Source organism: Polypterus senegalus, chromosome 10 (assembly GCF_016835505.1).
Source record: "Polypterus senegalus isolate Bchr_013 chromosome 10, ASM1683550v1, whole genome shotgun sequence".
NCBI lineage: Eukaryota > Metazoa > Chordata > Cladistia > Polypteriformes > Polypteridae > Polypterus > Polypterus senegalus.
The window spans coordinates 87,329,672-88,483,104 of record NC_053163.1 but is presented as its reverse complement, the minus strand read 5'-3'; the positions used below and the strand labels follow the sequence as shown (position 1 = coordinate 88,483,104).

The 1,153,433-nt window shown below is 37.7% G+C and overlaps 9 protein-coding genes and 2 long non-coding RNA genes across 30 annotated transcripts in view; 6 read left to right on the top strand and 5 right to left on the bottom strand.

The window, feature by feature from the left end:
- Positions 1 to 9,168, bottom strand: part of p2ry4 (pyrimidinergic receptor P2Y4) — a 14,213-nt gene extending 5,045 nt beyond the window's left edge. The window contains exon 1 of the mRNA XM_039766144.1: positions 8,876 to 9,168. The gene's annotated coding sequence lies outside the window, so the exon portion shown is untranslated. The remainder of the gene's footprint in view (positions 1 to 8,875) is intronic.
- Positions 9,169 to 81,916: 72,748 nt separating this feature from the next.
- Positions 81,917 to 187,826, bottom strand: inppl1b (inositol polyphosphate phosphatase-like 1b). The gene is made up of 27 exons (XM_039766143.1): positions 186,759 to 187,826; positions 165,678 to 165,741; positions 152,326 to 152,470; positions 142,502 to 142,652; positions 137,693 to 137,833; positions 137,530 to 137,611; positions 127,959 to 128,048; positions 120,674 to 120,784; positions 120,473 to 120,587; positions 119,520 to 119,620; positions 116,429 to 116,531; positions 111,503 to 111,699; positions 111,239 to 111,356; positions 110,439 to 110,535; positions 107,093 to 107,231; positions 106,885 to 106,984; positions 101,866 to 101,954; positions 99,701 to 99,782; positions 97,778 to 97,867; positions 97,544 to 97,657; positions 97,364 to 97,452; positions 97,190 to 97,277; positions 94,423 to 94,578; positions 93,818 to 93,884; positions 92,215 to 93,058; positions 92,010 to 92,125; positions 81,917 to 82,536 (listed from the first exon to the last, which is right to left on the bottom strand). The coding sequence occupies exons 1-27, from the start codon at positions 186,893 to 186,895 to the stop codon at positions 82,443 to 82,445; spliced, it is 3,720 nt and encodes a 1,239-aa protein (XP_039622077.1). The 5' UTR covers positions 186,896 to 187,826; the 3' UTR covers positions 81,917 to 82,442.
- Positions 187,827 to 273,120: 85,294 nt separating this feature from the next.
- On the top strand, positions 273,121 to 305,990 carry LOC120537300 (beta-arrestin-1-like). 3 transcript variants are annotated; one of them, XM_039766141.1, is made up of 17 exons: positions 273,122 to 273,419; positions 278,114 to 278,158; positions 284,898 to 284,928; positions 285,698 to 285,758; positions 285,947 to 285,991; positions 288,412 to 288,608; positions 289,576 to 289,635; positions 292,047 to 292,114; positions 293,119 to 293,254; positions 293,974 to 294,058; positions 294,673 to 294,745; positions 295,243 to 295,380; positions 296,200 to 296,283; positions 298,487 to 298,510; positions 298,953 to 299,002; positions 300,019 to 300,028; positions 305,067 to 305,990. In XM_039766141.1, exons 2-17 carry the CDS (start codon positions 278,148 to 278,150, stop codon positions 305,167 to 305,169), a joined length of 1,176 nt encoding a protein of 391 aa, XP_039622075.1. In that variant the 5' UTR covers positions 273,122 to 273,419; positions 278,114 to 278,147; the 3' UTR covers positions 305,170 to 305,990. The 3 variants fall into 3 exon arrangements, with proteins under 3 accessions (XP_039622076.1, XP_039622075.1, XP_039622074.1); XM_039766140.1 differs by having other exon boundaries at positions 273,123 to 273,419; positions 278,111 to 278,158; XM_039766142.1 differs by lacking the exon at positions 298,487 to 298,510 and having other exon boundaries at positions 273,121 to 273,419; positions 278,111 to 278,158.
- Positions 305,991 to 312,058: 6,068 nt separating this feature from the next.
- Positions 312,059 to 349,872, top strand: rab41 (RAB41, member RAS oncogene family). Of its 2 annotated transcripts, none has more exons than XR_005635292.1 (8): positions 312,059 to 312,421; positions 326,446 to 326,504; positions 332,390 to 332,443; positions 335,104 to 335,209; positions 335,496 to 335,607; positions 341,784 to 341,877; positions 342,527 to 342,620; positions 344,070 to 344,136. XR_005635292.1 is itself a non-coding variant. In XM_039766139.1 (8 exons), exons 1-8 carry the CDS (start codon positions 312,343 to 312,345, stop codon positions 349,504 to 349,506), a joined length of 636 nt encoding a protein of 211 aa, XP_039622073.1. In that variant the 5' UTR covers positions 312,067 to 312,342; the 3' UTR covers positions 349,507 to 349,872. The 2 variants fall into 2 exon arrangements, 1 of the variants encoding a protein (XP_039622073.1); XM_039766139.1 differs by lacking the exon at positions 341,784 to 341,877 and adding an exon at positions 349,442 to 349,872 and having other exon boundaries at positions 312,067 to 312,421.
- Positions 349,873 to 361,956: 12,084 nt separating this feature from the next.
- On the top strand, positions 361,957 to 404,938 carry stard14 (START domain containing 14). Its single transcript, XM_039766134.1, has 6 exons — positions 361,957 to 362,553; positions 370,077 to 370,224; positions 374,283 to 374,386; positions 378,664 to 378,781; positions 387,632 to 387,684; positions 403,738 to 404,938. Exons 1-6 carry the CDS (start codon positions 362,338 to 362,340, stop codon positions 403,963 to 403,965), a joined length of 867 nt encoding a protein of 288 aa, XP_039622068.1. The 5' UTR covers positions 361,957 to 362,337; the 3' UTR covers positions 403,966 to 404,938.
- A 398-nt stretch (positions 404,939 to 405,336) lies between these two features.
- pdzd11 (PDZ domain containing 11) lies at positions 405,337 to 415,516 on the bottom strand. 3 transcript variants are annotated; one of them, XM_039766135.1, is made up of 6 exons: positions 415,411 to 415,516; positions 414,435 to 414,529; positions 413,467 to 413,607; positions 407,471 to 407,569; positions 407,294 to 407,354; positions 405,337 to 406,923 (listed from the first exon to the last, which is right to left on the bottom strand). In XM_039766135.1, coding segments are annotated over exons 1-6 (432 nt in total). In that variant the 5' UTR covers positions 415,412 to 415,516; the 3' UTR covers positions 405,337 to 406,888. The 3 variants fall into 3 exon arrangements, with proteins under 3 accessions (XP_039622069.1, XP_039622071.1, XP_039622072.1); XM_039766137.1 differs by lacking the exon at positions 415,411 to 415,516 and adding an exon at positions 415,037 to 415,359; XM_039766138.1 differs by lacking the exon at positions 415,411 to 415,516 and having other exon boundaries at positions 414,425 to 414,508.
- Positions 415,517 to 426,786: 11,270 nt separating this feature from the next.
- Positions 426,787 to 508,357, top strand: LOC120537296 (arf-GAP with Rho-GAP domain, ANK repeat and PH domain-containing protein 1). Of its 8 annotated transcripts, none has more exons than XM_039766125.1 (24): positions 426,787 to 426,894; positions 430,226 to 430,365; positions 430,825 to 430,907; positions 431,665 to 431,857; positions 437,629 to 437,733; positions 461,587 to 461,745; positions 463,818 to 463,878; positions 464,018 to 464,138; positions 464,829 to 464,986; positions 467,672 to 467,778; positions 471,172 to 471,371; positions 471,457 to 471,542; positions 472,532 to 472,714; positions 472,991 to 473,159; positions 475,721 to 475,786; positions 487,296 to 487,413; positions 490,849 to 490,948; positions 492,611 to 492,818; positions 493,409 to 493,454; positions 495,615 to 495,799; positions 500,557 to 500,766; positions 500,871 to 500,976; positions 506,728 to 506,874; positions 507,623 to 508,357. In XM_039766125.1, exons 2-24 carry the CDS (start codon positions 430,259 to 430,261, stop codon positions 507,657 to 507,659), a joined length of 2,955 nt encoding a protein of 984 aa, XP_039622059.1. In that variant the 5' UTR covers positions 426,787 to 426,894; positions 430,226 to 430,258; the 3' UTR covers positions 507,660 to 508,357. The 8 variants fall into 8 exon arrangements, with proteins under 8 accessions (XP_039622059.1, XP_039622062.1, XP_039622061.1 ...); XM_039766127.1 differs by having other exon boundaries at positions 426,801 to 426,947; XM_039766128.1 differs by lacking the exon at positions 430,825 to 430,907.
- Positions 508,358 to 545,454: 37,097 nt separating this feature from the next.
- Positions 545,455 to 587,215, bottom strand: LOC120537295. The gene is made up of 5 exons (XR_005635291.1): positions 587,130 to 587,215; positions 571,129 to 571,272; positions 567,952 to 568,112; positions 551,055 to 551,248; positions 545,455 to 545,567 (listed from the first exon to the last, which is right to left on the bottom strand). It is a non-coding gene; the product is annotated as an uncharacterized LOC120537295 (long non-coding RNA).
- On the top strand, positions 568,875 to 703,893 carry gdpd2 (glycerophosphodiester phosphodiesterase domain containing 2). 5 transcript variants are annotated; one of them, XM_039766123.1, is made up of 20 exons: positions 568,875 to 569,159; positions 597,042 to 597,219; positions 654,513 to 654,583; positions 657,156 to 657,229; positions 657,837 to 658,003; positions 658,104 to 658,204; positions 661,581 to 661,684; positions 668,308 to 668,401; positions 673,431 to 673,490; positions 673,588 to 673,686; positions 675,449 to 675,542; positions 676,237 to 676,391; positions 676,564 to 676,646; positions 680,077 to 680,230; positions 683,804 to 684,025; positions 684,355 to 684,503; positions 691,729 to 691,879; positions 695,268 to 695,350; positions 699,044 to 699,066; positions 702,177 to 703,893. In XM_039766123.1, exons 6-20 carry the CDS (start codon positions 658,124 to 658,126, stop codon positions 702,239 to 702,241), a joined length of 1,617 nt encoding a protein of 538 aa, XP_039622057.1. In that variant the 5' UTR covers positions 568,875 to 569,159; positions 597,042 to 597,219; positions 654,513 to 654,583; positions 657,156 to 657,229; positions 657,837 to 658,003; positions 658,104 to 658,123; the 3' UTR covers positions 702,242 to 703,893. The 5 variants fall into 5 exon arrangements, with proteins under 5 accessions (XP_039622057.1, XP_039622056.1, XP_039622054.1 ...); XM_039766122.1 differs by lacking the exon at positions 657,837 to 658,003; XM_039766120.1 differs by lacking the exon at positions 657,837 to 658,003 and having other exon boundaries at positions 658,065 to 658,204.
- Positions 703,894 to 710,219: 6,326 nt separating this feature from the next.
- On the top strand, positions 710,220 to 1,070,707 carry dlg3 (discs, large homolog 3 (Drosophila)). 4 transcript variants are annotated; one of them, XM_039766116.1, is made up of 25 exons: positions 710,220 to 710,560; positions 712,858 to 712,989; positions 735,402 to 735,511; positions 784,010 to 784,150; positions 930,652 to 930,705; positions 933,852 to 933,902; positions 946,749 to 946,873; positions 950,966 to 951,135; positions 954,187 to 954,323; positions 954,420 to 954,564; positions 958,756 to 958,912; positions 959,258 to 959,413; positions 985,246 to 985,402; positions 990,489 to 990,591; positions 1,029,359 to 1,029,473; positions 1,036,553 to 1,036,729; positions 1,043,844 to 1,043,919; positions 1,046,731 to 1,046,833; positions 1,055,903 to 1,055,944; positions 1,056,438 to 1,056,488; positions 1,058,389 to 1,058,490; positions 1,058,584 to 1,058,756; positions 1,062,581 to 1,062,690; positions 1,062,861 to 1,062,952; positions 1,067,581 to 1,070,707. In XM_039766116.1, exons 1-25 carry the CDS (start codon positions 710,542 to 710,544, stop codon positions 1,067,685 to 1,067,687), a joined length of 2,805 nt encoding a protein of 934 aa, XP_039622050.1. In that variant the 5' UTR covers positions 710,220 to 710,541; the 3' UTR covers positions 1,067,688 to 1,070,707. The 4 variants fall into 4 exon arrangements, with proteins under 4 accessions (XP_039622050.1, XP_039622052.1, XP_039622051.1 ...); XM_039766118.1 differs by lacking the exon at positions 959,258 to 959,413 and having other exon boundaries at positions 710,221 to 710,560; XM_039766117.1 differs by lacking the exons at positions 710,220 to 710,560; positions 712,858 to 712,989; positions 735,402 to 735,511; positions 784,010 to 784,150 and adding an exon at positions 816,554 to 817,484.
- LOC120537292 lies at positions 799,649 to 816,411 on the bottom strand. The gene is made up of 2 exons (XR_005635290.1): positions 816,231 to 816,411; positions 799,649 to 800,120 (listed from the first exon to the last, which is right to left on the bottom strand). It is a non-coding gene; the product is annotated as an uncharacterized LOC120537292 (long non-coding RNA).
- Positions 1,070,708 to 1,153,433: the final 82,726 nt, after the last annotated feature.

The window sequence follows — 1,153,433 nt, the reverse complement described above, 5'->3', positions numbered from 1 at the left end:
GGTATACAGTTGCATCTATGTATAGTTTTATTTGTTTAATTTATGTATTGTATTTTAGTCAGTGGTTTTGAGGAGACATACAGGGGATTTCATTGTACTATGTACAACTTGACAATCTTCTGCTATTACAAGAGAACTATATCTAAGTCTCCAGTAACATGGTCACATCTGGTTACTTTGGCCATTTTAACATAAGCCATTGGAGTAGATACTTGTCCAACAAAATAACATATTGTTATATTAGTAGAAGATACCCATACATAGGCTAACCTGGTGGGCTGATTACACTGTTGTTTCCAGAGAAGATTTGTAAAGGTCAAAGACCTCTACACAAGATAAATTATATTTACATATTAGGCAAAGGAATGCAATGTGGAATCTGTGCTGCATAGGTAAAATGACCTCTACTTCTACAAAAACTTAATAAAAAGTAAATGGGCTTCTCTGTATTTATAAGCAGATCTATTCATGTTAGTTGGGATAAGAGGACATTGTACTAGTATTCCCCAGACTCTCTGTGCCCACTCTTGATAAAGTCAGCATGTGAGTGACCATAACCTCACCTTTGTCAGCTCAATGATCAAAACTATACACCACTTACAATCCAAAAGGCTGGACCAATATGAAATTTAGAACCTAATTTGAAATGTCACCTTTAATTTTTCAAAGTAATACAACCATCTGTTTCACTACATTACCTAAAGCTCAACCCTCAAAAAGGCTTGAGCACCCTTCCAATCCAAAGGGATATTTTAGTGATTAGAAACCAGAAGCGAAAGAAATCCTATAATACAGATGAGTGTGGGTGATACATATAGTCCAGCCACAGTAAAGAAAATGATGTGCAGAAGGTACAAGAGATAGGGTATGAGGCAATACATTTGTGCTCCTAAAATAAATGGCTTAAATGATCCCTATCCCTCATCACATGTAAACTGCTCACAAAAATGAAATGAACACTTTGAAAACACATCAGATTTCAATGGGGGGAAAATAATCCTGTTGGATATCTAAACTGATATGGACTGGGTAATGTGTTAGGAACAGAAGGATGCCTCATCGTTTGATGGAAAAGAAGATTATCAACCTACAGAGGGCTGAATGCAGAGACACCCCAAAAATTAAAGTGAAAAAAATGAAGCGGCAGGGTATTCCATTTTTCCGAAATTTCATTGCAGGTACTCTAAATTGTAGTCAGTAGTTTGTATTGCCCCCACGTGCTTGTATACATGCCTGACAGCATCAGGGCATGCTCCTAATAAGATGACAGATGGTGTCCTAGGGGATCACTGCACCAGCATAAGGTTTGACAATGGGTCCAAGGATTTCATCCCGATACCTAATGGCCAGTGAAGGTGCCGTTGTCTAGCCTGTAGAGGTCTATGCGTCCCTCCATGGATATGCTTCTCCATACCATCACTGACCCACCACCAAACCAGGGCACCAGTGATGGACCTGCCAATTCTGGTATTCTATGGCAAATGCCAATCACGCTCCACGGTACCGGGCAGTGAGCACAGGGCCCACTAGAGGACGTCAGGCCCTCAGGCCACCCTCATGAAGGTCATTTTGTAGGGCTCTGGCAGTGCTGGGAGACACAGCAAACCTTCAGGCAATGGCATGTATTGATGTGCCATCCTGTAGAAGTTTGACTGCCTGTGCAGCTTCTGCAGGTTATAGGTATCGCCTCATGCTCCTAGTAGTAACACTGACCTTAGCCAAATACAAAACTAGTGAAAAAACAGTCAGAAAAGATGAGGACTGAAAAATGTCAGTGGCCTCCACCTGTTAAACCATTCCAGTTTTGGGGGTCGTCTCATTGTTGCCCCTCTAGTGCACCTGTTTTTAATTTAATTAACACCAATGCAGCCGAAAGTGATTAACAACCCCCTCTGCTACTTAACTGACCAGATCAACATCCCAGAAGTTTCATTGACTTGATGCTACACTCTGATTAAAAAGTGTTCCTTTCATTTTTTTGAGCAGTATATTTTGCCATATGAGATTTCAAAAGAGTAAAGTCAGTACAACTGCAGTATAAACTAACAAAAAGGCAGAATAAAACAGAGAACAGCTAAACACAAAGCATACTCAACTTTCATGCAGGTCATTGAAATGGATCTGTGGGACTCAACACACTACAAGCAAGCCTAAGAATCGTTTCCAGCCCTCAACATGTCAGAAGCTAGACAAAGAATTTTCATTACTGCTTTCTACTTATGATTCCTAGATCAATACTGTATATAACATTGTACAACACATTATAAAAGCTAGCTGAAGGCAACTGCATGTTATTTCTGGCGATATGTGCACTTTAAGCTGAAATCAGTAATCTCTCTTAGTAAACGTTTATCCTTCTTACGTTAATTCTCAAAACTGAAAATGAAAGCTAAACTTGGAAGATTAAAAGACCTTACTCCATTACAATAGCTGTGTAATCTAGTTCCCTGTGTGACAAAATGAATTCCCATATACACACTTACAGACACAGGGTCTTAGGGAAAAAATGTCGTGCACTATATTTAAAAATATTGCAGGCCCTGAAAAGCTTAAATTAAGGCAAAAGGTTGACCCATCTTACTTGAAACGGAACCTTCCATATACACAGCCCAAACCTTCCTCCAAATAATACATATAATTTCAACAACAAAGCATAAATCAGCAGGCTGATGAAGTAACAGGCTGTTCACATATCCATTAATATAAAAGTTACAAAAAACACTGAAGTGTTTTACCGACTCCACCTAACATTTGTTATGTTTTCACCCTGCTATATTTACACACTTACAACTGGTATAACATTACGAAATATTACAATAAACAAAAAACTAAAAGTATGGCTGCTCTGTAAATCAGCTATACTTGCTGTCTTAACACATTATCACACATAATCTATATAGATTGGTCTAAGGCATTGAGGTTTTGTATATTTTTCTTATAAAACATTTTGTTTCAATGCTGTGAAATTAGACTAAAATCCTCTGAAACAATAGCATTTATAATTAAAGTAAAATGCTAAGATACCTGTAATATTATAGTAAAAGGAAAGTAAACCTTATTACAAATTAATTTCAAATGCTCCACTTTGAAAGTTTGTTTGATGGGAAGTGGCTGACAATGTAAACAAAACAAAAAGGGAATTTTATTGTGTCATATCTAAAACATTTTTTTTTCAAATTAATATTTATCAAGATGTTTGATTAATACTTCTCGTCAAACTGTAACTTTAGGAAGAGTATTCTATCAGCTATTGATTAAAGTAAAAAAAAAATGTCAAGAAGCAAAGCCCAACATACACCCACGCTGCAGTGATTTACACACACCAGCCTGAGAGTATATCTTTGGACAGAAACCCAGGCATGTTGAGGGTGAGCACAGAAACGCTATAACTTAGGCCTGTAAGACCATAGTCACATCTAGGGCCCAAAACCTGCTGTATCAAGAGGCAAGGGTGCCTGATGATCACCATGCCACTCTGTTTGAAAAAGAAGCCTTTAAAAATTAAGTAAATGTATGTTTTGCTATAGCTACAACTGTGTGGGGCAGAGTGGTGGCTCGGAGGCTAGGGATATGCACCGACAATCATAAGGCTGCCTGTTCAATTCCCATGAGAGCCAGACATGATTCCACTCCATTGGGCCCTTCAGCAAGGCCCTTAACCTGCAATTGCTCTGTCCTGTGTATGAAATTATCCTGCATCCAGCCCTGCATGCGGGTCCTTCAGCTTGTAGGAAAAACTTTAGGGGTTGGTGGCCAGATTGGCACTCCAACCACTGTACAAATCCTCACACTGTTCCACTCCATTAGAACTAGTGTGGTGCTGAGCCATTGAACGGCTGCATTTGGGTTCTAATTTGGGATCCTCTGCTCAACACACTGGATCAGTACATTGTGTCAGTATCTCTGTGCAATTTCAAATAATTAAGTCAATAAAACATACTAACAACCAGTATTTATTTCTTAAAAATGTCTCGATATGGATTTCCAAATTCGTGACAAAAGTTTTTCACAATGTATGTTTTGCACAGTAAACTAAGGCAGTGACGAATGAAGAAATACCTATCAAGTAAATAAAGGAACCTGTAAAGCAATTATATACCAACGATTGCTCAATACACAATGCACTACTCCTTGAAAGAACAATGTACATCTAAAACTTGTGCTTTCTGGTTACTGATTAAGCATTTTTTTTATTTTAATATAACAAATATAACTGCTTAATAGTTTGTTTGCCTTCTTTTCAGGCCTTATCCATATATTTTTAAAGCAGTTTTAAATACTTTGCAGTATTTAAATGTGTTTGTACTGTACATGTATGCCGGTCATAAAATTAGAATATCATGACAAAGTTGATTTATTTCAGTAACTCCATTCAAAAAGTGAAACTTGTATATTAGATTCATTTATTACACACATACTGTTGTATTTCAAATGTTTATTTCTTTTAATTTTGATGATTATAACTGACAACTAATGAAAGTCCCAAATTCAGTATCTCGGAAAATTAGAATATTGTGAAAAGGTTCAATATTGAAGACACCTGGTGCCACACTCTAATCAGCTAATTAACTCAAAACACCTGCAAAAGCCTTTAAATGGTCTCTCAGTCTAGTTCTGTAGGCTACACAATCATGGGGAAGACTGCTGACTTGACAGTTGTCCAAAAGACGACCATTGACACCTCGCACAAGGAGGGCAAGACACAAAAGGTCATTGCTAAAGAGGCTGGCTGTTCACAGAGCTCTGTGTCCAAGCACATTAATAGAGAGGCGAAGGGAAGGACAAGATGTGGCAGAAAAAGTGTACAAGCAATAGGGATAACCGCACCCTGGAGAGGATTGTGAAACAAAACCCATTCAAAACTGTGGGGGAGATTCACAAAGAGTGGACTGCAGCTGGAGTCAGTGCTTCAAGAACCACAACGCACAAACGTATGCAAGACATGGGTTTCAGCTGCGCATTCCTTGTGTCAAGCCACTCTTGAACAAGAGACAGCGTCAGAAGTGTCTCGACTGGGCTAAAGACAAAACTGCTGCCGAGTGGTCCAAAGTTATGTTCTCTGATGAAAGTAAATTTTGCATTTCCTTTGGAAATCAAGGTCCCAGAGTCTGGAGGAAGAGAAGAGAGGCACAGAATCCACATTGCTTGAGGTCCAGTGTAAGGTTTCTACAGTTAGTGATGGTTTGGGGTGCCATGTCATCTGCTGGTGTTGGTCCATTGTGTTTTCTGAGGTCCAAGGTCAATGCAGCCGTCTACCAGGAATTTTTATTGCACTTCATGCTTCATGCTTCCTGCTTCTGATGAACTTTATGGAGATGCAGATTTCATTTTCCAACAGGACCTGGCACCTGCACAAAGTGCCAAAACTACCAGTACCTGGTTTAAGGACCATGGTATCCCTGTTCTTGATTGGCCAGCAAACTCGCCTGACCTTAACCCCATAGAAAATCTATGGGGTATTGTGAAGAGGAAGATGCAATACACCAGACCCAACAATTCAGAAGAGCTGAAGGCCACTATCAGAGCAACATGGGCTCTCATAACACCTGAGCAGTGCCACAGACTGATCGACTCCATGCCACGCCGCATTGCTGCAGTAATCCAGGCCAAAGGAGCCCCAACTAAATATTGAGTGCTGTACATGCTCATACTTTCATGTTCATACCTTTCAGTTGGCCAACATTTCTAAAAATCCTTTTTTTGCATTGGTGTTAATTGATATTCTAATTTTCCAAGATACTGAATTTGGGACTTTCACTAGTTGTCAGTTATAATTGTCAAAATGAAAAGAAATAAACATTTGAAATACATAAGTCTGTGTGTAATGAATGAATCTAATATACAAGTTTCACTTTTTGAATGGAATTACTGAAATAAATCAACTTTGTCATGATATTCTAATTTTATGACCGGCACCTGTATATAGTTATATGCAGTAGGAGGGTTGTACAAGGAGTCAGGGTGAATTGTTAACATTGTATTACTTTTATATAGAAGGTAGCACTGGATTAGCATTGCAGCTTTACAGCTCCAGGAAGTCGGGTTCAAATTGCAGACTAGCCATTATGGAGACTGCATATTCCCCACTCGTCTACCTGAAATTTCTTTAGGTGGTTTCATTTTCCTAGAACATGACAAAAATGTACGTGTTAGGTTGGCCCTGCATGACCAAGTGTGTAGGATTATTCTCTAATAGTCCTTTCTCTCCTCAAAGCGTGGCTTCTTCTATGCTGGGTTTAGGTGCCAGCCCCCACCAATTCCAACTGTGGATTAATCGAAGTTAGAAAATCTAAAACATATGAAAATGCAGTTATCTTTTATCCATATTAATCTGATTACAGGGTTGTGCATTTATGCCATGTATTCCAGTGATGCATGGTACAAATACAGGGCCTCAGCCCAATGTAGTCTACGCTTGCTCCAACATTCTCATTATGCTGATAACTGTCCTTTGAACTCCCTCATCCAGGATGGAGTTGCGGGGATGCTGGAGCCTTTCCCAACAAGTACCTGGTACATGCAAGAACAATCCCTGTATATGGCACCAGCACACAAGCACATATTTGGGCCAATCAGCATCACCAATCCACCTAACCTGCATGCTTTATTACCTTTGGGCTGTGTGAGGAAAATCGAGCTCCTGAAGTAATCCCATATGGACACTGGGAGAACATGCAGCTCCAAACGGGGGAGCTGGCCTATTGTGAGGCAGATTTACAGATGCCAACTAACCCAATATGCATATTTTTGGAAATTGGGGGGAAGCTGATGTATCCCTAGAAAAGCCCATAAATGAGGAGAGAAGTAGTAAAATTGCTGGCTGAGCATAGAAACTGGAGGCTTTCACAGTCACCATTATTGGAAATCTGTATTTAGTACTAAGGTGACTTGCCAGCATTATGCACCAGGGTATGTTTACTTTAATAAGAAAAATTCTTTATTGATGACATTTTTAAAACTATATTTCATCTACTCATTTAACAATACCTTATGCTGTATAGAACAGAAAAGAATGCTTGCTAAGTGATAAGTTAGTGTATCATCTTTTCACTCTTACGTGCTTGATTGCATCAAAATAAATTTTACTACACCGAAGAATCAAATGCTGCCTGGGCCAGAAGAACAACTCTGTTTATTTCTTGTTTTACCACATCTTGGACTCAAAAGTGAAAATTAAACTTATTGTTTAAGAAATTAGGAAAAGACTGCTTTCTAACTTCATGGAATGTTGAATTTTAATACATTGAAGGTGCCCCCAGGACAGTGACTTCTAGCACTTCATAACCCTAATTATTCACATACCCAATTTTAGAAAGCAAGTAAATTGTTAAAATGAAGAAGGAAAGTATAAACACTTCCCAATCTCTTATTAAACTTAAACAGAATAAACAATGTTCTCATAGGTCAACTCTTTTTTTTTCCTCTGTATGCTTTCATCTTTATTTACTCTCAATGCAATACTAATGCCAACCAAACCCAGCCCATTTAACACTAGTTTAAAATAAGCACTTTCTTTAGTTGTGTCATCATAGCATTTGTTATGACCGATCCCAGTGATCTGCCTTTAGAGGTAGCAGCTCTAATAAATTACTCAAATAAGAAGCCAATCTCTGTGTGCTGTGACTAATGAGGCACTTTATTTCACTCATTAACACAAAGCTTCTGAGAATACAAGGACTTTTAGCTTTCAAAAGAGGAGCCTATAACAATGGTTTATAGTGAGCTAGTGTGACTATCAGGGTCACTGTTTTCAATAGCTTAACACTGCATGAAAAACATACCATTTACTGGCATGCAGAACTCCTATCTGGATGTCACGATTAGTCACCACATCCGTTCACGTTTAAATTTACTCTTCATTGTATTTAATGATGAAATCACAAAATAAGTATTTAAATAGAATGGTCTGGGCTGTGCGGAGATTAAAAAAAAACAAACAAAAAAACAACTTCTCTTGGAGCGGTAAAGTACCGGTAATGCCAAAGAGCAGCTCTCGTTTAAAGTCACTAAAATTATCACGGAGGGGGGAGACCACTAGGGAACCCCAACTCCACGATTTATCCATTTGATCAAACAACCTACTAAACGAACCGACAGAGGATGCGACATAGTTTGTTAAATGTTTGTAACAGGCCAAATTCACACGAAATGCACTAACCCAAGGAATTATTTTTGGTTTGTTGAAAGCATAAAAAATTGAATCTTCGGTATACAAAACACGTGCAGGCTCCACAAACGAGATTATGAATCATTGAGGACAACAAAACGGTTTTGATGTGACCATCAATGATCGAATCTTAACTTGTGTTATTATCGTCTATGTCTGATCAATGTGAAAAAAATTGTAAAGCGTTAAAACATTGCTGTGTGATAAAAACGAACCCGTGCGTTGTATTTATTAAAAATTACTAAGCACTGCAGTGAAAGGTTACCCTGATCTTACTGTCCTCTCGTCTCCTGTGTACGACTCTGATCCGCCACTTTAAAATCGGATTACACGTTTTTAGTAGGTACAAGGATGAAAACGGGAACCTAACTCTGAAAACAAGCTGTGGATATTCAAACACCCGTCCGCATCTGGTAGCCACCGCGGACAGTTGTTCGAACACGCTTGCCGTTTCTAAGGTACCAGTATAGAAATGAAGCCGACCTCCTTGAAGGGACGAAAGTAAGTATGCGTTTCACTCAGGAGTCCAGGACTCCACCGTTCAAACCGCAGCAAGCTACTATGGTCGGCAAGCTCGCGCGTGCGGTTTAAGCTGTCAGGTGCCCGCGGTATCCGCGCGCACTCGCTCCGCTTTAAGTTCCTTAACCCCTCGGCGTTTCCGAAGCGTAGCCTACTTGCTGCCCCGGTACTCTCGAGCGTCCAACTTACCATTTGTATTCCAAACGGCGCAGACACCTTACGACGGACTCCTGGACTCTACTGGCCCTATGGCCAGACCGATTTTCTTGTGGTTTATTATCTGTGACTTTACGGTATCAGCTGACGGGGCTTATTAGGCAAGGAGCCAGCAATGTGTGGGCAGGCTTTAGAGTCGAGCACTTGCAGATTGAAAAAAGAAAGTCCGAAGCCCAACACATGCTACGTGCATTTTACTCACTCATTCTCCACGACCACCTCCCCCTTAATCAGTATTCCCCCTCCCCCCTTTTTGGCAATTGTTTTGTTATTGATCCGGGAAAAACACCTAAAACAACATGGAAACTTTCTTGTCCAGAGCGTCAGATAAAACAATTATAAATGCAAAAAAAAAAAAAACTGCGATTAATGCGTTACAGTTTAATTGATTGTCAAATGTAGATTTTAGCATTACTGTGACTGATTTATAGAAAAGGCAAATGAAAAACTTTCCACCTTTTACAAGCCTTACACTATTAGGATAAAGGGATGTACTATATTCCTTATTTTATAAAATAAATTGTGACATTTACTTTGTTCTCAGTTGTTTAAACCTTGATCACTTATGTTTATCTTAGTTGAATAAAATAAACAACAAGAAACGAAAATAAAATCGAGCAAATAACACCCTTCCCCAGGAGAATTCTGCCTGCATGTATTCATGAGGTTCCGTTACTTGGTCGTTTAATACACATCGTGGGCATTATCGTACGCATAATGTAGCATTTTCCAGGAAGGATCAGTGTAAGTCAGTTTGAACATCAATACTATATGGAGAACTGAGGTTACTTTTGACGGATGGTTGTGTATTCTACGTTGATTTATATATGTTTATTCAGTCCTTGACTACCAAAGGCTTGACTGAGCCTCTTTCTCGGATATCATGCTTGACAGTCATCCAAGCTCAGCGCCTCTAACCTACAGCTCCAGGGACCTAATTTCAAAACTCGGCACACTCACGGTCTGTTTGCTCATTTTACTCCTGCTTTCCCTCCACACGTGAAAAATAAAATTCACTTTATTCTTGCAAAATGCACTTCCAAAATCAACACAATATACAGTGAATATTTAGAAATGAAGAATGAGAAAAAAGCAACAAAAACAGAGAAACAATATAATATACACACGAATACATAGATAAAGTTGTAAAAGGCTTTGCTGGTGTGCTTTTGCAAAAAGAAAAAATAGGTATGGTTATTCCCATGTTTAAAAATAGAAATGAAGTTAGAGTTGCAGCATTATCAGCCTTCATCAAGTGTGGCTAGACAATTAAATGTTACGTCTTTAAACTTCTTTATTTACCATTTAGCAATATGTGTATATGTATACAATGTGGTTTTAAGTCTAAATTTGATTTATTATGCAAGGTGAATTGCATTCTGAAAAATATTAATTAAATGATGACAGTTAAATTTGGACAGCAGAGGTCTGAAAACAGGATTACCATATATGCCAATACATCTGTTTCATCGTGGTATAAGCCTAACCACAGACACTGAGATAAGAAAGAAAATGGAAAAGACTTAGAAGGAGGAGGTTGGGAGCATGCGCTGATAGTGCGTTGCTGCACCCACCACACTTAGTAATGGCAAAAATAAATAATAATAATAATAACAATTAAAGGGCAGTATAAAACATCAAAACGAAATAGCCTCAGAATCAACACTAACAAGAGTGTTCTATGCTGTCTTCATCATTGTTTCAAATGCTTGAATTAAATGATGCTTCTCTAATAATGAGAAGGTCCCACACATGTTTCAAAAGTATGCTTAACATACAGCTAAAGACTCTGCCTTCTACACCATTTTAATTTATCTTTGAACTGTTAATGAGACCTGCAGTCTTGGGATGGCAGAATATGTCCTGGAGTAGAGGCCTACATCAGTTCTGTGATCTAAGTGGGGACTAAACTGCTTATGAACTTATATGTATATTTTAAGGTAATTGAACACTCTAATGTACCTGAGGCGTGTGTCAGTGTGTGCATGTCTTGTGATACACAGGCATCCAATGCTAATGGGATATTGACAAGGCCCGTATTATTTCTCCAGGTCCTTAGACATAAAAAGACAACCCAACCACAGAGGAAAGACGTTACTTCTTAGAATAAAGGACAGGTATCCCAAACGCTGACATGTGTGCTTATACTTTAAGGAATTTTATTTTGTTATGCCCACACCCAGGTAGCAAGAGTTACTTTGACAAAGAAGGGAAAAAAAAGATATTTTGAATGAATTCTTGTGTTCTCTCTTTGGATGGCCTACAGAGTTATACCAATCCAGTAATTTGTAGATGAATTATAAGCAGACAAGTCAGTTTACGTCACTTTTTAGAAACAGAAGTTTTTTTTTGTTGTTGTTTTTTTTTGTAACTGTAGAGTACATGGACACTGTGAAGAATTAGTAACTTTCTGAATTATTATTAATTACCATAACAGTTCTCTTTGACTTGTTTTACAACTCAGTCCATTTTCTAAGCCCGCAGGCAGGGTCACTAAGGGCCTGGAGGTTAAACCACCAAGCACAGAATGTAAAGAAGGAATAATCCCTAGAAAGGAAGGACATCAGCCCTCCACAGGCTGAACACACACATCACGGTCAATTTAGTGTCACCAATGCAACTAACCTTCATGTCTTTGGACTGAGGAAGGAAAATTAAGTACTTGGAAGGAACCCACACACACACAGGGAGAAAATGCAAACTCCAGGCAGGGAGGACCCAGGAAGCTAACTCTGGTCTCCTTACTGTGTGGCAGCACCACTATCACAGCACTACACTAGTCCAGACATGGACAGCTTAAATTCAACAAGTGAAAATACAAAGTAAACATTGGAGAAATGTTAATTGTGAGATTAAATATTTGTACAAAGACAGCATTCATGTGTGGTTCAGAAGCCATTTTTATAGTGCTTTAATACATTTAAAATGTGATTTAGAAGAGATTTATATCTTAATTTCTATCCTGATGATTAGATTCAGGCTTCTGCAAAGTAGGTTTTGACAAAATAGGTTGTGAAAATGCATAGATGGATGGTTGCATTCTGATGACCAAATAAAAAATGAATAATATGTCATTAGCACCAAACTGGTAGTATGGTGGCATAACAATGCCACTTTCTTTACAACTCTAGGAAAATAGGGTTGAGTCCTGGCCTCAGTCAAATCTGCTGTTTATGTGAGTTTGCATTATTACAAGACTGGCAATCATAAGTTTGATCATTATGAATTAGTGTGATTGTGCAGTGTATGTGTCTTGAGCACAGTGCTGCCAGGATAGGCTCTAGTTTTCTGTAACCCTGACATTAGATTAAACAAGCACAGTGAGTTGAAGGATTGATCACGTGTTTTTTCATAGATTGCTTCTCAAATCCTCACCCAGTTGGGAAATAATGTCTCAGATATATAATAAAATGCATTAGGACTGACAACTGAAATGTTAATGAATGTTGCTGCTTTTAAAAAGACACACATTCAAATAGTGTATACATTTTTACATCCATCCATCTTCTAACCCACTGAATCCAAAGACAGGGTCACGGGGGTCTGCCGGAGCCAATCCCAGCCAACACAGGGCAGGAACCAATCCTGGGCAGGGTGCCAACCCACCGCAGGACACACACACAAACACACCAAGCACACACTAGGGCCAATTTAGAATCACCAATCCACCTAACCCGCATGTCTTTGGATTGTGGGAGGAAACCCACGCAGACACGGGGAGAACATGCAAACTCCACGCAGGGAGGACCCAGGAAGCGAACCCGGGTCTCCTAACTGCAAGGCAGCAGCGCTACCACTGCGCCACCGTGCCGCCTACATTTTTACAACTAGCTATTATTACCCTAGGCGCAGTCAGTTCTGTGATTTTTGCATATGTACAGCATGTAGAGGCAGGGCAGTGGAGCTTTAGTCTTTGAATATTTACTTAATCCTTTGCAATTTGTATGCTTTTCTTTCCAACAGAACAGTTTTATGCCAAGTATGTAGCACATACCAACCAGAGGAAAAAGCATTGCAGAGTTATTTGATCTCTGTAGTTAAAAGAAAAAATTAAATACTTAAATAAATATCAGTGGCTTTGAATTTTCTTACTGACCTTTTGACTCTATAATCTTTTGTTTTACCTTCTAGATTTGAACGATCATCTTTTGTTATATTAGACATTAAATTTTGATTTCCATTATTACAAAGATACAAACCTAAAGATGTCGTTTTTCTATTTCAGTTTGTTCTGCTACTTTGCTTGTATGTTACAACCATAAACTCTACAGAGAACATTGACATTTGATGAGATTTTAGTTAGGGAGCTGGAAAACAGCCTTTAAACCATTAAACCCACAAATCTGTTTCTTACTTTTGAAAGTTCTGCTAAGGGAAGATATTAGTTATTAGTTCTGAATGTGTATATTGTGTTGTCTGAGAAGTGGAAAAATATCTAAAATAATGCTAATGCTGAATATTACTTTATCTGTACATATTGAGGTGATGCATGATTAAGCTGAGGCTTTGCAAATACAGATAAGTAGTGTTCTTCTCCATTATTATACTTGAAAGGATGATGAACTGCATGTAAGGAACCAACACTTCTATTGTATGAAAGTGTCAGGACATATCCATATCCATATTGCAATCTTGTTTGGTCATTGGTGGAGTGTCTACAACAGTGGGTGGCACTGTGGCGCAGTGGTAGTGCTGCTGCCTCGCAGTTAGGAGACCAAGGTTCGCATCCCTGCATGGACTTAGTATGTTCTCCCCATGTCTGCGTGGGTTTCCTCTGGGTACTCCGGTTTCCTCCCATAGTCCAAAGACATGCAAGTTAGGTGCATTGGGAATTCTAAATTGTCCATAGTGTGTGCTTGATGTGTGGGTGTGTGTATGCGCCCTGCACTGGGCTGGCGCCCTGCCCAGGATTTGTTTCCTGCCTTGTGCCCTGTGCTGGTTAGGATTGGCTCCAGCAGACGCCCGTGACCCTGTAGTTAGGATATAGCGGGTTGGATAATGGGTGGATGGATGGATGGGTACAGCAGTAAAATGTTGCTATGGGAGGTTACCATTGCCTTAGGCCTGCATTTTTATGGTAAAAGGATACCACCAAGCATGAGTCCACATTAGCTTATAATGAGCATTGCATTCCCCTGCAGGCATAGTGATTATTTTAAGAGAACCACCTTTTACTGTAACAACAGGTTTTTTTTAATTGTGCTATGTTATGGAATCTTTTTTTCTTTGAAATGGGAATGTTTAGAAAGAGTATGCAATATTAAAAATAAGACAAAAAGTATAAATTGAATGGACGTACAGTTGTTCTCCATGAAACTATCAACCAAGGAACTCCATTTCCGACATAAAATGTTTTCATTTTTAATATCTGTCTATACTGTATGTAAAGAGTGGTTAGAGACACTATCTATCTATCTAGCTAGCTAGCTAGCTAGCTAGCTATGTGTTCAGCTGGATTTATCTTTAAGGCAAGTTGGTTTTTATATGAGCCTTTGTTTCAGGTGAAAATTGTTTGGCATTTGTCATGTTACCGTACACAGTAATTCAGTTTAAGCTTTGCGGCCAATATCAGATTCCTTCTACCTAAATTAATTGCATCACATGGTCAAATAAATAAGGAGCCCACCAGACTGTTGGGCAGGCCTTTATGATACATTTCTTTTCACTAGATGTTCTAGAGAGTCAGGTTGATGTAGTTACTTTTTGACAGTATGTTTCTTTCTTTTGTGCCTACACAAAAAAATTTCTTTTAGTTGATAACAAGTTTGTTCGTAGTCGCATTCATCATATTCATTTTACAAGGAATCTCTAAGCAAGCTGCAAAGGCTACAGTTCTAATGGGATATTGATATCTGCAAAAGGTTTTATTTCTCCTTGTGTTGACAATAACTGACTTAATTTGCAAACCTGCATTTTATAGAGGTCTTAAGTCAGAGGTGGAGGCCTGACAACTCCCAAGAAGCCTATCCTCTTCTAAGTGGAGTGGTGGCTCTGAGGCTAGGGGTCTGCACTGGTAATCGTAAGGTTGCCGGTTCGAATCCTGTAAATGCCAAAAGGGCCCTTGAGCAAGGCCCTTAACCTGCAATTGCTGAGTGCTTTGAGTAGTGAGAAAAGCACTATATAAATGCAAAGAATTATTTTTATTATCCTCAAACTCTAATTGCATGCTTTTGGGACAAAGGCTTTAAACAAACCAAATCAAAACTAATTTAGAAAAAGCGAAAGGGGAGAAAAGTGTAAAAAAATCAGGCCAACAATATAAAGCAAAGAACTTTTAACATTATAAATGTTTATTAAGGATTTTTTTAAAAAATACACTAAAGACAGAAAAGGCAGGAATGGGAAACAAAAGGTTTGACTGAAGGAAGTGAACAAGACCAATCTGACAGACAAAATCTGATTTTATAATGAAGGCAGAAGTCGAAAAACCAGGAAATGAAAACACAAAGGCCAAAAATCAGAACCAAATAATAGTTGAACATTAAAGTAGTCCTGAAGTCCCTTCACGACACTCAACATGCAGAATAAATAATATTAACAGAATATAATACTTTTGACAAAGCACACATTAATAAATACATGATAAGACATGGCAAAAACATAGTCATTACCAATTTTAACAAACTAACATTTAAAACGAGCAACAAAAAATCAAATATAAAGAAATTAAACTTGAGCCATGGATAAGAATCTGGCTGAACCTTAATACTTGTGTCTTCTTAGAATGTAGACTTTTGAGGCAATCAGCAACTAGGAGCTTTCAAATGTCTTCAGTCTAGCAGCATCTGATCAAGAGCTTTGCTCCATACAAAAAAGAGCCTATAAAATATAGGGCTGACAGCATTAGAAGGTACCTAACAACCAAGAATATTGGAGATTAGTTGATGGATGTGTTTGGTATAATGTAAAGCATATGTGGGAATGGCATCTCCTCCCACTGTAATAAGAGCATCAATTTATTTTATTGCTCAAGCTGATTACTCAATTTACTTCAAATCACATCACTCTTGTTTCGTACTTATGATACTTCTCTATAGCTTTGGAGTTACCAACATCTGGCATGATTACTTTTAAAAGAATCTCTTAGCCATTAAGTCAAATGATACAAAACATTATTTTGTCACTTAGTTTTTACAGAACTTTCTGCTGTATTTTTATTTCTAAACAGATTTTCAATAAATTACGAAGATGTATTCAAGGGTAAGTGCATGCAAGATGGTATGCATTTTTTCTCACCACCCATGGGACCTGGACTCAAGTCCTTTATGGGGTTTTAATTTTCTCCAAGATTTTCAATTTAATCCACCATCCCAAAGATATGTGCATTGGGTTTATTAGTGACCCTAAATTCTCCCAGTGTGAGTGAGTATGGGAGTGTGTGAGAGTGTGTCCTGAAGTATGCTAGCATCCTATTCTGTAGTGGTTCTTACTTTGTCCCCGAAGTCAGGATAGGCTCTATCACCCTTCAGTCTTGTAATAAAATATTCCAGTACAGAGAAAAATGGATGGAGTTCACCATGCTAGTATATGTAACAGAAATCTCTATACACTAGGGACAACGCCGAAAATCAGTATTGGATGCCCGTAATATTTGGGCCCTTAGGAGACACTGCTTTAAAAACAAAATTCATTGTCTGTAAACACAGTTTGCTGTTCCTTCCACAAATGCAGATTAAAGCTCTGTCATGCAAAGAAGAAGCCACATGTGAACATGATCCGGAAATGGCACCATCTTCTGTGGGCCAAAGCTCATTTAAAATGGACTGAGGCTAAGTGGAAAACTGTTCTGTGGTCACACAAATCAAAATTTTAAATTCTTTTTGGAAAACAAGAATACCACATCCTATAAACTAAAGAGGAGTGGGATCATCCAGCTTGTTATCAGCACTAAGTTCACAAGCCTGCATCTCTGATGGTACGGGGGTGTATTAGTGCCTATGAAATTGGCAGTTTGCACGTCTGGAAAGGCACCATCAATGCTGAAAGGTATATACAGGTTTTTACAGCAAAATATGCCCCCATCCAAAGATGATGCCTTTTTCAGTGAAGGCCTTGCATATTTCAACAAAAAAATGCTAAGCTGCATACTGCATCTATTACTACAGCATGGCTTTGTAGTAGAAGAATCCAGGTGCTGAACTGGCCTGCCTGCAGTCCAGACCTTTCACCAATTGAAAATATTTGGCGCATCATGAAACAAAAATACTACAAAGAAGACCCAGGATTGTTGAGCATCTAGAATCCTATATCAAACAAGAATGCAGCAACATTTCTCTCCCAAAAGTCCAGCAACTGGTCTCCTCAGTTCCCAGACGTTTATGGAGTGTTGTTAAATGAAGAGGGGATGCCACACAGTGTTCATCATAGCCCTGTTTCAGCTTTTTTGAGATGTGTTGCTGCCATCAAATTCAAATTAACCTTATTCTTTTCTTAAAATAGTACATTTATCTCAGTTTAAACATTTGATAGGTTTTCTATGTTCTGTTGTGAATAAAATATGAGTTTATGAGATTTGCAAATCATTGCATTCTGTTTTTATTTACATTTTACACACTTTTTTGGAATTGGTGTTGTATTTCAACTGTATTATTGTACATTGAAATGTAGCTTTTAATCACCTCTGTCCCCAGCTAGTTTCATTAAGCCATTACGTCTTGTGTATTAGTGGATACTGGATATCTAAATGTAAAATTTGCTTTGCTACTTTTTTTATCTAGAAAGTATATTTTGTTATACAGTATTTTGAAGTTGATACCCTACCTTGCGTTTATTTGTTATCATAAAGGTCTCAAGAGTGTCATAATGGCCAAACAATTGACAATAAGTACTGATTTTGTAGGTTCAGTTTGCACCATTGACTCATTTTGTGATTCTGAACAAGTCATTTAAACTGCTAGTACTCTAGAATAGAATGGGAGCTGTGGTAGTGGTTAGCTATTTTGCTTTACAGTAGAAAGAGACTGAATTCAAATGTCAGCATGGTCTGCATGAAGTTTTCATGTTTTTCTTGCGTCAGTGTGGGTTTTCTTCTGGAAACTCTGATTTTTCCCAAAACATGCATGTTAGGTCAACTTACAACTGTAAACTGGTCCAGTGTGGGAGAGTGCTATTTTGTGTCTGAGTGTGCCCAGTCAAATTAAGTCAAGTGACTTTATTTTTATACAAATGCAAGACAAATAGAGAACTATACTATACTATACTATACTATAAATAGATACATGAATAAATAGGTAATGAATAGATAGTAAGATTAAAAAAGATAGTAATATTAAATTATTGATAACAACTGCTAATAATAGAGACAACAGTAGTAACAGTTGTACTTTATACAAGTAAAATTCTAGGAGCAGATCTGAGGAAAGGGGGGCAGCACAGAGTTTAGAGTTCAAAGCTGTTGTAGAAACCTAACAGAACTGGTTTGGGTACTACGGTACCTTCTGCCATCTGTAAGTGGAACAGAGAGGCTGTGGGAAGGATAAGAGTAGTCCTCCACAATGCTGTAGGTTTTGTGGATTCAACACTTGATAAAGATGTCTTTAATTGAGGGTAGAGAGGTCCCAATGATTTTTGTGTGTATTATCCGTTGTAGGACCTTGCAGTCAGAGACCAACATTTACCAGGGAATTGAAATTAGACATGACGATAATTTGGAAATAATGTACAGATTTTAATCAAAACAACATAAGCATATAGCTGTTATTTAAAAAAATTACCAGTATTAACAAATATGGCACATACATGATGAATCTTTTCTCCCAGTGTCTAATTTTGGAGAAGTTAATGTTAAACTATGTGAACCTTGACCACTGCATAAGCTGCAGCAGTAATGGAAAATCAAGAGACCTAAAACACAGTTTAACAGAGATACTGACAATGGGAAGGTATTTTGATTTCTTTCTTAGTAATTGGCTCCAATTCAATTGTTCTTTGTCACACACGTGTGCATGGCACACAGCTAAAGGGCTCGAATGGGTGTAATTAAATGCCAGACCAGGGGATGGCCTTGTTCACTGAGCCTTTCTCGTGTTCATCTGCAGACTACCTGAAGGAAATCCCACCTGGGTCTAGAAATGTCACTTCTGTTCCTGCCATTCTGATGTCAAGTCCTCTGGCTCACCTATATAACTGCCATTTTCATTTTGCTTCTAAGTTCTATTTTGGTCCTCCGTCTGTAAACACCTGTTTTTTTTGCCAAATACTTGTTCCAAGTACTGTGTATGGGGTGGCTACCCAAAACCTTTTTCTGTCTTTTGTGCTCTCTTTTATCACCACAACTTCCAAACAGTAAAATATCTACTATGTAGTAGGGGTTGGTAGATTTCTGTTTATAATTAATCTATTGAATTTGGTAAAAACTGACATTTGACTTGATTCTTGGTTGATTATTGATCTTATTTAGAAGTCTTATCACTTACTGGAATTTTATACAAAAGTAACTGGAAATCACCCTAGTGTATCATACATGTGCAGTATATTCTTCTTGGGTATGGAATGTGTGGGTGAAACCTCGTTATTAGTTCTGCTTTGTACGATGGCAGTTTTGTGTGTCTTTTTATATTTTATTGGGAGAAGTGAAATCTTAGACCAAAACAATGCCTTCCTTCAGCTTACTAAGACCATACAGACCAGTTTAATTCCAGATTTAAATAGTCTGTCTGAAAGAAGCTCTAGAGAATAGTTTGGTTTAGGGTACCCTTTCCTTTTTTCTAATATTTTTAGTTTTCCCACCTGCCTTTAAAAGATAGCATAGCATTACCTTAGGAGTATTCAGTCCTTCAAACATCCAAGATTAAAATTCATCCTAGAAATTATGAGTACATTGCTTGTTATGACCAACATGTATTTTCCAAATTTCTAATGCCACTGATTCATAGCTCCTAGTTATTCAGTAATGTACTTTGTTTATTGATAATTTTCCTCTTTTTACAATTGTAGAGCTCCATTTTTTTTTGTATAGCTAACATGCTCTCTATGGTATTAAAATTAAATATTATACATATTTATCAGCTTCTTCTTTTTAAAAGGTTGCATCCCAGACAAGCAGGGTGACTTGCTCAGTGTCACACAGAGAGTCACAAAGTGAAGAAACAGCCTTGAGGTCTAAAATCTATTTTAGACATGATATTAACATGCCTAACTATTCCTGCCTGATTTTTTCTATATGGAATATGTGAATTGTCACTGTTAAAAATATGATTTTCCCTTCTACAAAAAGTCAAACGCAAGGATGTCATGAGCACTGAATGGTATGTTCATTTAGACTATGCTTTGTACCATACATTGTTATGTTGGTCTGACATTAGAAAGTAGGAACTGTTGCATAACAAATCTGATGAACACAAAATAAATAATGGTAATCCATTTTTGGGTCATCCTTCCAATGTTTGGCTGGTATCATGAATGGGAATAAATGGCGCATGAGTTTTCTGTTGGGCTGTTTTTTGTTCTGTTTTCTGTGCTAGAGTTTCATTCTGTGTCAGTTAGCTGCATCATAGATTATTATCTTATGGGGAATCTCAACAGAAGGTAAATATACTGTATGAAATAGTTGGTTAAATGTGTGTGAGGGAAGTGATGAAATGGAAATATTATGGGCATACACCTATGTTAGTGATAATAAGACATTTGTAATTATGTCTATTCATCCATCCATTTTGAGCTCAGATTTACTCACAATGCAGGAAAAAATCCCAGTAGACCTGTCCCTTGAGTAGTGTTACGCTTGGGAGGTATCTGAAGGGTGCTGCACCTTATTCCAGTTTTCTGGTGAATTCAGGTTGGACCTGCACACACTCACCCAAGGTTACAGAGATCACTGCAGGGCCACTTTGTCGATTCCATTAGACAGAAACAGGCTTAAAGCACCTGTCATGTAGATAATCTTTACAAACTACAAGAAGCAATATTTTTTTAGATAAATAAGTACATTGAACATATGACAGAAATTTGGAAAACAGTTGCTTAAAAAGACAAACAGTGTTCTTATACAATGTAATAATAAGTTCTATCACTAGGGAAAAAGATATTTATTTTGCACATCTACTGGTGCAGAACTTAATGCAGAAATGTCACAGAGAATACGTATATCTCAGAAGAAATTGAATATATTGGCTATGATCTTCATTAAAAAGAAGTTTTGGATGATAAGGATTTCATCTAAGAATTTACATCAATGAATATTACGAAAGGGAGGGAAAAAATTCTGAAAACAATGATTCTCTTAAATAGCCTCACATTTTTCACAAATTTTACTGATATTTTAATAATTTATAATTGCTCATAATTTGGTACTAGCATTTCAGCACTTATTTTTTAATAAGTCCGCCATGTTGAACTTTCTTATTTATGGCCCCATCTTCACGAAATTTGGTAGGCGGCTTCCCCGTGCTAACCGAAACCAATTTACGTACTTATTTCGGTGGTATGATGCCACTGTTGGCCACCATATTGAACTTTTCAACGGTCTTTGTTACTTATGGGCCCATCTTCAAGAAATTTGGTACGCGGGTTCCCAACGCTAACTGAATCCTACTTACGTACATATATACGTCCATAGCCTGCAGCTCAGTCATCGTGTCAGGTGGCGTTGGGTCCCCCATCCCAACGCCTCCCACGTTGTTGGCTGCCTGCCTATATAAGGCCGTCCATCGCTCCGGTCTCTACATTCCCTTACTTGCTACGCCACAGGATTCACGTCTCCCTGTTGATAACTACAGCTTTTTAATTTAATCCATGGCTTCTCCGCTGTTTTATTGTTCATTTATTACGATTATAGTTATTGCGTACGTATTTTGGACTTACTTTACATTGTTCAGGTACCCATTTCCTTTATCATTCCAACCGTACCCCCATTTACATGTCTATTGAGGTGATCACCATTGATTAAAGAACTGTCACTTACCGAGTTGTTTCCATGCTCGGAGATGGCACCTACCTTTTCCATTCTCTTTGTTACATATTGCACGGCCATATCAGGCTCACTCTTGATATCTGGAGGAACATTGTGTCTTATGTATTGAATGATTGGGACAGGTTCAAGGTGTGTACGGATGACGGTACAGGAGATAATTATACTACACAGGAGCACTATAAGAGTGAAATGCTTAAGCCCTTCATCTATGGATCTGCATGTGAGTTGATGGCTGCCGCTGAATTGTTCGGTTGTCGCTTTCAAGTGTACCGAAATGACAAATATTTTACACCTTTCGACAACTGCCAATGCCTCTTAAACATCTTAGATTCACAGGTGACGATTTCAGTAGTGGACACTTTGATGTTTATGAATGTTTAAACTCTCAAAAGCTGGATGTGAAGTTATCGATGAAACCGGTTGTATGCTTACAACGCTTGATGGATGCCGAATGTCTCTTCAACACAAGTCCTACAAATACTGTCGTAATTGAAGCAAACCATGAAACTCAAACCGATTATGACAGCAGCAATCCAAGCTGTGAGATTTGAAACAAGATTACTTTTCACATGGCCAACTGTACGTTGCAGTTTAATTAATCAAAACTCTTCTTCCTAATAATAATTTAATATTAGACAAACAAATAATGTTTTTTTTTATCAAAACAAGATGCATTAATACATTTTTGGTCCATTGTTTAGAAGCGGGTGGGCTGTTTGATAAATATGCCACATGCTGCTTATATCAAATACATCCATCCATGTAACTATTATTGAACTTGAATCATACGCTTCGGTGTCCTGGAGACTGGAGCCTATGCATTAAGCATGCATTGCAAGGCAGAAATAATCCTAGTATGGGTTGCTACACAAATATATATATATATATATATATATATATATATATATATATATATATATATATATATATATATATATATATACACTCACCTAAAGGATTATTAGGAACACCTGTTCAATTTCTCATTAATGCAATTATCTAATCGACCAATCACATGGCAGTTGCTTCAATGCATTTAGGGGTGTGGTCCTGGTCAAGACAATCTCCTGAACTCCAAACTGAATGTCAGAATGGGAAAGAAAGGTGATTTAAGCAATTTTGAGCGTGGCATGGTTGTTGGTGCCAGATGGTCCGGTCTGAGTATTTCACAATCTGCTCAGTTACTGGGATTTTCACACACAACCATTTCTAGGGTGTACAAAGAATGGTGTGAAAAGGGAAAAACATCCAGTATCCGGCAGTCCTGTGGGCGAAAATGCCTTGTTGATGCTAGAGGTCAGAGGAGAATGGGCCGACTGATTCAAGCTGATAGAAGAGCAACTTTGACTGAAATAACCACTCGTTTCAACCGAGGTATGCAGCAAAGCATTTGTGAAGCCACAGCATGCACAATCTTGAGGCGGATGGGCTACAACAGCTGAAGACCCCACCGGGTACCACTCATCTCCACTACAAATAGGAAAAAGAGGCTACAATTTGCACGAGCTCACCAAAATTGGACAGTTGAAGACTGGAAAAATGTTGCCTTGTCTGATGAGTCTGGATTTCTATTGAGACATTCAAATGGTAGAGTCAGAATTTGGCGTAAACAGAATGAGAACATGGAACCATCATGCCTTGTTACCACTGTGTAGGCTGGTGGTGGTGGTTTAATGGTGTGGCGGATGTTTTCTTGGCACACTTTAGGCCCCTTAGTGCCAATTGGGCATCGTTTAAATGCCACGGGCTACCTGAGCATTGTTTCTGACCATGTCCATCCCTTCATGACCACCATGTACCCATCCTCTGATGGCTACTTCCAGCAGGATAATGCACCATTTCACAAAGCTCGAATCATTTCAAATTGGTTTCTTGAACATGACAATGAGTTCACTGTACTAAAATGGCCCCCACAGTCACCAGATCTCAACCCAATAGAGCATCTTTGGGATGTGGTGGAACGGGAGCTTCATATCTGGATGTGCATCCCACAAATCTCCATCAACTGCAAGATGCTATCCTATCAATATGGGCCAACATTTCTAAAGAATGCTTTCAGCAACTTGTTGAATCAATGCCACGTAGAATTAAGGCAGTTCTGAATGCGAAAGGGGGTCAAACACCGTATTAGTATGGTGTTCCTAATAATCCTTTAGGTGAGTATATATATATATATATATCCTCAAAAATATATATCTAGTGAAGGGTGCTCAGAATGATAAATTATATACACTGACCAGAAGATTCTGCACTTGTGAGTAACTTTGAAGATATTTACAATTATTCAGCAGCATCTTTGCAAACTTGTTCTCGTGATTTTGAGTCACTCCACACAGAGTGTTTATGTTGCCAGTTACATGTATGAAATTACAAAAGAGCCACAATGTAAGCCATTTGTGCTGCAATAAAAGTGCTGCCAGATTCTGAAGGGATTACCATCTGATGTTTTTTATTTAAATTACTGTTATTAACGGCCATATACAGATTGCAGTAGAAGCTTGGAGTTTTTGAGGTGATACTGTTCCCTTTTCCCAGGAAAACATTCACATATGGTTGGATGCAGCAGATCATCAAATTTGCATTGAGGCCTAATTGAGACGAACTTAGGTTTTTCTGACAGTCTAAACTCAAATGGAATGTACGGTACCACAAGTGCACTCAGACTTATATGAATGTCTGCCTTTGAACAAGGGATGCTACTGCTTAAAGTTATGGAGGTATATTTTGACAAAATTAAATACATAAATTCACCAATCAAACAACAGTACTCAGTAAAGCCAACCCACTCAGCACTGATGCAAGCAAATGAGTTTTCATGTCAAGGTGTATTTCATGTTGCTTGAAGTGTCACTGAAATAACACATGAAAAATAATTAAATAAATAAAAATAGAAATGGCAACAAAAAAATTTTGGACAAATGTAATTTGCTCACGTTTTGTTATTTTTTATCTATTGTCAAAATTCACAATGTAATGATTTATTTGCACATGTATTTAGTTATTTATTTTATTTTGTCAGAAATATTCTTCTATATTAAGTTCAAGGTGAATGTTTGAAAAGTGGGGAAAAATGTTTTTCGAGGACTTGGCAAGTTCAATGGAATGACTTTCTTGCTCCACTAACTTTCCTTGTTTCTGCAGACATATTTCCATTTCAATTTATCTGTTTCCATTTTCATTTATGTTTTGTTTTTTGTTTCTGTTGTCATCTTTTTTGTTTCCATCTTTATGATTTTTGTTGTTGTAGTTTTCATTACTGTTTGTGTTTTGCCTGCCAAGGCCACTGTAGCCATGCCACTTGATCAAAGTTCTTGATTTGTTGATGTTGCTGGGGCTGACCTCCTGAGAGTGTGTCATATGTCTCCTGTATTGTCCTAGAATAAGTTCTGCTAAGGAAACGAACAAGACTCAAGATTGTTGTTATTTTTATCACACCACTTACAGTACATCTTAATGATGCTGTATCTTGTCCCAAATGTCTCATGGAAATGTTTTAAAAATGTTCTTAAAAATAATGCTTCTTTAATAGCATTTTATGGTTCTTTATTGGGTTGTGTGATTCCTTCTAGAACTATTGCTTGACAAAGCACCATTCCATTCTGGAAAGAGCTTTCTGCATAAGATGTTAGTTCTTTGTGCTGGGAAAACTTCCTAATATGAAGAAGAAGAAGGGAAAACAATTGAAATCGTTAATTAATGATAGACTACCTAGATTATAGATTAAGAAAACTTCTACATAGGTCTATGTCAGGAAGAGTCCTTTTAAAATCATGAATTATTGGTATTTTACACAGCTGTTACCATCTAGCCATGTTTATTTAGTCTATGTAGCCTGTTATGAATCTAAATACATAAAGTTTCTTTCTGGGACCTTCATGGGGATGGGTCTTTAAGGAAACAAAATTGGTTCCCCTATGGCATCACTCTGAAGAACCACTCAGGCACCTTTATTTTTAAGAGTGTTTGGTCAGTAAGGTCTCCCTCTGGTGTTCTAGGGTTATGGATGACTTTTTCAAGAATGAGAAGATGACAGCCATTGACCAATGTATTTAAATGAGAATTAGAAATAGTAAAACAGGATACTGGAGAGTTGGGTAATATAAGATCTAGATCAGTGGTGGCGAACCTATGGCACGCCCGAGCACAGAGTTCGTTACTATAAAGCCAGAGGAATGCGGGGCCGGGCTGCTCCCCTCACCACTCCCCCTCTTCACGCCGGAGGACTTTTCTCACATCACCCGCCCCTCTGCCCAGCAGCCCAATGGGAGCGCGTCCTTCCTCTCCTGTCTGGTTTAAGGCGGGCGGCACACATGCTGCTTGAGGGTGCGGCACGGACTGCAGCCTTTTGAGTCTGTTTTAACAGATAATTGCCGCACTCGCGGCTTAAAGAGGGTTATGGTAGAGTGGCCGGAGCGGTTTCCGGAAGCTTTGTGATGCGGGCAGTCCTCGCTTAAGCGCACAGGTGAGGAGTCGTCCGCATCTGTAATTATTGCCGGAGTTGCTAATCGCCACACCTGATCCACGACCCGTAATATATAATGGAAGCTTTGGGGGCGGAGCTTAATAGGGAAGACCTGCGTGAAACACTTGAGAGGATCGAAGGGATGACAAAGGACAGCACAGTTAGTTATGAAAATGAAATCCTTAAAGTGTGGAATTCTCTGCCAAATAATCTTAAGTCAATGAAGGCACTTGAGATTGCTTTCCTTACTTTGTTTGGAACATCTTATGCTTGTGCGCAGCTGTTTTCAGCTTTGAATTAAATCAAATCTGACACCAGAAACAGACTAACAGATGACCTGAGTGCTGCATGTGTTGCTCTCAAACTTACAAAGTATGAGCCAAGGTTAGACAAATTATCAGCATGCATACAACAGCAAAAAGCACATTAATTGTTCAAAAGCATACCGAATGCAAACTTTTACCTTTCAACAAAAAGTTGTTTGTATCATTGAAAGCTCCGCTATTATGTTTTTCTTTTAAGACAAAATATGTTAATGTATGAGTGGCTTTTCTAAACTAAAAGCTCAGTAGATAGACAGACAGAGCATCAGTATTAGCAGTTCAGTCCAATTTATCATCCCGCTGCACTCCCAGGTATTTATAGGTCTGTACCCTCTGCACACACTCACCTCTGATGATCACGGGGTCCATGAGGGGCCTGGGCCTCCTAAAATCCACCACCAGCTCCTTGGTTATGCTGGTGTTCAGTTTTAGGTGGTATTTAGGTTAAATTGCCATGTTGGCACTTTGCTATAAATAAGTGGGTTTTGGATTGCAGTTTGGGCACTTGGTTTCTAAATGGTTCGCCATCACTGATCTAGATCATTGAGCAAGGAAACATTGAAATGAGGGCATGTATCATATCAACAGTTTAGGACAATAAACATAATAGTGAAAAGCCAAAAATTAGATCAAAAACTATAAGAAATGCCAAAAACATAAAAGTTACACAGGCTAAAAAGGCCAAAAACATTTCTCTATTACTGTTTGGGATAACAACAAATAAATGCTGTATCATTAATCATTTCCAAATAACAAACTGTTGTATACAAGAAATCTTTAATTAAAGAGCATTGAGTTGTCTAAAACTAAGTAATACAGTGAGCACATAAACACCTCAGAAGACCACTTATGATCAAGGTATACTTTCCTTAAAGGTTTGGATTCAAACTGAAGAAAATATCAAAATAGTGCATTAAAGTATTATTAGGGGATACTTAAATAGACTGAGAACAAGAAAATCCTCAGTTTTCAAAAATGAATCTATAGATGAAGGTTCTGCCTTTGCCACATTTACTGATCTTAATGTTAGCAAACTTGTAGCATAACAAAAGCTGTGTACCAATGCTCCATTTTCAGCCAGGCACTTGTTAATATAACATTATTATCTTGATGAATGGAGTATCATGAGATGCTTGTAGTTGATACACAGAAAGCAGAGACACTTTACAACAATTAGTGTGGAGGGAGGGGATTAATGGTGTGGCAGATGAGTAATGAATTACACAAATTGCTTCATTCCCTCTACTTCAAAACTTGCAACTGTGTAGTCCCATTAGAAGAATGTACTGTATAAATCTATATGTTTGGGTATGCCTTGTAACGAATTGACCCTGAATCCAAGGTTGGTTCCTGCATTGTGCTTAATGCTGTCAGAAAAGCCCTTGGTTCCTTAAGATCCAGAGCAGGTTGGAAAACAGATACATAGAAGAATGGATCATTGACTGAAAGGATAAAGTAATTGTAATTCATAGTATGCAAAGCTTAATGGATATACTGCATTTAACTGAAACTTTACCGCACACATTTCTTGATAGGCAGAGTAAAATTAGTTTCAGATTAAAATGTTTTATTTGCTAATTCAATTACTTCAGATAATGTTCTACAGTTATGTCTTTGCAGTATATTCTTTTTGATTAAGTGTAACTCTCTTTGTCGATTTTCAGCACCTCTGTTTTTTTGTTCAGTATTCTAAGGGGTGATGATCAGGGAAAAACCTTGCATTTCAGTACTGGTCATATAGATAGCTGCCATTTGTTTTCAGTAGATCAAACTGGTCTGGTGTAGATAGTGAATGATGTTTTAGTACTCAAAACCTTTAGTGTGCTGTTTTGACTGGTTCAAAATGGAACAATTACAGATTTTCTTCAGCTTGAGAACTAATTTTTGCTATATGAATAAGTCAATAAAACAGAATATGAAAGCAATGTGTCCAGTGGCTTGAATTCAAAACTAATTTACCCATTGTCACAGAGACTGTGTCTTTCACTAGAACTGCACTTCCTCTTTTTACGAAATATGTGGTTTTCATCAAAAGTGAAACAAATATCCTGCTTTTTGTTGTGTGTGTGTGTGTGTGTGTGTTTTCACACTTCAAAATGTGGGGGAGGCAGGGTGGTCTAATTGCAGGGATTGTTTTAGGATCCCACCAAGATTCTTCACCTTTCTATGCCCTTTACTTCCTGCATTGTATTGTATGCCCCCTTGCCTTTGTCTTGCCTGGAAGGGTGTATAGATAAATTACGTCTTAATAACTCACTGTATCGATCCCATGGGATCCCCACCTATATAACAAAGGCCCATCCTCATAATTCAGGTCCAAGAGGTTTTCTTTCCAGCAGGGTGCCTTGAATGCCTATTGTTTAAATTACGTTCCCTGAAAGGTTGCAGGGGCAGTGTTCTCAGTTTAACTTGTTGATTACGACTGTATGCTGTCTTTATGCACACACATGCACACACACACCCACACACACACACACACACACAAAACTAAGTTATTTTTATTTTTTGATCTACAAAGATAAGACAAACATTAACTTACTGTATGAGTTAATGCTACTAATAATTTACTGGGTCTTACCCTGAAGCAGAAAACCAGGTTATCATTTCTAGACGTTTATTTCTGTAGTTTAAGAGGAAGAGGAGTCGGAAAGTAGAACATAAAGGAACCTGATGAAAACAGACTAAGCTAATGAGGGAGACCTTACGAATAAGCATAAACTTCACATTGTTGGAGCGGAGATAAATCAGTGAAGCATAGCAAAACATAATACTGATTAATATTGATGGAAAGTTTAATATAAATTATGCATTTATCCATTTCTCCATTTACTGAACAAGCTTGATCTAATTCTAATGTTACATTGAGATGTTATTTCATTTACAGTGGTTATAAAAAGTATTTACCCCTTTGGAAATTTTTACATTTCATTATTATACAACAGTGAATCAAAATGGATTTGATTTGCTTTTTTGACATTGATCAATATATTTAATGTCAAAGTGGAAAAGGTTCTTTGCACAGTAGTCTAATTGTATTACAAATACAAAGCAAACAAACAAAAAAATATGATTGCATAAGCACTTACCCCCTATCAAGTCAGTATCTAGTAGATGCACCTTTGCCAGCCATTACAGCCTTGAGTCTGTGTGCACAGGTCTCTATCAGCTTTACATATTTGAACACTGCTACTTTTCCCCACTCTTCTTTGTAAAACTGCTCGAGCACTGTCAGATTGCATGGGAATCATGAATAAACACTTTTTTTTCAAGTTCAGTCATGAATGTTTAAATTGATTGAGATCTGTGTCCATATTTATCAAGCATATCAGAGATATTCCTAGGAATTACTCTAAAAATCTGACTAGGATAAGAATTTCTCCTACTCCAGAGTAGGACATGAGAAGTACATTAGAGGTATATACAATGATTTGGATTCATTGACATGGATATTTTCTTGTTCTTCAATTACCTTGTTGTCTTCATTGTATAGGTTAATCCATGATCCCATGACCCATCAAAAGTGGGAACTTCCAGATAAGGTACATCAAGACTATAATCAATTGAACCCCATTCACTACAGACAGAAGGTCTTCACTGAGCTAATTATGTTACTTTTAAAACTATTTGGTTGCACCACTGATGATTTATGTATTTCATATTAGAGAGGGGTGAAAATCTATGCAATCAGTTCTTTTGTATTTTATATTTTTAATCAATTTACTTTACAATCTACTTTACAGAGATTAGTTTTCATTTTTATATTAAAGACTTTTTCTATTGATCAGTGTCACAAAAGCCAATTTAAATCGACTGTAATTCAATGTTGTACAGTATAACAATAAAATGTGAAAACATCCAAGGGGTAAATGCTTTAATATAGTGTTGGAGATGGCTGGGTAGGCGACCTGGCTGGGATGCCCAGAAGGACCGGAGGAGGGCTTGCGCCTTCCCCAGACCATGTCGGGGTGACCTCCCTGGTTGCTTTGGGCAGCTTTGAAGCTCAACCCTTTAGGGGCCCGTGGTCACCGCCAGGGGGTGCCCCAGTGCCTTTGGAGCCCTGGACCTCAGCACTTCCGCCACACCCGGAAGTGCTGGGGGGAAGAGGACCGGGGACTCCTGGAGTGCTTCTGGGTCTGCAGCCGGCACTTCCGCCACACAGGGGAGTGCCGGCGGAAGAGTGTCAGGAAGCACCTGGAGCACATCCGGGTCTGTATATAAGGGGCCACCTCCCTCCATTCGATGGCTGGAGTTGGATGGAAGAGGACAGAGCTCGGAGGAGAAGAGTGGCAGCGGACCAGAAGAGGCATTGTGAGGCCAGGACCTAAGAGGTGATTAGTGCCTTTGAGTCAATTGTCCAATTACTTTTGAGCCCAAGAAATAAAGGGATTGTGTTAAAAAATGCTTTAGTTGCCTCACATTTTAATGCAATCTTTTTGTTCAACCCACTGAATTAAAGCTGAAAGTCTGCACTTCAACTGCATCTGAGTTGTTTCATTTAAAATTCATTGTGGTAATGTACAGAACCAAAATTAGAAAAAAGTTGTCTCTGTCCAAATATTTATGGACCTAACTGTAAATAGCTTGCTGTTAGCTCTATACAAAATTAGGGTGCTTCTGAAAGTTATTGTTGTAGTGACTTTAATAAATTAATAACACAGTCTTGACAAGATCAAATAGCACTGAAAGGTAGCCAGGAAGGGCCATGGGAGATTTCCATGGAGACATGATGTGTGATCAGAAATGTGCTAGAAATTCTTTTAAAAGATTAATTAATACATTTGGTAATTAATGCAAAAATCTAGTTGTGTGTAACTATGTAAATACAATATGTATATGTTTTACATTGGAAACCATTTTAACTCTTTAAGGGCTGAATATTTTTTCCAAAAAACAGTTTCTGAAAATGGTTTCACACAGAAATCAACATAGAACATCTGTTGCTGCATGCTGTGGCAGCCAGTTTGACGAGAATGTGTGGTAGGCTTGGTGCCAAGCTGTCTTCATGTGGCTGAGGAATTGCAATGTAGTTTCTACCTCTTATCATTGTTAAGTGGCCCTCCTCCCTGGCAAACATTGCCAGAGGCGTATCAGCTACTTGAACCTGTTCAACACTATGATTAATTGGGGACCAGTCAACTGAAGCTGGAACCTCACATTCGTTTTTGATCACTTGTATCAAAATTGGAGTCCGACAAGTCATAGTCCAGTTCAGCGATAATAGGCAAAATGTCATCCATGCAGTAGTTTGCTTTATGCATTCACTTTGATCTCTCGCTAGATGTCAGTCCCATTTTTGCTGTTATTTGCGCCTTGCTACTCACACAAGCACAGGAAATCTCAGTCAAACCAATGAAGCTAACTTTCCTTCTAGCAACAAGAGTCCAGCTAAAACATAACAGTTGGTTTTGTCACAGTTTACGGTTGATTACCATCGTCAACTCCTCCTTTTGACAAAAGTCAACATCAGCCCTGAAAGAGTTAAGGGGACTGAAATTACCATTTTTTGGTATTGGTCACCAACATTTTATAGAGCAGTTGGTGGTATGTTGCTATGAGAACCAGCTTGGAGTGTGCCACACAAAATGGTAGCATTGTGACAGGATAAAATGTCTGTTTGCAGATATCCTAAAACCTTTGAGTTTGTGTGCTATGATTTCAATTGATGGTTAAAGAATTACTGACTTATTTCTTGCACTGCATTTTAGAGTTACTGTTTCTGCCTTGATGAAAGATAGGATTAACTTTTGATTGTTGAATCTTGCCAAGTTTGACGACATTTCTTCTCGTACAGATAATGTCTTCTGTAACTGACATCTGCCAGATGCCTACTTAAATGTTAGTTAAACAAAGATGTAAGTTATCAAGTCAAAGATCATTTGATAAAAGATTGTCAGTATAATTTGTGAGGTAATTTCATACATAAACAATCATGGACTGTTCTTTTCTGTATGTGAACTAACCAAAAGAAACATAAATGCATAAAGCAGGAACTTTTTACATTTAAAAGATGACATACAACATGATAACAATTTATAAGACATGCAGAAGGAAAAAAGATTAAATACATTTGAAAATAGTATAAAGGTGAAAGAATAACACAGAAATAGGCAAAGAGAGAAAAATTATATGAGAGATGATAAAAGAGTCAAGGTATATGGTAAAATATAAGCAGGAGATATGAGAAAGACTAGACCAGTGCAAGTTCAAGCAAGAAAAACTGACAAAGAAGTAAAACAGCATAAGTATAGGAAAAAGATATTGTTTTTAATGACAGAGCCTATTTCTAGTGTCTAAGAAATTTACATAGAATTTACAAAAAATTCACGTCTTGTCCAGGACTGGTTTCTGCTTTTCACTCAAGGCTGCCAGGATAGACTCCAGCTCCCTGTTAGGCTGAATTGCATTAAGCTGGTTGGTAATTGATATGTCATGTTAAATTGGGTTATGTTACTCTGAAATCAACAACAGTATAAACTTAAGTAAATAAAGAATAATAGCAAACAGGGTTAAAACATGAATCATTCGCCTATAAACTGAAAATGTTAGACTCAAGTATCGAGTCACTAGGAGAGATCAAACTCAGGAGTTCTAAAACTTTTGACCGGTAGTGTAGATAGTACATTTGAACCCAGAATTCTGGACCTGTAAATCTGGTCATTTTGTAAAATTGAATGCTGGACTATCAAACAGTTAGAACCCTGTGGTCATTTCTTGTCTGTTTTCCTGTAGCAAAGAATAAAGTGTTGGTCTGTTCTGAAAGATCTTTATGCAGCATATTTAACTTCTGACCTTTGACTACAACAAACAGCTGGATCTATGACCCTTTAGAGTGAAATATAATACTTGAATCCTTGTAGAGATGTGGAGAAATGGTATTTTTCTCTGCCTGTGTCATGACCTCATATGAAGAATTAAGTCAGTCTGTCACTATGTGCTCTGAGACCTGAGTCTGTTTAGAAGACTCTGAAAATGAGAGAAGCAGCTGCCCTCTGGTTATTGCATTTAACCCTCCCCCAGACCATTACATTTTCATTTCTCTCTTTTCCCAATCACCATGAGCAGACTCCATATCCTCACCTGGTATTTACTCCCACTGCATGTCCCAGCATTTCCTCTGTCTGAGAGATGAGAGCCACTAGTTGTATCAGGTTAAAAGCAGATTTAAAACAAAACAGTAAGACATGCTGCTGGAATACACAGAGTAATCAACAAGCAAAATACAGTACACTCTTGTGAGAAAACCCAAGGAGCTGGTTTGGTACGGTTGAATGCTAGCAATATAGTTGAAACACAGGAGGCCAAAACAAATCATAAAAAGTACTTTAGATATAAAACACACAGGAGAGACAAAACTAAAAAAAGCTTAAAGTTGAAAACTCATTGAGAGTTTGTGCCTGCTAAGCAAAAGTTATCAATAGGGACTGAAATGACATCAGACTGTTTAAGGCCAGTAGGAAGTGCTGTTAAGGGGACAGTCAAGTGTGGAGGCATTGAAACTTGGTACGAGGAAGAGATGACTTTCCAGTTTTTTGGTTTTTTTTTATCACTGGTCAGATAGCATCTTAACCAGAATTATTTGTAGATAGTTTTCAGATGTTCAAGAAATACACTTTTGATGTGCACTGCACAATTACAACTAGCACTCATTAGCCAAGAAAATACACAATAAAAATATTGTAGTGTTATTTGGCACTGAGATTAACAAGTATTCTGTCCAGTGTTGTTTCTTGTCATGCAGCTAATGCTCCTGGAGTAGGCTCCAGATCCCACAACAATTCTGAGTTGAATCCAGCAGGTTTGGAAATGAGTGGGTGGGTGGATGGGTGGAGTTAACAATTATATTCTACAGTAGAGAGTAGCTTTGTGATTTTGGCTACCAGCTATTCTTTGCTTACTAGCAATATTGCAGATACTGTGCAGAGTAACATTTCTTGCATGCAGTGGTCTGTGCAAATGTAGAGAGAAAATGGACAAAATTTATGTTCAAGGAAATATGAGTATCCTGATTGTAGAGGCAGAATAAGATTTAGGTTGGACCTGTCCTGTGGGTGTAGTACAAAACAGGTTAGGGACAAGTTATATTTTAAGATGTGGGGGGTCTGTGGATCTTACAATCTGAATTTGCGCCCAGGTGAGGTAAGCCTGGCAAACCTGTAAAGGACTGGGTAGGCTGGCATCAAGAGTCGAATTAAATTATGGTGGGAATGACACTGTGGATGTGGTAAATGATAAACTAGGATGAAAGGCATGAGGAACATCAGGGGAGTAGTAATTGTATGATGTGGATTTATGGAATACAGTGGAAATGGCCAATGACTGGGCATTCTATTAGCAGAGGAAGAGTAAGCATTGGTTTGGACTTATGTTATGACTGTGTTATAGGACTGACAGAAGTGTGCGCTATTGTAAGATTACGGAGGTGGTGGTGGTGTGGACATTACGTTGTGGGTTTTGACAGAATGGGGAAATGGGCAAGCTGGAAGAGGATTTGGAAATTTAGAGACAGGTGTAATAAAAAATGTGGGTGGTAGGTGCACCTGTCCCTTTCCACATCAATAGGGCAAGTTGTGGGAAGAATAAGGGGACTGTGGATATCATGTGCTGAAGTTTTGGAGCACGGTAGAAATGGGATAGCTGCAATCAGGTTGGGTAGCATTGGTAGAAAGGGTATAATACATTTAAGCCTCAATTTGTCCTATGGGTCTAGAACTGGACAGGCCAAAATGTGCATTGGCACTATGTTGAGGACCACAAGAGCATATGGAATGACTAGATAGATAGACAGATGTGCAAGGCACTATATAATAGAAAGTGCTGCTTCAGTTTGTCTCCCAACAAATTGCACCCCACCCAAATTTTTTTCACCAGCCGCCACTGCATTGATCCATCGATTTTCTAACTCTGCCTTTTCCAGTTTTTCACAAATGAGACCATAGGATGAATGTGATTGTACAAAGTATCTGTCCAATACCAATAGTGACATATACCATCTACCACCACCATCTACTCAAAGCACGGTGATGTTCCAACAATGATGGATGGATTAAAAGCCAGAAGTCTGTATGACCATCAACATCAAGTGATCCCTAACTACAAAGAGGACTATTTAATTTATGTTAGGTAGAATGCCCAGAGGGAACTGGGCGGTCCCGTGGCCTGGAACCCCTGCAGATTTAATTTTTTTCTCCAGCCGTCTGGGTTTTTTTTTTTTTCCTGTCCACCCTGGCCATCGGACCATACTCCTTTTCTATGTTAACTAATGTTGTCTTATTTTAATTTCTTATTTTGTCTTTTATTTTATTTTCTTCATTATGTAAAGTAATTTGAGCTAATTTTGTATAAAAATGTGCTATATAAATAAATGTTGTTGTTGTATAAGATCCAAATAAAGTGAAATTGTCAACATTCAATGTTTTATAGGTTAGATGATTTACTCAGGGTCTCACAGTGAATCAGAAATGAGAATTTATCTAACAATCTTATTTAAAGTCGAATGTGTTAGCCACACAACCACACTACTTGCCATAATATTAATATGTGCACGTCAGTAACCCTAGATAGGATAAAGGTCCTCACGTTTACTCAAACTATTCCAGTTGGTAGTTGCTAGGAGGTCAGGGGTTTATTAATAAAGATCCAGTCTCAGTAGGACAGCACCATTTTCAGCTAGGTAGCCTTGCCTGGCTTTTGTTTTTGATTGCACCAAGTATTTAATTGGCAGCAGAATGTAGTACAACTACGGTAAAGGAGAATTTTTTTTTTTTAACTTTCAATTGTGAAGAATTAAGCACACTTTTGCATTGTGCACAGACTGCTCCATGTTTATAAGCCCTAGTGATTACATTCTTAACATTTATCCACCCCCTGACAGGATTTGTGAGTCATTGCTCTGCATTCCAGAGTGAGGCCTAAGGTCAACTGCTGTCTCACCGTGCTTACAACTAGGTCTTCTGCAGGGGCATATGTTGACTTTGAGAATTACACAATTACTTTCTATTTTGTTATCATAAGACAATGAACTCTTAGCTTCTGAAAGCTGGAGTAGTGTTATATCATAAAAAGAGTCCAAGTCCTAGGCTAGCTGGATGATAGGTTACAGTGGCAGGAAGACAAAGAATAAAGTGCTTACACTCAACAACATGTCTGCACCCCCATTCACTCTGTAAAAGGGGGCTGCTTATATTGCCAACTTCTCTGAATATACTCACCCTCTCCCAGGGGCGCTACAATATGTTCAAAAACACATTGCAAAGACCTTCACTCAGGTAGTGTGAAGTAGTTCCATAAAAAAAGATCAGAAAAAAAATGTTGTTTAAGATGTGAGTGATTTTGAGACATTGCCCAAAAGTAATTACAGCACAGTACACACAAATTCAATAACCTTTAATTTTGTCTGATTTTAATTGACAAGAACAAATTAAACCATTTTAAGCACTTTATAAGTCAATTCAATTAAGGTTTGATATTAAATGTTTTCTTATGCAGTGGAAGAGGAAAAACAAGTGTATTCACAATATATGTTGAATTGCAAAAGTAAAATAAATAACACATTAAAAATAGCTTGCCTTAATGCTAAAAGTATCAGAAATAAAACAAGTGAGTTAGAGATGTGTGTAGCTGAGCATAATTATGATATTATAGAAATAACAGAAACCTGTCTAAATAACAAATATGGTCTTGAATGTAACAATAGAGGGATACACATTAGTTAGGAAGGACTGACAGAACAGAAAAGGAGGTGTGGTTGCCATTTATGTCAGACAATGCACCTCTTCTCCAGTTGGATGATGAGCCACATATTACTGAGAACATCAGGATTTGTCTAGAAAGCATTAGGGAAGAGGCTTTAATTAAGAAGTATGTTATAGATTCCCCAATGCAGAGAGTAATTTCAATGTGCATCTTTTTTATAATATTAAAAAGCCAAGTTTACATGGGGATATTATAATCATAGGAGATTTTTTTTTAACTTGGGTGACTTTGCAAATAGTGGAGCACAAGAGCAGGAGTACTTAGACGTAATTAGTGACTATATGTTAAAGCACCAACACATGGGGAAGCCTGTCTAGGTTTAGTAATTTGTAATAATCAGGATAGAATTAAGGGTGTAGAAGTAATTCAGCCACTAGGGTGACCACAATATGATACAGTTTTTAGAGATTTGAAAGACTGCCAATGCAAAGATCAAAACAGTTAAGTTTACCTTTGGTAGGACAAAGTTTGAATAGACAAAGTTTAAAAAGTATAAACTAAGATAAGCTTTTTTAAGTGTGGAGAGAGTCAAGGAGAACAGGTTTAAAAATTCTTTAAATATAATGCAGAACAGGTACATCCCAAAATTTGGAATAAGAAGGAAATTTAAAAAAACAAAACTCTGTAGTGGGTAAATAAAGAGTTGAAAAAGAAACTGCAAAAGGAAAAACAGCTATAAAAGGCATACCAGACTAATAACTAAAATTCGATCATAAGGTGTATGAAAGCATGTGGGCAACCATCAAGAATTATATTAGGTAAATTAAAAGGTGTTTATAGAAGAATATAGCACATAAGGTAGAAAATGATCCAAAGAGATTTTTGTCAGCATTTTAGTAGAAAAACAATATTCTATTCAAGGACGTGAAGTGCATAAAATATACAGACAGTGAAATAGCAAATGCTGTAAACTTGCATTTTTCTGAAGTATTCACCTGCAAGAAAGTGGCTAATCTCCTAGTGGAAACAGAGACTAAGAAGTGATTTGGAAATTGTAAGGGGAGAAATACTGCTTTGGTTAAATAGACTGAAATCAAACAAATCACCATTGTCAAGTTCTTAAAAAGGTTATGAGTATAATCCCTCAAGATATATTTTTAGAAGTCACTGTACACTGAGGAAATTCCAAAGGAATGGAAAAAGAGAAAATTGTTGATCAGACAAATCCAAGCAACTATAGACCAGTAAGCTTAACATGCATCAGATGTAGTACTAGGGTGTTGTACTGTGTTAGCCATCATGAATGTAGCGAGAAGTCAAGCAAAATGACACATTTTATTGGCTAACTAAAAAGATTACAATATACAAGCTTTCGAGGCAGCTCAGGCCCCTTCTTCAGGTAAGATAATTGCACCACAAATAAAAAGAGGTTATGCTCAAGCTTTATAATGCACTGGTGAGGCCTCATCTGCAGTACTGTATGCGGTTTTGCTCTCCAGGCTACAAAAAAGACATAGCAGCACTAGAAAAAGACCAGAGAAGAGTTATTCCAGGACTGCTGTGGATGAGTTATGAGAAAAGATTAAAGGAGCTTAGCCATTTCAGTTTAAACAAAAAGAGATTAAATGGTGACATGAATGAAGGGAATTAGTACGGTGGATCAAGACTGTTACTTTAAAACGAGCTCAAGGAAAACATGGAGACACAAGTGGAAACTTGTTAAAGGAAAATTTCGCACAAACATTAGGATGTTTTTCTTATCAAAGATAACCATAGATAGATAACACCAGTAGCTGAAAGTCTGTAGAATGAGCACAAGACCACTGACAGAAGTGTGAGACAAGGTGTTTAGATATATGTTATGAAGCAAACATCTGTCATTTTAAGGAAGGCAAACTTTATTTTCAATGTTATTTTCAAGGTATTAACCTCATGCTGTTCAATAGGACCACATAATGCATGCACACTAGAAAGCACTTAAAGAAAATTGATCGTAAATTAAGTTTTCCTTAGCATTACAAACTTTATAAAAATCATTAGTTAAAGATAAAAAAATGAGCAGTGTTATGGTTGGGTCATGCAGTTCATGGAAACATCAATAATGTATTATTATTATAAGGTTTAAGCTCTGACACCCAGTAGACTTTCTATATTTTCTTTATCCCTCAAAAGCTGGTTGTAAAACTGAGCAGGTCGGGCCTAAACACCACCCTCTGCAATTGGATCCTGGACTTCTTGACAGAGAGGCCCCAGTCAGTTCGGATGGGCTGCAACACTTCCTGCATCATCACACTGAGCACTGGAGCACCGCAGGGCTGTGTGCTTAGTCCATTGCTCTTCACCCTGCTGACTCACGACTGAACAGCCACGCACAACACCAACCACATCATCAAGTTTGCGGATGATACAACGGTGCTGGGACTGATAAGCAGGGATGATGAAACAGCATACAGAGATGAGGTGGAACGGCTGTCTGCATGGTGTGAAGACAACAATCTATTTCTCAGTGTTGATAAGACAAAAGAGATAATCGTGGACTTCAGAACATCACATCCTGCCCACATGCCACTCAGCATCAATGGTTTAGATGTGGAGACTGTTAGGAGTACCAAGTTCCTCGGTGTGCACATAACTGAGGAACTTACGTGAACACATAACACTAAACATCACGAATCAAGAAAGCCCAGCAGAGACTACACTTCCTGAGATGGCTGAAGCGAGCAAGTCTTCCTCCTCCCATCCTCACCATGTTCTACAGAGGCACCATTGAGAGCGTTCTGACCAGCTGCATCACTATGGCAACTGCAACATATCCACCGGCAAGCGCCTGCAAAGGATAGTGAAGACAGCAGAGAACATTATTGGGGTGCCTCTCCCTGCATTGTGCAGGACCCCTTAAACCCCTCACATGGACTTTTCACACTTCTGCCATCCAAGAGAAGATACTGCAGCATCAAAGCCAGATTTGCCAGGCTGAAGGAGAGTTTTTACCCCCAAGCTGCCAGACTCTCTAACACCATGCTGCCCCCTGGGATATTCCACACTGCTTCAACCACCTCTAAAAACAGAACTTTTATACATGCAAGCCACTTTCCTGCAAAGACTAGTGTGCATGTAGAAAAAAAACTGAAAATCTCATATTGACCTTTAAGTATTTTGACACTCTTGATATCCTTCTGCTGTGAAACATTCTGACCTGTCATTGTTTACACATGTCTTAAACAACTATTATCATACACTGATAATTTCTGCATTATCTATATCTATTATTTATTATTTATTTATTATATTACTAGGAGGCTTCGCCCCCTGCTCACTTCGCACGCCAACCCCCGTGTCTGGTTTTCCGGATACACACTTTTAAGATTTTTTTTTCTTTGAATGGCTGCTATTTCATTAGTTTCACTTTTATTTCAGAACTTTGTTAAAAACAATATTTGGAATCTTTTGAGTCCCAACATGCTGAATCTTTTAAATGAGGTCCGTGAGGCATGTGTTTAATGACTTTGTACCATAATTCAGGATAGGTTTCTCTGTTTGGAATTTCAGCACAGACAAAACAATTTGCATCATCAGCAGTTATTAATATTTTTTGCAAAGTAACCAATAAATGCATGTGAGGTAAACCCCCATTTTTGAAATTCTCTGACTTAAATTACCAAACCTTACAATATTTACATACTTCTGACATATCACCTCTGTCCATATATTTGATCTCTATTCGCCTTTTCATTATTTCTCAGAGTTATAATTTATCTTTGTTTGCGCTAATGCAATCTTTACTTTTTTCTTTTTGACATTTTTGTTTTTTTCTGCTTTCATATTCTGCATCTTGCTCTGCATGTGTATCGCGCCTACATTTTTTTTTCATCTTTTGAATTCCACTGTTTTTATTATCTCTAACCTGCTCTGCATGTGTTTGGCCCCCTTGTTTTTTAACCTCTTTATGATGTTTTACATTTTTTTGTACTCTTTGTCTTTTATTTCTGACCTAGCTTTGTCCTGCTTTTTTTTCAATGACACCTGGTCCGTGGTGACTATTTTCCATTTTTTCGAGTTATTTCCATTTGTTTGCACTACTTCGATCTTTACTTTCTTTTTTTTTGATACTTTCTAATTTTCCTGCTTTATTCTTTAACTTTCTCTGCATTTGTATCGCGGCAACTTTTTTTTGAGCCTTTCGAATTCCACTGCTTTCATAATCTCTAACCTGCTCTGCATGTGTATAGCACCAACATTTTTGAACGTCTTTATGTAGTTATACTTTGTCTTTTACTCTGTCTTTTAATTCTGTGCCCGCTTTTTTTTCAATTCCACTTGTTCCGGGCTGATTATTACTTTCCTTATTTTCTGAATTTGCACCTAGATTATTCTTTTTTGCATTTTTTTTCTCTCCAACATTTTTAAGTCTCTTTTCTTCATGCTGCTGTTTCTTCTTCTGTTAGTCATCGACGTTTCATCTATAATATATTGTCCTTATATGCTTTATATGTGCTGAGAGCCCTGGATCTGTGTGTGCTCAAAGCCTTTACACGACTGACTGTTTTGCTGCCCGTGGTCTTATTTGATATTGGTTGTAAGTAGGGCGTGTCTTGCAAGAATCTCATGTTCTACGTCCCTGTGAGACGGTCCTGGGTCAATCTCTTGGCACAAAGTCTCATGTTTAAGGTCACCGCGCAACGCTCCGTGGCCAATCTTTTTCGTCTCGCAGGTCTTTTAAGTGTCTTCCGTGAACTTCACGTGAAGATCACATTTTGTCTCCCTAGTCTTTCTCTCCCAGGATATAATAATAGAGAGACATATCTATTGACTATATTTATGCATCTAGATTGCAAATACCATACATTGCATCAATGTTCACATTGCTAACTACGCCTCAATATTGCTGCTACTTCTTTGTCTTGTCTTGGCACAATTCTTGTCTTGTTTGTGTTTTAATTTTAAATTTAAATTTTAATTCTATATTTAATTTATTTGCAAGTCATGTTTTTACACTGTGGACCCTGAGCTTCGAAATTTCGTCTATCTGTATACTTGTATATGGTTGAGATGACAATAAAGTTCACTTTGACTTTATGTTTATTTGGATTATTTTTGTCTTCCTTCCACATCACAATGACTTGCATTTCAGATAGATGGGTTCATCTAAACTGGTCCCGCATTTGTGAGTCTGTATTGCCCTGTCTAGAGTTGTTCCTGTTGTCACACGAGTGCACTTGTGGAACAGCTTAAGGCAGGGGTTCTCAATCACAGTCCTGGAGGGCCACAGTGGCTGCAGGTTTTTATTCCAACTAGTTTCCTAATTAGAAAACAGTCCATGCTGATAATGAAACTTGGTATTGAGCTATTTCGCTTGTTATTGCTTGCATTCATCCAAGAGCAATTTTAATTGCACTGTGGAGTTTCCTTCTGTGAGAACATTATCCATGTGTTTTATGGACCAGAATAGATTTAAACCTAATGGTCCTTCCAATTCCCCTCTCATTCATTTCTAAACATTTTTTTTATCACAGATACTTCATGGTAAGTATGTTTGCTGGAGAGCTGGTGGTTTATTGGTTATCTGCATCTCATTATTAACAAATGTCTGATTAAGAAAACAGGCAACAATGAAAACTTAAATGCAACTGCTAAAATCTAAAATAGGCAATTACGGGTTAATGGTAACAGGTAAAACAACTAAAATTAAGCCCAAAACACGTAATGCTTCAGTAGTAAATAAAAGGGTTCTAATTAATAAATTGGTTAAAATGAAAACCTGCAGCCATAGCAGAACTCCAGGACTGTAATTAAGGACCTCTGATCTACAAAGTAACTAAAACTTGTCTTTGATGAATAATGGCACTAGCAAGGCATAGAGTTAAACAGCAACTTTCATTATCAACAAGGACTTAGTTCTAATTAGGACACTAGCTGGAATGAAAACCCATAGCCACTGCGGCCCTCCAGGACAGTGATTGAGGACCCCTACCTTAAAAGATTAAGTCATTTAATATTCTACTGAGACACAAGGTGGCGCTGGCTAATAACAATCTCTCTTCTCCTTCCTCTGAAGAAAAGAAGATTGATACTGCTCCTTTCATTGACATCATTTCCAAGGTCCAACAATCTGGACCCACCTCTTCCTCCCAGAATCCATCTTCAGTGTAAAAGGCTCTGTCTTGGGAAGTCCATGTGATTGCAGAAGTCAGAATGATTCATTTTACATTGACCACATGCTTTATTTTCATATTATGATCATTAGCATTTATGGGATTGGCCTTCAAGGTGTCCCAAAAATCATTAAATCTGATGTGTTTTTCTTACACTGTCTTGCACCTGATGTTTCTGGAATAAACCCGAGTCCCCACAGCCCCTTCACAAGATTAAGTAGGTTTTAAAATGGATGGATGAGGGGATTTGGAAATTTGTAGACCGCGTCTTATACTTAAGCATTTTCTAATTTTGGTGATTAATTAACTCAACCTTTATTACTTTATTTAGATTGTTAGGTGCCAAGGGGTGTGGTTGTCACTCTTTAGTAAATATGTACCTTTTGTTGTCTTAACTTGCTTTTAAATGTCAGTATTCAAGATGTTAAAATTATTATTTTTCTGATATAATTATATTGTAAAATAAATTTTTGGTAATCATTTGTTAGAATAGCCAGGAAACCGGTTGCTCAATAATATTCTGTGTCGCAAATGTGGTACAGTTTTTAATCTGGTAAATAAACAGACTCTTTTGTGTGGTTCACCTAGTGAACAGCATCTATTGCCATCAGGAAGTGGCCTGAAAATGTAAAATACTCAGCTAATGGCAGTTCTGTACTGGTCAGAAACAACATGGTTAAATATGGGGTTGCATGAAAAGAATCTTGTAGGTTGAAGGTGGTACAAGAGCTTTTTGGTTTGCAGCATGGCCATATCAAAACACCTATCACAGTTTGCTCCACTTCTCTGTTTATATATATAAGATATCCTGAATCAGGCCCCTGTCTCCTTTGTGCCTTATTGTTATCTTCTGTCCTAAACTTACAATGAAAGCTAGCAGAATTTACAAACATTGTTGTTCTTTCTTCTTTGCCTTTATTGCCACCCATTTTATGCATTGTAACAATGAAATTGTAGTGCAGTAATACCTCACCCTTAAAGAATATACAGTTCGGTCATTTGTCATTGACATGCATTTAATCAAATCAAATGACTTATTGCAAAGACACATTTGAGGCAAAAAGAAAGTGAATTGAAGAAGTTCAAAACCTTTCCATTAAGGGAAGCTTGAACACAGAGGATGTGAATGTGCTGCTGAGTGCTTCATCCACTTCCTCAGTAGTAGCCACATGTCACAAACATCCTTCTGCAATCATTATTAATAAACAAATGTTAATATACAAGTATTTTGCAGGTAATACACACTTCATTATAAAGTAGATTATTTTACCTTGCAAAGCAAGAAGAAGCTCTTCTGAGACTCGCTGGTTATTACTGATGCTTTGTGGCTTAGTTCTTAGAAAGGGCTGTGCTTTTGACAGACCCTGCTTGAAAAGGAGCCCTAAACCCGGTGGTATGGACTCCCAAGTTCAAAGAAGGCCCTGAGGTGAACTCCTCTATTGAAAGCACCTACAGTAATTATTCTCTTCCTTTTTTTCCTTCAGACCAACACATCTGACACCGGCCTAGGGCCAGTTATGAATCAGACTGTCAACGGGGCTGAAAAAACTATCATGTATATAAGCCAGAAACCGCTGGACTGGGAAAAAATGATACACAGCGACCAAGTGTGAAGCACTGGCCACAAAATGGGCCGTCACTCAATTCTACTATTACTTACTCGGGTGGGTATTCATTTTGTTTACCAACCATGCTCCTTTGCAATGGTTCACCACTCATAAAGAGTTCAACTCCCTGGTTACCTGATGGTCCTTGGACTTTCAGCCCTATAAGTTTAAAGTCCTACATCGAAAGGGCTTTCTCCATGTCAATGCTGATGCACTCTGCCGAGTCCACAACATCATGATTAGGTCCATCTGTCCCACTGGGAAAATGCTGGGGTGAGGAAAGCATGTCACATGTGTGCACTTAAGGGTCACCAGCATGGCTTCTGTGAGGTAAGTCACTGTTTACTAGGATGAGATGGGACACTATCGCTAACTGCCTTTTATTTTCTATCCAAAGTTCTGAGAGGCAAAGTAGAGACTAAGTGTGGCAATGTAGCCTCGGAGCCAATGGACCTTTTAAAATTGCCTTTCCTGAAGTGGGAGGCATGGTGCCCTAAACCTCTCTCATAACTCTGGCGTTCCAATTTTGAATCCAGAGCACAGTTACTACCTGTAAAGAACCAGCATGATCTCCCTATGCCTGTGTTATTTTGTGGTTGGGGTACAGGCACTCATCCCATACACCATAATTTAGGATAATTGCCAACAATAATTTTTCTCAACTGAGTGGGTGTCACAGTGTGCGAAAATCCATATTTCTTCTGATCTGCTGATATATCTGGTGACATATATTGTACTAGCAAAATACCCGCGCTTCGCAGCGGAGAAGTAGTGTGTTAAAGAAGTTATGAAAAAGAAAAGGAAACATTTTAAAAATAATGTAACATGATTATCAATGTACTTGTTTTGTCACTGTTATGAGTGTTGCTGTCATATATATATATACACACACACATACATACACACACACACATATACATATATACATGTACACATACATACAGATAGATTTACATATATATACACACATACATATATATATATATATATATACACATACATACATACATACACACACATATATATATATATATATAGATATACACACAGACACATATATACTCAGCAAAAAAAGAAACGTCCCTTTTTCAGGACTGTGTATTTCAACAATAATGTTTTAAAAATCCAAATAACTTTACAGATCTTCATTGTAAAGGGTTTAAACAATGTTTTCCATGCATGTTCAATTAACCATAATCAATTAATTAACATGCACCTGTGGAATGGTCATTAAGACCTTAACAGCTTACAGAAAGTAGGCATTTAAGGTCACAGTTCTAAAAACGCAGGACACTAAAGAGACTTGTCTACCGACTGTGAAAAACACCCAAAGAAAGATGCCCAGGGTCCCTGCTCATCTGCGTGAACGTGCATTAGGCATGCTGCAGGGAGGCATGTGAGGACTGCTGATGTGGCTAGGGCAATAAATTGCCATGTCCGCACTGTGAGACGCCTAAGACAGCGCTACAGGGAGACAGGAAGGACAGCTGATCATCCTCGCAGTGGAAGAGCCCGGATCTCAATCCCATTGAGCACGTCTGGGACCTGTTGGATCGCAGGGTGAGGGCTAGGCCATTCCCCAGAAATGTCCAGGAACTTGCAGGTGCCTTGGTGGAAGAGTGGGGTAACATCTCACAGCAAGAACTGACAAATCTGGTCCAGTCCATGAGGAGGAGATGCACTGCAGTACTTCAAGCAGCTGGTGGCCACACCAGATACTGACTGGTACTTTTGATTTTGAGCCTCCCTTCATTCAGGGACACATTGTGAAACATTTTTAGTTTATGTCTTATGGTGTTGACTCTTTTAGTGTTCATACAAATATTTACACATTAAGTTTACTGAAAGTAAAACAGTTGAAAGTCAGAGGACGTTTCTTTTTTTGCTGAGTATATATACATATATACATATCTACATATATACACACATATATATATATACATATCTACATATACAGTATATATATATACACATATACATATCTACATATATATATACATATACATACATACATACATACATATATATAGTATATATATATATACATATCTACATATATATATATACTGTATATAGTAAAATCCCCGCGCTTCGCAGCGACGAAGAACTGCTTTTAAATTTTTATTAAGAAGAAAAGAAAACCTTTTTAAACTGAGGGAAAATATACCAATAACTATCTGTTAAGGATCTCTTTGTATACCACCTTGTCAGTTCAGCACTCCGGTTGTAATATGACCAAGCTGTGCACTGAGATTACTTTTGAGAATGCAACATATAGTTTTGTCCAGGAGAAAAGCAATGTTGCCTCAAATCAATGGCAACCTTTTGTAGGGTCTTACCCTGAGACTTATTAATTGTCATCGCGAAGCAGGACCTTACTGGAAATTTGAGGCATTTGAATTGAAATGGGAGATCAGAGGGTATAACGGTGATGCCAGGAATACATTCAGAGTGTGGCGCTCTGCTGTTTATTTGTGTAGCTGCCTTCACACAGCTTCTCTGCTGCTTTATAAACGAACGCTGTATAAGGCCGTCGTTGCTCCTTGCTTCGTGGTTCTGTACTGTTTTATTGTTCCTTTATTACGATTGCTATAGTTATTGTGTAGCTATTTGAGACTTACTTTACTGTTCAGGTACCCATTTCCTTTATTTAATCCGCGGCTTGTACGCTTTTTTTGTTCGTTTATTACGATTATAGATATTTATTGATTCCCTTCTTTAGCTGACTGCCTGCTCATATAAGGTGCTCCGCTGGTTTTTTGTGAAGCAGCCTTTACACAGGTTCTCCGCTGTTTTATAAATGAACGACATATAAGGGCATCCTTTTTCCTTGCTTCGCCAAGGAAGCTGCCTTTTTATTTAATCCACGGGTTCTCCGCTGTTTTATTGTTCATTTATTACGATTATTATAGTTCTCTTTATATAGCACGTTGTCAGTTCAGCACTCCAGTTGTAATATGACGAATCTGCGCAAGCTCACTCTTGAGAATGCAACATATAGTTGTCCAGGAGAAAAGCAATCTTGCCTGAAATCAATGGCAACCTTTTGTAGGGTCTGTCCCTGAGACTTATTACTTGTCATCGCGCAGCAGATCCTTACTGGAAATTGGAGGCATCTGAATTGAAATGGGAGATCAGAGGGTATAACGGGGATGCGAGGAATACATTGAGTGTGGAGAAACTCTAGAGATAGCGTGTGTGTTAACTTGTGGATTTTTCTGTGAGTATTTGGTGGCAGCATGACGAAGTTGCTACCGCAAGACCGCGTTAGCTGTGGAGCTCAGCTCGGAGCATATTCTTTTCCTACCTTGTCAATTATGTAATGCATTTTTTGAACAGGTTTGATGCATGGAAGTGATCACTCGTACTGCGCTCAGTCAGTTGACGTGAGCTGCTCTCTTGTGTGATGTTGCGATGTCCACGGCTTTATTTAATGTTAGCTAAGACCCGGCACTTAAAAGTTTCTCGCTACAGCAATTTTAACTCCGTTACAAAGTGATCCAAAGTCTCGTTTATACCTCGTGTCTTCTCATTAAACTTGTATCTCGTGAATAAAGTATTCGACGAAGGCATGACAAACGGCAGCGGGAGCGTGTCCATAATCTTAATTTAAAATTACGGTTTACACCATGCTTTGTTTCCGCAGTAGCTGCACTTATGAATAAGCTTGTATGCATTTTTCTTCAGCGTTCCTTTGGGAACTCTTCCTTCTTTTCTACGTACTGCGTTCACAGTCAGTTCATGTGATGATGTGACACGCAGCTCCGCCCCACACGGCCATCGAGCTAAAGTCCATTACAGTATATAGAGAAAAATAGGTTCCAGTTATGACCATTAAGCGTAGAATTTTGAAATGAAACCTGCCCAACTTTTGTAAGTAAGCTGTAAGGAATGAACCTGCCAAATTTCAGCCTTCTACCTACACGGGAAGTTGGAGAATTAGTGATGAGTGAGTGAGTGAGTGAGTGAGTGAGTGAGTGAGGGCTTTGCCTTTTATTAGTATAGATAGATTATACGTTACAACAGTAACCCACTATTCCTGGCTTCTTACCCTCTTTGACCACTTTGCTTGCCTAGCATAAAAAACATATAGGCAATTCTTCTGACTATCCAATGAAGTGCGTGAGAGGTTATTTGGCAAGTCTAACTTGACTCTGGGAGTGCGTTGGTGTGTTTGTGCTGTGGCTGACTGGCACCCATCCAGAGTTAATTCCTGCCTGATGCCCGAAGACTATAGCCCCTGCCATCCTCAACAGGATTAAGCAGGTTTGAGAATCTTATGCTATCTTAGGTTTTAGTCCACACAGCACATGGTTTATTAACGTTGCCTTACAACACCCAAGGCACAGAGCATAACACAGTCCTTATTGCCACCAGTTATTCCACCCCCACTTCTACTAAAGAGCATTGTCTTCCTCCTCCTGTCTTTGGCCATTGAGTGGTGGCAGTTGGCTCTTTTTATAGGGCACCTAGAAAGAGTCCAGGTTCCCAACGAGCTTCTTCCGGCAGCACTTCCAGGTGAAGTGGAAGTGCTGCCAATAGGGACCTGTAAAAGTCCAGGCACCCCCTGGCGGAGGCCACAGGACCCAGCAGGGTTGAGCTTCCATGCTAACAACCTGTAGCCCCACTGCAAGCCAAGAGGCTGCCCTCTGTCGGTCTAGGGGAGAAATGGTCTTGCAAATACTCTCTCCTTGGGTCCTAACAGTCTCAGGGTGTCCCGGCTGGGTGAGGGGTCTGGCCATCCGATACAATAGGTATATGTATATATGTTGTGGAATGTGGCCTGGACAACGGTTTGTCACCCAACACACACATATTTATTATATACAATATTTACAAACAGTCAGGTGCACAACCCAGTGCCTCCAGCACCAATCCCCCAAAGTCCAGGCCTCACTCTCCAGTGCCTTCCATCAGGCCGCCTCTACTCCTCTCTCTCTAGACTCCCGTCCACTTCCACCCGACTCCAGCCATCGAATGAAGGGAGGCGGCCCCTTTTATACCAGCCCGGATGAGCTCCAGCTGTTCTCCGACACTCCTCTGCGGACACTCCCCTGTGTGGCGGAACTGTCGGCTGTGCACCCGGAAGCCCTCCGGGTGTCCCCAGTCTTCTTCCCCCCAGCACTTCCTGGTGTGGTGGAAGTGCTGAGGTCCAGGGCTCTTCAGGCACCGGGGCGCCCCCTGGCAGTGACCACGGGCCCCTACAGGGTTGAGCTTTCAAGCTCTGGACCCGTGGTCCCCAGTGCAACCAGGGCGGTTACCCCCTCGTGGTCTGGAGGAGGAGCAAGCCCTCCTCCGGTCCTCCTGGGCGTCCCGGCTGGGTACTACCCTCAGCCGTCCGCCACAATGTATATATATGTATATATGTATGTATGTATGTATGTGTATATATATATATATATATATATATATATATATACAGTATATATATATATATGTATATGTAAACAAAATCAGTATACTGTAGATGTGTATAATAACAAAACTTTGTTGGATGCTATGCCAAGGAAATGTTTTTTTGGGACAATTGATCAATAATTTTCCACCAATTATTTCAGGAAAATATTGCCAATTTAAAATTCGGATTGGATCTTACCTTCGGTTCAGTGCTGCTGGAATATATTTTGGTCTCACCAGTGCCAGAATTGAACAAGGTGGGTACAAGAAATAAAAGCTATTTCTAAACTGTTAGTAAACATACTCTAGTAGCCACTTCAGAGAGCCTAAGTTATTTTCCCAGAATAGCCAAAATGGTGGTGTAATGGGCTAGATCTCAGTATTATAAAGAAAATAACATTTCGGTGTGTTGCTTAGAGTAATGGGCTATAAACCAGTGTTTTAAAGAAAAGGCAGAATGTCTGGAAAATTCTGCTACAGGTTATTGCCAATGGCTATCTACAGGACATAAATATTTACCTGTCTTGCTAAAGAGTCACCTGCTTCGAATAGTCAGACTGCTTTAATTTAGTAACTCATCTACATACAGTGTGGGAATACAGAACTGTCTGCTTCATTGGAAAGTTGGTTTCTAATCAAGGACTCAAAGTAAATGTGTTTACACTATTTGTTATGCAGAGGAAATTGGCTTGCACCATTGTTTTCACTGATTGCCATGTTGATCTATGCAGAAATTGAAGTATATATATATTTCTGGAAAAAGGAGAATAAAAAAAAACAGAAAAGTATGGTCTGAGACTCGGGACTGCTGTCTGTTTCTTTTATGCTTTACACCATATCACTGTGGCTACACCCTGTAGCAACAGTGGCTTGTACCTGGCCCAGGTTCCCCTAGGCCTGAGGTTGGTAACAGTGGCCAGCAAAAACAAGCAATTTAAATATTACTTAAATCAGTGTTTCCCAACCTTGGTACTGGGGGCACTGTGGCTGCAGGTTTTTGTACCAACCAGCTTTGGTTTTTAATTGGACTCCTGGACTAATTAAATGATTTGTTATTTCCCAAGTTCTGTTTTTTGGGAACAATATAGAAATTAGAAAGCTAAGTTTGGTGTATATATATATATATATATATATATATATATATATATATATATATATATATATATATATATATATATATATATATATATATATATATATATATATATATATATATATATTCAAATGTTGTTATATGGGAATAATGTAAAAAAAACTGCACAGATAAATGGCAAAATATAAAAAAATCAACAAAAGAGAATTAAGTATTTAAATCTGTAGCAAAAGCAGAAATATTTCTAAATGTAAAAATCATGCTGCTGTGCTTTTCTGAATATAGAATAAAAGAAAAATAATACCAGTTAACTACATGATATCAGTGTTATCAGGTGTTGTCACTGATTAGGAATTTGGTTGGAACAAAAACCTGCTGCCACAGTGTGCTCCCAGGACTGAGGTTGGGAAACATGGACTTAAATGATAAATGATAAATGTATACTTGCTGTTCAGTTTGTGTGGAGTGTAGAAGTTCCCATTTATGTTGGCTTAGAGATCTTTACATCTTCTAGAAAAAGCAGTTAAGTTGAAAGGTGACTTTAATGGCTATATACACAAATGTGGTATTGCAATGGTGATCCACTTAGGACTTGATCCTGCTTTGTGCATAGTCCTCAGGAGTCTGAAATGAAAACTGAGATTGAGTAAGAGAGATGAGTAAGTGAAGATGTTGAAAGTAACTTGCAAATGGCCCTTAAATAAAACATAGGAAATATTAAAATAATTCAGGAAGGCCAGCAGAGTTTTTAAAATTCAGCACATTTTGTGAAACACTTCCACATATACAAATATACTGAGTTTACAGTACAAGCCTGCAAGAAGTAAATTCTAAAAAGAATTTAGTAACTGATGTCTTAGATTCAAGAAGAACATGATGAAACCATCTAATTTTTTAGTGTCCCAGAGAGGTTTTTGTTGGGTGACAAATTTACTGCAATCTGGCACCATTTGAGTGAGGTTATGGCCATGAATGTGTGCTGTGATTGGCAGATGTTTGGTCCAGGACTGGTTTCTGCTTTGTTCTCAATACTGTCGGGATAAGCTTTGGCCCACATGACCCCAAACTGGATTACATGAGTTTGAGAATGTTATGTTGCTAGAACGTGATGAACTGCGAACATCCCTGACTAAAAAACAAAAGGCACCATGTTCAAACTTCACAATTCCGTGGAAATGCCACATCTGAAATTAAACATAAAGATAAAAACTTAATGGAAATAAACTTTCCACATGTGTCAGTAAAGAAGATACCCTGATACCTTTAAAGAGCTTTGTCAATGAGATACTGGATTGGCCTAACCAGATGAATTATGGGGTAGAAGAGTATTTTATTAAATGATAAGTCATATATGAGGTGTCAAATGTGAGTAATAGAAGGTATGATACACTTAACGTGCAACTATCTCTCATTAGCATCTCTGCACTGTTCAGAATTTGTAATCTCTAGTTAGATGATCTGACATGCCTCTGTTAATCAAATTAGGCTTTGTTCTTTAATCCATGTTTCATTTTCTGGTTGCTATCATCTCTGCATCCTGTCCTTTTTTTACAGCACAATACTCTTATCCTTCATGATTCTGAGATATGATTATGTTTCGTTTATCAATTGACCTATGGATTTTGGATCATGCATAAAGTCTTGTGCATACATTAATTCATTAAACCCCAATGGGTAAGGAAACTTAACTGTAAAATTATATTAAACATGGCTAACTTTAATATAAACTTGTACAATTTTTTGAGTAAATTTAGCCAGCTATTTATTACATTGAGTTTTACTTTATCACTCTTTTCCACCCACTTTTACTCTCCCATAACCCTCTTAGTTAATGTTGTGTTTGGAAGTAAGAAAATAAACACAGATTCAATGCATTTAATATATTCCATCCATCCATTTTCTAACCCGCTGAATCCGAACACAGGGCCACGGGGGTCTGCTGGAGCCAATCCCAGCCAACACAGGGCACAAGGCAGGAACCAATCCCGGGCAGGGTGCCAACCCACCGCAGGACACACACAAACACACCCACACACCAAGCACACACTACGGCCAATCCAGAATTGCCAATCCACCTAACCTGCATGTCTTTGGATTGTGGGAGGAAACCGGAGCGCCCGGAGGAAACCCACGCAGACACGGGAGAACATGCAAACTCCACGCAGGGAGGACCCGGGAAGCGAACCCGGGTCTCCTAACTGCGAGGCAGCAGCGCTACCACTGCGCCCTAAGGAAAGTACACAGAGAGCACCCTATATTAAACTAACCTTGCCATACACTTCAGCACATGGATTTTGTCGTATTAAAACACACTATGAATGTCTCCATGATCCGTTACTCAGTCATACAGATAAAATGGCAGAGAATTGTTGACCTTTTTGAGGCCTCATGTTTAGCATGACATAGACCAGGAAATGCCGGCCTTCTCCCTGGGTTAACGTCCATCGCAAATGATTTGGAAAGCTATATTAATCCTTTTCTCCCCCTACAAGGACCTAGCACTATTCATGAACCTCACTTGTTTGTCATTCAAAATGAGAACAAAGACTCATTAGACTAGAGGCAGTTATCAATCACTCTTATTACATTTTTTTATCTTACACTGTGGATGAAATTGAAACTCTGTTGTGTTCCCTCACAGTTTTTCTTTTACTGCTTCTCATTTCATAGTATGCTGTTGGCTTTTCTTACAATGGAGTTTGAAACTTACCATCCCATGGGGCCTCAATCACTTCGAAGGCTGAGGTCATTATGGGATTGATTATCAAATTGGTGCAATAGCAGTAGTTTTACAAACATTGTACAAGGAGAGGCAGAAAGGACAAACGTTTTTTACAAAATCACAAAATTGTTAACTTTTTCTTACAAAGGAATTTATTGAAAGATTTGAGTTCATATTGAAATAGTATTTGACAAGTTGTAGGGATGGAACTGCAGGTGTAAATGCAAAATACGTCTTACCGAACGATTACTGAGGCCAAGTTCAGAAGAATGCTTCCGAGCAGACCGACTTGGACTGCGCAGCAGGGCTAGTCGTACGCTTTCCACATTTTCAGGGGTACGTGCTGCTCATGTAGCCCCCGGTGGTCTTTTGTTCATTAGTGTAGCTTGTGTATGAAGTGCTTTAACCCAACGTAGCATAACGTTACGAGCAGGAACAGCTTTATTTCTGTGGATATTGAAATGGCAACGAAACTCACAATGAACTGCGGTAATAGATTGGTTGGTCTTGACAAAACAGTCGTATGCAAAAACGCAGTGTTCTATTGTCCACGGCTCCATGGCTTCAACTAAAAAGAAACTAAAAAAATGTTAAGACTTCACGAACCTAACGCCACCTACCGTACATCTGTCACTCCACCTAGTGGTGAGTTCTAGCCATTTCAAAGACATCCGTCCTTTCTGCCTCACCCTGTATAAGGATGTGGTGGTAAAATAGGGGCAAAGAGTTCAGATGAGATTTTGATTTACCAGTCTACAATCCCCATTCTCACCTTCTCTTCTTTGAGAGACCATGGTAGTGACTGAGTGAGATTGTTAGTTGAACATGGCTAAAATGTGGTTCCAGTGCACAGTTGATGGCTCACTGTGACAATGTGAGGAGTTCCAACACTATGAGAGAATTTTGGAGGACACTAACTGCTGCTTCCCTGAGATGAAAGGAACCAGTTAAGGTGGTTTGGGCATGTAGGCAGGATGTTGCTTTGGGTGGTGTACCAGGCCTTAATGATTTTATCTTTTCAATGGTTTGGGACCATCTTGAAAATCTGTAGGGAGAGCTGGAGTATGTTGTCTCGAGTGTTACCAATATGACCCTCACCAGGTTGGGTGAATGTATATTACAGTAAACAACTCGTGGTCCATATTTTCACTGAAAATATCGCTTATGCAACCTAAATGAAAATTATATATAGCCAGAACTCCTTTTGGTCACCTTGGGTGTTTTTGTCCAAAATCACTTGATCTGAACAAATCATTTGAATAAAAGGAATTGTTAGACGGCATTAATTTCATAATAACAACTTCCACTTAGTGGCACAAAAAATTGGAATAAAGGAACAAAGAAAGAACAACATACACAGCATCTGGATAACCAAGAATCCATCCTTCCTTTTGTCTGAACCAAAACAATAACCAGAAATTAAAATCTAAAAGCAAAGCTAAGATTTTTTTAACCAGAAAAGTAAAAAAAAAAACTTCTACAGAATCACACAGCAATGATTTTTATTTATTTGATCTGTAATGTTGGATGACCAGGAAGTGTACAGCAGCAACCTTTATTCTGCCATGACATGTCAAATGCTGCAGACTTTATATCATTAAAACTGGCAACATGATAGTAATGAGAACAAGAGGCAGTACACACATTACAAAATATGGTCACGTAAAGCCAAACTAACATTCTTAGAGGAGAGGAGTTCAGGAGCACGTGCTGATACAGCGCATTGCTGCACCCACCACATGACGAACCAACTCAGGATCCCAGATTAGAATCCGAGTGCAGCCATGCAACGGGTGACACCTCAGCACCGCACTAGTTTAGATGGAATGGAACCAGTGAGAGGTTTTTTATGGTGGCTGGAGTGCCAATTCTGCCACCAACACCCAAGTTTTTCCCTGCAGGTTGGAGGGCCTACATGCAGGGCTAGATGCAGATTAACATCATACCCAGGATTTTCTTAAATATGTTAAAATGTGAAGAGCAGAAATGGATTCTGCATGCATCAAAACCTCCATAATTATGGAAAATTTGCAAAAAAATAATCTAATTAAAGCCAAACAAAATTAAAAACGAAAGAAAGTTATAAGACAGAGCAGTTCCAGTTCCAGTATTGGTAGGAACCAACAGTAGAAAGGAATACTAGCAATTGCCACCTATATCAGTAGTGATGTAACTCAAACTACCACAAAACACACTCACTCTTTTTCCAAATCTACGTAATCCATAACAGAAACACAGGAAAATAGAGGTTATCTTGGCAGTATTGGCTCCAAAAAGAAAATAACCTTACACAGTCCCAGACTATTACAGACAGACATATACTGTGCATCTACAGTCATCCACAAACGTTTAATCTGTTAAATTATTCCAACACTCCCATCTTTAGAATGTGACATAGAAACTCAGACATTCACACAGGGAGAACATGCAAACTTTCTAAGTGAGCTAAAAACAGTGGTGCTGCATTGCTAACCATTTTCCCAGTGCCACTTTGCTATAGCACTTGCCAAAGTAATTTCTGTAAAAGCAGTGTGAATATTTAACAGAGTGTGAATTGTCTTCAACAAACACACTTTGCTTTGAAAGTGATACATGCTCATAGTAAAGAAAGTAATTTTCTATTAACGTTTAAAGAAGAATACCCCTAACCCAGGATCTGTGCATGTTAGCCCACTCAGCAGCACAATGCAACTACAATGTACAGTATGAACTGATCATCTCTGGTATAGAACCATCAGTCTTCATAATTTTATGAAACAACTGTAAATATTGTTTTTAAAATGTTGGTAGGCTGAAAAAGATTTCAGTAAATCACTGATGCAAAAAGAAATTGTAGCCACACAGCATGCCATTCCATGTTAAATGGCTTTCTGTGTTTTTGAATTCATCATTAATTGATAAGGGGTTCAGTTACTTTGCTATTTGCTGCTTGAAATAGATGAGGTAGTTTGGTTCATTTGAGGGCCATCAATTAAGTTAACCATCTCAAATCTTTTATTTGCTCTTTGGTCTAAAGTTAACAACATGTAATGTGATATTTTATAGCCTTTTAAAACACTTCGACATTTAAAAAATTAAAATTTAACCATGATGAAAAACAATCAGCCAAAAATTTCTGCTGTCAACAATTTCTTGCTGTTAAGGGACTGCTAAAAAGAGACAGCGAAAAATGGATTGTCTTTGCTTTAGATAATTAATTGAGATTACAGAATGGCACAGTGGAGCGCCTGACAACTTCCAACTCAGTTACCTTTTTAAATGGTATTTCATTTATTTGGCCACAAAACACAACTCACTTGGATAAATGAGAGTGGGATATGCTTCATAAACAATCCAAAAGGAAGTCAGCATTCAGCCCCAACTTGACAGAACTCTATTTACAAAGTCACCATTGGAGTAAAGAAAGTTAAGCATAAGCCTAGCATTTTACCTTAGAATTGCCAAGTTCTGAAAATGTTTTGAACAGATCCTTGTAAGAAGAGTTTGAGTTTTTCCAATTTTAGATAACAGAAACATAATTTTCCTAATGAATTATGAAAGGCGGATGTAGATTTTTTTCAGTTGAGCAAAATAAGTCTTTTTGCATGATTTACAATTTATCAATTTTTCAGAGCACACTTTTAAGTCATATGGGATTATACCAAATTCTGCTGTGAAGGCGCTGGAAGTGATTTTACTTCCAAAGACATCCTCAACAGATATGCAGTATGTAAACGTTTTGCCCACAATGGTTTAAAAGTAATGTATTTCTAAAACCAATGACCTGGCAATACCTTACATAGTTTGATATATGATTAATGAATAATAGCTGTTATTTTTATGTGGATGTTTTCTAAGCAGTCCATATCTCCTTACCACCTCTCTCCCCGACTGATCCCACCCACCCCAATCCCAAATACATACAAATGTCATTCATAATTGGACCAGCTTGACTTTCACTGACTCTGCCCTGTCCTCGAATGATGCCCCCTTTCTGCCAACACCAAGTACAAAGGTATCAGGTCTGAGTGTCCTGTATCTCTGAAATTAAATTAGCACACTCACAAAAGGAATGAATACATGTGAAAAGAGCATACATCCTTAAGGAAGACTTCATTATCCTGTGCTTTTGAGCTTACTTTTATTAAGAAAGGATTCAAAGCCACACATCTAAGTGTTCTGTCATTTTTATTACATCAAACATGTTTCATACATCAGATTGTGTGTTTTGCAGTTAGCGGTATTGCTAATGTCTTTTACTTTGTTAATTTGTAACTTTAATCCTTTACATGATTCAGTATTTATGTGTTTTTCTGATGTAAGTTTAACCACCAACATTTTATATTCAGTATGACAAGTGGTTTACAGAGAAAAGGTAGTCTAAGAAAAATATGTGATGGCAGTTTGCAGCAATGCTCTTATCATCATTTGATGGAGCAGGCTCATTAAGCTTACTTTTATAAGCGTAGTTTCTCATGACAGACTCACTAATAGCTCATAAATCTCTCTAAATGACTGCAGTTAAATGTAGTATTTGATCTCCAATTCAGAGTCTGTAAGCCTTTTTTCTATTTTAATCAAGAATAATAAGGAACACGTACATTAACTCCAGCATAAACAGGAAAGAAAGGTATAGCTATTTATTCATGCTTGGAATGACTGATGACTTACAAGGAAAAAAACAATAATTCTAAATCACATTCATAAGAAAATGTAATTATTTTTGAAGTCCTTCTAGTTTTTCTCATAACTGCAGGTACATTCAGGCCTGGCACTGTTGTGGACACACGCCATGAGTTTGCACAAATGAATGCATTACCTAAGACATCAGTGCTTTCCAATGAAGTGATTTCTGATCCTCTCTTTTTTCACATTCATACATAAATTACAATGTATTTTTGTCATTATCCTGACATTTCCCAAGCTCAAAAAGAGTATAGGTCTGATAAAAACACAAAAAGGATATTCTCTTTGTCAAAGGTTTACAACAGGACATAGGCCTTAACACCTCAGGCAGCATGTCTCCTAAAAATAAACAAAGCCAACAATTAAAAAAACAGTAAAAATACTCTAAACTGAGAACTGTGACTCAAAAACCAGGAAATTCAAGTCAGAAAAAAGATTAATTTCAAAGGATAGGAACATCCTCAATGTCAAATAAGCCACTTCATTGGCTACTTCTTCTTAACTAGACCAGGGAGCTCTTACTTAGTTACAGCTTCAAGTGCCCCCTCTGCCACCAGCTCAACATAAAAAGGGGTGCTATTTACCATTTACTGTCATTAGGAATTTCCCCAGTGATATTTAAAATATATGCATCAAGCATTTATAGTGTATTTACAATTCTTCTTCGTTTGGCTGCTCCTGTTAGAGGTTGCCATAGCTGATCATCTTTTTCCATATCTTTCTGTCCTCTGCATCTTGTTCTGTTACACCCATCACCTGCATGTTCCTCTTTTCCTCTTTCCTGGCAGCTCTATCCTCAGCATCTTCTCCCAATATACTCAGCAACTCTCCTCTGCAAATGTCCAAACCAACACAATCTCGTCTCTGTGATTTTGTCTCCTAACCGTCCAATTTGAGCTGACCCTTTAATGTACTCATTTCTAATCCTTTCCATCCTAGTCACACCCAATGCAAATCTTAGCATCTTTAACTCTGCCACCTCCAGCTCTGTCTCCTACTTTCTGGTCAGTGCCACCGTCTCCAACCCATATCACATATCTGGTCTCACTACCGTCCTGTAGACTTTCTCTATCACTCTTGCTGATACCCATCTGTCACAAATTACTCCTGACATTCTTCTCCACTCATTCCACCCTGTCAGCACTCTCTTCTTCACCTCTCTTCCACAATCCCCATTACTCTGTACTGTTGATTTCAAGTATTTAAACTCATCCACCTTCACCAACTGACACATAATTGCATCTAATAAAATTTATATTAATACAAATAATAGCCATAAATAAGTAAATTGATAATAAAGTTATCAGTGAGTCCTATAATCTGTTTACAACAGAAATCTCCTAGCTTGTTAGAAGCCAATATACAGTACAGTTCATCACATGAATATTTAAAGATAACATTGTCAACTAATATTTCTTGATTTATGAAGGGAGGTAAAACCATCAGGTACAGCCTCAATGAAAGGAATAATGTGATTTTTACTAAGCCAGGTTTCAGTAAGAAGATTCAGATCTGAATGGTACCTCCTACGTGACATAATGTCTTTTTTTGTCTATTTACAAGAAAGTGAAATTTTGGCATACAACATAGTAATTTGCAAAGACATTTAAAAACTGATTATGTTGCTGACATATTATTGATGAATCAACATAAGCAGCAGTTTATTTTGTAAATTTTTCAATTAAACAGGCTGAATGTATGAATTTCAGATCTGTAATATCTAGAGTCTGTTTTGTCTACTTGTGGCCCTAGATATTTAGTCTGTTCCTAAAAGACATTGAACAATTGATTTTATATTTTTCATTTTAATATGAACCTAGCTATTTGTTATATATTTGTGTTCTTTGACATTTAGAACCCGTGTTGTCTATTCTTAGCTAAAATTACAATTTTTACAAACAGTTACATATATATTTCTGTATTTACACAGTTAACACAACAGTAGTCTGTGTGGATTGAATTGGGGATCATTTTTCATTGCTTTGACAAAAATGTATTTCATTGCCACATCTTTCATTAATTCTTTTCATTTTTTTTCCATTTCCATGAGTTATCTTCACTAATTATTTTCTCTCAGCCAGACATAACCACCAGTTAAACTGTATGTATGGCCTGTTTTGACATTTTTTGATGCTTTACTTAAAAGTGTTAAACCTCAAACCTTGCATTACACAAAAAGTTTTACCACATTTTTCATCCAATCACAAATGATTCCCCTTTTAGCTAAAGATCTACCCTGACATTTTGTATTATTTTTTTTTTAAAGGAAATGGAAAAAAAAAGAAAATTGAAACTTTGCAAAGATTTTAAGTAAATATGGGCCCATCCAGTGACAGAGAAGTGGCTAAAGGAGAAGTGGCTGGGATATGAATGTACATGGTGGACGATAAGTGGAAGAAAAATCAAGAGCTGTAGTCTCAAATGAGATTAGGGCAACTATTGTCGATAATGTTTTACTATAAACCATGCTCTACTAACGAGAAGGACTAGTCTGAGAGTACAAAACAAGTCAGAAATCATCATCACTGGCATCTATTCTCAGTATTTTCAAGCAAACCAAAAAGTAAAATATGTATTCCACAATGGCTTTGGACTGAGCTGCATAAAACAACTGTAGAATAAATCAAGTAAAGCCTTTAGAATCACTTGTGATTGTTTCTGTATTTCTGCTGTAGGACCTCCCACAGGGAGATTAGGTAAAATTTTCACTGCTGCAGGAAATGGGAATCATTGATAAAGTCATCACTAAAAATGACAGACAGCACTATGTTTAAAAATGTCCAAAGTGTAAGCAAGACAGCAGTGGAGTCCTGAAGTAACATTAAGTCAGGAAGAAGCAAGTATACACTGTCCTATACGCTGCACTTTGATAATGTAAAGAAATTAAATATTAATATGTCTAGGTATGGCATCTATACAATAGGTTTGAAGAAGAATAAAAATGGCAAGTCACAGAGAATTTTGTTCTAGGTACAATGGAAATGACTGTAACCCTAGAAAAACTATTATGTTATTTTATGGATTTATTTTAGAGAATCATAAAGTCTAAGCTGAGTAGACACCCCTCATATTCATATTTATCAATGAGGCTGGTTTCAACTTGGCCAAAATATACTGGCAAAGAAGAAATGTGATTATTATAAAGAGTACCAGGGTATATCATAGACAATAGATGTGCCAACATCACAATGTGTGTAGCAATAGCCTGTTATGGATTGTTCTTACATAAAGGGGCCATGCTTAAAGAGCACCTCACGACGTCTATGGAAGGATTATGCCAAGTGATGAAAGAAGGGAAGTAATGCAAATATGCAAACATTTGTAATTGTATGAGAAAATGTAGTATTTCACCACTCTTTTGCAGTCACACAAGGATGGGTTCATATTTCCTGCCAACTAACTCTCCATTACTCGGTTCCACCAAGGGATTATTTTGCCCATGAAGGTGGAAGATTTATGAGGACCATCATTATGATCAAATGGCCCTCTTGGATGCTATTATTAATTGATTTCTTTATATAGCATACACCTTTAACATTTAAAAGAAAGTGCTAATACATTTTAAAATGATTAGAAGGTGTAAGCATCAAAAGCAACAGATAGCAAAATTAGAATCAAGCAAGAGGCAGTAGTACTACTACTGCTATATAATTATACCTGCAACTAGAGTAACACAAAATCATTGTTCTAAACTCTTTGTCAGTATAACAGCACCTATCCTGTAGAAGGTAAGCTAAGCAATTCCAAAAAGTGAATGCTAGTCGTTTACAGATATCTTCAGGAAATTGCCAGGGACGTATCACAAATGCAAAAAATTCTTTAGAAAGAAAAAATGAGATGTGATGTGGATGAGAACTTGTGGTCAAATGCAGAAGACAAGATTAACTAGCATTGTTATAGATTTATATCTTCATTGAGCAGCAGATTTTTCTCTACACATTTGTTTGTTTCACAGTACTGAAGTTTCTTATGTAGTTTAATTTTCCATATTTGGAATTACTCTATGCAGAAAAATGGAACACATACTTTAGTACATTATATACAGTAAATAGGTGCCATAATATATGTGTAATGGAATGTTGCCAAAATCTTTTTTTTTTTTTTTTTTACCGTGTCCTGTTCGGCTGTGAAGCAATCAGAATTGATGTCTGAATGCTGGCGACTAGCCTTACAGTTTTTCTCTCAGGTGGAGCGTTACAGCTTCTGTTGACGTCACGCCTGATACCAAAACTTTATTAAAAAATATTTTTACATGTTTTTAAGATTTGAACCGGACAAAAGTGAAAGAAAAAGAAGAGAGAGAAGGAAGAGATGGAGGTAAAGGGGGAGGGGGTTTCGTATAGAATAAACAATAAATGAACCAGAATCCGCTTCTAGACCTGCAGAAAGAGAGGGGGGAAAAAAAAAAAAAAAAACCACAAGACAAAAACATTGCTGCATCAGCTACATGAAGATATATAAAAGTAAAAATGTTTGCTGACAATCATACAGTAATTATTACTGAGGCATTTAAGGCCACCACAACCTTAGATCATGTGCTGAAGATGTCCAAGTCATACTTATGAAATCACCATGTGAGCACCTGTGTGTGTACGCACGCTTGTATGTGTAAGGTTTCTATAGGAGCATCCAATAGTGAGTGTGAAGGGCCACAGACCTGCCCCCAAAAACGTGCGGAAGATGGAGGGAGTTCCAAGCCCAGAGATCCAGAGGTCACCCCAGAGCGCGGAGACCCCAGGAGGCCGCCACCAGAGAAGCCCCAACCCCCACCCGAGAGGCGCAGAGGATCACCCCGGGGGTCACAACCAGCAGCCGGCAGAGTCCCGGGAGATATCAACGGCAAGCCCTCAGGCCTGCCCGCAGCCGCTCTCCCCCGAGTCGGCCGGGCCTGGAACCCAGCAGCCCGGGACCCGAGGGCGACCCACCCCGCCGAGGATCCAACAGAGCCCAGGGAACCAGATCCCATCAGGCAGCCACCGGGAGCGACCAGACAGATGCTTAAGGCAGGGGGAGGGTAGGCAAAGATGTTGTAGTATTGCCAGATGTCCCAGGAGAGGGGAGGAGTCCAAAACCCCACCTGACATATACAGTCACACACAAACACAGTCATACACTCCCTCCCTCATGCTCTCACATACACATACAACCCAAGACTTACAAGGATGTACGCCAGACACCCATTCACACTCCCCACACACCCTACCTAACTCTGGTCCCGTGCTGCCGCACCTGAGGTACAGCCATTCCTGGACGTCAGAGTTAGCCCCGTTCCGCAGGGGTAATAGTGAGCAGGCACCCCCATCCAACGTAGAGCAAAGCAACCCACCACTCCAGACCACAGGCAGACGGCCAGCTCCCACTCCTAGCCTCCAGCCCCGGGCAGCTAACTGAGAACAGAAGTGTGATAAGACCTCTAGTTGCCAAAATCTAAGATCATTTGAAGACAAAATGATAATCTTGTTATGCTGCATGATGTTACTATTTTGAAGATCATTAAAACATTAAAAGGTTTTTGATTAAAACAGGCCATTCTGCCAAAAAAGCTCACTAATTGTATCCACAAAATTTGTCCAAAATAACATTAAGTCAACTTATGAAGCCACATAAACTACCCCATACCACACTACTTAACAGTTTATTCTATGTATCTGTATGAAAAAAAAATTATTACATTTGTGTGAAATTTGCCCTTAACAAGTTTCCACCTGTGTCCCTGTGTTCTTAAATGATAGGAAGTCATTTTAAAGCAACATACTGGATACACTGTCCTAATTCCATTCATAATTTTAAAACCTTCAGTCATGTCACCCTTTAATCTTGGTTTGTTTAGCATGAAAAGATTCAGTTCCTTCACTCTTTCCTCATAGCTCATTCTTTTTTTCATGATCTACTTTTTATTATATAAAGTCAAGTTGAGAGGATATGAACAAAAGCAAACATATAATGCAAAAGAACACAACCTTCCCATTCCTACCCTCACCTATCCAATCTGAGCCAAGAGGTAAAATAAAGAGAAACCAATTGACAGTGAAGGGGAAAAACAAACGTGAGCATCTTGTCACAGACAGATAAAGGCAACCCAGATTTAAACAACTGAGCAGAAGCAGGCCAAGTTTCAGTAACATTACTGGAAGCACCATTTATCCACACTGCAGACATCTCCAAATGTATTACATTATAGAAGGAGAACTGCCAGTTGTCAACAGTAATGAATTCAGGTGTCTTCCAGCTGGAGGCAATAATTAATTTGGCTGCCAGGGTACCCAACAAAATCGCTTACATTCAGAATGTTTAAGCTGAAGCATAGAATGGTCTGAAAGAAGAAAGATTTGAGGAGGCAGGGGAATACTGCAATAGAGAAAGGAAGACAGTAGGTGGCAAACATATGTCCAAAAGGAACAGACAGGAGGACAGCGACAGAACGTGTGAAGGAAAGTGCCAGGTAAACCAAGAGAACACAATTGACAGAGAAGATCAGCAGTGAGGCCCATCAGATTCCGCTTACAGGGAGTGTAATAAAGTCTGTTAATAATTCTGAAATGGGTGTGCTAATAATTTGGAATCTTTGAACAAAACCTTACATTGGAGAAAATGAGTGATTTGGTTGGGGAACAGTCAGCAAAACCCTTAGGTTCTGAGCACTGATTGGAATTGTAAGTAAAAAAGAAACTTGAACAGGGGAAATCAAAATGTACTTGTTGGAAATCCTGAACTATGATGGTAGGGAGAACCGAAAGCACATATCATTAAGGCACAGGAGAGAAGATTTGGACCAGTTAATTTTGTAACTGATGTGATGGACAACAGGCGTTTCAGTCTGGCCGGGATGTTCCTTTAAAGAAAAGAAAAGGAAGAAAAGCAGCCTTTTAAGGGCACTACACCCCCCAGGACGCTAGATGGCAGCTCCCCTGGACGGAAATGGTTCCCCAGATTCCCTCAGGGCAACATGGGACATGGAGTCCATTTCTTCAGCCCTGTTGGATGCTGTGGGTGCCACCAGGGAGAGCTCACCAAGAACCTGGGGACTATTCCTGTTACACTAACCCGGAAGTACTTCAGAGTCACAAGGACGGAAGCCCGCAGTACTTCCGGGATACTTGATGAAGGAAGATGTGGCGTTTGACCCGGAGAAGAAATACTTCCGGGTAATGGACTATAAAAGGACTCTGAGAATACCAGCAAGCTGAGCCGGAGCTGGGAGGGAGTGTGACAGAGCTGCTGGGAGTGGAGGATTGGTTATTGTGATTATTGAGTATTATTGTTATTGTTGATTGAAGAATTGTGTTGAAGAATTGTGGAGTGTGCGGTGCTTTGTGCACTTATTTTGAAGAATATTATTAAAGAATCTTCTTGGTGCTTTTATACGTGTGTCCTGGACGTCTGTCTGGTGGGTTCAACAGCACCTCTAGCGTCCACACTGGACAGGACCTCATAGCTCATACCTTGAAGTAATGTTGCTGCTCATCACTGGAGTTTTTCTAGCAGTTCTACTGTATACTTTTTTGTAGCCTGGATACCAAAACTGCACACAGGTGAGGCATCACCAGTGTGTTATATAGTTTAAGGTTCACTGTGCACATTGGGCTGTATAACCTAGCATTCTGTTAACCTTTTTAATTGGCTCTGTACACTGTCTAGATGTTGATAGTGATGAGTCCTCAAAGACTCCTAGGCCCTTTTTCATAAAGTGTAAATTCAAGTTTTAGATCTCCAATTCTGCCATAAAATCTAACATTTTTAGCTCCTACACGTAATAACATTTACTTAACTTCGAATTTCATCCGTCACTATTCTTCTCAAGCCTATATTCTGTCCAAGTCCAAGTTTGGTATCATCTGCAAACTTAAACAGCTTATAATTTATATTCCTATTCATAGCAGAAATATATGAGCAACAGCCCCAGCACTGAACCCTGAGAGACACCAGTTTTAACTCCACTTAATTTTAATAGGGTCCTACACTTCTTGTGTTTGAGCCAATTTTACACCCATCAACACAAAATGCTCTAAATTGTCACTTCTTTTAGTTTGCTACCTCTTGTTTCATGCTTTCTGAGAATAAAGATAAATGATGTGATATGCATCTCCCTAATCTTATCATTCTCTTGCTTCCTCTAGCATATTAGTAAAGTACAACCACTCCCATCTGAATGCATGCTGACTGCTCACTAACATACCAGTTATTTCCATATGATGCTAAATCTTTTCCTTAAAAATGTCTTCCATTAGTTTATCTGTATTGTATGTTAAGCTTGCTGGCCTACTACAACCTTTTTTTTATATAAAATAAAAGGAGACTATTTACCATCTTACAGTCTTTGGGAGTTTCCCCAGTGTGCAGTGACTTCTAAGAAATATGTGTCAGGAGTTTGTAGTGTATTTACACTCACTTACAGAATTATGCACTCTAGGGTAAATGTTATTCAGTCTCTACAATTTGTTTGATTCCAACCTTTTTAATCCAAGCAGCACTTCTCACTCTACAAGTTTCTGATCCCTTTCTTGGCAGTCCCTGATACTGCTGAGAGGTTATCTACTTCTTCACACTTGAAAATTTCAGAAACAACATTTAGTTTAGAGCATTTGCTATTTCCCTGTGTGTATATTTTAACTCTTCTTTAGTGTTTCTGATACACTTCACCTTCATCTTGATTACTTTTGCTGCTAAAGTGCTGAAAGAATCTTCTTGAGTCATATTTAAACATTTCTATGAATTTTCTCTTTAATTGCCTTTTAGATTTCTTAATATCCTTTTTATTGGTTGCTCTCATGCTCAGATATGTCCTACAGTTAGAGCTGGAGTAATCTGTCTTGCATGCCAGCTCTTTTTTCCTTTCCAGCTTCTTTTTATTCTCATTATTTACCCGTTGCAGATTTTTCCTTAAATTTCTTACTACAGCATTTCTAAATATCTGGATAAACTTGTCATGCATTAAATGTAAAATATTTTTAAGTCTGGTCCATTGCTCCTTGATTGAATATGCATGTAAAAGTTTATCCATTTTAGACCTTTCCACATCTGCTTAAAATGTGCCCTACTAAAGTTAAACTTAACAGTTTTAGTATTTAAACATGCACTTTGACAAAACACTGTGAAATGTATTTTATTATGGTTACTAGACTGTAATGGTTCAATTGCCTCTACTTAATGAATTTTATCCTGTTTTTTTACAAACTATTACATTCAGGCAGGCTTCCCCTCTCATTGGTGTTTAAGCATACAAACTATCACTAATTATGTCTAAAAAGTCCTGCTTTTGTACTCTTCTATTTGTAATTAAAATCCTCCATTACTATACAGGTGATATCCTCCTCCAAATGTTCTTATTTAATGTAGTAACAAAATGCACAATGACGTCTACATTGTATAATCCACTGCATCCACTGAACAGTGTCATCTCCAGGCAGAGGAGTAGCTTCAGTGACAGACTTTTGTCACTGTCTTGCTCCACTGACAGACTGAGGAGATCGTTCCTCCCCTACACTATGCGACTCTTCAATTCCACCCGGGGGAGTAAATGCTAACATTACTCAAAGTTATTGTCTGCTTTTTTATTTTTATTTTTTTTCATTTTTCATTTTTATTACTATTTAATTTAATATTGTTTTTTTGTATCAGTATACTGCTGCTGGATTATGTGAATTTCCCCTTGGGATTAATAAAGTATCTATCTATCTATCTATCTATCTATCTATCTATCTATCTATCTATCTATCTATCTATCTATCTATCTATCTATCTATCTATAAAAAACTCCAAATATCAGGCCACTATCCCTAATACTTTCTAGTGAAATCTAGACATCCTCACTAAGATGTAGCTCATTATCCAATTGTAGAAGACATACATTCAAGTTTGTTTTGAATAAATTGTGCCTCCTTCTCCTTTTCTATTTTGCCTGTCCTTCCTTAAAAATGTGTCACCATCTAGATTATGTCAATTTCCAATTTCTGTTATTTAGCCTGGTTTGTTTAATTACTATAATATGATTATGCTCAGCTACGTACAACTCCAGTTCACTTGTTTTATTTTTGGGACTCCTAGCATTAAAACAAGCACTTTTGGATCTGCAAGGGTTTTTATGGTTTCTCTCTCCCATTTAGGGTTTTGAGTGTACAGACCACAAGCCTGCCTTAGATTTTTCTTAAAATTTGTGTATTTAGGCATTCTTTGAGTTCAATGTCTAAGTTTTAAAATGCAAGCCTTTTTGATTTTTGTGATCCTGGCATCACAACATTGAAGAACAGCAGATGGGATAAAAACAGCCTGCAAAATAAGTTTACAAGAATGTAGCCTAGATGGTGCTCTGATCAGAGAACATTTTGCAGCCATATTTTGGGATTAAGTATAAAATGCACCTCTGTCTGCGGTGGGCTGGCACCCTGCCCAGGGTTTGTTTCCTGCCTTGTGCCCTGTGATGGCTGGGATTGGCTCCAGCAGACCCCCATGACCATGTAGTTAGGATATAGCAGGTTGGATAATGGATGGATGGATGGATGGATTCACCTCTGTCAGGGTGCCATTTATCTCTCTTGAAAACTTCAGGCCTTTATCAAAAAATATTCCAATTATCTAAAAAAGGATGTGCTGTTATTTGCTTATAGGGCACTAAACAGCAGTAAAGGGAACTCAGTTTGCTGTAAATTACGTCAGATCTATATAATCTTGATAAGACACTATTAAATTTTGACATTTTCTTTTAGCTTTGGTAGAAATAGATAAGAAGCTATTTTTAATACCACAGACTGCTGTTAACCAGTATCAATAGGGCTCACTTCTACCAATATGGCCGACATTTCCTCACCGGCCAAGGAGCCTCAATACAGCCACAATGTTGGAAACCTTGACATCTGGGAGACATCTTATATAGTCTGGGATTCTAACAGGTGTGTACTGAATGTTGGTTCTTGGTCTGAATTTGTGACCTCAGGGCTGAAGAACTAAATTTTGATTTCTAGGACCCTTTTTCCACTGTTATGCAATCACCTTGTGGGTAAAAAAGGGGCTGCAAAATATTTGACCTGAATTTGAGCTTGATCATGGCTCAGCTTAAACACTGAAAATTAAAAGAAAGCACCGTGTTAGCAATGTAACAAAAAACAAACAACTCCAATATAAAGTAAATCCACCTTACCTTAAGCCAATGAGCACAAAACAGCACACCCTTTTCCTGCTGTCTTTTCTCCACCCTCTACTTGGCTTCTCCCTTTTACGATTCTGTTGGGCAGAACACAGCTCTCCCTTTCACTAAGGTTAACTGCCCATATGTGAGTAATTCAAAAAAAATTAAACATGGTAGTCAGTCATTTGGTGTGGCTCTGTTAAAAGAAGTTGAAGTGTCTTAAAACTGAAAGCACAAATTCTAGAATAAATTTAAAATTGTTTAGATTGTGTTTTTGCATTTTCTGAGTATACTAGTAGTACTAGGGTGTTGTTTGCACGTTAGCCATTATGAATGTAGTGAAAAGTCAAGCAAAATGACACTTTTTATTGGCTAACTAAAAAGATTGGAATATGCAAGCTTTCAAGGTAACTCAGGCCCCTTCTTCAGGAAAGATAGAAATCATGAATGGTTTGGATTTATAGTTTGGAATAAAAACTTTTTTTTTATTGATGTGAAGAATATTCATTTAACATTAATTAGATTAATTCTCCATTCTGCATGTTCTCTGGCCTCATGCACTTCAGTATAGTGATGGAAAAAAGGCTTTGCCTATATAAACCTTCAAGATCTTCTGCCCCTAACAGCATGCGGCCATTCAGCTGATAGTGATTTAGGGACTGGGGCGGTCATAAACATAAATAAATTGGTCTTCATTTTGGAAAGATAATGACATTAATAAAGACTTTCAGCTTTAAAATCAAGAAAGCTGAATTGTTAATCAGTATTTCATTTTCATTAGTTGTTGATGTATATTTATTGATTTAACAGAGTGATTTATTATTAATACTAAAAAAAAATCAAGTTAAGTTTAATTTATCTAATCTAAGGCGGATACTCCATTTGCCTGATTACATGTGACTTTATGCTGACCTTGACCAAACAAACATTACTGCAGAGTGCTTATCATGTTAGCTTATAAAGAAACAGCTTGATTGTATTTAGCCCATAAAAGGCTTGAATTATATAGTGAAGTCTGGATTGTAAAAAGTGGTGGATAGCATTTATTGCAAGATGAGATGCTTGATAAAAAATTATAAAGGGTAAAATCTTTTTTTAAAATTCAACAGGGAAAAGAACTGAAAATGCATTGTGTGGAGGCCATCTTTCTTGCTGAAGGCACTTTGGAAAACACAAACTCTGGCAATCTGGCCTTCTAAATTGGGAGATCTACACCATAAGTACTGGCAAATCCTCATACTCGTCACAACTAATGTAAATGTGGAATGGCGTCTGTGGAGGGCAAGTTGATGATACTTGGCAGTCACTTCATAAAGATGGCATATGGATAACACAAGCTTTAGTAAAAAAAAGATTTTTTATCTCTGCCTGCCATCAAGTATTTATTGTGATTACAGAGCCAATAGAAAAAAAACTTTATTGCAACAAATGTTCAGTATTGACTGCAGTTGTAGGTGGACAAATTAATGTATGAAGGGCATAAAGGTAAACTGTATCTCAGTTTTTTTGTTAATTAATTTTTTTCTTTTGAAGCTTATTACATCTCTTAATTTACCTGATCGTACTCTGGCTTCTCTGATGGTTTGCTTGCTTGACAACAGCCCTCTGCAATGTAACTTCCAAATTCTGATAGATTCTGATATAAAAGTAAGAATGTTGACAGTGATGTGAGTTCAAGGGTGGTTTAACTTAGGCAGCAGCACTAGCCACTGTCCTGCTATACCATTCTTTTTCAGTATTTCTTTGTTTCTAAATACTCATCCATTTCTTTTGTATCTGTCATTTCTCTCTGTATAATTATGTAAGAACAGTTTGAAAGAATAAGCAAAAAGGAAAGTCTTCAGCCTCTGTTTTCATGAAAGCCAACAATCACAACACGGGCAGGTACTGTCAATCAACCAAAGGCACATGACCTGACTGGAAGACGACATTGCTCTGAGTGTAACCACACCACTTGTGATTAGATCTTGTAATGGATGGCCGGCCATTTATCCCGGCCAATACCCCCACGCCGCCAGGTGGAGCCCTCCTTGCAGCGTGGAGGTCCCCAGAAGACCAGCAGGGCATCATGGACATTGGAGTTTTTATGCAAAGCCCTGCTGGATGCCGTGGGGCCACAGGAGGGAGCTGCAGGGAGGACCGAGGGCTTCTTCGTGCCCTGTAACCCGGAGGTTCGTCACAGGAAGAGCGACGGACTTCCGGGTTGAAGAAAGGGACTATTTACCCTGACCCGGAAGGGAAAAGGACTTGTGGACTATTGGGCAGAAACACTTCCGGGTCAGGGAGTATAAAAGGACTATGGGAACTCCCAGACAACGAGCTGAGCTGGGTGGAAGGGTGGCAACACGTCTGGGAGCTGGAGGATTGGTTTATTGTGTATTATTGTGATTTATTGGTGATTTATGAGTATTGTGGAGGAGAGTGTGCTTTGTACACTGTGGCAAGAAAATAAAGTCAACTTGAGGACTTTTACCTGGTGTCTGGAGTCGTGGACAGGGGTTCAAGGGAGCGAGGGCGCCCCCTATCGTTCACAATCTTTACTTTGTTTATAGACTTAATTGTTTAAATGTTAAATGTTCTGATTGTATTCATAACTCTTAATTGTCCATAAATGATTTTTTGATAAACTTAATCCAAGACTCTATACTCCAGTGGATGTCATTACTCTGATACCCTTATAAACATTCATTTAGATGTTGATCTTATTCCCTCAAGCTCAGTTGACTATACAAATTTTTCCAAATGGTGGAATGTGTTTGGAGAAACTTGTCTTGAACATCATAAAAATCTAGACTGAAATATTATAAAATATTTGTTGCCATACAGTGACTGAGCCTTTTAATCCAATTTTTTGGTTGCAGTGAGCTGGAATCTATTCCAGCTGTATAGAGTACAAGGTAGAAACCATCCTTGGAGAAGAGGCTAACTCAATATTAAAAAACAGTCAAACAAAACAAGATATATTTTAAAGAAAATATGTAAAATCTATTTTTTGGGGAATGCAGATAAATCATTTTATTTTTACTTATAAATTTGTGGTGAAACCATACAAAGTTACCATTCTGTTCTCTATTTAGATGGTGTTCTTCTGCTGTTGGGAGTCTACATTTCAATGACATCTTCCAAATGTCTTAAAAAAATCTGAATGTATCAAAAAAAGTTATGACTATGACATTTTGTAATTATTAAAATACAAGTTACTTTTATATCTTTGTACTTTCCAATGATATGGCCCTGTATGTCTTTTACTTACTCTGTGCAGCCTGGTTATCTCAATGCTATACAACCAAGACAGCTTAGGGAAATCTTGCAGGACCAGTGAACTTTTTATGGCTAATTATGATCACTTCAGGTGATGTCAGGTGAGAACAATTACTTTTGTTTATGATCTGATCTGTGATTGATTAACCCAGAACACAATTACAGCCCTATCTCTCACTATAATTATATTTCCTAAAGAGACCTGGGGCCTCATGTATAAACGGTACATACGCACAGAAATGTTGCGTAAGAACGTTTCCACGTTCAAATCGCGATGTATAAAACCTACACTTGGCATAAAGCCACGCACATTTCCACGGTACCTCATACCCTGTTGTACACAAGTTCTGGGCTCGGTTTTGCAGACTGGCGGCACCCAACATCAAAGCAGTGCTACTGTTCCTGTGTGGTTATCCTTTCTTTTTTAGATCAAAATTCCTGCCGCAGCTTTATAAATACAGTACACTGAAATTAACCACATATTGCTTATTAGTTTAATGCATCTGATTGTAATTAACCAGTAACAATATAATGGTCCACGGAATGGTCAAACTGTTCTAAATACAATAGCTGCTTTAGCATTGTTACTCTCACTGCACCTTCTTCTTCTTCTTTCAGCTGCTCCCGTTAGGGGTTGCCACAGCGGATCATCTTTTTCCATATTACTCTCACTGCACCACTCAGAGTATTTATATCACTGTATCTGAGTGGGGAATCAAAGATCTACAGAAGCTGAGAAAGAGAATTATTGGTATACAGCATCAAGCACACACTGCCTCAGCCATGCTGTCTATTGAACTGCTTTCACACGGCAAACGTTTCAAAGCCTTTCCTGTATGGACCTCGCGGTTTAGAAAGAGTTTCATCCCAACGCACTCAATCAAGTGCTCCTTGTAGAACTGTCTGTACTAATAAGTAGAATTACCTCACTGTAAACTTGCACTACAGTTACAATATTGCACAACCTGAGGCACATCATAAAGCGCGTATTTACATATGATGACGATATCATTTTTAAGATGAAACGCAGCAAAATATGTTTATTATATTATATAGATAAAACTTTAACTTCATTTAAATAATCTAAATTGTCAATAGTTAAACATGCCAGGACACGGTGCCGCAGCGCTAGCTATTAACTTGCACTCTGTTCACGGATTTTTCCTGCCTCGCGCTGTATTCTTACTGGGACTGGCATGACACTGGAAGGATAGATGGATAGAATAATTAAACACATACTACGAAGATATTTCAATGTTCCTTAAAAGTTTTGAAGAATCGTCGTTGTAAGCTTACAGATGGCTTAACGTCTATTACAGAGCTGATTGTGTGGCAATTAAGTATTTGGAGAAAGAAAAGTAAAGACAGAAATTAGAGGTTAGTACGTTTGAAAGAGAGAGTACTTCTGTACTAAAGCATTTCATTGAAGGTCGCGCATGGCGCAGCAAGCATCTGAGACATGAACGATCACTGCGCCACCGTGTTCCCATGTTTAATAACATGAGTTAACTCCTATAATCATGAAAAATTATATCACGTATACATCTCAGTATTTTAATTATTCAGAGAGCTGTAATATCACAAATGTAATGGATTCTGTGTCCAGTCAGAGGAAGAGAAAGCTGGTTTAAGAAGCACGTAGTGATTCACACATATACAGTAGAGCACATAGAAGATCAAATACAAAACAAAGCATTTAAGTTGCTACTTTAGTTACGATTGGATTTGAGAAACTAATAAACAATTTTAAGATGAAGTTTATGATGTTCTACTTTAATGACAAAATGAACTACATGATTAAAGTGGAAAGTTGACATTTCGTGCTTTTTTCCCATCGTGTGCCTATTTTTTTTTCTCTGTACCCTAATAAGCTTTCATATGACACTCAGCCGGTGGGCTACGACTCGCCTTTAAACGGCAACTTTGATATGTGACAACTTCTTTTTTATTTTGGGCACTGTGCGACTTTGTGTACTTGAGCTTTCGAGTTTCTCCAACACGCTTTGTCACTCGATCGACTTCCTTTTGTTGTTTATACCACTGTTTAAACCAACAGATAGTATGTTTTTCCTTGCCTCCACTTGGTATTCGCAGAAATTCTTATATTTTCCCCGGTGCTTTTCCTATTGTCTTTTCACAGAAGGCTGATCTTAATGGCTATTTATATTGATTTGCATATACATAAAATGTAATTATTATTAGTATTATTATTATTAACAGTAATAATAATAAGGATAATAATTTAAAGCATTTACCAAAAATATAATTATGGGCCATTTAGGAATAACAGACATTTTTCTGCATAGCCCCCTCCATTTTCAGTGGCTCAAAAGTATTTGGACATTTGACTGACATAGCCAGTGAGGAGCAATTCTTTCACTATTTCATTAACTATTAAGGAAGTAAAAGGTTTGGAATTGATTCCAAGTGTGGAATTTGCATTTGGAAGCTGTCTCTGTGAATGTCCAATATGAGGTCCAAGGAGCTGTCAATAGAAGTAAAAACAGGCCATCATTAGGCTTAGAAAACAAAACATATCCTTTAGAGAGACAGCAGAAACACCAGGAGTGGTCAAATTATCCATGTGGAACATTTTTACAAAGAAGGAATGCACTGGTGAACTCAGCAACACCAGTAGGTCTGGAAAATCTCATAAGACAACTGTGCTGGATGATTGCAGAATTCTGTCATACTTGAAGAAGAACCCCTTCACAACATTTAGGCAAACCAAGAACACTCTCCAGTAGGTACACAAATCATTGCCAAAGTCTACAATCAAGAGAAGACTTCATGAAAGTAAAGATAAAGGGTTTACCACAAGTTGCAAACCACTGGTAAACTTCAAGGACAGGAAAAGCAGATTAGACTTTGCCATAAAATATTTTGAAAAGCCTGTCCAGTTCTGGAACAATTTTCTTTGGACAAAGGAAACTAAGATCAATATATAGTAGAATGTTGAAAAGAGAAAAGTATGGAGAAGAGAAGTAATGGCTAATGATCCGGTGAATGCCACATTATTTGCAAAACATGGTGGAGGCAAAATCATGCACGGCTGTGAAATAAATTAAGTTACTAGTGTAACTAGATGATTTCTGACAGACGTAGCAGGATGAATTCTAAAGTGCATAGAGTTATACTCCCTGTGCAGATTCAGCCAAATGCTGCATAATCAACATAATCAAACACTTCACAGTAAAGATGGACAATGAGCCAAAACATACTGCAAACGCAAACCAAATGCTTTTCAAGGCAAAGAAGTGGAATATTTTTCAACGGCCAAATCAGTCAACTGACCTTAACCCAATTGGACATGCATTTCACTTATTGATGACAAAACTGATGGCAGAAAGTCCAACATACAAGGAGCACCTGAAGACAGGCCTGGCAAAGTACCACTAGGGTGGAAACCCAGCACTTGGAGATGGTGAGATGGATTTTCAACCAAATACTGAAAATAATCATTATATTTATGATTTTATTAGTTTGTCCAAATACTTTTGAGCCCCTGAAAATAGGGGGGGCATGTATAAAAAATATCTGTCTTTTCTAAACAGCTCATACAATGCTTTTGTTAAACCCTTAAAAAAAGCGGAAAGTCTATCTTTCACATCTTGATTGCATTGTTTCAAATCTTTGGTGTTGTACAGAGCCAAAATTATGAATTTGTGTTACTGCCCAAATATGAATAGACCTGATTGTAGTTGTAAAGAATTTGTTATAGCCACATCTGAAATAACTGCAGTAATTTTTTGTGCAATATTCTTATTTTTCAGTTCACTTATTTTGGCATTATTTTGTTGATGTCATCATGTTATCATTTTTTGTGCATTTCTTTGTGTGATTACTGAAATGCCATGTGGCTGCTGGGCATGTGATGCACATGTCATGTAGCCATTGATTTCATGGCAGACATGATATATAAGATGTACTTTCACATTTTGAAACAATCAAAGGAATATTAGGAAATACATTTTCAGAGTGTGTAATCTTCAGGATGTCTAACTTTGGATTTAGTATTTGGTTTTTAGTGTTTTGGATAAAACGAATCCACAAGTATATATCATGATTATGTTTCAGAGCTTTCTAAATTATTTCTGCAATATTTTTGCACTGTTAGTCTTATGTTTTCATGTTTATTTTGATTGTTAGTTTTATTATGTCATTTTGGCATCATTTTATGTTTTGCTTCTTTAAAGACATTACTATTTTGTTGTTTTTCAAGAGTGAATCTATTTTAATGCAAAATTCCAGTCGAGATTCTTGCTGCCATTGCAATATGTTATGTCAGTAGGACACCATTATGAAAGATGGTGTCATGCTGAAAGAGGAATCCTAGCTTTGCATTCTCTTTAAATCAAGCAAACTATTTTTTTAGGGGCTAGTAAGGGAAATGCGAAACAGACAGATTCTTCATTAGTTATTTTTGACTTTTGTATTGTGTTTTGACTATCAGTTGTGGACGCTAGGGGTCAATGTTGTCCCTTCAAACCCAAAAGACAGACACTCAGGACACCAGGTAAAAGCACCTAGAAGTATTTTAATTTCTTTTTCTTCTTTTTCAGTGCCTCTAAGCACCACAGCCACAATACACAGGTAAGTAAATACAATAGTGATCACAAACAATTCTATTTCTCTATCTCTATCTCCTCCACACCTCCCAGCAAGCTTTGTCCACCTCCACCTGACTCGCTTGCTGGGTTTTCAATAGTCCTTAATAAATGCTCAGACCCAGAAGTGCTTCCATTCTTCCGTCCACGTGACTTGCTAGCTTTTCCGGGTCAGATGGAGAACTTGAGTTTCTCGTTAGCCCAGAAGTACTTCTGGACTCCCGTCCTTGTGACTTGATAGCACTTCCAGGCTTTGTAGGAAATAAGAGTCCCATGGTCTTCTCATAATGTCCCCTGGCAGTGCCCATGGTGCCCAGCAGGGCTCCGATACTGAACTCCAAAGTCTGTGATGCCCTGCGGGAATCTGGGGCACCATAATGGTCATTTACCATTAACTGACTCCGAGACAGTAAACAGAGTGTACAAGAATCACACAGGGAGTGGGTACTGTCTTTTTTTATTCACTCATCATAGATCTTAAGCATACATATTCTTAATTCCTAAAAGGGGTCTAATACTGAAGAAAAGCAATTACGTTTGTGGCATTTTCTTCAAATACAACCTGGACAGATAGCAGCACTTCTCATCAAAGCCAAGACACCTAAAGTGCCTAAAGCTCAGGTGCAAGGTTTTTATTTGCATTATGCACTGAACTGATCAGTCTTTATTGCAGGGCCTTCAGCTGCAATGGCTGGGGTAGAACCCAGACTGTCGTTTTGCTCTTGCATTAATGCTTGTTTCAACCTTTTCCTGTAGGATTTTCAGGCCAATGGAGCTGGCACCCTTCCCATTGTGACCACCTGCCCATCGACCAGTCCTGTCCAGCTACTACCTTTCTTCTCTCGTCTTTCATTAGTCAATGTTTTTCCCATTACAGCAGTCTAACTGGTTGTACCTTGTACTTTTACACTCTCAGCCTGTGCTGACCTTTAAACCCTCTCTTTACCAGTTCTGGCCAGTCATGCGGAAAACCTAGCAGCTAAGAAAATTTTATAATAGAGTAATTGTTTGACAAAGTCTATTTTATCACTAAAGTATTAAGGGTCTAATCAACATGTACATGAGAAATAGGAAACACACAATACATAATTATTCACATTTCATTGTAGTCCATCCGCATATTACCATCCTTATTTCTAATGTCCTTTGATGGGATAACATAAAGGAGGTTGAATATTTAGATTATAACACTAGGATGATTATTAATTTGTTTATTTCTAGTTTTGTTCTGTTCTTACCTGTGTGCATATTTTTACATCCTTTTTCTTCTGATGTTTCATTATATTATTTCAGTTTGATGGTTATTATTGCTTGAATTATTAATTGTTTTAATTGGTTAAATGCCTGTTGAAGTTTGGTCGTGTTTTTTGTCAGGGTTCTTCCTTGTTTTTCATATCTACATTCTGGGATAAATCCACCGGCTCCCCACTGGATTTTATCTAGTGCCGTTAAATCTGCTTTTTGTAATGCACACCTAAAAGCTACTTGAAAAATTCCAGATAATGACTCATAAATCCATTGTACTGGTTAACAATATTCTCTTGTGACTTGCAGACAGCACAGAGTGCAATGTAATCTAATGTCCTATTAGCCTTTAAAATCACTTTTGTACGTGGCACATGTTTATGAACTTATGATTGATTGGTCAAACCAGAACTGGCAGCTATGGATCATTAGTCAAGAAGAGCAATACAGTATAGGAAAAATGTCAGCAACACTTACAAAGTTTGTAATCTGCATCTCGCATTTAAAAGCCTGTACAGCAGCTGTCCTACTCTATGTCTTTTATTTCCAGCCCCGGGTGAGGTTAAATCCCTTGGCACAAAGTCTTGTCTCGCGGGACGGATCTAACAATATCACATTAAAGTTTGATAAATTCTGAAAAGAATGATACCAAACATATATATGTAGGTTTTAAAATAAGCCCGATTTAAAGTGTGACAAAAAACGTGACATAAAAATGTCACATAAAATCATTGCACTTTTAGGCTTAGGATGTTATATATAGAGAGTAGATAACAACAAAATACTGAATTAAGAATTAGTATATTTTATTAATCCTAAATTATACTGTATTATGTCACATGTGCTCTTTCGTATGATTTCAAAAGATACTGTTCAAAAAAGTACAGAAGAAACTGTACTTTATTTAATCTGTGATTTAGATTATCTCTAATGGCTGCCTTTAATTTCCATTCTGGTCTGTCTCTACTTCCCTAGCTATATGATATATCCATTCTGTCTTTCCCGATACAAATATTTTAAGTTTACTGCATATAAATATCTTCTACCAATATTTTTCTTGTAATATATTAAATTACAGTAGATTAAAAAACAAAGCTGGTTAGTTTCAAAAGTGGTTCATGTATGACAAACTGCCACAAAAACTTGTATAAACCAAAGCACAAAAACACAAAATGGGAAAATGTAGACAGAAAAAACTTGAAATGTTACAAAGAAGAGCAGGGTCATGTCAATGCTGACAACCAACAGCCACTAGTTAATGTATCCAGGGGTGTGACTGCCACCGGGAGACAGAGCTCAGTAAGGTGGTGACATTAATTTACTACCATATCTTAAAAGTTCCAGGGCTGTGTGTGAACCTCCCTGTTGTTTATCATAACAGGACACGCTCACCTGGCAACCTCTTAGTGTCCTGTATGATGACATGAACAAAGCCATAGTTTGCAGAAAAGCTTAGAAGCAGTTTGTTTCTGATCAGGGTGTCCAGAGATACATTAAATTAGAATTACAGTCTTCATTTTCAGGACATAGATGTTTACTTTAGTGTTATTTCCTATAAAATAATCACAGATTAAACACAAATACTAACTAGCATGCAGTAAAATTTATGGTTGAGGTCTACACACTGATGCATGATTTTTATTTCTTTTTTATAATCAAATTTTTAATATGATAAATGTAGAAGGTGCTTATGGTCCATTTGTTAAACATAATGAAAAATTTATTGTCTCACTCATTTCAGGTATATGGTAGCATATACATTGTTAATTTAGTGTGGAGATTTTGAGCAAAGTCATCATATTAGTACAGACTTTAACTGTGCTACTTTTTCACTCAGGTTTTTTTGGTTCATTTATTGATATTTTAAACATATAAAGAGCATCATGGGCAGATGGAAACACCCCTGGGAGAAGTGGACACAAGGCAGGAGTCAGCCCCTATCCTGTCAACAGCTGGCATACTTAAGGTTATGTCTCATGATCACAATCTAGAATCATCAATAACCTTGAGAAGATACCCACTAAATGATATGAAAAACATGCTAACAGGGAATCAAATATTTCCTAAGTACTATCAAAGGCTACAAGATGTGCAACATTTTATCCATCCTTTCATCCATTATCAGGCTTGCATAACTCAGTTGAGGGAGAGGCTGCAAAATCAACAGACAGGCAAGAACCTTTCCTGGACTGGGGACAAGTTGATAGCAGTAAAGAATCATGCATTACAGATTGGTTTACTGATCTAAAAGTCACTGATTTTTTCATTTTCCATAACAACTTTCTGCAGTATAGTGTTGTGGGGGAAGGCACCTGGGAGCCTGCCCTGACAATATATGATTCTGAATTGATATATTTTGTTAATCTCTGAGGGGAAATTGTCTTTTTGCAATGATTTTTGGGTGTCAGAGTGCCAGGGTCAGCCATTGTACAGCGTCCAAGAGCAATTTTCAGGTTAAGGGCATGGTTTAAATTGGATCCCTTTGGGCAGTAAAGGAATTTGAACTGGTGACCTTCCAGATTTTGGACACAAGGAAGCAAATCATCACAGATGGGACACACAGACAGGCAAGGTACATGCAACCTCGCAGTCACACATAGAAGGCCAGTGTACAGTATGGATGATAATTAACCTAACTCCCTGTAAATACTGTAATACTAATGCTTATAATCCTACTTACCAGAAATGACCCAAAACTTGAACAGCTTTACAGTGAACAGCAGGACAACAACAAAATAAAGTCTTCAACAAATAGGTTGTTTCTTATTTGCACAATGAATATGTGGCTTTATTGTAAAAGAAAGTGCTAAGCACAGCTTAGAATTAAAAAAGAGAGAAAATGCAAATATATGAATAATAGTCCCAGTTCCAGGCACTTTATGGTCATTTCCTGAGAGGCCAACAATGCATACATTCAGTGGTTTTAGAAAGATCACCCTGTAGCAACAACATTAGCTTCTTAATTTTACACAGCATGCACAACACTTCAGTATTCATAAGCAGCTTGAGCGGAGTAGGCACTTTGTTTTCAAAAGACGAAATTAGTTCCAGCTGCTTCTTTTACCATATACCTTTTTAGACCCCAGGGTAGACTGATTAGAGCCTGTGGTCTTGTGTACATTCTCCTAAATATTGTGCATTTTTGCACTGAGCATGTTTGTAAAATTGACTTTTTCACAGGAACATCTTGAAGACATGTTGCACAAAAACATTTTTTTTTTTCGTCTGCTGTTTTTGTGTTTGTAGTAAGAGAACCTCGGTATTTATTTATTTTGGTTTCTGCTACTCCCAGGTGTCAGGTAGGTTTTGCAGGATCACTCTTCTATGAGCAGGGTTCATCACGCCAGCATTAAGCAAATCTTCTTCTGTAAGGTCACTGGAAGGAGGAATGAATGAATGAATGAGTTAATTCATACTAGTAGATATGCGTTTTAGAACCAAATTGATCTGTCTGTTACATGTTACAAAAGTGCAGAGTTTCACTTTAGAGTGAATTTTTGCTGTTTGTATAAGTGGGTGGAATCATCTCCTTACTGAGTTGGGTTAACCCTTAAGGGCTTTTATGAGAATATGATTATAGTTTCGTGATAAAGTTGATGCTTTTCTGTAAAGGAAAATTTACAATTTCCTAAAGAAGTCCCAAATGTTGGCTTACTTTGCAAGTAGATGTTTGGACCTGTGTATCTACAGACATGCACCTTCCTGGATGTAATATTACTCTCTCTGGTTTTCTAATTATTACACTGTTAAGTAGCAACAAATCTGTTGAATACAGCTAACCGAATACTGACTAACATCGCTAGTGTGGTAGAACAGCCTACCTGTCACTATTATTGTGGACTTCACATTCAGGTACTATGGTACCAACCTCAAAATATCAACATGTGCTAGCCCCACCAATTTTGAAATAATTACTTGGTTTTACTTAATGTATTATCTAACTAATGGATTTGCATTTTGTGTATAAACTTGACACAATACCTTTGGTTTAGTGCAGATGGAGCCTCTTTAACCATCATGAAAGCTTATGGAGCCAATGGGTGGATAATACAGAGATTGCTTTGTCAAGCCTCTCTTATCGTGTATGTTGTGGGGTGTAGGACTCCCCAGGGTTCTTATGTCGATTTCATCAAATTTTTAGGTCATTTGGAATACATTCAGGAGCCCGAAGACTGTCTTGGGTTAGATATAGAACACCTCTGAATTTTGTGCTGGAACAAATCTTTTTACCTCTTTATATGTTGCTAATATGAAATGTAATTAAGCAACATCATTTTAACTTTCATCTGTATGCTGCTGACATTCAGTTGTATTCATTAATAAAATACTGTATAATTATATTTTTTCAGTTATTGTATATTAATAATCAACTGTTTTTACTGAGGAACAGCAAAGAATGACAAAAAGAAAGTTATACTGTTGTCATTCTTCAAACAGTAAATCATTAGGACTCTTACCTCATATTCCTTACATTTTAGTTTGATTGAATTCACATGAAATATACCTGAAATTTTGTCAAGTTTTTTTTAAATGTTCTCTCTATGCTTATGTCAAAACATGGAAGCAAACGTCGTAAGTGGAGCTAAGAATTACAAACATGTTACTCCAGATTTTAAAACCCTACAGGTAGATTTAGAGACTATTTTAAAACCTCTTGTATAGAGTTGTGCAGTAAAATGGCTTAAATTCATGTGACAACTTCCCTTCAAGAATAAGTCTTCTGCTGTACTGTCTCTTGCAGCTCAACATGTAGAAAGAGTTCTTGAAAAGCATGTATTGTCTAAAAAAAAAGTACCTTTAAAGGATTTCTCATCCTCTGTTTCTGATACGAATGTGAGAAACACTGGAGCACCACAAGGAACAGTCCTGTCTCCTTTTCTGTTCACTCTGTGCACTTCAAATGTAACACCCAGTCAGGTCATTTACAGAAATTCTCAGATGATTCTGTACTTATGTGGTATAAGATGAGACAGAGTAAAGGACACAGGTGGAGAACTTTGGTTCTTGGTGCAAAGAGAAATGTCTGCCTCTTAAAACTGGCAAAACCAAAGAACTGGCTATTGACTTTTGCCATACCAAACAGCCTCTATGTCCAGTCACTATTCATGGAGTGGATGTTGAGATAGTGCACTTCTACAAATATTTAAGGATCCATATTAATGACAGGTTAGAATGGTCTCATAACACAGAGGAGTTCTATAAGAAAAGGCAGAACAGGCTCTTCCTCCTTAGGAGACTGTGTTTCTTTAATATGTGTTATGAGAGATGGCTGGCAGTTTATCCCGGCCAACACCTCCAGGCCGCTAGATGGAGTCATCCCTGCAACATGTAGGTGCTCCGAATTCCCGCAGTGCACAGGGATTTATATTTTCCTGAAGAAAAAGAAGAGTTTTCATCTGACCCGGAAGTGCTATGGAATCACATGGACTGAAGGACAGAAGCACTTCCGGGTCGAGCCCTATTAAAAGGACTGTGGGAAAACCCAGCAGACTGAGTCAGAGTTGGGAGGGAGTGTGACAGAGCTGCTGGGTGGAGAGGAGGATTGATTTATTGTTGATTATTGTTTATTATTGATTTATTATTGTATATTGTGGAGGTGGAGGTGCTTTGTGCACGTTATAGAAGAAATTAAAAATATTTCTGGGACTTTAACCTGGTTTCTGGTCATGTTGTCTGCAGGTTTGGAGGAGCGACAGCGACCCCTAGTGCCACAGTGTGTAGTGACATCCTTCTACAGCTCTTGACAGGCAGTGTATTTTTCTATATGGTGATACCTCTTCGATCGCGGGGGTAGCGTTCCAGAACCTCCGCGAAAGGTGAAAATCCGCGAAGTAAAAACCATACGTTTATATTGTTATTTTTATATTGTCACGCTTGGGTCACATATTTGCACAGAAACACAGGAGGTTGTAGAGACAGTGACTTTAAAACACTGCAAACAAACATTTGTCTCTTTTTCAAAAGTTTAAACTGTGCTCCATAACAAGATAGAGATGACAGTTCTTTCTCACAATTATAAAGAATGTAAACATATCTTCCTCTTCAAAGGAGTGTACATCAGGAGCAGAGAATGTCAGAGAGAGAGTGAGAGAGACAGAGAGAGAAAACCAAACAATCAAAAATCAATAGGTGTTTTTCGTGCTTTTAAGTATGCGAAGCACTGCCCGACAATGCAGCCACAAGGAAGGGAGCAATGTGAAGGTAGTCTTTCAGCATTTTTTAAAGGAGCGTCTGTATCCTCTAGGCCAGTGTGCGAACAGACCCTCTGCTCACACACCCTCCGTCAGGAGCAGAGAATGTCAGAGAGAAAAAAGCAAACAATCAAAAATCAGTACGTGCTGTTTGGGCTTTTAAGTATGAGAAGCACCATGTGGGAAGCATATCGTATATCATTGAGGAGTTTTATTTAATACGTAATACATGCTCTGATTGGTTAGCTTCTCAGCCATCCGCCAATAGCGTCCCTTGTATGAAATCAACTGGGCAAACCAACTGAAGAAGCATGTACCATAAATTATTAGACCCATTGTCCACAGAAATCCGCGAACCAGCAAAAAATCTGTGTTATATATTTAGACTAGCAGAATACCCGCGCTTCGCAGCGGAGAAGTAGTGTGTTAAAGAAGGTACGAAAAAGATAAGGAAAAATTTAAAAAATAACATAACATGGTTGTTAATGTAATTGTTTTGTCATTGATATGAGTGTTGTTTTCATATCTATCTATCTATCTATCTATCTATCTATCTATCTATCTATCTATCTATCTATATATATATATATCTATATATATATCTATATATATCTATATATATATCTATATATATATATATATCTCTATATATATATATATATATATATATATATATATATATAGTGGTGTGAAAAACTATTTTCCCCCTTCCTCATTTCTTATTCTTTTGCATGTTTGTCACACAAAATGTTTCTGATCATCAAACACATTTAACCATTAGTCAAATATAACACAAATAAACACAAAATGCAGTTTTTAAATGATGGTTTTTATTATTTAGGAGAAAAAAATCCAAACCTACATGGCCCTGTGTGAAAAAGTAATTGCCCCTTGTTAAAAATAACCTAACTGTGGTGTATCACACCTGAGTTCAATTTCCTGATTACTGCCACACCTGTTTCAATCAAGAAATCACTTCAATAGGAGCTGCCTGACACAGAGAAGTAGACCAAAAGCACCTCAAAAGCTAGACATCATGCCAAGATCCAAAGAAATTCAGAAACAAATGAGAACAGAAGTAATTAAGATCTATCAGTCTGGTAAAGGTTATAAAGCCATTTCTAAAGCTTTGGGACTCCAGCGAACCACAGTGAAAGCCATTATCCACACTGGCAAAAAAATGGAACAGTGGTGAACCTTCCTAGGAGTGGCCGGCCGACCAAAATTACCCCAAGAGCGCAGAGACGACTCATCCGAGAGGTCACAAAGACCCCAGGACAACGTCTAAAGAACTGCAGGCCTCACTTGCCTCAATTAAGGTCAGTGTTCACGACTCCACCATAAGAAAGAGACTGGGCAAAAACGGCCTGCATGGCAGATTTCCAAGACGCAAACCACTGTTAAGCAAAAAGAACATTAGGGCTTGTCTCAATTTTGCTAAGAAACATCTCAATGATTGCCATTGTGGACTGATGAGACAAAAGTTGAACTTTTTGGAAGGCAAATGTCCCGTTACATCTGGCGTCAAAGGAACACAGCATTTCAGAAAAAGAACATCATACCAACAGTAAAATATGGTGGTGGTAGTGTGATGGTCTGGGGTTGTTTTGCTGCTTCAGGACCTGGAAGGCTTGCTGTGATAGATGGAACCATGAATTCTACTGTCTACCAAAAATCCTGAAGGAGAATGTCCGGCCATCTGTTCGTCAACTCAAGCTGAAGCGATCTTGGGTGCTGCAACAGGACAATGACCCAAAACACACCAGCAAATCCACCTCTGAATGGCTGAAGAAAAACAAAATGAAGACTTTGGAGTGGCCTAGTCAAAGTCCTGACCTGAATCGAATTGAGATGCTATGGCATGACCTTAAAAAGGCGGTTCATGATAGAAAACCCTCAAATAAAGCTGAATTACAACAATTCTGCAAAGATGAGTGGGCCAAAATTCCTCCAGAGCTGTAAAAGACTCATTGCAAGTTATCGCAAACGCTTGATTGCAGTTATTGCTGCTAAGGGTGGCCCAACCAGTTATTAGGTTCAGGGGGCAATTACTTTTTCACACAGGGCCATGTAGGTTTGGATTTTTTTTTCTCCCAAAATAATAAAAACCATCATTTAAAAACTGCATTTTGTGTTTGCTTGAGTTATATTTGACTAATGGTTAAATGTGTTTGATGATCAGAAACATTTTGTGTGACAAACATGCAAAAGAATAAGAAATCAGGAAGGGGCAAATCGTTTTCACACCACTGTATATATATATATATATATATATATATATATATATATATATATATATATATATATATATATATATATATATATATATATATGTGTTGTTCTCATATCTATCTATCTATATATATATATATCTCTATCTATCTATATATATATATATACCCGCGCTTGGCAGCGGAGAAGTAGTATGTTAAAGAAGGAAAGAGAAAGAAAAGGAAACATTTTGAAAATAACGTAACATGATTGTCAATGTAATTGTTTTGTCACTGTTATGAGTGTCGCTTTGATATATATATATAGCAAAATACCGCCAGCGATGTCATGTGTTAAAGAAGTTATGAAAAAGAAAACGAAACATTTTAAAAATAATGTAACATGATTGTCAAAGTAATTGTTTTGTGTATTTGGCGGCAGCGTCACGAAGTTGTTTTCGGTAGCTGCATTAGAAAATGTACCACGACGTCTGACACGCCTCCTTTTTACTGTTTTCTCACAGCTTGGATTGCTGCTGTCATATATACACACACACACATATATACACATACATATCTTCACATCTACATATCTATATACATATATATATATATATATATACACATACATACCTATCTACATCATATATACACACACATACATACATACACACAAATTATATATATGTGTGTATGTATGTATGTATGTATGTGTGTATATATATCCATCCATCCATCATCTAACCCGCTGAATCCGAATACAGGGTCACAGGGGTCTGCCGTAGCCAATCCCAGCCAACACAGGGCACAAGGCAGGAACCCACCGCAGGACACACACAAACACACCCACGGGCCAATTTAGAATCGCCAATCCACCTAACCTGCATGTCTTTGGATTGTGGGAGGAAACCGGAGTGCCCGGAGGAAACCCACGCAGACACGGGGAGAACATGCAAACTCCACGCAGGGAGGACCCGGGAAGCGACCCCGGGTCTCCTAACTGCGAGGCAGCAGCGCTACCACTGCGCCACCGTGCTGCCGTGTATATATACACATACATATACTTGTGTGTATGTTTGTATGTGTCTATATGTGTGTGTATAGGTTTGGTCACTGAGTGCAAGGGAAAAATAATAAATTATAGTCTATAAGTTATTAAACAGTAAAACATTAACGTTTTAAGAAGTACAGGTACATTGAAATTACATTTTCTATGTGAATGTTCAAATTTGTGCCTCTGGTAATGTGCCTTACAGGCATTTAAAGAAAATTAGTTTTGTGTCCTCTCCAGTGTTAAGAGAGAAAGGCTTTGGTTTGGGATAAAAGGAAAAAGGTGTAAAGAAAGGAAAGTTGCCTTTTTCTTTTATATAGTATAGAGAGATGTGTTCGCTGACGTTATGATCGCCTTTTGGGGACAGTCGCGGTGGGTCTTGTGTGGACTGGTGAGACGTCCCCGCCATTAATCGGCTGTGATGACACTGTCAGTCCTCCACTCATTTGCGTGTCTTCATAATCCGAGCTGAGGACCTCATAATCGTATACGTGCAAAAGAAAGTGTGAATCGCCTTAATATTATTTTGCCGTGGTGTAGAAAAGGGGTCCCGTGTTTGCACTTGTCTGGGCTATAGCGCAGGGGAGGATGAAAAAAATTAAAAGTGCTCACTTTGACTTAAGGCAGAAGCGCAGTCAGCGTCTCAAAGGCCGGCACAGCTATGCATGCGCGCTGGCTGCTCGACTTTTGCTGGGCAGGAGACCCCAGTTTTGCAGACACGTTCATGATATCAAAAGTCTCAGCTCTTTGGAGGTCATTCATATATTATATATATAGCAAAATACCCTCGCCTCGCAGCGGAGAAGTAGTGTGTTAAAGAAGTAATGAAAAAGAAAAGGAAACATTTTAATAATAACGTAACATGATTGACATTGTCATGAGTGTTGCTGTCATATATATGCCTGCCTAAATAAGTCACCCTCGCTTTGCTCTTACTTTTTACCGCTCATTTAATCATGGCTAGTGGCGGAAAAATGATAAAATGGAAGGAGGATGGCTTTACCAAAACAATTATTGATGGCGAATCGATTATTCATAAAGCTTGAATTGGTGATCTGTTTTTCTGTGTTAACCTCATATTTTTCATACTTCTTCTCAAACTAAGGTGGTGCGAGGGTAAAATGAATCGGGATGCGCTGATCAATGTAATCGGTATACCAGGAAATCATGCATTGACAAAAGCTCCCCTTTGCTTGTAATGCAAAGTGTGATTAAATGCATTATTTTTTAACGCGTTATGGAACACATGCATCGAAGCTTCTCAGCTGTGCTTGTGCTAAGAAAAGGAAAGATTTTAAAAATAACGTAACACGATTGTCAATGTGACCTTTTGTAAGTAGTGCCTGCAGGATTCAGTGTGGAGAAACTGTGACAGCATGTGTATTAACTTGTGGATTTTTCTGTGAGTATTTGGTGGCAGTCTGACGAAGTTGCTTCGGAAGACGGCGTTAGCTGCGGAGCTCAGCTCAGTTAAGGCGGGTGGGGGAGTCACGTCATCATCTCCCCTCCCATTCATCTCATTTCGCTCTGTCAATCCCCCACAAACACAGTCTCTCTGAATTTGCATAAGCACACCCCTTCACCTACAATTTTAACTTAGTTACAAAGTGATCAGAACTCTCGTTTATATCCTGCGTCCTCTCATTAAACTTGTATCCCGCATTACCTGTGGGCATGTGAAACGCCAGCGGTAGCCTGTCTATGAACTTAATTTAAAGTTTGCTCATGAATATGGTAGTAAATGTCACTCGCTCGCTTCTTATTGTTTCGCTGCCTTCTCAATTATATAATGCATGTTTTCTTAAGCGCTTTTTGGAGGTCTTCCTGGTTTTCTACGCACTGCGTTGACAGTCAGTTCACGTGATTACGTGGGAGGCGTGATGATGTCACACGAAACTCCGCCCCCCCACATCTTTCCAGCTCAACTCCATTACAGTGAATGGAGAAAAATACCTTCCAGTTATGACCATTAGGCGTAGAATTTCGAAATGAAACCTGCCCAACTTTTGTAAGTAAGCTTTAAGGAATGAGCCTGCCAAATTTCAGCCTTCTACCTACACGGGAAGTTGGAGAAATAGTGATGAGTCAGTGAGTGAGTGAGTGAGTGAGTGAGTGAGTGAGTGAGTGAGTGAGTGAGTGAGTAAGGGCTTTGCCTTTTATTAGTATAGATATGTTTACATATAAAATCCGCGATGGAGTGAAGCAGCGAAAGTCGAAGCACGATATAGTGAGGGATCACTGTACTGTTGTATGCTGGGCTGGTAACATCACTTCAAGAGGGACCCACTGAATCAACAAGCTAATTAACAGGGCAGGCTAAATTATGGGATGCACTCTGGAAACCCTGGAGGTCTATGGATAGGATCTGTCTATCGCTTTTAAATACAGTAGCTGACTGAAAATAACTGAAACTTTGTGCATTTTTACTGTGAGCAAAACCACACAATTGCTTTTGAATGGATAAGAAATTCTGTTGAAATATTTCATGTGATTTCTTAAAGATGGACTTGCTAAAGGGAATATTTAATAATAACAGAAGATCATCAAAACAATTACACTTAAGAAAAAGAATTATGTATTGTGTCAACTTTGGAATACAGTCGATTTCAGTTAATTGGACCAACGGTTAATCGGACCAGCTGCTTATTCAGACCGAATCCTAAAGAACCGAAATAAATCATATTACATAAACCTACTATTGTTCGCTTATTTGGACCAAAATTCCATTTAATCGGACCAAAGAACGTGACAGAGAGTAAGAAAAAGAAACCACAAGTCGCCCCCGGAAAGCGGATGTAAAGCAGGTCAGCGACATCAGGAGGATCCCTGAGCTCCCCAGGAGAATTTATGCTTTTATCAAAGGTCAGGAAGTCGGAAAATTTGTACCAAGTACAAACCAGTGGGAGTGAACATGCCTGCCCTTTCTTTCCTAAAACCGCCAAGTAGCCGGCGACATGAAGTCGAGTGTAAACAAGTGCAGTACGTAAACAGAATGTGTCAGATCACACTAGACAAGTTCTTCAAACGTTGACTGGAATTTGGTAATGTAACCTTTTTTTAATTGTGCTTCGCATGCTGAGTGTCATGTAGATCGTTTCGAAGAATTTATAGATTTCTTTTTCAATAAACAAAGTTGTAAGCAACCGTACATGTACATGTACATCGTTCTTGTTTGTACGTTCGCCATACGCGTGTGCAGCACAATAAAAGTCATAATGACATTTTAATATATTAGTTATAGCACGTCCCGTCTTGGTTGCACATGTATAGGGCATGTTCGTGTAATTGGACCAGCCGGTTATTAGGACCAAAATGATCGCGTCCCAATGTGGTCCGATTAACAGGAATCGACTGTATTAGAATATACATTATTTTACAATATCTGTTTTGATGTTACCTGAGAAAATCCAGTTCCTGCCAGCCACTAAGATATAGGACCTTCTCATATCTCTGCAATCCCAGCAACCTCAGCCATTCTCCCACTGACCGGGGGACACAATGCATTGAAAATGCCTGTAGATAGTAGGTGATCAACAGAAGTTTACAAAAGGAGACTAGCATGAAAATAACAAGGGTAATGAGGCAAAAGTTTCATTCTGTACCTCTCTTTCACTTTGACGAAGTCCTTGCTTCATTCTGACTATTCTTTGCCACCCCTCTGTGGGATCAAGCATTTCACAACTTAAATTACGTCCTTGAGCTTGCTGCTTGGGAACTGAATAATCATTTTTAAATGGCTTAAAGTCAATATCACTTAGGGATTTTGCAATTTGCAAAGCAGTGAAGGAGTGGTCACCAATGGGTGGTCCAGGCAGAGGCTCTGGCATCCGAGAGACAAATGTTTCTGATCTTGCAGACCTCTGAAATTGTTCTCTGTGTAGAGGAAGCAGAAGATCCTTAGAAGAGTTAGGCTTGTCTTTGTACACTGAAAGGGGCTGGGATTTATACAGTGTGGGCAGATGATCATTATACACCTTTAGGCGATCCCTACAGCTATTACTGTGGCTCCGTAAAAGTTCATCATGATTTTTATGGACTGTGAAGAATTCTTTGGAAAAGAGGGGTTTATCCTTGTGATGACTGGTTTCCACATTTTCCCTTCTTTGCCCTGAATTAAGGAGAGGTTTTTCTTTTTTTGGAAAAAGTTGGTAGGACTTACTTGATTGAGTTCCAAAGTCTTTACAAAGCTCAAAATTTGATGGGTAGGTTGGGATTTCAATTTCAGCAAAGTTAGAGTTGCAGGTTTTCTGACCTCCCTTATTGCTTCCTGAAATAAGTTTTGGGTATAATATGAAGTCTTTGCTGGGTACTGCATTTGAGTCAGAAGACATAGGAAAGCTACAGGCATCTAAAGGCTTCATCTTTGGTGGAGGAAAATGTTCAAACATGTAGTAGGCAGGATTAATGTAACTGCTTGGCAGAGCAGCGAGTGGAGCAGAAGGGGTCCTAAAACAGCAAAAGCATAGAGACAGATGTTCAGAGTTTCGAGTTTTAATATACATTAAGGAGAAAAACAGTGTAAAGCATAATCTTTAGTTAAAATAATTTTATTTAGCTGTGTATATAATACCCCAGTAAAATTCATGACTTAAACTCTGTGAGGATTTATAATAGAGGTTTTATATGACCACTTAAGCCTTCCATCTCATCAAAATGTAATTCAGTAGATTTCAATCACAATTAAAAGGACAACAAAGTAAATGCCTGAATACCATATACAGTATTTCACTAGTGTAGCCTGCAGGTCACATGAAATGTTGAAGTCATACAAATTTGTCACATCTGATGATTGCTTAATTAAATATTATGCATTTTTTACATTATATACTTTTGTTAAGCTTTTGAGTGATTTTCCCTTAGGGACAAATAAAGTCTATCTATCTATCTATCTATCTATCTATCTATCTATCTATCTATCTATCTATCTATCTATCTATCTATCTATCTATCTATCTAATGTCTGTTTGTCTATCTGTCTGTCTGTTCATCTTTATTTTGCAGCCAAAATAAGGTGTTAGTGTAACTTGACAGAAGTCAAACTGCATGAAATAAGGAGATAGCATTTTTCAAATGGAAATTTTACTAATTTGTAATCAAAATGTAGTGTTCAGTGTTGCTTCCTTTTGTCATTGATTCAACGTGAGGTTCCCCCATACACCAACTTTTAAAAGGCTTTCAACATTACATACTTTGAAAAGATCATACCTGTCACTGTTGGCTTGAAGTGAAGATAAATGCCCACTGCTTTCATCCTTTTCAAAGCAAAACCATTCTGTACAAAGATAAACATGCTATAACATGCCCATAGTTGTAATTGTACTGTATTTTTAAGGAGCACACTGAAACAAAACACTAAAGTGACTTTTGAATATACCATTTGTGCAGTAACTGTTGGACTAATAGTATTCCAGAGGTCTTAAGGAAAATAGGTAGGGGAGTATCAACAATAAGTGGCATTGAGCTGAAAGTCTGGAATTTGCACCTAGAACAAGTAATCTTGCATGAAGACTCTATGGCATGTCAACAAGTGAAGTGCATATATTCCAATATAGATCATATATCTATCAATTTCTCTATCCTTTATAGAAATCCTGAGGTTACGATTAACTTTAAAATCGATTGCTTTACAAATAAATGAAGCAGAATCATTGTTTCTGAAAAATCTTTAGGCTCGTATACTGTACTACATCTTAATTTTCACCTTATGAGAGATGGACAATGCCTCGTATGGACATGACTACAGAATTTCTGATTACACTATTTTAGAATTTCTGAAAGTATGAGGGAGACAATAAAGATTCTTGAATTACCATAAATCCTTTCCCTTGTGTTGCAGTGGTCCTTGGGAACATAGACTTGAATCCAGCCACGAACAGAGCCCATTTCTTCCCCACGGTGTATCAAAAATGTCTCAAACTGCTGTGGTGTACTGCCAATTAGAGAGCGAAAAGCAATACAGCATTCACCTGCACAGGGGGTGGGGAAGTGTACAAAATATAGTTCAAGTAGTTAATGTTAAAAATATATTAGCATTACTTGTCATTCAAGAAACGCTAAAGATGTGTGCAAAGCTTATAGTCTGAGTTAGAAACTTGAAGTGACTGATAAACAGATGCCTCAAGCATATGAAAAACAGAACATGTCTCCATCAAGCACTAATGGTTAAGATTCTTTCTTAAAACTGATTTTTACTTTCTCGTATACAAAGTATTTGAATTCTCCAAAAATTCCTCCATTTTTCAATTATGTCTGTGTGTCAGTCTTTGTGTTTGTGTGTGTATGTAAACACTTTCACTTTGGTCAACCAAATTTTGCAAACAAGTATTAGATACAAAACGTAGAATTCCATCAACTTTTGGGCTATTTCTGCTAACTGGAAGTGGTATTTTACCTTTTATTCATGCAGCTGCACAGTCCAATTTATTCAACTTTACCTTTATAATAATTGTTCAATATATTTTTAATTTGATTTGATTTGTTATTGATGGTTCTTTAATGTACATAATATATTCATTGTCTCCTGATTTATTTATTTTTTTTAGGAAAGTCTACTTTTTTTGCTTTAAAAAACTGTAAATTTTGCAAACACCTAATAATTTAATAGTTTTCCTGTTAGTTAAAATGCTTCAAATACATCTGTATTTGAACATTTTTACAGTTAGGCGTTCACTTTAGTGATTTAAGGTTTAAGAAGTGCAAAGGATATGGTCTAGTCACACTATGGATTGAGTGGAAACAGACTAAAGTTTATGGCATTACACTAGGGTAGGGCAATTGATGTTTCTAGCTTAAATCACAAGAGGAAACATTCAATGTTAGCATGTGTCAGCCCAGAAAAGCCCCATTGTCTTTCCTAGCTGGGAACTTGGTTTTGATAATGCGTATACCTATAGACCCTGAGGAGCATGGAGACATAGGATTTACGGCTATCTTTGGAAAACAGGGTCCATATTTATTAAGCATCTCAAAATGACTCCAAAGAATTGCGCTAAAAGTCAGACTAGGATAAGAATTTGTCCTACATCAGAGCAGGACATGACAAGCAGTTATGAAACATCCTACTCCCAGCTAGGAGTAAGAGTTCACTTTTGAGAATGAATGACATCATGATTTTATAGCAGCCCAAGCCACAAATTGGTACTCATGATGACATTTTGTACAGTAGTTTTGTTGAAAATCATGGTGACACTTTGTAGTTTTTTCATACTAATGTTACTATTTCACCAGAAAGATAACAATAATGCTAATTAAACTATTAAAAGAAGAAGAAGGGAAACATAATAAGGTTTGATATTGTGCTAAGCATGAGGTAATTGTTGGCACTTCAGAACAGCATCAGGAATAACACTGTAACAAACACAGAGATGATGAGACACACATACACTGAATGAGGCTTAAACCGAGTAACAAATGAGTTTATTTAACAATGAATGATCCACAGCATTACTTTCAGAAGAATCACCTTGCCCTTGGTATGGCTACAGGAAATGCCTGGTAATATAACAGCTACTGTAACTAGCCACTGTTATTAGAGCAATTTCTGAAGTCACATTCACTTTTTCTGTGTCCCTGATGATCCTATGTATAACCCCCAGCCCGAATTATTTTATGCAATGCTTTATTTATTCAATGCCCTGAGAGTTAGCACCTGTCTTCTAGAAGCTTCCCAGGGTGGTAGAATATAAAGTTAATGCTCCAGGGGTTCATGAAATGCAGAGCTAAGTGTACCTGCTTACCATTTTACTGCCACTCAACCATGCAGTTCTGATTATCATTAAAGTAATATGATGGCTATTACAAACACTTTGAGTTCATGATCACCTAATTTTACGATTCACATATCTGCACTGAAATTTTCATAACACAGTTGGGACTGTTTCCCTACTCTTCGATGCTTAATAATTAAGAACACAGATCTTGTGGGTCAAGAGAGCTTTGGATCTAATGTATAGGCAGGGTGCATTGAGGTCTTATGAGTCCATTTCAACTTCAAAAGGTCGGTATATGTTTGGTCCCTGCTGAGTGGCTTTACAGATCCTCAAAAAAATAATTTTGTCACCATATTGTACATTGACAAAGACAGGCAGCGACGAGCATATTTAAAGGTCTGGCTATCTGAATGAAAAGGAACATCACAGCACCACTTGGAACGGAACCCAATCCATGAATATTTTTCTACCATTGTATCATTGATAATACTATCATTTGAGGCTAGTGTATGGAGATAGTAAGCAAAAGTGTTGTGATTTACACTGCAAATTTGACTAGCAAGGCTAACAGGCTGATGAGTGGACCAGGAAATGAAGCTGTGACAGACTAGGCGACGTAATAGGCAGGAGACATCCCAAGGTCAATGCCAAACAGTTAACTAGAAGATCAGCAAAGCTCATAATGCAAAATAAAATCAAAAGGTCAAAAAAGTATGAATTACAACACCAAGTGACCAATGGTGACAAAGACAGAAGCAGAAAAAAGGAAGAGAAAAATATTTAAAGAGTTCTCGGAAACTGAGAACACAGGTATTTTATAACGATGTCTGTTCCCCGTAAGTGTGTTAATTATAAACAGATACTGTACCATATGACTCAAATCCATCACTTGATTTAATAGAAATCAGCAAATGCTGACCACGAAGATACTCCATGTCAGACAAGATTGGAGTGAGCTGTAAAAGGAAGGCAAGACAGTGAGTGCACAGCTAAAGAAGACCTGTTCTTGTGTTTTACACTAAAGGTTTTGTTTAATTAGCACCTTGGGAAGCTGTTTGGCTGACCAGGACAATTTCAGAAAACCCATCATCTCACTGCTCTGCGAGTCATTCTCCCCTGATCTCCTGAATTCTGAAATGAGTGTGATTTATTTACTCTATGTTAGACATTGAATATTGAACAGCAATCAGTACACATGAGATAAAAGGGAATGTATATGCACCTTCCAGGCTGTAGGAATGAAAGTCAATAAAGAACTTCGATTTGCTGCTTGTCTTAAGAATGGCATCAATTCCGTCTAAAACAATGCAGGCTTGTTCTGTATTCGAAGTAGGGTCTGTCTCAGAAGACATGTGAGAGAGGTGGAATATAACCTAGGGTTAGCATCTCAGCATTCCTCTTGATCTTTCTTGTTGCCAGAAATGATCTAAATTTCTTTTCACTGGGTGAATCTTACCTTTCTTGGAGATAAACTGGGATGTTACTCCAACCTGGAATGTTCCAAAGACAGGAGAGTGGTCACTTGTAGCAATGTCATCAGTGCAGCCTGGAAGAATATAATATAAAAGAAGTCAGAATGAGTACACCTCCAGAATTTGCTCAGTTTTTCATGTACCATTGATGTTCTGACATTTAAACAGTAGTAATATTTAATGCTGATTTTTCAGTAAATAGTTAAATAAGGTATGCCACTTAATTAATTAGATAGTCTAAGAAAAAAGATGCCATAGAGAGTGACAGTTTAGAGAGTTTCAACATTTGACTCAAAGATATTTAAGAACAACTGATGAGCTACTTTTTTATTGCTGAATGGACAGTTCTTGTCAAAATTATGTTAATATTCTAATAAGAAATAGGTGGGGATCCTGGTTGTACATCTGAGTCTAGGCAGGATCTTTCTGGGGCTTTCCAACTATCAAAGACCTTCCTTCAAGTCATTGAAAACTATGTATAGCTCTTATTGCTGCTCCTCACATCTCTCTTACATTTGCCAGGCTTCTCTTTACTGATAAGGTGGTTTCCACACTCCAATTCATATAGTTGAAGATTGTAACAATATCTTTCAGTATCTGCCTCCATAATAGTCTGCTTCTGATCTCCAAATACAAATTTGACACAAAATATTTCAACTTATTCTATTTTAAGGCTAGAACAAAAGTATATACAACAATAGCCAATAACCTCAATGTATCTAGATTCCTTCACCATTTTTGCCTAGTCCATGGAAGACATCCAGTCTACCCTAAAACTCTTTCCTGAGGCCTACAGTAATCTAGGACTGTTCTGTCACACTGGAAAGGACTAGCTCCTCTACCAAAATATGAACAGCCAGATAACCAACCACCAAGTTATGCATATCATGGAAGCCAACTGGCTCAAACGGATACCGTTGCTGAGAATGTTCACCAGTTCTTCAGCTGTTTTAGTACCTCCTTTAGGAACACTACTGTTGGGAAATCAAGAACCGATACCTCAAGAAATAAACCAAGCTAATGATGTATATGGCTTTTTGCATCATTTCCATGAGAGATATTGTGACAGATTTCAACAGTGTTGCCCAAGAAAGATAATTTCTGCTCAGTTTCATTGTATTCACTAAGGCAAACCCAAATCGCACTGACAACACATTCACAAGAATTAACAATAAAGATAACTCTAGTAGAGCAAGTTAACGATTTTTTTCCATAGAAGTTATTTTAGAATTAGCTGTTCCCCCTCAGCCTCGCCCCCACATACTAGTGAAACAGGACAAACTTTAAAAATCAATAAAGAAGTGTAAAAAATGTAAGTCTGGCCAAGCTGAAGGTAGGTAAATCCAATGTCAAATGTTTGCTGTTTTTGATTGTATTCAGCTATGACAAGAGAGCGTCCCCCGCGTGGGGAGAAAAGCTCTGAGCCCTCTCTCAAAAACATCAAACGTTACTCTTTAACAATCTGTAAATAATAATGTGTGTTGAACAAAAAGGTATTGCCAACTAAGCAGAGGCAAGGTACGCTCCCAACATGTGGCGAAAGGTAGACCCACTCAAATGGAGGCTGGTGTGTTAGTGAGGAGGGCCCTGCTCATCTCCCCTTGGCCCACAGCCTCTCTCTTGAATTTGCGTAAATAAATCTTTACTGCAAGGGAGCTATGATACTTAGCGCAATGAGAGAAGTCGCAAAATGTCAAATGGAATGTTCAAGCAAATTACAGAAAAAAAACCCCAGCCTAAATTCTCTCATGAGAAGCTGACAGACATACATACAGACAGAAAGACAGACGTTGAATTTTATATATATATATATATATATATATATATATATATATATATATATATATATATATATATAGATTAGTGAATATTTAGCTTGATTGCAGATATTTTCAAGCTGGTCTCACCATAAGAAGTACAGGTAATGTGAGTCTCAGGGTATGACTTCCAAAGCACGCGATCACACCATGATGGAGCAGTGGTTCGTACCTAGAAAGCAGATCATAGATATCAAGACATTCAATATTTCTATAAAACATTTAGACAAAAGTTGTGATGGAGAAAATTCATGACCCAAAATGCTGAATACTTTATGAGGATCAATGACGCATAGGCCTGTCTAAATACGTTAGCAGTAACATCAAATAGAAAAGTGAGCAGGAAAAGAAGGCACTTTAGTCTTATAATTTTTGTTTTCTTGAAGCTTCTTCACCACAAATTTTCATTCAAATTTTAGTCTATGGTCTCCATTATAAACCAGCCATTACATTGCCTTCAGTACCATCCAGCCATCCATGTTAAGGTGTAAGCTCAGAGATCTGTAGGTGATGAGCCTATGGTGTCCTGGATAATAGACTATCTGTTGGGCAGACCACAGTTTGTGAGACTCAAGGACTGTGTCTCTGATATGGATGTGAGAAATACTGGAGCACCACTAAGAAAAGTCCTAAGTCCTGTCTCCTTTTCTCTTCACTCTGTACACCTCCAACTATAAATAAAACACCAGGTCATGTCACTTGTAGAAATTCTCAGATGATGCTGCATTTATGGGTGTATCAATATGAGACAGAGAATAGGAGTCAGGTGGAGAACTTTGTTTCTTGGTGCAGATAGAATTGTCTGCAACTGAACATCAGCGATAACATGAACATGTTATTGACTGTCTATACATCAAAAAGCCTCTATGTCCGGTACCATTCATGTTCATGTGTCTAGGGTCAGGAGAGAGTGGTCTTCATAATTTGAACTATGTCATGGAGTAGCTAATGGAATGCTAGCCTTGTGTTGTATAGCCAGCATCAAAGAAACATATTTTAGGGGCTGTTGTGATGAAGTTAGGAGGTGGCAGAGAGCAGCTCAAGTAGGGCAATGAAGCAGTGATATAAAAAAGACTGATACATATAAAAGCAATTTTTCCTAACTATACCAGGTTTTTATAAAGACACACCTATAAATAATCAGAGACAGCAGTGGCAAAACAGGACCTTCCAATTAAATTTTCAAATTGTGAATGGAAATCAACTTTTGACAAACTACAACCACACTCAAGGCATGGGTTGACAACTCAGATAGTGTATTGCACAGATGTTGCTCCTTACAGATTATCCAAAATGCACCTGGGTCAAGATCCTATTTCTGGGTGATGTCATTAGGTACTTATGTCACACTGTCTGGGAAAGTGCACTCTCACGCCTTACTGGAGGAAAACCTTTTCTTATTAATGACAGTTCTGGAATCACAATAATCCCTAATCTTTTAAAAAGCTCATGTTGTGATTACACTTAGTGGGACATTACTGTTAAATGAACTCTTCATTTCACTGTTAGCACACATTCTTATCTTAGTCAAGTGGAAAAATCCTAACTCAATGAAAATAAAATGAGACAAAATGAAATTCACTGCTCAAACAACAGTTTAAAAGTTTATTCAAATCTGGGTGGCATTTGTAAGTGTTGTTGACAATTAATTTTGCAGTGGAACTACTACTAACTTACTGCATAAAGCATTTCTGTTTTTTAGAGTTATTACTTTATGTAAAATATTTTTCTTTTCTGCTTCCAGATGGGTAACAGACTGGATATCTCTTCAGATCTGACTAAGAAACAATGGTATATTTAGTACTTCTTTTTAATTTATTAATTATTATAAAGTCCTTACAATCAATAAAATGAATGAGATACCAGAACACAATAGATTCTATTACTTATTCAAGTGAGCCAAACTGTATTTTGGTTGTTACTACCCTACCAATCTCCCTCCCTCCCTCTCCCTCTCTTCTCAGACAACAGCTGAATCTGTCCCTCCATCTACTGTCTAACCTGCATACACAGTTCTGGGTTGTGGAAAATCAGAGTAAATTTCAGCAACATTAGGCACAAATCAGGGTGCTGGTCCATTACAGGGCACTGTATCTGTGACAGAAACATAATTGCATTGTTCAACTGGAAATCATTTACTTTATTCTTATCATATTTTTCTGATTACATTTTCCATTCTTGTTGCATATGGCAATGTAACTGAAACTTTCCTTTTCAAAACAGAAACACACATAGAAATGATAGGCATATCTTACCCCAGTAGTTTTGCATTTTTGCCAGAGGTAACAGTCCCGTGAGCCCCGCTCATATCGGTAGGTTGGTGGAAACGTAATCTCTTCTTCATCTGCAAAGAAATTGATGTTATAATGAAGTAGTGAGTGGGAAGGTAGTGTAGAAGTAAAGTTTTGAAATGTTCACTTAAACAAAGAAGGGATGTTTAGGATCATTACATCACATTTCAAAGCAATGCTTTCTCTGTGAAACCAAGATATTTCTGACACCACCTTGTGTACAGTATTTCATCTGGTACTTCTAAATTAGGTATATTCAAAAATCATACTGATACAATGGTTAGTGCAGAAACCTTACAACTCCAGGACTAGGGTTCAGCTCACAGGTTAATCACCATTCTTTCTGTGTTTGTGTGGAATTTCTGCATGCACTATGGTTTATTTCTGCAACCCAATGACATTTACATATGTCAGGTTAGGTTTCATCTCTGAATCGAGTCGATGTGCATATGAAGCTGGTTGCTTCCTTGCACCTCCCTTGCATCTATCATGCTGGCATAAGCTCCAGGGGCCTCATGCATAACGCCGTACTATAACATGACGTAAGCACAAAAGCCGAAATGTGCTTATGCACAGAAAAATCCAGATGCAGGAATCTGTGCGTACTCCAACTTCCACGTTCTTCCTCTACATAAATCCCAGTCAGCATGAAAAGTAATACTCGTGCACGCGCCTTATGTCCCGCCCCACCTCCTCCCAGAATTACGCCTCTTTGAATATGCAAATCAATATAAATCGCCCTTAAGCTCAGCCTTCTGTGAAAAGACAATAGGAAAATGTAAGAATTTCAGCGAATACCAAGTGGAGGCAAAGGAAAAACATACTATTTGTTTAATTAAACTGTGGTATAATCAACAAAAGGAAGTTGATTGAGTTACATAGCGTGCTGGAGAAACTTGAAAGCTCAGATATCAAAGTCGCCGTGAAAAGGCAAGTCGTAGCCCACCTTCTGAGTGTCATATAAAAGCTTATTAGGGTACAGAGAAAAAAAGGCACACAGTGGGGAAAAAAGCACGAAATGTCAACTTCAATCTCGACATTTCCACTTTAATTACGTAGTTTATTTTGTCATTAAAGTAGAACATCATAAATGTCATCTTAAAATCGTTTAATTAACCAGTTTCTCAAATCACATCGTAATTAAAGAAGCACGTTAAATGCTTTGTTTTGTATTTGATTTTCTATGTGCCTATGTGTGTGAATCACTACTTGCTTCTTTAACCGGCTCTCTTCCTCCGACTGGACACAGAATCCATTACATTCATGATATTACAGCTCAAAGAATAACTAAAATACTGAGATGTATACGTGATATCATTTTCATGATGATAGGAGTTAAAGCACACTATTAAACATGGGTTTCACGGCGCAGTGATTGTGCGCGACCTTCGATAAAATTATTTATTACAGCAGTACTCATGGGCGGCTCTAGGCTTGTGGCGCCCTGGGCAGAGAAAGAATTGGTTGCTCCTTCGCCCGCCAATGTCAATATGGTATCTTATGCACGGCGGATGGTCACGTCCATTGCAGACACTGCATAGCCGCCTCGTGCTCATGACACAAGCGTTTAACTTTTGTCGAAATTTGCCACTGCGTTTTTAGCTGTGTCTTTATTTTCTCTTTCTGTTTCATATTCAACTAGCAAAATACCCGCGCTTCACAGAAGCGAAGTACTGCCTTAAAATTTTTATTAAGAAGAAAATTAAACCTTTTTAAACTGAGGGAAAATATACCAATAATTATTTGTTAAGGATCTCTTTGTATATCACATTGTGAGTTCGGCCCTCCAGTTGTAATATGACCAAGCTGTGCACTGAGCTTACTCTTGAGCATGCAACGTAGAGTTGGCCATGTGAACAGTAATCTTGTTTCAAATCTCACAGCTTGGATTGCTGCTGTCATAATCGGTTTGAGCTTAATGGTTTGTTTCAATTACGACAGTATTTGCAGGACTTGTGTTGAAGAGACATTCGGCATCTGTCAAGCGTTGTAAGTATCCAACCGGTTTCATCGATAACTTCACATCCAGCTTTTGAGAGTTTAAACATTCATAAACATCAATGTGTCCACTACTGAAATCGTCACCTGTCAATCTAAGATGTTTAAGAGGCATTGGCGGTTGTCGAAAGGTGTAAAATATTTGGCCATTTCGGTACACTTGAAAGTGACAACCGAACAATTCAGCGGCAACTATCAACTCCCATGCAGATGCATAGGTGAAGGGCTTAAGCATTTCACTCTTATAGTGCTCCTGTGTAGAATAATTATCTCCTGTACCGTCATCAGTCCACACCTTGAATCTGTCCCAGTCATTCAATACATAAGACACAATGTTCCTCCGGATATCAAGAGTGAGCCTGATATGGCCGTGCAATATGTAACAAAGAGAATGGAAAAGGTAGGTGCCATCTCCGGGCATGGAAACCACTCGGTAAGTGACAGTTCTTTGATCGATGGTGATCACCTCGATAGACATGTTAATGGGGGTACGGTGGGAATGATAAAGGAAATGGGTACCTGAACATTGTAATGTAAGTCTAAAATACCTATACAATAACTATAATCGTAGAAAATTAACAATAAAACAGCAGAGAAGCCGTGGATTAAATAAAAAGGCTGTAGTTATCAGCAGGAAGACGTGGATCCCGTGGTGAAGCAAGGAAGGGAATATAGAAACTGGAGCGACGGACGGCCTTATATAGGCAGGCAGCCAACAATGTGGGAGGCGTTGGGATGGGGGAGCCAACGCCGCCTCACACAGTGACCGAGCTGCAGGCTATAGACGTATATATGTACGTAAGTAGGATTCAGTTAGCATTGGGAACCCACGTACCAAATTTCTTGAAGATGGGCCCATAAGTAACAAAGACCATGGAAAAGTTCAATATGGCGGCCGACAGTGGCATCATACCACCGAAATAAGTACAAAATTTCAGCCTTCTACCTACACGGGAAGTTGGAGAATTAGTGACGTTGGAAAGTTCAATATGGCGGCTGACAGTGGCGTCATACCACCGAAATAAGTACGTACATTGGTTTCGGTTCGTGCAGGGAAGCCACCTACCAAATTTCGTGAAGATGTGGCCATGAATAAGAAAGTTCAACGTGGCGGACGTTGTTGACCATTATGACCGTTACGCGTAGAATTTCGAAATGAAACCTGCTTAACTTTTGTAAGTAAGCTGTAAGGAATGAGTCTGCAAAATTTCAGCCTTCTACCTACATGGGGTTGGAGAATTGGTGACGTTGGAAAGTTCAATATGGCGGCCGACAGTGGCGTCATACCATCGAAATAAGTACGTGCATCGGTTTTGGTTAGCGCAGGGAAGCCACCTACCAAATTTCGTGAAGATGGGGTCAGCCTTCTACCTACACGGGAAGTTGGAAAATTAGTGACGTTGGAAAGTTCAATATGGTGGCCGACAGTGGCGTCATACCATCGAAATAAATATGTACATCGTTTTCGGTTTGCGTAGGAAGCCGCCTACCAAATTTCGTGAAGATGGGGCTATAAATAAGAAAGTTCAACATGGCGGACGTTGTCGACCGTTATCGACTGTTATGACTGTTACGTGTAGAATTTTGAAATGAAACCTGCTTAACTTTTGTAAGTAAGCTGTAAGAATAAGCCTGCCAAATTTCAGCCTTCTACCTACACAGGAAGTTGGAGAATTAGTGATGAGTGAGTGAGTGAGTGAGTGAGTGAGTCAGTGAGGGCTTTGCCTTTTATTAGTATAGATATATATTGGCGTGGCCGCCCCTGCAGTCCCTGGTTTTCTTTCTATAAGTAACCGATCGCCACACAATCAGCTCTGTAATTAACGTTAAGCCATCTGTAAGCTTAGAGCGCCGATTCTTCAAAACATTTAAGGAACATTAAAATATCTTCGTAGTACATGTTTAATTATTCTATCCCTCATTCCAGTCCCAGTGAAGAATATAGATTATTTAAATGAAGTTAAAGTTTTACCTGTATAATATAATAAACATATTTTGCTGCATTTCATCTTAAAAATGATATCGTCATCATATCTAAATACACGCTTTATAAAGTGGCTCAGGTTGTGCAATATTATAACTGTAGTGCAAGTTTACAGTGAGGTGATTGTACTTATAAGTACAAACAGTTCTACAAGGAGCAATTGATTGAGTGCATTTATAGTTCTTGGGATGAAACTGTTTCTGAACCGTGAGGTCCGTACAGGAAAGGCTTTGAAACGTCTTGCCGTGGCTGAGGTAGTGTGTGCTTGATACTGTACTGTATACCGATAATTCTCTTTCCAATCAGCTGCTGCTGTGATTCCCCACTCAGATACAGTGATATCAATACTCTGAGTGGTGCAGTGAGAGTAATATGGAAAAAGATGATCCACAGTGGCAACCCCTAACGGAAGCAGCTGAAAGAAGAAAAAGAAGAAGGTGCAGTGAGAGTAACAACACTAAAGCAGTTATGATATTTGGAATACTATGGCTATTCCCTGGACCATTATATTGTTACTGGTTAATTACAATGAGATGCATTACACTAATAAACAATATGCAGTTAGTTTCAGTGTATTTATAAAGCCGCATCAGGAAAATAAGGAGTAACCACACAGGAACAGTAGTACTGCTTTGACGCTGGGTGCCGCCAGTCTGCAAAACCGATCGGAGAACTTGCATACGACAAGGTATGAGGTACCATGGAAAAGTGCGTGGCTTTACGCCAAGTGTAGGTTTTAAACATCATGATCAGAACGTGGAAAAATTCTTACGCAACATTTCTGTGCGTACACACCGTTTATACATGAGGCCCCTGGTGACTGTGATCATGTAATGGAAATTTTGGGTCCTTCACTCATTGATCTTGGCTAGACCAATCAAAATTCAATTTTCATTTCATGTTAGAAATATTTTTGTATTAGCAATTTCTTCTCTTGTCATGTCATATTACTAGAGAATTGTGGAAAATAACATGGCAAATATGTGACAAGAGTCACTTACTGAACTGGAGGAAGGCCTTTCGCTTCTCACGTTCTCTGAATAACTGGTCTGCACATAGCAGCTCTGCAAAGTTTTGTTTGGTAACTTGTCTGAGAATCTCCTAGGCACAGAAAGAGAGACGTAAACACACATAATCAGCTGGAAAAAAAATGAAAAATTTAAACATGGCAGATTAAATAAGAAACACATATATTCCAAGAAGACTTACCTGCACATCCAGGTCAAGCCGATAGTTTAGGTCTCCAAACCAAAAGAGGTGAGTGAAACGCAGGCTAATATCAAAGGAGTTGAGCTGTTTGTCCCCAAGTGACAGAAGACGCAAAATATCCTGGTAGTTCTGGTTACGTCTGTCCAAATAATAAAAATGCCACTCATAAACATGGAGAACTCAAGCCACGGTGCTTTAAAAACACTGCTTCTAGGCGCTTGAAGGAACATTTACTTTACATTTTTACCATAACAACATCACTTGTTGGAATTTGATTTACTGAAACCCATACAACAGATATCAACAATTATTGCACTTTTTGAAGAACAAATTACTGAACAGCATGTTATGGATCATTGTGAAACTTTACACATTTTGTTGACTGCATCCTGGCATTACATTATTCTGTGAGTACTTTTACATAGAATGACTTTACTGCAGATGTGGGTAGTCATATCAGTACCTCTGTAGCTCTGCAGAGCATAATGTTTTGTCTGAAATGATTAAGAAGTACACGAAGAGTCAGTCATATACACCACTTTCACCATCTAGTGGCTTTAAAGTGGGAGAAAGTTTAAAAAAATGAAGTTTTAGTATACTTTTGCACCCTGATTTGCTTTGTAACATTTGACATTTCTCCTAACCCATCTGTGAATATGTATGTTGTGCTTTATTTCACTGGCTTTCCTAAAAATGTCCTTGTAGAGATTTCATGTTCAGAAACCACTTTATAATCATCATAGGCACAAGACTATGCAACTTGGCAGTCATTGAATGTGATACCAGTGAATGAGGGGAAAAACTAAATTATTTTTGACTATCCAGCCAGTCTGTTATCAAGCCCAATTCACTAATCAGGAATCAAAGTCTCTAACTTTAAAATGCTAAGATGTTAAACCACACTGTATATTCACACATCAACACCACATGTATTTAGAAGTCTTCTGATGATCTGGAAATACTTTTAAGGGGGCTGTCTGGTAATGTCACATGACTCTATGTGGAAACTCTATGGTACCCGCGTACATCGTTGAAGACTGGTGGCGCCCATAAAAATGGTACCATGGAATAACCCCAAAAATATTTTAACTTCCTCAACCTTACTTAAAAGGAAAAACAACATAAGATTTGGATTCCTTGGCTAAAAAAATCCTGGGACAGAAGTGTGCATTTACTATAAAATCCTAAAATGCTTATCAAAACATTCTCTAGTGATTCATTATGCTGTTCCAGTGAGATTACAATAATACTGATGCAAATTATGGATTATGTTGGATTCAATCACAAAATATATTTTAAGACAGCAATCGTAGTGTGTGTTTGATATGTAATGTTAACATAACTTTTCTGTCTAACAACACATAGACATCTCATTTTTTTAAGGCCGACTTGCTCTTCCTTTTAGTAGATTAACATGTTTGTTTGTATCTTGTACACATGTTTTGCCTGGCAATTTTAAATAACATAAAAAGTAATGTTAGGGACATTACAATTGTTTTGTCTTTATTGTTCATTGCCTTATTGCGTTTTTTAGATCTTGTGATTTGCTCATAATCTGGAAAACATTTAAAATATTTCATAAATGCTGTGAGTGGATATTTATTTTAAACATGTCACTTGTCTCACTGCTAGCACATTGGCTGAAATATGGAGAAGTGTATGTAAGTGGATTACGGATGGTACTGATGTAGTTTCAGAGCATTTCCTCCAGGATTGAAGCATGGATATATTGCTGCTGGAGAACTGCATTTGTGTTTTACATGGAGAACAAACAATTGTTTTGTCAGTTTTGTTAGTGAAGCAATCCCATACAGAAGAGTGGATGATATTTAGAGAGACTTTCCTCTGAAGAGTGTGGTATAGCTGCCTCCATGATGAGCCTATTCAAAAACAACATGCTGGCGTGCAATTTGTGGAGAGGTACAGTAAAGATTAGTCGATTAAGAAGATATGATTAGATTCAGATTTTTCCTTGACTAGTTACATGTATTGAATAATCATAGCAGCTCTAAATTCAGCCTAAATTATGTTCACTTTTAAAGACTTATAGTATATTGTGCTAGAGAGGTGTATGGTTCTACATAGTTTCATATTGTTCTGTGTATTATTGTGTATTATAGTATTGCTTGTTTGCTGCTTTTGCATATAATGCTGCTATGATGTCCCCTCTTGTATTCCAGTTTTCCTATCTATGACTATAACACTACCAACAACACTATCATCTTTGTGGTAGTTGTAGTGTTACATATACAAAGTTACCAAGCAATAAAGTTCAAGTTTAAGCTCTTTAGTCAGCATTTCCGAGTCAAATGAGGGCACAAATGCCAAAGAACATGCAGCATACAGTATATTCATTTTAATGCTCTTGTGCACAAAATTCATTAACTGAATGTCCTACATAATTGTATATCCAGGCTCCCCTAACCCTGGATAACAGGAAAATTGATTTTTAAAAAGGGCCTAGACATTCCATTCCTACTAGTAAATGTCTCTTTCCTGACAAAGAAGCCAAAAAAGCCTGTAAACACAAAATCTCATTTAGCAAGGATTAGAGACCCAAAAAAATCTAGCAGAATATACATTAACAAATGAAGAAATGATCTTAGAGCATTACTGGGGTGCCACAGATCTCTGTTGTGAATTCTGCATTTTTTTGCAGACGAGGAGCTCACTGACTGTTGTCAGAAAAGGAAAGCTGAAAAACTACCCAGAATTTTTAATGAAATTAATGAAAAATATGACATGGAGTGTAAAAAGTGTCCCCCAAAGGTCATTTGAAAAGACTGATGTAACAAAGTATATCAAATCAAATCTAATCAAAACATTACATAACAACCAACAGCTCTTTTATTTTTTATTTTTTATTAAGTGCTACAATTGCTCCACTTTCAGTGAATGGCTTTAGAGATCTCAGACAGATATGCCACATCCGCTTCCCCTGCCCTGGGTAATTCTTTTGAATTAGCTGGTACTTCTGCACTCAGATTGAAATGCTACACCAATAGTCCCAAATTATCAAGGACAGGGCCAGGTATTATAAAATGATCAGATAAAGGATGTGTTTATGATAAAGAGTAAATCAAAAAGGTTCCACACATTGTCTTTTAGCTTTAAATGTTGTGCAAAATTGTTTTTATTTTGTTCTTCTTGGAAATAATTATGCCCTATTCTTTTCTCTGTCAAATGCACCTGAGAAAGCCCTTCTGTAACTCTCTCATCTAAAATAAATATTGATTAATAAATGACCATGATGTTATAAAATATTCTGTGATTTCCTAAGAATACATAACCACTAAAGCTTTTTGGTTGAAGAAAAAAAATAATATTTCCTACATTTTTTTATTACCTGATGGTTTTCTCACTGCCAGACGTCAAGTGACAATTGACAAACCCAAATGAAGTTCCATTGAAAAAAAAAGACACACCTACAGCACCCTTATTACCTAAAGGGAGAAAGCAAAATGAGGTAATCGAGTTAGTAAAAAATGTTATGATGATCATTAGCCTGTCGGCTTCAAAAATTCACTCTCCGTGAGAGTCTGTTGATATTCACATTAATCAAGTTCTCAGCTGGAGTCTGGACAATACCTGCACCCTTATGTTCCTGTTTCATGCAGACAAATACACTCAAATGCCCACTCAGACGCTCTGTCAGAATCACTCACGTAGTAGTAGTACCCTGTTTACTCAGTCACATTAATCAGACACCCACTTCAATTGATTCAGCCATCCCAGACACATTCATTCACATTTCCAGTAGCATTACTCAACACATTCAGTAAGAAAACATTTTAAATCCCATGTGATATTCCTCATCCAGCACTCTGTGCCATTTACTTACTGTGCATTCTTTGAATCCTCCCACTCTTCACTTAGTCATACACTCATACTTATAAAAATTGCACATGCATTTGCATTTGAGTTTTTGCATTAACAATCCACATAATGTGTTCATATTTTAACTCACAGTATTTTTTCAAACATATATGTAATCTCATACCTATTTAGCAGTTTACTAAAAATTCAAATCCATTAAACAAATACTTTTCCAAATTCATTTACCCCCTTTTTTCAGGGTCTGCCATGCACCTTCACAAAAACCTTTGTCAATGAGCCCCTCAAGTCCCACGCAATCGGCATATGTACCTAAAGTGTTGCCCAGTCCAGTCTTAACACTTGCCGTGTCTACCTGGCTGATTCGATTTTCATGTTCTGGCTTCACCAGTACCACCAATCTGATATTCCACAGTGACTGCAGTGCCACCTGTAAGTCAAGCAAATAAAAAAAAAATACAGTGGAATTAAAAGTAACACAAATATGATTATGTTTTGATGATTCAGAACCTGATATTCGAGAAATATAAATTAGATGACAAAAACTATGACTTTCAATGACTTGTCCATACTTACCAACTTAAAATCAATATTAGTAATACTCCTCAAGGCTGCTTTCAAGAGTTCAACCCATTCTCTGTCTCCCAAAATATTTTCTTGAGTCCCAATTGCATAAATGTCATGCGGCACCTGGACCATCGTCTCATCCAAAATCCGCCCCAGACCAGCTGAGGTCAGCCAAGAGGCAAGACTACGTGGAGGAGGCGTGCTCCCTGTGAAAGCAACGATCCAATTATTGGTGACATTCGAGAGGTATGTGAAACCAAATCATTTTGAGTATACTGTATATTCATTGTACTTTCTGAAATCAATCATTACACTTCATGTAATACAAAAAGACTTGCACACTTTATACTTTGCACAATTTTGAAGAGATTGCTTGCAAGAACAAGTCTCCTTATATCTGTATAAGAGCTAGTCAGTGCTGTTTATTGAAGAAGTGGCAATAGTCTTTCCCTCCAACCAGTTTTATAATTTGATGTTAATGCTTACTGTTAATTGTAGTCATGGCTCCTGCCAGCTTTCAGTCTACAGTATCAGAAATTCATGTTTGGTCGTGCACTTAAATTTCAAAAATGTTAATTGCTGTCACAGTTTTTAGTGCAAATAAATTTTCCTATTTTATATATTTTTCTTCACTATTACTTATGTGCTTAATAAGAATTTGCATTTTAAGTTATCTCTATTACATATTCATTTTTCCTGGGTCAGTTTTGTCATTCTCCAGGAAATCCATTTTCCTACTATGAAAGCCATGCGTGTGGCTGCAGGTGGCTGGGGTGTGGGCAATGCCCACAGAAAAGGGTTGTCCCATCACCCAATGAAAAATAAGTAAAAGTAAAATTTTAACTTATTTGACATATAGTTGCTCTCCCTACATATCCAAATGCCCACAAAGGGACAATATCCAAAGCTGTTTTCATAAGTGTTTTGCTTCAAGGACACATTTGAAAAGGATTTGAAAAGAGCAAAAGTCTGGACTCTCCAACCAAATAAACACAACCTCTGAGAACAAAGCTTATCTCGTGTTCTACTCATAAGTTGAAGCTTAGAGAGCCTAACAGCTTTACCAATGAGGATTCACAAAAGGTAAACCATGAGAGAGAGAGAGACAGAGTATTAGTTATATGGTAGGGGGCACATAGACCAACCTCTTTCAAGTGTTGACTTTCTACCAAGGAGAGATTACAATGAGATCAGTGAAACATCTTTCATTGTGTTACTCTCCTTACATGTGGGTAACTAATAAATAGGGAAACTGGTGTATAAAAGCCAATTTCTGCAGGAATATGGGGTAACAGGGCCACTCTTGGGTGCCCTATATGAACGCAGTGAGAGCTGTTTCGCAAACTTGGCATTAAGCTGAATTTGTTCACTGTAGGTGTCAGACTCCATCAGCTCTGTGTTTTGCCACCACTTCTGTTTGTGGCTTTCAAAGACAGAATATCAAGGCACAGCCAAAGATGTAAGGATGTCCTCTTGGGGAGGCTAAGGTAGAATTTTTGTTTTATGCAAATGATGTTGTCCTCTTTGCCTCATCTGACTATGACCTTCGGTACACTTTCAAGTGATTCACTTCTTAGTGTGAAGTGCCAGAGATAGGGATCAGCACCTTTAGCTCTGAGGTCATGGTCATAGATAGATAGATAGCTCTCAGACAAAGTCTATATTGTAAAAGGTAATTCCACACTGGTAAATGAAGTATCCTTACATGTGCCAGAGAAACTTTAGGGAAGACAGCATACATTTCAGTGAAAGTCCCTGATCCTGGAAGTAATTACAGAATGGGGTTTAAAAGATGCTTCCTGCTAAGGGCTCACTGAACTTGGAGTCACCAGGTGACAGGTGTTGAGGTTCTGCAGCTAGAGTGTTGTGAATGTTGTGAGTCTGTAAGATGATTGAGTAAATTTAGAATGTTTGTGACATTAATTTTGGTTGGTGGAAGAGTGGATAAACCACTGCACAGAATGAAAAGAGACTGAAACCTGTTTTGTCTGTCACTGGTGGCAGATACTGTCATCATCTGGATTTTTTGCTTTAGTAATCAGGACAATTTTTTTTAATTTAGAATGCTTTTCAAGATGTTAATTATGAAACATATCTTCTAGCTGTCACATTTTATTTTTATTATGGGTGCTACTATTTTTTTATGTTTGTGATGCAGGCTTGGCAGACTGTTGCTATGCAGGATGAGTGGAATTATGCGGCGCATGATATTATCACCAGCATAAAGTTCAAAATCACATACTTCCTGGTTGTAGATTTGTCACAAAAATTAAGGCATAGGGTTACCAAGAGCTTCTGTTAGATATCCTAGTGAAAGTACTAATTGTTTTCTCACTAAGACTAAATATCTTTCAGTTTGGCCCTGTTAATTGACCCTTATTGGGTTTTTGAATATCCTGCTAAATTATTTGATATACAACTTGATTTTATGTTGTGAACTTCTTCTTGTATCTCAGACTTTCCTGTTTACGGCCCTTGCTTTTCTTTGGTTACAAATGTTTATGTGTTTCCCTTGCAATTGTTCCTCCCTTGTGTACTTTCTTTAAGTAAATTAATATTTTACAAAATCTTGCTTTATACTTGGAAGCCACATAGATGGGAATTCCTTGTACAAGACAGTGGTGATGTCATAATCACTGTCTGGTTCCCAGTTGCTTGAACAGTAAAATTGCAGTTGATGCATTATTTCTCTTGGTTTTATTTTTAGATACTTAGTACAAATATTTAATTTGGTTTTGTTTTTTGCATTACTGTAAGCACATATTGCAGTCTGGGCTGATAAATGAGTTTAATGTGATTTTGTTATTTTTGAATGGCATAAGAGAAAATGATTGGTTTTGTTGGAAAAAAAAAAAAGCATCCCATTAATTTCCTCCATATTGTCCATTTAAGGTCAGAATGTAAATATTTTTTGCTTAGGTTTGATACAATTAATGTATAATTAATGCCTCTTGTAAGTAAACTTTATTATAACATAAAGTCATAAGCCTTGTATTGGTTCCTGATGTTAGTGGAAAACATATTTCGCTCGAAAGGAGTTCCACACGCTTTCAATAGGTAATGCTTGCCAGGGCTGAAAGAGTTTCTGTTGATTTATTTTTTGTTTTTTCCAAATTGTTAATTTAAAAGGTCTCCCACAGATGTTATCACTTTAAGGTTAGTGTCACCATTCAGATCAACAGAAAATGAAGGCACTGTTGTAGTAAATAACCTATGCCTCACTATTCTTTCTAAACATCATTATCTATCTATCTATCTATCTATCTATCTATCTATCTATCTATCTATCTATCTATCTATCTATCTATCTATCTATCTATCATAACATACTTAACTTGTTATAAAACAAAGCAAATTAATTGAAAGTTGAATACTGAGTTCACTAAATTAATTTTTAAAGCTATTCACTGGGTTTTTATTGTGAATAGTCATACAATTTAACTAGCCAAAAAGTCTATAATCCCAACAAAATAGCCCAAATTTCCAAAAACCTGAAAATCAAACACAAAATGGTCAAAAGACAGCTAAACCAATATTTATACCCAAAAGAGAGTAAAACAAGGAGCAGCAAGCCGACAATGAACTACCTCCACTGCAGAACTTCATTGACAGCAAGAAGCTCAGATGGTCCCCAAGTGGTGACATGATGCTGATTAAAGCATTAGGGGCTTGCAGTCCAATTAAAGGCCTCATTTCCTCCTTAACCAAATACAAATAAAATACTTAACAACATAAATAACTAAAGACTAGAGGAATGTAATTCATTTGACAAGATAAAGAGGCCACAAGGCTAAAAACAAAATATTGTAGAAAAAGAAGTGAAAATAAAACCCTAAACTCGGGGTATGTAAGATGCTTTTAGCAACATCTCTGGAATTCTAGCAAGCTGGAGAACAGAAACTACATACTCTTAGAAATGGTAAAGCATATGTCTTAAGCTGGTTGTTTGTGCAACAAAAAGGGAGTAGAAATTATAAACCAGAGAGTAAATTCTTGGGGAATTTTAAAGACTGATAACCAAAAAATAATAATAATAATAAAAACATGATCTTTATAATGAACACTGCAGTATTACGCTCATTGCTTGCTTTTTTCTGTTTCCCCATGGACTTTTTCCAGTTGCAGTTACAGCATTGGCCATTAACATCAGCATTAAAGCAAGCTAAGTGTACATTTTCATTGCATTTTAATTTTTCTATTTTTATTAAGTTGGTATGCTGGATAAAATGAGTAGGAGTTAAAACAACTGAATTCCTAGGGAGAAAGCACCCCCTGCTGGATATAAGTATAAAAAGTAAGGTGCAGGCCAAAGGTTATAACCCCAAGAGGCAGAGCAGTCCATTCTGCAAAAATAAGTTATGCTCACTCTTACTTTCTTTTCTAAAATCATACATATTGAATTTCTCATGTTAAAGTGACCATTTTTTTTTAAATTTTAATTAAACTATGAAGTAACAGCTACAGTGAGAGTCCTTTTTTCTGTTGAGAAAAACATTGATTTACAACCATGAGAAATGTTCATGAGGATCAAGTGCCATAGACCTTGAATATTCTATAAAGGTGTTCTCAAGTATTTATGATACCTGTTTTAGGAAATGCAGTTGATGACAAGGAAGGATGAGACTAGGCGGTACACAGGAAAAAACAGAGAGAAGGGTAGTTTGGGATGAAATAATGTTTGCTTTCCCAGTATGCTGGTAGGCCGAAAACCCTGCAGATGTTAGATATATCTGCACATACTGGTATAAAAAGAGGGAGACCACAGAAGACTTGAGAATTTTTAAAAAATCCTCTTAGAGAGTGTAACACACAATCATGGCTGAGAACCAGTCAATAGTAAATATTACACTGGCAAAGAGATGACAAACTTCTTAAAGAAGCTAGGGTTAGCAACTAGTCAGATTTATTTTGCAGGAGACAAGGAAACAATCTTACCCATGTTCCAAGTGCCAGCAAAGACAGAGATCACATCCGGTTCATCTTGATTTGAATGCCTCATCTTCATCATTTGTAGTAGCTGGCAAAACGCTTCCCGCTTCTGTGTGAGTTGTAAAGATAAAAAGTACATTTTAAAATAATGTAGACAACTCAGTATACACAGTTGTGTATTTACTTAACTGACAGATACCTTTCTATCTTCAAAAAGACAATATTTTAAATTGATATCTGATGCTGATCAAGTCCATATCTGTTCTGCTCTGACTTTTGCTAGAATGTCTGGGTATCTTAGTCCCCAGAACTTAAAAACCAAAAGGACATGAGAAAAACACTGAAGCCTTTGTACAGTATCTCCAGTTTGACTATTAATGACAGCAATTGTATTTCCATAAATGGTCTAGAGACCCAATCATAATTCATTTGCCTCAAAATAATTTTTTCCTGCTATGATTCATTTTGAATTCCCTGCAAAGTGATTATGCCCAATTCTGTTGTGTAATACTCATTTTATAATGCTACAAGTTTCCAAAGTCAGTTTGTTTATTGTAATCAGTCTGCCTGAGCAACAACACATTAGCATAAATTATTTTCTGCTTTATGTTTAATATAACAGTGTGCTCAGGTGTATTTGAGTGTCAAGATCTGCATAGCACAGAAAAATTGGGTTTACTTTTATATTTTACTGACTCTGGTGTTTCTCTGTAGAGTAGATGTCCTAAGGGTTCCACACAGAACTGCACACATTCAGGCCCTAAATTAACTCATGACTTCATCTCAAAAATATCAAAGACTGTGACCATAACCAGCACAATAAGGCATTAAATGAGAGCCTGTTTGCTGTCTAAATGTCAAAGCACTGGTGGGGGAATTCCGTCCTAATGCTGCCTGGATTTTTAAAATCAGATAAGAGGGGCTAAAAGGGTCAATAAGATGACACAACAGTGTTTGCAATCTGTTTTCGTCCTATTGCAAAATAAAGTTGCCAATCTCTGGTTGTGCAGTAGACTCAGGATAGTGACAGATAAGGTTGATATTTCAGACTATAACAGTTGAAAGGGCTGTTCTAATGTTTGAGTGTAGATATTAAACACTTGCCTCACAATGGAAACAGGTTAAGGGTGGGTTTCACAAAAACATTGGAAAGTGTTTTGAACTACAGACATCTACTGACACATGAAATAAATTACCAACTGATAGATAGATAGATAGATAGATAGATAGATAGATAGATAGATAGATAGATAGATAGATAGATAGATATACTAGCCACAGCATAGAAAATCGCACTGGCTATGGCTGAGTTACTGAACACATTAGTGGACTGCAGTCTTTTAAGAAAAAAAATGCCATAGAGAGTGGCAGTTTAGAGAGTTTCAACATTTGACTCCAAGTTATTTAAGAACAATTGATGAGCTAATTTTTTTATTGCTGAATGGACAGTTCTTGTCAAAATTATGCTAATGTTCTAATAAGAAATAGGCGGGGATCCTGGTTGGACATCTGAGTCTAGGCAGGATCTTTCTTTTGTCAAAGACCTTCCTTCAAGTCAATGAAAACTATGTATAGCTCTTATTGCTGCTCCTCACATCTCTCTTACATTTGCCAGGCTTCTACTTACTGATAAGGTGGTTTTCACACTGCAATTCATAGTTGAAGATTGTAACAATATCTTTCAGTATCTGCCTCCATAATAGTCTGCTTCTGATCTCCAAATACAAATTGGACACAAAATATTTCAACTTATTCTATTTTAAGGCTAGGACAAAAGTATATACAACAATAGCCAATAACCTCAATGTATCTAGATTCCCTCACCATTTTTGCCTAGTCCATGGAAGACATCCAGTCTACCCTAAAACTCTTTCCTGAGGCCTACAGTAATCTAGGACTGTTCTGTCACACTGGAAAGGACTAGCTCCTCTACCAAAATATGAACAGTCAGGTAACCAACCACTAAGTTATGCATATCATGGAAGCCAACTGGCTCAAAATGATACAATTGCTGAGAATGTTCATCAGTTCTTCAGCTGTTTTAGTACCTCCTTTAGGAACACTATTGTCAGGAAATCAAGAACCTATACCTCAAGAAAGAAACCAAGCTAATGATGTGTATGGCTTTTTGTATCATTTCCATGATAGATCTCATGACAGATTCCAACAGTGTTGCCCAAAAAAGATGATTTCTGTTCAGTTTCATTGTATTCACTAAGGCAAACCTAAATCGCATTAAAGCAATGATACTGCAGATTCAGCTTCACTGTCCAGTCCACCACATCAGAATGCCAAACTTTAGTGTCTCCAGACAAGCCTTCTACTCCCAGGTGAACAGAGGTCAGTGAAACCAGAGTGTTCAGGAGAGGCAGTTCAAAGAAACTCTCAAAGCCTACCTTAGAAAATTGTGGATTAGCATCACTAGATGGGACTAATTTAGCCATAGCATAGCATTCTTGTCTCTTTGAGACACGAAGAAGTACCCACATTTGCAGAAATCAATTTCATTTGAAATCTCCAAAGTTTGTGACTCTAGGATTGGACTCCACAGCCACTTAAGATGACAAATCAGACACAATTCTTGTCTCAAGTCACTGCTCAGGGAAAGAAGAAGTGACTATTCTAGAATTTCAGTTCCTTACTTGTCTCTTCGCCTTCTGAATCGAAATTGTAAACTCTAGATTTAAATCATTACCAGTTCTTCTGCATTCCCAAAACAGATTTGTTGAGTTGTTGATACTTGGTCCAGATTAACGTATTGATGTGTCATCTCTACAGATGTAGCTCTAATTTATTTAATTCAGACAAATAGAGTTTGGACATGACAAATGACAGCATAAGTAAATCATTAACTGTAATTAGTGTATTTATGATGCAAAGAGGAAGTACAGTTTCATTGTATTGAAATTTAAAAATTTTGTTTGTGTTAAATTTTAAAGTATTTTCACTTCTATTAAATGTGATTTTGCCTTTTGTCCTTTACATATAGGTTGCTTTCACTTGGCTTCTGCAATCTGCTGTAAAAAGGTCATCTCACAACAAAGTATGTTGTAAATAAACATTTAATGACTTTTCCTTTTCTACTGGAAATACTTACTCTGGCATTTTCAAATACCACTTCCCGTAGCTGATTCTTCTGTGTATCCAGGACAATCTGCAGGCGGTTCTGGGAACGACCATACTTGACAAGCTGTAAAACTTATCATTAGAGGAACATAAGATTATATTCGTATCATTAAGTTAGGTTAGCTTAGGTAGACTATATTATCCTAGAGAGAAATTTGTTTGCAGCAGGAGATTACAAAGTTACAAGCCATTGTTACACAGATACAAGAAAATAAAGCAAGACACAACATTTGACAATCATATAGAATACCAGTTAAGAAATGCATAAAATTCCTTACATGACAAAATTACAAATAATTGTCTAACAGATCTGATGTTACAGATCAGTAGCAGCACCACACCCATAGGAAGCAGTGACACTTCCTGATGGTGGTCAGTCTATCTAGTCATTCATGTCCACTAAGGCCAGCTAAAATTGCAACTTTCAATATATATAGTACGCTTAACAGCTTTTCTAACATGTGTCTGCAGTGGATTCTTGCATCCTCCAGGGTTGGCTCCTGTGTTAAGCCCAGTTCTGTCATAGCAATTTCTGAGCTCCTGTGGCCCTTTCATTTGATAAGCAGGTTCACAAAATGAATGAATGAATGACCCCGTAACATTTAGTTTTGGAAAGATATGACTGGGAATGTCTTTCCGCCTCAGGTATGGTGATTTTGCATTCATTATATTTTTCTTTGTCAGGAGCTTTGTAGCTGTGTAATATTTTCAGAAATGTGATCAGCTAACATGTTAGGAATTTAAAGCTTGTAGAGTAAGATTATGCAAACACAAAAAGTGGAATTTCAATAAGTGGGTCAGAAAACAGATACTGCTACTGCATTTGTAATTATATAGCAATGTAGCTGGCACCAGCTACAAATAATTTTTTTTATTCAGTGATGAAAAGGAGAAAAAACATCTGCACCAGTTTTTCCAACTCACTCTTGTCATGAGAAAATATCTCTGTCTGAAGGGCTCCTGAATGTTTCCTGACCATCAGACGACCTCCATCAACATCAACTGTCATTATCAATCTTCCAGATCTCCCTACCTTCACCTAGACAGACAAAAACAAAAGATGTTGCCAGATCATGCACTCCAGAGCTTGCAGTAGTTACCCAACACATTAGTCTTGGTCTTTACCTCAAAGGTGTGCATATGTGTTGACCTCACATCTTTACCAGGTAAGCGGGTTTTTGTTTCTGAAATAGCCAAGCTGTGGTTGGACACTGCTTCCTGTAGAGCCTTTAACACCTAATGGATTGAAAGAGTTTACAAACATTACAACTAGCAACTTTTATGTTTTACCTAGTGCAAGCAAAAGTGTCAAAATAAAAGTATACTGTATTGTCACAATTTGCATAAATGTTCATAAAGAGAACATAAAGTGACGTAAAGTGGGACGACAAGTAAAGCTGTCAGTCTCAGTTTTTATGGCAAATGCAGCATGCTGCATTTTGCTTTATTGCTATTTCTTCTATAAATTTGTCAGTTATTAATTTTACTTATAAATCTCCTTTTTTCAATTAATTACATTACAATATAGTGCAGAATCAAAAGGAGTTTTGTTTTAAAATCTATGCTAAGTAAAATATAAATGAGCAAATTGAACATTTATATAGCAATCATTGTACAATGTATAATATCTAGTAAAAATAAAAATTCCATGTCAGCACAGGGACTGTGCAAACATTATATTGAAATCAGATACTAGTGCCTGGAGGTGTGAGGTCGCAGTAATCAGCCACTGCTGGTTAGAGCAATTATTAAATACGTCATGGAAACTGAACACGGTTGCATGATATTATTTTGCTTGAACTTTGCAAAAAACAGTTGTATTGTGCACAGAATTTTCAGTTTTTGCTTGCAAAGATTCAAAGAAATTGTGGCATAGAAATGTTAAGGACATACTGTAGCTAGGGTTTCTTCACAACACTTTACAGAACTTTTTATTTACTTTTTTCTTATTCATTTGAAACACATTTTGCCGTTCTTTTATTCCTATAGTGTTAGATGTCATTGAAACCACCTGAAAAATGTGCACATTATTTTTTCAAAAGCTGAATTTATTGAATAATTACCTTATTATTAATTTTAAAACCAGACTGTCATCAGAGGACAGAGAAATTATGTTTAATTGTATTAAGCAACAGGCAGGGAACACCGTGAAGATTTTGCATTTCAAACACTCCACCTAAAAATGATTCCAGGAGTGCATGACTAAGTATGGAGTTGAGACACTCAATCTTTTTACTGCATATTTCACAGTTTCTCTACCTCTAATCTTCATGGCTTTCTTTGCTAGAAACTCAGCCTCCTACCAGCTACTAATCCTTGCATGGCAACACCAAGTGTTGTATGCCAAGAGAGACTAAGCACATCCAGCCATGCATCCTGTTGATGATGTTCCCAGAAGACAGTTACACCCCATGAAAGTGTGCTTGCATTTCCCCTGACTACCTCTTGCTATTTGTGAATGTCTACAATTGCTCAAATATGGTGAAACAGGACAGTAGCAGAAAATGTAAAGCTGAGAAAGATGAAAGAATAAGCTGAGGTCACAGCTCTGTATTTTCCCTTGTTTGTGCACCAATAAAATAGCCATGTTCTCGTGAGCATTTTAGAGCAAATGTCATACTGATGTCAGTGGTACTTAAAAAAAGTGACTTAAAACTTTAGAAATAAAAGGCTGACCAGTAAAGTAGATAATATAACATAGCATTCTGAAATGTACAGGAGAGCCAGAGTCTGTTCCAGCAGCATTGAGTGCAAAACAGGAACCAACCCTGGATGGGCCACCAAACTTTAGATGAACCACTCACATAAATACAACCACACTCACATTCACAGCTGGTTAAAATATAATTTTCTTTGGGACACGGGAAACGAGGAATCTGAAGAAGAATCCACATGAGAAAGCACACAGCCAATGACCTGGCATGGGGTTCAATTGTCGAAAGCTGGACTACAGTTCTTCCTCCATTCATGGAAATATTTGATGTAAATATATATATATATATATATACATTTAAAGTGTTTCAGTTTATTTTACTATTACTTGGACATTTTGAAATGCAGAGACTAGCTTATGACATGTTGGTTTTTGTTAGATCTGGATTTGGATTTTTTTTTTCTTTTTTATTATGTATGCCAAGAGGGGCAAACCTCATCTCTTTTTCAGCCTGGTGCGTATAATTCTGTGTCTTCTCAACTTTAGATGAGATGCCTCTCAGAAAAACAATTCTGTCCACATACATTCCAAAATGTCTATTTCCTGCAACGCTGCAAAACGATGCTTCTTCTACAGTGTCCTTAAATAATTGTCTTTGAACTAAAAGAGTAGATTAATAGAAAACAAAACGGAAATAGTATTAATCTGGGGGAATGATTCAGACTAGAATAAACATTTTAACTCAGTGTGACTAAACTTTCTGAACTGGCATGCAACAGGCATTACCTTTGACACCAGTTTCTCTTTAAAAACACAGACCACAAAGCTATCTCAAAACTATTTTTTTCAACTGTAATATAACTGAAAATTGGAAGTTTTTAAATTTAGGTGGTACACAGAAATTAATTCAAGCATTTATTTCTAGTAAAATTTAATACTGTGATGCATTATTCACAGGTTGTTCAAATGTCATTGTTTCATTCAGAAAGCTTCTGCGCGATGCATTATTAAAATTATAATGCAGCCACATAACACCTGCCCTTAACTCATTAAATTGGCTCCCAGTTAAGTATAGGGATCATTTCAAAATCATTTTCTAATATATAAAGCTTGAAGTGGTCAAGATTCTGCTTACCTATGTGAACTTATCATTGCATACACATCAGATATATGAAATAATAAGTTTTGATCTCAAAATGCCAGCCTACTAAGGATCCCAGGAACAAGTTAAACAGCAAATGAACTTTCGGTTACAGGGTCCCAAAGCTGTTGAACAATCTACCTGCTTATGTAAGATTTGCCTCTTCAGTCTCAGTGTTTAAACACAGGCTGAAGACCCATTACTATAGTCTAGCATACCTTGACTAGAGCTGCTGGTGAGCTGTTCTTACTGCATTTCTGTTTTTTAGCCATTTGCACAAAAATACCAGCATGACAATCAACTATTACCTACTCTCTTATACTCCTGCTGTGACTTGACCAGAATGTACATAGTTAAAATTTAAAATTGCTTTTTGGAGGACATGTGCTTTAAACCTGGGAAGAAAGCACAACACTCAAGTTTACTGTCCTTCCCAATCCACCCTTGCTCCCTCATATTTCCACATCTTTAGAGCTCTTAAGGATTCCACCTATGTAAGTGAAAAGATGAAGAAATGGCAGGAAGTGCATGATTCAGATTTTTATAAAAATTAAACACATATTCTTTTTTCTTTCTGGCTCATAGCTTTAGAAGTTCATGTAGAGAACTATTCTAGTTTTACTATGTGGATGTTAGAACTGTTCAATAATAATTAATTAGAAATCCACAAGTGTAACAAAACATTCTTGTATTAGCGTGCTGAGATGCCTATAGAGCCCACGGTCACTGCACCTGGCTGATAGTCTATACTATTAATTACAGTTTTTTACTGTATTATTTAATTAACCCAGCCACAGGGAATGCACAAAAAATAGTGTGTTTCTTTGTGCCGGTCCCAAGCCTGGATAAATGGGGAGGGTTACGTCAGGAAGGGCATCCGGTGTAAAATTTTTCCAAATCAATATGCGGACAACGATACAAATTTCCATATCGGATTGGTCGAGGCCTGGGTTAACAACGGCCACCACCAGAACTGTTCGCTAACATAGTGCTGGTGGAAATTGGGCTACTGTTGGCCAAAGAAGGAGAAGAAGATAGAACAATTTGAATCCACCTCCAATCCACCTGACCTTACTCCCCTTCCATTTAGTCTCTTGTACGTGCAAGAGACTAAATGGAAGGGGAGTAAGGTCAGGTGGATTGGAGGTAGATTCAAATTGTTCTATCATGGTATGGATGGGAGGAGAAATGGGGTAGGAATTATTCTGGAGCAGTATGTTAAGAGTGTTTTTGAGGCAAAAAGTGTCAGACAGAGTAATGATTATGAAGCTGGAAACTGAAGGTGTGATGATGAATGTTGTCAGTGCATCTGCCCCGCAAATTGGGTGTTCAATAGATTAGAAGGATTTCTGAAGTGTGTTGGATAAGGTGATGGACAGTGTACCCAAGGGACAGAAAGTGGTGATTAGAATGGATTTCAATAGACATGTTGGTGAAGGGAACAGAGCAGATGAGGAGGTGATGGGTAGGTATAGTGTCAAGGAGAGGAATGAGGAAGGTCAGAGGATAGTGGATTTTTCAAAAAGGATGGGCATGGCTGTGGTGAATATGTGTTTTAAGAAGAGAAAGGAACATAGGGTGATGTACAAGAGTGGAGGAAGATGCACACAGGTAGTTTGTATTCTATGCAGAAGAGTCAATCTGAAGGAGATTAAAAACTGCAAAGTGGTGGCAGGGGAAAGTGTAGTTAGGCAACATAGGATGGTGGTCTGTAGGATAATGTTGGAGATCAAGAAGGAGGAGAGGAGGAGGAGAGGGAGGGCAGAGCAAAGGATCAAGTGGTGGAAGCTGAAAAAGGAAGACTGCAATGTTGAGTTTTGAGAGGAGGTAAGACAGGCATTGGGTGGCAGTGAAGAGTTGCCAGACAGCTGGGCAACTGCAGCAGAAGTAGTAAGAGTGACAGCAAGAAGGGTGCTTGGTGTGACATCTGGACAGAGGAAGAAGGGAAAGGAAACCTGGTGGTGGAATGGGGAAGTGCAGGAGAGTATACAGAGGAAGAGGATGGTAAAGAAGAAATGGGATAGTCAGAGAGATGCAGAAAGTAGACAAGAGTACAAGGAGATAAGGCGCAGGGTGAAGAGAGAGGTTGCGAAGGCTAAAGAAAAGGAGTATTATGAGTTGCATGAGAGGCTGGACACTAAGGAGGGAGAAATGGACCTGTACTGATTGACTAGACCGAGCTGGGGAAGATGTGCAGCAGGTTAGGGTGATAAAGGATAAAGATGGAAACATACTCACAAGTGAGGAGGGTGTGTTGAGCAGATGGAAAGAGTACTTTGAGATGCTGATGAATGAAGAGAATGAGAGGGAGTGAAGGTAGGATGATGTGGAGATAGTAAATCAGGAAGTTCAGTGGATTAGCAAGGAGGAAGTAAGGACAGCTATGAAAAGGATGAAGAATGGAAAGGCTATTGGTCCAGATGATATACCTGTGGAAGCATGGAAGTGTTTAGGAAAGATGGCAGTGGAGTTTTTAACCAGAGTGTTTAATGGAATCTTGGAAAGTGAGAGGATGCCTGAGGAGTGGAGAATAAGTGTATTGGTACCAATTTTTAAGAATAAGGGGGATGTGCAGAGCTGTAGTAACTACAGGGGGATAAAACTGATGAGCTACAGCATGAATATATGGGAAAGAGTAGTGGAAGCTAGGTTACAAAGGGAGATGATGATTAGTAAGCAGCAGTATGGTTTCATGCAAGGAAAGAGCACCACAGATGCAATGTTTGCTCTGGGGGTGTTGATGGAGAAGTATGGAGAAGGCCAGAAGGAGTTGCATTGCATCTTTGTGGACCTGGAGAAAGCATATGACAGGGTGCCTCGAGAGGAGTTGTGGTATTGTATGAGGAAGTCGGGAGTGGCAGAGAAGTAAGTAAGAGTTGTACAGGATATGTACAAGGGAAGTGTGACAGTGGTGAAAACTACAGTTGTAGTGATGGATGCATTCAACGTGGAAGTGGGATTACATCAGGGATCGGCTCTGAGCCCTTTCTTATTTGCAATGGTGATAAACAGGTTGACAGATGAGATTAGACAGGAGTCCCTGTGGACTATGATGTTTGCTGATGACATTGTGATCTGTAGTGATAGTAGGGAGCAGGTCGAGGAGACCCTGGAGAGTTGGAGGTTTTGCTCTAGAGAGGAGAGGAATGAACGTCAGTAAGAACAAGACAGAATACATGTGTGTGAATGAGAGGGAGGTCAGTGGAATGGTGAGGATGCAGGGAGTAGAGATGGTGAAGGTGGATGAGTTTAAAAACTTGGAATCAACAATTCAGAGTAACAGGGAAGATGGAAGAGAGGTGAAAAAGAGAGTGCAGGCAGTCTGTAATGGGTGGAGAAGAATGTCAGAAGTGATTTGTGACAGACGGGTATCAGCAAGAGTGAAAGGGGAGGTCTACAGGACGGTAGTTAGACCAGCTATTTTATATGGGTTGGAGACGGTTGAACTGACCAGAAAGCAGGAGACAGAGCTGGAGGTGACAGAGTTAAAAGATGTTAAGATTTGTACTGGGTGTGACGAAGATGGACAGGATTAGAAATGAGTACATTAGAGGGTCTCTTCAAATAGGAAGGTTGGGAGACAAAGTCAGAGAGGCGAGATTGCGTTTGTTTGGACATGTGCAGAGGAGAGATGCTGAGTATACTGGAAGAAGGGTGCTACTGAGAAAACCTCTATATAAATGTAATGAATTATTATTATTATTATTATTATTATTATTATTATTATTATTATTATTATTAAGGATAGAGCTGCCAGGGAAGAGAAAAAGAGGAAGGCCTAAGAGAAGATTTATGGATGTGGTGAAAGAGGACATGCAGGTGATGGGTGTAACAGAGCAAGATTCAGAAGACAGGATGATATGGAAGAAGATGATCCGCTGTGGCAACTCCTAACAGGAGCAGCCAAAAGAAGAAGAAGATGACTGTATTATTTAATTAAAGCCCAAACTTCATTGGCTATGAATCATTTAGCAAAAATAGTATTTACACATTTATTTATTCTTAATTATTTAACCAGTCTAGAGGGACCAAATTGAGAGGAATCAAAACATCAACACAATACACTATATTAAATAAAAAATAATAATAATGAAATAATAATTAGCACCGAAAATAAAGTGTTAACCGAAAAGAGAAGACTAGAAGATTTTATATATCTCACCCATACTTGAGATCAGACTGTCCCAAACTGCACAACCATCATTGTTAGGGACAACAAGCCATAGCAAGGCACATTTTCACAAACTTACTAACAGCAAGCCATTTGTCATGATCCCCTAATAACACGGGCTGTGGTGTGAAATCAGGGTTGTCAAAGGAGGGGAATGAAAGCAGGGAATTGGACCTAAGCAATGTGAGGTAGTTACACTACCTGCTTAATGTCTGTGGTGCCCTCTTTTAAATGTAGTTTTTAGTCTTAATTTTGTTTTTCATATGAACACAACAACTAGCTCACCGCTGAAGTTATTTTATAGTCAGTAAATTGCTGCTAACATCTAGCTTTTTCATTTTACTAATCATCAGTCTATACTTTGGAATACTAGGCCTTTAAAACAGAAAATCTAAATAATTATAATAAAATCTACCAGGTCTTCTGATTATTGCTGATACTTCACCTTCTGTTCCAAGGATGACAGTAGACTGCAGAGGGAAGAGATTTTCTTCAGGAGACTCTCCAGGTCAGACTCACCACTCTCTGCTGCTCCCTGTAGATAAAGAATAGAAAGGAAAAGAAGAGAAGAGGAGCTGAAAAATGGCTTCTTTTCTATGAAACAGATTTGGAAAGACTTCCTTTGTTAGTTAGTTTGTTTTTATTTTATTTTGTTTTTTTTTTGTAACATGCAACCTTGAATTCAACAAGCAAGTTACAACAATTGATGGATGGATCAATGTTTTTTTTTTAAATATATCTTGATTTTTAATCCATCTTGGTTAAAGGACTATGACAAATAGAGAATAACAATAATAAGTATGGTCACAAATTATCTGAATGATTAGCTCTTCTAAATCACAGCCATGGAGATCTGGGTTGAAGACCCATCCCAGAAACTGTTTTTGAGAATGTGTTTGTCCAGATTGTGCAAGTGACAGCACTGGTTTTCTGTAGTTACTCTTACTACATCCCCCATTCCAGAGACCTGTGTGTTGGGAATACGTAGTTCTGTAAGTGTGCATAAATGCATCCTGGCTCTCCTCTAGGGTTGGTTCCTACCAAGTGCTTCCAGAAATTGCCAAAGTCACCTTCCACTGAAAATGGATGTATGGAATCAATATAATAATAATAATAATAATAATAATAATAATAATAATAATAATAATAATAATAATAATAATAATAATTGTTGTGTTAGTGGTTCACAGTGCCATTCTTTTCTGCTGCAGCCCACACTCCTGAAACCTTAGAGCTACGTATGGGCTATGGCTTGGGTAATTTTAATGTACAAACCATAGGTTCATTTCATTGGAAGAAGTTTGTGACTGTTTTTTATGTTCCTTTCTAAAAAGCTACAAAAGTGGAAACAGTTGGCATTACACTCTTATAATCAAAGATTAAATTCTGATTGTGAACTTTTTCCTTGTATTTAACTCTGGGCCATAATGCCTGTATATCACCTAACTATGACTGTAACTAGCAAGTCAGTAGTTTTTATTTTCTTTTTAGTCTTTCTGGTGTGTGTTCAAGCCATAGTATCTATCTATCTATCTATCTATCTATCTATCTATCTATCTATCTATCTATCTATCTATCTATCTATCTATCTATCTATCTATCAATTTAAAACATCTTGAAGGAACAGAAAGGGTTCACTTATAAAACTGGATGTTATAATGTAAATTATTGTAAATTTAGATTGATCAGTGAATATATCAAACATATGAATGAGGAAGCTATAAAATCAAAAAAAAAGACTCACATGCCAAGTGTAATTTGAGAAAATAAAAAACAAACCCCTCTGCTACCTTTACATTGTATTTCAAAACACAGAAGCTACCTTAAAATACAGAAGCTGGGCAGAAATAATCAGTGTCTAGGATTACGGTTTTTCTTTTTGCATTTTCATTTAAAAATGTCCTGTCAAGATGAAGTCGAGTGCATTCACTGGAGGGCGCCAAAGATTCACCGATGCACACATCGTGGCCCATAGGAGCCGCCTGAGGAAGCCAATAACACAGAATAAGAAATTTAAACTCAGAGATCTTCAGGATACCTTGACAGTGTTATGGTATGATGCTTTATGGCAGTTCAAGTCATTTAAGAACTGTATTTAAAAGAATCATGAGAGTAATTTATAGATAATTAATATGACGCACTCTGTGCTTAAAAACATTTTTGTTATATTTTTCAAAAAAATGTATTTAAACGTAGCAAATCAATTCAGGCTATTAATATATTCAAATTCTTTTTGAAATCTTTTTTATCAGTTGTAAATAGTGGTCTGCAGTCACTAAATTGTAATTTATAAAAGTGAACCTCCAAAATGATAATAACAGAAAAATATGGATGGCAGTGGGGAGACAGACATACTGTATAGCCAGCAGAGGTGGAGTGTTGTATTGCTTGCTGTTTCCCTGCTCACCATATTGGAAGTTTGTTCCAATAATTCACTTATTCTGGGCTGCTGATCCTGGATCAACCGTACTTTTATGATTTTCTAACAAATAGCCAAAGGTATTTAATAAAGATTCCGTTATTTAGTTTTGCTTGGTAAAATCAGGAAGGTTAACAAAACCTTTTTATTTCTGAACATGACATTTAGCTATGACAGATACAGAATTCTATAAAAGTTCCAAATTTAGAGTGTGTGGCCAGGGCCGGATTAAGACGAAATTGGACCTGATGCTACAGCACAAAAAAGGCCTATTTTTTTCTTGGCATTGGTGCATGCGCGTTCGACACTCACCGTATATGCGCACTCAGACCGACCAAGGAGCCTTAATTTGCTTGCGACACAACCAGCCAACCTTTATTGAAAATGAATAATAATAATGACGTGGTATCGTAACAACTCGAGATTAACATCAAACTATGTAACATCAACATTCAATAAAATTTGTCTGAAAAGTGCACTTAATGCAGAAAACCTAACAATGAAATACACCAAATTTTGCAATTCTCTTAAGAAACAGAGTAAGAAAAAATGAATTTGCAGAGACATTGGGTCAAAGTGACTCAGTTCAGGCTCTTGAGGGTAAAAATTTGACCACCATTTAAATTTCATAATAGACCAGAATCCTGTCGAGGATTTTAAAAATTCTAAACATCCATGCCAGGCCCGCGGGCTGGCTTTTAGTTTTACCTTTACAGATAACCATTTAAATAGCCATCGATTTTTACTGTACAACTAACTTTCAAGGTGAAAAATTTACTACGTGGCACTTACCAAACAATAATAAAGTGCCAAGAATCCTGTCTAATTGCAAAAAACGCAGCTAAATTACTAAGTAAACTGTTTAACGTAAAATTGATAGCATTAACGTGAAATTTTCGGTTAACAATAAGCACAACGAGGTTATAGTTACGTCACAGCACAAAGAACAATAGTAACTGTATAATAAGTAACGCTGTGTCTAGGCGTCCAAACGCTGGAATCTAAATTTCATTCTAAGAATTATTTTGAGGTTAATATAGCAAAGGAAAACTGTTCAGCTTCCGGAAAATTCTCGTCTGTTTTCATCTGGGCCTATTTCTAGAATGGGCCTAATGCTGCAGCATCAATAGCACCCACCTTAATCTGGCCCTGTGTGTGGCAAAGCAGGACAATGTTGCCTGAAAAGCAAACAATAATAAAATAAGCTTAAAGTTCTATACCACAGCATTTGCCAGTAAATGCAATAGTTTTCATATTTCCACAATTCGATTCAGGGTTCAGATTTTAAGTGTTCTCATGCCAAATTCCAGTGCAAGTTTACTTTAATTGTAATGCATCATCATTTCCAACAAATTAAAGAAGATGTGTCAAGTTCAGGTGTAAGCGAACCACAGTGCCTGCAGGTTTTCATTCTGGTCTCCTCCTAACATCCTGCTAATTGAATGAGTTATATAATTAGACTTCTCATTTCCCAGTTTCCATCTCCGTATCTATAGATGTTATGTAGTAGAAATGTCTTACTGTATTTTCATGAAATCTTGTATCAGTATTCATTGTGACAATGTGATCAGCTCAATGTCTCTGGAAATCTGACTTTGACTCTCAGCCAGGTCACCGTCAGAGTGGCAGCTGCACATTCTCCTCTTATCACTTCAGTTTCCTTCCACATCCCTTAGTACTCCACAATTCCTAGAGACTGTAAATTGTCATGGGCAAGTTGTGTGTTTTTGATTGTGCCCAACTACTCCAGGTGGTTTCTGTCCCATACCTCAAAACTAAAAAGTTGAGTAAATTTGGGTGAGATAGTTAAAGGTGATTTTAACAGAATGATCATTAGTGTCTGTATCAGTTCTGACCAAATTATTATTCAATTATAGCCCATTAACATTGTGAAAAAAGGAAAAAATGGTGTTGTGAAAAAAAATGTTTACACATAAAATTATTATTTTCGTAGAGTGGCAGGGGTAATCATTTAAGGTATTAGGCGGTGTCACAGTGAGAGACAGTTGAGAATCAGAAATGAGACATTTTAAGGTGATATCTTGTCAAAACTCTAGAGTCTGAACAAAAGCAGACATAGGTTCCATGCTATTGCTGAATTATTTCTCTTAAATTATTTAAGCATCAAATGAGAACAGAAAGGACAAATCAATAAATCAAATCAAAAATTAGACAATAATGAACACACAAACCATAATGAACACAATGAAGAAGATGAATTTCTCAACCTGCACAATAAGCTAATAATTATGAAAAACAATTCTATAAATGTCTAGAACTGGGCACAATGAAGAACAGGCCTAAATTATTCTGTATTGACTCCAACTAAGCAAGAAGTATACTTATTAATGCCCAGATTTTTTGTAACTGTATGATCAGCAGCATTTCAAGGTGCATTTCAGCAAGTCTGAAGCATGGCTGATATGGGACTAATTGGGACTTTGCTACACAGGGTGAAAGAGATTGATGACTTCGTAAGGCATATAGTTTATCTAAGGCCCAGAACAGTACAAATATTCTTGACAAAGTGGTGCACCCACAATGTAGTGCTTCACTCAGAAAGCACGTGATTAATTGAGAAGTGTCTCAAATAAGTCAAAAATCAAACAATTGCTAGCATGTAAAATGCCAGTCCCAAATCCATATATTTATGGGCTATTTTTTGTTTAAAGCCAATGAATGACAGATGTTTTCAAAAACAGCTCCTCCTGTAGTAACCAAGGCACTGGATAAAATAAAATATATTATTAAAGTGCTTTGAAAACCGATCTAAATCATTTTGGTTGGGCTTGTCATGGGCAATGTGAGCCACATACCTTATTACTCTCCAAATTCTAAAGACTATAAATTAGCATGGGTATGTCTATGTGCCCAATGATGGGCTTTTGTTCCATTGCCAGGTGGTTCCTGCTTCATACACTCTTAAAATGAAAGGTGCTAGGGTGGTTCTTCAGAGCGATGCCAGGTCCCAAAAGAGCCATCCACATGAAGGTTCCAAAAAGAATCTTTATTTATTCAGATCTTTAACAAGCTCCATACAGTAAATAACCATGAAAGGAGTTGTGAGTCATGATTTTAAAAGAACTCTCACTGCCTACAACAACACAGGCCAAGTCCTGTTCGGTAGCCTACCATACATTGAAGATTGCTGTTTTTTTCTAGTTAATAGGCAGTTTTTAAAAGTACAAAGAACCAACTTCATATGCAAAGAACCCATCCCAGAATGAAATGGTGTTTTGCCAAGCAATGATGCTACGAGCAATCCAGTAAAGAACCGTAAAGTGCCATTAAAGAACCATTATTTTTAGGAGTGTACCTCAAGACTCCTAGTTTTAATAAATTTAGGTAAGATAACTAATGAAGGTTTTGACAGAATGATTATCATTGGCTGTACCAGACCTGACCAGGATTCAGGTAATGTATAAACAGTAGAAAGAGAAATCAAGCTTGGAAAAACAATACCAGGTGCATAACATTTCATTCATTTTGTACTCCGAAAAATGGATAAAATGGAAGACACTATCAATATATAGGAGGAGGTGTACTCTTACATTTTAAAGCGAGGGTTTAACAGACTGATTAATGCAGAAAATGCAAGAACAAAGCTGTGCCCCCATTTCATTTTTACAATATATAAGCTTTCCTGGGTGACACAGTGGCGCAGTGGGTAACTCTGCTGCCTCGCAGTTAGGAGACCCGGGTTTGCTTCCCGGGTCCTCCCTGCATTGAGTTTACATGTTCTCCCCGTGTCTGTGTGGGTTTCCTTTGGGTGCTCTGGTTTCCTCCCACAGTCCAAAGACAAGCAGGTTAGGTGCATTGGCGATTCTAAATTGTCCCTAGTGCGTGCTTGGTGTGTGTGTGTGTGTGCCCTGCCCAGGGTTTGTTTCCTGCCTTGTGCCCTGTGCTGGCTGGGATTGTTTTCAGCAGACCCCCATGATCTTGTGGTTAGGATATAGCGGGTTGGATAATGGATGGATGGATAAGCTTTCCTTTCTATGAAGTTAAAACAAATCAGAAAAGGGTTTTATGATTTAACTGGGACACAGCAAGTATCATGGTGTAGGAAAGTTGGCCACACTAAGATTGGCTTGAATGATAACAGAATTAATATTACAGACGCAAAGTATCTCAAGACATGTCAACATTTTTGTCATAGGTTCTTACACAGGGAAACTGACACTACACCCAAAGTACTATATAATGGTTGTCAACAAGAGTTGTAAAAGAGTCGAAAATGCGATGAAGAAGCAATTGTCAGTGAGTGCAAAGCAAAAAATTCAGTTGACGTTGACCAAATCTGAGTTTATCAAACATGCATTGAGCTCAAGTAGCTGCAGTGGTAAAGTTCATTATAGCATTTTCATTTTTTAGCTTCCCCTAATACTCTAAAATTAAGGAATATTGAAAAATATGGATGGAATTTTAAAATATCAATCAAAATCTTTTTTTAAAAAAGCATGAAAGTTTAAAATTTAATATTATACCTTAAATGCTGCTTCAATACATACATTTGAAACTCTATTATTAATGATATTTTTAGACTCACTCTGGTGACCGTTGACCTTCCATCAAATTTTTGTCCAATAAAGAGAGAAGGTTTTCCACATCGATGAAGTAAAAACAGTGCAAAGTGCCCCACAAGGCCACACCAAAACTGGGCTGTCAAGTATTCTTGACAGACACATGCAGCATTGCAGTTGTATCGTGGGTACAGAGCACTGGCTTGACTTCTTGGTTTGTCCTCTGTCTTTGTGGAGTTTGTAAGTTCTCCTTGTATCTGCTTGTTTTTTTTCCGATGTCCCAAAACATGTCTTTTAGTCTAATTGGAGACTGTAAATTAACCAAATATGAATAAATGGTATATGAATGAGAATGTTCTGCAGTGGCATGATGTTCAGCTCAGGTCCTGGGGGTCTGCAGTGGTTGCAGGTTTTCCTCTTAGCCATTTTTCTAGCTGCACTTACTGCTTATTTTGATTAAGTTACTTTTATAATTATTTATTTTTTTTTGTTAAATATCAACCAACAGCAATGAGATGCAAAACAGCAGATGATCTGTTTATCAAGGTTCTCAAATGTAGTTCTTGCGGGGCCACCATTTTTGTTGCAACCAGTTTCCTGATTAGAAACCAATACACGTAATTTAGTTCTATGTCTTGTTGGTGGGCTCATGCAAATAGTCACGCCAGACTGTTGATTTTGAAGTCTGAAATTCCTGTCCTATGGACTTTTAATGCAAAAGATAATTTCAGAAGATGGATGCATGAATAAATTAATTGACAAGTAGTTCTAAGATTGTCTTCCTCGGCACAGTAACACAGAGCATTCTTCAGCGGATTCCCTTTTTTATTCAGTGTGTGGGGTCTACCCAGTGAATGTTTGCTCTAAATGACACCAATTTAATTCATTCTGGGATAGAGCTGTGTGCTAAGAAGGCTGTGAAAAAGCATTTAATTTGTGTCCACAAAAAATGTACACTTTTGATGAAACTAGAGTGAGATAAGGAGCCCAACTTAGGTTTTTCCCCCATACAATGGATTCAAAAATAGCCAACTTGGATTTGGAATACTGTAGCTCAGTTAGAAACAATGCTATCAGGAAGTAATGAGCGTCATTTATCTCTTTGAGCAGTTTGGGTTTGGTATTCTTTCAGCATACATCAGGGGAAGATGAGCGTTACTTTGTCTTAATTAGGAAATTGGGTCAGGAGACACCTGCAATCTCAAGAGAGAATCCGTTATAAAAGATCATTTTAAACAAAATGGCCAGTTTCCTTAAACTAAGAATTTGCCTTTAAAAGTAGCCCAAAACATGAGTATAGTTGAAAAACCATCCCCAAAAATAACAACCAGAGAAAGGGTTTACGAAAGCCAGTGGAGGAGCTGCCCCTTAATATGAGTGGATGCCACGTCACAGGCGCATGTCTTGAAGCGTTCATATACTAAAGATGCCTTTTACTAATCACTGTCTTCTGCAGTAACACAATATTTTTAGAATGTTGCACACTAATTTTTATTCTTTTTAAATCAACTCCTACTTAAGAATAAAATGCTATGTTCTTGTATGGAAATGGTATGTTTCATCACACTGGCAACCTAATGTGATTCCAACAAATGATGATTGTCAACAAACATAAACATCACATTAGCTGAGATCACACACATCTCTCTACATACATACAAACTGCAAAATAAAAAAATCTTTAAATAGAAAGAAGGCAGCAGACATATTTTCTGCTCAACACAGTTTAGTCAGGGTCTCTAGGTGGGTGATTCTTTCCATCCAGAAGGGATCATTTTGAATGTTTTCTGCAGAAGCAATGGACTTGGGTGGTTTGATTCCTGTTACAGATTTCTTTCTGTAATTTGGGTTTTATTGTATAAGGTGAGCAGATCCCCGTGACCCTGTAGTTAGGATATAGCGGGTTGCATAATGGATGGATGGATGTATAAGGTGAAAACATTCAATTATACTAAACCAATCTATATTTCAAATTACTACAAACAGTTAGGGAGAGAGGCAAAGAGAGGTAAAGCCTGTAAAATGATGTCTTCTAAGTATCAGAAGTTCAATGCTTCTTTCAGAAGGGTTTTACGCTATTATTGTATGGACAATCTGCTAACTGAATTAGACATTCAAATTTATTAAGCTGGCACAGATGATTATGAATGTCTAAAATAAGCAAGGCAATGCAAGTTGCTTTTGGCATGACATACTTAACTCTATGAGCAGAAGTTTTATTACAGAAACAAAGAGAAGGATGTTTAATTTAGTTAAGTACTTGTCTGTAATAAAAACTAGCCATCGAAGGAGTCCTTCAATAACTGAATTTCAGATCCATGTTCCATCCATTTTCTAACCCGCTGAATCCAAATAGGGTCACAGGGGTCTGCTGGAGCCAATCCCAGCCAACACAGAGCACAAGGCAGGAACCAATCCTGGGTAGGGTGCCAACCCACCGCAGGACACACACAAACACACCAAGCACACACTAGGGCCAATTTAGAATCTCCAATCGACCTAACCTGCATGTCTTTGGATTGTGGGAGGAAACCGGAGCGCCCGGAGGAAACCCACGCAGACACGGGGAGAACATGCAAACTCCACGCAGGGAGGACCCGGGAAGTGAACCAGGGTCTCCTAACTGCGAGGCAGCAGCGCTACCACTGCGCCACCGTGCCTCCCCAGATCCATGTTTTATATTATAAATCATATTAATCAAGACTAAAAATAACCATGACATCAATGCTAAAGCACACTGTCATATATGACTAAGGTGAGAAAACCTTTGAAGGGTGCAGTGGCATCACCACTCCCTCACTGAAAAAGACAAACCATAAATTTCCAGAGAATATCTTTTAGCTCGGTTAATTTTCAGTTCCAACCATCTACTTGTAATTGCCAGGTTCAATGTTCAAGTCTCAGACAATCTGTGAAAGATGAGGTGCGACCTTCTATTGTGTGCCTTAGAGTGCAAACTGCACCTTTTTCAGGGGTTAAACTGTGGCTCCATTTCTGCCTTAGTACTCATAAACAGTTGTCAGAATTATTGGCTAGACACTAACCTCTAAGAATACACATTTATTAAGAATATTTACCTGCATTTTAGTCACATTGGGACAGGGGTGATCAAAGACTTTGGCCAAAGTCTCAAGACTGGAAAGAGTCAAGTCAATTTCACTGGTGACAGAAGAGAAAACCGTAGTCAGATAGAGCAAACTAAAAATGAGGGCATAAAAAAAATTAAGCTTTGAAAAGTACCTGTGAAGGCTCCTACAGGCAGTAGCTAAAGCCCGATTAAAGTGCTGCAGATTTGGATTGCCATTCCTTAGGCCGTCTAGGTCCAGCTGGAGTTGAGTCCTGAGGTATTCATTCACCAGACTAACCATTCCACTTGTCATGCTATAAATATAATATGCTGTTACTATAATGATTGACAGTCTCTTTTCACCCCTGTGTGTCCTGTTCAGCCATGTGCTTTTCAAGCACTGAAGTTGTTGCTGGCAAAAATCCCTTTGGGACAGGAGATCAGTTCCTGCCTTTATGTTTTTTAAACTCATAGGAGATTCCTACACAAGGAAAGTCCCCTCCAAACAATGTCTTTCTAGCATTTAAGTACCTGTCAATTCTCAAAGACAAATCTTTCTCACTGTTCCCTTTTACTGAGGGACTTTTAGATTTTGCCCTAAAGTTATGATTGGGTTTTATTATTAATCCATGACAAATCCATCCCTATATACAGTATGTCAGAATACATTCAGGTCGCACAGCATTACTGTGGAAACATCTTCTACAAGATATTAAAAAACACATACACACACATAACGGATATTCTTCACCGAGCACTCTAGTAGGTGGTCTTTTTGTAAGTACGGTGTCATTGCTACATTGCATAGCTGCAGTACTTCACATATTAGATATAAATTAAGAACACCCTTAAACACAAAGCAAGAAATGTTTTTTAAGTCAATTGGTGCTCCCAATATGGCAGGAGTCAAGTTTAAATATTTGGATCTTTGTTTAGCTGTTTCAAGTGTAAAGCACATGCCCCTCACCAGATGTACATGACTAATGCCGCCTTTGCACTACTGACATAAAATTGAAACTGAACAACACCTACAGTATTTGGATTTGCATGTCCATATGTGCTTGTGTTTCAGTCATGCTTATGCCATCTAAAAGAACATTAAACTCAAGGCGCCCGCTTTTCAAATGTGCACTTCACTGGGAAGGAATCCCAGTAAAATTTGATTTAAGGGCAATGAGAGTTTTAAGTTAGCGGTGCTTATAAGAAGCCCTCAAGTTAAAAATCAAAATTACATAAACAGTATATGGCTAAAAATGAGAAGCTACTTTTCAGACTTACTGCATGTATGCAATTTTTAGTATAATTAATTTCAACCTTTAATGTTCATATCAGTCCAATTTATGAGTTGAGTAGAATGTTCTGTGAGAATATTCACGTACAAGTGCTGTAAATTTAGTTATTTAAGATGTATTATTTATTGGATTATTATTATTGAATGATTGTAAAGGGCATTTGATTCAAAGCATATTGCTTGTAAGTGTGGGACTGTAAAATATGACCAGTTCACCACTCATTTAAAATGATTCTGAAAAGTTGGAGTGAATGAAAATCAGGTTATTATCTTTCAAGCAATGAGAGTTTCTGCTTACTATTGGACTAAACTCTAACCTTGAGACCTGCAAATGTAAATCTGACTCTACTTTTTTTAACCTGCAAGTATCCTTAAACTTTTCAGTATTCCCTTCAGCTCTTATTAAATTATACAGCACTCCTTTGCCAGTGAAAAACATGATTTTGTAGTCATTTTTAGGTGAGGTAAACATTTCTACGTGTTTTTGTGTGTTCATTTGTGTTGTATTCATGCTTTCTTTTAATTACTTCGTGATGCTTTGTGTGGCACAGTATAAAATATTCTTTGATTGATTGCCTTATCCTTGGTGACAAAGTCATCTATCCTTAGTGGAAAAGAAAAACTTTTCTTAGAATATGTTTCCAAGGGTTAATAGCGTGTGTGTGAGCTGACATTCAGACTGCCTGGCCCCTGTGTCAGCTTGTGGCACAGCTGAGGTTTTGGATAAAGTTCTAGGCCTACCAGCCAGTCTATGTCCTCATCTTCACATCAACTTTACTGCTGTATTTTATATGGAAAGGACAAGCACATGAGTACAAGAGGAGCAGTGGATATTTCATTGTGGAGCTGGTTGAGTCACTGTCCGTGACATGATGAAGAGCTCAATATGGGTGGAGAGCAATTTGTAATATGAAGCGATATTTCAGAAAAACATCAACACATTTTAAAATAGGTTCAGGGACTGGGAATGAAGTGGTTACTGTGCTTACCTTATTAAAAATAACCACAGTGTAATCTTTTGAGTAAGGCTCTGAACTTTAAACCACAAGATTTTAAATTTAGTCTCACACTGTGACTTTCTATTCGACCCTGAGTAAGATATTTAAGCTTTTTGTGCTCAAATTGTAAAAATGCATGTCTAAAACTGGTAACTTACTGGTAAAATGGCTTGGCATTGCATTCAATAGAAAGATGCCATCTAAAATAAGCCATGTTTGTTTCTATATATTTTACTTTTTAGGTGCTCAAACCATTAGATCTTGTTTTCCTTGTTATAATTTTTTTTTTGATACATAAAAGCAAAACAACTCTTTTTTTTATAGTTTTTTGCATATTTATGTCTTGCAGTGAGAGCAGCTGAAGCAATACTCCTGCCTGAACACACTAGGCTACCCTATCTGAGGATGCAGCCTCCAGCTCCTCCTGGGGAATTGTGAGGACCTCTGAAGCTAAACAACAGTTTGCCTCTGGGTCTTCTTCCAGTGGTCTATGTCTGTTAACACCCCAAAGGAGGTATACAAGAGGGGTCCATACCACCTGCTTTAACCACTGCAAGTTACTCCTCCAGATCCAGAGGAGCAGTGATTTTGTTTCAAAGTCCTACCAACTCACCCTCTCACAGACAGTTGGCATAAAAAGAGAGAACTTCATTTTAGCAGCTTACATTTTATGTCATTCTTTCCTTTACAACCCAGAGCCGAAAATGACAGGTGAGTTTGGGAAAAGAGGCTGTGACCTTAGGTTGTGTTTGGAACTTGTTTGTCCCAAATGATTCTATGAGCTTTGTTTTAAGGAGCAGTACATTTCTGCTGGGCAAAGAAGAGACTGGAAAAAAGAGCAACTGAAAAATTAGACCCCTGTGATGGTCTAAAAAATATACTTGAACCTCGGAAAGACAAGTACTCCTGCCTACAGCTGTGTTGATTGGCATATATGTAGTGTCAGAGTAACCCACAGAACTCTGTTGTGCTTGACCTCCAAAACCCACACGGTGCCAAAATGTGAGCTCACCACCCATAAGGTGAAATAAAAGGTTTGGGAGCAATGCCAGAATGGTGCCATACACTGATTATGATTTTATTATGGTTTTGGACTTGGTGACACCTTCAGCAGAGTCGACAAACATCGTTTTTTCTAGTAATTGATTACATTTCTACCTGGGGAATTTCTAGCTGTTCTTGGGCTACTTTTGAGGTACTATCCTTACGGCATGCCCAACTTTTCCCTAGGTTTTCCATTGGAGGATTATTAAACAGCAAAGGGGTACAATCACCAAACCCCTGGACAATCTGAAATAGTTCCACTCAATTTCCAGAAGCAGTGGCGCTACCAGAGGTTGCCCTTTTGAAGAGCTATTCTCATTATTACACGGAGTTTAATTGAGCAACTTTGTCCAGAAACTCTTTATTTCTGCCTGTAAAAGGTATTATCTTTTTAGTCACTGCCCATTGCTTATAACCAAACCTGGCACTGGAAGAGACAGTAATTTGAACAGTAGAAAATAGTTGTACAATTCAGCTGAGCACATACAGCATTATTCCAAGCCCACTCCTTAGTGTCCAGTGGTAAAACTGTGATTCCCCCACACTCATGTATGCATTAGACTCTGAATAATTTCAATTCCTCTTCTAACTAGACCCTTTTCACTTTTTGCTCATTCTCCTCTCTATTCTAAATTTCTCAAGTCCAGAACTAGGATGTGAAAGACAGCAGACTAGAAGATCTTATTGCAATAAGTTTTGCATCCAGTCTAGGATGTGGTTCAGAAAAACATGCCTAAGACCCCTCGGGGATGTGCATTGATACAATCCCCAGACAGGATGGTAAAATAAATAAAGGCTGGAGGACTTGGCTTAAGGATTTACCCATCCTCCAAGTACCTAAATGGCAGTAGCCGGCACATGCAACTTCACTTTAGACTCCTGTAGCCAATTAGACAGATACTGCGAAAGACACTTTTGGGAGTTACAATACTGCAGCCAATCTATTTTATTTTAGTGGAAGCCAGGCTGACCCAGAAGAGCTTCTCATGCTGACTAGAAGTACTTCAGTGTCAAGTCTTAAAATGCCCCCCTAGCCCTCATCCAGGTGAAGTTAGATTCTGGTGGATGTGAAGGCAAGGGCTTGTCTGGCATGGAGGATGAGGTGGAAATGAAGCCAGTGTTTTGGAAAAGAAGTTTCAGGGGTGTGAGGAAGCATGTTGAGAGGGATTTGAGAGATTAGATTAGAACTCTCATTAGGTGCCAGTTAGGTTTGTCTAGTAAAGCCCAAAGTGGCTTAGCTATGTTTATGTTGTGTTTTACTTGTGTCACAACTTTCCTGTTTTCTCTCTTCTATACCCTTAATATTTCTCTCAATAAACCCTATTATTTCAGATTTCTGAGCTCCACAAGTTGTTGTTGAGGGTGTAGGATTTTGTTCATGAGCACTCCTATGGGTCACAGAGGAGAAAGAAAGGCCATTCAGACAATTCCTATGACACTGTCCTACTGCAGTCTCCAAATTAAAAATGGAAATTAAGGTGTTTTCTAATCTTGTATATAAATCTCATTGCTAAATCCATTGAAATGACATAAATAATTTTATTGCTAAACATGTTTTTGATGCATTGTTTGTGAGATTAACACATTTTTCCATTTTATTTTTCTATAAAAACAAACAGTCACAAGTCTTACTAACACAGGCACAGTACCTAGTGCTCGAGAGATCTTGGAGCCTCTGTTGAAGGATGTGGGGTAGAGGTACTCGACTGCTTGGAGGCGGCTCAGATGTAACCCTCATACTTGATGTCATTTGTATTACATTCTGGGATGTAGTAGGTACAGCACGGTCATCGTCAACATCTAAGGAATGGAGGAGTAAAGAGAAACCAAGAGCAGGAAGTTGTTAAATAGTTAAAAAGCTATTGAATTAAGATTTATGAAATGCAAGAAAAGGCAAAAAGATTGTTTGCAAAAGACTATAAACATACGTATCTTAACAGAATATGTCACTTCTTGTTAGTCAAATCTTGCCTTTAACTTTTGCATTTTTACTATGCAGAAGAAAAAGATTACTAATATTTTTTTGGTGGTTTCCACCTGTATGGCTACATGATAGGAATTAGGCCACATGAGCAGAATTAGGCCTGATTGTTGGGGTCTGTCAACAAGCATATTGAGAAATGTGCTCTTTTCAGTCTCTCTGTCCCAATGATTTTAATCTGGTAAACCTAGAATGACTGAGTCTTCCATTTGATAAGGTTCTATTACCTCCATGAATTTAAATTAATATGGTGAAGGTAACTAAGGCATAGCACATCATTAGGCATTAGCCTTACATGTACTTATAAGAGCATTTCCGAAGGTATTAAGGCTTTTCTTCAAATATGAGGAGACTAGAACCTTCTGGGGCACTAAAAGTCAGCCACGCACAGCTAAACAATAATCCTGCAACTATGATTTAACAGTAGATTCCATTAAAATTGCTTTACACATTCACATTAATGTAAGATGTTTGTCAACATCAAAGCACAGAATGTGCATTAAGGACTAGCTTTGATCCATTTCTAGCAATAGAAAATTATGATAGATTTCTAGCAATAGGAAAAAAATGGACAGGATGCCAATGCAACGAAAAGGGTGTCTCTTGTAATTTTGCGATTAATTGTATGGGTGTTCATTATGCAGCTCAAGGTAGTTCAACTTCTTGCAGTTACATTTTTAAATTCTAATATAACTACAAGTGTTTTCTGATATTTAGGAAAATGAGACACTTTGTAAGGGTTTTCTTATCATGATTACTGGAGGTAAAATGTTGAAAATTGTGTTATTCATTATGAGTTGCCTTAGTGAAAAAAAACAAAACTCCTGAGACAGCAGTTCAGTAATTGTCATTATTATTTTGTGTATTACAGAGCCAAGGAAGGAGCCAGTCTACTGGCCTAGGTGTGCCAATGTTTGAATGTAGTTGTGATGACAAATATTTTGCTTAAAAACCACAACTGACTGTTTCTTGCTACAGGTTATACTGAGATGAACTATGGCGAACTGTAACTTAAATCTGAACTTTTTTTCTACAGATCTGGAATTTTACTCACAGATGTTTCATAAAGAGCAAAATGGTGAGACTCTGCTAGAGATGGCAAGAAGGAGTTGCATTGCGTCTTTGTCGACCTGGAGAAGCATATGACAGGGTGCCTCAGGAGGAGTTGTGGTATTGTATGAGGAAGTCGGGAGTAGCAGAGCAGTACGTAACAGTTGTATAGGATATGTACAAGGGAAGTGTGACAGTGGTGAGTTCTGCGGTAGAAGTGACAAATGCATTCAAGGTGGAGGTGGGATTACATCAGGGTTCGGCTCTGAGAACTTTCTTATTTGCAATGGTGATGGACAGGTTGACAGACGAGATTAGACAGGAGTCCCCGTGGACTATGATGTTTGCTGATGACATTGTGATGTGTAGCGATAGTAGGGAGCAGGTTGAGGAAACCCTGGAAAGGTGGAGATATGGTCTACAGAGGAGAGGAATGAGGGTCAGTAGGAATGAGACAGAATACATGTGTGTAAATGACAGGGAGGTCAGTGGAATGGTGAGGATGCAAGAAGTAGAGATGGCGAAGGTGGATGAATTTAAATACTTGTGATCAGCATTACAGAATAATGGGGATTGTGGAAGAGAGGTGAAAAACAAAGTGGAGGCAGGGTGGAATGAGTGGAGAAGAGTATCAGGAGTGATTTGTGACAAGATTGGTATCAGCAAGAGTGAAAGGGAAGGTCTACAGGACAGTAGTGAGACCAGCTATGTTATATGGGTTGGAGACAGTGGCACTGACCAGAAAGCGGATATGTTTCTGATTTGTGGCCACGTGACATGAATGAGAACGGACAGTAAAGATTAATTTGTCTTTTTACTTACAGTAAATGCATTGGCTGAGCGCTGTCATCATCAGTCAGAACCAGCAGGGCAGCAATACAACAATGGAGGAGAGCTACAGGTGTGACAACAGTCACAATCCCACACTTGCTGGTTCCTTTCCAATACCAACATATCTGTTGATGCAGCAGTGTAAGCAATATCTGAGAAAACAGCAAAAGCTAGTTGTCTGGCTTTTTTTCATCTTCTTGATATGCAGTTGACAAACTGTCCCCAGAGCAAATTGGGATGCATACACTAGTGAGTAGCAATTCCATTTTGTCTGTTTTTATGCCATGAGTTGTCACATCAATATGACATTTTATTATTGTTGGTGACATAGATGACTTGTGCTCAAACATATCAATTTTTGCACATGTTCCATTTCGGGGGTCAGATGCGTTCACATTATAGTTATATTACAGGTCACTGTTCTGTTATGAATGTGAACCATCAAGATCTATCAGCAAATCCAAACTGGGCAAAAAATCGGAATTGAACAATGAGGCTTGTAATGTGAACATAGTAAAAGGTGTGTGAGAGTAGCCCAATCCATAACAAATTTAGTGAGATCTACTCAACCCATGGTAATACAGTTGTCAAGAGCAAAATGATTCAAATTTAGTGCCTTTGACAATGTTTATGGCTTTTTCAGGAAAATCATGCTAATTGAATTGCTCATTAGAGTAGTTTTTATAGGAGCCTTTCTTGCTTTCTGGTTGCTCAGTCTTAATGCTTTGCATACTGAAGTTCTCAAAATTTTTAAAACTTTTTTTTTGTACCTCATTTGATTTTGATTGCCTTATTGGTTTAATACTCATATTTAACTTTGGTCCTAGTAAGATTCCTGAAGCACTGAGTGACTCCTGCTTGATCCTGAAAAATGTTTGGATTTAGTCAAATCATTTGTTAGCTTATTTTGATTCATTATACTCAGTGCCTCAGTCAGTTTTTACCTTAACTATATGCTAGTAAAATATGCACGTGTAGTGGTTAGGTGATGCCAAAGTGACACAATATCACCCATAGGAGTGAAAAACCAAAAAGAAATCTCTGTAATATCTTTTTTGGTTTCTTTTTGAAAACAGTGACATCATAAAGAAATAAAATGTGGGCAATGTCTTTGGTCTCTTGCTTCTCAGATTTTTCACCTGAGAAAAAATACCCTGGTGTTCTCACAAGGGTCTCCTCTTGAGTTTCAGCAGAGATCTCAGCAAAGTCAAACAATGGTCTCAGATCTTCCAAGTAGTGTCTTGTCATTGTTTTTGCAAAGTTTTTCTATTGTGTGCACAGTAATAAACAGTATGGTAAAATGTATGGTCGGTAGTAATAAAACACTTTACTATTATTACGAAGCTGTTGTCCTTGAATAATACTATTAGTTACACTAATTTGCAGTCTATTGCTGTGCTCCAGTTAGATCATACTTATTCTGGAAGAAAAGGCAGACAATGTAGCATAGTGGTTAAGACTTTAGGCTTCAAACTCTGAGTTTGTGGGCTTAATTCCCACTACTGACACCACTGTGTGACTATGAGCAAGTCACTTCACCTGCCTGTGCTCTAATTAGCAAAACAAAAGAAATGTAACTAGTTATATCTCATATATCACCTGGATAAAGGCATGAGTCCCAGTAATAAATAAAATCTGAAGTCTTGAAAGAGACTAAAATGAGACTAGAATGAGATCTCATATAATATACTATGCTCTTCAAAATTAGTTCTTTATTTTGACTCTTTTTCCCTCCGTTGTATCTCATTTCTCCTTTTTGTCACAAACTATTTCTCATAAGGCTTTCTACATTATGTTCCAGTGACAAAGATGATTCTTACATGAAACATAAATGTGAATCTCTATCAAATTTTGTGAGTCATCAAAGATCAACCTTTGAGAAGTAAAATTTTCCTGTGGGTATATAAACCTGATAACCACTTGCAGTAAATATGGAAATTTAGGAATCATTTTTAAGACCTATAATTTTGGAAGTATTATTTTAAAATAATTACTTGCAAATTCTGGCTTGTTAAAAATCACATGCTTATATAAGCGATGCTATGCTCTAGAATGAATTCACACACTTTTCAGGACTTGCCCCTGCCATTCAGTTAATGCTGCCAGGATCGGTTCTGGTGTCCTACACCTCTGAACTGGATTAATTAATGCTAATTATTTTATGGTATGTTGTACAGCTGGTACTATGCTGCAATTATTTTTCTGTCTATACTAATAATCAGATGTAAGTGTGGTCATTGCGTCCTTTGCTGAGTAACTGCTTTTATAGCCAGATAGTTGCTGATCGCATATTTAGGTCATTTAGTTTTGTGGCTCCTATTTTCTGCGATTCTTTGCTTGGTTCTGAGGTTCTTAACATCTGTAGCAGAGCGACGGGCGCTAAGCAAACTCCTGTCAATCATGAAGAATCCACTGCATCCACTTAACAGTGTCATCTCCAGACAGAGGAGTAGCTTCAGTGACAGACTTTTGTCACTGTCCTGCTCCACTGACAGACTGAGGAGATCGTTCCTCCCCTACACTATGCAACTCTTCAATTTCACCCGGGGGAGTAAATGCTAACATTATTCAAAGTTATTGTCTGTTTTTACATGCATTTTTATTACACTTTAATTTAATATTGTTTGGTTTTTTTTTATCAGTATAATGCTGCTGGATTATGTGAATTTCCCCTTGGGATTAATAAAGTATCTATCTATCTATCTATCTATCTATCTATCTATCTATCTATCTATCTATCTATCTATCTATCTATCTATCTATCTATCTATCTATCTATCTATCTATCTACAGCCAGTTCAGTAAGTTTTATTTTTAGCGTTTTAGTGTTTCCATTCTGTTTGTCTCTCTGAAGATTTTCCACTTTCTTTTAGGATCTACTAGCTGATTACCCAGTGGCTTCGCTCACTGAGTGCAAGGGAAAAAAATAAAATGTAGTATTTATAAAATAAGTTATTAAGTAGTAAAACATTTTGATAAAAGAGTTTAAAGAACATATAAGAAGCGTATAAATTATTAAACAGTAAAACATTTCCATAAGAGAATTTGAATGATATATAAGAAGTGTATAAATTATTAAATAGTAAAACATTAACATTTAAGAAGTAAAGATACATTGAGTACTACTGCAGTGGTTTTGGGTAAACTACCTGCTTGACAACATTGCACTACGTGCCTGTGATTTAAGAGAAAAATTATTCTGAGAAATGTGGACGCTGCCCTTCCGTACTTAACGGGCAGAAGGTCCAAACAATTCCCAAGTCCAATACTTCACATGAAGAGGTTAGTACATCTTCTTAGATGTAAAACCTACATCTTCTTAAAAGAATTCATCACAAAAGCAACCTTGAATGTTGCAGGGTTTTAGTGACTCAAACTCACCTTAAGGGACAGTAAGTAGTCATGCACTGCAATTTACCAAGAGAGTCACGCTTTGATGGTGCTGATTACACTCACTCGCAAAGATTTCCACTGTCCAAGGAACCAGTGGGGCACTTGAAGTGTCACAAACAGTGCAAGAAGAGAGGATGCTGCCCGAAATTGCGAAGCTGTCGACCCGGCGGAGCAGCCCGACATTCCGCACCTCCCAGCGTCCACTTTGTTGTCAGGACCCCTCGCCGCTGAAGACGGTCTCGTCTTCACATTGTTTACAGCTCGGCGCAGTTAAAAAGCAGAAAGACGCAAAGCTGTTTTCTTCATCTCTTCTACTATCAAGTACTGCCAATTAAAAAAAAGTTACAATGTGGCAGTTTCCGCGACAGTCACTTGGAAGAATAAATAAAACTTCTCTGTCAGAACATGCCTGGTGGCGGACGGCTCAGCACTGGAGTCCAGAGAGGAGGGCTGAGAGAGGGCGACGTGGGGCGCACTTCTATGGGATAGATCGGCATGTTTGTGTTTACTTCTTTTCAATATCAATAAAATAACTCTTGCACAAATAATAACAATTTTTAAAGATGTTATAAAAATGGTATCCACAAACGAAGTGATTAGTTCCTGTATTATAATATGTTCTGTGGTCATGTGCAATTTCCGTTTCAAACGTGAAAAGAATTTTATATATATAGATGATGGCTAAGTAATTGTGAAGTCACAAGGCATGGCTATGTGAGGCAATATGCAGCCATTAAGGCGGCTGTTTCCCATTGCAAAAAGAGGCTTTGATTGATTGATTGTAAGATTGTCATCTCTTATTTATTATTTTGCATTTTCTGTATTTTTAGCACTGTGGTGTTGATTTGTGCTGGTTTGGAGGTAGTCATGAGCAGGCACTCTTTTCAGGATATGCAAAGATGGTTGAGAACAGTAAACCCTCACAGGTTCTTTGGTAGAGTTTCAGCTTACTTCTTGTTTTTAGTTTTATGGTTGGAATTGCTAAAGCAAAACACTACATGTTGTATTTTTGTTTTGTCTCTCCAACACTGTTAAACCCAGTCAAACCAGAAGCATACATAGTCTCTGCCTCCAAAATGTTATACTGTACTACTACTACTACTACTACTACTACTACGACTACTACTACTAATAATAATAATAATAATAATTTATTCTGCCAGCTGAGTAGTGAAACTAGGCATGTTTATGAGGCACCTTTAGATTGTACCTGAAAACTCACTTCTTCTCCCAGGTATTTTCTCATTTTTTAGCCGAGTCTTCATTAGTTGACTTTAAAGACCACAATTACATGCTAAATTTTCTCAGCATTTAAGGGTCAGTTCACTTAAATTTCATTCATCCATCCTTTAACCAACCCGCTATATCTTAACTACAGGGTCACGGGGCTCTGCTGGAGCCAATCTCAGCCAACACAGGGCGCAAGGCAGGAAACAAACCCCGGGCAGGACGCCAGCCCACCGCAGTGCACGCACACACCGACACAGCAAGCACACACTAGGGACAATTTAGAATCGCCAATGCAACTAACCTGCGTGTCTTTGGACTGTGGGAGGAAACCGGAGCTACATTTTTAAAAAATACTTATTTTCTATGCTATCCTACTACATAACATGGGCTGTCCTTTATGCTCTTTATTTTACTGTTTTGAATTACATTTTATATGAAGTACTCCAAGATGGTATATTGTTTATAGGCAAATAAACGCTAGACAAAAAGTCTTGAGTATGGACAAGAAATCCAGTTAAACATATTGATTTTACTAAACTGTTCTGTTCTCTCTACATACAGTACTATAGGTAGCCATTATTGTTCATTTTAAAAAAAGACTTGAATTTAACCTGAGTTCTATTTATTTTTGTAGACCTGTCTGCAAACCAATTCATTTTTTATTTTACAAATTTTAACACATATTTTTAGCTAGCACTAAGGGTAAATGGAGCAAAATGAAAAGAGGCAGATCACAGGGCTAAAATAAAAATATGATAGGTGCTAAGTGTCATAATTTACTCATATTAAATGCAGTTTGTTCATGGTAGCAACCATGTTGTTTTTTCTGTTTGGGCTGTTGCTGCCATGCGACTGGAGGTTGTCATCGTGGGCCTGATGTCACACTCTATTTTCTACATAAACTGGTGGTATTCTTTGATCGATGTCTATGTTTCTGGATAATAAAAACAGTTTCATCCAGTGTATGCAGTTTGTTTCTGGCAAATATTTAGGGATTAAGAACCTTGCCTGTTTTTCTTTAAATACAATTTCTGGTATGTCTTTTGGCTTTGGCACTTTCAGTTTTGCTTTGATTTTCTGGCATTTGAACAATGGCACGTTTAAAAAATTATGATTTTTTTGGCCTCCCTTTCTGGTCCTTCTTCTTCTGAACACTTATGGCGATAACATGCAAGAAACAAAATGTGTCAATGGGCTAACTATGACTTGATAGAAGGCCTACACTTTGCATTCAAATTGTATTTATGCATACTAATTTTGTGTAGTCCTTTAACAGCAACACATTTCCATCGAGCTGACATTTCTAGATTTCCCTCAACAGTCCATCATGCTCTAATGTAATTCCTGCCTGTTGCTAAACTGCAGATTGTAGAAATGTAGACATTACACTCCAGGACATGTTTTCTCCAGTATTCATTTCATGATGAAGTTTTTATTTTCTGCATTGCCAAGTATTTGGTTTTTGGTGTGTGTGGTATGTTTTTTATTTCTTTAATTTGTCTTTGACTGTTTTTTTATTTTTTTATTTTGCATGGTGGCATTCATTTTGTGGTCAAGAGCAGCTGTCTGGGATAGTTCGATTGAAAGGTTTTATATTAAAGCTCAGGCTGAACTCAGACTACTATAAAATGCCATGCTTTATTTATTTACTTCCTCACATGACTTATACAAACCCAAAGAGCTTCATATGTGCTTTGTTTTTGAGAAAATACATGTCTATACTCTTATACCACAAGTAGCTTGTTTAGGGATCGACCAGTGAGCCAGTAAGATCTGAACACAAAAACATGGGTGTCGACTTGTGATGCATTCGTTATGATCCATCCATCCATCCTTCCATCCATCCATCCATTCTGCAATGTACCTAATACAGATCAGGGCCATGGGTGAGAAACCATTCTGACGATAAGTTGAGCAGTGCACTGACGGTGGTATCCATATCCAAATGTGCTTTTTTTTATAATGAACCATAATAAATTGGCAACAGTATTAAAATCACACCAAACTGTTAAACAGGTTTTTTTAATTTATAAATACTTTGCTAAAAGATTTTATCAAGGTAATTTTTTTCAGCTGCACAGAGGAAGTAATTGTGTTATTAGCCCCATTACAGTAATTTGTTTTACATACAGACATTAATAAAAGGCAAACACTGAAGATGAAAACTGCTTAAAAGTGCCTTGTATTCTACTATAAGTATTAATATTTTTAACTGATTGTGTTTATTCTTCAAAGGATAAGGATCAGTCTCTGTCAGGTCAGTTAGCCTGTAATGAGTGTTGGTTGACAAAATGAATAGATGGGAACTTTCATTAGGTAGAATTTATCTCTTTGATGCACTGACTTTGAATGGCTGTTGCACTATTTATAGTCTGTACAGTCTCAGTATGAAAATAACACATTGAGGTTTTTTTTTTCTTTTTTTCACTCTCTTGTTCACTGCCTTGTGGAGTACTCCACCAATTTCCATTATAGCATTGCATAAACTCAGAGGCTATATCAGCAGCATTTGTTATAAGGCAAAGAAGTGGTCATCCTTTTACCAACACTTTTGCATAGGCCATTTTAGAGTTGGCAATCTGTCAGTCTTCTTTGGTAAAATATGCCAGCTCCTGCCCGGACAGCAAATGAGCCAGGAATCAAACTTGGGTTCTGGAAGCTTTGATATAGCAGATCGAATCACCACAATAACACTCTTACTTTGGATGTTTGTTTATTATCATTAGGCTCAGAACAGCATTAAGAAGTATCCATTTTCCGGCAGTAGTTCATACCGTAATAGCTCTTCAGGGAGTCATGTCTGTCTTAGCCTAAACCCATTCATCACAGACACACTCATACATACACAGATTTACATCACATTTCTACATATATGTCAATTTAAATGTATCAGACTATAAACTAAAGGTTCTGCTAAAATGCAATTATGCTACAGTACTTCATGTTAAGGTTTTATCAATAGCAAAGTCAAACTTGGGAACAACTCACCTGAGCTGCCTCCTTCATCCCCAGGATCAGTCTCACGAAGCACTGGATACAACAAAGGGGTTATCAGACCTTTATGAGGTTGCTGGTACCCTAAGACTAAGTCTGCCAGTGTCCTGAAGCAGTTGACCTGAATTCCTTGTGAAGTCTGTAAAGTTTAGAACAAAAGACAAAGATTAGAAATTTTTGTCTGTAAGCTGCAAAACTTTAAAAATATGAGATCTTCCTATTCTAAAATTGTCCCTAGTGTGTGCTTGGTTTGTTGGTATGTGTGTGTGTGCGCCCTGTGGTGGGTTGGCACCCTGCCCAGGGTTTATTTCCTGCCTTGCACCCTGTGTTGGCTGGGATTGGCTCCAGCAGACCCCCGTGACCCTGTAGTTAGGATATAGCGGGTTGGATAATGGATGGATGGATGGATCTTCCTAATTCTAAAATATTTAGCTTAGTAATATCTAAAATTGGAAGGCATGGAATTTGCTTCGGCGTGACTGTCAAACTGGATGCATACCTTGGCCCTTTATATGAAATTTCCCTTCCTGTGTCAATCCTAAAGGCAGTTTTTGTTAACCAGATCCACTAAGTATGAGATTTGTCATTTGGTGGATTCTCTGACACACCACTCTGTGTGAAGATATACTAACGTCAGGGATTTCATACTATGCTTATGAAGACTCAGTTTATCAACATTTTGAATATTTGTGTAACATAACCATATTCTGCAATATAACTAACCAAAGTGTACATGTGTATGAATTTATACATATGTAAATGGCTTATTTTAAAGCCTATGTTCTGAGACGTTCATAGCCCCAAGGTATTCCATAGGTGAGGGTCTTCAATATGTCACTGCTTAGAAGCGTGTGACTACCAGTCATTACAAGTGACTTCAGATGTATGAATGCTGGGAAAATTTTCCCTCCTCGGCTTCACCCCTTGTAACCATTAAAGACTATGTCATGTTATGCAACTTTTCCAGCAATTTTCAGTCATAGCCTTCATTTACAAAGTCTTAACATACTGTATGCAGTCATCTATAAACACTTGCATAATGTGACACACCCAGCGACTCACTCCAACTTATCCATAACTCACTCAGGTTTGACTTTGTCTTTATTTGTAGAAATGGGCTCTGTGTGCATGAGAGCTGACAACCAATAAATGCTCATCTAGAAGTACAATGCATTGAATGCACTGATGAAGAATGCTTAACGTGGGTGTTTTGGGCTTTGCCAACAGAAAAAAAGCCTGTTTGTCTGAAGTTGTGTGTGTTATATACAATGACAGAAATGGAAAAAGAAAAAACGAGGCAGAGACTGTGGTTGAACGTGCCACACTTGTTAACCCTTTGTACACTACTGGTTCTGTCAGGCTACTCGCTTTTGGCTGTGAAAAGAAAGGAGCAAGCACAACTGTACTGGAAGATTGACATCCAGTCGGTAAATGTGGTATGGGCAGAGATTTTAATTCGTTCAAACTGATATGGTCAGGCAACGAGATCAGCAACTGTGGTAGGCTGACATACCCCATGCATCGAAGTTGCATAATGTGAAACTGGCTTAAGTAACTTTTGAAGGCATTCATCTAGCTTTTATCATTTTTTTATTGTTTGCCATCAAAGGTAGAGTGGTGGCTTTGAGGCTAGGGATCTGCTCTGGCAATCAGAAGGCTGCTGATTTGAATCCTGCAAATGCCAGAAGTGATTCCACTCCATTGGGCCCTTAAGCAAGGTCCTTAACCTGCAACTGCTCTGTCCCGGGTGTGACATTAACTTGCATCCAGCCCCGCAAGCAGGTCCTCCAACTTGTAGGATTGGCACTCTAGCCGCTGTAAAAAGCCTCACATTATTCCATTCTGTTCAATCTAGTGTGGTGCTGAGGTGTCACCTGTTGCCTGGCTACATTCGAGTCCTAATTTGGGATCTTGAAGTGGATTTTCATGTGGTGGGTATGGCATCCCGCGGCATCACACTGTATTAGTGCATGCTCCTAACCTCTCTCTCTCTCTCTCTCTCTCTCTCTCTCTCTCTCTCCTCTACCAAAAAGTCTGATAAAACAGAACTGAATGTAATGTGACAGGCGCCTGGCGTCCATGCCCAGTCGGGACGCCCCTGCACACTGTATTCACGGGGAGCAGCCCTGGACAGTGCAATACCTCCCTCTGGACGCTAGATGGCTGCCCCCCTGGCCTGGTGAAGTGCCTCAGTTTCCCACAGGGCTCTCTGGGAATTGGAGTTGGGGGCAGCCCTGTTGGGTCCCGCACGTACCGCCAGGGGGTGCTGTGTTTGGGACTCCTGAGCCCATATGGACAGCAGCTTCATCACGCCTAGAAGTGCCGCCAGATCTTGGTGATCAAACACCTGGAGCACTTCCAGGTGACCTATAAAAGGAGCCAGTGACCACCACTCATCGGCCAGAGTCAGGTGGAGGAAGACAAGGTTGTTAGGGAGGAGTGTTTGTGATTGTGCTGCACTGGTGGTTACTGGTGCTTGGGACTGTGTTGTGGCTGGGGGGATTACGGGGAAGACGTGCCCTCCAGCTGAAGAAGAATAAAAAAGAATTTTATTTTACACGTGCCTCCAGTGTCCAATCTGTGTCGGGTCAGGCACTATATAGTGCCGTTTACAGTAATTACAGCAAGAAGACAATAATAAGTTTATTTGGTGTTAAAAATATAGTGTATTCAAGGGGCACCAATATTCTGAAACAGAAAATAGTTAAAGTGATGACATCCAGAATGCAGGGTAATGGCTCTGTGCAAAATGTATTCAAGTCGATTAGTTATTAGAGTGCCGTTATTCTAATTCCGAGGTTCAGCTGGGAGACAAAAATAAGAGCTTGTTTGTTCTAAAGCAAAGTTTAATTAATAAAAGAAGAAATTAAGTCTCTGTGGTTTTTAAAAATGTGAAAAGCTTTTAGATACAATTGTCATGCATGCCTAGAGTTTGTTCAGTAAAAACATTGCTCATGTACTTTTTTTGTGGGCTGTATTCAAAATTTATATCCCAAAAGTATCTTCCATTGGTTGCAGCTGAGTATCTTGGCACTGTTAACAAACAGCTTGCAGGAATGAAGAAAGAGAGCTGTGGTAAATACATTTCTGTACTATTGATAGAATCAGCAGGAAAGGAGGTGGGGTGAGTAGTGTCTTTTATAAACATCAGAAATACCAGAATGAGCATACATAATATAAACTTAAAAGCCAAATGCTGAAGAAAAAGAAGTAAACAACAATTTTTGCTGTAATGTTGTTCAGGTATCAGAAATTCATATGAAATTCCAGCATGTTGATTAGTGACATGCATATGATAACTGAGGTTGGGGTAGAATCGGGAGTAACCTAGCTTATAAATAAATATGCTGTGATACAGGGTATCTCAGCAGTGCAGTGGTTAGTCTTGCTTCTTTACAGATCCAACATCTTATGCCTTAACCTTGCTCCTGGTTGTTGACCTGTCTTGGATACTCCAGTTTTCCTCTCACATTCCCAAACATGTCCCTGTATGAGTGTAGGTGTGGGTGTATGCAAGTCGGCCCTATTCTGGGCTGTTTTCAGCCTGTGAGTCCAGTGCTTCCTGGATAGACTCTGGTCACTCCTAAACAATAATCTCAACAAAGTGCATTTGTTAATATTATGCTAAGTCTTGTTGTACTGTACTACAAACTGTCATATGTAGACCATTATATGTTACTAAAATCTGTTGTTGCTTCCTTCAACCCATAATTAAATGCTTGAATTTCATGAAGCAAAGAAAATTTTGGCTCTCAAGAAAACATATGATAGGGAAATCGAAATTAATAGTTGGAATAGTTAAAGAACAGATGAAAAAGACTGCAGTGGGTATTAGCAATGTTTGATGTATCTGGATGTTGAAAAAATCATGATTGCTTCTGGGACAGAAAAAAAATGTATTTCACTCAACAGGCACTTCTTTTAAAAATATAGGCAAGTGACAAGAGAGACCAAAGTTGAAGGCAATGCTTATAAGTATTGAGGCATTTTGCTTTTTATAGTGGAAGTAAAGGATGTATGACTACAAATAGATTTTCTGCAAGTGAGTTGTAGCAGCTAAGGAGGTGCTGTGGAAGAGAAGTCCCATGTGACATGAAAGAGCCAAGGATGCGTTTAGGGCAGCAACAAGTAAGGCACTCTTTAAAGTTAGACAGTCGAATGGGATCTAGTCTGTAGATAATAACAACATTTAAGTGTCTGTCTTATATATTTGTCACTGCTTTTCCAAAAGTCGAAAACATATTTTTAAAGTACAGTAGAAAGTGTAAAGAACGTGGTGTGTTATTTTAGTTCAATTATTCTGGTTTGTGTTTTTAGGGCTTGAAGTGGGCTAATATGCTGTATAAGCAGATCTTTGTTTGTGCTTTGTGATCCAAAGCGTAGTGGCACAAGGGGACCCAACAGTTCTCTGCAATACTGCATGTATTTTGCCACCAAGCTGTCCCCCCACCCACCAACTGCCTTGTTTTTTGAAGCTTATTTATATAAATTCACAGAATAGGGAGTGCTCCGTGTACCCAAGGAGGCCACCTAATAACCATGTCTGCTTTGATTTTTGCCTAAATTTCTTTCATCCAATTCACAGCTCATTTTCCATGCAGCTCGCCACTTCATTTCATTAAATATTTATATTTTGAAATATCCTTTCTTAGTTGATACCTACTGACTTAAATGTACTATACCGCCAAATTTCAGCTTTTAATTAAATAACAAGTAGTGTTTCTGCTAATGAGTGAGTGAGTGAGATAACAAATCAGTCAACTGTACTCTGTACTTGAATTTTGTGAAGCGCTTTCGACATAGTAAAAGAGCCATATTATGAAATGCATTATTATTATTATTATTATTATTATTATTATTCATGGCATCATGGCTGCAGTGTCTGTGTCCCATTTGGAAGCCTAGAGTTTAATCCATCATTTTCTGAAAATGTGTGCGATTGCAATCCTTGCAATCTTCTGCTCTTCTTGGACTGTGTGTTGTTCTTGTTGAATCCTTTCTTGATGGCACATCCTGCTGATCTCAATCTCCATATCTATATATTTGCTCTACTTTTCAGTTTCTTTTTGGATGATGCCATTGTCATTTAGGACCACTATCTCAATCAGGAGGCATTGCTTTTCCTTCTTTCAAAGGACAATCATATCATGATGGTTAGCCAAAACATTTTCAAGCAGCTGGCATTGCCATGTCCACATGATGGTAGAGTCTCTGATGTTAATGACAGCCGTCAGCATGCATTGGTATCATTTCTCAGGGATTTGTCCACATAGCTCCTCAGATTAACCAGTGCAGTTAGCTGGCAACCTTTATGTGCCTGTTTATGTGTTCATTAAAAGCCAGCATTGAGCATCCAGTGATGACATAGCTGATTGACTACTCAGCCTGGCCTCACATTCTACACGTCCTGTCGACCTGCTGTGTTATTATTATTATTATGTTTTTAATATAAACCTACTGTATATGGATAAACATGTTTTAACTTCTCCTGTTAGAGTTAATTTGATAAATGTAACTAACAGTCTGAGTGTTAGTTGCAACAAAAATTCATTTAACACCTGCTAAAACAGACCAGTGAAGAAATGGAGCAAGGAGAACCAGCCAGCCAGTGTCACTAGGAGAACTTATTAAGCAGTTAGCATTTGTCTACATTTGATTGGACTCAGAGTTGAATCAGAAGATTCATTAGACATCCTGCAAATTCTTCATGAATTACAATGATTAGATTTTTAAGAAAATAGCATCACAAAATAATCAGACCTAGCTTAGGGAAGGCATAGGGAAGTAACATAACATTCTTAAGTAAATTCCAGCATTCTTTCATGTGGTTAGAAAAATGACCTCTCTATGATTGCTTTATACAAGAGTAGTTATGTGCGCCTCAAAGATGATTGTTTCTCTAGGAAATTACTGACACATGCTTCTCCCATAGTCCAATGCATTTAGAATTATGAGCATACAAGATACTGTAGAGTTGCTGCTTGCCACTGCCTCTGATGTTATTACCTTTGTAAATGAGACCCTAGCTCAGATTTAAACACTGATAACTGGTGTATTAAAATGAAGATATGGTTTTAGGCAATCGATTAGATGGGGTTATAGTTTTATAAAGAAATTTCGAGCCGCAGATTGCTGAGGACTTGTGGTGATTACATTGGATGATTCCAAACTGCAGTATTTAACAAAGACCCTTTTACGCTTTTCTTGTGCCAGTAACCCAAGCATCATGAAGGTCATGGACAGCACTTACTGTTACTACCTCAACAGTCTCACAAACGTTTGATTCCTAGTTAGGCATCCTATGTGCTGAAAATGTGTGAAGTTTGTGACACTTCACCAGTTTTCAGCAACATGTCTGGACTCCAAAACACCAAGCTAAAAAACTAGAAGTCTCCTGATAAAACATGTTGCTTTTAGTCAACCTATGATGAACACACACAAAAAAAACCCGGAAAGACTTTTAAACATTTATTTAGTAGCAAAGGTGCTCAGTAACAGCTGGTTACTTTTATTCTAAAGGGTTACCAGGCAATACAATTTTTTTAGGAAGTAGCTTTAAAATCAAGAGATAAGAGAGGATTTAATGTCAACACTCTGCAGGCAGAATAAATGCCAAGGAGATCAGAATATGAAAATGGTGTATGTACTACAGAAACACAAGGGATAAATTCAACAAGAGACAAAAAAAGAACAAATGTACCCACTCCACCTTTAAAAATACAGTAAAGTCCCAATAATCAGCTGGGTTATGTAGTGCCCAGTATATGACAGCGCTACTTGTGAACTCCTACCAACTCTGATCTATTTTAAGAGACAGGCATTTGTAAAACCTAATGTGTAATCTTGCTTCTAGTGTCCCGGGTTAACATCTTTTGTTCTCAAATCTCTCCTTCAGTGGTGCCTCTGCCTAATGTCCTTTTGGGGGCAGTCAGCACATGCACAGGACTGCCATTGTGCTGGCATAAAAAGTAACATTACTACTGCCAGTGCACATTTTTACATTGTCTGCTAGACCTAGGAACCTGTTCTAACTCTTCCTGCTTAGTGACTTATAGTACACTGGGCAGCTCATCACAAGTACCAAGTCCAGTTCATGACACTGAAAAAACTTTCTTCACTTTAATAGGTCAGCACGCGGAAATGACCTAAACAAGAGAAGGATGATCCATAGGTCCTAAGTAGCTGCATTGCTGTCATCAGCTTTATTTGATCTTTTATTTAGAGGACAGCCTGACTGCGGCAGATAATTTGGCCAGTTCATCCCCATCTCCAGTACAGAGCTTGCATGACCCCTCTGTGTTCACCAGACTTTTTTGTACATCTTTGGTTATTCATGCAGTAGACACAGCTCCCTTCAACACAGTGCTAGAGAAAGTAGGTTCATAACTTGGTTATTGTATTACGTGATTAGGAGACTAGATACGCTGAAAATGAGTAGATGAACTCTGGACCAGTAAACTAGCGTTTGGAAATGGCACTATAAAATGATGACTTACTGTATGTTCTGATTTTGCTTGTACTGGATAGGGAAGCTGGACCCTATGTTCCCATTTAATCCCAAACACAACTCTGTACATTGCACCATTATGCCACGCTTTTAACCACATTACATGAATTTTCAAATAATCTGAATTCAATGAGAAAATCATATTTATTTTCCTAATATATCCATCAAAAATGATAGGAAAAATAAAATACATTTTACATTTTTTGGTGTTGCAACTAATGAAGCTGACTTATCAAGGTACTATTGTGTCCATGTGGCAGACACATCTTTAAATGATTGACCGGTTGGATTGCACTTTAGTGATCAAGCCCTTGAGTGTGTGTTCCAGCAACTTCTTTAGGTATCTGACTGACCCACTGTGATTGACAAAGCCCCTACACTCTTTCAGTATTTTGAAAATAATGATAATGCAGTTCCGCCATTTCTACTGCTTCTTTTGTTCTTCTTATCTGGACATTGGTCTCATTATCTGAGATTTAGTCTTCCAAGACAATGGTCCGGGAGCCCCATCTGCATTCATTTTGATTGACTCTAGATCCATGTACAGCGGGAATGTCAAAGTTGATGACTACAGTTGCTGTTGTCGTCACCCAAGCATGTCACATTGCATGGCTTGGAATTACTACATGACTCTGTGACAACTTTCTAGCGCAGTTTCACATTGCCTAAGTATTGTGTGCTCGCCCCTTCTTCTGACAACCTATAATATTCTACCTGACCACACCTGTGCTATATGAATGCTTTCCAGGTACAGCAAATTCAGCCAAAATATCAGCCTTTTCTTTTCTTTTGTTTTTTCCATACTGCTGTGGAAAATAAAATATGAGATATCAGAAAAGTGAACATTTCTTCTGTGTGCAAGGTGCAAAATATATGCTTCCTCCATTTCCTTGGGACTGCATTGTATGCATTATACTTCTTGGCTGTCAGCCCTCGCATGCACAAAGCCTGTTCCTACGACTTAAGAGTTACAAAATGGTTGGACTGACTCACTTGGGATGTCAGACTACATGGCCAGTGATTACAGCAGTGTGCCCTGACTGCCTCAGGCTATCTAAGATTACATAAACGAAGTTTGCAACTGAAAATCACTGGAAAAATTTAAGGTGTGTGACAGGGACTTAAGGTATTCCTTTGACATAATTACACTTTTTCTGTTTGAAATAGTAAATACCCATAAAAGAGAGAAACATGCAGGCAAATACAATGAAGGGAATTATTTTTTGATAATTTTCTACCTGAAACTTAATTTATTTAAACAATTGCACAAGTCGGGGTCAAAAACAATACTACATTGACTATCCTTGTTTTATAGATTTAGGAAATCCTCCACTTCTACCTGTGGATGGCATTTTGAAAAAATGTCACTGTATCAGTTTTGGACACTGCAGTTGTCCGGTACTTTGCTGTAGGTGTGACTAAAGGTCTGTAAGAGGTGTGGCAAGCGGCTGGGGGTGGTACCCAGCCGGGACACCCAGGAGGACTGGAGGAGGGCTTGCGCCTCCTCCAGACCACGAGGGGGCGACAACACTGGCTGCTTTGGGGGCCACGGGTGGAGAGCATTAAAGCTCAGCCCTGCAGGGGCCCGTGGTCACCACCAGTGCCTGCCCCAATGCCTGGAGAGCCCTGGACCTCAGCACTTCTGCCACACCCGGAAGTGCTGGGGGGGGAAGAGGAGCAGGGACACCCGGAGTGCTTCCGGGGATGCAGCCAGCACTTCCACCACACTGGGGCGTGTCGGTGGAAGATTGCCGGGAAACACCTAGAGTACATCCCGGGGATTATAAATGGGGCCGCCTCCCTTCATACAATGGCTGGAGTCGGGTGGAAGAGGACAGAGCTCGGAGGAGAGGAGTGGAGGCGGACCAGAAGAGGCATTGTGAGACCAGGACTGCTGTGGCACTTGGTTTGTGCACTTTGATTCCTGTAAATAATGTAAATAAACATGTGGTGGTGCAAAACATCATGTCTACCTGTCTGTGTCCAGGCTGTTCCCCACAGAGGTCATGTTGTGAACTCCCTGTTGTCCACTGCTATCTAGTCTATAGTGTTTTCTATATGCTTTTTGTTTTTGTCTTTTTGTTTGATTGAATTTCTCAAGTGGTTGATATTTTTCTATTTGCAGCACCCACAGGAAGTCCTGTATGTATAATGTTATGGAAACATAAATTGACTATAAATATTAATTTTCATAAATCTTATGTGTCATTATTCAGTAGTTCTGCAGTTAGCAGAATCAGATTCATTATTGTCGTTTTTACTTTTGTCTGTTTCACATTAAAGGCCCTGTCCTGGAGGCTCATCATTGCACATGTGCTTTCTATTAGAGGTTTTTCATTCCAGAGGATTCTTCTTGTTACTTCCTGGGAATTCTGGGGTTTCTGTGGAAAGCCAAAGTATATGAATCACTTTGAATGACTTATTTCCATATAAACATCAATTAACATCCAACAACTTAACCCTCAATATACCATCTAAAAAGATCATTTAGAAGACTAGTAGCATGGATGTGGGTTTCCTTAAAAAATATAGTGGTATAATACTTTGAATATAAGTTTGTGTTCAGAATGATTTAATTGTATTCTTAGAAGCGTGTGACATTGTCTTTGGTGTGATGTTAAAAGGCCTGTTTATTAAGCTTCTCATTGAGCACAGGACCTGAGTTTGCCTCCTGGTGTGCTATCCATATGTACAAGGTAATGTGTGTTATGCTTAGTTGTGGAATTCCGAGTAATCAGGTCAGAAACAATGTCTGCTGGAGATGCACAGGAGAGAATGACATCAAACTCATACTGTATACATGAGTCTGTTAGTAATTAAGAGACGTCACTGGCACTTTAGTGAGATTGACATATAAGCACTTCTACAAGGGGAGAACTCCATTAAAGTGCTTAGTGGGTGGGGGGAGTAACGCTGTTGTATCACATTGCCCTTAAGCAATACTGTAAGGCCAAAGCAACAGAACTATAGCATAGCAGTTTGATTGGTCTCTTATGCCATGAATAAGCTAATTTATAACATTCAGGTGGGTTCAGAGACAAGGGTACAATGTTTTGTGCACTAAGCAGTTTTTGGAACAATGACTCATATTTAAAAGTAACAGAATAAATAGAATGTGATTATGTATATTGGTAAAGTACATAAAATACATGTTTCTTATTCAAAATTTACAGTATCACATAGTTATAAACCAGCTCAAATAGCTTTATGGTGACTGAAACAGCTTTTGTAGACAGCAGATTCCAGCTGAAGTCATATAAAAATTCCATTATTTGATGTACGAATTTTAGTTGTTTATTGTGGAGGTTCTATGGCTAATTAGAATTTAGAATTCTTACACATGAAATTATTCGATGAAGTACCCAAATTATACTGAAAATGTAGGTTAAGGCCTGCTGGTGCACAAGCAAGCAGCTGAAGTGATGGTGAGTCCTTGGTTGTTTCTGTTTCAATTTCAATAACTTATACTTTTACTGGCAGGAGTGGTTATCAGATGTCAAAGAGGAAAATATACAAACTGAAATAACATCGGTCCAGGTATATTTGAAAGAATAAATCAATCAATAATTGACGATGCAGACAATGTTTCCTTATTTTAAGAGAGATGACTTAGAAAATTCATTAATGTTTTTTAAAATGGGAGTTTTTGAAATTTCAGAAATGTGTGATTTGCTCTACTTGCAATGTTACAAGGAAAATTGAATTTTTGTGATGATTTGCCCTACTTGCAATATCACAAGGCAAATTGCGTGAAGATAATAGTACCGCATTCCAGCAAAACCAGTCCACTGTAGTGTTTCACAGTATACCAGTACTGCAGGAATACTGAGAACCCCTCTTTTTAAAGCTGTTATGATACCAGAAATACCTTGTGCTCAGCAGGAGACTCCACGAGGGACCACCACCTACCTACTCTTTGACGTGCTGAGTATTCAAAATGGGAAACGTAGAGTGCAGCAAGGCAGGGAGGCATTTATGCACTGTAACTGGGAAGCACATGATTCTGTGGTGCACTGGATAAGTCCAAAACCTGGCATCAACACCAAAGTCAAAATTCTACACTAGTCCACTGACAGCAGAATTGTTTCATGCAAACATACAGACAGTTGGACAGACATACATGAAGATACTATAGGCCAGGGGTGCCCAAGACGTCGATCGCGATCGACCAGTAGATCACAAGGGTGGTGCAGGTAGATTGCATTGCATTCAAAAAAATTTTTTTTAAACGTTAAGTCTATCATATATCCTCCCTATGGCATTTGCCACTTGATTGACATACAGGGCAGCCAGTCTGAGATCTCTTCTCTTCTAACACACTGGTCATCCTACACTCACGATCAAACGCGCGAGCTACTGCAAAACTCCGGCTGTGATCTAGTTAGCCTTCCAATTTATATCGACTAAAGAAGGGATTTAAAAAAAAATTTGTTTGGGGAGGGTATGGGCTGGATGTGGAACTGGAGGAGGATTTTTTTTCTCACAATACCACAATCCAAGTGCGTTTGTCTGATCTGTCAACCTATCATTGCTATTCCAAAGAAGGAAAATGTGGAAAGGCACTTTCGAACTGTTCATAAAAACTACGAAACTGACTTCCTTCTGAAATGCGATCTGGGAAAGAGAAAGGAGAGGGAACTAAAATCGCAGTTAATTGAACAGCCATAATTTTTCACTTGGCTGAATTCAAAAGCAAAGGCAGAAACACCAAGGCATCGTTCCGGGTGAGTCACTCGATCATTAAGCATAAGAAGTCCTTCCAAGAGCTACCTCATTGACTGCATTATTCGGCTCTACTTATTTATGTGAGTCAGCCTTTTCCCACATGAAGATTATTAATTCCAAATACTGTAGTGACCATAAATGTATTGAATTGTTATTGTGCCATAAATGTTATTTAGTTATGCAAGGTATGACAACATATATTTTATGTATAAAGCATACTCAGTATATATATATATATATATATATAGTATATGTAAATATATAATTTTTAATGTAGGTAGATCATTTCAACCTGGTCATTTTAAAAGTAGCTCGCAAGCCAAAAAAGTGTGGGCACACCTGCTATAGGCACTTTAGGATTTTATAGAAATGCATCCAAAAAACAAATGCTGATTCAGCTCTCTTTCCCTGTCTGATATTTGGCCACTAATCTATTCTTCAGGGTGCCCCTTCTGTAACTATCACCCAAAGTAAAGCCATGCACCGATATATTCTCCTCATGGTTCTTTGGTGGTAAGGATTCCATACTTTTCTGCTAATAAGGATTCCATGCTTTTCTGTTGCCTAATTGTGCCCCTTATCTAACTGAGAACACCATGTTCTTGATTAAGTCACAATATAAACTCTAATACTTCTTTGGTATCTGACTATAGAAATGCACACAGTTCTAATTCTATTTCAAAATTGAAATGCACTAAGTGGCCAGTGTGAAGTTAGAAAAACTAAATGAAAAATTTGTGTGAAAATGAAAATGGCATCCATACAGGTTCACTGGGGCAAAAAAAAAAATCATGGTTCATCAACAAAACCACCACCACACCCCTCCATTATTTTCCCTTGCGCCTTTAGTTTTTATGACATTTCTCACATTTCAAGAAATCTAAGCTTGAATATACAATAAATATATACATTACTATGTATCTCAGATGTTTCATCTTGGACTGGTTGATGTTTAAGACTAAGCTTGTGTGGCTAGATAAGATTTATAGGCAATTTAGACTGTTGTTTATAAGATCTGTAAAGACCTTGATTATAATTTTTGTATTTTAAAGTCTGTTTTTTCAGTGAATTGCAAAAACTGATAAGAGAGATGGTCTTGTTAAGGCAAACTCACCTGCACAGCCAGCAATCCATCCTCATCAGGAAGAATTCGGTATGTGTGGACATGACGCTGGAATCTGCAGGAAAAACACATTGCATTACAAAATCATCCCAAGCCAACTTAAATTAAATGTCCAGAAATAGAAACTTTCATCTACACTTGGAAAAAACATGCTCATAAACACAAGGGAGAGAAGAGATTAGATAGCAATTTAGATTATGCAAGAGGAATTTCTGTTTCTGTCCTGTCAAATTTCGGTTTGTCAGTCATTAAACAACCTGCTATATCCTAACATGGGGGTCTGCTGGAGCCAATCACAGCACACAAGGCAGGAACAAATCCTGGGCAGGGCTCCAGCCTACCACAGGGCACACACACACACCAAGCACAATTTAGGATCGCCAATGCACCTAACCTGCATGCCTTTGGACTGTGGGAGGAAACCGGAATGAAACCCACGCAGGGAGGACCTGGGTAGTGAACCCAGGTCTCCTAACTGTGAGGCAAATCAGCAGTTACCACTGCACCACCATGTCACCCAAATTTCGATTTGTCTAAATATTTATTTTTTTTCCATAGTCTCCTATTTCATTGTAGGGTTTAACAGTAGCCAAAGCATATCTTTGCAGCACTGAATGCAAAGCAGGAACCAATCCCAGATGGAGAACCAGTCTATCACAGAACACGCTCATACACATACACTTTGAACAGGTCCAGTTTAAAGCTACCTATCATGCCATACCTATATATTTTTAGGATGTGGGAGTAAACTGGTGCAATAAACCTGGAAATAAATCAATGCAGAGAAGGAGAACCATGTTATTACACAAAGATAACTCCTGAACTGGGCTAGGACTGGATGCTAGGGCACTAGCAGCAGCATTAACCAAATTATTATGTCTACCATTTTCACTTACAAATGGTTTAAAAAAATGAATCTCATCTGTCTCTGCTATGGAATTATCTCAGGACAATACCCCCACCATCACCCTCCCAGCCCCTCCCAGTGTGCTCTTCCTCCCTGACAGCAGCCTTCTGCACTGCACATCAAGTGAGTTCTGTTTCTTTGCAGCTGGCTATGAAGGCTGTTCTGTATTTTCATCACCACTGAGTTCAGGCCCTGCCATTGTTGTCTCAGAGAGCATGCATAGATGGGATGAGGTCTTCTACGATTGAATATGGAAGGTGAAGGGGGGGTTGGTCAGGGAAAGTCATCTGGAACAATTTCCTGGGCAGAGACGAATGCTGTGACCCACATTCACTTAGGGGATGAATGTAATGTGAAGGTTGGGCAGAGTATGGCTGAAAGTGGGAGAGTCTGCTGTTGTGTAAACAGCACCGTCACAGACAGAAGCCATTACTGGTCGCTGCGTCAAAGGAGTTCTAATTGGTGCTGTGGCTGAAAAGGACTGTTCTGTAATTCAAAGTCCTCAAATTGCTGTAGTCTCAGAGAGACTGAGTATTTCAGACTGAAGTTGTCATGATTGGATACCTCATTAGATACACCACCTACTTGGTGCACAATTTTGGGATATGGGATAAAACCTGAACATTAAGAAACAAACCCCCAAATTTGAAATAATGTATAATGTCTACAGTGCTCAGGCCAGGATTTTAAACATAAACAGTGTGAGATGATGAGCAATACAAAACCTAACTCCTGTGGCATCATGTTGTCCAAAATTAATTCAACTTTGTACATTAAGAGAAAAATCAATACATTATGTGGCAACATCTTTAGGAATGTCTAATGATAATTGTTAAAATATTTTGAAAGTAGGGGATTTGTTACTTTAGCAAAGGCATCTCTAAAATATCATTTTAAGTATATAATCCACAATCTTCAATCTCTGTTAAATCCAAAATCCATTCAGTTTTAAAGTTACTATAATGCTGTTTGGAGCTCTATCAGCAAAAAATATAAATAGGACATTTTATTCCAGACAGTTAATATAAACAGTATTTGTAGAGCTTAGTTCTAAAACCTGTTAACACCATTTTAATATATTTGTACTTAACATGCTGGAAAAATCTCTAAGGTTTCAATTAATCTTTATTTCAAATGAAAGCATTTAAAGTAAGTTATATAAATGTGACACTGTGAAAACTAGCAATATGCAATGCACAGTGTGATGGGCAGCATGCATGGGTTGGTGTTCCTATCAAGATGGTTTCTGATCACTTATTGGCCAGGAGGCCAGTGTGATGGAAGGACAGGGGGAGACAACCTGGCAGGGCTACATGCTCCCCCGACGTGCTAGCTGGTAGCATTCTTAGGCAACATTACCTCTATGGACACCCACAAGGCATACTGGGAATTGTAGTCCCATAGGGCAGCCTTGTTGGGTTCTGGGGGTGCTGCAGGGATGCATGGTACCTACTTTGTGGGGCTTCTGTTTGGTCCAGAAGTGCTTCCAATGGCATATGCCCTTATGCCCTAGCACCAGAAATACTCCTGGGTTCAAGACATAAGGAACCGCTTGACCTCATCTAGTTGAGTTGGAGTCAGGTTTGGAGGATGGACAAAGGCTCGAAAGTGGAGGAGGCATGAAGAAAAGAAAAAGAATAGCGATTGTGCTTGTGCTTATCTTAAGGTTATTATATGAAAAACAAGACTTTGTTAAGGTAATTTATTTTAATAATCCTTTGATTTGAACCCAGGACTTGTGTCCGAGTAGTTGTGTCTTTTGGTTTGGAATTCTGCAGCACTCTCTAGTGGTCACAACAGTTACAATACTTAATGTATAAAAGTCCCAGTGCATTATTTTAAGTTTAAAAGCATGAGTTGTCATGTCTGGAGTAAAACCCTCAAATAGTTGAAAAAGCACAGAACATTAAGAAAAGGAGCTCACAAAAATGTATGCAAGTTAACAGACCTATTTAGTATTTGAAAAATAAATAAAAATAAATTAGTATTAAATTTCATGCCGTTTGGCTTGCTCTCTCCCTCAGGGGTGGGGATGGATTTGTTCTTAACTTAATTTTTCTTTTTGTAAAAACTTGATTGATTTGTATGGATTGCAATAAAATTAATAAAAAGAAAAAAATAAATAAATTAGTATTATGTATGCTGGAGATAAGGTTTAGAAAAGAAAATGTGGTGCTTTATCGCTTGCTTCAAACAGAATTTTAGCCCAGCAGCTGAGTGACTTAGTGCCATTTAAACCTCCATGACTCTGATACAGAGCTGATGTTACAGTCTATTCAAGAGAAGAAAACCAAAAGAGTCAGAACACACTGCTACTACAGTGACTCGCTCCCATGCATATTTATACTCCATACACTGTATGTTATTAATGCACTTCCCATTATTCTGTATACTGCCTTCTCCATCCAAGGGACCTATCAACTTTCAGGAGAAGTATAAACATTTTCTACCCTAAGGACTCATCACCTCCATATAGCTGCTGATTATGAAGTCCACATGTCCCGTATTTTCCCTGGACTATTCAATCTTTGAGACTCTGTTTAGGTGCATAGGCTTTTTCTTTTAAAAACAACTTTGCATGGCATGTATTTTAAGTGTACAGTGTATTTAGTTTCTTATTCATATCTCTAATTCTGACATTGCACTGCAAATATTTTGCATGCAAATCCTCACTAGAAGTACGTTATGTGGACCCTGTCCTGTCCTAGGAACACCTCAAGGATACTGTGACAACATTCTGGTCATTTAATGGTTACAGCCCACATAATTGATTTGCTGTATGCTACACATTATTTCTTTGCATTTACAGAGGTTCCCTTTGTTTTGTTTCGTGTAAGACTTACTTTTATAACAAACTGAATAAAAAACATGCCAGACCACAGCCAAAGCACAAGTACCTGTGTGTTTTTGTGCAGACACCTGTCTCTTACATTTGATGTAATCTTTGCACATGGACATCTTATTGATCGGATCTTTGGTCTGATTTGAATTGAGTGAAAATGATTGGTGATTAAATGTGGGAAATGAGGGAAAAGATTACCTAGCATCCTCTGCTACCAGTACATTGTCTCCCTTACTGCAGCTGTAAAAAATATTTTTAAAATTTTGTATTATACAAAATGAAGTTTATTCCAAAATCAAAATTCACAAGTTATACTGTTAACTTAAATCAATAAGTATAAATGCAGTTTATTACATGTAACCCTATAACCTAAGTTAATTTCATATTTTGCATGTTCAGTTGTGTAGTTGAACGCCACAGCACTCATCCAGTGGACTAGTTGTGAGTGCTGTAGCATGCAATATTTATGTTAAAGCCTCCACTGATGCTCTGGCTGCATTTTATGCCACTATGTTTTGCTCCCTGTTTATTATTATTTGTTCACAGAATCTTCAACAGCAGATGAAAATTTTAATTAGACAGGTATCATCCATCCATCAATTTACTTAACCCGCTTATCACAATAATCAACAGACACAATGCAGGAACAACACCTGGACAGGACATCTAAATTGACACACGGGTCAGTTCAGCAGCACCAATTCACATAAGCAGCATGTCTTCGGGGGGATGCAGATGCAAACCCATGTAGACTTTGGAAGAACATGCAAGCTTCATGCACGTAGCATCCAGGGCATGAACCCTGGTCACCTTATTGTGTAGCAGCAGCTCTGCCGCTGTGCCACCATGCCACACCTAGATGGGTACCTATATGTATTTACTTTTAAAATTCCTTTGTTGATATTTAAACAGTGAAGGTTCAGAGAAAAAGAAAATGTTGGATGATAATCTTAGATTTTACTTAGGATTAATAAAAAGAAACTGCAGTTGTACCAGAGATGCTCAAATCTTAAAACACTACAATAAAACACGTCTAAAATAAGATTTATAAGAATAATTTCTTAGTCTAAAAAAGTTATACAATTAAATATAAATAAATTTAATTAGCATTAAACTGACAGTCCTAAATATCCATGATATAATCACCTTTATATAATATAATAATATATTATAATATATATAATATACCTTTTCCCCCTTTCTTAAAAAGACATAATAAAGAACTTTCCTTCTTTAGCTGCAACTCACAATCAAAATTCATTATTATAACAGTCACCACAGACACCTTCACATACCTTCCAAAAAGCATACATTTTCCCACATCCCTGAACTTAAGAAATCAGTTTAATAAAAAGAGGAAAACTACTGCAATTTCTTTCTCATCCTCTGCCCATGCACACAGCACTGGTCACACCTTTTTGAATAATTCAAAGTCTTAAATATTGTTGTGTTCTTCAAAAGCTCTGACCACCTGGCATTGAGTACATTTGCATGCACACACAAAACCTTGGAAAAGGTAAATAAGCTCAGTTAATGCAGAAATGTGCTTTCTTAATCACCCCTATTCACAGGCAGTCCCCCTATAGTGTCCACCTTTTACAAAACACTCCAATGTCATAGAAACGCGCTGAAAAATGAGTCAGCATCAGTTTGAAAACAAGCATCGAGCTGGTGCCTCCAAAGCAGTTTGGGAAATGTTGCTTTTAAAAGTAACTTACAGTAGTTACATTACTCATAAATTACAAAAATGTAACTACAAATGTGATATAGTTACTAATTATAAAATACAATGTGGTAAAGTGTGTTACTCTTCTGTTGCTTTTTCTTCTTTTTTATGAAAAACTACACTTCTGACTGGCCAGCATTTCTAATTAAATCCTAAGCCAATACATGAACCTTCAAGAAGCAGACCAGAAACACAGCCAATTGTGATCATTTTCCTGTGTTTTATAAATATATATACTGTGAAGTAAATCTCATTCAGCCCTCTTTCACATTCTCAAACTGATCCATCAATGATTGGTGGTATGAGCACTGCCTGCGGTGCCATCTGATCACACTGTCTCAACATATCTATAGCAAATAGTTGGATTAAAAATAAGATGACACTTTATTAATATGTTTCGATTACTGAATTGTATGTGGCACACTCTTTTCTACTTTTCTGTGTGGTTGAGCATTGTAAGGAGTGCTGTATCGGTACTTCTTGTATTACACTAAGTGCAGCTGAGATAATGATAACGTGGTCAAATGAAGTCAAGTTGGGGAGCATGCACTGGTATGTTGTGTTGCCGCACCCACTACATGATGAAACAACTCAGTATGCCGATTTGCAACCTCCTAGGCAGACACACGGTCCAGTCCCACCCTCTGGAAATGACCCTCTATCTGCCACAGCCAGGTGTTACTTGGTTGACCCCTTGCCTGGTCCAGCCACTCGGGTCCCCAACAATGAGGATCCTACGAGCTGGATCACCCTCTGGGAATCGTGCCACACGGCCGTAGTGCCATAACTGACGCTCCCTCACAATGCAGGTAATGCAGCGTTTCTCAACCTTTAAGTATTTGCGACCCAAGTTTTCATAACAGTTTTAATTGCGCCCCCCTTCCATTTTTTTGAAATGTAGATGCATATTTTATTATACCTACTTAACTTTTATCGACATTTATCTAACTCTATATTTATTGTTCTAGTATCAGAATGTAGTTTAAGTTAATTTGTTTTGGTTTCAACAGATGTTTTTTTCATATTTTTGATTCTTGTTTTCTTTTTTTCACATCTTCGCTCCCCCATTTTTGTTACTTGCCCCTAGGGGCCTGCCCCACAGGTTGAGAACCATTGAGGTAATGTGCTTCATTCGGGACTCCGTGAGCAACCACTCATTCGACACAAAGTCAAACCAATGGTATTCCTTTGGTACTGTGTCTCTCCAGAAAATCCTTGGGTAATAACATGGTATTTTAATTTAATAATATAAGTATTGTGTTAGGTTACTTGTTACTTTAAAAAGTAATCTGTAATTTTAAGTTGTCATTTCATATTAATATATTTTCTTTTGCTGCTGTCTAGATTGTGAGTTCAAGACAATACCTGACATGATCTGTGCAAAATATAATAGTGTAAATATTATTTGTTTGTAACTTTTTTACTGTAATTGAATCCTTAACAGAAGATAGCTCCATTCTTTGGGGAAGGTAGATCTGTTCACCTAGATAAGTTGCAGACAACATGACACATCAGTTTTTGGAGGGGTGTCATGAAGTAACTGGTATATAACCCAAACTTGACATAATAAGTCATTTATAAGAAGCCACAGTCTTCATTTAGAAGTGGATGCAGTTTTCACCATTTTAGAAGACCATTGTGTGGTTTCAGTCAATGCTGCAGACAGGAGACATGATACAATTTCAGCAGTCATTCGTGAATTATTACATTTGATTTCAGTCAAGGATTCAAGGATTTTACTTCAGCTCCCTTTTACACAGTACATGTAAATAAGTGTCTCTAGTATCCAATACCAAATGCAATTTTCAGTAATTTAAAACAATACTGCATAAAACTTTGGATATTTACACTTTTTTGCTTTATTTTATTGTATACCTACTGTATATTTCCTACATTTATGGAATAATCATTAATTGCTTTATTAAATTAGTAATAAGAGTTAAGGAATGTGTAAAATAAGGTTTCCATTTTAATAAGGAGGTAAACATTTTCAGCTCTTTTAATATGAAAATATTTGCTTTCTTCAAATATGCATGTCCTAAGTACAACATGCAACGAAAAAGTAACTAAAGTTTCTAGTATACATTTGTAAAAATGAGTTTCTTAAAGTGTTTAGGATTATATAATTTAATAAAATGCATAGTATACTAAAATACAGCCATTGTGGTACAATGCCAAATGTTATATGTACACTATGACTTTTTCTTAAGGTGTATCTAACATTATTTGGCCTCAATTGTTTCTGTGCATGATGTTGTTTTTTTTTAAAGAGTCCTGCTGAACTTTTATTTAATCATGGTTTTTTTTGCCAATGCAACTCTTGCACATTTTCAAGAGCAATAAAATTAACAAAAGACAGTTTTCCAAAAGTGCTCTGCAAAGAACAAGAATGCAGGCATCTGGAAAGTGTTTTTGTGGAAAGTGTGCCGCATTGACTTGGAGTGATTTTCTCTTGCCATTGCCAAGGTAATGTAGAATTATTAGACGTCCTGAGGCAGCTGTGGATGCAGTTTGCTATGGAGGGAGGGTCTCTTCTGCTGCAATAATAACAGACTATGTCTGTCTATAAAATTTTAAGAGGCTGTCTTTTTCTTTCTGTAAATATTTTAGGAGACAGAAAAGTTTGAACTTTAGTCGTCTCATGGCTTCTGTGGTCCTGCTGATTATTAGTGACTAAAAAGATTCAGTATTCTATAGAGTAAAAGTGAACTACAGAAACATAAATGTCAAATCTCTGAATAGTTAATTGGAAAAGATGATTTCAGGTCATGAAATGGGAAACTTCAGTAATATAGAAGATCTACCAGGACAAAATCCTAGACTCAATTATTCTTTAATTTGCACATCAGATACAGAGTCACAAGAGTAACTGGGGTTTAGATCTTGTATTTAATAAGATGGACACTCAGAATTACTCCTTCAATTTTTTGCAAGTGCGGCAGTAAGGAGTGCTTATGGTGAAACATTGACTATACCTTGAGAGGTGTAAGTCACATCACTCTTATTGGGTATTCAGCAAATTAACAACCAAGAGATGAATACTGAGGTCTTACTTGAGGTTTCCAGGTCGGGCAAACTATTCATAGAAGTTCTGGTATGTCTACTCCTTAAACTGCAATTGGGTACAGAAATGTTACAATTCAGTTCAATTTTTGCATACAAGGTACCCAGGTTACCAAGAAAGTAGCCATATGTTATTGATTTTATTTGTTCAAATCCTGAACTTGCCCAATTAAATAATTTCTGTAAAGTACACATTAATGTATAACACACAGTTAACCCCCACCCAAAACACATTCCATTTCAAAGAAATGCCAGCTTTTTTCAAAACATGCTCAAGTACAAGCTTCCTCCTTCATCTGCCATGCTTGAGGCATGCAAAACATTAATTTGGCCCTTTCCCCACATTTGCATTTTCTGTGCACAGTGTGAAAAACATCAGCCCAAGTCAAGGTATGAATGCACTAGTGCATGGCAGCTGAGTCCATGTTCTACTGTCTGGCAGAGAGTCTCTTAGACAAAGCCCTATAATGTTTAACTGTGCTGTATATTGGTGAATGTACAGTAAGAGCCACTGACTGCACAGTTACACTATCAACCAACTTCAAGCAGTAGCACTGCAAAGCCTTCAGTAGTCTTTGTCTGTGAATGTTTGGACATAGAACTTTGGGTCAAGTAAAGTGACTGCTTGTTAGCTGTATGGAGTTTGCAGATTATCTGCGTTTGTATGGGTTTTTGTTCAGGTACTTCATTTTCTCCTCACTCTTCCAAAAACATTGATGTTAGGTTGCCTGGTAATTCTAAGATGGCCTTGTATTCATGAGTGTACTCTTCCATGAACTGACACCCTGTCCAGGTTTCATTCCTGCCTTGTGTTCAGTGCTGTTGAGACAGGTTTAGGCCCTCATTTTTAAAGTTATTAATGAGAATAAAAAAGCTGACAAAAGTAGCTTGTTTTTCTTGATTTTTCGTACTGTACAAGTACAAGTCTAATAATCTTGTTAATTTTTTACTGAGACACAAGGAACTTCAACAGCAAAACCAAAAAAACATAAGCAATTGTGGAAGACAATTTTATTAGAGAATAGACTGAAGATACAGAGTAAAACTGTCAGCTCTGCAACCTTAATAACATGCGTAAGTCAAAATTAAAATTTTAACATTAACATAAAAGCACACAAATGTGACCATGTTTCAGTAGCCAAAGCTAAAGTAGAGTTAAACAGTCATTGATCTAAATTTATTCACAGACGGCTTGTGAGACATACTGGAGGTGCATGCTGGAATATTACTGACCATAAATGGTACAAATCTGAATTTGCCCTGTAATCCATAGTATCATAAGATCTGCTGCTGTTGCTTACATATGTAATGAACAGGTGACACAAGGATACCAAAAAGAGTGAAGAGCCTCAAAAAGAACCACAGACCAGGATAGGACCTTCACTGATCTGCACAGAGATAGGCCTCACTCTACGCTGCCTGACCCTGAATTCCACGGGCAGGCATTAACCTGCAACGGCCCAAAATTGAGAATAGACTTTAAGGTTTCAAAAACTACTTTAAATTCTCAAAATGCAAAAAAATGTCCTTCAAGGGAGAGGGTAAAAGTGTAAAACCTCTGGCTTGAAAGAAACAGGAAAAAAAGCAAAAAAGAGGCAAAAGGATTTACCTAACTAAGAAGGCAACCAATACCAAAAAAATCCAAATATAAAATCAAAAGGCAAAATCCAATGAACCCAGGTAAAATAAGTAACCACAAATCAAAATGAAACTTACATAAGACTTGGTCTGAGTTCCTCAATGCTCAATGAATCTCTGAGGGACCTACGCCCCAGCCTGGAATATATAAGCTGAGGGTGGTCCCTCAGTAGTGACATCATGGTGGCCCTGCCTCTTGGGGTACCACTCACAAAACACCAGGAATATAAGTAAATACACAATACATAAATGCTAAATAGTAAATAAACATAAAATAATGAGGCATGATAACAAAAATATTCAAATAATATAAAAACAATAAGTCAAAAACATTAACAACATAAGAAAGATAAACATAAGCCAGGGAACAACCCCTGACTTTAACATAACAACATCAAGATGATTCAGCATACAGACTTTATTAATTCAAAATATTAAAAAACTTTAAATCTCTTGATGAATTTATATCATCCATCAGTTCTCAGCATCTTATCCCAATAACACATATCCCCATTTCTGAAAATTAGAGAAAAATTAAGCTTTTAAAAGTAAAAATAAAAACATCCCCCATTCCATGACAGACTGTTTTAATTGATAACTTGTTATTCTCATTTAGCATTTAACAGCCCCCAAAAAGGAAAAACTCCAGGAGCTTGATTATCTAGATATCATGATCACATATTATTTTATATATTTTCATTATATTAACATGCTTTTAGATATAAAAATGCATTGGAATATGCAAAGTTGGAAAAGGACAACTAGATGCAATGGGTGATTTTTAAAAAAATCCAGAACCAGTGGTCCACTAAGCATGAAAAGCAACATATAGAACAGGTCACATGGGAGTAAAAAATGGTTTAAAAACCAGAAGAAACGATTGTTTCATTGGGGCTGGGCCTACAAGGAGTGTCCTTGACAATAGTAAACCTTTGTGCTTGTTGATATAAGTTACAATGAGTCATACAGGTGCCAGATGTTTTTCAGTATCAAATGCTGTGTAACTGTGAGAAGTTATCGGCATCATCTCCATGTAGAGTTCTAACATTGATCAGCTTCAAGAGGAGTGGAGGTCTTTGTGGAAGGTGAAATGCTATTTCAGATTGATTCATCCAATGACCAGTCTAGATACAGTCAACAGCAGATGTTATAAGAAATGACATGAATGGAGTCCCACACTCTAAAAGCTGTTGTTCTGTGACCAATGCCATTACCCTTTAATTGATGGAGGAGCAATGATGGAGTCAGTATCTTAGCCTACCACATGCAATCAGATGATCTACATTTTTTCCATTAGCATTCTGGATATTAGCTTCCCAGATCTCTTAAAGTATCTATCTATCTATCTATCTATCTATCTATCTATCTATCTATCTATCTATCTATCTATCTATCTATCTATCTATCTATCTATCTATCTATCTAATGGGTGTTGGTGGGGATTGTGATATTATTAACAATGTATTTTAGCTATTATTTTTCAGCATTAAGATTTTGAAAGTATGAAGACGATAAGTTTGTATTAAGTAGGTCATATGGAGGTAAGTTCTCTCCGCTACCATATTTTTAGATTTTGTGAAGTGTGTGTTGACCACTTGAGTCCTTTGATGTGTTTGTTAAGGTAAGAACTGGTCTGAACCAGTTGATTAAGCAGAATTGTTTGCTTGGTGCAAGCTGCTCAGTATGTACACCTACCTAGTTACGTACACCAAATATGTCAATTAGCTGGTAAATACTGCATATGTTTAAATGTCAGAAGCATGGTTTGACACAACAATTCTATAACAAGAAAAAAGTGCACAGTCTCAGGAAGATAACCATGTTAGACCAGCTTTATAAGGTTAGTCAATGAACTGATTGCAGCAGGTGCAGAAAGAAAATAGCCACTAAGAGATCTCCACACCATTATCATGATTCAAGATTCAAGTGTGCCGTCAATAGCAGAATTGGGCTTTCATTCTGCTTTTGGTATAAGGAGTGATGATAATGAATATAGTGATGGAATACAGTAACTAATCTGGCTGCCATACTTGCTATGTTGCTCCATTCTGCTGACCCAGGGTTAGATAAAAGGAGATACCTCCTATAGATAAGAGTCATGGTAGCACTTAGTCCTAGGTGATATTAGGCTGTATACCTAACTGCAAGTGCATTGTGGCTTTCGGCTATGTCATCTTTCAGAAAGGTAAGTGTAACACACATAGTTTAGCCCAAAACCTTTCCACGATAAAACAGGTGTGAAAACTTCCCTGCAGACATCATCTCCAGCTTTGTCCCATCTTCACATACTGTATTTGACACCGTGTATTAAGATCACAAAGAGGCCTCATGAAGACCAATTATTTCAGCCGCTATCAAACTCACTCAGGTGCTTGCACAATTAGCAAATGCATTAATGGGATTATCTTGAAATGTGCCAATCAATTATGTGGATACTGCCTATGCTTATGAGAAATTTTACATCTAATGCAAACTAAACTGCTGATAAATATTAAAGGAACACTTTGAAAACACATCAGATCTCAATGGGAAAAAATCCTGCTGGATATCTGTACTGATATGGAATGGGTAATGTGTTAGGAACGAAATGATGCCACATAGTTTGATGGAAATGAAAATTATCAACCTACAAAGGGGTGAGTTCAAAGACACCCCGAAAATCAAGGTGAAAAAATGATACAGCAGGCTAGTCCATTTTACCAAAATTTCATTGAAGCAACTCCAAATCGTACTCATAATCGTATTTTCTATGGCCACCCACATGCTGGTATACATGCCTGACAATGCTCCTAATGAGATGACGGATGGTGTCCTGGGGGATCTTCTCCAAGATCTGGACCAGGGCATCACTGAGCTCCTGGACAGTCTGAGGTGCAAACTGGCGGTGTCGGATGGACAGAAACATAATGTCCCAGAGGTGTTCTTTTAAATTTAGATCAGGTGAGCGTGGGGGCCAGTCCATAGTATCAATTCCTTCATCCTTCAGAAACTGCCTGCATACTTTCACCACATTAAGGCCGGGCATTGTCATGCACCAGGAGGAACCCAAGACCCACTACACCAGCATAGGGTCTGACAATGGGTCCAAGGAATTAATCTCAATACCTAATGGCAGTCAAGGTGCCGTTGTCTAGCCTGTAGAGGTCTGTGCATGCCTCCATGGATATGCCTTCCCAGACCATCACTGACCCACCACCAAACCGGTCATGCTGAACAATGTTACAGACAGCATAACGTTCTTCACTTCTTCTCCAGACCTTTTCATGTCTGTCACATGCGCTCAGGGTGAACCTGCTCTCATCTGTGAAAAGCACAGGGTGACAGTGGTGGACCTGCCAATTCTGGTATTCTATGGCAAAAGTCAATCGAGCTCCACGGTGCTGGGAAGTGAGCACAGTGCCACTAGAGGACGTCGGGCCCTCAGGCCACCCTCTTGAAGTCTGTTTCTGATTGTTTGGTCAGAGTCATTCACACCAGTGGCATGCAGGACGTCATTTTGTAGGGCTCTGGCAGTGCTCATCTTGTTCCTCCTTGCCCAAAAGAGCAGATACTGGTGCTGCTGATGGGTTAAGGACCCTATGGTCTTCTATGGCCCTGTCCAGCTGTCCTAGAGTAACTGCCTGTCTCCTGGAATCTACTCCATGCCCTTGAAACTGTGCTGGGAGACACAGCAAACCTTCTGGCAATGGCAAGTATTGATGTGCCATCTTGGAGAAGTTGGACTACCTGTGCAAACTCTTTAGGGTCCAGTTAACACCTCATGCTACCAGTAGTGACACTGACCATAGCCAAATGCAAAACTAGTGAAAAAATAGAAAAGATGAGGAGGGAAAAATGTCAGTGGCCTACACCTGTTAAACCATTTTTGTTTTGGGGGTCATCTCATTTTTGCCCCTCTAGTGCACCTGATGTTAATTTCATTAACACCAAAGCAGCTGAATCTGATTACCAACCTCCTCTGCTACTTAACTGACCAGATCAGTAGCCCAGAGGTTTCATTGACTTGATGCTATACTCTGATTAAAAAGTGTTCCTTTCATTTTTTTGAGCAGTATATATAACTCTGTTTTTTGCCCCAGTCTGTTTTATTACTTTATAATGTTATTTTTTGTTCCTCTTTTAAAGAAATACTCCTTCCTTTATCTACCTTTTGAATTAGAGGGAAATGACAGGGAACATTTTATTTTGTTAGGATTTGTTAGACATGTTTTAGCAATGACTAAACTGTTAGACAGATTTCAGATCCATTGATAACTGTACAAGTTCAATTCACACTAAAAGTTCCATTTGTAAACACTGAGCTTTAAGCCCACTGCAGTGAAATGAAAATGAAATTAAATAATTACCTCCCTGAACATATGGCAGCTTACAATGACTGCTCTTTACCATCTCGACATTCACAGAGCCGGAGAGGTCTCAGTGGGCCTCACACCACAGCACAGAGGAAGCAGAGGTGAATAGGCTCAGCTACACGCTGTCATGCATGTGCACATTGGGACCACCTGGAAGGTTCAGATAAGCCTGTCAACACTGATCCAAAGAAAGAGGGGACGCTGTCACTAACCACATCTCCTGTTTCCTCTGACGCTTTGAACAACCCCAGAAAGACGATGCCTAACTCTACCCCAATGCACCCTCCAAACTATGCTTCTCGAGGACTTGGACCTATTTAAATAGGAGACCTACTCACTGTTGCACCTGCAGTTCAAAATAGTTTTTTCCAATTAATAAGGGCACTTTTTTCAACAACAATTAACAACACTTTTTTCCTTTTCTTATTATTACTACTATTGAACCCAGTAAGCTATTTTCTGTTGTGAAAGAGGGCTATCTAGCCTGATACTCTGAACCCTTGCACCCATGTTTCTTAAATGCTTCACAGTGCTCAAAGTCCCGTTTCCTGCACCAATAAATATTCATCTACTGGTATATTTTTCTTCAATCTTCACTTTCCATAGCCACTCTTTCATTTTTCATTTATAGCATTTCTATCTTTCCCAACAGCTGTTTTATAAAAATTTATTTTAGAAAATTTTCTGTTGCTTTTGCAATGCTGGACAGATTTAAAAAGCTTAATGAGTACCTGGCTCTTAATCACATTTTTTCCCATATTATGTAGCTGGCAAATGTTCATAAACATTTATTAATACATGAAATCCACCATTATGCTTTGCTCCATAGTGATTGCACATTCCAATATTCATGACTAGAAATGTAATCTAATTCATGCTTTATTCTGTTAATAATTAAATTAATAAATACAAATAACTAAGCAACTATTGCTGCTCAACATTATTTTTTCTATTTGGTCAACAAATAAAATAAATAAAACTGCAGTCAGTAGCCACTGATCTTTTCTATGCCTACTAAAGTCCATGCTGTTTTTCCCTCCATTACAGATTTTTTCTGTAGAGAAAAGCCAAGGAAAATGACACCTTTAATTGGCTAACTAAAAAGATTACAATATGCAAGCTTTCAAGGCAACTCAGGCCCCTTCTTCAGGCAAGATGTACCTGAAGAAGGGGCCTGAGTTGCCTCGAAAGCTTGCATATTGTAATCTTTTAGTTAGCCAATAAAGGTGTCATTCTTGGCTTTTCTCTACATTCATAATGGCTAACATGGTACAACACCCTAGTACTACAGATTTTTTTCTGTAAATAACGTGAACCAGGCTGATTGCAAGAGCATCACAAGTATAATGTATTAAATTAAAACACTGCTGCCTTACTGCTCCCGAAGAATGGCTTCCAATTAAATGTATTATGTGTTTGAATTCTACATATTTTCCTCATGGATTTGAGGATTTTTCTCCTGTACACCTGTTTTTCCACCCATATCCCACTAAGCTGATGGGCAAACCATCATTGGCTTGGTATGAGTGGCCATGGGGTACTGGCTCCAGCTCCAAGTTTGATTTCTGCTTTCCATTTCTTGTTTGTTTTCAGGTTAAGCTCTGACTCACTATGACCCTGTTGTGGTATAGGCTGGTTTGGAAAAAGAATAGATGGGTGGATTTTTGTCATAAAATGGGAAATAAATAAGCATATTGAGAAGAAAGTGTATTAAGTATGGCTGGTCTCATATTTCAGCATGCACAGATTATAATATGAATATATGAATCAAAAAGGTACTGTGTAACGTATTACCATCACAATACAATGTATGCATTTATTTACAGTATTTGATGTTTCAATCAGATAACATTAATTATTGTGAGCAGTAGAGGGCATTGCAGTACCCCAAAACCCCGGGCACAACCTCACAGAAACAAGTCCAGGTTTAAATAAAAGGTTTATTCTCACAAATACCTTTCCAAATGGCTTCAAAAGTAAGATAATCACAATACAATTCTTCTTCTCTCTCTTTTCTTCTACTCCACACTTTCCACAAGTTTAGTGAGCTTTATCCATCCTCCACACCCGACTCCAACTGGCCTGGATGAGGCTGAGAAGTTCCAGTGAAGGTTCTTCCAGACTGAATGGAAGTACCTGAAAGTAGGGAATGAGAATTCCAGCAGCTCCCCCTAGCGGCCCCCGCAGAGCCCAGCAGGGCTGCCCCATGGTACTACAGGTCTCAGAATGCCCTGTGGGCTTCTGTGTGGGAATCCCAACCCAGGGATGCTGCCATCTAACTTACTGGGGGAGAAAATATTTAGGGGTACTTCCATTGCACTCTCATCCAAGCTGGGTAAGAATCTTTGTTCAGTCCAGGCCAGAACATCAGTCCATGTCTGCTGTCCATTACATTATATTCTTTTTATTTTTATTCTGTAGTTGAACTATTGTCATTATTAAACAATGAGGTAGTGGAGCAGACTGACGTGGTAAGAATATATCAATTCAGTTGAAGAGTTCCCACGTTATTCATTAGAAGCACCCATCAAGACGAGACGAGAACACTCGTCATAGGCCAATGTGCATGAGTCCTCAAGGTACACAGCTCCATATGCTGTGGTTTCAAGCTGTCTGGCCTAGTGGTTAATGTGTTGGTCTCTGAGTGTCTATCAAACATGCAAAAATAATGTACATTCTACAGTACATTTAAAAGTACAATTTTGTAAAGTGTTATAATAATGAGAATATATTGAAACTGTAAAGCAGCAAATAGCTTTATTTGCTACATTGACTGCTATTGAGTACTTTTCTAGGATGAGCGGTTTAGTTGTTTTGCCAGACACCATGTGGCCTTGTGGCTATGCAAGTGGACTTTAAACTCCAAGGTTACTTGTTGAGTTACCACATCTGGCACACTGTGCCCTGCAGATCGAGTCATTTGAAATTCCTGTGCTCCAGATGTAAAAAATGTCTTTGTATATAAGCAGTTGCAGTCTCTATCTGTACTTCAAAAACGACTTGGAATGATGTTCACAATTAAAAGGCATTTTACAAAATAAAGGTTTGTTTGTTAAGATCAAACATGACTACAAATTAGGCATGTTTATACTCCCTATTACTATACAATACCTTTTAAAATAATCTACTAAAGAGGCTTCAAATGCATTTTTCAAAGGTATTCTTCACTTTGATTTAGCCATGCATGTCATGCTGTTATGTTAATCAGAGACACCGTATGAGTGAATGTGGATGTTCATACGTGAGTGTGTCCTGGGGCAGACTAGTGCTGAGTCCTGCTTTGTGCCCAATGCTGTAGGAACAGGCCTTAAACCCAAGTGCTGTAAAGCTACTGTTTACACTGTTATGCCTAATTATTACGCTTTTGTAGTCTTTCTTCATTTATTTTACTTCTGTCAACATTGCTTGGTTGCCTGAATCCACACACAAAGAAAGTATCTACCCCCATGGGTCTGTCTCCAATCAGTTATTAATTATTTGCATTAATAATGGCTGTATTAAAGCACGCTGCTTAATTTGATTGTTTATCCCAGCAAATGGCCTTCAGCATTGTCAATAAATGGGCAGTTGCTTTTCACCTTTTTCTTCATTGTAGCATGCTAAACTTTTCAGATAATAGAAAAAAACACTTTTTCTTTAGATTCACTCTGAGCAATACTGAAAGTCTAACCTGGTCAGAGGTTTAGGAAATTTTTAGCAAAATAAAACTTGTTTAATAAGCAAGCATGAACTCATCCACTATGCTCAAAATTCTAGTGGTTGACATCAAGCCAGAGGTTCAAGGTGCTGAAAGCAAAAAACAACAGTTTCAAATAAGTCTTCATTCCAGCTGCAATTAATCTCCTAAATAATACATTTTATTTGCATGTCCACAGGTTTTATGTTATGGGTTTAATATTTTCTCATTCATAGCATAAAGTCTTAATGTTGATTTAATTTTTTTATAATTTTTATAAATGTAATATTGAGTCTGTTTTAACTTGTTTACCATGATACCAGAGAGTGGCGGTGTATTTTATGGTGGTTCGGCAGGCAAGTCAGAATTTCATTGGACTCAGTATGTCACTACCACCTCTGCCACTAATAATAATAAAAATACTAAATGCTTAGTACCAGATAAATTTGGCAACTTTCTATCAGTGTAAGATCGCTGTTAATCATCCTTTGATTACACTCTCAAAACATGTATTTGAACCAACAGGTGCCTGCCACCAAAACACATTGAGCAATGGAGTGACTGAGAAGTTACCATTAAAAGTCTTGGAAAGCCCAGTAGAGGAACCAATCCTGGGTGGACAAGCTACCTGCGAATGAACCAGCATCCAAAAGACAGCAATTATTCCTCTGCCTAAAACTTGTATGATGAAGAGAAAAGAAGAAAGGGGAAAAAAGGAAAGTTGAGGGTTAACCTTCAGAGGTGTCTGATGGGCATCTCTTGTACAGCACTGCATAGAGTGAAGTGGTTAAACTGGACTGGACAGAGAGCAAGCACAGATATGGGTGCCACCTGTCTATCGATGTGTAAAGGGAACACCGTATGCACATAAAACAAAACACAGTACAAGGGATTTCAAAACAGAATGGTTTATAAGCATTCTGAATAAGGCTGCCTATTGAAGAGCAAGGAACTCACCAGCTTGAACAGATCAACAGATCACAGGTTTTCTGCAGACACATGAGCAATAAGACAATCTCTATGGATAGGCCATAACTATCTGCAGATTCAATTGTGAGCTCAAAAGAACAGCACTCAAAATTTTATTAGGGCCGTTTCACATTTTGGTTCTGAAACCTTGGAACAAATTGATAATGGAAACTTAAAGAATAGTTTTAATGTTGAAATCGTTGTTCAAGCTATTCTAATGAACATCTCCATTTTTTTGTAAATTTTCTTTTTTTTTTTTTGTTAATGCTCCTGCGGTGGTAGTGCTGCTACTTCACTGGAAGTTGACCTCTTGGGTTCTCCCTGCATGGAGTTTGCATGTTCTCCCCGTGTCTGTATGGGTTTCCTCCCACAGTCCAGACTCAGGCAGGTTAGGTGGATTGGCACAAATGTGTGTGTGTGTGTGTGTGTTCCCCTGTGATGGACTTTCACAATGTCCAAGGGATTGTTCCTGCTTTGTATCCTGAGCTTGCTGGGTTCGACTTCAACCCTGCTCTGGGTTAAGTGGGCTTTGAATATGGTTTGGTGTGTGTTTTTGTTTAAACATTGCTGGAATGGAAATAAGTAATATAAATACTTTGGATCACAATGTAATTCTGACACAAGTTTTTAATTCTAAGAATCAACAGAAAGTAAAGAACACTAAAGTCCTCCTTCCCCTTGTGGACATTCATTTATGCTGTGTCTTCAATTCAAGATGTGACGTTACACAGACTCATGCTGATGAAGCAGGAAGCAAAGAGATTGAGACTGAATGAAAAAGGATTTTCTTAACTTTAGTTAAAGTGTAAGAAATTGCAAACAAAATGACTAATGTTTATTTGTTTTTCAGGGTAAAGAAACTAAAGGGCAAAATAATAACAGGATTTATGAGTCATTTCTTCAATGAAAGTAAAATGAAACGAGACAAATAGAGGGTGAGTGCTGTTTCAGAGACTGGTCATCATGTTGCATTTTTTTAAAATTAATTTAATATATTGCTACTATAATTTTATACATTTTAGCACCCTCCTTCTTGAAATTAGTTTGACTACTTTTAAAATACACAAAGAACATCTAATGGCTAGAAACTGCATAGTTAAAATAAAAGACACCAAGATAATCAACATCAGAAAAACTAATAAAACCCAAAATTACAAAATGCGTTTGTATGGCCTCATATATGAGTTAGCTCTTACTCCAAGAAAATTTAAATAAATTAAGCTACAATTCGTACAAAGCATCACTGCTAAGTGAGCCCTGAATCTGTGTGATGCATGTAACCACACAGAGGAATGCTCTGCAGTTCTGTTGCTTATTCCTAAATCCTCCACCAAACTCTGCTCCTAATTACGAAGCCTGTCAATGGAATGGGACACTGGCTAGATAGCATCTTCACTGTTTCCTTCATAAACATCTGTGTAACACTCATAATCCTAGGACTCCCTACACTAGACCATTAGGTCATTCATCTTTGTGGCTACCATTCCTATGAACTTTTCTTTTTCTCTATTCACTTTTTCCGTTACAGAGTTGCAGCGAACTAGAGACTATACTGCCAATGGTGGGTTCAAAACTGGGTGGGGCACCAGTACATTATAGAGAAAACTCACAAAACAAGCCTGTTATCTCTTGGACTGGCCAGTCTGGAGTTATAAAACGTCTTTCATGTTCCCAAGCAAAGCCAAGTCTCATACTCTTAAGTGTAAAACTTAACAGGCACTTTTTAATAACAATATGTACTGTAAGATGGATCAGAAAAACTCATTCACTGATTATTGGTTAAAATTCTGCAGCCAGACTGTCCACTTGACAGCTAAAGCAAAGAAGCCAGTAAATTTGTTTTGGGTATAGTGATGATGACACTGGGACACATGCACAGAGAGAACAAACTTTACTTACAACAGGCAGAGTGCATAGGCACCGGGCACAGACTCACTATCCCGCACCAAAAAACTGCCATCCCTGCCAGCTTTGGCCAGAAGATCTTCTGCATGCACTCGGCTGATATCACGGTGGTACCAGGCTGCAGTTGTCATGCTCAATTCTCACTTAATCCAATAGCAATCCCTGAATTGCTGCGGAACCATCCAGTAAGGGGTGGCCATCTGCTCAAGAACACTGAGAAGGTGAAGCTCCAAGGTGTAGGTAAACTGACTTGCTTTAAGGGTAGGTTATGTAGCTCCTTAATTCACACTGAAAACTCCAGCTTCTTTAACAGCAGGCCAGGTTTTAGGTGACGCACATTTGAAAGGCAACACATACAGATGGTCCATTATTGATGACATGCAACAGATTGGAAGAGCAGGTTTGTGTCCAATAGCAGAACTTTGGTTGCAGCTACATAGCTTGCCTGGCTCCATGCAGCTCCTTCCTGAAATGCAAAACAGCCTCCGAGCTTAACTGGCCCTCATTCCCGGTACAAACAAGGGCCAATCCTGCTGCCTTTACATTGGACTGTACAACTGGCATTCTTGAAGGAGTAATTTGAGGCAGCCAAGACAGATTCCTCTTGCTGACTGTTTGGTACAGCAAAAAAAAAAAAAATCAAAAGCTAAAAAGGTAGAATTGATTTAGTCCTGCAATGTCAAATCTCTGCTGCCACATGCATTTTATCCCAAAGTTAGTATATCATGTCTGAACTTCATTGAAGCTAAGTAAAGAAACAAAGTTTGGGGATTAGCAATAAAACAGGCAGAGGCCTCACCAAGCCCAGTAAAATGCCGCCTTTGGTTTCCAAGGAAATGAGTAAGCGCTAATGCATTTCTTCAGTTATTTTATTTTTTTCTCTCCTTGCTTTCCTTCATCCAGCGCCAGTCTGCTCATCAGGTTGCCTCTGCTGTTTTTTTTTCTTTCCTTTTTTAAATCAAGCAAAGAGGACAACCAGTTTTCCCCCTCCCCGCCTCGCCGGCACCCTCCACTAGCAGATGTTACAGGCGGCAGAGCAAATATTAAGGAAGCAAACAATGAAAAAAAAAAAAACAGTCATGAGTTTACAAAAGCATCACAGAGACCATGAAGACTCCTCCCCGAGTCAGCCTCCTCCTCCTCCTCCTCCTCTCTGCTTGGACCAGCCACTCTCCACTCCCCCAAGCAGTCATTATGACAAAGCCAGATGTTCACAATGTGCTGACAACCCCCTTCTTTCTTTCTTTCTTTCTTTCTTTCTTTCTTTCATACTGCAAGTTATTTTGAATACTAATCCTCATAAATTTTCACTTTTTATTTCTCTCTTTAACATTTCCCAGCCCAGTTTCCTGCTGCTGATTTGCTCTTTACATTAAAGACCAACAATTTTTCTCCAGTGAGACTTTCTGTCTGCTTTTTGATTATCTTCCCTGTCTGCTTCCATATAATGCATTTTTTTCTCTTGTCTTAACTCCTCTATTTCTGTCTGTAGCCCACAAACCCACCGCCTATCCTCATCCCTCACACGCACACACTCACCACACATGGATTTCTGGCTGTTTGCTCTCACTTTCTTTCTGACTCCCTTTTTAGTTACTACAGGAAGTCTGGCTACTCGCCATGCAGACTGTCCTGGTGTGTATTGACCCTCTTTCTAGACCCTCTTTCTATTCCTCCTCATCTCTGGAGTGACGTACACCCCCCTTAAAACACACAAACACACCTTCTTCTGCCAAAATCTTGAGAGGCACACAGCACTGGCTGAAAGTTTTAACTCATACTGACTACACTTGTAGGGAAAGTCAATGAGTCCACCCTGAAATAAAATCCATATTATTTAATTAAATTAGCCAAACGTTAACAATATTTAAAATACATTTTTTAATAAAGGTTCACTGATTGTTAGCATGGCATGTTCCTTGTGTGGACACAACAAGCTGGACCTTCTCTTTCCTAAATGGATATCTTACTGCCACTTACAAGTCTGTTATTGACAGCAGCAGCTTTCCACTATCCAAGCCAGACGTTCTTATGTGGGTTTGGGGGGCTGTTGTTTGTTTGTTTGTTTCATTATATCTATATTTTATACTGTATATATTTTCTTCTCACTACCTCAAGCTTCTTTAAAGTTTTTCTTTCTTTTTAGGGGCAAATAAAGTTATCTATCTATCTATCTATCTATCTATCTATCTATCTATCTATCTATCTATCTATCTATCTATCTATCTATCTATCTATCTATCTATCTATCAATCATGAAGAATCCACTGCATCCACTTAACAGTGTCATCTCCAGACAGGAGAGTAGCTTCAGTGACAGACTTTTGTCACTGTCCTGTTCCACTGACAGACTAAAGAGATCGTTCCTCCCCCACACTATGCGACTCTTCAATTCCACCCGGGGGAGTAAATGCGAACATTAATTTTATTTTAATTCTTTTCACTTTTCTTACTATTTAATTTAATATTGTTTCTTTGTATCAGTATACTGCTGCTGGATTATGTGAATTTCCCCTTGGGATTAATAAAGTATCTATCTATCTATCTATCTATCTATCTATCTATCTATCTATCTATCTATCTATCTATCTATCTATCTATCTATTCTACTAAAAAATAGGCAGAAGACAGAAAAAGTTTTGGGTAGCCACCTATATACTGAAAAATCAGCAAAAATAAAGAAAATGTGTTTAAAATGCAAGGTTCAAAACTGAACTAACTAACAGGATGAATCTAGGCACTAAATTAGTGGAAGATGTGGAGCCATGGAAGCCAGAACAGGAACTGATGTGGCAGGTAGATGGGTCTGGGTACCAGAAGTGATGCCAACTAAAGGTGCCTGACGTGAAGTCATCAGTGGGTGGACTGGTGGTGATGTCACTGAGAGGCATGGTCTTTGGTTGGACTGCAGAGGGAAAATAGGAGAAAGAATCAGATTACAGTGCCAACCCCTGGCCTGGCTAAGAAATAGTCATTTGAGCTATTTGAGCCTGTAAACCTTTCCCATGCACACATGTTTGACACAAATCAGCCCAGACCCATCGGTTCTGGCAGCCTGAATCAAGAGGTCATGAACCCGACGAAGAGCATTGGTGTTGCCCTGGAGAGAACCCTGATGATAAAGGACAGAAAATTTATAAGGTTGAAAGTCCAAAAACCAACAAGTGATGCTCGGATTGGACTCCTTGTGCACTTCCATCCACTGTAAAATGGCATAATCAGTGACAAGGGTAAACTCATCACCCAAGAGGTAGTACCTCAGTTGTGTTACTACCTATTTGATCTCCAAGGCCCCAGTTCCACCTCCGCATACCTGGTTTTCCTGTCTAGCAGTTTCAGGCTCAGGAACAAGACCAGGTGTTGGACAGACTTCATCAATGCTTTGGCTCAGCACAGCACCCAGTCCAATGTCAGAAGCATCAATCTGGAGGATAAAAGGCAAAGAGAAGTTATGAGCCATTTAAAACAGGTGATGACATAATGGCCTGTTTCAAGTCACAAAATACAGCATCAGCTTTATCGTCACACACCATGTTATTAGGGGCCTGCTTCTTTGTTAAATCAGTCAAGGACGATGCTCTCTCCTAGAATTGGGGTACAAATTGGTGGTAGTACCCAGCCCAACCAAGAAAGCCTTGGACCTGTTTCTTGGTTTTCAGACTGGGCCACTTCACTAAGGCATCTATTTTGGAACACTGGTTTGACTGAACCTCCACCCACCAGGTAGCCCAAATACTTGGCCTCTATCAGTTCAAAGAAACATTTCTTAGGATTGCAAGTGCCAGGAGCACAGCCTGAACCTGCTCTAGGTGTTTCTTCCATGTGTCGGAATAGATGACAACGTCACCCAAGTAGGTGGGACTATAGGAATTATGGAGCCACAGCACTTTATCCACCAGACATTGGAAGATTGCGGGTGCCCAGTGCAATCCAAACAAAAGAACATGATGTTTTCAGTGTCCACTAGGGGTGCTAAACACCATTTTGGCCTACATGGAATCCATACAAGGAACCTGGTAGTACTCCTTCGTCATGTCTTATTCCAGTTCCTCAACTTCTCGCTGACCACCTTATGTAACATTTGCTTTAGAGTCTGGTTAAAACTCTCTACGAGACCAACAGTTTGAGGGTGGTATAATGCAGTCTTTAAATGTTTAATTTTGAGCAACCCGTTTTCCTTGGTCCATTAACATGTTTTAGTGATGGGCACAAAAGCCCTACAAGTTCCCATGCAATACCTTTTGAATTGGCTTCTCTGAACGGGATAGCCTTGGGATAGCGGTTAGCATAATCTACAAAGTTGAGAATATATTTATGTCCTTATGCTGAGGTATCAAGGTGTCCTACAATGTTGTCCCTTATACGTTCAATTCGGATGTCAATTAAGGGAAGGGAAACCAATGGACCATAGTTCTTCTTAGTAAATGTGATGTAACTGATACTTCAGACAGGAAGTGCAGAAATGGTGGGCCTCATCATGGATTCCTGGCCAATAAAATCAGAGTTTAAACCTCTCCAGTGTTGTGTCAGCTCCCAGGTGGGCCCCTAGGAAATGGGTATGCGTAAATTCACAGACCTGCCGCCAGAAGGTCTATGGTACTAACAACATAGATACCAGATATAATAAATCATTGTCAATAACAAAGTGGGGTCCTGATTGCATTGGATGTTAGGTGTGTCGACCTTTTACTTAGACTACTGCATTTCTTTCGAACTTAAGGGAGTCATTGTTCCACTGTTCCGGTTTAAAGTATGCCGGAGTTTGCCTAAACTGAAACTGTAAAGTCTTAAGAGGATCCAAGCTAACCTCAGTGGGAAGAGCATTCAACTATAACATTGATGGCCCGGGCACTGAAGATTCTTGTGTTGTTATCACATCTCCCACTACATCATACTGGGTAGCCACATGATTTCTTGTTGCCGGCTGTGTACACGGCATGGAGACAGTTTGGGGCGGATTATCTCCATCCATTATTAGGCCCAAAGATTTGAAAGGAGTGGTTTATACAATACCACTTTTACTTTCTAAATTTCAAATTATGGGAAAGGGCTAGACATGATTGTCAAATGAGAACACACATCTAGGGACAGTTCATTCAAAACTTTGCAGAATGGTAAATACACCACTAAAAAGGCCTCACCCACGGGGTTTCTTCTTATAAAGTCACCCCTAATTTCTTCCAGTCTGTTCAGTTTCAACATTTGGGGTTGCAGTGTTCCATTTCTTCTTATGTATAAGACAAATATGTAAAATAATCATGGCAAGACAGGGAAAGAGAAAAGGAAATTAAGCAAAAGACTTGACACTGAGAGAAAATAGGAAGGTAAAATGAAGCTTAAAATGAAACCAAATCTTGATGATTTAGATTCAACTCTGGCTTGTTACTATTAATCTAAAACAAATTTTTAAATCAAAGATATGCTGCTGTCATTGCAGACCTGTATCAACTGCCCTTAGGTTGAGCCGTAAACTTTAAACTTGTTACAGGGCGAGTGAAGAGGATCAGAAGAATCTGATGGCTACCTATGCCTATAACATCAGAGAATGTATAAGACTCTGAGAACATAAAGTAGGATACATTACATTTTCCCATACTCAGCTGGTAGCACTGTGATCATGATGGAAAACACACACAGCATTGATAAAAGTAAGGTGAAAAGTACTCAGAAATGATTGTGAAATGTTCAATTGCTTTTAAATAAGTTGGATGAACATGATATGGTGAGCCTTGACAAGTTCAGGCACTATGGATTTTTTTATTACCAAGAACAATGTTAAGCTTCTTGTTTCAGATGCTATTTTAATGCCGGATGTTTTTTTACCTGAAACAATCAGACGGAATGGAAAAGGCAAAAGGGGGACTGGAAATGAATGAAAGAACAATGGTGAACAAGTGGGAAGATTACAATTATAAGTAAAATGTCATGCTTACTAAATTTGTCCATGTTACTGCCTAGGGAGATAAGTTACACCAATCGGGTAAATGTTTACTAAGTCAGGAACAGAAATGCCTCTCTCTGTGCTAATATTGTAATGCAGTGGTTCCCAACCTTTTTTCTCTCCTGTACCCCTTAATTAGGCTTTTTATTTTTGAGAACCCCCTCTCTTTATTACCCCCAATCCTCCCTCAAAAAAGTTTTTTTTTTTTTTATTTTCTTAGGTTAGCTAATCAAATTATTCAAATTAACCTAATGACATTTATAGGCTTTTATTTTTTATTTTACATTTTACAATTTATTTCATTTTTTTATAATAGTAGCCTAACATAAGATCAAAACAATTAAAAACAGCATTAAAATAATTTTTACCCACATTAACTTATGATGAAAGCACATACAAATTATTCATCTTGATGTACAAGTCTTCCAACGTGGCTCTTAATTTTAATGCGATCCTTGAGTTTGTTTCATGGATCCAAGTTTTTTAAAATCAGGTTGAAATGAAGACAGATATAACCACAAATCAAGAGCTGTGTCAAGCCTATTGCGATATTTATTCTTAATATATGCATAAGACAAGAATGATCTTTCGACAAGTTCTTTCATGAATGAAAATCCATATCTCAAGTATTCAACAGAATATTTTCTCTTCTTTAGTCGAGCACTGATGTTTTGAGTTTTTTTAATAGTGTCAACTTTATCTCTTGCAAGAACAGGCCTATCAGTCGCTGCACTCTGGTCCCCTTGTGCTTGTAAATAATCAGCTTTGAAGTACTTAGACCTGTCGAATCAGCAGGTTGAATTTCAATGCTAATTGCAGCTCTCTTAAGAGTTCCAGTTTTCAACAACTTATCCATTTTGGGGCACAATACAATATCAATAGAAGGTCACTCAAAACAATAAATAATAGCTAAACACTTCAAATTAAGCACTTGTAAAAAAGGAACAATCTAGGCCTATTAATACACGTTACTAACTTGACGTCCTATCAAACACTAACATGATGGACCGCTTTCAATCGCAGTGACAGTTTTGGTGAAGATGGGAGGACACAGGTGCAATTACACGATATGACTAGTGGGGTGGCGGGTCTAGTGACAACTTTCACACAAGTCTCTTTGTAAACCAAAACTCTATAACTTTGTTTTTGTGTTTTTATTTTAACTCCTTTTTTTGGTGTTTTCCACCATTACCAATATTATTTTCGACTTGCTTCATTCGAAATGTAAACCTGCAGTACAACTGAGCAGATCTTACCACATCTTACTCCCACCTGCAAGCAAGCGATTCACAGCAGCAGCTTTCTTATTCAAGGCAGATATCTATCTATCTATCTATCTATCTATCTATCTATCTATCTATCTATCTATCTATCTATCTATCTATCTATCTATCTATCTAATTTTTAAAGAACAACAGAGCTCATTTCATCTCAATTCTGATTTTGTTCAGCTGTAGAAATATCCAGTTCACTAATTAGTATGTAAATATTAATTTACTCATGTCTATTCCTAGTAAATATGTATTTTAGCTTAGTTAGGTTTTTGGTTAGTTTAATATGCTTTATATCACTGAATTTTGAAAATTATTTAAAAAGTATAGACATATTGCATATAACAACCATCATTCAGCTGTCATCTTAACTAAGATGTTTATATCCTGTAAGTCACAGAGTCACATGTGACAACTGCAGACTCGATCATCAGAGAACTTCAAACAAGGGCATCCAAAACAGCCAACCACCTCTGTAAATGCAGTTTGTCATGTTATTCTCATTTTAGGCCAGCTAACAAGTAGATATAATTGATCATTCTCCAGATGTAGTGCAACCCTCTGAAGCTAAAATGATTCACACGAGGAGAGGAGCAACCTCTGAGTCACTGACCTCCTCTCCAGGAAGACAGATAATGGTAACTCCTGAGGGCTCAGATTAAATCTTAGTTACTTCAGCCACATCATTAAATCAGTGCTGGAGAACAACTCATAGTAATCTAATGAATACAGCTGCCTAGCCCCCAAGTCTAAAATAGATTTTTGTACATTTACTGTATAAATTAAAGGATTTTACTGTTCAAAATAAAATAATGACCAAAGTTTGACATATGGCTATACTAATTCATTTTATTAATTATGCAATGCACAAAACTGTTTTGAGATTCATATGGTCTGCAAAACCTGAAAGTTTACTATAGCTAATGCTTAGAATATCTCTCTATTTATAAAAAAAAATCTTGGAAAGCTTGGAAGGAGATGATACATGATCTTCTCGGAAGACAATTGGACGTCCCACGAGAGACACTTTAACATCACGCGAGACAAGGTATTGAGACAAAAGGACAGCTGCTGTACAGGCTTTTAAATGATCGGCGCGCAGCGCAACAAGCAGAACATGCAGCTCGGCAGCAGCAGGAGAAAGACAGCAGCTGATCAGACTGCATCTCCTCAGCATGCGTTCAGCCCAAAAAACTGACAACGTGAGTGACAGAGATGCAAACTGGCTGGTGCGTGGCGCGCCGGGAGTGTGGGGTGGTGGGAGAGATTTGGGAGAGTGAAGAGAGCAGGGGGTAAAGCCCACAGGTCTTTCATTAAAATCACTTGTTGGATGTTGGGAACAGACCATGAAATAAATAGTAATATGGAGGACTTACCAGTGAAATGTTTTGACCCCTCCAGATACAAGACAGGTTTAATGGTACATTGAAATTTCAAATTTCCTAAGGTCCTTATGCTAATAATCAGTATAGAAATTGAATTATTTTTTATGTATATTATCTAGTTCATGTTGTTGCATCCAATGAATTCCATCTTTCCATTAATATTTTACATTTACTGTTGAGAACCTCGTTGATTGCTTTTACAAATGGCATACTTGCCTAACAGATAACCTTATCTTAAATTTCATTGCCTCATTTAACTGACCAATTTAAAATTAGTAACTTTTTAACATTATGCTTTGCTTTATATAGGCTTAATTTTGATGCATTATTATCTGCTGATCTTTGGACCATATTTGATTTGTTCTGTGTGGAGTCTGTGTGATCTCCTTATAGATGGGTGGTTCCTTCCTCAGAACTTTCCTTTCCTTGTACAGTGCCAAACATTCTGTAAGCTCAATAGGGAACTCTGAAACTACTTTTATGTGGGAATTGTGTCATCTGATAGGCTGACAGCAGGTCTAGAAAGGAAATGAGGCCCTACCTTACGTCTGAGGCTTCTGTGACCCACTCCCATGTACTGGATGGGTAAATAAACTTTATTTAATAATTTTGTTCCCAGTATTGGTGTGTTGGGACAGCAAATCAGCAATGATCCAGTATTTGTTGGATAAATTGTTTGCCAGTTTCGATTTCTTGACATTAATATAGTAAGCTTCTTAAGCATTCTTTTTAAATTAAAAAGAATGAACACTTTTAAATTGGACAGATGTGTCACTTTTATATTTGGTCTTGTTTTTCTTATATAGTAGCTGGCATACAGATCCCATACCTGTCCATTAAATAATAGGTACTAAGGAATAAGGCATTACAAATATCTGATTACATGATTTAAGTCAATGCTTTAAACTGATTAGCTGAACAATAAACCATTTGTTAAATTCTTATCTTGAAATTTTAAATTTTCTAATATGTGAATAGTACATGAATAATTATTTGTTTCCTTTGCAGACTGATGGTTGCAATTATAATTAAAGGAGACCTGCTGTCTCACAGTTCCTGCATCCTCAACCAGATGATATTTTATGTCGACTTTCCACACTCGCCCAATATTTGGGTGGATTTTCCTTGGAGTGCTCCAATTTTCCTCTCACATCCTCAAAACACGTATGTTATTTGGAAGTTGTAAATGGCATTCCATTCATAGCTGGTTCCTGTTTTGTTCCCAATACTGGTAGGAAAATCTCCAGGCCCTGTGTAACACTTAATTGGATTAAGCTGGTTTAATATTGTTAAATTAAGTTATGCAATATTATGTAATACGTATATGAGGAGGATGCCTACAATTATCCATATTTTAATGTATGGAAGGCAATGGTTTTACTTTATTTATTTATTTACTAGTATGTTAAAAGTAATGACTCAGGCACAATAATTTGCTGTAAGTCTAATGCATGGGATAAAGGTGGTTTTGAAGGAACGTTAAAAGGTGCAGATGGGGTCAGGTATAAAGTTTAATTTCTGCTTGTTAAGAGTGGATGCACTTTTTTCACCTGTGGAAAGCTGTGCTGGCAAACTCTCCTTAATGCAGTTTATCTCTGACCACATCTTCCATATTGGAGTTACCTGACTAATCTTGGAAACCTGGAACTTCAATAATTTGTAAGGAACAAGATTAACATTTTATGGAAAGGCTGACATGCTTTAATACAGCTGTAGCAGAGCTGTGTGATCTTGTGAGATGAAAAGGAATTAGAGGTGCTGGAGACAGGACGAGTGATTTAAAGATATACAGTGACAACAGAAGCATGTCAAAATGTTAATTGAATTTTGCACAATGTGCAAGGATTGAAGAAATGTAATGAGTGTGTTTTATAGGTTTCTTTCAGACTTTCTTCTGTGTTTGGCTTGTGGCTTGTCACAGTGCAGTCATGAGGAGTTGCACCGTGCAGGCTCAGTTTCTGTTTACTGTAATTTGTTTCTTATTCACAATTAGAGATATTTGATATAAATTGAAAATAATGTGGCTTTTTTATTTTTATTTTTGTAATTGTAAACACGTATTAGACCTTGTGAAGGATACCAGGCCAACAATGATCCCCAAAACCCCAACACAAACACATCAAGAGTCCAAATAAAGGATGGTTTATTTACCAGAATTCCTTCTCACAATACTTCAAAGTAGCACAAGCACAGGTTTTTCTCTCTCTTCTCCACAATAATTCCTTCTCCTTCCAACTCCTCTCACCACCGCACTGCCCTCCTCCAGTTGAGTGTTGCCTTCCTACCTCCCAGCCCCAACTCACCCTTTTATTAAGGACCAAGAAGTATTTCTGGTGCCAAGGCTACTGCCTGATGGAAGTACTTCCAGGTCATAAGGAAGTCCCATTTTAGGGGCGCATCTTCCTGCACCACCCACTTATGGCACCCAGGGGCTCCAGCAGGGCTGTGCTGTTGGACTACATTTCCCAGCATACCCTACTGGTTCTGTACTGGGCACCAGGGCCTCTGCCATCTATCGTCCCCAGCGACATCTTCCAGTTCTGGTGGGCTGTCCGTCCATCTTATCTGGTCCACTCTTCTGGGTCTGATTCCTTTCTCCTCCTCTGCTGGGATGCCTGTTTGCCTGTTAGGAGCTTCCCATTCAGCTAAGGAACTATCCCCTCTTCTGGCTGGGATGCCCGTCAACCCCTGTGACATCTACAGCCTCCATAAAAAAATTCAGCGTCCCCTGTTAAATTTATCCTCGTGTTATCTTTGTTTTGAAATCAGTTTTTTTACATATCAAACTTTTTATAGCCACTGGTAGATGGAGCTTAGATGTCAAAATGGTCCTGTTTGCAGTATAATTTTATTTTATTAATTTAATTAACAATATTAATTCAATTCAAATTCTGTGGCTTTTCTGCATGGCTCCAGATATGATTTTCAAATAACATAATATCTTGAACTCTGAGTGTAAGTAGGTAAACTCAGCATTAAAATTACACCTCTTAGGGTTTTATTATTTAAAAGATTTGGGATGTCACTGTAAGTAATCAGATTGTCACATAATAGTTTACAGATTCATGAAGCTCTGCAATCTTTAGCACAGCACTGATTTGGATCGGTCGCATGGAGCCTAATCATATGTTAATATCTAGTTAATGCTCCTTTTCACTTACATGAGCTATTATGAGACATCTCTAAATATTAATTTGGCTTGCCACACTGATGAGCCCACTCTTCATCAACTGACTAAGCTGTTTGCTGAAATTCACCCCCCACCACCAAATAATCATCATAATTTAAATATTTATCTTTAGCACCAAGGGATATCTTTGGAAGCACATTTGCACACCCGTTACGCTTCATCATTCTGCAGTGTCATAAATATTTGAATATCATTTCCTTCTGATGTTATGCCTGAATGCAAAACCTTTTTTACAGGGGTGTCAGAACTGAACTCAAGGTAAAGATGCAGGAATGCATTGTTTCCTTATTCATTCATTTATGAAAACAAATGCCAAAAATATAATTTCTTGTAACCTTATTAGGTGCATTTGTATATGATATGTGAAGCACCTTTTGCAACAGCCCATGCCTGTCTGTTCATCCATCTATCCACATGAAGCACCTCAGTCCCCAGTGGACCAATTTTGTTGGAATGTGGCACAATTATTTTTCAAGGAAATTTGTCTTGATGGTTCATTTTCATTTAGATATCTCAAACTGATCGCCTAGCACAAAGTTTGGAAATTTCAAAATCTTCCATTGATAAGCATTTCTGAATCTGCTAACTTGAATGTCAAAGTTCTCAATCATGAATAAAGAGGAAGAAAGTATTCTCTCATCTCCTTTGATGACACTGGTAGCATTTTGCCAGCTCTCTCTTCCACAGATGATCTGAACATAGACATTTACTTTGGAATAGTTTGGTAATGGTGGTTGATAGCATATTTTTGAGCATCAGTTACATACTTTCTTTTTCTTTAAAGGATGGAACACTTCATTATCTACTACATAACTTATGCAGATTTCAAATATTATCTGTGGTCTGCGATGTTACATGAGTATGTGTTTACCATCAGGTGATTCTGACATCACCACGGGTGAAGATGAGCTTTAAGTTTTGTTTTTTTTACCATTATCCTTACTAATGTAAATAAACAAACAGTCAGCAGATGTGGTATTAATTACAGTTTATTCTGTTTCAGACAATATTACAAAAGCTGACCCCCATGCCAGGGACGTGACTCCAGGTGGTGATGGTTCTGCTGTGCCCAGCACATCTTTGAGTGCTGACTGCACACACACCTCTGCCTCGGAAACCACTGGGCGACTATCTGGCTGTGTGCTGACGGACACTGATCTGGAATCATGTAATGCAATAGTGGAATCTGTGAGAGATATGGCCAATAAACTAAGGAATATAAGGGCTGTACTATGTGATATTGACCATAAACTAAACTAATTCATTAAAAATTACTAGGTGGCTTAGCCCCCTGCTCATCATGCTCGCCCACAACCTCTCATTCCTACTCCCCCCGGGTGCGCTATGCTCCAGCCACTTCGTGTCTCTGCCGCTCGTGTTGTCAAGGGACGGGGTGGAGGAGCTGAACGCACGCTGAGGAGATCTGGTCTGATCAGCTGTTGTCTTTCTCCTGCTGAGCTGCGTGTTCTGCTTGTCGCGCTGCATGCCAATCATTTAAAAACCTGTACAGCAGCTGTACTTTTGTCTCACTGCCTTGTCTCACGTGACATTAAAGTGTCTCTCGTGGGACATCAAATTGCCTTCCGAGAAGATCACGTATCGTCTCCTTCCAAGCCTTCCAAGATTTTTTTTTCATAAATAGAGAGAAATGCTGCTTCTGATTAGCTGTTTTTACATTCTGCTAATTACATTCAAATGAAGTTGTAACACTGTCCTATTTGGCTGATCATTTGGTGGGTCAGGGTCAGGTTCATTATAATGCATCTCATCTGGTAAGGGCAAGCCACGATTGTATGCCATATTATGCAGCATACTACATGCTTGCACAATGTGGCACACTTTCTGTTGACTATAGAGCAGCACATTAATAGAATGGAAATGGTTTCTATTTACATAAGCAAAATCATTCTCTGAAGCTGTCCATATATTCCCCAATGTTCTTGGTGGAGCAGTACAGTATGAAGGACAGTGGAAATGATGTCTTCTGCTGACCTATTGGATCTATATGTGTATTGGTGAGGGTCTAGAGTGGGTGGGAGAGCAGCTTTAATTTACTTTAGGCCCAGTCTTTTAAAACACTTCATGATTACTAGTCTGCTCTGGGCAGATGTCTTTAGGCAAGTAAGGACAGTATACTGTGATAGAGATCGATTGAAGATATTTGTAATTGCCTCTGCTAGCTCCACAGCATAGTCTCTAAGAACCTGTCCTTGGAACCATTTGGGCCAGCCACTTTCCATACATTGATATTCTGTAATGTGCATATAACATCAGCAGACTGCATAGTGAGTACCTGCCTTTTGGTATCTGGAAAGGGAATGGTGGTCATGACAGTTCCTGATCTCACCTCCTCATGACATCCAACAAAGTGGTTAAGGTGCTTTGCCAATGAGGAACTCATGCTACATGTAGCTGCGTTGGTATTATTGTTTTGTTTAGTGTCAATTTCCATTTCTTTTAAATGATTTTTATCTCACTAAAATATTGCTTGTGAATTTTCTCTGCATTTTGGCTTTGTTTCTCAAGATTTTTTTTTACTTCTCTGTATTATTTATGTTAGTAGTTATCCTTGTAACTAGTATTAATCAACTATTTTTTCTGTCTTTATATTTTATTATGTGTGATTTCTCTGTTCTTGATTACTTTCAGATGTGTTTTTGAGTTTGTGTTTTTATTCAGTGTTGGTCAAAGCCCATATGGAGACCTAGGTGCGCCCCATGAGTTATCAAAACAGTGCTCCTTGGTGTCCATAGGGCACATTCAGTATTATCAAACTTTCAGGACAGAAAGGGGTGTCACCCTTGATATCCAAAGTGCACACCCCTTCAGTTACCAAAATGGCGCCCCTCGTTGCCTATAGAGTGGACCAGTGTGAGGGGAGACGGTGCTTAAAGGCCCAGAGCACACACCTCTTTGTAACATTAACAGTGTCTCTAGGTTTCCAATGCACACAACTTCATTGATGGCTGGGGTGGAATTTTTTATAAACGGTGCCTCTCAGGTGTCACCTAATGGATTGACTGGCTCTGTTTCTTTTGTTACTTATTGAATAAATAATTTAATTCACTTCTAATAAAATTTCACTTGGACTCTAATGGTTTTTTCTATTCATTTTACCATATAATCATAACACCTGTAGGTTCTGAGAAATCAAGAGATATTGGGTATCACTTCAAGATAGCCTGGGTATGAACAACGTGCTCAGTCACTGTCTCTGTACAGTTTATAAATTCTTTAGTTCCTTAGTAAGTTTCTTTCATTTGTAATTATGTTTTCCTTGCACTGTTCAAATATGTGCATGTTAAGTTAATTGGAAACTCTAACTGGTGCCTATTCCTGATCTTGTTTATTACATTGTAATCTGTACTGCAGGAATAGGCTTCAGCCCCCTGACATCCTAAATTGGATTAAGAAGGTCTTGGGAAGTTATGTTTCACAAACATTAAAACATATTATCAAATAGGAGGTATACATCCTGATCTGTACAATAAAATAAGAAAGAGAGAGGCAAATACCTGAACATTTTTAACAGTTAAGTATTTATCTATCCATTCGTTTTATTATTTTTCTATTGCTGGCAGCATCAGGATTCCCAGCAGAAAACAAATGCAAACATAGCCACAGTATATAAAGGCGACACATGATTTTATTTTTAATTTGTGATTAAATTTGTACTGATAAAATTAAAAAAGACATACAGTAAAGGAATTTAACAACAACTGACCTTTGGGCTATGTAGGAACAAAAACACCCCTCCTCACCCCAGTCACCCATCCCCTCCCATACACACCTATATTAGCGATGGGGTCTGAAAATGAAAGTAGCCTAAAAGGGGAGGCAAAGCTTAAACAAACAAAACCTTCTTTAGAGCTGCCATCAAACTCAGATACCAACTGAACATGTATAAGTCTAAAGCAGGAGGGTTCTGGTGAAAGAAATGGAACTGGAGTGGGAAACAGGCTTAACCAGTATGATGTCAAGCTTGCTTTTGAACCAGACAATGCCCTGAAACATTTAAACACCACACATAGTAATTTACAGAGGGTACCTAGGAAAATGATGATGCTAACCAAGGTGTACAAACCCCTCAGAGGCCAACAGTCAAAGGTATATTTAGGGTAACTGTGTCTGGTCTCTACCCATACCCTCTAACACTAACACAGTGGCTCTCAATCTGTGGGGTGGGCCCCCCTAGGGGGGTGCGAAGATGTGAAAAAAGAAAACAAGAATCAAAAATATGAAAAAAAATCTGTTGAAACCAAAACAAATTAACTTAAACTACATTCTGATACTAGAACAATAAATAAAGGGTTAGATAAATGTCGATAAAAGTTAAGTAGGTATAATAAAATTTGCATCTACATTTCAAAAAAATGTTAGGGGGGGCGCGATTAAAACTGTTATGAAAACTAGGGTTGCAAATACATAAAGGTTGAGAAACGCTGCACAGATCTGCTCACTTTCCGCATCCAAGCCTTAAATTTAACTTCTTAAATCCCAGGCTTAAGACCCCCTAGGCCCTAATGTTAAACAGAGACCTAAGCCAAAACTTAAAAATACTATTTCCCCTACAAATACATTACTACACACCCCCCACACCCAAACTGTAAACTTAAGAAAAACTCTTGCTGTTGGACAAATTCCTTAAATTTTCATCTTAAATTTTACCTAACCCTCATTGATTCAAAAGGGAGAGGAAAGTAACAGAAAGAATTTGGTTTCCAATAAACTACAAGCACATTCTCTGCAAGGCTAAAACATGACAGGTTCTTGGTGTAAAAAATCCACATGGAACCAAAAACAATCAGCTTGAATTTTAGTGATGTGCACAGAGCCCATAGGAACCATGTTTTTCCCTAAGCTAACCCTAAAGGAGCAAAATTAAAAGCCACACCTAATTTGAACCAAAGTCCCTGAAGGTGTGAGACAATAGCACAAATCACTGTGCTACCCAATGGTCAATGAACATTTTCGACTCTTTCACCATTTATTTCTTATTAACGACCTCTGTCTGCTTACTTCATAATCCACTTAACAGTAAGCTCCATCCCAAATAGTTTGCCAGCAATAGAAACAGCATTTTGTAAAAATATCTCGCCCAGTATGCCAGATGGAGGATTATTGCTAGGCACAGTATTGTGTTAACATTCAAAGTGAAGTTTATTGTTGCTGACAAATGTTAAAAAAAGATCTCTGTGTGGTATAAGTGGAGATGTCAGAACACCAGCTCCTCGGTCCAAACTAAAGCGTCTGTCATGTCCTCACGTGGCTTCACTGCTTCAGCAAATGGAGCTCCAAAAGTGTTCCACTCCTATTTTCCATCTCATGTCATTGTTAGCTTCTGCTTATAGTGACCTCTTCTCAAAATCCCTTCTATCTGAAGCTTTCCCTGATTACCACAATTCAGCGTGACTTTAACTAAAGGCCAGTAAAGGTGAAGCGTGTGCCATATTCCACCCTTAATCAGCCCAGCCTGTCACTCCCAGGGTCTCTGCTGTAATCTCCCCGCCAGCCACAGTGAGCTGCTGCATTAGCATAATGAGCTATTCAATTAAAAACCCAGCAAATCCCATCTCCCACCGACTAACTAATGCAGAGAGACATGTACAGTACTACAAAAAGTGAAGCTGCCTCCAATGAGACGGAGGAATGGAGAGGAGAGAGCTTGAAGACTGGATTTTGGAGGACTCATTCTTTATCTGTTCCTAGTATCGGGAGACCTCATTAGGCAGGGGGACCTTCTGCTGCATGGTGATGGCTTGCATGTTGTTAAATTTAATACATAAAGCAGGGCCCCCAAGGGTGTGTCTATTAATGTCAAGATATTTTTGTAATTATTTCTTGTATAACCTTGTAAAAAAATAATTTCTCAGTGCAATCAAACTAAACCCATTAGCACTGTCTGAAATACACTGAAAAACATTACTTCAGCTTGGTTTTATTTAATTTTACATTTGACATGAGTTTGTACTCAAACTTTCCTCCCACATCCCCAAGATTGTGTGTTAGGGTAATTGGCAATGTAAATTGGCTTGACATAAATAAGTGTGGCTATCTGTGCACAAGCACATGAGCTTGTGGTGAACTGGCATTACTTATGCCTGATGTTGTCAAATCAGACTTCATCTCTACAATCTAGAATTGGATTCAATAGGATCGCTAAATGTATGGATGGATAAAGTGGTCATTTTATTACCCACACTTGTTCAGTCTCACCAGGCACATGTCATGTGCCTGCAGCATGTAGCTGTGGCCAATAGGGTTTATCTGTTGTTCAGCCCAACACTAAGATGGTAAGACTCATGATGCAGGTGACTCTGACTGTATGATGATTGTTGGTAGTGTAGTGTTGTAGTGATTGTTTCATCTCAAAAATAGCTGTCACTACTGTCTCTAGAATTTATGAAGAATGGTACAAAAACAAAAAATGTCAAGTGAGAGGCATTTTTGAGTGTGCGAACACATACTGAACAAGAGAGGTTAAAGGACAATGGACAGACTTGCTAACCACTAAAGTCAATGTCACATTATGCAACTTCTAGTAGTGGGGTATATCAGACTTGCTGACCACATGTAATTTTAAATGAACAAATATTTCTGGGCATGGGGCATTTACTGAATGAATGCGCAGTTGCGCTCTCCTCTTTTTGTGACAGCCAATAACTTGCTGCTTGGTGGAGCCGGTGCTGTACGAAGGGTTACCATGTGTTGCCAGTTCAGCCTCAATCTCAACCTTTTTTTTCTTTTCCAATTCTGTTGTGGTATGTAAAGCACAAGACATCAGACAGTCCAGCTTCTGTTCTGTTTGTGAAGTCCAAAACACCAACATTCATTGGTTGTCTGCTGTCAAGTACACAGTGCCCACCATCTATGACTTAAGTCGGAGTAAATCGCAGACTAATTGGAGGAGTACACCGTCGACTGTCTTAGACTCATTAAGGTCATGTAAATGATGGCTACGACTTGGAAAAGATCTTGGAAAAGTTGTTCAGTATGACATGGCCTTAGCAGAAAGGCCAAAGATACTTTACAGCAATGATGTGCAGAAAGGTATCTTTAAACAGACAGAATGTTGGAGCTTCAAGCAAATGGGCTACAGAAGCTGAAGACCATTGCAGGTTTCACTCCTTTCAGCCAAAAATAGCAAGACGAGTCTATAAGAATATTTTGTCATGCAGACCTGTTGTGATGTAAGATTTTGCATATAACTTGTTTTGTATATCTTTATTTGTAATTTAGGCGAAGCAATGTAATTTAGTGTTACTTTGGTGAGAGGCATTCGTGTTTGCCCCAAAAGTTTACAACTTTTCTTTGTAATTTTACGACAGGATTTGGGGGATTTGTCTTAAACCAGTTTGATGAGTATTTCTTTGCTAAAGTCTTTCTCTCATCCCCCACACAAAGCCAGGTTAGCTTAACATATGGTCTTGAGGGGTTGCAGGTGTTAAGATGTACTATTTCCCCCATTGGTCTGAGATATGGCTGTCTGGATTGGCTGTAGGGGTTGGACAGAAAACCTATAAATTTGCTTGCTCAACCACATTCTTTCTCTCTAACCAACATATGATGAAGAAGCATCTCTTGCTAACCTGTGATGATGTAGACGTATCTTTCTCTTGCTAACAACTGATGAAGACCATCACACCATGAACTGACAAGAACAGCACAATGAAGAGCACAGCTCAGCAGACATATTGAACAGACATGTGGCTGAAAGCTGAGCACCAACGATGCCTTAACTAGAGACATTTTATGTAACTATAAGTCTGTATGCAACCTGAATTACACATCACCATTTTATCAGGTTGTATGGTTGCCAATATTCAAATGTACTTTGCATTTTGTTATTATTTATGAATATTATCAGTAATACATTATTTCATGTGTAACTTCACTCCTGCTTGTCTTTTTACTACAACTAATTGCCTGAGGTTATAGATATAGAAGGGAAGGTGGGGATAAGTTATATAAAATAATACTTTATAAAAGTTGGTAAGTCTGTGAGATTAGGCATTCTAAGGCTACATATTAATAATACAATAGGGGAAAGTAGAGCAATATATAACTTACTCTACCAAGATAAAACAAGACCTTTTCACAAAACTGAAAAGTTGTGAACCTTGCCATTAACATTCCATTAAAGTAGCCTTTAGTTTCAGCTTTATTCTTATTTTGTTTCCTCAGTTCACAGTGTATGTATTTCTTTGTGTGTGTTTTGGTGACATGACCACATTAATCACATTGCAGGTACAATCACTGTCAGTTATTAAACTGTTGTTTTATAGTGGCACCTGGGGGTAAAATGAGGACATGGGCTTTTTTCACAGAGCAAATCTATTTATGTTGCCAGCATTTCTCTAGTTAAGAAGGCCCAGATTACTTTAATTTCATTTGAGGCTCCTTCCAAGCGTGCCATCTTCAATGAACTTGAAGTCTGTCTAAAGCTTGCTCACATTTGACCTTGTTGTTTGTTTTTTCCCTTGGCGTTTCAAATAAAGCCAAGGCCAATGGTTTCTGAGAGTGTTGGATGAAATCCTTTTAAATAAGGGGGAGAAAGATCTTTGGTAGTCCCTGCTGAATTGTATTGCACACCTCAGACTCTGAGGTTCTGAAGTTACAGCTTCAGATAGAGAGAAATGCTGTGGTGTGTGAGTTAACATTGTGGCCTTACATTCCCAGAGTCCTGAATCCAAATTCTAGCCTATTCAGAGATTTCACAGAACTTGCTTATTCCCCTTGTAGCGTCGCCACATAGAAAGTGTTATTTGTTTGTTGCATGTGTTTGTGGTCTGCTTGTGTGGGTAAAGAAGATGGCCAATACATGCTGTTTTGGAAATAGACAAGTCATTGACAGCAGCAACCCTGAAGGCTGGATGTCCAGTTTCAAAAGCAATTTGCATAAATCTCATCATTTTTTGAAAAGAGAAGAAATATAGCAATTGGAGGAAAATGAACTATAAACTAGCAAAACAGATCAGCATCTGCATTGACCATATTAAAGGAACTACTGCTGTGTAGACCTGACTAGATAGGTGAAAGTCAACGTTTGTCTACAGCAGGGGTCCCCAACTCCGGTCCTGGAGGGACCCAGAGGCTGCAGGTTTTCATTCTAACCCTTTTCTCTAATAGTCACCTATTTTGCACCTAATTAACTTCTTTTGAATTCATTTTTTTATTTGCTGTTGTTTCTTTTTCCTTAATTAGCAGTCAAACAATAATGAAATACAAACTGAAACCAATACATGACCACCAAATCATGACCAGCATTGTCGATCATACAGTATCTGAAAATAAAGAAAGATGAAGGTCTCAGGAATGTTGATCTGCTCAGGTCCCCAAAACATTTTAACAGGGCTCTTAGAAAAGAGACAATCAGCAATTTCAGAAATATCTGCTGTTGCACAATGAGAGCAGCAACAAGCCGTGGAATTAAAGAACAGGCTTAATTAACGACAAGAATCAGAGCCTAATTAAGTAACTGGTTGGAGTGAAATTGGTTGGAGTTTGAGACTTAGTTGGTCTTCTGTTGGCTTACTCATTTCTCATTTCATTTCTGTTTTTTCATTTCTGTTTGGGTGCCATTTAAGGAAAGAAATGAAGCAATTCAGAGGAATGATGAAGAAATTCAAGGAAACAAAACAAGTCAATTAATTCAGATGACATTAATTAGCAGCAAAAACAGGTCACTAATTAAGAAAAGGGTTAGAATGAAAACCTGCAGCCTCTGCAGTCCTCCAGGACCGGAATTGGGAACCCCTGCTGTTCAGGGATGTGAACCCTGCATTGCTCTCAGTTACGACAAGCAGACCCAAATGTGCTCATTGAAGTTCTTTTTTTATAATGACACATTACTAACTGTGGCAAAATTTTACATTTAAATGTTCACATTCTTTTGTTGCGTGGCTTTTACAATTCAGCCAACTATTATAATAAGGAAACTCGAAACCTGGACTATTGTGAGAACTTCGGAAGGGGCTGGAGTGCGTATTACACTGTGTTTTACATACATAAACACTCACACACGTATAATTTTATATATATACTAACCACAAAATCTGTGGAAGACAGGTAATAGAATACATTTTAAAATGTTTGACATCTTTTGTTCTATGTGTACCTTAAGGGCCTTTCCTTAGTATCTTCGTGTGTCTGAAACTCTCTTGACCACTGCACTCTCTTTCGAGGGCCTTCCCATAAAAGCCCACTGTTCAGACTCTTGCCATTTCGAGACACGACACCTTGCTTGTACGCTTTTTTACTTTCTGTCTTGAAACCAACTCTCAGCGTGCCTCCTATGGTTCTACTCCTCCTCATATGCTTCTCACTGGCACTTCCTCTTTTGATCACATCACCAAACAACAACAACAACAACATTTATTTATATTGCAGATTTTCATACAAATGATGTAGCTCAAAGTGCTTTACATAATGAAGAAAGAGAAAAAAAGACAAAATAAATAAGAAAATAGAATTAGGGAACAACAAATCATGACCATCACCAATGGCAAACTGATCAATCAGATTGATTGCGCAAACTGGACACAGACACACACATACCTTACTTTATTGTATAGTAGATGCTATAGTAGAAATTTTGTTGATGTTGTTACTGCATCTACAAAGGCTTAATAAGATGTACTTAAAATTGTACAAAGTGATCAGAGCTAGACAAATCAAAGTAAATTTGGAATGCTTTGCTTTACTCATAACACATTGAGAGGGTCCTAAACAGATGAATTAAAGAAGAGGAAATTGTGGTTTTGTACCCTTCCTCCCAGTATACCATCCCTTGGTAAAGTATGAAGCCACAAAGTTTCCTGCAGTTTATTGACCAATTCTGTTTTCCATTATCATTACAGCAAAAGAATATCAGTAATCATGTGCTTGGCTGAAGTTGTTCATAACACATGATGTGTGGGTGCTAAAAGGGAAACTTAAAAAATGTAACACAACTTTTGCATATATAGCAACAGAAGTCTGGACTGTTTGACATTTAAAATAATGCAAAGAGAAGCAGAGTAAAAATTACACTTTCACTTCATACAACCCAACTCAAATGCTCTGTTCATTACAGTGAATGTTACAAATAAGTGGGGCTTAGGGGGCTGGCAGATACTTCTGTACTGATAAACTGTAATGTCTAAACAACACTAACACCTATAACTTAATTAATACAGCCATAGAAAATAACCTACTTTGTAGACATGAAATATCAAAAATAATGAACTTCTCAGCGGTATGTATAGCGGATTGGATAATGGATGGATGGATGTTTGACAACATTTTGCCCAGTAGTGGTAATCACATTCAATTACAGCACAACCTGCTGGGTTATAACAACTCAAGAACAGGCTCAAGTTATACAAACATCCATTTGTGCACTAGCTACTACAGACCAGATAAATCAATGAAGAACAGATGGTGGCTTACATACAGTTTATAACGAAGTTTGAAGTTGAGACAAGAAAAGAGGTCAACTGGTATGTGGAAGTAAGGCCAGAGGATTGGGAAGGTATGGAAGGTTTACGAAAAACAGATGTACTTGAGCAGTAGACCAGCCACTGCGCGTTACAGACAGAGGTTTATACTATACAGGTAGGAGCAATGGAATTCAGTGTTTCCTGTTAATTTTCATACTTTTTGTTATTTTTTCTGCTTACACCTCCTTTGTCGCTTTGTTTATAATTAAAATACACTTTTCAAATATGTTGGTCTCCTTGGCATTAATCTGTGTTTACAGACAACATAAGGGCGCCTCCTATTACCCACAAGGGATAGATCCCTGTAGCTTTCTCTGAGAAACTCAAATTGATACACTCACTGACACCTTTACACCTGCTTATCCATGCAATTAGCTAATCAGTCAATCATGTTGCAGCAGCACAATGCATGAACTTATGTTGAAACTGGTCATGTGCTTCAGTTAATATTCACGTCAGATGCCAGAATGGGGAAACATGTGATCACAGTGATTTCAACAGAGGCATGATTGTTGGTGGCAGACAGGCTGATCTCCTAGGATTTTCACACAGAAAGTCTTTACAGTTTGCTAAGAATGGTACAAAAAAAACACTCAGTGAGTGGCAGGTCTGCAAAGAGAAATAAATTCGTTGTTAATGAAGAGGTCAAAGGAGAATAGCCAGACTGGTTTGAGCTGACGGAAACGCTATGTTAACTCAGATACCCTCAGTGCACAACTGTGATGAGTACTTCAGAATGCAGAGCAGGTCAATCCTTAAATCCTTACACTGGCACCCAGTTAAGTTTAGAGCAGATTGCAAAATCCTCCTTTTAACATATAAAGTCTTAAATGGCCAAGGTCTGGCTTACTTGTCTGAACTTATCACAACTTACAAACTAGAGCACACATTAAGATCACAAGATGCTGGACTGCATATGATTCCACGGATTAATAAAATAACAGTGGGAGGTTGAGCTTTTAGTTACAGGGCCCCTAAACTGTGGAATGGTCTGCCTGCTACTATAAGAGATGCCCCTTCGGCCTCAGCTTTTAAATCCCAGCTGAAGACTCACTACTTCAGTTTAGCATATCCTGACTAGAGCTGCTGATTAACTGTACAGACTGCATCTCTGTTGTTGGTCATTAGCACAAGAACATAACTAGTATAATAGTTATAATTTGTTACTAACCCTAATTCAGTTAATCTTCTCAGTATTCAAATATGGCACTTGGTGCCATTGCCCTACTGTCAAGTTGTTTTGCCTGCCTAAGGTAAAGCCATCTCTGATGGAGGATTGCAGGAATCATCGGGTAGAGGGGTGCTTTTATCTGATTGGCTGGCTCAGCGCTGTCTTAGTTGTGGAACGGCCAATTGGGGGAGGCAACTTGATGGCTGAGGTCTCCAGGACTCTAAACAAATCCAAATCATATTATGTGATATCATCTACTGTTAAATTCTGCTCCATAATTGTAATATTTGGGCGGCACGGTGGCGCAGTGGCAGAACTGCTGCTTCGCAGTAAGGAGACCTGCGTTCGCTTCCCGCGTCCTCCCTGTGTGGAGTTTGCATGTTCTCCCAGTGTCTGTGTGCATTTCCTCTGGGTGCACCAGTTTCCTCCCACCCTGCCCAGGGTTTTTTTCCTGCCTTGCACCTGTGCTGGCTGGGATTGGCTCCAGCAGACCCCCGAGACCCTGTGTTAGGATATAGCGGGTTGGAAAATGACTGACTTGTAATATTTTTATTTTACTATTATATTCTATTGAGGATTACTTGTGTGTTGTTCTGTGTATTGCATTGTATTTACCTCCTTTTTGTTTGACACCCACTGCATGCCCAATCGACCTGGAAAGAAGTTTCTCTTTGAACTGCCTTTCCTAAGGTTTCTCCCATTTTTTCCCTACTATGTAATCATGTCAATACAGATCAGAATGCCAATGAAATGATTCCAACATTTTGTACAATCTATGTCACAAAGAATTGAGGTTGTTATGGGAGCAAAAGGAGGCCCTACCCAGTAATAGTATAGTATTCTTAATAATTTGCCCAGTGGGTATAGATAGATAGATAGATAGATAGATAGATAGATAGATAGATAGATAGATAGATAGATAGATAGATAGATAGATAGACAGTGTGGAAGATGGCCTGAACACAGACAGGTAGACATGTTTAAACCACCACCACACATTTATTACATAACTAATATTTACACTAGTGCACACACAACCCCCAAACACCCCAAAAGCCCAGGCCCTCAAACTATGCCTCTTCTTCTTTCAGGCTGCCTCCACTCCTCTCCACCAAGACCTCGTCTCTTGTCCTCCCGACTCCAGCCCCCGAATGGAGGAAGGTGGCCCCTTTTATACACCGCGGACATGCCCCACGTGCTTCCCGATTATCTTCCACATGCACTACCAAGTGTGGTGGAAGTACTGGCTACGCACTCAGAAGCACTCTGGGTGTCCCTGGTCTTCTTCCCCCCAGCACTTCCGGGTTTGGTGGATAAAATAAAATTTTATAAAATAAATTTACAATATTGGATGACCTTATTGGATCCAGTATTGCAGGCAGAGAACATTGATGTTGGTGTTGGTCGGGATGGACCTCGTAACTTTAGACACTGGACTGGAGGTGTTTCAGAGGCTTTCTTTCATCTTAATTCCTTGTTTGTTTCATTTTTTGTTATTTTTTTCTGTCTTTTGTATTTAGGTGTTTAAACTGGTCTTTATGATACAATAATAAGGATTTATTGTTTTAGCTTAATTAATTATTATTTGTGTTTTTTCAGCTAATTCGGTTCAGCTAAACCCTTTAATTGAGTTAAAGCTGGAAGACTACTTAAGTCACCTGTTGCTACAGCTCTTAACTGTGGCATTAGCTCCTGTTGTCAAGATTTTAATTAGTTTTGTGTCATTAATCATTTTTATCACATTTTTCTTGTTCTTTTTTATTTTTATTATTATTTAGGCAACACCATTTTGTTTCCTGTCCCTGCAATTTTGTGATAATTTTGCATAGCAACAGCAGCGGTCTGTTACCAGTCAAGAAACTCTAGGGAGGCTCAAATGACCACCTAAATAAGATGGCAGTGTACAGGCAAAGTTATTTCAGTTTTAGGATAAATCAAAATACTTTCATGAATATGTCTCTTACTTATTTTTGATAGGGAACTTTTGTGCATTACTTTTGGCATTTCAGACCTTTACTTTGCTTCCAGACCTTGACTTTTTGAACTACAGTTTGGCCCTGATTTTTTTTTTTTGCTTCTGTTCTTTTGATATTTGGCCTCAGTTAATTTTTGTCTGTTCCCCTAGTTTCATTTCCTGATCCTTGCTCACAATAATAAAAATACAATTCTGAGAACATTATCCTTCAGTATGTTTATCAAAATTATAAGTTGTTGTTTGGCTTGGTTTTATGTTTTGTTTTTGCAATTTTAGACTAAAAAGATTTCATCTAGACATTTTTTCTTAGGTTTGCATGTTCTCCCCGGGTCTGCGTGGGTTTCCTCCGGGCGCTCCGGTTTCCTCCCACAGTCCAAAAACATGCAGGTTAGGTGGATTGGCGATTCTAAATTGGCCCTAGTGTGTGCTTGGTGTGTGTACGTGTGTGTTTGTGTGTGTCCTTCGGTGGGATGGCACCCTGCCCAGGATTGGTTCCTGCCTTGTGCCCTGTGTTGGCTGGGATTGGCTCCAGCAGACCCCCATGACCCTGTGTTCGGATTCAGCGGGTTGGAAAATGGATGGATTTTTTATTAGTTTCTTGTTTATAGGATTTTGAATCACTGACTTTGACTATTGTACTTAAATTCAGTTTCTGATATTTTTTTTCTTAGTTATTTGTTTCTATACTTCATTTGTAATTTAGAATTTAGAACTTTTGTCCTTTTTGATTATTATAAAAATGAATGGAATATAATATATTGTTTCTGACAAATCCAGCCTCTCAATTCAAACTGAATAGTTCACTATATAGACTCAAGAAGACTGGCTATTGTTTAAGGGGAAATCACACTGATTACAGAATGGCTGCACGTCACACATAAAGAATGTATGTTCAGCTGCTTGTTATGGAGTGCAGGTTGGCCTCTTAATTGGGGGCTAAGAAGTGCAGATGAAACAGTGGCCAAAAGGTCAAGGTTTGGGAGTTTGACTCAGTATTGTTAAATGGCATACTTTACTGAACAAGTTGTTCCCAGGGTGACCCTGGAAATGATTCTAGCCTTTAAATTAAATGACACCTTGTAGCAATGGCCAATTCATTTATAATCAGGAGGTGAATGAAGGCAAACACCCATCCCAACGGTGAAAGAGAAACTGGGAGGAATGGAAGTTAAAAGGAGGACTTTTTTATTTATCTATTTACAGATGTTTGAGCATGGATGGTTCAGCAAAGAAAACTCTTGTGGGTTTGTCAATAAGGCTTTTACCCATAGTTATTTTGTTAGGCTAGTGTTAGAATCTTTTAAGTCTTCTAAAATTGGTAATAAGGGTTTATGGCTACAAACTGGGACCCCATGGAAACACTGCCTAAATACCATTGCTCTAATGATGTCAGCAATGTCAAACACTCTGAGGATTTCTGAGAATGCTCCCATGGAGATGACAAAGGCAAAACATTGTAAAATGGAGCCAATCCCAGGGAGCAAGGCAGGAAACAAACCCCAGGCAGGGCACCAGCCCACCACAGGGCGCTCACACACACTAGGGACAATTTAGAATTGCCAATGCACCTAACCTGCATGTCTTTGGACTGCAGGAGGAAACCCATGCAGACATAGGGAGAACATGCAAACACCACACAGGGAGTACCTGGGAAGCGAACCCAGGTCTCCTAACTGCGAGGCAGCAGCGCTACCCACTGTGCCACCATGCCACCCTAAATACAAAATCTTACCTTAAAATTGAAATCTTTGAGGTCCAAAACCCTATGAAAGATACTAGAATTCAAGCCAGAATAAATAAATAAATAAATAAATAAATGAACATACTGTAACAAGTCATAACAGCTGGTGTCCTGGTGTGCCAGATCAGCAATATTTTAAATAATAGATGTCTATATTTTCAATATATTTTGCTCAAGACAAACAAGATGAAGTTAATTTTACAAGGGCAATTTAACATAATCAATTAACATCTTCCTGAGTTTTGCAAGTAATCTATCAGCTTAAAACATTTGTGTAAATGAAGCAGAAGGTGATGTGATGCCTCAGTTTGTGTTGATTCATTTATGGCTTGGGAAATGGACAGGCATAAACAGGTCAAAAACTCTGAGCAAACTCATCTGTCACATTGACAGCCAGCCAGTCAAATGTGTGTAATATTACATGTCCGAAACCCCACATGGAATATTAAAATAAATATTGCATGTCCGATACAAAAGAGAGAAGAAACAGCAACGACCAAAAAGGACTTCAGAACAGGTTGAGGGCAACATCAGAAAATGAAACACAGGGAATTACAACCGTTTTCATCTGATCGCCAGCGGAAGCATCTGAAGAATAACATCGGTTGCCAAGTCAAAAGCCACTCCAGAACAATTTCCAAACCTTGACACATTCTTTAAACTTTTTTCTAAAGACTATATATATCCAGACATTGCTATTTCTTTTGTACTTTCTTCTATTGGTATTGTTATTCTTTAGTAAATACCACATTGTTTTTAACATTTCTGTACTTTGTCTTTCTATCTAGAGTGACTGAAGTAAAAAAGTAAATATTAAGAGCACCCGGAGCAGTTAAAGATTTGCCATACATTTCTAACTGTAGGGTTTATCAGGCTGCGGAAGGGAGCTCCATCCGATAGAAGGAACAGAGCGGTAAAGTAAGACATCATTGATTGATAAATCGTGGGGCTATAGCCAAGGTTATTGAGTCTTTGCTTTTTTAAATATATTTTTGGAGACCAAAGTAATATTTAGGTCTGAAATATATCAAAGACATTGTATGTTGTTTGAGCCAATGATAAGCAAGTCTCTTTAAGCGCTAGGGAGTGACAAGCTGTGCATGGGTCATTCTTATGTGGGTAGGTTCTGTTTGTGTGTGTGTGTACCACTCCAGTAATAAACTTTAGATAGATGTCATTAATACCACAACAATACAGTTGGCATAATATGAACAGATGCTTTACCAGTATATAAGAATGCAGTTTTTACAGGAGTGAGATTGTTATGATATGCAATCTTATTTTTTATTTTTTTTAACCCAAGAAATATTAATTGTGTTAATGAATTAATGCCATATTCAGAAGTAATTTTTTTACCTTCATTTTGAATTCCATCTCGTTCCATCAATGGATGTTGCCATGTTTAAAATTTTAGTGTGCTATGTGGCCAAGGGTCACATGATCCCTTGGGTGTGTGCAATTGTTGACATATTGTACCACAGTATAAAGGATAGCCTTGGGAATTATTCACTCGACAATATTGGATAAAAATGTTGTGATTTGTGTAATTAACTTTCTTCCTTTGTTAATGATCCCTGCAACTCCTTTTCAACTGCTATTCTTTTGGTTTGCACTTTGGTTTTGACGTTTGGTTTTCTTGATCTTTTGGTATTGACCTTGCTTTGGTTTCCTGACTACAGTTATATCCATAACAAATAACACTGACTAGCTGCTAGTCAGTAAAAAAAACTGACCAGGAAACAAAACTTGTCAAAGTCATAAATGAGCAAGGGTTGAATGGTAAAATAGTAAAAAAAAAAAAAAAATAGATAAACCAAGAATTTTAACACAAAAAAGTGCCAGTTCCCCAATTTTCCCAAAGATTAGCTGTTAACAGATTTGGTTCAGAATTAATCCACAAACCTGGACACACAACAAAGGGCAACACCAGCTTAAATAAAACTGATGTGCAACTTCCAGCAACAGGATGACCATGGGAGTTATTGTTAATGAAGACAAGCAAACTACAAAGTGGTAGTGCCATATCCAAATACTGGAAACAAATTGGCATAGCAGAAAAACAACACATATTACATGAAAATACAATTATAATGCTCAACAAAGTGTCAAATGTACAAAATAAGTTAATATAATTACAACAACATTGCACAACTATAATGGAAGAGGAATGTTCAGATCCTAAGGCTATTTTTCAGTGGATTTTGTTTTACTGTTAGCTAGAAAAAGTAGACATAAACACATTCAGGAATAAGAAACCAGAAATCTTTAAATAGAGAATAATCTGAAATTAAAGCTTTCTGAAGGCCAAAACTCTAAAATAACCATTTTTGTATTCCAGACAGAGACTTTTATTTTAGTGAGTTTTCCCCAATAAAATTTGAAATTTCAAGCAATGTGGCTAGTGTGTCACCATCCTTTATACAATGGATGCCATGATGTCATAGGTCTCATAATTTGTGTGTCATATATACAGAAAGAAACTGCTTATTTTAACTTTTAATACTGGTGGAATTTCTTGAAACAAACACAGTGAATTTACCACATCAACATCATCAATTAGGAGTCTCTGCTATAGGAGAAACATGGGCCAGGTTCTTCTCTGGAGCTTTGGATTTGTTGCTTCAGCCATGGTCTGACTCAGAAAAAAGTCCTGAACTGGATGGCTTGATGAGTTCCAACAAAACACTGTGTAGATGTTAACTGTTAAACACACAATACACGTCAAAACAATATGTATTACCTCCCCCCTTTAACTGTTCTTTCAAATATTATTTACATTTGCACAGTAAGCAATAAAATGACTTCCTATGGCCTAAAAGTGAGTCCAGGGGGTTGACTTAATAGGAAAACATTGGCTATAAAATCCAGCGTGAGGTACTGAACAGAACAAGTCAACAATAGGAAAAACATGATAGAAAAACTCAAGTAAATAGGCCATGAGGAACACTGAGAGGTTATAGTCTAAAGATGGAAACTACACTTAAAATAAGTGAAACTGGTTTTCCTAATTTGATTTGCAATGGATTTCTGGTATGTGGTAAGCAAGCAAGTTCAGAAAATAATATGAGCCTTAATCAATCACACAAAGATGCAAATTAAAGACATACCCTCTAGTGACTGAAATGAGTGGCCCCATTGAGGACCACTGTATAATCCAAATGACCTGTCAAATACTCACAGAATGCTACCTGCAAGATAATCAAATTATATGTTACAAAATAACTATTTCACATTGTTATATGATCCAAAATCTTTTTTTTTTTGAAGTTTACGGTAGTTCAAATCACACCATTTTTTGTCACACAATTGCATTAAGCTAATGACATTTACTAATATTTTGGTAGGATGATGCCATTAGCGCTTCCCTGAAAATGCAATTATATAATGGTCTGGATTGGTATGGGCATGCTGTAAATATGCAATCTATAACAATGCACAGGACTATTTTGTAACCATACCATGGGCAGTTCTGAAGGGACCAGTCATGCGTCACTATTCCTGTGTGACTACAGATTAAAGATTAGGGTTGCGACTACAGATAAGCTTCCAAGCTGTTGAAGTTAGCTTTCCTATCAAGCCTTGTCATGCCCAAATCCAGGGTGCTCCTGTCTGCAGGGACACCACTTAACAATAGAAAATGGAAAATACACTTCACAGCCAACATTTTAGGACTTTATTTTATTGCATGTTATTTGGGTTATTACTGAATGTTATTGCATGTTTTATTGAAAACATAGTAGATGGGTACAATGATCTGAGCTTGACAAGTAATATATAAATAAAGGAATTTAAAAATATAAACATTTTAGTTCAAATTATTTCTTATCATGATAAGCAAATATGTTAATATTTTGTTTTTCAAGGTTATTCAAGATTTTGAAGACTTATGTTTAGTTTTCCTCTCAGATTTCTCTTGTTAGGTAAACAATGTGTTATTGCTTTTTTCCTGTTATTGCATTTTAGCTTTTAAAGGTATGCAAGCTATAAACATTAGTATGATGCATTGCAGAATATTAAATTGTAGAAGAATGTGAGATTAAAAATGAACAGAATCAAACAGTGGAGTATTTAGATTGTGCTAAGGAATAGATAGTATAATACAACTAATAGTGCTTAATGGATTTGTAAATTCAATGAAAATGTTAACATCACAGAATTTTCTCACTTTAAGAAACTCAATGGAATATAATTTGTGTTTTTTTTTTACCATTATTTATTTATTTTCTTTTACATTGTGTCTTTTCAAAAGTGGAACTCCCTCTGATAACCACACAGCCTCCCCAAATACCAGTGTGGGTACACAGCTACCAGGGAGATGTATGCCCCACACAAATTTCCTAGATGAAATTTGTAACACTGTGGGCACCAAAGTGACAAAAAGGTCATGGGGGGACTGGAAGAGAAATAGGATAATTAAATATGACCAGTTGGTGGCCAAAGAGGGGTCCTTGCTAAGAATGTATTGGGTTTGAAACTAACCCAAATATGAGCCACCACGAGTCAATGGTCTCTGCAACTTGCACTCAAGAGGTGAGTTTGATACAATTTTTTACTTTGGCTCTATTTTTTCATTTTAAAGTTACACACAAACAGGTTCTCCATCACTCTGTATACATTTGGTTATGGCAGCTGTTAGAATTCAGCTGGGGTCTGCCCGAATTTTAGTATTGTTAGTTATCTTTTATTTATTTATTTGTTTGTTTGTTTATTTATTCTTCTTTGGCTTTTGTAATTTTGCTTATATTTTGTGTATCTTATATCTTTAGTTAATTACCTTGTGTTTGTTTCTTCAAATTTCACTTCTGTGAATCTTTGTTTAACTGGTGCCAGTCATGTTGATTGGGTACTTATTCTTATCCCTTTTTGCTTGTGACTACCCTTGTTAGTTTTATACTCATTATTAAAATTTTTGTCCTATTGGATGAGCGCAGCTGTCTCGCAGTTAGGAGACCCAGGTTCGCTTCCTGGGTCCTCCCTGCGTGGAGTTTGCATGTTCTCCCCGTGTCTGCGTGGGTTTCCTCCCACAGTCCAAAGACATGCGGGCTACGTGCATTGGCAATTCTAAATTGTCCCTAGTGGGTTTGTGTGCCCTGCGGTGGGTTTGTTTCCTGCCTTGCGCCCTGTGTTGGCTGGGATTGGCTCCTGTGACCCTGTAGTTAGGATATAGCGGGTTGGATGATGGATGGATGTCTTATGGGACTGATTAAGAAATTCAGAAGTTCTTCAAGAAACTGCATTTTTGTTGAGTTTTGTTTGGATTTTGGGTGTTTTGCCTTTATGGCTTAGGGCTTTGAACCTGTTTTTCCCAGGCTAAGTGTTTTCATATTCAGATTTGCCTTTCTTTCATTCTTTCTTTCTTTCTTTCTTTCTATTTGTATTTGTTAGTAATTTTCAGCATTGCTTTGTTTTCACATTTTTGAGCTTTTCAGGGTATGAGGTTTTTGTCCCTATTTTTTGTAATTATTTCACCAGTTATTTAATTTAAAAAGTTACTTTGTCTTACAAATAATAATAATAAATAATAATAATAATCATTTCTTTCTTATAACAACATTTGCCTGCAACTTGGATGAGGAAGCGAAATCCTTTCAAAATGTCACATTTTCCCACCATATCCAGGGACACACCCTTAACAATGGGAGCATTAAAATTGAGGCAAGCATGAAATCCAAGAAAGGAGAATGATCACAAATGGATGTCAGAACCAAACTCAGTTACTCAAAAAAAATGTTAATGTGTGTGCATATGCAACATATAAACTGATAAGAGGTCTACAAAACAGTGACTTTCTAATAGTACCCCATCCCCATGTCCACCTGCTCTAGTCTGCATCACTATAATTAAGTCTCATGCACTAGAGTATTATGTTATTTCCTATTTGCCTTCCTTCCAACATGGGTTCTTACAATTAATGACAGTATTATTACATATGTTGAAACACTTTGATGAATGTGCACAACATACCAAGTCAATTGGCAGGCAGGAAGGTGGCTAGTGAGGATTCAACACCCCCATTCACAATATCATCCACAGATGCAGAATAGACTCTGAGAAGGATAAACCCCTGGAAGGCAATGAAACCTTGTGCTTCAACCATTGCTGATGTTCTGGCTGACATATTTATCCTCTCCCTTACACAAGCCACAATCCCCACCTGCTACCAAACAACCACCATTGTTCTATTGCTGACTTCCAAAAAGGGCAAAACTAACTGTCTGAATGTCTACCAGGCTGTTATATTGACTCCTTTAATGATGAAATGCTTTGAGAGAATCATTATGAGCCACATTCAAATATTCCTGTCTGACATACAGTTTACATATAGACCAAACAGTTCAAAAGTGGAAGCAGTTAGCACAACATTACACACAGGTCTTTCAGAGAACAAGGGCTGCTACACCCAATGTAATACTGTAATACCAGCTAAGCTCACCAACAAGCGCTGGACTTTTTAATAGGCAGACCCCAGTCAGTCAGGTTGAGGAACATCATTTTCAAAACAATTATCATAAATACATGAACCCCAAAAGGATGTGTTTTGAGTCGCACGCTGTACATGCACTTTACCCATGGTTGTGCTGCTTCCCAGAATAATACCAACATTATTACATTTGCGGATGATACCACTGTCAATGGACTGATTTAAAGGGGTGTACAGTGTACAGTGTACAGGTTGGAGGTGGCTGGCCTTGTGAAGTGGTGTCAGGATGGTAATCTCTTTCATAACACCAGCAAAACAAAAGACATGATTATGGACACACAGAGGAAGAGAAGACAGCACATACCGCTGTACATTGGGCAGACTGTGTTAGAGAGAGTGGCCAACTTTAAATTTCTTGGTCTGAGGATCTCACTTGGTCCTACAACATTACAGACTTGGTGGGGAAAAAACAGTAATGTTTGTATGTTCTGAAAAGGCTGAGGAAGTTTGGCATGCCAAACACTATCTTGAGCAACTTCTATAGATGCACAATTGAGAGTTTTCTCACCTATTCCACCACAGTGTGGTTTGGGAACAGTACAGCATGGGACCACAAGGCTCTATAGTGGGTGATAAAATCAACACAACATCTATAACACCAGACCTCTCATGAGGGTCCATAACATTATTAAGGACACAACCCACCCACAACATGAACTGCTACCATCAGGGAGTTCCTATTAGAGCATAGCAACTAGAACTACAAAGCTGAAAGACAGTTTTTTTGCCTTATGCTATCAGGCTGCTAAATAAATCCCATCCACTGTCCCTCCCATCAGCACTGCAGGCTAGCACATGTCTGAGTCATTTGTTTTTGCACGTGCATCCTTACTTCTTTGTTCTTGCAATTCTTTTGCACCTGAGTGTTTTTGTTTATTGGTGTGTATTCTTGTCTGTTGCTGTGTATTCGTGTTAGCTGCTGGAGGGCTCACAGAATAAAATTTTCATTGTACTGAGTACATATGACAATAAAGTTGAAGTTCAAGTGTCACAATGTTGAAAACAGAATGTTGGTATAAGGGGTCAATTGGAGGACAAACCAACATGTATACACTAACAGATAAGATGTAATCAGTCAGCTAACAGCTGAAAGTAACAGTTTTGGCAAAGAAGTGTCTGATGATGAACAAATCCTTGGTGTATATCAACAAACCAAATGACTTCTGCTCCAGTCAGCAAGAAGAAAGAGGGTGTGATTGTACTGGGCTAAAAAACACAAACACTGGTCACTGACAAAATATCACTGGTTTGATGAATATCAGGCCCTGCTGATTCATGCTGGCTGCTGGAGGAGGGCGGGAGATGGTCAAAGCCCTGAGTCTCAAATTATCTGTTCTGGAGTGGTAGCATTGGGCTCTCTGTAGAAAAATATAGCTGAACATTTTTTGCCAAATAACAACCATTTATGACAACAGTTAACAATCTGCAAATGTTTTTTTTTTTTTGGTGGGATGAAGTTCTGTGTAATAAGGCTAGAAAAGTTCTACAATATTTTGATATACATGAAAGTGAATTGTTTTATTGTAGTGTCCTAGAAGTTTATGTGGATTAGATAAAACGAGCTATTCAGGCCTAGAACTCAGCCATCAGCTAATTTGGAACACATTAGACTTCATATTCATATGTTATTGTTTTGAAATCTTGTTCAGGTCATGCTTTGGTGAATTTATTCCCAGATGATTTTATATCCGGGTTAGTTCTGAAAGATGAGTGCGAACTGTGGTGAGACGCTTGTCTAAGAGTAGATCTGGGGCTGCCCCAGTGCTCTGAAATGAAGAATTTGGCTTGTGGTGATTTTACTGGAACCTTGAAATTATTCATGTAAAAAGTTCCAATCAACACACTAACTTACTGTAAAGTGTGACTCCTCCTCAGAAGCTTAATGCAAATGAGCAAAGAAAAAAAAAAGCAAACGGCTAAATTCACCCCTCTTGGTTAAGGCATTGCATTGTCTCAGGTATTGTAACATATGTTCTTTGCCACAGTTCATTTCTAGGCAGTTAGCATCAACCAAGTTGTTTATGTAACTGAGACAATGAATCTTTCTTTTAGCCTAAATGGCTGTGAACGTTTACAACTGGCGGAGACCCCAGAAGACATGAGGTCACATACCTTCTTACGGTACTGTAACAGGAATAATAAGGCAATTACAAATGCTATTGGCAAACCTTTATAATTCTGACAATGCTTCTCTTTTAACAAAAGAAAGAAAAGATAAAATTCTCACAAATATAACCCATTTAAAAATTACATAGTTATTATAGTTAGCTCAACTAATAGGTTTGGGAGCTGTGTTTTCCTCGTCCTTGCTGATGACCTGTTCTTATTGTTCCCTCAAAGTCTTTCTGCATTCAATTTCTCTGAGTTAGACCACCTCCATCAGCATGGTATTGTACTTGGGCTTGCATTATATAGTTAAAATATTGTAGCTCACATTAATTTAGAATGTGTCATAAAAACACTTTAGTTTATCAAGACAAACATTAAGCAAACAATGCAGTTGGCAAACTTAAAATAATGTAAAGCTAAAGTGAATCCCCGATAATCCAGGGCTACAAAGCCAGCTTGCTGGCAGGTTTAAAAAGATTGTAACCTTTACTGTGACCTGAACAGGATCTGCAAAACTGGCCTTAGCAATATTAAGCTTGAGCCAGAGTTGGCGCATCAGCTCACTAATCCCTAGTTTTCTGCTGTTTAATGTGGGTGCAGCATAAAGCCACCAGCAGATGTATGCAACGTGCCACTGCCAGCTTGTTGTCTAGTTTGGTCTGACTAAGTCATTACTTACTGTAGGTGAGACACCCATTCTGTGAGGCATAGTTGTTAGTTGTTATGAGCACTATTTAGTCATTGAAACATGTTTGGCAGCGCTGTTGTCATTTGGCTACTGGCACTGTTTTGTGCACTAGTACAATCTCTCTGAGTCTTCGTAAACTTTCCTCCACTTCCTAAAGCCATGCAAGATGATTTAGCTGTCAATCCTAAACTGGCTCTGCATATGTGTGGCCTGTGATGGGTCAGCACCCTGCTCAGGGTTGGTTGACAATTTGTACACAGTGTGCCCTGTAGTCTTGAACTGAATGTGTGGGTTACAAAATGCATGGGTAAATAGAGATTACCATAATATCAGCACAGAACAATCAAGTCAAGTCAAGTTGGGGAGCATGCACTGGTACAGTTCGTTGCCGCACCCACTACATGGCGAAACAACTCGAGATTCCGATTTACAACACCCTAGGCAGAGGCACGGTCCAGTCCCACCCTCCAGAAATGACCCTCTATCTGCCGCAGCCAGGTGTTACGTGGACGATCCCTTGGCCTGGTCCAGCCACTCGGGTCCTCAACAATGAGGATCTTACGAGCCAGATCACTCTCAGAGAAATGAGCCACATGGCCATAGTGCTGTAACTGACACTACCTCACAATGCAGGTAATGTGCCTCATTCGGGACTCCATAAGCAACCGCTCATTCGACACAAAGTCAAACCAATGGTACCCAAGGATTTTCCAGAGAGACACAGTACCAGAGAAGTCCAGTCTTCGTCTCAGGTCACTGGATAGCATCCATGTCTCACAACCATATAGCAAGATAGGAAGCACCAGGACTCTAAAGACTTGGACCTTTGTCCTTTTGCATAGATATCGGGAGCACCACACATCCTTTTCCAGTGACCTTATGACAACCCATGTTCTCTCAGTCTGTCTACTGACTTCATAGTGACAAGAATGTCACTGCCAAGGTAAGTTAACCTCTCGACAAGATCAAAACTCTCTCCGCAAACAGACACACTGCTGATGGCTGTGCCCAAGAGGTCATTAAAGGCCTGGATCTTGTTTTTTATCCAGGACTCTCTCAAGCTGTGACACTCAGACTCCTCGCTCAGTCTCTCGAGCGCTCTGATCAGAGCCTCCATTGACACCACGAAGATCACAGCATCGTCAGCAAAGTCAAGATCCGTGAATCTTTCTTTATCAGTTCACAATACACAAAAATAAATAATAAATAAAAATAAAAAAAATAAATAAAGTGGCTGGGCATTTGCAGAACTATATTACTTCATACTTAAACCCTACTTACCTACCTCTACCTATTTTGCAGTGTTTATGTAATGCAGTTCTCATCATTTATAATGTAGGTAGTGCAAGACTACTCTTTAAGGGACTGAACTGGGCTAATGTCTTCCAAATACATCAAAACACTGAAGTTATTAGCAAAAATAGCAGACATATTTTTTGAAAACACCCTGGAATATTGAAATCCTGCCACAAGGAAGCAGATGAGCTTGACTTCAGACATGCTAAAGATCAAGCTTAAAGGGCAAACATGAGTGATGAAAAAGTATGGTGAGCTCAGCTTTGAATACAGTATAAAGAACCAGTTAGCACAAGATGTTTGGTGGCTGAAACTGAGAACCATGTCTCCCCCATGATCACCTTTTGTTTGTCACGTTTACTTTTAAACAGTGCTATGCAGGTGTACTACGCCCCAGGAACAGCTATTCTCTTGTACGAAGTGTGCATTTTACATCATGTTGGGGACAAATCACTGCACAGCAAGAATATAAAAACATTTCAAGTGGCTGCAGCATCTGTTTGAAGTGTTCGACATCTATACAGAGTGAATGCTATGGTGTCGTTTTATCCATTTTTGTTATTCATGCATATTTCAATTTTTTTCCTTTGTGAAGTTCTAATAAACAAGAAATGATACTGTAACTCTTTTCAATCATTAAATTTTACTGCTCAAATAGGCCTTACTACATACTTGGCACATGCACCTTGAGGAATGCCTTAATAGAGTCTCGGTATTATTGTGTTCACTGGCTACTTTGAGGCTGTGCTGTCGCCAGTGCTGGTGCTAGGTTATTTTGCACCCTAGGCCAAGCTTATTAGTGCATCAACCGACTGTTCGGTAGCTAACCCAGGCGCTGGGTTTTCCCCCCCTTATGATGGGCACTCTAAGCAAATGCCTATTTCACCTTAATGGTGGCACCGGCCAAGGCTGTCGCTCGCATAACTAGAATGTAGCTGAAGCCAGGCTGATACTCATACAGCCTGGTAACACTCACTTTAGTTTGCTCAGTTTTGGTTTTTCCAATATTTGCTTTTTTGTGAAAAAGTGTATTCACAAATCAGTGGGTCAAGAGGCAAAGTGCAATCATTTACTGCAATATGGGCTTATGATGCTAGAATTTTTAATTCATAGTTAGAAAATGCATAAGAACATAAGAAATTTGACAGATGAGGGGAGGCCATTCAGTTCATCAAGACCATGTGTTTAGCTAATAACTCAGCTGTTCCAAAATCTTATCCATATTTCTCTTAAAGGTGGGCAAGTTTTCTGCTAGAACAACATGTCTAAGTAGTTTGTTCCAGAGACCCACAACTGCATAAAGAAGTGCATCAGACTTAAATGCACTCCCCTTTAATTTCCAGTGATGTTATCAAGTATGTGATTCACCCTTAAACCAAAGATTGTTGCTGGATCTACTTTATCAGTTCCTTTGAGGATTTGAAATGCCTGAATTTGGTCCCCACACATTCTCCTCTGCTCGAGACTGAACAGGTTTAATTCTAAGAGTCTACCAGAGTTACAAGTTATATTCCCCAGTATACAGTGCATCCAGAGAGTATTCACAGCACATCACTTTTTCCACATTTTGTTATGTTACAGCCTTATTCCAAAATGGATTAAACAAACTTTTTCTTCAGAATTCTACACACAACACCCCATAATGACAATGTGAAAAAGGTTTGCTTGAGATTTTTGCAAATTTATTAAAAATAAAAAAATCGAGAAAGCACATGTACATAAGTATTCACAACCTTTGCCATGATGCTCAAAATTGAGCTCAGGTGCATCCTGTTTCCCCTGATCATCCTTGAGATGTTTCTGCAGCTTAATTGGAGTTCACCTGTGGTAAATTCAGTTGATTGGACATGATTTTGAAAGGCACCCACCTGTCTATAGAAGGTCTCACAGTTGACAGCTCATGTCAGAGCACAAACCAAGCATGAAGTCAAAAGAAATTGTCTGTAGACCTCCAAGACAGGATTGTCTCGAGGCACAAATCTAGGGAAGGTTACAGAACAATTTCTGCTGCTTTGAAGGTCCCAATAAGCACAGTGGCCTCCATCATCCGTAAGTGGAAGTTCGAAACCACCAAGACTCTTCTTGGAGCTGGCCGGCCATCTAAACTGAGCGATCGGGGGAGAAGGGCCTTGGTCAGGGAGGTGACCAAGAACCAGATGGTCACTCTGTCAGAGCTCCAGAGGTCGTCTGTGGAGAGAGGAGAACCTTCCAGAAGGACAACCATCTCTGCAGCAATCCACCAATCAGGCCTGTATGGTAGAGTGGCCAGACGGAACCAATCCTTAGTAAAAGGCACATGGCAGGCTGCCTGGAGTTTGCCAAAAGACACCTGAAGGACTCTCAGACCATGAGAAACAAAATTCTCTGGTCTGATGAAACAAAGATTGAACTCTTTGGTGTGAATGCCAGGCGTCACGTTTGGAGGAAACCGGGCACCGCTCATCACCAGGCCAATACCATCCCTACAGTGAAGCATGGTGGTGGCAGCATCATGCTGTGGGGATGTTTTTCAGCGGCAGGAACTGGGAGACTAGTCAGGATAAAGGGAAAGATGACTGCAGCAATGGACAGAGATATCCTGGATGAAAACCTGCTCCATGGCGCTCTTGATCTCAGATTGGGCCGACGGTTCATCTTTCAGCAGGACAACGACCCTAAGCACACAGCCAAGATATCAAAGGAGTGGCTTCAGGACAACTCTGTGAATGTCCTTGAGTGGCCCAGCCAGAGCCCAGACTTGAATCCGATTGAACATCTCTGGAGAGATCTTAAAATGGCTGTACACCGACGTGTCCCATCCAACCTGATGGAGCTTGAGAGGTGCTGCAAAGAGGAATGGGCGAAACTGGCCAAGGATAGGTGTGCCAAGCTTGTGGTATCATATTCAAAAAGACTTGAGGCTGTAATTGCTGCCAAAGGTGCATCGACAAAGTATTGAGCAAAGGCTGTGAATACTTATGTACATGTGATTTCTCCGTTTTTTTATTTTTAATAAATTTGCAAAAACCTCATGTAAACTTTTTTCATGTTGTCATTATGGGGTGTTGTATGTAGAATTCTGAGGAAAAAAATGAATTTAATCCATTTTGGAATAAGGCTGTAACGTAACAAAATGTGGAAAAAGTGATGCGCTGTGAATACTTTCCGGATGCACTGTATATATATCTGAGATGCTTCTAAGAGGAACCCTTTTAAAATCCCTCTTCAAGGTCAAATTCAGTACATGTACATCTTTGAAAATATGTCCTTTAGTCTTAAAAATGTCTAGAATGAACGTGGTTGCTCTCCTCTGCACAGTTCAAGTGTTCTTGTGTCTTTCTTGTAGCATGAGTGCCAGAACTGTACACAAAACTCCAGATGTGGTCTTACCAGTGCATTATATAGTTTGAATATATCATCCCTTGACTTAAATTCATTAGTTTTAATGAAATAACCTAACATTTTATTTACCTTCTATACATTGCTTACTTGAAGAAAATACTACTACTACTAAATCCTTTTTAGAGGTTGCTTCCTGTATGACAGTGTCTCTCATCTTGTATTCATAACTGATGTTTTGTTAGCCCTTGTTTAGCTCTTTGCACTTTTTTTGCATTAAAACTGCATTTTCCTTGTGTTTGCCCTGTTCTGACGGTTGTCCGGGTCTTTCTGAATTTTTCTTGCTGCCATCACTCCAGTTTCAGTGCCATCTGTGAATTTCACAAGTTTACTATTTATACCAGAATCAATGTCATTAATATAAATCAGAAATAGTAATGGACCAAGGACAGACCCATGAGGGACTCCACTGATGACCTCGCTCCGTGTAAAGCATTCTCCACTTATCTGTACTCTTTGTCTCCTGCTGGTTAATTCATTGGAGATTGTTTTATAGGTTATCTCTGATACTTACAGCCAAGAGTAGGATGGAAAGTAGGGCGACCACCCCAGGCACCATGCCTAAGGGGGCCCCGCATTTGAGGTCTGTGTGTCACGTTCGAGTAGATTTCTCATGTTATATTCTCCAGTATATATATATTTGACATGCATATAAGAGGAACCCTTTTAAAATCCCTCTTCAAGGTCAAATTCCATACATGTACATATTTGAAAACATTCCATAGTCCGAATATTAATGCATAAAAACATGTATTTCTAATGATAACCAGCTGACATGACATCAACGTGAGTTATGACTATGACATCCTGTATATCGAGACTCAGAGTATACTTGCATTTTGGGTACTTTTCTAGAAGAGGCCCTGCTAATTTCCGCATGACACCGCATCGCATTTCGCACTGTCGTGGTATTGTCATGAATTATAAATTGCACTTTTTAAATAAATTATATTGTTATATTTTGATAAAGTCCATATGCTATCTTGCAAAAATGTAGCTGAATACAATAATGAGAAAATCTGGTGTATGATAACATTGTTATGTTAAACATGTTTAACATAACCGGACCCACGTGGGGTTGGTCAGTCCTAGGCCCCGCATACCCCTAAGGTTGCCTCTGCCAAAAGCTTCTTGTTTCAGAATGAATTCTTGGTATAGGACTGTGTCAAAGGCTTTTTAAAAGTCGAGGTAAATTATATTATATGCCTTGTTTTTGTCAACTATTCTGGTTGCTTCTTCAACTACTATTCAGTATATTATTTTTGTTTAGTTAATATTCTAATTTATTTCTTATTATAATTTCCATACTTTTGCATGGCACAGAAGTAAGACTTTTCAGTCTGTAATTACCAGGATCCATTTTGTCTGCTTTTTGAAGACTGGAGTCACATTTGCAACTTTCCAGGCCTCAGGTATTTCTCCTTTCTGTAGTGACCGCTGAAATATGCCTAATAAGGGTCTAGAGATAACGTCCTTCATTTTTTTCAATACAATTGGAAAAAACCCATCAGGTCCAAGGGTTTTATTTGTCTTTAAGGTATTGAGAGTCTGAAGCACATTTGACTCTTCTGTTTTAAAATCTATGAACTCAGAGTTTGTTTTTTCTTCTGCATGAGGCAATCTACTTGTTTCTTCCTTTAAAAATACTTGGGAGGAATATTTGTTCAGTTAATTTTCTCATACAAAGGAAGTAAAAGAAAAGGTTGATCTGAATTGATAAAGAACAGTGCCAAGAAACAAGATAAAAGCAAAACCAGAAGTATAAAAGATGAAAGAACAATTTAAACCTCAGTGATTTCAGCCTTGACTTCCACAGGTTTGTCAGCATATTACTTAAGTTTAATGTAACATGTTATGTCTCCTTTAGAATTGTTGCTTATGAAGCCAGAACCAGGCACTCAACTGAACTGTGACAGAAAGAAGCGGAATACATTTTTAAAACTGAAATTGAAGAAGGCTAACAAGAAGATGGCCGGGTGTGCAGTATCTAAATTATAATGCAGATGGTTCCCGAAATGTAAAGATTACATGGAAACATGTATATTTAAGATACCGCTGCTTTGCTGCCTGAGCACAAAATGACTCAAATCAGCTCAGTTTATTCTAGCATAGCAGTATTCTCAGAGGACAGCTTATTGAACCGCACTTACTTATGTACGTATTATTTGAATACAAAACACCATACAACATTTGTAGGCATATAAGTGCAAATAGAAAATATTTATACATATATGTTAAAAGACATGAAATGTTTTGCAGTGATCCTAGTTCATGACATTTGACATTGTTTCGTCTAATCGCCACCCATAGCACCACCGCCTTTTTGGCTGTTTTTATTTTAGCTCATCTCCAGTTGTTTATTATCGCTATTATAATTTTGATACATGGATGCTTAGCTCATTTAAGATTATCGGAATGATGATACTCTGGCTTTGAGCCCTGGGTTTTTCTCAGGGTGTGAGTGAATGTGTTCAGACTGAAACTCCATCCAGGACTGGTTTCTGCCTTTCACTCAAAAATGCTGGAGAAGAATTCCCTGTGACCCTGAACTGGGTTTGTTTGTGACAGGGCTTGTTATAAAATGTGTTATATTATAAACACCAGAAAGATTAGTTGCCTGATTGATTATCTATTAATGCATTAAACTACATTCTGAAGAGGCATGGTGACAAAAATCATGGTCTGAGTGCTTATGAAAACAAAACAAAAATAAGAAGAGCACAAGTCTCACATCATTAAAGTGATACTGTAAATACAAGTAAAATCTGTTTTATACAATAATGTTTGTCTGTGTTAACAAAGTGGGAAAACCATGTGCAGGGCATATGAGTGTAGGGTGTGATTTTAATGCTCTTATGTGCCTTTACTCTGGAGAGTCTGTAGTTAAAAAATTAGAGTGCGGTATCTATTAGCTTTCTGAGTTTTCCTCAAGTGTCTTTAATTGTAGATTTGCTATTGTTACATGTACTGAGCAACACAATCTTTTCTCAAAGAACTTTTACTCATGTTCAGTGACTCTAAATCAAATGAACTCATGTAAGGAAATCTTCAAATCTAGTGCTGTAAGTGTTAGCAGGAAATAATCCACACCAGCCTGAGTCTGAATGTCATGGAAACATACAGAAACGGCTTAAGTTAAACTATTTGATCTCTGTATTGCCCATTTGTGAGTAATTATTTAGCCATTATAAGATATGATCAATTTCTCAGTCTACTTATTCCGCTGCATTGGGCATGACGCAGAAACCAACCACGAGTTGAATGCCAGTCTGCTACAAAGCTCACTCTGTCATAGTGGAATGGGGGAAGAAATCCCACAATGTGTAAAAGATACAAAGACATCTGGAACTGTGAGGTAGCAGAGTTAACCAGTGAGCCACCCCATAACTAAGTTCCCACATACAGTATATCTCAAATTAACTTAAAACTGTGTGCTTTAAAGCTACTTCCCGTCACCTCCTACTTGTAACAATGGATGGCTGAAAAATGCCTTTTTTTAAATTTTCATGAGCTAATCACCATATAAATGTGACCATGTTGCTGAGTGATATCTTTAATTTCAATCCATACGGGAAAATGAAACTTCAATGAATATAAACTTGAGGTATTACTGACATTTACCAGAGTTTAAGGAGTAGGCATGGGGGCCTGTCCTAACTGATGCACTATGTTACTATAACAAGGCATTTTTTCCTTGATCATTAAAGGCCACAGTTAATGTAACAATGTTAATTAGGCACACAGTGACACAATAGTATTCACTGCCTCATAGTAAGGAGTCTAGTGGTCGCACCCCTGGTGCTCCCTGCGTGGAGTTTGCACGTGGGTCCACGTGACTTTCTCTATTTTCCTCCCATAGTCCATGCAGGTTAAGTAACCCAGCCACAGGGGATGCACAAACCAGTGTATTTTTTTGTGCCGGTCACAAGCCTGGATAAATGGGGAGGATTACGTCAGGAACAGCATCCGGTGTAAAATTTTGCCAAATCAATATGCGGACAACAATACAAATTTCCATACCGGATCGGTCAAGCCACGAATTAACAACAACCGCCACCAGTACTGTTAGTCAACCGGGTGCTGGCAGAAATCGGGCTACTGTTGGCCGAAGAAGAAGAAGGAGAAGAGAAGAAGAGTGGGGAGACGTGTGTGGAGGCAGGAGGAGAGGAGGAAGGTAAACTGAGTGTAGGAACTTTGAATGTTGGCAGTATGATTGGTAAGGGGAGAGAGTTAGCAGATATGATGGAGAGAAGGAAGGTTGATATATTGTGCGTGCAAGAGACTAAATGGAAGGGAAGAAAAGCCAGGTGGATCAGAGATGGATTCAAATTGTTCTATCATAGTGAGGATGGGAGGAGAAATGGCATAGAGGTTATTCTGAAGGAACAGTATGTCAAGAGTGTTTTGTAGGTGAAAAGAGTGTCAGACAGAGTAATGATTATGAAGCTGGAAATTAGAGGTGTAATGATGAATGTTGTTAGTGCATATGCCCCACAAGTTGGGTGTGCAATGGGTGAGAAAGAAAATTTTTGGAGTGAGTTGGATGAAGTGATGAACAGTGTACCCAAGAGACATAAAGTGGTGATTGGACGAGGAGGTGATGAGTAGGTATGGTGTCAATGAGAGGAATGAAGAAGGTCAGAGGATATTGGATTTTGCAAAAAGGATGGAAATGGTTGTGGTGAATACATATTTTAAGAAGGGGGAGGAACATAGGGTGACATACAAGAGTGGAGGAAGATGCACACAGGTAAATTACATCCTATGCAGAAGAGTGAATCTGAAGGAGATTGAAGACTGCTAAGTGGTGTCAGGGGAAAGTGTAGTTAAGCAGCATAGGATGGTGGTCTGTAGGATGACGTTGGAGATCAAGAGGAAGAATAGAGTGAGGGCAGTGCCAAGGATCAAATGGTGGAATTTGAAAAAGGAAGACTGCAAGGTTGAATTTAGGGAGAAGGTGAAACTGGCACTGGATGGTAGTGAAGAATTACCAGACAGTTGGGAAACTACAGCAGATGTAGTAAGGGTGACAGCAAGAAGGGTGCTTTGCGTGACATCTGGACAGAGGAAAGAGAAAAAGGAAACCTGGTGATGGAATGGGTAAGTACAGAAGAGTATACAGAGGAAGAGGATGGCAAAGAAGAAGTGGGATAGTCAGAGAGATGCAGAAAGTAGGCAAGAGGACAAGGAGATAAGGCACAAGTGAAGAGAGGGGTTGTGAAGGCTAAAGAAAAGGTGTATGATGAGTTGTATGAGAGGTTGGACACTAAGGAGGGAGAAAAGGACCTGTACTGATTGGCTAGACAGAGGGACCGAGCTGGGAAAGATGTGCTGCAGGTTAGGGTAATAAAAGATAAAGATGGAAACGTACTCACAAACGAGGAGAGTGTCTTGAGCAGATGGAAAGAGTACTTTGAGAGGCTTATGAATGAAGAGAACGAGAGAGATAAGAGGTTGGATGATGTGGAGATAGTGAATCAGGAAGTGCAACAAATTACGAAGGAGGAAGAAAGGACAGCTATGAAAAGGATGAAGAATGGAAAAGCCGTTGGTTCAGATGACATACTTGTGGAAGCATGGAGGTGTTTGGAGAGATGGCAGTGGAGTTTTTAACCAGATTGTTTAATGGAATCTTGGAAAGTGAGAGGATGCCTGAGGAGTGGAGAAGAAGTGTACTGGTGCCGATATTTAAGAATAAGGGGGATGTACAGGACTGCAATAACTGCAGGGGGATAAAATTGATGAGCTACAGCATGTTTATGGGAAAGAGTAGTGGAAGCTAGGTTAAGAAGTGAGGTGATGATTAGTGAGCAGCAGTATGGTTTCATGCCAAGAAAGAGCATCACAGACGCAATCTTTGCTCTGAGAATGTTGATGGAGAAGTTTAGAGAAGGCCAGAAGGAGTTGCATTGCGTCTTTGTGGACCTGGAAAAGGGGATATGACAGGGTGTCTTGAGAGGAGTTGTGGTATTGTATGAGGAAGTTGGGAGTGGCAGAGAAGTATGTAAGAGTTGTACAGGATATGTACAAGGGAAGTGTGACTGTGGCGAGGTTTGCGGTAGTAGTGATGTATGCATTCAAGGTGGGGGTGGGATTACATGAGGGATCGGCTCTGAGCCCTTTCTTATTTGCAATGGTGATGGACAGGTTGACAGACAAGATTAAACTAGAATCTCTGTGGACTATGATGTTTGCTCATGACATTGTGATCTGTAGCCATAGTAGGGAGCAGGTTGACCCTGGAGAAGTGGAGATATGCTCTAGAGAGGAGAGGAATGAAGTTCAGTAAGAACAAGACAGAATACATGTGTGTAAATGAGAGGGAGGTCAGTTGAATGGTGAGGATGCAAGGAGTAGAGTTGACGAAGGTGCATGAGTTTAAATACTTGGGATCAACAGTACAGAGTAATGGGGATTGTGGAAGAGAGGTGAAAAAGATAGTAGGCAGGGTGGAATGGGTGGAGAAGAGTGTCAGGAGTGATCTGTGACAGACGGATATCAGCAAGAGTGAAAGGGAAGGTCTACAGGACAGTAGTGAGACCAGCTATGTTATATGGGTTGGAGACGGTGGCACTGATCAGAAAGCCGGAGACAGAGCTGGAGGTGGCAGAGTTAAAGATACTAAGATATGCATATTGCTGATGCTGCTCGAACATCTTGTTGGGATTAAAGGGGCTGCTCTTAACTCGTTCAGGTCATATTTAACTGGTAGACACTTTTCAGTGACTTTAAATTCCTCTTTTTCATCTACTGTTCCTCTTAAATATGGCTTTTCTCAGGGATCCGTTTTAGATCCTATTTTATTCTCTATATACCTTCACCCTATTGGAGCGATTTTAAGGAAATTTAACATTTCTTTTCCCTACTATGCTGATGATACTCAGGTTTATATTCCCGTCTGCAACTCTGCAACAAATCAACTCCACAACTGTCTGTCTGAACTAAGATCCAGGATGGCCAATAATTTTCTTGATCTGAATCAAAATAAAACGGAGGTGCTTATAAAGGATCCATCAGCTAAAGCCCAAATTGGTCTTGGACTTCTCGGCTCTTTCTCTGCCTTTTACAAACCTCAAGTCTGCAATCTAGGTGTTACCTTTGATAGTAACCTCTCTTTTGAGAAACAAGTAAATTCTGTAGTCAAGAGTTTCTTTTTCCAACTTCGTCTATTAGGTAAGATAAAGCCTTTTTTATCTTCTAAAGATCTTGAAAAAGCTACTCATGCCTTTATTTTTTCTCGCCTCGATTATTGCAATTCGCCGTATTCTGGGATTAGCAAATCTTTGATACACAGGTTACAGCTGGTCCAAAATGCTGCCGCTCGCTTTCTGGTTGGGACAAGAAAGTATGACTCTGTTTCTCCAATATTAGCTTCTTTACACTGGCTGCCTGTCAGTTTTCGAATTGATTTTAAAATCTTGCTGCTAGTTTTTAAATTGTTACATGGCCTTGCTCCTGCCTATTTATCCGAATTGTGTGTTTTACACCAGCCATCTAGAGTGCTTAGATCTTCTGGTCAGTTGTCTCTTGTTGTCCCTCGTACCAAATGTAAAACCAAGGGGGACAGGGCCTTTGCAGCTGCTGTCCCTCGCCTATGGAACTCTCTACCTCATCATATTAAGGAGTCATCTACAATTGAATCAGTTCAAAACAAGATTAAAAACTCACTTCTTTTCACTTGCATTCAGTGACCTTCAGTAATACTGATGGTTTTCCTCTTTTTGATCATATAACATTATTTCTATTTATTATCTATCTTATTTTATGTTCATATATTTTATTACTATTTATGTTTTATTGTTTATTGTTTTTTTTTTTCTTTTATTGTAGTATTGTAAAGCACTTTGGCCGCAGCATTACTATGTTGTTTCAAATGTGCTATATAAATAAATTAACATTGACATTGACATTGGGTGTGACAAGGATGGATAGGATTAGAAATGAGCACATTAGAGGGTCGGCTCAAGTTGGACGGTTGGGAGACAAAGTCAGAGAGGCGAGATTGCGTTGGTTTGGACATGTGCAGAGAAGAGATGCTGGGTATATTGGGAGAAGGATGCTAAGGATAGAGCTGCCAGGAAAGAGGAAAAGAGGAAGGCTTAAGCAAAGGTTTATGGATGTAGTGAGAGAGGACATGCAGGTGATGGGTGTGACAGAACAAGATGCAGAGGACAGAAAGATATGGAAGAAGATGGTCCACTGTGGCGATCCCTAACGGGAGCAGCCGAAAGAAGAAGTCCATGCAGGTTAAGTAAACTGGTCATGCTAAATTGTCCCCTAATGTGTGTGCAAATGTCTGTGTGTTCATCCTGCACTGGACTGGTGACCTGTCTAGGGATTGTTCCTGACTTCACCTGTTGTTTTCAGGGATAGCTACAGCTGTTGTCTGCAGTGAATAAGTGGGATTAGAGGATGTATGGATCAAAGAATACTACAATCCATCTTGCCCAAAGCAGCTCTCACTTGCATGACACATATCCTTAAAACATATTGGTCACTGCAATTTCAATTACAGGTTGCCTCACTGTTTCAGATTTAACTTGAGAGATGTTAAAATAGCTTGAATATGTTACATGTATGTACTGTATTTTCCTCTTTTACATTCTCAAAAGATGTTCCTGTCATCCCGTGTCTCAGTTCCTGCATGCTTACAGAAATAGCGGCATGGCGGTCTGAGCAAATCACTATCACATGCCCCTTTGAGAACATATTTAAAAACAAAAATGTGATATTTCTTTGATGAAGTAAATATATAAGACAAAATGCTCCAACATTCCAGTTAATTAAGTTGCACCCAAATGTTATCTGAAAACTACTTAAAATAAGAAAGTGCTCATTTTTCCACAAACAAATACATAGACAAACTTAAAAACACAACATTTGCTTTAAATAACATTATTTATACATGGTATTTGTGCCCTTTTTCATGATGATGATGACTAATTTATAACCTAGTTTAGATATCTGTCCTCTTGGAGTTGCGTGCTGAACTGGAGTCCAAGTTAAAGACACCATCAAAGAAATCACATGATTTCTGTTCTGTTACAGGTTTAGAACAACTGGATGGACGGGTGAATGAATGGACTTCAGCATGTGGCTGATACATCATTGAAACATCCATTCCTAATTGAGATTTTTGTTCACTTCATTGTTCTGCCTTCTGGAACCTCTAAAATGTCAACCCCCAAAAAAGTCTACGTAGGACTTAAAAGATGTTGGAAACTTTCCGTAACTTAAGACAATTTCCCTGCAATACTGGCATTTTACAAATCAAAGCTTTTGTGTAAGAAATGGCTTACATACTTGTCAGAGTGGATAAAACAAACAGTAGACACAAAGAAAGAGCTGGGAAGTGTCTTTGGCATGTTTTAAGTCACTTTGAAAACTGCAGTTTGTTTTTTTGTTTTTGTTTCTTTTGCTAATTTGTTTCCTCATTTTATTTTCCCACCCTTGTGTTCACTTGTTTAATAAATCATCCATTTTTGCATGGTTTAGCTTTTGGTGTTAATAGTAGATACAATATTTCCCGTTTTGTGAATAAATATGTATTTTATTCTTTTAGGAAAATGATGTTGGGAATTAAAGGCTAAGCTATAGAAGACATCCTTCTATTAATAAGCCAGCTTAGTCGCATTCAGGATCGTAGAGCCTTCCTTTGCAATATTAAGCACAATACAGGAAACATTCCTAGGGTACAAGTTCATCGTGGTGGCTAAAGCTCACACCCACACCTTAAATTTAGGTGCCCATTGAATTTAAGGCACATTTCTTAGGGCTGTAATAAACAATGCTAAATCTTTGTATTTTTTTTTTACTTCTATATTCCTGTTTAAATTACAAAATCCTTAACGGAATTATAGGTGTAGTGCTCCCATCTACATTTTTATATTTCTTTTCACTTTCTGCCAATAACCTAACCATTTCATATTAGAACTATTACAAATATGTTGGGTCACGTGTCCAAAGAAGGCACACCACTGACGCAATGGAATAAGAGAAGCTCTGGAATCAAACAGAATAAGAAGCGTTTGAATCTTGCGTAAGATCAGGCTGCTTAACTAGCAGGATTACTTGCAAAGAATGAAACGTAGTTCACCAGTGAAGTCAAAAGGTCACATATTACTTAAGTGTTAGTGCCATCTGTCCAAGAAGTGCCTTTGAAATCTCATCACAGGCATGACTGAGTAAAAATGTGCAGAAGTCCTACCATGTAGGAGGGCCAAGCAGATCATGCAATAATAGACAGAGCAAAAATGCATCAATAGTAATAAATTATTTACGATTTAATAAAACAAATGGAGACAAAAAGCCAGGAGGTGTATTCTGATGACTGATGCATATTTTACTTTGCTTGCTTAAGCCACCATGAATATATATTTTACTAGCAGAATACGCCCGCACTTCGCAGCGGAGAAGTAGTGTGTTAAAGAAGTTATGAAAAAGAAAAGGAAAAATTTTAAAAATAACGTAACATGATTGTTAATGTAATTATTTTGTCTTTGATATGAGTGTTGTTGTTATATCTATATCTATCTATCTATCTATCTATCTATCTATCTATCTATCTATCTATCTATCTATATATCTATCTATATCTATCTATATCTATATATCTATATATCTCTATATATCTATATACTAGCAAAATACCCGCGCTTCGCAGCGGAGAAGTAGTGTGTTAAAGAAGCAATGAAAAAGAAAAGGAAACATTTTGAAAATAACGTAACATGATTGTCAATGTAATTGTTTTGTCACTGTTGTGAGTGATGAGTGTTGCTGTCATATATATATATATATATATTTACACACACACACACACACATAAACATATATATATATACATATCTATACATATACACATATATATACACACACACATATATACATACATATATATATACACATATATACACACAAATACATATATATATATATATACATACACACACACATATATAAACATATATATACATATACATACATATCTACATATATACACACACAGCTATTTCAGTATCAGTGCAATACGCTGTTTGTTAAAACGGATGACACCCTCTTACGTGCAAGTCTGCGTGGATATTATGAACTATCGATTTGTTCAAGTTCTATTTAAATTTTAAATAGAAGGAATTTTTATTTAGTCGACAGAAATATCTTTGGTAGGAATGGTAAAAACAGACAGGAATATTATTCCTGAATAAATCAACTCAAACCTTAAACAACTTATAATATTTTGCTCTCCATAAAAATATATCCTGTCTAAATTATACAAGTTAGAAATAAAGTAAATTTAAAAGAACAAACATTCAAATTTCTTTACTCTTATGTAATTTTATATAAAAATAAACTTAGATTTTAAATATCCCAAAAGATTTTGCTCTCCATAAAAATATATCCTGTCAAAATTATACAAATTCAAATATGAACATGCTGCATAACAAAACCTGGAAATATAAATAAAATGTGTTCCTTTCAGCAATAACAAATCAAATCATTCAGTTGTCTTTGCTCATATGTCATTTTAGAGCTGGACGCCTGGCATCTTTTTTGGCACAAGTTCGTTTCTGTTTGGTGTGAGGTTCTGTGTTGTGGAGATTCTCAGGATGGATTGCAGGTGCTCATCAGTGAGGCGACTCCTGTGTGCTGTTTTGTTAGTCTTTATCACTGAGAAGAGCTTCTCACACAGATATGTGCTACCAAACATGCACAAGGTTCGAGCCGCATGTAGACGGACTTTTTGTTCTTCAAAGTCACCAAAGCGCCGTGCAAACTCAGTGCGCTCAGTTTATCAGCAAAGTGCGATTTGGGAACACCGTAGTGACGACTTGGTTTAACATTACTTGGCAACAGGGAAAGTGGGGCAAATTGCACTGGTGCATTTGTGTCTCCCATAAAAGCAGCTTCACTTGAAATCACTTTGTGATTGTGCACGGTAAAACGTCCGCTGAAGTGTCAGATTCTTATTTAATTCTTCTGCTTTCTGTATCTTCTGCATTGCATTCAGGTTACCCTGATGTTTTGTCTCATAGTGCCGTCTTAGATTAAATTCTGTAATTACAGCCACATTAGCTCCACAAATGAGACACACGGGTTCAGTAAACATATACTCAGCCTCCCATCGGTTTTAAAGGCTCTATTTTCAGAATCAACTTTTCTCTTCAGCATCGTGTGAGCTAGCTTCGCAATAACTTGCAGCATCATAAGCTAGACTTGATTAACGGTAAGTGTTGGCAAGGCAGCTGAAGCGCTGCATTATGGGATCTGTAGTTTATTGTGTTACCAGCGCTTCATATACCCGGCCATTAATAACAATAATACAGTATATAAAATGATCTCGGGCGTATATAATTACACGCCGGGCCGGATGTGGCCCGTGGCCCTTGAGTTTGACACATATGGACTAAATAGAACTTGAAAAGATATATTTTTTCAAATGTGATCGCAATTCAGATAGAGTTGACGCAAGACTACAGCCTGCATGCCTCAATAAGTCATCCTCCCTCGCTCTTACTTTTTACCGCTCATCTAATGAATACACTGAGTATGGCTTTACCAAAACAATCATTGATGGCTAATTAAGTATCCATTATTCGAGTATGTAGATCGGGATATATATATATATATATATATATACCCGCGTATCGCAGCGAGAAGTAGTGTGTTAAAAAGCTAGAAAAGAAAAGGGAACATTTTAAAAATAACGTAACATGACTGTCAATATACAGTATTTGTTTTGTGAGTGTTACTGAGTGTTGCTGTCATCAAGGATTTGATTATCATTATTTCTTTCAATCAGGTTCGTATTTGTAGGATGTGTTGTGTTCAAGTTACATTCCGTGTTTGTCAATCGTTGTAAAGATGACAGGTTTCATTCATCGATTCGTTTCTTACTGCATCAATAAACAGCTCGTCTTCTTCTTTATCTGAGACCTGACACACTGCATGCACGGGTTTTTTACACTGTCTTCCTTTAGCGGACATTGACTTTTTCCACGTGTGCTTTGTTTCCGCAGTAGTTGGATTTATGAATATGCTTGTATGTATCAGACGCTTCATATTTTTGCTGCCTTTTCAATTGTGTAATTCGGTTTTGTTCAGCTCTTTGGAACTGTTGCTTTTATCTGTGCACTCGCCAGTTCACGTGAGCCACTCGGTGTACATGCATCGAAGGTTCCCAGCTGTGCTGGTGCCATCTCGTGCTATGTCCATGGCTGTATTTAATGTTACCTTAGTCCTGGCACTTAAAACTTTCTCTCGCAGTTTCGCTGAGTTTGTGTCAAACACCACCCTGACCATCTCATCTTCCTCTCCATAAGCACAGTCCTTCACCCGTGAATATTTAGTGGCAGTTTGCTATTGGATTGCCGCTGACGGACGGCCTTATATGGGCAGGCACTAAATTACAAACGCCAGCGGCAGCCTGTCTATGAACTTAATTTAAAGTGTAGGTTTACATCGTGCTTTGTTTCCGAAGTAGCAGAACTCATGAATATGGTTGTATATGTCACTCGCTCGCTTCTTATTGTTTCGCTGCCTTCTCAATTATATAATGCATGTTTTCTTCAGCGCTTTTTTGAGGTCTTCCTGGTTTTCTATGTACTGCGTGATTACGTGGGAGGCGTGATGATGTCACACGAAACTCCGCCCCCACGGCGTTGAAGTTCATCTCCATTACAGTAAATGGAGAAAAACTGCTTCCAGTTATGACCATTGCGCGTAGAATTTCGATATAAAACCTGCCCAACTTTTGTAAGGAAGCTGTAAGGAATGAACCTGCCAAATTTCAGCCTTCCACCCACACGGGAAGTTGGAGAATTAGTGATGAGTGAGTGAGTGAGTGAGGGCTTTGCCTTTTATTAGTATAGATTTGTAGGCATTACTAAAACCATGATTTGTTTTTCAATGGTAGAAACCTTTCATTGAAGGAATGTTCATATTTAACTGAGCTGTAAATGTCTTCCACTGTTGACTGTGGATGATCACCTAGGTGGGCAGAGTCCTGGATATCACTTTTGTTTTTCTATTAAAAATTTGGATGGGAGATGAGTGCAATGATGCACATGACTTAGGGCATTGAAATAAATTTGTTCCTGGCCAGTATGTTTTTATCGACAGACCGAGGAGAAGCAAGGATTGGGATTGGTTCCATCCACATACAGCAAGTGCTAGGGTAATCCAATCGGTACACCCATGCGGGTGCTTGGTATTTGGAATGTGACCTTGCAGCCCTGACTGAGACCCTGGGGATTGATACAGGACGCTGTCCATGACTCGGATGTGCTTCCTCAAGAGCACAACATGACACCAGAAGCATTCTGGGTCCAACATAAAAAGGGTCTGCTGCCTCACTTCATCTGAGTCAGAGTCAGGTGGCAGCGGGTAACACTCAGTGAAGGACAAAAGGAGGAAGATTTGTGTGATTTATTTTATACTTGTGGCTTATTGCAGTGAGGTGAAAGGAAAAGTGCCTTGTGTGAATAAAAAAATCCTTTATTTTATTTATATAACATGTATCTTGGGTTTAGGGTTCTCTGGTGCACCCTTGTGGTCACACATGGACATCAGGGGTGCATAACTGCATGCCTAAGCCTTTAATAATTTCCTGAAGTTTGACACTGTATCTGTTCTTACTTATTATTCTGTTATATCGTTCCTAATATGTTTCATTTGTCTTCAAAGTAAATCAGGATGTAAAGATGATTTCAGTACTGCAGCAGCACTCTTACTTGGTCTCCATCTATCAGTGTATCAGTGAATCCATCCAACTCTGTTGTTAATAATTCACCTCTACAAATGTTCCATTTTTAAACTTGATGTCTCTCCTGCAGGTTTACAAGAACTCAGCAGCAATAAACATTAGGCAAAAACCAAATCTGGACAGAATGACAGTTTAGCATTGGACACACTCTGCCCACCCCCACTTTTACAGGGCCAGTTTAGAGGTGCCAGTCTGTTTAACATGCACGTGAGGGGAAAGCCTATGCACCTTTTCTCATTTAGATATAATTTAGAAAGGTACATGAGTATTCTTACTGCAAAATTATCGTTGGCGTAATTCATGCTATAACCTGTTCAAATTATGAGGCTGCATGCTGCATCTTTCGAGAAACCAAATTAACAAGTGAGAGAGGGTACAATGGTTAGCCAGCTCCAAAGTCCAGCATTTAAATTCTGGCACAGTTAATGTTTGCACATTTGTCTCCTCTCATGAATATTCTGAATTTCCCTCTAAATCAGAGATGTGAATATTAGTGTAATGGTAGAAAACAGCAATGTAGATTGTGTAAGAGCATGCCCGGTTCTGAAAGCACATTTCTTCCAGAAATGCTTCCTGGATAGGTCATAACCCTCATGACCTTGAACATGAATAAGAAGGTTAAACAGTGACTAGATCGGGCACTTAGTAAACATTGATGATAATTGCTATAAGGCTGATAATCGATTTTAGAGCTCCTCCCACATTTGTACATTGAAGCTGACTTACAACATGCCGACTCAACAGAGAGGGCCGCATCATTGATTGCCACTCTCCAGAAATGATTCAGGAGTATTTTTACTTGACCAAGTATCAGTCACATATCTCATAAGAGTATGAGCCACAAAGTTAGATCTCTCTTATGAGCTGTATGCTGCACACCATCAAAACCAACCAATAGACTTCAAAATGAAGCACGATTTTATGGAGATGCCTTTCAGATGTTCAGGCAACACATTCTAAGGGCACAGAGAAAGGAATGTAATTTATTATGAATTCCCACCATCTACTCCGCGTCTCTAAAACCTTAGTTCTGTAGCTCTCAGATGTTTCTTCTGATTGTGTACCATTGCTGCTTTAACATGATGTATTAGGTCTTGAATGCATTTGGAGAACATTTTAAGGTAATCAGAGACATATTGTGTTATATAAATGGAACTTTGAAATTTACAATCATATTTCAGAAAAATCATTTAGTGTCTTTAAGCGAAGGCTATGGTATCCAGTATCTTACTTTTTCAGAAACAAATATGTTATTTTAACCAATTAGGAAATGGGAGTTACATTCCACTTGTGGAAATGTTTTTACCATTCCACAAAATAATGCACTTCTAATTATGTCTTGAAGCATTTCATTTTTATATTTGTTAAATCCTGTGAGACTATGTGCTGATGGCCTGAATATTCACATTCTTGCCATTGAAAATGACTGGAATGTATAAAACCAGCTCACATTTCTTTCTTGAGCTGAAAGATTTGAAGACTTAAACAACAGTGTAAATAAGGGATGTTTTTTCATGTTTAACTCAAACATTTTTAACACAGATCACAAGGTGACACTATAATGCAATGGACACAAGGTTCATTTAAATTAGACTCGACAAAAAGCTCCACAGGTACTCAGAAAATGCATGCAAACTATGCACGGACAATGGCTGACCTTGAATTTGATCTCTAGGTCTTGGAGCGCAGATGCAGCAGTATCAGCCACTGAGCTGAATTATAATAATTTATTGAACAGCAGTTATCTTGCACAGTTAATACACAACATTAGTGTCAGTTAGTATACCAGTGACGTATGTCTAATAGAGAGTGGACTATCATTTTAATGAAAGTTGGTATGATGGTACACTAATAAGCATTTCTTCCTTGTGGATCCAATGTCTTAGTTTTGAATTTTACACTGGTATTTGCACGCTTCCCTGTATCTGCATGCATTTTCCTCCAGATACACCAATTTAACTTCTACTTCCCCAAAGACACACAGGTAAGGTGAATTAGTTATTCCAAAATGGACCTGTGTGCATGAAGCAATTGTGCGAAGGACTGGCACTCTCTCCACCACTACTCGATGCCTTGAATGAACTACTGCCAAGATAGGCTTGAGCCCGCTGTGACACAACATTATGCTAGGCACACATCAAAGGTTAATAAGACTGAGTTTGGGCAAGATTTCACCCTTCTGAAGATGGCAAAAAGTGTCCCGATTTCAGGCAGGTCTTAAATAATTATCTTCCCAGATTATCCCAAAATGGAAAGTATGCACTGATTAATCTTTAACTTCTTAATTTACTCACAAGCCAGTCAGAGCCACCAAATTTTAGATTGGCAATATTAAACATGTTTAATATTTATGACACCAGATATAGTATGGGGGCAACACTGAGGTTTTTATTTTTAACGCAATGCTTCTTAACATCACTTTTGAAAGCCCAACAGCCAACGAAAGACAAGCAGCAGAACGTAATTAAATATGCCACTGAAGAAGAGAACCTCTTCCTTCTAAACAAGACGGTTTTTCTTTATTCCTATTTTGTTTAACCCACAAGCTATTGTTGCAAGTTGAAGTTGACTACTGTCCACCATGTTTCATTTAAAGTCATGTTTTTGTTCACAAAAAATACTGAGAGATTCCATTTTTGAAACTGTGTAAATCTGTTAATATGTAGTGTGTACTCAAGGATTGAAAATTAGAGGAAGATTAGAGGACAGAAAAGGTGACAAACAGCGAAAACTGTCATTGTGTGTGTGGTCACTCCCATTTTCAACACTGGTATGTTTTTAAGAACTTCTAGTCTGTGCCAGACTTTAGATTAATTGAGGTTAGGAATTTTACATTAATAGAGGGTAGAGTTTAGCAGACAGAACCCTGACCCACTGGACACTTATGGTAATGCCACCAGCTATAACAATAATTTTGTTATCAAGTACAAGTTTGTAAAATCATAAATCAGTCAACATACATAACTTGCTTCTTTTTTACAACTGCATTCATTTTTTCAAACTGAAAGTGTTGCTTTGTGAATGAAAAAAATAAAAGAATTTAAAAAAAGATTATAACAGGACATCTTCAAAGCGGTAATACTAACATTGAAGGAATGAATACCTTATTGTACCTAAACATTAGTAAATGCAAAAAAAAAATGAGATGTTATTCTTCTCTACTTTTCATAGTGTCAATTTTTTAAATCATTTTCAAACTTACTTTTATAAAAACTAATGGTCTGACGTTACCTACGTGGGTTTGGAAGGCTTGCTATTAATTGGATAAATACAGGACAAGAAGCATTAACAGAAACAGCACATAACAGGTTATGCCTGTCTGTTTGACTGAGTTTTACCTTCTCTAATAAATCTAGAGAGGGTCCCAGCCCTTCATATTGGACGCTTGAAGCTCAGATAATGAGAGAACAAAACAAGAACAAGTAAAACCACCACAAAAAGCAAAACACTGTTATTTATTAATGTTGAAAGTCATAGTGGGTCAGTCAAACACCCAAAGAAGATTCTGCAGCATGTGTACAAGAAGCTGTTTTGACAGTCACAAAGACAGCTGCTGCAGCATGGGCACAGCTAGCTTTGTCAATTAATAATAATACATAATAATAATGGCAATAGTAATAAAAGGCAAAGCCCTCACTGACTGACTGACTCACTCACTCACTCATCACTAATTCTCCAACTTCCCGTGTAAGTAGAAGGCTGAAATTTGACAGGATCATTCCTTACAGGTTACTTACAAAAGTTAAGCAGGTTTCATTTTGAAATTCTATGCGTAACGGTCATAACGGTCAACAACGTCTGCCATGTTAAACTTTCTTATTTATGGCCCCATCTTCACGAAATTTGATAGGTGGCTTCCCTGCATTAACCGAAACCAATGTGCATACTTATTTTGGTGGTATGACGCCACTTTCGGCCGCCATATTGAACTTTCCAACGGTCTTTGTTGCCCTCACTGACTCACTCATCACTAATTCTCCAACTTCCCGTGTAGGTAGTAGGCTGAAATTTGGCAGGCTCATTCCTCACAGCTTACTTAAATAAGTTAAGCAGGTTTCATTTCGAAATTCTACGTGTAATGGTCGTAACAGTCAACAACATCTGCCATGTTAAACTTTCTTATTTATGGCCCCATCTTCACGAAATTTGGTAGGCGGCTTCCCTGTGCTGACCGAAACCAATGTACGTACTTATTTCGGTGGTATGACACCACTGTCGACCGCAATCTTGAACTTTCCAACAGTCTTTGTTACCTATGGGCCCATCTTCACGAAATTTGGGTTCCGAACGTTACTCGAATCCTACTTACGTACATATATACGTCCATAGCCTGAAGCTCAGTCGGCTGCCTGCCTATATAAGGCTGTCCGTTGCTCTGGTCTCTTCATTCTCTTCCTTGCTTCACCACGGTATTCATGTCTCCCTGCTGATAACTGCAGCCTTTTTGTTTAATCCACGGCTTCTACGCTGTTTTACTGTTCGTTTATTACGATTATAGTTATTGTATAGGTATTTTAGACTTAGTTTACATTGTTCAGGTACCCATTTCCTTTATTGTTCCAACCATACCCCCATTAACATGTCTATCAAGATGATCACCATCGATAAAAGAACTGTCACTTTCCGAGTGGTTTCCATGCCCACAGATGCCGCCTGCCTTTTCCATTCTTTGCGTTACATATTGCACGGCCATATCAGGCTCACTCGATATCCGGAGGAACATTGTGTCTTATGTATTGAATGACTGGGACAGGTTCAAGGTGTGGACTGATGACGGTACAGGAGATAATTATACTACACAGGAGCACTATAAGAGTGAAATGCTTAAGCCCTTCACCTATGGTTCTGCATGTGAGTTGATGGCTGCCGCTGAATTGTTCGGTTGTCGCTTTCAAGTGTACCGAAATGACCCAATATTTTACACCTTTGGACAACCGCCAATGCCTCTTAAACATCTTAGATTCACAGGTGACGATTTCAGTAGTGGACACTTTGATGTTTATGAATGTTTAAACTCTCAAAAGCTGGATGTGATTTTATCGATGAAACCGGTTGTGTGCTTACAACGCTTGACAAATGCCGAATGTCACTTCAACACAACAAGTCCTGCAAATACTAATGTAATTGAAACAAACCATGAAACTCAAACCGATTATGACAGCAGCAATCCAAGCTGTGAGATATGAGGCAAGATTGCTTTTCACATGGCCAACTGTACGTTGCATGCTCAAGAGTAAGCTCAGTGCACAGCTTACTCATATTACAACCGGAGGTTGTAATGGTATAAAATATTGGTATATTTTCCCAAAGTTTAAAAAGGTTTACTTTTCTTCTTAATAAAAATTTTAAGGCAGTACTTCGCCACTGCGAAGCGCGGGTATTTTTCTAGTAAATACATAAAATAGATAAAAGAATAGTAATTTTGTAAATCTTGTAAAGGTAACATACATGAACATTTACTATGTTTAGTACGCAGTAAAACAGAGTGCTTCAAATAAAACAGAGTGCTTCAAATTTGACATATAAAGAAATTATGAAAATATAATGTTCATTATATATGAGGTATGGAATATAGTCAGTTGACATTGGAGGAGAAAAAACCTTCAGTTAACAGTACAAATGGAAAAATAAACCTTTAAGTTGGGTCCCATGGTCAGTTATGACAGGCTAAATAATAAAGTTATAGTTCTCTCAAGCTAGCTAACTGTCCATTTCCTACTGGGCATTCTGCAGCATTATACATATATGCAAAACAGTGTAAAAAGAAGATTAAATCCTTTCATCATTGATCCCAAGGCTCCCATTATCTCTGGTATCATATTCCATGGGTTGGAGTAGTAGCTTGGCAATATACCCGTGGCACCAAGTGACACAGAAGGATATCAGGAAAAGAATCACAATAGAAGAAGGTCTATAACAGTTCATAATGATTGCCAAGTTTTTATTTTTGAACAAATGACTAACAAACTAAGTTGCAGATATAAACAGCTAATTAGTAGCTCGAATTAGGGTATGCTAAACTAAATGTGGGAGTCTCCAGTCAAACTTTAAATGCTGAGAGCGATGGAGCAACCCCTAAATAATCAGGCATACCAATCCACAGCTTTCGACCCTGTAGGTAAAGGCTCAGTCTCCCACAGTAGTTTAATTTATCCTTGAAATTCCTAGAAAACCTTCATCTTGAGACCATAACGTATGCTCCATTATACTGTATATGAAAAGACAAGTACTTTTGAACAAATAGAGTCCAAGACATTTAAAGGTTTTTACACTGCATGTAACAAGAAATATTTAGAAATCAGTCCTAAATTGAACTGGAAACCTGTGTAAAGACTGAAGAGTAGGAATTTTGTTTACTTCTTAGTTCTATTAATGATTCTTATAGCAGCATTTTGAATTAAATGGAGGCTACAAATGGAATGATTTGAGGAGTCTGTGAGTAATGCATTGCAGTACTCAATTCTACTAGAAATGAATGCATGAATTGCCTCCACAGTAGTCTACATACAAAGAAAATATCTTAATACAGGTTTTACAGGTTTTAGACAGTGAATGTGGTAAATTTAATGACAGTGTGAAAGGTGCATGCAGATGATCAATTTGAGATCTTCTGAATTAAAAAAATGTCAGAACTTCATAGCTCTCCATATTACTTCTACAAATTAAAAACATCCCTAGTTATTCTGTATTCAAACACAATTATTTTTTCTTCCTTCATTCTTTATCTCATAGAAACAATTACTTTCACAAAATTAGTCTAATACAAAGAAATCTGAGTAAGAGTGAGCATTATGTTACTAACTACCAGCTATAGCATGTAAATTGAAAAAGTAATAGTCCAAGAACTGCTTACTAATGGACATCATATCTAATGTCAGATTTTAATGATTCAGTGCTATCATAGCATTTATGTACATACTGAAACTGATCTGATAAATATGAACTAAAAACACCAAGGAACAGTTTCTAAGAGCCCAACATAATACTGAAATCGAATCCAAATCGCATAATGTAATATACTGTACTTGTAATATTTCTATAGCACTATTATTTGTATTGATGATTACTTGATACTATGGAAGCACTGGGGGAGTATTTCCAGGACAGTTTCTTCCCTGGACCAACATAGGGGAGCCCCTTTGGTTGCTAATGGGGCCATGGGTCATGAACAAAGAAGCTCAACCCTGTTGGGGCCCGTGGCCGCCACCAGGGGGCGCATAGATGTTTTCAGGGCCCTATTTGGCAGCACTTCCTGGAAGTGCTGCCGGAAGAAACTTGTTGGGCACCTGGAGTCCTTCCAGGTGGCATATAAAAAGGGCCCAGTCGCCAGAAGTCATTGGCCAGAATCGGGAGGAAGAGGACAAAGCCTGTACAGAGGACTGAAGGCAACGCCAAAAAGACTGTGCTTGCCTTGTGTGCCATGGAGGGCAACTGTGTAAATAAATAGTGGGCTGCGTGGACTAGAATTAGTGTCCTGCCTGTCCGTGTCGGAACTGTTGTACGCACCTGGGCATCACAGTACCAAGAATAAATATAACACAAAAGAATATATGTTGCATGTACATTACATACACATTTAGAACATCACTGCTGTTCATTTTCAAATATATTGTCACGTGGTGTATATATAAATGTTCCTACAAAAATGAAAGACCATTAAATGACTGACATATTTCCATGTGGGTACAACTCCAGAATGCTAAATTCAAATTACCAACCCACTATTTGTGAGGAATTTGCACACACATTTTACTCTCTGCATTTAGGGAGTGTGGGTAGCCCTGCTACTTTTTTGACTTTCCCTCAGTTAAGTTTTACTTTTATTTACTACTACTTTTACTTCATTGCTAGTTAGGGTTACTCCAACTACCACTGCCAACAAGTGTATGTCAAGAGATTATTTTCAGTGTGCAGTGATGTTACTGCTTGTCAAGGGAATCATATGACTGAAGGTTAATATATTTTTGAAATGAAATAGCTATTTGTTTAAACTAACTGCAGTTTAAATTAACTAGTATATTATTCTCACCCGTTATTTGAATCCCTCATCTTTTGATTATGCTGAAAACCTTGAACTGTCAACTATCATGAGACAACTGTAGTATTTTACAGTCATATTATATGTTTCATGTATTAAGTTGATCAGTATGCAAGATGTATAATATAAAATCTGACTGCTATAAAGAAAACGTGTTTGTAGACTTGCAAAACAGTGTCTGTGCGGACATTTGTTTGTGAGTAAAACAAGATTAATACAAATTGGACAAAAATTAAAAATAACTTGCTGAAAAATGAAAAAAGAATAAAAAATAAAGCTATAAAAAGGTGAAAATTAAAACTAAAAAGTATGACGAAGAACTAAATAAAAAACTAAAACTAAAAAATGTCTTAAAACAAGTAAAACACTGAAATCTATACTTTAAGCGCATTAGGAACTATCCTTGTGAATAAAGATCTGTGGATAACTTTAGGAGTGGATGTTGCCAGTGACCGAAATCTTCACCAGCTCTGTTAGGACTGGATGGAAGGAATATGTAGTAGGTTTCACTTAAGAAATTTAATTTATAATTTTCTGTTCTGTTATAAAGTTCTGATTATTAAGCAAGTCTTCAAAAGGAGGGCCTGGATTTGTTCCAGTACTACTTAATCTCTTATGATGACATTAATATCCGGTATCTTATTTTATCATTAAAGAAGCTGAATAATTCCCTGCTGCTAATGTTTGTAAGGATATTGCATGGCAGTTCTGTTTCCCATGTGTCAAATTAACAATTGTTCTAAGTAATACTCTAGGACAATTTCTGTTTTCATTTCTTAATCTGGAATAACATCCTGAGCATTCCAGAAAAAAATCTTTTTATACCTTTTAACATTATCAGTCTATGCTGTTCAGAAGTCCTCTAATTTCACTGCTCTCCACCCACAAGCTAGTCTTTGGCATTCTGATTTAAGAGCATGAGTGCTGTCATTATACCAAGGTGAGATTGTTTGCACTCTAACTACTTTTATTGTTAGTAGATCTATTCTAACGCCTCTGTCAGAGATATATTTTAGTTATATATTATCCATATTATTCTCCAAAATTAAGTTGAAGGTTATCAAAAATAATTCCATAAATTTGAATGTAGTGTTGCAGTCAATTTCCAAACTATTCTAGCGTTAATTTGTGTTAAGTAATGATCAGAGATAATATAATTTAGAGTAACGAATTAATTTTGAAAATCAAAACCACAGGTGACAATTAGATCTAATTTACAATTGTGAGGGTGACTTGGACTTGTAACTTATTATCAAAAACCCTATCATATTCAATAGATATGTTAAATGTGTACTTAAAGTGTCTGTTTACACATCTTCAGGAATATTAAAATCACCAATCAAGACTACATGATCATTATTGATAAAAGGCTACTGAATTCAGTCATGAAAAATGTCTAAATGCCCAAGTCGTCTAGTAGTAGCCTTCATTTATTTTATTCTGTTTTAACATCTCACATAAATACCTCAACAGATGTTAAATCAATTACATTTTGAAATGGATCTTCATTTCATCACATAAAATTATTAAAAGGCCATCTTCCCATCCATTATTTCATGATTTATGAAAGAATTTAAAACCGTCTGGTGCAACCTCAACTAACAGAAGACAGGCACTTCTACTAGGTCAGGTTTCCATAGATACAGATCTGGGCAGTAAATATTATTTCAATAACCAAAATAACTTTATTTCCAAATAAGCAAATGTTCAGCTAACCTTATAAATGCAATGATGTTTATGAACTAGATTTTTGTAATATAACTTTTGGAAAGTTGCAAATTGAAACACTGTTGTGGAGGTTTTGGTTTAATTGACTTGGAAACTGAGATCTTTTAAAATAAAAAAAAAAAAACATAGTTGAAGGAGAGGCTAGAATCTAAACAAAACAAAGTTTGATTTCTAATTATAATCCTAAATGATTTTTAGGTACGTTAGCTTAGAGTTAATGTTGTGTTTTCTATTGTCTTTGGTACAAAATTCTGAGGACTTGTGGGATACATGATGTCACACATCACACTATCATTTGGTTACATGACAGTAACAGCCCTTGTAGCCAAAAGCAATATGGCAGCACTTGTTAAAATAATTAACAAAATGGCAACACCATATAAGAAAGTATAACAAAATGGGAAGATGAAATTATAAATAAATAATAACATTTAATAACAAAAAAGAAAATGCAGAACAACCTGACTCTGAGTATGAATGAGTAACCCAGATACCAAGAGACTAAACTTTAATTTCTTAGATTCCTGTCTCACTGTTATACACTCAGCCTATGGCTTAACAATTGCTGCTGATTTTGGCTATGCACTGACTACAGTAGGACCTGAAGACACTGAAGAAAGAATTACTAAATCATTTAAATGAACTCAATCAATCCAATTTTCTTTTTGCCTGTTGGATATCACTTTTCAGGTGATTCTCCAAAGAGGAAATCTTTTGTTCCAACTCTTACTTAAATATACATTTTTGACAAGTAAAACTACTGTCAGCATAAATAACAAGCTGTATCAACTGCAAGACACACATCATGCAACTATGTGCTCAAATGATGGAGAATAATTAAGTTTACAATTAATTACATTTAATTCTTTCTAAATTGACCTGCCCTGTTGCAGAAATCAGCAGAGTTCAAAGATGTTAGTTCTTCTCAGTAAGTTATAGTGGAATGCTGGTGGTTTGATATGATTGCTGTTAGAGGATCATGTTCATTCTATACTTTTCTTCAGGATTGATTAGCATCTGTGTTCTTTTAATTTTTGTTATAATTTGGTTTTTAATTTAAACCTGGCTTTTGGTATCACCATTGACTCCCAGAGCTTGGTTTGATTTTTAGTTCCTGGTACATTATCTGTGAATTAGCTGTAAATTCACTAAATGCACATTCCCAATCAGCAACTTACTATGCCATGAGGTGTTCTCTTGTCATGTACCAATGGAAGATGACACACTTGGGAGCTTTCCTGGTAGAGTTAATCCTTACTTTTTTAAATTACCCTTGTGTGTAGTCATAAGTCACTGATTTTACCATCCGTAGAAGCTTTAAGGAATAAGGGAATAATTCCAAAGAAACTCCAAGTAATATTATGAAATTATAATCTTCAAGATATGTTAGTACACACACGCAGATGTAAGTCAAAAATAAAAAGTTCAAAGGAGAGCAAGAAAAAGAAAATAAGAAACTAATATGCAAGAAAGTTCCTCTACTGTAACTAAAATCCTCATTCTCAGGATATCCATCCAAGATATCAAATCAAAAAGCCTTTTATTGTCAATTCACTATATATGCAGAACATACAGGAGAATCAAAATACTGTTTCTCTCTCAACTTCGTAGTACAATAAAATATAAAAAGTATAAAGTATAATATATAAGATAAATAACATTAGAACTTGTAAAGTAGACCTGTGTACAATGTGCAATAGTCATTAGTGCAAAAGCCAATTACAGTAAAAAAAAAAAAAAAAAAAAGATATCTTTTGTAACAATAATGACCACAAGACATTGCGAAGGTTTGGGGCAGCCACCCATATAATTGTTCCCAGCTGCAAAACTTATTCAGAATCAAGTCCATGTTCACATGACTCAGTCCAAAACAGAACTGACTTAGTATTAATAAGATTGCGGCTTTAAAGGCCATTAAAGGAAGTGATGTCATCAGGACCGGAACCAGAAGCGACATCGTTGGCTGCCCCAGAGCCAGGCGGGATTTCCCTAAAATGGCCTGCAAGAGATCGAGAGAGAGAGAGAATTAGTGCACTTCACCACCCCCTGGTCCGGCATGGAATTACATGTATTCAAACCCATTAGTTGCCTCCTAAACAGGCGTGTGTGACACTATCCATAATCAAAACCAATTCTACTTGTTTGTGAAGTCCATGTTGCTTCTAATTTTTTTTTACCTTATGGCTATTTAATAATCATTTTTTACTTTTCTTCTTTTACTGTATTTTGCATCTTCATAATTGCATGCTATATCTATGGCATTGCTAGGAGTATGACTCCTGTTGCCAGAGATTTGATAGCACCTGTTAGTGTGTGACATATCTGTCACTTATGGTATAAGCTAATGAATACAATTCATGTTTCCCAGATTGTTTATAAAAGGAGTTTTTTGCACCAAAAAGAAAAGAAAGAACATTTTGAACATTGAAAATATAAGGAAATCAACCTTTGCTAGTACTTGACTTTTAATTTATTTTGCACCTGAATGTTAATTAACAAACTCTCTGTCATTTTTGTTTGTAATTTTGGTTTAGCCTCTTGAATTCTTCTGTATGATTGAAAACTTAAAACATTTATGGAATGACTTTTTAATTATTACACTAGTATGCTGGTAAGAAGGAATTCATAAAATAACATATGGCCATGTGAAAAATAGAACTGGTTTACTAAGGCTAAGATATCTAGAAGGGAGGTTAATTTTCTTACCAACAAAAAAAAAATATTTTTAAAACTAATTTATTAATTAGGTAATGTGAAATAATCATTAAATAAATTTGTTTATTTATGCAACGTGCCTGGTGTCAGCACATATCAACATCCATTAAAAATTGGTTCCAGTTGTATTTTATTTGTTTAATTTCTGTGTGAATAATAAAACAAAAAATTTTGTGTGAATACCTGTATTTCTGGAGTGAAGGATGCTGACCAAATGAGAGTCAGTGTAAGTCCTTGATCTTTTGGCAGGCAGGCAACCTGAGGCTGCTCTTCAATTGGTTGCTTTCAGATTCTTCCGGAGACACAATTTTGTGCGCCCAGGATACTCCAATATTTATTGGCATTGAATTAATATTGTTTTAGGTTTTTTAATGAAATACAACTAGACCATCACCGACACACTAAATCACATTAATGTCAATGGTTCATAACTCATATGCACCTATAACATTACATAACTATAGATGAGCAAACGCAACTTCAAGTGGAACTTCAGAAATAAAAGAAAATTTGGTTATTTCTTTAATGAAATACCCCTTTATAAATCTTTCACTTGAAGAAAAAAAGAAGATAAAGGATCCTGGACTTAAGAATTCAGTAGAAGGCAAGTGATTGAGGACGAGCTTACACACTGACTTTTTCCAGCTCTTGTTATGGCAAACTGAGTTTTCGTGCGGGTTTAAGTAATGCACCAATGCCAGAGAGAGCTGTGATGCTCTCTCCGGAAAATTTAATTTTAAAAGAAATATTTCAGATGGCTCTCTGTGTAAAAACAAAATGGAATGCACACACTGTAAAGAAGAGCTGGCCAAGCTAAAATCTGCAGAATTCATTAAACTAACCTGGTTGAAGAAACTACTGAAACCATGCAGGTGAGTTATGAGCTTCCAAACATCTGCTTATGGATTATAGTGTTGTTGTTTTTGTAATTATTAAAGTGATGATAAAGTGCCATGTTATTAAACTTACTATGAATACAGAAAGAGCAGGTCTTTGTGTGTGTAGTATTTGTAAGGAGATCAGAATTTTAAATTCTTGAGATTTTAATGTGCTTTTAGGGCTATTTAATGTAAGTGATCACTTCTCCAAACCAAGCATTAAAAAGATTGAGAATGCTGGGGTGCCTAAACCTATAATGTATTAACAGGACCTTCTTTTATTAGGGCCTTCTCTTTCTACAGCTCCTGTTACTATAAGCATTCAAATACCCACGACAAGTAATGCCTTGCTAAGTAATGTTATTTATTTCATAAAATATAAAGTAAATATTAGGAAATACAAACAAGCTAAATTATTTGCATGCAGACTGACAATAGACTTGGGATGTTGTTATTCAAGTGGTTTGTTATTCTTTTATTTTTGTTCCATGCTGCATTTTTCTTTTTCATATTGTGCACAAAAAGATCTATTATGGCATATGACAATTTGAACAAACTTGTTTGCCTTAGCAACTGGTTAAATGTTAAGAAGGAAAAATAGTGATGGCACTGGCCTTGAACAATGTTACAAACATGTCCAAAATATTGTATTTTGTCATCATTTTGACAATAAAGAGAATTTCTGAACTCCTCTAAGAATTATTTCTGGTGTATCATGATACTGAAATTATTATATTTATAGCTGAGTTAATGATGTTGCAATTGTACATGTTTACATAATTCATAGTGTGCTGTAGTACTAAACCCCATCTTGTATAATTATAAAACACACAAAGACTCTGTCTTTTCTTTTTATGTGTCATGTGTTTTCTCCCTTAGTGTGCTTTAGTAACTGACCTACTGTTTGTTAAGGTCATGCAGATTAAGAAGGTTGAATTGAACTCGAGAGAAAGAAATACATTCACTTGTGTTGTTCACCTTAGGCTATTATTGGAGTCTATAGTCTGGATGCTATAATGCCAGCTTTTTTTGTTGTTTTGTTGTTTTTTGCATTGTTATAAAGCCATACTTTTAGTTTTCATCTTATAACAGTCAAAAAGGATATATTTTTATATTTAACAGCTGGGTTTTTGAATTTGTGTGCATGCATCTTCCAATGTTGTGAGTTTTCTGAGCAGGCTTTTATTAGAGGAACCCCCTCATTCAGCTGCTGATGGTCAATTTGTATCAACCATCTTATCTGGGTAAAATTTTATTTGCCTACTAAGTTTCATATATGCCTGCCCACCAACAAATTGCTGGCTATGCTACTACTACTAATAGTAATTCTTTACATTTATATACCACTTTTCCAACTACTCAAAGCACTCTGTGTGTAGACAACTTTACAGTTTGTGTATGTGTTTTTTCTTTTCTTTTCTACTGAGCTATGAAGTGCTGATTCAGTTTGTCCCCCAAAAAACTGTACCCCCGCCCAGAATGTTTTCACCAGCCTCCACTGCAAAAGACCTATTCCAGGACAAAATAGAGAGCCAAACAAAAAAAAAAAAAAAAAAAAAAGCCTTGAAACAAATTTACCAGAGAAACTAGTTTCCTCATTTTACAACAAGGCTCTTTCTTTCTAGATAATTACAGAGCATGTAGGATGCCCTTAAATAAAACAGCTGCCAAAACAATGTGACCACAGTCCATAATATCAGACACACATTGCACATGCCCTGGTAGTGATGAATAGCATCATAGCAACCATTTCTACAATGTTGTGAAATGGAGACAAGACATGGCAAAAAAAGGGTTGTGAGGCCACTAAAATTACCATAAAGCAAGTAAGGAATCTTCCCTGGCCAGCTCAAGAGAGGCTTACTTCAGACCAGATTGGCCCAGAAAATTAACTACCTGCTGGCTTCACATTTTAAAGATACAGTACAGCAATACAAACATAACAGTAAATACATTAAAATATTTAAAAAATGACAATAAAACATAAAATACTCAAAAATACAGACACATGCATACCATACGTGGTGAAGCATGAAGTTAAAACCTGAAGTTTTACTGAGGCAACAATAAGTCAATTAAAACCTCATCTAGATTTTTCAAATGATCTAAGTGTTTCTTGGTTAAAGTAAACTACTATAATCTCACCTAGAATGTCACAAAAATGTTATTAGAATTGTTAGATTTTAAATACTGCAAGATGATAAAATATCCATAATCCTCCATGGTTGTATTGAATATGGGCTTGAAATTATTTCTTTAGATAAAATAACACCCATGTTTTACATCCAACTTAGCAAATATCCTTCATTCTGTAATAACACACTTATAAAATGTTTATTTAATGCTCTATAATCTCTACAATGAACAATTATTTCTCCACAGGTGAATTTAGAACCCTAATAAAGCTCACCTGTAAGTATTCAGCAATATACTTCTGTAACACTTCCGAATATGACACAGATTCAATGTAGTTTATTTTATTAAAGCATACTTCAAAGAGTACAGGCTCAAGGCACTTACAAATATTTAGAACTGTAGAACATTTACACATATAAACATATATTATCTATTTAATATTGGTTAAAAATTAAACAAAGTCAAGCAAATAAATTCAGCTCAATTAGGCCAAGTGGGTGCCAAGTCCTTTTTTGGCACCCTACAACACCAAACACAAAGTTAATAAACCTAAAGTATCCTGGTGCTGTGCCAACAGTGTTATGATCTAGCTTGGGTTTCATTATTATTCAGGTCTTTTTTTAAGTTTCCTGATGCTTTTTAAATCCCTGCAAATTTCTCTTTTAGTTAACTTTTGCCTTTACAGTTTTTGACAATAATTAGTTAAAGGAATCCTGCTGTTTCCATGTGTTGAGTTCCACATTTTTTATCCTTTTCTTTAAACTCTTAACTGTACATTGTCTTTTTCTTTTCTGTGAAGTGCTCTTCGTCAATTATTTCAGTGTATGTTCATTTCTAGGTGTTTCAATATCAGTTATCCATTGACTTGATTTTTCTTCTTTATTCAATAATTCTGTTTTGTGCTTATTTTCAGTTTGGACTTTTCCTATTTTGTATTAGATGATTTTTCATTATGATATGTTACAGTGTTGTCTCAATTATGCTAAATTCATAATATTAACTAAATTAAGTGATCTAGTTTGGATTTTTTATTCAGGTTCATCACCTTCCTGATTGTCATTGATCCTGACTTTCTGAGAGAAGGACACCCAAGCAAAAAATCTAAATCAAGGCATCATCAAAAAAACAAAAATCAAAACTATACTACTACTAGTACTACTAATGATAATAATAATCTGAAATACATATAAATAAGGTTTTCAGTATATCCTGCAACACATGACACACCATAACAGCATGTAACAGTTTGTGGTGCTTTAGTTTGCTCCAAAGAGCAGTAGTTAAATTTCATGATCAACTTTTTAATAATGTCTTTCTATCCATCCATCTATTATGAAAAACTGCCTTATCCAGTCCATAGTCATGAGGTGGTTTATAATAAAAAAATAAGTCTACAATTTGGAAAGGGGAAAGTTTGCTACTCAAAAATAATCATAAAATAAAAAATGGTTTGCAGGCTTCAACTAACAAATTCCCAGAAGCTGCCATAGCTTGCGTAACAGAATTGGTTGCATTAGGTTTTACAGCTGACTGATTTGAAGTGCAGAAATCATTTACATAAGCAATTCATTGTGCAACTTCAGTTAAATTATTCAAATTACAATTTAAAAAAATAAACTTTTAAAAATTAACCATGTCAATACAGCGGAAGTAGACCAGACCTGGGTCTTCAAAGCAGTCTTCCACTCTTAGACAAACAGCAGAGAGATAAAAAGAACAAAAAGTATACCTTTTTAAGCAAAGACAGTTAATAGAGATATGAACTATTGAAGAGCATGAAGTAAAAAAGGTAAAACAACAACTCTACAGCTTCTACAAAAATGTCATAACAGCCTTTTGCACTGTCTGTCATTCAGGGCTGAGCCACTTGTTCAATAATCTAGTAGCAAAAAGTACTCCTCTTCCATGCTGATATCTCTGTTTTATTCTTTACCCAGGGCCTCTGCCCTTCTGCAATCAAATGAACTAATGCCCAAACTCTCCACTCAACCCCAAGCTTGTTAAACATCCACACAGACTGTGCATGATTTGGGATTCAAATCGCAAACTTTGGACCATTACACAGAAAAAAAGAAAAGCTTACACATAATCCTGAAGCATTTCTTCTGTTATAAGACCTGATCAGTCAAGATATCTAAATGTGGCAGACTTGGCCAATGTCAGAAGCCTGCATAAATAAGCAGAAGTTAAGAATAATAGCTACAGGTGGCTCCCAAATAATTGTAATTACCTGTGGGAGGTGTGACTAGAGATGAACAAGATGTGGAAAGTGTAACTAGTAGGTTCATAGCCGACTGAGAATATAGTCGTGTGCCTGGAGAATCTGATCTAGAAAACCATTATTTGCAGGTTGAGTGATGGTTGACCATAAAGCCTTGATTGATTCTTTATATATGCAGAGTTACACAAAAATATAGTGGACAGTCAGCATTTAGCTATTATGCCTCCAAAGTTGTGGAACACTCTACCAAATGAAATCAGAGAATTTGAATCACTTACAACTTTTAAAATATTATTAAAGACAGTTTTCTTTTTCACTTTGGCATTTTAAAGGTATCATTATTCTTTCTTTTTATTTGATTGTTCTGTTGCTTCTGTTGGTAAAGAAAGATTCATTGATCTTGATTTTGCTAACAATACTGTGATCTCCTCAGAGTCAATGGAGGCTCTGATTGAGGATCTTGAGAGACTGAGCGAGGAGTTTGACTGCCTGGATTTTTGAGTGTTCTGGATGAAAAACAAGATCCAGGCCTCTAACAACCTCTTGGGCATAGCCATCAGCAGCATGTCTGTCTCCGGAGAGAGTGTCAACTTCATTGGGAGGTTTACTTACCTCAGCAGCAACATTCATGTGTCTGGTGAGTCTTTCTATGAATTCAGTAGTTGGATTGGAGGTGTGTGAAAAAGGATGAAGGTCCAAGTCTAGAGTTCTGGTGCTTCATGTCTTGCTATATGGTCGTGAGACATGGACGCTATCCAGTGACCTGAGACAAAGACTGGACTCCTTTAGTATTGTGTCTCTTCGGAGAATCCTTGGGTACCACTGGTTTGACTTTGTGTTAAATGAGCGGTTGCTCATGGAGTCCCAAATGAGGCACATTACCTGCATTGTGAGGAAACATCAGTTACAGGAATACAGCCATGCGATTTCCCGAGGGTGGCACGATTTCCCAAGGATGATCTGGCTCACAGGATCATTGCTAAGGACCAGAACACCTAGACCACTGTTTAAATCATTTTAGCTGACATCTTTCACCACCTTTGATTTGTACAGTGACTTCTGGATTAAATTGTAGGTATAAACCCTGTGAAGGACAGCTGGGTCCCATGCCCAGCAGGGACGCCCCTGCTGCTTATGCTCCGGGGGAGCCGCCATGGGCAGTTCAATACCTCCCCCGGGACACTTGGTGGCAGCCTCCCTGGCTGACGGTGATTCCCCAACCACCCGCAGGGCTGCATGGGAGATGGAGTCCTCCACAGCTTGGCACTAGGGGGGGCTGTCTGCTTCCCACAGCCCAGCTGGATGAGTCTTCAGCCCGGAAGTGCAATTAGGACCAGGTGGTTAATCACCTAGAGCACTTCCGGGTGGGCTATTAAAGGGCCCAGCCACCACCACTCAAGGGACGGAGGAGGAGGGAGGGTCGGGAGGAGGAGGACTAAGCTTGAGGAGGAGTGGTGGAAGAGAAGGATTGTTGGTTGTGTTTATTGTGCTTTGGGACTGTGTTTGGGCTGTGTGGCACGGGGAAGACGTGTCCCACAGCTGAAGAAACAATAAAAGTCTTTGTGTTTTTATATGTGTCTCCTTGTCTATCTGTGTCAGGTCAGGCGCCTATATAGCGCCTCTGTTACAACCCTTAGTGTAGTTATTTAGGCATCAGAAACTAAGAAAAGGCCTGATCGTCACAAAGAAATCCTATGGCCTACTTCCAAAGGTGGGTAGTAACAAGTTACATTTACTCCGTTACATTTACTTGAGTAACTTTTTAAAAAAATTGTACTTCTAAGAGTAGTTTTACTGCACCATACTTTTTACTCTTACTTAAGTACATTTGTGAAGAAGAAACGTTGCTCTTACTCCTCTACATTGGGCAACACTCGAATCGTTACTTTTTTTCCATTAGATACAGTACGCTATATTTTTGCCAGAGAGAATTCACCAGTGGATCTGCTGCATGACTGTTTCACCAATCAGACGTAGCAACAATAATCACATGGCTCCGTTTCACAAATCAGACGTAGCCTTGCAGTCACATGACCACACACAAACTGTCGCGTCCTAGTGGCACAAATTTCTCACAGACAGCGGACAGGGAAAGAAAGAATACTGTACATGAAAAATGATAGCAAGCTCCTGCTGAAGCTTAACTATCATTTCACTGAGTGAAGAACAAGCACGTTTTAACCAAACATGCACAGGCACAGACAGTCAAGGTAAAGTGAGACTTCTTTTACATGCACAAGCTGCCTTGTTCTAATGTTATTTTCTATCAGCTGTGCTATTTGGAGGGCAAGTGAATATGCAGTATTATACTGTCAGTGTACAGCAGTGGTGCCCACACTGTTTTCGGCTTGGAAGCTACTTTTAAAATGAGCACAATAACAGTTCAATATATTTATGGCCACAACAGTATTTGGATTTTAATGACCTTCATGTGGGAAAAGGCTGACTCACATAAATAAGTAGAGTTAAATAATGCAGTCAAGGAGGTAGCACATTTCCTCATGTTTGGGTACTTGTCCTCTGTTAGTAAGTTTCAAACTGTCAATGAGCCCCATACTTCAGCTGAATGTCACCCTGTAGTGTCAAAATCTCATCCTCCAATGTAGAGGAGTTTTAGGTGAAACAGTGTTGCAATTTTTGATGCGGGGCAAATCACCCTCAGCATCTTCCCTAAATAGATAGCACTTAAGTGTAGAGATTGGCTCAAGTAAAGCTGAGTCTTGAAACCGTCTGTCAAAGTCTGACAGACAATTTTCAATCTGCTCTGTGTAGTGTATGCTGTCAAATTGCGCACACACCTTCCATTGCATCTCCAGCTCTGACGAGAGGTTTTTGGATGTTCCCCAAATCAAGGTGCTGCAGCTTTGAGGACAGATGTTGCATTTTTCGTTTCAAAGCATTAACTGAGCTAACCATATTGACCATGGTTTTCTGTTTTCCTTGCAGTTGTAAATTAAGCTCATTCAACATGTTGGTCAGATCGGAAAAAAAATGCCAAGTCTAACGGCCATTGATCATTAATAAGTTGCTTGTATTCTACATGTTTAATGACAAGGAGAAACTCCTTTTTCTCCAGCCAGGGGTCTTGAAATCTCAGCAGGAATTTTTCCCTAACCATCTGCCTCAATGAAGGCCTCTTTTATCATCTCTCCATCTTGGAAGGACTTCTTATGCTTAATGATCGAGTGACTCCACCGGAATGATGCTTCGGTGTGTCTGCCTTTGCTTTTGAATTCAGCCAAGTGAAAAATGATGGCTGTCCAATTAACTGCAATTTTAGTTCCCTCTCCTTTCTCTTTCTCAGATCGCTTTTCGGAAGGAAGTCAATTTTGTAGTTTTTATGAACAGTTCGAAAGTGCTTTTCCACATTTTCCTTCTTTGAAATAGTGATGATAGATTGACAGATCAGACAAACGCACCTCGATTGTGACATTGTGAGAGAAAAAAAATCCTTTCAATTTCAATTTCAATTCTACATCCAGCCCATAAACAACATTTTTTTTTAAATCCCTTCTTTAGTCGATATAAATTGGAAGGCTAACTAGATCACTTAGATAGCCGGAGTTTTGCAGTAGCTTGCGCATTTGATCGTGCTTGCGGGATGACCAGTGTGTTAGTAGAAAAGAGATCTCAGACTGGCCGCTCTGTATGTCAATCAAGTGGCAAATGCCATAGGGCGGATATATGATAGACTAAAATTTAAAACCTGCACTACCTTTCCAATCCACTGGTCGATCGTGATCAACGTATTGGGCACCCCTGGTGTACAGAATATCTTGTCACTGTAAGTAGTTTGCACTGTTCAAACATACATGTTACCTACTGTAGGTATCGCTTCAAAAGCTTTGTTGTGAAAAACTGAGATTTGGAGCTTTGTGTTATTTGTACCTCTTTATTTTGTAAAGATATTATTTATTTTTACTCATTTTTTATTTTATTATTTGGAAATAGCAGAATTTGCACATTATTTTATATTTTTGTCTGTCTTATTACAACATTTATAAAAAATAAATAATTTGTTATGATCAAATAGTCACTCAGTACTTGAGTAGTCTTTTCAGCAAGTACTTTTTTACTCTTACTTGAGTAATTTTTTGGAAGACTACTTTTTACTTATACTTGAGTAATATTATTTTGAAGTAACGCTACTGTTACTTGAGTACAATTTCTGGCTACTCTACCCACCTCTGCCTACTCCCCTCATGGCTTGAGGGGGTACAAAATCTCTTAAAGAGACAGGGGAATTATCAAAGGCCCTAGTCTGCTTAAGCAAAACCTTTAATATTATGTTTATTTTTTAATTTAGATAATTAACAAAATCCAATAAATAAAAAAATTCAAACATCAAAATAAATTTTAAAGAGGTCTCCAAAGATGCAAATTACAGAAAGTATTTATAAATTGTGAAGCAAAATTATGAAATTATTAAAGAATTCAAAATACCAAACTTAGATATTCAAAATAAAAGAAACATATTGATTGTGAGATGGTGTCTCATACATGTTGAAAAGAGAATGAGGACTACAAAAATAAGCACTAAGCAGGTGAGGACCTTGCTGTCCCGCACAGAAGTGACACACCTGAAATTAGCTAGTCCCCAACTACTACCAAAAATGGGGAACTGGCTTTAAAATTTAAACATACAAAAAAAGTCCAACAATATATCACAGTGTCTCACAAGGTGGACATAAACAGTGAAATTCTGGCTTGGAAGAACAAGTCTCACAAAGAATGTTTATACATTTATTTAACACAGACAGAAAGTGCAAAATGCTCAAAAGAGCAAAAAAAAATGTTCATAACAGGCAATCCAAGGTGAAGTAGTCCAAGACCACTATCCAAAGTCATAAAAAAAAAACTATAAATTCAAAAAGATAACAATATCCATAAAACTCCAACACAAACTCAATGTTCCACTGCTGAGTCTTTCTTTTACTGAATGAATGTAAAGCCAGAAGGAGGACCCAGCAGCAGTGACATCAACAAGGCCCCACCTATGGGGCTACAACAACAAAGCACAGAAAATAAGTGTATATTTAATGTCATAGAACACAAATAACAATAAGAATGAACAGTAAAAACATAACTTAAAAATAAGAAAATTACTCATTCAGAATTAACAAAAACAACTGAAAATGTGAAATTACACATATGTCAAGAAAAGAACCTTAGCTTTAATAATTACCAAAATAAGTTTGTAAAGTCAAGAGAAAACAAAGAACAAAATTTAAAAGTCAAGATTAAAATTGAAATACGAAAATGGTTAAAAGACCAGCAAACACTCTTCAATAACAGAGAAGCACAGAAGGGAAGCCAAGCAACAACAGCAAGAAGAAGCTAGATATGGCAAATATAGACCTTCTTCAGGTTACAGAGTGACAAAAAGGACCAGGGCAAAGCTAACAACAATGTAAGCAAAGAATAGTCAAGGCAGCTTGAGAAACTGCCAAATTTACAAAATAAATAAATAAATAAATAAATAAAAACACCAAAAGCCAAAACACAAGTTATAGCAGAACAAATCAATAGGACAAGAAAAAGAGATTAATGAGATATGAATAGAAAAGCAGCAGGGCTGAAAAAGGCCTGGATGCATCAATTTGCAAAACTTTCATTCACTATGGTGTATGCTCCATGTTCCATTAGGCTGAAGCAGGTATGGATTTTACAATCAGTCAATGCAATTTTACCTAGTACCTGTCACACTAAGTGATAAAGCAATCCTCAGGAAGATTACAGAACAATTAGTATGAATGAGTGTGAGTGCACTGTCACCCCATCCTGAGTTAGCACCTGTCTTTCCCCCACTGATGTTTTGGCCCTCATCACCTTAAAACTGGAATACATATGTTCAGTAAATGAAAGTGCATGCTTTAAAATAAATGATCTGAGCAAAACATTAAACATATTGTTTAATATAAAGAATAGGTAGAAAATTAAAGCCGCAGAGAAAAATCAATGTAATGGAGGACAACCTAACTAGAGTAAAAATAGCATGTATTAACAGTGAGACTGTTAATTGCTGAATGCAAAAGGAAAAAGGGGAGTCTTCACAGGAATAAACAGCTAGGCTGTCAATATCCTGTTTCGTTTTTCCTAAAGGACCTTTATGTGTCATTGAAGACTGGCATGTTTTGTGGGAGTGCTTGAAGTGTTGTTATTGTGAATGCAGACAAGATAAAGATAATGACACAAGAATAAACAAACACTCCCACCCAAGGTCATATCTCAAACACAAATAAGATCCAATCTGGCCAAAGGTGCTTCAGTAAGCACTTGGTCACAAATTCAGATGTACTGTATGGAGATTTTCTAACAAACCCCTTTGTTTATAAGCAGGATATTATTAAAACCATACTTCCTCTCTCCACCAAAAAGAAAACATATCTGTGCTACCACCCTCCCAGCTCTAGTTTCATTAAAACACAAGGCAATTCTGGGTCTAAATAAAAAATCCCCCACCCCAGCACTTATTATACAGCTTGATGCAGTCTTAGGCGTGTAGTAGACAGCATCAAGGAGCAGTCCAGCACAGGCCATATTCACATGTACAAATACATTCTCACCCACAAAGGGCCAGTTTATAGTTTCCATCAGCCTAAACATGCATGATTTTTCGACGTAGGAGGAAAAAATGAGCAACCAAAGAAAAATTCTGTATAGACACAGGGCAAACTTGTAAACTCCACACACACTTATTGAAGAAGTCATTGCCTCGAGCACCCACTCTTAACTCACCCAGGATAAATAGATGATTAGACCTAGGTGTGATTGTGCTATTGAATGGACTTGGACTCTTTCCAGCATCCTGTCTTGTTTGCAGTGCTGTTGGGATAATCACTCCCAAGCAAACCTTAAATGAAGAGGAAATATAAGGGCATGAATACTTTTGTTAACAATCAATAAACATGTCCAGTGTAAACTTGACTAACTTTGTGATTTTCTTTAAAGGTAAGGCTAGCATTTCTGTTTAAGTACTGGAGACCTAGTGTGCCACAAACAAAAAAGTAATTTTTGAAAACCTAGGAAAAAACATTCCAGTTATCATCATTCTGAATGTGAATATAAAACAATTCCACAGACAGCGGTAAAATATCCAGGGATAGCTATGCTGCAAAATGAATCCAAAAGCCAAATATGCATTTTTCCATGAAGTCACAAAGAACCCAATAATAATATTTATGTGTCTGTAGATCTAGTGTATGTGCTAAAAGTAAAATAAAATTTAAAATGAATATAAATCATAATGTTTTTTGGTTTTATTTAGTTTTCTTTTATTTCCGTCATTTTTAATTGTTGAATCAACTTCTCCTATTTATTTTTATGGTTTATGGTGTTTTGAAGGCGGTAAAATGTTTTTAGTTCTTCTTGTGATGCCATCTTAGATTCCATAGGTACAACCATTTTGTGGTTAATTTTGTTAGTGATTGCTACCATGTTGCCATGTAAAACAACTGGAGGTGGGTGATGCATGACGTCATTAGTCAAAAGGGAATACTTACAAGTAATGGATTACATTATGGGATTAATGCTAGATTTTCTGATTTGCTGGTTTGGACTTTGTCATCTCATTAAATGTTTTTCTTTTGTTACCTGTGTGGCCTGTCATTTCTTCATCTTTTGGCAGAACAAAGATGAGTGCTGAAGGCTGTATCACCTGGACAATTTTGTGCTGAAATGTTATTTATTGCATTGAAACAAGGTAGAAACAACTGCAGAATAATAAGAATATATATTGCTCATCACAAGTTTGCCAAGAACATGCCTAGATTTTCTTCTATAGTTCTTGAAAATGTCCTGTAAACAGTTATGTCCCATTTCTATTGCATTCCCCACCATAACTCAAACATGATGATTTCTTTCTTGAGATCCTGCACGAATTATCAGCAGCAAAACAGGCATGAACATTACTGTGTTTAGAGTATTCTTCTGTAAAATACCAAGTCATTTGTCTAAGAGCTGAAGTTGAACTACACAGCATGTTATAATTTTCCATAAAAATTCCAAAAAAAGAATGGAAACCATGGAGGAAAGACCTGACCACTCACAAATTCAAAATTAATTAAACTGGTTTAAAAAGTCACAAATTAAACTAAAAAAAAATACTATGAATTTAAAACAAAGGAAGTAAAAATTGAAAATTGTAAGGAAACAAGAAAAAATATAACACAAATTTCAAAAGGACAGTGTTAATAATATAGGCAAAGCTCAAGGGAAAAATGGCAACAAAAATAAAATAAAAAAGGAACAGTGCAAGAATGTTTAAATGTTAAATTTAAGCAAAATAATCAAAACAGAAAAGGAGGCAATAAGAAAATAACAAATTAAAACAAAAATGACAAAATACAAAAACAGGGCATAGACACAAAAGAAGCCAAAATTGAAAAAGATCCAAAAGACAAGAAAATACAAAACTAGAATCCAAAATAACCACACCGATACTTTGGGCTCGAAGGCACAAACAGCGGGATGCGGACCTCTTCCTTCCCAGAAAGCAGCGGGTTTGTTGCCGTGTCCCTCCTTGGCTACCGTCATGCGGAAGTCATCTCATAGGCGCTCTGGCTTCGACAGGAGCAGGCCGTTGTCTTCGGGGCAGTCTCCTTTTTCCCTCGGAGCCTCCGGGTGATCTACCCCGAGGTACATGCAAGGAACAAAGTGAGTAATAATAAATGGATTAACGTTCCCGGCCCTTACCTCAGAGCGATCGGTGGGTCCTGGAGGTTTCTCCAGACTTGTAAGGCCGCTCCTTGACTCCTCCCGAGCGTCGGCCATTGCACCTAAGGTGCTCCCGCTGGCGTTGTCGCTCTGTTTGCCCTTCCTCTTCCCCATTTTGGACTTGGAATTTTCAGGTTTCAGCGATGTTGTGGTGATTCCTGATGCCGTAGTCTTCTCGGGGTTCTCTTCCCACAGAAAATTTTTGATTCATGTTCTCCGCTATAGATGCTGGAGTATCCTGCCGGCTACGCCACTGTGGTAGATAGGGGGCGCTCTTGCTCACTTGAACACTTGTCCTCGACTCCAGATACCAGGTAAAAGTCCAAATACTAACTTTATTCAATCTCCACAGTGCACAAAGCACCCTCTCCTCCACAATACTCATACAATAATCACTAAGAAACACAATAATACAATCCTCCACTCCCAGATGTGTTGCCACCCTTCCACCCAGCTCAGCTCGCTGTCTGGGAGCTCCCACAGTCCTTTTATATCTCCTGACCCAGAAGTGTTCCTAATACCCAGTCCATGTGACTCTCAATCACTTCCGGGTCAGGTACAAGTTCTTTTTTTCACCCCAGAAGCACGTCAATCCTCTTGTCCACGTGTGCTACCGGGGCGTAGGGAAAATAACCATTATTCCTCCCTGCAGCATCCCCTAGTGGCCCCCATGGCATCCAGCAGGGTTGCGCATTAAAACTATATTGTCCATGATGCCCTGCTGGTCTTCTGGGGACCTCCATACTGCAAGGAGGGCTCCACCTGGCGGCTTGGGGGTATTGGCCGGGATAATGGGCCGGCCATTCACCACAATATCTAACATGTACAAACATTCCAGTCAAAACATAAGAGGAGTAAAAAGACATAGATAGATAGATAGATAGATAGATAGATAGATACATAGATAGATAGATAGATAGATAGATAGATAGATACATAGATAGATAGATAGATAGATAGAAAAAACACACACCAGAAAGAAAAATTAAAAAGAAAGAAGACTTCTGACTTGGTTGTCACTGCAGTCCCAGTGAGGCACTATGCAGGCATATTGCTGTTGGTATAAAGGAGCCCCAGTAGCGTTTCCTGACACACTTCTGCTGAATAATTTGTTGGCCGAAAGTCCTCAGTGTTAGTCAGTCACAGAAAGATTGTGCAGCATTGCTCATAATGGCACTCAGCCCTCAATTCTGTCCTTTGCAAATGTGCCTACAGCCTTTAGTCAAAGATACATTTTCTACTATGAACAAATGAATTGAGGGAGTATTATGAAGACATAAAGGTTAACACTGTTGCATCACAATTCCAGTTGAAAGTGTATGACTCCTGAACTGTTCACTGCTTCTGTGGTGTTTTCATATATTCCCTTTGTGTTTTGTTTAAATATAAACACATTTTTCTGCCATATCAAAAAGACAAGCATATTAAGTTAATTGGCAATTCTAAACAGGCCATTTGTGGGTAAGAGTGACCTGCAGTCGGGTGGTGCCCTGTCCAGGTACTTAATACTCCTTGAGATGGCTCACCTTCACATAAACCTGAACTAGAATAAGTAGGTTAGTTTATAAATGGATGAACAATTTGGAAATACCTGACCAGATGAGCCTCACAGTAAGGAGGTCTGGGTTCACTTCCCTGGTCCTCCTGCATGGATTTTGCATGTTTTCCCCGTATCTGTGTGGGTTTCCTCCAAGTGCTCCATTTCCTCTCACAGTCCAAAGACATGCAGGGTAGGTGCATTGGTGATCCTAAATTGTCCGTAGTGTGTTCTTGGTGTGTGTGTGTGTATTTGTTTGTGTGTCCTGAAGTGGGCTGGCTCCCTTTTTCTTTGTTCCTGCCTTGCGCCATGTTTTGGCTGGGATTAGCTCCAGCAGACCCTCCCGTGACCCTGTGTTAGGATATAGCGGATTGGACAATGACTGACTGACTGACCAGATGAAATAATAATTTAGTGTATTTGAAGAAAATGTTTAGCATTTACAAATAAATGTGAAGACTGTATTTTCATTTGGCCCTGACTTCCTAATGTTAAAAAGACAGTCAGAATTGGGGGCCTAAATCTGTTCTACTGATACCTGAATGTTCAGTTTCAACCACACACCAAAATGTTGCTTCCAGCTGTTTGCAGTGAATTCACCCAGCAGAGATATACGCAGTGTATCTTATCAAAACTCTTCACAGACTGTTGCCGTTCTTCAGAATAATGCCATTTTGTTTGGTCAAACCAGCTGATTGTTCTCTCTGTGTGAATTATGCCTTGGTGTTTTCCATATACAGTGAAGACTATTCAGACAGGTGTCAAAAACTGTGGTAGAGATGCAAGGAAAACAACAGAGCAGGTCCTGCCCCGGGGCAAAGAATAATGAGACCTCTTCTCACCTCTAATCTCATGCAATATTCCATAGATAGGACAAGCTGCTAGCACTATTGAAATGACATACAGAAGACTGAGAAATAAATAAAAGAAGCAAGTATCCTAAAGCATTTGAAAATAGATAGTCTTCTGGCATGCGGTGGGCTGGCGCCCTGCCCGGGGTTTATTTCCTGCCTTGCGCCCTGTGTTGGCTGGGATTGGCTCCAGCAGACCCCCGTGACAAAGTGTTGGGATATAGTGGGTTGGATAATGGATGGATGGATGGATAGTCTTCTGCCTTTTTTGTTAAATGCTGAGGCTACGGTGCATCCATCACATAGGCTAGCACATCATTCCAAATTTTAGCACAACAAGCATCAATCATTGTACAGCCTTTTTGACAACTTTGTTAACCATCAGAAAATTATGCCCAATTCTTCATAGCATTTATTTTAAACATTAAAAATCCTTTTTTATGTTCAATACATTTTCAGAAAACACTACATTTATTGATGGTTAGTAAAAAAAAACTGTGTCTCTCTTTCATAAAGCAGCTCATTTTAAAAACAATTACTGCATGCTGTAAAATTGCTTTTCTCATTAAGAACTCTCTGAATACATTTATTGATTTTTCCCGAAGGAAATCAGTAGGCAAAAGCAAATGACAGACCACTTATTTTTTTCTGATCTCTGCCCTCTTTGACAGCCACCCAGGCGACACATGCTCACATAGCTTCTCCCATTTTGAACTAATCCTCATCGTAACACACTTATTTTTAAACACAGTGCTGCTAAAATGCAGACAGCTAATAGAGTAAGAGGATTGAAAGGAACGACAGTGCTAGAACAGGTTGGGTAACACTTGAAGAGGAGGAAAACAGTGGGGTATAAAGAGACGAAAGTGACACAGGAGCGCTACCAGTCCTCAGCACAGCACTGAAGGATTTACACCCCCATCCTGGAAAGGAGCCGTGCAATTTAGGACAACAGGAGATCTCTACTGCCAGGTAACACAAGACTGTATTTGTGAAGTCAGGCTTTGATGAATCGAATTTTTCTCTTACATTTAAGTGTTTTTAAACTGTGAGTCTATTATCTTTTTTTGATATCCTGTTTTAATCCTCACCACAGAAACTATCCTACGGGCATATTTTGACAGTAACATAATCTAATGAAGAGTAATTCTGATCCTATTGCTCTAATCTGAGCAACGGTCTCCTCCACAGGATAAAAACACAATTACATGCAATTGGCAGTGCAGTTCCTGTTTTGCATGTCTGTGAGCTGAAGGTACAGCCATTTGCAAACAAGGGTAAATAAAGCAAAACCATTTAGTCATTGATTCCAGGATAAAGATGTTTTAAATGCTTTCTTCCGTAGTACTACATTAGGTAGATTAATTTAAATTAAAACTGTAAAGTGCAAGAAGTGAAAAAAAGCATTGGTCCTTAGTACAATGAAATGAAACGAAGGGAATATTGCAGAAAGGTAGCCTTTCAGCTGAAGTCTTATTCTGTTTTGATCCTACAAACCCTGTTAGGAAGAAGAGGTATTTTAAAAACAATATTCAATCAGTAAAGCAGTCTAAGTATTTTAGCTGTGACAGGATTGGAAGCGGTGCCACAATAACAGTGCAGCACCATTTTAGTCACTTGGAGCTTTACAGCAACATGATGCTGGGTAATTACCAGCCAGATTCACAGATTCACTAAATAAATGGCTGCAACATTATGCTGCTACTATTATAACTTATTTTTGCAATTATCTGACTTTGCACTGAATAAAAATAAGGTGGCAGAAGCAATGTTGGGGTATCTGTGGTTATATGAAAGTGGTAAATGCTTTCAGGAAGGACATTGCTACGTATGGTGTGGGGGAGGGGAGAGAACATGGTGCTTGGTTTACTGTATTCAAATCCATCTTGTCGCATTCACTCGAGAGCTGCTTTTGTTTTAAAAATATGCCTCCATCCAATGTTTATGTAAGTGTTCATTACTTCACTGCCATTTGCATACACTCAAATATTAAGGTTTGCAGTTCAAAATCAAAGAAATGAGCATTCATGTGACAGTGATTATCAGGTCTGCATTATGGGTGGTGATGACATTCTATTACAATAATGGAAACTAAGTTGTTTATGAATATTTAGGAATGGGAACCCCAATTAAAATCTGAAAATGGGGGAGTGACAAGTGGTCAAGAGAACTGATGAAGATCAACGGTGCAGAACTTGAAAAAATGCCATGATAATTGTTAATTTCTGCACAATTTAACTAGACCTTGCCTATCCAAAAATGAGAAATTTAAAAAGAAATTCAAAAAAGTTCTTTCCCACAAGCTACAGATTAAATTTACAGATGTACGGTGTCACTGTATTGCCAAGGCTTGCAATGCTCCCTCACCATTACCACGTACTAATGGACTGAAGTCCATTCCCAGCCAATGTCTATGTGATTTAAAAAAAAGGTAAATGCTTGAAAACTTTATTAGTCATGAACATGTTGTTTGCACCAAATTGTAGAGCTACCCTTAATTTTTTCCTGATCTTGGTACTTGAAAGCTATAAGCATTGCCATGTCTACCATCAATAATGATAAGCTACAAAGGATCTGGAATGAATTAGACTACAGGATTGATATCTGAATATTTGTATGATTATGAAAACACTTTGAGAGGTCCTTTACAAATTGGCTTAGACTGCAAATGCTTTGTTACTGAGTTTTACCATTCAGTTCATTTTTAATCACCCCTTACGTTTGTCATAAGAAAGTCTTTTTTTTTTCATCAGCCTGAACTAATACACTTGTTAAGGAATATGCTTACCAAAGGTTTAAGACAGATGTGTCATACCAGACATCTTTTTCGGGTCAGACAAGAAAATTAATCAATCTACTTAAGGAACATGGTCTGCGAAATTATTCCATTATTGTTTTGTTTATAATATGCCTAAGAAATAAGCCATAAAAATTCCCTTCACAAGTGTCATTTAAACATGTATATCCCCATGTAACCTTGTTGCCCGTACGATAGGTTTCTTTGTAGATTTATTTAGCTGTCTGCTCTTTTTATCTTCCTTGGTTTACTCTCTCTTGTTTTCATGTTAGCTGCTCTATAAGCAGCTCATCCACGTGAACAAGAAAGGAGCAGCTCAGCCACTTTAATCCCTGCTGCCGAGATAATACAAAGCTACAGTGAGACATTAATCTCATCAACAAAGATTAACTCCTCCAGATTTAGATTATTAAACATAGTAGGGTTATGATCATCTGGCCACTTTAAGGCTCTGGCAGCATGTGCTGGATTTCACGAGGCTAATGCCCACCTGTGATATCATCTGTCCTCTATCTGCACTCGGAAAGTGCTACTTAGCAGATTTCCTCTGTGTGCCAGCTACTGTGGCAGATGTATAAGTAATGTATTGCCCACTAAAAGGGAGGGATGTAGAGGTAGGTGTGCACAGCTATAAATACTGTTTAGAATTTATGACATCCTTCACTTTGCAAGTTTTTGCTAGACATTTACATTTATTTACTTAGCAGATAAAAATCCAAAGCAAGTCAACATAACTGTTTGGAAACGTGTTACAGGACAAGGGTACAAATTGATTTCCACAGCTGAAAAGCTCAAAACAAAATATAACCTTATTTCAATTTTTAGATATAGAGAAGCATAACAGCTAATATCACATACAGTAGAAGTTTACCCGAGAAGAGAGTCTCCAAACACTTCTTGAGCTCATCAGAGGAAATCAGAGTTTCGAATCAAGGTGGGCAGCTCATTCTTCCAGCCACAAGCTACACATGAAAAAAGTCTGGATTGAGATTTAATACTATCTATAGGTGGAATCACCAGATTCCATCCTCAGCATATGCGAGTGGTCGAGAAGGAGTTTTGAACCTCACAACTGTCTCCATGCATATGGTGCAGACCCACTGACTTCTCTGTAGGCGATCATAATGGATTTCAACTACAGGAAGCCATTGTACTGATCTGAAGAGAGGAGTGACATGAACACCAGACGTGTAGCTGCATTTTCAATCATCTACATTGACTTGGTGACACATGCCAGTGCACTTACCAGCAGAGAGTTTCAGTAGTCATCAACAGACATCTTAGAAGATAATTCCCTACAAAATAATAAGCAGTATACTATAAAACTGTATTCAAAAAGACATCAGGAGGCACTGCAAAGATGTAAATGTAGTTCAGGAGAAATTATAGCATCACTGGTACAGACAGGATTACGTCTACAAAACAACATTCTGTATTCACAGTTGGCTTTGACAGACTTTATAAAGAAAACAAATAAAGCCATTGGTTATTTAAAGTCACAGGTAAATGTAATACATACGCAAGGTGAAGTGTCCCATTATGTCTTTCTGTATTATCTTAAAAGGTCATAAATCAGATTTGGGCAGAAATTATACAGATACTGAGTTCCTAAGAAACACTTAAATATAAGAACATTTTTATCTAAATAATATTTCTGACAACAGTAACAGATTACATGAATAACGGTTACATAATATGTTGAAGTATTATAGTTTTTGGGATTACAAATACAAGACCTGAAAGAATAGATTCTTCCAATGTAACACAACAATGTAATAAAATACTGAAATTCCTCTTACCACCACCTCTTCAACCACAATACTATAATAAATCCTTTTCTTTTTTATATCTTACTCTACTTATAAAAATACCCGACCAGTTAAGTCATTATCTTATTTTGTACGGATATTTAAAATTTCCAAACCAGTTTTTGGATATTAACCCCTTTTCACTTTGGCAGAATGATTTTCAAGAACTTTTTATAGCAAGGAGCTCCCAGCTACACTTTACATTCACTGCAGAATTTTGTAGTGTGTGTTCTTTCTTAATATGTTTAATAATCATCTGCAACTATTTGATATTAGGAACACAAACCTGGAAGCCACTCTGGAATATATAGCAAATGTAATATTAGTTGATAATTGGGTGAATCCATCCATCCATCCATCTATTATCCAACCCGCTATATTCTAACTACAGAGTCATGGGGGTCTGCTGGAGCCAATCCTAACCAGCACAGGGTGCAAGGCAGGAAACAAACCCTGGGCAGGGTGCCAGCCCACCACAGGGTGCACACACACACATCCACACACCAAGCACATACAATTTAGGGACAATTTAGAGTCGCCAGTCCACCTAACCTGCATGTCTTTGTGTTTACATAAAGAACCATTGACACATGGAATACATTAGAATGTGTGGTAGTGTGTGGGACTTTGGGGACCTGGAGATCTTAACTCAGTTAGAATTAGAATTGGAAAGCTTGTTGGACTGAAAGGCCTGTTCTTGTTACAATATTCTGTTGTTTTCAAATATTCTAATAAACATTTGTTTTCTCACCTTTTTGACTTTAAGCAAGCAGTTTAGCCTCCTAGTGCCAACATCCAACTGTAAGCCTCCCTAAAGACATTGGATTTAACTGAGATATTGAAACTTTTCACTTATGTCATGCTAATGGTTTTATCTTCGTAAGTGTTACATGAGTTCACAATGAAGATTAAAATGAAAGTACGAAATACCCTTAAAATAAATGTTGCATACCACTGATAACCCATGAAATGTTTCTGCTTAACACAGAAGCGCTCTCTAAAGTCTATAAAAAGCTTAACCCCTATTTTAATGATATTCTTTCTTGTTGACTTTCCAGCAGAGGCCACATATATATTCAATCACTCCAAAGAAACATGTCTGCAAAGTAAGTACCTTTGAATAATTCTGTTTCATTCATGCTGTGGGTTTAGGTACTGTCTCCCTGCAAACCTGTAATGGGCAAAGCAAGTTCAGAAGGTAGACCTATGGTTGGATAAATTAATAAAGAATTACTAAAATAAGACTGAAAACAGTGTATGGAATATTAAAATAGCACCTAATAATTTGAGAAAAATGGTACTGTTTGAAAGAACAATAGTAATTAACCCATATAAAATACATTTCATAAAACATGAATGTATTAAAATAAATAAAACAGGTAAATACAGTTTTTTAATCATATTTTTAACTTCTTAAATGCAGTGTGATTAGTATGTGAGATATAAAACAACAATCCCTCTTTTTATTTTTATTTTTTTATGTAAACTATTGATATAATTGTATGGGTGCATTGGTGCAGCAGTTACCACTGCATCCTCATGGATATAAAGTTTTGAATTTAATAATGGTCTGAACTTGCTCCAAATTTCTATGTGTTTTTATTTGCATATATTCTGTTTTCCTCCGATATCTTAAAGATTTAGAGTCTCATTTATAAAACTTTGCATGGATTTGGGGATAGAAATTTACACACCAAAAAGTTGGAAAAAATTATGCAAAAAAAATTATATGAATTAAACCTGCAGTAGGCACAATCACAATCGTCTCACAAATTTATGTACATGAATGCTTCTCAAACCCCACCCTGAAACAACCATATATAGACTATGTTAATCAAACTCATACATATTCAGTCACATTGCTGCAGACATTCATTGGCTGCTAGAGTAGCCTCCCAAAACATCACCATCCTATGCCGCTATCCACAACTGATCATGGAAGCAAGTGCAACAGCCTTTCTTCATATTCTGGGAATAGGGAATGGCGCAAGGCACCAGCGTCTAAGCGTGTAGGCACTATCACCTGACACATGTAATGACATGATTGATGTTACAATGAATAATATAGCTTGTATGAAACAGCTGATTACCTTACAAACAAGTCAGCCATGGCAAACATTGTCTTCAAGTTTTACTTTGCCTTATAAGAAATGATTCATGGGCAGGTCCATCTTGGCATCACAGATGATTTGTGCGTTAATGGAATAAATTGCTCCGATAAGATTAGGAAAACTGGGCATAGTTGCAAATTGCCTTTTTATGTTAACATTTATTTTTTTGGCAAAAACATGTTATGTTTTATGTATGTGCACCCACACCATACAAAATTTGAATGTAGCACCTCATCAGTAGTTTAAGCCTTTCCAGCACAGCAGGTGTGATAGAGTAAAGGTTGGCTATGATATTCCAGATCTGTTGGGCAGTTCCCTGAGAAGTGACAATTGGTAACCTACAGTATATGAACTGTTGAAAAAACAAATAGAGATTTTTCAGTGCAAAAAGAGCAGCATTGGCCCTCTAAAAAGGGACACTAAAATAGAGCCCCTTACAACATATTCATAAGTTTTGAGGTTTAATTATTTTATCACACCAATCTCATTATTATAATGGATTGCTGATATGAATTATTATGTGTTTGGTTCATCATTTAGCCAGTTTGTTTGCATTTTCTTACTTAATCAAGGGTGTCATCATTTCCCAGTTGTGTACAGATGGATCAGAGTTGCTATCCATTCAAGAAAGCTATCCTGTCAAGTTTTCTTTTATAAATGCCAGCTTTTGAGTGAAAATTGTACTGTATATAGACAATCTGAGCCTCTTTTGTGTGTATGAAAGTTTTATAAATCTGACCCCTGTAGGTTAGATTACCTGTGGTTTCCAAATTTACTTTTACTAATTTATTTATTTAATTATTGATGTTGTTTACAATGCGTCCCATATTAGCATCACCACAGTGTTTTTCAGGATCGCCTCCATTGCAAACCTTGGATGTGCCTGCTCTGTGAGTTGAACGTGCAGGTATTTTGTAACACGTTACACGTGAATTTTAACACTGGTGTGTGACATAGCAGTGGCTGATGTTTAATAGAGGCGATCTGATGCTGCTGAGTTGTTAGCTTTTTCCTGGTCCTTTCAAGAACCTGCTAGACACCATCTTCATAACATTCGTTGCCGTGACTTTCCTGAAAGTTGATACTTTCTTGTTTATTCAGCCTGCTTGTATTTTATATCTTGGGCAGTTAGCCTTGATATTACCTCCTATATGTTACAATATAGGCATGCTCAAAATTATTTCCCTGTAATTTTATTGCTATCTAGAGATTAATGTTATTCATTATTTTGTTTATATTTTGAGTGATGCTTCTCAATTGCATCGCCAACTTAATGGCTTGACATGTTTTTTAGCACTGCAATCTATCTATGCCTGATGTCTGAACTTTACAAAAAAAAAAAAATGAAGGCTATCCCAAACATAATGACATTTTCTAGTGTTTATTCTACTCTAAAGAATTTCAAGAAACCAACAATGAGCCATTCCAAACACCTCAGTGACTGATTTAGTTATTTTCATGTGTGACTCTTACCATTAAAATGATTATGCTCCTGTTTTGTGGCTTTTACTTTAGTTTTGGTAGCACAATGACAGAAGTGCTGATGTGGGGGCTAGACATTGTGATATCTCATTTAAGGTTAGTTTCTGTACTGCATCCAGTACAGCTAATCTGTGAAAGGGTTAAATTCAGCTAGATTGTTCCAGTACTTAGCAGGCTGTAAAAATAAATATAATATGAAATCAAGGCCCTAGCACACTGTAAAAAATTACACCTCACACTTTGCTCCCCACCAGCCTTGGGGCTTGTGATGAGGCAAACACCCATTTTCATCTGGAAATGTTTTGACATGATTTTATTTTACTTGGAACACAAAGACCAGCACCATGATTGTTTTGATGGTGAAAAGTCAGAGGGGGACCATGGTAGAGAACAGTATGCATGCAACCATACTCTGTTTTATTAAAGCGTCCTAGTATAGCAATATGTTTCTGATTTTTTTGTTCACACCTGGACAGAGGATGTGTGCAGCCATATTGAGGAGAACAAAGACTAATCTCAGTGATTAGTATGAGTTTTTTCATAAATTGAAAACTACTGAAAACTGTTAGACAAAAAATATTTAAAATCATTGTGTGTGTTAAATGTGTGTGCTTCCATTAATTTGCAACATTAGAAGCAGCAAGATTCTTTGTATCTGCATATTGTCACTGTGAACCTAATAATAGGCAAACAACAGCATGAATGAAGATGAAGCACAAACCGAATCTTTGAAATAACAAAGTTCTCTAGACAGAGGAAAAAGAACAGGTTTTTGTATACCTCCTTCACATCTCTCTGTAAGCGCTGGATTACCAATACTAGGTTTACAAGAACATGCAAAATTAGAACCAATGTAGAGCTGAAGGTTGAATTCACTAGTGAAATACTGGGATGGTCTAATCCAGGCCCTTTGAATATAGCGTGGCCTTAGAAACACAAGGAATTATCTTTGAAAACTATTTAAATAAAAACATTAAACAGTAATGTCAACAGAATTAATGCAGAAGTCCTATTGGCCCCATATGGGCTCACATTTGACAGAAATTGGCTGTCCTATCTGATGAAGAAGGCTGCTGAACTGCTCTTCTCCCTGATTTTGTTTTGTGAGGAATGAGCTTGGACTAAAACACTGGCACTTCCTTTCAGCTGTGTTTTGCCCCAGGCCCCACCTTTAATGGACATGTAAAGGGACAACTGTCCAGGCAAATAATATTAAAGGGGAAATAACCAAAAAATCTAAAGTCTAAAGATACCAGAAAAGACATTATGGAAATTAAGTGATTTAATCTAAAATGCAAAGTAAGAAATACAAACATAAAGTGTCATGATCTTCAAAATCTCACAGAAATTCATTTTATCTTCCACTACTCTAAGAAAGAATGCAAAAATAAGTAAAGGGACCCAAAGCTATTGTGAAAAGGAACAGACTCGACACACGTAAAAAGGTTTGGGTCAGCCACCCGTATAATATTCCTAGCTGCAAGGGTTTCTTTTACATTCAACAGAGTTGTTGACAGTACAGAGTCCAAGACAGAACTGATGAAGATTGGAAAAGATGGAGGTTTTAAGTGGTCAAACAGGAAGTGATGTAGGGTGACTGGAAGTGATGTTTTTTCTGGCATCAGCCTGGGCGCCGGAACTGGAAGTGACATTCTTGATTCAGATAGGTTTTCACGTGGCTGGTCTGGTAGAGATAACAGGAGAAGGTTTAGTGCAGCCCGCCCTCTCCTGGACTGGCATGGAATTACCTTCACTTGGTCCACACAACGTCCCCCTAATCACATGTGTGTGACACCATGAAAGATTTTTTGCAGTAAGTATCTTCTCCCTTATATATATGTGGGACAGAATGTCACAGTACATTGCTTTACTTTCACTTCAATAACAATTGGCATAGTGCCTATGCAAAAACTAGGACACAAAATGGTGTTTCAAGGATACTGATAAAAAATATAAATGTAAATAATGTAAATGTAAAATTACAAATGTAAATGGTGCAAATAATCCTAAAAGTGACACAGACTAAACAACAGGAGGCCAAATGTAGGAACCATTATATCTCCTGTACCTTTTGCATGGTAATTTTTGTTATGTAACAGTCACTTAAAGGAATCGCTCAAGCATAATCATTATCTAGATTCTCTTTAACATTGAATATGGAGATTGTTACTATATGGTTTTATTTTGTGCTTTTTTAATTAGTTTTTTTTTTATATTTTGTACCAGTGATTCTATCTTTCATGTGTTTTGACCATATGAATGTTTTTTCATTTCCTTTAGATTTGCCTTTATAAATTTTGCTGTGTAACTACTGTGACCAACAAAATCCAGATAATGTTTAGAAAGGGGTTTTTTTATTAAACAATTAGGGAACACTCAGACCCCCATCCTAAAATTGGTGGTTTATGTGCATCTTTTACCTTCTTACTATCACAGAATTCATAGGTGACAGTCTGTGCAGGCAGGCTGCTCATGTTTGTTGTGCCTGCATGGTGTATCTGGCAGTTGATGATATTTTACAGTTAGTCATGGCGTGTCATCATTTCCCATGAGAAGAGCCCAAAGCCAAATTGAATTGCTAGAGTAGCCCACATCTCAATTTTTAGCTACAGGAGTGTGTATCACATCATAAGCTACTAAACAAGATCAAGGTTCAAGGCCCCATGGACTGCAAGTTTTTGCATGACAGATGAAAAACCCTTAGACTTTTGTATAGGAAGATTAAATATATATACTGTATATAAAAGAGTGTGAGAGAAAGGAGTGTACACAGTATAAATAAATTATTGACATCCTGGGCCTCCCAAACTTCAGTACACTGGCTTCCTCTTCTTTCTTTCCTTACATGTCATTGTTCCTGTCTTTCTTCATCCCCCAACTCCAAGCATTTTCAGTTGGGGAAAGTGAAGACCCTTGCAAAATAATTCTAGTAGTATTTCTAAAGCAACTTCAGCTTACAGGAAGCACTTCTGTTCCCAAATAGACTCTTACAAATATTACAGTTAACAAAAATCTCTAATGGAACCTTAAAGATTACAGCAAGAAAATTATGCATTTGAGTAGTGGTCTGTGGAATTACTACTCCTACAGAGCTCAACCCCAGCCAAGGATCTGTTGGCATGACATCCTGGTTGTGTAAAGGTTTCCCATCCAGGACACATACTGCCTTGCAGTTTCCTCTGTCCCCCTTCCACTACTGGATTATTGTGCATGTCCTTCTAAAGAATATTTTTGATGATTCTTTTGGATTAATGGAGTTTCCATTGAAATTACTTTATTCTTAATTTGTTATGTCAGTGTCTCAGTGGACTTACACTGGTTTGAGCTTAAACATGACTGGAAATGCTTTATGGAGTGGAGCACTGCAGTGTTTTCAGGAGCTTGGATTTCTTTTCTGAAGAAAGCCCTGGACTTGTGTCTTCCTGGGATTCAGATTATAGAGATTCAAATTTGAGTAGGTAATTGTCCTGGCAAGTAAAAAGAAAAGCAAATATTCCATCACAATCAATTTATATGTGTTTATTTGTTTGAGGAGAGATTAGCAGCTGTAGATCTTAGTGATCTGTACATAAATGTGCTTTATTTTCATGGAGTTGTTGATTGTGATTATGATGAATGATTTTTGATTTCTCAGGAGACATTTTGCTAAGAAAGACTGACAGGCCAGATGTAGTAAATCTATGCTTTGCCAGCTTTTTTAAAAAAAAAAAAACATAGGTGTCACTTGAGCTTTTTTATTCCCAATTCTAGTGGATTTCCTTCATAGGATCATAGTAGACACTACTTTAAATAATCTGAATAAAATTCTACAACTTCAATTATATAAAGTGTTGTGTATCAAAAATGTTGCTAAAAATTTGTGGAAAAGAAACAGCAAGACAAAATAAAATATGTGATACTAAATATCTTTCCAGTTCTACTATTGTCATCTTTAAGTAGAACAGGAAGGAAAAAAACTGGACTTGTGTTCCCTTCTAATTAAATGCTGCCACCTTAAAAGCAATCAGTCTTTATAGAGTGTCTTGTAAGGTCAATACTATTCCACATGACAGCAAAAGCACATATTAGGCAGACTGAGTTGTGAGGCTGTGACCTGTCACTTTGTGCTGATAGCTCCATCTTTTGAACTACTAATCAACATTACCTATCAGAATAAATGCTTGAAAATTCATTAAGTGAGGTTGTGTACTTACCATGACACACTGGTGTAGTATATAATTATTCATCTTGCTTTTTATTTTTTCTTTCCCAGAGTCTACAAGAAAACTAGCCCCAATGGCAAGGTAAGAAAATTGATCTGGCTTATTTTACTGAAAATAAGCAAATGCAAAGCAACCACTGGACTTTTTCTACCTACTCCATTTCTCCTACATCCCAAGGACACATGTGTTACGTTAATTAGCCACAGTAAATTGAAAATCTTATATGTCAATGAGACATGAGAGGGACTGATCTCATCCAGGTTTGTTTTCTGTATTGTACCAATGTCACCAGGGTACTCCACAGTCATCTATGACCCTGAATTTTACTAAAGAGGTTTGACAATATTTGTGTAAGTAGCCTGAGATGAACTGGTCCAGGCTTGTTCCTGATACTATCGGGATATGCTGTGACCCTGAAATAAATTAAAAGGTGCAATAATGGATGGATACATCAATGGATGAAAACTTAAAGTGAAATTGATTTTCACTTAAAAGAGAGCCAACCTCTACAGCAGAAATTACAAAGGCATTTATATTCTGTTGCTGCTGCTATACTTACCTTTGGGGTGCCTCATCCAAAACATTTCTAGCTTTTATTCACAAAGGTTGACTAACTTGCATCTCTCTGGGAAGAGAATGAAACCCCTTCCAGAATCAGCCAGAAACAAGAGCATACCTGCATTGGATAGCAATGACCAGAGGGGGTTCCATAAAGTTTACAAAATAAAGTAAAACCCAATAAGTCTGACTACTCCTAAAATAGTTCTTAAACATCCAGAAGTTTGATCTCTATTAGATGTAACCTGTCTGACCCTGACTCTCCACATGTCCCTTCCTTTTTCTATTCCAGCTCTCTCTTTACCTGGGAAAAAGAGACTTTATAGACCATGTGGATTCAGTGGAGGAAGTAGGTAAGTGAGAGAACCTTTTTAGGTTGTATTCCTCTGGTGTATAACGCTAGAATGGATGCATTTTTATTCTGCAATACTTAAGTTTATTGTTGACTGGATTTAACTGTACAAGCCTCCGGAAATGACATAGATGCCAGTGGGACCAATATCAAAATAATCAGTTCTTACTGTTATATTTCTCCACATAGATGGAGTGGTCCTTGTGGATCCAGAGTATCTGAAAGACAGAAAAGGTGAGCTGTTTATTAATGTATTGCCTGTCTGTTCCTCAAGTCTCTATAAAGTCTTGATCAAGATCAGGTCTCCTCCCTTGCATCATTCAGTGTATCCAAGTGGCTGTCTTTTTTCTTTGCAGTCAACCTCTTTATTACTGGTTAATTATTGCAGTGTCACCTTTCTTACATTGACTTTTCATAGTACCTATTTCAACTCATTTTGCAAGTTCACAGTTCTGGCATGAAAGTTAGCACAGTCAAGTATTAAAGCTATGATATGTTAGATGTACTTTGCAGTGAACAACAAAGAATGAGTTGTTCTTTTGCAGAATTCCTTATTCATCACTTTGAAAATGGTTTGGGTAGAGAGGCCATTATAGATACAGTACATCAAACTGGAAAAATGCAGTTTTTAAATTTAAACTATGTAGCAAGATGGTACAATGTTTTGTCTTCATAGAGTAATATATTACACTACTTTCCCCTTTTGTATTATTAATGCGCCAGAATGCCTAAAATCTCACAGACTTACCACTGTTTATAAGGTATTGTACCATATAACTTCTCCCCCCTTCCCTTCTACATTTATAACTTCAGGCAATTATGTGTAGTAAAAGACAAGCAGAAGTTAAGTTACACTTTAAATAATGTATTATTGATAATATTCATAAATAATAACAATATGCAAAGTACAAGTGAATACTGACAACCATACAACCTGATAAAATGCTGATGTATAGTTTCAGATGGCACACAGACTTGTAGTTACTAGTTAAGGCACCATTTTTGGTCAGCTTTTTTCAGAACAGGCTGCATGCCTGTCTCAATGTGACTTCCGAGCTGTGCTGTCCATTGTTTTGCCCTTTTTAGTTCATGGTGTGTGAGATGCTCCTTCATCATTTGGTAAGAGAGAGACAGCGGGGTAAAGCAAGCAAATTTATAGATTTTCTGTTCAACTACTACAGCCAACAGGGCGTCTTGGTACATAAAAGCATCCGATACAAGCCAATTCCAAACATCCATATGTGGTATAGCGGATCCACAGTTCAGATCAAATGCCACTTTTTAAATAAATAGTTGCCATACTTATGGATTAGAGAGGAGGCATGGTAGTGTGACCAGAACAGTTCCTGGGTGAATTCATGATGCGGATAGTCCTCTCTTAAATGCACAGGTGAGGAGTCGTCTGCATCCGTAATTGTTGCCGGGAGCTGCTGATTGCCACACCTGATCCATGTCCCCGGAGCATTTATTAGTAGTGTGAGGCAGATGAAGGGGTGAGAAAAGAGAAAGAGAAGGAATGGTGGTTAATGGGGAAGAAGGAGGCAGGAAGGAGAAAGCCGGTGCGTGAGAGCGAAAGCAGATTGGACAGTACTGCAGCTGGTAGGAGAGCCCCAGAGGAGTGTTTGATAGATAGATAGATAGATAGATAGATAGATAGATAGATAGATAGATAGATAGATAGATAGATAGATAGATAGATAGATAGATAGATAGATAGATAGATAGATAGATAGATACTTTATTAATCCCAAGGGGAAATTCACATAATCCAGCAGCAGTATACTGATACAAAGAAACAATATTGTGGTGGGGGGCTGATTGAAGTGGTCGCTCCAGCTGAGCAAGTTTGGAGGAGCTGACTCCAGCCGTCTGGAGTTTTTTTTGTTTTTTCTGTCCCCCCTGGCCATTGAACCGTACTCTTATTCGATGTTAATGTTGATTTATTTTTTATAATTATGTCTTTCATTTTTCTATTCTTTAATATGTAAAGCACTTTGAGCTACTGTTTGTATGAAAATGTGCTATATAAATAAATGTTGTTGTTGTTGTTGTTGAAATGACCGATAGTGGAGTCGACTGGCCGCTGAAGGAAGCAGAGTGGTGGAGGCTTTGGGCGTGTTGAGCCCCAGCGTGAGCGCCCTGGCTGTAGGGGAAGGAACACAATTCTTGATCCGGATCAGAGGGCTACCGCACCAGTATTGAAGGGAACTGCAATTTCTCCTTATGATGGAGTGATATTCCATTCAGGGTAGATTCTTGCTCTGCCCCTTGTACTGAAGAAAAAAAATGGTTTCAATAAATTAGTGGATGGATGAATAAAGTAAAATTTATAAACAGGAATTCCTACATTAGTACTTCAAATCTAACATGGTTTAAACAGAGAAGACACAAACAGCCTATTATAGTAACAAAGAGATATGAATGATCAATTGAAATCCTAAATGGTTCATCCAATTAATTATTTTTTAGACTTTGAACCACACCAATAGGGAGATAATTAGTGCTGTAAACTGCAATAAAATCTAACTACACAAAATAAAGACTTTTGTTTATCTCCTTTCAAGGTGTACTGTATTGCAAATATTTTATTCTATTCATGAGATTGTCAGTTTGATGCTGTATTTTATTCTGGTTTGAATGATTTCTGTCTACAGTGTACGTGGTGTTGACATGTGCATTCCGCTATGGCCGGGACGACTTGGATGTCATTGGTTTGTCATTCAGAAAGGATATTTATGTGTCCACTATTCAAGTATACCCTCCTACATCAGAAGAGAAAAAACAAAACACAAGCCTGCAGCAGCATCTCATAAAGAAGTTGGGAGAATATGCCTACCCCTTCACTTTCACGGTAATCACATGCCTCCTGTTTTCCTTCTAACCCTTCTGAGTGTCAACATTCTTCTTTCAACACATTGGCTCCTTTGCCTTTAATTAAATGGTCGATATTTTTATGTACTGTTATATTCATCTTTTATTCTTTCTCCTCTGCCTCACTCATTTGTTTATCCTTCCATCCATCCATTCATCACAAAACACAATGAATAAAGTTTAAGTTTTGTGTGAGAAGGAATCAGTTATGGTAGTGGCACAGAGCAGGAGACTAATCCATTACAGGATTCACTATTCACTTATACACACTCATACAGAGTTAATTGAGATTTACTAATTAACATTAACTGCACATTTCTAGGATGTGGAAGAGAGAAACACATGGAAACACATGGGGAGACAAAACACGGCAAATAACTAAGCTGGGATTTCATCCTACAACTAAATTCTCCTTCATTTGTTCTTCAAAAATATTATCATTTCTTCTCTTTCTTCTGGTATTCATGTTAAATTTTGGTTGACTTCTCTCTTATCATTTTTTAAAACATGTTTCTATTTGCTCTATGCTCTTTATGGAATATTTGTTTTTGTTTCACTTATTTTTATACCTACCTCCATTAACCTTTCATTTTTTAGATTTTAATCATCTCTTCTATATCATGGGCTTGTTTAATTCTTAATTATTTTCTTCTCCAATTATGTTGGCAGAACAAGTTCACATGTATAGTGTAGACATTAAAACAAATTAATTTATCCATCTATTTATCAATTTTCTGAACCATTTTTTATACATTTAATGATAACATGAATCTAGCAGCTAATTGAGGATAGGATTCTGTCCTCTGCAGTGCACTCTTTGTCATACATTAACTTATAAAAGACCAATGTAGAATGTATTGCAATGCAGTTAACCAAATTTCAAATTCTTGAGGATGACTAAAAAAAACCTGACACACTGACACAAACCTGTTTTATTTTTATTTCAGATACCTACCAACTTGCCCTGCTCAATCACTTTGCAGCCTGGCCCTGATGATATTGGCAAGGTAAGAACCATCTGTCCATTTTCATTTTCCTGTTGTATTCGGAGTCACATTTTGATACTGTTTGAAATGAAAAAGAAAATAGTATCGACCACAGAGGATGCAAAAAGAACTTTTTTGCTTTGTCTAAAACATGAAGCAAGTAAAACCAAACTCAAGCAAAGATCCATCTCTGCTGTATGTACATACACTAATATACTGTATATCAAGTGCCCACTGATATTGGAAGCAGTTTAGTTCTATTCCTTCTCATATCTTATTCTCTAACTTCCACTTTTTTGGTGATGGTCACCCTTTTACCACCAGGAAACTCCTACTTCTGCTCAAGCTGAATGTTTTCTACTCAAGATCAACATCTTCTGATTGGGATTTTCATTAATACCTCAGTGAGAAAATAGCTTCTGTAACAACCTGAAAATCACATTTGAGGTCAGAGGATAACAAGGTTCTGCCAGTCCAAAGTATTCACCCAATGATCTCCTGGCCATACTTCAGGGATATTTCTTGTTTATTTAATTACAACCCAGGCTGCACTCTAAATATGACCGGACCTCAATGCTTCCCTAATGGACATGTTTGCTTCCATTTATAGGGTACAGAATATGGCCTGGCATTCAATGAGATAGTCTCAGTGTGGTCAGTGAAAGAAAGCTGTTCACTATTCATAACCCCAAGGCTGCATATTGACTTAGTTGGAGTAAGTAATAATGAGGCAAGATTTAAGAGATTGGGTGTTGAACAGACAGAATGGATGGGATAACGTGGAACTCCTTCATTTAGGATTCATAAACTAACATTACAGCCTACACATATGGTCCAGACTGTGTTAATATCAGTAAAACTATAGTTGGTGGGCTGAAATTTAAAAGACTGTGATCAGAACACTTGATATTTGTACTTTTTAGGTGTTTGGAAATATAATATTGTATGAAAACACTATAAATGACAGTATTAAAATTACAAGTTAGTTCTGTGAACAGACGGTCTGGGGCACTTTACTGAAAATTAAGCAAAATGCATTAATTGTGCATATTTAAATATAGAAGGAGTGTGAAATAAAGAAAAAAAATCCATTGGGGAAAGGATCTGTCAATTAATATTTCAGAAAAGGAGTGGAAGGCACCCATGTACAGAATATACTATAGCTCCACATGTGCATTCAATCATTCAATGTAAAATCTTTTATCGAGCACATTTATCTCATTTAAAATTGTCCAAAATGTTTCCAGGACAAGTTTTGACCTAGAGTTTTGAGCTAGAACATTGCAGTCTATCTCCAGCCCTACTGGGCCACATGTTCTGGGTGTGCACCAACTTAACAACATTCTGGACAAACATGTTTGCATGCCTATCTGACAGCCTTGCATTAACAACCATGTCTGGTGTACTCCCTGATGGAGGTAAAGTGCAGAAGGACAAAGAAACTGTAATTGCCTTTACTACACTACTAGCAGGTAGACTTATCTTATTCAACTGACGAATCCCACACCACCACTTTTAAGTCAGTGGGTAACTGTTGTCCTATACTACTTGAAATTGAGTTGCTTTGGTTGTTTGCTCGCCTCTCTTTCTCTTGAGAGGTAGTTTTGAATTTTGCTTTTCTTTGTTAAGTTTGACTTGATTGTATGGAATGTTATCTGCTTCTAATTAAAATAAAAAAAGAAATCCAACCTATTTGCATCACCAAGGGGTACAGAATGGTGGGATTCTCGCTGATTATTCAAAGGAACAAGGAAGGCAGGAAAATGGAAAGGCGTATAATATTAACAATGGGATACAAAATGATTGAATGAAAGGAGAAGAATAATAGGTACTCATGAAAGGTAGCAATGTGTAGCACATTACATCAAAAAACTTATATTTGCCTTAAAAGTTCAATTTGTTAATTTCATAATATAATAACATAGAGTGGCAGTGGCTAGTGCTGCTGCCCCATGGATCCAGTGTCCTGTATTGGAATCCTATACTTTGTTGTTGTCAGTATGCAGGCCCTTTACAATTCTGTTCTTTAGAGTTGCCAGATAACTTAACTTGCATGTCTTTGGGCAAGTAAGAGATACAAAAAAGAGTACTCAGGGGAAGACAAATGGAAAACTTGCAAAACTGTGTTTCGGTAACAACTGGGTGCAGAATTTGGCATGAAGAAGGGGCCTGAGTTGCCTTGAAAGCTTGCATATTGTAATCTTTTTAGTTAGCCAATAAAAGGCATCATTTTGCTTGGTTTTTCTAAACTAAATCAATATTATACTGTGGACGACAGTTTTGTGCCCCTAGGTGTCCAAGTAATACAGCTAGCACAGTCTTGACGAAGCCTGAGTTACAGAACAGCTACTTACTTTAATATTAACTTCACGTGCTGGCTGAAACAGATTTCAGTGCAGATATGACTCTTCCTTCACTTGGTGTCTCTGCAGTCCTGTGGCGTTGACTTTGAAGTCAAAGCATTCTGTGCCGACAATCTGGAGGAGAAAATTCACAAAAGGTATGAAAATTAGCAATTTGTCATAAATATGCATAACATTATGAAAACTGCCATGCTGACACAGTTGATACTGCTATTGCATCATGGGTTCAAATCCTGACCTGGGCACTGCCCTTTTGGAGTTTGTATGTTCTCTCTTGCATTGACATGGTTTTTGCGATGGGCTGTTTAGTGAATCTAAATTTTGTTTAGTGAATCTAAATTTGTCAAAAGTGACTAAATGTATTAATGTGACATGTTACATGCAGGTATTCCATCCAGAGGTGATTACCACCTTTCAGCCCAGCTTGTTGGATTGGCACGAATTCCCAGTGACGTTGAATTGAATAAGAATTTTTAAAAATGAAATAATGGATTATGAAAAGAAACCTTGTGGGGTGTACATGTTAGTACTACAGGTGGTAAACTCACAACTCTCAAGTCCTGGGTACAAATCCTGTCCCAGCCACATCCATTATCAATATGATGTAACATTCTATATAACATGTATACTTACCTTCTGCCTGTAACATTTCTACATTTCTTCTGCCTGTGAGTGCTTTTGTTTCTTCCTACTTAACAAAAGCAGTCAGCCTAGCTTGATTGGCAACTCTGAATTTGTATGGTTGATTGAGCATTCCCTGCAATAGCTAGGCTGTTCTGTCAAGGAATGGTTCTTGCTTTATGCCTGATGCTTCTGGTGTAGGCACAGGCCATCTGTAACCAATACTGGGAAAAAAGGGTTTGGACAATTAGTAAGTGGATAAATTAACATTCAATGGGTGTAATAATCTGGCCAAATATGTTTATGTTGAACAAAAAAGAGCCTGATGAAGAAAACTAAATGGAAATAGAACAATGTCTAATATACAGACCATGTTTTCACTGTATTTTCTCTTCTTTCTGATCACTAAATGCCCTTTCTATCAAAAGCAGTGTCTTAATTTTCTATTAATAGAAGATTTCTTTGTTCACAATCTTGCTTAAAACACAGAATGATTGGTTTTCTTACATGTTTTTTGAAGGAATTCAGTTCGACTGATCATCAGGAAGGTACAGTTTGCCCCAAGTAATGTTGGGGCAGCACCAAAGGTGGACACCACACGTCAGTTCATGATGTCAGATAAGCAGCTTCACTTGGAGGCATCTCTTGACAAAGAGGTCAGTGTACATGAAAAAACTGATTTCCCAGTAGAAATACTTTTTGTAATGAAGCAACAATAGAGCACTATAATATGGACAGAGAGAAACACAATAATTAATATGATGTAACATTCATAAAACTAGACAAACAGAAGAAGAAACAGAATGTGGCAAAGTAAGAACCTCCTGACAGGGTCTAACTGAGCTTAAATGACAATAATCTCATAAGAACAACTTGACAAGGAGACACAGCTTCATGACCTTCTTAGTAAGTAACAGAAAATGCAGAGTGGTGATTCAGTGGCTAGCTATGCTATCACCTCTCGACTCCAGGAGGCTATGCTTGAATGCTAGGCCCTGTTTTTGTGCATGAGCAGTTATGCTCATTCTTTCCTTCTGTGCATGTTGCCCCCCTGGTACCCTGAAAAGGTACAGATGCTAAATTAGCCTGGAGTGTGAGCGTATTTGGTCCGTAAGGAAAGGGTGCCCTTTGTATGGGTGCTTCCTGCCTTGTGCCCAAAATTGCCAGAATAAGTTCTGACTCTCTGCATTTTAAACTACGATGGTTTGAAAATGAGCAAATTAATTGAAAGAACCTCTCAGAGGCTATCTCCCCCAATGGCACTTATGTTCTGTTTTATTTGCATTTCCTCTAGTTAGTCAGGTAACTGGTTATATATGAGGAAACTGCTCCTACTTGAAGAGTGTTTTCAACTATCTTGATATTTGTCTTTCAGATTTACTATCATGGAGAATCCATTGGGGTGAACATTAAGATTACCAACAATACAAATAAGATTGTGAAGAAAGTGAAAATTACAGGTAAGATACGTGAGCTGTCCCACAGCTCTGATGCCTGTCCAAAAATAAAATAATCTCCTTTCACTCAACACTCGATCTTAATAATGTATTTATCTATCATATTTAAAGAAGAACAACATCCAGTTAATCAAGAAGTAACATATTTAGCACTTAATTCCCTTTATATGCTTATTAAAAAAGACATTACAGTGTATTGGTTGAATGACTTGTCACTACAGCACCCGTGTTATTGACTGTGAGAAGACTACATGTTAGTCCAGTGTCTAGGGAGATTTTTTTTTTCAGGCTAGTTTTCTTCCCATAGGTGGGTAGTTTAGATTAACAGGTGACTCTAAATTGGACCTGCATGGATGTTGCTATGAGAGGGCCTAGTGATTGACTACTCTCTCATTCAGAATTGGTCCTGGTTTGTGGTTAGTGCTGTAGAGACTGACAATTTTCCTCAGTTAATTCAGTTAGGTGGGTTCAAAAATGATTAGACCATATTAATATTCAAATGCAATGACAGAAATACATTGGGTAACCTGCCCTCTCTTGAATGAACTTTATTGGAAAGCCTGCTTGTGAAGACCTGAGGTTACTGAATCATTATATTATTTATTTTGTGTTTCCAGTGGAACAGCTCACAGACGTGGTTCTCTACTCACTGGATAAATACTCCAAGACTATAGTGAATGAGGAGTTCAAGTAAGTTGGAGAAACTGTGAGACTTTGGGTTCAAAGAAACAGGCTGTCTAGATAAAGAATTGTGTCCATCCTGTTCTGAATGATTTCCCTGATATGAAAGGACCTGTCAATTGGAATTAATTAAGTAACGAAGGCAGTTCTTTTTCTGTCAAGAGAGACATTCTGAATATCCAGATAAAATTTTGAGAGTAGGGTGGAGCATTTATTACTTTAAGTGTTTTTTTATCTCAGAGCTGAATATCAGCTATAAGAGCGTTGAGCACTTCTGGACACTATTAGTGCTTTAAGGTAATTTTGTATTATTCCCTTACCAAATAACAACATGTAAAACAGCATAAACATGACAAATTAAGATTGAGATTTGGTTGGCACCTATAAGAAGTTTAACTTCTCAAAACAGAGGGAGATGCAGGTGGAAATAGTCTGCAAATGCTCCAATAGGACTAATTCCTGTTATGGCAGAGAGAACACTTATGCTTCCGATTTATTTGTTGCAGTGACACAGTAAATGGGAACTCTACCTTTTCTAAGACTTACAATATAATACCTATGTTAGACAACAACAGGCAGAAAAGAGGCCTGGCACTGGATGGCAAACTTAAACATGAAGACACAAATCTGGCATCCACCACCATGTGAGTATGTCCTGCAGGTTTGCATTTCTAGCTCTTGCAATTTTCCTTCTTGCTTGTTTAATCCACTGTTTTGCCACACAACTACAAAGGTCCAAACTGAATCTTTCCATTACTACTAGGAAATCAACTTTGAAGCCTAAAGTCGCATACAGGCACCCTGTCTGGACACAGACAGGCAGGACACACGTTTTATCACACACAACACAAATCACCAAGACAGAAGGCTCACCAAACCCAACACAGTCCCCTCTTTTTCGCCAGTCCATCCGCCTCCACTCCTCAGGCTTTGTGGTCTTCCTCCTGACTCTGGCCCTTAAGTGGTTTTGACTGGCTCCCTTTATAGGACATCCAGAAGAGCTCCAGGTGCCCAACAGGTTTCTTCTGGCAGCACTTCCAGGCCACACCCGGAAGTGCTGTCAAGTAGGGCCTTGAAAATGTCCAGGCACCCCCTGGGGGTGGCTTTCATGCTCATAACCTGTGGCCCTGCTGGGAGCCAAGGGGATTGCCCTCTGTTGGTCCGGGGGAGAAACTGTCTTGAAATTACACTCTCCCCTGGTCCTTCCATGGTCAGGGTGCCCTGCCTGGGTAAAGGCCCCAGTGGTCCGCCACACAACCAATAATTAAAAGTTAGCACAACGTACATCAGTGCAACATTTCAGTGTCAACATCAGGACTAGTATATAGATAAACACTTCAAGTCTAGTGTTTGCCTTGATGACATCCTGAAACCTTTAGAAAATTATAGTAGAGAATTATGAGAGAAAATATTGCTTTTGACTTTTAACTCCACTTTCTTTTATTGCATCTACACAAATTCAGTCTACGGCAAGGAATGGATAAAGAAGTCCTAGGTATCCTTGTCTCTTACAAACTGAAGGTCAACTTAATGGTGTCACGGGGAGGGTAAGTAGTTTTTATTTTGGCTTTAGTTCCCAGGCTGAATGCCATGCCCTGTCTCTAAATAAACAAATAGATTTTTTTTTTAATGAGTATCAGTCAATGAGGTTGTGACAAGAAATTTATTAAAATTAGCACATCAACAATAGAGGGTTCTTAAGTGTATTCATTTTGTTTCCTTGCTATTCCATACAATTTCTCCAACATCACAGAGGTTTTTATACATGTAGAATAAAATCTTAGCTAAGCCTTGTGTACAGACCAGCCACATAAGCAGAACCAGGACTAATTTGCGGTGGTTCTTCTGCTTTATCAGCATTTACTCTCCGGCTGCAGACAGTCATACAATCTTAATATTTCCTTCAATACAGGATTCTGATAGCTGTGCTCATTGTACTTTGTTAGGGGCACCCGTTAATCATTTTTGAACATGTATATTTATTTTTTATATGCTTTGCTGAGATAATCCAGAAAAGTCAAAGCATTGGACGGTTCAGCTTCATGTAAGTCAGCTTATTGCAATGCAATTTAACATCCACATGTTGAAGTATCTTCCATACCAAAGGCAAAACATTATTACTGCACCAGTAGTGCATTCATTCATAAGTTGAGCCTACTTACTTCAAATCACGTTTGCAGGAACCTGTAACCTAACTCAGTTACAAGAAAGATAGACAGGAAACAAACATGATTGGGGACCCAATTCAGCCCAGGAAACACTCACACTGATGTGTACTCACTTATACAGGAAGAATGCCTGTATTATCATTCAAAATGGCTTGTCCTATATCTTTGGCATGTAATGCCCAGAGAAAAAATAAAAACACATGAATATAGGGGCACACATTTCACAAGCCAAAGACAGAACCCAGGACTTCAGAAATGTACAGAAACTGTGCTAACCGCTATAAACAGAGTAACCGAGTAGATACCAGTGCCAATTAAGGACATCTGAGTGGCCAAAGATTTATTTATCTATCCATCTACTAAACCTGTATAATTCAACTGGAGGCTCATATTGAAGGCCAAATATGCTAATACTATATAGGAAGATTATGTTGCCACAGTGTTTAACACCAAGTTCAAGCCTAACTTTGGTTAATATCTGTGCATCTTTCCAGCTTCTCTGGACATGTTTCTCTAGATGCTCCACCTAACTGTAGTTAATTCCTGCTTTACAATCAAAGTTGCTAGGATAGGTTCTTGCTTCCTGTGATGTTTTATGGGAATAAGCAGGTTAAGAAATTGGATGAATGAATTCAGCAAAATCAAAGGGACAATGAAAGAGTGTGCGCCTGTAACTGTGTGCAAATTCAGAAACTAGGCCAATCATAAAAGTAGTGATAAAGAAAATCAGTTAATCAATTATTATTTTACATAGTACTTGGCAGGTGATCAATACAAGACAAGTTAATGTACTCAGAAATATGAAACAGGAGGAAAGCAGCACTTCTCAATTACATTAGTGAATCAATGAAATGCTTATAGAGGAAGCTGCTGAAGGGCCACATTGTTGGAATAGTTTCATAACAGACAAATCTTATTGGTTTTACTGTTCAATGAATTTCATTAGTCTTTATTTTACATTATAGTCTATGCATCCCAGAAATCATTCATAAGTAAAGCAACTGAAATGGTTTAAGTAAAGGTTAGTATGATGATACAGAGGATAGTGCTGCGACTTTACAGCTCCCAGGGATTGTGTTCAAATCCTGGGCTGGACACTGTCTGAGTGGGCTTTGCATGTTCTTTCTATGTCTCTGTGGATTTTACCTCCCACAACTACAAGATGTGTGTTTTAGGTTAAATGGTAATTTTAAACTGGGTCCATATGAGTTAGTGCAAGTGTGCACTGTGATTGACAGATGACCCATGCAGGGTTATTTCCTACCTTGTGCCAAATATTGCCATGATTGGCTGCAGCTCCCTGCAGCATTTAATCATATTAAGAGAATTTGAAGATTGAATGAAATTAATAATATTTGTAGATGGATGGCACATCTTTACATTGTGAGGTATGGCAGAAATCTTTACCTATATTCTTGAGGTTTCAAGCCTAGCATCTTAGCCACTACACCATTTAGTCCACCAGTCTGTGATTAGCAGTATAACAGAATGATGAATTTACTGCAGTGCTTAAGTTTCATCCTTTATGAGAACACTTGATGCATTTTGAAATAACCGATTCCCTCTCTTTTGTCCTACTTAGCATTCTAGGAGATCTGACTGCCAGGTAAAACAAGTCAATTTTGGCTTACAAATTTACATGTTGGGGTTGTGTATAAAGCAAAGGGGTCAGTAATGCAGTTATGGTGATGCACTATATTTCTTATATCTAAATTGAGAAATGTGAGCTGTTCAGTTCTAAATGCTTTTTGCTCATTTGATAAAGCTGACCCAGTGCTTACTGTCTAGCAGGATGGCTGTTTAGAGAAATATAAAAAAAATAATTCATGAAGTTTCAAATAAAAAAAAAAGAAATTAAATTGCCACAGACAAGCATGTTTGCATTTCTTATATGAAAAAAACATAATGGTTTAAATAAAAGTGGTTAGGATGGGAGGGCAACTGTTTTCTTTTTAAATGATTATAGCAATTGTAGAAGAAAAGAAATGTGTAATGATCAATTCATAAACAATTGAAAGTAATTTCTTGTAATCTATGTTGTTTTCTAGTGATGTTGGAGTGGAAATCCCCTTTATTCTAATGCACCCCAAACCTGAAGGTAATTAAATGAACATTTTAAATAACTGTCATTTCATAAATAATAGCTACCTCTTGGCTCACCTCTTTGAAATCTTTTGAATCTTTTATTTTGACAGTTTTAGCTCCTTTTGGCAGTGGTATTAAAGTCTGACCCTGCTTCACTGCACACCCTTAGCTAGAGTAAAAAAAATTTACCTATTAGGATTATGAACCAGCAGGCATATCTAAAGCTCAGATATAACGTTCAAAATGTCTCAGTTAAAACTAAGCATAATTGGATGGAATGAATAGTGAGAGCAACTGGAGGCTGTTTAAGGCCCGAATAATAAAGAAAAGGACATCCATCCATCCATCCATTATCCAACACACTATATCCTAACTACAGGGTCACGGGGGTCTGCTGGAGCCAATCCCAGCCAACTCAGGGTGCAATGCAGGAAACAAACCTCGGGCAGGGCGCCAGCCCATTGCAGAGAAAAGGACAATTGACGATATTTTCAATAGAGTTTAAAATTCTGTGTTGGCTGATCATCTGGATGTTCGACTATTCACACTCAGCTTAGGTAATGGAAGAGTAAAGATGAAGTGGATTTTCTATGCAGCTAATCTCTTTCTCAGTGATAAAAAGTTTAACTGTAACCAAAATTCTGGCATAATATGCAATATTAGAATAAACCAATGGTGGGAAATTTGGTGTTACTATATCTTAATATTATGAAGCACTGACCCAGTAAAGGGATGTCCAGTGATCATCCATTCCCAGCGTTAGATATATCTGCCATGAGTCTCCACTCTGCTGAGACTCCTTTTTCCAGGCAGGCCTGTGATAGTCTGAATGCATATTTTGTTGGTTTCATACTTCTGTCTCTCTCTTGCTCCATAGTCTTTTCTGCTCTTTGGTACGAAAAGTCCACACGGTGGGCAGCACAACATCAAGACAGTAAACTAAATAAATTGAAATAAATTATGCAAATGTTAACTTTTCTTGTATCTCTCTCTCTCTCTCTTTTTCCTACATGATATTGTATGCTAAAGACAAAAACAGGTAAGACTGTAATATTTTTATACAGTATTTGCATAACTAGACAAACAGAGAAATGCAATTTTTTAAATGCATTTAGGTAAAATCAATTCTGGACTGCATGTGGTTAATTTTTCTGTCCAAATGGGAAAATCATTTGGCAACTTTTGCTGTGCTTTGGTATAAGTGAAATAATATTTATTTATTTCTTTGCTTGTTTTAGTTTATTCATTTGATAATTGCAAGTGCACAAAACAAAGTGTAGCATTTCTGATTCTTGGCTGTGTCTAACTGCAGCCACATAAATGAACTCAGTATAGGAGTATGTTCAAAAAAAAATTCAGGATTCTGTGAGGTACATAATATATGTTAGCAAATTAAGCTCTTTGCTGAGACTTTCTGTCTTCATTTTATCTGATTTTTTGGTTTTGTTTTTCTGATTGGCTGAATCTTTGAACAAAAGCTTAAGGTAATATTACTGTGTTTGTGCATCTAAGACATCCCTTTAGTTATACAAATGTTCATATGTTCTTGCTCCCACCCTTTGTAACTATTCTGCCACATTGCTGCTGGCCTCTCATTTGTGTCCCTCTCCCTATCTTTTGTTATAGATGCAAAAAAGTTGTTTTCCTTCTACTCCCTATGTAACTACTAAATAGTTTATGTATATTTGATATTAAACAGGATTAGTTCATTGTATCACCACTCCTTTAATATCTTCTTTAAAGCTGTTAAAAAACATAAGTGCAAATGTTTTGCGCCATATCACTTTTTATGGTGATTTCTGTGACACTTTTATATAGACAATTACAAATTCAGGTTCTTACATTTTACCTCTACCGATAAGCTTGATCACTATCTAGTCATTTCAAATCCTGCTCTTATGCCATTTTGTAACAGGCAAAACTAGGCAACACAGTAGGGGTGTCCAAATTGCTATTTATTAAAAAGTTAGTTGTTCTGTTGGACACTGTTGTCATAATTCCTATGACCAAGTATTGCACATTATGAACATTTATGCTGAAGAATCTTGTGTCACTGTAGAGACAACATCCTTTCTTTAAATGTCTATATTGAATAGTCTTTTAAACGATAAAAAAATCTTTGTCTCCTTGGGAAGCTTGGTCATTGTGCCAGATTTGGTGACTACAAAAGCACCATCTGCGGTAGAAAATGATACAAGCCCCTCACAGTTTGTTTTACTGTCTCACAGCATGAAAAAAGGGAGGGCAAATTGTGTCTGTATTTTAATATTAATTTCTATACATATATATTCAGGGTCATCAAAAGGAGTTCAAATATTTTAAAGTGTAATGTCTCTCAATATTTTTAGGAAATATTTAAATTGTATCAGAATATAACTATAACTAGATTTATGATTTAAGGATGCCTCATATTTTGATGAATCAAAAATACGAACAAAAATTATCCAAAAACTAACAATATTATATTGATTGATGCTATTTTAAAATCTCTTCAGTTGGAATCTGGTATCTATCAAAGTTATTTCTGCCAGCACAACCCTATTTGATCTCTGTTTTTAACTACAAGATATTATTAAATGTTACTAAAAATCATGCTATTTTAATTTATAAATATTGTAATAAAACAATACTTAAAAAACAAAATTTGATAATTGACTCTTTCATGAAAAACGAAAACAATAATTAGAAATACTCCAAATTTAAAGGCTTTTAACTAAGACCCCGGATGCATCTGAATGTTACTGCATCGTCAAATTCATTGCACTTTCTGTGTTTCAAAACATCTATGATGTCGCCATCTTTCTTCGACCCAAGACTATTAAACCACCTACAAATTATGTCAATCTGTTGTTTTCTGCAAAATATAATAATCATCATTCGGTCATCCATTTGCTCTCAGACCTGCTTAATCCACATAATTCACATTGATTCTCAGTGATCAACTTTGTTTACAAGGCCAAAAACAGAGTCAGACTAAACCAATTTTGAGTTACCAATCAATCTCAAATGAATGATTCTGGACTTTTCCTGCAGGAAAAAACATGAAAACACAAGAGGAACATGCAAACTCAAATACAGACACAGACACAAGTTCGGGCACAATAGAGACTTTATTTAGCTGTGGGAAACTCTTCTAAATTGTTTAAAACCCAAACACAGTCCACAAGCCCAATAATGCTGCAGTACTTTGACTTTTCTCCTTCTCTTTGTCTTTCTTTGTTATTCTGACAACACTTCTCTTGCCCTATCTGACACTCTCCAAAACTAACACTGAAAATCAACATTCCTCTCAAACATTTATAAATGTTAAAAAAATAAATGTTTTAAAATCTAACTCTTAAAAGCTGCTTCCTACTTGCCTCCTTCCAGTTGCAAGATACAATACTTCCAGTCTCTCAATAGTTTAACATACTGTCATACGTGTAAAATTCCTACTATATTCACATTTACCCTGTGACTGATAAATAAAAAACTCTGCTATGATGTTAGCATCTAGGATACCAAACAAATTGCCAGAGAAAAATAAAAGCTATAACTATTTAAACTGTACTGTTGAGATCTTCAGTTCTGTGAGTAATTGTTAGAAATATGTGTGGGTTGCTGTTTCTATCCATGGCAATTTAAGAGTCTTTATTAGTTTCATCACATGTCAAATGTTCTATAACAATATGTTCAGAATGCATGACTGCTGTCATTCCCTTTCTAAAAATGAGAATTATTTATATGTCCAGGAAACAATGAAACAATCCTGGAAGGCTAATTTTACAACATTCATCCCAAACAAACCAACCGGTTTTGTGTACATATATATCTTCATATGAAGTACATGCTAAAAAGATGATGAGAAAATAGAGCACACATATAAAAATATGAATAAAATACAGAGAGCCCCTCTTCCAGTCTTGTCTCCTACACAGCCACATGGACTTTACACCTACTATCAGCTTGGTTAAATAAAAGCCACTGCATCTCTTTTTTGCATCATCAAGCAGCACCACACTGTGTTGCCTTTATAAGGCACTGTGCCTTTAACAAATGTTTACCCCCATGATGTTTTGACATTTTATTATTATACAGCTACAGTGGATTTCTTTTTTTTTTTGTTGTCACTAATCAACAGAAAAAAACTAATGTAAAAATGAAAATAGATATTTGTAAAGTGGTCCAAATTAATTACAAATATAAAATGCAAAAATAATATATTCTAACAGTCACACAATTAGTTTTGAAATATAGATTTCAGGAAAAACAAGAAAATCAAAGTGCTGTCTTTAGATATTATTTGTGACGCTACATCTTTTCCTAAATAATGACTTTCCAGGGTAGCTGAGGAGAGAGTACCATGACTCTGTTCTGACAATTCTCTCTATCCCCAATACACACAGATATTTACACCTGCTATTCATAACCATGTGAAAACATTAGAGTCACTGAAATCAAAGAACAGCACTGTTTACACTTGATTATCTTGAACTTCATTGCCAGCCATTTATATACAGCCCAGTTTTAAGGAGTGGATGACACAGCACAAGCTCGGCCTTGCTTTCAGTATCAGCCAGTCCTTACAAATTGCAATTCAAACATTTGTTTGTGTGAGTGTTACACATGACTTAATACTGGCATGAACATATACCATCCATATATTTTCTGCAAATGCTTATCTAATTCATGGCCATGAATGGAAATTGACATTTGCCTTAATCCTCCATCACGAAATCCATGGCATACTGTAGCATCCACTTAAAACAAAGACTTTAGGCACCATGTTGAAAATAGAGTAGAAATCCAATATGCTGCTTTTGCCACGGCATGTATTTTAAAGGAGATTTTTTTCCCACAATGGGAAGTAGTTTATCTTTGGCCAAAGACAAAGTTCAGAAATATTAAGAAAGGCCTCAAACCCAGGATGCTTATTATGCAGTGCTACAGTACACCCTGGTGGCAGGCAACAAAACTGTAAATTATGAACTTCAATCAACATAAGCTATTTGGGGTAATAACATAGCATAACATTAATAGCCTCAAATGTATTTAATCCAAATCATGTTCATGATACCCAGAGCTGAACACAAAGTAAGAATCAGCCCTTGACAGGGTGCCAGTCCAATGCTGGGCTCACTCATGCACACATCCATGTGTACACAGATGCAAATTAGACTTGGTAAGAGAGACATCGAAAACAAGGTACAAATAAAGGGTAAATAACAAACATATCATATCCATGTGGGCTTGTAGTAGAGTACCTGTACAAGTGAAACACCCTGACTACCTTGTTATGTTTATTTACTTGCAGGACCAACTCATTGCATCCTGCTCATCTTCTACCAACACTACTTCTTCACTCCCTGCTCCTACTTTTAATTGAGCCCTTGACTATTGCCCACCTCCTGACTCCAAGCTCAGATGGCCAATGGTCATCAAAAGGAGCTTTTAAACCCCAACAAGTCAGTATCTTCCACGATAAGGACTAGCCATTCTAGAAATCTGTCTTGTGGCCCTGGTATCTCTGCAGTTCTTGACCCTATCCTTCCAAAAAAATGATTACATAATGCCACTTATGCAACAAGAAGCCCACCTTGTGCCATCCAACATACTGGAGAACTCCTAATATACTGATAAGAGTTCTGTATTGCTCTTCTACAAATGGTTTGGGTCTCTTATGACCTTGTGTATGACCAGTGATACCCTGTTCGCTAGAAGTGTGTTGTTTCCTGAGATTCATTCATAATTCCATACAATCATTTGTAGCAAGGCTTGGAACATTAATCCAAGCAAGACTATAACACCTGATTAGATAAATATAAGTATCATGAATGCTGTCAAACTTCCAGTCCCATGTCAATTGTAGGTGGAAAAACTGAAACTTTTTTACATTTCTGTGACCTCAAGCTGGTTTGTAGCTAAAATTGTAGGTAAATTGTAATCTCTTTGAGATGAGTCAAAGAGCATGTTGCTCTAAAGCAGTATCTGCACGTCACTAAGTGAGTTTATCACTTGTTTTGGGTTATTGATAGTTATTAGAAAGTTTATTTATTTGCTTGCTTAATTGTCTGATGCTTGTTTCTTACTAATTGTAGTCAAGAAGAAATTATTATCGAAGAATTTGCGCGACAGAAAATCAAAGGAGAAAAAGATGATGATGAAGAAAAAGAAGAAGGAGAAGCAGAAAAAGAGGCCTAGCAACCTGTCAAGTTCTGCCCTGCCCTGACATATACTGTACCTTCCTCAAGGTGAACAGACAAAATGGAACCTAGATGGAATGAGAAATGAATAAGTGCATATCCCACAAGGAGTTAGTCAAAACCTAGAAGACTGAAAGAAAATAAATTGACTGATGGAAAAATTTACCTGGACTCTGAATCAAGAACCACACATGTAGATAAACCTGACACATTTCATTTGCATAGGTACACCATTCAGCTCCAAGGTGATCTTTGCATACTGGCTCTCTGGTGGCTGTAAAATTGAAATGTGTGGCTTTCCTTCAAGACACTTCTTATCTACAGAGCAACCCTGAAATGATATGTATTGAGGAAAAGAACTGTATTTGACGTAACTCACAATTAATTAATTCAAGAAAAAACAGAAGTCTGTTCACCTTTCCACCATCCATCTAATCCAAACCGATGTGCTACAACTTAGCTGTTATGTTGTCCCTGTTGACTTGTATGTGTGTGCTTCTGTCACATAGGGTCTTGTCCTTTCGTGCAAATTAATTTGATAGTCTGATATAGTCATGTGGCTCAGCTGCACCATCTACTATCTTCAGGTGCTGCCTGACCATAAAATCCTTCATGAAATGATGGCTTAGCAAATGTAAGCAACTTGTATAAGTAGTTAGAAGAATAAAATACACCAAATGCACTAAACGTGGTCACAAGATATTCCCATCAAATGGCAGAAATAAAATGCTGGGTTTTAAATAAATAAACTGAACTTGTATTTCAAGTAAACAATTGTTGATGTTTAATTCTGTAAGAACTATTAATATATTTCCTTCAGATTCTGTGTTGTTTTTCTTTGGGAACACAAGCTAAACTCTTCACTTTTTACAAATAGGTAAAGAAAACTCATTCTGTCCTAAATTGCTTCTCAAGTCATAAGTGGCATTTATAAATCAATTAATATATTGTTTAAATTAGGGTTGTGGAGTATTTAAGGTAGCCGTATACAAATAGCATATACCATGGCCTAAACATGACTGAATCAAAATAAATGTTGATAGAAGTTAAGAACTAGATAAATGTGAAGAAAGATTGCACAAAAATAAAACTAAGATTTCAAACCAATACCTAATGTGACCAAATATTCACAGCTGTTAAAGCAACATATGCCTGTGAAAACTTGGTAAATCACTAAGAACAGTAAAGGAAAATTGATCATTTTGAAGTATGGTTTTGCAGAAAATTGGCACTACAAAATGGAAAAATCAGTTTAAGATCATAACAGATTTAATGGCACATCCCTATGTAATAAAAATCTAAAACAAAATAAACAATTTTCTTTAAAGCATGATAAAAGGTGATTATTAGCAGAGAAAATTTAAAAATAAAAAGAGAGGTAAAATAAATGGACACCAACATGCAGAATGCTCAAATGTTTACATTTGACTGCCTAATGAGCATGAGTGTTTCAATAAGAGCAGCACATACAATACTACATTAGTTGCAAACTTTATTCTTCTCAAATCATCTTTTTTGAAAAAGACCACAGGGCAAAGAAAAAGACCTAACTAAACATCACATTTATGCTGTTTTAAAAAAAATAGCTGAGAGAAAATCTTGCAGACATTACTTACAAAAGACGTTATAATCTTTACTAATGTTGTCGGGATAAATTATTTGTAAATGCACAGAAATATTTCCGTATTGTAAAATGTTTGTCTAATGTCACTTGCTATTCACACCTATCTCAGCACATGGAAATCATTTATAAGAGAGAGAAAGTTAAATGCAATTAGAGCTTTATCCAAGGTGGGCTGCGCAATGGCAATAGAAACTGCGGAAAATGCCATATTAGACCTGTGAAGACACATTATATCCAGGATATCCATTGGATCTGGGGAGGACACAAGTACTTCTTTCCTGAGACTGACATCTGTAAGCAAAACAGAATGTAAACATATAGCAAAAGTTTAAAACATTTCACTACAAATTGCTTGCTGCGACAGGTATGAGTATTTCAACCTCTACAGCAGAGATCAAAATAAGTAAAGGCAATCTTAAATTTTGTTTTAGTCAGTAAGCATCATGAGTAATCATGAGAAACAAAGTACTTTTTCAGTGGAAGATGACTGCATTAGACGAATTATTCATACATGACATTGCCACATGGTACATAGACTCCTTCTGGTAACATAGGGCACTTGTCTTGTATGTAGAGACAGGCCATTCCCAAATGGCTGGCTCTTTAGGAACAGATTTACTTGCTGAACAGAGCAAACCTGCTCTTCTCTGAGTTAGAAGGGTTTTTTTTTTTCAATTATTTTTTTATATTACCAGCACTGCTGTTGGCTGGTAGAATGGTTAGCATTACTACTTTACATCTTGAGGATCCAGGGCTTAATTTCTGGTGAGGTTAGTATCTGTAAGGTGTTTGCATGTTCAGCATGGGGCTTCCTCACATTTTGATTATTCCTTTAAACCTTTGATTATTTGTTAGACAGATTTGGATCCATGATTCATCCATATCCTTAAACAGCATGATTTGGAGTATCATCTAATGAGAAATTATTCTGTCACAAAACATCTATGGAAATATATTGCACTGCACACTTACTGTGATTTCTTGCTCAATTTGTACATTTCTTACCCACTATTCATAGTTCTGTTTTAAAAACAGAAAAAGAATGTCTCGTTTTACTTAAAGTTAAATGCAATCAAGCTTTATTAAAGAGGAACACAGCTATTCAGAATTTGGCAAGAAGTAATTAATTAATAAGTGTTATAAAAAATGAACAAGGTGAGCCTCTATCATTGTTTTTGATAATTTAGTATCTATGAGGACTACTTCATGTTGGGTTTTCTAATTTCATAGTGAACAGGGGATGCATGTTGACTGATATGAATCATAAAGGTTTGGGATGTGGTACTGATTAGTGTCCTTTATTTATTTGTGTATAATAAAAATAAATATATAAATAATTTCCATCATCTATTCGGTTCAAACAAATCAGGAGATTATGAAATGAGACACATCTCATGCAGAGCATGTCTGCCTTTGAATAACAAATACATCCAATTTTACAAAGTAACAAATTCCACACACAATTTATATGGTGAACTTAACTGAGGAGTTGTATTTACCTCATGCAGTTTTGAGTATATTTGGATGTATCATTGGCCTGTGGTCATTAGAACTCTACATAGTCTTGCCAACTAATCTGGCACAAAGAACATTGGAATATTGGTTGAAAACTGTAATATGTAGAAAAGCCAAAAACGTACTTACAGTACATATGGAACAAGCATAAAATCTCAGATCATGGGAGCTATGTGGCTACAATGCAAACTACCATGCTGCTCTCTGCATATATTCATATAATGACTAATGTAGCTGTCAGTGTCCATTTTGGAAACTCGGATTATCTCTCTGTTATGCTAATTGCTGCATACAGACCAATGCTGACTAGAAGCAAACCATCTACAAAGCAGATACGAACCTGGCCAGAGGGAGCACTTTCAGCACTCCAGGACTGTTTTGAATGCTTGGACTGGAATGTGTTTAGAGAGGCTGTCACGATTAACCAGCACATCAACCTGGAGGAGTATGCAGAGTCTGACAGGATTTATATCCAAGTGTGTGAAGGATGTGACATTGATCAGGAACATCACCACACATGCCAACCAGAAACCATGGTTTACCAGGGAGGCTCATGCCCTTCTGAAAGCACATAATACAGCCTTCAAATCCGGAGACAAAGATGCTCTCAGATCCGCTAGAGCTAACTTGAACCGAGGCATGACAGCAGCAAAATGTGCTTATGGGCATAAAATCCAGAGTCACTTCACTGACTCAAAAGATCCCAAGCGCCTATGGTAAGGCATCCAGTCTATTATGGACTATAAACCCTCCCCGCCACCCTGTGATGATAACACAGACTTCCTTAACACACTTAACATATCTTTTAGCCGATTTGAGGACAACACAACAGCAAAAAAAGCCCCTTTAACTATGGACGATAAAATACTCTGTCTCAACCACAGTGATGTTCGGAGAGCACAGTGCACAGTCAACCCACGGAAAGCTGCAGGTCCCGACAACATACCAGGGTGTGTACTCAGAGACTGTGCTGACCAACTTACAGTTGTTCTCACAGACACCTACAACATCTCCGTAAAACAAGCCATTGTTCCTCAGTGCTTCAAAGCCACTACCATTATTCAACTGCCAAAGAAATCACCAACATCATTACTGAACGACTATTGCCCTATAGCACTCACACCCATCATGATGAAGTGCTTCAAAGGGTTGGTCAAAAATCACATCAGATCCAGACTGCCTGCTTCATTTGATCAACTTCAATTTGCATACCGCCCAAATCGCTTCACTGATGATGCCATAGCAACTGCACTCCATCTAACACTGGCTCATCTGGAAAATAAGAACAGTCATGTGAGAATGCTTTTTATTGACTTCAGCTCCACCTTCAATACTGTCATCCCACAACACCTGGTAAAGAAAATGGAGCCATTAGGCATCAACACCCCTTTGTGTAACTGGTTATTAGACTTCCTCACAGACAAACCCCTTGGCTTGGAAAAAACACCTCTGAGACTACCATCATTAACGCTGGGGTCCTCCAGGGCTGTGTTCTAAGCCCCCTACTGTTCACCTTGTTGACTCACGACTGCTGTGCCAATTACAACTTGAATCACATCATAAAATTTGTAGACGACACAACAGTAGTGGGCCTCATCAGTAATGACAATGACTCCACATACGGAGAGGAAGTTAACCAACTCATTGCCTTGGTGTGGAAAAAACAACCTGGCACTGAATGTCAACAAAACAAAAGAGATCATCGATTTCTGAAGAAAGCACATGCCACACCGGCCACTTACAATCCATGGAAACAGTGTAGAGTCAGTGAGAAGCGCCAGGTTTCTGGGAGTGCACATTACTGATGAACTGACATGGACCACAAATACCACTTCTCTTGTCAAGAAAACACAACAGTGACTTCATTTTCTCCAAAGGCTGAAAAGAGCAAACCTCCCCTATCCTGTCCTCACAACTTTCTACAGAGGCACTATAGAAAGTATATTGACCAGCAGCATCTCAGTTTGGTATGGTAGCTGCATTGCCGCTGAACAGAAGATACAGTACTTTGAAGAGTGGTGAGGACAGTGGAGAAAATCATCGGTTCCTCACTCCCATCTGTTCAAGAATTACACTACTCACGTTGCCAGAGCAGATCCATTAAAATCATAAAAGATCCTAAACACCCGGCTGTTTGAAGTTCTGCCCTCTGGAAAATGTTACCGCAATATGCACTACAAAATGACCAGATTTAACAGGAGCTTCTTCCCCCAGGCCACCAGGATACTAAATTCTATTAAATAACCTTTGTCCTTTTGCTCTCTTACGTACTGTGCACTTTATGACCACAAATAGGTCTTAAGTTTACATTATATTGTATTGTAATACTGTACAATATTAAATTGTATATATTACGTATAAATATTGAATCCATATAGTGCAATAACACAATCACTGTGAAACGATATGCAATATTTTCTTTCATATTATATTTCACCCACTGACTGGCTTGCATTTATATATATCTTTTGTATTTATTGCTTGTACTGTGCTGCCTTGTGCTGTCTTACCTACTTTCTGTGTAAGAAGTGAAATGTTTGTAATGTCTGTATGTTGTCTTGCGTGCACTTGTCTTTTATACACTTGTCTTTTATGTCTGCACATTGAGCCTAGAGAAATGCAATTTCGTTCAGCTATGCATCCGTTGTTATACTGCTGTATGGTATGAATGACAATAAAGTTCACTTACTTACTTAGTATGTTTCTTTCTTTTGTCAAAGCCAGGAAACACCTTAAAACCTTGCTTTAATTAAAATTACATATTTGATTAATCTGATCAGCATGCTGAGTGCTCTCCAAATATGTTTTACTATATATATTTATCAGTGCATAAATATTTTAGCTATTCTGTAATATGATAACCCAAAAATAACAAAAATAATAAATCTCTGTGGGCAAATGAAGCCACTGATGGGCACATGCTGAAACCATAAAATGGATTAGTACAGAAATAAAAATTACTCTATTAAAGGTATTGATGTTACTCTAGAAGACTGGTAAGTCCAATCCTTGAACACACGGTGTTAGGCCAGTGCGGACAGGAGGGTTGCATTGGAGATGGCTTCCACAAATCTGGGTTTTCTTACCATTCCTTCCGTCATTATGCTTTGCCTCATCAGAGAAGCAACCTCTCCCTGTCAAAGTGAACTGCAGTTTGATGAATCATTTAGTGCCATGGGGGCATTCTGTACCTTGGCTCTCCCAAGTAGCGATGTTGATTCAGGCTCTTATAACTATAGGGGGGAAAAAAGCTGCATATGGAAACCAGACGGCTATCCTTGATTAATTTTAACCTATAGTGTCCTGTTAATTTAACCTGCACATCTCTGGAACGTAGGAGGAAAACGTAATCACACAGAGCAAATACATGGCTTCTCCAAAAGAACTGAAATCAAATCCCTCGGTTCTACACACACTCTAGTATATGGACTCTACCACTTGTTTGATATCGAAACTTTAAATAAATTTCACCATAACTGCAAAATAAGTAAGCATGTTTAACTGACTTTTTTGAAATTGACACACATCATTTAAAAAGGCCAACAAAAAAGACAAGGTCAGAATTACAGAAACTCTCGCAGTTGTTCCAAATATACTCCGAAACTGTTATTCCAAGAGCCAGTAGGAAGGAAGCCAATGACACCCGTCTCATAGGACATTACAGCCAATTGATTGTCGCTCTAGATGACGTCATGGTTTTTCTCACACTTCCACCGCCCTTCCATTACGTCATCGCCTCGCCCGTGCTGACAGTACGAGTGGCATAGTGGAAGTGACGCGAGCGAACAGAAGGATAACTAGCGATCTGTTTTTGGCGATTTTTGGTCTGCATGAAAGTTGGATCCTTCAGATCTGGATTTTGTTGTTGGTTTTATTTATCCCTTCATTCCAACAATATCTCATTCTCCTGTTAAGTCTGTTTTCTGTGGTTTTGTGTGTGTCTCCGCTGTGTGGCGCTGATTTGCGCACAAACAGACACAGAGAAAGAAAGACAAGCAGACAGGCAGGTGTTTCGTTTAGACAACGGAAAAGATGTCCACTACCACCGGCGGCGGAGAGTTTGGAAATCCCCTGCGAAAATTCAAGTTGGTTTTCCTGGGTGAGCAGAGCGGTGAGTATCGAGGACTGCGTGTGAATGAGGGCCGCAGAAGCAGGGAAAGGATGGAAAGGCCCGTGAGGATGAACGTGGAAGGAAGACAGTGGGTGAAAGAGGAAGAGGATGAAGATGGAGAAGATGATAAGGATGCCAGCGGGGGTGGGGTGTAGGGTATAAATTACTGATAGCTCAGGGTATCCGAGTGCCTAGGCAGTACCCAGGCCTTTCTCATTGCAGAAATACCATGCCCCATCAGTGCTTTTTTTTTTGCATTAAAACAACCAGGGAGTGGTTTGTATAGCCCTTCTGCATTGCAAAATAGAGGGGGTTGAGGTGTCGGCAACATATTGTTTATTTCAGTTATTTATTTTTTAATTAATTCAGTACTTTCTTTTACGTGATTAAAACGCTACGGCAATAGCTCTTAAGCAAAATATGTGAAATCGAAATACTCTATAATTATTTTGATTTTAAATATTTTTTCATTAAATTATTGCTTATTTGAGGTTTTATAATTGGGAACGACGAAAAAGGCTTTTTGTCATCAAAACCTGTGCGATATTACTGGGAGGGGCAAACTCCTGGGATAAGCTGCTTTGGATTTTTTTTCTTTCTAATGGCGCACAGTAATTGCAGACATCCATTCTTGTTCTTGCAAATATTGCCTTAGCTTCCTGATTATTGGTTTTTCATTTGTATTCTTGTATTTATGCTCGGTATGTGGCTCTGTCCGTTCTCCCAGATCCAGCTGTCTGCCATGTGCCTGTAATTGGGCATCAGTAGATCGTGACCATAGGTTCTGTGAAGCTGGGTGTGGGGAGTCTCTCCAGTGGCGTTAAAGTGCATGAAGCATGAGCCCAATAATTCAACATCTATGTTAAGTGCATGAAGCATGAGCCCAATAATTCAACATCTAAGTTTTATTTTCTTCCTTTCTATAACCTGATACCTCAGACAATGTATATCTAAAGTCATCGCTTCCATTATTGCTTAACAAAAAATCTGCACCTAAACTGAGAGCAAGCCTTGTAGGCCTCCGTCTTCAGTATACTCATTTGGTGTAATGTGCACCGCACCTTTTTATCTTTGCAAATAAGTGACCAAAGGTAGGCCTTGAATTGCAGAATATTATTTTAACAACATTAGAGTAGCATTTTAAATACAGTACCTTTACCATTAATGTAAGATTCAGCTCCCATAGAAATTAAATTCATTTTATGTTCATGGAATCTTAACCAATTATTAAGAGGGTGTCCAACATTATTAGTACTGTGAGGTAATGTTATTCAACTAACAAACCAAGAAAGTATGTTTTATGTCTAGGTATTCAGTTCCCTTGTGGAGTGTGCAAGGTTTAATTTATTCCACTTCCAACATAACAGAATTTATATTTGCCTGTATGCCAGTCTGCTGCTTTTTTGGGAGGGTGTGTGATGGCAGCAAGGGGTTAGAAAATGTAACGTTGAACTGTCAATTTCTTTCTCTCTTTCCTGTATTTAATATGATCTTTTGTCAGCATGCTTAAATTACATGACAATTAGCTATTTTTCTAACTTGTCAATGACACCAGTGATTATATTTTAAATTTCTTTTACCTAGCCTTTTTACTTTTTTAGAAAATACTGCTTCTTCTCAAAATATCATAAACTACTTACAACGAGATCCCTGTCGTGTTTTCTCAGTGTTATGAAAATCTTGCTGAAAAATTGAATACACATCATAAGATATTCATGTTTAAACCATGTACACTTAAGGAAATGGTTCACCTAAAATTTTATAGATTATTTTCATACTACAGAAATGTCTGAAGATGAAAGGAAGTCACACTTTCAGATAAGTTGGGTTTGCTTTTCAGCTTATTGTAGGCAATCCTTTTTCCATTGTCATAGTTGACAGTGGTCCATGAAGACACATTTTATAATATGACATAATATAAAAAATAGAATGTGGCAGGCAACTAAGAAAGAGAGCCATTCTGTTTGAAACAATTGAGTTAACTTATCAAAATAACACTGAAAAACATTGCAAAGTGTTGACGATGCCAACAGTCAATGCTGTTTTCAGCTCTTTTGGTCTTTTGTTTGTGTTCTCCAGTGAAATGATAGAGATTTGATTTTTTTGCTCAGGGTACAGGTTAACTCCATTTCAGTTGGAGTTTTAATTATAATAAAGATAGCTCAAAGGAGACAACTTGCATCTTATTTCTCACTGGTAACAAAAAATAAGCCATCATCTTATTAGTTTAGTAAGCATTCTTAAAAAATAAACCAGTTTGACTTTGTGATTCTCAAACATATAACAGAACACCAGTGCATTGATCAGTGACTTACACCTACTAGTACTGAACACTGTTTCTCACCAGTGGAGATTTCAAAGATGTGTGTGTGCAGATCTCTGCTGTAAAATCTAGCAGTTAAATGTTTGCTTTGTGGAGCTAAATACTTAAAGCTGGATATAATATGCATAGGCTGTGTATTTATTTTCCTGAGTTATTGTGTAACAGTATGCAGCAGCTTAATTAATCAGGTGTATGTTGTTCATTACTAAAGTGACAAGTGAAGAAATACACTGGCAAGAAGTACAATTACTTGATTGACTGTTAAACAGACTGCTTTTGTTACTGTGTCAAACCTAATTGTTCATGTTTTTATTTTAACTCTCAAACTCTCATACATTATTAGTTATAGATTAGTCTCTTAAGTAATTGGCAGTGTACTGAATATGAACAGTAAAACCTATACAAAACTGACAGCACCTGCAAAAGTATTCAGAGAAAAAGTAGACTGCGCTGAAATTCATATTTGATAATAAAAATAAAATTTCCTTTGTTAGGCATTTTCTGTCATTACTCATTTTCTCCGAGCTAAACTATATTCTATAGATTTTTTAAAAAACTATTGGTATGCATTTTTAACAAAATATTGCATGCTAAAGTAAGGCACAGACTGACTAAAAACTTTTTTTTTACCTTCTGACAGCATCTTACTTTTTGAAAATCTTTGGAAAATGGTTTAAAGCAACGCCTTGTATAGTAGAGACAGTAGTACATCACAGGTACATCAGAGGTGTTATTTTCACATTGTTTTTGTTGGTCTTGCTTATAATGCTGAAAACCAGCATAAAAATGGTTTGATAATGTGTAGTGTGGATTGGTACATATACAGCAAATGGATCAGAGTAGAGATTTCACAAAAAATATTTCAGTACTAATGTTCTGAAAATGTAATGGTACCAGCATTTTTACAGTAGTAGTTCAGTAGTACCAGGAAAGTCAGTACTTCACTCATGTGTGACTGCAGCTAGACAAATTACTCAGGAAGGCATAATAATACATGATAAAATCTCAGTTGAAACTAAATATAAAAATGACTTGCAGCACTGCATCAACACATGTCAAAAAGGAAAACGGCAGAGATCATGTTTGGAAATGCTTTTGTGTTGGCACATGAAAATTTTGGCAGGGAGTGCAAGAGTCATACATTATTTAATAAAAAGAAGAAAAAGTAAAACACACACACACACACACGATTGGGTTATTGGCACTTTTGTCCCATTATGTAATTAATCCAGAAACTGTTTTCAGTGTGCTTTAAGAAAGAAATAACATCACCATTTAAATAAGGTGTAATCATTTAACTTATATTGTGACATATTCGTAAGTAGAGATGGAAAGATAACAAAGTCAGTCGCTTTTAACAAGTGTCCTAAAGAGCTCTGATAAATGAACAGAGTCTTTGTATTTATTCTCAGACCGTAATAAGAATTTCTATAGACATCCATCAGTCCAAGCATCTGTCCATTTTCTAACCGATGTATACAGACCAGGATTGTGCTGGGGTGCGACCTATGCATATCTATAGTTAAGCATACAGGACTGTGGGATATGGGCTGCCAATGCAAACAACAGTTGTAGCAAGTAAATATTGATGCCATATTCAAACAAAGTGGCTAATATGGCATGTCTACACCGTTGATGACATGTGTTGATCTATTATTTAGTGTTTCAGTGCATCGAAGGGCAAGGCACATCTCCCTATTATTACAACTCATACTGTGTTAACAGAATCGCATAATCACCGAAACACAGTAGAACAATCAAAACAGCATACTGCTGTAAGCGTAAAGAAGAATAAAAACATGGTTTCTATTCTCAATTATTTTCTGAATATTTCAATCCAGCCACTATTGAAATTGATTCCTTTCTATCCAGTGTAATTCTTCCTAGAGTCTTTGAGGATGAAACCCTCACTTTAAATGACCCTATACTTTCCCCAAGGCACAAATGAATAAATAGAACTTTATTTATTGTAATAGCACTCAAAAATACTATTCAATGTGGGAAGTGGGCTGCTGCCCAAACAGCTGTTTTGTGTTTTCAAAATAATTGTTGGTCCCTTTTTTCAAATGCAAAATGCTGCTTTCTATTTTACTAAAATGAACAACTATGTTAACACTACCATGCTTACTTCTCTACTAACATAAGATAAAGAAGCTTCTGATTATTCAAGCTATTGTTATTTGCATTCACCAGTCAGCAAACTGCATAAGGCATCTTTTACATTTTGTCATTTCTACACCTGATATTCCATGGGCACTATCTCTACTTTCCATAGATGTTTCAAAGGGTTTTATATGAACTAGTATTTTCTCAGAAATAAGGGTTCAGATGGGTTTTGGTGAAGGCTACATTAACATTATCCAGGCACCCTCTTGACTATTTCAGATATTAAACACAGAAGATAAGAGCCATTGTTATCCATAAATCTGATGTAATTTTGCCTATTGCCTTGCTTGGCAACTACTAAAAATATTCTGCTGACTTTTTGCTGTTTATTTAGAAATGCCCCTTCTGGCCCTATTTTCTTGACTTACTTAGTTTCTTTGGAGCACAGTTTGACTTCAAAATCAGTTTGTGTCAGGTAGGTCTTCTTCCTCTTAATCTATTTAGCAATCATTTTTTTTCCACTCTGGCTCTCCCACTTTCGAACTCTGTCAAGTTTGTGGGTATTGCCATATTCTCTATACACAACATTATTACACTAAATTATGGTGTATTTTTAAGAGTTGGGTGGTGGCCAAAGGCGGGGACCTTGGCGGTCTGATCCTCGGCTACAGAAACTGGCTCTTGGGACGTGGAATGTCACCTCTCCGAAGAAGAAGGAGCCTGAGCTAGTGCGCGAGGTCGAGAGGTTCCAGCTAGATATAGTTGAACTCACCTCGATGCACAGCTTGGACTCTGGAACCAATCTCCTTGAGAGGGGCTGGACTCTCTACCACTCTGGAGTTGCCCCCGGTGAGAGGCCGAGCAGGTGTGGGCATACTTATTGCCCCCCGACTTGGAGCCTGTGCATTGGGGTTTACCCTGGTGGACAAGAGGGTGGCCTCCCTCCGCCTTCGGGTGGGGGGAAGGGTCCTGACTGTTGTTTGTGCGTATGCCAACAGCAGTTTGGAGTACTCACCCTTTTTGGAGTCTCTGGAGGGGTGCTAGAGGGCATACCTTCTGGGGATTCCCTTGTTTGCTGGGAGACTTCAATGCTCACGGGCAATGACAGTGAGACCTGGAAGGGCGTGATTGATAGGAATGGCCCTCCCGATCTGAACCCAAGCGGTGTTTTGTTATTGGACTTCTGTGCTTGTCACGGATTGTCCATAATGAACACCATGTTCAAGCATAAGGGTGTTCATATGTGCACTTGGCACCAGGACACCCTAGGCCTCAGTTCGATGATCGACTTTGTGGTCGTGTCGTCGGACTTGTGGCCATATGTCTTGGACACTCGGGTGAAGAGAGGGGCGGAGCTGTCAACTGATCACCACCTGGTGGTGAGTTGGCTTCATTGGTGGGGGAAGATGCCGGTCAGACCTGGTAGGCGCAAACGTGTTGTGAGGGTCTGCTGGGAACGGCTGGCAGAGTCCCCTGTCAGAAGTAGCTTCAACTCCCACCTCGCAGAACTTCAACCACGTCCCGAGGGAGGTGGGGACATTGAGTCCAATGGGCCATGTTCCGCCTCTATTGTTGAGGCGGCTGACCGGAGCTGTGGCCGTAAGGTGGTCGGTGCCTGTCGTGGCGGCAATCCCCAACCTGTTGGTGGACACCAGCGTGAGGGATGCCGTCAAGCTGAAGAAGGAGTCCTATAGGACTTTTTGTCCTGTGGGTCTCTGGAGGCAGCTGATAGGTACCGCAGGCCAAGCGGAATGCGGCTTCGTTGTTGCTGAGGCAAAACTCGGGCATGGGAGGAGTTTGGAGAGGCCATGGAGAACGACTTTCAGACGGCTTCGAGGAGATTCTGGTCCACCATCCGGCGTCTCAGGAGGTTGAAGCAGTGCAGTGTCAACACCGTATGTGGTGGGGATGGTGTGCTGCTGACCTGACTCGGGCGCTGTGGGTGGTGGGGGAGTACTTCAAGACCTCCTCAATCCCACTAACATGCCTTCCACGAGGAAGCAGAGCCTGGGGACTCTGAGGTGGGCTCTCCCATCTCTGGGACTGAAGTCACCGAGGTGGTCAAAAACTCCTTGGTGGCAGGGCCCCGGGTGGATGAGATACGCCGAGTTCCTTAAGGCTCTGGATGTTGTAGGACTGTCTTGGTTGACACGTCTCTGCAACATCGCATGGACATCGGGACAGTGCCTCTGGATTGGCAGACGGGGTGGTGGTCCCCTCTTAAAAAGGGGACCGGAGGGTGTGTTCCAACTACAGAGGGATCACACTCCTCAGCCTCCCTGGAAAAGTCTATTCGGGGGTTCTGGAGAGGAGGGTCCATCGGATAGTGAACCTGGATTCAGGAGGAACAGTGTGGTTTTCGTCCTGGTCGCGAACAGTGGACCAGCTCTTCACCCTTAGCAGAATCCTGGAGGGTGCATGGGAGTTTGCCCAACCAGTCTACATGTGTTTTGTGGACTTGGAAAAGGTGTTCGACCGTGTCCCTCGGGGAATCCTGATCAGAGCTGTTCGGTCCCTGTACAACCGGTGTCGGAGCTTGATCCGCATTGCCGGCAGTAAGTCGAGCCCATTTCCAGTAAGAGTTGGACTCCGCCAGGGCTGCCCTTTGTCACCGATTCTGTTCATAACTTTTATGGACAGAATTTCTAGGCGCAGCCAGGGTGTTGAAGGGGTCCGGTTTGGTGGACTCAGGATTGGGTCACTGCTTTTGCAGATGATGTTGTCCTGTTTGCTTCATCAGGCCGTGATCTTCAGCTCTCTCTGGATTGGTTCGCAGCTGAGTGTGAAGCGGCTGGGATGAGAATCGGCACCTCCAAGTCCAAGACCATGGTCCTCAGCCGGAAAAGGGTGGAGTGCCCTCTCAGGGTTGGGGGAGAGATCCTGCCCCAAGTGGAGGAGTTCAAGTATCTCGGGGTCTTGTTCACGAGTGAGGGAAGAATAAACCGTGACATCGACAGGCGGATCGGTGTGGCATCCGCAGTGATGCGGGCTCTGCATCGGTCTGTCGTGGTGGAAAAAGAGCTGAGCCGTAAGGCAAAGCTCTCAATTTACCAGTCGATCTACGTTCCTACCCTCACCTATGGTCATGAGCTATGGGTAGTGACCGAAAGAACGAGATCGCGAATACAAGCAGCTGAAATGAGTTTCCTCCGCAGGGTGTCTGGGCTTTCCCTTAAAGATAGGGTGAGGGGCTCAGAGTTGAGCCGCTACATCTCCGCATCAAGAGGAGTCTGATGAGGTGGCTCGGGCATCTGATCAGAATGCATCATGGACGCCTCCCTGGTGAGGTGTTCCATGCACGTCCAACCGGGAGGAGGCCCCGGGGAAGACCCAGGACACGCTGGAGGGACTATGTCTCCCGGCTGGCCTGGGAACGCCTTTGGGATTCTCCCGAAGAGCTGGAAGAAGTGGCCAGGGAGAGGGAAGTCTGGGCCTCTCTGCTTAAGCTGCTGCCCCCGCGACCCGACCCCGGATAAGCAGAAGAGGATGGATGGATGGATGGATGGATTTTAAGAGTGCCAAAAAGTCTTTCTTTCCTTTTGGCCTTATATATCCTTATCTTACCATTATAAACTGGCCATGTTAAAATGAGTGTTGTTCCTTGGTTTCATTTAATTAGAACTATGTTGCCCTTTTCACCACTACCTGTACTCCTTGTTTCTTTAAATGATGTTCTAGAAGTTATTTCTTCAAGAATACCAAAGTGAAAGACAGTTTACTGTATGTGGGACTTTTCTGCAAGATGACGGAAGATCTCACCCAAAGCAAGACAGGGCAGAGGACATGGAACACCTGGAGGCAGAATGACAGCAACCAAAAGTTCCTCTCTGTTTAATTCGTGACAGGCTCAGGGGTGCAGATATTCTTAAAATCCATTTGTGTTAATCATTTTGGAAATGGCTTGTTTTCCTATGCATTTAAACTAATATTCGTTATGTAATAAGTAATTTGTAAATATTGTACTTGTATTTACTTGTGAACTTGTGACAGTGAACCAGCAGTAAGTGAAGAGTGCTATAAAAATATATTAAAATGAATCTTAAATTGTAATAACTCGGATGGTGTGAGTGTCTGTACCATTGAGCATACACTTTAGGATTTGTTTGCAGCTCCATTGAAGCTAATATGGTCTTTTCCAAATCCTCCACCTTTATCGCCAATAGAATAAAACGGCAATCTTTTAAGTCTTCTAATTTTCTGTGCCAAAGTCGGCATTCCCACATTGCCATGTTTCATAATTTGGCAATGTACAGTATAGGATGAATACAGCATGGTATAACTGTGGTTGATCATATTTTTGATGGCTCAGGGCTAAAACTGCTTTCTTTGGTGAGATCCAGGTTTGCTGTTCCATCTTCTTCATTTTTCTATTTACTTCAAGTTAGGTCTGTTGCCTGGGTTTTGTAGTGTTCTTCTCTTCGCATCCACTTCTAACCCATTTCTATTTTTGGTCCTCTAGAATGAAACCTATTTCTGCAACATCCTGTATGTCATAATATGTAAAGTTGCCCTTAAACTATTTCAGCGTTCAGTCAGTTTGGAAATGTGACATTCCATCTCTCACAGTTCTTGATTTGGATGTGATTTTTCAAGAACATCTAAAACTTCCAGTCATCATCATGCCAAGTTTAGATTTGTACATTGGTTGTACACAACTCCTGCCTTACATTTTACAATGGCTCTTTTTGAAGGTAGCTTCTTCTGTTTATTCAGATCCTTATGCTCATTTGCATATGTTTTGGGAACATCCCACAGTCTGCTTTTTGACTTTTCTTTTATCTCTCTCTTTTCTTGTTAGGTGCCTTTTCTTCCTAAAGCTTTTATCCCTTTAGAGGTTTCTGTTTTCTTTCTTTTCTCATTTCAGCAGAGTCTATATTCTGTCTGTGCACAGTTGTCTCAAAAGTAGCATTAGCCTCTTGCTGCTAATACACTCTGATACCCTTTTAGTCAGTTTCTGGAGGTCCTCTTTCTTCATCTTTATTAGTGGAATTATCTGATGCACTGGGCACTAATGTGTCCAGCTTTTGTATTTTAAACAGATGTCCTATTTGTTACTTGTTCACAATCATATTCTGTGTTTTTTTTCTTTGTGATGTGGTGTTGCACTTTCTCCTTTAGTTTAGGTCTCATTGCTCTCATTACTACGTTAAACAAGTTTTGCAGCTCAGGCATCAGGTTATCATGCTTTTATGGTTTATTGTTGGTGTGCACTACTTTGTATAGGGTGACACACAAGTGTGGCATAGAGCTGATGTATAGGTATTAATAAGTTCAGTAAAGCAATGACATCATTTCTTAAAAACACCACAAAAATCAGAATTAAATTGCAAACATACCAAGCTAGTGTGCATTCAAATGAAAAGTGTTTGTCAATGTTTGAGACACAATTTGAGCACAGAATTTTGTTACAGATTAATAGTTGGCCTCCATCCTAATTGGAATAATTATTTTGTTTCATTTCAAAACAAGGCAGATAAACCTAAATCACTGTTTACAGTATTGCACTTTCTGTTCCATACTGTTACAGTACTGAATACCATGCAATGTTTTGTATTTATAAGCCAAAAGATCACACACTTCGATAAAATACTGTCACAGAAATCTACCAATCTTGCCACTTTTATAGGGCAGTACTACACTACAGAATGACTTCCTGTTCATCCAAAAATATTTCCTCCTGTAGCCTCCTTTTCTATATTGCTTTCCTAGTGTTGTTTTAACATATGACCTTTACTCTAGAGATGAATACCAATTGTGTTTTTTAGTAATTTAGTTTACAGCAGATTGGAAAATGTCAAGTCAGTTATTCCGTTTGAAAATATGTATGCCAGTGTTGACTTTTCTCAGCTTAAGGTTGATTTCATTTGTACCAATGTACCAATAACATTGGGGTTCTTTGAAAATAGTTTGATCTAGGAAAAAGATGTTTGTATTTCAAATGGATAGACCTCACACCATTATGGACACAGGGGCTATGCAGATTTGCCAAGGAACCAAATTGACATTATTTGTGATTCATTTAACACTAGTGTGTGGGTTAATGTTCATTATTACAGTGTCAGTTTTCCCTTTTTGGCTACACTCCTCCTCAATGTGCTTAAGGTGGAACTTGTAATTTACGATTTTTTATGCAAGACTAATTCTTGTCCCTCAATTTTACTAGATAATCAGATGAATGTCATTGCTGTTCCTTTCGTAGTGGCCACAGCTAGACTCTTCTTCAAAATAATACATGCATTTTTCTTGCAAAACCTCAAAAATGGAACATATGTTTCCTTTAGAGTTTTTACCATTCAGAAAAAAAAAATCGGTCACCTTACACTGCAGTAAATTTGAAATGGTTCTGATTGTTAAAGTAACTCATATTAATATTCTGGAACAGGGGTTCCCAACCTATGGTGCGAGGTGGCATTTCAATGGGGTGCAACAAAGAAAAGGCTGCGCCAAGATTTGCCAATCTTGAGTGAGGTGCGTTGTCCAACTCTTGGTGCATTTCATCTCTTGTAGTGTGCCGTTATTTGCAGGTCATTTATTAGTGCTCCTGTTCTTTAATATGAAAAGGATCTAGCATTGGGTGCTTAACTGTCACCCATGAAGGAGCCACACAAATACATTTTCTTGTGAGTTTTTTGCTGTTGGCAGAGTCTTCATAAAGGTGAATAACTTTTTTTTTTTAAAGAAAATGGAATTTGAATCTTGCAATGATCCATAGCAAAGGGTGAGGTATTGTATTGATTTCTGTGCAGGCTCTGATCATGAAATGTCACTGATTTTGTGGTTGGTTTGTCATTTATGCTGTGAGGGGTCTTAACTGGATGCCACACCTGCATCTTATACTCTGCTCATCTCTTCTGCTGGCAGTAGTCCATCAGGTTTAACTGAGCAACGCATCTATTTTTGAACTGCAGTGCACATGTTATTGCTTAGTGGTGTGCCAACACCTGTTTCTTCACTGGGGTCTTAAATCCCCCAAACTCCTGAATCATTGGTCATGTGTCATTTCCTCATGGTGTTTCATGCTTCATGAGATATCCCAAGCCTTGGATTGTCAACAGTGTCTAAGCTTCACATGGGACACTTTTAAAAGATTATTGAGATTTATAAAGGTAAATTTCTCAATTTATACATTATATAAATTTTAGTTCAGTTTGTTCACCTGCAGTGCTGTATGTGGTTCAAAAATTAGAAGTTTTACTTCTTCATCTTCAAATGTAATGTAATGATGCGAACATAAATCAAACATTTTCTAGGGTTGTGGGGCACAGTAAAGGCAGGGAACCACTTTTCTAGAATTTATCAATTAGCTTCATATGCAGTTTTAAACTTTTACATTTTAGTTATCTGCATACGGTATATTGATAGATAGATAGATACTTTATTAATCCCAAGGGGATTGTACTTGTCAAGGAATACTACTGTACACTATCACAGATATTTTTATATTTTAGAACTCGGTGTTTGTAGCATTTAGAGTAATTGCTAGATTCACTAGCTAGTTTAAATTTTAAAAGCAGCAGAAGTTTAATAATGTTATTCTGTTTTCCAGCTGTGTGTGTTTGTGTTGTTGTGGGGAGACAGATGAGTATTAGTGACTTTGCATTGGCCCATTGTTTGCGGGCATGTCTGTGGATGTGCCCTCAGCTAAACTGGTACCCATCCATCATTGGTTCCACCCTATTCTTAGTGCTGCCTACTAATATAGGCACTGGCACAACATGGCTATGATCTGGATAAATGGGTCAGAAAAATGGATGGATGGATGGACCAAGGTGTAGTTTGTGTCACTGTTACATTTTAATATCATTTTTGAAAATAAATACATTAATGTTTAAAATGTATGTAACAAAAGGTGAATATTATTTGTATGTTACCAAATTCCCCTTCCAACAAAAGCTGGGCATATCGGCCAATATTTTGGTAAAATAATAGACATTAATTATTGGCCTTGGGGAAAACTGAGTTTGTGCATCTGTATTAGAGTAAATCCCCACAGATTTGTTAAAGCCAAGATAATCTGCATACATTGAAAGTCACGCATAAGTAGTTATTTTTGCTTTGTGCCCTCACCCACCATAATCTATCATCTATAAGGGAGAAGCGAAAGTTTTAGATTCATCAAAAATGTTCTGATTTTCGATGGATCTCGACATTTTAGTGTCCCTTGATACAGAAAATGTCAATATCTCGATGATGGCCGTGTGTCAGTCTGTGTGTCACAGTGTCTTGAGGATGGACTAGATCTAAAACAGCTGAATGGACAATTATAAAACTCGAAACCTAAGCCTGTTATGAGATGACAATGTGCTGAGTAGTTTTTAAGCCAGTTCATGCAAGAGAAAGATGCACTCTAGAGGAATTCTCAAATACTGTAAATCTACAATTAATTATGAATTCTTCTTGTCAATTGCTATCATAATGACCTGTTTTATGATCAGAAAGATCAACATGGTATAGAATAGTTTGGGTAACTTGGTTCCAAGGGCGCAAAGCCTACTGACGCTCATGTCTGAATTTTTTACATTTAAACATGCAAATTTATTAATTTTCTTCTATTTGTAACAGTTGAAATAATTACAGAAACTTAAGTCAACTCAGTATACTTGGACTGTTGCATCAAAAGAAAAGACCAAGGTACAAAGTATAGGGTTTTTATAGTTGTAAGGATTTCTTGGGGACACAGTATTTTTTTTTATCTGCATCTATTAATATATTTATGTGTACAAAGACAGGTTAAAATGGGTGTTACCACTATAAGACACCCACATTTCAAGTAAAGTGAACTTCCCCTAAGATCATTTTAAATTAATAAATGGTAAAGACTTGAAATGTTACCACTGGTTGCTTATGGAAACTTATTCAAATGCCGTTTTAATCTATTCAGTACAGTTAAACACCTGCCAGCCAGTTGTTAGAGTAGTTATGCTTGCCTGACATGGTTGAGAGAGAGAGCACAAAAACTGGTGTAATTGCTGAAGAACATAACCATCCATCCATTATCCAACCCGTTATATCCTAACTACAGGGTCACGGGGGTCTGCTGGAGCCAATTCCAGCCAAAACACAGGGCGCAAGGCAGGAAACAAACCCTAGGCAGGGCACCAGCGCACCACAGAGAACATAACCAATATACATTAAAACAGAAATTAATGACCTGTTTACATCAAATTATGTTCTTATGACTTATTATGACTTTATTATAAAAAAAAACCTTTGGAATCTAAAATGAAAAATATTACATTGATTAATTTGATAAATTGATACAATTAACCCTTTTGCAAGTTAACCATAAAATAAATTCAGAAACATATATCCAAGTTTACACCTGTTTTCAAGTTGCCATCCTTGGTGGTTTGCTGATGTAATGCACAATTTGCATCCAAAAAATGCTTAGACTCTGTGATTAGTTAAAAGAAACTGGAATCTGTGATCAATTGTCAACCAAAACCTGTTACAGATAGTAAGGTTTGTTGGTATTTGTGATTTCTAGTGTGCCTGAGTATATGTAAGGTATACTGGGATGTCACTTATTCAAGTTGGAATCAGTATTTCAAGCAAAACCTTACATTAAATGTATTTTTTATGTGTTTTCTTACAGTGGGAAAGACATCTCTTATTACCCGATTCATGTATGACAGCTTTGACAACACCTATCAGGTAAAATGTTAAGTATTACTTGTATTTTGATGCAAAACAAATAAAATTGATTTGTCAATTAAGCATTTTATTTACTTATTTTTCTCTTTACCCAGAAATTATTTTTTTCTTTTTCTGATTAAACAACAGAACAAGCTGTACTTGGCACTGTAGCAAATGATTGCTTTTCACATCTCGAGCTGTGAGCTCAAACCCAGATTTAATAGATTCTGCAGTTTGAGCTGCACTTTATGTCTGTGTCTGTCAGATTAAGCTATGACACACTACAACCCTCTAAGGGATAGATGACTAAATTGTATTTGACATCTGCAGGTAGGTTCTTATGCATCACATTTAATATGCTGGAAATTACCTATTAAAAAAGGAAGTTAGAAATTCTGTTGTGTAAGAACTGAAAATTACACTTCCAGGTTATTCTTCTCACATAAGTCACTCTTTCAGTATTTCATAGTTAAAAGTGTTTCAAACCCCCTTAAAAGAAAAATGCGGTTGGAAATTGTGCATTATTTGTTTTTAATTAATAGGAATCACTTTCAAAAGTACTTTTAGAAATGAATTTACTAGATGAAAAATAAAATGGGCAACGATTTTTTTTTATTTAATTAGATTTAAATGATCGGGAGTTGGTAGCAGAATTGGCACTCCAGCCACCATAAAAAAAACCTCACACTGTTTCACTAGTGTGGTGCTGAGGTGTCACCCATTGCATGGCTGCACTTGGGTCCTAATCTGGGATCCTGAGGTGGTTTGTTATGTGGTGGGTGTAGCAATGCACTGTATCAGCAAATGCTCTTAACCTCCTCCTCCTCCTCCTATAAGACTGAGTACAATATAATTTAGTTTGGTTACATTAGATTGTTTACAATTTGTACAAGACTTGCTTTTATTACACAAAAAAGACTGAAATTGAAGTTTTCCCTTAGCTTTGTACATTACTCTGCTACAGTATACCCTGGCTTCTCTGTTCCTTAAAATTCTGTAGTTTCACAAAATAACTTTTGTACTTTAGTGCACAGTATGTTTAATTATGCCTTTGTATATGTTAAACATCCATCCATTAATTATCCAACCCGCTATATTCTAACTACAGGGTCACGCGGGTCTGCTGGAGCCAATCCCAGCCAACACAGGGCGCAAGGCAGGAAACAAACCCCGGGCAGGGCGCCAGCCCACCGCAGGGCACACACACACCAAGCACACACTAGGGACAATTTAAGATCGCCAATGCACCTAACCTGGAGCACCCGGAGGAAACCCACGCAGACACGGGGAGAACATGCAAACTCCACGCAGGGAGGACCTGGGAAGCAAACCCGGGTCTCCTAACTGCGAGGCAGCAGCACTACTGCTACACCACCGTGCCGCCCTATATGTTAAACATGTCTCACAAAATTTTTGTTGCAATTAATGAAATTTTACTCAAAGATCAAAAATGTCTAAGCATAAGTTGTTTGGGGCTGCTCTGACCTAGTAAAACAAGTCAAATACAATATTTTCTTAAATGTTAAATCTGTTTTTAATCAGTATTCACTATTTGAATTGCTCTAGGCAGTTTTACTTTACATGCAATTTATTCATGCATTACATATGAAAAACATAATCATAAAACAATTCACATTCCATTTTCTCAAACTGTATTATTATATTTGAAACTTTCTGTATTAATTAAAATGCATAATTAATTAGCCAGCTCATTCTATGTGGAATTGCGAGCTCACACAGCTGCGGGGAGTTGGTGGATTAATTGGGGCGAGGTGCGCCTGCAGGATGATATGGTCTGTCTCAATTCCTTCATTGGCTTCCTGCGGCGTTCGCTTATGATGTTACGCCCACGGAGGCCAATAAGAACGAGCCAGCATGAGAAAAAAGGAAAATCCAGTGACAAGAACAGAGTGGAGGTTAAACAAAGGAAAAATAATCAGGCAGGAACACAGGAAAGAGAGCTGGTGCAGGTGTGAGAAAGACCGTGAACATGGAGGCAGGCAGTGGTGATGGAAGAGCCCAACAAGGGAGCTGCTGGCAACTGCTCAGGGGCCGTTGTGGAGGAATTCTCTGGCTGAGCAACTTGGGGAGCTGGAATAACCAGTTGGTGCAGGTGGCTCGCTGCGGGAGTCAGTGAGGCTTGGACTAGGAGCCCCATTGTGAGCGCCATGGCCTTTGGGGACCTGAGACTTGGATCTGGAGTGGAAGCCCTGTTATAGCCATGGAGTGGCAGGGACCTAGACCCGTAGAAGAATGGTGGTGCCTGTCAGATAACTGTCTCCTTGGCTGCAAGGTCCGGTCAGGGTAAGCTGAGGGAACAGCCATTTTATAGGAGCGCACCCAGGCTCAGGTTTTTAAAAACAGTTTACTGCTGCGTTTTAACCTTGTTTTAATGGATTGTTTGGCTGACTTTTAACCTCCACATAGATACTGTTTGCTTGAATTATTTATTTATTTACTGGATTTGGAACACTGCACTTTTTGGACACTTTGATTTTTGAATTGTGTTTAATAAAGCACTGAGCAACTTTACACCTTTCCCTTGCTTGAATGTTTGAGTGTCCTCGTTTGCTGGCTCATCCGAGTCCTGTCTATCAACGGCATCAGGTTCAGAGGCTCCCAGTTGGACCTGGTAGCGTGGAGCCGACCTGCAGCATCACAGTATCTTGCCTTTTTTCATAATAAGGTGTTGTATATTAAACAAACAGTTACTCAAATTTTCAGTTACAAATCTGAATTTCATTTAATTATTGCAATTTCTGTCTTGACAGTATTAGCTGAGAGGTTTGATGTGCACTTTGCACAGATTGGTGTTTTGCTATTGTACTTAGCGTACTGTTTGCTTGGATTCTGTTAGTGTCAGACAAGGTGCAATGTAGTTTTTTATTTATTTATTTTTTTATAAATTATTCCCCTTTAAAGGGTTTACCTTTTTTGGCACATGAACAAAGTAATTAAAACAATTCTATGTAAATGCTCATGCCATGTAGAGCTCGCAAAGGTGGTTTTATCACCTGTATTTTACTGCAGCCTGTTTACTTAATATAACAGGAGAAGGTGCAGTAGCAGTACTTATGGATTGGCCAGTGATATTGCTACTTAACTCATCTTTATTTTAAATTCCTTTGACTAATGGACTTAATTTTGAAGTTTGCATGTTAATTAAGGTATATTAGAAGATTCTTTTTTGTAGTTAAATAAAGAGGCACAAAAAAAGCGAGGAGCAGATTAATTCCCAAAGCAGGTTTCTGACACTAAGGGTACTTTGCATCCAGCCACTGTGTACAGGAGGTGAAACTTGAGTACCAGTAATACTGATTCTTTTAATTTGCTATAGAAAGAAATATGCAGTGGTAACAAGCACTGATTGTACTTTGAATCAGTGACAACACCTGCCCACACAAAAACATGTAAAAAATGAAGCAGCTGAAACATAAAGCCATTCAGAAAAGGTAGTACATAGTTATGTTATTCACAGTTAACTAGTGGATTATTGACTATATTATGGGAGCTTGAGGTGTGTGAAGACAACAAACATTACATTAAAGGGCAATCACCAGGTGAGGAAAGGAGATGATATCTTTATTGTTTTTATGTGTACCTTCTCTTTTAGCCCAATAACCCATCCAACCATTATTCTGATTCATCACTATCTATAATCTGGCAGCAAATGATACATTCTGTAGGAACTGTTTTTGACACTACTTTATAAATCTTCAGATAGATAGATACTTTATTAATCTCAAGGGGAAATTCACATACTCCAGCAGCAGCATACTGATCAAAAACAATATTAAATAATGCAGTGATAGTGATAAAAATGCAGGTAAAACAGACAATAAGAGTCGCATAGTGTGGAGGAGGAAAGATCTCCTCAGTCTGTCAGTGGAGCAGGACAGTGACAGCAGTCTGTCGCTGAAGCTGCTCCTCTGTCTGGAGATGATACTGTTTAGTGGATGCAGTGGATTCTCCATCATTGACAGGAGCCTGCTCAGCGCCCATCGTTCTGCCATGGATGTCAAACTGTCCAGCTCCATGCCTACAATACAGCCTGCCTCCCTCACCAGTTTGTCCAGGTGTGAGGCGTCTTTCTTCTTTATACTGCCCCTCCAGCACACCACTGTGTAGAACAGGGCACTCGCCAGTACCATCTGATAGAACATCTGCAGCATCTTATTGCAGATGTTGAAGGACGCCAGCCTTCTAAGGAAGTATAGTCGGCTCTGTCCTCTCTTGCACAGAGCATTAGTATTGGCAGTCCAGTCCAATTTATTATCCAGCTGCACGCCCAGGTATTTATAGGTCTGCACCTTCTGCACACAGTCAGTTAACAAATGCTGAGGAGACAGCAAAGAAATGGACTTTCTTTAAAATGCTTCACATAGGCAAAAGGAATATTAATGATAAATAGAAAATATACAACCCTTACCCATAGGAGGTACCCTCAGAGAGGTTTTTTTGTGTCAATGTTCAGAAACAATTGAAAGGGAAAAAATTAATTATGTAAAGGGAATGATGTCTGGATAACTAATCCAAATCATTAAATCTTTAAAATCTCAAATGCATTGATAACGTTGATCCATTTGAGTAGTCATAATTATTTTTATATGAATACAAAATACATGGTTTGAGATTCTAGAAACCTAACAAAAGAACAAGTAAGAAAAATGCTGCTAAATACTTTTGAAAAACTAATAAAACAACACAGAAGATGAGCAGGTAGAGATCATACACACAAGTGTTTCTCTTTTAAATTAAAACACTTGTACTGAGGATTGTTACATTTTTGTTCATATGACATTTGCTAATTAGTATATAACTCTGGTAGTTTAGGCTTGTTTAAGCAGATATTCAACCTACTTGTGCACAGTTTTAAATAAAATCAAGATTCTAAAACTGATTACAGGGTGAAGTAATATGCAGTGCACTTTAAATAAAGTAAATGAAAGATGTATTCCGTAGCATCTTTACATAAGTGTTTTGAAAATGACCATCTCACACTTTAAACCTCAATAGCTAATTAAGACATGTTTTACCTATTAAGGTATTTTTGAACAATTGTGACACAAGGAATGGGTGTGCACAGGGATGAAATTCTGACATGTAAAGTGCTAACACTTCAGATGGAAATGCTTTAAGATAGCAGAAGGCTGATATATACTTTCATAGCTTCTTAATTACTATTAAGTGTAGGCTGTTAAAAATTGCAACCATATTTTCAGTTTCAACATCCAAATGTTGCTGCCTGGTTGCCAAGCCTGGCAGCTACTTTTAATAGTTAGGATTGAGCCGTGTAAATTACACTGTAATAAGCAAAGTCAAACTAACGAAATCCTAACCCTTATAGTACAGTAATTGTCTATATGAAAATCTGCTTTGATGCTTTTAACTGAAAAACATTTTCTTTTTTTTATTAATATGTGTTTAAATTATGTCCAGCATCATAAAGCAAATCCTAACAAGCTTGTGAATTTTTTCTATTTCAGAATTGATAGAGCAATATTGTTATCACAGCTCCAGAGTTCTGGGTTTGAATTCCAGCCTAGGCACTGTCTGTGTGGGGTCTGAATATTATTAACATATTAGTGTAGAGAGTTCTTGGGTATTTCATTGTTCAGTGATGTGTGTGTTAAGCTAGTTGATGAATCTAAACTGGGTCTGTGCACTGTGAAATACCTAAATAATTAATAATTTATACCTAATTTTAAGATATGATCCTAGCAAATTTATTGCAAGTATGCTAATAAATCAATACATATTTTCATGCATATAGAAAAATCAAATGGTAGAAAATTTAAATGTCTGTTTTGTTTGGCAAAGAAGCAAAACTACATTTTGTTTCATTGGCACTAGTTGCCTGCACTTCATATATAAAAATCTAATGTAATCCATTATTTTTTCAGGCAACCATTGGAATTGATTTTCTGTCAAAAACAATGTATTTAGAGGATCGTACAGTAAGTAATATTCTGTTTTTATGTTTTGGTTTTATATTTGATGCCAACAGGAAAAGGATATCTTTATATATAATCTTGAGCAATGCGCTTTGGCAGACTTGTGAAAAAATGTACACATCAAGCTGAAAGTTTGAAAGAATTTCCTACCTTTCAACATTAAAATCCTTTTACATGTATTTTGCCTTTTGTAAAAGATTTAAATTGTCTTTTGTTTTTGCTCTTTAAAAGACTGGAAAATTCAGCCTTTCCAGTTGTAACAGGAAATTCACATTAATGGTTGTATGCAGGTGTATAATTTCTATCATTAAGTCCATTTATATTCGCAAGAGGTATATATATATATATATACATACACAACCCCAATTCCAATGAAGTTGAGACGTTGTGTAAAACGTAAATAAAAACAGAATACAATGATTTGCAAATCCTTTTCAACATATATTCAATTGAATACACTACAAAGACAAGATATCGAATGTTCAAACTGATAAACTTTATTGTTGTTTTGCATATCTTAACTCATTTTGAATTTGATGCCTGCAACACGTTCCAAAAAAGCTGGGACAGGGGCATGTTTTACACTGTGTTATATCACCTTTCCTTTTAACAACACTCAATAAGCGTTTGGGAACTGAGGACACTAATTGTTGAAGCTGTGTAGGTGGAATTCTTCCCCATTCTTGCTTGATGTACAACATCAGTTGCTCAACAGTCCGGGGTCTCCGTTGTCGTATTTTGCGCTTCATAATGCGCCACACATTTTCAGTGGGAGACAGGTCTGGACTGCAGGCAGGCCAGTCTAGTACCCTCACTCTCACTACGAAGCCATGCTGTTGTAACACATGCAGAATGTGGCTTCGCATTGTCCTGCTGAAATAAGGAGGGACATCCCTGAAAAAGACATTGCTTGGATGGCAGCATATGTTGCTCCAAAACCTGTATGTACCTTTCAGCATTAATGGTGCATTCACAGATGTGCAAGTTACCCATGCCATGGGCACTAACACACCCCCATACCATCACAGATGCTGGCTTTTGAACTTTGCACTGATAACAATCCGGATGGTCCTTTTCCTCTTTGGCCCGGAGGATACGATGTCCATGATTTCCGAAAATAATTTGAAATGTGGACTCATCAGACCACAGCACACTTTTCCACTTTGCGTCCGTCTGTCTCAGATGAGCTCGGGCCTAGAGAAGCCGGCGGCATTTCTGGGTGTTGTTGATATACAGTATGGCTTTCGCTTTGCATGGTAGAGTTTTAACTTGCACTTGTAGATGTAGCGACGATCTGTGTTTACTGACAATGGTTTTCTGAAGTATTCCTGAGCCCACGTGGTAATATCGTTTACAGAATTATGTCGTTTTTTAATGCAGTGCCACCTGAGGGGTCGAAGGTCATGGCCATCCAGTGTTGGTATTCGGCCTTGCCGCTTACGTGCAGAGATTTCTCCAGATTCCCTGAATCTTTTGATGATATTATGGACAGTAGATGATGAAATCCCTAGATTTCTTGCAATTGTACGTTGACAAACGTTCTTAAACTGCTGGACTATTTGTCCATGCAGTTGTTCACAAAGTGGTGAACCTCACCCCATCCTTGCTTGTGAACGACTGAGCCTTTTGGGGATGCTCCTTTTATACCCAATCATGACAAACACCTGTTTCCAATTGACCTGTTCACCTGTGGAATGTTCAAAGCAGGTGTTTTTTGAACATTCCTCAACTTTCCCAGTTTTTTTGCTGCCCCTGTCCCAGCTTTTTTGGAACGTGTTGCAGGCATCAAATTCAAAATGAGTAATGATTTGCAAAATAACAGTAAAGTATATATATGTAATATTCGATCATTTTCCTCAATAAATAAATGGCCAAGTATAATAATTTTGTCTCATTTGTTTAACTGGTTTCTCTTTATCTACTTTTAGGACTTGAGTGAAAATCTGATGATGTTTTAGGTTATATTTATGCAGAAATATAGAAAATTCTAAAGGGTTCACAAACTTTCAAGCACAACTGTATATATACTGTATGTGTGTGTGTATATAATATATATATGTATATATATATATACTGTATGTGTATATGTATATATATATATATGTCATTTTGTTTTATAATATGAATTAGAACAGCAGTTAAAAATCTTGAGAATAATTATTTTCATTTTTTTTTCCTTCCGTTTGTTTAGCCATTAAAGTCAGCATCTCAGTATAGCGGTCTAGTGTGAAATGTTTTTAAAATATAGCAAATTTATGTTCATACAGATCAAGCAGCAATTATACGTAGTGTAAGCAGTTTTAAATAATTTGAATTGATCTGCTGATATGACTTTTTAATTTTACTAATTCACTGCTTTAAGTAGTATCTACTTTAGTAACATTGTACAGTTTTACATTTGTTTTCACAATTATCCTGTATTTCGTAGCATTTATTGTTAAGTGGTTAAGTCATAAGCATTTGTTGTTGATAATACTAAGTTTGAATTGAAAAATTAAAAACACAATTTAACTGAAAATATATTTAAAGCAGTAGCTAATAATAAAAATACTTTCATGTTTAATACAGAGTATCAAAGAATCCTCTTGTTATTTAATATAGTATTGTGGTTGACCTTTTTTGCCTTTGCCTTTCCATCTGTTTTTCATCATAACATTTTTCAGGTCCGACTGCAACTGTGGGACACAGCAGGTCAGGAGCGTTTTCGCAGCCTCATTCCAAGCTATATTCGTGACTCTACCATTGCAGTTGTGGTGTATGATATCACCAGTAAGTAACAGCTTTGTGGACTTCCTCTTACTCCTTTACTTAATTAACTGCTTTACAAAAACTTTAGTCTGCTGTTAATTTTGAATATTGACTTGTATGAAAGGGGTTGGTATACCTTTCCCGGTTTCTATTTTTACTATATGTACACAATTTTAGAGTTTTGAATGTGGCCTTCAGAGTTAATCCAGTCATTTGCAATTTTGAGGAGTATATTTCAATAAATCAATGAAAAAATATCTCAATTCAAGTGTAAGCCTAATTTGATATTAAACACTTGCAATTCTAGACCCAAACTCATTTAACCAAACTTCAAAGTGGATTGATGATGTCAGAACGGAGAGAGGAGGAGATGTCATCATAATGCTGGTGGGAAACAAGACGGATCTGGCTGATAAAAGGTATAAGGCTAATGTTTTGGAACCTTTTGAAGTTTAAGGGTAACTTAACTTGCTATTTCTGGTATGTGTATAGATCTGTGGTATAGTACAGTCTTTGAACCACAGCAATGTCCTCACATTTCAATAATGTTCACTTTTGTGTTTTGTATTCTATACATTTCCAGGCTCAGGTTTAAACTGTTTATTTTCTTAAATACTGGTCATTCATTGCACTTTGTGGCATTGTGGATAAGATTAAGGAACCTTGCTAATGGATAATTGCGGGAAAATTTGGCATTGTTATGGGAATTTCACCTTCTTATACGGGTTCATTGATACTACCTTCTGCTGAGGCTTTGAAATAGCTTCATTCATTAGTATGAAGTATAAAGGATGTAGTCACTTTTTCAGATTTGAGTTAGAAAACTTGGGGAAGGGCTTTCTTTATACATTATTTAAAGACACGTAATGTCTTGAAAACAGTGGCATGTGAGCTTCTTTCATTTTTTAAGTAGTTTTTAATAAAAATGAAAATATATAACACAAGTTAATTAGTTTTATTAGTATAAAAATAACCCCTTTTTTATTTCGCATATGCATTAATAATGAGTTGTACACATTGTATAAGGCAATTCGCTGTTCTTAATAAAAAGAGAGCACATGTATGTGAACTATAACCACTTATATATCTATACAGTTCGATAGTAGTGCTTAATGCAACTTAATTGCTTTTCTAGGGTATGTAAAATAGTGGTCTAGAACCAAAATGTGTATCTTGCTGGAAAAAAGTCCCTGTTTCGTTTTTTGCATAATTGCATACTAAATCTGGCTACATCATTTTACAAGCTGTAATAGTACATATGAGTGCATATAAGAGAGAAAAGACCTTCTTTCTTTCTCTCTCTTTCTTTCTTGTAATCAAATCCAGTCATATGAAAATGATTAAAAACCTTCACTGTTTACCTAAATTCAATTAAATGTATTCTGAGTCAGATTTCAGATCACTTTGTTTTATTACTGAATAACTTTTCTTTCTTCCACAACACTAAAGCTGTCAATTCTCCAGAAAACCCAGGGAGTATATTTCTGATAGTTTTTATGCTCGGCTCAGTTTAATGAGTGCAGTATCAAAAAGACAGTGAGCAAGAATGAGGTCCATAGTACAGCCAAAACTACTGCTCATGAATTAGAACACATAGACTATCTTCAAATCTACTAAAATGCATTCAGCTTATCTTGAAGAGTTCTAGAAACATTTTCTGTCTTGAGATAAAAATTGAACTTTCTGTCTGGAATGCCCCCTACATATTTACAGAAATGCTAACAAAATGCATTCCAGATTAAAAAACCTCAGATATGTTGTTTAGCATGAAGATAGTAATGCAAGACCTGATATAATTGAGAAACCATAAATTTTACTTTGTATGAGGTGGTCCTTCAGGAGAATGTCAAGTTGTCTATTTGCAAGCTGAAGCACAGCTTGAAGACAGTATTCTGGAGTGTATAGGTTCATCTAAATCTGATTAGTTGACATAACTATTCCTGATCTTTAAAATTATTTCAAACTTCACGGGCATTAATCATATTGTTACGTTATGGCAGAACCTGAAATAAAAAAAATCAACAAATGTCACCATGGTGAAATAGGGTTATAAGGAGGATAAGTAAAACTCCTTCATAGTACTAGCTACAAGACATTTGTAATTACAATTATTGCTGGCAGCTTATTCTGGCAGTAACAAGAATGCAGTTAGCAAACGGTTAAAATGTTCCTGAGTTGCCTTAGAACTGTCTTCTGTAATCTGCAGTGGGCTGACGGCCTATCTGGGATTTATTCCTGCCTTGTGCCCTGTACTGGCAGGGATTGGCTCCAGCAGACCCCCATGACCCTGTGATAGGATATAGTGGGTTGGATAATGACTGTCTTCTGTAATTGAATGTCTTCATTTTGAAACATCGAAATGGAGAGAATTATTAGTTACTTGAATTTAAAAAGATAACACTGGTGCTGAATTAAAATTTATCAAAATGTTGTCAATCCCCATCTCTTAACACACTGTCTGCCCTCAGCTGGCCTTTTTGGCTAAATTGGCATTGTTGGGCAAACAAAAACATCTGAATACACATCAATGTTAAAGTTCCTAAGAAGTACCGTGAAACAAAGCCTGAAGGAAATTTGCCTTTGTGATGAAGAGAGTATGTGCAAAGAAGAAATTAAAGGATAAGTTTGGCATTATTCAAGTCACATTTATTTCTTTACATTCATGGTGTATATATGCATTTGCCACACAAAATTGTGTCCTAAAATTAGTCATCTTCTATAAATTTAAAAAAATATCTTGCACGCCCTGGCATTTTATATTGGAGGCTATAGGGTATAGAGGGCAACCAAAAAATAAAAGTTTAAAAACTTACTGAATATGTACTTTTTCAAGCCAAGAAAGTTATTGACCATTGGTTTACATTACATCTTGAGATTATGGGCACATTGTAAAAGTATATATACATGTCATTTTTGAACAAAAATGAGATTCAGCTGTTTTTAAAGAAAACCACCGTTGCGCACTCCCTCAGTGTTATTCCTGCTCTGCAATAACTTTTTATCCCAAAGGGTGTGGTTTCCTTCCAAAAGATCAAATTACAGTAAGATTTTCCTGTCAAAGGCTTGGTGCTGTTTTGATTTACTTTCTTATTTATGTGAGAACCTCTGCAACAAAGGCCATTGCTATCACACAAGCAGACGGAAAATGCATCCTTGCCTCAAGAGAAATAGTACCAGGCATATATGATAAAATGATTATATCCAAATGCCTCTTGTTGTCCCAGATATGCGTTGGGAACACACAAGGCATGTTTTCTTCTATTGAAACTTTTGACATTTTTGGATATATTCGGTATGTTTTTAAACTTTACTTTCCGCTCCTTTGTAAAACACTAGTATATATATATTTATTTTAACCTTGTGTATCTTTAGAACACATTTTCATGTGGCAAATATGTATATATACCATGTTTTTGAAGAAATAACTTCAAATGTTGAGCTTTTCATTTAAGCCACTGATATACAGCATCAAGCAGGCAGTGAGTAAGTCACTTCAATAAATGCAGAGTTCAATTATTAAGGGGAATAGGCTTCAGCTTCCCCACAGCCCTGCATTGGACAGGCAGGCCTACAAAATTGATACATGAATGATTTAGAAGGATTTGATTTTATTTACATTTATTTTTGTCTATATTATTTTTCTTGTATTCTTATATTAATGTAAAACTTGTCACAAGGCATCTCTCAATTACTGTAGGTTTTTTCAATAAAATAAATGTAAAGAAAGCAAAAAATTACAAACAAACTTTTGTGAAAAATGAAGATGTATACAGATTTTGCAACTTTTTTGGCTGATTTACTAGTACATGCTTTTGAAGAAAACACACTCAAAATTAAATACAATTTCTCAAAGGATAATACCTATACTCCAAATTCAGGACAAGGGGTGATTTGTGCTAATGACACACATGTCCCCCCTGTTAATGGAAAAAAATACATTACGCTTCAAAGTTTTGTGTTCCTTGTTTGGTCAGTCCACATTCCCAAACAAGTGCATGTTAGATTAATTGATAATTCTAAATTGCCTCTGTATGAGTGGTTCAAGGTCATTTATCTAATATAAGTCTGGATGAAGGTGTGATTACTTCCACAAAGAAAAATATGCAGTAATACAAAATTAAAAAAATATATATCAGGGAATGGTATACTGGTTTTTACAGCACTGTACCCGAAAGCACACAAAACATTAACCGCATATTTTAGATAGCAAGGTCCTTTTTTTTCCCTCGCTCAAATGGTTTGGTAGACATTAAGTTTCCTTCAGACTTCATCTCCATTTAGCACCGTTTTTCATTTGCAACTTTAGTATTGTTTTGTTTTGCTTTTTTTTTCTTTATTTTTTTCCTTATTATGGAAGTCCTTGACTTTATGGCATTTCAGTTTTGTGGAGATAGTTTGCATTTTCTTCCTTTGTTTGTCTGGATGTGTTTCCTTCCCACACCCCAAAGATGTGCACATGGCCCACATAGGGTTGATTTCTCCTTTGCAAAGAATGGTGATAGGGATAGGTTCTAGATCATCCCTGTAGTAGTATTAAGGAGATTCACAATGATAGATGGTTGGAATGTATAGTGGAATATATAGCTATTGTAGTTGATGGAGTTTTGTTAAATTTGCTCTTTGACTTTTTTTCTGTCAATGAAAATGATGTTTCTGAAGCAAGCCTTATACTTGCTGTTCCTGTTTTAATACGTATCCTTGCCACAAAGTGTTTTCCTGTGCAATTTATATTTGTATTACACTTGTTCATATTAAAATTCTTCATTTAATTTCAAGTCACTTAGCCTAAGAGGGAATCTTTGTAGATATTTCCAGTTTTCAAGGCCACCCCTGGACACTTTCGACCTTGCTCATGTATAAACGGCAGTAAATGAGGCTTCTCATACTCTGCCAGTCTTCTGAAAAGCAGAAACAAGTGGAACAATCTCCTGATACACAGCAGCAGTGACATACACTGCAGTCACTGTCATGAAACACAGGCACTCCCACTCATATATGGCTTCAAGCTTGTATCAATGTCAAACAAGTCTTCTGCCACCTTTTGCAACATTTGGGATTTGAGCTCTTGCACCAGATTTTTTTTCCTGTGATTGTTTATGAAAATGCATGCATCATTTCATAACACAATGTTTTCAAAGCTCCCAAATGAAAAGTATGTGGCAAAATGTGACTTTTTTCTGTTTTTATCAGGTTCAAGTGGTGTGGTCTATTACTTGTACATATTACTGTTTATGTCCCTAATAGCTTACTCAGATTTGTCAGTTTCATGCCTTCATTCTAGTGATTACATTTCAAAATAAAAAGGCAAAAAATATAATTGCCTATTAACAATGTTTTCATAGCTAGTACCTACTCCATTATGTGAATTATGATTTGACATTCAGTAGAATTCATCTCATATGTAGTGAGTAGGGCAGAAAGACTGTGAAGGTAAGAGCAGATCAAAATTAAACCCTTGGTTCTTGAACCCAATTAGTGTTAATTTGTTGGGAGAAACTCCTTTTATGCCATCTCGTAAATCTCATTTTCCCTTTTACTTGATAGGCTTTTTTTGTGCTTGTCAATGATTTTTTTTCTTTTGAAGTGTATCCTGTGCATTATTGTTCACCTTTTTCAGAGTGCAGAAGAGCAGCTCTTTTAATGTATAGCAATGAGTTACGCTGCTTTCATTCTTCCCCAATGCTGTCTTGTAACATGATACAAGCGCTCTGAGTAGTGTGAAAAGCACTATATAAATGTAAAAAATTATTATTATCATTATTATTATTAAACTATTAAATTTATGCAGACTGAGGGCACAGCAGCAGTCTCATCCTTTGTGATGTTTACAAGGTTTTTTAGATACTGGCAGGTCAGAAGCCCCTAAAATATTCCCATGAAAGCCAGAGCCCACAGCCTTTGCTGATGTAACATTTATAGCAGCAGACAGTTCTTCAGTTTGGTTTCTTTTGCAAAACTAAAATTACCAAGCAAGGTGCTAGGATAACTTTTTGGCATTGCTGTTGTTTAAAATAAATACACATAAATGAATGTCATAGTTGAGTTTTTTTTTTTTGTGGTCCAAAAGCACTTGATTTCTAAGTTTAAATACTTCAGAAAAGTCGTGCCTGCTTATGAAAAGGGATGCTGCTGCAAGGGAATGCACATATAGCGTAAATAAAATTGAAATATCATCTACAAATGAAAATTTGTGACTAAAGTCGGTTGTATTTTTCTTCTGTTTTTAATTTAAGTACTGTATACAAAATACTAAAAATTGACCATTTAAATTTATAATAGAAACACCCCACCTCCCCAGACTCTCACAAGTGACCCTGTCAGGAGAGCTCCGGCCTTATTTAATGGAGACTGACCTTTCAGCCTACTTGACTTCTGCACAGTGGATTTAGAATTGTGAAAATGAACCATGTATATCTTAAATCGAGGACTCCTTGCCTTTTTTACATTTTTGTTAATTTTTAATTTTCATTTTAATGATAATTTGCTTAATTTCACCCATTTTTGCATTTGTTTTTACATTTTTTAAATTTTTGTTTCTCATAAGTTTTATTGTCATTATCGATATTATTTTGCTCCCTCCTCCCCATTGTAATAGACAGGTTTCTATTGAGAAGGCGGAGCAGAAGGCCCGCGAGCTCAGTGTGATGTGCATAGAGACCCACAAAAAATCAGGATATTACATCAAGCAGGTGGGTGTTTCTAAACAGAAATAATGTGTCTTTCAATGTGTATTCTTACCCAGATCAAGAAGAAAACAAATTTGAAAAGTTATCCATGAAGACAAACCCAAATCACCTATCTGTCATGTTTGTGCAATACAATAGAAATTCACTGATTAGGTGTATGCCAAAATTTAATTTAAATTAGTTTTTTGTATATAGATTCACAGTCTTGACCCCCTATAATTTAGAATTTTACAAATGAACATCACCACCTACATAGCTACAGCACAGAAGACTTTTTTTTTAATCAATAAACCGTAGGATTATACTAAACATGGTATTCAGACATAACAGAGAAAAGAAGTGTTAAGTAATTCTTGAAAAAATACCTAATACTACTGTGATTGGTAAATTCAGTTAAAAGATCTTGTACCAGTTATTTCTGAATTGTAATATAGCTAGACACCAATGAAGATTGATGAATTAAGTGCCCATCTTCAACTCTTTAGGAGGATCCTATGGTAGTTTTTAGGACAAATCAGTGAATCCTATTAAATAATTGATAAAAACAGAAAAGTAACTAGTTTTATGCCTGTTTGTTCTAACTTTTTCTTTTGTACATCTCTTTTTTTTAATGTGTCTTCTTGTCTTTGTATTTGTGTGCTTGCTGGACCAGACAAATCTCCACAGAAGAAGGTGAACAGAAAGCTAAGGAATTGAGTGTCATGTTCATTGAGACCAGTGCAAAGACTGGCTATAACGTCAAGCAGGTAGACTTCTCCTTACCACCTTTTTTTCTTCAATGTGTCTTCTCATTTTTGTACCCATCCTGCAATCATTTTCCATTTATTCTAGTCGCTGGGTAATTGTGCTTTAAATCACCAGGTTGCTGGTTCAGTCCAACTTGTAGTGTGACCATAACCAAGTCTCTCAATCTTGCTTGGCTGTAGCTGCTAAAAAATAGATGTACAAAAGCATAATTTATCCTGATCTTATGCCGTATGTCACCTTTGGTAACTAAGGGATTACAATGTAACACAAACAAAAATGGTGACAATACAAGCATAGAGTAAAAACAGAAATTACCCTACTGGTAGAAATTATTAGCAAGTGGCTAAATCAGTAGCAATAATCCATAAAAGACAGGGGAGGTATTTCAGTCAAGTGTTTTTTTTTTTCCATTGCTCCAAACTTGTAGTTACATTTTTGTGCAAAATTGTTACCTGTTCTGTGAAAGACATTTGTGAAAGTCAAGGTAAGAGAGTGGCATCCTTCCAAGTCTGTTGAGAGGCACATGAAAATCTGTTCACAACACATGTCAAATTTGGATGAGCTATTCATCTTGTTTTAATCTGTGCTTTCTTAAAATTCAACCTCCCATTGCAATTTGTGTTTCTTTTTAAATCAATCATACAAATTTCAGCAAGCAACATATAAGCAAGATGGAATCAAGCCAAGTTGATCTCACACCCTTGTGCATGCATCTGATATGCATCTAGCTCTGTACATGCTGCTTATAATCAATTGTGTACCAGATTTCTTGCTGGTAATTAAACATATTGTATCATTAATTACAAGCAATCAGATATTTAGTTCACTACATGCAGCATACTTTAGGGGCAGCTTATCATATGGACTTAGTTCAGTTTTCAGTTAGGTTTAAAATAAATGGGTCTAACAGTTGTGTTTGAGCATCTGCTAGTACTATAATTGTTGGCTGCTTTTATGATAACATTCTTAGGCACCATAAACGATTCCTTTATCCCATCTTGACTACAAGATTGGGAAATACACCACTGCTTTACACATGCTTACATGGATCTGTGCCTCAGACCAGGTAGTACTACTGCTTCCTAAATTAAAGTTGAGTGTTGGAGAAGTTGGAGGTTTATTTTACAGAGACGCATTCCTGAATTTAATGGTTTCTTGCTACAGATGAGCTTATTCATTATTTTCTTGTAGTGAGACCATCTGTGTTCACATTTCATTTGCCTTTTCATCACTTTCTTTGCTCTTCTGTTTTGTTGATTGTATTTCTGTGAAGTTGGATGGATACGAATTTCAATACTTGTACAGTGATTTGCAAAGTCCTCCAGTTTAGCTTTTGCAATGAATGATTTTTTTTTTTTTTTTAAACTTATGCGTCTTCCTTTTTTTGTTTTATGATGATAAGGTAACTGTTCAAAATGTTGACTTTTTTTTTTTTAATTTTAAATCAGCTGTTCCGCCGTGTAGCTGCTGCACTGCCAGGAATGGACAGCACGCCTGAGAAAAGTAAAGAGGATAGTATCCTTTATGATTATTTAATAAATATATTAAATTCTAAGAGATGTTACTTTTCTCCATCTTCTCTTTTTAAATTTTTCAATTATGTGTACATAAAGCTTTCCTTTTTAATGTGACTGGTGACTTAAATACATTGTGGTGCTTTTGTTTGGCTAAAGCATTGTACTGTTTTTTTGCTTATTGGGAAAAGAGCTGCCTTTTCCTTTTATATGCATCTTGCATATTCTAATAATGTTTGGCTTAAGTATGTAAAATGTGATTCTTGACTAGATCAACATATAATTGTTATGTATTTAATGAGCAAGCAGTACTGATACCAACTTTTTCATAGCAATGACTCTGTTAATTCTGTGGCAGAGATCTACCTGCTATGAATGGTGTATTATTTTTTGCAGTGGTAAACATTAGTAGATGCATGGGGGGAAAAAAAAGAATGCCATAAGTCATGGAGTCCACATTGACATGATCTTCTTTACATATCTATCTGTTGTGGTCATCTCCATGTCAATTTATGGAAACTTCTTTTCATAAGACACACAATATCAGTGACAAGCTCTGGGGTACAGACTGAAGAGGTCCTTTGGTTTCAGTGCAATGTTCACATAACAGTAGAGCAATGGGGTAAATCCACAGGTACCTTGCATGTCTCTACATTCAAAATATGCTACTCCAATAAATATAGCGTGTCTTCTCTTCAGCATGCACACAGATGACAAACCTAAACAAAATGTGCAAGGGGACTTCCTGCTAGATTCACCCAACTACATTTGCTGCTGCTGAAATCTGAGCAGGGCGTTTTACTGTGAGTAGGGCTTCTTTTTCTGTACCACCATGTACATTTTCAGGGTACATTTATAACAGCATACAAATTTATATTCTATCTGGTTTCAACAAATCCACAGTTCCAAGAAGAGCACCATGCTGTAAATATCATTCACACTGAAAGCTGGTATGTATTTTACTAGTTTATTTAATAAAATCAGTTTTGTTCTATCCAAACCAATGATTATGCCAGGAACCAAACATATTGTGGTAACTTATTTAGTTTGAACAGGACATCCAATTTCTTATAACTAATTAAGACAGAGTTTGAATGCTTAAATAATATCTCTCTATTATAAAAGAAAATCTTGAGACAAGACTATTGCCAAGAATTTTTTTCAGATTGGTAGAGGGGTCCCCGCCCTCCTGTCAACCATTTCCGGTTCATGGCCCACGGCCATGGTTCTGTCACGTCTCATTTGTGTGAATGCTTTTGTCAGACACAGTTCTTGCACTCTCAGCTCTTTTAAATTTTCATGTTTTCCTCACTTTAAGTTGCCAATTAAAGAAGACTTATTATTTCCAAATCTTATTGAAGAATTTTATCCTGCAGGGTTATCAACATAAGAAATAAGTACACGGGCAATCCTAGCACCGAGAAACGATTAAGTCAAACGAATTAATGTGAAAATTGTCGATCGGTTACAGGGCAAATTAGGTTAAATACGCATCAAAAGACTATGCTGAAAAAGTTGGTGGTGATGTTGCGGAAGATTAAAACATTAACTTACAATATCCTGTAGAATATCTACAACGGTTAACACTGTCCGGTCTTTCACTGGCCGAATTACTGTTGAAAGAAGGATGTATCGTAATGTTATTGCGTAATTTAGAATTTTCTATATTTCTGCATAAATATGACCTAAAACATCATCAGATTTTCACTTAAGTCCTAAAAGTAGATAAAAAGAAACCAGTTAAACAAATGAGACAAAAATATTATACTTGGTCATTTATTTATTGAGGAAAATGATCGAATATTACATATTTGTGAGTGGCAAAAGTATGTGAACCTCTAGGATTAGCAGTTAGTTTGATGGTGAAATTAGAGTCAGGTGTTTTCAATCAATGGGATGACAATCAGGTGTGAGTGGGCACCCTGTGTTATTTAAAGAACAGGGATCTATCGAAGTCTGCTCTTCACAAATTCACATGTTCATGGAAGTGTATCATGGCACGAACAAAGGAGATTTCTGAGGACCTCAGAAAAAGAGTTGTTGATGCTCATCAGACTGGAAAAGGTTACCAAACCATCTCTAAAGAGTTTGGAATCCACCAATCCACAGTCAGACAGATTGTGTACAAATGGAGGAAATTCAAGACCATTATTACCCTCCCCAGGAGTGGTCGACCAACAAAGATCACTCCAAGAGCAAGGCGTGTAATAGTTTGCGAGGTCACAAAGGGCCCCAGGGTAACTTCTAAGCAACTGAAGGCCTCTCTCACATTGGCTAATGTTCATGTTCATGAGTCCACCATCAGGAGAACACTGAACAACAATGGTGTGCATGGCAGGGTTGCAAGGAGAAAGCCACTGCTCTCCAAAAAAAACATTGCTGCTTATCTGCAGTTTGCTAAAAATCACATGGACAAACCAGAAGGCGATCGGAAGAATGTTTTGTGGACAGATGAGACCAAAATAGAGCTTTTTGGTTTAAATGAAAAGTGTTTTGTTTGGAGAAAGGAAAACACTGCATTCCAGCATAAGAACCTTATCCCATCTGTGAAACATGGTGGTGGTAGTATCATGGTTTGGGCCTGTTTTGCTGCATCTGGGCCAGAACGGCTTGCCTTCATTGATGGAACAATGAATTCAGAATTATATCAGAGAATTCTAAAGGAAAATGTCAGGACATCTATCCATAAACTGAATCTCAAGACTAGGTGGATCATGCAACAAGATGACTCTAAGCACACAAGTCGTTCTACCAAAGAATGGTTAAAGAAGAATAAAGTTAATGTTTTGGAATGGCCAAGTCAATGTCCTGACCTTAATCCAATGGAAATGTTGTGGAAGGACCTGAAGCGAGCAGTTAATGTGAGGAAACCCACCAACATCCCAGAGTTGAAGCTGTTCTGTACGGAGGAATGGGCTAAAATTCCTCCAAGCCGGTGTGCAGGAATGATCAATAGTTACCGGAAACGTTTAGTTGCAGTTATTGCTGCAACGGGGGGTCACACCAGATACTGAAAGCAAAGGTTCACATACTTTTGCCACAAACAAATCTGTAATATTCGATTCATTTCCTTAATAAATAAATGACCAAGAATAAGATTTTCATCTCATTTGTTTAACTGGTTTCTCTTTATCTACTTTCAGGACTTGAGTGAAAATCTGATGATATTTTAGGTCATATTTATGCAGAAATAGAAAATTTTAAAGGGTTCACAAACTTTGAAGCACAACTGTATGAGTGATGGGCTATGCAATTGGACAAGATTAGTTGTGTTGAAAATTGGTCAACAATTCTAGCGTAAAATTTTAACAGGCGACAAGAAAGGTAATGTGGTAAATATTCCACGGATAACATTAGACACCAAAGGAGATCTTGAGATGCCATTCGTATTAAAATGTTTACAGTTTCCCTTTAGAATAGCTTTTGCTATGACAATTAACAAATCACAGAGACAAACATTCAAAAAAGTCGGTTTATTTATTAGAGAGAAAGAAGTGATATTTACTCACGGGCAGTTATACGTTGCGTTGTCACGATGCAAGTCCAAACACGGAATCAAAATTCAATGCGATATTGAAGAAAAGTTAATTCCAAGCATTGTTTTTACTGAAGTTTTACAGTAAAAGTGTAAGTTTAAAAAAATATTTGTGTGTTAATTTCAAAGCCAAACAGAATGAATACCTTTAACACAACGAATACCTCTAACGCAACATGAAACATAATTTTCTTTCAATTTATTACGTTTTACTATGGTTAATTACTTGCTGTAATGTAAAATAGGTAGTTCTATTATGTATATGTAAGAATTCATCACGTAAATAACAATCTGTTTAAATTGTACATCCGCCTCCGCTTACACGAGCATCAGAGCCAGGGGTTGGCGAGCGAAGCGTGCAAGGGGCAGAGCATCATGCAATGTCAGACAAAAAAAATGGAGACATAATTGTGAGATTTAGTGTTGGCTGTAAACCTAACACATGCAGCATACCCCAGAGGAAAACCTATTAGAGCAGGGAAGATCTTGCTATCTCCAGGCCAGGATTTTAACCCAGTGTATTAGATCTGCGGGTCAAAAATGGTGGTTAACTAAGCTCAAAAAATATTTTGGAATGATTCTGTACAATTGATGATGTATTTAAGTGCTATGTGAAATAGCTAAGTGGCGATTTTCAGGTGAGTGCCCTTAATTTGATAGTTACCAGTTATGGAATCTATCACTAGAATTTACTGAGTTGTGACTGCTCACCTTTACTATGTAAACTGTACAATAGCTAAGAGAATGGACTTTTTAAACCACAATTTTGCCAGTGTAATCAGTACCTCTAATCCTTTGTGTAACTCCAAGCAGGTTATTTAACCAGTTTACATTCTAACTGTAAAAAGTATATATACAGCATAAACGATTGTAATGAATACTGGTGTTTTATATCTGCCATTTATACTGTATGGTACTAGTAGTAAAAAAAGAAATAAAGCTAGTAGATGTAATGTTACAAATGGTGACTCTGAAAACTTTCATAGTACACGATTGCAACATGAGTACTGATTTACCTCCCTGGGCAACTAACTTGGATGAATTCTGACAGCCAGCATTTCAGTGTGTGAGTTACAATCTGTAGGTTTAACTGTGACATGCTCCCTTTTACACCATTCTGTGTTCACATAGATGACCTGACCCCCTTCTGTTTTTTTTTTTTTTGTTTCCCGACACACCACACTGGGTCTATGTCTGCTTGAATAAGATGAAATCCATCCAGCATTAAAACAGTGTCAGGTATGTCTGGGTTAAGGCAGCTCTTTGTAAAGCACAATATGCCTCTATATTTGTATGCTCCATGGCTGCCTATAAGCGCATACAGTACATCCATTTTATTCAACAGCGATCGAACATTTGTAATTATAATGGATGGTAGACCAGTTCTGAAACCTTTTCGCCTTGCTTTTACTTTTGCGCCGGCACACTGCCCTTGCTGTGTGCGGACAAATAACTCCTGCAGTAAAGTGTATTATTTTAAGTTGCATAATATTTAAAACAAATTACAGCTGAAAAGAGTTTACTCAGGGTGGAGAGGTAATAAAGTTACTCAATACTATAAAAGGTATCCTTGTGTGTTTCTGCCCTGCTAGTTTGTGAATTGATGTAATTACAATATAAAGGCTTGGTATCTGGAGAGAATACCGCACTAAAAACAAAAAAAATGGTGGTGTTGGGATGTTCAGGATTGATTGTTACAGTGCATTTTAATATCCTCCACCAAGTAGAATATGTCTTTCAGATTTAAGTGATCCTTAACTAGCTGCCTCAGTGATTGATATTAAACTGGAGAAGCCACCTGAACAGCCAGTCACTGAAAGCAGTTGCTCCTGCTAATCTAAAGCCATTTTTTCAACAGCTCTTCTACCACTGGCCACTTGCACCAACCACATCAATGCCATTGGCTAAAGAATCTACTTCCCTCGGCTCAGTGACTATCTGGATTAACCGTGTGGATGTGTTAATACTCTGTACTTATATTTAAAAAAAAAAAAAAACAAACTAATAAAACACTGGATAAGTTAAATACAGAAAAGTTCAAATGTCATCTATTCTGAATGCATGGCATATTTAGGATTGCAGACTGAGATAGCTTCTCCCACTTCTTCGGTTTTTGCACTTTTTTGAAGCAGAAATGGTGTTACACTCTTGTCATTGTTAAATAATGAACTAATAAAAATTGTGAATGTTTAAAAAAAAAAAGCCACTGCTGCTATTGTGGAGGAAGTAGTTTTTATGTTTTTGGTTTTTTTTCACTTATGTATGTACGTATGAGTGTTGTATGTGTGTGTTTTCGCACAAAGGAGCAGCTGCCTCTTGTACCCATTACCTAAATTTGTACTCTCCGGATCACGAGATGTGAACGAACATGGGTGTAGCATAGCTTTCTTTATCCTGCCACCTAAACAAGTGTATTCATGTAAAGCATTATGTAACAAATAAAACGCTTTTGTGAATTACAGGTTAATTTGGATATGTCAGTGTGCTCTCAGTTCCATTTAACATTATATTTATTTGTACAAACTGTCTTTCATTTTTGAGACCAGTAATTTTTATTTGTGCATGTGCTCTTTGTTTTATTTTATTTTTTCCCCCTATTTGTAGAATTTATGTTTTTGCCAAAGAATTTTAGTGGCTTGGCTTGTCTTACAGAGATTGCACAAAAAAGGTCATAATTTAAAACATGTTTTGACACTGGAGAAAAATTGTTTAATCTTAAGCAAGCAAAAAGAATCTTAAATAATGTATTGCATAAAAACAAAAAGTAAATGTACTGTCAATAAATGAATGTCATTCAACTGCACCTTAGTGTACATTTTAAGAAAACCTGCAAATATATCCAGAGAGTTCATATGCTACAATACATGAATACATTTAAAATATGCTACCACGACAAAATCATGACTCCTCCAAATTTATTTTTTATTTTTTTATTACAAGTGATGACTTTAAGGATTTAGTGGTTCAGCACGGTTTAATTCAACATGGTTTATAAATTGAAGTTTATGATTTGAAAGGGAGACAGGTGTGGAGAGCATTAACTTGTCTCTGAATGCTGTGTGTTTTTGCTTGCTGGCTGTAGTTCTGCCTTGCAGCCGTGCTACTCCTCTGCAGCCCGATCACTGCCTCCATTTATTGCACTATAATTGTTCAGTTTTTTTTTTGTTTTTTTTTTTTTAAGTAAATGAATGAAACGTTGAACCTAATTTGAAAAGTGATCCCTTCTGGTAGTTAATGTTAGTAATGTGTAACCACCACAAATCGAGAGCCCTCAAGCCGGTTAATATTTTCTTCTTGGAAACTGATGTACATATGGCTCTGTGAAATGTACATCTTCAGGCTTGGTTGACAGAAAACAAAACCTGGTATTGGCCGTTTTAAGATCCTCACGTTCTTGTATTTATAATGTTAGATGTTGGAAGAGACAAAAAGTACGGACTGGGAGGTTGGTTTATTCTGCAGTGGTACCCTTCTCCCTTGTCCCATATGTTCAAACAAATTGGCTTGAAAAAGGGTGCCTTTCTTGTTAATACTGTACTAAAACCCAATATGCCATAGGATCTGCAAAGTGCTTGACACAAAATCAGAGATACAGTTAAATAGAGAAACAAACAAAAAGTGCTTCTTTTTGATTCAGCGTTCAGCGATATACCTCATAGTGCGTAGTCCGATCTTAACCACGTCCCTTCTCTCACTGGTCTGATACTAGAGCCCAGGTCCTACTGTGGTTCTCTGTTTGACTTTGTGTGTTTTGCTTTTTTTTAGTATAATAAATATAGGAGGAGGAGGAGCTGATGGGGTCTGTGTGTCAGAGGGCAGTGCCTAGATTGGTCACTCTTTACCTTCACTTTGACTCCTCTTTGTTGTAGTTTGTTCAATAGATTCCTGGTCTACAAATGTTTAAATAAAATAGTGATACATATTCAAATATTATTTGCAAATCTATTAAAATATATATAATAAAGTTTACCCTTTATCTTAAGTGGTCACTACTGCTTGTCACTGACTGAATATTCAGCTGTGTCTATCTGAAGTGTGTCTGTCCATTTTAAATCTGCTGTCTACTAGTCTTTAGCAAAGTAAGTGTGAATAATGTTCTATTATATGCTGTAAAAAAGGGAAAATGAAAGTGTACCACACAATAAAATTCAGATTTCACCAAACTGGCTTGTCCTTTGTTTTATTTGCTTAGCACTCTGTTGCTGTCTGTGTAGAGTTGGCATGTTCTCACTGTGCCGATGTTTGTTTTTCTCCAGGTATTCTGATTTTACTCCAAAGATGTGTGTTAACTGAAGTGACTATTCTGAGAGGGCCCCAATTATAAAGTCAAATCCTGCCATGTATTTCTTGCTGTCAGGATAGGTTCCAGGCTGCTGTAAGCCAAAGTGGCCCGGTGCTTGGGAATGACCAGTTCCCTTAATGTTTGTGTTATGAGTAGTCATATCCATTGTTGCAGTCCTTGAAGCCAAGGTTCATTCTCATCTAAGATCTCTTCATTGTGGACCTTGCATTTTCTTCACCTTTAAATGTAGGTTTTCTCTTAGGATTCCACTTGCTCCCTAAAGAAATATGGATGCTATAATCATTACTAACAATACTTGGCTTGGTCCGAAGCAGTGTGTGCTGACCACGGCTCATCCAATCTGGTGGCCACAGCTGCCTGAAGACCCCAACTCCCAAAAGACCAAGTGGAAAAACAAAGTTGATAGATATTGTGTAAAATGTTGTATCCCTCCATAATATCTACAGTACATTGGCACCATCAGATGCAATATTACATAAGGACAAGGATTTGTACACTGCATTATGACTTGCCTCTGTTAATGGTGAGAATGCTACAACCGGTCAGGGGCTGTCACTTTTTAACTAAAATTACCAGAACATTACTTTGTAGCTTCAGCACACAATTTTGACATGCTCTTCCCCAGTAATCCTTTACATATCCTTTGGCATTCCAGTTGGAGCAGAGGCAGGTGAAGCGACTTGTTCAGGGTCACACTTCTGCAATGATTTCTTCATAGATTGTAAAAATCTTTATATAGCATTCATACAAATCAAAGTAATGCCACAAGGAGTATTACCAGAATTTGGAAGTACTACCATGTCGTTCTTATTCCTAAAACTCTTCATTGACTTCCAAGTGGGTGTAGATCTGATTTCAAAATCTAGTAAAGCTTGGAATGGCTTTCATTTCAAAAATGGCGCCTCTGTTAGGCTATGCCTTTGCGTTTGTCTTGCCCCGCTCATTGAGGTTGTAGGATATTTTTGGGTTTTTTTGTTTATTTTGTGATACTAGTCATAACGCAGTTTTCCAGCCGCATTAGTGTACGATTGCATTTCATTGATCAACATTAGATCAGCAATGAAAAATTTCTCTCAGCATTACAACTATACCTTTTTTCCCTCTGTCGTTTGTGAATGCTATGTTTTTCAGCGGCTTTTCCTCTCTGTTGGTTAACTGCACCCGAGTCAACCTGCAGTCCCGTCGGAGGAAACATGGAAAAAGGGCAGGTGTGCATGTGAGGTTTTGGCGTCTATGGCGCTGTGTTTCTGATGTGGATCATCCATCTTTATCTAAGGATTATCTGAGAAGGCTGACGTGCTTGAGACCTGTTCTGCTGGGATTACCTGACGTGTTGCTTCCCGCTCCCCGTCCGAGACGCTGAGGGAGTAATCCTGGACTTCTCCATGCTATCCCTCGTATTCCAGAAAATGCTAATGTGAAGGCCGCTGTTTCTATGACTCTACCAGCTAAGGTGCCACTGATTAATGCACATTATCGCAAACCAGTCATTTATTTTGAATTACTTTTTTACTAGTAATAAATTGGATTTCATGTTCCTGACAGAGACTTGGCAGCGTGATTCTGATTTTACTAATTTGATAGAATTGTGTCCCGAGGACTGCTCTTTCATCAGCACACCGCGGCACACCGGCCGCGGATGTGGGATCGCCATGGTTTTTAAGAAGTTATTTGTATGTCATTCTGTTCCTACCATTTCACATAAGACTTTTCAACTTCAGATTGTTAAAGTTGGGCATGTAGCCCCAATATATTGCACTAGCCAACCCGCGGCATACTATACGCCACATAATCAGGCCGGTTTTTTAATGATTTTTAAGCACAGGGAGAAAATTAACATTTGAAAAATCAGTAATGTAATAAATCAGCAAGAAAAGCAACATTGTAACAATGCACGGAACGAACCAACACACAATCGTCCGTGACTGAAAACTGCCGGACCGCCATCGCGCCTTCTCCTCCCAGACGGAGGGATGGCGGTGGACGGTGCTCAGGCGCGGAGGGTGGAACGGGAGGAGAAGAGAAGGACGTCCATTCTGCTCCCTCCGTCATGCTAGTCTGCTGATTTCTCGTTCAGTATACACTGCCTGCTCATGTGCCCACCTCTAACTTGTCACTCGAGTCGTTGTCATCTTTGTACAGTCCAGATGCACCTGTGACTCACGTAGACTTTTCATTGCTCTGTGCGGTTTTGGCTGCTTTTCTATATATAATCCACCAAGACACCCGACGCGTGTAAAACAGTTTGCTATTGTGCACACGGTCGTGCGTCGTAACCGAAAACTTTGTTTTTAAAGACTGCTTACTTCATTGTGTTTTAACCTCAGTTGTAAAGGATTGTTTTAAGGATCCCATGGGATACCCCTCGCAAACCGTTTTACACGCTGCATATGGCAATTCACATCCGTGAGAAACATGCCTCTATGAATAGTCAACGTGGCTCGGAGGTGCATGTGGCCTCTACGACAGATGAATATAAATGACGCCGTTTTTTTTGTGTCGTTGCGTCCGAGTTGGTGGGCGTGGCTCTGCGAGTTGTCATCGTATCCAATGGTCTTGGAGTTGGTGGGCGTGGCTCCTTCCTGCGTGCGCCATAGGTGTCTTACTTGTCAGCGGCTTATTGAATCCACGCCCTTTCCGGCATGCTTTCCATGGGTGTCTTGCCTTAGTGAATTATATATATAGATTTTAATTTATCGTCCACCGGGTGAGATTAGTCCTTTTCTTACTGATTTTCAAGATTTTATATCCACCATTATTAAGCTGGATAGAATAATAATGCTTGGTGACTTTAACATCCATGTGGATGATATTTTATGTAGTGTGGCTTCTGAATTTCTGTGTATCACCGACTCTTAATTTTGTACAACATGTTGTTGTCCCTACCCATAGTGGGGGACATACATTGGATTTGTTTTTTTACTTATGGAGTTGGCTTGAATGATGTTACAATTTGTAATGTAACCTTTAGTGATAATAAGTGTGTTTTGTTTGACTTATCTTCAAATTTAGAGCTGTCACCCTGTGTTAACTCTAGGCGTACTCGTTTTATTAATGAGTCATGTGATGCCGGCAGTAATATTGATAATGTTGAGTTAGCAGTTCAATGTTTTAATGACCATTGTACTGATATTTTGAATAAGATTGCTCCTCTTAAGATCAGGCAGCGTTCTGTTACCCACTCAGTCCTTGGATGAATGACTCCATTCGTAATCTTAGGCGTTCCTGCTGAAAAGCAGAGCGCCTATGGAAGTCTACTAATCTGGAAGTTCAACATTCATACTTAAAGGATTTACTTGTTTCTTTTAATTCTTTGGTTAGGGATGCTAGAACAGCTTATTTTTCTAATCTTATTCAGACTCACAAGCGTAATCCCAAAGTGCTATTTGATACTATTCAAAATAGTATTTCTCCATCTCAATCTGTTACTCAGGTTTTTTCCGATAGTGTTTGTAATAATTTTCTTAGATTTTTTTATTGACAAGGTTAATGTTGTTCGAGCTAATATTGTTCCAGCTGTCTTACCTAGTGCTCTCCTTCACTCATGTTCTGAGTCTTTTGTGTTCTCAGAGGTTTCACTTTCGGATCTTTCTGACTTGCTCAGGAAGATGAAACCTTCATCATGTCCTACTGACCTGTTGCCAACATTATTAATGTTAAAATCTTTGGGTTTTATAGGTCCGTGCCTTTTGAATATCATAAACTGCTCCTTGAGATCTGGTGTGGTCCTATCATATTTTAAACATGCCGTAATTCAACCGTTATTGCAAAAATCTAATTCTGATCTGTCTATTTTGAGTAATTACAGGCCAATTTCAAAACTGCCTTTTATTGCCAAAGTTTTGGAAAAGGTGGTTGAACAGCAACTTTGTGCCTTCTTAGAAAAGCAGGGATTCTTTGATTCTTTTCAATCTGGTTTTCGGAGGCGACATTCTACAGAAACAGCTCTTCTAAAAGTTTTTAATGATCTTTTAATTGTTGCTGATGCAGGCAGGTGCTCTGTGCTTGTACTGTTAGATCTTAGCGTACCGTCAGATCTTAAAATAATAGATTAGAGCTGTTAGGTGTCTCTGGACTGGTTCTCCTCTTATTTGTCAAATAGGAGTTTCTCAGTCGGTGTGGCTGGCTTTTCATCTGACTCTGCTCCTTTGACGTGTGGAGTGCCACAGGGATCGGTTCTTGGACCTGTACTCTTCTCTTTATATATTCTTCCCCTATCACAGATTCTTAACTCTTTCAAGGATATCTCGTATCATCTATATGCAGATGATATACAGCTTTATTTTTCATTTAAGCCTAACCAAATTAATACTTTGGTCACTTTAGTTGATTGTCTGTCTCAGGTTAACGACTGGCTCAGTAGTAATTACCTGCAGTTGAATTCAGGAAAAACTGAGGTACTAAATGTTGCTCCTCCTTTTCTTCATTGTGAGCTCAGTTTAAAATTATCTTCTGTCTCTCCTGTTATTAAGTCGAGTCTACGTAACCTTGGGGTTATTTTTGACCAGTCCCTGACACCTGATGAATATGTAAGGTCAGTCAGCCACTCATGTTTCTTTCATTTAAGAAATCTTTCAAAACTAAGTAATGTTGTTTCTAAATCAGAATTGGAGATGCTTGTTCATTCTGTTATTTCCTCACGGCTTGATTACTGTAATGCTCTCTTTACAGGTTTGAGCAAGTCCTCCCTCTCACGCCTTCAGTTAGTTCAAAATGCAGCTGCCAGGCTCCTAACTCATGCTAGCCGGAATGATCATATCACTCCCATTCTGTACACACTGCACTGGCTCCCAGTGTTTTATAGAATTCCATTTTAAAGTTTTGATCCTTACTTTCAGAGCTTTGCATGGACAAGCTCCTGAGCACCTAACCAGCCTGCTCCAATGCCATACAGCTTGCCGGACTGTAAGATCTGGGCAACAGGGTCTTCTCGTTGTCCCACGCACTCGGCTAAAAACCCGTGGGGATCGTGCCTTTCAGTCCGTGGAACCAAAACTGTGGAATAGCCTGCCTTGTGGTCTGCGTGGAGTCGAGTCTGTTGATTCTTTTAAAAAACAACTAAAAACATTTCTTTTTAAGCAAGCTTTTGATCAGTGCTGAATAGTTCCAGTTTGTTTATTTATTGTTTTTTATTGGTTTTGTTTTTGTTTCAACTGTTTGTATTTGTTCTGTATTTGCTGTTCAGTACTCTGTGACCTTTTGTCTGTGAAGGGCGCTATATAAATAAACTACTACTACTAGTTGCTTAATGCAAGCTTTGAAAGAATAGCTTCTGCAATGAGCATTGTGAGCTGGTGAGATCAATATAATTTGATTAGATTCAACTTTATTCAACAGGAGAATGAAATGGACAGAGAGTTTCACAGATAACCATTAAAGCATTACATATTTGGTCAAAGGTTCAAACCCTTTGTCACTGGTAACCAGTAATTATAACTGCATTCTGGTATTAAGGGGCATTCCAATTCTTGCAGAGGTCCAATGGTCTGCCACTAATATGTATTAAATGGAATTATACCAGGGTGAGCCAAAAAGAAGTACCACATTTCAAACGTTTATACTACAAAAACGCTACAAGATAAAATACATTTCATTACGACACAAGAAAGGGTATACAACAGATTTTTTTCACTGTGTTTTAAAAACTGATGTCTTCAAGGTGGCGGCCATCAATAGTGATACCCTCTTCAAGACGATTTCAGAATGCTCACTTGACTTGTTAGGCTATTTCATGGGGAATAGCAGTGATTTTGTGGCAAATAGCATTCTTGAGGGCTTCAAAGTTTTGAGGTCAGTGAATGTATACCTTCGACTTGAGAAAACCCCACAAGAAGAAATCAAATGGAACGAGATTAGGCCAATGTGAAGGCAACCTGACATCGCCGCGCAGGGAGATCAACTTCCCCGGAAAAATCTCCTGCAAAACTTGCATGGATCTCCTTGCCATATGAGCTGTTGCTTCATCCTGTTGAAACCAGGCATCCACCACATCCATTTCTTCCAGTTGGGGTTGCAAAAAGTTTTCTAGTGTCTCAATGTAATGTTCTAAAGTGATGGTGACTGCTGCTCTCTCTTCCTCAAAAAAGTAAGGGCCTATACAGTAATCCCTCGCTATATCACGCTTCGACTTTCGCAGCTTCACTCTATCGCGGATTTTAAATGTAAGCATATCTAAATAGACAGTATATCACAGATTTTTCGCTGGTTCGTGGATTTTTGGACAATGGGTCTTTTAATTTATGGTACATGCTTCCTCAGTTTGTTTGCCCAGTTAATTTCATACAAGGGACGCTATTGGTGGATGGCTTTGAAGCTACCCAATCAGAGCATGTATTGCATATTAACTAAAACTCCTCAACAATATAAGATATGCTTCCCGCGCGGTGCTTGATTGTTTGCTTTTCTCTCTCTCTCACCCTCTCTGACATTCTCTGCGCCTGACGGAGGGGGTGTGAGCAGAGGGGCTGTTTGCACAGAGGCTGTTTGCTTAGAAGATACGGACGCTCCTCTAAAAAATGCCACTTTATCGCGGTGCTTCGGCATACTTAAAAGCCCAAAAGTACGTATTGATTTTTTGATTGTTTGCTTTTCTCTCTCTCTCTCTCTCTCTCTGACATTCTCTGCTCCTGACACACACTTCTTTGAAGAGGAAGATATGTTTGCCTTCTTTTAATTGTGAGAAAGAACTGTCATCTCTGTCTTGTCATGGAGCACAGTTTAAACTTTTGACTAAAGGGTGTTATTTCATGTCTAGAGGGCTCTAATAATGTTAACAATGTGGGAAAGTTTATAAGGGCTTAAAATATATAAAAATAACCATACAAACATATGGTTTCTACTTTGCAGATTTTAATCTATCGCGGGGGGTTCTGGAATGCAACCCCCGCGATCGAGGATGGATTACTGTAATACCAAATTCTGCAACAGCACACCAAACTGTAACACGCTCGCTGTGCAGGGGTCTCTGATAAAGTTCATGAGTGTTGGTTTCAGCCCAATATTGAAAGTTTTGTTTTATGCAACCATTCGAATGGAAATCTACCTCGTTGCTGCACATGACGATGGCATCTCGATGAGCAGTTTGCAGAATGTTCACACACAACTCTGTGGCTCTCCCAGTCTCTGTCAGCGAGTTCCTGTCTACCATCATTTTGTATGGATGGAAATTGAGGTCCTCGTGCAAAATCCTCCTCAAGGACATGTTGGAAATGCCTAAGGCAGAAGGATGTTTGCGCGCTGAACATCTAGAAGACTGCAAAATTGATGCCCTTACAGCTTAGATGTTTTTACAGTCAAAAGACAGCCTGGAGATTTCTGTTCAATGTTGTACCCGTCTGTCTAAATTTAGACACCCACTGAAGAATTGGTTTCTGATTTGGGATGTCACCACTAGGTGGAATGCTGAAGTGTGTTCGGAAGGTGCGTTGTGTAGTGATGATGGATTCATTGTTTTTGAAGAATGTTTCAACAGTGAAAGCTCAGTGTGCACCGGACCAAGGCATGTTGCAGACCCCTACCCTAACCCACTCGGCTGCCTCTACCTCACGCAATGACCTTGTGAAATGTGGTACTTCATTTTGGCTCACCCTGTACTATTCTCTTGATCATTTTGTGCGTTGATTGGCACATATATATGAGTAGTCAGTGGATCAACATCTATATACTGTATAATACCCTGGACTGAGCATCTAATGCTGAGCAGCAACTCCGACAAGTGGTCCACTGTGGTAATGGAACAATGTTCAGCAATAAAACAGGCAAGCTTTAGTTTTGCCTTTTTTTTTTATTTGAAATGTTTGGAAAAAATATTACTGAATTGGTCTGCACTCAGTTGCTGAATTTCTTTTTTAATATTAGAAATATGTTTCTGTGTTTTTGCATGCGCTAGAAGATCATTTTTATACGCGTGAAGTGGGCACTTGCAGACAGCACAGAATGCTGCAGTGCCATCTCCCTGTAATGGTTTTAACCATCCTATAAAAGAAAAAAAAAATACTTGTAATGTTGTGAATAAAAAAATATTTAAAATGCAGTACGATTAAACGTATTGCCACTTTATGATGTTTGCTAAATTAGAACAAAAATGGTGAAACAGAGTTCCTTCATCTGCATACCTGATTTTATATAGATTTTAAAACTAAGTTGTTGGCAGTTTTATACCACATATTAGCAAAACACAATCATTTAAATAATAAACATGCTACCTATAAACACTGGTTCTGTGCTCCATTTATTGCATAATCTCTGCCTGTAGCTTGATGCTTTGGGAGTTGTCGTTACGAGTGGTAATATGCTGAAAAGAGTCCATTTTTATCTTGAAAAGTCAACCCGACAACTTCACACAGCACTACAAAACTAATACCAATTCTAGACATACTTGTTTGCTTAGCGGGAAGCCTGAACGGTGTTAATAAAGTTTGGAAAATGAACAGGAACAGTCCAGACTGGGGAGGAACAAATATGCCGCTATCAGTTGGTTTGTCAATCAAAAGCCACTGCTAACCCTAACCAATTATACGTGATCTTCGAGAGAGGGGTGGAGCAATGACAGGTGGCTGTTGCAATGTACAGTATGTAGTGTACTGCTGGATAATAAGTTCTTCAAGTATTTGGGATGGTGGAAAGTACTGAATCATGTTTCCCTAAGAAGGTAATTCATATGAAAAAATACCCCTTATTTTTAAAAAATTCCAACATCTAATACTTTTGCACCCCACACCCCATCACATTTTCTCCCCATGGCCCTGATTTCCTGATGTCCGGTTAATTTATTTAATGTAAGGTAAATTCGTAAAGTAACAATAGTTTCGTTTTCCTAAGAAGTTATAGAACTGTCGTTAAAAAACTTAATCCAATGACTCCAATTTGACAAGGTGGGGGCATTTAGGCTGCAGCACAGGGATAGCCTACTCATTAATCAACCTCTGCCAATGATATGCGCTGTTAAAGCTTACCTGCAGGATCTCTCGTTGGTCTAAAGGTTTGAAACCGTTTGCTGATTACAATCCTGATTATACACACTTGCTGCATGGAATTGGACACGTGAAACTGTGGGAATGTTTGGGGAAAAAAGAAGGCGCTTATGGTACAGGACGCAACTGGCACGGGAGCCCATGGAATTTACCACCCACTCCTTGCGGTTGCTACTCCGTTGCCTCTATTTTTGGCCCTAAGACCCTTATTAATAGGCAATATTAGGACCATGTTTTGCAAGAAATTGCGCCCTTATGATAAAGGGTAAACTAATAGTGTCTATAACAGAATTGATTAGAAAGTTGTGCATGCCACATCAACCGACCCGGGTTCAGCCCCAAATGGGATATGCGGGTTCAAAGTTACTCCTTTTCACAAAACTTCGGAAAACCTATAGGATCGATGGGCATGTTCTGTTTAGTTTTATGCTGTTTTGAGGTTGCTGATGACAAATATATTTTTGACATTTGATTTTCTACCGGCCGTCTTAGCCCTCTAAGAGCTAATCTAAAAACGACAAATTTTCACACATAATCATGCGTGATATCGTTAGACACTTCAAGGTCAAATATGATGTTATTTTTTGATTTTTGATCCTTCCTTAGGTATCTAGCCTTCTATGGACTTCTATCAGTGGCGGAAAAATGACAAATTTCTATTACAATCTAGAATATAAAAACATAAACACTTCAAACATTTAAATTAAAACATAGATTTTAATATTTCAAATGTTTGACGCCACTATTCTTGTTTATCGTGTTTCTACCATGGACTATAAGATCAAAAGAAAACAAATCGAGACGAGGCAGATGATTTTCTCATCACTGTACTTGCAAAGGACCACCTGATTGGCAGCAAGTCAGCCTATCATAGTGCAGAATTAAGCACAGGCTTCTTTGGTATTGCCCAATCATTTTATGGGGCCACGCAACACCTGACGAGGAGCTATTCTTCAACATACGCAGGTCTTGTACAGTTGAGTATAGCTCAGCACCCCCGACTTCTGCTTTGAAGTTGAACGTAAAATGCGCTGTGCATATACAGTATCTGTACCGTAAGCGACCAGGAGCGGCGATCTTGTACTTTGCATCGCGTGCCTTTGAGCTGCATGATTGCTTAGCAACACGAACAAAAAAAGTTTCTGCACAGTGTGACTGGACAGATGATTAAAGCAGGCGAGTAGATTCGGCTAGTCGCTGAAAGCCACCTGTGCAGGACGCACCTGTCGCCATCTCCGGAAGTGGATTCGCTGCTTATTTTCATCGTTAAGAGGCGGTAGCTGGTCGGCATAATTGTACTATATGTTTATATATGAGATTCTAAAAGTAAGGTAACGTTGATCTACAGAGATCCGACAGTTTTCAGTCGGCTGCACCTGTCAAGCCCACTGCATGCCCGGTGGCTGTTTAAGGCCCCCGATGGCTCGGACAACAGTTGAAGTGCCGGACGACACGGATTTCAACCGATTCCAGGAGGAATGCGAGTCACAGGACGGCTGGATTTCCAAATATAAGAAGTCTGGGATGGAGGTTTTAGTTCAGCCCCCTCCATCCGTGGCCGCGGGTCAAGGGGACAGGAATAGCCTCTCGACGATTCACAGGTTAAAGGTGAGTAAGCCATCACCTTAAACATTCTTATTGATCTGAGGTGCTACGTGTCGGGGAAGGCAACGTGTTCTTTTTAATACGGCTCTCTATAGCAACGAAGTATTGTATTCGTCTACCCTTTGTGTTACATTACACCTAATCTGTAGTCCTTCTGCGGCTTTGGACGACGGTCGTCTGAATGGTGGCGCCTGGAGTGGCGCAGCTGCAGCGAGAGTTTTCGGCTTGCGCTGGTGTCATAGCATGGGTGGACAGGTGGTCCGCGTGTCTTAATCCAAATTTGCGTGCATGTAGCACTAGTCACACGTTACACACTTCGTTCTTAACTCTGTAAAATCAACGGACAGTCTAACGAAAGCGTGATCGAGAGTGTATTTGGGAAGCCGTTTCCAGATCCATTCATTTTTAAGGCACTAGTCTTCTACTAAACGAATTCATCCGAAACCGATGGTCCCGATAGTAGCCTGGGAGATTACGGCAGCAGGCTGCGCCTGCTTTGGGCGATATGCTGTTCTTTCGTAGTTGAAAATCTGTTGGATTCAAAGCAGTTAGTTCGTCTGCTGTACTAGCATTGATTTGGGCTGCAGATTACCCCGAGTTTCTGTTTAAATCGAATCACTTTATCTTTTATTTCTATTCATTGTACGTTCCACAAAGGCAGATTACATATGACTTGGTTGTGATGTACGCCTTCATATGTTAGTCGTGCACAGAATAGAGCATAGCGGAACTAATAAATGCTGGGACACTAGAATATTCTATTAGTGTAGCCATAACGTATGAGTATCATAGCCGCGGACTGCTGTTCGAAAGTGGGGGAGGCTTGAAACGGACAAAAAACAGTCAGTAGCCGTAAACGTCCATTCGTCAATTGGGAAAACACGCTGACAAGTTGTTTAGATGTTGGACGAAAACTTTTGTAAACACGAGGAAACCTTCCTACAAAATGCGGGATTGGGAGCCAGGAATCTGGAGCGTGAAGCTGCACTGTACCGCTGTAAAACCCAACCATCGCTGCTCTAAAGTTAACCGTGTTACAGTGCTAGCTTTGTGTGTAATCATCTATAAAGTCAAGGCAGTCGATGAATTGTTTATATGGGAAAAAGCCGTACAATTTAAGTTGTAGCAACAGTGGACAGCACCACCAACTTTAGGATCTGCAGCTCTGCACAGCCACATGGATTATCAAGTTTATCGTTTGTATAACCCCATTTAACAGCATTATCAATTTCAAATTATCTGTAGGACACCCGATACTTGAAAGAGGTTGGGAAATAGCTGGCCTTGAGAATATAGAGCAAAAAAGAGAACAAAGTGCAGTTGGTCTATTGTATGTAAATGATCAGGTATAGCATGTTTTTAAGCATAGCTGCGTGTCTCTTAAGGGATGGTATGAAAGTGAAATACTAGGATTTGGGGTGCAGTTGGCTTCAGGTTTACACCCTAGTTCTACCAGGGTAAGTTCCAGCTAGCATTAAACTGAACTGGTGTTAAGTGGAATAGAAAATGGGTGGATGGTTTGAATGTGTTCTTTTTTGGGGAATACTGTGCATTCTTTGTTGGCATTTTATCTTTAAAAGTGATCTTTTACAGTATATCAAAGGTTGTATCCATTGTAGACATTCCAGAAGGAGAGTTGTACTGGACAGTCCCTTTAATGTAAAGCACCACATTAGGATTTTATGCAGCATTAGTGTACACATGGCCAGAACAATGTGCTTGGTGTGGTGCGGATACTTGAGGTGTGATCTGCTCTCAGTTTCCCCTTTGAAGTTTTACCTCCACACCTCCTGCCAGAGGGGAATGACTGGTGTTTAATGTAACACATACTTGGCATAATTCTGCCCTGCCATCTAGTAAAATGACAGCCTGCTTTGCAAGTTCATGACTTGCTGGTATTGTGATGCAGTTAGCAATTGTATGCTGTGCTTGATTCTTGACTCCCTACTGTATCCTAAATATGTAAAATTCTGTGCTAAAGCATCTTTATTATCATCCCATTTTGCTGCTTTTGCCAATGAATTATGAAATTACATTTGTTGCAAAAGATATGGGAGTACAACTTTTTTTATAAGTGTAGGGCAGTTATGTCACAATTGTGCATTAAAACAAAAATTGCCCACTCTTGTACAGCGCCTTGTTCAGGAGGCATGTAGTCATCAGACATACATTAAAACTATGCATTTGTCATGGCTTTTTGTATTTTGTCTCTTAATTCCCGGAATTCCCACTTTAAATTACATCTTTAGTATAATCATGTTTGGACAATAGTGTATCTGCCTTCATACCCTGATTAATGTCAGACAGGAAACAATTTGTTAAAAAAAGGAAAAAGTAAGGTGTTAGTGTGGTCAGGAATAAGACAGGGAATTCAGAATAAATCGAAAATAACACACACAGCTGCTGAAACCCTGTCCATTTTAATATTTCACCATAGGTCCCCCTTCACATCCCATTACTTCCTCTTCCTACTGATAGTCAAGCATTTGGTGCTTCTCACCTCTTGACTCCAGTCATTGTGACCCTGACCAATGGACAGCTCTAAACCCAGGGTGCCCAGACTACCTTCTGGCTGCTCTCACATGCTCCAGTTTACAATTAATGGGCCAATCTGTTCTCTATACAGTACATATTCCCATTATGTGCCCCATTGCTGCTATCTACTGGCTTGTAGGACATCTCCTGCCCATTTGGTAGTTCCTCACAACATTTAAGTTCAGGGCGCTCCTCCGAAGACTGATAGGACAATCTGTGTCAGAGATGGCAGTGCACACTTTATTCCCTTGTTTAAATCCTACGCTACAGCCACATGCTGTCTATTTGGAGTTTGCTGTGCCATCCTCCTGCTCTCTAGACATCTATATAATCCGTGAAGTAGCCACCTATTTTCTGAACATGCTCATTATAGTTCAAACTGAAGTGAACGTATCCCTGCAGCATTATCCAAATTGTGTTTGTGTTCTGCAGGCTCCACTGCGTATTTCACTTAAAATAACACTTTGTGGTTGTGTTCACCATAGAAAAGCAATATATTGAATTAAGTGCAGTGTACAATTAGAATAGTTATGTCTACTTTGTGTTTGTGTCACACAGGTACCTGCTTCCTTATCCTTAACACTGCCAGCTGTGCTGTTCAAATAAAAAAAAAAGACGCGATCCTCAGGGCAGGGAAGAGAAGTGCTATGTAGTTATGCTGATTTATTTTAGATGCTCTCTAAATTTCTGAAGCAGTTTTTCCAGTAAAAACTTGTATGGTACATGAAACTGTCTAGGCTGCACTAGACGTAATAGATAGAGGGCATGCCCAGAGGAATTGCTTTGTATGCTCTAGAAAATAATGTGCTGTTCAGGTTACTCTGGTGAGAAAACCAGGCCTACTAACTGGTGAAGAAGTTTCATCCTTCATGAATGAACCCCTGCCTTCCTATCTCAGTTTTAAGGGAGGAACATGCAGAGGGAGCAAGAGCATGGGAGAAGGCTACAGGAATATACCACACTAGGAGTGGATGATTTGGCCTAAAATAAATACATATCCTATTGTAACTAAAAAAATCGGACAGTTCTGAAGAATACTCAGGTACAATGTTGGAATCGATTTACTGTGCATATTCTTTTCAGAAGGAAACCTATTTTTCAACAAATAACACATGTATTACTTATGAATGCACAAGGGTTAATATAACTAACACAGATGCGGCTCATACCCAACAAAGGATTTCCTGCAGGTGTTCACCTCTCTTGAACCAGTACAAGTACAGCTTTGCCCCCTTTCTGACTCGCTGACTTGCTAATGCTGCCAACTGCACTCAAACATGGCCAAAGACGTGGGCTCTTTCTGTGCTCATTTGCTGTTTGCATTGACTTACCAATGAAGCTGAAGCTCACTGAACTCTGGGTCAAATATTTTAAAAAGAGTCAGCTCACGTATTACATGACGCCTCCATACAAGTCCAAACACAAAAACATGAGTACAAAGACACTAATAAACAAAAAAAAAAAGACATTTCCCATTTCCTTCCACTTGTAAGATTTGTATTTATGTTGAAATGTGTTTGGTACATTTTCATTCATTTTTAGCATACCAGTAAATCAGTTTTCTCAAAATCCATACCAGAGGAAATATATCTAATATATATTGCCCACAAAGTCAGTTTGGCTGGTCTTTGGAGTTGTGAAAGGATACCAGACTCCTGAAGGAAAATAAAGTTCCTCATTCAGATATTGAAGCAGGATCCAAGCACAGTGAGGCGCTAACGCCGGCCACTATATGCTGGTACCACCTAGCTGTAGACATAAGTATTCATAACTTGACATTCTTAACCCTGCCCAATTCTGGGTTGCGGGAAATAATAAAACAATTGTATGTGTTATATTGTGGGAAATGCAACAGGTTTTAAATGATCCATCCATTTTCCAACCTGCTGAATCCGAACACAGAGTCACGGGGGTCTGCTGGAGCCAATCCCAGCCAACACAGGGCACAAGGCAGGAACTAATCCTGGGCAGGGTGCCAACCCACCGCAGTAAATGATTCCTTTTTATAATTCATTTTAAATCAAAACATAATGCAATATTTTCAAATTTGCTTAGTTTAGTTCAGTGCTAAAGCAGGACCAAAGCTTATCTCGGGATACATGGGGCACAGGCTAGGTACCAGCCTCAGAAGGAATGCCAGGGCATTACACACCCCCACACTCTTAATCAATACCTGCCCAATTCACAGTTGCTGTTGGGAGACTGGGATAGAAGGCTGGGCCCAGTCACTTTCTGTATGGAGTCTCCATGATTTCCCCATGTCTCTGTAAGGGGTTTGTTTGTAAATTCTTAAAGGTGCATTGGTTATTATTCTACTGCGGTGGGCTGGTGCCCTGCCCGGGGTTTGTTTCCTGCCTTGCACCCTTGTGTTGGCTGGGATTGGCACCAGCAGACCCCCGTGACCCTGTAGTTAGGATATAGCGGGTTGGATAATGGATGGATGGATGGATGGTTATTATTCTAAAGGAACTAAAACAATTGTGTTTTTGTCTGTAAATGTTTTTTGGCATTGAAAAGTGCTGAAACTATTGCATTATTAATTTATTTAGCTCATTTTACAGCCTGCTAAAAGAGCAAGGAGATTAAAAGTGCAAAACTGAGCTCATGGAGTTGAGGAGTATATACTGCCACTATGTTACTTAACATTTTAATTGTTTAAGCTGCTCCTCTGTGTAACTTCATTTAAGTTATGATAATTGATTGAAGATCTTTGAAACATGGAATGGTCCCAGAATAAGAATATGTAAAAATGTAGCTAGACTGGTCATTTTGTTTGCTGTTTCGTGCAAATTAACTATTAGGTCCGTGAGGGCATGTTGCAGTTTATATAGGACACCTCAACCTTAGTAAAATGACATTTGGAGGTCTCTGTTGCAACACTCTGCTCTCAGAGGTAATGATTAATGTGTGAAGTTCAGGAGGCTGTTAAAGATAAGATTTTAATTCAGGAAATAGTACACTCCTCAGTTTCATTTTACATGTTACATATGCTCAGATAATGACCATAAACAGCACGCATTAATTCAGTCAATATTTATTTAATGTAGTGTATTTCACAGTGAGCACATTGTAAAAGCTCTTTCTATATACTGTAACACAATTCAGTCCTACTATGCCAATTATGCTTGTGTACTTTATAAAGTGGCAGTGTAATATAATTCTTAACCCCTGGCTTTTCCATATAAAGTGGCATGCTGATGGTCATGTTGATCAAGAGACAGAGAGGTTGGGAACATGCACTGATATAGAACGCTGCTGCACCCACCACATGACGAACCACCTCGGGATCCCAAATTATTATGTGAGTGCAGGCTTGAAATGGGTGACACCTCAGTACCCCACCTATGTTCAGTATATGTTGATGTATAAATATTTGACATATTGCCACAGATAAATGAGAACAAATTTAGAGGCTTCTTGTATTTCAGATCAAAGTGTAACTGGATATCAGATGGACATTCAAGTCAGGATTTACAGCACAGGCCTAAGTGCACCAGGAAGAACGTCTTCAGAAAAAGGCAACTGGGGTTACCCTGAAGAACAAGCCAGACAGCATATTAGTATATTGAGACAATGTGATTACTACCTTCACAAATGAGCTTGACAGACTAAATAGTCCCCCGTCACCCCACCCAAGATTTTACGAAAAGTTCTTTGGCCCACCTCATCTATTTACAGATAATGAAGCTAGAGCCATTTTATGTTGTGTAGTAGTAGAGTTGTGAGTGAACAATTGTGCCTGAAGGCAGAGGCATCTCATATCAAGCGTCAGGCTCTGTCCATATAAGAGGTATAGTAAGCACTAGAGTACCTTAACACTTTAATTTATTTTTCATAATCCATCTATCCATCCATTTTCCAACCCGCTGAATCCGAACACAGGGTCACGGGGGTCTGCTGGAGCCATTCCCAGGGCACAAGGCAGGAACCAATCCTGGGCAGGGTGCACACACAAACACACCAGGGCCAATTTAGAATCACCAATCCACCTAACCTGCATGTCTTTGGACTGTGGGAGGAAACAGACACGGGGAGAACATGCAAACTCCACGCAGGGAGGACCCGGGAAGCGAATCCGGGTCTCCTAACTGCGAGGCAGCAGCGCTACCACTGCGTCACCGTGCCACCCTTATTTTTCATAATGTGTTAGTAAAATAATAATTCCAAAAGCAAAACTAGGAAGCAATTTTGTTGGTTCTGAGCAGGACAGCTATATGTAAGGGGCATCATTATTATCAGAACAGAAACCCATGGCTGGCAGTACAAGTAAATTATTGGCTTATTTTTTTGCTGAATAAAATAATGATATATTGTTCTGTGTGTGTTTTATTTTGTTAAACTAAGATGAGAATTGTCTAATTTTACGAGTAGAATGTTTCTGTATATAACACCACAACTTTTTAAAGGGTATACTTTTTCGTATGAATATATAGTTCATGTTATAGAGGGATGCAAGTTCACGGAGACAGCGGTCCACACACAGTGTTGAACAGATCATATATGTAAGCTTGATTTGTGTGATTCTTATTATACACCAGTGAGATCTCCATTACTTTTTTTAACTGGCACAAATGATCTTGCTGAAGGATGAAGCAGTGGTGCAGTAGGTAGCACTGCTACCTCAGAGATCTGGTGTCCTGCATTCAATTTTCATATCTAGACGTTGTCCATGTAGAGTTTTACATTCTCTCAACATCTCTTTGGGTTTTTCTCCCAGATTCCCAAATATGTTGGTTAGATTAATTAAATTCTCAATAGGCACCCATGTAGATGTGTGAATGAGTGGGTGCAAAAATGGACTGTCACTCAGTCCTGAGCTTTTTAGTTTCCTCATTCTTGGTGCTGCTGGGCCCCCTGTGAGACTGAATTGGATTAAGGGGGTTTGAGGAGGTTATTTTGGTGAAGTCTTTAAAATGTTCAGCCTCAGTCTTCTGTCTTGTTTTTGTGATCTAAACTGTCATTCTGTCTCTCTCCCTGGTTTGTCTTGTCAGTGCCGAATGGAAGTGAAGGATGTTTCAGCTGCCACCATGTATGATGTCCTGCATGATGGGGAGTACCGCCGGAAGTGGGACAGCAGTGCCATTGAAAGCTTTGACATTGCCCGCATCACTGCCAACGCTGATGTGGGATACTATTCTTGTGAGTCTATAATGCCAGCCCATCTATTTTGACTCCTAATATTTGTCAGTGCCATTTGTTTTAGATTTTTGAGAATAGTTTAGTATGAGAAGGCTTATGGATGTGTCTTTGATTTGGAACACTACTGTACTATCTCTGTGTCCTTGTTTTGAGATAGTAAATAATAGGCTAAGACTACACTTCCTCCATTGCCTTAAAACACTTTATCCAACCCCAGCTTTTGAACTTTTCAGCACATTACCCAACCATGGATGTTATGGCAGATCCTGCATACCAGCACTCGCACACACTGACCAATTTATGACCAGTTAACCTGTCAGCATGTGAAAAGATACCAAAACAGAGAGAACATGCCAACTAGATTAGAACATTAGAGCAATCTAGACGAGAACCAGCCATTCAATCCAACAAAGTTTGCCAATAATATCCAATTAATTCTTCTAAAAAAACATCAAGTCTAGTTTTGAAAGTCCCTAAAGTCTTACTGTCTGCCACGCTACTTGGTAGCTTATTCCAAGTGTCTATGGTTCTCTGTGTAATATAAAACTTTCTAATGTTTGTGCGACATTTACCCTGAACAATTTTTTCCAATGATGTCCCCATGTACTTGATTAACTCATTTTAAAACAGAAGTCCCAATCCATGGTACTAATTCCCTTCATAATTTAAAACACATCAATCATGTCATCTCTTGATCTTCTTTTGATTAAACTGATAAGGCTCAGCTCTTTTAATCTTTCCTCACAATTCATCCCCTGTAGCCCTGGAATCAGCCTAGTCGCTCTTCTCTGGCCATTTTCTAGTGCTGCTATGTCCTTTTTGTAGCCTGGAGACCAAAACTGCACACAGTACTCCAAGTGAGGCCTTACCAGTGCATTATAAAGGTTAATATGCATAAAGATATAGAAGATCTATATACGTATAGAAGTCATCGCAAGCCAGGGTCTGATGTTTGGCCAGTGTTAATGTTGGTCATTCCTGCCATTTTAGCAGGCTGTGATCCACAGCTCGCTTGGTTCAAATAGAGATATTCCAGTAAATAAAAAAATTAAATGGCATTCTTCAATAATGAAGGAGGACCAGCAGAAGCAGGGAGCCTAAAAGGGGACCCCTAGCTCTATATTTTGGTCTGTTATTCATGTATCTCACATGGGTCGATAATTTGGGTCCTGGAGAGCTGCAGCTTTTGCAGGTAATTGTTCTGTTCCTTTTCAGAATTTAAGGTCAATCTTTCTGATACGGGGCAACTGGAACTCTTCATTTAATTTAACCTCTTTTATATTTACACTTCAGCTTCACTTTCAGCTTTGTATAGTGTGAGATTTTCTGTATGGGTCCACATTAGGTTGTGAGTTCACCATAGTAGGGGGTGTGGAAAAAAGAGTGGGGTGCAGATAGTGGAGACAGCATGACACATAATGTCACATAATGTAAATTTTTACACAAAGAATCTGACTTTTCTTTAAAGTTTGTTGTGCTGCTTATTTTCCAGTGAATTAACAATTAATTGGTTATGTACAGTAGCATTAGCATGAACACCTGTCAAGAATTTTATGATGACAGTAGATGAGGGTTCATTTCAAAGTAATCTCTCTATTATAAAAAAAAAATCCTGGATAGAAGCAGTAGGGCGACGATACGTGATCTTCACGTTAAGATCATGGAAGACACTTAAAAGACCTTGTAGACTAAAGCGATTGGCCACGGAGCATCTCGCGATGACGTAGAACATGAGATTCTTGCAAGACACGTCCTACTTACAAATAAATAAGAACAAGGGCAGCCAGCAACACACTCAGTCGTGTTTTGGCTTTGAGCACACACAGATCCAGGGCTCTCAGCGCATATTAAGCGTATAATGACAATACGTTATAAATGAAACATAGACGACTAAGCGAAGAAGAAAGCAGCGTGGAGAAAAGAGACACAAAAGCGTTGGAGAGACAAAAGAGAAGAAGAATAATCTAGGTGCAAATTCAGAAAATAAGGAAAGTAACTATCAGCCCGGAACAAGTGTAATTGGAAAAAAAAGCACGTCCAATCCAGACGTTGGTGCTATACACATGCAGAGCAGGTTAGAGATAATGAAAACTGGAATTCAAAAGACTCAAAAAAAAAACGTAGGCGCGATACACATGCAGGGCAAGATACAGAATATGAAAGCAGAAAAAAATGATAGTGTCAAAAAAAACACAAGTCTCACTGACCTCATTAAAAAGATTCAGCACGTTGGGACTCGGAAGATTCCAAATATTATTTTTACAGAAATTCTGAAATAAAAGTAAAACTAATGAAATAGCAACAATTCAAAGAAAAAAAAAATCTTAAAAGTGTGTATCCGGAAAAACAGAAACAGGGGTTGGCAAGCGAAGCGAGCAGGGGGCAGAGCCCCCTGGTATATATATATTTGTCATGTTTGTGTGGCATCACAGTCCAGAGACTGTCTGTATTAGTATGCAGTTCTCATATTTGCATGTGCGCTCTCAGTACAGTATACCGTTCTTTTTGTACACATCCCAATGAGATGCATGTTGTTATAATAATAGTCGGATGTAAATTCTCCTGGTATGAGTGAGTGTGGTCTATGATGGGCAGGCATTTCATCTAGTGGTGGTTTCTTCCTTGTACTTGATACTGCTGGGGTAATTTACAGCACCTTAAAATTTATTATTAAAATCAACAGATGTTGAATCTTTTCAGAGTCACAAGTCCTTTATTGAAAGAATGACACTAAAATTGTCTATCTCAATGACTTATGGGACTGTCAATGAAAAGAATATTTCAATATCACTCAGTTTCATAGCTAATGTGAAAGAGGTCATGAATGGTTTCTTCCTGTTCTCTTTATCTCTCTCTCCTACCAACAAGTGCAGATTTTAGATCTTTGCTTTTTATTTTACTTCATTTAGTAATAAATATATCTCAAAGACATACAGACAAAGTTAATTTATCACTGTAATGTGGCCCTATGTTGCCATATGCATGAATGAGTGTACCCTGTGATGGACTGCCATTAGTTTCGTTGTTGATTCCTGCCATGGAACTGATGAACGGAGATGAGCTTTAACCCCTGAAACTGCAATTGTTTAATTAGATTCCGTACTTTGATTGTGTTAAATATGAAATAAAGTATTAGTAATAATATATTAATATTAAGTTACTATATTGATTGTGTATGAGTATGTCATATGATGTACTGGCATCTGATCCAGGGCTTGCCTTGGCCTAATGCTTCCTACAGAGACTTTGACCATCACAACCCTGAGCTGGAGTAAAGAGCTTAAAACTATTAACATTGTGCATTCTCAGTTGTCTGTTATTGTTTCCTTATACAACTACCAGATAATGATGAACTGTAAATAACAAGGTTATAAATAAAGGAGTCACTAAGCTGAAGCTGTCCTTTTCTAATTGGTAAAATATTTATGAATGTTTAAAATAATACTCCACCTGAAAATGACATGTGTTTTATTTGTTAGTTATATCATGCAGTTTGCAGTGGTAGTTAAGAAAAAAATGTTATCTCGTGTACTTTCTCCACAAAAGCACAATGTTTCTGATAGAATGGGACCCAATGGCCCACCACTACAAACTACATGAGGTAAGAAAATACAGTATAAAAAATATATAATTTATGGGTGGAGTTTTCCTTTAAGAAAGGAAAAACTAGTTAGTTGTGGAATACCTGGAAACAATTTCGGCTCAGCACATATTAGCAAGAATAAGTTGTGTAATTAAATAATTAACCGTTAAGAAGAACAAATGGCTATTAATTAAAAATGTAGTTGGAATGAAAGGGGTTGTCTGCTTATATCGAATCTGAAGAGTCCCCATTTCCAGACTGTTTGCATTCATAAATGAACACAGAAGTGACATACCATTATGTTTGTCAGTGAAGCACATATCTCAGCAATCATTGTAGTCAAGTTTATTATCTTGAGAATAAAGTGTTGTGTAACCCTGGCAAGGGAAACAATAGTGTATTATTTGAAATAACTGTCTGACTTTTTACTGCTGTCTGGCACTAGCTGTTAACCTTTGCTCTGTGTATTTATCAGGGAAGTGTCCAAAACCACTTAAAAACAGAGACGTGGTGACCCTGAGATCCTGGCTGGTCAAGGATGGAGAGTACATGATTATCAACTATTCTGTCAAGCATCCAGTAAGAGTCCTTGTTTTTCTCTGTGTAATTAAATCAGTCCCCAAGGTATCTTGATTTGTGCTAATGCATATTTAGGCTACTGACCCTGTACCAAAAAAGCATGAAAACTGCCTTTTTTGACACTTTTTGGGTATTTATTTATATTTTATTTATCTGGTGAATTTTGAACATAATCTGAACAGGTATGCAAGAAAGATAGGAGGTAATTATTATTTAGAAATGGGAAAAAATTAACTCTGCAGCATTTTTAGAATATGATGTTTAACGCAATTTTTGTGGTCATCCAAAAAAGGATATACGTTATTAGTACTATGATTACTGATCCTAATGAACCGATAAAGAAAATTTTGGGAAGAGAAGAAGTGTCGCTCATGGTGCTCATTCAAAATCGAGTGGCTACCAGTGCTATTAATTGGCCTGCTACCCAAGAGGTACTACAAAAAAAAAGTAAAATCACAATTAAAAATTCTGGTTCTGAATTTAACACAGATATAAGGAGTAAAAGAAGCAGGACAAAGCCATATAAAGCTTAAAAGATAATAAACATTAAATAATGATCACACAGAGTAGCAGCAGTTTCACTAGCCTACAAAAAGAATCAAGGAATCTGTTTTACCTCTCTATCCATCCATCCTCTACCATTTTTTTCAGCCTACCTTTTCCTGTTAGCAGTAGTAACATTGTCACATGTACCAATACTGTATCTTCTGGAACAGGATCCTATTGTGAGAGCACTGGGCTCAAATTTGGATGGGAAGACAGTTGTTTGCAGGTCTTCCTCGTACATGCACACACCCTCGCTCATACAATGCAGGTTTGTAGTCTCTGGTTAACGTAACCTGCATGTTATTGGAATGATATGAAAAAAAAAAAAAACTACACAAACACTGAATATTCCACAGTGACTGGACCAGGTGTTTGTGATTACCAGTCACTGTCATGAGCTCTGATTTTTTTAAAACAAGAATGAAATTAACTTTATTCTTTCTTGCTTTGCCCCTTCCCTAACATAACCTATTGTCTATGGGAGAGGAGCAAAAGCTTTATATTTGTCAAAAATTCCATTCTCCAGGTTTCAGTGGATCTGAATGTCCAGGTTTCAGTGGATCTGAATGTAGATATCTTGATGATGGGGGTGTGTGTGTTTGTGTCACAGTTTCTTGAGGATGGTCTAGATCTAAGAGCTAGAACTGGACAGAAAATTGCGAAACTCGAAATTTAAGTCTGTTATGAGATGATGATGTGCTGATTAGTTTTTGAACCAAATCGTGCAAGAGAAAAATTAACTCTAGCGGAACTCTCAAATATCGTAATTCTGCAGTTAATTATGAATTCCTCTCATCAATTGCTAGAGTAATGGCCTGTTTTATGATCAGAAAGATCAGCATCAGAGCAGGAAATAATTGCTAAAATGTTATAGAATAGTTTAGGTAACTTGGTTCCCAGGCTGCGGTGGGTTGGCACCCTACACAGGATTGGTTCCTGCCTTGTGCCCTGTGTTGGCTGGGATTGGCTCCAGCAGACCCCCGTGACCCTGTATTCGGATTCAGCGGGTTAGAAAATGGATGGATGGATGGATGGATGGTTCCCAGGGCGCAAAGCCTACTGATACTCATGTCCGAATTTTTTAATTTCTGTTTTTACAGCACTACGTAAACATAAGCCATACTGGGTGTTTATTGCTGCTGCAGCTTTAAATGTGTAGTCCACTCCTCTTTGTCTGATTCTAACTTATCAGAGTAATTAATTTACTTTTTAAAATCAGTCTCCCATAATGTTTTATAATTATACTGCAAATGATATTGAAGCAGCAGTGGAGTCTTTGCTTACTTAGGCATGTAGAGAAAAGCCAAGCAAAATGAAACCTTTTATTATCTTTCCTGAAGAAGGGGCCTGAGTTGCCTCGAAAGCTTGCATATTGTAATCTTTTTAGTTAGCCAATAAAAGGTGTCATTTTGCTTGGCTTTTCTCTACATTCATAATGGCTAACACGGTACAACACCCTAGTACTACTTACTTAGGCATGAAATCTCCATATAATCAAGAGCTGCACTCTTAATGAATGTGAGTTTAAGCATCCATTTTGTATGCATATGTTTATTGACTATTTTTATTGGCTCATTACATTTTTATTGGGCAAGGTGGCAAAACCAATGTGGCTACTATTTATTTTATTTGTATTCTTGCTAGTTACATTTAGATATGCAGTTCAATTTTTGCATGTCATGCATTTATCGTACTTTGATTATACTTTCCACGTTTCTATTTTTTGAGCTTATTATTAGAAAAGGGTAAATTAAAAGATTAAAAATCACCTGTAACATATGTTTCATGGAAAACATGTTATGTCAAGTTTTAAATGTTTCTATCATTTAATTAATTGCACTGTGATGAAATTTATGTGATATAAATTTGAGCATTCTGAGTTTCTTAATAATAAAAACGATGCATCCAAAGTGTGTGAAATAAAGAATTGGCTGCTCCTCGTGCTTATGAACATTACTTGGTGTTCCTATTATAACTGCACATGCTTGTCTATTGATTGTTTTGTGTGAGACCTGCTCAGTTTTCCTTCCTCGGCGGCAGATGTGATAAAAAGTCAGCTGATTGCCTTGCATTTGGCCATTGTTTAGTTTCTCTTTTACTGCTAGCTAATATGTAAATGGTCAGCTGATCACTGTGCATGCAGCTGTTGTTCACATAACCCTTTCCAATGGCAAACGTGACAGAAAGTCAGAGGATTACTATTGTCTTACTTTTACTTGGTTCCCCTCCCACAATGGCAAATATGTGATAAAATGTCAGCTGCTCTTCTTGCTTTGGTCTGTTGCTTAGTTTCCCTTTCAAAATGCTGAATCATGACAGAAGGTCAGCTGATGGCTTTGTGCACAACCTTTGCTAAGTTTCCAATTCACAATGGTGAACATATGACAAAAGTCTGCTGGTTTGTGACTGTTACTCAATTTCATTTTTACAATGGAGAGCATGCGTCAGAAATTCCTTAGATCGCTTTGTGCACTACTGTTAGTCAGTTTTCCTTTCACAATGGTGAATGTGATAAAATGTTGTCTGATTATCTTGCTTATGACCGTTGCTTAGCTACTCTTTTAGAACGGTAAACATATGACAGAAATTGTTGTGATCTTCTAGGCTATCATCCTTACAACTGTTACGCAATTCTCCATTCTTAGCAGTGAACAAGTGATAGAAATATGCACTACTGTTGCTCAATTCCCCTTTCATGGCAACAAATGTGTTGATAAGTGAGCTGATCGTCTAGCTTGTGCCTTTGGCTTGGCTCCCCATCTCTGTAGTTAAGCTTAAAAATTGTCAGGTGGCCATTTTTCTAGGAAATTTTCTCCAGTTTCCCACATTTTGTTTGTGACTGTTTCTCAGTCCCCATTTCATGATGACCAATGTTTGGTAAAGACTCAAATTATCTTCTCGCTTGTGTTTAATTCATAAGTTTTAAGTGAAACTCCAAACCTCTTTTAACGCAGTACTCCCCAATATTGTTGAGGTCCCTGTTGTTGCCTCTTAAATAATGTTAACATTGTTGGCTTTCTTCAGGAAATTCTTGAAATCTCTCCATCCATATTGAAATCATGTTAATCCTTTCTTATGGGGAAATGTTCCTTAACAAATCTGCATAAGTTTTATAAGGAGATGAGATTTTGTTTATAAACATACAATTGTATAAATTCACTTGTCATCATGCAAGTTTTGAGTATGTACTGTAATTCCAATAATTGGCATTTGAAATTAACTATAAATAATAGGAGTATTCACAGCCAGTTCCTAATGTAGAAAGTACAAAGTTCAATTTAATTTTCTTACCATGTTTAACCTAAAGTGTGTGCTTGAAAAATACAATATATATTTAAGAAGAAATTAGAATGAAAATTTGTCCATCAACGTTAGATGTTTTTTTATTTGACCAACTTGATAGAAGTAAACAGTAAACTGATTTTGAAGAAATTATTTTAATTTGTGTATCTGAAATTTTAATTTGATTGTAGTATTCTAACAGCATGCCTTTGTTCCAAGTGTCTGGCATATTTAATGGTAACATTGTCAGCAGCAAACTAATCTACTCATTATAGTCAAATCAGTCTTCAAAATTTGGACCAAAGTTGAACTTCCTCAGCCCTTTATCATTCTGAGAATAATCCATAGATGCAAACTTTTGTGCATCATTTGCCTCAGAATTAGGACTGCAGTTCCATAGAAGAAGCTCCACTGCACTTTTAAATTGAACATTTGCTTTACTTTTGCAGAAGTACCCTCCTTCGAAGGACCTTGTTCGGGCAGTGTCTATTCTCACGGGTTACCTGGTGAAGTCTACAGGACCAAAAAGCTGTACTCTAATCTACATGTCTCAAGCTGACCCCAAAGGTAGAGCCACTTTTCTTCCTGCTTTAGAAACGGTCATTTGTTGATTGTGTTTCCTTTACGTGTGAGCAGCAAGTCATGACAAGAAATTTGCACCAGCTCTTCTTCACTTTAGTAGTAAAACTTAAGAGGTGGCTTCTGCCAACAGGTCGAGTTTTTAAACTTGACTTATAACACAGTTATTATTTAATTTTTCGCTGGGTAAAAAAGTCATATATTTTTATTTGTTTATTAATTACATTTAATTTAAAATTTACTAAAAGGAAAATAGCAAGATGGCACCTCATAAATTCATGGTTTACATCCTGTACCCATTCACTGTCTGTGTGGATTTTGCATCCTCTTCCTATGTCAGCATGGATTTTCCTCCAGGAACACTGACTTTCTTCCCACATTCCCAAAGATGTATGGGTTAGAAAAATTGGCAGTTCCAGTTAAGCTACATGCTAGGTTGGGTTTGTGTTTCTAGTAGGCTGCAGTACAGAGAATTGGATTGAATAATTTTGAAATTGTCGTGCCAGTTAAAAAAAAGTAGTTGGTGCTAAATCTGATACTCCAGTTAAGAATAAAGAATAAGTTTAAAATTAAAGTTTGTCAACAGATTACACAGTGGTGTCCTGTCTTGTCAGACCTTTCAACTTTACTTCCTTAGATTCATGTACATATGAAGGTTGGCAAATTGAGGTTGTTCAACATTATGAAATTTCTAATTTGGCCTCTTTCTTGAACAAACGTCAGCATCAGCTTCATATTAAAAAGGTTATTGTTTTAATTGGAATGTTAGATGTTCTGAAACCAGATGGCATACCTTTGGATTTCGTTCCATTGGTCAGGGCTCTAAAGAAATGTGACATATGAAGGTAGGCCATTGGGAAACCTGTAGCAGTTGTTCAACATCCACAAGTAAAGTATAGAATCGGTTAATGCTCATCTTTCAAATATGATGTTATCTTTCAAACATCTTACCTAACTTATCACTTCAACTAAATAAAAAATACTTATGACCAACTTTCTCTAACTCGAATGTCAGCTCAACGTTTAGTTTATTCTTGGTTGATGAAAATTGAGGTTTCATTTTAGACTGTCCTTTATTTTCTTAACCCCTAATACTAACCTTGCCTTCATTTTAGATTGTTCTTCCTCTCCCCAAATTCATTATCTTAAACCCACTTTCTTGGGCCTATATTTTTTCTATCCTAACTTTAAATACCCCTGCCATAATCTTAAAAACTACACTTGGAGCCCTGAGATTAAAGAGTCACTCCTCAGAATCTCTCAACTAACCCTTACCTTCTTTTATTTGTAGGTTTCTTTTTATGAGTACCTTAATTTGAATAATTTTTATGTATTTTAGATGCTGTATTTATTTAAAGTTTGCATTTTAGCTGGTTGTTAATCTGAATAGAAAAGTTTCCTTAAAATATATGATCTATTTTCATTTTGCAATTGTAATATTAATTTTAAAGCAAATCTTGAAGCAGATCTTTAATATATAATTTTCTAAAATTATAAATTTTCAAACCTATGTTCAAGTATTTATTTATATATTTGATTATTTAGTGATAAATTGGGGTTGAGTGCAGACACTTGAAGTAATATTTTATTTAAGAATCAGTGTGCCAGTGCCTAGCCCATGTGGTTTTTACTTTTCAAGCTTTAACAGACTTTGTGTGTGTGTGTGTGTGTGTGTGTGTGTGTGTGTGTGTGTTTTAAGAATGTGCCCAGGGATAGATTGGTATGAATATTATGTGGCTTTCAGCCTTGAATTTGTTAATACAGCACACACTTCCTTTCCCAGTGTCCCTGACTGTAAAATAACAGATATACAGTTGAAGGATTTTATATTACTAATTCTGCAGTTGTAGGGGTGGTTTCTACTGGAGCTTTAACACAACAGTACTAATTAGAGCCCACTAGACCATTGCCATGGCAGATTATTCATCTTTACAGTTTATTGTAATTTTCATACTGAATGTCATCATTCCATGATGCACCATACATGATGTACAGCTAAACACACAGACACATATTCATACTTGAATTCTGCATAAAAATGGTTAAGGTTTGGGTTTGGGGAATGTCTACATTTTTAGAAATGAGTACACAATTCCAGATTTGTTGACTGTGGTCATATATTCTGTGAAAGAGGGAGAACAGGGGTTTTAGAAACTATAAAATTACTGTTGGAAAGAGTGGGGGAAGTTTTCTTCTTGACTCATTTTTTAGTATAGTGTTCAGTTTTTTCTCCTTATTCTTGTTGAGGAAATTGTAAAGTCTAAAATTCAAAGATCTAAAGAGGTTGTTAGTGAATGAAAGTATTGCAGAGCACTATAATACAGAAGTTTCCATTAACATTATGATGTTCAAACCCTGCTTTATCCAGTTAAGGGTCACGTGGGTCTGGAGCAAATCCTGGCAGCATTAGGGACAAAGCAGAATCAACACCGAGCTGAAGACTATTCTGTCACCTGGCCCCCTCCTACACACACCCACCCACCCACATTTGCGTGTGTCAAATTTAGATGGACAAAATGTGCATGCAGATTCTATATAGATAGTGATGAGCATGTAACCCAGTACTCACCAGCGAGTGCCACACATCAGCAACTTTAAAGGTCCAAAATAATTATAATTATTTTTACTAATCTGTAATTATCAAAATAATGCAACTTACAATATATCCCTAAAGTCTTTAATTATACAGAATTGCACTATTGTCATCAGTCTAAATTCTTAATTTGGTAAAATACACAGCAAAGATGACCTTCTTATTATTTCTATATGCTGTGCATCTTCTGTAATGTAAATTAATTTTTAAAAGAAGATTTGTGAGCCAAGCACCACAGCATAGCCCAATAGGTCATGTCTGATCAGAGGAGGATGAGATAATGAAGCAAGAGCATAGGCATTGGAGACTCTCTGCTAAAAGAAATGAGTAAATGTCCGTAAACATTTATATCTGTGCCTTTTAAGAGTTTGAAAACCATATGCTAAAGATGGGCACATTGGAATAATAAAAATTTTCCCAGTATAAATGTGGGTGGGTGTTTGTATTCGTGCAAACTCTTAAAGGGAATGACTCCCCATCCTTTCATGTATTGCCTCCTTGACCTTGTATTGGAAAAACAACCATTGGGTGAAGAGACTGTGGGGCTGGCTTATCTTACATTTAAATTGTAAGATTCTTAATATTGTAATTCATAGTATTTTATCATGGCCATTTGCTGATATGTTGATTATTCTCCTTTCCAAGGCTGGTTGCTTTCTAAATAGATCCTAGCTAACCATGACCCTGACTTTGAAAAGTAAGTTTAGAACATAGATATTACTTTTTAAGATAACTAGGAAAAGACACCATGATTCTGCATATGATATAAATTAAACAATTCTTCATGGACTTCCTTTTGTCTAACATAACATAAAATTCTCAAACTAATTTAATCCAATTTGTGGTCATGGTGGGCTGGAGCCTATCCAGCATTACTCCAGTCTGTACATAAACACACACAAACGCACACACAAACATATTCACTCGGCCAATTTTTATTATCACTAGTTAAACACATTTTGGGGGATGTGGAAGGAAAGCTGGAGTGCCCTGAGAAAAAATTCACACAGATATGGGAAGAACATTCAAACTGTACCTAGACAAGGGGTAGGCATGGGATTCGATTATAGGATGCTGGATCTTTGGGGCCACAGTGCTAACCACCATGACATCCTAATTCCTTTATCTAAGGGATCAAAGTCTGCTTGGCATGTGTTTTATGGAGTGCTTATAATGAAAGTTGTTTTTTATTGTTATTAGGGGGCTTTCCCCCCTGCTTGCTTCGTTCACCAACCCCTGTGCGGGTACTATGCGCTAGCCACTTCGCGGCTCTGCCACTCGTGTATAAGGAAGCAGATGAACGATTTGTACAAATTGTTATTTTCATGGGAATTGTTACATATGCATAATAGACCTAATTATTTTACATTACAGTGAGTAATTAGAGAAAGCAACGTATAACTGCCCATGAGTGAATATAGTTCCTTTCCCTCTAATAAATAAACCGACTTTCTTGAATGTTTGTCCCTGTGATTTGTTAATTGTCATAGCAAAAGATGTTCTAACGGGAAACTGTAAACATTTTAATACGAATGGCATATCAAGATCTCCTTTGGTGTCTAATGTTTTCCGCAGAAGATGTAATACATTACCTTTCTCGTTGGCTGTTAAAATTTTACATGTCAGAACTGTTCGACCAATTTTGAATACAACTAATCTTGTCTTATTGCATAGCCCATCACTCATACATAAATTACACAATAAAATTATGATACATCCTTCTTTCAACAGTAATTTGGCCGGTGGAAGACCATATGGTGTTAATGGTTGTACAATAGATATTCTACGGGATATTCCAAGTTGATGTTATCATCTTCCGTGCCACCACCACCAACTTTTTCAGCATAGTCTATTGATACGCATTTAACCAATTTTCCGTGTAACCAATTGACAATTTTCGTGTAAATTCATTTGACTTCATTGTTTCTCGGTGCTAGGATTGCCCGTGTACTCATTTCTTCTGTTGATAATCCTTTGGGATGAAATTCTTCATTAAGATTTGGACATAATAAGCCTTATTTTATTGGGAACTTAAAGTGAGGAGAACATAAAAATTTATAAGAGCTGAGAGTGCATGAACTGTGTCTGACAAAAGCATTCATACAAAAGAGAAGTCAAAGGGCTGTTAACCGTAAATAGTTGAGAGGAGGGCAGGACTTGATAAAATCTCTTGGCAATAGTCTTGTCTCGTCTGAAGATTTATTTTATAATAGAGAGATATAAACTGTGTGTGTGTGTGTATATATATAGTATATATATATATACTAGCTGTGTAAGCCCGTGCTGTAAAAAGTCCAGGCTCCTAGAAACTATTGAAATCGTCACAATAAAAATTGAAATGCAGAGTCGGCGGTTTTGTTTTGTGGACATGCTCGCCATCTCCCAATCCCCGCCCACCCCCTTGTCTATCAGCGGGTAAGTGAGTTTGTCTCCGACTTATTAACTTGGGGCTGCCTTGCCAGCTCTTTGAGCTTCATGCTGTAGCCTCGCAATTCTTTCTTCTTCCGACTCGTAAACTTGGGACTGCATTGCGGCCTTCCATGCATGGACGTATATATATATATATATATATATATATATATATATATATATATATATATATATATATATATATTTAGATCAGAATTGCATTCTGATTATTCAAGTGGCTACCTACCAGGTAATGCTTGTTGTTGGTTAGCCATCTGGCAAACATTCGCCACGTCCTCTCAATTGTGAGATGCGGATCATAGATATATGATACAGTACCTGCTAAATATCACAAAAAGTACACGACTGTGCTTCACCCTTATTGGGGCTCGTCAGTTGTAAGCACTTTTGCATCCACTAATGGGTATCAAACCTCGGACGTCAGTGTCTAACCTCTGACGTTGTGCCACGGCAGCTGGTTTGATTATATATCTTAAATATAGCGAGAAAAGAGCAAGAGAGACTAAGGTACCCTGTATATTCACAGTAATCTGCAAAAGAAGAAAAACACTTCTTATACTCGGCTGAGTAGTCACTTTGGACTGAGTCAAAGACAGGACTAACAAACAAAGGAAAGTGCCTGACTTTATAGACGGTGAGGAGGAAGAGGTGTGTCCAAGGGGCTGCAGGCAGAAGTGAGGTCAGGAGCAATGCAAGAACTGGAACCAGAAGTGGATTCTGCTTGAGGATTAGGATTACATTTAGGCAAGCTTTTGTTCTGAGGATCTGCAGCGGAAGGAGGAAAGAAAAGATGTTAGTGCACCCTGTCAAGCCCTGACCCAGCATACCACATTTAGTCAAGCCCATTGACTGCCTTACATGCATATGTGTATGTATGTATATATGTATGTATATTTGTGCGTATATACAGTGGTGTGAAAAACTATTTGCCCCCTTCCTGATTTCTTATTCTTTTGCATGTTTGTCACACAAAATGTTTCTGATCATCAAACACATTTAACCATTAGTCAAATATAACACAAGTAAACACAAAATGCAGTTTTAAAATGATGGTTTTATTATTTAGGGAGAAAAAATCCAAACCTACATGGCCCTGTGTGAAAAAGTAATTGCCCCCTTGTTAAAAAATCACCTAACTGTGGTGTATCACACCTGAGTTCAATTTCCTGATTACTGCCACACCTGTTTCAATCAAGAAATCACTTCAATAGGAGCTGCCTGACACAGAGAAGTAGACCAAAAGCACCTCAAAAGCTAGACATCATGCCAAGATCCAAAGAAATTCAGGAACAAATGAGAACAGAAGTAATTGAGATCTATCAGTCTGGTAAAGGTTATAAAGCCATTTCTAAAGCTTTGGGACTCCAGCGAACCACAGTGAGAGCCATTATCCACAAATGGCAAAAACATGGAACAGTGGTGAATCTTCCCAGGAGTGGCCGGCCGACCAAAATTACCCCAAGAGCGCAGAGACAACTCATCCGAGAGGTCACAAAAGACCCCAGGACAACGTCTAAAGAACTGCAGGCCTCACTTGCTTCAATTAAGGTCAGTGTTCACGACTCCACCATAAGAAAGAGACTGGGCAAAAATGGCCTGCATGGCAGATTTCCAAGACGCAAACCACTGTTAAGCAAAAAGAACATTAGGGCTCGTCTCAATTTTGCTAAGAAACATCTCAATGATTGCCAAGACTTTTGGGAAAATACCTTGTGGACTGATGAGACAAAAGTTGAACTTTTGGAAGGCAAATGTCCGTTACATCTGGCGTAAAAGGAACACAGCATTTCAGAAAAGAACATCATACCAACAGTAAAATATGGTGGTGGTAGTGTGATGGTCTGGGGTTGTTTTGCTGCTTCAGGACCTGGAAGGCTTGCTGTGATAGATGGAACCATGAATTCTACCGTCTACCAAAAAATCCTGAAGGAGAATGTCCGGCCATCTGTTCGTCAAGTCAAGCTGAAGCGATCTTGGGTGCTGCAACAGGACAATGACCCAAAACACACCAGCAAATCCACCTCTGAATGGCTGAAGAAAAACAAAATGAAGACTTTGGAGTGGCCTAGTCAAAGTCCTGACCTGAATCCAATTGAGATGCTATGGCATGACCTTAAAAGGCGGTTCATGCTAGAAAACCCTCAAATAAAGCTGAATTACAACAATTCTGAAAAGATGAGTGGGCCAAAATTCCTCCAGAGCGCTGTAAAAGACTCATTGCAAGTTATCGCAAACGCTTGATTGCAGTTATTCCAGCTAATGGGTGGCCCAACCAGTTATTAGGTTCAGGGGGCAATTACTTTTGGACACAGGGCCATGTAGGTTTGGATTTTTTTTTCTCCCTAAATAATAAAAACCATCATTTAAAAACTGCATTTTGTGTTTACTTGTGTTATATTTGACTAATGGTTAAATGTGTTTGATGATCAGAAACATTTTGTGTGACAAACATGCAAAAGAATAAGAAATCAGGAAGGGGGCAAATAGTTTTTCACACCACTGTATATATAACATGGAAACAAAGGTCTGTGATACGGTTTGCATATTTGAAGCCAGAAATCCACAAAGGGACAAAATGAGTCACATTATCTTAAAATAGTTTTTTTATTCCTAAGCTTTCAACAACCTATCAGGTGTCATCATCAGAGGAAAAATGGTTAAACATAGAAAGGGGGTATTTAATAAGGTGGGGTTAAGAGAGTGTTGGTCATAAAATCTTTTTTCATTATTTGGATATTCTTCTTTTTAAGTCTGCATATGCTGGGTTCATGTCCAAGTGTCTATTAATTGTGCTTTCTTTTGATATCCACAATTCAGCCAGCTCTCTGCCACCCTTAGTATTTGCCCTGAATTTTACAACTTGGGTCACAGGTGCTCAAGGTTCATTGATGAGTAACAGCTAGCCTATCTGGTCTGATTCTACAGCCAGTGTAGCACAAATTGCTGAAAAACGTGATGCTGACCATGAGAAAAAGGTGTTAGAACATGCAGTACATATCATTTGATCAGTCAAAGTGCCCATGCTAACCCCTGTCCACTGCCGAAAGAAGCTACAATGGGCAGGTGAGCGTCAGAGCTGGACCATGGTGCAAAGGAAGAAGGTGGCCTGATCTGACCAATCATTTTTTTCACAAATTATGTGGACAATCTGGGATCATTTACCTGGGGAAGAGATGGCAGCAGGATGCAAAATGGCAAGCCGGTAGAGGCCATATGATTCTTTTGGGAAATGTTCTGCTGGGAAACCTTGAGCCCTGGCATTCATGTGAATGTTATTTTGACATGTACTACCTACCTAAAAATTGTTCCAGACCATGCACACCCCTTAAATGCAACAATATCAACTGACTGCAGTGGCCTCTTTCAGCAAGATAAAAGGGCCCTGCCACATTGGAATAAATTGTTCAGGAATGTTTTAAGGAACAGAAGATATATACTCTGTCTATCTCTAATATATGAGGCTTTGTGAGGAGGCTGGAACCAGGCTGTAGTCTTTAACATTTATTCTTCAGACCTCCTTTCCCAGTGACCAGTCAGCTTTAAAACGTCTTACTAAGAAGTAAGTTGCTCAATTCTACACTACGTCTCTCATTCTTTCAGGCTGAACTCTGCATACTTGGAGAGGCCCCATAGCTCTACAGCTGCAGACAAAAAAAAAACTTCCTTGCGTAACCAGTCTCCCACCATCCAACCCTGACGCGCCCCACCACTGTGTTGCTTAACTAGATGATAAGCTGCTTGCATACAAGTCTGTTTCTCAGGAATCTTTCTGTTCAGAGCCACTGTCTTCATTGCTGTATTTCTCTCTGTTTCAGGTTCACTTCCCAAATGGGTGGTAAACAAGGCTTCACAGTATTTAGCGCCCAAGGTAAGAATGGCAATTTTTTTGTTCCTGCTTTTCACTTCTTGAGACACTTTTTCATAAATCAAGCTGTACTGATGTGTACTCCTCCTGTCTTCATTTAAAATTCATATAAGTGTTGCTGCCCCAAAGCACTGAAAATGAGTAACCAAACCAGCAGGAACAGATTTCAACTCCTCTGCCAAACAAGTAAAGCAGCTTCTCAAGAGGTTGTGTTGTCTCTTTGCCTAGAAGCAACTTTTGCCACATCAAGTAAGCATCCCAAACAGCCATTGTGATTAACACTAGAATTACCAGAGCCTACGAAAAAACTCGTAATTCCGTCCCACCTTAAATTGCTTCTTGAATCCCTTCACACCTCTCCGCCAGCGCCCTTTGTCTTCTAAATGTGCTGATAAAGAGAAGCCGGCTATTCCATCCCCCCACCAATTTAGAACGTGCACGAACTTCTCTCAGCTCATGCCTTGATTGAGTATCTGGGAGTGAAGTGGAGTTTTAGAGTGGAAATAATAGATCGTTATTTGGAACACACGCATTTCATGTCTGTTCCGTTTCTACAGTAATCTGTGTAAACACATTGTTAAAACAGAAACGTTTTTTATATTCTAGTAGTAGATGACAAAATGTAGGCATAAACTATATAATGTATGAAGCCTGAAGAAACATTTTCATAAAAGGTTCAAATATAACACAACAATTGCGCTTTTATTCAAAAATATAACTGCAGAAACAAAAAGCTGCTTTAACATGCGACATTGACAGCAGTTTATTATAACTGCCTCCGTGGTGCAATGGGATCAGTTCTCGCCTTAGAATCGAAAGGTCACGAGTTCGATCCTGCAACTACTCCATTTTGAGAAGTAAACTGCTCTTAGTCTTACTATTTTAGAATAAAAGTATACATTTGATTTCAGTCTGTAACAGCCGGTGCAATTTATGATCCTTGTAAAGGTTAGCTTTTTTTTTTTTTAATTCACTTTTCATTCTCTCAGTCGCGTTCAGAATCAATCCATACAACCCCATCTGACACGGCTGTTTTCACTAAAGACGCGCTATAGCTATGCAGTGTACCACGATGCATAGAAACGCCATCCCCCCAATTGAGCATGCTCAAGCACAGGAACATAAGTTGGTGTAAAAGTATAACAAAACAACGGGTAGATGGAGAGTGTCTGATGATTGCATATAGCGCCAAAGTTACTGCTCTTTACCATTCTCTCTACCATTCTTTCCTCTGCATGTCCTGGAGTACAAAAGAAACAGCATACAGCAACATGCGGGGACTGACAGGAACACTCAATAAAACTAAATAAAAAGAAAATCAAGTGACGGTGAGATACGAAGAAGGCAGGTTCGCCAGCGTGTGTGTGTCAGAACCCGGTTTGGGGGGGGAACCCAGTTTCGTTACTATGCATCGTGGTACACTGCAGAGCTATAGCGCGTCTTTAGTGAAAACAGCAGTGTCATAAGGGGCTGTATGGATTGATTCTGAACGCGACTGAGAGAATGAAAAGTGAATTAAAAATAAGCTAACCTTTACAAGGATCATAAATTGCACCGGCTGTTACAGACTGAAATCAAATGTATACTTTTATTCTAAAATAGTAAGACTAAGAGCAGTTTACTTCTCAAAATGGAGTAGTGCAGGATCGAACTCGTGACCTCTTGATTCCAAGGCGAGAACTGATCCAATTGCACCACAGAGGCAGTTATAATAAATTGCTGTCAATGTCGCATGTTAAATCGGCTTTTTGTTTCTGCAGTTATTTTTGAATAAAAGCGCAATTGTTGTGTTATATTTGAACCTTTTATGAAAATGTTTCTTTGCTATTTGGACTTCAGGCTTCATACATCATATAGTTTATGCCTACATTTTGTCATCTACTACTAGAATATAAAAAACGTTTCTGTTTTAACAATGTGTTTACACAGATTACTGTAGAAACGGAACAGACATGAAATGCGTGTGTTCCAAATAACGATCTATTATTTCCACTCTAAAACTCCACTTCACTCCCAGATACTCAATCAAGGCATGAGCTGAGAGAAGTTCATGCACGTTCTAAATCGGTGGGGGGATGGAATAGCTGGCTGCTCCAAGCTTCTCTTTATCAGCACATTTAGAAGACAAAGGGCGCTGGCGGAGAGGTGTGAAGGGATTCAAGAAGCAATTTAAGGTGGGACGGAATTACGAGTTTTTTCGTAGGCTCTGGTAATTCTAGTGTTAACAGCAGATCAGCTGCTGATATGCTATCACAGAAGGTCAATATGTGAGTGACTTGACACCTTCAAGCATTGGGTGGGGTTTATGGATGGGGTGGCATGCTATATTCTGTGAAAGCCGTTCAGTAGTATGCTGTTTTGCCTGTGATCATCTCAGATTGACAAAGTGCTATGAGGCATTTTAATGATTAATCCCATCTTAAAAACTTAGATTATCAAGAGGAATCAGAAATAATTCTAAAATTCAGGGTAACAGTTATTTGAATTGTGAATGACATTTTTTTTTTTCATTGTCAAACATGCATTAACCTATTTTTGAATCCAGATTATTGTCACAGGGCAGCATTAGATACCAGGCTGAAACCAACCCCAGATATTGTGCAATTCCATTGTAAGGCACATACATGGATAGTTAGACCTGCTAGTTAAGCTAAAACTGAAATTATTAGGAGATGTTTAGAAAATCAGATAATTACCAGATTAGGATTTAGGTCTGGATGAAACTGTTCCACTAACTACTGCTTATCCGTTCCATTCCATTTTTAAACATTTTTAATAAAATGAAATGCAATATATTCTAGTATTAGCATAACGGAGTGGCTTGTGTTGACCAGTTAGTTATATTTCGGGGGCCATGTAGTCTTATAGGGTTAACCTCTACAAACTGTTCTATGGCCAAGTACCAGACTATGCACTGCCTTCATAGCCTAAATGACAGCAAAGAGACACGCACACCCTCAAAAGGGGTATCACAACCCATTCATGGAGTTAAATCTGAGGTGTGGCATATGATGATGAACACCAAGTGAACAGAACTTCCACAAAGCATTAAGGTTAGCACTAAGAAGCCATATGATGCCTCTGTTTGGGCTCACCACCCACTAGGTAAAGGATAGATGTTAGGTAAATGCAGGTAAGGTGATGGCCATTAAAGGACATATATGCACTATATTGGCCTTGTTTTTGCTGTGTAGCTCATGAAACCAGGAATACCACTGTACTAGCGGTCAGAAGCTAGAGCTCACTACTCAGTTTGAAGAGCACCAGCTAAATGCCTTTTGAGAAATGTTTAAGAACCTGCATTGATTAGATTAATTACAGATGCATAAATCCGTGCAAACGCCAACTTCCACGTTCTTCTGCTACATAAATCCCGGTCAGCATGAAAAGTAATGCACATGCATGCACATGCTGTCCCTCCCCAACTCCTCCCAGAATTACGCCTCTTTGAATATGCAAATCAATATAAATAGCCCTTAAGTTCAGCCTTCTGTGAAAGACAATGGCAAAAGCACAAGGGAAAATAGAAGAATTTCAGCGAATACCAAATGGAGGCGAGGAAAAACATACTATTTGCAGGTTTAAACAGTGATATAAACAACAAACGGAAGTTGATCGATGGACATAGCGTTTTGGAGAAACTCGAAAGATAAGTTCACAAAGTCGCACAGTGTCTGAAATAAAAAAGAAGGTATCAGATATCACGTTGCCCACCATCTGAGTGTCATATGAAAGCTTATTAGGGTACAGAGAAAAAAAGGGCACACAGTGGGAAAAAAACACAAAATGTCAACTTTAATCTCGAAATTTCCACTTTAATCACGTAGTTTATTTTGTCATTAAAATAGAACATCATAAACTTCATCTTTAAAACGTCGAACTTACTAGTTTCTCAAATCCCATCGTATCTAAAGTAGCACGTTAAATGCTTTGTTTTGTATTTGATCTTCTATGTGCTCTATGTGTGTGAATCACTACATGCTTCTTAAACACACCTGTTCTCTTCCTCCGACAGGACACGGAATCCATTACATTCATAATATTACAGCTCTCTGAATAATTAAAATACTGAGATGTATATGTGATATCATTTTAATGATGATAGGAGTTAAATCATGTTATTAGACATAGGAACACGGTGGCGCAGTGATTGTTCATGCCTCACGCAAGATGCTTTCTGCTCCGTGCGCAACCTTCAATGAAATACTTTATTGTAGCAGTACTGTCTTTTTCAAATGTACTCACCCCCAATTCCTGTCCTTACTTTTCTTTCTCTAAATACCCAATCGTCACACAATCAGTCCTGTAATAGACGTTTAGCCATCTGTAAGCTTAGAGCGCAGATTCTTTAAAACTTTTAAGGAACATTGAAATATCTTCCTAGTATGTGTTTAATTATTCTATCCATCTATCCTTCCAGTGTCGCGCCAGCACCAGCAAGAATACAGCGCGAGGCAGGAACAATCCATAAATGGAGTGCCAGTTCCTCACTAGCACTGCAGCACCTTGTCCTCACATGTTTAATTATTAACAATATAGATTATTTAAATGAAGGTAAAGTTTTATCTGTATAATATAATAAACATATTTTGCTGCATTTCATCATAAAATGGATATCGTCATCATATGTAAATACGTGCTTTATAAAGTGGCTCAAGTTGTGCAATATTACAACTGTATCGTAAGTTTACAGTGAGGTAATTGTACTTATAAGTACAAACAGTTCTACATGGTGCACTTGATGGACTGATTGAGTGTGTTTATAGTTCTTAGGATGAAACTGTTTCTGAACCGCAAAGTCAGTACAGGAAAGGCTCTGAAGTGTTTGCCGTTTGAGAGCAGTTCAATAGACAGCATGGCTGAGGCAGCGTGTGCTTAATGCTGTATACCAATAATTCTCTTTCGGATCAGCTGCTGTAGATCTGTAATTCCCCACTCAGATATAGTGATATAACTACTCCGAGTGGTGCAGTGAGAGTAATATGGAAAAAGTTGATCCGCTGTGGCAACCCCTAATGGGAGCAGCTAAAAGAAGTAGAAGGTGCAGTGAGAGTAACAACGCTAAAGCAGTTATGTTATTTGGAATACTTTGGCTATTCCCAGGACCATTATATTGTTACAGGTTAATTACAATCGGATGCCTTAAACTAATAAACAATACGCATTTAGTTTCAGTGTATATGATAAAGCCGTGTCAGGGATTGGAATCTAAAAAAGAAAGGGTAACCACAAAGGAACAATAGCACTGCTTTGACGCTGGGTGCCTCCTGTTTGCAAAACCGAGCAGAGAACTTGCGTACACCAGGGTTGGAGCTACCATGAAAATGTGCATGGCAAGTTTAGGTTTTATACATCGTGATTTGAGCATGGAAACATTCATATGCAACATTTTTGTGCGTAAGCACCGTTTATACATGAGGCCCCAAGACTTCTGGACAAACGAGGCAATAATGGAGTTATTTGGCTGCAGTGCCAGAGGACATACTTTGCAAAAACCAAAGTCAGCATTTGAGCAGAAGAACCTGATACTGACTGTAAAAGCATGGTAGTAGAAATGTTACGGTTTGGGGCTGTTTTGCCTGGTAATACCAGAGAGTAATGGAGGATAATGTGAAATCGTCTATTTGATGATAGAAGCTCACCCAACAACATGACAGTGACCTTAACATATCAGTAAATCACGAATGAATGGCTGAAAAACCTAAAGAGAAGGAGGAATCTGAAATGGCAACGACTAGATGTAAATCCCTGCAGGATCCCTGGGGATTTGAAATGGGCTGTGCATGCAAGGCACCCCTCAGCTATCACAGAGCTGAAAGAATTCGGCATGGTGGAGTTGTATACAGTTACATAGACCATGCCTACTTTGGCTTTTTCTGCCAAAGTGGGCAATTAAAATACATTACAAGGTCAAAGTTTCATTTTTTTTTAATTTCATCACCTTTACCTTTAATAAAGTGTTCAAATGAAAATCAAGTCTTGATATGCTAAAAAAATAAAAAGCATTTCATGGCATGTACAAACTTTTTCTGTCTGTATATCTCAAGAGCATCAGGCACAAGGTAAGAACCAACCTTGGACTGGGACACACTACATTGCACAACAATACACACACAGACTCATTCTACAGTAAGACCGTACACTGTGAAGGGATCCATCCATCCATCCATTTTCTAACCCGCTGAATCCGAATACAGGGTCACGGGGGTCTACTGGAGCCAATCCCAGCCAACACAGGGCACAAGGCAGGAACCAATCCTGAGCAGGGTGCCAACCCACCGCAGCTGTGAAGGGATACTGGGGCAAATTTTGAGAAGCCACCAGCATATCTGCCTGTGTTCAAATGGTGATAATATCTGCACCATTGATTTTATGGTACTGAACACATAATGCACCTGTGCTCTTGCTGGCCCTGTGACGGTGCAGTGCGGCTGATGTCATCATTTGACATAAACTTTGAGTCATACAGGAAAGAGGAATTAAAATGTGTTTACCGTGATGGCCCAATTCTGGACGCTGATCAGGAGAACAGGACTATTTTTTAAACATCCTATACCTTCCTCTACAGGGTACACATACCTGTCCTTGATTTCACATGGGAAATCTGGTCTATGTGAAGAGCAGTGCTAAGTGGCACACACTTCCAGTGCAATGTGTTCAGGGCGTTGTTCATACTAACTGCCAGAGTGACTCATATCATATCATGTAAATGGGTGTCTGATTGTTACATACGCAGCTTTTAAACTGTGCTCTGTGAAGGTCACTTGTCCTTTTGAATACCACTCCCCACAGTCTAAGTGATGCTTATGGCTGCTTGGCTGTGAAACAGTTTGATGATATCCTGGGAGTTTTCAGGTTATAGTTGTGACCCACCCAAGATGGGCTGCCTGTTGTTACTGTGCCAAAACAAATAGGACACATTGAGTGTGCATTTTTATAGCTGGTATACCCAAACTAACTAGTCATCACAGTGAGACTGTTTGTTTGAGTTGTCAGCATGGATCAAAAGATGAACAGACAGACAGGCCGTGTTTTGGTACTGCTTATCCAAACTGAACCCATTAGAACTGACGGAAAGGCCATTTCTGTTTTGTGTTGGCATTTTAATGAGTGGTACAGGGGCACAGTGGTTAGTGCAGCTGCCTCACAGTTCCATTGCCCTGAGATCACCATTCTTGCAGAGTTGGCATATTCTTCCTCGAATATGTCAAAGACCTATGCGGTAGGTTCATTAAAAACTCTGACAGAAACTGATGAAAGGCCAAATGCTTGCTTCAGATGGAATTCAGATTTCTTGTAGAGCATGAATACACCATCAAATGTCCAAGACCACCAGCAGACTTTAGTTTATTCAAGATAATTCAAACACTAGTGAGAAAGGTGCACACATCAACACAGAAAAGTCCCAAGTACCACTATGTCTCATTGCTTCCTCCATTATTTTTTTTTTATATTTCCCTTTGGGCCAGCTTGAACTAGTAGGTTACATTTCTACAACTTAAGTGCAACCAAGAAAATGAGCACCTTGTGAAAATGTTTGGATTTATAGATTTTCTCGGAGCATTCAAAACCCAGTTATCTGGGTACGTTTTTTTTATGGGGCTGCTATTACGCTCCACAACACAGAGTTTAGATCCTGCACCTGGGATGTATGTGAACTCTGCATGTTCTCCCCATGTCTGTGTCGATGTTCTTCCCAAATCCCTAAGATGTGTGTTTTAGGTTAATTAAAGTGGTGTGGGTGAGTGCAAGTTTGTACATGATGATTTATTCTTGCCATACACGTAACCCACTTGGGATAAGCTCCCACTCCAATATAAAAGTTTAACTGGTTTAGAAAGTGGATTTAAGATGGTGAGGAGTACACTTCAGTTCCTCAGTTCCAGTCCCTCTACAGCATCTTTTTTAGCTTTAGGTCTGGACTTTTACTAGGCTAGTCCAAAACTATAATGTTGCTTTTTTTCAGCCCAAATATGCTTTAGTCATAGCTCATGGAGAGATAACCAGACATCCTTATTAAGAATATGGAATTCTTTCAGTTATGGAAGCAGCAAAGCATCCAGACACCATCTCACTAGCACCATGTGTGATATTCTCATTATGCTGGGTATACATTATACATGTCTTCCAAAACGTTCAACTTTTGTTTGTTTTTTCCATAAAGCATTTCCCTAAATGGCTTGGAGCAAATGAGACAAAAGCTTTTACGGTATTTTCTTGATTAGCAGTGGTTTCTGTCATGCAACTTTCCAAAGAAGCTCAGTGATTGTGGATTCATGGAGGGATGAAATGCTTTGTGGCTATTTTTTAGGATTCTTTGTGATTTTCTGGATGATTTTAGGCTGAACTCTTGCCATAATTTTGGTAGGCCAACCACTCCTGGGAAGATTCTGATCTGGTACAAGTGTTTTCCATTTTGGGGTTATGTTTGGCATTGTGATTTGAAGCTCTATGACCTTAGAAATGGCATTGTAGGCCTTCACAGATACAGTGCATCCGGAAAGTATTCACAGCGCATCACTTTTTCCACATTTGGTTATGTTACAGTCTTATTCCGAAATGGATTAAATTCATTTTTTTCCTCTGAATTCTACACACAACACCCCATAATGACAACGAGAAAAAAGTTTATTTGTGGTTTTTGCAAATTTATTAAAAATAAAAAAATGAGAAATCACATGTACATAAGTATTCACAGCCTTTGCTCAATACTTTGTCGATGCACCTTTGGTAGCAATTACAACCTCAAGTTTTTTTGAATATGATGCCACAAGCTTGGCACACCTATCCTTGGCCAGTTTCGCCATTTCCTGCAGCACCTCTCAAGCTCCATCAGGTTGGATGGGAAGCGTCGGTGCACAGCCATTTTAAGATCTCTCCAGTGATGTTCAATCAGATTCAAGTCTGGGCTCTGGCTGGGCCACTCAAGGACATTCACAGAGTTGTCCTGAAGCCACTCCTTTGATATTTTGGCTGTGTGCTTAGGGTAGTTGTCCTGCTGAAAGATGAACTGTCGCCCCAGTCTGAGGTCAAGAGCGCTCTGGAGCAGGTTTTCATCCAGGATCTCTCTGTACATTGCTGCAGTCATCTTTCCCTTTATCCTGACTAGGCTCCCAGTTCCTGCTGCTGAAAAACATCCCCACAGCATGATGTTGCCACCACCATGCTTCACTGTAGGGATGGTATTGGCCTGGTGATGAGCGGTGCCTGGTTTCCTCCAAACGTGACGCCTGGCATTCACACCAAAGAGTTCAATCTTTGTCTCATCAGACCGGAGAATTTTGTTTCTCATGGTCTGAGAGTCCTTCAGGTGCCTTTTGGCAAACTCCAGGCGGGCTGCCATGTGCCTTTACTAAGGAGTGGCTTCCGTCTGGCCAGTCTACCATACAGGCCTGATTGGTGGATTGCTGCAGAAATGGTTGTCCTTCTGGAAGCTTCTCCTCTCTCCACAGAGGACCTCTGGAGCTCTGACAGAGTGACCATCGGATTCTTGGTCACCTCCCTGACTAAGGCCCTTCTTCCCCAATCGCTCAGTTTAGATGGCCGGCCAGCTCTAGGAAGAGTCCTGGTGGTTTTGAACTTCTTCTACTTACGGATGATGGAGGCCACTGTGCTCATTGGGACCTTCAAAGCAGCAGAAATTTTTTTGTAACCTTCCCCAGATTTGTGCCTCAAGACTATCCTGTCTCGGAGGTCTACAGACAATTCCTTTGACTTCATGCTTGGTTTGTGCTCTGACATGAACTGTGAACTGTGGGACCTTCTATAGACAGGTGTGTGCCTTTCCAAATCATGTCTAATCAACTGAATTTACCACAGGTGGACTCCAATTAAGCTGCAAAGACATCTCAAGGATGATCAGGGGAAACAGGATGCACCTGAGCTCAATTTTGAGCTTCATGGCAAAGGCTGTGAATACTTATGTACATGTGATTTCTCCGTTTTTTTATTTTTAATAAATCTGCAAAAACCTCAAGTAAACTTTTTTCATGTTGTCATTATGGGGTGTTGTGTGTAGAATTATGGGGTAAAAATGAGTTTAATCCATTTTGGAATAAGTCTGTAACATAACAAAATGTGGAAAAAGTGATGTGCTGTGAATACTTTCCGGATGCACTGTATATATCACTTCTGATCTCTTTAGATGTTTTCTTTGATTGTAGCATTTTGGATTTGTGTTATCTTTGTGTTGGCAACTTGATTCTGATGGGAAGGGTAACATAATAAAGGTTTTTTTTGAGCAGGGCTGACTGTAATCAAGCCTGATTGAATTAAGGGAACACCTAATCACCACAGTCTAACACTAAGTCAGTTATGCTTCAGGGATATCATTCTGTCCAGTTAGGAAGCATAAGCGATTGTGAATCAGCTTCACCGGCTTTGGTGCAAACGAAAGTGAAAACAGGTTCACTGGACAGGCAACAGCAAGACAACCCTCATAAAGGGAATGGTTTTGGAGGTGGAGGCCGCAGACAATGGCTCTATGCTTATGCTTCCTGACTGATTATTTTGTGTTTAGCTAGTGTCCTTGTCACTACTGATAGCATGAAGCGGTACCTGCAGCCGATTCGGGTTGCACAGGTAGTTCAGTTCCTCCAGGATGGCACATTCATATGTGCCATTGCAAGAAGATTTGCTGTATCTCCCAGCACAGTCACAAGAGCATAGAGGAGATGCTAGGAAATTGGCCGTTACACAAGGAGAGCTGGACAGGGCCGCAGAAGGGCATCAACCCAACAGCAGGACCAGTATCTGCTCCTTTGTGGGAGGAGGAACAGGAGGAGCACTGCCAGAGACCTTTAGCTGGCTACTGGTGTGTAGACCAAACTGTCAGAAATAGACTGCATGAGGGCCCGACGTACCCTAGTGGGACCTGTGCTCATAGTCCATCACCATTCAGCTCAATTGGCATTCGCCAGAGAATACCATAATTGGCAGATACACCATTGGCACCACTGGTGCCCCGTTCTCTTCACAGATGAGAACAGGATCACACTGAGCACATGTGAGAGACGTGAGAGAGTCTGGAGGTGTTGTGGTGAATGTTACACTGCCTGCATCATCATCCAGCTTGACTGATTTGGTGGTGATTCATTGATGGTCCGGGGAGACATACTTTTGGAGGCTCACACAGACCTCCTCGTGCTAGGCTATGGTACCCTGACCCTGCTATTAAGTACCAGGGATGAAAACTTCTCAGAGCCATTGCCAGACCTTATGCTGGTGCAGTGGTCCCTGGGTTCTTCCTCGTGCAAGACAATGCCCGACCTCTTCTGGCCAGAGTGTGTAGGCAGTTCCTGAGTGACAAAGGCATTGATGCTACTGACTGGCCCACACATTCCCCAAATCTGAATCTAACTGAGAAACTCTTGGACATTATGTATCAGTGCATCCAGTGCCACCAAGTAGCACCACAGTCTATCCAGAAACTCACTGATGCCCTGATCCAGGTCTGGGAGATACCCCAGGACACCATCTGCCATCTCAGTAGGAGCATGCCCAGACATTGTTGGGAGTGCATACTGGCATGTGGGGGCCATACACTACTAACTCACATTATGTGTTGCCGTAATAAAATTCACAAAACTTGAATTAGCCTGTGATTTCAATTTTTGACTTTGATTTTCGGTGTGATGTTGAATTCAGCCCTCAGTGGGTTGGTGATTTTGCTTTTCATCAACTGTTGTTACATTGTTTTGTTCTCAAAGAATTATATAGTATTACTCAGTAAAGATTTTTCCACTTGAATATTTTGTTCTTCAAGATCTGATGTGTGATTTAAGTGTTCCTTTAATTTTTCTGAACAGTGTATTTCTGAATTCATACTATATGCTTTGAATTTGAAAGAAGCAGCTGAAGTATTCATCGAGTGCCCCGACAACAATGTGAACCCACAGTCTGCTTTCCAGACTTTTGTGAATTATTACAGCTGGGATATGACTGTCCATCTGCACACAAACCCAAGTAATGAACCGCCACCTCCACTGTGCAGATGTCAAGTTCTTTCAATCTGATAGGAAAGGCAGATTTACTTACCTGAAAAGATGTCTTTTCTAATTTGGATGAACATTTAATTGCTTTACATATACAGACTGAACAAAGGCAATATACAGTAGAGTGTATAGTAGGACACTAGACTATTAGCGGCAAAGACAGCAATATATTATCACAGAATCGTCTAATGACACACAATCCTGCTCCATGTCTCCTGCCAATCTTGTTCATTAGTTGATGAAATGCTTTTCAAATGTCCACATTTGGGTCAGTCACATACTAGTGGGAAACACAGATGCCTTATATTGGTGAACAGCAGATGAGTATCTGCTGATGCCTAGCCATGATATCTAAGGACAATTGCACCAACTTACCTTGATGTACATTAGATTGAAAACTTTGTTATTTTTTTTAGAAACATTTTTCTTCTGATCTTGGCCGCACTTGTTTACCCATGGTGGCCACTGACCATTAAGGCCATCAAATCAGTAGGTGCACACCCTATCAAACATTTCTTGGAAGATCACAAATGGGAACAGGAAAGATGAGTCAAGCTGCTTGTCATGGGCTCTTTTAGACCAGGCTGTTCAGTTGACTGTAATCCAACATATTCCCATGAAGTAGTCTCCACTAAACACATTTCATGATATAAATTTCCACAGCTGTGCAGTTATAGTGAACTTGAACTTGTTTTTGATACAGGATAGTGATAATAGTTATATCATTTTCATGATTTACATTGCGTGTTCAGTATGTACATCAATTGACTGCTTCTAATATCAGTACTTAGAAGCTGACGATTAAAGTGTTAGGTCTTGTTCCCCATACTTATTCACTAATACTCCTTTACACACACCAAATACATATTCTGGCATGAGAGTACATCTTTATACATACTGTATATGTATATATATTACATGTCAACTGATAAGAGTGTTAGCCCCTCCACTGCAGGTAAAAAGGTGACCCTTCCCGGTTTCAATTATATTGTTGTACACAAAATTTCCTGTAAGCAGAACAACTTTGTGAATGTTTGCAACACTCTGCTCAACTTATGACATTTCTGGCAGATGGCAAACATGCACACACGATTGGCCGTGTACACCTCTTAAAGGCAGTGGTCACAATGACATGCTTATGCAACCCTCCTCAATCAAAACAGACTGCTGAGTGCTGTTCCAGATAAGAGTTACCTTTATACAGAATTTTGTTAAGAAATCACAATGCTGTAAAGTGTATCCAAATCCATGACAAAATGTTCTAAGGAGGCTACATTTGTCAATATGTTTAATTAAAGAATAGCTGGAAATGAAGTTAACTATGCACTTACTGTAACTCAATACCTTTTGTGAATTACATAATTATAATTCACAACTATTGTGTCTTATATAATATACACCAATCGGCCACAACATTAAAATCACCTGTCTATCAATGTGTAGGTGTTGCTAAAACACCTCTGACCCGTTGAGTCATGGACTCCACAAGTCCCCTGAAGGTGGCGTCCTGTGATATGTGGAAACAAGATGTTAGCAGCAGATCCTTTAAGCCCTGTAAGTTGTTGGGAGGGCTCACAATGCCTTGGACTTGTTTTTCCAACACATCCCACAATTGCTTGATCAGGTTGAGATCTGGGGAATTTGGAGGCCAAGTCAATACCGTGAACTCTTTGCCATATTCCCCAAACCATTCCTGAACAGTTTTTGCAGTGCGGCAGGGAGCACTACCCTGATGCAGTAGGCCCTTGCCATTAGGGAATACTGTTGCCATGAAGGGGCATATGTGGTCTTCAACAATCTTTGGCTTGGTGGTACGTGTCAAAGTAACATCCACATGAATGCCAGAACCCAAGGTTTCCCTGCAGAACATTGCCTAGCACATCATATAGCCTCCACCATCTGGCCTTCTCCCCACAGTGCATCCTGCTGCCATCTCTTCCTAGATAAATGACACACACACACACCCACCCAGCTGTCCACATGATTTAAAAGAAAATGTGATCGATCAGACCAGGCCACCTTCTTCCATTGCTCCATGGTCCAGTTTTTACACTCATGTACCTATCGTAGGTGCTTTCGGCAGCAGACAGGGGTCAGAAAGGGCATTCTGACTGGACTGCAGCCAACCACAATACACTGTGTGTTCTGACACCCTTTTCAAAAGGCTAGCATTACATTTTGTAGCAATTTGTGGTATAGTACCTCTTCTGTTGAATTGGACCAGACAGGGTAGCCTTCACTCCCCACATACATCAATGAGCCTTGGGCACCCAGTTGTACTTCCTTGGACCACTTTTGGTAGGTACTAACCACTGCATTCTAGGAACTCCACATTAAAAATGCCGTTTTGGAGATGCTCTGACCCAGTCATCAAGCTATCACAATATGGCCCTTGTCCATTACTTAGATCATTACATTTGCCCATTTTTTCCTGCCTCTAATACATCACTTACAACATCTGCCTAATATATCCTACCCCTTGACAGGTGCCATTGCAATAAGATAATCAATGTTATTCATTTCACCTGTCAGTGGCTTTAATGGTTTGGCTCATCGTTGTGTGATATTTAACTCTCTCGTATATACACTGTTGCTGTGCTACATGGATTTTTCTAAGCCAATAGGCCTCCACTATTGTGCCATTGGTTAACCGGATCCATCGGAAGTACTATGTATTTAAGTAGTTTTCTGTATAAAGTATGTTATTTTTTTAACCAGGGGCTAATAATAGTTCACCTGAGCTACTAACTGCTGGACGTGCTGCATCCTATCCTTGGTGGTGTTGGTGTGAAAGAGACTATAACAGAATTCCATATTAGAGTAGTATTCTGTAATATTACAAGAGTGACTTCAAGTTGATTCATTCAAAGGTAAAAACCTTGACCTTCCATTGGCATCAAAGTCAAAAATGGGTACTACACTCCATATACAGTCATTCTGAATAAATGTCTACAGATTAAAAAAAAAAAAAAAGTTACTTAATAGTTTTACTCACTCAAAAGCACTATGCTGCTCTCTTCTTAACAAATTCTGAAAAACAGCATCTCCATCGAACATAGAAAAATAAACATCTCACTTGATTCTGGTTAGCTGTGGCTTGGCTCCAGCTGTTGATTTGCAGTGTTTTTTAATTTCTGACTTATTTTTTTTTAACTACAAAAAGTGCTTAATGCTGATTGTTGATTGGCACATCAAACTTAATCAAGATATGTAGGTCGGCAACAGTGTTTGCTTTTCAAAAATGTAAGGCTATGCACTGATAAAAATACAGTATAATCCTTTATCCCTTATCTCATATTTATTGTCACATGTGGCATCCCCAATTCCAACACAGCAAATAACACTGCGCAATGTTTTTGTAATATTTTCTGTTTGGAACTGTGCTTGTTTCACAAAAAAGCTCCTCTTCAAATGCTGTGGGTCACAAAGGATCTTAAAAAGGCACAAGGGGAGAAAGATAAAAAACGAACCAGTTGCTACCATTGATAACATGGTGCTTTTATCAATCCACTTGCACTGATGAACTTGTCTGGAACAGTGCACTGGCTCATGGAAACTGGGTATTCTCACAAAGTTGCAGATAAGATGAAGGGGATTGGGGACAATTTACAGAATATTAAATACCTTTATTATTGGATCAGTTGTGCGAAATTGACAACACTCACGGCACCTCGGGGAAGCACCGCTAAATATGTCTTCTTCATGCTTTGCCAAACTTTGCTCACACTGATGGCCATAATTTGCATAAACTAGCACATCTCATTTCTCTGTGCAACCACTGTTAGCACTGTGCAGAAATGGGCAAAGAGGTCCCACTAACTACAGCATTATTAATGACAACTATCATCAAACAATACATAAATATGTGTGTGTGTGTGTATATATATATATATATATATATATATATATATATATATATATATATATATATATATATATATATATATATAAATAAACACACAGCAGAGATTTAAGAATGAATATGTAATAGTAATAGTAACAATCCACCTCTAGAATCAGATTTTCATTTTTTTCCTCCCATTTCTCTTCTTTTGTGCTCCAGGTGCTAAAGAAGATCCACAAAGCAAGCCAGCGATACGAAGAGTGGAAGGTGCGTCACTCCCCAGATCAGAAACCATGGCTTTACCCTGAGCAGAACACATTACCCTCCGTCAAACTCTCTGAGCTATCCATACAACGAGCTGAATCACTGGAACAAGTGGATGAGAGCACACTGAATGAAGAGAAAGAGAGTGAAGAGGAAGAGGACCGTAATGGTGTCAAGAAATGAGTACCCTTTTTCTATACAGGCACTGTTGTCACTGGAGAGAATCATCCAATTATCCTCAAATCTAACTCATGAAGATGATGGGATCTGGAATAGTTTTTGGCACAAATCAGTAATACTAAAGTAAATTACAGACATAGACATTCTCATAACGCGGTTTCTAAACAGTGGATATTAAAATGGTTAAAATACACAAGGTTGGATAAGAATTGTCCATTTCTATTGGATTTCTCAAATTTTTGTTCCCACTTCCAACTTGGGTAGGGAAGTGAAACACAGGTGTGCCTTAGTGGGGTCGGTATGCTTAGTAACTGGTAAATGACAAACTACTTGAGCAGCAAGTGTAGTCAAAATGAACGGAGGAGTATCAAACCGTTGCTGGCATTGTAAACAGGCCCTTTTCATGTCACTGCCCATTTTTTTTCCAGATCATTTTTAAATACAGTTTGTAAAAATCCTTTTTCTCTTTATATATTTTCTGAAATTGGGCACATTTGAAATAAATTACACTAATCGGGTAACTAAACTAAGCTGTACATAACTTTTTGACCCCAGTGCAGGCTCTTCTTGTTTGGTGCCAGTATTATACAGAAGTATAGTGGATGGTCACAAGTTATCCCTGGCACTCACATCCTTGGGAATTTCTTGTGTAGTCAGTGAGCCATGCTTCCTTTTTAACCAATTTTATTAAAAAAGAGGACTAGAGCAAACTGACATATTGTAATATTGCAACAGCCTTACAGTTCTGAAAAACATTACCATTCAAGTGCCATAAATATGTCATCATCCTTGTTTACTAAGAGGGAATGTAATGGATTTAGAATCTTGTTAAATAATGAAGTAGCATACAGATGTGAACGTTACATGACCTTATTGTCTACAAGAAAAAATAAAGTTGAATCCAAAGCAAAAAAAAAAAAAATATATACAGATGTTGTTTATTTTGACTGTACATTATAAACATATTCCATAATGATCTGTTGTGCTTTAAAAGCATCTTCTTTGCAATATATCCAATTAATTTCAAAGTATTGATGACTTACTTTTTTTTACCTTGCAAAATGATAAAATTGTTAATGCTCCAAAAAGGAAAATGCTTACATTTAAGGCTATCCTTTCTTGTCTGATTCATGAACGTTGCTAGTACTCTGCCACATCACACCCCCACTGGTACTTCCTCAAAACAGTCTGTTACTGGTCAACTCCCTGTTCCTCAAATATGTTTGCGGGAAGCACTTATTCCATTTTTCATTTCTGTTTTAATAAAGCAATGATATTCAAGTTGCTTTAAACAGCTTACTCCAGAGGGGGCAAAAGAATTTTGTTGCCATATGTGACAAAGAAGCATAAAATAAGTAACGACAGAGTAAAAGATTATAGTTAATAAATCATTTAGTTGTTTATTATTCTGCAGTGAAAAGCACAATCACTCGTGATCCAATACAGTTTAACAAAGTGCATCATTCTGTATTTTACAATGATTAAATTGTGGTATGCCACAACCACATATACTTCCACATCTAGTCTCTATCTCTAACCCTACACCGGGACGTATCAAGCACCATCAAGAAGAACCTTTGTTATTCAACGGAAATGTTCCACTTCAGTTGTAACAATGTTAAAATACAGTAGTTTTTAAATATTTATCTATCCCAGACTGCATTTAATTACTTAAAAAATATTAACATACAGAATTCAAACACAACAAATACAGCTTTGAGCAAGTGTATTTCTGGGAAGGATGACTATATAATCTAAGCAGCCCTGGTTTCTTTTTAAATAAAATACAAAGTGAGCTCAAAGCCACTTCAAAGTCTTATTAATACTAAGAATAAAAACAATTCAAAATTAAAACATGACTACATTATGCATCTCAGCATAAGGGAGTTAAACAATGCAATGAAACTGGTCCAAAGCTTAAAAGTTACTGTTGTGGAAATACTTGTGTTGCAATGCCCAATGTTCAGTCGGTATCTCAGTAGTCTGCACCTTTTACATACAGTATTTAGATGTGAGAGTTTCCTCAAATTTCCTCAAGAAATCTACCATTTCCATGAGGAAATAATTTGGACAGTCCGTCCATCACTCTTACCAAGCACAACTAAATAAAAGCATAGCTGCAACATTAGAGAATTGTGGCTGTGAGAGCCCAAATTGTGACTTTTTTTTTCCATGTTCTTCAGGGCTATTAATCTTCAAGTGGGCACATTCCACTTTAATTAATCACCAGAGATATTCCACACCATCTTTCACTAACCAAATCATTTGCAGCAACAAAGAAAGACCTGAATATTAACTCAGAAGCTTTAACAAGTTCAATACAGAAAAAATTAAAACAAAGTATGCAGTAGCCACAGGATTATAAAAGTACATTAATTCAGTGTTAACATCCCTTAGCTGATATGCATGGGATTAGCTGCCACACGTAACTACAGGAATATATAGCAATAGTATCTAAAAGGCACATTTGTGCACAGAAACGTCAGCAAAGTACCAGAAATATTATTACCTCCCCAATTAACCCCTCCCACCCCTCCAAATATTTTCTGCTGAAAAATACTCTTTATAATAAATAAATACAATAATCTAAAATGTCAGCATTAAATCTGAACTATACTAAAATATTTTAAAACTTGTCCCTCAAATCCTTGTTGTATACATTATACCAGAAAGGCCTGCACAGGACAGAGTGGATTCATTTTTGATATTACCCATAAATACTGTTTTTAAGATATTATAATTTATGCAAAGTGTTTTGTGTTTTAGACATACAGCTATCATAAGTATGCTCGTAGCCACAATCAGTGACATGACTCATTCCAGTAGTAATGATCACGGTTACACCAAGTTACTCAAGTGTTAAATCCCCGTCTTTAGAAATCTTCAGCCTTCTCAGGATGTTCAAATAAAGTTTCTCTGCTGCCATCTAGTGTACAGTCCTCTCCTTCTGACGCTGGTAATCTACAGAATATTACATCACAAAAAAATAGCAATGCATACATCATTCATTGGGAAACAACGACATGCTATTTATCTTTTCCAAAGAGTTGTATAAATCAGTACATTTATAGCATGATTTCACAATAGCAAATGTAAATTTTAGAGTTTAACCAGTCAAACAACTCCTGACAGAAGCTACATTATCTTCTTAGGAAATAAAGCTAATGCAACCCTGGTGTATGCTGAACCCCTTTGGAAGTCACAATCAAATGCTTGTTTAAAAAAAAAGAAAAAAGTTATTTTTGTGTATTATACATTTTATTGTAACTAACATAGCAAAGCTATGATAAAGAGTTATGAAACATGCAAGCCAACAAGAAAAGTTACTCACTGTATGGAAAGAATCTCACTTTCATCACTATCTCCCTAGCTGTCTTTAGGATCTCCACGGCCTGATTAAAAAAAAAAGACACAAGAAAAAAATAAACATACAAGAACCTGACAAGGAAAACATTTACAATTATACCTGCGTGCCTACTTGACATTACAAGCATCTACGGGGCCTTACCCGAGAATGTTCAATATCCTGAAAGTCCACATCGTTTACAGAGAGAACCTGGTCACCTTCCTGTAGCCCTGCTCTGTGTGCATCAGAGTCTGGAACTACCTGTTAGCCGCAAACATGAATCAACCCCAACAAAGAAAACAAACAAAAAACAACATTTAAGGCACTTTTTTTTACTAATTAATAACTTTGCAGTAACACGGCTTTACTAAATTATTTTATGTGGTTTTGGATTTTACCCCATTGATTGAACACAAATTTTACTGTAAGTCATAGAAATGCTTCTCTAGTGCAGTTCTCTCTTCTTTACATGGCAAATTAAACTCCAAAATCTTCACTTAGATTCTGTTTCTATGTTTATGTAGCATTTGACAGTACAAAATTATCCTAACTGGCCCAAAAACCCCTAGGAGTGTTGCAAATTTAGTCCTACTCTTATAGTATTAATAAAATCATATCAAATTTCCTAATTTAGGAAGCTACTCCTAACTTCACCAGCATTTAGAAAAGCTCATGAGATGTCCTAATGCACTAGGAACTGTCAAAAGATGGCATTCAGGCAGAGATCAGCACGCACATCCCAGGAAAGGCCGAATGCTCTGGAAACACAGATAACAATGAACTTGTAAAAGATATTGATTTGAAAGGGATAAAATAATATTCTTAATAAACCTTGTACATTATCGCAACAAAAGCATTGGTATGTATTCTGTATTTTAGCCACAAGAAAAATGCAGCTTTGCAATAGCAATGATTTGTGTATGTCATAACAAACCATTTCTCAAATTCTGCACCAAACTTTAAACATCCTTGCAATGTGTAAGGGTAAAGCAAAATGTACATATTTCCCCCTGCTCCATGTGAGGTAAAATGTGCTAAAGCAAGCTATATGAATGAATGCAAGACTCCCAGAGCACTGGATAAATAGGGCGTAAGGGGGGGGGTCCTTGACACTGGAAGAAAAAAAGTGTTGTTTATTAGTTATGACATGAATCTACAGGGGACACTGTATCTTGATCAAGTTAAAACTGCAAGGTTTTCCACTGGAGTGTGTGTGTGTGTGAAGGTTTCTTCAATGTAATAATGCAGGAACAGTAACTCAAAATGCTTATATGAAAACCTACTCATGGCTTATGTGTTCAGAAGAAATGTATACCTTAATTAGAATATTTTTATGTAACATTCTTAAATTGAAACAGAAATCTAAAACATCTGAGATTGTACAATTTTACAATATGTACAAACCGGATTCCAAAAAAGTTGGGACACTAAACAAATTGTGAATAAAAACTGAATGCAATGATGTGGAGATGGCAAATGTCAATATTTTATTTGTAATAGAACGTAGATGACAGATCAAACGTTTAATCTGAGTAAATGTATCATTTTAAAGGAAAAATATGTTGATTCAAAATTTCACGGTGTCAACAAATCCCAAAAAAGTTGGGACAAGTAGCAATAAGAGGCTGGAAAAAGTAAATTTGAGCATAACGAAGAGCTGGAAGACCAATAAACACTAATTAGGTCAATTGGCAACATGATTGGGTATAAAAAGAGCTTCTCAGAGTGGCAGTGTCTCTCAGAAGCCAAGATGGGTAGAGGATCACCAATTCCCATAATGTTGCGCAGAAAGATAGTGGAGCAATATCAGAAAGGTGTTACCCAGCGAAAAATTGCAAAGACTTTGCATCTATCATCATCAACTGTGCATAACATCATCCGAAGATTCAGAGAATCTGGAACAATCTCTGTGCGTAAGGGTCAAGGCCGTAAAACCATACTGGATGCCCGTGATCTCCGGGCCCTTAAACGACACTGCACCACAAACAGGAATGCTACTGTAAAGGAAATCACAGAATGGGCTCAGGAATACTTCCAGAAACCATTGTCAGTGAACACCATCCGCCGTTGCCAGCTGAAACTCTACAGTGCAAAGAAGAAGCAATTTCTAAGCAAGATCCACAAGCTCAGGCGTTGTCACTGGGCCAGGGATCATTTAAAATGGAGTATGGCAAAATGGAAGACTGTTCTGTGGTCAGGCAGTCACGATTCGAAGTTCTTTTTGGAAATCTGGGACGCCATGTCATCCGGACCAAAGAGGACAAGGACAACCCAAGTTGTTATCATTGCTCAGTTCAGAAGCCTGCATCTCTGATGGTATGGGGTTGTATGAGTGCGTGTGGCATGGGCAGCTTGCCTGTCTGGAAAGGCACCATCAATGCAGAAAAATATATTCAGGTTCTAGAACAACATATGCTCCCATCCAGACGTCATCTCTTTCAGGGAAGACCCTGCATTTTTCAACAAGATAAGGCCAGACCACATTCTGCATCAATCACAACATCATGGCTGCGTAGGAGAAGGATCCGGGTACTGAAATGGCCAGTCTGCAGTCCAGATATTTCACCTATAGAGAACATTTGGCGCATCATAAAGAGGAAGGTGCGACAAAGAAGGCCCAAGACGATTGAACAGTTAGAGGCCTGTATTAGACAAGAATGGGAGAGCATTCCTATTTCTAAACTTGAGAAACTGGTCTCCTCGGTCCCCAGACGTCTGTTGAGTGTTGTAAGAAGAAGGGGAGATGCCACACAGTGGTGAAAATGGCCTTGTCCCAACATTTTTGAAATGAAATTCTGAATCAACATATTTTTCCCTTAAAATGATACATTTTCTCAGTTTAAACTTTTGTTCCGTGATTTATGTTCTATTCTGAATAAAATATTAGAAGTTGGCACCTCCACATCATTGCATTCAGTTTTTATTCACGATTTGTATAGCGTCCCAACTTTTTTGGAATCCGGTTTGTATAACACTGGGGATAATTTCTGTGCAGTTTATTTTTTTAACTTTGTTATGCAGTTAATGAAAATTAAAAATTAGGCATGAAAAATCAAAAATCAGATTATAATGACTAATTTAAAAATCTAAAACAATTTTCAGACTTTATTCTCACAGGACTTATTCATGGAAAACACTACATAGGAATAAAATATCAATAACCTTATCTCTGGGAAAATAATCCCTTTTAAATTATTTAATATACCTTTACTTTTCACTTTTGCTGAAATTTGTAAGCTACAAACTGACAAATAGGACTAACAAAACTATGCAAAAAGGCATACTTATGCCTTTATATATATATATATCACTTTTACATGGCTATTCTGACTGAAAATGCAAAAAAATGTTCAGGTTTGGAGTTTTTTCTAATGAAAAAGCAATGCAGACATTTTCTTTTGGCACAGGTACAATTTTCAGTATCAAGATATTATCTTTATAAGTTTATTACAACAAATCAAGTTATTATAAGTGGTGGTAAACGACTGTACTTCAGTACTGATGTTGTTGCAATGTACCATTACAGTTACACACAATAATTTACTTGTTCCTTTATTAATTATTTATGTAGCCTTCATTTTAGTTAGTTTCACTGGGCACTATATAGCAGTACCTGCAGAGACTGGTGCAAGTGCCCCATGGCATATTAAAGATACTTAAAACTTTACTAAGCAACAACTAACCCCAACTGTGTATATAATAATAGCTTGTTTGTGCATGTGTATCCTTTACACTTTGTGTCAAATTACATTACGATTTAGCAGCTTCCTCAGGGACCTTTGTTATGTATAAGATAATATACCTCGAAACGACCTAAAAGACAGGCAAGACTGCATCAAGGATGTATATTTTGCTCTTGCCATTCCCCACAATTGCAAATAAAAATGAAATTGTGTCGTTCATGCTGTATAAAATACTGTTTTTTTCTGCTACATACTTCATGCACCCCCCATTTTTGAACACACTCAATCCCATTTGCCGTCATGAGCAGCAGGGGTTTTTACCAAAAGCAATACTGTACACACAAAACAGAAAGAGAGTCCTAGATACAAGTTCACCACACTGCACACTGCCACACACTGGGTTAATTTTAAAAATCACTATTTAACACACGTTTTGGCCTGTGAAAGGAAACACTCAAACATTTTCTACACATTTCGTGCTCATATGCAATGACCTCAAAGAATTTTGAGAGAAACTGTTACAATCTACATCTGACCACATCAATCTAATGTAGTACGAGTCAACAACAGGAAACCATTACACTTTACAATAAGGATCAAGGATCTTTAACTGTCATTCCAACATCCATGTGCAGAAGTGAAGTTTGGTACTCAGGTCGCGGTAATTAAACAGTACCCATGATAACCCCATAAAAAATTAATAAATAAAATTCACAAGTGTGTTTATTGAACATGAACATTTTTAATCTATTCCACAATGTTTAATCAACTTTTTCAAGAAATTGGATTTTGTCTTCCATATCAATTATAAACCTTCTGATCACTGTCTGTATTAGAAGAGACTTTTCTTCTTATAAATATTCATTTCATGCTGTTCAGGATTACATGTCTGAGATAAATTACATTTTTTTATAACTGGAGTGGATGTTTCTTCTCTGAGAAACATTTTTGCTTGAAAGATTAAAACAATACTGCACAAATACAATTCTGCAGTAAGCTGTAAGCATTACACTGTAAAAAAGCACAAAAACAACTTACTTCCGAAATTTGCAACAAAGTCCACACACATACGCATAAAAGGAATATGTGCAAAACTCTACACAGTCAGCAACTGGGTGAGAGATTCAAACTAAGCACATTGGATCCATGAGGTAGTATTGCTAACCACTGTGCCTCAGAACTGCAACAAATTTGTCATTCAGTAAAATAATATTAATGCCTATTATGAATCATCAGCTTTTTCATGTATTTAAAAAGTATTTTACAATTCAGTGTACATATTTTTCTATTGCTTTAAGGACCACAAAAACAAACATTTACTCTTAAAATTATACTATTTAAGACCTGACCCTAACTCTTAACTGTATTAAACATATCTAAAAATTGACAAAAAGCAACACATTAGAAGTGCACCTCAAATATGGACTATTTGCTAGACCAGGGGTCCTCAATCCCAGTCCTGGAGAGCCGCAGTGGCTGCAGGTTTTTGTTCTGACCTGGTTGCTTAATTAGAAAGCAATTCTTGCCCTCTTCTACGCGGTGGTGTGCTGGGGTGGTAGCATAAAGATGAAAGACACCTCACGCCTGGACAAACTTGTTAAGAAGGCAGGCTCCATTGTAGGATTAAAGTTGGACAGTTTAACATCTGTGGCAGAGCGACGGGCACTAAGCAAACTCCTGTCAATCATGAAGAATCCACTGCATCCACTTAACAGGATCATCTCCAGGCAGAGGAGTAGCTTCAGTGACAGACTTTTGTCACTGTCCTGTTCCACTGACAGACTGAGGAGATCGTTCCTCCCCCACACTATGGACTCTTCAATTCCACCCGGAGTAAATCACGAACATTAATTTTATTTTAATTTTTTCATTTTATTACTATTTAATTTAATATTGTTTCTTTGTATCAGTATACTGCTGCTGGATTATGTGAATTTCCCCTTGGGATTAATAAAGTATCTATCTATCTATCTATCTATCTAAAAGCACTAACAAGCTATGAAATTAAATTAACTCTGCTATGTCAGGTAATTCTCATATCCTAGATTTTCTTTCTCTTTCTATCATGCAAATGATTTGAAGGCTAAAATGGACGAGTAATTCTCAGTCCTTCACTTTTTTCTCTTCATTTTTCTTCCAAGTATTTAATTAAACCCAATAGTGCAGATAAATACACACAGGTGTAAATGTAAATAAGCTAAATGGAGAAATGCTGCTCTCTCTTGTCATTTGCATGTTATTAATAATAAGGAGCAATTAAAATAGCTGTTTAAGACAAAATTAAGCAATATGGGCTCAAAATCACTAAAGTGAAGCAGAAGTGTTACTTTAGCAATAAGTGCTTTTTATTAAGCAACTGGGTTGGAGCAAAAACCTGCAGCCACTGCGGCTCTCCAGGACCGTGATTGAGGACCCCTGTGCTAGACAGATGCCATCAGCCATATTTACAAATAAATGGTCTGTAAATAATAATACCTTAGAAATAAAGATTCCAAGCTGGGATGCCTTGCCACCACGGATGTTAAACCCAAGCTGAGCACCAGGTGGTTTTTTAAGCAAGATGTTGCGGGGCAGGAATTGTGTCAACTCATTATTGTAGTCTGGATGGTGAATGCGCTGAAAAAGAAGGTTTTGAATATTATTAACATAATCAAACAAAGATGAACTATTGACATAAACATATTTAGAAAAAAGATACCTTAAAAAACCAACCTTGTTAAAAGCCCTTTCAGACTAGCACACCAACATGAGCTTTGCAAAACACAAACAGGCACATTATTGAAAAGGTTAGCGTTGTTTTAAAGGAACCAAACAAAAATTACTTGCAGTATATGGAAGCAATAGCTTTAAGACACAAGATTACACTAAAACAATTTCACAGAAAATGAAGAGACAAAAAAACATAAAAGGTGCATTTCTTGGGTAAAAATATTGCCATTTCCTTTGTCTGGCTGATGTTGCCAAGTACTGTCTCACAGTTTTTAGCTAATATGAGAACTACCTTTGCTGAGTGGCTAATTGTGCCCATGCTCCCACATCTGTTGGACACTTAGAATACAATGCTTTTTCACTTTTCTTCTGTGGTTTCTTTCATTTATAACTGGGACACTGCACTCATTATTTGATAACTGGTCTTCTGAGATGATTGGTCAACTACGCTCATTATAATTACCCCTAATCATCAAAAGCAGTATGTAATATATAAGATTTAGCATTATACAATACTGGCAAAGTTTTGCTTTTTTAATTATTTTAGAATAGTCATTATTTACAGGTTGTGAAGCTTGTGTTTTGTACTACCACAAAGTGTCAAGACAAGAGTAACATTTTGAGAAAATCTTTAAGTAATCATTCATTGCTTTTGCACTGAGCCTTATAATAAATGCATTAAAAATGCAATAACAAAAAAGTTCCTAAACATCACATCCATTACTATCTTATACCTCTTGTGGTGGGATCCACGTAGGAGGATTTTCATAATTGGGAAGAAATACCACAGGAAGTGGGTAGTCATCGTAAGGAATTTTTGGGTCCATCACTTTTTAATCACCAACATGGAACAATATAAAATAAGAATCAAATATGCTATATGTTATGCTGCTGATAAATATTAAAACATTCATATATAAACAACTGTCACTTCAGTGTTATACTGTTTTTTTTTTATACAAGGCTGTGGATGTTGTATATTTTTTACATACTAAACAATGTCTAAAAACAAAAACAAAAAACTGATTAAAGAGTAGTGTAAACAACTTTAAATATATCTGATAACTCGGATCTGCTTCTGAAAACAATAGCATTTGTTGAGTATGGATACTCGTATAAAAATTCAATGCAAAGTTCCCATCGAAAGGTAAATATGCACTTTAATCATCAGCACATGTAAGAAATGTCTTTGTAACTGCTGACTAATTTGCACAGCTGTTCCTCTTTTAATTATATATTAACCCGGTTTGTTTTTATAGTATTGTCCAATTTTCCAAAACGTCCTTTACCTTTAATTATCTATATACGTAACAATTTCCACTAACATTTTTCTTACCATATAAAATCAATTTAAAGTACCGGTAATTGCATTAGTTCCCTCTAACAATGAATGCCTGTACATGTTAAAAAGGCGCTATATATTGTGCCGATTACTTTGAATTTTGAAGAAAAAAAACAAAAACGGGAAGATGTTCACAAAAGAAAAGCACGAAATTACATGAACATAATCGCTACTATTTTGATGCCAACTCAATGATCTAGCCCAGCGGTTTTTAGCCTCGTAAGTACTAGAGTATAAGCGTCTCAAGACAGCAATTACATGGTAGACTAAGACAACCGTCAAGCCATGTTATTAAAATTATACGTCACATTTTAAAATGCAAAAATAAAAACTTGCAACTCGCAAAAAAAACCAAAACAATATCTTACTAAGCGCTCCACAGCAGAAGTAACCCTGCTTCCGGGTTGACCTCGCCTACTTCCTCCGCTGAACTTTTTTCTTTGTCACATGACCAAGGGGCTGGCTGAAACTGCCACTAAGACGCCATTTTACAATTCATTGGTCACGTGAAAAGGGAGTGCGGCTTGACACCTAATCGACACTCAGTGTTTTCCAGCCCCAGTGGTATAACTACGAAATGTTTCACATGCCAATGTGTTCGCGACTCCCGGGGCTAGGGTATCCCCCATGATGTATCGAGCACGTACACCAGCATGATCATATAAACGTTAGAGCGTTAAATGAATCAAGTGCAACCGTCGACGCTTTTCCTTCTTGACGAACCGAACTCGATCGTCACAGAGTGGGTTAGGGAGGTCTTTTGTGATCGGCCGCTATCCACATTGGGGAGTGCTGTTTTAGACACTTGACAGGTGTCATTGATACCTCTTTTGGCGGCAGAGTCAAGGGAAAGTAATTTAAATGTTTGGGAAAATGTCATCACGTGTGGGGCTTACTTAAAACGAAGTGGGTTGTTATTATTAGTACCAAACATTTGTGCAGTACATTTCTAGCACTTTAATGTCCACTTTCGGGACGGATGCATTGTCAAAGGGTTTTGGCTCAAACCAGTTATGGCTCTTAGTTAGCACTTGATTCAATTAAGTAAACTATTTCTCATTATTCATCTTTATTGGGCGAGCCCTAAAATCACCAAATTTTCTTCTTAACTCAAGTCAAGTTCATTGTCATATACATATAGTACAAGGGAATTTGTATTTGCATGGCTCCTCAGAACAGTTGACAAAAAATACAACAAGCAAACAATTATGCGAAACACACACGCACACAGTATATACAGTATATTTAGTTTATTTTTGTATAGCGCAAATCAGCGATTGTAAAATGCTGAGATAAATTCATAGGTAAAATGCAAATGAACAGCACCCGATCACAATTTTCAAAGGGCCCGAATTCTTATATAAATGGGAGATTTCAGTTTTTGATTTTTAACAAATTTGCAAAACTGAAAACTTACTTTGTTATTATAGGTTATTGAGTGTAGACTGATGGGCAAAAGTGGCAAATGTATCTATTCAAAATTAAGTACACAACACAATAAAGTGTGCAGAAAGTAAATCCATAGTACTTAGAAAGTAAAATCAAAACTGTGCTGGCTGTGTGCTGTAACAGAGTTATTCAAGATAAACCTCTCTTCCTATATGTGTCATGCCTAATTGTTCTTTATGAATGAAAGCGATGAATGCTGCAGGTTCTGCAAGAATGACGATATGCTGGTAGACTCATTTAGGAAATGCTGTTTTCTTTTCTAATTATGTATATTAATTTTTTTTACACTAATTCATAATAAACATAATCCCTGGATACAGTGATTACAGAAAGTAGATGAAATACTCTCTAACTCAACACAGCTAGCTGCAGAATGTAAACTGCTTTTCCAAAAATATGATGATTTACAGTTGAGTTTATAATTAAAAATGAGATATACTAGTTCTTTGTCCAGGGCAAGTTTAATCATTTTGGAGGCATAGAAAAATGAACAATGTAGATGGAACATCTACTTATCCAAAATGTATTTTGCAAAAACACACATACCATTTCCAAAAAAACATGTGGCAAAAATCTTATATTCTCATGAGATCATTGTAAAACATTTTGGCTTTAACTCCAAAGGATACAGTATGTTTGCCACAAAGCCAACCCAGGTCATCATCCAACAAAATACTGTACCTGCTGTCATGGAGGTAGACAGCATCATTCTATTTGACTTCTACTACAGCAGGAGTAGAAGCTCTGGTCAGTAAGGAACAGGAAATGAACATCTCCAAATATCAATATATTGTGGCACAAAGCTTTCTAGTTTTTGCTAGAAAATCCATCTTAAAAAATGAATTGCACCTTTCAACATGGCAATGACTCAAAGCACACAGTTAACTTAAGCATAGAATGGCTTAAAAAAACAAAAGAGCAATGTTCCAGAATGGCTCATCCAGACCCTAGACATCATTCTTTTAAAATATCTATGGATCCATTTGAAGAAGGTGATTAATATGAGATCATCTCAAAATTTAGCTGAGGAATGAACTGTAAAATTTAAGTTTGCTATTTTGATACAGAGTTACAGCTGGAATCAAAGCAAAAACTACATTCACAAACTATTAGTTAAAGGGCAAAATATTGTTTATTTTTTGCAAAAATAAGGTTTCAAAATCATATTGAGGAGTAAACATATCTAACAACAGTTTTAATGACTTTAGATAAGATTTGATAAACTTCATTAAGGGGGGAATTCAGATGCATACCAAAGCATCCATCCATGTTCCAACCCACTGAATCCGAACACAGGGTCACGGGGGTCTGCTGGAGCCAATCCCAGCCAACACAGGGCAAAAGGCAGGAACCAATCCTGGGCAGGGTGCCAACCCACCGCAGCATACCAAAAGCAGAAACATAAAAACAAGGATACAGACTCACAGTGCCAATAATACAGCCAATCATTCAATACGTAAATAAATAAAGGTAAATTTAATGAGTATGTAGTGTGGACACATTGAATTGCCTGATAGCAGTAGGCAGGAAAAAAAAAAAACAGATGATGTGGAGGGATGAACATGTGGCTACAAGTGCTCCAAGAGAGAGCCACTTGGAGGGGATTTTTAATGATGGCATTTGATTTTGCCATCATCCTCTTTTCTACATTAGCTTCCAATGTGTCCAGGGTTCGCCATGTAGTGGAGCAGACTTTCCTATTAAGATGGTTTGGACATTGTGCTTCTTTTGAGCTTTGAGCCCTGGAAGTCCACCACCAGCTCTTTGGTCTTGCTGATGTTGAGTTGGAGGTTATTGCCCCTGCACCAAAGGGTTTATTTCTGCAAATGTCTGTTCAAATGAGCCTGGCCTATATTCTCATTTGGATAAACAATCAGGATAATTAATAGTTGTGTTACAAAGCAAATTTCTTGTATAATTTCCCATCTTTCAGTATCATATTTCATGGCTCTTGATGTGATGTAAATGATATACTTGAACGGAATTCAGTGTATCTGGTTTAACTAGAATATCAGAAATGCTTACTTTGAGTAATCAGCTAGATCACTCGTCTGGAATATTTTGAAGTGTTACCACATAGGATACTTAAGTGAACCCATATGTGTGAGACAGTCAGAAACCCCACAGAATGGCTTTACTATATTTATTATATTTCATTCCTTTAGATCAGAGGTCCCCAACTCCGGTCTTGGAGGGCCCCAGTGACTGCAGGTTTTCATTCTGACCCTTTTCTTAATTAGTGTACTGTTTTTGCTGCTAATTAGCTTCTTTAGAATCAATTTCAATTGACTTGTTTTTTTAAGATTTTTTCCCCTGAATTTCTTCATTGTTCCTCTGAATTGCTTCATTTCTTTCCTTAAACCGAAATTAAATGTGAAGTGAGTGAGCCAACTAAGACCAATGAAGTCAGGGCCTCAGACAGCAACCAATTTCAAACCAACCGGTTGCTTAATTAGGTGCAGATTCTTGTCATTAATTAAACCCGTTCTTTAATTCCATGGCTTGTTGCTGCACTCATTATGCAATGGCGTACATTTCTGAAATTGTTGATTTTTTTTTTTCTAAGAGCACAGTTAAAATGTTTTGGGGACCTGAGCAGATCAACATCCTTGAGACCTTCATCTTTCTTTATTTTCAGCTATTGTATGATGGACACACTTTGTTGGTCATGTTTTGGCTCATTTTGTATCTCATTATTGTTTGGCAACTAATTAAGGAAAAAGAAACAATTAAGGGGTCTAATTCTTCGAGAGCAAGTTGATTAAAATGAATTCAAAAGAAGTTAATTAGGAGCAAAAACAGGTCACTGATTAAGAAAAAGGGTTAGAATGAAAACCTGCAGCCACTGGGGCCCTCCCGGACCGGAGTTGGGGACCCCTGCTTTAGATATTCCTGATTTCCTATATTTATTACTGTTATTATATAAGTTAAATGAGTTGCTTTATACTTTCAATGTTATATTCAACAGAATCAGCCCGTTGTACTTCTAGCACAAACATATTAATCTCCATCCATCCATCCTCTTCCGCTTATCCGAGGTCGGGTCGCGGGGGTAGCAGCTTAAGCAGAGAGGGCCAGACTTCCCTCTCCCCGGTCACTTCTTCCAGCTCTTCCGGGAGAATCCCAAAGGCGTTCCCAGGCCAGCCGGAGACATAGTCCCTCCAGCGTGTCCTGGGTCTTCCCGGGGCCTCCTCCCGGTTGGGCGTGCCGGAACACCTCACCAGGGAGGCGTCCAGGAGGCATCCTGATCAGATGCCCGAGCCACCTCATCTGACTCCTCTCGATGCGGAGGAGCAGCGGCTCTACTCTGAGCCCCTCCCGGATGACTGAGCTTCTCACCCTATCTTTAAGGGAAAGCCCAGACACCCTGCGGAGGAAACTCATTTCAGCCGCTTGTATTCGCGATCTCGTTCTTTGGGTCACTACCCATAGCTCATGACCATAGGTGAGGGTAGGAGCGTAGATCGACTGGTAAATTGAGAGCTTTGCCTTACGGCTCAGCTCCTTTTCACCACGACAGACCGATGCAGAGCCGCATCACTGCGGATGCGCACCGATCCGCCTGTCGATCTCACGCTCCATTCTTCCCTCACTCGTGAACAAGACCCCGAGATACTTGAACTCCTCCACTTGGGGCAGGATCTCTCATCCAACCCTGAGAGGGCACTCCACCCTTTTCGGCTGAGGACCATGCTCGGATTTGGAGGTGCTGATTCTCATCCCAGCCGCTTCACACTCAGCTGCGAACCGATCCAGAGAGCTGAAGATCACGGCCTGATGAAGCAAACAGGACAACATCATCTGCAAAAGCAGTGACCCAATCCTGAGTCCACCAAACCGGACCCCTTCAACACCCTGGCTGCGCCTAGAAATTCTGTCCATAAAAGTTATGAACAGAATGGTGACAAAGGGCAGCCCTGGCGGAGTCCAACTCTCACTGGAAACGGGCTCGACTTACTGCGGCAATGCGGACCAAGCTCTGACACGGTTGTACAGAGACCGAACAGCTCTTATCAGGGGTCCGGTACCCCATACTCCCGAGCACCCCCACAGGATTCCCGAGGGACACGGTCGAATGCCTTTTCCAAGTCCACAAAACACATGTAGACCGGTCGGGCAAACTCCCATGCACCCTCCAGGACTCTGCTAAGGGTGAAGAGCTGGTCCACTGTTCCGACCAGGACGAAAACCACACTGTTCCTCCTGAATCCGAGGTTCACTATCCGGCGGACCCTCCTCTCCAGAACCCCAATAGACTTTTCCAGGGAGGCTGAGGAGTGTGATCCCTCTATAGTTGGAACACACCCTCCGGTCCCCTTTTAAAGAGGGGACCACCACCCGGTCTGCCAATCCAGAGGCACTGTCCCGATGTCCATGCGATGTTGCAGAGGCGTGTCAACCAAGACAGTCCTACAACATCCAGAGCCTTAAGGAACTCGGTATCTCATCCACCCGGGGCCCTGCCACCAAGGAGTTTTTGACCACCTCGGTGACTTCAGTCCCAGAGATGGGAGAGCCCACCTCAGAGTCCCCAGGCTCTGCTTCCTCGTGGAAGGCATGTTAGTGGGATTGAGGAGGTCTTGAAGTACTCCTCCCACCGACCCACAGCGTCCGAGTGAGGTCAGCAGCGCACCATCCCCACCATATACGGTGTTGACACTGCACTGCTTCCCCTCCTGAGGCGCGGACGGTGGACCAGAATCTCCTCGAAGCCGTCCAAAGTCGTTCTCCATGGCCTCTCCAAACTCCTCCCATGCCCGAGTTTTGCCTCAGCAACAACCGAAGCTGCGTTCGCTTGGCCTGCGGTACCTATCAGCTGCCTCCAGAGACCCACAGGACAAAAAGTCCTATAGGACTCCTTCTTCAGCTTGACGGCATCCCTCACGCGGTGTCCACCAACGGGTTGGGGATTGCCGCCACGACAGGCACCGACCACCTTGCGGCCACAGCTCCGGTCAGCCGCCTCAACAATAGAGGCACGGAACATGGCCCATTCGGACTCAATGTCCCCACCTCCCTCGGGGCGTGGTTGAAGTTCTGCGGAGGTGGGAGTTGAAGCTACTTCTGACAGGGGACTCTGCCAGCCGTTCCCAGCAGACCCTCACAACACGTTTGGGCCTACCAGGTCTGACCGGCATCTTCCCCACCATGAAGCCAACTCACCACCAGGTGGTGATCAGTTGACAGCTCCGCCCCTCTCTTCACCCGAGTGTCCAAGACATATGGCGCAAGTCCGGCGACACACCACAAAGTCGATCATCGACCTGAGGCCTAGGGTGTCCTGGTGCCAAGTGCACATATGAACACCCTTATGCTTGAACATGGTGTTCGTTATGGACAATCCATGACGAGCACAGAAGTCCAATAACAAAACACCGCTTGGGTTCAGATCGGGGGGGCCATTCCTCCCAATCACGCCCTTCCAGGTCTCACTGTCATTGCCCACGTGAGCATTGAAGTCTCCTAGCAAAACGAGGGAATCCCCAGAAGGTATGCCCTCTAGCAACCCTCCAGAGACTCCAAAAAGGGTGGATACTCCAAACTGCTGTTCGGCGCATACGCACAAACAACAGTCAGGACCCTTCCCTCCACCCGAAGGCGGAGGGAAGCCACCCTCTCGTCCACCGGGGTAAACCCCAATGCACAGGCTCCGAGTCGGGGGCAATAAGTATGCCCACACCTGCTCGGCGCCTCTCACCGGGGGCAACTCCAGAGTGGTAGAGAGTCCAGCCCCTCTCAAGGAGATTGGTTCCAGAGTCCAAGCTGTGCGTCGAGGTGAGTCCGACTATATCTAGCGGAGCCTCTCGACCTCGCGCACTAGCTCAGGCTCCTTCCCCTTCTGAGAGGTGACATTCCACGTCCCAAGAGCCAGTTTCTGTAGCCGAGGATAAGACCGCCAAGGTCCCGCCTTTGGCCACCACCCAACTCACACTGCACCCAACCTCCTTGGCCCCTCCCATAGGTGGTGAGCCCATGGGGAGCATATTAATCTTGTGAGTGCAAAACTGGTTTAGCAGGTTTTTTTCTGATTTACTGGCATTAGCAATCTAGAATGTAGGTCGGGTCATGCTCCGCCTTTGATCTTAATCTCATTTTGCATTTGAAATCAGAGGAGATGAAATGAAATTAAAGCAGCATGTAATACAGTTTCTTCAGGTTTCATATTTCCAAAAGTAACTTTAACTTTTACTTTGATTAGTTTTCCATTATTGATTCACAACAGTTGAAGAATTTTAAAAACACAATTACATAAAAATGAAAGACCTTTATAAATCTACTTTCTGTAACCTTTTGGAAGTATTGTGTTATATTTAATCCCTTAATCTTAAATGATCTTTGCAAATTGATATCTTCATTAATGTTTAATGTTCTTAATTAAGTATGGTAGATCTCTGTTAATCAACCAGATGCTTCCATTTCTTTGAATGACAGCTCAATGGGTTATCTAATTTTGTTTTCTGGCCCCGATAAGTTGAGGATTGTGTTAAATTTGAATTTGATACAATGTATTGTATCACATTTTATATGTGCAGTTGTTTTGGTACTTTACTTATTTTAATATATTATATATATATTGCTGCCTTGCAGTTAGGAGGACCGGGTTCGCTTCCTGGGTCCTCCCTGTGTGGAGTTTGCATGTTGTCTGCGTGGGTTTCCTCCGGGTGCTCCGGTTTCCTTCCACGATACAAAGACATGCAGGTTAGGTGGATTGGCAATTTTAAATTGGCCCTAGTGTGTGTTTGTGTGTGTCCTGCGGTGGGTTGGCACCCTGCCCAGGATTGGTTCCTGCCTTGTGCCCTGTGTTGGCTGGGATTGGCTCCAGCAGACCCCCGTGACCCTGTATTCGGATTCGGCGGGTTAGAAAATGGATGGATGGATGGGTTGGAAAATGGATGGATAATAAAATTAGTTACAGAAAAAAGCTCTTCCTGAATTGTTTTTTTTCTTCATTTTGCCTTATACAATTTCTTGTATTAGGAATCTGTTAGTTTTTGCATACCCTTTGGGGTCAGAGCGCAGGGTCAGCCATTGTACAGCACCCCTGGAGCAATTGAAGGTTAAGGGCTTTGCTCAAGGGCCCAGCAGAGTAGGATCTCTTTTAGCAGTGACGAGGATTCAAACCGGCAACCTTCGGGATACCAGCGCAGATCCTTAGCCTCAGCCAGTCCTCAGAATTAATTCCAGATTCAGGGGCAGCTCTACGTTTATTCCAGGGACATCATGCTGGTGCTCTCTCTAAAAGCCCCTGGTGTCCCTTCATGCTTGCCAGTTAACCTTGTGGGATACATGACACTCTAACAACATCTCCTTCTCACCTAGCACTCTCCTTGCTATTGCAAAGCAACTTGTTTTGCCATTGCCGATGTGTGCTACCAGAACTTTGTATTTTATTAGGCCAAAAGGTCTGCAATCCACACTCTGATTCAGCTCTCCCTTGCTACTATACACAGATAGTAAGTAATCTTATGGTGTTCCCATACCCTGAAAGACACCAAGACGACAAGTGCAATAGAAAGTAGCACATCTTTAACAGAATAATTCAGGACATGGGAAACACAGGGAAAACACAAAATATAAAGTAAAGAGTAAAACAAAATACCTACTGCCTCTCTAGGCAAGCTGAATTTCAGTCTATCTGGAGAATGGCTCATCCAATGGCCCACCACAGCATGACTCAAAAGTATTGTCCTTCTTGCCTCTTTCCTTGTTTCTCTATCCCTTTCTTTCACTCTTTATAGACCCCAATATTTTATCTCCCTACAACTGAGTGTTTTTGAGAGAATATAAACACATACACATAGAGGGATTTTGGCATGAAAATTCTGGTGGAGTCATACTGGAATTTTCCTAACTGCGTGCAGACTTCTCTAATGTAAACATTAAGTTACCTAAAAAACTAATATTTGTTCCTCTTCTGCTAATGACTTACAAAACATGCACATTCATTCACCTTTCATGTTACAAAAAATCAGCCAAAGGATGCTGCTGCCTGGTCTGTCTTGATTGGCATCAGATCATTATCATACCCTCTGAAATCATCATTATCTAAAAAAAAAGGGCACATACCGGTATATATAATTCCTAAGTAAAGTGAGTCGCTTACAATAACCCGCTGCCCAAGAAAATATATTTGCCATAAACTGTTTAAATTGAAATAGCATTAATTCAATTTTAGAATTGAACTGGTTTGAGGTAAAAAAAACGACAAGGTACTATAGCATGGAAAGGACACACAGACTACATCCACTCCATGGCTTGACAGTTCACATCCAGTAGCAGTTGATGTTTGCTGGTCAGCATGAGGTAACAAACCATTCATCATCCATTATCCAACCCGCTATATCCTAACTACAGGGTCACGGGAGCCAATCCCAGCCAACACAGGGTGCAAGACAGGAAACAAACCCTGGGCACGGTGCCACCCCACTGCAGGGCGTGTACACACACACAAACCAAGCACACACTAGGGACAATTTAGAATCGCCAATGCACCTAACCTGCATGTCTTTGGACTATGGGAAGAAACCAGAGTACCCGGAGGAAACCCATGCAGACATGGGGAGAACATGCAAACTCCACACAGGGAGGACCCAGGAAGCGAACCCAGGTCTCCTAACTGTGAGGCAGCAGTGCTACCCACTGCACCACTGTGCCACCCTGAGGTAACAAACAATGAAAAAAAATATTTTCTATATGATCTTTTTCTGCACCAGCATTCTGCGCTTCTTTGAAACAGGAGCATCATACTATTGGCTTCTTTTTCACAAGTGGAAAAAGCATATGGTGGCTTTATTAATGTTGTGTGGTTCACCTCATTAGTAGGTGAAAATAATAATGTAGTGTAATGTGTTGTGATCAATGCATCACTGATATTGATCTCCTTTCTTTTTTTTGTTTAATTTTAAATTTCTGTGGCTACTTGCAGGGGACCAAATGGCACTGGACTTGTCATACCTCTTCATTGGCGTTTGCCACATGGCCTCAACTAGGAACTAGAAGTGCAAATGCTTTTTTCAAAAATAAAAAGCAAAAATATAAACAACAGGTGGTCCTCATTTTAACAAGGGTACAGAGAACACTGCAGGGCCAATTGCTGCAACCCATCACCCAGATACAGGTTTGCAGCACTTGTTGCAAAGACATTTTCACATACTACAAGGAACAATATTTTTCTGAATAAGTAATTGCATTGAGCAAGTGACCAAAAATTGGAAAAACAGCACAAGGAGACAAATCTGAAGATTGTTGTAAACATTTGTTAAATAACTGAGTAAAGCTTATTACTTATTTTTCCCATCATCTTATAGTATTGCTGCTGAACTGTGTCTTAACATATATGAGCATCACTGCACAATATTTGTATACTGTATTTATGATTGTAAATATACCACAACGAACCTGAAAAGCAGTAACTTCCCAATTAACATTTTTAAAGTATCACACTTTTTTTAAAATAAGCAATGATAAAGGTTATTATTCTTGATATACTTTCAAGTTTAATAACTTCTAGTTATTATAGCTCAGTTTTTTTTTTTTGTTTTTTTTTTTTAGTAGAGCAGTCCCCATTTACTGCGATGGACTGCCATCTTATTTGATGTCATGTCTTGTTTTGTGCCCCAAGCTACCGCTGTAGACTCAGCTAGTTCAGAAACTAAATAGAAAAACAGCTGACTGGACAGGAACACAGATTCATACACATTTATAAATATATTATTGTGAAAATAAATTGCAAATAATAACATATGCTTATAACTGAATATACGAAACTTCCAAAAAAACCCTGTATTAAATGTTTGTCCAACAAGATAAAAACATATAAAAATGTATAAATCTCTTGAAGGTCTTGAAGTTCTGCAGGTTCTGACAGTGGTAACTGAAGTAAGGAATTCTGTGAAGTAAATTGAGCTAAGTCAGGAAGCACAATGCAAATAAAATGGGTATTTGGTGCGTTTCATGAAACCTCCACTCTATAAGTATATCTTGATTCCTTGTTTATGCTAAACTAAATTATTTTCTGCCTGTTAAAATATGAATAATTTATTACACATGTCTGATAGCCAATAAAAATTCTTCAGATAAATTCTTTTCACAGCCTTTCTAGAAGATTCTTCTCATTTTTGAGAAGCTCGGCTGACTTCTCAAGTAACTGCAAAGCAAATGCAATTTCTTAGTTACAACACCATAAATTGTTGGACTTCCTCATTCCTTCCTTTTTTTGTAAATCTGTGAGGAGTTGTCCTATTTGCTTTGAAAACAGGTTTCACAACTTAAATGTTTCAGATGTAAAAAAACATACACATTTCCCTGAACTCTGAAAATGTTTAAGCAGCCACATTTGTTCAAGAAAGTTGGTTCACAGCCACAGAATCTCCTATTCTTCAGTAAAAAAAGGCATTCACAAGGTACGTGAGACATACCTGCCAGTACAGCTTATAGCTTTTATTCCTTGGCCATGGTATGTGCTATTTTATTATGCTCTTTAAATTTTAAACATTGTTTCACAAAGTTCTTAAAAAGTGTATCTTAATCTAATTACAGGTGCTAAATATGTATTCATTTTTCATACTTTATATTCCAATATAAGGACATACATCAGTGCAAGTTAAAAAATATGATGTATTTTTCCTTATTTTTTCCAAGAGCTGGGAGCAGTTCTTCTGTTTTAAATTATCAGACAGAACATCATTATTACCAGTACTTGCTGAAATTGTAATACAGGTTTTATATAAGCTAGTAATTTTCAGCCTTCCATATGAAGCTGTGATAATACATAAGTACCGTACTCCTTTTTTTTAGTTGCAGCATTGGTACTCTGGAAATATTAAGAATGTTGTATTATAGTTTGTGTCTTATTGTTTGTTGTGCCTACCTTGTGTAACTGAGAGTTTATTTCTGGTGTCTTTCATTTTTGTTATACCATGCTTGCTGAGATAATTCACTCGAAGGAAAGAGAAAGGACATCTTAAAATTCTCCACCATTAAACCTTGAATTCAAAAAAAGATATCACAACTCCTCCTATCTCTTCCTTCCCCAGAGTTTCATATCTTATGCCATATGACCTCTCAAACAATAACTTGACACATATTTAACACGGAGGATGAGACAAACATAAGTTTAACCATGAATATTATACTAATTCTTCAGTGTTTTTGTACCTTCATCTAACTGACTGACCTATAAAGATGACAGACCAATTTCACTTTTTTAAATGTAAGAACAGAGATTGAAAAAATACTGAATGTTAGGTAAGGTTATGGTTGATTTACTATCTAACAATAAAATAGAAATTTCTATAACACCACAATGGAAAGGTATACCAAACACATATTCAAAGGAGTGTTTGTTTCAAAAACCTTGCAGTGGTTTATTTCTTTTTATTTGAAAAATGCAAAGGATCATCTTCTTTAACTTAATGATTCTGCAGACAAACCACATGCTGTAATTGTCCAAATTAGATTCAAAACAGACCCGGAGCACCTACCGTACATTGTGACTTGGAAATGGTGAGTTCCCACAATCCTTTCTGATGATGGAATCACCTTGTGACTGCAAAAAAAGAAAGCATTCAAATGAATAAAAATTCCTAAAAATACGACAAAATGTCATTTTAAGAACAATTACATTTTCCAGGGTGTTAAAATGAAACTATTGCATGAAGATCTTTGTCAGTAACCCCGGACTGATCCTCCTTACTATAACCTTAACCAGTGACCAAATACTGACAATAACCAGTAATACTTAGTTCAACTTATTCATATTCTGCAACTCCATCAGTCATAATGAGTGAGTGCAGCTGATGACTGAGATGAAAAATTCAAATTCACCACATGTTTTAAATGAGATTCATGGAAAGATATATGTGATTTTGCATTGCTAAACTGACCTGTGTGTGTGCATATGCGTTCATCCTGTGATGGACTGGTGCCCTGTCCATCACAGGTGTCCACACTGTCCAAGTGGTGTTCCTGCCTTGCAGATGATAACTGCTGGGACAGGCTCCAGCTGCTCCACACACCTTCCCTGGATGACTGTGTTAAGAAAACGGGTGGATGGACAGAGAATATAGCTGTAAAGCATCAATCCTGGAGGCGCTAGATACAACATGGATCACAGTTAACCTCAATATATAATGGAAAGCCATACATTTTGTCAGCCTGAAAAGCAATATGTTATTGATACTTGCAGGTCATGAACATTAAAAGTTAGTGTTCATGAAAAAATGAACAGTAGTTAAAACTTTAAGTTAGGAACAGATGTTGCACTGGAGACAACTGTAAATATATGTGGTTAACTCTATACAAAATATTCAATACATATAAATGTGTCACTGGATTTTTGAGAATTTGTGGTCAGGGCAGAAACCAACTCTAATACCAGTCAATTAATTCCACAGTAGAAATCTGAAATTAAACTGAATAAAAAAGTTTTGAGTGGGACACAAAAACACTTGCATCAGCTATAGGATCCTTACATTTTAAAGAAATATCTTTCATGGTGGGTGATTCCTGAGTATATAACATATTTGAACCAAAAGTTTCACACGTCACATATATTCCCAGATCCCCATTAGTTCTTTTTTTCACCCTTAGCCTCTGGATGACAGACACAAATAATTCTTCCACACTAGAAATTTGTAAACTATTAATGTTTTTTTCTTATAATAGTATATTTACTGAGTAAGTATTCTTCAAATGAAATTGTTGAGATTAAACAATAGATTTAGTTTTGTTTACTTTGTGGACAATGAAAGATTATTGAATTAAATCTAGTCCAATTGAGTCAGTCTTGAATCCAGTCATTTAGCCATATTCCTGTAACAAAAGGTAATGCATGCTCAGGTAGGTAATTTGTGCCATCCCTCTAGCACTAGCTTTATGGCTAAGAAGAAAGATTCTTCAAAACATAATTTCAGTGAATGTGAATGATCTGTAGAATAAATGTATTGTACATATTTATCTTGCAATAAAACTTCATCAACATTAAGATCTGAGTTTTTTTCTTTTTCTTTCTAGTTCAAAATGAAGATTTTAGATATAGATGCACAAGTATAGGAACATACATAAAAAGTTCTTTTCAATATAAAAAATCTTTCCCTTCATAGTTACTCTTTTGTAAAAGTTTTAAAAACGTTTTGTAATTGCAGATATAATGTCACTAAAATTCTTTGAAAAGATGACAGTAATTATTAACAACACTCACAAACTTCTCGATCTGTTTTACTGAAGAAGGAATTAGTCAATTAATAACTGCCTGCACTTTCACTGGATCCATCATTACCCCCTTGTTAGATGGATGTTTTATAACCAAGAAACAACCCTGAGGTCGTAGGAAACCACACTGCACTAATTTTACTAACAGTTTGTTTTCTAAACCTTTACAATGCTTCTGTTTTGTTCAGAATATAGCTGTTACAATCTGTAGAATAAATTAAAATACTGTATAATGTATTTATTTGAAAATGCATATACCTTGCATTTCTTTAAAATATATATTTTAATGGCTGTCTTAAACAGGCCATGGGGCAATATTCACATGTATATTGTTTGTTAGTAGTATTAAATGCTGTTTTCTGCACATCACCCTTTCAGAATTGAATTTGTTTACAATTCCTTTTAAAATAGAACTACTTTGATGTCTTTTTGATAACTTTTTCATTTTTATGTATAATGTAAGTTCTTGTAGAAAAGTTTTAAAATGAATTCTTTTTTTTTTCTATTCTTGTCCTTTGTCAGTCTTCACATTCTAATCTGTAGTTTTTTTCTAAAATGGATGATGCCACTGTGTCATTGTCTCCTCCACTGCCTAAACCTCGTAAATTCAAACAGTCAGACCTTCAGCAGACTCCCAGTATTCCTCCCATACCAAAACCAAGGTAAGCTGGATATAAAAATATTGTCCATTGGTTACTGTCACTTCTTCACAGCTCCAGAATCATTTATTTGAATCTCAGCTTGACAGCTGTTTGTGTGCTGCACTTTTGTAGTTTGTCTGTCTCTACATGTGTTTTTCTACAGATACCCCCCAAATCCCCAAGACATATGTATTAGACAAATTTAGGAGTCAAAATTGGTCAGGTATGAGTAGATATAAGTTGTTGTACGCATGTCCCTATGATAGACTTTCTTGAGATTTGTTCTTACTTTGCAACCAAATTGGGTTAGATAATGAATACATAAGATATTATATTAAACCAGTTCTCAGAATTTTTTCTGTTTGTGTAACCTTTTCATAAATTATAATTATAATATTCTCAATAATGGTATATCATCTAGATATTTTGCTTTTAATATTGCACTTTACAGAAAGTAATTTAATTGTTTTGTTGGCTTAGAAAAACTGAAACTGTATTTGATGAAAAGAAACCCATTCTTACTCAACATGAATTTGACACAGGAAAACCTTACATAGCCAAAGGTATGACAGTTGTACTTTCTATACCAAACTGAATAGCAACATTGACAGAGAACAGTAAACCTTTGAAACAGAAGTACCCAATTTAACAAACTGTGCACAATGTAATCTGACATTATAATATATTTAATGTAATGTGATATGGATGAACAATAATTAGAGCTGCTCGCCTACAGCTTTTGGGAATTCACCCACACATTGACTATGTGAAGACTGAACTTTCTTTTGTGTGTGTGTTCTTTTTTTTGGATACTCTAATCTTGCCATAATCCCAAAAATATAGAAGGACAATTGGCAACTTTAGATAGCTATTACTGAGTGTGGCAGTATACATGAGTTTGCCATTTGATGCACCAGTGTTCCATCTGTAGTTACACATTTGCTCTTACACCCGGTTGCTATAATGTATAACTGTTTTATTCAAAAAGAAGGTTCTTCACAACAGAAACTCAAAGTCAGGGTTGCTGTCAAAACATTAAAAAGCTACTTATGTCAAAAATGACAAGTCACTCTTATTTATTGTAAGGATGTGATAGCTATCTTTAAACCCTTTCACTGCTAGCATCGCCACAAGCTCTCTAGCTTATCCAAAGTCTTCAGGATGTCTTTTATATCAACCTATTCTTTAAAATCTCCTTGAAGAGCCAGAAGTTCAGGAAAACCCATTATCTGTGTTAGTCATCTCTAGTGTTCTGTTGCATTAGAAAAATCTGAAGTTCAAATAGGTCCCTTAATATATTTACATCCTTTTTTATTTTAGATTTTAAAGAAATAAATGATATTCCATTGCCATCTAAATGTGAGAAGTTTGTTCAGCAAGAAAAATGTCAATGCACTCCTGACACAACACAAAGAATTAACAGTATTCCCTCAGACTATTTTGGAATTACCACTCAAGATAGTTTCTTCCAGGTCAGCTTGGAATGGATGACATCTGCATTCGACAAACAAAAGTGAGTGATAACTTGGGTAATGTAGTTTAATAGAGGTCAGTCATTCTAAGACAAGAAAGACTTAACTAAACTACTGCCACTTGTCATATATTCTAATGAATGGTAATGGGGAGCATTTTCAAGGACAATATGTTTCATTAGACTTACTTCAAAATTTATGTGCTCACCTATAGCATGTTACACACATTTTTGCATTTAAGAGGATTACCTGCATTGACTGATTGAGTCCCATAAGTCCGTTTCAATTTTTGGGCTTTGTGTTCCTATAATTATTTCTAGTTCCTGTTTTATTTCAAGCTTCGAATTCCTGTTTTAACTTAAGCATTGTTTCTAACTTCTGCTCTAGCTTTACTGTTTATGACTAAGTTAGAATTTTGACTTCATCCTTGTTTCCTAACTACATCTTTGTTTTTTTCCAATTTGATAACCTTGTTTTTGTTTCTAATTTATGGCTAATTGCCTTTTTACATATAGCAGCAGTGGATTCTCATTTCACAGCAATACATTTTACAAAAGCAAAACAATTTTACCATTTTCACTGTTTATCCATTTAAGTGTCACATAGCCCTCCTCTCTGTCAGAAAAAAATAATTTTAAGGTCAAGCAAGACTAACAGGCAGAAGAGGAGGAAAAATGCTTTTTAGTGTGTTGTTCACCTGACAGATTTCTTTAGGATCAAGGATTAGTAACATCTTAAAAAATGCATCTACATAGGAAGGGAAATGTATACAGACTTCTAAATCATCTATCCATCCATCCATTATCCAACCCGCTATATCCTAACTACAGGGTCTTCTGTAGTCAATCCCAGCCAACACAGGGCGCAAAGCAGGAAACAAAGCCCGGGCAGGGCGCCAACCCACCACAGGACTTCTAAATCACAGATAATTTTAAGTCTGTATATTTTACTTAGACATGAATCTTATTACACAAATGTTATCCTTGTCTACCACTCTCATGGAATAAAATAAACTTTCAATGAACTACAACTACCTTCTGGAGAACTTACTTCAGTCCTTCTCCCCAATGTAGTACCTGTAACCTTTTCACCTAAGAGAGTCTTTCCTCTCATACTGTAAATATGCTTTACAAAATCTGTAGTGTAGGAGTAGTTAAGTTTTATTACCAAAGAACTGACACCCAGAACAACAACATTTATTTATATATCACATTTTCAAACAAACAATGTAGGTCAAAGTGCTTTACAAGATGAAATAAAAAGGAAGTGAATATAAAACATAAACAAACAAGATTAGGTAATAGTATTATACAGTATGTAACAAAGAAAAAGGTAAGGTCAGATGACCAGGAGGACAGAAAAAAAAAAAAACTCAGCTTAGGCTAAAGAAAACAACAAAATCTGCAGGGGTTCCAAAGTCAAAAGACCACCAAGCCCCCACAGGGCATTCTACCTAACATAGATGTTCTAAATCAGTCCCCATGGTTTACAGGCTTCACATAAAAGAATTTGATGATGATGGTCATGTGGACATCTGGGACACCCACCATTCAATCCATAAATGCAGGGACCAGCATGGTTCCTTGCTCAGGTGGTGGTTGCACAGATCACCACCACAGAAGAACCAGAAAATAGTACAGAGAATAGTATAGATTAGTACGTAAATGCAGAATCCTGGAGGAAAATGATAATTCAGGGCCCATATAGATTAATAGAGGTACAATTAAAATGTAGCTACAAAAAAAACATTATAAAATAATGGGGTTTTACCAGTTTTTAAAACTGTTGTACAGTATTAGCCTTGAAAATTTCTATAAATAAAATATTCCAAATCTTAGGTGCATAGTAGCCAAAGGCTGCCTCACTACTTCTTAACAAGGTAACAAGGGCTTTATCTCTAATGGAACACATTAACAAAGCTATCAAAAGTGCAAACTACCCTTTACCAACTCCAGAGGACCTCATAATAAAGCTAGTACGGTACTCTAGGATCACGGCTGCCATATCAAAGTAGTGGACCATCAGGTTCATAAAACACTAATCTAGGCAACCACTTCTTTGGAAAATAAAATTTTGTCTACCTACCTTTTGTCATTATCTCAGCTTATGACAGCTTCCTGTAAAAGATGGACATGGCATAAGAAAATTTCATGAAGTCACAAAAGCTGTGAATGGTATTTTCTTTTACAAAACATGACAAAGAATTTGCATCATATTACAATAGCCTCTGAAATGTGGAGTTTGACTGAACATGCAAACGCTTCTCATGGGTACCACTAAGGCAAAATCACTAAGACAAAATGAAAAATCACAGTTGGTAAGAATAACAAGGACTAAGTCAAAAGACAGAAGACAAGCATTGCCGCATGCTGTAAATATTTTATGAGGTATGAGTAGATATAAGTTGTTGTACACACGTCTCTATGATAGACTTTCTCAAAACAGAATAAAGTATTATTGCTTTTGTATAATGAAAACTAGTTAGATTTTTTTGGTCTTACTTCCCTTGAATGGTGCTGCATCCTGTAATCCACTAATGAAGAAACAGAAACTTTTGAATTACCATTAAAATGACTTATTAAATTATCTGAAAAAACAAAATGCCTACTATTCTTATCAAGCTTTTTACATACTGTAGTTTACTGACAACTATTATGAATGTTCTTAATTTTCAGACTTACAAGATATATATCTTTCTTATGTGCCTTAGAAATAAATGTGATGTGATTTTCTTTGAAAAACAAACAGTCATCAAACAATCAAAAAGTTATTCAACAGTCAATGATGCCTTAATCAAATGGCAAAAGAAAAATTATGCTGCCATTCAATATTTGTCAAAGAAAATCACCATTTTTGAATACAATTAATATTTTTAATATTTATACTAATATGTGTCTGACACCGATCCTTGTGTAAAGGAAATGAACCTTTGGCAATACCAACATTTACCAAATTGCAATATACCTTATCACAGGGGTCTTCAAGTTTGATCCCAGAGAGCCGCAGTTGCTGCAGGATTTTGTTTCAACCAGTTTCTTAATCAGAAGTCAATACTGCTGCTAAAGTGATTATTGTATAAGTAACAGTTCTGTGCTTCATTTTAGTGAACAACTTGTTAAGATCCACATGCCTTCATTGCTTCAACAGGTACAACCACTGTTTTGTTACTTCTAGGTTTCTTAACCAGCTGCCACCTAATGAAAAAAATTGGAGAGAAAAAAATGAAGGATGTGAGTTACTAGTCTGCTCATGGCCAACAATCATTTGAAGTATATCTTTTAAAAGGAAAAGTATACAATATATGATATGAGAATGAAAACACTACCAGTCCATAAAATTACACACTTTTTGTTATCAGAAAGGTTGGGCTTCCAATCAAGCAACTAGATTGGAACAGAAGCCTATGGCCACCACATTCCTCAAGGGTGGAACTTGATTACCCCTGCATTATCATATTTAATGAGTTGGTTATTATTTAATATTTTGGAAGATAATGTTATTGCCTACTTAATAACTACTTACATATACAATTCAGAAATATTTAAAAATTACTAAATCTTATCACATCAAGACAAACTGTATTTATTGGCATATTCACCATAAAACAAAGTGTTTCCCCCCAAGGTGCTGTCACAAAGTATGAAGATAAACAACTGAACTTCAGACAAACAAATCTCATGCTTCTCAATAGCAGGCTAACTAATGCAAATAAATGTTCACCACAGAATATATACAACAAAGCAGATTAATTAATTACAGACATTATTCTAAGATTTTTTTTCATAGTGAGAACTGAAAGCTTTCTTTCTGTTATGGTTGCTCAATTTGGATTACCATTTAGGGAGGCATAATCTTTCCCAACAACATTAGGTGTAAGAATGCCAAGGCTAGATAGGTTGGCAGTACTCTTCAATTCAGTTAAACTCTGTGAGTTGACAAAAACAACTAAATGACTGATAATTAAATGTTGAGTTATTTATGCTTACCTTTAACTAGGATATAAAGGGGTTACCATTTTCTCTCAAGTAAAAAAGAGAACATCTTAGGGACAACTTGTCTTTCCTTTCATATATATATATATATATACATACTATATATGTACACACACGCGCACACACACAGGTTGGCTGATGGGATCAATGGTTCCTTACTCAGTTGGGATGCCTTTATAATGGAGGGACATGAATTCCAGCCAGTTTAGTTGCTGGTGCCTTTCCTAACCAGAAGGTCATAATAGTGGCAGAGGAGACTGCCTCTCGGGGCCATGTATCAACCCCCACTTTACTCTGGGGGGTAGCAGTCCATGGTGGAGTTCCCATTTATACACCTGATGAACTGAATTTCCTATTATCAACTGAAAAAGCAGGTCTTTTCTACAAGGCCAAACTTTATGAATAGTGTACTGTTTAATCATAAACTGTAATAGTTAGCCTTGTCTCATTTGGTTTCCTTTGAATGTCCAGAGATTTCACCTGTATTCCACCACTTTCACTATCAAAATACCCAATAATTAGATGGTGCAAGATGATTGCGTGCATCAGTGGCCAAACCTTAGAAAGAAATGACTACTATTCTGTCATTATTAGTTTTCAGTTTTAGTTGTATGAGGAGTAACCACTGACCCCACTATTGCCTGATTTTTTTATGCGTGCACTTTAAAGTATTCTCCATTAGAAAACGTGTACAGTCTATTGATTTACAACTGCAGTGATGTTTTACACAATAAATGCATCAGCTGCACGAATGATCTCCTCTTTGGATCTAGGATGCACGATGAGGTTTCACTTTGAACGTCCTTTTTATGTTTTGTTGTTTCCATGTGTGCTTCAAGATCTAGAGTCCCTTTGTTTGCAACTGAATGTACCTACAATAGAAACAGTACCGTCTCGAATCTGTTTGCAGCCATTTCGAAATCAGCTACATTCATTGTGGCGTTTGCCCGTAATTTCACTTTCATTTCAATTTCATTTCTACAGAACCAATCTCGCTAGCACTAGCACTACAAAATATGTTAATAGTACCTAAATGATCTGCAGATCACGCCACGCTTACGCTGGCTGCTGTTTGGTTTGCATTCGCTTGACAGAATCAAATTCTAGCAGGATTGCGCACCAGCAGGATACCGAAGACTGCAGCTGGCACGACCTCTTGAAACCGTAAACAAACTTCGTGCGCCCAGAATTTCGTAATATTTCAATGAAAATCCGGACTATTTTATTGTTCATGAAAATCGAACGGGACGCTTATTTTACTAGCGAAAAAAGGCGACCTGCCGGGTAAAAGAGGTTGCATGGTAACCGCCGCTTAAATGTACACCATATATTTTAACTCGGGTAAACAGTAGACGGCCGAGTTTGTCAGCATATTCAACAAAGCTACTTCACCTGTGCTGACGTTAACTTAAGTCTGAAGTTTACTGCTGCGGATACTATGTACAGTACTCTCTTCACGAGTATATTAGTGTATCTATCTATCTATCTATCTATCTATCTATCTATCTATCTATTTAAAACAAGCAAAAAAAAAAACAGTAAGTAGAATGTTACTATAAATCGAGCGTTCAGCTATCAACCATTCATATCATAGCGTCTCTTCCTTAAGCATAAAGAAATCTTAGGGAGAGAGACCACAGTGGGTATCACCGGAAACGTAACTCATTTCTTCAATGTCTGGCATTATATTATTGAACAAAACAGTCGAAGTGCATGTTTTACAATGTAAATGTTATACTTTATACTGCTTTTTGCATTCAGGTTAGAGGCGCAAGTTCCTTCTACTAACGTTTGTCATCTTTCTGCGGCATGTTCTTTAGTTCTCCATTTCTGGGCCAGAATGCTGAATCTGTACACACCAGGAAACATTTGATGGGGAGCCAGGTGTCGCAGGCTGATCCCGAGCCCACGCAGCTAGATACGCGGTAAGTAAGAAGAGGTCTGCGATTTGGCTGTTAAGACAAGACTTGTAAAATTAAAGGTACACGTTGAAAGTCACGTTTGAAGTGATTGTTTCAGTTGCTTCAGATGATCCGTTTACTACTTGGGTGTGTGCTCGAATGGGTAGTGCGATGCAAGTGCCCTGTTTGTAGCTTGGCTCGTTCCTGCAAAAGCCCAGTGCAGCATGCGCACGTTGAGAAAGATTGGATTATTTAGCTTCCAACAACACTCCACGATCCTGCAACATCCTGGTTATGCGGATTGCACTGGTTTAACGTTGTTTACTATCAGAATACACAAAAGTGGAAAAATGAACATTTTTTACAGACATTGTTAACCAAATTGAGCATAACAGTGCCGCACAGCACTTTCAGGTGAGGTCCCCTCTGTGTTGTGGCTGCTTATTGTAGTTTATTCAAATGGGCGTCCTCTGTCGTCCACGCCTCTTGCTGTAGGCGAAAGATGGGCATTTGCTTGTGTGGAAAATCGTATTTGGCTCGTGTTCCTGTAAATGTACTGTGCGATGAGAACTGACTCGTCCTGTTATGTGACCCCAATATACAGTATTTAAAGCTATTAGGTTCAATTTAAACTCCCACACTGATCAATGTAGTAAAAGTGGAAATTCTGGCAAAATTTAATGTCTTTAAGGAAATCATACATGCCCTTTTGAAAGGAAAGACTGCGACTTAAAGAGCCCATGATGAAGGACTGTGCTATCTGGACGTGTCATTAAAAAGAATCAGAGGGGAAATGTCTAGAAAAGAAAGCAAAAGAACAAACAGTTTGGAACGCTGCAGAAGCTTGATGTTTTGTTTTTTCTTTTTGCATTATTCCAAGTTAACAATTCACATGGCACTGTTAATCTACTAGATGTCCAGAAAGAACAATACTGTGTATGAATTATTTGTTTTTCTGTAGCTGCCTTTTATAGATTACTAGCAAAATACCCGCGCTTCGCAGCGGAGAAGTAGTGTGTTAAAGAAGTAATGAAAAAGAAAAGGAAACATTTTGAAAATAACGTAACATGATTGTCAATGTAATTGTTTTGTCAATGTTGTGAGTGTTGCTGTCATTATATACACATACATCCCCATATATACATATATATATATACACACATATATATATATATATATATATATATATATATATATATACACACATACATATATACACACATACATACACACATATATATATATGTACACACATATATATACACACACACACACACATATATATATATATGGGGGTGCCATAATCCATCGAGGAAGAAAAATGAAAAACATTATTTGTACAAAATCTTAATTTATCTGTCCATTCCTAAATAATTAAATGGGCAAGGTATTTCGTATCAGTGCAATATGCTGCTTGTTAAGACGGATGACTCCCGCTCTTACGTGCACTTAGTACTGCTTGGGTATTATGAACTATCAAATCTGTTCAAGATCTATTTAAATTTTAAATATAAGTAATTTTTATTTGGTCGACAGAAATATGTTTGGTAGGAATGTAAGTTAAATTTAGTCATCATTGCATACATTTTTCTTCACCATAGAAATTTAAAGACTAAATTCAACTTACATTCCTACCAAAGATATTTCTGTCAACTAAATAGAACCTACTTATGTCCAAATAGAACTTGAAAAGATATTTTTTTCGAATCTGATCGCACAATGTAGATCGACTTGACGTGCACTACATCGAGCCCGCGTGCTATTGTGCTCATGCCTGCCTGCCTCAATAAGTCACCGTCGCTTCACTCTTACTTTTTTACCATTCACTTAATCATGGCTAGTCGCGAAAAAAATTAGAAAATTGAAGGAGGATTACACTGAGTGTGGCTTTACCAAAACAATTATTGATGGCAAATAAAGTATCCATTATTCATAAAGCTTCAATTGGTGATCTGTTTTTTGCGTTAACCTCATATTTTTTCATACTTCTTCTCAAACCAAGGGGATGCGAAATCGGGATCATCTGTCATAGGGGGTGCAAGTGTAAAATGAATCGGGAAGCGCTGATATATATATATATATATGTGTGTGTGTGTGTATATATATATATATATATATATATACTCGTATATATAGGCTATATTAAAATAGTTTTATTGTCAAATAATGCAAAGAGTATGCAGCACGTGTTTTGCCTTAATTCTGGGCTCATCAGGCGTACACATTCACTGCACCCTCTCTTAGGAATCGATCCTCGGTCGTCAGCTAGTGGCGAAGCCTCTTGTGTTGCGCCACACGTCGCAGTATTGGACAGTATGTACATCGGGGATATATACTAGCAAAATACCCGCGCTTCGCAGCGGCGTAGTACTGCCTTAAAAGTTTTATTAAGAAGAAAATAAAACCTTTTTAAACATTCATAAACATCAAAGTGTCCACTACTGAAATCGTCACCTGTGAATCTAAGATGTTTAAGAGGCATTGGCGGTTGTCCAAAGGTGTAAAATATTTGGCCATTTCGGTACACTTGAAAGCGACAACCGAACAATTCAGCGACAGCCATCAACTCACATGCAGAACCATAAGTGAAGGGCTTAAGCATTTCACTCTTATAGTGCTCCTGTGTAGTATAATTATCGCCTGTACCGTCATCATTCCATACCTTGAACCTGTCCTAGTCATTCAATACATAAGGCACAATGTTCCTCCGGATATCAAGAGTGAGCCTGATATGGCCGTGCAATATGTAACAAAGAGAATGGAAAAGGCAGGTGCCATCTCTGGGCATGGAAACCACGCGGTAAGTGACAGTTCTTTGATCGATGGTGATCACCTCGATAGACATGGTAATGCGGGTACGGTTGGAATGATAAAGGAAATGGGTACCTGAACAATGTAAAGTAAGTCTAAAATACCTACACAATAACTATAATCGTAATAAATGAACAATAAAACAGCGGAGAAGCCATGGATTAAATAAAAGGCTGTAGTTATCAGCAGGGAGACGTGAATCCCGTGGTGAAGCAAGGAAGGGAATGAAGAGACTGGAGCGACGGACGGCCTTATATAGGCAGGCAGCCAACAACGTGGGAGGTGTTGGGGTGGAGGACCCAACGCCGCCTCACACGGTGACTGAGCTGCAGGCTATGGACATATATATATGTACGTAAGTAGGATTCAGTTAGCGTTGGGAACCCGAGTACCAAATTTCTTGAAGATGGGCCCATAAGTTACAAAGACTGTTGAAAAGTTCAATATGGCGGCCGACAGTGGCATCATACCACCGAAAGAAGTACCAAATTTCAGCCTTCTACCTACACGGGAATTTGGAGAATTAGTGACCAATCAATCAATCAATCAACATTTATTTATATAGCACATATTCATACAAAAAAATGTAGCTCAAAGTGCTTTACAAAATGAATAGAAAAATAGAAGACACAATAAAAGATAAACATAAGTCAACATTAATTAACATAGAATAAGAGTAAGGTCCGATGGCCAGGGTGGACAGAAAAAACAAAAAAACTCCAAAGGCTGGAGAAAAAAATAAAATCTGTAGGGGTTCCAGACCAAGAGACCGCCCAGTCCCCTCTAGGCAATCTACCTAACATAAGTCAAACAGTCCTCTTTGTATTTAGGGTTTTCATGGAAGGACCTGATGATGATGGTCACGTAGACTTCTGGCTTTCAGTCCATCAATGTTGGTGCATCATGATGCTTTGAGTAGGTGGTGGTGGCGCAGGCCGCCACTACAAAGACGGAAAAAGAAACAGAAGAGAGTAGGGGTCAGTATGGATTTTGGAGCCACTGTGAATAATTATTATGAAGAATTGAACATACAGAGTATCAGTATTAAGTTAAAGTGAAATTATAAAAAGGCCATGTTAAAGTAATGTGTTTTCAGCAGTGTTTTAAAGTGCTCTACTGTATTTGCCTGGCGAATTCCTATTGGCAGGCTATTCCAGATTTTGGGTGCATAACAGCAGAAGGCCGCCTCACCACTTCTTTTAAGTTTAGCTTTTAGAATTCTAAGGAGACACTCATTTGAAGATCTAAGGTTACGATTTGGAATATAACGTGTCAGGCATTCCGATATATAAGATGGAGCGAGATTATTTAAGGCTTTATAAACCATAAGCAGTATTTTAAAGTCAATCCTGAATGACACAGGCAACCAGTGTAGTGACATCAAAACTGGAGAGATGTGTTCGGATTTTCTTTTCCCAGTTAGGATTCTAGCAGCTGCATTCTGCACTCGTTGCAAATGATTTATGTCTTTTTTGGGTAGTCCTGAGAGGAGTGCGTTACAGTAATCTAGTCTACTGAAAACAAAAGCGTGAATTAATTTCTCCGCATCTTTCAATGATATAAGAGGTCTAACTTTAGCTATGTTTCTTAAGTGAAAAAATGCTGTCCTAGTGGTCTGATGAATATGCGATTTAAAATTCAGATTACAGTCAACGGTTACCCCTAAATTTTTTACTTCCGTCTTAACTTTTAATCCTAGTGCATCAAGTTTATTTCTAATAGCCTCATTGTATCCATTATTGCCAATTACTAAAATTTCAGTTTTCTCTTTATTTAGTTTGAGAAAATTACTATTCATCCATTCAGAAATACCAGTAAGACATTGTGTTAGTGAATCGAGAGAGTCGGACTCATCAGGTGCTTTAGATAAGTACAGCTGTGTGTCATCAGCATAGCTGTGGTAACTCACGTTGTAACCTGAGAAAATCTGACCTAACGGAAGCATGTAGATTGAGAATAACAGCGGACCCAGGATAGAGCCTTGTGGAACACCATATCGGATATCATGTGTCTTTGAGATGTGATTACCACAACTCACAAAGAATTTTCTCCCTGCCAGGTAGGATTCAAACCAATTTAAGACATTGCCAGAGAGGCCCACCCATTGACTAAGGCGATTTCTAAGAATATTATGATCAATGGTGTCAAATGCAGCACTCAGATCTAAGAGGATGAGAACAGATAAATGGCCTCTGTCTGCATTTACCCGCAAGTCATTTACTACTTTAACGAGTGCAGTTTCTGTACTGTGATTTGTTCTGAAGCCTGACTGAAATGTATCAAGAATAGCATGTTTATTGAGGTGGTCATTTAACTGCATAATGACTGCCTTCTCTAGAATTTTACTTAAGAAGGGCAGGTTAGAAATGGGTCTAAAATTTTCGTTGGAAAGTTCAATATGGCGGCTGACAGTGGCGTCATACCACCGAAATAAGTATGTACATTGGTTTCGGTTAGCGCAGGGAAGCCGCCTACCAAATTTTGTGAAGATGGGGCCATGAATAAGAAAGTTCAACATGGCGGACATTGTTGACCGTTATGACCGTTACGCGTAGAATTTCAAAATAAAACATCTTAACTTTTGTAAGTATGCTGTAAGGAATAAGCCTGCCAAATTTCAGCCTTCTACCTACACGGGAAGTTGGAGAATTAGTGATGAATCAGTGAGTGAGTGAGTGAGTGAGTCAGTCAGTAAGTGAGTGAGGGCTTTGCCTTTTATTAGTATAGACTAGCAGAATACCCGCGCTTTGCAGCGGAGAAGTAGTGTGTTAAAGAAATTATGAAAAAGAAAAGGAAAAATTTTTAAAATAACGTAACATGATTGTTAATGTAATTGTTTTGTCATTGATATGAGTGTTGCTGTCATATATATATATATATATACGCACACACAGACACACACACATATAAACATTTATACATAGACATATATACATTTAAACATATCTACATATACACATATCCACACATACACATATCTATAGATATATGCATATACACATCTACATATATATACATATATATATATACACACACATATACATATATACATACATACAGATAAATATACTGTACATACACACACACACAAACATTATATTATATATCCATCCATCCATCCATCCATTTTCTAACCCGCTGAATCCGAATACAGGGTCACGGGGGTCTGCTGGAGCCAATCCCAGCAAACACAGGGCACAAGGCAGGAACCAATCCTGGGCAGGGTGCCAACCCACCGCAGGACACACACGCTCCGGTTTCCTCCCACAATCCAAAGACATGCAGGTTAGGCTAGTGTGTGCTTGGTGTGTGGGTGTGTTTGTGTGTGTCCTATATATATATATATATATATATATATATATATATATATATATATATATATATATATATATATATATATATATATATATATATATATATACAGCAAAATACCCGTGCTTTGCAGCGGAGAAGTAGTGTGTTAAAGAAGTAATGAAAAAGAAAAGGAAACATTTTGAAAATAACGTAATATGATTAACAATGTAATGAATGTAATTGTTTTGTCAGTTATCTATATATATCTATATCTATCTCTCTCTCTCTCTCTTATATATATATATATATATATATATATATATATCTTTTGGGGTGCGAGCAGCTGTTGCTGGGGGTGCCAGAATCCATCGAGGAAGAAAAATGAAAAAAAAAAACGGATGACTCCTGCTCTTACGTGCACATACTGTAGTGCTGCGTGGGTATTATGAAGTATTGTATCTGTTCAAGATCTATTTAAATTTTAAATATAAGTAATTTTTATTTAATCAACAGAAATATGTTTGGTAGGAATGAAAGGTAAATTTGAGCTATTGAGCTGTCGCCTGCCTGACTGGATATGTCACCCTCGCTTCGCTCTTACTTTTTTACCGTTCATGTAATCATAGCTAGTCGCGAAAAAAATAGAACATGGAAGGAGGATCACACTGAGTATGGCTTTACCAAAATAATTATTGATGGCGAATAAAGTATCCATTATTCATTAAGCTTCAAATGGTTATCTTTTTTTCTGCGTTAACCTCTTATTTTTTCATACTTCTTCTCAAACCAAGGGGGTGCGAGGGTAAAATGAATCGGGAAGCGCTGATTTATATATATCGAATATACTGAAATAGTTTTACTGTCAAATAATGCAAACAATACGCGAGATGTGTTTCACCCTAATTCTGCACCCCGTCTCGGGAATCGAACCTCGGACGTCAGCGCTAGAGGCGAAGCCCCTCGTGTTGCACCACGGTGTGTGTTTCATTTATTTGACAGTATGTAGATCGGGTATATATATATATACAGTGCCCCACCGCTAGCGAAGACACGTGGGTCCGAACGACACTCCCCGAAAGGGCAGCACGTCCCCAGAGAGGGTCCTACTACGTTCCCAGGGTCCAACATGGCCCCATGGGACACCCTTTTTCGGCACCCCCTCCGATGCCAACGTGCCCCTCCGTTCTGTGCCGCTCTCGCCTCCAACGGTCCCCGCCAGTCGGGGCACCATCGGCCTCCCGGCACGAAGCCCTCCCGCAGAGTGACCCATTTCAGGAGGGCAGGTTCCAGACGCCGTTGGGTCCAGCGCTTGTCGGGGCTTCGACCCTGCGGAAAGATAAAAGGGAGGGCCAGAAGCACTGCCTGGACACTCACCCCGAGCGTCCTGTCGGCCTCTGTACCGGCAGCGCTTCTCCCCCCTATTGACAGCCCCCGACTTGCCTGGTTTGCTCCTCGGCCGCAGGTCCCATGCCCATCCTTGTGATGTCCGTGGGTCTGCTCTCGTAGGCGGCTCACCCAGCCGCCCAGGGGATTCCCTCTGCCTCCACAGAGGACGGCCTTTCTCCAGACGCTCGCTCCCAGCGAGACGCCCCTTCCTATCAGAGGAACCGGCATTCATCCCTCGGCCCCTCCTTCTCCTCTTGGACGCCTTGACGGTCTGGGTCTGAGCATGGCAACAGCTCAAATCCAGCCCCGTCTGCATCCCTGCGGAATGACAGGAGACTGCCGCGGGCTTGGAGCACAGGGCGCTAGGACCCAGGGCACTCATCAGCCCCTGTCCTATCAGCCCATGCGTGTTCGCTCTCCTCGCTCCGCTGGCAGTCTACACCGCCGCGTCCGCTGTTGGGGAATTGCCTACTTGTTGCCGGTCTTCCTTTAAACAGTCGCGGCCATGTTCGGCGAATTCCCCCTCCTGCTGTATGGGGACGGCGTCACCTACCTTCCCCGCAGTACCCTGCTGGCCACAGGCTCCAGCGTCGCGCCGATCCTCCGTCCCATACGGCGTCTCTTCTGACGCGACCACCTTCCCCTGCAGCTTCTCCAACTGGGCAGCGAGAGCACTTAGCATCTGCAATAAAGGCGACTCGGCGGGCCGAAGGGACTCCTCGGCTCGCGCCGAGCCGCTGGTGGAAACAGAGAGACAGACGCCAGTGGGCTTACCTGTCCATCAGCAGCACTCGTCGCCTGCCTCCTGTGGGCCACTCCCTCTGGCCCAATCGGGTCTCTCCTAGGCCCGAGACTGGCGTTCCTTGGTCCCGCCTCCATCCAATCATTGGCGGGCACGCAAGACACACCAGCCAATCTCATGCCTGTCAGCGCGCGGGACATCCAGCCTGCGGCCATCTTGTCTCCCCCCCTCTGGGTGCGGTGGCATGTGTCCTCGCAGCCTCGCAGCTGCTGCGATTTTCCGAGCTGCAGCGGCTCCGATTCTGCAGCCTCCACTGCTGTCGTTGTTGCTCTGCCGACAGCCCACAGACCGGCGTGGTCCTGCCACCGACACGGATCCGGGCCATCCCTCCCTGGAAAAAACAAGGTACACCCGACCCTGAAGGGCCGATTAGTGTAAGGCAGGGCACTCACCTTCCAGCTCCCGTCAGCCCGAGGCCCCTGCCTCGGTGTGGCCTCCTGTGTTGCTACGCCGGCCGGGCCGTCCACCACAACAGCGCAACTTTTGGAGTCCGCTGCATGCAGAAGACGCCCGTTCTTTGTTCCCCGCACCTGGGGATGGCCATTCTGCGGTCCAGCGGCGGTCCTTGGGGCAAACCGCTCCCGCGGGGTTGTGCACAGGCGCTGCCGCGGCCAGTGTGTGGGGTCCACTGCTGCGCCGGGCCGTCCACAGACATTTGTTTTAACACAGGTCCCCGCCTTGTACCAGGCAGAGCATCCTGCCGACTACGCCACTGTGAACTGGGACCCGGACACAGGCAGACGGACAACATAGTTCCACCACACACTATTTATTTACACAATTATTTACAATTCGTGCTCACAAACCCCAGTGCCCCTTGCACCGATTCCCCAAAGTCCAGGCCACACTCTCAGTCACTGTGCCTCTCTTTTGACCGCCTCCTGTCCTCTCTCCAGCTCTGTCCTCTTCCACTCGACATCCACTACTGACTGGAGGGAGGCGGGCCCTTATATGGGAACCCGGATGTGCTCCAGCTGCTTCCCAGCAATCAGTCCTAGCCACACCCCCGTGTGGCGGAAGTGCCGGCGGCTCACCCGGAAGCCGTCCGGGTGTCCCCTGTCGTCTTCCCCCCAGCACTTCCTGGTGTGGCGGAAGTGCTGGGCTCCAGGGTTCCTCAGGCACCTGGGTGCTGCCTGGCAGTGGCTACGGCCCCTACAGGGTTGGGCTTCCAAGCCCTCTACCCGTGGCCCCCAATACAACCAGGGCGATCGCCCCCTTGCGGTCTGGCAGAGGCACAAGCCCTCCTCCGGTCCTCCAGGACATCCCGGCCGGGCTCCAGCCCCGACCGGGTCCCACACGGGATACTCCGGCATCGGGGCGCCGCCTGGCGGTGGCCACGGGTCCCTACAGGGCTGGGCTTCCAAGCCCTTTACCCGAGGCCCCCTACATAACCAGGACGGATGTCCCCTCATGGTCTGGAGGAGCCACAAGTCCAGCCCCGGCCGGGGACCACTATATATATATATACTCCTGTAGCCACAATAAATGCCTTTATTTTATAGACAAACCAGGGATGAACAACTTCCTTTCTACTGCAGCCACAGCTGCAACACACATAAAAAACATCAAAAATAACTCATAAACGTGCAATATCATTTTGGAAAATCGCAACATTTTACTCACCAATAATTTGGATTATTGGTAAACAAAATCCATCGTCCTCTCTTTCCTCAAAAACAGTTCAATTACTCTGTCGTACGGATTATCCAAACATTTCAGTTCCATCAAAACCCCACTTTCTATTGCCATCGAAGCTAATGGTGAAAGGCGAACCAGCCCTATGGTATTCCTGGCATAAGTTTGAATTCACTTTAGCGCAGAAAATGTCCGCTCGACAGAAGCAGTGTACACGGGAATGGTCACCGTCAAATATACCAATGTGAACAGCCTCCCCATGCTCTCATTCAGATTTTTCTGATGAAGGAAGTCAAGGAGATCAGTGGGAGATTTTCCTGCAAAATCATCTATGGCATACATTACAGTCAGTTCTGTTTTTAGCCGAGACAGATCAAAAACCGCTCCGTGGCTCTTGTGTTAAAAGTGTAGAAGGTTGCATGCGTGAAATTTTTCTTGTATTCCCGAAACTTTTGGGGCTCGAGGAGTATGACAAACATCAAGTTTTCATGGTCTTGAAATCTGGTCTGTGTCTGGCAAATAATATTGTCCAGAATCCTACCATGGAGTTGGCCGTAGTGCACGCGAGGATCTTTAGTTTGGATCTTTCGCTCCGAGCGCTTAAAAGTCCTTCACCCGCGAATATTTACCTTATATGGGCAGACACTCAATTACGTGGGAGGCGTGATGATACGAGACACAACTCCGCCTCCCATGGCAATCGAGCTGCAGTCTATTACAGTATATGGGCGAAAATAGGTTCCAGTAATGACCATTACGCGTAGAATTTCGAAATGAAACCTGCCCAACTTTTGTAAGTAAGCTGTAAGGAATGAGCCTGCCAAATTTCAGCCTTCTACCCACACGGGAAGTTGGAGAATTAGTGATGAGTCAGTGAGTCAGTCAGTGAGTGAGTCAGTCAGTCAGTCAGTGAGGGCTTTGCCTTTTATTAGTATAAATCCAACACGTGCGTGCGTTAGCATATGTTCATCGTCTTAGAATATGCTTTGGCCGAGGGTAATACTTATCACTTTACTGTGGTGACGCCCTATCGTGATATTTCTGAAGGCTGCCATTACTGCATGTTTGTTGTTTTAAGACAAGTTCTATTAAATTAATCATTAGTTTCCTTTGCTCAGCTGTGTCCGTCTTAAAATAAATAACAAAAATATAAATTGTTTATTTGGACAAATGAAAAATGATGAATATTATATATTTCTGGACATTATGTTTCAAACGTTATGCATATTTCTGTGGACTTTGTCAGATTTTATTTTATTTTTTTGAAAAACCATTGTTTGAAGCAAGGCATTTTGTTTCTTTTATTTTGGTCTGGCATTAACACAGACAATTGACAGGTTGGGACTGGAAACAAGTACTCTGGAACCATAAACCAGCCATAGTAGTAGAAGTTGTGCTGTCCCAATTAAACAAATGTGTAGATCCATACATACATAGGTTGATCAACCAGTTATGGAATTTCTTAGCTGGGCTGCATTGGTTTGCTTGGAAGTTTGACAGTCCATAGTGTTGTTGTTGGTTTACTCTTAAAATGTAACTGTGATTGCCACCTTCATTCACAATGTACAGATTTATGCAGCTTAGATGGTTTTTATTTGCAGTTTTGGCATCTGCATAGGATGAAAACCTTGGCTTGAGTTATGACTTAGTTATTAAAGGAACTGATTCTTATGCATTTTGTGGCTGACTAAGTATTTAATGTTACTGTATGTTTTATATATATTTTCAAGTATGGGTTATTGCTTGTTAAAGAAGTAATTATTGCATGACATTAGAATATCTAATGTTCTAAAGGTCTATTATACAACACATGGATTTGTCCTCTGAGCACACTGTGTGCTACTCATTGTGACTCCAAAGGACACTTGTATACACATTATCCAGAAGAAAAATATTTGGAGCTACGGATACTTAAGCACATTGATCCTAAATATATAATGTTCTCAAACTCAGTTTGGCTTAACCCTGGTCAAAATTCATTTATATCATTTACAGACTGATTTCCTAATTCTTGGCATTTGACTGCAAATTCTGCCCCTCACATTTTGTTTTACTCTTAAGTGAAAAAGGCTGGATATTTTGTTTTTTGTAGGCCTTCTTTGACAGTGCTTTTTCAGAAAGAGAAAGGTTGCTTCCCCTAATGGCTAAATTCAGCGATCTTGTAATGATTGTAGAATACCAGTCCAAACATGAGTTTGGTTCCCTATAATTACTTGATTTTCTTCCTGTACCATTCGGTCTAATAGCTTGCACACTATATGAACTGTTTTGAACTTGATCTGACCCATTATTTTACAGATAAAATTTAAGCTCACTAAAATACTAACTGAAAAATAATGAAATTAACTCTCTCTTTTGAGTAGTGTCCTAATTTAAAAATAAAGATATGCGTGGGTATATACTGTAAATACAAATGTTGTTTTATTTTTTTTACAAAATCTTTATTTATTATTGTAACAAATTAAAGAAACAGTACTGCAATGTATAAAAGTCAAATCATAAATATGTTCAATGTGACATATTAAAAAATTCCAGAGGGTCTTAAAGTGGAGAAAGACAAACAAACTGTGATTGCATTCACTACACTGTTGGCACGCAGACTTATTCTGATAAACTGGAAGAACCCAAACTCTCCTCTTTTAAGTCAGTGGGAAACTGATGTGTTATATTATTTAAAATTGGAAAAAATCAAATACTCAGTTAGAGGATCTGTGCAGACTTTTTTCAAAACATGGCAGGATCTAATCAGTAATATTTTGAAATGATTTTATAAAGCACAGAGAATTTGTTGATTTAGGTATTTTTAAAAGCCTTAAATTTTACACCGTTTGGCTTGCTCTCTCTCTCAAGGGTGGGGATCGATCTGTTCTTAGCATAATTCTTTTTTTTTTTTTGTAAAAACTTGATTGCTATGTATTGATTGTAATAAAATTAATAAATAAATAAAAAAAAATAATTGAGATATGTTAACTACATCAACAATAAATATTTTTTTTATATGTTAGTAGAACGTATTGACTTTTGAAATACAAATTCTAGAACAGAGGTGCCCAGTTCCAATCCTGAAGGGCCACACTTTCTACAGGTTTTCATTCTAACCATTTTCTTAACTAGTGACCAGTTTTTGCTGCTAATTAACTTAATTTCATTGATTTGCAATTTAACACTTAGATACTTTAAAATGGTGTGAACAACATTAGTCCTGAAGAGCTGCAGTGGTTGCAGGTTTTTGTTCCAACCCAATTGCTTCATGAATAATCATTCATTGCTGATGAAGCACTTATTGCGCAAGTGACATTTTTCTGCTTCATTCTAGTCATCTCGTTTGTGAAGAGTTTGAACCCTTAATTGCTTATTTTAGTCTTAAACTGTTGCACTCACTGTTTTTAACTGCTCCTTATTAGCAAAAAGATGCCAATTACAAAGCAACAAGCAGTTCTCCATCTAGTTTGTTTCCATTTACACCTGTGTGTATTCATCATGTGCTATTTGGTTTAATAAAGTACTCAGAAGTAAATGAAGAGAAAGTGAAGAACTAATAATGGTTCATTCGTTTTAGGCTTCAAATCATTTGGATAATATCATTAGAAAGAAAAAAATCTAAAATTTAAGAATGACCTGACATTGAAGAGTAAATACACTAACAAGTCATGATGTTAATTAAGACCATTTATTGGCAGGGATTGCTTTCTAATTAAGCAACTGGGTTGGAACAAAAACCTGCAGCCACTGTGACCATCTAGGACCAACTGTGATTACCCCTGTTCTGGAATTTAGATTGTTTGCAAAAACATAGACATAGACATATTTTCATTTCTATATTGTACATAGAGACAGCCACTGTATGAAAAGTATGAAGGAAACCTTCAACTAGTGGCTGTTGAGCAACCACATTGATATCCACACTCCCAGGCAAAGCTAAGAATGAGGTCAGTTGGTGCAGCTGCCCCATGTCAAAGAGAAGAAAAAAATCAAGTAAACTTTTTTTATATTCTTCCATCAAAAATGTTTTAAATGATAAGCATGTAAAACAATGACATTTGTATTCACACAAATGGCATCACCAAGCCATGCTTTGACATTTCCTTTACTTATCTGTGTGATGTTTGCATTTTTTCCTCATGCCCACATGCATGCTCCCTAGGTCAGGTTCATTAATACTTTAAATTGCTCCGCTATATGTGTGCATGAGAGTCTTGATATCAAATGGCATACTACACATCGTTGGTTTGTCTCCTGTGCCTAGGAATCGGCTCTGGCCCTGAAAATAAATTAATTTGTAATTGAAAGAAATTGATTATTAGGATTTGTTTCTTGCCCTTTAGTGCAAGATATACCTTATGAATTTTTGTGTTAATGCAAGGAACAAAATGATTTAAAGTTTTTAACGCTGCTACCCACTTTCTGGGTTGAAATTCTACACTTGGCAATTCTGTCAAGGGTATTCTGCACATTTTTCACATGTATGAGTAGTGTTTTCTCAAGGTACCCCGTTTTTTTCTTTCATTGGGGTGTGTGCCTAACTGGGCATTGTGATGGACTAATGCCCCCTCCTGGGTTGGGTCATGCCTTGTGCCTGATCTCTCCAGGGTACGTTTCAGTTCCAAGTGGCCATAAAGTGGACTAAATGGGCTTAAGAATGGTCAATTATGTTGTGTTTCGAGCAGAGTAAACAGAGTATGAGTTTCTTGTACTCCAATTTGATTCCTCCCTGGAACGCCTACTTGTGGAGTTTTAATGTATTTTCATATGTTTACCTCCTTATCACCTGTTTTCCACCACAGTTCAAAAAAATGCTGTTAGGATGTTTGTCAACACTAAATTGTCCCAATGTGATTCACTGTATGAATGTTGTCTCGAAGAACTAGCATCTTCTCCTGCATGTTTTTTTGTCTTTTAATTATTGCTTCAGGTAAATGCAGTAAATCCATTAACCCTGTACTGGACTAATTGGGCTCAAAATAAGAAAACAAGCAAATGATGCCAAGTGTTAGCGCAAATACTTGCGAACAAATTATTGTAGCAGTTTCAGAAAAATCTATGTTTAAGAATATCAATAAGAAGCTTTAGGTTCTTATAAACAGCGTAAAAGTCATGACCAATAATAGAAAGTCATACTAGCAAAATTCACATATATAGTTAGATTGTTTTCTTCTCACAACGATTTTTTAACAGTTGTTGCATATTACACTCCTTTATTGCTTATGTTAAAGAAATTCCTGTTTAGTATTAGTAATTGATCCCATTTTCATGTACAGCAATACAATGGTCATTTTGCTTTTTTGTCTGAAGTTACAAAAACAAAGTGGTTATATTGTTTTTATTAGTAAGCTGTTATTGTAACCAATAACTGCCATGCAGTGATGTTAGAGGTTATTAACAATAAGTTATCACTATTAGGATAATAAAGTACAGCAGTAAAGCTATCGGAAGACATGTGTTAACAGTATATTTTTAATAATCATTATAACAATTACTTCAGAATTATATAATAATAATAATAATAATAATAAAGAAATACAGGCATGTTAACTGCTGATTAATATTTGAAAAAAATATGGTGAAATGGTTAAATATAAATTTATTTTATTAACAATTCTAGATGTGGCATTGTGGTTAATGTTGTTACCTTAAATGAGTCCTATAATTAAATCTTGATTATTCTCTGTCTATGCAGAGTTTCCACTTTACCCTTTGCTCACATCTGGTTTTCTTTAAAAACATATTGTATGTAAAGTGGACTGGCAGCTGACATGTTGAAGTGGGTGTTTTTGTGAATGTGCGTGGTGGTTGACTTGGCCTGTTCAGTATTAGTTCTTGCTTTGTACTTAGCATTTCTAGGATAGACACCAGGAAGAAGTGATGTCTGAAAATGAATGAATAAATTAGCACTATTTGATTTGATCCTTCCAGAGCCTAATAAATGTAAAAGAAAAGCAAACTCATGGATCAGGACAAGACCAATTATTTGTAAAAAAAAAACAAATAAAGAATGCATGGTTTGTATGTTTCTTTAAATGACATAGTGGTTAATACTGTATCCCTGCAGGTCTAGAAACCTAGGTTCAGTTCCTAGCCCCATCACGTCCTGGATGGAACTTGCATGTTCTCCTATGTTTAAGTGTTACACTCTCCAAATACTCAATGTATGCTAGATTAATTAGATTAGTCAAATTTAGCCCCTTCTGACTGAATGCGACCTGCATTAGGGCTGGGTCACACCTTCTTGATTCTGTCTTTCCACTACAAAGTGATGAAAAAAATGCAGGTTCAGAAAATGGACAGGTAATGTTTTTCCTGATTTATTTATAATTAAAGGAATGGTATATACTTACAGAAAAAACATCTATCTTCTACTTTTAAGACTTGCTGAGTCCAGATGTTTTATTTAATATTGCCATACTGTAAACTCACCCGTAATCGTGGGAATCTTCAAACTGATTATTCATTTTTAATTTGTAAAACATTTATAATATAGCAAACCTTTTTCTATATAAATATATTTTATATTTAATATATCATAGATTGTAGTTAAAAGAGAAATTGTATTTGTTTGAGATTTTTTTCTTTAAAATATTTAGTATTATTCCAGAGAGGTTTAATTAACAGTACACTTTCCATGGTAATTTTTAATATGCCATTATATATACAGGGCAGGCAAAAGTAGGTTTACAGTTGTTTGTCTATGGAAAAAGTCATGCCGGTTATAATTATTACAATATCTTTATTAACTCGATAGCTTTATTAACTTTATTAACTCAAAAGCATGTTACAATGGATCAGTGCACTTAGGTAGAATTTCGTAACTGCTAAAATTGTCGGCCTTCATTATTTACACATCCTTGTAGTGTACTTGCTAATAACAATAATAATAATAAGAAGAAGATAAATAATACACATACATAATACAATAATTAATTAATAGGTAATAATACAAGAATAAACTCTGTGTTTTATGTACTCATAACTGTAAACCTACTTTTGGCCACCCATGTATATATAATATATACTAGCCATCCCCCACAGCTTTCCCCGCGTATTAGTGAAACAGGACAGTGAGGAGGGCCCCTCCCAGCTTTCTACTCCTGATGTCACTCTTCCCCCTCCCCTTGGCCTGCAGCCTCTGTTTCGGATTAGTGTGAATATATCGCTCCTACAAGCGAACTATGATTCTTAGTGCAAAGAGAGAAGTCACAAAATCATCCAGAATGTTCAAGCAAATTCTAGAAAAAAAATAAATCCGTTAAGTTGTTCTCTCGTTCGAGGCAGACTCGTGAGTGAGTAAGGCCCCGCCCTCCTCCCCACATCCCGATGAGTCTCTCTCAGATTCACGCTAATAAATCGGTACCGTAAGCAAACAATGATGCTTAGCGCGATGAGAAAGTCACAAAATCAACGGAATGTTCAAGCTGATTATAGAAAAAAAAACGATCTAAATCCGTTGAGTAGTTCTCTCGTGAAAAGTGGACAGACACACAAACGGGTCTAAAAACTATAAGAAATTACGCTCTAGGAAGACAAAATATTTACCGCTTCTTAGCGATCACCTATGGGCCAAGGGTAACCCACATTCCAAATTTCAAGTCTCAAGTCCTCATGGTTTGGCAGATTTCGTGATGAGTGAGTCAGTGGTATTTGATTTTTATATATATAGATATATCTTCTTATATAATACGCTACCATGGCTGTTCGTTTGTCTGTCCAGGATTATAACTCACCTGTACCTCGCAAACCGTAAAGCAATATACATAAGTACTGCATTTTACTTCTTATTTCTGAGTTGCTTGAAATTTTCTTGTGTGCATCTGAAACTTATCTTGTGTTAATGAGAAAGCTTTGCATGTGCACAAGAAATGAGAAAATGTGATCATATGAAAGTTTCCCATGCACACACAAAATTCTCATTTGAGCCTGTGAAACTTTTTTTGTATTTCCTTTCAGCCGCCATTCTGATCTTTCACAACTCTTTGTATACACTGCCTACTCATTCACTTGGAGTCAGAAGTAACACCAGCTGCACTTACTTTCCCCAATATCTTTATATATAATACAGTACCGTGGCCGTTTGTTTGTCCAGGAATTTAAATCACCTGTAGCTCGCAAACCGTTTGACATATTGACCTGAAATTTGGTACACTTATACTACGTGACATCTGCCATCTGCTTTTGGGATGATGATTAACCTCCAGGGTTATTGCTCTTTTTATTTTTATTTTATTGTAGAATCAACTTTCAGCAGCGGCCAGCAGGGTGGCTGTGCGGCACATGCATCGTTCTCATCCCTTCGCTGCCACTTCCCCAACTCTTTATATCTTAAATCATTCTTGAGGCAGATTGAAGACTTAAGTGCCAGCTTATGTGAAAAATTAAGAAAAACATACTAAGTAATTACAACACAAACACTGACTTAATCAGTTTTAACATGAAAAGATTCTGACGAAAGAAGAGAAGAAGTGGGCTGATAGGGTAGAGAAAAGAAGAGCTGCTCAGGAAGCAGCAAACGCATCAACCTCTGAGCAAGTGAATGAAAACTATAAATTCACAAGTCAAGTGTTTTCACTGCACGATATCGAGCAATGCAGTGTTACTGGTGTATATATATATATATATATATATATATATATATATATATATATATATATATATATATATATATATATATATATATATGTAACAAAGGCGCTATATTGCGCCCGATCCGACAAGGACATGGAGGCACATGTAAAATAAACAAACTTATATTTTCTTCAGCTGGAGGGGAAGTCTTCCCCATGTCCCCCAGCCACAACACAGTCCCAAAGCACAAAGTACCACACCAAAACACTCCTCTTTCTTTCTCTTCCACCACCACTCCTCCACAAGCTTTGTCCTCCTCCTCCCGACTGGGATCTGAGTGGTGGTTGCTGGCTCCTTTTATGGCCCACCCGGAAGTGTTCTAAGTGCTTGATCACCTGTTTCCAGTTGTACCCCGGGTGGGCAGAAGAGTCGTCCAGCTGGGCTCAGGGACCCATGCCGCCCCAGATCCCAATAGGGTTGTGGAGAACTCCATCTCCGATGAAGCTCTGCGAGAGACTGAGGCATCATTCTAACCCAGGGGGGCAGCCATCCAGTGTCCAGGGGGAGGTACTGCACCGTCCAGGGTTGCATCCCCTGAATACACATCAGAGGGGCATCCCAGCCAGGCATGGGACCCGGCCGTTCGCCACATTGCCCCTCTCTCAGCTAAGCCCCATGGGGTTCATCTGCATGACCCGCGAGGGCTGGTCTTCTCCAGGATGGGGAGTCTGCGTCTTCACTCCTACGGCTCCACCCTGTGGAGAAACAAGCAAAATGTTTGTGGGTGCTGCCCCGACGTCCCTGCCAATCGGATGTCCACTCTGGACAACACCGCCAGACGTGACCACAGCGGCCGCAGTTATACAGTGGTATGAAAAACTATTTGCCCCCTTCCTGATTTCTTATTCTTTTGCATGTTTGTCACACAAAATGTTTCTGATCATCAAACACATTTAACCATTAGTCAAATATAACACAAGTAAACACAAAATGCAGTTTTTAAATGATGGTTTTTATTATTTAGGGAGAAAAAATCCAAACCTACATGGCCCTATGTGAAAAAGTAATTGCCCCTTGTTAAAAATAACCTAACTGTGGTGTATCACACCTGAGTTCAATTTCCGTAGCCACCCCCAGGCCTGATTACTGCCACACCTGTTTCAATCAAGAAATCACTTAATTAGGAGCTGCCTGACACAGAGAAGTAGACCAAAAGCACCTCAAAAGCTAGACATCATGCCAAGATCCAAAGAAATTCAGGAACAAATGAGAACAGAAGTAATTGAGATCTATCAGTCTGGTAAAGGTTATAAAGCCATTTCTAAAGCTTTGGGACTCCAGCGAACCACAGTGAGAGCCATTATCCACAAATGGCAAAAACATGGAACAGTGGTGAACCTTCCCAGGAGTGGCCGGCCGACCAAAATTACCCCAAGAGCGCAGAGACGACTCATCTGAGAGGTCACAAAAGACCCCAGGACAACGTCTAAAGAACTGCAGGCCTCACTTGCCTCAATTAAGGTCAGTGTTCACGACTCCACCATAAGGAAGAGACTGGGCAAAAAGACGCAAACCACTGTTAAGCAAAAAGAACATTAGGGCTCGTCTCAATTTTGCTAAGAAACATCTCAATGATTGCCAAGACTTTTGGGAAAATACCTTGTGGACTGATGAGACAAAAGTTGAACTTTTTTAAAGGCAAATGTCCCGTTACATCTGGCGTAAAAGGAACACAACATTTCAGAAAAAGAACATCATACCAACAGTAAAATATGGTGGTGGTAGTGTGATGGTCTGGGGTTGTTTTGCTGCTTCAGGACCTGGAAGGCTTGCTGTGATAGATGGAACCATGAATTCTACTGTCTACCAAAAAATCCTGAAGGAGAATGTCTGGCCATCTGTTCGTCAACTCAAGCTGAAGCGATCTTGGGTGCTGCAACAGGACAATGACCCAAAACACACCAGCAAATCCACCTCTGAATGGCTGAAGAAAAACAAAATGAAGACTTTGGAGTGGCCTAGTCAAAGTCCTGACCTGAATCCAATTGAGATGCTATGGCATGAACTTAAAAAGGCGATTCATGCTAGAAAACCCTCAAATAAAGCTGAATTACAATAATTCTGCAAAGATGAGTGGGCCAGAATTCCTCCAGAGCGCTGTAAAAGACTCATTGCAAGTTATCACAAACGCTTGATTGCAGTTATTGCTGCTAAGGGTGGCCCAACCAGTTATTAGGTTCAGGGGGCAATTACTTTTTCACAATTTTTTTTCTCCCTAAATAATAAAAACCATCATTTAAAAACTGCATTTTGTGTTTACTTGTGTTACTAATGGTTAAATGTGACTAATGGTTAAATGTGTTTGATGATCAGAAACATTTTGTGTGACAAACATGCAAAAGAATAAGAAATCAGGAAGTGGGCAAATAGTTTTTCACAACACTGTAGCACGGCCGACCTCCTCCAGTTTGACCCCTGCTGGACCGGAAGCAGGAAGGAAACCCCTGTCCCTTTATCCGCACCTCTGAGGGCTTGTGGCATCTCCGCCCCTCTGCAACGCAGCCCTCCAGTGCCCTAAAGCAGACGGGCTTCCGCTGCGCTGTGTCAGGATTCCCCGTCTACTTACCCCGGGTCCTCCTCCTGCTCTGGGGTGCACTGACCGTCTGGGTCCTCTTATGGGAAGAAGAGAGACCCCTTACCATCTGCACCTCTTTAGACGCCTGCAAGACTGATGCAGGCAGAGACTGAGGTATCACTTCAACCCAGAGGGGTGGCCATCCAGCATCCAGGGGCAGGTACTGCACTGTCCAGGGCTGCTCCGCCTGAATACACATCAAAGGGGCGTCCCAGCCTTCCGCCACTATATATATGTATATATACAGTATATATATATATATATATATACAGTATATATATATATATATATATATATATATATATATATATATATATATATATCCATCCATCCATTTTCCAACCCGCTGAATCCAAACACAGGGTCACGGGGGTCTGCTGGAGCCAATCTCAGCCAACACAGGGCGCAAGGCAGGAAAGAAACCACAGGCAGTGAGCCAGCCCACCGCAGTATATCAAAAGAATTAAAGGAACACTTTTTAATCAGAGTATAGCATAAAGTCAATGAAACTTATGGGATATTAATCTGGTCAGTTAAGTAGCAGAGGGGGTTGTTAATCAGTTTCAGCTGCTTTGGTGTTAATGAAATTAACAACAGGTGCAGTAGAGGGGCAACAATGAGATGGACCCCCAAAACAGGAATAGTTTAACAGGTGGAGGCCACTGACATTTTTCCCCCCTCATCTTTTCTGACTGTTTGTTCACTAGTTTCACATTTGGCTACAGTCATTGTCACTACTGGTACCATGAGGTGATACCTGGACCCTACAGAAGTTGCACAGGTAGTCCAACTTCTCCAGAATGGCACATCAATACGTGTCATTGCCAGAAGGTTTGCTGTGTCTTCTAGGACAGTCTCAAGGGCATGGAGGAGATTCCAGGAGACAAGCAGTTACTGTAGAAGAGCTAGACAGGGCCATAGAAGGTTCTTAACCCATTAGCAGGACCGGTATCTGCTCCTTTGGGAAAAGCAGAACAGGATGAGCACTGTCAGAGCCCTACAAAATGACCTCCAACAGGCCACTGGTGTGAATGTCTCTGACCAAACAACCAGAAAGACTTCATGAGGGTGACCCAAGGGCCCCATGTCCTCTAATGGGCCCTGAGCTCACTGCCCAGCAGCATGCAGCTCGATTGGCATTCGCCATAGAATATCAGAATTGGCAGATGCATCACTGGTGCCCTGTGCTTTTCACAGATGAGAGAAGGTTCACCCTGAGCATGTGACAGAAGTGAAAGGGTCTGGAGAAGCCATGGAGAACATTATGCTGCCTGTAACATCATTCAGCATGAGCACTTTGGTGGTGGGTTAATGATTGTCTGGGGAGGCATATCCATGGAGGGTCACACAGACCGCTACAGGCTTGACAAAGGCACCTTGGCTGCCATTAGGTATCAGGATGAAATCCTTGGACCCATTGTCAGACCCTATGCTGGTGCAGTTGCTCCTGGTGCACAACAATTCCTGGCCTCATGTGGTGAGAGTATGCAGGCAGTTCCTGGAGGATGAAGGAATTGATACCATTGACTGGCCTCCACACTTTCCTGACCTAAATCCAATAGAACACCTTTGGGACATTATGTTTTGGTCCATCCAATGCCACCAGGTTGCACCTCAGACTGTCCAGGAGCTCAGTGATGCCCTGGTCGAGATCTGGGAGGAGATCTCCCACAACACCATCTGTCGTCTCATTAGGAGCATGCACTGATGTTGTCAGGCATGTATACAAGAACACAGGGGCCATACAAAGTGCTGCGTACAATTTTGAGTTACTGCAATTAAATTTTGGCAAAATGGACTAGCCAGCCACATAATTTTTTCACTTTCATTTTTGGGGCGTCTTTGAATTCAGGGCTCTGTAGGTTGATCATTTTAATTTCCATCAAACGATGTGGCATCCTTTCGTTCCTAACACATTACCCAGTCTATATCAGTATAGATATCCAGGAGGATTTCTTTTCCCATTGAGATCTGATGTATTTTCAAAGTGTTCCTTTAATTTTTTGAGCAGGTTATATATATATATATATATATATATGTGTATATATATATATATATATATATATATATATATATATATATATATGTGTGTATATTTATATGTATATATTATTATATTAAAAATATGTTCTGGCTAGTTTTGGCCAAAAAGTAAAATTCTCTGGGTATTTTTTGCTCTTCAGAATTCAGCTCCTTGAAAAACTGTTTAAGTTGGTCTCTTTTTAACTACAATACAATTAAGTTCAACAATGTACATGTCACTTAAAATAATAAATCCTTCATATGTTAAAGTATTCATGTATCTTCAAACTTCATGAGCCCAACTAAAAGTTGATTTTAACTTTCTAGTTTCCATTTTCTGTTACAAATTATAGTAAACTATATATTTTGTTATTTTTTATTGACTATATGAAGAGTGTATAGTTCACTGATGAGATTGTGTGAATTTGAATTGAAATGTTTAACACCTTAACTATGGCTGGGCAGCTTCTTGGCATACTGCTTTAGGGGTACGCGTGGGTGTGCAAATGAGTGTGCCCCTGTTAGACCAATGCCTTATCCAGCGTTGGCTGCCTCTTGTTGCTGCTTCAGCAGTGCGCAGCTTTTAGTGGCCATGTATTAGAACATTTGCATTTTCAAAATAAATACTAATGAATTTTCACTTGTGTCATTCATGTCCGATACTGTCATTTTTAAGGCAATGGCCATTTTGCGATAATGCTTCATTAATGGTACACTATTGTTTTCTCTCCTGCAGCATAATCCATAGGGTTTCTAGTGTCCGGGTGAGCCGCAGCACTCAGAGCTGTGCAGTTTGGCAGGTGTCCGAATCCAGTCAGCCAGTTCCACCAACCGATGTGACCAAAAACGACAGCTACAGCAGATCTAACTGGTTACAGGTCCACATTGGAAAAAGGTAATTGTAGTGTTAAACTTGCATTTATGTATCTCAATGAGAGTTTTATGTGAAATAACTTACACATTTTTCATTTTATTTTTATAATTTATGTAAATACTTTAATCACACACTGTAAATTACATTTAATTTTTGTTGCTTGACTAAGACACCTACACAGATCCACTAATGCTTTTTCCTATTCTTTTCTTTTTTCTTTTCCTGGAAATATTATTAAATAAATAGAATATAGTAGAATAGAACAGAAGAGAATAGAATAGTTCAGTGATGATTTGCAGCTCCAGGAACATCCTGGGTTAGTTTACAGCTGGTCAATGCTTGGAGTATGTACATTGTCCAAGGTTCTTCATGGCTTTTCTCCAGCTGCTCTGATTTCCATCTTATGATTAAAATATTTACATATTAAGTTATTTGTCAGCTCACCGTTGGCCTGATTTGTGTAAGTGTACAGCCTTTGCACCTGTTGTTGCTGGACAAGGCTCCAGCTTCCCAAGAGTCTCCTTTAACAGAAAAAGAAAATAAAAAATCAAACATATTAATAGACTTTGTATGGATTCCTTTTAGTGTTATAATTCTATCAAGATGCAAATCAAAAGGCAAACATACTTACAAATTTCTGTAATTTGGGAAATGGAACAGTAGAGAGATAACATTTTTATAGTCATATGATGAGGATTAATCTTTATTAGTGTCATTGCTCTTTCCCAGTTAGGCTGGGCTGTTATGGCTACAGTATGAATTATTTTAAACAGAAGGTGTCACTGACAACAAAAACCAAAGGACACAACAGAACCTCCCTTACAAATGCAAGCTTCGTTTTTCTCTACATGAATGTAGAGTCAATCATAATAAATGTATAAGGATCCCTGGGTCTATAGTATCTCAGATGTCCTAAGCTCCAATAATGAAACTAGTGTGCCTATTAAGAAGAGAAAATGACATACTTGAAAAACAGGAAGAAGATTAATTTCAAAATAATGAGGGAGCGTACCAAGTCACAGTAGGTCAGTTAGATGCTTGAAGAAGTTACTGCCCAATCAGCCCAAGCACTGCACAATGCATTAGGTACTTATTTATATTTTGACTACATAAGGTGCCTATTTTCACAGTAAAATGTTAAAACTTGATTGTCCTTTTGCTATGTCATCAGTAACTCATCCATTTGTCTACCACAGAAAACACCAAATAACATTCCTACTCTTAGCCTTTCTTCACAGTACCTCTTTTCTTTTAAGTTTAGTCTTTGCTCCAATTCACTTCTTAACTCGGGACTTAATTAGGAAGTGGAAGATGATGGACATTTATACCCCACCAAGGAATAACATGTAGAACTAGGGAATCCTCATGCCAGTATATCATACCACTCTTTAATTGCCTTCTAATCTTTTATTTAAAATAATAGTACCTACTATTTTTTACAGCATCCTTCATTTATGACCCAATCGATCAAATACAGGGATGCATTATTTTTTTCAGAACAGTGGCAGCTTTTATAGCAGTAGCTCATGGCATTCCTTCATTGTTGACACATCTTTAGAGATGCATTGTCTCATGTACTTGATGTATAGGATAATCAACAATGCAATTGCCAGTTATGACAGGTTTTGCCCCTGTTTCCCCTAAGGAGACCTGAAGTAAATTAAAGTCAACTGGTTGAATAATTTCCCTGACCTAAACCAGCCTTAACACATGTAAAGTCAACACACTTTGGCTGTTATTTTAAGAGTTAATTTGTAAAAATAACAGGTTGTAGAGGCACATATTCTTACATGGGATTCAAAGAGATTGCATTAATAACTGCTTAGTAATATTGCTGCTAAAGTGGTGTATCAGTTATTGACAAGGATTTTCTTTTTTTCTACATGGAGCATTATCTTCTTCAGTAAAGTTAGTTTTGTCTTTGTCTACATATGGGGATTTCATATTAATAATTTGATTACAATAATTTAAAAAACTGCACAGATGCAATCACGTTTACATCTTTGCAAATATTTACTTACAGCAAGCATATATAATAAAATATTTCCTTTAAATTTTAATTTGTTTGAGATGAATGGTTTTCTTAATTGCAGAGTCCATGCAATGTGGGTGGAATTTGACAGAAGGCTTGTCTCTATTTATAAAAAACGCACTGTGAGTTCATTGCTTCCTCATCTTTAATTAATTAAAATATTTGTTTATAAAAGTTCAGTATAACAAATGAAAGTTAATATTAATTTTTTATTATCTAAATCAAGTATTTGCTGATTTTTTAATTTTTTTGGTTTTGTAGGACAAGTTTTCAGAAATTGTCTTTCCTGCATCCAGCATTAACCATGTTGCTCCATCTAACATCACAAAGTTTTCAGTTAATATTGGCACAAAATGTTTTGAATTTTCAGCACCTACACGAGGTATAATATTTAAATACAAACCTTAAAGCCATCTATTTAAACACTGTAAATGTATAAAGTTCAAACCTCATATGTAACTATGACTACTAAATTACATATTTTGTACTAATTGTTTTCATTACTATATAACTGGCATTTCTAAATTTCTCCTGTATGAATGCCTATAAGTGTGTGAGTGAAATTGTCCTGCAATAGAGAGATAGTGGCAGTTGGTTTCAATCTTGTCATCAGTGCTGACAGGATAGGTCGTAGCCCCCCTATGTCCTGGGATTGGAGTGGCATGAATATCCTGTACCTTATATTCATAATACTTCCTGTAGTATGTATATACATATAGATTAGTCTTGTTGTCTCACAACTTTACTTAAAACAATCTATAAAATTCAAAGTATGTGAAAAGATGATTTGGCATGTCAAACTCGATCTGCTGTGGTAACGTACTTCTGGTTGTATTTATTTCTGTAATGCCTCTAGAACACTGCAGGAATCAACCACAGATGTGGTGCTGGTCAATCTAAAGGTTCCTATTGAGATGGTTTTCTCTAAATCTTTTCTGAAACATGAAAATGTTGGATTATTAAAGAAAGTTTCTGAAGCTGATTTCTGCAGATTTATTTTGTCCAAATACTTGGATTCAATGAATCCCCAGAATATGTAACTATTAAAAATGTGTTTTTTAATTGCCTGCAGCAATCTGTGATGGGTGGGTAACCTCGTTAAGTAATCCTCTTCCAGAGGAGCCTTCAGATCCAGCTGTATTAGAAGGAATTCTTGTTCTAAAGGAGCTCCGAAGCAAGTTGTATGTAGCATTGAAAAGAGACAAATTGTGGCTTTACCAGGACAGAGAGGTAAGAAAGCAAAAATTTGACAAAATAAAGACAGAAGACTTCAGCCGGAGATTAGAAACTGTCATTTTGGCTTCTTTTTGGTGACAAATAATTCAAGAACAAATTAATCCTTATTATTTGTGTCACTAGTGAACCCATTTTGTAATGTTACATTTTTTGTATTTTATAATAGTAATGCTTTTCTTTTAGTTTTAAATTATGCTCATCATTATTTTGGAGAAAATTTAATTTCTTAGGTAAAATGTCTTTAACTAATCCAGCTCCTCTTGTATTATGTACTGTATATTATCATGCTTTTGGCTGTCCACCTTTTCATCAGACAGATCTCCTTCTGCTTGTGAATGGCATACATGGACAACTTGCCTGAATCTCATCTTTTGTCAAAGTGAACATTTTAAAGGTCACCTTGGCTATCACTTCTCTTTAGACCAGTGGTTCCCAAACTCGGTCCTGGAGACCCACTGTGGCTGCAGGTTTTTGTTCCAACCAACTTCTGTTTTTTATTGGTCTCTTAGCCTAATTAAGTGAGTCATTATTTCCCAGTTTCTGTGTTTTGGAGTCAATGTAGAAATTACAAACTAAGTTTGGTAGATTTTTATTAAAATGTAATAAGCAGTTATATGGGGAATATGTATTTTTTTTAAGTTGTTAACCATATTTTCAACCTAATTTTCATTCTGTTTTTCCACATATTCTGGTTATTTAATTGCTTATTTACTAATTAGCAGGTCTGACACTGAAGTCGTTGCTGCTTTCATCATCTCGGGTGTCTGCTGCGCTGGTTGTTAATTGTCACTATTAGTGTTAAATGAAGAGAGCAAACTATACAGGACAAGTGGAAAATAATAGGAAAACAACAAAAGAGAGTTAAGCATTTACAGTTTTAGAAAAAAATAAAAATATTTCTAAATGTCTTATAAATTTAAAACCCATACTGTTGTGTTTTTCTGAATGCAGAATAAGATACGAGTAAAAAAGACCAGTTAATTAAATGAGATCAGTTGTTATCGATTAGTATCACTGATTGTGAATCTGGTTGGAACAAAAACTTGCAGCCACAGTGGGTCCTCAGGATTGAGTTTGGGAACCGCTGCTTTAGACTTTCATTGTTTTTTTTGTGTTTGGATCTTTCCAATCTTTCATCTGTCTCTTGCCTCCTCCTCTTACATGTTTTGTTTTCTTCATGTTTTGCTTTGCCTTTTTAATTATATTTTGTTTACCTGGTCTTGGCTTTTTGCTTGTTTTAAAGAAGGGGTGTTCTACTCTGGGCCCAGGTGGCCACAGTCGCTTCAGGTTTTCATTCCAATTCTTTTCCTAATCAGTGACGAGTTTTTACTGCTAATTAACTTTTAGCGTCATTTTAATAGCCCTGTTTTCAAGGATTCAATCCTCTGAATTGATTCTTTTCTTCATTAAATGACAGCCAAAGAGAAATGTGATGTAAAATGAGCCAACAGATGACCAGCTAAATTGGGGCTTGAAACCGCAACCAATTTCACTCCAACCAATCTCTTAATGAGAATCCAATTCATGATGTTAATTAAGCCCATTATTTAATTCCATGGCTTGTTGCTCAGACCTTCACCTTTCTTTGCTTTCAGATACTATGTGATAGACACAGGTGACCTGGTCGTGTGGCGGCTTGTTTTGTGTCTAATTAGTGTTTAGCTAACAACTAAGGGGGCGTGAGTCAATTTAATTAAAACTAAGGCAAAAGAAATTAATTAGCAGCAAAAACTGGTCACTAATGAAGAAGATGGTTGGAATTAAAACCTGCAGTCACTGTGGCCCTACAGGACCGGAGTTCGACACCCCTATTTAAAAGAATGGTTTAGCCTTGTTTATTATTAGCTATTGTGTTTTCTTGTTATTTGAACAATGTCTCCATCTGTGATTGAGTTAATTGCCTGCCAGCTCTGTTTACAATTTAGTTGAAGTAATAGGCAACTGCCCCTGTCCTTAGTGTTTAACTTTAGGTCCAAGAGGCTGTAACCTCAGCTGAAGATAAAATGCAAGTATCATAGTGAATATGGCAATAGGTGACACCAAGATATTTAGCACAATTAGAGTAGTCCTACAGGGTGACTCTTTAAAAAATATATATTATTAAAGACCAGCCCTATTTCTACCCATTTACTATAACACAGAAATGGTATGTGGCTAAGTTTCCCTCAATAGGAGAAATATCGGATTAGGTTTATAGCTAATTTTGCCTCCTCCTACTTTCTCTGCATATACATATACTTTGCCAGATGATTTTTATAAAAGCACTGTTTAAACAGGTTTTTCAAGTATCAGTCAAACAAACCCTGGCATTTTGAGTTTGAAAATAATTCTATACTAGAGACCTGACTTCATACTAATTTGAAGAGAGCAGTGTATTCAACATTATGCAGTCAGACAAATGAGGCCAAGAAAGAACAGGGGGCAGTACAGTTCAGAGGTGGGCTTAGGCAAGCCGGTATTAGTATAGGGACACTGAGAGGGTGTAACAGTTATCTGTTTTTTCGCTGCCCTACCCTCTATTCAATTTGTGTTTTATAATACACATTATCTTTTCTTTTAAGCTGTGATCTAATATTGTTACATAGCTAACTTTAAATAACGCTTATGTTAAAATATGCAGTGCTGTTTATGCTGAGTTGTTTATGTGCCCTGTCCCTAAACTGACATCTGTTTTGTTAGCATTTCAGGGAAGGTATTGGGATTACAGTTATCAACCTTATCGTGGCCCAAGTAAAAAAGACAGGCAAGCATGGATTTGACATCACCACGCCATATAAAACATTCAAGTATGCAAATGATATTGAAATATATTCTGAAAAATGTGACAAAGTTTATTTCATTTGTATTAAAATAAAATTTTACCCCTTGTAATGCAATCTAGCACACAGAAGATATGGACATTAAGTATTCTTGAGGCTGTTTTTAATAGGTCAAGTTCAGCTGTATAAATACTGATGATTTTTTTAACAGTTAATATACTCATTTAACTAAAAATGAAGAAAAATATGTTCAGGAAAGAGTGTCTGTTAGACTAAAACAAAAAATTAAACTAGCTTTAAGCTATTTAATATTTTAATGTTCAGGTGATAGTGATCCTGAGCTCATAGCATGTCATGGTCAAATAAGTCTATGTCATCAACATATTGTCCAACGATTCATTTATCTACTGAATAATTCAATCTAATCTGATCAGTTTAATTTAGGTTTAAGTAGAGTAAGACCCAAGCAGAATCAGTTGTAAGGTTTGAATCAACCCTAAAAGAGCACTAATCCATCGCAGGACATATTCACATGGACATGTTCACAAAGTGCTTTATGGTCAGTAGTCAATTTAACAAGCACAACTTTGTGAATTGGAAGGACCCAGATGAAATACATGCAGGCATGGTGAGAATTTACAACTCCACACAGACAGTGACTGTGCCCGAGAATAAGACTTAAACCAAGCACAATCTGCAAATGCGATGAACTGGCACTCTGTGCAGGGTTTGTTCCTGCCTTGTGCCCTGTGCTAGCTGGGACAGACTAAAGCACCTCCCATAACACTAGTCTGGATTAAGTAGGTTAGAAAATTACATGGCATGATAATCTCTAAATGAAAGATGGCAAATCAAAAATATGAATAAAAAATATGCCTAAATCTCTATTTTACTGGAAAACAACCTACAAACAAACAAAGATTATGTAAACTAAACTAGTGCCCAGACCTGGATACAAACACAGATCATTGGAGTTTTGATGCTTTGAGTCAGCCGTGCTGACTGCTGCCTAACCATGCTGCCCGATAGTGATTCTACTGTACCAACTTTAATAATTCTCTTTTACAAGTGGTGTAGCACTTACTATTTTCAAACAGCACTAAGAATGTGGACTTTGATAACAGATGGGAAAGAAGCTATAATGTGGCTCCTTAAAAGGAAAACTCATGTATGTTTCAAGTACAGCAGAGTACATTGAATGTTATACATGCAGCATATGGAGGAATATTTCGGACAAAATTAAATAAATGCGTAAATAAATAAAAGTACTGTGAAATGTGAGCATAAATAAATAAATGTGTCATGAAATGAGAGCCTAAATAAATAAATATGTCATGAAATGAGAGCATAAATAAATGTGTCACTAAATTTTGAACTGAGTATTTGACCCTTGTTTTACGAGTCAGGTGCATATTCGCAGCTACTTTTTCAAACAACTCTATAGCTCTGATCAGTGGCAAAGTTGTTCAGTTCAAAATATTAGTTGGAGCTGCTTTGGGCATTCCATGTCAAAGTACCTAAACTAATACAGTCGTTGCAGCTTACCGTATATCAAACTGGCTCATTCGCCTTGTGATCGTCTTCTCCGATACACCATATAGATCTGCAATCTGTTGTACTTTTAAACCGCATAACAGAAGGTGTTCTGTTGACTCAGCTGGAATGTCAAAGGATGGACGTCCAGAGCAGGGTACTGCATCACCTGAACTGGAGCGTAGTAGAGTCCGTTCCACCTGTTCTTCGATAATTTAAAAAATAGTTTCATCTATATCTTAGTCTAAAAGGGCCGCCAACATTGTAATTTCTTCCGATAAATCTTCAATTCTCTCTCTGAAATACGTAATATCTTCGGCAGAATCCATTTAATCGGCAGTAGTAAACATTTTTCTAATTAATTCTTGTGCTATCGATTCACCAATCAGTAACTAGAGGGCGTGTTAGAGCCCACCCTCTCAACTTTGACGAGTGAAAGTGACAGTTTTATTTCAAGTCGTATTTCATGACGGTTTGCAGGAATGTTACGGACAAAATGAAATAAATAAATACGCAACGAAAAACATATTTCGTGACACATTTATTTATTTATGATCTCATTTCATGGTACATTTATTTATTAAGGCTTCATTTCACGATACATTTATTTATTTATGCTCACATTTCACAATACGTTTATTTATTTGCGCATTTATTTATTGATTTAATTTTGTCCGTAATAACCATCTTTCCACCTTGACCAGAAACAAATATCCTCTTGACAGTTCTCAAATCACCTTAAGACCAGTCTTTTCTGAAGCTTAGTCACTTCTACTTTTTAAAGTAGTGTTCAGGACTACTGTATTTATAGCAGGTCATATTTTAGAGACAGCACTGTTTTCCGTGGCAGGAATGGGAGACAAATGTAAGTCATGGTATTTCACACTGGTGTTAATCAGTTTATGCAACCATCTTTCACATGTAAGACTAAGCAAAGCTGGTTCAGCAAAATAATTTGGTATCATAATGTCCTGTGTTTTTTCATAATTTAGTTGCATAAATGCAGGTGTACTAATTCACAGTTAGTTATTTTAGCTATAAGTGATGAGGCAGTTCATGTCTTGCTACTGAGATAATTTGCTTAAGCTTAAAAGTGTATTCTTCTAGCTCTTCAGACAAATGGAATAAGAAGACACAGGAACTTCATCACCACAATTGCATTCATCACCACAAATTAATTACATATAAGAAGTACTGCTGTTCCACATTTTGCTTTTGAAATCAGGCCAATTTAGGTAATATTAAAGACATTTTTGGGTGCAATATCTGACAGCCCAGTTATGCAGTTAATAACAATGTACCCCAATTCAACCAGTTTTTACTTTAGATCTGCATAGGAGTTAATCACATCTGCCTGACTTTTGTCTGCACTTCTCAGTTTACTCCCACAATCCAAACTTACACTCAGTGATTGCCTTTCTTGAAGTGGCACTGTATAGGTATGACATCCTCCTGGTTAGCGTATCATCCAAGACTGGTTCACACTACCATCTACTGTATATAAAGCTAAATAAAGCAGGTTCAGAAAATGGATGGTACAATATGGTGGTAACAGATATACATACAAAGTATGAATTTTAATTATCTTAGGTTAGAAACAAAAATATGTTAAGAAATTCTTAACAGACAAGAAAGGTTTGCATATTATGTACTCAAATGCCTTTTCATAGTGAAAACATGGAGACTGCCATGACTCCTTACTACTCTTTGTGCTGCAACAACAACCAACAATGTTTCATATTTTCCTTAAAGTGTAGTTCAAAGTGTTTTACAAAAAAACGCATCTTTTTGTATCCTGTGCTGTCCTACATTAGTTTTTGTTCAAGAAGAATCTAGCGTGTTGATGAAAGCTGCTCGTTAACTAAATATTTGTACTCTGATCACCAGCTTCACGACAAGCTCCATACATGAGTTGTCCACTTGGGTTTCAACACTCTCTCAGGCCATCAAAGATTCAATATCATTTGATGAGGTGGCCAAGCGTATTTGGGAGAACCCGTCTAACAAACTCTGTGCTGACTGCCAGAGTCCAGACCCTGAGTGGGCTTCAGTTAACTTGATTGTCGTCATCTGCAATAAGTGTTCAGGTAAGTAATGGGCTGTACTGTAGCTTTTTTTTTTTTTTTGTTCAATGGAACAGGTGTCATTTCTGAAATATGTGTGTCTTTGCAGGTATACATCGTTCTCTGGGAGTCAGATTATCCAAAGTGCGCAGTATAATGTTTGACAGGAAGGTGTGGACAGAGCCATTGATTATGGTGAGAAAATATTGATTGAGAAATAGTTGTGATGATTACAGGGCAAGATGTGTCAAGTAGCATACAGGAAACACTTTGCTACCTAATATCAAGAAAAAAACTATTATAATAAAATGTTAGGTTATGTCATTTAAAACTGTACAATTTAAGTCAATGGACATTATGCTCAAACTATATACTGTAATGCTCTGGTAAGACCATATCTGGATTATTGTGTGTAGTTCTGGTCATCATGGTGCAAGAAAGACATAGCAACAGTTGAAACTGTGCAGAGGAGAGCAAATAAGTGCATCCCAAGGAATGAGTCTCTGAGAGACTCAGAAAATTAAACGTGTTTAGTCTCAAGGAGAGGAACCTAATCCAGGTATATAAAATCCTCAAAGGCATTGATAAAGTAGATAGAGCAACATTCTTTCAGCTTAAGAGTAAATCATGTACTCGAGGACATCAGTGGAAATTAAGGGGGAGTGACAGGAAGTACTTCTTTAAGCAAAGAGTTGTGGGACTCTGGAGCAAACTACCAAGACATGTAGTTGAAGCAGAAACGTTGACAACCTTTAAGTAAAATCTAGATGAGATATTGGGACATCTTAGCTATTAGCTAAAGAAATAGGCTTAATGGACTGAATGTTCTCCTCTTTGTCAAATTTCTTATGTTCTAATGATAGAGAATCATATAGCAATACTTTAGTAAAGATCTCATTCATACTAATTTAATTATACTTTGTTTCTTTTTTCCTGTTTATTCAATAAGCATTACTGTAGTTGAGACATGTGGCGATGATAAACATTGAGTTTACTAAAACTTGACATGTACTGTTCTGAGTAATACAGCCTGTAAATAGTTCCACATAATTGTGGGGTTTTGGTTTCATTTGAAGGCATGGTCAACACTTAAAAACAACAGTTGATAACAGCTACAAAATTAGATATGATAGCGCTACTCATACAAGAAGTGTTTTTGGTTTTTTTTTATTCCTTAACTACAGCTCTTTATGCTTTATGGAAACAAACTAGCCAATGAGATCTGGGGTCATCACATACCAACCAATGAACAGATCTTTCCTGATGCATCGCCTGAACAGCGTAAAGCCTTCATTTGGGCTAAATACCACCAAGGTCGTTACTGTAAACTACACACTCTTTTCCCAAACTCGGAGCTGCTTTATAAGGTATGCCAGTCACAGTTCTCCTTCTGAGGTGATGCAATGTATTCTGGTAAAATCTTTAAGTGTACTTTTACAGGGTTCTCAATGGACTGGTATAATGGAAAGACACTGCTACTTTATCACTGAAGAAATTAGGTGTGACTTTTAGCATTAATGATTTTCTAGCATTTGCTACCTATCTAAAATGAAAACAAATGTTTCTATCGTCTTATTTCCTCAAATGATTTCAAACAGTCTTTGTGCTCCTACTTTTTTCTTGTGTTCATTTCTCCCTTCTAGAGGCTTTGCACGGTGGCATGCAGCTCTGATATCATGGAAACCATGAGTCTTCTGTGCTCTGGGGCACAGCTGAGTTATACCTTGCAAGATGGCCTGTCACCTACTGCCTTAGCAAAGAGAGCAGGACAAATGCTACAGGCTGAGCTAATGCAGCTGAATGAGAATATAGGTGAGATGGGTAAAACTTGTCCAGGAATTGAGCTTACTGGCCAGTATTAGCAAAGAAAAGGCAGTTGTAAATGACATCTTTACATATATAGGGTTAACCGGCAAATTCTGACAATGCAAGAACATACAAAGCTAAGAGGTTGTTTTAAAAATCTATAGGCAAAGTAATGTAACATTAGATAAAAAGTGAATACAACATTTTTAATATGTAATGTACAATGTTATCCTTGGAACATTGTGTCTTATGTATTGAATGACTGGGACAGGTTCAAGGTGTGGACTGATGACGGTACAGGAGATAATTATACTACACAGGAGCACTAGAAGAGTGAAATGCTTAAGCCCTTCACCTATGCATCTGCATGTGAGTTGATGGCTGCCGCTGAATTGTTTGGTTGTTGCTTTCAAGTGTACCGAAATGGCCAAATATTTTACACCTTTGGACAACCGACAATGCCTCTCAAACATCTTAGATTCACAGGTGACGATTTCAGTAGTGGACACTTTGATGTTTATGAATGTTTAAACTCTCAAAAGCTGGATATAAAGTTATCGATGAAACCGGTTGTATGCTTACAATGCTTGACAGATGCCGAATGTCTCTTCAACACAAGTCCTGCAAATACTGTCGTAATTGAAACAAACCATGAAACTCAAACCGATTATGACAGCAGCAATCCAAGCTGTGAGATTTGAAACAAGATTACTGTTCACATGGCCAACTCTACGTTGCATGCTCAAGAGTAAGCTCAGCGCACAGCTTGGTCATATTACAACCAGAGGGCCGAAATGACAATGTGGTATACAAAGAGATCCTTAACAAATAATTATTGGTATATTTTCCCTCACTTTAAAAAAGGTTTAATTTTCTTCTTAATAAAAATTTCAAGGCAGTACTTCGCCGCTGCGAAGCGCGGGTATTTTGCTAGTGTTGCAATAAATGTAATTTGGTGGAGTTCAAGAGCCTTGGAAATGATTAGCCTTTTCTAGATAGATGGATATCAACTTTGTTTTCTGTTCTCTTTTGGAATTTCTGTTGATTGTTGTATTATTATGTGCTTGTCGAATCTCCTGGCTGGCAGCTTGACTCTGAGGGTAAGGGCTAAAGTAGTTGAGGTTTATATTGATCAGCGCTGGCTGCATTTAAGGCAGACTGTGTTCAATTAGTTCATTCTCTCTTATCTTTTCATTCAGTGCCAGCTGGTGTTGGATAACTTTTTTTTTAAACTTGGAATTTAAATGTGTATTTCCTTAAGTATCTTATATAGCATGGGTTAAAGACTTGAAAACATTCAAAAAGTTACAATAACAGAGTAAATACGGACAGTATCAATTATTTGTGATTCAGTTGCCACCAATGAGGAATTTAAATATTCTCCCTGGGTCTGTGACAATTTTACATTGGAAACTTCAGTTTTCTTCCCATACAGTATTAACATTAATGATTATGAATGAATTCTGTGGCAGTATGAGTGTTGGTGTGTACATGAGGGTACTCAGTGATGGTCTGCCTTGCTTTCTGTGGGGGTTCTTGGGTTATTTTGTCCCTGAATTGGGTTAAACATGATTGAAAGTAACATTATTTATAATTAAACTAATTGTATAATCCTGCAGTGGGCTACCGCCCTGCCCGAGGTTTGTTCCTGCCTTGCGCCCTGTGTTGGCTGGGATTGGCTCCAGCAGACCCTCGTGACCCTGTGTTTGGATATAGCGGGTTGGACAATGACTGACTGACTGACTAATTGTATAATCAGAGGTAGGCAGGGTATCAAATAGCAGACAAAAATGCAAAACGTCCCAAAAGAGGTGCATAAAGGCACTAAACAGGCAAGCAATAAGGAAAAAAACACACATAATACATAACATTAAATGAGTTCACATTGGCTGAAAGAGATAAGGCATCAGTGCACACTGAGGAGTGTTCTCTTTTATTTCTTCAGCCCTCATATTATGTGATTTCTGCATAACTGGTGTTTACTAGCATAAGATGGGCCACATCAGATACAGGCAGCAAAAGTACAAGGGGGCATATGCAGAATAATATCTAACAGTAAAGTTTTTGTCAGCTGTAGTCATACAAATGAAATCTTTTCTACTAATACAGAGTAAATGAAAAATCGGCCCATTATCTGGCTGTAACACTGTGCTAGACTATCACTATAGCAGTAGAGAAACAAACTGTCATGGGCTACACGTACAATCACTTACACTAGATCAATTACAGCTGATTTTAGTTTTTGTGGCAGTGAACATCAGCATGTAAAGAAGGGAATGTTTTGCAGTTCATCAACAAGCAAAACATTTTTAGTGTGACCTTGTAGCTTATGATGTACACAGTTCACCCAGAATAACATCTTCCAAATTTTATTTTTCAATTAATCAGTGTTATAGGACTTCATAAGGAACAAAGGGACAAATACACTATTTAATACTTTTTGATTTTACTGTATGTTTCAGTTAGTGCATTTTTTTTCTGAATAGATACTGTAATTCTTCCATTTCTATGGCAGTGATATGCTGTGATTTCTGTTCTCACAATAACTATCAATTTGTATTTTACAGATTTCCCCCATCTTAAGGACCTTGCTTCCAAGAATGATAATAACAGAAAAAATTCTTCATCATCAGGTAACACTCTGATTATTAGGCCCTCTTTCACTTAGGTTTTCCTTTAGGTAAAGAACATATATCACAAATGTTGTTTCTGAATCGAATGTATGCTTTGACTCCAACCAACCCTTTCAGTAGACAAATCATTTTATCTGTGAAAAATCTTTGATTAAAAAGCAATTAAGCCCAAAGCAAAGATCTCATGACGTAAAAATATATTTCACATTTTCAAAAGTGGCTTCTCTTAATATCTTGTTTCCTTTGACAAAACTGAACCCACTTTAAACCAATATCATATTTAAGCGTCTCCACATTTGACAATATTATCCATATAATCCTGGACACCACCCTTCCTTGTAGCACACATCTGTGTCTTCAATGCTCTGGAAACTAATCTATAATATCTAGATAAACAAGATAATTTCTTTATGGTCGATAAAAGAAATTACTATAGATCTCTGTTGTCAATGCACAGTACTATATGGTGGTAGGCATTTTGCAAGTCCATTGAGGATAAACCTTTATCTGCCCCTAAGCCTTCTGGATGTACAGGGTTTGTGTTAATAAGCATCATATATCCTAAGTCTTAATATGTTTAATCTTTTCATCTTTGCCAGTTGAACAAACAAAGATGTCACATCCAAAATGGTTCTAGTCTCCTGCACTGTGCCCTGTGGTTATTCTGACCAAAGTAGTTCAAGAAAATATGTCTATATTTAACCTCCAAGTGAAGAGCAGTAATAAGTTTCTTGCCAAAGACAATAATAATAGTAATTTATATAATAGCAACTTTCCCATGCTCAAAATGCATCACAGAAATTAAAAATGAACAATAGTGCATGTACAACATTGGAAACAAGTAATATTTACATAAAACACTAAATAAAGATAAGTGCATAAAACACAATGCTTTTAATTAGAATAAAAACAATAAACCAGCGTAAAAGTCCAAAATACACAAAATACCAGAAAAAACTCTGAACAAATTACATAATTTGTTATACAAATGCAAAACATATTGAGCACCAGGATAGAAAGGCTTAACCTGAAAGAAGGGTAAGAATATCGGGGAAAGTTAAATGCCTTCCTTAACAAAAGAGTTTTAAGTCTGGACACTATAGAGCTGAAAGCTCTGTCACCCATAATGCACAGGTTAGTTTGGAGCAGAACAAGAGTGCCAGAATCGGTGGGCCATAGTGGCCAAGCAGGAGCATAGTAATGGAGGTTACTGATGTAGTCTGGTGCATGACCATTTAAAGCTTTATAGGTTAGTAATATAATTGTATACTCAATACTATATGACATTTACAAAATGGTACAATGTAAAAGTAACTTTGAGCCCAGTTCACAGTGTGAGAAACATTCAGAGTAAGGCATTTGAATACAAGTGTTAAGCATTTGCCATTAAGTGTATGCTCTATTCTGATAGGTCAGAATCTCTCAAATGTTTGTGATACATGTGCAAGTATCATCATAGAAAATCCTTTACTGACCCTAAATGTTAGGTTCTTTTATTATGTGGGAAGATGTACTCCAAACCGTAGCATTATATGAAATCTTTACCTGACAAGCAGATTAGCAGTTCAGGCACACTGTAAATTTATTTAATATCACATAAGGAGTTATTAAAATATTAAGCACAAGACAGAATAGTACCTTCAGTAGTTTTAGGTGGTCTTTCACACCAGATGGTGCAATTCTTTGTCACAGATGTCTAAAAAGACCCTCCCTCTAGGTTATTGCTTGGTTTTTTTATTGTCTACCTATTGGGCATGCCCATGTTGTGAATACTGAGCTCTGCCTCCTTGTTATCCTTTTAAAACATGCAGTACATAATTAATATATAAATAGACCATTGAATAATCAAAGTTTTTGTCAGACAGGAAATCAATTAAATCTGTTAAACTAGATGTTTAATGTTCTGTGTGGAGATTTTGCTATTCTAGTCACATTATCTATCTATAGAGTTTTAAGTTTCATGTTTGCATAAAAATAATTAAAAACAAAATAACCAGATAGACTACTCCTCGTGCCAATTGACATTTTTAAATGAATAAATAAAAGCTGTTCAAGTTTGAATTATAGGTGAACTAGTCCTCTGACCTCTACTACATGTAAGACTCTCTTGTACATTCCCAACTAACTTCCATTTTGAACTATTTAGTTAGTACCCAACTTTTAATAACAAAAGCTTCTTTCTTCATCTGATTGATCAAAGCATATAAAATGTAATGGCAAGGCTGTCGAGTCAATCTCTGGCCTCTCCATTAACAAGCTGTGGAATATACATCTTATCAGTTATGTGTTCAAATATATCATTTGTTAAGGAAAATCTACAACAATGGTACAATAACAGCAACAACTTTCATCCTATAAAACGTGATTGGATCCTAGCTGTGTAATGGGTATTTTAACTAACTGTGACTGTGTGTTTTTAAACACATCTGGAGTGTAGAAATACCCTTGTTTTCCATAATTCAGCCTTTGCATGTAGAGACAGATTGCTTAGTTTATTAAACATTTGATTTGAGCTTAGGTGAAGTATCATGAAATATTGTTTTCATTTAATTTAGGAAAATCATTATTCATTCAAATAATATTACTTAATAGGCATCTCATTCATAGAATTATAACCTCTACTTATTCATGAGTTATGGGTATGTTGTCTGTAGCACTATGGAAATAGATACAACTTTACAAAGACATTATGTAAGGAGAAAATAAATCGGGGCCATGATGAATCAAGCTTTCACAAAATAGTATATTATATTAAAGTAAAATGGTTATTTAGAACAGTAAAACACTGGGTCCCAGTTAAAAAATAGCACCTTTTGATAGTTACAGACAGAACAATCAAGGTTTTTCAATTATTTTATGGTCAGTAGTTTCAAATTGAGCATTTAAATCAAATTAACATCTATAGTAATCAAGTATTAACATTTAACTCTCAGGTCAGTTTTGTAGCTTTAACAAACACCTGTCTGTGCTATGATTAAATCATGGAATATGTTTACAAAGTGTAAAACAATATACATAATTTTTGAGAACCCTAACCCTAAGTACTACATTATACTTCTTATTTTTCACATGTTCGAGATTTTCTTGTGTGCTTCTGAAACTTATCTTGTGTTCATGCGAAAGCTTTGCATGTGCACAAGAAATGAGAAAATGATGTGATCAGGTGAAACTTTCCCATGCACACACAAAATTCTCTTGTGAGCCCATGAAACTTTCTTGTACATGTGTTTTTTGTATTTCCTTTCAGCCGCCATTCTGATCTTTCACAACTCTTTGTATACACTGCCTGCTCAATCACTTGGAGTCAGAAGTAACACCAGCTGCACTTACTTTCCCCAATATCTTTATATACTAGGGGGCTCTGCCCCCTGCTCACTTCACTTGACCACCCCTGGGTTTGGTCTAACCGGATATACAATTTAAAGAGATTGTTATTTACATAGGAATTGTTACATATGCATTATTTTCACTTTTACTTTAAAACTTTTGTAAAAACAATACTTGTCCTTTATTTCCGGCCCCGGGCGTGGATAAATCTCTTTCTTACAGGACGTATAATGCTGCTCTCTTTGTGAATGTGGGGCTGAACGCATGCTAAGGAGTTGCAGTCGGATCATTTGCTGGCTTGTTGCTGCTGGCGAGCTGCGTTTTCTGCTTGTTGCGCTTTGCGTCGATCATTTCAAAGCCTGTACAGCAGCTGTCCTTTTGCCACTTTGCGTCTCTGCCGCTCTCATTGTGACTGAAGAGGGGGTACTGAACGCACGCTAAGTAGAAGCGGTCGGATCATCTGCTGGTTTCCTGCTGCTGGCAAGCTGCATGTTTTGCTTGTCGCTTGTCGTTGTTTTAAGAGCTGGGAGCACATGATGTCTGTCTGCCAAAAGCATTCCAACAACTGCTTGGTTACAAGTCCGTAAACTTGTTTTAAATGTTGTTTCACTGCTTTGTCATGTGACGTTAAAGTGTGTCTCACGGGACGTCAAATTGCAATCTCTTGGCACCAAGTCTCATGCTGAAGGTCCCCATGAGACGCTCCGTGGCCAATCTCTTTCATCTTGTGGGTCTTTAAAGTGTCTTCCGAGAAGAACACATCTCATCTCCTTGGTCTCCCTTCCACCAAGATTTTTTTTATAATAGAGAGATAATATGCTACTGTGGCTGTTCTTTTGTCTGTCCAGGATATTAAATCACCTGTAGCTTGCAAACTGTTTGACTTATTGAACTGAAATTTGGTACACATATACTGTGTGACGTCTACTATTCGCTTTCGGGGCGATGATTGACCTCCAGGTGAAATTCCTCTTTTTATTTTTATTTTATTTTATTGTAATCATCAACTCTTGGCAGGGCGGCCGTGCAGCACATGCGTACATGCTCTGTTCTCATTCCTACTACCTTCACCGTCACTTCCTCTACCTCTTCATATCTTAAATCATTCTTGAGGCAGATTGAAGACTTAAGTGCCAGCTTAAGTAAAAAATTAAGGAAAACATACTAAGTAATTGCAACACAATCACTGACTTAATAAGTTTTAATGCGAAAAAATGCCGATGAAAGAAGAGAAGTAAAGGGCTGCTAGGGTGGAGAAAAGAAGAGCTGCTCTGGAAGCAGCAAGCGCATCAACCTCTGAGCAAACGAATGCTAAATGTACAGAGAAAGAGTATGAAAACTATGAATGCTCAAGTCAAGTGTATTCACTGGTATGCAATATTTTTTCACATTGCAAACTGTTATTTTTACATTTACCATATGCTGTGAAGCTGCATACAACGCTTAATATAAATATAAAAACATAGCACTGCCCCATTTCTGTGTATTTTCTTTTCTTTTCTCATGATCACAGGTAAGATGGATAGCAGCTAAATATTTTTACATTTTATTGCTCTTGGAATTATGATACAAAGTCTGTACTTTTGAGAATCTCCCCAGACTGTGAGTGATTGTTGTATAAATGTTTAAGGCAAAGCAGAATGCTTTACCATACAGAATAGTTGATGGGCAGTGAATGTTTCTTCCAACCGATAATATTAACTGAAGCAGGCATGTTATATGGATTATACGTATATTAAGTATCTTGTCATAAAAAAACTAGTGAGATCTAAGAAGACACCAGACAATATGAATGTATGCTGAACTCTGATTTCAGTGCTAAATACCAATAGGTATAGCTAGTGAGAGAAGTATTTGGAAAACCTTTAGTTTTTGAGCCCCAGCTTTCAGTAGGCTGAATTCATTATAAAGTTTAAATTTCTACAGGCAGTTAGCAATTAAAGTGATTAGAAAAATGTAGACAGAGAAAAAGTATTGTAATAGTGTTCCTCTCTCTCTCTTAGTAGCTACATCTAATGTGTAATCTATTTTGAGTCCAAAAACAAGAGTTTAAAATGCAAACAGTGATTAGGATTAGGCATAGTGTGGTTGGAATCAGAGCTAAAACCCACTGATCTATACAACTGAATTCAGAAAGACCTTTTCCAGAGCATTAAAGACACAGTAAAATCATGGACTGGCATTTATTTTTAAAACTTGGAAGTCATTGTTTTAAATCCTTAACACAGGTTCAGATGAAAACATATCAGCTACTTTGTTTGATCACATGTGTTAAAAATAGCTGCTAATTCAAAATGGTTCTGGCTGCAGATGTCCATTTATGCAGTTATAACCATGAGATGGCTCTGGCTGCAGATGTCCACTGTGAGGCTTTAACCACTGAGAAGCTGTGTGTGTGTATGATGAGATTGGGCTTGGCAAGCAGGCTTGGCTTCTCAGAGTACATAGAACTCGATGTCTGCAGCCAGACTCTATTGACTTATTCACCAAGCATGTGGCTTTCCTTTTTTCTTTTTCTTTTTTTTTCTTATTGCATACAGTTGAAAAAAAAACAATACCTTTATTCTTTTGTATGCTGAACTAATACTTGGTATTATAAAATAAAAAATCTTGTCAAAATTTAATGATTATTACTTCAGACTTTTATACTTTGATTTTTTTTGGTTGTTATACTGTGTAAAATGCCTTGCATACTGTTTACTTACCCTTGCGTACTCTTTAATGAAAGGAATACCATTTTTATTGATTTATTATTCTATGTTTATTAATCTTACTGAAAAAGATAGGAGTTTATATTTTGTCAATAAAGTAAACTGAACTTTGTACCTATTTAGCAAAAAAAAAAATATTCAGGAACTTGAATGTCTAAGAGATAATGATAGATAGATAGATAGATAGATAGTTGCAGTGATAATTATTTACTGTTTTAAAGGGTAGCCATTATGCTCCATATTACCGTGAGTCTAATCACAAGAAATACTTAAACTCTGAATGTCAAATGAATAGTTTTGGCTTCCTGGCATTGCTTATAACAATCTGCTTCAAAGCATACCAATTATAGCACCTATAAAGTATTCATTTCTATGAAAATGTTCACATTTTATTGTTGTACAACTTTGATTCACATTGGATTTAATTTGGCTTTCTTGATACAGAAGTACAGAGACTCCTTAATGTCTAAGTGAACACAGATCTCTGTAAAGTGGCCTAAATTATGTACAAATATAAAATAAAACAATCAATTGTAAAGTATTCATCTCCTTCAATTCAGGATTTAGTGGCTGCACCTTTGTGTGACTTTAGTTTTATGTTTGGGATTTTAGTTTTTCAGGATAACAACTTTTAGCACAAGGCAGAGGCTTCTTGTGGACTACATCAGGTTTTTCTACAGGATTTCTCTGTATTTTGCTACATTCATTGTACCCTTTACTCTAACAAGCCTTCTAGGGCTTGCTTTAGATGAGCATCTCCACAGCATGATGTCTTTGAAAATGTGCAGTATTTGGCTTATACCCAACATGATGTTTATTCTGATGGCCACAAAGTTCAATTTTGCCCTCATCAATCCATTTAACCTTCACCCATCTGCTTTTTGGGAAACTCTATCAAATATGGCATGTGTGTTGCTTTTTTTTAACCATGGATTTGTCTCTGTGCATGTAAAAGCTTTATGGAAAAGTGTCAGTCTGTTCAATCACTGCCACCATAGCTTATAACTCCTTCAGTGGTCTTCCCTCAAAGGCCTCTGTCACTGGTCTTCTTGTATGATCATCACTTTCTGTGGATGGCCTGCTCTAGGCAGAGGTATAGCTGTGCCATATACTTTCTGTTACTTAATGATTGATTAACTTCAAGGGATTTTCAGTGATTGGGAAATTTTCATGTATCCATCCCCTGAGATGTACTTTTCAATTCTCTTTTCACAGAGTTGCTTGGAATGTTCTTTTGACTTGATCATGTAGGTTAGATCAGGCATATCAAACTCACACCATTGGTGGGCCACTTTGACTGCCATACGTGCGTCAGTGGGCCGCACTGTAACATATACTATTATATTATTATACAAAGTTACTGTAGCTTTATTTCCAATACTGAAAACTTTAAAAAATTTAACACTTAAAGTTTAAAGAAAAGCAATTTATTTCCATACAATCTCCATAAAACAGCGTACAAGTAGAGTCTTAGCGTCTTAGCTGGTCCTTATATTATTATTATATTATATTCATTATATTTTATTCATTGCTTATATAGGAGTCTTATAGTGTGAGATCTATTTCTTTTGTCCCGACACTTGGCACCTCTTGTTAGTAACCAGTTTGTCAATATCAGGCTTGAAATCTTGTGCAGCTGCAACTTTTATGAGGGATGAAAGGTGCTCGACAGTATGTCTTGAGCAATGTGGGGCTTTGGTAGCTTTCATTAACGAAAACAATTGCTCACAAAGGTAAGTGCTTCCAAACATAGACAGTACTGTCAATGCCAACTTAGGATCTGCACATACGAGGGTGGCAGGTAAGCATATAAGCCTGGCACACCAACTTCATTGTATTTTGCCTTCAGAATAGAAACTGACTGCAGTTCAATCAATTCCATTTGGATATTCTCAGGTGCATTCTCAACGTTGTAAGAGAACAGCGCAAAGTCCTGTTCATGTGAACTGAAATCACGAAAACGCTCACTGAATTCATTGCTCAGTAATTCATGTTGGAAAACAAATTCTCCAAAAATCTAATTTTACTTTACTAAGTTTACTTCAAAGTTTATATTGTAAAATAAGCGGATATGCAAAAAGCCACCTGACCTACACCAATTTTATAAACTCAAAATCACAAAAATATGTTAATAAACAACTCACCAACTTCTCACGTCCACTTCAGATCTTCAACTGTAGTTACAACACTAGCTCAAAATTACATAAAACTAGAGCAAAAAAACATGAAAATATGTGGGCTGTTACTACTTGTGATGATCAGTTCTGCCGAGTGGCCAGTCTCAGCAACTCAGCCAGTAGTATAGCCTAGAGCTCTAGGCTCGTGGCGGCCCTGGGCAGAGAAAGAATTGGTGGCCCCTTCGCCCACCAATGTCAATATGGTATCTTATGCACGACGGATGGCCACGTCCGTTGCGGATGGCCACTGCATAGCCGCCTCATGCTCATGACACGCTTCTATATGCACGTGTCCATAACTTGAAAACCAAGTGGTGGCCCAAGATATTCTCATTATGGCAGAACGTTATAATACTACATATAGCTTACTGCTCCGACTCTAGCGACATTAGTAAATACAGCGTACTAATTAACAAGAAACACAATGATTTTTGGCCACATTGCAGTCAGCTGTGTCGTTATTTTCTCGTTCTGTTTTATATTGAATATATATTGCCTTGGCGGCCCTGTGCAGGTGCACATTTTGCACATGCCTAAAGCAGCCCCTGCTGCCTGCTGCTGCAGCCTAGCACTTCAGTTGTGACATTGTGGCTCATTAACTTTGGTCAAGGCTCGTGGCTATACTAGCAGATGACGGTTCCGGTACCGTAATGCCATGGGAAAATGCACTTTTGTCAGAAGGCAGAAGTGAGAAAATTCAATAAGTAATGCCGAAGATGCAGAATGATTCAAACAGAAAGTAATCATTTTGTACAAGTTCATTGCTAACTAGGATCTTTCAGGCGGGCTGCACAGATTTCTGTTGCGGGCCACGTGTTTGACATGCCTGGGTTAGATTATTGTACTGACTCACCACAGGTTGGACCTTCTAGATAGGATGCATTTATAGCACAGTCATTGGAAACCCATGGACGACTATAAACAGGTGATCTCCATTGAATGAATTTAATTATGTTAAATTTTAAACCAATTGACTATACCTGAGGTAATTTAGTTGTGTCATAATACGAGTTAATACATGTGAAATCAATTATGTTTATTTAAACCACAGATCTATTTTCATTTTGATATTAAAGTTTTTTTTTTTCTGTTGATCAGTCTTAAAAAAGCAAAATGCCAATAATAATAAAATGTGGAAACTTCTGAAGGGGGTGAATACTTTTTATAGGCACTGTATTTGTAAATACTGGAAGTACATCTTTCATTTTAGTGTGCCCTACCTTTTTTAAATGTCCAACTAATTGTTTTTATCAGTTTGACTCAAAGGTTTTAAATAGTGAATACCAGTTCAATGTGAACTATACATGCATTCATGTAATTAACATGTGTTAGAGAGGTATCTAAGCTGTGTGTCTCACATCATGTTACAAGCATGTCCACTGGATGATAAACATACCAATCCTCAAGAGTTTGTTTACAGAAACCTGTCCACAACAATGAAGACCACTGCATACATTGTGAGTCATGGGGTCTGGCACCAAAAAACATTCTCAGTTTTAATAGTTTAAGCCTATATGACACAGTCCTCTTTCTTACCCTTGTTCCATTAAAGTTGTTTTTCTATGGTAAGAAAAGGATTCTCTCTGTAGATATTGCACAAAAGACAAGTGAAGCAAATTTGAACATTGCCTCGAGTTGTTAGAAGGTACACAATCAGAGCTTTAATCTAGCCTGGTGCAGAAAATGCAAAAGTGACTAACATTTTTAAAAGTAAAAATATGAGAAACATTTTTACATACAAATCGTCTCAAGCTTCCTTATAAGATAGCACATGTGTTCCCTTTCTGTAACATGTTCTAACTCTGGGATAAAGGAATAAAAAGGTTCACCCAGAATCTTTGGTCCAATTTACATGAAGACCATCATGCATAATTAATTAGTATATTATCTGTGGCATCTCTGTAGAAAGATCAGCAATATATTAACATTCATTTATATTTCTGCTTTAGGTGTTGCGTATTTGATGGATTTTAATGCTGATGTTGAGAAATCTTTCAGTGCTGTTATTTGTTGGTTGTACTGATAAAAGAATTTGTTTTTTTGTGATTATGTTTATGCCATTTTTCGGATGAAATTTTATCACTGGTACTGACCGCCTAATCTACATAGTTAAACACAGTGTCTCTCTCCCTTAAAAAATGGATTACTAGAGATCATCTTCTTCTTTGACACAATTGCCTCCACTATGATTTTCATGGCTCCATCTAAGTGGCTCCATTGATCTTTTTTATTTATTTATTTTCCCTGCTGTGTCTCCTGCCTGCAAATTCATGTAACCAGCTCTGCCTCACAGTACTCACTTGTGGTCAGAACTGACACCATCTTCACTCACGTTCCCTAACTCAACTGATCCAAGTCATGATACTTCCAGAGATTGCCAGCAGCAATGTATTCATGCCAAATGATTTAAACAATGGAGCAGGTCTCGTAACTTCTACTCTTTAAGTGCTTGGTCATCTGTCTCTCTTTCTCTTGTTTGCTCGCTCACTCACTAACACACATGCATAGATATGCCTTATATGAGTTTCTCAGGTTGACCATTTCTCCCCCACCAGAATTTTCATGCCAAAACACTGTATACAGCAAGAATGTCTTTATGTTGCAGTGATCAATCTTATGAACAACTAAGTAAATATGATAGGATCCTAATTATTGATCTTAATAAGGCAGGGTGGTCAACTTAAGGTTCTGGGACAAGTTTGCAATTCTGCTAATGATACTTGATCTTGTATCTATTGGAGGCCTAGAGGAAGAGCATGAAAGTAGGATCAGTGAATCAAGTAACATGTTCTCCCCACACATGTTAGTGCTTTCTACCATCTAAAGAGATTTGGTGCCCTCTGTGGATTGCCAAATAACAGCTATGGCCATGGGGTAATCAGTAGCTGAGATGTAATTGGCAAGTAGCAAATGGCAGGCATGGAACTAGACTCCATACCCAAAGTACTTGTGTTACTATTAGGTTTGAACAGTGTGGACTGCCTTGGTCTAGCAAAAGGTCATTTTCAGCAATGAGTTCCTTTTTTTACTTTGGGCCAGTTGAATTGAAATTGAGTTAATTCATAAATTAACCTCCGCCCTGTTCCTGAATCTCCTATTGTTGCAATGTGTCTGCTTAAATGAAAAAAAGCCCTTTTGTACACTGTGCTTCTTTATGATTTCTTCATTCATTCTCTCTAATTAGCAACTAATTCCATTACCTGTATTATGCCTATGTGTTGTGCATACTTTGGTTTAACTAAAGCTACTCTCACTTGTTATTTATGTTATATTATTCCTACTCATCTCTTACAGATAAAGAGTTTATTGGTAACTTAGAAACAGACAAGCTTATATATGAAAAAGAGGAGTCTGGACCGATTGACTGTCTAGAGCTAAAGAATGTCATCTCACTATTTGACACCTCTGATGGGTAAGTCACTAGGATCAAAGCGTTATACAGGAATGTAGATACCCCATTTAGACAGTCGGGATGTAGTGATTAGGACCACGTCCACATTCTGACTACCAGAACTAGCTTTCTATCTGTAGTAACCTTTGTTATTTTGTTCTGTGTAATATACATAAATGTTCACATACCTTTTGGTTAATTATCAGAGAATTCTAACTTCAATTTATTATAAGTCTGAGAATTTGACTTGTGTAAATCATGTTCCTAAAGGTAGATTTAATGAAAGGCACATCTTTATGACCCCTTTATTTGTGGTCATTTAAAACTATATATAAAAAAGGATTTGGTAGACTGAAATTAGCAAGGAAGACACATCCCACCCTTGCATGCTAAAACATGTAATACTGCAGAGTCTAGAAATATTCCACTAAGGTAATTCTCAAGTTTTTTTTGAGCACAGACAAATATAATGTATATTCCATTGTGCAAAAACAAAAATATTATTGTATGTTTAAAGCTCTGAAATATATATCAGGTGATTTGTAAACTCCAGGGGCCTCATGTATAATGCTGTGCGTAGAATTCACACTAAAACATGGTGTACGGACAAAAGTCGGAATGAGTTTATGCATAAAAATATTCAGATGCACAAAACCATGCGTAAGCCAATTTCTATGCACTTCCACTACATAAATCCCGGTCTGCGTGAAATTTAATGCTTGTGCATGCTCCTGCTGCCCCTCACAGACTCTTCCCAGAATTATGCCTCTTTGAATATGCAAATCAACATAAATATTCCCTTAAATTAAGTGTTCTGTGGAAAGACAATGGCAAAAGCATGGTAAAAAAGAGAATATCAACGAATGCAAAGTGGAGGCAAGGAAAAACATACTATTTGTTGGTTTATGCAGTTGTATAAACAACAAAAGGAAGTTGATTGAAAGTTCAAGTTCAGAAAGTTGCACAAAAAAGAAGTTGTCAGATATCAAAGTTGCCGTGAAAAGGTGAGTTGAAGCCCACCGTCTTAGTGTCATATGGATGCTTATTAGGGTACAGAGAAAAGAAAAATAATAGGGACACAGCGGAAAAAAGCTCAAAATGTTAACTAATCTCAAAATTTCCACTTTCATTACGTAATTTATTTTGTCCCTAAAGTAGAACTTCTTAAACTTCATCTTAAAATCTTTGGATTTACTAGTTTCTCAGATCCCATCATAACTAAAGTAGCACGTTAAATGCTTTTTTCTATGTGTTCTTTTATGTGCTCTATGTGTGTGAATCACTATGTGCTTCTTAAATGAGCTTAAATGAGCTTTCTCTTCCACCGACAGGACACAGAATACATTAAATTCATGATATTACAGCTCTCTGAACAATTTAAATACTAAGATGTATGCTTGATATCATTTCCATGATGAAATGAATTAAAGCACGTATTAAACAGTGGCGCAGGTGCCCTGTCCAGAGATTATTCCTGCCTCCCGCAAGATGCTTGCTGCGCCATGCGCGACGCTCAATGAAATAATTTATTCCAGCAGTACCATTTCTTTTTTTTCTCCAAATAACCAATCGCCACACAATCAGCTCTTTAATAAAAGTCAAGCCATCTGTAAGCTCAGAATGCCAATTTTTCAAAACTTTTAAGGAACATTGAAATATTTTTGCAGTACATGTTTAATTACTGTATTCTATCCATTTATCCATCCAGGGTCGCGCCAGTCCCAGCAAGCATGCAGTGCGAGGCTGGAACAATCCCTGAACGGGGCGCCAGTCCATCACTACTGCTGTCCACCGTGTCCACATGTTTAATAACAGTATACATTATTTAAATGAAGTTAAAAATGTATCTGTATAATGTAATGTCTATGGTGGGTTGGCACCCTGCCCAGGATTGGTTCCTGCCTTGTGCCCTGTGTTGGCTGGGATTGGCTCCAGCGGACCCCCGTGACCCTGTGTTCGGATTCAGCGGGTTGGAAAATGGATGGATAATGTAATGTATATACTTTACTCCATTTCATCTTAAAAATGATATCAAGAACTTCAAGAAGCTAGCGCCTGGAAGTCCAAATCGACTTAGTAGCCAGTCATCATCATCTGTAAATATGTGCTGTCTTCTATTGAATTGAATTGAATTCCTTTATTGTTATTGTATGGTCCAGTGATATTCAATATGCAAATCTTCAATAAACTTATTTTCCTATAAAATGGTAAAATAACAACAACAATATAATAATAATAATATGATAAAGCATAAGTGGCTCAGGTTGTGCAATATTACATCTGTAGTGCAAGTTTACAGTGAGGTAATTGTACTTATAAGTACAAACAGTCCTACCAGGAGCACTTAATGATCTGATTGAGTGTGTTTAAAGCTCTGGGGGAAAAAAAACCTTACTGAACCGCGAGATTAGTGTAGGAAAGTGTTTGCCGAATGGGAGAAGTTCAAACAGACTGTGCCCATGGCTGAGGCAGTATGTGCTAGAAGCTGTACCCCTATAATTCTCTCCTTTTTTGACACAATCTGCTGTAGAGCTTTGCGATCGGCTGCTGTAGAGCTATGATTCCCCACTTAGATACAGTGGGTTAAAATACTGGTCCACTGAAAGTAACAACACTAAAGCAGCTATAGTATTTGAAATAGTTTGGCCATTCCGTGCATCATTATATTGTTACAGATTGATTACAATCAGATCCCTTAAACTAAAAAATGATATGCATTTAAATTTCAGTGTATTTGATAAAGCCGTGTCAGGGATTTGAATTAAATAAATAAAAGGAAACCACACAGGAACAGTAGCACTGCTTTGATGCTGGGTTCTGCTAGTTTGCAAAACTGAGTCGATAAACGTGTGTATGCAATGGTTTGACCTAGCGTGAGAATGTGTGTGGCTTTACTCCAGGTTTAATTTTTATACACCATGATGTGAGCTTGGAAACGGGCATATGCAACATTTTTGTGCGTACGCACTGTTTATACATGAGGCCCTAGGTCTTAACTAAAATTCACTACAGTTTCTGGATGGAACTTTCTGTAGTACCCCAGGTATTTTGTGGGCTGTATTTAGTTATGAAAGACCAGAAAGGATGTCTTTGTCTTCTTCCCTAAGATAAAATAGTTAATCATTTTTTCTAAGTAAAGTAGTTGAATTAGATACTATATATGCCTAACTTAATAAGTACAGAGTAATGGACAGACAGTCAATTTTTGCAACAGAAGATGCACGCAGTATTACATAAAGCATCTTAAAAGTGAATTTGTCAGTAACTGGGTAATTTAGAATCACTAAAGTGGTACCTGAATAGCCTATCACTGAATGTATCTGAATCATTTGAAAATGTGGCTATGCATAAAATTACCAGTGCACAAGTTATACAAAAATGGGTAAGGTACATTTTTTTCTTAATGGTTGTATAGACTTTAGACAGTTCATGCTCCCATGTAATTATCCCTTATAGGCAGGTCTGTGAGTATATCATGATCACCCAGAAGGAGAAGTTGCAATGTACAGCTGACAATCAAGAGATTTTGAGAGAACATTTAGGACATATTGCTAAGGTAAGGCTATGCCATACAGTATTTACTCTCAAAGCGCACTTACAGTATCCCATTCAGTTTGAATAACAACATTATATTTAAAAAAAAAAAAACAACTGCACTTTCTTTTCTTTTAACTGATTTTTTTTCCTTTACTCTGTGTCCTTATATACTGCTCAGCTAACTAATCAAGACAAGGGTCCATTTTATACAAAACCAAGTCATTTATTAGAAAAAAAAAAACATTTCAACCATTGTGGTGTCATTCAATCTAGAGTACCAATTCTACTTTCAGCACTTGGTCTAATTTACTTCCTAATTAAGACGATTTTCCATGTGCTTTTTCAACACTTACAGATGCTAAATGCTCATTAAATGGTGCAGTGAGAAAGGTACAGTTTACACTTATTATTTAAGATAATGAGCAATTTTACAATGAGAACATACTATACAGTCCATTGCCCTTGTTTAGCAATAGCTCATTTTTCTCAATATCTTATCCAGATACTTTTTAAAATTTAAATAACCTTCCAGTTTAACTAAAACACTAATAAACCCTTTGTTTGATGAGATGCTAGCTTGTGTTGATCTTGATGGCACTTCCCCTTAAAGGGATATTTGCTTAGTTTCTCTTGGATCTGTTGTGTGCCACACAAGCTATGTGGTCATTGGCAGAGCCTTTCTGGCTATTTTTACAGGAAAGAAAAAATATGCTTTTCTCTTAATAACAAGGAAATTGAACTCCAATGAAAAAATGAGAAGAAATAAATTGAGAATCTTTACTGAGATCAAATACATACCATACAGTATAAATTTCTAATACATTACAAGCACTTAGAATTTCTTTAAAAAAATCATATTAAGCCGTTTTTAAAGTTAAATGTTTTAAAGTCGGCAGCATGGTGGCATGGTGGTTTACTTCCAGAGTCCTCCATGCATGGCGTTTGCATGTTCTCCCCATGTCTGTGTGGGTTTCTTCCCACAGTCCAAAGACGTGCAGATTAGGTGCATTGGTGATCCTAAATTGTCCCTAGTGTGTGCTTGGTGTGTGGGTGTGTGTGTCCTGCGGTGGGCTGGCGCCCTACCCGGGATTTGTTCCTGCCTTGCGCCCTGTGCTGGCTGGGATTGGCTCCAGCAGACCCCGTGGCCCTGTGTTAGGATGTAGCAGGTTGGACAATGACTGACTGACTGACTGTTTTAAAGTCTAAATATTTTTGACATTGTCTTAGCCTAGTATGTGTGAATACCCTTCCCTAAATGATACGAAAATATGCACATTTCATAATTTTTTTGGAGTACAGACTTTGATAAACAACTATTCTTCATATTAACATCATGGTGGTCTTCGTGTTGGCTTAGACTGATCTACTCTGAAATATTCTCAGCTGACTGGGTGTCACCTTGCACACAGTCCTCACTGCACAGTTTCCATATGTTTGAGGCTAATTCTGGTGGCTGCATTGAAAAATCAACTGCTTCTAATGGTATAGTTGGGTTGCAATCGCAAGAGAAGTGCTGGCACATAATCCACAAAGCAAACAAGTCATTAAATGTCAAGGGTAGCTGCTGGAAAACTTAAGCAGAAATAAAATAAGAGCCAGGATTAGCGTGGTTAACTCTGGTTCTAGGTTTTAGTGGAAAAGCATTGCTGTAGTGTAATCAATTACCTATTCACCCCTTTAGGTGCTGTTACCTTTTGAAGTACAGGATTCTGAGCTAGAGGGGATGGTGGCAGTTTCTAAAGTATATGTTAAGGATGGAGAGCAGCAGGGAAGGAAAGAGGCCTGGGCAGCTTTGCGAGGGACTGATTTGCTGCTTAGGTACACCAGTGACAAGCCTAGGACAAACAAAGTTAAGCAAAGCCCTGTACTGATACCATTACAGCATTCAGGTAAGATTGTCATTTAATAAGCAAATCCAACTGAATGTATGTGACTGAATTTACATTGGCCACAATATTTTATGTTTAGGTCTTATTATATGGATTGCTGCATGACTTTTACATATCAAAAATTTCATAAAGATGCAAGGCATGTATCATTAAAGTTAAAATCTTGTCTTTTTTGGAATAACTTGAAATGTCATATTGTAAATGCGTAGTAATCCAAATCTTGTTTAGCAATGCTTTCAGGTTAGAAAAGGTGGGTAGCCCAAGAAACCTTCTGTTTGATAGATGAAAACTTCATAGATTCTTATGCCTTTTGTCTTTCTCCTTCTCACTCTTAATGGAAGTGCCAGTGTTTTACAAAGAGAGAAATGGGACCAACAGCTTCAGGTCAACTAATCAACTGTTGTTGTATTTAGAAGAATGTTATATTCACTGTTTTAGAAGCAGAGAGTAGGAGGTTTTTCTGCTGCATAAAATCTTCCAGAAAGAGTGAGTTGGTGGAAGCATTTTGTGATGTGTAGTACAGCCTTATCAGAGGACTCAAATGCAAATGACAGAAAATCTTTTCAATTTTTATATGATCTTCTCCACAGATTTTGATTCGTTAGAGAATACCATCCAAATTGTTACTTCAAACAGGTAATTATCCTTTACACATATAAATGTCTCCCTGATTTGTACGGTTTCAACAATTTGTCTTAGTCACAGGTAAGCTCATTGTTGCAAATAAAAACCATGTAATCATACACATATCTATTCAAGACACTAAATTCAGTATTAGCACTATCAAGAGCTAGAATAAGTGCTAGTCCCTAACATGGCACACGCACACACCCTATACAGAACCGCTCACTCAAACCCAGTTTAAAGCTACTCAGCATGAATAAAATCATGTACAGCCCTCCATTTATTTTGCCTACTTAATCTAAATTTCACATGGTAGGTGAGACAGTGCTAAACCATCACAGGACAAAGTCATTCACTTAGGACCAATATAATCTTTTGGGAGAAAAATTGGAGCACCCCAAAAATAATTAAATAAATACTACCTTAAAATATGTATGTTATTTTACAATTGATGATGACCTTTCCATATTATGTAGTTGTTATTTTGCATTCTTAAGATATTTAATAAACCAGTGATCTATGCTGTTAGTTGTAATTTTAAGCTATTTTATTACTGTTAAATGTAAAGCTTACCACATGGCAGCACTGTGGATGGCACTGCGATCTCACAGTTCAAGACCTGCTCTCTGTAGACATTGGAAATGCACTCTGTGTCTGTTTTGGCTCTCTATGGGCACTCTGACTTCCATCTGTTTCTCAACAACTAGGTTAGGATAACTGGTAATTCTAAACTTGCCTGGTGTGTTCCTGTTATCATTAAAAACTGCTGAAGATTAGTCAAGGGATGTTACACATACAAACTGTATAATGCACTAGTAAGACCACATCTGGAGTATTATGTGCAGTCACCACAGTACAAGAAAGTCATAGCTGTAGTTGAAACTGTGCAGGGGAGAGCAACTAAGTGCATTCCAGGACTTAATGGCATGTCATACTCTGAGAGACTTTGAGATTTAAACCTGTTTGGTCTCAATCAGAGGAAACTGTGTGAGGACATAATCCAGGTAATTTAAAATCCTCAAAGGCATTAATAAAGTAGATTCAGCAGCTTTCTTTCAAAGGTGAATCACATACTCGAGGACATCAATGGAAATTAAGGGGAAGTGCACTTAGGACTGAAGCCAGGATACACTAATTTACACAAACAGTTGTAAGAATCTGAAGCAAACTACCAAAACATGTAGTTGAGGCAAAAATCTTGAAAACCTTTTAGAAGAATTTGAATAAGATTTTCAGATAGCTAGACAAATAACTTTAAAGGAATGAATTGCCTCTACTTGTTTGTGAACTTTCTTATGTTTGTCCTGATATTTACCTAAACTACATTCTGCCGTACACTCCTGTGGGGGGAGGTTCAGGGGTACTGGGAATAACCAGTGCTGCTGAAATTCCCTCCTATTCTCATTACCCTGTATATCAAATGGATGGATGTATTGGTCTGCAATACTAATAAATGATCCCTGTCAAAATAACTAATATTGAAGAAATGTAGCTTATTTTTGGTCATTCGCGTATGAGTTTGTTTGCTATAGTTTGAATGATTTTTGAAATGACTAAAAAGAGGCCTATAAAAAATCAAGTATTAACATGCAAATTAATGTGAATTTATTCTTGACCCTTATTCATTACAGTACAAATGTTTCTTTACAACTTAATTTAATATCCACTGCCTCTGAGCACTGCGGTGGGCTGGCGCCCTGCCCTGGATTTGTTTCCTGCCTTGCGCCCTGTGTTGGCTGGGTTTGGCTCCAGCAGACCCCCGTGACCCTGTAGTTTGAATATAGCGGGTTGGATAAAGGATGGATGGATGGATGGCTCTGAGCAAAAATCAGTTGAATAAAAAAGTCTATTAAGCAAGGGGCTCTGTTACTGTCAGCAGCTCTCATTAAAAGACTGATGGCACTAGGCCTTTCTAGATACAGCATTAATTGTTGCTCTTCCAGTGGCTTGCATGTTCTAGCTTATACAAGCTTTACAATTTTAATAAAGCAAATAGCATACCTTTTGACTGAATGCTATACTTTCTTGCAATGCATTGCAATTTATTCCTTTGTGGATGTTACTAGAAAAGTTTTATAATCCATGTAGAATAGACCAATGCACTTTTCCACTTGGTATCATATGACTGTCTCTTTATTATTTATTTTTCATTTCTTAATTCAATGTCTGCAGGACCCTGTCGCTGATGTTCCCAAACCTCTTATCTTGTCAGATGTGGAGAAACCAAATGGAAAGAGTTCTTTTTACAGGCACTCCTGGGGAGAGTCCTCTTGGCTCATTATACCCTTCTGAGGAATTAGTGTGTGAGAGTTTACCTCCTGCCATTGAAAGGTGCATCTCACATATCACAAAATATGGTATGTTGGTGTTGACATGCTTGTTATTCTATTAATACTAAAATTGGCGTACTAACATTTTATGTACAAAACATTTTAAGAATGTGTTTGTGTTCTTTGAACTGTTATACTCCAGATTTATTCTTCTGGTGATGCACCTTTTCTTCTCTATACAAAATTAAAAACTTTTGTCAAAAGCAACCTACCCAACTTTTCTGATCTCTTATATGTATTTATCCCTAAGGCGATACTTGCTTGGTTAGAGATGCACCATCTCCAGGTTATATTAACAAGTATGAACTGAATTTACATCTGCAATGATGTTGAAGCATTAGAACCCTGAAACACCTTGGTCAAAAAAAGCCATTGAGGGTATAATAGAAGGAAGGAGCAGCTATTTAAGGAAAAGAATAGAATTTAGTCATTCACAAAATACATTCTAGTTTTGCATAGAATAAGCATGCAACTAAAATTGTTCAACATTCAAATATATTGCACCTAAATTTGGGAATGTTGTAGACTCAAATTATTTTTGTCATAAATATTTTATATATATTTCAGATAGTTTTTAGATATGAAATCACACCTAACATTTTACCAGTAATATTTGTAATAACATCAGATGGAATAACAAAGCAAATGCTGTAACATCCTATGCTGCACTGTTTATAAAAAGAATTGTTTTGCTTAACTGGGAAAATCTCAGCCCACCTGCTGTAACTCAGTGGGGAAAATGTATGTCATACATTATTTATTTAAAATTGAAAAAAAAAACTCTTCTTAAGGATCTGTTGATACTTTTTTCAGATCTTAGCAAGAACACATTAATATAATTCCACCGTAAGCATGCCAGGCCTGTGCTAAAAACATTTTATTGTTTACGAAGATCAACTTCAAATAAGGCTGCTTTGTTGTATAGCTCTCTAAGACGGGTATGGGATGAATATTCTTTTTTTGTTTGTGGATTGTCTTTGGAACATATTAATATTTGCTGTGTTTTTTTCCTTTTTATTGTATTCTGTTTTGTTCAGGTTTTTTTTGGTTTGTTGTATTGCAAAAGTTAGTGAGTATAAATTATAATGTATATAAAGTATCTTTGAGATTTTTTAACGTCCTATGACAGAATTTTATGAGTCATTATACACTTTGGTTTAACTCTTTGAGGGCCGAATATTTTATCCAAAAAACAGTTTCTGAAAAGCAATGGTTTCACACAGAAATCAACATAAAACGTCTGTTGCTGCATGCTGTGGCTGCCTGTTTTTGCAAAGAATGTGCAGCAGGTTTGCTGCCAAGCTGTCTTCACGTGGCTGAGGCAGCAACAGCTCCAGCGATCACAGTCGCAGTGCATTGCAATGTGGTTTCTACCTCTTATCATTGTTAAGTGGCAGTTCTACCTGGTGAACATTGTCAGTACCACGATTAGCTAGGGACCAATCAGCTGAAGCTGGAACCTCACATTCGTTTTCGATCACTTGTATCAAAGTCAGAGTCCAACAAGTCATAGTCCAGTTCAGAGGTAATAGGCAAAATGTTGTCTGTGGAGTATTTTGCTTTACGCATTCGCTTTGATCTCTCGCCAGATGTCAGCCCCATTTTTGTCATTGTTTGCACCTTGCTACTCACACAAGCGTAGGAAATCTCGGCCAAACTAATGAATCTAACGTTCCTTCAGACAACGAGAGTCCAACTAAAACATAACAGTTGGTTTTGTCACAGTTTACAGTTAATTACCATCGTCAACTACTCCTTTTGACAGAAGTCGACATCAGCCCTGAAAGAGTTAAATAGTGCCTTTCTTTAATAAGTACCATGCCGAAGTGTTTTTGCATCAGTTTATTCAGTCTACATAATCCAATCCGAGGTTACAGGGAACCATAACTTATCCTTGCAGCATCAAACACAATGTAGGAACCAACAGGACACCAGTCTGGATAAATTGTTCCCACTTTTCTACAACATGAGTACTTGAAAGTGAAATAACCTGCCTTGAGTCAGACAGTTGTGAGCACATAACTATTTCATTTTTGACACAGCCTGCTTACCTACAGTAACTGTGATGCTGTGTTTCAGGCTTCTCTGACCTGGTAGTGACAAGTCCTTGGCTTTAAAATATGTCACTCCTCTTTTAAAGAGTGTCAGTGTTCACTTAAATAACCTTCATTATCAATGACCATCATAGTTGGATCACCGTTTGTGTGAAATCTGCACAATTCTCCTTATTTTTTAATGGCATATCCCAAATATATTTGTGTGTGTTACTGTAGATTAATTGCTGACTCTAAAATGGCCCCATGTGGATGTGTGTTTAAGTATTCCCCATTGTGGACTGGCACCTCATTAAGGGTTTGTTCTTGCTTTTTTGCTAACTTGTTAGATTCTGGCTACCCTATGATGTCAGACTAGACAGAATGAGTTAGAGAATTGATAGATGGATGAATAATAAGCCTTAGTCAAGGCCCTTTAGGAGCTTTTCTTTCTCAAGAAGTTAATGGTTTCAAAATGAAAAGAATATACATGTGTACCAATTAATTGTAAGTGAAACTGCTGGAAACTTGCAAAAGTAACAGATATATTTATATTCTCTTTGTCCTGTTTCCATTTTTGTTGTCTAAGGTATAACATGCCATTGTTTGCATTGTTGAATTGCAGTGCTCAAGGACCTTGAATTCTTTAGAATTTTTTTAAAGTGCTTAAATGAAGCAATAGTCTATGAAAGGTGCAGTCTTTTCTTGCACTTAGAACAGGTTGGATTAGGCTTAAGGTGTAAAACATTCAGTTGAGTGAAATCGGCCATCTATTAAGCCTGTTAAAGATAAGCTTGGCATTTAAAGAGAATATCTAATATCAATATTTTAACACTTCCTTTAATATTTCTATCCATTACTAGCACCATCTATTGGTGAAACCTATAACTATTCTTCATATGAAAATTTCATTTCTTAATTAGCATGGATTAATTGATCAATTAGTGAAACTGATTATTGATTCATGTATTGTCATCGGAAGTGAGTAAGTGTGCAAAATTTCAAGTCATTTGAACAACAGGAAGTGGGTTAAATATCGATTACAAGATTTGTACCAGTCAACAACCAGGTGAAGTTAAAATAAGCGTGGTAATAAAAACAGTTAGAATGAAAACTTGCAGCCACAGTAGCTCTCTAGGACTGTAGTTGGACACCCGTGCTCTAAACCAGATAGTTGGTTTTGTAGTAATAAAACTATTGTTTAGTTCTTCTTGTTAGCTACATGTCTCACTCATTAAATTCTCATGATGTGTGCTCAAAACTGTCCGATTCGTTCAATGTAGTTTTTATCAGTGAGGTGCCTAATTTACATGCTGGAGTACTGTAGGTCAATTTGTTTACAACAGCAACCTCCTGTCGTACAGATGTAGGTTTTTGACAGCATTGGTCAATTTTTCTTTTTTTTTTCTTTTGTTACACTGCCATTATACATGCTGCAATTAGTGTGTATCTATACTACGGATGTGAGTGTCATGAGTATGCATACATGCCCCAGAATGTTATTACTGTCATTTTTCATATAAAGCAGGAATTGTATACTTATATGTGTCAATAACAAGAGGCTCAGCTGGTTCTGGGAAAAAGTAAAAAGTGCTTTTTTTCCTGCTTTGGTAGGTATACCTCAGAAGGGATAAGTATGCCATTTCATCAGTTGGTAGACTGAAGGCAAATTGTCGATATTCAAAAGAATTTAAATTTTGACTTTCACCTTGGACTGTTTGACCTTGGTTCCTGCCACTCAATTTTTAACTTCATGATTTAGTGGACACAAATGAAAGATATTCTGTTTTTTTTCTGATTGTATTTCTAGCCTAATCAAATGAAGCAGTAGAAATACTGAGAAGAAAAGGAGGGTAGAAAGGTTAAGCAGTCTTGAGGAGGTTCAAAAAAGAGAAGCCTTGATAAACCACTGGAACCTGAGTAGCCAGAGAGCCATTTAGATGGTCAGGGGCAAGTTATACAGAGATTTTTATTTTTGATGGATGAGAGAGCAGAAGGGTGTTTACTTTAGAGAGGTTTAGAGGTTGTGTGGCATAGGAGGCGTAAAAGGGTTGACTCGTGCAGATATTACCAAAAAAGGGACTACTGGGTTAATAAAGGAGTGTGTTGATTGAGAGAGAAAGTCCTCTGTCTCACAGTAAAATCCTTGACTATAGAGAGTTGAAAAGCATAAACTTAGTTAAACTTCTGTAGGTGAAGAAGTGGAAGGCAAGTAAAAGATATGAGAGGAACAAGATATAATAAAAGATATTGACATAAAACTTTTACAATGATGATAATTTGTCCACATGGAGATGTGGAAAAATGCAGTTAGAGATCTGAGCTGAGCTGAAAATCTGGGTACTGGAAGAAGGAAATAAAAGGAATATATGGTCATTATCTACACTGAGATGAGAAGAAAGGTTTTGAGAAGAATGAGTACCTATTGATTAAACATAAATAAAAACTGAAAAGGGAAAAGAACAAACCATCAAAGAGCTTATGAGGAGATGAATGAGAATAATGCCATGAGATGCAGTAGGAGTACTCTGAAATAACAGATTTGAATCTGTGATTCTAAGATGCTATGACTGTATCTTAGCATACATCTGTAATACACAGTAGTTGTGGACTTGCACGCTAAAATGTTAGAAATGTTTATTGTAATATTTTCGTTTTAAAAGGTCAATGTTAATGTAAGTATTACAAATTTTTTAAATATTTAAAATTAGTAGATCAATACCAATGAGCAAATTTTGCCTGTGATTCCAGGTTTGACCATAGAAGGGATTTATCGACGCTGTGGTCAAGCAATAAAAGTTGGCCAGCTTGTGGAATGTCTCAACAAAGCACCAGCAAACGTGCAGTTTGATGAAGAGGAACAAGGAGTCCTGGATGTAGCAGCAGCCATGAAGCAATGTCTCAGGCTTCAAGAGCCACTGTTTGCAGAATCGTCATTTATGCTATGGCAAAGGGCTTCAAGTATGAAATTACACAAGGGTTTACTTGCTAGTTAATAGTTCAAGAAAATATGAGAAAATTTATTTTAAATGGACTTTAACATAATCCATTTATTTCCTTTTCAGGTCTTCAAGATGAGGCGGAGAGAATAAAGGCATATAAGCGAACACTACAGCAACTTCCAGCTAAGCAGAAGTCAGCTCTGCATGACTTTTTTGGGCATCTCTTTCAGTAAGCCACCAGGCAAACATACTTTTGATTGTTAAATCTAACTGTTTTCCTGCAGTGAAATAATATACTGTAAATCAAACACTATATTTTCTGTTTGACAGACTTGTCTTCATTATTCGGGAAAGTCGCATCTAGTGCTGTATTTAGCAAGAGTCAAGAGTCTCAGAATTATACCTTATACTTTTCTGATACTAATGCAAGGTTTCAACACCAAGTTAATAATAATAAAAAAGAAGTAAAATGTAATAAGGTATGATATTGTGCTAAGCTGCATGTAATTGGTGCAACAACATTATGAATAATACAGTAATGAGCACAGAGAAGAAAAAACAAGACACACACACCGAATGAGAGCACAGCCAAATATCGAGCACATTCAGGAATGAATGATTTAAAGATGCATTTTCACATGAATCATGCATCCACTCTTATGGCCACAGGAAACGCCACTTAAAGAAACAGTTATACTGAAACTAGCTACGGCTATTCTGGCACTGTTTCTGAAAATGGCGTTCACTCTTCAAATGTTCCTGATCATCTTCCAGAGTCATGTACTGTGCCTCTATCTGTAAACAATCCCCACCTTTCTGTTACTGTATGCAAGGCTACACCTACCTTCTTGAACCTTCACATGTTTGTTCCAGAGGTTTGTGAAATGCAGAGCTCAGTGTACCTATGTCAACAAGAAATATAACATTACCAACACTATCATTTCAGCTGACAACATATGGCTTCTCCAGGTACATGTAGTGATTACCTGACCTACAGAATTTGTTACTAATATTATTCTAGCTCTGCCGAATCAAGTTAATTGTTGTCAAGCATTTCTAAAGCACTTGTTTTTCTAGAATGTGCATGCTGAGCTTTGCCTAAATGCCATTTTCTACCAGCTCCTAGCACAGTAAGGCTCTCCTAAATTCTGGTGATGTTAAGAGCAGTTTCCTAAATTAGGAAAATTGATAAAATGCTATTACTCCTACTCAAATTTGTGTCACTATCAGTTTATTGAGCCAGTTAGGACTGTTTTCCTACTTTAAGATGCTGATAAATATAAGCACAGATCAATTTAGGCCTAGGTTAGACAACTGCTTGTGACATTTGTAAAAAAAATTTCTTTTTTTTTTTGCAAAGTTAAAGTAGCAGCTAAGCTATGCGTTAGATTTAATTACAGTATATACTCACATATAAGAAAAATCGACCATAAAATCAGACCCCGACTTATACACCCGTCTAAAAATTTGACACTTAATTATTATTTTTATTACATCTTCTTGCCTCCTCCAATCTCACACCAGTTTCTCAGACGCATTAAATTTATTTATTAGATTAGATACCCTACCTTTTATCATTGCAGAACAGTTTAAATACCTAGGGGTAAACATTACAAGTAAACATAAAGCTCTATATCAACAAAATTACGCAGTCTGTATGGAAAAAATTAGACAAGACTTGCATAGATGGTCAACCCTTCATCTCACACTAGCTGGAAGAATTAACACTGTTAAGATGAATATTCTTCCTAAGCTCCTTTTTTATTTCAAAACAGTCCAATATACATTAATAAATCATTCGTTAGGCAATTAGATTCAACAATAACCTCATTTATTTGGAATTCAAAACATCCACACATCAAAAGAGCGACCCTACAAAGACAAAAGGCAGAAGGCGACATTGCTCTACCTAACTTTCAGTTTTATTACTGGGCAGCAAATATACAGGCAATAAGAACCTGGACACAAACAGAAGAACATACACAGGCTTGGTCCGCAATAGAAGTAAAATCATGCAGTACTTCTTTGTATTCCTTGCTCTGTGCTCCAATAAACACACGTTATCGGCAATACACTAATAACCCAATTGTGCTCCACTCACTTAGAATCTGGAACCAATGTAGAAAGCATTTTAAGAGGGAGAAGCTTCTATCTGTGGCACCCCTGCAAGAGAACCACCTCTTTCACTCTTCACAAACATATGCAGTTTTTAATATCTGGAAAAAATTTGGAATTAACTTGCTTAGAGATCTTTATATAGACAACGTCTTTGCATCCTATGAACAATTACAGTCCAAATTTAACATTCCAGCTACACATTTCTTTCACTATCTTCAAATCAGGAACTTTGTTAAACAGAACCTTCCAGATTTTCCACATCTTGCACCCTCATCCATGCTGGAAAAATATTGCTCAATCTCAAGGACTTAGACTCCATCTCTACAATATATAAAATCATTTTACAATCCCTCCCTTTCAAAGATCCAAGAGGACACTGGGAAAAAGATCTCTCAATTAATATATCAGAAAAGGAGTGGAAAGTTGCAATGCAGAGAATTCACTCGAGCTCCATATGCGCAAAGCATACAATTATACAACTCAAAATTATATATCGAGCACATCTGTCTCGACTAAAACTCTCCAAAATGTTTCCAGGGCATGATCCAACCTGCGAACGTTGCAACCAAGTTCCAGCCTCTCTGGGTCACATGTTCTGGTCCTGCACCAAATTAACATTATTCTGGATAAAAATTTTTAGTTACCTTTCAGATAGCCTTGGACTCACAATCCCTCCTAACCCATTAACAGCTGTGTTTGGTGTTCTTCCAGAGGGGCTTAAAGTGGAGAAAGACAAACAAATTGTGGTTGCATTCACTACACTTTTGGCACGCAGACTTATTCTCATAAACTGGAAGAACCCAAACTCTCCTCTTTTAAGTCAGTGGGAAATGTGTTATATTATTTGAAATTGGAAAAAATCAAATACTCAGTTAGAGGATCCGTACAGACTTTTTTCAAAACATGGCAGGATCGAATCAGTAATATCTTAAAATAAGTTCATGAAGCACAGAGAACTTATTTATTTAGGTATGTTTACAAGCCTTAAATCTTACGCCGTTTGGCTTGCTGTCTCCCTCAGGGGTGGGGATTGATCTGTTCTTAACTCTACTTTTCTTTTTGTAAAAACTTGATTGCTTTGTATGGATTGCAATAAAATTAATAAAAAAAAAAAGAAAAGAAATTTAGTTGCAGCAGTGCAGTTACCAATTTTTTTCACCATTTCAACAACTTTTAATGTAAAACCAACTTCATATATCTTCTGATTGAACACTCCATTGTAGATAAGGGATGCTCTTACGATAAAGGTGTATGAGGGAGTGAGATGCGAGAAACACGAATCATTGCAAACACTGCTTCGGAATGGTTTGGGTATTACCATGTGGTCACTTAGGCAGAATAGACGGGGGGAGTGAGGTTAGGAGCACACACTGATACAGTGCATTGCCGCACCAACATAGAAAAAAAGGCTCCGTGGTTACTCTCTCAGATGGGTGTTAGCATATCATAATCTCTTCAATCATTCGTTTGACTTATACAACCGACATTATAAAATACCAGAAATTATATGATAAAATCAAGTCCCGACTTATCTGCAGGAGAACTTATCTGCGAAAACTAAAACACACGTTAAAGAAAACTTACGGCAGATATATTTTTACAGTCATATTGTAAAACAAATCAACTAAATTCTTGCTACCAAAACTGTAATGAATGAAATTGTTTCTTGTCTTAGAGAATTAATCTGGCAGAAAAAACACTGAGGGATAAACAACATAGTCACATCATGCAGACCACATCTACAGGCCAAAAGAATGGTTTATTATGTGGTGGTTTCTGTTGTCAGTGAAAAATCCTGATGAAAACCCTTTTTTTATACAATGCTGATAGTTAAAAATATCAACTTTATTTATATTCTAATGCACTCAAAATACTCCTAATATGCATTTCGTATTCTGTTTAGCTTGTTGTGTTTATACGCAAATCTACCTCAATTCTCAAATGTAAATGTGTCTAATAGGAAAAGGTTTCAATAAATGGCCAAAATGAAAAAGATTCAGAGCTGGGCTGTTAAGGATGAAATGAATAAAACCATGTTCTAAATTGTTAAAATGTTTACTTTAAAGAGATAATAATAGACATGTAGACTTTGCCAACCCCTTCAAGAAAATCAAAGACCTAGGAAGTTAAAACTTTGCTCTCTTTTAAAATATACTAGTCATTCTAATATTTATTGCATATACTGTATAAATAAGATGAGATTCAAGTTACTTTCAAAAATGTTTTAGAAGCTGCAACAAAGTAAATGATATTCTTAAATGCATTTATTTATTCATTGTGAGGTTGAGCATACACAAACATAGTAAAGTGTGTATATATGGTATAATAAACTAAGGTCATTTGACTTTTTCAGGAATTTTCAGTAGTAGCATAGTCTGCGACTCATTCTGATACAATCAAACAGGTTTAATTTTGCCTTTTGTCATAGGGGTGAGCTCTGTGTGTTTGAGACCTGACAACCAATGAATGATTTATCTGGAAGTACAATTTATATAATGCAGCAGTGAGGAGTACTGAACATGGGTGTCCTGGACCTTACAAAAAGCAGGGAGCTCATCTGTCTGATGTCTCATGTGTTACATACCTTTGCGGAATTGAAAGAAGAAAAAGGGTTCAGATTATGGATGAATTTACCATACTTGTTAACCCTTCATACAGCTCCATCTCAGTCAGGCAGCACACTATTGTCCATCAGAAAAAAGGCCAGAACATGAATGGGCTAGAAGGTCAGCACTTTGTTAATAAATGTGCTGGACCACATCAGTTCAAATGAATGAAAATTGTTGCCAATGTCAAAGAGGTCACCATCTGGTATCAGCAAAACTGACATACCCCACGACTAGAAGTCATGTAATGTGACATTAGCTTTAGGGGCAAAGGCAATGCCTAGTTACAACCTTTTTTGTAATGTTTATTGTGACCATGATCCTGATTCTATAATTAGACTCTGAATCTCAATTCCTTCTGCATTTTTGGTCCCTGACTCTCAACTGCATTATTGGCCTCAATTATTGTTGCTGCTTCCTGGTTGTTTTACTTCTGTTGCAACCTTTTGTGTTAGCTGAAACATGTTTTACTTTGCTGATCTCTCTTACCACAAAGGAAGCTAACAGCCATTTACAAAAAAACTTTCTGTTCTGCCTTTATTCCACTTCCTGGCAGTTACATTGTCTTGATCTTTCTAAGATCAGAACAGCAGCTTTGTTTTAGAAACATTCACAAACATTTATTATATAGACTTGTATTACACAAAAGTCCTATCAGTGCTAGAGAAGAGTTACTAGAACATTTTCCAGGTCTGTGAGGTATGAGGTAAAGTTGAATCTTAACATCTTCGGCTTAAGCGAACATAGATTAAGAGGTAACGTAACTGAGTTCTTTAAAATTATGAAAGCTGTTAGTACTGTGGATCTTTGCTCTTACTTTCAAATAAATTCTTCAACAAGTACAAGGAGATATAGATGGAATTTTAGAGTAGATTGCAACAAATGTTTCACAGTTTTTCTTCACACAGAATCTTGTACACATGGAATAAGTTACCAAGTAGTGCAGTAGATGATAGTGCTATAAGGTCCTTCCCAGCCTTGATGTGCTGAATGGCCTGTTGTCATCAAAACTGTTCCAAAAGAAAGGTGAGATCCAGTCATAGCTTATTTAAAGAAAAATAGAGCAAGCACTATTAGAGTACTTTTGAACTCACTGTTACACAGTGGCTTACAAAAGTGAATATGTGGTCATTTGAAAAATAATTGACTGTCTCAGAGAACAAGACTGACAGATCATATTTTTCTTCCTTGTAAAGTTAATTATTTTAAAATGTCCAAGTCTCATGCATATGCATCTTACCATTTCTGTTTTTCAGGGTCCATCTGTACAGCAGTACAAACCTCATGACTGCTCAAAACTTGGCTCTGGTTCTGACACCTACAGTGTTCTTCAACAAGGCCATCAGCAGTGAACTGGTCTGTCTCATCAGAGAACTTATTACACATTACACGTCTGTCTTCAAGTAAGAACTAAACCACAGTGCTTTTCAAGTCTTTCTTTACTCTCAGAACTTACTCATTTTTTTTATTATTATTGTTTAAAAGGCTCCTTTACTCGAGGTGACATAGTAACTACGTGTACAGGTTTTACAATAGTGGAACAGGAAGTTAAAATTCTCTAACCACTATATCGCACTATGATGGCCTAACTTTTTAAGAACACTCACCTGGAAACATCACAGGTCTACTGACTAATATAAAGACAAGGGGGTGAGGGAGGGGGATTATTGACAGTTTTATAGCATTAAATGCAAAAAAAATGTATTTTGTTCATCTCTTATTCAGTCTAATGCCCACACACTAGATTAGACATTGTTTTGCTTTGTGTTTTCCTTGTCTTAGATTAGTATATACATGAAAAGGATCTGTGGTTGCCCAGCAACCCAGGAAAGGAAGAACAACAATTGAAAATAGAAGAATAAACTCCAGTGGAAATTTGTTTTATCAAAAATGTAATTCTAATTTGACCAGAGTTCCCAAATTTTAGAATGCGATTTTAGCATGTTTTATGGTTTTATAACATATTTACTTAATGGTTTTTAAGCAATACTGTCTTCATATAGATCCACCTAACATTTATGGTGGCATGTTTATTTACAATTACATCTCTATTCATATTTACATTAAGCTGTATTTTTCACTCAGAACAAAAAATATGAAACTTTTTTGAAATGTATAGCAATATGATCTAGTTGTTTTTTCCTTCTTCAGGGAACTTGGTGAAGAAGGTGAAACATCAAGGTTCTGACATTATATTAACTGAAAGACAATCATAAAAGTGAGAGAAAAGAAAAGGGCCAAACACATCCTGGAACTGATAAAAGTTTCCTCATCTTTTCTGTATGGTTTTTGACCCCCATGTTCCTTGTACAATAATCTGTATTATTATTTTCTGAACAAATGTTATACATTGACATGTGGGTTAGGTCAATTGGCATTGTTAAGTTGGCCTGTGGGTGTTCACCCTGCAATCCCTGTCCAAGTATTGCTTCTGCCTTATACCTGATGCCTGCTAGGATAGACTGCAGCTTCCCTCCTGGATAAGAAAATGGATGGATGGCTATACAGTATATGTACTATGTCAGCAGAGGGTACCTTTTTGGGATTTCTCAGCAAATGTTCTGGAGTAATATAACCTGTTTGCACACAGGTGGACAATCTCTCCCCTTCTTACAGGGTATCTATCTTGCCTGGAAAAACTTTGAATATACCGGTATATAATTTTTACAATCAGGATGTTTTTTGTGTTATATCATTTTCATGAACTTCCTACCTGGAAATAAACAGTCACTTTACTAGAATTTAATAAATGGAATGATTTATGGGTAAAGTTCAACTAATGGAATAATATCACCTATTAAGTCATCAATGGGCTCTATTTTAATAAAAATGTTAAAATGCCATTTTCATTACCTTAGCTGCATGAAACATTGCATATAATGAAGACCTGACTTTGTATTTTTGTTCTTATTTTCTAACACATTCCACTGTACATTATTTTTAGTTAAGTCTATTGACCTTGAGGCTGTGAAATCTATTTTTCATGTAATTCCCCTAATCATTTTTTTTTTTTTTAAATTTCTGACTGGTTTTGTCTGCTTTACAGAGAGACCCACCCAAATTTTGCCAGATATGCTCATTACTTTTCATGTCTGAACTCTGAGGTCTTCACAACAAAAGGGGGGTTTGGTTTTTCAGCCTGTATTATAAAATGAGGTTTGAGGCATGGCAGATACACTCATGTCTGGGATTTTTCAGTAAAGAAATCTAAATTTGTACTTCTAAAAGGATATAAAATGAACCAAAAGCAAAAACTTGCAAAATATTTTTATACAAAATTTATTTAACTATTTAGGCAAAATGTCATTATACCATATGCAATATATTTTTTGTGTGCTTAGTTATCTATTTTATCTATTTGAAAAATGAGAAAAAATAAAGTAAAAAAATGCCTTATACTGGAGGAAAGGTTTTAAGTGTTATTAAAAATTCACATTGCTGCTGCAATACATTAGCAGCATATTAAAGTAATAAAGTCTTATTAGCCTCCTACAAAACAGAAGATTGAAAATATCAAATAGAATAGGCTTTGTATCCCATATGTACAGTACTTGAAACCCACTGATCCTGTGGTTCACAGTTAGATTACATTCACTTTCCACTGTGCACTGGATCAGGAAATCATTTCATTTTTTCTAGGAAAATGTACTGACCATTTGAGTCACTGAATCCACAAATAACAGGCTCTCTTTCATACTTATAAGAAAGTTAAAGCTCAACTTTAAACAGGATCTCATTCATGCAGACTGCCTGAGTTGGACGGGAGGCAAACTTAAATGCTAATCATTCATTATTTAGTGTAGAAATTAGGTAAGGAGGAATTACCAGACTAATATTTCACTTGTTTTAATAAACAGCAGATCACAAGTTTATCTTTGATAAAGTTATACGTTTAAAAAGAGGGTAAAGATTGCAAATTCAATGAATAGACAGACTTCTGAAAGTGTGAGATCCTGATTTCTCTTAACTTACCTCACCTCTCTGTAACCTGACCCAAGATCATCTTTAGTTTACTGGTGGACTTTTTCTTTAAGGGGTTAAATCATGTGCATCTATTTTTCTCCATGTTTACTTAAAGCCAGATGCCTGTACTTTAAAATTTAAGTTAAAAAAGTTGTCAAAAGCAAATTCAGCACAAAGAAGAAGGGGTGTGAAAATCTTTTGCATGCAAGGCATGTGATTTTTATCTGGCTATATTTTAATTTATTCAAAAAAACTTTAGTCAGTGGGTGATAGCACATTATATGTTAATAAATACAAAAACAAAATAGTGATAATGTGAATTTGGTATTTTTCAGAATAATGCTATTCCATAACAAACTATTCTCATACCAGTTTGTCCCAATTTAGTATTGCAGGGAATTAGTGAATCTCCAAGTAGCATTGGACAGAATCCAACCAAAGATAGAATACCAATCCGATGTAGGACACATTCAAACTAACAGTTTAGAATGACCAACTAACCTAACATTCATAGAAGAGTATTTGGGGAAACAAAAATGTGAAGGCTGAGTTAAGCTTTGTGTTAATTTAGGATGATTAGAAGATGAGCACTACTCCTAACACACAAAAAAACAAAGAGAAGTTCCAAAATGGAAGCCAAGTTTATATTAAATGACCTATCACAAAACATTTCCAGATATCTTCGTGTTATGCATCTGAGTGGCAAGATGTTTTTAAAGTTATCTCACCATACGTCCTTTTGATTGAGGCTTCTTGTCTTGTTCTGTCCTGTTTTGTTGGGGCTTTATCCTTTTGTCACGCTGCCTGCACCCACTCGTGTTCACTTTATTGCCAAGTAACTCATTGTAAGTCACAGGACTTTGTATGTAGCACAGAGTGAAAACAGAGTGAATGAGAGGATGCCTCTCACTCTCAGGCCAGCACAAGTGCAGAATGTGCCATAGCTGTGAGAAGTTAAGGGAGCTGTGAACCTTCAGGATGAGTTGTAGTAGTGCAAATATGGATGTGCTTGTCCTCTCTCTCTCTTCTGATAACTAACCTCAACTTTATTCCCTGATAATAACCCATCACACATACAAGGCTAACATTTCATTTTCAAGGTTATTATTAAGTATCAGAGTCAGTGAAATTTATACTGTACAGTATATTTCTAGCTGATCTGAAATGCTTAGTTTTGTGAACTATTTTGAAATACATGTGAACTTTGAAATCCAAATTTGAAGTTCTTTGCAAATGTCCCTGGAAGACCTTCCAGGAGGGCTCCTTCTAAATGGGATATTATCAGTATATTTTCAAAGATGAAGTCCTTTGGCAATTTTTTGCCATTCTCTTAAAAAATTTGTATGTTTTTGAAACATTGTTCAGGGGACCTCAATGAAATAGATTTAATGAAAACATTGAAATACATTTCTATTTAAAAAAAATATTACCAAAGATGAATTACCGTTAAATTAAACAAAAAGCTAATAAATGTCCTCAGATAAATTTGGGATTTCTAAGGTAGTTAATCATTTATAACTGGAAAGAGTAATGCATATAAAGTTTAAATAAGTATTAAAATAATTGTTTTAAGCTGCAGGAGCAATCATTTACACAGGATTCCCCTAGGTGGCAATATGGGCTAGTAATAAGCTCTCTGGCTTTGAAGACGATATTTTTTACCTCCTATTAGTCAGATAGTTCGTTGTAAAGTCCCTTTTGTCTGTGTATGTGTATAAATATATATATATATATATATATATATATATATATTAACCAATGGTTGCAGAATGTATTGGGAGTACTTAGGGTACATTATAAGAAAGTCATAGATGATATTTGTAAACAGTTGCCGGTGGCGGATCAATTAGTCCAACACAAAGCTATTTCTTCTGCTAGGAGGAAATATCAAAATAAAGTAAGTATAAAGACAAGAAATTTAAACATCAATAAACTGGTAAGTAGCAATACTAATGTTTATTTTGTTTACTATATATATATATATATATATATATATATATATATATATATATATCCCTGCGGTGGGCTCGCGCTCTGCCCGGGGTTTGTTTCCTGCCTTGCGCCCTGTGTTGGTTGGCTCCAGCAGACCCCCGTGACCCTGTGGTTAGGATATAGCGGGTTGGATAATGGATGGATGGATGGATTTATATACACATTATATTCATGAATAAAACTCAAACTCAACAGTAGCTGTTTACACTAGCAGTCCTTGAAAGGATTATTTATTTATTAACTATACTTTACATGCATATATATATATATATATATATAAGGTGGATTTAGAAGCACACTTTGTTTTGTTGTACATTTAATTTTAAATTGATAAATTTGCCATTTTTGCCAGTCAATCATTAATCCAATTAATAACCCAGAGTGACACAGTGAAAACACATTTTCGTAATAGTTTGCAAACAATAGAGTGTGTAGGCAGTGACAAAGGCATTCACGCCATTGATTGGCCTGCATGTTCCCCAGACCTGAATCCAGTTTAGAATCTCTGGGACATCATCATTATATCCAACACCACCAAGTAGTGCCACAGACTGCCCAGGAGCTCACTCATGACCTGATTCAGTTCTGGGAGGAGATCCTCCAGGACACCATCCGCCATCTCATCAGGAGCATGCTGGGAGGTTATCAAGATTACAAACAGGCACGTGGGGCCATACACACTACTGAGTCACATTGTGAGTTGCCATGATGAAATTCATGCATTAGAGTTAAATTTTTGAGTTTGATTTTCAGCATGATGTTGAATCCAGACTTCAATGGGTTGGTGATTTTGATTTCCATTGACTGTTACATTGTTTTGTTCTCAATAAATTACACAGTATTACTCAGTAAAGATTTTCCATTTGAATATTTTGCTCATCGAGATCCAATGTATGATTTAAGTGTTCCCTTAATTTTTTTGAACAGTGTATTAACATATATTAGAATAAAAACAATTCTATACAGTGACTTCATAATACACCGGACATCAAAATTACTATGATATAGCACAGTGGTCTCAAACTCAGGTCCTGGAGGGTCGCAATGGCTGCGGGTTTTCATTCTAACACTTTTCTTAATTAGTGGCCTGTTTTTGCTGCTAATTGACTTCTTTTGAATTAATTTTAATTAACTTGCTCTTGAAGAATCAGACCCCTTGTTTCTTATTCCTTAATTAGCAGCCAAACAATAATAAGATTTAAAATGAACCTAAACATGACCAGCAAACTGTGACCATCATACAATAAAGAAAGATGAAGGTCTCAGGAATGCTGAACTGCTCAGATCCCCAAAAGATTTTAACAATGCTCTTAGAAAAGAGATAATCAATAATTTCAGAAATGTCTGCTATTACATAATGAGAGCAGCAATAAGTCATGGAATTAAAGAAAGGGTTTAATCAACAACAAGAATCAGCGTCTAAATAAGCAACTGATTGAAGTGAAATTGGTTGGAGTTGAGGCCCTGACTTAGTTGGTCTTCTGTTGGCTCACTCACTTCTCATTTAATTTCTGTTTGGGTGCCATTTAAGGAAAGAAATGAAGCAATTCAGATGAATGATGAAGAAATTCAGGAGAATAAATGTTAAAAAACAAGTCAATTAAAATTAAAGGAAAAGGAGTTAATTAGCAGCAAAAATTGGTCACCAATTAAGAAAAGGATTAGAATGAAAACCTGCAGCCACTGATATAGCATGACACTGCTGTTGAATTACAGTAATTACCAGTTCCAATATACATTTATTTACTGTATAATTATATATCAACTATAATACTAATACAACTCAGTAGCCAATAATTTACTGCACATTTACATTGAAAAAACAGTACTAAATACAATATAATGAGCTTTCTTGATGAAAGTAGGATATACAGTCCCGCAAGCTCATCTATGGTACACTGTAAAATACTAGGCTATAATTTAATGGATAAATATTTAAACTGTCAGTAACTATTAGAATGATAAACAAGTAAAAGATTTCATCAATTGTTTTCAAACATTGAAATGGATTCCAATTATTGGTAAATATATTTTATGTTGTCTTTCATTTTGTGATGTAAGGTATGCTACAGGTTTGCCAGTTTATCAAAAACCACCACAAATCAGTTTCCATAATCACAAAAAAACCTCCAGGACACAGAGAAATATTAGTCTGTTAACCAACCAAGTTTTTGTTACCCTCAGTGGAAAGGTTTGGGGGCCATCAGGAACAATTTGCAGCCAAAAGTGCATCCCTTATGCAAATATGCTAACTTTATGCAAATTTAGAATTCTGTGCCATTCTGAGTTTTTGGCAATACAACAGTTACTAATGTCTTGCACACTGAAATAATTAATTGCTATTGACAGGTAAACCACTGCTTAAATGTGTTTTTTTGCGAATTTAACTTTTTAAAATCATTGTTTTCATCATTTATTGTGTTATCTTTTTACTGTAAAAAATATGGCTAATGTAATATATTTGTACAGGATTTTTTACTAGTTTCCCCAGAACAACATCAAATTGAGTTTTGAAGGTCCCTAAATTCTTCCTGTCCACCTCACAGAACCTTCTAATGTATGTATGAAATCAAACAGGTTTCCATCAGTCACTGTAACCAGGATTTGACTTTTAATTGTCACTTTAACATGCATAAGTGAAACGGTAGGAAAATGAATGAACTGAAAATGTCCAACCATGCAAAGTGAACTAATCCAATTCAGTTTCACAATAATTTGCTTTCTTAATAACAGTAGATGGCTTAACTTACTGTGATTACATGATACATTTGTCAAGACAGTACTGTATTGTGAAAAATTACAGCTAACTCCTATGAAATCCTGGTTGTAATTTACAGTGTACCTATTAATGAAATGGATTCTAGTGCAGTATTATAAACGGATCTTAATACTCAGACAGATATGTGTTATTACACACAACAAATATTGCCTGAATGGAAAATAATGAATAAGTTACATAATATCCTGTACTTTTGAAATGAAAGCTTTGACTTGTTTAAGAACTCATATACAAGTAGTAAAATATCCACCTTACATATTGTGCTAAAATCATCATAATGTAGTGAGATTAAAATCTTAAAGAAATGAGGCCTGTAAATACTTGCATTCAATAAGTAGGAATACTGAGCTTAAATCCTAATCAAGGTAAACTATATACTTATGTTCAGTGAGGCCTGGATCAATCAAAACAAGACTACAAACAACTGAATTATAAGCATACCTGTCAAATGCCAAATTCATAATTTGTGAAAAGCATATAAGATTTACAATTATAGCAAGACTAGACATGAAACCAGATGTACTGCTGGGCCTCGAGGACACAAAGATTGTTTTATTTCATTTGGCCCGTTTAAGGCTGGCATCCTTCCTAAATCTTTTATGGTATTTATATGTATTTTTACACCATCGTTCACAGCTTTGGATGATTAATCCAAAATTATATATATATTTGTTTTGTAGTATAATGTGCTGGTATGGCCTTCAAGAATCCTCATGTCACCAGCTGTTCCTGCATTCCCCTGCTGCCCCTTGTTTTTTCCCTGTTTTTTAGCTCCCACTTCACTTTTCCTCCAGCGCTAAAGACCACACACTGCATAGCCAACAGACTGTTTCATTGACCCTTTGACATCATATACTGTAGGGCTATTGGTTTGAAAAATAGTTTCATTTTTTTGGCTCCACTGATGTCCCACCAACTCTTTAAGTGAACAAGTTAATTAAACTCAAGAAAAAAATAATAAAACAGGGTTATAAAAAACAGAAGAACAAATGTGTAGCACTATACTAGCTTTCTCCCTATCTATTATGTGGGTAAGTTTATACATTTGTGTTACTTGAGTTTGATGTAATCAGACTATAAATAATAACTCCTTCAGGATTCTTATTGATAAGGGAAAAACACCTGGAACATGGCCATCTCAACTATTCTCGTTCCTGGTGCTCTTTGATTTTATTAAAATCAATTTTTCATTTAAATACTGTGGGTTACAACATGCAGAAGTATAAAAGGCATGTCATTATTTGCCTTGATTCTAGCCTTTAAATCAGAAAAATCTGAAATATTAATACACTTGTGTATACTCATCATTCCCATGTGTGTATCTACAGTATACTAATAAAAGGCAAAGCCCTCACTCACTCACTCACTCACTCACTAATTCTCCAACTTCCTGTGTAGGTAGAAGACTGAAATTTGGCAGGCTTATTCTTTACAGGTTACTTACAATAGTTAAGCAGGTTTCATTTTGAAATTCTATGCGTAACGGTCATAACTGAATCCTACTTATGTACATATATACGTCCATAGCCTGCAGCTCGGTCACCGCGTGAGGCGGCATTACATCCTCCCCCATCCCCACGCCTCCCACGTAGTTGGCTGCCTGCCCATATAAGGCCATCCGTCGCTCCGGTCTCTTCATTCCCTTCCTTGCTTCGCCACGGTATTCATGTCTCCCTGCTGATAACTGCAGCCTTTTTATTTAATCCATGGCTTCTCTGCCATTTTATTGTTCATTTATTACGATTATAGTTATTGTGTAGGTATTTTAGACTTAGTTTACTGTTCAGGTACCCATTTCCTTTTCCATTGTCTGTGTTACATGTTGCATGGCCATATCAGGCTCACTCTTGATATCCGGAGGAACATTGTGTCTTATGTATTGAATGACTGGGACAGGTTCAAGGTGTGGACTGATGATGGTACAGGAGATAATTATAGTACACAGTAGTTTACTGTTCAGGTACCCATTTCCTTTACCGTTCCAACGGTACCCCCATTAACATGTCTATCGAGGTGATCACCATCGATCAAAAAACTGTCACTTACCGAAACTCAAACCGATTATGACAGCAACAATCCAAGCTGTGAGAAAACAGTAAAAAGGAGGTGTGTCAGACTTTGTGGTACATTTTCTGATGCAGCTAGACAGAAACAACTTTGTGACGCTGCCGCCAAATACTTGCAGAAAAATCTACAAGTTCATAGACACGCTGCCGCTAAATACTCGCAGGCAGATCCACAAGTTCATAGAGACGCTGCCGCTAAATACTTACAGGCAATTCCACAAGTTCATAGACACACTGCCACTAAATATTCTCAGGCAAATCCACAACTTTATACCGGGAATGCGTGTTAAACATTTTAGATTCATGAGTACCGATTTGGGTAGTGAACACTTCTATGAATGAAACCTGTTATCTTTACAACGGTTCACAAACACGGAGTGTAACTTGAACACAACACGTCCTCCAAATATGAACCTGATTGAAAGAAATAATGATCATCAAATCCTTGATGACAGCAACACTCATAACAGTGACAAAACAATTACATTGACAATCATGTTACGTTATTTTTAAAATGTTTCCTTTCATTTTCATAACTTCTTTAACACACTACTTCTCCGCTGTGAAGCGCGGGTATTTTGCTAGTACTGTATATAGTGACATCGCAATTCTCAACAAATCTCATCAACTATTAAAACAAATATGTTTTAAAAGAACAAATTGTTTTTATTATGATAAAATCAAAATGGCAGCATGAAGGGGAAATAACACTTATATACAGTAAGTCATCTTCTCTGTGTACCTTGCTGGACTTTTACCCAGACCTCAGAGGACACAAACTATCCTGTGTTTCTGTTACTACGTTCTCAAAATATTTACATAAACCAGCGTTTCTCAACCTTTAAGTATTTGCAACCCGAGTTTACATAACAGTTTTAATCGCGCCCCCCCTAACATTTTTTTGAAATGTAGATGCATATTTTATTATACCTACTTAACTTTTATCGACATTTATCTAACTCTATATTTATTATTCTAGTATCAGAATGTAGTTTAAGTTAATTTGTTTTGGTTTCAATAGATATATTTTTCATATTTTCGATTCTTGTTTTCTTTTTTTCACATCTTCGCACCCCCTTTTTTGTTACTTCGCACCCCCCACAGATTGAGAACCGCTGGTGTAATGACAATTTCTGAATTATAATCAGTTATTGCTGAAACAACATTTTTGTTCTTTTTAGATTCCCTTCTTTCATTTACATCTTTTATTCTTAAGCACCTCCATTTACGGTTTTAAGCGCTTCTTGTTTTCTTATCCAGCTGCCAGTTAACAGTAAGTTAACAAAAGCCAAAGGAGCCATCAGTTTTCCATCTTGATATTATTTTCACCTGTGTGTATCCTCATGAAGCATCTGCTCTATTAAAATAGGGAAGAAATGAAAAACGCGAAGGACTGAGAATTACTATTCTTCTAAAAGTCCCATAAATCTACAAAAGGTTTATAGGGTCCTTACTCCCATGTGTACTGAGTACAAAGAATTTTTTATTTGAATTAGCTAATATAAGAATGACCTATCTGAATTAATACTAGCAAGCCTTGAAATTAAATAATTTCTAATATTGACAAAATTGCGTAAGACTTACTGTAAACAAGCTTCAGAAGTGGGTGAATACTTAGAAAATTCAGTTTTATTTACAAAAGTGCAAAGTGCATCACATGAGCAAATGGAAAGTTGGTTATAAATTCAAGACGGGAGACAGTGTCCAAAAGGAAGCAACCTCTGAAAAGGATTTAGGGAGTTATGTTGACACAACATTCTCATCATCTAAGCAATGTGCAGAAGTGATTAATTGGCAAATAGTATATCAGATTATATCTTAAACACTTATTAATATAAATCAGTTTAGGCTATATCATAAAAACTGTTGAATATAAATCGAGGCACATTATGCTCGGCCTATATAATGCACAAGTGAGATCACTTCTGGAGTTTTGTGAGCAGTTCAGGTCACCACAGACTCAAAGAACTGAACCTCTTTAGTCTCAAGCAGTGGTGACTGCAGAGGAACATAATCCTGGTCATCAAATTCTCAAAGGTATCAATAAAGTAAGTCCAGCAGAATTCTTTGAAATAAATGGTGAATCAAAGTAACAATGACACCAGTGGACTTTAATACGAAGTGTTTTTAGGACTGAAGCCTCAAAATGTTGCCGGAATCTGGAAAAAAAAAAAATACTACTGAGCCATGTATTCGAAAAAGAAATTTTCACAATCTTTAGGAAGTGTCTGGATGAGATATTGTGCATCTTAGCGATTAGCTAAACAAACAAGCTTGATGGACTGAATGGTCTCCAAACGTGTCAAATTTCTTATTTTTTATGGAACAAAATTGTGCAGCCTCTGCAGCTCTGAACAAAGTCATTATTCTCACTGTGAGTTTACCATTTACTGAATATGCTGAGCTGTAATGATTATGGCATGCCAGAGGGCTGCAGAATGCCAGCTGAGCACAGCATGCTGTACTCACTCAACGTCACATGCTCCAGTTAAGATGCCAGTGAACTTGTACTGACACAAGGTGACAACACAAATTTTTAAAGGTCTGGGAGATGAAAATGATGTTAATAAAGGGTCAGAAATAGGCGGAACAAACTATGCACCAAAACCCTAATAACTAAACAAACTATGAGGTAAACAGGTGTTTAAGTTTCAGAATACTGTGGACCAAATCCCAAAAACAGTCAAAGTAAAAGACACATTAACCAAAAGTTCTTTAACTCTGAATTATAAATAAATGCAGCTACTTGTGTTTGAGAATTACTCACAATTGTGGAGCACCTTGAAGTGCACAGTGTGGACCTTTATAATGTTACATCACACATCACATGTCACACTCGTCCTATAGTCATGGGGTAGCATCCAAGGTGGAAACTACAAACAAAATTTCACAAGACGGTGAGGCCCATGTAAAAAAAAGAAGGAGTGTAACAATAATGCAAATTATACTTTAACTAAATCAAAACCAAATCAAAATTAGGAAAAAAATGACAGAAATAAATTCTGCCTGATACCAAATACCTTATTACCATAAACAATTCCTTAAACGCAAAATGTAGTATAAAAAAATAACTCTGATCAATGATAACCGAACTGTTGCTTGAATGGGGGTGCTGTTTGAGAAAGATCAAATATTGCTGCATCAGGCTCCACTCATTATGAAGTATCTGAGTTTATTTCACCTGAAAGTAGCATTCACATGAGTAATGGCCCAGAGTAGATTAGTGATTCTTAGTGTTACACCTTTTAAGAAAATACAAAACAGCCTTGATGGTCTGCATCTTGGATGTCCTAAACTAATAAAGCACTTTTCTGATGTTAAAAGCATAAGATGTATTTATGTGTACATGTTGTAGATGCCCCAGAGAACAGTTAGGTATCCCCCCAGGATGCAGGTGGAATCCTTATCCAGCCAGGATATTATAATGAAAGGATGGACTAAATGCGGCCATTACGCAGCCGAGGCACCTTATGATTTCCGTCCTGACTGGGAAGCCTGAAGGTTACAGGAACTGGCAAAAGAGGATGGCTAGGAGTAGTTAATCCCCCACTATAATAGGTGGCAGGGTCCATCATATAGAGTCCCAGTTTGGACACCTGCAGGGCTGCATAGGAGTTGGAGTCCAGAGGTACAGCCCTGTAGGGACAATAGAAGGTGCTGCTGGGGGAAAACCTCCCTTGCTTTCTTATGACACAAAAATAATTCCAACTGGCCACATATGTCAACAGAAGTGCTCCAGAGTCCAGCATAAAAGGACCCTGCTTCCATAGCTAGATGAGTTGAAGTTGGGAGGAAGTAAGGCATCACTTGTCTTGAAAAGAAGAGAAGAGACAACCTGTTTATTGTTATACAAAATATTTGTGTAACAAAAAAACCCTTTGATTTGAACCCAAGACTATTTGTAAGTTTGTGATTGGGGCTCAATAACACTCCCTAGCTTTTACAATATATACTGTCACGCTTGGGTCACAGATTTGCACAGAGACACAGGAGGTCGTAGAAACAAGAAGGATTTTTATTCAAACACTGCAAACAAACATTATACATTATCTCTGAAGGTATTTCACCACCAAAATAAAGACTCAAAAATGTATTTTTCCTTAAAAGCAGTTGGCCCTCAGGGCACCTGCTCAGTATTGGGAAACCCGGTACCAAGGGCTCTCATTACTATGTTCGAATATTTATTACCGAGCCTTTGTGACATGATACTTTTAGGTGATCATTATCAACTTGTGCAACTTGTTAACTGAATATTGAGTATGAAAAATTAAATTGTGATACACTTAATAGTTAAACAAAAAGAAGTAAAAAAAATGTAAATGTATCTCAGTCACGGATAAAAAATTGAAACACATACACGAAAATAAAGTTAGACAACCCAGCTTTCACAATATTAAAAGCTAATAAACTAAAAGAATTCCTCTAATGTAGTTTTTTGCTATTTTCCTTTTCTTTTAAAATATTTTATCAAAACTGGCCAATATTTTTCCACAGAGGAAGCAAGTGATGGAAACATATAGTGTGTTTATTTAAAAAAAATGCTTGTTCATGTTTGAAAATGGTTTCAATTGTTCACAAGACAATTTTTCAAATGTAATTTATTTGAAAATATTTTTGACAAATTACAAGTGTATGGTCCATTGTCAGCATACAACTAGATACCTGATATGTGGATTGTGCAGTTTGACTAATCTGGATGTTTAGATATTGTTTGTTGTTGTCTAATAGGGCCCCACTTTGAAGCCCACTATATTGGGAATTTCCTTATCTGCATTCTCCATCAAAACAAAACTTTAAAAGTTTTTCTCAGCCATCGCTAAAGACAACCTGGAGTATAAGTAACAGATAAAAAAATGATCAGTTTTGGGTGGAGTATTTCTTTTAAAGCTAGAACTTCCTTTAATTGTGTCTGATTTCACTTTAGCACTAAGCCAGCAGTTACTCTTTAAAAACCAGGGGGATATTTTCTATATGTCGCTTAAATCATCCGAGATCAGGTGCCTCATCTTGGATAAGTTAATGTCGGTGACACTCATCCGGGATAGGTTGGTTTTTCAAACGCAGCAGTGTAGTAGATTAGTCTAGCTGGATCTAATCATCTGAGATGATTGCGTGTGCCCACGCTGATTGAAAAGCCCATATATATTGAGTCTAGAAAACATGATCAGCAAGTCTTTGATAGACTGCAACAAAATGACGAAAGAACGGGCGCATTCTTTCACACAAGCGGAGCAGGACCTGTTACTCGAAGGATATGAAGAATTTCAAGAGTTAATATGTACAAGGAGTAACACTGCAAAAGCAGCCCAAACTAGAAAAGATGGCTGGCAAAAAGTGGCCGACAAATTAAACGCGTAAGTAGTGTACATTGTATTTACTGAATGCAGCGTTTCATTTCCTATGTGTCACATTAATTATTATTTAATATGTCATAATCCTAGATCAAACGTGAGCACAAGGAGAACATGGGAACAGGTTAAAGTGAAGTACAAGAATATACTTCAAACTGGTAAATATTGGTATATAACTATTTAAAGAATTGTTGACATGAAGAATCATATATAATAGATAAACCATTAATTTGAAAGCTAATAAGAAGAAGGCGGACAAGCAAAAAACAGGTGGAGGTCCACGCGGTCCAGACCTAACCCCTGCAGAAGAGTTGGCTCTCCAGCAAAATGCCCATCGCCCGGTTTCTGAGGGCATTCCAGCGGGAAGCTCCTCCTCAGAACCAGTGGCAGGATGCAGTGGTAACTTCATTTCAGGTAAAGGATGGTCACTGAATATATTTTGTCCTCAATGTGTGCCATAGGTATGTCCCATTTAGTCCTCTTTTTTATTTTTTATTTTTTGGGTCAGTTGCAGGGAATGTCATATCCCTAGAACCTGTGTCTGACCAACGAGCTGTTGATGAATGTCAAATATTTGATGAAGACACGGTGTCTGGTTAATCATCAGGAGGAGAGGTAAATGTTCCAAATGTTTGAACAAACTCCACTCTGATCAGTCCCATGTGCTAATCGTGATATAACTGTGTTGCAGGAGCCTGTAGCCAGCACACATGTACCTTTTGGAACATCCACATCAAAAAAAGGAGATGGTGAGGTTGGTTGAGCCATCTGTTCTACTTGATACGAAATGATTCAAAATGATATACTGTGTATACAATATAGAGGAAAAAAGGCAGTTGTAATTGTGTATTTATTTGCAGAAAAATGTGATGGCTCTATACAAGAGATATCTTCAGTAGAAAGTCACATACAGGAAACTAAAAATGAGGAAAATACAGCAGGACATGGAACTTCATGAACTGAAGACAACCAAAATGAAGTTGCAGATAAAAGTACTAGAAAAACAATTGGTAACAAAATTCTCTTCTCTTTCCCATGATGTGTATGCTTGAATGTATCCTTAATTTATGTTCTCCTCCTTACAAGCTGAAGGTCCGTAATATATAATAAATCAGTTTTGTGTGAAACCACTGTTGTCTTTTTCATTGAAAATGTTGGGCCACAATTCTGTCTCTGGCAGCTCTGCCACTGGTTTGCTCAAGGTGCACTGGGTCAAGGTCATCATCAGGCTGCACCAAATCCTCAGGGACTCTCTCTTTTCTGATGGTCACTATGTTGTGTAAAACAGAGCATGCAACAATTATGTCACATGCTCTGTCAGGTGCAACCCTCAGCCTTTTTAGACATTGAAATCTCTCCTTCATGTGGCCAAAGGTCATTTCAATTCGTGCCATTGTTCTAGACAGAGCTGCATTATATCGAGTTTGTGGCCCAGGGTTGGGGTCATTAGAAAATTCCTACAGGTATATCCCCTGTCCCCAAGCAGGATTCCATCATGATGACCTGTGGAATATGTAAAAATTGTGAATACAATACACACATCACCATGATCAATAATTAGGTTATTACCTTGTTCAAATGTCCGATACAGGTGTGACTCCTTAAAAATTCTAGTGTCATAAACAGACCCTGGCCATTTAGCTTCCACATTTGATACAAGGCAGGATGCATCACAGATCATCTGAGAATTGATAGCATGATGATCAAACAATTTTACTGTCAACATACCTATTGGCTATTTTCAACTCTTTCAAAAAGTGACATTACCTGCACTTTAATACTGTGGAAGCCTTTTCTGTTCACGTAATCTGGCTCATTTGGACCTGATGGGGCCTTTATTCTGATCTGCGTACAATCCAGTGCCCCAATCACATTTGGAAATCCTAGGTAATGAGAATCTTAGTCTGATTGTGAGAATCTTTATGGAACTGTGGGTGTTTTTTCCTATTTATTACCTACCTGCAATGGCATGAAACGCCTCTTTTATGGTCTGCACAGGCAGGTGTCCAGGAAACACTATGAAAACCCGAAGGAAATGTTTCAGAGCCAAACAGACTTTACGAATTGCCTGGAAAACTGCACTTTTCGATAGATGTTCCGCATCGCCTACAGTATATACAAAACTGCCACTTGTAAGAAACCTCAAAGCAATGCATACTGTCTGTGTGGTTGTGAGAGCCCGACTTCACTGAGTTTGACTTCGAATATAAGGAGCTGAAAAATCTTTGAGGTACAATATTCCCCCTTGGCTAAAGCGGTATCTTTCGAAAAGAATTTCCTCCGGGAGCAATAAAGGATCTTGCTGATCATGCAAAACCTCTCTATATGAAATTCTCTTCGTATAATTTGCGCACCAATATCAATTGGTTGCTCATTCATGAACGGTGAAGCCATGACTGGATGAATTCCACGCACCGTCACTGATTACGTGTGTGAGCTAATCCTTGTTTACATAGAACAAACTTGCTCCAAGCAGGTTTGAGGATTAGGATGTGTTGCTATGACAACATTTCCAGCAAGAGTTTCGAAAAACCGACAGATCCAGGATCAGGCCAAATCGTCAACAATTACATCCGGCTAAGCGCATAATCCACTTATGAAAAATACCCCCTAGGTCTTTAACTTGATCTTGATTTGAAAGGACAAAATATCCAAGAGGACGCTCCTAAAAAAATGCCAGAGAACAGGCAAGAATCCTACTTTGTCTGCCCATTTTAAAATCACTTGACTTCAGTCAGGCCTCTAAGGCTACCTGATGGCTTGAACTGGAGCAGGCCCAAAAAATGGGAAAATGGCAATGTAACTATGAATATCTCCAAAATATAACAAAAGCCCCATAAAAGTATGGGATGACTGTAAGTCATTGGCTTATATTAAAAGGGCAATTGAAGAATGTTTACAAATAAATTATTTATTAACAAAAAAACTATAAAATACACAGAAAGCAGTAAAAACAGGCACAAAGGAATTGCCAAACCGGCAACAGTTCACAGTCTAGAAACCAGAAGCAAGGAACAAGAAGCAAAATGTAACAAAAAATAGAAAATCTAATAAAAAACAAAATACTCACCAATTTAAATAGCCTGATAGAGGGCTCATGATTAGTGATGTCAGGGAGGCTCCACCTCCTAGGGTCCCGCCCTCAAAGGACAAGAATTTTAAAGTGACAGCACACAATTATAAAAATCACATATGCAAGCAACATGGATATGAAATATAATAACTCACAATTAACAAAAACCACAATAAAAAATAAAATACATATAGTTTTGAGCAAATGCTTAACATTTGCCCTGTAGGCTTGATGTAGGGCCTTGCCATCCTCACAGGAGCCACATCTGTCATCCTCTAGACAACTTCCTCTGTCCTCTTCAAATAAGAATAACAAATAGAATTGCTTCATCATTATAGTGGTATGTGGGAACAGTATTTCTTGTGATATTTTTTCTTTTATACATGGTTTATGACTTGTTATTTTTGCATCTTCACCAAATACCAAAAACACAAGCCACAAAGATGTGCTAAACTTGAAAGGTAAACCAGTGTTGTACTGAGACGCAAGCAGCAAGAACAGTTGCCAAAGGTATTCAGCTGAGGTGTCTAAAGATTGTTGGTAAAAGTTAGAAGCAAAGAATTTGAGTGACAACCCATCTGATGGAAATGTTGTCATAGTTAATTCCAACATGATTTTTCCAACTTCCCCTGGGCTTTTGGGAACATATGTGCAGTTGTTTTGGGATTTTCTACACCTGTCCATTCACTGATGACTTTAGTTTTTCACTTTAGAACTTATTTGTTTCTTTTAATGTGAAATAGTTTGAGCATTTCAATAGCCATTTTTGAACACCTGCTGTTAGAAGCGTGTCCCTTGAGGTTGTGAACTTGGGTCAAAGTTTACCATGAGGTCATATCACAAATTCAAAGTTAAAAACAAATCCTTGGTTTTCCATTGTTTTTATATTTTTTATTTTGATATTATATTCTGATTTTGGTTGCTGTACTTCTTTATCGTTCAGTATTTACCCCGTTTCTGTCTTTTGACAACATCTTTTCTCCTGGTTACCTTAAAACCTTTTGTGCTTTCCTGCAGAGCATGATACCATTCTCCTGCAACTGCATACACTGTACTATCATGTCACTCTTTGGACAGGGCACATTTTAAAATAATTTTTAAACAGAAGAAAATGTGTTTTAAATAAAAAAGAGTGTTTAAAAATTAGCTGCTAGTTCAAGTTTCAACAGTGCATGCAACATGATCCGAAATATTTGCTGACAAAAAATGTGTAGAAATATGAACACATTAAAACAAAGGTTTTCATTTTATTGGCAGCACTTCAACTGTACTGAGGATCTCACCCCAAACAAAGCGATATGAACACTTTTATTTTTAAATAGTCTTTTGTGCTTTATTGAGTTACTCAAAATGCAGAATAAACACAAAGGAAAAGGAAAACACCTCCTGCATGCCAGTGATCATGGATAAACACTAAAGCTTTTTGCATTCAGAAAATATTCTGCACACATATCGTAACTTAACTCCATAGCCAAGCCCTCCTTGGATCACCTAAAACTGTGGCTGTGACATGTGAAGTGATGTCTTTTCTTCCTTCTATTGTGATGCCATAACCATAACTAGGAAATGTTACCAAAAGTGCTTGGGGTGCGCAAAAAAACAACAACTGAGTTACATGCAATAAACATAAAAACCATAACATCCTCAGTAAGTGGTTGACTTGGCTGAGGAGCTCTGTCATCAGCTGATGGAGCTTCCTTTGCTTGTATGATGTTCCAAAATTCTGCTGCACAATGGCCTGCTTCTAAGAAGAACAGCAGTTAGAAATGCAAAGCCAAACTGTTCAAGTTACACAAAGCTTCATATTAGCTCTGTGCTACTTTGGTGCATCCCACAAAGAAGACTGGATCAAAATAATAGGTCATTATCATGCCTACTTAAGCCAGTTCACGGGCATGGACCCATTGTAGGAGTCATGCAAACATACATGATTAGTTTGGAATTGCAGAGAAACCTAACTTGCAAGTCCTTGAAAATGTCAAAGGAAAAGTAGAACATACAGAGAAAGCACCATGTAGACACAAGGACCACATACAAACTTCATATGGACAACATGCAGTACTATGTACTGGGCTGAACTGAGATATGGTATTGTTACACAAGTACAGGAGCCATGCATTATAAAATTTTACATTTCCAAGAGAAGTCAGATGTCATTTTGGAGTATGTGGCTTAAAATAATGCTTCCTCCTTACATGAAGAGAACCCTGCTTAGTGGTTTATCAGAATACTAATATGGCTAACTGGTTTTAATTGTTCACTTATTTGGAATATGCATCCAAAATTTGGACTTTCTTATTAACATCATTGTAGGCCTCAGTTGCCTCACTATTCACATCACTACCAGAGCCTACAGGTTCCACATTTCATTGAGTGATTGTCAAAATCTTGATCACTGTATTTATAATAGAAATATTAATTTCTCAACAAATATAACTAATTCAAAACAACAGCTTTATACCTTTTTTGCAACAACATTACTACAAACTGCCTATTTATAACATTATTTTCCTTATGGTGTTGCCACCAAAAAAACCCCAAAAAATACTTGGCATGGCTATTCACAAGGTCCTAGGTAACTAGGATGCAGCAGCAGAGACAGGCAGCACTATAGTGGGTGTATATCTCATATGTCACACCTGGGCTAGCCCAATAGCATACAGGTTACCTTGTACCTCATGTTTAAAATGTTAAAAGTAGTTATGAGTGAACACCCCAATGTTCGCATCACCTCGAGAACTCACAGAAGTGTTTGTGAATATCGCCGAACTAGGCAAAATGCATTGAAGTTAATGGGGAAGGACTAACTGAACTAGATCTGACTGGATTTTAATGGTGTAATCGTCTTTAAAGTGTCCCAGAGGGCTAGGGAAATGTCTGTCAACTATACTGGACTGATTATTGTAGCCGAAAAGGTGACCTGAGCTGTGCGGCAGGAGTGCAACACCTGCACCAACGTGCCTCCATGAGATCAAAGAAGAAAGAATGCAGTTAGAGACACGTAATCATATATTTTGTCCAAACAAAGTGCTGAAATCGTAGTCAAAAGTCAGACAAAATACGTAGGTCTTTTAAAGACAGAAAATTCAAAGATACATGTCATGATTGAAGCTGCTGGCTTGTTCTGTTTTTTGAAGTCACACCGAAGGCTCTCCAAACTGTCTGTGCTGATGCTTTGCACCTTTTCTTCTATTAAAAAAATAAAAAATGTCTTGTAAATAGTAATAAATCTTTTATTATTATTTCATAGAGTCTCTGTGTGGGGTGGGGGGATGGTCAGGTTCCTTCAAGGTTTGTTTTTTGTGTGGCTAATTATGCATGCATAGGGCACACGCCTCCTTTTTTTATACTGATGTGGAATTCGAAGATTAACCTGCACATTAGGCGACAAGCAGAGATAACTCATTATTTATGTTGTATATGTTTCATAAAAATATTTTTTTTAGAATATGCATTATTTACTTATCTCTTCTACCACTAACTAAGTCCCATAGAGTCTGTAATGCAAATGATCAGCATTATATACCCAGGGGCAGTCAAATCCAATATTTGTTGTTACAGCTCCCTGGCAATGTCACAATATCCTTGCAAAGCATTTTGAGGCGCTGGGGAAAAAATTATCAGTAAATAATTTGACAAACAAGGGTAAACACGAACAAAGCAAATTCACTGTGAATAATGAAATTCACTGATCAAAGCTAGTTACAAAGTGGAGTGTCATTTTAATGCCATTTCAAACCTAAACACTGATTCTCACCATCCCTTATTGGGCACAGTTTAGCCCTTTTCAAATGGATACTTCATGAAGTATTATGTGCCATGTCACAAAGCATGCATTATTCCAAGGTGGTTCATTAACATAACAGTGACTTGAACTTACCATACTGGCTCATACAGTCCACAGATCTCATTCCAAAAGAGCATCCATGGAATAAGGTGGAATTGGACATTTAAACTCTGATTGTATAGCCAAAACTTCCAAGGGAACTGCTTAATAATATTGAGTCTTCAAAATCCATAAGAAATGTTTCTAGTATAATGTCAAGACCACTGGAAGAATCCAGGCTGTACTGAAGAAAAAAGGGTGTCCTATGTGGAGTTAAATAGGTTTATCTCATAACATGGCTACTGTTGTGATTTCTGTCACAAAAACAAACTAAAAGTGGAGCAGGCCTCAAAAGCACACACAAATGCAAGACCAGACTTGCCATCTTTAGGGGTCTGGGTATACTGGATAGGCCTCATCTCTTGCAGCCTAGCCCTAAACTAAGCACTTTGAGCTACTTTTTGTATGAAAATGTGCTATATAAATAAATGTTGTTATTGTTGCTGTTGTTAAACTGAAATGACAGGTTCCCTACTTGCACAGGCCCAAAAACAGGGAACAGCCTTTTAAATTTCAAATGTTCAAGATGTCCAGAAAGGACATTATCTGGTCCATAGGTACCACAAACAAAGTTCCTTACTATTTAAAAAATGTTTTTGAAGAAGAAAGAAATAACAAAAGACTTTACTGGAAAGTGGCAAAAATATGTGTTTAACTAAAAATGAAACATAAGGAGGGGTCAATGCCTGAAAATGCAAAAACAAAGCAAAACTCAAAGACAGGAATCAAATGTATGACACAATGCCAAATCCCCAGTGTAACAGTAAGGCATATAATCAAAAAACAAAAGAAGACAATGAACTTTAACATAACACATAAACAGAAAAGAAAACATAAATGAGCCAAGGAAGAGATCCTGGCATAACAGTTACACAATCTTTTAATAATCATTTAATAATAGTGGTCTTTTATTAACTATTGCTAATTTTCACATCTGCATTAACACTGAACATCCACACATGTGTATGCCTCCTCCCTCCAACCTGTGTTTCAGGTCTTAAATGAAGCTGGGCTCTACTTATTGACTAGTCAGTTACAGTATTAAGTAAATTCCAAGCTCAGTCTATAAATATCAATACTACACAACCTCTATCCTTTTAAACAAAAAAGCATCAGAGGCTGGTTTAATTATTAAAGTTCATATGAAAAAATAAAGCTGTTGCCGAACTAAGTAGATTCTAAGATAAAGTACATGGCTAGCATCTAGCAAAGGTTGTGAAAAGGAGGATGATGACAAGAGTGAGGGTATTGACATTTAAAATTGTTATACAGTGTTACTGTATGTAATTTGAAAAACAGTAACTATTCATTTGATTTGATTTTTGTTTGCATTTCAAAGAGGAGCCAAAGGACAAGAGAAATAAGTAAAGACCACATTTTGAGATCTTTATTAAGATCAAGTCAATAAACTCTTAAGTTCAAGTTTAGTTCTCTGTGGTCTATCGATTTATATTATTGAAACTTACTGATACACATACAAGGAATACACACTGCGTGTATGGAAATAAAAAAAGCATTGCCACACCTGCTGTCAAGTTCTCTTTTATTACCATGTCCACAAGACTTATTTGCTTAGATTTAATGATTAGTGATTCTGCTTTATTGCTGCTACTAAACTGACTTTGCCCTTGAAAGTCATTAAAGATAAAGGAGAAAACTGTTTTGCTTGATTCATATTCTTGTGAATTTTAATAAAACAGACACTGTAGTTTCCACTATATTGTGTTTGTCTCTGTAGAGTAAACAACTTCAATTCTGTCACTTTTAAACTACAGCTTGCCAATTCAAGAGCCCAAAATTGCCCATGCTGATTTCTTCAGTGAGTACAGGTGCAATGCATATGCCCTTTGCCCCTTTTTGCACAACATGTTAAAAAGTGTTGACTCGCCTGAAACAAACAAAGCATTTGGCACTTGACCGCATTACTGCAGTTAAAGAGCCTGACACAATTTGTCTGTAATCTTCATGTAAAGTGGAACTCAGTGTCAGATGCTTTGCAAATAAAACAGCCTTGTCAATATTTAAATAAGTGACATAAGGAGGCTTACAACTTTGAGACTTTGTTCTCCCATAGTTATCAACCTTGGCTTCGAAAGAAATTGTGAATTTTCAAGGCTTTATTGATTTTAATGACTATACTCTTGAGAGGATTATGCTGGAAGAGCAGTACAGATCAGTGAAGCAGAAGTACAGATATACAAGATGCACTTCCAACAGTTCCTTGTGTTGTGATGTGGGCCAGTTACTAGTAAATTTATTTTAAAAGCAACAGTAATTATATCACTCTATCTCTAACTTTTCTATCTTATGACATCTGTGACAAGGCCTGCAAGAACCAGTATGGCCTTATGTGACATCAAACCAAGGTGAAGTGCTTGGTGCAGAAGCCTATAGTGCAGCACACAGCACACAAGGTCTAACCCTGCTGAGTCACAGGAGGACCCTAGCCCAGAATCACCCTGCAGAGCCCGGCACCATGAAGCATCTGAAGCTCTACCAATGGGCAAAATAGTCCAAAAGGCATGGGTGAAATGGCCCCCAGCCAGAGGTCAGAGAGAGTGGCACCAATCTGGGGAGGATGCTGCCTGGATAATAGCAAACTTATGGAAGGGGAATGCTGACTTGCTGCCTGCTAGCCATGCCTGCAATTATTGTTGGCCATTGAGCAGAATGATTTGGTTTGGAGAAGGAGGAGACTGCCAAAGCTCCTTACATCATGAATCGTTCAGTAGAGTAGGAAAGATCCACCTGCTGCAGCAAGAACTCTGGGCCCTCACAAAGTAGCACAAGAGCACAGAAGCTAAGGAGGAAGCTCATGACCAGAGTGGCACAGGAGAAGGGAAGACAGAGAACCAGGAAAAGGCTGCTTTTATAGCCAACCACGTAGACCATTTCCACCCTGTATGATCCTATGAGAGACTAGAATTTGGAATGGAAGATGGCTTTAATTGATCAAACAGCACCAGAAGTCAGTTTTGACATGAGGGAGCCGAGCCTGAAAGAGGTACAGGAAGTGGTGAAGCAGCCAGAGGCAGCTCAGTATCAGGACCAAGCGGGGTTCCATACAAAATATACAAACTCTGTTCAGAGTTACTCCAACTGCTCTGGAAGCAGTGGAGGGCTGCTAAGTGGGTTTGAGATTAATGTGTTTCTTCCTCACAGTAAGCATAGTGAGTAAAGTTTTGACACATCTACTCCATCTCTTGAACGAAGTGCACCAAATGTCCAAAGCTACAAAATGCATTTCATGCTACTTTAATTCAGTTTCTTCAATGGGCATGTTCTGTCTTAGCTTGTCACAACAGGCAAATGCATGCTCAAATCATATGTTTTTTTTTCCTTAATTGCACCTATTTTTTACATATTACATTCTGTTTTGTTAATTTAACAGTCTATGGATGAGATTCATGCCAAGTGCGAGCATGGTGGTTAACAATGTACATAAGTGGTTCATTGTACTTTATTCACATAACAATAAATCTGAACAGAACTGATTACACTGCATTTTATTTTTAATAAAAGACTTGGCTTTGGCTTGAAAAGAGCCTAAATTGCACATCAATAATAATTTCACCTTTCTAGTCAACGTTAAGCATTGTGTACTTTCCTTGGGATGTCATGCACACATACAATAAAAATACTGAGGAAATGAAAATGACATAGTCAGACTATGATTAAACAGGTTGAAGCACCAAACACCAGCAAGTTGAGTTGCCTTTGCTGGGGATATGGTAAAAAAAGAATCGTAGACAAAGATGTTTGAGTAAATAAACTCACTGATCCCAATCAGTCTGTAAATACATAGGGGGAACATGCAAACTCAGTTTAGATTCAAGTGCTATGAGGCAGGAATGGCAGCACTGTGCTACCACTCTATCTAATGCTGACATATCTCTTACTAAATTTACTGAACTTCAACATGATTAAGACTAAATGTATGCCTATAACATTTAGATATAATGGGTGAATAAGTTATATTAAACAAATGTCAAAGGTTAGAAGTTAAGTGTTTGTGTCTGCTTTTAAAAAATCCTGTTTGGTCTTGTGAAATTATAGAAGGAAGCATTTTCTCAGTCCTTCTGACTAGAACTTTGGTGACTATTTTAACATCATTTTTCAAAGGAGAGATTGGTCAGTATGATGTACATTGTAGTAGGTCCTTGTTCTTCTTAGGAAAAATGGTATTTAATGCTTGGCAAAAAGTTTGAGGTAGAATGTTTTTTGTCTTTAGCTTTTATAATCGTTGCTAATAGTAGAGCTAACTTATCTGAGATTTTTTTTATAAAATTCCATTGGGTAGTCATCAGGGCCTGCTGCTATCCCATTTTGAAGTGAGTTTATAGCATCTAGTAATTCTGAACGTGTCAGAGGTTTATCCAATTCTGCAGCACCAAGAGTAACTAGCTGTGGTACCGCTAATGAATCAAGAAACTCATTAGATTATGACTTATCTTCTTTAAACTGAGTAGTATATAGGGGCTTGTAGTAGTCTCTAAATGTGTCACTTATATTTTTATGGTCAATACTTTTATCTCCGTCTGTGTTGTTAATTGCTGTTATTGCATTACTATTTTCCTGCTTGTGGATTTGTTGGGCTAATATCTTGTTGTCCATTTCTCTGTTTTCATACTAATGATGTAGAGATTTACAAATGAGCTGTTAAGTTTCTTTACTAGTCAAGTGGTTAAAATGGGATTGCAAAACCTGTCTTTTCCTATAAAGTGCCTCATTTGGAGACCTTGGGCCTCATTTATAAAAGTTGTTTACGGACAAAAATGGGGCATACACCCACTTCCATGCTCACATCGCAATGTATAAAAACTAAATTTGCTGTTAAAGCCACACACATTCTCATGGCAGCATAACACATTGCGTACACACATTTTTTTGCTCGGTTTTGCAAATTGGCGGCACCCAGCGTCAAAGCCGTGCTACTGTTCCAGTGTGGTTTCCCTTTCTTTTTTAGATTCACATCCATGATGCGGCTTGAACAAAATACTGAAACTAACTGCATACCTTTTATAAATTTATGTCATCTGATTGTAATCAACCTGTAACAATATAATAGCCCACGGAATGATCAAGCTATTCCAAATACCATAGCTGCTTTAGTGTTGTTACTCTAAGTGCACCACTCAGAGTATTTAACCCACTTTATCTGAGTGTGGAATCACAGCTGTACAGCAGCTGATTGGAAAGCTCATTGCTACCACTGCGCCATACTTTAATTCACTTCATCATGAAAATGACATCAAATATACATCTTAGTATTTAAATTGTTCAGAGAGCTGTAATATCATGAGTGCAATGTACTCTGGATCTTGTAGGCATAAGAGAAAGCCGTTTAAGAAGCACGTAGTGATTGACACACAGAGCACAATATGAAGCATTTAACATGCTAATTTAGTTACAATGGGACCTGAGAAATTGTAGTAAATTAAACTTTGATTTTAAGATGAAGTTTTATGACATTCTACTTTAATGACAAAATTAAGTATGAGATTAAAATGGGCATTTCAACCTTTTTATTGACCGTGACCCTATTTTTTCTTTTTTCTGTACTCTAATACGCTTCTGTATGACACTCAGATGATATGCTATGACTCTGTGTGACTTTCTCAACTTGAACTTTCAAGTTTCTCTGCCACTCTGTATTACTTGATCAGTTTCCTTTAGATGTTTATACCACTGCTTAAGCCAAAAAATAGTACTGTATGTTTTTCCTTGATTCCACCTTGCATTTGCTGAAATTCTTTTTTCACGTACTTCTGCATTACTTTTCACACTGACTGAGATTTATGGAGCAGAAGTGCGTGGAAGTTAGCTTATGCATGGTTTTGTGCATCTGAATTCATTTGTACATTTCTACTTTTGTCCATACATAATGTTTTAGTGTGAATTCTATGCACTGTGTTATGCATGAGGCCCCAGGTGTATTCTAGATTTGTTCTGGTAGTTTCGCTCATAAGCCTTCTTGCTTTCCAGTTTGTTTTTGTGAGAAAGATATGAAATAATCTGTCCTCCTAAAAATGCCTTCAGAATTTCCCAGAGTATACCTGCTGAAACCTCTGAAGATGCATTTGTTCCAAGAAAATAATCAATTTGCTTGTATATTAATTCTGTACAGTTCTCGCCAGTTAATGATAGGGGGATAAGATGCCAGCCAGGAGATTTAAGCTCAATCATCAGAGGGGCATGGTCAGAGATAATAAGAGCATTTCACTTAAAAGATCTGACTGTTGGAAAAAAATATTGTCTAAATATTGAAAAAGGAGTATACTCTTAGGTTAGGATTTAAGAATCTCCATGGGTCAGATAAGTTATGATCCATTACAAACTATGTAATTATCTTTGCAGTATTAGATGTTATCGCCGTTGTATCTGAGGATCTATCCAGGTCTGGATTTAAAACACAATTAAAGTCTCCGGTCATTATAATTTTGTGAGTGTTCACATTAGGGAAAGATGCAAATACATTTTAGAAGAAAGCGCCATCATCCACGTTAAGTGCATAGATATTAATCAAAATCATTTTAGTATTAGATAAATTGCCTGTCACCATGACACATCACCCTTCAGAATCAGATATTCCATCTGACACTAGAAATGGGATCGTTCTGTGTATTAAGATTACCAGAACAATGCTTTTCTTTGTATAGCTAGAGTGAAAAATTTCGCCAGACCACTCTCTTTGCAACCGAAACTGGTCCTTCCTTAATAAATGAGTTTCCTGTAAAAATACTGTCTTGGCAAATAGACTTGTTAAGCGTAAGAGTGCTTTCTTTGTCTTTAATTCATGATTGAGACCCTTGACATTCCATCTCATAAAGTTCACTATTTGGTCATCGAAATACTTCTTCTGAACTTTTGTTGACATTTTGTAGTCTTAAATTAAGGTAGTACATTAGAACATTAGAACACTCTAGACGAGAACAGGCCATTCTGCCCAACAAAGCTCGCCAGTCTTATCCACTTATTTCTTTCAAGAAAACATCAAGTTGAGTTTTGAAAGTCCCTAACATCTTACTGTCTACCACACTACTTGGTAGCTTATTCCAAGTGTCTATTGTTCTTTGTGTAAGTAAAAACTTCCTAATGTTTATGCAAAATTTACCCTTAACAAGTTTCCAACTGTGTCCCTGTGTTCTTGTTGAACTCATTTTAAAATAACAGTCTCAATCCACTGTACTAATTCCCTTCATAATTTTAAACACTTCAATCATGTAACCTCTTAACCTTCTTTTGCTTAAACTGTATAGGCTCGGCTCTTTTAATCTTTCTTCATAATTCAACCCCTGTAGCCCTGGAATTAGCCTAGTCGCTTCTCTCTGGACCTTTTCTAGTGCTGCTATGTCCTTTTTGTAGCCTGGAGACCAAAACTGCACACAGTACTCAAGATGAGGCCTCACCAGTGCATTATGAAGGTTGAGCATAACCTCCTTGGACTTGAACTCCACACATAGTGCTATATAACCTAACATTCTGTTAGGCTTCTTAATGGCTTCTGAGCACTGTCGGGAGGTTGATAGCTTAGAGTCTACTTTGACTCATAAATCCTTCTCATAAGGTGTACTCTCGATTTTTCGACCACCCATTGTGTATTCAAACCTAACATTTTTACTTCCTATGTGTAATACTTTACATTTACTGACATCAAATTGCATCTTCCACAAATCTGCCCAAGCCTGTATGCTATCCAAGTCCTTCTGTAATGATATAACGGATTCAAAATTAACTGCTAGTCCACCTATCTCGGTATCATCTGCAAACTTAACCAGCTTGTTACTTATATTCCTGTCTAAATCATTTATATATATTAAAAATAGCAGTGGCCCTAGCACTGACCCCTGTGCAACACCACTCTTAACATCGGCCAGTTCTGATGAGGCTCCTTGCACCATCACCCTCTGCTTCCTGTGTCTGAGCCAATTCTGCACCCATCTAAAAACATCACAAAGAACTCCCACTTCTTTTAATTTGATGCCCAACCTCTCATGTGGCACCTTAGCAAATGCTTTCTGAAAGACCAGATAAATAATATCATAAGCTCCACTTTGATCGTATCCATTTGTTGCCTCCTCATAGAATTGCAGCATGTTAGTAAAACCTCCCTCTTCTGAACCCATGCTGACTGTTCAGAATAACTCCTGTCCTTGCTAGATGTCTTATCCTTAATAATTCCTTCCATTAATTTTCCTTTGATGCATGTTAAGCTTATAGGCCTATAGTTGCTTGAGTCTGCCCTATCACCCTTTTTATATAAAGGGATGATATTGCCATTTTCCAGTCCTTTGGAATCTCTCCAGTGCGCAGTGACTTCCTAAAAATATGTGTCAAGGGTTTATATATGTACTCACTAGCCTCCTTAAGAACACAAGGATAAATATTATCTGGGCCTGGTGATTTGTTTGATTTGTTTCATTTTATTTAATCTGAGCAGCACTTCTTCCTCTACAATTTCCAAATCCCTCAGTTCCTCCTTAGTAGTTGCGTTTACCTCTGGGAGGTTGTCCACTTGCTCACTTGTAAACACCAGAAAAATGTAAGTTTAGGGCATCCGCTATTTCACTGTGTGTATCTTTTAATTCCCCTTTACTATTCCTGATGCATTTGGCCTCCTCCTTGACTGTTCTTTTACTACTAAAATACTGAAAGAATCTCTTGGGGTCTTCTTTCGCCTTATCTGCTATATTCCTCTCCAACTGTCTTTTAGCCTCCCTGATATCCTTCTTAATGGTTGCCCTCATGTTCTCATATGCTCTACGATTCACTTTGCAGTAATTAGTCTTATACTGTATGACTTATAAAGCAGTTTTTTCCTTTGCAACTTCTTTTTTAAATCTTTATTAATCCACCGTGAAGTTTTTTTTAGTTTCCTATTAATTCCAAATTTAGGTATGTATCTGTCCTGCATTACATGTTGTAAGATATGGCCGGCTATTCATCCCAGCCAATACCCCCTGGCTGCCAGATGGAGCCCTCCTTGCAGCATAGAGGTGCCCCGAATGCCAGCAAGGAATTATGGACAGTGGAGTCATAATACAGAGCCCTGCTGGATACCATGGGGGCCACAAGGAGTTGCTGCAGGGAGGCCCAGGGATTTATATTTTCCGTATAGCCCAGAAGTATTTCCAAGTAATGGGAATGGAAGAAATTATATACTTTCGGGCTGAAGAAAAAAGAGAAGTGTTACCTGACCCGGAAGTGCTGGATAATCACATGGAATGAGGGCTCAGAAGCACTTCCGGGTCGAGGACTATAAAGGACTGTGGGAGATCCTAGACGGATGAGCTGAGTTGGGAGGCAGGGTGGCTAAGCTTCTTGTGAAGATATAGTCCAATTACAATAGACTAATGATATAAAAAAAATCCAAATATAATAGACTAAGAGTATGATATTAAAGAAAAAAAACACTGTAAAAGTCTGGTAAAATAAAGTTTAACAAAAAGACAATAGCTTGTTACTTTGTGGTAGCCAAAGTGTGCATATAATTAATGAAACAAATATCAATATAATACTTTATATATGTTACACAACATATATATATATTATCACGCACGCGCGAGTGGGAGACCGCGGAAGGATCTTAACACACCTGGGAAGACATTCGCTGGCAGGGAATGGCGAGGTACTAACTTTCTCCCTCTGCTTTCTCATAGGAAAAAAGACGCTCCGCCACCATAAGCCGGGTTTGCCCGCACTGCGTTACTTCCGCCCTTCCTCCTCCATCCTTTCCTGACGTCATCGATCCCATCCTCCCTCACTTTTCCTTCCCAGCATTCCTCCACTTCCGGCTCCTCCTCCATAAAATGGCCGCCGACGCCATGATTCGGCGGTGTCGCTACCTGATCTGCGTGCCTACCAGATTTGCGCGCGCAGGCGTATTGAAAGCCTAACATGCCGTAAAGTGTTCACGCATGCGTTAAACAGATCGGGCAGCACCGTAAAGTGTGTGATGACGTAGACTTTCACTACGCACGCGCATGCAGATCGGGTCGGCAACGGGAACCAGGTAGTGACACACACCGCATGCGCTTAATGAAAAAAACATTAAAAACAAAAAATCACTTTACGGCACGAATCGATCGGAACTGTGCATACAGCACAATTTGACATTACGGTTTATTCATTTTAGTTCCACATTAGTTGACCATAATGAAAATATTTATCCTGCAAAATAAACGAAGCAGCCTTTGTGGCGTAACATTGATGTCCAATGTTTAATCGCCATAAGAGGAAGCTTAGGTGTGCACACCTGATGATCCCCAATTAGGGCGAACTATACACTGTGTACTGTTTGTATTATTTGGCAGGTACTAATATATATATATATATATATATATATATATATATATATACAGTATGTATATATATATTGTATATATATATGTTATATAAAGCATGTAGTGTTTTTATTTTACCACTCACGTAATAAATCATATAAAGTTTCCTTTCCGTTTTGATCTATTATTGCAATTTCCCTCTTATGTGCAAATTGTGTTTGTTTAAAAATATCTTTAGACATCAATTATTATTAATAAAATTGCCATTTATCTTAAGGCATCAAGTTTACAAAACCTAATGTATCCAACCAGTTTTATAGAAATATATGGTCCTTTTTCAAAAAAGAAAAGAATGAACACTGTGTTGCATGGCATTGTGCTGACTGTCCCTGTCCTTAGTATTAACTGTGACAGTCCACTTGTTAAATTCTTTAATTCGTTCTCAGTTCTGCAGTCAGGTCAGATGCTGAAGGAGTCGAGAGTATAAAGCCACTGGTTCAAATCCTCATTTATTCCAATGGGTATTAATCTTACAGAGAAGTTTAACTTTATACCCACAGACTTAAATTAAGGAAGTTAGCTGTTATCATTTGAATCAATCTATTGGATCTATTTTTTTTTTTAACAGTAAGTGCTTGTTGCTCTAGTTCATATTTGTAATTCATTTGTTCTTAATGATGTGTTTTTAATGTTATTTCAAGGCGTCTCTGTAAAACCGCTGAGAAACCAACTTACCTATTAATATAATAAAACTGAACTGAATTTAACAGCTGTAAAATAAAATATTCTCCACTGAGCAGAATTTAAACAGCATGAAGTAGTTCAGTTTATGATGAACAACATGTGGACGGAGGGCAGTGATACTCATTCTTACAAGATTAATTAACACAACGCACCGCTGTTGGTGTGCAGACTCGTCTCATGTCAGTGATTTTATTCACCCATATTGACACAGAGCCAGTTCATTTTTACAACTTAAAAAAAGGAAATACAATACACTTATCATACATTTTTATTGAAGGAATAAATGGTACATTTAAAAATAAAAGTGAAAGATCTGTGAACAATGTTTCTCAAAAACAAATTATATACACACCCATATTTATATGTACTGTATATATACTATATACTATACATACTATATATATATAATGAGTAGAAAATTCAGTAATCATAAAGATGTCTAAATGGGAAATGCATTTAACTAGAACACAACTACAATGAAAATGGCCAACAAGGGGTGGTGTTAAAAACTATTAGGGAAGGAGAACACAAATATATTTACAGATTTTTACCTTAGTATTTAAAAAAAATGTTAGCCAAGGTTTTGAACACAATAAAAGTGAATCATTAAATTTGTCAAAAAAGGAAAAATGCTATTTTAGCTTTATGAACAAGATGCTACTCAGAGTCCGAGTTGTTATCCAGCAATATTCCATAAAAATTCTGTTCTATTTAAACTGACATCTTTCCTGATCTGTCCTTTAACATTTGTTCACTAATAATATTTCTACATCACCTTTGCTTACAAGTGTAGCTCAAATTGCTCCACAAAAATATACAGTTACAAAGAAAACTGAAGGCATTATAAAAGTAAATGAGAAGCAAATGGAGGGGTCCTTGTCCTTTGTAATAAATACACTGCCTGGTCAAATGGCTGGGGACAAAGACAAACTTGCAGCCTTCAAGGACACTGGAGATAATAAACCTCTGGGGGTCCCAAGCCAAAGCCCACACAGCCCCCTCTGCACATCCCAGCATACATGATTGTGGCCGTCTCAGTCCAATCACAATTCCATTTCAGGACATCTTGTGAACTTTTCTTCTATCACACACAGTTGGAGTTGATTTAACAGACGGTGGAGACGCAGGGGGGCACCACTGCAATACACTGGAAAAAAACCGCAGAGGTTAGTGCCCAGTGCAGAGCTTACAAAGTGTACACAGCACCATTTCTAATCTATTACAACCAATGCAAGTAACTAAGAAAAAGCCAAATTAGAAAAGTGGGCTTGTTGAAGTTTTTTGAAATGCTTGACATTTGTAGCCTGGCACTTCTCTATTGGCAACGCACTCCAGATTTTGTTGCACGAGTATAGAAAGCTGCTGGTTTTTATGGTTGATCTTGGAATAAAAAGCAAAGCAACGTTTCAGAGAAGAGATGTTGGGAGAAGACACTCAAAAAAACAGGCAGGGTCTAAAATACTCAAAGCCTTCTAATTATTTAATAGAACCTTAAAATCAATTCTAAGTGAGACAGACAGCCAGTGTAATGAGACTGAGACAAAACGGCCAATACCTCGTGATCACTTGGCAAAGGCACAGCAGATCAGACCAGAGATTGAGATGGAGGATTCTAGAAGTGTCAGGAGGGCCAGCCGCTACTTCAACATGGCACACATCTCTCTGTCCTTCTTCTTTAACTGCTGCCCCATAACACGAGCGGACTCTTCTACTTTACTGTAACCGTTAAAACATAAACACAGTAGATATTCACTCACAGAGTTCAAACATTAATAAAGTGTACTCTTACTTCTTGTTCTGCCTCCTTTCTTGGTTCACCTGTAGATCAATTATTACCAAAGTAAACCATCACAATAGATAAAGGTCTGCTTAGAGTAAAGTCTAACTAATAATATTTTTTTTTAATTACTTTGGTTTTTTGTAGGATGTTGAAAGAACCCCAACTTAACTGTCATTATATGTAACATCGTTTTTTCCTTTTACATTACGCATACAGTAGACATTGTGTTATAATCTCTGTATATCTGAACTTCTAATGTGTTGTGCTCAGGTGTTCATTACTTACATGAATACATCTTTGTTTTTCACTCCTGCCTTAGTTTTGTATTAATTTAAAATTAAGTCTCGGTTCTTTCAAAATCCAACAACAAAGCACAGTAACTTAAGAACATAAATGTTATTTTGTAAAACAGAACAACATCCCTGTTTAGTGACTGCTGGTACTGATGCTCCTCAGTCTCTGTGTTTGTGAGGATTCACACTCTGAGGCTTTCTGTCTAAAATTAAAAGCCGTGTTAGTTACTGAACAGAGTGAGCAGACATACAGTACAGTATTCAAGGCAGCAAAATATTACCAATCAAGTAATAAATATGGGGAGGCTTTGTAGGAATTGTGCACACATTACTTTTGAAAGTGGAAGCCTCAGTAGTCTTACCTGTAGAAATAGCAAATCTAACATGAACTGCACATCATCTCGAACTGGAAATCTTAAAAACAGAAGAAAAGGACATCCAGTTGTGTCTCAGAATTCGGTACACTGGCATCTGTTCAGCCACATGGAAGGCTGGTTACCACCGGGCATCCTGTAGGGTCAAGAGAAAAAATACAATAAAGGGGCATTGTACTTCTAACTGCAGCAATAAGAAATAAGTTATCTCTAAGGAGCAAGGCTCCTCCATTATATTCAGTTAATGTATGTATGTGAACTTCTATAAGATTATAACACATGACAACAGCAGGTGCCCAGCCTGTCACTGTGCCACATTAGACGCACACCACACTTCTCTGATGGCTTTGGATATAAATTTTAAAATTGCCTGTTTTCAACCATGGAATTTTTTTCTACTAAATAAGGTTAAAGAAATCCATTAACAATTTGTAATTCTATTATCCGCATCCTGCTTTCTTGTAATAACTTTGTTGTTGCTACTCTTGTATGTAATATAGCCTTCATCATTATAATTTGTTAACGTTATTATGGAAAAACTACTGCATTGATGTAATCTGATATCAACATAATAAAAAAATACCGACGGCTTTGGAGGGCACACTTTACACCCGTCGAGTGTCAGTCCTGCACTCCTAATTCTATTCCTAATTCGACACCTCGATTACATTGTTTTACTTAATTATTAGGATGCCGTTCACTCTTTAAGATAAAAAAAAAATGTGGACAAATGTTAAAAGAAACACACCACCAAATGCTAATAGAATGCTACGAAATAAATGACATACATATATTAATCCATTAACCCAAACACGGAAAATGCTGTGATTTTTACGATTAAACCACGAGATTACGAAGTGGTTTAACTAAAAGTGATGTACTTACAAAAAGCTGTATATGTCCATTATAAAGTTCACAGACACACGTCGCATTTCATTTCGCTCCCTCTTCATTCGACTGGAGTTAAATTTTTCAGGCGACACATCTTCCATGACGTTCTAAAATTCAAAAGTTGCCATCTTCCAGTAACAAGCCCACTTACAGACGGAGTTAAAGGACAACGCAAAAATGACTCGCAACTACAAATCAAACCTGACGAGTGACGTATGTCGTAAAACATTCGACATGCGCAGAACAAATCGGGCAGCGTCGTGAAATGAATTTTTAATTAAGCACAGAGCGCGCGAGACAAATCGGATGGGGACTCATGTCGCAAAGTAAAAAAACGCAGATCGGACAGGGTCGTAATAGTAAAGCTCTGCGCATGCGTGCGCATGCGCGCGCATGCGCGCGCAAATCGGGTAGGCACCGCAGATCGGGTAGCGACAGGCGTCTCAGTTATGAACTGTTTTGTTTATGATTTGACCAAGTTTTTTTCATTTTTTTGTGGATCATCTACAATATACGGGGCTGGAAAACCCCAAACCTTTGTGCTGTCTCCTCCTCAGTCTTTTACAGTGGCGTAGCCGGCAGGATAGAAGATCCTTGATAATGAGGGACAGGACCTGAATACCGTGCTGCAGGGGATGAATGCCCAACTCCAAGCCCTGCAGCAAGCGCAAGCCGCAACCACCCGGGAGTTGGAGGCTACGAAGGCCAGGCTGGCAGAAGCCCAAAGAGCAAGACCAGACCCGCCCAGACCGACGCCTCCGCCTCTGGTACCCTTCCGGCTCCTCCTCCATTAAATGGCCGCCGACGCCATGATTCGGCGTCTCGCTTATGAACTGTTTTGTTTATAATTTGACCAAGTTTTTTTCATTTTTATTGTGGATCATCTACAATATACGGGGCTGGAAAACCCCAAACCTTTGTGCTGTCTCCTCCTCAGTCTTTTACTATATATATATATATATATATATATATATATATATATATATATATATATAATTTCATAATAAAAACTGTTTATTTTTTAGTGACCAATTAGCCAAGATGTAGCCATAAGTAGCCCGAATGAGCATATAATTAATGAAAGAAATATCAATATAATAATTGCAACTTAATAAAAAAAATGGGGAAAGGAATGGCCAAAAAAGAAGCAAAATATAAAATAAAGTAAAAAAATAAAATATAATATATACTTAGAGCAAATTTCACATTACAAATAGACTAAAACGCATGCTTCAAGTAGAATCTCCTTTGCCTTGCCAGAACACGGTGTGACTCATGATTGTGTGTTTCAAAAGAAAGTCTGGATCAGTCTTCGTAGCTCTTTATCTGCCTCTTCCAGAGAGCTAAATATGTAAAACTGCTCTTCAATAACCACTTTCAGTTTGGGAGGGTACAAGAGGCTGCATTTGATTTCAGCTTTACATAGGCAATGTTTAATGCTGTAGAATGCGGCTCGTTTATCAGCTGTAGCAGGTGAGAAATTTGGAAAAAATGAATGCTGGTATTTTCAAAAATAATCTCTTGTTTTTGTTCTGAGAAAGGACATGAGAGTTTATTTGGCCTACAGTTTCTGAAAATGGACAATTAGTCTTTTTGCTTTGGAGGCATTCGATCCACGTATACAATAGACTGCAGAAATCTCAATGTTTAATATAAAGTCCTTTTCAGTTATTTTAGAGAATAGTTCAGCTATGAAGTTCACTGGGTTTGGACTTTTCAGTTTTTCAGGAAGACTTTCAATTCTGATGTTGTTCCTTCTATGTCTATCTTCCAGTGTTGCCAGTTTGTCCACGAGCACTTTGCATTCTGATTTTGCAGCCATTGCTTTTTGACCTGCAGCAGAAGCCAATTGTTCAACTATTTCAATACGGGTCATGAGCATTTGCTTCACATCTTCAAGTTGAGCATCAAGTACTTTAATTTTACCATTTAATTTACTTGTATTTTCATGTATTTTTTCTTCAGTTTTTCATAACATTTCTGTAAAGGTTGTAGTAAACTTAGTACTTAAACATTGTTCCAGGGGCCTCATATGTAACGCCACATGTAGAATTCACACTAAAACATAGAGTATGAACAAAAGTGGAAAAGTGCATACTAACAAAAAAATTTAGATGCATAAATCTGTGCGTACGCCAAGTTCCATGTGCTTCCCCTTTACAAATCCCAACAAACATGAAATTTAACACACATGCATGCATGTACAGTCCCATCCCAACTCCTCCCAGAATTTTGCATATTTTAATATGCTAATCAATATCACTTTCAATTCAGTGTTTAGTTAAAAAAAACAATGGAAAGGGCACGTGAAAAGAAGCATTTCAGTGAAAGTGAAGCGGAGATAAGGAAAAACGTACTATTTGTTGGCTTACGCAGTGGTATAAGCAACAAAAGCATGGTGGAGAGACTCAAAAGTTTATGTTCAGAAAGTTGCACATGAAAAGGTGAGTTGCAGCCCACTGTCTGTTTATTCTATTTCAGACAATATTATAAAAACTGACCCCTATGTGATGGTCAGCCGGTGATGATGCTGCTCTGCTGAGTATGTCTTCGGGTGCTGGCTGAACACACACCTCTGCCTCGGAAACTGCTGGGATCTGGTTGTGTGCTGACGAACTGTTCTGAAATCACAAAATGCAATAGTGGATGCTGTAAGAGATGTGGCCAATGAACTAAGAAATGTAAGGGCTGTACTATGTGATATTGATCACAAATTAAATGAACTGGTTAAAAAATAAATACTGCATCTGTTTACCTGTTTTTACATTCAGCTAATTACATTCAAAAAAAGTCTGATCTGGCTAATTATTTGGTGGGGTCAGGGTCAGGTTCATCATAGAGCATCTGTTCAGGTACATGCTTGCACACTGCAACACACTTTCTGTGCACTATACAGCAGCACATTAATAGAGTGGAAATGCTTTCTATTTACATAAGTAAATTAATTCTATAAAGGTACCTTTATAGTGTAGTGACAGCACAAAGCGCCACAATGGACCAATTCTCTGCTCTTTACTTTGAAATGACTCACTATCCTTAAAAGGACTGCTTACCTTATGCTGCACTAGTTGGAAAAAGCACGTGTGTCATTTCTATAGGTTTTCCAGCTATATGTGATGTAATGCCAGTTCATTCTTTTCGTGATTCACCCCTGGCTGATGTACATTTTCCGCCGTTGTTGCAATAGCAATATGCGTGCAGTTGACCGCTCTGATCTTCCCTGATCTCCTTGCCCCACTCAATCGCCGTTTCACTCTCACTAATGCTCTCAGCTGGAGCCTAAGCTGCTGTGTCAAGTCCTGGAAGGTCTTTACCTTCTCCCTTCTGTTCCAGATCAGTCTCAGGGAAGCCATACTTTGAACTTGAGGCCGGTGTAGACTTTGATGGGGCTTTTGCTGCCTTATTCTTTTCTTTTTCCTTCTGAGCTCTTTGTTTGATACTCATGCTTATTTGTACTTGCTTGTAGTATTATTAAATCCCCTCAGGATGAATAAATACAGAATATCTCAAAATGATATATAAAAAAAGGTTAAAATAACACCGCTGCTAATGGAGCTCCCCCCTACACATTCATCTTCTACAACGGATAAGATGCTTATAACATTTGTTTGTTTCTTGTCAATTAATTGTTGTCTATGCGACTGCTCAACCTTTCTCTCAGTACACCATCATGCATGCAATATGTTTAGAAATAATGCATTTTTTTTGAGTGGAGGGAGAGTAAGCTGTATTATGAAAGACTGCAAGTGAAGGTAATCGTGACTTTTTCTAGTGATTATTATCCAGTTGTTTACAGAACAGAAGTAGAAATTTACATCTGTGTATAAACATTCAATAATGTCTAAAATAGTGCTTGGAGACAACTCTTGGAGGTGAAACCATGCCTCTGGCCCTGGAGGGTGTGGTGGAGGAGGACATGCATTAAGGTGAAGTGTATGGCCGTTCTCCTTTTAAAATGGCTGACTCTAACAATAATGGTTTGCTTTTTGTCCTTTTGTCTTCCCTGTGTCCCACAGGCAGTACACAGTCCCAAAAACACCACAAGCACAGCACAAACACACTGGTCTCCACCACCACTCCTCCCAGCAAACGCTGTCCTCATCCTCCGACTCAGGCTCCTGGAGTGGTAGCTGCTGGCCCTTTTTATAGTTCACCCAGAAGTGCTCCAGGTGCTTGATTGCTGAGTTCTGGCTGCACTTCCGGGTGTGGTGAAAATACTGCCCATAAGGGCTCAGGAGTTCCAGCTTCAGCACCTCCTGGTGGCCACCCCAGATCCCAACAGGGCTGTGGAGAACTCTATCTCCCATGGAGGCCTGTGGGTATCTGAAGCACTACAGTCACCCAGGAAGGCTGCCACCAAGTGTTCTGGGGGAGGTACTGTGCAGCCCATGCTTGCTCCGATGGCACATACACAGAAGAAATGTCCTGGCCGGGCATGGGCCCCGGCCATCCATCACAGTATATATTGTGGCAAGATGCTGGGGGCCAGACCCAGCTGGGCCGCCTGGAAGGACCGGGAGGTGGTCTATACGTCCCCTGGGCCACGAGGGGGCAACCGCCCTGGATGATGAGGGGACCACGGAGATGGAGCAAGGAGGCTCAAATCCATTGGGGCCCGTTGCCACCGCCAGGAGGCGCCATGAGCGTCATGGAGCCTGGGAAATCGACACTTCCGCCACACCTGGCAAAGTGGAGGAAGGACCTTCCAGGGACACCCGGATTGATTCCGGGTGCTAGTGCGGCACTTCCACCACACCAAAAAGTGCTGCCGGAAGGTCATCATCAAGTACCTGGAGCACATCCAGGTGCAGGACTGTTTAAGTGTGTTAAATCTATACTAATAAAAGGCAAAGCCCTCACTGACTCACTCACTCACTCACTCACTCACTCACTCACTCACTCACTGACTAACTGACTCACTCATCACTATTTCTCCAACTTCCCGTGTAGGTAAAAATTCTACACATAACGGTCATAACGGTCGACAACGTCCGCCATGTTGAACTTTCTTATTTATAGCCCCATCTTCACGAAATTTGGTAGGTGGCTTCCCTGCGCTAACCAAAACCGATGTACGTACTTATTTCAGTGGTATGACGCCACTGTCGGCCGCCATATTGAACTTTCCAACGTCACTATTTCTCCAACTTCCCGTGTAGGTAGAAAGCTGCAACTTGGCAGGCTCATTCCTTACAGCTTACTTACAAAAGTTAAGCAGGTTTCATTTCAAAATTCTACGCGTAACGGTCATAATGGTCAACAACGTCCGCCATGTTGAACTTTCTTATTCATGGCTCCATCTCCACGAAATTTGGTAGGCGGCTTCTCTGCGCTAACCGAAACCAATGTATGTACTTATTTCGGTGGTATGACGCCACTGTCAGCCGCCATATTAAACTTTCCAACGTTACTAATTCTCCAACTTCCCGTGTAGGTAGAAGACTGAAATTTGGTACTTATTTCGGTGGTATGATGCCACTGTCGGCCACCATATTGATCTTTTCAATGGTCTTTGTTACTTATGGGCCCATCTTCAAGAAATTTGGTACGCGGGTTCCCAACGCTAACTGAAACCTACTTACGTACATATATATGTCAATAGCCTGCAGCTCGGTCACCGTGTGAGGCGGCGATGGGTACCCCATCCCAACGCCTCCCACGTTGTTGGCCGCCTGCCTATATAAGGCCGTCTGTCGCTCCAGTCTCTACATTCCCTTCCTTGCTTCGCCATGGGATTCACGTCTCCCTGCTGATAACTACAGCCTTTTTATTTAATCCACGGCTTCTCCGCTGTTTTATTGTTCATTTATTACGATTATAGTTATTGTGTAGGTATATTAGACTTACTTTACATTGTTCAGGTACCCATTTCCTTTATCATTCCAACCGTACCCCCATTAACATGTCTATCGAGGTGATCACCATCGATCAAAGAACTGTCACTTACCGAGTGGTTTCTATGCCCGGAGATGGCACCTACCTTTTCCATTCTCTTTGTTACATATTGCACGGTCATATCAGGCTCACTCTTGATATCCAGAGGAACATTGTGTCTTATGTATTGATAGACTGGGACATGTTCAAGGTGTGGACTGATGACGGTACAGGAGATAATTTTTCTACACAGGAGCACTAGAAGAGTGAAATGCTTAAGCCTTTCACCTATGCATCTGCATGTGAGTTGATGGCTGCCAGTGAATTGCTCGGTTGTCGCTTTCAAGTGTACCAAAATGGCCAAATATTTTACACCGTTTGACAACCGCCAAGGACCTCTCAAACATCTTAGATTGACAGGTGACGATTTCAGTAGTGGACACTTTGATTTTTATGAATGTTTAAACTCTCAAAAGCTGGATGTGAAGTTATCGATGAAACCGGTTGTATACTTACAACGCTTGACAGATGCCTCTTCAACACAAGTCCTACAAATACTGTCGTAATTGAAACAAACCATGAAACTCAAACCGATTATGACAGCAGCAATCCAAGCTGTGAGATTTGAAAACAAGATTACTGTTCACATGGCCAACTGTACGTTGCATGCTCAAGAGTAAGCTCAGCGCACAGCTTGGTCATATTACAACCGGAGGGCCGAACTCACAATGTGGTATACAAAGAGATCCTTAACAAATAATTATTGGTATATTTTCTCTCAGTTTAAAAAGGTTTAATTTTCTTCTTAATAAAAATTTTAAGGCAGTACTCCGCCGCTGCGCAGGTATTTTGCTAGTAGTTTAATAAACGTGAGTGGCATTGACATCCAGTGTCTGTCCGTCTGTGCTCGTGCTATCTATCACAATATGTACAGTATATGCTTATACAGTGATCCCTCGCTATATTGCGCTTCGACTTTCACGGCTTCACTCCATCGCGGATTTTAAATGTAAGCATATCTATCACGGATTTTTCGCTGGTTCGCGGATTTTTGCTGACAATGGGTCTTTTAATTTATAGTACATGCTTCCTCAGTTTGTTTGCCCAGTTGATTTTATGCAAGGGACACTATTGGCGAATGGCTTAGAAGCTACCCAATCAGACCATGTATTACATATTAAATAAAATTCCTCAATGATATTCGATATGCTTCCCGCACGGTGCTTGATTGTTTGCTTTTCTCTGTCTCTCTCACTCTCTCTGCCTGACGGAGGGGGTGTGAGCAGAGGGGCTGTTTGCACAGAGTCTGTTTGCCTAGAGGATACCGACGCACCTCTACAAAATGCCACTTTATCGCGGTGCTTCGGCATACTTAAAAGCCCAAAAGCACGTATTGATTTTTTGATTGTTTGCTTTTATCTCGCTCTCTCTCTCTGACATTCTCTGCTCCTGACACGCATTCTTTGAAGAGGAAGATATGTTTGCATTCTTTTAATTGTGAGAAAGAACTATCATCTCTGTCTTGTCATGGAGCACAGTTTAAACTTTTGACTAAAGGGTGTTATTTTATGTCTAGAGGGCTCTAATAATGTTAACAGTATGGGAGAGTTTATAAGGGCTTAAAATATATAAAAATAACTGTACAAACATATGGTTTCTACTTTGTGGATTTTCATCTACCGCGGGGGGTTCTGGAACGCAACCCCCGTGATCGAGGAGGGATTACTGTATTACATATTAGAGTACTGGCGCAAATCACTGCATCATTATAACCTACTCAAAACTGATTCAGTTCCTCCTTCCTTATTGACTTCAGTGCATTTCACCAAGTTTGACAAAGTTCACAAACATTTCTGCAATTTTGCCAAACTCTGAGGGGTTCACTCATTGCTATTCAGTATTTGTATTTGTTAGCTTGCATATTGATTCTTTTTTTGTATTTTGAACTTTGGATTTATTATTTTGAATTTTACATATAATATTTTGGCTTTTCTATGTTTTTGAATCTGTTATGTTCAGATTTATTTTTTTGATTTTATTCTTTATTGATGTAATACATTAAATTGAATAATTAAAAATGTTGTCAGCATTGTCAGGATTTAGCTGTTTTCCCTCCCCATGTGTGAAAAATCTCAACACATATTATATGTTGACTTGAAGGAAAGCCTGCTTTCACCGATTTGAGCCTGTTATCATGCAAGTGACTGTAGTCAAAGCATTTTTTCTTAACTCACCATTTTAAATCTGTTGTAGCATTGGTTTGATGTAAATTTAGAGTCACAGGGGCACTTAATGACACCCAAAGTACAGACCCTTGCTGTATTTTGCGTTGATCATGTTTAACACAACTTTGAAACTTCAGCCCATGATAGGATAGAAGATCGGTGAATGTCAAGGAACGCCAGAAAAAAAAGGCATCATGTGCAACCTACAAGAGGTGAAAATATAGAAAATAAAATTAAAAAGTTAAAAAGTATTACCATAGTAGTTGTCTACATACCATCTAAGTAGGGAAGTATAACAGTATCTTGTGTTTTAGCTGTTCAAAATGACTGGTAAAACATCTCAAGTATGATTCAAGTGTGATTCTTGATGTTTACTGCAGCACCATATATTAATAAATCTTTAAAACAAAATAAAAATGAAATATTAAATCAAAAATTCCATCCCTTAAAATATATATTTATATAAACAATTGAACAATAACATTCTTAAGTAAGTTATAATCTTTAACATAACCCATTTCTTTTTGTATTATTTATGTAGTATTCAATCTGTTTGAGGTCATTGCTGAGGCTTGCATGCATTTGTTACATAGTCCTAGGATGGGAATATAGGGAAAACCAGCATATGACGATATACTGTATCTATTTTCCTACCTTTTGAATATTATCTTTTCTTTTCCCAGAATGATAAAGATAAAAAAGACTAGAACAATAATAACATTATTCGGCACATGTTTTTGAATTTGTTTTCTGTTACATTTGCTTACTTTGTTCCATACTTGAGTGGATAAGATTACATGGAGCTGCATATAATGTGGTCATTGAAGCCAATGCCTGGGGAACAATAGTTTAAGGCACATTTATTTTGACAGAGATACTGCAGGAAATGTTTTGTGGTCACTTGTATTTAATAGCATCTTGTCTTTTGCAGTACAGATTGGGGGAGTATTGGTAATTAATTTTCCTTTTTTTTTCTTTTTGAACTTTTGTTGTACAGCTTTGCACTTGCAAATGTTTTTACGTGCTTAACATAAAAGTCAAAGGTGAAGTTTTACATGATAGAAAATTATACTGTGATGCCACACTTTCTGGCGTTAACAGCAAGTTCTTCACATTGTCCCCACTTTGCTAACAATGTCGATCATCGAAAAACATACAACTGATGCTAATTTATCCAATTCGTGGAAGCTTATTCTTGACCCTCAAAAAACATGGATGTATATTATGTGAGGATAATATTCTTTGAGTAATGCTCTATAAATATACAATGTATTTTTATGTATATTATAATACTATATTCTGTATGAACAAAAACCTGGTATACTAAGCCATGCCTTTCAAAGATATCAGTTGCAGCAACAGTCCATTGAAGATTGGGAACTTCATGCAGGTGCAATGGCTGCTTTGTCTGAAATGACCTGAGGGCTTTGCATGAAGCACACCTACCGATCTCTCATTCAATATCTGCATATATGGAGGACCAATACATTGTTTTGTTTTCTTTTCCCAGAGATTTAATTCTTCAATATCAGGAGGTCTTTGATGTAACTAGATAGTGTGATATTTCTGGAGGGTTTTTGGAGTCAACAGCCTCCCACCACAAAACATCAGCTCATTTTGCATTGTGAGTTTATCTCTCATAAAGTAAATGTGGCATAAATCATTTTGACGAGGCAGGCAAACCATTCAAGATAATGTCACTTAATCATTGGAATGTTATGTCTGTAGCAATCACAGCTTTTTACTCTTTAGTACAAATACAAATTCTTGGTAACGTTTGCACTGTTGTATGTTCATTTACCACTTACTTATACTCACAAGTTCAGTAGTGGGGAGGTGTGCACGAGAGATTGTGTCAGCTGTAAAAAGCTCCTTTCCACATCTGTGGATTACATCTAAATTGTACCTCTGAAGCTTGAGCACTATTCTTTGTAGATGTGGTGAGGCACTGTGCAAAGAATCTTTTAAGAATTGTGATTGGTGGCTGCATGGTGATCTATCTTCACCACATCAGGGTATCTTTAAATTAAATCATGAAACTTTTAACAAGCAACACTAGTGACACTTTTTCAATGTGAGCACATCTAGCTGTGGTGGGAGGTAGTGCCCTGGAAGCAAAAGCCATTGGCTTACTTTGTTGCATGTAAACTGGCCCAAGGCAGTGTTAGGAGGCACCCACTGATAAAGTTACAGGCCTTTGTACATTAAAGTACTGGAGTACTGTATCTTAATTAAGGAGTTGATAGAGGGGTGCAGTTATAATTATGAAACAATTTTGACAAGTAGTTTGTCAAGTACAGAAAATGCTTCACTGCTTCTTTGTCCTCTGGGACAGGCATCATTTGAAATATTTTGATTTTATTTGGGTCAGGTTGACCACCATTGGCAGTTAAATGATGGCCAACACATGGAACTCAATTCACTCTAAACACACATTGTTATGCATTCAGTTTCAGATTTATAGCTCTGATTCTTTTTAGATCTCATCCCAGATATGCATGCCCCTGGATTGCCCTACTCAAAATCTGTGTATCATTTAAAATAATCTCACAGGTTGTCCAGAAAAACAATTGTGCCATTCACCACTAAAAGTCCTCACTACCAGTTAAGATTCCATAAGGCATCTTTAGGAATCAGAATTTACCTGCTAGAGACATGAATGTTATCAGATAAGATTAACTTTCCTCCAGTGGAATCCAGACTTGGCATTGAGAATAATAAATCCTTTTGCATCAGGCATACTGGCAATTACTGTTCCAAAGGGATGATGTTGCTGCCTTGTTTAGGGGTTTGGGCTCACTACAGATTCACTATAGAATGAGCTTTCATTTTTCTTGCTGTAGATCCTTATCCACAGAGCCTCTACTCCATTGAGAGCAGCATATAACTAATGTGTTAAAAAGTGCAGTCTCATGAATGAGTCCTGGCAAATGCAGATATATACTACTATAAACTATACTATAAAATGCAAAATGTTAACATTTTTTGTTCAATTTGTTTCTAATATGTGACACCAAAACAGCTGCTTTGGATGCAGAACTGAAATACCTCGATATTTTAGTTTAATAAATGCTGACTACACATTTGAGTGCAGGAACTAAAGTGAATTGAAATCGTCCTTAAGGGGCAGGTAAAATAGGCATTTGTTCACCAGTGAAATGGGGGAATGGCTCCAGAAGAGAGATCATGAATTGGTTCAGTGTGACTGCCAAATTCACATTTTTTTAACATTGATACATGCAACTAGATTCATTTTCATGTTTTGGATTCATTGTATTGAATCTATGCCTGTCCATAATAATATTTTTTACAAGGTGAGCATATTAGCTCAGACTCTTTTAATAATACCTCTGGGTCTTCTTTGTCTTTTCCCTCCACAAATGAGTCTCATCAAAATGCATTGGGTCAGTGTGCTGAAGTTCTTCATTTTACCACTTTCTGACACCACATAAAGTGTGCTATTCAGAAAAGAAAGGGAAAGCACAGATGGGCTCAGCTAGAGCCCTCTTTAATACCTCCAGTTATTTTAACCAACACAATCTGAACCCACTTCTTCCACCCGTAATCTTTTTTTTTCCCTGCCCATAATGCAGGTTTGGCTAAAGGTGTAGCTCAGTCCTAGAAATTAGTGCCCAAATATGTTGCACCTTAGAACATTATAAAAAAGGTGGAACCAGTATCCTACAGATTGGCACATCACATACACTTTAAAATCCACCTCATCTGACCCATTTAGAGGATTAGATCTCTGTTCTGTCCTTCTCCTCCCCCTCATCATGGAGACAGAGATGAGGAATATGGGGTTCAAGAGATTATCTGGTCAGGTCTGGTTAGGTTGGGCAGCATGCACTGTTACTGCACATTGCTGCACCCACCACCCAAAGCTTGGGATCCCAGGCAGAAACGCAGTCCAGCCCCACCCTTTACAAATGACCTTCTATCTGTTGCAGCCAAGTGGTGTGGGTGTGTCCCCTTGGCCTAGTCCTGCCGCTTGGGTCCTCAGCAATGAGGATCCTGCAACCCGCATCACCCTTAGGGCATTGTGCCACATGGCCGTAGTGCCACAACTGATGCTCACTCAAAATGCAGGTAATGTTTCTCATTTGGGACTCCATATGCAACCGCTCATTTGACAGAAAGTCAAACCACTGGTACAAGGATTCTCCAAAGAGACAAAGTACCGAAGGATTCCAGTCTTTGTTTCACTGTATAGAGTTCATGTCTCGCAGCCAAATAGCAAAACAGTAAGCACCAGGGGCCTCATGCATAACGCTGTGCGTAGAATTTGCACAATAACATGACGTAAGTACAAAAGCCGAAATGTGCTTATGCACAAAAAATTCCAGATGCAGGAATCTGTGCGTTTGCCAACTTCCATGTTCTTCCGCTACATAAATCCCGGTCAACGTAAAAAGTAACGCTCGTGCACGCGCCTGCTGTCCCGCCCCAACTCCTCCCAGAATTACGTCTCTTTGAATATGCAAATCAATATAAATAGCCATTAAGATCAGCCTTCTGTGAAAAGACAATGGGAAAAGCATGGGGGGAAATATAAGAATTTCAGCGAACAGCAAGTAAAGGCAAGGAAAAATGTGCTATTTGTTGGTTAAAACAGTGGTATAAACAACAAAAGGAAGTCAATCGAGTGACATAGCGTGTCGGAGAAACTCGAAAGCTCAAGTTCAAAGTCACACAGTGCCCGAAATAAAAAAAAGGTTGTCAGATATCAAAGTCGCCGTGAAAAGGTGAGTCGTAGCCCACTGGCTGAGTGTCATATGAAAGCTTATTAGGGTACAGAGAAATAAAATAGGCACACGGTGGAAAAAAAGCACGAAATGTCAACTTTAATCTCGAAATTTCCACTTTAATCATGTAGTTTATTTTGTCATTAAAGTAGAACATCATAAATTTCATCTTAAAATTGTTTAATTTATTAGTTTCTCAAATCAAAGTAGCAAGTTAAATGCTTTGTTTTATATTTGATCTTCTATGTGCTCTATGTGTATGAATCACTACGTGCTTCTTAAACTGGCTTTCTCTTCCTCCGACAGGACACGCAATCCATTACATTCATGATATTACATCTCTCTGAATAATTAAAATACTGAGATATATACGTGATATCATTTTCATGATGATAGGAGTTAAATCATGTTATTAAACATGGGAACACAGTGGCGCAGTGATTGTTCATGTCTCAGATGCTTGCTGCGCCATGCGCGACCTTCAACGAAATGCTTTAGTACAGAAGTACTGTCTCTTTCAAACGTGCTAACTTCCATTTCCTGTCCTTACTTTTCTTTCTCCAAATACCCAATCGCCACACAATCATCTTTGTAATAGACGTTAAGCTATCTGTAAGCTTAGAATGCCGATTCTTCAAAACTTTTAAGGAACATTGAAATATCTTTGTAATACGTGTTTAATTATTCTATCCATCTATCCTTCCAGTGTCATGCCAGTACCAGTAAGAATACAGTGTGAGGCAGGAACAATCCATGAACGGAGCGCAAGCTAATAGCTAGCGCTGCGGCACCATGTCCTGGCATGTTTAATTAATGACAATATAGATTATTTAAATGAAGTTAAAGTTTTATCTGCATAATATAATAAACATATTTTGCTGCATTTCATCTTAAAAATTATATCGTCATCATATGTAAATACGCACTTTATGAAGTGCCTCAGGTTGTGCAATATTGTAACTGTAGTGCGAGTTTACAGTGAGGTAATTCTACTTACCGGTATAAGTACAGGCAGTTCTACAAGGAGCACTTGATTGTGTGCGTTTATAGTTCTTGGGGTGAAACTCTTTTTCAAGGTCCGTACAGGAAAGGCTTTGAAACGTTTGCCATGTGAACGCAATTCAATAGACAGCATGACTGAGGCAGCGTGTGCTTGATGCTGTATACCAATAATTCTCTTTCTCAGCTTCTGTAGATCTTTTATTCCCCACTCAGATACAGTGATATAAATACTCTGAGTGGTGCAGTGAGAGTAATATGGAAAAAGATGATCCGCTGTGGTAATCCCTATCGGAAGCAGCTGGAAGAAGAAAGTGCAGTGACAGTAACAACACTAAAGCAGCTATTGTATTTAGAATAGTTTGACCATTCCATGGACCATTATATTGTTACTGGGTAATTACAATCAGATGCATTAAACTAATTAACAATATGCGGTTAATTTCAGTGTATTTATAAAGCCGCGTCAGGGATGTTTAACTAAAAAAGAAAGGATTACCACACAGGAACAGTAGCACTGCTTTGACACTGGGTGCCGCCAGTCTGCAAAACCGAGCGCAGAACTTGCGTACGACAGGGTATGAGGTACCGTGGAAATGTGCATGGCTTTACGCGAAGTTTAGGTTTTATACATCATGATTTGAACGTGGAAACGTTCCTACACAACATTTCTGTGCGTACGCACCATTTATGCATGAGTCCCCAGGACTCTAAAGACTTCAAGAGAGTATGGATTTGAATAGCACAACTGTACTACATGGAAGGGATGTGATTCAGAAGATCATTTGTGAGTCCCAGCTTCTCATGAAGATTCTCCTTGACTACTACTGCAATGCACGTCACTAAAACAAACCATTTGGGCACTTTTGGAGCATGCACATTAAAGTGGGGAAGGAGGTGAATCTTTATTGGGAATCATCATTCTGGCACCACAGCACATTGTACATATTATTTTTGGAAGATTTCTGACTATTTTAATATTATTTATTTATTTATTTGCTTGGACTTTGCCACCATCTCAACACCATTTTGGGAATAACTATTGTCACAGGCACCGTTTTGTGGCATTTTCAATGGTTGTGGCCATCTTGTTTATATGTTGTCAGTCATGTCATATGGAGATTATGTGACCTTCCTTGTAATCACACTTTGCCTGTTTGAGTTAACATACATACAACTTTCCTGAAGAACGGGCCTGAGTTGCTTCGAAAGCTTGCATATTGTAATCTTTTTAGTTAGCCAATAAAAGGTGTCATTTTGCTTAACTTCCTACTATATCCACACCACTATAGGTTTTGGAGTTTTGTTTTTTGAACCATTTTTGTTTTTCATGTTAGCAACTATTTTGTAGCTTCTTTGAATACTGTTAGCAGGGTAGTTGCCACCTCAGAATGACGGAAAGAAGGCCTGAACCTGTGATGTTAGCGGGCCAACAGTAAAAAATTCAGTATTACTCATTTCCTGATTTTCTGAGATTGAGAATAAACACTTAACTGTTTGGTGTGTGCTGTGCTTTGGTTTTGACTTTAAACAACATTCCTCTGAGCTTTGTGTTTTTCACCATGACGTTTGTTTCATGTTTGGTGTTTGGAAAGATAGGACTTATTTTGGGTTTAGACTTTAGCTTGTCATAACAGCATTGTCTTTTCTCTGTTTCTTCATAAGCATTTCACTTTTACCATCAGGCATAACGATATTCTAGTGTTACCTCAAAATACAAGTCATGGTTAGGACTTTTTCACAAGATTGTTTTTGAATAAGAGTAAATTTTTGTTTAATTTTTTGCTTTTCACAGTTAACTTTTTGGTTCTCAGGCCCCAGCCTGCTTTTGGCTATGATGTTACCAGTCTGCATTCTGTTTTCCATCTCCTGGTACTGCTTGCTTGATTAAAAATACTTTTAGAAGACTGATTATTTACTAGGCTTTCACAACAGCAATTTTGTATTATGTTAAATGGTGCATTAAGTGCAAGGTATTCAGTTGTTTGTGTCATTTGTTTCAAAACTTTAAACTCCAAGACAGAAATAAATGTACAGAACATTTAATCACTGTTATTATATTGAGGGATTTTCACAATTCTTTTAAGTGCTTTTAGGAGTATTCTTTGTTATTTGTCTAGCTGCCTAGAATAACAATGATGCACGGTTTGCTAAGTATTTTTCAATATGCTTTCCCACAGTTGCAACTTCGTCTCTTTTTTCCTTTCTCCATATATTTGTAAAGATAATGATAATTATTAATAAACATGTACTGTTAATAGGTAAAATAAAAGATTGTGACATGTTCCATGTTAATTAGTCCAAACAATTAAGATGTCACTGTACTCTGTACAGGCGGCACGGTGGCGCAGTGGTAGCGCTGCTGCCTCGCAGTTAGGAGACCCGGGTTCGCTTCCCGGGTCCTCCCTGCGTGGAGTTTGCATGTTCTCCCGTGTCTGTGTGGGTTTCCTCCGGGCACTCCGGTTTCCTCCCACAATCCAAAGACATGCAGGTTAGGTGGATTGGCGATTCTAAATTGGCCCTAGTGTGTGCTTGGTGTGTGGGTGTGTTTGTATGTGTCCTGCGGTGGGTTGGCACCCTGCCCAGGATTGGTTCCTGCCTTGTGCCCTGTGTTGGCTGGGATTGGCTCCAGCAGACCCCTGTGACCCTGTATTCGGATTCAGCGGGTTAGAAAATGGATGTACTCTGTACTCATGACAATAATGACTCTACAAACCTATAAATAAAATGACTACGAATGTTACAGTTCATCCAGTGTTTTTTTATGTTATTTTCTTGCTGTCTTTAAAATATGATTGTGTATATTGTATTACTGACAATGTTCTCTATTCGCTCTTTCTGTGTTTTTTTAATTGAATATTGTGTTTATCGATTTTGCAGTTCTGTTTTATGTTATCCATGTATGTTGTTTCTTCTTTTGTTTTGTTTTCTTTGGGCAACATGTTTAGGGTTTTCATCTGCCACTTTTGTAAACATTCTGATTTTTACAGGCTTTGCCCCATTTTTTGCCTGACCTTTATTTTGAGCTTTAAGCACAGGCAGGATCATAACACCAAAAATGACAAGCAATACAAAGCCAAAAGTATAACTAGGGAGATGCAAGAAATAGAGAGAAGCCAAAGAGCACAGATGTAAATGAAAACTAATGCTACAGAAAACAAAGAGTTCTTATAAAGGGCTTTCAGGTAATTACAGGTTTAATTACCACAGCACCTGAGGGTCCTAATTAATGCAGACTAAGGTAAGGAGGCAGAAAACACAAAACAAATGCAAACCAACAGCAAGGGAAACATGAAACAACAAAAACAAAGAAAAACAAAAAAAGACAGGACACAGCTGCAAGATTACTATTATGCTTTAGATAAGATCAATTGCAGAATCTGGCATTTGATTCTTCACTATTCCAACAGGTGGTGCAGATTATATTTTGCTGCTGCTGCATGGCTATTTTATTGATAGTCTTTAAAGCAAAAAAAAAAAAAATCCAGAGTAGACTCTTTATTAGATCCCCAAATGGAGCAGACAGAGTTCTCCATTGTCTCATTGAGGTTTGTTAATAAAATACATTAAAGTAAGATTTTGTATGTTCCAGAGGTAAAGTATCTCAATGTAAATAATTAAGTACCCTGTATACTTTTATTTATTTCTCAAGCACAGATAAAGTCTATAACCACAGTACTAAGGAAGCACTTTCTCTAGGTTCTTCTTGAAATTACTGACTACAAAAAATGTGAGAAAGGGATGTAGAGGCAAATTAGATACTGAAAAGGAGGAGGAGAGGAGAGGAGAACTTAGGATCATGCACTGATAGACAGCGTTGCTGCACCCACCACACGAAAAACCACCTCAGGATCCCAAATTATAACCCGAGCACAGCCATGCAATGAAAAGGGTTAAAACGTTTTAAACATGTGATATGCAAACAGACTATTTTGTATTCAAAAGAAGGTTTTTTACTTTATGGTAGACTCAGCTATAACTCTTGTTCTGCCTTGTAAGTTACAATATTATCATTTAGTTTTTCATTTCAGAGCTCTATTCTGGTACAGTGCTTGCTTCTTTTCTTATATTTGATCACTGATGTGCTATTTGATGAATTCCATCTGTACTAAGGTTTGTGTTGAATAATTGCAAAGATAGCACAAATTATTATATACTGTAGCAGGTTTTTATGCATGAATACTGCCTTGAGTTCTATATCAGACAATCTGATAATATCAGGTATCTGTTTGTGTAGAATTTCCATTTTCTCCTCTTAAGCTTTATTGTTAAAATCTTTTTGCCAATAGATTACCTTGATTGGCATAATGGCATTTCAGTGACTTCACTTTGTTGCCAGTTTTCTCAATAATCGCCATTCTTGTATTTTCAGCATTGCAGTGACCATGATGTTATTAGAAAACAGCAACAGTTACTAGTTATGTGACTGCCAACAATGCAATAAGTGATGTCATTGTGTGATCCATATGTAACATGATGGCAACATAAGAACAATATCCTAGCTTTAGGATAATTTACAAAGACTTCTCAAATATCTAAATTTTGACCTTTTGACACCATTTTCTTTTTTTTTATTTTGTTTTGTCTCTGGTGTTGGTCTTTTTCTCTCCCTCATTTTCCGACCTTTGCTTGTTTCATTTCATTTGCTTTAGTCTGCTCGCTTTCGTCCTGATTTCCTGTTTTTTCAGCCCATTTCCACCATGTACACACCTTACTGCTTTAAGGTGCTTGAAAATCAAAGTCACATGCGTTCATATTTCTTAATAATGAATTTAAAGAAGCCTGGCTCCATTACACATTTGAACAATCACAGATTTTGTTTTGTTTTGCATAGAAGCTTTGCATGTGGTTTTTTTTTGTGAATGCAGAGGAGCAGCGTCTCTACTTTAAGCACCACCTGAATGTCTGTGCTTCTCACCCTACCTCCAAGGTTTTTTGTGAATCAGGATGAAAAGGTCTGCCTTTTCAATTCAAACTGGGGTTTTGTCCCCATATCTTATGTGCAATTGCAGATGCTGAGTTTAAAGCTGAGTGGTTGAAGGTGAATGATTGGCCTGGAAAAACAATTCTGATGTTATGAAGCAACAGTAATGCACCGCTATATCGAAGCTGACTGCTTTCTTTTTAAGCAGATGCATTGTAATACTGGTTAGAAATATCAATCCTAAAACAGACTTTCAATTATTGTATGATACTTAGTAATTGTTTGTACATTGATTTCTTGAGAATAAAACTGAGCCTCTTTTCAAGATAGCCTCCACCCTTTGATGTTGTATTCCTTTAGTATTACAAAGAAGGATAATCCCCATCACTGCTGCCTTCACTATGTCTATAAATGGACTCAACAAACAAATCTGACATCATTGTTAACTGATGCTCTGTGTTCACTTCGCAGCTTTACTTTCTTCCTCAGCATTCAAAAAAAAAAAAAAAACATAAATCATCTCACAAGTGAAGTTACTTCCTAACAGAAGACATTTCACACCTAATAATACATGTTGCAGGGTTGAAAGTAATATATGTTTTGTTAGTGTTTCAGCCTTTCTTTCACTTCCTATTTCAAAATATCAAATGGCTAGCTAAAAATGTGATTCATGTGATTTCCCAATTCCATGTGCTTTTTAGCTTAAAATTGTGTTCTCTGACATGGTTATAGAAACTACCCAAACCAAGCAGAATGCTATCCCACAACTTTCTGCTTTATTTATTTTATTAAGGATTGTGGAAGAGAGGTGAAAAAGAGACTGCATGCAGAGTGGAATGGGTGGAGAAGAGTGTCAGGAGTAATTTGTGACAGACGGGTATCAGCAAGAGTGAAAGGGAAAGTCTACAGGGCGGTAGTGAGACCAGATATGTGATATGGGTTGGAGATGATGGCACTGACCAGAAAGTAGGAGACAGAGCTGGAGGTGGCAGAGTTAAAGATGCTAAGATTTGCACTGGGTGTGACGAGGATGGAAAGGATTAGAAATGAGTACATTAGCTCAAGTTGGATGGTTGGGAGACAAAGGCAGAGAGGCGAGATTGCGTTGGTTTGGACATGTGCAGAGGAGAGATGCTGGGTATATTGGGAGAAGGATGCTAAGGATAGAGCTGCCAGGGAAGAGGAAAAGAGGAAGGCCTAAGAGGAGGTTTATGGATGTGGTGAGAGACAACATGCAGGTAATGGTGAAACAGAGTGAAATGCAGAAGACAGAAAGATATGGAAGAAGATGATCCGCTGTGGCAGTCGAAAGAAGAAAAAGAATTAAACTTCTTTTATAACCTTCATGTTTCCTTTTGGGGGTTTTGCACTTGTACAATTTATTTGGCCCTCTTTTTTTTCTAATATCAATTTTTGTCATGTATTTTTTTAACAAAACATCCAATCGCATCCTGTGGCTGCCACTATTTGTGACATAATCTGGCCTGTTGGTATGAATATATGGAGTGAATGGTACCCCTTGGTAGATGTTCTTTATGTACAAACTTTCTCAGTCTGAGTTAGCTTTTTTTTAAAGGAGGCCTAGTGTCAGGAAATTGTCCTTTTTGACTCTGACCCTAGTTTTATTCTCTGATTTTAAGTTTGTCCCTTTGGTATTGTCATTTCCATCATTCTGCCATACTGGTTTTGACCTTGGTATGCCTCTAGCTGTTTGTATGGTCTCCCAGTTACTTACCTCATAATAGTTTCACCCACTCCTCATGGGCTCACAAGAGTACCTACTCAAGATATGAACTTCCACTGGACAATACGTGATGTATTTGCATCAAAGTACATCAAAACACATTAAAAAACTTTCTTTATAGCCATGATAATAAAAATGTCCACCTATCTTCTGAACTTCTTCAGTTACAGGACCATATGGACCTGGGGCCAATTAGGGCAGGAACCATCAGTGAACAGCAGCCGACTTACTTGAAGGGCGGACTCACGCACACCCTCTCTCATACCAAAAGCACACTCTAAAAACAATTGTTTTGGGCCAACAAAAAAATTAACGCAATACTCTGCATCAAGCTTTTGAGTTACTACAACTTCTGGTTAAATTACGTAGAACCAACCCACAACATTAAATAACTGGAAAAGGTTTTTACTTCAGATCTTAAATTACTTTTAAGTACCATCTACTTAAAAAATATAGGATATACACAACTTTTTAAAATTCACTGCACATAAAAATTAAGTTGTCCCAACTAATTTATGTTACATTTTTAAAGACACTTTTAAGCTCTAAATACTTAATTATTAATATATTTTAAAGTTGTTATGATGCAAAAAATGAAGTTGGTGTAGTGTTTTCTGCCTATAATTTTAAGCTTTATCAAGTTTAGTTACTTATTAAATTATTAAAACTACAGCCATTTAAAGAATGAAAGTGTTGCAAAATTTACTTTTTTTACTCACATTTTTACATTTTTCAACATCTTTCAAAACCTTTGTCTAACAAATAACCATACTACAGCAGCAAAAATATAGACTTCAATGTAATATTCAATTGCCAAATATGTCAAACCTGACTTCTATTGCAAGATGCAAAAACATTTTACATTACAGCTTCGGAGTATACTCTAAACCTTACAACTGGAAAATAAGTAAAGTCAAAGAAAGATTATTACAATTAATGAAGTATCTTCTCAATATGCCATCAGGCTTACATGCAGTAAAGCAATATTGTGTCTAAAATCCTTAACCAACATACTGTACAAATGCATGGAGAAACCATTAGCAGCTAGAACAAAAAAGTAGTGTTGAGAAAATATGGTAAGATGGACAGCACTAAATTTCACTAGAGCTATTCAACCTGTTATGCAAAAGAAGTAAATGATATTTACTATATTAGAGCAATGTAAATAATTATTAGCTTGAAATTGCGTTCTATCACTCGCCGTAGTTGTTTTTTTCACTAGCAGTATGGCGTGCTGATTTTGTCACAGCATGGTAAGTGGAAGGAGCTTCACACTCATGAAACAGAGAAACTAAGTAGCCATAGCGTTAGATTAGGTTAGACGAACTTAAATTTTGTTTTTCAATAAATGAAAAAAGGAATTTGAGTTTAGATTACTTGCAAGTCTAAGCTAAAGTATGTACTAATATAATTCTTTCACGGCAACACATTAAATAATGTTTTCAAATTAAAATCTATACTAATAAAAGGTAAAGCCCTCACTGACTGACTGACTGACTGACTGACTCACTCACTCACTCACTCACTCACTCACTCACTCACTGATTCATCACTAATTCTCCAACTTCCCGTGTAGGTAGAAGGCTGAAATTTGGCAGGCTCATTCCTTACAGCTTCCTTACAAAAGTTGGGCAGGTTTCATTTCGAAATTCTACGCGTAATGGTCATAACTGGAAGGTATATTTCTCCATATACTGTAATGGAGTTGAGCTCGAAAGCCGTGGGGGGCAGAGTTTCGTGTGACATCATCACGTAATCACGTGAACTGACTGTCAACGCAGTACGTAGAAAACCAGGAAGCGCTCCAAAAAGCGCTGAAGAAAACATGCATTATATAATTGAGAAGGCAGCGAAACAATAAGAAGCGAGCGAGTTACATATACAACCATATTCATGAGTACTGCTACTTCGGAAACAAAGCACGGTGTAAACCTAAAGTTTAAATTAAGTTCATAGACATGCTGCCGCTGGTGTTTGTCATGCCCACGAGTAATGCGGGATACAAGTTTAATGAGAGGACGCAGGATATAAACGAGAGTTTTGATCACTTTGTAACTAAGTTAAAATTGCAGGTAAAGGGCTGTGCTTAGGCAAATTCCGAGAGACTGTGTTTGTGGGGGATTGACAGTTAAGGTGGGTGGAGGAGTCACGTCATCATCTCCCCTCCCATTCACCTCATTTCGCTCTGAGCTGAGCTCCGAAGCTAACGCAGTCTTACAGAAGTGACTTTGTGACACTGCTACCAAATACTCACAGAAAAATCCACAAGTTAATACACACGCTGTCTGTAGAGTTTCTCCAAACTGAATCCTCCAGGCACTACTTACAAAAGGTTACATTGACAATTGTGTTACGTTATTTTTAAAATGTTTCTTTTTGTTAGCACAAGCACAGCTGAGAAGCTTCGATGCATGTGCTCCATACCGCATTAAAAAATAATGCATTTAATCACACTTTCAATTCCAAGCAAAGGGGAACTTCTGTCAATGCATGATTTCCTGGTAACTCGAATTTGGATATAAGTAGGTTCTATTTAGTCCCCAGAAATATCTTTAGTAGGAATGGAAGTTGAATTTAGTCTTTAAATTTCTATGGTAAAGAAATAGTTATGCAATGATGACTAAATCTAACTAGACTTTATATATTGAGGTTTTGACTTTATATATTCCAGCGATGACTTTATATATTCAACTTTTGACTTTATATATTCAGAAACAAGTTTAACTTTATATATACAGACGCTGACTTTATGTATTCAAGTTTTGACTTTATATATTCTGACGCCAACTTTATATATTCAGAAAATCAATGTATTTGCCTGTTTGGCACCCCATAGTATATGTGTCTGTGTATATATGTACACATGTATGTATGTATGTATATATATATATATATATATATGTCAGCAACACTCATGACAATGACAAAACAATTATGTTGTCAATCATGTTACGTTATTATTAAAATGTTTCCTTTTCTTTTTACTTCTCCACTGCCAAGCGCGGGTATTTTGCTATATATATATATTGTAAAAGGCGCTATATAGCACCCAACCCGGTACAGACTACACAAAGGCATGTGTACAAAACACACAGGCTTTTATTTTTTCTTCACCCATGGGTGCACGCCTTCCCTGTGACCCACAGGCAATACACAGTTCCAAAGCACTATAAATCCCACACAACAACTCTTTCTGGCACCACCACTCCTCCCAGGCAACCTCATCCTCTTCCTCCCGAATCTGGCCAAGAATGAATGGAGGTTGGCCCGCTTTATAGCCCACCCGGAAGTGCTCCAGGTGCCTGACCAGATGGTCTTAATTGCACTTCCGGGTGGGGCTGGTAAGTCGTCCAATGTGGCGGCTGGCTCTCCGCAGCACCCCCTAGCGGCCACCCCATCTCCCAACCGGGCTGTACTGTATTGCACTGTCCATGGTGGCTCCCCTGGGACGTATGCAGCAGAGGCGTCCCGGCCGGGCATAGGACCCGGCTGTCCATCACAATATATATATATATATATATAGATATAGATATAGATATAGATATATATATCTATATATATAGATATATATAGATATGACAACAACACTCATATCAATGACAAAACAATTACATTAACACTCATGTTACGTTATTTTTAAAATTTTTCCTTTTCTTTTTCATAACTTCTTTTACACACTACTACTCCGCTGCGAAGCGCGGGTATTCTGCTATATATATATACAGTATATATAGGCCAGCAACACTCATGACAATGACAAAACAATTACATTGTCAATCATGTTACGTTATTATTAAAATGTTTCCTTTTTACTTCTGCCAAGCGCGGGTATTTTGCTATATACAGGGTATATATATATATATATAGATATAGATATAGATATATATATATATATATATATATATAGATATGACAACAACACTCATATCAATGACAAAACAATTACATTAACAATCATGTTACGTTATTTTTTAAATTTTTCCTTTTCTTTTTCATAACTTCTTTAACACACTACTTCTCTGCTGTGAAGCGCGGGTATTCTGCTCGTATTTAATAAAATCATCGAACTTGAATTTTTAACCTAATAGCATGCATTTGATTAAGTGATGGTTATAAGTCCCTTAAATTGCTTTTTACAGTGTGCAGTCTATATGATTTTCCTAAATAATCAGATTTGGTGACTTGCACTTCATTACAGCCTTGATGCTTTGATCAACACATAATATTTTTTCTACATCACTCCCTGTCTAATGTGTTGATCAGACTAAAAAAAATTACTTAATGTTATTAAAATTAAGAACTTTATGCATCACAGGGATTTCCACAGGAAGTTGGCCATACCTATTACTAATGTTGGCATTGCACATTTGCTTTTCTTTTTTTTTTTTATTAAAGTGTATTCTTTCCTTGGTACCATTATAGTCAATAACAGATGAAGTCTACACAGCAAGACCTGGTGCAAAGTAAAAAAAAATTACTCAGAAATGCACTTACATGTTTCAATGTAACATCCATGTCTTTGGGAAGATGGAAGGAAAAAGAAAAATACCACATGGGCATTGATTCACTGGTGCACACTTCACACTGAGACTAAACATATAAGAATTCAAACCCTCCTGTAGTAAAGCCATGGCGTTGTCACATCTGTGCTGGTTCTGGAGAGGAGATACGGAATTTGAATTTAACATTTTGTTAAAAAGGATGTTTACTGCAGGACACTTTGTCAGGAAAAAAGGTCAAATATTATAAAGGAACAATCACCAGTCAAAAGATTTGATTTACATCGCAGAATTGAATTAAATATCACCTATTTTTCTCTTTTAGAGGTTGTCTTTCTCCCTTTTTCCATATGTGCTCATTCAGATTTTCATCCATTATAATCATTAATTCAGCTCAAGGTCACATGGACCTGGAGCCCATCTCGACCACATCCTGCATAAGGCGATTGCCATTCCTAGATAAGGTGCCAGGTTCTCTGCAGGGAATACTCACAAACAAGCAGAGTCAATTCATCCCTCAGTTCAAGTAGCCTGAATGTCTTTGGGGGAAAAAAAAATCTGAAGCAAAGGGAGATTTTGGAAAGTCCAAACAAGACCTAAGCCAAGGATTATGGAGTTGCCTCTCATACAATTATATATATTAGCATATGTATGTTGAAAACAGTTGAATGAACAACGTAAATAAATATAATTGTTTTTTGAAACAAGAAAAAATAGGTAAATGTAAAAGCCCAACCCGCCTGACAGTGCCATCAGTTTCTATTTCAGACTTTCGAATACTAAATCCTGGACAAAAAGGGGAGCACAACAAAACACAAAACCTCACCAAAGAGACATTCATTGATCAACACCCCGCTGGCCGCGGAAGGCTTTTTTTTTTTTTCTGCGCGCTGCTTCGCTTGACAAGTGGAGCATAAGAATACGGGAGCGTCTCTAATGACTACTGAAAAAGGCACGTTCTCGCTGTCTCCAGTCCCACTAAGCCAGAGGCGCATTCCCGTCATGTCTATTAATTAAAACCTGTCCGTATTCATCCCACGACTAGTTTGAATGAGTCTGAAAATGTGAATGGATTAAATCTGTCAAAAGAAAAAAAAGAAACCAGGGGAGAGATTATGGGGCGGAGAAACGCTCAAGTTTCTGTCTAGAAGCATCAGAAAAGCAACTTCTGTTCTCAGGTTCGGATCAGCAACTTCAACTAAGGTAAAGCTGCCGGGATTCGGGTTTGAGTTCGGTGCGGGTGAGGGTGGAGCGGGGCGCTCCGTGATGCTTTCTTTGGCAGAGGACACTGGAGAAAGTTTAAGTAAAAGAAAACGAAGTACCAAGTTAAAGTTCCGGAACAACGTTGGCTACTTTTTTTCAGTTAGTTTCCTTTATGGATTTATGTGTTTGTTTTAAAACGAAAGTAAGACGGGAATTGTTGATCATTCAATGTCGTGTAATCAAGATCGACTGTTCCGCTTTGAAAACTTTTTTTTTAATGTGTAATATTGTATTCAGATTATGCAAGTAATGAAATTCAGTAATCAAATAATATTACAGAAACTGAACTAGTTCAGTTAACCGATGCTCGCTGTGTTGTTTGGTTTGCGTTCGTCCTGTAAATTTATTGGGACAAAACCAATCATTTCGCATCTATCTATCTATCTATCTATCTATCTATCTATCTATCTATCTATCTATCTATCTATCTGCTTGCCTGTCTGTCTCAAGTTTCCATTCTAATCTTTTCTTTGAAATGTGTTCATTTTCAAAATTATTTTACGCCAGCCGAAACTACATAATTACACAATTCAATTTCTTTACGGATGGTTGCCCAATATAAAGTAATAAGAGTGGCACTTTAAAACAGTGTCAATTAAGAATTCTGTATTACTGAAAGAGATTGTTTTAAAACGCTGGAATTTCTTTTTAAGTATTTTTACGTTTTGTGTCTCTTTGGTACACATTACGTTTAGTCTATAGATTTAAATGTACTGTGTAAATATAACTTTGCTCAGAGAAACGAGAAAAGTCGAAAAGAGCGCAACGAGAATAAACAATTTAGGGAATTCTGAAGAAAATAAAAATAAAATCAATTGTTATATTGTTATTTTGACAAAATGGAAAAAAATGTCGCTAAACTGATTGGCGGGTTTTAATTGGCTCACTCAGAGTGTCCCGTCCATCACTGTTTGCACCTTTCTTATGGACTGCCGACCCGTCAGATGCTACCGAGAAAAGGACTGAGACTCAGTGGGATTGATAAGCGAGTAGGCGAGTGGACTGATGGATTGATCGGTATGAGGTTATTAAGAAATCAATTTATTTACAGAATAAACTATTTCAGTAGGACTCCATGCAGCCATGAATTACCAGGGAGAGACAGGTGGATTCTGTGGAAGCTTCAGTAAGGAGTTGCACTAAATATCTAGCTACTTATTGCATTACTTTCACAGTATTTTACTTTATCATATTACAACATTGCAACAAAATATATGTATATCTCACACTAAACTGATTAATGCTACAGTTAAATTACAGTAATTTCGTTAATTTAGAAATTTAACTGTAATAATACAGTACTGCATTTCAGTTGCTAGTAGTTTACTGTTACAGTAATGCAGTAGCAATTCAACAATCAATCATTTGGCTGCCAAAAACACAAACCATTATTTTTACCCATTGATACAATCTCAATGCTCCATAGAGTCAATGTATACTGTGGAAAAGGAAAGAATTTCTGAAGTTTGTTGTGCTACAGGTCGGCAGTTTATTGAAACAAAAAACATCATAAATCAGCTTCAGTAACCACTAAAATCCTTCAGCATACACAAAAAAGGATTTTGCTAGCCATCTTTAAGTACAGTATTTGTTTTTCACAATGTAAAGCTGTGGGAGTCATTAGAAACAATGGACAGTGCTGTTGCAAAGGGGCGTCCTTTATGCAAATATACTAACTTAATGCAAATTTAGCTTTCTGTGCCACTGTGACTTTAGAGCAATACAACAATTATTCATAAAAACAGTTCTGCACATTGAAACAATTGATATTGACAGCTAAAACACTACTTAAAAGGAAGTATACGTTTACAAATGTATGTTTATGTTTTAACCATTTATTGTATTACTTTTTTAACTGTGAACATACACAATATAATGAATTTTTAGTCTTTTTTTAAAGTGTATTTACCTGATTTTTAACAAACTTTTCATCAGGTTGAGTTCTGAAGGTCCCAATAGTCCTCCTCCTCTCTACCTCACTGCTTGGTCACTTTTCCTTATGTCTGTTGCTCTCTGTGTGAATGAAAACTGTTTTAAGTCTCCATCAGTGTCCCTGTAAGTAAAAATGTATGAAAATGCACAAAGTGAAGTTGTCCCACAATGCAACATGGACAACCCTAAATACAATTTAACTGTAATTTGCTGTCTTACGACAGATGAATGGTTTAGCCTGCTGTGAGTACATGATACATTTAGTATAGTATTTTACTCGGAAACATTACAGTTAATTCCTGTGAAATGCTTTTTTGCAATACTGAACCAAACAGTTTAATTCCTTTGAAATGCCTTTTTACAGTGCTGAACCAAATAGTTTCTGTGTTTGCTGTGAGAAAGTTGTTTTAAGGTGGCACTTAAAAATAAATTTGAGAAATAAAGGAAGCTTGAAGAGTATTAATGGGCTTTGGCACGCAAAGCTTTTTTCTCATGAAAATATTGCACAAATTTGTAGGAATCTCTGAGTGATCAAGTGATGAATCAACCTAAAGTGATATATCAACCAAAAGAACTAGCTTCTGATTAGCACAGTTTAAATGAAAAGGCACAGCTGCTGCAGCTCTCTGTCCGGCATATGCAGAAAAAATAAAAAGAATTTGTCCAAATGTGGCTGTTTGGCAGTAGCAACGCCTGCTGTACTACTATGCCACCTTTTAATAATGTCACAAACTTTTGTGCTGGTTTAAAAAATTCCTTCATCCAGTTCAGAAAAACAGCAGGCTGGGGCCTGTCCTGGGAACACTGGGCTCAAGTCTGGAAAGAGTGCTGCATGGGGATACCAGTCTGTTGCGGGAAACAGTTACACCATTCCCAAGTCCATAACCAGACAGGGCCAATTTGACACTGTCAATGAACCTAACCCGCTACCTGAGGAGAACGTGTAGACTCCACATGGATAAAATCTATGATTTGTAAAGCAACTGCATTACCCTCTGCACCACCATGCTCTGATAATATAATATAATCCACATCTATATATAAAATGCAACATCTGTGTGTCTGTCTGCTTTTCACAAGAGAACTACTCAACGAATTTAGATTGGTAATTTTTTTCTATTATTTGTTTGAACATTCCGGTTGATTTTGCAACTTCCCTCGTTGCGCTAAGCATCATAGCTTGCCTGCGGTACCGATTTATTTGCCTGAATCCGAGAGAGAGGCTGAAGGCTGAGGGGAAGGGGGAGTGGCCATCCTCACTCACATGTCAGCCTCCATTTGAGTCAGTCTACCTCTTGTGTTGGAGCGTACCTTGTCGCCACTTAGCTAGCAATGCCTGTTTGTTCATCAGACATTATCATCTAGAGATTGTTAAGGAGTAATGTCTGATGTTTCTGAGAGAGAGAGATCAGATCTACATGTGTTTTAGAGGGTAGCTGCTGATTGCCACAGATATCACGGCCATGTGCTTTTCTCCCCACGCAGGGAAATCTCTCCCGTCAGAGCTGAACACGATCAGATACAGTGGCAACGTTTGATGTTGGAGCGTATCTACTCTCTGCTTGCCCAGAATTACATTTTTTTATTTGATTTTTAAAGTTTGTCCTTTTTCACTACTACGTAGGCGGAGCCACAGGAGACAGCAAGTTTAATATAATCCTCTTTAATAAAACCCCTATGTGCGTCCAGGTGTCCGTGTGTGTGTCTTTTGGTGAAGTGCGCATGCGCGAGGCTTGGTGCGACATGCACGACCGGCATCGTGGACGCACACACACAGAAAGCTGAGCACACAGTGAATGGGGTAGCCGCGGCTGCGCTGTGATAAACAAATAAAGGACAGCATTGCTGGGGAGAGTGCTGATTGGGTAGTCGCGGCCTCGCGCATAAAATTCATTGCTGGGGAGACACCACACATACTGCTCCATGCATGTTTACTAACTAACTATCTACTAACAACATGCCACCCAAAAAAAAGGACACGTCGAGTAGGACAAAAGACACAGACAATCAAATCCTATATAAGCAACATCTCCTGGAAGAACGGTCAGCTCAGCAAGTAAACATCAACAAAAGAAAGGCTGAAAGACAAAGAAAAATACAAGCAAATAGATCAATTGTAAAAAAGAAAATGAGCGTCAGAATATTCCCCGTATTGATTTAGAGCTATCCTCTACTAATTTACCCTTTACCATAAGAAGGCGACAATTTCCAGTTACATTAGCCTTTGCCATAACAATTAATAAAGCTCAAGGGCAAACCTTAGAAAAAGTTGCCATTTACTTGCCAGTACCAGTATTCAGCCACGGTCAGTTATATGTTGCATTATCAAGAGTTAGAAGTTTTCCAGATGTTGTTGTCAACATTGTAGATGGTCCTGAACAAGAGTGTTTACAAAAAATGTTGTCTATAATGAAATTTTATTGAAAAATTTCCTGAGGTAAAAAAATAAAAACATTTCCTAAATATCTTCTTCAGATATTGTGTATTACAGATTGTTATAAAGTTTTACACTAAGGCAATATTAATTATACTTACTGTATTGTCATATACGTTTCTATTTTTTTTTTTATATTATTTTACTTTAGGCTTCTTGCAAAAATATTTTTAACAAAAAAATTAAAACAACAAACAGAATGAGGTCAAGGTCCCATGCCATTTAATATAGACTGTTCCTAATAATGTTTATGCAGTACTGTTCTAGCGCCCATTATTGTAACAGGCTTAATGTCTAGTATAATAATAATAATAATAATAATATAACCAGTAAGGGCGCACTGCACAATAATGTGCAGTGAATATATTTGACTTATAGTTTTCATACTGTTTCCATGTACGTTTATAGTACTAGGGTGTTGTACTGTGTTTATGCCATTATGAATTTAGAGAAAAACCAAGCAAAATGACACCTTTTATTAGCTAACTATAAAGATTACAATATGCAAGCTTATCCAAAGATCTTGACCATACATTGTTCTTCTCTCTCTTGTTACATTAATCTTAGCCTGAATGAATCTATTAATTTTTTACATTTAAGATTTTTCATTTAAAGATTTACCAATGTTGTTTCTTGTCCTAGAGTGTGGATATAAACACAGGGAACTCCAGTTTCTGCATTACATCTTGCCTGAAAAATGGGCCTGAGTTGCCTCGAAAGCTTGCATATTGTAATCTTTTTAGTTAGCCAATAAAAGGTGTCATTTTGCTTGGCTTTTCTCTACATGTACTTTAGCATTTGTTTGCTCAGAGGTTGATACTGCTTCCTGAGCAGTTCTTCTTTTCTCCACCCTAGCGGCCCACTTCTTCTCTTCATTCATCAGCATCTTTTCGTGTTAAAAACCGATTAAGTCAGTGTTTGGGTTGCAATTACTTAATATATTTTCTTTAATTTTTCACTTAAGGTGGCACTTAAGTCTTCAATCTGCCTTAAGAATGATTTAAGATATGAGGAGGTAGAGAAAGTGATGGCGAAGGTGGTAGGAATGAGAACGGCACCTGTTTGCATGCGCCACACGGTTGCCCTGCTGGCCGCTGCTGAGAGTTGATTCTACAATAAAATTAAAATAAAAAGAGAAATAACCTTGGAGGTCAATCGTCACCCCGAAAGAGGATAGTAGATGTCACGTAGTATATGTGTACCAAATTCCAGGTCAATACGTCAAACGGGTTGTGAGCTACAGGTGAATTAAAATCCTGGACAGACAAATAGACAGCCACAGTAATGTATAATATAATATAATATAGATTGGCTCCGGCAGACCCCTGTGACCCTGTAGTTAGGCTATAGTGGGTTGGATAATGGATGGATAGATGGATAATATAGTTCTCAAATGTGCTGAAACCAATTAAGGATTGTGATGATAGAATAATATCATGTAATATTATACAATATACAATAGCTGTGAAAAGTCTGATATTTTGATGATGTAAAGAAAGATATCAGTACAGATCACATCAGACAGTTTTTCAACTTTAAGAAACAATCTTTTAAACACAGTTAGAAATACAAATCTTTATATGTTTTGGTTGCATTTAAAAATACTTCTCGGAAGCTTCTTTTGCTTTGATTAATGCTAATATGTCTGTTTTGAGAGTCTATCAAGCACATCACATTCTGTGTTCACTTAAGCAAATGTTCACAAAGAGTCAATGTGGAATCCCCAATTAACCTAACATGCACTTTTTGGGAAGTGTGAGAAAGACTCCACATGAGAACAACATGAGGAGAACATTCAAATGCCACGTAGATAACAACTTAGTAAAGGATTTGAACTGTGAGATAGCAGCACTGATCATTATGCCACTTTGCTACACACTTTAAGCATATTTTCTTTTAAAATCTAATTATAATCAGTTACTAACATTTCTTAAATTGCTACATTCTTTCTCAATAGCTTGAGCGGCACCTGGGAGCTTCATAGAGAAAGATTCATTTTCTCACCGTTTCCTGTCTTTGTGGAAGTTGATCATATCTAAGCAGGTTTCACCAAGCACTCTGGTATTCTTCCATACCCCAAACTCATGTGTGTTAGTTTGATTGACCAAGCATTATACATTGTGTTTTGTAACAACCTGGCAACCCCTTGTGACCCTGTAATAAAAAAAGCAGGTTCAGAAATTACACTGATGTGAGTACATGCGTGTATGTTTTCCTGTAATGGTCTGACATGCCATCCAGGATTAGTTCCCACCATACACTCAAAGCATTAGCTCCTGCAACTCTGAATGAGCCTGATGATACATAGATGGATGGAAATCCCAGCATCCTTTGCACATAAAGTGTTGCTTACTCACAGAGGCCTTTACTAAACATGCAGGAAATCTTTCTAAATTCAGGAACATGTCCAATTACAGTGTTCTTTCACACCTGACAGGTGTGATGTGATGTCACCAACCATAACTTTGTGATGTGTCAAGTGTTTTCAGAGTAATAAATAGTTTGATATGGGGCTAGTATATGTAGGAAGTCAATAATTAATTTGTTATCTGACTGTGAGAAGTTTGTGCAGTATGGTATCACCTACTTTAACACGTTTCTGGCAAATACATTTTATTTATATAGCTCCTTTTACATGTTCAAAGTGCTTCACAGATATTCAAAAGGGGACAATTGAAACAGAAACAAAGAAAAGGCTTGATAAATAATACCAGGTAGAAACTTGTATTAAAGTATTAACAAAGTAAAACATACATTTCAAGACAAAGTTCAGGGTTAATGCAAGAAAGCAATAAACAGCAATAAAGTATAAACTGCCATAAAACAATAAACAACATCATTGGTGGTACTGCAGACCATCATAAGCATCTGGATGGAGAAAGTGAACTTAAAGACAGGGTCAGACTGTCAGAATATGTTAAATGCCTTCCAGGAGAGAACAGTTTTAAGTTTTATATTTTTAATGAATTGAGTCTGCAGATTTAATTATTTTAGGGAGGTCTTCCAAAGTCTGGGTGGAACAGTGGACCTGTCAGCTGAAGACCATGGGCTAGTTTGGGGCTTGACAAAACCACCAGCATCAACAGACCAGAGTGGACAAACAGGACTGTAGTGCTGTAGGGGGCTGTGATGTCCATCAGTGCAAAGGCATTTAAAGCTTTACATTAGTGGAGTCAAACTCAGGTTCTGGAGGGTCTTAGTGGCTGCAGGGTTTTCATTCAAGCCATATTCTTAATTAGTAGCCAATTACTCCTAATGATACATACTTCACTCACCTTAATTGTAATTGACTTGTTTGTTACAATTCAGAACACCTAGTAGTTTCTTTTTCCATCATGAAAATAATAATGAGATGCAAAGTGAGCTAACAGATAAATAACTTACTCATTGGTGCCTTACTTAATTCCTGGAGGGCCACCATTTTATCTCCAAATAGAAGCCAATTCTTGCTATTAATGAAAGCTGTTATTTAATTCTATGACTCTTATTTTGCCACACCATGCATTTCCACAGTTATTTCCTTTTTTCTTAAGAGCACCATCCAAATATTATGTGAAACAAAGCAGATTGATTGTTTATTTCTTAATATGAAATACTTTATTGAATCAGATAGCAAATTATAGACACACAGGTGTAAATAGGATGTAGTGAGCTCATAATCTATTTGTTTTTGTATATCATTATTGTCTGGCGGCTGATTTTGTAAAAAAAACAAAAAAACAATTATTAGTTTAGAATCTTAACAAGCAAGTCCTTTAAATTGAAGGCTTCGATTGTCTAATTAATCCAAGAAGACCCAGGAAGCCAATGAAGACTGAAGAGAACAGGGGTTATCTGCTCATTGCTGGGAGTTTAAGTGGGGACTTTTGCCTCTGCTAACAGAAAGGTAGAGAAGTCAATGTAATGTGAAGAAAGGGTGGACAAACTTTAGTATTAGAAAGGGAGAGGGATGAGGGAAAAGGAATATGGTGTGGAGATGGAAGTAAGAAACCTTTTTCAGTGGGATAAATAACAAAGGTAGGTATCAGAAACAATGCCAAGATTAGGTATGATAGTGGCATTGCTTAGAGTGAATTGAAAGGAGTTCCTTTTCTAATGGGTTTAGTGCCAATTGCAATAAGCTCCGTTTTGCTGCAGTTTAATTTTAAGAAGTTTTGCTGATTCCAGCATTTAATTTCTTTGAGACAAGTTGAAAGAGCTCTGGCTAATATTAGCATGAAAGTGATAACCCAGTCCATGGGATAAATACAATATGGCCATTGGGGGAAGAATGCAAATTTAGAAAAACTAGGACAGAGGACAGAGGATTTCCTGGTGTTAGTGGCACTAAGCTGGACCTGCTGTTGTCAAGACTGATAAACTTGAGCCAGTCTGTTACAGTTAGTCAAAATACTGTCCACACTGGAGGGAAGAATATAAAAAAATGCTGTCTATCCTCTCCATTTTCTATCACTGGGAAAATATTTCTCTCTATTATATAAAAAAATCTTGGGACGAGACAAGACTTTTTCAGAGAGACAAGACGAGACATTTTCAGAGAGATAATTTCAAGTCCCGCGAGATGAGACTGTGCCAAGAGATGAATTGAAAACCTAACTGGTCCAAGCGGTTGCGGAGTTAAAAGACAAACAGTAGAAGAAGAAAAGAAAAAGAGTAGAAGACAAAGTAGAAAATCGTAAAGAGGTTCAAAAACATTGGCGTTATGCACATGCAGACCAGGTTAAAGATTATGAAAGTACTAAAATTCGAAAGTCTCAAAAAACTGATAGTAAGGATCACATTAATGCTAACAAACAAAAATCATTACTCTTTGAAATAACAGAATAGCAAAAAGAGATCAAATATATGGACAAAGGTGATATGTCAGACGTATGTAGATATTGTTCGGCTTTAAAGATTAAGTCGGAGACTTGTAGATCTTCTAATTCATGTTTCCATCAAGGAAAAGTAGTGCTTCTTCCCAATGAAGAGGCATATCTGTGAGAATTAAAAGATTTGTTATTTGTTGAAAGTGAAATCCACAAACACTATAGGCAAAATATCTGAATCTACAATAAGGACCATACGCTATGAGAATCTGTGGTCCAGCAACAATTAAATCTACTACAAGTTTAATTTCAAAGAAACCACAGTTTGGTCAGATTTATATATGTGATCACGTAGAAGCGATGCAATATAGAATCAAAAGAGTTAAACGATCGGACGAATTAGAAATTCTACAGCCAATAACGGATACAAATCCATACGTCCAAAAGTATCGCACTTTATACAAAATTTATCTGAAATACATGGACAAAGAAGTTTTCTTGGATTTCTATATGGATCCGAAAGATCACACTCGCGTATATAATAAACCAACATGTGATGAATTATCAGCGATAATAGTTTCGAAAGATAGAGATATCAAAGACAGAGTTGATATTCATGTTTATCCAAAAGCACATCGCGATTTGTCACAAACAGAACATCCCGAAAATGACCTGCACGTAGGGCCTGAACGGTTCTTGGTGAGTGAAGTGAGCAGGCGGCAGAGCCCCCATGTATTTAAAAAAAATCAAAAATCATTTCTAAGTTTTATAGCAATTTTTAATTGTTTTATTGGAAATTGACTGCACCACAGTTGTGTGTTTAAGACACTTTCTGCCATGTGGTGTTTACCAATTTGTTTCAAAGAATGGTGTAATTTGTTGATCATTTTAGACCCAGATGTGTTTTCCTTTTAATTTTCGTATTAGCATCTCCAGTTTGATTGCGGTGATTTCTGCGTTCTTTTGGTGTTCACTTGAGTTTTCTGCCAGGGATATGTTGTTAGGTTGTTTGGCAGCTCTAAAGTAGCTGATGTGTGTGTGTCACACTAGCAACACCACCAGCTGGAGTTCTTCTTTATGCCCCAGGCTAGAGTTTACAAATGGGTGAATTACTGTGAGTTATTCATTTAAAAATATCATGCTCTACTTTAAGCAGCAGTACTGTAGCAGGTATGTGGCTGGGTATTTCCCTTGGAATAACCAGAAATTCAAAATAATCTCTATGGGAACAACATGACTATAAGGAGAAACTTTAGAAAAAAAAATGAATCACTGGTCAGTCATCACCTCTTAGACATCGGCTATACTCGTAATCATAGTTTTGTATTCCAAATAAAACAGAGTTCTGGAGTAGAATTATCCCCATTAGAAAATATTTCCCGTCTTTGAATGAAATATTGATAAAAATAGCCTTAAAGTATGTTATTTGCATGGTGCTACAGTAGGAGGAAATAAATTGACGAAGAAAGTTACACAGATTTTGCTTCCCAAAAGAGAGCAGGCCCACTGCATTCTCTAAAGGTTACAGTGCACATTGATTTGTTTTGACAAATATGTTGAATGTTGAAATAGAAAGTACAACAAGGTGTCAGCAGGCCTTTAGAGAAGCAATAATTGCAACCTTTGTTGTTCAAACCCACACCCAGTATGTTCACAGGTGTTCTTCTCTTGTGCTATAGATGGGCTGGTGCGCCATGATCCCTTAACATCAGCAGTTTGCTTAGATAAACAAAATAATTTGCATTAAAGATGGTATAAAATGTACACTGAATCATAATGAAAGTAAAGTATAAACTCCATACTGTGTGTATACTTCATTGTCTTACAACTGTTAAATTTACATTAATATTGCAGGATTTTCTGATTTCCTATTTTTATTATGCCTCCAATACTACTGCTGCTACTAAAAATAAATGTATGTAACCCTTTTAAAGTTCACCTAAGAACCTTGTGACTTTACTGACTATGAATAAGAGCTATATAAAAAAGTTGACTGGATTTCAGCCTTTGCAATAATAATAATAATAATAATAATAATAAACTAGATCTGAAAATATTAAATAGTTAATATTTTAATAAAATATTTGTCAATGTAAGCCAAAGTCATTCCACAGAATATTTACAGCTGGACTCCTCTGTGACAGAAATTTTCTTTATTCCTGAAGAAATGTCTATCATCCATTCACTTTCCGAACCCATCTGTCCATCCATTTCCAAACTGATTTCGTTCATTAGAGGACTGAGCAGGAGACAGGAGCCAACCCAGGTTGGGATGCCGGTTTATTCTGGGGCACACACACATAAACACTCCCATATTTCCAGGCCGATTTATGACCAGTTAACTCCCTTACTACATTTAGGATCAAAGGGATGTGAAGTATACACTGGTGCAATGGGGCATGGCAAACACCAATGCAGAACAAGGTTCCATCCCTTGTTCATCAGACCATTTTAGAGTTGTCAGTTAGCCTGTTAATTCCAGTTAAAGATCTCAGGACTTGGAGCCTATCTGGCACCAGTCACATTACTCATTCCATCTCCCATACCTATGATCACTAATTTCAATTCACCAATTAGCCCAAAATGTATGTCTTTAAGAGTTAATAGGACTGGCTGTTAAAAACAAAACCATGTAGACACTGGGAGAAAACGGAAACTCCAAAACTCAGTGTCAGTCCTTATTTTGAATTCAGTCTCCTGAAGTTATGAGATAGCAGCACTAACCATAGAAACAGCATTCCATACTGAAAAAAATGAAAAACAAAAACATATAAATAAATATTAAAATGAAACCAAACTTATTTTATTGAGTTCTTATGCATTTGGTATCAGTACCATAAGTACAAAATCACAATAATACCAGGCCATGTTCTCCTGTATTTTCCATATCTCAGGGACAGTCTGTCTGGTATGATCATTTTCTTGGTGTTCGGTGATGTCTATTAGTAAGGGGGTTTTGCACTCAGAATCCCATGTCCACATCCCCATTAATGGCTTGAACTGAATTTGGGTGACCATGTAGTCCCAGTTCACCTTCAGTTGCTTCAGTGTGATGATTTTACCCTTCATGTGCCACTGGAATACAGTCCTACTACACTGAGCATCATCATTAGATTAAGAATGTAAGAAAATAGATGGGACTGAAGGATCTAGTGTTTGTGGTGAACCAGTTTTCATTTCCTTTTTGTCAAGTACTTTATTTATTTAGTTTGATTTTGATTAATTAGATTCACTTTAATTAAATATTTCACATTAAAATGGACTACTTCATGTGTATAAGTGTTGCATGCTTAGAGATTTGGGCAATTCAATCAGCAAGTTAACTGCCACTTAAACAGTGCTTGAATAATTCTGACACATTTTTAAAAAAATCTGCAATCTCTGGACAACTTCGGAGCCTGGGGCCAAATGCTGAAGCCAGTCAATGAGTTAGAGCAGTTTTGAATGAAGAAATACAAAAAATAGTAACTTTTGCCGGAAATCCCTGAATTAGTAAAGTCAGTGTGCTCTTAATGTGTTATTTTATTGAGTGTATATTTGTTCTTGGCTGACATTTAAAAGGTTAACAAATTTGTTTGCAATCATACAAACAAAGTCGCTTTATAAAGCAACATGCCATTCATCTAAAGCTAGTGCAGGGCCCATCTCTGTAGTATAAGACACAACAAGGGCTCCAGTCCATCACGATGAACACTCAGTTTCCAATACCCACACTAACTTAGAGATGCCAATTGAAGTATCACCAATGTCTTCAGGAAATGACAATAAAACCTATAGTAACTGGCAAAACACCCAGGCAGACACAGAGAAAGATAGATAGATAGATAGATAGATAGATAGATAGATACTTTATTAATCCCCAAGGGGAAATTCACATACTCCAGCAGCAGCATACTGATAAAGAACAATATTAAATTAAAGAGTGATAAAAATGCAGGTAAAACAGACAATAACTTTGTATAATGTTAACGTTTACCCCTCTGGGTGGAATTGAAGAGTCGCATAGTATGGGAGAGGAACGATCTCATCAGCCTGTCAGTGGAGCAGGACAGTGATCAACATGCAGAATCTATGAACTTTGACACCACTCAGGCAAGGATTCTAAATCGGGGCTCTCCTGACCATTAAGTCACCTTGCTGCCTATGAACTTGAGCCTCCACCAATTAAAAACTGCATGCCACATCAATGTGAGAAGAAGAATACAACTCCTGGAGATTTTCTTTAACTTACCAGTCTCATCTGAACACATAATAGTGCTTTGAAAATATTCAACTAATAAAGCAATCCAGAATCTTCATTTGATGTGTATGGTCCAGGGCCATTTCTGACCTATTTGGTACCCCAGGCAAGACAATCTGCTCCCCCCGACCACCTTCTTCATACCACCATACACCGACAAACACACACACACGCAATATACTACTAACACAGGTTACTCAGTTATTTATTTTAAAATTAATAAATGTAAATATAACAATAATAGAACATTAGAACTCTTTTGTATGTAAATTGTATATGTACCAAGACATACAAAACTTATTAAGAGCAATAAAATAACAACATAGAACCACTTTGTATGTAAATAACCTATTTAACAGAATCTACAAACTTTACATAGAAAAAGGAAGAACAGCAAATAAATGATATCAGAAACAAGTTGCTGTTAAATTAAGGGACTAAACATTGCAAAAAAAGTATTTTTAAAATCGGACATGCCTTGACTTTCTTGCAGTACAATTGTTTATACCATCATCATCAAATGATATATTCCTAGTGGCCACCATGTCCCTACTGCAGTGCTAATGCTCCAGCAGAGGAGGAAGAAGAGGAGGGGATTGTGTGTCTGTCTGGCAGGCTGCGTGTCACTTGGGAAGTCCGGGGGTGAGTCCTTACTTCTGGTCCTGGCAGTGGCTATCTGCCGAAGATTAAGTGGCTCTGTCCTCACTGTCACATGTGTGGCACACAGATAATGTGGAGGCTACATGTCTCACAAGATGTCTGGCACGTTGCCTGCACTAATGTATGGAACAGCACACCTATTGTGCTGCGCATAGTGCAGACAGTGCACAGCATAAACATGTTTTTGTGCTCCGGTCCATTTCAGACAAATTTTTCTAAACAAAATAAAGATAGGAATCTCTAAAGAGAGCTGCAGTAATGCACCCTGACCACTAGAGGGATCTGGCCTGGACAGCCTATGCCCGGAAATGACCTTGGTATGGTCATTGCAAGTACAAAGCTGTACAGTATGTGGTGTGCTGGACATGGTGCGGGCTCTGGCTTTGGATATTCAGAGCATGTTTCATATTCAACAGAGCTACAGTGTTAGCTAGCTGAAGTCTCTTAGCATAAAAGATCTTTTCTTGGAGAGTGACAACACACAACTAAGAATTCTATTGTGCACCGTCCATGTGACAATATTACTCTTAGTACTCTTATTGTTGTTTTAAGTCCTTTGAGTATTTAAAAGGAACTTTATATAAATAAAAATATTTTTGTTTTTATTAGTACAATTGGTGCATTACCATGTAATAAGGAGACCAGTTTTTTTGTTCCAGGTCCTCCCTGTGTGGAGTCAGCATGTTCTTCCCGTGTCTGCATGGGTTTCCTTCTACAGACCAAAGTTATGCAGGTTAGGTGGATTGGTGATGTTAAATTAGCCCTAATACTTCTGTGTGTGTATGTGTGTGGTATGTGTGTGTGTGTTCACCCTGCGACGAAGGACTGGTGCCCAGTCTAGGGGTTGCTCCTGTCTGTGCTTTCTGGGATAGGCTCCAGCCCCTTGTGACCCTTCTCAGGATTAAGTGGACTTAGAAAATCATAAGGTAATATTAACACTGTGCATTTGACTTCAAATGCCTGTTCAGGGCACTAAAACATTTTGCTGTACAGACCATTTATGCTGCTCAAGTATTTTACTTGAGCAATTAAGCCTTTAAAAAAAAGAGCTGGGATGTAAATTAACATCAAGTGATTTCTAGGTTTGTTCCTTAGCCACTCAGTGGACCACCCTCCTTGAATTATTGTGTAAATGCCTTCTTCACATTGTGATATCTGTAAACTCTGAATGTTTACTTCCTAAAACTCTTGACAAAGATCTAAGATTTAGTTACAAATATCCAACATTATGAATGGTTAGAAACATCTGTCTTTCCTACTTCAGATACAATAGACGTCATTTTTAACACCACAGTGACCGTAGCTAAACATGTTAGCTTTTCTTGCAGGTTAAAGGTCCCTGAAAGCAGCACACATGAGATCTCTTTACAACTGTTGTTCACCCAGGTGCTGGCTGGTTATTGCCTGGTCTGTGCCTTGTCTGTATGCATTTCCTGTGCTTCTGCTGCTATGGATGTGTGTAGTGAATTAACCAAAGTAAACAAAACATTTCAATGGTACATCTTCCTGCAAGGCAGCATAATCACATTTTTTAACTTTAGAAATTATGAAAAATGTTATTTGCCCTGTGTGCTTGCATCATCGACTAATTACAAGATGACTCTCAATCTATAGATACAGAGCAGTATGTCTTTCAAAAACCCGTAAAAGTGAGTAATCTCAGTAAAAGCGGACTATAGCGGGCTCTGCAGTGTAACTGGCAACCTGTACTAGCAATGCATGTGATGCCAATGGGCAATCATTATCAAAGCGATTCGCTTCTAAGATGGTTTAAGGTTAGGACAGGCTGCTCCAAACTGTGAACATGAGAAGGATGTGTAATCAGAGGACAGGAGATGTGGTGATCTGTATTGGGTGAATGTTTCATTGCAAACAAGTGGGCTACACATGGGGCTATGGCCAGCGGACCTGTCACACCTCCACAGGCGTGAGTTCAACTTCAGCCTAATCATTAAGTCAATGGAGTCTGGATATTGCCCCTGGGATAGTTTTCATTGAGTGCTCCTGTTGCCTCCCTGTGTTAAATTAGCTGTTGACTCTAATCTGGCATATCTTGATGGTAGGGACAAGTCTATCCTGCCATGTGTTAAATGCAATGAGGGGTAGGCTGTGGCTCTGGATATATTTACTATCCTGTAATTTAAAAAGTGAGCCTACAAAATGTTTTTTTTTTTTGTATATGTGTGAATCTGTGCAGCAGACTGCAAAATAACAGACAGATTGCTACTCTACCTCCCAGAGAAAAAGTGTAAAATGAAATGCTCTGTTGCGGCAATCCATTTACTGTACATCAGAAATTTAAATAAATGGCTTGCTTTCTGGTATCAGGACATGTTTGCTGATTTTATTTTCCTGTTACACACTGAAAAGGTGCTACACAGCTTAACTAGCCTTAATAATGGGTGAAGCCAGAGACATGGGGGATCCTGGACTGGAGGTCTGCTTAGCACCTAGTTCACAAGTACTTGTTCACACTTTTTGTCACACCATACTCATCTGCATTGCTTTGCTCCAATGTGAATCAGATCACATCGACTACAGCTTAAGCTGGCATTTGTCTTCCACTATATTCATGGCAACAAGCAGGCAAAGGTAATGTTTTTAATGGGAACAAAGCCTAGGGTGTGACAAATATGTTGCCACACTGTGCTGAACAGTGTTTTAATGAGCTATGACATACTTGAAAGCTATATTGCAAGAATATTGAAGAAATACTAGCCTAAAGTTCATTTAAAAAATCTGTAGCACTCATAAATAACAAGCTTTACAGGCTTTAGATAGATAGATAGATAGATAGATAGATAGATAGATAGATAGATAGATAGATAGATAGATAGATAGATAGATAGATAGATCTATACACAGTCTATAATCTTGTGTACTGTTAACATTTACCCGCAGGGTGGAATTGAAGAGTCACATAGTGTGGGAGAGGAACGATCCCCTCAGTCTGTCAGTGGAGCAGGACAGTGACAGCAGTCTGTCGCTGAAGCTGCTCCTCTGTCTGGTGATGATCCTGTTCAGTGGATGCAGTGGATTCTCCATGACTGACAGCGCCCGTCGCTCAGCCACGGATGTCAAACTGTCCAGCTCCGTGCCAACAATAGAGCCTGCCTTCCTCACCAGTTTTTCCAGGCGTTAGGTGTCCTTCTTTATGCTGCATCCCCAGCACACCACCGAGTTGAAGAAGGCGCTAACCACAACCGTCTGATAGAACATCTGTAGCATCGTATTGCAGATGTTGAAGGACACCAGCCTTCTAAGGAAGTATAGTCGACTCTGTCCTTTCTTACACAGAGCATCAGTATTGGCAGCCCAGTCCAATTTATCACCCAGCTGCACTCCCAGGTATTTATAGGTCTGCACCCTCTACACATAGTCACCCCTGAATATCACGGGGTCCGGGAGGGGCCTGGGCCTCCTAAAATCCACCACCAGCTCCTTGGTTTTGCTGGTGTTCAGATGTAGGTGGTTGTTAACATACTGCCTTATGTTAAATAGAGAAGTGTGCTACTTTATACTAATCACACTGTGTAACTACAGAAAAGCAAGCCCCTTTTCTTCTATAAAATACTGAATCTAAAATTATTTTAGATGGACAGAAAAACTGCCCAAAATGCAAAAACCATTAAAAATCAGTTGTCCTGTCTTGTCAATATGTTATAACATTAGAATGGAATGGAAGTGTTTAGTAACAGTAGTAGTAGTAAGTAGTAGCAGCATTGTTATGTGCTCTGGGTTCGGAGAAATGTTTACTAGCTTGTTGAACCAACATGTAACATCACCATGATAAACTGCACTTTATTAAATTCTATAGAACATGCAAATCAGCTTACCTGATATTCAGATGTGCTCCTAGTTCGATAAATCATGTGGAATAATCCATCCATCCATTATCCAACCCGCTATATCCTAACTGCAGGGTCATGGGGGTCTGCTGGAGCCAATCCCAGCCAACACAGGGCGCAAGGCAGGAAACAAACCCCGGGCAGGGCACCAGCCCACCGCAGCATGTGGAATAATCTACAGGATAAAACAAAGCAAAAATATAAGACAAAAAGTCTCCAGAATATTCATTTTAAGACTAGTGTTTTATAGAGTTCATCAAGTAAAATGTCACATCCAGTTCTCTTGTGCCTGATTGATTGCTATAGATTGCTTATTGACTTTACAGGTATGTGTTTAACATGATTCTGTAGGCAAATAATACAGAAAAATACTGCATGCAGTGAAATTATAAACGTAAGGGTCTCCAGCTTACATAAATGTAGTATTTTAGTCAAAAGAGATCAAGCTTCAGATTTTTTTAAGGATGTTTTCATGGCTTGATTTAATTTGTTCTATTTATGCTTTTTTTTGTGGTGGTCACTATTTCAGTGAGTTTTACTCTTGTGTACTACCGTACTGTTCAGCACAATTTTATTCTGTTGCTTCTTTATTCACCAGATGCCTTTATCCAGATAACTTACAAAAATTAATATGTATAACACACATTAAAGTAAACAGCAAGAATATCCAAAGACAAACAGAAGAGAACAAAATTTAAAGTAGAGGACAAGAATCTTAGTGGTACAGTTAATCCCATAAAAGTCTAATACTGGTTGGCTGATGGTAAACAAGACTGGCATATAATGTAGATGTGTAGAAGGAGAGAAGACGGGGGATAGTCTAAGCAGTCCCATGATGCTTTGTAAAGAGATGTGTCTTTACAATGCTACTTAGAGCAGTTCAGAGCGTCATGGGAAGCTAGATCCCTAATTGATGAGCTACAGCTAAACAACAGCTCTCTTTTTTTAGCTGGTCTTTTTGAGAGCAGTCACCTTTTCAGGCACTTTATGCTGAAAATGTTTCACAAATCTCAAAAATGTATACTATAGTCAGATTGTGCATCTGCTTTTTTGGGGGGACACAACACCCACCCTATAGTGCACACATTCACACTATTCTTCCAAATCAAAGCCTTCTCATGACCCAGCAGCCCTGAGAAGCAGGTCCTGGTGAATGTTCTTTAACTTTTGCAGCACCAACTCCGTCAAACTTTCTGATCGGGTTTGTCCTTGAGTTTTCATCAGCCATCCCTAGCCAACTGAGAATGAATAACTCCCATTTCTACTTTGCAATTTAGATTTGAGATTTCTTGTCTCTTTGGGATGTAACAAGGTTCTCAGTGCCCTACTCTCTTTCAGTTCTCTTAACTTTTATATTCTGTCATGTATGCTTGTTACAGTTTCTCAATATTTTTGTGGGAATAAATTTATATTCCATTTATCTAGAATTCTAAATCATTTTGTTTGTAAAGCATGTACCAAAACCACTTACTGTGGTTAATAATACAAAATATTGAGTTATGTGTGCCAAGAGACATAAATTCATACAGTGGTGTGAAAAACTATTTGCCCCCTTCCTGATTTGTTATTCTTTTGCATGTTTGTCACACAAAATGTTTCTGATCATCAAACACATTTTACCATTAATCAAATATAACACAAGTAAACACAAAATGCAGTTTTTAAATGATGGTTTTTATTATTTAGGGAGAAAAAAAAATCCAAACCTACATGGCCCAGTGTGAAAAAGTAATTGCCCTCGAACCTAATAACTGGTTGGGCCACCCTTAGCAGCAATAACTGCAATCAAGCGTTTGCGATAACTTGCAATGAGTCTTTTACAGCGCTCTGGAGGAATTTTGGCCCACTCATCTTTGCAGAATTGTTGTAATTCAGCTTTATTTGAGGGTTTTCTAGCATGAACCGCCTTTTTAAGGTCATGCCATAGCATCTCAATTGGATTCAGGTCAGGACTTTGACTAGGCCACTCCAAAGTCTTCATTTTGTTTTTCTTCAGCCATTCAGAGGTGGATTTGCTGGTGTGTTTTGGGTCATTGTCCTGTTGCAGCACCCAAGATCGCTTCAGCTTGAGTTGACAAACAGATGGCGGACATTCTCCTTCAGGATTTTTGGTAGACAGTAGAATTCATGGTTCCATCTATCACAGCAAGCCTTCCAGGTCCTGAAGCAGCAAAACAACCCCAGACCATCACACTACCACCACCATATTTTACTGTTGGTATGATGTTCTTTTTCTGAAATGCTGTGTTCCTTTTACGCCAGATGTAACGGGACATTTGCCTTCCAAAAAGTTCAACTTTTGTCTCATCAGTCCACAAGGTATTTTCCCAAAAGTCTTGGCAATCATTGGGATGTTTCTTAACAAAATTGAGACGAACCCTAATGTTCTTTTTGCTTAACAGTGGTTTGCGTCTTGGAAATCTGCCATGCAGGCTGTTTTTGCCCAGTCTCTTTCTTATAGTGGAGTCGTGAACGCTGACCTTAATTGAGGCAAGTGAGGCCTGCAGTTCTTTAGACTTTGTCCTGGGGTCTTTTGTGACCTCTCGGATGAGTCGTCTCTGCGCTCTTGGGGTAATTTTGGTTGGCCGGCCACTCCTGGGTAGGTTCACCACTGTTCCATGTTTTTGCCATTTGTGGATAATGGCTCTCACTGTGGGTCGCTGGAGTCCCAAGGCTTTAGAAATGGCTTTATAACCTTTACCAGACTGATAGATCTCAATTACTTCTGTTCTCATTTGTTCCTGAATTTCTTTGGATCTTGGCATGATGTCTAGCTTTTGAGGTGCTTTTGGTCTACTTCTCTGTGTCAGGCAGCTCCTATTTAAGTGATTTCTTGATTGAAACAGGTGTGGCAGTAATCGGGCCTGGGGGTGGCTACGGAAATTGAACTCAGGTGTGATACACCACAGTTAGGTTATTTTTTAACAAGGGGGCAATTACTTTTTCACACAGGGCCATGTAGGTTTGGATTTTTTTTTCTCCCTAAATAATAAAAACCATCATGTAAAAACTGCATTTTGTGTTTACTTGTGTTATATTTGACTAATGGTTAAATGTGTTTGATGATCAAAAACATTTTGTGTGACAAACATGCAAAAGAATAAGAAATCAGGAAGGGGGCAAATAGTTTTTCACACCACTGTATGTTTTAACTGTGCCATCTTTATTTACTCATTGAAGCTGGGCCTGCAGAACCAGCTTAAAATACTTGTCCTAGAGCACAAACCTCACTAGAGCACTATGGCATCCTGCTGCTGCTCTATGAATGGAGTTTGGAAAGATTATGTTCTCTGGCACAACTGCCAATTCTCCAGGTTCCATTCCGTTCCCATCAATTAAGAAACACGTAAAAAAAGGAGAGAGAGGCCAAATTGGCTTCAGTGGAAGAACTGGCTAACACGCAGCACCAAAAACAAAAGTAAACAGGCTGGACAGGTTGTGCTTGTTCAGTGGCTGCCAGGCTGTCACTGCCTAGAGGGAGAACTTGAGACTGGGACGGTGTGCATGTCTTTATGAGTACACTTGTGGGCTCTCCTCAAATAATCCTGAAATGTATGCTAGGTGTTGTTTAGTATACAATTATAAACTACGTGACCTGTGCTAATTTCTGCTGGGTTTATTTGAGTCATGCTATCTGAAAAATAATGAAACAATAAATTGACTTGCCAGCCTGCCAAGATAAGCACAGGTAGCAGGAAGGTTGTGGCCTTAGTGACAAATATTATATATGCATGTTTGTGCATGCCCATGTGTCAGCCAGCTCAGACATTTTAATGTATCTGCATAATGCATTTATATATTTGTTAGTTTGGGACTAATGCCAGTTTTTTTCAGTAATTGAAAAGAAGCCTAATAGCCAAAACACATTTTATAGGAAATTTCCATTTTAAAAATGCCCAGTGGCATTCAATGGGTAAAAATTCCAAATGGCAGGCTTTAGCATGGCATACATTGAATGCCTGTAACTTACACCAGTTGACTTCAACTAATCCACATGTGATACTTAAGTGTTTCTATAGTAATTTACAAAGGACAGATAATTGTACTTTGGCACAGGCTGCCCAGTCACAGGAAACAACACTGCATAATACTCCATGATTCTTGGTGTAAAGATTATTATGGCACAGTTATGACTTTGTTATCTTAATCATCATAATTTAACAAAGGAATACTGTACTCTTGGGTGGCACGGTGGCGCAGTGGTAGCGCTGCTGCCTCACAGTTAGGAGACCTGGGTTCGCTTCCCGGGTCCCCCCTGTGTGGAGTTTGCACGTTCTCCCTGTGTCTGCGTGGGTTTCCTTTGGGCACTCCGGTTTCCACCCAAAGACATGGTGGATTGGTGATTCTACTTTGGCCCTAGTGTGTGCTTGGTGTTTGTGTGTGGGTTGGCACCCTGCCCAGGATTGTTTCCTGCCTTGTGCCCTGTGTTTGCTGGGATTGGCTCCAGCAGACCCTCGTGACCCTATGTTCGGATTCAGTGGGTTGGAAAATGGATGGAGGGATATTGTACTCTTAGAATTCTTTTCACTTGACATCATTAAAAGCTACTTTGCCTGCAAGTCCATCAAGGACTTTTTTCTGTTTATCTTGATTGAATATGTCAACTTTCATTACAGGAATACATGTGGGCAATGCAGTAAATCAGTTGAATGTTCTGCAAAGGTTATTCATCAAGTAGTCATTTTATTAAGTATAACTGAAATTCCCAACTACCAGACTGCTCACTCAGTCCAGTCCAGTCCATTCCTGGTTAGTCTTATACAGCACCTTTCCACTTTAATACCTACCGGCTATATGCTAATTACAAATATGGTTACGTCTGAAAATAATACAAAGTGATGTGGAAAATATTCTTAGAAAAACAAAATGCAATGCTCAAAGAAATACATTTTTAATTAAATAAAGACCAATGTTTATTAAACTGTCAAATATTACTCATCCAGTGTTTTGCCTCATTAAAGCAGTTAATTCCTAAGGGCAACATGTAAAGAGGGAAAAGGTAGCAATGGCATCATAAAAGAGGTATTCGAGTTCAATAAATAAAGTGGATTCACAAAGTATTCAGACTCCTGATGAATCATGAGAGGAGGTCCTTGGTAGGTGAAGTGACCAAACACTCGATGGTAACTCTGGCTGAGCTCCAGAGAACGTGTGTATAGAAACTTACAGAAGGACAACTATCACTGCAACACTCCACCAATCTGTACTTTATGACAGAGTAGCCAGAAAAATAATAAATTAGTAAAATACAAAAATGCAGAAACTCCCTTGCAGTTTACAAAAAGGCACCTAAAGGACTCTCAGACTGTGACAAACAAGAATTTCTGATCTGATGAAATCAAGATTAGTGTCATGTATAGGGGAAACCAGGCACCGCTCATCACTTTTGCAATACTCTTCCAACAGTGAAGCATTGTGGTGGCAGTGTCATACTGTGGGGTTGTTTTTCTGCAGCAGGGACCTGGAAACTGGAACTGGGGAAGCTGAATGAAGCAAAGTACAGAGATACACTTAATGAAAACCTGCTTCTGGGTACTCTGGATCAAGGACTGGGTTGAAGGTTTACCTTCCAACAGGGCAATGACCCTAAGAACAAAGCCAAGACAATACAGGAATGGCCTTGGGACAACTCTGTGAATGCCATTGAGTTGCCCAGCCACAGCTTGGACTTGAACCCAATCAAATATCTCTGGAGAGACCTATAGTTGTCCATCAAAGGTCTGACTCCAACCTCAGAGGGCTTAAAAGGACTGGCTGAGAATATCGGCAGAAATCTCCAAATCCAGGTGTGGATTAAAGTTTGTTATGTCATACCCAAGAAAACTCTGTAATCACTGCCAAAGGGGCTTCAACTAAGTATCGAGTAAAGGGTCTGAATACGTGAGTCAATGAGACATTTCATTTTTTTTTATTTTTAACTGAAGTTTGCTAAACTTAATAATTTTTAGTTTGTTAAAAAATGCTAAAAGCAAGTTCTTGCTTTGTCATCCTGGGATATGAAGCATTGCTTCTTGATGAGAAAACAATTTAAATGACGTTAGAACAAGACTGCAGTGTAACAAACTATCTAAATCTGAATGTCTCAAATTCATATGATTTCTTTATTTGTTGTTTTACAGTTCAGTGAGAGATAAAGTGCGCTGTTAACACTAAACATTCATCATTATAAGAACATGTATGTCACAAACCAACACATTAATTAAACCAACTATACTGCAATGATCATACATAAGATGTTGCCACCTGATGAGAACCACTGGCACATGCCCTCTTGTGCTACTGTTACAGATGCTACGTGTGTAACACTTATATGGACAACTTGATATTGTCAACATTTTTTGAGGTTATTATTAGTTTGACCCCTGAAGTCCTTTTACATAAAGTCAAACAGCTGCCTTTACCCTATTAGACAGCAGCGCTTCAGCAGTTCTACGTGAGACCATTTTTGAAATCATCGCTCAGCTTGAAGTAAATCATCTGGCTTCTTGATGTATTTTGATGACAGGACATATATATTGTATATGATAACTAGACATTCTATTTGAGACATCTTTGCTGCCACCCAGCTCAAATATTGGGGAGTCCTTTATTATTAAAATTGTTTAGTCTTGAGCAGAGGACAATCCATGGGAACCTAATCCAGGTATTTAAAGTCATCAAAGGCATTGATAAAGTAGATCCAGCAACATTTTTTCAGCTTAAAGGTGAATCGCACACTTGAGAACATCAGTGCAAGTTAAGGGGAAGTGCATTTAAAACTGAAGCCAGGAAGCACTTCTTTACACCACAGTTATGGAACTCTGAAAGAAACTACCAAGACATGAAGCAGATGATTTGACAACCTGTGTGGTGTAGTGGATTAAGACTTTGGACTTCAAACCCTGAGGTTGTGGGTTCATATCCTGCTACTGACACCGTGTGACCTTGAGCAAGTCACTTGACCTGCCTGTGCTCCAATAGGCAAACCACAACAATGAAACTGTAAATGTTTTAAGTCACCTTTGAAAAAGGTGTCATCCAAATAAGTAAATGTAAGAATCAGGATGAGATATTGGGACAGCTTAGCTATTAGATAAACAAATGGGCTTGAATGACTGAATGGTCTCCTCTCATTTGTTAAATTTCTTATGTTTCTTTATATTTACTAGACAGATATTTACCTTATACTGCTATGTATAGGGGATCTCCATTCACTAGAGTGGGTTTCCTTTATTTGTAGCTCCTGTCTGCCATTTCTTCTCTACTAAGCCACCATATCCTTTCCATCCTGTCAAAACATTACAAATGACTTAGTCATTCCTTTTTTTAATAGTTCTTCCCATACCAAGCACTTGTATAAAACATTTTAATTAAGATAAAAACACTTTAAAAAAGATAACAGCAGTGATGTACAGGATACACAACACATTGTTTTTAAGAATAGGTACAGATTGCCAGATCATTTGGCAAATCCATTTCAATTGAGATGAAGTTTGTTCCAGCCTGGCACTAGGGATCCAGTGACCCTGACCGGCAAGTTTTCAAACAATGACTTGGGTTTCTATTTATGCATTATAGAAATGTCTTCTTGAATAATTGATGAAAGGCACAAGAAAAAAAATCTTAAAATTAAGTGTTCCATATTAAAATGCAGTAATAGCCAAAATATAGTAAGAGAAAGGTGAGTCTAAAGCCATTGTAAAATATAATTCAGTTTAAACTCTGGGTGGCAAAGTCCCACAAGCGTCATTACCCTTATTGCTTAATGGCAGAATTAAACTTTGTGATCTATTGCCTAAGGAAGAAAACTTGACAGCACAAGGAACCAGCATCAGATCCTGAACTGCTGTATGACTAATCATTTAGCCTAGCTGTGCCCCCACTTAAATAATATCCACATTGTCTACAAAGTCATTGAGAAACACCTGGGAGAAAAGTACTGCAAGAGAGATGACACAGCTTAAAAAATAAAGACTGAAAGATGGAGAATGACTGCCTAAAAAAGCCAGAGGATTAGAGTGCTCTACGATGTGTATCTTTTTGCTTGCTTTGGATTGAATGTAATCAAGCCTACATCTTAAGTGAACACTGGGAAATCTTTTAAATATTCAGTACTTTAATTTCTGATCTGTTTGGAGAAAAGTGCACATAAAACGTTTGCAATCCCCCTTAATACAATTAAGTTACAGGAGGCCAGAGCCTATTATGCTAACCTTATGCCTTCTATAGTGACTAAAAGGAAGACAGAGGGTATGATAATTAGCATTGGTAAATGTTAGAGAGTCATCTCTCTCCTAAATTTAAAATTTCAGGAGTCCACGTTAGAGAGAAAATACAGAAGCAGTTATTAGAGGGTTGTGAGCCACAATTGTTCATTCATCGCCCTGGAAATAATCTGCGACATTCGTTTAGAAGAAAGGTCATGGAGGATGAATAGAAAGCCGGGTAGAATTCCCCAAGCATCCACCTGGCAACCTAGAAAGCCCATGTACTGTATATTGAGACCTGCAAGGCAAACACATGTGGTAGGGGACACTAGGAGCAATTAGCCCTGTTAGTTTGGGAGTGCAGGGGGACCTGGAGACTCAACAGAGACTCACCAAAGGGCAATCTGAGAAAGTAATTTCTGGTACTACCCAAGAAGTTACTAGCGAGCAAATCCTTAGCCATAATCCAGCTGAGGCTGGATTCTGGAGGTGAGTTGGGACAAAGGTTTAACCCAATAGGGTAGTAGTTTGGCCAGAGTACAGTATGGGAATAATTTGTGCTTGATTGTGCCTAGTTTGATGAATAGCCTCTTTTCCTGGTTAGGATGGTACACAGGGTGCTGTCCATCACAATAAACAGGATAGATAGGTATAGAAGGTGTTACAAAAAATGTATAGATATCTTTCAATATTCAGTATAGATATTCTTTCACTATTTTTACTACTCCTAACCTAGTTGAGAACAGCCTCTGGAAATTGTTTTCTCTGTTTTGTTTCTTGGTGTAAATTTGTCATTTCTCCAAAGCAATCCTCCACCTCCCCATCAGATCTTTGTGTTTTGTTTCTTGCTTTTGTACATCTTGTTTCATAAAGAAAAGTGATGGCTTCCAAGATATTAAGCTGTCAGCCAGAAACAATAGAAATGAAAGGAAATGGAATGTGGAAAGGGCTGGGGCTTTAGTGAAGAGAGTATACACTGTTTTATTTTTATAATTTTTGCTGAGAAAAGAGAAACTAGAATGTGAAAACAACAGGAAAAAACAGTGCTTGTGTCAAGTGCTGCGAATACTGCAGCAAGGATTCACACATTAGATCCTATGTGCTGGCATTTATCATAAACAAAGTCAATTCTCCTCCTCAACTAAGACAGCAGGGAAAGCAAAACATGGTCAATCCAGATAAGCCAGAATTCTTATTCAAATAAGTAACCAGAAACCAAAACAAAAATGCTTACCTTTAAGCTAGTAGGAGAGGTCCTGAAAGTCACTTAATGTCCTTACAGAAATCCCACAGCCTATTAGGTTAAACTGCATTATTAGCAGGAGGGTGCTAGGGGTGGGGGGTCAGGGTATGGGGAACATGTTATTCCCTGTCACGTCCTGAATGCACCTTTCTTGATTTCAGAGACATTGTCTGATCTTGCCTTTTAAAACCTAATTGTTTTTCTCACCCTCCCACGTTCTTAAAAATCAGTTGCAAAGCTCTTCTTGGCACTACACAGACTTGGTCGGTTCATCTCTTGACAGCTAGGAGTGGCAGACGGAAGAGCAGTTTTGCTACAGAGAAGCTAGAACTATGTGAAAGTAGGTGAATGGTGTGACGAAAACAGGAGGTTCATGTATATTAACAATGCAGTAGCTGACTGCCTCTGGTGTTCTCACTTTGTGCTTTTATCTAACAAACGTATTCACTGGGAATCTGTTCTCCACCACAGGTATACAGTAGAAGTTATCAGGATGAAGGTGCTTGTGATGTTCAGAAGGCTCCTGCATTAATCTCTAGAGGTAGCGGGGATGCTGGATTATTGCTTCAGTTGAGTCATTGGGTCACGTGTTATTCACTGACCTACTGAAGGTTTTGGGTCTCGTGAAGAAGACAAGGGTTTTGCTATGGTAAGAGGATTCTTTATGTTGCTATATTTCTATTAGGCCATGCGGTCAAAAAAACGAGCTGGTGTGGGAGTTTGGGATAAAATTGCTGCTCCATAATACAGTGTGATTAATGCATAAATGTTCACTGACCTATATTCTGAATTTAAACCTTTATCCAAATTCTTATTTCTCAGAGGTCCCATATTCCCACTTCTAAGCTTTTGTTACTGTCAGCTTTCACTGATAACAGAGCAGGCTGCTTTTTTATAATCCTTATTGAAGAAGGGCCAAAAGACAACTCATTCCTGACATTGTTTTGCGTTATGACCAGTAGTGCGCTCAAAACTGAAATACTTTCATGTGTCTAGTCTTAGCGGTTATATGAATCACTTACAAACCTGCTAATTCCAAGATGAATTATAGGAAACCATTCCAGCTTCAGTTGGCACAAAGCAGGAAACAGTGCAGGAGAGGACACCAGTATATCAAAAGGCCCACTCACACATACTTCCACTGGAAATTCCAATCAACCTAGCCTGTGTATCTCTGCAAATGTGGGAGGCAAACCAGAGTACCTGATGGAAAACCTATATAGACACAGAGAGAACATGCAAACATCACCAAGGTGTGAGATTTTAACTCGGGACCCTGAATCTGTGAAACAGCAGCACTAACTGCTGCACTCCTGTACCACCTCTCATAGGTATCATCTCTCTCTCTCCAGGATTAGTAGTGTTCAAAAATGTGTTTAACCTTTTACTAAATTTCATGGGTTTAATGCAATATTGGACAGTAGTCTTTACTCAGTGAACTACCGTCATGCATTTGTTAAAACAGAATTTCTAGACTTTTGGTTTCTGAATGTCACATTGGATTATGAGGCTTTCTTTCTGCCTGCCTTTAAGTCAGTTTTGGCCTACTTATTTTATTTCTTGCTCTTAAAGGAATACTTCATACAAAATTACTGATAATATTTTTAGGTGTTCCTTACTCCGCATTGTTTGTAGTGATGGCTTTTCATGGAAAAGAGAGGAATTCTTGACATGATGGTTTTCAATTGGGAACTATGCTGAACAACTGCAAAAAAATATCAAAACATACTCAGAAAATCCCAAACACATGCATTTTGGCTAAAATATTTTTAATAAATTCGGATTCAGCGGGTTAGAAAATGGATAGATGGATGGATTTCCAGAAGATTCTTTCATGCCAATTTTAACAGGATCAAGCTTTTGAATTGGTGACTCACTTCTCCTTCTTTTGGGTGGAATGTCTCTTTAAAACAATCAAGGTACCTACTGTACACTGTGAGGTTTCAAACCTCCCATATTCTTTGTCTGTAGAACACTATGTTTGCCAATAGGTGTTTTCCGCCCATTACAGTTTTAGCCCTTCTTTATTTTGTTTGTCATTTCATCCATTGGTCTTTATGTGTTATCTGTCCTTTACCATATTCATTTAATATATTTGATCCATCTGTTTTGATAAAAAAAAATTTTCAATTTCTTTAAAAAAACATGAACGTTAGGCTAGCTTTCTGTTTTAGCTGTAAATAATTGACACTTTAAGATATAAGCTGAAATTCAGGGAAATGTTATTATCATGAAAAATACAGAAAGAGAAATGATATATGGAATTACTCTCTATGTATTGTGTATCTCTAGCAGAGTGGCCTTAGGAGATATTATAGCAATTAAAATTAATGCCGTTAATATACATAATAGTGACTGTTATGGGCTTTGCTATTTTATTGTCATTTTTTTATCATTACACTGCCATTGTGTGCATTCTTCTCATGGACATGGCTATATTGCAACATAACAACAAACCCAGGTTTCTGGTCACCTGATGGGACAAATGTGGTATGACACTCAGCACCCTTTTTTCAACTTTTGATTCTTTCAGCATTGCACAAATGGTAGTTAGGGGCAAAAAATCTCATTTAGTACTTGTGAATTTTGGCTTGTTTGTTTCTGACATCCCCTTTCATCCCTCATTTGGGTTTCAGCACTCAGCACTATTTTTATTTCCTGATTAAGACACCAGCCAGGTCAAAGGTCATGCATTGCCTGCTTCCTTTACCTTGCTTATCTAGTGGTCCAATCTTAATGTCTTCCGACTTGGCTTTTGTTATACTACATGTTTCTTTATGTCACTATATCTGGACAATACTGTTATGAGTTTTATTCACATGTGCATGTTAACTGTGGCACACAGAGGCTCAGCAGTTAGAAGTGCTAGCCAAGCATTGGATTAGATAGCCTAAGACAACTGGAGGCTTGTATAGTCAGCTTAAACACAGGTTAGGGTATTTCTGTCCTCTATCAGCACAAATCTTCTTTCCTTATTGGGAGAATGAGAATCAGCATGTAAGCACTATGATATGTCTGTATTTTGGGGAAGAGGAATTCAGCCCTTGTTTGGAGACGGAGAAGACCAGCAAATGAAGCAAGACATTATAAAAGGTCTGGACAGTGGCCAGACCCTTCGAGGCTGTGTCGACACAAAGGTGTTGGAAAACCTCCCAGCGTAGGGATGGAGAAAATGGCTGACTGTGTTGATCCAGATTCCCACCTGGATAAAAGTCTGTCCATATGCCTCCCCGTCTGTAACGCGAAAACGTCAGTAAATGTAAGCTAAAAGATATTTTGTCTCATGTGATTCTTGTACCGCCGTAATCACTATGGGAGGGATATCGCCTTTTCTGGTATATTATGATATTGTTTAATTATTTAATAAGCCACAATATTAAAAGAACACATTTCCAAGAGAGCTAATGCCTCTGCAGGAAACAGCTTTCTACCAGATCCACACTTAAATATTGTATTGCAGACACAATGTTAATTACATAATATTGTGATTGTTGAGACTTGTGATGAGATATTTTATGCTGCATTATGACACAGTGGTTGGTCGTGCTGCCTTATTGAGCCCTTGGTTCAAATCCTGGACCACACACTCTCAGTGTGGAGTTTCCACAGTCTTCGTCTGTGTGTTGCTGTTGTTTGGAATCTTTGGGGGCTCCAGGTTTTCTTCACCATCACAAATGTGTGTAATTAGATTAATTGAAAAGCTTAAATTGGCCATATGTGTATAAATGTGCCCAGTGATAGGCAGGTTTCCTGTGATAAAAGGAATAAGAACCATCAATAATGGATGGAAACATGAACAGTTGCGCTGTTGGCAGTTGAGTTAATTTCTGTGAAGGTGGAATTGCTGTTTACTATAATCAGAAATGCAAAGCCGAGTGTGTGTGTGCACATGATTTACAGTTTAGAGGCTTGTTATAGCATGATGTTGATTATTAAATAAGGTATTACATAGAAAGGGATTTAGCTTTGTATTGCTTTGTTGACAAATAAGCAAAGGTTTCTATATTTTCATTCCATTAGAATTTTACCTTACCTCTTCTTTCAGAATTTTGATCATTCAGGTTTAGTGATTTTTATTCCATTTGTAATATCTGCACTTTTGGGTTTCATGTCATTTGTATTGTTTCCTGAGTTAGACGTCCATTATACTTTGGTTTCTAGATAGAAACATCACATACGAATTACCCATTGGCTGTTGTCAGCTATGTTCTGGGTGAAAATGTTAGTATGTTTATAATGCCAGCTTTCCACCAAAGCGCCTCCAACAGTTAAACATCCTAACAAGGTCTCACAAGTGGCAAAGAGTTAAAGAGATGAGTGCAAAAACATGATGCATGGCAAGCAGAATTCTGGCTTCAAAAGGCTAAATATGGTGCCCTGGAAAAGCGGCATCCATGGGAAATGTAGGTGCCATTTTCTTGGGCTTGATGATAAAGATACAGATCTGTGAAAATGTCCCTGAAAATGGCAAGTATTTAATTAAAAGTAGAATGTCAAGGCTAATCTGAAGATTGGGGACAGATAGGATGATTAGGATGAACATTTTGCTATCTGACTTGGGAGATGTTAATTAAATGATATAACTATTGTGGAAGAAACAAATGCTTCTTGTCTTGTATAGCTGAAAGAGAATATTGAGGTCTTCTTTATTAGGGTGCCTAAACCTCCTTATGTTTTTATCAGATTGAAGGCAGTTAACAGTAGACTTAAAACTCAGCCGCGCATAGACATTCTATCATGCTACTAATGTCCTTCAGTACATTTCCAGAACCTTTGGAGCAGTTTGGAGAATAACATACTTATCTTCTCTGTGACTAGCACAGACAGGCAGATGATGTTGCAAGTCTTAACAATGCACTGTTTTCATACTATATTTGACAGGACTTTGTGTTTTGTAATTCCTTATTCAGGCTATGCTGGGATATGAACTACAGCAGCACAGCAAATGAACCTTTTAGCAATTTTTTATTTTTATTTCATGATAGGAATTTGGCTGCAACACTTCTGAATGGACATCAAGGCTGATAAATTTTTGTTCAGTCAGTTGGTACACTGATGTTACAAGGAGTTTCTTTTTTAATTACAATATTTTGTTTTTTTCAGAAATGCTTATCACATTCAATGATTCAATCGCTTCCTTTAGCATTATGCCAACTTCCCTCATAGAACTGTAAGCCATCTGTGCAACTGAAATTCATATATTCATATAAATATATATATATTTTCTATTTATTTATTATTATTTATTTATTTATTTTTTGCTTTTTTAAAATGCACTAGAAAATTATGTAAGAAATTGAATGGCTTTAGTTGAGCTGCATTTTTTGTTTAAGGGTTGCTCTGTATAAATAGTTCAGCAAATAAGGCTGGGGAGGAACAGGCCAAGGGTAGATGGAGATCTGATATTCCAACAGAGAGACTGTAAACTCAGCACATGATTTGTATATATTTGTTTGTTGCAAGGAGAAGTGTAGTGTTTAATGATGCTGCCCCAGTGCTACAAGGTCAAATGTTCATCTCCTGGCCCAGTCACTGTGATTTATAGTTCAGTCAAGCCAACTGGTCACCCAGAGTCCTAGAGATGCTTTCCTGATCAGTAGTGCTTGACATTCAAAATCCAATTCTGAATGACGTTCACCCAATGTTGCCACCCTGGATTCCCCATTAGTCCTTGCTGCTGATAGCTAAATTTCCAACAGGTTATTAAAATAGATTTAGCAATAGGAGACCCAAGGGAGAATAACCTCTGTTGGAAAAAATTCAGTGTGTGGGAGGAAAGACCAGGCAGAAGAAAATGATGAAGCAAGATGGAACTATTAACAACAAAAATGGAAGACATAAAAGAAACAACACTGAACCAAAACATAATGATTTGACATTCCCAAAACCTGTGAAGAAAAGTGTCTGCTGCCCCAAATTGACACATTTGACATGAAGAGTTTGCAGTCAAGTCCATAATTATTATTTTTTTGTGGAGTATGTAAAATTTATATTGATATTTTGGAGATTAGAGTTAGCTGAGATAGTATTGTTTTTCTATATCATAGACCATTGGACAGGAGATGCCATGAACAGATCATGTTTCAAATCGATTAAATAGACAAAGTATTATGTAAGGCATCTCTCAAAACTGCAAATAAGACTGATATTCTTATAATCTGCTTGAGTGATGGGAGTTTGGACATATAAAGACATTTTACAGGCCTTAAGAACTGATCTAAGCTGAAAATAAATAAAGAATGACAAAGAAGGTCTTAAGGGATGAAATGTGTGAAGACATAGCCATCAGAAATGTTGAACAGTGCCGAGATGTCATGCTTGAACCACAGTGTGAAAGGTAGTGGGTTAATCCAATATATACTGGATTATGAAAATAGGAGTGTGAGGATTCCAGGATGAGCATGAATCCAGTGATCTTTCCACCATATACCAAATACTTAATGCTTAAAAAATTACTTGGTCAAGATGTAATTTGTGGGATTTTAATTTTAGTGAAGTGACAGGCAGACTAGGAAGAGGTCTGGGAGCTGCAGCGCTACAATTTAAGTGAAAGCCACAAAGATAAAGATCAGTAGGCAAAAGCCACTTCAAAACCCAGTGCAATACAAACGCCCAGTGATATAATTCCAAAACTTGTAAAACTTTATCTTCCTTTACCTAATGTTTAATTAAAGTAAGATGTTTAAGTGCCTTCAGGGAGTGGTAAGAGAGCTGGGCGCTAACATAATTAAGTCATGTTAATATATTCATTTTAAAGATAGCCAGTCTAGAATGAAACTTCCTCTCATTCTTTGATTGAATTCTTATTGAAATCTTCTGCCTGCTCCGAAGTGCCATTCTGAAGTCTGGAGGACTGTCTTAACCAAAGTGGCAGTAACAGCAACCTACGACCTAGAAAAGAAGGGACGCCTTGTTGAAATGCTGAGCACAGTAAGGGTTAAAGAGATACTTTATTACAGAGATTTAGAAACTGGATTTATTTGGTTGTACTTCATAGTTTTCATTTTCATCCTTACTGCAGGATTTTGAATTGGCTGTTAAGTTGTAATCAAACCATTTGAGCAGAGTGACAGTGAAGCATTTCCTTAGTCAAATCAGCCTCATTCAAATGAGTGAGCCAGCTTTTGAAGATCATGTTTAAATGAAGAAGCTCCCTTAATTTTTCATTTTTTAAGATGGATAAAGCAGGTCTTAGAAAGCATGGAAATGTGAAAGTTAAAGGTTAAATCAGTCTTAATTTTTAAGGATTCAGATTCTATGGATTAACAACTGTCAATAATATATTGCTATTTAAAGGACTACCATTAAATAAAGGAAATTTAAAAGCAAATCATTCAGAAATTGGAGTTACAAAAAGGTGTTAGAATCAGTATGTTGAGTTAAATATTTTGAAATATAAAGAAGAACGGGCTCCAACTATCTTGTGAAACGGACCTGGATAAGTGAGATGGGAGAATTGTTAGAAGGAGGAAGGAAGATTATTTAGAATTGCATCGTCCAAGGATGCATTAAAAGGAAACTTTTCCTTACTAGCATACTTAATAAACAATCGAAAAAAGGAATGATAAAAGCTCTAGTGTAAAGTGTTTTACTTTATGAAGAAGAGATATGGATGCTAAGGAAAACATTGGATGAAGGTACTAAATGTTTGGGTGTATGTGAGAGGTAAGAGAGAATAAGCTGAACGTGAGGATTCAGTCAAATGGAGGAACTAAGAACAGTAGGAGAAGAAAAGACATGAAATAGAAGAATTCAGATGACACAGGAGAGATCATTGGGAGATATATTTAGGCATACACAATATCATTGAAGGGAGTTTAGAGAGGAGAAGGACATGTGGAAGACAGAGAATGATGCTACTGTACAATATAAAAGAGAACAGATAATAGGAGAGTGTGAAAAGGAAGGCACAAAACAGGAGAAATTAGAGTTGCCATTCAATGACAAGGTCCTGCCACATGAAGAAAAGTAATAAATACAGTTTATTCCACCTTGCTTATGAGTAAAAATGTACTTACAGTAGTTTGTTATTATTGTTATTATTATTAGTAGTAGTAGTAGTAGTAGCAGCAGCAGTTGTAGTATTAATGGGCTAATATTTTAATTTTTTTCTGTATGTGCACATATGATATTAAAGTTAATTTCTATTTGTCTGATGGCTACACTCTGTTAGTCATATTAAGCGTTAAAATTTCAAAAGCACCATCCATTGGAATGTAGATTATATTGCATGTGGTAATAAAATGCAAATGTTTTATCATTTCAACAGATGGCACCTCATAAATATTAGCACAGTTGTTGCGAATCCTATGCCAAATGGTGTATAAATGAAGAAATTTATAAAGAATACTGTGTATCAAATTAAAAAGAATGACAGAGGGAGCACTCATCTACTTTGAGTCCATTAAACTTTCTTGTGATCCGCCCTTATGAATGTAGCAAAAAGAGAGCAGAATAAAATCATGCAGATAAGTAACATATTCCATAAACAGCCAACTTTGAGTCCCCTGCAATCATCAGCTTTTTCCCTGTTCATTGACAGTCCATTTAGGTTATTATTTCCCATATCAAGCTTTGTTTTGGTTTTTGAACATTGTTTTTCTCTTTTAAAATTTCCTTTATAAGTTTATATTGTTTTTTGTATGAACCATCTGTTCGAATGAAAAGTGCAGTACATTTCATTAATACATTTGATAAAACACTTTAGAATGGCTGTGTCGAGAGTGATGCCCGTAAGTCAACATGCTGCCAGAGTGTCATGATGTCCTGAGTACTGAAGACTACAGTTTCGCTCTGTTAAATTAATTTCAATTTGATGATATACCTGCACTTAGATTTAAGCACTACAACATATTCTGGAATTTATACTTGCTACAATGGCATATAGAGATGCACATTTTGATGATGAGTAAAAGCAAATCTGAGATGAAATGATGAGTATTCTAATAAATCACAATTCTTGATGTGGTGGTTTTCAGCCTCAATGCTAGAGAAACTGTGGTGGAGTTTAAATGAGCAAGCATGAGCTAGTTTGTGAATGCTGTTCTACCCAGGCTTGTTCTGTACTATAGTGTAATATGGCCCGTGATCTTTAGGAGAGATTGGCTAACTGGCATCTCCCAGGGTCAGTAACATTGGACTTGTACTTATGTTACTGGGGAGCAGTGGTTAAATGAACAGTCTTTGTGCCCATGGCTTTCCTTTATTTACTAAGTTTCATGGTGAGTCCTATACTGCATATAAACAAGACCTACTGTATGTAAAAAAAGAGGCTAGAAATAACAAATGAGGTAAGAATCAAACCAGGACTCCCCATTTATTGCCCTGTGGCCAGGTATTGTTTGTTAAAATAATAAACTTGTGCCGCAGCTACACTGGTGTGCCTTTAACATACTGCTTATAAATAATACCTGTTAAGGTGGCTTGGAGGACACTAATGCCAGGCATCAAATAATAATCAAAGGAAATGGGGTGATGGATAATTAGATAGACGAAGGATTACATTGCGGTCAAGTGCCAGCAGAAGTCCAGGAAAGGACAAAATGACGTTACCCAAAGCCCAACAAACCACAAAGCAGAAGTGGAAGTCAAAAAAAGCCAAAGCAGAGTTGCTTACAATAACTAGAATTTTTACCCCTTACTAATCAAAAAATAAATTACAAATGTGACATGTTCAACATTTTGAAAAACTGAATCTACATAAAATAAGATATAGACTGAGGATAACACTATTGTGCTTGTTGTTTGGGACTATAATCTCTGAAAACTGGAGCGGTTTCAGAGAGATCCTGGTCAGAAGTGGGCCCACTGTTATTTGGGTTGGAATCATCTTGAATGGAGAGGGAAAGGCATACAAGTCACAGTGCTACCTCAAAAAAGTTTCCTTGTGACTCTCTTTAGCAAATCACATCCTAATACACTTTTATAAGCACTGATGCAAAGTTCCACTGATCTCAGACTTTTTTACTGTTGGCACACCAACCAATTAAATGACTTACCGAGGGTCAATTGAACACACAACTTTGTGGGCATAGAGTCCACTTCCAAGTTTAGTTCCGTAATTTCGCCACACTGCCTCCAATACAAAGCCAACCATGCAAGAATTGTACCTGACAGTCCAATTTAATGCTCAACACTTAAAAATATTAAACTATCTTTAACAATTAAAGATATTGCCATTTCTTCATTCTGACCATGTCAAAAATCAGACAGAATTTTTCATAAATGTTTCTAACATAAAGCCATAAGTCGGAAAAGAACAGTGAAGTTCAAACCAATCTATTGGATAATTCATAATGAGATTTTGAATCTATAGTAAATACAACTTTCTCTAATTAAAGTCTAACACTAACAAAGAATTGGGCATGATTTGCTATAGGAGGATTTAGAGAAAAAAATAGATGAATGGATCTAAGTGAACTTAAGTTTGTGAAAGGACAGAGGATTGTGAGATAGTATGCAGTGTAGGTAACATGTTTCGATCCAGTAGTAGTAGACCTGTAAGATGGCTCCTCTGTGTCAAATCTCATCTTACTAGTTTATTATTAAAGGAATAACATAAACTAATTGTAAAACATATTGGGTGGTACTGTAAGAATTTATGGTTTGTGAAGTTAGCTTATGTTTTCAAGTAGAACTTTTATTTATATGTTTATCTTTTAAAGAGGTGTGCTAATCAGAGTCATCCATGTAGATATCATTCTTAGACATTTTAAAACTTCCATTTCAAGCTAATTTTGGCCTAGGTGAAGTATTATTAAATCAGAGTCAACCACTATTGTTTGTGACATTTTTAGCCTGCAAGTTGCAGGGCTGTTGTAACTCACAAGGTGATTTACATTCTCATATCTCAGGATATAAATAAAGCGTATAGTACGGTACATTTGTTATCTAAGTGCCTCATAGTAGTGATTCTTGTTTGTGCAATTTGTGGCAAGTACAGGAGCAAATTAAAAATAATATGGTCATTTTTTGAAAAGATTTCATTAGGAGGAGAGACAATTACTTTTTAAATGCTAATGCCTTACCTCAAAAATACATCTGAACTGAGATTATAGAATATGTAATCAAACTAGATAATTTATGAAATATCCTTCTACTAGAATTATAGCTAACAGCAAGCTATATTGAAAAATATAGGTAGAACAATGTAAAGATTTTAATGTCACAGAGTAGCAGTCTAAAAGTGCACTGATTAGTTTGTCCTATCAGTTTGTTGTCATATTGTGGAATAACACAAAAGAATTGTTGTAGTTAACATGGCGACCTTCTACTGTACCTTAAAATGTCAGACCATTCTTAAATATTGTCTGAGTTCTACATAAGACAATGCTTTTAGGTGTGCAACTGGCAGTAGCATTTTTTTATTTTTATATAATACCTTTCTTGATGAGTTTCATCATAAGGCAGCATATGCTTTATAGCACTGTATATTAAAAATGTACAGAGATGCGTGTTGTTTTGGTATTAAAATTGAAAGATGAAATTACTTGTTGAGGAACACAGAGTGAGCAACTGAGTGATCTGATCATTCAAGATGAAAGGAAAGTGTATAAGATGGTTGTGGTTAACTATTTAGTAGAATATAAAGCACATATTGTCATTTAATGTAAACAGAAAAATGTAAGAGTTTTGTTAGCTGCGAAAGGTACAATATAAGTGTAAAGTGTCAAATCAGTTTATATTTATCACTTTGCCTTTATCTGCTCTGTGGATTTTATATGAAAGTCAACCGTTTTGCTCATGGTATTAAGATCAACGTTTAGAATATAAATGAACTTTAGTAAATAAGACAAAAGAATAATTCACTTGACAATGGCATCTGTTTAGAAATGCTTTGTCCAAGCACTCAATTTAGACTGAAAGCTTTGTACCAGGGTTCTAAAACTCTAGTCCAGTAAGGCCGCAGTGGCTGAAGGTTTTCGATCTGACCCTTTTCTTAATTAGTGATCTGTTTTTGCTGCTAATTAACTTCTTTTGAATTCATTTTAATTGACTTGTTTTTAAGATTTGTTTCCCTGAATTTCTTCATCGTTCTTCTAAATTGCTTCATTTCTTTCCTTAAACGGCACCCAAACAGAAATGACATGTGAGGTGAGTGACCCAACAGAAGACCAACTAAGTCAGGGCCTCAAACTCCAACCAATTTCACTCCAACCAGTTGCTTAATTAGGCACTGAGTCTTGTTGTTAATTAAACCCGTTCTTTAATTCCATAGCTTGTTGCTGCTCTCATTGTGCAATAACAGACATTTCTGAAATTGTTGATTTTTCTCTTTCTAAGAGCACTGTTAAAATATTGTATGGACCTGAGCAGATCAGCTTTCCTGAGACCTTCATCTTTCTTTATTTTCAGATATTGTATGATGGACACAGTTTGCTGGTCTTGTTTTGGCTCATTTTGTATCTCATTATTGTTTGGTTCAGTTAAAATGAATTCAAAAGAAGTTAATTAGTAGCAAAAACAGGTCACTAATTAAGAAAAGGGTTAGAATGAAAACCTGCAGTCACTGCGGCCCTCCAGGACCGGAGTTTGAGAAACCGGCTTTATACATATGTCACCTTAAGCTCTGCAACTCTCGACCAACCTTACCTCTTATACAGTGAGAAACTCTGCAACTCTCCAAACATGGTGAAATTCAGCTAATTTCTTCCTTGAGGTGGGTGTCCTGACCTCTTAATACAACCTGTATCACAGTGGTATGCTGTCAGCGTATCCTTGCTGGCGCCTGTACAATTAAATGAATGCTTGTAGGGCAGACATTTAGGGGCTTCTTTATGTCTAGATGCCACTATGGCAGGATTTGGCACCAGAAGAATAACAAGTGTTAAACCTAAATTGGAAATGTGAGATGGGATTAAATGCAAAAATATGCATCTAAAATATTTGTTGAAGAGTGGACAAAAAGACAAAGATAAATGCTTTCGATCTTGTTGGCTGCTGTAATTCAATAATCTGATCTGGCAATCTCAAACTAAAAGACTTATAACACAAAACAATGCCTATTCATTGAAAATCAGATAGAAAAGATAACTATTTTTCACTCAGTTTTCTTGGACCTCTACTCACTCATTCCCTGTTGTCATTTTCACTGACTCAGAGGTTATGTCTAACATAAAAATGCTTTTTTTTATCCTTTTTTCCATTATTTGCAAATTTTATCAATTCCCAGAGCTAAGGGCTTGCTGTTGTCTAATGTGTTTAAATTTGAAAATGCAGAACTCATCTTGAAAAACACGCTGCTTTCAATGATGCAATGTACTGGAATACACTGAACCCAATAATGTTTAATTTGTCTCCGAGGCTTTGCAGTTTTATAGCATTACTCAACTAACTCCAAAAGTCAATGGAAAACAAGGAAGAATGGTGAAGGAATATTTAGCGCTCATAATGATTATTTTTCTCTTTTACATGTGTTGTATTCCCAGCTCTTATATTGTAATTAATGAGATTTCAAAATATTGGAAAAGTGACTTTGACTTAAATTCAAGGAAAAAATTGAATTATTATATATGATGCCTTTAGCAATAAACTCTTTCATAGTGTTCTTTTCAAAGAAAATAAATTGAAACCATCCATTTTGTGTCCTGCTTATTTCATTCCAGGGTTATAAAGGTAGTAAACCAATCTCAGCAGCATTAGCTGAGGGGTAAGAGGAAATCCTGAAGTTGATGCCAGTCAATTGCCTGGCACACTTACACGCTCACACCCAAATTAGACAAATTAACATTTAATGCTCTATAATAGATACAGAATACTTGATGTAAGTGTGAGTTTAAAGATGAATCCCACTCCTGGGTGTGGTGACTCGAGCCTGGACAAGAGCTTGACAAAGTGTCACTTGTAGGCAGGAAGACAGGGTATGTTATGATATAAAAGACAGGGAGAAATGGAGAGTGAGAAAAATACTTATTTAGTGTGGCTTAAGGTGAGCAGTCAGTCACCTTACCAGATGCTCTGCACATCAGCCTGTGTAAGAAGGTTCACTTGGACACCTGGATTTCCTTCAATTTTGAGTTTGTTCCTTTACTAATTTATGTTCTCCCTATTCATCCGCTTGTAGTTTGGTATAATAAAACCAGTTCTTTCAAGCATTTTATTGTGAGGTGGTGAGACCATGTATTTTGAATTGCATAATAAATAAGGTAAGGTGCAAATAGTCACAATTCATTTCATTAGAGTGTCTTGAATAGTTTTGGTTTGAAAGAAACTAATCAACAAGAAGCTTGTGACTCTAGATGAGATCGTTGGATGCCTGCTGCTGCGTTGGAGCAATCTATAAATGGCATCAAGCCACACCGAGAAAAGAAAACCATGCAATCCTATGGCAAACAGACATTTCAAGGAATTATTATTTAACTTAGAGACCCATAATATCAATAGGATACCAGAGAGAGCAAATGATTATTTTTTTGTCTCCCAGTGATCATAGTCACAAGTGCATTGAAAAAAAGTTATTTTGTTTAGTCATAAATTTATTGGTATGCTTGTATTAGTACTCAAAGTCAAAACAGACCTGCAAAAGATGGAATGGAATTGTTTAATTTGAAGGATTAAATGCAGTCATATTTTGGAAAGCAATTTGTCAGAATTTAATCAAGATCTTGTTTGTAGAAGAGAAAGGAGGTCCATGGAGATTAAAGGAGGTAATTAAAATCAATGGTTTGAAGTTGATCATATTTAAATTACCACAGTGATATTATGAATTAAAATTCAGATTGTTATAGTTAACCGTGAAAAAATTTTAATTCAGTTCTAAAAACAGTTCCATTTTTATTTAGATTTTATTTAGATTTAGAGTATTCATCAAGCTTTTCATTATAATTACAATTCAATTATAACTATAATACATCATTGATTTTTGTTTTGTTTTATTTTAAGTGAGATAATGGGTTGGCAGTTCTGCCTTGCAACTCTGTGACCTGTGATCAATTCTGGACTGCTTCACTGTTTACATCTTCCCTTTGTCCCCATGGGTGTTGTCCTTTAGGTGGTGACACTAAATTGGCCTCTCTGGTGGAGTGTTGGTCAGAGATTGGGTGCAATTGTCCCCTACAATGGATTGACATTCTACCTTACACTTATTGGTTCTGTTCTCTGCAAATACTGTAATAGAAAAATATTCTGAAAAATATAGATTTTGGACATGTGTTTGATTTTATCATTGCTTGCTTGTTATTTCACTTTTATATTGGTTAACTTTTTACTTTTATTACACAATCTTCTGTCTTTTCATTATTAGAACTTAGCCGTTCCTTAGACCTTGATTTTTGTTTTTGTCCATCTCTTGGTCCTAGTCTTCAGTATTTATTGTCCATTCTGCGGATCAGTGCACTATGGACTTATCATTCACATCCTGTAGTACTAGGGTGTTGTACCGTGTTAGCTATTATGAATGTAGAGAAAAGCCAAGCAAAATGACACCTTTTATTGGCTAACTAAAAAAATTACAATATGCAAGCTTTCGAGGCAACTCAGGCCCCTTCTTCAAGCAAGATGAAAAGATAATGGAATTTTAAAATGTGTTGAAAATTGTCTGCCACTCAGTAAAGTGTTATGAAGACCAAGAGAAGCCTTTGTTTAAGTCTTGTTACATAAGAGTAAATGAGTAATAAATACATTTTTGCAGTACTTAAACTAAAATGTTACTGAGAGTTGTCCTAACTGGGATTCTATTTAATAATTGTGGCAAAGGTGCTTGGTATATAGAGTAAGTCATTGTTGGATTATAACATTCTAGGAGTACACATGTTCTCTGATCTTCCAGTCAACTGATCCCAACTTTTATCAGACGGGAAAACTGTTAGAGATGTGTCACATATACTCTCTTCCAGTTGTGCACACTTAAAATCAGTCAATAATAAGACAAATTAGACAAGAAATGTTAAACAGGCACAATATGATGCCAGTTTTTCTAATTATAATGCCATTCTTTCTGATTATAATTCTAAAGATGTGTCAGAGACACAAACAATTCTTCATATATTCCTGCATGGCCTTTGGAGCATGTGTGATCAGCTTTATCTTCAGAAATAGATAAAGGAGGATGTTAGTTGGCAAGTTCTTGTGTAGTGCCTTTACAGGTGGTTAGAACATAGTAATGTGCATGATGGTGCATTTTAGCATATTTACATGTGGAAGATATGCAGCATGTCTCATTTTAATAAAACACAGTGCTCCAGTGATTGAAAATAAAGCCATAGAATATAATGCAGATAGACACGGAAGTATGAAGGAAGCTTTAGAGAGCAATAATCATTGTTTTACACCCCAAAAAGCCTTTATAAACTTCACCCCCCAGAAAACTATTGTGAGTTTTGTAATCCTTGAATGGGAAATTGTATGCAAACTGAATTATACAATCAGGTTTTTGTGAAACTGTTTGAAACTGTTTTCTCTTTATTAATAAAAAATGGTATTACATTTACATTTCTCTGTTTAACTTTGTAATAAATCATCATATTGACAAAATAGGTTCATCCTTTAAACATCTATAATCATACTGTCTTTGTGATTTATTACATTTTTTTGAATAATTACAGGTTTTTGAGTGCTTAGACGGGAAAGGTAAAAAAAATCATTTAAAAGCATGTTTGACAGGTTCATGCAGTTCAAGATCAACGATCTGGTCTCTGTTTCTAAACCTTCTCAATCTGTTTATCGTCTCAAAAGCATTATTTGTTAATATGGTATTTATAATGTTATATGAGAATTAAAATACCAAAAATGTAAATGTGTGACTAGCTGTACTACTTTGATTAATAAGAAACAACACTCTTATTCAGAATCCAGTAGATCCAACTATAGTAAATGACAAGATTCCATTTCTACAGCATGCTTCAGGTCAAGGAGGTCTATGATTTTGTCCTTAAAGCTTTATATCAAATATACTATATACAGTAAAATCATATATTAATTGAACATAAAAGTAAAGATTCTCACCTTTTAGTGATGTGTGATATGCTTAAAAGTATTTTGTAATCATAACATAAACAAACAGTGGAATTCTAGTTCATATATACTGCTCAAAAGAATTAAAGGAACACTTTTTAATCAGAGAATAGCATAAAGTCAATGAAACTTATGGGATATTAATCTGGTCAGTTAAGTAGCAGAGGGGGTTGTTAATCAGTTTCAGCTGCTGTGGTGTTAATGAAATTAACAACAGATGCACTAGAGGGGCAACAATGAGATGACCCCCAAAACAGGAATGGTTTAACAGGTGGAGGCCACTCACATTTTTCCCTCCTCATCTTTTCTGACTGTTTCTTCACTAGTTTTGTATTTGGCTACAGTCAGTGTCACTACTGATAGCATGAGGCGATACCTGGACCCTACAGAGGTTGCACAGGTAGTCCAACTTCTCCAGGATGGCACATCAATACGTGTCATTGCCAGAAGGTTTGCTGTGTCTCCCTGCACAGTCTCAAGGGCATGGAGGAGATTCTAGGAGACAAGCAGTTACTCTAGGAGAGCTGGAGAGGGCCATAGAAGGTCCATAACCCATCAGCAGGACCAGTATCTGCTCCTTTGGGTAAGGAGGAACAGGATGAGCACTGCCAGAGCCCTACAAAATGACCTCCAGCAGGCCACTGGTGTGAATGTCTCTGACCAAACAACCAGAAAGACTTCATGAGGGTGACCCAAGGGCCCCATGTCCTCTAATGGGCCCTGAGCTCACTGCCCAGCAGCATGCAGCTCGATTGGCATTCGCCATAGAATACCAGAATTGGCAGATGCACCACTGGTGCCCTGTGCTTTTACAGATGAGAGCAGGTTCACCCTGAGCACGTGACAGAAGTGAAAGGGTCTGGAGAAGCCATGGAGAACATTATGCTGCCTGTAACATCATTCAGCATGAGCAGTTTGGTGGTGGGTTAATGATTGTCTGGGGAGGCATATCCATGGAGGGTCACACAGACCGCTACAGGCTTGACAAAGGCACCTTGGCTGCCATTAGGTATCAGGATGAAATCCTTGGACCCATTGTCAGACCCTATGCTGGTACAGTGGCTCCTGGTGCATGACAATTCCTGGCCTCATGTGGTGAGAGTATGCAGGCAGTTCCTGGAGGATGAAGGAATTGATACCATTGACTGGCCACCACACTTTCCTGACCTAAATCCAATAGAACACCTCTGGGACATTATGTTTTGGTCCATCCAATGCCACCAGGTTGCACCTCAGACTGTCCAGGAGCTCAGTGATGCCCTGGTCCAGATCTGGGAGGAGATCCCCCACAACACCATCTGTCATCTCATTAGAAGCATGCACCGATGTTGTCAGGCATGTATACAAGAACACAGGGGCCATACAAAGTGCTGCGTACAATTTTGAGTTGCTGCAATTAAATTTTGGCAAAATGGACTAGCCTGCCACATAATTTTTTCACTCTGATTTTTGGGGCGTCTTTGAATTCAGGGCTCTGTAGGTTGATCATTTTCATTTCCATCAAACGATGTGGCATCCTTTCGTTCCTAACACATTACCCAGTCTATATCAGTATAGATATCCAGGAGGATTTCTTTTTCCCCATTGAGATCTGATGTGTTTTCAAAGTGTTCCTTTAATTTTTTTGAGTAGTTTATAAGCAAATGCATCTTAAAAGTCATAAGAGAGCATATTTAATTCAATTGCTAAATTGAGACTTGTTTATGAATCTGAGATACACAGATAAATAAAGAATGCCAACAGTCTGATTGAAATTTTCAAAAACTCAGGGTCCATAGCCTCTAATCATCAATGCAAATTCTTCAAGGAGGAAAAGAAATGTATGTTTTCACTCTCTTCTTCACTAACCTTAGAATGTGAGAACAAGAATTAGATATAAAGTTTGGTTCCACTCATTTTCCATTACAGGCAAATAACACAGAAAGAGATGACACTTAATTACTTGCCCACAAGGAAAATGTGAAGAAAATGATTGTGATATTAATCGGTCTTTGTGTGGCTTTTATGTAACATTAAATTCTTTTTTTAATTCACTGTTTTATGCATTGGCGCAGTGGGTAGCACTGCTGCCTTGCAGTTAGGAGACCTGTGACGATGTGGGTTCTGGCTCCACACTCCCATCTGATTTTGGGAACCCTTGAACCCACCACCGTCGGTAATGTCACCGATGAGCTAGTCAATGGAGGCAAACAAACAATTGAGCAAGGGGTGGTGCAAAAGTGAATAGTGCTTTTATTTAAAACTGTCAAAACAAAACAGTGTTCATAAAGTGCAGTTCTTCAATAAATAAATACTTTAAGATGAAAACGTGGAGATTCAAAACCATTAGAAAAAGTCTTCTTAAAAACAACGAGGTTCAAAACGACCAGGAAGCTGTCTTTAAAAACAAATAACAAACCCGTGCCTTCGTTTAAAACTAGCGTCCCACTTGCTTCACCCATCAGGGCCACGCAACAAGGGAGACGCTCACTCTGCAGCTGACCTTCTTCCTACTACTGCTACTGCCAGTCGCCTTCCCGATCCTTGGCTCCGGTCGGCTCCCACCTGACAGTGACTTGGGAATCCCATAATGGCCAAGGCGCTCACATTTGGGACACTGCATCCCAAGTCCCGACTCCCGCTACCGACTGCGGAGAGTCCTGCACCTTCCCGGTCACTCCCGCCCTACAAAACAAACTTCTGCGGGGGCGACCACAACCGCTTCTCCCAGGTGTTGGCCAAACACCTTCAGCTGCCTGCGAGCGTTTGCTCGCCTCCTTCCTACTGCACCGATTTGCTTGCGTTCTTTCTCTCCTTCCTGCTTCCTGCTTCCTGCTTCCTGCTTCCTGCTTCCAACCTCCATTTCCTTCTCTCTACTCTCTCTCGTTCTTTCCACCCAATCTCAGCCGCCTCGCGCTTTTTAAAATGACGCGGGCCACAGCAGCTGCAGCATTAGCCATGGGACAATCACGAATGTGGGCAGTTCCTCACCTGTGCACTCGGTGAGAAACGCCCACACCCTATGGATCGTCCCACGGCTCGCTATGGCCCAACGACTCCTCGCTAAGCCGCGAGCGCATCGATTATTTATTTAAAATGAATGGCCTTTGCTCAACGAGCTGTGGACCCATAACACCACAAGACCCGGGTTCGCTTCCCGGGTCCTCCCTGCGTGGAGTTTCCCCGTGTTCTCCCCGCGTCTGCGTGGGTTTCCTCTCAAAGTCCAAAGATATGCAGGTTAGGTGGATTGGCGATTCTAAATTGTCCCTAGTGTGTGCTTGGTGTGTGGATGTGTGTGTCCTGCGGTGGGTTGGCACCCTGCCCGGGATTGGTTCCTGCCTTGCGCCCTGTGTTGGCTGTGATTGGTTCCAGCAGACCCCCGTGACCCTGTGTTCGGATTCAACGGGTTGGAAAATGGATGGATGGATGTTTTGTGCATTTTACAACCCCTCATCTTCTAGCTTCTTTATATGTTGCACTATGTTATGGACTGAAGTATCCAAGTTGCATTGAATCCTTGAATCTTAACTGCATTATCTTCTGTAATTCATTTATGGTATATGATACACGTCATTCCAGTTTAGAAAAATTATATAGGGCACAAAAAATCAATCTAAAAGTCAAAACAAGTAATTTAAAAACTATGAGTACAGCATTCATAGCTTCAGGAGGAACTGTGCTGAAAAAAAGCCACCAAGACGGTATTGTCTTTGCAGCCATGCTTATGGTGTTCACAGGATGCCAAGGTAGCTACATGCTGAGTGAAAGCCTTGAGAGTTCCAAAATTTCCAGGGAAAAGGGTAATGGAACTAAAGTAGGGAGTAAACTTCTTTCTCTTGGGTGTTGCCGCTAATGAAAAAGTGGTCTAGGACACGAGGGCAGGAAAAATCTCTTTTGAATAATTGCAGGAGTCCAGGCATACTATTAATTTAGTCTTTTTCTCATTTAAAGGAGGTGACATTTTTAAATGATATCTTTTAACAAACAGAGCATCAAATGCATTCAATTTTATTATGTAGGACTGACTTGCTTTATAATAACATATTTAATGTGTTTCCCAAGCTTGTGCTATGTGCTATATTATGTGTTAATCCTTGAAATGTTTTTCAGTTGTTTAGCTTAATTCTTGTGTGTTGTATGAACAACTTTACTTTTTTATGTGTTCTTGACATGTACAGTAAAATGTGTCTGATAAGTCTAAAGGAAAATGTATTTGTTTAATGGTTATATGACTTAATTTGTACCCATGAAGCCCTCATCCTGCCAGCAGATGCTAAGCCTAACTGTTCATATAGCGTGATGAGAACTCACAAGCATGTTATGCACATGATCTGATTTAGTTGCTAGTTATTGAGAACAACTTACACACTCTTGTTGTCACCTTACACATTGGAAATAGCATATCTGTTTTAGAAAATCAGTTATTGCAAAGCCAGCAGGTAATTACAGGTACTAATAGATTGTGAATGTCTTACTATGTAATTATATATGACAATAATGAAACAGAAGTATTTTTCAAGAATTTCAAAAAAGCATTATGATGAAAGAATGGATGATTCCCTCAACTCTTGGAAAAGGGTTCAGAGATATATATTTCTTTTTTAATAGCACTGACAAATTTATATCTGCTGATCAAAGTTACATACTATGGCTGTTTTTTTCTCTGGGATTCTTTTTGAGCAGTTTCAAAAAATGATGCTCTATGGAGACTCATCCATACATGCATGTGTAAAATATCTCATTACTTAAACATCCACTTACAAAACCAGAGCACATATACACTTATCAATATACCATAATTATAACAAAGCACAAAACAACCTGCAATGAAACACAAAAAAGCACAATGCAGAATGTGCTGGAAAGTGTAATATGGCATTATTGAGATTGGTGCTTAAGATCTCTCAATTTAAAAAGTATACATTTATTACAACTTAAAACCAGCTGGCAACACAAGTGATGAACAGCTGGTGGCACTTCTAATAGTCTACCATGTGTATCACTAGGCGCTCGTACTAGAAGAGGTCATTCTGAATGCTTTGTTGGACTGCCATGGCTGTGTCCTTCATCTTTCACTGGGGCTCCTTCAAAATTCTGGAAAGCACTGAATAGGATTTGAAGATATGGAGTCATCCAAATAATCAAGACTCCAGTTCTCCAGCAAATCATCTCATTTCTGTTCTTTTATTTGAAAAATGTGAAAGTCGTTTGCATTTCATTCAATTCAGACTTCTGAATCATCTATCTTTTTCTTTTCTTCATAAAAATTAAGTTTAATAAAGCTTATCCATTGCCTATTTTCATTGTAGACCCCCTTTAGGGTGGGCAGCACATTCCTCCCTTCAAGTACTATATACCTTCTGAAAAAATGACAGAGTTGCTCTATCAAAGAGTACTGAATGAAATTTTAACCATTCAGGCAGATCTGAATTTGTTACTTTAAATTGTAAAATGGCAAATGGATATGGACTGAGTTTATACATATATAGTGTTTAGACGTCCATAATTGAAATGTTGTTGGCTGTGAAAGATGATTTTGTTCTCTTCATGCTGCATCCAAATATCAACCCCCTAGGACCACATGCTACAGATACAGTGCATAAATATTTTAGTAAGCAGCTAAGGATATAAAAAAGACAAAAGAGGTTCACTGGAGTAGTGATAAATAGTATATAACAAAACTGAGTACACCCAGGGTCAATATCACTAGATTGTTAAGTAATTAAAACGTCCTGTATTTAATATATTTTATTTTTTGTAGCCAAAGCCCAAGATGAATGGAGCCAATTAACTCTTTCAGGGCTGATGTTGACTTTTGTCGAAATTCAGGGGTAGAGGATGGTAATTGACTGTAAACTGTGACAAAACTCACCCTTACATTTTAGTTTGACTCTCTTTGCTTAAAGGAAAGTTACGTTGCTTTGCTGATTTGGTGCTAAACACGTTTGTGTAGCTGATACACCTACAGCAGCATTCACCTAGGAGGACCACCACTTATAATGACAAGAGGTACAAATCATATTGCATCACACTGCGACTGCCACCATCGCCCACCTGCTCTGCGAAGACAGAGAGGTAGCCAGCCTGCCATGTATTCCTGCTGGCAATCGAGCCACCCCTGCGCAGCTACTGCTGCCAGAGATGCAAAACAGGTGCCAACAGCAGCCACAGCACATTGCAACAGATTAAGAACTGCAACAAATCAGTGCACCCTTCATTAATAAGATTCCATTCTTTCATTTTTTTTAATATTTTCTTTGTTTTTGATGACAAATTTGATCCTCCTTACCATAAATGATGAGTGTCTTGCAGAAATCAGTGAATTTGTGGAGAATTTATCTGCCATTCTTCAAAGATGATTCTTTTTAGCTGCTCTTTGCGGGAGCAGCTTTGTCGCTCTATATTACACTTTAAAATACCTCAAAAGTGTTCCGTTGGGTGGACTGGTGGCTCTGAGGCTAAGGATCTGTGCTGGTACCTGGAAGGTTGCTGATTCAAATCCCTGTTACAGCCAAAAGAAGTCCTATCTGCTGGGCCCTAGAGTAAGACCCTTCACCTGCACTTGCTCCAGCGGTGCTGTACAATGGCTGACCCTGTGCTCTGACTACAATGGAGGTGCGAAAACTAACAAATTCCTAATACAAGAAATTGTATAAGGTGAAATAACAAAGAAACAATGTGAGTGGATACACAGTACTTGGTCAGGTCATAGTTCTCAGTTCTTTCTTCTTTTAAAAACTCTTGTATAATTGTTGCATGTGGTTAGTTGAATCATTGTCTTGTCAGAGCACTCCTCTCCTGCAAAGCTTCTTGAGACTGAGAGTGATCTTTTCAATCAGTATTTTGATATAAAAGCTTGCATTCTTGGTGCCATCTATAAATGGCATCTCCCCCAACACCTTTTGCACTGATGCACCCCCATTCTCCTAACATTCTCCCACCTCCATGCTTCATGTTTCATGGTTCAGTCAATGCAGTCACTTTTTAGTCCACGCCAATAATGCAGAACCCCATCTGATCAAAATGCATTTATATTAGTTTCCTCTGACCAAATAATGTGCTGCCAATATTCATCAGGCTTGCTTTCAGCCAATCGGTCAGTCAGTCAGTCAGTATCCAACCCGCTATATCCTAACGCATGGTCACTGGGGTCTGCTGGAGCCAATCCCAGTCAATACAGGTCGCAAGACGGCTTGCTTTCTGTTTTGGAAAAGTTTAATCTTACAGGTCTGTGCTGTTTTGTGAGCAATGGTTTTCTTGAACACTGTCTGTAGAGGTTGACTTCATGAAATGTCCTTCACACTGTCTAAGCAGTCACTGAAACACTAATTTCCACAAATAATCCTTGTGCCAAGTCAGAATCACTTGCACATCTGATTTTAAATGCAACATTGTGTAAATGGTGAACTGTGCATGGCATCATTTTTAAAGAACAACCACTGTCCCTTCTGAATTAGTAGTGTGGCTCTCCCTATACGTCCTGACTACTGCTGTGACTGTGTTTGGTTTATGTGCAGTAGCTCACTGATGCCTTGTACCCTCTCCTATCTTTCAAAAATCTCATCGCAATCTGGTTCCTTCATTGTTCTGTCAATTCCTTACCATGTGGAGCCATTAAACACAATCAGAACTTAGAAAGCTATTATGTTCACAGGTTGTTTCATAACCTTGTTCATGCAAGTAGTTAATTGGAAATTACAGGGGTGAACTCTCTTTTATTGCATGAAGTTGGAACTTTGGAGCCCATGTTTTATGTGTAGTCTATTAAACCTGCTTATTTTAATTAAGATCAAATAAGCTTTACCTTACAAAATACAGCTATTGAAAACGTATACAATATTGAATCATGTGATATTTAAGTGATATTGACTAGGGCTGTTGTCAGTTTTGTTCCTGCAGGATTCTGAAAAACATTATCTATGCATCTAATTTTTATTATAATCTATATGTTGATTTAGAAGAAGTGTAAGTATGCACCTGTGGTGGGCTGGCGCCCCGCCCGTGGTTTGTTTCCTGCCTTGCGCCCTGTGTTGGTAGAGATTGGCTCCAGCAGACCCGGGTTTGCTTCCTGGGTCCTCCCTGTGTGGAGTTTGCATGTTCTCCCCATGTCTGCATGGGTTTCCCCCAGGTACTCCGGTTTCCTCCCACAGTCCAAAGACATGCAAGTTAGGTGCATTGGCGATTCTAAATCGTCCCTAGTGTGTGCTTGGTGTGTGGCTGTGTTTGTGTATGTGCGCCTGCGGTTGGCTGGCGCCCTGCCCGGGATTGGTTCCTGCCTTGTGCCTTGTGTTGGCTGGGATTGGCTCCAGCAGACCCCCGTGACCCTGTAATAAAGTATCTATCTATCTAGTTAGGCGATAGCGGGTTGGATAATGGATGGATGGATAAATATGCACTAATCCATCAGCACGCCTCAAATCTGAATGTCAAGAGGCTGGACGACTAAATAAAAGGGAGTCCATCCCAGTAGTCCAGTAAGATTTGTTAGAATAAAGTAGACCAGTAATAGGTAAGCAACACAGCCAGAATGATGAAATAAGCCAAAATCTTTTGTCGAGTTGAATGTAGGCATTTTTGAAATTGTTAATTGGATGTGAAATGTGGTGCCCAAATAATAAAAATGATTGGGAGTTTTTGTTTGGCTGCTTTATGGTCTTGTGTCCCTTTGTGTGTCTTACTGTACTTCTTCTACTCCTTCTATGAGGCTCAGTATGTGGTCAGGTGGGCAGTGAGGCAGCCTGGCCACTAAGGCTTTGGACTTTAAACCTTAAGTCTGCTGATTCAATTCCTTCTTGTTTGTGTCTGTGAATGAATCATTCAACTTAGCAAACAATGAATCAAAAGAAAATTCTGAAAAAAAATATAAAAAGCTCTGAAAATGAGTGTAGACTCTATTAGTAGATGCATTTATTTTTAATAAATTCTATTCTAGTTCAATTAAAGAAATTCTTCGGATATAGAGACATATATATTTTAAAGCATTTTTTTCCATTCTCAAGTGAGGTTATGAATGGCACCTTTTCTAAATAGTGATTAGGAAATGAAATTTGTGGCTTGACTGATTCCTTTCCTCCTGGCATCAAAATTAATTTAAAAAGATCAAAGAGGTGGAAATGTAGAGCCAAAATAATGTTTTGATTTGTTCAAGCCCAGACAGGCTGGCAGTATGGCAAGCTGAAGTGTCACAACCTTTACATAACATATTTAAATATATTATGGCTCACCATATTACTATAGCTGAGTCATCCATGCATGACCTGCACACAAACAAAGTGATTCGACCACAGGCTAATGGTGCAACTATATCTCACCTTTTCCACATATATATTTAATTCATTTTCATATAGCTCTGTCATCTAAAGATAGGTTTTTAGCACTTACACAGATTTAAATAGCAACAAAAAATGAACCATGCATCATTTAAATACATCACTACATTGTGTCAGTTTAAATGAACACTAAAAGTGATATAAATAAACATTTTCTTAACATCACACAAAAGGAGACTTTAAGATACATGAAAAGCAATACACATTAATTTACATAGCACCTTTTTATAGTGAGCACCATTACAAACCTTATTTTTGTTACAGTTGTCGGCATGGAGTTTGTTTTACAGCTAGGTCATAGGCAAGATAAGAGACTCACTCTGGGTCAAGCAGTCTGAGATGAGGACAGAATTGGTCACTTTGACAGACATAGTCCTGCTCAGTGAGCACCAGACTAATCCAGTAGAAGATGTGGCCCAGAGGTGGTACAGCATGGCCATCTAGTAATGGAGAACAACTCTATTTTTTTTTCTTTGGCACATTTTCATACACAGGATGTAGCTCAAAGTGCTTTACACGGTGTCAAAGAAATAGTTACAAGCAAAGAAAAACAAATTCTATTGGGTAAAAATAATAATAAGCAATAAAAATAAATCAATATGAGCTTACATAACATAGATATATAATTAGTAGATAAGTACAGTCTTATATACAATATCATATTCTAAGTCTGTAAAGATGTGAATTTCCCCTCGGGATTATTAAAGTATCTATCTATTTATCTATCTATCTATGAATACAATGATAAGGTCAGATGGCTGGGAGGACAGAAAAAACAAACAAAAAAAAGTCAATTTAAGCTGGAGAAAAAAAAATCTAAATCTACAAGGGTTCCAAGGCCAAAAGACCACCCAGTCCCTACTGGGCATTCTACCTAACATACAGTGGATATCCGTAACTCATCCCTCATTGTTTCCAGGCTTGGCTCCAGAGGATTCAACACAGCGGGTCTCGTTTAGCCATTTGAGCATCTCTGGTGGCTGTGCCATGACTCGATCAGGTGGTGGTGGTGTACAATGCCACCACAGGGAAACCAGAAAATAAAAGTAGAAGTAGAGATTAGTAATGATTGTAAATCTCTGAAGTTATATGATAATTTGGTGCATGTATATTCTATTAGCACATATATATTATTACAATGTAGGCTATGGAAATGGCAATTTAAAAACCTTACTTTTTTAAAGTAAAGAAAACAAAAGGCCATGTAAGAGGATTGTTGGGTAAATCTCTGGGCTTTAGCTTCATGTTACATGCGACTGTTTAACTGAACAGTAAGATGAATCAGAGATGGGACTTCATTTATGGTTTTGCCTCTTACATTACATTTAGATAAATGGAAAAGGAAGGGTTAAGGCTGAATCTGTCAGTTTTTCTTGTTTTGTGGTTTTAGGAATCCACAATAAATGCTGTTGCAGTTTCTATGATACAATTTTATATTGCGTACATTCCTAAAACAATCACAAGCTTGAGGGGCTCATTACAGGCAAAGGAGAGGACCAGCTGTCCCAAAAAGAATACCCAGAAATGGACAGGGAGTCATTATTGTTCATTTCAGCTGAAATTTAGATTTTTTTTGCCTGATAAGAATGATATTCTATTTGTTTATAAAGAAGTGGAAAATATAATTTTGTAAAAATCAGCTTTCTGTATGGCAATAAAACAGGTTACAGTATAACAAAAAAAGAAAGAAAAACACTCACTCATGTGTTCTTCACTTTAAATACAGTAGAACCATTAACACGGTGCCTTACAGAGCAAAGAGGATTACAATGGGCTAACAAACTAAAACAAAAATATAACTCCAAGAATATGGTATGGCAGACGAGGCATTAAGAGTAGAGAAACAAGATGGAATTAAAAGAAACACTCTGCTACACCTAATGGTAGAGTTCAGTGTGTCTGCACTAGATGACAAAGTGTAGGCAAGTATTCTAAACTTTTTACTTTGGAAGATTTATAAATTAGTAACACAGTTTTAGCATATGATTATATGAATGGAAACCAATTGGTTAAACCAGCTTAAGTGTAAGGCAACCACTGTGTCTGGTCTCAGGCATAACCCTAACACTTGTGTATTAAATTTATAACCTGAAGGAACATCAATGATAAAAAAATGCAGTAACCCATCAGAGAAGTGATTAATGTACAACTAAGGACTGCAGTATTGGACGAGGAGAGGGATTATAAACTCGGGAGAGATCACATTAATGATAATGAAGTCTACACTGCAGGCAAAATGTGAGATTCAAAATTCAGGTCACTGCCAAGTATAATTTCAAAGAAATGATAATGGAATCATTTGGCAGGTTTCAACAAAGGATTCTAGCTACCTGAAGTAGACAGAGTATCCCTGAAAACATACTTGCATGTTGTTACTGCAGGATTTACTTGAAATATTTTGAGCCGTTATTCAATTTAAGGGTAATTGTTATTGGCCTGTTACAAAAGATGGAGTCATAGTGGTTTCTCACCACTTCTGAAATGGCAATTGTATTATTTATATAACACAGGCAATGATTCAACATTGGAAACATGTAAGGTGCAAAGCAACCAAAGCCTCCTGGTAGTCCTGCTAGATTATAACTTTAAAAGAGCAACGCAGTACTAATTCTCCCATCCTGGGATCAAGTGCTGCCATTTATTGACCAGGATATATTATGCTAATCCCCAACCCTTTATAGACTCTCTCTAAATTTACAAGGAGAAGCATGATGAGCATCTGCTGGGTTGTCTGCTCTCTAGTATGAAGGGGACACACTACTAAGCTGGCAAGTTTCTCTGTGCTCAACATGGGCTCCTATTTGCTGTCCTTTTGGTACAACCAGTACATTCACAGGATTTAGTGGCCTAGATTCCAATACTGGCATATCTGGTGTCACACATGGGAGGCAACTGAAGGGCTTGAAAAGGAATAATCCCATTCCAGGGGTGGCAGAGTGCACTTATCCTTCCTCTTTTCCATGGGCAGACCAACCATGGGAAATTTCACCTGGACTCAAAGACGTCACTTTACAGTTCCGGGCCTGATGCTATTTCCGGTTCCCCAGGCACGATGACATCACTTCCCCTGTCCGACTTTAACACAGCCATGTTTGCCTATCTGTTTTGTTCTATTTTGGATTGAAGTCTGTCAAGTTCATGTCAATTTTGAACCAAAACCTTCACATTCGGCAGCCTATTTTAAGTATTCAGGCGGCTTCCCCCAAACCTTTTCCTGTGTTGTCTGAATCCTTTAACAGTGGTTAAAATTACTAGTGACACTGCGATTGTGCCCTCTCTCTTTTTTGCCCCTACTGGGGCATGTTCCTTTCTTAGGCCAGAATATCCCCCTTGGTCACAATTTTCATCAACTAATACATCATATGCACAAAACTGCAACATAGCGACATCTTTTTAGACTGAGCCCCCTACTTTTTAAAATTAAAATATATTTTAAAAAATAAAATCTGCTTTATTTAACATGCAGCTTCAATGACTGCACTAATCATGTACAGCTTTACTGTGTAACACAAACCAAAGTATGTGCACCACACTATTTGTAAGAGGCTTGTAAAAATGATCATTACAATTTTTGAAGCCCACCACTTACTTAAAAGTAACATATCATCGTTACAGGACATTCTCAGGCCTGCCTAGTCCAATTCATGGACATGCAGTGGTGCTGGGGCCTATCGCAGCAGTATTTGACACAAGGCTAGAACAATCCCTGAATGGGTCTCCAGTCTATTGTAGGCCACAGTCATGTATACACACCCCAATCTGCAGAAGACTTATGTTTTTGGGATATGGAAGTAATACTAGACATGGACAGAATGTATGCAATTTGCACTCAAATAACAGCCAGTTGTGAGATTCAAACCCAACAGCCAGGATTTGTGTTGTAGCAGAGCGATCCACTGTGTTACATTTATGTATTTAAAAATATACAAATTGAATGAGACTTACAGAGTTACAGCAGACATCTGTATCATATAGAACTTTAAGCCCAGGTCAATTTGAGATTGGGATGTCAGTTGTGTGGACTTTGCATGTTCTCCCTGTATCCCACAGTATAGAGCTGGGGTCCTCAATCACAGTCCTGGAGAGCCGCAGTGGCTGCAGGTTTTTGTTCTAACCCAGTTGCTTAATTAGAAAGCAATTCTTGCCAATAATTTAATTTCTTCACTTGTTAGTGCTTTAACTCTGCTATGTCAGATAATTCTCATATCCTAGATTTTCTTCCCCTTTCTAAGGATATCATCCAAATGATTTGAAGGCTAAAATGGAGGAGTAATTCTCAGTCCTTCCCGTTTTTCTCTTCACTTTCCTTCCAAGTATTTAATTAAACCCAATAGAGGATGATAAATGCACACAGGAATAAATGATAAAAAGCTAAATGGAGAAATGCTGGTCTCATTTGTCATTTGCTTCTTATTGCTAATAAGGGGTGATTAAAAACCAAGAATACAGCTGTTCAAGACTAAAATAAGCAATAAGGGTTCATAATCTTAATGAGCGAGGCAACTAAAGTGAAGCAGAAGTGTTATTTGAGCAATAAGAGCTTCTTATTAAGCAACTGGGTTGGAACAAAAACCTGCAGCCACTGCGGCCCTCCAGGACCGTGATTGAGGACCCCTGGTATAGAGACATGATGTTAAGTTGATTGGATGGCTCCCCACCTGGATCTGGTTCTTGTCTTAAGCTCTGTGTCGCTGCTGTGATAAGCTGAGACAAGATACTGTGAATATAGAAAGTGGCTGTTTGATTTTATTGCTCATAGCACTAAAAAAATAATATGTATACTTTAAAGCACATTACAGGTGCTATTACAGATGTACTTAGTACACTTACAATATACTTAAAGCATTTTTCCCAACATTATTTCAATGATACAGTGTACATACTGTATGATTAATTCCTACCACATCTTTGAATTTAAAGTTTTATGCTATAACAGACAACATTAAAAATCTAAGTAAAAACATACCATTGAGTTCATTTTTGAATGGAAAGGAAGTTTCTCTAATGAGAGCATTTTTTAAAATGTCACTGGCACCTATTTTCTTAAAGAACAACTCTCCTTCAGGCTTTGCTCACAGCCATTCTTATGCCTATTATTGTGTAATTAGCTGTATTTTTGTCTTTCATACTCCTGCGTCAATTTTCTCTGCAATTGTACCTTTCTTTGTAGTCAATTAATCTTGCATGCAACTTTGGCTGTAGCTCAGCCAAATATATATATATTTTATAGGCCTAACCCTGTTTGCCCTCATTTTTTCACTGCTTTAATTTTTACCTGCCCATATGAAAAAAAAACACTTAGTAGTGGGTGTTTCTGTTTTTTGGGAACCTTTCAAGCTGCACGCACGTTCAGTCTCCAGAGACATTTTGGGCAGATTTCTTATACTTCTGCCATAATTGCTTTTTTTCTGCCCATACTTGCTTTACAAGGTTGAAAATTGTTATTACAATAATTTTGAATATAAATAATTGTACTAATGTAATATTTACATTGTTATTTATTTTTAAGTAGTAATACTGCATTTTGGGAGTGGCAGAGTAGCACAGTGATTAGTGCTGCTTTTTCTCGAATGCAGTTTTCTGGGCTTGAACCCCAGGCCTGATAGTCATTTGTGTGCAGTTTACACATTCTCTCTGTGTCTGTCTGGGTTTTCATCCCACATTCCAAGGATGTGTAGGTTAGTTTAGCTAATAATTCTAGGTTGGTCTTGTGTGAGTGTTGCTGTATGCATGAGTGGACTCTGTGATGCACTGGTGCCCAGTCCAGAGCTGTTTTCTACATTGCACCCACTGCTTGTCAGGATGGTGTGATGAGCTGTATTAAGAGGATTTCAAAATATTATGTTAATATTGACTGCGGTGGGGTGGCGCCCTGCTCGGGGTTTGTTTCCTGCCTTGCACCCTGTGTTGGCTGGGATTGGCTCCAGCAGACCCCCATGACCCTGTAGTTAGGATAATGGATGGATGGATGTTAATATTGACTTTTGCACCACCTGGTGGTGGATTTTAGGAGGCCTAGGCCCCTCATGGACCCTGTGATCATCAGAGGTGACTGTGTGCAGAGGGTGCAGACCTTTAAATATCTGGGAGTGCAGCTGGATGACAAATTGGACTGAACTGCCAATACTGATGCTCTATGTAAGAAAGGTCAGAGCCGACTATACTTTCTGAGAAGGTTGGCATCCTTCAACATCTGCAGTAAGATGCTGCATATGTTAAACCAGACGGTTGTGGCGAGTGCCCTCTTCTACGCGGTGGTGTGCTGGGGTGGCAGCATAAAGATGAAAGAAACCTCATGCCTGGACAAACTTGTTAAGAAGGCAGGCTCCATTGTAGGATTAAAGTTGGACAATTTAACATCTGTGGCAGAGCGACGGGCACTAAGCAAACTCCTGTCAATCATGAATAATCCACTGCATCCACTTAACAGTGTCATCTCCAGGCAGAGGAGTAGCTTCAGTGACAGACTTTTGTCACTGTCCTGCTCCACTGACAGACTGAGGAGATCGTTCCTCCCCCACACTATGCGACTCTTCAATTCCACCCGGGGGAGTAAATGCTATCATTAATTTTATTTTAATTTTTTTCATTTTTTTTTCATTTTTATTACTATTTAATTTAATATTGTTTCTTTGTATCAGTATACTGCTGCTGGTTTATGTGAATTTCCCCTTGGGATTAATAAAGTATCTATCTATCTATCTATCTATCTATCTATCTATCTATCTATCTATCTATCTATCTATCTATCTATCTATCTATCTATCTATCTATCTATCTATCTATCTATCTATCTATCTATCTAGAAAGAATTACTAACAAGATAATATAATTCTGAAGCCTAGTTTCCATTTTCACATAAATCAGTTTTTCAACTGAAATAGCTACACATTACCCAAATTAAAATAAATCTAAATACTAAAAGAAAAGTGGAAAATGCTTTCAGTGTTGAGGTCTAGGGAAAGATCATGTTCTCGAGAACATTAGAGCCTTACATAAGAGCAATCTAGATGAGAACAGGCCGTTCAGCTCAATAAAGCTTGCTGTTAATTGTTCTAAAATAAAATCAAGTCTAGTTTTGAAAATTCCTAAGGTTCTGTTTGCTACCACAATACTTGGTAGCTTATTCCATGTGTCTATGGTATTTTGTGTAAAGAAAAACTTCCTTATGTTTGTGTGAAATTATTCTTAACAAGTTTCCAACTGTGTCACCATGTTCTTGATGAACTCTTTTAAAAATAACAGTCTTGATCCACTGCCCTAAGTCCCTTCATAATTTTAAACACTTCAATCATGTCTCCTCTTAATCTTCTTTTGCTTAAACTGAAGAGGCTCAGTTCTTTTGATCTTTCCTCATAATTCATCCCCTGTAGCCCTGGAATCAGCCTAGTTGCTCTTCCCTGGACCTTTTCTAGTGCTGCTGTGTCCTTTTTGTAGCCTGGAGACCAAAACTGCACACAGTACTCCAGATGAGGACTAACTAGTGTGTTATAAAGCTTGAGTTTAACCTCCTTGGACTTGTACTCACACATCAGGGCGCTATGTAACCTAACACTCTGTTATCCTTCTTAATGGCTTCTGAACACTGTCTTGCTGATGATAGTGTCGAGTCCACTACGACTTTTAAATCCCTTTCATAAGGTGTACTTTTCTGACCTCCAATTGTACATTCAAACGTAACATTTTTACGTCCTATGTGTAATTCTTTACATTTAATGTTTAGAGCTGCTCTCTTATAAATTCAGGACATTTGATTATTTAACTTTTGTCTGTATTTCTAATTCTAAAATATAATGGCATAATATTTATAGGTTTTGGCTCAGCATTCGGGTTTAAATTCCAGCTCAAACATTGCTTATGTGAAGTTTGTATGTACATCCTTCACAAAAATATGAGAACTCATACGCAAACATTACTTAGTTATAAACAAAAAAAGTGAATAAAGTGGTTGTACTATGCAGAAGAACAGTTTAATTTAAATAACTGATTTTCCATAAAATGTACTCTTTGTACTTGTAGCTTTTAATGAAAGTATTTTTTAAATTTTACAGTAAAATAGGTTTCAAGCCATAGCATGGTCGCTATGTTTGTGAAGTTTGTATTTACTTCCCGTGTTTACATGTGCCTTTCTCCATGCCCTCTGGGCTCTGCCGTGGCCTGGCATCACATCTTGAGTTGGACCTATCTTTGTGCCTCATGTTCAAAAGGTTTATAGTTGTTTTCCTGTTCAGAAGGATTTGATTTTAAGCCAGTAATATTTACTGTATAATACAAGGGTAATGTCTTGGTTATCACAGCTCTAGAGACATGACATGGGTTTAGTTCTTAAATTCAGTTATTTAAATTAATCTGACAATAATTACAATGAAAATTGGTTTGGATTTCTGAAGACAGTTTTTTGAGTTGGAGATGTTACAGTCAATACAGTCTGCTAATTTCGATCATTGTAATTGGTGTCTGGCTCAGCACATCATGCTGCCAGTCATATAGATATCTTACTTACTAATGCATCTGGTGTCATTACTTTAGACTATTACATTATCTCTTTTAATTTTATAACTAGATTCTGTGCACCCATTGTAACTTTTTTCTCAAAAAGTCCTTAAAGTCATGTGCTGAATGAACACATTTCTCAAGAGACTGCTAATATAAATTTGGGAGTTATTTTTAGCTCTAATGATCAAATTCAATCTCTTGATTTTATCTTAGCCCATGCCAGTTCTCAATGAGTTCTGACTATAGTAATCAAGAAATGTTTTCAAGGTAAAATCTGGTTTAATGAGGATAGTCACAAAGCTCTTAATGTCAATCAGACTGTGAACTAGAAGTAGAACCTGTTGGGCTGGCAGGATTATGTTCAATTTAAGGCTGAGGCCCAACCCATTTTATGAAACGGCTTAAGATGAATATACTCGTATTGCTCAACTTTGTTCCAGTCTTGCAGGAATTTCCTAGCCTCACATTAAAAGCTACACTTTTTTTTTTGTTTTTTTCTACTCTTTTCATCCATTTCATAAAGATGATCATTCTGCGGTGTATTCTACTTTACAGCAGGCCTATTTCATTTATTTTTCAGTAGTACTAGGGTGTTGTACCATGTTAGCCATTAGGAATGTAATGAGAAGTCAAGCAAAATGACACTTTTTATGGACTAACTAAAACAATTACAATATGCAGCTTTCAAGGCAACTCAGGCCCTCAAAAGCTTTCATATAGTAATCGTTTAAGTTAGCTAATAAAATGTGACATTTTGCTTGACTTCTCACTATATCTGTTTTTCAGAAGAAGCAATTTGATCAACGAATGGAGTCACCTACTATTTTTGTTTTGTTTTGATTCAAAGTTTTCTTATATCTCATTTATATCTTCTGAAATTAAGTATTCTATCTGTGATCTGGTTCCTTATGGCTATATTGACCCAAAAAAGCTCCTTCTGTTTTAGTACCTAACCTGACAAGAATCACTAGAAATTTACTTAGCTCAGGAAATTTTGCACTTTGTTGGAGAATAGCTAACATCACTCCTGTTTCTGAAGGTGCCTCATAACTACCTGTGCCCTCTGATTTCAGACCCATCTTTATTACCCTAATATTGTCTTAAGGTCTTTGAGAAATTATTGGTAAGATACTTTAATCACTTTATTCATCTTAATGATGTTTTCTCACTATCTCAAATTGGCTTTAGGAACAGGTTAGGTAGCTGAGATGTAACAACCTTTTAGGTGGAAGTCTGCAGTCATTTCTTGAGGTAGACCAAGAATCTGTGGACTTTAGATCTGCTTTTGTATGTGTGAATCATAATAGCTTACTGTATAAACTTGGGGTTATTGAGTGTTTGAGGTGCACTCTATTCTGTACTAGCAATTTTCTACCAAAATGAGAAACAGCCCTCGCATTCAAATCTTCCTGATCTTTATGTGAGAGTTAGACACACTAGGCATTTGGCTTATGTTGTAAACAAAAATTGCCCAAGATACTCAGCAGTCAGAAGTAAAACAATTCAATGTTCTTGTTGTTTCATTCCTAATATATGTAAAATATGGAATGATCTCTCAGGTCATGTAGTGCTGGCTTGAAACATTGCTTCCTTTTGATCAAATCATAACAGATTTTTGTAACCTAGGTAATGATCTATTCATTTGTTCTAGGCTATGTTGTTTTTACTTCATAGTTGTCTCAGTAATCTTCATTCTTTAATTATCCCTTGTGTAGGTATTTTTGATCATTTTTACCTTCCTTCTTTTTTGCGGGGTTTAGTCTCCTCCAATGTTATTATGGTCTTATTGTTTTCTGCTTCTGGTAAGAAATTCACTCTGTTCAAATAAATAAATAAACACACTCTATTTGTAGTCAGCTTTAAGTAACATGGGATCTGTGGGCATTTAAGTTACCACATTACAAGCTTGTGTTTCAAATTCATATTCTTTTATCAGCCTCCAGAGCAGTGTGGTGGCTAATGATTCATCTTGGAAACCACAAAAATCGTTTTGACTTGCTCTGTAACTCATCAAGTAACCTAACCTGCAGAGGTGACAGTTGCAGAAATAAAAAGGCCAAATCTTTGCCAAAACTATGCTGGAAGGGCTGAAGGAAGGGCTCGCCAAACTTAATTTTCCAAACTTGATCCCGTCACCTTTCCTTCCTGTTTTTACAACAGATGCCGGCTTCTGCTACAGCCAGTTTATTAATCAGACACCGACTTGTAGCTTTATTTCAGATTTGTTTATAATCAACTGCATTATTGCTCCCATTCAGTATGATCAGAAAACTAATCTTAACTTTTTATCATCTAATCACCACGTCTTAGATTATCCATCCATTTATCTGGCCATTTCCTATGCTTATTTATTCAGGTAGAAGGTCACTGGAGACCAATCTTTTTATCAGCAGTGCTTGACATAAGCCTGTTTGTTAACATTTAGTTTCATTAGTTGCATGTAAACACAAAATTAAGGATAATTCATAAGCAGACAGCATTAGAGCACATGAAGTGTCCTAAACAGCAGCTGCCATTTCAGTTCCATTTACACACATTTTAAAGAGGTCTCTTAAAAGAGATAAAGCATGAGACTATTTGATAAATTCATTAGTAGGCCTGCCTGACATAATGAATTTAATGCTGTAAAAGTATGAAAATCTACATATCCTATTACATGCTTTATGAGTTCCTCTTTAGAAATAACACATGATATGTAAATCACCCACTTCACAGGACCACTTTTGTTGTTCCATGGTCTTCTTATTGAAGAACATCCAACAATATATCATTGACCAAACTTTGTTTACAAAGAAAAGTCTTCTAGTAAGCTTTTGAAAATTAGTTTCTCTGACAATTTCCTTTTTTGAGCTTATTTTGCCCTTATTTGTTTTTAACCTACTCCTAACTTCAGTAATATGCTTTGGCTGCTGATTTGATCTGTCCAGATGAATCTTCTTGAATTACCACAAAATAAGATTTCTGCCTCACTCACACAACTATGTTGACCTATTCAGTCTTCTTTTCGAATAAAATGAATCATGGATATGATATGAATTTTATAATAAGTAAGCAAAAATGACGGATTGTCTGGGTACATGGAATTGTATAGGGTAAAGGATTATTGTGTATTAGATAGGATTTATAAAAGATTAAGGCTTTTGAGAAGTGATGTGACTGTTGCATTTGATCCAAGGCAGCAGATCCATTGTGACTTGATAATCCTTTATATGAAAAACCAACTGGAAAAAAAAATACAAAAAATACATAATAAACAGCTGAAACAATCCCATCAGTAAGTAAGAGAGAAACGATAGAGGATGTCTGCCTCTCTGGTGAAAAGTCCGGGTAGCTCTTTTGTGATGTAAGGTTTATGACAAATTGAAGACTGGCTGAAGCCAGGGTTTGAAACATTCAAATATGAGTACTGGAAAAGATGATAGAATATTCTGATTCTCAAAATCAGTAAGGAAGTGCCAAAGCATCACTTTCTGACATTATAGCAGGAGTAATGCAGAGATAGGGATCATCAACAAAAGGAATGCATGAGCCATTATGTGGGCATCTTACTGGTAGCATACTGTAGTAAGTGTTAAAGTGAATTGAACTTCAAAAGATTTATCACAAGGCACTACTATTACAGTGTTAAATTGCATCCCTCTTAGACCAAGCATTCATTGTTCTGGTACATTCACTGAGGTTTGTTGTTTAGTTGTACCCTGGAGGCATTGAATCAAGAAAATGTAATAAAGAATAGGCTCTGAATTTTTTTTTCTGTGGTAAAATCCAGTCAGACTAGGTGGTCCCTTTTAGTTCTGCAGTGAGCTGAGATATGAATTCAACCTTAGATTCTTTGCCATCAACATTTAGGCATGGGTGCTACAGACATCTGCATTTGATTTTAAATTCAAAGCTACATTTTGTTTCTAGTTGAAATGCTGTTGATTAGAATAAAAAACACTAAACACCACATATAAAATTAACCAGCAAGCCCTATTTCATGTTTTTAAGGTATCACAGTGACCAGCCAGAACGTTAAAGCCACCTGCCTAATACTGTGTAGGCCCCCCTCGTTCAGCAAAAACAGTTCTGACCCATAGAGGCCTAGACTCCATAAGACCTCTGAAGGTGTCTTGTGGCATCTGGCATCAATATGTTAGCAGCTGATTCTTTAAGTCCTGTAAGTTGCAAGGTGGGGCCTCCATGGATCGGACTTGTTTTTGCAACACGTCCCACAGATTCTCGATCAGATTGAGATAACAACAACAACAACATCTATTTATATAGCACATGTTCATACAAATAATGTAGCTCAAATTGCTTTACATAATGAAGAAGAGAAAAATAGACAAAGTAAGAATTACAATAAGAGAACACTAATTAACATAGAAATAAAAGTAAGGTCCGATGGCCAGGGAGGACAGAAAAAATTAAAAAAACTCCAGACGGCTGGAGAAAAAATGAAATCTGCAGGAGTTCCAGGCCATGAGACCGCCCATCACCCTCTAGGCATTCTACCTAACATAAATGATCAGTCCTCATTGTTTTCAGGGTTCTCATGAAAGGACTTGATGATGACTGTCACGTGGACTTCAGGCCTTCAATCCATCAATGTAGGGACATCACGGTGCTTTGATCAGGTGGTGGTGGAGCAGGTCGTCACCACAGAAAACTGGAAAAAGAATAGAAGAGAGAGTAGGGGTTAGTACAGATTTTGGAGCCACCATGAATAGTAATGATAATTAATTGAATATACAGAGCATCAGGAATAAACTAAAATGAAGTTATGAGAAAGCCATGTTAAAGTAATATGTTTTTAGCAGTTTTTTAAAGTGCTCTACTGTATTAGTCTGGCAAATTCCTATTGGCAGGCTATTTAGGTACATTACAGCAGAAGGTTGCCTCACCGCTTCTTTTAAGTTTAGTTCTTGGAATTCTAAGCAGACACTCATTTGAAGATCTAAGGTTATGATTTGGAATGTAAGGTGTCAGACATTCCGATATATAAGATGGAGCGAGATTATTTAAGGCTTTGTAAACCATAAGCAGTATTTTAAAGTCAATTCTGAATGACAGAGGTAAACAGTGAAGTGACATCAAAACTGGAGAAGTGTGCTTGGATTTCCTTTTCCTAGTTAGGATTCTAGCAGTTGCATTCTGCACTCGTTTCAATTGATTTATGTCTTTTTTGGGTAGTCCTGAGAGGAGTGCGTTACAGTAATCTAGTCAACTGAAAATAAAAGTGTGAACTAATTTCTCAGCATCTTTCAATGATATAAGAGGTCTAACTTTTGCTATATTTCTTAAGTGAAAAAATGCTGTCCTAGTGGTTTGATGAATATGCGATTTAAAACTCAGGTTACAGTCAACAGTTACCCCCAAATTCTTTACCTCCGTCTTGACTTTTAATCCTAAAGCATCAAGTTTATTTCTAATAACCTTATTATATCCATTATTGCCAATCACTAAAATCTAGGGAGATCTACAGAATTTGCAGGCTAAGTCAGCATCTTGAACTTTTTTTCATTTGACCATTGCAATGAAGGCGTGTATGTGGTCTTAAACAATTTTTAGGTAGGTGGCACATGTCAAAGTAACACTCACATGATGGTTAGGACTCAAGGTTTTCCAGCAGAACATTGCCCAGAACATTGCACTGACTTCATCAGCTTGCCTTCTCCCAGGTTATTAATGCACACATGATCTAAAAGAAAACATGATCCATCAGACCAGGCAGCTTCTTCAGTTGATTTGGTGGTGGACAGGAATCAGCAGGGGCACTCTGACTAGTGTGCGGCTCCACACAGCTGTTCTGAAACCTTTCTCTCATAGCGAGCATTAGGGTTTATAGTGGTTTATGCTACACTAGCTCTTCTGTGGGATCGGACCAGACAGGCTAGCCTTCCCTCCCCATGCTCATCAGTGAGCCTTGGGTGCCTAGGTTCACTAGTTGTCCTTCCTTAAACCACTTTTGTTTGGTAGTGACCACTACATAACACAAGACATATAGTTTTGGAGATGCTCTGACCCAGTTGTCTAGCCATCGCAATCTGGCTCTTGTCAAAGTCATTAAGATCTTTACGCATGTCCATTTTTCCTACTTCCATCTCACCACTTTTATGAACTTTTGTTCACTTGCTGCGTAATATGTCCCAGCCCTGGACAGGTGCCACTGTAATGAAATAGTCAATGTCATTCAATTCCCCTGTCAGTTGTGGCTGATCAGTGTATATATTCATTTAATAATTATAAAAAAATTGATTTTCTTCTTAAACAGTAAACACACAAATCTACAAATAAAGATCTAAGACTAAGTTTTCGCAAAGAACAGTACAGTATTTGTCTGCTACTGGTTACAATTTACCATCCACGCCTGTTTGCCTACACTTCATTTAACTCGTTTATTCTTTTACACTAAAACTATTTCATTTGGATTTAATGACTACAGACTTCTTGAGAAAGAAAGGACTTCTTCATTCAATATCAGTAGAATGGACTATCCCTGTACAAACTCAGATTATGTTTGTCATATTAAAACCTACAATGACAAGTAAGTAAAAATCCACTGAAGCAAATATTGACTTTCCTTTTCTTCTCCGGAGTTCAGTTCTTTATCTCACAGACATAATGCATTTATCACATTTTCATTTTCTCCTTTTTTCATTGTGAGAACATTAAAACCCTAGCTGCTTCATACTTGGTGTGGCACACTAATGCACCACAAGTCAAAATATTCAATTCAAAGTCCAATTAGTATTCATTTTGTTTTTCCCCAAAAGTAGAAATGTTCCTCTTTCAAAGAATCATAGATATTAGGAAAAAGTGACCAAGTGGTGCTCTGAAGACCTTTGAAACTTGATGTTATTTTGCAAGAGCTAGGTAAACGGAGATTGACAAGCTACGTTGGAATGAATGTTCTGTTCTTATTGTAATTGTTCTAAATGTGTTTTGGATTCCTCCAAACATTCCCAAGTATACTGTATTGTACAGTATACTGGCCTTGCATGAGTGGATGAGAGCATTGGTTTATGTTCTGTTATGGGTGGCACAACATCCACGGTTGATGCCTTAAAACTTAACACCACACAGACAGAGTCCAGCTTTTTAAGATCCTATGAGACTATGGACTGAGCATTTTAAAATAAAGAAAGGATGACTTCATTAAGGATACTTTCACTAAGCAATGGGCCTCAGTTATTGTGTCTTCTGTTATTTGGGTGTATCAAAGTACTGTGTAACTAACTACATGCTTTTCTGGGAACAATATTTGAAGGGTTTTAGCAACAGCTAATATTATTTAAAGGCAGTGTGGTGTGGTGTTTAAGGCTTTGGACCCAGGTCTAAAAACTGGACACTGACACTCTGTGACACCGAGCAAGCCACTTGACTGTGCTTCAATTGGAAAACCGAGTGAAATGTCACCAATTGTATCTGAAATGCTGTCAGTCACCTTGGATAAAGGCATCAGTAAAATAATAAGAAATAATAATATTATTAGGTTGCTGGAGCTGCTTACTCTTAATCAAGCTATAGACAATTTCACAGGAGTATGCATTTGATAAATCTCTGCTTTTCCAAGTGACTTGACTTTTGTTGATGGTGATTGCAAAACACAATTTTACATTACAGTGTCTTCTTTTGAACTGAAATGGGTAAATCACTAGGGAAAATGTGAATTCATATGAAATTTTAGTATATATTATGATCATTATTATATGTTTACGATATTCACTTGGTTACATCATTCACTCAAGTATTTATTTTTGTGTTTTTCCACCAGTTGTATGTTCAAGTTTGTTTGATTTTTTTTTATACTTTTATAGGTTCATAGTAAACTTCTAACACTGAATCATGTTTTACTTTAACTAATTACAAACAGCAAAGATATTTACATTCCACACATTTAGGCGACTCTTGTAATAAATTAAATGTAATTGCTTTTGTGGTTGCTTTTTGCAGTGCTTGTAGTGGAATAAAGTAACTGCTGATACTATGTCTTAAAGGCTTCTTAAATGGTCGTGAATGTACATGTAAAGAATTTTGGAGCACGGTGGAGAGGGGGGTGGGGCTTCCCTTTTCAAAGTAAACAGACGTCCATCTAAATGTAAACAATTTTGGGTGGGGCTGTTGGAGTCTCCTTTCAAAGTCCATAGATGTGAATGTATATTACAACAGAGTAGCTTAAGAAGGATCAATTAAGATTCAGCTTACAGTGTCTGTAACCCGGACTTGGATCCAAGGATGCCATCTCCACTTCTACTCCTCTCTCCCTGCCTTTTTGCTTCTAGCAGAGCAATACCAATGTTCATAGCCACAGATTCCAGCATTTGCACTCAAACTTTATAACACTCTTGCCAACCATTCAGTTTTGCATCTTTCTTCAGGTTCAGTGAACCTTCCCTTTCCAGTTTTCTTCTCACCATACACAGAAAACACATCCACATCTGTTTTTTCCTTGTCCAGGACATGGCTTCTTCTTCAGTTGCCTATCCATCCTATTAGTTAGTACAGCTGTCAGTTGCTTCTGCTGCACTCTTTGTTTGCATAAAGCCACCTCTAAGTGCAATACAGAGCATGTAAGTTACTGCAGAACAATATTAATAAATGTCAACAAATTCTTTGCAACAAATAAAAAAACACTTGACAACTTATTTTCTTTTTTCTGTAACATCACCAAATTTTAATCAAATCAGTCAAGTCATTTTCAAGATTTTGCAGTGTTTAGCTAATATATTGTAGTTTTGTTTACCCCTAAATATTGATATATTATAATGTTTTTTCTTAGTGGATACCTACATCATCCTGCCACATTTAAGCTTTTTAATTAAATGAGAAGTAGTGTTTTTATTGATGAGTCAATAAGTCAGTCAGTCAACTTTGAAATGTATCGTAAGATGGGCAATTAGACAAGGCAGAGGTACAAAAAAGAGGTTGGGATACCTCCCTGAAAGCCACGTTTAATCAAATAGCTGAAAAGACATCTGAGAATAGCTCAAAAAAAAAAAAAGATTGTGGTCAAGGCTGTGATTCGAGTGAATCACTGGAGCTCTGTCATCCATGTTTGCCAGGTTGGCATCTGATGTCATCTTCTGGACGCTCTTATATTCTGAGGACTGGAAGGTGTGGAGCTTCTCGAGTGGGTCATACCTGTTTGGAATTTTTTTCTTAGCTGCGTGGAAGAAAGGGGAAGATTGCATTAGCATCAGCACCCTCTCTGATCCCAAGGTGGTATTGCTTACCTCATCAGAGCCAGGAAGGTGATCTCCAGACACACATATGTAAGAATATATTCTGGCCACTAGGGGGTGTACAAGCCACTCAAACCCAAAATAAACAGACGCCAGATGCAAGTCTCTGCAACACACAGGCGTTTATTCAGTGGGAAATGCTTCCCAAATCGTTTTCCACCACATCAGCATCAAGCACAGTACAAAAACACCAGTCTCAACAATAAAGCACTCTTCTTCTCTTCCTTTCTCTCTGTCTCCTTCTGCCTTCAATCCTCCTCTGGCAAGCATTGTCGTCTACCTCCCAACTCTGGCTCCCTGAATGAAGGCAGGAAACTCCTTTTTTGCTGCACCTAGGAATACTCCAGGTGGCTTCTTAGTGAGGTCTGGAAGCACTCCCAGGTGTGGTGAAAGATCTGGTGCAGCCCCCATGGCACACCACAGGGCTGAGTTACAGAAGTACAATTTCCATGATGTCCTGTGGGAAACCATGGCGCTGCTGCAACCCAGGGGGGCTTCCATCTAGCGCTCCGGGAGAGGTAGTGCCCTGTATATATCTGCTCCCCCAGTCTTTCCATTATGGCAGCATCCTGGCTGTCCATCACTCTATATATGTATTTAAAAGTATAACTATATTTGTCACAGTTTATGGAAATCAACATGCTCTTAGTTAAGAAAGCTTTTATAACATGAAGACACTGGGTAAATTGGATTAATGCCCTTTCCTGACTGTGCCACCTTTGAGCAAGTCACTTCTTATGCCTGGGTGTAATGTGCAAAAATCTATATAAATAATTGCAATATATCCTGATCATGTAAGAAGTTAAGTATTTGATTATTCACCCCTCTTGCTACACGAGTCCTTTCAATTCAGCATCGCACAAAATGGAAACCATCTAGTCATTAAGCTAGCCTATTGCAAAGTGCACTCAAACACAGCAGCACGTTAAAGGTTAAGTAAAATAAAATGATCTTGAAACTATAAACATTTCTGCAATGCAGTAAGTTAAATAAGTTTGTTCATGTTTATGTGTATTTTGCTATAAATGGGCATAAGTGTACTTTTATGATAAACCAAATTAATATTTAACTAAACCTTAAAATGAAGTTTTACTTTTTAACATATCTGTAGCCCATTTAGAAATATTTCTACAATGCATTTTGAGGTATCTTCAATACATTTTGAAAAATCTCCAATTGACCTTGCATGCATTTTAAGATATCTGAAATTAATTTGGTGATATCTCAAAATCATTTCTTGTAAAATTTCCTATTCTTGTAAAAAATGTATTGGAGATATTTTAAAATGAGCAAGAAGTTATTTAAAGATATCTAGAAGTGTATATCAGATATCTGAAAATGGACAAGAAGCTATTCTGAAATATCTAAAAGAATAGGGCATTTTATAGAAAGTGTTTACTATATTAGTAAATTTATTGGGTCCTGGATGTGAATTCCATTTAGTTTTTTAACTGCCATTCTGCTCTTATGTGGTGTCAACACTGCAACACTAGTTTCTACTTTTTGTAATGGTAAACGCGCATCCCCATTCAGTCAGCTGGATCAGACTTATGCCTATAGAGTAAAAGGATGTTGCTGCTTTACAGTATGAGTGTATACCAGCATTGAGAATGACCTTTGTTTTTAATCTCTTTTGTTAGTTTTTGTTTTAAATTGGATATTTACTGTACTATGCACCCTTTTGATGCACACTCTGGTATATGACAGATATTGACATGGACTTACCATTTGAGATAACGCCTTCTGCATGAAAATATTGTAGTGCTGCCAATAAATCCTGAACCCCTTTCTTCACAGGGTCTAAAATGTAATTTTTTTTACACTAATATATACATTTTCTGCATTGGTACTTTTTTGAAGAATGGCTTCAATGTCATTTGTTTCATGAAAAGACTCAAAACATAACAGAATATGTTGCCATCAACAGGAGTGGAATTCTGTTTAGTGTTAGTTTGTAGTTCTTGCTGCTTTTTTCCATCTGGAATGTTGGCAATGGTGCCACTTTGGCCTGTTTTCACCCTGTGCCAACATTCCAACGAGACATTATAATGAAAAAAAGAGTTTTATTCAGGTGATGCAGGAGAAGAATCCTTTCTGGGGAGAATGATAAGTTTAGACATGTTTGTTGGCTTTGTATTAAAGAATAAGACATCTATTACCTTCCTACAACAGGGCTCATAGGGAATCGTACATAAGAAAATATGAGGGCAGTTTTTCCACATTTATAGTGGGAAAGTTTCTGTGAGTAAGAGAGTAATTTAGTGGGGTTAAATATGTGGTTAGTTTAAATTTATAGAGTGTCACACATTAAAATTATTTTGGGGAGTCATGCATAGGGATGATTTAGACTGTGAGATTTTTCAAGGGGATGCTGGCATTTTTTGAGATTTTTTTTGAGAGGTGGCATGAAGAGTTATACATACTGTATGGATACTAGCCATGGAAGAATTAGGGATTTTTCTATGATCAAGATGTTTACAGAACTGTACTTCATATACATAAGTACATACAGTACATACATTGTCAAGCCTGCTTAATCCAATTCAAGGTCAAGAGGACTTCAGCCCAATCTGGTATCATAGAGTGCATGGCAAGAATCAGTCCTGGGCAGGGGCACCAATCCATTTTAGAACAAACTCAGGTGCTCACCACCATATCACACAATCTAAGAGTCGACAGTTAACCTGGTAGACATGGCTCTGGAGTAACTGGAGAATAACCCATGCAAACATGATACGAACAAGCAAACCCCACAAAGACAACATCCAGCCATGAGACTGGAACCCAGAGCACTGTGAGTAAGCACTGCTACCCACTATACCACTGAGCTGCCTACATTTTAGATATGTTTTCTTTTATATTCTTTAAATAAATGTATAAAGTAAGAGACCTTCTTAATCCAAGTAAGGACCATAGAGGGCCAGAGTCTATCCCAGCACTATAAGACACAGGACAAGAAGTAAACGTGAGCAAGATGCCAGTCCTTTGTAGGTATGACTCCTTCATACAGTCCGCTTCATTTGGGGCCATTTTGGAGTGACTAATTATCCCAGCAGTCACATTTCTAGCTGAAAGCAAGGGTACATACAGGGTGAATATGTAAACTCCACAAAGACAGCAACTGGGAGTGGGCTGTGAACCCCCAGATGCAGGATCTACAAGTCAGCAGCACTCACCACTAGACCCTTGTTTCTTCCCCAAGCAAATAATACATTTAATATTTTTCCTTATTTGTAAAATAATACATTTAATACTTTTTCCTTTAGTTGTATGCAGCTGCAATGGATTTGGTGCCACATGAAGGTCTTATACTCTGTTCACCCCAGATTGGCTCAAACCTTCCAGGAAGTTAAACTATGTTGTAGAAGCCATTCAGTTTAACATTTCATGAAGCACTATTTGATGATACAAAGGAGTGTGTTAATGCTAGAAATATCAGCGCTAATAACATAACTTTCTCAAACCATCTTAATCAAATTCAGGGGCAGCAGAGGCCAGGGTCCATTGGAGGCAAGGTAGGAACAAGCCCTGGACAGGACACCAATCTATTATGGGAGGCCACTCATAAAGATTCTCTCTCTCTCACACAACTGTAAGGCCAATTTATATTACCATTTAACTTGCACATGTTTGGGTGTGGGAGAATAGCTTACAGAGAGAGAACCTGCTAACTCCAAAGAGGCAATGCCTAGTATAAGATTCAAACAAAGGACTCAGAAGCTGGAGCTAACCAGTCCAGGAGAAGAGTCTGGCCTGAAAGAAGGATTCTAATGTACATCTGTGATCTGAAAATATAAAGCCCCTGGATTGTTTTTGTTTTCTTTTAAGGGCTGACCAAATAATTATCTCCTTTTTGTGTGTTGCCTTTAAAGAGCACAGCAGGATATGACTACTAAAGCTGAAATTTGTCTTTATTATTTTTTGTCATTTCAATAATGCCACTTGCCTCCCACATACCCTCCTGTTTTGAGAAGGTAAGATGGCCACTGATCTGAACACTGCACTCTTTGTGATCCCTGGCCAGAAACTTGCTGGGCTTTCTCTAATTGAAACATGCTTGTGATAAATCTCCTTTTGTTAACTACAGTGTGTCACTCTAAGTGATATGCTTTCTTCTGTGTGTTGAAGCTTCTTATTACTGGAGCACTGCCACTGACCTTAACTTGAAGCCAAACAGTGTTAGAACGTAGAATTCATGTAGTGTTTTTAAGACTGTTCACCTGATACATTTGTCAGGTTCATTTCCCACCACTGATTGACTGTATGAACCTAGATGTTGATATTCTATATAGTGTGCACTATGTACATGTGATCTGTAAGTAACCTTGGATAAAAACAGCCGAATCAATGAATATATACATTTAAGAAAGTGCACAGAAGAAAGCAGGAGTGGAATCAGGACACATGTCTCTTCATAGATGAGGGAAAGGAAAATTTCAGGTTTGAATGACTCCAGATATATTTTATGACATTTCCAAGTGATTGATCACAGATGGAATTTTGATCAACGAACTTTGTCCTGGCTATACCTCTGAGTCTGTTCAAGGTGAAAGGGTTAAAAAGGAAAGGATGATATTGGCAGATATTCCATTTAATGATTTCTTTTTAATTTAACTGGGTTTGGGCCTTTGTGAAAGAGTACCACAGTTGTGCTGAGCAATCAGTGCAGCAGGCCTCTTATTAAAAGCTTATATCACTCAGTAAGTCACAAAGGAAATACCTCCCCTCTATACAAATACAAATATGGGAAATTATTATTTATTTATTTTTTTTAGATGGCCACTCTATACCCACCCTGAATTTAATTTTAATTGAAATTAAATATTTTAAGATTATTGAATCTCATTTCAAAGGATTAAAAATGAATTCTTATCTGATCCTGTAGGTGTGGTATTTCAGATAACGCCATTTCAGCTGCCTTTATTTACAGTTGCTTAGAAACTGGATGGAGTTATTCATGAAAGGGCATCTAGAAGTGTTGATTAAATAAAATAATATTTTATAGTTCAATTTTCTGCCACACAGTATGAGTAATTCTTCCAAACACATGTGTGGAATCTGACAAATTTTCATGTTAACAATGTATTTGAAAACGAGTCATAGAAATCCCATCATCTGCTTGTCACTAAAATTTTTTACAATGCCAAAAAAAGGCTTCTTAGGGGACATTGCAGTTTTAACTTTGGGAGAGTGCCTTGGCAGAATCATATACAGAGGATCTGGAAAGTATTCAGACCCCTTCATTTTGTTCACATATATGTATATACTGTATATACTGTGTATATATATATATGTGTGTGTGTGTGTGTATATATATATATATATATATATATATATATATATATATATATATATATATATATATATATATATATATATATATATGTGTGTGTGTCTTCCCTAAGAAGACATGCAAAACACTACTCTTTATAGGGAATAAAAGGGAAGAAATCATGGGAAGGGCAAATCAAAGAGGGAGAGACCCCTTCCAGGTAGACTAGGTGTTCAATGGATGCCAAACAAATGGGGTAAATACAATTCACAAAACAGAACAAAAGTAATTTTCAAAGATCTAGATGAATTCTCAGAAATATAGAACATTAGAACACTCTAGACGAGAACAGGCCATTCAGCCTAACAAAGCTCGCCAGTCCTATCCACTTATTTCTTTCAAGAAAACATCAAGCCGAGTGGTCAATCTATCATTGTCACCTCAGGAATGCAAGCTACAAAACAAAATGCAAGAATAGTTTAAATCACTGAAAATTCTGATTTGTTCATAGTCCTGGAGACCTCATCCAAAAGGCTGCTTCCCCCCACTGGCCAGTCCACAGCTGAGTCAGTGCTTAGTTGACCATTCTGATGAAAGGACCCCTCTACCCGAAGATTTCAGTACTCCTTTATCTGAAATGACTTTCCATGGCAGGCAAACAACAGTTTACAAATATAATATGTTTTAGTACCAATATCTAATGACAACAGAGGTGCAGTATGCACAGTTAATCAGCAGCTCTAGTCTGGGTATCCTAAATTGAAGTAGTGGGTCTTCAGCCGGGATATCAAATCTGAGACTGAAGGGGCATCTCTCTTAGTAGCAAGCACACCATTCCGTAGCTTTTGGGACTCTGTAACTAAAAGCTTGACGTCCAACTGCTATTTTATTAATCCTTGGAATCATAAGCATGTTGAGATCTTAATGTACACTCTGGTTTATAAGTAGTGATAAGTTCAAATAAGTAAGGATAAGGACCTTGGCCAATTAAGGCTTTATATGTTAGAAGGAGGATTTTGAAATCTGCCCTAAACTTAACCGGGAGATAGAGTAAGGACTTAGGAACTGAAGTTATGTGTTTGAATTTTCTTTTTCTTGTAACAATTATTGCAGCAGCTTTCGAATTAACTGAAAGCAGTATAAAGAACCATTTAAACATCCAGTGAACACTGCATTGCAGTAGTCAGTCATACTAGAAATAAATGCATGAATTCATTTCCTAACATTTGTAAGATGGAAAAAACATGTTTTGGACAATTTTGAAGTGTGCGCTTTAAATGACATGCAAGAGTCAAAAGTAACACCTACATCATGGGCTGATTCAGTTAAATTAATGGTGATTCCAACTGAGTTAAATAATGGCAAAATATTGCTGCAATAGGCATTTTTCCCACCAATAATTATCATCTCTGTTTAATTTGTGTTGAAAGACATATATTTTTCATCCATCCACACCTCTAACTCACTAATGCATCTAATTAAGGAAAACATCAGAGAAATGTCATTTGGTCTAAAGTAAAGGCATAAGAGGGTGTCATCGGCAAGTGAAAATTGACATTAGGTTTTCTAATGACAGTGGAAGCATGGAAACATGTACTGAACAACTGTTCAGTAACTACACTGACTTTTCTTGATTCAGACAACTTCGCCAAACATCACAGACTTAAGTTCACCTCTGGAAGCCTCTTTGCTTTGGCTAATATATATATATTAGCCAATATATATATATATATATATATATATATATATATATATGCAGGCTATGCCTCATGCTTTTAATGCCTTATATATATATATATATATATATCCATCCATCCATCCATCCATTCTCTTCCGCTTATCCGAGGTCGGGTCGCGGGGCAGCAGCTTAAGCAGAGAGGCCCAGACTTCCCTCCCCGCCACTTCTTCCAGCTCTTCCGGAGAATCCCATGCTCCCAGGCCAGCCGGGAGACATAGTCCCTCCAGCGTGTCCTGGGTCTTCCCCGGGCCTCCTCCCGTTGGACGTGCCCGAACACCTCACCAGGGAGGCGCCCAGGAGGCATCCTGATCAGATGCCCGAGCCACCTCATCTGACTCCTCTCGATGCGGAGGAGCAGCGGCTCTACTCTGAGCCCCTCCCGGATGACTGAGCTTCTCACCCTATCTTTAAGGGAAAGCCCAGACACCCTGCGGAGGAAACTCATTTCAGCCGCTTGTATTCAGGATCTCGCTTCTTTCGTCACTACCCATAGCTCATGACCATAGGTGAGGGTAGGAGCGTAGATCGACTGGTAAATTGAGAGCTTTGCCTTACGGCTCAGCTCCTTTTCACCACGACAGACCGATGCAGAGCCCGCATCACGCGGATGCCGCACCGATCCGCCTGTCGATCTCACGCCCATTCTTCCCTCACTCGTGAACAAGACCCCGAGATACTTGAACTCCTCCACTTGGGGCAGGAAGTCTCCCCCAACCCTGAGAGGGCACTCCACCCTTTTCCAGCTGAGGACCATGCTCTCGGATTTGGAGGTGCTGATTCTTATCCCAGCCGCTTCACACTCAGCTGCGAACCGATCCAGAGAGAGCTGAAGATCACGGCCTGATGAAGCAAACAGGACAACATCATCTGCAAAAGCAGTGACCCAATCCTGAGTCCACCAAACCGACCCCTTCAACACCCTGGTTGCGCTTAGAAATTCTGTCCATAAAAGTTATGAACAGAATCGGTGACAAAGGGCAGCCCTGGCGGAGTCCAACTCTCACTGGAAACGGGCTCGACTTACTGCCGCAATGCGGACCAAGCTCTGACACCGTTGTACAGAGACCAACAGCTCTTATCAGGGGTCCGTACCCCATACTCCCGAGCACCCCCACAGGATTCCCCGAGGGACACGGTCAATGCCTTTCCAAGTCCACAAAACACATGTAGACCGGTCGGGCAAACTCCCATGCACCCTCCAGGACTCTGCTAAGGGTGAAGAGCTGGTCCACTGTTCCGCCACCAGGACTAAAACCACACTGTTCCTCCTGAATCCGAGGTTCACTATCCGACGGACCCTCCTCTCCAGAACCCCAATAGACTTTTCCAGGGAGGCTGAGGAGTGTGATCCCTCTATAGTTGGAACACACCCTCCGTCCCCTTTTAAAGAGGGGACCACCACCCCGGTCTGCCAATCCAGAGGCACTGTCCCGATGTCCATGCGATGTTGCAGAGACGGTCAACCAAGACAGTCCTACAACATCCAGAGCCTTAAGGAACTCCGGCGATCTCATCCACCCCGGGCCCTGCCACCAAGGAGTTTTTGACCACCTCGGTGACTTCAGTCCCAGAGATGGGAGAGCCCACCTCAGAGTCCCCAGGCTCTGCTTCCTCATTGGAAGGCATGTTAGTGGGATTGAGGAGGTCTTCAAGTACTCCTCCCACCACCCACAACGCCCGAAGTCGAGGTCAGCAGCGCACCATCCCCACCATATACGGTGTTGACACTGCACTGCTTCCCTCCTGAGACGCCGGACGGTGGACCAGAATCTCCTCGGCCGTCCAAAGTCGCTCTCCATGGCCTCCAAACTCCTCCCATGCCCGAAGTTTTGCCTCAGCAACAACCGCCGCTCCGCTTGGCCTGCCGGTACCTATCAGCTGCCTCCAGAGACCCACAGGACAAAAAGTCCTATAGGACTCTTCTTCAGCTTGACGGCATCCTCACCGCCGTGTCCACCAACGGGTTCGGGATTGCCGCCACGACAGGCACCACCACCTTGCGCCACAGCTCCGTCAGCCGCCTCAACAATAGAGGCACGGAACATGGCCCATTCGACTCAATGTCCCCACCTCCCTCGGGACGGGTTGAAGTTCTGCCGGAGGTGGGAGTTGAAGCTACTTCTGACAGGGGACTCTGCCAGCCGCTCCCAGCAGACCCTCACAACACGCTTGGGCCTACCAGGTCTGACCGCATCTTCCCCACCATCGGCCAACTCACCACCAGGTGGTGATCAGTTGACAGCTCGCCTCTCTTCACCCGAAAGTGTCCAAGACATATGGCCGCAAGTCCACGACACCACCACAAAGTCGATCATCGACCTGAGGCCTAGGGTGTCCTGGTGCCAAGTGCACATATGAACACCCTTATGCTTGAACATGGTGTTCGTATGGACAATCCGTGACGAGCACAGAAGTCCAATAACAAAACACCGCCGGGTTCAGATCGGGGCCATTCCTCCCAATCACGCCTTCCAGGTCTCACTGTCATTGCCCACGGAGCATTGAAGTCTCCCAGCAAAACGAGGGAATCCCCAGAAGGTATGCCCTCTAGCAACCCTCCAGAGACTCCAAAAGGGTGGATACTCCAAACTGCTGTTCGCGATACGCACAAACAACAGTCAGGACCCTTCCCCACCCGGCGGAGGGAGGCCACCCTCTCGCCCACCGGGTAAACCCCAATGCACAGGCTCCAGTCGGGGCAATAAGTATGCCCACACCTGCTCGGCGCCTCACCGGGCAACTCCAGAGTGGTAGAGAGTCCAGCCCCTCTCAAGGAGATTGGTTCCAGAGTCCAAGCTGTGCGCCGAGGTGAGTCCACTATATCTAGCCGAACCTCTCACCTCGCGCACTAGCTCAGGCTCCTTCCCTTCAGAGAGGTGACATTCCACGCCCCAAGAGCCAGTTTCTGTAGCCGAGGATCAGACCGCCAAGGTCCCCGCCTCGCCACCACCCAACTCACACTGCACCCAACCTCCTTGGCCCCTCCCATAGGTGGTGAGCCCATGGGGAGATTTCATCGGTTCAGGTGACTTGACAGGACACGCACAAATGTAGCATCGAGGGATCAACAAATGTGACCATAAAAAATAAGCACATTTTTACATTTCAGTTTATTCTTAGTAAGTGCTGTTCCATTGTTTGACCTCAGAACCTTATACAGCAATTAAAAATCCCCAATAAAAGAAATACAACATAAGTTGTCAATATCATGCAGTACTGACATATATATCAATATTGAATGATATTTACATAAATAACTTACCTCTGAGTGTTTTTTTAAACAAAGATGATAATCTAGAGTTAAATGTTATAGTTTTGGGTTATTTTGCCCCATCCCCAGGGTAAGAGATTAGGGTTTGGGTACATGTCCCTGCCTCATCAGTGTCTAGATAGATTTTGAATATTCTACCCAAGTCTATATGATTTGCTCTGGGTGCTCCACATTACACACCTCAAATGATACAAGTTAGTTACACTGTCGAGTTTAAATCAGCAATGGATGAGAATTAAAGAGTATGCATGCCCAGTGGTGGACCTCTGCCCCATTTTCCATTGGCTCCCTTCTTGCACCTGATACTGTCAAGATAGGCTCTAATTTCTGGTGGCCTTGTAAAGGATTAAGCAGGTTTCACACAATACTTTCCACTTCCCAAGTCCAGTTTACCCCTAACTTTGTTAGCTGTATTTTTATTAGCCTGCTACAGGCTTGACTTCCACTATCTTTCCATGTTGCCACTTGGAATACATTAAAAACCAGCTTGGGCATTAGCGATGATCTTTAAAGAATCACACCCAACCCTTTCTTAGAGGAGTGAGGAACCTTTAACTCAATTTTTCAGAGACTTTACAGTATACTAGTTCAGCCTGTTTTTTAGCTTGGAGAGACAAACTTTGGCTGACAGCTTACATCTAACACGCAAGCACATGATTAACCATTAAAAATGTTTGATAGATTCATTGGAAATAAAAGTTAACTGACTAATGGTTCTCCTCTCTGTATGTTAATATTTCAGTTACCACAAGAGGTGATGGAATGATGCCTACATTAATATGTGCATGCTAGCTTTACAGTTTCCCTAACCAAGTATACTAATAGGCACTAAGGTTAAAATGGGTAAAGGGGCTGAGGATTCAGATCTCACCATTTGTCTCTGTGTGATCCTCATCTGTTGGACAACAAAAACTCATGTATGCTTTATGGGAGTGAGGAAAAAACTGATTGTTTAGTGCATCTCGAAAATATATTTTTTTTATCCTCTTGTTTTCTTGTTTCCAACTGTGCCGTGTTTAGACTGCTTGCTGGCTGTAAGCAAAAGACACTTTACTTGAAGGCAGACATAAAATTCAGCTCTGTGTTCACAACTCCTGAGAGATCTACAGCTGGACATTTTGCTGTTCCCATGCTTTGTAGCACTAATTCTTGGCAAGCACTCATTCACCCTTTGGCGTCTACCCCCTCTGGTCCGTCTCCTGCTATGAGTCTGTAAATCAGATCTCAAAGAGATACCCACCTCTTCTCTATTGCATTCTAAAGCTAGTCCTATAAAAACAGACATGTTTTTACCTGTGTTAGTCACTTCCTTCACTTCCTTTGTCTAGCCTTTGCCTTCCTTGTTGTTCTGTCCAGTTGTTTTACCTTGCTTTTACATTTCCTTAGAAACAATAACACATTATTTGTTTCATCTGCTATTTGAATGCTCTGTACGTTGTAACTATTTTGATCACATTACTTTCTTTCATGTATACAATAAAAATAATAAGCACTTGGCAACACTTTAGAGCTACACATTTAAAATCTATTCATATGCACTGGCTGTGGAATTTGCATGTTCTTGTCATTAAGGTGTGAATTATAGTTATTCAATTTTTCCTTTCCACATCTACATCCACTCTAAATTGGCTTAAATTGGCCTAAAGTGTAAGTTCATCAGTCAGTCAGTCATTATCCAACCCGCTATATCCTAACACAGGGTCATGGGGGTCTGCTGGAGCCAATCCCAGCCAACAAAGGGCGCAAGGCAGGAACAAATCCCGGGCAGGGTGCCAGCCCACCTCAGGGCACATGCACACACACACACCAAGGACAATTTAGGATCACCAAAGCACCTAACCTGCTTGTCTTTAGACTGTGGGAGGAAACCCACACAGACACGGGGAGAACATGGGAAGCGAACCCAGGCCTCCTTACTGTGAGGTAGCAGCGCCATGCAAAAGTGTAAGTTTATCTCTAAATTGACCTAAAGTGTGTAAATGTGCCATCTGTACTTGATCACTGCCTGGTATGTAGGCTGCCAGGATAGGCTCCAGGTCTTCAGGACTTTTAGTGGAATAAGTTGTTTAGTAAAAAATGAACAAGGCATTGTTTACTGTGCTAAAAGTATATAGAATAAATGTTTCATCAATGAATTAATTCAATTAAGAAGAAGTCATGTATACTAGGAAAGGAATGTCTATTCTGAATTGACTTTAAACCAAATCTATAGATTTGTTCAAATTAATATTATTTTCTAATCTGTTTCATTATGATTAACACCATCTTAAAAGTTAATTTAACCACTTATCTATCCTCAAGTCCAGTTTAGCTTTGAAGGTCTAATATCTATTCTGACAGAACTGGACTTCTTGAAGAATCCACCTTGGATTGGACAACAGCCCATTGTACTATTCACAAACAAACATCCACACTCATTCACACAGTGCAACTTAAGGGAACGTGAAAATATTTAAAATTTGGGAGGAAAAGTTGCAGTAAAGGGAAGAAAATCCAAACAGACATAGAACGAACATTTACTGTGTTATTGCTGATATTCAAACATCAGGACTTTGAGCCGCATGTTTTGGGCCTGCACCAAATGACCAGCACTCTGGACCAAAATCTTTAAATGCCTTTCAGACAGCTTTGGTGTCACAATCCCTCTTAATCCGTTAGCAGCTGTGTTTGGTGAACTTCCAGATGGGCTCAAAGTGGAGAAGGACAAACAAACTGTGATTGCCTTTACTTCAGTATTGGCACGTAGACTTATCTTGCTCAACTGGAAGAATCCTAACTCTCCTATTTTAAGTCAGTGGGTAACTGATGTTATGTATATTATCTAAAATGGGAAAAAATCTAATTCTCATTTAGAGAATCTGTGCAAAACGTTTTCAAAACTTGGCAGGATCTAATCAATAACATTTTAGAATAAGCACTTAAATTGAGGAAGCAGATTCTCTCTCCTCTTTTTTATTCTACTTATTTTTATTCATTTATTTATTTACATATTTTAAAGTTTTTCTTTGCTGGCCTGGCTCTCTTTCTCATGGGGTTGATTCGTTTTGTTAAACTTGACTTGCTTGTATGGATTGTTGTGTGATTCTAATAAATTTAATAAAATGTTAAAAAAATAAAATAAAACATCAGAACTTTGGGACACTCTGCAACTATGCTGCCTCAATACAGAATCAGTAAAATAAAAATTAAATCAACATGCTGCATGTTATTATATTTCTGGCACAGATAACATAATAGAGTTGTTAAGAGGAGGGGAATTGAACAAGCAACTACAGATTTACTAGTAACTGAGGAGCTGAAACTACTTGGCAGGTTTAAGCCTCTCCACTCCACTACTGTGTGACCTTTTGGTCACTTAAATGGGATTTGTGTAAGATGAGGTGTAGTGTAATGTGAAATGATGTAATGCGTGTCAAGAAAGCCACCACATTGTTGCACTGTAAAGTAATGACCAACTCAAAAATAGACATACAATGTATTGCCTAAGGTTTTGCTCTTTAAAGCTGAAGATAGTAGATTTTCTCTGACTGCAGTAAAGTTACTTAAATATCTCTGTTTCCAGTTTGTTAGAATTTTCACATTTGTAAATGATCCTCTTTATACAAACATATTTTTAATGATGTATACAGTAAATTGTTCAAAATAAAATTAGAATTAATATATTATTTTTTTATGTACAGGTCCAGAGGCCACTGTGAGACTTACTCTTTTTACTGTTCCACCTGTTTCACTACATCTCTTTTCAAAATAGGTAAGTGTGTCCTGGGAAGAAAAATTCAGATACAAATGCCACAGATCAAAAAATGGTTTCTCTTAATAACTGCAATTAAATATCAAATCAGTAATTCAAAAGAATTGGGAAAAAATAACTAGCAGAAAGGCATTGGATTCGTTAAAAGGCACAACTGCTGTTGTCTTCCCATGGTCTGCCTAATTTAACTTAATGACAAATCCATTTTCTTGCTGGCAAATAATATAATGCCCAGTCCTTCATTCATTTCCTTAATCTGGTTAGTCCACTACTGGCTCATAGGGGACCAGAGACTATCCCAGTAGCATCAGGCACAAGTCAGGGAACCACTTAAACACACAATTAACCTAACCTATGGACTTTTATCATTTAGGAACAAAAAAACCTTTACTATGCTGGAAGAACATGTAAACTATAAAGGATCCATGTGAGTACATCAGAGAAAACTAAAGTATCAGAGGACTGAAAAGTTGCAAATGTGACTCCAGTTTTCAAGAAGGGAGACAAAGTGGATCCTGGTAACTGCTGATCAGCAAATCTTACTACTGATGCAAAGTTATGGAAAATGAAATAGGTTAAAAAAGTACCTGTATGAAAATAATATACTAAGTAACAGCCAGCATTAGTTAATGAGAGGAAGATCTTGCCAGTCTTTTTAAGATTTTTTGTATAGGCAACAGCAATGCAATTGATTCAGTCCCACACCAAAGATTAATTCTGAAAGTAGAATCTGTAGGCATCAGAGGTAACTTACATAACTGGATCTGTGTTTGATTAACCTGCAGGTAACAAAGAGTACAGATTAGAGGAGAATGCTCCACATGGAGTGAGGTCATCGGTGGAATACATTCGGGGTCTGTCCTTGGACGGTTGCTTTTTCTGATTTATATTAATCACATTGATTTTAGTATAGTTAGTAAACATATGAAATTTGCAGATGATCCTAAAACTGGAGAAATGGCAGTCACTGAGGAAGAAGCAGACATAATTCAAGAAGACATGGATAAGCTTCAGAACTGGGCTAACACTTGGAACATGTAGTTTAATGTAGAAAAGTGCAAAGTGTTACATGTGTGCGAAATGAGCATCAAATAAATACAAGATGGGAGATACTGTCATAAAAGAGCACATTTTGAAAAGGATGTAGGGGTTTATGATGACACAACATTTTTATCACCTAAGTAATGCACAGACATTGTTAAAAAAGCAAATAAAATGTTACATTATATCATAAAAACGGTTGAATATAAATCGAGTGAAGTTATGCTCAAACTATATCATCCACTACTGAGACTGAATTTGAAGTATTATGTGCAGTTCTGGTCATCAAGCTACAAAAAAGACATAGCAGCACTTAAGGCTGTTCAGAGGAGAGCAACCCGGTGCACCTCAGGACTTAAAGACATGTCCTACTTTGACAGACTCAAATAGTCTCGAGCATAGGAGACTGCGTGGGGGCCAAATCCCAGTTTTCACACTACTCAAAGGGATTGATAAAGTAGATCATGTAAAACACTTTAACTGTGAATCACATACTTGAGGGCACCATTCAAAATTAAGGTGAAATGCATTTAGGGTTGAAACCAGGAAGCACTTCTTTACTCAAAGAGTTGTTGTAATGTGGAAAAAACTACTGGAACAACTTAGCTTTTAGCTTAGCAAAAGAACCTGGCGGACTGTATGGGTTTGTTTAATTTGTCAAATGTTCATTTTTTGATGGCTTGGAAAATTTTAGGGCAATGTTTTTGAAAAATGGTTCTTTTTATGTTATTTCAGAGCATGAAGTATCTGGAAATTTTTTAAACTAAGTTAACAGAATTTTTAAATAATTTGAAATCAATTTCTTTCAAATGTACCCCATAAAGTTATGTGTTTGAGATGTGTAGTTTTGGTCTAGGATGATATAGGAATGATACTCTGGGGGCTTGTCATTATGAGCGCATAAAGAATGGTACTTCATTTGCCTAAAATAAGGAAGGCATCAATATTTATTTTATTTAATTACATCTGATGGGCAAAGTTCCTAAAAGCAACATATGACACCTCAGCAAGTTTATATATATATATTCAAAATGAAAGTCTTCATTTTGCACATGAATTATTTTGTATTATGATTTACTTAAATGTATGAATATATGCTAACTCTATTAGATATGCAAAAATATCAGAATTAAATAACACAAAGAATTATCAACACAGCCAAGATGAGTCTGCTACTTGTATTGGGATGTCAACCCAAAGTATCAAAGTATCAAAATAAAGTGCTATACATTGCAAAATGCTACTGTAAGTCTCAAATGCACTGCAAAAACCTATGAAATACTGTCCTGTAATAATGCCCCATTTTTCAACAATATTTTGTTCATTTTAAGTTATTTCAATGCATTTGTGATATTTTATAATATACAGAAAGTAATATTTTAATAGCTTGGAAGGCTTTTACCATATCTGAAATTGAATGACAGTTCTTTTCAATATACTCCAAAATGAATGTCTGCTATATGAAAATGAAGTTCAACTCCTGCACATCTCTCTGTCCATTCATTTTCTGAAATGTTTGATTCAATTACAGGCCTGGAGCAACTCAGCAGGCCAACCTTGGACAGCACACCAGTGCATTCCTGACTTTTAAAAGCTTACGTAAAAGTAAGTAGTGTTTGGAAGACATCTCAAAATAGACTAAAATCCATTAGGAATTATATCTTGATGTTTAATTTTGTTAGACATACACTTTATCTCGACACATTCTTTTGTTTTATTGAGTTTCTGAAATGTATTCAAAGCTATCTTTATTTCCTCAATCATTTAACGATAGACTGCCACCTCATATTTATTTTCTATCCATGCATCAATAATCTGCATCTTTTTTGTGCAAAGTCATTAGTAAAAATTATTTTTAGAGAAGCAAGGAACACTTTCACGAAACTGCAAATGTGTCTGGTTATTTACTTTTCAAACATTTAAATGAAAGGGAAACATAACTGCAAATATAATAAGCATAACTATAATATATAAATATAGTAAACAACTGAAATGACCACTTTTGATTACATTGAAATGTATAAAATTCCAGTGCTCTGCTTCTAACAGTTGTGAGCCTAATTTCTATTGTGTTCCAGATTTAAATTAAATAAGTTTTTACTTGAATTACAATCTGCCAAAAAAACATTGTTGAAGAAAATTTAACTACAGTTAAAAGATCTTCCTAAATCTGTTGTAAAATATTTTTACCTGATCTTTTTTCTGTCATCAGGGGACAGTACTCACTCATCCATTACCTGCACTGGAGCGCAGAGGAGGCACACCCACACCCACCTTACTGCCAGAAGCATTTTAGCTGGAATGCCTTTTTTGGGGAGGGAGAGTGGGATGTCTATACTTGCCTGAAACATAATCTGTTGCTTCAAGTACCTTTTCGAAGTAATGATATACATATTGGAATTAGAAAGTTTAGTTAATGTAAATTACATTTCTTCTGCAGGTGAACAGATAGATTTTAACCCGTTCTTGATTTCTGCAGTCAAAACCACAAAGTGAGAGATGAAGTTCAAGCTGTGCAATAGATGTGTCTTTGCAATCTTCAGCTGCCAGAACAATGATGGCAAGAAGAAAGGTGGATGGGTAAGTAGTAATTCAAAATCCCTTGGATTTTCCAATCAGTAAGTCTCCACATCAGATTAGGTCAGCTCCAGCTCCCACTCTTTTCTGCTATGGAAGAGTTCAAGGTGTCATAGTGCAAGGTGGCAATTATATTCAGAGACTCCAGTGATGAGCAGGTCAGAAGGGCAAAAGTAACAACTAGATCAGGGTGTAAGTGAGTAGTGTCTGAAACAGAAAGTAGAATGAAGTTGAAGGACAATGTTGGGATCTCATGCACTGGAAGACAAAGACTTGGAACCACCCACTTCCAGGATTCTGAAAACGCAGACACAGGAGAGAGGAGATAGAAGATACAAATTGAGATTGTTAGAATCAGTGTTAGAATTACCATATATACTTATGTATAAGTTGGGTCTTGAAACCCAAAAAATTTATCATAAAATCAAACCCCGACTTATACGCCCGTTCAAAAATGCGACACTTATTTTATTTTTTTTTTACATCTTCTTGCCTTCTCCAATCTCACATCAGTTTCTCAGATACATTGAATTTTGTTGCAGCAGCGCAGTTACCAATTTCTTTCGCTACTTCAATGATTTTTAATTTAAAACCAACTTCATATTTTCTTCTGATCGAGCGCTCCATCATAGATAAGGGATGTTCTTACGATAAAGGTATATGAGGGTGTGAGATGCAAAAAACACAAATCAGTGCAAACGTTGCTTTGAAATAGTTCGGGTGTTACTGTGTGGTCATATAGGCACAATACATGGAAAAAAAGGCAGTGTGCTCTGTGGTTACTCTCTCAGGTGGGCGTTAGCATATCATAATCTCTTGGACCAATAGCGTGAGTTTTCCGCAATTGACTTATACAACCGACATTGTAAAATACCAGAAATTATATGGAAAAATCAAGTCCCGACTTATCCATAGGAGAACTAATCCGTGAGTATATACGGTAGAAAGGTAAGTGGGCAAAAGTAGTTGATCTGGCATTCTAGAGGGCCTGGACAAAATGGGACCTTCCAAAGAGGAAAGTCTCAGGGGCTGAATTATGGGAAGCTAGAACCCTTCTGGATTTCTTTTCTGGTCCAGTCTGTTTATGACATTCTATCATCATCAGCAAAGTTGTATTGAAGGGTTGAGAGAACACCCACTGTGTAAACATTGTGGAAAGAACAGCATAATGGTCCACATCTTGTCAGGCTTAAACACTGCACTCCCCAAAAGGAGGTACAGGTGCTTTGTCCTCTAACAAATATCTTGGATCAGGAAATAACAAAGAAGACCAAAACCAGGGGAGGGTAGCACCATTCATCCAGTTTCCCAGAATGGGGGAGAGAGCACCTGCCTCAAAAAAGATCAAGAGCAAAATCTTTAAGAAAGTGTAATGGTAGGAGATAAGGGAGGACCTGGCCACTCATTTAAAAATCCCTAAGGCGAAATGTGGTCATCTGGTCAGAAGACACAAGGAACATTATCTTGATTGAATTAATTTTACCATGTGAGGAAGGCTGTGATGAAGACCAAGAAAAGAATTTCAAAAAGTACCAGGAAATGGTCCAGGAAATTTGGGACAATGGTTGGCAGGTTTGGTTATTATCAGTGGATTTTGGATGTAGGGAATTCACAGCACAAGCAACAAGGAATATGCTTATTGTCTTGGGATAATCAGGAAATAAGAGGAACACAGCAGATCTTATTCTGAAAGAAGCAGCAGAATAAGTTTCTTGTTGGTTATGGCACAAAAGGAGAACAGGAGCTGAAGACAAAGAGAAGATGGGCAGTGATGTGGCCACCATGACCAACTTGCCCACCGGAGGGAATTACAGTTAATTGTAAGAACACCAGAGGAACATTGTCCACCATCTGATGACATCAGCTCCTGCCCAAAAGTTCAAAAGAGCATCTGAGGACTACACATGTTATGAAATATGTTAGAATCAATCAGTATGTCTTTATGTGAAATCAGGAATGCTGTCCTAGAGTACATTACATCTGTATAGTTAGCAGTCATATACATCCCTTAAATTAGCATTTTAGTAAGCCGCCTAGAAGCCCAGTAGCATAGATTATTTGAAAAATGCTAATGTTCAGTACTAAACTATTAAAAAAAAACTAGGGAGTGGTATTCCAAGGTGCTTTATAGGCTTATTATTGAATGTTTGACAATTGCAGCCCTGACAGGTTAAGTGGTTTTCTGTGGATCATTGTTAGGATCACCTTAAGGTTCACAATTTAAAGTCTAGCCACAATGTCATATGGTTTACCTGCATTTACAAAGATGTGAGCAAAACAAAGGTATACATTGGTCAGAGCAGATGGGACAAGGCAAGCTTGAATGTTTATTCCATTTCAAGCTTTGATCCTAGATGATAAATGGTCAATTATAGGTTTCTTTCCAAAATCTATTCTTATAATGTGGAACAAACATTAATTTTACTATACATTATTTACAGTTTCTTGAATACCATTATCCATTAACCATATGGATGTTTTCAGCATATTAGAAGAATAATAAACATGATTTTGCTTACATTTTTTAATGTTAAAAGGAAATTGACTTTAGGCTAAATCAATTTAAAATGGCATCATCGAGCAGGTAAAGAGTTTAAAGAGTTTTTTTGACCCCTCAACCCAAAACTGCACTGAGATTTAATCTTTTATTTCTGTTACCTGAAACATGTACGGCCTTTTCTCCACTGTTTGGAGACAGACATACCCTAGCTTTTGTTTTACTTTCTGAGTCTCTGCCCTGTCCTTCATCAGCAATTTACCCACTTGAAAAAAGTAATTTACTTTTCATGAGCTGGTAAATTTTACAGTCTTTTCTTACTGCCCTGCCTATCATCTTTGTGTCTCCTTTCTTCACTCAGGTTTCACAAGCGCTCTGCTTTAGGCTCTAACTGCAGATGTAATGGCAGTTTCAGTGAGAACCAGAACAAGAGGTCTTTGTCAAAGCCCAAGAGTGTTTAACAATATTTTGCCTTGATCCATTCACCATGGAGCTTTGTTCCCCCTCCCTGATTATGCACTACATGCAAGGTCCATTTTGTCTCTGCAGTAGGGAAGACTGTAATAGGACACTAAGAGTAACAGTCAGACACAGTTTAGATGAGGAACAATAAATCAAAGCCAGTGTTAACTTTCTTTTTGCCTTTTTCTGTGTTTGTAGTTTGTTGCTTTTCTTGTCTTAATACAGAAGTCATATATGTTGGGTAAGGTTGGATGTGCTGAAAGGAAGAGCTTTTGTACTTGTACTTTTAAGCAAAAAGAGTGCATTTTCTATATAATAGGACACATGTTTTCTAATGACCTTAAGATACAGTTGCATGTTATTGTAGACTTTAAAAGGTTTATTTGTTTGACTTGACCATTCTCTCTTACTCTTCAACAGTGCTCTTGTTGTTTGTTCACCTACTTGTTTGCTGTTTTTCTGCTGATCCTTGCATGGATGTATATGTGTGGGGCAGCTTTCAATGACCGAGATGATTTAAATTGGTGAGTAAATATATCTTTTTAGCTGTATGCCATTACTAAGCATATTGGTGATATTGACATTTTTTTCTGGGAAGAGAAACTACTGCAAGGTGGGCTGTGTCACATCGACCATCACGACTGTGTTAGTACTTTTTGAACTATTGCTTGCAAAGCACTTTAGTGTTTATCATATTTGGCATTCACAGTATTAAACATGCATACCTGTAGAAGAGAAAGAAATTAGGAATTAAGATGACATCAGTAAGTAAAAAAGGTCTGATTGGTTTATGGTGGATTATAAACAGATATTTCCCTGCAATTAAAGTACATCTCTCTTTATAAAATCAGAGTTTAGCTTCATCATTGGAATTTAATTTCACAGACATTTTGCTAGAATGTTAATTTGATGTAATTAAAATGAAATTTAATAATTATATATTTCTGTTTTGATCACTGTTGAAAATAATCAAAACATAACCAGATTTGTATAGCAGTTGAGAAATACATAAGATGGGCTATCTAAAAATAAAAGTAAGGAGAAGGGGCAAGGTTAAAAACAAAATAAACTTGAGGAAATTAATCACAAAAGCCAGAAGCCAAACCAAAACACAAAGTCAAAAGGGAAACTTGAATCCCTAGTCTAAAGATACTTTCCCAAAATATTATTACTGTTGTTGTTGTTGTTTTGTTTTAATCCAAGGCTTGAACAATGACAGATTAGTGCCACCATCTGTTAAAGCCCAGGCATAACAACATCACATATATCAATGACTATCCATGTGACTTTCGATGATGTGTGGGAGCCTTTGATATAAACAACAAGCTTTCACCCCTACAAAATGGTGGTTTTGGTATGAAAATGTCTTCTTCTTCTTTTGGCTGCTCCCATTAGCAGTGGATCTTCTTGTTCCATATCTTCCTGTCCTCTACATCTTGCTCTGTTACACCCATAACCTGTATGTCCTCTCTCACCACATCCATAAACCTTCTCTTAGACCTTCCTCTTTTACTCTTTCCTGGCAGCTCTATCTTTAGCATCCTTTTCCCAATATACCCAGCATCTCTCCTCTGCACGTGTCCAAACCAACGCAATCTCGGCTCTCTGACTTTGTCTCCCAACTGTCCAACCTGAGCGACCCTCTAATGTACTTGTTCCTAATCCTGTCCATCCTCATCACACCCAGTGTAAATCTTAACTCACACCCAGTGCAAATCTTAACATTTTTAACTCTGCTACCTCCAGCTCTGTGTCCTGCTTTCTGGTCAGTGCCATCCTCTCCAAACCCGTATAACATAACTGGTCTCACTAGTGTCCTGTAGAAATTGTTTTTCAGTCTTGCTGATAACCATCTGTCACAAATTACTCCTGACATTGTTCTCCATCCATTCCACCCTGCCTGCACTCTCTTTTTCACCTCTCTTCCACAATCCCCATTACTCTGTACTGTTGATCCCAAGTATTTAAACACATCCACCTTCACTAACTTTACTCCCTGCATCCTCACCATTCCACTGACCTCCCTCACATTTACACACATGTATTCTGTCTTGTTCATACTGACCTTCATTCATCTCCTCGTCTGCCAACATGTCCATCACCATTGCAAATAAGAAAGGGCTCAAAGCTGATCCCTGATATAATCCCACCTCCACGTTGAATGCATCCGTCACTCCTACCGCAGACCTCACCACTGTCACACTTCCCTCGTACATATCCTGTACAACTCTTACGTACTTCTCTGCCACTCCTGACTTCCTCATACAATACCATAGCTCCTCTCGATGCACCCTGTCATATGCTTTCTCCAGGTCCACAAAGACACAATGCAACTCCTTCTGGCCTTCTCCATACTTCTCCATCAACACCCTCAGAGCAAACACTGCATCTGTGGTGCTCTTTCTTGGCATGAAACCATACTGCTGCTCACTAATCATCACCTCCCTTCTTAACCTAGCTTCCACTACTCTTTCACATAACTTCATGCTATGGCTCACCAATTTTATCCCCCTGTAGTTACTAAAGCTCTGCACATCCCCCTTATTCTTAAAAATCAGCACCATTACACTTCTTCTCCACTCCTCAGGCATCCTCTCACTTTTCCAAGATTCCATTAAACAATCTGGTTAAAAATTCTACTGCCATCTCTCCTAAACACCTCCATGCTTCCACAGGTATGTCATCTGGACCAATGGCTTTTCCATTCTTCATCCTCTTCATAGCTGTCCTAACTTCCTCCTTGGTAATCTGTTGCACTTCTGATTCACTATCTCCACATCATCCAACCTCTTCTCTCTCTCGTTCTCTTCATTCATCAGCCTCTCAAAGTACTCTTTCCATCTGCTCAACACACTCTCCTCACTTGTGAGTACATTTCCATCTTTATTTTTTATGACCCTAACCTGCTGCACATCTTTCCCTGCTCTATCCATATGTCTAGCTGATCAGTACAGGTCCTTTTCTCCCTCCTTAGTGTCCAACCTATCATACAACTCATCACACACCTTTTCTTTAGCCTTTGCCACCTCTCTCTTCATCATGCGCCTTATCTTTTTGTACTCTTGTCTACTTTCTGCATCTCTCTGACTATCCCACTTGTTCTTTGTCATCCTCTTCCTCTGTATAGTCTCCTGTACTTCCCCATTCCACCACCATGTTTCCTTTTCCTCCTTCCTCTTTTCTAGATGTCACGCCAACCACCCTTCTTGCTGTCACCTTTACTACTTCTGCTGTAGTTGCCTAGCTATCTGGCAACTCTTCACTGCTACCCAGTGCATGTTTTACCTCCTCCCTAAACTCAACCTTGCAGTTTTCCTTTTTCAACTTCCACCATTTGATCCTTGGCTCTGCTCTCACTCTTCTGCTGTTCTTGATCTCCAACGTCATCCTACAGACCACCATCCTATGCTGTCTAACTACACTTTCCTCTGCCACCACTTTTCAGTTTTTAATCTCCTTCAGATTGACTCTTCTTCATAGGATATATTCTATCTGTGTGCATCTTCCTTGACTCTTGTACGTCACCATATGTTCCTCACTCTTCTTAAAATATGTATTCACCACAGCCTTGCCCATCCTTTTTGCAAAATCCACTATCATCTGTCCTTCCTCATACCTCTCCTTGACACCATACCTACCCATCACCTCCTCGTCTTCTCTGTTCCCTTCACCAACATGTCCATTGAAATCCACTCCAATCACCACTTTCTGTACCTTTCTTTTGGTATGAAAATGTAATCTTCAATATGCTGAGGTGATGACATCCCCATCTTAGTGATAAAATCTAATAACTCTGAGAACAAAATTAAATTAAATCCGAATAGAATAAATCTATGGTGCTATAGGAGAGCATAGTATTTGCAATATTTTTCAATTATTAAGATTTTTTTTTACAAATCTTTTATAAAGAACTGCATATGTTTACATTCATTCATTCATTCAAGTCCTTTCACATGTTTTTTTTTTTTCAATGGTCCCACCCATCTTTATCTGTTCCTGAGCAACTTTACATAAAGGCTATAACCACAAAAAAACACACCATTGTTAAATGTATCCAGTTTGTAAATAAATTATTTATTCAATAATGAAAAGTCCAAAAATGAAGCAATCATAAATTTAAAAAAGTAACCTTTAGAAAGAAAAAGAAATAACAAACTGAAATAAACAAAATCACAAACAGAATTAACTTAAAAGTCAATTTTCAACAAATCCTAAATTTGAAATCTTAAACAGAGAGGTTTAAGTAAAAAATCAGAGAAATTAAAAAGCAAAAATAGTCAAAAACCTACAGACCTTAAGAGTCACAGCACCTTTAACAGGTAATGACCTCGCAATTTCCGGTGGCATTCTGGAGTTTTAATTATGACTCTCAGGTGAGTGAAAACTTATGGAAAATAAACAAATACAAATAAAGACAATCAATGAGCAAAAAAACAGGGAAAATGATAAAATAAAGAAAAACATTAAAGTGACCAGACAAAATAAAATTATAACAGGCTGCACACACAAAGTGGAATAGGCAAAAAGGAATTTAAAAATCCAGCTTGTTGTACCACTATGCATTCTTGTCTCTTTAAAATCCTCCAGTCTAGTTTTTTTTTCCTCTCATCTCCACCTGTTGCCTTCATATCTTTTAAGTATCCCTGTCAGATTTTAACATTCAGTAAAACTGATTTTTGTCTACTTGTTCGTCAAAGGTATTCTCTTTCCTTCATGTTCTGATACCTGCAGTGTTGTACAGTATTTGATTTTTCCTTGTAATTTTATGTATCAAAGACACATGCTGCTTTGCAGTACTTAGGTGAACAGCATCCTTAACGAAAGTCACTCTTAAACACCTCCAAATCGCTAAAGAGCCTCCTTCTAAGCTGTGTTCTCCTGATAGATCCATCAAGCTTTCCAAGATGAAAGTGGTATAAGCCTTAAAAAAGACAGGAATATGTACATCATGAAAACAACATTGATCTAAAATTAAGTAATACATTAAGTGTTGAATGTACACTCATGACCTTCTGGATTGCAACATTTGTCAGACTCTGTTTGTACCTGAAGATGAAGGCTATTTACCGTGCTAGTAACTCACCAGTCACCCAGTCAGTGACAATTTTGGTGGTATGAACTATTGTCTTTACCATACTAATTGATGCATCTAATAAAAACGGTTAGATTAATGTTTATTTTAGAACAGTGTGGCTATGCAAAATGTCATGCAGACATGTGACCATAAATCATTCTAAGGGCCACAACCAACATTTACTAAAAAATAAATAACAAAACTGAAAATGAAATGATATTAAAAATTAAATATCGACTAGTTCAAAATCAAAAGTATTTTATTTTGAAAGCTTCAAAAGTGGAGGTTTAACTTCCTTTGGTTAAAGCAAAACTTAGACAAGAAGGCACCGCTATTTTACAATTTAAAATATAAAAAAATATATATATATATAAATATATATAAAAATAAATGTATATAAAATATAAAAAGCCACGTCATGCACTGACTGTGCATGCACACATGCAGTAGCAGTGTTCAAAGCATGGCAACTATAGCTCCTGCAGAAAACATCATTAATAAGAAAAAAAAATAAAAAATAAACATAAATGAGAAAAACGTGATGACAACAACACAAATTTGATGTTTTATGTGAAAGCATACCAGTGTTTTGTTTGCCGTTTTCTGTTCTTGCTCTAAGTTCTCACTATAGGCATTATGGGACTATTTCTTTATTTGAAGTATGGTCACTAAAGATACAGTACATATTCAGGAGATCTTCTTTGGTCTTGTAATGCTAAATATCAAATAGTTATTGAGGATTTGGTCTTTAAACCTGAAAGCTAATGATGATTCTTTGAACTAATATATATACAGGATCCAGTAGTTGCAGTTAGAGGACAAGAAAAAAAAAAAGCTTCTATATGGCAGGTTTATGACACTTCAAGTAAAGTGTTACTCCTTTCCAAATAGTGTGTCACTGAGTTATTTGAACTCATAATAATAACAACAAGAGCCTGACCTCCAAGTTTTATTTTTCTTGAATCTTCTATATTGCATCTGCAGAATTCTTTAATAGCACATGCATCCAGATGCAGTGATATATGGTTGAAGTTATGAGAAAAGGAAAAAACACTGGCAGATTCTAAAGTCTGGGATGGCTTCTGTGAGGTTCTCTTAGTATTGCTATGAAGTTTGGTTTTGTGGAAGTATAAGTTCACAGCAGAAATAATATCAGAGATAAGGTTCCTCGCAGTATTGCCTATTGAGAAATAGGCAGACTGAATGAGTCCAAATATTCAAAGATAGAGATAATTCTAATGTAAGAGCAGAAGGCACTCAATGTGAGTGTTGAGGATGTTAGTGCTCTTAGTGCTAGTGCTGAGTGTGCAAAGAGTTTCAGGGAAAATTGTGAAGAGACACACATTCTGAGTAGTATAATACTACATGGAAATAAAACAGAAATGTTTTTCATGAGGCAGGTTTGCAAACTTCAAACCACATGCAAGTAAAATATAAACATAATACCATTACTCTCCATCTTGGATAAAGAAGAAAGTGGCCACTGTGAACAGTCTGTAGTCTGCAGGTTAACAGAGGGATAGTTAAGAATGTTGGTAGAAAGTTTTTAGCATTTTTCTTCATTCTTTGTGAAGACCCTGTCCGAGACACATGCAAGCTTGCCCCCTTGGATGCTCTTTAACCTTAGACGCCAGTCAGTAATAAGAGAGTCCTTCAACCCCCTACCTCTGACTTACACTTTTAACAGATTATTAGTTCATGTATTTTTAAAAGTCATTAAATGGTTCTTCATTTATTGGTGCCATTTATAATTTCTTTCATTTGTAAGTCATTGTTACTCCCCATTACAAAAGATTACACTGTGCTTCTTTGCATCTATACAAATCATTTATTCATCAATTGCAGATCTTTTTGCAGTACCTAATCTAAAGTTGACATTAATCATCCATTATAAAAAGTTAAAAACAATGAAGTGTAAGCAAATCCTATTATATTTAGAACATGTACAATTAAATCATACCAAAAACTAGACTTCACACTTTTTCTATCAAAAATGAAAAGGTACAAGTTATTGTTCAATCTATGTATTTATATACTGTGTAAGTACTCTACCATAATGTTGTTTTTTAATAGGAAGGCATTCCAGGTGGTTAATCACTGGATCAACTGGTTCATGGTCGCTCTGATTATATCTTTAGTGTTGGTCATCTATGCCTTCTTATTACTGGTGAGTAATTATCTTATGTGTTTTCCTTAACTGGGAACCTTACCACGCATACACTTTATCAAATGTCCCCTTTGATATATCTGACACCTTTTAAACTCATCTCATTCTGACTGGTTTAAGAGAATGTAAAAAATATTACTGTTTAACTGACATACAGTATTAGAGAAGAGCAACTGCATTGTAGTTATTGCTGTCCCTCTTGTCATCAAAAGCTTGGGTTCAATCTTCAGTCATTGTCTATGTAGAATCTGCATATTCCTCTTGTGTCTGCATGGGTTTGTTCTGCAAATATTGCCAAGATTTAATCCAGCTGACATGACTGTAAACTGTAAGTAAGGGACATGCGAAGAAAACCTTCTAATTGTAATTGTAAGACTTTGATATTTTTCTTGCAAACTCAAACCATAGCATTACATCAGCAAACAAAAACAAGCAAAACCAAGAATACAGAAGGATGCTCAGGCTCAGTCCTGGAAGGCCTCAGCAAAGGCAGATTTTTCTTCTAGCCCAATTTCTTATTTAGAAACAAATTATTGCTGTTGAAACAATTATTGCATTTTAATTAACTCACTTGTTAAAAATCATAACCCTTAATTGCCTCTTTAACTCTTAAACATTTGCATTCAATGTTTTTAATTGCCCCTTGTTTTCTTAACCAATTCAAAATAAACAAAAATACTCTCAAATAATTAAAAACCTATTTAAAAAGACAGCTACACCTCTGGAGTTAATCAGTGTAATCAGAAGAAGACCTGATGCATTTTACAACAAACATATAAAAAATAAGAAATTATCAGGATAGTTCACATAATAAATCACTTTATATAATAATGAATAAAAGCATGACGAAAACATGAGAAATTGTCAATAATCTTGTTACATAATGCCAGCCCATGCTGGAAGATGAGGAAACGTTAAGCATCCAAACTGAAGGGGAGAGCTTGTAGGCAGAGTTGTTTCACTCAGAAACAAGCAATACAGAGGTTGTCGTGACAAAGAATCCTCCAACAGGGTGCTTTGTCACATCATTCTCTGTGTTGTTTGTTTTGTACTGTAACTCTGTGTTTACTGACATCTGCGTTGAAATGATACTTGCAACATACAGCTGATGTCTGTTTGTTTCACTCCAGATGGGATGCTTTGTATTATATTGGAAGTTAGATTGAGCAATTTGCTCTGAAGACGGTACATTATAAATTCTGAAATGCATTGGCAGGACACTTGATCCACTTAATTCCTGGCTAGATCAACTCTGGAGACTTTCCGCTTTAATTTTGAATATTATGTCTATTTGGATGCTTCAGGCTTGATCTTCTTTTCAGTGTTCTTGCATCCCTTACAATACAGACTGACTTTAAATAATATGACATTAAGCAGTTTGTTTTTCTTTATTGATTCTTTTATTATTAACATTAAGTGGTTTGATATGTTCCCATGATGAACTATCCTATTAATCATTTTTTTTAATATTTTTGTTGTAAAATATATCTACCCGGGCGGCATGGAGGCTCAGTGGGTAGTGCTGCTGCCTCGCAGTTAGGAGACCTGGGTTCATTTCCCGGGTCCTCCCTGCGTGGAGTTTTCATGTTCTCCCCGTGTCTGAGTGGATTTCCTCCCACAGTCCAAAGACATGCCAGTTAGCTGCATTGGCGATCCTAAATTGTCCCTAGTGTGTGCTTGGTGTGTGGGGGTGTGTGTGTGTGTGTGCCTTGCGGTGGGCTGGATCCCTGCCCGGGGCTTGTTTCCTGCTTCATGCCCTGTGTTGGCTGGGATTGGCTCCAGCAGACCCTGTGACTCTGTAGTTAGGATACAGCGGGTTAGATAATGAATAGTTCTAGTTATACTTTTTTAACCAGCTACCAATTAACACTGAGATGATTCAGACCACCATCTGTCCTGGTCCCATTTGCACCTCAGTGTATTCATCATGAAGTATGTGTTTTAATAAAATTTGATACAGAAAAATACAGAAAAAAAGGCAAGGACTGAGAATTACACATTTTCTCTGTTCCACAAATCATCAGGATTATGTGTTTGAAAAGGAAAAATGTACAGCATAAGAATGATTTGACATGACAGGCTGAGAACATAAACAAACGGGTGGAGTGATGGCTCTGAGGCTAAGGATCTGCGCTGGTATCCCGAAGGTTGCTGGTTCGAATCCCCATCACTGCCAAAAGAGATCCTACTCTGCTGGGCCCTGGGGGAATGGGAAATTGTATAAGGTGAAATAAAAAACAAAAAAAAACCATAAAAGTGAATAACTTCTGTTGTCCGAAAGGTGTTACTTCTAATTAAGTAATTGGTTAGCATAAAAAACCACACAAAGGTGTGTGAGGACTGTGCTGAGCTGTGGTCAGTCTCCCCATCCAAGGCAGGTTCCTGTTTATGTACCTTATGCTACTGTGGATGTCTATTAATGAGTACCAAACTCTGGCATTATAAATAAAATCGTTCTGAGTAAAATCTGCGAATGCTCACTTGTTGGTAGTTTACATGAAATCTATATTTGACAGTATGTGTGTAAATTTAGTACGTTGTTCATTGACTCAAACTCTGGTCTTGTAACATCCAGTGTGGCAATGGAATTTTCCTAATCATAGCTTTTTCTTTTTATATACAATACAATACAATTTTTGTTTTTATAGCCCAAAATCACACAAGGAGTGCTGCAATGGGCTTTAACAGGCCTTGCCTTTTTACAGCCCCCAGCCTTGACTCTCTAAGAAGACAAGAAAAAACTTGGAAGAAACCTTAGAAAAGGCAGGGGTGTGAAAAAAGGGGGTAAATACAACACAATACACAGAACAGAACACAAATAATCATCAATACAATATATTAGTGCAATAAAAATATTATAAGTACAGAGAATAAATCATTGGATAATATTTTTCAGTAAAGTAAATATTTTATCAAATTTAGGTGAAATGGAATTCCATAGCTGTAGTTACAGGTGTCATAAACAAGTGGATCTCTGGTAGGGGGCAGAAAGGCTCATTTGGTGCACCACACTACCACCTTTTGGAATGTTTAAGTAAATTAAAGCACACTGTAGTTTAGAGGTTCTCTAAGGGGAGGGGCTCAGTAAACTTCCAGTAGGGCCACAAAATTCATGAAAATATTTATAAAATAGCAGACAAATACTCAAATCAATAAAAATCAAACTACAGAAGGGCTTTTAAACGTATCTTTTTAAACTGGACTGCTTTATCAATATTCAAAATACTGTAGCATCTCAGTCAGGATGAAGTGTGGCTGTTGTGAGACAACTGGATCTGGCAAGGGAGGCAGATACCACCATAGAGAGCTGCTTGTCAGGTGTCAAGAATGATACTGAGAGGAACAAAGGGGTGGCACTGTGTAAAAAGGAAGGGCCAGACTTTGGGTGCGGTGATGATCACACCAGTTGGACTGAAATAGCATGCAGTTCATATGACTTATGTCTGCAGAGAAAAGAGAGGAGGGATCATGGAAACTATGGTGAGTTTAAAAGTGGAACAGAGGTGCTGGAGGTAAGACCTTGGGCCAGGCACCAGGTAGAAGACCATAAGTAAAGGAGCAAGCTACAGTATGAAACAGATAGAAAGTTCTGAATGTACTTCAGTTGCTAGGTTGTCTCTCACAACCAGAAGAGTGAGAGGGTTATGGTTATGTGTAAATAGAACTCAGTTCAGTTCCTTTTATTATTGCCTTATACTGTGATCTATTTACACTTATTAAATAAATCTCATTCTGCAAAAGACTCCTTGTTTTGTTACACTATCTTCCCAAATCAAGTACTGGGTTGCTACAATATGTTAAATGAATCCCACAACTCTTGCTAGTTTTCTCAAAGACCACCTTTTAGATTAGTTTCCTATATACTAAAGGTATAGTACTTACCTGTAGTGAGAAAGGGAATGAGCTGCTCACAATGACCCAGCAAGAAAAAATAAAAAGAAGGTGACACGCCACACTACCCTGAAAAACGTTACGGTTTTAGCATGATGGTTACATGGAGGAAATTTTACGCCATCTTCAGACACTCCACTGCTGCACTTTTTAAAGCCACACAGATGTCAGGACTGGCCAGCTTTCCATGTCTTTTCTGTCAACTTGATTGTTATATGTGGAGAAAAATGATTTTCCAGTTATATTAAACAATGCTATCTCAAAAAGAAGTAGCTTCTGTGATTAAGTTATACAAAATTGTTTACAGCAATTAATTCTGCATTTTAAAAATTACTTTTGATTTATTTTTAAAAATGCATAATACATTTATGTTTAATTTAAAAAATCGTATTTAATAAGCCAAGTGAGTAGTGAGGAGCATTTGTTGTTATTCTGCATTTTAATAATTGTTGGTTATTATTTATCTCTAAAAAATTACTGCTCATTTTATGTTATGTTTAAGAAATTCATGTATTAGTAAAATCATTTTCTTTTAACAATACCTTCTTACTGCAGTGGGCTGGCACCCTGCCTAGGGTTTGTTTCCTGCCTTGCACCCTGTGTTGGCTAGGATTGGCTCCAGCAGACCCCTGTGACCCTGTAGTTAGGATATAGCGGGTTGGAGAATTGATGGATGAATGTTAATATTGACTTCTACCTTCTTAGTTTTGCATTATGGCTTATTTTTAACAACATTTTAGCAAAAAAGTATTTGCTTTGCACATTTTCTCCAAACAACTGGATAGCAGACATGTGGATTATGCGATGAGAGAAACAAGAGATTTTTTATTTTTTTTACTTCCAATGAGATTTATCACATTGTTAACTGTTGTACATCAGTGGCTACCATAACGTTCTTTTATGTCATAAATTTCTTCCTTTTCACTCTGCATGAAACAAAAGATTAAAACTTTTCTCAGCCATCACTACAAAGTGCACAGTGTAAGTAACATATGAAAATAATATCATTTTTGGTGGAGTATTCTTTTAAAACCATAGGTAAAATCTGATCTGCGCGTAGAATCTAAGTAATTCTGCATTTTGGAAATTGGAAAAGATAGATGCGAGCAATGGTTTTATTTCTTTTTCATTTTTGTAGATTTTTGCAGTACTTCTTGTTCTGCTAAAAGAACCTCTGGTTATGCACTGCATGCACAAGGTAAGTTCAAGCTAAAGATACTTAGGGTAATCTCACAATAAAATACTGTATTATAAATGGGCAGTGGGCAGCAAAACTGACTGTGGTGTCATTGCAGGTCCTGATTACCCTGGCTCTTTTAATCTCGGTTTCTGGGATTGTTGGTCTGTGTAAAGGATGGTCTGAAGAACTGAAAACTGTCAGCATGTTTCTTAAGGTAAGGAGAAAGGTTTGTTGGGAAGATAGGTAATTAAAAAAAAAAATTGTTATGAAAATCTGTAGGGATGAAGAGACACAAAATTCATGCTATTTGTTAGTGATGAGAATTTAAAAAGGAAATACATATTCATTGCCCCTAATAATCCTCCTAGTACTCGCCATGTTCATTGAAATAATTTATTTTCAGCGCTAGTACTCTTTCTTAGTGACAGCTGGCAAATGTTAATACTACAGCAACAAATTACTCCAATCAGTCCATGTCAGCTATATATATATATATAGTGGCGAGTGGCTGGGCCCAGCCAGGATGCCTAGAAGAACCGAGTGAGGAACTATGCCTCCCCCGGACCATGACAGGGCAGCCAAGGGGGTGCCCAGATGACTGAGGAGACCTGGACATCAACACTTTCGCCACTGGCGGAATTATTACCAGGGACACTCGGAGTGCTTCCGGGTGCTCATGCAGCACTTGTGCCACACCAGGAAGTGGCACAGGAAGCTCATCAGGAGGCACCTGGAGCATGTCCGGGTGGGCATAAAAGAGGCCACCTCTCTCCGGAGTCGGGTGGAAGAGGACGGAGCTTGTGAGACAAGAGTGAAGGCTGCCCGAAGGACCACGGACTGAGCAAACTGTAAATAGTTTTGTAAATAGTAGTGTAATAAACGTGTGTGCTGTGGACCTTGCAGTGTCATGTCTGTTTGTGTTCCCGGGCTAGCTCTTACAATATATACACTTCTATTTTGACTCGATGGAGTCAACACTCCTGGCCATCCGAGTTTCATTCCAACCTAATTTGCAAATCTTGTGATCAACAGAAGATGCCATTTAATCAGACATTTGTCTCCTTGACCCTCTTTTTATTCTGCTGAAACCAGAATTCCAACTCAATTGACTACAGTGAATTAAATCTATGGCAGCAAAAAATGTAAACTATAGGATTGGCACCTTATCTTTTTGTCCTTTGACATCCTCTGCTATCGAAAGAGTATAAACTGACCCAGTATGAATGAAGTGAGAGTGCGTGTATATGCCAGTATAGTGGCTTCCTACAGTATTTGTGACCACTGAATAGTGGTGATATGAAAAACAAAGCACAGAAATCCTGGTGCTTTCTTTGAAATTTTCTGTTATTTTTTATTATAATTTGAATTCTTAGCCAACAGAGATAAGGCCTCTCTATAAATCATTTGATTATGACTCAGTACAGGATGTGATCCTCATATTCAATTTTCCATGCCTGGAGTACTTAAAGCCACTTTTTAGCTAGACATCCCTGCAAAAAGAGAATCCTCCTGCAAACCTGGTTCCATGGATGCATCCATCTTAGAATTAATTTGTTATGAGACATAGTTCTGGTTTTTATCAGAGAAAACAGATGGACTCATTCTGAGGAATCTCTAACCTCTTAAGCTTCAGTTTTACCGCTGGGTGTTGCCACAGGATGCATTATTATGCATTGAATAAAGCATTTATTGGATAATGAACCTATTCATTCCAAAGAGAAATAAAAGCATTTAATTTCATAATGTAAAATTATACATTAATTTAGAAACAAGGACTGACAGGAAATTGTTTAACAAACCACTGAAGACACTGTGTCCAATCTTGCATCATGCAAAGGAAAGTAAAGATGTTGTTTGTGGTACCTTCTTCATTTGTAAATGTACTATTGCAGTTATTCTGTATATTACAGAAAGAGGATCCATTGTTTTAAGATCACCCCAAAGCAGGCTACTAATATGATATCCCTCCTTACCAGGTGACAAGTCCCATTCTCCACATCATTGGTTCTGTTGTTGTCTGCCTTTGCAGTTTATTTGTATTCCAGCAGTTTTTTATGGCCAAAAGCAAAGGTGAGGTTATTTTTATCCTTATTGACTCCTTCTCCTTGCTTGGCTTTTCAGTTTCCATTTCATTTCTAACACTACTGATAGAGCCTGTATTGAAATATTAATGTCAGTTATTAACATTTCTGTAATATGCACTATCTTCCTGTACTCATTTTGACTCATGACAGGAAACCTCCTTCCACTTAAATGGCTTTCTCTTATTTTAACTTCTAGCTTTGTGGTTTACCGTAATGGTACTACTAGTTCATTATTTGTAGAAATAGCAGCAGAAATAGAGAACATTAAAAGTAAATGCACTTGAATTCTTTTTACGATTTTATCTCAAACAAGAATGTTTGCACTGTCATCATGGCCTAATGGTTTAAGTGTTATATTAAACTTCACCTGGGAAAATAACTGTTTGTTACACTTTAACTCTTCCTCAGTATTTTATCCCAGGTTGTAAATTGTCATTTTTCAGCTCAGGCAATGACATTGCATGAAAGACAGCTGATTGTTTTGACAAATAATAAGAATAGTGTGAAAAAAGGCAGTAACCATCTGGTCAAATGTGTCATATTTATCTTTATGCTGGTAGAGTCTCTTCAGGGCATGTACTGTAACAAACCTCTTTTAGAAATGCTTTGGAGCCCATAGCTCACAGTATATATTTTATACTAATATTCCCTCATTATTGAACATTTTGCATCCTTTATAGTTTCAAAGGTTTTCATCATGCTCACTTACCTGATCATTGTGGCAGCGGTCTTCCTGTTTCCATGCTACCTGGAATTTTTGGAAATTTCATCTCCTTGTCTGCAAGAAAACATACCAAGGAAACCAGCACTGATTGGCCATCGAGGATTATCAATGGTGAGTCTAATGTGCCATTCTTCTGTAGTGTGTTTTTTTGTATAAAATGACTCAAAACTGCATTTGTATAAAAAAAATGTAAGGTCAGATCCACTGTAAGATTTCAATCTTAAAGCATCATTGATTTGGAATGTAAACATTTTTTAACAAGACTATCTGTTTACCTTATCAGATGGCACCTGAAAATACAATGATGTCATTCCAGAAGAGTGTGAATTGTGGTGTTGTTGCATTTGAAACAGATGTTCTGATCAGGTAGGGGTAAAATGATACTAATAACTTGTTATTATTATATAGTGTTCCTTAGAAAGAACTAGCTTATATTGCTGCAAAATCTAGAAAAGGCAAATTATTAACAAATATAGTTTTCAGTCAGATTGTGTTGTCTTTTTTCCCATTTGTTTTGGAACTTGTTAGGTAAAATGACCAGGAAGAAAATATTTCCATTAAAAGAGCATATCAATGAGACAATTGGCAATTGAGCGATATGGAAAACTTTTGTTAAAATGCTAACCAGAAATCAGAAAAGCAGTATTATGAACCTGTAATTCTGAAATAATCACATACCTTTAATTGTTTTGCAAAATCTCTTTCCTTTATATTTTAGGTAAAGATCACATGAGCAGTTATTGCAACCACTCGCCCTTAAATTAAGATTTCATCTGACTGATGCATGTGCAGCACCACTGCAGCCATAGGAAAGCAGTCATAGACAGAAAAGGAGCCATGACAATTAATGTCATCCCAATAAGTGACCAAAATGTGATTAATAATTTAAAATATAAAATGTTCTATAAAATGCACAATTAGTACATAATCAGCAGATTAGGCTTCATTTCCTGTAGTGCTGTGGTAACCGTTATCAATAAGTGCTGTCATGGATGGCAATTTAAACTGTATACATTATATTAAAAAATAAAAAGACAGAACTGCTATGTCAGTTGCTGCAAGTTAGAATAGCAACCATAAAAACAGAAACACAATATACAGAATGGAGCACCCAAGAAAGTCAAAATGCCACCTCAAAATGAATAATTAATAAAAGTAAATAGTGTTTCTTGTTTAACTATGGGTTTTTCCTGTGCATTGTTTTCATGTCAGCACTCACTTTTTTTTTAATGTTAGCTGTTATTTTGTTTATTTTTCAAATCACCATTGTGGGTGCCACTATTTTATGGATTGTTGTGGATGGTTAATAATAAGCCACTTGCTAAAGTATGTCAACCAGAATTTGTGGTTTGTGACATCAGCAGGTCACCAGTATTCAAGACGGCAATTTGCCAGTCCTGCTCTTCCAAGTTTCTGGACTAAAATCACTTGTGTTAAAAGAGTTACCATATTTCAAGGCTCTGAAATTTGACATTTTTTTGACTTACAAGTTGTGATTCTGGTTAGAATTTAGGGCATTGGTTATTTGATTTTGACTTTCTGGTTTTAGATCTCTGCCTGTTTTGGCTTAATTTCGTGGCCCAACTATGTTAAAAAATGTTTTATCTGCTGTCATTTTTGCCAGAAGAATATGTACAAAAGGTAATAAATTCCAGATATTTATGACACTAAAAACTATAAATCAATTGGAGCATGCGTTTCAAATCTTTCCAAGAAAGAAAAAAAACATTTTATTTTTGTTATTGAGATAAACTACAAGAGATTTAAAAGTGAGTCACTCATCAGTTGAAAAACCAATTGAGGTTAATGTAATTTCTTATGCTAGGAGAATTTTTTTAGACAGATCAAGAGAAGAGATGTAGTCAAAGTGAGACAAAGGTCAAAATACAAAGCAAAAATATTAGCCGGGAAAAAAAGCCAAGCTCAAAAACAAAAATTGCTTATAAGGATTGATTATATTAGCAAAGAGAACACATAAATGTTGGAGTATATCCGAAAACTTGGATTGCTTTGAATGGTGAACATTTAATCCGTCACATAGTTAGCACTAGGATCATAACCTCCATTGTTCTGACCCGCAGCCATGTCTAAATGATGGGTAACCGAAACGTCAAAGCCTGTGATCAACAAAATCCCGGATGAAACAGCACAAATAGATTTACAAGACCTAAACAATAGATTACAACAAGTAATACAGTAAATGTGAAAAACAGATTCCTTGATTGAATAAAAAAACTAACAAAATGGAGTCTCAAATTGCACAAAGCAATAACTAATAACAAATTAATATTTTACTAAATATGTACTTTATTACAATTTCAAAAGATCCCCTGGTTTGGACTTTGCTGGTTAGTGATTAAAAGAACTAAGAATAATCTAAAAATCAAATGAAAATGTTAGGTTTGTATAAGCAAAAAAACTGTGTCCTGTGGAAAAAAAATGCTGCATTATATAAAGAAAAATATAAAGAGGTCATTGTATGTAGTAGAGAGATTAAGGAAGTTGAACAAAAAGTGAAACTTTAGTGTTTGGTTACAAAACAACTTGGAGCGAAAATGATGGTGCTTAACAGAGAAATGTAAAGATGCAGAGATCATGGAGGCATGGGTGTTGGACACATAGTGGGAATCAACTGTGTCAAGAAGTAAAGACATCTAGTATCAGGGATATCAAAAGAGAACCTTGACAGACTGTTCAGGCAGTCTTTTTTAATTTGGATCTTGACTGCCTGGCTTTATTTCTAACTTTTACCACTTAAGAGGTCCTCTCTACACATTTCAGAAAGTACTCTCTGGGTGTGTTCCTAATAATGAATTCTGGGTGTCTCCTTACAATAAAACTTGGTTTAGAATACTTTACTAGTGATAACCACTGTTCTGGAATTTCAGTTTTTGTTTTATTTAGCATCCAAGTTATTTAGCCCCTGTTACTCTAATTAAAAGAAAGAGTGATATTGTGGACAATGATAAACAATAATCATTTTTTGATGAAAATATAGTATAAAATAATATTCTCAAACTTGCATAATCAAATTCAGGGTCACATAGGGGTGAGGTCTAATAAACATATCTCATGATAAGAGGAATTTAACTAAAAATAAAATAAGTAAATAAGAATGTACCACACTTTTCTGTGCTATTGTGAAAAGAGAAGTATAAAAAACTCCTGAAAACTCAGGTTCACAGATCTTGCATCAAGTAAACATGTCACAAATTAAGTTATATATTGTAAAACACTTGGTGGTAGTTAATTGTAATTGTTAGGGCTTGTAATGAAAGCTTATCTTAGTGTTTCACTCCATCCTAAAATAAAAAGTGCAAAAAGAATCATCATGAAAAAAAAAATATTAATCAAAGAGGAGAAGAAATAAGAGAATTGTTCTTCAGAATAAAAGAGACATAAAGATGTGTTGATTCCAAGCATTTTATCTGTGAGAGTTTATGAACTGGCACCCCAAGTCTCTCTCTTTCTCACCTCCTTTTGTTCTCACTCTGTCTACATCACTCTCACTGTGATCCTTCTTCACAGTTCTCAACTGAAGGAAACCTTATGCAGTCACACAGTGGCACACATTGGTGGTCGCTGTCAATATGGATTTCACTTTCTTTACCCAGTCTCTGCTGGGTCTTTCTGATTCTTCCATGCCATTCTTGTCACCCTCTATTTTTGAATAATATCTAAAATACTGCCTTATGAGGCTCTTTTCCATCTGTATATTTAACAAATGCAGATATAATTACATGTGAAGACAACTTTTCTAATGGTCCATATGTCTCACTCTTATTTTATTGCTTAGCTTTGATGGTGTTCCTTTTTTGATGCATGATGATAAATCTCTGAAAAGAACAACAGATGTAGAGTCAAAATTAAAAGAACAAAAGGACAAAGAAAGTTCTTGTTTTACCTGGAAAGATCTGCAGACTCTCAATGCTGGAACATGGTTTGTAGAGGTGAGTCTGCTCCCTTTAGTGTGGAACAAATTATAACATTAAAGGTGATAAAAAGATTTTAAAAAAATAGTCAAGACCATGACCAAAGTGATGTTAGTTGACGGTACTGTACAATTGCTTTCTTATCAAAAGAGGTACAAAACATGGATGTGGTACTTCATTCAGCAAACATTGCAAGCCACTGAATTGGTGGAGCAGGAGAAGGAGAAGACCCTATTAACAATTCTCATTTGATGTGCTGTTAAAAGGGCCACACAGGTTCTGACATGCAGCACCATCTTCAGCATTGCATTCCCAACACTTTCTCTTGATTGACTGCCACTGAATCTTTCAGTTGTTTGAGTGAGAAAAGTGCTATATAAATGAAAATAATAATAATTATTATTCCTTCATTTACAAGTCCATTAGATTTGTTAAACTGCCTTTCTCTTGTCAGTACCTCTAGACAGATCTATCTTTGCGTTCCTAAGATACTTATCCTCTTGTTCGCAGTGTTTAATTAAATATTCTAGGAACCTTCTGCTCTCTAACAACTTGCACTTTAGGTTTCTTCCCCAATATAAATGGGTCTGTGAGTGGGTTCTATAACAGACTGGTGTCATGTCTTACTTCTTATGCTTCTGGGGTGGGCTCTGTTCTCATGTGACCCTGCTTTGGAACAAGCAAAGGAAGTGTTGATGAATAGATAGATGTATGGGTTGGCACTGAGACAGGCCATGGCTCCTGATGATTATTTAATCAAAAAGATAGGTTCATAAGATCAGTGTTTTAAAGGATCTAACACTGTATACTGGAATTACCTCTTACCTCTTAAAGTATAATGTAATATATATATATATATTTTTTTTTTTTTTTATTTATTAATTTTATTACAATCAATACATAGCAATCAAGTTTTTACAAAAAAAAAGAATTATGCTAAGAACAGATCGATCCCCACCCTTGAGAGAGAGAGCAAGCCAAACGTGTAAAATTTAAGGCTTGTAAAATACCTAAATCAACAAATTCTCTGTGCTTTATAAACTCATTTCAAAATATTACTGATTAGATCCTGCCATGTTTTGAAAAAAGTCTGTACAGATCCTCTAACTGAGTATTTGATTTTTTCCAATTTTAAATAATATAACACATCAGTTTCCCACTGACTTAAAGAGGAGAGTTTGGGTTCTTCCAGTTTATCAGAATAAGTCTGCGTGCCAACAGTGTAGTGAATGCAATCACAATTTGTTTGTCTTTCTCCACTTTAAGACCCTCTGGAAGAACCCCAAACACAGCTGTTAATGGGTTAGGAGGGATTGTGAGTCCAAGGCTGTCTGAGAGGTAATTAAAATTTTTGTCCAGAATAATGTTAATTTGGAGCAGGCCCAGAACATGTGACCTAGTGAGGCTGGGGCTTGGTTGCAACGTTCGCAGGTTGGATCATGCCCTGGAAACATTTTGAGAGTTTTAGTCGAGACAGATGTGCTCGATATATAATTTTGAGTTGTATAATTGTATGCTTTGCATATGGAGCTTGAGTGAATTCTCTGCATTGCTACTTTCCACTCCTTTTCTGATATATTAATTGAGAGGTCATTTTCCCAGTGTCCTCTTGGATCTTTGAAAGGAAGGGATTGTAAAAGGATTTTATATATTGTAGAGATGGAGTCTAACTCCTTGAAATTGAGCAATAATTTTTCCAGCGTGGATGAGGGTGCAAGATGAGGAAAATCTGGAAGGTTCTGTTTAACAAAGTTCCTGATTTGAAGATAGTGAAAGAAATTTGTAGCTGGAATGTTAAATTTGGAATGTAATTGTTCATAGGATGCAAAGACGTTGTCTATATAAAGATCTCTAAGCAAGTTAATTCCAAATTTTTTCCAGATATTAAAACTGCATATGTTTGTGAGGGTTGAAAGAGGTGGTTCTTTTGCAGGGTGCCACAGAAAGAAGCTTCTCCGTCTTAAAATGCTTTCTACATTGGTTCCAGATTCTAAGTGAGTGGAGCACAATTGGGTTATTAGTGTATTGCCGATAACGTGTGTTTATTGGAGCACAGAGCAGGAATACAAAGAAGTACTGCAGGATTTTACTTCTATTGCGGTCCATGCCTGTATATGTTCTTCTATTTGTGTCCAGGTTCTTATCGACTGTATATTTGCCGCCCAGTAATAAAACTGGAAGTTAGGTAGAGCCATGCCGCCTTCTGCCTTTTGTCTTTGTAGGGTCGCTCTTTTGATGCGTGGATGTTTAGAATTCCAAATAAATGAGGTTATTGTTGAATCTAATTGCTTAAAGAACGATTTATTAATGTATATTGGTATGTTTTGAAATAAAAAAAGGAGCTTAGGAAGAATATTCATCTTAACAGTGTTAATTCTTCCAGCTAGTGTGAGATGAAGGGTTGACCATCTATGCAAGTCTTGTTTAATTTTTTCCATGCAGACAACGAAATTTTGTTGATATAGAGCTTTATGTTTACCCCGAGGTATTTAAACTGTTCTGCAATGATAAAAGGAAGGGTGTCTAATCTAATATTATATGCTTGCGAATTCACCGGAAAGAGTACACTTTTATTCAGATTAATTCTGAGACCAGAGAGCTTTTGAAATTCTGTGAGTGCTGCTAAGACTGCAGGCACAGAATTTTCTGGGTCCGATATATACAGTACCATGTCATCTGCATATAATGAGATTTTCTGTTCCAGTCCTTCTCTGCTAATCCCCTTTATCTGATCAGTATTTCGACAATGTATTGCCAGTGGTTCAATGGCAATTGCAAACAGCAGTGGTGACAAAGGGCATCCTTGTCTTGTGCCACGTTCTAGTTTAAAGTAGTCTGAGCAAATGTTATTGATGCAAACTGAAGCTTCTGGGTTAGTATACAGTGATTTAATCCATGCACAAATGTTCGGGCCAAACCCAAACTTCTCCAAAATAGTAAAAAGGTATTTCCATTCAATCATGTCGAATGCTTTTTCTGCATCCAATGATAATAATATTTCTGGGGTGTTTGATTTAATTGGTGAGTATATTACATTAAACAGGCGTCGAAGATTTGAAGATAAGTGTCGGCCCCTAATAAATCCAGTTTGGTCTTGTGATATTACCGAGGGAGCACTTTCTCCATCCTTCTAGCTATGATTTTAGAGAGTATTTTAACGTCGTTATTCAGAAGTGAAATTGGTCTGTATGATGCACATTGTAATAAGTCCTTATTTTGTTTTGGAAAGACAGTGATTAGTGCTTGGCGAAAGGTTTGTGGAAGAGATTGGTTATCTCTGGCTTCTGTAAATGTTGCTAATAGGAGGGGAGCTAGCTGAGCGGAGAATTTCTTGTAAAACTCTGCAGGGTAGCCGTCATAATGTAAACCTGTTTATATTTTATTATATTAAAATAATGATGACGAAATGAAGAATTGAATCTCTACACAGATGCAACAATTGTCATCTATTTGCATCTGGCCTGTCTTTGTTCAGATTTGCGTTAAGTGGAAGGCTACAACATAGCACATTGTTTGGTGCAAACTCTCTGTAAGTGGCAGTCATTTTAGGTAGGTGGATCATAAACTGCTAACTTGTATTCTGTGTTTCAGAGGGACCCATTCTATACTGTCTCCTCTCTATCAGAGGCAGATAAAACTGAAGCAAGGAATCAGAGTATCCCAAAACTGACAGAGCTTCTGGATCTGGCTAATCAACATAATATATCTGTGATCTTTGACATCAAAAATATGTGCGCATGTCACCCATATTACACAAACTACACCGCTCAAATAGTTGAGACCATCAACAATTCCGGGATTCAAGAAGAACTGGTGAGTGAGGTTTTCCTATAAAACAAATCATTCTCACTCTCAGGGAGGTTTGTGTTTACGGCAGAAATGTCTTCTTTTAGGTTTATCACAGATGTTCAGGTAAGCAAATAAACCACAAAAAATGAAGCAGGGTGGCACAGTGCTTAGCGCTGCTGCCTCGTGGCTCTAGGAGACTCAATTTGAATACGAGTCAAGTAGCAGTGTCCTTAAAAATGAATGGATCTCTTGTTTTTTCATACACCTTCTATTGATCATTCATAATTTTCGAAATCTGAAAAGCTATTAATGCATTATGTGGTCAGGATTCTTAAATATCTTTGCCTCCACAGGTATGGTGGCTGCCCAGTAATTACAGATCAATGGTGAAAAAAAAGGCTCCAGGGTTCAAGCAGGTTTATGGCACTGAGCGTGAAATGAAGAATGATGGTGGCAATCGGCTTAATATGAAATATAGCGAACTGGATTCCGAGGAAATTATGTGAGCACTTTATACTATATTGTGGTAGGGAAAGAGACTTTTGATTACACAGGACTGTAACTCCACTTCAGTTGTCAAAATAGCAACCTCAGGCCACAATACACTGAGAGCTCAGCCCATTGGATTTGTAATAACGAAGACATTTGTCAGATCTCTAGTCCAGCTTTGGAAATGTCCAGTGTAGGCAGTGAAATTGAGCTAAGCTAAAATTGAAAGGAAAATCGCTCTTCCACCCATTACTAATGGAGAGGCCTTTAGGGCCATTTATCTCCAGATATTAAACAGATAGGAGAGCTGTTAGTGTGTTGATATATCAGAGGCATGAAGAGCACTAAAAAGCAGGCTTAAGTAACTGAATTGCCTCTTTGATTACAGACTGCTGTTCCATAAGAGGCATACAGTATGTTTGAAAAATCTGTATATTAATTTCATGAATCCACTTTTTAATGAAAGGGTCTTGGGGAATTAAATCATTTCAAAGCTGAACCAATCAGGGATGGCCCACCAGTCCGCCATAGGGCATATGTTTACTCACTGATACTGGGCTATTTTAACCTCTTAATTAACTTGATGTGACTTACACATCTTTGATGTATTGAGGAAACATGCAGAACATTGGGAGAATTTAAATGGCTACTGGAAAAATATGAAAAACTCAAGATAACAGTGTTCACCCAGATCATCGAAGCTTTAAGGCAACAAAGCTAACCACTCTACCACCATTCTGGGTCACTCAAATAAATATTTTCAATAAAACATTTTGCCCAAGGATTCCACTTTGCATATAATATTTCAATGTTGCACTGCTTGGTGGGTTGTCAAATCCAAATAGATTTTCATTTGCAAATGTTCCAACACCATTTTCAGTTCAGATATTTTTGAGTATATATAATACATTTTTCAGCACAAATAAACATTATTATAGAGCTTAGCAGTAATGTGTAATGTGTTGGCTAAATAATTATTTGGAAAGTAGTTAAATCATTTGCAACATAAAAAGAAAAATAAACTTTAGAGTTCCTCATAAAACCAATAACAGCCCTACATTCGTCAGTGCATACAGTACATTTTCTGAAACTTTCTTCTACATTATAAGATGATGTTGAGCCGGCGTCCATCATGAGCAGTGTTAATGCTGACAATAAATTTTGATTACATTTTAATCTTCTAACTAAATTGCATTTTAGTTTTAGTCAGATTGTTATCATTAGTCTTACTCGACAAAAACAAAATTAATTTGAGTTGACAAAAAGTTAGTTTTATTCATTTTAAAGTAAAATAGTCAAAACAGTCAAAATCAGATGAGTATCTTGTTTAACGGGTGATTATGCACAGTAGATACTACTGTATACGTCTAAACTGTAATAATTAACATGCACCCTAATGAGCCAAAGCACATGTAGGTATAAAAGGAATAGTAGGTTTAGAAAGAATATTCTCCATAAGATCTTCTGACAGCTCTGATCTGTCATCACAATGTTTCTGGCCCTCAACATCCCAAAAAAGGCAGGACCCAGCAGTACACATTGAATGTTACTCGCATCAGTCAGAAAAGGCAAGCTCATTCAATTAAAAAAAAAAAAAGTAAACAAGAGAGCCTTTCAGCAACTTCGATTCAACCATTTTTAATGTAGAAAATGCATCTTACATACAGCAAAAACTAATGAAGTAAATGCGTTTTCGCTTTCTTGTAGCAGAAAAATTGTCCATGAGAACACAATAACAGTTCTATGAGTTTCTGTTCATTTTAACAAAATCACCTTGTTTCAGTATGACACTTGCCCATCCACAAGTGAGATCCCCTGTGACACAAAAGACTCTTTCTACAAAAGCCTGGGAGGCTGGCATGACCAAGAGGTCCAGAGCAGAAGGTTTTGTGAGTGGTTTACAGTGTCACTTTGCTGAGGGTGGAGTTAGAGCTCCTCCTTCCTTTAAGAAAATGAATACATCATAATATAAAAAAAATATATGTGGATATATCTTGCAGTATAAAGTGAAATATATGCAGTCCAAATTCATATTTTTAACATTATATTTACAATATAAACATATATCTTCCTTAATATATTGTAACAAACTTATTTGAAAATATATTGCGTATACTGTAAGCATCCAATATATTGTATAGTATAACTTTTATTTACAATATATTTAAAACTATGTTGTAATATATATGTTTTACAGCATATTATCCTACTATTTTAAAATATATTGCAATATACAAAAACTGTAATATTTTACATATTTTGCAATATATGTCAGTAAACTGAAGATACTATAGTATAGTTATCCTTAATGTATATTGTAACTTATTTTTAAATATATTTAAAATATATTCATATTGGAAGCACTATATTTTTTAAAATATATTTTAAACTAGCTGTCCCCTGTAGACGTAAAACAAGACAGTGAGGAGGGCCCTGCCTGGCTCCCTACTCTTGACATCATGCTTCGCCCTCAGCCTCTGTCTCAGATTAGCATGAATATATCGCTCCTGCAAGCAAACTATGATTCTTAGCGCGATGAGAGAAGCCGCAAAATCAACCAGAATGTTCAAGCAAATTCTACAAAAAAGTCTGATCTAAATCCATTAAGTAGTTTTCTCATTCGCTAGCTAAGCGGATGTAAGATACACCCCGAGGATGGCGTGTGAGTGAGGATGGCTCTGCCCCCCTCCCCTCGGCCCGCTGCGTCTCTCTCAGATTTGTGCAAATAACTTGGTACCGAAAGGGAACTATGACGCGATGAGTGAGTTCACAAAATTAACCAGAATGTTCAAGCAAATTATAGAAAAAAAAACGATCTAAATCCATTAAGTAGTTCTCTTGTGAAAAGCAGGCAGACATACATACAGACAGACGTTGGATGTTATATATATAGGGATGTATTTCATTTTTGTAAGGCAATACCTACATATAATGATACCATGTTCCCCTTATTCCATAAGTCTAATAGCTTTTTATGCCCGAGAAAAGCGTTGGCCGAAATAGTGAACTGGAATAGGTTTCTGACTGACACACAGCCCGGACTGCCGTCATCCAATTAGAAGCATGCATACACCTTGTTAAAAGTGACCACTGCATTCTTGCTGGTTACTGGTTGGTGGGCCAAGTCATGTTAAGTAGAGATTTTGTGGTTATGTTCTGTTTTACGCTGCACATTACTTATTATCGAGTTGTTTGTTTGCAATATTTTAGTAAATGCTAATTTTAAAAGCATTCATCTTAGTTTTCATCTTTAAAAGCATATTTTATTTAATTTTTGTTTTGTTGTTGTCACTGAAAAATATAGTTAACAAGTATTTTTCTTCCTAATTTCTGTTAATGAAATTAACATTGATCATGGAAACACCTTATTCAAGATCAAGTTAAAATCCATCCGCCAGCAATTAAATTTAAGTCCATGGAGGCTTGAAGCAACATTACTAACACTATGCCATCCAAAATAAGAGGAGGATGACATTTTTCAAAAAATAGTGGTTTACACTGAAACAACATTGACCTGCAATAGTATGAGAATGAACTGATTACAGCTCTATGTTACATTCAAGTACATGTGTAGAACTAATATAAATACATGTGTACAAAATGCAATAAGTAGACTTGTGTAGAAAATGACGTAAAGAGACATATGTGTATAAAGAGGCACATGTGTGGAAACAATATAAAGAAACATGTTATTGTAAAGGGTGAGGCCAGGAAGTGTCAGGACGTTGGGGTTCAAAGGTGGAAGTCTTATTTGAGGATTACTTGTGTTCTGTTCTGTGTATTGTATTGTGTTTACCCCCTTTTTTGACACCCACAGCACTGCCCACCTACCTGGAAAGAGATCTCTCTTTAAACTGTCTTTCCCAAGATTTCTTCCATTATTTCCCTACAAGGATTTTTTTGCAAGTTTTTCTTTGTCTTCTTAGAGAGTCAAGGCTGGGAGGCTGTCAAAATTTTGGGCCTGTTAAAGCCCATTGCGGCACTTCTTGTGTGATTTTGGGCTATACAAAAAGAAATTGTATTGTATTGTATTGAATTTAATTGGAAAGGGTAAAGTACAGAATGTAGGCAAATAAAACAAATGCAGGGAACTCCAGGCCTTTACAATATACATCTGTCTTGTTAGGATCAGGGTCCAAAGTGAATACCAACTTCTGGTGGTACATCGACTTATAAAGGGTTTGGGGCTGAAGTGACGTCAGAGTTTGACCACAAAATCTTCCTCTGGTCAATGGAAAATAAATTAGGAGCCTTCAAAGACTTTTACACCACAATCCTCCCCTGTCTGTCTTACCTGCCCATTGCCAGGGGCCACTCCCTCAACTTAAAGATGCACATGTATGAAACATGATATACGTAGAAATAGAATGTGTATAAAGAGGTACATGGATGGAAAAAGATTTTACAAAGTGCAAGTGGTGAAAACTGTAAAAATATTATGGACTCATTTCTGAAATGATAAAAATAAAGAGACATTTATATATAGAGGTACTTGTGTAGTAAATGATATACAGTAGGCGTGTAGAAAATGGTATAAGGAGGCATGTATAGAAAATCAAAGAGGCACATGAGTAGAAAATAGTTCAAAATGATGCATTTGTTTAATTATATATGTATAAAATTGTGTAACTGGTGCATGTGAATAATGAGGTGCTTGTGCAGAAGACAATATAACAAGTCACACATTTACAAAGAGAACTGAGCAGATAACAATAAAAAGGGTAGAAAATGATATAAAGAGGAGATTATGAACAAGGCAGTAAAATAAGGCCAGTTTTGTAACACCATAAGTACTTACAGAACTAAAAACTTAGGTATAAACCTCTGTGCAGTCCGAGTGTTGTGTCTGACGCTGGTTCTGAAGGCAAGGTCTTTGCCATGAGCTCAGCTTCTAGACTCTTTGCCTGCTTCTGCTCTTAGTCTGTGAATTCAAAAAATGTTTTTAGGTGTCTGTATAGGGACAAAATTTATCTCATTTGTTTAAAAGTTCAAGCAGCTTTTTTTGCTTTCTAAATCAACCCAGGGCAATTCTGACTTTCTATGACCCTAATTTGGATCAAGTGGGTTTCAGAACAGTGTGTTATATAATGCAGCTAGATATGAAAATGAACATATATAACTGTCAATAAGTTACTAACATTACTAATTTGGCTTCAGTGAAAAGCTCCCACATTTTACTAGAGCGATGTGTACCCTTATTTCCTTAATGCTCCAAGTCAAATGAATGGCTGCTTGTTGTACTTTATTGTTACCACTAGGTGGCAAACTTGTGCAACAAAAAACAATCAATTCACGATTTTGAGAAATCTTTACTTACTGTACAAGATTATCTTTTAAATCAAATTAAACTCTCTGATGTACTAGAAATTACTGAAAATTACTTTAAAATCTGTAATCAAACGGTAATTGATTTTTGAAGCACACAGACCTATTATCTCAGTGTTTGCCGAAAGAATATGCATTTTTCTTACAAGCTTTTTCAAGATTTTAATATTTATCTATGACATTTTCTGTCATTCACCCAGAACTAATGAATCAATTAATTAGGAAAATTGGACTAGGTATAAGAATGAGAAATGCTCTTCAATGCCTTACATTGAAGCATTCAAAGATAGTAGATTGACATAAATGTGCCTGTTTTTCTATCTGAAGTCATCTTTTCCAATAAAGAGTGACAGGGAAATGAGGTTAATATTGTCAGTGTCAGGAAAAACAATGAAAACAAAGCTTTGACTGGATGTTTGTCCACCACAGGACACACGTATGCACATTTCTGCATTCTTCATGCCAATCGTGCCTTTCAGACAGTTAGGGTAACACACACACAGATAAAGGTAGAAAACTCTATACAGGCAGTAAACTGGGCAGAAATCAGGTACAGTTCCCTTTGTTTCTGAGACAGCAGTGCTAAGCTCTGTAACACTGGGTATCTAAGGATATATATTTAAACAAGAAACTTTCAAGTAGTGTAAAAATGACTCTAATTAAATGAAGGAAATCAAGAGAGGATAATAATGCTCACAGTTCAACATACAATACAATTGTTTATTGTGATTGCCAGAAGGTAATTTGAGTTTTCTAAGGAAAGTCCAGCTCTACCGAACTGCACCTCTCTGTAATGGCATAGGGCAGCTAGCCTGCTTAGACTGTTCCTGTGACTGATAATCCTAGTCAGTAACTGCCTCCCATTTACCAGTTCCTGACACCTGCTAATTATGGACAGAGACTACTGCCCCACCAGAGAGCAACTGTCATTTGTCTACCAAACTTCCAGACTTCTGGAACCCTGACTAAAAGCAACTTTATAAATTACACGTGTGAACCACACCTGGGGTCAGAGGGGTAATATCCCAATTAGATATTTCACCAAAGTACTGCATTCGCTGGAAGATCCAGGGTAATGTTCACTCTAAATCTCACCTTCTAAGGTTAAAGGACCTGAACCTCAGACCTGCCTCTGCGTCCCCAGCACAATATTAAGGTATTTGCACTAACTTGGTAACCACCTTTTATGTACCTCTTTCAGTTGGGGCATAAATGTGGTCACTTCAGGCAGGCTACAAGATTTCTCCATTTTTGGAAACAGATTAGTAACACATGTTCCTTTCCTTTGCTATCTACCCAACATGCACTGATTCAGAGCGTTGCCGCACCCACCACAGGAAGAATCACCTCAGGATCCCAAATTAGGACCCAAGCACAGCTGTGCAATGGGTGACACCTGACACCTCAGCACCACACTAGTTCAAATGGAAAGAGTTTTCCCTGCAAGTTGTAGGATTACCAGCTTACAGGGCTGGATGCAGGTTAACATCATACCTAGAAGAGAGCCATTGCAGGTCAAGGGTCTTGCTCGCAGGCCCAACGGAGTGGAATCACTTCTGGCATTTACGTGATTGCTAGCCCTCAGAGCAACATTCAGGTACAGTCACATTTTCATTTTTATCTGGAAACTTTTATATGATCCCACCACAGGGCTCTGCAGTTATTCATAAAGTATTTACAAAATAGGTGGATGTTAGTAATATATAATCAATAAGCACATTGCACGCATCTTAAGCTGATAAGTAGGACATCTCATCTTGAGCCTCATCATAACCATTCATAAAGTTGTTGCAATCTTTGAAGAGTTATCAAAAATAATCACTTCTCCTTATATATTGTAATTTAGCAGAAAGCATTTAATAAAAGGATGATCTTACTTTGATGCTTTCTCTTGTTCTGTTTGTGCAAATTAGGAACTACACCCAGAAGAATGTAAGTGTAAACCTCTATGTGGTCAATGAAATATGGCTGTTCTCCATGGTTTGGTGTATGGGCGCTACCTCAGTTACTACCAATGCCTGCCATTTATTCCAGGATATGGAGAAGCCGTACATCTTCCACATGGTGAGTACTCTTCACATATTTCATTTGTATGCTTTGGGCACAGCAGGCTTAACTTTTTAAGAATGTGAGCAAACTGATTTAAAGTTAATTTCCAAAAAGATCAGTGTGAGTGTTCAATTTGTTCTCCGCCTTATGCTCTGTGCTACCTGGATAGGTTCCAGTATTCACAACCCTGAAATGGGTGTATTGGAGAAATTGTGTATACTTTTATTTTGACTGCAAACTGTAAGCTCTTTCTTTACAGTAATGAGCACCATAGTTATGCTAAGCTTCTGATTCAGATCTACAGCCTGTACTGCACATCTCACTTATACTGACTATTGAACTTATGTGATGATATAACAAGCTTGTCACTAAGAAAACTAGAAGAAGCCAAACTGTAATCTGCTTACAAGCAGGAAATTTGTTATAAATATTGGATTTTGCGCAAATTCAATAAAAAAATGAAACCACTGGATTTTTATTTATTTCCTAAAATTTGTGAAAATGCTTCAACGTATTTTGAGTAGAATGGTGTGGTGGCACAATAGCTAGTCCTGCTGTCTTGAGGATCGAGCATTCTGGTTTTGAACCCAGCTGACGGCAGCAGTCAGTGCGCAGTTTCTTTTTTTTCTTACATGCTCCCAACCTCTCTGTGTTTGTGCTTGTTTTTACCTTCAACATCTCCAAAAGATCTGCCTTTAGGTTAACTGACCTTGTATGTACGTGTAACGGGGTCCTACGATGGATGATAAAAACGGGTAGTGAATTGGTTTGAGAATGTGTGCTGCATACTTTGAGCCTACACATTTCCTGCAGTACTTTGGATTTGAACAGTTTAATAGTACTTTATGATTTTATGAAAGATAACTATTTTTGTATACAATAAACTTGTTTATTGACTGGATCAATGATTTATTTGCATGACCACCTAAAAATATTATGTTAATTAAATTACTATAAATAGGATTGGTCATTCAGTAAACAATAGCAACCTCTCTTTTAGCATGTGGGATATGGTTATTTCAATCAGCACATCAAAAAGAAAACTATAATAACGAGATCTTTAACCACTACCTGGAGTTGGTCTCCTTTATCCAATAATTCTAAATATCTTTGAAATTAACAGGCTCAGTCCCAAACAATAATAAGCTGATGGTAGCTAATAATTAGGTTATGGTTTCCATTGCAGCAGCGCCTATCTGTCATATTACAGTTCCTTCATACATCAGTCAGTAGATAACTGAACATTTTAGGACTTGTCCTATTATTACACTATAATGGGGTCTGTAAAAGACAAAAAGGTACAAGAGAAAGGGACTGGGGCTCCCGAAGGCAAACCCTGTACTTTGAAGTACACAAAAGGCGTAAAATAAAATGCATGATAAAACACAATTTAAATCTCAGTTGTTCTGTTCGAGATGGTGTCATTTCCTCTTATGTGGAATTCTGGGAGGAAGAGGCGGGTCCAGGTGGTCGGACCCTGGAAGTGACTTCAAAGTGGGAGAGGTGTCAATCTTCCTTTCTGCAGAGAGGAAAGGAGAAGAGAGAGCCTCATTAGACAGTGCCCCCTCATGTCTCAGCGACAAATTGCACTAACCTAAGCCTTTAGGTTCCTCCTCAATTACACGCATGTGACAGAACATTTGAGCAAAAGTTGTGCTCCTCTCATTACATGTGGTAGCCCTCATTGTTCCTTGGTGGACTCTTGTTCATAGACTGTTAGTCCTCTCTTAAAATGAAAGAATAACATGCTTCAAGTCATCTGCAGTCCTCCATGTTCCCCCAAGAATTTTCCCATTCGGACCTCAGGAAATGTAGCTCAAGCTATTATGATACTATGTATAAGTGAACACAGAAAATGATAACTTCACAAGGAAAGATTCTTCATCTGCAATATGTTTGTTTCTGTTGTTACACATCTTCCTTATCTCTGGTTGACCTACTGATTAAAAGAAAACTATAAAATGTTCTGTATAAAATAAAGATTTACTAATTGCACTGTACTTTACATTTTATTTTCTACATTAGTATGGTAAGTTGCAGCTTACAAAATCTATTTATTGGTATGTTTCCACTGATACCTAGATTAAGAACACTCAAGTCCATCTGTACTGTCATGTGTACATAGTACAATGACATTTTTACTTACATGTCTCCTGTAGACTGCTCTTTGCCAAGAAACAATCATGCAGTTGTTATTTCAAGTGGCTGTTGAGTAACCATTAGATCCATGGATAAAAACTGTCTCTGAATATACTGGTGTGTGTACTGCTTCACCACCACTGATCTGTGCAGGTATCATTGCAAGATGCTATACTAGTGAATATGGACTCTACAATGCACCTTTAAAAGTAAGAATTCGATTTCTAAAGAAGTAAAGGCATTGGTGTGCCTTCTTGACTATAGCTGAGATGTGCTGTGTACACTTCAGATCATCAGTGTTAGTGACTCCAAGAAAATTAAAACAGTTTGCCCAGCATTCTATTGAATGTCAAAGGAAGGTTTATAAAGCATATAAAGATAGAGGTAGTATGGTTTTCCAAACACATATCTGATTTTTGTTTAACGTGTTTTCCTTTTCTTCCCATGGAATTTGTCATAGAGCTGCTTTTCAGAAATGTGTAGTGTGATGGTGTGCTCTGGTATATGGCACTTTTGGACTGTGGTATAATCACACGAAGAGGTGCAACTATATGGTGGTACAAACAACCTGAGACTAGTTATATAATTTGATAATGTTTGGTTGTTTCATAAATATAGCTTAGAAATTGTCTTTTGTATTTTCGTAGAATTAATTTTACAGTTAAATTCATATTCCTAATTCAAATAAGGTCTGTAAAGGTGACCTGACTTGACTTGATTTGACTTGACCCAAAGTGAAGAGCATACATGAGGAGCACAGGATTCTGTATATTTTCGGAAACTGCTTTTTCTACTAGGAAAAAAGTCACAGGGATCTACATTGATTTTTAGAAGCATTGTGCAAATGGCAGAAACTAAACATGAATGCACACAACCTGTTTCAACTCCTTCAATCACAGTTGCCCAATTTTGAAAATTCACTTAACGTAATTCACTGATTTTTGAGTGAATGGAGGATTTCTGTGTACCTGGTGAAAACACCACATGAAAATGGAAACAATGTGCTGATTCTATAGCTTGTTCTTAGTCAACTTTTCTTTAATAGAATTGAAAATGAGCTGATGAGTTTCAGAGGTAAGTTCTTTCCACGTTAGCTATACAAACTCCTACGTTGTTTCCAGATGCATAGCAACTGTGAATGAAGGAAAAAGGTGTTACTGAACATAGATGGATGGCAATATAGGAGTGAATCATAATAAAAACAAGAAAATGATCCACATTAACACATCAATCATTGTTTATTTTACATTTTTTTGCCACACAGGCTCCAAAATGGTATAGAATCATCTGGATTTCAGTTGACTGTGTCCTCTTGTTGCTCATTCTGGGATTTTTCTTCCTTCAGAGGTCAGTAATATTTGCATGAATGCATGTGCTCTTTTTTATTTTGTAAATGGTTGCTTTCTCTCAGGATTAGTAAGAAGCATAAAATGAATTTCCATAGAATCTGATTTGATGTTAACATAATTAGAAAAGTAAGCAGCATAGTCATGCATAACACACACACACTCAGGTACACTATGTCATACAGTACTCAGTCTTGCACATAAGAGGATGCAGAAACAGCATAGTGGCTCACAGGTCAGCACTTCATTTTCTAAGATGGGATCAATCTACAAGGAGAGGGATCCTTTAGCAGGTTTTGTGAAATGGTGGACCATCCATCCATTATCCAACCCGCTATATCCTAACTACAGGGTCACGGGGGTCTGCTGGAGCCAATCCCAGCCAACACAGTGCACAAGGCAGGAAACAAACCCTGCCAACACACACACACACCAAGGACAATTTAAAATCACCAATGCACTGTGGGAGGAGATTCTGCAGGGATTTTCTGTAGGGAGGACCCGGGAAGCGAACCCGGGTCTCCTAACTGCAAGGCAGCAGCGCTACCCACTGCGCCACCGTGCTGCCCTGTTTATGTTCAAATAATTTGTTAATTGGACAGTGTTGGAAACTGGAAGCGACTGAGATGTAACTGAGGCAATAATGGAAAAGTCAGCATAATGTAACACAAAACAAATGAAAAATGGCTGGAGAGTGTTAGAGAAAACACTATTATAGACAATATCAAAATGAGGCAGAAAACTAAACCTGGGTCAGACATACTGTATCCATCAATGAGAGGCATTATTGCAAAACAGTCTTGAAGCCCTAATAATAAAGAAGTAAAAGTAAAAATGACACAGAGACAAGGATATAGCAGAGTATCGATGAAAGCAAGGAGACAGAAAAAGTGTCACCACTGAATGCTAGAGCCTGCTACTAAACAGTAAACTATATAATGATCGTCAAATGAGTAACCTGTGCAGACTCATCTATTTAAATTTAAACCTTCTAACACCTATGAGACTTCTGCATCTTGTGCACCATTTATAAGATTAAATTACTCTCGTAAAACTTGACAATGTGGGCTTTTAAGACCTGTTGCCAGTCACTTATTGCTGGATATCACAGATCATTATCATGGCTTTGTTATGTTGTAGTACAGAATGTGACTGATTCATACACTATAGGCATCCTCCAGTAAGATATGGTGTCATTGGTGCCTTGGAAATCTTATTAAACACCTTCTTTCCTGGAAACAATAGTGCAGGATGGTGATGAAGGTTTAATAGTGTAGGATTTGGTTTCTTGGCTCACAATTGGCTCTTGAAATGAGCTAGTGTTTGATTGCTACAGGATATTTGAACATTATTTCCTCCAAGGACCATCCTTTCTTACCAGCAGTGTGCCCAACTATGATTTTTTTTTTCAACTGTATAATATTCCAAGTCATACTTTTAGGAAAGTTGTGCCATGGTTTTAAGAATAAAATACTGAATCCATGTTAAAGTATTTTCTCCAGTCACAATTTTTCAGTCCAGTCAATCGTATGTGAGATGAGATAGAACATGTGTTTGGGAGTAATGATGCAAATTTTGCTAAAACTATAGAACACATTGGAGATGACATGGGACAGCATCCCCATGATGCTTTTACAAAATTTTTTGAATCTATTCCCTAAAAAATTAGGCTTTCCTGAGGGAAAATTGTGGAGTGGTTCACTATTGGGGAGGTACAAATAATAAAATGGATACAGAAGCTAAAACCTTTTTTTCCTGTGCAGTTCAGTTTTTACACATTGCATCCTGTTTTTTTGAGTAGCACCCTATAATTTGACCAAATGTGCCATGGTTCCATTTTTAATCAGCTATTTGTTCATTGAATGTGCCCAAAATGCCAACAGGAACCCCTGGTTCTTAATTCACTGTACATCTGTACAACTCCACATTGTCCACAAAACTTGATGGGGGGTTGGTGTTCAATGTAATGTACATTTTTACAAGGCACATGAATCTCAGAGGGCCCCCAACCCCACACTCCTTAATTTAATCTATGTCTTACCACAAAGCTGGAATACTGAGTTATGTCCGATTTTGAAACAATGAAAATCTGGTCAGCGTAATTGAAACCCATGTTTTATGTACAAACTAAGAACAAATGCTATTTTTTTGTTTTTGAGCTTTCCATGATTTATGCAATCGTTTTCTTCAAAGTAATATTTAAATTGTATGATCATAGGTTGGCTAAATATCTTGATCTATATAAAAAAGGCACTCATTGTGGAAGAACAAATGGCAAGGTACTTTTGGGACAATGGTAAGGCAACAAATGGTGCCTAAACAAAAGAGTAAAATGCCAGCCCAATGAAGAATCAATAAACAAAATGAAAGCTTATTTTAACATTTAGATGTCCACACTACATATCCAAATGCCCAAACCAGGATGACATCCTAGAAATGTCAGTGTCACTCCATCTTCTTAACCATTTCCTCCGTAGCCAACTTATATCTGAAAGCCTTCTACTTCTTTCTCAGTTCTGTTTAAAACCATTTCTAGAATGTCCTGTTATAAGGTGAGTTGCCTAATAATGTGATTGGAATTCATTAGAATTTTCACAATGAGACTTGTGTTTTCTTTCTCTTTTTATCTTGACTTGTTTGACTAATCCTAAGAAATCGGGTGACACCAAATGCTATCTGAGTTTTACAGTTGTATTATTATACTGTTAACTATCACCCATCCTGTGACCCGACATTTGCGCGATAGACATATGAGCGCCGATTAAAACGCGGCGTCAAAATCGCACCGACAAAATCGCGAAAGTTTCATTAAATATGAATTACTAGTTTAAAGCATATATAATAATATTTATTTTAGATGTCAATATTGTGAGACACGGCATGCCATCAGCACAGCACGCAGATAGTCCTTAAGATCACGCCCTGCATATGTAGGAAGAATTGCAGCAAGGCGTCTTGATAGTTGAGCGTATTTAGACTTGCTGGCTGCCTGACTGCTGGTAATTCCGCTTTGTATACGACACGTTATGCCAACCCTCGACTGAGTTATTTGTTCGCGGCATGCCATCAGCAGTTATAACAGTTATAACCTAGCACATAATGTGTAATAATGCGCACGTACGCGTCCCACTCTCTTGGCCTCTCACGAGATTTTGTCGCCGCTCATTTGTCCGTCGCGGTTTTGTCGGGGCGCATATGTCTATCGCGCTCCATTTCAGGACTGTTGCTTCTTAGAAAGACCATTCCTGAAGACTCATGCACCAGTGTGTGCTCCTGTTCACTGCATTAAGTAAAACGTACTCTTGATGAGTCTAAGGAGGCCCATATTTCAAAAAATGTGTTCTTTTTGGAGGGGAGGGGCATTGAGAAGGATTGCTGTCCGTTTTAAATAACACCTTGTAGTCCGTGCTTTAAATGTAAAAGCCAGGATAGGAAAATTTTTTCGGATTAAAAAAAAATCTCGGAATGTATCAGAAGGTTGCTGAGGGCTCCCTTTTTGGCCATTATACGTATACAGTATATTTAAGGAAAATACAATGCATGTTATGAATTGTACTAGACAGATAATTGAATGTATTTTCTTAAAAAATGTATAAAGTGTTCAGTATAAAAGCTTTTTTGACATGTAAACTTTTAACCTGACAGATTTTTTAAAGTGACATTTTCTTACATTTGCTATTTTCTTTTCAAACAGGCACTTAAACCACAAAAGCAAAGGTAAGTGTCTCCTGCTCTTTTTGCATGGCGTGTGGTTTGTCATTGTAGATAATTCTTTTAAGCTCCATGTTCTAGCAGCATTACTTTCCCAGCTGCCTTATGTCACAAGTCTAACAACAAGCAGACTCAACTACTGCACCTCAGATAAATAAACATGACATTGCCAACAAGTCAAGAATAGGTCAAGTGTTTCTGTAGAAAAAGCATTCCTGTAAATGCATGAGGAAATTCCCCTGGTCAGTTACTGTATCTGGTATTCGTCGGTATTCATTTTTTAGAGATTTTTTTTTTCAATCAAATATTAAGAGTGCTGGCATGGGGAGTTCTTTGAGACCAACAGTTTACTCAAGCCACCTATGGAGTTATTTGGCCACAGCATCACCCAAAAGCCTTTCCTCGCAACTCAGGTGGGAAAGAGCAACCATCCCTGTATAAAGTGTCAGTGCATCACAGGGTGTACTCACACCCACTCATTCTAGGCTAACTCAGAGTGTCCTAGACATCTTTGGGGTGTGCAGAAAACCAAAGTGGCCAAAGACAAACCACATCTAAAAACAAGGAGACTGACCAGACAGTGACCATTTCTGGAGTTGTAAGGCATCTGTACATAACACTGCCTCACCTTGCTACTACTTTCCAATTCATTCATTCATTCTTTCACTAATTTATTTTCCCAATCTATGTATTCCAATACTTTGTCCAAGTATAAGTTGTCAGGTTGGAATCCAGCCTTCAATGAGACACCAGTCCATTTAAGGGCACACTTACTTGCACACCTACGTTCATTCACACCCGGCAAATTTAGGGCTGCAGTTCAATTGTGAACACCTTTAGGATATGTGAGGAATTCAAAGTCAGTCATGTCAGTCATTTTCCAACCCACTATATCCTAACTACAGGGTCACGGGGGTCTGCTGGAGCCAATCCCAGCCAGCACAGGGCGCAAGGCAGGAACAAATCCCGGGCAGAGCACCAACCCACCGCAGGGCACACACACACACACACCAAGCACACACTAGGGACAATTTAAGATCAACAGTGCACCTAACCTGCATGACTTTGGTCTGTGGGAGGAAACCCACACAGACATGGGGGAGAACATGCAAACTCCACGCAGGGAGGAACCGGGAAGCGAACCCAGGTCTCCTTACTGCGAGGCGGCAGCACTACCACTATGCACACACATTTCATGAGGGCACAAAGAATTCTTGGAAGTACACAAATTGATAACAAATCTCTGAAACTGTGAGGGAGTTATATTAACTACAATGCCACATTGTTACGTTCCCAAAGACTTATCTACTTATACATTCATTTTTCACTTATTCCAGTGAAGTGTTGCAGGACCCAGAGATTAGCCCAGAATTTATGGATACAAGGTAGGAACACAACCAGAAAGGAATGATAATTCATCACAAGACATGCCCATGCAAACAATTGTTCATTTGCACATTTTCCAAAGCTGCTTATTCCATCTAAATCATATATAGTAAGTTAGCAGATGTCCTGGCTCTATTTGGCATTAGGCAGGAACCAACCCTTGATTGGGCATTGACCCATTGCAGGGCAGATTTACTTGCACTGTCTGAGTTTAAATCATCCAGGCAACCTAACCTCCACTTCCTTGGTATGTGGGAGAAAATCAAAATACCCAGAGAAAACCCACCATGACACTGGCAGAATGTGCATAATGCATGCAGACAGTCGCAAGGCTGGGAGTTCAACCCAGATTTCAGGAGGTGTGAATCAGCAGTGTGCTACAGCAAGATATGAAATGTATGTATCAGCATATCATACATATAGTTAGAAGATTGTGTTATGTAATTATGACAGCAGTAGATCTGACTCAACTATTTTAAGTGCTTGGTGACTTTTTCTGTATTTGTTATTCATTATAGAAAATGAAGCAGATGGCATCCCACCCAAAACATATTCAGATTATCACAAAACTGCATTTAACTTCCATTCTTTCCATCCATACTGCTAAATACAGAAATACTGCATTAGTGAGCCATTCCTTGAAACAAAGTCATAAATACAAAAATATTTCATGCTAAGGAGACAATCTGTACTCAATTGGTGGTGGACACATTAATTTACTTGTGTTGTTTCAGAGACCCATTGTAGCCAATATTTATTATGAGTCAATTCAAACTACAGGCTCACTCCATGAAATGTTTTTTCTTTAAGAAGGAACATAGTTTTTCAATGTCAGATACACCACAGTGTCAGCTCTGTAGCTTGACAATTAATAAGAATAGCTTCCCTGTTATTTCACCTTCTCCAACACAGTGAAGACTGAAGCATTAAATGATCACCTAATTGCCCTGTGCTTGAAGTTAATGAAGTCATTTAACACACAAAAAAGAGAAGATATATATGGCATAGTTGAAGGTCGGACTTCAAAAAGTTAAAGATAAGTAAGGAGAGGACATACTGTATTTCTTGTTATATCTTTCTTTGATAATATGATCTTATTTAAAGGAAAAGTAAATTAAAACATTCTTTCCATATAGCATTTAGGAACCTGTTTTGCTGATACAGCCTTAATAAATCACATCAAATTACACCACAATATGCAATGTTCAGTATTACTACAACATTACATGTATCCCTGCTAACCAATAATTGAATAAATACATGCAATACGTAAATACTCATTCACTCACTTCCTAATCTCCATGCTTGGTGAGGGCTGCAGTGGTAGAAGGCTAAGCAAGTCAAGATAAACTTTCTGATTGCCAGATCTGAGTCTTCGCCCAGTTGTCAATGCCCAGAGATCAGATGCATCCACACTAGATGTTCAAACCACTTTAACAGTCTGGTCTTGAGAGAGTGGTTTTACTCTAAAGTCTAGAGTCATTTCAGCTACTTGTACCCACCATGCTTCCATCAAATGTTAAAACAAGGAAGAACACTGACGAGTTACTGTAAGTCAAGCACTTACAACGTGAAAGGTAAAAAGAACAGATCAGATGCAATCCAAATTGTGGAGAATGAAATCATTATTATAAAACTGCAACTTGTTTAACCGTACCTATGCTTACATTTATGCAATAATCAATGTATAAAGTTAAAGCTGACATTTTTTCATCTGTGTTTTCCTTCAGGGCAAGACTGCAACCAGAATGGCTATAGATTATCAAGTTTGGATGAGGAGGACAGTGTTTTGTGAAAAAAAAACCAGGATAATCACTTAGGCATTCTAACCTCGGCATCTCAAATTTGTTTTGAGTTTTGTAAAGGATTAAACCTTGCCTCATATCCTGTTTGTGGGATATTCCACTCCAAAAACTGGTTAAAAGAAAATAAAATGCAAAGCAAGAATGTGAACTCAGTTGAACTGTATATCTCAGGATACTGTGAATTTAAATGGGCTTAACTAAAAGGCAGACATTTGTTTAACAATAGATTCTCAGGTGTATTTGTGTCTCTGCTTGAAATGATCAGAACAAACATGGGCTAAAAAGGAATTGGCTCCAAATAACTGCTCTTATATTCATCTTGTACTGTCCTTGAAACTCGGTGTCCCCTAAGAGACTGGAAATGAGCTGACCCTGCTCTCATTAGGGCATCACTGGGTGCTTTTGCAGTGTGAAAAAAGACAATTCTGCTCTAATTAAGACTGCGCCTTCAAGACACTGTGGTCAATAAAATCAAGAGGACTGCATTGCTCAGCTACACCTCCCTCCAGATATATCAAAGAGGCATAAAGCATCCGGAGGGAGCAACATCTTCAGTGGCTCAGATCGTCAAGCTAGAAGTAATCAATATTTTTCTTTTTGGGAAAGAGCCTTGACATCAAACTACGTTATTACTTCTCTAGTCTATGATACACTGTATATTTGCAACTCAGGACGTGTATTTCTACATAAAGCTCTCTTTGAAATTAAACTCTATTTGTTTTTTCAACGTTCTTATCCAATTTTGGATGACCAGGTGCTGGGGCCTACCTTGGCAATATTAGGGTAAAGGCAGAAACCAAGCCTGGATGAGGCACCTGCCCACAACAGTACAATGACGTCAATCAGGCTAGTTCAGAGTTGGAGAATGGAGAAGAAACAGAGGAACATAGGGAGAGGATGCAAACTCCACACGGACACCACTCCAGCCAGGGGATTCGAGGAAGTGTTGTGAGGCAGCAATGCTACCTGTTTCCGCCCGTTATAAGTATGCAAATATTTAAAGAGAAACAGATTCATTTTTTCCCACTGTGTCAATTATTTTTTTCTCTCTGAAGCTCCTTGGGATGAAATATGATTACAAGGATGTGGCGTTGTTATTTGGCTACTCCACTGAAAATTTTGCCAAACAAGACTTGTGCTTAATGTTTCCCACTAAATTATACCAAAAATATTTAGTAAAGAAAAGAGAAAGTGAGAGCCATGGCCATTCATTTCATCTCAAGATCTGTGGAGGATGATGGGATTTTGTGTCATCACATGTTCTGCCATTAAACAAAATGTCTTTCTTGAGGCTCATGAAAACACTACAAAGGTCTGCTGTGAATTGGATCATCAGGACATTTTTTTCAATGGACTATCTCCAGAAATCTACTTAAATAATTACTAACACATAAACACAAACATCTATATTTTTGTAATAAAATTTTAGATGTATTGTATATTTTTAAAATTTTGGTTTTTACATTTTTTGCTCTTGGAAAGACTGCTTTTCTGTCAGCAAAAAGTTTGTGGGCATTTTCTGTCAATTTTTTTTTTTTATGTTAGTCTCTCATTTGTAAACTATTTTCCTGTCTGTTGGTTTGAAAGGTTTTTAATCAATTGTCTAAGTACTGTATACAATAAATCAAGATGGTGTCATAGAGTTCTGAGAGATACAATTATGAGATTTCTTATATAATACACATACGATATGTAAATGTTTAAACACTAGTTGTGTTTACAAATAAGGAAATTCCTTCATGTTCAGTGTTTTGTTTCTTTTTAAAAGCACTTTTAAATTTGTTTATCATGTTTTTTAGCCAATGAGGCAGCAAGATAAAATATAGTTTATAGACTTTAAAACATGTTCCTAATTTTCCGCTTCAGAACATTTCAATAGCAATCTGAGCCCTCTTTCAGTCGGGCTATGGCAGCTGAGACAATACAATCTTTCTCCAGTTTCCCAACCAAAGACGGACAGAGATTATAAGTCAAAACATTCTGAAAATACGCCCTGAAACTGAAAAGAGGAATTTAGGGCCCCCGTAACAATTAGTAGTAGACTTTTCTGCCCAAATCATCCTGCTTTATAAATAGAAGGTAGGGGTTGTGCTACTCCATATTTGCTTTTGAATTTGATATTCAAAATGTAAAAGTTCTAAAGGTGTACTCTAAATAGTAAAAAGGTTTTTCCAGAATTGTATAATGATTTACACAAAACTAGTATAATAATATGTATTAGTATAATGTGTCCTGAAAATAATATACTCAAAAGAATATAAGGCTATATGTCAAATCACATGATGGCATCATTCAAATGGTATCATGGCATTTTCATAATGGCATGATGCTATTCCCAAAAGGTTATAATTGTGAATCTATATGTTACCATTGTTGTATGCAGTGTACAGCTAATACTATCAATACGTGGTATGACTATGTGATTTGTACTTTAAATGCTATGCAGATTGTGATTTTGCCGCTACATTTACAGATAGATTTAACTTACATTTATCCTCATGTATATAAAGTATTTAGCTTGTTCTAGAAAAAACATACAGCAACCATTATACAAGGATAGTTTTTAAGGCTCGCTTTTTAAGGTAAAATCCAAAGGCAAAGTTCAAAATAAGAAATAGCTGCAGGATAAGTACAAGACCTTTTATATAATCACCTTCTCAAAATGTTATAGTTACAGAAAAAAAGATTTATTTATTGAAATGTTTCTTATAAACAATATTTGAGTTAAATGATGAAAACCCATGCTCCCTGCAGTCTGTCTGCATATAACAGTGGATCAACGTACACATGTTTGTTTAGTTGGTATTCATCAAGTTATCCAGCCTCAAAACTTCGTTTTCGGCAAGCCAAGCAACCCAGACACAGATGAGGAACCAAGACCAAGACAAGAAATTCACTCCTGTTGTGATTTAGGTAAGTTATATCATCATTTTTTCTGTATTTTTTTTTTTTTTTTTTGCCATTCAGGCCTTCTTTTGAAGAATTTTGGTTTCCTGTAGAAGGATTGAGTAATCAGTAAGGGCTGCGAGATCAAGACCATGCACCCAAATACAGTGGAATCACAAAAATGCCTTAACAGAAAATCACAAATGGCATAATAGCATATTCAAAATGGTGTGATAATTGCACAGAAAGTCATTGTAGACTATCCAAAACGATATACAGTAATAGCATAGGTAAAATATGGAATGAAATGACTAGAATGATGTATTCTGAAAGGCACCAGAGGCGTGCGCAAGATGAGGTCCTACCTTGGATGTGATGCTGAGCACACAAACTCACTCACTCATTCACCAGTTAACTAACAGGTAATCACTGTATTTTAATAAATGCTGTGCTGTATTTTATATCCACATCCAATGATTGTCAGTCTAAAACTTTGATCATGTTTTACAGTTCCAAATCAGCACAAATGTTTTTATTAGTTATTTTGTTCCTTTTATTTTATACTTTGAACCATTTTTTACAAAAATGACAGAGCAGGCTTATGCACATCCTAATAAAATAAACTGTACATAACAGAGATTATAGTACTATTGACGGGAGGTTACCTTGGTGTCTGGATCTTTAAATGTTCACTGTGACACAGTTTGCATTAGCCAGTCAAACAAGCTTGATGGACTGGATGGTCTCCTCTCGTCTGCTAATCTTCTTATGTTGTATGTTCTTTGGCAACGATGGAGTCTTTAGGCGACGGTCTCAAAATTGCCTTAGGAATGTTAATAAATGCAGTGACATTATATTCTAATCATATAAACCTCAATATTGTTTGTACTGTAAAGGTAGTAGAATAGAAAATCGCTACTTTCTCTTTTTTGTGGCTCTCTCTATAAAGAGTACAGCAATGTGTTTCATTGTATGCACAAAAGCATGACAGGCTCTTCACTAGTTACCAATGACAATGGCCACCATTCCAAATATCTTTACACTTTGCCCGTCCATAAAAAGCTTTCAAGGTGAACAATTATGCCAAACATTGCAATATACACATTAACATTTAGATTTCTGTGCAGCGTATTTCTCTTCTGGCCTTCAGTGCAATCTGACATCCAAGCTGGAAGGTGGCCATAATACCTGACTGAAAGTGTAAAGCTGTCAGAAATAATTCTGCACCAAGAAACAGCATGTTCTGTTCACATGATTTTGACAAGCCAGTCACCATGACCCCTCTAGTGACAATAATATCTTGCATTTATGAATTGCATTCATAGTTATTTTCACCTTCCTCTATAGTACTCTGCAACATGAATCATGAAACCTTTTACTGTTGTTTTAATTGATTAGTAAAGTGTTTTAGAAGACCATAGAAAAGAAAAGACTGATTTACTGACCTCTTGTTTCAAAGGTATTCAACATAAACATACTTTCTACTTACTTAATTTTAAATTCTCAGATGAACTTCCATTCCATGCAAAACAGACGGCTGGGCCTCCAGGATGCCTGGAGGATGGAAGGACCAAGAGAGGGATAATACCTCCCCCGGGACACAAGAGGGCAGCCACCTGCTTTGCTATGGGGCCACAGAACTTGGAAGCTCAATCCTGTGGGGGCCCATTGCCACAACCAAGGGGTGCCTGGATGGTTCCAGAGCCATGGACTGAAGCACTTCCGCCATACCAGGAAGTACTGCTGGAACAGGAACCAGGTACACCCAGAGTGCTTTTGGCTACCCATGCAGCACATCTGCCACACCAGGAAGTGCTGGAGGAAGACCATCAGGGAACACCTGGAGCACATCTGGGTGCATTATAAAAGGGGCCGCCTTACTCCATTCAGGGAGCTGGAGTCTGGAGGTAAAGGATGGAGCTTGCAAGTGGAGAATTCAGGGAGGCAAAGAAGAGAAAGAAAGATAGGACTGAGTAGTGCTGGTGGATTGTGTACTGCGTATGCGGTGCAAAGGACTGTGTAAAGGAAGAACTGAAAAAAATTTTTGCATGCTTTTGGAAATTGGGTGTCCTGTCTTATACTGATCTGTGTTGGAAGATATTCTCAATTATAGAATAAACAAATTTCAAGTCAAAACAGCTTTTGGTAAAGTGCAGCAGCTCATGCATATTTGATAGTTAGATAGATAGAGTAGGTATTTGTAGTTTACCAAAGGCAAAATGAACACACAACCAACTATATTTTAAAAAAGTAATCCATTTTGATGGCTACAGAGCCAATGTAAGCACCAGTATAGATGTAGTATTTGGGTGGTGTCAACACAAGACATTACTCATTGCACTGCAAAGTGAAATAAAAGTAATGGCAAGATTTGTAGAAGGCCAGAACAACTCTTTCAAGTAGATGGCGCCAGCAGCTGGCTGCCATGTGCAATAGGTTTTTGCACCTATGCCTATTACTGAGTGACAACTACTTTAAATCTACTAAGTGTAACTGGCTAGTTAAACAGAAATTAAGGTTCTGGGAGGATAAGATGCGAGATCTCTATTGTGATAGCCCAAGGAGTTTTGTATCACATTCTTCACCCTAAAAGTATCCTGAAAGTAAACCCTAAATGGTGTTTAATGCCAGCTCCCAACCAGTGGTTTGGTCAACTTAGTGTGACTAATGGTGCAAAGGGAGTAATCACAAATGCTTAGCTGGTAGGAATGAACTGTGGCCATTTTTGTAAATAGAGAAAATGTATAAGAGAGATGTTTACCACTTGGACCCACTGTTTTTAGGAGGGTGGGTTTCCAACAATCTAAACAATAAGTTTGAAAGGAACACATGATAAAGCCTGGCTCTCAGATGAGCTGCTAGGCTTGATTTTCTGTTTGTTTTATTTTGGCCCTTTGTCTTCTCTCTTCAGTTGTCCCTCCCTTGTGTACTCTGATTTAGTCATGTTGTTTTTGCTATTTTTTCAGCCCATTGACATTTCTAATTCTACAGTAGTTTAAAGTAATACATGGAGATGCCTCCCTTCCCTCTCTGTCTCACTTGTACCACTCTGTTTCTCTTGATAGATAGATAGATAGATAGATAGATAGATAGATAGATAGATAGATAGATAGATAGATAGATAGATAGATAGATAGATAGATAGATAGATAGATAGATAGATAGATAGATAGATAGCATTGTGTGCTACAATCATTTAATTGTTTCTCCTATTATCTATCCTAAAATCTCTATCACATTTTAAAGCTCCCTTTCAAATGAAAAAAAAAAGATATGTTTAACACCTGAGGTTTAGGGATAAAAGAATTTTGAGAAAGACAATAACTGTTAAGAGAGCTAAATTATTAATTAATTTAGATAAAAACACAAAGCAGGCACAGGTTTTACTTGTTTTAGATCTAGCACAGTTAACAGAGCACATGCCCAAGTTTTAAATAAAAAATGCATTCTATTTTTTGCAAAATATAAACTCATCAGATAAGAAGAAGACTGCCTTTTTGAGCAATTACAGATGAAAAACACAACTGTTTGTTATACTTTAAAGCATATGAAATGCAAGCAGAAGATTAATTTGGAATTCATTTCTTCACTCGTTTTCTGTTCCTGATTTCTCCTTTTAGACAAAATAAAGTGAACAAACTTCGAGACAAGGGTGGTGGGATTGGAAGGCTCTTTTCGGAGGCAAAACACCCAGAATGGTAGTTGGTCCATGAAAAGACACATTTATTTGCACCAGGTCAATGTACAATCTCCAGTTAATCTAATGTGACAATTTTTGGCATGTGGGAAGAAACCTCCTTCCTCTCTGATCTTCAAATGCACAAGATTCCAACAACATGCACTTTCCTTCCATTTTCTGAACTCACTTCTCAAGCCACAGAGTGACAAATTATAAAAATTAACTGTACCCCAAAACAGATATACTCAGAATAATATCTAAAATAACACAAACAGGAATAATTTTAATTTCAATATATTATATATTTTAAATATGACATTACCAGATGTTTACAATTTATAATCTATATACTGTATATAATAGTCAATGTATGCATGTGTTTATGTATGTATATTCCGGCATCCCTTCCGAACGGCTGGAGCGATTTTCATGAAACTTGGTACACATGTTTCTCATTGGTAGACTAAAAATACTATAGGGTGAAATCAACTCAAACCCACCCCTTCTGGGTAGGCTGGGGGGTGATCTTGCGGTCTTCTATGGGCGAACTGCAGGTGACTGCCAGCATTTTTCATGTTTGAGCACCACCGCGCCCCTGTTGCTTTTGAAATTAAAGAGAGTTGGCCGGTCCAGAGCGTCAACTGGATGATAACATATAAGACCGCAAGACAAGCACATTAGTGAGTCTTCGTTGTTGTTAATTTATTTTTATTTTTAACTTGTTTTTTTTTTTTTAATATATTTTTCTCAAACAATTAAAAAAAATAAAACACTTTATTTTCCTCCCGGGCAACGCTGGGTATTTTCAGCTAGTTATCAGATATAACTGTGTAATGGTTCGTCTCCCATTCCGGGGTTGTTTCTCTCTTTCTGCCCATTTGCTGTCAGGATACATTCCATCCCCTAGATATTTTGAACTAGTTAAAGTGGGCTAAGAAGGTATGTATTAACCAATGTTGCATACACAACCTATAAATATATTTGTGCTACAGAAGAAAGACAGAATTAAAGAAAGAAATTAATGATAATAGTAACGGAGGATGTAAATTCTGCACAGATTCATCCTAACTTAGTATTCAAGCTGTACTCCAAATACAGTATGGTGCCAGAAAACATTCAACATATCACAAATATTGTTAGAATCATTTTGCTCATACCTATTGGCTCTCATTTGTAAATACCGGTCTCCCCTAAAGTTTCACATTTACTTAAAATTGTTTAAGTTTAGTACAGACAGAGGGCTTCTCAGCTTTGTTTAAATGAAAAACTTTTGCAAACCTATTACATACAATGTGCCATGGAAGAAGCGGGCATCAGTACTCAGACTGACAGTTAGCTCCTCTTTAAAGAGGGAGGGACGAAAAGGTCAAGCACAAAGCTACTGGGACTGGAGATTCGCAAGGAGCGCCCCTGTCCCACTAGAAGGGAAAGTCCGCACTCCGCATGCAAACTGCTTGCAGGGAGGGGTTAGCCTGACCAGGAAAGCGCCCAGACTTCACCAACTTTATTCTTTCCAGCATGTCGAATGAGTAAATAAACAGAACAGCACAATAAGGAGCGGTTAAGTTATAAACGCTAAGTAAACACGTGGATTACAAAAGTGAAACGCAGATCGTTTACTCGAATAACGAGGCATTTCTGACAGCGCTGATCCATGGATTGCAGGAGGACAGAACGAAAGTAATTGAATTCGCCTAGATCTTGTGAAAAACAGAAGCCCACACAATGGTCCACAACAAGTACGGTGAGTAGTGTATTTTAGCTACACTGCCTGGCGCATTGCTGCACACCTTAATGCCGTGCTCTGTAAATTGAATGACAGGTTTCTTTCGCGATCACATAGAATAACGGTTTGTATCCTTTTTCCTTAATTTCTCCAAACGGCGCCTGCGAGCTCTTGCGGTTTCTGTGCGCCTCTAGTTTTTTCCAGTATTTTAAAGCAATGTGAAATCTAAACTATGCAGTGGCTCCCATGGTTGATCATGATGTTGCCCGCCTGTTGATTGCACTTTCTGTATTTCAATCTAGTTTTTATTATTATTATTATACTTAAGTAGGAGTGCTACGAATGACTGCTTTATTTTCATTGTCGTTACGTTCTTTCTTCTTTTTGCATAATTGTCGTTTCATTACGTGTGAGAAAATCCACGTGATCGACCCGGAAAACACCTGTCCACAGGCGTTAAGCACGGATTTGCAGCCACACCTGGCCAGCTCATATGACCTGTCTGGTACCTGAACGCTGCTAACTCTGCCTCTTACCAGTAAGGGAGCACCAATGGGACAACACGGCCAATTAATACCAGGTGCCCAGGTGCCCTGCCCTTTGGAAGCGCGTCGCCCTGCGCTGCGAGGTTACCTGAGTTGAGGGTACGCGCCCACGCGTCAACTGTCTGCCAACGTCAACTGCGGACGTGGGCTTAGGCGGAAGTTTCCTTAGATAAACCTATGAGCTGTTTTTAAAAATCTGTCGTCTGTTCTTACTCCTTACTGTCCGATAGAGACGCCTTGCATAGCTCGACCTGCCTATATACCTCACAGTTACAGAAAGACATTTCTAAGTAATCATCGCCCTCCGTGACTGGATGGCTAATTAGTTTAATCATTTTGGGAGAATCTGAAGCAGACACTGGGCGTGTAGTAGAGATCAGTTTGAATTGCACAGGGGAAGTGAAAATATTGATATGGTACTATTCTGGGTAATGCAGTGACAGTAGAAGTAGAAATGTTTACAAAAAACACTTGATTATTATTAAGTGATAGCGTTAGGATGGCACACTAGTACAGTGGTAAGAGCTCCTGCCATAACACCATCTGAGTCCTTGTCACTGTTAGTGTGTAGCGTTCACATTTTAACTGTTTCTGTCTGTGTTGTTCTCCATGTACTTTGTCTTTTCTCCTCTTGTCACACAGATAAAGGTTGAGTTACTTAGTGATTTATAAATTGGAATTCGGTATTTGTGGGTATGAATGAACCCGATCATATCCTACTCCTAGATGCGATATATGGTCTGTCTCTGAACTTAATTAAGTAGGTTTGATGTTATTATTATACACATTATTCCAGGGCTCACTATCTATCTATCCATCTATCTATCTATCTATCTATCTATCTATCTATCTATCTATCTATCTATCTATCTATCTATCTATCTATCTATCTATAATTATTCTTTTGTGCTATTTATTGAATTAAGTAAAACACATGAGAGTAGATGCCTGTAAATATATAATTATATCCATATCCCACTGGAACAGATCTAACATGCTCTATTTCCAGCATTTCACTTCAAAAAATGAAAAAGAAAATAAAAGTTCCAAAACTATCGCACCATGTTATAGTTGCCACACAGTGAATGTAATGATTAATTGTGATTAACAATTTGGACATAAAAGTGCGCAGGATAAACCATCATAGCACAGGAGGATACCAAGGCAAAGTCACCAAGTCTACCTGGTCCTCACCTGTGATTATGAGTTTTAGAGGTAAGGACTGAGAGGGCCATCAGTTTCCATGCTTTAAATCTTGTCATTCTTAACTTCCTTCTAAATTTCCTAACTTGGTTTTCAGGCACTGTGATATTAGAATATTTATTCTCTAATGTAGCTCATGCATTTGAGTTTTACTGGCCTGTAGTGGCTGCCTTTTTTTTCAAATAGTAGACTATACCTTTCTCTTCTTCCTGCCCAATTTCTCTCTCAGGTGTCATACATCTTCTGATGTCATTCTATTTGTAACTGTGTATAATAACCTCAAAGTACAAAGCTGTTGGTTTCCACCTAATATTGTAGCTCTTAAACATTCAAGGAGTCTTTCTGTTCAGTTAAATATATCCCTGTTGCATATTGTGAGCTGTGTGTGTTTATAAGACTTTGGGGCTCGTGTTCACTACTCTATAAAGTAAGGTGTACATTTTGAACAGCAGTTGCCCCTCCATCTTATGCCAGATCATTGCCTAGTTATTCTGATATTTAACCTTGGCTTGTCAGAACTCATGCTCGGCACTAGCATTTCTTCTGACACTGTTTCTCTTTTGGCAGACACCAAGCGTGCCATGGACCTGCTAAATCAATACCAGACTAGACTGAACGAAACTGAGGAGCAGTCCCTGAAAGTCTCATTGAACAAGGTGTCTGCACTTTTTGGGAGTCGGCTCTTCCAAGCATTGCTGGGTAAGCATCTGTCTATTTGACTTTTCATCATATCCACTATGTCTAACCTCACCCCCCCAATCAAAAAGTAGCTTACGTAGGATTATCCCAACAGGCTTAGGGCCTGAGAAAGAGCTCAGTGAGAATTTTCTTGTTCCCTTTTAACTGTGACCCCAGATCAGTGAAAATATTGTGTCTGTTTGTGTTTGCACAGGCCTAAAACCAGTTTCCACTGGATTATCTTTCTCAATCTCATTTGTACGCTCAGAGCCGGCAGGATTGTCTTATGCATATCTGGGTTATCAGACTAGGATGGAGTGACGTTCTTCTGCTAGTTCAGATGGAGTCAGCAGTGGGAGAATGTTTTACATTTCTCTGACCTTTTGAACATACCATTATTAGTTGCTCATTCATCATCTCAGAGAGTCAGTACTTTGAGTCAGCCTCGTCGACACCCCCATACACCCACTCTCATCCATGCCTATACAGCCACATAAACGTTTTCTACTATAAAGTGCTGTGGATCTCACTTGAAAGGCTAATCCAGCAGGTACTACATTGTCAGTGCAACTCATTGGATCCCAAAAAAAAAAAAGTATTCGTCCATGAAGTTTCATGGCCTTCATGGAGTCAGCTTGGCTAATATTGACATAAAAACTTTTTGACTAAATTATTATTTCAGTTGCAATGCCAGTGTATACCTCCATCATTTTTTTTTTTTGCAGATTTGGTTAATTCAGTACAAGGTTATGGCTGCGGTAGTCTATCCATAACTACGTCTGACATATCACAGGTAATTAACCCAGTATCATCACAGAGAATACTCACCTATTTTTGATGGCCCACCCGGGATTTGTTCCTGCCTAATTTTGTTGGGAAAGGCAATATGGTTCCCCTATGACACTGAAATGCATTAGCAAGTTGAAAAATGGATAGATAACAATCTAAGTTCACTATTATGTGTTATTATTCTGAAATTCTGATTTTTTATTTCTTGTTTTTTTTTTATCTTTTATGTAATACGCAAGTCTCTTTGTTTTGATACTGCTGACCAACTAAACTGGATTTAAACAGAATGTTAGAAAACTAACCTTATTTATGGACAAGTAGGGATAGATTGGAAATGTTGGTATTTAAAGCTGGTCTGTTTGATGTCACATAAATGACTAAATTGTATAGTCCTATCCATCTTCTGTACATTTTTGCACATTTATTCCATTAGATGTTTAAGGGAAACAGGAGACCATCCAAGCAGCATTGAATATCAGGCAGAGGCCTACACAGGGCACAAGTCCATGGCAGGGCACTTTAATATACACATCCACACTATCTAACAATGGGTCAGTTTGAAGTCACTAGTCAACTGAACTTGTATGTGTCTGGGATGGGGGAGCGAAAGTACAAGGAGAAAGCCTATGTAGGCATGTGGAGAACATCCCAGCAACTGAATGCAGGTCCGTAGAGCTACAAGGCAGCAGTGCTGACCTCCTTGCTGCTCATGTTGTTCAGTGTCTCTCTCCTCCAATATTCAGAGAATATCATATCTTCTGTTGTTCATTTTGCTCAGGATATTGGTCAGAAGCTCATTCCTGCCTTTAACTGAACTCCACAATTAGTTTTCATACTTACAAGTTTCCATACCATGTTGCCAAGTTACATTTTTCAGTGGTTTTTTTATGCTGTATTTGGCATTGCTGAGCAAACGGTAATTTCAGTAAAATATTAGGCATCAAATCATTCTCTGCATGTATTGTACTTACAGCTATACTGAGATTAAGCATAGATAAATTAGATGAATTTAACATACACCCCTTTAAATAAAGGAATACATTTGCTCTATCTATCTATCTATCTATCTATCTATCTATCTATCTATCTATCTATCTATCTATCTATCTATCTATCTATCTATCTATCCGTCCATTTTATATGATTAGTTCTCCATAATTAGAAGAACTGTACAGAAAAGCTGTATTACTCCTTTAAGGTACATGCAGAAAAATAAAATGCTCACATTCATATTTTTTTCTAGACAGCATCCTTTTTTTAGTTGTGTAAGTTCTGGATCACACAAGACTGCACCCCATCCTAGTAGAATCTGGCACTAGACAAATATTTATTATGCTTGGGACACCAGTTTATTGCAGGGCACACTCATGCACAAACCTTCAACACACATACACAGAGTCACCAATCCATCTATTATACAAATGTTTGGGATGTGGGAAGAAAAAGAAAAACAAATACATAGGGAGACCATGTAGCTCAAAGGCATGGCTACAGGTGGACAAGTGGTGGGCTGTACCCAACCAATTTTTGTTGTCTGCCTACCCAATGAAAAAGAAAAAACAGTAAAACTAATGTTTTAGCTTACTTTGATACATATCTTAGTAACACCACTGGGGCAAACTCTGCACAGATGAGACTTGGTATGGGATTTAGAGTAATGGTAGTTCTGTGAGGCAACAGAGTTGGCCAGCGCACTACCATTATGCTTTTGTTAATTAACCAGCATATTAAACAATTTAAATACATTTTGAATCTTTATTAGAAATAAAACAAAATATAGATAAATAAATGCTTGAGTACACGCACAGGGCATGCAAAGAATGGGTATCTTAACTGGGTGTGTTTCCTATTTTGGAGCCTCACACTGCAGGGATTCATTTTGCCTTCCAGCAACCTTAACCTTGATCAAGACAGCTGGATGGATGGATGCACACACTGACAAATTATTAAAAGTTTTAGAAATACAGAATACCCATGTATCAAATGTACTCAATCCAATTCAAACAATCAAACAATGTTTATTTTATACATTGTCTATCAATTATGAAAACCACCACAGGGCACTTTGCAAGTACAACTGATTCTTCCTACTGTATTTTTTACAGCTGGAGTGCATTAAGGTTGAGTCAAGTGTCACACACCCCAGGGGGCTGAGCCAGCATCCTTGTGGTCTTATCCATTATACACGACTGCTTGTGAAGCTTCAGGGCAGCAGAGGACCCCAGCAGTATCCGGCATGAAGTAGGAAAGTAGCCCAAGAAGAGTGCAAGTCTAGAGCAGCACAACAAAAGAATCTACCAAAACAATACAGCATAAAGCAATGTACGAAAATGTGGAAAAATATAATATTCCACAACCTGGGTGTTAATCTCATTACTGCCAGAAGGGATCCTACTCTGTTGGGCCCTTGAGCAAGTCTGTTAACTTGAAAATTGCTGACCCTACACTCTGACCTCCAAAGGTCATGCGAAAAGCCCATTTCTCCTTGGGGATTAATACAGTAAACAAAAAAAAGATATCAGGCTGCCAATCAAGGGACTTCAGCTATTTGGTTTACTGTATTGTATTAATTAGTAGAAAATGTTCCTTGTCTAGTAAAGCACGTGCATTCCTAACATTGCAGTAAACTGAGGAATGTTATTGAAAGTATAATGAAGTTGATTTAGTACTTGCACTTTTACTTGGAGGAGTTTCCCGTTTAATTTAGCCTCCTTTTCTGTATCCACTGTTGCTTACAGCTGGCATGTTTAGGTGTGTAAAAGTGACAAACTCCATCCATCCATTTTCCAACCCGTTGAATCTGAACACAGGAGCCAATCCCAGGAACCAATCCTGGGCAGGACACCAACCCACCACAGGACACACACACTTTTTAGAACTGCCAATCCACCTAACCTGCATGTCTATGGACTGTAGGAGGAAACCGGAGCACCCGGAGGAAACCCACGCAGACACAGGGAGAACATGCAAACTCCACACAGGGAGGACCCGGGAAGCGAACCAGGGTCTCCTAACTTCAAGGTAGCAGCGCTACCACTGCGCCACCGTGCCACCCATAAGCGACAAACTCAAATTTTCTAAACATATTTGTCATTTTGCTGTATGTTTTGGCACTTCAACAAATGTTATTTGGGCCAAGTATATTTAACACAAACATTGACACTTATTTGAATGTCTGGTCAGTTTTCATATTGTTTTAATCTTAATGAACACAAAGGTGGTGCAGTGGCTAGAGATACTGCTTCAGAGCTGTTCTCAATTCATATTCCCACATTTTCCTTACCTGTGTGAAGATTTCATGGTCTCCTAAGGTGTTCCTTCAAGGATTCTGGTTCCCCTTTCATATCCCAAAGACCAGTAGGTTTGGCAACTGGAAACTCTAAACTACCCCAGTCTTGGTTTGTGAGTGAGTGAATGTACCCTGCAGTGGTCTAGCATCAAATCTGCGATTAATCCAGTGCTTTGTTTGATGTGACATGGTTCACCCTGTTCCTGAACAATGAAAGTTCAGTAATTAACAGCATATATTTAAATTAACTCAAGGGGAGTTCTCCAAATGAAAGATGACAGTAATAAAAACAATGGACTCATTGTTTCCTTGTCCATCCATCCATTTCCTCAGCCTGTTTAACTTAAGTTACAGTTGCGGTCAGGCCAGAGTCTTTTTCAGCAGCATTATGTGCATGACAAAAAGCAGCACTGAATGCGGTGCCAGTCCAACTCACGGAATATTCACATGTACCGTATCAACTTTCTAACAAATAAAATCATTTCTGGCTGTCATTGTGATTTTGTCACAATACAGAAAGTACCAATTTAAGACAAGCAGAGAAATACTGACACCCATCATTGTGGGCTGCTTTATACAGTATAGGCGGATTTCCCTTTGAGTCATACTTTATTTAATTAATTACTTACTCAAGTCACAAAACACATCAAACAACTAACAAAATATTGGTTGTTTTAGAATCTCAGAATAAAGAACATTATTTCCTCAAAACTGCTCAATCCATTTTTAAGTCATGGAGGGCCATTGACTATACTGGCAACAAAGAGTACAGGAAAAAATAAACACTGGATTAAGTGTCTGCGGTGGGTTGGCATCCTGCCCAGGACTGGTTCCTGCCCTGTGCCCCGTGTTGGCTGGGATTGGCTCCAGCAGACCCCCGTGACTCTGTGTTCGGATTCAGCGGGTTGGATAATGGATGGATGGATGGATTGTGTCAGTCCATCTTACACTCATGGAAACAATTTATAATTGTCTGTCCAACTGGCCCACAGGTCTTTGGAGATGTGCAGAGTAAACCGGCATACCTGGAGAAAACATGAGAGGAAAAGGACAGACATGGCACTGACAGGAAGTGGGCACAGGATGTGCCCCGAAACACTGGATTTGTGAGGCAGCATCCCAAACCACTATGGCACTGTGCTGCTCATATTAATAAAAAGGATATTAAAGAAGATGAGTGCACACTTGTCAGTTATACAGTAGATCGTCTTTCTCACAGTTATTTCCCAATATTGATACACTCGCTCAGAAGTTGTCTTTTTTCATTTTTGGAAAGATTTAAAAATATATTACTGATGCAACATAAACTGAAGATTCCAAAAGCTCTAAGGAAGAGTAAGTGGGCAATGAAAGTGAATACAGATTACCATTGACAATGTACTAATATGCTGCCTTTTTAGATTTTATATGTTTCAGCATTGTCCACTTATCTGAGAAACCTCTGTAACAATAGTGAAGAAGTCATTGGCACATTCAGATTCCTCTTTTTTCCCTCCTGAAGTGTTACCCAAGTTAGAAACATCTCTAGAGAGCCCAGCACAAGCTCAAGTGGGTCCTTGAATAATTGGCAGTAATGCCCTCACAGGGTGAGAAAGAAGCAGTTTATGAAAAGGCCCTCACTTTGTTCAGCAGTCGCAGATTCAGCCATGAGGACATTTTCAATTTTCATTATACAAAGCCTTCATGTGTAATGCTCCAGTTTTTCATATCTCCTCATATGGTGCGAGCAAAAAATAGTAACTAATTTAATCACAGCTAGCAGTACTCAGTGAATGGCAAAAGTATAATTATGCATAGCATCAGAATTGAGGAAAAGGAGCACTGGTTTGCAATTCCTTCGTTATCAAGTCTACTATTTTTTTCCTACAAGTGCACAAACAGGTGCAAAAGGGATGTGCAATATTTTCTTTTGAGTTTTATTTTTGCAGCATTTAGGGCAGTATATAGAATAGAATAGAAATAGGTTTAGCATTCTCTTGCTGTCCCATTTTCTGTGTTTGAAATTAAGACCATAGCCCTCTTTTGGCTGGGACAGCACTCGTGAGAAGACACCTACGACAGCCATTATCCTAGTGTCTGGTACGGAGTGATAAGAGGAGGTATTGCTTGAGAAACCACTTAGTGCCAAACCCTTTCAAGTGTTTTCTTAAATTAGACTTTGAATATTTGACCTTGGATCTAAGAGTCTGTTGGCAGGAATTTAACATTCCTTGGTGGGAAGAGGGAGGATTGGCCTCTAAGTTCAGTAAACTCTGTGTTCCATGTCCTTCTTGCCTGTAATTTCATTTGGAATTAGTGAAGCTAGTATTGTGACACAATGGCCAGTGTGACAGGTTCGACTCCTCAACTGGTCACTGCCTCTTGTCTATGCATGTCTCTGATATTTTGTTGTTGATTTCATTTGCTCCTAAAGATGCATTTTTTAAGTTATTTACTGTCACTAAATAGGTCCAGTGTGATCTTGTGTTGGCGTGAACATCTCTGTGCCCTATACTGGAAAGGCACCCCTTCCACAGTTTGTTCCTGCCATTTATCCAACTCTGCCTTGTATCTAAGTCTCTGTAATTTTGTACAGGAGTTGGCTGTTGAGTTGTTGGCTCAAAGTATCAGTTACTCAGATTCACTTCCTTGCTCAGCCTCACTTTGAGAGTAGGGAGCAGATTGAGGAGACCCTAGAGAGGTAGAGATATGTTGCAGTGAGGAGAGGAATGAAGATCAGTAGGAACAAGACAGAATACATGTGTGTGAATGAGAGGGAGGTCAGTGGAATGGTGAGGATTCAAGGAGTAGAGCTGGCAAAGGTGGAAGAGTTATAATACTTGGGATCAACAGTACAGAGTAATGGGGAGTGTGGAAGAGAGGTGAAAAAGAGAGTGCAGGAAGGGTAGAATGGGTGGAGAAGAGTGTCAGGAGTGATTTGTGACAGATGGATATCAGCAAGAGTGAAAGGGAAGGTCTATAGACCAGTAGTGAGACCAACTATGTTATATGGGTAGGAGACTGTGGCACTGACCAGAAAGCAGGAGACAGAGCTGGTTTGGCCATGTGCAGAAGAGAGATGCTGGAAAACTTGGGGAAAAAGATGCTAAGGCCTAAGAGAAGGTTTATGGTCGTGGTGAGTGAGGGCATGCATGTGGTGGGTGTAACAGAGCAAGATGCAGAGCCCCTAATAGGAGCACCCAAAAGATGAAGACCAAGAGAAAATCAACATTACTGCATAAATTTCACAAATATGATTGTTTAGGGATTTCAGCCGAAGACACTGGAACTGCAAGACAACAGTATTGAAAATTGTACGCTGTACCACGATGCCACACTAGTCAAGAAACAACACATTATTTAAAAACTACTCAAGCCCCAAGAACACAAAAAGCATGATAATTCTGGAATCATATATCAGATGTGCCAGTTAATGCTAAAGAATTGTCCAGGGTATAGAATATAGACCCAAAGTAGTGGAGGTATTATTTTAGAAAACTATTGTGTGTGTCAGAATTATTGTTGTGATATGAATACTACAGACCACTGATTGACTGTTGTTAGCTGTGCTCATTGCCAGAAACAGCCAGGTTGTTTAAGTGCAAGTTTATTTTTCTGCATTAACATTCACTTCAGTGCACAAACTAGTACAATGCATTCACTTGTTCAGAGCTTGCTCAACATGAGTAAATAATGCATGCCAAGCTGTAGTAAACTGGCACCTAGAATTTATGTAGTTTTGGGTTTATACTAAGGTACCAGACATGCATGCATACATACTTACCTACCAAGTAATACGGTCGCAGAAAGGAATAGATGATGTCAGAATAGACCACTTCAGATTAAGTTGGAATGGGAAGCTGAATATTTTTTGTATTGTTCTTTCCAAATTGTTCATTTTATTAGTATTAGTATAACTTGTATTTCTATTCATACCAAGGTTATTATAGTTAACGAAGACTAAAATCAAAACTGAAAGTATTATTAAAAAAACATTTTCATAAACTGACATAAAATAATTAACAAAACCTTAGTGAAAAACTAAAACTAAACAAAACTATTAAAGTAGCTGGAAAGACTAACGAAATAAAATAATAATTAACTAAAATATTTTTAGTTTTCATTTTTGAATAAATATTCTTGCCATTAGTCTTTAACCCTTGTAAGTTTTAACTCTAAAGCAGAAAGTCATCCACCACGTGCCACCCACACATATTCATCCAGTGAACAGCGGCTGGTGACAGAGGGCGGCTGTTCACACGGTATTTGCGGTGACAGAGTAAGCTGAATGCGGGTGCTTAAAGCGTGTGAAATAGAAATCGATTTACGTGCCGCCTTTCTTTGCGCTTGTTGTATATCAAAATGTAATTAAAGCGGCTGAAATCAGAATGTGCTGGTCAACAAAACAATCACCATATGGTCAGAAAAATCACGAGTGAGTAACATTTCAGTTTATTTCACAGGTGACTGCTTTTTGTTGACAGCAATTCACCTTCCACTTTGCACAGGAGAAATAATTTTTAGTTTGTCATATACAAAGTACTGTAGTGGACTGGCACCCTGCCAGAGGGTTGTTTTCCTGCCTTGCATCCTGTGTTGGCTGGGATTGGCTCCAGCAGACCTCCGTGACCCTGTAGTTAGGATATAGTGAGTTGGATAATGGATGGATGGATATCTGAAGTATAGAAATCATGAAAAAATTCGACCTCGATATTTTGATGAATCTTGACGTTATAGACCTCCTTGAGTCCAAAAATACAGTTTTTTGGAATTGTGTGTGTGTGTGCGTGTATGTGTGTGTGTGTAAACACGATAACTCAAACACGCAACTAGATAGATGGATGAAATTCGGCATGTGGTTGTTACACCACAATTGTTGATCTGTATTATCCAAATCCATCAACCGGAAGTGGTACTTTACCTGAACACATACTTGACTTTTTTTATTCATTCAGCAGCAGAGTCCGATTTATTCAACTTTATTTTATAATAATTATTCAATATATTATTAATTTGATTAGATTTTTTGTTGGTGGTTCCTTAATGTACATAATATAAAAATATAATCATTGTCTTGCGATTTACTCCTCAAACATCCATCCCCATATCTGAGTATAAAAGAAAGTCTAGGGGAGACCACTCCTGGTTTTGGAGCATAAAATGGCACTGATCGAGAGACTGACAAGGTCATTATACAAGATCAGTATGTTGTTGCTGACCAATCACTTTTACTTAAAAACATTGTTTAACAATGAAGCGATACAAACAAGGGTAGGTAGGAGAAGTGAGTCTGCCAAGTGATGAAAAACTAAACATACTAATGGGTTTTTGTATTTATTCTATATTTATTAATTTATCTTTTTTAGTTCATATTCACAACTCAAAATACCTAATTTGTGAAAGCAATCTATTAGCAGAATTATATTTTAATATATTTGTCTCCCTTTTTTCAATGTTTTTCTCTCTCTCTCTCAAAATATATAGTTGAAATATCATATTCTTTTTGTTTCTTAACATCAGCCATATCATACATATTGCATACCAGGGATTTTTCCTGCCTTACATCCAAACCTGCTGCAGTAGGCTCCAGGTTTCCTGCGATCCTGCCCTGATAAACAGGTTTAGATAATGTATATATTGTTCTTAAACTCAGACGCTGTCTCTGTCATTTTATGCCTATCTGTACTCCTATTACCTGCTTTTGCTCTGCTCATTATGGGTTTACTGTCCTTTATGGTGGGCTATTCAAGTCTCACTGCCCCTAATCTTGACACTACATGCTTGTTTTTCTTTATTTCTCCCAATACAGCTAGGTGGGGTCTGCACACTAATTCAAGTCTAAGAGTCCTGTTCTTTCTAAGTCGCTGTGATTTTCATGAGAAAATAATTTAAAAATTATAAAATTGTGTAAAATTGTTCATATTCAGTATCTAGTTTTAATTATGCTTTTTTTTTATCAGACAAAAACAAAACCAGATAGTAAACCATGTAGTGTAGTAAGTTTCCACTAACATTAAACTCATATCCAAATCTATTAAGTGTACAGTTCTGTCTGATTGTGACACAAAACTAAACGCTGTAGAAGCTCCATGCCATAATTACTAAAACAAAAACTAAAACTAATAGATATAAAAATAAAATAGAAATGTCTTTGTGAAATAAAAACTAAAACTAAAAATATACAATGAAGGAAAACTAAACTGAATTTCGAGGTAAGGTCAGAAAAAATACAGAAATAAAACTAATATAAAAAGGCAAAACTATAATAAACTTATAAAAATCCTTATTTGCAGGGTACTTGACCCTAACCCATACCTAATAAGAAGATGGACAGAGTCACACACATCCACAATGACTCATACTGGGAAAATTTAGGCTCCCTAATTAATCATGCGCATCATTGTCATGTGAAAATGAAAATGGTGTAACTTGAGAAAGTCAGGTGTGAGCTTCACACACACAGTAACAGGGTTAAATTTCAAACATAAATCTCTTGTAACATTGAGACAGCAGAACTCTGATCCACCTCTGATTTATTTTGCTTTACTATTATCAATCACATGTAAAAATATAAAAAAGGTTAAGGGAGTGTGCCTGGAACTGATTGGTTTTTGATGTTTTCAGTATGCCTGAATTTACCATTAGTGCTTTTACAGGGCATTCTCAGGCCTGTTTTTTGTTCCTGTTAGCTTCATCAGGCTGTGAACTCAGTCACATATAGGGATGGTTTACAAGTGAGTGTGAAGTGACAGGGATGAGTGTCAGCACCTCCAACTCTGAGACCATGGTCCTCAGTAGGAAATATGTGGACTGTCCTATCTAAGTCCTATCCTAAGTCCTATCCTTAAACTCCTCAAGTGGAGGAGTTTAAGTACCTTGGGGTCTTGTTCATGAGTGAGGGGAAAAGAGATGGCGAAATTGACAGACGGATAGGAGTGGCGAGCCCAGTTATGTTGTTGCTATACCAAGCTGTAGTGGTGAAGAAGGAGCTGAGTTGGAGGATGAAGCTCTCAATTTACCAGTTGACCTACATCCCTATCCTACACCTATGGTCATGAGCTTTGGGTAATGACCAAACAAATGAGATCCTGAGTACTACCAGCTGAACTAAACTTTTTCCGCAAGGTGGCTTTGCTCTTCCTTAGAGATAGGGTGAAAAACACAGACGTTTGGGAAATGAGCCAATAGAGGTGGTTTGGGCATCTGATATGGATGCATCCTGGACGCCTCCCTTTGGAGGTTTTATGGACAAAACCAGCTGGGAGAAGACACCAGGGAGCACCTTAGGATCCCATAGTACGAGTTAGCAAGTATATCTGGGGAATGGGATGTATGGGCCATACTGTTAAGACTGTTGCCCCACAACCCAGTTCAAATAAATGGTGAAATATGAATAAATGAATGAATGAATGAATTTATATTGGGAGAAAAAAAAACACAGGAGTTTAATTTATAGTCATCTTAATTATTTCCCATTGCAGCATGTTGGAACACAAAAAACCAGCCAATACAGGCTGTATATAAATAATACAATGCACACAGTACACAGTACAGAACATCCTGTTTTTCAAAGATCAGGTACATTTCTGATATTTAGTAGTTTGCTCTACTGTCCTTGATCTTGACTTGGTTCAAACTCTAAAATGCTTGTAAAATTCATTGTCATTCTTTACGGGTTACCTGTGTCGGATGTGGCCATATATTACAGATCTGATCTGTTTTTATTTTCAGAGACTCCAAATATAGGCAGATTAGTTAGTTGATGCTTCTAACATTTTCTCCAGCTTTGTACTTGGTATTTGTTGTATTGATTCTGGCTGCCCCCTCATCCTGAATTCACTTAAGTTAGTTTCAAAAAGTGGTGCTAGGTCATTTTAAAATCATAATAGTAATCGGTATTATGCTAATGATCTGGGCATTACAGTGGTGAAGTATTTAGTGTTAATCCCTTACAGCTCCCCATTGTCAACCTGTCCATTGTCATTGTGGACTTTGCCCAAAGATGTGCAGATAAGGTTAATTGTTGCCTCTAGACTGGGCACTTCTGAGTGAGTGTAAGAGTCTCTCTTCCAAAGCTGGTTTATGCCTTTGCACCCAATGCTGCCAATTCAAAGTGCTGCTCCCAGCTACCCAGTATGAGACTATAGGCCGGTTAAGGAAATGACTGAATGACTAATGGAAATGACTATAACCAGTAAATATGAATGAACAAGCATCCTATGTTGTAAATACCAAGTGGAATCATAAAGCTGATAATTTTTTGTCACAACATGAAATCAATGGTGGATACGAGTTTGTTTTTGTCTATATACCATAGAGATTAAACAGTCTTCGATCTCTGAGTAATGTAAGCAATAGTTATTTAAAGATTTTTGTTTTCATGGCCACCAGTAATTATCAGTGCAATCAAAGAACCTACAGAGTGCAGTCAGTTAGAGAGCTAAATGACCAAAGCAATTCAGCATTTGATAGAACATCAGCAGCATTCTGTGTTTGGTCTGTTAATGTTTCAGGAAGGAAGTCCCATGATAAGAAAGCTGCAGTCTTTTGATAACTGTTCGTTTAAGATGCTCCAGTACAATGGAACACAGACAGACACAGATGTGGTATAATTTATCACACAAATATATTTTAAGAGGAACATAACAGTTTTCAGTGAGGGAGATTCCATTTCGTTCATATGGTGTTATGCAAGCTTACAGTTCACCTGCTTACTGTAGTGCAGCCACTTTAAGATAGAATTATTAGCTTAATCTCAAAAAAGCATATATGTGATTAGGTCATCAAACATCAAAATGGTCTATAAAAATCAGTATTTATAGATGAAAGCAATATTTCAATAATAACAATGTCAATAACAGTGGAACCAGTACTGTTTTCCTCATTCAAGCTTGTTGACTTCATTGTGTCATATAGTCAGGCTTGAAATGCATTATTAAAGTGATTTTGTTAATACATGGGATATAGTGTGCACTTATTAAATATGACGTCTGTGTTTAAACTGTAGTTTATGAAGTTCTAATTTGTAATCATTGTGACCATTTGCCCCGATGGCAAGGGGACGAATTGGAACAGAGTGGAGGCTGACAAAGGATTGAGTCTGTAGGGCCATATAGTCAAGAGGCATGTTGTATGTCTTCAAAATGTGTAGGGGGGCAGGAAGAAATCCAGGAGAATTCCCCCCAAACTGTTGAGTGGCAGGAAAATGATTTGACTTTGATAAGGTGGTGCATGGCTACATATTAGAGAGAGCACATAGTGTCAGTGTCTGGCTCTTAAATTGTAAAGCAAGTGTCCTCAATCACAGTCCTGGAGGGCCCAAGTGGCCGCAGGTTTTTAATCCAACCCAGTTGCTTATTAAAAAGTACTTATTGCTCAAGTAACACTTCTGCTTCACTTTATTGTCTCGCTCATTAAGATTTTGAGCCCTTATTGCTTATTTTAGTCTTAAATGGCTATATTCTTGGTTTTAAATGGCTCTTTAGCAATAAAATGCAAATGACAAAAGAAGCCAACATTTCTCCATTTAGCTTGTTTCCATTTACACCTGCGTGTAGTTATCGTGCACTATTTGGTTTAATTAAATACTTGGAAGGAAAGTGAAGAGAAAAAAGTGAACGAATGAGAATTACTATCCATTTTAGCCTTCAAATCATTTGGATGATATCCTTAGAAAGGGGAAGAAAATCTGGGATATGAGAATTACCTGAAATAGCAGAGTTAAAGCTCTAACAAGCCATGAAATTAAATTATTGGCAAGAATTGCTTTCTAATTAAGCAACCGAGTTAGAACAAAAACCTGCAACCACTGCGGCCCTCCAGGACTGTGACTGAGGACCCCTGTTGCAAAGTGTACCTGGCAACACAGGGATATCTGGGGCTGTCAGATGTGTTATATTTGGATGACATTTACCGGGCATTTCTGACCCTTGTATTAACCTTCTGGATGTGGTTTAAAACTTTATCCCTTACAGCAGCTCAGTGACGTTAGAGTTGAGGGTGTGTTGGGAGAGAATAGGAGTGAGTGTGATCACTGGGTGAGTGGGAAAAGCAAATTGGAGTTTGAGGCACAAGCCTCCCCACCTAATACTTGGGGTTTGTTTTGTTTCTTGTTTCTTCATTTGTAAAATTTCGACTTTTCCTGTGATCATTACTCTCTTATATGTTTTTCTTAGTAAAGACAAGCATTTTTTGATGAATGCTTGGCTGTTGGTTTTCCATTTTCTGAATCTATCTGACAAACAGAGGTGTCCCATGCCACAACAGTTACTGGCTTTTCATACCAAAGTCAATTATTTTTTTGTTCAGTTCATTATGTCCTCTGATATGTTTGTGGGTGTCTGTGTCAGATCAGAGTAACTGAAGAAAGGTCAACATAAACATGGGAAGAACAGGCAAGCACTATGCAGATACTGAACCATTTTTAATGACCGGAGAAGAAATTCACTTCATTGATACAAGTTATAAATCGATTATTGAAAATAGTAGGATTACTATTAAAATACTAATTGTTGCATCACTAATACAGGAGCTCAGGCAATTAAAGTAAAACTGGCCCTATATAAAGAGAAGATCTTTTGACAACCGATGATCAAATGATTGCTTCTCATTTTTTTAAGAAGCAAACCAGATATCTCGGCTCTTGCTGTTAAAAACCAGTGTCTCCATGGTTTCCTGTCTTAACCACAGATCCCTAAAAAAATGAGCTTCTGCTCTCTGAAAGCAAATAGAATTTTATTTTGTAAATCCTTCATGCAGAAACTCAGCTACCCCTGGCAGTTATAAAATCGTTCTGTGCACCCAAGAACATATAGAACCAGCCAGAGTAACCAAAAAAGAGAAACATATGTAAATATGTAAAGCCATTTTTCAGAAATGTGATACTAATAATCAGAAGATTCCAGGACTGTACACTGAATGAGCAATAAAAGCCATTTGCTGGTGATTATAACAAAAAGTCAATGCCTGACTGGAAATTCTGGGATTCCAAGAAAAGGGATTGTCACCTGAAAGCAATTGGGGTCTCCATTTCTCTTCTGAATTTTGTTACATGTTTGTTTGGCATGTTTGCTGGCCATCTCGCTGTCTGGCTGACTAGTGAGTGAATGCTGAACCACAGTGAAGGCTTGTACCCGATGCAATGTGCTAAATTCCAATTCAGGGCAGGTTCAGTCTTTGTGTCTGCTGATTTTGTGACCTTATATTCAATTAAACAGTAGGAAAAAATGCATAGACAGCCTAAACAGGTACAATTTAGGCTGAGGTGCTCCACATATGATGACAGAAGATTTCAGGGATGCTGACCCCACACAGCTGCTTCGAATTAAACAGCGGAAGAACAAATCAAGCACTTGACTTGAAGCACAGCTCAAGTAGAGTGCAGACTAGAAACAGAAAAAAGCTCTTTTCACACAGAGTGCCAAATCTGTGGAATGAATTGCCTAATCATGTATCTAATGCAGAGACATTAGCGGGCTGTAAATGATGGCTGAGTTTTATTTTGACAGCACCATGTAAACCCCAATGTCTGAATAAGCACAGATATGAGGATTTGTTCCCCGTGCATATATGAAATACTGGAAGCCCACATTTTATCCTGTTTCTTTGATTTTTCTGCAGGCCTCTATCATTTTTACTTTATATGGAATGGACTCATTTATTTTGTATGTATGCGTTGTAGGTGTCAAAGACTCACATACTACCTGGCACAAAGCAGGGGACAAGAAAGTCTGTCACCAGCACTTGCATGACTAGGCAGTTTGTGGAAAGTCTCGCCTACATTGAAGAGAAATCTTTTGTTAACACATGCCAGAATGGCTGGCTACCGTATATCATATCTAAAGCAGCATTTTTCAACTGCATAGACTCCAGAATCAAGTGATTCATGCATTTAAGTTTTCATTTTTTTTTTGTTTATTTGCTAAGAAAATCAAATGGGAGAGATGCATCATTTAATTATTTGATGTGGAATATCTAAGCAAAATTTAGAATAGTACAATGGTGATTCTAGTCACAGCTTTAAGAAAGACAGTCATGTTCTTAGGGCAAGTTGAAGAGCCACATGGCCTTGGCATAGATAATAAAGGCACTGTGTTAAACATATCCTTGAATCTTCTGAATATTTACAAAGGAAATCACATTTCTAAAACTGATGCTAAATTTGTTGTCAACGTAGAAGTGCTTGGATGGCAAGGGTTTACCGTGGGATCAGTATACCAATAGGATGACACTGGAGAGTGGACAGGCCCACTGTGAAGGAGAGATTAATATTGCGCTACAGAGTGTGGAATGACAAGGGTCTCTCTTTGGACTGGAGACCCCTGTGTGTGCTTTGTTTGTACTGGAAATAAAGCACAGGTTTTAGACTGGTAGGAGACAACTATTATATGGTCATTGTATGGCAGAAGTGAGGGAGAGAGAGGAAGAGACAGATCTCACTTGGGATGGGTAGAACTCTGCCACCTTAAATTTAGGGCAGGCAGGAATGCTGGAAGTTGCCTTACATCAATCGTGTTTCTAAAGGACGTTTAATGCTAAAGGGTTCCTGGGAAATGATTCCGAAAATGTTGATGTACTCAAGAATACGATTGAAAAGATCATGAGCAGCGATTATCACAATAAATTCAGACCAGGAAGTTGAAGGCTTATTGGCCAAGTTTAATGGGAGTCAGGGAGAGTGGGAAATAAAATAAAAGTAAAAATGTTTTCAAATTGTGGTTGTGAGAAATGAGAGTAGAACAAAAGAAAAGCTACAATTTAGCTGTGCATGCAAATACTGTAACAAAAAAAATGCAGTGGAGTGTTAGGGTTTGCCTTGGGTCTTATTTGTTCCTCTAATACCTAGCATTGTCCCTGAAATCATCTCTACCTGGAGTTTTGTTATTTTCCTTTCACACTAGTTTTACTGAAATGTGGGATCCTTCATTGTACAATTGGGTAGAGGTAGAAACATTCTGTCATTATGCACAGTCTTCTCAGTGAAGAGATCACATAATAGTATTTTCACAATTAATAATTGTAACATTCTTAAACCCACTTTTATCCAATTCAGTGTTGTTGGGCACCAAACCCTATCCTAGCAGCACTGGGCACAAGTCAGAAACCAACCATGAAAAAGGCCCCAGTCCATTTCTCACTCACAAGAGCTGATACTGGTAGACATGAGAAGGATGCCCTCACTCCACAGACAACAACCAGGTTGTTGGTGGACACCACTATGCTTCATGCCACCCTTAATAAAAACAATGAAAACAACATAAGCAATAATAATAATTGCTCTGCTGAGCATAACACATATTTTAAGGAGGGTACTAAGCATCAGCCTGTATGGCCTTAGCACCATGGTGTGGACCCATCCCCAGAGATGGAACAAATAGTACAGAAAAGAACATTATAAAAATAATAATAATAATAATAATAAATGTTAATACAGTCCCTAGTTATTTTTATTATTGTTGTTGTTGTTATTTTAGTCCATAAACCAGTTACTTCTCAACTTACTATTATGTGATAATGTAATGCGGCTCATCTGCAGGTTAAGTTGCAGTCCAGTGATCGCCATATAGCTACAGGACAATGCAGTGTACAGTGGTATGGCACCATATGTAGTTACAACTGATTGATTACATTCTTGTTGTTTTGTTTTATATGTTTGTGTTTGATGGTCAGTGATGCAATAAGTGCCATATACAATAAAAATAATCTATTGATTGATTTCCTTGACAGTGGCTAACACGGTACAACACCCTAGTACTATTGACACATGGAAGTAAGATTAACTTAATTCTACAAATGCTCTGCAGGGCCTCTTCAGGGATGTGAATTAAGTTACAACCCAAAAGGTAATGTAGAAAATACACCACTACCGCTGCATATTTTTCCAGCTATTAATACCACTATATTTTACATTAACACAACAATCAGAATAGCTAAAATTATAGACTAATGGCATCTGTATTACAACTGTCACAATGCAAGCAAAATATGATCATGCTTTTCCAGATGAGCATGTATCTTCCATCTCAGTTTGATCATTAACTCATTCATCCATTTTTGAACCTGCTTAATACGATTCAAGGTCTCAGTGGAGAGGCAGAGTTAGGAATAGGAAACCAACCCATGATGTCTCATCCAGTTCATCACAAGGCAGAACCACTTATAAGGGCCCAATTTAGAGTCTTTATTTAACATCCATTCATCCACTAGTCAACCTGCTATATCCTAACTACAGGGTCACGGGGGTCTGCTGGAGCCAATCCCAGCCAACAAGGCAGGAAACAACCCCCGCCGCAGCTTTATTTAACATATCACACTTATTTTGGTATGTGCAAAACAAAGTGAAAAAGAGTTTAACAAGAAAGCTATTATAAATATGTTGCATTTGTTAATTGCATAAACAAATCCTGTATAGGACCCTGTCATGGACTGATGCTTTATCCAATTCTACTTCCTGCTTTGTATCCAATATTTCCAGGGCAAGCTCCTGCACCCCCAAATCCTTCGATTGGATTAAACGGGTTTCGGAATATTATATTAAGTTACTATTGTTTTGTACAATTTTTTATATAGGCTGTAAGAAAATCTGTTGGGTTTTAATGGCTCACTCTCCAGATTGTTTGCTGGAGAACATAGCTAGATTATTCAGCATAACTTGTCAGAACAGCAGGTAAAGATGAGGACCCAAGAGTTCAACTTAAACCAACTGCAGAGTTCCTACTAAGTTAATGATTGCTATTTGGTTACTGCACAAAGTGTTTGGCTGTACAGTAAATTATGCAAATTCTTGTTGCCATCTATCAAAATCTTGCAATAGTACTTCAGTTAAGCAGATGAGTTCAGGTTTCATGCTGTTCAAAAAGTTTGTAAGGGGTGATAACAATCTCAGTTAATTGTGAATTAATTTTTCTATGAGCAGCTTGTTGCTTTTTATTTTTATTATAGCTGTTTGGCATTTCCTAGACAGTTTTGTTTAATAACAGAAATGTAGAAATTAAGAAGATTTTTTGAATCTGTGTTCATATAAATACTGTATGGTAGCACAGTGGTTAGGGGAACATTGGTTCAGTTCCTAGCCTGGCTACTGTCCGTGGTCTGTGTGGCATTTGCATGTTCTCCCCTTATGTGCTTTTTCCCCCCCACAGGTTTTTTCTTTTCTTACCAAAATGGCTCAAATTTGATTGTTTTTGCTAAGTGTGTGTATGGTGTACAGTACTGCCTTGTACCTTTTAAAGGTAGACGCATAAATAGATGTGCAAAATAAAGGATGACTTGACACTCATAATTATTTCAGGGGAGACTATGTAACACTGGAGGTAATTGTAAAATAATGATTTTGATAATAGACCTAACATGGCTGAAGGCGTCCATAAAGAAATTTTTAGAATGCAGTCCATTGAAAAATGAAGCATGAAACTACAGATTAAGACTACTGGGTGTTTTTTCTGTGTCTATGGATTTACAAGAGAATTTCAAAATTGTTAAAACTGGTGCAAGACAATCGTATGTACATGTAGGGAGGTCAGGGACTGATACATATTTGGCAGAATCTAGCTTTTTATTTATCATTGTCTCGGAATGTGCTGCATACTGATGTTAGGCAACCTTATTTTTAAAATCCAGACATTTTTTATAACAAAGTGCATACAGGTGACTGGGAGTCATTGTACATTACACAAAGAACATGAATGCTTTTTGCTGGGGCACATCATATCACATGTTCAGCTCATCAGTGTGCCGGACAGAATTTGTGTCAGTGCTTCACTGCCATACTCCTGCTGCCCAGCCAAGATGCTTGGCTCAGGCGTTGGTGCTGCTGGGTTTCTTAACAAGCCTCATTCTCATATACTGTTGAGCAAATGAGTACTTAGTCGGTCTGGGTGAGCATAGGCCTTTTTGACTTCATCACGTATCTTGTACATCATGTAACAGTTGTACTAATGTAAGACCTGTTACAATGTTAACACAACTAAAGTTCACCTTTTGGAGCGAGTGACCCAAAGAATACTGAATTGTTAAATACTGCCAGCCTGTCACACACAATGAGGGTCAACCTACAGCCACCATTCAGTGCTGAATCCAGCACCTTTGAGGCATGAGCAGAAAAAGAAGCACCCTTTGAAGCCAGAAGTCCTTCAAAGATCATATAGCAATCCACTGCAGCTCCCAATGGTGGCACACAAGAACCCCAACTGGGTTGTCTCATGGGACTTCAATTCCCAGCCTGCCCTGTGGGTATCCATATGGGTGTTCCACCAGTGGTATCCTGTCACTTTGTGTACAGGTGTAAAATATTCCCCTGGTAGACAGACACCCCCTGTCCTTCAGCGCAGGACTCCCTTCTGGGAAAGACACCCACACCCATCCTGGTCCACCCCAGACCTTCCATTGCGACCTCCTTCCAGGTTAGGATGCTGCTCCATCCAGCATGGCACTCACACTGTGTTTCATAATTATTTTAACTTCAGTAATTCATTACATAAACATTGTAATATAGAGAAAAAAAAAGTATACATCATTGTTTAAAAACAAATATTAAACAAATCTATTTAACAATAAATAAATACATTTTCAATAAACGTTTTGACTTTCAATGTGATTGTGAGTTTTTTTTAAGTTAGTCCTTAGAAATACTAAATAGAGATTTGATAAATTTTCCATTTCTTCATGCAAGCAGAGAGGTGAATCCTTGGAAACCTTGAAGCCCTGGGAACAGACATAAAACAAATAAAGAAGGATACAGCAACATTGGTGAAGAAAAACAGAACAACAACAACACAAACCATCTCTTGCCTTTTATAAAGTGTGCTTCTACTGTATGGCATATACACACATTGAGTCACACAAACACACGCATACACACACAATAGCCGGATGAGTCAGAAGCCTTTATTCCCACAGCAGTGGGATTAATGTGGCCCCTTCAACCTCTCCTCTGAGCGCTTCATTCCTTTATCTCCAGTTCACTGCCAATGCTTGCTGATTAAACACAAATGCTAATCTGTTATGCAAGTCTATCTTTTCTGTTTATACTCTGATCCATAACACTCGAAAACAGAGAACTCATTGTGTGGTCTGCAGTGTTGATAAGGACGCTGAACGTGCGTCTGTGGTGAGAAGGGTATAGGGCCAACACAAAGGGCAGTGTTGGGGGTCTATCAGAGTGCAGTTTTTATTAATTATGAGTGATGGGGTCAAATGATGACAGCTTTCTTTAGTTAACAGACCCAAGTATGGCCACAGAATATTTTTACTGGAACATCATACTTATATCCTGATCCATTAAGTTGCCTTGGATGATAGCCAAATAAGCAAAGTAATAAATGATCTGTTTTATTTAGTTCACTGTCATGGGGAACCAGTGATTAGAGTAATGATCATTTTACTTTAGAAGAGAATATGGAGAGTGCCCCATGTGTAGAACAGTTGTAAATGTTGGCATTGCTCTTCACCAATGCAAAGTTATTGTTCCTTGTCAACTAGATCCCAGTTTATGACTCTTTGTAGCTAAGTTGGCCATTTTTTTCTAAATTGTAATTGAAATAAACTCTCCAGGCCAGCAGGTGGAGCAAAGGTCCAAGAAACACAAGACAAAGAAAAAATGTCCTTGGAAAGCATTAATGGGGCGAAAGGTCTTTGCGGTTCTCAATTGTCAAAATGCAGACCTTTCATATAATTGAAAAGAGTTCCATTATGGGTTAGAAATATATTTATGGATTAATTATTATTGTCATTCTTTAGCCTGTATTGTTTATATGTGCCATTCATAAGCATCTAGCAATCTGAAAATGTTCCATAGGAACAAAGTATAATCTAACATGGTAGCTGCTGTTATAGTTTTCATAATTTTATGTATAAATATAATTTAAAAATATGAATTAATGAAGATGGAACCAAGCTAACAATGTATCTAGTTTTCTGATATGTGACCTAGTGGCTAAGATGTTTGGCTTTTAAACCAGGTTGTCTGTTCTGTTCCAGTACATTAAAACTGTATAAAATGCAAACTGTATCACAGCTTTTTTATTTGAAAGCTCCTTACAGTGGTGTCCACCACAAAAGGGTCCATCATTGCATTTTCAAACCTGTGTTTCCCAGTTTATGGTCTGGTGCATGATTTAACCCTTTTGTTTTTCAGGCAAGGAGAATGAGAATTATGTGAATTTAGTGTTAGAGGTAGGATTATTTTAAAGAGGTGGAAGGATTTTTTTTTTCTAAGAACAGTGGTCAAGACACAATAAATTTGTGTTCACAAGCTGAAGACTGAACCGGAGGGCTTCCGCTTCCATTTATTGGGTTAAAGACACTTTGACTTCTTGCTAGTGTCCTATCTTAAGCGAGCTGAAATAAAATATACATTCTGGTGTGGTGTTATTGTCAGATATTCAAGAATGCTACGAGGTGACACTGAGCCTTAATTCCCAGGCAGCAGACCAGAAAGCTACAGATCAGGATTCAAGCAACAGTGAAGATATGCAAGATTTTCCAGAGGTAAGAGGCATCAGGTAACAGTTCCTACTAGGAATATTTGGTAGTAATCACTGGTATTTCAATTAAAAATATTTTGTAAATTTCTATAAGATAAAACAGATTTTTAAAAGCCATCCATAAATACAAAGTAAAAATATAAATAACAAGGGTTAAGTGTTACAAAGTCTAATAAAAGTGTAAAAGAGCCCACTTTGTCCCCTCACTTCCTTTCATTGGCTAATAGCTAATTATTTAAGGTATCACATCCTCTCATTCAAATTCTAAAGCTGCTTCGTCCAATCAAGTGTTGTGTGGGCTTTAATCTCTATATGCAGCATTGGGTGTAAGGCAGGGATGAACTCCGTATGGTATGCCGATCCATCACAAGGCACACTGTCACTGATACCAGGTCAATTAAGAATCACCCGCTATCTTAGCATGTTGTTGGCATGTTAGAGGAGAGACAGTGACAAATCTGACATTCAAACCTAGAATTTGTGAGGCAGAAGCACTAACCACTGTGCCCACCATTCCACCCATACTTTATCCTTCTTTTTTTAACTGTTGGAAGATACACCACTAAGCAGTTTGTTCTGGATTCCCATCCTCTCTGTGTAAATCAAAGAATTCTTTTGCAAGTGCCTCTTAATTTCAAGTGATGCTCTCTTCTCTATGCACTCTGCTGAGTTGAATGAAATCACCTTTTTTAAGGTATTGAGGGTTTAAACAACCCTTTTCTAAACAATTTGGATGCTGTGTAAAATGTAAATAAAAACAGAATGCAATGATTTGCAAATTATTTAAACCCATTCATTGCAAGTGCCATGGAGAATGGCTGGGAGGAAATAATAGAAGCACTACAGGAGTGGCAACACAGTCCAGCTGGAGCACCTTGTAATCTTCGTCCTGGCTAGGATCGAGGAATAATGGATGGACAGGGGGAAGGTGAATACCGGGAGCAGTTCATTCCCCCACATGGAATCAATCAATCAACATTTATTTATATAGCACATATTCATACAAAAAAATGTAGCTCAAAGTGCTTTACAAAATGAATAGAAAAATAGAAGACACAATAAAAAATAAACATAAGTCAACATTAATTAACATAGAATAAGTAAGGTCCGATGGCCAGGGTGGACAGGCTGGAGAAAAAAAATAAAATCTGTAGGGATTCCAGACCACGAGACCGCCCAGTCCCCTCTGGGCAATCTACCTAACATAAATCAAACAGTCCTCTTTGTATTTAGGGTTTTCATGGAAGGACCTGATGATGATGGTCACGTAGACTTCTGGCTTTCAGTCCATCAATGTTGGAGCATCATGATGCTTTGAGTAGGTGGTGGTGGCGCAGGCCGCCACCACAAAGAAACCGGAAAAAGAAACAGAAGAGAGAGTAGGGGTCAGTACGGATTTTAGAACCACTATGAATAGTTATTATGATGAATTGAACATACAGAGTATCAGTATTAAGTTAAAGTGAAGTTATAAAAAGGCCATGTTAAAGTAATGTGTTTTCAGCAGTGTTTTAAAGTGCTCCACTGTATTGGCCTGGCGAATTCCTATTGGCAGGCTATTCCAGATTTTAGGTGCATAACAGCAGAAGGCTTTTGGAATTATAAGGAGACACTCATTTGAAGATCTAAGGTTACGATTTGGAATATAACATGTCAGGCATTCCGATATATAAGATGGAGCGAGATTATTTAAGGCTTTATATACCATAAGCAGTATTTTAAAGTCAATCCTGAATGACACAGGTAACCAGTGTAGTGACATCAAAACTGGAGAAATGTGTTCGGATTTTCTTTTCCTAGTTAGGATTCTAGCAGCTGCATTCTGCACTCGTTGCAAGTGATTTATGTCTTTTTTGGGTAGTCCTGAGAGGAGTGCGTTACAGTAATCTAGTCTACTGAAAACAAAAGCGTGAATTAATTTCTCAGCATCTTTCAATGATATAAGAGGTCTAACTGGAAGGTGGCAGTGTTCCTCTAAGCTGATCACAATTAGGACACCCGCGCAGTTGCATGGAAAATAAAGTACAGAAGTACAGACTTGTCTACGTCCTTTAGTGCTGCCAGATGGCACTGCCTGGGGATGACAGCACTGGTTTACACATGACCCGGAAGTGCTCGCAGCATGCAGTGAAGTCATTCCGGGCCTGACTTGAAAAGGAGCCTGTCATCTTATATTGAAGAGTCACAGTCGATAGGCAGCATGCAAAACTCACCTGGAAGAGTGGAAGGAGAGGAAGACATTTATTTAGTTATACTGTTGTATTTATGGCTGTGTGCAATGGAATAACGGTCAGTTACAATAAAAATCCATTGTTTTAAATCCAGATTTGTGTTGGGTGATATTGTTTCTGAGGTTCAGGGGTCAGTAACTCCCCCTTGTGGTTACACCATATTTAATTAAGAAGAGAACAAAGACAGCATATTAGATGTTGAAACTAAGAAATATTATTGTTTTATGAAAAATCTACACACATTTTGAATCTGATGCCAGCAACACGTTTTTAAAAAGTTGAGACAGGGCAACAAAAGATGTGAAAAATTGTGAAATGCCACAAAAAAGACACCTGGTGGAACACAACTAATTAGAGTAATTGGGAACGGGTCAGTAACATGGTTGGTATAAAAACAGCTTTCCAGAAAGGCAGAGTCTCCCAGTAGTAAAGATGGGGAGGGGTAAAGCATTCTGTGAAAGACTGCACAGTAATTAGTTAAACAATTTAAGAATAATACTCCTCAACTTAAAATTGCAAAGAATTTGGGGATATGATCATTTACAATACATAATATCATAAAAAGATTCAGAGAATCCAGAAGCATCTCTGTATGCAAGGGCTATTTGGGCCCTAAGGCGGCACTGAATTAAAAACAGACACAATTCGTAGTGGAAATTGTTGCATTGTCTCAAGAACATTTCTGAAAAATGTTGTCTATGAACACTGTTTGTCACTGCATCCACAAATACAAGTTAAAACTCTGCCATGGAAAGAAGGGATCACCTTCTCTGGATAGACGGAGACTAAGTAGAAAACTGAACTGTGATCTGACAATCTAAAAATCATGGATGCTGCGTCCTCTGAGGTAAAGAGGAGAGCCTTGGTGTCAGCACAAATTTCAAAAGTCAGCATTCATGGTGGTATTGGGTGGTGCATTAGTGCCCACAGCATGGGTAGTTTGCACATCTGGGAATGCACCATTAATGCTAAATGATATACAAGGCTTTAAGAGTAACATATGCTGCCATCCAGACAATGTCTTTTTCAGGGAAGGCCCTGCTTATTTCAGTATGACAATGCCAAACCACTTTCTGCATATATTACAACAGCATGGCTAAACTGGCACACATGCAGTCCAGACCTGTCATCCATTAAAAACATTTGGTGCGTTATGAAATGAAAATACAACAGAGACTCCGAACCGCTGAGCAGCTGAAATCCTGCATTAGGCAAAAATGGGGCTGTTTCAACATCTGATATGTTGTCTTTGTAATGTTTCCAATTAACTGTAAGGTTTGTATTATTTGCAAATCATTGCATTCTGTTTTTGATTGCATTTTGCGCAATGTCCCAACTTTTTTGGGAACAGGGTAGTCCCGTCTTGGCTGAAGGGGTTGGCTCATTTTCACAACATCTGCGGCTAAGCATTTTGCTTGTGACTTATAATTTATCACACGCCTCAATAGACTGACTTCCAGTCAGGTACTGCTTCCCACCTTCTGTTTGATACTGCAGGAATAGGCTGTGGCCCCACTTGACTCAGAATTAGATTAACCAAGTTTAAGAATGAAGGAATGAATAAGGGCGAACATGATTGAATCTGATTGTACAGCAGTCCAATGAATTAATAAATAACACTTGAACCCTCAGCAACAGGCACATTTGGATTAAACTGCTATTAAACCATACCAAAAGGCATCATATATAATGTGCAAGCTTACAATGGCATTAGTATTTACAAGTCATTTCCCTTGACAGGAAGAAAGACAGTTTGATAAATATGGAAAAAAACAATATAATAAAATTTGATAGTGAACATTGTAGTTCATTTTCAAATGTAGCAGTGTTAACACTGTGATACAAATGAAATGTAAATTAGATATTTGTCACCAAAGACATGATGCTTCATTCATTTCTTGAGTCCTTTTTAAGATATTTTCAATCAAATTTCAATTCCTTTTTTATATATACACAAGTAAATATCAAATGGAAAAAATAATGTATATCATATTAATGATATATAGTAATTAATCATTGTAATGTTTATTTTTTTTAAATAAAAATATTTAAGCAAAAGCTATTTTAGGAGAACTGACATTTGCAGGTTACTGTGGAATTGTGAAATAGCCATCACACGAGAAATAATAAAAATCCCAACTATTGCCAAAATAAAGGAATCAGTTTATACAGTATTATATAATTCCTTTTCCGGCGAGTGCCATCACAAGGGATTATGTAATCAATATGCCTATCCAGCTTGCACATACATAATACATTTTGTGTTGTTCTGGACTAATTGCCTAGTAACAGATGCATGCAATACCACTTACTATGTCTCTCCTCATCTCAGTTACTATGGCCAGTCAGAGTGAAAACCACTAGAGGTCACTCCACCCTGGACTATCTATTAGCTGTCAGCGGTCCAAAATACTGTATAACTATATTGAATTCACTTAATTCAGATCAGGAACGTGGGAGACCAGAGCCTATTCTGGGCACAAGGCTGGAATTTTCAGTTTTGAACAAAGCTAAATTTCTTAGTTTGGGTGTTGGATCCTAACTAGAGATGCAATCTGATACAAACAGCCTTGAAGTATATGCAGTTGCAATGCATCCTGACCTGAGCACATCCATTTATCTGACTAACGTTTTCTTGGATGTTTTGACTCAATTATTGTCACTTGTAATGTAGTAAAACAATCTCTTGATTTACTGATCTATCCAAAAATTTATTTAAAGAGAAATGAAGTAATTCATTACTGAATACAAAATACAGTAGAGGGGTGGCACGGTGGTGCAGTGGTAGCGCTGCTGCCTCGCAGTTAGGAGACGCGGGTTCGCTTCCCAGGTCCTCCCTGCGTGGAGTTTGCATGTCCTGCGTGGGTTTCCTCCGGGCCCTCCATTTTCCTCCCACAATCCAAAGACATGCAGGTTAGGTGGATTGGCGATTCTAAATTGGCCCTGGTGTGTTTGTGAGTGTCCTGCAGTGGGTTGGCACCCTGCCCGGGATTGGTTCCTGCCTTGTGCCCTGTGTTGGCTGGGATTGGCTCCAGCAGACCCCCGTGACCCTGTATTTGGATTCAGCGGGTTAGGAAATGGATGGATGGAAAATACAGTAGAGACACATATTTTCTCAGTTTCACATATTTAATGATGGTAGAAAAAAGCTCTGCATTTTTTTTTAGCATGAAAGGCATAACAGTAATGCATAACGAAATGCACTTTTAGATTGCCATTATTGTAGATAAACAAATTTTAGTTTTTCCTAGCAGGATTTAGGCAGAGACTTGGGTGACTGTGCTCTACTGTAGGTATCTGATGCTGAAATGTTTTCAAATATCATGAAGAAATTGTGCATTCTTCTGATAGACACAGATGGTTGTCATCACGTTCCTCAAAGGCTCACTATTAAGGTCACATCTTATGGACCTTTATGACAGCTTTCAAAATTAAAAGATTAATATTTTTCCATCCATCCATCCATTATCCAACCCGCTATATCCTAAGTACAGGGTCACGGGGTCTGCTGGAGCCAATCCCAGCCAACACAGGGGGCAAGGCAGGAAACAAACCCTGGGCCGGGTGCCAGCCCAGCTCAGAGATTAATATTTTTCATTATTAAAATTGATTTCAAGTTCTAGAAGACTTTGCATGGTTTTCTTTGTATACTTATGTTTTTGTTTGGAGCTCCCTTTCAAGGGAATCTGCATTACTAATAAAATTCATTTTTTGATAATTTACTCTCTGAAAAGCAACTACTGCAAAATTCTCTTTTGAAACATACTATGAGCCTGAACTGGGTTAAGTGACTTATGATGGATAGATTGTGAGTTGACTTTTTTGTTCGCAGCTGATGGTACGGGGATCAGAGAGCCTGTCCACTGTCCAGCTGAATCGTTTAGCAGCGATAGCGCGGCTGGTTGATGGAGCAGAACATATGTGGGCAAATATACATCCTTGTCTTTATTTATTGTATGTTCACTAGTTTTGGTTAGAGATTGAAAGAATGAGACTGGTTTATAAGCAGGTCAGATGCTGTCCATTCACTGGACAGATTCAGACAGATTGAGAAACCCATCAATCAATAAAACTTTGAACAGGGCCGCTGTTGCACTTGAGGTCATTGGATTATCATCAACAGGTGATGATAGGAGGAAATGGAAAAGTTTGGTTGTCTGTCCCATTTGATTTACTACCACTGAATCCTTCATTATAAAATAGTATTTTTCTGTTGCTTAGATTTATATCCAGAGAATTGTATCATAAATATAAATAAAGTAGGAGTAATGCAAGCATTCTAAAAATATAACATAACATTCTCAACCCCAGTTCCAATTATATCAGTTATAAACTTATATGTGCAGTGCTTAGCAATGTATTCTTTCTGAAGAATGAGTCATGAAACTTTCAAACAGAACTTTATATTTAGCATTTCCACAATATATTCCTTGTAAAAAAAAGTTAAAAACAGGCCATACCATTTAAATAAGATAGATGTCATCTTCTTTGGTGTGGCAGCCTTAAATCAATGTACCATCAAAGTGAAGGGTCATAAAGTAAGTGTTGCCATTTTTGCCTGTGTGTAATCAGAGTGCTTTCATGTGACTGCATGGCAAGTGTGTTTAACTCTTTATACTTTATATTTCTGATGTAAATATCAGGTCACAAATGACAAAACAAATACATAATAACCACAATAACAGTTTTTAGGAAAAGGAGTATGATTCATATCTTCCACTCATGTCACATATCAGGCTGCTTCTCCAACTTGGGAGGCCAGAAAAAGAAAGTTCAAGCAATGGATAGCATTATAAAGCCAGCTGTATGAGCCAGAACAACATTACATCCTACAACCCACTTAATCCAAGTCAGCTCTGCAGTGGGGCCACAGCCTGTCCTACTTACAGTACATTGAACTCAAGGCAGGAACCAATACACTGACAGGACACCAGTTCATTTCAGGGCCTACTCACATGCATACCCTCATTCACACGTCACACATGGCCAGTCTGAAATTGCCAATTAATGGAATATGCACAACTTTGAGTATGTGAGAGAAACACTGGCGTATTCAAAGGTAAAGTCATGCAGTTATGCAGAAAAAATGTATTGTATACTCCATGTGAATAACAAGTAAGTGCAGGGGGTGAGTGCAGGATACTTGGACCAATGAGGTATAAAGTAATTTATCACCATCAGTCAATCAGTCAGTAAATATGAAAACCTTATATGATTAAAGGGCAAGGAAATGCAAATAAAGCATTTCAAATATTATTTGTACAATAGGGAATGTGGCACCATGGTAGTACTGCTGCCTCAAAACAAGGAGTCCTGGGTTCATGTCCTGGGTGTTGGCTGTATGGAGGTTGCATGTTCTTTCTGGTTTCTTCTCACAGTCCAAAGACATGCAATTTAGGTGAATTGGCATTGTTAGATTAGCCCTAGTATGTGTGTTCACCCTGTAGTGCACTGACGCCTTGCCCATGATTTGTTCCTGCCTTGCTGAATTGAACACCAGCTTCTCCACAACCCTGCCCTGGTTAAGAAGATTAAGAAAATGAATGGAAGGATGAATGAGACATGTACTGAATTTAACAAATATTTAGAAGAAGTCTACATGATGAGACATATTTTGATTTTTTTTGGCTAAGTTTAATTATTGCACTGAAATTCAGGGCCCCAGAATTACTATGTAAAGTGGCAGGCATGGCTTACAACACATGAGTTTTGTTGACATGCTATTGTTTATCAGTGACTGGGAATCTTAAATACACATATCTATTGATTTTCTGATCATTGTTATACTGTTTCAGGGTTACAGGGAGCTAAAGCATATCCCAGCAACATCAGATTCAAGGCAGGAGCCAGTTCTGCAAAGGGCAGGCGTATGTAGACTCACTGATCAATGTAATGTGTATCTCTTGGGGATGTAACAGAAATATCGGAGTTCCATAAACAACAGGGAAACATTCAAACTGTTAAGTTTTCACTCTTCAAACTATTAACTTTGAGACAGCAGCATTTAGCAATATTTTATGAGTGTATTTTCTACAGAATACAGTCACAAAATGCTGAACCAAAAGTATCCTAAAAATAACAACTAGCCCTTCTCCAATAGAAGTTTTTAAAAATAGTTGAGTACTTAAGTCTTTTTGCCACTATTATCTTATTTGGATCACAAGTTAATGGAGTATCTGTTGCCATCTGTGCAGCCAAAGAATACAAAGATGCTCATCGATCTGAGCACTGATTGTGATGTGGAAGAAAATACATTGCATCGAAGAAAATGTTTTGCACATACTTACTGTGCCACATACTGAAGAACAGTTAGTCAAGGTATACTTACAACTTGTAACTTACTGCTGTGTACAAAAATCCTGTTCTAACTGTACAAGAATTTAAGTAGATTACCACAATTAATAGGATATATACTAGATTAATTCTCTGTTACACGCCACCCAAAATTTCTTCTTAATTTTTTAATAATATGCAACTATTGAGTTTTTCAATTGAAAATCACAAAGGAACCAGGATTTTGAAAATGGCCAAGTTCAAGCAAAATGAATGTAGGGCATGCTTAATAAACAGTTCTGTCGGTACCAAATTATACTAAAAGTCAATGTTTGCAGAAGGTATGAAAAACAAAACACAATATAAGATTTAGGTGTCATGCTTTTGGAAAGGCAGCCATGTTCATTAACTACAAAATATGAACACTTCAAGAAATCATTCAGCTGTTTTGCAACACTCAAGGACAAACAAAAATGGCCATTGGCATACAGTGAGCATCTGGAGGTTTCTAACAGTTCATCCTTAAGCAATTAAAAAATAAAAACTGTTCATTGTCCTGTTGGTGCAAAGCTGACTTCTTTTCTACTAAAAGTCTGAACAGCCCATTTTAATGAGAGTCTGACATATAATTTTCTAGCAAGTGAACATTTTTAGGAACTCTGCACTGTGTAGTGAATGATTGGCTAATACATTTTTGATGTGTTTGGATTTTCAATTTTTAAAAACAAAAGTAGCTTCTGCAGTTCATTGTCACTCCATAACGTTGCCCTAAACTTAGAAAAATACACTGTCGTGTCTGCTTACCCACAGTCTGAGAGGTTTTTCTTATTAACATTTAAACATACAGTAAGTGGTTGCTGTCAAAAGAAGATTACCATTACATAATATCTGAGTCAAAGGATCAATCGCTTTTCTGTGATCACCTCTAGAAAACAACCCCTTACAACAAATGAGATGTTTCAAATTACTTTAGAAACTTCCTGCAAATTCTAGGCACATGTTGTGTTGTGGTATTGCATAGTTAGACAAATGTTTAGATAATGAAATGTAACCACTTTATGGATAAGGACCTTTTGTAGTTTTATAAAGCTTCCTGCTGTAGTCCTTTTCTTTGCAGTTATGCTGACGCATGTTCATTGTCATTGGTGCTAAAGATATAAAGAAGATCTTTCTTACATAGTCACGTCACCTTTTGCTTTTACCAGCATGAAGAATCAAGTGGCGTTATTGATGACGTTAGCGATTTTGGAAAAACATCAATAGCAATATATATGGTAGTGGTATCATCTTGCTGACAATTAGAAAATCTTAGTTCTTATGGTAGGCAGTCATTTTGAATGTAGTTTTACACTAGGCTTTAAAGTACAGGGTGGTGTGACGATGTGGGTTCTGGCTCCACACTCCCTTTGCTGTTGGAAGCACATGAACCCAACACCGTCGATAATGTTGCCGAGTGAGCTAGTCAATGGAGGCAAATTACCGAGCAAGGGGAAGGTAGAAAGTGCAAAAGTGCTTTTATTTAAAACAGTCAACAAAAACAGTGTTCATAAATAGTGCAGGTCTTCAAATTCATTAAATAAATAATCCATAAAAAGAACGTGGAGTAAAACCAATAAATAAACACAACAATCCTTTAAAATCGGAGGTTAAAATCTTCTCCTGGAAGCAGTCTTTAAAACAACAAACAAACAAATCCGGTGTTCTTTTTGTTAGCGTCTCACCTGCTTATCCCGTACGGGCTTCGCAGCAGGCAAGACGCTCTCTACAGCTGCCCTCCTCAAACACACGCAAGACTGGAGACCTCCCGATCCCTGGCTTCGGTTTGGCTCTCATCCCAGCCTCGAGACTTGGACTCCTTGGTCTCCAGGACGCTCACACCAAGGACTGCCACTCCAAGCCTCCCGACTTCCGTTGCCTTTCTGCGGCCTTCTGCGGCTCGTCGCTTTCACCTTGGTCACTCCCGCTACCTGCTCGCTCAGCGGGAGCGACATCAACACAAACACGTGGGTGTCGGCCTAACACCCAGCTTCCATGCAGCTGTCCACGATCGCTCATTCGCTCGCACGTCCGCTCGCTCTTCGCGGCTCTCTCCCTCTCACCGACCTGCTTCCTCTCCTGCTCCCGGTAACCTCCGTCCTCTCCTTTCCTTTCCTTTCTTTCTCTCCGAACGTTTCTTTCTCTCCAATCGATTCTCTCTCTTTCTCCCCAACCGACTTGCGCTTCTTTTAAAAACGTGAGGGGCCATCACAGCTGCAGCATTAGCCACGGGAGCAATCACGAATGTGGGCAGTTCCTCACCTGTGCACACGGTGAGAAACGCCCACATCGACGACTGCCCCGCAGCTCGCTACAACAACGCCCCCCTCACGAAGCCACCTCGGGTGCGGTGATTATTTATTTAAAATCAATGGCCTTTTCTCCACGAGCTGTGGACCCATAACACCACAGGTGGTCCATATTTACAGTATGTATATGACATTTCACAGGCTGTAGCATTTAAACTACTGCGTGAAAAGTATTGAAAATGGCATCAGCATGTAGCCTGAGAATGAGAATTATGATGACCGGACATTGATGATCTATGGTTGCAGCAAGATGGGCCACCGCCACACTACGCCATACCAGTGCAACAGTGGTTGAACGAGACATTCCCGCAATGCTGGATTGGCTAACGTGGGCCTGTAGAATGGCAGGCTCAGACTTTTTCCTGTGGAGTTACCTAAAAGACAAGGTGTATCACAAAAGTATCCACAATGTGACTGAGCTACATGTAGCTATCACAGATGCAATTCAGAGGATACCAATACAAATGTGCCAAGCCACATGTGACAACGTTGCTCTTTGTCTTGAAGCGCGTATCGATCTGGATGCCACATTGGTGGACCACACCATAGAGAACAGGGGATGAATTTACATTTAAGGGTCTTAATGTTCATGTTCCATTATGTTACTTGATAATAACATTGGTAGTTTCCTGACAATAAATTCTTTTCAATCATATACATAAATATGTGCCACCACGTACAATAAGCACAGTTTTTACAGCCTCTTTATACTTTTTATTCACTTCTGGTTGGCATCAGGTATGTGATATTCATGTCAGCTTATGAGTAAAAAGACCCTGTTAAATATCTTTATTTAATTAAGCTTTTTCAATGGCCTAATATTATGTTTATAATTTTTTTTAGTGATGTTCCAAGAGCGGCTGACAATCTAAACTGGCCAATTTTCACTACAAAAGACTCGATCGGTGACCAGTAAATTAGATGATCACAAAAAATGTTTTTCCATCATCTGCTTGTGTAAGCTTTACAGTAGTTTAGTTTGTAGTCCTCCTTTACGTGAGGTACTTGCACGCATGTCCATTTTTTGTTGCAGTCTTCCTGTGGACAGAGAGAAGCAAGGCAGAATTTAACAGAGAGAAAAAGAGAAATCCAGAATATTAGCCATTATATTAAAGAAAGAGGAGTAATACACTGAGGAAAAATAATAAGAGGAGTTGTCTGTGTAATTTGACAAATGGCAAGAAAAGCCATTTTAATTAATTCAGACCTTTTTATTTTATCCAGTAATTAAAATGGACAACACTTGTCTGAGTTTTGACATTCAGTGAGCTTGCGTTTAGTACAGCAGTTCACATTTTCAGTTAGAAAAAATTAAAGATGAATTTGAAGTTATTGCTTATTTAACAATAAACATGTTAGCTTAAAGGCAAAATTTGTCTATTTTACTTGTAAACCTGTTAAGCCTTTTATCTTCTTGATAAACATCTTATGAACATCTGAGATATTTACATCTTCTTTTAAGGGTCTGTAGTGTGTTTATTATTTGTTTGTGTGTGTCATACAGTATGGGTTTTGGCAAGAAACAAATACTACATAATTAAAATGGTAATCCATATTTATAATTACACCTCAAGAATAAGGAATGCCTGGTTGGTACACTTTAAAAAAACAACAACCTGAATAAATACAGTGAATGTACAGTATATTTTAAGAGAAATAAAAAGCTGTAGTGCAATTAATGATTAAAAAATATTCAAAACGCTAAGTACATATATATTATGGAGATTTTTTTTCTGTACATATTTTATTAGAGAAAGTATTATTTTAAGGGTGTTGTGTTTAATGTTTTATTTTATGGTTGCTGAACAGTCTGCAGAATTTCATTTTGTCAATAAAAAATGAAAACGTAATACCTGTAGTCTTTAGATTTAACTATAAACATTTCAAAGTTAACACTTTAATATAGAACATAAGGCTTCTGTATGTCTGGGTATACAGCAGCTTAGTATAAAAAGTTTTTTAAAGGGATAGAGAGAAAAGAAAATGGAATCTATATCATAATCAGCCAATTCAGTAACTTGGTATCGGCCTAAAAAAATAGATCAGAGCATCTCAAATTTTTGTATCAAAATGTTTCATTTCATTACATATTTTTGAACATTTATGTCAGTATTACTTTAGGAATGATATATCATTCTCGAGAACTGAAAAAGTTACTTTAGTTAAGCAGCAGGTTCTATTATTTCTGTGATCACTCGAAATAATCCAAAAGTCTTATAATGCTTAGTTGCTAATGAATCTCTTAGCAGTGTTAGAAGGCAAAATTAAAAATGGCGTCCTGTGACAGATACGTGCCTCTTCCAGGAAGAGATGTTGATATGTTAGATTTTGGACTGTCAACCCTAACTTGAATTAAGAGAGTTTGATCCTGGAGAGATGAAAGCCCCAGTTAAACTATTTCTGTCTCCCTTGTTCACATGTACTTCACATAGTGCTCATTTCATGTGTTATTTTTCAAAAGATGGAATCTGAAGGGATACTTTTGAAATTGGATGTATTATTTATTATTATATTGTATTTGGATTGTTCCCAGTGAAATCCCTACCCATAATAAGTATGCAATATATATATATATACATAAATATCTAGAGTATAATAAAACTGAGCACACCCCTGGTCAATATCATTAAAATGTTAAGTGATTCAAAAATGTATTAGTTCAAAGTTAGATCATTTGATCTTATGTATAATTAAAACAAATAGGTTAGATAGATTACAAATTATTAAAAATGTGGATCCTAAATTGCACTCATAATAGAATAAAAGTTATTACACCTGTGATTTTCATGTAAGATTAATAATGTAAAACAACCTATGAACATCACAGCTTTCTCAGTCTTGGCATGGGTTGTATCTAATGCATCATGGCTCTATATGGTAATGAATTGCCTGAACAATTGAGAAAACAGATTGTAAGACTTCATAAAGTTGGGAGATGGGCTCAATAGACTACTGGACGTTAGCCAGACACAGTTGCAGCAGTGGTTAAGCAGTACAAAAAGAGCCAAATTACCAATAACAGAAGGCGCACTGTCCATCCTTGAATGCGCTATTGACACAATTCACTGTCCGTCCTCACAATGCACAATTTACTATTTATGTAACCTTGCAATGAAAATCAGACAGACAAGTGCTCTCAAACATGGCAAATTGGTAGAAATTGGTGTTTCATTGACTGCTTAGACAGTGCAAAAGACATTTCATAATGTCAACCTCTATGGATGGCATCCAAGAAGAAAACCATTGCTCACAAAATACCACAAACCTGCAAGATTGAAATTTGCCAAAGAACATGAAAGCAAGCCTGATGAATGTTGGCAGCACAGTATTGAGTCAGATGAAACCAAAATAAATTAGTTTGGTTCGGATGGGGTCAAGAATGTATGGAGTGGACTTGGCCAGGACTACCAAAGGCATAATGCCAACCATAAAGCATGGAACTGGGAGAGCACTGATGTGGGGCTACATGAGTGCAAAAGGTGTAGGGCAGATGACATTTTATAGAAGGCACCAAGAATGCTATGACGTTTCTGTACCTAAATACTGACTGAAAAGAAGCTTTACAAAAGAGGATTTTTTCAACATAACATTGATCCCAAACACATGCAAAGATCACAGAAGAGTTTTTAAAGAAGAAAACCATAAAAACTATGACCTGGCCAAGTATGTCCCCTAACTTGAATGGAACAGAACACTTTTGGAGGTATTTTAAAGTGGAAGGCAGAGCAGCGAAGCAAAGAGCAGCATAAAAGAATCATGTATAAAAAATGGCAGAAAATCACTCCACAGATTTGTGCAGGACTGGTATCATCCAAAAATAAAGGCAGACATAGAAAATATAAAAAAAGAATGAAGTCTAACTGATGAAGTGTGATTTAACTTTTGTTACAGTGTATTATTTTTTATTTAGTCAATACATTTCTGTTTTTCAAATTAATTGGCTTAATTCTTCTTGGGTTTGGCTACAAACATTAAAAACGTATATTAAATGAATGGTATTTGTAATTACTTAACACTTTAGTGCTATTGACCCTGGGTTATTTCCACTCCAGAAAGGACAGAGCAGGTAATTTACGTACAAGGGGTAGAAGGTTACAAAGCAAGGACAGATGAAAAGAGAAAAGGTAAGAGTAGCTGAGAAAAAGCTGCCTCTAAAGGAGGTGAAGAGAGAGATTAAAAAGTTAGTTGGTCATTGAGATCTGCTAAATATATGTGATCTCTGGCTGAGAATGAGCTTAACTTCTTCGGGTTTTCTGGTTTTCTTTGAAAAGTGCCTTTGAAGCCCCGTAAACGAACACAAACAGAAAGATCAGTGAGGCTATGATCAAAGGATGTGAAGTGATCTACAACTGGCTTGGTAAGGTCTTTCATTTTAAAGGCTTGAGCGTGTTCCCTGAAACCGTCTGCTAACCGTCTCCTGCTTTTACCTATAGATGTAGACGGCTGGACACTACTACAAAAATGAAGTTAATAGATTTTTAGAGTGGCAAGAGGCCCATTGTTTAATGTTTAGTTTACCAGTGGGACCAGATATAAAGTGTAATTGGTGACATACTGTATTTGCAAGTGATATATTGTAATATACTGTAGTGGAGTGTCAGTTACTGAATTATGACAACTCTTTATCTTGTACTGTCATTAAGCCTTATTCTCATGATGAGTGAGTGATTTGTGGCCGTTGAAAAGTGACTGCTACAGTACAGTGTAATTGCATTACCATAGTGATTGTGCTTTTGTAGCAGTGATAAACTAGGTGTGTACTTGAGGGCTGCAGGGTTTTTGTGGGCTCAGCATCACTCTTCATCACAGTTGTCTTGACTGCTGGCTTGCTCATCCCTAGCTGCTAATTTTGGACCAGCTACTTTTTGGTGAGTTCTGTCTAACATGGCAAAGAAGCTGTCCTACAGTGGTCTGCTCATTTTCTGAGTTATGTGCATTGCAGAGAGACAAACAGACAAGGTGAATATATTGGTGATTTTACTTTTTAAAATGCATTAAGACAATAATAGATATCGATTTACATCCAGAAACAGTGTTGGAATGAGCTGCTGTTGTTCCTGATTCATTGTGCATGGTTGTAAATGTAACACACAGCGGGCTCTTAGCCTCAGGCACTATAGGTCATTTTTCTCATTGAAAATGACTTCAGCAGTTTATCTACAGTAGATCAGTTTGTCAGTTCTTCAGGATTCCTGTAAGTCTCTTTGCGTATTTCTAGGGTTTTTACTGTAAGCCGTTTTCGAGGATGTTAAGCTGATGCAATTGCCCTAAAGTTGAATTGCATTGCCATTGATGAGCAGGGTTTGAGGTTTCTTCTCTTTGCTTTATCTTTCCCTCTGTTTATTGGCAGAGAACAGAATAGCATTTCAGTCAGTTTTGTTCCCTTCACAGCTTGCCTTCTTCATCCGTTGCCCTAGTTATGCTTTAACATGGTGGGGGAGTTGAGGGGCTTGGCTTTATGCTTTACTATGAAGATATGAAGCTTATTTAGTAGCCTGCCAATATCCTCCAGTTTTCAGAAGTTCAAACAAGCTGAAGGTGTGACCTAAAACCACCAAAGCATTTAATGTTCTTAAATAAGAAATGTGGGATTGCCAGTATGCGGAACTGCGGGATGTGCTTATCTCAAGCATTATCCCTTGTTCAAGTAAACAAATGTCAATTTCTTATATATCTCCCACACGAGCCAACACCTCCTCCACCCACACGTAAAGCAAACAGCACTAAGCTTTCTGAGGGCTCGCTGGCCCCGTGTTTGGGCAGCTCGTTCAGCCGAGAATCTGCTTCAGTAACACATCTCCTACCTTGCAGTCACATCTCAAGAAACATTTTGCTTGTAAAATGAAATAGAAAAACTGACTTCCATTAAGATTCCATGCATGATGTCAGTAAGGTACAAGACTAGAAATAAATTAAATATGTCTGAAATGCCAGAGTAACAGAAAAAAAACTATTACTATAGATTAAATTAGTTAACAGATCCTGTCACTATTAATGGATTGGCTTTTCAAGATTTAATTTAACCCTTCCTGTTGAAGTGTTCTTTAATCATTCATTCAGTTTATTCTCACAGAAATTGATTTACAGAGGATAATAGAACAATATAATAAAAGAAAAATTTTAAACAAATCTTGGAAATGGTGTATATTTGCTAAAACAAAGTCAACACTTTAACTGGAGACATTTACCACATTAATAGCTGTTTACAAACTTTCCCAATGTACCTTTTAACAACTTTTGTTGTGGCATTACATCCTCTGGGCTCTTCACAGCTGAAATAGAGCTTACATTAATGGGGGTTTACATATTTGAAGAACTCATGGGACTGTCTTTTCTTAATGAGCTGATAATTCATGTAGATATGACTGCAGAAATGTCATCTATTTACAACATCCATTGCAAATCTGGTATCGATTGCATACTGCCACCAGCATTCTCTGGAAGTATGTCGAGTATGAGCAGTCTGGAGAAAAGGGGAAAGATGCCAGAACATCTATAGTGGTAAGCTCTGCTTCCATCCAGGGACTAATGACCATCCATCCATCCATCCATTTTCCAACCCGCTGAATCTGAACACAGGGTCACTGTGATAGTCAGTCAGTCCTAATGACTGTTAACAGAAGTTCGAATGGATGATAATATGTTGAGGTGATCCTGTCCTCCAAATTAAAGTAAGTGTTGCCAGTCATAGCCATCCTGTCTAGTGCCATAATCTAACTGAACAACGGCCAAATGTACAATGCTTACATCTCCTGAGAATGCCTTTTGCATTCTTAGGTAGGACTGGGTAAAAATATCATACAGAAAATGATTAAATATTTTAAATACCACAATAATGATGATCATGTGGTAGTTCATTTTTTCAGTAAATTTTTTTTTTCATTCTACAGGGCTGCATGGAACTGATATTTTTAGCCCTCTCACTTCTGTGTTGAAAAAGGCTTAATCCAGCTCACTTACACTCCTCATTCCCACTTGCAGCACCAAATTTTGTCTTGTTTAATGAAAGTATGAAGTAGGGTTGTACAAGACCAGTGAAATTTAAGCCAGGATACAGTTCATGCCTAAATGCTAATCAAGTGTTGCATAAAGTTAGTAATATGCATTGTCATAACCGGTTACCGTATGTTCACATATTCAGACAAATAATATCCATACATTTATGTTTTGTTATATGTTTAAGTTACATGGAATTTTTGTGTTTATTATAAATGTTATTTTAGTATTTTCTTTTACAGAAGCACATAAAAGAGGTAGCTTACTTACAACTTATTGCATACTGGCTGAAATGTAAGAAATCAATGTAAACCTCAGTGTTAACATTTGCAGTAACTATGCAATGCGTGTGTCTCTGTTATATGCCATTAGGTATTAAATTCGTAAAAAGCAGTGTTAATGTTTGTGATTTGTCAGTTGTTGGAAAGACAAATGCAATACACATTCTTACTAAAAAATGTTTGTGATGCACCATCTTTTGGAATGACAGAGACATAGAAACCGGACTAACACTTAGACACTTCTCCTTTTATTAAGGTGGACTAGTCATACATCATTAAGTTGACTAACTAACTAGTATAGGTTCATTTCTGTAGCATATCAGGTATTTAGCATGCAAGCTAAAATTCATTCTGGCAGTTTGGTATGATGAGCCAGCTAGAAAATGAGAGTGGTGAAAAGTAGTGTAATATTTTAAACAAAACAAAGAAACTCTATAGTATATATTTTAATAATGGCAATTTATAGGCATCTTTCAACAAAGTACATGCAAGCTATTTCCAGGAAATATTAAGTTAAATACTGCTAACAATGCAAACATATGAATATCATAGCACTTTTATGTCCAATTTTGCTTGTTTATATGTATACTAATTTTCATTTATTTGCTTAAAAATAAACAGGATTGATGGACCCTTCTTATTCTTTGTTCATTCTCTTGGATTGTATTTTAGTAGAAAAGTAATCTTTGTACTGTTTATAGAATCATTACTGTCATATAAAAATTGTACAGTGAACTTTTTGATATGCATGTCCTAATCAACATGCAACACATCATCACTCTCTGGCACAATAATTAATGAGTAAAACTACCTTACCTTACCTGATTACATCATGTTGAACAAGTCCAGATTGATCGTGTAGCTTTATGGGACCTATTCTTGTGATTTTCACATCACTGTTTAGTAGCAAGATAAGACTATAAGATGCGGACACAAGGGTCTTTAATCTTTGGAAAAACAGTAATTAATGCCTGGAATACAGTTTTTGGTAAAATGTTGTATCCCTACATTTCTCAAACATTGTTTAATATCAGTGGGGCTAGTCGAACATCTGAGCCTGCAGCTGTTCTGTTCTGTAAATAAAATAATATTCATAAAGCATTTGCTACTTTATATTGCAATTATTATTGCTATCGTCATGTTAATCATTTCTGGCTATGTCACCCACCCCAGTGGAAGATTCAGAAATCATTCTTACGAGAGCAACTCTGCTGGCCAGGGGGTTCCTGTCAGTTTCCCCTCAGACACTTCCCAAAGCCAGAGACAATAAGCAAACCAGTATTTATATTCAGAAACTTGTAAATGAATAATAATATTGTTGTTCACAATGTGAGGCTAGCACACCATAACTCTTATTGCTTACACTCCATTTGAATTATTCTCTTTTATCCCTGTCTTTGATGACTTATAACACAATATTAGAAGTGTTGACTTGAAGTTTGTTAGATGTTTACATTCATACCATTGTTGGTTGTTACAGCAATTGCCGAAAGGTCTTCAAAATTTAAATCCTTTTGGCTTGTTATGTGTTTAAAATGTCATTCAAACAAAACCAAAAATCAGGAAACAAATATAGTAATTACCAGTACTTTTTAACATCAAATGACAGAAAAATGTACCTTAATATAGTTTTGACCATGCTACTCATCTCTATTCTGAGTTATCAACTGCAGCTCTTTTTATACTCACCATGTCAATTCACGTCACTGGAATAGTAGCAGCAGACTGCTTGCTTGGAAATTCCACAACACACCATATGGTTCCTATGTAATTTCTTCTTCCCATAGTGCATAACTGCTTGAAACACCAAACATGGGGACTTTACTCAGGACTGATGACTGGGGTTTGCAGTCCTGTTCTGAATCAACACATTGAATAGTTTTCTGAGATGAATGAATGAATGAATAGATGGGTTTCTGACTGATGTGTTATCATTACTCTCTATGACCATTCACATCACTGGAGTAGTAGCAGCACAGTGCTTGCTTGGTAGTTCCACAGGACATCATACAGTTCCTCTGTAATTTCTTGCCATAGTGCATAACTGCTTGGAACCCCAAGGAAGGGGATTTTATTCAGTACTGACAACCAGAATGTTTAGTTCTGATCTGTATCAATAAATGGATTGGTTTTCTAAGATGAATGAATGGATCAATGTATTTCTTATTAATGTGTCACCATTTCCTCACATTGGATATGTGGTGAATGTAATCTTGGTAAATCAAAATAGAGATAAATATAAAACCTTTTCACTTGAATGATTTCTGCTTAGAAAAATAAGTTCCTTCTACCTTGGAGGTCACTGCTATAATTTTGATGATCTCCTTTCAGAAAGTAGTTTCTTTTGTACTGCTAAATATACACTTCCCAAAAGAGCTTGGATGAAAGCTGTTCACTTTTAAAGTCTTGCATTTGAGTCTGTTCTGCAAGAGCAAGAGAGAACTCCTTGGACATCTCTCATGCCCCTCACTGTTAAACTGCTGGCCATGTGGGTGTATGTGTGAATGAGAGAAAAATGAGCCTAAGAAGCAAAGCCTTTTATTTGAAACAGGATTGCTAACTTCTCTGTGCAACCAGCTAAATATTTCATGTAGTCATGAGAATTTGGAAAATTACCTTTTAAGATGTAGCTTACAGTAGAAGTTCCATGCATCTATTTTATGAACCTTCTCATATTGTTTGTAGAATCAGTTATTACAAGTGCACAGTAGTCAAAACAGACAAAGTCATACGGAGCCAGTTAACCTAAAAAGCACATATTCGGGAAGTAGTAGAAAACCTGAGTGGCCAGAGAAGAACCCACTCATATGGAAAGAGCATTAAACTTCACACTGTTTGGTAATACAACGTGAAAAAATGGTGCTAACCACTGTATCACTCTTACTAAAAGATGTAACCATCATGATATTAATGTTCAAAGTAGAACAGTATGAAGCCTATTATATAGTGCTGTATGTAAATAGATATTTTCTATAACAATGTATATATTTTGAGACACTCCATACATAAGGTGTGGCGCTAGCATTGGCTTGTATTCAGTTTTCTACCAATGGGCTCTGTGATTTGATGATTCCTATCCTATTTCCGGGCATACATTGCTTTTCTGCTGGAATATTTGGTAGAGATGTTGGGTGTGTGAGTACCTGTTACTACATGAATAGGAAGAGCGTTGCATGCATGCAGTTTGTTTAAATGCCATTTTACTAACAATTGCTGTACTTTCATTTTTGGTCTTACTACATTTGCATGCAAATAGTGAGCTTCTTGTTTTAAAGTTTTCTACTTTCAAGTCTCTCATTTTGCGTGGTCTGAACTTTTATGGCCAACAAGAGTATCTTTCTGTTCAAACTTATGAAGTTGCTTTTATTTTGTAAATGGCAGAGAATGTACGGTAAATGCAGAACCAGGATCCAAACTAAAACACAAAGAGGGTTTGATTGATGTGGCAAACTTGCATATAATGGACAAAACAAAAATTGTAGTTGTGAATGCTCTAGTTGCTAACCTGAAATCTACTCTCTCTATATAAAATCCTAAGCCTTAAAGTGCAACGGTTTTATGTGACTTTATGGGACAAGCAAAGTGAGCAGGGGGAACCCCCTAGTTAATATATATTTTTTGTGAATTCTGCTCCTGCTTACTTAAAGACAGAATTCATTTTAATTCCACCAACTCCTCCCAGCAGCAGACAAAATGGTATCCAGAACGGTAACGTATTAAGTCAAGTGTTTTGTGCTTTATTAGTTTTTGCCATTTATTATTTTTGTGATTGTTGTGAATGTCAGCTTACTTAGTTCTTTCGATGGCTGCACTTTGCTGCCATAACACTGAGAAAGGCAGGGAAAAATACAAGAAGAAAGTAAAATGTAATGAAACCCAAAGCCAGCGGTCAAAACCGGACAACAAACTAAAGCCTGAGTACATTTTTCAGAAGAAAAACTACACTTTACTTTGCACTAGAGTTTCAGAAAGTATTTTCAAGTTTTGACAATGAGTTACATACTTGCAAAGCCAGATTATATATCATCACGCTGATCATGTCACGTGATGCCACTTATAGCAATGGCATGTTGCATCATGACAGCAGCTAACAAAAATGGTGGTGTTCACATAAAAATAAAAATAGGTCAAAGCACAATAATAATGTTAACAAAGCTAAAACAAAAACTGCACCATAAAAAACTAAAGATGGAGAAATGCTTTCTGTAAATTAAAACCACAGGAAAGGAAATACTTGAGATGAAGAAAAAATTATAAAGCTCAAATAATATTTATAAAGCCATAGAATCCAAGCAAGTTCAAGAGGAGTGATAACTTGAACCTGATATGGCAGATTTATGGCTGTCATGAACTAAAATGTTTAAACATCAATTGCAGCAAGTGGAGAACAGCTGGTTTCCTTTCTCGTCCATAACAATAGAAATTAACTAACAGTATAACAGATTTTCCTTTTGTTGTTTTAATAAGTTTAAAAGTGCCAGTTTAACAGAATTTCCAAAATAGTAAGTTTTTTTGAGTGCTTCCTCCAGCACATCGTTTCATACTAATGTCTAATATCAGCATCTCTGTTGACTGCTATTTTAGTACAAACCTATTAAAACTGTTTAACTTAAAAATAAAAATTTCGATTTATCCGGCAAATGAAGAAGATCGAAGAGATTTTAAGTGCTTAAGTTATTTTATTTCCACATGCAGTACAAAAACTGCATCCTGTGATGTAAAACATTAGGCTCTATCCTGTGGAAACAGTGGGAAGGCAGATGTCTGTTTAAAGTGCTTAAACAGTCACTGTAATTGTCTCTTATTTATTTTTTCGCTAAGAGAGGTCTGCGTTTATTTTTAAAGTAAAGTTCAAATAAAAAGCATCTGCAACACCTTGCCATTAAATAAAATTGAGTGTATGCTGCAATGGGAAAGCATCTCTGATGCTAACAATGAGTAACATTATTAACAAAGTTAAAAAGGAGCATATGCAATAAGTAAAAATAAATTTTAGGAAAACAAAATGTGGAAAAATGCTATTAAGATTTTCTTGTAGTGCAGAAGATCCTTATAAGGAATTACATTAGACCTCCAAAGAAAAAAAAGACAAACATATGTAGAATATGAAACGTAACAAATACGATCAATTGATTAATGCATTTATTATTTTTCTATCCGATTTCACACTTTAGTGTTCTTCTCTTTTGACCAAATTACAGATTAAAGAAAGCAGAAAATGTTTTAATAATATGAAAGCAAGAAGGATCAGAATGTTTGGTACAAGTCACGTGACTACATGTAACTCCATTTAGCAGGGAACCACATAAAATAGTTATTGTAAAATTACTAAATGCTGAACTAGCTGACAAAATAAAAACAAGTTTAAAACAATGTTTCATTTTTATTTGTTACAATAAAGATGTAGCACTTGTCGAATATTTGTCACTGTTTTTGTAATAAAGTAAACTACCATCTTCACCACTCACGATTGAAAAATGTAAAATGTGGTAAAATATTTAGCACAGGAGTGTCAGATTGGGGTTCTGCTTATTAAGAAAACAGAAGTTGCATGTGTGTGTGTAAAATCAAAGCAGACAATAAAATCTTAATTGACAGTAATGTAAGATTAAGAATTTAATCGAACTATAACCTGTGTGATGGACAGCCAGCAGCTCATCCCAGTTGACACATCCAGAATGCTAGATGGCATCTTCCCTACAGCATAGAGGTGCCCCGGATTCCCACAGGGCACCATGGGAAATGGAGTTTGGCTTCACAACCCTGTTGGGTACTGTGGGTGCTAGCGTGTGACGCTGCAGGGAGATGTAGGGATTTTTACTTTCCCTATAGCCCGGAAGTACTCCCAAGTCACGGGAACGGAAGAACAGAAGTACGGGCTGAAGAAATATACAAGTCTTCATCTGACCCGGAAATGCTATTGAATCACATGGACAGAAGGACAGGAGCACTTCCGGGTCAAGAACTATATAAAACGACTAAGTGGAGATCCAGCAGAGAGCCAGAGTTGGGAGGGAGTGTGACAGAGTTGCTGGGAGGAGGAAATTTATTGTACTGTATTATTGGAAGTGATTTATTGTGAATTGTGGCGATTATGGTGCTTTGTGGCACAATATTGAGGAAAAAAGAAATTAAAATATTTCCTGGTGCTTTTTACCTGGTGTCTTGGACGTTTGTCTGTGGGGTTTGAGGAGCGACAGCGCCCTCTAGTGTCACAGTGGTGTAGCCGGCAGGATTTTCTGGCCGTCTGTTTGGCAGAAAAACTGGAAAAAATTCTGTGTACACAACCCGTAAGACAGCGTCATGACAAGCAGTAACCCGCCAAACCCATTCGCCAGTCCGTCATGGAGAAGAAGAAAGCGACACAGATCGGCAATATCAGACCCAGAGGTATCAGCGTCAGTGAAGAGACAACGAGAGGCAATCGTCTTCGGGGAAAAAACCTGCCGGATCATCATATCCAGAATGAGGTACGTGCTGGAGAAAAACCCACAAATTGGTTTGATTTAATAAAGTTTGTTCCTAGCACATACCTTTCAGACGAAGAACATCCGGAGAGGGCCAAGAGGACGGCGTTTACCCCAAGAACTCCCAAGTCACGGGAACGGAAGAACAGAAGTACTTCCGGGCTGAAGAAAAACGCAAGTCTTCATCTGACCCGGAAATGCTATTGAATCACATGGACAGGAGCACTTCTGGGTGAAGAACTATATAAAGTGGAGACCCAGCAGAGAGCCGGAGTTGGGAAGGAGTTTGACAGAGCTGCTGGGAGGAGAGGAGGAAATGTATTGTATTATTGACAGCACCCTCTAGTGTCACATCTGATAGCTCTGTTGTGAAAGCATTAAACATAAAATATAGCAAGCTCAAGACATATTCAGATGATGCTGTTTTCTTTGAGACATTAAAATAATGTACTTGAATACAAATGCAGCACATTCAAATAAAAATAAGAATATCACTGTCTAAATACTTTACAAGTTCACCATATACTTACATAGTAGTAGCACAATGTCGAGCAAATACTGTATGTGTTACCTATATAAGATATGGCAATATTGCAACCGCATAACAGCCGTGGTATGCCCAGTGTTTACTTTTAGCATAAATGCCTTAGGATACTCACTAATCACTAAGTTTAGCCTATGGCCAAAATACTGGAGTGTGGTTCAGCCATTGATAGCAATGGCCTTCCCACATTTGCCCCGTTATCTGTTTGCAAACATCTGCTTTTCAGTGTAAATTTCTCATCAATATAATGAACTTTGTTCTTGCTGGGATAGACTCCAGTTTCCCATTGACCCTGCTCTGAATAAGCAGGTTTAGAAATTGGATGGATAGATGAATATAATGAACCATTATGCTTAGGCATGCTTCCATAGTTGTGCTCAACCACAAATCAGTTTTGATTGGATGAAGTGCCACTTGTTTCACATTCATTTCAATTTCTGTCCAACAGATAGGATAAAATAAAGGCAACACAGTTTTGGAAAACTAATTGCAGGAGAGGATGACATGTCTCTTACCCTGGGTATTTGATCCATTATTAAAACCTTCATTGCACACAGTCTTATTCAGAACCTTGTCTTTTGATTAATACAAAGAGATGATTACTGTTATTTGACTTTGCTTTTGATAATATGTCGCATATAGACATGAGCTCACAGAGACAGGTAGTGGTTATCTGTGTTTCACACCTAATGTTACTGGGACTTGGTGCTGCTTCCTTTATCTCATTAACGTTTTGGACTAGCAGTTCAATTTTAGATGGTTGTATAAGTCTTTGTGTGCAGCACTTTTACAGTTTGCACAGTATGCACTTTTGACCAACATCATAACTACTGATAACAAAATAATGTCAAATTATGGATGATTCTATCAATTTTGACACTAAAATATCTAAAAAATAAAGTGTCATTGATAATGTATGCTGCTTAGTTATTTTTTTCTGGGGGCCGCTGCAAACACAAGAGAAAGAAATACACACTTTTTAATAGATGTTTTTAGGGATCAGACTTCCAAAAGTGCTTTCCGCCTGGTCACCTGTAATTAGTCATATTATTCGGGTACCTCTGATTCACCAGTGTGTTCACCCTGTGATTAGTTGCAACACACATTTGCTGTTTAGTGTAATTTGTAACTGGGAATCTGTGATAGAGCAGGGGTACTAAATAAAATGCATTAATCACCACTTTTCATGATTAGTATATTGTAACAGTTGTAATCATTAGTGTAATTAACATACAATTGTGCAGCCTCATTGTCACTCACTGTCCTCATTGCCTAATAATTTGAGGTTTCAGTGAGCCTTTACCACCTCGATTTTAGTACCCACCTTCTCCCTTATGTTGAACCTTTGAGGGTATGTTGACCCTGAAAGTTTTTGTCAGTAATAGGAAATAGAAAGCCTTATCAACATTGGTTAGAGATGAATTTACTTTGGTAAGTTTGACTGTCTGGGGAAACAAAACCAAAATCCTGTGGGAACAAACCACAGGGAGCAAATAAAGTCCTACTGGGGAGACAGAGGCAGAGGATAAAAATCCAAATTAGGAAAAGGAAGCTCAGAAAGGGATAAACAAACACTTAGCTCTAGAGGAGAGGCCATTAAAGCAAGTGGAATACATCGAAATAATGAAGACGTTAATTGAACTTTAAAAGAAAACAAGGAAACGGATTACCTCAAAGGTTTTAAGGTACAAATCTTTAACATTCTTAATTTTTGTGGTATGTAGAATTAAGTTCAGTAAAGTTACACTAGATGAGTCAAATTAACTAACATTATAAACAGGTGCATAAGTCAGTGTGCTAAGAGAATAAAAATTAAAAAGTCTGATTTATCTAAATTTATACTTTTTCCCTGCTATGACACAATTTTTTCATGTCATGTATACTTAATTCTGTATGTGTTAAACTTATTTCTTTTAATTTAAGCACAGCTAAATATTGAATTACCAAAACTCATTTTTTTCATTCTGGGCACTACAAACTAATTATCTTGAATTGACTAAGCTTGTCTTACTTTATTATTTCACAAAATGAGGTTCTTTTAGCTCAAATGATCTATTAGCTTTTGCCACTATATAATTTTGTAGATTCTCTAATAATAAACACATTTCAGAGATATCCAGTAATCAAAATATAATACATGCAGCAGCTGCACAAATCTAATCCTGCAGCTATCTTTGGGAAAACCTGTGAAAAAATAATACAAGGTGCACTCGCCATAAAAGCAACTTGTTAAACAAAAATGTTAATAGACTATACAAAAACTGAAATTTTCCTCTTTGAGAAATTAACATGATGTTATATACTTTAATAGATTCAACTTTTTTTAATATACATTTATGTTTCTGCACTGCTGACTTTAGGAGTAGAAATCAAGTTTACACCACTAACTCATTTTTCAAAGCCTGTGACGTTGGTGTAAGACTTCCATCATTTAACTCTAACAGGACTTTATGAATAAAAGTCGTTATGTTTGTTAGTCCAAACATCACTTAGAAAGCATCTGCCAGTCTTGGAATATCAGCCACCATAATGACACTCTCTAGCATGACAGAGATTCTATGTGAGTTGAAGACATTGTCACAGGCAATCGTAAGAAGACCTACAGGAACATTAGAAATATCTGGATTTTTCAATTATTTCATCTTAATAAAATAAAAAAACAAAAACTTAGCTTTGGTATTCCAATTACTTGTGGATAAGAAGCCACCAGTATAAAAATACCTTGCATATTTTGAAGAATCCTGTGGCATCTTAAAAAAGCATTTCAAGAAAACCCATTAATATAGCTACATCACTTGTGTGAATGTGAAACTATTCCTAAAAAAAAGTTAAAGCAATAATCTTAGCAGGTAAATTCATCCATACATCCTAGAAAGTTGATTCTGTTCATCTGGACATAGTTTTTTCCGATACGTTTCAGTACTCATCCAAGTGACTTCCTCTTCCTCAGTTGACTGCAGGTTACTCCAACCTTATAAACAGTACCTTGACCTAATGACTGAACTAGCACCATTGACTAACAGTGGGCCGTGTGGTCAATGATATGCAGATTGTCCATTGATCAATGGCCATGAGTACCATTCACAGAGTGTTGGGGAATGGCTGCAATCGCCGCATTGTAAAATGGTGAAAGATATACCCTTAGGACCCCTCCTCGGTTCAGAGATGGTCATTCCTTTTTGACTTAAACAGCCTCCTTGACTCCTCACTCAAACCAGCATTACTCCCTGCCCAGCATGTGCACATCTTCATCACTGAAAGAGTGACCACTGACCTGTAGATGTAAATAGACTGCGGAGTCCTGGCCTGATGAGGTAGCTCTTCTGTGTTGTGCCACATGCTTTGTTTAGCTTCCCCGATGTATGATTCACGGCAGGAATGAAACTTATTGGAAAAAAACTATGTCCAGAATCTACTTTCTAGAATTTCCTTACCTGGATTATTGAGCATGCATCAAGTCATCATCCATCCATCCATCATCCAACCCGGTATATCGTAACTACAGAGTCACGGGGGTCTGCTGGAGCCAATCCCAGCTAACACAGGGCGCAAGGCAGGAACAAACCCCAGGTAGGGCGCAGACACACCCATACACCAAGCACACACTAGGGACAATTTAGGATCGGCAATGCACCTAACCTGCATGTCTTTGGACTGATGGAGGAAACCCATGCAGACACGGGGAGAACATGCAAACTCCATGCAGGGAGGATCCGGGAAGCAAACCCGGGTCTCCTAATTGCGAGGCAGCAGCGTAACCCACTGTGCCACTGTGCCACCGTGCCGCCCTAGCAGGTAAATTTTACAATAAATAAAGCAATATCTACTTATTCGCATCCATCAGAAATGCACTGATAAAATATTCGCTATATATGTTACAAAGCAAGCAACAGTTCCTACCCAGTTATATTGCAAAACTTTTAGTTTTACTTTTTTTTTGACAAATAAGTGAGTAAATAAGGAAATTGCAAGTGAAATGTTTCATGAAGACCCAGCAGATTATTGTAAACAACTATGAATCAAGTACATTGTTTCAGTTCCAAAATGTCTCCTATTGAACATTACTTAACTGTTGGTAATACACAGTAATCTTAACAATGTCTGACAGATCTCCTACAGGTCTTCCTGTTTTAGGTGCTCTTTCTCTATGCATTGCTGGGATGTGATGATCTAGAGCTGAATGAAAACTATGCTGCAAGTTCTGATTTGTGATTCTGAGAAAACTCTACATACACCTTCAAAAAAATAAAAAGATAAAAATAGAACAGCAATTTTCAGTCTTGTTTGCATCATAACCACAACCTTAACTTCACTTACTCATTTGGCAGTAACAGAAAATAAAATTTGCTGAACCAATTAGCTGTATAATTAACTTTAACTTACATGGGATAATAATCTGAGTGCTGGCCAACAGTCCAATAAGTCTTTCATTGGAAGAGTAGCAGTGACAGTTTCCTGTCTTCATCGTGTTTTTTTCAGTAAAGGTGAGGTCATTGAATCTTTTCTGCACTTCTTTAAAAAATTTCCAGGCAAAGCTTTTCCTGACTAAATAAATTCTGTCCTTTTTGCAAAAAAGTTGACTTCTGCATTTTTGGATTTTTAATGTTTGAATGTGGTGATTCTGCATTAAGGTTTTTCTTACTTCACTTTCCAGCATTAACAAGAACTTCCTGACAACCTGCTCTCCTCAATTAAGTTCTATAATTTCCCATTTTAAATTTGATTCTGTTCTTCCAGCCCAAATAACCAGATTAAGATACAGGTTATATCTAGCGTGGATGTTTAAGAACAAGAGTTTTGGCTGCCTTAGCAAATTATCTAACGCTATTGCTTATGTTCTTCTGATCTGTGGCCAAACTCATATGTTCTGCTTCATCAGGAATCTTCATTTGCTTCTTAGAGTTTAAGCTGCTGATCATGTGAGAATATGGGCACAGGGAAGGTTTCAGTCCATCGATTTAGTCATTCTGGTGATCCTGAATCTGACAGAAGAATGAATATGATGTGATTGTTGATTAACCATTTTTGATACATGCAAACTGAACAATTTTTGCATTGCTTTTTATGGCAAATGTTCTATCAATCTGCGATGGGCTGGCGCCATGCCCGGGTTTGTTTCCTGCCTTGCACCCTGTGTTGGATGGGATTGGCTCCAGCAGACCCCTGTGACCCTGTAGTTAGATTATAGTGGGTTGGATAATGGATGGATGGATGTTCTGTCTATATATGTATATAAAAGTCAATGTATGTGTGTATGTATGTTCCAGCATCACTTCTGAACGGCTGTAGCGATTTTCATGAAACTTGGTTCATTTGTTTCTTATTGGTTGACTAAAAATACTGTAGGGTGAAATCAACCCAAACCCCTTCTGGTTGGGTTGGATCTTGCTGTCTTGTATGCATGTTATCATCCAGTTGACACTCATAAAGACCACCAGAGGGCGAACTGGAGATAACTGCCAGCATTTTTTATGTTTGAGCACCACCACTGCCCTGTTGCTTTTGACATTAAATAGAGTTAGCCTGTTCTGAGTGATGATAACATACAGTACATACAAGACCGCAAGACAAGCACATTAGTGAGTCTTCATTGTCTGTTAATTTATTTTTATTTTTAAAGTTGTAGTTTTTTGTTAAATTATATTTTTCTCAAACAATCAAAAAATTGTATTTTTTTCCTGGGCAACGCTGGGTATTTCAGATAGTATCACCTAATGAACAAAACTGCCCATCGAAATTTGAGCCCTTATGCTACAAGCTTCAAGTTGTCTTTCAGAATAGTTTTCAAAGGTTCACAATTTGCCTTAGGATACTCACTAATTCAGTAATTAATAAATTCACAAGATTATCTTCTCTGACATCAGATTTGACCCAAAATTTAAGAATTTAAATGGACACTGCGATTACTGTAAGAAAACATACACACATACTTATTTGGTCTAAGTGAAATATTGTTAACTGCTTGAGTGATGAACAACTGAGATAGTCCCTTTAAACTCTAGAAAAGTCAAGCAGAGTTGGTTGGTTGGGAGCATGTGCTGATAGCACATTGCCGCACCCACCACATGACAAACCACCTGGATTGGGACCCAAGTAGAGCGGGCGACACCTCAGCACCACCCTGGAACAGTGTGAGGTTTTTTTTTTTTTTTACAGTGGCTGGAGTGCTAATCCTGCCACCAACCCCCTAGGTTTTCTCTGTAAATTGAAGGCCCTGCTTGCAGGGCTGGATGCAGATTAACGTCATACCCTCGACAAAGCAATTGCAAGTTAAGGGCCTTCTTATAATGGAAATATTCTATTGCACATTAAATGCCCGGAGCTATTAAACTACTCACTGCCCCCCACCTATGGGTTTTTAAAACTGTCTTTAAAATTAAAAATATGCAAGACCACAGTGTAGTTGCAGCAGTCAGCCATTAATTTGGTATTCAGAAAGAAAAAGAAAATCATAAAATTCTGTTTACAGTTTGACTGACAGGGCTGCTGTTGATGACAGTTTTTAACCACACAGATGCTCATCATACCATTCATCAAAGTGCTTGGAAAGAAAAACAATGTAGTTATTAGCAAGATAAATGTTTAAAATCTCACATACTGAGTTGTGGTAGGCCCCTTCTCATTCCTAGAGAAACAAACATGCCAATTCTATAATCTTTGCTATCAATAAACACTTTCGAGGTACTGTACACAGTGTTGCTGTCTGTCTGCTTCTGGATTTAGTCTTTAGCAACTTCAGGCAAAGGTTTAGGCCTGTGGTTTAAAATATAATGTCACACGGAAATGGAATGCTGCCATAATTTGGTGTTTTGATGGCAGTGTTTTAAAAATGTTCTTGAAATGTTGCTTATCATGAACAATTCTATAGAACAAATTGTTTATTTTCAAAATCTATAGTCCAAAGCACCTAATAAGATCTGGATAGTGCTCAATGCAGTGATGTTTTGGCCAGAGTCTGAATTCAGAAAAATATTTTGTAATTTTACAGTTCGAGTATTCAGTTGTTTCCTCAGTAAACATTGGAGCCAAACACAACTCGATTATATCATTTAAATCCATTAGGACCTCCCGTGTTTTATCTCCTTCTAGAATTTCAGTACTTAATGAAACAATGAAAGCATAGACAGTAAAGAAGAATTCTCATGGTCATTCCCTCCTCTCGTCCCTTTATTGACAAATGTTTTTGGGATTGGGTGTGGTTTGTCAACTCGGTTTGAGTGTTAGTAAGACAAAGATATTATTTTCCTACTCAAATCATCTCATGAAAAAGTATTTCAGACAAATCAACTGCTTCAGGCAAAGCGCAAGTTCTATTGATGCAATAACTTCAATAAGGTCATGTAACATATCAGGTGGAAAACCTGCAATGGAATGAAAATGGTGAAGCTTTTTATGAAAGACACAGTCACTGTTCACACCAAACTTACTGTTTTGAACATGAACATCATGAAGCTCCTTTGTTCTAATAATAAAACAACTTCTCCAGACATCTTTGGATCTAATTTTCTGTCTAGTAGCAATGCAGTATCTACATATATATTTTGCATGGAATGATTCTGTTAAACCCAATAGACTATGTGCTGCAAGATTGTCAGCAACAATAGAGAAGACACTTCCTGGGACACCTTGTCCTAATGATTTGATAAATACTCAGTGCTGTCCAGGAGAACTTATATCTAGTAAAAGGGCTCAAAAACATTAGTATGACTGCTTTTTTAAGGTCATTTACTTTACAAAATAGGGCCAGTTAAATAGTATGCAAACATGATCTGTATTTACATAGTAGTTTTCCAAGAACTTAAAAGACTGCATGAAATTTGTGAATCTTTCTGGAGGAACCAGTGGGTTTACAACTTCAGAATCTTTAATATACGATATAAAGGACAATCCTAATTATTCTTGAAAAAGTAGCCCATTTTCTTTAAAGTACAACCTATCTTTATATGATATGTGATTCCCTGGGTGAATAGATTGATTTTTTAATTTTGCTCAAAATATATGTATATTTAAACAATGTCTGAAGTGCTGGTGGAATTTGGATATAAAATATATGTCCAGGTCTCCAAGACCTATTCTAGTGGCATCACAATAGGAAAGTTCCTGTCAACAAATGTTTTTCTTCATTTGGATGTGGAAAATCATCCACCTTTATATGTGCTGTTAAAAACAAATTACTATCCATTACTGCATCTATTATCTTACCTAATCTGTAGACATATACATTATTTTCATTCATCTGTAGTATATCCATATCTGCATCTCTAATAAGAGGTCTTGAAAGTGAAAGTATCTGGTTTAAATGTTCAATTATTACCTGTATAGCAGTTTCAGACACATTTTGCATTTTAAGAACTAAAGAGGTTAAGTTCTGGTGTAGCTGGTTCATTAATTGTTCTGCACTGCTTTTACCTGTTCACAGAACACAAGTATCTGTAGTAATACCTTCAAAAGAATGATCTACACCCCAGCATCTCGTTGCCATATTCATATTTACGGATGTATCATATGTCATATATTGGGTGAATCTTAGACTTATGCACATTGAATGAAGAATACACATTTGTACAATACATGCAGATTTTTAAAGAACAAGTCACCATCTCAAGGCTTTTCAAGTGACTAAGGAGTCTTACATCTGACAAAGGTTGCTGGAAATGATGCAGTGGGCAGAACATGACCCAAGTGTTCCTGTCTTCCTTTCCTTTCAGTCTTTCTCATTGTGAAGTCTTTATAAATGAATTTTGAGTGCACTGAATGGTGCAAATGTGTAAGTAAATTAATCATATAAACATGGCAGGGGACTAATTTGTAAATAAAATGGTAGTGTCTCATTAGCATAGATCTCAAAGCAAAAGAGAATTAACATAACTTACATTGCCACACCATTTGTGCCTTTCTGTTCAGTTTTTAGCTATCAGTGCTGGACATGATGGATCTCTGTGAGGACTGTGAAGACAATTGATCATTTTATGCCATTCTTATGTATAAAATAACTGCAATAAAAATAAAGTACTCGTCATGCAAAGAAAACTGCTTCAACATACGGTGCATTTCCAAATTTCCCAAAGAGCTAACTGCAGACTTAAAAAGGTGAAACTGCAAATTTCAATAAGTGGAACAGAAAAGAGGAAAAAGCAGAATTTTTCTTGCAACATGTAAAAGTGTTAATACTTTAAGGTTATTTAAAAGACGTTATTCCTTTTTGTTATGTTAAAACAGCTTGCTGTTAGTTAGATGTTTAAAGCTAAATGTACTTGGTCTCTTAATGCTTTTATATTTAGTTAGAAATTCCTAAATATTTTAGTTAGTTTAAATAGAAAGTGTCAAAAATCTGTTGCATTATAAGCCCAGACTTATTTTGTTTAAGGAACGTGGAGTGTTACTTGGTTACTGATAAGAGGCATTTTTTAAGTCTTATTTCATTTCACGCAGACAAAAGACAAACAACCACACAAAAGACTGCTAAAAGCTCAATTGGCACAAAGTTCTTTAAACATTAAGCGCCCATACAATAAAGTTTCGATCTGTCTACATGTAGGAGGCCATTTGATCATCTTACAGATAAAAAGAAAACTGGGATTGGAAAATGTCCCATCCTGAATGAAATATATAAAAAATGAAAATTACTCCGCCTGAAATTAAACTTCATTATTTAATGTATCAAAATCATATGACACAAAATTTTATGTAGAAATACGGGCAAAGGCAGGCAGTTATTAATTAAACAGAGCAAAACTGCTTCAGCATATGCGTTCATTGAATTTCCCAGAACTCGGCAGCACACTTAAAGGATTAAACCATGCAAAGCTAGATAACAGCATTATTTCATGCTATGCAAGAAAATGACAAAGTACTGTAAAAATTTTTTGATAACATTCTCACCCCTTAAACTTTATAAACATTTCAGTGCCCATATAAAAAAAGTGTCAATTTATGTATAAGCAGCAAGATGCCATTCAATCGGCTTATGAAAAAGTTGCAACTCTTGACTGCAACAACATCAGCTTCCTGATACAAAACTAGCCTGATTAAATTAGTGTTGAAATGCAAAAAGTAACCTCTCCTGAAATTACAACTTCATTACTAACAATTCAGATACACCCAAGACAATAGATGAGATGGAGGTAAATACTAACCAGTGAAGCAAAGCACGTCTGCATATGCTGTGCTACCTAAAGTTTAAACTAAGTGGCAGACATACAAAACTAAACAGTTTATACCAGAAGCTTGATATCAAAGCAAGACAGTCTGAAAGATTTGCTTCATTTCACACAGGAATATGGCAAAGCAAACAAATAAATGACATAAATCAAGGCATTTCTCACCAATTAAGGCTGTTATGTCACTAGTCATAATTCAAATATATCTCCATTTCTACACAAATAATGTGAAAGAGCTTCAGTAAAATTGCCCCAAAAAACAGAAATCTTTCATCTAAAGTTACAAGTTATTTATTGACATCCGAAATTCACCAAAATGTACTGTATAAGCAGACATTAAAATTATTCAAATGTTACATCATAACATCATGAATTTCAGAAATTTCCACATACTATAAATTATTGTAATTTAAATTTTATGCTAAAAAAGGAAACAAAGGAGATGTTATAAATAAAAGGAAATACTTACACAATAGATTTTTTATGATGACAACATCTTTAAAAAAAACTGAGGGAAAGTCACATGGTTAAGACAAACTTAAATCATTTTATGAATATATTGATCAAATTTACTTTGATTTTTCACAAAGCATTTCTCATGCAGCATATATAATATAGCATACCATAGCATTTTTCTAAGCCCTCTTAATCCTGAGTATGGTTGTGGGTGACCAGAACACCAGATAATGGCAGGATGAGCACACAGATTGCGGTCAATTTAGCATCTCCAATTCACCTAACGGGGCGGCACGGTGGTGCAGTGGTAGTGCTGCTGCCTCGCAGTTAGGAGGCCCGGGTTCGCTTCCCGGGTCCTCCCTGCGTGGAGTTTGCATGTTCTCCCCGTGTCTGCGTGGGTTTCCTCCGGGCGCTCCGGTTTCCTCCCACAATCCACAGACATGCAGGTTAGGTGGATTGGCGATTCTAAATTGGCCCTAGTGTGTGCTTGGTGTGTGGGTGTGTTTGTGTGTGTCCTGCGGTGGGTTGGCACCCTGCCCAGGATTGGTTCCTGCCTTGTGCCCTGTGTTGGCTGGGATTGGCTCCAGCAGACCCCCGTGACCCTGTGTTCGGATTCAGCGGGTTAGAAAATGGATGGATGGAATTCACCTAACTTGCTTGTCTTTGGGCTGTTTGAGAAACCCAGAGCACCTGAAGGCATGGGGAGAACATGCAAACTCCATGCAGGGAGGACCCGGGACAAGAAACTTGGTCTCCTTTTACACTGGCGGTGTAACTACGCCACTGTGCCACCTTGCCCTGTGTATTAAAACAAATTACAATTTACATAACTGAATAATAGTCCATAATAATTGCAAATAGTTCAGTAATTCGCAGCATTTAGTTCATTTTGAGTATAACTAACTTAATACACTTAAGAAATGACAAAATTCTGTGTTAAATGGTACTTAAGGCTGGAGAAAACATGAAAAATAATGGAAAGACATTTGCTTAAAATGAAACGTGATTTGAACCGAATGGACTTTGTATGAATGCAATGTAATTGAACTTACATTACAGAAGGTTGGCCAGAAATAAACAAACAAACAGAACAGACATCGACACAGGTGTGATAGGGATGTTACACAGGGAGTGGACAAGAGAGTCTGACAGAGGGGCTATGCAGTGTAAATGCCAATCCATCACATTAGCAATCTAGCTAGAGCAAACTCCTGGCTTGATCCCATTGCTGACTTGTAACCAGGATCTGCAGAAAATATTGAAAATGCTTCCATCTTAGTAATTCGTGGTCATAGAGGGTCAAGGCTAACTTGAATGGCATGTCAGTTCATTGCTGGGTCCATTCACACACACACACACACACACACAGGGCCAATTTACTATTAAAAGTTTATCTCACATGCATATCTTTAGGATTTTGTAGGAAATGAGGAGAACAAGCAAGCTCTATATATTCCCAGATATAAACTCAGATTCCTGAGTCTCATTCACACGTCCTTATAAAAAACATTTTTTTTTAATTGGCCAGTTAGCCATGAATATACGTCTTGGCCTACTGGCCGAGAAGACAACTAGAATATCTGGTAAAAAAAAGGTTGACTCCAGTAGAACATACACATTTCACTCATGAAGTGAATTATTGACAAGCGCTTTTCAATACTAACCTGAATAAAGGTGAACATGGTACTGTTTCTCTTTGCAATTTTTGTACAGCAGAGTGAAATGTGCCTTATAGGGAGAAACTGGTAGCACTGAGAGGTAACACCAGCTTGTTACAGAATAAGTGCAGACAGAGGTTTTGTTATTTGGAGTCTTTCCTGTAGTCTGAATGACTAAATGACAGAATTGGAAGGTTGGCCAAATGGACAGCTTGTGCTTGCTTCCTTGTGGCAAGTAGCAGCTTTCAACTCTATTCCCTCTGAGGTCCAGGGGAATCTTAGTGAAAGGACATATTTTATTTATTTGTAGCTTATGGTAAGTTTTGTATAGCAGCACACACAGTTATTTCCTCTTTCAGAAATGACCTTCTTGTTTGAGCCTGTTCCTTATGTACACCATAATTCTTACAAGGGCTAGAGGATCCCATTCAAGAATAGTTCTGCTATGTTGTATTTATGGATGACTTTCAGTTCATACAGATCCTTAATGAATAAACAACATTACCACTTGAGACCTTACCTAATTGTTGATAGAGAAACAAAATCAGTGCAACAGCAAGAGCCACCGACAGCCTTTCTTGAAAATATTTTTTTTTCATAAAGGATGAGAATTACAGAGTAATGGGGGATTATTTAGTCCTGGTGTTTTTCTAGTTGTTATTTGCTGCAACTCAAGACTGTGACCTGAATTTTTAGTGTTGCCCACAATGTGCAGTACATAATCTTCACTAATACAGCCAAAAGGAGCACTTCTTTCCCCTAAATGACTCTTTAAATCTTTGACTTCATATTGTAACTGGTTTACTTCACTGGAGCCCAACTGCATATCTTTGAATGTAAAAATGGCCAGTGATTTAAATTTTTTTCTGTATTTTAAACAAATTACAAATCATAGGCCAACAATCCAAAGTGGAATGTTACAGTTCAGAAACAAATAACAGATGCGTTTTTTTTTTTAGATGCTCTTGCATACATTGCGAAAAACACCTACAGTGGTCAACAGGTCTGTCTGTCCTCATGAAACAACTTGGCTCCCAGTGGACTGATATTGTGGACATTTTGCACACTTTTTTCATTGAGATATTTTGAATAGAGCCTGCTGTACAAAGTTTTGAGATTTTAAAAACTCCCATTGAAAACCCAAATTTTAGAGCTCATATATTATTAAACAAAGAAATACTTATCAATTATGGATTAGTTTGCTGGTTCTATTTTACCTTTGGAAAGGTTATTGTTTAGATTTTCCTTATTTACTCATCTGAGTCACTGCTGATGGCAAGATAGTGAAACACCTGCAAAGTCAAGCTTGATATGTCGCCTGCACAAATGGCTCCTGCAGATGTTCGGTGGCTTATGCAAAACTCTTCACTTCTACTGCTGGTTGAAATCGTAGTGGGTAACTGATGTGTTGATCGTGACCGTAATTGTGTAAAATGCAAGTAAATTAACTTATGTGTAACTGAGTGAAATATGAAACAAGCATCCTAGACGAGTCTTGGTGACACTTTATGTAAAACAATAATAAATCAGTACTCAAGATGTCTGTTACACTAAAAACAATCTCACAGCTGTGTTATCTGCACATTATAATTGTTCAGTATTTTTCAATTTTTTCTAATAAATCCTTCATTTATAAAGATTCTTTGGCTGCAATGTGTACACAAGCCAATGGTCTACAGCGTCACAATGATCTTCTGTCCATCAGTTTGGAAGTAACCAACAATTTTAGCTTGAGATTTCAACTAGTACTTTAAAGCAGCATCGGGCACTTTTGAAAAATGTAATATTTATTAATTAGTCATAAACCCTCCACAACAAGCAATTAACAAAGCATAGTAATCAGTGCAATCTTTTTGTTGTTTGAATTGAAATCTGCTGTCTATGAAAGCCATTTCAGCCACCACAAGCCAATTTGGACTATGTTTTAACTATAAAATATTGTAAGATAATAAACTGCTCAAAAAAATTAAAGGAACACTTTGAAAACACATCAGATCTCAATGGGAAAAAGAAATCCTCCTGGATATCTATACTGATATAGACTGGGTAATGTGTTAGGAACGAAAGGATGCCACATCGTTTGATGGAAATTAAAATGATCAACCTACAGAGCCCTGAATTCAAAGACGCCCCAAAAATGAAAGTGAAAAAATTATGTGGCTGGCTAGTCCATTTTGCCAAAATTTAATTGCAGTAACTCAAAATTGTACGCAGCACTTTGTATGGCCCCTGTGTTCTTGTATACATGCCTGACAACATCGGTGCATGCTTCTAATGAGATGACAGATGGTGTTGTGGGGGATCTCCTCCCAGATCTGGACCAGGGCATCACTGAGCTCCTGGACAGTCTGTGGTGCAACCTGGTGGCATTGGATGGACCAAAACATAATGTCCCAGAGGTGTTCTATTGGATTTAGGTCAGGAAAGTGTGGTGGCCAGTCAATGGTATCAATTCCTTCATCCTCCAGGAACTGCCTGCATACTCTCAACACATGAGGCCAGGAATTGTCGTGCACCAGGAGCCACTGTACCAGCATAGGGTCTGACAATGGGTCCAAGGATTTCATCCTGATACCTAAAGGCAGCCAAGGTGCCTTTGTCAAGCCTGTAGCGGTCTGTGTGACCCTCCATGGATATGCCTCCCCAGACAATCATTAACCCACCACCAAACTGCTCATGCTGAATGATGTTACAGGCAGCATAATGTTCTCCATGGCTTCTCCAAACCCTTTCACTTCTGTCACGTGCTCAGGGTGAACCTGCTCTCATCTGTAAAAAGCACAGGGCACCAGTGGTGCATCTGCCAATTCTGGTATTCTATGGCGAATGCCAATCGAGCTGCATGCTGCTAGGCAGTGAGCTCAGGGCCCATTAGAGGACATGGGGCCCTTGGGTCACCCTCATGAAGTCTTTCTGGTTGTTTGGTCAGAGACATTCACACCAGTGGCCTGCTGGAGGTCATTTTGTAGGGCTCTGGCAGTGCTCATCCTGTTCCTCCTTGCCCAAAGGAGCAGATACTGGTCCTGCTGATGGGTTATGGACCTTCTACGGCCCTCTCCAGCTCTCCTAGAGTAACTGCTTGTCTCCTAGAATCTTCTCCATGCCCTTGAGACTGTGCAGGGAGACACAGCAAACCTTCTGGCAATGACACGTATTGATGTGCCATCCTGTGCAACCTCTGTAGGGTCCAGGTATCGCCTCATGCTACCAGTAGTGACACTGACTGTAGCCAAATGCAAAACTAGTGAAGAAACAGTCAGAAAAGATGAGGAGGGAAAAATGGCAGTGGCCTCCACCTGTTAAACCATTCCTGTTTTGGGGGTCATCTCATTGTTGCCCCTCTAGTGCATCTGTTGTTCATTTTATTAACACCACAGCAGCTGAAACTGATTAACAACCCCCTCTGCTACTTAACTGACCAGATTAATATCCCATAAGTTTCATTGACTTTATGCTATACTCTGATTAAAAAGTGTTCCTTTAATTCTTTTGAGCAGTATATATAAAAACTCACTGATACAAAAATATTTTATGAAATTGTGATAACTAACTCTTTGGTGAAGCAAATAGCAAATTTAAAAGTGCTCCAACTTTCAAATCATTTGAGTAAGTCTGTGAAAGAACTTGAAAGTTACGCCATGTGTACATTTTCTTACTTGATTCTAAATTAAATCACCCAGGGATTCACCCAAAAGTCACTTCATAATTTTGCAACTGCTGAGGCATCTGCTGCCCTATTTTGTGATACTGTAACCTGCAGTGATATTTCTGTTGTTGCATATATTAAGTTCATAGTTTATTGTCTTGTATTGATGTCAGTAAGCCAGGTAGTTTAGTACTTAGAGTATAAATCACTTAGTTGTGTTGAATTGTATATTGCCATTGATTTTGCATGTATTTTTTTTATTAATTTCTATAAATATGCATTACAAAACAACTGTTTTAATATGACAGTCAAACACAGATTACTATAAACAAAAAGAAAAATTAAAGCAAATAAAATTCAGTCAAATTAGAAACACAATTAATCCCCTATATTGCAAAATTAGTTAGAACTTGTTAGTGTTAAACCATATGAAAAATCTATTATTAACTAAAACAGACAGCCAACTAGTTGTATAAAAAAGAAGAAAGCCCATTTTGTTATACATCCTCATACTAATCAACGTAATATGAATTCAGCAGGAACAGGCCAGGGGTCTGACAGACTTACTTTAAAATAACATTGATAAATGAACACTTTCTGAAAGATCTCACAACATTTCTTCACAAAAGGGAATTTAATTTTTTTCTAGTTTTAGATTGTAACATATCATTTTCCCATTGAGTTATGGAAAGTGGATTAGATTTCTTCCATTTAAGCAAGATTAGCCAACATTCTACTAATTTAGACTTGGAAATCATGATGCTGTTTTTGCTTGATAGCCTAATCCTTCCAGAAATACCTCCAGACACTACTGTAAGAGGATTTGGGGCAATTGTACATCTGATGTAATCTGGTACATAAGAAAATATTTTTTTGCACAAAGATTTTAATTTAGAACAGTTAGGATATAGCGGTTTGGATAATGGATGGATGGATGGATGGACATTCTCAGAGGTAATTCCCTGGTGAGATCAGAGCAACATGGCGTTTTTTACAGTTAGGGTCCAATATCTGATATATTTTAAGCTAATCTGTGTGATGATGGGTAGATTTCACAAATTGTTTTTGCTTTATCTTTAAAAACGATCTTTAATGATATGTCTCTTCTGGGGTCTGATTTCAGGTTTAATGCATTCATGAGGACTTATGATTTTATTTGTGTATTGCCTTGATGCCATTTTGTTTTTCCTTGCTTGCTGTCATTTTGCTGATTCTGTTGTCAAGATGCAAATCCTGGTTGCTAGGAGCATGGCCTCAAGTGTCACAACTTTGAGGGGTCAATTGGGGAGAAGTTAAAAAATCGTCTCATTTGCCACCAAAGTTTATGAATAACAAATCTGTCTTCTTTTGTGACTTCAAGAACTTTATTTATTTTGCTTTTGCTTTGGCTTTGTTGATACAATTAGTGACTCTTGGCTTTGACCTTTGCTATTTTTTTGTCTTTGTGTATCTCTTGGTCTTTTTCATAAAAAATGTACTACCTCCCTTGAAGTCAGTAAAATCTGGAGGAGTGTGTTGAACTTGCAGTTTTCATCCGAATTGCAAGGTGCATTGCAGATGTTTGTTATCATTTGGAGTCCCAAACAGAAAAATGGATGTGACGCCTCCTAAAAGGACCTTATAAATAGAGTCCTATAACCTAACCAGGCTGTCCAAGGAGACTCACCCCAAAATGCAGCTGGCCGTAAAACTACTAACTGCAGACTGTCAGCCTAGCAGACCCTAAACAAATTGAGTTGGAAAAATAACACAAAACAACCCAAAATATAGCAAAGAAAACCCACAAGGGGAAGGGTGTCTGTAGACCATTGGCTTGTGTGCACAGTGCAGCCAAAGAATCTTTATAAATGAAGGATTTATTAGAAAAAATTGAAAAATACAAGAAAAATGCTCAAAAGAAAAAAGATAGGTAATCCTAAGCAAACAAGTCTAAGCCTATAATCCAGAGGAGAAAACCAAGGATAGAAGCCAAATAAATCAAGGAAATAAGAAAATTTTAAATAAATACCAACACTGACAACTCCTTTGCAAACAATGTTCTCCAGCTTCCGAGCCTTTTCTGCTCTGATTAAACAGCCAAAGGGTGGGCTCAGAAGTGGTCACGTCAGGGTGGCTTTGCTTCCTGGGGTTCCACTCACAAAGCCCAAGGAATGTCAGGACATTTAAATGAATAGTGCATAACTGCAAACATCACAGAAAATACATAAAAATGTGAAAAATAATAATTAAAAAACAACAAAACTAGCACTAAAATGCATAAACACGTTAATACATAACAAAGTTAATGAAAACTAATGTGGCGAATTCTCAGATTCCACTCCTTACCTGTTAGATTGATAGTGAGGTCGGCTTCCCAATGCTGCTTAAGGTCATCTAGCAGTCTGGAAAGTCTGGAAATGTTGCCAATGTTCTTCTCATTGTCAATCAAAATATTTTTGAGTATCAGTTTTGATGGGAGGTTAGACAAATTGTATTTACAAAGTTCCTATCTTATAAATTTAAAATATTTATGTTGAGGGAATTCCAAATTTAAAATATATTTGATTAAAAAAATTAAAAATACAATATATCAATGTAGCATCCCCTTGCTCCCTTGGCATTTACTGAGGGTGCTGGCCTGAGTTTCTTTGAATATACTTGGTCTAACTAAACTAAACACTAATGTGCAATTCACCTCATTTATCTTTACCCAGTTAATATCAAGAACATACAATTACTTCGTTGATCCGATTTAAATGTTTGAACTATTATTCACAAGTATCTAAATAAATCAATAACACATTCACAATTATATATATATATCAATGACACATGCAAAAGTATTTAGTTAAAGTCCTTGAGGTAGACTAAACATGGCCCAAACGTTTGTTATGTTTATTACATTAAAATTGTGTTTGAAAACACAATTAGATAAATTAGTAATATAATCCAATTTTTCCACTCACGCTGGCAAAAAAAAAAAAAAATGAAATGAAGTTGGTACCACCAATAAAGCTTTGCAGGCCTGATTGACACTTGTGAGTGCTGCGGCCAAAACAAGCAGCTCCTTCAGCTCTGTAGGGCACACAAGAAACTCCACTTGCCCATTGGCAGTGACATTGTATTAAGAATCTGAGAAGCTCCGGTTGACAGTCAGCTGCACATAAGTCCAATACACCTCCGAACTTCAACTCTCACTGAAGTCTCAGTTTTCCAGCCCCTAAGAGACGGAGCTTGTACAGTTTGAAAGGGATTGGTCCCTCAGCACAGTCCTTGTAAGCAGCTACGACACTCTGCAGTGTATTCAACAGGTTAACTTCAAATTGGAATAGCCTACTTACTGAGTAAAATTCTGGTTCAAGTCCAAAGCAAAAATAACCAGATTCCCTCTCCTGTAACTTAAATGTAGTTATCTACCTAACCGTTCCTCACATCATTTCTAAATGCATGTGCTATCCACAGAAACTTCTTTTCTTTGTCTCTTTCTCCTTCCCATACACCTTTACACCATGACCTGTGATGCGTCCTATCATTTGCTACTATTACCTCGTGCCTCAATTTTTAAAGAGCTACATCAATATATGGATCGTTAAAGTTGATACACCATATGAAATCAATGAATTGAATAATTTTTTAAGTGAGGGAAGGCTTGGAAGAAAAATTTTTCTATAACTGAGCAGTAGACAACAGGACCACTTCCTTAAAATATTTCTGTTTACATACTTGAGTGAGTTCTAAGAAAGTCTCCCAACCTTCTTATGCTGTTAATCCATGCATCCTTTATATACTTTATATCCACTATATCCTAACTACAGGGTCACGGGGGTCTGCTGGAGTCAATCCCAGCCAACACAGGGCGCAAGGCAGGAAACAAACCCTGGGCAGGGCGTCAGCCCACCGCAGGCGCACACACACACATCCACACACCAAGCACGCTAATGTACCTAACTTGCATGTCTTTGGACTGTTGGAGGAAACCGGAGTACCTGGGGGAAACCCATGCAGACATGGGGAGAACATGCAAACTCCACGCGGGGAGGACCCAGGAAGCAAAGCCAGGTCTCCTAACTGCGAGGCAGCAGCGCTACCACTGCACCACTGTGCCTTCATGCTGTTAATGTACATATTTATAAAAATGACATAATAATTGAAAAGCCATGTTTTTGTTTCAATCTGACCTCTCCATCACCATAACCAGCATTGATAGAATAGAATCAAGTGACTGTTGATGGCCATTATACCTTTAATGAAAATAATTCATAAATGACTGACTAATGTAGGAATCTCCTCAACAACTGTTGAAGCACTTGCCCATGCCTGGTCATATCTTCATAGCAGCTTCTCCTCCAAGTATTAGTTCTAAGCAGGATTTTTGTAGGTTCTTCCTTGCGGTACACCAGTACAGTATATAGCAATCAATCAATCAATCAATCAACATTTATTTATATAGCACATATTCATACAAAAAAATGTAGCTCAAAGTGCTTTACAAAATGAATAGAAAAATAGAAGACACAATAAAAGATAAACATAAGTCAACATTAATTAACATAGAATAAGAGTAAGGTCCGATGGCCAGGGTGGACAGAAAAACAAAAAAAAACTCCAAAGGCTGGAGAAAAAAATAAAATCTGTAGGGGTTCCAGACCAAGAGACCGCCCAGTCCCCTCTGGGCAATCTACCTAACATAAGTCAAACAGTCCTCTTTGTATTTAGGGTTTTCATGGAAGGACCTGATGATGATGGTCACGTAGACTTCTGGCTTTCAGTCCATCAATGTTGGTGCATCATGATGCTTTGAGTAGGTGGTGGTGGCGCAGTACTTCAGCTGATCTAGAGAGCCGCGACTGACCTGGTTTACAACTTCTATCACATTCATAAGTCACACTTCTCCAGACTTCCCTCCAATGATTACAGTAATTGTTGTGGCTTAAGTCTTGATCACTATCCCAGTGTTGGCTTGGTGGACTGGTAGAAGATCTAGTATTGTATTATATATCTCATGTACCAGAAATAGTACTTCAGATGAAGACTACAGGGTAGAAAATTATACCCAGACTGACATTGTGAAACAAACCTGGATTATAATTTAAGATGGAAAATGTATGCCTAGTTTTTGAAACTGAAAAGAAATGCCCTCAGACATTACCACCAAAGGCTGACATTGTGACACCTCAGGGTACCAGGGTACTGTGTAAGAGTGTAACCCTATGCAAGTGACTTATAGTGTCTATGTTACAAATTTAAAAGAATATGTAATGTATTAATAATTCTAATTAGTTCAGTAAATAACATTGTAATGATGTTCCTAATAATGAAGTGACATATGAAATGATTGTTTATTGTGATGTAATTTCTGTACCTATATTTTAATGTATTTGTTATCTTGTAATATACTTCAGTTGATCTGCCCTTTCACACTACCTATTTTATGGTGTAGAATGTCCGTTTGTATAAACATCGTGTAATTATTATAGTAAATAATATAAATCTAATTATACATAAACAATTATATAAAACATTTTTTACTATTGCGTATAGTCAGAGATTAACAAGTATGGATGTTTGTTCCTAATGAATATATCAGACAATTTGATGTGTACAGTTGCTTTAAATTACAGTAAAATAATATAATTTTATTTTGCCCATTACTTTACAGCAACTGTAAGCTTTAATACATTGAACATGCAAAGTTAGAGGTTTAAATTTGGTCCTGGTACAATGAATGGCAATGTGTAAGTCACTTAATTGGCTTGTAATTAACTTGGATTAATTTTCATTGTGGTCTGATGCATCTGTAAACTGCTTTTAGATGGTATTGTGAACAGCGCTGTTCAGATAAGGCTTTACCTAATGAAAATGGAAACGAAAATCCTGACAGCACATGTCAAACATATGATAATGAGGCTTGTTTGACTTGCAGGTAGAGCTTTCAAAATAAGCTTAACCAACTTAATTAATTTTTAGGGCTGCATTTACCCAGAACCAACAGTAAAACTGAACCAATTAATCCTGGATGAGGAACGAGTTTATCAAATTTTCAGTCACCAATTAACTAAATTCACATTTCTGGACTAAAAGGAGGAACACCCCTGTGAAAATGTCAGGCAGATATGTTAAAAATGTACAAGTACCTTGTAGACAGTAACCATCAAGCTGCCCTTTACTGCTTTTATAAGTATTTCAGCATGTACATGTCACAGTGGTGCTGAGTGTTCTATTTTTTAGTTTTTGAAGTTTCCTAGTTGTTACAGTGTTCAGGTAGGTTCCCTCTGGTACATCAAACACTTGCATTTGGTGGCCTTAATTATCTCTTTGTGGTCTGTGTAAGAGAATGTAGCTGTATGTGGCATGCATTAGACTGGCACCCCATACAGACTTGATTAATATCTGTTTTAACATTAGCTGCCCTTTCTCCCATAGTAAAAGACCCAACTGGAACTGTAAATATGTCCAGCATAGATGAGCCTGTTGTTATTCTCTAGTAGACTGATAATCCCCTAAACAGACCATAAGATAATCGCTACCTTGTAATTTGTCATTCTGTGAAAATATCCAGCTCTCCATGATCTGCATAAGAATAAAAATTTAATTAGAGAATTGATTGACACTGACAGCTACAGTATATGTACAGTATAATTTGGTAGATTTACTGTCCAACACTCTACCAACAAACCCATGAAAGTCCTCTGTTAACGATCAGGATTGCAACTATGCCTGTCAAGGGTTGTTTCCAACCTTCTGCCCAGTGCTGTCAAGACATGCTTCAGCTCTCTATGATTCTTTAATTAGGCTAACCTTTTATAAAAAAATGAATTGATAGTGTGGCCTGCAGGGAGTGCACAGCTCCTCAAACCTGACACAGACAGATGCAGGACAGAAGTTCAGCGCACACTTTTTTATTTTTTTCTTGTGTGAAATGCCTTTCCATCGTTTATCACCTACACCGCACAGTTCAAAGAAGAAAAAAAACTAAACACAGCACACTTTTTCTTTTCTCTTTCTCTCCTTCTCCCACTCCTTCCGGCAAGTTTCATCTCCCTTCTTCCTGACTCTGGCTTCTAGAGTAGTGGCACCTGGGAGTACTTCCGGTGGTCCGTTAGCATGATCCGGAAGCACTTCCAGGTGAGGTGGAAGCCTGATAAAGAAGGGCTCTGCAATGGCTGCAGCATCCTTTGGTGGCCCACGGAACCCAACAAGGCTGTGCCAAACTCCAGCTCTCATTTTGCTCTGTGGTAGTCGAAGGCATCGCTGCAGCCCAGGGGATTGCCATCTTGTGCTTCAGGGGAGAAAATACCCTGTGCAAATTCTCTTTCCCAGTCCTTCCATTATATAAGGGCCCTGGCCGTCCACCACAATGGACATAAACTTTTTCAAAATCACATCCAATCTATTACATATCTTCAAAATGCATCATTAAAATGTAATGAATTCTGTTTCAAGTGTTATTTATTTGTTTTCTACAGAATCCCTTACCTGCTGGACATACACCTGAATCTGCGATCAAAAGAGAGGTGTCTCGAGTGCTAATCACAGCCAAGAAGAATTATCAGAAAGTCGAAAGAGTGTGCGGTGTGGTTGCCCATTCCCACATTGAAGTTGCCAAGGTTAGTGTGAAGTGAACAACTATATGTTGGGGAAAGTTAATGTACAATACACCATTTTTTAAGGCAAAAACTTGGGCAGAGGAGGAGTTTGGGGAAGCCATGGAAAACAACTTTCGGTCGCCACTGAGAAGGTTCTGGCAAACTGTCAAGTGCCTCAGGAGGGGAAAGCAGTGCTCCACCAATACTGTGTACAGTGGAGATGGGGCCCTGCTGACTTCAACTGCAGACGTTATTGACTGGTGGAAGGAATACTTTGAGGATCTTCTCAATCCCACCAGCATGTCTTCCTTAGAGGAAGCAGAGCTAGAGGACTCCGGTGGGGGGGAGGGCCTGTCCATATCAAGGGCCAAGGTCACCGAGGTAGTTAAAATGCTCCGAGGTGGCGGGGTCCCTGGGGTGGACGAGGTTCACCCCGGGTTCCTCGAGGCTCTGGATGTTGTAGGGCTGTCCTGGTTGACACGTCTCTGCAGCATCGCATGGGCATCAGGGGCAGTGCCTTTGGATTCGCAAACCGGGGTGGTGGTCCCCCTTTTTAAGAATGGCGACTGGAGGATGTGCTTCAACTATAGGGGGATCACACTCCACAGCCTCCCAAATAATGTCTATTTAGGGTTGCTGGAGAAGAGAGTTCAGTCGATGGTCGAATCTCAGATTCAAGAGGAACAATGCAGATTCTGTCCTGACCGTGGAACACTGGACCAGCTCTACACCCTGGCCAGGATCCTGGAAGGGGCTTGGGAATTTGCCCAACCAGTCCACATGTGTTCTGGTTCGGTGACCTCAGAATCTCGTCTCTGCTATTTGCAGATGACGTGGTTCTGTTGGCTTCATCAGACAGTGACCTCCAGCTCTCACTGGAGCGTTCTGCAGCCGAGTGTGAAGTGGCGGGGATGAGAGTCAGCACCTCCAAATCTGAGGCCATGGTTCTCTGCCGGAAAAGGGTGGAATGCTCTCTCCGGTTTGAGAACACATTACTGCCTCAAGTGGAGGAGTTCAAGTTCCTCGGGGTCTTGTTCACAAGTGAGGGAAGAATGGAGTGGGAGGTTGACAGATGGATCGATACTGCATCTGCAGTAATGCAGGCTCTGCAATGATCCATCGTGGTGAAGAGAGAGCTGAGCCAAAAGATGAGGCTGTTTATTTATCAGTCGATCTACGTTCCTACCCTCACCTGTGGCCACGAGCTTTGGGTAGTGACCGAGAGAGCAAGATCATGTATACAAGCGGCCGAAATGAGTTTTCTCCACAAGGTGGCTGGACCTTCCCTTAGAGATAGGGTGAGGAGTTCAGTTATCCGGGAGAGACTTGGAGTAGAGTTGCTGCTCCTCCGCATACAGAGGAATCAGTTGAGGTGCTTCGGGCATCTGGTCAGGATGCCCCCGGACACCTCCCTGGGTGGGTTTTCCGGGCATGTCCCACTGGGAGAAGGCCATGTGGCAGACACAGGACACGCTGGAGGGATTATATCTCCCAGCTGGCCTGGGAGTGCCTTGGGGTCCCTCCAGAGGAGCTGGAGGAGGTGGCTGGTTAGAGGGAGGTCTGGGCTTCCCTGCTTAGGCTGCTGCCCTCACGACCCAACCTCGGATAAGCGGTGGATAATAAATGGATGGATGGATGGAGAGTATGTTTCCTACTGTATGTTATGCAGTATATGAGATATGTTAGGATTTTGGAAGGTGTGAGATATTAAAGGAAATTATGGATCAGTTCATGTATGAATATACTGTACTGTACTGAAATGCCACTGACATTCCTGCAAAATTTATTTGTTAATATGTTTATGCACAAAAACAGAAAAGGGCAAGTTTATATTAGGGCTTATTTGTGAATACTGGGCACATAATTGCAGAAGGAAATAGAAAAAGAACAAAGGTAAAGGTGTTCTATATCAGGAGATGGAAGTGATTATCGCAGATGTCTGGTGAATATACTGTAATTCTTGATTTCTTCATAGTTTCTCACTTTCTTCCTCTCTTTCTGTTCTATGTGTGCTGCAGGTGACTTGTGATAAACATTTTACTCATTGTCTTAGACTGCTAAATAAATCATGTAAATTATTACCCAAGAGAGCAAACTTAGTTTAAATCCATAGGGCACACATTCTGTGACTGGAAATTCTTATTTATTCTTGTAAATGGCACCCTGGTACATTTTTCTTTTCTATTTTGATGTCTCATTGATGAGAAGACATGCACTAGGAGTGTCTTGGCAAACATGAAGCACATTCTTTATAACTGAACTCTTGCTGTTTTCCCAGTTTGATTTAACTGAAATGAAAATCAAGCAGTTTGCTTCTTTTGTAAACTTTCACGCCCTCTGGTTTCAAGTCTTTAGGTTCTAGCTCACATATTGCCTTCTCTTATCTAGAGATGCCGAAATCATGATTTCTTGAACCCAACAAGGAGTAAAGTTCTGATCCATTCCCTCAGCAGACACCTGTACATGAATGTTCTTGTCTCAACAGGGGATCATCAAAATCGAGAGAGATCTTACTTGCCTTGAGAGACGGTCCCTGGCTGACAAGCTTGTAATCAGCGCTGTAACGGACACTGAGCACTCAGCCCGGTTTAGGTCTCTATGGAAACCACATTCCTCTCTCTGTATCCCCCACACGCTTGCACACGTACATTCTCAGGGCTTGCTGCTGTCTGGTTTTTAGTGTCTCTGCTCACTGGGGGCCTTCTTCCAAATTTAACCAAGCATATCGATCAGTAACGTCTTTTCTGTAATGGGGCTTCCTTAAGTCTGTTTGCTTCTATGGTTTCTTGGTCTTTGTGGAAATTGGTTATTTGTTTTTAAATGCGTCTGAGGCTTTTTACGGTCATGTAAGAATCTTGACTGAATTTTGTCTTATCTCAGTGTCTTATACCATTTTTTTGGTTTGTCGATCTTTGTGTCTGTATCCTGGCCAAGTGGCATTTATGCTGGCCCCAGCTTCTTTTCTGTTTTTCACCTTTCTTTTTTAATTTTCTCCCCTCATCCATTTCTATTATTCTACTCTGAATTCAGACATTCTTTCCTTTTGCTATGTTCTTATTTCTGCATTTTTCCATCTTCCCTTTTTCCCTATCATTATTCTGTCAGCTGGCTGTGGAAGTCTGATGAAGCAGCTGTTTGCTGCCACCCAGCCTATTAATAGGAGCCATAGCCCCAGATCCTTTGTTTTCTCAGTGTTTGCAGCTGCGGGAATGTACTGGGCGAGGGCCGAGGTGACAGTGTCCTCTCTAAGCTTTTTGCAGTTTGGGGAGGCCCAAGTTTCTTACACTTGTCTTGTGCCTTCAGCTTGGACATGCAGTATCTATGCTGGTGTTCATTTTTTTTTTTTAATGTATTCTTCCTTTGAAAGTGTACCAAAATGATCTGTTTTCCTTCTTAATTCTTGGGAGTTAAGAAAATCCCACTGGCCCTTTCAATCCATTGGTAATCAGTTACCAACATTTGAACACAATAAGTCTGATCCACAACAAGCACATTGCTGTCAGTAGGCCTGTTATTATGTAAAAGAAAACATGTCAGCACATTGTCAGGATGAGGGCCTTTTGCACTTTAACAGACTATAAGAGTTTTCCACGGTCCCCTAGTAATTACATTGGATTCAAATAGTGACACTGGGTGTTGGGTTGTATGTAAAATATGTTGGCTTGTGTCTGGTTAATTTGGTGGAAGTGGGATTAGTGTGAACATCTACCTGCAGCATTTTGTTATCAAAAAGGGGCATAGTTTTCAAATTTGCTTGACGTAGAAGTCATTATTCAGTTGATTTGTTTGTAGAGCCCTGTTTTCCTGAGTGCTGGCGCAGAGCGCTATAACAACTTCTCAGTTAAACGGTTTCCTCTCTATATTTTGACACTCCTAATTAGCACTTCACATCAAAGCAAGTGTGGTTTTTACAATCAGTCAACAAATGCTTCAATGGGAGTGGTAGGAGGTCCCTTGGAACATTTTGACCCTCAGGTCGCCCAGTATGCCACCCTCAATGGGCATGATTTGTATGATTGATCAATACAGACATGAAGTGGAGAGGTGTGAAAGAATATCCTGGGTAACCTTTCAGCATTTTGGCCTGCACACCACATTGCTTTGTGACTGATTGACTGCTTGTTGCCCTAAGACTAAGAGTCCTTTCCCTGAATTTTTCTTTTAAAATAGGTGTGGTTTTCCCAGCATCTCATTTGATTGAGAATTTACTCCATGTCAACTGTCCTCTATATGTAAAAAATGGCCATTTTTCACCATCCACGCACTTCAGGTTATGTTTATTGACAGGTAATTGAATTGGTGAGAGTGAGTACAAGTGTATGTGCAAGTACCACTTACACCTTAACACCAGCAAGACCAAGGAGCTGGTGGTGGATTTTAGGAGGCCTAGGCCCCTCATGGATCCTGTGATCATCAGAGGTGACTGTGTGCAGAGGGTGCAGACCTTTAAATATCTGGGAGTGCAGCTGGATGACAAATTGGACTGGACTGCCAATACTGATGCTCTATGTAAGAAAGGTCAGAGCAGACTATACTTTCTGAGAAGGTTGGCATCCTTCAACATCTGCAGTAAGATGCTGCAGATGTTCTACCAGACGGTTGTGGCGAGTGCCCTCTTCTACGCGGTGGTGTGCTGTGGAGGCAGCATAAAGATGAAAGACGCCTCACGCCTGGACAAACTTGTTAAGAAGGCAGGCTCCATTGTAGGATTAAAGTTGGACAGTTTAACATCTGTGGCAGAGCGACGGGCACTAAGCAAATTCCTGTCAATCATGAATAATCCACTGCATCCACCTAACAGTGTCATCTCCAGGCAGAGGAGTAGCTTCACTGACAGACTGAGGAGATTGTTCCTCCCCTACACTATGCGACTCTTCAATTCCACCCGGGGGAGTAAATGCTAACATTAATTTTATTTTTTTCATTTTTAATTACTATTTAATTTAATATTGTTTCTTTGTATCAGTATACTGCTGCTGGATTATGTGAATTTCCTCTTGGGATTAATAAAGTATCTATCTATCTATCTATCTATCTATCTATCTATCTATCTATCTATCTATCTATCTATCTATCTATCTATCTATCTATCTATCTATCTAAGTGTACTCTGGCCTGTTTTCTGATCCTGGGTTGTTATCCTAACCTGCATCAGGTTCTACCAAGATAGGCTTTAAAACTGGATGAAGTGTGTGCTGGAAAAGAATGGAAGGTTTTGTGGATATGTTTCACAAATTAAGCTGAATATAATATGCTGGATTTGTTTTTATACTACTTGTGAATATTTGATAAATATGGAATAGGCCCCAGACCTCTAAAAATACTGTATATATCCGTGCTAAGGTGAACATTATCTAAAGGGTTGGTTTCTGCATTGCAATCAGTATAGACCTCATCCCCTTGGCACCCTAAAATGGATTAAGCATGTTCCTTAATGGACAGATGCTTTTCAATATTTTTACAATTATAGCACAGGCAATTTAAGTGACTCGCTCAGAGCTACACAATGAGTCAGTGTCGGGAATTGAACTGTCAACCATGTGCCACACTTGATCTGACCTTGATGGATCTAGAAAATACTAAACATGGTCAAACCACTTCAATATGGTAAATACTGCAGCTTAAACCAATCATTTTTAATAACAACAATGTGATAAATGGATGTAGCCCGGCACCACAAAACATAACCTTAAATTTAACCCTCTGCCCAGTCTAATGCCAGTAGGTTATTAAAAGCTCACCAGGGAGCCTGATTAGAAAGTGATGCCAGTGATCATAATAGAAAGAAAATGGTTAGAGTAATGTGCTGATCCTCATCTGGCTTCCTCTGTGACTGGACTAATAATGGAAAACAAATTAAAGTTTTGGCAGCAATGGTTCTCTTTTATCTGCCAGAAATAAGCAAGTCAGTGGCTAAGCATTAAGTCAAAACATTAAAAAGAGATGGCTGGCTAATACAAAGAAAAGCTCCTCTCGGGATAGAAAGACATGACAACAACCATCCAGGGAGTCGCTGTAACTACTGTAGTCATGTGCATTATTGCATTCAAAAATGCACTGGATAATAGTAGAATTTCACTCACGATAAAGCACTACAGTTTTGGGTTTTGTTTTTGTTAAGTGTATAGTCATCCCGTATGTTATTTTAGCACAACACATCCTGAGGACTCTTGAAAAAGCATTGACATTGTTATAGTATATCAGGATTAGGAATCAATCAATAATTGATAAATGTGCCCCTCACCAATAATTGTTTTGAGGTTTCAATTGTATCATGTCCATTTCATTGTCAATATTGATTTCATTGTGCTCTGTTTCTTTTTCTTAAATTGTTTTTTAAAACTGCCTGTTTTCTTCAACACAAGAGTAATGCTTCACAATCTGTGTAAAAACAGACTAGACTAGTGATCTGTGAAATGTTCTATAAAGGTCAAAGAGCCTAGAAACAAATATGAGCAGGCCGTTGTGAGGCACTAGGAAAGAGCTTGGAGAGTACAGACTAACCGTGACACGTCAGGGGCCCAGTGATCAGCTTGAAGCGCTTCATTTCAGCAAGCAGTAAAAGACTCATGCCTTTAACCTCTCATTCAGCAGGCTCGCTCCTTTAAGAGCTTCCTGTTACCTTATATGGTTGTTTGTCCTGTCAGGTGATCTGTGCCTTAGCATGTGACCTCAGGGAGAATGTGAAGATATTCCAGAATAAAAAAGGCCTTTCTGAAGCAATTGTCATTATATAATTTGGAGTTTTTCAGCAAAGTGGCAGGAATATGCTTTGAAGGAGTGATAAGTAAATGTGTGTGTGGAGGGGTGGCTATGATTTGCCAGTTTCCCTATGCACCTGCTCTTTCCTTTCTACCTTCACAAAACACATACACACATACACACACACGCAGACGCACACAGACACACACTCTCACACTCCCTCTGTCTCTCTCTCTCTCTTTCTCTCACTGCAGTCTTCTAAGAATCAATCAAAGGGAGGGCCACTATTCAACGGCCTAGAAGGGTTAAAGGGCAAACATTTAATTTTCTTTGTATGTTTTCCTGTTCAGATAATTTGCTAGCCTGCTTTCTTTATGTTATGTTATTTACCATATATGTGAGCAGTTCTTTGAACATAAAATGCTTAGGTAAAATCAAGTAAAATGACTATGTCATGTGTTGTATATGTGGGATATTGTAAGACTGTGAGACACAGAAACAGTGTAGGCCGCAAAAGGTATGAATGCCTCTGTACTTGAAAATGTTGCAAATACAGAGGTTGAGATTTCATATGGAAATAGAGAGAGGTTTGAGATTAGTAAGGAGTGTTAATTTAGATTGTACTTGATTTTATTTTATACAATTTTTATTTTATATAACACCTTTTAGTAATTAGCACTATTCAGAATCACTTGACAGATATAGATACACTGTAGAAATATTCACATATATTTTTTTCAGTTGCCTTGGGTTCTGGAATACTGGTCCTTATCCACTACTAACCAGTGTTTGCTCTACTACAGTAAATGTTATAGCAGAATAATTCACCTTCTCGCACTGCAAGTATATATAGATTAGGTTAATTGGACACTCTGTAGTGGCCTGGTGTAAGTGAATGTGAGTGTGCCCAGCAATGAACTGATTTCTGTCTTGCACCCAATTCAAGAAAGATAAGCTCTGTCTCTTTGTGACAAATTGGACAGAGCTGGCACAGAAAAAGTATGGCTATAATAGACATCATTACCCATTTTACTGGTACTATTTATTAGCATATAAGAATTCTTAAATAATTTGAGGTCCGTAATGAACACTCAGTTCTGTCCTGGTGGTAAAGTCATTGAGTTAATTGATTTTACTCTATCAATTCCAAAAGCAACTTTGTCTAAGTAAAATAACAGCAGGAGTTGTGAGACTTTTTCTGGAACTAAAACTGAATCAAGCTCCCTTTGTGTAAATTGAAGAATAGAAAGCATACAGTAAAATTGGGTGAAGTTCTGCCTGGTAGACTGGTCAAAAATAAGCCAAGGCTGGATTTTTGTGGATCTTGTTAATGAATGAAAATAATGGGATTGCTTATCACCAGATTTAAGAACATCACCCACCCACCCACAGTATCCTGACCAGTAGCAGGGCCAGCATTGGGGTCACAAGGCAGTATTTTAACAACAGACTGTCTACAGGGATCACACTTCAAGTGGACATCTGAGAAAGCAGTGTTAGCATGCTGAGCAGTGGTTTGATTTTTCTTTGTTGGTGTAATAGTGTTGTTCTTCCACCACTTCCTCTGTGATGATGAAACACTGGGACGAGAAGTAAATAGTGAAATGAGACTAGCACTCAAAGAAGACAGCAGTAGAAATGGGTACAGGAACGCTGGGGACTTAGCACTAAGTTTTATTTATTTATGTATTTACATGGTAGATTGTTGGTTATTATTTTGCTAGTGAGGGTGCCACAGTGTTAATGATGGTTTCTGAAAGGGACACATTAATTTGACTTTCCATATATTTGCATTCTGGTGGCTTTTCAGAACTTAAAAAAATGTTGACAATGTCATTGAGTCTTTATTCTGATTATGACAAAGGTTACTCAGCTGTGCAAACAGTGCAGAATTTTGATTATTGAAACTCTTTTGCCTCTTAAACAAATCCTTCGGAAAGGTATGATGAAGTGCAATTAAAAAGGTATCTTGTGTAATTTTAACTTCAAATTTAAGTTTTAGTTGCCATTTATAAATGGCACCATGGAATTCTTATTGGTGCTTGCTTTTTCTTTAGCAAACAGAAAAGTAGATATGCACTGGCTTCAGAAAGTATTCAGACACCATTCACTTTCTGCATATTTTACTATGTTGTAGATTTCATTTTAAATGGATACATTTGCGAATTTCACCCATCAATCTACACTTAATGAACTATAATGACAAAGCAAAAACATGTTTTCTGAAAGGGTTGCAAATTCTTCTATCTATATTTTAAATATTTCAAATTTAAGTTTAAATCTGTGGTGGATCTTCTGAGTAGCACCAGGTGTAAGGCAGAAACCAACAGTGGACACAGGGATGCTGCAGGTCAGGACAGGTCAGGTTGAGGAGCACTCACCACACAACAAAACAGCTCGGGTTCCAAGTTAGGAACCCCCCAGGTAGACACGCAATCCAGTTGCACCCTCCAGAAATGACCCTCTATCTTCCACAGCCAGGTGTTATATAGGCGTCCTCTTGGCCTGATTCAGCCACTCAGGTCCTCAACAATGTGGATCCTGCGCGCCTGATCACTTCTGGGAATCGCTCCACATGATCATAGTACTGTAACTGACACTCCCTCACAATGCAGCTAATGTGCCTCATTTGGGACTCCATGAGCAACCACTTATTTGACACAAAGTTAAACCAGCAATATCCAAGGATTCTCTGAAGAGACACAGTATCAAAGGAGTACAGTCTTTGTCTCAGGTCACTGAGCAGCATCCATGCCTTGCAACCATATAGCAGACAGGAAGCACTAGGACTCTAAAGACTTGGACGTTCATGCTTTTGCATAGCACACAACCTTTTCCAGCGATCTCACGACCCCCCATGCTCTCCCAATCTGTCTACTGACTTTATAGGAAAAATCACCAGAGACTTGAATATTACTGCCAAGGTAAGTAAACCTCTCTACAAGGTCAACGTTCTCTCCGCAGACAGACACACTGCTGATGGCTGTGCCTAAGAGGTCATTAAAGGCCTGGATCTTGGTTTTTATCCAGGACACTCACAAACCCAGCACAGACTCCAGGTTCAATTTCTTGAGAGCCCCAATCAGAGCCTCCATTGGCTCCACGAAGATCACAGCATCGTTGGCAAAGTCAAGATTACTGAATCTTTCTTCACCAACAGATGCCCCACAGCCGCTGGACCACACAACCCTGCCCAACACCCAGTCCATGCAAGCATTGAACAGAGTAAGAGCAAGAACACACCCCTGACTCACAGTACCAGTGTACAAGCCAGCCATGATATCCAGCAACCTTGAGGGGATCTACAAAGTCTCAGGATGTCCCACAGGGCAGCTCGATCAACTGAGTGGAACACTTCATGAAAATCAACAAAGGCTACAAAGAAACTCTGCTGATATTCCATTTTACACTCCATGAGAACCCTCAGTGCCAGAATGCGGTCAATGGTAGGCATAAAACCAGACTGCTCTCATCGTTGGTAGATGAGCAAGTGATCACAGATCCTATTGAGGATGATCCTAGCAAGGACCTTACCTAGTACTGAGAGCAGTAAAGATTGCTTGCAATGCCAAGAGGACAAACTGTCCACCAGCTTGGAGAAGTTCACCCCGGATACCACAGATCCCTGCAGCCTTCCCTACACTCATCTGGTTCACCACCTGTGCAATCTCAGTGAGATTGGGTGGTTCACAACTAACTGGAGGATCAGCCTCAAGAACCGTGTACCCATGGTTATCCAACCTACTATCTGTAGGGTCAGCTTGAAATATCTGCTCAAAGTAGCCAGACCAGCAGGTCACAACTGCAGTGTTATCCATAAGGACTGTTCCATCAGCCGCCCTGACTGCGACTCTCCAAGGAACAGATTCGGATGTGCGTAATGCTTCAATTCCTCTGTAAGCAGGATGTGGGTCACTCGACCATAGATGATATGTCACTTGCTCACAGATTCCTCTAACAAACTCTGGATATCATTGAGAGGAGTTGCAGCTGACAGCTTGATGGCAACTCCAGTCTGTTCTGGGAACTGAGAAGGATGGCTCTGATATGCGGAGTGTCCAGCAGGATGAAACACCTCCTTCTGGGAAAACTGGTAACACCAACACAGCCCTCAGCAACCTTCAGAGTCTTTTCATGGAAGGTCTCCCACATCACATTAGGATCGGCAGTCGCACCCATATCCGTAAGTTCCTCCGACAGACTGGGTGCTAACTCATCAGAAGCAGCCTGATCTTGGAGTCTGGCCAGGTACAGACTCATTTTCCTAGTCAGTGGTAACCTACTGAACCTAACCTGGATCTTCAGAGTAGCTTCTGTAATCTGATACAGTAATCTGATGCTTCCGAAGTAAATAAAAAATGAAACTGCAAACATTATACATGTATGCATTATAGTGTATAATGTAACAAAAACAATACAGCTGTGCATGGCAACATACAGTTCATAGGGTAAAAGGGCAACATTCTGTAGTCTGTGTGTTAAAATATAGATGTGTGTTCATAATACTGGAGATAAAGACTACTTCTGTATCTGGTGGTCTGATGTTTGAAGCTTAGCATTATCCACTAGTGGTGAAAAAAGATTGTACTGGGCTGGTTAGTCAAAAGCAGGGGTTCACAACCTGATGTGCCAGCACCAACAGGAAACATGAGATAGCATTTCAAGGAGTGCAACAATGAGGACGGCTGTGGTGTGATTCATCAAAACTGAGTGAGGTCTGACTTTATCGTGGTGCATTCTTGCAGTGTTTTGTCATTTGAAGTTCATTTATTAGTTACTTCTCCTGTGCTGTGATATGAAGAGTATCAAGCATTGCACATACAATCATTAATTTACTACTAAATTCATATAGATTAAGTTGACTGGTGACTCTTGGTCTAGTGTAAGTGTCAGTATACGTACATGAGTGCATTGTGTGCTCTACCCAGCGTTAGTAGCCAGTGTTGCCAAGATATGTTACTGGTCCCTGCAACCCTGTATTAGCAAAGTGAGAGTTCTGGAAGTGGTAAGGTTGTGTTCCATGAGTTTTATCTTGTTATAGATTTTAAGGGCAGATTTGTTAATTCATAAATGAAACCTACTCTTTCTACAATTCTTTTATGGTTTTAACAAGTACAGTTTTGCTTTTTCTTACAACATCAAAGTATTTGGCACAATGGCATTCACCGCTTTAACACTGTTCCAGAATCCTTGGTTTGATTCCCAACCCAGAACCTGTCTGTGTGGAGTCTGCAAGTTATTCCCATGTCAGCACTGTTTTTCCTCGTTGCACTTTTTTTCTCATACTTCCCAAGCATTGTGATTTACATTGATTGCAAACTCTAAATTGGCCCAGGATGAGTGAGCATGAGTGTGTCCAACAATGGTGTGGAACCCATCCACAGTTGCTTCCTACTTTGCCTCCAGTTCTGCAATGATAGGCACCAGCTCAACACAGCCCAGAGTCAGAGAAGTGACATAATGAGTGAACATCAAAGGACAGCACCGCATCATGGTGGCTAATTCTGTTTCATTACAGCTCCTGGGGCCTTGGGTTTATTTTCTATGTGGTATCAGTCTATAGAGTGTTTGCCTGTTCTGTCACCCCACCATGTTCACATGACATATTCTCTATTTACTCCATTTTTTATTCCTATATGTCAGAAACCTTTACATATTTTCTTTCATTTATTTAGAGGTTTAATTGCATTATGTTATAAGGACACATGGAATTCCAATTTCCACATGGCCTCAACAATGCAAGCAGATGTACAGATTTGATGTGTTAATTGGCAGCTCCAGATTGACCAGTGAGATTATGTGTGATTTAGTTTGTGTGTGCTGTTGTACCCTGCAACAGATTAGTTCTCATTCTGAAACTGTACACAGTACTGCCAGTGTAGGCTCTAGCCTCCATGAGTTTCATCTTGCTTATAGATTCAGTAATATGGATGGTAGAGTAGTTAGTGCTGTTGCTTCATAGCTGTAAAAGTTTGAATGCCAGCCAAGTTGCCCTCTAGGTGTAAAATTTCTAAGTTCTTCATTTAGACCTTTAGCCCAAAAGCATCAGCTTTCCTTTAACATGCCAAAAGCATAGGGGTATTTAGGCTAATTGTCAACTCCGAAGTGGTATCATATAGTGTGGCTCATCCTGTGCTTCTTCCTGGCTTGTGTCCAGTGCTGGTGGAACACACTCTTACTCCCTCAACTATATTAGGCAGGTTCAAAATGGATGGATGGTTGAAAAGGTATTTAGAAATACATATAAGTATTTAATATGTGGGTGGCACCGTGGCACAGTGGGTAGCACTGCTGCCTCGCAGTTAGGAGACCCGGGTTCACTTCCCAGGTCCTCCCTGCATGAAGTTTGCATGTTCTCCCCGTGTCTGCGTGGGTTTCCTCCGGGTACTCCAGTTTCCTCCCTCAGTCCAAAGACAGGTGCATTAGCGATTCTAAATTGTCCCTAGTGTGTGCGTGCGCGCCCTGCAGTGGGCTGGCACCCTGCCTGGGATTTGTTTCCTGCCTTGTGCCCTGTGTTGGTCGGGATTGGCTCCAGCAGACTCCAGTGACCCTGTAGTTAGGATATAGCTGGATGGATGGATATTTAATATGTACACTCATAGAAAAAAACAAAATATATCTTTTTTTCATGTATTATGGTACTATAATATTAATGTTATATCTGATATTATCCTCCTGCACTGCTTTGACTTTACTAATTTTACATGGTGAATGTGTAAACTTTATAAACTGAGGACTCCAAGAAAATAATATAGTATACACTTTACTCACCTCAAAGGAAAGTGAAATTTTTGCTGATTTTCTCTTTGCTGGTATTTCTTTTTACATCATTTATTATCTGTTGGGCACCGGGTTTGATTCTTTAAATTTTAAATTGGTCCAATGTGAATAGTATGTTTGATGGTGTGGGAAGGCTCCCTTTGATGTGTTGGTGTTACTTTCACCCATAATACAATTGAAAATAAATAGAGAATTGGTGGATAGATGTATTATTTATTTCTGCGATTGATGTGTTTGTTTGGAGCACGCTTCTTTTGTTTTTAAAAATATGCTGTAAATACAGAAGAGCCTCATAATTCTTGTATATACTCTTCAGAGGTAACACATTCATCACGACAGTGCATTTCCTGAACATTTTTTTTTCACATTTTCTTCACTACCTGTACTGTACATTTGCAGTGCCATCTCTGCTTTTTCACTTTCACAAAAGCTGTCCTCATGTGTATTAGCTTCTTTCAGAGCAATTAGGCAACTTTTATTGTTGAAATTATGTAATCATTGAACAAAAAGTCTGAATTTCCAAAGTACGGGCTTTCAGGTTAAAGGATTCTTTCTTTCTTTCTTTCTTTCTTTCTAATCATGTATATTGTGTTAAATTGTGCAATTTACTGAGTGAGCATGGGAAGAGCGATATAGTTAGTGATGTGCACAAGGATAAGCAAAAGTGAAAAGTGCAAAGATTTATACAGTACCTTTTGCTGTAGCATGTCAGAATGTAGTGTGCCTGTTCATTGACACATGCAGAGCTGAGCAATTAGAAGCTTGTGCCTTTAATGGAAGCCGCATGGACCCAGCCTTAAGAACATTCCTGCGCTCATTGATTGGTTGCTGCTCTCAGGACTGAAATGCTAGAGGGATCTGATGTAAGGGGTTTCTTTCCTTTAATAAACAGTATAAACAGCACATTTATGTGTGTAATATATATATATATATATATATATATATATATATATATATATATATATATATATATATATATATATATATATATATATACACAGTATATTTATTTCTTAATTTTATGTAAGTTGCAATAATAGTATTGCATTGTAATGCAGCAAGTTACCATTGCAAGTAATTAAGTGAGGCCGAGCCTGCAGTAAGAGCTCTCCGTCAGACTGGAGCTTGAATGCACAAACTGATGCGTACAGGCTCAAACAAACATTCAGTGTCACATGTCCGATCCATTGCTGAATAAATGCGGCTTTGGCCATTGTTTCTGTAGTTATCTACAGTATTATTGGTGCACTCAGCTTTTCCAACCAATATTTGTTTCTTCTTTCTGATTAAATACCCTCTTAATATTGTCGTTATTACCTACTAAATGTTTATCTATTTTATAATATATTATGTGTTATTATATTCTTTGTAAATTTATGTTTGTCACTTTCATTATTAAATTCCCCTCAAGCTTGCTGAAAATGTGTAAGAAAATAACTCAAAAAGTTGTGTGATGTACTGAGAGTTGTCCCTTTTAAGACAGCGGACAGAGACTGTGCTACCATGTTGGTCTGGTCTAAGAAGTGTAAAAAGTGAACTCCTGCAAAATTAGTGATACTTTTCATTAGTTTTACCAGCCTTACAGCAGGTTGGGGTGGCATGGTGGTGTAGTGGTTCATGTTCGATTCCTGGGAGAGCAATTCCGTGTAAAATGTTGTATCTGATGTACAGTAAATTAAGCACACAAGGATGGGTCATCAGAGGTATAAGACATAGTACAACTAAACAGAACTAAAGAAAGCTTTTCCTTGCCCTAAATTATCTCCCAGCTCTAAGCATAAAGGTCCCTTTGTTATGAGGCAACTTTAAAAGCCCTCCCATATGGCATTTTTGTTACGAGTATAGGTGCCACTAAGACACATGGTTCTCTGTTAGCGCTTCACCCCTGAGCTTTCTGTAGCCATTAAGGGCCTCTTCTGGACTCTCCGTCTTAACCCTCGATGTATGTTCACATTTTTGCTACATTTCTACTATTGAGGGCCTGGTGGACCCAGAGCATTATTTGGATTTTCAAATAACTCAACAAGCAATAAAATAATAATTTAATAACCATTTATTTGAAATAAACTAATCAGTTTATTAGCATTAATGTAACTAGGCTTTGGAAGAACGCGTACATAGAAGGAAGAAACACTGTAAACTTTTTTCATTTTTGCTGTGTTTACCAGTTTTAGTTCTAGTCAGTCCCCCCCTCAGTCTTTGGTTTTTGAACCAATATCTGTGTAATATCATGCTCTAAGCCCCACACACCCACTCTAAGATCTAACATCTGTTTAAAATTATGATAGAAACTCCAAGGAGGAACCATGACTGCTCTACGAAAAAATATCGTGTAACATTGTGCTTGAAACATGAAGGAGGCAGCTCTTCCATGCAATAGATATAAAACAACTGCCTCCAAGCCTCTGTGGTTTCGGTGAGACATTTTCTGCTTCTCCTAGGGCATCATAAAATCTGCTTCCAGCCCTGGCTATGAGGCATTTTGTTCTTCTGCAAACAAGCATCACTCCTGCACAGACAAAAAAAGAATAGATACATAAATAGATGCAAAAGCAGATTGATTATTTAAGATTAGAAGAATATTTCCACTTTGATCATGAGTTTCAATACTAAAGTCAGAAAATTACTATAAAGTGCAAAATAGCTAAATATTTTCAAATATTTTTGCTGCAGTAGGAATGGTTCACTAATGTGAAACCTTTAGTGCCAAGCCAGTGTTAAAAATGCGTGTGATCCTGTATAACTTATAAAAATGAATCAGCAAGGTGATTCTACGTGTCTGTGGATTTTTTCTTATCACTTTTCTTGAGGTCCACTTTTTAGGTGAATGAACTACTATGAAGTACCAAAAACTGTGGCAGTGGAGGTTTATATTTACACAAGGCTACAAAACTGCTTTTTATGTCACTTATTGTGTGGAAAAGCTGATTAATGGCTAAGCATTTCTTCCATTGACTGATGGGGTTCACTGAAATGAGTGAAGTAAATTGATTGTACATATGCTGCATTAAAGAGGCTTGTCATCAAAAAGGTAACTGTGCCTTGAGAATTCACTTTGTAATATGAATGGATTGGCAAGGCCTTGAATGCTTTCAAAGCTAAAGACCAATGTGCATTGCCTTACAAAAGACTCATTGATTAGTTTAAAATCCAGTAAATTTGGAACTTACATTAGCTTTAATTAAGTATATACAGTAGTTAGAACACATTATATGCAAAATTCCAGTTTGAGATACAGTAGTGATTATAGATAATGGAAATTTTGAGACAAAAAATGGTAACTGCAAAAACATTCCAATATTTACTGTACTGCCCATGCATGGCCCCTTATAAACTATTAGCAACAGGGCCACCCCTTCCTACACACATTACGCAGTACACATGGGGCCCATGATAGACGGCCTGATAGGAGGAGGGGTCTGCCTAATGCTATCATTGCTGTTTCTGAATCGTCATATTAACGTCAATTGCCAGTCACCTGTTGTGATCATTTTCCATTAAGAAGCAGAGAGATGGCTTCAGAGCACAGAAAAGAAAAAAAAGAAAGCTTGAAGAAGCAGCTCGTGCTGCACTTGGAGTTGTGCTTAAAAATCTAAATTTGTCTGACTTCCGTTGTGCTAGCTAACATTATATAAGTGGCCACTACACTAAAGTTAGTGGTTTACTGGAGTAACAATGGACTAGCATTATGTGTAATTGTTATGATATTGAGTGTTTAGTTGATTTTATCTGATGTTACAGTACCTACAGTAGATGACACACAGCTGTTGAATTTTAATTACCACCATATACACCTCAGGACCCATACATGTTATTAAAGGCTGCTAATATCAGTCAACATATTAAGTGCACTGAGTGTTCTGGCATTGACGACACATTTGTAAATTTCACAAACACACAAGCTGTCTTGCTTACTAGTTAGTTATTGGCTCAATTGGGAAAGGAACCAAGCAAGCAACTTTTATGTACAAAAGAGCAATTAGTTCAGAATAACTTCAACTGTTGGTTAATTTAATTAGCTTCTAACATCACTGACTTAGTTAATGCCTTATTGCTGTCTGCTGTCATTAGAAGGAACAAATGAAGTTTACATAAATGTATAAGTATAGCTTTTAAATTAACTTGGTTAGCAATGATTATTAAGCATGTTCAGTAGTAGTATTAGTAGTTTTTATTTTATTATTATTATTATTATTATTACTACTACTATATTTTTTATTGTTTGTATTATTATTAGTGGTAGTAGTAGATTGTAAGATTATTGTTGTATCCCATGTCACAAGTGGTTATATCACATAACAAAGAGTAACAGCACATTGATACCCTGGACCATTATTACTATTATTATTAATTATTACTAATTAGTTATTAATTTTCAAAGGAAACAAAACCTAAAGTTACACTTAAGTTTGAGATGTGTTTTTCTTTGTTTATTATTTACCTTATATATTTATTGGTCAAATTAAAGATATTAAAAGAAATGCTAATGCAGTGGATTAAGGAATTGGTGATTGGGGTGTTGGGGGTTCAGAAGAAGAACATTTTGATTAGGGTCCCAGTTTGGATAGGGGTGGCACTGATTAGCAATATTAAGGCTGTGCCACACATCACAGTCTAGCACGTATATTAAAGTGTTCAAAAATGAAAGCCTAGGCAGTTAAGCACATACAGTAGAACAGAACGCCTCTTTCTCTTTCTCTCTCTTTCTCTTTCTCTCTCTCTCTCTCTCTCTCTCTCCACACTTGTGATGCAGTGGTAAAGCTGCTGTCTGTTAGTTCCTCTGCCCACTTCATTCATGCCTACACTGCCTGTGCCTCCCACAGTACACCCACATACGGGTGTTTACACATGTTAAAACTCACAGGGTAAGACTGTAAGAAACTGTCGCCCACATTACAATTATATAAAAAGTAGCAAACCACTTCAAACTCTATCAGATACTTATTTAACCATACTTACAGTATATAAAAATATTTCAGTCTATAACTGCAAACTTTTGTGCCACAGAGGCCCTAGAGTTGGCTCATTTAGGAAAATCAACAGACTACACATTAAAGAGAGTTGGAATACATATTCCAAGTGTTAATTACAAAGTGGATGAAGACAAAAAATTCTTTCTTTTTCTTATCAGTTTCTGCATACTTGATAGAAAAATGGAATACCGGAAGACTCCCAACAAACCTAAATCATCACTGGTACACCCAATTACGGTAGTTTTTTTTTTTTTTAGTTTAGTCAAGGGGTTTCACTTGATTAAAATTTAAATATGTATTAATCTGGAAGGTCCAACTTGTGGTAAGTCAGTATCATGGCCTAATCTTCACAATGAAGACAAAAGAACACTCCTTGTAACTCTGTGTCTTGGAGTCCAATTAAATCAGCCACTAAAAAATAGTAAGGGCTTGGCATAGCTGCAAATCTGCCTAGAGCAAATATTCCTCCAAAATGTAGTGATCATGCCAGAAGACTACTGTAGGGAAGGAGGCCACCAACAAACCTATGATAACTCTGAAGAAGTTACAAGATACTTTGGATGAGTTTGAAGAGACAACTGTTGCCCAGAAATTCACCAGTAGCAGCTTGTGGGAGAGTGGCAAAGAGAAATCAACTGTTAAAAGTACACATCTTGCCTAAAGTTTTCCAGAATGCACACTGGAGACTTAGAAGTCAGTTGGAAGAAAGTTTTATGGTCTCATGAGACCAATATTGAGTTTTCTGACCTTATGACTAAATGGCATGCTTGACTATGCATACCAAAAACAGACCCTCCCACCATGAAGCATGATGGTGGCAGCATCATGCCGTAGAAATGTTTCTCTGCAACATATCCTAAAAGGTTTTGTGAGGGCAGATGGTAACATGAATCAAGCACAATACAGGTAGATCCTGGTGGGAAAACCTGATGTCATCTGCATGTGTTGCCTTGGGAGAAGATTTATTACCAGCAAGTTGACCCCCACTGTTAAGCCAATGCTATACAGGAATGACTTAAAAACAACAATGTTAATGTCCAGATCTCAGTCCAACTGATAATTAGAGGCTTAACTTGGGAAATGCAGAAAATAATGATAGTGTCCAGATGAACAGTGGTGACAAAAGAATGTTATAACAAATTTGTGGAGGAAAAACACACACAGCAACAAATAAGATGCACACAGCTAGTAAAGGAGCACCATACTGTGCAATTTATAGTGCTGCAAACTATACTGTATAATGCCACATTTTGAACTACCGCTTTCAAAAAGAGTAAAAGCGGCCTCCACCCATGTACTCCACTGGTAACGGTTGCAGATGGCCACTGAGTTGGATATATCTCGATTTGGATGCACTGGAGGGAAAGTGTTGTAATGATCACAAAGATGAGAGGAGTATAGACAGACAGACGCCTTACAGGGTAAGCAGCTTGAGCCCTCAGACAAATAGGTATATTTATTGTCTGCTACACAACAGAACAGGCAAATCTTTGAATCTTTATGTGTCTATGTATATACCACCAAAACAACTACACATGGAATTACCTGAAAAGTAGTAGTACTGCGGTGGGCTGGCACCCTGCCCAGGGTTTGTTTCCTGCCTTGCGCCCTGTATTGGCTGGGATTGGCTCCAGCAGACCCCCGTGACCATGTAGTTAGGGTATAGCAGGTTGGATAATGGATGGTTGGATAGTAGTAGTAGTAGAAATAGTAATAATATTTTCATGTGTACAGAGTACAACGTTTCCGCAGGCGGTGACCAAAGCTTTGACTGACGAGGGTACTTAGAATACATCAGGTAAGCTGATCTTTATTTTCTATTAAATAAAATTAAGTTCAATATTTTAAGATCTTACTATGCATTTTGGTGTTAAAGAGTGGCAAGGGATTGAATGCTCTTGAGATTGCCTCTCACCTTGCCTTGCCTCCACTCCATGTACACTTGGGATGATCTCCACAATTCTCTTTTCCACACATGAATCCTTAGGGCTCTTGACTCTGGCCTCCAAGATCACTCCCCTGCTTGCAGCCTCTCCTCGCTCTCTTCAGCTGCACAGCTGCTCCTCCATTTAACTCTTGTCTTCCACCTGGGGGTCCTCCTCATGCAGGATGCTTCTTGCATTCACCTCCTACTGCCAGAAATGCTGCACCGCCAGGTAATCTTGATGTTCCTTTTTAATGCTGCTGTGCCATGGATTGCCCAGCCACTGGACAATGCTCCCTGGCAAACTGTAAAACATATGAAGTGCTTCTACAGTAGAGATTAGCTATCAATGAGGAGACTGGCTCCACCCTTTCTATAAGTGCTGCTCCCTCCAGTAAATTATGCAGGTATATGGCACCAGCCTATCCATAAATGCTTCTTTCAGTATCCACAATGTCTTCAAAAGAAGTGGCCGCATCATAACAATGACCAAGCCTCAAAGGCTAATACTTTTTGACATTTTTGTAAAGGATTGTGCATGATGTGAAACTATAAAATGTACAGTATTGATTATTCTTTAATTTACACAATTTTGTGTTGTCTCTCTATTTGTGTGTGGTGTTTCTCCCTAAGTTATATATTTTGATTTGCAGGTTTTGTTCATGGAACTATGATGCTTTACAAGTTGCACGCATTTATCGTTGTGCACATTTCTACTTTGCACATTTGACACAGCTCTCTTTTGTCTGATCTGTTTTTGTCAGGGCACTATAAAAATGCACTCTTGCTCATCCTTGCCTCCTGACCTTGCATAATTACTATAAGCTGCAGATGGGCTGATGCTGGCCTTTCTCTGTTTGACTTCTAGCTCCAGGATTCCTTCACTTCTGCCATCTTTGTAAAATTCTGGTTGAATCCTTCTACTTGTATTTGTTGTAGGATAGCACAGCAGTCATCCTGACATGTGTTGAGGACTTGCTTTGATAGAGGAACCTTGTGCTACATCAAGAAGATGTAATGTCTATGTTAGTTTTCCCTCACGTCTTTCCTCACATTGTTCCTTTGACAATGCTTTTATGTTTGCTGTAGCTTCCCAGTTTCTCTTTTTTAAGTCTTATCACCACCGTGACCATTATAGTAGCCCTAAAGTGCAAAATGTGAAACAAAATATAAAATTCGCAAGCTTAAAACAAATTTTAAATGCACAGAGAAAATCTAAAATTAAAAATACAAATTCAGATATAAAGAAGTTGTTGTGAATAGCAAATGGAAACAAGTTAGAAAATGTACACATGCTGTAACATTCATGTGCATTCAAGGAGTTAGATACTGTAACTAATCTAAAAGTTAAAGAATTTTAAACTCTTTTCAAGAAGTTAGTTATCACATTTATGTTTATTATTTTTGTAACAGTGACTAATGCAAAAATTCAAGTGATAACTGAATGTACTTACATGGGCTAGTAGACTACATTAAATACATGCTTTAACAGTACTTTACTTAATTACTATATATATTAAAAAAGTAGTCTCAATAGCTCAATAGCTTTCATAGACAGTAGATTATAATTCAGTTCCAATTTGCCAATAAATTATAGTGTCAGAAAAATACTGAATCATTATAATGTGAAGATAATGCAGCTATGAGGTTTTAGTATAATGTTCACCCTATGCTCACACAGCACCTCTTACTTAATTCCTTTTCTCTTACATTGATTTCTACAGAAATGACTGGATTCTTTTCTTCTTTTTTTTTTTTTACTTTTATGGCTAACTTACCCCTACCAACATTTGACTAAATTGGACTGTAGATCTGTTCTGCTGTCAGGAGTGGCTGTCAGACAAGTAAGAGAGAAATATATAGAATATAAAACTTTCAGTAACTTAACGCATGGTCAATTTGAAATAGTAAACTAATCCATATTGAAAGTCTCACAGAGTGTTTCTCAGTTGTTGAGATGAGTGAGTTTGAAAATTTGCCAATAATTTCCATTGGGAGATTTTAAGATTTCAAAAATGTGTACAGCACAATCTATTTGAGATATCGTCATGAAAATGTAACTTTCTTGACAAATTCCTTGAACAATGCATGGTCTAAATTTCAACAAAATCCTTCCACTGGAAACTTAATTGTTTTATGCAGACAGACAGAAAGATGTGACAATGGCAATATTTGCTTATCACATTTTATGAAAAGAAAACTTGTGATGCAATCTAGGGAGAGTTAAAGGGAACAACGTGATGTTTAGGAGTGCAGATGAATTAACACAAACACCACATTTCATGAAAATAAAGTAGGAGTGATAATTGAAAGAAATAACACTTTCGAATCATAAAAAACAACATTGTTAGAGAGTAATAGTGATTAAAAACGACATGGGTGTCTGCTGCTGTAATATGTCCTTGAAAAACAGTTTACAGGTTATCAACTGCTGCTTTCTCTTTGGAGAGTCATAGTTTCATCTTAATGATGTCTAAGGGGTGTCCCAAATTTTTCATGATATGACCCTTTTGTACATTACTGTAAAGTAGGATTGCTCATTCATGTTCCTGTGGGACTAAAGTGGCTTCAGGATCATTTAGAACATTTTATATTAATAAGTCGTATGACCAGTGGTACTTTTATTGAATATTAGATTAATTTTCGCCACCCAACAAGCTCGCCAGTCCTATTCACCTAAATTCTAAAAGATCCATACAGCCTTACTCTCTACCACACTACTTGGTAATATACTTCTTACGTCTAAGGTGGTCTGTATGGGGGGAAAAAAAATTCAAACATTTTTGCAGAATTTAGTAATTTCCATCTGTATCCCTCTGTTTTTGCTGAACATCTACTGTACTGATTCCTTTTATACTTTTAAAAGCTTTAGCTTCAGTCTTGTCACCTCTGAATTTGAGTTTCATAAACTGGTATGGTTCAACTTTTCCAATCTTTCCCCAGTGCTCAGCAGTCCTAAAATTAGACTAGTCACTCTTTTGTGGACTTTTTTCTAGTGTGGCTGTGTCTTTTCTGTACAGTTTTCACAGTACTCCAGATGAGTCGTCGTTAGTGCGTTACTCCGTATAACTTCCCTTGGCTTATAGTCTGCACATCATGCTATTGCACATAACCTAATATCCTGTTAGACTGTGTAATTGCTGTTGTACACTGTCCAGAAGTAGTTAATGTTGAGTCCACTGTGCCTCAAAGGCCCCATCATAAGGTGTACTGTACTTTCAAGTTCAAACCTTCCATCATGTATTCTAATCTAACATTTTAGCTTCCTATTGTAATACCTTATACAGTAGTTACATCCATTGAATTTTATCTGCCACTAATCTGCCCAAGTCTATATTTTGTCCTATATAATGATTCATTGGTTTCTAGTTTATCTGCAATTCCATCTTCTTTGGTATCATCTGCAAACTCTTCCAGCAGCATGTTATTTATATTTTTATCAAGAACTGATACAGTATGTACATTAAAAAAACAGCAGCTCCAACAATGATCCCTGAGGGACACAATTTATTTAACATCACCTAATCTTAATAACCCTTTGCTTCTTGTGTTTTACTTAATTTTGTAACCATCATTACACTACACTCATTTTATTTTGATTGTAACCTCTGTTGTAGTATCTTGTAAAAATGCTTTCTGAAAATCAAAAATAGTATCATATTCACCTCTCTTATCAAATGCTTTTATTGCTTCTTCATATAATGCCAGTATATTAGTATAACACAGTCTATATGATATTGTCTGAATCCATGTTAAGTGTTTACTAATACATCTGTTCTTTCCACATGCTGCTCTGTCTTTTCCCTTAATAATTGCTTCCATCAATTTGCCCATGATGCATGTTCAGTTTAATGGCCTAAAGTTACTTGGATCAACTTAATCAGCTTTCTTAAATAATGGAATACCATCTTCTAGCTTCCAGCCGTCATGAAATTTCCTAATGTGCAGTAATTTTCAAAAGACACGTGTCATGGGTTTCCAAATGTATTCACAAACTTCATTAAGCACTCCAGGATAAATGGTACCTTGAAATGGCAACTTGTTCTATTTCAACTGTTTTAATTCAAGCAGCACTTTCCCCTCTACAATTTCCAAATCCCTCACTGCTTCCTGCTGGGAGGTTATCAGTTTCTTCATACATGTACATTTCTCAAAAATGCAAGTTAGGCGCATTTGGCTATTTCATTGTATATTTTAATTTGCCATTACTTTTCATGGTGCACTTTACCTACTTCTTGACTCTCCTTTATCTTCTAAAATGCTGAATTAGATTCATTTTTTATTATAGTCTCAAAATCTGTAAATGCCATTCATATTTCTCTGTAAGCTCCAATCAATGTCAGAGCTCTTTAATATTGAAAATTTTGAGACTTGCTTTTATTTTTCCTTTGTTTCCACTTAAATAATTTTACAGTAAACTGTTGTATCTCTTGTTATTGTTATTATTTGTTTGGTTAAGTAGTTTGTTGTTCTAATGTTCTATTTTTTGGAAAGTTAAAATTAAAAATGTTAGCTATAAAATTTTAGAAAGAAATGTAATTACTTAGAACTTTACAAACATTAAAAATATGATATTGTTCACATTATTTATTTATTTATCTGGCAGATGTCATGCATGACTGAAAAAAATGAAAAGTACAGGCTAAGAGTAATTTGCTGCAAAGGAAAATTCAAATATCCAGTTAATTAACTGATCCATGAATTTAAATAAGTGTAATCAGCATTTAGTTTTGGGATTTGAACCATTAATTTTTAATGTTATTGCAAGCTAATTTCACTATCATCTAATCAAGTAAATATTTATTATTCTTCATAATTTGGCAGACACCTTCCCTCAAGGCAACTTACAAGATTAGGATACTTTAGAATTAGTATAATAATAATAATTGGTATTATTATTACTTCTGCCACTCTTACAGGAACATAGGGCCTTTAAAATATTCTCCATTCTGACTTGTTATGTGCCAAATGTTTCATTTCACCCCATGATTTTTTGAGCTGACCGTTTTTTGGTTTTGTTTTTTTAATCTTTGGCTTCTCCAAGTATAGGCTGGTCTTCGTACCTTTCTTGGTCTTGCTGAATTCCAGTCAAGCTCTTTGTTGTTTGGTACATTGTCTCTCTTACAAAAGGAGTGCATTATCTTTCCACATTTATGTCACTTGATTTCAGTCATAATATCACCATACTTTGTTTTATGCCTTTTGTCACTCATTTGAAATCTGTTCAGGCTAATTTATTCCACAGATCCTTCTTAGGGATTGGTTTTCAAAAAACTTTACCATAAAATTGAGTTCTTTTGTCATTTTCCATGATTATCAACAAGACTGATTTAACATTAATGTTAAATATTGTAATTTTCCTGGAAGAAGCATCCATCCATCCATCCATCCATTATCCAACCTGCTATATCCTAACTACAGGGTCACGGGGGTGGAACAAGCATACTGCGAGGAATTCTATATACTCGTAAGTAGACCAAACACTTGGTTAGCTTTCTTAAGTGTGCAGTTGTACAACAGTCTTCAGTTGTAGTGCTGTCTAGATAACCATATTCACAGACTTCATCAATGGAGCTTCTTCTTATGTTGAATTCATTGGAGCTGCTTGCCCAAATGTTTTTTCTGAAAGTAAATTTCCAAACCAAACTTCGATACTTCTGCATGTAGTACTTTCAATTTGTTCTTCATATCCTCAAATAGGTGTGAAAGCAGACAGATATAATCTGTCTAGTCAATGTTTTCCAACCATCCATTTGCTCCCCAACCTATATCTCTCAAAACATTCTTTGATCTTTTCATTACATTATCAAGAACAATATTGAAAAACAAGAGAGATAACGGGGAAGATAACAGAGCAATTATTAGGATGAGACGTAATAGAACAATAGCAGAAACTGAGGCCCTCCCAATATCTGGCATTTACATATGTAAGTTAAAATACTCTGATATTTTGGAACATGAAGAAATTTGGGATAGTCTGAAACATCACTGAGTACCAGGGAAAATAATCTCCATGATTAAAGGACTCTATTGCAATGCCTGTACATACGGTATGTCTTTATAAAGGTCATAGTAGTAAAAATGTGTGATCACTAGCGACACAAAGCAGAGATATTATTGTTTCCATATACTAAATATACAGTGTTTTACAGCTGGACACAGCAAAGTTAAGTGGCATGACCAGTATCATGCAATGGTTCTATATTATATTTCAGGCTTAATATTTTGATTTCATTATTTGGTTTGTGAATTTTGACATTGTTTCGACATTGGCCTGTTCTTTTGACTATGTTTTATCTTCTGGTCCCAAATCAAATCCAGACTTCCTTCTGATCTCCTTAGGCAGAATATCGCACCCCAGTGCTTGCTCAAAATGTACAGACACATTGCATATATTGAAAAATGTGTCTTCTCCGTAAGATGGAAATCTTACCCATTGTGTGTTTATTCATTTGGCCTTGCACATAAGAAAGATCCCTTGAAACCTTTACATTTGGCATTTCAGCAACTGCTACTTTTATTTTCAAAAAGTTTTCTTATTTTAAGTTCAAGATAAAATTAAACCATATTCTGAATTTAAGATTGTCTAAAAATCTAAAAATAAGAATGCTTGCATAATTACAAGAAATATATTTGCTGAATAAATGCTGTATCCCAATTAATTGTTATATATGCCTATTTCCTTCAATAATATAACATGGAATTCTCAAACCCAATGTCCAATTCAGGGGAAGGGCCTCACCCAACAACATTAGACAAAGGCAGGAATTAACCCAAAAGCGCCAGTACATCACTCACACCTGCGTGAGGTTAATTTATAATTGCAAATGCACAAATCCTTACATTGTGCAAAATGTGCAAACATCACACAGATAATACACACATTGGGATTTAGACATACAACAAAAAAACCCACAAACTGTCAATGCTAAACACTGGCTACTTTGGTGGTCATTTTTCTCCTGTTATTCTTCCATATTTATATTCATTAGAGTCCCAGTGGGAATGCTTAGACTAGTACTGGAGTGGTACAGCAGCTGCAGATTTTCATTCCAACCAATTCCTGATTTGGATGGGTTTTTTGTTTAAATTAAAACTCTGTTATTTAATGGTTTACAGTATATGTTTACTACCCCCTGCTCGCTTCACTCACCAACCCCACTTTTCTGCACTGCCAACCACTCCACGTGTCTATGCTCGTGTTGTGAAGAGGGGGGCTAAAAGCACCCCAAGGAGACACGGTCGCTCCTCCGAAACCCCCTCTTAAATGGTGATATCATGGGAAACAAATACAGTTTTTTTTACCTCCTCTTTGCTCAATCAGCTACTGCTGTTGCTGCCATGATCTGCATCTCGCGTGGCACTTCGAACGTTTAAATGCCTGTACAGCAGCTGTCTTTGTCATCTACTCTTTGTCTTTAATTTCTGGCCCCAGGCGTGGTTAAATCTCTTGGCACAAATTCTTGTCTCGTGGGTGAGTTCTTGATATTTTTTAGTTTATAATTTAAAAACTGAATAAGAATCTGAAAATCTAACAACATCACATTAAAGTTTGATAAACTCTGATAAGAATGATACTTAACCGTATATATGTAGGTTTTAAAATAAGCCCCGATTTAAAGCATGACAAAAAAGTGACATAAAAACACCATGTAAAATCATTGCACAAAATCGTTGCACTTTTAGGCTTAGGATATTATATATAGAGAGTAGATTGTCATTGAAATATTTCACAGTAAGATTTATTCACAATATCATGCTTATACCTGCATTTTTATCACTCTTTAATTTAATATTGTTTTTTATCAGTATGCTGCTGATGGATTATGTGAATTTCCCCTTGGGATTAATAAAGTATCTATCTATCTATCTATCTATCTATCTATCTATCTATCTATCTATCTATCTATCTATCTATCTATCTTATGGTTGCTTATATTGATGTTGCTCCTGCATAGGGCTTAACTTTTGCTCACCTTTCCTGCTGTTTTAGATGCAATTGATGCTTACTACTTCTAAGTAAACTTATTTTATCAGTCTACCTTTCTATGATGTGTGTTCTGCCTTTATGTTATATACTAAGTGCGTTATGTGGATTCAACCCAGTAAATTTTGTAAGACAATGAGCTTCATTATAGTTGGTTAATTGAATATATCAGAAGTACTACATAACATAAAAGTTACATAAAGTTTTTTTTTTTGTGTACAATATACTATATGTAGGTTTTTTTCACCTAACAGCTATTATTATTGGCAGGTAGTGTGGTGTTGTGGTTAAGGCTTTGGACTTCAAACCCTGAGACTGTGAGTTCAGTTCCTGCTACTGACATTGTGTGACCATGAGCAAGTCACCTCACCTGCCTGTCCTCCAATTGGAAAAACAAAAGAAATGTAACCAATTGTATCTCAGATGTTGTAAGTCACTTTGGATAAAGGCTAGACAAATAAGAAATTATAATATGGTTAGGACACTGGAGCTGCTTTCTCTTGGTATACACAAGTGTCTATGAGTGAATTGTTCCTGCATTTGATTAATTTCTGCTTGTCCCAGTGACTTGGTTTTTGTTGATGGTCATTGCAAAACACAAAATCCTTTGAACTGAAACAGGTAATCTGTAGGAATAATGTGAAACTTGAATGTATACTGTCATTATTGCATGTTTATGATTTTCACTTTGTTTACATTGTTCACTCAAGTATTTCTTTTCATGTTTTTCATCAACTGGATGTTCAAGCTTGTATTTATTTATTTATTTAGCCATAGCTATAGGCAGACAATAAAGTGTTAACCTTGGCCCCTGTAACAAATTGAATGTTTTTACTTTTGGGGTTGATTCTGAAGTGCATGAAAATAACTGCCAGTACTAAGTTTTGGAGTTTTTTTAAAAAGATCTGGGGTTCCCTTTTAAAGTCCAAAGATGCAAATGTGCAGTATATTTAAAGAATTTTGAAGAGCAATTTAGGGGGTATCCCCACTCAAAGTAAATAGATGTACATGTAAATGTAACTGATTTCAGTGACATGAATGTCACTGCCATGGTAAGTAAACCTCTCGACAAGGTCTACATTCTCTCCGCAGACAGACACACTGCCAATGACTGTGCCCAAGAGGGTATTCAAGGCCTGGATCTTGCTTTTTATCCAGGACAGTCGCAAGCCCAGACACTCAGACTCCTCGCTCAGTCTCTCAAGATCCCTGATCAAAGCTTCCAGTGACTCTGCAAACATCACAGCATCGTCAGCAAAGTCAAGTTCAATGAATCTTTCTTCACCAACAGATGCCCCACAGCCACTGGATCCCATGACCCAGTCCCACACCCAGTCCATACGAACATTGAACAGAGTAGGAGCAAGAACACACCCCTGATAAACCCCAGAATCAACTGGGAAAAACACAGAGGTCCTGCCTCCACTCTGCACAGCACTTACAGTACCAGTGTACAGGCCAGCCATGATATCCAGCAACCTCGAGGGGATCCCGCAAACCCTTAGGATGTCCCACAGGGCAGCTTGATCAACTGAGTCAAACGCTTAATGAAAATCAACAAAGGTTGCAAAGAATCTCTGCCTATATTCTCATTTGCACTCCATGAGAACCCTCAGTGCCAGGATGTGGTGATGGTAGACTTCTTAGGCATAAAAGCAGACTGCTTCGGCCGATGGTAGGTGAGCAAGTGATCACGGATCCTACTGAGGGTGACCCTAGCAAGGACCTTACCCGGCACAAAGAGCAGTGTTATCCCCTTGTAGTTGCCTCAGTCCAGGCAATCACCCTTCCCTTTCCAGATAAGGATGACCAGTCCCATTTTCCAGTCAGTTAGGATGTCTCCCATCTCTCACATGGAAGCACAGATTGCTTGCAATGCCAGGAGGACAGCTGTATCACCAGCCTGGAGAAGCTCTCCTGGGTTGAGCATGGGCTATATAAATAAAATATATTATTATTATCATTATTATTAGATGTACCATCCTGGCAAATTTCACCTTTTTAATGTAATGGAAAATAGGATTTTTGTTGATGAGTAAGTCAGTCATTCAGTCAACTAAGCACTATATATAGTATATATAGATTCAGAACTATAGGTGATATCTTTCATTTTCATATCTGCAATTTTTTCTTTTTGTGTATTTGGATTCCTAAATAGTGACCATTATTGAAGGGTTTTCTAAGGAGCCTTTTTTTTTAATCCTGTAAAGTTTTTCTTCAGTGTGTCAGTTTTAAGTACTGAATCCATTCTGTTAATTGCACTATATTTCACATACTGTCACATTTATGGTCAGCTGAATACAGCTGTTGTAATTCTGAAAACATCACTTAAAACTCAGGTGATCATTTTGGGTAAATACGAAAGCACTGCAGAGCAGCAGACTAAGATTTGTGTGCTCCAAAATTATAAGCACCAAAGAAACTTTCATTCTGTTGTGTTCACAAATGTTCACTCAAGTCTATCAAACTGAAACAGTGAAATATTGTGGTGAATAAGGTTTTGTCCACAGATGCTTCTGTGGTAATGTTGCTTTCAGTCATGTTTCTGTATTCACAGGCTCTGCAGTAATTATGGTTGTGCAGTAAGGGTGATTATAATTTTTTGCACAGTTGTCTTGTAATTAAAACTATTCATTTCTGCAGATTGAGCTGTGTTGAAAAGAGGCAAGTTAAAGAAAAGAATTGCTGTTTTAATTTGAAATTATTTCAGTTCTTTACTCTAAAATTGTGGTAATTTCATGTGATTTATTTCTGTTTTACAGTCCTAGCCTGGAAGAAACATAGTATTGGAGCTGAATGAAGTTGTATTATACTTAGATAAGTTAACTGTGTACTTGGAAATTGATATCTTTTAAAAATGTTTTTAATGACTTAAGTAAAATACAACACTACACTGATCACAACAAATGATTCTAACTGAGAAAATAGATCTTAGGAGAAATTCATATACTTTTGGAAATGTTGTGTCCCACTGGCCGTCTTCACCCTCAGTGTACACGATACATTAAGCTACATTGTGATTGTGAACAATGCGATAGACAGTGGTCAAGCACTGTATCTCTCATCAGCAATGCAATTTTTTTCCTCAGCCACTGTAGCATTTTGTTTCATATATCTAGAGTACAAACTTAACTAACGAACAAGAGTTTTAAAACAAAATTAAGCATTAGTAACATAGACCTGGGTAGAGAATGATCAGATGGACACCATAAAGGAAGTGCGTGAAAATCAGTTTCTAAATCAGAAAATGTACACATCATATAATGGTAAAAGATGGGTCTGATAACTTTTCTTTATGGCTGTATGAATCTTAACTGCGGCTTTTTGAACTAGCTGATTATGCACTGCAGATCTATAACAGACCTTATCTTTAAACTGGAGTTACTATTTTTAAGAGATAAAATTGCTGTGCCTCTCCCTTTTTAAAGTGAAACGTTTATGCAGGTTTAATCATAGCTTACTTAAAATATACTAAATCAATTGCTGTACTGTTACCTTAGATGTAAAGCATGCATCTACTGTAGCTGAAATCATGTCCTGCTTAAAAAAAAAAAAATTAGGTGTCCTTTATATAGTCCCATTTAACAGTTTGGGTTTCTATAGTTACACCTACAGACAAACTCTTATAAGATTTGGTTTCCCTATCCTGAGAGAAATGTGTCTGGGCCATTTAGATGCTATAGCATGCAGTTACCCTATCTCAGAAGTACTCAATGAAATCACTTGTGTACTTACCATCAAGCCTATGCTAAGGCATTTGCCTTCCTTTTTGCTGAGGCTGTGTGGATTCTTATTGATAATGTTCAAATTTACTCAGGCAATGCTTAGTTAGAAAACTGTCTGTGTAGCTATTTAGGAAAAAAAAGAGCGAGTCTCCTTTAAGAGGAGCCAGTGAAGCGCTCAGTGTTGCTCTGTTGCTGATGGTGTTGCTGTGCTACAAGTTGATTGGTTGGGGCTGTCAGGGCTGAGGTGCTGGAGGGATGCTGCGCTTGCTCTCTCTCTCTCTCCCTCTCTCTCTCTGGCTTGCATCCTTCTGTATAATCAGCAAGTAGGGCAGGCAGGCTGAGCAGCAATCCGGAGAAGCTGTTCTCTCTGTAGGCTGGAAAAAAAGGGAGAGAGGGAAAGAGATAAAGAAAGATACCAGGAAAGAGGGTGAGACAATTCCAGTTACCATCAAGGCAAGACAAAACAAATGAGGAAAGGAAAGGTGTGCACAATGAAGGTTTGATCCGAAAAAAGAGAGAGAGACATTTTATACAGCTATATTTATATATGTATTTAAATACATGGAGCTCTATATATATATATATAAATATACATAGTCTATATTTCTGTGAACACTGTGATCGTGGCGTGGCAAGAGAAGATTTTCTTTACCATATCAATCAGGGCAGGTCTCTGATTGTGTGAGCTGTACAAAGTAATTCTTTTTCTAATCAATACGTAACGAAGAAGACTATTTTTCCTTCCTCCCTCTGTGGTTATTTCATCTTCCTTTGGAGAGAACATGTAAAAGAGGAAAAGATCTACAAACGGGTGTTATTTTTTATTCTTGCAATTATTTTTGGTCCATTTTTGTGGAACATTTCGTGAACAATCTGACACACAGGAGGATTCACACATCCAGCCAGCATGCACAAACACCACCATTGCTGTAAGTGCCCGGAATGCTATGAGGTGACTCGCATGGCAGCCCTTCGTAGAATGGACCCCCCATCTTATGGAGACTGGCAACCTGACCCTTTTGGGTACCCCTCTGGTTTTGGTGGTGGCCAAACCTTACCCCCCTCAGCCAGTAGTGGAGGAGGTGTGGGCAGCGGAGGAACTGCTGGCAGGAGTAAGGGCAAGATGATGTCTTCTGGGGGTTCTGGGTGCCCCAACCCAAAAGGCCAGTCCAAGGGCGGTCCCAAGGTGAATGGCAACAGTTCTGGTGGACAAGGTGGATGGTGGCCAGAGTGTACTTGCTCTAATCGTGACTGGTATGATCAGGTAATATTTGCATTGAAGTATAAAGGGTGCATTAGGTGCTGAGTTGCCAATTTTTTATGTTGGTATTTTTGTATTTGTGAATATTTGCATGTCAGTTTTAATTGGTCCATGTGTATATTTGCTTGTCTGTTGACAAAAATTATAATCCTTGATTAGGTAATATAAGGAAAAACAGAAATGTCTAAAATCCTTTTTTACCTTTTGTTTGTAATTATTAGATGTCTTTTTAATTTGTGTTTATTGTTAAAGCCATATATTTATTGACCTGTTTGATGTACTGTGAAACATCTAATATCCACCCACCCACACATGTACTCACATGCATCCACACACGCACACACACGCATACTCATCCATACATTATTTAAAAATAATTTAGACATGCTTTTATGCACAATATTTATCTAAGATTTGGCAGATACCTGCAAAATATATAACGTAAAAATGAATATCTCTTCAAATATGAGACATTAAGTGAGCATAAGACAAAACCGAGCATGCAAATCAATTTGTGCTTTATACAATGGAGCAGATTTTTTTTGATGTGAGTGCAAGAAAAAGAGAGAGAGAGAGAGAGAGAGTGTTCTTAGATGTTAATTGTTTATCTTAGTGCGTATCTCATTTTTATATCAGGAATACTTACACCTTCTGATATAGTAGGTGTATTTGCATTTCTGAAAAAGCATCAAAAAATAAAAAATAATTGTCCATATTTTTTTCAGTGGGTGCGCTTGATGATTTTATATTGAAAAATGTCTAATTAGTAACTAACATCCAAAAGGATATGTAGATTAAAATCTCTCCATATCTGTTGGTTTTAAGATCTGTTTATTGCTGTTTCCTTGCCTTCTAAAATGGATATTGGTGTATAAATCGCCTAGGGAACAAAATGTTAACTCCTTCTGTGCCATCCATCATGAAACGCTGAGTGGCCAGTTGATTTTCTAAATGGGATGGAAAGTGTGTATTCCTTGCAGGAGTCCATATTAGTTCTCTTTTTCTCTTTCTTTGGGTCTGAATGACTCTGTCCTTTTGCCTAGCAGAGAAGCTATGTCTATGTAATGCAGGAACTGAACCCATATTTAGAGAGGGGACTTAGAATTTAGAAATGAAGAGACGTGGTTCACATGTAGTTGGGTGTAAGGGAAAAGTATATAAGGAAAATGGAGGCGGCAGATATCGATACAGTATCTCAAGGACCATTTCTTCGGCATTACCATAGAATCAAGAAAACTGATGCAATTCATTTTACATAATTTACTGTAAGGCTTACAAATAATGTGTTTCACAAAGAGATGGATATATAACATCCCTCTACAGCAAGTAATTACCCACATTTGTCTATGAAATTCTTTTTGGAAGTATACGTCACTTGTATAACACATATATTAATCACCCGGGGAAATTGAAAAGCAAAAGGGATTGCCAGATTTGCTTAAAGAGCCATCCATGCAGCTTTGAGCATTTATTACAGTCCAGAGTTGACTAAACATATGAAAAAAACTCATCAGGGAAAAAGTACAACAAAGTTGAGTTCATTTTTATGTATTATAATTGTATTACTTTGCTGTAATAACTTCTGAAAAACTTTTTGTCTGTCATTTGTTACAACTACCAAAAAAGATAAGATCTTTTATTATTGAAGCTGTATCTCTTTAGAATAGTGCTCTTCACATACTCTAACATAATATTGAAGGCTTTCAAAAAGAAAGAAATTACTTCTGGAAGAACATCCACTTAATTATTATGTGTCCATCCATTTTCTGCATCTGCTTGTTATATCTAAAGATCCCAGAAGGAGTGAGTCTATCTCAGCAGCATCAGGTACATGGCAGGAGTAAATCCTTGGTGTGGAATTAGTCAGTCACAGGGCACATTCATGCAAACAGCTACACTCACTCACTCGGGCTGATATAAAGCCACCAATTCAAGTAGATTTGAAGCAGCATTGCTAGCTACTGCACCACCAAGTGATGTGCAAAGAATTATGAGAAGCTGGCATTTCCTATTTTGTTATTTCCTACTGAAAATTATATTTTCAAGATGATAATGACAATGATTATTATTAATACGCTTTTTGTCTTTTTGTATCTGCCACTATACAATTCATGCCTTTGATTTGGTCATGTTGGACTGTAACATGAATTGCCGTGTAAGACACCTTGTTATGAGGCTCACCATGAAGGATGTTAGATAAAATGCAGATTGATTAATTGATCACCTCTGTTCATTAATGACTGCTAGGTGAAGGCCTCTGTTTGATTAATAAATGTTGTACAAAAACAATCCTGCATTTTATGTACCTAGCACAGATGCAGAAGAAAATAGATGGTTACAAATTATATTTTCTAATATTGCTCATTGTTTTTTTTTTTCTTTCTCTTGGCAAATATAAATTGTATTATATAAAGATATGTGGATTTAATTATACATTTTGCAGAATCTAAAGTAATAAGTAGCTGTATTCAAGATGGATGGTGCTGTGTTAAATTTCTTATTTTACTAAAGTCACGTCACAATCAGTGTGAGGGTTTTTTGCTTGAATCTATAAGTGGGGGGAAAGAAATCAAATTCTGAGGTCATAAAGAAGCTTATTTTTAACAAAGTAATTTGGCAGAAGTCTTTCCATTTGTCAAATAATAGGCTTTAAGAAAAGGTTTATCCTACTGGAGGTAGCTGAGGTGATATATTTTATAAATGGATTTCTTTTCTCCAAAGACAGGAAGTGAGGTATGCAAGAATGTTATATAAGCAAAGCAGCAGCATTAGGAGCAGAGAGAACAACTAACCCTTTCCTGTATGGAGATAACACTGCTGAGCAAGAAATGTCCACTGACCTCAGTTATAAAAAATGCTGAAAATTAGGTTCATTGTTATTCTCTTATTGTGCTTGAGGTTTAATGTAATTTTTCCTTTCCATACCTAAAAAGAAAACATAAAAACATTATTGCGTTGAAAGAAGTCAAGTGCATTGTGTTTTATGTATAGAACTCTAATTAATTACCTGCACTTCAGGTTGTGTGAAGTGGCCAATGCACTTAAATGTAGTTGGTAAAGCAGTTTATAGCAGCCATTTTTTCTGGATGACTACATACAAGGTCATGGGGTGCTGGAGCTTATCATAGTAGAATCAGTCACTAGTTAGGACTGTGCCCTGGATGGCACGAGAATCCCTTACAGGTCACACTCACACACACACACACATGCACACACTGTTCGATAGCATGTCATACTCATGCACATATTCCAACACTCTTGTAAACACATGTACAATTACTTGTGACATGCCAATTCTCCTGGTCCTTAATACACATACTGTATGTTTGGAATGTGGAGGACAACAGGAGTGCTTGGGAGAAAACACACACAAAGATGGGGGCAAGTGAAAACATGATATGCAATGAAATGAATCTAGTTTGTTTCGCAAGTGAGGCAACAGTGCTAATTGCCAACCCATTATTTCAATCATGTCATGAACTAATTTTATTTACAGACCAGAAGCAGTGAAGTGTAGAGTTCTGGAGTATAAAAACATCATCTTGTATACGACACAACTAATACTTGTAGACTAATACTGAACAGATCATCAGACCATCCATTATTGCACCCTATCCATTTCAGTAGCATGGGAGCCCAAACGTATCCTGCAGCATTTTGTGCCAGGTAGAGGTCAACCCAGCATGGTGAGCCAATTCATTGTAGGGTACACTCATTAACAAACCGACTCTTAAAGACTTTTGCTAAAATTAAATATTTGTACACTTACACTTTAAAAAAAAAAAAATATATATATATATATATACTTTTTCTTTTGCTTCCAGTCAGTCCCAGTCAAGTCATGTCAATTGATATAGCACATTTAACACAACTACAAGTTGACCAAAACACTTTATGATAAAAACCAAAAAACAAAAAATGCAATTCCCAGAAGCTCAAAGCTAATAAAAATATAAAAACTAATACATATAACTCTTAACAAATTTTAACAATAAACCCTTTACTATCAACTTAATGACAGGGAAAAATTGATTTTAATTGAGTTTTTAAAGTATTATTTGAGGAAGAAGCTTTTATTTCATATGGCAAAGTGTTCCACAGCCTTGGGGCCACTGCTACAAAAGGACAGCTACCCATAAGCTTCAGACATATCCATGGAATACATAATAATAAATGATCTGAGGTCCTGATAGCCCTGGATGGTAAATATGAAATAAGAAGTTCAACAATATATGAAGGAACAGACCCATTTATAATTTTTGCTACAGAACACAGAGGGAAGGGCAACACTTCTGTCAAATGCAATATTAAGTAATATTGGGGTTCACCATTCATATAAATCTCAGTCTCCCAATTGGCAAAATACAGTATTTACCAATAGAAGATTAAAATATCATGATGACTAAATAGATGACTAAAATATAAAAAAAATGACTTAATTTAATTTTATAAAAAAAAGATGTTGTTTACATGAATACTTATATTCAGTACTGTATATGTTTATACAGAATTTCAGCCCAGTTCTGGAGTTATGGTTTTCTCTTATTTTCTTAGGGAGTCAAGGCTGGGTGGCTGCCAAACAAACTGGGCCTATTAAAGCCCATTGAAGCATTCCTTGTATTGTTTTGGGCTATACAAGAGATAAGCTGTTGTTGTTGTTGTTGTTGTTTTGAACGCTGGTCAGATCATTATCTTTTTGAAGTTACCATGTTCTACCTATATCTACTGGAGTCTCCTATTAGAAAGTCTCATTTTCTTCCACATTTTAAATACTGAGATGCTTGATGACTGAATACTGTACTGATATGAGTGAGTGAAGATAGGTGTATGGGTTTGCACCATAATCAAACAGTGCCTCACCAGGGAGGGATTCTGACCTGCACTCACTTTTCCAAGGATGAACTTCAACACCCGTTAACTAAGCATTAATAAAGCCAGGTTTACAAAATGGCTTGACAGACAGATGCACTGTACAGTATATTGACTGAAAACCCCTTAAGATTTAAAATGTTACATCTCTTTTAAATTAAAACGTTCTCTTCTGTATAGAGAAACAGAATATTTTGGAAATTCTGGATATCTTTTTCGGTGATCCTGTACAAAGTTCGATATAGTAATGTGCACAAGGGATATTCCCCATATTTGTTGACTTCATGAAAATTCATTACAAAAAAAAGGTGTTTTTCTTTAATGAACATTTTTATTAGTTTTTACCCAGATATTTTGTCATAATTTCCACAGACTACAGTAGCATTCACTTTTAGTAGCACATTCTGGACAGTTCTTAATGTAAGTTTGTTATGGAGCACTTAGAAGTCCAACTGAGAAGCTTCAGAATGACAATTTGCGAATGTATCAAGTAGCAACAGGTTTGTTGTACCATGCAGGGCCTTGCTATTGGCAAAAATACTTCATGTCAGTCCAACTTATGAATGTTCTTAAAAGAGAGTTGTACTCTCAGGTGGATGCGGTTGAGTGCAGAGAAAAGAGATTGACGTGGCATTGCCTGGAGATACTTAGATACATCAAGATAAAATGTCGAGGTTTGCATTTGCCAAAATAAAGTACAATTTCAAGCCGCATCATGCTTTTAGATCATTTGAGCAACCGAGCAACTGAATCCTGCTATCGTGGGCTTGTGATTAGAATTTGCTATCCTGGTGTTCAGTTTTTACAGATCTCTCCAGCTTAGAAAGCCATGCTTACCAGAGTCAAACAGTAAATAAAATAAGGGTGTGAGAGTGAGGTATTCATTTAGAAAGCTCACCTAGCTACATAATTAATATAATATACAGAAAAAGTGTGCACAAGCACATCTTTCTTTCTTTCTTTCTTTCTTTCTTTCTTTCTTTCTTTCTTTCTTTCTTTCTTTCTACAAATGTACTGCAGTACAATAAAAGGAATAGGCACTTTAAAAAGGCCCAAACCAACATTCCCTTGATAGCTGGGCATGTGTGCATGCGCATGTTCAGAATTTAATTTAATGGTGTGGGGGTGGGGCAGTGCTTTCAGGCAGGGGATGTCATCCAGAGAAGACATATGGGTATAATGTTTAAATTAACATGTAGACATCCAGCAGTGAGGGTGAGGGGTGGGCATTGTTGAAACCTGGATGTGACTGTCTTGGCGTAGTAATTATGCAAGCATGAAAATGGCTGTAGGTTCACATTATTATTTATTGCTGTGCTTTTACATGTACTTCTCTTAGATCTCATACTTATTAGTTAGGCAGAGTTGAATTAGTGACTTCATTCATGTTTTGTCATTATGGACATATGTGCCAAATGAAAATATTGCATCACCTTAATTCACGTTCATGCACATTTCTTCAGGTTTGGAGTTACAGGGCAGTAAGTCTTCTATCTATCATGAACATATTTAAATTTTTTATATTTGTTTACATTAAACATACATATTTTGCTTTTCTTTGAGACAGTGGAATAAGTCTCTGCATCTTTCCATGCACAATGTTTGTCTGATAAATGTCATACGTTTTTCTAATTAATTCAGATCCTCTCACTTTCCTATGTTATTGAATAGGCTGTTAATAAAACCTAAGGTCTGCATGCACTGTCTTAACATTGTTTAATTGTTTAATAAACCTGACATGCATTGAAATTATTTTTTCATTTTTATCCCCAAATGAAAATGAAACTGTGTTATGTCCAATTTCAGTTTGGTGTTATTAAGAGAAATAGAAATTCTTTTTATTTTCATCTTCGTCAGCCGTGCTTTGATTGACTGACTTCTTTAAATCGCTGCCGATTGAATTGCTTTCCACTCATTGACGTTATGACGTGACCCCACAGAGACATCAAGCTGCAGGAAGACTTGTGAATTTCCAATTCTGACTGCACAACTTCAGATTATTAACCCTTCACTTCAGGGTACAAGACAATGGAACTCCATTTTGTTGACAAAACCTAAATTTTATTTGGCTACGAAACAAGATTTAAAAATTTACTATTTGTCAAATACAAGGTAAAACTGGAATTCTTAAATGACTTTCACTATGTTGCGACACTGAATTTCTTCCACATACGCTTGCTTCATCAATATACTTTACTTTTGATGTTTAGCTTTGTGTACAATAGTGTATAAAGTTAAGTTTTCTGTAGTTCTCATGACCAGCTGAATTACAAAACCATAAAGCAATAATGCAAAAATTGTCAATACCTAACTTGTATATTAGGGTAACATATGCTATGCATACAGCATTGTACTTTGTTTCCTTACAAACACATAAATGGCGGTAAACAATTTGGCATAATAAAAAACAAACATTGTTTCAAATTCATACGTAATCATTTTGTAGACATGGTAAAAAGTATATTTTAAATATATTTTTGTGGTCAAGCCATAAGCAACCCTGAATTGAAGAGATTTAGAAATTTCATGTTGTTTATTGTATGTTTCATTTCCCATAAGAACTTTGAGGTAGTAAACTGGTGCAGTGTCAGTGTCAATATGATTATGATGATTATGCCCAACAATAAGCTGGCAGCCCATAAAGGGTTTGTTCCCATCTTGTTTTTGAAGTTGTTGGGACCACGACTGCTTCTCCTAGACTCTTTAATGTAAAAAGCTATTAGTGAAATATATTAATAGATGTATGATTGAGTCATCTGCCAATATTAATATACACATAAGGGTACACAGAAGAAGGTGGCCTTTAACAATTATCACCTGTTTGTGACACATTTCCGGTATGCCGAGTAGTTTGAATCCCAGCCCAATCACTGCCTGCGTGAAATGTTCATGTTTCTCCCTTGTTTGTGTAGGTTTTTCTCTAAATACCCTTGTTTGTGCTTCAACATCCCAAAGAAGCATATACAGTATACTGTAACTTTAGCTAGTTGTTCTACATTAGACAAGTCTGAGCTTAAGTGGTTCCTGACCATTGTTACTTACATAAGGATCAGGCCCATTGCTTTGAATTAGTCAGTGTTTGCACAGAAAATGGATGAATGGATGCTATCACCCGTTGTGCATTACATCTCTGTAAAATATTAACAGTGCTGATATTTCTACTCAAGGCTATATTTCTTCACAATGTTGCATTACATCTTAAAAAGCTGTTCCTTCAACTACGATATGTAAGGTTCCCCATTTTGTGTTTCGAAGAAGGATGAAGTTTTTTATTTTTTCAGAAGAACTGTGAATAGTTTCTGCCCTCATTTTATTGTCTGTGATGGTAAAAACCATTTGTATAAAACTGTTTTTCAAAAAACCTACTGTCCCTACATGAGGCTGACCAGACTTATAAGCCATATAATTACAAGTGTCCAACTATAAATCTTACACAACGCTGTGTGAGTGATCGCTGTTATTAAGGTAATCCTGCTGTGACTCATCTGGTAGTCTATTGGATCTTTGCTAGTATTAATACAAGAACAGTAGGTTTTTCATGTGGCCTCCATGCCATGAAACTATTTCCTGCTGCATTTCTTGTTACCGTGTATTGCAGTAATTCAGACTAGGTCAAACAGTGAGATTTCTGATGTGGATTGTTTATTTGTTTGTTTCCTTTTTTCCTGTATCCACTTGCATTTCTAAGAAAAGTGAAGGCAATGTAGTTGATCTCTACTTATGATGCTACATGGAGGAGGCATTTTGAGAGATTTGCTCAGCTTTTGAGGCATAGATAAATCTATCCAGCTCTCCACCAATTATCAAAACTACATAATCCAGTTCAGGGTAGATGGGTAGAAGTCTATCTAAACCACATAAGGCACAAGAAAGGAACCAGTCTTGGACCAATTCCAGTGTAATGAAGTCCTTCGTGTAATATATTTCAATTGATAAATTAGCAGGTTGAAAACTAGAACTTCTGGACAACTAAAGTTAGCAAATTCAGTAAATTCTGATCAGACACTGATTAATTCAGACACAGTTATATTATATTTAACTTTTCTATTAATGAATTATTGTTAAAAATGAGACAGATTTTCTCAAACATAGTAATTTGTTGATAACCCTATTAATTATAAGTGCTTTTAGTATTGGACCCTGATGTTAGAACATAACTAACTTCACAATCTATTAATACCAACCTTGCTGAGATAAAATGAGTCTGAGAGTCAGTAAGTGTGAAAATGTGAGAATGGTTTAATTATAATAAGCCTGTGGTTTCCAAGTGTAGATTTGGGGGGCATTAAGCATTTTCAAAATTAGTCAGTCATTGTACCTTTTTTTTTGTATCAGTATACTGCTGCTGGATAATGTGAATTTCCTCTTGGGATTAATAAAGTATCTATCTATCTATCTATCTATCTATCTATCTATCTATCTATCTATCTATCTCTACATCATGTCATTGTTGAATTAGCTGGTCTTCTTTTTTTCTCTTATTCTGCATTTAGGAAAGATTAGTACTGTGGGATTTATATTCTAAGAAGTTTACAAGTATTCATATTTTTTATAGTTTTCAGTTTTTTTTCTCTCTTTTGCATTTTCCAGATTAATTCACGTGTTTTCTGTGGAATTTTCTCCCTTAATTATATCCTAATAATAAGGTTGGATTCAGTCCAATTGATGGTCTAAGCCCTGCTCAGCAATGGTACCCTCTCAGTCCTTCCACTGCTTAGCTGAAAATAAATTTAGAGTTAGTAAGTGCTGAAGGTGAAATAAGAGATTAAAACTTGACTCAGTTATTTGAAAAATCAGTAGAATAAATAATAAAATAAAGAAGCTAAGAGTCCCTTACATAAATCAGCTGTTAAATGCTAGCCAGAGCCATCCGGCTGTGTTTACACTCAGTGGAAGCAAAAATCTTATGCCATGAGATGGAAACAAATGTGATATTTGATGACACTTTTAAATCTAACTTTTAAACTTTAACTACTCACCAAGCCAAGAATTTTTTTTTTGTTAAATGCAGGTTAAATTTGAATGTGACAGAGAAGAACAACTACATAAAAAGCATCTAAAATCAAGTGTGGCAGTGAAAGAGTTTAGGGCATTATAGTCAGGGGGAAAATACCCTGTTGTGGTCCCCTTCTCATGGTGCCCTAAGCAAATGACAATGGAAAATGAATCAAATAGACACCCAAGTAAGGCCAATTGCAAAGCATGGTTATTTGAAAAGAGAACATCTTTAGAGTCCAGTGCTGGGGCAGTACCTGTAAAAACAGACAAGGTTACCAGTGCTTCTTAATTTACAACAAATGTCTGATTTCTCTGTGTCATTCAAATGTTGATCTGCTTGTATCATGGAACACAATACGTGCCAAATAAAAGTTCCCACAACCAGCTTGCATGGCCGACATACAGTAAAACAGATTGTGTGATGTTTTCACCCTATCCTAGTCTTCTATTTTACATGAATCAGGCAGAATTATGATTCATCAGTCTGGGGAATATTTTTTTCTTGACAGAAGCAGAATTCAAGTTATTCTCTTTCTCTTTTGGCACCATGGTTGCACTCAGCTGTTAGCTGACCTGACTGTAACCATCTGCAAAGATGATGCCATCCTCTTTCACTTGTTTTCATTAATTGTATGCTTCTAGCCTTAGAAAAGTAAATGGCTGAGTGGTTTTTAGGGGGGCAACTCATTATTTATATACTTGTGACACTGTTGTGTATAAAATCTAAGCATGGCTACTCCCCTCAATGCTCATGGGCTCATTTCCATGCTGCCTTCTAATCCTGAGTCCTGCCAGTTCTCCCAGTCATTTCTACATACATACGTACTGAATTGATGTCTGCGTATGTTTTAAATGGCATTGCCTGCACATGCCCTGCTGGTAGATATTTAGCACTAAGTACTGTGAGAAAAGAAAGTTATACCTTACAACCTAGCCATAGTATATATTGGAAGCATAATAGGTTACTCTCACTATTTGGCATATTGCTCATATCCATGCTAAACTGCTTCCTTTTTGTTGTTAACTTGTGCATCTAATTTCATCTGGATTTCTTTGCACTGTTCCAGCATTGTTTGGGTAATTGATGGTGTTACTTCATTCTAGCCTGCAAATGCATCCTCAAAGGCACTGGTGTTCCTTTCTGTGTTTCTTCCATTGCTACCAGACTTGGGTTTACTTGTAGAAATGCTGCACTAATTGAAAATATAACTTCGGCTTTTTCCTAAAATTTACTTAGGAAGAACTAAAAGTTAATGGAGTAAAGAAAAAGATGATACACAGTGGGCACTATGGTTAGGGTGTTTCTGAGGAAGTTTTTTGTAATGCCTTTGCCTACATCTTCCATGTGACAATGTCTGTCATGGCTATTGATAAATAGTCTTTGGGTGTATTTTTTATTTTAATAAAGCTTATTAGGGTTAGTGCAGTGGAGAGATGAAGGGTACACTGGGAAAAAAATGTTAAGGATGGAACAGCCAGGCAAGAGGAAAAGAGGAAGGCCAAAGAGGAGGTTTATTGATGTGGTGAGGGAGGACATGAAGGCAGTTGGTGTGGCAGAAAATGATGTAAAAGACAGGGACAGATGGAGATGGATGATCCACTTTGGTGACCTCTAAATGGGAGCAGCTGAAAGAAGAAGAAGAAGAAGAACTAGATAAGGGGCAGTGCAGTGGTTAATGTCATGGACTCACATCTTTAAAGTAACCTAATTCTGAGTATTCTCTGTGTGTAGTTTACACATTCTCCCTGTGTTCACATTGTTCTTTCCCAGTTTTTTCACATCCTAAAGAAAGTCACTTTAGGAAAATGAATGAATCCAAATGGATTTTCTTTTTATTTTGACATTTTATTTTAGTTTCTTAGGTAAATACCTTCAGTAGTATGACTCCTGGAATTGTACTGTCTAATGTGTTAACAAAGCTTTACAATTAGCAGGCCAAACACACAAGAGGCAACAGAAGCCTAACATAACATGCTGACATTAATTGAAGTAATATTAATCACATAAAAGTCAGGAAAGACATATAAAAATCTGAGACTTTTTCAAAACATGATTCAAAGTGGTTTGCTTGTTTTACAAGTTTAGTTATCTCTCTATTATAAAAAAAAATCCTGGAGAGAAACACTAGGGATACGAGATGTGATCTTCACATTAATATCACGGAAGAAAGACCTGCGAGACGAAAGAGATTGGCAACGGAGCATTTCTTGGGGACTTTAAACATGAGATATTGTGCCAAGAGATTGACCCAGGACCGTCTTGCGATGACGTAGAACATGAGATTCTTGCAAGACACGCCCAACTTACAACCAAATAAGAGCATGGGCAGCAACACACTCAGTCGTGTTTTGGCTTTAATTACACACAGATCCAGGGCTCTCAGCGCATTTATAAAGCGTATAAGGACAATACGTTATAAATGAAATGTAGACGGCTAAGCAAAGAAGAAAACATCACAGAGAAAAGAGATTCAAAAGCGTTGGAGACAAAAAAGAGGAAAAAAGAAAAAGAATAATCTAGGTGCAAATTAAGAAAATAAGAAAAGTAATTATTAGCCCGGAACAAGTGAAATTGAAACAAAGCACCCAATTGGGCTCAGAATTAAAAGACAGAGTAAAAGACAAAGTAGAACTTCATAAAGACGTTCACAAACATTGGTGCTATACACATGCAGAGCAGGTTAGAGATTATAAAAGCAGTGGAATTCGAAAGGCTCAAAAAAAAAATGTTGGCACAATACACATGTGGAGAAAGTAAAAAAATATGAAAGTAGGAAAATTGGAAAGTGTAAAAAAAAGAAAGTAAAGATCGTAGTAGCTGAAACAAATGGAAATTATTACTAGGAGAAATAATGAAAAAGCGAATAGAGATCGAATATATGGACATAGGTGATTTGTCAGAAGTATGTAAATATTGTAAGGCTTTGAAGTTTAAGTCAGAGAATTTCAAAAACGGGGTTTACCTCACGTGCATTTATTGGTTACTTTGCCAAAAAAATGATTAATTGCTGATGATGAAGATCGATCGCTTTGTCTGTGCTGAAATTCCAAACAGAGAAACCTATCCTGAATTATGGTACAAAGTCATTAAACACGTGTCTCACTGACCTCATTTAAAAGATTCAGCATATTGGGACTCCAAAGAGTCCAAATATTGTTTTTACAGAAGTTCTGAAATAAAAGTGAAGCTAATGAAATAGCAACAATTCAAAGAAAAAAAATCTTAAAAGTGTGTATCCGGAAAAAAAGACACGGGGGTTGGCGAGCAAAGCAAGCATGGGACAAAGCCCCCTAGTTTGAATAAAGTTTTGGAAATTGGCGCTAAAATATGTTGTCACACAACCAAGTTACAAATATTCTCAGTATGTATGGTGTAATGAGACAGAGGGATCAGATTATCAATAGATTAAAAGTCATTGGTCCTGTGAGTTTGCCCAGCTTCCAATGCAACTCCATTCCAACCTGTGACTGACTTATCAATGAGTAATTAAGAAGACTTTCTTCTGAGTATGACAAGAGTTAATGCTGCTAAATAGTCAACTCTCTAAAGTCCTAGGTTCTTTGTTTGTGTGCATCAGTGTGCCCTGAGGTGGTTACTGCCTTGTACCCAATACTGCCATGAAAAGGCAAGGCACTCTACAATCCTTCCATCCATCCATCCATCCATCCAACAATCTATCCGTTACTAAGCTTGCTTGATTCAGTTCCCGGATAGCAGGGGCTGGAGCCTATCCTGGCAGCAGTGGAAGGTGGACCTTAAAACAGTATCCTGATAGGGCCATATGCAAACATAGAGGGAGATAATGCAAACCCCAGGCAGATTGTGACCTGGCTTTCTGGAGCTGTAAGAGAGCAGAGCTACCCCCTGTGTCACCATGAAACTCCATCCCTGCAACTCTGTAAATAACAGAAATGAAAAACAGATGTAGAAAAGAAATGGATTAATATTACCAACAGAAACTTTTTTAAAAGAGCACTTGTCATTGTCTACTAACTGGGCCTTTTTAATCTTTGTACAGTTTTTGGCAATTAAACTGTCTATGAAAGCAATCTGCTATTCAGTAAGTGACATGACCTCCTGTATTTTTTTTTTTTTTTGAGAAACAAATTAAATTAAAATGGAATTATGAGAATTAATGGGATACTGTGACATCAATGAAAGATCTTTCATAACGTTCATTGCGAGGGTTAATGTTTCAGATCAAGTCACATTAATTGTGAGCAGTGTGGTGGGTTGTGTTAAAATTCATGCCTACCGTTCCACTTCCACATCATTTCTGAACATGCCAAGCAAGTTACATAACAAAACATAGCGCAGAACAAGAAATGATTATAAAATCATTTATCTATCCCATGTAATTGATAGTAATAAAATAAGATGGCACAAAACTTAATGGCGCACAAATAAATGGCTTTTAAAATTCGGAGGTTGTTTCTGTTGTCAATATGGGGTTTCACTAAATTTTACCTTAACATTCCAAAAAACGTAGGCATAGCAATGACAGGGGACCCTCATGAAAATTAAACCAGCTAACAAGTTGCTCTATCCAGTGGTCACAGAGAGTGAACTGACCGATAACTTGGACTTTATTGTTAATAAATCTATGATGAGAAAAGCCAGACACATGGCTCTGTAAGGTAGAACAGCTAATTTATTAATTATTATTGTATATTTCTTCACCAGTTGTGTTTTATGCTGTAATTAGACCAGCTCATTGGTGATGGCCTGTATTGTTTGGATGAGTTAGGATGTTAAGCAAGATTTTATTTTTGTAAAAAAATGTTAATTGATTTTAAAGGAGTTAAAAAGAAGAACAAGCAGATTAGGAAATTCTCAAACATCAAAAAGGGGAGAAAGGAAAGTTACCCTACTTGTCGTTAACAGAAATAATTTTGATTGCTTTAACATTATTCTTTGTAACTGTACAGAATCATCCAGGTGGATCTCAGTGTCCACTGGATGTTTAAGGTGCAGCTTGTGAGCATCAGCAGCTACAGAGCTGCTGTATGTGTTGTGTATCAACAAAATCCAGCGGCACACAATTCGTTTGGCTTTAGTGAGGACAACCTCAGGTTCAGTGACTGGGTATTTTGTAATCACGTGTGGAAGGAAGGCACCAAACAATGATTGTGTTATCTCTTAATTTCTGTTATTATGGGTTGTGTTATTGCAAGGTTGTACTTTATTTGTGCTTTACTATTGAATTCAAACATTGTTTCTGACTCGTGGGGTCTGTGGAATTATGATCTGTCCCTGTGCATCATCGTGCCCAGCTATGGCACCATGTACTGGGTTTAATCCTGTTTTGCTCCAGAAGCGACTAGGATAAGCGTTTGCCACCTATGATCCCAAACTTTGAATTAAGTATGTTCATTCGATAGGAAGTTTGAGCAGTTCCATCACTTAAGACCAATAACTTAAGCTTTGCTAAAATGTCATTTGGGTATGGTATCTACTTGAGATATGGAAGTGTTTTTTATGTTCTCTTAGTGGTTCGATTCAAAAATTCTTTTATGTTTTAATGTGTAAGTTGTAATTCAGATTGATGAAATAGTTGTATGTGTATTATATTTTTAAACATTCCAAGAATAGATAACAAAAGTACCTGAGTCTATCCAGCCTTTAAAATGGAATGAATGAATCAGTTTTATCTTTCCTTTTGAAGCCATGGCCGCTTTGTTTTATTTTGAAGTAGGAGTTTATATAGCCTGCAGTACAGGGGCATCGATCTAGCCATCCATTTATCCATTTTCTGTATAACTTCTATTACTTCCATGGTTCATGTAAAGCCAGAATCTACATGTCATGATCTGAAAAAAAATAATGCATGCTCAGAAACACACAAGTTTTACAAGTTGAAGTATTTCTACAAGGAGGAGTCAATACAACATTTGTCTACTCTGTAAGGAACTGATCGTTACCTTAGACATATGTCTGATTGTATTGCTGCTAAAGATGGCACAACCATTCACTTAATCAAAGTAATTTTTTTCAACACATAAATGTAACAAATATCAACATTTACTGTTTTTTGCTCACTGATGCACCCTTTTGTCTTATTGTTTTCATGTGAATGCTTTGAAATCACTTCATTTTTTTCTTTTTTGCCTGACGCCTCCAGACTCACCAGTACAAGAAACCACCCACATATGATATACAGTTCAATGCATATTGACATCTATGTTTTGCAAGTAGTTTTTGGTGGATCCCTCTATTTTTGGCCCTCTGGACTCAAAAAAGCCGTCATATGTAGGCCATTTTTGGGCCATATTTTGTGCAGGAAATAACAACCTTATGATAAAGAATAAACCAGCAAAAATGTTCAGAAGGACTTGAACTTGTGCATCAAATGACTCCAGGGGGCCCATCCAAAGATTGGAAATGAGGTGTCAAAGTTACTCTTTCTCACAAAACTTGTGGAGTGTTGTTTTGCATCATTTCTGTTCAAAAAGTAGATTAGTGGATCGTGATTGGCTCTAGCTGTGGTTTCTTGCATGAATGTCCTGTAAGGTAGGATTTGAATGAATGTTCTGTGAGGTAGAGTGGCATCTTATCTGTGGTTGCTTCGTTACATGTGTCTATTGCTACTAGAAAAAGATTCTGGTTTCCTGCTGCATTGTTTCTTAAACACATGCATTGCAGAATTGTTTTCTTTTTGTTTGCTTGACATGACTTAGGTGGCAATTCATTTTTTTCCACTGAACTATAATTTTACCTGTTGTCAGAATGTTCCTTATTAAGGATTTCTTAGTACTGAGTATCATTCAGTCTACAATTTCCCCTTAGTGGGTCATGGCAGAGGAAGAGATGTGTATTTTCTTTCACTATCAACGGAATACATTTGGACAGAAGACAAATGGAGACCCAAAGCCATCTGCATCACCTGATAATGTCTCCCAAAAATATAATAAAGTATGGAAAGTTTATAACCACATTAGAAATGTTCATTGGCAACAAGAATGTGTGTGATCTCAGGTTACTATTTCAGGTATTTCTTGGGCATCATGAACAGTGCAGCACATATTGCTTGTACGCTGGCATTTCTGAGATACATATTTACGAGGGCAAAGTAACTTCTCCCTCCTGCAGGGCTTTTGGCATTAACAGCCAGAGACCCTGGAGCTCATTTATGATCTGCCTGCCAACTTAACTGCTTTACAAACCTGACTCTACGTAGGCTAACGGTGTGTGAAAACTGCAGCCGCCAACTGTTAAGGAGTGCCTATCTACTATATTATACATGGCTCCCTGATGCTGTTCTGCTAAAACCTGAGAACCATTTAATGTGTTATATATCCCTGTTATGCTCTTCTATTTTCTTTTTCCAGGGTTATGATATATTCTGTATGATCATTGTAAGGCTTACACTATTAAGATTAAGAAAAAATAGTGCTTATGGTATCATAATCAGTTATGTTAGTTCCTGTAAGGTGGAATGAAACAGGTAAGACAAAAAATATTAAATTTAAATAAAATAGAATAGCTAATTAATTAAATGTAAATTCTAGGTTCCACCATCACCTTTTGTTTGTGGTAGAATACTAGTCTCATCCAAGGCTGCATTGTATCTTGCTCCTGAAGTTGCTTCAACGTTGTAAAATAATAAGCCCATTCATAAAATAGACAGAAAAAAAGAATAATAAATTGATAACATGACCCCTTTTCGTTTAAGAGTTTATCTCTTACTTTATGAAATATTAACAAAATGTGATTTGCCAAGTATAATAATGTAGAAGCACATGTACATATAAACCCTTGTTATGATAATGGTGACAGACTGAAGCAAGCCATCTGTCTTCCAATCACTAGACTCATTCTTTCATATTTGCCAACTCACAGGCTGACTTTTGTTACCACTCCCTTTATTTTTGGGATGTGAAGTTCAGATTTCAGTTAGAATAACAGAGGTGACATATTTGTTCAGTACTTTTTCCAAGTGTTTCCATAGCCCAGAGTCAAAGATCAAAACACATTTTGCAGATATAAGTGATTGCATGGTATTTGTACAGTCCATCGATTTTTCTTCATCAGCTTTTGATGCTTAGGCAGAAGGTATGATGCCAGTCCATTGCAAGGCACACATACAAAAAGACAATCAAAAGTGCAATAATATAGAGTTAAGAGTTTCACAGAAGTCAAATAAATCATTAAGTAGATCCAAGGTTACCAGCACCAGCAGGTCCAAATACAAGTACCAACAGTTATTGTGCATTATCCCTACACACAGACCTTCTATATTTTATTGAATTTAGTAATGGCCACCTGTCTTAGCAATCCATAGAGTAAGGCCCCCGAGAAATAAATAGCATTTACTGTATGCCTGTTTTATTAATTTCATATTACACAATTATGGTCATAAATACCAGATGATGATGATAGTGGGGCCTTCAGTTTCATCACAGGAGTTATCTAAGCTAACATTGTTCAACACAGTATTGTATAGTATGAAGGAAAAGTAAATTACAATAAACAATTTCCTTGTTTTACATATACTCTTTACACTTTATTAGGTACACCTTGCTAGTAACGAATTAGACTCCCTTTCTCCTTCAGAAATGCTGTAATTCTTCATGACATAGATTCAACAAGGTGCTGGAAACATTCCTCTGGGATTTTGATCCATATTGATATGATAGCAGATTTATCGGCCTCACATCCATGATGCAAATCTCCCGTTCTACCACATTTCTAAGGTACAATATGGGATTAAGATCTGGTGACTGTGTGGTCCATTTTAGTACAATGAACTTATTGTCATGATCAAAAAACCGGTTTGAGATGATCTGAGCTGTGTGATGTGGTGCATTATCCTGCTGGAAGTAGCCATCAGAAGATCGGTACACTGCAGACTTTAAAGGATGATCATGGTTAGTAACAATACTCAGGAGGGCTGTGGCATTAAAATAACACTCAGTTGCTACTAAAGGGCCCAAAGTGTGCCAAGAAAATATCTCCCACACCACTACACCACCAGCCTGAAGCATTGATATAAGGTAGGATGGATCCATGCTTTCATGTTGTAGACAAAATTCTGAATCTGCCATCCAAATGAGGCTCATCAGACCAGGTAACATTTTTAGTATTCTGTTGTGTGATTTTTGTGAGCCAGTGTGAACTGTAGCCTCAGTTGCCTGTTCTTAGCTGACAGGAGTGGCACCCAGTGTGGTCTCCTGCTGCTGTAGCCCATCTGCTTGAAGGTTTGATGTGTTTTGCATTCAGAGTTGCTCTTTGCATACCTCAGTTGTAACGAGTTATTTGAGTTAATGTTGGTGTAATAAGGCGCTATATATGTGCCTCACCCGACACAGATTGGACATGGAGGCACACGTATAAAATAAATAAACTTTTATTTTTCTTCAGCTGGAGGGCACGTCTTCCCCATGTCCCCCAGCCACAACACAGTCCTAAAAAACACCAGCACACCACACACTTTCTTCTCCTGCACCACCACTCCTCCCAGGCAACCTCGTCCACCTCCACCCGACTCTGGCCCCTCGAGTAGTGGCTGCAGGCTCCTTTTATAGCAGCCCCAGAAGTGTTCCAGGTGCTCCTTGACCTACTTCAGGCTGCACTTCCGGGTGTGGCTGCAGTCCAGCCCATATGGGCTCGTTAAGCCATGCAGCTCCCCAGGGCAGTGGCCATGGAGTCCAACAGGGATGAGCTCCAGTGTTCCACCATTGTGGCCCCGATGCAATCCAGGGGGGGCTGCCACCAAGGTAGGGTGAAGCCCATGGGTGTTCCCCTGGATCCAGTGTTAAAGGGGTATCCTGGCCGGGTACAGGACCAGGCCGCCCGCCACAGTTGGCTTTCTATCAGGTCGCACCAGTCTGGCCTTTTTACTTCTGACCTCTGGCATCAACAAGGCATTTTTTGTCCAGACAACCGCCGCTCACTGGATATTTTCCCTTTTTCAGATCATTCTCTGTAAACCCTAGAGATAGTTATGTGTGAAAATCTCAGTAGATCAGCAGATTCTTAAATACTCAGGCCAGCCCGTCTGGCACCAACAACCATGACTCATTCAAAAGTCAATTAAATCAACTTTCTTCTCCATTCTGTTGCTTGGTTTGAATGTCAGCAGGTCGTCTTGGCAATTTATACATGCCTAAATGCATTGAGTTGCTGTGATGTGATTGGCTGATTAGATACTTGCATTAACAAGGAGTTGAAAATGTGTACCTAATAAGTGGCCAGTGAGTGCATATTATTATATTAGGCCTCAGAAAGTTAATGCATTGATATTTGCGTTTAATGTGGCCTGTTTAACGCATTAAAAAATATTGTCAAAGGTAGTGCTTTGGTTAGGGTGGCATTTTCATGTAATTTTTTTTTACATTACGAAACAATAATACAAATAATTTAATGTATACCTAAAGAATTACAATCAGATTCAGTACTGTATTTATACACTACCTTTAAAAATTTTATGAACTACAAAAAAGGTTTACCATTTCATATTACAGTGGAACCTCGGATCACAACCATAATTGGTTCCAAAACTCTGGTCGTAAACCGATTTGGTTGTGAACCGAAGTAATTTCCACCATAGGATTGTATGTAAATACAATTAATCCATTCCAGACCATACGAACTGTATGTAATTATATATTTTTTTAGTTTTTAAGCACAAATATAGTTAATCATACCATAGAATGCACAGCGTAATAGTAAACTAAATGTAAAAACATTGAATAACACTGAGAAAACCTTGAACAACAGAGAAAACAAACACTGCAATATATATACATATCTATACATATACACATACATATACATACACACATACATACACACACATATATACACACAAATACATATATATATATATATATATACATACACACACACATATATAAACATATATATACATATACATACATATCTACATATATACACACACAGCTATTTCGTATCAGTGCAATACGCTGCTTGTTAAAACGGATAACTCCCGCTCTTACGTGCAAGTCTGCGTGGATATTATGAACTATCGTATTTGTTCAAGTTCTATTTAAATTTTAAATAGAAGGAATTTTTATTTAGTCGACAGAAATATCTTTGGTAGGAATGGTAAAAACAGACAGGAATATTATTCCTGAATAAATCAACTTAAACCTTAAACAACTTATAATATTTTGCTCTCCATAAAAATATATCCTGTCTAAATTATACAAGTTAGAAATAAAGTAAACATTAAAAGAACAAACATTCAAATTTCTTTACTCTTATGTAATTTTATATTTTATAAAAAATAAACTTAGATTTTAAATATCCCAAAAGATTTTGCTCTCCATAAAAATATATCCTGTCAAAATTATACAAATTCAAATATGAACATGCTGCATAGCAAAACCTAGAAATATAAATAAAATGTGTTCCTTTCAGCAATAACAAATCAAATCATTCAGTTGTCTTTGCTCATAAGTCATTTTAGAGCTGGACGCCTGGCATCTTTTTTTGGCAACAGGTTCGTTTCTGTTTGGTGTGAGGTTCTGTGTTGTGGAGATTCTCAGGATGGATTGCAGGTGCTCATCAGTGAGGCGACTCCTGTGTGCTGTTTTGTTAGTCTTTATCACTGAGAAGAGCCAGCGGCAGCCTGTCTATGAACTTAATTTAAAGTGTAGGTTTACATCGTGCTTTGTTTCCGAAGTAGCAGAACTCATGAATATGGTTGTATATGTCACTCGCTCGCTTCTTATTGTCTCGCTGCCTTCTCAATTATATAATGCATGTTTTCTTCAGCGCTTTTTGAGGTCTTCTTGGTTTTCTATGTACTGCGTGATTACGTGGGAGGCGTGATGATGTCACACGAAACTCCGCCCCCACGGCGTTGAAGCTCATCTCCATTACAGTAAATGGAGAAAAACTGCTTCCAGTTATGACCATTACGCGTAGAATTTCGATATAAAACCTGCCCAACTTTTGTAAGGAAGCTGTAAGGAATGAACCTGCCAAATTTCAGCCTTCTACCTACACGGGAAGTTGGAGAATTAGTGATGAGTGAGTGAGTGAGTGAGTGAGTGAGGGCTTTGCCTTTTATTAGTATAGATATATATATATATATATATATATCAGTTTTATGCATACAGCATGTACACATATACAATATATTACTATTATTGGCCTCACCTTAACATGGCATAGCTTGAATCATGTTATAAGTTGTGTACTATACATTTCTAACTTTCCATAGTATATAGGATGATTTACTGCTTGTTAGCTGTGTTTTTTTACCTACAGTATGTCTGTATACTGTAATCTTAGGAATATCTTTGTCAAGTCAGAGTGGCTAAAGTTTGACAGTTCAATTACCACTATTGAAATCTATTGAATTTAAATAAATAAATAAATACACACAGAGGCCTTTGCAGAGTGATTTCAGAACATTTATTTAAAAGAAATCCATGATAGTAGCTGCTGCTCTTTTGACCTACATTTTGTTGTTATCTCCATTGTGGACTTCCTGCAGCTGAAAATTGACATATACGATGGCCTTAAATGGAGTATAATAATTGTGGGTGTCATTTTAGGAGCATTATTGCTAAGGTTCAACAGGAGTATACATTTCAGCTTTTACAGTTTTCATTAATCAACATGACACATATTCTTTGAAATGTATTTAGTCACAACTATCCTTTTAGTATCTTAAGCATGCTGCATGAAATAATGTATTTCAGGGCTTGTTAGGCCATAAGAAATAATTCAAAATTAAGCCTAAAATTCTCTATATAGGCTTCTAGGAAGAAAAAATCTGATACTTTTAATTGACAGAAGCCATTCGTCCTTTTTTGAAGTACAGATGTCCCTGCCTGTGTAACATGATACTACAGTGGTAGACTATTTCTGACATCTAGGTAAGTGACTTTGATTCAATGTCTACCAATTATTTCTGAGTAATTGTAATATTCTCTACATTTGTATGTGGAGCTCACTCACTATTTGTTACACCACTGTGTTTGGGGCCCATTAACTAGTCAGTTTATTTAAAAGTATAGCTCTGTCTAAGAACCAAGTCATGAAGTATCGGTAATATCCAACTAGTCTCACAAAGGCTTGTATTTGCTTTTTTATTTGCAGCTGGGGCAAGTCACTAACGGCTGCAACTTTTGAGCATTGTGGTTTGACTTTGCCTGTTCTCACCACATAGCCTAAATATTTGGCATTGGTTAGTCCAAAATAACACTTTTTGAGGGTTGATGTGAAGGCCAGCATTATGGCTGGTCTGGATCACTGCCATGTTGTACATGTGATCCTCCCAAGTGCTGGAATAGATGATGATGTCAGCTAGGCAGGCAGCACTATAAGCATTACAAGGTTTTAGCAGTTTGATTTTGGATTGTGGCCAAACCCTAACCCTTGAAGCCCAAAATGGAGAACAGAGTATTGCTACTGCTTACTTGGGGTTCTAAGAGCTGTTTTTTTCTTTTTTTCTTTAATGGATTCCATTAAGGAAATTTGTTAATAGCCCTTTGTCATGTTGACAGTGGTTTAATATTGAACCTTTATGAGTCGCTGAAGGAAGTCGTCCACTTACAGCATAGGATAGATGTTAAAGCAGATGGTTGAAAGAGCAAAAATTATTTTAAAAGTGGCAGGTTTTGGCACTAGTACAATTGGGCTAGATCATAGGGCTGACGCTGTCTTCAATCACATATACTGTATGTCCAGCATATGTTTAATTTCCAGATCCATTTCATCTTTCTTCACCTTCAGGATGCAATAAGGTCATTCTTGAATCATGATCCCCAGTTCCATCCTATTGTCATGCTCAATAAGAGAAGTCAGGAAGGGTGGTGTATTTGTAACTTGTCATACAGAGAGAATAGTGGATTCCTACTGTTCTTTTGTTAGAACTTTAATTCATCTTCAAAATTAAGTGAAAAAGTTTTTGCGAAGATCATTGCACCTTTGGTAGAGCTGGATGTGGTATCCTTCTGTTCTATCCACAGCTTTAGAAACTGACATGATACAGTGGGATGCAAAAGTTTGGGCAACCTTGTTAATAGTCATTATTTTCCTGTATAAATCGTTGGTTGTTACAATAAAAAATGTCAGTTAAATATATCATATAGGAGACACACACAGTGATATTTGAGAAGTGAAATGAAGTTTATTGGATTTACAGAAAGTGTGCAATAATTGTTCAAACAAAATCAGGCAGGTGCATAAATTTGGGCACCACAAAAAAGAAATGAAATCAATATTTAGTAGATCCGCCTTTTGCAGAAATTACAGCCTCTAAACGCTTCCTGTAGGTTCCAATGAGAGTCTGGATTGTGGTTGAAGGTATTTTGGACCATTCCTCTTTACAAAACATCTCTAGTTCATTCAGGTTTGATGGCTTCCGAGCATGGACAGCTCTCTTTAACTCACACCACAGATTTTCAATTATATTCAGGTCTGGGGACTGAGATGGCCATTCCAGAACGTTGTACTTGTTCCTCTGCATGAATGCCTTAGTGGATTTTGAGCAGTGTTTCGGTCGTTGTCTTGTTGAAAGATCCAGCCCCGGCGCAGCTTCAGCTTTGTCACTGATTCCTGGACATTGGTCTCCAGAATCTGCTGATACTGAGTGGAATCCATGCGTCCCTCAACTTTGACAAGATTCCCAGTCCCTGCACTGGCCACACAGCCCCACAGCATGATGGAACCACCACCATATTTTACTGTAGGTAGCAGGTGTTTTTCTTGGAATGCTGTGTTCTTTTTCCTCCATGCATAACGCCCTTGTTATGCCCAAATAACTCAATTTTAGTTTCATCAGTCCACAGCACCTTATTCCAAAATGAAGCTGGCTTGTCCAAATGTGCTTGAGCATACCTCAAGCGGCTCTGTTTGTGCTGTGGGCGGAGAAAAGGCTTCCTCTGCATCACTCTCGCATACAGCATCTCCTTGTGTAAAGTGCGAATGGTTGAACGATGTACAGTGACTCCATCTGCTGCAAGATGATGTTGTAGGTCTTTGGTGCTGGTCTGTGGGTTGACTCTGACTGTTCTCACCATTCGCTTCTGTCTATCCGAAATCTTTCTTGGTCTGCCACTTCGAGCCTTAACTTGAACTGAGCCTGTGGTCTTCCATTTCCTCAATATGTTCCTAACTGTGGAAACAGACAGTTTAAATCTCTGGGACAGCTTTCTGTATCCTTTCCCCTAAACCATGATGGTGAACAATCTTTGTCTTCAGGTCATTTGAGAGTTGTTTTGTGACCCCCATGTTGCTACTCTTCAGAGAAAATTAAAGGAGGAGGGAAACTTACAATTGACCCCCTTAAATACTATTTCTCATTATAGGATTCACCTGTGTATGTAGGTCAGGGGTCACTGAGATTACCAAGCCAATTTGAGTTCCAATAATTAGTTCTAAAAGTTTTGGAATCAATAAAATGACAACGATGCCCAAATTTATGCACCTGCTTGATTTTGTTTAAACAATTATTGCAGACTTTTTGTAAATCCAATACACTTCATTTCACTTCTCAAATATCACTGTGTGTGTCTCCTATATGATATATTTAACTGACATTTTTTATCGTAACAAACAACGATTTATACAGGAAAATAATGACTATTAACAAGGTTGCCCAAACTTTTGCATCCCACTGTAGACATGTGCTTTAGGGCATTGGTCAGGTTAATACACTAAGTAGTCAACCAAGGCCCTTCACTCTCTAATTTCATAAGGCACATATCAGTGGGCCAGTAATTTAAATGAGATGTTGTAATCAGTACCAAAACCTTATCCCCTGGTTGAAATTCATGAAGGGTAGCCCCTCTGTTATGAAATCTGGATTGTGGTCTTTACACATTTTCAATGTGTAAGTATGCTCAGTATGTTCCTTAGTTGAATCTTCAAAAACCTGAAGTTAATGGCAGGTTGGCCATTTAGTGAAATAACACAGTTCCATGTAGACTTCAGTTAAACATCATTCTACTGTTCTCACCTAAACGAAGTGGCTAGTAGCCTTTACTGAAGCTGTGTATTAGATAATGGATCAGGTGTGGCTTCCAGATTTTGTTCTGCCACAGGCATCACTGCACTAGAAAACTACACCCTTTCCTTGGTATTACAATACCTTGGGGTGAGTTTCCCTCATCAACCGCTGGGTGCTGCTTTTATTTTGGGACCATATGTTGGAGTGGGTTGAACCACCACTGTCAATGCTGGGTTTGGAACCCTGGAAAGTACCAGATACTGTAGATATTGGGACGGAAATTCGTTGCCTTAACTCTGACAACTAAAGCTTTTGATATAAAACTTGATTCCTGTTTTAAGTTGACTGCCTTGCTAAAATGGACTTCTTTTTTAATTTGAACTTTTCTTCATGTAGTTAGAGCAGACCTTAGCTTTTTAAGATAAAGAAGTTTACTGCATAGAGGAAAGCTGATTTTGGATCAGAGCAATGCATGGAGAGTAGTCAATTTTTGGTGAAAGGTGGAACATCATTTAGCTCTGAAAGAAGTACTAGTCATTCATACTCCTGCTGATTTTTCCTAAAAAGCTGGTTTGCAAAACAGTATGTGTCCACAAAACTCAGGGGGACCCCCACCTCCCCTCATCCAACACATTTTTTTGTGAAAGCTATGGCCCATAATCCTACCCACGTAATTTATAAGAAAAGATTCCATTTGAGTAATACAGTTGTGCTTGAAAGTTTGTGAACCCTTTAGAATTTTCTATATTTCTGCATAAATATGACCTAAAACATCATCAGATTTTCACTCAAGTCCTAAAAGAAGATAAAGAGAAACCAGTTAAACAAATGAGACAAAAATATTATACTTGGTCATTTATTTATTGAGGAAAATGGTCGAATATCACATATTTGTGAGTGGCAAAAGTATGTGAACCTTTGCTTTCAGTATCTGGTGTGACCCCCCTTTGCAGCAATAACTGCAACTAAATGTTTCCGGTAACTTTTGATCATTCCTGCACACCGCCTTGGAGGAATTTTAGCCACTTTCCTCCATACAGAACAGCTTCAACTCTGGGATGTTGGTGGGTTTCCTCACATTAACTGCTCACTTTAGGTCCTTCCACAACATTTCGATTGGATTAAGGTGGTCCAAAAGACATGGCCACCTGGCAATCTTGGCCAGGAAGTGCCCTCCACCCTTTAAATGTGGAGGATCTTCCACAGTTACTGGCGGAACACATTTAGGAGCAGTAAGGTCTTCTGTTTTTTGTGAATTTAATGGCTTAGTGATTTATTGCATTTTTGACATTTTACTCTGTATTTCGATTATTCTTGGGGTTTTGTATTGGAACTTTTGGTTGTTATTGGATTGCCTTATTCTTTTGGGCAAACCCTGTTGCCTTTTTGCTTCAAATAATCTCCAGAGTATTATATTGTGAAGAATAAATCTTTAATTTTGCAAATATTCTACAAGGGCATTTTGTGTCTAGATGGGGTTTTTGATGGGATTTTCCCCTCTAGTGTGTTTTTGGACTCCAACTCATATTTTTAACATAACTAGGGTGACATCATTGCATTGCCTTTTTGTGAGTTGATTTTTCCATATACCTTGCTGTTTTAGAGATTTTGGTCTTTGTGATGTGTATGTCATTTGACCCATGAAATTACAAATATAAATATACAAAATGAATAAAATTATGATTTCAGCTTTCTTTTTTTTTACTTTTACTTTGCTATGCCCTGTTGTAATTTGATATTCATTATTGCTTCTAGTGTGCTATCCTGAGCTCTCATTTCCTACCATTCATTTTGAAAGTTTCTTGAATTTTGACACCACTAATGTCCTCTGTAACTCATTTAACAATCAGGCCAATCATAACACAGTATGCCTGTTTATGTTTTTAATCTTTACAAATGACAATTTAGTCACTTGTCATTGTACTGTCTGCAAAATCTAATGCCAGTTTCAGGGGTAATTTTAACACCACATGATTGAATCAAGAAGTAATCTTAGCCCAATGCTCTGCCTGTATTCAGGATTATTCCTATTGGTGAAGCTCACATAAACTCTTAATGGTAAAGAAAATGGTAACATGCTTCTGATGTAACTGGAAACTGAATTGTAAACATAAAGAGTACATGATGTCTGTAAACTTACAGTTGAACTAATTCTAGGCATGAGTTGCTCCTCCTTCTACAAGCATTCTTATAAGCACATGGCCATGTGACTTTTCTAGCTGGGATGTATTTGTGGGAGTGTGCAAGATTTCTGGGTGTATGAGTGGGCTTGTAGCAGTCCAAAAACAAGCAGTTCGATTTATTATCAGCATTAGGATAGGCCCTTGTTCCCAAAGTGCATTAAAGAAGAAGCATGGATGGATATTTTTTGTTTTAATGTTGTCTAATTTCTAATGCACCTATGATCTTGGAGCTAAAATTATTAAGCCCCATGCACTCACCCCGCAGATGGCACCTCAACCCGCTTCTATTAGCTGATGAGAATTGTACTGAATTTATATCCAAACAAATCAAATTCTTTCTAGAGACAAATACATCCCCCGAGATCTCTGCAGGAATACTCTGGGAAACTCTTAAGGCCTTCTTAAGAGGACAGATTATCTCATATCTTTCCCACAGAAATAAATCCGAGGCCAAGAAAGTAGCAGAGATAAAAAGCGAAATTACTAAAATAGATGAAGAACACGCCAGACTACCAAGCGAGACTCTACATAGGAGAAGGCAGGCTCTACATTCGGAATTAAACCTCTTGACAACTAAAGAAACTGAACAACTAATTTACAAATCCAGACATCATTACTATGAACATGGGGAGAAAGCTAATAAGCTTTTAGCTCAACAAATTCACAAGCAAGAAGTGCGCAACGCAATCTCGGTAATCACTAGCATGAACGGAGATAAAATCGTCGAACACCAAAATATAATGCACACTTTCAGAGACTACTATAAATCCCTATATACTACTGAGTTTAAGGAAGACAATACACAATCTAATGCATTTCTGGATACATTACAGATACCACAAATAGACGCTTCTAGTGTGGAGGAACTTGATAAACCTCTGGCGTTATCAGAATTACTAGATGCTATAAAGTCACTCCAAGGCGGGAAAGCAGCAGGCCCTGATGGCTACCCTGCAGAATTTTACAAGAAATTCTCCGCTCAGCTAGCTCCCTCCTATTAGCAACATTTACAGAAGCCAGAGATAACCAATCTCTTCCACAAACCTTTCACCAAGCACTAATCACTGTCTTTCCAAAACAAAATAAGGACTTATTACAATGTGCATCATACAGACCAATTTCACTTCTGAATAACAACGTTAAAATACTCTCTAAAATCTTAGCCAGAAGGATGGAGAAAGTGCTCCCTCGGTAATATCACAAGACCAAACTGGATTTATTAGGGGCCGGCACTTCAAATCTTCGAAGCCTGTTTAATGTAATATACTCACCAACTAAATCAAACACCCCAGAAATATTATTATCATTGGATGCAGAAAAAGCATTCGACATGATTGAATGGAAATACCTTTTTACTATATTGGAGAAGTTTGGGTTTGGCCCAAACATTTGTGCATGGATTAAATTACTGTATACTAACCCAGAAGCTTCAGTTTGCATCAACAACATTTGCTCAGACTACTTTAAACTAGAACGTGGCACTAGACAAGGATGCCCCTTGTCAACACTGCTGTTTGCGATTGCCATTGAACCACTGGCAATACATTGTCGAAATACTGATCAGATAAAGGGGATTAGCAGAGAAGGACTGGAACAGAAAATCTCATTATATGCAGATGACATGGTACTGTATATATCAGACCCAGAAAATTCTGTGCCTGCAGTCTTAGCAGCACTCACAGAATTTCAAAAGATCTCTGGTCTCAGAATTAATTCTGAATAAAAGTGTACTCTTTCCAGTGAACTCTCAAGCATATAATATTAGATTAGATACCCTACCTTTTATCATTGCAGAACAGTTTAAATACCTAGGGGTAAACATTACAAGTAAACATAAAGCTCTATATCAGGGGTGGGCAAAGTCATTCCTGGAGGGCCGCAGTGGCTGCAGGTTTTTGTTACAACCCAGTTGCTTAATAAGAAACACTTATTGCTCTAGAAACACTTCTGCTTCATTTTACTTCTCTCCCTTATTAAGATTTTGAACCCTTATTGCTTATTTAAGTCTTAAACAGCTGCATTCTCGGTTTTTAATTGCTCCTTATTAGCAATAAGATGCAAATGACAAAAGAAACCAGCAGATCCATTTTGCTAGTTACCCTTTACACCTGTGTGTATTTATCGTGCACTATTTGGTTTAATTAAATACTTGGAAGGAAAGAGAAGAGAAAAAAGTGAAGGATTGAGAATTACCCATCCATTTTACACTTCAAAGTATTTGGATGATATCCTTAGAATGGAAAAAAAATCTAGGATATGAGAATGAATTGACATAGCAGAGTTAAAGCACTAACAAGCCATGAAAGGTAATTATTGGCAAGGATTGTTTTCTAATTAAGCAACTGTGTTGGAACAAAAACCCGCAGCCACTGCGGCCCTCCAGGAATGTCTTTGCCCACCCCTGCTCTATATCAACAAAATTTCGCTGTCTGCATGGAAAAAATTAAACAAGACTTGCATAGATGGTCAACCCTTCATCTCACACTAGCTGGAAGAATTAACACTGTTAAGATGAATATTCTTCCTAAGCTCCTTTTTTATTTCAAAACAGTCCAATATACATTAATAAATCATTCTTTAGGCAATTAGATTCAACAATAACCTCATTTATTTGGAATTCAAAACATCCACGCATCAAAAGAGCGACCTTACAAAGACCAAAGGCTGAAGGCGGCATGGCTCTACCTAACTTCCAGTTTTATTACTGGGCAGCAAATATACACGCGACACAAATAGAAGAACATACACAGGCTTGGTCCGCAATAGAAGTAAAATCCTGCAGTACTTCTTTGTATTCCTTGCTCTGTGATCCAATAAACACACGTTATCAACAATATACTAATAACCCAATTTTGCTCCACACACTTAGAATCTGGAACCAATGTAGAAAGCATTTTAAGATGGAGAAGCTTCTATCTGTGGCACCCCTGCAAGAAAACCACCTCTTTCAACCTTTACAAACATATGCAGTTTTTAATACTGTATCTGGAAAAAATTTGGAATTAACTTGCTTAGGGATCTTTATATAGACAACGTCTTTGCATCCTATGAACAATTACATTCCAAATTTAACATTCCAGCTACACATTTCTTTCACTATCTTCAAATCAGAAACTTTGTTAAACAAAACCTTCCAGATTTTCCTCATCTTGCACCCTCATCCATGCTGGAAATATATTGCTCAATCTCAAGGACTTAGACTCTATCTCTACAATATATAAAATCATTTTACAATCCCTTCCTTTTCAAAGATCCAAGAGGACACTGGGAAAAAGATCTTTCAATTAATATATCAGAAAAGGAGTGTAAAGTAGCAATGCAGAGAATTCACTCGAGCTCCATATGCGCAAAGCATACAATTATACAACTCAGAATTATATATCGAGCACATCTGTCTCGACTAAAACTCTCCAAAATGTTTCCAGGGCATGATCCAACCTGCGAACGTTGCAACCAAGTCCCAGCCTCACTAGGTTACATGTTCTGGTCCTGCACCAAATTAACATTATTTTGGACAAACATTTTTAATTACCTTTCAGATAGCCTTGGACTCACAATCCCTCCTAACCCATTAACAGCTGTGTTTGGTGTTCTTCCAGAGGGGCTTAAAGTGGAGAAGGACAAACTAATTGTGATTGCATTCACTACACTTTTGGCACGCAGACTTATTCTCATAAACTGGAAGAACCCAAACTCTCCTCTTTTAAGTCAGTGGGAAACCGATGTGTTATATTATTTGAAGTTGTAAAAAATCAAATACTCAGTTAGAGGAACCGTACAGACTTTTTTCAAAACATGGCAGGATCTAATCAGTAATATTTAAAATAAGTTCATAAAGCACAGAGAATTTATTAATTTAGGTATGTTTACAAGCCTTAAATTTAACGCCGTTTGGCTTGCTCTCTCTCTCAGGGGTGGGGATCGATCTGTTCTTAACTTAATTTTTCTCTTTGTAAAAACTTGATTGCTTTGTATGGATTGTAATAAAATTAATAAAAAAATAAAAAATAAAAAATAATGTCTAATTTCATAAAGAAATCTAAATCTCAGGTGGATTTAAAACAGTAAATACTTCATATTAAGAAATTGTTATAAATGGATAAGAAATGGCTTATCTGTTGGCAACAGTTATTGATTTCCTTTCTGACTACAAAGCCATACTTCTCACTGTCTCAATGCCTTTTTCTGCTTCTTAACTGTAAATGTCAAACTTCTTTCAGAAACCTTAAAAATACCAGTCCCTCTAACCTTGTTGGATCAAGCTCTTATATTTTACTACCTTCCCCTGTTCCATTTACATTAGACAGTGTAGTTAATAATCAAACCTTGACATGCAAAGAGGTTTGGGGCAGCCTCCTGTATACTTTAGAATTGGCTGCAAAATGTAAAACAAAAGGTTGAGTAAAAAGTTGTTTTGTCTTGGTAGAGTATAATATTGCTCTACTTTCCCCTTTTGTATTATTAATATGTTGCCTTTGTCAAAATGCCTCAAATCTCACAGACTTACCACTGTTTATAAGGTATTGTACCATATAACTTCTCCCCACCTTCCCTTCTACATCTATAGTATAACCTCAGGCAATCAGGTGTAGTAAAAGACGAGCAGGAGTGAAGTTGCAATTTAAACAATGTAGTATTGATAATATTCATAAATAATAACAATATGCAAAGTACATTTGAATATTGGCAAACATACAACCTGATAAATGGTGATTTGTAGTTTCAGGTGGCACACAGACTTGTTAGTTATTTAAAATGGCTCTAGTTAATGCATCATTTGTGGTCAGCTTTCTTCAACACAGACCGCATGCCTGTCTCAATATGGCTGCAGAGCTGTGCTCTTTATTGTGTTGTCCCTTTCAGTTCATGTATCAGTTTGGTAAGAGAGAGAGAGTGAGGGAGTGAGCAAATTTATAGGTTTTCTGTCCAACCTTTAGAGCCAATAGGGCACCGTGGTACTTAAAGGCTCCTGATACAAGCCAGTTCCAAACAGCCATACTTCAGACCAATCTGGGAATAGAACACCTTCACACCTGCCCTCCAAAACCATGCAGTATTTTAAGTTAAAGCTTGGCAGTTAGAAAATTTGCCAAATGTGTTTGAGGCACTTCCCCCAACTGAATGCTTCTCACTAAGGTAACACTAATATCACATTGCTTTGCCTAAGTTACAAATAAAGACATACAAAATATTTATTAACTTGTATGCACAATTTCACATCACAGAAACAGTCTTTACAGACAAAGAGTGCAAAACAGAACTGCACAGGTCAGTAAACATAGCGGATATTTAGTTAGACGGCATGAAGAGGAGGGATCTTGGGATTGGAACCAGAAATTAGATCTTGGAAGGTCTAACCGAAAGTGACATCTTCTTGGGTGGTACCGAAAGTGAGGTCTTCATGGGAGTCAGGCTGAAGTACCCGCATTTGGTCTGTGGCAAGACTAGAGAAAGGATTAATGCACTCTGCCACCCCCTGGTCTGATTGGAAATTTCCTTCTTTTGAGCCCTTTAGCTGCCTTCCATGCACATGAGTGTGACAATAGTCTTGTTGACCACAATAACTACAATAACTACAATAACTACAATAACTTATTCCTGCATTCAGAATTAGATAAAATAGCTCCTTTAAATTACACGGAGGTCTCCTTTAAGCATTCAACTTCACAGTATAACTCAGCATTATGGTCTATGAAAGCAGGTGGGCAAAGCCTTGAAAAAGTGTCATGTAACACTGGCCTCTACCATCAAAGGACTTACAGAGATGCACAAACTGTAGTCAAAGCTGCACACTGTGGCAAAAATATTCGACAATGGCCATGAAAACTCAAGGGTCTTATTCTCTGTGGTTAATAAACTACTTCAGCCTACATCTGGCCCTAACACTTCTTCCACTGATGACTGAAAACCTCCTTCATTTTTTTAATAATCTGCAAATCAAAATTAGGGTGGAGTGGTGGCTCAGAGGCTAAGGATCTGCGCTGGTATCCTGAAGGTTGCCTACTCTGCTGGGACCTTGAGCAGGGCCCTTAACCTTCAATTGCTCAAGGGGCGCTGTACAATGGCTGACCCTGTGCTCTGACCCCAAGGGGTATGCGAAAACTAACAAATTCCTTATACAAGAAATTCTAAAGGTTAAATAAAGAACAAAAAAAAAATCTATCCTCTTTTTATATTTTTCACTTTTTTCCCTCTCTATTCAGCTCCTTTTCCAATTTTTTTCTACTTTCATCTACAGTACATTTATTACTGACCTGCTCTGTAAGACGAGACCTACTGCTTGTGTACTGGACTCCATTCCCATCACACTTCTCAAATTGCAACTTCATGTCATAATTCCAACTTATATAAAAATAATAAATACATCCCTTGACACTGGCTCTGTGCCAGTTACTTTGGAAGTTGTTTTAGCAACCCATGTTAAAAATGTCTCATATTGGAATTTGAACAATTTTCAACCTCTTTCACACTTAATTATTTTTTCAAAAGTTTTCGAGTGTGTTGTGGCCTACCAACTCAACAGTTACTACACTTGAAATAAGCTGATGGAACCAATTCAGGCTGGTTTTAGAGCACATCAAAGCTGTGAAACTGTTCTGCTTTGGTTAACTAATAATTTGCTTATAGTAGTTGACTCTGGGCAAACCAGTATTTTAACTCTGAAAGACCTTAGTGAAAAAATTTGTTACTGTCAAACATGATTTTGTACTGTCCGGAATGGTTTCTGTCTGACTGATAGGCAAGAGTTTGTTAATCATGGCAACAGCAGGTCCAGCTCAGTGCCAGTCACACAATACTTTCCTCAGGGCTCGGCACTCTGCTCTTTTGTATCTCTATATACCACCTTGGCCATATTATTTGTAGCGCTGGACTGGGTTATCATTTTTATGAAGATGATACTCAGTTCAGCTTCAGTGTTAAAAGTGAATGTTCCTAAGAGATCTCTCATCTCACAACTTGCCTCAGTGAAATTAGAATCTGGATGAAGCATAACTCTTTAAAATTAACTTTGGTTTTGTTGGTGTGGTGGGTTGGCACCCTGCCCAGGATTGGTTCCTGCCTTGTGCCCTGTGTTGGCTGGAATTGGCTCCAGCAGACCCCCATGACCCTGTTTTCGGATTCAGTGGGTTGGAAAATGGATGGATGGAGGGTTTTGTTGGAGTTTATGCTGGTTGTCACTAAAGCTTGGTTTAAGAAGACATGCTCCTTTTCAAACACTTTTGGTGAGGATATCATCATACCTTCTTCTGCTAGGTGTCATTTTTGATTCCTCCCTCTCTTATTCTACCCCAAGAAATCACACTAAGAAATGTTCTTACTTACACCTCTGTGACATATCTTTTTTTTCGCTCTTTCCTCTCTTTTTCTAATGCTGAGAAAACTGGTTCATGCTTTTCTTACATCCCTCATTGACTACTGTAACTCCCTACTGGCATCTGTCCTTCTTATCTGTTATCACAACTCCACTTGGTTCAAAACAAGAGCCCTTCCAAAGACCCACAACAGGGAGTTCATAACGGCCATTCTGCTCCATCTTCTCTTCCTACCTGTGTTATGCCTTTCAGGACTGAATACAACATTCTACTGATAACCTAGAAAGCCTTAAATTGCCTTAAACTAGCCATCTCTTTGTCCCCCAAACTCTTTGTGTGCTCAATGGGTGACAGAGCCTTCGGGTCTGTTGTACCGAGCCTTTGAAATGACCTCCCAAAATTAATTGGAGCAGCTGACTCGATTCATTCTTTCAAATAACAACTTAAAACTCATTTGTTCAGGAAGTGTTTACCTTACTCTGACATTTTGAACCTTCATGCTTTGTATATCCTGTATTTATTTTTATTTAGGGTTTTATCTGGACATTATTTGTATCTAAAGTTGTACAGTATGTGCCCTGGTGTTCTATCTATACTTCTGTGAAGTGCTTTGAGCATGGAAAAGGTGCCATATAAATAAAATGTGTTATTATAATTATTATTAGTAGTAGTATTGTTATCAAGGAAGCAAACCAGCATAATACATTACTATGACCAAAGGGCGAAAAATGCTGATTTACATAATCTGAGTGGCAACTTAGAAGATCTACATGCAGAAAATATGGGCTGTTCCATATCTACGGTACTGTTTATTTAATTAAACTTTTCTCTACAACTCAAGAAGTGTTTGCCTTCTAAAAGAATGAGCACTCTTTTCTAGAAAAGGTGATTGCAGCTATTATTTGTGGGCACTTTTATTGTTGTGTGCGATTATTAAGTGGCTTTCTTTTCCCAAGTGCGGGGATGCATTTGGACTGATATCAGTTTTGTTAATTAAGAAAAGGTAATCAAATTGCACGAGCGGGCTGGTGCGCAGAGCATAATTTATTCTGATTAAATTTAGCTAATGATGGAGGAGATCTTTTGGTGTAGGGAGAGAGGGAATACAGCACTCCCTGCTGGACAAAGAATCTCAAACCTCATTTCATGTCTTTTATTGGCTGCTAATACCAACTATTAAAAAAAAGTTGCCATTACTGCGTGACCATTCTACTGTAGTAGAGGTTTGATACATTTGTTACTTAGTATAATTTATTTTGTGGCTTACAATTCCTTAGTTTCTATCCCAGGATAAACCAACACTAGTGAGAGCAACATTGTCTATGTGACCAATTGAGACTTATTTAGAAGATGGCCTCCTCACATAAAAGATGAATGCTGAATTGTATTGTGATAATAAAAAAGAATCAAGAATCGTCTTATTTAAAGCATGAAAACAATTAACTTTATCCCCTATCATGTCTACTCTATTTTAATGCTTAAAGACATCTGCAGCTTTAACAAATGAACATTTTGATTATTCAGCTTCATTGCATTTACAATTATATTTTAATTTATTTTCTTGGTGGACACTTTCATCCAAAGTGACTTACAAAAGAGGCAACATAGTAGGCTAGAGCCTGTTTGTTCAGCAAGTGTAGTAGGACAGGTAACAAAAGTTGATTACTACAGGTGAAAAGATGTAATAACTAATACATTTGCTAGCATAGATTACAATCGATAAAGCAATTAAACTTAATCTAATAACAAGTTAACCAACAATATAAAATATCACAGAGCAAACTTTTTTTTCTATCAACTGTACAGATATTTATAGAACAAGTGGGTTTTTAATTCCTTCTTAAACACATTGAGGGTGTCAGCAGTATGGATGGAGTTTGGCAGCCCTTTGCACCAACTAGAAACTACACAGGAAATGAGTCTGGATTGAGACTTGATACAATGCAGAGGCTGCATCACTAGATGATGTTCCCAGACAGACCTGAGAGGCGAGAAGGAGCATAGCACCTCAACACTGTCTCCATACATGCAGGTGCTGAACCATTGACTATGCTGTAGGAAAGAATCAGAGATTTGAAGTTAATGTGAGCTGCTACAGGGAACCAATGTAAACACCTGAAGAGAGGAGTGACATGTGCCCACCATGGCCGGTTAAATACAAGACATGCCCCTGTATTCTGGGCCATCTGCACTAGGTTGATAGCACATGCAGATACTCCTGCCAGAAGCGAGTTGCAGTAGTCCAGATGCGACAAGACTAAAGCTTGGACCAGAAGTTGTGCTGCATACTCTTTCAGATAAGGTCTGAGCTTGTAGATGTTGTACAGCGTAAACCTGCATGAACAAGAAACTGTAGAAATATGATCTTAAAAAGATAGCTGCTCATCAATCACAGCCCTAAGTTTGTGTACTGAATTGGCAGGTGTTAGCGACAGTGAGCCAAGCTGTACACAGATGAGGAGTTGAACAGACTGGCTGGCTGGGATCATAAGAAGCTCAGTTTTTTGCCAGGTTGAGCTGTAGATAGTGGTCATTCATGCAGGTTGAGATAACAGACATGCAGAGACTCCAGCTGATACCGTATTGTCCTTCGGAGGGAACGACAGGTACAGCTGTGTATCATCCACATAGCGCTGATAAGAGAACCCATGGGATTGAATGATGGAGCCCAGTGAGGTGGTGTACAGAGAGAACGGTAGAGGACCAAGCACCGATCCTTGAGGTACACCTGTGCCTGTCTGCTGTGCCCTTGACAACTCTCCTCACCAGGACACACTGTAGAATCAGCCCAAGATGTAGGACTCAAACTATCTGGGAGCAGTCCTAGTGATGCTAAGCTCAGAAAGGGTGGCAAGAAGGATGTCATAGTTGAAGTCAAAGGCAGAGAAGAGATCTAGCAGGGTCAGGACCGATGACATGTTACTAGCTCTAGTAAGTCATAGCTGGTCGTAACTGGTCGACACCAGTTAGTAGAGGAGTCTCAGTTGAGTGGTTCCTCTTGAATCTGGACTGGTTGGTATCAAGCAATGCATTCTGTACCAGGAAGGAAGAGACCTGGTTAGAAACAGCACATTACATTTAATGTAACTATTTAGTAGAATGGTTGTATAGACTCTAATGTGGCTGCCCGAAAGACCCATTGGTCAGTATTTGAACCCGGTCTGGCTTCTGTTAAAACATGCATGTTAGATTAATTGAAGACTAAATTCTCTCCTAATAAGATAGCGTGGAGTTGCATCCTGTTGAGGGTTGGCTCCTGCCTTGTGTCTAATGCTGCCAGAACAGACACATGCTCTGGGATCCTGAACTGAAATAAATTTACTAATTCATTAATAGATGGATGGAGTATGACGGGTACTGGTCTTCAGTGTGTCAGTCACAATGATCAACCCATTATCCTACCTTATATGTTTGGGCTTTTTTTTTTAAACTGAAGTTCTATTACTAAGTCAAACGATAAGCCTGGACTAGTCTTGCTAGAAACACAAAAAAAACATCATTAGTCTTTAATAGGTTTATACTGTATTTCAGTTTTTTCTTTCATAGACGTGTCGAGATCAAAAATTCTGTTGGCCACTACAGCTCCAGCAGCAGGTTGCGAGGAGCGGGCATTGGAGGAATTAATGAAATCTGGATGGGATTATCACAAATCCCTTAATTTCCTCTTAATTCAAACCCTAATCATTAAACTATCTGTATTCTCAGCCAGCTGTCGCTGCTCACTTCCCTCCAGCTGCTCTGATGGCCTGCTCCCTGTTGCTTGAAGAGCCTATGATGTGGGGGCCCCCGTAAGACAAGGCAAAGAGACAGAGTGGGAACTGGGTGGGTTTACAAGACAGATATAAATGTCCCCCATCTGAACTAAACTAATATTTCATTGCAGACAATATTGGGTTTAAAAAAAAAACCCCGTAGCCCTGTCTTGCTTTGTTATAAATGCTTAATTATTTATTTATACTAGGGGTAGCATGGTAGGGCAGTGGTTAGTGTTTCTGCTTCATGGGTCAATATAAATAAGTTTCACCTCTGTCTGGTTCTCTGCCTTTATGGAGCTTATATAATGCCCAACTATATATTTAAAAGAAGAGGGATCCAAAAATGCTCTCTTGTTGCATGTCCTATGGCATCACAAGCAGAGCCCACCTATTCACTAGTGGGCTCCCATTCAGTATGATCTGAATAGGTTGAAAGGAATAGCATTCCAGCATCCTATGCCAAGTCCAAAGACAGGTTTCAAGATTAAGGTGTCCCCTAAAATTTCTAAACATGGTGGGCACCTCCAAAAGAAAAAAAACACCTCCTAAAACATTAATGTCTATATGTTTGCCAAGGCCACAATGTACGTGTTAATTCTGGATAGTAGGCACAGTTCCTTTTTCCCAGGTTTAATTAGAACACTAGAGAGAGAGTAGTGACCTAAAACTGCATTGGCTGTGGTACTATTGAAGGCAAGATCAGTAAGATTCTGGTAATTACCAGGTAGTTCTGGGTCAGATGACAGCCATTCTTAATTAACTTGAAACTCACTGAAGTGCTTAAAGCGTTTGTGGCTCCAATTCAGCAGCACTTTTTTGGCATTAGATCAAGTGTTCATTTAAAATTAATTCTGCATTATAAATCATTCAGTTTGGTATGTCTATAGAAGGTATTGGATCTGATTTCTGCAATTACTTATTTGGGGACCATGTATATTTACTTTAGAAGCAAACAGAAGGGGTAAATTGAAATAAGGCTTGCTTTCTGCAAAGCTGGCTTTTGTTCTTTAAGTGCAGAAGTTTAAAATGAATGTGATGTAGGAGAAATATATATTTACTAAAAGAATGAAATTTCCTGAAAGTGAGGGAATGGTAAGTATAATATTGAGTGTAATACATACATTTTAAATTAATTGTTCCAAAGTTCATCCCTTTATGTATCTATCCATTTCCCAAATCAGGTATGAAGTTGAGGGTCATGAAGAGCTAGGCCTTACGCTGTTGTGCCAGGCAGACACTGTATGATTTTGGCATGATTTTAAGCCTACTCTGCAGTCTGATTTTATTTTGATCATTATTTCACATTCAGTATGAAAGGGTTTGTATTGCATCTTACGATTTGGCTGTCATTTGACTGGAAGTGTATTTTTCATGTCAGTGTATTTTATGACCCGATGTTCTGATCTCACTGTCACATTTCCCGAAATTAATTGTGTAGCAACCACAGTACATTTTATTTTCGGTATTTCCATTGCCATGCCCATTTTCACTTTTGTTGATTTCATCACACATACAACTAAACATATTTTAGGAAATATTTACTGGAAGAAACCAAGCTAAACACACATAATGGTGAATTAGACTCATTATATACCTCCAATTCTATCTGTTAAATAGAAAGATTGTATTGACAAAGCCTCAACTATGGAGCCCCTAAATGGACATGAGCAAAAAAAAATTAATAAATGTTATTTTTTGTGCACATGAGAAAGTTTCGTGTGCGCACAAGATGGTTCTGTACTCAACCAACCGCAGGTCCAGTTACACCTTTTCCTTTTTCTTTGTAGTTTCAAAGCACAATACAGCAAGATGAGCAATGCAGCTCTTTGTTGACATTCTGAGATGCCGGTCACCATGTTGTTCTTTTGAATGGGTAAACATGAGTAACAAAATATTAATTGGTAAAACTGGGGTCATGTACATGTACAGTATAGTCTCAGCACTCACATCATGACTTGTAAATTGGCTTGAACGTGGCCGTACAGTTTGAGCACATACACAACTGGATATACTGTCATACAGTGGGGGGTAACTGGTTGACCATGATATCTGAAAATCACACAGTGTATGCCCACCAATAGCATTAATTACAAAGAACCTTCCTTAGACAGTCCATTGCAGGACTCACTCATATAATAATCTGCACTCATTCACACTGACCCAGTTTAAAACCACCAGTTATTCTAACATGCACAGTTTAAACTTGATTTTTCTTGATGAATATGTTTTCCAATAATTTTTTCCTTTTTGTTTCTTCATGCTTCAGTTTATTAATCCCATGAATAGATTATATATAAAAGTTAGCCTACTGCCACATTGGTCACAGCCAGCTAAGCTTAGCTTTTTATTATTTACAAACATTGAAAATCTTCTTTAATAGAAACTCCTAGATGCCAACAGGATTTTCTGACCAGAATGGGTGGAATTAAAAACACAACACTGTCTTCACACTTGTTGAGGGACAGTGAAGGTATTGTATATATCTGCACGTTCATCTTCACCCTAGTGACTGAAAGATTATACTCTTGGTTGGACCACAAGATACTCACTCAGTAAAACCATCCATTTTTCATTAAAAGGTGCCCGGTAGTATAGAACACATGGCAGCAAGCACTTAATCCTGTATAACACATCTGTCACCTTGTTAAATTAACTTCGTATTCAATATGAAAGCTGATTTAAAAAAATGTTCAGTGACAGTGTAGCTCAGTGATGAACTTTAGTTCCCATTGACTTCAATCAGTTGTTTTTACTCTATATTTATAATTCAGCTTTGTGAGGAGACAGGGCAGAATGGAGGCTCTGAGGCTAGAGATCTGTGCCAGCAATCAGAAGGTTGCCGGTTCGAATCCTGTAAATGCCAGAAGTGACTCTACTCAGTTGGGCCCTTGAGGAGGCCCTTAAACTACAAATGCTTCATCCTGGGTATGACGATAATCCATACTGCAAGCAGCTCCTCCAACTCACAAGGAAAACAGTGGCATCAGGATTGGCATTCCAGCCACTGCAAAATAAACCTCACACTGGTCCAGTGTGGTGCTGAAGTATCACCCGCTGCACTCAGGTCTAAATCCAGGTGGTTTGTTGTGTGGTGGGTGCGGCAACGCGCTATCAGCGTATGCTACCAACCTCCTCCATCCTTCGTGAGTGATAAAGGCATTTCCTACAGAGCAGAAGCAGTCCATCTTCAGCCATACACGTACAGAATATTGAAGGACAACTGAGGCAGAACGTCCAAAAGGTAAAACACACTAATCTGAGAATTACCAAGAGGTGAGTTAAATATAATTTCCCGGAAATGTGATGAAACGACACTATTTTTGCATTGGATGGCAGGGCAGAGGAATAGATCAAGAATCCTGGGTTTGTTTTTCAGCCGATTACAAACTAGGTGGAGTTTTGCCTTCTCCTCATGTGGATGTGCATTTTCTCCCACAAGTGTTAGTTTAACTGGTGGCGCCCATCCAGGTTGAATTCCTAATTTATACTGATTACTGCCAAAAGAAGCTCTCATACATAATAAAAGAAATGGTTAAGAAAAAAAAAGAGATGATCATTTAATAATTTAGTCTTTACATAATTATGTTATCTTGAAATGGACTCAGCAATAAAAAAATTTACCATTCATTCACTTTATGAGACCAGTATTTTATTACTTTATTATCCAACTATTATTTCTCTTGTTTAGCTTTTGTTTTTTTCATTTCTAACTGTTATTAAGAATCCCACTTGACTAATAAAATACCTGATGGGTAATGAATAATTACAGTTGAATAATGTAAGATAAGGATGGCACAACCAAATGTGGTTGAAGGGAAAAAAAATGAAACTGGGCAATTGATGGGCTTCCCAGTATGCACAAGTTGGAGTAGTGGGAAGTGTAATGGGTTCAGAGGAAGGGTGACCTATGATTGTGGAGTGCTGACAAAACCTTATTAAAAGTAAAACATGCAGTTCTCCATCTTTCCAGTGTAAAATAAATCTTTAAGACTGAGTTCAGACCAGCCTAAAATCTCTGAATACAATAAAATATTGTTTAAATTCTGCTTTTGTAAATCACCATTTCAGTGATGCTGTTGGCAACATTTTTGGCTTGTTTTGATTTCACGTTTCTGGTTAGTGGTACATGTATGAAATGTATCATCTATAGTGCACTAGTAATGGAGCATAGGATTTGAGATGCTATTTAGACAAACTCTTACTTTTAAGGAATTTGTGTAAGGGTGTGCAGTGTTAACATGGGTGAAAGGTTTAGGTGTGTATCTTTATACTGGCAAAACAGGTAAGAATTGAAAAATAGGAATTATTATAAGCAGTCTACTAGTCACCACCTTGACTCTCATAACATAAGGGGTAACCGCCTCATTCCTTATTGGTTTTGAGAACATCTTCACAGGGCACCCTTTGCTTTGCAGACATAAAGTAAATTGGGACACTTACTTGGCTCCCTGTTCAATGGAGCATACAGCCGAAACTGTCAAGGATAATCTGCCCTGCTGATATGATATTAAAAATGATTTAACAGGTGACTAGAATGTGATTGGTTTAAATGTTGGGGCTATTAATTTTAAAGCAATTCCTGGCAACAGATATATTAGAGCAAGTTTTAGCACCAATTATAGGCATGCATCCATCCTTTCTTCCATTTACTAAATTCAGTTCAGTGTTTTGTGGCTAGAGTCTGTTTCAGCAACATTGTGTGCAAGGCATGAACCGGCCCTGAACGGGACACTGGTCCATTGCAGAATGCACTTATGCACCCATCTACACTTACTTAAAATGAATCCATTTAGAGTCACCAAATAATGTAGCAACTAGAACCTGTCCAACACTGATGGTTGCCTTGTAAATACTCCTGTTGGAATATGTTTCAGTTCCTGCAACCTTGAATTAGATTATGTAGATCTGATAATGAGTGGATGGATGAATGTACGTTCAGACGAATAGATGAATGTAAGTATCCTATCAAGCACTTGTTTAGAAAGTGGGAGAAATCTGACATACTTGGATACATTCATTAACAGGTTCAATAACAATTTATGCTGCTGTACTTTGAGCAATAATAATTTGATCTGGTTACTTGAACACTTAACACTGTATACGACATATCTGGAATTATTTGACTTTTCTTTAAATGCACCTTGGGGCTGTCACAAAAAGTAATTTTGTTGTGTTACACAATGACAATAAAGTGTTTGAACTTGAACTTACATGAGCAGTGGTCAAAGACAGATGTTGGGTTAGGCTTTAAAGCCTGTCTGATACCACTAACCATGGTTCAACTGAGAAATTTGCTATGTTTAAAGACAAATTTAAAATAAAAAAAAAATGACAACACTGTATTAGTATAGCTAATCCAACTCAGAGCTGAGTAATTACAGCAGTAGTATTTAAATTACAGATAAAAAAATACCAGCCTCAATTTACAAAACAAGAGCAAAAAAATGGCACTGGCATGCTGTCTTATTGCTTCACAGGTAAAGGATAAGATACAAATACAGGGGACTTCATTAACCTGAACCCGTTGCTTAATCATAATATGCCAATTTAATGTTTTCATAAAATATATGCTACCCAAACATGGACTGTAAACCCAAACATACTGTACATAATTACCAAATAGTAAATGGGTCACTACTGTATAAACCCAGTTATAGAATGAGAAAATCTTAATAAACCAATAAAGCTAAAAATGAATGTGATTCTCTGCACTCCTGTGCTGGTCTAGAAATGGCATATGTTTTGAACAAACTGTTATTCATGGAATTTCTAAGGTTTACAGAGTCTTGGAGTGACACATACTATATCCTATACTATACTCTATACAGTATATACAACCCCAATTCCAATGAAGTTGGGACGTTGTGTAAAACGTAAATAAAAACAGAATACAATGATTTGCAAATCCTTTTCAACATATATTCAATTGAATACACTACAAAGACAAGATATCGAGTGTTCAAATTGATAAACTTTATTGTTGTTTTGCATATCTTCACTCATTTTGAATTTGATGCTTGCAACACGTTCCAAAAAAGCTGGGACAGGGGTATGTTTACCACTGTGTTATATCACCTTTCCTTTTAACAACACTCAATAAGCGTTTGGGAACTGAGGACACTAATTGTTGAAGCTGTGTAGGTGGAATTCTTCCCCATTCTTGCTTGATGTACAACTCCAGCTGCTCAAGTCCGGGGTCTCCGTTGTCGTATTTTGTGCTTCATAGTGTGGCACACATTTTCAGTGGGAGACAGGTCTGGACTGCAGGCAGGCCAGTCTAGTACCCGCACTCTTTTACTACGAAGCCATGCTGTTGTAACACATGCAGAATGTGGCTTCGCATTGTCCTGCTGAAATAAGCAGGGATGTCCGTGAAAAAGACATTGCTTGGATGGCAGCATATGTTGCTCCAAAACCTGTATGTACCTTTCACCATTAATGGTGCCTTCACAGATGTGCAAGGTTATAATTCTGCATTTCACAAAATAAACCCCTATAAGCTCATCACCAAGCTCAGGGACCTGCGTCTCAGATACAGAGGAACATGAAACTGCTTGCACTGAAATCATCAGTACCACCCTCTGTAGCAACAGTGAAAATTTAAATGAAAATGTAGGTGAGCCTCTTCCCCTCCAACATGACAGCACTGCCATTACGAATGACAACCACACTTTCTGGCCAAAGAGCTATCAGATAAAGACCACTGTTCACTGGTGAGGAGGGGGCAGGTTCAGGTAAAAAAGTCAAGTTTATCCTATAAATTATGATGGCCACCAATTAACTAACACTATATACAAGTTAAAATGGAGAAAAAATAAGTAGATCATTGATAGTGTACTGTGAGAAAAACTGCAGTGTGCTGCACTTTTGTTGCAGTCTTTGAAATTTTTAAAATGTACCTGTCAGTTAAAGCACAGTGAGAAGTCTGCAGAGCACATCTCTACTATGGGTAGCTGGCAAAATCATGTAGAGAGGCGAAGCACATACTGTACTTAGCGCTTCTGTCTGAGATGCATACAAACACACACAAACACACACTTATTTGTAGTTTTAATGTAGTTTTCTAATCCAACGTTTGTTTTCTCTTTGTATTGTCATCAAAACTGTGTGTTGCTGTTAGGCTGCTCTTCTGTATTATAAATGTTCTTTTCCATTTGAAAATGTACTGTGTATTAGCAATCAGGCTCTTCTGCTATTGGTTGTAACAATTGCTCTTTTAAACTTTTTGTCTGACAGTATGATGTATATATGAACTTTTATGAGGAGGAGTCGGTGTTGAGGGCCCCCAAATCACTAGGTCTGCCCCTGTATGTAGGTGTGTATGTGTATTATTTATCAAAAGTCAATGCTCTGAATAAAACTGTGTGCAACAAAGGTGTTAAAAAATTAGCAATAGTTAGGGTAAGAGAAGTCATCTCCTCCTGAAAGTATTCTTCTGAAGCTTAATTGCATTCTTAACGTTGCTATATACTAATATTGTTACATTTGTGAATTTCCCCATGGGATTAATAAAGTATCTATCTATCTATCTATCTATCTATCTATCTATCTATCTATCTATCTTTAATGCATTTATATACCATGTAAAAGGTGCTATATAGCGCCTGACCCGGCACAGACTACGCAGAGGCATGTGTACAAAACACACAGGCTTTTTATTTTTTCTTCACCCATGGGCGCACGCCTTCCCCATGACCCACAGGCAATACACAATCCCAAAGCACTTTAGTCCCACACAACATTTCTTCCTGGCACCACCACTCCTCCCAGGCAACCTCGTCCTCTTCCTCCCGATTCTGGCTCCTCAGTGGTGGAGGCTGGCTCGTTTTATACCCCACCCGGAAGTGTTCCAGGTGCTTGACCACCTGGTCCTAATTGCACCTCCGGGTGGGGCTGAAGATTCGTCCAGCCAGGCTCTTGAGTCTTGGCAGCACCCCCTAGCGGCCACCCCATCTCCCAACCAGGCTGTAGAGGACTCCATGTCCCATGGAGCCACGTGGAAGAGTGGGAAATGAACATTGGCCAGGGAGGCTGTCACCTAGCGTCCTGGGGGAGGTATTGAGCTGTCCATGGTGGCTCCCCCGGAACATATGCAGCAGGGGTGTCCCGACCGGGCATGGGACCCGGCTGTCCGTCACAACCAGTAAACCACAACTAACAGGTTGTATTTATATTAACATATTAATCTTATGTTACTGTCATTTAAGATTTTAAAGTAATAGGTTAAAGTAAACAATGATTTAGTGTATATTACTTTTGATCTAAACCTTCCAAAACTTTTTAACGGAACAAGATTACAGATCAAAGGGTTTAATTCAAATCTAATTTTTACAGAATGTGCTACAGGCTGAAATTATATTTATACCCCAAATTCCAGTTTTTCCAAACAATTACCTGTTTCAATTCAAAAGAAACACTTTCCTGTAAAACTGAGTTTTGAAGTGACCATAACCAAACACTAAGTTAGGCGGGTATGTTTTTCTCATGGCCAATTTTATCTAGCATATTCCAGAGTAAGGAGCTCCAGTTAACTAATAATATTAGCCCCTGTGAAAATAGATAAATACCAAATATTGTATACAGAAAAATACTCAATCAGTAACATAGTACTTCTGACACATCCGATTTACTGACACCATTGTAACCGTTGTCTCAAGAAATTTCCCTTGCGAAGCCAGGTAACACAGGTAGTCGGTGATACCAGTTATGCCAACACGACCTCCAGTAAGCAAAACCCCTCTGCTGCCTGAAGCCGCACTAAGGGAGACTGAGAAGGAGCTTATCTCCACAGTCTATATGCATCCTGAATGTAGTCATGAAGTACGTGATGCCTTATTGTTAACTCTCTTATGTTTAGTTATTTATTTCATTATTACAGTATTTAGTGTTTATCGCATATTTTATAATTCTATTATAATGCATAGTGATGCACTCATTTGAAATTATGATTTTTATTGATATTTATAAAGCCATGTATTATTGTTATTTTCCTTTTGCTGTATATGCCTATTAAATGCACAGCCTTGGAGTTTAGCAGCTAAGCATTTCACTACATATTGTACTGCATGTATTAATTGTATGTGACAAATAATACCTGACTTAACTTGACTAAAGAGTGTGCAGTTTAATTACTGATTAAAGAAATAAAGTAATATCTGAAGCTGTGGGGGAGAGTGATGTGCGTAGTTGCTTAGGAAAATTTAAATGCGTTGCTAGAAAAATCAGAAAGCCTACTCATCTCTATGCTTGGTTAACAGCATAGCAATTTTTCACTCACCTTAAATGACTCAAGTAATCTTGGATACTATTACCCCTAGCAAGACATGGTTCTGTACAATATAACTACAAAATCTTGAACCCCTCATTGAAGGTGATGTTATTAACTCCAAGATCAAGTGATGTTCGTTTATGTAAAGCAGTGCAATCGTTAGCAGTACATCCAAGTAAAAAGGGCCACTTGAAAGTCATAGGGTGTATTGTCAAACAGATTATTGGCTATAATATGTCACATGCCAAGATTCAGCATCTGATCAGTGCGTGTTATTGAAAATGCTGCAGAATCTTAGCTGACCACTGTAAGTGGCAGAGAGTGGTGAATATGTCCAGTGATTGCTAGCCCTGCTATCCTATACTATGTGAGAATTTATAGGGTGAGTGCTTAGTTTCAGACTAATGACTGTGTGCAGCCTTGATAGAATTTTCTATTGTAATGTAACATGCCAGTTTGAAAGGTATCCTGGCATGGACTCCTCAGTCTAGTGCTCACAGACTACCTCAGGATGAGAAAAATGGGTATATAGTAGTCTTGAGTGCTGCAGAAGGAGTGAGAGGAGTGCCAAAAGAAGAGGCGATGGCGACTGATTTACATCAGAAAGTGTGAGGGGGTGTATGGAAATGGTAGGAGAACTCAGTGAAAGCCATGAAGATTAGGACAGCAGATCACAGGAATCTTGCAGGTATGTAGTTGTGATGGTATCTCCTATACCCTTAACAGCAGGAGCAGGAGCAGGAGCAGGAGGGTTTGCTATGTGTGCTGCATTACAAGAATATAAAAATGCCTGTGGGTATATAAAAAAAAATCAGTGTGTCATCATCTTTCATTCCAGTGCTTGTCAAAATATATAATATATGTTGTAGTGGAGAGTAAGACAAGTATTCAATGAAGGGAGTGTTCAGGCACATACAGCAGTTCTTTTTATACTGTTAACCAGACAAAGCATAACCTCAGGCAATACCAAACCTGCACCGTCCCCTTGTTGCACACAAGTTATCGAGGTCCTAGTAGTCATCTCCTCCAAGCCTTTCCACATGGAACCTTTCATTAGACTGAATCATGCGGACTCCACCTCATTTCTGATCAGAGTCAGTTTCTGTGAACCTTCTGTTCATTATAAGGCAAAACACTTTGTTAGGAAAGAGGGACAGAGCTATTATGTACTGTAGTGTAATACTAGGTGTAGAATTGAGATAGCTATAGGGTCTACTCTCTACCCTGTAGTGCCTCTTATTGCCTTGAACATTATTAATGTTCAACTACCTGCCTAAGGACATGGTGTTTGTGTCTTTTACAAGATCATAGCCCACTGCCAAGCTGCTCTTACAATGGAGTTTTTAGGAGTTCTCATGCAGTAAATCTTTCATTCAGCCCTCTGCCATTAATTGTGTCACTTTGAGATATACAAATGAGAAATTAATGTGCCCATGTGTCAGCAGTGACAGAGATTATGCCAATCAGTCATCATAAAAAAATCATTTTCTTTCTGAGATTTTAAAGTGACATTGTTTTGGGCTATATTTTCAACAATGATTAACTGTAGTTAAAGAAGAAACACAAAAATAAAACTGAAATTTACATGGAATGGCAGTTTATATGAGAATGCTTCATCTTATATAATTTTTTAGGAAATGTTTGCTTTTCATTTTTGTTTCTTGTCATCATTTTCTTGTTTTTATTTGATCGTAATATGCATACTGAAGGCTGACAGTGAAAAGTCAAACCACGTCTCTGGATCACTAGATCTTTCTGGGGTTCAATTTTGAACTAAAAATATGTAAACAAACATACCTGCAATGTGCCTTGTATTGTTTTTGGAAAGGGCCTACATAAAACATAAAAACAGTTTTAATGAGAATATCCAAAAATTGCTCCCTTTTCTACTTACTTTTTCAAATATCATCAAAGAGGACTGTGTGTCAGAGGGTACAAACATACATGTAGTAACACTGGGCTTTAAAAGAGAAACACAATTAGAAATAATTTTAGATGTGTCACCTTCTGCATTCAGCACTTACTGTTACATTTTTTTAAATGATTAGTCAGAGTATTTGTAAAGTTCATCTTGAAATACCATACCTAGCCTCATTTCTTTCTTTATTTAGTTTCTTTTCACATTCACTGTATGCTTACATTTTATAAGCGTTACTGCCCAGGATGCCTTTGTAGGCAGAAGGAATACTTCTGAATGTCAAATAAAACATTCCTTATTTATACCATATATCATCTGGTTATAAATTTGGTTTTGCACCCCAAATCAAAGCAATGGCTACTCTTGGGCTATGTAATCTAACCTGTCCTTAGTTTAAGCAAATGTTGTATGGCAGTGGAGAGCCTTTTCTCCTGTCACCAATGAGACTTGCACTGACACCATCAACTACAGCTTACACCAACACCAGGACTGGTTACATGAGAATGATATAGAAATCCAGGGCTGCAACAGGAAAATTGTTTCTGTACAGGGCAGTCACATTACAACAAAAGTGTGAAGAACATCAGCACCCCAAAGTTAAGTCCCAGATGAAGATCGGCAATATCAAGAACCAATGGTGGGAGGAGAAACCTAAGAAGATCCAAAAGTTTGCTGACCAAATCAAGTTTATCGTCATATGTAGGTAGTACAATAAAATTATTACTTGCATGTCTCCTTAGAACAGCTGACAAAAATGTAATACTAAATTAATAAATAAAATTAAAACTATAAAAAGTATACATCTCATGTGACATACATATATACATACAGTATATGTATATATAGTGTGACAGATTAGGGCTTTCTCGCTCCCTTGTACCCTCAGACCACACGTCAGACACCAGGTAAAAGTCCAAATAATTATTATTTATTATAATAATAAGTGCACAAAGCACGCTCCTCTCCACAATTCTTCAATAAACAACACACAATAACCAATCCTCCACTCCCAGATGCTTAGCCACCCTGCCTCCCAACTCAGCTCGTCCATCTGGGATTTCCCACAGTCCTTTATACTCCTTAAGTGTTTCTGAGCCCTCAGTCCATGTGATTATCCAACGCTTCCGGGTCGGGTAAAAACTTCTCTTTTTCTTCAGCCCGGAAGTATATCATTTCTTCTGTTTCCGCGATTGTGAATTACTTCCAGGCTATAAGGAAAGTATAAGTCCATGGGCCTCCCTGCAGCGTCCTCCAGTGGCCCCCATGGTATCCAGCAAGGCTGTGGAGAAAAACTCCAAGTTCCATGATGCCCTGCTGGAATTCGGGTCTCTTCCATGTTGCAGGGATGGCTCCATCTGGTGGTTTGGGGTTGTTGACCGGGATACACGGCCGGCAATCCCTCACAATAGTTATATACAATATGTGTTTGCAAATATTGTATATATATATATATACATAAACACACATTGTTATGTTAGAATGTCTTTTCTTATGATTGACTATTCATCAGCCTTATGACTTGTTGGTAGAAGTTATTCCTAAATCTACTGGTGTGAATGCCAATGGTTTTTATACCGTTTACTAGGAGGTACGAGTGAGAAAAACTGCTGTGCAGAATGGCTGAGCTCTTTAATAGTGCTATTTACCTGTCGAATGCAATGAGTGTTGTACTGTGTATGTCCTGGACAGAAGATAGCTGGTTATATTCTATGCTTTCTTCACCCTCCTCTGTGGTGCTTAAGGATCTTGAGCTGAGCAGGTGCCATACCAGTGGGGATGGACTCTACTGGGCATCTGTAGGGGTTTGTGTGAACAGAATTGCAAAGCAAAGGTACTTGTGAGGTTAATTGTGTTGTGTCCTCTTCGGTTCATCAATGGTAATTACTACAAGAAGATCAAAGCTTCTCATTCTCTTAAGAGCATCCCTGCTGAAGTAGTTGTAAGTGCGTGGTCTGTCTCTTGTTTCCTGAAGTCTGTTATCAGTTCCTCAGTGTCACTGACATTAAGGATGTGATTCTTGTTCAGGCACCACTTTGTCAGCAGGTAAACTTGTTCTTTGTCATTGTTAGTGATTAGACCTATCATGGAGTTGTGTCTGGTCTCACAGACTGAGATGAACAAATTGTACAGAAGGAAACTCAACACATTGGAGTGAATGAGAAGAAACCAGGTTTATTTATTATACAATAAGGCATCAAACAGAGTTGTGTCTTTGAACTAACCTTTTTCACTAATTACTTAGACATTACTGTACTTCTGATCTGCTATTTTAATCCCTGCGTTGTCAAGATTAAAAACCATTTTGATGAAAAGCTGTTCTACTTATAACACCTTAAAACTAAGACAAAAGTGACTAAAATGATAATAACTGACCTTCAGGCTCCAGACTTCTTTAAACCAATTTGCAAAAGCTAGCAAGAATGTATTACTCTCCCCTAGCCTTAGGAAAACAAAGTCCTCAGCTATCATCATCTCTGGAGAAAGTTGTTCCCAACTTTTCGTACATTGGCAACCAACTATCCAAAAAGCAGCCAATCTATCTGTTCTTGAGGAAGAAATCACTCTGTTGATCTATAGGACTGTATTGGTCTAGAAATACCTTACTACTCTCCTGTATTGGGAGTCCTCACGGTTTGTTGTGTAAAACTTAGAATAAAAAAAAACACTAGCTGGAAGACTACTGAACATTCCCAATCATTCTGGTTGATTCAACAGGTGGAAAGTCATCCTAAAATAAACCATTTCTCTGATGAGATGGGCAAAAGATGAGAATGGAATTTATAAAAAGAATAACCCAGATTTGCAGAAGCATCTCCCATGCCCACTAAATTAAGATTTGTAACTCAAGGAATATGCCCATCAGGCATCTCGTAGGAACACACAAATAACCTTGAGATGTGTCATTCTTCTTTTGAATGTCCAGAGATTGGCTACTCTGCTCTTGATCTGTAGCCATCAGCAAGTGTCTGATAGAAATGTTATTTACAAAAGTAAATGTCTTCACTCTGCAGTAAACTGGAAGAGCAGAGAAAATTTGTCCCTTATGTTTACAGAATGTACAAAACATAGATATGCATATTGTACACCTCCCTCAATTATGTTATTCTATGTGATGCATGGCAGGGTGTGATTGTTTAGGAGGAAAGCCTGCCCAGTCATTTTGCTCAGTTATTGATTCTCTTGAGTCTTTCTTGATATACTGTACTGAAGAAGCAGTTACAGTTCTTTACGGTTAATGTTCTCTAAATGTCCAGCAAGCGTTGTGTAAATTCAGTGAAACACTTTATTGGAAATGGTTATAATATGGTCAATTATCCCAACAAATAAAATTCAACATTTCTTTCATATGATAAGTTTAAAGGAATATTCCACCCTAAAAAATTATATTTTTGTTTTATCTCTTACTTACTCCGTGTTGTTTGTAGTATTGGGGGAGAAAAAAATGTATTTAATGTTTTTATTGACAATGGATTCCTGATACAATAGGCTTTTATGAAGACCAGCATTGTACTAACACCAAACATTATCAAAGCATCCATGAAAAAAAATCTCAGGTTTACTTATGTTTCATAGTTCCTATGTCAGATATCCAGTTGTACGTTCACAACGTCCAAAACACCAGTATTTTTGCACACAAAAATATTGTTAAATAATCCACTTCCAAAAAATCCTTTTGAGAATGGCGGGGTAACACAATCAAGTAAGAATGAGCCTTTCAATTGAAAACCCACGTCTACTATATGGGATATATATTTTAATAATGGCACTTAACAGCCATGTTTCACCACTACATTCAAACAATTTACAGGAAACATTAGTTGAACCCTTACAACGATAAATAAAGTGTGTTAGGATATGAACATCATAGCACTTTTATATTCAATTTTGTTTGCTCATATATTTATTAATTTTCATTTATTTTTTTTAATAAAACTAGGGGCCTACACTCCCTGCAATTTCGCTCGCCAATTCAAAGGGCCTGCGCTATGCCCCAGCCACTTCATGTCTCTGGCGCCCGCGTTGTGAAGAGGGGGGCTGAACGCACTCCAAGGAGATGCGGCTGCACCTCCGAAGCCCCTTATTAAAACGGTGATACAATGAGAAACAAATACAGTTTGGTTTTTTTTTACCTCCTCTTTGCTCAATCAACTGCTGGCTTGCTGCTGCTGCTGTGCTACATGATCTGCATCTTGTGTGGCGCTTCAAACAATTAAAAGCCTGTACAGCACTTGTCTGTCCTTTTCTCTCACTGCTTTGTCTCTCTTCTCCACAAGACATTCTCAAACACTATGCGATCTCTTTTTGCTGTTCTGTTATTTCACCATTTGTTTGCACTAATGCGATCTTTACTCTAATTTTTTTGAGACTTTTGAATTTTCCTACTTCCATTATCTATAACCTGCTCTGCATATTGTAAGAAAGGCGCTATACAGTGTATAGCGCTTGACCCGGCACAGATTGGACACGGGAGGCACGTGTAAAATAAAAAGACTTTTATTACTCTTCAGCTGGAGGGCACCAGTACAGCACAAGCACTCTTCTCTTCCTTGGCACCACCACTCTTCCCATGCAACCTTGTCCTCCTCCACCCGACTCTGGCCGGTGAGTGGTGGTTGCTGGCTCCCTTTTATAGGCCACCTGGAAGTGCTCCAGGTGTTTGATCACCAAGATCCAATGGCACTTCCAGGTGTGATGAAGCTGTTGCCCACACGGACTCAGGAGTCCCAAACACAGCACCCCCTGGCGGTACCTGCGGGACCAAACAGGGCTGCTCCCAACTCCAATTCCCAGGGAGCTCTGTGGGAAACCGAGGCACTATACCAGCCCAGGGGGGCGGCCATCTAGCGTCCAGGGGGAGGTATTGCACTGTCCTGGGCTGCTCCCCCTGAATACAGTGTGCAGGGGCGTCCCGGCTGGGCATGGACGCCAGGCACCTGTCACAATATGTACCACAAGACTTGCTTCCAAAGGTTGTAAGTATGACGTGACTTGTCCGTCTCACGGGACGTGAAAGTGTCTCTCTTCAAAAGATCACGTATTGTCACAAGATTTTTTTTTATAATAGAGAGATACAAATCTTGTTGGATTCTTCTTATTTGAGCATTTTCAGCACCGGTAGAAATGTCGTATTTTCCGCAGAGCATCCTAAAGATAGAGACAGTGAAAGTCGGTACATGGACTATTATTTCTAATCGAAACCTTGTTAATTATAAACAACCTTGTTGTTCCCCATATTTGGTTAATATATTGTAACTCTTTATTTGTTTATGTTCTGTCTCAATTATTGTCTTTTAGATTTGTTTTAGTTGACAGGTAAGACGGTTTTAAAAGTGTTGCCTTTGAATCTGTTAAATGTCTTGTTACATATTATAATTTATACAACTAGGTTGTTACAGCAATTTCCAAAAGTTCTTTATTTTATTTTTTATTTTATTTACACTTTTTATTTATACTTATGAATGTTCAATTTTGATTGTAAATTATTTTGCACTGTACATTTCGCCCATAATAATAAGCCTTTTGGTTTTTGTATTGTGATGACATTTTTGGACACACTGCCCAGCCCTGGTCATTTCTCTGTTATTACCTCTACCTGCTTTGGAAGTCTCCTGCTGTTTCCAGACTACAAATGCCTCTGCACTTTTTCACTGAATTCTGCCCACGTTTTTTTTTCTTCTTCTTAGGTATTATGACCATTAATGCTGTTATTTCATTAGATGAAACCACTAAGCTGAGCTCAGCCTTCAGGTTTGCTATTAGATGCTGTCATATCATCATGCGTCACATACCTTTCCTTCCTAATGGATGCAGTGATAAAATTAGAAGGCAGTTTTGGGCCTGGCAGTGGTTTGATTACATTTTAGTATTGATTTGCATACTGTGTTTTTTTTAAGCTCTAGTGCCATTTGAGTTTGACTTTATTGCTCTTGTCTTGTATAAGATACACTGAAGTCAGTAGTCAGTATGTTTACAGCTCCTCCTGAGAACCACTGAGCTTTCCAAGCCCATATCTATGTAAGTATCCAGGAATAGAGGTTTATATATTGTAAGACAACAATAAGACAAGAAAACGGTTTGGGCATATCCGTGACAACATATCATGAAAATAAATCAAAAGGAAATGATCTTTTTACAAAGATATCAATAACGTCTTTTCAGATGGTAGTCTGACATAGAATTGACTCAAAGGTGGTTGAACTTCCGGTAATATGGGTTCCAGGCAGTATGAGGCGGGTCGAAGAGGGTGGACAACAGGAGTGATGTCAGTGGTTGAATGGCCATCAATCTTCTGTTCTACAGAGCATGCAAGAGAGAAGGCCTTAGCACACAGCCTCAACCCCTGGGTCAGCAGGTAACTGCCATCCCCAGATCCCTTAAGCTGCCTCCCAAGTGGCACACGTGTGACAATATACATACATACATATAAACACAGGGGGCAAGAGTCTATGCTGACAGCATCAGGCACAAGACAACAGTCAACGATGACAGAGACACCAAATTATCGCAGATTGAATATCCTTCCAACCATCCATTTTCTATACATTCTTTGTCCTTTTGGCTGATTACAGATTATCCCAAAATATTCAATCACATGGGAAAAAAAAAATAATTAAATGAAAAGCACCAATGGGTGGACTGGGACCTAACTACCCTTGTTCTTTTTCAGGCAGTGACTGCCAGCTGCTGTTTTGTGGATTATGCAGATCAGAACAAATCAGCAGTATCTGGGTTAATAATTTAATCGTTTCTGCTCTGTCTGATCAAATTTATGTAGGATTATCTGAACCCTCCCATTTACACTTAATTAAGAGAGCTCTCTTTTAGATCTAGAGATGTACTGCATGATTTACTAATGTAAAGTTTAAAATATAAAACGATTTATAGTATAAGCAACCCATTTTATGGTTCATGAAGAAACATGAATCAACTTACTTAAGCACTGTTGTAAAAATATCCCTTAATTTTTCTCACTTATAAAGGCATATTCATTTAAAGAAAATTCCTTAACTAGCAGCATTTCAAAGTATAGGTTATTGTGGTTGTGACTTTTCTGCCTTGGATAGACTCAGTTGAAACAATGCACATATGTAAAACAGGTAGTTGGTGAAAAGTTTACCTTTTGTTGGCTAACTAAAAAGATTGCAATATGCCAGCTTTTGAGGCAACTCAGGCCCCTTCTTCAGGCAAGATGTAATACAGAACCTGGAATTCCCTGTGTTTACATGCATACTAGGACAAGAAACAACATTGGTAAATCTTTAAGTGAGACATCTTAAATGTAAACAGCCATGGACACTGTGAGAGGGACTTTAAAGTCACAGTGCTTATGGGCAACTACAGAACACAGCAAAAGAGAAAAAAATGGAAAGTCAAACTCATATTGAAATTTAATACATTACAATGTGGTTTGAATAGAGACAAGAGTTTTATGGCCAGGTATGAGGATTCTTTGCATCATTGACCCAGACAACCTGTCTACAGACCCACATTGTATGGAAAAACTCATCAGAAACTTCAAAAGACTTTTTTGGACAGTTATCCAAAGATCTTGACCATACATTGTTCTTCTCTCTTGTTAAATGAATCTTAGCCTGAAGAGGTCTATTAATTTTTTACATTTAAGATGTTTCACTTAAGGATTTACCAATGTTGTTACTTGTCCTAGTGTCTATATAAACACAGGGAACTCCAATTTCTGTATTACAGTACATCTTGCCTGAAGAAGGGGCCTGAGTTGTCTTGAAAGCTTGCATATTGCAATCTTTTTAGTTAGCCAATAAAAAGTGACATTTTGCTTGACTTCTCACTACATTCATAATGACTAAAACAGTACAACACCCTAGTACTAAATACTTTAGGAAGAAAGAGACTGTTTAATTGATTAATAAAACAACTGAAATTTCAAACGTACAGTACAGTAGCCCAGTAGCACAGAGTTGGATTCAGCATCCTCTACGTCTGGTCATTCTCTGTGTGGACTTTGCAATTTCTTCTAATGTCTGTCTGCAAGAGCTCTCTCTTCCATGAACTCTGTTTGTCCTCTCCGATCACCAAAGATGAGCCAGTAAGGTTGATTGGTAATTCCAAACTGGCTCAGATTTACAGTGGGTGTGTGTATGAGTGGACCTTGTAATAGACTGGTGCCCTGCCCAGGGCTGTTTCTTGTCTTCTAACCAGTGTTATCAGGAAAGGTTCTGCCCTACTCAAAGCTCTAAAACAGATTAAGTAGGTTTAATAATGTGTTATGTTATGTTATTTGTGTTATGTTATGTTATGTTATGTTACAAGATACCAATCTTTCCATTCACTTTCTGCCATTTTCATTACATGGCACCAGAAGCAGGAGGTACAAGCCAGAATTCAAATTTTGAAAGGTTGTCAGTACATTTTAGGGCACTCTTACACACACACCCACCTATAGAGTCAACAGATAACATACATATGTTTTTTGATGTTGGAGGAAATTGAATTATCTAGAGAAAAATCTGAAAATCTAGTGAGGGGACAGGAAATCAGACCTGGAATGCTTTAGCTGTAAGGCAACAGAACTAGCCACAATGTACCGGTAATTCTACTTCCAATTACAAAATTATCTTAAAAGTAATTACAAAATCCCGCAGAGCAACTGATTGTAGCAAAAGTTAGGTCATCCTTACCACTTCTAATGGTATCACAGGCCAGTGAAGAGATTTGCTGCTATTTTTGGTCCTGATGCTTTGCTCCTCTTAAAATTATTATGTTTAGTATTACTGCTTTTAATGTTCTGGAAACAAAGTCTTATATTTCTCATGGTTATTCATTATTAATCACATCTCTTATTGTTTTATTCATTATTGAGAATTAAATATTGTTTTGCTATTTTAATATAAGGCTGATGCTCTGATACCTTGAGCTTTAAACCTTTGGGAACATCCATTTTCTAAGTAAACTAAGATAAGATTGGAGTTAGGAAGGCAGGAATGAAGGGTCCCAATGGGTAAAGAGAAGATTTTCAACATTCAAAGTTAAGGCCTGTATGTAGCCAGTCCATCCAATGTCAAATGTATGTATCACAATATGTTTAGTAAGTCTCTACCTCCTCTAATTTTTGTGTTTTTGATTAATCATGTTGTTTGATTATAATATACGCCGATTTTGGCAGGAAATTTTTGATGATTTGGAGGAACATTTTGTCCCCTATGCAGCAAAATAGAGCCATGGCCACATCCTTTTAAAACTCCTCATCTACTACCCCTGCGGTGGGCTGGTGCCCTGCCCGGGATTTGTTCCAGCCTTGCGGCCTGTGTTGGCTGGGATTGGCTCAGGCAGACCCCCATGACCCTGTGTTAGGATATAGAGGGTTGGATAATGGATGGTTGGATGGATCTACTACCCATCTGAAAATTGTATAGTCATGTAAATAATTTCTCCACCCATTTCTGAGGGGTCAAAAATGTCTGTATCCCATTACTTTTGTACAAGTAGCTTTCTTTTAACACAATAGACCCATACAGTACCTGATCCTTGTCCAGTTTTGTCTCTGATGGCATTTGTTTCAGGTAAAGACCCTCACCACTAAATAATATACCTGTAATTAACTAAAATAGATATTAACTGTGAGTGGCCTTTGGCTTAACAGGCTAGTAAGAGACATCACTGGATATGATGTTTTGTCAATACGTTATGTCAGCATATTGATGTAGAAGAATAACAGAAACATGAATTTTACTAGGAATTCTGCCTGCAGAATTGACAAAAATAAAAGCAACAAACTGAATGTCTAGGTGCTTGTATTTTTTTTATATATGTGGTGGTAATTTAAATTGCTTTCATTATGTTTATCATTCTACTTGATCACCTGCATTCTTAAATACTCCAACAGATATTTGTTTTAATCACAATATGGTTATTGTTTCAAAGGTTTATTAAACCTTCATCAGACTAGTAGTGATGTTAACAATATCAAGTTTTCCAAGGACTTAACATTCCACCTTTACTCTGTGGAAAAGCATTGTTTGAAATACAGCAAAAGCTGATAAAATAAACATTGTACACGAAATCCTAACCACCTGGAAGACTCTCACCTGGGTCTGCTCTGCATTCTGGTCCAATGATTCTGGGCTGCAGCACACACTGGTGTATCCCTTGCATCTTTTATGTCACTTTGATTAGATCTTAATCTCCATTGTTAGTAAACCAATGTAAATACCTTGTCAATCAAGATTTTAATTTATGTCAGGTATTGCTTTGGGATTGAAGTCAAGTTGCAAGAAAAATATCAGAAGGTATTGAGTATAATTTTATATTCTTTCATCTGCTGAAAATTAGGATTAATTTATAAAGAATTCCTTGTACTATTTGCTATCTATCTATTGTCGTGGACAGCCGGTGCCCTTGCCCGTCCACGATGCCTCTTCTGCATATGGTCCGGAGGAACAGGCATTGGCTGTACAATACCTCCCCCGGGACACTAGATGGAACAGTCCCAGGATGGCAGTGGTGCATCAGATACCGCAGTGCCCCATGGGAGACAGAGTTCTCTTTGCCCCTGTTGGGGTCTGGGGGTGCCACAAGGAGCAGCTGGCTCCTGAGCCAGTGTGGGTGGTTCTAATGCCACACCCAGAAGTGCAGCCAGAAACGAGCACCTGAAGCACTTCTGGGTGGCCTTATAAAGGGAGCCAGCAGCCACTATTCCAGGAGCCAGAGTGGGGAGGAGGGAGACAAAGCTTGCCAGGAGAAATGCTGGAGGAGAAAGAAAGAGAGAGAAGAGAAAGAATTGTGTTTTGGTGTTGTTGTACTTGTGGGAATGGGGAAGACATTTCCACAAGGGGCGGAAAAAAGAAAATAAAAGCCCTGTGTGCTTTGAACCTGTGTCCTATGTCTGTCTGTGTCAAGGCTGACCTTTCACTATCTATCTATCTATCTATCTATCTATCTATCTATCTATCTATCTATCTATCTATCTATCTATCTATCTATCTCTTTTTTGCTGGAAACTAGCATTGCCACATTGTTTCCTCAGAAACTAACTATAGGTTTAATATACTGTAGGAAAAGATTTAAACAAAGAAAACTGAATGAATATGATCAACATGGTCAAAAACCAGTAGTTACAAGTAATGATTATTGGATGATTTTTCATGATTAATGTATTTTAGAACAAACAACACTTCACTGGTAGTTGACTGAGTTCATTACTAGTGCTACAGTGTGTGGTTGAACTTGCAAATGTTTTATAATGTGATTCGCTATTTGACTGCATTCATTATTTTGTCCTGGTTACTCCAGGGAGGCTCCTTAAAAAATTGCTAGAGGCTTGTTTTCCTTTTCCTATTATGAAGCTGAACTGTACCCATGCCATTTATTGGGGAGCCAGTACGAATGATTTTGGGTGAGTGCCTATGTGTGTCTGGTTGCACGTGTCCCATTCAGGTTTGATGTCCGGTTTATTCCCAGTGCTCCTGGAGCAGACCCTGTAATAGATGAGGGATGACCAGAAAAAAAAAAAAAACAATGAATGATAAAAAGGTGCCCAAGGTCCACCCCAAGCTTAGGTGCATTTGCATTATGGAAACATTACTCACATTTGGCTTGTTATTACAGTTTTTAACATTGGAGTGCAGAGACAAGGTGATGAAACTTGACTCTTTTGTTGAAAAGCATCTCATGCTAAAGCTACTGAGAGAGAGAAAGCATGCGTGGGCAGCTCTTTGCCAGAAGGTAAATGCCTTTTCCAATGCAGTGCTCTGTTCACTAGCTCTGCTGTTGCTGTCATATTTGTATATGACGTTACTATGCAACAGTGCTGCAAATTCTTTGAGCCAATAAACGCCATGTATAGCTGTTCAGGCAGGAGCATTACATAAATGGGATCTGGCTTTTCAATGGAATTTAGCTGGAGTTAAACACCATGTGCAAATGTCCTGGGATGTGTGAGTTTGAGTCCCCTCAGCTTATTTAGAGATTGTGTTTTTTTAACCTCCTGAATTTGAAAACAAGAAAGGTTACATATTTCTGTGCTATACATACTGTAGTTGAACAGCTTAGGTGGCACGTTGTAGTCAATCATCTTTTTTCCTTCTTGTTTGCTGTCATTCTCAGGGAGGGCAGATTGGCCGTAAGAAAACGCTCAACATCCTGATGGTTGTAATTTTAATATGAAGCCTATATGGTATTTTTGCCACGTAGATTATACCTGCTGCAACAGATAGAAAGGCAAAAAAAGAAAAACTGTTGGTATGTATTACAGGCAAACTATTCTGTTAAAAAAGTATAAAAGTGTGTGAGTGGTGTCTGTGCACTTATGACACAGTGGAGCAGAGTAAAAACGATTTAAGAAGGTGAAGTCATACTGTAAATGAAATGCTTTTGGGATTGTTAAGTTTTAGTGGAGCTTTTTCAAGTAATATCTTTTTAAGAGCAAAGCATATTCTTGCACAGCTGAACATCAAGACTGAATGTAAGTAGAAGCAGCTGCTACTGTAAGAAAGATTATTAAAATATTTGTTCATCTTTGGTATTCTACAAAAGAAAATGGGAATAATACTTTATAATATAGTTTTTTTTTTTTTTTAATTAGTTAAACAACACTAGACTAGCAGAAAACATATGGGGACTGTAGTATGCTGGAAGAGATGTAAGGCACCATCTGCAGGAAGGTTTTTCAGCCTCAATGTATACTTTTTAAAAATTGTTTTTGAAGCTAAATAAATTCACCCCATCCAAAATGGTACTGACAGTGAAAAATAAATGCAAATATGTACTTGATCATCAAAAATGCTCAACAAATTCAATAATTCAATATCTAAGAAATGAAAAACCTGTCTATCCAACCAAGCTTAATTTAACATGCAGTTGTTGCCCCCTCCCCCCGGGTTCTAATTATGGGGGTTAGAATGACACGTCCAATCGGCTTTCAGTTTTACTCTCCTGACTACGACTCATCTTAATTATGTAGCTGTCCACTTGCCTCTCAACTTAGATTGTTTGCTTCCCAAGCACATTTTATAAATTTTCATGTCACATATCCTTGAATCAGTGACACGGTGGCGCAGTGGTAGCGCTGCTGCCTCGCAGTTAGGAGACCCGGGTTTGCTTTGTTTGGAGTTTGCATGTTCTCCCCGTGTCTGCGTGGGTTTTCTCCGGGCGCTCCGGTTTCCCCCCACAGTCCAAAGACATGCAGGTTAGGTGTATTGGTGATTCTAAATTGTCCCTAGTGTGTGCTTGGTGTGTGGGTGTGTTTGTGTGTGTCTTGCGGTGGGTTGGCACCCTGCCCAGGATTGGTTCCTGCCTTGTGCCCTGTGTTGTAAATATCATGATAATAGAAATGTAGAATACATCTTCCAAAACATATGTTTTTCTAATTAATGCTTACGTACTTGTTAGTATCTTCTGACCACTTTTGGCATTGCTGAATTTATGTTCTAGATAACAGAAGAATGTGTTTCTTTCTTACTGCACAAGTATTAAATTGTTCATTTCCTGTTCAATGTTGCCATGCAAGGTATCATTTTCCTTCATTTTTTTTAGTTACATTGCATAAACAATAAAACAAAAACCCAGTAAGGAGAGTTATTTGTAGAGTCTGTTGAGACTGAAAACTCTTGGTCTTTCTAGTCTAGGTTAGTCAAGACTAACAGGAGAGTCTTAGCAGAAGTGTTTCAAACTGTCAAGGTAGTTGATTGTGACCAGTCTAACTAACACTTTGACTGATGTACTTGCTTTGTTGTTTTTAATTAAACTAATAAGGTTAGTGTTTGGTAATGCACAAAGATAGCAGGAGAGTATCTCTCAGGGGTCATTTCCTAATACAAGTTTAGTATTGCAGAATAAATGATTCCCAATAATCCTGAACTGGATGAAGCAGGACAGAGAATATGTTGCATCCACCCATTTTGAACAATCACACCTAACTATTCCAGCTCAGCATTACTGGGGCTCAGTATATATAAATATATATTTTTATATTTTTTTATGTTTTGAGGGTTTCTTTAGTTAATCTTTCCTTTGTTTTTAGCCAAAGTTAAGAAGTGATATCTCTTAAGTTTTATAGGTGAAAACAAAGACACAATAAGTCACAGACCACGTGACCAGCAGCAGCTTTGGTGGTGCTAATGAAAAACAGCACAAAAGAAAGCAGGACAACAACCTATGTGTGCTTTGATCTTGTTACATTTCTCCTTATTTCAAATATTTTTTTCCTAATGTTTCAAACTTTTGTTATAACACCCCCACTTTTACTGTTTTGTTATTTTGTAGCTCTGTTTTGCTTCCTATACGGACCACCACCATTTTGTAGTGAAGTTGCTATGGTGTCCGTCACCGGGGTCTGCACTGTCTGGCACAATTGACACAACATTATTTAAAATGCACTGTGTGTTTAGCATTGTTCATGTTTGTGGAAAAAAGGTCTAAAACACCTTTTGCATGCTCATTTCCTGTTAATGATTTGATTAAATGACTTACAAAGCTAGGGATGGTTTGACTTTGACTTTTCTTTCACATATTGATTTTGTAGGCTAAAAACTCCACTAGTTTGTCATTCACAGTTTCATCTCCTCATCAGTTTTTTTTGTTGTCCTTGTGACCTGCCCAAATTTCATTTGCAGTAGAACAATGTGTACTTAAGAACAGTAAAAAAGACAGCCTGATACAGAATAAAATGCAAGACTTCATAGTTTCTTACCTGGTGTGAAAATATTATTTGTAGAAAGAAGAAGAACAATGTTTAGATAAAAGACATCAAGGAAAAACTATAGTCCATCTAGTTATAGGATCCATAAATCTTGTATTTTCAGATCATGTTCTCTTGCACAGTACTTTCCAATTCACTCTTTCCTTGAACATTCATTACACCTGATATACTATCTCTTAATAATCATATGAAATTTTACAGAAAGAAATTATTTTTTTTTTTCAGAATTTGACAATTTCAACATTAGGTGCATCTCAAAGTGATAGCTCAAAAATTTTTTTTCTCCAGTCAATTTTGTTTTATATCTTCTCTGCTTACAGTACTTATAATTTCCTTTAGATGAATGCATTGAGGTGGCATGGTGGCACAGTGGGTAGTGCTGCTGCCTCGCAGTTAGGAGACCCGGGTTCGCTTCGAGTTTGCATGTTCTCCCATGTCTCTCATGTCTGTGTGGGTTTCCTCCGGGTGTTTCGGTTTCCTCCCATAGTCCAAAGACATGCAGGTTAGGTGCATTGGCGATCCTAAATTGTCCCTAGTGTGTAATTGGTGTGTGTGTGTGCCCTGCAGAGGACTGGGGCCCCACCCGGGGTTTGTTTCCTGCCTTGCGCCCTGTGCTCCAGCAGACCCCCGTGACCCTGTAGTTAGGATATAGCAGGTTGGATAATGGATGGATAAATTCATTGAACGCTTTGCCTGTTCTGCCAGTTACTATTGTATCTGTGTACACTGAAAGAGAAAGCTCTTGATTCATTTTCAGAATAGTCACAGATAATAATATATGTATGTGTTTATTAAACATATATCTTTATGATTTATGTCAGGGTTATGTAATTACATTACATGATTTTTCATGTCTTTAACTGTCATTCTGTGTAATAACATTCACCAGTACAGTAAGTGCTACATCTGTGGCTTGGTCAACTTTTATTTTACATACAGTTTTCTAAACAGCTTCTTTCTGTATCTTTCATTTTTATCATACAAACTGGTACTTAACAAAACCTGCACCTGGGGGAATAAAGCTGAGGCAGGTGGTGATATTTATGTGGAAACTGAGCTGCTGCAATTACCAGTCGAAACTTTACTTTCATTTTTAATCTCAATAAAGGACTGAAGTAATATCATACTATTATACAGTCACACTCAGTTGGCATGGTGTCGCAATGGTAGTGCTGCTTCTTCGCAGAAAGGAGATCAAGGTTTTTGTCCCAAGTTCTCCCTGCGCAGAGTTTGTATCTTCTGCCCATGTCTGTGTGGGTTTCTGCTCCGTTTCCACCCACTTTCCAAAGACATGCAATATACTGTAGATGAACTGGTGATGCTAAATGAGCCGAGTATGTGTTTGGTGTCTGGGTACTTATGTGTGTGTTTGCCCTGCGATGGACTGATGCCCTGTCCAGGGTGCCTTGTGCTCTATGCTAGCTGGATAGTATTCAGCACCCCCTGCAACCCTAGTCTGAATTATGACATGACAATCACACTGACTTTTATTATTTTTATAATTGATATTGCATATTCCAATATATAGAAGAATACTGAAGTCTTGCACTAAAAAAGGGAAATAGCAGGTTGTTACATTTACAAAAATATATTTACTTTATATTACATGTATTGTTTATGTTTCAGTTTTGAACATAACTCAATCATGTTTAATTTATTGAATCTTGTAGGATACACAACATACTAATTTCAGTCCTTTATGTAGAAGTCAAAATAGTTATATTTAGTCCTCACCGGAAATTAATAAGCACCAAGCGGATTCATCGTCAGCGGAGGTTGGATAACTTGGAGGTAAAGTCATGCTTTCAAAGAAGCAACAGGTTGTGGGTTTGAGTTATTGTCGCCGGTTAAGAGCAAAAGGTTAGTGAAATAAAAGTAAAATCAAAAACAAAAAAACACACACAAGAAATAATTCCGATATTGATTTAAAACACTTCATCACACAGACTAACGTTACTCTGTTTTGTGTTTTTCCTTGTATTCTCTTGTAATGTTTTATCAAACTGTGCTCACTAACTACCATTACAAGTCAGTAAATGAACTTTTAAGTTGTCTAGATTTACTCGCTTAGAATGGGTACATGTACTATGTACGTACGAAAAAAGAAAGTTCTGACTTTCGCTACGGGTCAACTAGTTTGAGCATTGCTGTTCATTAGTATTATAACATCGCTCAACCAGATAAATACTATTAATACAGACAAATAAATAATACACCCGAATACAATACAATGCAGTTGTCAAATCTGCTCGTTTGAAAATAAAAAATAAAGAAAAATACATTACTTTGTGAAAGAAGGTGCCAAGCACCTCTATAATTTATACAGTTACACAAATATAAATAAATGTATTTTAAAATGTAACACTCTATCCAAGGTGCATTTTATGTTTGTATTTAGTTATACATTGGTCATGGCATTCTGGCACCGCCAAATAAGCAGTGTTCTTGTACAGCTGTTGTACATTTTAGCTTTTGAATAATAATCTTTTGTATTTTTTTTTTGGTTTGTATTGTTTTTACAAAAAATAAGCAAACCTGTTTATTTCTTATTAATAACTTTGAACAAGAAATATAAAATGATACTGGAATAAGTATAACTGACAACCTAAAAAGGTTATAGCTAAGTAACTCGGTGAGGTGCATTTTTTAAAACGTTTATAAAACAATTGTTAAAATATTATGCTTTATTTAACATAATATAATTAATTTAACAGAGAATGAAAAAGTTTCATTTAATTTATATAAAAATATCATGATGTTTCAGGATATATTGATTTAGTGCATTAAATATAATTAAATTATTTTTGATAAAAGCAATTTTATTATGTGCAACCGATGTACATATTTTTTTTTATTTTAATCTGACATGCCATTTTTTTCAGTGTGGAAAGAGACAAGTTATACCCAGAAAAAGCATCTTTACAAGTAGTGAAACCTGGCAGTTACCAATGATTTAAGATTTCTCACAACAAATTAATATGAACATTTTGTAGCTGGAGACCTTTCCACAACTCAACCTTCTTTCTTTTCTAGGTGCATTTGCATATAATGCAAAAAAAAAAAAAACTATTGTGGTTATGATGTCTGTCCTTCCATCTGTCCATAGACCATTTTTATTGAAATTTGGTCCTCTTACTTTTAGTGGAAAATTTTCAGGATAGGTTCGTTTTTATTGTGATATCTCACTGTGCAAAGTTTTGAAACTTCAAAATTTTCTATTGGAAAGCAATGGCAAATTTACTAACTCTTATATTTTAAAACAGGGAAACATTCTGTGAGATTTTAAATATGGATTAGTTTGCTGTTTTAAATTTAATTTGAAAGGGGTCCATTCAGCTTGAATATTTCCTCTCCAGTTTTACTGCTCCTGACATCAAAACAGTTCATCAGACGTGAAGAACGTGTGTGCAGTCCACTGGTACAAGCACAGTGACTTATCTAGAAATGAATATAAGAGGAAAGGAATTGTGATAGTGTCACTTAGTAAGCATACAGTGAATAAATATGTACTCGTTATTTACTGTATATTACACTAAAGACACTTACAGCTGCATTATTGGCCTATTTTAATGTCTGAAATATTTATCTGACACTATAATTTAACGGCAAAGCTCCAGTTCTTTATGTCATATGTAGCAGTTAACAATTTACTGTGAGACTTACAGATATTTTAACGCTCTTTTGGAAACTTCTTTCAAAAATGTTATGTTTAGCAAATCTGAACCACAATTAGTCACAGACCCTCCATGACCAACAGCTAATAAGAGGACGTCAATCAATGGCGTTTTTATTTCACTTGAATTGGAATGTGTTGTCTGAAAAAGCTATTAAGCCACCACAAGTCGATTTGGGCTACAGTTTCAATTACGTGACATTGGAAAGTGGTGTAAAAGAAAATTATTTAATATAGTCTACTAACATGTGTAATTGCATACTATTATCACTGTTATTTCTGAGTTTAACTTATTGTTGCAAAAATATTTAATAAGCAAAAGTGTGCTGATTGACTGATGAAGTAACTAACAAATTTAAAATATGTCATCTTTCCAATCAATTGACTAAGTCTCCAGATGCACCTGAGTGTTACATCAACCACCATAAATGCAGGTGTGTTTTGCTTTGCCTCTTATCTTTACTGCCAGTTTCTCTGATGCCCATTTGTGCTTTGCTCATGTTGGCATATTGTAAATGACCCATGTTTTCAAAAAGATAGACCAGAAGGCACAAGTCATACTAGGGTATTATATTTGATGGCATGTAAAAGTCAAGTTTATTGTCATGTGCCTATAGTTGAATGGAATTCTAAGTTGATTTCTCAGAAAAGTTGAAAATAACACAATAAAAAATATATAGTATGAACATTCTCTATATATGTACAATTACATACAATATATAAAATATGTGTTCGTAAGTATAATATATTTATAGTGTCTATAAAAAGTACTCGTCATCTTAGAAGATTTCATGTTGTATTATTATACAACATTGAATCATGGTGGATTTAATTTGACTCTTTTGACACTCAGAAACAGAAAAAGACTTTTTAATGTCAAAGTCGAGACATATCTCTATAAAGTGGTCTGAGGGAGTTATAGTACATATATAAAACACAAAATAATATGCAACTTTTCACATTCTTCTTTGAAAACTACACAAGATCTTTTAGATTGCATGGCGATTGTGAGTGAACAGCTTTTTTCAATTCCATTTGCAAATTCTCAACTGGACTGAGATCTGAACTCTGAGTCTGCCACTCCAGGGCATTAGAATTGAATTTGAATTTTAAGCCATTCATCAGGGTTAGAGAAGACTGCATCAGGGTTTTCTATAGGATTTCCCTGTAGTTTGCTTCATTCATTTTACCCTCTACCCTCACAAGCCTTCCTGGGCCTGCTGCAGAGAAACCTCACTACAGCGCGATGCTCACACCAGATTGCTTTACACTACAGATGGTGTGTTTTTGATTTTTTGCAGTGTTTGGCTGACACTAAATATGGCATTTAGTCTGATGACCAAAAAATTCAATTTTGGTCATAAAAACGTCTAACAGCTGACTTCTCACATGTGCCTACTTAAGATTCTTTGTGAGTTTTTGTAACAATGCCTGTCTCGTTACCACATTCTCATAAAGCTATAACTAGTGAAGCATCCAGGCAGCAATTGTATGGAGATCCTCTCCTTTCGCAGCCATTGTGTCTTGTAACTCCTTCAGAGTACATATATATTTATATATAAATATATATAAATTAATATACATAATATCAAAAATATAATATATATTAGCTGTGTTTTCTGGCTTCATAATTGCTTTGTTATGTGATCTTGTATCGATAAAAAAAATTGGCAGAGTTTAGATCAAAAGCAGCATACAGATTGAAACAGGCCTAGTGTATGGAAACAACTGTTTTCAGAGGAAGTTAGGATCTAAAAATTGCAACCAAAAAGAGCTGGAAAGCAATGAAATCCATCCATCTATCCAACCCGCTGAATCTGAACACAGGTTCACGGGGGTCTGCTGGAGCCAATCCCAGCCAACACAGGGCGCAAGGCAGGAACCAATCCCAGGCAGGACGCCAACCCACCACAAAAGCAATGAAATATTAAATGTAAAAGTACAGCAGATAGCAAATCTAAGAATGTATCACACTTCGGCAGCAAGCCAACTGAGATGTGCATTTTTATTTTGTTCACTGACAAATTTTATTTTTAAGCTTATCGCCAGTCTTGTGTTCACCCATTTGGATGCAGTACTATGGTATTATTATTATAGTTATTATTATATGTTTTCATTTGTATACATCATTTTCTCATGCATTTGTTTTTGTGTTTTTTGACAGTTTTATGTAAGTTTCTACTTTATTTTTCGTAATTTTTTTTCTTTACACATATGACTTTACCCCAAAAGCCATAGCCTGATATAACTAGATGGACAGAGACTGTTAATGTGAATAAGAAAGCTGGATGTATTACCACCACAGTCAACAGCAGGATACAATAATGCTTGATTTTGGTTCTGTTTATATCAGTATATTTTTAACATTTCTTTGGTGACATCACAATCACTGGCATTGTGTTCATTTGTTCCTTCATGGGCACTGTCCTTTTAGAGAGTAGTCACATATATAGTTTTTTTAAACAAATTACAAGAAACTTTGTTTTTGAGCATTTCCCTGGTTAAAAATTTCTGTTTAGCTATTTACTTCTATTAATATCTGAGATTAGCAGTCTCTCTTAAACTTTGACCTTTTAGTATCACTGATTTCTCTTATGTTACATCCTAAAATCTCGGCCATGTAATTAATTAATTTGCCCTCTTCAGACTGTTTAGGAAAGACTCTCTCTAGAACTGCTTTCTCCATAATTGTTAAGACTTGCATTGACCAGAGTTTCATGTGCCAGTTTACAAGCTTCTTGTTTTGTCTGAAGTGATATTTGAGCATTCCTCTGACATGAGAGAAAATGCTGAAATAAGCAGTGATACGAAGTAAGGAGTCATCTTATTATGGGTTGTTACTGATTAGGATTTGTCACAGAATCACAAGGGTTACCCTGTACAACCAACTCCCCATTGGTCCATGGCAGTGGCCATGTTGTCTCTATGATAAGCTAACTGAAAGAGAATTCAGTGTAATCAACAGCTTATGAGCTGCCTGAAACGGCACATCTAGCATTAGGTTCTATGGAGTTGCAAAAAGCCACATTTGCTTTTATATGGCACTAGTTATAATAAATAATATCTGTAAAATATAATTAAATTTGTAACTCTTTCTCCTTCCTGCCTGTTCTTTTAATCTGTGCAATTTCATGGGGTTACAGTTATAAAAGGGAATGTTGAAGTGCTAAACTAAAGTACCTGACAATGTTGTAAAAGTATGGGATTTGAGACATTTTGGAATAAAGAGTGTAATGGGGAGAATAGGGTCAACTAGCACTTTAACACGGTAAAACACTAATAAAATGTAAAAGACAACAAAAGAAGAAAGAGGATATAGTACTTACAAATTAGTGATGAAAACATAATGCACATTCGAGAATTCCTATTTTTCTACGTTAATACTGCATTCTACATCATATCTACTGTATTACTTATTCCATTCTATGCCCTTTATTTTATATAGATGCAGATGATGTAAAGAACAGCTAAGGAGGAAATTCCTTAGGTGCTCCATTGTAACACCCTATGATCATATGAAATCACCCAGCCAAGCAAAAATGAGTCAAGGAGATGTGAAATGGCTGCCATGTGTCACTATATTTTTTCAAGACTAAGATGATCTTTTGATTGTCTACACTACCTGCCACTCAGCATTATACTGTACGTACGTCGGTAGCAGCACATTTTCTAACCTTAGAATTAAAATTACATGGCCGTGCTATAGTGGCCTGTTTTTGTTACATTCTTCCTGCAGTGAACTGAGCTAATTCCTTCTTTTCTGACTTTCAGTGCTCTTGCCTCGGTGTCTCTTAGCGACTGAGTATCCTCCTCTCCTCCCACTCACATTGTTTATCTTTTCTTTTCTGCTTTATCGAACATCTCTTTCTGTGTTGTGCACATACCACTTGGATTTTGGGAAATTGATTTCAAGGATCTGCCAAGTTGTTGCTGTAATCGTTCACTTTTATTGGTGCTATGTATTCATTTTTTTATACTTTTTTCCTACAATAAGATTTAAATAAAATGTTAATGGAGGAGGCCCATTTGACAAATGACATATCCATCTGGAATAGTCAGTGAAAAGGAAAATGAGCATTTAGGCCTATGTAAACAGCACAGGGCCTGTGCTCACTGAACCGGAATTCCAGTTGAGCGCTCACATGTACTTTACATATCCAGAAGTAACTGAGTGCTGTCATTTAACCTCAACAAAACAAGAGCTTCCAAAGGAATTCTCTGGGAATGAGGGGAAAAGCATTAACGCCAAGCACTATGCAAGTCCACATTAAATAGTTTGAGTTCAGGTCTGGTCCATTAGTGACAGGTAATAGACACTAGGGAAGGAATGGCAACAATTGGCAAACAGCAAAAGTCTTGTTTATGTCAACTGATGAACGATACATTCAATTTATACTGGAAAATGTAGTGGATCTTTTATTAAGACTAAACATGCAGTTCATCATTTTTTTTCTGGTCCATTTTAGTGTGTTGTTGGTTATGGTAACCCACCTGTTGGATATAAGTTTCTGTCATTTATGATGAACTATTGAGGTGCTAAGGTGGTGCTGTACTCGGGTCCTAATCTGGGATCCTCAGATGGTTTGTCATGTGGTGGGTGCGGCAACACACAGTATCAGCGTGTGCTCCTAACATCCTCCTCCTCTTCCTCCTATGATGTTGGGCAGGAATAGTCATTATGAAAAATACACAATTATTAAACAAATTGATTTTCTTGGGTTTTTCTTATGGATGCCACAGGGTCTTCATAAAGTGCATGCCCGCAAACATTTTAATATACTGTAAAAAAAAAAGTTTCATCTCCTGCCATGTATTCATTTTGACTTGCACTTCTGTGTTTGATTGTATGGCTCCTGACTCTGCCCTTTCTTATTCCTGCACCACTCCACTGTGGTGTTACGTATATGTTTTGGGTCATACTCTGTGTTTTGCAGACTGTAACAGATGTTTCTGTTGAATTACTCTCGTCGTATACCATACAGTTGTGCTTGAAAGTTTGTGAACCCTTTAGAATTTTCTATATTTTTGCATAAATATGACCTAAAACATCATCAGATTTTCACTCAAGTAAAAGTAGAGAAAGAAATACCAGTAAAACAAATGAGACAAAAATATTATACTTGGTCATTTATTTATTAAGGAAAATGATTGAAAATGATTGAATATTACATATTTGTGAGTGCATGGCAAAAAAATGTGAACCTTTGCTTTCAGTATCTGGTGTTACCCCCTTTGCAGCAATAACTGCAAACGTTTCCGGTAACTTTTGATCATTCCTGCACACTGGCTTGGAGGAATTTTATCCCATTCCTCCGTACAGAACAGCTTCAACTCTGGGATGTTGGTGGGTTTCCTCACATGAACTGCTCGCTTCAGGTCCTTCCACAACATTTCGATTGGATTGAGGTCAGGACTTTGACTTGGCCATTCCAAAACATTAACTTTATTCTTCTTTAACCATTCTTTGGTAGAACGATTTGTGTGCTTAGGGTCGTTGTCTTGCTGCATGACCCACCTTCTCTTGAGATTCAGGTCATGGACAGATGTCTTGACATTTTCCTTTAGAATTCTCTGATATAATTCAGAATTCATTGTTCCATCAATGAAGGCAAGCTGTCCTGGCCCAGATGCAGCAAAATAGGCCCAAACCATGATACTTCCACCACCATGTTTCACAGATGGGATAAGGTTTTTATGCTGGAATGCAGTGTTTTCCTTTCTCCAAACATAACGCTTTTCATTTAAACCAAAAAGTTTTATTTTGTTCATCCGTCCACAAAACATTTTTCCAATAGCCTTCTGGTTTTTCCACATGATCTTTAGCAAACTGCAGACGAGCAGCAATGTTGTTTTGGAGAGCAGTGGCTTTCTCCTTGCAACCCAGCCATGCACACCATTGTTATTCAATGTTCTCCTGATGGTGGACTCATGAGCATGAACATTAGCCAATGTGAGAGAGGCATTCAGTTGCTTAGAAGTTACACTGGGATCCTTTGTGACCTCGCCGACTATTACACGCCTTGCCTCCTGGGGAGGGTAACAATGGTCTTGAATTTCCTATGCAATCTGTCTGACTATGGATTTGTGGAGTCCAAACTAGAGATGGTTTTGTAACCTTTTCCAGCCTGATGAGTATCAACAACTCTTTTTTCTGAGGTCCTTAGAAATCTCCTTTGTTCGTGCCATGATACACTTCCACAAACATGTGTTGTGAAGAGCAGACTTTGATAGATTCCTGTTCTTTAAATAACACAGGGTGCCCACTCACACCTGATTGTCATCCCATTGGTTGAAAACACCTGACTCGAATTTCACCTTCAAACTAACTGCTAATCCTAGAGGTTCACATACTTTTGCCACTCACTAAATGTAATATTCAATCATTTTCGAATACACATAGGCTCAGCATGCATGACATGGTACAAGCTACAATAAAAGATACTGAGGTAACTTTATAATCTCAACAGTGTGATCTTCAACAATAGTGATTTAAATCTGGTATAGTATTCTGTGATAAGGAGCTCAATTACAATGAAAACCAGTAGAGAAAGCAATTTGAGGAGTATGCAGAATTTAAGGTGGTGGGCTACTCTTAAATTGTACCAAAAGGTTTTTGCTCTTTAGTTAGGATTCCCACTATAGTGAAGCACCAAGGGGGATTGTTTTTCATCTATTTACATCAAGTGGAAACATTTCTCTTCCTCTAAGTATACGTTTTGGCACTGCTTTGAATTAATTCTTCCTGTTTACTTTGTGTATGATTATCCAGTCTCCTGAGGTGCATTATGGTTTATTACATTAATATATTCAAAGTAAATTGATGGCAATATTTTATATTTACATCATATTAATATTAAGCCATTTAATTTAAATAGGAGCTGATTGTATTACAGTATGTCCACTGTATAATGCAATCCTTACAAGCAAATGTCCAACTACCATATTATGAATAGCTAAACGTACCTTCACCTTTTGTGTTCACTGAGCCGTCTACACTGATGAGCGTCTTTTGTTTATTCCATAAAGGCCATATTAACAGTATGGTGGCATAGTCCTTAATGTGGATTCTTCATTCCCTGAAGACCTTGACTCGTTTCCTATATAAAGAGTGTGCATATTTTAAAGATGAGGTTAAACAGACAGACAACCATTATTTTATATGCATCCTTGTTACAATGACCATCATTCCAAGACACTTTAAAGTAAGTTTTTAAAGTGATGAGTTATAGTATAACAGTTTATATGTCTTTTTTTTTTTTACAATTAGTGAACAGGAAGATGAAGTGACTTGCTTAGGGTCACATAGTGAGTCTGAGGGTTGTTAATCAGCAGCTTTTTGGTTTAAAGTCTCCCAACGTGCTATAATTGGATTAGGCAGGTTTGAACAAAGGTAGATTGATATTAGTAATGCAAGTGACACAGTGGCACAGCGATTAGTTGTACTGCCACACTGCTCCAGTCGATTGTGCTTATTTGTTGACCCAATTACTGTGTCTGTGTGGAGTCTGTACATTTACCCCATGTTCATGTAGATTTTCTTGATTGCCCCAGTTTCTTCCCAGATCCCATGGATGAGCTAATTGTTAGGTCTAAATAAGTATATATGTGAGTGTGATGGACTCCCCTGGTCCACATTAATATGCATAATTCTGCTGGGATAGGTACTGGCTACCCATGACCATAAAATGGAAAAATAGGTTCAGAAGATGGATTAATGTATAGATGGAAAATAACATCCATTAACATAGTTTTGGTTCCAGAAATACAGGTAGGAGTGCCAATTACGGAGAAATTACTACATCTCTACCCGAAAAAAAAGACATCATTCTTTGAAATTGTTCAGCACATCAATCTCATTTTCATAAGTAGTAGGTAAGTTATCATATTATGTCATCAAGACACTTTTGGAAAACTGTCAATGTCTCCATTCCAATTAAATTATGTAGGAATTTGTTCAGGATTCCCATGCATTCTGTTAAGTTTCTCAGAATGTTCACCTGAGGTGCTTGCTGTAGAATTTGGGTTCAGTGCCTCTGATTCACTCAGTTATCCTGAATGTTTTGTTTTTTTTCGCACCACACAATTTTCCTGTTGTTGTTAAATCTTGTCCTTGATTCTAAATAGAATCTGGTTCCTTGAGTTCTAAGCAGTCCTGTCATTGCTCATGACCATGACAGTACTGCAGGATAACTTGTATTGTAAAATGAATGAATGGCTGGCGAATACAGACACTTACTATTTTGCTAAACTCAGTAGATTTGTAAGATGTTTAAGCATAATTCTGATTAATCTTATTTTGGGGAGTATTGTCTCAGGGATCCCCTCAGTTTGCTGCGGCATGCAGCTTGTTTTTTTTTCCCTTTCTTCTTTGCACTTTTGTTTGCCCTCTGCTCTGGGACTGATGATATCCCATTAGGCGCCTCCATATCATGTAGAACACTCTTCTGCGTTGCCGTGGAAATCATTGTCAGTACATGTCAAAACACTGTGGAACTGTTAAAAAGAGTCATGCACTAGTGTAGTGGCAGCTGCTGCTGCTTTTACAAGCGTTTCTTTTTTGAGTTGCCTCTGAAATGTTCCTGCTGTTAGCAGCACATCAACGGAAGGCACACTAGATTATTTTATATGGCTGTACTTTTGATTATTGTTATGTAAGGCCTTCTAGCTTCTTGCGCATTCTCATGCAGGGTCGCCTTGGAAGAGGCTGGGCTTTTCATTAAAATGTACTACATGCATTACACACTCCTTCTTTCTTCCAGTAAAATACTTAACCCGTTAACAACAGGAAGTTACACCAAATGATGGCATGGCCACTTGGCTGCCTAACTAACATGTTATTGAATCAACAGTTCATAATACAGATTCTTAAAAGCAAGGCTGCTGCAAAACAATATACTGCAAAATCATTATTATCTGGGAGTCCATTTTATTGCATCAGCTGTTTTCTCGTTTAAAAACAGATGCTTTTTAATGCTAAATGTGGATTGAATTCCAAGATAACTGACTCAAAGATGTTTTGTAATATATATATATACACAGTATATTATGCATTTCAAAAGCAATAAGGTAAACAGATCTGAGCACATACCAATATTTGTTTACAAGTACCTTCTTACTTTCCTTACTGTTCTTATTTAAAAATTTGAATAAAGAGAAGATCTGATTACCTGCCACTGACAATGTAAAGAACTGTCAATAGCCTGGCTGCCTTAGAATGGTTATTGTGCATGTTGTTCTGATGGTGTCTTTTCTGTATTAGATGGAATACCATTCTAGGTGTGAAATTATGTACTCTTTCATGCCCAGAACCCAGAAAATTTACAGTTAATGGTCCCTGAATTTTATTAGGATTTGCTTATTTGCACATGTCAGGATTACTTAGTAAGTGCTTGATCTGGGAACACTCACTCTTATATTCTAAAGTAAGCAGGCAGATATCCAGAATGATGAGCTAAATGTCTGTGAAGAGTTAAGTGACCAAAAATAGCTGTGTACTGTGTTTATTTTTATAGATTTTTGCACATTGTACTCAGATCACTACGATATTTTCAAGACATAAAAATTCCGCGCTTACAACTACAAATGTACTGTTCCAAAAGGTTTTGTGAAGCACAATATATATTTCTATGTAGGGTAAATAGGCTAATGAATAATGGATTGCCATCCTAAATTTGTCTTTACTGACTAACATTATACAAGAATATGGAATTTCCCCTTGAGGATTAATACAGTATCTATCTATCTATCTATCTATCTATCTATCTAAAACAATGCATATTTTAACCAAATTGGAATATCTTCAGTTTTATTTGATGTCATCAGCAGAATACTGACACAGGCCATTCTAAAAAGGTGGACCCATCTGTTTTTTTTTTCTTTTTTAATGTATTTCTTCTTTTTTCATGCAAAACCAAGAGCAAATATGATTAAATTAGTGACATGGTTGTAAATTTGATAAAATGAGTGCTTTAGGGGCACTCAATCATCATGTAAAGTAGCAGTAGATTCAGCCGCTACTACTGCAATCTTTATTTTGTACAATCAAATGAAAACCATGGGATTTGATTGTAACATCCATGATGGATCTGATATAAAGCTCTAGAGCATTTCTCTTTGAGAATCCATGTTGAGCATCGACAGATGTTAGTAAAGGCTTTTGAAAGTGCTGAATGCTGCAACAGTCAATTAGAGTTTGCAACGTGTAAAAGAGCAGATTTACTGACTAATTTTGGTTTATGCTATAATATTACCAGGATAACACCATTACCTTTATAATGCAGCACTGATCTGAAAAACTCAACAGAGGAGCATTACTACTGCATGTATAGGACATCTGCAGCGCCTTGTTTAATGAATCATTTACCAAAAAGTTAACTGCTATAGTATATAACAAACCTATTCAATAATTGGTATGTCACTGGAATTTATGCACACATATGGCTGTATATTACAGTACATAATAACACACACAGATTTAGCTTGCATTAACAAACAAATTAATTAATTAAGTAATTAGTTAATTAATTAATGAACTGCGGAACAATACCCTTTTGATATGTAAACGTCCACAGAGAAAACAGAAAACAAAATTGGAATTGAACGTTTACACATTGTCATATTTTTTGTTTATAGAAGGGAATAGTGGGAAGTAGGTGGGATATATAGAATTGTATTATTTGTTGGGAAATTGTTTTAAATCAGATCATTAAAAGGGGCCATTCCCACACCCTATTGCTGCTGTTTGTAAAAATGATTTCAAATGTGTCATATTATTAGAAGCCACCTTTTCTGCATGGACACAGCTGTAAAGACAAAGCCAAAGCACCAGACAAAAAACTTTCCTATGTTTCAGTTGTACCAGATAGTTGCATATACAGTGAGCACACTTCAGTAAATGAGACATAAAAATTATTATAAAAAAACGATGGTTCCCACTAGGTATAGTTGCTGAAGTAATTAAGCAGTTAACATCATAGCATACCTGATCTAATGTACATATATAATGTAGGAGAGACCTTAAAGAATTTGACAGAGTAGAGATTGTTAGTGATGTTTGGTTGGTGTGTTAATGGAGAAGACAAATCAACTTGCCTAAAATCATAATACAGGCTGGGGAGAGAGGTTACGTGGTACAGTGGGATCTAACTTTTACACATTTGGTTTGTGGCATGGGGTCCAAAATGTTTTCAAATTTCATTTTCCTTCAAGGAAATAAGTTGTGCGGAACAGCCCGGACACAGACAGGCAGACACCGATGTTTTATCACGCAACACATGTTTATTCATACTTATTTACAGTGAACACACACACAACCCAGTACCCCGTATCAATCACCCCTCAAGTCCAGGCCTCTCACAATGCCTTTTCTCGCTTGCTGACCGCCTCCACTCCTCTTCCTCTCCTCCGAGCTCCATCCTCTTCCACCCGACTCCAGCCACTGAACGGAGGGAGGCGGTCCCTTTTATAATCACCCGGATGTGCTCCAGGTGCCTCCCGATAATCTTCTGCCGGCACTCCCCAGTGTGGTGGAAGTATTGGCTGCACACCCGGAAGCACTCCAGGCATCCCTGGTCTTCTTCCCCCCAGCACTTCCGGGTGTGGCAAAAGTGCTGAGGGCCAGGGCTCCTCAGGCATTGGGGCGCCTCCTGCCGGTGACCACAGGCCCCTATAAGGTTGAGCTTCCAAGCTCCGTTCCCGTGGTCTCCAAAGCCACCAGGGCGGTCGCCCCCTCATGGTCTGGAGGAGGTGCAAGCTCTCCTCTGGTCCTCCTGGGCATCCCAGCTGGGTACCACCCCCAGCCACTCGCCACAAAGTATAACCTTAAGTTATACATAAGTCTGTTTTGTTTCCATTACATTTTGTACAAAGGTTCCTGTAAGTAACGACTCCATTGGTTTCTTCGGTGTACGTAACACAATAATACAATGAATACGCCATTTCCAAAACTCAACTAGTATGTAGCTTCATAGATGCCTATTTTGCTGAGCTAGCAAATCAACGAGTAATCCGTCAAGAGTTTTTCAATTATTGGTTCAAACATAATTTCAGTTCACTCATCTATTCATGATTAAAAACTCTAACTTCGTGAGTAACACAGATTTCTTTTTTAAGATCATCACTTCACTATGAACTGAGTTGCCACTAAATTAGGCAATCCCGTTTGTTAACACAAACATATGTCTTCTCCAAACAGTCAGTCATGAGGCTGCAACTGAATATAAGCTGCTTACAGGCCTTGATAAGAAGCTGAGAATGGGAAAAGGGTCTGATGTAAGCAACTTAGACTGGCAAGGTGGTTAATGCCAGAGGTGGTAATTTCAGCATCTAAAAAATGATGAGCCTTCTGGGATTTTAGTGCACTGCAGTCTCTACAGTTACCAGAGAATAGTGCAGTAAACAAGAAATATCCAGTGAGTAGGAATTACGTAGCAAGTAACACCTTGAGATCAGAAGAGAATGGCTATGTCATATAAAGTAACAGAAGTCCCATAAATACTCAAATAATCTTTTTAAGTGTTGGTATGCACACAAACATCTATGAATGCATAATGCAATGGAATCTAAAGGAGACAAACTACAACAGAAGAACAAACAACAGAAGACCATGCCGGGTTTCACTCTTGTCAGCACAGAAGAGGAAGATGAAGACACAAAAGACATTTCATCATCAAAACTGAACAGCTAAAGATTAAACAAATATTTCTTGTTCTGAAAAATGTTCAGTTTTTGCTGGGATATACAAATAGTACAGTCAGAATTTGGTGTAAATATCATGAATGTGTTCATCTATCCATCCTTGTGTGAATAAAGCAAGTTAGCAGTGCTAGTGTAATAGTGTGGAAAATGGTTACTTGGAACACATTAAGCCTCTTAAGTACCAACTGATAGACCATGCACATCCCTTCATGGCCACAGTCTGGTCTCTTCTCAAGTAGATTCTCCAGCAGTGTAATACACCATATAACAAGCCACCCATCATCTCAGGTTGGTTCCATGAATATTTCAGTGACTTCAGTTTGTTCCAGTAGTCTGCACACTCCCCATATCTCAATGCAACAGAGCACGTTTGGAATGAGGTGGACTGGGACGTTTGCACCATGAAGGTGTGGAGAAAAATGTTGATGCCATCAAGGTAGTTTGGATGAAAATCCCTAAGGCATTATGCCACCTTAAGAAGGTTCTGTACTTTCACCCAAGGACATTTACAGCCATTGAACTCTAATGCATGTTTTTACATACTGCACAAGCTTTATATAGTAGCAGAACTGACACATTAAGCAACTTGCTAAAGGTTAACACCTTAACCACTAGACCACCCTGCCTGCAATTCGATCTTTATACAATGGTGTTGTTAATGTTAACTAACACAAACAGAGCCAAGTTGGACAAGCTGGAAAGAAATAATAACAATGAAAGAAACAAGTGCTTTTTCTGTGTCATCAGTAAGCTTCATCTGTTTGACATCACGTGTCATTTCTATATAGAGATACTCCCGTGAGTTACACAAGTTTTGTTAATCTTTCCATAGATGCCTTAGCAATCATTTTTTTTTTACCAGTTTTGATTTGCTTTGTAATTTTGTTTTGCCAATAGGTGGCACCACCATATTTTCTCAAATATAAGCTAGCTTGACATGTTAACATAAATAACTTATCCTAGCTGGATTAAGTGGAAGGAGGGAGAGAGTTTTTCAGAGGACCTGCACACACACCAACCTGATTTTCATCATACTGTAACAGAAAATGTGCTTGTAGTATTGGCAGATATTTTTCTAATAGAGCATTGTGAAGAATCAGCTCTGGTTGGGATACCAGACTGTCAAAGCTAGACAATGTCCTATCTCAACCTCCCAAATACTCACTGAGCCAAATTAGCCTAACAAGCCTAAATTTCAAATGTAAGGAAACAAATGTATCCATTAATGTCAAATTTAGCTATTAACATTAGCATATGGAATACATGTCCAATTATTATTTGGATGTCTTCTTCAACAAAAGATGCAGACATCTTATATCAAAGAATAATTAAACCTTCAGGTGAATTATTTCTTGTTAGAAAGTAAATTGATTTATTTTTATTACAGTACAAAATACTAATAGGCAGTAGAATAAACAAAATGGCAAGGTTTTTCACATAGTACAGACTCTCATGACCCCAAAATGTGTTCAATGGGACTAGCCATGGATGGATGAATGAAAACTGCTCACTGAGAATGAAGATGTGTTGTGTCTTTTGAGTTAGCAGATTGGCAGAGTGATATGTGTTAATATACATGAAATAAAATAATAACAACAAAACAGCACATGAAATTGGAAAGTGGAAGGGCCCTTATATAAATAATTGATTTTCCAGGATCTGTTTATTGTAGTAAAGGGGCCAGGCAATCTTCATAAAATCCCCGCAGCTTCTTCAAATGCATCTTTGCTCCTCGTTCAGCACATTTCTTACCTTGTGCACTTTAATGTTTTCAATAGCTTAGCATTAGATTTACTATCACACAAATTATGCAGCTGCTGCATTATTTCTCTTTATTGTAAGGGTGCTATTACAAATAGATATATATTTTTTCAAAATTTTATAATGTTTCTGTATTATTTTTTCCCTATACAGTACAATACTCTTTTAAAGTAATGCTGAATTTAAAAACAAAATTCATGCAAGTTCAAAATGTGATTTTTTTTTCTAAAATTCAAATATAAAATAAAACTTAAATTAAAATGTTATGGTATGTGTACATTTGTATGACCACTTATTGATCTGTGGCAGTAACATTAATTGCTTAATTCATCCATTCTTCATACATTTTGATGAGGACTGTGGTAGCAACGTGCACTGAGCAGCCCACCTATCCTCTGCATCTTCTGCCAGGCCGTTCTGAGATATGAAATGTCTTTAGTACGCTTTCACTTAGGTCAACGAAATTTTGCATACAAGTATTAGGTACAAATACGTAGATTTCTATCAACATTTGAGCTATTTCCATTAACTGGAAGTGGTACTTTACCTTTTATTCAGGCAGATGCACAGTCCGATTTATTCAACTTTACTTTTATAGTAATTGTTCAATATATTATTAATTTGATTTCATTTTTTGTTGATGGTTCTTTAATGTACATAACATAAAAATATAATCATTGTCTTGTGGCTTACTCCTCAAATATCCATCTCTATATCTGAGTATTCGAGAAAGTCTAGAGGAGACCACTCACGATTTTTTTTCTTGTTTTTGTGCAGTGAATGAATTCTACAGTAATTTTATATGACACAGTTTAAAAGAACATGACAAATCGAAAATAGAAGTTTGCTTTTTTATTTTGTACGGTTTTGGAAAAAAAAATAATGTGAAAAGTGAATAAGACTCATTAATGCTTTATTTTTTTCAGACCCTTTCAGGTTTAGCAGACTTTAGTTTAAAATATAAATTTGCCATTCTCGTCTCCAGTATACACTCTACAACCCTTAATGACAAAGCAAAAATATGTTTTCAGAAAAATTTGGAAATGTATTACAAATCAAAAACTGAAAAGTCTCATTTATATACTGTAAGTATTGAGACCTTCTGCTGTGGCACTCCAGATTGTGGTCAAGTGCCTCCTGTTTGCATTAATTACCCTTGACATGTCTAGAACTTGATTGAGTCCATCTATGTCAAATTAAGTCAATTGGATATTATTTAGAAACACACCCACCTGTGTATAGAAGGTCACAAAGTTCACACTGCATGTCAAGTCCAAGGAGAACTCTCTGTAGACCTCTGCAATAAAACTGTGATGAGGTATCGGGGCAAGGGCATGAAACCATTTCAAAAGCTTTGACTGGTTCCAGGAGAACAGTGGCCTCAATGAATGTATAATGGAAGAATTTTGGAGCCATCAGAACATTTCACATCATTGGCCATCCACTCAAATCGAGTAAGCTTGCAAGAAGGGCCTTGGTCACAGAAGTGATCAAAACCCCAATGGTCACTCTAACAGGGTGTCAGAAGTCCTTTGCTGAGATGGGAGTTCCTGTTGGAAGGATGACCATATCAGCAACGCTCCATCCATCAGGAATTTGTGGTAGAGTGGCTAGACGGAAGTCACTTTTGAGTTAAAGGCATATGACCACCCTTTTGAAGTTTGTCAAATGGCATTTAAAGGACTTTGAGAGCATTAGAAAAAGATTTGCTTGTCTGATTAAACAAAAATTGAATTCTTTGTGTGGAACTCCAAGCACTACGTCCAGTGAAGATCAGGCACTGCTTATCAGCTGCCTAATTCCATCTGTTCAGTGACCTGAAGCTTACAACCAAGACAATGCTGGTGTAGCTATGAGACGAAACACTGACTGTCCTGGTCAAAGCCCAGACTTAAACCATACTGAACATCTGTGGAGAGACCTGAACAGGGCAGTTTGCAAACAGTTCCCATCCATTCTAATAGAGCCTGAGAGGATCTGTTAGGAAGAATGTGAAAAACTGCCAAAATCCAGTTATGCAAAGCTTGTAGAGACTTACCCGAGAAGACTCAACGCTGTAATTACTGCTAGAGAGACTTCTAAAAAGAATTGATTAAGGTTCTGAATATGAATAAGAAATTTCAGTTTGTCATTTTTAATAAATGTGTAAGCCTTTCTAAAACACCTTTTCACTTTGTCATTATGGGTTATCAAGTTCAGATTGGTGGGCATAAATCTCAAATGTATCCATTTAAAATTCAATCGACAACAAAGAAAAGTCTGCTCAAAGTGAAGGTGTCCGGATACATTCTGAATTATCTGTATGCATGTTTTCCTAAATATTGTAGAGACTTTTAGGGATGTCCTGTTTGTAGTAATACGGTGTTTAAATACAACAAGTGAGACTCTTCAACAGAGCTCCTCATTCAGGGTGTGGTACTGTATATACTGTATAATAGGCCAAGGTGTATGTTACTTTTATTTTATTTGACAAGAATGCTCAGTTTGTTTATGTGCAAGTGTCTGAGAAAAAATGTGTGACTGCAAAACTAATCACTTTTATCTTTCGTCTTACCTGGTTTTGAATTTCAGACAAGGCTAACATGGGTGTAGGCTGCTATTCTTTTTAATATAATGTCAGAAACTGCATTGGTGTTCTTAACTTACCAGAATTTTTTAAATTTTAAGGAATATAGTTATAGAAGATTTTTCTTTTTCATTTTTACCTGAATGTTTGTTTCCTTGTCCTACTGCTATGTTATTTTTACCTGTCAGTTGGTGTTGGCCTTTAAAGCTACTTCATTTTTTCATTATCCTACTGTTCCAGTACAAGAGCTGAGCAGCACACTATGACAGCAGGTCCAAATCAGGAGCAGGAGCCATCCCTGAGATATTAGTAGTTCACAGGACCAACTCACTCATGCCAGCCCAGTTTAGTGTGTCCAATTAACCTAACATGGAAAGCTTTGGGATGTAGCCACCATGCCACCTTAAAAGCACACAGAGCATCTAAACTCGAATACATACAATGAAGAAGCAAGTCCACCATAATGAGGAAGTGATTAACAAGAACACGCAATAGAAAGAGTTCTAAACTTACCACTTGCAGTGTGAAAATATGTCTTTGTAGTGCTGCTCGAAATACCAGCAGAAGAACTACACATTCCTAGCAAAAATACAAATACACCTTAATCAAAAGAAAAAAAACAAGTGATTTTAATTTGTTCTAGTTATGAGCCATGATTATTCCAGACACAATGTTTTTCACTGTGTTTATCTGTCCATGTGGAGTGGGCCAAATCTATTTTGGTAGCATCAAGACCAGGGCAAAAACACGTTATCAGTGAATGATAGGGTATGTATACCTCTACCTGTGTGGAGGTGACCTAAAATGGACTGTCAGAGTCCTGCTCCACTGGATTGAGTATGAGGCAAATACTGTTAGCACTTGTCTATGGAAAAGCAAACTTAGACAATGTAATATTTGAAGATTTTAGCAATGCAACCTGACTTTTTAAGTATAAGTAAATAGAAATAAAGTTTGGACTTTAAAATCTATTAATTTTATTATGTACTAGCAGAATACCCGCGTTTCACAGTGGAGAAGTAGTGTGTTAAAGAAGTTATGAAAAAGAAAAGGAAAAATTTAAAAAATAACGTAACATGATTGTTAATGTAATTGTTTTGTCATTGATATGAGTGTTGTCATATCTATATCTATATATATATATATATATATATATATATATATCTATATATATATACTGTATATATATAGCTAAATACCCGCGCTTGGCAGCGGAGAAGTAAAAAGAAAAGGAAACATTTTAATAATAAGATAACATGATTGACAACGTAATTGTTTTGTCATTGTCATGAGTGTTGCTGGTATATATTTATATTGTGGAAAACGCACCCCCAAACACAGACAGACTGACACCAGGATGTCTAAAGCACACTCCTTTATTTTATTCTTTCAATGCACCACAATGCCTTCTCTCACCAACTCTCTTTTCCTTTCTTCTTCTTTCTTTCTCTTCTTTCTTTTCTCTCTCAACCTCCTTCCTCCTCCTCACAAGCTTCGTCTTCTTCCTCCCAACTCTGGCTCGTCTACTGGAAGGAGGTGGCCCCTTTTATCATGACCCGGATGACCCCCAGGTGCTCCCCTTGACGTCATTTCCTGGTGTGGCGGAAGTCTCAGGAAAGCACCTGGAAGCCCTCCGGGTGACCATGGAATTACTTCCGACAGCACTTCCTGGTGTGGCGGAAGTGCTGTCATCCAAGCTTCTCTCACTGTCCGGGCACCCCCTGGTGGTGACCACGTCCTCTCATAAAGACGGCCCCAGCTGTGTCCCTGTGGCCCCCAAATAGCCCTGGGCGGCTGCCCTCTAGTGGCCGAGGAAACGTATTGTCCAACTCGGGGACTATCCAGGCGTCCCGGCCGGGCAGTGTCCCCAGTCATCTGTGACAATATATATATATATATATATACACACACATACATGTGTACATATATACACAGACACATATACTATGGGGTGCCAAACAGGCAAATACATTGATTTTCTGAATATATAAAGTCGGCGTCAGAATATATAAAGTCATTCCTGAATATATAAAGTCAAAATTTGAATATATAAAGTCACTGTCGGAATATATAAAGTGAAAACTTGAATATGTAAAGTCATTTCTGAATGTATAAAGTCAAAACTTGAATACATAAAGTCATCGCTGGAATATATAAAGTCAAAACTTGAATATATAAAGTCAGCGTCGGTATATATAAAGTTAAACTTGTTTCTGAATATATAAAGTCAAAAGTTGAATATATAAAGTCATCGCTGGAATATATAAAGTCAAAACCTGAATATATACAGTAAAGTCTAGTTAGATTTAGTCATCATTGCATAACTATTTCTTTACCATAGAAATTTAAAGACTAAATTCAACTTCCATTCCTACCAAAGATATTTCTGGCGACTAAATAGAACCTACTTACAGTGGTGTGAAAAACTATTTGCCCCCTTCCTGATTTCTTATTCTTTTGCATGTTTGTCACACAAAATGTTTATGATCATCAAACACATTTAACCATTAGTCAAATATAACACAAGTAAACACAAAATGCAGTTTTTAAATGATGGTTTTTATTATTTAGGGAGAAAAAAAAATCCAAACATCCAGAAACATTTTGTGTGACAAACATGCAAAAGAATAAGAAATCAGGAAGGGGGCAAATAGTTTTTCACACCACTGGATATCCAAATTTGAGCTATTGAGCCGTCGCCTGCCTGCCTGAATAAGTCACCCTCGCTTCGCTCTTACTTTTTTACGTTCATTTAATCATGGCTAGTGGCGGAAAATTTATAAAATGGAAGGAGGATTACACTGAGTATGGCTTTACCAAAACAATTATTGATTGCAAATCGATTATTTATAAAGATTCAATTGGTGATGTTTTTCTGTGTTAACCTCATATTTTTTCATACTTCTTCTCAAACCAATTGGGTGCGAGGGTAAAATGAATCAGGAAACGCTGATCAATGTAATCGGTGTACCAGGAAACCATGCATTGACAGAAGTACCCCTTTGCTTGGAATTGAGAGTGTGATTAAATGCATTATTTTTTAACGCGTTATGGAGCACATGCATTGAAACTTCTCAGCTGTACTTGTGCTAAGAAAAGGAAACATTTTAAAAATAACGTAACACGATTGTCAATGTAACCTTTTGTAAGTAGTGCCTGGAGGATTCAGTTTGGAGAAACTCTACAGACAGCATGTGTATTAACTTGTGGATTTTTCTGTGAGTATTTGGTAGCAGCGTCACAAAGTCACTTCTGTAAGACTGCGTTAGCTTCGAAGCTCAGCTCAGAGCGAAATGAGGTGAATGGGAGGGAAGATGATGACGTGACTCCGCCACCCGCCTTAACTGTCAATCCCCCACAAACACAGTCTCTCGGAATTTGCATAAGCACAGCCCTTTACCTGCAATTTTAACTTAGTTACAAAGTGATTAAAACTCTCGTTTATATCCTGCGTCCTCTCATTAAACTTGTATCCTGCATTACCCGTGGGCATGACAAACGGCAGCTTCAGTGTGTCTATGAACTTAATTTAAAGTTTAGGTTTACACCATGATAAAATGAATTGGGAAGCGCTGATCAATGTAATCGGTGTACCAGGAAATCATGCATTGACAGAAGTTCCCCTTTGCTTGGAATTGAAAGTGTGATTAAATGCATTATTTTTTAATGCGTTATGGAGCACATGCATCGAAGCTTCTCAGCTGTACTTGTGCTAAGAAAAGGAAACATTTTAAAAATAACGTAACACGATTGTCAATGTAACCTTTTGTAAGTAGTGCCTGGAGGATTCAGTGGGGAGAAACTCTAAAGACAGCGTGTGTATTAACTTGTGGATTTTTCTGTGAGTATTTGGTAGCAACGTCACAAAGTAACTTCTGTAAGACTGCGTCAGCTGCGGAGCTCAGCTCAGAGCGAAATGAGGTGAATGGGAGGGGAGATGATGACGTGACTCCCCCACCCGCCTTAACTGTCAATCCCCACAAACACAGTCTCGGAATTTGCATAAGCACAGCCCTTTACCTGCAATTTTAACTTAGTTACAAAGTGATCAAAACTCTCGTTTATATCCTGCGTCCTCTCATTAAACTTGTATCCTGCATTACCCGTGGGCATGACAAACGCCAGCGGCAGCGTGTCTATGAACTTAATTTATACTTTAGGTTTACACCGTGCTTTGTTTCCGAAGTAGCAGCACTCATGGATATGGTTGTATATGTAACTCGCTCGCTTATTATTGTTTCGCTGCCTTCTAAATTATATAATGCATGTTTTCTTCAGCGCTTTTTGGAGCGCTTCCTCGTTTTCTACGTACTGCGTTGACAGTCAGTTCACGTGATTACGTGGGAGGAGTGATGATGTCACATGAAACTCCGCCCCCACGGCTTTCGAGCTCAACTCCATTACAGTATATGGAGAAATATACCTTCCAGTTATGACCATTACGCGTAGAATTTCAAAATGAAACCTGCTCAACTTTTGTAAGGAAGCTGTAAGGAATGAGCCTGCCAAATTTCAGCCTTCTACCTACACAGGAAGTTGGAGAATTAGTGATGAGTCAGTGAGTGAGTCAGTCAGTCAGTCAGTGAGTGCTTTGCCTTTTATTAGTATAGATTTTTTTGCATTGCATCAAAGATAAAACTAAGGTTTACTGCGATGTGTACATAAATTTTTACTTGCATGTCACCTCAGTTGTGGTGGGCTGGCGCCCTGCCCGGGGGTTTGTTTCCTGCCTTGCGCTCTGTGTTGGCTGGGATTGGCTCCAGACAGACCCCTCTGACCCTGTAGTTAGGATATAGCAGGTTGGATACTGGATGGATGGATGTTACCTCAGAATAGTGACAATAATATTAACAGTGTATTGGCCACCATAATAAGTTATTAAATAACAAATTCCTTAAGGCAGAAAGTGTTCACTTAGTACTCATTATTATACATCAACAGAAATTATGTTCATCTTGTTTAAGACTTTTGTTTAATCATGAAAAAGGATTTGAGGTGTTGTTAAATATCACATCCTACCATCCACTGTCTAAATTTATTTGTGGGTGTGTCATTTTGAGTTGAGCACTTATGTTTTGTAAGTTGAGTCAAGAATTAAAATTAGAATGTTTCATATTTAAATGATTGAATATATAAAAATGTGTGTGCAAACTTCTTGGGAATGACTTAATGTACGTTAATGTGCATTAAATTATTAAAGTTTCATGCACAAACAAAAAGTGGTAAATACTGTCCGGTACTCAAATACTGAAAAAAAACTACATTATTTAACCATTAGTGAAAAAGCTCCCCATGAGGCTCCACATTCACTCATTATTTACTTGAAGGACATTAGGCGTCTTTTTGTTTGGCGGTAGAACTTCATTTTAGCTCTGGCAAGTCAGAATGGAAACACGCAAAGCATTCACAGTGACCACATTCCCAAAAACAAAAGGGTGTTAGGCCTCTAAAAGACAGATTCTCTTGGTCTCACCCCAGGTATCCTGGCCCCAATCTCTATAGGCAGGTTTCAGCCTACACAAGCCTAAAATATGGCCAGGACTTTAAAATATCAAACTATACTTTGAAGTTCCATAATAGTAAAATGTCCTTCAAGGAAGAGTGTGAACCATAAAAACCTCTAGCTTAAGGATAAGGAAAATAAGAATCTTCATAAATAAAGATATTATCTTGTAAATTACAAAAAGAAATGTGAAATGGAATAAATAAATAAATAAATAAATACGGCAAAATGGATTTGCCTTGAAAGGCAAAAATAGTCCATATCTGTAATCCAAGAATCAAAAACCCAAAGAGAAATTACAGAAGCCAGAAAATCAATACTTACAATAACAATGCACACTTTGAACATCAATGAACTACTGCCGGGACCCTCTGTTTACCTCAATATAAAAGCAGAGGGAGGTCCCAGCAGCTGTGACATCAATGTGGCCCCACCTATTGGGATTTCTACCACAAAATACAAGGAACAAATGAACAATAATTAAACAGAGAATATGCTACAAACACAACAATAAAAAGGAAAATAAGCTCAAGTCAGGGAATAAACGCTAGCTGTAATACAACAGGAGTCTGTAAACAATGCATGCAAATGTGAAAAGCATTTTCAGCTGAGGATTCTTGCTTCTCCTCTTTCTCTTTGATTACATCAATTTGTGCACATTCAGAATTTTAAATTCAGTCTAAATCAGATTTTATGCAACCCACAGCTGGAGTTGAAAAGACAGAATAAGTTTGCAGAATTTCAGGGCATGTTTTAATATGTTAATACTTTGTACATTGCATGTTTCATATCAAGTTCTCTAACACTGCAAAAAAACAAAATCAATTCAGACAATAGACTTAAATAGTCAAAGATCATTTGGAATACGAATACTACCGTTTACAGTGCACCATCTATGGAAAAGCAGAAGCAGCGCATATACAAATACATAAATGGTAAAAATAACTGAAAAATGCAATGAAAATCCAGATAACTGTCCTTGGTGTATCAATATACAAAATAAGCATAATGCAATATATATACAACAAAATCTATTTCAATACACTATCAATATTTCCACCTCCTCTGACTAGTTTACATCTACGCCGTATTTGCCTTACCTTTTTCGCTCATTGCAGGGCTCCATAAATTCTGTGTCAGCATTCCCGGAGTGATCATTTGGTCAATGATTATCAGGCATGCCCACTAAAGAAAGTCATTTCATCACCCAGAGGATATTGGAGAATTTTGAACACATTCAGTAGTATATGTGTGAAAAGAGGTCCATGGTGTTGGGCATGCTTTAAATAAATACTTGGGCAGGCCATCAATCTGATGTTGGTGCTTGAATGATCTCTCTGTATATATGTATGAGGTGGGTGGATCGGTCGGGTACTTCAATTGTGCCTCGGAGGTAGTGGCTTGTCGCATCTGCACCCAATTACACAGGACCGCTAAAAAGGAGCTGCACAGTAGAGAAGGGGACAGGATCGGAGAGAGAACAGATGACAGAAAATGAAATGAACATACAGATGAAAAGGAAGAGACAGAGAAATAAAAAAGAATGGAAATTGAGGTTAAAGATGGGAGAAGAAGGCCGGACAGAGAGAAAAACAGTGTGAGAGAGTGAAGGCAGGCAGGCAGGCAGTAGGAGAGCCCCTTTGGGGACCTTGAGACTGATGCTCAGGGGGCTGAAGAGTGACCCGGTGCTCCATCCTGTGTACATCCAGGAGGTGCAAGACTCAGCTCAGATTGGGAGCCCTGCTGGGAGTCATGGATGGCAGGGACCTGGGCCTGGAAAAGAAGGTTGACTGTGCCTGTCACTTGAGCATCTCCTCTGCTGTGAGGTTCCGTGTGGGGTAAGTAGAGGAGACATTGACTTTACAGGGATGAAATGGAGATCATGTTTTAGAGAAAAGCTTCCTGCATATTTCTTCCCTCGTTTTATGCATATTCATTTATTGAATTGATTTTATCCTCCACTTCAGCACTTTGGGTTTTATGGATTATTTATTTATTTATTGGGACAATGATGAAGCACTGCACTATTTGTTTGAACACTTGGCTTTTGATAGAATTATAATGAAAGCAATGATTCACTTTTGCACATACTCCTTGTCTGGAGTTATGTGTCCTTATTTGCCCAGCTCATCTTGGTTATGATGATTAATAATCCGTGTTCAAGAGGCTCCCAGATGGAACAGGTAGTGTGGAGCAAACCTGGACCATTAAATCATGGTAGAGGTCCCTGTTGCAAATGCAGATGTTAACAAGTAATTCTAAACTCTGCATTTATCGACAGCCAGCAAGACAGAGCTTGAAATAAACAGATGTGTAAAACATTTTGAAAAATAAACTAAAAGCTGAATGTAGTCATCAGTATCAAATGTTCTGTATTTTCGTCTAACTAAAGTCTTTGTTAATAGTTGTAAGGCAGCGAAATGTGGAAGAAAAAAATGCATTGTATAGATTAAAAAAGAGATAGGTACGGAACCATGAGAGCTTTTGGAAGGAGGAACATTACAATGACAGCTTCTTATATTGTTTCTTCTGCTGTAACCTACTTCACACACTCAACGTTGTTTTTGTTAGAATTGTGCTCACCTTTCTGACTCTGAATTGGAATGACCAGATTTAGAAACTGGGTGAGTGGGTGGAAGAATGTTCTCTGCTTTCAATGTAGAATATTTTCTGGAAAAGGAGTCTCAGTTCTTTGATTCTGTTATCCAATATTGCTTTTTGCAACAGTTTATATTTTAAGGTATTTTTTTTCTTTTTGAATGTGGCAAAGTTTTACATTTTTAATAAAACGTGTAAATAGCTAAATTAAATGTAATAATGTATGTGAAACATGTTATAGTAAATCACAGACAAGCATTGTGTCATTGTTTTATTTTATAGACTGTGTCGCAGTTCGGGGCACTAGCGCTTCCTTGAACCCTCAGGTACCACGCCAAACACCTGGTAAAAGTGCTACAATTATTCTTTTTATTATAATAATGTGCACTAAGCACCCTCCACTCCACACTATTCATAAACAAACACAATCAATAAACCAATAAATCAATCCTCCACTCCCAGACGCGTAGACCTCCTACACCCAGCTCAGCTCACCGTCTAGGAACTCCCACAATCCTTTAATAGTTCCTGACCCAGAAGTGTTTCTCATCCTTCAGTCCATAATTCCCTATCACTTCTGGGTCAGATAAAAGTCCTTTTTTCACCCCGGAAGTACATCATCCCTTCCGCTCATGTCACTCGGGGCATAGGGCAAAAAGAAGTCTTCGGTCCTCCCTGCAGCTCCCTCTTGCGGCCCCTGTGGTATCCAGCAGGGCTGAGGATAAAAACTACAAAGTTCATGACTCCCTGCTGGTCTTCGGTGCACCTCCATACTGCAGGGAGGGCTCCATCTGGCGGCTTGGGGGACATGGCCGGGATAAACTACCGGGCACAGTCCACAACTGTAATACAACATATGAAAGTCCATCCATTATCCAACCCGCTATATCCTAACTACAGGGTCACGGGGGTCTGCTGGAGCCAATCCCAGCCAACACAGGGCACAAGGCCCGAAACAAACCATGGGCAGGGTGCCAGCCCACCGCAGGGCACACACACACACCAAAGCATAAAATTGTGAGGTTGTTTCGAGAAATCTGTTATTTGCATGTGTAAGTGTTGTTCACTGAACACACTGCAGCGTTGTGCTCTGGCTTTTTATTATTTGCATACATGATTTCCATAATTTTTGAGTAAAATGCGTGTGTCTTTGGTGAAGGTAATGAGGTGGGAGTCTTTATCCCGCTTTAATTATATAACTGAAAAATTAGTTTTGCTTGAACAACAGCTGTAGTCAGCACTTATTTTGTCTAAACTTATTTATAACATATGAGAGTTCCTTCTTACACATAAGAGTTAGGTGCAAATATCATGCATGACCCACAAGTAAACCCACATCTAAGGTACTTGTCCTGAGCCAGGTCTTCATACGTATCACCATGTTAAATGACTTTTCCACTCCTTCACATTTAATGTTATAGCAATACCAATGGCTCATCGCATATGAAGAAAACTCTGTGCGCACAATCCAACAGGGAGGATTCTGCATAATATAAAGCATCTGAAACACTAATTACTTACTTGTTTAACTCTTCATGTACTCAATAGTGCATATGTTTAATGTAGTACAAGTGCAACAAAACAATTGTAACTCTTTTGGAAATCAGTTACGTTTCCTTATATAATTAAGTGTTTTGCCATGATAATTCTATTTCAAATCCTTTAACACAAAGACAGCTATACTAAAAAAAATTCACTTGGCAAGGTGTGCGACTCCCTTGCAATGGATGGTCATGATGACAAATGTGCATTGTTGTCTGTTTCTTCTTATCTGGAATTTTGTGTTTTCATTTTACTGGTTAAAGAATCCATTGAATGGTGCAGTTGTAGCACTTTCTTTACCCTTTAGCCGTAGGATAGCGCCCTATGTTCGTAAATTCTATTTCCCTAAACCAATTTATAGAAAACCCTTTTAATTTTAAGTATGTGTTTTAGAGGATAAATTGGAATCCCTTAACCTACTTCCCAGTAATAATTTGCCAGCTGTTTCACAATTGGTAACTTGTAACACAATTCACATTACAAATATGTTCCCAAACCATAACAAAATTTATTGAGAAAATTGGAACAATATCAAAAATAAATAAGTAAAACCATTTATAGTTAAGACCAATCAAAATTCCCACCAATCAGATTACAGAAATTATACAAATTCACACAAGTTTCAATATATTTACCCTTCACAAAAAATACCTTATAAGTTCAGGCAGTGTACTATAACCTTACAAATGTACCTTTTAGCTGTTTGCTTTTACCAGCACTTAAAACATCCCACTGATAATAAAAAAAAAACACAATAACCAACTCTATAATATGAGCAAACTTAATTACTATAACCTCACGTTAACTTAACAACTTTAGGGGCCCACAGACACACACATACTCACACACACCCAAGCCAGCGGCCACTAAAATAAAAAATAATAATTACACAAACTCCCCTCGTTGCAGGCCTGGTCGACGCTCGGGAACTTGGTGGCCAAAAAAAAAACAAAACGTTGCTCGTTCACTCTAACGAGCCAACATAAAAGGTCACAGTACTCACAAATAAGTGAAGTGAAAACCAGTGTCCATTGTCCAAACACATCACTTCCACGCTGTGGAAAAATGATGGAGTTGCCCTGCAAGCAGGCTCACGGCAAAACGCTGCAAACGAAACGAAGCTAGTCCGTCCAAAAGGGGTGAAACTTGTTGTTTTTCCTCCGTGCCTGAGGAGCAGCCAGGCTTTTCTTTGGTCACCTGGAGTGCTATATCCAACTCTCCCGTGCCTCTTCACAACCTTGACTCCCTCGATCACCTCTCCCGCTCAACTCCAACAACCCCCTCTTTTTTTTTTCAATTTTCCCGCTTCTTCCTCTCTCCGCGTCCAACGGAATCTCGCGTGAACACCGCCTGGAGCTCTAAAGCCTCCGCAAACCACGTAAAACTTTTTTTTTTTTTACAAAAAACAAAGTGAAACAACCAGTAAAAATTATTAAGGGGAATATTATATTATATGAGCCTAGGGCTACACAGTGTATAGCATTGCTGCCTCACAATGATTGAATTCTATTTCAATTCTCATCTAGAGTGCTTTCATTTTTAAGTTTCTATTTTATCCTCATGTTAGATGAGCTTCCAACTATGGTTTCCTCTGTAATTACTGATGGTGGGTTTAGTGGTGATTTTAAAATGGCCCCAAAGTGAGTTAATAAGGTTCTTTGCTTTTCTGTCCAAGGCTAATCTAGATTTTGGCTCTTCACATGACCCCATACTTAAAAGCAAGTTCAGAAAATCGATGAGCAGAGAGCTTATTGAAGATCATACATTACAATTACACGGGGAGTTTGACAAAACAGGCAGAAATATTTGGAAATCTCCACTCTTACCAACATACTCCTTCAAATGATGAAAAACAAGTAAAAACCATCAACCTTTTCCCTGCAAAAATCTCCCAGGAAGCCTCTGAACTTGGCATTATTTTCAGGTGCTGAAATACCCAGGTCTCACATCCTAGACATCAATTCAGCAGCTGATGTTAAAAATGAACTTTTCAAGCCTTCAATAATTGCCTTGCTCAAAAATAAATAAATAATACACACATTGTGAGTATTTTTACATATTCTAATGTAAAAAAAATTACTCATGTCCCCAGTTCAAATACAACCTAATGATTGAAAATATAAATATATTGTAACAACCGGTGGTTGAGTATTGAAGTTCTCGGAGCCGAACTCTACTGCGCACTTCCCCCAAGCTGGTCGGCCAGCGGAATGCCAGCGCCATGCACGCAGCTGTACCTAGCTCATTAAGCAAGCGAACACTCGTGTCCCATACACCGCACGACCCCGAGTGTCTCCGTACATAATTGCATAGATGGAATCTAGCAACACACAGCTCTGTCCTTTTGTATCTCTTTATTAGAGCAGATAGTCAGAAACAAAGCTCCAGCTAAACACACTACAAGGCCATTGTCAAGGTCATTCATAGAAACATCCCTCTCACTGATGGTAACTTGTTACACTTACTTATACCTGGGCTTCAAATGACCCAAGCCCACCCAAGCAACCGAAACATAAACACATGTAACATTTATAGAACAGGAAATCAATTACCTTGCTTGCCCAGTACAAACAGTAAACGTTACAGAAATATACCCACAATGCACCACGCTGTCAGCGCTGACTGCCGGGTCATTACAATATTTTCCATGACAAATATGAGATAGTTAGACTTCTGAAGAAAGCCTTATGTCTTAATACAAACCAACAATCAAACGTTTTGAGCAAACCAGAGCATTTTTATAAACAAATGCCGTCAGTTAAAAGATCCCACTAAGAAAGGAAAAAGTATACCTATTCCAGTTATTAGAGGTAGGAACATTCCATTAAGTAAAACAGTAGGGCTGACAAATTCGAGGGACGTTCAAAAAGTTTCCACACTTTTATATTTTCGTTGGAAATGGTGAAGGTGGGAGGAGTCATAACTGGTCGTGTCTGAGAGTGTCATGTGACTGAGAAAATTGCATTTTTAACGAAGGTGACTGTGTGGAAAAGTTTAGTAATTTGTTTTTAAAATTCTTAATAAACAAAGTTAAAAAGAAGTGCGGAAACCTTTTGAATGTCCCTCGTATAATCATCCCATAGCGTTTTACTTTTTAAATATGTTTTCCAATATACACCTTGTATTCTTGGAATTTACATTAATTATAAACCTTTTAAGTATCGGACATATTTTCTGCAAAAAAGGAAATGAAAATTAAAATAAATGGCAAAGAGAGATTTGCATTATTATTTTATAATTTAAATTTTCATTTCCTTTTCTGCAGAAAATACTTCCCATACATCATGTCTTTTTTTCCAGACAATATATTTCTTTCTTCTAGGTAGATATTCTGTATTCTGCTCTCAAGAAGTAGAAATTCTAGATCAGAGGTCTCCAACTCTAGTCCTGGAGCGATGCTGTGGCTGCAGGTTTTCATTCTAACTCTTATTTTAATTAGTGACCAGTTTGAATCGCTAATTAACTCTTTCCTTAATTCTAATTGACTTGCTGACTTGACTCTGACTTGTTAATTATTTATTTTTCCTTTATTTGCTACCAAACAATAATGGGATACAAAAAGAGCCAACACATGACAAGCAACCTGTGTCAGTCATGTAATATCTGAAAATAAAGAATAATGAAGGTCTTAGTAATGTTGACCCGCTTAGGTCCACAAAACATTTTCATAGCAAAAAAGAAAATTAACCATTTTGGAAACGTGTTCTGTGGTAGAATATGAGCACCAGAATTAAATAAAGGGTTTAATTAACAGCAAGAATTGGCTTCTAATTAAGAAACTAGTTGGAGTTAAATTGGTTGGAGTTTAAGGCCCAACTTATCTAGTCATCTGTTGGCTCACTTCACATCTCCTTTTTATTTGGATGCTGTTTAAGGAAAAAAAGTGAAACAAGTCAGAGGATTGAGCCTTCAAAAACAAGTTAATTAAAATAAAGGGGAAAAAAAGTTATTCAGCAGTAAAAACTAGTCACTAATTAAGAAAAGGGTTGCAGCCACACTAGTGCTCCAGGACTAGGGGTGGAGACCCCATTTTGAACACTGCATCCTTGTCTTGTGATAAGAACGCTGTATTTATTCACAGGTCTACATTTGCATTTTTACTCACTGGCACCTGGATTATTCCTGAGGTTCTTTATTTCACATTTCTCATGCTGTGATCAAAACATAAAACTTCTTTTACTGCTATGTTACTCCTTCTGTTCATTTAGTAATTCTCTGCATTGCTCAGTTCTACTGTACTTCTCTCCTGCTGTTCAGTCTGCAGCTGTCACTATGACTCACTTTGCCTGTACTTTACTCCCACTGTTACGTCTCTTAAACCTCAAAATGAATTTGTTTTCTTTTATCTCACTTCCATTCTTCATTCTGTCATTTTGAAGATGTCTCTCTTGCTCAGTGTGCTGCACCAATTCCTTATTGTTTGCTCTTCTATCATAACTGGAATGCACTATTCAACACTAATGTGTGCCTTATTTCAGGCCTTCTCTTTTTCTGTGGATTGTCCGTTAATTCAGTTTTTCATTTGTTTGTACTTGGCTTAGTTTTGTGTCGTTTTCTTTATGTGTTGTTTTTACTTAGACTTTGTTTTCTCCACCAGCTTTTTATGAGTTTATCTCTAGCTAATTTTTATTATACTTATAGTATCATCAGTCTTTATGAAGTATAATTAACCACATGCCAGGAAGTTGGATTGTAATGCTCCTCATAGAAAGAGAGAATTTCATGGGTAAAAGATTAACAAACTAGAGCAGCAGATGGAATATTATTTAAGGACAAGTAGTAAGTTGTTCTAGAAACAGGCAAAAGGTCAAAATACTGAGCAGTCAACAAGAAGAACTAACCATCGAAGGCAAAAGTTAGCCAAAAATCAAACTCAAAATAAGTCAAGCAAAAATTCTATCAATAATAATAATATCCTAATTATACCATAATGCAAAGAGATGTTTTAGTAAGCTGTTTCATAAACTTAGGATTCAGCCATACCAAGCTGCCACCTTTAATATTGTCAGAATGAGGACACAGTACTGCTTCCATGTTACTGGTGACAATATGACAAACAAACAATATGACTGAAATTAGGGTTAGGGTAGGGTAGGGTTTCATAAAATGATTGCCTAAAATAGTGGTGATTAAAAACAAACAAATCAAAGCAATATGGAACAGTGAATATAACATGATACATTTATAATAAACAAAAATAAGCAATACAAATATACAAAATTAGCTTAGAATACATTCATATGTTGAAAAAACAGATTCACGACAAGGAACTACAAAGCTAAGAGTTTTGCCCAAGTTTCACAATGAGACTTCAGTAATAATTAACTGACATAGAGTTTCTGCATCAGAGGAGTGCACAGAATACAGTGAAATTCTTACTTACGTGTGGTAATCAACATGCAACACATACAATTCTTTCTTAGGCCACAACTAATTAGCATGACTGCTAGAAACTTCTGTCTTCCTTACCTGTAAAGTATCAGATCATAGAAATCTGAAATCTTTCAGTTTCTTTGTTTTGAACACAATAATTTATGTAAAGTTTTTACCTTTCTTTCTGGTGAAATCTCAATATATATAAAATCAAACATCTGTCTGTCTGTCTGTCTGCTTTTCACAAGAGAACTGATTAACAGATTTAGATGAGGTTTTTTCCATAATTTGCTTAAACATTCAGTTGATTTTGCAACTTCTCTCATTGTGCTAAAATCATAGTTCACTTGCAGGAGCAATTTATTTGCACTAATCTGAGACAGAGGCTGCGGGCCGAGAGGAGGGAGAAGCGTAACGTCAGGAGTGGGGAGCCGGGCAGGGCCCTCCTCACTCACGCGCCGGCCTCCGTTCGAATTGGTCTACCTCTGCATTTTGGAGTGTACCTTGCCTCTGCTTAGCTAGAGATACCTGTTTGTTTATTGATTTTTTAGAGTTTGTCTTGTTTCACTGCTATGCAGGCAGAGCGGCAGGGGACAGATAGTAGGAAATAAATTATGGATAACCATTCACAACTCTAATTTCATTTACTTAAAAGAGCAGTTGTACAATCTGGTACACATTCAAATTGGAAGGCAAAAACATAAGTGGCTTTGAGTTTTATGTAGAGAAGTACAGTATTTGTAGTAGGGAAACCAAAACAAGCAGTCACCACATTTATTTGGGTTAGAAATTTAAGTTACCAAAATAAGGCATACGATTTGAAAATGCCTCTGACTCTACATTTTTTAATGCAGTTTTTTTTTTTATTTATTATTATTATAACGGAATATGATTTTTAGTCTTCATCCTTAAGTTTTTTTAAAGAACTTGTTTGGTGCATGAATTGTTTCTATTTTTTCATTTATTGGTTTTCTAACTTACATGAAGACGTTCATTTAAAATGAAACTCATTTTTTACAGCAATAATGACGGGGAGGCAAGACAGAGATAAATACCACAGCATGGAACTCATATCTAATGCCCCTTTGAGTTTTCCTGAGGATTCCAAATCTTCTGTATTTGTCATAGAATCACTCCATGGCTCCTTATGAGTAAGCTGTTCTCCATTTCTCCCCATTACATTTTCCTGAATCGTCACTTCCGTTGTGCAGGTTTCTCTGTAATTCCTTTCAGGTTTTCAATATGGATCTGTTAAACTATATCCTTCTCTTTGCCCTCCCCATATTTCTTGTTCTCTACTAGAAGCATTTCCCATATACAGTATCTTCATCAGAAACTCACTTGAGCAACACAGCAGGAAAAAAAAATCCATTCAACCAAAAAGAAAGGACACAACCTCCTTCACCTACCCACATCAGAGAGCATAAAAAGCTAAATAAATATTATTCCTCATATACTGTATATTTAAACCACACCAAAGACACAGTAAGCGATTTTATAATAAGTTAATGTATTCTTGCCAAATCATTAAAAATTCTTGAACCATTTATCAGACAGAGAGAGAATTTAATTTTTTTTCCAATTTAAGATTCCCCTATTATGCTATGACAGGCGGATTAGGATTATTGATGAGCGAACCCCACTAAATTCACTTTGCCTTGAGTTTGGTGAAATTGCAGATATGTTAGTTAACTTCACCAAACTCAACTAAATGCATTGAAGTCAATAAAGAGGGAGAAACTGAACTGGTTTTAAGTGAATTATAATAGTGCAATGGTCATTTAAGTGCCCCCAAAGACCAGTAAAATGTCTGCCAATTATGCTGGGCTGATTATTGTGCCCAAACATGCAGCCTGAGCTATAAGGCAGCAGTGCTAACCACAGCGTTAGTGTCTCTCCCTGAGGTAAATGAAATAGAATTAAATATCAGAACAGTAAAATGCCTTCCTCTTCCAGGAGTTGTATTTTGGCCTAAATCAGCTCTCTCATTTTGCCTGTGTCTGCTTTCCCTTGCTGCCGGAAACGTGTACTTCCAATCATTTATCTTCCAGTGCATTGGTTCACGAAGATGTCCTTTAACTTTAATGCACTTTTGGCCTGTGCCACTGCAATATCGGCTGCCCACTTGTAGCCTGCTCTCTTTATTATTCCAGTACATCTGAGCAAGTTGTCACTGGAGTTATTACCTTGATCTTTGCCACAGTGATCTCTTCCATCACAGATAGGAATGGGAACTGGAGTGGACCTGGTCTGATGTAGAGACCTACCGGTGTGAAACTCACCATTTTATTGCATATTTTAATGAATGATTACCTATGAATTGACAAAATTTTTTTTTTAGCAAACCTCACTTTGTAATCTGCCAGTATTTTCTCTGCTCTTCCTGATAGAGGCTGTTCAGTGGGTCAAAGAAAGTTAAGACAACAGACAAGCACTTTAAACTCCTCTTAAATATCCACAGTCATGTAGTATTTTTGTAACCTGAAGGAAAAAATAATGCTGAAGAAATCTTCCCATCTATGTGTGCAGGCTGGTTTTTGTGGAATTAATCACAATTCTGTAGCATAAACATTTGTTAGAAATACATGAACCTATGAAGTTATTTTTACACTTGAGCATATAATGTGTATATTTAAATGAAGATAACATCCCTTCCCCCAATTTAATTCAGATTATAGGGAAATTGGAGTCTATCCCCACTCCAGTGGGTGCAAAGTGAGAAGCACCCCTGGACAGGGCCTGGACATTGACAGTTCTATAGACACTCACACTGGGGCCCAATTAGAAACATCAATTAATATAACAGACACACACACAGGTTTTTAGGGTCATTACTGTCATGTGTACAGAGCACAATAATATTTTTACTTCCATGTAAAAACCATGACACCATGATTAATAAGTATAACTATTGTAAATTCTGTCTTTGTTAACATCAATTGCTACCTTATCTCAAAATTTCTGTCTTCCTTACCTGAAACATTTCAGAATATATCTTTTTTACTCTTCATAATAGCACTGCAGCAGTATTTGTTCCTAGTATATTAATAAATATGAGGGATGTTCAAAAAGTTTCCACACTTTTTTAACTCTATTTATTTCAAAAACAAATTACATCACTTTTCTGCAGAGTCACCTTCCTTTGCAATGCAATTTTCTCAGCATCGTACCGACTTTTTAATGCCCAATTACTACTCCTCCCACCTTCACCGTTTCCAATGAAAATACGTAATTGCGGAAACTTTTTGAATGTTCCTCGTATGATAAAAGTTTAATTTTTTAAATATGTTAAAAATTAAATACCCCTTGAACAAATCATCTTTATTAAAGATGTAAGATGACAGCCAAGTCACCAGGCCCAATGCCCACACAAATGGGTGAAGAAATAGCAAATTCTACATAGACAGTGACCAGCCTGGGGTCCGATGTCTTATAATGTTATGTATCTTATGCCTATTGTAGTCTCTGTTACACAAAATGATTATCTATTTTGTTTTACTGGTATGATTTTTGTGCCTTGCAAGAGAGCATGTACTGCATGCTGACATTGTCTCTTGTTGGACTGTATGGAGAGTTTGGTAATATGTGTCATCTGTGTCTATGATGTTCAAGTTTATATGGGGATGAATAAGGATGCTTTCACTGATTTTGCTAAATTTTCAGATTGCTTAATGAAATTCGCTCTTGGATGATCTTAAATTTTGTTGTATTTAAATGTGGATAAAATTCAAGTGTTATGTGCAGGAATAGGTACAAATGTGTCAAAACACGTATTTAATCTAATCAATTTTTGCTCTTCTGTGCATAATCTGGGTAGGATATTTAACTCAGAATTCTGTTTTAATGCATATACTGTATAAAAGCCACTTGTAAACCGGCTTACTTCATCGCACAAATTCATCCATATTTTAGGTATAAAATTATAATTAATGCTTTTATCCTGTCTTGCTTGAATTATTGCAATTCTTAACATAGCTGTCTGCTGAAGCGATCCATGCATATTCTTTAAAAGGTACAGAATTCAGCCACATGCCAAGATATGTTCTAGCATAACCCTGTTTTTATATTCCATTTGAATTTGCTTACATTTGAAAACCATATTCATTTTAAAATTTTGTCTTTGACCTTGAAGGTACTATGCAATAAATCTCCTTTATGGTTTTTCAAAATGGATAAATATAATATGCCACACTGACCTTCTCGCTCCGCTGCCACTCATCTGCTTGTGGCCGCACACTACGGATATAAACTCTATTTAGAGTTTGAATCTTCAGCTGTTACACTCCTAAACTTTGGAATTCACTCCCGATCAGCATTAGGCAGCGTCACTGCTTAGCCAAGTTCAGATCAAGACTTAAGGCATTTCTATTTGAGTAACTTTAATTCCACTTAGGTATTTTTATTTTACTTATTATTTATTTTTAGATATTTTTCTGTTTTGTAAAATTTTATCGTATTTAGACTTTGTCTTTGTAGTATGGCTGGTATTTCATGTGCTTTTATGATGTAAAATGAGTTAGACACTTGTTGTGTAAACAGTTACTGAAATAAAATCCTTGAATCATTGTGTGTGAAACCTGATTAAAACACAGCATTTGCTCCAAAAAATTCCATATTTGGTTGCCACATATGGGCATGGTAGTTGTAGTTTATAGTTTTTTCCCTTTAGAAAGGTGTTTGCTTTTTAACTTCCCAGGAGCAAAGGCAAGTTTTGAGTGAAAGGGTGTTTGGGATGTTTCCATTTCGGCTGTGCATGTGGGTGATAGGCTTCAGTGGAGGTGATAGCAGGGACTTACCAGCTCAGAGGTAGGACAGTCTGTAAAAAAACTAGCTGGCTTCCTAGATTCCTCAGTTTGGAAGTAACGACACGATTACTAGTTAACTTGGATATGCTGCGAACAAGCTGGAAAGCACTGGGAGGTGAAGGTAAAGAGCACATTTATTAAGAATTTTTAAGCAGTTATAGTATTTAAAGTATTTGGTAGTGAGAACATCTAAAACATTAATGGCTTTGATAACCAGTAAGCATCAGATAGATAGATACATACATACATACATACATGTTATTTTCTTTTTAAGGAAGCTCAAGAAATATTATAACAACATCCCCCTCAAATACAAACAAGAATCACAATGAGAAAAAAAAGTCTAACTAGGCTAAGGATAAAAGAGCAGTCACTGTAAGGTATTATAAAGGCATATTGTTGAAGGTATGATGGCACCCTAGTAGCATTTCTTGACACGCTTCTGCTGAATAATGTGTTGGCTGAAAGTACTCAATGGTAGTGTGTCAAAGAGAAGATATGCAGCATTGTTTATAACGTTTTTTCTTCATTCTCTCCTCTTCTTCTACCTCCACTGGATCGAAAGTGTGTCCCATAACTGAACCTGTCCTTTTAATTGGTTTGTTGATTTGGTAGTCCTGTTATAAAGTGATGTAACCAGCCCAGTAGTACGGACTTGATGGAACTTCCTATAGGGAAAGAATGTACAGCCCCAAAGGGGCACAGGATACTCCAGAGCAGAGCGGCAAAAATAAGTGGGCCATAGCCCACAAGGCAAAAGGAGCACACTATCAAGGGGACTCAACCCCAGAGTTTGAAGATTCTAAAAAATTGGAACTTGACTAACTCTGAGATGATGGGTAGGGATGAGGAGCCCCAGTGACTCACCTCAAAACTAGTCCCCAGAAACAGACAAATAGTGGTAGTGGGGGATTCAGTTATTAGAGCAACTGAGATACAGATGTGCCATAGACTTAGATAGTCTTGTATGGTGTGTTGGCCTCTGGATTTACAGGTAGGAAAATTTCTTCAAAAGGTGGATAGGCTTTTGGCTAGTGCACGGGTGGATCCAGTTTTCATTGTCCATTATGGAGCAAATGGCAAAACATAAGGATAGTTGGTCAGTTGTGCAACCGACATTTAAAGAGTGGAGCCACAGAGCAGACAAGGTGGTCTTCTTTGATGTTTTGCTTGTGCCATGCACCAGTACAGGTAAAACTAAGGAGATTAGAAGGCTTAATGCATGGCTTACATCTTGGTGTAGGATAGAGGGGCCTAGATTTATGGGGCCTTAAGAATCCCACTGGAATCCCTAATGGGTTATACTTGAACAGGAGTACATAAGAGTAGGTGTATGGTGGATGCTTTACAACATGCATTTTCAACTCACAGATTTCAGGTAATAGGCTTAAGCTTGAAAGACGTGTCATGCTGAACAGAAGTGTAGTGAATTCTAGGAAAGCTGAAAGACAAAGTAGGATTCATAGAATTTTGTTTATTTAGAAAGTGTACTTTTTGATTCCCATTGAAATCAACCTTGAGCTTTTATAATAATGAATTAGTACCTTTTTCAGTGTTTTGAGAAACTACCTGCTCTTCAAGCAGAAAGAAAGCCAGGCATGTGCCTTTAATTTGTGAATGGGGAGAGTGACGGCTTTTTATTACACTTTTTTCAAAAAGAGTTCTCAATTCAGTTCTATTGCTGTTTGTTGCAAAAACGGAGCAATCAGTTGCTTTCTGACACTTTTGTAAAGAGCTCAGTTCTGGTGCAAGAGTAAGCAGTATGAGAGGAGCCATGGGCACTTAAATGGAGTTGTGTCTCCAGCAAGTCATCTTTCTTTATTTTTTGATTAAAGATATATAATCTGTAACAAAGAAACTGGACCACCTGCAATGTCTTTCTGTCTTAACCCAGGCTGAACAATTCTTTTTATTACTTGCATTTGTGTTATTGGTTATCATACCAATAAATATAATTTTAAGCAAAAACTTAAACCAGAGTTTCAATCCTGAGTACTGCTAATGAGCTAAATTCTGGATTATCATTCCTTGTCTAGCTACATTTCCTTAAGGATGTGAAAGGATGCTTTTGTGAATTTCTTTTTAGTGGTAAACTGGGTTAAAGGAAAGGAGTAAAAGTTAAGACAGTCCCAGTCAGCGAAGCAATCTGCTGATAGAGGTGCCCAGGGTTAAATACACTCAAAACAATACAGACAGTTAAATAGGTTACAGGTAACAGGCATATTACCGGTTTTGACATCTCTTCCTATCCCCAGTTAAGAACAGAACCTAAGAGGTTCATTGGTACCTTTTCATAATAGGTGATCTGATAACACGATAAAGCAACTGGTTGGTTGATGATTGTTTAAAGTAGGGAATAGTAGTTAGGGTTTTTAGGACAGTCCAGATTTAGAAGGTTACATAAAGGGCCAGGCAGCTGTATAACTAGAACTATAATGTCCTGGGTTGAGTCCTGCTTTACACCCAGTGTGCAACATGGGATTGAAAATGTTATGTTAAAATAGTGTATTACTCATTAAAGGTTTGTAAATATCTTTATTGTTTTTATCTATGTTTATCGCACCTTTCACATTGTCAAAAGGCACTTTATAAAAACATTAGAACACAATTAAATTGTAAAGGACTAGAGAAGTACGTACAGAATCATTGGATTTGTTCCTTCTGTAATGTGCCATCTCGTCTAGTATGCTGTATACCATATTTTACATGAATGTGTTTTATCTTGCAGAATACTGCTTGTAACAGATCCCTAAAGTACTACTGTCTGCCGCAGTACTTGGTCATGTATTCCATGTCTCTGTTGTACTCTGTGTGAAGAAAGGCATTGTAACAGTTATGCAGAATTTACTCTTAACAAGTTTCCATCTGCGTCCCATGTTGAAGAACTCATTTAAAGTAAAAGCTGGGATCCACTAAATTAATTTCCCTCATAAATTTCCTTTTAAACATTTCAGTCATGTTACCTCTTAATCTTACACTGGAATAGTGCAGCTCCTTTGGTCTTTCTTCATAGCCTATAAGTGTCAGCCCGGGAATCACCGTGGTCATTTTTCTTTGGACGCCGGTGCTGTCATGCATTTTTTGCAGTGTGGAGACCAAAACTGCACACATATTTAAGATGGGGCAACTCCTACTGTCCTATTAATCTGCCCACCTAACTGCTTGTGTATGCTGGCAGGATGGAGACAGAGAAGACCCCACTATGACTCTGGGGTCCTTCTCTTAAGGTGTACTTGAAACTTTCAGACCTGCCATTGTGAATTCAGACTGAACATTTTTTATTTCTTCTGTGCAGTATTTTACATTGACTTACATTAAATTTAATTTGCCATTAGTAACATTTCCACTGATTCTAGATTATTTCTGTTCCACTTTGTTTAGTCTACTCTACAAACTTAACCAGCTTTAGTGTTACATTTTTATCTGTATTATTAATATACACTAAACTGAGCAGTGGTCTCAGCACTGACCCCAGATGGACATCACATCATTTAACATCATTTCATTTTGATAAGGTCCCTGGCACCATATCCATTTGCTTCTGGTCTTTCAGCCAGTTTTTCCCCATACTATGCACTGGATCTTGAATTCTCATTTGTTTTAGTTTAATCACTTGTGGTGCCTTATAAAAAAGTTGTAAAAATAAAGATAAATAATATCATATACACTATCTGATTGTATGCATGTACTGCTTCCCCTTTGCAACATATTAATGAAATATAATCTTTTCTGCATAAACCCATAATGACTGTGGGTTTGCACAATTGGTTTAAACGTTTTTATGATTTGATGATTCCTATATTTTTGCCAAATTTGCAATTTAGGTCCAATGTTTTTAATATTTTTTATAATGTTTGCATTGATATCCAAAAATAAAATAGTTTTAGTTTTAAGAAAGAAGTCAAGCGCCACCCCTATTTTCAATATTTTCTCTATTTCTGTGTTTTAATATCCAGTAGTACTTGGAATAATTTCTTATATTTCGTCCTTTTTTGGGGGCCTTATGATGGGACTGGGGCCCTTATCAAAGTGTGGTTCATGTGATGTATCCAGTTTTTCTGGAATAGGAACTAGAAACGGATGGATGTATTTTTGTGAAATTGTCATTTCATAAATATTTAAATAATATTTTTGTAATGAATTAAACTAAAACATGATATATGTAGTTAACATGCATTTATGACTCATGCATTGTACTTTGTATTTTTAATTTATATTTGTGAGTGGTTGACCTGTTTTTTGTCATAATCTTTTATATTAGATTTGTAAATTGCTTTGGCCCTGGAAAATTAACAGTTAGGCAAAAGTTTCTTCTAAAAGTCAATAAAGGTAAAAAAAAAAAAAAAAACTTTTCTGAAAAACTGCTACTTGTGATTTGTGGGGAATGGGAAAGCTGCAAAATGTGTGGCAGTGTGTGTAAGCCATTATGTTTTTAATAGTGGTATTATATAATTATTATGTAATAAATGGGATTAGTCTTCCCACCGCTGTAGAGATTTGTTTTGTATTGAAAGCATTGCTTTCCAAAGAAAGAATTAGCTTAACATTATTTTTCCCCCTCACCTTAATTAGTTTTACGAGAATGCATTACACTAAGCATGGTACTGCACAACTGGGCATACAGCAGATAACACAATATTTCCTATCAAGTTCTAATTCAGCCATAACAGCTTACCCAACCTACCTGGAAAATTATAAAATCATATCAGCTATTATGTGACATGTGTACTTAAGAAAAATATTCATAATTTTTGCCATATTACACAGAAGCTTTGGACAGTCTTTTGAATATAACATTTGATTTTATTTTTCTAATTTTAAATAAAATAAATAATTTTTTTTGCCAGTGTAATACAGTGGATGGACTGGAAAATTTCCTTTTGAATATGAGGTGATAAGCAAACAATGCAGTGTAGGAAATCACAACAATTTTTTCTCTAGCAAAATAATCTCATCAGGCCTTATTCTAAAAACTGTTGAAAGTGGATTTCAAGTAATAGTGGATCCAAAACCATCTGAAAGATTTTGTTTTCCAAATATGCGCTGACTGCGGGACAGTCCAAAAACATGTAGCAGAGCAAGACTGGAGCCTCATGACACTACTCACAATTAGGGCTTGCCTTGGTTAAATTTCAAATAACCAAAGATGTACCGGGAGGTGCAGAGTCAGGACATGCGTCAGGTGGGTGACGTTAGCAGTAAGAATCAAACGGACAGAATGGTTAACTTCCTGGGTGTAGGCTCCGCCCCTTTCTATGTTCCCCTATGTTAATTCCTCATAAAGGTGACACTGCGGCCTTACTCTCCGTAAAGTGCTATGGGCTAAAATGTATCTAAACAATACAAATCTCTCCATTCAATAATGAATCAGGTTAGAAAATACTGTATGTAGCATACGCATGACACCTTGTATGTAACTACAGAAAGACTGACAACATTAAAGAGACTAATCACTAATAAGGGGGATTAATCACAGATCATTACTGCACTGAAAACATTGCTTACCTGAGAAGAAATTGACTTTAAACTTTGGTGGAAATGACTGCTAATGTTTAAGCAAATTTCATGCTAAAACTCCTTCATGCATCACACTATCAAGGTTTGTTCTATGCCTTATACAGTACATATTTGTTAATTTACTAGTAATGTACTTATTTTTGTAGCAAAAATAAAAGACTTAAATAATTCCATTTTGATTGTTCTGAGGTAGTTAGAACTTTTTTTAATATTTTCCTCTTCTGACTAAAGATGAACTTTTGCTGTAGACCTATTTTAGATGCCACTTTGAACGTGTGTGTTACTAAAGACTCAGCTGATTTTGTATGCAGTCTTGGCATGTTTGTACAATTCTTTTAGTATTTTTACCTTTGCCAATTTAAGTACTGGTCTTCTTGAAATTCTAAGAAAATGGCATATATTGTAGATGTAAATCATTTTTGTTTGCTCTTACTCTAGTTTGCTTGTCTTCTCTTTTTTCCTCTGTTTTCTATGTTTCATGTCATCCATCCATTCATCCAACTTACTTCATCATATCATTGTTTTCGTCTGTTACAGTATCTCTTCTAACTAGGAAAGGTATCTTATTTTCTGTAATCTCTAAAGTGTTTTAACCTGAGGAAATATTAGGCAGATTGCTCAAGGAGGTGAAGGCCAAATGCTGATTAATGATGTCCACATGCAGCAAACATGAAAATAATCTATCAGTTGCAACTTATATTAGCCATTTTACCTCAAAATTAGCCAGATAAAAGAAATGCAGTAGAGCCTTAGAAATAAAATAATAGAAATATTGCTCACTTCTCCTAAGTACAAAATGGTAATTTTTTAAATTAATGTGTCAGATTAATGGAGCACTTGTGTTTATTTATATTTATGGAATATGCAAAAAAGCTTCCCTTAATTTTGAAAGCTCTAGTGACAAGATGGAGACCTCAATTATCCTGCACGGGTTGAATAAGCCAGGCTTAGATATGTGGAAGGCTGAGTCGTTGCCATGGATACAATGACACGTTTTCTTTCTTTTTTTTTAATTCAATGAACGCGAGGCTGTTTTAAGCCACAGGATAAATGTAATTAAAGTATAAACTGTTAATGTTGGATATTTATTGTGAATGTTACAGTTGGATGAACTGATTATTGTTATTATTATTATTATTACATAATACTTTCAGGTCACTCAGAAATCAATATCAGTGTACAGTTTTCTATAATTACTAAATATGTATTTCATTTTCAAAAACTTTCTGATTACACAGTATTGATTTAATCATTCTGCAGTTGAACTTGATTTTAAAAACTGTTCCCTCTGAGATGCTATCTAACCTAAGATATTTGTGTTCCTAAATTCATATTTTAATAATTATATTCTATGCACTGTATAATAATGTTCAGAGCTTGTGAATGCTGTTTCTCCATTTAATTGATGACCTTTGAATGTAAGGGGTTTATACAATTCCCCAAGCTGTTCCTGTTCACAATTCAGACATATTCAGCTTAAGGTCACTTGTCACTTTGCACTGCCAGAAGGTGGCTTGGCATCTGGCCAATGTGTAATTTTGTTGAACGTTTCATGTTTTTCAGGATTGACTCATAGAACTAATTGGTTTCATATAATAGATGGATGGATGGATGGATGGATGAGATTACTTTTCAATAATAATAATAAAAAAAACACTGTACACCTGGATACCAAAGCTTAGTGCCAGTTTAATCCATGTGTGTGTGGCTCTAAATGGTATCCATTTCTTGCTCCACTATTTACTGTGAGCGATAACTTTTGAGTATACCTATAAGTCTGACAAGGGAAAAGTCTTTCCCATTTATTTTTTGTTCACATATATGATGATGAAAGTTTTAAAAAACTAAAACTAAATTACATTAAAAAACACCATATATATTTTTTATAATAAGAAATAATAGGCAATTTATGACCTGAATTTCTAGAATACTGGTCAGTTCATAATTAATTGATTTTGTTACCTATGCTTGTGAACAGCAGTAGTCATTGATTCAGGATGTAGGCTCCTCTTCCTCGTTCTCTTTCTAAAGTGCTCAAACTACAGATTATTCACCACTACACTGACTCGAGGAGACAGGACCGCTCTAGTTTGATCCTGGATTAAAGTTCAGATCAGCTCATTGAAAAGTCAGTTATTCCTGTCGGCATGTCTGTCAGTCTGTCTCACAGTAAATACATTTCTTTTCTGTGTCTTTTATTTACTAGGCTATTTCATTTTGTCTTTCTAGGCAAACCCACCTCCTATTATTGTAAACACTGACTCGTTGGATCCAGGCCCTTATGTAAGTAACTTTTTTCAATATGTTTGTTTCTTCTGTAATGAATGCGGGTGGGAAGTCTCCCTTGGGGTTCAGTTTGTTTTTTTTTTTTTTAATTTTTACAAGAGACGTACATGGATATCAAATTGAACAGCAAGTTTTCTCATTGAGGTTTCCTGTGAGTTATAGTGAAACAAAATAAGATTAGGCAATACTAAATAACAAAGAATAAAGTCCGGTCAGATGGCTGGGAAGACAGAAAAAAAAAATCTGCCGGGGTTCAAATGCCACTGGACATTCTAGCTAACATAAATGATCTCAATCAGTCCTCATGGTTTTCAGGCTTCACCTGGAAGAATTAGATGATGATGGTCTTGTAGACTTCTGGCCTTCCATCCATCAATGTAAGGGCTGAATGGTGCCTTGATCAGAAAACCCAAAAAACAGCAGAGAAAGTAGGGATTAGCAAAGATTCTGGAGCCATGATAGAAATGATAATTCGATGTAAAATCAGGGTTACGCTAAATTTAAGCTATGAGAACGCCATGTTAAAATAATAGGTTTTTAGCAGCTTTTTTAAAATGCTCCATCGCATTAGCCTGGCAAATTTCAATCGGTAAGCTATTCCAGATTTTAGGTGCATAACAGCAGAAGGCTGCCTCACCACTTCTTTTATGTTTAGCTCTTGAAATTATAAGCAGACACTCATTTGAAGATCTAAGGTTATGATTTGGAGTCTAAGGTGACAGACATTCTGAATTATATGGATGGAGCGAGATTATTTAAAGATTTGTAAACCAAAAGCAATATTTTAAAGTCAATTCTAACTGGCACAGGTAACCAATGTAATGACAGCAAAACTGAAGAGATGTGCTCAGATTTTCTTTTCCTAGTTAAGATTCTGGCAGCTGCATTCTGCACTAGTTACAATCGATTGGTATTTTTGGGTAGTCCTGAGAGGAGTGTGTTACAGTAATCTAGTCGACTGAAAACAAAAGCTTGAACTAATTTTTCAGCATTTTGCAGAGTTATAAGGGGTCTAATTTTTGCTATATTTCTTAAGTGAAAAAATGCTGTCATGGTAATCTGATTAATATGTGATTTAAAATTTAGGACAGAATCAATAATTATCCTTAGATTCTTTCCCTCTATAGTACCTTAACTTTTAAGCCCAGTGGATCAAGTTTATTTCTAATACCCTCTCTATATCCATTTTTGCCAGTAACTAAGATTTCTGTTTTCTTCTTATTTAGTTTGAGAAAATTACTACTCATCCATTCAGAAACACCACTAAGATATTGGATCAGTACGAACTAAGAGAATCGGGATCATCAGGCGCTATTGATAAATATAGTTGTGTGTTGTCAGCATAACTGTGGTAGCTCACGTTATGCCATGAGATAGTCTGACCTAGTGGAAGCATGTAAATCGAAAAGAGCAGTGGACCCAGGATAGAGCCTTGTGGAACACCATATAGAATATCTTGTGTCTCTGAAGTATAATTACCACAACTAACAAAGAATTTTCTACCTGTTATGTAAGACTCAAACCAATTTAAGAAACTGCCAAAGATGCTCACTCACTCACTTATATTTATAAGAATATTGGGATCAATGGTATCAACACTTGCTATGTACATTATAGTTTACAAAATGCCACTCTAGGCAACCACCCAGTTTGCCTATACTGTAGGGATGGCTCTAACTAAACAGAAACTAGTTGAATTGTTTTCTTTATGTAATTATCTCTTAAACCAATTGTAATGATATCCCTATATACTGTACAATAATATATTATATTTATCTATTAGAAAAAAAAAAAAATCAGTTGACTGATTTGACCAATTTGAGTATTATAATATAAATATGTACAATATAATTATGGTTATTATACTTGTTAAAATCACATTGTAGCAAAAATAAATCTTGCATCTATCTACTATCTATTTAATTCTACTTAGTTAAGAATATCTTGTAAGACTGTAATTTAAAGCACATGAAACTTTTATACTTGTGTTTATACTTACATATTAAGTAAAGATTTACTATTTATATGTAACAGAATATATATACACATACATATATATAGTGAAAATAGTTGACGAAGAACCACAGAAAGTGTTGAGGAACCAGTGGGCCCCTGTTACATGCAGGTTTGTTGATGGAAATGTGGCTAAAGAAAATAGCCTGCAAGTGTGCCAAAATAGTGAAAACAAAGATGTGATCCTTAGCAGCCTGTTTCAGAGGCTGGGAGTCAACAGATTGACTATTACCTTCCAGACAAAGGTGGTTTTATGTTGGTCTTAATGACTTTGACCTGGAGGCTTCCGGAAGACTCTCCCTTGAAAGGCAGGCGGAAGTGCACCCACTCTTGACCCTGGATGGTGTTGCTTACCTTGAGGATGCCTCCTAATCACACATGCCAGACAATATATATTGTCAGTACAAAATCAATGCAATATATATATATATATATATATATATATATATATATATATATATATATATATATATATTATAATAATAATTCTTTGCATTTATATAGCGCTTTTCTCACTACTCAAAGTGCTCAGCAATTGCAGGTTAAGGGCCTTGCTCAAGGGCCCAACAGAGCAGAGTCCCTATTGGCATTTACGAGATTGGATTCAGCTACCTTTCCGATTGCCAGTGCAGATCCCTAGCCTCAGAGCCTTGGCACCTGTGTGATATACAGTATATATACGTGTGACATATGTGTATTTTGCTTTAAGAACAAAGTCAGGAAAAAAAAAAAACAACCATTAAAAAAGCTTTGAGAGTGTGCCCTTGGTTAGGTACACATTAACGTCCTAAATCTTATTACAATATATAAGTGTTATGCCTCTCCGATACAAAAAGAATAGTAAAATTTTGTTCATTGCTCCAAAAGTATTGCATGCACAGATAGACTGATGGGATGGCAATAACATAAACACTTTTATTTGGGTTTTTTTTTCCATCAAGAAAATGTTCTAGAAGTGGTTGAAGTACCAAGTATACCACAGGATTATCTTTTTACTCTCCAGTATTATTTTCACTGAAATGAGAAATGAATTTCCTATTGTTAAGTCTTTCTTCTTCTTACTACTGATATTATATAATGTAATGTTATTTTACTGCAGAAACTAATTACATTTGTTTGTCTTCTTATAGGTAAATGGCAGTGATGGCATGTACAAATATGAAGAAATTATTCTGGAAAGGGTAGGTTGTTATTTTGTTGTATTTTCTTCAGGATCAATATAATTCTGCATTAAAGAATCCAGGGGGCTAATTCTGTAAGAGTGGCTTGCTGGGTGTCTGTTGTCACTAGATGGCACTAAGCCATGTAATTTGTTTTACATATTTTGAAATGTGACACCTTTTTTGACTGTTAAACCAGCTGTTATATGAATCACTGACATTATTTAGGCTCACTTTGTGAATGTATTGCTAATGTCATAGTGAAAAGGTAATGTTTTTTTATGAACTGAATGGAAGTCCTGGAGCACCAAGGAAATTCTGCTAAACTCCAGAACATTAGCTAAAAAGAACGACATTTAAGAGAGGTGAAATACAACAGTTTCTTTTAGTAGAATTCCTCACAGTTGGCTGTGTTGGAAGGAAAAACTCTGAATTTCTGCAAGCTGTTATGCTATTGCATGTGGTACAGTAGGTTCCCACTCATTTCTGCAGGTTACAGATTTTTATTACTGCTACAGATTCTTGGAAGCCAAGCTTTGCACATGAACTTCTCAGTAAATCCTACATCTTACACCTTCTGTGACAGTCTCTGTGAATGTTATTTCAATGTGTTACCATTCTGTACAATAGTCATATCTATATCCTTTAAACCTCCACCACACAAAATCTGAGCTTGGTGTGGTCAGGCAATAAAACTTATATGTAATGTAACGGTCATGTAATGGTCTCTGGTTTTAACTACAACTCTGATTTAGCTAATGGGTAATGAATACCATGAGATTTGAGCAGTTGGATTTTACTGAGCAAGTGCAGTTCTTGAAGCAGATGGTTTCAAATAAGGATGAAGAGAACATTTTTACAAAATTAAAAACCAATAAAAGTCTTGGGCCGAACCATCTCAGTGGAAGGCTCTTGAACTTTTGTGCACAGCAGGTCAGTTCCATTTTTTTGTTGTTTTTGGTGGTGGGTCAGTGATGATTTAGGGAGGCATATCCATGGAGGGCACACAGACCACCACAGGCTAGACAAGGGCACCTTGAGCCATTAGGTATTGAGATTAAATCCTTGGACCCATTGTCAGACCCTATGCTGGTGCAGTGGGCCTTGGGTTCCTCCTGATGCACGACAATGTGGCGAGAGTATGCAGGCAGTTCCTGGAGGATGAAGGAATTGATACCACTGACTGGCCCCCACGTTCACCTGACCTAAATCCAACAGAACTCCTCTGGGATGTTATGTTTCAGTCCATCTGACTTCGCCAGGTTGCACCTCTGACTGTCCAGGAGCTCAGTGATGCCCTGGTCTAGATCTTGGAGGAGATCCCCCAGGACATCATCTGTCGTCTTATTAAGTGCATGCCCTGACATTGTCAGGCATGCACACAAGCATGTGGGGGCCATACAAACTACTGAGTACGATTTGGAGTTGCTGCAATGAAATTTCTGCAAAACAGACTAGCCTGCTGCATCATTTTTTCACTTTGATTTTCGGGGTGTCTTTGAATTCAGCCCTCTGTAGGTCAATAATTTTCATTTCCATTAAACAATGTGGCATCCGTTCATTCCTAACACATGTGACAGATAGGGGCGCTGTCGTCCCCTTGAACCCTCAGATCAGACACCAGACACCAGATAAAAGTCCAAAAGTTGACTTTATTATAATTAATAAGTGTACAAAGCACCCTACACTCCACAATACTCATCCAATAACCAATAAATACAATAAAAAATAATCCTCCACTCCCCCAGACGCTTTGCCACCCTTCCTCCCGACTCAGCTCAACCCTAGGATCTCCCACAGCCCTTTATATACTGTAATCCTTGACCCGGAAGTGCTTCTGATCCCTCAGTCCATGTGATTTCCTAGCACTTCCGGGTCAGATCAAAACTCTTCTTTTCATCCCGGAAGTACGTCATTTCTTCTGTCGCTGTGACTAAGACGTACTTCTGGGTTAGAGGTAAAATAAGTCTCCGAGCCTCCCTGCAGCGTCCCCTGGCGGCCCCGACGTTATCCAGCAGGGCTGTACAGGAAAACTCCAATGTCCATAATGCCCTGCTGGAATTCGGGGCATCTCCATGTCGCAGGGATGGCTCCCTCTGGCGGCCTGGGGGTATTGACTGGGATGAATGTCCGACCATAATCCACACACATTACCCAGTCCATATCAGTATAGATATTCAGGAGGATTTTTTTTTCACATTGATAAAAATTGATCAACAAATAAATCAATTTGATTTTGATTAATATGTTAATAGTGACTATAAAATTTGCTGGTATATAAAATAATGTCAATTTTAGTAAGAGTAAATTGCCAGTACATAGCCTTTTATCATGCTAAATTAGTTTATAATAGGAAAATAAAGTATATTTATGTGCAATAGAGGAGGTGAAATATTGCATTATCTTTTATAACATAAGCAGCAATCATGCTAGAAAAACATTTTTGCTAAGGTTGTGGAAATTCTAACACATTCTTTGAAACTACATACTGATTTCCCATGAAATTTAAAAACAAAAAAGAAAAGGTGGCAAGTATTCACCTATAATAACTCCTGTCTTAAAAATTGCCCTGTATCCCATTTTTAATTGCATACACTTTTGATTTTAAATGAAAGACCACACACAGTTACTTATTTATACTGCATATAAAATAACATTTCAATTATTCATACATCAGTTCAAAAACACATACAGCATTCTATATATGTATGTCTAATTAAGAGTTGTAAATGATGAAAATTAAGTAAAATCTTAGTCACGGAAAATGGGACTGTCACAGATGGCAAAGTTCTTGTTCGGCTAGGATGCCTCTCTATGGACCGGGGGAGCAAGACTGGTCAGGACAGCGCCTCTCCTGGAACGCTAGATGGCACACCCCTTGGGTTGCATCAGTGCCACTGGCATGGGATTTTGGAACTCAGCCTGTAGGGCACTGCAGTGGTTCCTGAGCACATGTGGGCGGTTCTCCACCACACCCGGAAGTGCAGCTGGAAGTGGGTCATCAAACACCTGGAGCACTTCCGGGTGGGCTATTAAAGGAGCCAGCAGCCACCACTCCAGGAGCCAGAGTTGGGTGGGGGGAGACAAAGCTTGCCGGATAGGAGGGAGGAGATAAAAAGAAGAAGTATTGTGATGATTGTGCTATTGTGTGGATTGGGACTGTGTTGTGTCTGTGGGAACGGGGAAGGCAATGCCCACAGGTGAAGAAAAATTAAACATTTATTTGTTTTATAAGTGTGCCTCTCGTGTCTGTCTGTGTCGGGTCAGGTGCTGGTATAGCGCTGTTGTCACAGGGACATTAAAAAGTTAAATACACTCTTACCATAGCTTAGAATTAGGACACAAGTTTTACTTGAACAGAATATTGCTCACTGACAAGAGCTTCAGAACTCTGCATCTTTGCTCCAGTTTGCCCCCACAAAACCTGAAGGCTCGTCCAGGGATGCACTAGATACCTGGATGGAAAGAACCTGGCATGTCAGCTTACTAAGAGCTGGAAACCCTAAACCGCTGAAGAACATTTTTTGTCCCGAAGAGTCTTTTGTGTCCAGTTTTATTCTTAAATAGTTAGTTATCGCTGACTTCAAAGACATTGGCCCATGGCTGGCTGTGGTATCCTACATCCTCCCATTTGTAAGAAGACGTGGAAAGTCACTTTCTTAGCAGATGGCTTATCATTCTTGACTTGAAACACCCAAGTCCAAAATCAAATCTTTGGTTGCATGCATCACAGCCTTTTGTTCATTGTTGGGAAACAAGTTGTTGGAGCTTTGGGCTGAGAAATACTTCTGCTTTGTAGAGCATGTGGATAAGGGTTGCTGCTGAATAATTGGTTGACTGCAGTTCTTTCAGATATCGTGCACAAACGGATGTGACTTCACAGAGTATAAGCTCAGTTATCACCACCTTGCAGTGCTGCTCGTCTCACTGCACATGGAAGTATTATAGTGGTAATGTCTGCAATTGTCTCATCTTTGAACATTTTTAGAAAAGAGACCACGGTTGTGGTGATTCTGTCATACTTCTTATCATCTAGCAGTACTAATGTGATATCATCATACTGCTTTAACACTGAATCCAGCATATCAAAATTAGAGCTCTGTCTTGTCTCCATGAACTGTTTGAATGACTTTGTAAGCTTGCCTTTTTGCTTTTGAAATACCTGACTAACTCTTTTACATCAGCCAGGAGCTGGGCAACTTCAGGTGCTTTCTCCATCACTGCTGGTGCAAATGCAAAAGCACTTAAGAGAATATTGTTAAGAATGTGGACCCTACACGTTTATCTGCTGTAGCCGCGGAAGGTAGCGATCATGATTACTCCTCGGTCAGTAACAGAGACAGCCTTATCTTTTAATTTTTTAATTGGGCTTGCTTCAAACGGGCTTCACAAAAAGCATTCTTTACAACTACGACTGTAGTTCTCATTAATATAATGGATGGTAGCAGATATGAAAGACGTTTTCCAAATGTTTTTGGTTCAAATATCAGTTGCAACAGCACACCCTGTGACAGATAAGGGCTTTCTCGCACCCTTGTACCCTCAGACCACACGTCAGACACCAGGTAAAAGTCCAAATAATTATTATTTATTATAATAATAAGTGCACAAAGCACCCTCTACTCCCAAATACTCCAATAAATAAACAAATCAATAATCCAATCCTCCACTCCCAGACGCTTAGCCACACTGCCTCGCAACTCAGCTCGTCCGTCTGGGATTTCCCACAGTCCTTTATAGTCCTTGACCCGGAAGTGTTTGTCCCTCAGTCCGTGTGACTTTCTATTACTTCTGGGTCAGGTAAAACCTTCTGTTTTTCTTCAGCCCGGAAGTATATCATTTCTTCCGTTCCTGTGACTTGGAAATACTTCCGGGCTGTATGGAAAATATAAATACCTGGGCCTCCCTGCAGGGACTTCTGGTGGCCCCCATGGTATCCAGCAGGGCTGTGTATTATGACTCCACTGTCCATGATTCCCTGCTGGCATTCGGGGCACCTCTATGCTGCAAGGAGGGCTCCATCTAGCGGCCTGGAGGTATTGGCCAGGATGAATGGCCGGGCATATCTCACAACCCGTAATTACTGATGGCTTCTAGCATGTCATCTACAACAAGCCACCTTAAGTTTTGGTCTGGTACTGCACTAGTTGAATACAGCCTTCACCAGATACTGTGTCATAATATCCTTGTTAACAAAGTCCAAACATTTATCCAGCACTCTGCTTTTAGCATTAGTTGCTACTTTTGAAAGATTTGGGAATAATGTCAGTTTAGGTTGACACTTCTTAACCGCATACATAGTGATGCTTTAAGCCTGAGATGCCTGACTGGTGTCCAACTGTATGCTAGCACTTTTATGCATTTATCACAGAAAGCAAATGGTAGTTGGTTACCATCACCATAGATAACAATTGAAAATGACTGTCAAAGGGCAGAATTGCCTTTAATGAGTTTTGCAGTCTAGTACTCTCTCATTTGTAATGCTGTTTCCTTCTCTGTGAATGTAAGGCTGTCTCCGTAAGGCGGCCATCTTGGAAAAGACTGTATTTTGAATGAACATGCATTATTTTAAATTTAATTTGTTTCTGTGGGAATTTCCCCGAGTCTTGCACCCACTCACACATGGGTGCTGACCACCAGTTCCGATTCACAATTCTGAAAATCAGCCCTGTGTCTTAGGTAATTGCATCGGGCCCCGTACCAGACCTCTACATCAAAACTCACGTGAGACCCCTGCTTGCAGATTTGTCGTTAGCTTTTAATACCATCCAGACCCACCTTCTTGCAGAAAAAAAATTATGAAAGGTTTTAATTTGTTTGGCTGATTGATTTTTTAACAGATAGGACTCAAAGAGTGAAAGTCAATAGTTGTCTTTTTGACATGCTGTCTTCATTCATGGGGTCTCCTCAGGACTGTGTTCATTCATCTCGTTTTCACATTCTTTACACTAAAGGTTGATGCTGTAAATCTGAAAACAAGCTCATCCTAAAATGTGCTGATGACTCAATGACTGTAAGCCTACTGAATGAGACTAAAACTAGTCATTCTTAGATGAGTTTGTTAACCAGTGTGATGAACGTTTTCCACACTCAAACTTCACAAAAAATAATGAATTTTAGAAGAACCTCCATTCACTCACAAGAAACAATCATCAGAGACCAGGAAGTGGACATTTTCATTTTCAGTTTCTAATGAAAATAAAGAAGCCACCTACAAAAAGATACAGCTGTGCCTCCATTGTCTATGAAAGCTTACTCTTTTTAGTGTGAGACCTACCGTTATGGCAGTCTTTTCCAAAACTTGTATTGAATCTGTCTTTACTTATGTTCTACAGGCCTGGTGAAGAAATCTTAATGTCTACCACAAAATTAGAATCAATTAAAGTTTGAAATGGAGCAGTAAAATAACAGGGTCTCAACAGTCAAACCTCATTGACATGCAAGTATTATGGAGAGCAGAGTGGATTCTGTCAGACAGGACTCACCCACTGCGTTCTCAGTTTCAGTTGTTGGCATCAGGTCACAGGTTCAAGGCTCCAAGGATAAAACTCAACCGGCTGAAGTACTCGTTCATCATAACTGTTATTAAAGTTCTAAATAAGACCACCACACTCTTAAATCAATTGTATTAATCATTAGCCAAGCCTAAATATTGGTTTAATTTTTATGGGTAATATGTTTGATCTAATGTTTTACCATAACTTCTCACTGCAATATTACACAATTATTTGTACTAAGTTTAGGTTTGTGATGTGTTTTTAATGTTACGTTATGGTCTGCTCACAAACCAGATCTCCCTCTTGGGACAATAAAATTGAATAGAACTAAATTTTTGGCCATAAATTTTAGCCAAAACGGACCTTTGTTTTGTTGTAGAAAAGTAACTATTTTGATAAATGTGCCCCCTAATTTGGCATCCATCTTTTCATGCATAATGGACCCTCAATCTCCAGTGGTCAACCTGTTTGGGCATTTTCATACTTCCAAAAAACAGTCTAAAACCTTAAGTCCCCTTTTGAGTCCACTTCCTGTTTCCGCATCTACTCCATTTGCATGGTCTTCTGGTCGGGAGCAATCAGTTTTTAGATTTGATGAGATTAATTAAAGATGGACACCATTGTCATTAGAGTTACACCATGGCACAGTAGTTAGCGCTTTTACCTCACAGTTACTGAGTCCTGCATTCAAATCCTGGCCCAGAAAGCCTACATGGAGCTTTCACTATCGCTGTACGATGGTGAAGATTCTCCTCTGATTGGTCTTATTTTCATTCCACATCCCAGAGTTGCCAGGTTAGTTTTATTGCTTGTATGAATGATTGTCGGTGAATGCAGTGCCATTCGTTGAAATGGCAACCTCTCTCTTAGTGTCAGTTGCTTCTAGGATAGACCCAGCTCCCTGCACTCCTGGACTGGATAAGCAGCTTAAACAGTGGCTCTTTGTGGCTGTTCTCTTTTGATTGATTTAGTTTTGGCTTTGGTTTTTGACTTTATACTGAACTCTACAGTCTACCCATGACTAAATATGTTAAACGTAATGAACATACAATGCATTTGTGTTCCTCTCAACCTTATACACGAGTGCTGATGAATGTTGACACATTTGAAGAAAATCTCCACTTGAATGTAAACTCGTGACAGAATGTACACATTTTCAAGACAAATACAACATTCTAAGAAAGAACACTACTGTCAGAGAGCCATTTGTTTAAACATAAAGAAGAGACTTATTTTTTTGTTCTGCCTTCATCCTTCATGTGACCTCCAGTAATGGATTACTGCAAAGTGAAGAAAACAAATAGAGAATGAGAAGCTTTTCTCATGTTAAATATATTGGGATGAATGACTGATCGAGTGCATTTCTGCAGTGTGTTTTGATTGTTATTGTTTATTTTGTTATTTTTCTTATTGTTTCTTCTGCATGGCTTCCACTTGTCGTCACTTCCAAGATTGTTCCACTTTTGCAGCAGCATCATGGTGACCATCAAGCTTATGTTTTGCTCGGAACAGCAAGTTGCCTGAACCTTTTTGATTATTGTAAAGATAGGATTGGGAAATGAAAAAAGGTTTTTGTTTTTGGGAAAGGACAAACTTATTGTCCAAGAGACAGGAGGAAAGTCTAAGAATAGAAAAGCAAACAGCCAGCAAACTAATCTTAAGGATAAAACTTATTCAGATACAAAGGAGCAAAGCAGAGAGTCAAAAACAAACTCATCTTCAGGAAGCCCCGACCTTGTAAGTCACAAAGATGTTGGTGTTACGGTGGCGACCAGGCATATGACCAGTAAACAACATGGCTGCAATGGCCAGCAACATCACAAACAACAACACAAACGTCAACAAACTGGCAGTGCAACGACTTCACCAAAATGATGACTAGAAGAATATGTGGAAAGTGATTAGGGGGTCTGTGGTGGGCTGGCACCCTGCCTTGCGCCCTGTGTTGGCTGGGATTGGCTCCAGCAGGCCCCTGTGACCCTGTAGTTAGGATGTAGCGGGTTGGATAATGGATGGAGGGATGATTAGGGGGTTCAGAATAATGTGATTCATGCTGGTTTGTACACACTGCAAGACACAGAGATGCCCACGCTAATACTGGTGTGCGGTGTATATGCACTGGTGCCTGATGTCATGTCTGCCAGGAGTTACTGGAGAAACGGTTGGCTTTTCAGAGCAGCCATAGAGATCCATCTTCTTATGTATTTTATGCTGTTGTTTTGTGCTTCATTATCCTTTGTGTGCTTGTGGTTTTTATTTTTTTAATTGGGTTTTTCCTGCATTGTAGTATTGGTGTTGCTCTGTACTTGTTAGTAGCTAGCTAGTTAGACAAGAACTTCAGCGTGCGTGAAGCAAATCCTTGTGAGCTCTTAGGCAGCACTAGCAAAGTTTATACCACATAGATAACATGCACTTAGGTAGATCAGAAGCTCTGAGTTGTAATTAAGGAAGAAAAAATATGTAGGACCAAACAAAGTAGTATTCCAGAGTCAAAATAACAAAAATGAGTTAAATTATATGCCAAAACTCAAAAAATAAAACCAGGAAATTACAGCCAAAATAATGATAGCAAAGGTGCTAACACTACAGTACTGTATGTTAAATTCTCCAAACCCTCTTTTACTCTAAGTTGGTGTCTATATTGTCACTCCGGTACTCAAATACGTGCTGCATATATACAGTATTTGAAGAGTTATATGATAATGTCCCATAAATATTTATGTGCAGGTACATAATGTTTCACGAATTATAGGTGTAGTAATTTTACCTTTGGTATCAAATATGCAGCTATATAGCCATTCAAGTAGTAACACATTTTTCCACGCCTGGACAACTATGCAATGAATAATTTGTGCAGAAATTTTAATCCTCTGGAAAATCCACCAACAGTTCCCATGTATTCTGTATAAATTACATTTAGATTAAGCTATGAAGGCACCTACATTATACTTTTTGTTACCTGGAATTGTTGTTGGACTTCTTAAAATGATCTACTTGGTAAAGCAGTTGGAAGCAGAGATCAGTTGTGTGATTAGTCTTTCTCTGTATAAAAATGTCAAGTGAAAATGTTTGAAAATCCATCCGTCCATTTACTGAACGAACCCACACAATGCAGTTGTTTAATTGCAGCGGGCCACAGACTTGTTTGGTAGCAGCAGACTCTGGCCAGGGCACCAGTCCATCACAGGACACTTTCTTACACGTACCCACAGTTACAAAGACAGTTTCATAGATCTGAGATTTTAAATAGTCTTCAGGCGCTGTGAGGCAGCAGCACTAACTGCTCCACCACCATGCTACTCTGTAGTAGCTCTTTTTCACCCGCTGATGAGATTTTCTGTGCTACAAAATTGCTTTGCAAGTCAGCCTTCATTGATCTTTGTTTTCTACCCTATAACCCGACCAAATTCCAGTGCCACTGCATTTCAGTGTTGGTATCTTAAAATATTGTAAACTACAAAGCTTTGGTCACATAATATACTCAGCAAAAAAAGAAACGTCCTCTGACTTTCAACTGTTTTTACTTTCAGTAAACTTAATGTGTAAATATTTGTATGAACAGTAAAAGAGTCAACACCATAAGACATAAATTAAAAATGTTTCACAATGTGTCCCTGAATGAAGGGAGGCTCAAAATCAAAAGTACCAGTCAGTATCTGGTGTGGCCACCAGCTGCTTGAAGTACTGCAGTGCATCTCCTCCTCATGGACTGGACCAGATTTGTCAGTTCTTGCTGTGAGATGTTACCCCACTCTTCCACCAAGGCACCTGCAAGTTCCTGGACATTTCTGGGGGGAATGGCCCTAGCCCTCACCCTGCGATCCAACAGGTCCCAGACGTGCTCAATGGGATTGAGATCCGGGCTCTTCCACTGCGAGGATGATCAGCTGTCCTTCCTGTCTCCCTGTAGCGCTGTCTTAGGCGTCTCACAGTGCGGACATGGCAATTTATTGCCCTAGCCACATCAGCAGTCCTCATGCCTCCCTGCAGCATGCCTAATGCACGTTCACGCAGATGAGCAGGGACCCTGGGCATCTTTCTTTGGGTGTTTTTCACAGTCGGTAGACAAGTCTCTTTAGTGTCCTGCGTTTTTAGAACTGTGACCTTAAATGCCTACTTTCTGTAAGCTGTTAAGGTCTCAACGACCATTCCACAGGTGCATGTTAATTAATTGATTATGGTTAATTGAACATGCATGGAAAACATTGTTTAAACTCTTTACAATGAAGATCTGGAAAGTTATTTGGATTTTTAAAACATTATTGTTGAAATACACAGTCCTGGAAAAAGGTGACGTTTCTTTTTTTTCTGAGTATATATTAACCATATTGAAATCTGCTGATCATATTTACTGGGCAGTTTACTTTTATTAGTCAAACACTAAACAGTTTCAATGTTCTGTACTGTTCAACAGACATATAAAAACATTTGGTAATACACTCTGAAAATAGTATGCAGCTAATATCTGTATTTCTTCTGATAACGTAATAATTATTACATAATCTTTTTAACACTGAAACCCAATTAACTGAAAAAGTCACAGCAGACATCACAAGGAAATAATGACATTAGTTTGTTGTTTTATTGGCGTAGCAGGGTGGTACAGCACTGACACTCAAATAAAAACTTTCTTCATTTGCATCTTCTCCTCATGTCAGGCCCGTCTTAACGTATGGGCACAATGGGCCTAACCCTACCAACAGCTCACTACTTTGGCCGGGGGCCTAGGATGCTGTTAGGATGACCCTGCCTCATGTCTGCATGACTTATTCTCCAAGTGCTCCAGTTCTCTTATCCATCTAAAAAGATGTTGATATTCGGTCCATTGGTGAATCTAAATGAACATTTACCTTAGAATTAGATTATGTAGCTCAGTAAGTGGATGGATGTTGTTTTACTTGTCAGATGAAGCACACAGGGTGTTACTATTTGAAGTATTTCTGTATATAATCCGTACTTTGTTATAAAATAATGTTCATTGATGCAATATCATTTCTGAATTATCATTTATTAAAATATCCACAGTACTGAGCACAGTATATCTTGCTAAGTTATTTCAACATGTTTGATAGTTTCTTCTCTGTTTGTAAAGACTTACTTTTTATTATAAATTATAATATAGTGATACAAATTATTAGTTCACGATGTAGTTTATTCTTCAATTTTTTTCTGTAATTCTAGCAATAAAGGATAATTAAAATACAATGATATAATACAAGAAGTTGTTTTTGTCAAGGCATTGGCTAAGTCATTATTTTGTAAAATGAAAAAGAATAGTTTTATTCCACACAACAAATCAATAGAAAGAATGAGTCTGCAGTGTAAGATCTTTCAAGATTTTGTGAGATCTTTAAACAGTGAAAGACACAATCATTTAAATAATATGCTGAATATTGTATGTAATGTAAAAAGAAGAAAAAAAACAAATGTTTCAAAATGTGAGGTGGGGAATTGACAGGCTGCCACTTACTGAAATATATGGACGGAGTCATATGAATTTTTTTTTTATAGTTTAATTCAATTCACAGAGTACCTAAAATGATTTTATGAAGATGTAACATTTTGCATTGAAATATTCCATGGTCCCTGTTAGAATCCTGCTCATTATCTTCTGGGCCTGCCTACTCCAGTTCAGCATTTCAGGGACCCTAAGCCTAACCTAACAGCATTAAGTGTACAACTCGTACTACCTCTGGACATGGAGCCAGCACTTAAATCATTTTAAATCATAAAAGCTCTATCAGCTGACTCCTAATTTGGTCAGGCTTATGTCACACACCGTGCTTGATATCTAATTTCTCTTTCAGATTGTATTATATGTGATCACTCATTGTATGTACTGTTCTGAGGCCCTAGAGGACTAATACAGTCACTGATTTTCCAAGATTAATGTTACTCATAAAATTGCTCAGCAGCTAGTTTGCCATGCCACTCTACAATGGCATGTGTGCCATTATTAATGTCCTGTTAATTGTTGTCAGGTTTCTTCTTTAGCATTCATGATTACAGACAAAAACACCATCACAACTTTGATGACTTCAGTGATTGCAGGAGCCCAAGGCCCTGTCCTCTGTGCTTTCCTTGAAGATGCGACCTACAACGAGAATGAACGTCCAGCAGAAAGTGTGCAGAGGACATAGACTATTAGATAAAGTGGGCAGCTGGGTAAAAAGAAAAAAAGCTGAGCACCACTGCCTTAGGAAACTAAGGCAAGACCCTCATTCTTAGCTACGGTATACTGTATCTCGCTGTTGTGAAAGAACAGTGACCATGGAGGGACATATTGTATATATGTAAAGAAACTTTATCAAAAGATGACAGTACTGTAAAATAAAATAAAAGATAAAAAGTCAGCTTTTGTTTCTTATAGGGTAACTCTGGCCTGGGATTCAGCATTGCTGGAGGAATTGACAATCCACATATTCCTGATGATCCAGGAATTTTCATCACAAAGATAATACCAGGTGGCGCTGCTGCCATGGATGGCAGGCTTGGGTGAGTAGTCTTGTTAATGCATACACTTGTGACGGTGCTGAAGCTGCTTGAAACACAGTTTTCTTTATACCATGCTGCCAGTTTCGGTCTATGTTTGCTGTTTTTTTTTCCTTCAAAATCTCGGCCCATAAATTCCAGTTCAGGCCAATTCATGTCTCTTTGCAATTAAAGCTTTTCTTTCATCCATCTGTCCTGATATTTTTAAGATGACTGGAAAATCTAAATCTTAGTATGTCCCTTGCTATCAACACATGTGTTACATACTTGCCAGCACTCCTTTAGGGTTCACAGATTAGAAAGCACTGCATCTCCGCCTTGCCCGTAAAGGAGCAGATACTCTGGTTACATTTAAATTCAGAATTAGGATGTTTACTGCAGTTTCATTTATTTGTCCACATTCTGGTCTCATTTTTCCTTTATACCTTTTGTTATTTTTTCAAAATTATCAGCCATAAGTTTTTCTTCATTTAAAGCCTTGTAGACAGCAGTGGTGCATCATAAGCTTTTACCACAAATGGAAGCATTTGATTTACTAGTTAATCATTGTCTCCATCCTCCTCAACTGCCATTATCTTTTTAGTGGCAAAAAAATTATTTTATGTGTACAAAATTTTGAAAATAGATTCCACCAAATAGTTGATGGCATTACACTGCTAAACTGAGTTAACACACTGACAGTCCAGGACAGCACTGGAGTAAGGACACTACTGTTTGGCATCAAGAAGAGGCATTTGACATTATTTAGGAATCTAAAAGGAGGACTCGTAGAGGACACAAGACAAATTATGGATTTGTTAGAAGCTTTATAATGTATCTACCAGCTGACCTGGAAGCACTTGGGAATTTTCAAAGAGATAATGAAGGTTATTGATGAATAAAAGAAAGCTAAGACCATCTTGGTCTGTTGGTCATTAATGCAACCATCTTAGGACACATGATACCCAACTGGTAACTCTACACAACTGTTTCAAAATGCCTCTCTCTAAGGTATTCATATTTACTTGAAATACTCCCATCCTTGATTGTGAGTACTGTCATATTTTTTAATCAGCTTCATTAACGTGTTTTGCTGGTATGCCCTGGATATAAATAAGGATATAACTAAATAACTATAACTCCTGCATGTGATGCTCGGGTGCCTAAAGCCTTAGAATATTCTTGAACCCGGGACATTGCTAGTCATGACTGTGATAGACTAGTGCAGTGAGGTCACATAAACAACAAGAGTGACGCACAGTGCATCGTTTGTTTTATTCTCCAAATCAAACAGGCAGTGTACAAGAAAAGTGCAGTTCTTCTTCATTAAATAAATAATCCACCACAAAAACAGTGCTCATTACCACGTCATTTTCTAATCCGCTTAAACCAGACCAATGTCATGGGGCCTGCTGGAGCCAATCCCAGGTAGCATAGGGCACAAGGCATGAACAAACCCTGGAGAGGGCACCAGTCCATCACAGGGCGAACACACACCCACACATATACACCAAACACACACTAGGGCCAATTTAGTGTCTCCGGGTTAACCTAACTTGTGTGTCTTTGGACTGTGGAAGGAAAACCGGAGCACCCAAAGGAAACTCCCACAGACACGCCGAGAACATGCAAACTCCACTCAGGTAGGACCCGGGATAGCAAAACCTGGTCTCCTTACTGGGAGGCAGCAGGGCTATCACTGCAACATCCTGCTACAGTGCTCATTGAGGAGGTTACAATTCATAAATAAAGCCAATAAATGGATTAAAATCGAGAATTAAAACACAGCATCAACTATTTTTTCCTTCCATCAACTCTTGAGCCTCAGTGCATCCTTCTCATGGATGCGTCTCTTCTGCACACCCATTGGGTTTACTTAGCCGACAGAGGCATCAGCAAGTAAGGTCAACCACCTTCAACTCGTTTCCCCACCACCATCCAACCCTCAGAGCTCCACTCCCTTGTCCCAGCACCATTCTCCAGCATCACCAGAGTGAACGGCTACTCCTGCTCATCTCCGCCATGCAGCTGGCATGACCTACCCTGGTGCATCATTCTTTACACACCGCATGGGACTTCCTGCCTCCATTCCACTGCACCTGGCTGATCCTTGACCCTGAAACTTACTCCTCTCTCTCTTTTAATCTTTTCATTGTTTTTTACCTCCATTCCTTTCAGTTTCCTCCTTTTTGCTCCCTGCAATCTCTTGCTCACATATCCCTTTAATCCCTAGTGAGCAATCCGCGGAGCCTCAAAGAGGGGCGGCTGCACTAACTGCTGTGATGCATGTTTAGCGCAATTAGCAAAATCCCTCATCGAGAACTCCTCGGCCACACAACTTTTCTTCTGCACACCTGTACTCACAAGGCCTGGGCTGCCTCACTGTTTTTATTAAAAAATAAAAAGCTCACACTGCTACAGACCCCTAACACGCTTCACTACACTACAGTCTCCAGCAGTTAAAACAAAGGAATATGAAAAGTTAATAAAAGTAAGGTAATACATTGCAGGCCCATCTTTTCACTGTGAGTAATTGGGACCATGTTACCTTAATTTGGTAATATCTGGGTAATATTAGAGTACTGTATTTTGACCTTATAACTATGACTGGTTTAAAGATGGTAGAATTATGGGTTATTTTCTAAGGGCTCAGTTTTCTGCCAAAAACTAGCGTTTTCCACTTTGTCCTTAGAAGGTAATCAGTATTCACATCTAAAAATGTACTGCCACACTTTGCTCTATCATTCCCAGTGCACAGTATGTAGTGTTCAATCCAGGTACTGTAAGGAAATTACATGGCCACTGGCATAGCTTTTTGGAGGGAGTAGGCCGCCCTGGGGTGGTACTTTTTAATAAACTTTAGTGCTAGACTTTTTAGACAATTTTGTTTAATAGGGCTTTGGCAAGCTAACGTGTTATCTATGTCAAAATTAGACTCTCTCCATTGACTGGAAGGGAGGAATCATTCAATCTCATTATTAATATTTTATTATTCTCTCAATCTCAAAATAAAGTGAACAAAAGAGAGAGAGGCGCTGCTTAAAAAAGAAAAAAGGCCAGGGAAAAGTACTAAAAAAAGAATAAAGGGGGATTATGTAAATACCTCAATCATAATTAATAATTGAAAATGTAGATACAATTTTTGTTGTTTTCATTTTTGTTTGATATGTATTATGTTTTATTTTGCAAGTGGGAGTGTTGGCAAACTCAAAGACTGCTCAGGGCGACAAAAACTCTGGCTGCACCCACTGTACGTGCATTTGTTTTACATGTTCCTAGTTCTATACAAAAACTAAAATTTGCACTTATGATCTCGGTGACTGGCAATTGAAAATGTCTGTTTTATTTTCTCATATACTATGTATTATTATCTTTATTGCTTTATTGAATTTGCTTGTGGTTTATTATAGTCTCTTCTGGAATCTCTGTAAATGGTATTTGAGTTTTAATGAACATCAGAGAAGCCTCTGCTGTCTAAATCATCAATCTCTGCTTTTAACCATAGTCAGTTTTTTTTTTTTCTAGAACATTCAAGCAGTTTACTTTATTTCTTCTATCTTGTGTTTTGCATCATATTTATATTCTACCATCTGTCATCAATGCCTTTCAGGCATATTAAACAAGATGTGTGCCACTCATTCAGCTGGCATCTACTTATGCCATTTGTCCACTGTTTTGACTTCCAACACGTCCCCTAATGGAGCCCCTTCACCAATCACATGAGCCAGCTGTGGACAGGTGAATGTTCTGGAAGTGGCTCCTCTTTCACTCTCGCTCTCCCTTCTTAAGGAGACTGCTAGTTGCTCGACATTTGTGGCTACAAGGCAGTAAGAAGCAAAAGCAAATCTCTGAGAAACTGGGCATCAAATCAGACACAGGTATTAGCAGATGTGGATGGCTGCATTTTTAGAGTCCATTCTTTTTGTTTAGTTTTTTTTTAATATCTATGTATATTAGGTACATACAGTATGTGTTGTCCTCTTCATTTGGATAACATATTGAAAGTGATGAGAATAACATCTATATTGATTATATGGTTAATTTCTAATATTCATTCTTTTTATTTTAAAATTGTTTCTTTTTAAAGATTTTTCTCTGTCTCCCTCTCTATTTCAGAGTGAATGACTGTGTTCTGCGAGTTAATGAAGTAGACGTATCAGAAGTGGTACACAGCCGGGCAGTGGAGGCACTCAAAGAAGCAGGGCCTGTTGTAAGGCTGTTAGTGAGAAGGAGACAACCCTTACCTGAAACCATTTTAGAAGTCAACTTACTTAAGGGGCCAAAAGGTAAACTAAAGTCTCTCTATTCATCCATCCTTATATTTTCTGAATATATTTCTAGCAAATACTGGGATGCAGGCTTCCAGATTCCATAATGGCAAAAGCTAGAGGAAGGCAGGAGGCACCCGGGTTGGATACTAGTAAAGTAAAGAATATCTCACCCAAAATATACTTTGCCAGAGCAGTGATAGCAACATAATCTATTTCTAAAATTGATGTACTGTATATGGGTAGGGGCATATGTTCACTAGGGTAGGTGATAATCATGTTAGACAGTAGGTTTAAAGTTTACAGAATTTAATTTATTTACTGTTTTACTCACAGCAACCTTACAGGTAATAGTAGTACAGATATGTGATATGCACGGTCAAGGGAATGAACTGCAAGGACTCATACCTGCCGCACCAGGCTACACAGAAAATGATTGGGCACCATGTAAGAGACTGACTGATCCCCTTACTTATGTCCTTCATTAATATCATATGTTACTTTAAATTGTGTTGATACTACATACAGTACTTGGTAGAGAGCTTTTGTTTGAACTCAAGACCCAAATCAGAGAAATGACACCTTTTATTTCTCTTCTAAAATCACGTAAATGGGAATGCACAAGACAAATAAATAGGTGGCCCTATAAGGCCAGAGGCTATCATAGATTATTAGCCCTAAAAGGCACCACCTTTCAATTCATCCCAAGACATCTGATATTAATAAGTACATAAGGACCACAGTAAAAAGAAAAAAAGAAATATTATATAACAATTAAGAAAAAAAGCATAATCCATAGAAATATTTACTGTATAAAACAACATAAATATTAAATAAAAGTTAAAGAAAATTAAGCCTTGGATGAAATTCTGACTTATCCCATAACTAAAAACAGCTATGTTGGGACACATCTCAGAACCTCTACCATTCCTACATTATCTGTGGTCAATAAAAAAAATAAATTAAAAAAAAGCCCACTATGGTCTTCTGTTCTGTGTGGTTCTTCTTAGTCTCTCATCCTTGTTTCAGCTTTTTTTGCTGTAGCCAAAAAACAATTTTTGTTACGTTTCCTCTGGAGCCACTTGGCAGTAAAAGAAATCCCAACATGTGACAGGGTACAAGCATTAAAAATGGGTATTTCCAGTCTTGAGCTTTACAATGAATGCGGGTACAGTTTTCTAGACGGCCTGTGCTATTCACTCCTAATCGAGACTCGCTGAAGATATGATTACTAGGCATCTTGTGTTTCATGGGTTGGATCTGAGTGCATGCATCCTTTGCATAATACATTTTTTTATGATTTTCACATATATAAGACATTTAGAAATACTTTTATTTTTTTAAATAACTTTAAATGCTTAACTCTCTTTTGTTGTTTTCCTATTATGTTGCTCTTTATGTGTGTTCTTTACTCCCTTCATTAAATTCTAATAATGACAATTAAAAACAAGAAAACCAGACATCAAAGCAAATAAAACACAGAATCATGAAGGGCTGCAACTGTTTTAGCATCAGACCCTATATATGCACATAGCAGGTGCCACGAAGGAAGGACAGGCATCCTGGCCTCGATAAATGGAAGGATTCATTCCTAGCCAGGAGCCCATAATGAAAAGAGCAGGTGTATGAGACCACTGAGAGCAGTTCATTCCTCCATACAACAGGTGGCAGTGTTCATCAGGGCTAAATCACTTTAGGACACCCACAGGGTGGCATTGGAGTTGGAGTGCTGTCGGGGTTTTTGGTAACTGCTAGAGCAGGGCTGGGCAAAGTCATTCCTGCAGGGCCGCAGTTGCTTAATTAGAAAACAATCTTTGCCAATAATTACATTTAATGGCTTGTTAGTGCTTTAACTCTGCTATGTCAAGTCATTCTCATATCCTAGATTTTTTTCCCATTCTAAGGATATCATCCAAATACTTTGAAGTTTAAAATGGATGGGTAATTCTCAATCCTTCACTTTTTTCTCTTCTCTTTCCTTCCAAGTATTTAATTAAAGCAAATAGTGCACGATAAATACACACAGGTGTAAAGGGTAACTAGCAAAATGGATCTGCTGGTTTCTTTTGTCATTTGCATCTTATTGCTAATAAGGAGCAATTAAAAACCGAGAATGCAGCTGTTTAAGACTTAAATAAGCAATAAGGGTTCAAAATCTTAATGAGGGAGATAACTAAAATGAAGCAGAAGTGTTTCTAAAGCAATAAGTGATTCTTATTAAGTATTTGGGTTGGAACAAAAACCTGCAGCCACTGCGGCCCTCCAAGAATGACTTTGCCCACCCCTGTGCTAGAGGGTGCTACCGGGGGGTGGGGGACTGCCCTGGTTCATGTACAACCTGGAAGTGATTAAAAGGACTGAGACAGGAAGCCAGAAGAAGTTCTTGGGTTGACTTTAAAAGAGAGCCCACGGCCACACCTGGGTGGGGTCAGAGTCCTAAAGGCAGCAGGCAACTGGAGGATGGAAGGAGGAAGACTTGGCTTGATTTATTGTTATTGTGACTGATTTTAAAAAGGGTGAAAACTGTGATGGGGTTGTGGATAAATGATTATATTTTATTTTATCCCAGAAACATGTTGGGCATAATTGTGTATGAGGTTTGGGCTCAAAGGTGGTCTCTGGTGCTTGCTATATACTTAGTGTGTGTAGATATACTGTACATTTTAACTACATTGTACCAAACTCAGTTTTATAATTTCTACATTGACCCCAAAACAAAGAAACCGGGAAATAACAGTTCACTCAATTAGGTTAAGAGTTTAATGAAAAACAAATGTTATTTGGAACCAAACCCTGCAGTCACAGGGGGTCCCCAGGACTGAGTTTGAGAACCAATGCTCATCTACACAATATTATGTGCCACAATTGCCTGAAAGACTTTTTAAACAGTGACCTGCTGAATAGGAGTGAGAAAAGCATTCTAAAATATAAGTTATAATGCTTATAACTTTAAAGTGTTTTGGTTGTAAACTGATGCTTAATATCTATAGAATTAACTGATAACACCTTTTTTAAAAAATCAGTGTGATTTGTGTGGCTGATCACCATATAATGTATTCCTGTTTCTAGGCTTGGGTTTCAGTATTGCAGGGGGAATTGGGAATCAACACATACCAGGAGATAACAGCATTTATATCACCAAGATTATTGAGGGTGGCGCTGCCCAGAAGGATGGGAGACTTCAAACTGGAGACCGTCTACTGGCTGTGAGTCGTCCTGTCTTTTAAATTCCTCAAAACATATATAACCAAGAAGTCGATATCTTTGCAGCTTAACATGCTTAAGGTGTTTCTCCTGTACAGGTGAATAATATTAACCTGCAGGATGTGCGCCACGAGGAAGCAGTGGCTGCCTTGAAGAACACTTCTGACATGGTCTACCTGAAGGTGGCAAAGCCAGGGCCCGTACACATTAACGACATGTATGCCCCACCAGACTACTCCAGCAGTAAGTATTTTACCATCTGTCTCTTTTTCTTTGTCATAAATGCAAATTTTATGGCAGGTATTATTCTGAATGCAAGACAAATATTAATGGTATCAAAGATGAAAGAGAAAAAAAAGAAACATTTTACCATTGTGATCCTTTCTGATATACATTTCATTCTTATACCACTATTTAATTCTAGAAAAAATAAAAAAGAACAGAAACAAAGCAGTACAATAGCAGTTAATTGCATCAATTTTATTTATTGAGCATACATAATCGAACTTTGGAAATGTGGGGAGCCAAAGCCTATCCTAAGAGCATTAATCACAAAGCAGGAACCAGCTCTGGACAGGGAGACAGTCATTCACAGTGTGTCCTGACACATATGTCCATGCTCACTCACACTGGACCAGTTTAGAAATGGCAGTAATTCTGACCTACTTAAATGTGTGTGGGTGGGGTGGGCAAGGGGGCTACAGTTGGGGGAGCGGCAGTAGACACTGGGTTGCAATTTGAAACAAGTGTTTTAGAGCTGCCAAAAGAACAACTTTGCCACTATGCTACTCATCACTAATTATAGTCTGTTGCAAATTATCCATCCATCCATTTTCTAACCCGCTGAATCCGAATACAGGGTCACGGGGGTCTGCTGGAGCCAATCCCAGCCAACACAGGGCACAAGGCAGGAACCAATCCAGGGCAGGGTGCCAACCCACCGCAGGACACACACAAACACACCCACACACCAAGCACACACTAGGGCCAATTCAGAATCGCCAATCCACCTAACCTGCATGTCTTTGGAATGTGGGAGGAAACCGGAACGCCCGGAGGAAACCCACGCAGACACGGGGAGAACATGCAAACTCCACGCAGGGAGGACCTGGGAAGCGAACCCGGGTCTCCTAACTGCGAGGCAGCAGCGCTACCACTGCGCCACCGTGCTGCCCGTTGCAAATTATAGAACAATAAATTAACAGTATAGTTTTAAATGCAGATTATATTAAGTGGATTCAAATCACAACATAATTTAACATGTCAGCATTTTATTCCTTTAAGTTTTTGAGAATTCTTAGACATTAGATTTGTTGACTCATTTGTTCATTTTCGAGTATTTTATCATCTGACTGGCCAATTTAATGTTCAAAACTCTGACATTACATGACCTGAGTGGGTAGGAGTTTCCCTGTTGTTTTTAGATGAAAATTATTTCAGGTTGGGCATGCTCAGCACAATGATCAACATGGCAGATTCTCACTGGAGTAGAATTACTAATGGGCTGTGGTAATAATTACATGTCCTCCGGTGATAGAAATCCTGAGTGAATAATAATTTAATCAATTTGAATCATGTTACATAGAGTTTGCGGATTTTAAACATGTCGAACAATGCTCAGTGGGAAACAGGTGTCCTCTGACATGCAAATCATTAAACTGTGAGCTTTGTATCTTATTTTAAAGGACCTTTAACTCAATAATGTGCAAGCTGAATTGTTATGTTTGCTAGCAGCTTGTGTCTGACTATCACAAAATCATGCATGCATATAACACTGTGTATACAACAAGCACAGTCTTTAGCCATGGAAATAATTTTGAAAATAAAATACAAGGCTGGTGACAAGAAAAAAGACAAAGTGTTAACAAGGTGCCACCTATGATGAGGTTCCTCAGATGTATACGCAAGGCAGATCCAAAGTTATTAGAAATCTCTCTGTCCTTACCTGTGCCACACGGACACACCGGGGTTGGTTAGAAGCAGGACAGGGTGATAGAAAGGGATTGTTGGCTGCTGAGCCCTTTAAGTCAGATAGCTGGAGGAGATTACAATAATAATGTAAGGGGCGATGTGGAAATAGTGTGCATGGGTTCCTGACCTACATTAGGGCATAATAAAATGGGTTAAACCAACAACGTTGTTTGCTTAAAGTCTGGGACAAGAGGAAAATGTGTCCAAAACTTGAGAGCATACAAGAAACAGGAGGGAGTCTTTTTGACGGCCAAATGTTTGAGCCATGGCACCAGGACAAAGAAGGAAAAACCTTTAGTTAAACAGGATAAGGACGCAGCCATCATATTTTTGATTATGTTGTATGTTGGTGCTTTAAATTACTTTTTGTTATGTCACGTCCTACTTTTTTGTTATGCCAGTTGAACAACATGCCCTGCAAACAGGCCTACCAATTATTATTATTAAAATAGGATTTAGGTGCAATTTCCGCTTTTTAACCATTGAGTCCAGTTTGTACACCTGTACAAATCAGCCTGCTATTAGTCGACATAGATTAATAATTGCTAACGGCATTCACTGTGGACTTATGCAGGGTGTTGAAGTGTACAGTGAATGAATCCCCGATAAAGTAGACAAAGTATTTTGAAAACAAACACAAGGCGGATTACCTACTAGATAAAGCAACACATTCATAATTGTGTTTGTATGTAGGAACATGCAGAAGATGTACAGAAAAAAACTCTTGGGATGGGAACTGTAGTCTTGCAGACATTTAGAGTAGAAAATTGTAGTGTACTGGCTGCACAAATAGAGGACAATGTCAGCTCCATGCACTGAGTATGGGTGTGCAAGAAGGTAAGATACAAAAATTGACAATTGTCTTAACGCAAGCAGAATGATAGTACAGAAAAAATATGTAAAATGCTTCCATTTCTGCACTATTTACACTACTTGCACTTAAACTTTATTTAACTAGGTTTGCTGCCTGCAGGATACAGTGTTGAGACAACAAGCTTTTTGCTCTATCCAAATCACACTAAGAATGCAATGGAAAAGTGTGCCGCTGCTGTCTGGGCAAGCAGAGCTTTTGCTGAGAGAAGAGAAAATGTACAGAGCTACAAGGGTGCACAATTGTTCAGAGGTTACAGTCTGTACAGCCAGCCTCTAGTTATTTGTCCTGGACCTACAGGAGCAGGGCGTCTTTGTTTATTTAGTTACACAGGGCATGAAGAGCAGTTACGCCTCCAGACTTACTAGACTGGTATGACTACATGGTTTGGCCCAGTTTATGAAAATGGATTTTTTGTCTGATTTATTATTTTTCCTTGTGTACCTGCTTGTCTTTCACTTCATGATGTCTGCTTGTGTATGCTATAAGCCCCAATACACACTACAAAGTCACCATACCATTGGTAAACAGGGATTAGTCTGATCTGTATAGAAGTGCTACAGTACCCACTGATCAGTCCTCAAGTCTTTAGCTCACTTGCTTTACCTTTAAAACTCAAATTCAAAGTCTAATTCAATTTAGCATGAAAATACATTTTGTATTGCTAACGTATTAATAGTAAATCAAAGACTGAGGATTTTAGATACATAAACATCTAAGTATTCATTACTAAATTTAGGCAGTCTAATTCAGTATGTGGTGCAAGACAGGAGTGATCTCTGAAAAGGAAGCCAGTCTTTCACAGGACAAACTCACACACACAAATACACACACATGCACACATACTCTTTCTCTTTTTCTCTCTCTCTCTTTCTCTCACTAACACACACATTACATATTAAGCCAGTGTAGATAAGCAGAATAGCCAAACATATAAGGATATCAGAGGAAAACAGGATTACTGGCAAAAAATCCAGACAGCCTCAGGGAGAACATGCACATATATAATGTCCAGGCTCAGAATTAAATCCAAGCCTTGAAACTATGGGCAACAATATATTAAAATTAAGTACCTAAACAGACATAGATAAATAAATAAAGTTCCCTTTTGTTGCAGTGTTATTCCTGAGGGTCTGAAGATATCTATCTGTCTGCCTTTGTATCTGTGCTTCTTATTCTTATGTGTGTGATGCAGATTTATAAATAAATGTTGGTTAACAGATTTATCTATTCCTTTTCTTTGTGAGCTCTGAACCAATGACATTGTGCAGTGCAGCTCACCACATAAAATGTGTTCACCATCAATGGGTGGCCTTGCACAAACTGTAGCGTTTCACTACAAAGTGAAATTGCAGCAGTGCGTTTCTACGGTAACAGTGCTGCCAGCAATAACTTGAGGACACATGACGTCAGTGTAAAGCTTTTCCATTATGCTTTGATCTTTTGTAGTCTTTCAAACAACACATAAGACCATTGAAATCACAGTGCAATTTTCTCACTCTACATAGCATTTTATTAGGTACATCTTTTCCATAAACCTCAGAAATCTTTTTGACTTATTTTGGCCCTTTTTTGTCTTTCTGTGTTTTCAGCATTTCCAACTTTAGTTGATAACCATGTTAGTCATAACTCCAATATGGGCTATATGGGTCCAGTTGAGACTAAGTCCTCCTACCAGCCACATCAGGTTACACCATCAAGATATTCTCCAATCCCTCGTCACATGATTGGGGATGATGACTTTACAAGGTAAGTGACTGTGCCCAGCCTGTTTTGTTTTCGTTCTATTTATTCAGTATGCTTTAAACTCTGCTACTTATTACTAATGCAAAATGTTAAAACTATAGTATATACAAGATTTCATAGACTGTGATCGTGAATGGAAGTGATTAGGTATATTAAAGTCTAAATTACAAAGAATTTTCCAGACACTTTATGTACTGAATGCAGACATGGGATGTAAAATGATAAATACAGTGACATGAACTAACTTCTTTAACTTAATATATATATATATATATATATATATATATTTTTTTTTTTTTAATTCATGATGACAAATCCATTTCAAGTGTGATTTCTGTACCCCACCAGGGCTGAACCCATTGAACCCATTTACAGTGCCATCCACAAACCACAAGCGGAACCCATCCCTCTCTCCCCCCAGCTGTACAGCAGGGCGCCCTGGGAAGCGGGTTTGAGTCCCGCCCCCTCTGTCTTGTGCCCTGGCCTGGCAGCCTCTTCTGGCAGGTACTAACCTTGCTGCAATCTGCTTTGCTAACCTTCCTGTCTCCTGCCCAGCTCCCCTGTGGCTTTAAACTGCTTTATGGGAGCTAGGTCTGTTCTGCTGTGCTCTGGGTTTCTTTGCTCTGGGGTTGGGTAGGTGGTTGTGTTGTTCTGTGTAATCTGCTTTAAGTGGGATTTGCTTTTGCTTTCTCTGATACGGCGGACGCTTCTGTGTAGATGGCCAGTGTCTTTGCAATTGCACTACCATTATGCATGTACTTTAACATTCCCAGCTATTACACGTTAGTGAAAAGGTTTTTCTAAACAGACTGCAGGTGTTGGTAACAATGTCCTAATTGATTCAATACAGAACACATTGTCATTTCCACCTGTCATTGGGCGCTTCTTAAGTCTGAAATTGGCCATCATCTGTTTAAAAACAAGCTAAGCAGATTAAATGTAGCCCAGCCAGCTAAACACCCTGAAGTAACTAATACTGCTCAAAGAAAGATAAAATGTCAAAGCAAACTGTATGATACTTGTAGAACTAATGAAATACCTAAGAATTGTTTAAGCATGTTAAAATTAGGTGTCTTTGCTCTGCAGTACCATACCACTTAGAAAGGGTCATGCACACAAAAAGAGTCAGTGTAATAGTGAGATTTAGTCTAAAGTAGCAAAATGTTCAGCAGTGAGAGAATGCATAAAAAAACAAGAAAATAATTTTTCAGTTCCCTGAGAAACACATCTCAGTGCAATTTGGTAGACTTATTAATAAGACAGCAGTAGAGTGTTGTAAAGGGATTAATAAAGTATCTATCTATCTATCTATCTATCTATCTATCTATCTATCTATCTATCTATCTATCTATCTATCTAAAGTGTTAACCATAGATTGATACAGGAGAAAGTAGCTTGCATTGGTAATCTATTTAGTTAGCCAATAAAAGGTGTCATTTCACCCTACTTTCTCCTTTATTAATAATGTTATTTCTCTTTGATATATTGTTTTCAACATTCAAAGCTTTATTGGTTCTGTTTTCTGACACTGATACTAGTTTTCAATTGCACTTTCACTTTTATTTCCTTTATAGCATTTCACATATGGTATATGCTTTATGGTATTTCATACCTAATACTAGTTTTCAGTTGCACTTTCAGTTGTACTTGCTTTATGGCATTTGATACTGAAAATTTTCTAAAAGAACTTTCCCAGTTTTTTCTTTTGCAAAACTGAAATAATCCACTCCTGTCAGTATAAATATCACTATATTCTTACTGATGGATGCATTTTCAGTCTTTCTGAATTTAATTTTTGACTTAATGTAAGCCTATCCATTCTGTCTCCCAGCTTATCAAAGTGTAAATACATATGCGAGTTCAGATTTACTGACACTCAAGTTTACTGTACAGTGTACATGGAAATTCCTACTTGCATAGTTGACTAACTTGCAACACGCCGCCACTCTCCTACACCAATAGCAGCAAATATTTTTAGTGAAACATAGACCTTACCTTAATGAAGCCTTTTATATTCATACCATTAAAGTTTAGGTTAACAAAAACTGATACTAAGTACATGTTAGGGTATTACAAATGTGTCTTCTTCAGAGAACAACTAATAGGTTACAACCTACAGCCATAACTAAAGTAAATTAGGCCTTGCACATTAAACCAAACAATTTGCACAGGTGTCCCAACTTCTGCTGATTACTAAAAAGCCTCTGTCTGTTTTAAAACAGAGTTGGAACAGATGGTGTAATAACAGTTTCTATACCCTCTAAAGTACTACTTGGACAATAATACAGTCTAGAAAGTTGTAATTTCCAGTTATAATGGCAATAAAATGGCATTTAAAAAATGAAATGAGACAGAGCAATATTAGTAGTGTAGGCTTTTCATTTAGAGAAATTGCAACAAAAAAAAAAATCAAAATGTCAGTGGTCTCCCGCAATCCAAATGCAATTGGAAACTGGAAGAAACTCTGATAGGAAGAGATCTGGCAGACCTAAAGTCACAACCCAATCAGAAGACAAGTTTCTGAGGCTCACCAGCTTGTGTGATAGGCACCTCACAGCACAACAGCTTCAATCACAGCTTAACAATAGTCAAAAAGATCACGTCTCAGTTTCTACTGTGAAGAGAAGACTTGTGCTGCAGCTTTGACAGGGTGAGTGACAGTAAGAAAACAATTTCTTAAAGCACAAAATAGGGCATTGAAATACTGGCTGTGGACTACTATAGACTGGAAGAAAGTCTTATGGACCAATGAATCAAAATTTAAAATCTTCGATTCATCATGGTTCCTCAGTTTGTGACACCAGCTGTCAAACATGGAGATGGAAGAGTGATGGTCTGGGGTTCTTTGCTGGAGGCAGAGTTAGTGACTTGCAAAGTGACTGGCATTCTGGATCAAAAGGGTTTTGGATATTATATATAATTTTTCCAACATGACACCTACATCAGCTCATTCCACCCTTTTCTCCCATCTCTGTCATATTTCAAGCTGTAATGTGGAACAGACCCCATTGTTGTGCTGTATATTCAAGATACTTTATTATTATTTGCATTGTAAGTGACTCTTCTGTACAGTTGTAATTTAAGAAGTAACCCAGTTAATCTAGGATCAGCATTTTCCTTTGTGACCATCCATTTTAGTGTTGTATTGATAGTCACCAGGGTGAATGCTTACAGTCAGGTCCCTAAGTATTTGAACAATGACACAATTTTAATAATTTTATCTCTGTACACCACCACTACAGGTTTGAAATTAAGCAAACAGTATGTGATTGAAGTGTAGACTTTCAGCTTCAATTTATGGGGTTTACCCAAAATATCGTATAAGCTGTTCAGGAATGACAGACAATTTTCTTCATAGTGCCCCATTTTCAGGGTCTCAAAAGTATTTGGACATTTGACGGACAAGCTGTTCCACAGCCAGGTGGGAACAGTTCCTTCATTATTTCATTAACTATTAAAGTCTGGAATTGATTCCGATTGTGGAATTTGCATTTTGAAGCTGTCCATGCAAGTAAAACCAGTCCATCATTAGGTTGAGAAAATAAAACAAACTCTTTAGAGAGACAGCAGAAACATGAGGAGTGGTCAAATCAACCATCTGGTATATTCTTAACTCTTTCAGGGCGGATGTTGAATTTTGTCAAAATTTAGGGGTAGAGGATGGTAATCAGCTGTAAAATTTGCTGTTATGTTTTAGTTTGACTCTTTTTGCTAGAAGGAAAGTTAGCTTTGTTGATTTGACTTTGATTGCGCATGCGTGAATAGAGAAGAGCGCATGACCTCTAAAATGGCATCGACATCTGGCGAGAGACCAAAGCGAATGCATAAAGCAACATACTCCATGGACAACATTTTGTATATTATTGCCAAATCGGACTCTGAGTTGTCGGACTTCGATTTTCAGGCAAGTGATCTGGAGGTGGAGATTGAAAACAAAAGTGAGGTACTGGGATCAGCTGATCAGTCCCCAGCTGATCGCGGAGCTGAAAACCCTTGTGTAGCTGATGCGCATACGCCAACGTTTGCCTGGAAGGACCACCACTTACGATGACAAGAGGTACAAGCCAGATTGCATTGTACTGCCATACGAAGTCAGCCAGGTGGCAAGCACGCCACGCATTCCTACCGGCCATCGAGCTGCCCCTACACAGCCACCAGAGACCCTAAACAGGCGTCGACAGCAGCCACAGCAACAGACATTTTACATTGATTTACTTTTCAGAATAGTGAGTTGCCTGCAAAAAATATTCAGCCCTCGAAGATTTAAAAAAAGGAATGCACTGGTGAGCTCAGCAATACCAGAAGGTCTGCAAAACCACAGAAGACAACTGTCATGGATTATTGCAGAATTCTGTCCTTGCTGAAGAAGAACCTCTTCACAACATTTAGCTAAACCAAGAACACTCTCCGAGAGCTAGGCCTATCATTGCCAAAGTCTACAATCAACAGAAGATTTCATGAAAGTAAAGACAGAGGGATTACCACAAGGTGCAAACCACTGGTAGACCTCAAGCATAGGAAGAACCAATGAGACTTTGCCAGAAACATTTTTTAGAAGCCTGTTCAATTCCGATCAATTTTCTTTGAACAAAAGAAACTAAATTCTATATATATCAGAATGTTGGAAAGAGAAGATTATGAAGAACAGGAGAAACGGCTCACGATCCGATGAATGCCACATCATCAATGAAACATGGTGGAGGCAATTTTATGATTATGATCATGCATGGCTGTAAATGGAAGTCAGTCACTAGTGTTTACTGATGATATGACTCCTGGCAGAAGAAGCAGGATGAATTCTGAAGTGTATAGAACTATTCAATCTGCTTGGATTCAGTCAAATGCTGCAAATGGATGACGCTTCACAGTATCGATGGACAATGAGCCTAAACATACAGTAAAAACAAACCAAGTGCTTTTCAGTGCAAAGTAGTGGAATATTCTTCAATGGCCAAATCATCCAACTGACCTCAACCCAACTGGACATGCTGAAGACAAAATGATGGTAGAAAGTCCAATGAACAAGCAGCAATGAAAGACAGCTACAGTAAAGGCTTTATAAAGCATCACTAGAGTGGAAAACCAGCACTTGAAGATGGCCATGGGTTCCAGACTTTAGGCAGTGATTGTCTGTAAAGGAGTTTCAACCAAATATTGAAAATGATCGATTATATTTATGATTATCTTAGTTTGTCCAATTACTTGTGATCCCTTGGAAATGGGTGGGCTGTGCAGAAAAATGTCTGTCATTCCTAAACAGCTCATATAATATTTTTGGTAAACCCCTTAAATTAAAGCTGACAGTCTATACTTCAATCACATCTTGATTGCTTTGTTTCACATCCAATGTGGTGGCGTACAGAACCAAAATTATGAAAATTGTGTCACTGTCCAAATACCTGGACCTGACTGTAGCTCTACAAATCAAATCAGAGTTTGGTAACTACATAGTCTTGGGCAGTTTTTTTTTTTTTGGACCTGAGTATTTCCCACCGTATATCTGAGATATTTTAATCAGGTAAATCAAGTGTCACATTTTCAACTGTAGTTTTCCATTTAAGTACCTAGGCAGTCCACTATGGAGTATATGTCCTTTTTAAAAAAACAGCTAAGTGTATTGCAAATAAAACTAACATTCTATCCCTCAAACTTTGATTGGTCATTGGTGCCCAATTAACCCAAAGAAAGTATTGTTGGTAAGGGTCTAGAGTGGCCTACCTCTTCAGGGGAATTACAGTATACTTTAAGAGTGATCCCCATAGTCAATGAAGCTCCTTAATGGTCCCTGTCATGGGATTCCACTGTGTGCTCTTTTTTCTTCTTACATCTCTTTCTCTCTTTTCAGAGTGTTGTTTTTGTTTTTACTGGGCAACTTCCATGTGTCATAAATTTTCAGGAGGTACAAAACTATACCATTGAACCACCTAAATTGACACTTTGACAGGGTGATTTCCAGAAACACTTAATGTAGCATAAACTCTTAGTACTTGTATACAATAGCACTAAACTGAAAAAGGAAGCTTTTACAGGGGTCAGGTTGAGGAGCATACAAGGGCTTATTTTGTTTCATAGACTCTACATACAGTAATCAGAAACAAATATATATAAAAATTATAATATAATGCTGGAGGTGGACAGTGAAATAGAGAAGCCCTATGTTAAATGCCTAAGCAACTAGATCATCTAAAATACTGTAACTAATGCTCAGAGAAAAATATGCAAGACAAGCAATAAAAAAGTAACAATCATAAAAATGGTAAATATTACAGCTGAAAATGGAATAGACCAGAAAAGCCAACGGTTTTCCCTGAATTGCAGTCTTTCTTATAGGAAAATGAATAGCTGCTATGACGTCACCCACGAGCATGCATGCAAATCCCTGTCTCATAATTCATGCGAGCATCACAATGGCATAGCTACCTTGCTGCCTCAGAAGACATTGGACTGTTTGCCAGAAAATGGTAGACAAACAAAAAGAAAATAGAAAACAAAACATTTTCTAAAAAGTGAAAATACTCTTAACCAGCTATATAAGCCTAGAGATGTGGCCTATCACTTTATGGTATACTTCTTCAAAAATCCTGGAATGTGATATTCAAAGTTTAGTGAAAACAAAAGGACATTTAAACTCACATTACTAAATCTGAGGATTTTAAATGAGAAATAAATTAGAAAGCCTGACATGTGTTACAGATATAGAAAGAGAGCTATAATTTGATTGTAGTGCCTCACGTTTATCTGCTCTTATTAAATCTTTCTAACAATCCATCACACTGTGTGTCACAATCAAACACATTCATATAACTTACTCTTGGGAGTTGGGCAACTTCTCTGAAGATTTTTGACCAAAATATTGTCCCTGCATATTTTTTAATATGCCTAGCAAAGCCTACTTTACAGATAACATCCAAACTGTCTAGGAGTTAGTTTTGCCTTTGTTGTTTAAGACAAAACTGTTTCCCTTTTTGCAGACCCCTAACAATATCCATAACTATGTGCTCGAAAGGCATTTCTGCCAGATGAATGGTTACTGAGGGTGTATTTACAGTAGCTGCTTTCAGAGTAGTGTACACAGGAAGGATTCAATACATACTGGCCAGTTTTTCGTGCTTTTAAGGTAACAGGCAAGCAGTGTGGCATAGTGGTTAAGATTTTAGACTGTAAACCCTGAGGTTATGGATTCAAATCCCACTACAGACACTATGTGACTATGAGCAAGTCAATTCACCTGCTTGTGCCCAAATTGGAAAAACAAAAGAAAAGTAACCAATTGTGTCTCATATGGTGTAAGTTATCTTGGATAATGGTGTCAGCCAAATAAGTACATGTAGATGGTAATAGATGTTGGAAATAGACAAACACCCTTCTAAAGGCCAGTTTTGCAAAAATAACTGAAGTGACCAAACGTTGTATGCCCTGCTGACTCTGAATGAGAGAAGGACAGCTTGTACATTCTTTGCAATTTGAATAATCTGTCATTGACAATACTGCACAGTGCAAATACAGCTACCCCGATTGCGAGTTGTAGTTGGGGTTCCCATTGGAGACCCAGCCGCCTTGAAGATTCTAAGTTAAATGTTTGTGTATCTTTTCAACTCAAGTAATGGTGATCTTGAAAAGGTTCTCAATGGCACTTCCAATATCCTGATACTTCATCCATCCATTCATTATGCAACCAGCTATATCCTAACTACAGGGTCATGGGGGTCTGCTGGAGCCAATCCCAGCCAACACAGGGCGCAAGGCAGGAAACAAACCCCGGGCGAGGCGCCAGCCCACTACAAGTCGCACGCAAACACTCACACACACACACACCAAGCACACACTGGGGACAATTTAGGATCGCCAATGCACCTAACCTGCATGTACCCGGAGGAAACCCACGCAGACACTGGGAGAACATGCAAACTCCATGCAGGGAGCACCCGGGAAATGAAACAGGGTCTCCTACCTGCGAGGCAGCAGCGCCACCCACCGTGCCACCGTGCTGCCCCGATTCTTCACTACAGATAAAACTTTTTTAAAAAGTTACCCAGTTTATTTTTAAAATAACTTTAACAACTTCTGGATTAAGAAGCTCTAGATATACATACTGTATACACTGCACTAAAGTTTAGAATTGCTGTATAAGTTAGTATAAACCTGAATATACTGTACATGATCATGTGTTAAATTCTCATTTTTGAACAGCGAGACACAATATGTGCCAAAGTCTACAGGAGTAGCAAAAAAAAAAGAAGAAGCAAGGCTGTTGAGCTTTAGCGTTGGGTAGAGGGGTCTCTTCTTTTTGGTCAGTGCATCTATTGGGGTTTACCCTTTTCCCTTGTTTTGGTCATTAGATCATTTGTAGTGCTTTTCCAATTCCTGAAGTTATGTTCATTATTAAAAAGACAGCATGCTCTACAGGTTGAAAACTTGTTTAAGAATTGTAACAAAGGAATGAAATGGGACATGGATAAATAGTCAAACCAGCAAAGTTGGAAATGTAACTTAAAAAAACCACTCTTAGCTGAGTTTTCCATTTATTTGAAAAGCTCAGATATTGATGCATGCACACAGCCCTAATTTATAGCTGCGGACCATTAGCACTCCATGGCTTGCAACACTTGTCTTCATTATATTCCCATGCAAAATAACATACAAAACTGCAACAATCACAAAAAAGTAAGTACACATAAAAATGTTATAACATCATCATAATTAACAGTAAAATAAGTCGAAAACTAACAATTAATTCTGCACAAAATTGAGTAAAATTTGGAAGGCCTAGTTAATCCATGTTCATTTGAGTGCTGTTTGTAAAGTCAGCATTAACAGCCCTAGTAAATCTAATATTTTTTGAATATGATTTGTTCAATCTTTCTTTCTTTTTAGACATAAGCATGTGTCTTCTATCCAGTTTTTCGAGAAAACTTTAATAGCCGATCTGGTAGGTGAGGCACAGATGGGATTAAGAATCAACTTCTTGTAAGAGTGTGGCTTCCTCTTCTCTGGGGATAGAAAAGATGCTTGTTTTTTTTATATTATTTAATTTTTTTTTTATTTATTTCTCAAATGTGTGAGTGGACCATTTATCACATTTACAATACATTTAGTATGGAACAAAATGCAGTGTATAAATAGTAGAAATCAAATAACAAAACTGTGTATTCTGCTGTCATAAAGTTTAGGCATTCCTACATCTCCACAGTGTGATGTTTAAGTTATGAGTGCAGGGCACTGATGACGTTTAATCCAAATGACCCAAAATAGCTAACGTTCACGGTCCTCACTGTTGCTAATCAGGGTGGAATTATTTCTTGAGAGTCATAATGTGTTCTTCCATTAGTACATTAGGCAGGTGTAGCTTTCAAATGAGATGTTTAGTTATCCTTACCTCAATGTTCAGATGTTTACTTCTGACTCTTTTTTTCCCATTTGATTTGATTAGATTATTAGATTAGATTATTTATTTCTAAAAGCACATTAAAAACAACAAAGGTTAAAAGTGCTAAACAAAGAAGCATTAAAATAAACACAATGCAAACGACTGGTACACTTTCTCACTGACACCCATTCACATTGCCAGCTAATGCCAGGCAAAATGGTAGTAATATACAATGCTAACACTGACATCCAAGGGATGTTGTATCAAAATGCATGTGCCATAACACTGATAATATTCCATGATTCATTGCTAGAAATTGCAACAGCAAATTAGGGGCTCTGTTTCACCAGTTCTTTTTAAGTGATGATATTTGTGGTGTCCTCACTACTACAAGTTATTTAATTTCAACCCCTGTTTAATCACAGAAATATTAATGAGCTTTTTTATGCCATACCTTACTGTCCAGAGTATGAATCAAGCTACATTATGGAATCAGTCTCTGAAATCTTCTGTACCTCAGAGAAAGGTGCAGAGTAAATTGAAAATAAGATCTAGGCGATACCCTAACACAGACTGCTTAGCTTGATGTTCAGACATTCCATACAGGCAGAACATTTGAACAGTGAAGTTCCAGGTGAAACATTTCAGTGAAATTAGATATAACATAGCCTTCTTTCATTTTTGTAGGGTAAAAACAATCTTCATTAGTCAGCTTGATTTTCTTATGAGGCAGAGAATTAATTATCAGGCAAAATTAAATACATATTCCAGGTAACAGTGTATGTTGAATTTGTTTACTATGAATGACAGCCACAAGTCTCAGTAAAATAAATAGATGGGAAAAGTGACTTTATATAAAATGGTACAGGAACGCCAAGCCTGTTGTAATCCTAAACGGCTGCAGCTAGCAGTGAAGTGAGATGAACAACTTGAGCCGAGACACCATCTGCTAAGTTCACATCTGTGTAAAGTGTGGGTGAACTTTTAATTTGAATGGTTTTTCAATTATGGATACTCATAGCTGACTATTCAAAAACAGTCCTTATTTCAGCTTTCAGTGTTTATGGTTAGCCAAAGACTAACCAGATTTAAAATTCAGATTCAGTTGGTTGTCCCCTTGTCAGGAAGCTCAAACTGGTTGGAATTTCATTGTATTTTATCACCACCATGTTAATTTCCTTTCAATGTGTTTGTGATAGTGCTCAAGGTTAAAGGTGAAATCTAAAACATACATCCACCCATTTTGTGTACCCACTTTATTTAACTAATAGTTATGGGAGCCAAAGTCTATCTTGGTAACATCAGATGTGATGCTGGGACACTACAAAATTGTTGGGTACACTCACACACAAACCCGCATGCATACAGTTTGTGTTTTAGGTCAGATAGTGCTGAACCACTATAGGGTGGGCCAGATCTAATTATGCAACTTTTAATGCAATGCACCTCGGAAACATTGTCCGTTATCGAGAAAAGCCGAACACATCGCACCCGCTGTTCGACTGACAACTGTCTCCCCACCATTTTGGAATGTAGGGCAAGTGCTGCCATCTATCGGCAACAAAAATATTTTTTTGTGAATTCTCTATATGTAATAAACTTAATAAGTTATAGCGTAATGAAAATTGCATAGTTAGATCTGGATCACCCTATTATTTAATCTAACACAAACACCTTTGAGATGTGACAGGAAAACTGGAATACTCAAACACCAATTACAAGATAAGCAGGAAGTATCAACTCCACAATACCAGTGACCACTTGTATTAAAATACAGTCTACTAGATCTGTAAGGCACATGCCTCCCATATATAAAATAAAGACAGAGATATTAAACTCACCCATTTTACAAACCTAAGATATATTCTTTTGGATAAGAGTCCACCTTTGCTAGAGACCCTAGTTTTTGTACTAAATGTGTGTGTACAAATTGAGCAATAATGGTGTCTCTATAACTGTATAATAGTAAACTGTAAAATTTATTATCTTGAAAGGTAGCATAAGTCTGGATTTTTATCAATTCCTCTTTGTGGAGTACTAAGTGTAAATACAAAACTTCTTTTGTTGTCATGTCAAAATAAAAATTGGTTTTATTCAACTGGAATATCACTTTGAAGGAATGGGGGACAAAATTGTTCCCTATTATCTACAGGTGGGATGACAACATGCAATGCTTTTACACTTTGATCCCTTCCATGGAGCATAAAGAGATGATATTTCTAGTTAGCACATCTCATGCCTGCCTGTCCAGGAGACTTGTGTCAGTAATTGATTAATAAGATTTATTTGTAAAGCCCCTACTTTTCTTTTCTCATGTTTCTCTGAAGATTGGAAGTCCTGGTCATAAAGACTTTAATCAAAGCAAATGAACCACATTTGGTTTAAGGTACAGAATACTACCATGTATTCATTAACTCAGGAATTATTCTACTATGTAAAAATGTAACCGAAGCTTCATTTATACCACCACTATCAGCCAGCATTATTAACATGTAGCAAGAAAGAAACATAAAGTTTTGCTATGTACTAATTTGTTGATAATTGTGAAGTAACAAGAACCAGGCTTCAGTGGACCAGGTCATATTTTTCTTAATCTTACATATCCAATGGCTGTTTTGTTGCCACAGATACACTTGCTTGTATCTGATTGGTCGTAGTTCACATATCAAATCATACTTTTATGTCACACACATACACACATAACATTCACATTGGCCATGTAAACATAATATCCATCCAGGATATTTTTTAAGTATTTTATGTTAACATTGAAGGTAGCATTAACTTTTCAGGGAAGCATTATGACCCTCCAATCAAATGTTGGAAAATATGATTATCCTTCAACGGGTGTGTGGAGTTGTTAGTATTTTCCAGTTCTCCCTTCACACCATTGCTGGACTTAAAACTACTTGTCTTATTATTTTGTTGGATTACTATTATAAATAAATATATTTTAAACCATTTTTGTGCACTTAAAATAGCCAAAAGTTTAGTGTCTGAACAGCACTGTTGTCCTTTTTTTCAACTTCAGCTACAATAAATCTGTGGCAATTCTAGTTAGGTATGTAAACTAGAATTACGGCAGGGAAAATGTTTTCATAAACTGGCCATCTATGAAATGGTCATGAGGCCACAAAGCATTCTGAATACACCAACAGAAAGGAAGCTCAATAGGTATTGTGGTTACAATGCTTGGGTCTTGAAAGTTTATGCTGTCAATTTTCTGATTCTCCATACATTAAAACTTTAAATATTTGAAGAACTGGCAAGGAGGTTGGCGATTTCTGTGCTTGAATGAAAAATGTGCTCTTCATTTCCTTTTCATCCTACATTTGCTGAGACCAATACCTATTTGCACTACGTATTTTTTATTTTATATAAAAAATATATCCACATACATTTGTGGTGTATTGCAATATATTTGATTTTTGTAAGGGATAAATGCATTAGAAGTGTCTCCAGACATACAAAATAATTTACAAGAAGGAGGTTCAAAGATGGCCTAGTCTACTGTGCAAAAAGATCCACTCATCCATTTTCAGAAGCCACTTTCTCCATTACAATGTCTAACGGAGCCATAACCCTGACACCATCAGACATAAAGAAGTAAATGACCTTGAGCAAGACATAATAAGTCATTCAAATTCACCCACTCATTCATTGTAGATCATACTAGGGCAGTTAAACTCCATTATGCATCTCTGGAACACAGGAGGGAGCTAGAACACCCAAAGAAAATGCACCTGGAGAGATTGGCACAGAGAACATGCATAATAACAGTGACTGGATTGGGAGCCAAACTTTGGTCCCTTGAACTGTGGGGTAGTAGTTCTACCTTTAGTTTGTCAATTTCTGATAGGAAATCTTTAATAAAAGTTCATTAATGCCAGAGTCAATGACAGAGAGAAAGTTAAACACTTTATCAGTGAGCAACCCTGCATTACTGAAGATTTTTTAAATTTTTCTTTCTTTCTTTCTTTCTTTCTTTCTTTCTTTCTTTCTGTACTGTGTAAAGGCAACCTAAAAAAGCAATTATTTTTTATCTTACCTTTTACTGACACTGTCATGCAGTTTTCTATCTACTTAATAGCATGAGGTGCAGGTATGTAGATCATTTAAATAATTTCTGCTGTCTGTGTATTTTTCTTACTTTGATTCTCCAACACAAAGCTGTGATGCCTTCTCTCTGGACGGCAACAAAATCTATAATAGAAGTCTATACTGAATGATTAACAAAAGTATAGTCTCCCACAGTATACTAAGGATAATGTTTCAAGTAAGCGTTCTGCATGAAATTAATCTACTAATTATATTAAAGCATTAAATTAATCCACTTTTAAAAATATACAAAATCATCTCTGCTTTCCTGTGCCAGCTGTAAATCATCCCAGTATGAGTGCAAACATATCAGCATACCCTGGAGTAGACTCTTATGTCATCCAGTATCTGTTGTGGCCACGTTCCTGCTGCTGTCTGTGTAGACCCTGGCTCCTCATGACCCTGTGTTGGAGAAATTTCAGTTCATGAAATGGAGGGATGGCTTTTATTTATTTATTTTTTTGCTGCTTGGGTTGTTTTGTTCTGTGCCTCTTAGACTGTACCTACACAAGTAAAGTTGTTCCTTAACTACCTGTAAAGTTATTGTACTTCATATGATGGTTCATATAGATCAGTATGATTGAATGTGCATGCTTACATAGGCTTGCCCTACAATCAATTGGCACTCTGACCATGGTTGGTTCCAGCTTTGTGCCAAGGCTGCAAGTATAGTCACTGGCTCCCTTCCACCTTGTACTACATAAGCAGGATGGCAATGGGATGGATGAATAGATGAAAGTTTTCCTAAAAATCTTTCTTAACACTGGGTCTCCTTGATGTGCCATGCTCTATTCATCATTAATGCCAAGACTGCTGTGTCAAATGTTCCAAAATCAAATATCTCTAAGGGTTATCATGTAATAAAATATGCATTATCCCACTCCAAGAGCAGGGGTGACATGAGGAGGAGAGCAGTTAAAAAGTGGCACATAATACTCTGCAGCTCACACAACGGTGGCTCGGATATCAGGGCTTTGCCAGGGCTCACCCTCCTTAGTATATCCCCTGCTTCTGTTCTCTGGATGGCTATCAGAGCCCATGATTTATTTATTATGCTTATGTATTTCTTAAGTATGTTAGTCTCTGTCTTTGATTTTTGTCATCAAATGTGTAGAACACATCACTCAAAAAATAAATATAAATACTAATGGTGGACCATGTATCTCCTTAAACTTTCTTATCATTTTTTTGTTGTTGTTTCTTTGACCTTTGTTTTGCTCATCTTGCCCTTTGAGTGTAGGTAAACACCAAATTGATTGATATACAAACACTGTAATACTCTGAAACCCCCATGCATTGTTTGAGCAAGGGATGAAAAGAAATCTGTTCTGCCCCAGACTGTAGAAGAATGTGTTTTGCCACTTCCACTGTTCAGTAAATATAAACAGTCTGCTGTGCTGCTACCATAAATGTATTGAGAAGCTGGCTTCTGGTCACAAATGAATACAGGCAGTGAGCGAGTAGCACTTACATTCCAACTATTGCAGCAGTTGCAAAAAGTAAGGGAATAGAGGTCAGAGAATTTGTCTTAGTTACTCCGAAATACTTTATCTTAAGAATAAGTGGTGTGGCCTGAGGCCTAAGGAGCCAGACTGGTAACCTCAATGCATTAGGTTTGTTACCTCATATGGTGTACTTAGTGATCACAAAAAGTCACTTAATCTAGACTCAAGGTCGAGGTATAGATATATATTCTTCTGGAAAGCTACTTTTTAATCAGCATTTTAATGGTGAAAAGATACTAAATAAAGTAATGACAGTTATGCAGTACTGTCCATTGAGCAAGAGCAAGGTGACTATAGAAAAATCCTGCTAAAACAGGTTTGCACAGTTTTTACAAATATTCTTTTTACATTGTAAAATAAGAGGTTTCTTAAGACAAAAAGCAGCAGCAATGAATGTCATTGACTATTAGGGCCTCCGAGTAATGAGATCAGTTCTTCTGTTTACAGTTACTGTTTTTAAAGTTATGACTCAACATGAATATATCTGTTCACCCATTATCAAGCACACCTAATGCAGTTCAGAGTGGCAATGGAGGAAGCATCTCAGCAGCGTGTGACACAATGCAGATAGATACCAGCCCATCACAGGGGGCAATCACACTCAGCCATACGCACATATACACATACTCTACAGAGCTAATTTACAGTTATCTTAAAACTACACATTAATTCTATCTTAAGCAATAGCAATTTTTCCAAACTTCTCTAAATATATTCTTTTTGCATTTCATGGTTGCAGGATTTTTAGGATATGACAGATTATGGCTCTACACTGGGACAGTTTTTACTACTGATATTTGACTATATATCTGATAAAGACCATCATTGTCTATAAATTCTTTATCATCTACACTCTACTTTGAACAATTTGTATAAGTAGTTTAAAAGCTGAAGACTTGAGAAGTAATTCTGAACAAACCCACCATTTGGTAGGTCACCAGTCAGAACCTTCCCTCGAACTTCAATTATAGTCTTTCTTACTGCTTTAAAGTTTTCATGACTGACTTTTTACTTTATTTAGTTGTTAAAATTGTGCACAAACACAATTGAACTGAAGCATTATACTTTTGAACTGAAGCACTATTGACTCTATTATCAAGAACATATAAATAATTTGAAGATCATTCTTTGTTAAGGTGATGATGCATTTTTTCAAATACTGCATATACTGCACCTTTAATAATAAAACAGAGTTGATAAAAACAATATGTCTATTATAATGAAATCAAATGAACTCAAAGTCTTTTTAAAAACTAAACGCATTATCATTTACCTACACAGGATCACAAAGAGTCCAGGGTCTTAGCTATTTAATATGCAAGTAAAGCACCAACCCTGAATGAAGTCTTGTCCATTCAATTATTTTTTGCATGGAGCCCTTTACTAAGTATTGGCTCATGCTGCTTGCAAATACTTACAATATAATACAATAACAGAAATTGTTAAACCACAAATCATTCTTATAATGGGTATATTCATTCTCACTCATGCCAGATTATTTTAGAGCTGTTTGTCAATCAGTATAACTTCTCTAGTGCTTCTGTTAGTCAAATCAAATTTACATGCAATGAAATTCATACTTGCATGTCTCCTCAGACAGTTGACAAAATGCAAAAAAAAAAAAACCAAATAAATAAATAAAAAGTATATTTAGCATGCAATATAATGGAATCAAACATAAATGTTCATGTTTTTGACAGAAGTTGATACAATTTTTAAATTTAATTGATTTATAGCCTAGGCATTACTAATGTTGCTTATAGCTGGTATTGCCTGAAATGAATGTCTTTTAATTTATTATTCACACATGACTGCAAAGGTCCATTTTTAGCAGCCATTCCTTCAGTAACCTAATGGTCAACTCCCTTAGCTTACTCTTAATTAGTCATGTTTAAATGTTAATGGGTTATTAGAGAAACCATTGTAGTTACATTAGCACTGCTGAGACCTTTTATTCCATTCAATAACTCAAGTTAATAATGATACAAAGTACTTGGCATTCCTAAAGTTCAGTCCTGAGTTCAGAAACAGCCAAAATGAAACAGCTTTATCAAGAAACATGGCAGTCCATATTTTAGGCAGAATGAAAGCTATTCAACAACAACAACAACAGTTTATTACTTGTATAGCCCAAACTCACACAAGGAATGCCTCAATGGGCTTTAACTTTTGACAGCTCACCAGCCATGACTCCTTAAGAAGACAAGAAAAAAAAACTAAAAAAAACTAGGGAAATAAAAATAGAAGAAATCTTGGGAAAGGCAATTCAGAGAGAGAGCCCCTTCCAGGTAGGTTGTGCATACAATGGGTGTGAAAAATGGGATCCACTGGACAGATTGTCAAGAAACTGAAGATTTCATACAAATTTATCTATTACTGTCTTAAGAGAATAAGGGAAACTGGATCTGGCAAGGCTCTGATGCACAACTCTACATGAGCCTAAGTACATCAGATTCTGTAGTTTGGGAAACAAACATCTTACAGGTCTTTAAATACACACCAAATACCAGTATTATTGGCAAGAATCAAAAGACAATTCCAGGATGCTGGCCTTAGAGGCAGAGTTTCAAGAAATAAACATATCTGAATCAGGTAAATAGAAAGAAAAGATTAAAATAGGCAAAAGAACAGGCATTGTGCAGTAGACGAAAAAGCATATTGTGGATAGCATCCTGGAATCATCTTTTTTCTGTCACAGATGACACTGGTATGTGGCATGTATTTAAGGATAAAGCCAACTAAGGATCTGTAAGGCATTTATTTTTCAAACTACAAACTCCAACATACTTATCCAGTCATGCCATAATGAATCTGGGCCTTAACCTTCTTTTTCTGTCATCATTAGATCCAGTTTGTCCTCTTCTGTCAAGATAGTAATAGACACTCTTGTACAACCCCAATTCCAATGAAGTTGGGATGTTGTGTAAAATGTAAATAAAAACAGAATACAATGATTTGCAAATCCTTTTCAACCTATATTCAATTGAATACACTGCGAAGACAGGATATCTAATGTTCAAACTGATAAACTTTATTGTTGTTTTGCAAATATTCACTCATTTTGAATTTGATGCCTGCAACACGTTCCAAAAAAAGCTGGGACAAGGGCAGCAAAAGACTGGGAAAGTTGAGGAATGTTCAAAAAACACCAGTTTTGAACATTCCATAGGTGAACAGATTAAGTGGAAACAGGTGTTTGTCATGATTGGGTATAAAAGGAGCATCCCCAAAAGGCTCAGTCGTTCACAAGCAAGGATGGGGTGAGGTTCACCACTTTGTGAACAGCTGCGTGGGTAAATAGTCCAGCAGTTTAAGAACAAGGTTTCTCAACTTACAATTGCAAGGAATCTAGGGATTTCATCATCTACTGTCAATAATATCATCAAAAGATTCAGAGAATCTGGAGAAATCTCTACACGTAAGCGGCAAGGCCAAATACCAACACTGGATGCTCATGACCTTCGATCCCTCAGGCGGCACTGCATTAAAAACCAACATCATTCTGTAAAGGGTATTACCACGTAGGCTCAGGAATACTTCAGAAAACCATTGTCAGTTAACACAGTTTGTCGCTAGATCTACAAGTGCAAGTTAAAACTCTACCATGCAAAGCGAAAGCCATACTGTATATCAACAACACCCAGAAATGCTGCCAGCTTCTCTGGGCCCGAGCTCATTTGAGATGGACTGACGCAAAATGGAAAAGTGTGCTGTGGTCTAACGAGTCCACATTTCAAATTGTTTTTGGAAATCATGGACATCGTGTCCTCCGGGCCAAAGAGGAAAAGGACCATCCAGATTGTTATCGGCGCAAAGTTCAAAAGCCAGCATCTGTGATGGTATGGGGGTGTGTTAGTGCCCATTGCATGGGTAACTTGCACATCTGTGAAGGCACCATTAATGCTGAAAGGTACATACAGGTTTTGGAGCAACATATGCTGCCATCCAAGCGATGTCTTTTTCAGGGACGTCCCTGCTTATTTCAGCAGGACAATGCGAAGCCACATTCTGCATGTGTTACAACAGCATGGCTTCGTAGTGAGAGTGAGGGTACTAGACTGGCCTGCCTGCAGTCCAGACCTGTCTCCCATTGAAAATGTGTGCCACACTATGAAGCACAAAATACGACAACAGAGACCCCGGACTGTTGAGCAACTGAAGTTGTACATCAAGCAAGAATGGAGAAGAATTCCACCTACACAGCTTCAGCAATTAGTGTCCTCAGTTCCCAAACGCTTATTGAGTGTTGTTAAAAGGAAAGGTGATATAACACAGTGGTAAACATACCCCTGTCCCAGCTTTTTTGAAACGTGTTGCAAGCATCAAATTCAAAATGAGTGAAGATTTGCAAAACAACAATAAAGTTTATCAGTTTGAACATTCGATATCTTGTCTTTGTAGTGTATTCAATTGAATATAGGTTGAAAAGGATTTGCAAATCATTGTATTCTGTTTTTATTTATGTTTTACACAACGTCTCAACTTCATTGGAATTGGAATTGTATGAAATCTTCAGTTTCTTGGCAAGCAGTCACATAGAATAGCCTCATTGTGCAAAAAAAAAAATACACTGACATGGATTCTTGAAACAGCTCTTTCAGTCTGGCCACTCTTGAACCCAGCATCCCAGAATTGAACTTTAGGAATGCCAGTACCTTGCAACCCAAGGAAAGACAACTTATTTCCTTCATTGAAAAGAATAACAGAAAATGTGATTTCAAGCAGTAATAGCCTTTAGCAACACTAGTAAAGTTTATGCTGTATTTAAAATCAATTTTAAATCAATTGATTGATGAAAAACATGAGCCTTTCTGGGTGATTCCAAATTTTTGGACACCAATGTACACAAAAAACACTTTTGCAAGGATATATTTTTACACACTGTTTTTTATGTTACAATATCTCAATTCTTATGTTTGACTATTTAGGAAGCCCCATTAATTTCAACATATGACCCAAACCCTGGATTGAAGAACAATGCATTATACAGGACATTTACACCAACATTCCAATGAAACAATATAGACTCATTAATTAGCCAAACAACACCTTTTAGAATGATGGCGGAAACCAAGTACCCAAAGATATCCATGTAGAGATGAAGCAAGTTTGTAAACTCAGCTCAAGACTGTACCCTGTCTGAGTACAGCGATTATTTCTCTGGAATTCTTAAGCAAAAGATCTAAACATTGTGCTGCTTTGCTTGCTTCAGGTATTAGCTATTGTAATAAAAATTATCATATTATAATATTTGATCCTAAAAGTTGTGGCTTAAGTTGCTTTATATAGCCTTGATATGTTATGCTCTATAACTCATAAGTATCAGACATGACAGCTTTATGTGGCTTCATCATTTTTTACTTAACAATGAAATCTTCTGAATCAATTAATACCAATCCTCTACATACAGGAAGTATTTTATGAATTCAGAACATTCTTTTCAATGAAGGTAAATCTTCATAAGCATTTTGCAGTCTGCTTTAGCCCTTTATGCACAAAAGCTCTAGTACAGGTTTTTGAAAACTTGAGCATGCTGCTTTGCATCACCATGCTCATCACTCACACCATCCATGCCATGTCGCATGCACTCCTCTGACCACATCAAATTAATACTCACAGTGTACTTTGTATACTTACAGCTTTGCTGCTATATCATTATTCCTAATAAAATGTTCATGCTCTTTCACTCAGTGCAAGTCAAGTAAACGTGAAAGTCTAACACCAAATTTGGACCGCTGCTGAAGGAGAGAAAAAATATATTCTAAACACAATTCACAATTACTAGGGAAAGACAGTCTGTGACTTTGGTGATGTGGCTTGTTGCGCCTTTCACAGGCAATGGAGAAGTGTCACTGCTGGCAATTTTTTTACATTACTTGTTATAGCAAATAAAATACTTGCCTAAAAGGAAAAGCTGCTTCGCACTTCACAGTAAACAAAATGAGATGAGAGCTGCCACCCCACTGTCTATGGCAACACAAGAGATGGTCAAGGAGGCAGACACTAATAAAATTCTTAGATAGTGCCAGATTAGTGAGAACAAAAGGATTCAGAATCCATCATAACCTCAGTGATTATAGTACTGAAAAAATGCATGGTGGTTCTAGCACTAGATCCTCATCACTCTGAACTATAGGTCTCAATATGCCTTATAGGCCCAAACTTTCCTTATGTACACATTTATGTAATTTACCTACCCATTTTAATGAAGGCAAGAATATTTCTATAGCTTTACTGTTTTTCTAAGATTTTAATATTATATATTTATTGAAATGATTAAGTAATTTTTTATTTATGTTTTTGAATAAATGCTTGTTTTGGAACGGGGTGGGCAATGCTGGTCTTGGAGAACTGCAGTGGCTGCAGGTTTTCATTCCAACCAAATTGCTTAATTAGAAATCAATCCTTGCCAATCATTTAACTTTATGGATTATTAGTCTGTAATGTTAGGTTTTTATATTGTAGATCTTTTCCTTTCCAAGGATATAATCCAAATGATTTGAAGCCTAAAACAGATATTTTCAGTCAGTCACATTTTTCTGTGAAGTGTTTAATTAAATCAAACCGTGCATGATGAATCCACACAGGTGTAAATGGAAACAAGTTAGATGGAGAACTGCTGGCTCCTTTGTCATTTGCATCTTATTGCTAATAAGGAGCCATTAAAAACAGTGAATGCAGCTATTTAAGACTGAAATAAGCAATAAAGGGTGGGAGACCATAATAAGCGAGACCACTAAAACGAACCATTAAATAAGTGCTTCATTAAATGCTTCATTAGCAATAATTGAATTCTCATGAAGAAAGTGGGTTGGAACAAAAACCTGCAGCCGATGCAACCCTCCAGGACTGACACTACCACTGTGTTAGAAGAAACGTGTTACACACATTAGGATCTTTGTCTATGAAAAAATATTTTAGTTCACAAAAGAATATGTTTCTAGATTTGCTGCATATTAATCTTTATTTTTAAGTCAGGTTTAATAGCTAACTAAGGGTATTTTTGGTCCTGTTTACACAGAATTGCTATTCAGTATGGTCTGCACGAGCTTTCTGCTTCCTGCTCTCATTATTGACAGTGAAGCCAAACTTGAAGTTGATTATTACCATATGTAGCTAGTACAGGTAGTCTTTCATACTGCAACACAAAACAGAGACAAGTTAAATACAACACAGTAAACAGTGCAGTATTTTTAAAGTGCACAAGGCAAATCTCAAAAACAAAAAAGACAAAACAAATTGTAAAGATCAGACAAGAAAAGTAAAGATGAGACGCAAACAGTAAGTAGAAAATACAGTAAGACAGCATACAGCTGACAAATATGTAATGGGGATATGTTGGATAATAAAAGTATTTTTATTTAAACACTAAGGAGAAATGGCTTTTAAAAAATCTCTGAGATCCTGTTGGTTTCAGATATATTAGACTAAACTAGTACACACAACAATAGTAACTACTACTGTGTTACAAAATTATAATCTAAAGCACATAAAAGGAATACTATCAACTTACTTAAAGAAGACTTTCGCTCTTCAGTTTAAAATAAAAAAGCAATGAAATCCTTGGTTATATGTTTAATATCTACTCGAGTTTCATTTTTAGTTCAGGATGCACAACAGCAATACTATTCATGAAATTTACCTAAAAATGTATTATTTAATATTTCCCCAGTATTTTACATGCCAATATATTTTTTATAAATACAGCAAATAGGAGAATAGTACAAACTTATAAGGATACCGCCAGAAAGGATTCTATATTGTAACATGCAGCTTTCAGTGCTGGAAGGAGTTAATTCTCTTTTGAATACTATGAGTGATTAATATGACATATAACTAGGCTGCATCCTATCAAAGCTTTAGCAGCCACGTGTGCCTGAAAGCAGTATTGCTGCCAGCAAGGAAAGAGAAAAAATAAGAGAATGCAGAGAGGCATACAGTGGGCATGCTAAAACTGGAGAAACCAGAACTTTAGGAGAATCAGGCTCAACCACACCCACAATATACACGAAAGAGGACTGCAAGAAGATTGTTTTCATTGTATTTCAGTCAAGAACAGAAACTTTAAGGCAAACAGCAACAGATAACCAGACAACGTTCAGGGATGTTCTCTGTCAATGTTTCCTCTTCAATGGCTTTTGTACGCAATCCCTCAGCTCGTCAGTCCAAAAAGCATTTCTTCTTTCAAACGAAACAAGGCGACGCCAGGTACCTTTATAAAAATGTTGTAGAATGTTTTTAAAAGCTCGCCATTATACTTTCTAGAATTCACTTTAATACTTCATGTTTGTTAGTTTATTTGATTTTTAATCTGTAAAGATGTATACATATGCACATGTACTAGTAAATCTATAAGGCAGGTTAGTGAATGGATTTCAGCAGAAAATGGTCAGAATAGAGAAATCGGACTGTGCAGCTGGCATGCCCACAAGATACTAGAGACTGTAGAGTTACATACTACAGTACACTTAATACAATCATTACCTTTGGAATAGAACTTTGTAAGCTTCTCTGTCTTGCACTCAGAAAGAGTAGAGCACATTAGCTCCTTCTTCTGAAACATTTAACTCCTTTTTCTTAACTCCAGGGATTTAAAGAATGTTCTTGCCAACAAAAAATTTAAAAGGTGATGTTTTGTTCAGCTGAGCCAGAAATACATTGCTTAGAAAAGTATGACTTCTGCTGTCTCATTTCAGAAGGTAAATACCTACTTATACCTAATACTTAGGTGAGAAGCATAAATGATTGCTTCTACTGTGTATTCAAGTGTGCATTTAAGCTGCACGCAGTGATTAAGAGCCAATGCATAAAGGAGTTTCTGGGGTTGTTGTTTCTACACTGTAAGTAAAAACTTGCCAAGTTTTCATTATCAAAATAAGTAAAAACAAAAAATGGCAATATTTTCCTAGTTTTCTTTTTCTTGGTGCACCAGATCATTTCTAAAGGGTTATGCATATTTTTCCTCCTTTTTTTGAGTCTTTCATAGTTGAATAGTGTGGACTGAATGTAAACCTTGGAAAAAAAACACTAGGGATTTAGTTGTTTGATGAATAATGTCAGTAATGTTAGAAATGCAGCCAAGTGGCCAGACATGAGGCAGCAATTAACTCAACAGTGTGAGACAGCAGTGTATGGGGGTGGGGTTTCGTGGGGGTCGATGCTGTCACTGAATAGAGCAGAATTTGCACAGAGGAAGAGTATATGTACATTTACCGGATTCATGTGTACAATTAGAGTGAAGCTTAAAAGCTTAATTTGTCTTTTGTACATCTAGTAATAAAATACTAGAGTATTATAGTAAAATACAAAATAATACAAAAGTGATTTTTTTAGGAAATCAAAACTAAAAACCAAGTATAGCATGAGTGTGAACCAAGTCATGTTCCTTGTTTTTGGGAAGAACAGATTTTTTTTTAACAATGAGCTATGCAAATCAAATGACCATGTACATAAAGTTCTAGGTTATGTGGAAAAAAGCTGCAAAGATTAATAGGGAAAAAATAGCCTGCAAGTTGTGATTCTCTCCAGGTATTTAACACAAGAATGGAGTCAGGAGGAAGTGCTTGGCAAAGGCCTGCATTAAAAGGATTAACTGAGTAATGCAGCAGGCGGAGTTAGTGGACAGATTTCAAAACGAGAGCCTAAACAAGAACAGAATACGTTCTTCTGGTAAGCTACTGAAAAGGGATCATTTGTACATAGTTAATGAAGGAAAAAAATGAAGATACAAAGGATCTTTAAAAGAGGAAAAAAAGAAGACAAATAGATATGTAATAAGGAAGATGATGTAAACAGCATTCTAAGTTTACAACTATAGAGCAAAATGAATAGGCTCTTGTTGAAATCAGATTGTCTAACTGATTTGGTAAATTGTTAGAAAAGACAATCATCTGAGCAAAGTTAATATTTTAATATTTTTGCAGCTTCAGGTTCTAGCCAAATATAACACAGAAATAATGCTCATTAAAGAAAAGATCAGCAGCTGCATTTACAGAATAATAAACTCATAAAGATGTAAAGTAGAACCACATACCTGTATATCATGCATACTGTCATGTTATGCAGTCTATACCACAGAGATACATACATTTGTAAGAAGTATTTCATCTATTTATAAAAAACTTTAAGTTGATTTTAAATCAAAGGGAGTAACTAAACAAAAACATTATTTTTAAGCAAATACACACAGCACACAGTATGCCAAAATACTTTATAGGTATATAGATTTGCATGATTTCCTGATCAGTCCAACAGGGCAGTATAAGCATGTAAACTTATGGTAAGATTCTTTATTTTGTTTTTATGTTTTAGTTATTATAAGAGGAAGCCCAGAATGAATTCTTCATGGACGTTATTTTGCCCAATGTTAGCAGAAGGAAAATGTTTTCTCTGTATATTTCTATTTTGGGCAATATTGGATACCTGTACTAGCTATGAAAAATATTCATTCTGGTTAAACATAAAGGAAAATATTTGTGATAAACATTATAAGTGTGTCATTTAACATACATTTCATGTAACACAGAATAACTTAAAATTCAGTTTAGTGTAAGATTGGACCAAAATCTATTCTGCAGGATTGGCAAAGGGTAGGAGCCATCCTTAGAAAGGGCACTTGTCCATCTCAAGTCCCACTCGTGTAAACACCCACAATGACACACTGCCAGTTGAGAATCACCACTTGGCATAACCTGAGATTTGAGTGACATGTAACATATGAATGTGTAAAATCCACAAAGATGGCAATCTTATAAAGAATTCAAGCCCAGGAGACTGGATTCATGAAGCATCAGAGCTAACACCATGCCACCACACATTTGATGTGATACATTAAATATGTTATATATGATATGGTTATTGTTTTGGATATACACTATATTTACATTTACTGAGTTTCTATATCCTAAAGTAAGAAATATTTACAATTTTACATTCACTTTCTTAATGAATTTCAATTGCCTGTAGTAAGATGTAATAATTTATATGCTATTTATTCAATTTCTACAGCCCTAAATGAGATGTATTTGATTACATGATACATGTATATTCAATAAATTTCTACTGCATGCAATAATCTTGTACATTGTAATTATATGCATAAAATATCCTCTGCATAAAGTATTTATCATAGTTGTTAAATAATTATACAAATTTTGTAAAGCTAAAATATCTCTGTGATACACATTATTCGTATATTTATTGAGTTTCAACATGTGAAATTTTTCTGCTACTATGTTATCTGTTTCATGATACTTGGATATGTTAACGCTAACATATAGTAGATAATCTGTCACCTACTAGCTATTAATTTTCCTTCTTATTCAATGACTTTCTAATAATTTTTTAATTTTGCTTCTGTTTTTCAGAGAACCACGGAAAATTATTTTACATAAGGGCTCAACAGGACTGGGGTTCAACATTGTGGGAGGAGAGGATGGAGAAGGAATCTTTGTGTCTTTCATTTTGGCTGGTGGTCCAGCAGACCTCAGTGGAGAACTGCGACGGGGTGACCGTATCCTTTCAGTAAGTGACCATTAATAGGTCTTCATATCTCTTTGAACGTAACCCTGCCTCTATGTATATACTAACCACCGTGATTGTTCAAATTTATCTGCCCATTGCATATGTTGTGACAGTGGTGTATTTCAGTACTTACACATCTTTTCAATTGAGGACCAATAACACTTTTTTGTGGTGTCTGTTTCATACGTTTTCCACACACTATATGTTAATATATACAAGATAATACATATAAGACCACCTGTTTAGTTAAAAAAAAATTTAAATTTGGCAAGATGGTGCATTTAGAGAAATAGGCTAAGAAAAGACATTTTGATATAATTTTGATATATAAATATTTAGGGATAAACCCCTCCCCCTACAGAACAGTAGGCAGAACTTAGTCTGCTATCATTAGGGACCACATCCTTTTTTCTGCTGTGGAAGGGAAGGAATCGCACAGAGATGTGGGCCTGTCACTTTATGGAAATAAAGGCCATGCCCAAAAGCGAAGGGAAAGGAAGAAAGTTCTACAACGCTCAAAGAAGATATTCTTAGCAAGTTTCTTCCTTTCTACATGCAGTTCTCTTTAATCTGTCAGCTTCTTCTTACTTTTCATAATGCAGTATAAAATATATACTGATTTGAAAGGGGATATCCCCTGTGGATGGTCGGTTGCTCTTATATATGGCACATACTGAGGTGTCCCCTTGGACGTCAGACTGTGATGTGCCGTTACACTACAATTGACAAAGCAGAAATAGTGAAGGGCTGGTACAGCATACCCACTCACTTCAAGCTGGGAATAATGGCATGTCTTGGTAAGTTTAAACGTTTGCTTAGCTCAGTAAAGGACTCTTGCACTGATAAAGCATACAGGAGGTAGACACTGCAGTGCATTTTAGTGGATGGCTACCAGCATAAACCCCCACCTCCAAAGATTGAATGTTTATATATTGCAACACTCTGCCCCCAGTTCCCTTCTTCCATTCCCTTCAACTAATATGTTGTGTAAATTTAATAATGAAAGGAGAGAAGAAGCAAGACACAAACTAAACAAAGTACTGCCAGTAATTTGGTTCCATTTCAACCGTTGGGACATTGTAGATAGTTCACCATATTATTTCTTTTCAGCTTTTCTTATCCGTACAATGCTTAAAACGTTCAGCTCATTGCATCACTCACATAAATGTGCAGCCTGTAAATGTCAATGCTGTATGTAAAAAGTTAAAGTAAACAACTGAGTGTGTATTACTTTGATCTAAACCCTCCAAAACTTTGTAACGGTAAAGATTACAGATTAAAGGATTACATTCAAATCTGATTGAAGCTATCATTTTTACAGGATGTACCACAGAGTGAAATTATATTTACTATATACCCCAAATTTCCCATATTCCTTACTAATTACCTGTTTGAATTCAAAAAAATTAGAGTTTCCTGTAAAATTTTGTTTTCCAGTGTTCATCAACAAAAGCCAAGTTCAGGCAAAGCAAAAGTTCAAAAAAAAGAAAAAACTTCTAGAAAAGCAAAAATTGATCTAAATCACATGTGTTTTGCTTATGGGAAATTATATGTTGCATGTTCAAGAGTGAGGCGCTCCAGTGAACTAATAATATTAGTCCCTGATAAAAACATAAACATTGTACACAGAAAGGTACTCAGTTAGTTATATACAGTAGTACTTCAATACATCCGATTAACAGTACTATAACATAGGCCCGATGTCTTAGGAAATTTCCTCAGTACAGTTGGGTAACACAGGTAGTCATGAATAAAATTCACAATTAAACAATTGGTCCTTACCACGCCATTGTGCTTAATGATGAGTGAGCCTCCCTAATGTGGGCTTGGCATTCTCATCTTTTTCACTCTTTCTCTGCTGAAGAACTTAAGAATGTTGACGTAAGATTTACCAGGCTTTTCAAATAATTACAATCACTGGTTTGAAATCACTACATAGTGTGTCTTTGTTGTATCATTGTTTGTCTAAGACAGCCTTCATGATATTCCTGTATCGTCTGATTTCTGGCTGGTTTACTTTCTGTGTGGAGTTTAGAGTTAGCTTGTGTTCATAAGTCGGTGACACTAGATTTACTTAATATGAGTGAATGAGAATGTGCTATGTTGACTGATAGAGAAATTTATAGTCATTTCAGAAGAATAGCAGGAATTTATTCCAGTTGATCAAATTTGTAAATATATTTATCCTTGCTTAGTTGATTGTAATAACATGACTTTTAAACAACAGATACTCTATTGCATTCTGATTTGACTAGATTTGTCCATACAGTATGACTGCACACATTTGTTGATTGCTACCAATAGTCCAGACTAGATTATATTAAAAGACTGTTTTGCAATAGTGCAGTTAAAGCAATTTATAACTCATCATTGAAGTTTAAACCATCTATTGTGTGTTGACAGGCAATGTTATTTCTTGGCATGCTACCTAAACATTCTTGGTTGAGGGAAGAGTAACATAATTATGTTAATATAACATCATTGACATCATCCCTTTATTATAACAGTAATATATCACAATACACAAAATTTGACCAATTGTCAATTAGCAAGAATGCAAATGATGTGTCCTTTCAAACTGGTTTGCAATATAAGTGTGATTTATGTATATATATTTACTACTTTGATGATGCATAAACATCCATCCATTTTAGAACTTGAAGAATTCATCTCAGGGTCACTGTAGCTCAAGGCAGCAATCAACCCTTGATAGTGCATCACTGCATAACTATTAACAAAGAAAAGGAGGGCAAACTGAATTAAGTAGTGATGAGAATGTATATGGTAAAAAAAGCAAAGAGGCATCCATCAATTTTCTTAACAGCTTAACAGCTTATCCTGGCTGGTGCCTTACGTAGCTGAAGAATAGGCTGATAGATACACCACACTATACCAGTCTATAAAAGGTGTTCATAGACTTGTTTCCATTTTATTCAGACAAAGGCATACAGAACGTTGTAAGGAGCCATAACCTACCCTAAAGCAATTAGTACAAGGCAGGAAACAGCATGTAATAATAATTAATTACATTTATATAGCACTTTTCTCGCTACTCAAAGCGCTTGGACAGAAGGGAACCACTTCAACCACCACCAATATGCACACCCATTTAGACTCACAGCAGATCAGTATACATTTGTCAGTCAATATAATTGCCTGAATTTGGGCTAACAGAGAAAATTAAAGTCTCTGGAGAAAGCTCCGTATGAATGCAGGGAGAATGTTCACACTCGACACACGGAGCTCCCTAGCTAGAACTGAAATTGGCTATGAGCACTGGGGGACAACACTGCAACCTAATGCACTACCAGGCCACCCCTCATAAATCCAACTATTTACAGTTTTTGTGGGCATACTTATATAGGTGACAACAACAATCAAAATGTATCCAACACAGTTTCCTTTGTTTATTAAGACACAGGTATACGCTTTACTTCAGCATAGCAACTACTGTATTTATGCTCAGTATGCTGTAAATGTATTGCAATAGAATCCCAAGCAAAGAAATCCCATAGACACACACTGACCATTTCACTTTATCTTAAGTTGTTGGCACTTCTCACAGTCCTGCAGATACAGTGACTGATCACACTGACAGACGCTTGTACAGATTTACAGTATCAGACCACATTGTGGATAACCACATCCACAATTATGAATCCTGCATAATCCAGTTCAGAGTTATAGCATTATGCACCAAAATGAACTGTGCAGTGAAGAGGAAGTACATGTATAAAACTATAGTTTAAAACTTTATTATATTTAAATTACATTTATTACTCTGTTAGTGTTTAAATACATTTGATGTGGCATAGCAGTGTTTTATATTAGTAATATTTTTACAGCCATAGTATACAAGTAAAGAGAAAGGAGTAAGAATGTTCAGGGGCAAAAAAGCCAGCAGAAGGATGGGGTCCTGTAAATGGAAGGATAAGAAAACTGTCCTTAACTTTCTGTGAAAGTACACTTAATTGTGCCAATGACATAGAACTATGTAAACCACCTTCTATAAGACTGTGTCTGATTTGCTGCATTAACATGTCCCCGTAATACTATTATTTAAAAAATAAAGAATGACTATTAGCAAACAGTTTAATCATTTTTCTATTTAAATACTATAAACAAATAAAGGAATTAACAGTTGAGGTGTGATAACAAGGAAATATATTTTAAAATAGCTTCTTTCATTTTTTTATTTTGAATAATGCCCCAGTGTAGTCAGTCATTAGGCAGAAATCTACCTTGGTGGGGCACCAGTATATCACATGGCAACTAAGCATACACATTCACCTTCCCACCCACAAAGAGACAATTTAGAATTACAAACCAGCCTGACAAGCATATTTATTTGAGATCTGGGACAAACCCTGAAACACCTAAATATGCAAAATTCACAAAGAAAATCAGCAAATAAAAACACTGTGTCAGTAGTGGCCATCTTCAATTCACTTCTTACAGTTCCCATTCAAAGCTACCAGGCTTGCTTGAAGTTTAAACATGGCTTTTCTGAACTGATAGCTTTAGATCTCAATTGAGTCATAGTGTGTCCACTTGTAGCAGTCTGTTCTCTGTCTATAGCATCCTTGAACTGACATAACAAAGGTGTAAAAAAGTCAGGTTTACATTATAAGTCGAATGGAAACAATATTAAAAATTGGCCAAGAATGAAAAGACCTGTACATCAGCGTTTCTCAACCTTTAAGTATTTGCGACCCGAGTTGTCATAACAGTTTTAATCTCGCCTCCCTAACGTTTTTTTGAAACCCTAATAAAATGTATTCCTATTTTTTTTTGCTGCCAATACACCGCTACAAGTTTTATTATACCTACTAAACTTGTATTGACATTTATCTAACTCTATATTTATATTTCTAGTGTCAGAATAGAATGTAGTTTAAGTTAATTTGTTTTGGTTTCAATAGATGTATTTTTCATATATTTTCGATTCGTGTTTTCTTTTTTTCACATCTTCGCGCCCCCTTTTTTGTTACTTTGCGCTCCACAGGTTGAGAACCGTCGCTGTACATAATTTGTTATTGTTAAACAATAAAATGGAGATGACATGGTTATTATCTGTCCTCTGCAGGTGAATGGTGTCAACCTGAGGAATGCCACACATGAGCAGGCAGCTGCTGCCCTGAAGCGTGCAGGCCAGACAGTCACAATTATCGCTCAGTATCGTCCAGAAGGTAGGATATCAGGTGTGGACTACCCATTGCCAATGATATTATCTTACTTCCTGATATAGTGCCTGGAAGCTTCCAAACTTTATACCTTTGTGAAGAAAACATAAGAAACTTCTTTGTGTGTGTGTGTGTGTGTTTGAGTCAGGTAATTTTTTAATGAATTTTTAATTAGCTCAAGGCAGTATATAGTGCAAGATCGACTTTAATGAAAAAGTAAAACTTGGAGTTAATTATTGTTTTATGTTTAACTTATTTTTAACTATCTTGATTTTAACTGGAATTTTGGATTTTTAACTGGAATCTGTATTATTTTTTACACTTAGTTTAACATAATTTCTTTGGTTTTACACAGAGTGTTCAACTCAAGAATTTTACTCACTAGTGGTGTTCCCCATGGTTGTTTTGGGCCCTACTTTATTTATTATGTATTGTCTACCACTTGGTAATATCTTTAGGAGATTTGGTATTCAGTTTCACTGTTATGCTGATGACACCCCCTCATCCTTTCTGACTGCCTTTCTGAAATAAAAACCTGGTTCTCTTCTAATTTTCTCAAACTTAATATTGATAAAACTGAGGTTCTCCTCATTGGCACTAAATCTGCTCTCGCCAAACTTGACAGTTTTTCCTTGACAATTGATGGTTCTACAGTTTCTCTTTCTTCTCAGGTTAAGAGCTTGGGTGTTATCCTTGACAGCACTGTATCTTTCAAAGCTCACATTAACAATATTACCCGGTCCACATATTTTCACCTTTGCAATATAAATCATCTCCGTCCATTTATCACTCCTAATAGTACTGCTGTTTTTGTACATGCTCTGGTAACATCACATATATATTACTGTAATTCTATAATGGCTGGCCTCCCTCACAAGCTTCTGCATAGGCTTCAGCAGGTCCAGAATTCTGCTGCTCCAGTTATTACCGGAACCACTTACTTAGAACACATTACCCTGGTTCTTTGTGAAATTCACTGGCTCCCTGTTAAATACAGTATTAATTTAAATATTCCTTCATGTCTTTCAGATCTTCTACATATTTATACACCTGCTCATACTCGTAGATCTTTTTACTTAAATCTCTTGGCTACACCCTCTGCTCATTTATCTACCATGGGGTCTAAGTCCTTTAGTTTTGTTACTCCTCATCTTTGAAACTCCCTTCGTCAAGATATCTGCAGCATCGATTCCCTTCCTATCTTTAAATCCAGACTTGGAACTTATCTTTTTAAACTTGACTACTCCCCTTGATTTTGTCCCTCAATTGTACAATGCTGTACTTTTATGATCACAAATATATATAATGTTATTTTAATTGTTATATTGTTATTTGAGTCGGGAGTGGCAAAGAAGTACGTAAGAGTTGTACAGGATATGCGCAAGGGAAGTGTGACAGTGGTGATATCTTCGGTAGGAGTGACGGATGCATTCAAGTTGGAGGTGGGATTACATCAGGGATCGGATCTGAGCCCTTTCTTATTTGCAATGGTGATGGACAGTTTGACAGACGAGATTAGACAGGAGTCCCCATGGACTTTGATGTTTGCTGATGACATTGTGATCTGTAGCGATAGTAGGGAGCAGGTTGAGGAGACCCTGGAGAGGTGGAGATATGCTCTAGAGAGGAGAGGAATGAAGGTCAGTAGGAACAAGACAGAATACATGTGTGTAAATGAGAGGCAGGTCAGTGGAATGGTGAGGATGCAGGGAGTAGAGTTGGCAAAGATGGATGAGTTTAAATACTTGTGATCAACAGTACAGAGTAATGGGGATTGTGGAAGAGAGGTGAAAAAGAGAGTGCAGGCAGGGTGGAATAGGTGGAGAAGAGTGTCAGGAGTGATTTGTGACAGACGGGTATCAGCAAGAGTGAAAGGGAAGGTCTACAGGACAGTAGTGAGACCAACTATGTTATATGGGTTGGAGACGGTGGCACTGACCAGAAAGTAGGAGACAGAGCTGGAGGTGGCAGAGTTAAAGGTTTGCTTTGGGCGTGATGTGGATGGATAGGATTAGAAATGAGTACATTAGAGGGTCAGCTCAAGTTGGACGGTTGGGAGACAAAGTCAGAGAGGTGAGATTGCATTGGTTTGGACATGTGCAGAGGAGAGATGCTGGGTATATTGGGAGAAGGATGCTAAGGATAGAGCTGCCAGGAAAAGACGAAGGCCTAAGCGAAGGTTTTTGGATGTGGTGAGAGAGGACATGCAGGTGATGGGTGTAACAGAACAAGATGCAGAGGACAGAAAGATATGGAAGAAGATGATCCGCTGTGGCGACCCCTAACGGGAGCCGAAAGAAGAAAAAGAAGATTATTAACTAGGTGACTTCTCCTGACACCAATGAGGGCCTGTTTAGATTTTATATTTTGTAGTAACCATGACAGATTTCAGTGAATGAAGGTGACTGAACCATAGGGTCTGATGGAAATAATATAATGCAATTCATAGTGTTTTGGCAGAGCAAACACACAAAAACTAACACTTTCAAGTTTAACTTTAGTAAGGCACATTTTGAGCAGATGAGGCACATTCTAAAAAGGATAAACTAGAGGAGGTTAGAGAGAGGTTGGGAGCATGCACTAATTATAGCGTGTTGCTGCACCCACCATGCAACAAACCACCTGGATTGAGATCTGAGTGCAGGCGTGTAACGGGTGAAACCTCAGCACCACACGGAAGAGTGTGAGGCTTTTTACAGTGGCTGGAGTGCCAATCCTGCCACCAACCCCCAGATTTTCCCAGCAAGTTGAAGGACCTGCTGGTAGATTTGGATGCAGATTAACATTTATACCCAGGACAGAACAATTGCAGGTTATGGGCCTTGGTCAAGTGCCCAAAGGAGTAGAGTCACTTCTGGCATTTTACAGGATTCGAACCAGCAACATTCAGATTGCCAGTGCAAATCCCTAGCCTCAGAGCCGCCGCTCTGCCCCTGATAAACTAGATTAAGCATTTAAATATTGAGACAGCTGAAGAACAGTGGAACAGGCTTAAAAATGTTTACATCTAATGCAGAACAAGTTCATTCTAAAATTTACAAGCTATAAAAAAATTAAAGAATACTTGCCAGTGGGTAAATACAGGGATTAAAAAGAACATGAAAAGAAAAAAAAAACAGGTGAATAAGGCACGCAAGGCAGATCCACTTCCACAAAAACTGTAGGGCATATAAGACTATGAGAACAATGGCTACAAAGGATTTTAGGAAAGCTAAAAGGCGGTTAGACAAAAACAATGCAGAAAATGCGAAAGATGATCCAAAGACATTCTTTCAATATTTTAGTAGGAGTTGGTGAAGTGTATTAAGAACACTAAGGAGGAATTAAAATGTACAGATAGTGAAATAGCAAAAGCTGTAAACTTGCATTTATATGAGGTTTTCATGTATGAAGAAGATGATAACCTTCGAGCAGTAACAGGGCCTACCAATGAGGTACTCAGTGATCTGGAGATTGTCAAGGGAGAAACACTGCTTAGATTAGAGAGACTGAAATCAAATAATCACTGGGACTGGATAACATTTATCTAAGAATGCTTAAGAAGGTTACCAAGTATATATATATATCTTTGATGCCTATTTTTTCAAAGGACTGGATTCCTAGAAATGGTAAAGGCGCATATACAGACAGTGAAATAAAAATGCTTTAAATTCAGTTTATATGTGTAAAAAAAGTCAATAACCTCCCAAAATGAGCAAGAACTACTAAGGAGGTGATTAGTGATGTATTAAATATTGAAGGACAAGTGTTGCTTACGTTAAATGAGCCGAAATTTAAGAAATAATCAAGAATAGATAACATTTATCCTCAGGTGCTTAAGGTAATTACTGAGTGCATAAGTAAACCCTTGCCACATAATTTTCAAAAATCTCTGCACACTGGGGACTTTCCTATAAACTGGAAGCTAGCAGATATTATATATAATGGATGATTTGGACAGATCCAAGTAACTAAGCTTAACATGCATCACAAGTAAATTAATGGAAGCAACCATTAAGTAAAAAATGAGGATCACACATGATCAGGGAAGTGCATAAAGTATTTGTTTCTTGATTTTCTAAAACATTTTGATAAGGTCCCACATGAGAGCCTAGATAGTGAATTAAAAGAATTGGGAATTCATGGCACTGTGTGTATATAGATAGAAAATTGACCCAAACACAAAAAGAAAATGGTTATGGTGCAAAGAACCTTCAAAATTAGGTGATGTTAAAAGTGGTGTTTTCCTCAAGATTCAATGCGCTTGGCTGCTGCTGCTCTTTTTAATATAAATAAATGATCTAGAGAGTTCCCAAAATTTTTTTTGGCCGCAGACCCCTTTACCAAAAACTTTTAAAACCGTCGACCCCCTAGTCATTTACTTTACTTACTCAAATTAATAAATTTGTACAGTACTCGATATTAAATATTTCACTAGATATCAAACTTTTCATTTTAATCACTTGTAATTAATGATTCAAAAAGTTAAAGGGACTACAGAATATGACATTATCTTCTGCAACATTTAATATCGAAACCTGCACTAACGAAAATTAAAGCAAAAGAATATGAGCAGAGTTTTTTACATTTTTGACATTTATGAAATAAATATGTAAATTTAAAATAAGTACAAATAGTCCACGCTGTACTGTCTGCATTTCTTTTTTGGTTCAGTCATATTATTATCTGAAGAAATAAAAACTTTTATTAACAAACAATTTGAACAGCCCCTGTGATAAAAAAAACAATAAAATATGTACTTACTTGATTACTTGATTTTTGTTCAAACTCGATAAAGTAAACTGTGTCCTCTGATTTTCTTTTTCGTGGTACTGCTCCTCAATAAATAATTATATTCAAAGTTTAAATCACAAATAAGTACATGTCACATCAAACAAACCAATTTATAGTGTTTTATGAAAGCATGACCGTACAAGACTGATAAATTATGCTAATATCGAATATCTGTCGTCTTGTTCCACCGCGAGCAAGTGCGGACATGCAACGGTTTTTCATGTCCGCACTGGCTTTGATACGTTCGATAAGACAATGCACAGACATGTTTGTGCTACATGTATTTTCATGCATTTGCATTCTTACATGTGACTCTTTTGATGACACATTTTACCTTTTCATTCGCAAGTTTGGTATGTAATGTGTTTTTATCAAAAAAGTGTTTTTTTGAATTATTTTACTTCTTAATTAGGTACCTATTGGAATCATAGATATTTTGAAGTAACAAACAAATAGCAGTAGTAAGGGGGTCTATTTTTGTTCTCGTCGACCCCCAAATTTTTTTATTGAAACTATCGACCCCTAGAAAGTTCAAATCGACCCCACTGGGTCGATATTGACCGCTTTGGGAACTCTTAATCTAGATAGAAATATGAAAAACAAGCAGGTTAAGTTTGCAGATGATAAGAATTGAAGTGGAATGGTAGATAATCTAGAAATTAGTTAAATAATTACATAAGGACTTGGGCAGAATATAGACTGGGGCAAATTTATTACAGATTAAATTTAATGCATGATGTTGCATGTAGAAAGTAAAAATATTAGATTTGAACGCACAATGGAAGGTCTGAAAATTGAAAGGGCACCTTATAAGAATGGCCAAGGAGGCATAGCGGACTCATCACTATCTACATTCAGACAGGAGTACAGAAGCCATTAAGAAGGCTAACAGAATGATAGATGCATAGAGTACAAGTCAAAGAAGGTTATGCTTTATAACATACTAGTAAGCTCTTACTTTGAGCATTGCATGCAGTTTTGGTCTCCTGACTATAAAAAAGATATAGTAGTACCAGAGGAAGTCCAGAGTACAGTAACTAAGCTGATTCCAAGACTCCAAGGTATGAGTTATGAGGAAGGCCTGAAGGTGTTGAACCTTTTCAATCTAAGAGTAAGATTACATGATTAGAAAGTTTAAAATTATGAAGAGAACTAGTACAGTGGCATGTTGTTATTTTAAAATGAGTTCTTCAACAAGAACATGGGAACACAGGTAGAAACTCGGGAAGGGTAAATATCCCATAAATGTTAAGTAAGTTTTTCTTAAAACTGAGAACCATAAACACACTAAATAAATTAACCAGTAGTCTGGTAAAGAGTGGGATTTTAGACACCTTCAGAATGTGACTTGAAGTTATTTTGAAGAAAGTAAGTAATGGATAGAATTAGTCAACTTTGTTAGGCTGAATTGCCAGGTCTTTCAATTTTTTTCTAATTTTCTAAACTTCTTCAATAAATAACCATTTGTTCACCATCAAATGGTGCCTTACAAAGCAATATTTCCATTTTCTCATCCAGTTGCATCACTAGGGTTGGTGTCACCCAGTGTGGTAAACAAGGCCAGGTTAAGACTCCCACGGCCCCCTGGGTTTAAAGAGTTATCACACTTTAAACAATTGACCCCCAGCCATTTTATGCAGCACAGTAATTCCCACTATAATTGGTGCAAGGGCTCTTTATCATTTCATCTAGTGTGTAATGCTGGTAATTTCAACCCGAGAACACTTGATTGTGTCACTGAGTGGGCTCCCCCTTGGTGATTTCAGCACGCAGACATTTCATTTCATTGAACTGCTCCCCTTCATGATTTCAGCCTGTAGACAGCACTTGTGGGGTTCCCTCTTGACGATTTCAGCCCAAAACACTGCATAAAAATTTTATATTCAGTCATTTGGGTGTCAGTTCAGCTGATAGTGTCACCCAGTATGGTCTGCAGCCCCTAGTGATTCCACTGTTCTCACCATAGGAATAGTTAATTATTTTACTGTTTATATAATTTCATGAATGCTTAGACCAACCCCACTAATGAGTGCAGAGATAGCATGCAGTGGATAAGTTGTACTTCTCAATGATGGAATACACAGTATCCTTTCATTTGACACATCCTCAACTATTCACTGCTGACTCATCTGTACATTTTTCTTCAAATTAGGAAATATGTTTTTATGTGTAAGGAGCTCAGAAGCTGGGCTTTATGGCGGCAGATTCAGCCTCCATCATCCACTCTTTGTATAAGATATCTCCTTGTATACAGATTGCTTTTTAAAAAGTTTATGTACTCAGCACATGAATGTCTTGAATAAAAGTGTGATTTAGAAATGTTCACCCCAACACAATGTTTTCATTCTCTGTATACTTGAAATATATTATTATTGCTACAGTATATGTAGGGAAAGAAAAATCCACAGGAAAAATATCCAGTGGTCTGGGGAGTTAAAATCTTATCACTTGCAGAGTAGGCAGCACCCAGCACGTTTGGCTCTTCAGAACTGTGACCTTTAAAGTGCTGTATTTACATGCTTTTACTTTACTGGCCTTTTATTTCTGAGCGACTTATAAATCCAAAGTGCAAAGTACAATTGTTTCCACATTCCTAGTTTCAGGACTGGCATAGTTTGTTCAGGATTATACTTGCTTTGCACTTCTTGTAACATACAATAAAGACTGATGAACAGAATTTCTGCTCCAGATATATATTTACTTTTTGCACTCATTCGATTGCTTACAATGGACAGGCATCCAGTAATGGGTTTATTCCTATTTGGCGTTCTGTGATAAGCTCTGGCCAATACTTTATTGGAATAATTCTGTTTAGAAACTGAATAAATGAAGTCCGTGTTTTGTACATGATTTTGTCCAAAATTGTTATTTTTTTAATGTCAAGCAGAAAAACTAAAGTACTGGCAGATGTTAAATGACCATGCTTCGCGATGCTATCAATAGGTAGTTCCTTTCTCAAAGTGCTTTATACATCAAACCATAAGATGCAGTTGTGTACGCAACAAAGAGTCAAGTTGTTAGTAAACTCAGAGAGGCATGGATGTGTAAAACACAGGGAAAAAGCGGTACAAACTTAATGCAGGCAAATCTGTGGATATTTAAGACGCTGTTTTTAAGATTAAGGTAATTTTGCCGCAAAGGATTATCTTACTTTTTAACGGCCGTCATCGTTGTGAAATGCTGGCCCCTTAAGGCAGGTATAGCTTGACTCACGCTTTCAAAAAAGGCGGGTCGAGGGCGCTAATTAGGACACTGCTCCCCCTTGCTGATTGGCTGTATGGTGCGCAGCAGAACAGGGCGGGGAGCTGCATGAGACAAGGCAAGGCGAAGAAGAGGCCGGCGCACGACTCACCGGTAGTTTGTAAACCGGTCTGTATTGCCGGGTCTGTGGATGTTCGCGGCACTGGTGGCGCGTGACAGCAAGCTGTTCGGGAATGGGTACTATTGCAAAATAAGCGTTTTTATTATTTTTTCTTCATAAATAAGTCAAAAAAGTAAATGCATAGACTAAAGCGAAACACAGATTCGCAAAAATGTTCAAGCGACAACCGACTCTTAAGCATTCTACACAAGGGGGTGGATACCTTTACCTGCTGAAATTGTCAAGGAGGATTTCCGCTGTTGTTTTTGTCCTCGTGTAAGGATCGAGTTTCAGCCTCCACCCTTCCTACCTGCGGTACCGAAACCAGGAATGATCGTTAACCTGTGCACAGTGGCTCAAATTCCTTTCGACGCAGTTTTTCATTGATTTATAAAGGAGTGGCATACTTTAAAAAGAAGAGGAAAGCAAAGCATCTGGGGGCTGCTGCTTCGCCCCGGAGTGTAGCAACAATATTTGGGGGAGGGACAGGGGTTTTGGATTGGAGAACGTGCCTCTCCATCGCCGGTCACCTTACATCCTATACAGGCCACAAGCTTGGGAATCTGGAACCGGCAAATAGCTTGGCAGAGGTGAGTTGAAAACTTGCAGGCTGATCTATAAAAAAGTCGACGAAGCGGGGTGTGGCAACAGAGGCACTGAGAGTACACCTTTGCACGCCGGTGTGAATCGCGATCGTCTGAATTTATCTTTAGGCCGCTAAGAGCTTGGGTTCATCGGGATTCATTATGCGATCTTTTTAGTATGCATACTGAACATGGCAGCACGACATTCAAACGTTGAACAGAAATTATCTGTCCTTTTATTCATTGTTTTAACCTTCGCAGACTGCAAACAGAAACCCTAACGAAAGCTTGTTCGTTTCGAAGTTGCTTTACAAAGTAATTCAGTGGTTAATGCGATTTTTGTGCACACACTCGCAAAACGTGATGGAGTGTATACGTTTCAGTTGTATTTTATGTTTGCCTGCTCCCAGCGTGATACAATGAACACTGTATTCCAGAACGAGAGAGTTAAGCTTGTTAATTTTATTTATAGTTCCGGTTTGGTGGTCTTCTGTCCTCTCTGGCCTGAACTGCATGCGTTTTTGTAATCGCTCCCCCAGAGGCCGTGTTAATGTTTGATTTTTAAGACGAGCATTGTAGCAAAATTGGTTTTATTTCCAGTTACCAGTACACGTGTTTGGAATGTTAAATGTAATCTGCTTGTGCAACTGTGATCCCCGAAGAAGTCTTTTGCTTTTCATGCTGCATACTTATACAATATGATGCTTTATGATTGTAATTCATTGTGTGTTTATATATGGTGCTTTTTGCTATTTTCGGAATTAACTTGTATTAGATTAGCTATAATGAGATCGTATGTTGTTAGAATTGTTCACATGTATTTCACTAGTGCACTGTTTTCTTGCAAGTCACCTTAATTCAAAACTTAGACATGTATGTTTTCATGTTCGCATTTGTTCGAAGCTGAAATAATGAATTTATAGTACACATGGTGATACAGTAAACGTATCGGCTTATTCATAAATGCAGTTCATAATTGTTTTTGTTTATTTCATGCAATCCTTAGTTGACTTCAAGATCCTAAAGATGGAAATGTTCTGTTGGTAGGTTTGAATGTTGGGAACAAGTACGCATATTCATAATTTGGGTGTGGTTTATATACTTTTTTTTTTAAAAGAGAGATAATTATTAATGTATAGACTACAGAGGAATTATTAGCCGTGTTGCTTCCAAGATCCAGTGTAATTGTCTTGAATCATGAACTGTGTGAGTTTTCCTCTGGGACTTCTGTTTCCTCCATAACATCCTCAAAGACTTACAGGTTACATTAATCGTCGAGTCTAAATTGGCCCGAGTGTGAGTGCGGCTGTATGTTCAAATGAGCCCAGCGGAGGATTTGTGCCCTGCCTAGGGCTGTTCTGGCCCTAGCCACCCATAAATTGGTTTAAGCGGCTTTTGAGTATTGTTTTAAGTATATGTACCTTTGCCTTGTTCTGCATGTATATTTAAAAATATTTTTTACCTTTATGATTAGTCACATAGTAGTTTTGAATCTTTTGTCTAGCCTCATGTTAAATGGAGTAATGAGTGGTAAAGGTCTGCAGAAAATGCATCAATTAATTCAGTTTTAAACCCTCCAGTTTGTGTTATAGATGTGTAAATTATAGTAGAATTTTAGGTTGATTCAAGCTCTGTTGCAAATGCTTATTACTGCAGATACAGTATGGTTTGGAATTTGTTTAGGAACAATCCAGATATTTTTGTCAGTCTGTTTAGTAATGCTATTCATTTACAACTGGTAGCTGGCTTAGAAAACAATAAGCCATTTTTATTAAGTTTACAAGTTTTGAGACCGTACTCTTTTTATTTGTAGCGTTTTTTTTCTTTTAAATATTAAATATCCAGAGTTATTGAAAGTTTGTATCAGTGTAGGTGACTTAATTATCAGACATTTTCTACTAGGTACAGGATATTGCATGCCAGTGCACTATAGATTTTTATTTTACATCCATCTGAAGATTTATGTTCTGTTCAGTTTGTCAAATTTCTCAATTGATTAAGCAACTTATGGCCATGAGATCTTTTCCATTTTCAGTTTGTTAGTGGGTTTAATTAAATGCTAGTTGTGTTTATTACAGCATATCCTTTTCTACATTAAATATTATGAAAGATAACACAATTTTGTTTGCATGTCACTTAGGTTAAGCTAGTGTTTTTTGGGCTTCCATTTGATCATTTTCCTCAAGGAAAGGTTAGAAGGTTATTTGGAGCCTGAGGTGTAAACATTGTTAATGTTTAACTACTGAAGTATAATGTTAAAAACTAAAGTTATGTGGTGGAGAGATAGGTGTACACATGTGAGCATTTTTGTTTTATTAATTTGGGTCTGTTTTGTTTCACATGATGATAATGTTCAACTGTAAAGCAATTGTTAAGTTGTTTGATAAGAGGCTAAAAGTGGTAAGTCACAATTTTCCCAAAAACTGGTTTAATGAAAGACACAAAGTTTTTAAGTTGGCTTATTGTGCAGAATAAAACTGAGCATCAGAATACACCTGGTGATGATTAAGCTTTCATTGCTTGTAACCCAATGCAATTCAGATAGTTGCTTGAATTAACGAAAACTATTTGAGACCGTGTCTGCTCTGTAAGTTACTGTATAAAATTAATTGAAGAGTACAGTGAATGTCTTCTGTTTTCAGGCTACGTACAGCTACTCAGATTTGCTTTATCAAGATTATCATTATCTTCACTTTCAATGTGCATGACCATTTTATGGTTTGTGAATTTTTTTTTATTTATTTATTTTTTATATAAAACTGGCTGTGTTACCTGGCTTTGTCTTATACAATTTTCAGAGCAATGAGCCTCTGTCATAGTGCTGTTAGTTAATCAGATGTATCAGAACTACTGTGTAACTAGCTGCTTTTCTGTACACAATTTTAGTTGATTATTTTCTTTTTACCATGGTTTAATGTTCTTGCTAGGCACTGTGGTGTAGTGGCTAAGATTTTTGGACCTAAGACTTCAAACCCCGAGGTTGTGGGTTGCAATTCTGTTACTAACGCTGTGTGACCATGCGCATATCCATTTACTTGTTTCTGCAGATGGAAAAACAAAAAACAAATGTTACGATTTGTAACTTAAATGCTGTAAGTTGATTTTAATAAAGGCATCTTCCAAGAAAAAAGTAGTAAATATTATTAGGTCACTGGAGCTACGTAGTTTTGAAAATGCTGCACACAATTGTTCACAAGTTAAATGTTTGTTTCTGCAGTTTTTCCTAGTGATTTGGTGTTTTGTTGATGGTCATTGCTAGACTGAATTTTACAGACAAATGTATTCTCTTGAGTTGAAATGGATTATCAGCTATGTTCTCTCTATGCTATGTGGGTGTGCAGCCACATGGTCACTCAGCTTTTTTATTTGGATGCCGAGCAACTGTTATTGCTCAACTCACTCCCACTGCCGCTCAGCAGTTTGGAAGAACCGCTTGGCTGTTATCATGCCTTTCACCTTTTGGTGATGCACCCACGGTTCCTTTAACTCCACTGGTCAACAAACTTTCCACTTTTTTCATGTGAGAGTGCTTTGTGGCACCAGACACTTCAAAGGGGCTCACACGCTGAAAAGGTGGTAATTCGTGCAAAAGTGCTTTGCTGTGATCAATTGTTCATGCCAGGAGGTTGTCCGTGCAAAGCGAATAACCAAGATGAGAGCAGGTATGCATCCATTAGTGTCTGTAGTCAACAGCAAAAAAATGGCACTTACTAACCACTGAGCTTTCCATCCTCCTTCAGATTAACTGAACTTTCAAAACCTGATCATGTCCCTTTTTTTTTTTTTTTTTTTTTTTCTCCTTTCCCTGTTCAGGACACTACACGATCTTTTGTCATCTGTCCACCCTATTAGATTGTCATTCTGTTTGTGTGGCTTGTCCATTGCTTCTGTCCTTCGTTTGTCCTCAGCGCTGCACATGTACATTTGCATAATATTAAAATATATCTAACTATTAAAGTTTTCCGTTGTGTCCACGATATTCAGTCTTGCCCACTCCTCTCCACACTGCTCGTCCAATAGTTACTCCTGCACACATCTTGTCTCCATACCACCTTGCTACACTCTCAGTGCTAAATCGCCCATCAACGCAGTTGGTTTTAATGGCAAGGTAAAAAAAAAGCAAATTATCAATTCAGGAATGTCAAATTTTAGATTGCTATAGAAAAAGACTGACAAGAGCTAATAAAGAACAATGGAAAAAAAAGAATGAACAAAAAAGAACTGCTTACAATGACAATCAGAACAAAGAGAATCATCCAATAAACTAAAAAGAGAAAAATATCCCAAACATTGTGCAAACAGAAATGCAAAAAAACAGAGAATTTCAGTTAGATGATAAAGTAATTCATAATATTGTTTTTTGATGAGGCATTAATTTTGTATTTACGTTTTATTACTTTTTTTTTATTCATTTGTTTTTCGAATAGACAGTTGTGAAATACTGAAGTAACTGATTTTCTATCTATAGTAACTAAGCACCAAACAGTCTTCCTCCCGCACCCGGTGTACTCTTCTATATATTCTCTTTAAATACAATCGCTTTTTCCAATGGAGGAACACAGCCACGCCCTTCGAGGGGCTCAGCCGCAAGATAGTGCCCCAGGGGGTTGATGAGCAAAGTAAGCTAGAGGTAGAGCCCTCTAGGCAACAGATTAAACAAAAGCCATGTGTCGGCTAATTTTATTTTTGTATAATGTCACAAAGTTTCAATCAGATCTGTCAAAGCATTTTTGAGATTTGATTTGACTGATCTATCATAATGTCTTAGCAGATGTACCTTCCTGCCAAGTGTAAGCTTTTTAACTAAATGGGAAATAGTATGTTTTTTGATGGGTGCGTTAGTGAATGTGTCGGTCATCTTTACATCATTAAACTGCTACTGGTTTAATGATTTCCATTGTTGGGGAACATTACTTTTAAAGGTAACTTGGTTACTATATATTAGTTGTTTAATTATAAAAATGTAACTAAATGTTGCTTAGTTTCTTATTATAAAATGTAATATGTTACAAATGGTTTGTCAAGTTTGCATTACTCTTCTTTTGTAAGAAATACTGCACAGCATTTGGTATGAACTCCTGAGCCAAAGAGTCTCCATGAAACTGACCAGAACCAGTCAAATGTGGTCATTTCTTTTTGTTATATTGTGAACGCTGGCCCGGACACGCACAGACGGACGGAAATCGCTTTTGCACCCAACACACGTTTATTTACAATATTTACAAATTATTTACAAGCACACAAACCCCAGTGCCTCCAGCACCAATCCCCCTCAATCCAGGCCTCACAGTCCTTTGTGCCTTTCTGGCCGCCTCCAGTCCTCTCTCTCCAGCTCCGTCTCTCTTCCACCCGACTTCCGCTACCGAATGAAGGGAGGCGGCCCCTTATATAGGAACCCGGATGGGCTCCAGCTGCTTCCCGGCATTCCTCCGCAGACACGCCCCAGTGTGGCGGAAGTGCCGGCTGCGCACCTGGAAGCCCTCCGGGTGTCCCCTGTCTTCTTCCAAACCAGTACCTCCTGGTGTTGCGGAAGTGCTGGGCTCCAAACTTCTATAGGCACCGCCTGGCAGTGGCCACGGGCCCCTGCCGGGCTGGGCTTTCAAGCCCTCTACCCGTGGCCCCCAACATAACCAGGGCAGTCGCCCCCTCGCGGTCTGGAGGAGGTACAAGCCCTCCTCCGGTCCTCCTGATGCCTATATATATCTATATCTATATCTATATCTATATCTATATCTATATCTATATATATATATATATATATATATATATATATATATCTATATATATATATATATATATATACACATACACATACAGTGGTATGAAAAACTATTTGCCCCCTTCCTGATTTCTTATTCTTTTGCATGTTTGTCACACAAAATGTTTCTGATCATCAAACACATTTAACCATTAGTCAAATATAACACAAGTAAACACAAAATGCAGTTTTTAAATGATGGTTTTTATTATTTAGGGAGAAAAAAAAGCCAAACCTACATGGCCCTGTGTGAAAAGTAATTGCCCCTTGTTAAAAATAACCTAACTGTGGTGTATCACACCTGAGTTCAATTTCCGTAGCCACCCCAGGCCTGATTACTGCCACACCTGTTTCAATCAAGAAATCACTTAAATAGGAGCTGCCTGACACAGAGAAGTAGACCAAAAGCACCTCAAAAGCTAGACATCATGCCAAGATCCAAAGAAATTCAGGAACAAATGAGAACAGAAGTAATTGAGATCTATCAGTCTGGTAAAGGTTATAAAGCCATTTCTAAAGCTTTGGGACTCCAGCGAACCACAGTGAGAGCCATTATCCACAAATGGCAAAAACATTGAACAGTGGTGAACCTTCCCAGGAGTGGCTGGCCAACCAAAATTACCCCAAGAGCGCAGAGACGACTCATCCGAGAGGTCACAAAGACCCCAGGACAACGTCTAAAGAACTGCAGGCCTCACTTGCCCCAATTAAGGTCAGTGTTCACGACTCCACCATAAGAAAGAGACTGGGCAAAACGGCCTGCATGGCAGATTTCCAAGATGCAAACCACTGTTAAGCAAAAGAACATTAGGGCTCGTCTCAGTTTTGCTAAGAAACATCTCAATGATTGCCAAGACTTTTGGGAAAATACCTTGTGGACTGATGAGACAAAAGTTGAACTTTTGGAAGGCAAATGTCCCGTTACATCTGGCGTAAAAGGAACACAGCATTTCAGAAAAAAAACATCATACCAACAGTAAAATATGGTGGTGGTAGTGTGATGGTCTGGGGTTGTTTTGCTGCTTCAGGACCTGGAAGGCTTGCTGTGATAGATGGAACCATGAATTTACTGTCTACCAAAAATCCTGAAGGAGAATGTCCGCCATCTGTTCGTCAACTCAAGCTGAAGCGATCTTGGTGCTGCAACAGGACAATGACCCAAAACACACCAGCAAATCCACCTCTGAATTGCTGAAGAAAAACAAAATGAAGACTTTGGAGTGGCCTAGTCAAAGTCCTGACCTGAATCCAATTGAGATGCTATGGCATGACCTTAAAAAGGCGGTTTATGCTAGAAAACCCTCAAATAAAGCTGAATTACAACAATTCTGCAAAGATGAGTGGGCCAAAATTCCTCCAGAGCTGTAAAAGACTCATTGCAAGTTATCGCAAACGCTTGATTGCAGTTATTGCTGCTAAGGGTGGCCCAACCAGTTATTAGGTTCAGGGCAATTACTTTTTCACACTGGGCCATGTAGGTTTGGATTTTTTCTCCTAAATAATAAAACCATCATTTAAAACTGCATTTTGTGTTTACTTGTGTTATATTTGACTAATGGTTAAATGTGTTTGATGATCAGAAACATTTTGTGTGACAAACATACAAGAGAATAAGAAATCAGGAAGGGGGCAAATAGTTTTTCACACCACTGTGTGTGTGTGTGTGTGTGTATATATATATATATATATATATATATAGTTAGTAGCTAACATAGATTGGGACCTGAGACGGCCATGTTCTATATGTGGAGGAGAGCTGTCTGAGGGTTGGAATACTTGGATAAGCCAGCTATAAAAAGCAGCCCCCTAAACAGCAGAGGTGGGTGCAGACATGACACTAGAAAGTCCTGCGATTGCGTCAATCGGTTAGCTGCTAAACCACTTTGGCTTCTTTCCTTACAACCAGCGCTGCTGCGATGATCATTTGCCCCCCATCCCTAAACTAGGTAGATTAAATTTACTCCTTGGCACCTGCAGGATGATATGTATACTTGCAATATTTATTCGGTATTTTGTGACTTGAAACATCTGTACTATTCGCAAGAGCCACATGGCAAAAATCACTCCAGACGTGGTGTCTTGCTGCCACTTTGCATGCATTGTAGGGCTGCAACTAATGATTATTTTGGTAGTCGAATAATTGTTCTTTTTTTTTCCCTCCTGATTAGTCACAATTATTTCATGCATGACTATTGTGATGCCTGCGACCTGTGGTTGCACATCCTCCTCTGGGCTCCAGTGCATGTCTTACCTCATCTGCTCATGTCTGTCCACTTGTGAATGTCACCCTGATGTCTCTGCATTAACATAATTAAAATGAATAATAATAAAGTTAAAATGACAACCAGTGAAATATATGAATTTTAAAATAATCAGATGTTTTATATTAGTGTGACCATCACAATAAAAAAGAAATACATTACACAATACAAACTAAAGTTCACATAGTCTTCAAACAAAAAGTGCATTTAACTTAACCAAAAATGGCCACTGGTGTGTCTTAAAGTCCAAAAGTTTAAACAAAGCTTCAATGCAAATAAAATTAAAACAATAATGTACAGTTTATAAAAAATTCAGTTAATATATTCCTGATTGCAGTGCAGGAACATGAGCATTTCGACAGGCTTGCTCTCTTCTTTGAGACAATGTTCCTATTTTATTTTTTCTCCAGCCGTCTGGAGTTTTTTTGTTTTTTCTGTCCCTCCTGGCCATTGAACCTTACTCTTATTCGATGTTAATTAATGTTGATTTATTTTGTTTTCTTATTGTGTCTTTTATTTTTCTATTCTTTATTATGTAAAGCACTTTGAGCTACTGTTTGTATGAAAATGTGCTATATAAATAAATGTTGTTGTTGTTGTTGTTCCTAGCTGCTGAGAAGAGATGCTTGGAGGGTGTAGAGGTAGCAGGAATACACGAGAATGATTTTGCTTACAGAGAAAGATGTTTTAATTGTCACACTCTGAAGGAAAAGTGTTGTAGTTTATCACATCATGTACTATATTATGCCAAAATAAAAAAATAACGGACTAAAATATGTAACAAACTAATTACTGATATACTCCAAAACACAAGTTACCTAACATTAATTAGAGATGGTTTACTATTCATGTGAACTCAAATATTATACGAAAAAAGAAGAAAAAAAAAAAAACTAGGTCGGCTCAGCTACTCCTGTTCACTCGTTTACTATAGCTCCAATCACGTTGGCAAACATAACTGAAATTATATTCACTTAACTCTTAAACCGCCGCAACTGGCTAGAGTCGGTTTCCAATGCTATTTGGAAACGCGCCAAAGCCGAGTATACACGGCGCTGTACATTTATTGAACTCTGCAACCGGCTAAAGTTGTTTCTCAGTGCAATTTGCCAGCACGCAGGGGGCAAGTATATTCGGCGACATATAGCCAGTTGCGGGGTTCAATGAATGTATTTGCTTCACAGAACAATTTGGCAGCATGCCGGAGCTGATCAGTCAGTGACGTACATTCTTTGAGCAGCCAGCTCATAAGCACTGCCAGCCCCAGCAGCACTGCAGCATCACTGTCTTTAGGATACAACCGCTGCAGTAAATGAGTCTGGAATCATCAGCGTTTACCTCTGTGTGTTTGCGTGCAGCCAGTTCAAGCGCAGATGGCTCGGTGATTTACTGAATTTCATCAATTGGCTTCAGTTGCACCTTGAACATATAATAGATTGTTGCAGTAGTTTTTTTTTTAATAGTTTTTAAAGTTAATTTGCAGTGTGTAAAATGATCAGTGTTGCAGTAATTGCAACACTCTTTGCATGGAAAAATAATACGTGTTCCATTAAAATTTCACATTCTCTTTGTGAATTGTGACGTTTACTTAAAAACTGCAGCTAAAAAGTATTTTATGTCCAGGGGTGCATTAACCTCCAAGTATGTGTCGGTTTAAGGGTTAACTATCATTGTCGAAACCTTGATATACACATTATAGTACAAACATCAATGTTAACATGTAACACTAACTTTACTTGCTAAAACTTACCTCTCAAGAGATGGCGGCATCACAGCTCCAGGATGTTGCATTTCAGATGCTCTTGCATCGCGTTGGTGCTGCCATGAAAAGAAAGCTCCTCTTTGCATAATCTGCATTCAACTTTTTTTCTTTTTCGGTGAAGTGCTCCCACACTTTAGAAAGTTTCTGTCTCAATTTTTTTCCATCTCCTTCCCCCTCCTCTATCCAACTCGCCATTGCAACCACGTTTATTTTCCTGTACATTCTTCTTCTCCTCAGACGTTTTTCTTTGTTGGAAGACTGTGTGCAGTCTTGACAAACAACAAACAATACTGCCCCCAGACATTCATGTAGTGCATTGCAGTTACAAAACCCAATGTGGTTCTTTGTGACTGGAGCCTCTATTGAAGGTTCTGTTTATGACGCGTCCACAATAAAAAATCCGCATCAACAATTGTTTGTACTCGACATCGACGATTACGTCGACTAATTGTTGCAGCCCTAATTCATTGGGTTTTCCCAGATTGGTGAATTTCAAGGAGAGGTTGGTTACGTGGGTGTTGGAATGATGCACAAAGGGATGAATATGATGCAGCAAGTAATCAAAGCACAACATACACTTTAAATATTTTTGCATGTCTATCTTTTCATCATGTAGGTCACCCACTCACAAGATTATACTTGCTCTACCTTTACCAATTTTGGTTAATGAGTCTGACACTCCGCCTATCATTTTTCCCCTTAAAGTCAGTAATAACAGGTTCAATTCTTCCATTAGCACAGCCTTGCTTTTTCTGCTGTGACCAAACACTGTCACCTGCTGGCTAGAAGACTGGACCTCTACAAGTATTGTTTTGGTTGGTGACCTCACGCAAGCTTCACATGGAAAGCATAAACCAGGCTTTATGGCAACACTTAAGCAAAGTAACGCAGTGTTTTTTAGAGTAGTGAGAATAATCTTCTGCAGTAACATAGTAATACATATTTTTACTTTAAGAAAACAAATACAGTATTGTGTTATGTTACTCATTACTATAAAAAGTAAGTAAGGTTACTGTTGATGGTGAAATTAGCAAGACAATGTGTGCAACAATTAATAACTCTGAGAGAATTGGCAGTATGACTAGCAACATTGTGACCGCCTTAAGTCAGATAAAGTAAATATCAGTGTTCTTTGCATGGAATCTACATAGCCAGTGAGCATGATTGGCTATGGTTATGAATGATGGGAATGTAGCCTGTTTTGGCTATGGTAATTTGTTCATTATGATTATGGTGCCTTGGTTATTGGCTATTTGTCATATCTGCCCTGTATAGTTTGTTTACAAAGCCTATAAGGCAAACAAGAAATGCAATTTTTTTTATGTTCAAGTGTTCATTTCCAATAAACAGGTTTTCTTCTTAAGGTTTATGTATATTATTAAACTATTTACTAGGCTTAATTACATTTTTTACTGCAATTATTTTTATGTCCGTTGTGAAATAAAATTTCATGATTATAACAGCCCTAACACAAAATTGACATGATTCTTTAAAGGTCCCTGACAACATAACTTCCCTTAACCCTACTTCAATTACTTTCCAAGTGTGGTCATCTCAGAAATAAGAAATCTGAAGCCATCTGTGTTTTCAGGAACCAGTTGTAGTCTGTATAGTGAATAGTTAGGGCTCATTTATACTTCACGTGACGCGACGCATGCTGCAGCGGACGCTCCTGCTACGCAAGCGTTGTAGTGTTTATACTTGCGCGCGTTCTTTACGTAAATCTGGAGGAATCCACCAGGTGGCAGTGCGAGATATTATCGTGGTGAGAACATGTTCGGCTTCTCTGTGTTGTGAATTGCCTAGAACACCTATTAAATTCCGATAACACCTTACCGCAATATCTCTGAAAAGGATGTTTATCGATTAAATCCATAAATCCAGGAATGTATGTGTCCATTCCAGGAAGCATTGGGCACGAGTGAGAAACAGTCCCTTGACGAGACCTCAGCTCATCGCAAGGTGAATACAGGCACACACATACACTAGTGTCATTTTAGCGGCACCAAATCCCCAAATCTGCATATCTTTGGAAGGAAACCGGAGCATAGTGTGGAATGCCAGCAACATAACTCCCTGCGAGACAGCAGTGCTATCGCTCCGCCACCGTGACACCCCCATGTGTGTATTTATTAACAGTATTCATTATTTAAACGAAATTATATGTAAAATGTAACATACACATTTTAATGCATTTCATCATGAAAGTGATATCAAGTATAAATCTAAAGATTCTAAATGTGCAGAGAGTTGGAATATCATACATTTAATTTGTTCTGTTTGGTGATCTATTGCTGCTTTCCGCTGCTGAAGCAAAATGCCGACATACAGATGCATTCGTGGTGCTTTTATATTCAAGCGTCGCATATTCCCGATCGTAATGACACGATACATTTTAAAAGTCTCACATACCATCTTTTGTGCCATCTATTTTTTATTGTTTTACTTTACCTGCTGTCAGGTCCAAGAAGCTCGTAGCGATTAAAAACTGGGATGACGTTTACGACCGTCTGCTTTAATGATAAAGTAAACTACGAGGTTAAAGTGGAAATTTCGAGATTAAAGCCGAAATTTCCACTTTAATCACAAAGTACACGTTTTCACCGTGTCCTTTATTTTTTTCTCAGTGGCTCAAATATAACGCTATACATTATGTTGCTGTTGTTAAGTTGCAAAAATTAAAAAGTAAAAAAGACATATATAAATGACACGATACATTTTAAAAGTCTCACATACCATCTTTTGTGCCATTTTTTTTTTTTTTTTTTTGCAACTTCACATCGGCAACATAATGTATAGCGCTGTATTTGAGCCATTCATCAAACAACAAAGTCGCATCGATCCCGAAGGATCTCCATAGAGGCTTGCTGTCACATGTAGATAGTAAACAGAGACTCTGACGTCACGTTCCAACTTTTAGCACACTGTGCCCCCCGACTTTTTGCTGGTACTGCAACTCGCGCACGCGTCACGTTAATTTCTGAGGACCTGCTCAGAGGACGCGTGAAATGAACGCTGGGAACGCGTGGCAGCCATGATGCGGGCGCGTATGCGTTCTGAGCGTGAAGTATAAATGAGTCCTTAGACTTACTGAAAGTACAATGTGGCAATCTGACATGGCCTGAAGACTAAATCAGCTGTTGGGGAGAAAAGTAGGCATTGTTACTTAATTTGTTTATAATTCTGTCAATACATTCGGTATAGAACTATTGTATACAAGTTTGGCTAAATGTGTGCAGCTCTGTATCTTGGTTCAAATCAACATTTCGAATTATTTCTCTATGGTCTGAATCAGGGCCATGTCTTTTTCTGTATGATAGGTGATCGCATGAGTGCCTTCTAGAAAATGCTACTTTCATGAACACCTGTTTTTAGGTCATGCTCTTTGATGATGGCTGACTGTCATGTGGTTTCTAGTAGTTTCTTAATATTTATGCACAGGCGTGGCTTTCGAAGAGTTTTAAAAGCTTGGTATTGGTTCCACCTTTAGCTACCACAGCACATAAATATATTTTTTCTTGTTTAAAGACAGAAACTCTGAAACCAAACCATTTTAAAGGCTGGTCTCTAAAATAAAAATTTTCTGTTCTAGCCACAAAAGTGTTTACTAGTTTGTTCAGTACTATGTTAACTAGGGGAGCCAAGGTAAGCATGTGCAAATAGAGAATGAGATGGGTGCACAGTGAGATAAAAGTACAGTTAAAGCGTATGTGTTTTTTTTTTTTGTTTTGTTTTTTTGTTTTTTTTATGTAAGTAATTAAAAAAAAAAAAGTGAAGCACGGTATGATGGAGAGTAAGGTACTAGGTTTAAGAGTGATAATGAGGAGCAGGATATGAAGCAACAATTAAGGCAGTAAGAAAGAAGAATGAGGCATTAAGAAAGTGACAGGAGAAGCATGTAATCTAGATTCATCAGTGGAAATAGTGTTAGCTGGTGGATTGTGGTGCAGGGTCATACAAAACCAAAGAATAGAACAAGCTGCAGCAGATTCTGCTGAGCATTTCCCTGCCCTTTGTAGGGTGGGAAACAATAGAAGGAAGACACTGGTATGGTGAAGTCATTTCATATTGCTGATTGACAGTTGCTAGCATCTTCCATTATTCAAACATTCCAGCAACATGAAGTGTCTAAATACTATATACAGGTTAAATCCTGTCATAGCAAATACAGTGATCCGCCTATCGCAGAAGTTACGTTCCAGACCCATCAGCGTTAGGTGAAAATCCACGATTTAGAAAGACCATATAAATAAACATTTTTTTTTTTTTTTATATAGTTTAAGCCTTAAAATACCTCTCCCACACGCTTTAAACATGGGAGATTTGAGCGAAGAGATTGTGACCAGATAATCTCAAAGAGACACTTTGATGACAAACAAGACTAGACATTACAACCTTAGGAAGCAAAACTCGCGAGATGGTGACATTTGCACGTCATGCCCTGCTTACAAACAATTTAAAACAAGTTCACTGACATCTAACCTAGCAGTTGTTGGAATGCTTTTGGATAGAAAAGATAGACAGGTGCTTACAGCTCTTAAAACAACGACAAGAAGAACACTGTAGCTGCAGCAAGCCAGCAGATGATCTGAGCTCTTCTCCTTAGCATGTGTTCAGCCCTCACCCTTCCCCAACCCCTCCTAAGGACGCAAGCGGCAGAGACTCAAAGTGGAAAAGGACAGCTGCTGTACAGGCTTTTAAGTGATTGACACAAATTGTGACAAGCAGAACACACAGCTGGCCAGCAGCAGCAGCAAGACAGCAGCTGAACCAATCACATCTCATTAGCGTGTGTTCAGACCCCCTTCACAACACGAGCAGTGTTATAAGTCCTATGAGAAAGATTTAACCACCCAGGGCACAAAATAAAGGACAAATATTGTTTTTACAAAAGTTTTAAAGTAAAAATGAAAATAATGCATATGTAACTATTTCCATGAAAATAACAATCTCTTTAAATTGTTTATCCGGTAAACCAAACCTGGGGGTGGGTGAACGAAGCGAGCAAGGGACGGAGCCCCCTAATAATAATAATAATAATGCTAAATCTGCCATGTATCGGGGGCACGATAGCTGAACCGCGATATAGCAGGGGATCACTGTAATGAAGTTATAAGATTTTCAGAATATCAAATACTTTTTGTGGGCTCAGACAACCATTTATAGAACATCATGTTAAATAAATCTTATTTTAACAAAATTTAATATCGGTACAACGAATGAAGATGATAATGTGATGTAAAAAATACTTAATGCTGCTCCTACGTTCTCCACTCCGAGTCACGGGAACCCTGCAACAGGTTGTCTCAAAGAGAGATGCAGTCTGTTGCAAAATTTCCGGTGTTGGGCAGTCTCGGGAAGGCTCTGCCAGAGTATAGTCACAACATCAGACACATAGCCAAATTCTGAGTTAGTGCTTCACAAAGTGTCCATGCGGGTAGTTGTATTGTGTGTGGACACTGTACTGTAAGAGTTTCATAGCGCATCTCAAAGTTTTCTTTGGGATGAACAAAAAAAAAAGTGACAAACAACATTGTTTTACGCTAAAAGACAAATTACCAATCCTGGAAAAAGTTGATTCTGAAATAAAAAAAAAATTACATGGTGAAAGCATTTTGGAATTGTGCCTTTATCTTTGTTTAATTACTAATTTTCATTCTTTATTTTCGTACCTGTATTTCTATTAAAAAATACATCTAATGTCTCATTTTCATTGTGTTTATACCTGTATTTCTATTAAAAAAAGTTGCATTTAACATCTCGTTTTTGTACTGTATTTTCATACCTGTATTTCTATAAAAAATAAGTTGCATCTAACATCTCATTTTTAAATAAAATATATTTTTTGCAGTTTAAGAAGCGCTGTTTTTTTCTTTTATACAGGTATTGTCAAGCTTGGGTCACAGAGTTGTACGAGAGACAGGAAGATGAGTCCAGGTTTTCAAGGAAAATATGGGTACTTTATTAATGTATAGAGAAGGCAGGTACAGTCTCAGGACTTCATTCAGAATAGGAGCTGTTAGGAGCTGCAGCAGGGGCGGCAATCCTATTTTGCTCTCATCTTCAGATTAGATCACCAGCAGCTTGGAATCACAGTAGTGGCAGGCATGGTCCAGAGAAGACAGATCAGGAGAGTGTGAGGAAGAGCAGAACAAAACCCGTTGATAAATGTTAAACATTGGGGACAAGCACGATATGCAGTAACTCTGATTCTGCAGAGGGCAACCTGTTGCATTGTCCTTGGTTTACTGTTTACTGTTTACCAGATGCAGCAGAGCAGCAATGGAGCTGTCCTTGCACTGCTGCCATTAGACATGACAAATCGCTGGCGGCCCTGGTCACATTACTATACATATTTGTTATAATAAAATTTCTGCTATAATGAAATATTTGTAATAACGGGATTCCACCTGTATCTCTAAAGTGTTTGAGTTGCGTGATGAGTTTGGGTTTGGGTGCTGGGGCTTTCACTATATAGAAATTCGTAAAATTTGCTTTTGCAGAAGGACCTCGGTAATATGTTTTGTTTAATCTTTTTTTAATGTAATTAAATGGTTTATTTTATTGGTGTTCATGGTGGGTTTCTGTTTAAGTAGGAGGACACAATAGGGTCATGCAATATCTAAACTTCGTTTACTGCCTGTCATCTTAGCTCAAGGATATTGTACAGCAGGGAGAATTTGTGGTGTGAGTGTCGTGCTGTATCTTATTATTATTTTTTTTTTCCTTCTCAAGTTTAAAGGAATTAAGTTGAACACTTGCGATCTTTTCTTATTTTAATATGTGGAGCTTTAAATTTATTTAATTTTTTAAATATGCTGTTGCTCGAGTCGTGCTTGTTTAAATGCAAACTGTAAACTTGCATCTTCCTTGTATTATTGGACAAGCTTATAATAAAACAGTAGGGCACTCTCTAACTCTCTTACTATTTACTGTAAATCTGTTTCACTTTCTAAATCAACTTTTAAGCATTCCTCCACAATGACAAAATCCTCTCCATGAAATCCCATTCTCAGTCTTTAGAGTCACAATGGACATAGCATATATCTATTCATTTCATCCTTAGTTTTTGTGGCAACTCTCACCAGGATCACGCATTGATCACTGCCAGAGTCAAGTAAGGGAAGTACCTTTTGCCCTGCCACAATCTCACAGATATACAAAAATGTTATGTCTTCTCTCTCTTGGTTGAAATAATGGAAAAACACACCTTTGCCATGCTGATCTCCAATGATTGTGCTAGGGAACCTTGTTGACCACAACAGAAACAAATGCATTCATTACTAGTTAGAGTGCTGCCACAGTTGTGTCTTCTAACTGGATTGTTTGCCTGACTTCCCCCCTCGGCAGCTAGCAGAGCGACTGCATTTTGGTTGACTTGAGCATAAGTTTGAGGCCAAAGCTCCAGTATAACCAGGCGAAGAGCATAGCTTTGGGTGGTTTGAATAGAACTTTGTGCGCAAGACTCTGGTATAAACTTCTGCTGAATAAGGATGAAGCAGCATTTCAGGACTAGTGGTCATATTTGTAAGTTTGGTCCTACCCTTTGGAATAGGAGTAAAAGCATTTTATAAATGTTCCTAATTTAGGAAGCTACTCTTAACTTTGCCAGGATTTAGTCATTAGGAACTGTCAGAATTTGAGTTTCGGGAAGAGATTGGTGCGCACATTCCAGTGAAGTCGGAATGTTTTGGAAACACTGGATAACAATGAACTCGTAAGAAAGATATCAATTTGACATAGAGAGAATATTCATAACAAGTGTTGCATATTACATGACTGCCCCATCTACATGGAGAAGCCATGCTATGTTTGCTCAAATGAAAGTGTTGGTAGCGTTATGTGTAAAATGCAGCTTTGTAATAGTGATTTACTTTGTATTTCGAAAGGTCACAACCATTTTTTGAATTTGCACCTAAATTTGAATCACCATACAATGTGTGAGGTAATAAGCAAACCAATAAGTTTTTCCCACCACTCCATGTGAGGTAATGGTAAAGAAACCAGCATTCATGAAGGTTAGCACTTGCATAAAGACCATTGCCCAAAGGATGGATGAGCATGCATATGTAAATTTTAAGCGATATTGCAGTATTCACACACAGGTGTTCGTGGCTGCGAACTGTATTGTAGTAGCCAGCATATTACCCTGAACATAAGGAGGCTAGATGAAAAATTGACAGCGAAATGTTACATATTTAAAGGTACCTTTGTAACTTTATACTTTGTAAGTCACGAAAGGTTCAAGAAGGCAGGTGCAGCCTCCGTGACATTGAATAATAGATCCAGAAGATCAGGGAGGATACCTGAGAGAGCCTCTGTCAAGTCGCTATTCAGAGAGTACATGTAGAGGTGGTACACTTCTACAAGTACTTGGGGGACCCACATCAATAACAGGTTGGACTGGTGTTACAACACAGACAAGCTATTTATAAAAGGGAAGAGCAGTTTGTTTTTTTTTTTTTTCCTTTTTCCTTAGGAGACTGCATTCCTTTTAATGTTGGTAGTGACATCCTTCAGATCTTCTACTGTTCTGTGATGGCCAGTGTGATATTTTTTTTTTTTTTTCCCCCCTCCGCTACGCCATGATGTGCTGGCCTAGTGATATCACTTTAAGTGAATCAACAGGCTTATTAATGTGGCAGGCTCAGTTAAGGGATGCAAGCTGAATCCCCTGGTGGCAGTAGCAAATGAGAGAATGAAGACAAAACTGATTGTCATTATGAACAATGCTCCACATTCTCTCTCTGAAACACTGTTTTTTCTTTTTTAGTTTTCTTCCTTTTTAGTTATTCTGGTGTGTGTGTGTGTGCATTTATTTATATACACACTAGCTGTGTAAGCATGTGCTGTAAAATGCACAGTTGGCGGTTCTGTTTTGTGGACATGCTTGCCCCCCTTGTTTATCAGTGGCTAAGCGAGTTTCTTTCTTCTGTGGTTTCACTTTGGCAACGGAGTCGCTTTCTTTCAGCTTCATGCTGTAGCCTCATACTTCTTTCTTCTTCTGTTTTGTTAACTTGGGGCCGAATTGCCGGCTCTTTGAGTTTCATGTTGTAGCCTTGCACTTCTGTGCTGGCTGGACGGACAGACTGACTTCCATGGGTAGACTTCTATTATAATAATTTTTTAAGGCCTTCTGTTTAATGTTATATTTCCTCGTGGGGACAAATAAAGAGGAATATATCCCTTTTCTCTCTCCTCTAAGGGAGACTGCCCTCGCTTAGAAACAGGTGGGGCTGGATGTTGGTGATATACCATCACCAAACATTTTCAGTGGTCATTCCTTATCAGCTGCTTCATGCAGTCAATGTCTTATCAAAGTGTTTACTACTGTAATGTATGACATGTGCAAAACCTTAGCTGAACCTGCACTTGCTAAACTCTTATCTGTGTCAGTGTGTTTTCTCTGTGACTGAATCAACTCTAGAGAGAGTGCAGGCCAATAAATGACTAATGTATATAACCGCACAAATTCTATACAATACAGTATGTATTTGCAAGTGCAACTTTGTGAACTTTGTTGCAGTGAATCTTGTATATGCCATGAATAGAAAGCAGCTCAATGCCAGTAATACCCAGTTTCACCTTCTGCGTCCTCTGCAGTACTTTATGATCATGAGCTGGCTGAGCAGGTATCATAAGATGTGATGCAGGCAGCAAGAATAAACTCAATTTTATACTTGTACAAGTTTGTGAGAACAGATGGAGAAATGTGATCCTTCCTCAGTCATAGAAAGAAGTAGAGGTGCTGGTTAGCCTGTTTGAACAAGAGATGAAATATGTTGTGCCCTTTCATGTATGCAGTCAGGAGGTTTTGGTATGTTGTTTGAACATTCATTTATTTTCCATTGCTTAAAAGATTTGCTTAGAGAGAAACCATTTCATAGCATGGCCAAACTATCCCATCAACTTTCTTCTGATGAAGATAGTAAAATAGGTGGTAATGCTTATGGAAGAATCACTAATAAAAGATTCATTTATGTGTTTGGATTGTCAGCTGCCGTAAATAAAGTAGGCTGTTGAAGAGCTTGTAAACTCCTCAAAAAGTAAATTCAACTTTCTTTTAATATACATAATTTGTATCCTTTTCTCATTTTTCTCCATAAATTATTTACTTGGTGTGATTAGACTAATATACACAACTATCACCCTCAACCTTAAAACCATGAATTCGTGACATTAATAACACTGAATATCGTGTGTCTTGTTAGCATCAATTATAGTAGACAGCAAGTGAACAGTCGGTTCTTAAAGGTGATATGTTGGATGCAGTAAAAATGGGCAAATGTAAAGATCTGAATGACTTTGACAAGGATCAAATTGTAATGGCTAGATCACTGGGTCAGAGCATCTCCAGAATGGCAAATCTTATGGAGTGTTCTGTGTATGTAGCAGTGTTCCAAGGAAGGACAACTACTGAACTGGCAACAAGGTCATAGGTGCCCAAAGCTCACTGAAGTGTGTGGGGGTACAAAGGCTAGCCTATCTGGTCTGACTCCATAGAAAACCTACTGTACCACATACACACACACTAATACGGACTATGAGAAAAAGGTGTCAGAACACACAGTGTATTGTAGTTGGCTGCTTTTTGCAGACTGATCAGAGTGCCAATTCTGACCCCTGTCCACAGTTTAAAGCACCTACAATGGGCACCTGTGTGTGTGAGCTAGAACACAGAGCAGTGGAAGAAGGTGGCCTGATATGATGAATCACATTTTCTTTTAGATCATGTGGATGACTTGATACGTGTGCATTGTTTACCTGAGGAAGAGGTGGCACCAGGATGCACTACAGGAAGAAGGCAAGCCAGCAGAGGGAGTATGATGCTCTGGGCAATGTTCTGCTGAGAAACCTTGTGTCCTAGCATTATGTGAATTTAACTTTGACATGTACCACCTACCTAATGATTATTGCAGACCACTTACAACCCGTCATGGCAATGATATTCCCAAATAGCAGTGACTTCTTTCAACGATATAATGTGCCCTGCCACACTGCAAAAATTGTTCAGGAATAATTTAGGAAAGTGACAAAGAGTTCAAGGTGTTGACTTTGCCTCCAAATTCCCAAGGTACCAATCTGATCATCTAGCACCCGTGGCATGTGCTGAAAAAACAATTCAATCCATCCTTGCAACTTACAAGATCTGCTGCTAATGTCTTGGTCCCAGATAACACAGGACACCTTCAGAAGTCTTGTGGAACGTATACCTTGTGGCTGATCAATGTATATACTTTTATGGATTATTCAATGATAAAGAACGTAACCACATTAAAAATAATGTTCAATACATTTTAATGTAACAGATTTTAATTGAATCTAAATTAGCTTGGTGTAAGAGTGTGAGTAGTTGTGTCTTGTGATGGAACATTACTTTGTCTGGAGCGGTTTACTGCCTTGCGCTGATGTCTTAGAGAGTCTTTGGACCCTGTAGTAGAAGAAGGTTCCAAAAGCATACAGATGTTTGAATGTGTCATTTGAAAGCAGAATTTAGTGACTAAAAAGGATATTGCATAACAATAGGTGAGCAGATTTTGAATTTGATTCCTTGAATATGCCTTTGAAAAAATATTTTTCAGAGAAATCAGTTACTTAAGATGTTATAATGCAAGTTTGGGTTCTGTTAGTGTTTTATTATTAAACTAGCGAAGCCTGCCGTAGCATACGCCGTGTAAGAATAGGAACGGAAAACGGTGAGAAAGGAATTCAGAAATCAAGAAAAAAACACTCCTTGAAAGACGCTGTTGTGAATAGGTGTTTTGGTGGTTACGATAGACAATGAGTCGAAAGATCTAACCCTAGAAAAAGCCACGCACAACTGACTGTGGCTGAAAACTGGTTGTTAGAATTAATGTGAAGAGTAAACATCATGTGGGTATGAGGAAAGCCGCTTCTGAAATCCGATTACGTAAATATAATCAATAACAACCTCAAAAAGATGTTGTAGAATGTCTCTAAGTAATTCCTGCAGCTTTATCCAAAAGACTCTTACTACAATATCAGGTCTGTGCTCCGGTCTTTGGGTATCCGACAGTGCATGTAGAATTTCCGCCAAGCAGGATTACATGTGAAAGTGATAAATAATTGAGGCTGTCCAATTTACGTACTATGGCCATGGCAACCTGCTAGTTTTGTTGCATGTATCTAGGTCTTACTGGAAATGTGGACGGTAATATGGTCATTTTGTCTACACGCGTTGTTGTTTTCAGCGTTGCTTGCAGTGTGTCTGACAGTCCTTTGTATTGTTCCACGCGCAAATCTTGTTGATCTAATCTGAGATAGTTAAGGCGCGCCCTCTGTTTTAACATACGCATGCATCTAAGACGTACTGTTGGAATATTTCGCTGCTGGAGCGCAAAATACTAAATGTATTCCTCATTGCTAAGCTGTACGCGTAAAATTGGCATTGAGTAAGCCGCCTTTGCTTGGTGGTCCTTTTATCTGGAACATGTTGTAAATCTTTGTGCCAGCCAATGTCTCCGTAAGGGAATAAAAGTGGGTAAACCATAGGATCGCAATTCATATTGAGTGTGGAAATCTTTTACAGGAGATTCCTATGGGACAGATGCAAATGTCCATTTCAGCAGGCGGTTCGCCATCTTCTCCGACGGAAAACGCTGCAACATTGGTGTGACATGTCAGGGCATTGCATCGTCAGTAAATCCTGCCTAGGGTTTTCCTCGAAAAGCATTCGTACAGATGCTGTTGGATTGTACTAAGCTAAATCATGCATGTGTTTATATGATTTAGCGAAAGGTTTGATGGTTCTGAGCATGGAATCTAGCTGGAGAAGAAAATTTTCGCTGCATGTAGAGTTTGCTTTATTTTGTAAGCGTGCTTGAGAAGCTTGGCGAGAAAAGCTGTGTCGGCTGCATGTGGGCGGGACCGGTTTTGAAGAGGAGCCACTGGCAGCATGGGGAGGGGTTTAGAAGAGGACAAATAGGAATCGAGAAATGCCGTGTCGGCTGCGTGTGGGCGGGACCGGTTTTGAGGTGCAAGCAGGACGATGGTTCTAGCTTCCTAGCTCTGATGGTATGAATCAGGGTTTTGTAGACAAAGGTCTTCCCTGTTCCTGCAGGGCCATTTAAGAAGAAGCATGTTTGTCGCGGATGGGAATCTCTGTATGCAGCGTGTAAATATGTGTTTGGTGAAGTGTTGGGGGCGGGCACATGAGCAGGCAGTGCATGCCTCGAGCGAGGTGGATGCGGCGGAGGGTTAGAGTTGGCGGGGGGCTCTGTCATGCGTACCCCATGGTCGGACGACTTGGTCAATTTATTTTATATATATATATATATATATTTATATATATATATATATTTATATATATATATATATATATTTATATATATATATATATATTTATATATATTTATATATATATATATATTTATATATATATATATTTATATATATATATATATTTATATTTATATATATATATATATATTTATATATATATATATATATATATATATATATATATAATATATATATAATATATAAAACTGCTCAAAAAAATTAAAGGAACACTTTGAAAACATCAGATATCAATGGGAAAAAGAAATCCTCCTGGATATCTATACTGAAATAGACTGGGTAATGTGTTAGGAATGAAAGGATGCCACGTCGTTTGATGGAAATGAAAATGATTAACCTACAGAGCCCTGAATTCAAAGACGCCCCAAAAATCAGAGTGAAAAATGATGTGGCAGGCTAGTCCATTTTGCCCAAATTTAATTGCAGCAACTCAAAATTGTACGCAGCACTTTGTATGGCCCCTGTGTTCTTGTATACATGCCTGACAACATCGGTGCATGCTTCTAATGAGATGACAGATGGTGTTGTGGGGATCTCCTCCCAGATCTGGACCAGGGCATCACTGAGCTCCTGGACAGTCTGAGGTGCAACCTGGTGGCATTGGATGGACCAAAACATAATATCCCAGAGGTGTTCTATTGGATTTAGGTCAGGAAAGTGTGGTGGCCAGTCAATGGTATCAATTCCTTCATCCTCCAGGAACTGCCTGCATACTCTCAACACATGAGGCCAGGAATTGTCGTGCACCAGGAGCCACTGTACCAGCATAGGGTCTGACAATGGGTCCAAGGATTTCATCCTGATACCTAATGGCAGCCAAGGTGCCTTTGTCAAGCCTGTAGCGGTCTGTGTGACCCTCCATGGATATGCCTCTCCAGACAATCATTAACCCACCACCAAACTGCTCATGCTGAATGATGTTACAGGCAGCATAATGTTCTCCATGGCTTCTCCAGACCCTTTCACTTCTGTCACGTGCTCAGAGTGAACCTGCTCTCATCTGTAAAAAGCACAGGGCACCATTGGTGCATCTGCCAATTCTGGTATTCTATGGCGAATGCCAATCGAGCTGCATGCTGCTTGGCAGTGAGCTCAGGGCCCTTTAGAGGACATGGGGCCCTTGGGTGTCACCCTCATGAAGTCTTTCTGGTTGTTTGGTCAGAGACATTCACACCAGTGGCCTGCTGGAGGTCATTTTGTAGGGCTCTGGCAGTGCTCATCCTGTTCCTCCTTGCCCAAAGGAGCAGATACTGGTCCTGCTGATGGGTTATGGACCTTCTATGGCCCTCTCCAGCTCTCCTAGAGTAACTGCTTGTCTCCTAGAATCTCCTCCATGCCCTTGAGACTGTGCAGGGAGACACCGCAAACCTTCTGGCAATGACACATATTGATGTGCCATCCTGGAGCAGTTGGACTACCTGTGCAACCTCTGTAGGGTCCAGGTATCGCCTCATGCTACCAGTAGTGACACTGACTGTAGCCAAATGCAAAACTAGTGAAGAAACAGTCAGAAAAGATGAGGAGGGAAAAATGGCAGTGGCCTCCACCTGTTAAACCATTCCTGTTTTGGGGGTCATCTCATTGTTGCCCCTCTAGTGCATCTGTTGTTAATTTCATTAACACCACAGCAGCTGAAACTGATTAACAACCCCCTCTGCTACTTAACTGACCAGATTAATATCCCATAAGTTTCATTGACTTTATGCTATACTCTGATTAAAAAGTGTTCCTTTAATTCTTTTGAGCAGTATATCTATATCCTACATCTATATCTATATCCTATATCTATATCTATATCTATATAAGCAGCCGGAACTGAAAAGTCAACGTGGCTCAGAGGTGCATGTGGACAAAAGCCACTGAGGCTGTGTTTGGTGAGGTGTTGCGTGCGGGCACATGAGCAGGCAGTGCGCATGCCTCAAGAGCGAGGGTGGACGCGTATCCCATGGTCGGGTGACTTAATTAATTATATATATCTACTTGCAAAATACCCGCGATTCGCAGTAAAGTCGTGTGTTAAAGAAGTAATGAAAAAGAAAAGGAAACATTTTAATAATAACGTAACATGATTGTCATTGTCATGAGTGTTGCTGTCATATATAGATAGTACAGGCCAAAACTTTGGACACACCTTCTCATTCAATGTGTTTTCTTTATTTTCATGACCATTTACATTGGTAGATTCTAACTGAAGGAATCAAAACTATGAATGAACACATGTGGAGTTATATACTTAACAAAAAAGGTGAAATGACTGAAAACATGTTTTATATTCTAGTTTCTTCAAAATAGCCACCCTTTGTTCTGATTACTGCTTTGCACACTCTTGGCATTCTCTCGATGAGCTTCAACAGGTAGTCACCTGAAATGGTTTTCCAATAGTCTTGAAGGAGTTCCCAGAGGTGTTTTGCACTACAACTACCTGAAACCACCACCACTGGAAGAAGCTGTAAGCACTGGTAACTCAGGATCATCCTCTTCAAATGAAGAATTAGACTTTGATTCCTACTTGGACAAAATGGAAGTTTCAAAGCAAACGAACATCGCCTATGCGTGAAAGATAAACGACCAATAAATGTCCAAATAAAGAGATTCCAGCAGATGTTTTTAAGGAATTAAAAGTAGTTGAAAAGTACTCATCGAAACTGACTGTAGAAGAAGCCATCCTTGTTGATCCACAGATTATTAGTGATGTGGCTAGAACTGTAACAGCAATGCCACCCACCCAAGTCCGTGTTGAAAGACTATTTTCAGCTCTAACAATAATCAAGTCAGATTTAAGAGCTTCTATGAAAGAGGATCTGGCAGAAGCAATTCTGGATTGCATTTGCTATTCTACTCTACAACTGTATTCCAAGTTTAATATATAAACTGTTTTTTGTTCATGCAGTTAAGTTTCGTTTTTGTTTTAAAACTACCGAAGAATGTGGTTTATATTTTTTGAACTGGTAAAGTTCCTGTTATTAATTTTAATGCATGATTTTATAGCCACTTGATAAAAACAATAAATAAAACCTTATTATTTTCATTTTTTTGTTTTTTGTTTAACTGGCCAATATGGTACAGAGTCAGCTTCCTAGCCAGTAGTTATGTGGTTAAATAACGTATAGGTTGCCTTCCTTCAATCAATGGAAAATACATTAGCATATTAAATACAGAGGAGTCAGAGTCAGAAGTACTGAAAACTAAGGAGAAGAATTTATCTACTGACTCCACAGCCCTGCATGTAGGTGGCACAGTGTTAGTGCTGGTGCCTAACTGTAAGAGGATCATGTCCTGGGTGTTCCCTGCCTGGAGTTTTCATATTTTTTTTGTTTGATTCCTCGGGTTGGTTTGATTTCCTTCCATTGACATGCATATTAGCTGATTTGGTGATGCAGAAGTGGTGCTAGTTTATGTGTTTACCCTGAAATAGGCTGGTGCCCCATTGAAGGGTTTCTTTCTGCCACAGTATGGTTACAATAAAACTCAGTGTGTCTGTCAGCAGAGAGAATGTTGACCTTTTCGATAGATTTACTTGCCCGGCAGTGACATTCATGTGTCTGGTGACTGTTTGTTTTTTTTATGAAGTCAGTAGAAGATTGGGAGAGCATTGGGGATTGTGAGGTCACTGGATAGGGGTGTGTGGTGCTCCCGATATCTTTGTAAAAGGATAAAGGTCCAAATCTTTAGACTCTTGGTGCTCACTGTTTTGTTACATGGTTGCGATACAAGGATGCTATCCAGTGAGTTGAGATGAAGACTGGACTTCTTTGGTTCTGTGTCTCTTCAGAGAATTCTTGGGTACCGCTGGTCTTGACTTTGTGTTGAACAAGCAGTTGCTCACGAAGTCCCAAATGAAGCACATTTCCTGAATTGTAAGGGAGTGTCGGTTATGGCCATGTGGCATGATTCCCAGAGTGTGCTCCGGCTCACAAGATCATCATTGTTGAGCACCAGAACAGCTGGACCAGGCAAAGGGCACGCCCCCACAAAACCTGGCTATGGCAGATAAGATGGTCATTTCTGGGAGGTGGAACTGGACTGCATATCTGCCTGTGGAGTTGCCAACCAGGATCCCTAGCTGTTTGATTGTGTGGTGGATGTGGCAACGTGCTGTACCAGCGCAAGCTTCCTAACCTGACCTGAACCCTGTTACTATCACACTGGAGATTACTACTGTACCTTCACCTCCTTCTGACTTAACATATTACTTAAGGAAGAGAACTTCCCTAATTTTTCTAAAACTGCTCCACTGCTGATATCTAAACTTTCAATTTATACATCGGCATTCTGAGCATCTCCCTCTAACAAATTTACTCTAAATAACAAGAACATACTTTTTACATGCATGCTTTCCTTCACACCAATACATTTATGCTTCCATTTCCAACAACCTTAGCATTGGATTGTGCTCCTCCCAACACCTTTGCCACCCACACATTGCATGGCCATACTGGTGATCTTCCACACCCTCTATTCCTTCACTAAAAATAACACTTTTGGTATTTGCTACATTTTAAGCCTTTCTCTTCTAGCTTTCTATTTCAGTATCTTCTCCTATTGCATTTTTCAATTTATTACAAAATCTGCTACATGCAAGAGCTCCGACGGTAATCCTTCATGCACTTCTCTGATCACTGTTTCCATTACTGCCCTAAAAAACAGAATCTCTGGTGCAACATAACTTTCTCTACCCCATCTGGTGCCCTGACCGCCATTTATGAGATTCTTCATACAATGATATAATGCAGATATTTACTCTCCCTCCACCTTGATATCCCACATTTCCCAGATTCTCATATGCACAATACATCCCCATTCTCTCTTTCATTTTGATATTCAGATTTGAGGCATTTTTTAACGTCTAACTTCTTTATGAAGTTTACAGTAGTTTTATAAATTTCTGAGCAGATTCAGTCTTTCAGATTTATTTCTGCAATTTTAACTTCAGATAATGAACTTTTATGTTGCATGTAGAAATTTGCTCTCATATTTAGCAAAAAAGCCAGACTTGCCATGGGAAAATGCGTAATAAAATATCATCATCAAAAAATAATCTACAAAATGTAAAATATGCTAATAAAAGGATGTATTTTTAAATGTTTTTTTTTTCTCTTCCATACCATACTGTTTTTCCTGTCGGAGTTTAATTTTCTGTGTCTTTAAGACAGTTAAGCATTGAAAAGGCTGTAAGTGTGAATGTAATTAAGAAATTTGAGATATGGAAACATGGTTAACATATTTGAACTTGCGTGGCACAGTAGTGCACAATTACTAGCACTGCCAAATGCTATAGATCCAGCATACTATATAAAAGTCCAGCACTTATTTGTCTGCATGGAGTGTGCATGCACCCCATTTGTCTCTGTGCTGTTTTTCAAGGTACTCTAGTTATCCTTCCTCATTTTCAAAGCCATGCAAGTTTGGTTCAATGGTCCCAGTGCATGTGCGAGTGAATTCTGTGACAAACAGGTACCCTGTTCATGCTCCTTCCTGCATTCGACCGAGTGCTCCCAGGACAGTCCCTTGCTCCCTGCTACTATGAACTGGCTGACTAGGCCTATTTTTAGTTTTAGTTTCTCAGTGAGCATAACACATTTTCTTTGAGATTACCATAAATGTTTGCCAAAACCAAAGGATTTTTCTTAAAGACCATAAGTGAAAAATAAAGGTGAATTGTGCTATCATAAGGAAAGGTGTCCTATAAAGTCTCATTTCTTAGCTGAAATGTTTATTTTCAGAGTCAGGCAGCCTTGGCCATTGGTATATCTACCACCATATTTCTTGAAAGTAATCCTTGAGCTCTTTTTGTTTGTGTCCGTGAATTTACTTTACACATTCAGGTTTAAAGGCAGTCAGTCCACAATAAATATTTTAAAGAAATGGCAATAGTGTATCTCAGTGAAGCTACACATTGGCAATGGTCAGTTTGTCATAAAGCACTGAACAATCCGAGTACATTTCTGGAATTTTTTCGATTTTAGCACAAGAACCTTGATTTCAGTCTTAATTTATTCTAAATTTGTGTATATTTACAAAATACAATTAGGGTTGGTCTGTAAAACTATTGAAAATCTTTTTTCTTTGTTATTTTGTCAGCTAAGTAAAGTTTCATGTGAATTAACATATCACGGATTTTTGTTTTTATTGCATTTTGGAAAATATCCCAACTTTTGTGGAATTGGAAGTGTGTGTGTGTGTGTGTGTTAGTTACAATACATACATTGGTAGGTAAGTAGGGTTTTTTCTTTAAGAAAATCATTACTACTCTTTTGAGTTTTGTATCTCAAGTGCCAAGGCATTATTTATAAGTGTGTGTACTTCAAAAAGCAGGATTGTTAAAATGGGTGAACAGGTAAATTATATAATAACGCCATCTTTCAGGGAAGAACAGTGTTGTACTGGATATACTGCGTACATCTGATGTTTCTGTGACTGAAGACTGTGAAAGAAGTTGGTTCATTAGATAATGAATAGATTACTGACAGATCGCAACATTCACAGATTCATCTGTGCACAGAGATGTCCTAACATAGCTGTCTAAGCCAAGTCTCCTCGAAACCAACGTTTGCTGCAAATTCAAAGAGTGAATTCTAAAGGTGTATTGTATTGTTCTAAAAAAAATCATACTATAAGTACCACTTGTCATTATTTTTTTGTTATACTGTAGTGTTAAAGTTTTCAAGTTAGAAAAACTCTTTCATTTAGAAGGCAAACTATTAACAATTTAGGGCAGTTTACAGCAATGGTGCCACTTTCTGACATAACCTGTCATTATATTTGACTGAAGTGATGTGTATTGATTTTTGCTGGGCTATATGATTTATAACACAATGTACATTTGTGGGCTTTCCCCCAAAACCAATAATGCTCATTCCATCAATTAAATGTATTTAGAAGGGATTGTAGGTCAAACTTCTAAATGGAGGTAATGATTATTTGGTCCATGTCTTCTACTTCTTTCTCTTACAGAATACAGTCGTTTTGAATCCAAAATTCATGATCTGCGAGAGCAGATGATGAACAGCAGTATGAGTTCAGGATCAGGTTCTCTACGTACCAGTGAGAAGCGGTCTCTCTATGTCAGGTAACTCCGTCTCTCTCTAATCTGTTTTCATGTTGTACGTACAGAGTTAAAAAGTCTGTCACAAGAGTTTATGGACTGGGTGTATGATAACTGTGTTTGCAAATAAGAATTCGATTACTTGAATTTAAGTTCTGGTTTTGGGTGGGGAAATGCATCAGGATTTTCCTGGTATCTATCAGTATTAACTATAAGCTCAATTTAAAAAAAAAAAAAAATTCCTTTAGGTAAGATAGGTTTGTTGATTTCTTGTACTGTTTGCCATTCAATTAGAGCTAAAATGTGTTGTACTAAGTTTGTGCTAATGTATTACAAAATACTGGGCATGTCCACATTCCTGAAATATTTGAATGTTAATATTTATTTTTTGTCTGGGAACATTCCAAATGTCTACATGAAAATGCTTAAAGGAAAAAAAAAATCAATTTATTAATGGTAAGGTTTAATGTTTAACTTTACTAATGTGACTGGTACTCTGAACACTTACTTTGTCAAACATCTTAAAATGTTCATGTCAATAATAGAATTTATATAGCACCTTTTCCAAAAGGAGATGTTTTGTCTTACAAATCATTTTTTGTTCCTTTAAGCTCTTGAAATTTAATAGCCAAGTTTAATGACATCAGATTTATAATGACAGAATTGTGAATTCTCAAGCTTATTAAATCTGCTTTAGCAGCACTGGGTACAATGCACTAGCCTTGGACCAGATTCCAGTTCATTGCAGGGCCCAGTCAGGCATGAATGCACTGGGGAAATTTATAACAACATTTAACCTAACATTTCATAGCCTTGGGGTTGAACCAGGACATTATTTTTAAACCAGCATCGTTACCCACTAAACCATTATACAGTTTATTGAAAGAGTTCAAAATAAATTACGGAAGAAATTTCCCATTTTTGTTTCCTCACTTGATAGGCATTTTTTTTTAATGAATGCTAGTCCCTTATATTGATTTTTTTTCCCCCCCAGTATAAAGTAAACTGTAGTGTGCCTTTTTAAGTTTACATTTTTATGCCTATATAATTTGAAAACATTTGTTATTTTTTTACTTGTGCAATACAATGTTTTATACAAGAAAAGTTTGAAATTGTAGATAACCAAAATTTTTAGGTAGTGGTAGCAAGTGTATTCATACATCCAGCAATTACCAGAATTCCAAGTGTCTTGATAACATAAAACCTGATTAAGATAAAGAGCGTAGATACTAGGTGTATATTCTGTGCACAAAAAGTATATGTAAATTATAGTCCATTATTCCATTGACCAGGGTAAAAAAGGTACAGCAAAGAGCATGCAAGTATATCTGGTTCTTTTGTTCCCTGAGGAAAATTATAAGGAAGAGCAAAATTGTCACATGTAAAGAACTACAATATCTGGTTGTTTCTTGGCTAAGGATTTTCCAAAACATTACATGGTACATTGATTTCAACAGGCAATTTGGAAGGCTTTATAAAAAGAGAATCTGTTTTGATGAAAATAAACTAATGCAAAAGTGGTGGTATATCTTAAATTCTTTTAAAGTTAAAAATCAGGTTGATATCCTGTGTTCTGGAGATCTTAAGGTTAAAAGCCACAAAGGTTCAGTGAAAGAGGCAACTTTTAGTGTGGTTGTCTGTTTTCTTTCCCCCTAGATGTTTAAATATAGAAAATATAACATTTTATTAGCCTATATTGCAAGTTAAACTATATCAGAAATAGTTGTAAGGTTTTTGTAGAGAGATGCAATGGTTATAGTGGGATGTTCTAACAGACAAAAATTTAATTGAATGTATATGTTAGATATACTGTAGATATATGGATAGAAGGATCTAGAGATGTTCAAAAGGGCCATACTAAGTACTTGACATATAATTCAGGAATTTATTCACATTGGTTTTATAAGAAAGTCTATTGCCTGTTTGATGATATTTTAAGGCTTTAATTCTTTTGTTTTATTAAAAATACATAACTGTACTCTGATTTTTTTTTTTTATGACTATCCAATTAAAAATGTTAGGCAAATATTTATTTAAATTTGCATTTACAAAGTGGTTAATAAAGGGTTAATACATTTTGATATTTCTTAACATTTAGTGGAAAAGTTGCCTAAACTGCTGCACTCCACCACCACCCCCTCCACCTCTGCCAATGTCACATTTTGTTTACTGTCATAGGTACTGGGTACCTTTTTAAATTCACACTGGGCAGCTGATAACGCTGCAGTATTTCAGTGATTATATCTAAATCTCTGGCCTGACATTAAGTGTGTTTACATTATTTTGGGTCAGGATCACTTTGTCATGGTCGGCAGTCACCCTAAAGGTGATGTCTTTATGACACCACTTCTCCAGCAATATTTCAGTTACATAATTAATTTACATAATCTTAGCAAGTCAGGAGAAGTTGCATAGTGTGACATACCCAGCGACTCATTCCAACAGACTTTGTCTTAAGTCACAGGGGTAGGCACCTTACTTCATTGCGTAATTTAATGACACGTCAGTCGCATTCTGATATCTGTTCATCTATACATCTTCCCATCCATTTTCTAAACCTGGTTCAAAATTTAAATGGAATATGGATTTTGTGATTTCTACATGATGATCTCTGCAATGTAAGCTCCAATTCAGCACAGAACTCCAACAGAATGGCTGTAGGACATCTAAATCGGCTTATAAGCCAGTCATCACTGAAAAGAACACTAATAACTTTCACAATATTTAAATGACAGAAAACATTGTGCTTTTAAGTTTGTTAGTCTGTTTGTTGAATGTAGCAAAATAATCACTTTCTTTTTTTTTTAGAAGTTAAAATGTACACATTGTATGACAGGGTGTGAGTTAGTTAACTGATTTTAAAGTTGAAATGTGTTCAGTAATTTGCTTCATCAAAGATACCTATGTCACATTTCTGTTTTTTAAATGTTTTGTCACAGTGCAATGTCTGAAGTGGACATACCTAGACTGCCACACCACTGTTTGTACAGGCAGGCAGGCATAAGCCACATTTACACACACTACCATTTCAATCATTCATTGCTGACTTCCAAGGATCTGTGTTCATGACAGGAGTATCTTTCAGCCATGTAAAAGAGGAAAATGCTGTAGAAAAAAGTTGAAAAAACTTTCTGAAGATACATTTGAAACAGTAAACTACCCTATAATTGAAATTGTATTTCTCTATGTGTTTTAAGGCTTGGCGACATGCAAGTGAGACCTACTTTGGGCCAGACAAATTATTCACTGATTCACCCATCCTCTTAACCTTCTTATCCAGACAAAGACACAGTGCCAGTACACAAAGTGTGCACACATAGACCTGCACAGACACACATGCACACACATCAGAGTACAATGTGACATTATCAGTTTAACTAATCCACATGTGTTTGGTCTGTGAGTGGAAACTGGAACAATTCCAAACATGGAGTACCTGGGACCCGAAACCCAGACTGTTTACTATAAGGCAGCGGTGCTACCATTGTGTCACCATGCACCTAATTAATTTATATTAACTGTGGCATTAAAAATTGAGGAAAAAATACCCTTTGAGACTTATTTTTAGTAACATCCTTATTTAGATGCATCTTCCAAATATCAGTAATACCTCATGTTTGCATTAACTGAAGTTTCGTCTTCTGTGTACTCCAGTGGTTTGAAAGTAAAGATGTCATTTAGAAACATGGCCAGATTTTATATGGTAATTAAGTCATGAATATTCAAAAGGTTCTTCTGAAGCCATACATGGTTATTGGGGGTTGGTGACAGAAAGTAGCTAAAATACATGCATGAGGATATAGCTTTAAGTTGATTGGAGATTTATAAAGAAACTTGGTGTGGGATCTAGCGCATATACAGTTTCATAAATCAGATTTTTATTTCTTCAGTGCGTATGCTGTTTTTGCCGTTGTAGTTTAAGGAAAATTTTAGTATGGAATCTAAGCAAGGTTTTGTACATGAGGCCCCTGAAGAGCAGCATTTATTTTTCCAAAAAAATAAAACCTGTCCCAGCCTGCCCCACATATCCAGTTTGGCCTGCGAATGACTATATACTGTAAAATTGCACATTTAATTTTAAGAAGTTAGGCGTTTTTCTGAGCTTTGACGTCAGTCTGCTTTTGTGTTTCAACTCAGGCGGAATTGTTTTTTGCTGCAGGGTACCTTGTTTTTAGTCAGTCAGAGTCTCTCTTTCTCTCGGCACAATTAATTCTCTCAAAAACAAGCTCACATCAACTCAAGCTAAAGGATTTTTGTTTAATTTGTTAATGCCTTTTGGGCCTTTAAGTGTTTGATGGCCACATTTTTCTTTATTAAAACTTACATGTAACCTGAATGAAAAGGAAAGAATGCAGAGTATAGAAATAATGTGTTGAAGTGAACTAGTAAATATCTAACTTAAGTAGTAAGCGGCATCAGTTGACTCTTGGGAAAAGAAATCAAAATCTTATTAACCCATATTTATGTTGCAAAATCAAGGTTATTCAAAATTCTGTGTTTATATATAAAATAATCTATTTTTTCTGAAGTTAGCAAAATGAGGAAGTGCTCAGATCATCTGAAGCATTAAATTGTGTGTTTCAGAGTACAGTTATACTATATGAGACCGATCATAATCTACTTCCTTGAACTGATTTGGATACATGCTGTGTAGTGAAAGGGATCAGATCATCTGAATACTATCATGTATGCTGTGATTATACATTGAAAAAGAGACGACAGACACCTAGCAAATCAATGAACTTAAACTGCAGCATACATCAGTTGTCTTCCTCTTCTGTTGTGCCTTTTTGTCATCATATCTGGATTCCACCTTTTTAGGTAGTTGAGTACAGTAGTTATGCTTTAACAATACTCCATTATTTTTTCAGATACATTTTACACCCCTTATCTAGTAGAACTCAATAACCACAGCGTTTTTATAACCAGTCTGCTTGTATAGGTGTTTTGAAATTTTCTTTCTATAACTAACATATTGCTGCATTTGAAATTACACTTTTAATTGTGCAAATGTAAACATGTTGATTTAAAAAAAAAAACCTTCTGTACTGTAGTAATACATTTGCATAAATGATTCCATTAATTACTCCAGTCCTAATTATAAATGTAACTGAGAAAAAAGATCTCCTAGATTTCAAAAACTTATTTTCTCTTTAAACAGATTACTTTAATTTGCAACCTTTGCATAAGTCAGTATTTAATATCCTGCATTACCACTTTTCTGTTGAAGTTGCCACTGCCAGCTGCTTCTCGGAGTAGTGTCACTGACCTGAGGTTAGCATGTGGGTTTTCCTACATCTCTGGAAGTAGATTGTGTGCTTATTTCATTATGGAATGTGTTTAAATCTATCCACAATGCAGTACCTGGAACTTTCTGTCTTCTCTTAAAAGCATACTGTGGTTTAAGAATGGGTAATAACTGAGAGACTCTGTGAGGGGAGGACATTGTGTGACTCTCCAGTCTTTGCTCAAGCCCACTGCTTGTACAGCTGCAAATGTATACCAACGTAGAGGATTATTAAGATGTTTTATTAAATGTGGAGACCATGTGGAATTTTGCTGTGTGTTAAAGCATGCATTTGAGAAATCTGATTATTTCCCCATGACTCTGTATATACACAAAAGGTATAGTCAAAAACAAGCCAAACTTTATTTTATTAAATATTGCACAGCAAAGAAGATGGCTGTGTCAGTGTGCATTGCCACAGAATGGTAGAAATACAGTAGTAATAACATTGTCTACCAAATGGCATTTAAGTGTGTTGTTTGCAAATAAGCACCACCTCATTCAGCAGAAGATGGGCAGCGTCTCTGGATGGCTCAGAAAGGGCAACTCATTGTCTGCAACAAATGAAAAAGCAACTGATATTATGTATCATGTGATTATGGAGATTATGAGTAGCTCTCGGTAAAAGTCCTCCTTTGAATCTCTTTCCCTAAACATACATTTTTTTATAACCTTATTCTATTCCCAACCATTTAAAGTCCAAGTACACTGCTTTCACATTTTGCACAAAAAAAGTAAAAACACTAAAATCTAGTGCTTGCAATGTTGGATCTCCATTATCACAAGATTACCTACTGTAATTCCAATCTCCACCCATGTATTCATTATATTGTTAATCAACATATATTTTTTGAAACAATAAAGATGGTTTTTATGTATATAAAATATTGAAACTCCTTGTAGATTATATCTCTTATTATCTATAATAAAACTGCTTGTAGATTATTTTTTATGCAGAAAACTTGCATATTACATTTAGCAGCTGCTTATTCAAATAAAATGGTTAACTCGTAACTAGGTCTTCCTGAGCGTTGCATTTACACACAAGGAATTGGAACAAAGGTAGATGTTGACAGTATTCATATGTTGGTATTTAAGTTGTAGATTTTTGCATAATGAGTGTTCTCACTAATCTCAAATAAAACATGAAGCTCAGTATTACTCAACAGATCAATACCTGGAAATGTATCATAATTGTGAATGTTTAATTTTTAGCTACATGAGTTTAAAAAAGAAATTGTATACATGAAAGCCTGGGCTGAAACAAAGATGTTTTGACATGTGAAAACCAGATAGTCATTAATTATTTTCCATATATTAATAGGCTTATTCATGATAATGTAAAACTTACATTTAAATTCATTTCAAAAAGTAATGCAATAAAGATCATATAATGTTTATATTTTACATTTAATGACTTAAAACAAACTGTGCTTTTCTTAATTATAAAATATAATTTGAAGTGCAGTCTACTAAAACCTAAAATGTCTCAAGTTTTTCTATTAATTGAATTTATTTAGTTTTTTTGAGTGCATACAAGTCCACTGCCATTATGAATTAATTTTAGAAATAAGACAATACTTTGTGACACTGGGCATAGTAAGCTGTTAAATATTTATTTCTAGAGGAGTATATAATTTGTAATTATAACAGTTTAGCAAGCCAAATAAGTTTAAATTTCATGAACTTTTACAGTTGTTCACATCACATGAATAAACAGAATATATTTTAAGACTATCCAATCGGAATGTACCTCTGTTCTCTGGGCAGCAAGTCTGGAGTGAGGTCTGTTTACCGTTTCTTTCATTTTCTGCAGGGCCCTGTTTGACTACGACCGGACACGAGACAGCTGCCTGCCCAGCCAGGGACTTAGCTTTTTGTATGGAGATATTCTGCATGTCATCAATGCTTCTGATGATGAATGGTGGCAGGCCCGACTTGTTACTCCACATGGGGAGAGTGAGCAGATCGGGGTCATTCCCAGCAAAAAAAGGTACCCTAGCCTTTTGATACGCACAATGAGGGTATGTGTATGTTGTCTGTAGAGGTGGAAAGGGGTTTGCACTTCGTTCCACCCTGCTGTTGTCAACTTTGTGTCTGGTTAAATGACGTTTTCACCAAAAACAATTACGGCAGAAGTAGGGTAACTAAGCATTTTTAAAAACATAAAGGTATATAATAAAATGTTTGCTAGTGATTACAGTAAATTATTGTTGCTTGCTCATCCATCTACAATAAATTGCCAGCATATTGGATATGACATCATGGTTTTTGGTAAAACAAAGTGTGGCACACTTGTTATGCATTTAAAAAAAGAAAAAATAAATAATAAGAGACAATTACAAAAATCATAATCCTAATAAAATTTGCCAAAGATGTATGAAATATACTTGTTGCCAGATTTTCTTGGAGCACTGTTTGTTACAACAAGACTTTTTGGGTCAAGGTGTAATAATGCTTATAGAAACTATGAATCAAAGTTGTCTATGTGTTTCTTGTCTTACTGTATTTGTGCCATTGTGGTGCTTTTTTGCCTCAAAATGTAATTATGCAGGTTTCTCTTTCTTTACTCATTTTAATGTCTTTTTGTTTGTTTGTTTGTTTTTTGTTGTTTTTAAAAATGCTGACAATGGATTGTATATACAAAGTTCAAAAGTTTGCAATTGCTCAAATATGTTAATTTTTGTTATAAATTGACATTTTTTATCATTGTACTATTAAATTGATTTATGTCAATTTACCTGCTTTATTAAACAGAGTATCAGGTTTCAGTTGTGCTAACATAATTACAAAGATTTCTCTAATAACCTGTTACTGTTTAAACACATTTGATTTAGGGGGAGTTCAGCAAAATGTTGAAAATGGGGCTTTGCAATGATATGTGGATAATACATTATAGATCAGTTATTTCAAACAGTAATGGCCATTTACAATGTTTGCAATGACTATTTTAAAAACGTTTTATGATACCTTCATAATAAAAGTATTGTATATTTGGATGATGCCAAACCTTTAGAGTGAATATGTATGTATATAAAGTGTGTGTGTGTGTGTGTATATGTGCTACATATCCCTGAATGACTATTTGCAGACAACCTAATTGATGGCCTATAAAAAAAATACAAAACTGTTTGAAAAGTCATTGTAAGCATAAGAAAATCAGTAGTGAAGTTTCTCATTTAATAGTTGGAACTGGTCATCTTTGCACCGTTTTTTATGGCAGAAATATCATAACACAGATGATAACCTGTCTGACCACAAGTCATCTGCATTGTGGTTCAAGTGCTGCCTGTATCCTTTTTATTCTCGATCAAATTTACAAAAATAGTCATTTCTTGCCTTTCATGGCTCTGTTTGTTCATGGATTGGCCCAAAATAAATAACTTTCTCTATTCCCATGTTTCTCACTCTGCACTCTGCTAGTGGTGTGCATTCTTGCCTTTGGTAGCATTTTGCCATTTTTGTTTTTCATTCAGGTGCTTGCATCTTTAATTAAATATAGGGCTTAAACATGCTCCTAATCCTTGCATGAATTGGCATGCACGTGAAAAGGCCTGGAAGGTGAAGATTCTTGGGGAAGAATGTGTCACTTGTTAATATAATAAAAGCAGGACACTTATTCACTACACATATACAGCACACAGACATGAAGACATCTGTGGTTCAGTACATTTATAAAAAAAAATCTAATTTATGAAAGGTTTGTTGCTACTGTGGCAAAAACTGCAATTATGATGCTTTGGGTGTCACAGAAGGTTGGAGCTTGTTCCAGCAGGGCCAGGTATAAAATTAAATAACTAAACAACCCTGAACATGAGAGTACATACACTCACACAGAGCTAATTTGGAATTGCCAATTGACTTAACATGCACTGTGTTATTAAACACAGGGCCCAGAAATGGAATAAGTAGGTGGGTGGCGGGGCGGTGGGAGTCAGTCTAATAAAAGGCATTATACTGTGACAGTACAGTATAAGCAATGCCCCAGAAGTGAAACCTTCAAAGGTACCAAGTTGACAGTTTTTGGTGCCCCGGGGCAACAAGTCTACAAAAGGTACACACTGAGAGGTCAGGATGATCCACTCCAAAGCTGATAGATTCTGATAGAAACACCATGTTTCTCCGTGTATTGTGTGTGTGTGTGTGTGTGTGAGAGAAAGGAAATAAACGCACACTATGTTTGAGATCATGCTTTCTGCCTTGGTACTTTGCTGGAAGTACACAATTTTTTTTTCCCTGTTCAGTTCTTATAACAAAACATTAAATATTTTTTGATAAAGCCACAAAACAATATGGAAAAAGCCATAATATGTGCAATAATACATTACATACTGTTTAAGGTTTTTAGCGCTGCTACTAGTGATAAAACAAGAACATTTTAATACAATTCAAATTAAGCTATTTTAACCTGAGGACAGCGGACAATGGGGGAATAAAAATTAATTTCTACTGTCCATAGATCCTAACTAAAATATTCCTCTGGGGACCCGGGCAGTTATTGTGGAGGGACGAAAATGCCCTCCTATCTTTTTCCCTGAATTGAATAGATAAAAATCCTGCATGCAGTTTTACTGCAAAATATTGAGGTGTATCCCCTCTAACATCCACTGAATTAAAAGAAGTTTCTTCAGTAACAATCAGCAAACTAATAATAAAAAATTTACAGTTTCAAAATATAACATTTTATTGTGTGTGTGTGTGAAATATTCATTTTAATCAACCAACCAACCATTTTCCAACCCGCTGAATCTGAACACAGGGTCACGGGGGGTCTGCTGGAGCTAATCCCAGCCCACACAGGAACTAATCCTGGGCAGGGTGCCAACCCACCGCAAGACACACACAAACACACCAAGCACACACCAGGGCCAATTTAGAATCGCCAATCCACCTAACCGGCATGTCTTTGGACTGTGGGAGGAAACCCACGCAGACACAGGGAGAACATGCAAACTCCACGCAAGGAGGACCCGGGAAGCGAACCCAGGTCTCCTAACTGCGAGGCAGCAGCGCTACCACTGCGCCACCGTGCCGGCCTTAATTTTAATCAACAACTAATTAAATATTGTTTATTTATTAACACAAGAACAATACACCATTAAACTGCATGTTTAGATATATAGTGGTGTGTAATGTGCAGTGCTTGTATCTGTAACACTCTGCATTTTTATAAGGGTTATTGTTCCCTATAAAGTTAAATTAATAGTAAGCATTACAGCTAAGTTTGGTTTTTGCACAATGTTTTTGAATAATATATCAAATAAATTGTATAGCCTTCAAATATAAAGCTACAGTATATAATTACACATACAAATGTGACAATGATATGACTTTTTAATGTGTATAAAAGAGGTCAGCAAGTTTCTAAGAAAACAGTACTAAAAATCTTTTGGAATTAATTTTTCATTTGGAATCGAGACTTTGTCCCTTTACAGCATTCCAATGTTCCTTAAAATATATACAAATTAATTTTTCAGCAGAGTTGCTGTATGATGTTTAGACATGCAAACCACCCTTTCACCCTGAGGTCAGATCAATGTGCTTTCAATACTGTTTGAGGAAGCATTTCAAGTTGTGAGCAAAACCCTCCTGGTTCAACTCAGAGTTTTCATAGTGATTATTACTAATCTTTTATTAGTATCATCACAAAATTGCAGTTCTTTCAATCTACTTTACTTCAGTTTTTCAAACTTTAGAACAGTTTTGACAAGAAAAATCTATTCAGCTGAACAAACTTAGAATTGTATTCACCCAATGCTGAGTTTTGAAGGTCCACAAAGTAATACTGTGTACCACACTACACACTACTTTGTAGCTTAATCTATGTGTCTGCAGTTCTTTGAGTGAGGAGTACATTTTTAACTATTGTGCAAAATCTACCCTTAAGAGGTTTCCATGCTTTTGTTGGTAAATGTACTTCACTCATATCGTTCATGATTAAAAAAAAAAAAAAAGGTCACCCTATCTATTTTCTTAAACTAAAGAAGTTTAGCCTCTTAAGTCTTTCTTCATATCTTATACCTTGTAGTCTTGCAATCTGTCTAGTTGAAGTCTTCTGTTCTCTAGCAATACACAACTTTGCTATAACAAACTTAACATACTTACATTGGGCAATAAACCTTAACTTTCTATTGAATTTCTTAATGGCTAGTGTACACAGTAAGTAATCTTATTCACCTTTCTGATTATATGTTTTTGCTACTTCCTCAAGGAATTCTAACCTTTCAGTTAAAAACAATTTTTACCCCGGCTAACTAATACACCTCTTCTAGTCATGTGATATTCTATATTTTACTTAACTGCATACATTAATTTTCCTGTGATACAAGCTTACTTAACTGTAGTCCACTCTATTAGCCTAATTACCTTTTTTATGTAACTAGACGCTACCAAATATTATTCAGTCTTGGAGATTTCATCAGTTTGAAAATGATGTGTGAGGGGTTTAAATATGTAGTTACTTCCCTGCACTCTAAATTATACTGCTGGGAGGTTTTTGACTATTTAAACGTAAAAACTTGAAGGGAGAAACGTACATTGTAAGCCTTCAGTGTTTCTCTGTATATTTTAACTCCCCATTTACTGTTTCTGATAGGCCACACAAGCCTCTTTGAAAGGAAGCAATCTCTTTGGGTCATCTTTTTGCCATTTCTGCAATATTTCTGTTTAATAAGATTTTATCACTCCTAATATCCCTTTTAAACGATTTCTTTCAGAATGGCATATGATTAGTGCTGGAGTTAGTTGTGTGTTATGCTTTTATACAATTTTTTTCTTTACTTTGAAGTTCCCTTTCTTTTAGCTGCTCTTTTGTACAGTATAGAATTCTGTTTAAATTCTAATGGCTTCTAAATTTCAGGATGAACTTGTCTTGAGGTTTATGTAAGACATTCTTAAACCAACTCTAGGGGTACTTGACTGATTGTCCACTTAAGTTTATTCCAGTTTGCATTTTTTGATTTTTCTGTATCTGCTCAGAATTTGCCCTATTAAGGTTATAGCATTTAAATAACGCACTCTGCCAATTAGGAAATTTATTTTATTACATTTACTAGATCCTAATACCACTGACATTTTATTTAGTTATTACAAGATGCTAAATCTTAATATACTTATCCTGTTGTTGTTTTGACATAGTGCATCAAAAACACTCGATTGAAACTACCAAAATCATGTTCCTGTGCTCCACTATTTTTAAGGTGACCCCACTTAACACTTGAGTATTTCAAGTCTTTCATGACTACAATATCCCCATGCAGACTTGAGGTTGTTTTGTTTTTTTTTTTTTTATATATATAAAATTAAAAAGATGCATATTGAAAGGTTCCTCTGAAATGGATGGTCAAAGAAATTTTTTCAGTATCAGGCCTCTATCTTTTATGCTTTTTAGTTAAATCCAGATAGCTTCATTATGATGTGGCTCATCACACAGTTAAAGCAGAGGCACATTCACATTCTGTTTTGCCTAAATGGCAACTCTCCCTCCTTTTCTATTTTGTATATCTTTGCAAAAGATTGTATACTCATGAGTTATATCCATCCCCATCTCTCTGATTTAGCCAGGTTTCTGCCATTGCAATATCATAATTATGTGCAGCTAAGAGTAACTCTAACTCTCTTGTTTTAGTCCTAATATTAAGGAAAGCAATTTTTCAACATCTTACATCAGGGTAACTTATTCTATGACATCTTCAGTACGTATGTCCACTGAGGTGTATTAAATTCTAAAACTTTAAAGGAATGATATAAGTTTGCAATTCACCGCTCATTAGTTTTTACTCACAGCCCTTGGCTGGACAGAGTTGTTACTCTTAGAGTCCAACAGTCTGTTATCATGGTCTGTCAGCTTGAAATGTTATAAGGGTTAAACACTTATCTTTGCAGCTTATAGTTGGCATGCTATTTTGTTTTTGAAATGCTGAAAGTGATGCTTTGTTTTAAATGATATTGTTAAATATCAAATATTATTAAAGTTGAATTGTTGACTTATTTGGGCCAGTCATTTATTTATATAGTGCAATCCATTGTGTAAAATCTTTAACAGATATTTAAAATCATTCGGTAGGATATGAAGTACAAAATATATTGTCTGTTAAACAACATCACAACTGAACTGTTCCACGGTTATTCTAATGCTTAAACGAATCCCTTTCTTGTACAGTATTTGGACTTGCGTGTAAAGAAATGCAATTTATGGATTCCCAACCGCAGTCTGCTGTCCACACCTAGACAGCATACAATCAGTTGATCTGCTATGCAAATTCTAATACATGTTTACTTGAATAATGTGTTAGGTGTGCCCGGATAGCACAAATAAGCTGCTGAAATAGAATGATTTCAAAGCCCATATATGCTAATTACAAAAAAAATTGAATATATTATTACCAGACTACCAAAATTGTGCACAAGATCGGCAGATGGAAAAGGATAACAGAAAATTAATAAACGTAGAGCAATGCAAGGCTTGCCAAGTTAAACAAATATCACATGCTTACTAACTCATTTAGTGGCTGGTCCACTTGCTCTGTTAAGAACTTTTGCTCGCATTTCTTCTCATTTTCCACTACTTTCTGCCAAAAACCCTTTGGTCTTTCTTCCACCTACCTGTTTTACCTTTGCCTTCCATCCCACATAAATAAGTATAATGGCATATTGGCTGAAAGACCTTTAGAAAGCCCCAGTCTATAAGTACTTCAGAGGTTTTTTTCTTCCAAGCCTGTCGCCTGAACCGTGAACAGGGGCACCAGATTACAGCTTCACTTATTGGCACCTGTTGTCCATGGGTGGAACCCCATTGGGACTGGTTTACTCTGAATAATAGGTTCCTCAAAAAAAAAACACGGAGCACTACTGTGCCAAAAAGGGTCGAATCATCTTAGTATGTGTGATTATGTGAGAGAGGTACTCTTTTTTTTTTTTTCTTTTCTTATGGTTCCAACCACAAGTAGAAATTACATTCATATACACAGTGAAATGCTCAGTTTAGTGTAGTATTTCAGGGGGTTATTTATTCTAGACTTCCATTGGTAATCTCTTTTCTTTTGTTTATAGTTAGTTTAGTTTCTCTGTGTCAGGTAATCTACTTTTCCTCTTTTTCTGGATTTTAGAGTGGAAAAGAAAGAGAGAGCAAGATTAAAAACAGTGAAGTTTCATGCAAGAACTGGCATGATAGAGTCCAACAGGGTGAGTGTGGCATTTTTATTGTAAGGTTTATCTGTTGTTTTCCCCAAAATATGTAAAGAGGGACAAAAATATTTTAATATACAGTGTATAAAGTTATATTTTATTGACTATATAATTGTGAAATCCCTGTTAATCCTTTTTGAAGAATAAAGTTTTCATTATATCCTTACCGTCCATTAGGTGAGGGTATTGCTTAATGTTATATACTGAAAGCAGTGTATTATGTTCATTTGTTTTCTGATTTGCTTATAATCAAAATAAAACCTGTGCTGTATCTTTTCATCTTTGATTAGATGCATTGTATGTGCATTAACTATTGGGAAAGATGTAGAATCGTCAAACATTTTTTCTTGTGAATAAACATCTTCGAACTAAAGAACGTCAGTTCCGTGCTCTGCTTATAAAAGGCTGTGTAGTCTGTCCTTAAACCTAGAAATGTCTTTATATTGAGTTCTAGCACAGTGGTAAGGTATATGCTTTAGTTTGGGCATCGTGTGGGGAATTCAAGTAGGTGTGTTTTCATTTTGGCATGTCAAACTTAATCATCTTCATTTTCCACTCAATATGCATGCACTGTATCATGTCATAGTCACCTACACTACTTTCTTCATATAGAAGTCTTTAATTTTTCCATGTTTAATTTTAAGTATTACACTCTTCAACATTTTCAAGTGTGTGTATATATATATATATATATATATAATATGTGGTATTCTAAGAAACAAAAAAATCAGGCCAAAATGTTTGGTTTACGGTTGCCATAAGTACACCAGCCACGTTAACAGAGATTATACTGGGGGAAAAAATGAAGCACTTTCTGAATGAACAATACCGTATACAGTAGTATGAAAAAGTTTGGGAACCCCTTTCAGCCTGCATAATAATTTATTCTACATTCAACAAAAAGATAACAGTGGTATGCCTTTCATTTGCTAGGAACATCTGAGTACTGGGGTGTGTTCCGATTTTTAGTGAAGCAGTATTTAGTTGTATGAAATTAAATCAAATGTGAAAAACTGGCTGTGCAAAAACTTGGGTCCCCTTGTAATTTTGCTGTTTTGAATGCCTGTCACTGCTCAGTAATGATTACTTGCAACACCAAATTGGTTGGATTAGCTCATTAAGCCTTGAACTTCATAGACAGGCGTGTCCAATCATGAGAAAAGGTATTTAAGGTGGTCAATTGCAAGTTGTGCTTCCCTTTGACTCTCCTCTGAAGAGTGACAGCATGGGATCCTCCAAGCAACTCTCAAAAGATCTGAAAACAAAGATTGTTCAGTATCATAGTTTAGGGGAAGGCTACAAAAAGCTATCTCAGAGGTTTAAACTGTCAGTTTCAACTGTAAGGAATGGAATCAGGAAATGGAAGGCCACAGGCACAGTTGCTGTAAAACCCAGCAGGTCTGGCAGGCCAAGAAGGGTACAGGAGCGGCATATGTGCAGGATTGTGAGAATGGTTACAGACCACCCATAGATCACCTCCAAAGACCTACAAGAACTTGCTGCAGATGGTGTTATCTGTACGTCGTTCTACAATTCAGCGCAATTTGTACAAAGAATATCTGTATGACAGGGCGATGAGAAAGAAGCCCTTTCTGCACTCACGCCACAAACAGAGTCACTTGTTGTATGCAAATGCTCATTTAGACAAGCCAGATTCATTTTGAAACAAAGTGCTTTTGACTGATGAGACAAAAATTTAGTTAAAAAGCACTTTGCATGGCGGAAGAACACCACATTCCAAGAAAAACACCTGCTACCTAATGTCATATTTGTTGGAGTTTCCATCATGCTGTGGTTCTGTTCAAGTATCAGTCACAAAGTTGAAGTTATGCAGGGGTTGGATATTCCAGCAAGACAATGACCCAAAGCACAGTTTGAAATCTACAAAGGCATTCATGCAGAGGGAGAAGTACAATGTTCTGGAATGGCCATCACAGTCCCCTGACTTGAATATCATTGAAAATCTATGGGATGATTTGAGGCAGGCTGGCCATCAAATTTAACTGAACTGGAGAGATGACGTATGGAAGAATGGTCAAAAATGCCTCCATCCAGAATCCAGACACTCATCAAAGGCTATAGGAGGCGTCTAGAGGCTGCTCTATTTGCAAAAGGAGGCTCAACTAAGTATTGATGTAATATCTGTGTTGGGGTGCCCAAATGTATGCATGAATGTGGAGTCAATACTTTAATGCTTACATAATAAGAACAAATTATGAGGTGCCCAGGAAAGATTCTTACCTTAACATTTCTTATGAGCACATCATTTTGGATGCATGACATAGTATTGTTGAGAGGGGGTGACCTTCACATTGCAGAGCTCTCTCACATTGATCTCCCGTGAACCAGGGACAGCACTAATCCATAAGCACTATAGTAACTCTCCTTTTGTATTGTCCTTTCTGGGACCTGGTTATATTATTTTTCTAAAGGGGCCACTATTGTCCTAGTCACCCACTACTTAGCTGCTCACTCTGTAACAATGTATGTAAGCATATACCTGTGTGTGAGGAATACAAAATGAAAGCAATTATTTTCTTACACTATTTAAAATCCATTCTCAGTGCATGCATAAATACAGTATTTACTGTTCACATAAATTTTTCATTTTTAATTGTAAATTTTGATAATTTCATTTTAAGCATTATGATCATTGCCTTTGGTTCATTTCTTGTTTTGTTGTGTACATTGCATTGAACCCCATTCTGTATTTTTTTTTTTTGTTTTTTGTTTTTGTTTTGTTTTCTTTTCTTTTCTTTCTCCCTCCAACCCTGGAATATTTGTTCCCTTCATCTTCATGATTCTCAGCAGTCAGTCAAATCAAAACGTAAAAAGAGCTTCAACCTTTCACGCAAGTTCCCCTTCTACAAGAGCAAGGAGAACATTGTGCAGGAAAATGTGGACACAGCACGTAAGTATCTATGTACGGTACATGGGAGTTCTGTTCCATTTCCAATCCCTACTTTCAATGTTGCATCTACACCTCACTAGCATTCACTGTAACCCATTACAGCATTGTAATAGAGAATTTGATTTCACAATACTTGCATAAGGACAGCAGATGTTTAGGTTTTCCCAGCACTCTGAAAGATTTATTTAGATTAAGATTTTTTTAACCACTCTTTTTCTTGATAATTATCTTTTTTATGTTGCTCTGTATCATAAATCATAATATTAAGAACTTAAAACAGAGGATTAAAACATTTGCAGTTTTAAAACTAGGTTGGAAAAACTCAGTCCATCTGTATCGTCAACTTGTATTTGGGTAGTTTGGGTCTTGGGCACCATCTTTGTATATTTAGAATAGTATGCTTGTGTTTATTACAACAAAGAGTTTTAAGAGCTTAGGCTCTGAAATATTATATAACAATCATCAATATAAAAATAATCAGGTTAGAGAGAAATTAAAACAGATGTTTTTGAAGACTTACTTCAGGGCACATGCAAAAGCTACATGACTTGGCAAACTCTGCCATCTGCTGGAGAATTAATATTTGTGTGGATGAGCTTCTTTACTGAAGCACTCAATCTTTCTGCAAGTGTGCTGGTAGCGTGATATTTATTTTTTCTTAACTTAGTAATTGATTTTCTCCTAAATTCTAATTTTTGGAATTTATATTTACAGTGTAGTACTAGGGTGTTGTACCGTGTTAGCCATTATGAATGTTGAGAAAAGCCAAGCAAAATGACACGTTTTATTGGCTAACTAAAAAGATTACAACATGCAAGCTTTCGAGGCAATTTGGGACCCTTCTTCCTGCCTGAAGAAGGGGCCTGAGTTGCCTCGAAAGCTTGCATGTTGTAATCTTTTTAGTTAGCCAATAAAACGTGTCATTTTGCTTGGCTTTTATTTCTATTTACAGTGTATGAATATGCACATATATAGTATGTATAGTATATAATTGCATCAATTGCAGTAAAGTCATCTTTATCGTGAGATGTACAGCATTGTCACCAAGAGTATGTTGATTATACCTCAACAGATGATGTTTGAGATTAAATTGTATTTTATTACCCCAAAAAAATTGTTTTCATCTATGCAATCTTCAAACCTGATTTGTATAGTTCAAGATTCTGTGAGGGCTTGTCCCAGTAAAGTTGAGCAAAGGTACAAACCTGTTGTGGATGAGTTGCCAGCTCATCACTTGTCTCACTCTTACACAATCCACAGTTTTACACACCAGGCCAGCAATGCTCTTTTTGGAACTTTCACAAAAAACCCACGGAGAGAGTGCTTTAGCCAGGAGCTGAACTAAGAACTCGAGAGCTAAGGTGCAGCAGTGCTAACGGCTGTTTCTACTATGTTGGCAAACAGTTTTCAAATACAATAATTTATTGTCATTATTAAGCCCAAATATCATTTGACTGCAGAGATTTTTTTTCTCCTTTATTGGGAAGTATTGAGAAATATTTGGTATGAATTAGCATTTATGAGAAGGGCAATTTTGCTTTGCATAAAAGGGCTTATTCTGGCTCCTTGTGATAAATGAAAATGATTTTCTCCAGTGTCTTCCTGTACTGCTTGTTGACTGTTATGTTGAAAGCTTTGCTATCAGGATAATTTCGGAGTGCCCTGTGGTGGACTGGCGTCCTGCCCAGGGATTTGTTCCTGCCTTGCGCCCTGTGTTGGCTGGGATTGGCTCCAGCAGACCCCTGTGAACCTGTAGTTTTGGATATAGCGGGTTTGATAATGGATGGATATTTGACTGTTTTTTTATGTTCTAATGAAATGAGATTTCTGTATTTGACAAAAGCTTGTATCAGATATTAATTGTTCTTGATTTTATACTAGGCAAATGCTGACGTGTATACATTTTTTGCATTTCCTTAGAGCCATAAGGAACAACTGATCTATTTGATGGCAAAAACTGTATATACCTTTTACTAAAATTATAAACTGACAAATTGCAAAATCCAGTACAGTTGGAGACATTTGACATGGGAAAAATGCATCAGTTCCAACACTTTGCCAGGCCATGCAGGGCTCATCAATAAACTTCTAAAACTGATGGCCAGGCTTGACAAACGGGTATCAATTTTTATTTGCCAATACTGAAAATATGAAAACTTATTCTAGGTTGTCAGCTTTAACATCCGAAATTTTGAATAATAGATACTATGCAGTTTTATGTCCGTTTAATAATGAAACCATAATGTAAAATGTTTTAAAACTTCATTACCCAAACTAAATTCTTTAAAGTTTATTTTACCTGCTACTTCAGTCTAAAGTGTTGTCACTTAAATTGTCAAAAACAAAAGTCAAAATGTCAGCCATCACTGGTATAGAGTACCTCCCAGTACAGCAGTTATTTTCATATTGTTCACAAGTCCTTCAGACATGAATCCAGGATATTGCTGTTTGCTTGCTCATTTATTGTCTTTTTCAAATTTTGGTCGTCTTGCACCAAGTGCAAGGTTATTTTCAAAATGTTGCTACAGAGTACAACCATTTACTTAAAGTGCACTGAATATTACTCCATCCTGAAATCCATTTTATAATCTTGCTTTCATGTTTTACTGTGCACTGGCAAATGGAAATAAGCTGCTTAAACAAGCATAAACTACCAGAGTTGGCTTCACTAAGCCATTCCTGAAACACAAATTTAAAAAGTTTCTTCCATCTTTAAAGCATAAAGTCCCAGATCACAAGTCATGACAACTTATCAGTAATTAATTATTTTTAACACAGTACAATATGTACTGTCATTTCTGCACACTTGACTTGTGTTATGTCTTTTTTTCTGTTTTTCCAAAGTATTCATAACCACTTCTCTTACTTGTCCCTTTGGGTTTCTAATACATCAATTTTTGCATTTGTTATGAAATAAAAAGGCAACCAATGCTAGCAAAATATACTGGTGTTTAATGAGTTTTATTAATAATACAGTACTTTGAAGTAGGTTTGTCGTGATACCAGACTTTTTGTACACAATACCAATAACCGCAAAATATTTACTCAATACCTACTTGATACCACAGCAAAAACAGAAATCCCATTTAATGGATTTGTACTAAAAATATCTATTATTCAGGTGAATAACATTGTGCCTTTTCTGTAATAAAATATCTTTCTTCGGCTGCTCCCTTTAGGGATTGCCACAGCGGATCATCTGTTTCTATATATTAAAATGTATAAATACAAATGGCAACAACAGCTTTAAAATGCATATCTATCTATCTATCTATCTATTAACCAGTTATCATAAGTATGTAAAACAAACAAAACAATGCAGGGCTTGAATGTTAATGTTGTGATACAATGGTGAAATCCCAGAGTCTAACAGGTAGGGCATATGTTATAATTGGGGGGGATTTCTGGAAAGGGTAAAAAAAAAAAAAAAGATGATCTTACCTGGTTTACTGCATGTGCACATTCTAAATTTATTTACATTTTCTCTTCAGTAACTGACATGTACTGCTTAAAATCAATAAAAAAAAATTAACATTATATCTGTAGTGAATTTCAGGATCATTCAGAATATTTTCATTTAAGCAAACCCTTTAAAAGCTGTTTTTCTAACATGCTTTTTCTGGTCTGTCACAGAATTCCTGTTAGGTTTAGAAGATTTACTATTGTAAGATTTTAATTTGCATTATTAGCTGATTTAAAAAAAAAAAAAAAAAAAACTTCCTAAAGAGTAATATATGGATGTATCAAATTAATTCAAATTTTAAATGCTACAAGCTCGTAGTGCTTAACTGTCGAATGTCTCACTGTTACACTTGTCCAAATCTGCCCATATACAAATACAGAGTTAGAAAATTAACTCTACTAATGTTATCTGAAGTCAATTAATCGTAAGTACTCAAATACTGTATGTACATTTGATTATTCCAATCAAAGTAAATATTCTGGGTGTTATACATGTATATTTGTAATGCTTCTTTAATATGCTTTAATATAGTAATTGCCGCGCAACAAGGACACATTATAGCAGCAAAAAAAAAATCATAGCAGTACTTGAGCAATTGTTTAAAATACACATCACAATAGGTTTGCAGCACAGTGACATCAGCTGAGTGCTACAAGACCCACGCAATACTGTCATAAGCACTTTGTGATTTGCAGAGTCATTGCAAGTTGGGGGGAAAAAGGTAAAAAAAAAAAAAAAAGTATCCTCTTTAATAAAACCCCTGTGTGCGTCCAAGTGTCCGTGTGTCTTCTGGTGAAGTGCGCATGCGCGTGCCCCGCCCATGCGCTCGGCACGTGGACGCACACACATTGGAAGCTGGGCACACAGTGAACGGCCGCGGTTGATAAGATATAAAGGAGACCATTGCTGGGGAGAGTGCTGATTGGGTAGTCGCGGCAGCACACATAAAATCCGTTGTTGGGGAGACGCCACACAAAATAATCAGTTGCACGCCCCCACAGATTAAATACTTGCTGGGGAACTGCACAGTACAGTACTTGCTGGGGAGACGCCAAAGGCACGATTATAAGCAGCACGCCACACATTACATCAGTTGCTGGGGACACTGCTGATTGCCCACTGTTGTGACAGAAAATTAAAGTCATATTACGGACATCAAAGCCAGTATTACTGTCAGAGAAAATTACAGGCATTTTATGGAAATACAAACCAGTATTATTGCGAGAGAAAATTAAAGACTTATTAAAGGATGCATATTACAGCCACATACAAGCCAGTATTACTGTCGGAGAAAATATTACGGACGTATCTACTAACAACATGCCAACCAAAAAAAGGACACGTCAAGTAGGACAAAAGACACAGACAATCAAATCCTATATAAGCAAAATCTCCTGGAAGAACGGTCAGCTCAACAAGTAAACATCAACAAAAGAAACGCTGAAAGACAAAGAAAAATACGAGCAAATAGATCGATTGAAGAAAAAGAAAATGACTGTCAGAAAAACGCTAAAAGAGAAAGACTCAGAAGAGCAAACCTTAGAAAAGGTTGGCGTTTACTTGCCAGAACCAGTATTCAGCCGTGGTCAGTTATATGTTGCATTATCAAGAGTTAGAAGTTTTCCAGATGTTGTTGTCAAGGTTGTAGATGGTCCTGATCAAGGCAAACTGTTGCTAAACTCAGACAGAATATTTACAAGAAATGTTGTCTAATGAAATTGTACAGAAAAAGTTCATGAGGTAAAACAATTGAAAATTTTTCCTAAATATCTTCTTTAGATATTATGTCTTACAGATTGTTACAAAGTTTTACACTAAGGCAATATTAATTATACTTACTGTATTGGCATGTACGTTTCTATTTTATTTTTATTATTATTTTACTTTAGGCTTCTTGAAAAAATATTTTTGACAAAAAAAAAATTAAGACAAGAAACAGAATGAGGTAAAGGTCCTTGCCATTTAATATAGACTTCCTACTAATGTTTATGCACTACTGTTCTATCGCCCGTTATTTTAACGGGCTTAATGTCTAGTATATGTATAATAATGTAGTGGAGCACATGTGGCTCTTAAGGGTTTAAGCTCTTTTTTTGATGCTGCCTCTATGGCTCACTGTTCTGACAAGGATCACGAAGAATGTGGGGCAATTAGTAAGGCCATGTGACTGGGAGAGAATAGTGAGCAAAGTAAAATAGCAGGCAAGAGGTGGGCTTGTTTAATTATTTTGGAGGTGTCCAATGGGCAGCGGCAGGTTATACGTAGAATCATGACATTCAGAATAATTGGCACCTGTGTACTCAAATGGAAAAGCAGCTCCTGTATAGCTTATGAGATCATAATGGTGATACCAGTCAGGGTTTGCACAGTCCTTCTCTTTTACAGATGCAGCTACTGTATATTTTAATACAGAATATTTTTTTACAATAGAATATCAGCTTTTGCCTTCAAATAACAAATTTGAACAATAAAGAATAGTGACGTCCAATATGACAGCCATAATACTCATGAACATTAGCATACGGTATTCTCTTGGCAATTATGCATTTTTTTTATAATGTGTCGTAATACTAGGAACTTCTGCTTTGAAGCATTGAAACACTAAATTGAATTTCTTGTTCAGTTTACAGTATTGATGGCCACTTTTTAATTTTTTTTTAAATTTGCCTTTATTTTTAATTGTACAACTGTAGTTAGAAATTGCCAGTTTGCAGTTAACTTCCACATGCCATGATCCTGTATGTGTAAATGAGGATGCACAGTCTCTGAAAACACACAAATCTATTTCTAAACTAAATCCACAATGTGATAAATGTAGCAATGGCAAAAACCTGTGTGTGTGTGTGTGTGTGTGTGTTTTGGCTTTTTTTTTTTTATATGAAAAGTTTTTTTGTTTTTTTTAAAGATAATTCTAACATCTGTGTGATGAAATTCTTTTGCATCAACCACAAAACATTTCCAGTCTGACTTCAGCAATTTCTCTTTTTGACATGCATTAATGCAGTGCTGTATTATCACCACTGTGAGCTTTTTAATATTTGCTTTTTACTCGTGTTTTTCTCATGTATTATTTTTCCCTCAAAAGTAATTTGGTCAACATGCAGTCCCACATGATTGCGGTACTGACTTTTCACTCGGAACTATCAATACTATAAAAAGGATAATACCATTATATTTTTGGAATTTTGGTATTGAATTGGTACAGATATTATCAAAAAAGAACAAAATGAAATCAAAAGGAAACTGTTTTTACTTGCACTAAAAAAAAAAAAAATGTTTAAAAAGTCAGCATAGTCTGCAGTATGATGATAACTTAAATTTCTATTGTTATATTTGTAGCACCAAACCTCTTCACTTTAGTTCAATCATGGCTGACTTTTTTTTCTGTCACATCTTGCAGTTAGTACATCGTCACTCTTCTTACCCTTTAATGGACTTCCACAATGCTGACATATTGTAGTGGCCCCATGTTCTGTGGGATTGGATTTTTAATTTCTTTACATTCGTCTCCTAGCTGGATTTTTACTAATATTTGTCCTATTTACATATATATTAAAGTAACACTAAATATCCATTACATATTTAGAATTTAATGTTTGTTATTGATACTATTAAATTGTGGTTCTTGATTTAACCTAGCACACATCTGATTTTTTTGAATACAGACAATGAATAATTCTTTCTTACCTGGTACTTAGGATTATCTAGATCAGAGATAATTTGGATATAGGGCAAAGGTGTAACTGTCACAAAGGACGATAAAATCCTCACAACACTACCAAAAAGCAGAATACTGCTCAATTAAAATTTCTATAGATATGCCAGTTGAATTCTGACCAACTGCTTGGACAAGTGAAATAAAGGTAAATGTCTGCTAAAGTAATGGCAAGGAAAAGGTATTGAGAAAGGAATGAAACATTGGGTGGAGGTATCGTCATGATCTGGGATTCTGCAGCTCCCCTTAATTGACTGATGCTTTCAATAATATGTGTTAAAATTCACTTGCTGGCACTTGAAGCAGAAAGATCTCAGACACATTGCTAGCAATATCCAAGTGTTCATGGTTGGGGGGGATTGAAAATACCTAGACAGACCAAGCCACTCTACTGGTTCATTGCTAATCATTCTTCAGTTTTATTTGCTGTAAAGAGAATGAAGTTTACCTTCAGAACATCTATTAACAGCTACAGCAAAGGTTTCACAATAGAACACGCCAAGCATCTGGCAATATTGATGAGTCAGGGTCTTGATGTACTTGTTGGGTTGGAAAGAATTACAGCCAAAAAACAAGTTCTGCATTTCGTCCCTTAACCTTAATGTTTAACTGCAATGGGGAAGTGTGTAACAAAAGTTGTATATAGTAATTGTAAAATATTAGTGTATGTTTGTAGAAATAGTTGAGGAAAAAATGTACACTGCAAACTTGTACTGCATTTTATATTGTAATCCTATTATGAAGCAAATGTTACAGCCCTCCATAAATACAGGGCCAAATATGTTTGAAATTGTTACGTGACCAATGCGTTTCGGGCTTGGACTAAGTGAATCTGTCTTTTCCTCTTATTGTCTTTCAGTGGTGCACTATTCTGTTTATGTTGATTCTTATTTTAAAGTAGAAATGACTATAATCTTATGATGTCTTACGCTTCCTAAAAAATACCTGTACATAAATCATTGAAGCACACTAACCCTATTATCACAATGAAATCTATTATTTCTTTACAACTTGTTGGTGTTTCCCAAATGAATTATAACACACCACACTTATGTGACTCACGTTTTGGATGGATATTCTGTCAAAATATACTGTTCTCTTAATACTAAACAGATCTGTCAGCTTTCTTTCTTAGTTCACTGCACGCACTAACCTTCACTTCGTCTTTACTGTTCTGTTTTTTTCCTTTCCTGCTTTCGATGTCTGGAAAATCAGGACTTCCCAGGGTTAAGCGATGACTATTATGGAGCAAAGAGTCTGAGTAAGTGTGGTGTTCCCATACAGCTGTCCCCCTTGGTATCGAGAGGAGTATTTTTGAAGTTTGACATAATACCGTAAATTAAATGATCAGTTAAGAGAAATAACTGTTATACAACTATACTACTGAAATTTATTTTAACCACACATGTAATATTAAAACAATCACAGCATTTGCCAGAATTAACATATAAACTGCAGACTATAGTGTGTTTTTTTTTTTTTTTTTTTTATATAAAAATAACAATAGCATACCTCAGGAAATCCATCTATATAGCACTGAACACTGACAGAGAAAGCAATTCATTTCCTATTGCTGTCTCTCTTGATTTGTGTGTTGACTTGTGGAACACAAAGAAACAGAAGGTGCTTTAAACACTAACAAAATGCATCTTCTGCTAGTCTTTCACTTTGTTGTATTGTTTTTATTATTGAGTGTTCAAAGGTGGTAACTGTAGGTCAGGTTGATAGACGATAGATTTTTATTTTATTTTCTTTTTAACACCAGTCCTCTCACTTGTGCTGCTTGGATATTATCAGAGAATAGTTTCTTTTCAGAGTAATTAAGATTGCCTTATTGTGAGGAGAACTTTTAAAGACAGTGACTCTTACTGAAATTCTCTTTTTCCACCAGAATGTGTGACCTCCAACACTAGTGACAGTGAAAGCAGCTCCAGTAAGTGGTTATTTTTTCATAGCTTCTGCTCTGAAATTCAAATCTGCCTTTAAAGAGTTAAAATCACAGCCGCCTTTGTTTTGTTTTTTTTTTCTTTTTAGAATTGCTGTGCCTTTCACATTAAATTAGTTTCCCTTAATAATATTACAGAGCAGAAATTGGGCAAATACGAAGACAGAGTCTTAAAGGTGTTTAAGACACTCTGTCTTATCTGTAGCAAATCTTTTTTTTTTAATTTATTTACCACTATAGGATAATGGAGCAGATAAATTACATATCATTACTGAAATAAAATTGTATAATTAACCCAAAGTAATCCTGGATCCAAGCAACAACATTTTTGGGCTGATGTGGGAATATTATTAAGAAAATAAACTTGTGGTGTAATGTGACGTGATGTGGCATTGTTGTGACGTGTGTGTATCTTTTTCAGTACTTTTTTGTATTTTAATTCCCGGTGCCTTTTTCTTTTTGTCCTCTTTTCCAATTTTAGAGGGCCAGGAAGATGCAATTCTCTCTTATGAACCAGTTATAAGGCAGGAAAGTAAGTCATTACTTGAGCATTTTTTGCTTTAACTAGATTACATATTCCAAATCCTAGTCTGTGTTAGTTGAAATTAAATCGGCCTGTCTCTTTTGATAATGGAAATATGTACTGTTAATGATTTTTCTGAATGTGAGGGGGGTTAAATAAATAAAAGTAACACTGAAACTATATTGTAAGTAATGCTTCTTTATGTTTTAATGCTGCGTAGCACTGGATCATCATAAATTAATTTTGTGACTTTAGTTCTTAATATATCAGGAAATTCCAGACAAATTATTGATGTTTGTAAAAATAAATAGTTGTATACATGGTCTTTCAAAAGTCACTGACTGATCCCAAAACATGGTGCTTTATAGTAGTAATGCAATCTGAATAAAGATTTCCAAATGTGTGAAAATCAAAGTAATTCCTGTCTAACACAATTAAAAGTGCTAATGAAAACATTGGTGACCTGCTTATATTAAATCATATTTATAGTGTTTTATAAATTTCAAGACCATTACTGAACATCGTTATATTTAAATTTTAATTACAGTACCAAAAATCTCTTCCAGAGTCCTCAAGATTTTTAAACTGTGACCCAAGAGAAACATTCTTAAGCAGCTAGAATATCTGTTGCATTCACTCTGCGGAGTATTTGCATTTAGAGTGAACATTCTTGTTTCAAGCCTTGAGGCAAATCATCATTAAAAATAAAGTACAGTCACATTGCTCTGTGATGTCAGTCTGTATATGCAATGACACCTTAAACTCTTGCTCCACTGTGCTTTATGTAAAACTAGTTGTACCCCATGCCTCTGCCCACGTAATAGTGAAACAGGACAAATTTCAAAAATCAATTACAAAAAAAAAAAAAATAGTAGTAATAATAATAATAATTCTGGCCAAGTGGAAGGTAGATACGCTCCAACATCAAACATTGACACTGTATCTGATCGTGTTCAGCTCTGACAGGTGAGTGTCCCCCGTTTGGCAATCAGCAGCTACCCTCTAAAACACACGTAGCCCTGCTCTCTCTCTCTGTCTCAAAAACATCAAATGTTACTCCTTAACAATCTGTAGATGGCAATGTCTGTTGAACAAATGGGTATCCCTAGCTAAGTGGTGGCAAGGTAGGCTCTAACACGTGATGAGAGATAGATTGACTCGAATGGAGGCAGGCGCATGAATCAAGGGAGGGCCAGCCCCTTAGCCCACAGTATCTCTCTTGGATTTGCATAAATAAATCAGTAACGCAAGTGAACTATGATACTTAGTGTAACGAGAAAAGTTGCAAAATCAACTGGAATGTTCAAGCAACTTATAGAAAAAAAAAAAACAATCTAAATTCGTAGTTCTCTTGTGAAAGGCAGACAGACATACAGACAAACGTATTTTATTTAGATAGATAGAGATGTGTGGGTAGCACCTGTGTAGAATTAAGAAATTACAGTAGCTACGAAATACATTACTTTTTACTAGTTAAGTATTTCTTGGCTATAACTTTCAACAACCTGTTTAACCTATGGCCTGACAAATTCTACCTGGTGTTGGGGCATGTGGAGGGACTAGTGCTCTCTAGCAAGGTGTAACCAATTAATTGACCACACATTGTGTTGGAATTAATGCTGCATAACACTGCCAGTTTTTTACATTTAGTAGTGCAAGGAATGGAATGGCATGCATGATGAATTTTATTATTTTATTTACATTCTTGCTGTAATAAAGAGGTTATACAGCTAACAGTTGATTGTTAAAACACATTGATGTTTACAATTATCTTGCTAATAAGAACAGGAAAAAATTAAGTATTATGATTTCTCATTTTGCCCCATTCTAGCCTCACAAACTGTATGTAATAGTTTATAAATGTGTTTGTTTAGTGAAGAGTTTTTTATATGTATTTTATTTTTTAAAGTTCACTACACAAGACCTGTGATTATTCTTGGACCAATGAAGGACAGGATAAATGATGACCTGATATCAGAATTTCCGCACAAGTTTGGCTCATGTGTACCACGTAAGTTTCCCAGATCCATATTATAAGGTATGTTGTTATAGTAAGGGTTTTGTATCTTTGGCTAACTTTGATTAAATTTTCTACTTCCATCAGACACTACACGTCCAAGGCGTGAAAATGAAGTGGATGGCCAGGATTACCATTTTGTGATATCTAGAGAACAGATGGAGAAGGATATTCAAGAAAACAAGTTTATTGAAGCAGGACAGTTCAATGAGAACTTGTATGGGACAAGCATTCAGTCTGTGAGAGCTGTTGCGGAACGAGTGAGTTCTGTCTGTAACTGTTGGGATAATATATACTACTTGAAAAATGTTGTATATGACCAAGTTTTGCTACAGAATCTCATGAATGTGCTGTTATTTGTAAACTTGGCAGTATAATTCAGTTAGGTGGTTGGATTGTGTCATCCCTGCACTTCTGATAAAGTCTTAATTTTATACCCAGTTATTGCTACATAACAAAAATCAGATTAAACAACTTCATATCTAAAATAAATACAGGGGAATAAATACCAAGGAAGCCAAAGAACTATTGAATTTATTTAAAAAATAAATACTGAAAGTACGTAAAGAGCGAATAATAGCAAGTAAGAATTTCACTGCATTTTGTACAAGTAACAACTGTACTACAATAGTGCTGCCTCACAACGGTCCTTCCAGGAGTTAGCATATTCTGTTTTTGCTTGTGGAGGTTTTGAAACCTCACTAGCCACTCGGCCGCTACATGAAGGATTAGAGATAGATATAGAGAAAACTGGTATTAAATTGGTACTGGTTCTGGACTGGTCAGTACCAAAATATCAATAAGCTCTTGGAAAAATGGTACCGCTATCAGTATTTTTGTAATGTTACTTTACTCTACTATTAGTGGCTTTTTAAATTCCTAACTGTCCCCTAATGATGACGACATTGCAAGTGTCAGGCAATCACGTTTTAGTCTCGTAGCTACACGGTTTCATTTTGTCACCTCCAGTTTCATGACAGACAGGCTAAAGTGTTCAAAAGTGTGGGCTCAGTTTAGTAAATGATAATGCAGGTAAAGCGCAGTGTGTTTGACTGCTTTAAGAAAGCGGCTGCTGAAACGTACTCTCACTGCAGCCTCCCAGCTTCCGATGCTGCTGGAATTGGCCAAACTGAAAATGTGACTAGACATCGCAAGTTCAAGGTAACACTCGTTATTGTTATAAAAGTAAGTCGGTAGTTATTCACTCGGGTCTTACAAAGTGAGCATCAATTTCTAACTTGTGTTTAGAGAGAGTCAGTCAAGCAGTAGGCACAGCATTTTCCGTGGATACCAGAATTCAGACATCCACATCCACCCCATTCTCCATTGCTCCATGAAGAAAAATGATGAAGGAAAAACAGCAGAATGCCACTGGGCTGTGGTAAACTTCATTGTGAAAGATTTACAGATTTCCTTCAAAACGTTGGATTCGTTGGTTTAGGTATGCGTATCATAAATCGTTAACTGCTAGGTAGTAACCTTAAAACTGGGTTTGTGATGTGACATGTGCTACTGCAGACGCTACTGCTACGCAAACAGTATACTGTTTATACTTGCATATGTACTTTATGTAATCTGGAAGATTCCACCAAGTGGCAGTGTGAAATGTCACAACAACATTCGGCTTAGATGTGTTGTGGATTGCCTGAAACATCCATTAAATTCCCAGGACACCTTGCCACATCTCTGAAAATGATGGATGTTTAATGATTACATCTGTCAATCCATGGACATGCCCATTCCAGCTAGCATCAGGTGCAAGACAGAAACAATCTGTGGATGGAGCATCAGCTCATTGCAAGATGAAGACAAGCACACACATACACAAGCTTCATTTTAGCATCACCAAATCCCCAAACCTGCATGTCCTTGGAAGGAAACCAACCAGAAAAACATGCAAACTCCAGGCAGGGATCTCCTGGGACTTGACTCCCTACTGCGAGGCAGCAGCGATACTGCCACTTTGCCACTCCCACATGTGTAATTATTAACAATATTCATTATTTAAATAAGGTTAACAATTTATCTGTAAAATGTAACATACATGCTTTAACACATTTCATCATCGAAGTGATATCATGTATAAATCTAAGGATTCTAAATGTGCAGAGGGCTGGAATTTCATAAATTTTTGTTCTGTGTGGCAGTTGCTGCCTGCCACTGCACAGGGTTGCCAGGAGCACGTATCGATTAACATCTGGGTCAGTTTTAAGATGTCATTTACAACGTTCTACTTTAATGACAAAATAAACCCTGAGTTTAAAGTTGACATTTCCACTTTAATAACAAAATAGATCTTTCTTCATCACAGTGTCCCTAATTGTTTTTTTCTCTGTGGCTCAAATAGGCTTCCCTACACTCTGATGCTGTTGTGAAGGTGCAAAAAAATTATGTAATTATATTTAGAAAGCTTTAAACTTAAGTTAATGTTGGTATTTATGTTAACTTATTTTATTAATTTGGATGGTAGCTAATGAAGGGCGCAGGTCAGAGGTGAAGGAAAAAAAAAAACAGAACCAGGGAGTAATAACGTAGGTATCAGTAAAATTGTCAACAAGATAACTATATTTGAGCATTTACCACGAGAAACTTGTTTATATCAATGAAACTTCAACTAGAAGTTTATTTAACAAAGAGCTGATTCCAGAACAGAGTTAACCTTCGGGAGAAAATACATGGGTGTGCTGGTAGTTGGATGTACTGTATCGAGAATGCCAAACCTGTGACATGTAGGCCACCGTTTGTGAAAGGCTAAACAAAGGAGACGTTTGGTGGGCATTGAAGTTCGTCATCACTATTGGATGATGTTGCAGTTGACCAACAATCACAGCTAACTTGACACTTGCTACAACAGATACGAGTGTCTGCTTGCTTCTGCTGGGAATAAGCAATTTCCTTATGCTCTGTTAAAGCGAAGAAGTCAGTTGCCAAGTAAAGCCACAATCTATTTTATTTTCTTTTTTGACGGCTTAGGGTTAATAAGGGGAATTTTACTTATTTTTTCTATAATCTTTCAGAGTAAGAACTGTGGAGTAAACACTGAAATTGTTTTTCTGGACTTAAATCTACTGAATTTATGATTTTGTATGGCATGTTGGATGCATGTATGTAAATCCATAGTTCATGCAGTTAACTAAACAGTTGAGTTCTTGTGTGTTTTTGATAATAACTGGCTTTGTGGTAAATGTGGTTTAGCAACGGGGTGCAATTCATCGTAAAATTATGTAAATTATTGAGTTAACTGGCTAAAATATCTTTTTTGTCATAGTATGAGTTTAGCAGATGAGTTTTAAAATATTCCATTAAAATATTAACATAGGTTTGTTCATTAAAAGATAGTGCTGAGTATAACAAGAAGGTCATGTTTAGATTTATTATTTGGGCGGGGAACTGAACTCTGGTTAGTTCCTTCATTAAATGCTGGGGGGTGTTACATAAGCAATGCAAAAATGAACAAAGTTAATTATCTCATCACTGTAGGGTGATGACAACTTCCCTTAAGCCCAGTTACCAGCCCGAGTTCAAGAGACGCATTATCTCACCACAATATGGAGAGTAGTATTGATAAGAGAATCAATAAGTATCTGTATCAATGAGCAGTATCAGTATCAATAGTGGTATCGATAAAATCCTAATGATACCCATCCTTATGAAGGATTGTATTCTGCAATGGACTGGAGTCTCATGTTGGTTTTAAATCCAGAGCTGCCAAGATTGATTGATTTGTCCTTCAGTGACCAAACACGGGTTCAGAAATCTGAATTACATTTTGTACAGCTTGGCCTTTTCGTGCAGTGAATGTAAAACCATGTACATAGTATATAATTATCCTTTAATTGTGCAAAATTAGATTAATTTATAGAAGCTCCAAATTTACTACATATTCATTGTTGTTGGTACTGTGGCTTCCATAAATTGTTTACCTTTACAGAAAGCCACCAATGTTGCGAATAAGCTGTAGTTATAATGGACAGAGATATTCAAAGAATATGTAGTTTGTTTGATTCCAGTCAAAATACTTTGAATAGTAATGTCTCCATAAGCTTAACCTGCACCTTTCAAGCAATTGTAATCCTTTTTACAGGGAAAGCACTGTATCTTGGATGTGTCTGGGAATGCTATAAAGCGATTACAACAAGCACAACTTTATCCAATTGCCATTTTCATCAAGCCAAAATCAATTGAAGCCCTTATGTAAGTACTGGGAAAGCTATGCAGCAATGCACCAGAGAACCATGCTATCTATGTACTGCCACTTTCATTGAAGGAAGTGCTTCTGCTGACTTATTTATTTTTGTATACACTGTGTGTCAGTCATGTTACAGTGAAAATGATTAATTTATCATTGTATTTTTTTAAAATAGGGAAATGAATAAGAGACAGACGTACGAACAAGCCAATAAAGTTTTTGACAAAGCAGCAAAGCTCGAACAGGAGTTTGGGGAGTATTTTACAGGTTAGTTAAATTTTACAGATATTATTAAATATGTGGTTCAGAATTAGAAAATTGATTTTTTTATTCTATATTACAAATTGTTTACAGCACTAGGCAAGTAGTGCCTCTTTATTTTTTTTGGCAGCATTACTTGCCAATTGTTTATTTACTGATAGATGTACAGCTAAAATGTATAACTATATATTTTATGTGCATTTTAGTTTGAATTTATTGATTATAATAATTGATTTGCCCAATATATACAGTGTGCAGTGCATATCCATGTAAATATGCATAACACAGTATGTGATCAAGCTCGTAAGTCAATATACTCATATCTCATATCAATTTTCCCCATTGAAATTAATTGAAATGAGATTAATTCGCGCCAGCCCCCCAAAACGCCACCCCAATTTTTTGTTACATTTTTCAACATAAGAAAAATGTATTTATAATGAACAAATATTGTATACAAACAAAATAAAACCTAATACATAAAAGATTCTAAAGAAATAAACAGATGTTAGCAATGCCGATTAGCGTATTGTAATGTTTTTTCTTTCACTTCACTTTTGCTTAAGTTAATTTTCTTCTTCACTAGTTTTTTTTATCTTTTTTGCCACGATTTTGTCACTTTCATTTTCAAGGCGTTTCAATAGAAACTTATCCATGGAGCTTTGTTTAGTCCTCTCCTTTAGAATGTTTCTGAAATGAGTTAGGCAAGTGTCATTAAATAGCACCGCTGCATGACCAGTTGTTACTTTTTCAGGGTTTCTTTTCAATAAAGTTCGAAACTTTTTCCCACATTGCAAACAATTCCTTTATCTCACTTGAAGAGAGAACATCCTCCGTGATACCGATCTCCTGCAGAACCTCTGTATGTTGCCGCGTCTGTAGTTCCGTCAACTCCTCCGTCATCAGTTCCTCGAAATGTGCGGCGGCAAGCTCTTTGATGGCTCGTATTTCGAATTTTGGCTCGTAACTCAAGGCAAAAAAATCGACCTAATTGACCGCTCGTATCTCAAAAAACTTGTAAGTTGGGGCACTCGTATCTCAAGGTACCACTGTGTGTGTGTGTGTGTGTATATATATATATATATGTATGTATGTATGTATATATATATGTATGTATATGTATATATATATATATATGTATGTATATGTATATATATATATATATGTATATATATGTATGTATATGTATGTATATATATATATATGTATATGTATGTATATGTGTGTGTGTATATATACTGTATATATATATATATAATATATATATATATATATATATATGTATATATGTATGTCGATTTATAAAACTGAAGCGGACTACTCAAATTTTTAAAAAACAAAAATATGTGTAGGATTGTACATCTTAGGCAGTAGGCATATTCTAAGAAAGGACATTTCACTATTTAGGAGTAAAACTAAATACCCCAAAATCTTAAAAATACTTTGATTGATTTGAGTCAAATTTTTTGACATTATAGAAAAACGTAAATTATTTGAACAGTATTTTGTCAGTACATTTGTTGTTGTTTATTAATATTATGCTAATACACAAGCTCTTAGAGGTAGCTTTATACAAACAAAGGCCATGGCAAGAAGTGATAGATAGATAGATAGATAGATACTTTATTAATCTCAAGAGGAAATTCACATACTCCAGCAGCAGCATACTGATAAAAAACAATATTAAAATTAAAGAGTGATAAAAATGCAGGTATAACGGACAATAACTTTTGTATAATGTTAACGTTGACCCCGGGTGGAATTGAAGAGTTGCATAGTGTGGGGGAGGAACGATCTCCTCATCAGTCTATCGCTGAAGCTTCTCCTCTGTCTGGAGATGACACTGATCAGTGGATGCAGTGGATTCTCCATGATTGACAGGAGCCTGCTTAGCGCCTGTTGCTCTTCCACGGATGTCAAACTGTCCAGCTCTATCCCTACAATAGAGCCTGCCTTCTTCGCCAGTTTGTCCAGGCGTGAGGCATCCCTCTTCTTTATGCTGCCTCCCAGCACACCACTGCGTAGAAGAGGGTGCTCGTCACAACCGTCTGATAGAACATCTGCAGCATCTTAAGGAAGTATAGTCTGCTCTGTCCTCTCTTGAACAGAGCATCAGTATTGGCAGTCCAGTCCAATTTATCGTTCAGCTGCACTCCCAGATATTTATAGGTCTGCACACAGTCGTCTCTGATCATCACAGGGTCCACGAGGGGCCTGGTCTACCTAAAATCCACCACCAGCTCCTTGGTTTTGGTGATGTTCAGTTGTAGATGGTTTGAGTCGCACCATTTAATAAAGTCCTTGATTAGGTTCCTATATTCCTCCTCCTGCCCAATCCTGATGCAGCCCACGATAGCAGTGTCATCAGTGAACTTTTGCACATGGCTGGACTCTGAGTTGTATTGGAAGTCCAATATATATATAGGCTGAACAGGACCGGATAAAGTACAGTCCCCTGCGGTGCTCCTGTGCTGCTGACCACAAAGTCAGACCTGCAGTTCCCGAGACGCACATACTGAGGTCTGTCTGTAAGATAGTCCACGATCCATGCCACCAGGTATGAATTGTGGTTCCACAGAATCAACTCCCATCTCTGTCAGCTTGTTCCCAAGGAGCAGAGGTTGGATGGTGTTGAAGGTGCCAGAGAAGTCCAGAAACATAATTCTTACAGTACCACTGCCTCTGTCCAAGTGGGAGAGGGATCCGTGTAGCATATAGATGATGGCATCCTCCGCTCCCACCTTCTCCTGGTATGTGAACTGCAGAACTACCCAATATGTGCTGTCCTGAACAGGGGGGGAAAGAAAAACAAACCGTGATCACTTTTGGGATATACGACGAGGTATGAAATGGAACTAGAAAGTTTGGCGAAGCTCAGTGGTTGGCAAATGATGTAAACCTTGAGGTCCAATAACAAATGCTATAGTTGTGAGTGTAGGTGTTGCTTCGCTAGAAGCAAAAAGGAAGGGAAAAAAAAAAAGCAGAGGCATATAAGTCATGTTGTCAGATGCAAGACAGGGGAGACCGGCAGCATATATAATTTTAAACTTAACAAGTCTCCTATGAGCTTTTGCACTGTAATATACATTTTGCATGTACAGACTATTAAAGGGAGCGCCCACCTGCATGGCAATGCAAATGTATATGTAAAGAATTTGGGAGAGGGTATCTGTGGACTTTAAACGGGGACCCCTGATCGTTTAAGTAGGCTCCAAATAATAGTACCATCAGTTGTTTTTTTTTTTTTTTTCTCCACTTTAAGCAGTAGAGAAAACATCCCCATAAGTAAAAGCTTTCAGTTCATTACATGGATCACCTAAATGTGAACACTCTAAACAACACTTCTGTTTTGTAACATGTTAATGTTGAACACTGTTCAGTGTTAACACTTTGTCTGCCAGTTGCTATGTAAAAAAACATACAAGCTTGGACATACAAATGATGAAAAAAATGGAAAGAAATACTTAAGTGAATGCCAAAAACAAGTGAAAATTGTAAACCTTTAATGATGATGATATATACTTAAATGTCATATTATTCCTATTGATTACTCATTTTAATTCAAAAGAATGCAGTTTTCAGTAAAATCATGTTTTGCAATGATCATCAACATTAGCCATGTCACTAGGAAAAGAAGAAATTGATCTAATGCAAGAATGTTTTGTAATTCTATCTATCTATCTATCTATCTATAGAGATAGAGATAGAGATATATATATAGATCATTCTTAAAAGTTCTTAAGTAGCTCTTGGAACCTAATATTATTTTCACTTATTATTAGACTAACCCCTTTATCCAAGGAGACTTACAATATCTGAGATACAATTGGTTACATTTCTTTTGTTTTTCTGATTGGACTATAGGAAGGTGAAGTGACTTGGTCGTGGTAACACTTTGTTAGCAGCAGGATCTGAACCCATAACATCAGGGTTTTAAGTCTTAGGTCTAAAGCCTTAACCACTACACCACTCTACCTTCTCTGGGGGTGGCAGGGGGTTGTGGGGGTTACCTACAAATGCTGCATACAAAAAAGCACTTTAGCTTCACAGTACTCATGATGCATCTGATTAACCAACGGCACTATAACTGAGGCCCACTATCTTAGGACTTAAAAAAGTGAGCCGTTTGCTGGAATTGATGATCTTTCATGGAAATCCCTTGTATAAAGGAGTATTGTTAACACAGAGTGTATTTTTTGACAGAATCTGTTTGTTTTTGAAAAAGTGCAGTGCTGTAGTTATAAGAAGAAATACTAAGTCCTTTAAACATTGACGAGGAATGATAAAGGAGTTAAAGGACATTAAAATTAAAAAGCAAATGTGAAATTATGCTGTGTAGTTGCAGTGTTTGAAGTTATGTATAGGGCCCTTGCATTTCTCCATTGAAAAGGAACACTTCTATAGAAAGTCAACTGAATCAAACATCTATGTATAGAAATGTGATCAAAAGCTATATACCAATTCTGTCTGTAGTGTATATGCCATACCTACGGGAAGCAAGCAGTGTTACTATTGAATGAGCGTACTCCATATTTCATTAATGTAATAGAAAGGTAAAGGTAAATATGACCTCATACAGATTATAAACTATATTTATTTGTAAACATTTTTCTCTCCCCTCCTCTCACTAACAGCTATTGTACAAGGTGATTCACTAGAAGAAATCTACAGTAAAATAAAACAGATAATTGAAGAACAGTCTGGTCCATACATCTGGATTCCTTCTTCAGAAAAACTCTAAAGCTCCTTCCTCTTTCAAGCTCAACCATGGAGCGAAGATTCCCCTTTCCAGTCAAGCCCTGTAACCCTGCCCCTTTTTACAGAAATGTTGCATATCAAGTTTTCTTGTCATCATTCTGTTTCTCTTTAAAAACAAGTCTTATCACTATTACCGTGACTGTGCGAAACCCTGCATGAGTTTTTCAAGAATTCCATCGAAGACTGGAAAGGTCTTTCCAAACAAATTTTATTACAAAAGCTAACGAAAACACTACAATTTGTTTATGAAGTACAGAGAAGATGGAATGTCTAAACACATTGAGAAATGGGATGTGGACATCTTGACAGGGGAATAACGAACAGGTTGAAATTATTTGTAAATGTTTTTAAACTCTTACTACAATCTAGTTGGAAGGTGAGCAGCAGTGGTCACTGAGGTTTATTTTTTCCTGCGAGGACTAGCTACCAATCAAATCCCTTGATGGTCATCTTCTGGTAAAGGAATCTTTGTCCATTAGTTCTTAAACAAGTGATGGGAAGAAAAGAAAAAAAAACTGTTGATCACAATTTACCACAACCAGCTTACTAAGATTGGCTTCACATTGTTTATGAAGCAGCCTGTCCTCTTTTCTCACCTCAGGAGGTGGGAAGGAAAGAATAATGACAAATCTTAAAATTTATATATATATATCAGACAGATGAAATTACAAAAATCCTATGGAGCAAATTTTAATACATATTAAAAATAAGATTGTTTTACACACTGAAACAATGGTCTTGCATGGAGGGCTCTCTGGTTTTTGATAAGCTTAATTCTAATGCTAATAACTGATAACAACAGGTAAACCTATAGTGTGACTGGGGTCCTAGTAAAATCCTCAACTGCCTTAATACAAAACTTCATTTAACAAGGTTGTGGGATTATGTATCTTGTATATTTAAACTGTCATGTTTGTATTATGATCAGATGTACCTGTACCACCAAGATTCAGAAGGCAAACCATATTGGTGTCTGATCAGTTACTGGCCATCGTTGAGTTTACTGGCTCTAGACATCCTCCAACCCCCACAAAAAATAATCATAGGTAATTACTGATTCATTGTTCAAAATGAATCAAAATGAAGCAGAGAGAGTAAATTATGTCAGTTTTATATATGCAACCATGATCTTTGGTTCATCACAGTCACAGTTTCCCCATTAGTCATTTTCATTTAGCCTGCAGTTTTACATTCTTTCGCTGCAAGCTGCATTTAAATATATGGTCAAAACGGGTAGAAAAAAAATTCTTTGTTTTTCTTCTCCTTTTTCTTTTTTCCTCCTTGTAGATACAGTAATTGGCATTAACTGTCTTTTGTCTAATGCCCACTGGATGGTGTGCTAAAACAACATCCCACCCCCTTTTTTATTATTTAATTTGAATTGCAGCCCCTCATATCTTTAGCTATCTGAGCAAGCTATCATACAACATGGGTTGCTGCTTAGACAGAGCCACGTGGAGAGTGCCACAGAAATGGCAAGAAAAAGTATTTAAGGAACAGCAAAGGCTTCAGATGTTTTTTCCTAAAGTATCAAATGAAGATCTGTGAAATCCAGAAGGTTTTACTTTAATTGTCCTCCTGGAGGCATTTTAAAGTGTGTGTATGTATATAGAAGTTGATTTTATGTAATGATCTGCTCCACAAAATATTATCAGTAGGAGGAATTTTTTGCAGTACAGTAATTTTTTTTTATTATTTATTTTTTTGGGAAGATCTTGGTTTAATCTTTCTGTTTGTGGTCACTGTGACTATATGCAGATTTTTTTTTTTTTTTTTGCAGTACAGTAATTCCTGTTTTTGTTTTTTTTTTTTTTTTTATATAAAATACCTGTCCTGTCTATATACAGACACACACTATCTTAAATTATTAAATTTATAATCCACTTTCCACTTTTTTATTGTAGTCGCTTAATATGGCATTTATAGTAAGCTTCCCGTTTCTGCACTGTATAAATACTGTACATCTTAATTTACTTTATGGTGTACTGTAGACTACATTCTATATTTTATTCACTTTGGCATACACTGGAGCAACTATTTAGTTATCTGTGACATTCCCTGGTGATTTTCATGCTGAAAATATTACTTTCTATAATAAAATAGGTTTTCTAGCCTCATGATTGTTAGTAATGGGTGGTGAGCTGCTGAGACACAAACTCCTATTAATACCATTCTAATTTAATTTCAATGTAAAACTTTATAATTAGGGTGTAGGCAAAGCCCAGCTCTATAATTTGCAGGTGACGTCTCTTAATATGTGCCAGTTTGTAAATGGCACCTCTACAAAACCAGCTGTAATTCACTTTAAAAGTTCAGGGAATAAAGAATGGGAACAGAGCCAATATATTAATTGCTTTTTGACTGTTTAGAATATTGTTCTACCTGTAACTGTCTTCTACTCTTAAAATACCCCACTTTTGTATGGTACAATAACCATGTGAGTGATCCTGAGACCGGAACTTTGAAAAATACATGTGACAGTATCAGTCACTCATCTGTTTTCTGCTAGATGGATTAAAACATGGAACACAAGTTCTGCTTAACTCCTCCTGCACATCACATCTTTAGTACACCTCTGCCACAGCAGCAGGCAAAACTGAATGTGAGACTCCACAGTGGCTTTACTGTTTGAATAAAGGATTTGAAAAATACAGACAACATACTGGAAATGTCAGATGTGTCAAAAGTGAAAAATCTGGCATTTCAAGACTGGCTGTGAACCTTTTTTTTGTATTTTGTTTTTTTTTTTTTTTTTGGGTTTGTTTTTTATCCCCTTCCATAGGAGACATATTGATTTCTTGTATTACTGGTTTGTTTAAAGTTTGCAGACTGTTAAACATGTCTCTCTTACAGTCAGCTTGTCAATAACTAGCCCAAAGAATAGGGTACTGTGCTCTGAGAATGAATTATTTATAATGCCTTTGTGTTAATCTCGTGAGGGTGTCAAAGTCCTTTGGGCCAGGAGAACTTTCTAAAAAATAAACTGTATTTTTTGTCTTTTCATTTTGTCATTGGGTTTTGAGAATCTAAGCCAACAGCATTTTTTACACCTATTTATTATTGCACAATGCAAGTTGCAAACTGTATTGTCATGCTTTCTTCACTACAGTAAGTAGCAGGGCCCAAGTGCAAAAAATAAATCCATGGTGAGATGGTTCCAGAAACGTCTACTGCCCAAGGAAGAACATATTCCATTTTCAATACATAAGAGGCATTAAAAAATAAAATGTCAGAAATGGGCATGTTTCAGTTTACTTAAGGTATTTACTTGAAGTGTTTTTTCAAGATTTAATATTTAAAGGTAAGTGTCTTTTGCACATTGCCATCCATTTTGAACAATGAAATATCTTTAATAAACGGTCTTGTTTGTTGCATCAATTTATATTTTTTTTAAGGAGTGCATGGAAGAGCTAATATGGAAACAAAAACATGATTTTGATTTATAAGAAAGGATTCAGCAGTAATAATTTTAAATCCCCAAGCCAAGCATAGTTGCAATTTGTGTAATGGTAAAAAATGTGGAAATGCCTTCTGGTGAAGCGTATTTATAAATACTTTAACAACAATAGAGTTGATACTTTACTGACGTGAACTTTTTCTTTCTTTAAATAGAACCATGAATAAAGTGCAATCCTTATGAAGGCAAAAAAAGACTTGTGCTTATTCCAAACATAAGGTCTCAAATAACCTAGTTCTGGAAGACTTTCCTCATTAAGAACATTACTGTTTGTTTTAAGGTCTTCATGGAATATCTTCTAAATAACTAATGCCAACTAAATTAAGTTAATATGATTTAATATATTCATACCAATTGAATCAATAAACCTTGGGTTAGAGTTATTTGAAATAAAGCTAACTTTAATACCTCAAAGAAGGCAGGGTACAAAACATTATGTGAGGCATATCTGATTTTTAATGTATTTCATAGGGCTAGTAGCTAACTGAATTCATTCATGTGTCTGCTGTCACTACTCAACCTTCATTGTAGAGTTGTCACTGTTAATCAGCAACAATATATTAAATTGTGTCCTTGTTAATGCTTTCCTTGTGGTATTTTTTAAGTTATGGTAGGGCCTTTGGATATGAAGCATAATTTGGAATAAAGACTAAAATAAGAAGGTTGCAGTAACTCATTAGTTAAAAAAGAAAAAGGCGGAGTGGTGGCTCTGAGGCTACGATTGCCGGTTCGAATCCTGTAAATGCCAATAGGGACTCTGCTCTGTTGGGCCCTTGAGCAAGGCCTTTAACCTGCAATTGCTGAGCGCACATTTAAAAGTTGCACATTTTATACACTGTGCAGTCAAATCATAATGTAGTTTAGCAATAATGCTCAAAGATGTCCAAAACTCATTATGTCTGTTCATATATGGAAAGGGTCTGCCCAAATGCATTCCTGTACAAAGCAATGAAATCAATAAACATTAACAATGATTCAGCAGTTGTAAAGTTGGCTGGAATAAAAGGCCACAGCCACAGGATCCAGCTTGGGAATCACTGTTACAGAGTATATGAACACCTCTACATACCAGTAAGACCAGTTTACCTTTCACTGAACAGACTTCCAAATCAGTGGATTAATATTCAAGACAGTAGTCCTCAAACCGGGGGTCATATCCTAGTGAAAGTGGGGTCACCAAACGCCCTGAGGATGGTGATGTCAAATGCACTAAGTGGGGTGTCATGTACTGTAGGAACTGTGTACGTTTTACAAGTGACATCAAAATGATGATGAAACAAACAACAGATTGACCTGAGAAGCCCCTTGCTCAAATATTCCATTAGGGGGCTGCACACTGTGGCTTACTTCAGCTTTTCCATTCGTTTCATGCTAGTGTATCTATTCACAGAGTGGTATTTTGAACTTGGTAACCTTGACTTTTCAAGCATTTGGTTGTATGTTGTATATACAGTATCCTCGATCGCGGTGGTTGCGTTCCAGAACCCCCCGCGATAGATGAAAATCCGCGAAGTAGAAGCCATATGTTTGTATGGTTATTTTTAGATATTTTAAGCCCTTATAAACCCTCCCACACTGTTAACATTATTAGAGCCCTCTAGACATGAAATAACACCGTTTAGTCAAAAGTTTAAACTGTGCCCCATGACAAGACAGAGATGACAGTTCTTTTTCACAATTAAAAGAATGCAAACATATCTTCTCTTCAAAGGAGCGCCGTCAGGAGCAGAAAATGTCAGAGAGAGAGAGAGAGCGAGATAAAAGCAAGCAATCAAAAAATCAATACGTGCTTTTAAGTATGCCGAAGCACCGCAATAAAGCGGCATTTTGTAGAGGAGTGTCCGTATCCTCTGGGCAAACAGCCCCTCTGCTCACACCCCCTCCGTCAGGCGCAGAGAATGTCAGGAGGGTGAGAGAAAAGCAAACAATGAAGCACCGCGCGGGAAGAATATCTTATATCATTGAGGAGTTTTAGTCAATATGTAATACATGCTCTGATTGGGTAGCTTCTAAGCCATCCGCCAATAGCGTCCCTTGTATGAAATCAACTGGGCAAACAAACTGAGGAAGCATGTACCATTGTCCGCAGAAATCCGCGAACCAGCGAAAAATCCGTGATATATATTTAGATATGCTTACATTTAAAATCCGTGATGGAGTGAAGCTGCGAAAGTCGAAGCACGATATAGCGAGGGATTACTGTACTGTGTGGTCGGGGTTTTGCTATACTTTTTTTTTTTTAAATCAATGTTTTATTTTATTCATGTATTTTTGTGTTCTTTTCAATTAACAGTTCTTGGATCCTTAGGAGAAAGAAGCAGGGGTTATGTTATGTTTTCGCTGTGAATGTGTGGTCTTTTCATTATAAAATTTAAAGACCGGTGTTCAAACCCCTTTTCTGTTACAAGTGTATGTGTGCAGTATGAGCATGTTCCTGTAAAATCTGAAAAAGTTTAGTTTATAAACTCATTAAATCCAACAGATTCTTATTGGAGCTTATAGTAGAAAATAAGTACAGTAGGTGAAGGGTTTTTAAAATTTTACTTAAATGGGTTTGCACTGTAAAACATTTAAAAATGACAGATTCAAGCCTTTTGGATATTAAACTTTGGAATGATTCTCTATTGGGTAGGAGTACCAAATAAAGCAGTATTTCAGTACATGTCACTGTAATATAATAACCCTTTACAGCTGCGTCCATATTACCTTATCACACCATTTTTTGTGTATTAAGTATTTAAATACTGTATAATTTAAAATGGTTCAATGGGTGGTTCAGATTATTTTTTATGCCTTTAATATTTAACTCTACATTTAAATATGCCTTATTTTCAACTTATGAAATAATGAGAAGCATTACATTGTTTCTCTGTTTTGTATAAAATACAAATATGTGTACTAAAATGAGTCTGGATAAAATACATCTGATAATCAAGTAACAAAAGTTATTTTCAATACATATCTAGAGATCTGAAACAAGTTTTTTTGAAGCCAATATTTCAGTTAGAAAGAATTTCCTGAAATTTAAAAATCTGGTTGAGAACCCTGTAACCAGAAATGAAAAATAACAATTTGGTGATTTGTGAACCTGATTGTTTAGCATACATGCAGCTGATGTAAGGCCATTAGTGATTAGAGCAGGTGTACTGTGTACAGGGAGGAAAAAGGGTAGTAGCTGGTCTTAGAAGAGCACAGTCCATAAATAACATGGTTCAGATTGTAGTTCTGCATACCTGGCAAGTTCCATAAAAAGCAAAATGTATGGGTATTTATGAAGGTGGGGGATCATCCAGAAGTCATCTGCCAGCTGCACTCTGCCAAACTGGACTTAAAATCATCAGCATTCCCCACTGAAGAACTGGATGATGATTGTAATGCTCCAATGGCTTCTCTTTGGCCTGGATATGTATGTATGTATGTATGTATGTAGAAATGATTGCACTGCAGTGTATACTAGGAGTGAAAGCTGCATTTCAAAGCAAGTTAAATATACTGTATGTATCTCTCTTTGTACCATATGTCTCTCATCTGATTGTTTCCATCATGGTTACTGAAGGGGTATATATACAGGTTCAAGTATGTCCTGCATTTCAATTGAGAACACAATCCCAGTTAGCAAGTGCCTCCTGCAGGATATGAACCCCCACAACAGTTATGATTTTAATTAATGTTCCAAAGAGTTGACAGGAATTCTTGGAAGGCTGTATTTTTCTGTCAGACATTTCAAATAGGGAACCAGTTATTTATGGTGAAACAATCAATAAACAAGCAGTGTTTAAAGGTGTACATTTTATAACTGATTATGCAGTAGTTTACAAAGTGGCACCACCCAACCATGAACATGATAATCCAGGCTGTAAAATGAGAAATGGGCAACAGTGTTTTATTGTTTGTTTTTTTTTATTCTTATCTTTTAAATTTACATATTAGGCAAAATTTAATTCATTAACTTTTTTGTGAATTAAAAAAACATGCATAAGATTACAAAAATTTGGAAACAGTAAAACAGTAAAGCATATTGTTTTGCATTTCTAACAGCCTAAGACCTGTAAAGCATGGAGCGCAGTTAAATGTATCAACTCTCTGAATTCAGGGTTCAAGCATCCCACCATTTTTTATCTTTGTATGTGTATAAATACTGTATATCAGGAAAAATGCATATTTACATGTAATTATACTCTTAATTACACTGCCTACTGTTAAATACAGCTATACTGTACAAAGCATGCAATTTAATGAGAAGAAACAGTAATAAATTGGACAATACAAGATATCTCTTAACTTTCTGGTGCCATCTCCTGTGGTGAATTTGAATTAGTAATATTTTTCTATTTAAAAAAACTAACTGTTTTATTTGGAAACTTCTACTTGAAGTACAAATGCAGTAAATGAAAATAATTAAAGTTTTAGACTGTCTTGCTTACCTTTTTATATGTTAGTTGATGCAAGTGCTAAGAATGAGCCTGCTAAATGTAGCAGTCTTAAAACAAAATCAGTCAAGACTTTTTGTTTGCAGCTATTTCACAAATTAGTTATTAATTTACTGAAAATGGTACCCTAATCTTCATTCTTCAGTGACAATGCTTTTCTTGGATGTATCTAGGCGCTCCAGTAATTCTGCATAAAGACCAGTCATCTGGAATGTAAATTTTATTAATTATTGTATCTTCATAATTTTTTTTATTACAAAATCTGCTTGCATATTTAGTTGGTGCTTCTAATATTATTCAAAATGATGATGCATACAGTCTAGAGAGACTGGTGGTTTAGAGAAAAAAAACCCAAAAACCATACCATCTCACCTGGGCTTCATAACTTTCCTGTAGTGAACCGAGGTGTCTCAAGAAACTCATACCAAGACCACACCATTTTTCTGCTTCAGTGTACTTCTTCATGCTGTACAGAAGAATTCCAGTATTCCAGGCTTTTGTTAGAAGCCATAGGATCTCCACTTCAGGGTAGCTGCCAATCTGAAAAGAAATCAGAACCAATGTCTGATTATACAACTTTACAGTTTATTCTAAATCAATACATATACAAAAGATCCCTGTTCCTGGATATTATTGAGTAATATTTTACACTGCCATCTATATTAATTTTGATTCCAGGTTATTTGTTCCATTTTGATTTCTTGGCCAAAATGGGTATGAGGAGCATTTTATTCTACTTGTCCTGCCAATATACTATTACTTGATTTTATAAAGGGTTACCTGCATGAGTTATCAATGCAACTACACCTGCATTACCATAAGAATCATAAAATAATGCTTATTGTGCTAAAAACAACAAATAAATTATGCAGGAAATGTTTTTTTTAGTTGCCATGCTATCTTATATTACTTTGCTTAGAAATGTTGCTAACTTTCTAATCAAGGCACAAACTGTTTGCAGCATACAGGATCATACTGTTTCTAATGGATTTTCCATCCTAAAACAATCATGCTAATTGTTGACTTTTGAGTGTTTTGGGGATAAACTGACATTGTGTCAACAACTGTCTGGTTTGTCCTTGCTCTACATGGCTGTGTAAAGAAAAATGGACAGATTAAAGAAAACACATTTGGCTGTTGTGAAATTTGCAGGCAAATGCTTACTAAAATAGGGACTGGCTACAATAAATAATACAGTACTCTATTATAACTGCCTTCAGCAAAGAATTCTGCAGATGAAAATTAGATGAGCTGATCCCATGTTTGGTGCTAATAAACAAGCTATTATAACTTTACCAAAATATGGAAGGGTGACTACAAATGAACATTATTAGTACTACTAATCTTCTTCAGCTCCGCACATTCTAATAAAACTTTCAGAATCTTTTAACTGTCAATCAACACCAATTCTATGTCTAAGGCATTCTATAAAGGCTGGTTTCTTCATTCTTGTTACTGTTTTCCATTCACTGAAAAAATGTACCTAAATTCACTGTGCTTGTAATAAAGCACAATATTTAGTACACATCTGGGAACTAATTTTACTTGACTTAAAAGTACAACCCCATGTAACAAATGGTAATCTAGAAGTCCTACTATCTGTAGTCCTCCAGCACTGATTGCTTTGAACAACTTTTCATCACAGGATACTCTGGTTTTCTTACTGTACTATTGATAATGATCATAGCATCTTCATAGAAGGTCCATGCTTCCTCCAGCACTTGAGGCTCCATTTCAAGGACTCCAGTAGGCAGCGACAGCTGAATTAGACTGTGAAGACACTGACTGCAGATACATGAAACCGATTAGCAAATAAAAGACCATATAATTTAATAAAATATTGGATTTCATATTTATTTAAATTATTCCTGTCCAGACTTTAACATTCAACATTGCCTAAAGCACCAAACACTCAAATTACAATGCTTTCTGTGATTAAGCATTACAGTTTTAATAATTTCTTACCTGCATTGTACAATGTCAACATCCTGGTACTTTCTCAAAAGGGACAGAGCAATCCGCAGGGCCTTTTTGCACAAAAATGGAAAGTAAGCTGGTGGCTCCATTGCAAGTGCTAAGTATGAAAAAATATTTTGTCACATTTGCACTGCACTGTAACTAAAGCAGTAGTGAGCAGGGTTCACACAACACCTTATGCCATACGGCTCACTATGAAAATAACAGTAATAAATCTGTAACCTTTCAATAACATCCATATAATCTAGCAAGTCCAAAAAAATTTATAAAGTATATTTAAAACAACTGAAACAAATTAGCTGTATTCTGAAATCCTGGGAAGGCAGAAAAAATAGAAATAAGATATTTGCCTCAAAAATGGAAAATAACGAATGGAAACTTTTTATATTGCATTTATTATTATTATTAAATATTAGGTTAAAAACAGATAATGTTTATTTACTAAATATAAACTGCTTGCAAACTCCAAGACAAAAAAACATATTTGCTATGTATATTTTTACATTTTGTAAACTCTCTTTTAAAGTGATCAGTGTGCTCTGTAAATGTTTCTGTGAAAAGCCTGCATATGTGAAATAGTGCTATTCAACATTTAGAAGTTTGATACACTTTACAGTCTTCTACTTAAAATGGTGATTTGTGTAATTAGAATTTTTCATCTATTCATTTTCTGAATTTAGTTGGTACAACACTGTATGAATATGAGGGGCTTGATTCCATTCAGAAACATTTGGGCAGAAAGTGGAAACTAGCCATGAACTGCTGCGCACTCACTATCATGATCATCATTATCATCACCTTCACAAGTTTAAAAGCCATTCTCAAGGTTTATCTAGTCGTCCAGTTTCCCCTTCCCCCAGCCGTTTTACTTCTAATCCCCATGGTACTTGGCAGCCATTCTTTTCATATCATGCAAAAACCACCATCAACTATGTCTTTAGCTATTCTCTGGGCCTCCTCCCCTCCACATCCATCATGGTGCACCTCTTCACCCAATAGTCCTGCCTTTTGCTTCATATATCCAAACCACCTTAGTCTGATTCTTCTCAGCACAATGCCTATCACTTCAACACCAAGACATTTTCTTAACTCTGCAATTGTTGTTTTCTCACTCCTTGACACTCCCAAATCCACTTCATGTTTGTTTTTTGCAGCTGTCTTACTCACTCTCTTTGGACATACCACAACTCGGATAGTTTTCAAACATTTGCAAGAAAGACTCCTTTAGAAGAGGTTATAACTTCCACACACCTCCATCTGCACTCAATGACCAATCTATTGCTATTTCTTTGAAATTTGACAACAAATGTACCACATTTTTGTTGGTCAGATACAAGTACAAGTAATTTTATTGGACCATAGCACAGATGCAGTTTGGGAAAGAACCTAAAAGACCAGACGTGTAAAATAATTACTGGCTGTCGTTATTGCAGATGTTGCTTGTATTGTTCTTCTGTCTTTACTGAAAAATCACACCATATTATAAATGTACCTAAGATGCTGCTGTTTCTGTGCCTTGAATGTATTATGGCTTTGAACCTCTAATTGTCTTGCCCCTTTCTCCACTCTGCACAGTACGTTGTTAATTACACTCTTATAACCATCTTGATCCTTTTTCTCTAGCCTGCTTCCATCCTTATTATCCACTGTTCTCTTTTTATTTTTAGATTTCTGATTGTGCATCTATTCTCTCAGTTTTTGTTTCTGTACAGATTTCACGTGTACTTCTTTGATGTTTTCATGTTATATATAATTTTATTTATTCAGTTACTGTATTTAGAATATTGCAGCACAGCAAAATGAATGTGGTTATGCGCCAATTATTATGTAATTATTTCATCAGTGTCTGTGTTATGCTGACCTTTCTTGGCTTAAACTATAGTGCTGCATTGCAAATACTCATGTTCGTTGTAACTCCGAAATTCAATTAAGAAAATGTGATTGGTAATATTTTTCCTTTTTATTGCTTACTGCTACACAATAAGGGTCCTCTGTGAGCAGTACATACAGTAGAGTTAATTTGAGTTAACAGTAAAATGCATATTTTAGAAGTGTCAATCTTCATTTATAAGCTTAAAAAACATATTCAGTCATTTTTACATTAATTATTTTACACTTCACATATATTTAGTATTGGGAAATTATGTAAGTCTTCTCAAACTTGGCTGTGGCCAAAGTTGATTCTATGTTATAGAAAAAAAAATATGATGACTATGAAACGTACTAGTAATTTTCTATTTTGCTAAATTATAAATAAAATAATTTTTTCAATGATAAGCTACTTCCAACACAGGAATGAGAGCACAGCCCTTGGGCAAGAAATGAGTAAATGCACACCCCCTTCCAATGATCTGTTTGTCTCGTATTAAACAGAAGTGGAAACTGACAGTAGGCACCATGTAAAAGAAAGAATTGGAGGCACAGCCAAGAGCATTTTTTCATGTAACCTGTAGCTTTAAACTTATTAATAATTTCACAGCCTCTTTTGAGAGTCTGCAAAAAATTCACTGTTTTAATTAATCAGTGCACTTCTTTTAAATAAAGTTACAAATCTACCTCTAGAAGATAAAACAAAAGAACAATATTAAGTTGGAAAAAAACAGCTCAAAGACCTGCTTAGACACATGAGTAATTGATTTGTAGCATATAGAAAATAATTCCATTCACAATAATTCATGTAAAAATAATTTGTGTCAATAGTTATTTTTCAAATTTTTACAAACAACCAAAATAACAAAAAACTTTAGTTTGTATTTACCATCAAATTCCAATATTTACCATAAATGTATCTATTTTATTCTTGCAGTTTATTAAAAACCATAGAGTTTTACACAGATTACTGAAAAGTAAAATAGAAGTCAGTAAACACTTTTTCATCGAAATTAAAATAAAAGCAACTGAAAACAGCTTGAAATTAAAAGAAAAAACTCTCTCCACTTGAAAAAACATATTCATAACTGATTCTGGCCTGCTTTTTCTTACCAATACAGCCTAAAATAGTCTGATACCATCTTCCTGAGAACATGTGGTACTCAGTTGGGAATACTGTATACTTAAGGGGCAACAGCTACAGAAAAGGCAGGCTAAGACCGATTGGAATCCTTTGTTAGTCTTGCTTTTCTCATTGCGCTCCCTACAGTCATATTGTAACTCATTTTCCCATATGGTATTTTACTTAACTGAAAAAGAATATGTGAATCTCACATTCACACATGTTTCTTACAAGCAATAGTTTGTAGAGCCTTTGGTTCAATCTGTGGCAGCTCCAAAACAGACTCCAGAACGGTTTCAAGCTTTGGGTCATTCAGTTTAGCTCTGGCCTCGAACTCATAAAGTAGCATAATTATATCCGTTGGGTCTTTGGAGGAACTGCAGAAATCACCTATGGCAGCATATATTTTAGTTACCAAATATATCTAGACAAAGTGGAAAAAAATTGTTTTTTTTATACATATTGTACTTGAAAATCAGAAAGTTAATATTTTACATATTCTTCAAGAATTTGTTGAGGCAAGCTGGCATTTCTTTGGCGTGTCAATGAAGTACATTACAGCAGTAAGACTATAATATTTAAAAACATATTCAGTATCAAAGACACAATAAATAATCCCTGAAACACATTTAATTTACAATAAGCAATACCATTAGCTGCTGTCAAAACCAGTGGAACAAATGTAACACTGTCCTTCAAAGAAAGAAGTAATTTCTAGCACATATCAGCAGGACTCATTTCAGTCAGCAAATGGATGTTTTTTTCAACATAAGGAACTCTTAATATGATGTAACAAAAAGAAAACTAAGCACTGTCATAAAATAACTTAAAATATATACAGTACAAACACTAACAATTTAAAAAATTGAATAGAAATTCAAATATTAACTGATGACCTTTAACCCTTGATCCAGTGGTTGAGTTGCAAGTCTTGTGGCTTTGCAGGCAACATTTTTACTTAGCATGCCACTTAGCATCTTCTACACAAAGTTGGACTGGGATAAGGGAAACATGCTAGTTGAGTTGAGGAGGCAAGTTATCTATTTTAATTAATGGTCCATCAAAGTTATGTTGTAATAGTTTACTTACTCTTGTATCTATATAACCCCATAACACACAACATCAAAAACACTTAATCATGAATCTTTTAAAATAGTGATATATCCAACATATGTTGTGAAAATACTAACCTATGAAAATTTCACAACTTCCCTGAATTCCACTTACTTGAGATTTTCAAAGTTCTCCAGATGTCCTTGCAGATGTGAAGATATTCCAGTGCCTCCTTGAACATGCCCATCTATGAAGGACATTTTTAAAGTTAAATTCTACCCATTCAGTTAGCTTAATCTGCCAATGCCTTTATAATCACTGTTCATGGTTTGCTAACTGTGTGAATCTAAAGCAGAATATACTTAAGACGCTGATTTTAATGGTAACATACAACTCATCATATATTGAGTCAAACTGCATTTTTAAACTTCATTGAACTGTCAGCTCCTCAACAACAAATCATCAGTCTGTTAGGTTAATGGAACATTCCAGCTCATGATGAGGCAAAAAGTCATCTTAGTATAGTATAGATATATATAAATACACACACACACACACACACACACACACACACATACATACATATATATATATATATATATATATATATATATATATATATATATATATACATATATATATATATATACACACACACACACATATATCTACAGGGTGGGCCATTTATATGGATACACCTTAATAAAATGGGAATGGTTGGTGATATTAACTTCCTGTTTGTGGCACATTAGTATATGTGAGGGGGAAAACTTTTCAAGATGGGTGGTGACCATGGTGGCCATTTTGAAGTCGGCCATTTTGGATCCAATTTTTGTTTTTTCAATAGGAAGAGGGTCATGTGACACATCAAACTTATTGGGAATTTCACAAGAAAAACAATGGTGTGCTTGGTTTTAACGTAACTTTATTCTTTCATGAGTTATTTACAAGTTTCTCTTTGTTTACAGCCATTGACATGTCGCAGAGGTTAACACATGAGGAGCGGATAGAAATTGTGTTGATGTCTGGTGAACGCAGTAACCGGGTCATTGCAGCAGATTTCAATGCAAGACAACCTACAAGACCACCCATCTCCCATGCTACAGTTAGCAAACTGCTTGCTAAGTTTCGTGAAACTGGTTCAGTGTTGGATTTGCCAAAATGTGGACGCATGAAAACTGTCACTAATGAAGAAACATCAGTGGCTGTCCTAGCTTCATACAGCAAGAGCCCACAGCGTAGCACTTGCCACATGTCACTGGAGAGTGGCATTAGTCGAACATCCCTTCGGCGGATATTAGCTACTCACAAATGGCACCCATACAAACTCCAGCTACTGCAGCATCTCAACGAGGATGACCCAGATCGGTGCACTGAATTTACAGAATGGGCAAAACAAAAATTGGAACAGGACCCTCAGTTTACGCAGAAATTTGTTTACGTGAAATTTTGTTCAGTGAGGAGGCAGACTTTTATGTGAATGGTGAAGTTAACAAACAAAACCACCGCTATTGGTCTGACACTAACCCACATTGGATAGATCCCTCCAAGACTGTTGGAACAAAAAAATTGATGGTATGGTGTGGTATATGGGGTACAAAGATATTGGGGCCATTCTTCATCAATGGAAACCTCAAGGCCACTGGATATGCGAAATTGCTACATGATGATGTGTTTCCCTCTTTATGCACTGAAGCTGGCACGTTCCCTGAGTTTTTCCAGCAAGATGGAGCACCACCACATTATGGGTGTCAGGTCCGAGCATTCCTAGATGAACAGTTTCCTGGAAAGTGGATTGGTCGTCGTGGGCCAGTGGAATGACCCCCAAGGTCTCCCGATCTGACCCCCTTAGACTTTTATCTTTGGGGTCATCTGAAGGCAATTGTCTATGCTGTGAAGATACGAGATGTGCAGCACCAGAAACTACGGATACTGGAAGCCTGTGCTAGCATTTCTCCTGCGGTGTTGCTATCAGTGTGTGAAGAGTGGGAGAAGAGGGTTGCATTCACAATCCAACACAAAGGGCAGCACATTGAACACATTTTATAAGTGGTCAGAAACTTGTAAATAACTCATGAAAGAATAAAGTTATGTTAAAACCAAGCACACCATTGTCTTTCTTGTGAAATTCCCAATAAGTCTGATGTGTCACATGACCCTCTTCCTATTGAAAAAACAAAAGTTGGATCCAAAATGGCCGACTTCAAAATGGCCACCATGGTCACCACCCATCTTGAAAAGTTTTCCCCCTCACATATACTAATGTGCCACAAACAGGAAGTTAATATCACCAACCATTCCCATTTTATTAAGGTGTATCCATATAAATGGCCCACCCTGCCTCACTGACTCACGCACTCATCATTAATTCTCCAACTTCCCGTGTAGGTAGAAGGCTGAAATTTGGCAGGCTCATTCCTTACAGCTTACTTGCAAAAATTGGCCAGGTTTTATTTCGAAATTCTATGCGTAATGGTCATAACTGGAACCTTATTTTTCTCCATATACTCTAAAGGCGTTAGCTCGATGGCCGTGTTGGGATGGGGAACGGAGCTGCGTGTGACATCATCACGCCTCCAACGTAAATCACATGAACTGACTGTGACCGCAAGGAAGGAAGAGCTCCCAAAGAGCGCTGAAGAAAAACGCCGAATACTTTATTCGCGAGATACAAGTTTAATGAGAAGACACAAGGTATAAACGAGACTTTGGATCACTTTGTAACAAAGTTAAAATTGCTGTAGCGAGAAACTTTTAAGTGGCGGGTCTTAGCTAACATTAAATAAAGCCGTGGACATCGCAACATCACACAAGAGAGCAGCTCACGTGAACTGACTGAACGCAGTACGAGTGATCACTTCCATGCATCAAACCTGTTCAAAACACGCATTACACAATTGACAATGTAGGTAAAGAATATGCTCCGAGTTGAGCTCCACAGCTAACGCGGTCTTGCGGAAGCAACTTCGTCACGCTGCCACCAAATACAGAAAAATCCACAAGTTAATACACGTGCTGTCTCTAGAGTTTCTCCACACTCAATGTATTCCTCCCATCCCCTTTATACCCTCTGATCTCCCATTTCAATTCAGATGCCTCCAATTTCCAGTAAGGCTCTGCTGCGCGATGACAGGTAATAAGTCTCAGGGACAGACCCTACAAAACGATGCCATTGATTTCAGGCAAGATTGCTTTTTTCCTGGACAACTATACGTTGCATTCTCAAGAGTGAGCTCGCGCAGCTTCGTCGTATTACAACCGGAGTGCTGAACTGACAACATGCTATATAAAGAGAACTATAACAATCGTAATAAATGTACAATAAAACAGGGGAGAACCCGTGGATTAAATAAAAAGGCAGCTTCCTTAATGAAGCAAGGAAAAAGGATGGCCTTGTATGTTGTTCGTTTATAAAACAGCGGAGAAGCTGTGTAAAGGCTGCTTCACAAAAAATCAGCGGAGCGCCTTATATGAGCAGGCAGTCAGCTAAAGAAGGGAATCAATAAATATCTATAATCGTAATAAACGAACAGAAAATAGTGTACAAGCGGCGGATTAAATAAAGGAAATGGGTACCTGAACAGTAAAGTAAGTGTCAAATAGCTACACAATAACTACAGCAATTGTAATAAACGAACAATAAAACAGTACAGAACCGCGAAGCAAGGAGAAACGATGGCCTTATATGGCGACCGTTTATAAAGCAGTGGAGAAGCTGTGTGAAGGCAGCTACACAAAAAAAACGGAGAGCACCACACTCTGAATGTATTCCTCGCATCATCGTTATACCCTCTGATCTCCCATTTTAATTCAAATGCCTCAAACTTCCAGTAAGGCTCTGCTTCGCGATGACAATTAATAAGTCTCAGGGACAGACCCTACAAAAGGTTGCCATTGATTTGAGGCAACATTGCTTTTCTCCTGGACAAAACTATATGTTGCATTCTCAAAAGTAATCTCAGTGCACAGCTTGATCATATTACAACCGGAGCGCTGAACTAACAACGTGGTATACAAAGAGATCCTTAACAGATAGTTATTGATATATTTTCCCTCAGTTTAAAAAGGTTTTCTTTTCTTCTTAATAAAAATTTAAAAGCAGTACTTCGTCGCTGCGAAGCGCGGGATTTTGCTATATACAGTATATATATATATATGTATGTAGCTATGTAACAGTATATATATGTGTATATATATATGTGGATATGTATATATATATGTGTGTGTATATATGTATATATATATATATATGTGTGTGTGTGTGTATATGTTGATATGTGTATATATGTAGATGTGTATATGTATGTATATATATATATATGTGTATGTGTAGATATGTGTATATGTAGATATGTATATATGTATGTGTATATATATATATACTAGCAGAATACCCGCGCTTCGCAGCGGAGAAGTAGTGTGTTAAAGAAGTTATGAAAAAGAAAAGCAAACATTTTAAAAATAACGTAAGATGATTGTTAATGTAATTGTTTTGTCATTGATATGAGTGTTGTTGTCATATCTATCTATTTATATATATATATATATATATATATATATATATATATATATATAAAAAATAGCTGCGATTGGCAGCGGAGAAGTAAAAAGAAAAGGAAACATTTTAATAATAACGTAACATGATTGACAATGTAATTGTTTTGTAATTGTCATGAGTGTTGCTGGCATATATATATATATATATATATATATATATATATATACACATCTATACACATATATATATACAGTTATATATATATATATACATATACACACATACATATATATACATATACATATATATACACATACTGTATATATACACACACACATATATACATACTGTATATACAACATATACATATCTACATATATACTGTATATACACATATATATACAAATCTACATATATATATCTACATATATATATTAGGTGGGACTCGATTAAAAAATTAATCCAATTAATTAGAGGCTGTGTAAGAATTAATCTTGATTAATCGTATGTAATCGACACGTAAATTTGCCCCAAATCGCAAATGTTTTTTTTTTTTTAAAACGGTTTTAGTGGGCTTACAGAATCAAATAATAGACATGGACATGAATATTGTAAACTGAAGCTGTTTTAATTTCTGAAAAAAGCTTTTAAACTGCATTTGAATTCAAAACAGAAACAAAAATATCATCCCTGGTTAAAATTGGGCAGACTTAAAAATAAAGTGGTAGTTTAAGTACTTTAAGTACATTTTCAGAATAGTATTGTCTTTAAATAATAATAACCAAAATTTCACCATAAAGTGCAGTTTTTCTTCTTAAAAAATAAGTCAGAAACATAAAAGGTAATTTGACCAGCTTACTCTTTAAACTCTGAGTAACATTAGCCAAAATTATTTTGTACATTAGGCTAAAACAGTGTGATCATTGAACATTTTGTAATTAGATGTATTTAGAATTACTAACGGTCACGGAAGTCCAATGATCCCCAGTAAGAGCCACAAAGTCCGCTTTCTGTAATGCATCTAATTTTGCTTGCTTTTCAGTGTGCACAAAACCATGCTTTTATCAAGGCTTCTCGGTAGTCGAAATGATCAGTCGTAGGAACGCGCTTTATTCCGACTCTAACATTTTTGTAGCTGTGATGTGTGCATCAGTGTAATGGATGTACCAGGAAATCATGCATTGACAAAAGTTCCCGCTTGCTTGGAATTGAAAGTGTGATTAAATGCGTTATTTTTTAACGCGTTATGGAGTACATGCATCGAAGCTTCTCAACTGTGCTTGTGCTAAGAAAGGGAAAATTTTAAAAATAACGTAACATGATTCTGCTAACCTAATATTTTTCATACGTCCCAAACCAAGGAGATGGGAAGGTAAAATGAATCGGTAGCGCAGCGTACATAGTCAGTACATCCCTCTCGAATCGAACCTCGAATGTCGGCGTTAGAGGCTTAAGACTCTACAATTGCGCCACCGCTTGTCTATGCTAAAGTATGTATTGTAGATCGGGCTATAGATATACATTTATATATATACCCGTATCGCAGTGGAGAAGTAGAAGTTATGAAAAGAAAAGGGAACATTTTAAAAATAACGTAACATGATTGTCAATATACAGTAATTGTTTTGTGAGTGTTATTGAATGTTGCTGTCATCAAGGATTTGATTATCATTATTTCTTTCAATCAGGCTCGTATTTGTACGATGTGTTCAAGTTACATTCCGTGTTTGTCAATCGTTGTAAAGATAAGAGGTTTCATTCATCGATTAGTTCCTTACTGCATCAATAAACAGCTCGTCTTCCTTTTTATCTGTGATGTGACAAACTGCATGCACGGGTTTTTTTTTTCGCTGTCTTCCTTTAGCGGGACATTGACTTTTTCCACCGTGTGCTTTGTTTCCACAGTAGCTGCATTTATGAATATGCTTATCAGACGCTTCATATTTTTGCTGCCTTTTCAATTGTGTAATTCGGTTTTGTTCAGCTCTTTGGAACTGTTGCTTTTATCTGTGCACTGCATCAGTTCACGTGAGCCACTCGGTGTACTTGCATCGAAGGTTCCCAGCTGTGCTGGTGCCATCTCGTGCTATGTCCATAGCTTTATTTAATGTTACCTTAGTCCTGGCACTTAAAACTTTCTCTGGCAGTTTAGCTGAGTTTGTGTCAAACACCACCCTGACCATCTCATCTTCCTCTCCATAAGCACAGTCCTTCACCCGTGAATATTTACCCGTGGCAGTTTGCTATTGGATTGCCGCTGACGGATGGCCTTATATGGGCAGGCACTAAATTACAAACGCCAGCGGCAGCCTGTCTATGAACTTAATTTAAAGTGTAGGTTTACATCGTGCTTTGTTTCCGAAGTAGCAGAACTCGCTTCTTATTGTTTCGCTGCCTTCTCAATTATATAATGCATGTTTTCTTGAGCGCTTTTTTGAGGTCTTCCTGGTTTTCTATGTACTGCGTGATTACGTGGGAGGCGTGATGATGTCACACGAAACTCCGCCCCCACGGCGTTGAAGCTCATCTCCATTACAGTAAATGGAGAAAACTGCTTCCAGTTATGACCATTACGCGTAGAATTTCGATATAAAACCTGTCCAACTTTTGTAAGGAAGCTGTAAGGAATCAACCTGCCAAATTTCAGCCTTCCACCCACACGGGAAGTTGGAGAATTAGTGATGATGAGTGAGTGAGTGAGTGAGGGCTTTGCCTTTTATTAGTATATATATATATGACAGCAAGACTCATAACAGTGACAAAACAATTACACTGACAATCATGTTACGTTATTTTTAAAATGTTTCCTTTTCTTTTTCATAACTTCTTTAACACACTACTTCTCTGCTGCGAGGCGCAGGTATTTTGCTAGTATATATATATATATATATATATACACATACAGACACATTTACATACACACAAGATATCTTCAGGGATGCAATACCGCCTGGGACACAACAGGTTGCTGTTGCTTCACCTTATCTTCAAAACTTCAAAGGGAAGTCGATCGAGGCAGTAAGTTTCATTCAAACACTGCACCTGATTTAACTGCCATGGGCTCTTCTTTCCTTTTCACATTTAGCACCCTTATATGATTGTTATTTTCAAACATTTATATCTCTTATCACAACATAACAGAGGCCCGCTGGTTCCCCAAATCTTTTTGTGGCTCATGGAGGCTTGCTTTTGATACAATTATATACATCTATACTAATAAAAGGAAAAGCCCTCACTGACTAACTGACTGACTCATTCATCACTAATTTTTATTACTCTTTAATTTAATAGTTTTTTTTTGTATCAGTATACTGCTGCTGGATTATGTGAATTTCCCCTTGGGATTAATAAAGTATCTATCTATCTAATTCTCCAACTTCCCGTGTAGGTAGAAGGCTGAAATTTGGCAGGCTCATTCCTTACAGGTTACTTACAAATGTTAAGCAGGTTTCATTTCGAAATTCTGCGTGTAACGGTCATAATTGAATCCTACTTACGTACATATATATGTCCATAGCCTGCAGCTCGGTCGCCGTGTGAGGCGGCGTTGCGTCCCCCATCACCACGCCTCCCACGTAATTGACTGCCTGCCCATATAAGGCCGTCCGTCGCTCCGGTCTCCTCATTCCCTTCCTTGATTCACCACGGTATTCACTTCTCCCTGCTGATAACTGCAGCCTTTTTATTTAATCCACGGCTTCTCTGCTGTTTTATTGTTCGCTTATTACGATGCGAAGTTATCAATGAAGTCGGTTGTATGCTTACAATGCTTGACAGATGCCGAATGTCACTTCAACACAAGTCCTGCAAATACTAACGTAATTTAAACAAACCATGAAACTCAAACCGATTATGACAGCAGCAATCCAAGCTGTGAGAAAACAGTAAAAAGGAGGCGTGGCAGACGTCGTGGTACATTTTCTGATGCAGCCAGACGGAAACCACTTTGTGACGCTGCTGCCAAATACTCACAGAAAAATTCACAACTTAACAGACATGCTGTCGCTAAATAATTGCAGGCAAATCCACAACTTAATAGAGACGCTGCCGTTAAATACTCACAGGCAAATTCACAAGTTCATAGAGACGCTGTCGCTAAATACTCGCAGGCAATTCCACAACTTAATACCAGGAATGCCTGTTAAACATCTTAGATTCACGAGTAGCAATTTGGGTAGTGAACACTTCGATGAATGAAACCTGTTATCTTTACAACGGTTGACAAACACGGAATGTAACTTGAACACAACATGTCCTCCAAATACGAACCTGTTTGAAAGAAATAATGATAATCAAATCCTTGATGACAGTAACACTCATAACAGTGACAAAACAATTACATTGACAATCATGTTACGTTATTTTTAAAATGTTTCCTTTTCTTTTTCATAACTTATTTAACACACTACTTCTCCACTGCGAAGCGCGGTTATTTTGCTAGTATATAAATATAGTGAGCAATCTGGCTTTACTTTCACTTTTTAGAGCTGAATTAATTACACAGAAAACATACTCTCAGACACATAGCAGTTTAACAAGTATGGGAGCAGCTGCAGCTTTGCACAAGTCTCCCATCTCATGGAAGAAAAAACTCTAGAGCTGGTTGGTTCCCAATACAATCAGTTCACTGCCTGTCTGGCTTTTCTAATGCAGACTGTTTGCGGCATTTGGGGTCTTACCCCTTCCATAGCATCGACAGGGATAGCTTTGAACTCTTTTAATTTAGAGGAAGAGACGACTGGAGTCAAATAAGTGAAAAATGCTATCTCGTTTACTGTGTTCCTCTAAAAGACTCCAATATTGTTCTTCCAGTTCAAGAATAAACCATGATTAGAATGACTTTTCTGAATATTAATCATGAAACTCCGGACCCAATGTAAATCAACCAGAAATAATTTGTTCTTAAGTAATTTGTACACTTTTTATTATAGCTATAAGGGTTTATGAAGGGTGGCCAGTAGACAATACATTTGAGGTGAACTCAAAATCCAGATAAGGCCCAAAAGACCAAAAATATCCTATTACGTTCCTGAACGCTGTCTTAGCAAGGCTTCCCTCCTAAACACCCAGTCCATACGGAGTGTGCATTGCCCCAGCTGGTTACAGTGAACGTGAAAAGATAGCTTTACTCACCAAGAACATCAAGGCTGAGAATCCGTATAATTTAATGTAGGTTTTTGGCAAGAGGTTATACAAACTTTTAGGATGTGATATAACCATTGACAACTTGAAGGTAAAATGACAATAATCTCTTTAACCTACAAATACAATATGGTATGAGGCAAAGCTAAGAATAAAGCAGCACCAGTAGCAAAGAGAAAGCTAGGGACATATCAATATGTATCAAATTAAAAGGGATGAGGGTAGGAATATACCAAAACTGGAAAATAAGAATATTAACACACTCCCCGTCTGGTATTGTCCAATACCACTATTAACTTTGAATTTTAAAAGAATTATTTTCAGTAATAAATCTGTAACATAGAAGAAATCTATCCTTGGGAACCTAAAAAACAAGAGAAACAACCGCAAACAGTAACCATTAAAAGAGTTCTGAAATTCATTAGAGTCACTAGTAAATCTTCTTGAACACTGAAGATGGTGCAGATTGGTGCGACCTCTGAATGTTCAAGTTACATCAGCTGCAGTAGGACTGGATTGGACTCTCTGACAAAGTAATAGGACAATCTCAGTGACTGTCCTGAAGAAGGTCTTAACAGTCCCATCTCTGGCAGTCTTCACTTCAACTTTGTGGACCCTTCCATCGTCACTGGGAATGATCTTTACTATGAGACCAATGGGCAAATCAATCAGATAAGCTTGGTGATCCCTTCAGTTTAAGATCAAATCTCTCAATTGTAGGTTAGGCATTAGTACTTGCCATCTTCTGCTGTCTTGTAAAAGGTTCAGATACTACTTTCTCCATCTTTTCCAGAAGCAGTGGCAAAGTGTTGGACACGTCTTCACTGGTTTCTGTGAAGGTCATGGCTGTCAAAAATCCACATGGAGTTGGAATCACCCCGATTTTCTGTGTCAAAAGGGCAGCTGGGGTCAGAATAACTGAAGACTCTGGATCTAAAGAAATTTAAGAAGATTGGAATCTGGATCTAAAGAAATTGATCTGAAGAAATTCTTTCCCACACTCCACCCATATGTGAACAATCTGGTGGATTAAAATTCCATTTACAACCCTGAATGCACAAGTGGCTTTCAATACGCTTGGAGTCAATCTAACTCATTGCATGTGCAAACAAAATTCGTGCTATAATCTGACCTTAAAACCTTCACTGATCCTCTAATGGCAAAAAACCTTCAGAGAGCATTAATTAAGCTTGAGGCGTCCATCAAATCAATCACTTTAATGTGCAAAGTTCGTACACTTTAACAAGTGAACATCACTATCCAACTTTTATTATTAGCTTGTCAACCATGAGTCTTTCGTGTCACAGCTGGTCTGAAAACATCAAGCCCAACAAAGGTAAAGGGAGGTTCTATGTTCAGACCAATCAACTGGTAGGTCAGCCATTTGTTGATGTTGTTGCCTACCACTTAGTTTTTGGCACTTGACACACCTTTGTATGATGGTGGCAATTTGTCTTTATGCTTAAATTATGTGCTGTGTGCTTCTGTAACACCAGTTCAAAGGCAGTTGGCTCTGTGATTTACTGAATTTCATCAATGGTATCAGTTGCACCTTGTACATATAATAATAGATTGTTTCAGTAGATTTTTTTAAATAGTTTTTACAGTTTATTGGCAGTGTGTAAAATGATCAGTGTGGCAGAAACTGTGATGCTCTTTGCATGAACAAAACTGACATTTCCTTAAAAAGCGCTGCAAAAAAGTATGTGGCAGTTTAAGGGTTAAAACATTTTATCTTTGTTGTGTATTCTCACAGTACAAACAGCACATAGTCTTCTTTATCACAATCCTCTTTAATGCTCAACTTCAACTCGAACTCCACGATCCCCTCCCCCCATCTCCTCTACTCCTCCATGCCTACTGCCTTCTACTGCACACAGCAGGAACACCACATATTCCCTCTTTAGTAAGTAAAGCTTGTAACAAATTACATTTTGTAAACTAACAGAACTTGAACTGAATCATCCCAATCAGCACACAAGATTTTTACAAGATTTCTAACTCTTTCACTCCATCTAACAGGTTCAGACTGGGTAAGTCTGTGTGGCATAACAGGAACAGATAGATGCCTTTCATCATTTTCCTCTCCGGGGTCTGAACGAACAGGGGCAAGATGAAACGCAATCCATATACCTCCATCCGACAACTCATAGGTATACTGTCCTTTCTTTCTCAATACTTGAAGTGGTTTAGTAAACTTAGATCTTCCTTTCTTCTGTATTCCAGGTTTTTTTACACACACAAATGATCCAGGCTGAAAATCAACTTCCCTGGCTCCTGTTTTTTGTTGTACTGCATCCATAATAGCTTTCTTCTTTGTCTCCAGCTTTATATTTTCTTTCAACACTGTAATATTTAACTTTGTATGCATCTGTCTACCATGAAGTAGCTCTGAAGGAGGCATCTTGGTTGTTGCATGGCGAGTTGCTCGATAGTTAAGTAAATACTCAGAAACAAATGCTTTCCAAGGTTTTCCTTCAAGGCTTGTGGTTAGTATCGTTTCTTTGAGACTTCTATTGAATCTCCCAATTTCATCATTTGCCTGGGGATAGTATAATGATGACTTTCTGTGAGTTATATTCCTCTCTCTCAGGAAAGGTTTCAAATTCCGCAGAGACACAATGTGGCCCATTATCTGAAATCAGTTCCCTTGGATATCCTTCTCTGCTGAAAACTGACGTGAGGAACGTAATGACAGTAACAGAGGTTACTTGAGAAGTAAAAGCCACTTCTGGCCATTTGCTGTAATAATCTATCAGAGTAATTGTAAAATGGCATACCAGTGCTCCATCTGCAAATGGCCCTACAATATCTATTGAAAGTTTCTCCCATGCAAAGTTAGGAAAAGGTACTGGCTGAAGTGGAGGAGTGTGTACAATTTCTGTTTTGTCATGGAGTTGATATGTTACAAATGAATGAATTGCCCCTTCCACTGGTGCATCCATTCCAGACCACCAAAACAGATCTCTCAATCTTTGTTTGGTTCTGACGATACCTTGATGACTCTCATGTGCAATATGTACCAGTTTATCCTGTAAATCCAGAGACACCAACAAGCAGTGAGATCCGCGAATGATATAGCCATCCATTAAAGACAATTCATGCCTCACTCTGTAATAGACTCGAAGATTTGGATCGAGGTGTTTTTCCGATTTTGGCCATTTCTTTTGTAAAAGCTCTTTCAGCTTAATATGTACTGGACATTTAAGACAGGCATTTTTAAATTCTTCTGGAGTAATAATGGAAGGCAATGCCTTTATAAGTACAACCACCTCAACGTCCTCAATTATTTTATCTATGCTAGGTAAAGGTAGTCACGACAAGCAATCAGCTGTAATATTCTTTGAACCTGGTCTGTAATGAATGGTGTAATTGAAATTTAGAAGTCTGGCTGACCATTTAGCTATGCACATTCCCGCTCTTCCCAGTCCTTTACTTGTCAGTAATGTCGTCAGTGGGCTATGATCTGTCCGTAAAGTAAAGTGACATCCCCACAGATACGTTCTCCACTTTTCTGTAGCCCATACGCATGCCAGAGCCTCTTTCTCTACTGTTGAGTATTTTCGTTCTGTTTCGCTGAGTGTTCTGGATGCAAATGATACAGTTCTCTCCTTATTATCTGAGTGAATCTGTGAAAGGACTGCACCTAAACCATAGTCTGAAGCATCTGTGGTGACCACAGTAGGTAACGCTGGGTCAAACAGGGTTAGTGATGGGCTATTTACAATTAATTGTTTGACAATATTAAAACTGTGTTGAGCTGCATCAGACCACGTAAGCACTGAAGTTCCACGCAGTAATGCTCTCAATGGTTCAACCACTGATGCGTAATTAGGTATAAATTTAGCATACCAAGAAGTGAGACCCAAAAAGGAATGCAATGCCTGCAGGTCAGAGGGTGCAGGGGCTTGCGTAACTGCTTTCACATGTTCGGGTTCTGGTTTTAAGCCTTCTTGAGAAATTATATGACCTAAGAATGACAATTTGTTCTGTCTAAACTGACATTTTGAAAAATTCAGTTTTAATCCTGCTGCATTAATGTGGTGCAAGACAGCTTTAAGGTGTTTTTCATGAAGGTCAGGAGTAAACCCATACACAATAATATCATCCAAATAACAATGTACACCTTGAATATTTTTTAAAATTGACGCCGTCATCCTCTGAAAACAACCAGGTGCCGATGCAAGTCCATAAGGAACACGTTTGAAGTGGAATAAACCGTCATGGGTGATAAATGTAGTGATATCTCGGCTGTAAGAGCCATTTTCCTAGTTCTATAAAATGTATGAATATTTACTAGATGATAATGCATAAAATATGGGAGGTTCCTAAAACCCCCGTGAATAGAATTGAGTTGGTATTTTCCTGTCATTTCTTAACAGTTTTTGAGTAAACAATGTTCTTTAGTAAGTGTTTAGCCTTGCCTTGTGTAAGGTATAGAGGCATACGGTTTTTTAACCATGTCCTTGAACGAATTCCTTTTTATGCTTGTGTTCGTGCATATGCACGTCACTGAGCCTGGCGCATATCTAAGTGCCAACGGCCTAAGGGTCTTTTGAGTGTGAAATAACTCGTAAATTAAAAGATCTAAGTTTTGAACCGTATGTTTAAAGCATACAGAAGAAGAAATAAATACCCTTTAAGTACAGAAGTAACCAAAGCTTCATAAGAAAAACTAAGTTTATAGAAGATACATTTTTCCCTTTTTTTGCCTTTATTCTTTGTGTGTAACTATTTTTCTTTTTATTCTTGTATGGATTTCTTTGACACGCGTCTTACCCATGCCCGAATTTGCCTTATACAAAGGCGGCTACATCGGCTGTCCTCATGAAGAAGTACTTGATAATAGGCACTTTGAAGGTCCAGTGTTGAAAATACCTTTGCATCTCTTAGTTCTGCAAATATTTCTTCTATAATTGGTAATGGATAACTATCCATTACAACTGCTTTGTTAGGTTCACGCAGATCAACACACAAAAGAATCCCTCCTGTTTTCTTTAAGGTTACTACAATTGGCGAAACCCATTCAGATTTTTTAACTCCTCTGAAACAGCATCTCTTATTGAGAAAGGTAAATGTCGCAATTTCTGTTGGACAGGCTTCACCTCTGCTCGTATTTTTATTTTATGCACAAAGTCTTTTGCACAACCCAGAGCACTGTTGTTGACTGATGGTGTGAGTGCTGACACTGCTTGCAATGAGGTAAAGGGCAATGTAGTAATACAGCCATCCATTAATTGCAATTTAAGTGCAGCAAATAGATCTCTACCCAGTATAGATGTTCCTTCCTGTACTATATAAAACTCTGCATCCACACTGTTGGACTGATATGTTACAGTCACAGGCAGGCACCCCAGAACAGGAATTTGTTCTTTTAGGTAACTAACCAGTCACAGTTTAGGAGCTGTAAGTGATTCCTTTGCGAAATAAGCAGCATAAACTGCTTCAGGTAAAATCGAAACAGCTGAACCAGTGTCAAGCATCAAGCTAATTGGAATCACTTCTCTATTTGATACAGTAGTGATGGAGACAGTGCACAGGATCTTGTCCAAAGTATTAATATTATTGTTTTCTACATGCAACACTGTAACTTCAGGAGTAGTTACTTCATGGACATCTGTATATCTTGCACTGCGGCAAACGTTTGCAAAATGACCATGCTTTTTACATTTACGGCACTCTGCATCTTTAGCAGGACACCCCGCATGATTCGCTGTGTGTTGCGCTGATCCACACCTAAATCACTTCTTTTTCTGCATATCAGTTAATTGTCTGGTCAGTTGTGCCGGCACTCTACGTCTTACTGTACTGCTTTTGTGCAGAGGTGTTTTGTCCAATTTTTGAGTTGTAAGAACAGCGTGCACACTACAGCAGCCCCTTGGCTAAGTGTTTTGGCCATGGCGTACTCAATCTGACTTGCAATTGTAATTGCTTTTGACAAAGTTAAATCCGACTCCAGAAGTAGCCTTTCTCTGATACAAGAAGAATTAGTCTTTTCCACAACCTGATCCCGTATCATTTCATCAGTCAGTTCTCCAAACCCACCAAGTAACCACCAGTTCTCGTAAAGCTGCAACATATTGCTTGATCGACTCACCAGCCCTTTGGCTGCGCTGGCGGAACTTGTAACATTCAGAGACAACATTAACTTTCGGCACAAAAAACTTTTTTAGAACCGTTACCGCAGTGTTTGTATGTATCATCTTCAGCTGGTAATGTGTAAAAAATACGTTGTCCCTCTGCTCCGAGACAATGAATAAGCAAAGCACGTTTTCTCACGTCGGGCAGATCGACCTGATTAGCGGCAAGCATGTAATTCTCAAAAATGCGTAGCCAAGCAGTGAAAGTAACTGTAGGATCACCCGGGTGTGGAAGGAAAGGTGCCAGCTGCTGCAGGGATAGTAAAGACATCCTCGTCCCCAATATGTTGTGTATTCTCACAGTGCAAACAGCACGTAGTCTTCTTTTTCACAATCGTCTTTAATGCCCTACTTCAACTCGAACTCCATGATCCCTTCCCCCCTTCTCCTCCATGCCTACTGCCCTCTACTGCACACAGCAGGAAAACCACAATCTTTTCTGGGAAAGTTTTCTCCTGTACATGACAGATAATGTTTATCTCTGCTTGCTCAAGTTCAGACATATTTGGTGGCTCTTTACACATGTGCTATCCATGGCAATTCTGTGACTCATTCGTCTCCTGGAAACACAGAGTAATGTGGGTTAAACAAGCCTTCATGTGTACAAGTTTTGTCCAAAGAGAGAATTGTTTAAAGGAGTGTGACCCAAGGATTATGGATGAGCGAGTTGTGGTGCTCAGAGAGGTAACTTCAGGATGAATTTCAGGATCATTACCTGGATCTGTGAGATGGTAGGTACTTGAAGATATTGCAGAAGGTCTACTTAGCAGAAACTCTGGTCCTGAGAACCAGGAAGACTTGGTGAGAAGAGCAGCTGGGACTGACCTGGTAGCAATATCTGTGGGGTTCATGTCAGATCGAACATACTGCCATTGTTTAGGTTTGCTGGTCTTCCTTATATGCTCTACCCTGTTGTCAACATACACATGAAATATCTTGGTGTGGTTATATATATAACCCAGCACAATTTTATTGTCTGTATAAAATTTGATAGCATCAATTTTAGTGTCCATCTCATTCTACAGAAAGTAATTTCTACATGTTGCACCACACAGTTCAAGTCTGGGGATGGGATGGTTTTGGAGCCAGTTAGGCTTTTGTCAAAATAAAACCTACATGGGTTTGTCCTTCAGGATCAGTCACCCTAAGGTAGGCTACTGTAGCTATGGCTTCTGTGGATGCATCTGAAAAGATATGGATTGCTCTAATCTGACATATTGTCAGTGAAGCAGAGTAATAACAACGTGGGATGTAAAGTTGTTCTAAAGCCTTTAGGAATTCTTTCCACATTTCCCATTTTAACCTTAGGTATACTGGTAATGATGCATTCCAGTCACTTTCCCCATCGGTGAACTATCAGAGCATTACTCTTCCTTGTATGGTAACTGGGGTCACAAAACCTAAAGGGGCCACACAGGCTGTTTACTACCAATAGGACTTCACGTCTGGTGAATGGCTTTTCAGTTTGTGAAACTTGGAAAGTAAATGTGTCAGAAGTCACTTTCCAGTGTAGGCAAGAGTTTGTTGCATAGGTGGTACATCCAACTCTTAGGTCAAAGTCCTTCAAATCCCTTGCATGGTCATCAAGGTGAAAGGCCTTCATCACATTGTTGGTATTGGATGTTACCTTATGAAGCCTAAGGTTGTCCTGAGATAAGATCAGCTTGGTTCTCTTGACCAAATCAATGGCTTCTTCAGCTGCTGGCAAGGATTTAAGTCTGTCATCTATGTAGTCTCTTTCTACAAACTATCGGGCACCAGAGCCATATTCTTCCCCTCCTTTTCTAGCTGTTCTTCTAAGCCCATATGTCGTTACTTCTGTGGATGAGCTCTTTAAAAAAACATACGGTACCATACGGTAGACTAAGACATCATCACTGATGTCACTGTTGCAATACCAGAGGAATCTGAGGTAGTTTTGTTGATCTTTCTTAACAATGAAACAATGGAATATCTGTTGGATGTCAGCTGTCAAAGCAGTGGGTTCTTCGTGAACTGTGTAAGCACTTTGATTGGGTTATTAGTTAGGTTTGGACCAGTTAAAAGTACATTGTAGAGATATGCTTCTGTACTGTGCACTTGAATAAAAGACTACTCTCATTTGTCCTGGCTTGCAAGGATGGTATACGCCAAAGGATGGAAGATACCAACATTCTTCACCCTCCCTCAATGGTGGAGCTGGTTCGGTTGTTGTCCAGTATCTTCTGCATGAATGCTGAAGTGCTCTGTCACTGCTGATCTGTTCCTCAGCCTTCTCTTCAGTGAAGCAAATCTTGACAGCGCTTGCTCACAATTATTTGGAAGAATGGGAAGGGTAATGGAGCTACCCAACTGTTAGCGCTATCTTTACAGAACTCCTTATCTTCAATAGAAGGAGCTACCTTATTGTCATCACTGGTGGTCTGGAAAACTGTATGACCAAGGTTGTCTTCAGGCATAACCATACTGAACTCTTGTATGTTATCAAGCATATTTGTGTGCAGATTAGGTCTCTCTCTCACATAATAGTGGCATGGGCATTACCTGAAGTAAGTGACATGCCACTTTCCAACCACACTTGTCTTGTAAGAATTGACACTGCAGAGTCTCAGAGTTTTATTTATGCAGACACTCCCACCCCCAACCCATGACCAAGCCTAAATCAAGTCTCTGGACATAAGGGGCATCATTAGGGCCATTACACTGTTGACATACTTTACAGACTCTTAGAATGTCTCTGCCTAGCAAAAGCAAGGTGTTAGCATCCTTGTCAAGAGGGATTCAGCTGGCTCTAAGGTTCAGATAGGGATGGCATCATGCTACATCAGGTGTAGGAATCTCCTCCCTGTCACTTGGTAACTGATCACATTCTATCAACATAGGAAGTGGACTGCTTCCACAATAAAATCATTCGCTCTTATTCCTGTAGTATTCACTAGGCCTGCACATGTGCCTAAGGTAATGGGTGAAGAACTTCCTTTTATATTACACAAGTCAAAGATCTCTGGACTTGCAAGTGAATGATTGCTCTCTTCAACTAAGATAGCATATATCTTAATGGTATTCTCTGGTTAATCCTTGAGGAACATCTTTACAAGACATATTTTAGCACAGGATTCTCCACAAAGTCCTTCTACTCATACCTTGGTACATTCAGATATACTAGTCTTGGCAGTTTTCAGATATCTCCCCGCCATGCCTGGAGATGAGGATAGAGTCCTCTTGGGAATCTGGATGGAGAGCAGTAACGTGCTGATTGTTGCCACACTCAGAGTATTGAATAGTGGCTTTAAACACTCTGGCAAAGTGCTTTGTTGAAGCACAACACCTGTAGCAGATTTCATGCCTTGCAATCGTGTATGTGTTTCACTCTGAAAGAGCAACACTTCTTTAGGGAATGCGGATTTTAATGTATTGGGCAGCAGTGGCTAGGATTGTCAACTGGCAGCAGTGGCTCGGATTGTCAACTGGCAGTTGATGTGCTGTCTGAGATTCCTGTCTTACAAATGAAAATAGTACCCCTTAAGTCCTTATGTCTAGCACTCAAGTTCTCATGCCTTGCAGTTGTTGTGCTTGGCACATGTACTTAATTCACTGAGAATTTTGACTTTGGTAATGTGTCTAATGAATTCCAAGAAAAATGAAAAGGGTGAAAAAGAGACTTGATGCTGCTGCTCTAGTTCTCCCATGGGTGAGATGTCTAAGTCTTGGGTTGCTGTCTTAAATGTGGATCTCCAACTCCTGTAGTTTTCTGGGTGGTCGTTGAACCTCGTAAGACCATTATTGATGAGTTTTCGGTGGATCATGCACTTTGCAGAGTCTGATATTTTAGTCTTTTAAATTTTGCAGTTCATTTTGCTCAGTGCAACAGAAGATCCAATGTGCCAGGTCTGCCAGTGCATTTGACACGGATTTTCAAGTTCGGCCAAGCAAAAAAGTCCATATCTCTTGTCAGAAAATGGTGACAATTGAAAAGGCCCAATTACATTTTACTCATTAGAGTGCATATTAAATACCACAGTCCATTTGTGTAAATTGCGAGTGTGCTAAATTTACCAGAGAATTAAATCAGTGTACTCACATTGTGCTTCAGAAACTTCACATGCAATCAATATGTTAAATATAAATTGATTTCATAACTTTTGAAAGTAAGTAGCTGGCTGTGAGCTAGTAATTAGCTGTGAGTAGTTAGCTAACAGACAGAAGTCATGTCCTTCACATAGTAGTGCAGTGCTTAGCGTTGCTGCTTCGCAGATCCAAACACCTGGGTATGAATGCATGGCCTACTTTTATAAACTTGCCAATATCCATTTCTGTAACTGTGTACATACCGTCAAACTGTTAAGCGATATGTTCTATTCACAGAAACACAGACACAATAATAGGTGTCACAACCTTAAAATACTTGTTGTACAGGTTATGGGAAGTGATGAGCATGAGATAGTAAAGGGTGAGCAAAAGATAATAAGTGATAAGCACAAGATAGTTTCCAACAACAAAAAAAAAAATTACACCATGTCCCCTCAGAGGCTCTGTCTTCATAATCTTAAGTGCTATAAAAAAAATAATGAAATTAGGTAAATAAATAATAGCCAATCCTCAGAATAAAATTTTGAATTATTTTCTCAATCTTCTTCCCTATTCTTCTTCTTCTTACCTAATAGTGTTTACACTGTATGCCTAATAAAGTTAGCAAGGTCAAAGATCTCAAAACAGTACTAACCTGTTCATATGAATCAGTAGATATCCTTCCAAGCTCAAGAGAACTTGCTGCGATCATAAGGAGGCATGTCTTCTTTCCAATCAAACCTGGAACATCTGATGTGCAATACTCAGAAAGCTGAAAAAACATTAGTTTTCAAAATCTTCATATTTACGGTTCCTCTATTTTTTTCCATTCTAAAATTATAGACAGACTGGTTTATGTTTTTGTTTTGCATGCTTTTCAAGTAAATGCTCTTATGTCTAAAAGTAAGCTAAAGATTCTAATTATTACTTGTTTCCTGAAATGAGCAAATTATGTTTGACTCTTGATAATGTTTGTCTATGCTCATATACAATTTAATTTATAACAATATTTAACTGTTAGAAACAATTTCCACACACAGATGTATTCCATATAGTACCCACACTGTACCAGAAAACTACTCGTATGAATATTTTTTTTTTTTTTTACAGAAATAGAAATCAACCTATAAATTAAGAACTACCACCAAGTTGATCCAAAAGATTTGATTGAAGGTTAATATGAACTTGGTGCTACATGTTTTTCATTTTAGCTGTATTCTTCATAATTCATAGTTGTTCTTAACCTTTGAACTTTTTAGGCTTTTATTATACAGCATATATCATTAAGTAAAAATGAGGTCTGCATTGGTTTTACTCATTTTATTTAAATTTTCTACTTGAATTGATATAAATGCAATGCTAATTGAGTAGAATCATAGATGAAGACATGCATCAATACAGCAACTACCGATTGAGCTCAAATCTGCTGTTTTGACACCTCAGAAAGAGGACAATTTACACAAAAATGATCCAAAGTTTGAATAATCAAAGCAAGGTAATAAAGAAGGGAAGGAGAAATACATAATAGTACCAATGAAAAACATTTTTGGTAGAAACTATCCTCAGTTGCATTTGGAAACACAGAGTATAGAACTCTAAGACTATATGTGGTCTCTTCTGGAATATTATCAATTTGGTCTGATCTGTTACTGGGTATTCTGGCTAATGGCAGTATTCTTGATTTTGCTGCTGATTTAGATGGTTTTACTCTAATGCAGATTGTCCATAATCAGCACAACCATGACAAAATGGAAGTGAAGAAACAGAAATGTATGCACATGTCAAAATGAAATACCAAAAAAAAAAACACATCACCGGGATAAAAAAGGCATTTTCAATTAAGACTTCTAAACATCAAATGGCAGATTAAGGAGGCATATTGTATTAAACAGAATATTTTATCATTATTCTGTCATTTTATGGTATATATTGCCTTTTTGTCTGCTGTTTTTTGTTATTCAATTATAATACACATGTCCAATTGATCACTGCATTACTATGCTGTTACTGCGGATGCCTCACAGATCCAGCATTAGACTTTTGAATCCCACATATCAGCTATTTTCTATGACAAGATTGCATGTACTAATAAGTCCTCCTGTGACGCTAAATTAGATTAAACACATTTGAAACCATATGTGTACGTCCAAATAATAATCTCATTAAATGGTAATAATGGCCATTTTGATCTTGAACGTACTCTGAAATAGGAAATGACAAATTATGTTGGGTTGAAGCCCTATCTATCTATCTATCTATCTATCTATCTATCTATCTATCTATCTATCTATCTATCTAATCATATTAATACTTTTTCGTGTTCATATATGGTACAGTACTGGGAGTTCAATAATTTGTAGACGAGGACTGCAGTTGTAACATAAATTGAGTTTTTCCTTTAGCTTGCTTTGCAATATCTTTTTCATCCAGAAGATGAAGTCATTAGCTTTTAGAATGGTAAAACAAAGAAAACGGGCATGAAGAAAGCAAGGGTGTGAGCATGTTTAAACTGGAAAACCAAACACCAATGCCAAAACAAAACCAAAACTTGAATTCGGAAAAGAAACAAAAGTAAAAGCCTAAATCTTAGTTGTTAACATTTCCCCTTATTTTCTGTGATGGGTTTTCATATGGGAGCTCCAGTTTTCTTACCTCCTCAACAAGTTTAAGTGTGTAAAGACACAACTGTAAAAGTGCCCTGAGTGAGTGTTAATTTGTGTGAGAGCGGGAACTGTGATGGACTGGCAGTTTGCTTGGGGTTTTTATTCTGCCTTGCATCTAATGGTGCTGTTGTTATGAATCCCAGGCAAGAAGCAAATATAGCAGAAATAACTGGAGTGATAGTAAAATGATGGAGAGATGGAATGAATGCAAAGGTGCTGGCAAAATGTTAATCTAAGAACAAGCAAACTAAAAGAAGGCAAAACTGGTTATCAAAGCCAAAATACTGAACCAAAAATTCACAGCTAAAAAGGTAAAGTGCTAAAAGGTTTTAACATGAATTTATTTTTTATGCTCACACTCATTAATTGCAGTGAAAGAAATACAATGCTCCAATAATAAAATGCCATCAGTCAGTCATTTTCTGTCCCACTTAGTCCTGAATAGGGTCATGGGGGGTGTACTGAAGCCTATCAAAGTCAGCATAGGATACAAGGCGTCAGTTCTATCACAGGGTGAACACACACATGCACTAGGGCCAATTTAGTATTGTCAATCCACCTAACCTGCACGTCTTCGGGCTGTGGGAGAAAACTGAAGCACCCAGAGGAAACCGACAGAGACATGGAGAGAACATGCAAACTGTATGCAGGGAGTACCCAGGACATGAATACTGGTCTTCTGACTGTGACGTTGCAATGCTACCTCTGCGCCATCATGTTGATTGACTTAATTGCAGGAAAAAAAACCCAAAAACAAATCAGTACAGGTTGAGTATCCCTAATTTGAAATCCCTGGAACAAGAAGTATTTCAGATTTTGGAATATTTGCATATACATAATGAGATATCTTGGGGACACCCTTGATCAAGTAGGGCAATGTAACCAAACCAGCTAAATGACAATGCATATAATAATTCATATCACTAAGCAGATATTATAATGTGAATTGATGTGACAAACATATTTACCATCAAAAGTAATGAATATAATGTATATACTGTATTTTAGTTCTCTTTTATGAGGACAAATGCTGTACATTTGCAATGAGAAACTTTTTTGGTTTTTCATCAGTTTATATATAGGTGTCACTTATATAGTTTTCACTTTTCAAGGAACTGGCCCATAGGCCAGGAATATCTCAATCTTCACTCCATCATGCCCACTGTGCTGGAAGTCATTAACTGGCTGACGAGGTGCTACATTCAGTTTTCGGATGGTTCGGGTGTAAATATATACAACATTATGTTTTTGCTAACATAAGGGAATTTGCAGCAGTATCCAGGTTTCCTAACATAATCAGAGCAATTTACTGAACTCATATTGCAACATAGGCACCCAGTAAGAATGAAGCTATTTTTGTTTAAAGTTCATCAACTGTGTTTTATGGTTGAGTGGTGCTCAATGCCTCACAGGTTGGCACCCCAATTATTGATTCCGTGTCATTTCTTTGTGGTGCTTAATGCTTTGCATGTCCAGTTCCTCAATTGCCCCTGGAGCATTGTTTCACTTATTGGCATATACATTTAACGTGCAAATCCAAGCAAAGTTTTGGTGCGGAATTTTCCACTTGTGTCATTATGTTTGTGCTTAAAAAGTTTCAGATTTCAGACCATTTTTGGGCTTGGAATTTCAGAATAAGTATACTTAAACTGTATTAGGGATGTTGCTTCTTTCTTTGACTTTGACTCGGGTCTGTGCTCTGTCTTTGAAGTTTGGTTAGCTCCTCTTCGTACTTAAAAGTCTGCCAGTTTACTAGGACTTTGTTTCTGAATGTACACTTTAATCCCTCTATCTCAGTGAAAGGCAACCTTTTTCGAGTTGTGGCGCACTAAGTCCAAAAAGTTTCTTTCGCGGCGCACCTGAGGGACTTCCCATAAATAAAGACGTGACGACACAATCTATGGACAATCACCAATAAAAACAGTTAATTTTACAAGTTTGAAAGACATTTTATTAATAAAGGAATCAAAAGATAAATCTCAAATTTAATTAATGTGAACGCTGAGATTGTTTTTCAGCACATATGAGATTTATCCGATGATCAATTTTCGAAAGACAGACGCGCATTTCCTTGTCGATCATTTGAAGTCTCTCGCGTTTCTTAGACTTCATTTCCTTAAGTGTTCCATTATCTGTTTTTCCAACATAAAATATATATTTTTAAACATTATCTTTTTAATCAACCAAAAGTTCAAAAACACCAGCAATTTTAAATATTTTACAAAAGTTTTCGCGGCGCCCCTAGAAAATTCGCACCGGTTGCCTGACAATGCTCTATCTCCTGGTCCTTTATCTTCATAATCCAAGAACAAATACCAAAGACTTATTCATCTCAGGCTTTCAGTATACTACTTAGAGGAAAATGTTTGGGTAGAATTAGAGAGAGATTGTAGCCTCTAATCCAGAATAAATCTCCTAGTACAAAGTGTGCCTTATTTGCCATACATATCCATACTTAGCAATGTCTAGATGTTGAACTCATCATTCTAAGCCTTAACTGCTTGCAGTTGTGTATGGTGGGTTATGGTTTGAATTTTCACAAGTGAAAACAGTCTAGTGGGCCTTTTATCTAACAGCAAAATTACAGCAGGCATTTCACAAGTAGTTTCATGGAGCTCCAGGAGTCATGTATCCCAACCCTGATGGAAATCCCTAATTCCATTATATTGGTCTTGCAATGATGGAGAGTGGTTATGTTTTTGTTACCTCCCCAGCTGGAATGTAACTTATCAAATGAAGATTGGGTTAACACTAGAATTCCTGAAGCCTAAGAAAACCTTAAATCCCTTCGCACCTCTCCATCAGCGTCTTTTGTTTTGTAAATGTGTCTATCAGCACAAGCAGCTAGCAGCCGGATATCCCACCTTGGGCAAAAAGCTCTCCCAACTCAAGACAAGGCTCCTTATCTGTGTGTGTGGTGCCTGGAGTTGTATAGGGTAAATAATATATCTTCATTTGGAATACATACATGTCATGTGTGTTCAGTGCCTACAACAATCTGTGTAAATTGTAGGATGAAGGCAAGGCAGGAATTGTTGAACACATAACTAAAAAACAAACAATTTTCAAAAGTAATAATAACTGACAAAATATACACATTAAGTGTATAATGTGTTAAGATTGAAGTCCAAATATCAAATAAACACTTTTCCAAAAAATACAAGTATAGCAAAACAAGTGCGCTTTTATTCAAGAATATAATCATAGAAAAAGAAATCGGTTTAGTGTACAACACTGACATGATAGCTTTGTTGGCGCAGCTGTTAGAACTGCTGACTGGTAATCAAAAGGTTGCCATTTCAATTCGGAGCATGCCCATTTTGAGTAGTGAGCTGCTCTTATTCTTACTATTATACAATAAAAACATACATTTGATTTGAGTCTGTAACAGCCAATGTAAATTTATGGTATTTGTAAAAGTTACAGTTTTTTTTATTCAGTTTTATTTTCCCATTCACGTTCATGCTCCCCCAGATCTGACACTGATGTTTTCATATAAAGACGTGCCAGAACACAGGTGAACTCAGATGATGATGAGGGTTCTACATCAGAGAAAGAGATCAGAAGCCCTCCCCGCAAGAAATGTCCACTCACACAAAAGAACAAGGCAGCTGCACCAGGTGTAAAGACGAAAAATGGCACCGTTTGGATGCAGCAACAGGTCAGGTGTCATCCTGCCAGTCAATGTGCCACACACATGTCACATTTGTGAGCATGCCCTTGTTTTGGCAGAGAGCATTTTTAAAAACAAATAGTTAAATTTAAATTTAACAGGTTAAAATCTGAGCAAATACAGAAAAGTCTAATTAATATAAATTTAAGTGTAGAGACAGTTGAACAGACGTGAGGCCAGTCTAAAAGTATCTTACATATAATGCAGGACAAGTTTAACCCAAAATTTAGAAGTATTAAGAAATTAAACAACTCCATGGTGGAGTAGAACACATGACTGCATGAGGGCAACAGTGGAAAATGACATTAGGAAATTTAAAAGGCAGAAGGAGAGAAATATTGCAGACAAGCTGAAGGATGACCCGATGGCCCAAAGAGATTCTTTCAGTATTTTAGTAGTATATACATAAACTCTCATTCCCTCATACTGGGGAAATTCCTAAATACTGGGGCATAGCAAATATGGTATCCTCTTTAATAAAACCCCTGTGTGCGTCCAGGTGTCCGTGAGTGTGTGTCTTTTGGTGAAGTGCGCATGCGCAGGGCCACACAGCACGTGTTCAGTCTCTTCCTGTGCATTCCCTGTGTGTGCAGAGAGAGAGAGACACACACACAGGTGCGTGCGTGCAAGAGATGACAGACAGACAGACACGCACGCAGGCAGGCCCGCGCGAGAGACACACACACGCACGCACACGCACAGGCCCGCTCGAGAGACAGTCACGCACACACGCACGCACGCACGCACGCACAACAGACACGCACGCACGCAGGGCCGCGCGAGAGACACACTCACTCACTCACACACACAGGCAGGCAGGCCCGCATGGGAGACAGACACGCACGCAGGCCCGCGACAGAGACAGACACAGACACGCACGCACGCACGCACGCACGCACACCTGCGACAGAGACAGACACACACACACACACACAGGCGCATGCTTGCATTGTTGCAATGTTACTTTTCTTGGTTGTTTATTAGATTACGGATTTTTCAAATGTTAATTTTTTTCCCTGTGCTTAAAACTCATTAAAAAAGGTGTTTTTAGTGAGCGGGTCGTAAGGCTATAGCGCGAACTCTTGCAGTGTTAGTTTTCTCTGTTGTTCAAGGTTTTCTTAGTGTTATTCAATGTTTTTACATTTAGTTTACTATTGCTCTGTGCATTCAATGGTATAATTAACTATATTTGTGCTTAAAATCTTAAAAAAATATATATTTACATACAGTTCATACGGTCTGGAACTGATTAATTGTATTTACATACAATCCTATGGGGGAAATTACTTCAGTTCCACTGTATTACTGTCCGACAAAATTACAGGTATTTTACAGAAATACAAACTAGTATTACAGAGAGAGAAAATTAAAGGCACACAATACAGTGACGCAGCCACATACAAGGTCCCTTGCCATTTAATATAGACTGTTCCTACTAATGTTTATGCACTACTGTTCTAGCGCCCATTATTGTAACGGGCTTAATGTCTAGTCATTATATAAAAGGATAATTGGGCTGATCCAAGCAACCATAGGCCAGTAAGCATAATGTACAACACAAATTATTTAAGAAAAGATCCAGCAGCACATGTCTAAAACAGGTATGGAAGCAAATTGTTAACATGGATTCAGCCGGGGAAAGTTGGGCTTCACTAATATGCTAGAATTCTATGAGGAAGCAACAAATGTATATGATAAGAGAAGACCATATGACAGTATTTATCTTGATGTTCAGAAGGCATTTGAAAAGGTCCCACATGAAAGGTTATTGATTATATTAAAAGAAGGGAGAACTGAAGGCACAACATTTAGATGCTAAAAATATCTCAAAAACAAGAAACAAAGGGTTATGGTGATTGGAACATTTTCAGAATTAAACACTCCAGTTCTTAAATCATTACATTGGCTTCCAGTTAAGTTTATATACAATTTGAATACCCTCATTTTGGCACAGTCTTATTTTATAGAATTTACTAATACCCAGACTCTGAGTCTATACATGCGAACTGAGTGAACTTTATAATCTCAATATGCAAGATTTTACAATTCTAATAACAAACAAAACTACTGTAGGAGACAGTCTTTATTCGTATGATCTAGACTCTGGAATGGTCTACCTAATACCTCAGAATTTTAGTTTAAGCCAAAGATTTAACATTTTAGCATAGTACCTCTGTTAGAAACTCTGTGAACTTTGGAAACGATTTATGACCTCCAATAACAGACTCACAGTCTTGTTGTTCTCCCATAATCATAACTTATATGTGTGGCGATTCAACTGAACTGACCTAGAACAGCTGGATTTTGGAATTAAATTTTTTTTTATTGCTTTAAGAAACTTTTATTAGTATTTTATTATCAGTATTATTATTGTTTTAATTTTAATTTAAAAAAATGCATGTACCCTACAGTTTTTCTGTTGTGATTTTAGCATGTGATTTTCTTTTAAATTTGACTGTATTTCTAATTAATTTATAGCAAATAAACTTAACTGAGCCACTCAGACTTACAGGCACATCTATTATATTTCCATACAAAACCAAAAGATACAGCTGTAGGGAATGAAAGTATAAACTTAAAAAAATGAATGAACTCAAGTTGTGCAGCATAAAAGTGAAAAGATCAGGTCAAAAATCACTGGAAGCTGTGTACTGCAGTATAGTATAGTATACACCTTATCGAAAGACTAATTAGTATTTTAGTAAAGCTAACCCTAAACAGATACACGCAAACAACATTCATTCAATTAGATTATAACGAGCACTAATATGTCAGATGTATAGATATGGCAAATGTATTATATTTTCATTTTCTGTTTACATAAAGATTGACATTTTTAATTATGGATATGAAACAGGAATGTTTCTCATCGTGTCAACGCTGAAAATGATGAGAATGCATCCTGAATCCCAAAATCTGCAAGAAGAGTATACATTTTGTTATAAGTTGTTGGGGTTGGCTTGTTTTCTGCAATGGTGATTTAAAAGCTATGTACTGCCATGAGGTTCTTGCACAGTATTGTTAAGTTAAACTTGTTACATTATAATTTTAGGAATTTGGTTATTTAGGAGTACTCTAAAGTATGGCTATTGCTTCTCCAGATTGAGAGGACTCAGTTCAGAAAGACTTAGCATGTAGTATTTGATCCCATTACATGTTAGGCACATTCCACTGGATGCAGGCTCAGACAGTGAACCAGAACATGCTAGAAAAACTATTTCTCCAATGGCCTGAGAGTTACTGAGAATCCCCCAGAAGATGCTACTGAGGGTAGGGTGGCCTAATCAGCACACTTCAGCTGCTACAATAATTCAAAATGAAATGAGGTGAAGATGCATTGCTGATGCTGCCTTTTCAATACATTAATTATTTTAAAGGTACAGTAATTGGATTATAAAATAATTTATATTTAAGTAATACAACTAACAAACCTGGTATGAAAGCACAAAGAAATCTTTCATTAGTAGAGGATATCCGTCACATTCTAAAGCTAGATTCCAAGCTGTGGGGGAAAAAAAAAAAAAAAAAGAGTACAAATTCTTTTAAATGGCCTGTAACTGGGAAAATAATCTGAAACAGATATTGGGTTTTTATTCTGTACATGTGATAAGCACCCTGTTTACCTTTATAATGCACTTGTAATTTTTAAAAGTACCAAGTCAAACATGATAAAATCTATACAGCATATACTGTACTGTATGCACATCTTAACATCATTTGCAAAAATAGTTTACCAATTTTTCTGAACCAGTTTGCTTCCTCAGTCTTTATTTCTAGACTTGAATCTTCTCTAGGGTTTAGCAAGGAAATCTTCTGCAAGGCTATAAGAAAAAATTTCATAGCACTTGAAAATATAGTATTCATGTTTTCAGATAGTAACGAAAACTAGTGAATTAAATCTTATCGACTTATTTATATAAAACAAGAAAAATACAGAAATATACAGTACTATATTACAGCCCCTTATGCTGTGAACTCAATGTCTACTCGCCATTTTGTTTAAAGCATTAGTTCCTTATAGCCTAGCGTATACTATTTAGAACAAAAATATTGTTTATCTGCTTTTGACTTACCCATTTTAATGTAAGTTTGTATTACATCAAAGTGCATGCCTCTGCAACATAAAATAAAATAAAAAGTAAACATTATATTTGCTTTATGTTTGAGTTATGTTTCCATTTTAAAAATATACAAATGACTGCATTTTTTAATAACTGCTTATTTATCTCAGTAAACTGCCTAAAATCATAAGACAAAGTTGATTCAGTATTTAAATATATGCCATAATATGAAGTTCCTTCATCCCACAAAAAAACAAGTCAATAACTCAATGCATTATCAGCAACAGTGTTAAGTATTTTCTGCAAAAGGAACTATTGAATTTACAGATGTTCTAAGATAAAAGTACACCATACATGCAAAAAGACTACTGTACATGCAGTTGTTTTACCACATACCGAGACCAGTTCATTTAATGGATGCACAAAGAAAGTAGATTATCCCATGATCCCAAGGACTTCAGACCAGCTGCTCTTATTTCATACATCACAAAGACCTTTGAGAGGCTGGTCCTAAAAAAGCTATGATACCTCGTTTCAGAACATCTGGGTCCTATGCAGTTTGCCTATCAGATACATATAGGTGTGGAGGATGCTTTCATCTACATGCTCAACACAGCCTACTCCCACATGGACTGGTACCACAGTCAGGGTAATATTCTTTGACTTTTCCAGTGCTTTTGACGCCATTCTGCCTTACTGACTGAGGAAAAATTCCAGGGCTCCCACAATCTCCTGGATCACAGACTACCTGACCAACAGACAGCAGTTTGTGAGGCCGAGGGATTATGTGTAAGAAATGATGGTGTAGAATAATGAGCATCTCACGGAACTCTCCTGTCTCCCTTCCCGTTTACCCTCACACAATAGACTTCCAGCACAATACCGGTGCTTGCCATCTACAGAAATTTTCAGATGACTCGTCCATCATAGGCTGCATTAATAATGAAGATGAGCCAGAGTACAGGAAAGCTGTGCAGGACTTGTGGTCTTGCGATGCAGGGACAACAACCTGCAACTCAATATCAGCAAGACAAAAGAGCTAGTGGTGGACCTCCAGTATGCAAGAAACCTCTGAGACCAGTCACCATTCACTGGGAGGTTGCTGTACCAGAAGGGCCAGAATAGACTTACCTACTAAGCAGACTCAGGTCTTTGATGTGTGCAGCAAGCTGCTGGAAATGTTTTACCAGTCCATAGTAGCCAGTGGAGTGTTCTACAATGCAGTCTCCTGGGGAAGCATTCTGAGGTCAAAAGAAGCACAATTCCTTAACAAACTTATCAGGAAAGCCTTCTCCATCACAGGACAAACCCTGGACACAACAGAAGCTATTGTGGAAAAGAGGATGATGGCAAAATTAGATGTCATCATGAAAAATTACCTCCATCCCCTCCAGGAGGTGCTCTCTAAGAGCACTTTTAACCACAGGCTCATTCCACCACAGTATGCTAAGAAGCACCTCTGGGGGTATTTTTTGCCCACTGCTATCAGGCAATTCAATGCTTCCACTCAAATTACTCTTTAGGTTTATTTGTATTATTTACTTTGATTGACTGTATTATCTGTCCTGTGAGTCTGTATCCTTGTTTTTTACATTTCTGCTGCTGCATGCATCTGAATTTTCCCATGGGATTAATAAAGTTTATCTAATATAATTAATTCTGAAGCATTTTAGTAACTTAAAAAAAATAAATAAAATGGCCACAATTAAACACAAATGTACTAACTGATTTCTTTCAAAAAATTATTTTGTGTATAATTGGGTAGGTTACAAAACTTCAAGATGACTAAGTCATACTGGTAGAAGAAGGCTGATAATGAAGTATATATGCAGTGCTACAATTATAATGTATGCCATGAGGATCAATGCAAAACTAAAAGATGCAATGAACTTTAACCATGTGTCACACAGTTTCACAGGAACACAATTTATTTATTTTCATTACAGCATAAATACTATAATAGACTACTTGAGTTCACTACTATATTATATACTATTTTGGTTCTCAAACTTAGAGGCCTGTAGCTGCATGCTTTTGTTTTCCAACCAGTTTCTGTTTTTAATTGGTTTCCTAGCTAAATTAAGTAATCTTTTATTTTCCAATTTCTGTGTTTTGAAGTCAATGCATAAATTATAAACCAAAGTTTGTGAATTATTATTAGAACGTTCCCAGCATTTATTTATCTTACATGGTGATAATTCTGTGTTTTTAAAGTTTATATCATCATCATCATTATGATTTTCTTTTTTTTTATTTAAATTTTATTGATTTTATTGCAATCATTCCATACAGATAGATCAATTTTTACAAACAATAGGATTGAAAACAAATCAAATTATGATATTCATTCTGCTTTTCCAGATGTTTTGGTTATTTAAACGATTGCTTTGGTATTTTTCAAATCGGTTATTTCTTCACAAACATAGCACAGTGTACAGTATATGCATTTGCCACACAAAACTGTGTTCTGAAGACAAATGTTTTCTGTAAATCTAAAAAAAAAAATACATAGCCAGTCCTGGCATGTTATAATGAAACCTAAAGGGGCACATATGAACCCCGAGAAAATAAAAGCCTAAAAAACCTACAGACTATATCCTCATTGAAGAGGCAAAAGTTTCAATACAAAAAAACATGCCTTACGTATTTCCAATGTATGTTTGTGACAACACAAAGAGATCTGGAAATAATAATTTTATTGCACATTTCTGGTACTATTTTTCTCGAGGTAAGGACAGATTTTTTTATTCTTGTGATTGAAGTGGTTTTCCTGGGAGGGGTTCCCACATAAATACAGTAGTTAATCAACACGATCCCAAAGCTTGTGGCACAAGCAGTTTACTGTCATTTTGCCTTATAAGAGGAAACAACACCCCTTGGGGTGAAAGATTGTTGTGAAGGAAGATAGGTGCTGATGCAGTATACACAGCTGGTCTTCTTTGGAAATCTCATAATATTGGTGTTTTTTGTTCAAAAATGACATGCATAATACATTTTACAATATGTGCATAAACTCAAGGCACAGATTAATAGTTACTTGGCTTGAAAAATGGATGTATTTAGTAAGTTTTTATGCTTTTGGGTTCCAAGCATCCTGTGCCCCATACTTTCAAATATACTGTAAAATGCCAGGACTAGCTATGTAAACTGCTCAAAAAAATTAAAGGAACACTTTGAAAACACATCAGATCTCAATGGGAAAAAGAAATCCTCCTGGATATCTATACTGATATAGACTGGGTAATGTGTTAGGAACGAAAGGATGCCACATCGTTTGATGGAAATGAAAATGATTAACCTACAGAGCCCTGAATTCAAAGACGCCCCAAAAATCAGAGTGAAAAAATTATGTGGCAGGCTAGTCCATTTTGCCAAAATTTAATTGCAGGAACTCAAAATTGTACGCAGCACTTTGTATGGCCCCTGTGTTCTTGTATACATGCCTGACAACATCGGTGCATGCTTCTAATGAGATGACAGATGGTGTTGTGGGGGATCTCCTCCCAGATCTGGACCAGGGCATCACTGAGCTCCTGGACAGTCTGAGGTGCAACCTGGTGGCATTGGATGGACCAAAACATAATGTCCCAGAGATGTTCTATTGGATTTAGGTCAGGAAAGTGTAGTGGCCAGTCAATGGTATCAATTCCTTCATCCTCCAGGAACTGCCTGCATACTCTCACCACATGAGGCCAGGAATTGTCGTGCACCAGGAGCCACTGTACCAGCATAGGGTCTGACAATGGGTCCAAGGATTTCATCCTGCCAGCTGTTGGCCAATTTAAGGCAAAGACCCTTTCTTTGCTCTGGGTGGTACAGTCATACCAGTTAGCCAGTGTGTATTGGGCTCCCTTGGTATTGCCTGTAGTATGCTCTTTTCTGTCAATCACTAGATCCTTCTGATGGCTCTGAGGTCACATCTGAGCAATCTCAAGACTTATCCACAAGTCCTATACATACTAAGGCCCTGTAGTTGTGTTGATATTGGGCTCAGGGGGTGTCCTAAATGCCTGGGTTGCAGAAGTTCTAGCCTGAATATCAGCATGCTAGTTGTGAACCCAGTGGACTCCTGGACAGCAGAACAATAAGCCCACAGTATGGCAGGAAGATGTGGGTCCCAGTCTCTTTGATGCTCTGCTGTTAAAATGGAGAGCTGGGTGACCAGGGTCCAATAAATTCTTTCCATATGCCCATCGCTCTGAGGGTACAGTGGTGTGAGTTTTGTGGATATGGATGAGCTCACATACCTCATTCATTTGTTCAGACTCAAAACTTTCAACCCTGGTCCTCAGGAGCACCAAAATGGCAGAACAACTCTTCAGTGAACCTCCTAGTGAAGGTGGGTGTACTCTGAGCCAGGATTGGGTACTCCCTGGGTGACTTTGTAAAACAGTCCATAGCCACAAAGACATAATGATACTTGGTATCTGTGATTGAAGTGGGTGCAACAACGTCCGTAGTCACCCACATGTAGAGACTGAAAAGGGGCATGTGATTGACAGGTGGGGCCCTTGTATGCGGTGCAGTTATCACAGTATTGGATGAAGAGTTCAAGGTCCTGCTTTAAGCTGGCTTAGTGGTACTGTTGTCACAGCCACCATTGTGTCCAACCCATGCATTCTGAGTACTCTACAAAGGTCTTGGTAACATAGACATTGGGGTATCAGCAGTGGTAAAAAATCTGGCATCCTGGAAGTTGGCTTCCCTTCTTCAATAAAGACGCCTGTCCCAGATCTTCAAACTTTCCCACTGCAAGCAGTCTGTCTTTACTGTGGGCTCACTGGGTATTAATTCAGCCCATTGTGGGCACTATCCGACTGCTATCAATCCTCAAATGGCAGGCAATATTGGGACTTCCTCCTGTGCCTTCTGGAATTTAGTTGTGCTGAAGCCACATAGTGTAGTGAGGTTGTTAGGTTTCTTTTACATTGCACAACACATTAAGCATTGATAGCATGTTGTTGGTTGGCCCTGACATAGTGGCAGCTGTTCTCCAGGAAACAAGGTCTTCATGAGAGGACATCAGTATTAGTGAGTTGAATCTGAGCTCTGTGCATGACAAAGTCATACTTCTATAGTGCTTCTAACCACCTTGTCAACTGATCCTTTGAATATTCGGACGCCAGGTAAGCAAGGCATGGTCTGCCCATCAAGTGAACTCGTGCCTGTAAAGGTATGGACGGCGTATACAACTGTCAGCATGGCACTGGCAGATCTAAACACTAGCATGGAGAGTTGCTCACATACTGAAGTGACTTTAGCTGCAGGTGGAAGTCCATTTTACTTATGGTGTCAAGCAGAGTTGTGTCAAGGTGCAGCAATTTATTAGCCAGCGAAATCTCTGTGAAGAAGATGTCTGTTGTTACGGTTCTGTCTTTGTCCAGAAATGGCTCCTTAAGCCTTATGACCACAGACTCGGAAAGCCTTTGCCTTTGGTTGTAACTTAAAACACAGTTATTAACAAAACGTTACCTGATGTTCAAGATCGCAGCAAATCTGTCGTTTTTCACATGTTCTGCATGGGTGCCTTTTTTGTCAAAACACAAATACCGCATAGTCTGATAGCAGTCACGAGACTTGGTATCTTTGATTGTTGTTACAACAAATACTTCTGACCAGGCATCAAACACAGCACCAACAGTGGTCACCGCTGCTCTTGTGAAAAGAATGGAGACAAACAGCATCAACTCGGAGAGGGAGAGTTAAGTTCGTTGTACCACTGACAGAATAAAACTGTATAATAAAAAAAAAAGCTTCTACAAGTAGCCAAAATTTACACTGGGTGTTACAGACTCAAATCAAATGTATGTTTTTATTATATTATAGTAATAATAATAGCAGCTCACTACTTAAAATGCAGAGCACCCGGAGTCGAACATAGAACCTTTTGGTTATAAGGCAGCAGTTCTTACCTCTGCACCATCCAAGATTACATATCAACTGTCTGTCGATTGAAATTTGAGCTTGGGTTTTTAACTCATTGACAGCAACATGTAAATTGAATGATTTTTTTTTTCTTTGGTTATATTCTTGAATAAAAACACACGTGTTTATTTGATATTTGGACTAAAGTCTTCACACATTATACACTTTATGTCATTATTAGTATAACATGGAAAAAGTTCCTGTTTTAGGTATGTGTTCAGCATTTCTTGTCTAGCATTTCCTGTCATCCTACACTTACTCAGATCGTTGTAGACACAGAATACAAATGAAATTTATGTATTCCAAATAACAATATATTATTTACCCTATACAACTCCAGGCACCTCACACCCAGATAAACACACACTTGAGTTGGGAGAACTTCTTGACCAACTTGAGCAGCGGCGGTGGGGGGATGGGATAGCAGGCTGCTTGTGCTGCTCGACACATTTGCATAACAAAAGACACAGATGGAAAGGTGCAAAGGGATTTAAGGTGGCCAAGGATTACGAGTTTTTTCATAGGATTCAGTGATTCTAGTGTTAAAGCAGAGCCAACCAGAGTTCACGTTTAACCTAGAGATGCCTAATGGTAACTCATAGCTATCTATTGCCGTGTTAAGTGCAGTATGCCAGTCCTCTGGTGCTCCATGCTTTGTTTCTGAGAGCAGCACCATCCTCAGCAAAAAGATGGTGGAACTGGTGTCTAGCAGGACTTCAAAGAGGACATATTCGATTTTGCACGAAAATCTAGGTTTACTCGAATGACTCAGGCTGCCGATGGTGAACTTGTTTGTTCATGGACATCTGGGGGTAATGGGGTGAAGCCTCCCTCAATGTATTGTCCTGTTGAAGTTTCCTCACTGACTGCAGAGGAGGCTCTGCGTATTTTTGAGCCTTGTGGCCCTTCTTCTGGCATCACCAACATAATTTGTGCCAAGTGGCAGTCTGATTTCTTCCTGTGTTTCATGCTTTCTTCACTTATTGCTCAGCAGGGAAGTTCACTGGGTTGACACATGACAACTTCAACCTTCTCAGTTTCTGCATGTGCTTGACTGAAGCTCCTACTGCTGCAGTTTCAGGGAAGCCAGTGCCATGAGGATGTTTTTAAGGGCAAGCTTCTCTTGGAGATTTTCTGGGGACTCCGGGTATTCATAACGAGTAAGTGACAAGATGTTCACTGCCAGAGCTCCAATCTTCTCTTGGTCCCTTCTTTACTTAGTACACAAATTAGCCTTGATGTGTTCTGGTATCATCCTCTGCCCAAACCTCCTCTCAAACACTGTCACCAATGCAGTCAAGTCTCCCTGATCGGGTTGTGCAATGAACACACACACACACGCAATTTAATTAAAACACAAACACTTTCAATTAATTAAACTAATGAAACTCACAATGTGGCTTATGTATTCAGAATGACATTAAAAAAAAACTTCAACATTAAACATGTATTTTTTCCTTTTCTGTGAAAGAGATGATTTACTGGCAATGTTTCAGGTAAATATCTGACCACACCAATATTCATGACTTTATTAATTTCTTTTGTTTTGTAAGTCAGCACAACAAACATCATTGTCATATGGTGGATAAATGTCCAGACTAGTGTATAAAACTAAGTTCTTCCTTAGCTATATAATATGCCGAGTTTATTTTAACTTAAAGTGCATAAAATGAATCATCATTCTTTGTTTTCTTTGTGTCTGGAAACCTTTTACCACCATAGATTCTTTGGCAGATTTGCTTGCATTCAACACACTGGTACAGCCTACTGCATGTCATTTACTATTGGGAGTGTACTATTAGATTTCCACATTTGAAAGTGTGTGATCCTGCCATCTATCATTCTGTATAATTAATTCTGTTGCATATGCAAGTGTTTTAATCTCATTGTAGAGGGCATAACTATGACTCAACTCATGCTTCACTTCAAACCAAAAGTCATGTCATTATGAAGAACCTAGTCATGTTATAGTCATATATCTGTATCACTTAATGCTGAAGTAGCATTTAACTTAATTGAATGACGGCGAGCCTGTAATGGTACGCTTCTTTTCCAAATGTTTGTGTATCACTGTTGTGCTCTCATGTCACACAAGGTCAGATCTACACATTTTGCAACTGACAACCTTTTTTTCTGCATTCAGAGGAAAGTGCTCCCAACTCATCAAGTCATAGGTCACACTGTCTTATCTGTCACTTCCTTACTGTCTACCATTTTCCAAATGCGTTCATAACATGAATGAAGCACTGACGCAACTGTGCACCACAATATACTTATCCTAATGACATAATCAGCTAATCAATGAAACTGACCAATTGCCAATGATTATTATAAATTATGATGGTTAGTTGTTGCAGCCCTACATTTTACCTCCACAAGTTACATAGTAACGCCAGGATGTCAGCACCTCCTCCCTTGAATTAGCAGTGGTCTGATAGGCTATTCGAGCCCATAAGCTCAACCTCATACTTAACCCATTGTGTACCCTGGTGGAACTGTCCAGCTCCTCGCATTGGTATCCCTGGTTACAGCAGTGCAGCTGACCACATTTCTTTGCCAGCTCCCATGACGCACCACTGTTCTTCCTCACAGACAACAATGTACCTCTTTACTCTACTGAGGCAAGGTTACAAACTAACTTTTAAGTTGGGTAAACATTACACTTGGTTTCCCAACTGCAATTTAAACTAAACTCACAACTCTGCCTACTACACCCACCTTGAATTAGTTTTAAAATGAGCCGGACATAATAAAACAGCAAATACATGCTTAATAAAAGGACAAGTATCTGTGTGTGTGTGTGTGTGTGTGTGTGTGTGTGTGTGTATGTATCTGTAGTCCTTCTGGGGCTAGGTTTTTATTATATGCCATTTGTTTTGAGGTTCATAAAAGCAGAGCCAGTGATTGTGATATGTCATCTGTTGAAATTAAAAATGTAATGCATTTTTACTATATGTATAACAAAATAGATTCCAATACATGGTACACTGTAAACATTAATGCTTAGTATGTTATAAGTCTGCATTGATTACTTAGATTTTAATGGTTTTAAAAATTCTACTTACTTCATTACTTTGGATGATGCTTTATCTACTAGTCTCAGAAGGTTTTGCACACATTTACGAAAATTAAAGTATTTTTTCCCTTCTAGTACTAGATTTTCCTGGTCATTTTCTGCTTTATGGTAAAATAGGCTGACTTTAAGTCCTGCAGATGGATTTGCTGTTTATTATAAAGTTTCATTTCACTGATTATATTTGATGATGTATAGTACAGTAACAGATCACAGCTAAATGCCTCATGATTACAATATTTTACAGGTTAGTCTTTGTTTTTTTACAGATAAGATTTTTATAGATAAAAGTACTTTGCAATTAGTTGATTTTCACAACTCATCTATTAAGAGAGCATTTTTCCAAAACCTGAACTTTAGCATTTACCGTATTTTTCGCTCCATAAGATGCACCTGACCATAAGACGTTCCTAGGGTTAGAGGAGGAAAACAAGAACAAAAATATTCTGAACCAAATGGTATACTAATATATTTAATAAAATATAGCAGCATAATATTTCAACCATATAAAGTCAACAACACTATTATGAACCATCATCACTGTCATTAACAAATGAGGAGAGACTTTAAGGTTCAAGCACTCTTCTAGTTTTCTGGAAACCCTAAGAACTCCTCATCGCTAGTGTCAGAATTTATGAAGCTCAGTTGCTCACAATCACTGATATCAATTTCCTTGCTATCTTCATATATTATACTGTCTTCAGTTCCATCTAAGGCATTGCTAATGGCAGCTTCCACCTGCAGCTATAGACTCTTCAGTATGCGAGCGACTCTCCATGTTAGTGTTTAGATCTGGACGGTGCATGTGCCAAAGCATTAACACTTATATGTTACTTACATAAAAGCCAGATTGAATGTTATTTACCTTGATTTATTTACTTACTTCCTACAGCGTAAAGTCACAAGTAGACTGCAGAGCTTCCAGTGTTTGATCGATACAGGCATGCTCAAAAAATAAATGGGCAATGCCACGAAAAGTGCACGCTGACACTTCAGTTCGTAAGCAATGGTACAAGAACGCAGTTAGACTATTTTTTGGGCACATAAACCGTCCAGATCTAAACACTAGTATGGAGAGTCGCTCGCGTACTGAAGTCTATAGCTGCAGGTGGAAGCTTCTGTCACTGTGCTTTGTATACAAGAGCCAGACCGAATGTTATTTACCTAGTTACCTTGATTTATTTACTTACTTCCTACAGCGTAAAGTCACAAGTAGACTGCAGAGCTTCCTGTGTTTGATCGACATGGGCATGCTCAAAAAATACATATGTAATGCCAAGTAAAGTGCATGCTGACACTTCAGTTCGTAAGCAATGGTACAAGAATGCAGTCAGATTTTCTTTTTGGGCACATACACCGTCCAGATCTAAACACCAGCGTGGAGAGTTGCTCAGGTACTGAAGATTCTATAGCTGAAGGTGGAAGCTGCCATTGCTGTACTTTATATACAAGAGCCAGATCGAATGTTATTTACCTATTTACTTTGATTTATTTACTTATCTTCCTACAGCATAAAGACACAAGTAGACTGCAGAGCTTCCCATGTACATATATAAAGTACAGCGACGGCAGAAGTGCGACGTGCATTCTTTCTCCGATGTAGAACCCTCATCATCATCTGAGTTCACCACATCATAGGAACTCTTTATGTGAAAACAACAGTGTTAGATCGGGGGGAAGCGTGAACGCAACTGAGAGTGAAAAAAAAAACAAAGCTAACCTTTACAAGTTGTAGACACGGAACACACATGAACTGTGTGTGTTCAAAATAACAATATAGTATTTATAAAAGGTGTCATTTTGCTCGACTTCTCACTCGATACTCTAAGCAACTGACACGCAGGTAAACAGACTTGAGATGAGAAAACTGCGTGGGGGTGGGGAGATGTCATAGCAGGCTGCTGGCTGCTTATCAACACATTTACAAGACAAAATACGCTGATGGAGAGGTGTGGAGGGATTTAAGGTGGGACGGATTTACAAGTTTTTTCGTAGACTTTGGTAATTCTAGTGTTAAGCGTCACCAGTGGTTTCTCATGGGCCTATCACTTTTTTTTCTAACATCTGTCACTACGGCTGACAGGTCAGGTAATACACATCACAGTCTGTGATGCAATATTGGCTTCATAAGACGAACAGACATTTCCACCCACATTTGGGGGAAAAAAAAGTGCGTCTTATGGTGCGAAAAATACGGTAATATACATTCTTTTGCACAAGCTTCAATCAAATGTACATGGGTATGGTTTATTTTCAGATATTCCCATGCTTTAACAGTGAAAGTCACAAAAATACCCAGTGGTTGAAATAAAGATAAGTTTTGTTTTTTTTTTAAGTCCCAAAAAATAAGTGGTTCATCATGAATTAGTGTGGGTCTTTAGATATGCCTTGACATTCACCACAAGGCTAAACCATAAGGAGTGAGAAATTACCAAAAAAATAGGCAACATAAACAAAACTTAATATTTATTTATTTAACTATAATAAAAATAAAAAGGTACCAAAAGGGCCAAACAATTGTAAAATTAATAAGAAGGAAGAGAAAATGGAAAAGAATTAACTCACTGTGACAAAGTCCAACATTCAAAAACCCAAAATGCACATAATTAAAAAAATCACATTGTTAAGTAACAATTAAAAAGCAAAAGAAAAGCAGAAATCAAATTAAATATTTTAGTAATAGTACAACGAAAATCCAAACCTCAAAACTTACTCTGTAACAATACTTCAAAAACCAGAAAAGCAAAACAAAGTGCAAGAGCAAGTTCACAAAACAAAACATAGCAGAACACCATAATACAACTTATTATCACTATGAGAAAATAATACAAATAAAAACAAAAACAGAACACTATGGAAAAAGAAGTTAACATAAAAAACAGAAGGGTTAAAAGACAAAATTGCAGTGTTGCACCCAGAGCAGGTGAATGTGCCCTAGTTACTATGAATTTCTGTTTCATTAAAAGCTGACTCCTTCCTGCAAAATATGGCAGGAACATGCACTGGCTTTTGCGGTGGAAAATGCAAGTTAAGAAAATAAAGGTCTAGATTGTATAAATGTTTTAATAAGTCTTTAAGATAAGAGAAGATGCTACTCATTCTATGACCTCTATATTCATATTAAAATTTCATTCAGGTTATTAAGAAATTTTAATGAGAAACCTACCTTGCACCTGCATTTTCAGATGTCAGTTTCGAAATAATGAGTCGCACAAGACACCTGCAAAATTAACAGGTAGCAGTTAGAACTAAAAGCTTCTCACTAACTTTCTTAATTGTAAAATATATGTTTGATAACGATGCATCAACTATAGAAAGGTACACTTTCCTTGTGCCTGCTCCTGGTTCATCTGGACTTTCTTTTATTCTTTCTATACAAAGCATTACCAAGAACGTAGTGTACCTCTAACATTTTTAACAAATTTAGAAGTCACTGTATTTTTACATGTTCTTTAATTACTGAAAAAACATGTTTATGCCAGAAAAAATAAAACAATTCACAGTACAAGACAATAAACATAAATCTAAAAAATGACATGCATATACTTAAATTAATAAAATGAAAGTACAGCATGAACAGATGATCTTTAAAATAATATTGAATTAATTATAAATTTTAGAAATATGTTCATATTTACAGGTCTAGTTTTATGACCACTAAACAAATAGTTCTTTAATTCAAGATAAAGCTGTATGAATGCACACATATATAAGTGTCTTGGACACTTGGACAGATAATTAAAGTGTATGTTTTTTACCATAAATAGTTATACTTACATAACATGCTGCATTTTTAGAAGCTGTATATCAGAAATCAGGACCATTATAAATTATTTTTGAGCATCATTATTTAATAATGAAGGAGAATATACTGTATACTTTAATTAACATATAGAACCACCCTTGCATCTTACCTGAGTGGAGTAAAAATGTGTTTTGTATCTTCTGACTGTTCACAAAGATACTGTAGAGCTTTTATAGCTAAATCCTCTTTATTATTCTGTAATCAATTAGAAATAGTTATTTCAAAGCTCCATATTGTCTCTTCATTTAGAAATAAATGAAACTGCTTTCATCAGTTGCATTTATTCTAACCAAAGTCTAAGATCACAAAAGAAAGGAATGAAAGGCTGTGCCCACAGAAGGTTTTTAGTTAATAACTACTGGCTTAATTTTCTGAAATTTCAGCTTAAGTTTACTGTATATCTATTTGATAATTTCAAACAGTGCAAATGTATCTTTCTGAAAGTTTCAAGAAACATACTCAAATTATTTAATACTATAGACAAAAACACATACCTCCAGAGCAATTTGTGCTGCTAGACTTAAAAGCTGTGATGCTGTAATACCAGCTGTTAACATCCCGTTCTCATTTCTAATAGGATTTTCTAGCAAATTTCCCATTGACCTTAAGGCCTGAAAAGCTTTATTGAACAGTAAAAGTGACAAAAAATTACTTCAGTCTCATTAAGAAAACTAATACTAGTAGTTTTTCCTAGCTACATATTATAAAACTTAATTTGTGCTGCATTTATTTTTTGGATACTCGCCTCAAAGTTAACAATCAACATTTTTCAGCAGTAACTTTTTGCCAGCACATCAACATTCTGATATTATCTGGAAATAAGAGTTTTCTTTATATAATTAACAGAAAAGACTCTGCAAACACATTTGCACAGTTTTATGAAATATTATTGCTTCTGGAAAAAATGGAAAAGAATTTAAACCTGGAAAATTAAGCCTTGACCTATACAAGTCTAATTTGTTATACTTCCTTTACTAATATTTGCATCTTTATCATAGCTGCAAGAGGCACAATGCAACATTAATGAAGTACTCCAACTAAAAAATATACATATATTTTTTTTAATCTTACACCATGTAGTTTGTAGTGAAGGCAAACACAAAAATTTTATCTCATGTTTTCATGCAGAAAACGGATAAAGTTTCTGATATAACACTATGGTGACCAGCAATGAACAACATCAAACAAAATCAAGAAGTCTATGAAAAAATCTCACATTATTTGTGTCATTAAATCCACATGTCAAGTTGTCCAATCGTATGCTCATAATTTTCTAAATACACTTATTTTTATTAAAATACTACTAAATAAACCACCTCCAGAAAACACTTTCTAAGAATAAGCATTTGAATTGTAGACCTGCCTCCTGTCTTATATTCATATCTCAAACTGGAGTACCTCAGAATTATTAGGCAGTAATCTGTGAAGCTGCATGGATGAAAAACATATTCTCTTTCTGATAATGTTTTCACCCGCTTTTCTTTAACAATTAATCTTTAATTTTACATGTCTCTATGAGCACAATTTTTGTGGACACCACATAAAGTGCAGTGTTTGCCAATGAATAAGCTATTACTGGGCTGGACTCCTGACTAATGAACGACATGGGGAAGCAGGTCTTTAAAGCAAATGCTCAGACGTGTCACTGAACTAATGTATAAGTTTAACACATTTATTGTTTAAGAATATTTGTGAGAAAAGTTAAATTTTTGGTGAGATATCTCAAATAGAGCACACTGTAAATATTTTTTAAATTTCTGAAACATTGAAAAGCAGCGGCCAACTTTTTAAATTCTTCAATATAAAACTAGAAAACATTAAATTACATATTCATTTACTGTTTTAAATATACTTTGACAAAGGTTAAGTCAGCTTCTTAATTTTTTAGAAATTTTTCTTTTAACTTAATCAACAGCCACTCAAAACAGGAAAACTCCAGAAGAGGTTATGCACACAGTAGCAACTTGTGCTTGCATAAACCTCGGCCCCAGAAGCACATTCATCTTACTTCTTGAAATTGTAGTGGGTAAAACCATAGACATAGAATTACTAGACACCGCATGATCAGCAGCATTGTATGTCAACGTCGCCGCTATATCGCGAGTGGCACTGCTGTGGAGTGAAGTAGTGGATAAAGATGCCTCACTAATGTGCTGCTTGGGATTGTACAAACCACTGTACACTCCAAGCCAGATCCCGGGGGATTACATTTCATAGATACGGCTAAACAATTGTTTTGGTTATATTTGACCATTAGAAAATCCCGTTTTATAATCTTAAAATATGCCAGGCTAAGATAGCAAAGCTATGCATTCATGTACTGTGCTACCATGGTAATTGCATTGCCTTTATAATATCCTCAGACTGACAGCTGTGATTGATCGATTTTGTAGGGACAGACAGACAAGAATGTAAATCTATCACTTTGTACAATTTATGAAGCCAAACTGTTAATAGCAGTGCAGATTTTTTTCTTTCTCAAGAAATTTAACTGAAAAAGAGTAAAGATCTGTAAAAGTGGTGCATGTGTGTTTTAGGGGGCTGGAATAACAACCCTTTTTTTCCGTCATCTCAAGATTCGGTGTGGCGCCTCTCTAAACACATCTGGAAACGTGGCAGCAAAGGATGAGACTGTCTCCCTGTCTGCTGTTGAGATGTCCTCTACACAAGCAGCAGCAGAAGAAGAGCTTCCATCCCCTTTTGCAAATATCCATGCAATTGTGTGTGACCATAGCTACTCACCAACCTGTTTTGGTGGCCTCGTGGAAAATGCCCTTGTTTACATTTCAGGGTTTGTCATTCGACAGATTTTGAGAAAGCTGTCCTGTGATGTGTGCCGTGCTAGTTTGGTAACAGATGCTGCACCGGCATGATCAAAGCAACCACTTGCTCACATTAAAAAACAAAAGAGGTTTGATGATTCCTTCTGAGGGTACAGTCAAGGTGGACAAAGTAGCTGAGCATGTTATCTGACAGTCGACACTTGGGCAAGCTGTCAGTGTATCTTTGATCGATCAGTTTGTTCGGGCTGAGATTAGTTCAGATGATGCGTTTTTTTCTCAAGGAGCACATTGAGGAAACACAGTTTGAAATTGACAACCATCATTTATGCTCATGTCTTTAGTTCTGTCTGTCTTCCACAAACTAAGGCTGCACCATATTGCCAGACTGAATACACTCTAATTACAGAGTGGCAACACACGGAAATAGTTCTGTTTCAAGGATTTTAGATCCTATCCTGTACATATTTAAGTAACCACAGTGTGTGTGTGCGCGTGAGAGAGAGAGATTGAGAGAGGAATGAGTGAAATGTTTTCAGAAATTATTAAGCCAATTTGTATACAATAAAATTGTTTATTTTTGTCATTGAGTGTATCATTTCACTGTTAAAATAAAGATCACAGTGCCAGCTGCAGTCTTACTATTTTGACTTTCAGACATTGGTCAAGTTTTCATCTCAATAATTGCCATTACTAGTGTATAAATGAATATAAATAATTGCATTTAAATGATTCGTCAAAATCTGTTGTGTGTAAACGATACTGTTTTAAATGTTATTGTTTTTTCATCAGAAAACCCAGTTTCCACGTCTACCTGTATTAGTTTAAATGGCACTTTTGCCACTCGCAATACGGCGGACTTGCCGACATATCGTGTCAACTGGGCAACACAGCAAATGTGGCATCCACCTATGTATGTCTATGGATAAAACATGCAAGCAACATAGCTTAAGTACAAAAAGGGATTCAGCTCCCTAGCTATGGCCAAGTGACATTGTGTTGTGTTGCAGAGCAATATAAACAGCAATCACAAAAACAACTACAAATCTTGGAATATTAAATGGATGACACTTCGACAATTATAAATAATAATTCCTAATCAGGCAAAACCTTTTTAGAAGGACAATTTTAACATTTGAGCACTTAATGTAATTCACCATTAAACACACACCTCCTCCTTTGCATTTAACATGACAGTTCAGTATGATCCCCAGAAAAGACAGTAAAGCCATCTGGGTGTATTCCAAGGCTGCATTCTGTTCATTTCAGAATGATTCAACATTTTCCATGGATCACTGTAGCCAAAATATTTACCATAAGATTTGACAGATTTTAAATCCCCATTGGGTACCTCTTTCAAAAATGTCATGTTTAAGAAAGTCAAAATCCAATTAGCCATTGACCCTTCAAAACCAAAAACTAACATTAGCATATGAATCAAATCAATTTTGTCACTGACTGTTTTGAAAGCTATTTCAGCCCCCACAAGCCAATATGAGTTCTGCTAACAGCTACATGACACATGTAACTATATTCTATTATCATTGTTATTTTTGAATGTGACCCACAGTTACAAAAATATTTTGAGAAAACCTAAAAACAAACTCTTGCATGAAGTCACTAGAAAATTTCAAAATGCTTTAACTTTCAAATCAGTTACCCAAGTATCCAAACACACCCCAATGTTACACCATGTATACATTTTCTTACTTATTTTTAATTGGAAAAACCTAAGTGACATTCTGTGAAAATCCTGAAGCTATTATTAGGTGTGACAGGTTAGGTCTGTATTGCTCCCTTGAACCCTTGTCCACAACTCTAGACTCCAGATAAAAGTCCAAATGATGACTTTATTTTTATGCCACAGTGCACAAAGCACCCTCTCCTCCACTATACTCATACAATTACAAATCACTAATAACAATAATAAACAATCCTCCACTACCAGACATGTTGCCCTCCTACCACCCAGCTCAGCTCACCGTCTGGGAGCTCCCACAGTCCTTTTATCCTTCCTGACCCGGAGGTGTTCCCAATCCCCAGCCCACATGATTCTCTATCACTTCCGGATCAGGTACGAGTCCTTTTTCTCACTCCGGAAGCACGTCGCTCTTCCTTTGACGCACTTCCGGGTTATAGGGCACAAATGAGTCTTCGTTCCTCCCTGCAGCTCCCTCTTGCGGCCCCTGTAGTATCCAGCAGGGTTGTGTACAAAAACTACATAGTCCATGACTCCGTGTTGGTCTTCGGGGTACCTCCATACTGCAGGGAGGGCTCCATCTGGCGGCCTGGGGGTATTGGTTGGGATAACAAGCTGGCCAAAGACCACATAGGGCACGCCTTTAATGTAATTCTCCTTGGAGATTTTGTTCTCATAACAAAAGTGTGCAAGACAGATGTAAGCTGTTGAATGCATACAGATCAGAGGATGACACTTTGCTTTTGTCATTCAGCTGCAATAAGCTGCATGATGCAGCTGTCCTTAAAGAAACCACTGCCATTGAGACACTAAAATCTAGTTTTAAGTTTCAGGGAAGTTAGTTTGTAAAGCAGCTGAAAATGTTCATATCTTTTGCAATAAACTGACTATACTAGCTATAACAGTTAATGATTTCCTAGGGGTGCTTGCAATTGAACTACTTCTATCTTTGATTTGAGTGTAAGAAGTGCTTTCCCGTGGCAATCCGTTATAACATTCAATGCCTTCCCTTGATCAGCCATGAAAGTATTCTATGCTGTTGTTTTCTTTGTTATTTGACCTTGTCTAAACGAAGAGCTGAAAAGAATTCAAGCAGTACATTGAGGAAACTGTGTTTGGTGTTTAAAATGTAATGGCTGACCCTACAATATTTTGATAAAACAGGCTTATCACATAGTGATGGACAACAAATGTTTCTGACAGGAATACTAATCAACTTGGAAAAGGATGGTCCACATTTTCAAGATGTGTTTGAAAGCAGGGTTATTAAAGAATGGACCTCATGGAAAGTATTGAATGAATGGAAAGTGAACCATCTCAATTTGAATCAAAAATATCATACAATTCAGTTACAAAACTTAAAAACCAATTGAAAGGTATGTTGACAAAATAAAAGATTAACATAATCTAAGTAAGAACATAAAGACAGAAAAGAACTTCTGCAGCAAACAAAAGCAACACCCGACAAGGTTACATTTTCAATAGATAATGGTAAATAAATGATTATGCTGGCAAATTTGTGAAAATACCAGATTGTTGGTGAAGTAAAAATTCCACCTTTGAGTTCATTGAGTGTAATAATTCAACAGTCAGTCAAAACCAAAATTAGAAAATCGGGCAAACGCACTTTAATAATCAATGAATCAATTGACATAACTGTTTTAAACATGTTATTTTTATTTATTAAATTTAGGATTCAAAGGGAATCCAGTCAAATCCAATGTGTTCTCTGGCATTGTAACATTAACAGCTTGTGACAGTTTATCTACTCTTGGCTATTCAACAGTTTATATATAAAACAAGTTAAATTTAAACTAGATGGTTAACTGAAGAGCACATTAGTCATTCATGAAAAGGTGTAGCTGCTCTTTTCTGGCAGTTCAATCCACACTTATCAGAGCAACCCTGTGGTACATCGTGAGGAACTTGATATAGATGATACTTGATAAGTGACAATGAGACTTTGCTAAGGACTTTAAAAAACATCATCAAGCAGGTCATCAGTTGACAAGACAAAATTTGAAGGACTTGTCAAAGCTACAAAGACAAATGTGATTGCATTTAAACCACTAAATGAAGTTCAAGATACTGATTAAAGAAAAATTAGAATCTGGAACTGTAAAGACATTTTCAGATATAGTTATATTTACTAAACAACAGGATCACTTCAAGGTGTAATTTTCACTTTTGGATATGTGTAGCACATTCCAGACCTTGAGTGCTGACTACAGGATTTAGTCTAATGAACAATATAAAAACAAAACATAGAAATTATTTAGATGCTTGAGAATTTGGAAAACCTGATAAGAATTATTATGGACAGAATATTAATGTCCATTGAGTTTATAAGTTATGGAAGACAGAACAGGTCAGAAGAAAAGCTATTTGACTATTTAGTGAAATTTTGAGTAGAAATAAACTTTTTATTTAAACAAAAATGGCATCAGTTCAGTTAATTTCTCGATAGTTACCATTAAATATGGAATAAAGTAAATAATCACACATGTGATGGTTTTTTGTGCTATTTACAGATATGCATTGCTAATACTGGTGCTCAAAATGGTTGTTTTTTAGAACTTGTTAATCATACGAAAAAAAATATTTGCATACTTCAGGCTACTCCTTACTGAGAACATTGCCACTAGTATTAATGTCAATAATAGGTACCCCCAACAAAACTACAGGCCTAACATCTCATGAAGTATTAATGGAAGGACCAATGCAATAACCACCATTTAACTCTTCCATAGATAATGTTACAATACTGACCAACAATTAGCAAAACTCCAGTATTTATACCTGAAGGTAAAGGCTACCCTTTTTAGGTTACTGAAGATATCAGCACATGTGGTTGAACCCAAGATTAGATAAGTGTTCAAGAAAAAGAATTGCCAAGCTCCAAGGTGGAACAGACCATAACAGGTACTCCTAACCTTTAACACAGCACTAAAACTTGATCAAGCCATTAATCAACTGAATCTATGTGTATTGCTACACACTCAAGATCCAGTTAAAGGGATCATGTGTCCCCAACACAACGTAAGGGTTACAGACCCCCCAAAAAGGGAATCAAGTATCATCAGTGAAAAGACAGTTAAAAATTCAGTCTCCAATTGCTATAATTAAATGAGACAGTGCTAAAGACGGTGCTTTAATTTACTTTTACTTATTTGGCTGACACGTTTATCCAAAACAACTTACAACATTTGAGATACAATTGGTATCATTTCTTTTAATAATAATGTTATTTTTGTAGCGCCTTTCATACACTCAAGGACACTTTACAATTAAATAAAAGACAGTAGTAATTACATACATGAAGGAATAATACTCATTGAAGAAATGTGTTTTTAACAGATGTTTGAAATTATTAATAGATTTTTCCATTCGAAGGCTGAGAAGGAGAGAATTACAAATTTTAGGGGCTATCACTCTGAAAGCTCTCCCACCCATAGTTATTAATCTGTATTTAGGAACAGTGATTAATTTAGCGTCCGATGATCGTAATGCACCGGCAGGAATGTAAGGAAGTAGCAGCTCAGACAGATAATGAGGAACTAAACCATGAAGGGCTTTAAAAGTGAGAAGGATAATTTTAGATTTGATTCTTGAAGAAACTGGTAACCAATATAACTCATAGAGGACAGGAGTGATGTGAGCAGATTTTTTAGTGTGTGTAAGTAAACGAGCAGCAGAATTCTGAACATATTGTAATCTGTTGATATATTTAGTTGGGAGGCCATAAAACAAAGCATTGCAATAGTCCAGACGGGTAGTGATGAAAGCGGGAATGAGTGACTCAGTATCTTTCACACTGAGGAAAGAATGCAGATGAGCAAAGTTATGAAGATGAAAAAAGGCTGTCTGTACTATTGAGCTGATGTGTGATTGAAAAGTAAAAAGCTGATCAAAGATGACACCCAAATTACAGACTGATGCTGAGGGTTGAACCAGGATCCCATCAATGTCAATTTTTAGCCCACAAAGGGTTGAGAGGACAGATTTGGTGCTAACCAATAAGATTTCTGCTTTATCAGGATTGAGTTGTAAAAAATGATCTGTCATCCAATGATTGATTTCCCAAATGCAGTCAGTCGGTGCAACAGGTGAAGATGTTTTAGTTCCATCCAGGCTTACATAAAGTTGCGTGTCATCGGCATAGCAGTGGAAGCTCAGACCATACCGACGAATAATCTCCCTTAATGGGAGCATATAGATGTTAAAGAAGATTGGACCGAGAACTGACCCTTGTGTGAAAGAAGTAGTGGCACATTTGAATTCCCTAATGAAGACGTAATACTGGCGATCACTGAGGTACGATGTGAACCAAGAAAGAGCGGCACCAAAGATACCGATAGCTGAAAGTCGGGACAGTAAAATGTCATGGTTAAGTGTATCAAACACTGCGCTCAAGTCAAGAAGAACTAGTATATCCCAAATCTGCAGTTATAAGTCATTGGCTACCTTAAGTAAAGCAGTTTCAGTGTTATGTAGGCTCTGAATCCAAAATGAAAAGGCTCAAGCAGGTTCTTCTTCCATTTGGAGCACAGGGAGGTGTAGTGACTTGCTCAGGGTCACACAGTGTCAGTGGCAGGATTTTAACCCACAACTTCAGGGTTTAAAGTCCAAAGCCTTAACCACTCTGCCACACTGCCAATGGTGTGTCATGTTCTTGTAATCTTTGACACCAAAGCAGATGTAAACCTGTCCTAAAGTGACATTTTCTATCTTTGTGGGTTGTAAATCATAGAAGGCACCCATTCACAGTGGATCAAGAGTTCCAAATATTAATGTCTTTTTCTTTGGAAAATTGGACACCAAAGCCTGATTAGACCATATTGAATTACCCAGTGTAGAAGAGGATTTGCCACAACCTTTTATCTATTTTTCTGCAGCAAAGCCTTTCAAAGAGAATTTAAACCATGAAATAAAAGGAAAACTACTGCCAAACTTAACAAGGTAATAGAACCATCTATACAAGAAACATGTATTTATTGATTATTTGTAACTTTTATTTTCATCATGGAAATAATGAGTGGTTATTTTAGATTTAACTTGTACACCAATAAGGATGTAGCAAGGAATTTAGGAAATGTGACTAGCATAATAACATGGCATGTACCTAGTGGCAGCAAAAATCTGTTAAAGTGTTACTATCTTAAGACTTAAGTCTAATTAAAGCATAACTTGGCAAATGATTGATAGATAGATAGATAGATAGATAGATAGATAGATTTTATTTGTCCCCGTGGGGAAATAAAAATTTGACAGAAGTTCAAGAAATTATATATATCGCGGCTTCACTCTATCGCACATTTTATATGCAAGCATATCTACAGTAAATATATAATGCAGATTTTTCACTGCTTCGTGGGTTTCTGCAGACAATGGGTCTTTTTACTTCTGGTACATGCTTCCTCAGTTGGTTTTCCCAGTTGATTTCATACAAGGTACGCTATTGGCGGATGGCTGAGAAGCTACCCAATCAGAGCATGCAGTTAAGTTCCTGTGTGCTGAATGGATCAGCGACAGAGCGCTGAATTCGATCCCGCTGCATTAACCAAGAAGTCTCATCTCATTCAGCATCAACGTGTTTCACTGTGTAAAAAGTTAAATTTTGTGCTCTTTTGTATTTATCTTTGTGCATAGTCAAGCCCTTCTCAATGGCTCCAAAACATTCTGCTCCTGCTACAGCTTCAGGGGCTGTGCCCAAGCGCTAACGGAAAATGGTAACGATTGCCAAAAAGGTAAAAGTTTTGGATATGTTGAAGGAGGTGAAGAGCTACACCGCTGCAGGACACCATTAAGGCCTCAATGAGTCCAAGATTCTTTTTATTTAAAAAGGAGGAAAAGAATATAAGATCTACAGCCGCAGTGTCCTTTAACCAGGGCGCAAAACGAGTTGTAAGTGGATGTAATAAGGCAGTAGTCTAGATGGAATCTTCTTTAGGGATTTGGATTGAAGACTGCCGGAAGAAGAACAACGACGGTGCTACACAATTGCCTGAAGAGGCTCTCCTTTGTTGTGCAGTAAAATTAAACTCATCGTTATTGGACAAGTCGTCATGTCATTGTTGGTGAGTAACCATAATTAATTTTTTACGTACAGTACTTATTACATGTACATAGTTTAGTGTCACTGTACACACATTTTACTGTATACAATTTTTCTTGCATTGTACATGTTTATTGCTGCTGGCCTGTCTGTCGTAATGGCTGTAACATATGTGATATCAGAGACGCTCGATATCTTTAAAATAATATTTAGGTTTTACAGTATATAAACAGTATGTTTACATACATAATTTCAATGAATCTTACCTAATATCTAAGAGAATACAAAGGGTTTATGCTGTATAACTGTGCGGGAAATGTTTCTAATAGTGTGGGAGAGTTTACAAGGGCTTAAAATATATAAAAATAACCATATGAACATATGGTTTTTACTTTGTGGATTTTCACCTTTCGGATTCTGGAACGCAACCCCCGCAATTGAGGAGGGATTACTGTGTGTGTGTGTATATATATATATATATATATATATATATATATATATATAACCAAAATACCCGTGCTTCGCATCGGAGAAGTAGTGTGTTAAATAAGTGATGGAAAAGAAAAGGTAACATTTTAAAAATAACTTAACATGATTGTCAATGTAATTGTTTTTGTTACTGCTATGAGTGTTGTTGTCCTCAAGGATTTGATTATCATTATTTTTTTCAATCAGGTTCATATTTGGAGGACGTGTTGTGTTCCAAGTTACATTCCGTGTTTGTCAACCGTTGTAAAGTTAACAGGTTTCATTCATCGATGTGTTCACTACCCAAATCGCTGCTCGTGAATCTAAGATGTTTAACAGGCATTCCCGGTATTAAGTTGTGGAATTGCCTGTGAGTATTTAGCGACAGCATCTCTATGAACTTGTGGATTTGTCTGCGAGTATTTAGCGACAGCGTGTCTATTAACTTGTGGATTTTTCTGCGAGTATTTGGTGTCAGCGCCACAAAGTTATTTTCCTCTAACTGCATCAGAAAATGTACCACGACGTCTGATACGCCTCCTTTTTACTGTTTTCTCACAGTTTGGATTGCTGCTGTCATAATCAGTTTAAGTTTCATGGTTTGTTTCAATTCTGTTAATATTTGCAGGACTTGTGTTGAAGTGACATTCGGCATCTGTCAAGCGTTGTAAGCATACAACCGACTTCATCGCTAACTTCGCATCAAGCTTTTCAGAGTTTAAACATTCATAAACATCAAAGTGTCCACTACTCAAATCGTCACCTGTGAATCTAAGATGTTTAAGAGCCTTCGGCGGTTCTTCAAAGGTGTAAGATATTTGGCCATTTCGGTACACTTGAAAGCGACAACCGAACAATTCAGCGGCAGCCATCAACTCACATGCAGAAGCATAGGTGAGGGGCTTAAGCATTTCACTCTTATAGTGCTCCTGTGTAGTATAATTATCTCCTGTACCGTCATCAGTCCACACCTTGAACCTGACCCAGTCAATCAATACGCAAGACACAATGTTCCCCCGGATATCAAGATTGAGCCTGATATGGCAGTGCAATATGTAACACAGAGAATGTAAAAGGCAGGCAGCATCTCCAGGCATGGAAACCACTCGGTAAGTGACAGTTCTTTGATCGATGGTGATCACTTTGATAGACATCTCACTACCCAAATCGCTACTTGTGAATCTAAGATGTTTAACAGGCATTCCCGGTATTAACTTGTGGATTTGCCTGCGAATATTTAGCAGCAGCGTCTCTATGAACTGGTGGATTTGCCTGCGAGTATTTAGCGACAGCGTCTCTATGAACTTGTGGATTTGCCTGCGAATACTTAGCGACAGCGTGTCTATTAACTTGGATTTTTCTGTGAGTTTTGGAGGCAGCGTCACAAAGTTGTCTTCATCTAGCTGCATCAGAAAATGTACCACGACGTCTGACACGCCTCCTTTTTACTGTTTTCTCACAGCTTGGATTGCTGCTGTAATAATCAGCTTGAGTTTCATAGTTTGTTTCAATTACGTTAGTATTTGCAGGACTTGTGTTGAAGTGATATTCGGCATCTGTCAAGCGTTGTAAGCATACAACTGCCTTCATCGCTAACTTCGCATCGTAATAAACAAACAATAAAACAGAGGAGAAGCCGTGGATTAAATAAAAGGGCTGCAGTTATCAGCTGGGAGATGTGAATACCGTGGCGAACGAAGGCAGGGAATGAAGAGACAGGAGCGAAGGACGGTCTTACATGGGCAGGCAGTCAATTACGTGGGAGGCGTGGGGATGGGGGAATATGTCCTTAATCCATTCCAGATCCTTGGACTTATACGGAACAGGACGTATACTAAACTAATTTTTCCCATAAGAAATACTGGGAAAATGATTAATCCATTCCCATGAAAAAAAATCCTATTGTTGTTGGCATATTATACATTGATGGGGTTGTATAAAATAATTGAAACACTGTTTAATATTAAAATATATAAATACAAAAGCAATTAGATGAAATAAATGAAAATTTAACCTCACTTTACTTTATAATAACGTCTTTGTTTTTCACAATCGTAGATACTGTCGTTCTCGGCAAACGGTATACAACAGCCATGTCCCGGATACGCATGCCACCTTCATACTTTTCAGCAATCAATTCAAATTTACTGTACGTGAAAAAACACAAAATCATGTTGTGGTGATGTGGATTTGCTGTATGCTCCCATCTGCTGTCAGGGAGCCCTTCAACCCTACACTGTCGGTAATGTTACCGATGAGCTTAGCAGTGAGGCACAACAAAGCATGGGGATGGTGAAAAAGTGCAAAGTGCTTTTATTAAAACAATCAACAAAACAAGGTGTTCAAATTAAAGTGCAATGTCCAAAGTTCCAATAAATAATCCATAAAATCAGAAGTGAAACGTGGAGGCTAAAATACAGCAGGACGCATTCTTTAAAAAAGAAAAACAAAGCAGGGGAGTCGCCCTACTTGCAGCTGACCTTCATACTGCCAACTTCAGCTGTTCAATTCACCTCTCCAATCCCTGGCTCCGGTAGGCTCCTCCTGACAACGAAGTGGGATCCACAGTGACCAGGGTGCCTACGCTGGGGAATACACTCGCCCAAGTCCTTACATGGAAAGTCACCCTCCTTTCGGTCAATCCCGCTCCATGATCACTCAGCGGGAGTGACCACTACTACTATTCCCCTGGTGTCGGCCCAACACCCAGGCTCCCTGTTCAGCTGCAATGCTCTCCTGCACCGTCTCTCTCTCTCTCTCTCTCTCAATCTCCTGTCCGTTCTTTCTTTTTCCTCCCCTTCTAGCCAATTCGCGCTTCTGTTTATCAAGATAAGCAGCCCCAGGAACAATCACGAATGCGGATGGTCTCTCACCTGTGCACCTAGGTGAAAAACGGCCACATCGCAAATTGCCCTGAGAACCGCTTCAGTCACACAACCACCACGCCCTCTCACCAAGCTCTTAACAACTCCCATAAATCAATTCACATGATAAAAACTAACAAAAACCCATGTATAGAAAAATGTAATTACTACACTATGAAAACAGAAGCTCTTGGTACTAGAGTGTCCAATCCTATTAATAAAAATAGAGATATATATTCAACTAACAGCTGTTTCTAGCAATACAAAACATAATTAATATTGACTTCTTAGGCCAAAGTAATATAGAAAATAGCTAAACAAATTAATAATTAAGCACAACAGAGAAGGAGTGTTTTATGAAGGGAGTCGCTGCATGTTTGCAGTTTGTGAACTGGAAAACCCAGATACAAAACAAGGATCCCAGCTGGTGGCAGAAGATTTTTCAAAGCAGTAAAAAGCTCAGATAAAACCCTTTCAGTTCAGGTATATTTCTGAAGGGGGTAGATGCTTTGCATTAATGAGAATAATACTGACGTCTGCTGAAGGGAAGAGTGACAAATATATTTTATAAGAGATACTGCCCATCTTTAGTGGAAACAATGGTGGAAGCCTACCAGAGTCCACCGCTGGATATACATCAGGTGACTTTGTAGAACTGATCAAGTGTGATAGAAAAATGGTTTTGTTTATATGAGGACTCTTATATTTGTTCATTCTTGCACTGGTCATTGGCATAAACTGGCAACTTTGATGTTTTTGAAGTAAATGCTACAGATGCCTGTGTCGCTAGTAATGGTACTATTGAAAAGTATGACTGTAGACCAGTTACATTTTTGCAAAGCAAATATGACTAGTATTTATTGGATAGAGGGAAATCAAATAGTTTCTCTAACCATAAAAAGTATGGCATTGGTGAGCAGTTCTACTATATCTGGAACCTCAAGTGCAAAAACACATTGCTGATATTTATAGAAGGACAAATGCACACACATGATTAAACAATTAGACGCAGAAAAGGTTAATGGACTTTAGGACAAATTTAAGTCATAGTTGGTGGAAAGTCTTTTCAAATTGGTCAACTTATGTTAATTTAATTGCATAGACAAACCATTATTACGTTGTTATCGGCTCACACAGAACTATGTTATTCTAAATTGCCTCAGTGTCCCCATTGCAAAAAGAAAAGGCCAAAAAGGACTCAAGTTCCAAATACAAGGTAGAACCATTGATATCAGACCACTGTTCTTAAGGAATATAAACAATTATCACAAACTACATTCTCAGATGGTAGCAGGGCTTGCTCATAACAGCAACTCGTATTCTTATTTTGACTGACTTTATATCAGAAGATTGAATTATATTTAATAATATGTTTTCAAATTGAGGTTCAGGATGAATCTGGTGACTGTCATGATGGAGCATAATTCTGTATAAATGACAATAAAAATTGATATCGGATTTAAGCCATGTAGTTAGGGGGCTAGTAATGTTATATAGAATTGTTATTAAGATTTTATCAGAATTACAGAGGCTCACTTCTTTACTTTTGTTTTATTTTGAAAAGTATGTGAGTTAGAATTTTGACTTTCATTATTTTGATTAAGTTGTTGATTTAAAAGTATTTTCCTTTTGATTTCAATTCTTTGTTTAATTAGTTTCGTACCTGTTCTTTTATGCATAATTACTAAATTAACCTTAAACAACTGATTATTTTTGAAGTTTTTAAGGCATTCTCCTTTTGCAAGCATAAAAATCTGACAAGACTTTAGGAAAAAAAAGCATGGTCATTTTCTTCAATAGCATTGTAAATTCATTATATACTGTAACAAACGACAGCACCTCTTTCTTCACAGTTCTCCAACACTGCAATTTTGTAGATGCTGAACTGAGTAAAAATACTTTCCGGATCACACCTCTCAGATTCTTTGATTGCTTCATTAGCCTAAAAAAATTACATATTTTTATGCAACATATTTATGTTATGTACAGTAAACAGAAATAATAAAACTGTACACTAAAAGAACAAATTATTCATGATTATGCCAAGTAATATAATTTTTACATTTATGGCTGTAGATTTTGCAAATGTAAAAAACAAAACTGTGAAGTCCATATAATATACTATATTATACAGTACATATAACTACTAAAAACCATGAAAAGACAGCAAGTAACAAGAAAGATATGGAGGTAATCCAGAAGTAAAATATTTTCGTATACAAATAAAATATCACAGCCTAATCTTTATAAAAATATATGCACTGGTGGAAAATTTTAAAAGAGACCTGTAAGCATAAAATTATAAAACTGAAATTTGAAATGAAGAATAATTTAATTGCATTAAGAATATAACACACAAAGTGATACAATGTGATTTTTTCAATATATTAAGTATCACGTGTTACCTTTTACATTAATATACTTTGGCATGGAAGCGATCATACACATGATGAATAAATATCCTTTTGTGGAATATCACTCTATATCCTTTTGACCTGGAGGTCCCACTGGTTGAGACTGATAGCTAGGATAGTAGACATCTAATCCAGCATGCTTGACCAGGGAGAGGTCCAATGAGCGAACTAACCAGGGGAGTTGCTGAAGAGCCCCTATAGTATGTTGAGTTGCATGGCTGGAATGTAGGCAGACAATGTATTGCAAGAAGAATACATCACCCATTTTAAACTAACATGGGTTCAGGACCAGTTGGACAGTGATTTTGATAAAGATTTCATTATTTCATGTCTTCTTCACAAACACAAGTCACAAACAAGCACTGTAACTGATAGCACCACACACTACGATAGTCGGCTTGGGCCTTGCGTATAATAGATGTATTCGTAACAGACATAGTTGTTTTTAGGGTCAATTCTTGATACGTACATAACCATTACTCATTCTCAGGTACAATCTGTTTCCATCACTGAGACTGTCATTCCGCCTTCCAATTAGCCAATTTGAAGCATGACAGCAGGTGTGTGTGTGTGGCAGTAACAATGATTAAGTGGCAGTTTTGCCATGTGAACATGTAATCCCAGTTCTGCTAAAATACAACAGTTGCATATGGTCCAAGTGGACATTCCTGGTACAGCAGTGTCCCTGATATGAGCCAGAGTGTCTATTCTGTGAAGTGTTAGTCTTGGGACTATGATCACAACATTATCTGCATTACACATTTGCAATATTATATTACATTATTCCAAGCTGGATTTCTTCTGTGTGTTTTTCCCCACTGGTGTATATATTAAAAAGAGCAGCAAGTCCAGCTGTAATGACTAAATGCAAAGAAAGCAATCATTCATTTTTAAACTAAAGATCAGACGATGGAAAGTACACTAAACAGCAAACCAAGAGTGTTAATCAGAAATCAAAAAATATCAAACAGAAAAAATGAGGGTCAAAGGTCAGTTGATGACACCAAAGCCAAAATGAAAGATGTAGATCATAGTCAAGATCAAATTGTAACAAAATAGACAGTCTGAATGTAAAGATTCACCATCAAAAACTCACTTGACTAGCAAATGCATGAATCTGACCTTTCAAGCCCTTGAGATGATTGCATCATTTGTTGCACATTCTCAGTCATCCAGCCCAGCAACCATTAGGCAACCAAGCAAAACGAAGACAGAAATTGGCAGTGTCCATATTAAATACAAGGTTGTGTCATGAAAGAACATACTGTGAATTCAATGTTATTAAAAATATATCAGGAAAAAAAGGACCACAACAATTCTTGGGCCTCATGTATAGGGAATCCATTCAAGTTGAGAATCCCGCATGTCATTCCTGGGAATCCTGGGCTACCGGGAATGACACAGTGCACGGGCATCTCACATGTGAACGGTTTTAGAACGACTGACACTTATTTTTAATAAAACTACTGCAATATGTTGACACCAATAAAAGACTAACCTTATCTACAAGCTGTTCATCCTGTCATACAAGTACATGTATCTAGTTCAGGGGTGCCCATACTTTTTCGGCTTGCGAGCTACTTTTAAATTGATCAGGTCGAAATGATCTACCTACATTAAAAATGCTATATACACACACACACACACACATATATATATTGTTTGTATATATATATATATATATATATATATATACAAACCAGATTCCAAAAAAGTTGGGACACTAAACAAATTGTGAATAAAAACTGAATGCAATGATGTGGAGATGGCAAATGTCAATATTTTATTTGTAATAGAACGTAGATGACAGATCAAACGTTTAATCTGAGTAAATGTATCATTTTAAAGGAAAAATATGTTGTTTCAAAATTTCACGGTGTCAACAAATCCCAAAAAAGTTGGGACAAGTAGCAATAAGAGGCTGGAAAAAGTAAATTTGAGCATAACAAAGAGCTGGAAGACCAATTAACACTAATTAGGTCAATTGGCAACATGATTGGGTATAAAAAGAGCTTCTCAGAGTGGCAGTGTCTCTCAGAAGCCAAGATGGGTAGAGGATCACCAATTCCCATAATGTTGCGCAGAAAGATAGTGGAGCAATATCAGAAAGGTGTTACCCAGCGAAAAATTGCAAAGACTTTGCATCCATCATCATCAACTGTGCATAACATCATCCGAAGATTCAGAGAATCTGGAACAATCTCTGTGCGTAAGGGTCAAGGCCGTAAAACCATATTGGATGCCCGTGATCTCCGGCCCTTAAACGACACTGCACCACAAACAGGAATGCTACTGTAAAGGAAATCACAGAATGGGCTCAGGAATACTTCCAGAAACCATTGTCAGTGAACACAATCCACCGTGCCATTCGCCATTGCCAGCTGAAACTCTACAGTGCAAAGAAGAAGCCATTTCTAAGCAAGATCCACAAGCTCAGGCATTGTCACTGGGCCAGGGATCATTTAAAATGGAGTGTGGCAAAATGGAAGACTGTTCTGTGGTCAGACGAGTCACGATTCAAAGTTCTTTTGGAAATCTGGGACGCCATGTCATCCGGACCAAAGAGGACAAGGACAACCCAAGTTGTTATCAACGCTCAGTTCAGAAGCCTGCATCTCTGATGGTATGGGGTGGCATGAGTGCGTGTGGCATGGGCAGCTTGCATGTCTGGAAAGGCACCATCAATGCAGAAAAATATATTCAGGTTCTAGAACAACATATGCTCCCATCCAGACGTCATCTCTTTCAGGTTAGACCCTGCATTTTTCAACAAGATAATGCCAGACCACATTCTGCATCAATCACAACATCATGGCTGCGTAGGAGAAGGATCCGGGTACTGAAATGGCCAGTCTGCAGTCCAGATCTTTCACCTATAGAGAACATTTGGCGCATCATAAAGAGGAAGGTGCGACAAAGAAGGCCCAAGACGATTGAACAGTTTCAGGCCTGTATTAGACAAGAATGGGAGAGCATTCCTATTTCTAAACTTAAGAAACTGGTCTCCTCGGTCCCCAGACGTCTGTTGAGTGTTGTAAGAAGAAGGGGAGATGCCACACAGTGGTGAAAATGGCCTTGTCCCAACTTTTTTGGGATTTGTTGACACCATGAAATTCTGAATCAACATATTTTCCCTTAAAATGATACATTTTCTCAGTTTAAACTTTTGTTCCGTGATTTATGTTCTATTCTAAATAAAATATTAGAAGTTGGCACCTCCACATCATTGCATTCAGTTTTTATTCACGATTTGTATAGTGTCCCAACTTTTTTGGAATCCGGTTTGTACACACTGCATAGTTTTACTGTCAAATAATGCAGAGTACGCGACACGTGTTTCGCCCCTTACGTTGTGCCATGGTGTGTGGTTCGTTTATTTGACAGCATGTAGATCAGGGTAATTACATTCATGGCATTCATAGTCTGAATCACAATCTGACTGTATGGGTGGTTACCTACCAGGTAATGCTTGTGTCGGCAAACATCCGCCATGGTGCCCTCTTCAGTTGCGAGAAGCAGATCATAGAATGTTGCAAAGTTTTAGTGTCAAATAATGCAAAGAGTACATGACACATATTTGCCCTAATTCTGGGCTCATCAGGCGTACACACTCACTGCACCCCCCCTCTTGGGAATCGAACCTCGGACGACAGTGTCAGAGGCGAAGCCATGGCGTGTGGTTCGTTCATTTGACAGCATGTAGATCAGTGTAATTACATTCATGGCATTTGTAGTCTGAATCACAGTCTGATTGTATGGGTGCATGTGGGATGACCAGTGTGTTAGAAGGAAAGAGATCTCAGACTGGCTGCCCTGTATGTCAATCAAGTGGCAAATTCCACAGGGAGGATATATGATAGACTAACGTTTTTGAATGCAACGCGATCTACCCAATCAGATACTGATACACTTGTTCTAAACAATGCCCGCGCTTGCCGTTGCTCTGAAACACCTCCATTTCAGCTTTTACTGATGCATCCAAATTCTTGTCATCATTCTGTGATGGCAAGTTTCTTGGCACAGATAATGCGGATGCAACAGACTGACGTATTGCAATTTTAAGTTGTGGTTCAAGGCTGTTGTCTGACAGACGTCAATGAAGTCTCCCCTGTCCCGGCATTTGTGAGCTGGCGAGTGCAGACTCCTACCAGTCCACTATACTCAGTCTTAGTTGGAGCCGGGAGACTGACGACTGCTGCTGGCTGACTACATCAATCTGCAAAACACTACACCATGGGCCAAAAAACCGTGCCACTTAATTATTTTCAACTATAAAACTGTTATTTCTTGATCGATTTTTACACGCTATATATGCGAGCTTGGCCGTTCCCAGTTTCCCAGGAATTACAGCAGTTTCATTCCCGGGAATGCAGGAATGAAAAATGTCTGGGAATAGATTCTCTACTCATGTATAAAATTGTGTGTAGAATTCACACTAAAACATGGTGTATGGACAAAACTGGAAACGTGCAAACACACAAAGAAAATCCAGATGTATAAAACTGTGAGCACGCCAAGTTCCACTCAATTCCCCATTACAACTTCAAATGAATGCGAAATTTAACGCACATGCCTACATCACTATCCCGACTCCTCCCATTTCACATATTTTAATATGCAAATCAATATAAATTGCCCCTTTCATTAACTGTTTTGTGAAAAGACAATGGTATAAGCACATATAAAAAAGAAGAATTTCAGCGAATGCAAAGTGGAGGCAAGGAAAAACATACTATTTGTTGGCTTAAGCAGTGGTATAAGCAACAAAAGGAATTTGTTTACCTATATTTGTTTACTTATCTTTCTACAGCATAAAGTCAAAGTAAACTGCAGAGCTTACTGTGTTTGATCAACACAGGCATGCTGACAAAGTACATGTGTAATGCCACTCTTTATTCAGGGAAAGATCCCAGTCATCCCATAGGAAAAAGACTTTCCGAGACTAAAGTCATAAAGCTTACGGACCCTTTTCTGGACAAAGGCAGAACCATAAATATATATACAGTGGGACCTCGGTTTGCGAGCATAATTTGTTCCGGAAACGTGCTCGCAATCCAAAGCACTCGTATATCAAAGCGAATTTCCCCATAAGAAATAATGGAAACTCAGATGATTCGTTCCACAACCCAAAACTATTCATATAAAAATGATTAATACAAAATATAAAGTAAAAATACATAAAAAAAATTAACCTGCACTTTACCTTTAAAAAGAATCATGGCTGGTGTGAGTGAGTTTCTAAACTCATGTGGGATTCCACCCAACGGGACGACACGCGGAAGAGTGTCCCAAAGCAATTGCAGTCTTCCAGCGCTGTAGCAGTTCGCCGTATAAGCGCATCCAAAAAGATCACAGACATGCTATAAGCGCCTGCCATCAATGGGTGATACAAGGAACATTATAAAGATCCCACTACAATAAATAACAGCACTGTTGCTGTTTCAAGCTGAAGGCGGCTGGTGTTGTTAAAGTACTGAGACTCAGCTTCGTGTTTTGGGGCGCAAGATGGGGACTCGCACTTCACAGCGCACACACACACACACACACACACACACACACACACACACACACAGTCACAATGCTGTAGTAAACAGTATACGCTCGTACAGACTAAATAAGTGAGGCACACAGACTCAGACGGAGAATAGGAGACAATTCCCCTCAAGGGAAGAGAGACGCGCTGCGCGCGAGCAAGAGAGATAAGGAGAAAGAGAGAGCGAGAGAGAGGTGAGTGCGAGCGAGATAAGGAGAGAGAGAGACGCGTTGTGCGAGCAAGAGAGATAAGGAGAGAGAGAGAGGTGTGCGTGTGAGAGAAGAACCATCAGCTTAGTTGTGATCACATGACGCTAAGCAGACAAAGTGTATCCATACTGCTCGTATTGCAAGGCATCGCTCGTTTATCAAGTCAAAATTTATTAAAAAATTTTGCTCGTCTTGCAAAACACTCGTAAACCAAGTTACTCGTAAACCGAGGTTCCACTGTATACTGTATATTGTCACAGATGAGCGGGGACACTGCCCGGCCGGGATGCCTGGATAGTCCCAGAGTTGGACGATACTTCTCCTCGGCAACGAGAGGGCAGCCGCCTGGGTTATTTGGGGGCCATAGGGACGGAGCTGGGACGCTCATTATGTAAGAACGTGGCCCCAGCCGGGGGCGCCTGGACAATTACAGAATCCTGGATGGCAGCACTTCCGCCACATCAGGAAGTGCTGCCGGAAGCAATTCTAAGGATACCCAGGTGCTTTCCTGACATTTCCGCCACACCAGGAAGTGACGTCAAAGGGAGCACCTGGAGCTCATCCGGGTCATGATAAAAGGGGCCGCCTCGCTCCAGTAGACGAGCCACAGTTGGGAGAAAGGAGACAAAGCTTGTGAGGAGGAGAGAGGAGGTCAAGAGAGAGAGAGAGAAATAGAAGAAGAGAAAGAAGAAGAGAGTTGGTGAAAGAAGGCATTGTGGTGCTGAAAATATTAATAAAGAAGTGTGTTTTGGACATTCTGGTGTCGGTCTATCTGTGTTCGGGGGTATGCTTTCCACAATATATTTTAACTAGATATCTCAAATTTCTTAAATTAGCAGCATTCAAAGTTACAGTTAAAATGTTGTGGAATGTAAGATGAGTGATATCTAGCATATAAATTGAAAATCTTTATTTGTAATGTGAAAGAGTCAGGAAGATGGACAAACCAGTTTTCTACCCCCAGAGTTTCATCGATAAGGAAAGCACCTTCTGGGCTAATTTTTACGGTTTATTTCCTTTATTTCTTGTTTGGAAAAATGTTAGCTGTTTCATTGATTAAAGTTACTCTCCCATATTAATCGTGGCTGAACTGCGAAAGAGGGTTGTGCATGAGCTGTTTCATTGGTGAATAGCCTCATGAAGTGTTTGGCAATATGCGTCAGGAGTGTACAGGGGACAATAAATATTGAACCTTTCAAAGGCATGCTCTCTCAGCCATTTTTCCATTCTGAAAAGAGCAGACCAGAAATAATACAGTGTAACAACAATTTTATGTGCCATCTAAAATTACACATCTAAAATTATAAATTGTATGCTATAGTTTGTAACCAACACTCAAATTTTACTCTGTTTCCTTATAATTTGGGCATATTATCATTGATGCATCATTACATGTATACTTTAACTTTTACCTGTTCTTTTAAAAGTGTTTGCTGGAGGGCACAGCTGAAGTAAATTACCCGACACTGTCGTAAGAGTATGGGATTTAAAATATTTTGTTAAAGTGAACATAATAAAGAATATAAAAGGAGACAATTCAAAACAAGTACCTTTAGGAAATTTGCAAATATATATATATATATATATATATATATATATATATATATATATATATATATATATATAATTCACTAAGGCAAGACAACCATGAAAAGCACGCGGAAGGCGTGGATTCACTAAGCGCCGACAAGTGAGACACCTATGGCGCCGAAGGAAGGAGCCACGCCCACCAACTCCATTGGATACGGCGACAACTCGCAGGGCCACGCCCACCAAGTCGGACGCGAGGACACAGAAAAAGTGCGTCATTTATATTCGTCTGTCGAGGAGGCCACATGCGGTGCAGGGCAGGTTAATGTCATGCACCTCCGAGCTCGTTGACTGTTCATAGAGGCGAGTTTCTGGAGGTGAATCGCCATATGCAGCAGGTGAGGGGTATCTCATGGGATCTTTAAAACAATCCTTTACAACTGAGATTAAAACACAATGAAGTAAGCAGTCTTTAAAAACCGATTTTTCGGTTACAACGCATGACCGCTTGCACCATAGCAAACTGTTTTACACACTACATACAGATTCGCATCCGCGACAAACATGCGACTTCTTAGATACTCCTGCAGGAACACGGAAGACATTTTCCTACCCACCAACACTCCTTTTTCACCGGCCCGCGTCCCCTCGCTCTCTAGGCATTCACACTGCCTGCCCATGTGCCCGGACGCAAAAACTCACCGACCACCCAGTTAGCCTCTTTCGTCTTTGCTAGGAGTCCACATGCACGTCTAAGCCACGTTGACTTTTCATTATTCTTTTTGGTTTCGACACCATGAAAAACCATGCGAAAGGAACAACGAAGCCCCGCCCAGAAACTCTACCCCTCCTCCCACCTGCTAAGGAACGCACCTCAGACCACTGCCCGCCAAATCAAACAGCTCATCAAACACATACTCACTCGCATTGGTCTGTGCTCCGGTCCAAACTCAGCTGTGAGCCACGTTGACTATTCTTTTGCCCTCCATGGCTGCCGCTTCAAATGTATTTCATGGAAACAACAATTATTTCAATGTTATGGAAATTCCTGCTTCAGGTAATTGTTTGTTTCTGTCAGTCGGGTTTTTTTTGAAGAAATGTCATTGTGAAACTGTTGCTCTCAAACTTCGTGACATGGCTCTTAGCTTTGTTTGCCAACATTGGGATAACTTCGGTGATGTGGTGTCCGTTGTTCTTAGTCACAGAGGCATTATTATACAGTCTGCTCAACAATACGCTGATTACATGAATATGTCCGGACTCTATGGTGCAGCGTGTCAAACGGTTTGCGAGGGGTATCCCATGGGATCCTTAAAACAATCCTTTACAACTGAGGTTAAAACACAATGAAGTGAGCAGTTTTTAAAAACTGAGTTTTCGGTTACGACGCTCCACCACGTGCTCCATGGCAAACTGTTTTACACGCTACATACAGCAATTTGCATCCGCGACAAACATGCGTCTTCTTAGATGCTCCTGCACTTTGTTCACACCCCCCTCCCACCTCGCTACTACCGTGGTCAGGTGTCTTGGTGGATTATATATAGAAAGGCAGCCGAAACCGCACAGAGCAATGAAAAGTCTAGAGTTCCATCTTTTCATTCACTTTCTGTTGTATCCTCAAACCCTCCCTTTTTAGACAACGGTGTCTTTCCAGAAGTGTTTAGCATTCAATAAATAATTATGCATGACATTGACCGTGTGTCTACCGGCGTGGGTAAGCCGTTGAGCCCCATTCGGGCTGCAAACCGTGGAATTCCCACTAAGTGCAACTCATACGCTCCCCAGGGCCGATCCTGGCGACGGGCAAAAAGCGTGCCCCGACGCGGCGCCAAACTCAAAGGCGGCCGTTGAGGAGACGTGCAGCAGCCGGCGACACTGCGACCGGCAGCTGTCCACCTTTGAATTTTGAAGTCTGAGCGTGGCCGACAACTATAGCAGCGGCGGCGTTTGCAGTGAGCAAAGTTTGACAAAGTGGCGTGTATTGTAGTCGATGCGTTGATGCCTATTAGGGACTCCACATACATAGCGATTTGCTCGCGAAGCGGCGAAAAGCCTTTGATGGTCGCCGCTCATCGCACGCTCTGTCTGAACGGTTCCATTGCTTACCATGTGTTTACGCACGCTCTCTAAATGTGTGTAGTCCCTTAGTCAACGTTCAACTTGCATATTTCATAGTTGCGTGCGGCGATAGATTTCATGTGAGACGCGTGACGTTCCTCAACGGGATTGCGAGTCAAGAGAAGCGGCAAAGACAGCGGAGCTGCGGCGATCTCTGAATTGACTGTCACTGTGTGCAGAGCTGCCTGTCGCTTAGAACGATTAAATAAACCGGCTTTCTAATCTAGGCTGGTTTGATTTGAAATTAATCGTTTGAAATTAAATTTTATTTATACATCCCGACTTTAACCCTAACACCGTCATAATCCTGTTTGAAGTAGTACATGTAATAGTAATATCCGTCATATCATAATAGAAAATAGGTACGTAGGGCGGCGAAACCACATTCGCACAAAGGCGGCCGTCTACCCGGATCGGTCCTGGCGCTCCCACTGGTTGCGTCGCGACAAACGTGCGTCTTCTTAGATGCTCCTGCACTTTCTACGCACCCCCCTCCCCCCTCGCTACTACCGTGGTCAGGTGTCTTGGTGGATTATATATAGAAAAGCGGCCAAAACCGCACAGAGCAATGAAAAGTCCACGTCAGTCACATGTGCATCTGGACTGTGTAAAGACGACGACACAAGTGACAAGTTGGAGGTGGGCACGTGACCGGGCAGTACATACTGAACGAGAAATCAGCAGACTAGCATGACGGACGGAGCTGAATGGACGTCCTTCTCTCCTCCCGTTCCACTCTCCGTGCGTGAACCCCCATCCCTCTGTCTGGCAGCAGAAGGCGCGGGACGATCCGCCGGTTTTCAGTCACGGACGATTGTGTGTTGGTTCGTTCCGTGCATTGTTACAATGTTGCTTTTCTTGCTGATTTATTACATTACCGGTGTTTCAAATGTTAATTTTCTCCCTGTGCTTAAAATTCAATAAAAAACCGGCCTGATTATGCGGCGTATGGTACGCCGCGAGTTGGTTAGTATATATATATATATATATATATATATATATATATATCTTTCAATAACGGTACCACCCTAAAATCTTGAGTCAGATATCCAATAAGCTGATACTGTTTCAACACATAACTAGGAAGGGAGCTTGCCTGCTCATTCTGGTAGATCCCGTATCTTTACACTTGGCAAAAAATACACTAACAGCTATGTCACAAGGGCAGACTAACTTCATGTGTCTACCCAACTGAACCCATTAAATGAAAGTGTTTCTTTCTAGGACATATTTAAAGATACCATGCTAGAAGTTCCCAAAACAATAACCATAACATAAACATAACTAAAGAATCTTACATTATATAAAATGTTCCACAGGCTCATAGGAATACATTTCAAAAGAACTTGGAATTAGTCCACCTACTCAAGGCAATCTATATTATTTTTTAAGATTTGGTTTCAACACCAATTAATTTCAAATCCTATGCTTTGGATATTATATAGTGTAACACATACCATTTCCATTTGCTGAAGCTGTAAGTAGCAGGAAGCCCTGTTCCTCTGAAGTTTACCAAGGTTTTTATCTAACTGTCCTGGAGAATAGAAGTTCAATGAGTAGTTGTACCACTGCAAAGATTCTTGATATTTTTCTGCCTGGGTGAATAATGGAATAGTACAATTTAAGCTTAGGAATAAATAAAAATATAAAATAAAAATATGTATAATTTCTACAACATTACTATACACAAATCCTATTCAGCTGTTATAGTAATGATGATAGTTACTCTAAAACTTCCAACAACTCTGAGGGACTACTACTAATCTTTTACCAACCGGGGGCCTCATGTATAATGCCATGTATAGAATTCACATTAAAACATGGCATACAGACAAAAACAGAAATGTGCGTATGCACGAAAAAATCCAGATGCATAAATCTGTGCGCACGCTAACTTGCACGTTCTTCCACTACATACATACTGGTCAGTGTAAATTGTAACGCACCTGCATGCGCCGGCCGCCCCACCTTGACTCCTCCCAAAATTACAGCTGTTTGAATATGCAAATCAATATAAATAACCCCTTAACTTCAGTGTTCTGTGAAAAGACAAGGCAAAAGCAGAGTGAAAAATGAAAAATTTCAGTGAAAAAGAAGTGGAGACAAGAAGCAGTGGTATAAACAACAAAAGGAAGTTGATCGAGTGACATACAGCAGCAGAGAAACTCAAAAGGTCAAGTTCAGAAAGTAGCACAGTCCTCGAAATATAAAAGAAGTGGTCAGATATGAAAGTTGCCATTAAAAGGTGAGTTGCAGCCCACTGTCTGAGTGTCATATGGAAGCATGAGGTTACAGAGAAAAGAAAAAAAATAGGGACACAGTGGGGGAAAAAAAGGTCAAAATGTTAACTTTAATCTCGAAATTTCCACTTTAATCACATAATCTATGTTGTCATTAATACAGAAGCCGAGAAAGGACAATATTGTTATTTTTTTAAAACTGTTTCCTCGAGATAACAGACTAATTTTATCGAGATTTTGAGAAAATGAACTTTCTTTCCTTGAGATAACAGAATTAATTTTATCGAGATGTAGAGAAAATGAAAATTTGTTTTCTTGAGATGACAGAATAATTTTATTGCGATCTCGAGAAAATAAAACTTAACCTTTGCTCATGGCATTAGGCTTGCTTACACCTATATAGCTGAAGCCTTGCTAACCCTCTTCTTAAATGACGGACACTAACGTTATTATTTTCTAAACTAAGGCATAAACATATCTCAGCCTGTGTTAGCCCTTGATTGAACAAAAATGTGACATGCTGATCAATACAGTTCTGCTCTTCTGCCATTTCAAACAGGACTTGGCCTAAATAAGCTAACACATTAAACGTTAGATACAACGTTTCAATTATTTCATAATTTAGAGAAAACAAGATCTTTTGTTTTATTGAGATCTCAATAAAATTATTCTGTTATCTCTGGAAAACAAAGTTCGTTTTCTCGAAATGTCGATAAAATTGGTCTGTTATCTTGAGGAAACAATTTAAAAAAAAATAACGATATTACACGTCCTCTCTCACCTTCCGTACATTAAAGTAGAATGTCATAAACTTCATCTTAAAATTGTTTAATTTACTAGTTTGTCAAATCCAACCGTAACTAAAGTGGCACGTTAAATG

What these genes read in the sequence shown, in the direction of transcription:
- stard14 (XM_039766134.1), top strand. Translation starts at nt 362,338, where the DNA reads ATGCCCGGTGGCTGTTTAAGGCCCCCGATGGCTCGGACAACAGTTGAA. An exon ending in TGATGTGGGATACTATTCTT is followed by an intron (nt 370,225 to 374,282) that starts GTGAGTCTATAA and finishes TGTATTTATCAG; the next exon opens with GGAAGTGTCCAAAACCACTT. An exon ending in CACAGTATTTAGCGCCCAAG is followed by an intron (nt 387,685 to 403,737) that starts GTAAGAATGGCA and finishes TTTGTGCTCCAG; the next exon opens with GTGCTAAAGAAGATCCACAA.
- gdpd2 (XM_039766124.1), top strand. Translation starts at nt 658,124, where the DNA reads ATGAAGTTCAAGCTGTGCAATAGATGTGTCTTTGCAATCTTCAGCTGC. An exon ending in TTATGCACTGCATGCACAAG is followed by an intron (nt 673,491 to 673,587) that starts GTAAGTTCAAGC and finishes GTGTCATTGCAG; the next exon opens with GTCCTGATTACCCTGGCTCT. An exon ending in GCCATCGAGGATTATCAATG is followed by an intron (nt 676,392 to 676,563) that starts GTGAGTCTAATG and finishes TTACCTTATCAG; the next exon opens with ATGGCACCTGAAAATACAAT.
- LOC120537300 (XM_039766141.1), top strand. An exon ending in GGATTCAGTGGAGGAAGTAG is followed by an intron (nt 285,759 to 285,946) that starts GTAAGTGAGAGA and finishes TTCTCCACATAG; the next exon opens with ATGGAGTGGTCCTTGTGGAT. An exon ending in GCCCTGATGATATTGGCAAG is followed by an intron (nt 289,636 to 292,046) that starts GTAAGAACCATC and finishes GTGTCTCTGCAG; the next exon opens with TCCTGTGGCGTTGACTTTGA.
- rab41 (XM_039766139.1), top strand. Translation starts at nt 312,343, where the DNA reads ATGTCCACTACCACCGGCGGCGGAGAGTTTGGAAATCCCCTGCGAAAA. An exon ending in TTTCCTGGGTGAGCAGAGCG is followed by an intron (nt 312,422 to 326,445) that starts GTGAGTATCGAG and finishes GTTTTCTTACAG; the next exon opens with TGGGAAAGACATCTCTTATT. An exon ending in ACGGATCTGGCTGATAAAAG is followed by an intron (nt 335,608 to 342,526) that starts GTATAAGGCTAA and finishes TTGCTGGACCAG; the next exon opens with ACAAATCTCCACAGAAGAAG.
- LOC120537296 (XM_039766125.1), top strand. Translation starts at nt 430,259, where the DNA reads ATGGATGATGCCACTGTGTCATTGTCTCCTCCACTGCCTAAACCTCGT. An exon ending in CTCACATATCACAAAATATG is followed by an intron (nt 495,800 to 500,556) that starts GTATGTTGGTGT and finishes CTGTGATTCCAG; the next exon opens with GTTTGACCATAGAAGGGATT. An exon ending in GCTATGGCAAAGGGCTTCAA is followed by an intron (nt 500,767 to 500,870) that starts GTATGAAATTAC and finishes TTTCCTTTTCAG; the next exon opens with GTCTTCAAGATGAGGCGGAG.
- pdzd11 (XM_039766135.1), bottom strand. An exon ending in AGGATATTGAACATTCTCGG is followed by an intron (nt 407,355 to 407,470) that starts GTAAGGCCCCGT and finishes TTTTTTAATCAG; the next exon opens with GCCGTGGAGATCCTAAAGAC. An exon ending in AGTGAGATTCTTTCCATACA is followed by an intron (nt 406,924 to 407,293) that starts GTGAGTAACTTT and finishes AATATTCTGTAG; the next exon opens with ATTACCAGCGTCAGAAGGAG.
- inppl1b (XM_039766143.1), bottom strand. Translation starts at nt 186,895, where the DNA reads ATGACAACTGCAGCCTGGTACCACCGTGATATCAGCCGAGTGCATGCA. An exon ending in TGGACTGGGCAACACTTTAG is followed by an intron (nt 110,536 to 111,238) that starts GTACATATGCCG and finishes TTCTCCCTTTAG; the next exon opens with GTAATAAGGGTGCTGTAGGT. An exon ending in CCAGTTTATCTCCAAGAAAG is followed by an intron (nt 97,658 to 97,777) that starts GTAAGATTCACC and finishes CTTCTGAGACAG; the next exon opens with ACCCTACTTCGAATACAGAA.
- dlg3 (XM_039766116.1), top strand. An exon ending in AAGAAATTATTCTGGAAAGG is followed by an intron (nt 933,903 to 946,748) that starts GTAGGTTGTTAT and finishes TGTTTCTTATAG; the next exon opens with GGTAACTCTGGCCTGGGATT. An exon ending in GTTTGGCTCATGTGTACCAC is followed by an intron (nt 1,058,491 to 1,058,583) that starts GTAAGTTTCCCA and finishes TACTTCCATCAG; the next exon opens with ACACTACACGTCCAAGGCGT.